Here is a 1,098,709-nt window from a genome sequence, read left to right on the forward strand (position 1 = left end):
AATGTTCACAAAAAAATCAAGCTAGAAAAGCTAGTGCGGTGGTGGTGTGAGATGACACCTGGGTTATTGGAGACCAGGGGTGCCCGTGACTATAGGCCGACTCGGCTGTTGCCTAGGGCACCGCCTTCAATGGCACCTGATGATGACATCCCAGGGTGCCCGATGATGACATCACTCTATTGATGGCCGTGCAGGTGGGGGCGCCAATCGCACGTTCCACCTGGGGCGCCAGCTGTGGCAGCCCGCCTCAGGCCGCTCCTGTGGAGACCTATATTCAAGTCCTTCCCATGCCTGCTTCAGTCCAAGAACACAAAGCTCCCAGCTGGCTGTCCTGGCGGAGGTGTCTCCAGAAATTCAATCCAGGATCTGAGAAACTCCCTGTTGTAGGTTTTGATTAAATCTGGTATTGCTGGTTTCCACAAACTGACATTTTTCCAATGAAAAAAAATTGTGTTCCGCTTTTACATCCCTTATTTCACCAGGTATTATACTGTTGGGGCTGGAGATGGGACTTTAGTGGGTTCAATTCTAAATTAGTGCCAGAGGTCTCCTTTTGGAAAGCTCCAAGAAAAATGCCGAATTTTGCCCAATCTGAGGGTGTATAAACCAGCAAACTCCGCTCAGAGGCACAGTCTGTGTCTGGCATGGTATAACCACACGTTCCTCTTTCTTGAGGCTCAAGGGAAGCCACAACTGAGCTCTTACAGAGGTGAGGAACCTTTTTTGGGTCAGAGACTGTCGCAGGGCGGCTCCTACTTTCCCCCTCTCAGGTCTACTGTCTACCCCTCGCACTCTACCCCGGGGCCGTAGCCTGGCCCCAGCCCTAGGGTCTGACAGGCTGCACAACTAAAACTGGTCAGATAGACAGGCTCTCTGGCCCTTTAAAGCAGGGCTTGCTGGCCCACCAGCCAGAGTCAATACCCAAAGTCAGTAGCTGGCCCTTACTCCACCAGGTCCCGGCCCAGGGCCCTGTGAATGACAGGAGGACTCACCACTCACTCGGCAGGGAATCCATCCAAAACATGCCGAGGATTCTGGGGTGGGAGAGGCGGCTCCTGTCCCCTCCCTGGGCCACTTCCTACCTGGTCCAGTGGGATGGAGTCCCAGGTGCTCACGAGGTCCACTACGTCCCTGGAACTGCTTCTCTCTTGTCAACAGCTGGGGAGACGTCCCAATGGGCCCTCGGGTCTCTGCCGTCTTCCCTCCAATCAGCTGGCTGGTGCGGCTCCAGAGCTCCCCTCTGAGGTCCTTCCTCTCCAGCCATCAGCCCAGACTGAGCATCCCTCCAGGCTTTTATACCTGGGCTGCAGTCTGAGCATGCGCAGCAGAGTCGTGGGGGCAGGGCTTCTTCGGCCAGGTGGGCCTGATTAGGCTCAGCCTTCACGGTGCAGGGCTGCTACACCCCATCACAGGGGCCCACAGAAAATCAGTTGACAGCTGCACACAAGTGAGAAGCAAAAAACAAACAACCCCCCTCACTGACATGGCCCCCGACTGAGGGAAGGTCCTCGCCACATTCCTCTCACACACCAGAGCATAAGTGGACCCAGCCAGTAGATTTTGTGTACTTCAGTCCCACATGGGGACAGTGAGGGGAGGAGAGCCCTGAGCCTCAGGGGACAGATCCAGGCAAGCTGGGGGCCTTAGGTTCCTGCACCTCATAAGGGAGGACAGCGAGTGCAGCTGACTGGGCTTTGATGTAACTGCACCAAGGGATTGCAGCTGGAGTGAATGGGGCCCCGTGCTTCAGCTCAGTCCTGCGGTGGGAGCTGACCCAAGGTCCATTTCACCCCTCTTGTCACCTCGCTCCCCTAGAACTGGTACTCTACTGGAGCCCCCCGTGGATGCCGCCTCTGTCCAGGTGAGGACAGGAGGGCCGGGAAGTTATGGAGTTTGGGGCACTGGGGAGTGGGCTGTTGTTTTCAGTCTCTCCTCAGACAGAGGCTGGCGGAGAGGTGTTTCCCCCCTGTCCTGGCTGTGCTCCCAGCTAGGGAGGGAGGGCACTGTGTGTCCCAGAGGAAGATTGCTGGTTCCCAGAGCCTGGGGCCTAGTGGACGTGTTACAAATATGAATTGAATCTACTTGGAGAGTTCCACTTTTGGCATACAAGTTGCCAATGTATTTAGAAATGTGGCCAAACATGAGGGCAGCCACCTGATTTCCCCCAGGCCGAGAGAGGCTCCTTCCCTGGTAATCACATCGCGTGAGGTTAGGGTTTGGAACAGCCACAGTAGCGTTTGCCGAAAGACGAGCTTGTGTGGTTTTAGGGGTGATCAGCCTGACACTGGCTAAACAGCTGCTCTGCTGGGACCCCCTTTTAACTACACTAACTGTAGTCCGCTCACAGTCGCCCTGGGCTTCCCCACATCTGCTTGCTGCACCCACCCGTTGTTCCCCGTCATGCTGCGAGGCCCTGATTTTGCAGAGACTTAATGCACATGCAAGGCGAGGAACTCCGTTTACATCGATTTCACTAAGACGGCAGAGTGCAGAGCTACAGACCTCTCTGGGGCACCTAGGCTGTAGGTGTTAAGCTCTCCGGGGGCATTGGCTGGTTTTTATTGCCTGTGTTTCCGGCCCATGCAAGGGACTGGGAATCAGTAGATGTTGGGGAAGTCAGAGATGCAGCCTGCTATTTCAATTCCTGATCTTGAATCCAGAGCTGACCTCTTGCTTGCTTCCCCATCACCACAGGGTCACCTGCTGGCAAAAGCAGCTCTGATCCTCTGTGGTCTCCTAGCTCCCGGCTGCAGCAGAGCATGATGTTAAAGTCAAAGCTCATTTGCTCCCAGCCTGGCCTGGGCTACCCTGCTGTTGTAACCCACACACCTAGTATGGGTCACTGTCCCATGGAGTAGCACCTAGACCACTTACAGCAAGCAGTAAGGACAAGGGAGCTCTACAGCCGTGCTTGAGAGCCAGCTGGCTTTATAGTTCAAGAGGTAGAGGTGCCTATTTAGAGGTCCTGGGTTCAAATCTGCCTAGTGGCAGTTACACACCAGCTGGCTCTCAGCTTAGGCTGTAGAGCTCCCTAATCTCTCACTGTGAGTGGTCTAAGTGCCACTACATGGGACAGTGAACCACACTAGGGTATGTCTAGACTACATGCCTCTGGCGACAGAGGCATGTAAATTAGATTACCCAACATAGTCAATGAAGCCAGGATTTAAATATCCCTGGCTTCTTTATAATAAAAATGGCCGCCACGCTGTGCCGGCTCAGTTGATCGTTGGCACAGCATGCGAGTCAAGACACGGATCTCTAGACAATGGCAGCCTTTGTCGACCGCTCCCTTATGCCTCGTGAAACAAGGTTTACAGGAGTGGTCGACAAAGGCGTTCCCTGTTGACTGATCTGTGTCTTGACTGCCACGCTGTGCCAACGATCAGCTGAGCCGGCACAGCGCGGCGGCCATTTTTATTTTAATGAAGCTGGGGATATTTAAATCCCGGCTTCACTGACTATGTCGAGTAGTCTAATTTACATGCCTCTAGTGACAGAGGCATGTGGTCTAGACATACCCTAGGTGTGAGGGTTACACTTTCATCACAGCACCTGCTGAGGGGAGGCAGTAGCTGCTATTGTGGGTGAAGGCCAAGCCTCTGGATCAGCCATGGGACTGCCCGCATTTTAGGGCAGAATGTATGTTTGTCCCAGGCAGCCCTGAACTTATTTCATTTTTATTATGGTAAATTATCTGCCCCATAAATATTGGCTCATAAAGCTGAGGTTATAGACAATGTTATTTATGCGAAGGAAATTGATTCCACATCATTTAAAGCCACTCGCATTGTTATTGCCCCGGTTATTTTCTGAAGCCAGTCCCATTGCTGCAGGGCTGTGGTTTCTAAGTTGGCTAGGTTAGGGCTTTGCCTGAGATTACTTCCCACGCTTGGGCCTCAGCAGGGTGGCAGGTGGGCAGAGCTTGCTAGCTGTAGGCACCGTGGTGATGGGCAAAACACAAGTAAACTAGAACAGCTGCAGGCTCCTTCCCAGGAGGGTCTAGTGACTGCTGATCCACCCAGGAACCCAACCCCGAGCGAAGTTCATCCCAGCAGTGGCTTGCTCCTCGTCTTTGCCCCCATGGCTAAAGGCAATCTCTGAGCTCCGTGGACTGGCCCAGGCCAGTGAGCATAGTCACATGGGTCTAGCCCAGGCGTGAGGCTTAACGACCAGACAGCCCCTGTGAACTGAGCGCTGGTTTTGGCACTGGAAGTTCTTAAGCAGGGATTGAAGTGTAATTACATATTGATTAACTAGAACAAAGGTGTGAAGGAGCCGGGTCTGTCCGAGCCTGATGGAATTTCAATTCTCTGCCCCTCCCCGTTTTTCCAGCCCTGACGTTATAAAGTTCGGTGTCGAAATAGGCCCAGCGTGTGGGCAGCTGATCTACCGGATCAAAGGAACGTGATGCGCAGCAGGTGCCCGTACGTATCATCATGGGGAGGGCAGAGCGCTTGGGCTTTCCACACCCACCCGCACATCTACAGGTGACACCAGGCCTGGTTATTCTGGGCTTCTCCTGTACCCAGAGGAGCACATGTTCATCCCATGCCCCCTGCAGGTGAGGGCAGAGCAGGTCAGCTGCACTTCTGGGGGGTGGGGTGGAGCACAGCTGATCCAGCCCTACCACTCTGGCCATGACTACCGGCTCCCTCTTGCCCCCCATCAGACTGGCTGCTGGTCTGGTCCATAGATTCTCTGTGCCCTGGGTCTGTGCTGAGCCTCCTTAGCCCTGCCTCTCGCTGCTGCCCCGGGCGCTCGCGAGGCTCGATGGCTGCTGGTGGCACGCCAGCCTGTGTGCCAGGGCAAGGCGGGGGATGCGGTGTTCGCGGGACACGGAGCAGCTGTCTATGATGTAAGCGTAGGGGGAGATTAAAATGCATTGGAGCCTTCATCTGCCAGTGCAGATTTGTCCCCCCTGTCATAGCAGCATTCATTTTTATGTATATGAGGCGAAAGTCAGTCCAATTTGGAAATCAACTTGTCTAAGAAGCTCCCCTCAGATCCCATTAGCCTCATGTAGCTTTTCTATTCATTTTTGCTAATACTATTCACAAGGTGCACTACAGTAGCAGCTCGCATAGCACTTAACCCATTCTTCCCCGAAATGGTGCTTGTCGTCAAGTGATGCGCATCAGGGCCCGGGTGAGGGAGAGGGGGATTTGCAGCCATTTAACCCTTCCCAGCCAACGCACAAAGGAGGCCGGAAATCTTAGTGGTGGGGCCTACTCATCTGGGAGTGAGGGGTGTGCACGGCTTTGAGGGGCTGCATGTGGGGTGGGGAGCCACTGCATGGCCTGTCAGCGGTGGGCTCTGGAAAGCAGGGTGAGCCAGGTTACGAAGGGGCAGCACCTGCAGCCGCAGTGTTGTGCTTATGTCCATCCCATTGTGGGGGGCAGAGCCAGGTGGCAGATGGGCAGAGGCTGGGGTGTGGGGAGAAAGGGGAATTAGATGAGAAGGGCATGTTGGAGGGGGATGAGGAACGGAGGGAAGAAGAGGAAGAAAAGTCAGGAAGACTGAGGTGAGATTAGCAAAGGAGAACTGCCCCGTCCCCACGCTTTCACTCACGCGGCACCGTCACCCCAATGCACAGCCCTTCCTTGAACAGGCAGTTAGGCTTGCTCATAGTCCCAGTGATTCCCATGGCCGCTCACAGGAGTGCGTTCTCACAGCAGGATCGAGAATGTCACAAACGGAAGAGAGGGAGTTTCCGAACGGGGGCCCCTCGGCGTGTACCCCGTCCTGGCCTCCCAGCTGTGGCAAGCGGTACTGCCACCCCCGGCAGGATCTCTGGGCAGTAGAGTGTGTCCCATGCCAGGTGGCGTTACTCTTCCCACGGCAGAGAACCTGCCAGCTTTGAAAATCAGCAGCTGGGCCGGACGAGGAGCACCATGCAGCTGACTCCTATTCATGAGGTATTATTAAAGGGAGGGGAACAAAAGATAAGGTGCCAGGCAGAAATAATCACGGCGCAGAAGCGAGAGCAATTGCTAATGATAAAAACGTGCTTCCCTTGCCATTGTGTGGCACAAAGCGCTTCCCCTAAACACGCCAGCAACAGATTTGCAGCTGCCCCAGCTCCTTTATTTTTTATTATTTATTCAAATGGGCTGAAACCGTGTGACTGTAATTAAAAGAAGAAAAATACATACAATAAAAGGATGCTTTAAACGGCGAGGCATTGGATGCAATGGAGCAAGAACGTGTTAAATATTTATTATTGCCAGTCTGCTGGGGGAAAACATTAAAATTATTTAGCCTGGGAAAAACATTTTAATTATTCAATCCAAGGGGAAAAATAAGCAAAACACACACACACACACACACACACACACACCAGTAACACCCGTGCCCTTTACCTAGAAACAAACAATACTATCATGTAATGTTTGGTTAATATTTGAATGGGACAGAGCCCTAAACATTCAGAATTAAGTACACAGCCTGAAACCAGTAGGACTATTTTCACTGATTTCAGTGAGATGTGGCTCAGGCCACATGGTACCAAGAGCAATCTTAACTTTGTCCCCCTGTACTGCAATACTGAGGGATGGCTCAGTGGTTTGAGCATTAGCCTGTTACATCCAGCATTGTGAGTTCAATCCTTAAGGGGGCTATTAGGGATGGTACTTGGTCCTGCTGCGAGGGTAGGGGGCTGGACTCAATGGCCTCTCAAGGTCTCTTCCAGCTCTATGAGATGGTGTATCTCCATATATTATTACATGAGCTCACAGCATAGAGGGTTGCAATTCTTCTGTTGTGCACTCATTTTACGCCGTGTGATTCCGTTCCGTGCAGGCAGCCCTGATTTACAATGAGGGACGTGAAAGGAGAGGCGGGCTCCTCTGTGCCACTGCTCAGACTCAATGCCTCGTATAGAAGCCAGACGCTGTGGGATCTGCAGAGGACCAGGGCGATCAGAGCTTCTAGAAAGTAACCAAGTAAAGGGATGACTTGATTGTGCTGACGTAGGGCGAAGATTAGGAATGAGGCAGGCTCCACGTTCTAGCAAAGGCCTAACAAGGGTCAGTGGCTGGAAGCTGAAAGTGGAACTAAGGGGGAAATGTTAACAGTGAGAATAGGCCCCCCTTGTAACAAGTTACCAAGGAGCATCTTTGGCCTCAGCACCCCCACGATAGTGTCCCCCTTGCAGCACAGCTCCATGGTAACACTCCAGTAGAGACCTGTCTTTCAGCCAGGGATTTATTGATTATTATGTGATAAAACAGTGCCTTTGGACCCTGACCTAGTACACACACAGCAAGAGATGGCTCCTGCTTCAGGTACTGCGTGCCGGGGGTAACAGGAGAGGACTCCAGGTTTCTAAAACTAAACTCTTTGTTTTGAGAATGGCTTAAAAAGATGTTGCAACTGCACCTAACACTCCAGCCATGTGCACACAGACTGGCTTCCTTGTGCCTCCTGTAAACGCTTCCCTCCTGAAATTCCTCCCTCCAAGTGCCATGCAGGTTGCTGCATCTTTCCATTTTTGTTGTGGGGGTGTTTTTTTGTGCAGGCATCTGCGCACATGCAGTAAGTACCTGGTCCACTGGAGGGACATGCCCTTTTCCACCAGCCCATTGCAACTTGATAGGCCTCAGAATCCTTCAAGTGTGCTGATCTTCCACTTGTATGTGTTAGCACTATGGCTTTCCCCCATTTCTGCCTTCATTCTGTTAGGTGGCCGCCTGTTGGTCCTCTGTGTTGCTTGTTTCTTCTGAATCTCCCATGTCAGACCAGCCTATGGATGAAGCTCTGTCCTTCTGGCCCCAGCCCCCTCTTCCCAGCTGCAGCACTGGCTCTGGCCGCGTAGCTGCTGCCATTAAAAGTGTGCAGGTCTGTTGTGACCTTTTCCAGGGCCAGGATTTCATGAGTGTACAGTCTTCTCCTTTGTCTGTGTCTGCTCTCCCAGAACACTTTCCATGTACGTTCTCCATTGGCATCCTGGCCTGGCCTTGGGGTATACATCCTTTGCACACAGCACATCCCCCACCTGGCCCTTGCTCCTTCCAATCTGGCTAGCCCTGGAGGATGAACCATCTCTCGCCCCATAGCTGCTTTGGTGAAGCATCCCATCAGAGATGCAAAAGCGCAGTAGCATGTTGCTCAGCCCTCCTGTTTCACAGACCCGTCTTCGGTAGGAATCGGCAAGGCTTGCCCGACTCTGTCTATCTGCCACCTGAAGTGACTGTCCTGGGCAGTGCCTTACCCTTGCATCATGCTGCTGGAGTCTCAATAACAGTTGTCGTCACTTGGGTGCTCTCAGCTCTGGCTTCTTCAGGATACTTTAAGGTTGCCAATTTTGCCTGGTGTATTGCTGGAGATTCAACCACGTGACATAGTTTTAAATGAAAGGTTAATCTTTAATCCCTGGAAACTCCAGGACAATCCAGCAGGGCTGGCAACTGCCATCATGTGTCATGCATCATGTTCTGGGTAATGACAGATAATGTGTCTTTTATTTTATGAAGAGAGCTATTTCCAGAGGTGTAACAGCTACAGGTAGCATGCCAACCATACGAACACAGACTGGCTTCCTTGGGACTTTCCAAACTCTTCTCTCCCGCAACCTGTGGGCCCCGTTTCAAGTTTTCATACTGGCTCCTCTTTCAAAGAGCTTTTTCTTGATAACCACTGAGGGTGCTGTAGGGTAATATAGGGCTAAGTAGATGCTCTCTTTGCACTTCCAATTGAAACTGGAGATGGAAAACTTCCAGCTGCTACAAACATGTTAGAATGTTTAAAGTAATTTGGGATCTGGAACCAGCCAATCATTTTCTGGAGGAGGACGGTCTGTTATTTTCTTTTGTATCTGACTTTAACAATCCCTCATGATTAGCCACTGGAAACAGGAGCTTAGCCTGAAAATGCCATCCCAGCCCTAACATAGCAATCAAAGCAGCTGAGGAATAAGTGTGTCCTGGCAAGACAAATTGCAACGCTTGATGCGAATGGCAGTATCCAAGGGCGTAACCGTCAAATGAAGGATGATCCTTATTTCTGAGAAGCCCATTCTAGCAAGAAATTGAATGAGGGCCATCTGCAAACAAAAGCAGGATGGCTACCTATGGCGTCATGCTTGAGAACCTGCCTTTTTCCATCAGTAATTGTTCTATCTGGAACTTGGATTTAGAATTCAGGCACACACAATGCTACAGGATCGCTGGGCTGGTCTAGCCTCCTACAGGCCCACCCCGGCTTAACGTAGAAGGTTAATGCCATCAGGCATTTTCAGAAGGGTGCAGCCCTGCTTTATCAGGTGCCCACACACAGGGACCCCTGATCTGAGGCTGAGGAATGCTGGACGTTGTTCAGGAAGGGTGAACAAAACTGACTCCAAGTCAACTTTTTGCTCCCCTGGATTTCTACCTGTTCAGAAATTGCTTGAGGCTTTGGAGTAAACCAGAGCAGCCTAAGGGTTGCTCTGATGTCTGACTGCCATGAAGGGCTGTTTCAGCAGCTAGGGGTCAGGTGGGCTTAAAGGCTTCCTGGCTATGCCCCTCGCTGTGACCACATTCCCTGAGATAAGAGTGTCTAGAGAGGCTCTATGCTACCCAACAGTCTTTCTGCACTTGTGGGATCTTCTGGTGGCTTGAAGGCAGTGCTGGGCTGCTGGAGGGGGAGAATCAGGGCAAATGCCTTCTCAGTTGGGAGTAGCTATGATTCCCGCAGTGTCGTCATCCCCTGCCTGCACTGCCCAGGAGCGGTTTCTACCCATTCGGTAGTCACTAGCTTTACAGGTTGGGGAACTGCCCTGCTAGCAACATGCTGAGAAGTCAAGGAAGGTTGTCCTAGTTGAGCTGGGCCCTCTCGTGCAGGGTAAAACTCTGGCCAATTCAAAGGCAAGGTGAGTGTTTTGCCATTGACTGTAAGGAGGCCAGCAGCTCACTCCCAAAGTCTAAGGTCTGTGCCGTCCATTAAAATCTAAATGTTACCCTGCGAAGTGTCCATTCTGAAAGGCAGCCAAGGCCAGTAAGCCCTAAGCACTCTACAGTCCTACAGGGAATAATGACTCCAATATCTGGTGCCATAAGAATGATTTTGACTGTCTCCTCTTCCAGCCTCCGTCTGTTTCCTCCACCTGCCACGTCTTGTCATGACCACGTGCTGCGTAACTGGGACTCTCTGGGAAGGGACTTTCTCTGGGCAGCACCTAGCACAGTGGGGCACAGCCCGACACCACTGCAGCACAACTAAAACCCAGTAATAGGAACAGGTGAGTACCACGTGCTTAGGCGCTTAATTCAGGCCCTGAGGCATGTCCAGTATTGAGCAAGCTGAGTGCTCAGTGTCTACATGTTCACTTAGCAAGTGCTCCCACCCAGCATAGGACGCCCAGGGTGCATGGTCCTCGTTTCCGTCTCTAGCCAGATGGAGTCTGACCTTTGCTATGGCGCAAACCCAGACCAGGTTGGTAGCGAGTGAGCAAAACGCGTTGCCGGTGACAGCTGCTTTGAGGATGGGTGTGAAGGAAGTTGGTGGCCTTAGGACAGTTCTTAGTGGAGAATTGTCTAAATCATTCAACCCCTGCACAACTGGTGCTCATTGGTACCCTACTTGGCAGTTTCAGCCGACAGACCAAAGACAGTAGGAAGTCATAGTCTGTGACTGTTATCCTACGCTAGGAAGAAACAGTCTTGGTTCAACCTAGCATCTTCCCTCAACAACCAGTGTCTCTTTGCAGACTCAGTCTCACCAGTCTCATCAGGCCCTGGCCTCTTCTCTGCACAGCCTTCAGCTGGCAGAGGGAGTGGGCCAGGCGGAGGAAGGAAATCCTGTGCCCAGCAGATGAGAGGTGCCGTCCGGTGGTAAAGGGATGGAACCCTTGTGGGCTGATGCTGGTCTAGGGTTGGCGGCAGGTCCTACTGGGAGGATGGAATTCCTGGGGGGGAGGGGCTGGTTGAAGACCACTGGTGACACACCCCATTGGGAAGCTGGCTGACCTAAGGAAGTGAAAATGCCCCTTCACTCATGACGTGGTGCTGCTGCCACCTTCCTTCTCTCCTCCCCGTTGTTGCAAGGACAGCTACTAACAAAATCAGCCCCCTGCACCGATGCCCAATCAAACTGAGCCCCCACTCAGCACCACCCTCACCGAGGAAGAAAGCCCTTATGCCATAAATCAAATTTGGAGGCACTGAGGTTCCATAAACAAGCTTATTTTCTGAAGCCAGGGCCCATTACGTTATCTGTCACTTTATTGGGGTTTCTGAGCCATTTATTTTTATGTATATACATCTGGGCTGGTGAGCTGGTGTTGGCCGGAGAGTATAAAACTGACAAGACATGGTAGCAGAGTGTGAAAACTGTCAGCAAGGCAGCAGCCTGTGAAATTAACATGATATGGAAAGCGTCAATGTTTATTTACTGGAAATATCTGGATGGAATGCACAGGCAGCAGAGGGCAGCCGTCGCAGCGCGGGGAGGGGAGGTCCTGCTGGAGGATGACAGTGCTTGTATCGCAACAGGCATTGCCAGCCTGGGTCAGACCAGCCCGTCCAGTTGCCTGGCTCTCCGGCAGCGGCCACTCTCGGAGGCTTTGGAGAGAGTGGGAGGAGCCCCACAGTCGGCAGGTCATGCATGGGAATCGGAATAGTTTGGTGTAGTGATGGAAACCCCAAGGACACGCAATACCTCCAGCCGCCTGTGCGGTTATCAGTGTGACAGCAGGACGCCCACACCCTCACTCTCCCTTTGAAATCGGTGATTGTTTGGTCAGTGCCCACGTTTTTGAGAGTTTCACCCTCACGTGGCTGCTGAATCCCACCTCTGTGGAGGCTGCGTTTCCGCAATGGGAGGTGAAACATGCTGCTTGTGCTCAGCTGGGTGGCTTGGGACCTCTGCTGAAAGGCCCTGTGCAAGTGCCAGTCCGACTCCACTCTCACCAAAAGGGGCCCCGACTGCCTGAGCGATGGGCACAGCTTCTGCACACCAGCCGGCCTGACCTGACAGTCTCACTTGGCAACTGGACGTGGTGTTTCCCTGGGTGGCCTGCATACCATGGTGGGCAAGCCCTGCCTCCCCAGCTGAGAGGGGAAGGGACTTGCCTAAGGCACCAGGCAGGTGACAGAGGTGACAGAGTCCCCGTCCAGTGCTGTACCAAGCCACTTCCCTAATCTGGCACTCTGGATACAGGTGTAATGTCTGTGTTATGAGTTGGAAACAGACTCTGGGCCTGAGTCCCTATGCCCTGCACCATGGGAGCCATTGATACTCTGCAGAATGCTGCCGGGGGTATTCAGAGGGTTATAGGTTCACCCCCTGGACGGCTCAGGATTGCAGGTGCAATAGCATGGCATAGAGTCGTCATTCCCCACCCCCCTCCTGGTGAGAAAACCTGCTGTGCGCAGGATGGGCAAGGAAAGCCAACGTGGGGCAGTAGCATAGACCCCTTTGTCCAGCGACTGCTGATGAGAAACAGCACGTCCATGATCCGCGTGAAAGGTGGGTGCGTCTCAACAGAGAGGGACGTTCAGTTCAGTTCTGCTAAGACCTGCCAAAGCCAGCTGCTTAGCCAAAACCCCGTGTCCTCCTTGCCCCAGACATTGTGGGGGGGCTGTGCCTCCCGGCTGGGATTCCCACCGCAGCCTGGTTCTGGTTGGGCTCCAAAGAGTCCTCCCTCTGCCCTGGGTGGAATCAGGATGTGCAGAGGATCATGGGTAGGGGGGAGGGTGGAAGGAATCCAGCACCCTCACATTAAGCAAACCTCACAAGAAAAGAAAAGAAGGGAAGTTGTGGGCTTGGCTCACATTTGGCCCTCACCCTTCACCAACAGCAGTGGGGAGCCACGCCCCAGCCCGTGGCTTGCGAGAGACTGTCCCGTGGCAGCCGCTGCTGCTCACTCGCTGAGGGCGACATGACGCTGGATGACAGGACGGTATTTTTTCATCTGCAGACAGTAAGTCTTGACCCATCAGCAGGAAAATTCCTAGAGAGGCTTTGCTGCATTCTTAAAAGTGAAATGCCCGACTTTCTTCTCTCGCTTGTAGAGGAACCAATTCCCTTCCCTGGCTGAGTCGCAGTCTCTCCTCTCAGCAGGCTGAGGGCTCATGAGCAGCAGCATCCCAGGTGCGGGAAGGCCCTTTGGACCCTTCTCCTGTTTAGCAAGTAAAAATAAGCGCCTCCCGCCTGATTGATCTGCTGCCTTCCAGCTTTTCAAGGAGCCGCTCTTCCTCTGTGACAGTCTCCCACCTGGTTGGGTGCCTGGTAAATCTGCAGCTAAAGGGTGAGGAGTGGCTGTTAATCACTTAGAAATAGGCTAGCCTGATTCTTGTTTCTCCAGGCCCCTAGCCACCCACTGCGCAGCGGGCCTAGCACCTGAGAATGAGGCTCATGAAAGGTTCCTGGAAGGGTCGCTGCTCAGTCTTATCCCGCTGGCTTCTGGCAGATGCAGTGGTGAGCAGCCCCCATTTCCACTGCACCCCAGATACCGAAAGGGTTACAGCACCTCTCGACTGACCCACTGGGGGCTATGGCTGTGGTCTGTGCACGGCAGCCACATGCTCGGCTGTTTCTCTGCACTGAGCCACTTACAGACTCGAAATCTAATCTCACTGCATCATACATCATTGGTTTGCTGCTGTCTCTCTCTGTCTCCCCCTTCCCCCCACCCCGCATGCTGCCCCTCCCGTGTTCACGCCATGCGCACATTTAGCTAGCAGCCTTGCTAACGGCACGGGGGCCACAAGCAGGATTGCTGTAGAAAACACCCAACTTCCCTCTTTCGTCTCCTAAATCCATATGACAAGAAACAGAGGAAAACAATTTTCCAGGCCCATGGCTGAGTGCCAGCTCTGATAAAAGGCCATAATTAATCTCCCCAGCTTTATTAGAATATCATTACAATTAACTTAGCAAGTTTCTGTTGATCAAAGCCATTGTTCCCCACGGAGCAGAGGAGGCTGGTGCTGCCGGAATTTGCACGTGCAGGGTTGAGCATGGATTGTGCCCTTTTTAATGTCATCCAGGTCAGTGCTGGACGCCTACCATTCAGCCCTTCAAGAATCAAGATTGGCGCTTTAGGGATCAGTACTTGGGAATGGAGCTGGGTGACATATTTTGGATGCAACTTTTTCACACGTGTTTGTGCCTGCTATGTGCGAATGGCTAACTGGATGCCTACCTATTCACCTGAATGTACAAATATATTGTATGGTTAAGCCGTGCTATTGCAGTGACGGGATAAAGAATTACATGCAAACAAAAGTGAGGGCAAACTTCATGCCTCCCTTCTTTTATCTGCTCTGTGAATGCGGGCAGGAGGATATTTGGGTCAGCTGAACCACTGGGTGCAGTCTTGGGCAAATCGCCAAATTGTTTTGGCTAAAAAGAAAATGCCCCAAAGGCCCAATGTCAAAATGATTTTGTTTTTTATCCAAAATGATTTCTTGTTCTGAATGTGACTTCCATTTTATTTGTTCTGAAAGTTTCAAAACCCTGCAAAACCTTGAAAGCAAAATATTTCATTTCTTTTCCACTCAAAGAAAACAAATAATTTGCGGGGGGGGGGGGGAGTTGTTTTTTCATTTCACTGAAAATTTTTCATTTTGGGTCAACATGAGACTTTTTTTTTTCATTCAGCCACTCAGCTGGAAAAAATGGGTCTTGGTGCACAGCCCTGCATGGGCGGGTATACTGAGCGGCGTATGGCCCCATTGGAGAAGGCCAGGAGACCTTGCTTCACCGTGGTTAAGGACAGATGGGACCGTTGACCCTGGAGCATCCCAGGAAGTCATCGTGACTTGAGGAAGCCAGAGCTTTGCTCTGGGAGGGTGGCAATTTGCTACTGGACTATACCAACAGCCATCCTAAACCACTACTTGCTAGATGCTGGGAAAGAAAGACAAGGTGGAACGTTCCAAACTTGGCCTGTTCTGTACATTCCTCTTGCAGGTGTGGGACTGGCCACTGCTAGAGATAGATTACAAGGCTAGATGGACAATTGGTTTGACCCAGTATGGCCATTCTGAACAGCAAATCACTATGCTGCCCCTGCTAGCTGGGAGATTGGTCAGGGATGAGCCCAGACTACGCCTAATGTAAGTACCACAGGGCAGATTTGAACCTGGGACCTCTGAAGCTTAGTACAGGAGCCTCTGCTCTTTGAGCTAAAAGGCAGCTGGCTCTCAGTCCATGCTATAGTCTAGGTGCCACTGCACGAGACACCGACCCACATTAGGTATGTAGGTTACACCCATGCTTCCAGCATCCTTGCCCACCTGCTCCAAGGGTCAGAGAGTGAAAATGTCGTTCCCAGGATTGTTCAGGTGCAAGGTTTGGGGAACAGAGAATCACAGAAGTGTAGGGCTGGAATGGACCTTCATAGGTCATCTAGTCCCATACCCCGCACTGAGGCTGGACCTAAGTATTGTTTAGACTGGGGTGAGCCATCATTTTTGATGGGAGGCCACTCCAAAAATTTGGTAAATGGTCAAGGCTCTTCTAGGCAATGAATGGAGAAGGTGCGGGGTCTGGGATGGAGGTCGGGTGGAGAAGGGAGCGATGGCCTGAGGCAGGGGGTGCAGGATCCAGGAGGGGTTATGGGCATGGGTGCAGGAGAAGATTCTGACCTGGAAGAGGGGTGCAGGAGAGCATGCAGGGTCTGGGAGTGGTTGTGACATGGGGCAGGGCTGCAAGAGGGGGTGCTGAGCATTTGGGTTGTCTCCTAAGGCAGGGGGTTGGGGTGCAGGAGGTGCAGGCTCTTACCAGGAAACACTTACCCATGGCAGCTCCCAGCCAACAGCCTGGTGGGACCCTCGGGCAAGGTCCCTGCCTGCCATGCTCCTGCACGCTGCTCAAAGTGACCAGCTGCGGGGGCCATGTGCATCCCTTTGGGGGAGGGGCAACTTCTGTGCATTGCCTGAGTGACATGCATGGCCCAGGCAACTCCCATGATTGTGTAGCATGGGAGTACATGGCAGGCAGGGAGCCTGCCCGAGGCTCCTGCTGGGCCGGGGATGGTGGCAGGCCAGAGCTGGTGGCTTGGCAGGTTGAATCCCTAATCTAGACTATCCCTGACCGGTATCTTTCTAGCCTGCTCTTAAAAATCTCCAATGATGGAGATTGCACAATCTCCCTAGGCAATTTATTGCAATGTGTAACCGCCCTGACAGTTAGGAAGTTTTTCCTAATGTCCAACCTAAACCTCTCTTGCTGCAACTTAAGCCCCTTGCTTCTTGTCCTGTGGATAAGGAGAACGAGTTATCACTATAATCTTTTAAACAACATTTTACATACTTGAAGCCTTTTATCATGTGTCCCCTTCTCTTCTCCAGACTAAAAAAATCCAAGGTTTTCAATCAGGTTTCTAGATATTTAATGCATTTTGTTGCTTTCTCCTGGACTTTCTCCAGCCTGTCCACATCTTTCTGACATGCAGTGCCCAAAACTGGACCCAGGAGTCCTGCTAAGGCTTTATCAGTGCTATGTAGCATGGAAGCATTGCATCTCATGTTTTGCTTATGGCACTTCAACTAGTACATCTCAGGATGTTCAGGTTTTTTGTTTCTTGGGTGGCGGGGGGGGTTTGTTTTATTTATTTATTTATTTTTGCAATAGTCACGCTATGGACTCATATTTAGTGTGTGATCCACCTCAGATCTTTTTCTGTAGTCTTTGCCCTTTTTGGGCTGTGCAGCCTATTATCTCTTCCTAAGTGGAGAACTTCGCATTTGTCCTCATGAAATTTCATCCTCTGTATTTCAAACCATTTCATCAGTTTGTCCAGATAATGTTGAATTTCATTCTTATCCTCTAAAGCACTTGCAACCCAACTTTCCCCACTTGGTATTGTCTGCAAATGTTGAGAGTACTGCAAATGTTGAGCATAATGATATGCGTGTGGGGGGCAGGCATTATTTCTCATTATGCCCGTGAACAGACATGAAGACCAAGCTTTAGTCTAGCCCCCAGTGACCTAAATTGTACCTGCAGATATTGTGGGTAAATTGCACAAAATGAGAGACCAGAGGTTAAAACCTGGGCCCACATCCTCAGTGCTTTCTTTCTTTCTTCTTGATGTTCTCTGGGGCTGTTTCTAACAAGCAGGCACATACTCTGTTTTCAAACATCTGATACTAAGCAGCAGAGAACACACCTGGGAGGCTGCATTGCATAAGCCCCGTCACATACACGTCTTCAGCGGCTGCTTCGGCAAGCCAGCCAAATTGATTTTTTTCCCTTTAAGCGAAAAGAGCATCAAAGCATTTGTTTTGAAAGCAAAATGCACCAGTTCCCTGGACTTGGCAAGGAGATAAACCAGATCTGATGGGGCTCACTCCTGTGGAGGGCAAGGACCTGATTGGGGTCTCATTTGCATCCGTGTAAATCAGGAGCAAGAGCATCGAGGTTAATAGAGCTGCCCTAGTGTAAAACTGATGTGAGAGCACAACCAGTTCTCAAGCATCAGTTGCTTAGCCGTCACTAGAAGCCATTTTGAAAGCTGTTCCCTCCTGCGATGAAGGATGAGGCATTGGCACATCATACTCTTGCTTATTATTGTTATTAAATCTCACTCATGTAGATTGTCACCACTTGAGAGCCCTGGAAGGAAAAAAAAGGGGGGGGGACAGTCCAATTTCAGGGCTAATCAGCCTTATTTTTAACCAGTCACCAAGGAAAAAGGAACAGCTGTTCCAATCCATTTGCTCAATCCAGATATCACTGATAACCGCACAGCCAGTCTGCAATACTTCTTTTGCCTCCTTTACCGCATATCCTTGGCCACAAATCCTTAACCCTCGAGAGGTGGGGAAAATGGAAATGGCTTTATTTTTGAGCTGTGACTTGGGTACACACAGAGATGGGATCCACAGGCATTCTTAGATGTTAAACGAAGCAAACCATCACTGACAGGGGAGGGATGGGCGTTGTAGTATCGGTAACACGGTGAAGCCATTTTAATTCTGTGCCTTTCAGAATTAGTTTTTTTAGTTGAACTGTCAGCCACAAGTGATCATCACTTGCAGGCTTAAGTCAGGGCTGGGTGGCTTTCTAAGGGTATGTCTACACTCGCACTTGATCAACAAAACTTTTGTCACTGATGGGTGCTTGACCACTCCCGCTCCATGAACGACACAGTTTTGCCACGGCAAGTGAAAATGCAATCGCTGCTTTGTCGGCAGGAATACAGGGTGGACATATCTTCTCAGCAAAAGAGCTGACATAACCACTGCAGGTCAGATTCAAACCTAGGACATCTGGAACTTAGTGTCGATGCCACTACAGCTTGAGCTATAAAGCCAGACAGCTGTCAGTGTGTGCTTTAGAGGACCCTTGTTCTTTTCTGTTGCTGTAAGTGGCTTAAGTGCCACTGCATGGGATAGTGAACCACACGAGATGTGTGGATTACACCAACACACAGCGTTTTCCCACTCTGGATCGGCCCAGACTTGTAGCTAAAAGCTGCACAGCATAAACAAATCCTGCGAGAGTGAGACTTTCACTCAGCCAGAAGTGATAGGGTTGATGCAGGAAGAACTGGGCTGGGTTCTCCAGCCTGTGCCATGGAGGAGGTCAGACAATGAGTCCTGTTGGCCGTATGAGTCTATGAACAGTCTGTTGGCCAGAAAATTCGGTTGTTGCTCATTGGTTGCTGTGTGAAACCGGGAAAGAATGGGATTGCTTGTCATGACTGTGGTGCAGTTCTCTGTGTGCTTGTCTGGGCTGGGTTGCTTGCTGTGGTGTGATATCACAAGGGGTTGTTGAAAGAACCAAGCGGGAATGCGCAGACAATGGCGCAGACAATAGTTGCAGAGGAAGCACTGGAGACTCCACTTGTCCGGCTCCCTGGAGGCTGGAAGAGTTTACCCAGGCCCAACCAAAGATGAAAGGGGATAGTAACCACTACAAGGTCCTAGCTTGCCAAAAGGGAGGGACAGAGTGGGCTGTCAGTGGATTGGCGTTAATGCCCAGACACACAGGCTATGTCTACACTGTGCATTGTTGCGCAAGAAGATATGCAAATGAGGTGTGGCGATAAATATTGCTGCGCTCATTTGCATATGTTATTGCACAAGACAGCACAATTAGACGTAGCCACAGAGCCAGAGGGAGATTGCTGCAAGCATGCAGGCTGCCTTCCAGGCCAGAGCCAAGAGGGACCCACCTAGCTGAGCAAGGACAAGCTGACAGGTTAGGGGAGAGTTATGTGTCTACCCTTTCTTTTGCTTTACCTTTTGAACCTGATGTGCCAAAAGCTGTGTGCCTGTTGGCTAATGAATAAGAGCTTGTTTGGGGAAGATGGTTCCTGTGTCACTGCAGACAGTTGCTGGTTGCACTGTCCCTAAGAGCCTCCGACAAGGGCCCAAGCTCTTTTACCTGCTGAAGAAACACTGGTGAGAAAGAGGAACTGAAGTCAGAGACCCAGAGTGGAACTTATGGAGCCTCCCTTGAGCAAGGGAGGCCTCGGGCCTGCCTAGTGCTGAGAAATACACCCCAGAAACGCTCCCCAAAAGCCATGGAGGCAGAGCCTGCCTGTAGATCCATGATAGCCACTGAAAAGACCAGACCTATTTGCATTGTAACAAATAATTGATTGCTCTGTAATTAAAAGGAGCAATCAAGGATGATAAAGCCATTGCAGATAAACTAAATGATTTCTTTGCTTCAGTCTTCACGGCTGAAGACGTTAGGGAGATTCCCAAATCTGCAGCGTCCTTTGTGGGTGATGAATCTGAGGAACTGCCCCGGATTGAAGTGTCATTAGAGGAGGTTTTGGAATGAATAGAAAAACTTAATGTTAACAAATCTCCGGGACCGGATGGCATTCATCCAAGGGTTCTAAAAGAACTCAAATGGGAAATTGCTGAGCTATTATCTGTGGTTTGTAACCTATCCTTTAAATCGGCTTCCATACCTAATGACTGGAAGGTAGCCAATGTGACAATAACATTTAAAAAGGGCTCCAGAGGCGATCCTGGCAATTACAGACCGGTAAGTCTAACTTCAGTACCGGGCAAATTAGTCGAAACAATAGTAAAGAATAAAATTGTGAGGCATGTAGAAGAACATAATTTGTTGGACAAAAGTCAACATGGTTTCTGTGAAGGGAAATCATGTCTTACTAATCTATTAGAGTTCTTTGAAAGGGTTAACAAACATGCGGACAAGGGGGATCCAGTAGATATAGTATACTTAGATTTTCAGAAAGCCTTTAACAAGGTCCCTCATCAAAGACTCTTGTGTAAATTACATGGCCATGGGATAAGAGGGAAGGTCCTTTCTTGGATTGAGAACTGGTTAAAAGACAGGAAACAAAGGGTAGGAATAAATGGTAAATTTTCAGTTTGGAGAGGGGTAACTAGTGGTGTCCCCCAAGAGTCAGTCCTGGGACCAATCCTTTTCAACTTATTCATAAATGATCTGGAGAAAGGGGTAAGCAGTGAGGTAGTAAAGTTTGCAGATGATACCAAACTGTTTAGGATAGTCAGGACAGAAGCAGACTGTGAGGGACTCCAAAAAGATCTCACCAAACTGAGTGAGTGGGCAAGAAAATGGCAAATGAAATTTAATGTGGATAGGTGTAAAGTAATGCACATTGGGAAAAATAACCCCAACTATACGTACAGTATGATGGAGGCTAATCTGGCTACGACAAATCAGGAAAGAGATCTTGGAATTATCGTGGACAGTTCTCTGAAAACTTCCACACGGTGTGCAACGGCGGTCAAAAAGGCAAATAGGATGCTAGGAATTATTAAGAAAGAGATAGAAAATAGGACCCAGAATATCTTACTGCCACTGTATAAAACTATGGTACGCCCACGTCTTGAATACTGTGTACAGATGTGGTCTCCTCACCTCAAAAAAGATATTTTGGCCTTGGAAAGGGTTCAGAAAAGGGCAACTAAAATGATTAGGGGTTTGGAACGGGGCCCATATGAGGAGAGGTTAATGCGACTGGGACTTTTCAGTTTAGAAAAGAGGAGACTGAGGGGGGATATGATAGAGGTCTATAAAATCATGAGTGGTGTGGAGAAGGCGGATAAAGAAAAGTTATTTATTAGTTCCCATAATAGAGGAACTGGAGGACACCAAATGAAATTAATGGGTAGCAGGTTTAAAACTAATAAAAGAAAATTCTTCTTCACACAGCGTGTAGTCAACCTGTGGAACTCCTTGCCAGAGGAGGCTGTGAAGGCTAGGACTATAACAGAGTTTAAAGAGAAGCTAGATAATTTCCTGGAGGTTAGGTCCATAAAAGGGTATTAGCCAGGGGATAGAATTGGTGTTCCTGGCCTCTGTTTGTCAGAGGCTGGAGAGGGATGGCAGGAGACAAATTGCTTGATCGTTGTCTTCGGTCCACCCTCTCTGGGGCACCTGGTGCTGGCCACTGTTGGCAGACAGGCTACTGGGCTAGATGGACCTTTGGTCTGACCCAGTACGGCCGTTCTTATGTTCTTAATTACAATTTTAGTTGATGGGAGGAGCTTAGCTCTCTGGTTCTATCTATGGGATGCCTCAAAACATTAGTAGATATATCCTTCCAATGCCCCTGTGAGAGGGGGAAGTTCTACTAATGCCCTTCGACGGGGGAGGAGACAGGCACAGAGAGATTATGTGACTTGCCCAATGTCACACTCGAACCCTCTTTTGTGGAGACACTGAAATCTTCAGTCTCGGAGGCTGCCTTGCTGGCACCATTTACCAGCGTTTTAATTTGTTTCCAGACTTGCTAATAGGCAGTTGCCATGGGCAGTGAGAGAGGCTACAAGTTTATGGCCTCCCAGAGAAGCTTCTTGGCTTTAGGGGAGGACAAGGAAAGCTGGAGTCAGGGAAATGAATGGGCTCATTTCTATGGAATGCCGGAGTGGCTCCTCATTGGACATCCAGCACCCTCTGTGCTCACCACGGTCAGACACGTTCTAGGGGGCTGGGCCGTGGGCACACAGAGCTTCTCTGTGGGGAACGTAAGTTTGGGTCCTGGTCTACAATGGTTGCTTAGAACATGTGTGTCAGCCACAGCAGAAAGCACCTTGTGTGGTGCTCAAATCCCCTTCCTGAAACAAGAAATGCCATTGGTACTCTGTGGAGAGTGGTTTGTCCATTCTCTGCCAGGCAGGGTGCCATAGTGAAAGGGTTAAATAGCAGGCCGGCCTATATTCCCAGTGAAGCCAATGGGCAAACTCCCATTGGCTTCAACAGTCCTAGAAGACCCCAGATCCTGCGTACTTGAGTGGGGGATGGCGTTCCAGCCTAGGTCTTGCTAAGAGGTCTTGGAATGAGAGTCGGAGGCTGACTGCCAGCTTCTTGTTAGATATTAGCAGTTCGTTGCCCTTATTTGAGTAGAACTAAGGGGCAGCCGGGCACTTTAACCACAGACAGCCACTGGAGCAAGGCGGGAAAGCAGGAGTTGAATGAGTAGTGACGGTCAACGGCATGTTGCTATTTTTGCCGTTTCTCTCTCCCTCCATTCATCATCCACTCGGGGAGCAGACCTGGAGGAGGACGTACATTTTAAGGCAATAACGTCCCTTCTCTTCCAGAAAATGCCTTGAAGTTTTCAACAGCCCAAAGCAGTGGAGGCAGGTGACACACACACACCTGTGGAAAAACATGTTTTTAAATGGTGAGGCTGGGGGAGGAGAGATTCATGGAATCATCTGTGAGTGCCACTAGCGGTTCAGCAGCAGTGTGTCGAGTTGCTTCTTTGCCTTTATTTAAGACGAGCTGCCCAAGTTTCCTGCTTTCAGTGGACTCCCTAATTATCCTGCAGTCTCTGTACTGAGCTAATTACTTTAGCAGCATTGAAGCCTGGGGAATGTGGGTAGGCTTGGGAACTAAGGATAGATGGTGAAGGAGGGTGCGGCAGATTAGAGCTTGTAAGGGGAGAAGGATGGACAAGGGCAGGTGTTGGAACATTGACAGACTGTGCTGGAGACAGGTCAGAGTCAAGGTGATGCTCTAGCTGAGCAGAGTGACTTGGGAAAGGATGAAGAAGTGGCAGGTGGTAACACCGAGGCAAAAGGAGATGGCCTGTGAGTAGAGGCAAGTTGGTGAAGGGTAGTGGCCAGCTTGAGAGACAGGCTGTTCTGTTGCTGAGGTTACGGCCAGGGGAGACTCCTCTTCCAATATGCTCAAAGAGTTAATGTAACCACCTACAGGTGGCATTGAAACTGGGACCTCAGGAGCTTAGCATAGGAACTGCTACAGCCTGAGTGATAAAATGTGCCGGTTTTATAGCTCAAGCTTTCGAGGCTCCTACATTAACCTCCCAAGGTCCCAGGTTCAAATCTGCCTGGTGGCAGCTACAAGTAGGCTAAAAAATGAGGAAGCATAGCTCTTGCGCAAAAGGGGGTTGTGCAAAAAGGAGCCGTCTACACAGCACTTTTTTGCACAAAAACCTCTTGTGCAAAAGGGATCCTAGGAGGAAATGCAAATGAGACCACAACATATGCAAACGAGCACTCTATTTGCATTTCCTCTTGCGGAAGAGGCTTGTAGTATAGACGTAGCCCTAGAGCAGTTTCCCACTTGTAACCACCACCAGGCAGAGTTGAACCTGGAACCTCTGTGTAGGAGCCGCTATAGCTTGAACAATAAAGGCAGCAGGCTCTCAGCTCAGACTGTAGAGTTCCCTTGTTCTTTTCTCTCACTGTAAGGCTGTGTCTACACTGGCACCCTTTTCCGGAAAAGGGATGCTAATGAGACACTTCAGAATTGCAAATGCTGTGGGGGATTTAAATATCCCCCGCGGCATTTGCATGAACATGACTGCCGCTTTTTTCCGGCTCGGGGCTTTGCCGGAGAAAAGTGCCAGTCTAGACGGGATCTTTCGGAAAATAAAGCCTTTTCCGGAAGATCCCTTATTCCTCTTAAAAGTGTTTTCTTCACAGGCTACTACACAGGAGAGTGAACCGCACCCCATAGGTGTGGGGGTTACATTAACAGGCTTTCCCAGCCAGGACCCAAGCACCATTGTAGGGAAGGGCTGAGAATCAGTAATCCAGTCCCCTGGAGAGAAAGCCATCAGTGCGGAGCAGCTGGAGAAACTGCTGAATCCACAGTGAAACTGCATTAGAAAGGGACCTTCCTTTGTACCTGCCAGAGCCCACTTGGCCCTGGACAGCTGGCTTTCTGGACTGGAGAAATACAATGCCAACCCAATTCTGAATCGTTCTCCTATGCAACGTGCTTCCCAGGAGGAGGGCCTGGCAGAGTGCCCTGTAGGAGGCTTCTTGGGCGATGCAGAAGGAAGTCAAACTGAGCACAGACCACGCAGAAAGGCTAGTGTGCTTAGCTGGGACTCAGCGTACTCACCTGTCCCATCTTAGGCTATGTCCACACTGGCGCAATCTTGCGCCAGAGATATGAGGCTAAGCATCGAATATCGCCGAGCCCCATTCGCATATCTACTAAGCCGCCACTTTTGCGGAAGAGGCTCTTGCGCCAGAAGGAGCGGTCTACACAGCCCCTTCTTGCACAAGAAAAACCCTCTTGTGTAATGCCGCTATGCTGATTATTTTCAGGAATAACGGCATTGCGCAAGAGGGTTTTTCTTGCGCAAGAAGGGGCAGTGTAGACAGCACCTTCTGGCACAAGAGCCTCTTCTGCAAAATGGCGGCTCATTAGATATGCAAATGAGGCTCGGCAATATGCCAGGCTTAGCCTCATTTGCATATCTCTGGTGCAAGATCGCGGCAGTGTAGACATAGCCCTAGAGGGTGAGTTACAGCCAGCTTGTACCTGCAAGTAAAATAGCTTGCACTGAACTAATGACCTATTCCGCTATGTTGTTGTGCACGCATTGTATTGTAATGTACTAGCTGAGGTAAGCATGCGTCGGCATGCATCCCACTGCCCCCTCTTGGATGCCTCAGAACTGCCTGTCTGTGTGTCATAAGCCCTATACCGCACAGGTGAGTGTTTGCACGCTGAGAACAGGCACATCCCATTTCTGTTCCAGCAGTCACTGCGCTATTCCCAGTGGCTATGGAATATGGTATAGTGACAAACCATGACGTGCCTACAATGGCTCCAGATTTATTGCAGTATTAGCCTTCTCGTCTCACAAATGGGGCTATCTGTCTTCTAAACTTTGCGCTTTACTTGGAGCAGGGAATTTAGTATATGCAGGGCTGCAGTTTTAGCATATAATAAAGCTCTGCTGGGAAGTGTAGTTGTATTGATTTGAGCTATTAAAGGGCTTCTGGAATAAATCTGGGTAATTTGAGTGATGCGTGTCATTCCTTGGATCAGAACCAGCTCCTAGAGAAATCACAGAAACCTGTGCATGTGCCTGAGCCGTGGTTATAGGGTTAAGTGTCATGACAACGGATGCTGTGACAAAGACCATACCCCCTTGACTTCTACAGGGTTCAACTCAGACTGCAGGCTTCTTTCAGAAGAACCCTTTTTTGGAAGAGATCTTCCAAACAAACTTCTTCCAAAAGAGAGCGTCCACACGGAACGGCCGCTCTCTCGCATGTCAGCTGTAATTACTATGGGCAGAGTGGCCACCAGGGCACCTAGGCTTTTTCCTCTTTCTTCAAAAGAACTCCCTCTTCCCCGTCCTCACACACCTTTTTCCTAAAGAGCTCTTTCGAAAAAGGCTTCTTCCTCGTAGAATGAGGGTTACCAACGCTGGAAAACCCCTCAGTTCTTTTAATTTACTTTCAGAAGAAGGCAATTGCTGTGTGGACATAACTCAGGTTTTGTCAGAAAAGCAGCCGTTTTCCTGACAAAACTCTGTAGTGTAGACATACCCTCAGAGCTGATGTCCAGCCAGCAACAGCAGCGTGAGGGTGGTGCTGAAACTTACCTCAAGTGCGTCTGCAGAATACAAGACTTGACAGGAGCTGGAGGTCCATATTTTAATTGTGTTTTTATTGCGTTGTGCTCAGATAAAGCTTGTTTTAAAGGGACTGTAGGAGAAATGTCTTGCCTGGGCTAATATTTCTTTAGTTTCACAGATAATGATGATGGATTAGGAAATGATCCGTTCCATTGCTACATCACCACCACGTTCCAGTCAAAATGTGACTGCCTCGAATCTGGTGGATTACGGAAAATCAGAAACAGGCCTAGTACAATTTATTGTGTTTAATCATAAAGCTGTAGAAGTTCAGTAAATCTAGCTTGCCCACACAGCAATGGCCATAAACCTACAGGTTCCTCCTTTTCGCTCCTCACACCGTTGACAATAACTAGCCAGAGGGCACTGAGGCTGGGCTTAAAGAACATCACAGACTTCATGACCAGAAAAGATTTTAGCTACTGGCCACCGCTTTAAGTCGCCCACCTGCCCACACACCAGCTTGCTGGTGCAGGGCTGCTCGCAGGGTGCGTTGGCTCATGCGCTGGCCCAGTGGGCGAAAGGCCCGACCTGTGAAGACAACGGACTGAGCTTGGCCCATTTAAACATGGCATCCCCAGCCAAAATGCCCTGCCCCCCATGTCTGTGCAGCCTGACAGAGGCTGCTTGAATTGTCAGGCTACAAAGTGAGTGCGTGGGAGGGTGCGCTCCAAGCCAGAGCAAGGCCACAGGTGTTGAAAGAAGGAATCTGGCTGGGGCAGGGCTGAGGGGGTTCCTCCCCTGCTGGCAGGGCTGAGAGGAGTGGGTGTGAGCCAGCAGGCATGTCACCCCTCTCTGCTGCTGCAGCCAGGTCTGTGTGTTTTGTACAGGGCTGAATTCTGGCCCCGCTGCAGTCAGTGCCCAAGTGCTGAGCGATGTCAGTGGGGTTGTGCAGGGGACACTGGCGTGACTCCATCGGCAGTGAAGCAGGGACCTGGATGGAAAGTAGCTGAGCCAGGCTCAGTGCAGGTTACATGGTAAGATGGTTCCTGGCAAGGTGAAGCTGGTGAGGACCTGACAGGAGCTGTGACCTCATTGTGATGCTCCCACCTCACGCCTGGCCTCTGACTGGGAAGGAGCTGCATTAGCTGGGTGCTCGCCCATGTCAGTGGAGTTACTCTCCAGTTAAGGTGGCTCTGGGCCGAACGGGAGGGGTGGCAGCAGGGAGACTGCCTGGTCCACATGCCCTCTGCGCTCCACCTGGACTTTAGCACGGCTTTGCCTGGGTCGGGCTTCCTTCTCATCTCCAGGGCGCTGGCGCAGAGACTGGCTTTCAAAGGGCAGGAATGTTGGCAGCCAGAAAACTCTCACTGTCCACGACCAAGCGCCAAGACTCTTTGGGCAAAATGTGACTGAGGAGAGGCCTCTGAGAGAGAGGAAACCAGCTGGCAGGGAGGAGGAATGGCAGAGAAAAAAGGAGAGGGAAGGAGAGAGGCAGGCAAAATAACTGAGAAAAAAGGGGGCCCAATCTCACTTCCATCCAAGGAGCTCAGTGGGAGTATTTCCCGTAAGGGTGAGGAGAACAGGCACAGGCCCCAAAGGCAGGAGATGAGGTTATAGCTCATGCATGAGCCTGGCTAGGAACCAGCGCTATGGGGTGGGGAGCTCAAGGGACCAGGGGGAGAGAGATGTAGGAGGAAAATGGGATCTGACAGAGAGAAATGGCAGGAGAGAAAGAGAAAAGCAGAGACCAGAGAGAAGAAGAGATAAGGGTGAAAAAAGGGAGAGAGAGAGAGGAAAAAATCGGCCCTGAAGCGGAGATAAGAGCAGGAGGGTAGTTAGAGAGAGAAGTGCTGAAATTAAGTGTGATAAGCGCTGATAGAAAAGGGAAACAGGGAACACACTGAGCGGATGCAGCCGGAGAGGGGAAAAGCAGGAGGGGCATGGCAGGGGACTAGCATCAGCAGAGCCATGGCCTGGTGGGGCATTTCCTGTAGCCTCAGTGGTGCTGAGCATGCTCTGAGCCTGGCTCCCAGATACACCCAGGCAAAGGGAGACTAGACCTGCTGCTGAGAGCCACTGGGCTGGTGAGGTCTGGGCTGCATGGCCTGTGGAGAGCGTCCCATTGGGGTAGCGTAGGTGGCAGGCCGCAGTGCTCAACAGGGTACAAGCATGGCAACCAGCCAATACCCCTTCCTGAACTGAGTAGTACGGACATGGCAGTGCCTACCTGCTCCGGCTCCTGGCCCAGCCCCTCAGCCCTGTCTATGCCGTCACCTCCGCCCTCTGCCTGCTCCTTCCCCCACCCTCGTCGGCTGCTGGGGAGGTGCTGCGAGAGGGCGAGCTGGCTGCTGCCTGCAGGCAGGGGGGATTCTGGGAGCTGAGGGGCAGGCAGCAGGAAACCCCAGGTCATGGACGGAAGTCCGCCCTCACCCCGGCTCCGCTCAGGGGCACTTAGCTGTGAGGCACTGAGGCTTTAAACCTGGCTTGCTGTTTCCACAGCCAAGCCGCGGGGGAGGGGGACGTGCCTTCCCGTGACCAGTTGGCAAAGGTGCCGCAGGGCCTTATCTGCCGTTCCACTAGAGGAGACTGAGCAGCCACGGGGATTTATGAGGGTCAAGACGCCCGCAGTCATAAACGTCCCTCCTGCATGGCGCTCATAACTCCTCAGCGTGCTCTCGCAGACGTAGCCTGCCGGGCCTCCCGCCGAGGCTTCTCAGGGCCATGCAAAGCCAGTTGGAGGGATTGTGGCCGGGGGGTAAGGAGAGCTGGAAATGCGTCGAGGGGAAGTGTGGCACAGTGGGGGAAGGAGGCGAGAGTCTCTGTGCAGACAGGCCGGTGAACAGGGAGCACTGGACCACGATGCAGCGAAAGGGGGAAATAGGCAGGCAGGAGAATGCAAAGGCTGGGGAGAGAGACGGCTGTGAGGGCCCTTGGTGAGGTAGGTGGGACTGTCTGGGAACGTAGCTCTGCAGAGGCTCGGCAGCGGTGCCTGAGCCAGAGGGGTCCCGTTGGCTGGCACACGCCACCCTGCTAACCCCTGAGGTGGTCCTTGCCCTGGCTTCTGGGCCTGGACATCTGCTGCTGCCCTAAGCTCTGGGACGGTTAGAGCGGGTGGGAATTGTTTCTCTTACACCCCCAGTACCTCCCCACGGGTGCGCCCAGAGCTCCTTGTGGGGGAGCAGGGCAGGGCAGAGGTGTGGGGCGGAGTTGCTGCAGAGGGCGTGAGGCGGCTGCCAGGAAAGCATCGACACCCCCTCACACCCGCACTGAGAGGGGCTCAGGCCTCCTGCTCAGTGGGGACACTGACGCGCACCAGTGCGTTAGCTGGGCACTAGCTCAGCTCGCCGTGTGGACAGGCGTAGACCCTGTTTCCCGCATGCAGCACCTGGGCACTGCACAGCCGCTGGAGCACTCAGGCACGGCCGGGCGGGAGGGTTGCCTGGTCCCTCCTTGACGGTCAGAGCAAGCCCAGGCCCCATTGTCTCAGCCATGCATGTCCATGACCTTGCAGAAAGCTGCTGCTGGGCTCACGTGCCGTATGTGCCATGGCAGCTGGAGGTGGCAGCAGCAGCATTTACGGCCTGAAATTTATCGTCTTTTCTTTCGTTTTTTTACAAGGCACATAAATGTCTCCAAAGCAGGGAGAGTAACAAGCTACTTGAGACAATAGCGCGGCTGGCCCGGCCTACGCGGAACCTTTGCTTTGGAAGGTGCCTGCCTCAAAACAGCTCTGTGCCCCCTTGCTTGGCTCATGCTGCCCTAGCCAATCCCTGTGGGGGCAGCCCCAGCTTTCTGGCTTTCCCTGAGCCCACGTGCCAGCCCCTGCCATGGTGCTGTCAGTGTCTCCTGGCTTCACACCCACTAGCACCCAGATTCCAGGACCCCTGCACAGCTGGCTGGCGGGCGGTATCAAGCAGAGTGCCCCAAGGGTCGATTCTGAGTTTTGTTCAACAGCTTTATTAAGGGCCTGGATGAAGGGCTGAATTGCACCCTCAGCAAATTTGCGGATGACACTAAGCTGGGGGGGAGATAGATATGTTAGAGGACAGGGATAGGGTCCAGAGTGACCTAGACAAAATGGAGAATTCGGCCAAAATAAATCTGAGGAGATAACAACAAGGAATCCTGCACTTGGGACAGAAGAATCCCAAGCACTGTTATAGCTTGGGGACCTGTAGCAGCAGTTGGGCAGAAAAGGACCTGGGGATTACAGTAGACGAGAAGCTGGATATGAGTCAACAGTGTGCCCTTGTAGCCAAGAAGGCTAATGGCATATTTGGGGTGCATCAGCAGGAGCATTGCCAGGAGATCTAGAGACCTGAGTATTCCCCTTTATTTGGCACTGGTGAGGCTGCATCTGGAGTATTGTGTCCAACTCTGGGTCCCCCAGTAAAGAAAGGATGTGGACACATTGGCGAGAGTCCAGTAGAGGACAACTAAAATGTTTAGGGGGCTGGAGCACATGACTTATAAGCTGAGGCTAGGGGATTTGGTCTTATTTACTTTGCAGAAGAGAAGCGTGACTGACGGGGGATTTGACAGCAGCTTTCAACTTCCTGAAGGGGGTGTCCAAAGAGGATGGAGGGAGGCTGTTCACAGTAGTGACGGATGCAGAACAAGGAGCAAAGTTCTTAAGTTACAGTGGGAGAGGTCCAGATTGGATAGTAGGAAAAACTATTTCCCTAGGAGGGTGGTGAAGCACTGGGACGGGTTCCCTATGGAGGGGTGGAATCTCCATCCCTAGAGGTTTCTAAGTCTCGGCTTGACAAAGCCCTGGCTGGGATGATTTAGTTGGGATTGATCCTGCTTTAGGCAGGGGGCTGGACTTGATGACTCCTGAGGTCTCCTCCAGCCCTGGGATTGTCTGATCCACTGACACAGCTGGCACTAACAGGAGGGCCGGGACAAATCATACAGTGGAGCCTGAGCCACCAAACCCAACTGTAGCCTCTGGCTAGGATGGAAGCCATTTCCAGGCCAGGAGGGGGTGGGGGCGGTGGTAGCACCCTAGTTGCAGCATCTCTGGGTTTTACTGCAGCTGGAGGATGCAGATGCTGATTGCCTGGCTATGGACAGCCAGAGCTGTCCCATGTACAGGCTGGTTCAGGGTGGCTGCCCTAGACCTGCTGGACAACTTGGGGCCATGGGTCTGGTTTGGGGCAGTAGCAGCCCCCCCACCCTCCACTCACTGCAGTAGTGGGAGCAGCATGCTGTGCCCTGCTGTGCCATCCTGCTGTGCCGCCTGCTCCCAGCCCACTGCGCCCGTTTCTCCATGGCGGGGAAGCACAGCGCCCCAGCCCCAGAGCGCTCCACTTGCTGTAGCTGCGGGCACGCGTGGCACAGCAAGCTGGGGCGGGACAGATCCGAGAGGTTGCCACGTCACTCCGGCTCATGCCACCACAGTGGGGGGGATCCCTGCATCAGGCCCCCCATAATTTCCTGGTCGTGTTGCCCAGGGGCGGGGCAGGGCCTGGAGCAGGGTTTGTGGAAGGGGCAAGGCAGGAGGCGTGGACGTTGCCCTGGCCCAATGCTTGGGGTTCTGGGTTGGGGTTGCCCCAGACACCACCCCTACCTCAGGACAGCCCTGTGCACAGTCATGATGCCCTGTCAGAGGCTGGTGCTGCTTTGGGCTGAATACAAAAGTAGCAGCAGCATCCCACCCTGGCCACAGTCGGGCTGCTAAGAGGACGTAGCCCCTCCCCCCCAGACTGTCCCCCTCACTCCTGGCCAGATGTGGGAAATGAGCTTGGAGCTGGGCGTTTGGGGGCTGCAGGAGCGTGGCACGGAGCTCCACTTAGGCCCAGCTGGGCCCACTCAATGTCCAGCCCTCACCCGTCCTCTGGCTCTGGGGGCCTCTCCCGTTCGCTGCTCGCTCGGATGCCCTGCTGCCCCCGCAGTCACTGGGCTGCAGGTGGCAGGGGTGACACAGGTGATGGTCAAGGGCCTGGGACATACAAGTGGTCGACCTGGGGAGCTAAGGGTTCAGCCCAACCTGCGTGGCAGGACAGCATGTGGCTGAAGGTGAGATGTGCGACCTGTGAGCAAAGCTAATTTCACGCCCCTCCCTCCTCGGCATGTCGGGCCAAGGGTTCAGGTGCCCAGGCTCCGGTTTTGGCACAAAGATGGTTTTTTGGTATCAACCTTAATGTTGAACAAGGTGCCAGAGACAGAGGCAGCCTCCTGGCAAGAAGCCTCTCTCCGTCCCTCAGCAAACCAGCCCGATAACGCCTCTCACTGAGTTTTACCACAGACACAAGGCTGGGAGCCCCCTGCTCACTCTGTGCCCTCATGAATGGGCAGGAAAAGCAACTTGTAGATTTCAGCAACGGCACAAGTTTTATTCTTCACTTCACAGCCAAGAAAATGGCCCAGCCGAGGGAGCCCTGGCCACCCCAACCTGCTTTTCTTCTGCTCCCTCTGCCTGCTGTAATCATGCGGCAGTTGCAAAAAGAAATCCAGGTCACAAAGCGTCGCAATTTGTATGAGAGCAGGGCTGTTACCGTGAGCGCTGCGCTCAGCTCCCGCGCCGGCCCTGCGATGCCTGAGAACGTCAGGGCCGCTCCTATGCAGAGCCAGAATCAGCCCCAACCTTCCCCACCATTCCTCTCAGCGTCCCTGCTGGGGCGGGGCCCGGTGATGGAAAGGCAGGAGTCCAGTGTCGGGGCGAGGAGACACCATGCTGGCTTGACACCATCTGAGGGCACAGCCCGCCACATGCGAGTAGGGGACATCCCACATTCATCCTTCAGCGGCCAGCCCCTCTCTGGCTGGCAGGCTGAGCGGCGGCTCCACTCCCAGTTGGCAGACCCGCCAGCCTCTCGCTGAGCTGAAGGGCTATTCCCCCACAGCTCTGTCGCAGCAATGGCAGCTTTGCGTCTCATGCTCCCCCTTTGAACCGGGGTGGGGCAGCCGACCCACAGAAAAATTAGTCGGGGGCCGCACACAAGTGAGAAGCAAAAAACCAGCTACAACCCTCACGGCTGTGGTCCCTGACGGAGAAGGAGGAGGACGCTCCCCAACTCCCCCCATTCCCCTCGCACACCAGAGCCTAGGGGAGCCCAGCCTAGTAGATTTAGGGTGCTCTAGCCCCGCAGGGGAGGGACTGGAGCACCAATGCAGGCTCCCTAATGTTGGGGCAGGCCCTGAGCCTCGGGGGCCCGATTCAGGCAAGGCAGGTGCCACATCTGGCCCCCGGGCCTGAGGTGCCCCACCCCTGTTTAAACCCTTTCCAGAGCTGGCCTGAGCCCCAGGAGACTGTTGAGGATGGAGGCCCTCTTGGGGGGGGGCCAGGGGCTGATTGGCGGTGGGATTTCTGTGTTGGGCTGAGGCAGGGCGCCTGTCTCGCCCCAGCAGGGTGTTGTGCTGTGGCAGGGCCCCGCACTTGCTACCCACTCGCTACCCTCCGTTCCAGGGCTATTCCCCTGCTGCTGGGGAGGCGAAGGCGCTGCTGGAACGGCTGCTGTGGCCAGCTCCCCGGGACCGGGCTGTTTATCTCCCATCAGGACAATAAATCAGCGCTGGGCTCAATGACTCATCCAGATTTTATTAAGATCTTGTAAACAATTATTGGGCATGAGAGCAGCGGCGGCCAGCTCTGTCAGGGAGAAGAGTCCGGCCAGCCCCAGCCACTGAGCTCTTCCCTGGCCGCTGGGCCTGGCCCCATGGCCCCCACATGGTGCGCGCTTCCCCAGCCTCTGCAGAGCAGGGACCTAGTAATAACCAGCCACCACAGGCACTTACCATGGGACCTGGCCCCTGCAACAAACTGCTATAATCCAGGGCTTACCACCCAGCCAATGCCCGGCACTGACCCCGGGATCTCCCCCCACCCAGCCACCCAACGTCCGGCGCTGACCCCGGGATCCCCGCCCCAACCAGCCACCCACCGCCCGGCACTGACCCCGGGATCCCCTCCCACCCAGCCACCCACCGCCTGGCGCTGACCCCGGGATCTCCCCCCACCCAGCCACCCACCGCCTGGCGCTGACCCTGGGATCCCCTCCCACCCAGCCACCCAATGCCCGGCGCTGACCCCGGGATCCCCCCCACCCAGCCACCCACCGCCCGGCGCTGACCCCGGGATCCCCTCCTACCCAGCCACCCACCGCCCGGCGCTGACCCCGGGATCCCCCCCCCCACCCAGCCACCGCCCGGCGCTGACACCGGGATCCCCCCCAACCCAGACAGCCACCGCCCGGCGCTGACCCCAGGATATCCCCCCCCACCCAGCCAGCCACCGCCCGGCGCTGACCCCGGGATCCCCCCCAACCCAGACAGCCACCGCCCGGCGCTGACCCCGGGATATCCCCCCCCACCCAGCCAGCCACCGCCCGGCGCTGACCCCGGGATCCCCCCCAACCCAGACAGCCACCGCCCGGCGCTGACCCCAGGATATCCCCCCCCACCCAGCCAGCCACCGCCCGGCACTGACCCCGGGATCCCCCCCAACCCAGACAGCCACCGCCCGGCGCTGACCCCGGGATATCCCCCCCCACCCAGCCAGCCACCGCCCGGCGCTGACCCCGGGATCCCCCCCAACCCAGACAGCCACCGCCCGGCGCTGACCCCAGGATATCCCCCCCCACCCAGCCAGCCACCGCCCGGCACTGACCCCGGGATCCCCCCCAACCCAGACAGCCACCGCCCGGCGCTGACCCCAGGATATCCCCCCCCACCCAGCCAGCCACCGCCCGGCACTGACCCCGGGATCCCCCCCAACCCAGACAGCCACCGCCCGGCGCTGACCCCGGGATATCCCCCCCCACCCAGCCAGCCACCGCCCGGCGCTGATCCCAGGATTCCCCCCCCCACCCAGCCACCCAACGCCCGGCGCTGACCCCAGGATCCCCTCCACCCAGCCACCCTCCGCCCGGCACTGACCCCGGGATCCCCCCCACCCAGCCACCCTCCGCCCGGCGCTGACCCCAGGATTCCCCCCCCACCCAACCAGCCACCGCCCGGCACTGACCCCGGGGTCCCCACTCACCCAGCTAACCACCACATTGCACTTAGTCTGGGAACCCTACCCAGCCAGCCACTGAACTGCACTTACTCATAGCATCATGGAATCCCAGGGCTGGAAGAGACCTCAGGAGTCATCGAGTCCAACCCCCTGCCCAAAGCAGGGCTCTCCAGCCATCAAACTAACCACTGCTCAGTGCTTACCCTGGGAACCCCACCTAGCCACCACCCTCCACTTTCCCTGTGAACCCCCCCGCCACTCCAATGGCCTTACCCTGGGATGCCCACCCACCCATGCTTGGCACTGCCCTTACTCTGAGAAGCCATTAACAAATACAGGTGTCAGTGCCTATGTCCCTGGATGTCTTATCCACATGCCACGGGCCCTGGTTATGCAGCCTCATCTTTTGGTTAAGGTGGCCAGACTTGGCCCTTCTATTCTCTGCCAGGAGCTGGAGAACACCCCCACGTCCTTCCTGAGTGTTTCTCTGGTCAGGCATCCCATGGCACTTTACAAGGCTTGGTCCAGATTAGCCTCAGGGTGCTCCAGCTGGATGAGTGGCTCTGGCCAGAGAACTCATTTCGAGTGCTTACCACGCATCTCCTTAGATGGACCGAGTGATCAGAGAGAGAGAAATGGCTCCAGGCGCTTGGGAGCGGCTGGCCCTCTCCAGGGCGCTGGGTTTGGCACCCAATAGGAGACACTGGGCCAGGAAGAGCCAGTGTAGTTCAGCCCTCATGCCATCTGGCATTTGTCTGGAGGAGCAGTGGCCTGCTCTGTAGCTGGATTGGGTTGCGAGGGCGGGGGTTTCATGACAGTCCCTGGAGAGGCCTGTGCAAAGCCACAGGAAAAGCCCACAGCCACCAGCAGAGTCTGTTGTGTGTCACCCGCCCCTGCCAGCATTCTGAGAGCAAAGCCCAGGGCAGGTGGGACCACGCTGGGCCTGCAGACACTGCGCGCAAAACACACCACCATGAAAACAGCCTTTATTTGTGTGTAAGCTTCTTTATAAGAGCAAAAGACTTCTGAATCCACCCTTTGAATGCAGGGACACTGCCATCTGCAGCAAGTGCCTTGCTGGGCTTTGGTGGGGTTTGAAGCTGTGTGTGTTGAATTAGGCCTTTTAATTACAGTATTAAAAAGGATAACTGGAAGTCAATTATACAGCCCTTTGAAGCTGCCTGAGTTAACAGCCAGCCAGGAACACGGTGTCTATGGCACCTGCCTGCGAGAGGCCTATTCCACTGCTCACTTGAGCTGGTGAATGAGTTGTTCACAGCCTGAGGGGAAGGGGGAAATCTAGGCAGAAGAGGGGTTTGTATTTATCTTTCTGATTTCAGTGGGACACAAGGATTGGCTGCCTATTACCCATGGCCACAACGGGTGGGAGCCCTGCTCTCTTTGGACGTTTAGGCAAAGGCAGTCATGAAGCGGCCTTGATTAATTTAGCATCACAATGTTGCTTCCAGCTAGTATTATCAGTCCTAAGAGAACAATGGGGAAATTGGGGGTGCAGCGAGGCAAAGTGACTTGATGGAGGTCATTCGGTATTTCAGTAGCAGAGTAGTCCATAAATCTCAAGAGTCCTGGTGCGTCATCAGAAGAGCATAAGAAGGGCCATACTGGGTGAGAACAAAGGTCCATCTAGGCCAGTATTTTGTCTTCTAACTCTTGCCATTGCCAGTCGCCCCAGAGGGAATGCAGAGAAATGGGTAATCATCAAGTGATCCATCCATCACTCCTTCTCAGCTTCTGAGAAACTGAGGCTAGGGCCACCTCCTTTGAGCTAACCACCAGGCAACACTGCCTCTCACACTTAGCATCTCTTCCAGCTGTACACAGGGCACCTTTCCTTCCAAAGGATCTCCTAAGCATGCAAACAAGAACCAGTGCATTTGCTACTGAAATGCAGCTATGCCTGGAGTGGGGCATGGAAGCGGCTTACTAGCACGCAGCAACACACCACCACAAACACACACAACACAACAGTGGTGAACGGGCCATGAAGCATGCCAGCACTGACTAAAACCGCAGCAGGGAGCAGACTTCCAGCAAACCCGCGAGGAGGTACGATAAACACAACTAGGCCCTCTAAGTCAGGAGTGGCAAGGAAAATCTTGAGCGCCGCAGGGCTCCCAGGTGGCAGTTACATATTTGTCTCTTAAGTCAGGCTGGGCAATAAGGGGCCTGTAGGCTGGAAGTGGTTCGTTAGGGCCCTTTATTTACCGGAGAGCCTGCAGGTACAACCCCTTGCAACACCCATTGGCTGCAGTTCAGCTTCCAGCCAATGGGAACTGATAAAGCAATGTGGGCCAGGCAACCACTTTCCACAGCTGCCATTGGCCAGGAATGGAGAACCGCAGCCAATGGGACTGTGGGAACCAGTGTGGGCGGGGCAACCACTTCCTGGCCAATGGCAGCAGCAGAAACAGCGAACCACAGCCAATGGGAGCTTAAGGGGCGACACCTGTGGACACTCGGGTTAATAAAGCCTCAGGTGGCTAACGCTAGTGAACTGCTCTCAGCCCACAGGCGGCTTTACTGCTGCGCTAAGTCAAGCTGTGAGCTGCTGGTGGCACGGGGAGTGGGCCTATAGCGTGTGGGAATGTTTTCTGCTGAGGTTTCCTGAAGGACAATCAACTCGGTACCATTTCCTATGGCGTTACATGGCCTGGGTCTGTTCCAAACACCCCAGACCCTTGGGGACAGTCAGTGCTTGCATCCCGCTCACAAGCTCAGCCAAGCTCCTGTTCCTAGTGCTGCTGAATCCTAGGCCCTTGGCACTCCCAGCTTCACCATTCAATGGTGCAGCTGAGACCAAAGGGTGTAGCATAGACAGGGATAATGGTACAGGCTGAACCTTTGTAGTCCAGCACCCTGGGGACCTGACCAGCACCGAACCAGAGAACTTGCCAGACCCCGGGAGGTCATTTTTGTTTGGCAGCATTCCCAACACTTCCACTGCTTGCTGGGTACTTAGAAGACATTTAGGAGTAAGTTAGAGCTAAATAACAGCACAGAGCACTGAGAGCTAAGACTGGTGGCTGTAAGCAAACTTTATGGGACTGCGTGAAACTTGGCGACACCCGGGATAAGTGGACGTCCAGCTCATTGAAATCAGGCCGGGCCACGATGTTGCCAGACTAGAGAGGTTCAGCCTGTAGAATGATTTCAGGGGGGATTAAAATTCAATGAGGTGTGAAAATGCCCAGGAGTGGGAGAAACCCTGGTGCCCACAGCCCTTCGTGTCGACTGCTGGCTTGCCTGCAGTGTAAGTGCTTGTCGGGGGGTTCTACATTACCACTGACCTCCTGCCAGTTGGCTGCCAGGCATTTCTCCGTCCATGAGGCAAAACTGCTTGATGACACCCTGAAAAAGGGGGGGGGGGCTCTTTGGCCACAGTGCTGAGCCCACACTGCCTGCGGGAGTAGTTCACCAAGTGTGCAGCATGGTCCCAAGGTCAGGGCTGCGGCATCCTTGCAGCCCCATTTCCCAGGTGCTATGAGCCTGCCTGGCCCTTTCGGCAAATAGCTGCTAGGTATCCAGCAGGTTAGCCTGCAACTAGCCCGTCTGCTGGACGGCTGACCTGCACGGCCCAGGCACTGGACACGGAACGACGGTTCCGTTCACCTTACTGCACGCTCCTCGGAGCTGCTGCTGGGAGTACACAGGGCACACTGGCTCTTCCGGCAGGAAATGGCAGGCAGCTAGGCTGGGGAAATACAAGCTGCAGCCTGTAAATTCGTTTAAGCTATTAGAGCACTAACCATGGATTCATGCAGCACATCGTGGCACCTTTCAGCCACTGACAATTTGCAGAGATGGGCAAGCCTGATCAGCTCCATGTTACTGTGTGGAAACCAAGGCCTGGAGGGAGGAAATGATTTGCCTAAGGTCATCCACTCAGTCAGTGGCAGGGTTGGAACTAGAAGCTAGATCCCTGTTTTGGGCTGCAATCCAGGAACCAATGCCTTCAGCGACTCCTGGTGCGCATAGATGCCAAGTGCACTACGAGGGCCTGGGGAACGCAGGGCAATGGAGTAAATTCTCCATGCTGCGGGTAGATTGGGACACCAGGTTTAACTTCCCAGTTGTGAAACAGGCCATTGATGACGCTGCAGGCTTTGCCTTTGGAGAGTCTAGGGAAAAGGCGCTAGACCGGAGCATTCTTAGCACCTGCTCATTTCTCTGGGTGGTGGTGATGGCCCAACAATTAAGGTCAGTGGTGTAAGTGGAGGAGACCCTATGTTATGATAGAAGCATACTGAGCTCACCACAAAGCCGGGGGGGAGGGGAGGGGACGGTCTGGGGGACTCACCTGGCAAGGGCCTCAATTCCACTAGGTAATGACCCTTGGGGCAACAGAAATGAAGGGAAGGGGGCCAAGGCTTGGAGACTAAGGGCCTGGAGAGAGTCAGCCCTGACCTCACCACTGGATTCCCATCAGCTTAGGTCATAGCTGGAGTGACCGTGGCAATCTCCTGGCACATTAAACCAGCCAATACTTCAGGCTGCTTGGCCTGTCTGAGAACTGCAAAAGCAGGGTCGTTGCCTGGCAGGGTTGAGGTGCTTTGGCAGAGCTGGGGTGCATGCGGTGTGTCCACCTGCAGACAAAGCTTTTAGTGCATTGGCAGAGTGGGGCAGGCTCTGTGGCTGGCAGAACTGCCACTCAGATGCTGCTACTGAAGGAGATCCATTGCAAAGGCCCAGCCACCGGCCCCGTGGACGCTGGAGGAAAATTCCTTAGCCCCCTGATACCACTCTGCCTTGCTGTTGACATGATCAAATGCAAGGCGCAGTCCTTGTGGTCACTCTGCTCAGCCAGCGCTCGCGCTGTTGGATTCTCCACATGTCCATTGGGTTCTCTAGGTACTGCGTTGTTTGGCTGCCCACCCAACTCTGCTTCTCCATCTCACCTGCCCGAGGGCCCAGTTCTCGAGGGGAGGAGAGAGGGAGGCATTTTGTTGGCAGATTGTAGCAGGAGATGGATACTTATTGACAAGTTGGGTCTGAGTTTGCAAGGGCTGGTCTGTTTCATTCGCCAATCATTGTGGCGTGACCTGCACGGACTCTCCATTCACTAAATGGCTCCCACCCAGCAATCAAGCTGCTGTCCTGACAGTATGATTCCACTCTGCCCTGGCAGGGGGTGGCAGACAATTCGGTCTTGATGCTGAGACCACCAGTAAATATGCTAATTAATGCCAGTGGTGGTGGTGGGGGGGGCACAGGGTTGCAGACCCCTGTTCAGCCGAGCCCTGGAATGAGACAGATCCACTTCACCTAGTCACCCATTGGACATGAGCCTGGAATAGCTGTTGGCCACCAGCTGGATTCAAATCAGTTACTTCATGACCAAAAGGCTGCATAGCCCAAGAGCTGGCCACTTCCCCTGTGAATTAATGAATTGGTAGTAAAGAAAGGGGCTTTCCAATGCAAAGTCAAAGCCTCAAGCTTCAAAGCTTCCAAATTGTTTTGCATGGAATCATTCAGCCAAGGGCCAGACACGGCCACAGTCTGCAGTCCCATAGCTGACCTAGGGCTCATTCCTGAGGGGATACTGACCCATTTAAAGTGACAGGATGCTATAAATAATTTCTCCCGCTTTGGGAGCCGAGCAAAGCAACCAGTCCCTTCTGAAATGTACAAATGAGAATCATATTTAATTATGTGCCTCCAGAGGCCTATATATTGGAATAAATTGAATGGGGGAAAATCTGAGCTTGTTTGATAAAGCTTTGTCTGTTTTCAAAGCTTATCTTACATCATATCTTTCCCCCTCGCCTCTGTGCCTCTTCGTTTCTCTCTCCCTCTGTGGTTGCCCTTCTGACTCTGTGCTTTAATTTATTCACCATACAATGTCTTTACATCCTGCTTTCTGTAATTCACACCATAGTCTCAACCCACTATTTCACTCTGCTGTGTGCTCTGGGACTTCACTTGTTTGAGAGGCACCAAAATAAAGTTGCTGATATCCTGGACCCAGTCTCGGTGGCGTGCTCTGACTGGAAACTGAGTGTGCACAGAAAAGGGGGCAGGACTTGACTTTACGGGCAATGGAGACGGCTGCAAAAGCCTCTGGCTCTGGTGCAAGGCAAACACACCTTCCGTAGCACAAACCGACCCTTACGCTTCCCTTCTTTAAAGCAATCCAATTATAGCTGATCAAAACCGAGACTCTTTCAAACCCCCGTGGAGTGAACACGATCTCCAGGGAACAGTTCTAGTGTATAAACCGGCTTGGAAGGATTCCATTTTTTATCGGTAAATGTCAATAAACATCGATTTCACTGGACACATACAAAAAAAGGAAACATTTCTAATGATGATGATCTAAATTTACAACGAGGCAAAGTGTAAAAAAAAGGCAGATCGAGAACTTCGTGACTAGGATTGTGAATCAGGCTTGTTACAAATGGACTAGTGAAGAGACGGTAAAAACAGGTGGGATTTGTTAATTTAAGGGTATTTATTTAGTATATTGTGACACGTGAGGGTCATAATTTGAGTTTTAATGCTTATAAGGCTTTAGCTTTTTGAACATCAGTATCGACTGACAATTGTCCAACTGCCACTGAAAATCTAAATCACTGAAAACAGCAGAATATGGGTGAAACCCATATATTTGTGCCTCTGTAAAATTTTAAAAGTCAATAATCTAAAAAAGGATTAAAAACACATCCATGTGATCCTTCAAAATAATACAAGGGTAAAAATTGGTTTCTGCCAAGCCTACCGGAGAAACACGAGGTGCTCAGCTGCTCCTGGCGATAGACTCAGAGAGATAATCACATAGGTTAAATAGCTAGAAAACAGCTTGCCCCACTCTCTACCCCAGCTGCTGCTCCTCACTTCCAAACTACCCTGCTCACATGCCCCTCCCGTGTCTCCAGCATTTGAATCTTCCAGCCAAGATCTCCTGCGTGCTGGGAAGCTCAAGTCCCAGGAGAAGGCCTGAGAGCACTTGAGAGATGTCAGAGAGAAAGATTTCACAGCATTGAGCCAAGAGGCTCCGGGGACCTTCGGGGTGGGCATAGGTGGATGTGGTAGTTAACAGATTCCTTTTGGTGCACAGAGGCAGCCTAGGGGCCACAGATGCCAGGTTAGAAGGCACAGCCTTTCCACCCCAGCTCCAGCACTGACTTCTGCCCTCAGCAGCACCCTGGTTGCACCACTGAAGTCAATGAAAGGTTGGGTGGCTGTGCCAAGGCAGGCTGACTCTAGAAAGCCCAACACCCCTTTCTCAGTCTGTTTGCCACAGCCCCCGCTGGAGAGAGGCTATGCACTGACAGCAGCAGAGGCTAGTAGCCGCAGACTGCTCTCTTCGCCTGACTTCCCATGTACAGCCATGCAAATCAAGAGCCATTCTGTAGAAGGCAGGGGAGTTAGGGGAGGAGAAGGCCAGTAGGAGAGCAACACCAGGCAGCATCTCTAACACCATTATTCATAGCTGTTGAAAAGAGCCCTCTCCCCACAGAACACCCATGGATGAATTAAATAACAGGCCCCCTTCTACCTGTTAATCCCGGAAAACCCTGGAAACCCAGGCTAGCATGCCCGGAAACACTCCTGGGAAAGGCCTGGTTGGGACATTTCAGAGCAGTGGAACTGAACCTTGATAGTTCAAACCAAAGGCTGGAGATTCAGCTGACAAGAGGAAGCCATTTACTGGTACATAGAGACAGCACAGCTGACCTCCAGATTCTGATAAGGACCGAGGAAAAAAAGGCGTAGAACACTTTGACCCTCAAGCAGTGCACAGGGAAAGGCGGTGGCCCAATTGCTGATAATTTGATACTTTTGATCTAAAAAGGACCACCAACACATCGGGCCGAATTCTACCTGGACTGATCTCCCAGCAACCCGCTTCCCTTCAGAGGTGTGCCCGGGGCTGCAAGTCACAGCAGAACTTGTACTTTCTCCTCTGCTGAGGCAAGAGCCTTTCCCTAGTGCAACAGGGAGCTCTGGCTCACACTAGGAGTCATTTGGATGGAAGCCCCAGCATCCGCCACCACTAGAGAGTTAGAGAAGAGGAAGAAAAATAAAACTCAATCAGATACAGAACTGGACAGATCAAGAAGTCAAGATTTTGCATTCCAACTATCTCTAGGAAATAGGGCGGGTTTTTTTATTTCAATTTTTCATAAAAATCCATAATTATTGAAATCAGTTACAAGGGAAGTTCATAACTTTTTATTGATTTGTTTTCTTTTTTTCTTTTCCCCCTCTTGTCATTAGATCTGACACCGATGTCAGACCATGTCCTTACAAACACCGGAGTCCTGGAGACATCAGCAGAATGTTTTCCTGGTATAAAGAGGAGGAAGGAGTGGTGGTGCAGAGAGGTGGGGATAGAACAAGAGGACCGGGCGGTTCAGATTAGGAGAGAGGTCGGCATGTTTGTAGCAACGTTCTGTTTTGTTTTTAAAAAAACTTTATTATTTGCAAATTGCTTCTGGTTAGATCATTTTCATGTTGAACTTGCGCGGTGCATCGGCAGAGCTGATGCCAGCGTCAGACTTGCGCGGCACATACTCGATCTCAATGTTGTGCTTCGTGTTGCCTTTCCCCCGGCTCCACAGGAAGAGAAGCACCAGACAGAAGAGCACCACACCTAGGAAGGAGATAAAACCCATCGTGGTGGCGATGATGAGAGTCTTGATGTCGAAGGGGAAAGGCACGGTGGCGCGTGTACTGTTGGCGTCGCTCTCATTGGGCTGGTTGGAGATGAAAGCAAAGGTCTTGTTAGGCTGGTGGGGCCAGTCTGGGGAGTAGCTCCGCACGTGAAGGTGGGCCAGCATGGTGTCATTGCCACCCGCATTGCTGGCGATGCATAGGTAAGTGCCATTGTCCTGGATCTGGGCATAGCGCACCTCCAGAGTGCCATCAGGAAAGACCGTGAGTCGCCCATTGGTTTTGGTAGAGATGAGGTGCTTCTTCGGAGAGAGCCATGTGATCGTTGGGGGTGGATCCCCATCTGCCCGGCACACAAAATGCACTGTGTGGCCCTCATCCACGAAGATCTGCTGTGGCTTGCGGTCTCGTATGCGCGCCCGGCGGCAGGTGAAATAGTTGGGCAGGAGCACGTCGGGGAAGTCTTTGAACTCCTTTCCCTGGACAAACTCGGGAGTGGAACAGGTGGGCTGCTGTTTGTTGAAGTTCAACCTCCAGCGGCGTCGGAAAATCCAAAGCAGCCGGCAGTCACAGGCCAAAGGGTTGTTATCCAAAATGAGCGTCTCCAGGTTCCCCACTGAGTGGAAGGCAGATTCCTCCAGTGTGGTCAGCAGGTTCCCAGACACGTTCAGGATGCGCAAGTAGTTCAGACCTCTGAAGGCATAGGGCTCCACCATGGAGAGCTGCCCTCCCACCAGCTGGATCTCCTGCAGCCGCAGCAAGTCATGCAGCATGGAGCCCTCAACAGTGAGGATGGGGTTGTAGGACAGGTTCAGGAACCTGAGATAAACTAAGTGCCTGACAGACACATAGGGGATGGAAGTCAGATTGCAGTGGGTGATGGACAAGGACGTCAGGTTCAGTCCATAGAGGCAGTTAGACGTCATGGTATCCAGATAGGGCCAGTGGGAGATCTCAAGGACCTTAAGCCTGTAGAGCCTCCTAAAGGAGTAATCCCTGATGGCGTTGATGTTCAGGTGGCGCAGCCTCAGCACAATCAAGCCGTGCAAGTGAGACAGCGCCTCCGTAGGGATGGAGGTCAAGTTGCATTTTTCCAGCGTCAGCTGCTCCAAGCTGTTGAGGCCGCTAAAGGCCCGGTGGGAGATGTAGACCAGGTCATTGTCCCCAACCTCCAAAGACTTCAGGTTATACAAGTCCTGGAACATGTAGTCTAGGAGGATCACAATTTTGTTCTCACTAATGTCTAGCTTGGTAAGATTGCTGAGTCCAGTGAACACCCCCAAGGGGATCAGCTTGAGCCGGTTACTCCTGAGTCCCAGAGTCCTGAGGTTATAGAGGTTGTTGAAAGCCCCAGGCTCAATGGCACTGATAGTGTTCTCGTTTAACTCCAGCTCCTCCAGGTGAGGGTAGTTGGCAAACTCATCCTGGTTGAGAGTCTTGATTCGGTTCTTACTCAAGTCCAGGAGCCGAGTCTCCGTGGGAATCCCCTCGGGGACGGCGATGAATCGCTTCCGATGGCACAGCACCGAGCGCTCTTGGGCAGAGCACTCACAGCGGGGCGGGCAGCCCGTGGCAGAGCCGGAGAGGATGGATCCCAGCATCAGGAGGAGGATCGGCTGCCAGCAGGCCAGGATTGGGTTATGCATGCTCACCTCCCCAGCTTTCATCCTCTCTCTCACCTGCAAGCAACACAAAAACAAAGAGGGGGAGGGAAGAAGAGCCATGGTTAGCAAATAAAGCCCAGCAGAAAGGCAAAAGTCCCTTCAGTTCAAGTCAGCTTCCAGGTTCATTGGCCTGCCAGTGCAGGTATTAACTACAGGGGAAATACCTGCTTGGTCCAGGCTGGATACTCTGCGTACACAGGGCCATGGCGATGCTATCATTCTCAGTGCCACACCTCCAGCCAGGCACACCTGTCTGCACAGCACCGAAGGGAGCAGAACACGCACACCTGATGAGCTGCAGGTGAGCAGCACTTCACTAGTACCAGTCCCCGTACTATCCAGCCAGACAGCTGTCCAGTGACTGGTCATCTTTGGGTTTCTCCCTGCCCATCACTTTTCCTGCCCTCCTAGCTCAGTCTTAGAACTCGCCGCAGCAGCAGTGTCCAAGGGGGGAAAGTGGCCATCAGGACTGGCACGTTCTGCCTTCAGGCTGGCACCTCACTGTGCGTTTACCTCTAATTGTGGGGCAAAGGCCCCTATGCTCCTGTCCTCCTCCAGAGGCAGCTCCTGCCCCGCAGCTTGGATTTTTCCTTGTCTTCCCATTACCCCCCTCCGTCCCATGGGGCTGGGACTGTCCCTAGGAGTCCCTTCCCTCTGGACAGATTTCCAAATTGCAGCCACAGAAACGGCCAACTAGGCAAATTTAAATGTGGTTCAGCTGCTTGAGTGGGTTTGAATTTCTGCTCCATGACTCTGAATTCACAGGGTCTCTGGGCAGGGAACTCTACTTCACACTGATCTTTTGGCACCCACATTGACTGGCAAAGGAGGTTAACATTTCTGCCCCCCGGCCTGGCAATAGGTTGGGCTGCTCGTGACTAACCTGGCCTGATGAGTGCAGGGGATACCTGTTATGGAGAGGGCAATGGGTAATGGTCCAGGGCTGTCCTGGGCGGGGTGCTTGCAGTAAGAGCCCATGGCTGTCCCAAAGAACCCAACGTCTAGAGCAGACACACAAAGGGCTGGAGGGGAAACAGAGGGGAAGTGACTTGACCAAGGTCACACTGCCAGTCAGTGATGGAGTCAGGACTCTAACCAGGTCTCCTGCTCAGTGCTCTCCCCAGTGGGCCATGGTGCTGCTCAAACTGGGCTGCAGGCGGTGCGGCTGGGGATGGGGAATGCCACAGTGAAGCGGTTATGCAGTACGACTGCGCACAATGACAAAGCCTGGAAGCTTTAATATAATTTCTCACAGCAAAGTGATCTGACAAAACCACCCATGCTGAAAGAGCGTCTATTACTGAGGTGTTAACTGGCTGAAAAGTGTGTCTGTCCCAACTGCCCCACCCTGGACTGAGAGCCCGAATTCGCTAACAAGCTTGCTGTGCAGTCTGCTCAGGACAGCTTCTCCAGGTGAAGTCCGAGTTGGGGGGTGAGGTACATGCAGAAAGGGGGGGCCTGCACCTCGGCCAGCAGTGCCCTAATGAGGTGCCAAGGAAGCAGGAAGCATGATCTGCCATGGGCTGCCATGGGCTTTTGGTAGGAGCTCAGTGACCTTCCCCCTTCCTATCCCGGTTATCTGCTTGGCACCGAGGGGCCTGAGGAAAAAGGGAAGCCATGGTGTGGATGCCCTTGTTTACTTGTCCAAAGCCAGTCCTGGGCAAACTTGAGCCCCCGCTTTTGATCTGATCAAACGAGGAATGCTGCACACACGCACACAAGCTCTTGAAATGAGGCCCCCTGTAGATGGATCCTGAATACAAAACCTGCCTTTTGAATACAGAGGTGCCTGAATGAAGCATTCATAGCAGACTAGAGACCCAGGGAAACCCATCCAGCTGGCCAGACCAACTTATTTAGAGGTCCAGATTGGGGGGGGGGGAGGCTCTTTGTAAATTTCCCATCACTATTCATCCAACAGTCTTTGTTTTTCCAGCCTCAAACCCTTCTCAGTAGGGAACGGAATTGCATGGCCCTTGGGATGTTCCTTTTGACTGGCACCAACTCTACTCCACTGAACCACTTCCATCAGGCACAATGTGTAGTAGCTACAAGAGGGGTCTCGGAGCCAGAGCGGCTGGATTCCACTCCTGGCTCTTCTCTGTGTTCTTGGACAAGTTACTTAACCTCTCCTGTGCCTTAGCTTCCCATCAGTAAAAAGGCAATTTACCCAGGATTGCAACATCTTCTCAGATCACTGGGCACTTCCAAACTATCATTCAGCATTTAAAAACCAAGCCTGGGATTTCAGAATCTATAACACTGCTTTGAAGTTTCTTGCCTCTGAGCCAGCCCCAGTAGCTTTTTTTTTGTTTTGGTCACCATCTTTAGACCAGTGGGGGGAAAATAGCACAATATGGCTCCCAGCATCCATGGCTGCCTCTGGAATCCAAAGTAAAAACACTTAACAATCTCCTTTTTCCTGTTGCTTTGAATTACATCAGATCACAGAGGCCTGGAAAACAACACACTATGTACATACAAGGACCAGTCCCTGCAATAGAGGGGCTCCGAATTTCCATCCCCAGACTGGCAGCAGAACTGCACTAGCAAAGGAAACAAAATCTACTTTACACAGGAATGGGATCCAGGAATGTCCTGTGAGCACCATTGCTGAGGTCTCTTTGCTAACAAAATCTGTCCTAATCTTATACCTGGTCCCTTACTTGGCTTCATTCATCTGGAGAAAGGATGAGAAAAACTAGTCGGATTTCTGCATCAAAGCAAAACAGGTCCCCAAGAGAAGAATTTCTGGTGGATTTCCTGTCCAGTGTGGGACGGAGCCTGGGAAAAGTCTCTGATGAGAGACAGAAATGCTACTTGATTTCTGCACCTGTGAGGAGCAAAATGGGACAAATCCATAGGAAGAGATTTGTGTGATAACCTGAAGTGGTTTTACCTACAGTCAGGACCGCACTATGACTTTCGTGGGCCCTAGACACTTTTGCCTTCGTGGGCCCCTTCCTCCATAAAAAAATATTAAAAATTATTTTTGATATAACTTTAAATACTTCAACATTTTTTTTTCTGTTTTAGGCAAAATTTAATAGATTTTCGTGGGCCCTAAAAGTTTCATTTTTTTCTGGTATGAGAAAAAAATTAAAACATTTTATTCAACCCTAAAAGTTCATTTTTTTCCTTCTGATTTTAAAAGAAATTAAAACATTTTCATGAGCCCCTAAAAGTATCATGGGCCTTAGGCACTGTGCCTAATGGAGAAGTCGGCCCTGCCTACAGTCCTGGCCATCCTTCTGGAGTCAGATCTGACCTAGCTTTGGCTGGGGGTGCAATGCCAGCACTGGCTACGTACTGAAACATTATCACCATGACAACACAACACCGGGACTACTGATTTACACATTTTAAAAACACTAACCGTGTAACCAATTGAAATTCAGTCGGTTACTTGGTTAAACGCTTTGCGGGTCAGCAGCCACGCTGCTTCCCAGGCTGCCGGCTCCGCACAGTGGGGAGTTTAACTGGCAAGATTAACCTCTTACATTTCTAATCAGAACCACGAAGGATCCTTTAACAGGGTGGGTCAGAGCTTTCCAGGTATGGCCTTTGCGGGTGCTACATACTTTGTCCCTAGGATCTGCTCTCTAGTGGTTTCAGGGAAGTGATGCAGGTGATCCAACCCTGAATGCATGTGTGCACCCTCCCATGCTGTCCTCACCTCTTCCCCCAGTTATTTCCCTGAGGCAAACCCCAGCTTCCTCATCAGTCATTTAAATGGCCCTATTCTTATGTCCTGACACAGATGAGTTGATCACTGATTTACACTCCAGAGAGCTGTTCCTTGTTTGTACCCCACGGCAAGGGGCAAGATCATGCTGGGATTTGGGGAATGGTGAACCTTGATTTTCTTCTGAAAAAAAGAATGCATTAACTCATCCCACCCAGCCTTCACATGGCAGCTAGCAAGAGACACACTGCAAATCCACTATCCCCTGCAAGGGCTCGTGGCTGGACTAAAACAACCAGGAGTCTTGGTGGCACCTTAGAGATTCACAAATGTATTAGGGATTCAGCTTTTGTGAGATCTAGCTCACTTCCTCGGAGGCCTGAAGTGAAAGACAGGCAATCACTCGGGATGCTTCCCTGCTCATGCCCAGCCCTCTCTGCTCCGGAACGGAAGAGGCAATTTGAAAGTGAAATGAATGAAGGGAGATGAGCTAGTGAAAATCTTGGTATGGGAAGACACTGAGCATTATATAAAGTTATTCCGGGGGAGTTATGGCTTTGAATGGCAGCTTATACCTTCAAACCATAAACAATCCCATCCCCTTGTCAGCGGCATGCTAAAGCTGCATGTCACATTGCTTCTAGTGCACTTATGTTTTATGTTGCTCAAGCTATTATGAAGGATCAAATCGCATTAATATTGTACATTATATGTACAGCTACCCCTGGCTCTGTTTATATCCATTGTTACATATACACTCCGCATTGCCTTCACTAATGCTATTTATGGCTATCGCTGAATATACTCCACACATTACCTTCGCTGGTTCAGTTTATCTCCATCATTACATATATCCTGTGCATTACTTTGCCTGGCGCTATTTATGGCTCTTGGATGTACTCTGCGCATTAGTTTCATTGCTTCTGTTTATATCCATCATTTCACGTAGAAAGATGTCCCACGCATAACTCACTTTCCTTCCAAAAAAGATTTGAACATTTTTGCAAATGCAGGAATGAAAAGGGATGTGCAATCCATAAATGTATCAGTTTTCACCATCTCATAAACCAGAAACCCTATGAAACAGTAATGTTTTGGTCCAATCCAAAGTGGAGTATTAATTACAGTGGCTGACACTGAATTCCTCCCACCATTTCAATTTGATACAGCATTCTGCACTGCTTGCCCTAAATTGCTGTGTAGCGTTGCTGGGCGCTGTTGAACAGCTGATGTGTTCTACCCAGAGGTGGCTGCATTTCAGGGGTCTGCAAAACGATTCCTGCATGTACATAATTTGTCAACAGCTTGCCAATCATTACTAACAGGCTGATCTAACACTCACCAAAATCAGTGGAAAGGTCGCCATTGGCTTCATTGAAAACTGGTTAAGGCCACAAAGGGTTAAATAAATGTAGCATACTTCTTATTAATCATCCTTCATGGCATAACCGACTATGCTGACCATTGTAATAAATGCTAATGATGTTAGTTTCACTGGCACAGTATTTACATATCCCAGAGATGAGGCCTGAATCATCCTGCAAGATATAAATGGCTGCTGGTACTGGGACAATACCTAAGAATTGTAGGTCTCGGTCATAACCATAGAGTCCTCAGCTGATGCACTTTGTGTGTGTATGCCCTGCATATTCCTATAATCAAGACAAACTGGGACCCTTGTTGAGTGAGTGGGCAGCAGTGGTATTCAGGGAGCCAAAGGAAGGCAGAACCAAAAGAAGCCACGTGCAGACAAATGAGTGACTGTCTAAACATATCCTCAAGGAAGAGAAGATTTTCCAAGCAGGGCCCATTCCAAGGAGGCTAAACAAGCTGTTTTCACGCTCGTGCAATATCCATCAGACCGAAAGGCACTATTTATTTTGCAACTGTCGGAATAAACTTTGCATCTCTGGAAAAAAACCCAAAAAACCACGTCTTCTCAGAAGATGTAGAAACCCCAGTTAACGTGCTGTAACTCTGATGGAAATGGGCAGCAAGTACCACTCTAAACCCTTTGTTGCATCACATCACATGCAGTGAAAGGAACAGTTTTGCAGTGCTGTCGCTCAGACTGCATGCTTTCAGAATGCATGTGTTTTCTCTTTAATAGTCTCTCTTGGAATCCAATTCCCTGTACTCACAGTCTTGCTGAGAGAGACATAAAAAAGCAAAACACCATATGCAAAGCAAAACACAGTCTAAAGGGTCTAATTGCACTGAGATTGGAAAGACTTCACCTCATTGTACTGAAAAATAGCTTGCCTTATTTGGATGTATTCTTAGCTGAAATGTCCACACTCACCCTTATGGGCAACTGCTAATGCCAGCTTCAAACAGGTGCAGGAATGGGTGGGGTTGTTGTGGTATCTAAATCCTAGCTCTGGATATTAACAATCTCAGCTTCCCAAAAAATTCCTCTAACGTATGCCAAGTTCTTCCAGGGGGTTTCTGCTCCAGTGTCAGTGGAATCACACCTGCGGTGAATTTGGCTCTTTATTAGAGTTGCCAGATGGTTTAACCAAACATACCGAACCCTTCCCTCTCCTCCTCCCCCTCTAAAAAAAAAAAAAAAAAAAAAAAACCCCCACCGGGAAAAAAATGCTGTTGAGAAAAAAAAAGAAAAAAAAAAAGCAGTGTGACCCTTTTAAGAAACGCTTTCGAGGCTTTTTAGCCCTAACAGGCTGCTGATGGCCATCTGCCATCTTGTCTCCGTGCTCCAAGCTGAACAGCTTCCCAGCGGAACCCAGTAAGCACCTGGGATTTTCACCTCCTGGCTGGGGGGTTGGGGGGGGGGGGAAATCAGAAAATACTGGACATTTCAGGTGTCTGGTATTTTCTGAATTTTTTTTTTACCGGGCAGGAGGCGAAAATATCAGACTGTCCGGGTCAATATCGGACACCTGGCAACCCTATTCTTTATTCATTGTGATTTGCAACAGCTCTGACATGACAACAGCTTTGGCAATGCACCTTGATTGTGGTTTGCTACCCTGACTCTTGTTCCAGTCCTAGACCCATGAGAACTTGGTCAGTGCACTTAATTCTGACTTCCAGCCTCCTCCTCTATTCTCTACCCTGAGCCCTCTGCACAGATCTGGCAGGGCACCTCAGTCATGACCTTCCATAAATGCCACCATTCAACGACACTAGGTTCCTCCTGAGCAGAGATCCACTGGGGCGGATTTAGCCCAGCTGAGGATCTGGCCCTACACCCCACACAGCGACAAGGTGATAATTTGCCTGGTTACATGTTCTTTGCCTGAGCCTTTTAGTAACTGCACAGACATGAAAAACAACAACAGCCAAATAAGCTTTCAGTGGGAGAATTTAATGCTTTGGCAGCCCAGTTAAAAAGATGAGCAAACATGATAAATGAACAAAGCAAAATCTGATTATTATTACAGACCAGGCAAACCTACTTGCATAGAATTAAAGTCTAGACTCACCTCATGTAATATTGGTTCTGGGCTAAATTTAAAGCCATGATAAATACAAGCCCTGACAAAAACATCCATGATGCTAATAGCTGAGGCTACATAAAAGATCCGGGATAAAGGCAACGAATGAACTGAAAAATACAGAGTGAAGAGAAGCTTTAAATCACTTCTGGTTCTCGTTTGCCTTTGGACATTTTGGAGCAAAACATATACGTTTCAAGGTAGCCTGGGGATAGACACCCACTTCTACAAATCAAGATTTTTGCATGAGCTGATGCGGTCAACCTAGCCCAGATCATGCAGCAATTACTGGAGACCCCCCGGTATCACCCACAGTGCTGGAATTCCTCCGCATTGCTGAATGATCTCAAACTGAGTTGCAGCTGGTGCTCTGCCAATCCTTGTTCTATTGCACAGGCTTCTTATTAGGGGCATTTAAATCTGTGGGTGTCTTTCCACCAACTCCAAGGCTTTGGACGAGGTTCAGACACAGGGAGGTGCCATAGCATGAAGAGAGATCTGTTTCAACATGCCTGCATCTGATCCACAGATGCCCGGGTGAGAAGGAACAGAGCAGAATGCCCCATCTGGGGGCTTGCAGTAGGCGCTCCTCAGTCGAATTATTGACTCTGATGCTTTAATTAAATGTCAGAGTGTTGAAAGAGGAAAAACTGAAATGGGAAGAATGGGAGGGGGGAGATGCTGGAGGCTGCCTTGGGAGGCTTGTGGCAGCTGGCGTGTTGGAAGGGGAAGGAGGCTGAGATGAAGGGGTCTGGCAGAGTTTGGAACACACTTGAATTTGCTCAATGAGGGCAAATCCAATAAATGTGCCCTCTGCTCTGGCACTCACTTGATTCCCTGTTGCCCTGTACCTAGAGAGTCACATCAATGCCAAAAGGATGTAAATGCCCCCTGGTAAAGATCCTCACGGGGTGGATGGATGCAGAGCAATGGAAAAATCAGGATCCAGCCACTCTGGCCCCACTTGCACTGATGCAAACCAGAAGTGACTCCACCAAGACACTGGGATTCAACAGGTGTAAAATGAGTGTGAGTGGGAAGAGAAGATAACTGCCCAAGCACACAGCTCTGCCCATAACTTGTCCTGAGAAATAAGATCCATTCCTCCGAAGGGACACTTCCTGGACTAGCAGGGATGAGCAGCTGGCTTTGCTTGGCAGGTGGTAGTTAATCTAGCAGGAGGTGTAGAATATGTGGATCTTTCTTGGGAAGGGGCCAGAGCACTTTCAAGGAAGGAATCTGGTCTAGGTATCTAGATGGGGATTTCTCCATGGTTTCGACTGGTTTCTCTACCCCCCTTTCCCTCCCTCTGGTTTGCTGACTGATGGTTGGCGAGAGGCCTGTGCTGTGTCTTGTGTAGTTTTCTGCTCTGAGGGTTTAATCTACATAGCTCCTAGCAGCAGGTCTCAGACCTTAGTGTGATGGGCTTGGGCTCATGCTCTGAAGCTAAACACAGCTGTGTCGATGACGTGGTTCAGTTTGGACTTCCTGCTTTGAAACCCACTGCTCTCCCTAGGCCCCCGGGCCTGAGACACTGGGCATAGGAGCCCTAGTCTGAAGCTCACTCCTGCGGCTGCCACATGTTATGTAGCAGTAACCTTTAAAGGTATAAAATATGCTGCCCGGGGAGAGGGAAAGTGGCACCTCCCATCATCACTTACACCAGTGCAAAGTGGGAATAAAGTACCACTCTAATTCCACTCAGGGTGTATCTGCTACAACTTCCCTAGGTGTAACTGATGAGGCACAGCTGCCAGTATGACTGTATGGGAGGAAAACACCTTGGCTTGTTATGCTGTGATCTTGTGCATGGTTTTGTGTCAGCACTATTTTGCATGACAGCCCTTTCTGTGTACATAATACTTCCTTCATCGATGTCTGTGTGACTGTCCCAACCTCCCATGCAGTTTTATAAGCAGGGCTGTTTTCAAGCCCATATGAACATCCTGGGTCCAAAGGTCAAGCTTGAATGCTATTGAGGTCATCTTAAGTCTATGAGAAAGAGAGCAGAGAGAAAATTCCCACCTTTACTTCCCTGTGTCAAGGATGAAAAGCCAGCTACTTGTTTTACCAAGACATCAGCTACACTGATTTACACCAGCTGAAGAGCTGAGCCAAAGGGAAAAATGGGGGAAGAGGCAGAAAGAGAGAAAAACAGGGCAAAAGTGAAAAGCAAAAATGAAGAAATTGGAAAAAAGTTGCAGAGAAGGAAAAAAATAGTAATGAAAAATGAAGTACAATGGGTAGAGCTCTGCACAGATACAAAATTGATATCCATATCGGCATCGGCAAAAATGATCCACGGATTCTGCATCCACATCTGTGGATATAAAGCAGGTATCTGCTAATTTGCAGGGTTCTAGATACAAAATTTGTCTGCGTCCACATCTGTAGGGTTGCCAGGTGTCTGGTATTGTACCAGACAGTCCAGTATTTGCGCACTCTGTCTGGTAAAAAAAATCAGAAAATACCGGACATGCGCAATGTCTGTGTGACTGGGCACCAGACGGAAGCCTGGCAGGGGCGGGGGGAGCGGTTGGGAGTCCCAGCTGGGAGGCGTGGCCGCGATTGCCGCCAGGAGCCCTCAGTTGGTTGTGTGAGGGGGAGGGGAAGCCTCCTCGCTCGTGCGTCGCCGGGAGCCTGCGCGGGACGGGCAGCAGGTGCCCAGGTCAGTCCCGCTTCCCGCCGGCCAATTTACTCACCCTCCCCCCCCCCCCTTCCTGGCCGGTTCTTCCCCACTTCCCGTCCTGATCTTCCCTGGCCAGCACCGCTGCACCCCTCCCCTCCCCCGCCAGCTGTGCTTCCCGCCCCCCTTCCTCCCAGCCAGCCTCATTCCGCCCGACCTCTTCCTCCCCAACCCACCAGCCCTGCTTCCCGTTGGCCCCCCTCACCTCCCCCGGCTAGCCCTGTTCCCCTGCCTTGTTAGCTGTTTCCAGGCCCTGCTCCCTTCCTGGCTGGTCTCTCCCCCGATGAAGTGTGTCTGGTTTTTTTTTTTTTTTGTAAATGACTACTTGGTAACCCCTAGCAGTGATCCAGGTCCATGGAGGGGTTTTTTTGGGGGGGGGCTCAACAACTTTGGTGTCCCCCCCCCCCTTTTTTTCCTTCCACAAAATTTTTTCCTGGTGGTGGTGGGATGTTCGGTATTTTTGTTTCCGCCATCTGGCAACCCTATCTGTATCTGCAAAAATGAGCCACAGATACCTGCAGATATAAAGTGGGTATCCACAGATTTTCAGGGCTCTAGCAACAGGCCTACTCCTCTGATGGCATAAATCTGCATAGTTCCACTTGGGCCATACCAGTAGCATCAATAATTCCCATTAGTGCCAGCCTAGGGGTATTTTGGGGGTTGAGTGAAGTGGTGGCTCTAATTGTGATCTGGCATGTATACAATGATATCAATCAGGATTAACAGCACTTAAATCAGCAAGATCCTCTCCATAATGAAACAAACGAGTTATCCTGTAGCCACAGAAGAAAACACAATGGAGCAAGAATAATACAACTGAAATCATCCTTAGGGAAAAAGAAAACACAAGAGTTTCACGGCCCTGAGAAACACAGTTTGTGCACATGGATTTGTTACACAAAGCCAGTGTGCAAGATTAATTACTCCTCAGACTCCCTGAAGTTTTGCCCAGCCCTGTTTATAAGAATCTCTTTATGTGAGTTGGTTAATTAATTAATTAATTAATTATTAGGGGGGCTGTGCCCTCTGCTTGCTACTCTCACCTACCCACCTCTGGCTGGCTGCTTTCGCTTTGCTGAAAGAGCCTGTTGACACTGATGTCGTCATTCTGTCACCCGGCAGGAACATTCTGTCGCCTGTCAGGAAAAACTTTTTTATATATAGAGAGTGATAATTCTTATTATTAGCAGAAGACATCTCCATGTGATTCTCTGTGCTGCCCCAGCCTCCGAATCCGGAATTGTTTTTATTTCTAGCTCTGCTGGTGATCTTGGGTTGGTCATTTCCTCGCCCTGTGTCTCGGTTTCCTCTCATGTTTTGTCTAGCTTGTCTACTAGCCTGTGAGCGTCTCTGAGGCACAGAGGGTCTCCAACTTTGTGTTTGCACAGTGCATAGGACAATGGGGCCCTAGTCTGAGATAATTCAAATGATAGTAAGGGTGGGTAGCTCAGTGGATGGCAGTCAGAATCCTAGAGCTTGGAGGGTGCCGTCTCTAGGCAAGGAGCAATAGGAATGGGGAGTGGGACTTCACTAAACTGACAGAACAAGATTTTTTTTTTAAAGAAACATCAGAAATTTCAGAGTCAGCTGATAAAAAAAACCATAAAAAAATTTATGGTGTAACTATAAATTACAGAAAGCAGGACGCTCACCCTTAAGCCACATGCCCAGGAGAGACTCTCCAAGCATCTCCAGTGACTTTGGGAAACATTTTCTGAGCAAGAAAGTAACACACCAAAGTCAGTGGGATGTGCTGTGGTGCAGCTGGATGAATGCTGCAGGGAGCCCACTGCATGGAGAGGCTGGATGTCTGAAGCCTGGCATGAATGCACCGGTGAGCAGATCCTACCATGTTGGGAGCATGAATCTGGACTCTGGTGTACACAGCCCAGAACGGGGCCCAGATCTTTGGTTTACAAACAAGCCTCACAAACAAGGCTCTCAGATTCAGCCCTCTCGCCTCCTCCCAGCTGCACCAGTCAAATCACATTTATTGAACCTGACTATGTTTCGGAGCTAAAGACTCCAGTTTTAAAAATAAATATTTAACAACCTTTCCTGCTGGTAAGAGAGTTGCTTCTCGAGACCCCAGGCTCAGCGCTAAGTGTTCCTGTAGCTAACTGCAAAGCAGCAAAACAAAGGGAAAAGCTTTAATTTGCCAAACACGTCTCTATCTGTTTCCTTCTCTCTCCATCATTCACTTTGCTTCCATCATTCGTTTGCTCGCTCGCTCGCTCGCTCTCTCTCCCGCCTCCGCCTCCTTTTCCATCCAATATCTTTATCTATATCCCCAGCTGACCTCCGAGAACAGGCAGCTAGCCCACAAGGTGTGTTTGGAGTCTGTTAACAGAAGCACGTGAAGAGCACACTACACCTGGCTCCAGGCAGGGTAGGTTAAATGTTACGGTTAGGCTGCAGGAAGCCAGCATACTAGAGGGTTAAAACTGGAGTCTTACAGCAAATTCCAGCTCCCACCAGCCTGCTTATCCTCTGCTGACTGCACCCACCTGTTTGTGTGACAAAGTTGATCCTGCAGTTACCCCTTCCTGCTCTCCTAGCCAGAATCCAGCTCTGCCCACAAGAGCCTCTGCTGTTCACCCATCTCCTCTTTATGTAGTTCCACCTTTCTTCCTCCTAGTCTCCCTGCTCTTTGTTTTCACCCCCCCCCATTATTATCTTCTATCTAGCAATCTCTCACATGAAAGGAAAATGAAGACATTTGAACCTAGAACCCCAAACTCCTTAGCGCTGTCTCTCTATTGGCAGAGACAGGCCCATACCAGGAAAAGGGAAAGATGTGGTGACAAGAGGCGAGAAGCTTTGTCTTCTGATTAAGACTTTCTATTTCCAGCTCTGCTGGTGATCTTGGGTCATTTCCCTACCCTATGCCTCAGTTTCCCCTCTTACTTTTTGTCTGACTTGTCTACTAGACTGAGCGCCTCTCTGGGGACAGAGACAGTTTCTGACTGTTTGCACAGTGCCTGGTCTCAGTTGAAGTTTTTAGGTACTACTACAATTTAAATAATAAGAGTGTGAAGCTAAATGGGTGGCAGCAGTCAAACCCCAAACGAAATGTTAAACGAATGGAAGGGGAAATAGAACACACTATAGAAATCAATGGACCCCTCCCCCAATACCTGGACTAGCGTGTGGAGTTCTGATTAGCTTAATCGAAAATGACACAGAAGAGGTTTAGAAAACAGCAATACAAGAAATGTGGAGGTGCAGAACAGTTGTGTACAAAATGCTGAGGAGTATGCACTATAGAAAGGAGATATATAAAAGAACACAACTGAGATACACAAAACAATCAACAGTGCATAAGAGATCGCAGCCACCAACTGTGTGGGTAGGAAGATGCTCCCCCAGAGGGCCTGTTCTTGCATAATTGTCCATTATGGAATTTTTGCACAATCTTCTGAAGCATCTGGTGCTGGCCACTGAACGAACCAGGAGCCAGAGCTGGCTGGAGCAGTGAACTGATCCTGATGGTGACTGCTATTGCGATCGCTGCCCTGCCAAGGGCTGGAGCAGGGTCCTCCAGAGCATGAGCTGCTGTCACTTGTGCTGAAGCTCCTCTTCCATTAGTTTGCACATGCACAGAGTGGGTGTTGCCAGAATACACCAGGGGGCTAAATGGCCTAGATTGCCCAACACCATCCACGTAGCTCTCTGGCTTCTCCCGACCGCCACACTAGAATTGCCTTATCTGTTGTGGAAACACAACGCAGCTCTGGTTTGTCTGGCTCCTTCCACGCAGACGTTCTCTCCAATTTGCTTGCTGGAATTAAACAAACGTGTCCCAGGGATGAATAATAAAGACCAGGAGAAGGGAAGAATTACAAGGCACTGGCAAGACAAGATGTAATATGAGGTCAATGAAGCCTAGAGAGATATAGGAAGGCTATTCAAGAGGTTGACAGCTGCAAAGGGGAAGGTCGACCCTGATCCACAGCTGGTGTAACTCAAGGTTGTGCCGTTGAAGCTGATGGAGCTCTGTTGCTTTATTCTGCTGAGCATTTGGCCCAGTGCAGGAAGAGACAGGCAGGGGGGCAGTGCTAGATGAGTGATGCAGGCAGGGAGGGTGGCACAACGGGTCAATTGCTTTGATGGACTGGAGTCAGCCCAACGAGAGGTTTTAAAACCAAGAGGGCAAAGAGCCATTCATTTGTCACGAATGAAGCCATGAAGAAGCCTGCGCCGTGCAGAACTCTCGCTCACAGGCATGACACTGAAGCTGCTTAACCTCAGTGTGATTCTCCAGCCCCGCTCTGCGCAGAACCTGCCTCGGTGTGTTTTTAAATTAACATTCCCATGCAAGAGGTGCTCTCCCTTCCTGGATCCTGTCCCCTCCTCCCCCCAGTGAGATCGTCTCTCACAGCTCACGCTTCAGTGACCCAGCAGCAAAGAAAACAGCCTGACAAGAGATCAATAAGGAACTGGGAAAGGCAGCTGTGGCCACCTCTGGGGTGAGACAGTGAGGGAGCAAGGAAACTTTTATGGCACGTCAGAAAGGTACTGAGCTTCCCATGCCAGCGTCTGGGGGAGCAAGCGCTCGGCTCAGAATCACTGGCTCCCACCAAAGCGAGTGTCATTTGTTGGGTCAATATTTTCTGCATCAGGCAATGGTCTGGAGAAGAGGATTTTTCTTTTTGCACAGGCAAGGAACAGGAGAGCTCCATTAAATTGTGGCATAATCTCCCAAGGGAAGTGGTGGAAGCTCCATCACTTGACATTCAAAATTAAGTTAGACAAAGCACTGGAGAATGATCTAGTTTAGGGGAAAATCCTTGGCCAGGCACATGTTCCAGAGAGCCGACTTGGTCTTTTCCTTCTTTAACTCCTCAGGCTCCCCAGATGCTTCTCAATGGGCAAAGGAGAGCCGCGGACGAGATCGGAGGGATGCAAGGCTAGGCTGTAGTGTAGCCTGAGGATGTTTCCCTGCCCCATTCCACTTCCAGCTGCCACAGGAGGCAGGAAAACCCTTTTTGTGCTCATGAAGCTCCCTCAGTGAGAGAAAGGCTTATCCAAGGAGGCACCCCGGTCTGTGTAACAGGGTAGATACAACCCCAAAATATTGTCAGATAAATGACCGGACAGAGCCAGTCAGAAATCTTTGGATGAAGCCTTCTCTGACACAACCAATGCAAACAAGCCCTCTTGGCAGGGCAGAGTCCCCAGCCATGAGTAGGTATTTTGCCACAGATTCTCAGGTCAAACTGATTTCCAAAGTGTGTCCCCAAAGGCATCCTACCACCAATCTCACAAACAGCACGTGTCCAGGAGCATCAACACAGAGAGAATAACACACCGAGGACCAAATTTAATGGCAAGACTAAGTTGGTGTCACTTATCTATTGCCAGTTCCTACCGTGCTTATGTTCCATTAGCTCAGCCTGCCACCCACGTACTGAACTGTACCATACACCCCCACCTTGTACACACCTGCCCATCACCAGAATTCTGGCGGACTCATTCTGGTGTAACTGCAAACAAATCTGGCCCACTGAACCCTCAGCTGGGCATTGGAGTCAGTGGAGTCACTCCAGTTGCCACCAGCTGAGGATCTTTCATACATCCTGGCTGGGAAGTAGAGTCATATGGAGCTAAAGTCAGTGCAAGGCGTAATTTAGGGTGATCTTAAGAATCACCCTGCTATTTTAACCCTTGCCCTCCCTTCTGTTTTCGCTCTCACCCTCCCTAGCCCCCCCCCCCCCCCCTCCAGCTCACTTTCTTCCTGGCTTATTTCCCCTACTGTTAATTCTGGTTGATCAGAGGAATAATGTAACCCATGTGCAGGCAGACTCAGACCAAACTGTCACTGCCCCACTCTCCTGTGTGCGCCTTCCATTTCCTCTCGGCATGGAAGGCCCCAGCAGCCATCGCCTAAGGAGGAGAGCAAGAGGAGTGGAAGTTCCCTGGTGTCTGTGTCTCCCAGCTCTCCATTTGTGCCCAGACTTGTTACCCATCATGGCGCTTGGTGCTCGGGCTTCTCATGTGTCCTGGCACTGTGACAGGAGGGACCGTAGTTTTCAATCTAGCGCCAGTCCACTACTCTGGTAAGAATGAGAAAGAGCCTCAGACTCAATGGATTCGCTCAGTCTGAGCTGGCCTGGTGCCTGGCCACCACGGTGAGGGAAGAAGGCAAAAGCATGCTGAGTGCACCAGTGGGTGTGAGCTCCATGGTACCTGGAAGGCTGATGCAGCAAACAGCCCCCACTCTGCCCCATCAACATGCCTAAACTTGGGCATGCCAGGGCCGCTGCCAAGGGGAAGGTGCCATGTCACACGCCATGCTACTGAGACCTTTGCCTCTCAGCTGAGACATACTAATATCTGCCTCTTATGTGGCACCAACACCCTGGCATCTGGCAGCCCCAAACACTGATGGGCTGATCCTCCCACCGTTCCAGCAGGTAGGGAAATATTATCCCCATGTTACATACGGGCCACTCAGGCCCAGGAAGGTCAAATTCTAAGCAAGCATGGGCCTCTATGGAACCATGTACCTGGGCAGTGTTAAGCACATGCTGAAGTGAGGCCTACACACTCACTGACAGTCAGAGAGAGAGCCCATAGCAATTAAATGAACCCCAATCTCTGGAGGTTCAGTTCCTAACATATACCGGCTAGCACACGTCATATTAACAGCACGTGTGCTCTGCACCATATAGATACTAGCCTGCATTAATCACCATCAACACTAAGCACAAACACTGTGAAAGTGATACAGCCTCAACTGGCCTATATCGTAATCTTGTTCACATATGCTAAGCATCCCATAGTGCCTGAAGTCACGGTTTGGCACAAGCAGAGAGGAAACGTGTCAAAATCAAGGCAAATTCGTTCTATGTGCTAATACATGCTAGGAAGTACCTTCCTGAACCAGTATATGGCATGCTCATTCCAAGCCAATGAGAAGGAAGGAACAGAACACCAAGTCAGGGAACCAGGATAAAGAGAGGAGGCTGGATTTGAGAGCTGTACAGAAAGATGTATAACCTGTAAAATAATCATTTAAAAATACCAGTGGAAAGGTGAATGTACCAGTTGCTTGGGGCCAGGTTAAGAAAGGGGGTTTAGGGCTAAGGGGGCCCTGCAAAAAGATCTCTGGGTTGCCAATAGTGCAGATTGTTTCACGGGACCTTCTTAGCACATGGCCCTGGTCTGCAGCCACTAAAGCCCTTGTGTTCCAGCCCTGCCTGGCGAGGTGGAAGGAGGATGCAAGCTCTGTGTGCTGGTGCTGAAACTGCAGTTGCAAGTGCTAGGAAGCTCCATGCATCCCTGGCCTGCAGACTCCACCCCTGTAGCTCCCATTGTCCCATTGGCTGGAATCACAGTCCATGGGAGCTGCAGGAGGCAGAGCCTGCGCGCAAATGCAGGGCAGCGCATTAAGTCACCTGCTCCCTCCCCTCACCGAGGGGCGCACCATGAAAGGGAAGCTGCTCCAGGTAAATGCCTCGCACCTCAACCTTGAGCCCCCTCCCACACCGTAGCTCCTGCCCAGACCCCACATGCACCTCACCCTCCTTGTCTGAGCCCCCCCTCCCACACTCCAAATCCCTGGGTCCCAGCTGGAGTTCCCTCCTGCACCCCTAACCCCTCATCCCTGGCCTTATCTTGGAACCCGCACCCTCAGCCAGAGCTCTCAACCCCCTTTCACACTACAACCTGCTGCCCCAGCCTGGAGCACTCTCCCACAATCTAAATCCCTTATTTTTTTGGCCCCACCCTGGATCTTAAGAGGCCCCACAAAATCTAATTACCCCAGGCCTCCAGAAGAGTTAATGTGGTCCTGTCATCATTGCATGAGACGGGTGTTCAGAGACTATCATCATATAGGTATTTGTACTATACTAATAACACTGTACTACAGTACTTTTCTTGCACTATATTAATAAAACTGACTGACACTTATTATTTGGTTTCTTAAGTATATTTCATAAGCCACTAAAGCGTGGTCAAGCTATTGACTATACAACTGATGAACAAATGTATTTATCATAAAGACCATCTTTCCCTCCCTTAGCATAAGGACAGATACCCTACTTGGTGGTGGGTTTGCGAAGTAGAGTCCTTCTCCTCAGAACTGCACTAAGACGACCAGCCTTCTCACACAGGCGTGGGACAGTGAGCAGGCAGTAATGAGTTTTCAAGCCCAATCACGCTGGGTTCGATTATTTCCACTGTCTCAACCTGAGACACCAGGCCCCACCACCAATCTACTGTGTATCTCCAACAGAGACAGAGTGCGGAGCCGGAGTCTCCAGCAATCCAAACTGACATCTCTTGCAGTGACATTGCTGCACAGTTCCTATGTTTAATTTAAGGTTCGAATGTTCCTACTGGCAATGTTTTTGTTCCCACTGCACATTCCCCGAAATAACCTGACAATGAATGTGATGTTGTTCTAGTTATATAAAGGTACGCTGTCCTATCCGTAGGAAGGCAACTACATCATTAAACAGGAATGGGCACAATGGATGCTCAGCTAGAACCAATCAGCACAGCTCCATTCACTTCAGAGAAGCTGTGCTGATGTACGCCAGTTAAGGATCCAGCCTGGCATCGTTACATACACAGCCTCATAAGACTTTCTAGAAAGCCAGAGCTCTGATTGCAGCGTATCGCCATGAAGACAGGATGACGTTCCAATAACCCGTCAGCAGGCACCACTGTGCAATGCCACGGCAGCCGCTATGCACACTCGGGTACCCAGTAACAACCCATCTACAGTCAGAATCCTACCCCTGCAATGAGGTCATAAAGACACAGGATGTCACATGGACAGTATTACTGCATCACCACACAGAGCAGGCCATGGCTCACTTGGATCTCTAGCTAGCTACAGCAGTCCACAAAGCCCCGCACAGGACTGTGAGGGTGTGGCTGATGTGGGACAGTGACAGTGGCGAGCACACCATGCCTGCAGCTACGTGGTGTTACGTTGTTCTCACGGTGGCGAGAGTGCTGCGGTTGTGCTTCAACCACACAGTGGTGGGGTACTACCATGGTGCCTGGCTCTAGACCTAAATCATGCAGTAGTCTCCCAGTAGCAAAGGCAAGTGCCTGGGTGGTGCTCTCATGGTGGGCAGGGCAGTGAGGTGATCTCACAGCCCACAGGACAGGTGTATGCAGCAGGCTTACAATGGTGAGGGCCCTGGGTCTGGCCTCCTGCTGCTCTCCCCCCAGCTGCAACATTGTAACTTTATGCTGCTCCAGAAACCCTGCACCCCATGCATTCCCCATCTGGACCCTTGTCTTGGTCACTGGGATATTTCCTCTCTTGCTCTGTGTCTGCAGCTGTTCAGGACTCTGGCCAGCCCGGCCATCATTTCTAGTTGGGATTCAATGGGCCGGCGAGCAGGCAGCGATCTGGAACTTTGGTTCTGAAGGTGACACTGGTGCATATCAAGAGACAAAAGCCTCAGCCCTGTCTATCTGCCTGGTCACAGGATTTCTTGCTGCCAGCTTGATCTCTATCTCTCTCCAGGTTATCATCCAGTTTATTTCACATAACAAAAATATTGCCCCAGGAATTTCCAGAGAAAGGCGAGATAAAAATGAATGAAAGAACGAACAAAAAAGGACAAAGGAGAGAAAGAGCCTCCTTCTCGCCTTGCCATCTTCGGGCTGTTTTTACATGTATAATTCTCCTGGCTTTCCCCGCTCGCTTGTTTGATTTTGCATTATTTATGACTTGTCTTCAGGGCGAGTGTTTGTTGTATTGTTTCATTCAACAATAAAAGAGATTAGATAAAACCAAACTGTGCTGAGCCAGGGCTGGATTGGCTTGTCCTCCAGTCCAAGATGTGCTCTGCAGAGCTGTCAGGTTCTCTCAAGGCAGGTAGGTTCTGCACAGACGCCCCACTGTCCTTGCTGACCTAGGAGAGGGAGCCGCATTTCTCCCTAATTATCGCTCCCTACCCAGTTGCGGAAGTGGCTCTCTCTTCTCTCCCCAAAACCTTCTGCTGTGGCACCAAGCTCCAATCCAATCTTTCCGTAGGTGTTGGCTCAGATCTGATGAGCCAGATATTCCAATTAACTCAGTTCTCATCAGACACAGACAAGTGGCCAGGATTTCAATTGCTCAGCACAAGGGGTGCATGTTGCAGCACTGCTGACTCTCACAAAATGAGGTGCTTTTCTGAAAGCATGAACTCCTGGAGTCCCGGTGATGCACCCAACCTCGGCTTCACTGAAAGAAAAAGTAAGTTTCTAGCTGTCCTGGTCCTAGAGGGAAGCTGGAAAGCCTCAGTGTTAATGGTTAAAAAGCCAGAAGTAAACCTGACTTCCACATGTGGGGTTGGTTGGTTTGTTTTAAAACTCCCATGACTTTTAAGCCCATCTCCAGAATTTCAGGGCATGGCTCATGATGCTCAAATGCATTGATGATGCTGATGCTGAGCACTTTTGAAAACCTGGGCCCAGAGCTCTTGAAAAGGCAACCCCTTGCGTCTGGCCAGCGAAACCTGTTTGTGCTGCACTGCACAAGACGCGAGGGACAAAGCTCTGATTCCCTGGAGCAACACTTTAGCATGGTCAGGAAGCAGCTGCATTACAGATGAAATGCATGATCATTTTAATGTCTTCAATAACGGCTTAACACACGTTTGCAGCTTCACTCAGCAGCAGATCCACCATGGGGTGCCCCCTTCCTCACTCTCCATCCCTTCCTCCCATGTTTCAGCAGCCATTTGTGCAGTCAGTCTGCAGATGCAGGGAAGCAGCAGCAGCAGCCCAGGAGAAGGAGCTAACCTCTGGCCAGCTTGAAATGTTTTTCTTCAGACTGAAAGAAGATGATGATTTCTCCACACCCCAAACGACGATTATAATAATAATGCAGAGAATGCACCTTAGGCTGCATGCAAATACATGTAATCACTGGGAAATAATGCGTGTTTAAATTAAAATGGAAACGGAAGACCAGGGTTTCCATTTCATATCAGTTTCTGTATTATTTTGTCTTGAGAAGGATAAACAGACTGGGTACAAATCAGTTCAGAGGCAACAAATAACAGCAGCTAAATTCAATGGCTTCCCACACCAAGTCATAACACAAAGCCAAAGCGACAGTGGGAGACCCAAGATGTAGCAAAAGTTCTTGGGAAAAGGAGCTAGAAAAATGTATGAACAGGTATGGGACTTGTCCTCTGCTGGGTAGAGAGGGTTCATAGAATCACAGATTAGGACTGGAAGAGACTTTAGGAGATCATCTAGAAACTCCCAGACTCAGTGCGATGGATGGGAGGTGTACTACCCTTTATAGACATCTCAGCCATTCAGTTAACTAAATTGCCTGTAAAGAGTAGGACAGGAAAGCAGCTCAGAGCAGTGGCCAGTGGGTATCCAGGAAGTATTAGCAGGGAGCCAGGAGAGCCAATGGGATGTAAGAGTAAGAGATTTGAATTGAAAAACAGGTTCTCCCTGTGAGTCTTTTGTGAGAGTTCAGAGCAGGAGCTGGGGGAAAGATGGACTGAGCCAGGAATAAAGCATGGAAATTTTCAGCAGTATCCATGTCTAGACTGAAAAGGACTGAACCTTGGAAGAACAGATATGTAAGTGAACAGGGAATGTTTAGACAGACACAATCAGGTAACTTTCTGGTTTGTGAACTCCTCTGTGCTAAATGTGTCCCCCCCCCATCCCCATATGCTGTAACTTTTAAACTGAATCCCAGGGAAGCCATGCTCTGTACTTTCAATCTGCCTTGTTTAAATTGCTTTGTAACACTTAGCAACCAAGTATACTTTACCAAGTATTTCTTCTTTGTTTTGTTAATAAAAGCCCTTTCTGAAGGCTATGATCTAACTCCTGTGTTCTGAAAGGCTTGAGGCTCTGTGTGCACATGCCTGAGACTAAAAGTCAGCAGTTAAGAAGTTTGTTTTTCTAGCTCTCTCCTAAGGAAGGTTAAAGTCCTTGGGGTTACCCCACAGGAAGAAATTCCCAAGGGCATCTTCCTGGGATCTCAAAGGGTTTTTGCATTTGGGTGGTGTCAGGGAATCTGTGACCATGGGGCGCTTTTTAAGCAGAAGCTTTTAGTGACATGTTATTTTAAGGTGACTTGCAGGCTCCCATCTTCTGCACTCAAAGTGCCAAAGTGGGGATTAGTCTTGACCCTGTGGCAGATCTCATGGGATAATTTTGAACCAGGAGCCCCCCCCCCCAGCTTTCTTTTTTGTCGGTTTTAAAATTTGGGGATTTTTTGCTTTTGCTTCAGAGGTGGGGGAAAGGCAGAAGGTTCAACTTGCAAAGCCACAGAGTCCAAACCAAACAATTTATTTCTCCCCCTCCCCCAGCTTTCAAGGCAACTGGATAGCTAGGCTAGGGTAGGGCAGGAAAGCAGCCCAGTGGATCCATTTCCACTCAGGCAGAGTAGCCCTGGATCAACCAATCTTCCCAAAGCAGCACACACCAAGGCAAAACCAGCCCCAAATCAGGGCCAGATATTCATCTCCATGGCAGATCTGTATAGCAAGTATGAGGGGGAGAAGGATGCCCATGAGAGGTCGAGGACAGTAACCTTGTGGAGTCAGGAGTGGTGGCCATGTCCTTTCCACTCTACAGACAGTAAGTTGGGAGGATGTCTTTAAGGGAGGCAAATCTCTAACTAAGGAAAAGATGGAGTTCTTCATGCAGATGAGGAGCTTGGAAGCAGAGAAGGAAAAGCAGAGGCACTCTGAGGCAGAACAGAAGGAAAGACAGTGAGCTTTGAGCTGGAGAAAGCTGAGAAGCGGGGTGCTTCAGCTACACCAACTAACCACCCTGCTCCAACTAATGCTTCCCAACCCAAGAAATACCTGGTGAATAAGGTAGGAGATGATACCAAGGCCTTCTTAAAGTATTTTGAAAGGGCCTGCCTTGGCTACAGCATCTCCACTGGATCTATAGCAGAAGTGGCAGCTGAAATGCCTAGGGAAAGCATGAACAATTATGAACTTTTTAAATGAGAGGCCAGAATTAGGATGGAGCTCACCCCTGAACATGCCTGTTACTATTTCAAGGCCTTAAGGTGGAAACCATACATGGCATTCACCCAACATGCCTACCAGATTGACAAAAACTAGGATGCATGAACATCAGGAGCGAATGCTAAGACTATGGAAGAGCCATCTCTCCCCATGAGAATGAAAGATATATCCTAGATGGGAAACCCCAAACCGTAACGGAGATGAGGAGAATTGGAGTCAGATGGGTGGAGGTGATAGAGATAAACAGAACTAGTAGCAGTTTGTGGGGATACCAGAATGAGCACCCAGAGACAATATACCACCACCAAGGGCAATCCAAGGGCCTACCATGCAAAGAGGAGCAGGGGACTCCTCGGGAATGGGGCCGACAGCCAGTGGGGACTATAGAATAGTCGAATAACTGATAAGAAATCATTAAGTTAATCGACTGTGCAATTAACTGATATTTATCCTCCCTACTAGACACCAAGGGTACGTCTAGACTACATGCCTCTGCCAACAGAGGCATGTAGATTAGGCTACCGGACATAGTAAAATGAAGCGGCGATTTAAACAGCTGATCAGCTGTTTGTCGGCTCAGCGCGGCAGCCATGTAAATTTAAATGAAGCAGCGATTATTTAAATCGCCGCTTCATTTTACTATGTCCGGTAGCCTAATCTACATGCCTCTGTCGCCAGAGGCATGTAGTCTAGACGTACCCCAAATCTCAGCTCTTCTAACAAGTCCAGGTTTGTAGTAGAAAGATGACTTTTATACAAAGAGACACTTTCTGACTGGCATCCTCAAAGACCATTGGTAGTTCCAACTAAGTATGGGGTAAAGCTACTGAGCTTTCACTGGGAAGGGATGGACAAGGATGTGTCTATCTATATCTGATCTTGTGAGGTATGCCAGTGGGTGGGAAAGCCCAAAGACTGGGTCAAGGTATCTCTCCAGCCACTTCCTATGGTAGAGGTTCCATTCCAGCATGTGGCTGTGGATATTCTGGGTATTTTCCCTAAAAAACACCCAGAGGAAAACATTCTGTACTGACTTTCATGGATTTTGCCACCTGATGGCCTGAAGCAGTAGCTCTAGGGAGCATCTAGGTCAAGAGCTTGTGCCAGGCACCAACATATTTTTGCCAGAGTAGGTTGACCCTCAGACATCTTACAGATTCATGAGCCAATTTCCGGGCAGGGACCACGAAACTTCTTTGGGGAGGTCACGGGGTAAACCACTTGATTGCCACCCTTTACCACCACCAGGTGGCTGGCCTGGTGGAGAGATGTAATGGAACTTTGGGAGGCATGATATACAAAATTTGTGAATGAACACTCTAATGACTGGGACCTACTGCTGCAGCAGTTCCTGTTCACCTACAGAGCTGTACCACATCCCAGTTTGGGATTCTCAGCCTGTGAATCTGTTTATGGTCATTGCAATTAGTGAAGCAGCAATAGGAGGGGATTACACCTTCTCCAGGAACTAACATTTTGAATTTTGTAGACAAACTGCAAAACATCATCAGAACTCTTTAGCCCTTGCAAGAGAAAACCCATGGGATGCTCAGCAAGAACAGAACGCTAGCCAGAGAGCGTTCCTTCAAAGTAGGAGATCAAGTCATGATCTTGAAGGGGCTCCAGACCAATAAGATGGAAGCGTCATGGGGCACTAGCCTGAAGCAGTAGCTCTCGGGAGCATCTAGGCCAAAGCTAGAAAGTGCCAAATAGTTCTAGGTCAGAGTGTGCATAAAAGCAGTTAATTACCTAATAGCATTCCCAGATCCTAACTTTAAGCCTAAGATAGATCATGTTAATTCTCTAAAGACCTTTTATTTCCAAGACTTCAAGGTTCTTCAGTTTAGAGCGTAGGAAAGAGATGGCACTGAGTGGCCTAAAGGACACTACTATGAAGGGAAAGGCAAGGTTGGCATCGAAAAGGTAATCCTCTCCATCAGCCTCGGCCATGAGCAGCAGCAACAACAAATCAAAGAACCATGCACCAGTTTCATGCTGATGTTTTCAGCCACTCTAGGATGGACAGACTGCGCATGCCACTCCATTAATACAGGCAAAGCTCATCTAATAAGATCCCAACCCTTCCAGATGGTTCATGCAGACAACATTGCTATAGAGAAGGAGATCAAGGACATGTTAGGGATGGGTGTAATCCACCCCTCAGAGTGCATGGGCCTCTTCAGTGATATTGGTTCCCAAACTGGATGGAGAAGTCCGCTTTTGCGTGGACTACCATAAGCTAAATGCTGTACCTTGCCCAGAAAATTATCCAATGCCATGCACAGATAAGCTATTGGAGAAACTGGGATGCACCCAGTTAATCTCCACCCTAGACCCACTGGTTAAGTACCTCTGGATGAGTCAGCCAAGGAAAGGTCAGCCTTCATTACACATGGGGCTGTATGAATTTAATTTCTCCCTTTTGAGCTGTGCAATGCACCTGCAACCTTCCAAAGACTTGTAAATTATCTGCTCATGCGATATGGTGAATTTGCAGTAGTCTATCTGGACAATGTTGCTGTAGTCTCTAATTCATGAGCAGAACACAGAGTGTACCTCCAAGCTGTTTTCCGGCACATAAAGGAGGTAGGGCTGACAGTTAAGGCTAGAAAGGATCAAATAGGGCTTAACAGTGTGACTTACTTTGGCACCAGGTGGGACAAAGAACTATCAGCCCCCTATGGGCTAAAGTAGAGGCTATCCAAAGTTGGACCTGTGTTTTATTTAGGGACAGGCCAATCATTCCCAGGGTTAGCAGGATAGCACAGGCGATTTTTACCACTCTACCGTCAGATTGCCACTCCACTGCCAGACTTGACCAGGAAGAAGAAATCAAATGCAGTTAAATGGACTGGAGAGTGTCAGGAAGCTTTTAAGAAGCTTAAGGCTGCCTAATCTCTGTCCCTGCACGAAGGGCCCCAGACTATGACAAACATTTCCTTGCAACCTTGGATGTGTCAGAGCGTAGTGTTGCAGCAGTTTTAATGCAAAACGGGCCATATCAACAGTTCCACCCTGCTGTGTTTATCAGTAAGAAGTTCTATAAGAGGAAAAGCCACTGGTCTGTCTCAGAGAAGGAATGCTATGCTACTGTATATGCTCTAGCGAAGCTTTGCCCATACATTTGGGAATGGCACTTTCATCTGCAGACCAAACATTCAACACTGAAGTGGCTTCACATAGTCAAAGAGATTAATAAGAAATTCTGCCAGTGGAGCTTGGCTCTCCAGAACTTTGATTTTGATATACAACACATTTCAGGAGCTTCTAACAAAGTAGCTACTGTACTTTCCTATGAAAGTTTGCCAGAATCAACCAGTTAAAACTGTATCTATAATCTGAATCATTGTATTCCATGAATGTGGGGAATCTTGTTTAGTCTTCATGTATCCAGTAGTGAATTAACCATACTTTCTCCTAGGTCTACTGGAAGAAATCACAGTCAGTGTGGACCAGCCTTCCCAGGACCATTTGTTACAGGCTGGAGTCTTGGGAACATAAAACTGTTGAGGAAAGGGAAACTCCTGCTGCTGTAGAACCCCATTTCTGTGACACAGACACTAATTCATAGCATTGCAATGGGCAGAGGTTTGGGTTGGGGCTGCTACTTTAGGTAGCCCAAGGCTAAGCACCTCCTGCCTGATTTGGCTGATTGCTTGCTCCGACCCTCCAGCCTCTTTTCCTAATCCAGAGAATGATGGATCAGTCTAGTCCAACAGCCCACCAGCACTCTAGAGCCTTCATTTATGCCCTATCTTACGATCTAATAATAAGTACAAGGCTAATTTTCTTATCCTTGCCATGTGACTAACGAGATCCTTCATCTTCTTGTATTGTCCCTTTGGTCCATTTCCTCCTGTGCACTGCCCACAGAGTGGTAGGTTTCCTCTACATGGCCTTCCACAAAGAGCTGGAATGAGTGTCTGACTTGTTCTGCTCCTCTATTGATACACCCAGCATTCTACTTGCTTTATCATCTACTGCCAGGCACTGACTTGACAGCTTTTTAAGTTGCTCTCATCCATAGCCCTGGTTCCTTTACTTCATTGGCCTCTAGCAGCATGTATTCATTTAAGGCATAGTTATAGCTGGCATTTTTAGATGTAATCCTCATTATTTCTTATTTCTCCATGTTCAACTAGGTGGCCCTCTTGTCAGCTGAGACTAGGGAAACAAATAAGCTACTGGCCACATAGAAAGCACGACTCAGTTTCAAAACAGTAACACTGTACATAATTTCAGTGTCTTCCTGAAACACTTAAAGAACCACAGGCCAAATCTTAAGGGCCTTATTTTGAGTACATTTCCATCAGACATCGTAAGAGTTCTCCCAGAGCGAGGCTGAGTAGATATGGAGTAAAGAGCTTAGATTCTGACCCTAAATGGATAGAAAATACCCTTGATTCCCTCTTGAAATGCAGACCCCTGAAATACGGCAGCTCTTAAGCACTCAGCATCACTAAACAACAATTTAGGACAGAAGCGAAGAAACCTCCATGCAATCCAAGAGGCAAAATGGAATTGCCCACGCTGGAATCTGACCTGGGGACCTCCTGTTCTCCCAGAAACAGTGTTATGAGGTCAGGACCTCAGCTGTGCAGTTCATCTGGAAGATGCATCTCCAGCAACGAAATGCATCCTGCCACCCCGTGGGGTGTCCGCTCAGGGCTGACTCATGGGGAAGAGTGGTAACTGCTGACCCATGTGTGCCATCCACTGCCTACAGCACCCCGTGGCCACAATTCCCCATAACCTTGCACCTTGCACAATCATTTACACTTGTGCAAAGGGGATGTAAACCCTGCCATTAGGGGGAAGGATGGAGGATTCTGATTGCGTGCCAGAGGCAGCAATGATGATGCAATGTGCAACGCAGAGGAGAACAGAGCCCCCTTGGGCACCCAATGATTGGACAGCCAGCACTCTGTTCACTTGACAGCTGACTGGATCCCTTCCCACAATGGCATAACTGTCGGCAGCTGGGGGTTCCCTCCAGCAGCAGTGAGGGGAAGCAGCCTCTAGGAAGGAAGGCAGCAGTCCACAGAGGAGAAGGCAGCCCTCAGGCAGCTGCCAGGCCCAGGGAATCAAGGGGCACTGTGTACTAGCAAGTAAACACAGGGCGTTCAGGTCACACTGCTGTCTCAGGGAGCTGCCACTGGAAAAGGCCATTCTGGCTCAAAACAGCAAGGGAAACCAGTGCAATTCCTAGTGAGAATAAACCATCACATGCACCAACTAGTGACCTTAGACCGGGGCTACTCGCTCAAGGGCAACCTGGTCTAACATTGGTTTTGCATGAGATCCCCTCTCTTTAGCTCTCCCCGGCCTTCCCCAGCTGTGGGAAATGGATATTCCACACTGCATATTCCTCTTTCACTGGCGAGGAGGAGAGAGGAGAAGACAGGTTCTGTGTCAATGAAGAGGAGAGTTTATCGAAGCATTGCAGAGAGTCTATGCCCTTGGGAGGCAGCCTTTCCCAGGCTCCTCTGGCTTGTCTCCAAGCTGGAATTAGTTGCTTCCGATTTCACACAAGAAATCTTGAATCTACACAATGAGCTGAACGCACAGATCACGTCACAATCTTTCTGCTTTGCCTTCCTGCGAGAATTCCCCATCAGAGACCAAGCCCATTAAGGTGCTGGTTAGGAAATTAACCATAATGACAAGAGAGATTTAATGTTTTGCATTCTGATGAAGAAAAGGATGGAAATAATAACAACAAAGAAGATTTGGCCCTTCTGAGGTAATACTGAGCAATGGAGAGGGAGAGAGAGGGAAGTGGATAACAAAAGCCTCAACAGAGAGGAGCAAGGGGAAGAAAGAGAAGCAAAGGGTTTGAGGCATAAAGGGAAACTGAGGAGGAAAACGACAGAGCAGTGGAATGGCAGAGAAAGGAGGGGACCGGTGCACAGATAGAGAGTAAGAGAATGGGATGGGGGACTCAGAAAGAGGTGGGAGGGAAGGTGTCTAGGAATCTCTGTAGTAGAGGCGCCGAGCTTCTTGTTCATTAGAGGAGAAGATTAACAGCATTTCAAGGGGATATTAATAATGATTGAGTCCCTTTTAGATCCCTGCAGGCTAGGAAACCTCAGCAGGGTGGGAAATTGCTGGCTAAAGGGCTGGGAGAGGATCCGAAGAGTAATGGAGAGATGGGAGAGCAGTTAAAGGCGCATCTGAGCTGAAGATGGAACACCAGGGAGTTGGGGTAATTAAGGACATGTAGGGATGAGCCGAGCAGTCATCTAACTAGCCTGACCAACTATCCCTGACAACAGCTTGCCTTACATAATTCAAAGGAAAGGATTTTAGCCTGGTCTTTGTCTCACCTCCCAGGCTGTTGGATGTGAGTGCCACACACACAGGCTATGGCTACACTGCAGCGCTATTTCAGGACACTGGAAGTATCCCAAAATAGCTAATCCATGTCTCGAGTGCGCCTCTTATTTCGAGATATAACAGGCTTGCTATTCCGATGTCCTGTAAACCTCATTCCACAAGCAGTAAGGGATGTTTCGGAATGGCGATTTATTTTGAAATAAGTGCTGCGTAGACAGCGTCAAGTTTCAAATAAGCTATTTTGGAATTGACTCGAATAAGCTATGCAATTTGCATAGCTCAAATTGTGTAGCTTATTTCGAGCTACGGATGCAGTGTAGACGCACCCACAGTGAGCTCACCTTCACAGCCCAGGAGGGGAACAACCTCTACTCATTGTACAGATGGGGAGCTGAGGCAGAGAGATTAAAGGGCTTGCCCAAGATTATAAAGGCAGACAAAGGTAGAGACAGAAACTGAATCCAGATCTCTTGACATGCAGGCCAAGGCCTTAATGCCTCATTCTTCTTTGCAAGCCCCACCCTACACTTGCCAACCGGGCAACAGGCCTTTTGTGCTGAGTCCACTATATCAACTGATGCCCTCAAGCATGAGAATTGAGAGCCAAGCTAGCGTGACAGAAGGTATCCTGCCTTGCTCTGATGAAGGCAGGTGCCTTGGTAGCTATGGTTTGCTGCAGTTAAAGTTATATGATAATTTCAGTGATAAGCCCGTTTTTAATAGGCACAACACTTTCCAAAACATTCCCATTTGGGGCTGAAATTTACCAGGTCTGCCTTGAGTGAATATTTCCCCAAAATGTGCAAAAATCATGCTAGCTGGTGTTGAGTCTAGCAAAGGAGGCAAACATGCACTTTCCCCCTTTTCTAAAGGACTCTCTTATGTATTTTCTCCTACGTGGCCATGGAATACAAGCTGGGGAGGCCAACTGCAGCAGGCCTGAAATGACGTCCCCAGTCCAGAAAAATCCCTCATCCAGGATGAGTCGGGTCCCGAGGGCACTGGACCAGGGAGGTCCAACTTGTATTATTCTCTGCCCTCCAGTCAATTTTCCAAGAGTGCCAGCTGGAGGTGGCTGACCCCAGGGTAGGCAGGAATCTATCACTCAGCCACCACTTTTGTGCGCTGAGCGGACATCTTCCTTAAGCCATCCCTGCAGCTACTCCTCCCACCCCAAGAGGCTCATACAGATCCTTACATGGGTCCCTCCAATGTGCACTACCTGGCACTTGTGTGCAGTGAACTTCCTTGGCCATTGCTTTGCCCATTCTCCTACTCTGAGTAATCCAGCCTATTTCAGGTTTGGGACTAACCCCGATTGCAGCCCCCTTGACCTAGGCGCTATACAAACACAGAATAGTAGAAAGTCTCTGTCCCAAAGATCTTACACTCTAAGGACAGAAACATGCATGCAGAGTGGTATCAATGTGATGGCAGCAAATGACATGTACATTCCCTGCCTATGCCTTCCCCCGAGTTTTGATAGGTCCTTCAGTTGGTTTAGGCAATTTTGTCACCTCATTTTCAAGGACTTGATTAATTCACATATTCATCTCGCCCCAGCATTGACAAGAATTCCCCAGTTATTCATTCAGTCTCGATCTCTGCTTCCTCACTTTTCTTATGGCAGGATTTTCTCTTTCACCCTTTGGTTGCTGAGTTTCCTTAATGCCTTCTCTTGTGGGAATTTAACAATAAAATATTTGAAAGTCTAAAGAAATGACAGTCACCTGCTCTACTTTTGCTAACTCCCTCAAAAAATTCCCATAGGCTAGAGAGGCATGATTTACCCTTACCATACCGGTGCTAGTTGGTCCCAATGACGGTCACAAGTTTCAAAGCAGGCCAGAGAGTTTAGACACACATCTGCCATTAAAATGATGAAAAGACATGTGGCTCAATCCCTTAGATTACTTTGAAAATCTCCCCCTGCGTATTTATTTCCAGTGACATGTTTGTCTTTCTTTTGCAGCCAGTTTTCCTAGTAATGAGAAAGTAGATAAAACACAGAGGCATTAGTGGCCACGGCCCAAGTAGTAGAGAACACAAGGAGGATGATTGGATGTGGTAGCTGCGATATGTACATGATTCTGGAGGGGGTACCTGAAAGGAGTTTTGTTTGCATGAAGTGCCGCCTGATAGAGCTGATGGAAGAAAAGATCCGAGGACTGGAGATGCAGGTGGAAACTCTGGTCGAGTTTAGAAGGGGGTTTGAGCAGATGATGGGGCAAAGGCATGACGTGGCTGAAGGGGAAAGCTTAGATATACAGATGGAAGCAGGATCAAGGGCCTCAGAGGGGGGACTGCTGGGCGAAGAAAATGGACAGTGGAAGCACGTGACTCAGAGGACCAGGCAGAGGAAAAGATGGGTCAGTGAAGGAAAAATAGAGCTCAAGAACAGGTATGTGGAGCTGGAAAATGAAGGGGTACAGCAGATAGATAATGAAGATGGAAGGGTGAGGAAGAAGAGAAGAGTGGCTAGTCCCATAGATAAAGGGGAAGACTTAATGGAGACAACACCAATAACGAGCATTAGGATTACAAGGGAAAATAGGAATGGCAAAGACTTGCAGCCAGAGGAAGCTAGAGATAGACCAGAGAATTTCACTATCACTAGGAAAAGGCAGGTCTATGTGATTGGGGACTCCTTATTGAGAAGAATAGACAGGCCTGTAACCAGATCTGATCCAGAGAATAGAAGGGTGTGCTGTCTGCCAGGTGCTAAGATACGGGATGTAGAACTGAGGTTGAAGAGAATTATTAAGGGAGCAGAAAGGAATCCATTGATCATCCTTCATGTAGGAACAAATGATACGGCTAGATTCTCGCTGGAACGAATTAAGGGAGACTATGCTAGGCTGGGGAGGATGCTCAAGGAAATTGAGGCTCAGGTGATCTTTAGTGGGATTCTGCCTGTTCCTAGAGAAGGGCATCTAAGATGTGACAGGATTATGATGATCAATAGATGGCTTAGGCAGTGGTGCTATAAGGAGGGCTTTGGGATGTATGGTCACTGGGAGGCATTTATGGACAGAGGACTGTTCTCTAGAGATGGACTTCACCTAAGTAGGGAGGGAAATAGACTTCTAGGATGGAGGCTGGCTCAACTTATTAAGAGAGCTTTAAACTAGGAATTTGGGGGAGACGGTTGGGAGATGCCCAGGTAATCTCTACGCCAGATTTTAACACTGAGAGGGAGGAAAACGAAGTAAGAAAGGATATAGCTGGGGGTAGGAGAATGAACATGAGGAAGGGTGGGGTGGATGCTAGTCTAATAGGTCATATTGGAGGTATAACGTCTGTGCCAAATTGGGTAAAGAATGTGAATGAAGCCAAACAGCAAAAATTAAGATGTTTGTACACCAATGCAAGGAGCCTAGGTAACAAAAAGGAGGAACTAGAGCTATTGGTCCAGGAAGTGAAACCAGATATTATAGGAATAACAGAAACATGGTGGAATAGTAGGCATGACTGGAGTACAAGTATTGAAGGGTATGTGCTGTTTAGGAAAGACAGAAATAAGGGTAAAGGTGGTGGAGTCGCATTGTATATCAAAGATGAGGTAGATTGTAAAGATATAAAAAGTGATGGAATGGAGAAGACAGAGTCCGTTTGGGCAAAAATCACATTGGGGAAGAAAACTATCAGATCCTCCCCTGGGATAGTGCTTGGGGTGTGTTATAGACCACCAGAATCCAATTTGGATATGGATAGAGACCTCTTTAATGTTTTTAATGAAGTAAATACTCATGGAAACTGTGTAATCATGGGAGATTTCAACTTTCCAGATATAGACTGGAGAACAAGTGCTAGTAATAATAATAGGGCTCAGATTTTCCTAGATGTGATAGCTGATGAATTCCTTCATCAAGTAGTTGCTGAACCAACAAGGGGGGATGCTATTTTAGATTTGGTTTTGGTGAGTAGCGAGGACCTCATAGATGAAATGGTTGTAGGAGACAACCTTGGCTCGAGTGATCATGAGCTAATTCAGTTTAAATTAAATGGAAGGATAAACAAAAATAAATCTGAGACTAGGGTTTTTGATTTCAAAAGGGCTAACTTTAGTAAATTAAGGAAATTAGTTAGGGAAGTTGATTGGACTAAAGAAGTTATGGATCTTAAAGTGGAGGAGGCCTGGAATTATTTTAAGTTAAAGTTGCAGAAGCTGTCAGAAGCCTGTATCCCTAGAAAAGGGAAAAAATTTATAGGCAGCTGTGTTAGACCAAGCTGGATGAGCAAGCATCTCAGAGAGGTGATTAAGAGAAAGCATATAAGGAGTGGAAAATGGGAGGGATCAGTAAAGAAAGCTACCTTATTGAGGTTAGAGCATGTAGGGACAAAGTGAGAAAGGCTAAAAGGCAGGTAGAGTTGGACCTTGCAAAGGGAATTAAAACCAATAGTAAAAGGTTTTATAGCCATATAAATAGGAAAAAAACCAAAAAAGAAGAAGTAGGACCGCTAATTACTAAGGATGGAGTGGAGGTTAAGGATAATCTAGGAATGGCCCAATATTTGAACAAATACTTTGCTTCAGTCTTTAATGAGGCTAATGAAGAGCTTAGGGATAATGGTAAGTTAACAAATGAGACTAAAGATAAGGAGGTAGATATTACCATATCCGAGGTAAAAGCCAAACTTGAACAGCTTAATGGGAGTAAATCGCGGGGCCCAGATAATCTTCATCCAAGAATATTAAAGGAACTGGCACATGAACTTGCAAGTCCATTAGCAAAATTTTGTAATAAATCTCTAAACTCAGGGGTTGTACCATTTGACTGGAGAATTGCTAATATAGTTCCGATTTTTAAGAAAGGGAAAAAAAGCGACCCGGGTAACTATAGGCCTGTTATTTTGACATCTGTAGTATTTAAGATCCTGGAAAAAAATTTGAAGGAGAAAGTAGTTAGAGACATTGAGGCTAATGGCAATTGGGACAAATTACAACATGGTTTTACAAAAGGTAGATCATGCCAAACCAACCTGATCTCCTTTTTTGAGAAAGTAACAGATTTTTTAGATAAAGGAAATGCAGTGGATCTAATCAACCTCGACTTTAGTAAAACAATTGATACAGTACCACATGGGGAATTATTGGTTAAATTGGAAAAGATAGGGATTAATATGAAAGTTGAGAGATGGATAAGCAACTGGTTAAAGGGGAGACTACAGCGGGTCATACTGAAAGGTGAACTGTCAGGTTGGAGGAAGGTTACTAGCGGAGTTCCTCAGGGATCAGTTTTGGGGCCAATTTTATTTAATCTTTTTATTGCTGATCTTGGCACCAAAAGTGGAAGTGTCCTAATAATATTTGCGGATGACACAAAGTTGGGAGCTATTGCCAATTCAGAAAAGGATCGGGATATCATACAGGAAGATCTGGATGATCTTGTAAATTGGAGTGATAGCAATAGGATGAAATTTAATAGTGAGAAGTGTAAGGTTATGCATTTAGGGATTAACAACAAGAATTTTAGTTATAAGCTGGGAACACATCAGTTGGAAGTAACGGAGGAGGAGAAGGACCTCGGAGTCCTGGTTGATTATAGAATGACTATGAGCCGCCATTGTGACATGGCCGTGAAAAAGGCTAATACGATCTTGGGATGCATTAGGCGAGGTATTTCCAGTAGGGATAAGGAGGTGTTAGTGCCATTATACAAGGCATTGGTGAGACCCCATTTGGAATACTGTGTGCAGTTCTGGTCTCCTGTGTTTAAGAAGGATGAATTCAAACTGGAACAGGTACAAAGAAGGGCCACTAGGATGATCCGAGGAATGGAAAACCTGTCTTATGAAAGGAGACTCAAGGAGCTTGGCTTGTTTACCTTAACCAAAAGAAGGCTGAGGGGGGACATGATTGCACTTTTTAAATATATTAGAGGGATAAATACCAGGGAGGGAGAGGAATTATTTAAGTTTAATACCAATGTGGACACAAGAACAAATGGATATAAGCTGGCTAGTAGGAAGTTTAGACTTGAGATTAGACAAAGGTTTCTAACCATTAGAGGAGTGAGGTTCTGGAACGGCCTTCCAAGGGAAGTAGTGGGGGCAAAAGATCTATCTGGTTTCAAGATTAAACTAGATGGGTTTATGAAGGGGATGGTTTGATGAGATAACATGATCTTGGTAACTATTTGACCATTCATTATCAGTGGGAAATAGGTCAATGGAGGGATGATAGGAGTTACTATAGAGAACTTTCTGGGTGTCTGGCTGATGAGTCTTGCCCACATGCTCAGGGTTTAGCTGATCGCCATATCTGGGGTCGGGAAGGAATTTTCCTCCAGGGTAGATTGGCAGAGGCCCTGGAGGTTTTTCGCCTTCTTCTGTAGCATGGGGTACAGATCACAGCTAGAGGATTCTCTGCATCTTGGGGTCTTCAAAGTATTTGAAGGCTTCAATATCTGAGATATTGGTGAGAGGATTATTCTAGGAGGGGTGGGTGAGATTCTGTGGCCTGCACTGTGCAGGGGGTCAGACTAGATGATCATAATGGTCCCTTCTGACCTTAAAGTCTATGAGTAATGAAGCAAGACTGAACTGATGGTTCCTGGGGTGACCCTATCACTTCTTCAAAAAACGGCTCCAACACCCATCACCTGCTATCCTCTGCGGGGTAGCTGGTTTTAAATGCCTTATGTCTCTTGACTAGTGGTTCAGCTGCAGGGGTCAGGGCTCTCCACTGGATGCCAGGACTCTGGAGATGAATTCTGGAGTTGGGGGAGAAGGAGGAGGAGGAGGAATTAGCCATGCTGTGGGACAGGGATGTAAGTGACTAGTTGACTATGAGACAAACATATGCTTATCGGCAGGGCCAAGGGGGCTATTGGCCACGGTGGATGGTTCCTTGATGCTAGACGGAAGGTCTCAATCTGGGGCATTCCCGTAGCTCCCAGCGTGGCCACTTCCCCAGCAGAGCCCACAACAACTGGACCTGTGTTGGAGCACAGAGAGGGGCAAGGTCTGGCCCCTTTGCCTGAGCTCGACTCCCTTCTGGGCAGCTGATGTGACCCACACTTCATCCTGCTGCTGTCAGTGATGGATGGTGCTTGGCACTTCCCGCCTGTGCTAACGAGGCAGTGGGGCCTTTCATGGCACTTATTAGCATGTATTCGATTACCTGAGTCAAGCAGGAAATTAATGGCAGCTGCCCGGCCACATTCACCAGCATGCCAGAGCCATTCCCTGCTTCCAATGCCTCCTGAGCACAGGCCAATGGTCAGCCGGTGACAGGTCAATCCACCATGTCACCTTCCAGGCAAGCTGATCACTGCCCCTCCTTACCAGCATCGGTCAGGAAAGAGGGGCAAAACTCTTGTGATGAGCTAAGGCCCCCGCCCCAGGTGTGTGGTGTCTCCCTGATGATCCATACGCAGTGTGATGGGTTAATAGCGACGCATCTAGCTGAGATAATAACTAGGCACTTTCATCGTCTCTGCTTCCACCTCCGGAGCCTTTAAGGGCAACTCTGTCTCTCACCCTTAGACGCTGCTCCCCCGAGTCTACACTATTCACTAGCACCACCTCCCCTCCTGCAGCCAGCAGCTAGTCAACAGCTCCCTGCTCTGCCCTGTTTAACCCCCGTCAACAGAACACCCAGCCCGGTGCGCAGAACCACACGGACCTGCTGCTGGTGGAAAGCAACAGCTCTGTGGGAGCCAGAGTGAAGGTGCAACTCGCGCTCCTCGCAGCCTCCTTGACAAGTGATAAATGCAGGACAAATGGAGGGGGAGAAGAGACAAAAATAACCAGGACGGGGAGGACCCAGAAAGAGCGAGCGTCGGAGGGGGGAGGAGAGAAAATGAAGCGAGGACCAGTCCTCAGCAGATGTAAATCAACATAGATGCTCCCTGAGCTTCAGCAGGGCCATGCCGATGTACACCAGTTGAGATGCAGGCCTAGCCCGGGGGAGAAGAGAGCGCACACGAGAAAGCGTGAGGGGTAGGGAGAGATAAGGGAAGGAAAGGGAGCAATTGAGCAGGAGAAGATGGTGGAGACAGAGAGAGGGAGAGAGAGGGGAGGGGGGAAGGTGAAACAGAAAAGAACAGTTGGAGAGAAAGAAAAAGGATCCCTAAGCAGGACGTGTGCTTCACAGCCACCTCTCTGGCACTGGGCGCTCCTGGCTCCTTATTCAGGAGTACAGGGCAGTCTCGTCCCCACACCCGACTGGCTACATGTGTGAGCATCATTATTGCCAGTGTCCTTACCCTGACACACACCCACTACTGTCCAAGGGCCCTTAGCCCATCTGCTGTGTACATGCATGTGCGTGACCGAGGAGATAATCTGCCACCGGGAGGTTTGCCTGTTTCAGGCTAGTAATGGTTGATTTTGGTTAGTGTGCATGCTTGGACAGCACCCAAATACATGCAGTACAGTGCAGGGGCATGGCCGTGCAGACACCCCACCCCCATGCCTCCACACATACATGCCCCCTCTCTCACATCTCCCTTTGCTCCAGGCACACCCAAATGGAGGTATTGGGGCACCATCTCCCCTGCTACCTCCCTGTACTCCCAATAGCAATGCAAATCTCCAAGACACGCCCCCGTCCCAGGGCTCGAGTTCAGTGGTAATACAGAGCCACCACAAGTCTGAGAACCCGATCCCTCTGGCCCTCGCATGTGGGCACCAAGCCCTTCCCAGCCCGCACCCCACTCAGAGATACCACCTGTCCCAGCTATTGTACAAAGGCACTACAGTCCAAGAAAACACATACAATCGCCTTACTCCAGGCCCCAAGAAGCTGGCCTGAGAATTGGAGCAACTTGTATCAAGAATTGAACCAAATCTTTGCTCAGGACTCAAACTAACCTTTGGGGTTGGGGAAAGAGTTCCTTTAATTCTCCAACTGCTTCTCCAGTGTCTCACTCTTTACTTGAAGCAAGGGGGTACCGAAAATCTAGTTGCATAGATCTGAAGCTTTCTCTCCATTACACCCCTGGCTGTGGGGTCAGAGTACCTAATGTGTCTGGCCCTGGCTGTGGGCAGGGCTCGAACCAAGAACCCTGCAGTCCCCAGGCCAATGCCCTATCTCCATGTATGTAACAGCATGTGTCACAAGGGGTAGGGAGGGATACATGGGATGGGGGGGCCAGGATATGCTGGGGGGTGTACAGGGAATACACAATGGAGGGCGGGATAGAAGAGTACACCCCAGGGGACAGATATATATTACACACAAAACCATATTACAGGGGCATGAATATTGTAAAGGCAATCCACAAAAGCTGGGAAATGTCCAGATGAAGGCTGCCTGTGCATCCTAATTCAGCCCCTTGTGTGAATACATTCTGATACAGTTTTTAATTACATCACAGACTATTATTGCCACAGGACTCCTGCCTCATTCAGCACACAGGATGGGGCCAGTCAATATGCTATTTCCACTTGTTCAGTGTGCATCCCCCTGGCGTTATTTTCTGCATGCAATTCAAACCCTGCCCTGATTAATCTCCTCATGTGCTGTTTTATGGCACTCAGCATTGCAGTGACCACGTGCTCTGCAAACATCATTTTCACAATGCCCTGACAAGGTGAGGGGGCATTAACCCATTTTACAGAAGGAGAACTGAGGCAGAGAGCACATAAACTCAAAAATGTCCACTAATTCTGAGTGCCCCATTGTGACGGACCGGGCGGGGTCTGGGCACAGCTGAGGGCATCTGCTCAGGGCGAATTGCTCAAATTCCAGGCTCTCTATAGCCCCCAGACTGGAGACCTTCTCAAATAGGCCACAAACCAGTCCCACAGAGCGTTTCAGCAAAACCCCTCTGACACTCCAGCTCTATCCGTACCCCAGATGGCCCTGGGCCTCATACACAGGTGAGGGGTTTTAGAACCCAATCTCACCTTCCCCTAACAAGTTCTGTCTGGTCCCAAGAAACCAGCCACAGATCCCGACCAATTTACCCTCTGGATCTTACCCACAAATCATGCTGAGCCAATCCTTTAGAATCTAACATCTAAAGGTTTATTACCACCAGAAAGAAAAGCATGAGAGTAAGGTTGTTAAAGTATCATACATTACATGCATCAAATCTCCCAGTTCTCGATGCAGACTTGCAGCAGAGATGTTATAACTGCTGGCTTAAAAGTCTTTGGTGTACATCCTACATCAGGATGGGTCCACAGTTCTTTCCGGCTCCTCGATCCCCGCACTCTTGCCTCTGGGATGAAGAGCTGAGCTGAGCACCTCATGGAGGATGCCACATGGCCCCTATACACCTCCTTCCTCGTCTCTTCTTGGCTGCAGCAGGTCACCTGGCCAGTGGCCTATCCCTGTGTTCCCTGCTGGCAGCCCTTAGGTATCAGTCACCCATTCTTGAGGTGTGCCCTTGGCCTATAGAGGGCTATCGTTCCATGGAGACTTGCTCAGTAGCATGTCCACAGGCTGAGCATTCCTCGTCTATTGCTCAGCCACAAACAGAGAAGTTTCCAGTGTTGACCCAGAGTACATATTTATAACGTCACACCCAGACAGTATACAGGTATATGAAGAGCATATATAGAATCAGTAGAAGGCAAGCTTTCACTTGACACCTTACATGGCCCCCTTTGTACCACTTTTGGGGCAAACACCCCCCGCCCCATGGGTGCAGCAGTAATCTGGCTGCTTCCCTAAAATCCAGTAATGTGACACCCATTTGTGATTTCAAAGGGCTTAGCACTCTGGAGCACTTGAGGTTTGAAGCATCCTCCCATTAACGTCAGTGGCAGCCTGCAGTGCTCAGCACCTCTGCAAATCAGACCCCAGGGTGTAAAATTAGGAACCTTGATAATGAAGGAAACCAGAAGTGAAGGCACCATCCTGGCTTCTCATTCCAGCTCTACTCTCCCCATCCGGGCTCCCTGTCCATGTTCCAGATTTCACCCTGTTCCAATTCCCAGTCACTCTCCAGTCTCTTCGCCAAGTGCCTTGCCCAGACAGTCCCAACCTCCACCTATCCCTCCTAGAATCCTCTTCCAGCCCCAATGGGATCCCCTTCCTCCACCCCATCTCCCATCCCCAACCAGCTCATTTTCTCCCAGCCTCTTCCCCTTCCCTGCCTTCATTCCAGTCTCCCCTCTCTCATTCCCTCCCTGCACCATGTTCTATTCTCCAGTCTACTCCCTTAGGGTATGTCTACATGGCACATTTATTTCAGAAGAAGTTATTCTGGAAGAAACACTCTGAAATAGCTTATTTTGAAATAGCACGGTTACACTTCAGGGAAGCCTCGAAATTAGTCTGAGGCAGGTTCCCCTAACGTGGACGTGTTGATTTAGAGCTCCAGGAAGCACTAGGAGTAATTGCGTTGACTGAACCTCGGGAGGAGCTATTTCAAAATAGTAGCAGTAGAGTGTCCACACTACTGCTATTTCAAAACAGCAATTTCGGAATAGGTGTTATTCCTCATGGAATGAGGTTTACAGAAGCTGGAATATACTGTCTGTTTTTTCAATTTTATTTTGAAATAACGGAATTGCTGTGTAGCATTGTTATTTTGGAATAACAGCTGTTACTCCAACATTACGCTGCCATGTAGACGCAGCCTGTCATGGCACCTTCCCCACTCTGGCATGATAAATGCAGAAATGGGGGCCAGCAAAAGTACCCCAAAACCTTATCTACCATGCTTTGGTATAAAACTTCCCCCCAAAAATCTTAACCTAGATTTTGGGGATAAAATCTCCGCTGCCACCACCCAAATATTAATAAAGCAACCAGAAAGATACTACTTGGGAAATTTCACCCCTAAAGTACAAACCAGGACACAAATATTAACCAATACCAGGTTAATAAAAAGAAAAGAGAAAGAACTTTTATTATCACCACAATATTCCTGTTGCAAGCATAATGACTAGATGGAACAGTAACAAAATAATATCCTCATGGAGGAGAAATTTACCATGGGCCAGGAACTTAGTTACCAAGGAGAGCAAAACCCATTTTTAAATGCACAGACCAGATCCCATTTCCCAAACCATAAAACAATAAAACCTAATGGATTTATCTAAACTTTATTCTAACAACAGACTGTGAAGAGTATTTTCTTACAGGGAGACATTGGGTCCCCTTCAATAGCTGGAGAGAAACTACTCAGAGACAAAGGAGGGAAAAACCTAAAAATGTCTTTGTCCCAGTTTGAAATTCCTACCTGCATTTCTATTGGCTGCCTGCCACTTGGTTTAGGTAAGGGACATAGTTAACCCCTTAGTCCCCAGGATGCTGGCTAACCCTCATGATCATGACACACCCTTACAGTCCTATAGGAGGAAGTGTTAGGTCAGGGGCGGCCCATGAACCTAGGCAAACTAGGCAGCTGCCGAGGGCGCCGCTGGCCCGGGCACCCGATGATGACATCACAGCCATTGATGGCTGTGCAGGCGGGGGCGCCGATCGCGCCTCTGCCTAGGGCGCCAGCTGCCGCAGCCAACATCAGGCCACTCCTGGTTAGGTGACCTTAACAACAGGCAAGCTCAACTTATAAACAGTGAGTGGCCGTAAGGAAGGGCATCTGGCGGGTGGGATACACTGGCAGTATGGACAATAACCAGTGGGGGAGAAGTACCCAGTGGCACGGATTGCCAGTGTGTGAGATGCAGACTCAGGTGACTTACAGAATTGTGACAAAGACCCAATGCAGTGGGGCTTGATGATTCTCCGAAGAGAGGCCAAAGAAGCTCAATGGCACAAGCTACATGACCCAGCGAGGACCACCGTGTCCAGAGACAAGAACCTCCTATGTACCAAAGGCAGTGCAGTTGCTCTCATTTCTCTCTCCCTGCACTGCCACCCGCCCCTTGCTCCAAATCTCTCTTCCCCGACAGAGAAAAAAAAAATCAGCTCAAAAGAAAATTGAAGCTGTGGCCTTTTATTGTATTTATTTTTCTTGCACTGCTTGGTTTGAGTTAAGCATTTAAAGCCTGTCTCTCTCCTCCTCCACCCCTCAGCCTCTGCAGGCCTTGTTGGCATCTTTCCATAAGAATTGCCTCTTCTTGCACTGTATCAGAAAAGCCCTTTGGTTCCCAGGTTTATCAGATCAGAGGCAGGAGCTGCTGAATCAGCAGATTTGGCACTTTCAAGAGGCAGGTAAACTCACTTTGTTCCCCCTCTCATTCTTGTGGACAGTTGAACCAAGTATCCTTGCCCCCTCAGACTGACTCTTAAACATGCTCATCTGTTCAGGGCCTATCTCCAGGTGGGAGCAGCTTAGAACTGGGGGGCAATTCAGAGGGCTTGATAAGGAGGTATAGCTTATTTGGGTTGGCACCAGGTGGAAGTCAGAGTATTGGGGCGGGGGGGGGGGGGGGCATTATGATGCAGAAGGAATGACATGGGAATTAATGCTGGCAGTATTATATTCCACTAGACAGAGCAATGGTATGCCAGGAAACGTTCCACTGGGATCAGCCCATCTCAGGAATGCTTCTGAAGGGTATCAGAAACAGGGAAGGAGTCTGGAGGAGGTTTGGGGAGGGGTAAACTCTCCTAACAAAACAGGCCTGTTAATGCTACACAGAAGGCAAATTAGAGGGGATGGGATAGAGCAGTGTTTCCCAATTTTATTTGGCCACAGAACCCTTTTAAACTCAAAATAATTTTGTGGAACCCCTAATAGCAGTCTTATATATATAGCTGAAAAAGTAGACCACAAATAAGTAAGGATAATAATAAAGCAATGCTAAACAAGGTCATGAGATCAACACAAATGAAAATTGTTTTCAATAAGATTAATAAATGCTTAATATTAATTATTTTTTTTTTTAACAACAACATGTTATTGTAATGGAATTTTCTCGTAGAACCCTTATTTTTCACTTCGTGGAACCCTGGGGTTCCCTGGAACACCATTTGGGAAACACTGGGATAGAGAATACAAACAAACTCATTTACCTTTTCCCTCTTCAGTGAAGGAAAAGGATGGTGGAAAAAAATTGGTTAAGCAAAAAAGAGTCACTGCGCCTTTAAATCCCCACGCTCCCACCAGATGTGGCAGGGGAAGACTGTCCCAAGCGGCCTTCCATCTGAGAAAAACAGAAAAATTTCTGGGTTTTTTTCCAGACAGAAGCCGGGCCAATACTGGACACCTGGCAACCCTAATTACCCCGTGGAAATTCCTGCCACCAATTCAAAGCCAAGACCAGGGCAAGATTCAAAAAAGGACTGGACATCCATAGAAATAACAAGACTAACCAAAGTTAAATTTAAGGGGTTTGGAAGGAACTTAAAGCCTCATACATCAGGACATGAAACTAGCTTCTCACTAATGGGGGTGAAGAAGAAAGTTGCCTTTGGCCAGATTATCCCATAACTTTCTATTGGGTGCTTCATTACATTTCTATTCTCCCCCCAGCACCAGGAAGGTATGATTAGCCCCATTTCAGAGAAAGGGAAAGCGAGGCCGAGTGAAGTAAAGTGACTTCTCCTAGGTCAACCAGTGGAGCAGTGGCAGAACTCAGGAATCCAGATGTTCAGTCCACCATTTTAACCATCAGACCACACTGCTGATCAAAGAAATGCAATAGCAGCAACAGGCAACCATGTAAATAAACCTCTCAGAGCAGAAATCATTCCCTCTTCCCCCCGGGTGCAGGGTGTTGATGGTACAGTGTCTGAAACATGACGTGTGTGCTCATGGAGGGACAGGCCTGGCTCTGACTCCTCATTCTGCCTGGTGAGGAAGTAGGCCCATGGGTTGGCCTCCATCCATTGCCCATCCTTGCTCAACCAGATAGAGCTGTTATGTTCTTAGCTCACTTCTACCATCCCCACCTCTCTGCTCCTAAGCCCTGGGGCTGCTCAGCCACACTGCCTATGACAGTTAAATTTGGGGGAGCACAGGGCGCTGATCAGTGAGAAATGCATGACTGGTGATGGGGGATGAGACAAAGAGAAGGAAGGGAGAGAGAATAAGGGGGGGGGGTAGTTGCTTTAGAATAATACAAACCAGGGCTCTCCCCATGAACCAATCGCACCATGTCATTGAGACAAGCCACAGGAACCTGCCATCATCTCTGCTCTGCTCACACTTAGTGGCTCCCAACCATCTTCTCCTGAAGTTCATTCCCAGAAATGGTCACCCAAGCATCCGATCAGCAAAAGGCTGAATTCTGATCCCCATATCCACAAACCTCCAGGGATTTTCTCCTTGACTGCAAAGGGACTAGGCTTGGAGGAGGGTAATGGTCAATGGGGGGTATCATATTCTACAGAATGGGCAGCCCACACACAGTGTAGAGGGTTGGTTCACGTAAGCATTGACAATTTGGGGACAGGGTATTTAGAAGCACCTCAATGACTTTGGAGGAGAACTGAGGGAAATTTGCATTATCTGTCTGGAGGGAAATTCTGAAAACTTGTTCTCACCTCAAATTGGGAGAAAATTTTGAAACGTCACAGAATGGAAATTCCATTCCAAAGGAATTTTCATTGAAAAATATCAAAAAAGTCCCCAAATCAGAATGTTTCATTTGGGCTTATTGAACGGTGCCAAAACTTTTCATTTCAAGTCAGTTCCACATGACAGTGCATTTCCCACAGAGGCACCTTGACTGATGGGGGTTGTAGCTCAGAAGACTGATGTTCCCATTCTCCTCATAGGGCCGCACCCCCGCTGGACCACAGCTCCTGTAAGGCAGGCCGAGTCATGCAACTCCCATAAAGCACCATACAGCTTGGACCTGCATTGCATAATGGGAGGTATAGTCTTCCAGGGAGCCCAGCTCATAGGAGAAAATGGGCTCCTGAATGATAACTCCCATAAGGCATTGAACCACAAAAGAAATGCAGTTTAATGTTTTCTTGAACTGACTCAAAACGAAATGATTTGGGGAAATTTCAGTTTTGCGCATGTAGGCCCCTTTACTATGGGAGCCTCTAACCTTTACTGGGAAGATTCTGTGCCAGTTACACAAGTTTAATTTATTACTGAATCCTGTATTTGTGAATTTATTAAATCAAGGTGTGTTAAGCCTAATTTAAGTTGGTTAGATACATATTTACAATTGGCACTTTTTAGTATTACTAGAATGGGTTTATTCCTGGAGGTTCCCAAGGCATGCCACTGAACATGTACAAGGGGCCAGCCAGATTGAATTGTGAATTCCTTGAGGAGTAAGGGACTCAGGTAAAGGGGTGGACAGAGGATTCCCACCTACCCAACATCACCTCAGGGATACTTAGAATCTCCTTTAATATCAACAGCATCACGCACCCTAGCACATAGAAGAGTGTTGCCTACTTTCAAGTGACCCATGGAAGAAAGTGACTGCATTTTCCTTCAGAAAACCATTCTGACCAGCTTTTCTTCAGAGCAGACGTTTCAGTGAAAGTCAATGGGGTTTGTGCTCTTAAGTAACTTCAGCACTTGGGAGGCGGGGGGAGGGGGCAGAAGAGGGAGAATCACATCCTAGATCAGGGCTACTCAACTTTGGAAGCCCCGGGGACCACAATGATACTCACAGCACATGCTGAGGGCCGCAACTTAAGGGTGGTTGCATATACATGTAAATATATATATGCAAATAGCTTCTTTCACACTGACGGGCATGAATACAAAGATTAAGGCAAGACTACACAACACAGGCCCCATTTAAGTCAGTTCTGCTGATATTAATAAAATGCAATATTTACCCAATTTCCACCCATACGACAGCACTTTTAATGAGCAATGACAGTCCAGGAATTTAACTACTAAAATGCATCTCAACAGAAGACCATTATACTGTCTCGCCATTGTGGAGCATGTTTCCAGTGGAGGCCTGTTCAAAAAATCCTGCAGGCCGACTGTTGAGATCTGCATAAACCCAAGCAAACGGGCTGTGGGCCGCATGCGGCCCATGGCCGCGTGTTGAGTAGTCCTGGCCTAGATCCTCAGCAGAACCTCATGGGCCAGCAAGACTAGTCAGAGAATCTTGTGAGATTACTAGTACTTCCTAACCAACGCAATCCCAGTATATTTCTGCAGCACCAGACCCAGAGAATGTAGTTAACCAATAAGAGAAAAATAACAAGGAGAGAAAATTAACTATGTGGAACTTTGGGGGAAAGAATGGTTTGTGTGCAGAGTCCAGTTTGAGTTCTAAGGAAAAAGGGTCAGGCTGTCTCTTGGTCACTACAGAAACCCAAGCCCTCAAAGCATCACACTCCAAGTAGCCTCAGCAACATCTAAATGGGAATTGAGTTGGGCCAGCTCGTTCTGGCAGCAGAGACAGCTGGGCAAAGGTTGAGGAAGAAAATGCAGCAGAAGCCCCAAACCTTCTCACCCCACCAATATCCATCATGATTGACTTCAAGACTGGCATCTTGTCTCGGAATTCTTAGCATCACCACATGCTGACCATGTTGCCAAAAAAGTGCCAGTCCAGAGGGCATTTGGCCATGTCCCTATGAATTCTACTGCAAAGAGACATCTAGAAAACTCCTGGGGCTAGGGACCTGCAATCTGAACTGTGCTGTCCTGAGCTAAGGCCCTTGGCTCCAGCCCCAAATGGGTTGCGAAGCTCAGATTTTAGCCCCAGCAAGTCTAAGCCAGCCTTGGCAACCCCATTAAAATGGGGTTGTGACCATTGTTGGGGTCCCAACCCACAGTGTGAGAATCACTGATCTAGAAGCAGCATTTTCAACACCTGAGTAGCAGGCAGTGAGCTGACTCACAGATCCAGGGTCCAATTCTTAGTTGCTCCACACATGGAACTCCCATTGATGACAATGGGAGCTCTACGCATGGAGCTGCAAAACCAAGACTTACAATAAATGATGCACCAGCAAAGTAGGTCGGACCCAGATCATGTGATGCCCTATTGCCACTAAAGCTCTAAGCGCCTCCTTTTTTTCTTATATTGGCTCCTCCTCTAAGGTGTGGGAGCTGGGATAAGCCACAGAAATATCAGCAGCTCATCTGAATGACCTAAATCCTGGTTTTTGGAAAACTAGGCCAAAAAAACAAAAAAAACCCACCAAGAGAGAGGGTTTTCTTGGCGATGAAAACAAAGGAACTAAGACTTAGGCCTTAACAGCTCCAAGCCTCTAAAGAGAGGGAGGGATAGGAATTGTCATGGGACATTGGGTTGATCGCATTGTAGTCAAAGGCAGGAATACACAGACCAGTATAGCATAGGGGTCACTGCACAAAGATCAAATCCAAACTGGCACATCCACACTTGCCAAACCCCACATGGGCAGACGTAATAACTGTGTCTGTTGTCCACAGCATATAGATTATTACAGCAGCCCTAAGAGCCCAGCAAATAGTGGGAACCATGACACAGGAGCAGCTCCACAAGAGACAGTGACAGGCTTACACACAAGGCACTAACACCTGATGAAGTGTATTAATCCTAATGTAGCCCTCATCAGTTCAGCTGAACTTTGCCATTCAGCGACTGTAATTATAATATTATAACACCACAATTATACTCTAATTATAAAGTGATTTATTGATCCATATGATTAAACCTCACCTTATAGGATTTTATACTCATTACATGTTCCAAAGAGTACAACTTCAGTGATACCACAGTGAAATGGATTAAACATGAAACTAAAGCAGTAATAAGTAATTCAGTCATACAGTTAAACCTTCCAGTCATATGAAACACTGGTAATTAGAGGTACCATAAAGTAATTACATTATAGTTGCAGTATAATTACAGCGTAACTACAGTAAATGTATTATAAAAGTCTAGTGATTAGTTCTGTAATTAATTCTTCCTCTTCTTGTGCACAAAAGGCTTTGGAAAACCTCGCTCCTCCCTAAGTTCTCTAAACAACTGCAGCTATATCTGGTCTGATTATAAGTCTAATACCATCCAGGTCGGGCCTGTGTCCTCCAAGCCTGCTATTAAACTAAGGCCACCTTCCAATAGACACTTCCGACACCTCTGCAGAACTAGCAAAATACCTTCCAATCCCTGCTTCCATGCTTTCCTGAAATTCAGAACTGCTTAGACCTAATTAGAATCACAGCAAGGAGAAAAGGAGCCACTATCATGCAGAATATTTGCTAAGTAAGTAATGGGGAAGTTCAAAACTGGATGGAACTGCTGAAATTGTATATTTCAATGAGTTTAGATATAATTCACAGCTTGTTCAGCACAGTCACAACAACTGCAGGGAACAGAATCTTAAAACTGGAATGGACCTTGAGAGTTCAAGTCTAGTCCCTTGCCCTCGTGGCAGGACCAAGCGCATCTGTATCATCCCTGATAGATGTCTATCCAACCTGCTCTTAAATATCTCCAGTGATGGAGATTCCACCACCTCCGTAGGCAATTTATTCCAGTGCCTCACTACCCTGAGAGTTAGGAAGTTTTTTCTAATGTCCAACCTAAACCTCCAATGCTATAAATTAAGCTCATTGCTTCTTGTCCTACCATAACTTAAGAATAATTTTTCTCCCTTCTTCTTGTAACACCACCCTTTTAGGTACTTGAAAGCTATGTTTCCTCTGAGACTTGTTTTTTCCACACTAAACAAACCCAATTCTTTTAGTCTTCCCTCATAGGTCATGTTTTCTAGACCTTTAATCATTTGTGTTGATCTTCTCTGGGTCTTCTCTGACAGACCGGTCAGTTTAACGTCTGTCCCAGGGAAGATAATGGAGCAGGTAATTAAGGAAATCATATGCAAACACTTGGAAGGTAATAAAGTGATAGGGAATAGCCAGCATGGGTTTGTGAAGAACAAGTCATGCCAAACTAATCTGATAGCTTTCTTTGATAAGATAACGAGCCTTGTGGATAAGGGAGAAGCGGTGGATGTCATATACCTAGACTTTAGTAAGGCATTTGATACGGTCTCGCATGATATTCTTATTGATAAACTAGGCAAATATAACTTAGATAGGGCCACGATAAGGTGGGTGCATAATTGGCTGGATAACCGTAGTCAGAGAGTTGTTGTTAACGGTTCTAAATCCTGCTGGAAAGGGATAACAAGTGGAGTTCCGCAAGGGTCTGTTTTGGGACCCGTACTGTTCAATATCTTCATCAATGATGTAGATATTGGGATAGAGAGTACGCTTATTAAGTTTGCAGATGATACCAAACTGGGTGGGGTTGCGACTTCTTTGGAGGATAGGGACATAATTCAAAATGACCTTAGCAAGTTAGAGAAATGGTCAGAGGTAAACAGGATGAGGTTTAATAAAGAGAAATGCAAAGTGCTCCACTTAGGAAGGAACAATCAGTTCCATACATACAAGATGGGAAGCGACTGTCTAGGAAGGAGCATGGCGGAAAGGAGCATGGCGGAAAGGGACTAGGGGTCATAGTGGACCACAAGTTGAATATGAGTCAACAGTGTGATGCTGTTGCAAAAAAAGCAAATATGATTCTAGGTTGTATCAACAGGTGTGTTGTAAGCAAAACTCGTGAAGTCATTCTGCCACTCTACTCTGCACTAGTTAGGCCTCAGCTGGAGTACTGTGTCCAGTTCTGGGCACCACATTTCAAGAAAGATGTGGAGAAATTGGAAAGGGTACAGAGAAGAGCGACAAGAATGATTAAAGGTTTAGAGAACATGACCTATGAAGCCAGGCTTCATGAACTGGGCTTGTTTAGTTTGGAAAAAAGAAGATTAAGGGGGGACATGATAGCGGTTTTCAAATATCTAAAAGGGTGTCACAAGGAGGAAGGTGAAAATTTGTTCCTCTTGGTTTCTGAGGACAGGACAAGGAGTAATGGGCTCAAAGTGCAGCAGGGGAGGTTTAGATTGGACATTAAGAAAAAATTCCTAACTGTCAGGGTGGTCAAATATTGGAATAAATTGCCAAGGGAGGTGGTGGAATCTCCCTCTCTGGAGATATTTAAGAACAGGTTAGATAGACATCTGTCAGGGATGGTGTAGACGGAGCTTGATCCTGCCTTGAGGGCGGGGGGCTAGACTCGATGACCTCTCGAGGTCCCTTCCAGTCCTATTATTCTATGATTCTCCATTTTTCCACCTCTTTCCTGAAATAGAAAGGGTTGTCTGTAGAACTGGGCTTGGAAAATGAAGGAGAAACTTGTGACAGCTCTTTTATGGCAGAGTTCCTGAAGTTCTTAACCCAATGGGCAAAGACCAGTGACAGAAGGATCTCAAAATATGGTCTAAAATTTAGATTGACATAACTACAGTGCTCAGGGGTGTGAAAAACTGACACCCTTGAGCACCATAATTAAGCTGGTTTAACCCTCAACATATAAGTGGTTAGACTGATCGAAGAGTTGACCCAGCTACCGCCACTTGAGGTTGTGGATTATCTTCATTGACAGAATAACCTTTCTGTTGCTGTAGGAACCATCTAAACCATGATGCCACAGCAGCACAGCTGTAACAGCTGCAGTGCAGACATGGACAAAAAGGACAAGTTTCAAAGCTTCAGAATGAGATAATTTCCTCCCCTCCCCCTTTCTAGACAACCACTGAACTCTCAGCATCACCCATTCCAGACAGGAGCCAGAAGAAGAGAGAGAGAAGGCAAAGAAGAAAGGACTAATGACCATCTTGAGTACAAACCCTTCTAGTTCTTCTCCTCCAGTCCTGCCTCCAGTCCAAACCACCCAATGACAGACAATCCCACTGGACATGTACGCACTCATGCAGGCCTATGACATTCTGGGTGGAGCCTGTCTCCGTTTAGAGCTGGAGGAACACTACGAACACTGATGGTGAGGACACTGAGGGGGAGCCCTGAAGTGAGGGGTGAAACTGGTTCCTACAGCCCTAGAAGTAAAGTCTCATGGGAGGTTCAAGCAGCATTGTGCCGATAGGTACAAGCTGTGGTGGGAGGGAGGGAGGGAGAGCAGAGCATGCTCCTAAGGGCCACTGGTCACATGGCTGGAACTCAGTGTATATCTGCCTTGATGATCAGAATGGCAGGAGAGTGGGGAATGGGACACTGCACGTATTTGGATCATTGGAGTTTCAGACACTCCTGCAATATCTGAAATGCCAATGATCCAAATATGTGCAGTGTCCCTGTAATTAACAGCCATTGTCCAGGGACTTGACCATACAGAGATTTGGATCTTACAGGAAGTATTATAATCCCATTCTTCAAGGAGTGGAGCATGAGGGGGCCCAATCACCCCCTTGAAGTCCAAGGATGTGTCATTCCAGCCCCCCATCTTTGTCCAGTTATTGATAGTGGTTTTGATGGGGGTCATCACTGTAGTTTCTGCTCTATGTGGACGTCAAAGCTGCAGGAGCAACAACTCTGAGCTCTCCAACAGGCTGGAAGGGGGGGGGGGGACAGGTTTAATCCTCACTGAAGGTGTGGAGGACATGTACAAACAGCTGTGGACATCCCAGTCTAAGGGTTGGTTTTGAGTGTGAAATAGAAAGAGTGAGAAAGGATGCAGCTGGTGATGGGGGAGTAAAATTGAGAGAAGAAGCCAATCTGCAGAGCTAGGGAGCTCCTGCATTTCATGCTGCTTCCTGACCCACCCCATCTTTAACTGTAATTCTGCTGTTCAAATGCAAGAGCTTCTCTCTTTGGCCAGGCTCTGGGCATATGAATGAATGCCAGAAGGTGAGAGTGACTACAGCACAGGGCCAGTGACTTCCTCTCAGCTCCATGCCCAACATGTCCCACAGAACTGAAATAGAAAGCCAGTTCCTTCTGGAAGGAAGGGGTTGTTACTTTTGAAGGATGTTTAGCTTTTATGGGGATACTGACACTAAGAACGCATAAGTGGCTGGGACCCCCCCCCAAAAAAGAATTAGGTCTTCATGATCCAACAAGCACCTACTGTGAAAGGAATCTGAGTGGTTTCTCTCACCCAACCCACGCAGAAATCCACCCCGCCCACGAGCAAGTTGCTTTCTCCAAAATAGCACACTCTGTTTGTTCTCTGAGCCCACAAGTTCCTGCATCCCGGACATGCTGTGGCCAACACTTTGGGCTCTAGAATATTTTTATTTCCCTGAGATGGAAAGGTGAAAAATCCGATCTGCAGGACAAATGTAAAAAGGCAACAAAGAAAAATTCCATGCAGGGGCAGCCAGGTTGGTCTCCTCTCGCCTCTTTTTCCAATTGGCATTAGAGCCTAGTCCCCCTGTCCATACATGGCAGAACCCAGTTACACCCTTAGGTTACTGACAGCCCCTGTCCCGAAAGGGCTGAATTCCCTGCAATCAGCTCTCCCTGCCCTGAGGCAGCGCTCTCGGGAACTGAGGGCCAAACCCCTCTAACATTAACCCTTTCTCTCCCTGAATACTACCAACACAAATCAGGCTTGAGGGATGGCTACTTTTCCTGCCATAAAACAATTCCAGACCCTTCCTCCAACACTGGCTCATCTTGAATTGAAGGGCAACTCTCCCCACATTAACCCTTTCCACCCTGCTGCCTTGATGGTCTTTTTGTTCCCCAATGGTCCTTCCCAGGTATTAAGCTCTGGGTGACTGAGGTCTATTCTGGACCAAAATTAACCATCCCAGACGCCGTTGCCCTAGGGTTGAGGAAGCTGTGACTGAAAGCTACTCTCATCTGGCATTAACTCTTCATACCTTAGATTGCAGTGCCTCTCTGACTGCAGGGTAATCTCCCTGATCGCCTCTGCTGATCCCTGGTTGGTAGCACTGTCCCAGTGACAGCCTACCTGGATGTGCAACCTATTCCAGGCCAGTTAATTCATCTGCTTAGCTGGACCAGGCAGGCTCCTCACATTACCATGCAGCCCAATGCCTCACCCACCCCCCTGCCCGCCACCAGTCAAGCGCCAGTTTATTAGCTGGGCTAGAACAAGAACAGCAGTTAGCAGCTGAACCCCAATGAGCATCCATTCGTCCGTCAGTCCGTCTATCCAGGTTTTTAAAGACTGCCCATCCCCCTGGTATTTGGGGACTGGCTCAGGGAGTTTGCAACAGTCTCCTTAGCCTGCTGGGTGCATTGCTGAAGGGGGGGTGGGAGAGCTGGGCACAACTAGTGCTATCCCCCTCCCCCTCCGTCCGGAGAGTGACAGTGGGGACAGGGGAAGGGAACAGTACCCAGGCAATGCAGGACAATGGAAACACAGGCGGGAGACCAGAGCAGGGAGGGAGAGGAAGGAAAAATGAGGGCAGAGCCAGCAGGAAAACCAGAGACTTCTGCAGCCAAGTACAAGGGCAGCAGCAGCTGGCAGGGTGCTGGGAATGCAAACCCCTCCTAGCCCCAGAAGCCAGCAGGCACATACAAAACCCGCACACATGCCCCCCCCAATGCACCCAACGCTCACCTTGCACCCCCCCAGCCCGCACCCTTCCTACCACAGACACAAACCTCACAGCCCTCCAGGGAAGGGGACTGGCGCTCACACCGCCCTGTGGGGACGCAACTGCCCAGCCAGCCCCTGTGCCCCCCACCCTGCACGTACCCACACTCGACACCCCCCCCACACACACACACACCGGCCCTCAATACAAAAGCAACACGCCCCGACCCAAAGCCCAGCACGGCGCCCCCCGACAGGCACAGCTCACCGCGGCCGGCCAGCCCCATCCCGCAGGCACAAACTTCCCAGCGGAGCCCAGCCTCGGAGCTCGCCTCTTCGCAGCCGGACACGACAGCCCCAGCCAGCCCCGGGGCAGCCGCAGCCCCCGCTCCTACCTGCATCTCATGCTCGCCGCTTGTCTCTCTCGGCGGGAAATGGCATCTCCCCCAGCCCCAAAGCCACCGGCGGCAGCCGCCCAGAGCCGAGTCCCCCTCCCGGGCCGAGGGCCGGGTCCAGGGCGCGGGCGCGGGCGTCCGGGCAGCCCGCGGGCTCTACGGGCGAGCTGCTGCCCGCCCCACCTGCGCGGCTGCCTGGCGGGAGGCAGGTGGGACCGGAGGCTGGCGGCTGGGGCGGGGAGCGGGCGGCATCTCCGCCCTCACTCCCAGACAAAGGGGCCGGGACGCGCCGCTCCTCCTCCAGCGGCCGCGGGGAGCCGGCGGCGGGACGGGCGCTGGGGCGCAGCGAGCCGGGGCCGCGAGGGGTGGGCCCCAGAGCGCTGGGCGTGGCCGGCGGCGAGCCCCGGCTCCCGGCAGGACTGGCTGAGCCCGGCCGCGCGCTCGCGATCGATAGCAGCCTCCCTCCCACTCCGCGGCGGCGGCGAGAGGCGGGCGCGGCCCGGCCCAGGCGGGTGGGGGGCGATGCTGCCGGGGCCACGCCCTGGCCTGGGGCTTTGCAGCCCACGTGCCCAGATCCGGCTGGGGCAGGGAGGCATCTGCCGCTTAGGGTAGCAGGGGGCCTGGCACGGGAAGGCAGCAGGGTTCATGGGGGGGGGGGGGGGGGTCCTTTGGGAGAGGGGCACTTCCTCGCCTGGGAAGGTGCCGGCTCTGGGATTCTTCCTCCTTCCGCTCCCCAGGAGGTGCCAGCGTTCCTTGGGCGCGCAGGCCGGCCACCATGCCCATGTTCCCTAGGGTTCGAGTCCCTGGATTCCAGCTCCGGCCAGCACTGGGCTGGTATGGCCACGCCGATCACAGAGCTGGGAGCTAAGACGTTTCATAGGCTCGCCGTCCTCCTGGACAGCTGATGGGCTCTGGCTTATTACAGCTTCACAAGTGATCAGCCTTGTCCCTGGTTTCCAACAGAGGGTGCCAGTGTGGTGTGCACAGCCCGGGGGCGGGGGGAGGGTCGGAAATCAGGGGAGAACAATCAGAGGAATGAAAATGTAGGAATCAACATCTTCCAAACACCCTGATAAGGGCACATGTACTAGAAACTGCCCGTCTGATCCCAGACTCTGACAAGTACCTCGGGACTAGAGAGGACTGTGCTGACATCAAGGGGCAGGGCTTTGCCCCTCTTAGAGCACCTTAATTCAACCTCTGTGCCTTGAGGAAGTGGGTTGTGCCCACGAAAGCTCATGATGCCATGGATATAATTTGGTTAGTCTGTAAGGCTGTGTCTACCGGTGGAACTATTTCAGGATACCTCTGGTCTCCTGAATAGCTAGTCTGTATTTTAGGAACAAGCCCATTATATTGAAATATAACAGGCTCACTATTCCAATGTCCCTGTAAAGCTCATCGCACGAGGGATAACGGATGTTTCAGAATAGCAATTTTTTTGGAAATTTGGTGCTCTGTAGACAGTGCCAAATTTCGAAATAAACTATTTACAGGTAAGAGTGCTGTGTAGACACACCCTAAGGTGCTACAGGACCACTGTAGTTTTTTACTTTTTTTATTCATAATGGAGGAATGGGTATAACAAAGGGTAGGAAAAGTAATACCTTACACAACCCTTAATAGCCATAGATCTTGAAATGCTTGAGAAAGGAGGTCAGGCTAGCATAGGTCCATATTACAGATAGAAAAAATGAGACACAAACTTGCTCAGGGTCAGCCAAACAGAGACTGAGCAAAGCTCAGAGTCCTAGAGCAAAGCTCTACCAGCTGACTGCAAAGGGGAGGAGTATCATTGCTGCTATTCTACAGGTGAGGAAACTGAGGCACAGAGAGGCTAAGTAACTGCTCCAAGGCCACACAATAAGTTCATGTCCAGAATCCACATCTCCTGGGCTCTGTTGGATCATGACATCTCCCAATACATGTAATGGAGAATGGACTGAAACCAGTACAACGCCTTCTGCGTACGATGGATGAGGGGTACAGAGAACACAGAATGCTAACTTTGTCATTGCTAGAAACAGGGCGACAGTTAGGACAAAGTAAGATCCAGGGTGGTCTTTGCTTTTGTACCAAGCCCAGCGCCCACTGATTGACTTTTTGTGCCAATCCCCCTTCAGTCGCCCAGCAGATTCAGACCAGTGTGAAGCTGTCTGAGGGAACCTCCTGCTGCTACCAAAGGAGAGCAGCCCACTGCAGACACATGAACAACTGGCCATGGGGAAGAGGAGTGGGCCTGTTAAGAGCAGAATCACGTCAGAGGTGGGGCTCTGGGCCTGTTGTGGGCTCCAAAGCTCCAGAGGTTCCAATAAGCGTCCAGCTTTTGACTTCTTGACTGGAACCAAGCATTGAAACTTTCTGAGATTTGCCCATTGCTGCATCTACAGCTAATGGGTTTCAGGGGACATAGTGAAGTCCTCTGCTTATATAGCAGATACAGTTCCTTCCGCTTATATTGTCTTCTTGTAATAGTCACGGATTTGCCTAATGATGTCTCTTCCATCCCAGGCAGTTTTCTCCAGCGATAATGGACACAAGCTTTGTTTCTAATGTGCATTTTCACTTCTTCTTTCCCTCCAGAAGGGCTCTGGGGGATCTATTCCATTCCACTCTCCCTCTGCCCAACAGCCCCTGGTCACAGCAACCTTTCTTCAGACAAAGAGGGGCAGAGACAGTTGCATTCAGAATCCATTAACCCTGCCCGATGCACTGGCCAACAAAGTTGCTTGCCAGTCTACCAACTCCCACTTGTGCCTCTCAGTGGGGCCCAGATGGCTATTTCTGCCTGCAGAAGTGTTTGATGTTGATGATCTGGCCTTCATCCACAAGCCATGTAAGTGAGCCACCGATGGATAGAGGACTGGACTAAGGTTCCCAGACAGTGAGTGGCTCCACACAGACAAATGCAAAATGACTGTTATGGGAACTCTGTGACATCGTGCAACAACTCGCTCTCTCACCTGCTGACCCAGACTCCTGTGGCACTGGGACCAGAGGGAAAATGAACCCGTGTCGGTCCCATCCCCAGTGTGACAGGAGGGGAGGCTGACAGCCCCTTCCAGCTGCAGGGTCAGAGGTCACCAGCTCCATCCTCCCTCTATGAGCTTAGGTCCCTGCAAATTGTAAGGCATTCCCTGACTCTGAGGTCTCTTCCAGCTCTATGGTTCTATGATTCTATGACACCCAGGCGCAGATTGACGCAGATTGTGATCCTCCCAAAGCATCCCTGAAAACTGAAATGAAAGGAACACAGGGAAGAAGACAAGACTTGCCAGACTAAGTTTGAATCACCTACAGTAACTGCTCAGAGCTCTGTGCCCTTACACATACACACCCCTCTCCGCCTCCGCATATGCTCCACCCTCTCTGGGTATCACAGATGATACATATACGAATACAGATCAAATGAAGCAAAGTCATGCTCATTTTACCCAAGACCATCATGGCAATGTATACAGCAGGGGTGGGAAATGTTTTTTGGGTCAGGGGCCATTGACCCACAGAAAAATCAGTTGGAGTTCACACACAAGTGAGAAGCAAAAACCAAACAATCGCCTCACTGATGTGGCCCAACTGAGAAGCAGAATGACGCTCCCCACATTCCCCTCCCACACCAGATCCGGAGGGGCTAATAGATTTTGTGAGCGCCATCCCTGCGAGGGGACAGCGGGAGGGCTGGACTGTCAGTGCAAACTCCCCAATGTGTGTGGGGAGACTCAGGGGCCAGATCCAGGCAAGCCAGAGTCGCATCCAGCCCCCAGGCCTGCGATTCCCCACCCATGATTACAGTATGTGCGCATACACCCTCACCTTCTCTTTTGGGGTCAAGGGAACTTCACAGCAGTCTTTTTCAGTGGGTCTCAGCTCTTTATACAAGATCAACATCTATTACTACTATTATTATCATGTATATTTAAACAGCACCACAAATGTAAATGACCCTTTACATAGACAAGACATGCTTCCAGTTCCAAAGAGCTGACAATCTGAATTATGCAAGCCAAGCACACCCAGAGCAAACAACAGGATTGTCATTTAGATTGCCAGCTTTTTGGGAACAGTCTGAAATCTGCATGTAAAACCCCATTGAAATGGATGGCACCATATACAGAGCAGAGTAAAACATAGGTAGGACTTCATTTTGATCCCCCCAACAGATGTAGTGTGTACACCTATATCTATTGCCATGATGATACTGTTGCTAGCAGGTGACTAAGGCAATACTGTATATATTACCACCATCATTTGCTCCTACGGTGCTTCTACGTTGGGGGTGGGGCTGCCTTGTCTCACAGAGCTCAAAACATGCTGTTGGCATCTAACACATCTTTAATAGTAATGACAACACTTCTGAGAGAGAAGGCCTGGGGCTTCATAATGAGAAGCAGGGTTTGGGGGTAAGGTGCTTTGGAGCATTAACAGCAAAAGCATATGTGTGTATTTGTAATTTAGAAATGTGTTTGAGAAGGAGAGATAACAAGAGAGCATGTGTGTGTGTGTGTGTGTGTGTGTGTGTGCATGCATGTGTGAGGGAAATGAGATCAATGGGGATACATGGAACATCCTGCATCAATGCACTTAACCTGCCAATCCTGAAACAAAATGCCCCTCTAAAGCCCCACAATATTAGCAAGGAAGCTGGAAATGATGTGGGATCAATTGCCTTTGCATAAATCACATTTTTCTACAACTTCAGCCTAACGATTTTCCTAATGACTCTGGTGTTGATAAAATAACACAGCAGGAAAGAGAAGGAAACATCAAGTGCATGAAGGATGGGGGTAAATCGAAATCTAAAAGCGACAGTTCTGTCCTGCTTTTGCTTAGACGAGTGGGGTTTTTACTATGACAGGTGTGGTGGCAGGATCAGGCCCCTCATAGGGGAGCAAGTTGCTGGGGCGAGCTGAGAGGGTGCTGTCTGCAATGCAAGATACAAACCAAGGCAGCCTCACACCATGCCTCAATACTGCCCACAAGGTGGCAGCATTAAAGAGTAGAATTAATCATTGTGGATGGAGGCTGAGAGGAGAGACTACCTTTGTCGTTAATCCATGATCAGCGGGGAGGGGTTGATGGAAGTACTGTTATTTAGCAGCTCCCCATTTTCAGGGAACACTCCAGATTCCCACCTAGGCAGGACCCGTAGGGAGCTACCTGGGAGAGCCTGTATTTATTGCAAAGGTCCACCGGGAAGTTCTCCAAACCCGCAATAGGTGCATTGTTGCTGGGAATCCCCTTGTTGTCTGTGTGCTGCCAAAATTGCAGCACCTCATTTCTCCATGGAGTTGGCACAGAGGTGCACATGGCATTCGTTCAGCTGAGGAAACACAAATCATCCACCCCCCAAGAATAACCTGGCTTTGCTGCTATTAGATTTATTCTGGAGCATAGAATCATAGGGTTGGAAAAGACTCCAGGAGGTCACCAAGTCCAACCCCCGGCTAAAATCAGGACTAATCCCGACGAAATCATCCCAGCCAGGAGTGTGTCAAGCATAGATTTAAAAACTTCTAGAGATGGCGATTCCATCATCTCCCTGGGTAACCCATTCCAGTGCTTCACCGCTCTCTCAACTGATGTGACCTTTAAGTTTCCACACATACATAGACAGTGTCCCATATCCTCCCCTCAAGAACCAACCCACTATTGATGGGTGAGGCAAAGCTCCAGAGCTTGGGAAACTGGAGTCAGCTCAGAGACGCAATGGTGAGTCCAGAATCCAGTTATCCAAACTATTTGAACCAACGGAGCTCTGCAGAGCTGGCCTAGGCATTTCTTCTGAGGCTCTCTGAATCATAGAATCCCAGGGCTGGAAAAGACTCAGGAGTCATCAAGTCCAACCCCCTGCCCAAAGCAGGACCAACCCAACTAAATCAACCCAGCAAGGGCTTTGTTAAGCCGGGACTTAAAAACCTGTAGGGATGGAGATTCCACCATCTCCCTAGGTAACCCATTCCAGTGCTTCATCAACCTCTTAGGGAAATAGTTTTCCCTAATATCCAACCTAGACCTCTCCCACTGCAACTTGAGACCATTGCTCCTCATTCTGTCATCTGTCACTACTGAGAACAGCCTCTCTCCATCCTCTTTGGAACCTCCCTTCAGGTGGTGGAAGGCTGCTATCAAATCCCCCCTCACTCGTCTGTAGACTAAACAAGTCCAAATCCCTCAGCCTCTCCTCATAAGTCATGTGCTCCAGCCCCCTAATAATTTTTGCTGCCCTCCACTGGACCCTCTCCAATGCGTCCACATCCTTTCTGTAATGGGGGGCCCAGAACTGGACATAATATTCCTGATGTGGCCTCACCATTGCTGAATAAAGGGGAACCTCTAGATCTGCAAGCAGTGCTCCCCCTAAGGCACCCTAATATGCCATTAGCCTTCTTGGCTACAAGGGTACATGGTTGACTCATATCCAGCTTCTCATCCACTAGAATCCCCAGGTCCTTTTCTGCCAAACTGCTGCTTAACCAGTCGGTCCCTAGCCTGTAACAATGCCTGGGATTCTACCATCCCATGTGCAGGATTCTGCACTTGTCCTTGTTGAACCTCATCAGATTTCTTTTGGTCCAATTCTCCAATTAGTCAATATCTTTCTGGACCCTATCCCTGCCCTCCAATGTATCTACCTCTCCCCCTAGCGTAGTGTCATCCACAAAAAGTTGCTGAGGGTGCAATCCATCCCCTTATCCAGGTCATTAATAAAAATTTTGAACCAAACGGACCCTGGAACCAACCCTTGAGGAATTCTGCTTGGTGCCGACCACCACCAGACATTGAGGCATTACCTTGAAATACCTTGAAAATAGTTTCTTTCTCACGGTATTTCAGCACTTCTGGTCCAGATCCAGAGCTGGTCATAGGATCCCATACTTTAAGGGCTGTGTTATCCCAGGCAGCCTCTGCCCTTTCACAACTTATGTGTTGTGAAAATCATTCCCTCCTTTAGCAGCAGGCTGTGTCATGGCCTGAGTCTCTTCTTGTGTGGCCTGGGCCTCTCATGTCACAGGTCCGTCCTTGCCCAGAACACGGCTAGAGAGAGCCGAGAGAAAAGGAGGCAATGAAAAGCAAAGCCATTTTGGGAACTCTTCTCCCAGGGGGTTAACGACAGCAAGGAAGGATGGGTTGAACATGTCCAAGGGTCTTCTTGATGAGCAACAAATCTTGCTCCAACCCTCACCCAGACTATCAGGAAAAATAAATAAATCCTCCTCCAATTTGCTCTTTGCAGGCAGAACACCCTCCCAGCTGCCCACCCGCATTCTTCTATACTCAAAACAAGGGGCTATTTATTAGGCAATCTGGGAACACTCAGCAACACTGTAACATGCAGATAAGGATGAAAGGAGTCCTCTGTAAATCTGCAGGAGCCCATTCTCCACCAGTCTCTGTCAATAGGCATTAGGCAGGAGTTCTCTGGCTATGCCCATCTGTCATTCAGGCGCTAAGGGCAGGGCTCTCTGAAGATCCAGCTCTAGCCCTGCTAAAGCTGCTTTCCTAGTCTGCCCCCGAGACAATACCCTGGGTACCCAGATTTGTAATCCAGCTCAATGTAAGTGCTGGATAGGGAGGGACCTCACTGAAACAGCCCCTTGGGTCTCTGCTGGGGAACCCTCCCTGTCCTGTCTCCTCTGAGAAGTCCTCCTGGTGTTGCAGGATCCCCAGGGCTACGTTTACACTGCAGGCTTTTTGCCCAAGAACTGTTTTACACAAGAGTTCTTGCAGAAAAAGTCTTGTGCAAGAGTGCGTCCACACTGCCATGTGCTTTTGGGCAAGGGATGTGCTTTTTCGCAAGCACATCCATGGCAGTGAGAATGCTCTCTTGCGCAAGAAAGCTCTGATGGCCATTATAACCATAGGGGTTTCTTGCACAAGAAAACCCTGTTGCCCGTCCACACTGCCTTCTTGTGGAAGAGCTCCTTCACAAGAGGCCTTATTCCTCGTGGGGAGAGGTATAAGTCTTGCACAAGAAGCCCTCTGTTCTGACGCCTTACTGTAAATTTACTTGCACAAGAACGCGCGTGCAGTTCTTGCACAAAAAGCCTGCAGTGTAGATGTAGCCCAGGAGGTGGTCACCAAGAGCACCTGGGATCTTTGCTACCTGCAGATGTCCTTCCTACCAGAAGGAGAGAAGCCCCTGCTCCCCTCTGCCAATGAGTTCACACTTCACCTCCCTGTCTGGCTACGTCTACACTGGTGGGTTCTTGCGCAAGAACAGCTGTTCTTGTGCAAGAATCCGTAGAGCGTCCACACAGCCCGCCTGCTCTTGCGCAAGAAGATTTACAGTACGGCGTGGTAAGAGGGCTCCTTGTGCAAGAGTTACATTCTTTTTTAACAGGTGTAAGCCCTCTTGCACAGGATGCTGGGCAGGGGTTTCTTGTGCAAGAAAGCCCTATGGCTAATATGGCCATCAGAGCTGTCTTGTGCAAGAGAGCATCCACACTGCCATGGGCGCTCTTGCACAAAAGCACATCTCGCACATGGCAGTGTGGACATTTTCTTGCACGAGAAGCCACCAGTGTAGACACAGCCTCTGTGTGCAAGGCCACAGCAATACCAGTGAGCTTATAGCAGCACAGTTTTACCGATGCAGCTGTAAGATCATTCCATGGAGCCACTTGATGCTCACAGGAGAGCGCTCTGTCACCTGTATCATAAACCACCCCCATAAGCCGTGGTACCCATGTCATCCGGAGACACTCTCCCACCAACATAGCCCTGTGCACACAGTGGTAGCATAGACATGGCCCTCGTCTAACTCAGTTAGGGTGATTTTCAAGTGTGCCAGGTGGCATTGTGGGTATGTAACATATGTAAATGAGGCACTCTATAGACATTCTTTTTCCTTTCCAACAACAAAGGGTGCAGAGAGTTTCTTTCATTATGAAACTTTTGACTACAGGCTTGTAGTTTAGCAAGACAGTTACCCCCATTTTTCCAGCTCTCTGAGTCAGGTCTGGTTGGCGCTATTCATGATAGGGGTCAACTGATTTGCTCGCCTCCATCTGTGCTGAGGCACAAAGTTCAGACCCACATCCCTAACACCAGGGCTACGTCTACACTGGCATGATTTTCCGAAAATGCTTTTAACGGAAAAGTTTTCCATTAAAAGCATTTTCGGAAAAGCGCGTCTAGATTGGCAGGATGCTTTTCCGCAAAAGCACTTTTTGCGGAAAAGCGTCCGTGGCCAATCTAGACGTGGTTTTCCGCAAAAAAGCCCCGATCGCAATTTTCGTGATCGGGGCTTTTTTGTGGAAAACACTACTGTGCTGTCTACACTGGCCCTTTTGCGCAAAAGTCTTTCGGAAAAAGACTTTTGCCCGAATGAGAGCAGCATAGTATTTCCGGAAAAGCACTGACGATCTTACATGAGATCGTCAGTGCTTTTGCGGAAATTCAAGCGGCTAGTATAGACAGCTGGCAAGTTTTTCCGCAAAATCATCGCCAGTCTAGACACAGCCCAGGGGTGATGTTCAGCCCTAGGTTTGGTTCATTGTGTTGAATCCTATGTTCCAGGGCCAGCCCTGAAGTTCAATCCCTCTTCCCCCCACATACTAGTGTCATTTGGCTGCAAAGTTCTGGTTTGGGCCCATCTCGGGACACTAATCCTGGCACTGTCTGTCCCCAGAGGTCCTGGCAGGAGCCAACCCTCTCCAGCAAGGAGGAGCAGGAAGTGTGGGTGCTGGGGAAGGGAGGTGAATACTGTCTCTCAGCAGCTTTTCATTAGCATCACCTCCAGCCAGGCTTCCTCTTTTAGATTATGCTGATATGGTGGGTATGGTGTGTTGATTACCAAGCTGTCAGAGTGAGCCGTGGGGGAGAGATGGGGGGTCTGACTGGAGAGAGCTGGAGGGGGCTGAGCTGCAGAGTGAACCAGGGCCAGCCCGCATCCTGGAGCAGGGGCGCTTGGAGTGCTTCTCACCTGCTTTTGCCATGCTGGGATGGGCAGATGGGCTGCTGCCATGATGGATGGCAGAGAAATCAGAGAAGCAGAGCAGGGAGTAGCTTGGGAGGGGAACACCCTAGGGAAAGGTCAGGCCCTCCGCTCTCATGCCAGCTAGTGACAAGAATACAGTGACCTAGCACCCCAGGTGAGTGTGTCTCCTGACAGCCCCCGAGGGGATATGGAGCACAACCAGCCCAGCCCCGAACATGCTGCAAGGCCAGCAATACAGTGCGTCCCTCTCATAACCTGCTGCAATGTCCAGAACTCAGGTTCCCCCCAGCCTTGCTGGCACTGCTTGCAATCCAAAGCAGCACCTAAGCTGGCCAACGTTCCTGACTAGACGGATCAGTCCATCCAGTCAGGAGAGCTGGCAATCCTCACCACACTGGCCGTACCACAGAGCCCAAGCTTTGTGACATGCCTCCCCTCTAAACCACAGGAACTCCAGACACCCGTGACATGCCACGGCTAAAGCCATGGCAATGCCCAACAGACACAGCAAGCTTTAGCTCTCGCCCGTATGCTGGCCAAACACCAGGAAATAAGAAAAAGACATAAGGGCTAGAGTCATAGACTCATAGACTTTAAGGTCAGAAGGGACCATTATGATCATCTAGTCTGACCCCTGCACAGTGCAGGCCACAGAATCTCACCCACCCACTTCTGGAATAATCCTCTCACCTATATCTCAGATATTGAAGTCCTCAAATGATGGTTTGAAGACCCCAAGATGCAGATAATCCTCCAGTAAGTGATCCGTGCCCCATGCTACAGAGGAAGGCGAAAATGGGCTCTATCCAAGCCCTGATGAAAACCTACAGTAACCCTTGACAGCCCTGCCAGTAACCCCTGGTAATGCCTGACTCCTCCAACAAGCCCTGACGATAACCCGCAGTGGCGACCCATCAATACAGGCGACCTAGGTGGTCACCTAGGGCACCAAGATAAACTGCCATTGAGGGCTTTGGATGCAGAGGCACCAATCGCGTGCCGATTGCACGTTTTGCCTAGGGCACCAGTTTGACGACGCATCGGGGTTCCCCCGACTCCTGTACCCCCGTAGTGGCACGAACAGACTCCGCCAGCCAGTAGGATTGAGGGTGTTTATTGCTTCTCCAAGGATGCATCACAACACAGATGTAATTTAGTTACAGGGCCAGGCCTGGGATGCCTCAGCCCCCTTGAGGTGGGGGAGACTGGGCCCCTAAATCCGGGCCCTCTTGCTTAGGCTGCTTCCTCCATGATTCCAGACAGGAAACTTCCCAACTTCCAGCCCTGCCCCCCAGCTAAGGCTGCACTCCGCCTTCCTCCCTTTGTTCCTCTCCCTGGGAGGCGACTGGTTGGACAGGTTGGGAGACCCTTGCCTAGTGACTCATCCGCTATCCTGCTGGGCCGTGCTACAAACAGCCGCCAGTGGAGGTCATCCACAGCCCACTGCCCAAGCCCAGCAACCAGCAAGGGCCCACACTACACCACAGCCAGTTGCCGGCAGCTCATCTAGGGCCGCTTCTGATAACCCACAATAACCCCTGATGAGCCCTGCCAGTAACCCCTGGTAACACCTGACTCCTCCAGCAAGGCCTGACGATAACTCACGATAACCCGGGACGGAGCTTGCTGGTAACTCCTGATAACACCTGGCTCCAGCAAGTCCTGACGATAAACCACGGTAACCCCTGATGAGCCCTTCCAGTAATCTACGGTGACTCCCAACGAGCCATGTTGGTAACCCATGGTAACGAATGACTAGCCCTGAAGGTAACCCATGGTAACACTTGACTCCTACAACAAGCCCCACCAGTAACCCACGGTCACTGATGATGAGCCCTGCTGGTAACCCAGGATAACCCCCAACTCTTCCAAGAAGCCCTGCTGGTAATCACAGTAATCTCTGCTGGTATCCACTGTAACCCATCATGCCGCCAGGGGCGGATATAGGGCAAGGCGAACGGGGCGGCCGCCCCGGGCCCCGCGCTTCAGAAAGCACCGTGCATGCGCCGTGGCAAAGGGGGGCCCCGCGGTATTATGCTGCCCGGGGCCCCGCAAAACGGTCATCTGCCCCTGCATGCTGCTAACAACCCACAGTCACACAGGACATCCACAAGAAGCCTAACATGTATCCCAGGGAGTGCCCTGGGTCCCTGTCTGTAGCCCATGGCAGCACCAGGTCTCTTTGCGGAGCCCTGCACCATATCTAGGGCAGCAACTGTCATGAACAAGCCACCTGTAACCCATCCCCATGCTTGAAACAAGTCCCACGTAACCATGGCAGGACCCAATAAGCCCCGGCCCATTATCTTCCACAGTGCCTCCTCAGCCCTGCTTGTCCCCACAGCAGCACGTCTCGCCCAGCTTGCCACAGCAGGACGAGGGCTCGGCATAGCACTGCCCAGGGGAGGATGAGAACAGATCTCAGGCGGGAAGAAGTCGCCCTGTCAGTTCCAATGACTTGCTGGTGACTGTGCTGCTGCTCTTTGGAAGTGACTTCCAGGCAGGACTAGGGAACCCTCAGTGATCTCAGGCTGGGGCCTGGAGACTGACAACTATTGACATGCCCCAATCCATAGATGATGTAAAAGCAGGAAGTTAGGAAAGGATTAATTATTACAGGGACACATCCCAGTGTCCTGCTCATGATACCTGTAGCATCTGTCCTGGCATGCCGGGTGCCCAGGCCATGCTGACACACCAGGCAAGGCCCTGGAGGTCATAACTTAGTGCCACGGGGGGGCTGGCTCTAGTTCCCAGCAGGAGAGGAGGAGGAGGCTGTGCCAGAGCTCTCCAGAACAAGTGGGCTTTACGCGCCTGAGAAAGATATATATATAATAAGTAAAGGTCTGTGTTCGACTTAATGAGGAGCAATCTCGCACCTTCCCCACACACATCTGCCCATGCCACAAACCGCAGCCTAGTCTTTCAAGAACAGGGTTTTCTTTTTCCAAATGCAGCAGATTATGGAGAGGGCTGGTTGGAGAATTGGTGTGAGCCAGACTTATAGCCCATTCTTCATGCTGCTTAGGTTGCCTTTCTCCAGGAGCAGTCCCAGCAGAGTAAGGGTGTCAGAGCTGGGCACTCAGCAAATAAGCACGAGAGATGGGTGGATTCCCACTGGTGGGGCCAGACTGTCCATTCCTTGTGAGTGTGGCAGCGAAGGGTGGGAAGGTGCATGAATCCCAAAAGTTTCATGAGCTTTAGAATTTACCGCAGAGCGTCCAGACTACCGTGCTGTGCTGCCAAACAGCTGATCGGCACAGCGCGGCGGCCATTTTGATGTAAATGAAGCGTCGATTATTTAAATTGCTGCTTCATTTCCCTTTTTCGAGTACACTAATCTACATGGCTCTGTAGATGGAGCCATGTAGTTTAGATGTACCCTATGATTACGTCTGGCATGATTTTCCAGAAATGCTTTTAATGCAAAAGCACTTTTTGCGGAAAAGCGTCCGTGGCCAATCTAGACGCATTTTTCCACAAAAAAGCCCCGATCGCCATTTTCGCAATCGGGGCTTTTTTGCGGAAAACAAATCTCAGCTGTCTACACTGGCCCTTTTGCACAAAAGTTTTTCGGAAAAAGACTTTTGCCCGAATGGGAGCAGCATAGTATTTCCGCAAAAGCATTGACAATCTTACATGAGATTGTCAGTGCTTTTGCGGAAATTCAAGCGGCCAGTGTAGACAGCTGGAAAGTTTTTCCGGAAAAGCAGCTGCTTTTCCGGAAAAAGTGGCCAGTCTAGACACAGCCTATGAGTCTATGAGTGGTCTCCTCTCTCAAAATGTCTCAGCCATCCAATCTGGTAGCAGAAACAATACCATGCAATTCACCTGGCAAGCCGCACACCACCAAAGACAAACAGTGAATGAGCAAGTCAAATTATGTTGTGATTCCTCCAAGGATATACTTGAGGAGAACGGTGATCAAGCCAACTAAAAAGAGCTAGATTTGTAATGCTTGATGCTGGGAACAAACACTTCATTCAACTCTTCAGCTATGGCTCCAGAAACAGCATGAGCTGGGTAGACCCATTACAGCTTACCCAGGACATATCCAACTCCTCTACTGTGGTTGGCCAATAGTGGGTGTGCATTACTGGGAAGTGATACATTTTACATGAAGAAGACTAATCTGGGAGCACTCTCCCCTCCAAGGTAAGCCTAGATTCAGGTCTGGCCCAAAAGATGGCCCTAGAAGCCTGGGACAGGAGAGGCTGCACTGCTTTAGCTGAGACACTGAATGGAGGCCTGCATGTGCCTTATGTCACATGGCACTGTCCATGCAAAGAACTCCAAAGGGGCTTTCCAAGTCCTAGCTGACCCACAACACCCCGGCGGGGTAGGTATTAGTGTCTCCTCTGCACAGAATGGGTATTCACTCACCCTTGCCTTTTGACACACTGGCATTTGTTGGGGGAAAGAGGAACTAGCATCCACAGACCCTTACCTGTCTGCTGTGCATCTCCCCCAGGGTTATCAGATTCAAGGGCCATCACATGAGCAGGAGGACATGGAAAGTGCAGGTTCTGAGGCTGAAGGAGGGTAAAGAGGCTGGATCTGGCTTGTCCCCCTCACTGTGGCTAGAAATCACTGGAGTGACAGAGCTTGGCTGGCCATTACACTGTACTTCCAAGCTCCGGCATCCTGTCCCAGTTTTGGTCTAGCCCCATGGTGCAGATGAAGCCACAGAGCAGGTTTTAAGGTAGGAACCAGGGGCTCTACTCCTCTGTCCCTGTGGGTTACAGCTGTGCCAGGCAGTATCCTTGTGTGGTAGGAAGCTGGAGAAAGGAATTTCCTCACCCTGATGAAATCCAGGCTCTGAAAGAGGGCGGGAGGGGAGGAGATTCCCACATTCATGTGTCTTCCCCCTTTGAGCAGGGGCTGTCCTGGCCTGGGATGAACACATCTGGGAAATCCTCCTGGCTATTTCCCAAGAAGTCTCTCATGCACACATGCAGGAGGATCCCAGGGCCGATTTGGCAAGAGCTGGATGGATTTTAATTGCTCCCATTATTATTACAATCCCTTTTCTTTTCTATTTTCACACATCGCTCGCAACAAGCTGAGCTGAGAAAACAGCTACAAAGACCAGGCTGAGACAACGTGCACCTGTGCACCGTGCCTAGCAGCCAGGCCAGCCTCCACCCTCAGAGCCTGGGAATCGGCAGCTGGCCTCCTCCCCCACTTCTGCCTTCCTCACTGGGAAAGGGGGCCTGAAAGTCAGCTGTCCTGCCTGAGACTCAGCGTTGGTGGTGGTATTGCATTCCCTATGTGCTGAGCTTACATGGCTAAGCCAGCAGGCCACTGAGTCCTGACTCCTGCCAGGCATTAACTAGAGGAGCAAGCTATCCACCTCAGAGCGCTGTAACCTGCTCTGCCCTGAGCAGCAGGTAGGCTGTGGGTTGTGATCCTGGATACAGAGCTTGTGGGGACAGAAAAGGTTCCCTCGTGTACTTACTTGAATATCAATAGAGTCCAGACTACACTGAGCTGTTTCTCTGTGGACTATGAAAGGAAAGTGTTTCAGAATAAGGATTCCCTGTTTGTGTATTTTCTGGCCATGCCACATGACAAGTGATGACATAACCACCATGTGTTTGATTCCAAAAACACCCAACACTCTGCCAAGGTGCAGATTTTGTTGTGTCTAAAAGGTTCATCCTCTCTTTTGATCACATGGTTTCCTGCTCACTGGCATTCTTGAAGGAGGAGGCTGAGATGGTAGGAGAAAGAAAGGACACCCTAGGAATTTAGGGTTTTGTCTACACTGCACCGTGACTCGAAATAAGATGTGCAATTTTATCTATGCAAACTGCCTCTCTTATTTCAATGCTATTTCAAAATAACTTATTTCAGTATTTGGTGCTGTCTACACAGCGCCAAATTTTGAAGTAAAGCGCTATTCCGAAACGTCCCTTACTCCTCGTGGAATGAGGTTTACAGGGACATCGGAACAGCGAGCCCGAAACAACAGGCTTGCTTTTAAGACGCAGGATAGCTATTTTGGGATACTGTGGTATCCCGAAATAGCATGGCAGTGTAGACATAGCCCAGGTGTCCAGTATCACAGAGGAGAGAATCCAAAATTGGGGCAGGCACAGAACCAGATTGAGACCCACAATGAAAGTATTCACAACTCACACACTGAACAATACAGTGCAACCCTACCAGGCAGAGGCTGTACAGGAAGATATTTACTGGGTCCTTGACATGCCTGTCAGGGCACTGAAGATCCTTCTCATACTTTTGCCTGCTACCTTTTCAATCAGGAGCTGTTGGTGATGTGCTTTCCCCCATGCTCACAGACTCTAGTATGGCACTGTTTTCCATCCCTCCCAGTTCAGAAGCCTGTTTAGATGTGGCCACATCCACCCCTCACTTGATATTTTATTGCTCATGCCTCCTTCCATCATAGGCACCAGGTATTCTAGGGCTCATCACAGCTAGCTGGTCCAGAGACCATCTTATGGTGGCCCAGACAAAGACCAATGCTGTTGTAACTCAACCCTGGTTAAACCTTGCACACTAAAACTCACAACAGAGTCAATCACAAGTTTTCTCCTTCACTCCTGCCCAAAGCTGGTAGGCAGCAAAGAAATGCATTGTTAAACAGCTGTTGTTTTTCACTTTTGAGGCGGGGTGGCATCTCTGAGGCAGGCCGAGTGGGATGAAAATTGCAGTGCAAAATAATCTGATTATCACCACCTCCCCATGTCCATCTGGGCAAATATCAATGCTCCACAGGAGCCTAGTGAGTCAGTCCAATGGCTTCCCAGTGCCAACTGGAGTGAATCCAATATTGAATGGCTCCTCCTTTGGCTTATTCCAATCAAGGGTCATTAACTGATCCCTGCCCTGATGATCCGTTTAATAGGGAAGATCCTGGGATCTTCAGCTAACCACTATGGACTCTTGGATATCACTCCAGGAGGGATATTTGCTTTCATTTATCAGATAATTATATATTGTTACACCAGTGATGCTATGACTCGGAGAGGAAAGAAGAGAAGAGGTGAAAACAAAAGAGGAAAAGCTCTCTCTCATCCTTCCCTCTCATCTCCAATTTGATGTCAGGCTGTCAATCAGAGCCTCTTTAGGGATGTCTGTTAGGGGCTGGAGTGTGACCCAGACTCCGTGCATCCAGGTTACCTAACAGCTGGCCTGGATGCTCAATGTCTTGTGCACAAAATCTGACACACTTCAAAGGGGCATTCAACAGGTGACCAAGTGTCTGGGACAAGGCCTTGATTATGAAAGAATCTGCTGTGGAAGGAAACGGCATATGCTAATGCGAAGTACTCTTGGGTGCTCGATAGATCGACTGGTGCTTGTTCTAACTGGCCAACAACATACTGCATGAGAGTCTGGGGAGGGAAGCTCCATTAAATTCTTAAGCTCGCTGACACACATCCAGGAGGCATTAATAATGTCTCAGTAAGATCTCCGTGTCTGTGGTAGCCCACATGCAGCAGATGAAAGATAATTTCTGGTACATGGAAGTTCTGAGAGTGACAGCTTTTTAACTGCACAGCATAAGAACGGAACCGTGCAGTGGGACAAAGGGAGGAATGATTGAAGTGCTGAGCACAAGGAGAAGAGGGACGGGGATTAAAACAAATGTGCCGCTGAACACCAACATCAAATCAAATGCTAATGCCGAAATGAAAGGATCGTGCTGGACAGGGAGGGACTAAAAGCTGGTAAAGGAAAGGTCTCACTGGGCCAGCTAACAAGTGCCCACTGGCTGAGGGAAAGAGCAAGGAGTCAAGGGTGGCTGCAGAATTAATGCTGGGATTAAATACCTTCCACCCCGGTCTCTTTAAAAGAGGTGTGTATCCCATGTGTCACAGCTGGGCAAAGACGTGGGCACCACACCCAGGTGATGCAGCAAGAGCTGGCGCTGGGTGAGTGAGGCCTGAGGAGGTCTCAGAGGAGGACGGGTAGGAGCAAAGCAAGGCTGGGAGACTGAGAAGAGGCAGAAGTGAAACGGTGACCAGGACAAGGGGAGGCAAGCTACTGCGGCGGGTTTGATTTAGAAATTAGCTTTCTCTTCAGGGCCAGCATCGCCCCCACTGCCCCGCCACAACAGCTGAGTTGGTATGTGGGAATTCTCCCCCTTAGCTACTGGAGCTGCTTCACAACCGCTTTGCAAATAGCTACTGGCAGAAGTCACCGATAAGGCCATAGGGCAACCTGTTTGCAGTCTGGACAGCCTAGGATGGCTTAGCCTCAGCTCCACCTCTCTCCAGACAATCTGCCATAACAGAGGCAAGTCCCCTGCAGCGGGGCTCCCCGCAGAGATGGGGGCAAACCTTCTGAGGGGCCCCTCCCCCTGCTGCTGGGGGAGCTGTAGGCTTGTGCTGTAGGAGGCTGGATTTGCCCATGCCTGAAGAAGCCAGAGGAGTAGAGGCCCCCAGGCTGTATCTGACTTGGTACAGGCCACTCCCTGGACCCAAGATTGCGCCTGGCCACTCTCCCATCCTGCTTCCTGCCACAACCCACAAGCTTTGCTCGGGCAAAAGCTGTGGTCTGAACCGTCACGAACTCCCGCAGGGCATAGGATTTTGTTGTGCCCCAGGGCAGCCAGGAACTCCTGCGGAGCACACGGAGAGGCTGACCTGGAGCCCGTCTCGTGGAGAATGCTAGGAGCATTTGCTGGGAAGTTTCTATGGCTGCCATCTTGGGAGCAGAGCCAAGGAGAGGCTTTGTGCTGCCCAGAGTGCAGCTACGGGTGTTACAATCAGATCTTGCTCTGGGCAGGTGTGAACCTGTGAATCCAGCTAAGCAGCTGGCTCTCTTCCGGCTGGACTCATCAAAAGCACTGAAAAGACATGTGCGGGGGGTGGGGCGGGGGGGTGGAAGATCATTGTTATGGCTAAAAAGCAGGACTTGGCACTGGAAAATGTCAGGTCAGATCTGACTCTGATGCTGACTTGCTAAGTCAGGGCCCCGTTTCTATGTGGTGAATGGGCACATTCCCGCTTCTCTTCCTTCCAGGGAGTACTGGGTGCCACACTCATAAATAGTCGCGAGGCACTTTCAGATCCTGAGACTCTTAGTAATAACTGTAGTTACTGTTACTTCACACACACACATGCTCACTTAATATACCCTGCACATGTAAACAGCTGCTTAGTGACATTTGCATGCCCAATTACACCTGTAGATCATTGATTCACATGCACCGCGGGAGAGCAATTTTAAAAAAGGAGTCTGCTTTGTGCTCTCTTTCCCATGGCCACCTTGGGGAAATCCACAGGGGCAGCATGAAGAGCAGCAGCCCTTCCCTGTAGAGCCAGCCCTCCCCATGCAGCCCCCAATGCTCGCTCTGAAGCCTGCTGCTAAGTGTCCCTGCCTGAACAGCGGCAGGCAGGGAGTTAGCACCTCTCCTAACTTCCCTGCAGGGCTGGCAGCTCCCTGTGAGCGCTGTAGGAAGCCTCAAGTGCCAGGAGCCAGACAGCAGGAAGCGTGGGGCTCAGAGGGCTGCTGCAGCATTGGCTCGTGGTTTCTATTTATGTAAAAACATGGCACTGTACTGCCCTTTTCTGTTGCAGCTAGGGAAGCCTAAAACTCCGGGGGAAGCCCCACTGGGGGAAAGGGTTACTGCTGTGGTTGGACGACACATTATCTCGCTCTGCTGGGCTCTGCTCAAGCACCCCTCCCCACCCCACTGCATCTCCTGCAATCCCAGTGGGCCAACACCCGCCTCTGCCAGTGCACCTTGGCCCTGACTCAAGGCAGCTCCTGCTAGCCTAGTGCAACACTGCCCACAGCCAGGGCCGGCTTTAGGAAGTGTGGGGCCCAATTTGAACAATTATGGTTGAGCAAAAAAAAAAATCCCCAGCTACCTCTCCTGCGAAGCCCCGGAGGTAGCTAACACCCACCCCCACCCCCACCCCACCCCCCGCGGCGCAGGGAGACCCTGTGCTCAACTCATACTTCCTCCAGGGCCAGCGCCCCCTCCCACAGTGCGCCTGGCACACTTTCAGGCAGGGGCAGCAGGTATAATTTTTGGTGGTGCCCTATTATCCACACCCCTGACCCCCATTAAGCAGGCCTCTGGAGGTAACCTGCTCAGGGCAAGATGGACACATGACCAGAAGTAAAAGGTGTCATGTCACCCCTCTTGAAGACTTTTCCCACCATCCTCCTACCGACAGGGATTAGTTTGGCCCCCACCAACCCCCCCTCATGCAACTATCCTGCAATTGCATTAACCCAAGTGTGTGACATTAACTCGGGGACAGAGAGGCTGGAGGAAGCGTTCCCTCTAAAGCTATGTCTACACACGCGGCTTCTTGCACAAGTACAGCCATTCTTGCATAAAACCCCACAGAGTAGCCACACTGCCCACCTGCTCTTGCACAAGAGCCTTTACAGTATGGCGTGGTAAGAGAGGGCGTCTTGCACAAGAGCCATGCTCTTTTCTAACAGGTGTAAGCTCTCTTGTGCAAGAGGGCAGGGTGGATGCTCAGCAGGGATTTCTTGTGCAAGAAACCCCTATGGCTAAAATGGCCATTGGAGCTTTCTTGCACAAGAGAGCGTCCACACTGCCATGGATGCTCTTGCGCAAAAGCACAGCTCGCACATGGCAGTGTGGATGTGTTTTTGCACAAGACTTCGAAGCCACCAGTGTAGACACAGCCTAAGAGTTTCCTCCCATCGGCAGAATGAATTGTGTTGTGCACCAGTACTGAGTTCATGTGGCTTGTTTGGATGTGCCACTGTGGCACCCAAGTTATTTATAAATATGTAATAAACCTCGACCTTTTCTCTCTGCTGCCATGTCTCCTCTCCTTGTTGCATCAGCTCCCCTGGTGCCTGCTGCCCCCCAACCCCTCACCCTCCTCTGCTGTCCTGACTCCTGCCCTTCTCACTTCCCTCAGCCCTCCTGAGTCCTGCCCCCCACCAGCCCTTCTCTCCTCCCTGTGCCCACTCCTCCAGTAGCCCCACTCTGGGTATGTCTACACTACAGCGCTAATTCGAACTAACTTAGTGGGTGGCTCCTGGGTGGCCAGGCTAGCAACTCTCCTGCCCTAGCCGGCCACTTTCCTGTGCCTAGTGCGGAGATCGTGGACAAGGTCCACGATGTCTGCACTAGCCCAGGCAGGTGCCCGCCTCTTGCGGTCCCGGGCAAGCTCCCGGGAGCCACCAGCCTGATCCCGGGTAGAGGGGGAAGGCTGGGGGGCATCGGGTGGGTGGCTCGATCCGTGCCAGGTGCAGGGTCTGCTGGCTGGGTGCTGGCAGGCTTGCACCTGTCACGGGCACCGTAGCCAGCCCGTGCCCCTTTAAGGGCTCCAGGGCCGGGAGGGGGGCAGACGAGTTTCCCTGGTGTTGGCCAGAGTGGCCACCAGGAAAACCTGGGGAGGGCTAGCCTCCCACTAGTTCGAATTAAGGGGCTACACACCCCTTAATTCTAACTAGCTAGTTCGAACTAGGCTTAATCCTCGTAAAATGAGGTTTTCCTAGTTCGAACTAAGCGCTCCACTAGTTCAAATTAAGTTCGAACTAGCGGAGCGCTAGTGTAGCGCCTATGAAAGTTAGTTCGAACTAACGTCCGTTAGTTCGAACTAACTCTGTAGTGTAGACATACCCTCTGATCATGTGAGCTACCCCTCCTCATCCCCTCTCCTAACACCTCCCTCTACACCTGCCCTGCCTCTCTCCTCTGGTGCTGGTCCCTCTCCTGCAGGTGTCTGCCCTTCTGCTTCACCCCCAGAATCCCCTGGCACCTGCACCTTCCCTTAGCCCTGCACCCTCCTGGTACCTCTCCCTTCCCTCACTGCCCCTGCCCCCTTTGCCCTCTTTTTCCCTGATGCCCACTCCCTCACCACCTTCTGCCCCCGTTCCCCTCATGCCCCTCTGTGCCCTCACACATGACTTTCTCCATCCCAACCTTTCTCATGCCCACCCCTCCTTTCAAGCCTTCTCCCAGCACCTCTCCCCTCTAGCCCCCAATGCCCAGCTTGTCGACTGCATGGGTGGTGGGGAGCACAAAGAGAGGATTTGGCCCAGCAGGGCGTGGGGCGCGGATCGGGGAGCGGACTGATGGACCCCAGGCGGGGTAGTCCGCCCACCCCCTGACACACATATTCAAAATGGGAAATGACTGCCTGGGAAGGGCTATTATAGACAGGGTCTAGGGGTTCTAGTGAAGCACAAGCCAAACACAAGTCATCAGTGTGACACCTTTGCAAAATAGCAAACCTCCTTCTGGGATGTTAGCAGGAGTGTTGTAAATAAGACACGGGAAGTCATTCTTCTGCTCTACTCTGCACTGATTAGGCTTCAGCTAGAGTCCTGGGTCCAGTTCTGGGAACCACATTTCGGGAAAGATGTGGACAAATTGGAAAAAGTCCAGAGAAGAGCAACACAAATGATGAAAGGACTAGAAAGCCTGACCTATGAGGGAAGATAGAAAAAAATGGGTTTGTTGAGTCTAGAAAAGAGAAGACTGAGAGGGGACATAACAGCTTTCGAATACATGACAGGTTGTTAACAAGGAGGAAGGAAGAACATGTTCCTAACCACTGAGAATAGGACAAGACACAATGGGCTTAAATTGAAGCAAGGGAGGTTTAGGTTGGACATTAGGGGAAACTTCCTGTCAGGGTGGTTAACACTGGAATAAATTGCCAAGGGAGGCTGTGGAATCTCCATTATTGAGATTTTTAAGAGTAGGTTGGACGAACACCTGTCAGGATGGCCTAGATAATTCTTAATCCTGCCAAGAGTGCAGGGGGCAGGACTAGATGACTTCTTGAGGTCCATTCCAGATCTGTGCTTCATGGCCCCCAAAAGTGAAAGTAAGTGGCTTGCTGGTGAGGGGCAGGGGGGATTAGATTAGGGTGTATAATATGGTGAGTTCTAATCCCTGCCCCTTACCTGGTGATGAACTTGATGGTGACAAGGGTGTGATGGATTCCCCATCACTTGAAGATTTCTCATCAAGACTCTTCATCAAGACTCCATGTCTATCTCAAAGATCTGCTCTACCTTGGCTGGAAGTGACAGGCTTAATACAGGACTCACTGTGGGAATTCAGTGCTTGGTGTTACCCCGGAGGTCAGACTAGCTGATCAGAGTGGTCCACCTGGGCATAAAATCAACTGCATTCTTTGGGCAATCCCACAGCACGATCCTTTGTTCATCCTGGTCTGGGACTCAAAACCGAGCTCTGCCTGTCGTACTTTGGTCTAGTGGTGCAGCGCACTCTGTTATTACACACCCAGGGACCTCACCTGGCTCAGCCAGGTCTGCCATTAAACCATAACCCCGTCCATACCCAGGCTTCCTTCTCTGGAACAAGGGGTCAATTTTTTTCTTTTTCTTTCTAGGCTCCAGAGCCCATTTTCTGGTGACATTCTGCAAAGGCGTCTTGAACCCAGCCTCTTCCCCTTCCAGGAGCAACCCCTGGCATAGGTGACTGAGGACCCACTCCACTGTCCTGCCCATTGTGCCCTGCCTAGGCAAGACAGGTTCAGCCATGGCTGGCATGCTGCTCTGTAACTATCACTTTCTTTAACGACCCTAAACCCAGCTGTAACACTTGCTGTTTGCTCAGCCCCTGTCATAAGTGACTGGCACCTTTCCAAAAAGGATTAAAAGCAGGGAGTGAGAAACATAAAAGCTCGTGTAATTATGTGCAAAAAGCCCCTTAATAATTTATAGAGGGAGAGAGTAAATATCTTTGCGTGTTATTCAAGTGTAACTCATTGTCCCGTTTGGCTAATACCCAGAGCGCACGCATCACGGGCTTTATCCAGGAGGCTGTTTTGTCTTTAATACCTTTCATAAATTACTGAATTTATAAAGAGGAAACCAGGTGTCATGTCGCTCCTATAAACAGCTCGTTAGCTAAAACTAACGAAGGTAGAGACCAATAGCTTCCTCCCTCAACCTTATTTTTCTCCTCTCTCTCTATTACTGCCATCATCCATGGCACGAGAGAGTCTGCGAGTGAGAAAGGCAAAACGGTTGCCAAAAAATAAGTCCCAGAGGGTACGTAGGGCCCATGCCAGCTGGCTCGGGCTAAGGGGCTATTTAACTGCAATGTAGATGTTTGGCTTTAGGCTACAGCCCAAGCTCTGGGACCCTCCCACCTCAGCAGGTCCGGAGCCTGGGTCCCATCCGAAGCCTGATTGTACACTGCAGTTCAAGAGCTCCTGGGCCTGAGCTCAGGGAACCCAGGCCAGCGGGCACGGGCCAGCGACCGGTTTGAAGGCAGTGCAGACACCCTAGAAAGCCTACGGTTGTCCCACAAACCCCTTCGGGTGCCTCTATACAGTAACGTTATTTCGGAATAACAGACATTATTCTGAAATAATTTTGCAAGCGGCTACACAGCCATTCCGTTATTTCGAAGAGATATTGAAAGAACAGGCAGCTTGTTCTGGATTCTGCAAACCTCATTCCATGAGGAATAACACCTCACCCGAAATAGCTATTTCGGAATAGCAGTAGTGTGGACGCTCCCGCCCCCAGGCCATTCAAAGTAATTTCTCCCTAGTGCATCCTGGGGCTCTACACTGAGGTAGTGTGTTCACATTAGGGGAGCCTGCCTCGGACTAATTCCGAGGTTTTTATCTAGTATAGATGCGCTATTTTGAAATAAGCTATTTCAGAGTATTTCTTCTGGAACAGCTTCTTCCGAAATAAGTGTGCACTGTAGACGTAGCCTTAAAGAGGGTCCCACTTGAACACAGGATTCCCGAGAGCCCTCTGGAGCTGTCCACAGCGCCTGAGTGTAGGGGCTAGCTAAGTGAGGGTAATGCTGTTTGAAGGCACTTGGCTGCGCTAGGGGCAATGTCTGCCACCACAGACTTTCTGTGGGACCTTGACCAAGTCACCTATTTTCTTCTGAACCTCCATTCCCCATGGACATGGCACTTCCTGACCTCACAGCTGTGTTGGAAGAAGGAATACACTAGCGATTCTGAACCGGGATGGCAAGCATGTTATTACTGAGCAGGTCGGCTCCCCAGCATTAGCAACTCCGCTGCTGATGCAGAATAAAGCCATCACCCAGCTGTTTACACTGCTGTCGAGTTATTTAAGAAAACAAGGGAGGACAGGCTGATCACTGGCATTTTGGCCCATCTGGCAAAGTCTCCATAAAAGGCCCTGGCCGGGCCAGAATCTCTTTGAGTCATTTGTCCTCTTCTGTTTGCTTAAATAATTTAACAGCAGAGTAAATATTCTGTGTGGAGCTCTTATTTCTGAGGCTTTCTCGGTGTATTCAGAGTTGAATATACAGTGTATGGAGCAGTGTGGGTGCTAAGCAACTTGCTTATACAGTTACACACAACAAGGCTCCCGTGGGTGGAACAGGTCCCCCCACGGCAGCGGGTGTGAGCATGTTTTCACTTCTATACTGTGACAATGGAGTGTCACACAGACGCCGTGACAAGCCAAACCTGGGGGTTCCAAAACACATGGTTAGCTGGAGAAACTAGAACCCAAGGGAGGCTGCATTAGAAAGTACATGGCTAAGAGGCAATAGTGACTGGTGAACTGGTTTGGATAGAGAAAGCACCAACCTGATGCTTTTATGAAATTCAAAAAAGCTCCATTAATATCCCCCCTCCCTGCATCATTTTCCCTTTCAAGGGCAAGAGCTGGTCAAGAATGTTGTTGTTGAAAAATGCGTTTGTTGAAGTCGAAAATGTTCCCATAAAAGGGTTGGGTTTGATGAATTCCCTGACTCCCAAAATGTTGTATAAAAAAGAGTCTCAAAATCATCAAAATATTTTGTTTTGACATTCCTGAAATGAAAACTTCCAGCTTTTTGGTTCCAGATAACTTTTTGCTCAGAAGTATAAGTGCATTAAATTGAAAAAAAAAAGTTTTAAAAAGAGATGGAGGTTTTCAATGTTTTGAAACATTTTGATTGAGCCAACTGCTTTTATTTATTTGTTGTTTGAGTTTTGAGTTTTGAATTTTTGTCCCAATGCAAGATGGGGAAGTGTCACACGCTCGAAAATGTTGATCTGCTGGGAAAGCTGTTTTTTTGCCAGATCTACACTGAACTTCCTGGCTAGGGATTGGCTCCAACTCGCTGAGACAGGAATTCAGTGAAAGAACAAAGGCCACGTTGGATAGACCGGGGTGCCTCCAGAAACACCCGCCCCCACACACACACTCCACAAGAAAGCTCCTTCTCCAGGATTTCAAGCCGTATTTGCCAAACCCAGGGGCTGTGCCTAAACTGGCCAGTTTTTCCGGAAAATCAGCCGCTTTTCCGGAAAAACTTGCCAGCTGTCTACACTGGCCGTTTGAATTTCCGCAAAAGTACTGACTTCCTATGTAAGAAATCAGTGCTTTTTGCGGAAATACTATGCTGCTCCTGTTCGGGTAAAAGTCCCTTTTGCGCAAAACTTTTGTGCAAAAGGGCTAGTGTAGACAGCTGAGATGTTTTGCGCAAAACCGCGTCTAGATTAGCCACAGATGCTTTTACGCAAAAAGTGCTTTTGCGGAAAAGCGTCCTGCCAATCTAGGCACTCTTTTCTGAAAATGCTTTTAACGGAAAACTTTTCTGTTAAAAGCATTTCCGGAAAATCATGCCAGTCTAGACGTAGCCAAGAAGTGCAGGTAGTATGGATAAAGTTCCAGTACAAGCAGCACAAACCAAGATGTCCTGAACTTTCAAATCACTGGCGATTCTCACATCACATTGCTTGTTTGTGAGCTGGGTTCCATCACTTCCAAGCAGGATTCTTCTCCAGCATTAAGGAAGGAGGCTAGAAACTTGTTCCACATGCTGATAGGGTATGTCTACACTACAAAGTTAATTCGAACTAACAGCCGTTAGTTTGAATTAACTTTGATAGGCGCTACACTAGCAAACCGTTAGTTCGAACTTAATTCGAACTAGCGAAGCACTTAATTCGAACTAGGTAAACCTCATTCTACGAGGACTAATGCCTAGTTCGAATTAAGTAGTTCGAATTAAGGGCTGTGTAGCCAGTTAATTCGAACTAGTGGGAGGCTAACCCTTCCCAGCTTGCCTGGTGGCCACACTGGGCACCACCAGGGAAACTCGTCTGCCCCTCTCCCGGCCCCAGAGCCCTTAAAGGGGCACGGGCTGGCTACGGTGCCCGTGCCAGGTGCAAGCCTGCCAGCACCCAGCCAGCAGACCCTGCACCTGGCACGGCATGAGCCAGCCACCCGCTGCCACCCAGCCCTCCGCCTCTTCCCGGGACTAGGTTGGCAGCTCCCAGGAACCTGCCCGGGGCCGCAAGAGGCGGGCGCCCACCTGGTCTAGTGCGGAGATCGTGGACCTCATCCAGGTTTGGGGGGAAGCCTCCAATGTTCACGACCTCCGCACTAGGCACAGGAAAGTGGCCGTCTAGGGCAGGATAGCTGCCAGCCTGGCCACCCAGGAGCAGGTTTGCATGAAAATCAAGATGATCCAGTGAGACCCCGACCCTGAGCCCTGAGCTTAGAACATAAGAACATAAGAATGGCCGTACTGGGTCAGACCAAAGGTCCATCTAGCCCAGTAGCCTGTCTGCCAACAGCAGCCAACACCAGCTACCCCGGAGGGGATGGACCGAAGACAATGACCAAGCCATTTGTCTCGTGCCATCCATCTCCAGCCTTCCACAAACAGAGGCCAGGGACACCATTTCTACCCCCTGGCTAATAGCACTCCATGGTCCCAACCTCCATGACTTTATCTCACTTCTCTTTAAACTCTGTTCTAGTTCTAGCCTTCACAGCCTCCTGCAGCAAGGAGTTCCACAGGTTGACTATTTGCTTTGTGAAGAAGAACTTTCTGTTGTTAGTTTGAAGCCTGCTACCCATTCATTTCATTTGGTGTCCTCTAGTCCTTCTATTATGGGAACTAATGAAGAACTTTTCTTTATGCACCCTCTCTGCACCACTCATGCTTTTATAGGCCTCTATCATATCCCCCCTTGGTCTCCTCTTTTCTAAGCTAAAAAGTCCCAGTCTCTTTAGCCTCTCTTCATATGGGACCTGTTCCAAACCCCTGATCATTTTAGGTGCCCTCCCCTCTCCCACCCTCTCTCTTCCCCTCTCCCACCTCCTTCTCCCAGTCTCCCTGAGTTTTGTTCAATAAAGAGAGTTTCTATTTTTGAACACACGTGTCCTTTATTTTGTACATCAGGAAGGGGGGCTAGGGAGGGGTAAGTGGAAGGATGTGAGGGAGGAATGGGGTACGAGCCCCCGATGGGGAGGACTGGGGTGGCTCTGCGGGCTCCTCGGGGTGGAAGCTCTCCTGCAGCCCCCCGATTGACCCCCCCCCCAGTTGGCAGCCTGCGGCAAGTGCAGCCGGGCTGATGGCCGAGTGCTGTGATGTGCCGAGTGTGGGCATTCAGGGCACTCCAAGCCAGGACTGCTTTGCAAGCGGGGAACCCCTGAGAACTGTCTGTCCGGGGTGGGGGTCGGGTCCCTTTAAGCACAAATTCAATAGCTAGTTGAAACTGCCTGGGGAAGGCAGCAGGAGACAGAATATAGTTCTCTGTTATCTCTACCTGGATTCCATGGCTGCTGAGCACCTCTTGCCAGAGGTGGAATATGACCAGGACACAAAATCTGCCAGAAAATCTTCAGTGAGCACAAGTGATCAGGACTTCCTCTGAGGGATGACACCTTCCACAGCACAGCACCTGAGTTCCCACCCAGGCAAAAGACTGATGCTTAGATCTACCGACCTTGCAGCAGGCGGTCAGACCTCTTCTTGAGGGGCCTTACAGGTAGCTAATGGATTCCTGCATTGCTTGCAGCCCCCAGCTCTTGAGAAGCGATTTCCCAGGGCGTTTCCAGTCCCAGAAGAGTTTGGCATCGTGAATGTCCATGATGCATAATTAAGGGAGGCCACAGGGCACCACAACACACGACATAGCATCACATGAGCTACAGCAGAGGTGTAAATGTGAGTCAGTGTGTAGATGTTTGTGTGAGAGTGCAAGGGCGTTCCTCTGCACACTCCAAGCTTCACGTGTGAACACACCCCCCTCCACACACACACGTACAATTGGCCTTCTACACGTCGGCATCTGAGGGGGGAAAGCCATAGCCCCTCCTCTGCAGGGGTGCAACACAGGGGGAAAGGCTCAGAAGGCCCAACCCCCACCATGGCCCCTTCCCAGAGTTGGGTGGCATCATGGCAGAGCCCCTTTGCTGCTGGCAAGACAGGCTGGAGTTTGGGCCAAATCTGAGCAGTGGGGTGATCCCGTGCACCAAGACACAACACTGCTCACACAAAATATGGCCTCCGTCACGACGGAGCAGCTTACATCGAGGAAGTGGCATTGCACGTGGCCCATGGGGTTGAAACTCCACCCAGATTCCGCTCATTGTGCTTGTTCGTGCTCCCCACTTTGTGCACCCATTCTGGCACTGGTGTTTCCAAAGACAGACATCACGCTGCAGCCTGCACTGACCCACAAACACACTCACACGCATGCACCAGCCCTCCTCTCATTCACAGGCACATGTGCCCACGGGCAGGGAGACATACAGGCATTCTAGATTACACTGGAACTAATGAAGCATCTTGTTCTGAGCCTCGAATTTCACAACCCGTTAAAGAATCAGCCAAGAACGTTAGCGAAAACCCCAGCAAAAAGCACACACACAAAAGCAACAGATGAGAAAATGAGGGACAACCAAAGACCCCTAGTGTGATAGAAAAACAAACCAGCTCAGGACACGGCAGGCTAACTGCAACGTAACCAGCACTGCCTCTGATGCTTAAAACGCCCGAAAGCTACAGCTGATAGGGCAGTGCTTTGGGGACGCTGCTGTTCCTGCAGTCCAGCTGGCAATATCAGGGCACTGCTATATTAGCATGCACAGAAGCACCACAGGTTTTTTTCTGAATCCAAGGCATGCACGGGGCTGCACTGTATCTAGTGTCCCTGGAGTAGCTGTCATCTCACGGGTACGCCTCAATCACTTCTCACTGACCGTCCCCTAGGAGGACCCAGCTGGGCCTTGCGGGTGAGGGAAGAGGGAACTGAAGCTATTGATAATCAGTTACTTCCATCAATTACACAGGCTCAATGAGGCAGTACAAAGTCGGTTTCATGACCATCGGTTCCTCCGGGCAGTGTTTTGACTCAATCTTTACAGGTTAGGATCTGCTGAGAAAGTATCCAATTAGCACCATACAACAACCCCTCCCCCCTTTTCTAGTCTCCATCAAGCAGACCCACACAGCCAGACTGTTCCTAGTCTCCATTTCACTACAGCATTCTGGGTGATCCCCTCCCTTGCTGTTCTAAGTGGTACAACCAGCAGCAGCCACCCTCCTACTGGCGCCTCCCTGCCACGGGTTGCAAAGCACTGAGTATCCCTCTCCGTGTTTTATAACTGGGGAAACCGAGGCATGCTTGCATTTCCCAGCTGGAGAGGGTAGGGCCTTCATTTCCCGGGATGGATAGTGTCAGCAACCAAAATGAATGGTCTTGGTGGGAAAGTCAGGCTTAGGTGATGAGCAAGAAAGAACTGGGACTAGAATTATTCGACAAGGTTCCTGGTTTAGCTTGGGGCTACGTGGCTGGAGATGATGCAGGCTGGAAGGAAGCTTTGCTGCAGCTGATTCATTGCCTATGTGGAGTTAATGTGTTCAGTCCAGTGTTCGTGTATTAATATTGCTGGTTGTTCCATGCTGGAGGGATGGTGGAGGAGCCTCGGGGGCTGGATCCAGGCAAACTGGGGGCCAAATCTGGCCCTTAGGCTTTATGTTCCCCACCCCTGATCTAAACAAATAAAATAAGTAAAATTACCCTCCAGACTACATCCCCGCCCCAGGAATCCTTCACACCTCCTCCTCCAGCCTTGGAGGGCTGAGGGATGTTCGTGACTGGGGGATGGGGGTTTTCGTCCCTGGAAGCAAAGGGCTATTCGCCAGGGTCTCGCGTGGCAATGCCATTGCAACATAACACCATGCTCACTGTGCTGTCACATCCCAGCGCAAAGGTGGAAAGCAGGGCTGACTGATGCCCAGTCTGGACAGCTTGTGTCTCCCAGTGTTCCTCCTGTGATGTCACGTCCGCCTGGAAAGATGTTTCCTGAATTTCCCTCACAGGCTCAGAAAGCTACATTCAGCCTCCCACAACCAGGCTGTAGCGGGGGCCCTGCATGTGTTACATCACACAGGGCCCCATAAGCCTTAAGGCTGGCCCTGCGTGAGCCTTGTGTTAGTTTGGTTCCTTCCCCCTCCTTGACAAGATCATCCCGTTCCGTTCCCCTCACTCCTGTTACCATGACGAGCGCTGCTCCTTGCAGGAAACGGCCACGTGCCTTGCTCTGGATTGTACCAGGGAGTCTTATCTCCTCTTTCCAGAGGGCTGCAGCGTCAGCTGCTCTGTAGAGAAGGAGCCGTGTGAACACAATCCTCAAGCAGGGAACCTGGAAGCAGAGGGAAGCAGCCAACTGGGATCCACTGCTTTCTCCCAGTTAAAAGGGCACGTGATCATTGCCAGCGGGAGAGGGAGATGAAGCAGTAGGTGCACGCTAGGATCTGGCTGGTGGGTCCCTCAGGAGGCAGGCCCATGCTTGGCTCCAAAGCGTGTTTTATATCCTGAGGGCAGTGCTGGGGGAGTGAGGTGCTGAGCCCCATGGGGGTCTGCGAGGAAGACCACCCCATTGCAGCTCTGCCTGTGTTAACAGACACCAACCTTCCCCCCTCACCCCCACTCTGTTCTAAAATTTGATTTGTCAATTCCACATGCGTTCATTTGTTTGATTGTATCACTTTGGTATATATGGTCGTGCTGATTTTCTTCCACATATTGATCTGAGGAAGTGGGTCTGGCCCACGAAGTTCATCACCTAATAAACCATCTTGTTAGTCTTTAAAGTGCTACATAGTCCTGTCTTTTGTTTCAGCTAGACCAGACTAACACAGCTGCATCTCTATCACTGTGTTCATCAGAGCACACGATGGCGGCTCTAGCTGCTGGGCTGCTGTAGCTTGTGCTCAGGCCTCTGTCAGTGGGGAAAGGCCAAGTTTCACCGAGCATCAGAGGAGGTGGGTGTCATTCGCCCTCTAGGGCATCCCTTGCCTCTCACAGGCCTTTGAGGGTGCCAGGAGATGGAGCACGTGACACAGGCTGGGTCAGCGTCCTAACTTCCCTCTTTTGTCTCTGCCGGATCCAGGGGCAGCCTTTCTCCTCCCCATCTTTCGGATGCAAACAGGCCAGATACCCAGGGATGCTTAGGCCAGCAAAGGCACCATCCCTTGCGCAGGAGCAAACTGGCTTGCCTGGCCCAGCTCCCATGGGCACTTTCCTCCACTGTAAGGACATTAGCCAGCATGCTCGGTGCCTTCTGGGAAGCCAGGTCCCCACAGTCAGCTGGCCTAATTATCAGGCATCGTCAGCAAGGGAGGGGGTGTGGGAGCAGTGCAGAGAATGGGGACTTCGGCTTGGATGCTTGTGGCTTCCCCTTCCTTATAGGCCCAGTGGAAGCTGAGTGTCTCTGTGGCCTGGGGTATGGTGGTTGGGTGTGTGTTGGGGGGGAGGGTCTGCGGGAGAGGCAGAGATTTCCCACTGTGCTTTCAAAAGTGCCCCCCAATTCTGTCTGCTCTACACCCACTGCCACCCGGGCACCCAGCATGGGGCCTGCTGTTCTAGCCAGCCCCACTGTGGCTTAGTTCCAGGCATGTCAATGCTGCTCCTTAATCAGCCAGGAGGGGGCACTGTGGAGCAAAGCAAGGTGTTGCCCCCTCACCACCACCACCAGGGGGTGAGCCCTTCCTCAGCAGGGCTCCCCACATCCAGCGTCCCTCCAGCTACCCCAGTGTGGGGGCGCCTGGGGCACGGAGCCCAGTGATGCGCAGAGACGGGAGTTGCTCCGGGACGGCAGAGTCACACAAGGCAGCCGAGTGTGGTTTCTGGCCCAGTGCCTGGTAACACATTTTCCTCCATGGTCCCTCCTCACAAACTGAGCCCTAAGGCGTGATGCTTATGTCCTGCCCACCACCTGCCTGCCTCACCTTGAGTGCAGTGGTTGGACAGGAGGGGAGGGAGATCGTGTCATGAGGAAGACTGACGTGTTTTAAAAGGGAGAAAACGCAGGAGCATGGCGTGAGGAAGGAGAGCGCTCACCCCCTCCTTAGACAGAAGGAAATGCACGTAGAAAGTTATGAAGGAGGGGAGAGAAGTGCACAGGCAGCCAGAAAGGCAGGGGACAGTGTGAGAAAGGTGACCGGTATCTAACTGGAGAATGTTGGGGTTTTATTCATAGAAAAGGAGGCCCCCTGTTTATGAGTAAGGAAATGCAGAGAGGGAGGTCACCGGTACAGAGGAGAGGACTTCTATGATAAGGAAGACAATACAGTTGCTGAGGCCAGGTACCAGGACGGGCCAGGATTGCCCGTAAGATGCTTGCTCCCACCCCCAGGAAAAGTAGTTCCTTCCAAGACTCTCTGATGACACTGGATTTGATTCTGAGGGGATTTACATATTAAAAAGCCACCAGCAGAGCAGAGAAACCCCAGGTCTATTTTGGGTATCGAAGCTGAAGCCTGTATTTCAAACCTGTTAATCAGGGGAGAGGAGAGTGAACTTGTGAAGAGAGATGGCGTGGGCGAGAGAGAGGAATCTTCCTGAATGAAAGCAGTGGTGACCAGTGGATGAGCAATTAGATACAAGGGCAATACATCCACAGGGCAAAGTCCTATGGGGCCTTGGGTGAGTAAATATAAACCATTTTTCATTGCAAAAAGTTGAGGTTCATGCAAATGAGAAATTGAGCGCATTTCTTAGTGCTAGAAATAGCCTGAACAGCGCAAACCTACCCTGCTAACGCTGCCATTGCACCTTGATCCCCATTCACAGCATTTCTGGCTATGCCAATCTGCTTGCCTCCATTTTGGCCCTATATCCCTGGTCAGTGTACCTGAATCCTGCCCCGAGACATCCCTGGGCATGGAGTGCCACACCCCAGTGCTCCTCCATCCTGACCTGCAGCTCCTTCTGCCTTTGCTGAGCAAAGAGTGAATTTGTGAAGGTGCCGTTTCCATGATGAAATTGTCCCGATTCCAGACATTGGTCTGGCTGGTGCAACCCTCCTAATGTAGACAGGTGAAGCTGCTCTCATCCTGAGGGAAGGCAGGTTCCCCTGTGACCAGAGGGGCAGGTGGGAACTAGAGCAGCAATGTGTGTTGAGAAATGGAGAGCAACGTTACAAACCCAGTGGTCTAAATCAAAGTGGGTTTGGTGCTATAAGCCACTGTGGAGCAGGTTTATCAAATTGCTCAGCAAATTGGTCACATGTTTGGGTGCTGAGCAAAATCTGGCCCTTATGGAGGGTCCTAACTGGAAGCTGAACTCTGGCAAATCCGGGCCCAGTGGCAGGTGCTAAGCACATGGTTTCTGGTCCCAGGAGGGTCTGATCCTGTGACACCAAGTTGTCCCACTGACTGTCCACAGAGATTGGCACCACTCAGAATCAGGCCTCCCATGCAAATGGCCATTTGGGGTCCATCCTTAACCCAAATCCTGCAATGGTGGGTGGGCTCAAAAGTGTTTAGGGGACTCTGTCACCCATCCTGTCTACCGCCTGTTCAGCTGCCTCCCCGACTCCTTTCCCAGTATAGTTCCAGTATTTAAAAACATCCTGGAGAGGGTGGGCGGGGGCTGTGTTTTTCCCAGGGACATTCAGAGTTAAAACAGAGCACAGCTGCCTTCCCGAGAGCAGGGAAAGGGAGGAGCCCCCCCACCTTGTTATGACTGTTAAGATGAAAAAATATGACAGCTGCAGCATCCAGTCATTTTTTAAAAGTGATGTCTCCGCCTGAAAGAGCACTTTAAACACAGAGAAATTTCCTAGGAAATTGCATGATCCGTCAAAACCCCTGTGCATTCCCCGACCGCTGGCACAGAAACGTAGTCTAAACAGCCTGGCTCCGGCAGCTACAGCCCTCAATCAGGAGGCAGGCAAAGCGGTGGGCTGGGAGACAAGGCCAAGAGCAGCAAGAGCTGGGAGAGAAAGGTACGGGGCCGCAGGAGTGGAGGGGAACAGAGTTACAAAGAAACTGCACAGAAGAGCTGGAAGGCAAGGCCTGGACCAAGCCATAGCTTGGATGGCAAGGGGCACCCTGTGCCTTGCTGCTGACTGCATTAGCATGAGAGAGGCGGAGGGCACGTGGCAGTGTGCGATGGCTTACATAGTGTGAGAGAGGCGGAGGGCACGTGGCAGTGTGCGATGGCTGCCGTAGTGTGAGAGAGGCGGAGGGCACGTGGCAGTGTGCGATGGCTGCCGTAGTGTGAGAGAGGCAGAGGGCACGTGGCAGTGTGCGATGGCTGCCGTAGCGTGAGAGAGGCGGAGGGCACGTGGCAGTGTGCGATGGCTGCCGTAGCATGAGGGAGGCGGAGGTCACGTGGCAGTGTGCGATGGCTGCCGTAGCGTGAGGGAGGAGGAGGTCACGTGGCAGTGTGCGATGGCTGCCGTAGTGTGAGGGAGGCGGAGGTCACGTGGCAGTGTGCGATGGCTGCCGTAGCATGAGGGAGGAGGAGGTCACGTGGCAGTGTGCGATGGCTGCCGTAGTGTGAGGGAGGCAGAGGTCACGTGGCAGTGTGCGATGGCTGCTGTAGCGTGAGGGAGGCAGAGGTCACGTGGCAGTGTGCGATGGCTGCCGTAGCATGAGGGAGGAGGAGGTCACGTGGCAGTGTGTGATGGCTGCCATTGGGGTTGGTGATGTGGGAGTTCTGTGATGATTTCTATGGCCCTCTGGATTTGGTGTTGTGCCGTAGAAGCAGCCTGGGGAACAGAATTTGGGAAACCTATTCCCGGACACAGGCAGAGGGGCATTTCCCATGAGCTTGGATCTCCCCATCAGAGCCTCCCAGTCTGAACGCACGAGGGCCCTGTCAACCACTGACTCTTGTGCTGGTGCAGTGATCACTGCACGTTCATGCACGGGGGGTGCATTCACTGGGGCTCCGCCATTACTCAGCCAGGAGCCCAGGCTGGGGCAGATGGGGAAGCAGAGTGTGACTTGGGGAGTTGTAGGCCTGGACGCAGTATTGGGCCTGCACGCAGCACAGCCGACATTGCCTTGCCTATCTGTGTGCTGGGGGAGGGGGGGCAGGGGAGCCAGTCCTGCCCCCCTGCGCTCACCAGAGCAGAACGTAGGGGGCAGGAACTAAATGGAACTGTGGGATCTGCTCCTCCTCTCACAGCACGGCCTGCGGTATGGTGAGTGGGCAAGAAGGAGCCGAGGCACCACGGCCTCCTGACCTCCCTGTACCCCTGCGAGAGCTTGGTCCTCATTCAGCCAGCAGCGTCAAACTCCCCTGCGCTGGCAGCAAATGGCCAGTAAGCAGAGCAGCAAACACAGATGGACATACAGACAGCAGCCCGACGTGTCCTGTGACTGGCCTGAGATCCACCCCCCTCCAGACTCCATAAGCAACATCCCAGTGTGTCTGAGAGCCACCTTGCCGCAGCTGTGAACGGCTTCTCCAGGGAAGAGAAGTCGAGGGGAAGGGGACAGTATCTCTGGCGTTACGTCACGGCCAGGCACTGCGCACTCTGAAGAGACGAACGAGGCTTGGGGTGCAGCCCATGTCATATCTGGCTTTTGTGGAAATAGTCTGGTTCCATTCTAATGAGTTGCACCCCCTTTTACATGACATCTCAACAACCATAGCAGCCACTGTGAACCCAGTGAAGGTTTGCCTGCCCCCAGCACTTTTGCTTTGCAACCATTTTGTTAACACCCGTTGGAAGTGCATAAAGCATTGTTATACCCAGTGTAGAGATGGGCAAACTGAGGCACAGAGTGGCTGTGATGTTTTCCAGGTCACTTAGGGTATGTCTACACTACCCCGCTAGTTCGAACTAGCGGGGTAATGTAGGCATACCGCACTTGCAAATGAAGCCCGGGATTTGAATTTCCCGGGCTTCATTTGCATAAGCGGGGCTCCGCCATTTTTAAATCCCCGCTCGTTCGAACCCTGTGCCGCGCGGCTACACGTGGCACGAATTAGGTAGTTCGAACTAGGCTTCCTAGTTCGAACTACTGTTACTCCTCGTGGAGTAACAGTAACTACTGTTACTACCTAGTTCGTGCCGCGTGCAGCCGCGTGGCACAGGGTTCGAACGAGCAGGGATTTAAAAATGGCGGAGCCCCGCTTATGCAAATGAAGCCCGGGAAATTCAAATCCCGGGCTTCATTTGCAAGTGCGGTATGCCTACACTACCTCCTAGTTCGAACTAGGAGGGTAGTGTAGACATACCCTTAGCAAGTCAGTACCAGAGACGGGATTTGAACCTGAGTCCCTGGCACTTTGTTTAAAACACTGGATCTCACTGCTCCTAGAAACTAACAGGAATGGCTTCCTCTGTAAATGCGAGCCAGCATGGGCAGTGCTGTAAGTACAGAGACTCACCACAGGGGGGTTGCAATTTGAGATATATGGACTAAGGGAGCTGGGGAGGTTTCCCACGTCTCCTCCTGGTGTGCCTGCTTTTCCTTATCTGCCAGATAACGCCAGGCAAGGCAGGGACCTTTTCTTATTAAGTCACCTGAGCCGACCAATGCCGCTTGCAACTGAAGTTTGAAAAAAGCTTCTGTTCCTAGCCCTCCCAGGCTGGCTGCCAGCCAGGTGGCTTCCAGGTGTAACTGTGCTGCTGCTTCTTTTAGCTGGCTTTCCTTTAGGCAGAGAGGTGAAAGGGGCTGCATCTCTCTGCTGTTCTCCAAACCCACCTAATTCTGCCCCAAGAAGGTCAGGAAAAGTACCAGCAGTGGGTGACTGGAGTGCAGAGCTTGCAGGAAAGGTGGGGCAGGAGGCTGCACCGTATGGAGGCGGGCGCTCACAAGGAGCTGGCTTCAGTGAGGCAGGTTACTGAGTCTGAGATTATTCCCCTTCCTTTCTTGTTTGGCCGACTTACTCTAAGACTATTAGCGGATTAACGGAAGTTCTTACAGCGCCAGAATGCCCTCTTTAGCGGGGCTTTAGCAAAGCGCAAGGGGAGCTTTCCTCTTACCCTGGAGCATGCCTGCAGCTGGGAGAACTTGTCAGATGAGCAACCAGAGACATGCCTGTGTGGCAACGTCCATCTCTCCGCCCAGGCCAGGGCGCCAGACAAATGGGGCTAGCCAGAGGATGCTGGCCACTCAATTTATTCTTGCCCTCCAGCTCTCTCCAAGACAGGAACCCTGGGAGGACATCCCAAGAGATCACAGCTGCTGCCCCACCTAAGAGCAAGCCCAACCAATCCAGGAGATCTGTGAGCTCACAGCGCCCATCCTGTTTTTGGACATAGCAGCTGAGTATCTGTGCCAACTGGCCCACGGGGCAGAATTTTCCCAACCCTGCTGGCCAGGTCTGGGTGCTTTTCCCCAGAGAGAGGCAGCACAAAATAACTGCAGATGATTCAAGGATTGAAAAGGATACTGGGGCAGAGTAGGAAATCTGCAACATCCATAAAGAGCTCACTTTGCAGGGCTGCGAAAGTCCCTGCTCATTCTCTCCTTGAGCATGAACCCCACAGGGACGGTGCTCATCTTTGCACAGGGCTGGGGAGTTCGTGTGAATATTTTTGAACCATTCCGGATGCTCCTGAGCAGGGTAATTCTTGTCTTTGTTTCCTCTGGAATCTTTTATTTTTAATGCAAAATCAGTCTCCCTCAACTCCTACACCCCATCCTCTGCTGCTAGCCAGACAGTGGCCCGGAGATCCAGCTGGGAGGGTGGTCCATGAGGTAACAGCTGCAGGAAAAGGTTTGCCTAGCAAGGGCTCTCAGGCACCCCCTGGCAGGCTCTGAAAGCAGCATGGCTGGGATGCAGACTGTGCATGGGGTGAGGAAAGGCCACTGTGGTTCTCACAAGGCCAGGTGGGGGGGCAGTGGGGATGAGTGATCTGCCTCTTGTGGATTGAGAGGAGCAAGTGGGGGAGGGAGCAAGTGGTTTGAGCATTGGCCTGCTAAACCTGGGGTTGTGAGTTCAATACTTGAGGGGGTCATTTAGGGATCTGGGGCAAATCTGTCATAGGGATGATACGTGGTCCTGCTGTGAGGACAGGGGACTGGACTTGATGACCTCTCAAGGTCCCTTCCAGCTCTATGAGATAGGTATATCTCCATATAGAGGATGGCTTGTGGGAAGAGAGCAAAAGGTGTTAGCTCTTACTACAAGGAGAGAACCAGGCAGATGCAATGCTCCAGCGAAGCAAGCACAAGGAGATGGGGGGGGTCTAAGCAAACCACTGGCATCCCTTTGGGGGGGGGGGTTCTGTGTGAATGACCATGTGGGGCTACATTACTGAGGGCTTTGGGAAGGCCTCTGCAGTGAGGGGACTGGTGCCCTTGTGGTTTCGTGGGAAGGGAAATGTGGGTATGTGGCTCTCACCAGAGGCGTGTGAAGTTGAGTGTCAGCATTCATACCTGGTCTAAGGTCTCTGGGAACTCCAAGAACTGTATCCTCATCTAGCACCCTGCTTATGGGGCAACACTCAGTCCCCCCTTCCTGCTGCGTGTGACTCTGCCTGGGGTACCATCTGCACCCCGGCCAGGTCAGATGAGAATGGAAAGCAGACCCAGCTACTGCACATAAAAGGCAGGTGAAGATATTGCCAGGTTCACCTGATGGGAGGAGAGATTTATAGCCCTTGAACCCATCAGATCTTGTCTATTCTGTGGCATGTGGCAGCTGAGCCCCCCAAAGCATGAGGGCCCAAACCACGGATCATGAGGGCCCAAACCACGGATCACCTCAATCATCTCTGCCTTGGACCAGCCCTGTTTATATAGAATCCCAGGGCTGGAAGAGACCTCAGGAGTCATTGAGTCCAACCCCCTCCCCAAGGCAGAACCAACCCAACTAAATCCACCCAGCCAGGGATCTGTCAATCGAGGACTTAAAAACCTCTAGGGATGGAGATTCCACCCTCTCCCTAGGGAACCCATCCATCCCAGTGCTTTACCACTCTCCTAGGGAAATAGTTTTTCCTATTGGTGGAGGATGATGTTCCAACCTAGACCTCCCCCACTATAACTTGAGACCATTGCTCCTTGTTCTGCCATCCATCACTACTGAGAACAGCCTCTCTCCATCCTCTTTGGAACCTCCCTTCAGGTAGTTAAAGGCTGCTCTCAAATCCCCCTTCACTCTTCTGTAGACTAAAAAAGCCCAAATATTTCAGTCTCTTCTCATAAGTCATGTGCTCCAGCCCCTAATAATTTATGTTGCCCTTTGCTGGACTTTTTCCAATGTGTCCACATCCTTTCTGTAATGGGGGACTCAGAATTGGACACAGCACTCCGGATGTGGCCTCACCAGTTCCGAATAAAGGGGAATAATCACTTCCCTAGATCTGCTGGCAATGTTCCCCTTAATGCACCTCACTATGCCATTAGCCTCTACAAGGGCGCACTGTTGACTCATATACTCAACCAAGGACTGCACCACCTCCATCCCAATGAACACAGGGCAGGAGAGATGTTGCTTTGCTTTGCTCTGGACAACAGGAAGTTTCCAAAGAGACTTTCCCGTATTAATTCCAGCGAGCTCTGCACAGAATCACTGCAGAACACTGTGTGGACCGGCCTTTGCAGGTCTTTGTACAGCCGAACCTTCCCGTCACTGAAAGTAGCTTGGCTGCCTGTGCAAGACCTAGGGCTACCTGGAAGCTAGCTGGCAAATGACATGAATCATTAGCTGATAGGCCCTTGTACCTGAAGCAGCATCCCTGTTAGAGAGAAGAAGCCTCTCAAATAGGTACTTTCATAATTGCCCACTAGAGCTTGAAAGACAAGCTTGGTAAACTCTGACGGCAGCCCATCCTTGGTTCCCACACTGCTGGAATCATTCACAATGATCAAATTGTACTGTGTGAGTGGATTTGCCTCAGAGGTCATACTGGGAGCAGGAGGATGGGGAGAGCTGGTCAGAGGCAGTGTGACTTGAAGACAGAGATGCAACAAGATCTCCATGAATACCTGATTGGGCTTTGGCAGGACAGTTTTCTCCCCCCAAAATGCTCCCTCCATTTTCCCCAAGTGTTGCCCTGGCATCGTCCCCAGCAGCAGCACAGAGCTCACAAAACTCAATTAGCACGTCTCATGGGGACCCTGAGCCGAGGGACAGAATGTGCCAGTTCCTTACTACATCAAAGGGCTGAGCGTTCCCTGTGTTTGCAGGTGACTTTGCAAGGAATTACAGAGTTTGCCAGTTCGGGGTAGCTCAGATGCTTCTACTTTGGCTGGCTTCTCTCCACCCATGGGGCTCTAAGGAAGGGGGAGGCATGGCTGAAAAGTGGAGGAGAATGTTCCTACACCACTGGTGCAGTCATGGCCCAGATCTTCAGCTGGTGGAGAAGGCCATAGCTTCTTTCAGGTTAACACACTCATTTGCAGCCACAGAGGAACTGGCCGCAGACTTTCTTCACTGCACGGTGCCTTGATGCAATGAAAAATACATTGGGTCCCATCGGTGGTCACGGGAAGAAAATGGCCCCAATTCCATTCAGGTACAACTCCATGAAAGTCAGACAGCCTCCGTCTGCTCTCACATACACTGGTTTTATGCCAGGCCATTTGAGTTGGCTTCAATGGACATTGTGATGGTTCTCTCCCCTCCATGCGTTAAGAAAATTAGCTGATGAATATAAATATGCATAACTCGGAGAGGCTTTGGAAAAAATACGTCATGTCACCTACCAATTTTAATGTTACAATCTGCTGGATTTGTGTATCCTATTTTGGTACATGTATCACTTTTATATGTGAAGTTAGAAATATGAAGTGTGAGACTGTTTATAGCTTTAAATGAGCTAATGAGAGCCATTACTCGTCTCCCCTCACTCAAGCCTTAACAACTCAGCGATCAACTGAAAATAGCCTTGTTTGTCCTGTAAGTCTAGAAGGTGGTTGGTCCTAAGAAATCATGTGACCATATCACCTGGTACTAGGTGAACTGGGTATTTTTCTTCAGAAAGGGGGATATAAAACAAAATGTTCCTGTCCTGGGGAGAGTCTATAAGCTATGGGCAGTTATCCATTTATAAAAGATAAAGCCAGCCCTTTATCTTTAGCTGGCCTGGCACACTCCAAAAGGATACAAAGAATTTGCCTCTGACATGAAGACTATGTCTGAAATAAGAACTGCTCTTTAGGGTAAGAAATCTGCTCGCCATAAATTTCCTAATGCATTTTCTTTTCATTTTAATTTAGTAACTTACTTTAAGCTGTCTTTTTTCACTTGCAACCACTTAAATCCTACTATTTGTATTTAATAAAAACACTTCTATTTTCTTTCAGGCCCAGTGTAAATAATTGTTACCTGGGAAAACAATCAATGTGCATATCTTTCTTTCATTGATAAAAAAGGTGACCATCCTCATGAGCTTTCCTTGTGTAAAACTTTTAACACAGAGAAAGAGAGATTTATTTGGGATTTTGATCCATTTTGGGAGCTGGTTTCTGAGCTACTGTGCCCTACAACTGCATCTTCCCAGAGCCAAAGCGATTCCGTGTCTGCGATGCCCTTCAGGGTGGCAGTGACCCCAACTCTATGCCTTGTCTGGGGAAGACCAGAGGGTCTAGCCCAGCAGGACAGGGGGGTGGGGAGCATCAGAGAGCAAGAAGACAGGTGTTAGTGGCTTCATCAGCACATTGAGGAACAATCCCAAAGGGACTTCTGTGACCACACCACGTCATAGACGTACTCCTGATTTGCACCAGTGTTAAGTGTAAACTGAAGCAAGCCTGAAAAATGTGGGTGAATGACTCAGATAGGATTGCTATACCTCTGGGGGATTTCATGGTCTGTTATGGGGGGCTGGCTTCCATGCATGGTTATTAGCTTTGTAATTTAAGACAGGGTTGCTAACAAGCTTAACAAAAAGCCTGAGTCAAGGTGAGAGGTAGAGCCAGATGGAGGAAAACAAACCAGATACCATCTGGGAAAGAATTCCTCCCTTAAACAGTGCTCGTATAATTAAACAGAGTGGGTGTTCTGAACGATACCATCTTTGCTTTCAAATCCTTTCTGTTTAACGTAGGGTGTTTTTAAAAAAATCCTCTTTCAATTCCTGATATGAAATCTCTCCAGTCTGAGATACTGGGATACCTCACTGATCACATCCAATTTCATTCGGCAGCAGGGAAGATGTTCTGTGTGCTAACCCCTGTTCCTCTCCCACAAATCATGTTTTTTCCTCCTGGGACCTTTGGGTACGTCTAGACTACAGGGTTTTGTTGACAGAAGTTTCTACAACAAGCTGCTCTGTTGACATAACAGTGTGGACGCAAAGGACAGTTTAGATGCAATAATGCCTTCTGTCGACAGAACTCTGTCGACAAAAGGCATTATTCCTCGTAAAATGAGGTTTACCAGCGTCGACAAAACTGCTGAGTTCTGTCGACGTTATGTCACAGAACTCAGCGGTAGTGTAGACGCAGGTTTAGTTTTGTCGACAAAAATCCACTTTTGTTGACAAAACCCTGTAGTCTAGACACACCCTTTGACACCCAGTAGGCTGGACTCACTCAGCAAGGGCCAAACACAAAAATGACACCAGTTTGCCCCCTTTCTTCTCTCCTGCAAGAACCTGGGGGAGAGCAGCTGTCGCTGTCCCATGGCCTTTGATAACAAAGGCACAGGGAGTTTTAATGAGGATTGTTGCTGAAACTTATGCACATGGTACCAGATCATTAAAAACCAATAGACTAACAAGGACTATCCAAATCTCACTGACTTCCATAGGTGTCCTTCTATTGATTTTTCTGGGTTATGGATCAGGTGCTAGGAAAGCCGCTCCACATGAAAAGCTTTAGGGAGATTCCCAGATTTGTGCCCCTGTAGAGGCAGCTGAGCAGTCAGGCTGCTTACCTAAGCAAGAGAGGCAGGTTCAATTCCTTTCTCTTCCATACACTTCCCATGTGACTGTCAGTAAGTCACTTAGAGCTTGTTTGAAGCAAGCTGAACTATAAATCTGGCTCACAGTGTGCAAACTGCATGTGGCCCCTGAAGCTGTGTGCGAGAAGCTCCATAATTTTTACTCTCTGCCCGTAGTGCATGATGGAGCTTTCAGCAGGCTAGGTTGACACCTTGGCTGCCCCAAATGAAGTGTTTGTGCAGACAAGCAGCTAGTCTCTGTGCCTCAGGTCCCCCCCTGTAAAATGGGGATAGCAGCTTTGCTTGACCTCCCAGCTTCAGAGGCCAGCTCTGCTAATAACCGTGAGGTGTTACAGCAAAAGGGCTGTCAGCCCCTTGCCCAGGCCACAGGCCAGTCCTGGCTCTCCTCAGGGCAATGCACGCTGTGGGAGGAGGGCTCTATACATTCACACAAGTATCCACTTGGGGGGCCTGCACACCACAGATTCCATTCTGGGTATTTCTGCTGGGGCAGCATCTCAGTCTGTCCCTCCCATCGCTGGGGGGCCTGAGCACAGTCCAAACATTAACGCTGGGGGGCCCTCACAACAGCAGCAGGCTTAGCCCCACTTTCAGAGGGGACACCAAGGAGATGAAGTGATGGTGCATGAAGCACGCAGCGAGTCTGTGGTGGTGGAGGGAATGGAGCCCCTATCTGCTGATTCACCCTACAGCCGGGCACCTCAGGCCAGCCTTCCACACAACACAAAGGTATGTGCGTCTTTGGGCAGCTGTAAGGCCTGCCTCCCCTCATGTTGCTGCTTTCTTCATGGCAGGAAGGAGCTTCGGGTGCTTGGCACAAAGGATTAGAGAGGACTGCTGAAGACCTAAGAGCTTTTGTTCTAGAAATTGAGCTTGATGGAGTGTTTCACCGGAAAATGACAGCAACCTGCTGCATTATTTCCCCCTCACTGGAAGTGACTGGATTTCTCCATCAGTGACACTAGCAATGTCATTGACACCAAGAGCTGCCTTATGGAAAGGACTCCTCCGCTCCTATGAGAATTGCATCTCTCTGTACCCGCCCCTTTAACTGTGCTCCACTTTCCGCTACAGCGCTCTCCTGTCCCTCTCCTGCTCTTTTATGTGACGCGCTTCTCAGACGGGCTGAAACACAGAGGTCAATTTAGCTGAAGAGTTTACCCTCTTTTCCTGGTCATGGAATATCCCAGAGCGGATTGTGATGTGCTCTCATGTTTGCGTCTATCAAATCAGATTTATTCTCTGAACACTCCTGAGTTTTCTAGGAGTGGATCTTCTAACCGTGAGTGCAATTGCTTTGTGTGGCTACTGGCTATACAATCATTTTTTGCATTATGGTGGTGCCTGCAGGCTTCATTCAAATTGGGGCCCCACTGTAAGCACTGTCTATACAAAGACAAACAGGGTGAAAGGAAGGAAGATTTATCCCCATTTTACAGATGGGAAACTGAGGCTACAGTTTTTCAAGCTGCAGAATGCTCATCCATATATTAAAGCACTTTGGTGCACTGGGCTCAGAGTGCTCAGTTCTGATGGGATCCATCCCTGGGCTGTTTGACTGAGATCATCCATGGAGCCTGCAGCTGAGCCAGGAATTGATCCAAGGTCTCCTGATTACAAATGCAAGACCTGACCCTCGGGCCCACCCTTGCTCTCTCAGTACATGGCACATGGCGGTGTTCCCATTTCCTGATCAGATGGGCACAAACCCTGCAATTCACTTCCCCACGTGCCCTCCGTGAGCACTGTCACCAGTGAATCGGAGACGAGAGGGACACGGCTACACTGGGGCTCTCCGAAGCAGAGAGCCAAGACAGATTCCTGTGGGGAGGGGATAATGGCTTAGATGTGTCTTCCTTTTGGAAAGGTTAATTTAGTCCCTGGGAAAAAAGTCTTAGTGTATATAATTAGCACGTACATAGCACTTTACATTTTCCAGCGCTGAACAAACATTAACTAGCCAGGGCCCTGCAAGGCAGGGAAACACCATTATCCTCCTTCTCCAGAGAAGGTAACTCAGTCCCGAAGAAGTTACTGTTAGTTACACAGCCAGTCAGGGATCCGGGAACAACTACTTCTAGGTTTAGGCTCAGCCCACTAGACCACAGAGTTTCTTGAGTGGTACCAGTAGGCATCAAGTAGTTCAGACCTGTCTGGCTGCTGGAGTGGGTGAGACTCTACCCTCAATTCCCTACCAGAGAACACTCTTCCTGCTCCCCCAGCGCTGCCCTGAGCCAGCCAGGTGAGTGGGGAGAATGTTTATTCTCCACAGACTCACCCTTACCATGCCAGAGGTACTCGCCTGGCAACACAGAAATGTGTAGGGTCCTGGATAGTCCTACTTGGTCCTGGAGATTGGAGCAGAGATGCACCAGGATCATAGTAACATATTTTGCCCACTAGTGGCAGCCCAGTGATTAGAAGATTCTGAGACCCACGGTTCAGTGGAATCACACTGAGTCCCGACAGCCTAGTCACAGTAGATGGAGAAGAGTTTAGGCCAGGGATTCTCAAACGTCATTGCACAGCGACCCCCTTGTGACAACAAAAACTACTGCACAACCCCAGGAGGGGGACAGAAAACTGAGCCTGACTGAGCTCTGCTCTCCCGGGTGGAGGGCCAAAGCCCAGGACTTTAGCCCTGGGTGCAGGGCCTGTAACCTGAGCCCTTCCACACAGGCCAAAGATGGAGCCCCACCACCCAGGGCTTCAGTGTTAGCCCTGGGGCCTAGCAACTCTAACACCAGATCTGGTGACCCACTTTAGGATGCTGACCCGCAGTTTGAGAACCACTGGATTATGCCAAAGCAATTGATTTTGGGTGCCTACATTTGTAGGTGCCAAGCCGGGCCACCTTGAGCCTGATTTTCAGAGGTCTTGCCTATTCTGGATCCTGTTATTGTCTCTCAAGAAGGGCACTCAAAAAGCTTAGCATCCAAAACTAGCAACCTCTTTTTAAAATGTCTGCCCTCCTGTTTGTTAATTAGCTATGTATTATTCCTGGAAGCCATCTTTACCGAGGATCCAACTTACATCCAAGGATATGTCTTCACAGCACGCTTATTTCGAAATAAACTATTTCAGAATTTTTTCCTTGAAATAGCTTATTTCGAAATAGCATATCAGCACTACAGGGAGGTCTCAAAATTAGTCCGAGGCAGGCTTCCCTAATGTGGATGTGCTACCTCAATTTAGAGCCCCAGGAGGCACTGGGGTGTAATTACTTTGAATAGCCCTGGGAGGAGGTATTTTGAAATAGCAGCAGTGGAGTGTCCACACTATTTCTATTCTGAAATAGTTATTTTGGAATAGGAGTTATTCCGCATGGAATGAAGTTTACAGATTTCAAAATAAGCCATCCATTATTTCAAAATTATTTTGAAATAACGGAATTGCTGTGTAGACGCTCGCACTGTTATTTCGAAATAACTGTGCTGTGTACACACATCCCAAGAAATGATAGAAAGCTCGTTCCATCATGAGCTTGTGGTGTATGTTCGACCACTCATGGGTCTGGCAGCTGTTTCTAGACAAGTCGCAACATAAATATGCCACTGCCCATCCCAACAGGAATGACTTTTGTCCCACTTCCTCTGTTGCTTTTCTCTTTTGGTTTCCTCTCTCTGTTTTTTCCCAGTGGAACCACATTGCTGTTGTGACTAGAGAAAAATTCTGGGAGGAGAAAGTGATGTTGATACATGCAAGCAGTGTCATCTTAGATTGTATTATAGTTTCCTATGTATGCCATGGTTTGGGAAATACAGATCTTTATCTCATGATCTGCAGAACTACATATGTAGTGTGTGACGTGTGTATACTGCACACAAGTTAACATACGTGCTGATTAAAGATACACATCTTTATATCTAGTCAATGTAAAGAACTAGCATTAGGGCATCTTTAAGATAAAAAATCAAAGACCAGGAAATACACAGTTTAAGTGAAGTTTAGTTTAACTCCTGGAGCCTGTCTGCTTAAGGATAGTGGCTTACCTCAGTACCAATACCAGAGTACCTCACAATCGGAAGTGTATTTATCCTCATACAACTTTGGGTGGCAAGGCAGTGCTGCTATTCCCATTGCACAGAGACACAGGGAAACGAGATGATTTGCCCAGGATTGCACAGGAAACTGGTGGCAGAGCAGAGAAGTGAAGCAAGGTCTCCAAAGATCCAGGCTAAAGGCCTAATTACTAGACCATACTTCCGTTCTTACATGTATAACATTATAAATAACGAATGGTTGCATAATGTCAACTAGGTGATTTTACCCAATCTTACCTCACCTGGGTGAAGGAATTGGGAGCGCAGGTGGGATTCTCTTTGGGTATGTCTACACTACAGCACTAATTCGAACTAAGGGTATGTCTACACTACCCTCCTAGTTCGAACTAGGAGGGTAATGTAGGCATACCGCACTTGCAAATGAAGCCCGGGATTTGAATTTCCTGGGCTTCATTTGCATAAGCCTGGCGCCGCCATTTTTAAATTCCGGCTTGTTTGAACCCTGTGCCGCGCGGCTACACGCGGCATGGGGTTCGAACGAGCTGGGATTTAAAAATGGCGGCGCCCGGCTTATGCAAATGAAGCCTGGGAAATTCAATTCCCGGGCTTCATTTGCAAGTGCGGTATGCCTACATTACCCTCCTAGTTCTAACTAGGAGGTTAGTGTAGACATACCCTAATGCATCCAGACTAAAAAACTAGTTCGAATTAGCATTTTGCTAATTCGAACTAGCATGTCCACACAGAGTGGACCCTGAACTGAGGTTAAGGATGGCCGGAAGCAGTGCCAGCAGGGCATCAGATGAGGACTTAGAGCATGGAGATGCTGTCTCAGGCTAGCCGAGGGCTGTGCTTAAAGGGACCCGACCCTCACCCCGGACAGACAGTTCTCAGGGGTGCCCCACTTGCAAAGCAGTCCTGGCTTGGATTGCCCGGAGTACCCACACTGGGCACATCACAGCACTCGGCCATCAGCCCAGCTGCACTTGCTGCAGGCTGCCATCTGGGGTGAGAGGGCAATTGGGGGGCTGCAGGAGAGGTTCCACCCCCAGAAGCCCACAGAGCCAGCCCAGTCCTCCCCATCGGGGGCTCGTACCCCATTCCTCCCTCACCTCCTTCCACTTACCCCTCCCTAGCCCCCCTTCCTGATATACAAAATAAAGGACAATTGTGTTCAAAAATAGAATCTCTCTTTATTGAACAAAACTGGGGGAGACTGGGAAAAGGAGGTGGGAGAAGGGAAGAGAGAGGGTGCGAGAGGGGAGGGCAACTACAATGATGAGGGGTTTGGAACAGGTCCCATATGAAGAGAGGCTAAAGAGACTGGGACTGTTCAGCTTAGAAAAGAGGAGACTGAGGGGGGGATATGATAGAGGTCTATAAAAGCATGAGTGGAGTGGAGAGGGTGCATACAGAAAAGTTCTTCTAGACTAGAGGACACCAAAGGAAAGGAATGGGTAGCAGGCTTCAAACTAGTAACAGAAAGTTCTTCTTCACAAAGCAAATAGTCAACCTGTGGAACTCCTTGCTGCAGGAGGCTGTGAAGGCTAGAACTAGAACAGAATTTAAAGAGAAGTGTGATCAAGTCATGGAGGTTGGGTCCATGGAGTGGTATTAGCCAGGCGGTAGGAGTGGTGTCCCTGCCCGAAGTTTGTGGAAGGCTGGAGAGGAATGGCACGAGACAAATGGCTTGGTCACTGTCTTTGGTCCATCCCTTTCAGGGTCCATAGGGTTGGCCGCTATCGGCAGACAGGCTACTGGGCTAGATGGACCTTTGGTCTGACCCAGTACGGCCATTCTAAGCTCAGGGCTCAGGGTCGGGGGTCTCAGTGGACCACCTTGATTTTCATGCAAACCTGCTCCTGGGTGGCCAGGCTGGCAGCTCTCCTGCCCTAGACGGCCACTTTCCTGTGCCTAGTGCGGAGGTTGTGGACGAGGTCCACGATGTCTGCACTGGACCAGGCGGGTGCCCGCCTCTTGCGGTCCTGGGCAAGCTCCCGGGAGCTGCCAGCCTGGTCCCGGGAAGAGGCGGAGGGCTGGGGGGCATCGGGTGGCTGGCTCAAGCCATGCCAGGTGCAGGGTCTGCTGGCTGGGTGCTGGCAGGCTTGCACCTGGCACGGGCACCGTAGCCAGCCCGTGCCCCTTTAAGGGCTCCGGGGCCGGGAGGGGGGCAATAGAGTTTCCTTGGTGTTGGCCAGAGTGGCCACCAGGGAAAGCTGGGGAGGGCTAGCCTCCCACTAGTTCGAATTAAGGGGCTACACAGCCCTTAATTCGAACTAGTAGGTCCAAACTAGGCTTAGTCCTCGTACAATGAGGTTTACCTAGTTCAAACTAAGTGCTCCGCTAGTTCGAATTAAGCTCGAACTAGCGGAGCGCTAGTGTAGCACCTATCAAAGTTAATTCGAACTAACGTCTGTTAGTTCGAATTAACTTTGTAGTGTAGACATACCCTAGGAAAGCCTAACATAGTGAATGGTAGTGGAAAGGGGGTAATTTTAGAAGGTAAAATAAAAAAAGAACAAGTTAAAAATCACCTAGAAAAGTTAGATGCCTGCAAGTTACCAGGGCCTGATGAAATGCATCGTAGAATACTCAAGGAGCTGATAGAGGAGGTATCTGAGCCTCTAGCTATCATCTTTGGAAAATCATGGGAGACAGGAGAGATTCCAGAGGACTGGAAAAGGGCAAATATAGTGCCCATCTATAAAAAGGAAAATAAGAACAACCCAGGAAACTACAGACCAGTTAGTTTAACTTCTGTGCCAGGGAAGATAATGGAGCAAGTAATTAAGGAAACCATCTTTAAACACTTGGAAAGTGGCAAGGTGATAGGGAACAGCCAGCATGGATTTGTAAAGAACAAATCATGTCACACCAATCTGATAGCTTTCTTTAATAGGATAACGAGTCTTGTGGATTAGGGAGAAGCTGTGAATGTGGTATACCTACACTTTAGTAAGGCGTTCGATATGGTCTCGCATGATATTCTTATAAATAAACTAGGTAAATACAACTTACATGGGGCTACTATAAGGTGGGTGCATAACTGGCTGGATAACCATACTCAGGGTATGTCTACACTACCCTGCTAGTTCGAACTAGCGGGGTAATGTATGCATACCGAACTTGCTAATGAAGCCCGGGATTTGAATTTCCCGGGCTTCATTAGCATAAAGCCGGCTCCGCCATTTTTAAAAGCCGGCTAGTGCGAACCCCGTGCCGCGCGGCTACACCTCAGAGAGTAGTTATTAGTGGTTCAAAATCCTGCTGGAAAGGCATAATAAGTGGGGTTCTGCAGGGGTCTGTTGTGGGACCGGCTCTGTTCAATATCTTCATCAACGATTTAGATATTGGTATAGAAAGTACGCTTATTAAGTTTGCAGATGATGCCAAGCTGGGAGGGATTGCGACTAATCTGGAGGATAGGGTCATAATTCAAAATGACCTGGACAAAGGAGAAATGGTCTGAAGTAAACAGGATGAAATTTAATAAAGACAAATGCAAAGTGCTCCACTTAGGAAGGAACAATCAGTTTCATACATACAGAATGGGAAGCGATGGTCTGGGAAGGAGTACGGCAGAAAGGGATCTAGGGGTTATAGTGGACCACAAGTTAAATATGAGTCAGCAGTGTGATGCTGTTGCAAAGAAAGCAAACATGATTCTGGGATGTATTAACAGGTGTGTTGTGAGCAAGACACGAGAAGTCATTCTTCCGCTCTACTCTGCGCTGGTTAGGACTCAGTTAGAGTATTGTGTCCAGTTCTGGGCACCGCATTTCAAGAAAGATGTGGAAAATTTGGAGAGGGTCCAGAGAAGAGCAACGAAAATGATTAAAGGTCTAGAGAACATGACATATGAGGGAAGGCTGAAGGAATTGGGTTTGTTTAGTTTAGAAAAGAGAAGATTGAGGGGGGACATAGATCATAGATCATAGAACTGGAAGAGACCTCAGAAGCCCCCTGCTCTAGGCAGAACCAATCCCAACTAAATCAGCCCGGCCAGGGCTTTGTCAAGCCGAGACTTAAACACCTCTAGGGATGGAGACTCCACTACTTCCCTAGGTAACCCATTCCAGTGCTTCACCACCCTCCTAGTGAAATAGTTTTTCCTAATATCCAACCTGGACCTCTCCCACCACAACTTGAGAAGACATGATAGTAGTTTTCAGATATCTAAAAGGATGTCATAAGCAGGAGGGAGAAAACTTGTTCATCTTGGCCTCTGAGGATAGAACAAGAAGCAATGGGCTTAAACTGCAGCAAGGGAGGTTTAGATTGGACATTAGGAAAAAGTTCCTAACTGTCAGGGTGGTCAAACACTGGAATAAATTGCCCAGGGAGGTTGTGGAATCCCCATCTCTGGAGATATTGAAGAGTAGGTTAGATAAATGTCTATCAGGGATGGTCTAGACAGTATTTGGTCCTGCCATGAGGGCAGAGGACTGGACTTGATGACCTCTCGAGGTCCCTTCCAGTCCTAGTATTCTATGATTCTGTGTCTTCAGGCATGGCTTATTTTTTACATCTGAGATCTAAAAGCAAGCCAAGTTTGAAGGGCTCTGGTTCAGTAGTTACAAAGTTATGAACAACTGAGCTCAGTAAGTTGAAACTTTTGAATGTATTGTTAGAGAGACACTCTAATCTAGGGCAGTTTCCAGCACTGGGGAGCAGTGAAGCACTTCCGATTTGATTCAGTCTCAGTTTGCAGTCCTGGTTGCTTCAGAGTTCAGACTGTCTCACAGAGGTCATGTAAACCATTACATAAACTCCTCAGTGAGTTATTAAGAAGAGCTGCATAGCTCAGGAAAGGATGAGTGATTATCTCATATCAGTTTTATGGAACAGGGGTTGCAAGCAACTTCAAAGTTAAGGCTGTAACTAGTTTTCCTTTACAAGTCCAATTTTTGTTTTCTTGATTCCAGCTGCATACAAAACAGAAATCTGTCTGCCTGAAGTTTTCTTATGCCAGAAGAGTTTTATTCTCGAAAGGCTTAGATTAATAATGTGATATGGCATTTGGGAAAGAGCGGTATTTGAAAAAAATGGAAGACTCTTCTCTTTTTTTCTTTTTGGAATGACATGTCTCAAAAAAGAGCTTGGTCTATTAACTCCAAATTTATTTTATTCATCTGCACTAGTGCCTTCGAGATTTTGGGGAAAGACTGCATGGTTAATTTGGAAGTTATTTGCTATGGACTTTTGAACCTTTCAAAAGTCCATGAGTTCCCCATGGATATTAGAAAGTTCTCAAAGCTTGTCTTCAAGGACATTAACACATCTGTAGGGGGCTTGCAAAAGCCTGATTATTCTTTTAAAGTCTGGAACTGGCCCAACCGGGTTAAAGGACATTATGAAATGTACAGGGGCAGACAGTGTATCTTATAAGGTCCAGAACTGATCGATTGGTGTAGAATAACTCTAAGATGTCTACGGAAATGGCATGAGCACTTCTGAAAATGTGGACTTACTGCAACCAGACTGAAGGACTTTCAGAAGGCAGGAGGCATAGCTTTGAAGAATCTTTGGTGCTGTTCTTGAAAGCAGGGAACCCAAAATATGCTAATTAGCAAAAATGTCACCTGTGAAGTCATCTACTTCACATGTTTCAGAGAAAAAAACAGTTCCACACAGCAGCTTTTTCCATGACAGCATTTTTCCATGACAGTTTTCTAGCAATAACTAAGGAAATCCCCAGGCAAAACTGTAAGTTAAGATTGTAAATACATACCAGTTACATAAGAAGATGTCTTCAAAATGTTTTAATGTTTGAAACCCAAGATATTACTATGTTATGATTAAAACTTTAATGAGCAAACATCTGAAAATCTGGAACGTCATGGTTCCACAAATAAACCTTAATTCTGACCTCATATCAATACTTAGGTCCTACCTATATACTAACAATGCCTTTATGGCCACCCACCATCCTGCCATACTCCACTAAGAGCTTTTGCATTTCCAGAGGGGATTGCAAAGTCTTATCTACTATACTGTAAACACAGCTCTTCAAACTATCTCTTAAGCAAGGGTAGTTTACTGCTACTTTATGAGACAGCAAAATACCTAATCCACCCTGTGAGGAAAGGGGGGAGGGTCATATTCCACCTCCCAGATTTATCTCCTGAAATAGCTTGGGTCTTATAACTTATTTCAAAATAATAACTCCCTACACTACAGGGAAGACTCGAAATTAATCCGACGCAGGCTCCCTTAATGTGGATGCACTACTTGACTTAGAGACACAGGATGCATTGAGGAGTAATTACTGTGAATGACTCGGGGGAGTAATTATTTTGAAATAGCAGCAATGGAGCATCCACACTACCATTATTTCAAAGTGAGTGTTATTCCTCATAGAAAGCAGGAGTTATTATTTTGAAATAACGGGCTTGGTACGTGGATGCTCCACTTGTTACTTCGAAATAAGGGGAGTTATTTTGAATTAATTCCCTAGTGTACACCAGGGCTCATCTTCTTACATACAAGATCTGTGTCTCCTTCTGAGAAAAGCCACAATGACCACACTGAAGACAGTTGTTTTATGGAGCTCAAGCCCACAGGCATATTTACATTGAAACAGCATAGGCAAGTTCAGGCAAACCATTGGAATAGATATCGCCTCATTATTTTATTTATAACAACAATGAGGAGTCCTGTGGCAGCTTAACAAATAACAGATTTATTTGGGCATAAGCTTTCATGGGTAAAACCCACTTCGTCAAATGCATATGCATCTGTATGTATGCATCTGGTAAAAGTGGTTTTTACCCATGAAAGATTAAATCTGTTTGTCTTTAAGGTGCAGATAGGTACTAATAATACAGCTACACCTCTGAGACTATTTTATTTCTAGTAGCACCTTAAAGACTAACAAAACATGTAGATGGTATCATGAGCTTTCGTGGGCACAGCCCACTTCTTGAGATGACGAGAGTGTTCTGAAGAAGTGGGTTGTGCCCACGAAAGCTCGTGATACCATCTACATGTTTTGTTAGTCTTTAAAGTGCTACTAGTCTAGGGCCGTGTCCAGACTCAGGGGTTTTTTCGGGAAAAGTAGCCTTTTCCCGAAAAAACTTCCCCTGCGTCCAGACTCAAGCCGCGTTCTTTCGAAATTATCGATGGCGGTAAACCTCATTTCACGAGGAAGAACGCCTTCTTTCGAAAGTTCCTCTTTCGAAAGAAGGCGTTCTTCAATGTAAAGAGGCCGTCTTCGAAAGAGAGCATCCAGACTCGCTGGGTGCTCTCTTTCGAAAAAGCGGATTTCCTCTATCGAAAGATCCGCCTGCAGTCTAGATGCGATCTTTCGAAAGAGGCTCTTTCGAAAGAAGCCTGCAGTCTAGACATAGCCTAGCTGTTGGTTTTTAAGTTTTTCCTGTTGCAGATTAACTTGGCTACCCCTCTGAAGCGATTTTATTTCTGTATGGCATGGTGGAATAGGGTATAGGAAAAGATTAAAACTGGTCTTTTTGATGTATGTTAATAATCCTAACTCCATATTCATGCATGTTATTGTCTGGGGCATGCATATAGCTACAATATAAACATACTGCAGGTATGGCTGTATCTCTGGGCATAGATTGATATTACATACACACATGCACAAGTGCATGTGATGTAAGCACACACTTGATACTGTATAAACTGTAGATCTGTGCAAGAGCCTTGGTCTTAAATACTGTAATTGCACAGATTGCTCACACAAACAGATTGTACAAACTTTCCCTCTTTCTGTGTCATGCACACACCCCGTCCCTTTCTGTCAACAGCCTGCACCCCAGCATGCAATGGAAAGTAAAACATCACTAAGCAACTCGAATTATTTCCTGAACAATTTGAACAGCACGAGCAGCTAGAGGTGTATAATAAAAGATTTAGCTTTATTGTTGCTCTGCCGTCACCCCACTGCTGGGTTATAAATGTAATACATGCCCCGGGCATCTTAACACTCTTTCCAGTTGGCAGAACTGGTGAAGAGCTGGTGTGTAATCACTCTGGTGCCTGAGAAGGGGGCAGTGGCGGGTACAGAGGAGCTGGCAGCCCATACAGTATGAGATGCACATTATTTGTGAACAGAATTCTTCTACCTCCAACCTCAGTGACTCTCTACGGGTATGTCTACACTTGCCCCCTAGTTCGGACTAGGGAGGCAAATGAAGCATACCGAAGTTGCTAATGAAGCCCGGGATTTAAATATCCCGCACTTGATTAGCATATTCGTGGTCGGTCGCCATTGTAAAATGCCGGTAGCCTGAATTAACTCGCCGCATGTAGACGTGGTAGTCCGATCCAAAACCCTTCCCTCGAATTAACTGTTACTCCTCATTGCACGTGGCGAGTTAATTTGGGCTACCAGCATTTTAAAATGGCAACTGGCTGCAAATATGCTAATCAAGCATGGGATATTTAAATCCTGGGCTTCATTAGCAACTTCGGTATGCTTCATTTGCCTCCCTACTCTGAACTAGGGGGCAAGTGTAGACATATCCTACCATAGTGCAGTTTTACACTCTGAATAACAGAGAAGTACTGTTCCCTGTCCCCCATAAACCCAGGGTATGGAGGATAGCGTGAATGAAGTGGAGAGTAAATGGATCCTGAGTTATTCACCGTTAAGCCACTTTTGGTTCACATCCAGCTCAATTTGGCTGTGACAGAATGATTGCCAGGCTGTTTGTTGCCCTGTGTGCTCAGGGCAATTAACCAGCCCAAACTTTGCAAAGAGGCCAAGTGCACAGCTACCCCACTGCTCCCCGGGAGTTACTCCCAGGAGATTGGGGGAAGAGGGGAGGTGTGTTAGCAGGGTGGCATGGTGGAAAGTTCCTGTGATGTATCTGTTCTGTGCATCCAGAGGACTCCAGGCTCCATGGCTGCTCTGTGGCATTTTCCCTGCCGCTAACACTCACTTAAGAAAAATTACAAAAACCCCAATACAGGATAATTAGATAATGACGTTATTTTGGCCTGATGTGCCATATAATTAAACAACTAATAAACGGCAAGAATCCTATGCTGGTGAGGCCGCGGAGTCAATACCACGCTATTACCATGAAATAATTGAGTTTACAGAGAACCTAAAACAGAGGTCCCAAAGCCCCATGTAAGTGATGGTATTAAAGAAACCAGCAGGGACCTACCTGATGGCTACAGACAGATCTTTTCATCTAGCTTACAGCCTGGAGTTCCATTCGGAGGAGATAAGTTGATGCTTCACGTTGCTTTAAATAATTATGCCAGACTGTGCATGTGAAGCAGAAGATTTTATTCTGAGCAGAGGCCGTTTATCAGCCGTGCTGAAGGGGTTAAGGGAGATGTGACTGCTTGAATTTTGCCTGATAAAAGATGGGGTTTGACAGAATGGGAAATTGTGGGGGGAGCCCACTTACATCTAGAATTTTCAAGTTTTCCAGGGGCCAGGGGAAGGGCTGAAAATCAGCTAGTTCCCCTCACACATGGTGCAGATACTGATGTCCCATTCTTATTTGCTGTGTCTGGGAGGGAGTTCTTTCGGAATTGGTTTGTGTTACCTGGTTACATTCTAAGACCCGTCTAATCAATCCATCCATGTCCATTGGCATATGTGTGCACACAGAGTCCATGGTTAACCAAGCACACCTTTGTGTATACGCACACACTCCACATTCGGTCTATGGACACAGCCGCAAGGTAAGTCTTCACTACGAATGCAAACATGATGTGTCAGGGAAGCCAGCTAGACCACTATGTGGACAGTCCAAAGTTTGCACAGGTTTCAGGACCATGGCTCAGGACACATCTCCAGAAGCTCCTTGGGGCAAGGACTGTTTACCACTCCATTATTGTGCAGTGCCTGGCATAGAGTGGCCCTGACTGTGCTTGGTTCCTAGACACTACCCCAAACAACTTAAGTACAAAATGGCACTGTGTCCCACTTGTTTGGAAGGACAAATGTGAAGCAACCAGCTCCCCTGAGACAGGAATCACAGAATCAATACTCTAGAATACAAACACACCGGTGGTGCATGACGCCATGCACGCACAGGCTGTGGTCACCCCACAACATACTCAAAGAGGTGTTCCAGCATCCACCAGTGCCCATGCATGTCCCTGCATGCTCTTAGACTCCAGCACATACTCATCTACCCCTGCTAGCTTCTCCTTCCTGGCTCTGCAGTAAAATACCTTCTGCTGTTGCTTTCTGCACCCCGGCAGGGCAAGTCTGGAAGCTAAGCAGCAGCATGGAAACATCTGTCATCCCACAGCAGCATTACAAGCCTCTTCCTCTGTATTGCTGTCAGGTCCCTGCAGAGTCAGTGAGGGAGGCCTGGGAACTCAAGGCAGACTGGTCTGCCTGCATCCTGACAGCAGGTTCCCAGCATATAATGCGCAAGGACAAAGGGGATGAGGTGGGGCAATGGAGTTGCAGTATGTTCCATGTAGAGATGATCCAAAACTGGAACCTTAAGATTATCGAATCCTTCATATTTCAGGGGGCAGGGAAGCACATGTATATTTGGATTTGAATTCCTAGATCCAAATTTATCTCGGTGTTTTGGTTCCAGATGAGATGCAAACCTACCAGAGGGCCAAATTTCTGACACGAATGAAGCCAGAATTCTGCAAGAGAGCCCATTCAGATGGAATTTTGGCCCAAGTTCGATGGAGATCTGGGAAGAAGAGTTGTTCTAGTGAGACTTCTGCTCTGTGAGATGGACAGAAAACTTGTGAGGTCAGCAGACCTCACGGGGTCTCTACTTCAGAGGCTGATCCTATAATCCTAGAATCATAGAACACTAGGACTGGAAGGGACCTCGAGAGGTCATTGAGTCCAGTCCCCTGCCCTTACGGCAGGACCAAGCACTGTTCACATCATCCCTGACAGGTGTTTGTCTGACCTACTCTTAAATATCTGCAGAGATGGAGGGTATGTCTAGACTACATGGCTCCATCAATGGAGCCATGTAGATGAGTTTACTAGACATAGGAAAATGAAGCAGCAATTTAAATAATCGCCACTTCATTTACATCAAAATGGCCACCACGCTGTGACGATCAGCTGTTTGGTGGCACAGCGGGGCAGTCTGGACGCGCCATGGTCGACAAGGGAAGCCTTTGTCAACCACTCCGTTATGCCTCGTGAAATGAGGTTTACTGGAGCGGTCGACAAAGGCTTCCCTCGTCAACCACGGCGCGTCCAGACTGCCCCGCTGTGCCGCCAAACAGCTGATCGTCACAGCGCGGTGGCCATTTTGATGTAAATGAAGCGGCGATTATTTAAATCGCTGCTTCATTTTCCTATGTCTAATAAACTCATCTACATGGCTCCGTCGACGAAGCCATGTAGTCTAGATATACCCGGAGATTCCACAACCCCCCTGGGCAATTTATTCCAGTGTTTCACCACCCTCACAGGTAGGAAGTTTTTCCTAATGTCCAACCTAAACCTCCCTTGCTGCAATGTATTGATATCTCAATAGGATGGCTTGCCAGAGTTCAGTGACATGGAATCTTTCCTTGAATCCCAGAAAACAGATTTGGTCTCAAACCCAGAGTCAAGCAGGTGGAGCCATTCCACAGGCCCAGGAGTGTGGTAAGGAGAGAAGCCATGTTCAGAAACTCACTTTGGATCAGAACTGGCTTCTATCCAGGAAGAAGTGAACCCCTGAATCTCTGCAACTAGCCCCAGAACGTCTGGCCACAGCATCTCTCTTAGGCCATGTCTATACTAGGAAATGATTTTGAAATAACTTGATGGAAATAATAACTCCCGAAATAACTATTTCGAAATAGCATATCCACACAACTGGGAAGCCTTGAAATGAGCCCAAGGCAGGCTCCCTTAATGTGTACGCAATACCTCAACTTGGAGCACTGGGGAGCAATTACTGTGAATGACTCTGGGGAGTAGCTATTTGGAAATAGCAGCAGCGGAGCATCCACACAACGGTTATTCGAAATAAGCAGGATCCCTCATGGAAAGCAGGTGTTATTATTTCAAAATAACGGGCTTGATAGTGTGGATGCTCTGCTTGTTATTTCAAAATAACTCCCTAGTGTAGACTAGAGCTTAGAGAGGCTCCCAATTTAGACAAGGCTACATGTGATTATCTCTAGCACCACCTCCATCAGAATTCCCTCCCCAGTCGCTGATAGACACCACCACACACCTCCAAGAGACTTGTGTCTCATGCCAGGAGACCCTACCTTGTTTCTCTCTCCCCCAAAGCCAGTGAAGCCGTTAGGAAGGAAGAAGAGGGGGAGCTCTGAGTGAGTAAAGCCTGTAAAGGCAGGTAGAACCTTTCCCCACATATGCGGTTGCTGCATTTCGGTTACTGAGCTGGCACAGTGGAGGAGTTTTGCTCTTGCGTTACTGCTTCAGAACCACCCAGTCCTCAGGGGTGCAGGTATCTTGGTAGAGAGAGAAACAAACTTGAGGAAGCAGCTCGGAGCAGATGCATGATTCCTCTGAGTTTCCGGCTGGTAATAGCAGGTTGTGTGGTTAGTGGGCACCAAGGTGAGAGCGAGAACATTGAAGCAAGGGCTGTGAAATGATGCTTGGGAGGGAGGGAGGTCAGAGATACCAGAAGCCCTGGAAACAGAGATGTTTTGTCCCAAATCTGTGTGTTGGATACTGTGTGCAACTGTCAGTACAGTGAGCAGAGGGCCAGCAAGAGGTGTCTGCTGCTCGCACTGGGCCAGAGTCTCAGTCCGGCTGGTTGTAAAGAGGGCTGTGACTAGCCTGCCCTTCCTATATTGGCCAAGAAGAGAAGCATCCCAGCTCAATCGTGATGGCATGGGAGGGGACTGCAGGTGTGGAAAAGGGGGCTGCAGTAGGGAAAAGGTTGAGAACCTTGGGGGCCAATGGGCAGAGGGCCCCCATTGGTGAGTGTGGAGAACAGAGATGTGTCATCATGCCAGCAGGAGGCGCTGCTGCCGAGTTGTAGGGGCAGGGGTGTTCGGAGGCTTTGAGGAAGGAGCGGCGCCGCCGACAGCCACAGGCAGATCCCGTCATTAGTATGAGCCAAGCTTTGTGAACCCAAAAATTGAAATCTCTGAAAACAAGATGTGTGATTGTGCTTCTTGCCATCAATCAGCTGCACACCTAGAGTGCGTCAGTATCGCTACATCTCGTCTCCGACCCATCACAACATCCCCCAGCTGCTCTGCGAAGGAGACGGCCTGACAGACGAACAAAGCAGCGGGGGAGGGGTGCCTCAGCCAGCCCGGATGCTCCCTGTGTCGAACCTGAGCTGAATGCCACTGAGACAAGCCAAAGGCAGAGAGATCAGGGAGGCCCTGGCATGGAAGGGGTACCCAGGAGACCGACGTCCTCCCTCGTTCCCAGGAGAAGCTGGCAGCTTACGTCAACCGAACTCTGTGAGCGTCTGCACAAAAATATCGCTCCCATCCACGTAGCGACAGCAACAAAATCACGACACCACCGCGAGAGGCATCACGGTTCAGTCAGTGTAGTCACCGCGCTGCTTCCATCACATGCTGCTGCCTCCAGTAGCCACCCCACACTGTATCCAGGCACACGCTCCTGCTGAGGACACGCACCACCAACACGCGGCGCATCGTGTGGACGTATAAAACCGATTCCCTTACTGCGCTGGCTTTATGTGGATGTAGTGTCATTCATTTTGTAGTGCAGGGTGGTGCCCTGAGTCCCCTGGTCAGATCAGTGTCACAGGGCTAAGCGAGTATGGAGCAGGGGCGGGTGTTTATATTGCAACGTGACAAATCTCTAAGCCAAATTCTGCCCTCTGGGGATTTGTCCAAAGTCTATCTATGGGTGATCCTGTGAGGCTTTTTTGGCCCAGGCATCAGCTGGAGGGCTAAGGAAGGAGGGCCAGTAGCCAAAGCCGCGGGGTCAGAGCTTCCAGGCGCTCATGGTGACGTGTCTCCAGCTGTGTGCGCGGAGCCGCTCCCCTGCCCCTTCCCCCTCCCCCATAAGGAAGGGGTGGCCTGGAACACAGAGGCTTTACAAACTACCCAGGGCCCTGGGTTAAGGGGGTTCTCCTTAACCCGGAGCCCTGGACTGCAGCCTGTAAAGCTTCTTTCTTAATCCGGCCCAGTTGTGGGGACTGGGGGAGAAGTGCCTCTTCGGTCACAGGAGCTCCGGGTGTGGCAGCCCTGAGCCCCTGTGCGGGGCCTGTTAGGCAGCTGTGAGGCCAAGGGAGGCAGGTCCTCAGATCCCTTCCGGCCTGGGGATTGCTGAGTATCCTGAGCTCCACCACCATGCTCTCTCCCCCAAGGAGCCTCAAAGGGCTGTGTTACCTCATTACTTGGACTCTATCAGCAGTTTGATAGCTTCCAAAATGTCTCAGATCTCCCTGATAGGAGGAGCAACAGCTTCTCTCTTTGGGGGGCGGGAGATGTCATAGAATCATAGAGAATCAGAGAATCATACCTCAGGAGTCATCAAGTCCAGCCCCCTCCCAAGGCAGGACCAATCCCAACTAAATCAACCCAGCCAGGGCTTTGTCAAGCTGAGACTTAAAAATCTCTAGGGATGGGGATTCCACCACCTCCCTAGGGAAGCCATCCCAGAGCTTTACCACCCTCCTAGGGAAATAGTTTTTCCTAATTTCCAACCTAGACCCTGATGTCTTGATGAGGTGACTGCTTAGGGCTCCTATGGAAGACCTAAGGGCTCACCATGCTCTTAGCTGATTGACCTGTTGTTCTGTGTAAGAAGTGGGGGTGAACATGCTTTATGCAGCAAGTTTCCAAAGCACTGAGAATAGGACTAGCTCTTCATCAACTTCCCGGGGATCAAAGTTAGGGCAACACCGAGTGCTTTTGAAAATCAGACCCTTGATTTTTCCCTGTTCCTAGGATATGATAGCTCCTCCCAGGAGGGCAGTCTGGCAGGACAGCGCTGGAAAGAAGATTGCCAAGCCTCTATGACCTACAGCTGTAGCTTAAAGTCCTCCAAAGAAATTGCGAGTGACTTGCAGTAAGAATGGCCTCTATTCCCGAACGTTTATTAATACAGCTGCTGGTGGCTGGCTTCTCTTTGAGGCAGCCAGCCTGGTTGTGTTTGGAATTCAAAGCCTAAGGCACAGTTATGTCTTCGCTTTATCTCTCCTTTTCTACCCTGACATTTTAAAGAAAATTTTCACTCCCCCTTGAAACAGGAAATTCCATGTCCAGAAAGCACATAGCCCAAAAAAGCTGAGAAGATAAACATATTTGGACGTGTGATTTCACAGTTGCTACACTGATAGCTTTCAGAAGCCGGGTCCTGTCCATCAATTATGCCCAATGTGCATTCTAACGTGATGCGGGAGAACAAAAACGGGCTTATTAAAAGGGAAAAGAGGTGAGTGAACATCAAGACAGGTTAAAGAAAACAGCTCACATCTCAAGGAACATAGAAGGTCTTTTTGCCCCTCCTCTTCCACTCCCCACCCCGTACAAGAGTGCAACATCTAGGAACTAACTGCAATCCCCAGCCACTGTTTTAGAAAAACGACGACTTTCAGTTAAGAATAAATCTGAGATGGGGAAACATTTTTAGAAGTTCCAAAGCATCTCAGACATTAAGGTGCTTTTGAAAATTCTACTCATAAAGAATTTAATATATCACATGTCAGAATATGAAATGAAATCACCAGGGTGAGATTCAGGTACTAGGAAATCACCAAAAATAGATTTTAAGCTATCCCAGGAGGGAAGGGAACATGCAAAGTGTATAGTGAAAGGATCAGCAATGTTCCTACATTTTTGCTTAGTATTTGCCTTTTTCACAAATTAATTTTTGCTGTGACGCTGCAAAAGAGTATTGTTATTTATATGCATGATGGTAGTGCCTACAGCAGCCAGCTGAAATCAGGATCCCGTTGTGTTATGTGTTGTAGAGACACAATAAGAGACAGTCCCTTTGCCACAGAGCTTACAGCCTCGCTAGAAAAGAGAGACAGGCTTTGAGGAGAGAAGTGTTATTCTCTGCATTTGACAAATGGGGGAATACAGCACGGAGAGATAAAGGCCCTGATTCACTCAAAATATGGAAAGCCTGTTGACTTCAATGGGAATTAAGCACATGCTTGAGGGCTGCCTAAGTCCTGCTGTCAGTCAATGGGACACCTAAATCACTTTGGCCTAAGGTTTTGCTGAATCAGAACCAAAGGATAAAAATCTCAGAAGAGCTTTGGCAGAGCAAGGAAATGAACCCAGAGTACTGCCCATCCTACATTCAAGTGTTCAGAGAAACCTGGTCTGGCCTTCCTTGATCTGGGACATCAGGAGGAGACACATAGGAATTTGGGATGTAAGCGAGTAGTCGACTAGCTGACTACTTGCACCCCCCCCCTCCTTGCTGCCTCTGTATCAGAGGCAGCAAGAGGGAGGGGAAGCAGGAGCTGATGCTCTATCAAAGGCAGCAGCGCTGGGGAAGGGGTAGGGGAGGCTGCCACTAAAAGGCCCAGGCTTGCCGTGGGCAGGAGCTGCTCCAGCAGCACCCCCTGTCCACAGGAGGAGGGGGAGGGGGAAACCCACCATGGACAGGGGCTGCTGCTGGCTGGGCAGGCAGCCCAGCTCAGTCCTGGCTCATGCCAGGACCAAATTCCATTGTAGCTCTGCAATTTAAAAGGCAGTAAGAGCCGGGCAGCTTGCCCACTCCCCCAGGACTGAACCGGCTGCCTTCCCCTATCAACGAATCAAGTAGTCGATAACAATTCTGTTGACTACTTGATTAGTAAATTAACTTGATTTTAACATCCCTAATAGGAATAGGCTTTCTTGAGATCTTTTGAGACCTTTCTGGCTTTGTCTACCCTAGAGATACCACAAGATAAGCTTTTCTTATGCAGTTAATGTTTTCAGGTGAAATCTAAGGGACTGGTTCATGGTCTCTCAGGGCACCTTTCCGCACAATGCGCTACTGCAAGAAAGCGAGCAAACTCAGCTGGGGCATTCCCTTGACAGGAGGAAGAAAATGGCACAACAGCTTTATATCATCTCCTTGTGGTGTTTGACAGAGGGGGAGTGGCCATGGAGAAGGAGGTGTGGCCAAAGAACCACTGTCATCCAGTTACTGTTAGCTGCTGCTACAGTGCTCAGACACAAATCAGGAAAGCCCACAGGCTGCTCTAATATATTCTAGTGGCCGAAACAGCATGGAGTCTGCTCCCAGGACAGAATAGCACAGGGGTCAACATCCCCTTCTTACAGATAGGGAAATGAGGCATAGACTGAAGGCTTGCCTTAACTCAGGTCAGATGATGAATCAGCAGCACAGATGGGACGGGAATCGAGGAGCTCCTGGCTCTTAGTCTTACACCCAGATTTCCAGACTACTCTCCCTTCGGAGGGTGAGGCAGGACAGTCCAAAAGAGGGATCGTAGCTGGCTGAACTGAGGAGGGGACAAGCCCTGGTCTCTGAGGGTATGTCTACACTACTACCCTAATTCGAACTAGGGTGGTTAATGTAGTCAATCGAAGTTGCAAATGAAGCCCGGGATTTAAATATCCCAGGCTTCATTTGCATCTTGCTGGGCACCGCCATTTTTAAATCCCCGGTAGTTCGGACTCCATGCCCGCGGCTACACATGGCACGGAGTAGGTAGTTCGGATTAGAAAGCCTAATCCGAACTACCTACTCCGTGCCGCGTGTAGCCACGGGCACGGAGTCCGAACTACCGGGGATTTAAAAATGGCGGCACCCGGCAAGATGCAAATGAAGCCCGGGATATTTAAATCCCGGGCTTCATTTGCAACTTCAATTGACTACATTAACCACCCTAGTTCGAACTAGGGTGGTAGTGTAGACATGCCCTGAGGGACCAGCCTGCAAAGGGAGGTGAGGAAGAAGCATAATGCTTCCAAGCATACTTGAGAGCAAGCTTAGTGATGACTCTCGTGGAATGATGAAGAATGTGCTCTCCATACCATGGGCCTCAGGCACAGTCCAATGCACATGGGAGTGGGGAAGAGCTTAGGAACTGCCAGAATGGGTCAGACCCAAAATCCATCCAGCCCCATCTCCTGAATGACAATGGCAGCATCAGATGTCCCAGAGGCAGGTGTAAGAAACCAGTGCTGGGCAGATTTGGGATTTGCCCCACACACCTGATTCTAGTCTCTGATCATGAGAAACTAGCTTAAGACCTGAAGCATAAGGTTCAATATCCCTTCCAAAACTCTCCGTTAGCATGTGCTGTGACAACTCTGAATACTCTTGCTATTTACAGAAGTGTCCCATCTCTCAAAGACTTCTTGTGGCAGGGAGTTCCACAGTTTATTTATATTCTGAATATAAAAGTATTTCCTGGCAACAGTTTGGAATTTGCTGTTTCACAGAGCATCCCCTTGTTCTTGTGTAGCGAGACAGTGAAAACAAAGCTTCAAATTCCTCTTCTATATTCTCTTCTTTGTACATACTTTTATCCACTAGCTTCCTCCTTGTCCCCAGGTCCTGCCCCCACTCCACCCCACTAGCCTCTTTCTGAACCTGCTCTGCACCAAGCCCTTCCCCCATACACCCCACCTCTTCTTACTCCCCTGCCCTCTCTTTGCCTCACCTCTTCCTGCCCAGTTCTGCCCCCTTCCTGTCACTGCACCTGTTCCTCTCCCTCCCCTCTCCCCCCAGCACATACTGCCTGCCATGGAGCAGCTGATCATGGCAGGTGGGAGGTGCTGGGAGGAAAGGAGAAGAGGGCGATCGTGAGGCTGCTAGCAGGCAGGAAGCATTAGGAGATGGGAGGACTGGCCACTAATGTTTTCCTCATGCGTGCTCCGGCCTTGGCGTGCCCATGGAGTCAGCACCTATATTTTTATTATATCCCCTCTTATTGGTCTCCTGTCTATGGAAAACACACTGTGACCAAAAGCCTGCCCAGCCCTGATAAACTTTTTCTGGGTCATAGGATGCCACTTATTTTGCCAGGGGTCCAACTACTGAGCATTCAAAGAGTAGCCAGCAAACAACTACTGCCTTCCAGGAAGCGCCTTGATTAGAAGTGATGAGACAAGAGATTTTTCAAGCCAGGGCTGACACAAAGTGTGGACCGGGCTATCTAGTTAAGACTATTCTAAGGTTTCACAATACCTGTGCCACAGCTGATTTTCTAAGTGGGGTCCATAACTTTCATTACAGTCTCCTCCTCCTTGTCTCCCTCTGGCTCTCATCTCTTCTCCCTGCTCCCCTCCCCAAGCATCTGTCATACACTTTTTAGGCTCCTTACTTCATTTTCAGCTTTTTAACAGCTCTCCTGAAAGCCAACAGCTGCAATATTCACAGGCACAGGAGAAAGATTTCCTTTCTGACTACTTTATAGAGCCTCCTCTATATGGAAACTGACACCACAATTAATATGATTTTTTCCACCCTCACGCAGCTCAAGGACACACAGCCTAATGGTAGACCTTTGCTACGGCACAAATGGGAAGGGGGGTCAGGTACAAATAGCGAGGTCCCCTGCAGTGAACATCCATTTAATTCTACCCGCCCTCCCTAGGGACTCTGTTTCTCCCAGCTTGAACTCCATGTTGGTAAAGTGCTCAACATGCCTAAAATAACACAGTTCTCTGCTCATCCACAGAGGAGTCACAACACAGACGGCAGCAGAGCCAAATCACCCTTCTGCTGCTACTCTGACCTGGAGGGACCATTTGAGCGAAGGGGCAAGGCAGAAGAGGGCCATTCTGTTTCCATGGCCTATGAGGTCCTTCACCTGTCTGATGAACCCGCCTGCCCATTCTGATGGTGTTATTTAGGTGGGGGAACAAAACACCTGTCACCTAGCAAGTGAACTGGGACTAATGGCTTCTCCAATGGCATGGTGGATCCAGTACCCCTCTCAGGAGCCAAAAGTCAAGTGTTCAAGCCCTGCCCCAACCAACATGGACTTGGGATATAAGATAGATAAGGGAGACCCAGTACATAGGAAGGCTTGGGGGCTCACCCTAATGGATAAGGTATCTTCTCCCAGCATGAGAGGTCAAGGGCTAAAGTTTTTTCCCCTCCCTGCCCCCTCAGGAACAGCCGGAGCTTGGCAACAGATGGACTTGGAACAAAGGATGGATAAGGGGCTGGGGCTAAGACTAGGCTAACAGCAAGGGCTTGTTTATTGTTAGGGTTAACCCAAAATAGCCAGTCTGTGTCTTTTGAGCACACCTGTTATTTTGAAATATTATGGGTTCGCTATTTCAATGTCCCTGTAAACCTCATTCCATGAGCAGTAAGGGAGACTTCAGAATAGCAATTTATTTCAAAATAAGGGCTGTGTAGACAGCACCAAATTTCAAACTAAGCCAGTTTGAAATAACACCAAAATAAGATATGTAATTTAAGTAGCTCAAATTGCATGTCTTATTTCAGCCTACAGTGCAGTGTAGACCCACCCAAAGGAGAGCATTCTTAAGATCCAAGGGGCAAAGCAGAGAGACTCATTCATTAACAATATGGATATTTCTTAGAGTCAATTACTGAAATGCACAATTGACTTTTGGGTATTTCAGTTCAGCTAAGGACCAGGCCAGTAACAAAGACGTCCCATCAGAAGGTAAAAGAGAAGATTAGTTTCAAAGGTGTGAAGAATCACAGAGCCATGCTTCAAGACCAATGGAAAGATAGCAATTCAGCTCAGAGTTAGCCTATGTGTCCGTGTCTCCTTGCCAGAGAAAGGCACCTCCTTTCACTTCCAAAGACAGCTCATAAATGCCTTGCCCGAGACTGAAGGAGGATGGGGCGGCGGGGATGGGAAAATGAAGGGAAAAGCAACAGGATGACGGGGGGAAAGGTAGAATAAAAGAAAGTGAAGCCAACAACATCTCAGATTTATGATGACATCTGCCCCAAAGTGTCCCAGACGTAAAGCATGAATTGAGGGATCAGAAACATGCAGAGAATTTCCATTCCAAACAGAAGTCAGGGCTGTTCGGCACTAGTCGGAGCGCTGTCTCACCCATGAGACTCCTGCTGGATTTCAGTTGGGGGGAGGGGAAGAACACAAATTCAGCTGCAGGTTCCAGGTGGTAAACCACACCCTGCAGAATCACCAGCTCTGGGACTGAGTTCACGCAGGCTAAATAACCGCAGCTGTGCATGTGTGGTGGAATCACCCAGATTAAAGTAATCCGAGGCAAATGGATTAAACAGTTAAGCAGTAACCTGAATTAAATAAGCAATGAAGCAGCACTGGGTTTAGTGCTGGATTAGCCAGATCTATCTACTGGGATTAAACCCAACTAGAAATTCGGATTAATTTATTGACTGGATTTTGTTATATCATGTGCTACTGGATTAAATTATTCTGCAGGAAACCAAATTAGCTTGCTCTGCAGGCATCAAAATACTTTACAGTCGAGTGTTTAAATAACTCTACAGGTGGTTGGTTTCAAGTACTAAACTCTGTAGCTAGAGGACTAAATTACTCTGGAGATGGAGGATGAAATTCGTCCCCTGGGAGGGGGTTAAATTACTCTGGAAATAGAGGATTAAATTACTCACCAGAGGAGAGGTTTATATTACTCTGTAGATTGTGGGATTAAACTGTTCCCTCTGTGGCTGGCTCAAAATAAGCCCTCATACAGAAAGCAGGATTAAATTATTCCATGGCTGGGCAGGAAAACAAACACCCTATGCTGGAGGAAGCCACATGAAATTACTGGTGGAGATTAAATTGCTCCAAGGGCATATCAGATCCCAGTGCTCTGCAACAGGACTATCTGGTGAAATATGCAGATACTCACGCATCAGCCTCTTCGGGTAATGTGCACATGGTATTTACCAGAGTGTCTGAGTATCTTTATCCTCGTGACATGCTGTGAGGCAGGGCAATGCCTCCCAACCCACATTGTGCAGACGGGGCACTGAACCACAGGGAAGCTAAGTGACTTTCCCACAGTCGTACCAGAGCCTGTGGCAGAACCTGGAAATCCAACGTGGGTCTTGATCTCAGCTCCATGGCAGCTGATTAGGCATGCCTCTTTTCAGAGACTACCTCCAAGTATTGTACTGGACCTATATCACCCATGTACCTGGCTTTCAGTCAATGGGGGATGACTGACAGACTCACATGATGGTCCATCCATCTAATTCCCTCTTTCTATCTCTGTCTATCCATCTCTCTTTCTGCATTTCTACCATGTTCTCCACCATGGCTCCAAGCTTCTGACTTGGCCAGTTCTGACTCCCCCCCCCCTCCCCCGGCTCCAGATGTCACCGGGCTTTGGTAGCCCTGTTCAGCCCGCGCTGCGAGTGGTCACTCCAGACAGGTCTCATTGCGTCCCTTTCTGTTTTCCTCATGCCTGCCACTGCATGTTCCCAGAGACAGCAGCAAATTGTTATTTGAAACATGTATCATTATTTTTATGCTTATTTCTCTTTAGGCTCCACTGCTGAGATTTAAAGAGAGAGAAAGGGAACGAGCAGTTTAGGATAATCTTAAAAGCAGAAAAATTATGACATGTCAAACACAGAGTGTGGAGTTTGAAAGGCTCCCAGGTGGGCTGCAGAATTAAATGTTTGGAGGCTTTTTCCCCCCATGTGAGGTAAGAAGTGATAGTGTCACCATAGCAACCAAAGGGCAAGTATACAGACAGCAACACAGCATCCGGCTGGGGCTGCACCCATGAGTGGGGAAAGGACTCCGCCTTAGTCCACTGCCTGGGCCACTAACACAAGAGGGCACCACTGGGCCCGTGCTCTGAGGGATGGGGCCTGTGTCCCTGGGCTGGGGGCAGCTCCCTCTGGAGAGCGACAGGGCCTCCAGTGTGAAGGGCTGCAAGCATTTCTGTGCTCTCCCAATCAGGAAAGAGAAGCCAGATGGTGTGCTCAGCCGCCCAATCGCAGCAGCGCAGCGCAGCTCAAGGGCACTTGCGTATGGTGGGACGGGTTCTCTGCAAGCAGAGAGGTCTCCATGGATTAGATAGATGGAGACACCTTAGATTAGTGACTCCAGCAGACCACTCTCCAGAGCACCAGGGAGCCGAAAGAAGAAATCGGTGAGTGCATCATGGAGAATCAGGAATACATTCGAGGCGGTGGCAACCTGCCTGGGAATGGCCCAAGAGGCGCACTCAATTGCCAGACAAAGTACAGCCAGTGAAATATTCTCTCTGCTCTGCTCAATAAGAGGTAATTCCTCGAAACGAGGGCTGTGTGGATGTAGGCCAATTGAAAGCAAGAAGGGAACAGATGTCCCTGTCTTCTGTGGGGAGCAAAAGAGCCATTTTCCAAAATAGGCTCTACATGACAGCTAGCCAGGTGATGCACAACTGAAGCACGCAAGACAGCACGGCCCATATGGATGGCAGCCCGTGGTGCACTGGGAGATGTCTCTTCCTGGCTCTGCTAGTGCACTGCTGTGGGCCACAGTCAAGTCATTTCCTCTGTCACTCTCCTACCTTGTCTATTTGGACTGAAAGCTCTTTGGTCCAGGGACCTCTGTTTCAAAGTGATATCAAAGGCCTGGGGTGACCTGACCTTAGCTGTTCCTTCTGGGAACTGCAATACCACAAATAATAATTAGTAAATTGAGAAGCAAAATCTTTCCCAGATGGAGGGAAGCTCTGGGCTCCTCAGAGCAGTGAATAGAATGAACATGCCCTTGCCTGCCAGAACAAACTGTCCAGCTTAATTCACCGCCATCCTCATGACAGGAGGCTGGGAACATGACCCAGGGCGGGATGGGAACAGGGGAGTACCTCAGTCTCCTGCAGGGAGCTTGACACCCTCTTCTGCCCAGGACACTGCAAACTCCACCCAATTGCATGCAAGTGTGGTCTGTTATTAACATGCTTTGCTAGCATATGGGAACTTGCTGCCCTGAGGGGGAGGCTGGTGTAAGGCTGCCAGTGCACCCAGCTGAACAGCGATGTAGCTGCTTTCTTCCCGGCAATAGTTAAGTGTCGACTCTTCCAATGGCAGCAGGAAAGGGGAGAATTGGCATGAGCCCTTGGGGGTTAATTGATCATGAGTTAGCTGCTGGTGCTCCAGCCTCAGCGACCTGGGCTAGGGTAATTAGAACTACCGGAGCTATCTCATTAGAGGACTTGGAGCTGGAAGCTGCAGGTAACAGGGGGAGTTCAAATGGCTCTATTTTCTCCTCTGCATTAGTGCAGCGGCTGCTGACAAAGGATACAGGAGGAGGAAATGGTCTGTCTGGTACGTCCAGGAACCGCGGGCAATTGACGAGAGTGGGGTATTGGATGGGATGTTTCCGTTAAACCTGTTGCTGGAATGCATGTGTGGTTGTGGCGGGAAGGGGCAGAGCTGGGGAGTTGGCCTACTCTGTGGAGGAAGGGAAGGAGAAGGCTGCAGCTCCCATACCCTGGGGCTGTCACATGTCCACCAGAGCCAGAGACTTGTGATCCCCTCAGCACTGCCAGCAGCAGGAAGAGAGGAGAGCAGCACCTCAATGGAGGATGCCCTGGAGAAGGGTTTCCTGGTAGGAATGATCCCTTTCTATCTCCTCAAATCACTGGGTGTGGACTGAGCCCCCGGCCTCCAGGGAAGCTACAGGACTGTGTAGCCAGTTGGAGACACAAGGGGCTCTGCTGCCTCCCCTAGAGGCAAGGCTGAATGTACCTCCTGTATCCTCCCGTTTCCTTTGCTCTGCTGGCTAAGGCAGCACCCTGGGCCAAAGAGCCTAGCAGAAGGCAGCAGGTCTGACAACATCGGCAGATGTGCCTGTTTCACTCCCAGGCAGTCACACCACCATGGCGCAGCCTGGCGGGTAGGTGGGAAACCCTGCCCCATGGAGAGAGGATGGCCGGCTCCAGCGCTGTCCTCCCAGCCCCTGGGCTGAATTCATTTGCATAGTTATTTGAAGGAGGCGTAGGAGACTCTCACTGCTGGGTCTGAGACCTTTCTGCCCCATGCCCAGGCTGGTGGGCTCTAAGCCCCGCCTGCAGGTACCTGGCTGCACAGGCAGCTGTCGGTGTCCTCATCCGGCACCTTACGCAAGGTGCAGCCGGCCCAGGTGGACGGTAATTCCGGCTGCATGCAAATAAGGCTGCCCGCTTGCATCTGCTGTGCTATGTGGGTCATTGTACTTCCCGCCGCCACCGCCTCTTCACAAGGCCTTTGCGGGAGCCTAGAAACACAAACTAAAGAAGTGGGGGGAGCGGAGCCCCACAGTTCTGTGATCTTTAATTACTGACCCCGCCAAGCTGAAGAATCAAATTAACAGTTCTCCTCACCTTGCCTGCTTGATCCCATGGGAGCTGCACTCCCTCCTCATTACCAGCCTCCCAGCACGCCCACTTCCCTCCTCGCTGCCTCTGCTGCCACCTGGCCTGTGTTGCCAGCCAGCCTCTGCTGCAACTAGGTTCTCCCTCGCTCTGCATCTCAGCAGGCAAGGGCCGGGTACTCTGGCCTCTCACCCAGCTCAACGAGGCTGAGGGCACTCAGAGGGAGCCTACACGGCACCGTGACTAGAAATACGATACGCGATTTGAGCTGCGCAGATTGCGTATCTTATTTTGATATTATTTCGAAGTAGCTTATTTCGTCATTTGGCTCTATCGACACAGCACCAAATTTCAAAGTAAAGCGTTATTCCAAAACGTCCCTTACTCCTCATAGAATGAGATTTACAGGGACGTCGGAATAGTGAGCCCGAAATACTGGGCTTGCTGTGAAGATGCGGGATAGCTATTTCAGGATATCCCAAAATAGCGTTGCAGTGTAGATGTGCCCTCAGAGGGCAAAGGGAGCATGTGTGTGTGGGGAGGGAAAGGGGGGCGAGAGAACTCACACAAACTTAACAGTGAGACATTTAAATGTTCCCCCCCTTCCATGGTCCCAGACACCAGAACACGACAAAATGTGTCAAATTAACCCGAAAAAACAAATTCCTGCCTGCCGCCCCCCTCATGCGAGGGAATCCCAGCTGCTCTGCGGCATTTCAGAGGAGTAGGCAGGAAGTTCAGTCATTTTCTACCCCCACCTATAGCTGTAAAACTGGAGCTTCACAAGCTGCACAGCCATCGGCGCCCACGGACGGACTCTGCCGTGTGACTCTGCAGGGCGAAGCCCGCAAGGATTCAGTCCCTGAACGTGATAAGATGCGGAGGTCTCAGCTCCCCTCGTGCACCGGGCCCTGCCTGCACCCAGCTATTTTGGAGGCAGGCTACACCCGGAGTTAGACATTGAAGGCTGCAGCTCCACGGAGCCCCCCATTCTCAGCAGCTCAAGGCGTCTGACCCTCTGGCGTGCAGTCCTGTCCTCTTGCTGGGTGGCACCTCCCTCGTTGCCTGAGCTTTGCCATGCAGTCCCTGGCATATGTGCCCGGGGCTCAATGGGTCACCACATTTGGGGTATGAAAGGCATTTTCCCCAGGGCATGCTGGGATTTTGTCAGCTTTCTTCATAGCACTGAGCTGAGCCCATCTTTTGCACTGTGATTTCAGAGGGGGAGGCTGCAGTCCTTCACTGCTTCTACTCACTACCACTGCCAAGTTAATGGTGGACTTAATATTGCTCTGTTCTTCTGCGACTCTACAGCCACCCATCGCAAACACACCTTAAATCAAGGGGAGACGCCTCCCCCAGGAGCCATCCTCTGCTGTGATCTTAGCAGGAGGGAGCAGGATGGCACACTCGTTTGGGCTTGTTCTGTGTTTCTGGCCCGTGCCTAGGGTCAATTAGAAGTACCCTGCAAATCTAGGCTGAGGGGACATTGCCAGTCCATTGGACAGGGCTAGGAAACCCTGAATCCTCTTTCTGGCTCTTCCACTTTCTCGTTGGCTGGTCTCTTGTCCTCCCCATGCCTCCCCATCTGTACAATGAGGATAGTGGGAGGCGTAACCCATTGGGCTTGGTAAAGCACCATTAGATCCTTGGATGGAAGGCATCTCAGAAGGGCAAAGCATGGCCCTGGAACATCAGGCCTGACACCTGGGGCCGATTCTCTGCCCCTCACAAACCTCGGCAGATGTGCCCCCAAGAGAGGGAAACAGCCGTGGCATGGACCTGGAACGCAGCCAGGCAGCACCAGACCTGGAAGGTGGGTGAGCCATTGGGAGTAAAAGCTCTCCAGAAAAGGATTCTGTCTGGAGGAGTGGGGGGATGGGGTGGCCTGCTTTTCATTTTTCATGCTGCATCTGCACTCGTAGATCCAGGCGGCTGCCAGCAGGCAGCTAACGTGGCCACAGGGCGGTGCTGAGTGACATGGGAGGGGAGGAGGGAGAGATGCAAGAAAAGAAGGCTAGTCACATACCCAAATACAGTCTAGCAGAGGCAGGGAATAATTAAAGTTCCCCCGCCTTTTTCCCTCTCTCTCATCTCAGGCTGTCTCAGAGCCACGCTGGATGGATATTGCTGTCTAAAGCCAGCAGGGGATGCTCTCATTGGTTAGAAGATTTATAATGGAAGCCGTGGATCAATTACCAACAGCCCCTGACCTTGAAAGAAGACAGCCAGGGAAGGGAAGGAGAGAGAGAAAGGATTTTACTCCTTTTTTCCAGCAGGGGGTGCTCTTGCCAGGAGGCTTATTGACAAAACAGTAGGGAGTGAGTGTAAACAAGATTGTTATGTGATCTCTGTGCACACACACACGCACACACACACGCATTGCCCCTGCCTCTGAGCAAGGACAGCCAGGCAGATGCTGCAGAGCGTGTTGCAAATTGACTAACAAAACAAAAACGCTTGAAATTTTAGAACCAGGGAGGGACCGAAAATATCTGAGGGGCTTAAATCACCTTTCACGTCCCAGGGACTTTACAGCTCTGCCAGTCCAGCACTTCATCCCCACTTTTGGAAAGGGGCGAGTTTCCTAATTAATGGACGGGATTCCTGCCAAACAGGTAGCACACAAAGACCCATACCGAGGCCAGAATTTCATTGTGCTAAGTGCTGTACAAACACCTAATGAAAGACAGCCCTCCACCAGAGAGCTCACAATGTAAACAGACAACAGGTTGGGGGGAACTGAGTCACAGAGAAGGGAAGTGCCTCATCTAATGTCACCCAGCAAGTAAGGGAGCCAAGGCAGGATTAAAGCCCTGCTTTCCTGAGGCCCGATCCACTAGATCACAAAGCCTCAGGCACATACACAAACACACACAGAGGATGATTCAAAACGTGACTTGTTTTTGATCAGCATGGAAATTAAAACATTTGAAATTCCACCCTGTTCAAACACACAGGCTAAGAGGGCCCCAAAACCCAGATCCAGGGTGGAACAGCATCATTTCCTGTCGTCCTTCTGCACACTGTACCTCTCAGACAATCAGCATCCGACCCTGATGTCCATTCCTGCTGCCAATCAAGACAGATTGCTTTAATTCCCCACACCTCTCCCCTCTACACACACTCTGCACCTTTCCTTTCAGAGAGCCTGGCAGCAGTATGCTGAGACTGGGAATTTCAGTGCGCTGATGGCTGGAACCCACGATAGTTCTCCCAGCAGATGGCCTCAGCTTGGCTCAGTTCCCAAGTCCCCTCAGTCTTTGCCCCCTCCTGCCAAGAAGGCCTCAGCTTGGAGGATTTTTCTCCTTTTCTTTTCTTATTGTGGGCAAACAAAGTGGAAAATGAATTCCTTTAGATAGCAAATGAGTTTAATAGAAATGGTGATGGAGTGACACTGTGAGGGGAATGCTAATCCCCCACCTGATGTGGACAGACTCTCAAGCAGGGCAGCACCAGAGGAAAGGTCATGCAGCTAGGCGTCCACTTGCTGAGAACTTTTCCATCCACAGGCCAGGTTCTCTGCTCCATGGAGTCACAGCCGCCGGCTGCTCCGCCCCCAGCACTGCGTCGTGCGGGGCTGTCCCTCTGTCACTGGCACAACACCGAAAGGTGAGTTTGCCACTGGACATGCCATCCATTATGAGCTGCCACCAGTGTCTCCGAGTGGCATTGAGTGGGTACTGTGCTGCCCTTGTTCACAACAAGCGCGGCCCCAGAAGCTACTCAGAGAAGAGCTAAAGAAATGGTCCTGTGGGGCAAGGCAAAAGGAAACTGAAGTCTGCTACCCAGAACAAGCACCCATCTCCAGCCCCACTTCCCTGTGTGCCTCTTCTGCTGTGGCCCAGCCCAGTTCTGGTTCTGCATTGACAGTACCTGCCTCCTGTCCAGACTCTCAGGGCACAGGCCTAAAGTTAAGCCAGGCTGGGTCCCGGGTCCCTCCCAGTTCAGCACAGCACTAAGCCATCCATGGGACTGATGCGTGAGCATCAAGCAAAGCAAGCGCCTAAGTGCATTGTGAGTCTGGGGCTGTAACACCCTGCCAGGTGTCATGGGCCCTAAACGGTTTCCAGCTAGAGATGGGGCCACGCTGCTAAGTCCAACTCTGCGTCTGAACTTACCCAATGTTTGGTCCCAATGTTTCTCCTGGCGATCTCTCTGCTCCCAGCGCTCCCTCTCCAGCCCTCATTTAACTGGGTTTCTGCAGCAGCACTATGAGGGTACGAGAAAGAGCTCTCCAGCTTGCTATCTGCAGGGTCAAGCAGGGCTGATTATTCAGAGACTAGCTTCTGTGTATGCACATGGAGCTGGACAAGGAAAGCAGGCACAGAACCGAGAGCAGGCCCTCAGTCCCAGCGAGCCCAAGGGTCCGGGATTCATATCTCTTCTCCCTGAGCACCCCGGGTTGTGACCCAGCATGTGCTGGGTGTATGGCAGGGCAATGCAGCTCTCTATTGGTTTGGTGCAGGGTCCCTCACTGTGCTGTTAAGGCACCTTGGCTGGGGTCAGTGGCTTTCATGGGCCAATGCTCTGCTCCGATCCGATATGACAACTGCCCCATTCCCCATGGCTGCGCTCTGGGTTCAGCAAAGCTGCCTTGAGGAGCCCACACACAGCTCCTGCATCACTAGAAAGGGGCCCCAGGCACGAAGGAGAGCTTGGAGCTTAAGGGACAGTCAGCTGATGGGTGGGCTGGACCCACTGCAATGGTCTGAGGGCTAGGTGTCAATCTGGACTTGGCTTCACACGCTCCAAACACACCCCCGCCTTGAATCTGCTCAGGAAACAGGGCCAACCCAGGATTTGAACCCAGGCTCTCTCAGGGTATGTCTACACTACAAAGTTAGTTCGAACTAACGGACGTTAGTTCGAACTAACTTTAATAGGTGCTACACTAGCGCTCCGCTAGTTCGAATTTGAATCGAACTAGCGGAGCGCTTAGTTCGAACTAGGTAAACCTCATTTTACGAGGACTAACGCCTAGTTCGAACTAGCTAGTTCGAACTAAGGGCTGTGTAGTCCTTTAGTTCGAACTAGTGGGAGGCTAGCCCTCCCCAGGTTTCCCTGGTGGCCACTCTGGCCAACACCAGGGAAACTCTATGCCCCCCTCCCAGCCCCGGACCCCTTAAAGGGGCACGGGCTGGCTACGGTGCCCGTGCCAGGTGCAAGCCTGCCAGCACCCAGCTAGCAGACCCTGCACCTGGCACGGCACAGAGCCACCCACCCGATGCCCCCCAGCCCACCCCCTCTTGCTGGGACCAGGCTGGCGGCTCCCGGGAGCTTGCCCTGGACCACAAGAGGCGGGCACCTTCCTGGGCTAGTGCGGACATCGTGGACCTCGTCCACGATCTCCGCACTAGGCACAGGAAAGTGGCCGCCTAGGGCAGGAGATCTGCCAGCCTGGCCACCCAGGAGCAGGTTTGCATGAAAATCAAGGTGGTCCACTGAGACCCCCGACCCTGAGCCCCGAGCTTAGAATGGTCGTACTGGGTCAGACCAAAGGTCCATCAAGTCCAGTAGCCTGTCTGTCAACAGCGGCCAACCCTAGGTACCCTGGAGGGGATGGACCAAAAACAGTGACCAAGCCATTTGTCTTGTGCCATCCATCTTCAGCCTTCCACAAACTTTGGGCAGGGACACCATTTCTACCCCCTGGCTAATACCACTCCATGGACCCAACCTCCATGACTTGATCTAACTTCTCTTTAAACTCTGTTCTAGTTCTAGCCTTCACGGCCTCCTGCAGCAAGGAGTTCCACAGGTTAACTATTTGCTTTGTCAAGAACAACAACTTTCTCTTACTAGTTTCAAGCCTGCTACCCATTCCTTTCCTTTGGTGTCCTCTAGTCCTTCTTTATGGGAACTCAGGAAGAACTTTTCTGAATGCACCCTCTCCACCCAACCCCTGCTTTTAGAGACCTCTATCCTGTCCCCCCTCCGTCTCCTCTTTTCTAAGCTGAACAGTCCCAGTCTCTGTAGCCTCTCTTCATCTGGGACCTGTTCCCAACCCCTGATCATGTTAGTTGCCCTCCCCTCTCCCAGCCTTTCTCTTCCCCTCTCCCACCTCCTTTTCCCAGTCTCCCCCAGTTTTGTTCAATAAAGACAGAGTCAATGTTGGAAGAAACGTTATCTTTATTTTGTACATCAGGAAGGGGGGCTAGGGAGGGGTAAGTGGAAGGAGGTGAGGGAGGAATGGGGTACGAGCCCCCGATGGGGAGGACTGAGCTGGCTCTGCGGGCTTCTGGGGGTGGAAGCTCTCCTGCAGTCCCCCAATTGCCCCCTCTCCCCAGATGGCAGCCTGCGGCAAGTGCAGCCGGGCTGATGGCCGAGTGGTGTGATGTGCCCAGTGTGGGTACTCCGGGCACTCCAAGCCAGAACTGCTTTGCAAGTGGGGCACCCCTGAGAACTGTCTGTCCGGGGTGGGGGTCGGGTCCCTTTAAGCGCAGCCCTCGGCTAGCCTGAGACAGCAGCTCCACGCTCTAAGTCCTCCTCTGATGCCCTGCCGGCACTGCTTCCGGCCAGCCTTAAGCCCTGTTCAGGGTCCACTCAATGTGGACATGCTAGTTCGAATTAGCAAAATGCTAATTCGAACTAGTTTTTAGTTCTAGACACGTTAGTTCGAATTAGCTTAGTTCGAATTAACTAATTCGAACTAAGTTAGTTCGAATTAGCGCTGTAGTGTAGACGTACCCCCACACATTAAGCAAGCATCATACCCCAGACCAACAAGCCACCCTTAAGCTTGCCACAGTTAGTCCATCGACTGCCCTGGGGCCCAGGGCTCCCTGCCATCACAGGAATGGCGGTGGCCAGTGCCTCAGGTACTTAAGTGATAGAAATGTAGCCGTGTTAGTCTGGGGTAGTTGAAGCAAAATGCAGGACAATGTAGCACTTTAAAGACTAACAAGATGGTTTATTAGATGATGAGCTTTCGTGGGCCAGACCCACTTCCTCAGATCAAATAGTGGAAGAAAGTAGTCACAACCACTTTGGTCTGGCCCACGAAAGCTCATCATCTAATAAACCATCTTGTTAGTCTTTAAAGTGCTACATTGTCCTGCATTTTGCTTCAGGTACTTAAGGCATCATTGGAGCACTGCAAATTGTGCTCTGGGGGGCTCTGAGGGCTGCCTGGTGGGGGAAGCACAGCACACTCCTGGCGGTGCAGCCCCACTCCTTCTACCCAGGGCCCTACTCCATCCAGGATCGCAGAACCATCCCCCTACCTTGCCCAGGGGCCCAGCAAGTCTGGGGCTGCCTAACAACCCCAAACCCTAGCAGCCAGAGGGAAATTGCAGCCAGGGATGCACATCACTACAGTATCGGCTCTCCAAATACAAGGCCAGGGCATTTCCAATACCCCAGAGTCTCCCCTCCGCCCAGAACAGGGCTGCAGAAGCATGGAGGGGACTCCCAGGAGGAAACGGATATGCCCAGGTATCAACTGGCCGGCAGTTCTTCCCGACCCAGTGGCAGGAGGGCCGTGTGCTTGACATGCACCCTCTTGGAAAGTACTTTTCCCTCCCCATCCCTCTCACCCGGCAGAGGGAGGTTTCTTCCTTAGTCTGGCTGGCGTAACTGAGTTCACTTTTCCTTGCAAAATCCCAGCACTGGGGTTGGGAACAGGCACCATTGTCCTTCCTGGGCTCTCTCTGGAACAGCTGAAGGCATCCCGCTGTGCGCCAACGTGCCTAGCCCCTTTCCCGGGTGCTGTCCGCAAGGCAGGGCTATGCAGGTAAGACGCAGTGGGAAAGCTTCGCTCGTACATGCAGCCTGAGGGAGCAGTTTCCCCGAGCAAGCTGGATCAGCTGGCAGAGTTCATCCCCAGGACTCCTGCGGTGCCACTTGGGTTCTGGCCAAGAACAATTACAACCCAAGTCTCCATTAGCACTGTACGTCTAAGTGTCCTAATCCCCCGCCTCCTGCCAGCACTGGAATCAAAACATCCCCAGCGAGGCAATTACAGATGTTGCATGGCAGAGGAGTGGGCTTCACGATGCCTTGGGATCCTTCTCAGCTCTGCCCTGCATGAGCCACAGCTTCTCTCAAATCAGGAGGGTAGCCGTCTGGGTAAGGCATGGACATCAGAGGTCTGGGTTCAATCCCCACCTTGGCCAGACTCCCTTGGGGAAGTTCCTTTTCAGGCTGAATTTATCAAATGGGGCCATTGTGCTTTCTTTTCCCAGATAGACTGTACGCTCTTCGGTGTGGGGTCTGTCCCTTACCGCATATTTGTACAGTACCATACCTGATCTCAGCTGACTAATAGTGACAACAATGTATCATCTGTGTCCCCAGCATGTCAGCTCCACCAAGAAAGCACAAGCCTGTGGTAGCAGACTCATCCAGTCCTTGTTTTCCTCCACCAGCAACCCTCCAATCTACCGCTCCCACAGGAGTTTCCTGGGGTGAGAGGAGATGCCACTCCCGGTGTTTGTTCAGCCTCTGTGAGGCTGCAACACTGCCTCCTTGAGGGTCAGGAAGGCAATGCAGTCAGGATGAAATGCACCTCTATGCACAAGGCTTATGTCTCACCAGCGGTGTTCCCTGTAAGCTGGACGCTTGTGCGGCCACTCAGGAGAGATTCCAATGCCGCCAAGCTGATTAGTAGAGCACCCACGGCTAGGTTATGTGTTTCTCCTGGTGGTGCACATCCGCACATGCCTTGGTGCATGTAAAAATTTATTCTGCATGTAGATGGAAAAGATTTGAGGGAACGTTGCTCCCCAGCATTGGCTCTCCTGTGCACTCATGCAGAAACGGGCTCCCCTTACATCACTGCACAGATGGCTCACCAGGACCGCTCCACACCGCTGGTAGACTCCCTCATGCCGCAGGACGGTGAGCTCGGCCTCGTACAGAAAGGCAGGCAGACATTTGGAGGCGTTTTCAGCCTGTGCCCTCGGAGAGCAGGCTGAGGGAATCCCAGATGGCAGCAGGGTGGGGACATGCACTGCTCCAGGGTTCGGCTGCTTCCCCTGCTGTTTCCATGTGTAAAGCTATGAGCCGAGCCCACGCTCCCGCTGCCACAGCTGATCGATCCTCTTGCTAACCTGGTCTTATTTTAGTTCATTAGAAGTCCCCAGGACACGGCGCGTGTCATGTAAAAAAACTACCCTCCTCTCTGGTCAATAGCGCAGGCAACTGGAAGAGGGGCCCTTTCTTGAGCAGGTATTGGTTACCGTGACAATGCCCCTCTCTCCCAGTCCTGCCAGGCTTGCTGGCCTCTGCCAAAACACAAAGGCTGGAGGCTGGAGACCAGCCTGGGTATGACGGGGGCAGGCCCTGAAAGCGACAAACGGGATCGGTGACAAAGGAGAGGAGCAGGGACGGGTGTGAGCCCAGCTCCTCTGGCCCTGCTGAAAGCAAAGGGACCCCCTTGTCCTTTCTTTCCCTCTGCGTGGCTGCTGCTCCTGTCCACTCCAGCCACTTTCCTTGGTGGCGCGAAGATGGTGCATTTGGTCTGCAGCATCTTCTCCCCCACCAATGAAAGCCGTTCCAGTGTAATGACTTGCGGGTGGGGTGGGGAGGAGAAAGCCCAGCTCTGTATGGGTATGTCTACACTACAGCGCTAATTCGAACTAACTTAGTTTGAATTAGCTAATTTGAATTAGCGCAGCTAGACTTAAAAACTAGTTCGAATTAGCGTTTTGCTAATTCGAACTAGCATGTCTACACAGAGTGGACCCTGAACCGAGGTTAAGGATGGCCGGAAGCAGTGCCAGCAGGGCATCAGATGAGGACTTAGAGCGTGGAGCTGCTGTCTCAGGCTAGCCGAGGGCTGTGCTTAACGGGACCCGACCCCCACCCAGGACAGACAGTTCTCAGGGTTCCCCGCTTGCAAAGCAGTCCTGGCTTGGAGTGCCCGGAGTACCCACACTGGGCACATCACAGCACTCGGCCATCAGACCGGCTGCACTTGCCACAGGCTGCCATCTGGAGGGGGAGTCAATTGCGGGGCTTCAGGAAAGCTTCCACCCCGAGGAGCCCGCAAAGCCAGCCCAGTCCTCCCCATCAGGGGCTTGTACCCCGTTCCTCCCTCACCTCCTTCCACTTACTCCTCCCTAGCCCCCCTTCCTGATGTACAAAATAAAGGACACGTGTGTTCAAAAATAGAAACTCTCTTTATTGAACAAAACTGGGGGAGACTGGGAAAAAGAGGTGGGAGAGGGGAAGAGAGAGGCTGGGAGAGGGGAGGGCAACTAACATGATGAGGGGTTTGGAACAGGTCCCATATGAAGAGAGGCTAAAGAGACTGGGACTTTTCAGCTTAGAGAAGAGGAGACGGAGGGGGGATATGATAGAGGTCTATAAAAGCAAGAGTGGTGTGGAGAGGGTGCATAAAGAAAAGTTCTCCATTAGTTCCCATAATAGAAGGACTAGAGGACACCAAAGGAAAGGAATGGGTAGCAGGCTTCAAACTAGTAACAGAAAGTTCTTCTTCACAAAGCAAAGAGTCAACCTGTGGAACTCCTTGCTGCAGGAGGCCGTGAAGGCTAGAACTAGAACAGAGTTTAAAGAGAAGTTAGATCAAGTCATGGAGGTTGGGTCCATGGAGTGGTATTAGCCAGGGGGTAGAAATGGTGTCCCTGCCCAAAGTTTGTGGAAGGCTGAAGATGGATGGCACAAGACAAATGGCTTGGTCACTGTTTTTGGTCCATCCCCTCCAGGGTACCTAGGGTTGGCCGCTGTTGACAGACAGGCTACTGGACTTGATGGACCTTTGGTCTGACCCAGTACGACCATTCTAAGCTCGGGGCTCAGGGTCGGGGGTCTCAGTGGACCACCTTGATTTTCATGCAAACCTGCTCCTGGGTGGCCAGGCTGGCAGATCTCCTGCCCTAGGCGGCCACTTTCCTGTGCCTAGTGCGGAGGTCGTGGATGAGGTCCACGATCTCCGCACTAGACCAGGCAGGCGCCCGCCTCTTGCAGACCTGGGCAGGCTCCCGAGAGCCGCCAGCCTGGTCCCGGGAAGAGGCGGAGGGCTGGGGGGCATCGGGTGGCTGGCTCATGGCGTGCAAGGTGCAGGATCTGCTGGCTGGGTGCTGGCAGGCTTGCACCTGACACGGGCACCGTAGCCAGCCCGTGCCCCTTTAATGGCTCCGGGGCCGAGAGGGGTGCATACGGGTTTCCCTGGTGGTGCCCAGAGTGGCCACCAGGGCAAGCTGGGGAGGGCTAGCCTCCCACTAGTTCGAATTAAGGGGCTACACACCCCTTAATTCGAACTAGTAAGTTCGAACTAGGCTTAGTCCTCGTAGAATGAGGTTTACCTAGTTCGAACTAAGCGCTCCGCTAGTTCGAATTAAGTTCGAACTAGCAGAGCGCTAGTGTAGCGCCTATCAAAGTTAATTTGAACTAACGTCCGTTAGTTCGAATTAACTTTGTAGTGTAGACATACCCTATGTCTGAGTCAACTGCTAAATCCCTCTAGGTTATAAGGTCTGCCCCCAAAAAGGTCCCTTGGCGCTGGATGTGGTAAAGCTCCCCATATCAGACAGCATCCCTAATTCCTCCCCCAACCCACTTCACACCTTCTCAGGCTGACAGCACAATTGCCCATACGGGCCTGGAAATAGAGAGCTTCAATACAGTCACACAAGAATAAGGCTCAGGCCACGTTTCTACCATTAGCTGCAAATTAACTCAGCGGAAAGTACCGGGAAGATGAGCCAATTTCTGGGAGGATGTTTGCCTGCGCAACGGAATTGGCCCATATATAATGTATATGGGCAGAAGAGCGACCCAAAGAGGCGGGAGAAGTCCAAACAGCCCGCAGGCTGGGCCTGGCCCCTGATTTGCCATTGCAATGGCTTGCGGAGAGAGCGAGACTGGCAGAAAGGAAGCAGGCCGGGGCACGCACAGCCTCCAAGAAAATCAATTACCATACCAAATGAGCATCTAAGAGGCTTTGGGGAGTCTTATCATATGCCTTCGATTCCACTCCATCCGCAGCCTAGCCTGAAATTACCTACCCGATGTTCCTGAGGTACAATGAGAACTGGGGGAGGGTTGGGGGGGGGGGCAGAGAATGGAGAGCTGCTTCTATACGCGCTAATTCCGGCTCAGAATCTCTCTGTCTCCTTGTATGAAAGTTCTTAGTTATAGCCCCATCCCGGGGCATCTGATCTCTGCTGGACCTCCTGAGCAGTCTGCGTCCCATGACCCCATGCCAGCCTTGAGCCTCCTTCACCAGCTAGGGAACGGGAGAGACACAAGGGTGTTTCTGGAACACATCTGGAAGTGACGCCTTGTTCTTTCCAGTAACCCCCTCTCCCCCACCTGGGCTTCTTCTTTTTCAGGGGACCTGGAGATTCCCAGCCACTCAGGGAGGTGATGCTATTTTGTCTTTACTGGGTGTTGACAGCTGGATCGCAAGCACAGTCATTATTTAATCTGCCTTTGAATTGGAAGCAATAGCTCTAATGATAATTACAGAGCATTTGTATTTATAGAAAATCAGCCCCCCCACAGCCCCGGGACAATACCGCAGTGATCTATAAATACCGGAGAGGATGGTGTGGGATGCTCAGAAAGGTCTTAGTGCCATGAAACTCAATATGCATGAGCGGCATGGCTAGAGGAGTGGTTGTTATAGTGCCTGTCATTTAGAAATGCCGCAAATGGAGAGCAAACTGTACACAGGCCCTGTCCTGAGTGGCTCGGAGACAAACCGACAAGGACAAGAAAGGCGCAGGATAAGAGCAGTGACAGAAGAGGGCGTGCCTGTCAGAGTGATTCCTGGAAGAAGTGGGTTTCAAGGAAGGATTCGGAGGCGGGGCTGTCACAGCTCCAGGGCCCCTGAACCTGCATTCGTCCTCTATGCTCCACCAGGGGCACCCACATCAAGGTTTCTAGCCCCCCAGCTCTCATCTCTCTTGGGCAGAGACCCACACCTCACTTCCTCCTGATCAAGATTTTCAGGCAGCCCAGTTCCCTGCCTTCAGTGTGATATTCCACGCAAGCCAGACTGCCTGAAAGGCCAACAACTTCTCCACTTTGCTTTCTCTCCAGATGCTGTCCCCAATGTATCACCCCCAGTTATATAAACTGACACACAGCTCTTTCTAAGCAAGCACATTCATTCCCAGAGTGAAAGCACTACAAAGGGAACCCATTAAAACAATGCAAAGGCTAACCTGCATGCTAAAATGCTTACTAGCGGGCACCCCAACTCCAGCGACAGGCTCTGGCAGTTTGTCAGTCCTTCCTGCCTCACAACTGGGCTTTCCCAACAACAGCTTCAGCATCAGAGCCAAGACATATCCACTTCTATATACAGCTCAGGCCAATGATTTCCTGTATTGAGCCGGGAAAGACTCTCTTCTCAGAGCACTCATCAAAAGAAGGGATTTTGCATAATCAGAGGTGGGGAATTTGCATTAACCTCTCCTCCCCGAGGAGTTCCCCAGGAAACCCACTTCACGCTATTGTCCCAAAAGTTCATGCTTGTCTGGAATAATTTCACTATAGTCCTTTGAACTCCCAGGTCTCACATGAAACATCTGAACAGCCACACTGGGCCAGACCAATGGTCCTTCTGGCCCAATATCCTGTCTTCCAAAAAGGGCCAATGCCAGGTGCTGCAGAGGGAATGACATCCCATTTCCTCCCAAGAGATGCTATACACCATCCCGGCTCACAGTAATACTTACATTTGCATTTAATAGAATGGACCTTGAAGATCCTGGCACTTACTTCAAGAAGGTTTTTCAAGGATATTGCAGGGAATTGCCACATCTGTCACAGGAGCATTTAATTGGAGTGGGAGATTGCTCAAACCATTCCACAAACGGGAATGAAACAGGAATGGGAAGAAGAGAGAGGGAGGGAGGGAAAGCCGGATGCACATAGGGGGCCGGGCAGTCGTTAGCTCTTCCTCTACCAATGACAGCATGTCAGTATGTATGGTATGGGCAGTCCCAGTCCCTGGAGTCAAGTTATTATGAGAGAGTCTTATCTTGCATTGCAAAAGAATAAGTGTCTAGAGCTCCTGGTTGAAGAGAAAACATTGGCCCAAACCCCAGGCCGCAAATAAAAGGAACCGATACTTAGTTTTAATATCTCGTTGTTTCTAAGATAATCTCATGGTTCTGGGGCCTGGCTCATCACTTCTGAATGCTTGGAGTGGCTTGACCTTTGCCCTCTGGCTTCTGAAATGTCTGAGCTCATGTGCTATTCTTTACATCCGCATGGCATGTGTACATATCACGCACGCGCACACACACACGTATACGACGGGTCCCACCCCGAATCAGAGCCCTACTGTGCTAGGTGCTGTATAAACACAGCGAGGCAAGTGGGGAGTGGCTTGTTTATGCTGATTTAAATCAAACATGCTCCAACAACGACCTCAGACTGAGCCACTCTGGGTTGGCGACATGGCCCGCTCCCTCTGGGGCTCCAAAGCCTCCCCCTGCTGTGTCAGTACCAGAGCAAGAGCCCCAGACAGCTGCATCCATGGATCTTCAGTTTAAGATGCTAGAGCTGATGTTTCCCATTCCTAATGTACAGGCAGATATTTGGACATCTGGAAGCCCCATCAGCTGGGCAGCAAAGCGAACGGTCCCGGCTTCTTTCTGTTGAAAGGGTGAAGACGACGTTGAATTCTGCTGCCGGATTGCCTGGCGCCCCCTTACAACACAGCCTGGCAGCCACCGTTTGGCTGGCTGCTCCTGCGCCATCTGCTTGGAGAACTCTCTACAGAGCATGGAGGCATCTAAAAATAGCCAGGAAGCTCATCAAACATTTACAGCCAGGCTGAGGAGACCTCTCACAATCTCACACCTTCCTCAGCCTCCCTGCCTTGCCTGTGAATTCCCTGGGACCTGTAATCACCTCAGTGTCTTTCACTCCCTCCTCTTCTTCAGATTCTCTCCATTCCACTCTCCCCCTCTCCACACCCAATGTATCCTTACTGGGGTGGGGTGTCTTATGCCCGAACAGAGTCATTTCCCCTGGCTTCCAATAACTCCTCTTTCCTCCCAGATGCCAATTCCTTTGCACTGGTCGGTGGCATTAATCGTGGTCAGTCCAGACAGCTCACCCCTTATTCTGTCAGTGTCTTTTCCATCCCAGGTGCCCCGCCCATCTCACTGGGGTCTAGCCAGGTGCCAGTAAGGAAAGGATGGGCCGAGAGTCAACGATTTAGTAGATCTACCTTCTGTCTGCACTTCCTCTTTGACTGCATCACAGTGGTCTAGCCTGGACGCCACCCACCTCCATCCACACTTTTTCCAGTATGGGAGATGTCCTGGCCCCCTTCCCTCATCCACTGGACACAGCAAGCAACCCCTTCTTCTCATCTCTCAGAGCGATTCCCTGGTTGCATGGGATCATTCGCCTCTTCGTACACTCAGCCACAGCTGAGAATCGGGAGAGTCAGTGTGGGATTTGTCCTATATGCAAAGGAGGGTTTTTCCGGACAGTTTATACCATCATTTTCTGATCCCCGCGGAAACCAGCTGCCACCTGGAAGCGTTTTACCACAGCAAACAAACGAAGCAACGAGGAGAAAAACAAGCACCCAACAACCTGGACATGGACAGGTCTGGCATTAAAACAGCCCTCCCTGCTGTACGGATTTGAATTTGTTAATAATGCAACTCCTGTAGCTGCTTGTCAGAAGAAGACAGAAAGGAAGGAAAAATAAACCCCTTAACAATGAACTCTCCTGTGCAGTGGAACGTAAAGACAGGAGGGGGAGAGGAAGATAGAAGGTAAACAATAGAAAACAGATGACCGTTTCCTTTTCAAATATTTATTTTCAAGTCCACCTCAGCATGCTGCTCACTGAGATATAGAGATTTCCTGTCTGACAGCTCACAAGCCCCCGCTGCAAGTATACATGCTGCAGGCTTGTCTGGGTAGGCCTGGGGTCTGCTGGGAATCTCTGATTTCCTAACAGCAGGTGTCAAGAAGCCAGGAAGGTTTTTTGTTCTTCAATTTGCACACATACTCCACCCCCAGCCTCTCGCCCCCAATATCTTCCTCTCAGCACCTAAACCAGGAACACTTTCCCCTTTTTCAGAGATCATCCTGCCCAATATCTACTGCAGTGGTCACTAACCAGTAGGTTGGGATCTACCAGTAGATCTTGGAGCCTCTGACAGGGGATCCTGACTGGTTTGGCTGGGAAGCTATCAAGTGCCGGCACTTCAGTTGTCCCTCCACCCACTGTCATGCTGCTCCTGCTCTCTGCTTTGGAGCTGCCCCTTGGCCCTGGGAGCCTCCAGCTTGCTGTGCAGGATGTGGGAAAGAGAATGGGGAGGGGCGCTGATGTCAGGGTGTCCCTCCTCCCCCCACTCCTGTATCCTGTCTTGACACAGAGATAAGGCCCGCTCTCTTCTATTGGCCTCAAGGAGCGGCCTCCCTCTGCTAGCAGGCCGCGAGCTGCACCTTGTCTGGATCTGGCTGCACAACCTGTCTCAGGAGCCAGGAGGGAAAGCAGGGCATCGCTGCTGCAACCCACAGGCCTGGTGCTGGGAGCGGTGGAGGAAGAAATATCACAGTCACGTTCCAAATGGGAGCTGAAAACAGCAGTGGGAACAAAAACACCTCCCGCAGAATTCACGCCAGCCAGTTAATTTCTTTGCAAAACTGTATACCCCGTGGAAAGTCCGGCGGCCTGATTACCCAATGGAAATGATGTGTGTATGCAGCTCTAGTAAAGCAATGATGGCACCAAGGCCTGCAGGGCCTGTGTGAACCCTCTCCCAGGCAGGCTCAGCCCCGGGGGGGGGGGGGGGGGGGGCAAAGGGCTTTTCTAAAGGTGGACAAGTCACCAATGATTCCCCATTCCTCTTTTTTCCAAAGAGGGGGAAGAAAACCCAAATGAATCCAACTGAGCAGACAAAAGAGACCACTCCCTGCTCAGCCTTGTAAAATCCAGCCCATGGGCAGACCAGGAGCCACGCTGAAGTGAATGGAGAGAGGGGGCAAACTGTGTGATGGCTCAAGTTGCTTTTAAAACAGCCCTTAGACTTGAACAGCTCTGCCTTAGTTAGGCAGCGTCCACCAGGTGACCTATTGCATTCAATAAGAATATAAGAAGGATCACACTGGGTCTGAGCAAAGATCCATCTAGCCCAGTGTCCTCCGACAGTGGCCAATGCCAGGTGCTCCCAGAGGGAATAAACAGAACAGGCAATCATCAGGCGATCGCTCCCTGTCACCCATTCCCAGCCCATGACAAACAGAGTTTCGGGACACAATTCCTAACCATCCTGGCTAATAAGTATTAATGGGTCTATCTTCCATGAATTTATCTAGTTCTTTTTTGAACCCTGTTAACATCCTGGTCTTCACAACATCCTCAGGCAAGGAGTTCCACAGGTTGACTGCGTGTTGTGTGAAGAAAAACTTCCTTTTGTTTGTTGTAAACCTGCTGCCTATTAATTTCATTTCAATATCAGATCCACTGTTGCCCCCATACTCTTCTGCCCTTATGTCTATTAATTGCAGATTATCAGAAACCTTGATTATCCCCCACTATTCAATGGCCCTTTTTCGGCTCATCAAGATGGCACTGCACGTACAGACGCACACGTACATCTTCTCTACTGACACCTCCATGCCCGACACTTATGCCTGTGCTTAGTGCTGTGTTGCTGTAGTCCTGTGGGTCCCAGGATATGTGGGAGACAAGGCAGGCGAGGTAACGTCTGTTGGACTAGACACAAACTTTCACACCGCGCTCACCTTCAGTTAATGGGCCACTTCACCTTGACCTGCGGGCTAACTACTGATGGCTAAATAGCTGAACGCTTGTCTCTGTCACCCACCGACGTGGGTCCAGTAAGAGACATTGGCTAGAGTTACACCAGAGCGCTTGCAGCCATGCAGTTGGAATCTCTCTAATGTAGCTGCTCTAAGCTGCTGTTTAACCGCTCCAGCTCTCCACATCGGCACTTGTACTGGTATCATTCATGTCGCTCGTGGGGTGGTTTATTCACACCCCTGAGCAACACAAGTGAAGGCGATATATGCCATTATCTCACCAACACGTCTCTGTAATATGCTTAGCACTCCAGATACACACCACATTCGCACCACCACCTAGCTATCAGCTCTCCTGGACTCACTAAAATCTCCCTCCTGCCTCATCCCTTACTCTTATGCAGAGATTCACATGCCCAGGCTGTTAGCCAGAAACCCAGAGCAGCTGAAAGTCTGGTTTAGACAAATGAGACAATTCCTGCCTGCTGCACATACCGGCCTGCATAAACAGCCCTGGATTCACTCATCTGGAACTGACCTCCCACCTCCTTTGTCTTGTAAATGTCCTCTGAACAGAAGACATGACCTGCTCAATCCCTCCTCCTGGTCAGCTCAGTCAGTCACATCTTTCCTGCTCTATGGGCAAAACCAGCTGTGTCCCACCTTTCCCCATGTGGGGCCAGGGGAGTGGCTGCCAGCCAGTGGCGGGAAGTATGGCCCAGGCAAAGGGGGAGGTGGCAAGAGGCCAGTTTTCAGGTTCAGCTACAGTGGGTCTTGCAGGACACTTGATGACACTTGATGTATTTCACCTGGGTCAGATCAGCAGCAGAGAGCAATCAGACAAGCACCCCAACACTGAAGGGTCATTAAAGGCAAATCCCAAACCTAAGGCTGGCAACTAAACTCTATGGGATGATCCATCAAAAGGAGAATTTCACTGCGAGGCAGCTTCATCCGAGATCCAGCCAGATCATCATGGGACATCGTCTCCCGTAGCCTGAGTCAGTGAATGCAGCCCCACCACCCCTCTCTCCCTGCCCCCATTCACACCACACTGAACTCCCTCAGGCACAGGCACTCATTCTTAAGAATTCCCCTCTCCACTCATCCTCCCTCACCCCCACTCCCATCCCTGCCCTCCCTCTCCCGCTCACAGGCTTGTACACAGCCATTCAGAAAGCACCTCGCACACCCCCTCTCTCCCCCACTGGCACCCCGCCCTCACGGGCCCATGCCTGCAGACACACAGACAGCTTCTTCTCTGCTCGGCCTGAGAAATATCGATTGCTTTCCCCCCTGTAATATTTCGCTTGACTGAGCAGATTTAGAATCGAGGAGTCAGACTCTGCCTAGGGACCAAACACATATTTAATTCCACGGTTTAAGGAGCCCTGGAGCCAGTTATTCTTATTTTAAAAAGCCACAGTAGAGAAAGTAAGCTGACGAGGGGCAGGGCCGGTTGGAGGCATGGGCAAGCCAGGCAGCTGCCCAGGATGCCAACCGATGGGGGGCGCCTGATGGCAGCTGTAAGGGGTGCGGGGTGCACAGCTGCCATCAGGTGCCGTGCGCCCAACTCCCGCAGCGCTGGCCCGCCCGCATCCCCGCGGCGTTGGCCAGCAACGCCCTTCCCCTCATGGCCGTGGGGCCCTACATGGCCTGGCGTGCACGCCAGCAGTGACAGCCAGACTGGACTGGGCCGCGCATGCGCCGTGCGCCCTGGGGGCGGGCCTGGGCTGCGTGCCAGCGGCTGTAGCTGAGCCGCGCATGCACCGTGTGCTCCGGGGCAGGCCTGTGCACCCTAGGGCGGGAGGGTTCACTCCCCACGTGCGGGCCCGTGCATGCACCGTGCGCCTGGGGGCGGCGTCACGCACCCGTGCCTGGGGTGCCAGAATACTTCAGGCCGGCCCTGACGAGGGGGATGGAGGGGTGGCAAGGGCTGTGGAATCTGCTCTCCTGCTCCATGGTGCTCCTCACCCGGCACTGGAGCGAGTTTGCTGGTCTCATGCCATTGGCAGCAGGGCCAGATTAAGACCTTTAGAGGCCCTAAGCACTGAAAAGATTATGGTGCCCCCCACATGTAATTCAAAATAAAAACAGTACTATACCATACAATCTCTTTTTTTGTGTGTGCCCCCGCTTTGCTGGTGCCCATGGCACATGCTTAGTCTGCTTATTGGGTAATCCAGCCCTGACTGGCAGCCTATCGTCCCACAGCCCCATCAGCTGCACTGCCTTTGCGGTGGGAACAAGCGGGCCGGGGCCTGGTCCCGAACTGAAGACAAGCATTTGTCTTCATGCTTTTCCTGCTGAGGGAAGAAGAGGAGCGGGAAGGTGTGAAATTATCTAATGAGACCTGTCTGCTACACTGAGGACTCCTTATTCCAGGGTGTGTTGTGGAAGGATTTAGGAGCAGTGTTCCCTCTAATCAGCGTGGCAGCACAGCCCCACTGCTGCTTAATGAGCCCCGCTCAGCCAGGGGCACAGGGCTCGCACACAGTGCTGCCTGGCCGGGGGCGGGGCACTTCTCCCTCAGCCACAGCAGCAACCCCCTGCTGAGGCAGAGCTGGTTTCTCCCATGTGGTAGGGACACGTCCCCTCTGAGGAGTCCCAGCCGTGGAGCAGGATCCCACCGTGCGCGGTGCTGTACAAACTGCTTACAAGCCAATCAGCATCCTCTAAGTAGTGTGTAGTGTTGTGGTAGCAGGGCTGGTGCTAAGATGTGAGGGAGACAAGACAGGTGAGGGAACCTCTTTTATTGCCCAACTTCTCTTAATGGAAGGAACAAGAGCTCCCCCGGACATGGGGAACCCAAGCAGAGGGTCTGAGGGAAGAAATTCAAGGTGGGGCAGATTGTGAAGGGAGCACAGGAAGGGAGCACAGTTGTTGTAGGAGACCACTTGAAATGAAGTGGGCAATTTCAACCTCTGCATTTGTGGGACAAAGGGGGGTTCGTAGGGTGTGATAAAAATTGCAGTAATGAGCCATAAAACCATCATCCCTGTTAAATCTATGGTTTTTAGTGACGAGCAGAGTTATGAATTTCAGTTCCAGGCTCATCTGGACACTAAAAACTATGGACTTAACAGGGACACTGGTTTTATGGCTCATTACAACAATTTGTAACACTGCTCATTGCTAAGCCTTGCTTGCCCACTTCATTGTAAGTGGCCTTCTACAGCATGTGGAAACTTAATCTGTCTGGCCTTATATTTAGCTCTGATTACCTTCCCCAGGCCTGTGGAAGAGCTCTGTGAAGTTCAAAGCTTGTCCCTGCCACTATTAGAAGCCATACTCAACTTGTCTCTCTCTGTTAAACAGTGCTCCCTCTAATTGTTTATGTCAATGTGCAGAATGAATTTTGTTCTGTGCACCAATATGGAAATAATGTGTTATACGACACTAAATCATCTCCAATTGGTGCACAAAACAAAATCCATTCCACACATGGATGATCTGTGGCAAGGGTGAGGCTGATGGGTTCAGAGTATGGGAGGGGGGGAATGAGGTCTCTGGCTGGGGTGGAGGATCTGGGGTGAGGCTGGGGATGAGGCATTTGGAGTGCAGAGGTGGGCTCAGGCCAGGAAGTTCATAGAATCCCAGGGCTGGAAGAGACCTCAGGAATCATCAAGTCCAGCCCCCTGCCCAAAGCAGGACCAACCCTAACTCAATCATCCCAGCCAGGGCTTTGTCAAGCCGGGACTTAAAAGGTTGCAGTAGGGGTCTGGGAAGGACTTAGGGTGCTGGAAAGAGCTCATGGTTGGAGTGTGGGGTCTATGAGGGTGCTAAGGTGGTGGAGCAGGTTCAGGGTGCAGTTGCTGTGTGGGTGTAAGGACTTCAGGTCTAGGAGGGGGCTCAGGGCTAGGGCTGGGGTGCAGGGTGCTTACCTGGGGCAGCTCTTGTTTGGTGATGGGGGGAATAGGTGGCTCCGTGTGGCCCATGCTGCCCTGCGCTCACCTGCAGCATGGGCCACACGGACCCACCTATTCCCCCCATTTAAATCCCGGGCTTCATTTGCAAGTTTGAATGACTACATTAGCCACCCTAGTTCGAACTAGTGTGGCTAGTGTAGCCATACCCTGAGATCTCAAGGGAATCCTTCAGAAAGACGCCCTGGAAAGTTTCCCGGGGGTACTTCTTGCCGTAGGTTCCATGGCAGGGCAGCTGTGTTCCTTCCCCCTTGTAGGACACCGTCCTGGGCCATTCTGCAACCATTTGTGCAGGATCCAAAGCAGTATATAGGTGAGCAGCATATGAAGCACGGCGAAATCTCTAGGCATGTAGAATCGTAGAATCACAGGGTTGGAAGAGATCTCAGGGGGTCATCGAGTCCAGTCCCCTTCCCAAAGCAGAACCAACCCCAACTAAATCAACCCAGCCAGGGCTCTGTCAAACCAAGATTTACAAACCTCTAGGGATGAAGATTCCACCCCCTCCCCACGGAACCCTTCCCAGTGCTTCCCCACCCTCCTAGGGAAATAGTTTTCCTACTATCCAACCTAGACCTCCTCCACTGCAACTTGAGACCATTGCTCCTCATTCTGCCATCTGTCACCACTGAGAACAGCCTCTCTCCATCCTCTTTGGAACCTCCCTTCAGGTGGCTGAAGGCTGCTATCAAACTTCCCTCACTCTTCTCTTCTGTAGCCTAAATAAGCCCAAATCCCTTAGCCTTTGCTCATACATCATGTGCTCCAGCGGACAGAGAAGCTTAAGTCCCAAATCAAGCTGCAGAAGGAACAGATCCGGGGTTGACCTCCTAGAAATGTAATGTATTGCCCTGCATGCTTGCAGTAGTACAGCCCCAACAACAGACTTCCCCACCCCAAATTAATTTGCAACTGAGCAGTAGCAATCTGGAGCTGCAAGCTTCCACACAGCAGTTGTTCTCCAGGGAGGGCAGCTCTCATTCTGGCATCCTTGTGCTGCAGTGTGGGGGCCAGCTCAGCACACAACTCCGGGAAGGCTGCTTTACGCATCCTAAAGTTCTGTAGCCATGGCTCTTCATCCCACACCTGCACAATGATGTGACCCCACCAACCAGCACTGGGATCCATGGCCCAAAAGCAACTGCCTGTCCTGTACAGCTGCTCTGGGAGTGCCAAAAGCAATGCGTGTTGCTGCTATCCGTATCACACATAACATCATGTGCCTGCAAGTCTTCCTCTGTCAGTAACTTCAAAATTAACTGTGCTGCCATGCGTGATGCCCTCCCAACCCTTACAGAGCACGGGAGAGTAGTGCTGGATTCATCCTCTCTCACTGCAGAGGCTGGAGGGCACAGCAAAGAATGGCAGTTGAAAAAAGGGCGCAAAAGGAAGCCACTGAAGGGCTGGAACACAAAGCAGTGCTGCATAGGACAATTTGCACAGTCCCAAGATGTGTTGTGCTCCGTTCTGTGTCCCCATACCACCTAGCGACCGCTGTTCTTGCCAGGCACTGTGGGATACATACCCACAGTGCATTGCTCACTGTCATAAATAGGAGCTGCTAAGGAGAATCTGACTTACCTGGAGAGTGAGGAAAGGATTAAGCAACTAGAAATGCACCTGAGGGAGGGGGCTTGGGCATTCAGCCAATGAAATGCAGATAGGAATTTCAAACGGGGGGGGGGGGGGTGTTTCTGTCTCTCTTCTTTGTTTGAGATCAGAGCAGTTTTTTCCAGGTATGGAGGGAGACGGGCTTTCCCAGGAGTGGACTTCTTGAAATGCGTAAGTAGGGAAAAGTTTAGATAGTCTGTCAGATTTTATTGTTTTCCTTGTTTGGGGGTTTGGAAATCATGTCTGAGCTGGTTAATTGTTTTTGGTTGTTTTTTTTTTGTAACTAAGGATAACAGCCCAGGGATTTTCCCTGAGTCTATGTCACTTCATGGCTACTTAACCCCTAGTCATTTACTGTGCTTGCAACAGTAGTTTTGTTTTCATAATAAAAGTGTTTTCTTTTTTTGTTTTGATTAACCAGTAGTGGTTGATTGTTGTGTCCTTAAATGTACATGTCTAGTTCCCTGGGCAGAGTTCATTGTTCTCTGCGGATTCCCTCTGTTTGTTTTCCCAGTTCCAAGGAAAACGGAGGTTAGGGTAGGGAGGAGAACTTTGCCTTAGGGAGGGTATTCCCAAGTGATCTCTTCCCTGGAAAAGGGCTTATTTTATATTTTCTTTTATTCACATGGGTGATGGCAGCAAAAAATCAGTCTTTGTCTTTTTGGATCTACAAGGAGAGACTGAAGGAGTTGGGTCTGTTTAGTCTGCAGAAGAGAAGAATGAGGGGGGATTTGATAGCAGCCTCGAACTTCCTGAGGGGAGGTTCCAAAGAGGCTGGAGAAAGGCTGTTCTCAGTAGTGACAGGTGGCAGAACAAGGAACAATGGTCTCAAGTTGTGGTGGCAGAGGTCCAGGTTGGATATTAGGAAAAACTATTTCACTAAGAGAGTGATGAAGTACTGGAATGGGTTACCTAGGGGTGTGTCTAGACTACATGCCTCCTTCGACGGAGGCATGTAGATTAGCCAGATCGGAAGAGGGAAATGAAGCCGCGATTAAAATAATCGCGGCTTCATTTAAATTTAAATGGCTGCCCCGATCTGCCGATCAGCTGTTTGTCGGCAGATCGGGGGAGTCTGGACGCGATGCCCCGACAAAGAAGCCTTTCTTCATCGACACAGGTAAGCCTGGTTTCACGAGGCTTACCTGTGTCGATGAAGAAAGGCTTCTTTGTCGGGGCATCGCGTCCAGACTCCCCCGATCTGCCGACAAACAGCTGATCGGCAGATCGGGGCAGCCATTTAAATTTAAATGAAGCCGCGATTATTTTAATCGCGGCTTCATTTCCCTCTTCCGATCTGGCTAATCTACATGCCTCCGTCGAAGGAGGCATGTAGTCTAGACACACCCTAGGGAAGTAGTGGAGTCTTCATCCCTAGAGATTTTTAAGTCTCGGCTTGACAAAGCCCTGGCTGGGTTGATTTAGTTGGGATTGGTCCTGCCTAGGGCAGGGGACTGGACTTGATGGCCTTCTAAGGTCTCTTCCAGCTCTATGGTTCTATGATTCTATGATCTCAGGGGGACTGAGATCGAACAAGTTTGTCTCTGGGAGTCACAGAGTTTATTCTATTAGCTGGCTCCCCATTTCTGCACCAGGAGTATCAGGTTGGGGAACTGAGCCGTGACACTCACGTTGTCAGTGATGGAGTTCCCAAAGTGGACATGATATGTCGACTGTGATGTAGTGTTGGTACCTTGCTGGTTGCTAGGCTTGGGCTGTGAGTGACCCCCACTGGCTGCTGTCTGTACCACGGCCCAGCAGAGTAGTTGATGGGTCAGGTAGGTAACCTGATCTACTGGTTGCCTCCCAGGGAGAGGAACAAAGGGAGGAAGGCGGAGGGCAGCCCCTTGCTGGGGGGCAGGGCTGGAAGTTGGGCAGTTTCTGTCTGGTATCATGGAGGAAGCAGCCTAAGCAAGGGGCTGGGATTTAGAGGCCCAGTCTCCCGCATCTCAAGGAGGGCTGAGGCATCCTAGGCCTGGTCCTGTAACCAGATTACATCTTTGCTGTGCTGTATCCTGGAGAAGCAATAAACTCCCTCTCTTCTACTGGCTGGTGGAGTCTGTTTGTGCCACTACGGGGGTGCAGAAGTTGGGGGAACCCCGATGCGTCGTCACATCGACAGAGGGAGAAAGTGTGAACATGCTTTGTTGACTTTGCTTTTGTCGATTTCTGCATCTCAGCATTAGCTTAGTCAACAAAGCTTTGTAGTGTAGACAAACACTTAGTAGCACAGACATATAGGCAGATCCGGACAGCCCAACCTGAATGTATCTAAACCAGGGGTGGGCAAACTACACCCCGCATGGCACGTCTGGCCTGTCAGACCTTTCACTCCAGCCCTCAAGCAGCCACCGGGGAGCAGGGTCAGGCGCTTGCCCCCAGAGGTTGGCTCTACCATGTTATGTGATGGACGCTTGACATAGTGACGGACATAGCGGGGGAGATGTCATTCAGCCTATCCATGTTCTGAAAAATGTCCACACCCCTCAACATTTTTACCATGGACACGTGTGTCTGTGTATGGACACGTTGCTGGCCCACTTGCCCTGCTCTGCCCAGCTCCATGTGTGCCATAGCTCTGAGCGGCTCTTGGAATCAGGGCAGCCAAGGGGTGCCACACACATTCCCCCGGCCCAAGCACTGGCTCTTCAGCTCCCATTGGCCAGGAGCTGTGGGGGTGGTACCTGCAGATGGGTCAGTAAGCAGAGCAGCCTGGCCACACCACCACGTAGGAACTGGAGGGGCCACCTGCTCTGCTTGCCAGAGCTGCCTGAGGTAAGCACTGCCTGGAGTCTGCACCCCTGAGCTGCTCCTGGGCCCCAGAACTAATCCCCTTCTGCCCTCTGAGCCCCTCCATCCCAGCCTGGAGCACCTGCCTACACCCAAACTCTGGCCCCACCTCAGAGTCTGCACCCCTCACATCCCTACCCCCTACTACATCCCGAGCTCCTCCTTTCTGGTCTCACATCCCAACCCCCAATTTCATGAGCATTCATGGCCCTCCACACAATTCCATACTGCAGTGAGGCCCTCAGGCCAAAGCATCTGCCCGTTCCTGCTCTAACCCCAAAACATCCTCCAGCCCCCTAGCCTATGTCCTTAAAGAGCAAGTCCCAGCCACATGGGGATTTGTTTAGCCAGGCTGTTATGACGCCCCACGAGAGGGAAAGCTGCACAGCCGTACACAGTGTCCAGTGCCTAGTAAAACGGGGCCTGGGTCTGGGTCATAGGCACTTCTGTCATAAACCCAGTTTTGACCCACCTGCTATCCGCCCCCAGTGCTAAACCTTCACTCACACTGGCCCTGCAGCCTGGGAAGAGCCACCCATGTTCCGCACCAGGTCTTTGGGAGAATTCTAGAAGAGGCCATCCCTTAGCAACCACTCCCAGGTGCTGCCCGGGGCCCAGTGGATGCTGGGACGGCTGTAACTTGACTCAACAGGACGCTGTTCTGTAAGCTCAGAAGCCTGCAGTGCCACTTCTGGAGGCAGCCGTGGGGGGGCCCATTCCTGGAGGTTCCGCAGAGCGCTATTTGCGAGGGTGACACGGTGCTTAGTCCATGCTGTGCAAACATGTTTTGGCAAAGAGCTTCCTCTCAAGTCTCATCTGTTTGAGTCAATGAAACCCCAGCAACTTGGGATCCAGCAGACATGGTGTCAGCTTTAAAGAGGAAGGAAAAACAAGCAGCGGGCCTGCAGCTCGTCTCCGGGGGTGGCTAAAGCGGCTGCGCTGAGATCAAAGGCCCAACCTACTTTACCTCTCAGAGGCGACTCCTTCATGCAGCGAGCAGGCGCATGCCGAGCCTGCTAAGTGCAGCAGGCAGTGCCTGGCATGTGGGAGCCGGCAACCACATGGAGCAAGGCTCTGGCAGGTGAAAACAGATGCCACTGGGCCAGCTGGCAGGAAATTAAAGAGGAGAAGGAAAGGCGGCATGTTTCTGAGCAGTGGGAGTCTAGTAATACATGTGATTCAACACTCCCATGTTCCTTCTCAAGGGCAGCTCAAAGGAAAGCAGGGACATCGGCAAAGCCGTCCCATCCCCCACACATACTCCTATCCCTATGCCACGGCAGTAGGGGGACACTTCGATTTGCAGAGGGCAGGGTGGGTGCTACAGGATGGAGATTTCCTATTAAAGAGAAGGAAGCCAAACCCGTCTCCACAAAAATGAGCCATGGGTATCTGCACCCTCAGAGAATGCAGATTTCTATGGACTTGCAGGGCCCTACAAACCTGGGCTGTGTGTCAGCCCGTGCCAAGAGAAAGGAGGGGCAGGGAAGATGTGATTCTCTGTGAGTTCCCACACCTCTGCCGAGCTCTCAGCACCCAGCAGCCTCCCTCTGTCTCTTGTGGGCTAGTTCCCCATGGGTATGTCTACACTACCCTCCTAGTTCGAACTAGGAGGGTAATGTAGACATACCGCACTTGCAAATGAAGCCCGGGATTTGAATTTCCCAGGCTTCATTTGCATAAGCGGGAAGCCGCCATTTTTAAATCCCCGCTGGTTCGAACCCCGTGTAGCGCGGCTACACGGGGCTCGAACTAGGTAGTTCGGACTAGGTTCCTATTCCGAACTACCGGTACACCTAGGGGTTCCACGAGGTGTATCGGTAGTTCAGAATAGGAACCTAGTCCGAACTACCTAGTTCGAGCCCCGTGTAGCCGCGCTACACGGGGTTCGAACCAGCGGGGATTTAAAAATGGCGGCTCCCCGCTTATGCAAATGAAGCCTGGGAAATTCAAATCCCGGGCTTCATTTGCAAGTGCGGTATGCCTACATTATCCCGCTAGTTCGAACTAGCGGGGTAGTGTAGACATACCCCATTTGACTTACAGCCCCTGCAGCTGGGTCACCAAGTCATGGCAGGGAGTAACTGGGGGTCCCCGTCCCGCCTGGTTCCAGTCACACAGCTGTCCCCAGCAGCTCCATCTCATTCCCTTGGAGGAACAAGCAAGCAGAGCCACTCATTACAGCCTCTAAATAATAAAGATGAAGCTATCAGACACCAGGCACTTCAAGGGCACTGGTGCTTCATGCGCCTCAGAGGGGTGTGTGTGTCTCTCCACTAAAGCAGAAAGAGTACAGCAGCAATATAATCTTATGAGACAACCAAGATGATAATTGTAGTGACCTTAGAACAACAGCAGCGGCAGAGGGATGCACAGGATGGAGTGAGGGACATGCCAGGGCCAGGCTGGGCTGTGGGCTCTGGGGCAGCGCCATGCTTAGGAGGATGCAGCTGGGTGTGAGCCAGGCATTGGGAGTGCAGCAAGCTATAGGTTAGGCTTTCATAAGAACAGCCATCCTGGGGCAGTAGCCTGTCTTCCGACAGTAGCCAATGCCAGGGGCCCCAAAGGGAATGAACAGAACAGGGAATCATCAAGTGATCCCTCCCCTGTCACCCATTGCCAGCCTCTGACAAACTGAGGCTAAGAACACCAACCTACCCATCCTGGCTAATAGCTACTGATGGACCTAGCCTCCGTGAATTTGTCTAGTTCTTTTTTGAACCCTGTTGGAAGTCCTGGCCTTTACAACATCCTCTGGCAAGGAGTTCCACAAGCTGACTGCATTGTGTGAAGAAATATTTCCTTTTGTTTGCTTTAGACTTATTAATTTCATTTGGTGACGCTTAGTTCTTGTGATTAGGAACGAATAAATAACTTTGCCATATTCACTTTTTAAACACCAGTCATGATTTTATAGACTTCTGCCATATCCCCCATCAGCCTCCTCTTTTCCAAACTGAAGAGTGCCAGTCTTAATAATCTTTCCTTATAGGTCAGCCGTTACATACCCATCATCATTTTTGTTGTCCTTTTCTGAACTTTTTCCAATGCCAATGTATCTTTTATAAGATGAGATGATCATATCTGCATGCAGTGTTCAAGATGTGGGCATATCATGGATTTATACAGAGGCAATAAGATATTTTCTGTTTATTCTCTATCCCTTTTTAAATGATTCCTAACATTCTATTTACTTTTTTTGACTGTTACTGCACACTGAATGGATATTTTTGGAGAACTATCCACAATGACTCCAAGATCTCTCTCTCGTTTGAGTGGTAACAGCTGATTTTGTCCCCATCATTTTATATGTATAGTTAGGATTATGTTTTCCAAATGCACATTACTTTGCATTTATCATCATTAGAATTCATCTGCCATTTTGTTGCCCAGTTTTGTGAGGTCCTTTTGAAGCTCTTCACAGTCTACTTGGGTATGTCTACACTACAATGTTAGTTCGAACTAACGGAACTCTGTCAACAAAAGGCATTATTCCTTGTAGAATGAGGTTTACAGCCGTTGACAAAACTGCTGAGTTCTGTCGACGTTATGGTGACAGAACTCAGCGGCAGTGTAGAAGCAGGTATAGTTTTGTTGACAAAAGTCCACTTTTGTCGACAAAACCCTATAGTCTAGACACACCCTAAGTGTTCTGTGCTGTTATTTAGCTCCAATTTATCCCTAAATGTCTTCTAAGAGCCTGGTAAGCAGTGGAAGTGTTGGTATTTCTGATGGACAATATTGACCTCCTGTGGTCCAGCAAATTCTCTGGTTGGATATGGGTCATGTCCCGAGGGTGCTGGATTAGAGAGTTTCAACCTGTATGCTTTGAGTTTTTGGCTAGCTGTTCTTCAGATTCCTTTTTGGCCTTCCTAATTATTTTTTTACACTTCATTTGACAGCGTTTCCATTCTATTTTGCTCACTAGGATTTATCTTCCACTTTTTAAATGATGCCTTTTTATCTGTCACTGCTTCTTCTAATTGGTTGTTAAGCCACAGTTGCACTTTTTTGGTTCTCTTACTGTGTTTTTTAAATTGGGGGTATACATTTTAGTTGAACCTCTATTATGGTGTCTTTGAAAAGTTTCCATGCAGCTTGCAGGGATTTTACGTTTGGCACTGGACCTTTTCATTTCTGTATAACTAACCTCCTCGTTTTTGTGCAGTTCCCCTTTCTGAAATTCAATGCCACAGTGTTGGGCTGCTGTGGTGTTTTTCCCACCACAGGGATGTTAAATATAATTCTATTATGGTCACTATTTCCGAGTGGTCCAGCTATTATCACCTCTTGGACCAGATCCTGTGCTCCACTTAGGACTAAGCCAAGAATTGTCTCTTCTCTTGTGGGTTCAGAACCAGCTGCTCCAAGTAGCAGTCATTTAAGGTGTCAAGAAACTTTGTTTTTGAGGTGACGTCAATATGGAGATGGTTGAAATCTCCCATTATTGTTGAGTTTTTTATTTTTATAGCCTCTCTAATCTCCCTTAGCATTTCACAGTCACTGTCACCATCCTAGTCAAATGGTCGGTAATATCTCCCTATTGCTATATTCATATTATTAAAGCATGAAATTACTATCAACAGAGATTCTAAGTCATTTAAGATTTTTACGTCATTTGATTCTATGTTTTCTTTCACATATTGTGATGCTCCCCCAACAGCATGACCTGTTCCATCCTTCTGATATGTTTTGTACCCTGGTATGACAGTGTCCCATTGATTATTCTCAATCTGTGATGCCCATTATTTTCAATATCCTCAGTTAGTACAAGGCACTCTAGTTCACCCATCTTATTATTTAGATAGTGTTTGTATATAAGCATTTAAAAATTGGCACTATTACATGATTTGATTAATGGGGGACTCTTTCATTTGACTCTTTCTCATCAGATCTTACCCATATCTTATCTTTCATCCTCTCCTCTACACTATGACATAGAGAAGCTCTAGTAAAAGATCGTCCCCTAAGGGATGTCTCTGTCCAATCCACGTGCTCCTCCGCACGCATCGGCTTTCCCCCAGCCCTTAGTTTAACAACTTCTCTACAACCTTGTGAAGTGCCAGAAATCTGGTTCCATTTTGGTTAGGAGAAGCCCATCCTTCCTATATAGAATCTCCATTTCCCCTAAGTTTCCCCAGTCCTTAATAAATCAAACCCCCTCCTCCCTACACCAGCATCAGATCCATGCACTGAGACCCTGTGGTTCCGACTGTCTACCTGGCCCTGCGCGAGGACCTGGAAGCATTTCAGGGAATGCTATCATTGAGGTTCTGAATTTCAGTCTCTTTCCTTGCAGCCTAAATCGAGCCTCCAGGATCTGCCTTCTATCCTTCCCTATGTCACTGGTACCCCACAACCTCTGGTTCCTCCCCAGCACTTCACAGAAGTCTATCTAGATGTCTCAAGAGATCTGCAACCTTTGTCCCAGGCAGGCAAGTCACCATATGGTTCTCCCAGTCATCGCAAACCCAACTGTCTATGTTTCTAATGATCAAATTGCCCATTACTAACACCTGCCTTTTCCTAATGACTGGAGTTCCCTCCCCCAGAGAGGTATCTTCAGCATGAGATGATACCACATCATCTGGAAGGAGGGTCCCAGCTATAGGATCCTTTCCCTTTGCTCCAGTTGGATGTTCTCTTCCCTGAGCCTTTCACCCTCCTCAACAGCACAGAGGCCCTGGCAAGCAGCCATCCCATGCAGGTTGAGGCCACAAGCTGGCAGGGTGGCAATGGGTAAGGCAGTCCTAGTGCTTTGGTACAGATAAAATGCAGGGGACCAGGATTCAGGTGAAGGCGATAGAGGAAGCTGCACAGTAGAGATGTTACAAGTAGGGATGTTACATAGCGGGTAACAGAACAGTCAACTAACCACATGAATTCTTAGCAGTCACTCAACTAGTCTACAATCCATGCACTCAGGCTCCTCTCCTGCAGAGCTCCCTGCCACCCCACGCTGCTGCTTCTGATACAGAGGCAGCAAGAGGGGGTGGGGGATTGACAGGAGTCAACGAGATTAACCGATACGCCTAGGCTTATTGGTTCATCATCTAGTCAACTACTTGTTGGCATCCCTAGTTAGGAGGCATAGTCTGTCAAAGCCCACTAACTTCTATAGGCTTTGGTCAGGCCTAGCTAAGTTTGAGCCAAACATGCTCAGGGCCACATTTCCCCTGTCTCTGACATCTCCTCAAGGTTGTTCAGCAGTCATCTCGTCTCTCCTCTGCAAGCAGACCTCTTCTCTCCCCTGGCCTGTCATTCAGGCCTGTCACCTGCACGGCATCTTCATCTCAGACCTCCCTCTGGGCCCTGCAGACTCTTTCTAAATGTTGCCAATTCTTTCCGCATCCCCTCGGTGAGATACGCTCTGCCGTGTCCAGCTCAAAGTCCCATCTGGCTTCTCATCCTCCTCTTCCGGCCACACCTTTCGCTCTGGCCCCGGCCAATGCCACCTCGCCCTGCTCGTCTCCACTCAGAACACTGCTGCAAAGTCCTAACCCCTCTCTTGGATTATGTTACCTCTCTCTTCACAGCCCTCCAATGGCTGCCTCTTCTCTACTGCATCTGAGGCTTTACTTTCCAGCTCTTCCGCCCCGCCCCCACCCCATCTCTCAGTCACTGGCAAGAGGCACCGCTTGCCTCAGGCCAGCCCAGGAGGACAGCCTCCACTGCTCCTTTGTAATGTCTCCATGCTGCCCCTGACATGCGCGCACCCCTCGGAAACATCTGCAAAATGAACACATTCCCCTTCTTCAAGCCCCTCCTCGAACCTCTCCTTTTCTGGGATGCTACTGAACACTCGACAGCCATTCTACTGCTGATGTGCAGAAATCATTCCTTGTCCTGCGGTTCAGCAGTGCCTCACTGGTTCCTTATACTCCCCGTAGAGCTGTCTTTCTGCCTCTTCTCTCACCCATAGACTTAGCTTTTGTATTCTGTGTTGGTTTAGCATGAAGCCCACCGGGTCCCGGTCCATGACTGGCATGTCCGGGCTCTATGGTAATATACAATAACGATACTAAAACCGATCCAAGCATCCTCTCTTATTGCTGGGGGTTCGAGCTGGACTGAAGTGAGAATTAAAAAGTTCTGTTGCTGCCAGTTCAGGACAGAGCTAATTTTGGAGCATTTGTCCAGTGACCTACATTCAGCCTCTGCAGAACAGAGGAGGGGATGGAAAGAAAGGGGTGGGGAACTAGCACAAAGTGAAGGAGGCCAGCGAGCAGCGAGTGGTATTCAGTGAGGTACCGTAACTAGTTCGCCGGTGGGAGCGCCGTTCTGGGCTAGCTATTCATGCACTCTTTGTGTTCTGCTGTGGAAGACGAGGCCTGAACGGAACATTTTCAAAGGCACGTATGGGATCTGAATGCCTCACTGCCCTTTGTGCCTTCGGAAACGTCCCCGTTTGAATAGGCTGCCAACACAACATTCACCGGGAGAGGAAAAGATCAAGGAAACTTGCATCTGAGAAAACCCAAATCCCAGAGGGTTATGAAGTGTCGATTCACGCCACAGATAGCCGGGCATCTGGCTTGTATCTGCAGCATTGGGGTTTCTAAGTGGTGGCATAAGGGCTGGATCTACGGGTGCGGGGTGTGTGTGTGTGTGTGGTGGATGCTGTTGCACTCCCTGGCTTGAAGTGGTTCCCATCCTATGTAGCGTATTCAGTGGCTCTCAGTATCCCCCTTGCACAGAGTGATCCAGCGGTGGCATCCCTACAAGGGTACAGTCACAGGTAGCAGAGACCAAGCGTGAGGTGGATTAGGCTGGGTGCGGGGGAGAGGCCACAGTGAAGGAAGGAGTGGGCAGCTGTGAGATCGAGCATGGTACGGCCTGGATTTAGATGGTCCGGGGCACACCAGAGGGTAGCGGGATGCTGTGTGATATGTTGTGGGTTTGGCTTCAGTCAAATGTGGCCCAGGCCTTGCTAAGCGGCTGTTTAGCACACAGATGTTGTGCAGTCCATGAGAAGATGCGCGGGAGGGGGAAGGCATGAATCATACTGAAGCAAGCTGTGGGTTTGGGGGGCAGCTCCAGCAAGATGTGGTCCTGGCTCCGGACAGCTGTGGTGCAGAGAAATGCAGCACTCACCGCAGCAGCCCGTGCATTAGCTGGATGTGGTCAGATATGACCCGAGCCACTGTGCCTTGCGGCGTTGTATTTTCACCGAAGCAGGCAGGCAGGAGAATTAAAATGGATCCCTCATTTAAGCTCACTTGCAAATTGTAACAGCTCTTGACATCTTTCCTCCCCTCCCCTCCCTCTAGTGTTGGCAGCTGTGTACTGCACACGGCCCAGCATCGGGGTGGCAGGGTAACATGAGTCCGAGGCAAAACATGGGAGCACGACGAAGGTAGCCCCAAGATCAGCTGTAGGACCAGTGTGTAATGTGCAAGGTGGGGACAGTTTGTTTACACTCATAACTGATGGGGCAAGCCCGGAGGGGCCGGGGCTGTGAACGGGCACAAATTTACCGCTGAGTGGGCATCAACTAGCCCTTCAAAGGCGAGTCAGAGAATGCCTGGGCCGGGCCGCGCTAGGTTGTGACGTGACTCATAGCGACTGGGCTGGGACACAGTCCGTGGGGAAGGGCCTTTGGGATGGACCCCCAGATACCTGCATGGTGGGGTTAGCGTGATGGCTGCAGTGAGGAGAAAGCATGGCCGGAGTCTGTGGGAATGAGTGTAAGGGCTCGGGAGGCACAGACTCCGCTATGACACCTCTTTATTGCCTCTGACTGATTCGCTCTTTCTCCCCGGCACACCCAGTGACTGGAAGCAGCACCCTGTAACAATGCACCAGGCCTCTTTGAATGGCCCCTCTGCCTGCAAGACCCAGGACTGTGGCTAGGCAGCTGGTGCAGTGCAAACGCCGCTTTTGAACAAATCCAGTCCCCTCGCCATGAGCCTGCACTCCCCTGCCTGGTGGTTTCCCATCACACACCTGGGCTGCGAGCTCTCGGGGGCAGCGAGCATACGGTACCTGACACAGTGGGGCCCATGATCGGGGCTCCTGGAATCGCAGAGCGCTGGTACATACCCACGCAGCGTTAGTTCAGCCTGGATGAGCCCCCACGGCACGGTGCAGGCGGAGCCGAGTGGTCAGAAGTGCACCAGGCTGGTGTTCGCCATGTGCAATGCAGCACTGAGATGCGGGTCGGGACGCAGTCAGGCAGAGGCCATGCTGCCCTGAGTGCTAGCTCCGCTCCAGAGCTGCCAATGGGCAGGGCAAAGCCCCAGTCTGAGAGAGCAGTGGCAAGGCGGACGTGAATCTGCTCTGGGCCGGGTCCCTGCTTTGCTACCGTGGGGGTTAGGACGCTGTTCGGTTCGGCGCAGACACCACGGCGAGGTGCTGGCTCCAGAGGATTGCAGTGTGGCGGAGGCCAGGGAAAGACACCAAGTGAAAGAGGAGATTGGTACCGAGCCGGCACAACTACAGAGCGCAGCCAGAGGGGGAAAGCCTGCGGGAGCAGGCGCAAAGAGGTCTCATGCAGCAGGGTCTGTGAGAAGCTGGGGATCCAGCAGGATGCATGTAGACGTGGCAAACGGGAAATCGTGTGTACCTGACATGACAGAGGCAGTGGAGTGGGATGTAGGAAGCTGCAGGTGGGGGGCACTTGGAAGTAGCAGAAGCCACGGAGAAGATGGCCAAGGGAGTGGAGACATTTGCTAGAAGCCAAGGGCATGCCCCAGCCCTGTGTCACTGGCTGAGGAGCACAACCCTCCCTCAGGCAGCTGGTGTATTGTCCTCCCGCCCACCCAGCGAGCTTTAACTCTTTGCTTTCTGGGAAAGAGCCTTCCCAGGCTCCCAGGAGTTAAACCACTCCCCACGGCTGCACTTGGATGGGTGGACTAACTCAGTGCCAGCAGCACAAACGTTCATGGTGCCACAGCTGAGGGGGAGCCGCTGGTCCTCAGGGTGCCGGGGGCAGAGGTTCCTGTATTCAACCTGACGGGGGCACTGCTGGCTCCTACATGAAGAAACGCAGCAGCTACTCTCATTAGTGGAGACAACCAAGATCTCGCAGGCAGCGGAATCCAGGGAAGCGTTATTGGCACAAGACACACTGCAAGTGCTGGCGAAGGCTGAGAAAGAGGCCGGCAGCCCGGGGCTGACTCGCGGCAGACAGGGTACTGTTACACACCACGCGTGTGGGGCCATCCCGTCATGCTTGCCCATTACACACCTGTGCACACCCATCCACATTGTTAGCAGAGTGGGGGGCATCACCGCCTGGCAGCAGGCAGGACGAAAGCCTCCGGCTCCCGCTTAGATCTACACCAAGAGCCAGCGCTAACCCTCCTGCTATTATCTCCGTGCACCTCCCGTTGCTACACCCCACTCCCACAACCGGCCAATCAGGCCTGGCCTTGGCAGGCGCCACCGCTGGGAGACTGGGGTGGCTGGGCCCAGCACACCGTCCAAGGGGAAGAAGAGCTGCTCAGCTCTGTGCAGCGCAGGAAGACTGAACGCAGAACAAAGGCCCCTGTCTTGTTACCACGCCCCAGCCCTGCTCTACCGGTGCCAGGAAGGGGTGAGTGTGAAAAGGAGGATGCAGCACTGAATCTCCAGCCCTCTGAGATGGGGGGACAGTTGTGCTATTAAACCCCATCAAAACCTGCTGCTATGCAGCAGCAGCCAGCTTCCTTGAGTAGCCCAGCTCAGAGGTGGGGACTGACAAGGCTCTCCAGGAGTAAGTCAGCACTGGGGGTTTGTCACCAGAGTTGTCTATCGGTGTCTGACTGACAAATACATTTAAAGATGGTAAAACATTCAAAGCAAAATGATGGCATTTCCACGCATCAGGGAACTGCAGATGTGCCAGTTATTACAAGAGCTCTATGCACAGGGCGCGTGATTGCAGTTACCCACCCTGGGTGTAACCCCACAGCAGACGGTGTGCTGTTAAAGTGTCTCTTATACACGTGTGTGCATATACACCTGCCTACCCCTCACAGAGGAGCATTATAACAACACACCACAGAGTACATAGGTACAGTCACATACACATACAACTAGAGGGTATGTAGATACAGTCTCTCTCACACACACAGTCACATGCATGCACACAGGTTGTGCAGTTACCGTAAGTACAGTCACATGCACACATAGAGTGTTCATTTACAGTAAATACATTATCACACACATACACATGCAGGGTGTGCAGTTACAGTAAGTACAGTCACATGCACACACTGTGTTCATTTACAGTGAATACATTCTCACACACACGCACAGTGTGCAGTTACTGTAAGTACAGTCACACGTACACAGGGTGTTTAGTTACAGTAAGTACAGTCACACACACATCCGCATGGTGCAGTTACAGTTAGTACAGTCATATGCACACACAGGGTAATCAGTAACAGCAAATACAGTCGCACACACAAGGCATGCAGTAGCAGTTAGTACAGTCACATGCACACACAGGGTGTTCAGTTACAGTTTTGGACTCAGCTTTTAACCCAGAAGTGACCATTGTGATCATGCAGTCTCATCGCCAGCTCACTGCAGGTCACAGCACCTCACCCACCAGCTCCTGTAAGAGGCCCCTAATCGCTGATTGAGCTACTGAAGTCCTCAAATCATGATTTCAGAGACTCCACCGTTTACACTAGTTTACACCTGCAAGTGATCCATGATCCCTGCTGCAGAGGAAGTGAAAATCCACCAGGGTCTCTGCCAATCTGATCTAGGGGAAAATTCCTTCCCAACCCCAACTTCAGTGATCACTTAGTCCCTGAGCATATGGGTCAGACCCAGCAGCGAGATACCTGGGAAAAAATTGTGTCTCTGGAGACAGTTGCTACTAGAAGTCGCAGATCAGCTACATGCTGCTATAGGCAGTCCCATTACCCCATCCCTTCCCTAGCACATCAAGCTCAGTCTCAAAGCCAGTGGGGTGTTTTGGCCCCCCTCCATACTTCCCCTGGGAAGCCATTCCAGCACTTCACTCTTCTGATGGTGAGAAACCATCTCATTTCACGCCAGTTAAGCTTGTTGCTGGCCAGTTCATGTCCATTTGTCCTTATGTCCACATTGGTGCTTACCTTAAATAACTCCTCTCCTTCCCTGATATTTATCCTTCTGAGGCATTTATACAGCGCAGTCATACCTCCCCTCAGCCTTCGCTTGGTTAGCCAAGTGCTTTGAGCCTCCTCTCATAAAGTACTCCTCAGATCAGCCTAGTGGCCCTTCCCGGCACCTGTTCCAGTTTGAATTCATCTTTCTGAAACACAGGAGACTGGAACAGCATCCTGGATCCCGGACGAGGTCTCGCCAGTGCCGGGTATAATGGTACCAACACTTCCTGTCTCTACTGGAAATAACCTCACCTGCTGCATCAGCCTTTTACTCCTGTTTTCAGGGCTGTCCAGGTCTTGTATAATATTCTGGTCTTCTCCGTATTGGCATTATTTCCCACCTTTTGTCACCTGCACATTTTATTAGTGCACTCCCACTTTCTGGTGCCAAATTCATTCATACGAGTGTTAAATAAGATTGGTCCGCAGACCTCACCAGTAACCTCCCTCCATTTATTTGTTGTTCAGGGGCTATGGTCTTCCACATGCATCTCAGGTGGTAGACTACCACCCTGGGGGCAATAACACATGACAGAGCGTGCGGTTAGACACCCCTACACCTCTTCATGCAATGACAGATCACGGGGGTGTGGATACTAGGGATGTAAGGTGACTACCCGATAAGCCTACTCGACTACTCACATTTTCCACACCCCCCCCCCCCCCCCCCCGCTGCCTCTATCGGCCTGTTTCCCCCGGCACCGTCTCCATGGTGCCGCCTGCCCCCGCCCCTCCCCCAGCCCACGCTGCTGCCTCCCTGCTGGAACCCCGGCGGACAGGGGCTGCTGGACCAGGTGCGAGCCGGGACTGAGCAAGTCCAGCTCAGTCCCAGCTCGTGCCAGCTCCAGGACCTACCCCTGCGGTGGCTCTGCATTTGAAATGCAGTAAGAGCCGCAGTGGTGTAGCTCCTGGACCTGGTGCGAGCTGGGCTCGAGCGCCTTCCCTTATCAACTCATCGTATAGTCGATAGGAATTGTATCAACTACATCATTAGCCAGTTACCCACCTCTGAACATCCTTAGTGGATACCGGTCCCTTCAACATGGTGAAACAACACACCATAAGCTGTACAGGTGTTGGCAAAACGGGAAGAAAGGCCTGTCCCAGAAGGGGACAATTCCCCCACGAATGGGGTACACCCACTCACCCTGGGATCACTCCTAGTCCCAAGGCAGGTTCAGAAATTCGGCTGCTGTATGATGCATTTTATTCACCTCCTCCAAGTTGTCACAGTGTCAGATCATGAATTAGCTTTAAACAAGTCTCCCTAGTGTTTGCCTACCACGAGCTTCTGTTTAGCTAGAAATACGTGCCTGTAATTACATTGCCCTTTCCTTACGGGGGTGTGAAATTAGGGTGTGTGAGCGGAGGCAGGAGTGAGTCAGGGGATTGCAGAGATTTGGGTGCAAAACCCCAAACACAAATCTGTACCATGTTCCCAGCCTGGCTCCATCCACCTCTAGCAATTACCGCATCGGCGCAGGACCATGGCGCCAGGGCGAGCCTCCCTCTTCTTCATACAACACAGGGCCTCACACAGTGCATGTCTCTCAGCGCTAGCCTGCCCCTGCTTGGATGGAGACTCGGGCCTGAACTGGTGGATACAGAATTGGTATCTGCATCTGCCCAAATGACCTGCAGATATGTGCATCCACATCTGCAGATGTGGCTATCAAGCGGATAGCTGTGGATCTGCAGGGCTCTGAGCTGGGACTGTGGCGTTACTGCGAGCCTGTGGGCAGGGAGTGGGGGAGAGTGGGGAGCAGTCTGGCTCCGACCCTCCTGCTCCTGCATGCCCCCTAGTAAAATACCCGGTGTGTTCGGTGGCCTGGGGAGCTAGCTAGCAAGTTTGGACATGTCTGCCTACAGAAGAGATGCCCCAGGTCACTCCTCCTGCCCCTCCCACTCTGGTAAAATGCCCCATTGCTGCTATTCTGCCAGCACGCTAGCTTCCCCAACCTGTCCAGTCAATATTCTGCTCCATAAACCCCTGCCTGGCCCATGCATATTGATCCACACTGCCCACACTAGGGCTGTGATACTGCGAGTACTTGAATAATTGAACAGTCGATGCATTTTGCATTGACTATTCGATTAAGCGATAGGGCGCCTCTGCCTTTGAAGTGTAGCAAGAGCCCTAGGGCTGTAGGGCTGTTGCTACACTTCAAAGGAAAAAACACCAAGTGGAGTCCGGAGTCAGCTGGGGAGTCCCCCATTGACCATGGGCTCCGTACGGCGCGGCTGCTTCGAAACGCTGCAGGGAGCCCAGCGTCAGGCTCCATGTGGCGTTTCAAAGCGGCAGCACCGCATGGAGCCTGGGGTCGGCAGGGGAGTCTCAAGCTGATGCTGGGCTTTACGCGGTGCTGCTGCTTTGAAATGCCGTGTGCAGCCTGGGGACACTGGCCCTGGGCTGCACGTGGCGTTTCAAAGTGGCAACGCCCTCTTTCTGATAGAGGGAGCAGGGGGACAGACTAGTCGACTAGTCCTTCACATCCCTAGGCCACACCCTGCCTCGGCCTTGCTAGAGCCAGTGAGCACCATGGACACAGGGCAGGCCCTCTACATAGCTCAGCGCCGGCCCCCACTTTGTTAGGTGACCAACCACAGGTGAGAGGAATGGACTGATCCGATTAAAGGCTAACGGTGAGCAGCCCCATTCCCCTCCCTCCCCGTCTCCTCCATCATCTCGTCAGCCACGACGCCCAGTTCCTGCCCAGCGTCAGGCAGCAAATCCAGTCTGTGGGGAACGAAACAGTGACTGCGCCCTCTGCATCCCCAGGCCCAGCAGCCCTCAGCTAGCTGGGGGCATTGCAGATGGGGGGTGGGAGGGCTCCCCTAGGCACTGGACAGCTTAGTCCTTTGCAACTCTGGCTCCCCCCCAAGTTCCTCCAACTTCATTTAACTGCGTCCCATCTTCCCCCTTCATTTCCTCCGACCCCGCCAGCTCTGCTTTCCCTTCTCCTGGATAGTCTCTACACACCCCCAGCCTTTTCTGTAGCTCCGCCTTTCTCACACCCCATCTCCCAGAGTGCCCCCCTTTTTCCCACCCCCATCTCCTACATGGTTCCCTGGGGCCCTGTCTCCCTGGGTTCTGTTCCTTGACAGTAAGTTTCCCAGCACAACACTTCACCTCTCACAACCTCCCAGTGTGATGTGAAAGCCATTGGGTGTGAAACCCCCAGCACCCAGGAAGTGGTCAGCTCACTGCTGCATTACGTGCTGAGCCATATGGTTCACAGGGGCATTCAATTTCTAGAGACCTGCGTGGGAATCCTGGTATCCTGCAGAAATGAGCCGCAGATACTGCGTGGAGGTGGCTACAAAGTGGGTGTACGCAAATTTGCAGGGTTCTAGATATAAAATGTGCATCCGCATCCGCATCCACATCCACATCCACATCCGCATCTGCAGAAATGAGCCATGGATACGTCATGCAGGGCTCTATCGATTTCCGTCTCCTTCTCGCATACAGCAGCTGGGTGAGCCCTGCCCGCCGGACGAACCCTAAAAGCTAACATCCAGTGCGCATCCCCAAGTGGCTGCAATGTGAAGCCAGCCAGCCTGCTGATAAGAGCTGGATTTACTTAGGGGACTTTGGCCCTAAGTCTGAGGGAAAAGCCCAGGCCAGTGCGTTGCCCCCCTCGGGAAACTCCCCTGGGCAAAGAAGCAGATGCAGAGCCCAAGAACGAGTCTGGATCCAGGCTCTGCTCTCACAAAAACGCTCCAGGAGGCAGATCCTCCGCTGTCCTCAATGGAGCAGTGTCACTTAACATCAGCCGAGAATCTGTTCCTATATGTGAGCTTCCCTCCCATCACCCCAACAACGCCGCAGAGCTCTAAGGGCTCTTCAAAGACACACACTCTAATGAGGGAACCTGTCACTTTCTAAGTCCATAGAACCAACGTCCTTTTCTTGGCCTTACAGCGCGTCCTGAATCAGGCTAGTATTTCCGGAGCTGCAGTGTCCAGTGCACACTCTGCACTCAGACGCCTTCAAAGACCCATATGCAGGCACATGTGCAATTGGACATGCAGAGTCATGCATCCATGTTAATATGAACATGTATCACACTCGGGTGCAGCACATCCATACACAGATATGGACATGTGAACAACCCCATGCGCCCGCATCCACATGCACCCACGCATTCCCACACACACAAGCATGTGCTCACAGCCGGACATACCCTGGGGTGCCAGCCTGCTCCCCAGAGAAACAGAAGAGGAAATAAATGGGCCTAATGAAATCGTTCCCAAAGAGCAAAGCGCATACAAAGAACATCAAAAAGATGTTTAGAGGCAGCCGCAATTCACCACGTTACTACATTAACACAAAGGTGTTAGCGAAAGTTCCCTGAATGTCAGATTGATGCAGTTGGTTATGAAAGGCTCATCCAGAAAGAAAATTATTCCCTTGAGTGCATTTTCCTCTTTCAGGGCTCAGCTTTACAACCTGATTGCTGATGTTGCCTGGTGCGGTCCCTATGATCCAGGTGATCTGTGCATGTGATGTAAATCTCTCTGCTCTGCTGTTCTGCCTGTCCCTGGAGTCTTCTCCATGGGTCCCCTTTGGCAAAGGTGAGAGCTATTGCTGCAGATGTTGTTTAATGGGGGAGCTCACCAAGCTGGCATCTGGATGCACAATGAATGGGAGCTGTGCTCAGCCAGCGCGTCCAACCCCTCTGCTGGGATGTGCTGAAAGTCAGCACCTTCTCCAGGCACATACACTCCCACTGTGCCTGCGGAGTGCAGCATATTGAACGTGGCCCACATCACCAGGGACTGAGCTAACCTCTCACACTGCCACCGTGGGAAGGCGGTCTATATCAGACAGCTGGGCAGGGACATTTTCAACAGCGCTCTCCTCAGGTTTATCTACTTTCATTATTTACACGGCCCACGTTATCATGGTGTCAGTGCGTTTTAAACATTCGCAGGCGCCCCTGGAGGCAGGAGAGCACCATCATCCCTATGCTACAGGCAGGAACAGAGCCAGAGATCAAGTGACTCTCCCATGGTCACACACAGGAAGTCTGAGGAAGAACAGGGGGCAGCGCTCCGACGCCAAGCACAATGCCTTATTTACGAGAGCAACCGCCGCTTGCTTCCAGGGGACCTTTCCGCTAGAAGTCAGAAGTGAGAAGAGGTAGGTTTGGCCTTAGCACTGAAATGTTCCAACCAGGGGGCTGTTTTCCCAAACATCCAGGCCATTCTGTGCCCCTCAGATCCCACCTGGCCTGTGCAATTAAACCAAATGGCTGTTCTGTATCAGAAACATGCTGGAAGTTGAATTCCCACCTTCATCTCTAGCTGGGCAGGGGACGCTTTTACGCTGGGAAAGGGGCCTCGTGTGGAAGCACATGAAGTGTGAAAAGTGCCTGATTGGTGAGCTCCTAACGAAAACAGGACAACCTCCCATTCCAGGTGACTTTGCCATTTGCTGCAAACGTTCTACATCTATGTGCGGCTGGGTTGGTCTGGGAAGTTTCCAGTGGATGAGAAAGGGCAGGCCCAACCCTTATGCTCAACATGGTGTAACAGGCAGGGAGCAGGGATCCAGCTGCAGAGGCAAAGCATATTTCCTGGGCCGGGTGTAGGCAGGGGACATGATCTCACGTCTGCAAGGTTGTCACAGGGAAATCACGCTGGGTTTTTTGGTTTTTGGTTGTAAAATGGAGGACAAACCCAGAAAGTTAACCAATGGGATCCCAGCAAGCACAAGAGCAAAGGTAACCTGTGTCCGATGATTGGCCGGATTGCCTCTGACGTAGCTATCTCACCACTGACAAGATGTTCATAACAGTCCTGAAATTGCATTGTAAGCTTCAAAGACATTTCACTCCCACCCTCCCAGGCTTGTCTCCTCTGATTCTTCCAACCAAGCTGACTCTTACACAAACAAACAGGCAGGGGAGCACAAAGGGCTTTTTCTCTAGGATTTCAATACAAACACATTATTCTCATTGCCGTGTTCAGCTGCAACATTCAGAGATCCGAAGCCTAACACGGTAGTGCCATGACAGAGACCACGCAAAACACCTTGAGGAGCTTGTGACCCAAACTTCCCTTTCCTTCTTGTGCTCACTGAGGGCACATCTGCACAGCAGGATTCAAGGCGAGTTAAGCTACACACCTTCAGCTACGTCAGTTGCGTCGCTGAAATCGAAAGAGCTTAATTTGGCTTTTGGCACTGTCTACACAGCAGGAAGTCGAAGGAAGAATACTCTTCCTTCGCCTTCCCTTACTCCTCGTAAAATAAGGGTTACACGAGTCGGAGTAAGAAGTCCTCCAGCTCACCATTATTCCGAAATAAAGGCTTGCAGTGTAGATGCACTCTTTGTTACTTCGGAATAACGTCAGTTGTGTAGACATGCCCTAATTAAATGGACTCAGGCATTTTTAATTTCTCCATCACTGTTGTATTTGGACGTCACAACTCTTAGGCAACGTGGACAGCCCAGTTATGCCTCTAGCATTTGCTCTCTTTTCCCCCCTTCCTCCATACAGATAAACCCCATTTCCTAGGGATACAAAGGCATTTATTAAAGAGCACCAACAAGATGGCAACCTTATTCCCTTGGGCCGTGCTCTTATCTGTCCTCCTTAGCTAAGCAGCGCTGGGCCTAGTCAGTACCTGGATGGGAAACCACCAGAGAAAAAGTGGCTGACAGAAGTGATGTGGGAGTTTCAGTAGGTGGCGCCCTTCCTTCCAAACCAAATGTGCTAGAAACCTGATTCTTCTCTCGTGGGTGTAAATTTGGAGCGACTCCCGTGGAGGTCAGTGTCATGAGAAGAGAATTAGGGTACCTCCTTTTGGGAAAGGAGTGAAATCAAGATGGGTGTTAAAGATCCCCATCTCTCTGCAAAATGCAAAGGTATTGTGCCAGCTCCAGTGTCCTCTTGGTTTGCATTGTGCCAAGTGGAGTAGAGTAGCTTTCTGTACTGTTTTGTACTGTTCCTGTTGGCAGTGAAGCAGCCGCTGCTGCTGTGTTTCACCCCAGAGGTGGCTGCATGTCAGTGGCCCATGATGCAATTTGTGAATAGAAGTATCAGGCTGTGGTGGTGGAAAGCACTCAGCGTAGAGGCTGTAAGTGCAGCATTCAGCAATGCCGACTGGAGAGCATGTTCCAAACCCAAGCAGCAATGGCTGACGCTCATCCAAAGACAAGTCAAGAGAATTCCACCCCCTTGCTGTCCTCTGACTACAGCCTCTTGAGGGGCTGCTCTTCCGTCTACCTCTCGGCTGGTGGGGACTTCCCATTGCTGTGCTGCAGCATTCTGTCTCCAGGGGGCGCTGATGCCCCCAGCTTCCTGTCTTCAAAGGAGACAATGTAGCCGCTTGCAGGAAGGCCCCGGGGGGACAGCAAAGTCCACCCCCAGCATGGCACCAACCTTTTGCATTTCCCAAACTTTCCTTCCTTGCGATACCTCTGCGTGCGCATGTGCGAGAGAGACAGGGAGGGTCTGAAAGCAGGGCATGAAAAGCTCGGGAGGCCCTGGGAGCCTTTCCACTGACTTCAGCAGGCTGTGGAGCAAGCTTTTAGCAGCCAAGGAAGGGAAGGCAGAATTGCTTGGCTGGAGCCAGAGATAATACAAGCAGGTGCTATGCAATTTGCCAGCAACGCTGCAGCACCGCCACTGTGCCTTAATCCGGCCTCCAGGCCCTGTGCTGTTCTCCTTCCAGGGCGCTGTGAAGCAGAGACCTTTGTCCCTGCTGAATGGCATGGTGGCTATTGTGTGTCTGTGTGTGCGCCCACGAAAGGGGGTTCCCATTCCACACGTGCTCTGTGCTTCAAACTGGCAGCAGGCAGAGAGGCTGGGCTGCCTAGCCCTCCCTGAGTAGCCACTTCCCCCCACCCCCCATCCCGAGAAGGGCCAAATCCCTGAGCCCAGAAAATCTGGTGGAATCGTGACAGAGGCAAGGTTGATTCCCTGGCTTGCTACCGAAACGCACGCGGGCTGGAGTCATGGGGGTTAGCACGCTTGTTGTATAATATATGAACTTGTACCAGTTTTATAAGCCCCTCCTGACTCAATCCGCATTGTAATTCTAAACAGCCCTAAACTCATTTAAATCCTAATAAAAACACTGCCCTGCATTTGCATGCGCTGCTCGCTGGTCCCTGCGGCTGCCGTGACAGCGGTTCCTGTGGAATTGATAATGCTTGGGACTTTGTGTACCGGAAACCATCTTTCAAACGGGAGGTAGGGATCTGAATTTAATGGAGCGACGCAAAAACGGATGCAGGAAACGGGCCCCCAGACCAATTTGGATGATGCACAGAGCAGTCAGGAGCAAACAGAGCAACCATCAGGACAGCCAACTTCCCCAGCTCCAAGCCCGCCCCGAGACCCTCCTCCCAATCAGGGCCGGATTAAGGAGGGGGCTAGTGAGTTACCCGTCTCCCCTCGATGGCCGTTGGCAGGGGTGCAGGACTTGTTCTCGTGCTCCTGCAGCCGGGATGCTCTGTACTGGTTGCGCCATGTGCAAAGTGAGTTTATTTGATGGAGTTTTTATAGAGGCTAGCGCAGGAGGGAGAAGCACAGCCGACATTTATCACCACGGTGAAATGGAGTGGAAGCTGTGGAGAAACCCGGACTCCTACAGATCCGCTACTCCCTTAGAGTAACCCCCACTATCTCCTCTGAAAGACCTGCCCTCCCAAACCTGACAATGGTTGGGCTCGCCCCTGAGCGACAAGTCTTCTCTCTTTCGCACTAGTAGTGACATCATAATGCTGTTGCTTGCATCGCGCTGCTGCGACTCTTGCTGTGCGGTGGCAGGCAGTCACATGGCTTCACAAACTCACCCTCATGCAGGTGCCTGCGGAGACCTACTAGTGCTTTCACCGCTGTGGACATTTTGCTTGCAGTGTCTGATAAACCCTGTCCCTCTCAGCATCAGGAGAAGGGCTAGCTGGAGAAAAGAGGATACTAAGGGGGGATATGAGAGAGGTCTATAAAATCATGTGTGGAAAGAGGGAATAAGAAAAAGTTATTGACTTGCTCCCATAACAGAAGAACTAGGGATCACCAAATAAAATTAATAGGCAGCAGGTTTAAAACCAACAAAAGAAAGTTTTTCTTCACACAGTGCACGGTCAACCTGTGGAACTCCTTGCCAGAGGATGTTGTGAAGGCCAGGACTTTAAAAGCGTTCAAGAAAGAACTAGATAAGTATTGATGGACCTATCTTCCGTGAACTTATTAGCCAGGATGGGTACGGATGGTGTCCCTAGCCTCCGTCAGAAGCTGGGAACGGATTACAGAAGAGGGATCACTTGATGATTCCCTGTCCTGATCACTCCCTCTGGAGCATCTGGTATTGGCCCATGTTGGAAGACAAGATGTTGGGCTAGATGGACCTTTGGTCTGACCCAGTCTGGCCGTTCTTATGAGAGGCAGGCTGGAACAGGGAGAGGCACAGGGCTCTCTGCTCATTGCTAGGGCACCCCTCATGGCTGTATCTAGGGAAAGCAGCTCTTCTCCAGTCTAGCACCCGCTTCCATCATATGCTCGCACCGTGGCCTGCCTCTCTCTGCAAGTAGGGGTGCTTTCCCTTCATGACTCAACCCTCCATATTGGTCATCATATAGTTCTCCCTTTCTGGGATACCAAAGTCCCGCCAAATCAGCTCTACTTTTGGGGTGTCTGGGACTATGTCTACACAGGCAGATTCTTGTGCAAGATCTGTGCCCATGGCAGTGTGGACGCTCTCTTGCGCAAGAAAACACAGATGGCCATTTTAGCCATAGGGCTTTCTTGCACAAGAAACCCCTTCCGCGTGTCCACACTGCTCTCTTGCACAAGAGCTCTTGCACAAGAGAGCTTACACTTGTTAGAAAAGAGCGTAGCTCTTGCACAAGAAGCCCTGTCTTCCAACACCATACTGTAAATCTTGCACAAGAGCGGACGGGCAGTGTCGCCATAGCCCCAGAGTCCTGTACCACTCCTCAGAGACTGGAAGAAGAACCCGACTCACCTGCTATTCTGGATTTCGGACCAGGGGCCGTACAATCAGCAGCCCCAGTCTGCACAATCTCTAACCTCACTACTCATTCCCTGAACTGCTCCCTACTCCACCTTTCACAGGCATTTTCTCCAGGTTTCTGAGTAAACCCTCTCCTCAGGACCGGAGAGTGATGACCAACAGCTCCTCTCTGCTGCCAGCTTCTGGGCTTTATACCTTAGCCAGCTTCTCCCCCAACTTGGCTTTGTCAGCCACTTGTCATTCACTACCAGGTGCACTCTATGGGGTTAATTGGTGCTAGTTGTGCCATCTTAACCCCTTCAGCACTGGTGTAGGACAAACACATTGCAGGGAGAAAGTGCAGGACTGGGAGCTGGAAATGAATTCTAATCCTGCCTCTGACACTGAAATCCTGTGTGGCCCTGGGCAAATCTCTTAACCTCTCTGTGTCCTCCTTTTTAAATTAGGGATCACAATAATCATTGTGTATTCAGCCCAGAAAAGGGCTGGGAGGGCATTTTTAACAGCATCTTAACTGGTACATTAAATGCCACAATGAAAACAACCCTTGACAGCTGAAGAAAGCTGACAAAAACCTCTCATTTTGACACTTATTTTCAACCGAAAACCCTGAATCCAAACATCCTTGAACTCAAGGAAAATTAGCTTTTGGATCTGTCATCGCAGCTGGGCAGAACTGCCAGAATCACCTGCTTGGCGCTTTCACGACAAACTCCAGAACCACCCAACTTGGTGCTCTGGGCTGAGTTTTGGGGCTGGCTCCAAATTAAACCTCAGAAGCAAAACTCAAGGGAGAGAAAGAGCTGAAATCACTGCTCCAGTGGCTTGGCTATACCACCTGGACTCTGGAGGAGCAACCCCAGGACACTAAGAGCTCATTGCACCCTGATGCTAAATGCAACCCCAGGGCACAGCCATGGCGCCAGAACGAACACAGCCAGGGAGGAATGCCATGAAGGGCTGGGGGCACTCCGGGCCTGACTCCTGAAAGTGCTCAGCTCCCTGCTGCTCCTGCTAAGAACAGTGGGGGCCCATCCCCTTGGCCCCGGAGAGAATGGGGAGCCCTTCCCCACCAGGGAGAACAAAGGAAACTGTTGAGTTCAGAGCCCCTGTGAAACCGAATCGCTTCGCTGAGGTGCCAAAGGGAGCTGAGCTCTTGAGAAACCCGGGCTCCCACTGCACGTGCTGAGCCCCCCCGACTTTCTGGCCTTCAGCCCCTCTATGCCTGTAGCAGCCTTGACTCTGCCGGCTTCAGGGGCTGCATTCTCCCCCACAACAATACAGCACCACTGGGCCAAATCTCCTCCCCAGAGCACCACCCCTTTGGGAGAGTTCCACTTGGCCCAGGGTCACCCCTCACCCATAGCGCCGTGTTCTAGACCCCTCCGCCAGCCTGCGCTGTGCACCGTACATCTGGGGCTTCTCACTGAAAGGCTCATGCTAGCCAGGCTGAGGGACGGCCACAGCCAGCACCAATAGGATAAAGGGGCCGAGGCCCCTTTCCCCAGGTGTCTGATACTCTGGACAGCAGCCCAAGGAGGGAGCAACAGCCTGGGCCTTCCTCTCCCCCCTCCCGGTCGCCAGGCACTGTCAGCACACAGCACTCGGCAAAGAAATCCGGCCCCTCCATCTTCAGCGTCTCTTAACAAGCAGCTGTCAGCTTGGATTTAGTTGTTTGAGGGAAGCAGAGAGCAAGCGAAGTCTCCACAGATCGCTCCAGCCTCTCCACATCCCCGCAGCTACAGCTTCTTAGCAAGCCGGCGCCTCTTACTCCCGCCTGGGCTCTCCCTTCCCTGCCTCGCAAGCTTCTTCCCTCCTCTCCTGACTCTACTTCCCTTTCCCTCAGCCATTGCTCCTCTGCAGGGTGCAGGTGTCTCTTCCCTCCCCCGCCCTTCGCCCTTCGCCCTTCCTTCTCGCACTGGCTCTCTGACGCAGACCCTGCAGTTCAGTCTCCTGCTTCTCATCTTCTCGTCTCCCTCCCCGCCTCTCCCTGCTCCCCCCATGCTCCCCCACAGCTCTGTGTCAGTATTGTCTGCGACGACATTAAAAAGCTCCCATGAAACAATGAGATTAGGAGCTCTGCCTTCGCAGCAATAGAATTACTAATTATTACGGAGATAAATGGGAATATCAATGATGAAAGTCAATATTATTGTCTTCATTGTTCCTGTTTGTTTTATTTGTAGATGAAAAGAACACCCTGCCCGCCTCCCCAGGATGTGGCTGTGAGCTGGAACAGTTCCTATTGGCAGCGCACACAGAGCCAGCCTGGGATAAGAAATCATATTACACACATGCTTGCAAAGGGCTCTTTAAATCAACTGCTCTACCAAACACCATTGTCTTTGATTAATTCATAAAATGCCAGCCACCTCCTTTCCTCCCCTCTGGCACACGGAGGTGGGCATGCTGAATCTTGGGATGGGAAAAGGCTCCATGATTTGAGTGTTAAACTCCTCTGCCTTCCTCAGAGAGGCAACGCTAGGGCTAGGCTGAGAGGCTGGGAGTCAAGGGACTTTGGAGGTGGGGGGGGGGTCTATTCTAGACTCTGCCACTGACTCATTGTGTGACCTTGGGACAGTCCCTTAAAGCAAGGCTGTGGCCTTTCCCTGGGGCATACACAGTGGTCCATCTCAGTGGTGTCCTACCTACCTTTCTTACCCACCTCTGCTGACCAGGGTGCTGTTGCTTGAGGCTGACAATGCCAAACCTGGAGTGAGTTTGCAGCCTTGTACTGTAGAGCAGCGGTCTCTAACCTTTTTAATCATGAGAGCACTTTTTGAATGTAAATGCAATCCAGGATCCACCTCAAACCCAAACACCCTTGCCCCACCTCCTTCCCACCCCTTCTCCAAGGCCCAGCCCCTGCTCACTCCATCCTCCCTCCCTCCCCCATCCTCTCTCACTTTTATCAGTCTAGGGCCAGAGGGTTGGGGTGCGGGGGAGGGGGATGTGGACTTTGATGTTGGGCTAAAGGATTTTGAGCGTGGGAGGGGCTCTGAGCTGAGCCTGGGGCAGGGAGTTGAGGTGCAGGAGGGGGTTCAGGGTGCAGGCTCTGGGAGGGAGTTTGGGTGCAGGGGGACTCAGGGCTAGGGCAGGGGTTGGGGTGCAGGAGGGGTTCCGGACTGGGGCTGGAGTTTGGAATGCTGGCTCCAGCTGAGCACCACTTACCAGAGTTGGTTCTCGGTGATGGTGCAAGGTGCTACGGCAGACTCACCCCTACTCTTGCCTACACTACTCCCAAAAGCAGCCAGAAAACTCTCTCCATCCCTGTCCCCTTCCCCCCCCCTCTGTGGAGATGGGGTAAAGGGTGGAGGGAGGGGCATCCTGACATCAGCACCCTCTTCTCTTCTTCCTGTGCCCTGCACAGTAAGCAAGAGGCTCCCAGAGGTGGGGGGCAGCTCCAAGGCAGAGGGCAGGCGCAGCACAGCAGTGCTGAGAGGGGCAGCTGAAGTGCTGGCATCTGACAGCCTCCCGGCCAAACCTGTCAGGATCAGCTGTCGAAGTCTCTGAGATCTACCAGTAGATCCCATTCTACTGGTTGGTGACCACTGCTGCAGAGTGAGCAATAAGTGGAGAAGCCGGTACCACTTCTAGCAGCATGTTTCAGAGGAGACAGGACCATCAGCTTTCTAAGGGCACCGATGCTACTCTGGCACAGATCCTTCCCACGTGTCGGCCTCTCTGCGTTATGACGGGCTATGCAGATAGTAACACCAGCCCACCTCTGCAATGTGCTTTGAGATCCTCAGCTCAAATGTGCTCTAGAAATACACAGCACTGACTGGAGGTGACGTCTGGGGGTAAGGTCTGCTATTTTGGGAGATGCCATTCTGTTTGAGGGGGTGGGAATATGCAGCACACACCACAGTAGTGGCCCTTCGGCTATTAACAGGGTCTGGGAACACAGGGGTTCTGCCGGCAGTTGGTCTGCAATTAGATATCACGTGTTTTCTAATAGAAAAATAAGTCCTTAGTGCTCAGTAATGTAAGCTCTGTGTCCTGCAGCTCTCCCACTATGTATCCCTCCAGTAAGAACACAAGCCCATGTATCACAGGAGCGGTGTGAGGCGTCAGGCCTATGCAAAAGTTAAGTCTTTGCTAATATAAAGCACAGGGGAGCAAAAAACATGCCCTGCTCACAGAATCTGGCAGGAACAGGGCTGGTATTGCAGAAACAGAGACCTAAGAGGTACTAGGCACAAGTTGTGAACGTGGTTCCGAAAGGTGATACCAGAACACCTCGTGGTACCGACACGCCCCCATGGATAACAGGAACACACAGACCCGGGTTCAGAACAGGGTCGTGATGTTTTGATCAAACCGCCACATACGAGGTGGTACCTAGGCACGTCAGAGGGTGGCGCCCTGATCTCACAGGAGCGGTGTGTAACTTGTCTGTAGCCTGTGTATGAAGATGTGCCTCAGAGGGGCTGTCTTGGTCCAGCCAAGAGGACAGTGGGAAATCCTGCCACGGACTGAGCGGAGCCCATTGTCAGGGCACTCATGCACAAGCAGAGCTGTAGACATCTGGTCCAGGGAGCTGGAGACTGAGCTAAGTTTGACAAAGAGCCTGGCCTGGTGCCGTCATCCCTTATCTGATTTTGTGGCCTTTGAGGGTTCTCTCACAGTCTGCTGTGCTGGCTACTGCACAGAGTCAGTGCTGCACACAGGGAGCTTGCGCATGCAGCCGAGTGGCCGTCGTAGGACTGAGCAAGAGACCTGTCAGGACACAACGCTGGTGACTTCTCACCACAGGCCTCACCACACACCGTGGCTACATGGCTGGACACTGTCAGTGCAGACCCTAGTGCACTCAGCTGGTAAGAATCCTTTGCACAGCTAAACTCCCCCTCCAGCCACACTGCAACCCAGACTCCCAGACACCACGGAGAGGAGAGTGCTGGCACCAACTTCTCCCCCATTTAAGTTATGCTAATGTGGTAACTCCTCTCCTAAGCACTAGGACCACTCCCACTGCAGTATCTCTCTGTATTAAGGAGGACAAACCTTTGTGCTGCCTCTCTCAACTGCAAGGAAATCCGGAGACTTGGAAAAAGCCTGGCAGAAGTAATTATGCCCGTTTGTTTTTTTGTTTTTTTTTAAGGAGCAGCATGTCCTGAATATTGCATGGAAGGTAATTTTTTTAAAAGCTTTTTTAAAATCCTTTTTTCCCCTTTGTGCATGTCAGGGTGTAATTAACCATAAAGTATTGGAGCATAAACCAAAAGGAATCAACTGCAGCGCAGCCTCGTCTCGCTCGCTCCCTTTTCCACCCTGGTTTTTCCCCTCGTTTAACTCTAATGTGACGTCCCGAGCTACATGTGCGAGATACCATCTCCCAGTCTGTGTCGGGAAGTCGCTGTCCAAAGGCCGGGGAAACCTCCAGTGGCTTCTTGTCTATGTTTAACCCAAATCTCTGAGTCACGGGGGCCTGAGAGTTATTGTCTCCCCACCTGGACTCCAAACCAGTTGGGGAAAAGCCATGCAGGGGCAGCGTGGTGGGGCACCAAGGGGACACACCCTGGGAGCCTGATAGTCCCTTAGCTGTCTGGGATGGGAGAGGAAATAAGAAGGGTTAAGGCAGGTTTTTGCCCATTCTTTTCCTCCTTTCTTCCGGTCCCATGGAAGGCCCTGAGCCATCCCCCCACTACCAGTGTGAGGAACAGGGAGCACAGACCCTGTCCCACAGCAGTCGGGGGGCACGGGGCCGGGGGGGTGTCGCAGTGGGAGCAGAAAGGAGGCCGGAAGGCAGCGGCTTTGTAGGCAGCTGCCCGTGTGCTGGGTAGTCAGCATGGCTGGATCTGCCCCCAAATCAGCTCCAAAGCAAGATGCCTTGCAAATCGGATGGGGGCATCTGAGACGTTTGCTCCCCTTTTAAATGGCATCAGTCACTCTGCTCTCGGGCAGACTCTGCTGGATCCTGGCTCGAATGCTCTGGGGCGCTCCCTGCAGAGCGGAGTGCAGGGGTCCCGCAGTGAGGGGGCAGGAGATGCAGAGCTCCTATCACCAGAGAGGATCCCGTCTTGGACAGAGGCACCGCCACCCTGGGCTGATCAGAGGGGCGGGCTGCTCAGTGAGCCAGGGAGGAGTGGGGCAGGCTGGGTGAGAGGCTTGGGAGTGGAGGGAGACCGGGGGGGGAAGGGGGGAACAGCCGAGAGTCAGGGCAAGGAGGGCGGCTCAGGATGCTTGGCAATACCCCCGCACTTCAGGGCTATTCCCCAATGGAGAGCAGTGCAAAGCGCCCCCAGAACAGCCATCCCAGTGCCCGGGAGCTGCCCCAAAGTCCATCCTAGTCGCTGGAAAATCACCCACCAATGTCCCCAGGCTCTGGATCAGGTTTCCTATGCTCTCCAGGGGCTTGGGGAGGCCCAGCCGTTGCCCTACACGCCACTCTGGCCCTTGTAGGGAGGCCAGCGCACTAGGGAGAAGAACCCGCTCCATTCGGAGCAGCCCAAGCCCTGGGCATGGGACAGCCCTGGAGGAGACTGTGTGTCCCCTGCCATCTCACCAGGGGCAGCGCTGATCTCATTGCAGAAGCACCTCGGGCGCCCCGTCTGGGAACAGAGCCCCACTGTGTCCGATGCTCTTCACACACATGACGAGTCACTGTCCCGGAGCTCCCAGAGCAGCCTCGCCCTCGCCCTTGCTCCTGCCCTAGGCGACTCAGCGGTGCACCTTGTAAGCCACAAGCTACCCCTCCAAGAGCAGCATGCTCCTCTGCAGTCCCAGCCTCCTACACCATGGCACCGAGCACAGCATAGTGCTTATGAGCATTCAGCAAGGGGGCTTCCTGAGTGTCAGACGTACACAGCCCTCTAGCCGCTTGCCAGAAGCCCCACAACATCCCATCTGGGCAGGGAATGTAGTGATCTTCATGGCATTGCTGGGGAAACTGAGGCACACAGCAGCGCAGGCTGCTGAGCCAGGTCCTCAGGTAGTGGAAGTCAGCCAAGGTACAAGGATCTGGCCCACCATGTTCAAATGTGGCGTGTGGCTATGGACTGGTATCTTAGGCACCTATTTTAAGCCCCTTTAACCTAAATGGGAAGGGAAGCCAGACATCTGACACCCCACAGGCCATCCCCACGTTGCATGGGGTGGGAGGAGGGCAGAGGCAGCCGGCAATCCTGCTCAGCAGCCATAGCACAGCTGGCATTTTTCAGAGCAGCACGTTTCTCAGTTGTTCTGAAACTGCAGCACCAGGCAGGGTCACGCAGGGCATCTGGCTCAAAAATCTCCCATGGAAGCGAATGCTAATCCCTCCGGATCCGGTCCCTATACACACAGGGTCTTTGAGCAGTGCTCCTAATCCTGTTAGCTCCCAGACACCTGAGCAGCACGGGGCCTCACCTTCATGCTGCGGGACAGGCGCTGCATACACAATGCAATGATCAGACCGTGCGGCCCGTCTCTCTCACCTGCCTATTAGCATTTAGGACTATTAATATTTATTTTTGCTAATGTGATACTAAAAAAGTCTGCTCATGTCCATGTCTGTTGCTGGTTTGACCTAGATGGTGGTGTGGGACAGAGAAAAGTAAGAGGCAAGAAATTCAAGCTAGGGTCTTTCTGGGAGGTTGGGGAGAAGGTGGGGAGCTGGGTCTCGTGGGGTCGGGGATGAAATGGAAGGGGGGAAAGGGAGGCAGGAAGGACTAGTGCACTGGGCACTAGAGCGGGCTCTGGGAACCGGGGCTCCGGCAGAGGGACCACAGCTGAGGGCTTGTTGTCGCTGCAGAGCTAACTCCTCCCAAGGTCGCCTCCGGCCATCACCCTGGTGTGTTGTGCCACCCCGAGCTTTGGCTTCTGTTCCCGCGGGAGCGACAGCACCGTCTGCCCCGAGTGCCGGGGGGGTGCAAGGCCTGACTCACTGCCCCTCCCATCCTTTGTCTTGCGGGCAGGGACTGCCTCTCGCTACACAGGGCATAGCCGAGGGTCGAGGGTCGGCACCACTGTGATAGGAGCAATAATGAAGAGTACAACTGCTTGTATAAAGAAGCTGCCTGCTTCCTTTTAAGCCCCCGCTGTGGAGCTGGGGTGAGCCTATCGCTGCCCCCCTCCAACTATGTCCCCCTCCTTCCTCCTTCCCTCATTCCCCTCCCCTGCTCCAGAACATTCCGGAAGTTTCCTCACGGCCCTCAGTGCTTCTATTAAGGAAGGTCCTTCCCATCCCCCAAGCATATCGTTTTCCAAAGTCCCCGCTCCCGCACGCCGCCCCTTCTCCGGGGGACCCCTCCCCTCTGGGCCAAATCCCCCCGCCTCAGTCGGACGGGGTGCCTGGCACCCGGAGGGGAGGGCTGGGCTCTGGCTGGCGTCTCCTGCCAGGCATGGAGATTGGGTTCGCGCTCATTGATTTTCCTCACCGAGCGAGCAGACTGTTCAGCAAAATGAAGTTATTGGTGGCTGGAATGTTTACTCTGCCTGACAACTTCTATTGTTCTCTCTCAAGTAAAGTGCTGACCTGCGCAGGGGTGTGCGATCCCGGACAGACGTGTTTCTGTAGAAGAGCCGGCGCTCCCCCTCCCTCACCTTTGATCCTCCTGGCGCGGTGTCGTGCCAAGGTCTCTACCTCATCCCTCGTTCCCACTTCTAGTCCTCTTCCACATCCCGTTTACTCCCCCGGCCTCTCACCCTGGCATGCTATTCGCCCCGCGGCCCTCCCGGGGCTGGGCCTCCCACAGGCACCCTGCCTCAGGCAGACTGAGGCCGAGAGGGCAGAGAGCAGGGAGCAGAGGGCTTAGCTGGAGCAGAAGAGGATGGAAGCAGACAGGGAGCGGATGACCAGGGACACATGGGGATTCTTAGGACTGGTTACAGAGAGTCACCAGGGCTCTGGAGCCTCTTCTCTGATCAACAACCACCCTCCACTCTGGCCATTTCCTGACGCTGGTGATGGCAGCCTGGCAAGGCGCTGGGCCCTCGGCCCCAGCCATGAATCTCCTGACGGGCAGGGAGCGGAGATGGGGAAGCCAGCGCCACCTTCCCCCGTCACGACAGCCAAGTGGAATAAGAGGAGCTGGGAGAGGGAAGAGCAGGGAGGAAGGGGCCCCAGGATGGGAGCAAGGGGGAGACCTAATCATGACTCCCTGGGCAAGTCACTGCCTGGCTCCTTGCCTCACTTTCCCTGTCTCTCCAGGGAGGATCTCCCCCACCTGCCTGGGCGGAGAGAAGGGCCTAATACACGGATGCTTTGAGAGCCTCGGCCACCTTTGACATTTGAGAGCCAGATACTCAGCTGGTGTGAACCAGCGTAGCCCGACTCCATTAGCACGGCTGAGCAAAATCACCCCAGCTGAGGGCTGGGCTCTGAGGCCCCCTGTCCAGACACCTCCCCTCCCGTCCAAGCTGGGCTAGGAGAGGGAGGGGCCATAGCAGGGCACTGCTGCTGTGTCCAGCCTGTAGGCAGCTCTGACAGTGCTGAGGAGTGAAATGCAACATGAGCCTGGGGCATGGAGAGGGGTAATCGCTCAGCTGGGCAGCAGCAGTAGCAGGCTGGGGGCAGTGTGTGATCAAACATACATGCCTCTGGGCAAGAGGATGGCTGGCTGCACGTGTCACTCACCTTCGGACGTCAGTTGGCATGCGGGTAAAAGGAGCGGAGGGTAGCAGTCTGAGCACTGGTGCGGTCTCTGGGGCTGATTTTCAGAAGGGTTTGGTAACAGGAGGGCCAATGGCTGGATATCACCTGCCGCTGGAGCTGTCCAAACAGCATGGCAGAGACCAGCCCACCCCCAGGCAGAGCTCGGACAGATGGGAGACCAGGTTCCAAGTGCCAGCCTCCAAACGCGTGAGCCAGGCACCCCCAAATCATGAGCTTTAGAGAAAGCAAACACTTTGCCTTCTGGGCCCACAGCCTTTCAGGAGAGCCCAGTTCGCGCTGACAGCCTTTCCACCACAGACGCAAGGCTGGGAACTTCTTTTTTTGATTTGTTTTTAAACAACAGAAGCCACAATTCTCGCGTAATCCCATGAATCCAGGAGCTGGGGCCTTATGAAAAACACCAAATATCCTATGGCTTGTGCTATCACTGCTGGATCTGGCAACGCTGTGGAGGGGGAGGAACAGGGGTGATGAAGCACTGGGATGGGTTCCCTATGGAGGGGGTGGAATCTCCATCCCTAGAGGTGTTTAAGTCCCAGCTTGATCAAGCCCTGCCTGAGTTGATTTAGTTGGGATTGGTCCTGTCTTGGGCAGGGGGCTGGACTTGATGACTCCTGAGGTCTCTTCCAGCCCTGGGATTCTATGGATACAAGGTGCCACATGTGCAGAGCAGACTGAGGTGCAGGGGCTGTTTGTGTTGATCTTGTGCAGGGCCTAGAACAACAGGGAGGTTGGCTTTGGGGACTCTACCATACTATTACCACTACTAATAAAGGGAAAGGTCCCTGTAAATCACACCCCAGTTCAAAGAAGCCAAATATGTATTTCTGGCATTGACTTTAGCAAGGCTTTTGATACGGTCTCCCACAATATTCTTGCCAGCAAGTTAAGGGAATGTGGATTGGATAAATGGACGGTAAGATGGATAGAAAGATGGCTAGAAGGCCGGGCCCAGCGGGTAGTGATCAACGGTTCAATGTCAGGATGGCGGTCGGTTTCTAGTGGAGTGCCCCAAGGTTCGGTTCTAGGACCGGTTTTGTTCAATATCTTTATTAATGACCTGGATGAGGGGATAGATTGCACCCTCAGCAAGTTTGCAGATGACACTAAGCTAGGGGGAGAGGTAGCTACGCTTAAGGGCAGAGATAGGGTCCAGAGTGACTTAGACAAATTGGAGGATTGGGCCACTAGAAATCTCATGAGATTCAACAAAGACAAGTGTAGAGTCCTGCACTTGGGACGGAAGAATCCCAAGCATAGTTACAGGCTGGGGACCAACCGGTTAAGTAGTAGTTCTGCAGAAAAGGACCTGGGGATTACAGTGGATGAGAAGCTAGATATGAGTCAACAGTGTGCCCTTGTAGCCAAGAAGGCTAATGGCATATTAGGATGCATTAAGAGGAGCATTGCCAGCAGATCCAGAGATGTCATTATTCCCCTTTATTCGGCTTTGGTGAGGCCACATCTGGAGTACTGTGTCCAGTTCTGGGCCCCCCACTACAAAAAGGATGCGGACACATTGGAGAGGGTCCAGCGGAGGGCAACCAAAATGATTAGGGGTCTGGAGCATATGACCTACGAGGAGAGGCTGAGGGACTTGGGTCTGTTTAGTCTGCAGAAGCGAAGAGTGAGGGGGGACTTGATAGCAGCCTTCAACTTCCTGAAGGGAGGTTCCAAAGAGGATGGAGAGAGGCTGTTCTCAGTAGTGACAGATGGCAGAACAAGGAGCAATGGTCTCAAGTTGTGGTGGGAGAGGTCCAGATTGGATATTAGGAAAAACTATTTTACTAGGAGGGTAGTGAAGCATTGGAATGGGTTCCCTAGGGAAGTAGTGGAGTCTCCATCCCTAGAGGTGTTTAAGTCTCGGCTTGACAAAGCCCTGGCCGGGTTGATTTAGATGGGATTGGTCCTGCCTAGAGCGGAGGGCTGGACTTGACGACCTTCTGAGGTCTCTTCCAGTTCTATGATTCTATGATAAGGGGATGGTTGGATGAAATAACATGATCTTGGTAACTAATTGACCATTCATTACCAGTTGGAAATAGGTCAATGGAGGGATGATAGGAGTTGCTATAGGGAACTTTCTGGGTGTCTGGCTGGTGAGTCTTGCCCACATGCTCAGGGTTTAGCTGATCGCCATATTTGGGGTCAGGAAGGAATTTTCCTCCAGGGTAGATTGACAGAGGCCCTGGAGGTTTTTCGCCTTCCTCTGTAGCATTGGGCACAGATCACAGCTGAAGGACTCTCTGCATGTTGGGGCCTTCAAAGTATTTGAAGGCTTCAATATCTGAGACATAGGTGAGAGGATTATTCTAAGAGGGGTGGGCGAGATTCTGTGGCCTGCACTGTGCAGGGGGTCAGACTAGATGATCATAATGGTCCCTTCTGACCTTAAAGTCTATGAGCATTACTTTTAAAAACCCATTTGGGAGCACAGGGTGAAAGCCAGGAGTTCCAGCAACTGAATCACCCAGCCTGCTTTCTGGTGCCTGCCCCGGCACATCTATGTCCCCACACTGGCTTGGGCAGAGGAGGGAAAGAAAGTAGGTGCGAATGCCCATATCCTATGTCACCAGTATGATAAAATACAACGACTGCCATACGCCAGGCCAACCCTGCTGGCCCATCCTCATGGTTTGCTCCCCCTGCACTGGCGAATGGCTCTTCTCCCTCTCCCTCAACCCCTTCCATTGTGAAGTTCCCCTTAAATGCTGGGCACGATGCCAAGGCCATGGCACGTCTTGTGGTCTGGGAGTGGTAAATGCACGTGCCTGCTGGTAAGTGATCCCAGTAATCAGCTTTCTGTTAACATTCTCATAGGACGAAGCGCGAGGGCGATGGCTGATCATTTCTCTTTGTCCCAGCATCTTGATGTGGAATATAGTTTGCAGCTCGCAGCCACGTGACAGGTTCAACGTAGAAAAGAGCACCCATGGGACTGGTGACTAAGCACGACCAGACTGGTCGGTCCCTGCCCTGTGCCACGAAAATGGTCCCCAAAGAGGCTTTTGTTTCCCCTGTCCAGACAAACAACCATCTCCCTGCCTACCCAGGCAGTTTACACAAGAACATGTATTTGCCAGCTCACTCCCTCTCCACCACACAAAGAGAAGAGCCCCAAGTTTTAGGTCAGTCCAGGCCACAGGTCACATCGTAGTCCAAAGAGAGAGAAAGCAGAGCACATGGCAAGGGCTTATGGGTAAGACTCTCAACTGGAACGTGGGCATGTGAGTTAAATTCCCAACTCTCCCACAGACCTTCAGTAAATCCTTTAATCTGTCCCCATGGTTCTCCCTCTATTCGCCATTATAGGCCTCATATGCAGCTACCTGTATAGCCCTAAGGACATCCCATGGGTCGCAGCGGTGTGCTGAGTGGATCACTAGAGGCCTGTGGGTCCCTGGCTGAGAACCACCGATCCGTATAGCTCAGACATTGGCTCCCCAGCTCCTACTGAATTCAATGGAATGGAGGAATTTTAACCTCTCTGAAACCCCCCTTCATTCCCCTCCCCCCCACGTAGAATATGGCTGATAATATTGCCTATGTTGCCTCTTTTAGCAGGGTATGTCCCTTTCTATGGGCTTATACAGCCCCCGGATTCACAACGCTACCGCAGCATAGATGATGAAGGAGGAAACGTCCAAGGCAGCCCGGAGCCACTCGATGCCCATTGTTGCTATCCACATGATTATACAGTGGAGGTGGAGCAGGAGGACGTGTCTCCATTTTGCCTGCAGTGGGTGGATCCATGAAGACCTCCCTTTGCTCCGAGCAAAGAACATGGTGGGGGGGAGGAATAAAAAACAGACCCAAAGGAATGAGGCTGCCGGCCGGCCAGGTCAGGTTAGCAACACAGGGCCCCTTCCGCAGGAGTTCTGAGCAGACTGTTCCCCACGGACTAACTCACGGTACAACTACCGCGCCGCCTTCAAAAGTGGCCCCAGATCAGAGCACATCCACCCCCACCCCCCACTCGCACCAGATTAGTGCAGAACCAACCGGAATTATTTCTTTCCCCAGCTCTGTGAAAGGAGATGCCTGAATCATCCGGTTTTTTTTTTCATTAGGAAACTAAATTCCATTCTGCATTGAAAGATCTCTTTGTTCTCTCCGGAGGACTGTTGTGCTGGGAAATTGCTTCAGACCAGTCAGCTCTGATGTTTGCTGTCTCACGCATTGCCTGTATCAAACTGACAGCTCACAGATTTTAGTCTAGGATTTTGTGTGTATAGTACAAGCCAAAACCTGCTCCTGTCTCTTTCAGCTGTCCTAGAGAGAGAGCTGGGAAGTAGGTTGAGTCGTCATAGAGCGGAGCAAGACGTCGTGTGACTGTAATAGAGACATCTCACAAAGCACAGTCGTTTGTGGGCACTGTTGCTCGCCCTCAGACAGAATTAAGAGCTTGTCTGACCAACACCCCCTGCATTAGAGAGGAGGGGGATCTACACTTAGTCAGTGATCAGCCATTTCTGTCTGCAATCAACATAATATAAACCTTATAGAAAACCGACTTTTTTTAAGGATGGAGGAATATCCTACAGATGATAGAGAGAATCATGAAAAGACAGAGCTAGAAAGAACCTCAAAAATCAACCAGCCCAGCTCCCTGAGGTAGGACTGATTACACCTTCCTCACCCCGACAGGTGTTTGTCTAACCTGTTAGAAACTTCTAGCAATGGGGATTCCACAACCTGCCTTGGTAACCTAGTCCAGTGCTTCACTCTCCTTACCATTAGAAAGGCCGCCCCCTTCCCACATGTAATCTAACCAGATTGCGATGACGGCATTTCTCAAGGAGTTGTCCAAATATATCAGACACACTGGAGATCCATCTCAACTAACCATAGCGACATCTTCCCAGAAACCTCCTCCATGTATGGTGAAATGTACGAGGCGTCTCTTCCCACCCTCAGCCACCAGGATGGGACGTCACCCATTCTTCCTGAAGAATTCTACACCTCCTCAGCTCTCAAGTCCTGATGGCAGAAAGGACTTTCTCCCGGCAACACAGACAAGCCTATGTTTGTATGTAGCAGCAGATCATTGAGCATCATCCATTCTGCCACGCAAAAGCATCAAATGCCTTTCTCGGGGGCAACCCCTCACTTACCCAAATCAGATGGCGTCAGGATGCAGGCCGATTGGCTGCCGGAAGCTCAGTGGGCGTCGTCTTCTCCTTTGCGTTCCAGTCATGCACTGAGAAGGAAATGAGATCACAGTCAAGGCTTGCCTCGCATTGACCAGTGGAGAGAGACACTCTGTTTCTGCTGTCCCCGGGACATTAGACTGGGAAGTTAAGCACCAGAAAAGTTAAAAGGGGTTCAGATAACTTTCTCCTCCACTCCCCAAACATGAGTTAAACTGAGCAGAAGCCTCACTCGGGCTGGTATTTGAAAGCTATAAATAGGGCTGCATGGGAAGGAAAACGGAGACACAGAAAGACACGGGATCAGGGAGCCGAGCGAGGAGAAAAATGGCCAATATATTGCAGCTGGGGCTGTCTTAAGTGAGTGCTCCAAAAAGCAGCCAGAAGTCATTTCCTAATCCAGGTGGAGCAGAATAGTACTCAGGTGGGCCAAGTCCCCTTAGTTATATCTGGGACACGTGTAGTCCAGCATATTTTGGGGCAGTTGCTTCAAATAGGCAATTGTCCAATAAGGGCAATTTCTAGTCCAGGTTTCACTGTGTGTAAACAGTGAGAACTGTCCTTCCAGCAGGGACCATGAGCATGCGTGAAGCCTCTTGGAAACATCAAGGCCTCCTTTCCCATAGAAAACACTCGTGCACGGAGGGTACCCTCTCTGCTCAGCTAGCTACGGTGTCAGGGGAGCTTGCAAACAGAGCTAAGGGAGCTTTGTTTTAGTCCTTTGCAAAATCCCCCAAACCATCCAACATTTGCCTGCCTACGAGCACCATCATGGACACGAGGCAGTTCCGCTCCCCGACGCCCCTCTGGCCATCCCAGCAAACAGGCCCACATAGGAGTTTGCACTGAAAGCAGGTTAACCTCAGCCACTGAATGTGGCTTTACACTTTTGAGTTTGCTTGAACCCTAAGTTGGGAGACACGAACCAATGGGACACCGCCAGGTAAAAAGCTGGCCTGGAAGCCCCACGAACTGGAACCGTTGGAGCTCCCTGGACACAAAGCCGGATACTTCACTGTAGCCAGAACACAGATTTCTAAAGAGAGATGTCTGCCATGCTGGTTCTGAGCCAAGCACCCAGGCAGCTCTAGGGGAGAGAGGGTCTTGCTCTCTACCCACTGGGCTCTGCTCCCCCTTGCGCTTCAGGGACAGAGCTGGGCCAGTCTGAGCCAACCTGAAATTCTGTCCAGAACTCAACCCAACCAAAGCAGCCTGGATACGTTTCTTCTAAATGTTCAGTGCAATGAGAAATAAGCTTTAGGAAAATGTAATGGGGAGGCCACCTCTATAGTACCCCCTCTTGGCAGGGGCGGCTCCACAGCTGCCCAGCCTCAGTTTCCCCTCCTCAGATTTCCCCATCCAATTGTGAGGCTGCTTTATTTCATCTTTCACACAGGTTCCAGGGGCCTCTGTGCCCTTCCCTCCCTACCAGTGCTTGGACTGACCCCATTCCCTTTGGCTTGCCCTCTGCCAGCTCACCCAGGTGACAACATCGCCTTTCAAGCCCAGAACTTAAAGGTGTCTCCCCCGAATAGCCCCAATTAGGATTAAGACTCTTCACCCAAGTCTCTGCCTGGGCCAGAGCCCTTCTCCGAAGGTCTGTCTCCCTGCTATTTATCCAGCCACTGCTCCGGGTACTTCTTGCCTGAACTAGGGTTGTGAAATCCCATGTAATTGGTTAACCAGTTAAACGATTAAGAGCTGGGCCAGAGGGCACTCAGGCCTGCTGCAAACACACACACACTGCTCCAGCCCTGGAGAAGCCCCTGTCTGCAGCACGCCCTGCAGGGCTGGAGCAGCCCCCTGCCCACAGCTGGGGAGGAGGGGGGCTGCTCCAGCCTCCACCAGTTAACTGATAAGCATCACCCGTTAAGGTGAGAGCACTTGGAAAACAGCTGCCCATAACCTCAGTGCTTCTTCTCAACTCCAACCGCCCCCAATGCAAATGTCCTTTATTATGTATCTTCCCCAAATTAGTTCTTACAGCAGGAATACACCCCATAGATCAAGACCTATATTTGGCATTAAACAGCACAGTTAATGAGACAGAAAGGGGAGGGGAAAACTCAGTGTCTTCTTTAATGCATTCTCCCTGGCATGATGAAATTCCAGTGCTTGACTTACTAAATCAACATTAGCTGCAGCCTTAAAAATATATAGACACAGAGATATAAATTGAAACACAGCTTGTGTGAACCTCCATGAGTCACAGGGAGTATGCAAACCTGAATTCAAAATCACACACAGATGGCACATCAAGGCCTCAGTGCAGATACTTCAATCACAGTTGATAAACTTTCAGTCCCAGTGGTGCTAAACTGGGCTGGGTTTTTCCCTTTGGAAAGGCAGGCTAGGAGAAAGGGGGAAAGAGCTGGGACAAAAGGAGGAAGGAGAGAGAGTGATGGAAAGAGGAAGCTGCAGGAAGGGAGGTGCAAAACTGAGGAGCAGCTGAGTCCTTAAGCAGGGAGGGGAGAATGCGGGATGGAGGGAAAGAGAGGAAGGAAGAAAAAGGTGGCGATGGGAGAAGGAGCCACGAGAAGGGAAGCCACAGGAGGGAAAGCCTGTGACAGGGAGGGAGTGGAGGGTGAGAAGGGTGGAGAAATGAAGGAACTAAGGGAGATGCACAGCCAGGCCAGTACAGGTTCCAACCTCTCATTCCAACCAGGATGCCAACTTGCACAACCTGCAGGGTCCCTCCAAGGGGCATGAGGCCCAGACCCTGCAAGGCCCAGTACTACTTCTCCTCTGCCCACTCGTCCATGCCTTTTCCCCTTCAGCCTGAGGCAGAACAATTAAACTCCTAGGCTGTGTCTAGACTGGCAAGTTTTTCCGCAAAATCAGCTGCTTTTGTGGAAAAACTTGCCAGCTGTCCACACTGGCCGCTTGAATTTCCACAAGAACACTGACTTCCTACTGTCTGAAATCAGTGCTTCTTGCGGAAATACTGTGCTGCTCCCGTTCGGGCAAAAGTCCCTTTTGCGCAAAGCTTTTGCGCCAAAGGGCCAGTGTAGACAGCTCAGATTTGTTTTGCACAAAAAAGCCCCGATCGCGAAAATGGCGATCGGGGCTTTTTTTCGGAAAAGTGAGTCTAGATTAGCATGGACGCTTTTCCACAAAAAGTGCTTTTGCGAAAAAGCGTCCGTGCCAAACTAGGCGCACTTTTCCGTTAAAAGCATTTGCGGATAATCATGCCAGTCTAGACGTAGCCCTACATATGCAAATGGGCCCTTGTCTCCACTCTACTGCCTAATCATGGAATCCCGGGCCTTGAAGAGACCTCAGGAGTCATTGAGTCCAGCTCCCTGCCCAAGGCAAGACCAACCCAACTCAATCATCCCAGCCAGGGCTTTGTCAAGCCGGGATTAAAAACCTCTAGGGATGGAGATTTCATCCCCTCCTTAGGTAGCCCATTCCAGTTGCCCTCCACTGGACCTTCTCCAATGCGTCCACATCCTTTCTGTAGAGGGGGGCCCAGAACTGGACACAATACTCCAGATGTGGCCTCACCAGAGCCGAATAAAGGGAAATAATCACTTCTCTAGATCTGCTGGCAATGCTCCTCCTAATGCACCCTAATATGCCTAATGGCTGCTGTTAAAGTAAACCCAAGAGGAAGAGCTCTGCAGTTAAGGGTGTGATGTCCTGCTGGCCTGACACGGTTATTCTGTGCCTGTCAAGGAGTGGTGGGGCCACAGCTGTTTTAAGCCATCTTCATGCCATCGGCCTCTCCAGCCACTGGTGTAATTCAGGGCAGGTTTACACTGCCCTTCGTCCCCGGTGCCCTATTGCACAGGAACACTGCGATGAGTGCCTCTCCTATCCCTTCTCTGCTCCCAGCATAACCCATCCTCGGGGGCTAACACAGAGCTGCTCCCGTCAGCCCCGAGCCGCCTTACTCCAGGGGGGTTCTGTGGGTCTGTTCCTGCCCTTCTGTCTCTGTGATGCTATCAGGCTCCAGAAGCAAATGATGGATGTTTGGAAGGACAGAATGTGGAAAGTGAGCCAGTCAGCAGGCTCAGTGCACTAGCAAAGCCAGGAGCAATGGCTCTCCATGACCTCAGCCTGGGGAAGCCCTCGTCTGGGTCCAACAAAGAGCAAAGATTACAGCAGCGGTGAGGAGCCAGAGGGAGCGGCTGGGGGGTGGCCAGTGGGAGCAGCACGTAGTTGGCATTGCCACATGCTTGACCAGGGGAGACCTCATGATGATGGACCTATCAGCTCTGGGCCTGCACTGCCTGGACAACTCTGTGAGTGGGGTGTTTGAAGTGGGGGCGGGGGGCACACTACGTGAGTTAGAGGTTGGACTAAAGATCCTTAAGCAAAAGACTCTGCCCAGCTGACTCCAGGGATGGTACCTTGCTTATGGGTTTTCTTTAATTATGTGTGTTTCTGTAGGGTGATGCTATTTCACTGTTATTAAACAAACCGTTTCTGTCTCTGACTCAGTGCTTGCGAGAGGGGAAGAGTTGCCTCTAAAGGTGCCCAGTGGGTAGGTTGGAATTTTCCCAGTTTACTGGGTGGGGGCTCAAGCCAGTTTGGTTACATTATTGAAAGAACCCCCCTAGATACAGACCCTGGCCCTTCTGGCTGCCAGCTGCTACCAGCTCACTCACCCCAATACCCCACTCTTGGCTCTGTCCAGTCAGTGCAGACTCAGAGTTCATAGGTACATCATCAGGACATCTACCCTCGTTGTGCATGTGGTAATGCCACCTATGTGCTGCTCCTGCCGGTTGCCTGCCGCCTCTTCCGCTGGCTGCTGTCACTGGCTGCTTGCTGGCTGCTCCCACCGGCCACTCCTGTTGGCCGCTCGCCACTGCTCCCACTGACCATCCCACCAGCAGCCTGCCTGCTGCCTTCACTGGCTGCCTGCTGGCCTTGTGATGGATTTGGCTCTGGGCCAAAGCTAATGATTTCAGCGTCTCAGTGATTTCAGCTCTCAGTCCACAACACAGTCTGGTCAAAAGATTCCAGCACCTACTGGAATAAAATTTTAAAATAATAAAGCAACTCCTTATGGAGTCTGTTTTAGTTCTATCATTAGAATGGTGGGGGATGGGGGAGAAAGAGAAACAGGTTGAACCAGTCTTACAGCTCACATCTGGAGGGCATGCAGCCTGCTGGTTCAGAGCTCTGCCATTCCCCCAAGTTGACTTCAGAGAGTTTGGAAGAGGAGGCCTTATCCATCCGAGATTCTTTACCCTGACAGTGTCTCTCCTTTGAACTGAGTTAAACCCAGTCTGACTTTTCTGCATTCCCAATAACTGCAAGAATTGGTGGTCATATCTTACAATTCCTGCATTTAGGATTAACCCAGTTTGTGACCCCACAACAGCCAAATTGGTTACAATAGGCAAAACACCATTCTAACAATTGAATATCCAGTAGGCCTAAGCAATCTGAGTGAACTGTATTTACGTAATCACACCCAGAATTTCTTTCCCATTCCAGCGTGAACTATATTTACATAACAACTGTTGAATACCTAACAGATCTAAGCAAACCGAGTGAACATAACCACACTCAGGATTCCTTTCCCATTCCAGCTGGCTGTAATGGCAGCATTGATTCAGACCCTGCTTTCACTGTGCAAAACCAAAGATGTTGTTTCCCTCCCACACTCCCTCACTTCACTCCCATTATAGCTTGTGCTTTAATTGCTCAGAATCAGGCATGCAGACAGGGAGCAGGCTCATTAAAAAGCATCTTTGGAGCAGGCTTGTGGGCATAGCAGCATTTGGAGAACAGAGGAGGAAAGTGCTGGATGGTGGCTCTATAGAACCAGGATGCAACTGGATAAGTCTTGGGAAGGCTCTGAGTGCAAAGGAGCTGTGAAAAAAGCCTCTGGACATCTGTATTGATATGTTTTCCAGCACCAATAGGAGTTGGGGCCAGTGTTCCCTGTAAGCTGAGCACTTGGGCAGCCATCCAGGAGAGATTCAAATACCACCCAGCTGATCAGCAGAGTGCCCACAGCTGGCAGCATGTGTTTCTACTGGTGGTGCACATCTGCACATGCCTTGGTGCACAGAACAAAATTTATCCTGCACATCAATGGAAAAATTAGAGAGAACATTGTTTGGGGGTGCGCTACGCCTCCAGCAACAGGGTCTTGAGATTGTATATGGCCTTTAAGGGCAGTGGTGAGGTGGGAAGGAGTCTGCCCTTTAAGCTAATCAGTAACAGACGGAGGTACCTGGAAAATCCCACAGGGCTTGGACATGGGACCATATGGCTCAGAATTCTGATGAAATGCAGCCAAAGCCACTTGGGAATGGGGTCAGATCCAGCTCAGATCTGTAGAGACTAAATGGCAGGAGCATCGGAGGCTGTTAACACAAGAGCTAGAGGATCGTCTCAGCACGGCTCCTAGAGCACATGCTGCCTGTCTCGGCAGTGAGACCAAGGAGTAGATGGGCCTGGAGCCGGACGACCCCTCTCAGCTCAGAGGCAGGGCTGCAATGTCACTGCCTGTGCCGTACCGGGGGACTCCAGGTCCCAGGACTGTCAATCCAGCTCTGTGCATCGGTGCTGAATTCAAGGACAAGGAATGGAAAGGACGGCAACAGAAATCACCCTGTCAGACCTGCAGCATCACGAACCCTGCACGGAGCCCTCCTAATGGCCGGCTAGCCCTGAGCATGCTTAGCTTGGGAGTGCTAGTGAGCCCCAGCAGAATGAATTGAGAGCCGCCTGCACCTTAGAAGGGAGGCAGCAAGTTCCTTCCCAGATGCACTGGCTCCCTTTCCAGCCTACACTAGCTGAGGCACGTGGGTGAGTGAGGAGAGGGGAGCTGTCACCGTATAGCTCTTCAGACAGGAAGCATCTCACAATAGCACACACAGACCCGCCCCGCTCACACTTCCCTCAATACCAAATGCTCCCCAGGTTTCAATAAATGCCAGGATGCACCAACACAAAATTAGCAACCAAAGCTGCAGCCGAGAAGCTCTCCACAGTCTCCAGGACGGCAGGCCACAAGTGCAAAATGTGGCACGATTCGTATTTTCTCATGACAAAACCAGCAAGAGCCATTGTATCTTCTTCCCCGAGAAAGAGACACAACTTCATCCTCCGCACTGCACAATGGGATGGCACCTCCGGTCGTGCACATATCCCGAGTGCGTTCAACCCACATTTCAAGGCTGGTGGAAGCGTGGCTGGTCCAAGGGTGGGGTGGCAGCATCTCTGGCAGAGACCTGAAGAACCCATAATGTCTGATTGGCCAAAGGGGATGTTGCAGCACTACATGAATGAGCTACACCCATTCTGCTCAGCATGGGGGACTTCCAGTCTGCAGAAGGAGAAAAGATCCATTGGCAGAGGGTGGGCCCAATGCCAGTTTCCATTTCCAGGGTTTCCACTGCCCTGTGCTTTCATAAGCTAGTTTGTATGCATTTGGGTGAGTTTCCTTTGCCTTTTCAGTTACAAGAAAGAAAGAAAGAAAGAAAGAAAGAAAGAAAGAAAGAAAGAAAGAAAGAAAGAAAGAAAGAAAGAAAGAAAGAAAGGCAGGCCCTCCTTGGCTCTCTGTCTTTGGGTGCTGCTAGACTGTGGGGTTTTTTGGGGATACCAAGGTGAAATGGAAGTAGCCCCTCCTCTCAAAAAAAAGTACTGTCTTTCCAAGGTAGCATCAGAATTGTCCACTTCTTTAGGATATCTCAGGTTTTGGGATGTCTGATCTGAAGACTCAAGTCAAATAACAAAAGTAACAGGATACCAGAGGTATCCTGAAAAAACTCCGCTGTGACCAGGGAATGCATTTGATCTTCCACTTTTTTTGCAGAAGAGCAAATGTGCTCTTTCGGAAGCCCCTGTATTCCTCATTCTACGAGGAAGAAGGGGGCTTTCAAAAGAGGGTTTTTTTTCTGACATTTGGCCCAGTCTAGACGAGCCAAATCTCAGAAAAGCCTCTTCTAACAAAACAATCGGAAAAAGGTACACAAAATACGGTGCACATTTTGCGTACTTTTTTCCGACAAAAACATCTAGTCTAGCTGTCCCCTTCATAATAACCGTGCTTTCCTCTTCTTTAGCACTCTCTACACCAGTATCCAAAAACGAAACACAAATACTGACGAAGGAAACCTTGCGAGATGGCACAGCGCCAGATCTGGAATTCGGGTAAGCCATCTTGGCATGATGAGCCCTGGGAGGTCTACATTTTCAAGAGTGGCATATCATCTTGGATAGCTCAGGGTAGAGATGCACACATCAAATCATGATGAGCCTGATTCTCAGAGGGGCTGAGTATCTGCAGCTCCCATTGACTTCAAATGGCACAGAGGGGGTTCATTACTTTTATTTGACTTGAGTCTTCAGATCAGACATCCCAAAACCTGAGATATCCCAAATGAGTGGGTAATTCTGATGCTGCGTTGGAAAGACAGTACTTTTCTTTGAGAGGAGGGGCTACTTCCATGTCACAGTTGGGGAAACTGAGGCACAGAGACGTGAAGTAACTTGCTCAGTGTCATGTAGGGAATTTCTGACAGTGCTAAATGAATATTTCTCCAAGCTGACAGAATCTATTGTGCACATATGCACTGAATGAGTTTTTTACTGGCATATTATTGACTTGGCTTCTTTATGAACTCATATATATTTAGCAAAGTTTTAAAATATGGATCCAGGGGACATTTTACAGCTCCAATCATTCGCTCAACAGGCCTCTTTAGTGCTTTATTGTGCAAATGGGCACGGAAACTTACGCAGTCTCATTCCAGTACAGAGTACAGAGAGGCTTTCGGATGCATCTCATAATGACTCCAGAAATATCATAATAACCCTATCAAGTAACATCCAGCATAAACCAAAGGGCCCGCTTGATAGCTACACGGCCTGCAAAACTGTATTTAAAAAAGCAAAGCAAGGTTGTCTTCCATCTGGAGGAGCCTGGGGAAGTACTCAGACCTGAGAAACAACTAAATTTATCTGCTTTATTAAGTTTTTTCATTTCTACAATTCTATGACTTTAAAGGGCTAAAAAGTTATATTTCTTTACTCTGTTTAATCCAGGAGGAGGAGGGACTAACTGTGAACCGGTACTCGCATTTCAGTCTTCCACCCACAGCAAATATTTATGGCCAAATTTAAAATCCCTTTTCTGCTAAAAAGCCACTTCCCACAAGGGGTCAGGGTGCGTGCGGGAGCACAGTGAGAATGCCTGGATGTTCTGATCCGGGCGCTCCTACGCCATTTTCCACAATGATGCCTGCTGGGAGAAACTGGGATTGGAGCAGGAACTACAATTGATAATGCGCCTACAATTATCCCTAGATGACTCCTCCTGGGGGCAGGTGGGACTGAAAACATTGGCAGCTCCCACACAACAGCGGGCTCTCCTCCTTCCTGCAGTGATTCCTGCGGCACTGCTCTAGCTGGGAGCTCCCTGATATCCAGCACTTCTACCCCTCCCTACTGGGATGCCTCCCTCAGAGCACAGGGACTCCTGTTTCATCCAAGTGCGCTTATGCAGCAGAAACAGCGGAGAGAAGAAATAAGTTCCAATGGGGAGAAGGAGCCCTAATATAAGTTCTGTCCCCAACAAGAGCCGTTCATTTGCCCTAGCTGGAGGGGGGGGAGGGATGTTTCTAGGTTTTCTAGATGGTTTCCCCCCAAAATTCCAAACGCACGTGCTAAAAATTTGTTGAGAAAAAAATCCAAACAAACCCACCACACCTATGCTTAACACTGAATCGGAACTTTATTATAAACAATCAACAGTCTACATCATATATTTTAACTACATGAACCTCCCCGTGCCGATCGCGGCCCCGCCTCCCCAGCCACTCCTCCCGCCCCCGCCAGGCTTCCGTTGGGCACCCAGCTGGAAAAGCAGAAAATACCGGACATTGCATATGTCTGGTATTTTCTGAATTTTTTTTACTGGACAGAGGGTGCAAAAAATGGACCGTCCAGTTGAATACCAGACACCTGGGAACCCTAGCATGTTTCCAAACTGTCAGCAAAGTAGAAGACAAATGACAAATTACTCAGCAGTTTACAAGTTAATCTTAATTTTAGATCCGCTGCCTGGGAATTGGGTCTGATCGAACTCCCAGGCTGCCTCCCAAACGGATGGCTTGTGCCACCCCCGGCACAGCTGGCTCAGAATTCGGAGGCTGCGGCCCCTTCTGTCTTGTTCCCACTAGTGACTGGTAAGGGGCGCCATCAAGTGGTCTAAATAAACCCCCAGAACAAAGGCGGATTAGTGAGCTCTTCACAGAACCGCAGCTGATACGCTGCATATGTTTACTCATAGCTACTCAGAGGCTCAGGGTATGTCTACACTACCCTCCTAGTTCGAACTAGGAGGGTAATGTATGCATACCGCACTTGCTAATGAAGCCCGGGATTTGAATTTCCCGGGCTTCATTAGCATAAGCGGGGAGCCGCCATTTTTAAATCCCCGCTGCTTCGAACCCCGTGTAGCGCGGCTACACGGGGCTCGAACTAGGTAGTTCGGACTAGGGTGCCTATTCCGAACTACCGGTACACCTCGTTTCACGAGGAGTACCGGTAGTTCGGAATAGGACCCTAGTCCGAACTACCTAGTTCGAGCCCCGTGTAGCCGCGCTACACGGGGTTCGAAGCAGCGGGGATTTAAAAATGGCGGCTCCCCGCTTATGCTAATGAAGCCCGGGAAATTCAAATCCCGGGCTTCATTAGCAAGTGCGGTATGCATACATTACCCCGCTAGTTCGAACTAGCGGGGTAGTGTAGACATACCCTCAGTCCTTTCCCTGGCCCTTGCTTATCTGTCCCAGGGAACTCAGAAATGCTGAGATGTTTAAAGGAACACTTGTGGCACTAGCATAATTCTGCAAGCGCATCCACAATTCTGCCCTCCCTTTTCTTGCCCTCAGCCCCACAGGTCTCACCAACCAGATGCGCTGCTTTAAATTCCCTTTATTAATCCCCTCCACCTGCCCTGGTGCTTCGGCGTGGCACGGCGCACTTCTGCTATTGGCAAGCCCGGTGAGCAGAAGGCTCAGCAGGGAAGAGCGGAGTGTGCAGAAGGTGATTGCTGCTTGCTCGGGTGAATGTGCATGCAGATACACCTTGGCTTTGAAGGGAGTTGTTGGGGGCGGGCCAGAAGAGCCCTGAGCAGGATAAAATAATTACCACCAAGGGAGAACAACCTGATACCATATTTTCCAATCACATTCCAAGCCAAGCAACCAAATAATAAAAGTAAAATCCCACTAAGGGTATCCGAACTAGGGTGGCTAATGTAGGCATTCGAACTTGCAAATGAAGCCCGGGATTTAAATATCCCGGGCTTCATTTGCATGTTCCCGGGCGGGCGCCACTTTTAAATGCCCGTAGTTCAAACTACCTGCCCACGGCTACACGCGGCACGGACTAGGTAGTTCGAATTAAAGCTCCTAATTCGAACTACCATTAAACCTCCTTGCAGGAGGAATAACAGTAGTTCGAATTAGGACCTTTAATTCGAACTACCTAGTCCATGTCGCGTGTAGTTCGAACTACGGGCATTTAAAAATGGCGCCCGGCCGGGACCATGCAAATGAAGCCTGGGATATTTAAATCCCGGGCTTCATTTGCAAGTTCGAATGCCTACATTAGCCACCCTCATTCAAACTAGGGTGGCAGTGTAGACATACTCTAACTGCTGTTCCATATTAAAATCCACCACTCCAAATCGCAGCTACTAATGCTCCTGTGTTTTCGGCCGGGGGGGGGGAGGCAGAAGAGGAGGGAGGCTGCTAAGCTCAGTGTAAGTTAGAGCAGCCACAGGGCCGCTCTATGTCCTACTCTGCCTTTTGTGACTCCCTACAGACCCACACAGAGAGGAGCTGTAGTGAAGCATACCCTGGCCATGCCCTCTCTACTCTCTCACTCTCTCTTCTCTCCCTCCTCTTGGGCCTGGTCCCATCCCCTTTTCCTTCCCCAGTCTGGGTTGATATAGAGCCATGAAGCTACTTCTGTACAAACGGGGGAAGGCCCCTACCCAAGGGACTATTCTTAGCAGCGTTTCTCCCTGCCCTACAACTGTCTCTCATCCCTTCAAGGCCTGTTCATCCATCTATTAATGTAATCAAGTCAGGCCCTGAGAGTTCAGGAGAGGGGAACAGATGAAGAACACTGAAGAAAAGGACTGAGGCTGGAGAGAAAAAAAGAAAATGGAGAAATGTGGCAGAATAAGGCTAAGGCGGAGGAAACAGAATAGAAGGAGGGAGAGCAAAGGAGAGGAGAGACTGAAACACAGAGGCTACAACTAGACTGCAAGCCTCTTTTGAAAAAGAGCGTCTAGACTACAACCAGTACTTTGGTTGTAAAAAGTAAGCCGCTTTTTCGAAAGAGAGCACCCAGGCGGTCTGGATGCTCTCTTTTGAAAAAGCACAGTTTGCATTACGTAGTGCCTTTTTTCAAAAGAGCACTTTCGAAAAAAGACATTCTTCCTCGTAAAACGAGGTTTTCTGCGGTCAAAAAAACTGCCGCATTCTTTCGATTTACTTCCGAAAGAACGCAGCAGCAGTCTAGACGTGGGTAAAGTTTTTTCGAAAAAAGGACACTTTTTTCCAAAAAAGCCGGCCATCTAGACGCACCCAGAGAGAGCAGAGCATCCGCCTGCCCAAGAGTGCAGCTCCTCTAATTTGCTAGCAAAGAAGAAAATGAAAGAGGCTGATGGGCTGAGCTGAGTTCCCTCCTCAGGTTGAGGGACAAGTGGCCTCTCAGGTCTAGCAGCATGTACACGCCGGCACTCAGGCAGAAAGGCACTCAGCCTGCCAGGGCCCGCCCTGTGCTGAGGTGTGTGAGAAGAGCGTTCATTGCTCGCAGGCCATAAGTCTCATCAGACAAGCCCTTCGGAAAACAATTTTCCACAGCTTCTCAATGCCCTGCGCCGCTGCACGCCTCCGTGCCTTCCCTGCTGTAGCCTCCCCTCTAAGCCTGCCTCTGGAGGCTGCCTGTGGGCAGAGGCCGGGCCCCAGACGTGGCCCAGCGGACTACAGGGATAGCAGCAGCGGAGGCAGCAGCTGGAGTTACAGAGCTTGGCCGGTGTTTGTTCCAAACTGACCCGAGTCTACGTGAATGGGCTTGGCTCACAGTGTCACCAGACACTCACTTGCGACCCAGAGACAGCAGAAGCCTCCCTGGGCGATAGCAAACCCTGAGGCGCTTCGGCGCCTTATAGCTCACTTCCCAGGGCTTGTTCCCCTCCCTGGTCTGTCAGCTGAACTGTCCCTGGGCCCCCACCAGGCCAAAGTCAAACCCCACCCCACCCACAACCCCATGTCTGTGGTTTAAGCACAACAACCCCGCTGCTGTCCCGGACCTCTGCTGTCCTGTGGGGGGCTCGAGTCACACAAACTTCCAACAGAGACGTGTTGGGCAACTGACGGACCGCACAGCCTGGGACAGGCTGAACTCAGCAGTGCCCACGGTTATGACTCCACTGGCCCAGTGTTCACCACAACGTGCTGAAGTCCCCATGAGGCCCTGCTCCCCTGGCCCAGCCTATGCCCAAAGGTCAGTCACACCTTCTTGTGCTAGCCTGGGTGTGAGCACCCAGAGCGACGGGGGGTAGGGCTGGCCTTGCTGGGCCACCCTCAGGTTTCCCCACTGTGCCGGGAGCTCCCTGGAGCCCCACTGGCAGAGGTTGAGATGCTGCATCAGTGCGTCTGGCCGTGCTGCTCCCGGGTGAGCACCAGCCACTTCCTGGGCTTCACCGCTCCCATAGGAGGAGGTTGCAGCTGTTTTCTGGCACCTGAAGCATCCCCCATGGTCTCTCCACGTAGGCAGCCTATCAGGGTCTGCAAAGGCAAGAGCTGGCAAAGCTTTTCAGGCTCCTCTGCCCTGGGTGCTCGCCCAGCAGTGTCCACCACCGCTCCATGTCAGGAAGGCCCCCCCCCCTCCTCCAGAGAGCTCCACAGCCTGCCCATTGCCCCAGAACCCCACACAACCAGTCTCACGCCATCCCCTTTCCAGCTGCCAGGGGCTGCTGTCCAACATAGTCCAGGAAACTAGCTGCCCCACACCCTTCGAGAGGCCACCGCCCAGGTCATCCCCAGCCCAGAGACCATCACACCCAACGTCTGCCCGAGGGACGACTTCCACATGGTGAGGTGCCCTCTGCTCACCAACATGCCTTCCCAGAGACCTCCATTACCACACACGTGCCATTCCACGCCACTCCGGAGTCCCACCCAGCTCCAGGCACCAGGCCTCAGGCCTGGGGCCGTCCTGCCACAGCCTCTGGGGGCAGAGCCCACTGCCTGAGAAAGCTCCAGTGTGCTCTGAAGCTGGAATCCCTGAACCAGCCCAGAGGAGCGCAAGGCTCAGCTCCTGACGGCCTATGTCAGTCCCCAGTCACCTCCAGCCAGGCCATGCAGCTCCAGCCTTGGCCAGGCACATGCACTCGGACGCACACTCACCCTGGTCTGTCCCTGCCTTTGGAGAGGGGCCCAGACAGGCGCAGGACTGAGAGGAGCTGAACAGATCTCCAGAAAGGGACAAGAAAAGAACAACCTCCCTCTCTTCCAGCAGGGTCCCCCGAAGAGGAGAATCAGTCCAGCCCACTGTAATTGTGCTATTGTTCCATTTTTAATTAATGAAAGAAAAAACTAATCATTGAATTAAACTTCTCATTACTCCAGCTGAATATCCTCTAAGTAAATTTAATTACTGTACGGATTGGGTCTCTCCCGGCCTGTTCCATTAGCGGCTGATGCAGATGGGAGAGCAGAATGGGAGAAAGGAAGCCAAAGGTAAATGACTCAGCAGAAGACAGAAGGCTCCTTAGTCCTGCCTAGGAGCCTGCAAGCTGGTGGGTGAAAGAATCTCCCACTGCTGCCAAAAAAGCCTGGGACAGTTCCCTGAAGGATAAATACCCCCGGATCCTCCCCCCAGGCTGCCTCCTGAGTTCAATCCCCACCATCTTTAACTGAAGGGGGGGTCCACTGCATAAAATCTCAACAGCCCTGTTCTCATTCAATGTCTCTGAAGCATGGCTGAGCTCTGTGGCCGGAGGGGACTGGCTGGCAGACTGCTAAGGATTCGGCCGGCTGGCTGGTCCGCAGGGAGCTAACCCCCCTCTTTCTGCAGCCAGGCCTGAACACGTGCTGGGGGGATCTCACTTTCTGTCCAGATGCACATAGTCCCTGCGCCTCTGCGGCACCCTCAGGGGAGGAGTGAGGCGAGGTCCCCTGTAGAGCATCGCTTCTCACCCTGTTTGCAGCCACAAAATGAATTGCTCACCCCGCCGCTGCCCTCCCCTAGCCATCCCTCATGGGACTGTCCGGGACTAGAGTCTAGATCTGTGATGGACAAGGTGCAGCCCATCGGGGTTCTACGCGTGGCCCATGGGACTGTAGCCCACATGCAGGGTTGCCAGACTCCACTGGTGTCCATCCGCATAGTGTTCTTTCTACGGGTGATCTGCACATAAACCACAGGCACGTGTGCCCATTGTAAGAGCCGTGTGTTCCCGCTGCATCCAATCAAAGCGCTGCTACAGTTCAATCGCCCCCCCCCCCCGCAGGTTCTAGGTATGCAAACGTGGTTAGCAAAACTACCCTAGCCCAGGAGACCGTCTTGGTTACGACAATCTCACAGTCCACTGAGATAGAGGGACACTTGTGGCCCGCTCACTAGCCTAGGTTGCCCACCACTGGTCTAGGTGGGCTGAGACGCAGCCAGTTCCTAGCAGCTCAGAGGACAAAGAGCTGAAACTCATGCTTCAGCTCACATTCCTCCACGCAGCTCTCCTGCCGGGCGACTGACAGGGTAAGATTCTTACACTCAGTCTACACGTGCCCCTTGCTTTGGCCACCCTTTGATCCCCTTTCGAATAAAACAGCTTGATCCAGACTTGATCAGCTCTACAATCAGAGCTGAGGTTCAACAGGTCTCACACACAGAGGCCTGGAGTTTGTGGTCATGAAAGTGCATGGCACATATCAAAGCAGATGTAACAATGCTCATGGTGTCCTCGCGTTGTTGGAACAGTAAGACCACTGGTCAGATTCATCACATGTTCAGCCTGTGCTGGGTGGGAGTGTTGGCAGATTTTTAATACTGTGCATCTGGGGACGAGTGGCACAGCTAGGAGAGCTCTAGGTGGCTCTTCCCATCCAACAGGCAAGGAAATCTGGACAACACATTCCAGTCTATATTTTGTTTGATTCCAATTCTTTTTCTCTGTCGCATTCTCTCTGAACCTCCCTCCCCTTCCACATCTTTTGAATTACATTCGTTAATGTGGAAACAATATTATCATCAAAAGCAGAGGAGAGTAGTGACATCTGCCAAGCACAATCTCACGTCAGTGTAGAAAGTGTATTGGGAAGCACAGGAGTTTGCATGTCAGTTTCCATGACCACTTAGGTGGCAAAAATGTTGACATGGTTACATGTCAGGATGCAGGAAGCTGGGATGAAGTTGGTGGATAAATAATTCATGTTCTTTCTTCTCTTATTAAGCAACCCTGGATATTCAACCAAACAGAGTGGTCAAAGATTTCAGGAGCTAAAAGGGATGCTACTTAACAGACAGTCCTGGACCACACCATTGTCACGGCTGTGGGAGGGGAGGAGAGTGATGTATTTGCATGTCCTCAGTGAGGCATCTTTTAGTATTTGGATATCAGTTCGTTCTCAGTCCAGGTGAGCCGGTCTGACCTGAGAATAGAGGGCTCCCCATGACAACAGTCTAAAAGCAAAGGACATGTTGGGACGGAGGAATTTCTCATCCCCATGTCCTTACTATGCCCTCTGACTCGGACCCAATCTTAGATGGTGTGACGTAGTGGGGGTACCTGGCTGGTTTCTATGCTGCTGGCTCGGGGGTAACCCCCACTAGCTGCCGTGGGTACCACGACCCAGCAAAACAGGATGAGTCACTATGCAACCAGTATGGCCAGACACCCCTCATGGAGAGGAACAAAGGAAGGTGGAATGCTGCCCTGGCTGGGGGGGCAGGGCTGGAAGAGTGAGGTTAGTTACTGTCTGAGAGCATGGAGGAGACAGCCTAGGGAAGGGGCTGGAGTTTAGGGGCCCAGTCTCCCCCATCTCAAGGGGGCCTGAGGCATCCTAGCCCAGCTCTGTGACCAGATTACATCTGTGCTGTGCTGTATCCTGGAGAGGCAATAAACTTCCTCTATTCCACCGGCTGGTGCAGTCTGTTTGTGCCATTTCGGGGTGCAGGAGACGGGGGACCCCCAACCCGCCGTCACAGATGGTTATGAATTATTTGGCCTCCTTTCCATGCATGAGCAAAGCTGACCCCAAGGTATTTCCCTTCCCTATTCCCCGAGGCATCCTTCTCTCTTCTTGTCCCGATCTCCGGAGCTCTTCACTTCCACTGCCCCCCACCCAAGCCAGGCTGTGAAACTTGTCTTCTGAATAGCCCGTCTTCCCAGGTGGCCCATGCTGCCAAGGATGGGGCCCTACTGCACAGAACCTTCCTTTGAGTCACTGCGCCCCCCTGATATGGGGCACAATGCCCAGCCCCACTCCCACTCTGCCAGAGTGTTGGCTGCAGGATGGGCCCTGTTGGTTCTAATCCCCACTCAGCAAATGGTGAACCCACGCCCGAAGGATCATGGCAGTTAAACGGGGCAAGCCTTTTTGCCATGGCTTCTTAGAGGACAAGTCTGCTTTGTCTTTGCCTGCAGCAGTCTCACCAGCCCTAATCCCATAAACGCCTTGTTGCAGAGTCAATGCAATGAGACTGTAAGCTGAGCCAACAGTCTCGCTTTCAGCGTTAGCCCAGCTCTTTATCCAGTTAGTGCTGGCCTGCTGTCAGAGAGGGCGAGATTGTGAGGGGGAGTTGGTGTCCCCTACTGACTCCTTGGGTGGAGAAGGGAGGGTCACAGTGGCGGGGGAAGCAGAGAGGTGGGGCACAAGGCAAGGTTCCAGGTCTCACGATTTAGAAGCATTGGAGCTGCTGAAAACGTGGAGATAAGGCAGCCACGGACATGGTGGGAGGATTTGACTTTCGCAAAGGTTTGGTGGCGAAGCGTGAAGGAGGCACGTGGCCTCCCGACTATCTGCACTCCTCAGGGTGGGAACAAGACTGGCCAACTCCTCTCGGGGCCACAGCCCCGCATGAGCAGGTGCCATTTTGACTGGGACAGGCCTGGCAGTCACTTTAGTCAGGGCCGAATGTGATTCCTGGAACAGAGAACTTCTGGCATCAAGGGCTTGTGGGAAGCCTCGAGCGCTAGAGTCTAGGCAGGGCAGGGAGCACTGAGGAGTGGTAGCAGCTCTGCGCCTGGCAGTGCATTCAGAGGCCGTGGCTGGTGAGGTGCTGGCGGCCCGGCGTCGCTGCGTTGTCCTGCGGGAATGCTGAGGAACAGGCTCATCTTCACGTCCTGTTTGGTGTTTCTGTCCCCCAGCTCAGATGTAACTTGTGGGCTGCGGAAAGTCTCTAGCTGAAGGCAACCCCTGTGCCGGGCACAAGGCAAATGCCAGATTACATATCCCTTCACTTGAACACACCCCCTGGCATAGCCAGCCTTCGGGGCAGTCAGCCCACCTGGTACGTGGCTGTATCTCCTCCTTACAGCACACCCCCAGAGCATGCTGCCCGCCCGCTGCCCCTCACCCCATCACACACAGGCACACGGTGACACCCTGCCAGTTCCTTTGCTGTCTCCAGCCCTGGAACTCCTCCCCATCACTGAAAGCTGCCATCAAAGACCCAGATTTAAGCTTTTTGCCTTCTCATCTAAATTTAGCTTCCAGGAGCTCTCGCCTGCAATCCCCTATGTCACGGGTACAGCACGTACTGCAACCACAGGCTCTCACGGAGATCTCTCTAAAAACAATCCATAGTGTATATCTCAGAAGAGCTGGCACCTTCACACCCACTAGGCAAATAAGCTCACAGTTTTCACTGTCATCACATTCCCAGCCATCCACACTGTATTTCTAATGACAAAACTCCCTCCCACCACTACAACCTGTTCACGGAGCACGCCCAGCTCGCCTGCACCCCGCAGGGAGGCCTTTTAAGGAATTGGCCTTCTTTCCCTTTCTGCTTGGTCTCCTTCCATTGTAACTGCCCCCTTTGCCAGAAGGACAGAAGAACACAAGAACAGCCATCCTGGGTCGAACCACAGGTCCAGAGAGTCAATATTCTGTCTTCTGACAGTGTCCTGCACCAGGTACTTCACAGGGAATTAACACAACAGGGCAGTTATCGAGGGACCCCGACCCCACCTTCTGTCAGTCAGTGGTTATGGGGCACCCAGAGCATAAGACTGTCCCTTAGCATCTTAGCTAACAGCCATTGACAGACGCATCCTCCACAAATTTATCTTTTTGAACCCATTTCTATTTCTGGTCTTCGCCACGTCCCCCAGAAATGAGATCCACAGGTTGACAGTGTGAAGTACTTCCTTCACTTGGATTTAGACCTGCTACCTTCTAATTTCATCGGCTGGTCCTTGCGTTATGTGAAGGGGTAAATGACACTTCCTTAGGGTATGTCTACATTACAAAGTTAATTCGAACTAACAGACATTAGTTCAAATTAACTTTGATAGGCGCTACACATGCAAACCGCTAGTTCGAACTTAATTCAAACTACCGGAGCGCTTAATTCAAACTAGGTAAACCTCATTCCACGAGGACTAACGCCTAGTTCAAATTAACTAGTTCGAATTAAGGGCTGTGTACCCACTTAATTCCAACTAGTGGGAGGCTAGCCCTCCCCAGCTTGCCCTGGTGGCCACTCTGGGCACCACCAGGGAAACTCATCTGCCCCCCTCCCGGCCCCGGACCCCTTAAAGGGGCACGGGCTGGCTACGGTGCCCGTGCCAGGTGCAAGCCTTCCAGCACCCAGCCAGCAGACCCTGCACCTGGCACGGCTCGAGCCAGCCACCCGCTGCCACCCAGCCCTCTGCCTCTTCCCAGGACCAGGCTAGCGGCTCCCGGGAGCCTGCCTGGGGCTGCAAGAGGCGGGCACCCGCCTGGTCTAGTGCGGAGATCGTGGACCTCATCCACGACCTCCGCACTAGGCACAGGAAAGTGGCCGCCTAGGGCAGGAGAGCTGCCAGCCTGGCCACCCAGGAGCAGGTGTGCATGAAAATCAGGGTGATCCAGTGAGACCCCCGATCCTAAGCCCTGAGCTTAGAATGGCCGTCCTGGGTCAGACCAAAGGTCCATCTAGCTCAGTAGCCTGTCTGCCAACAGTGGCCAATACTAGGGACCCTGGAGGCGATGGTCTGAAGACAATGACCAAACCATTTGTCTCGTGCCATCCATCTCCAGCCTTCCACAAACAGAGGCCACGGACACCATTTCTACCCCCTGGCTAATAGCACTCCATGGACCCAACCTCCATGACTTTATCTCACTTCTCTTTAAACTCTGTTCTAGTTCTAGCCTTCACAGCCTCCTGCAGCAAGGAGTTCCACAGGTTGACTATTTGCTTTGTGAAGAAGAACTTTCTGTTATTAGTTTGAAGCCTGCTACCCATTCATTTCATTTGGTGTCCTCTAGTCCTTCTATTATGGGAACTAATGAAGAACTTTTCTTTATGCACCCTCTCCACACCACTCTTGCTTTTATAGACCTCTATCCTGTCCCCGCTCCATCTCCTCTTTTCTAAGCTGAAAAGTCCCAGTCTCTTTAGCCTCTCTTCATATGGCACCTCTTCCAAACCCTGATCATTTTAGTTGCCCTACCCTCTCCCACCTCCTTTTCCCAGTCTCCCCGAGTTTTGTTCAATAAAGAGAGTTTCTATTTTTGAACATATGTGTCCTTTATTTTGTACATCAGGAAGGGGGGCTGGGGAGGAGTAAGTGGAAGGAGATGAGGGAGGAATGGAGTACGAGCCCCCGATGGGGAGGACTGGGGTGGCTCCTCGGGCTGGAAGCTCTCCTGCAGCCCCCTGATTGATCCCCCCCCCCCCGGATGGCAGCTTGCGGCAAGTGCAGCCGGGCTGATGGCCGAGTGCTGTGATGTGCCAAGTGTGGGCACTCAGGGCACTCCAAGCCAGGACTCCTTGCAAGTGGGGAACCCCTGAGAACTGTCTGTCCAGGGTGGGGGTCAGGTCCCTTTAAGCACAGCCCTCGGCTAGCCTGAGACAGCAGCTCCATGCTCTAAGTCCTAATCTGATGCCCTGCCGGCACTGCTTCCGGCCAGCCTTAACCTCGGTTCAGGGTCCACTCAATGTGGACATGCTAGTTCGAATTAGCAGAATGCTAATTCGAACTAGTTTTTAGGTCTAGATTCACTAGTTCGAATTAGCTTAGTTTGAATTAACTAATTCGAATTAAGTTAGTTCGAATTAGTGCTGTAGTGTAGACATACCCTTATTTACTTCTCCCCACCAGTCTTGATTTTATAGACCTCTATCAACTCCCCCAGCCTCAAGTTCTCTCTTTTCTCAAATATACTGTCCTGATGTTTTTGATCTCTCTTCATACAGAAGCGGTTCGATACCCCTCATCATTTTTGTTGCCTTCACTGTGCCTTTTCCAGTTCTACTAGACCCTTTTGAGATGGGGATACAGCATTCAAGGGCTGGGCAGGTCATGGATTTACATAGCAGTATGAGAAGACTTACCCAGCGTTGGCTGAGTCCTTCAGGGATGGAGGCTGGTGCAGTGGAGGGGTGTGAGTGGGAGGGTTGCAGGGGGAGGAGGGGCTTAGGGTGGGGGAGTCCCATCCGGCGGGACTTTCTCTCCCTCCCCATGCCAATGGGGCCTCCTCTCACCTCCCCCGGATCCTCCAGCCACCAGGGCCTTCTGTCTTCCCCCAGCTCTTCCGGCTTCCACCGAAGGGCTGGTGGGGGAGCGGTTTGGGACAGGAGCCTACTTACCCAAGCTACAGCTACACGGCAGCGCTATTTCGAGATACAAGAGGCACCCTGAAATAGCTATTCTGCATCTTGTGAGTGCGCCTGTTATTTCGACATGGAACAGACTTGCTAGTCCGATGTCCCTGTAAACCTTGTTCCAGGAGGAGTAAGGGATGTTTAGGAATAGTGGGTTATTTTGAAATTTGGTGCTGTGTAGACTGCGCCAAATTACGAAATAAGCTACTTTGAGTTACAGGTGCAGTGTAGACACACCCTTAGAAGCCCACAGGGTAGACCCTTATGCTCTCAAAGGGCATATCTACTAGAGGTAGGTGTAGCAGGGGAGCCCACCCCCAACCCTGTGGTGTAACTTGCTGACAGTCTGGATGTTCCGAGATTAACAGCCTCCAGCCAGAAGAACCAAGCTAATAAGGGGCTAAAGTCTGCTCCCGGCCCAAGCAGTTGAGTATGGCAGCTTGGAGTGTCTGAGCCTCTCTTGCTACATGATCGTCCAAGGCCCCATAAGCCGCCTGAGCTTCCCTAGACAAGAATGGGGCCAGGTGAGCAGGCCGGAGGGAGTTTCCCAAGCAGTGTGGTGGAGGCCCATGCAAAGGGAACTAAGTAGGCCTCTAATCACCATGTGGCTCTAGATTGACCAAAGTCCTGTTATAATTCTCAGGGGGAGGGGAGCTTCATCCCCCACCCTCCGTAAATGGCACCGGGGGAGGGCTCGGGGCTGGGGCTGTCTCAGCCCAGTGGGAAGTGCACCCCAAGCCGGCCCCTTTAACCTGTCTGGCTGCCGGCTGCAGGAGAGCCCAGGAGCTGGGCTGAGTCCCGCCGTGCCTCTGCCTGCAGCAGAGTGCCCCCGCCCGCTGGCTCCTAGCCAGAGCAGCACACCCGCTCACGTTCCCCTCTGCGTACCCACCGCCAGCTCCGTCCCTGGCAGGGCGCCAGGTGAGTGCAGCAGGGCTAGCCCCGCCTGTACTCCCCAAGCCCGGCTGAAGCACCAGGTGGACAGGGGAAACCCCCACGTTCGGGCAGGAGCAGAGCCAGGCTTGGGAGCTTTCATTCCTCATAGGGAAAGCATAGGGATGCCCAGGGGTCTGGCTATTCCTTCCCATTGCAGCACAGGAAACCCTACAGGAAGAGGAGAAAAAATGAGAAACAGTGGGTACCTACCGTCTCGACTGACCGGGCGGCCTTGCCACGCAGCCTCAGGCAACCTCCCAAGCGGAGGAAGAAGATGATGGCTCTGACCTCGAAGCCTCACGCCGGAATGACGGGACTGCCCCGGCTGAGCGAGGGGGTCATGAAATCCTGCTCGCGGCGCTGCGGTGTCTGTGGCAACTCATCTGGGTCTGGACATGCTGCCCTGCAAAACAGGACAGCGCCGAAAGAGTGACCCTCTGCCAAAGGGAGGAGTCAAGTCATGCAAAAGAAGATCGAGAGCACTAAAACCAGGAAAATGGTGGTTCTGCTGGACAGTCACTCCAGTTCCACTCCCTCGGTTCAGAGGCTCAGATTTTGGCTAGAATTAGGGAAATCTGGGGTTTAAATCTCTTCAGATGCATGGGGGGAAACATGAGCTAGAAAACTGGAGAAAATGATGCTGAAAAGGGCCCTAAAATCCACCTGCAATCCATTTCCCTTGCCAAGAAATCCTCTTTCCAGTGCATTTTTGCTAATTGGCTTGACGTCCAGCCGTGCCCCACTGACACTAGGAGAGAGCTGGGAGTCCCCTAATGGCTTAGTTCTGGTGTGAAATCCATACCCCTGGAGTTGCAGGCGCACGTCTAAAAGGCAGGGCATAATAAACACCTCTGTCTTGGCTGTGTTTGTAACATCACACTCAGTGAGGTGCTAAAACAGGAGCTGTGGCAGCTGGGGTTGCATGGGACCCCCAGCTCCTGCCAGGAACACCTTCAATTCAATCATTAAAAACTATGGTTTGCTGCTTCATTAACTCTTGCCATCCGAGTATTCACGGTAAATACATGCCCAGAGGGCACCGGAAACCATTGCTACTGGCTGTTTCAGATCTAGCCTGGTCTAATCTGGAATAGACCATTTGGAGGTGGGAAGCAGGGAGCCTAGCTCTGTTTGTGTCCTCACCCAGGAACTGGCTCAATCCCTGCACAAAGGAGAATGCTCCCTCCTTGCAATCCTAAGCAGGGGACCCCAGAGGGGCTGAGGACATGCCTGGTCTCTATGCAGACAGGAGAGTGCCCAGCACCTCCCAGAAGGATGGTGCAGCCTGCATATCCACCCCAGGCTTTGTTGGAGGAGTTGGTACGGCCCCTCCTAGAGCTGCCACTGGGATAAGGTGGCTCTGCTCCACATCTCCTCCACCCATGTTCTTAATGGTACAGTCAAGCAACGGATTTACAGCCGGATCAACAGTTTCCCATGGGCAGTGGTGCCAAACACCACCGAGCAATCTAGCTGGGCCGTGCCATGCTCTGTGAAGGCCCTGAATCCAACCACCCCGAAGGGTCTCCCTTGATGTGGTGGTTGGAAATATGGATCCAACGGCTGCAGTCCGAAGCCCAACTGCAACCAAGTTCGTCTTTACCATTTCTTTTTTACTTTGCCTGCAAAGGGCTCCCTGATTACTGGCCTCTCCTGCTCAGAGGATATTTAAACCATGTTTATATGCAGCACAAGTAGAACAGGCTTCCTCGGGGTGAAAGATGTGAACAGAGGAATCTATTAGGCTGGGGAAGAGCCGCCCATGGGAAGAAGCAGAAGCCCCTCTGCACATCTTTTCTAACTCCACTGGACAAAGCTTCACAGGGAACAGTCTCGAGGAGAACGAAGAGGGTGACCTGATGCCAGGAAGCTGTTTCCATGTTCTGTGTCTCTGTAGCAGGCCCCTAGGGAAGTATTGGAAGGAAGGGCAGTGGGGGAAGCTCCTATTAGGAGACCCATTCACATCGTCGAAAGGTGCCCGGGTGACTCCCGCTCTCCAAGCACCCATAGGCGGGCGCAGGGTGCAGGAGCTGCAGAGTGAGACGCTGGGTTCTGATCCTGTCTCTGGGGAGGGCTGGTTGCTCACCCGTCGTGGGTAAGACCTTTGACTGCGGTGCCTTGTGCAAACCTGGGATAATGAGACTCGCCCACTTTGAGGCATTTCAAGACCTGGACGGAAAGGACAATGTCTAACGATGGGGAAGGGAACCTCCAGGCGGGAGGTACATTTCTGAGAGGGGGACAGCATGTTTGGGAGGAAGATGCAAAAAAATAATAATCCACACTAATGCAGCACTTTCCCTCTTCAAAGTCCTGTCCACACATTAACCTAGTAACCCTTGTGACACCCTTGTGAGTGGCTAGGGGTCATAATTGCCTCTAAACTGAAACAGAGAGGCGGATGTGGGATTTGCACAAAGTCACAGAAGGAGCCGGCGTCAGAGCAAGGACTAGCATTTGTGAGTGCCTGGCGCTCTCCCACCTGCTCAGTTCTTTGACCATTCCTCTCTCTCTGCAGTGGCGGGTTTACTATTCCCAACAGTTGCCCTCGTCTCACAGTGCACATCTCCATTGGTCCAGCGTCAGGGTGTGTTTGCCTCTGGTGATGGTGAACATTTACATCCCAAGTAGTGCAAACGTGCTACACATCGCAAAGGGCTCTTGCAGCAGGCCAAGCTCACTACCACACATCCAGTAGGTGGCGCTGTTCAGTACTGAACCAGCAGCCCTGGCTATAGGATTAGTCACTGCGAGCAGTGTGAACCTTTCCTGGAGTAACCCGCCAACCACTCAAAACTCCCCTGGCTTCACCACCATCAAAAACTTGACCCTAAAGCCCAGAAGGCAGTGTGGGGTAGTGGATGGGGCACTGGTAGAGAGTCCAGGTGATTGGGGTTTCATTTCTTGCTCTGCCACTGCCCAGTGGTGAGACTGTAGGCAAATCGCTCCATCGCCACAGTGCCTGTCACGATGGCTAGTGGAATATATGGGCTAGTCCCATGGCAAACACAATCCTAAAAGTCCTTTTAACCTTTTATTAAAGATTCAGAAAAGAAGGAAAAAACTGTCAAAGTATTTGAAATACAAAGAATTAAGCAAGGCTTTCATTTGGTTCCCTTTCCCTTTTAGCTGGCGAGAATCTTCTGAGGGAAAAGGTCCTGGGTGGTACCCGGGTATTACCCGGGTGGCAATGACCGTGCCTTGGGGAAAAAAGAAGATGTTAGTTAAGATGGGCTGCAATTGTTAAAGTCTGATTCCATGGCACCCCAAGCAGTGTCTGGGATTCAGCTGGAGCTGGTAGAGGCGGTGATGTTTCCTGGTCAGGTTATCATTTCTCTCCAGGTAAAAATGATAAAGGTCCAGACTCCTGGGAGACAGTGGAGATGGTAGCCATGACAGTGATGCTTCTCCCACAAATCCCTTTCTTTAAGGACCCACAAAGGGAGAGGCGGGTGGAATAACATCCTCTCATTATTTTATTCACCAACGAGGCTTAGTTTCCAACACCCCAGTTTGGTTCACTGGTCTTGTCCAAGTTCTTAAGCTTGAACTTCACACAGTCCTTGAGTTATATCAGGAGAGCTTTTTGTTTGGACTACTTCAGACTTCTTTTTGTAGCTTTTCCTCTAATGTGTTCTCATAAGTTCTTTTAACAACGTATGGACTCACACTGGCTTTTTACAGTTGAACTCACAATTGAGGTAAATTTTTAGGCCCATTTATCACAACAGGCTGTTGGGCCTCTAGGTGTTACTGTAATACACACAACAATAAGCGTGTTGAGAGGTTTGCACAAATCTGGAACCAGTTTTGAGCAAACGGGGGCCAACTTATGGTTCAAAACAATAGAAACTAGAAGCTTTGCAAGAATTCAGACATAACCGAGGCGAAGCTTGTCAGCTGTGACTGTGTTCTCTGACTTGGGGGTTTGTTCAAACCTCAGATTCAAAGTAAAACTTGGGAATGAATGAAAAGTCTTCCATTCTATCTAGTTCTAATTCCTGTCCCAGACTGTCATGAGGTGGGGGTAGGGGAGGCTGTGAGATCCCACCTTCCACTTGAGAGGTGCCGATAACCCCATTTCTGGGGTGGCAGCAATCATTCCTATACCCTGTGGTGTCCAACACGCTAGGCACTAGCCACATGTGGCTAGTTGGCCGGTTGAGTGTGGCTAGTTGGCTTGAACAATGTGGCTATTTGGCCGACTGAATGCGGCTAGTCCGCTATAGCAGTAGCCCCCCGCTTCAGAACTGGTTGGACGCTATGGTACAACACTGGGATCCTTTAGGCTGAAAGATTCTATTGGAATACAAGAAGTTATTGCTAGACATCTATTAACGAGGTGGGCACAGTAGACGTTTTATTCCTGGGTCAAACACTTTCAGACAATTTAGGCACAGCAGCATGCAGGTGGAACATGGGTGCTATGGCTGGAGATGAGCAAACCATTTCAGGGAAAATTGGGTGTTTTTTCTAAAGTATGTTCTAGTTCCCACTAGAAGTTGTAGGCTTGCCACAGGGTCCACTGGGTGCAGCTCTCTGGCCTGTGTCATGCAGACAAAGTGATCATTGTGGTCTTTCATTGCTTAACGTCTATGAAAGCAGGAGACACAAACCTTAAACCTAACACTTTGATGAAGTCCAGAAAATCTGTACATAGCTTCCTGTACATTTCCTTTTCACTCCCCTCCTGCTCCTGGTTCCGTCCAGATGCAGAAATGTTGAAATACTTTATGAACTATAATACTTCCAAGCCAGCCAGATGCCAAGAATACCAGAAATGGTGTGACAAACCCTGGTTTTGTTAGCTCCCCAGCCCTATTTCATGACCAAAGAGGGTGAGAGAAAACTGAGGACAAACATTGGAATTGTATCAAGCTGTTCAATAATCAGCCATAGCGACTGCAGGGTGGTGCAGAGACAGAATCATGCATGTGGAGAGAGAATTGTAGAGCTGGAAGAGACCTCAGGAGGACATGACCTGAGAAAACTCTGCTTGGCATCTCTGTTGCAAAGGTGGGTACAGGTTGGACCTCCCTTGTCTGGCACTCTCAGGACCCGACCAGTCCCAAGCATTGCCACTGGCCTAGCACCGCTGCCAGATGCCAGCTCCTCTGGGCTCTCTGTCACTGGCCCCCTCTACTGCTAGCCTGGCAGGGCTCCCAATCCCGGCAGAGTTCCCCGCCACTGGACTCCCGGATGCTGGGGCTCTCCGGTCCAGGAACATCCGTGGTCCATCAGACAGTCCTGGTCTAGAGGGCTTCAACCTGTATTTGTTCAGGCCACTGGTGAAACACTGCACTTCCCTAAGGGCAGGAGAGATACTTGACTCTGCAGCAGGGAGTCTATTGGATTTAACCATATACAGAGTTCAGAGGTGTGGGAGCAGAAGTCATACGCTGGCAACCATCAGAGTGAAGAGGAGACAAAAAAGCTAAGCAGCAAGGAAACAAAAGGCACTAGTGGGGCAAAGCCAACTGGCTGCCCATCCTGGAAGGTATAGCATAGGGTCAAATATGGCTCAGACAGCAAATGGGACGAGCACACGGGATCAGGGATATTCTAATGGACATCATGGATTAGAAAGAAATGAGTGACGAGTGTTTGTATTATGCTGGATCCCATGGAAACTGAGGCCCTAGTGGCTGACGCACGCTGTAATGAGAGACAGTCACTGCCCCCAAAACCTTAGAGTGGGTGGGGAAACTGAGGCACCGAAAAGTCTTGTCTGATGTCACTGAGCCAGTCAGTGGCAGAGCTGGGAGCAGAACCTGCTGGACTGTGCTGTGTCCGCGGAAGAGAAGTATAGCAGGGCGCCGACAGTCCAGACATGTGCACTAGCAAGATTGGCTGGCTAGTTATTGGCGGTGGTTACGGGGGCAGGAGTTAGCAATCAGGAACAATGAGCTGATTATCAGGGCATCAGGAGGGCTCAGGTGGATTAACAGTGGTGCGGCTCCAGGTCCAGGCTTACTGGCAGAGCTGCATCTAGTCTTGAGCCTACCTAAGGCCTAGCAGTGGCGTAGCAGGCTCTGCGGTTGGGGCAGCTGTATGGGAGAAACTTGACACCTGGCACTGCCGTAGCTGACTCTAGCCTGTGTGATTGGTACCTCATGTTTGTGAGCAGATTTAATGTGGAGGATTTACTGGTTTTTAAAAAATGCCCTGGGGAATAAGGGCTTTCTTGTGCCTGGCAGCTGAACGGAATAAATCTATCCACAGGGCATAAATTGTTTAAGCAAAAATCCCTCTCACTTGAATATTTTGGAAGAAAAACAGTAAAAAACCCCTCCTCTTTCCTCCCTTCAAGGTCAAAGCTGTTATTCTCGTCCACGGAGGAGAAAAAGACCTTTTACAGGCAAGTTTAGCCAAAAGAAACTAAACATTTGGGAACTGGAGTACATTACTGCCTTGCCTGATCTGTCTACTCCTATTAAGCTAAATAATTCTGTTTAATGGGGAATTATCGTTTTAAAAGGCGAATGATACAAGGATCTCGGCGCTGTGGTAGAGAGGAAATGTCCACCCTGTGAGGAATAGCACGTTTCTCCGGTGACGGGCTGGGGGGCGAGGAAGTGAAGCATGCCCAGATTAACAGCCACCGCCGCACAGTGCCCACGCACGCCAGGTGGGGCTGCATGGAGAGAGGGAGCATGCTGGGCGGACAGACAGCATGCTCAGCAGCACCGAGCCCACCTGGCCAGTGGGGGCGGAGCCAGCATGTAGGTCGGGAGGTAGGGGTGGAGCCAGCATGCTAGTTTGGGCAGTAGGGGTGGAGCTAGCATGCTAGTTTGGGCAGTAGGGGTGGAGCTAGCATGCTAGTTTGGGTAGTAGGGGTGGAGCCAGCATGCTAGTTTGGGCAGTAGGGGTGGAGCCAGCATGCTAGTTTGGGCAGTAGGGGTGGAGCTAGCATGCTAGTTTGGGTAGTAGGGGTGGAGCTAGCATGCTAGTTTGGGCAGTAGGGGTGGAGCTAGCATGCTAGTTTGGGTAGTAGGGGTGGAGCTAGCATGCTAGTTTGGGTAGTAGGGGTGGAGCTAGTATGGCAGGCCAGGCAGTAGGGGTGGAGCCAGCATGCTAGTTTGGGCAGAAGGGGTGGAGTTAGTATGGCAGGCCAGGCAGTAGGGGTGGAGCCAGCATGCTAGTTTGGGCAGAAGGGGTGGAGTTAGTATGGCAGGCCAGGCAGTAGGGGTGGAGCCAGCATGCTAGTTTGGGCAGTAGGGGTGGAGCTAGCATGCTAGTTTGGGCAGTAGGGGTGGAGCTAGTATGGCAGGCCAGGCAGTAGGGGTGGAGCCAGCATGCTAGTTTGCGCAGTAGGGGTGGAGCTAGGATGGCAGGCTGGGCAGTAGGGGGGGAGCCAGCATGCTAGTTTGCGCAGTAGGGGTGGAGCTAGGATGGCAGGCTGGGCAGTAGGGGGGGAGCCAGCATGCTAGTTTGGGCAGTAGGGGTGGAGCTAACATGGTAGGCTGGGCAGTAGGGGTGGAGCCAGCATACTAGTTTGGGCAGTAGGGGTGGAGCTAGCATGCTAGGTCGGGCAGTGGAGCATGCTCATTCTGGGTTGTAGTGTGGTTGGAACTGGATTCCAAGGGAAATAGCACCCAGCATGCCCTGGCCTCATTTGGGGCTTTAGAGATACAGAGCAATTGGTCTCCTGGGGGCGGGAGCACTTTAGGTTGTGAAGGACCCATCCGCTATCCCCTCTGGGCTTGTGCTGTGCTGTAGAGAGGGAGAACACTCACTGGGGAATGTCTGCACTGACGAGTGGGGGCTTTGCTCTTGGACATACTGTCCCTCATAACCTGGAGAAGCTTCCTCCCCATGCATCTAGCACAACATCAGGAAGTTACATGCTACTAGAGTCATCAACCCACACACGGGGCAGATGCACCAGAGCCCAGGCCAGAGACGGTGCTCGATGGAGAACCTATTTGGCATGAAACCTTGATCCAGATCCAAGTGAGATGCTCTTCTTAATTTATTTTGCTTTTAGAGAATTCCATCACAGCTTTACAGACCGTCAGCCACAGTCCCAACGATGTCCTAGTCAATACAGACAAGAAGGCATCAAGGCAGAGCTGTGGCAGCTCGTGTGACACTGCAGCAGGGCACGCTCTCTCTCCAGCACTGCCACATGAGAGTGCCTGTGTTTGTTTAAACCTCAGTCACTGTTCAGCAGAATTTCTAGACGGCAATGGCATAGCCCAAAGGCGACGCTGACAACAGCACGAAAATATTCCTGGACTCAGGATTAGCTGGCACTAGCGCTGAGTGCTGGAAAAAAGATGCAACAAGCCTGGGCACAGGTCCCTCCCCAGCTGAGGAGAGGTGGGGAGTAGAGCATGAATGTGGCCATACGTCCGCCCCCCCCCCCCCCCACAGAGCTGAGCATCAGCTGTCCTGTACTCCCCTAAGGGGCAATCATAGAATAGAATCCTAGGATCCTTGGGCAGGAAGAGACCTCAGGAGTCATCGAGTCCAGCCCCCTGACCAAAGCAGGACCAACCCCAGCTTAATCAACCCAGCCAGGGCTTTGTCAAGCCGGGACTTAAAAACCTCTAGGGATGGAGATTCCACCCCCTCCCTAGGGAACCCATCCCAGTGCTTCATCAACCTCATAGGGAAGCAGTATTTTCTAATATCCAACCTAGACCTCCCCCACTGCAACTTGAGACATTGCTCCTTGTTCTGCCATCCATCACCACGTAGAACAGACCCTCTCCATCCCCTTTGGAACACACCTTCAGGAAGTTGAAGGCTGCTATCAAATCCCTCCTCACGCTTCTCTTCTGTAGGCTACATAAGCTCAAATTCCTCAGCCTCTCCTCGTAAGCCATGTGCTCCAGACCCCTCATCATCCTTGTTGCCCTCTGCTGGACCCTCTCCAATGCATTTACAGGCAGTCCCCGGGTTACATGGATCCGACTTACATCGGATCCCTACTTACAAACGGGGTGAGGCAACCCTGCACTAGCTGCTTCCCTCCAGCAGACCAGGGAGACGCGAAGCTAGCATCCCCCCCAGCAGACCAGGGAGACGCGGAGCGGCTTTTCTCAGCAGACACCTCAGCTTGAGAATAAAGGACTGAGAGAAGTGAGGTGTGGGAGAATAAACTGAGCTCTGGAGAAATGTTTGGCTAGAGTTTCCCCTACAATATGTACCAGTTCCGACTTACATACAAATTCAACTTAAGAACAAACCTACAGTCCCTATCTTGTACGTAACCCGGGGACTGCCTGTATATCCTTTCTATAATGGGGGCCCAGAATTGGACGCAATACTCCAGATGTGGCCTCACCAGTGCGAAATAAAGGGGCATAATCACTTAGATCTGCTGGCAGTGCTCTTCCTAATGCACCCTAATATGTTATTAGCCTTCTTGGCTACAAGGATGCCCTGTTGAGTCATATTCAGATTCTCACCCACTGTCATCCCTGGGTCCTTTTCTGCCAAACTGCTACTTAGCCAGTTGGTCCCCAGCCTGTAACAATGCTTGGGATTCTTCCGTCCCAAGTGCAGGACTCTGCACTTGTCCTTATTGAATCTCATCAGATTTCTTTTGGCCCAATCCTCCAATTTGTCCAGGTCACTCTGGACCCTATCCCTGCCCTCCAGAGTATCTATCTCTCCCCCTAGCTTAGTCTTAGTCTGTCCCATCCCCCCCTCCACCACCCAGCCCTCTTGGTGTGGAGCTGGGACCAACTGATGGCTCTGTGTGAGGTCAGGAAGGACTTTGCCCTGGTCAGACTGGCTTTGAGGGATTTCTTTGCCTTCCTCTGCAGCAAGGAGTGTGGATCCTGGCCAGGGCTATCTGGGTCTATCACTCTTGAACACTTTTCTGCTGTTGCAGGGGCCTCTCTCTGCCCCTCCCCTACTCTCTGCCTGTGGCACACAACAGGCTAGTCTCCTGTGGGCTGTCATACCTTGCTGCCATTTCAGCTGTGGGTTTGGCATGGGAGTGCTAGCTGGGTTCCTGCCCTGTGAGACAGGCGCCCAGACCTGATGAACCAGGGGCTCCCTTGCCTTCAGCTGTAGGTTGTTATCCTGTTAGGCAGTGGCTTACATGTCGCCATCCCACCCTGCGTCTTAACACACGGACGTGCTTCAGGACTCACTACCAGCCTCACTTGGCTTGTGTGGCCTTTTCCCTTAACAGAGATCCGTCACCCCAGGGGAGGCCGTGCACTGCGGCTGGCACCCGGGCACCGCTGCACGCGGGCACCACGGGGCTAGAGAGAGGCTGGGCTCTCGGCAGAGGCACTAGCTGTCAGGGCTTGCTGGGCCTGGGCTGATGCTCAGTCATCCTCACTGGGGTGCTGCGTATGTGGGCCTGCACTTGGGAATGGGCCTTCTGAGCATCCTGCCCCCACTGCCATTCATCTCCCCCAGCTATTGCCCACGCGCCACAAACAGGCAGCCCCGTGAGCAGCCGCGGGACGCCTGCTGAGAACAGAGCAGGGCAGCAAGGAGCAGGCGGGTGTGCTGAGAGGCAGAGGAGGCCGCAGCAGAGGCAGATGGCGGGTGTGGCTGGCTGCAGGACCTCAGGGAAGAGAGCCTCTCCATTATGGGACAGCTTGATTAATTGTAGGGCTGCTGCAGCTGCGCTGGGACACTTGTCGCCACTCCCTGCTGACACAGCAGATGAGAGGGCTAATTAGTGCTGACTGGGATGCTGGCGGCTGCCCTCTAGGAACGGGGCTGGGTGCACCAGCTCCCCATTCCCATCTGGGAGAAAGCCCCATGGGGCGTAATGCCGAAGCAAGGCCGGCCTTGGAGCGGGGCCAGGGGCAACAGAGGCACTGAAGGGGTTAACAGGAGATGTTACCAGCCTATCACAGAGCCCAGGTTCATTGGTTAGTGAGACTTGCCAGCCAGGGACGCGACGGAAGGGCTGGAGGCTGAGACTTCTTTCAAGGCCTCCCGTAGGGTTGGGGCTTTAGTGGGCTGTAGGCACCAAATCACCTGGACGTTTAGAGAAGCAGCCGCTGGAGACAGACACGTGCGGCAGCTTCAGCTCAGGGTGAAGGGCTCCATGGATTCCCTGGTAGGACGAGGGGTCAGTGACAAGGAGGGGAGGCAGAGACACAAGGCGCTTGCTACGCACGGGGCAAGGAAGAGCAAATCAGGGCTCAGAGGGGCCCGGCATTGCAAGGGCGAGTTCCCCTGCAGTGCTCCGAGACCTGGTTCACACTAGTTCATGGCACCTCCCAGGCCACTGCACAGGGCAATGCTGGAGGGGCACATGGTTAAAGCAAATACAAGAGATTTTCTCCCTGCAGCCACAGTCCCATTCGTTGGAACCCAGTCTGGCCCCAGTGCGCTCTGCACCTTCTGCTTCCTTCGCTCTCCCTGCCTATTTCTGCTTCCTGCTCTTCCCCACCCCCGCTGCACAGCGGCTGAATGATGATTTGCTTTGCGTTTCCCTTGGACCGCGGCAGTGGTACCTCACCCTGATGCCCATGGGCAGCGAACTGCCCTAGCGCAGAGCTGTCCCTACGTGTGCCTGGCACGCAGTCCAGGAGGCTCCGCATGGCAGGGGCTAGGAAGCAGGTTGACAATCCAAGTGCCTGGCAGGAAGAGGGACCCCCAAGGTTCATTCCTTGGAAATAATGTAAACGAGGCGTCCAGTGTCCAGCGCATTTATCTGGCCACCTGGAGCCCTGGCCTGTTTTGTGAGACATCCAGCAAGTCACTTCACTGCTCAGAGGCTCGGTTTCCTCCCATATCAGTTAAGAGCCCTCTGAGTCAGGACCCTCCCTGGCTAAGAGTGTGGCCACCACCTAGCACAACGGGGCCTCTTGGTGTTACTGTCACTGAAATCATCGTGTTGGTGCCACTCCAGGGGAAGGCGAGAACGGATCCAGGCTCCGGGGCGTACTGTGATTGCTGGTCAGGTCCTGTTGGTTTCCCCAAACCCCTGCCATTGCTCGGTGTCCTCTCCCCTCGCAGTGCTCATTCCCCAGAAGCCAGTCGCTGAGCCAAAGCAGCGGTGGGGAGAAGATACGGCAAAAGCATGAACAGATGAACTTGGCCCCCACACATTGGAATAGGGTTGCCAGATGGTTTAACCAAAAAAACCAACCCCCCCGCACTGAAAGAAAAGGGGGAGACCAAAGTTGTTGAGAGGAAAAAAAAAAGGACCCCGAGAGTTATTAAGCTAAAAAAGCTTTAAGAAATGCTTTTGAGGCTTTTTGGCCCTAACTAGGGTTGCCAGATGGTCCCCCTAAAAATACCGGACTCGTGGTATTTTGGTCAAGCGAAAAAAAAAAAAAAAAAGGAACGCCTCTCCCAGCCACTCCCCCCGCCCCTTCTGACGGGCCCAGACCGGTGATCGCAGCCCTGCCTCCCAGCCTGGGAGTCCCAACTGGGAGGTGGGGCCGCGATCGCCGCGATCGCCGCTCTGGGCGCATCAGAAGCGGGGAGGGGCAGGGGGAGTGGCTGGGACGCCCAACCACTCCCCCTGCCTCTGCCAGGCTTCTGTGCAATCACAGGCTCCTAGCACCGATCGTGGGTCCGCCTTCCACCCGCTCCCCCCGCCCACACCAGGCTTCCGTCCGGTGCGCATGTCCAGTATTCTCAGATTTTTTTTACCGGACAAAGAGCGCAAATACCGGACTGTCTGGTAGAATACCAGACACCTGGCAACCCTAGCAGGCTGCCGGCGGCCGTCCACCATCTTGTTTTCCTGCTCTGGGCCAAACAGCTCCCCTGCGGAAGCAGGTAAGCATCCGGGATTTTTGCCTCCTGGCTGGGAAAAAATCAGAAAATACCGGACATTGTAGGTGTCTGGTATTTTCTGATTTTTTTTACCGGACAGGAGGTGAAAAAACTGGACACCTAGCAATCCTACATAGGAAAGGAGCAGGGAGAAGGGGGAATGGACCATCTGAAATGAGGGGATGGAATGAGAGGGTGTGTACCCCAAAGCAGCCATATCTGAGCTGTTCAAGAGGATGAGCTGGAAGCTGGTGGGGCTGAAAGGGGAACCATTTCCATCTCCAGATACTCCACATGATGGTCACTCTCCTGGTCCCCCATGTCCCAGAGAGATCTGAGGACCATTCATGGAGGATGGGAACTTCACACCTGCTGCCCGGCCTCTCCGGAGCATTGGTGGCTGCTCCAGTCTCTCAGCAGGGCTGGAGCTTTGTCCGTACCGTCACACTGTTACAAGGGAAATGTGTTTTGGGACCCAGTCCCATTTAGCCACAAAGAGAGGGAAGGTGGTTGCCACCCTCTGAATCCCATTTGCAGCCTGAAGGCTGAGAGCCCTTGGTGTAATCTATTGCAGCCTTGCATGGCTTTTCTTTGATAGGCCCTGCTCCACCTACTCATCTGGCAGCCCACTCCAACCCGAACGTGACCCCCAGCAGCCCTTCAACTCCCATCCGACCGCAGGGCCTTCCAGGTCAGACCCACGCAGCAAGAAAAACACCTCCTCTGCTAGGGTCCCCTCGGCCACGACTACACTAGGAAAAATGGGGTGTTGCTAACACGTGTGGAAGAGCAAGTCCAGGGTGGGGGGATGAGGAATGCTGGAGAGGTTTCATGGTATTCATAGTCATTGGGTAGGATTTTCCATTGCCTGGCACCCTGTGCACTTGCCCATGTGCGGCCTTGTGCCTCAGTTTCCTCATCTGTAAAATGGGGATGAAAATATTGACCTCTGTTGTGAAGTGCTGTGAGATCTACTGATGATGAGACACATGCTGCGCGAGCTAGGGATTCTTATTAGGGCATGTACAAAGTGGCCACACATTGGACCGGACATGCTGCTATCCCCCTCTTGTGTGGGTATGAATGATGACAGTCAGTGCAGGGCAATGGGGAATCAGATCCATCCTCTGGTTGATGGACACAAGTACGGGATAGTATTCAGGTGCACAAATCAATTTTGGTGAGTTAACTCTACAAAAGATAATCGTCACTGCTTTTTTCCTGGTAGGAAACTAGATTCACTCTCTATAAGTATGTTTCCCGCTGTGCTAAATATTTGTTTGGAAGATACATTTGTTAGCTGGAACTTAGAGGTATTTCAAGCTAAATAATTGAGATCAGGCTTGTGTGACGTCTGTGTTTCCAGAATCCAAATGGATGCTTCTAACATCTACATCCTCATCAGCTAGGAAGCAGAGCACACTGGCAGGAGGTGCCGGGTTGGCTGTTTCCCAGGCTGCTGCAGAAGCAATGCCTGACAGATTGTTCCCCATGTTCCGGGTCTGTGCCGATGAGCGCTCTTGTAGTTGAACTGCTGCTCTGCAACTTTGGGCAAATCCACTTTGAAGCACCTGGCCAGATTCTCAGCCCCTGCAGCTCCCATTGACTTTGCATGACTGTCTTTGGAAAACATATGTCCAAGTCCTATCGCAAGCTATTGGGTTCAGTGAAGGGCGTAGTTCTATGGCCTGTGTTGTGCAGGAGGTCAGACTAAATTATCAGAGTGGTCTCATCTGGCCTTAATATCTATATGTCTGAGAACTTTGGATGTTCTGCAAGTCTCTCCGAGAGTGCAGGGCAGCCTGCAGCAGAGGATCCTGCTTTGTCACCCCTTGTCTGGCGTGTGACTGAGCTTCTGATGAGCATGTCGCTGGGTGTGAGTCTGATGAGTCATGTGGAAGCGGGGACACTGTGCCTTAGCATTGTTATAGGAACAGATTTGGCTCGGCACACGCAAGTGAAACTTTCCATCACTTTGTAACCCACTATCTATTCTCTCAGACAGCTGGCTGCCGTGGCAGGGTCGCATACCATCCGTTTCCAGCTTTCTGATAAAACTCAAGGTCTATAAAACTAGCCTGAGAAGCCAGGGGAGAGCTATTACCCAATTGCAGATGGTTGGACCAGACCCAAACTTTAGGTGAATGACTAAAATGATGGGCACTTTTCTGGAAATGAAATTGATGCTCTGTACCTGCTGTTCATTTTCCATAAGCCTACTAACAGGACACATCAGCAAACCCATTTCGCTCTACCTCACTCCATGTAAAATCTGTGTAAACTGGTCCCACATTCCTCTTCCAGCTCAGAGGCTCTGCACACAGACTGAGTGAAAGAGGCACTATTTCAAATTCGCTCACCATGAGCATAATGCTGCTAGAGTCCATGTTGCTGTTTGAGTTCTCATTAAGGGTATGGGCAAGAAAAATCTCATGGACAGTGATGCCCCATTCCAAACTGCTGGTCCACACACCCATGGTTAGATGACGAGAAATTAGGTCCATGTTATATTTTTGTCTATAGGTCACATCACTAGCAGATTCTTGATGGGACACAGAAATCCAGTTTAGAGTCGTGTCAAGACTCTTTCTAGCTGCATGCTGAACCTGCTCCTAGGGATCCCAAGTGATACTGTGTTTCTAGTGGCCACCAGAATTCAGGTTCTTCTCTTTATTTCAAGAGAGTGAGTAGACTAAGGGAGGAAGTACGGCCCAAGGGCTAGGCCAGGAGACCTGGGTTCTGATCCAGCCACTAATCTACTGAGTTGCATTGAGCAAGTCACTTACTTTCTCTGTGCCTCTAGTTCCTCTCCTGCCTCTTGTCTGCCATGCACACCTGAAAGCTCTTTGGGGCAGGGACAGTCTCTTACTATGTACATGTACAATGGGGACCTGGTCCCTGGTGGGACTGCTACATGTTACCGTCATACAGATCATCAGTATTACAAAGCATCAATGACTCAGGATACTTTTGATAGAGAAGCCAGTGTCCTTGCTTCTGAGGGCGACAGAAATGTAATTCAGGAATTACGATGCATGCCCTAGGAAACCAACTTGTGTCAAACTCCGTGGCTAAGCATTAGAACATCAGCCGAGCAGAGGCTGCCAAGTTTGGAAATTGAGCCCTGCCTGTCTGTGATCCCAAACAGGGTAAAGTCTTCATTTAACACCTATTATCCTAACATCTCCCCATCTGTCCACTTTCCTCCTAGGCCTGTAACTAGAGTGTGCCAGGGCCGCTGATATCAATGGCACTTTAATTTCATCATTCCCAACTTATTTAGAGCAATTAGGCAGCAATGAATGTGCTTCATGGGGCCATGCTGCAGTTGTAATCTCATCCAAGGGCTACCACGGCATCACAGGAGACATCGTGATGGAATTATCACCTGCTAAAAAATAAAAATAAAAACAAACAGAAAGAAAATCCCCCAAGGGATTCACTTTGGTTTTATCTCATCAGTTCCCTTTTAATTTGGAATCAGTGGATGGGAATGTACAGGGACGATGTTCCTCATTTCAATAGGAGGAGATAGCTTCTCCCTAGGCCAGACAAAGGTAGCTGCTTTGTCCAGGTGACTGACTACAGCCAGGGCTGGATTAAGTGGGGAGCTAGCCGGGCAGCTGACCGGGGCGCCAACCTATGGGGGGCACTTGATGGCAGCTGTAAGGTGTGCAGCGTGCCGGAGGGCGGGGTCACGCATGCGCCATGCGCCATGCGCCTGGGGGCAGAGCCGCACATGCATCACGCGCCCGCTGCCCAGGGCGCAGGAATGGCTCGAGCCAGCCCTGACTACAGCAGAGTTGGGGCGTGGAGGGCAGGAATTCCTGTGAGGTTATTTCTACAATCCCACATAAACCAATGGGAGCTTGGCCATTGACTTCAATTGCAGCAGAGCTGAAAGTCTAGCCCTTCCGAACCCCCCCCCCCTCGCCATCCTCCTCTGATTAACTGCTGCAGCTCCTTCTGCCAAAGGATTGCATAAGCGCTTAACAAATACAATGAGCTCAGCTCCCAGCACCTCGCGGGTGTTGGTGCTTTCTCCCCTTTTACAGGCAGGCAACTGAGAGAAAAAGGAGGGAAGTAACTCGCCCGTGCCACGCACCAATACGAGGCAGAGCTAGGATAGTGGCCAGTCTCATGCGCATGCCACTCTGCCTTTGCTGAAGTCATCAGGTGGGAAAGCTCCTCTGAACGTGGAATAACATGCTGCCTCCGCTTTGCTGTACTCCCTTCCTAGGCTGGCTATGGAGGAATGCCAATGCTCTGTGTACAGCTCTTCATTAGAGCTGTAGAAACACATGGAAGCCAAAAGCAATAATGTACCCAGCATTTGCCAGCGGGGTTACATAATTACTGGCTCTGGGGTCCCCCTGAAGACAGTTCCTGTGACATCACACAAAATCCGGACTAACCAGCAGCTATAAACAGCACAGACTTTGCAACCACCTCGACTGCGGTGGGCAGACGGTGCTAAGCACTCCCACAAATAAGCCTACCCAGAGATGCTAGAAACCGGAACGGGAGCTGGGGCCTGGTGAGGTGGGACTGATGGGGTAATCAGGCATCGGTATCTTGTGTGGCGGCGCGTCAGGGTTCACCCGATCCTGCAGCCCCGTCGCAGCAAGAACATGTTGACTCCACCCGCCAGTCGAATAGAGAGGGGTTATTGCTTCTCCAGGGTACAGCACAGCATAGACGCGATGCGTCTACAGGAGTATGGGCCAGGATGCCTCAGCCCCCTTGAGATGGGGTCCCTGGGCCCCTAGATTCCAGCCCCCTCCTTAGTCTGTTTCCTTCATGGTTCCAGCCCAAGACTCCTCGCTCCCAGACCCTGCTCTAAACCAGGTGTTCATCTCCTCCTCCCTCCCTTTGTCTCTCCCCTGGGGACAGAGCCTTGTTATCAGGTGTCTGGGCTAATACACGTGATGAGTCAGTGGGAATCACACAGCAGAGTGCAGGGGGACACCGGGTTACAGAGCAGACAGCCCCCCCACTACGTCACATCTTGCTTAACCAAAGGAAGAAGAAGACAAAAGTAACACCAACCTAACCACAGTCTGGAAGCCAGAGATTTAGGCCAGCAGTGTGCAGAGTAGTTAGCACCCAGCTCTAACGACAGCTGCCGGGGTGGCTACATTGGTTGCCCTGTTAGTTAACAGTGTTCTGGGTGACTAATGGCTCTTTCCCCACTGGCTGAGCCATTCCCCACTCCTGGTACCAATCCCCATTCCTTTTTATTCCTTTGTTTCACTTCTATCACTATAGGGTTACATTGCTGGGAAACTTTCGCCTCCATGCCAAATAAGCTTATTTCAAGCGTATTCTTGCCCGCAGGGTACAAAACCTAGCGATGTATCATTTGTTTTGGGATATTCCCATTAATTATCATCAGAGCAAAGGCCTGATTTGCAGCCTAGCTGGTAAGTTTTCATGACAGTTTTGCCAGGTTGAAATAAACCGTGTTAGCACTTTCCTCTCTGCTATGTCTGTCTGTCCTGCTTTCTTGCCCTTTGCCCCACATGTCCTGCAGATCTTAAAGCCCCATGCCACTGGCATGATGCCTTTGCATTCCTTTGGCATGGCAAAGGGTCCTTTACGTGGGCAAGTGAGGGGTGGAAATCCTCAGCTGGCATGGAACAGGAAGATTTCTTGGGGGAAGGGGCATCCCAGAGGTAGCCTGGGAGGGAAGGGCTGTAGCTGGAGAGTTGGGGATCTGCTGGGATTTGCAAACAGAGGAATGTATGGAGGAAAAGGAATATTAAGTAGGATGATACAAGGGGCTTCAGCTACGATAACCTAAGCCCCTCCCTAAGCACTTCCTGACAGTTTGCTGTAGCAAGCTGGGGAACTATTTGGTGGGACTTTCAAAGCCTGTCTGGGGAAAGTCCTGGAGAACGTACCACAGGGAACAATCCAGCAATGAGTTAACTGGCTGGCCTACCAGGTCTTTATCATTCTAGGAGTCTACAACCCCATGGGCTGAGTTTCGTATGTGGGCAATTCTCCAGGCCAGCCCTCAAGGCCTGTGACTCTCACTCATCACCACGAGGATAAATGACTCTGAAAACTGCTACTGCCATCCCCAGCCTCTGGGCAAGGCGAGCGAGGTGGTTGCCTTGGGCCTCATGCATCAGGGCCGTGTGGTTCCGCACATTCAGGGCCCTGCACTGCCCAGCTCCCAGCCCTGCACACCTGGCCGGGAGCTGCACGGCTGAGTATGCTGCCTTGGGCCCCGCACACTCTTTGGCCAGACCTGGCTACTTCTGTCCCGAAAGGCACTGCAGGGCCCAGCTGTGAACCACACCATCCGAGAGCCCTTCATTCAACTCACACTACCCCGCTCCCGGCAAACCTTCACGGTTTGTGCAGTACCACAGCTTGTCTGCTCTTCCTCTGCGGCAAACCTGGCAGGCCAGCTGGTTGTGGCGCAGACTTGGGAAGCACAGATGCCCTTGGCGTGCATGTAACCAGGCCAGCAGGGGCTTTGAACCAGCTCATGAGGTTCTTTCTAGCCCGGCTGGAGTGGCGTACGGCATTTTGTTCCCTCATCCAGGGCAGGAGAATAACCATGTGCAGAAATGTAATGCCTCGGAAGTTTTTGTGAATTATGGCGCCACGCTGCACGGATCTGACCTTTTCAATATTCTGTATTATGATTGGCTGCCCATTTCCCCTCATTCCCCACAGGCTAATTAGACTGCAAGTGGGGCTGAAGGCGGCCCGGACGGCCAATCCCATTGTAGAACACTGAAAAGGTCAAAGACATACAAGCTTAATGAAGTTGCTCTCAGGAGGTCAGCCGTAACAAGATGGGGAAAGAGCCGTTAGCCTATCCCGGCTGCAGGAAGAGAGAAGAAATCTCCTGGCACTAATTCAGCACCGCTCTCTATCACAGAGCTCTTGCAATGGGATTCCACCTGGCAACGCAGATGTCTCTGAAGCATCAGTATTCCCCTAGCTTTACAGAAGGCTTATTGCTTTCGTTGGGCTGGCTTGTTCCTATTGACTTCAATGGGACATGCTGTGGAGTCTGGGCTCCCCAGTGTAAGTATTTCATAATTTGGTGCTTCATTTGTGACCTTTCTGGGGCAGGATCTGCCTTCCCCTCTGAGTGGACAGTGTGGCACATGGTGGGTGCCACTGGAACAGGAATACTACCACTGATAATGAGGATGGAGCAGCAAGTCACAAAGCAAGTAACCCGAGTTTCAATGGGGGAGAGGAGATAGTCCTGTTCCCTAGCACCAGCCATGACAAAGCACATTAAGCAAATGTTAATTGGGCCAGAGAGATTTCTATACGTCTTGTAAGAGGTGGCTGTCTTGGTTTCAGTCTCCCCCTAATGTGTGTGCGTGTAAATGCATCAAGGAGAACATTCGACTCCTGGACACCAAGCCACAGAAATGGACAGATAGGCAGACAGGCAAGTCAGAGAGAACAACACCCCAAGAAGGTTGGATTCTGGATGTCATTGGAGCTGATCAGAGAAACGTTGATGGAACCATATCCTATCAGATTAGGCAGATTGTTGAAACTGTAACACTTCGCACATTTGAAATGTTTCCGGAATTTTAGTTAGGAAGAAAAAATTTCACAAGTTCTAACAATCTCCAAATGGTCAATTGGGACAATGAAACATTCTGGATTTTCATTCTGAAATGACTTTTTTCAATTTTTTAAACTTTGCTTTAAAAGTGCTATTGTAATACAACTTTTTTGAAAAGTGAAATGCAAAAGAGATCATTTCAATCCAGTCTAAACATTTTTGGAAAGGCATTTCATGGAGAATTTGGAAGTTTTGGGGTTTCGGTCTGATTCAGAACAAAGTCACATTTTGAAATCTGGAAATTCTTTGCAAAATGGATCTTCTGTCCACAAGGCAGCCCTAGATGTGGTCAACAAGTTTTGGTGATCCTGAATCTGACCCATCCATCCTTGGGAAACTGTGATGCCAGCCATAAAGATTCTGTGCCCCCTCCGCTGACTCTGCTTGAGGGCAGGGAGAAGAAGACAGTTATCACTAAAATGATTAGGTGTTTGGAACGGGTCCCATATGAAGAGAAGTTAAAACGACTGGGACTTTTCAGTTTAGAAAAGAGGAGACTGAGGGGGGATATGATAGAGGTCTATAAAATCATGTGGAGAGGGCTGACAAAGAAAAGTTATTTATTAGTTCCCATAATAGAAGAACTAGAGGACACCAAATGAAGTTAATGGGAAGCAGGTTTAAAACTAATAAAAGAAAGTTCTTCACACAGCGTGTAGTCAACCTGTGGAACTCCTTGCCAGAGGAGGCTGTGAAGGCTAGGACTATAACAGAGTTTAAAGAGAAGCTAGATAATTTCATAGAGGTTAGGTCCATAAAAGGCTATTAGCCAGGGGATAGAAATGGTGTCCCTGACCTCTGTTTGTCAGAGGCTGGAGAAGGATGGCAGGAGACAAATCGCTTGATCATTGTCTTTGGTCCACCCTCTCTGGGGCACTTGGTGCTGGCCACTGTTGGCAGACAGGATACTGGGCTAGATGGACCTTTGGTCTGACCCAGTACGGCCGTTCTTATGTTTTTATGTTCTTATATCTGCTCCCCTGTGCAGCCAGTGTTCCTGGGAAACCCAGGCTGTAGCCATGTGAAGGGGACCATGAAGCTCATCTTCATCAAATGCCAATATGGATGCTCCAGAAGAACCCAAACGGGCAGTACTTGGGTTTGAGTCTGGCAGGCTCACATGCAGCAGGTTTGTTTCTCTGTCCAGGCCCTTCTTCCCGCTCGGTGCTAGACTCTTCAAAAGCCACTTGTGCAGGGAACAGTAAGTACAAATCCATATATCATGGAATCATAGAATCCCAGGGTTGGAAGAGACCTCAGGAAGTCATCAAGTCCAGCCCCCTGCCCAAAGCAGGACCAACCCCAACTAAATCATCCCAGCCAGGGCTTTGTCAAGCTGAGACTTAGAAATCTCTAGGGATGGAGATTCCACCATCTCCCTAGGGAACCCATCCCAGTGCTTTGCCTGCCTCCTAGAGAAATAGTTTTTCCTAATATCCAACCTAGACCTTCCCCACTGTAACTTGAGACTATTGTTCCTTGAAAATATAGACCTTGAAAAGCCTCAATTAACTGACCAGCAACTAGGCACATGCTTGGAGTCTTCACTTTCCATCCTTTTAGCACTCGGGGGAGTAGAAACTCTGAGCTCGTTGGGTGTGTTACATCACAGACGTGTGAAGGATGTTGTGTGGCTCTACTACCTCCTTCACACGTCTGTGGTGTAACACACCCAACAAGCCACAAGTCCCAGAAGCTGGTTGCCTGTAATCTATGGGCCAGATCTTCAGTTGCTTCACAATGAAAATGAGATATGTGACCCTAGCTACTTGTGGGCCAAATTTTACTGTCTCCAACATATGACCCTGTCCTGGCTGCCTGGGCTGCTGAAGGACAGCTCTGCGTACATCTCGTCAGAGGTCGTAGCCTCAGGTATGGGAAGCCAAAGCTGTGTAGAACCACAGCCTCAAACCCTGGCAGCTGATTCGTCCCTCTCTCCATTTCAACGAGGTCGGCTGCGTTCCGCGTCTGCCTATGCCCCACTTCAGTTCTGTTTTTATGGCTAAAGTGGTGAATTATCCTGGTGCTGACCTCAGGGGGGGATGCTCAGGTGGAGTGAAGCTCCATTCACCTCAGTGGCGTGACACTAATTGACATTAGCTGAGGACAAAGCCCTGCATATGTTAATATGGCCCCAGGCACAGTCTCTGGGAAAACACATGGTCCCACTGTGTGCTATCCCGCTGACGGCTCCTGCTCCAGCACAGCTCCACGATTGCTTCCTTCCTACTCCTCGCCCCCTCAAACTCTCCTCATGTGGCTGCACCTAGTGGGGAGGCCGTGCGTTTCCACATACAGCAGAACCTCAGAGCCCTTGTCTACACTAGGCAGTTATTTTGAAATAACCTGCCCTTATTTTGAAATAATAAGCAGAGTGTCCACACTAGCAAGCCCGTTAGTTTGAAATCATAGGCTGGTTATTTAAAAACCAGGATTCCTGCTTTCCTTGGGGAATAAGCTTATTTTGAATAGTTATTTTGGGAGTTATTATTTCGAATTTAGTTATTTCAAAATAATTTCCTATTGTAGACATGCCCAGAGCCACAAACACCAGCGTTACGAACTGGCCACTCAGCCATACACCTCACTTGGAACTGGAGGTAATGCAATCAGGCGGCAACAGAGATTTTTTTAAAAGAGCAAATTCAGTCCTGTCCTGTGTTAAAGGTAAATTAGTAAAAAAAAATAAAGGGAAAGCTTTACAAAAAGATTTGACAAGGTAAGGAAACAGATTCGGTGCTTGTTCCATTTAAATTAAGATGTTTAAAAGGAGCATTTTTCTTCTGCATAAGAAAGTTTCAAAGCTGTATTGAGTGACTATTCAGTTGCAAACTTTTGAAAGAACAATCACAACGTTTTGATCAGTTAGGAACAACCTCCCTTCCCGAAGGGTTTGGAGTTCTGAGGCTCTACTATACAGTTGTTTTATTCATAAAAATGTTTGTCCTTTTCCCTAAACCTACAACAGCGTGCAAAAAATTATCCAGGCACAGAAACTTCACTCAGTAAATAATGGGTGGGAAACTGAGGAGCCGATGAGGAATAAAAGAGAAAAGGAACAGCAAGATGAAGACAAGAAAGGATGCAAGGTATTATATTGCTAGCTAGATCTCGTGTATTGGTCTATAGATATATTTGTCTATAGTTGTCTATGTAGGTGCTGTGGGATCATTTGGGATGAAAAGCAAGGGTTAAAAGTTACTCCTGCTTCTGAAAGATGGAAAATATCACAGCTCTGGCAAATATACTAGGATTTTTTTAAAATAGCGTTTAGTTTTCAAGGTTTTTCGTGAATCTGGGCAAAGAAGCAAGTTCACATTAATGACAGATGGGATAGAAACATTTTGTTTGGGGAAAAAAGATCTGCTTTTTGAGTCACATGTAGGCAGAAATAAAAAGCGACTTAACCTCTTCAGCTCTCCCCGCTCTCCCAGGTTCACATTTCAAAGTGTGACTGACATTCCTTCCTCCTGCATAGAGCAGACGGGGAACTAGCAGAGAAAGGGTTAAAATATTGAGCATCAAATGGTCCCATGTTTTGTCTATAGGAGAGGCTGTGAGCCAGCCACTCAGTTTACCTTTGCGCTCTCTGAAGCAGCTTGAGCTCCTGGTTTGAGTCCTTCTTACAGGATGGCAAATCATGCACTGAGAGAGCCCTTCAAAGCTTTTCTAACACCTCCGGCCCCCAGGCAAGACCATCTTCAGAGTCGTCAGGTGGGCTTCCCTCTGAGTCTCTAGGATCCACTCGCGGTGAAACTCAAGCACCCTGAACCCCAAGCAGGCACTCCTGGGAATGCAGCCTGCTGAGAGCTGCACAGCTCTAGTTTTCGTAGAATCATATAATCCTGGGGTTGGAAGAGGCCTCAGGAGCCATCGAGTCCAGCCCCCTGCCCAAAGCAGGACCAATCCCAACTAAATCAACCCAGCCAGGGCTTTGTCAAGCCGGGACTTAAACACCTCTAGGGATGGAGATTCCACGCCCTCCCTAGGGAACCTATTCCATTGCTTCACCACCCTCCTAGGGAAATAGTTTTTCCTAATGTCCAACCTAGACTTTCCCCACTGTAACTTGAGACGATTGCTCCTTGTTCTGCAATGCATCACTACTGAGAACAGCCTCTCTCCATCCTCCTTGGAACCTCCCTTCAGGTGGTTGAAGGCTGCTATCAAATCCCCCCTCACTCTTCTCTTCTGTAGGCTACATAAGCTCAAATTCCTCAGCCTCTCCTCGTAAGCCATATGCTCCAGTCCCCTCATCATCCTTGTTGCCCTCTGCCGGACCTTCCCCAATGCATCCTTTCGATAGTGGGGCCCCCAGAACTGGATGCAATACTCCAGTTGTGGCCTCACCATTGCCAAATAAAGGGGAATAATCACTTGGATCTGCTGGCAGTGCTCCTCCTAATGCACCCTAATATGTCGTTAGCCTCACTGCTGACCCCTTGCTGCATGTGAGAGCGTGGAGCAGGGAATTTGGCTCTTTGACTCTCATCAGTGGGACCGTGTGCCCCCCTCCACCATCCTTGTACTATTGATGCCTTGTGCGGTATCACTGGTAAACTAATTGGTTGATAATGCCATGGTGGCATGTGGGTAGCAGCATTATGTGTAAAGTACAAACGTCTGCTGATATGGGGCCTGACGTGTTTATCAGCCAAGATTCGATCAGGGGAACCCTGCTTCTCAAAGGTGTCAAAGTTAATGGGCACTAACAATGGTGGGGGGACAGGCACAGAGCAATCTGTATTTTAGCAAACAACCACATGGAACATCTTTCACCACAAGACTCTCTGGGCATGTCTACACTGCAAGAGTATTTCAAAATAAGTTATTTTGGAATAGTAACTCCCAAAATTACTATTTTGAAATAGCACATCCACACTACAGGGAAGCCTGGAAATTAGTCCAAAGCAGGCTCCTGTAATGTGGACGCACTCCCTTGATTTAGAGCCCCAGAAGGCAGTGGGGAACAATTACTTTGAATGGCCTTGGGGAGGAGCTATTTCGAAATAGCAGTAGAGGAGTGTCCACACTACAGCTATTTCGAAATAGATGTTATTCCTCATGAAATGAGGGTTTATTATACTGGAATAAGAAACCTGTTATTTCAAAATAATTTTGAAATAACGGGCTTGCTGCGTGGGTGCTCACCTTGTTCTTTCGAATAATGCCATCACGTAGACGCGCCCTATGTCTCTATCTGCACGGCATGAAGCAACTTTACCTCAGGATAGCCCTCAGGAAGATGCATTTCCAAGTGGGACTGGAGTACACAAGTGTACCGTTCTGACCCGAGGATTTGGCCAGCCCTGTTGCTGGGACCATGTGGTAGGGATTTTACCTTGATCCAAGTCTAGTGTTTTGCTTTAGCTACTAGAAAGTGTTTTATGTTTATTTCTCTGGTAACTATTTCTGGCTTTAATGCCTTATACTTACATAAGACCTCGCTCTGTAGTTAAATAAACTTGTTTTGTTTTTTAATTAAAACGAATCCAATGTTGTGGTTAAATCGAGCTGTTTGGTAACTCCAGTGAAAATAGCAAACTGTAGCATATTGACCTCTTCCCAAGACAAGGGACCTTTTTTATCTGAACTTCCCAGGAGAGGGCTAGGCACCTGTTTTGGGGACAATTCAGGGCAGGGAGTGTGTTGGGGTCACCCTGCAAGTAGTAACCAAGTGGTGGCAGCCAGAGTGTGGTTGGGGTATGGCTGCCGGGGTCAGCGCTGCTGGGCCAGGGTTGCAGCTCTGCAGTCTCAGGGAATGACTTTCGTGTGGCAGGCTGTTTGTGAGTGGCCCACATTGGGTGCCAACTTGTTTCGCATCTAGGGATTCCTACCTGTGGTCCCGCGAGAGCAGAGCACCCCATTGAGCTCTACCCCCCACACACTGTGGAGATCATGGCAGGGGATTGGCATTCTTTATGGGTGGGCAAACGAACCTTGGGCATGGTGGCCCTAGAGCACCCAGGCCACTGACATAACCCGGGGCAAAGCACTGTTCTACCTGCAAGTCTGACATTACCACAGTCTTTCCTTGGGCCTCAGTTGCTACGGCAATAGTGCAGCTCTTCATTAGCTGCTCACTCCTCTCTCCACACTACAGAGGCCTGTTTGAGAGATGCCTCAGAAACTATCATCCATTCCTCCCTTTCCCCAGCCCAGATCTTAACGACTCCGGCACTACTCAGTCACATGCTATTAAGTAATTACAGTGTCTTTCTCACGCATCTTTAAACCAATAGGGCGCACCCACGCTAGCAAAACTGCAGAAGAAAAAACAACCGCCCAACCCAGAGCAGCTACATTCACAAGGGGCAGGGAGGAAGTCTGAGGGGAAAAGACAGAGAGGGGAGAGAATTTACCCTGGTGGTAAAACCTGCTTCAGACAAACTCCCCTTGCTGCTGTTTTGACAGCCCAAACATACTCGCTCATGCAATATCTCGGTCTTGTTAAAGGTAATTACAGCTCTTCCTGTGTAATGAGATGGTTTTTAAAGGCCATTCAAAAGAAATTTTCTATAATGAGGTTAAGGGTTTTATGGTGTTATACATCAAGGGAGCTGGTAATTGGTCGGATCCATGCAGTGTCCTGAAGCAGGGAGATAGGAGGCTTCGTGAATAATAGGCCAGTGCAGAGTCTCCAAAATGTTTAGCCTCTTGAAAAGGGTGCGTATGGGGGTGGGGGGAGGGCAAGAGAAAAATTAATTTTGGAAGGCACCAGCATTTGCAGATGTAATGAGTGGTTTGCATGATGCGGTGGCCGCCTCAAAGCAAAAGCATGGGCAGATCTATGTGCATGTGGACAGGCCCTGGGGTTGAGCACCAACCCACTTTGAAATGCGGCGCTGTCCACCATGGCCAGTGTCTCTTCCTGCACCATTCCCTCTGTGTGGCAGCAATTATTGACAAACCATTCTTCTTGTGGTCTTCATTGCCTGCTCATTCCTCTCCTAACCCTGGAGAGAGGCAAACGCTGGGCAGTCCTGTTCAGATCGGACTTAGAACCAGAAATGGATCAAAACAGGAGCTTCCTGCCTGAGCCAGCCCCTCTGCACTGTCCTAAGTGTTGGGTAAAATGGGAAGCTTCACAAAACAAAACATGTGACAGAGCAGGGCTGGCAAACTCACCCTGGTCTGTCTCTATAGAGATGCAATGAGGCCAGAACGTTACATCTGAATATCTACTCCCTACCCTGAGAGGTTTCTTAACTATGGCTATCTGGATCAAATGGAACCCAAATCCAGACAGTTCCTGCTTTTATGCACCAAATCCTGCATCAGATCCTGGTCCCTCCTCAATTCATTTCTAATAAAACCCGAACTGGATTTCCGCTCAGCACTGGAACTGAACCGTCTACAATGCTCAAAAAGTCAGATCAATCTTTTCTTCAAAAAAAGTGACTTTCCATTTATCCCCTTGCCTTTGTTCATCTAAAATCTGGCCAGGTTTAGAAGTAGACATGATTGTTATTCAAAAACGTGTGCTCACAGCTATCAGATAGGGCTGTCGGAGGTTTCGCCATGTTTCCCCTTATTTAAAATGAGAAATAACTAGCTCAGTCATCTCTGTGTGGGAACTATGGGAAAACGGAAAGCCAACGAATTCTGAGAAAGCATGAAAACAGGTGATCATTATTCAAGAGCATTTCTTAACACCTATCTTACAGGACTGTCTGAGGTTTTTGCAGCATCTCCCCACATTTAGAATAAGGAATAATTAGCTCATGCGCCGCTATGTGGGAACTATGGGTAAATGAGCAATGAATGAATTCTGAGAAAGCACAAAAATAGGCCATCTCCAACCTGAAAATAAGTGATACCGGAAATTTCATCATAAAACCTGTTCTCTCTCCATCTCCAGCCCACTTGTACAGACTGAAGAGGTAGCACGACAGGTTAATAGATAAGTATCTGAACATTTGGGTGCTAAGTGCTTGTTTGATTGAAGTTGAACCTCTAGACGTGTTGAGGTTCGCCCAACACTAATGCTGGCGTCACTGAATCAGACAAGAGGATACGGGCGGATTATAAAGGACTGTGCCCTGCTGCATGCACTCCTTCCCAGCTAAAGGAGTTGGGGCAATAACCCAAGCCTATGCCTCTCTCATAAAAACTGAACTAACCTTTCGCTTACAAAGTGACGTTCCAAAAAGGGTGGAAAAGTTTTTCCTTCTGTTTTAGTCTATAGATGCCTCTAACCCCACAGCTGTTTTACTCTCCCTCCACACTCTTCTCTTTGAAGTAGGTACAATTCCCAAATGTGGCTAACTCGATCTCTCTTGCTAGTTTCACATAGGTGTAGCATCTTCTGTGCCAAGTGCTTTGGGGCTAGATCTGAAATCTTTCAAAGTCTGGACTGTAGAGGTGAGCAATTTTTTTTTCCGCCAAAATTGCAGATTTGGATTGACTGAAACGTTTCACACGTGTGTGTCAAATTCAAAGTCAATTGTTCTGGTCCAAAGAATGTTGAAACACGTCTAAATGGCTGATGGTGACATTTCTGAAGAGAAACATTTCACTTTGGTAGGCTAGGTTCACAAAGCAATTTACACACCATTCACAGAGCAGAGGAAGTGGGCTATCAAGAAGACTCCATATGGTTGCCAGGTGTCTGGTATTGGCCCGGACAGTCCAGTATTTGCAGCCTCTGTCCTGTAAAAAAAAAAAAACCCAGAAAATACCTGTCATGTAAAATGTCCAGTATTTTCTATTTTTCTCAGACAGAAGGCCGCTTGGGACATTCCTCCCCTGCCACATCTGGCGGGGACAGGCAGAGCGGGAAGCATGGGGATTTAAAGGCGCAGTGGCTCTTTTTTTGTGTGCATTTTTTTGACCAACAACTTTGCCCCTCCCCTTTTTTTCCTCAACAATTTTGGTCTTTTTTTTTTTGCTCAACCAATTTTTTTCCTGCCATGTTCGGTATTTTTTGTGAAAGTATCTGCAACCCTAAGACTCCATCTTGCTTAGTTTAAAAGTACTTGAGTCTCAACCTAGCCTGACTTTCCCAATTTCTTTTGCTTTTATTAAGTAAGTGTTCAAATTGCTTGAAAAGTAATCAAATGATTTGCTCAATCCTAATTGTACAGTTTCCCGATTTTTAAATTCACCAAAAGTTCTATACATTTTGGTTTCAGGTTGACCCAAAACAATTCCTCCCCCACCCCCAATTTTTTGGAACTGCCACAGGACTGGTAGGGGGGAATCATTTATTCTCACAGCTCTCCTGGCGTGTTTGGAGCTAGGATTTGGCTTCGGCCTGTTGTGTACATTGAGTCACATCCTCAGATGTTGCACTGACGTCGGTGCAGCTACACTGATTTACACCCCCTGAGGATCTGGCCCAGAAGCACTAGTGTTGCCATGAAGATCTGGAGCTGGATTTAAATCTGAAGTTTTTGTGGTGTTTGGATCCAGGATTTCTGTCTCCTGCTCCCCGCATGTGAAGTTCGCCAAGCCAATAAGCAGCAGCCTCATCATTGATGTGCAGAGCCCTCAGGCCATCATCAAATCTCGTCAGAGGGCAGTCGCCAGTGATGCGTGAGATTGTCTGTCTTTGGCCGCAGCCACATGTCGGAGCCATGTCTCATCTCTACCTATTACTGGGAGGTACAGATACATGACACAACGATTATTATAAACCCTGTTTCCTCAGGATTGTGATGGGGAAGCCGATCCCCGCACTCAAGTCAGCTGGCCGGCTGGTGCCGGCAGCTGTAGGGACGCAGCCGTGGCTGCCGCGAAAAGTGAACAGCCCACTGGCGGCGCAAGCGCTGGGAGGCACGGGACACAGGCGGTAGGTGGGAAAGGGGGGGACAAAGCCCCTGCAATCCCCGGTGGCCTGGTGGCACCCGCCAGCTGTGAGAATGCTGCCACCGCTACGGAAGGCAAGTAGCTGGTCAACAGCACAGGCACGGTAGAGCTGGGAGCCAGGAAGGAGGACCCTAGGATCCAGGAGGGGGCAGCCGGTTCGCTGAGCGTACTGGGGTGGGATGCTGGCCGGGACGCTCCAAAGAGAGGCAGTTGGGAGCAAAAGGGGGGAGGAGAGCAGGGTCTGGCTGTGTTCTCATCCCTCGCAGGTGGAGGAGGCGAGTTTGGGGGCACCAGGGGCAACAGACGCCCAGGACGCCAACGCCGATTGCGACGGAATTTCCCCAAGGGGCGAGCGGAGCAACCCAATGGCAAGCGACCAACCTGGCCGAGCCAGGAGCCAAACCGTAACGGCCCGAGCAGCAAGGCGGGGAGCGTCAGTGGGACTGGCTGCTCAGGACTGTAAGAGAGGGCCAGAGACTCAAGGGGAGAGACTCAGAGCTGGGGTGTCGGTAGACAGGACTGAAGGGACCTCGCTACAAGGATTAACAGCCAGACGGTTCTTCAAGGCAGCGCGAAGTGACGTGCTTGAGCCTTTCACGTTGGAGGCCTGAGCATGAGTGAGTGTGAGGGCCTCCTGTGCAGGCAAGACAGTTTCAGAAGCACAGTGGAGGCTGCATGGATTATGTCCAGGTTTTATTTCTGGCAACGGCATGATGCCCACTTTTTGGCAGCTGTGGAGTCAGACATAGATCGGGGGCGGGGGGGATTTTAATTGCTAGAGAGTCCAGGCCTCAAAGTGAGTCTGAGTCAATTGCTTCTAGCACGGAATCGTTAAAGCCTCTAGCCTAGCAGCAGCAGGCTGATCAGCTGTTTGTCGGCTCAGCGTGGCAGCCATGTAAATTTAAATAAAGCCACGATTATTTAAATCGTGGCTTCATTTGCCTTTGCCTATCTGTCTAATCTACATGGCTCCATCGATGGAGCCATGTAGTCTAGACACAGCCTAAGTGTGTCCAGACCTGGGAACCCAGAACAGCTGGATTCTCTGCCTTCATCATGCAAAACTGCCCGGGTCCTTCCCAGCGCCTCCTCCTGGGCACTCCCCTGACAGAGCTCTGCCTCCCCCAAGGTCTGCTCTCCCTGTTTTCCCGTCTCTCTCCAGTCACAGGCTGCTCTGAGTCCCCCGCCCCATTCCCTGCATCTCTTCCCCCAGGAAGGTAAGTAAAGGCTGGCGCAGCTGAGCCCCAACCCCTCCAAGGGCCACCCAGGACAGCCTGCCTATTTAGATTACAAGCTCTCCGGGAGACCTGCTCTTACTAGGTACAGCGCCTTGCGCAGCAGGGGACCAATCTCTGGTAGGCCTTGAAGGCGCCACTTGAAGACTTGCAATAACAACCCTGGATTAGTGGTTTCCATTCAAATGAACAGTCACAATGCTTTGTTTTGCTGGGGTGCCTGGGGGGCCTGTGCTCCACTAGCCGAGATGGGGCAAAGGGTCCAACGGCCCCAGAAAATTGAAGGAACTGTAGCTAGGCAGCAGGAGGGCCCTCCCTCGCCAAGAGGCTTGGGTGAGTAACCCAAGGTCCGTCTGTGCTGCCGAGAAACCCAGGACACGTCTCAGGGCCCAGCCAATTGATTCGGGCTCACAGGGCCTCTCCCCATGCTGGCGTTCAGAGCCCAAACGTCCACACTGGTGTTTTCTGCCCTGGAGCCTGAGTCAATCGCCCAGGCTCGGAGATATGGTGCAGGGGGTTCACTTGCTGAGTTGACACAGCCCAGAGTTGGCACCAGAGGACCCAAGACTTCTGGGTCACCCACTTGTAAAATGTCACCCTGCAGCCGAGGACTCTGGCACAACTGTCAGCCTGTGCCATGGCAGGGCCCAGCACGGGGCACTGCAGTCTGGGGAGGAGCATGGGGGTGCTGCAGACGAAGAGCCAATGGGTGGGGAGAGCTTTGGCAGGGCTCTGGCCCGGGCTGTCCGTTCCCTGCTTTCATGAGCGTAAACGAGCAAACTCCAATCCCTCACGGAGCCGAGATTCCAAGCCACACACCGTGTGTGTGCACAATGCCATTGGTGGTGAGCTAGCATATATTACCCGCCTCCCTCTGCCGGAGAGGCTGCATTTCATATCACAGCTATTTATGTTTTTTAAAGACCAATTAAATATTAAAGGCATTTATCAAGGCTTAACACTGCAGCAAGCAGAGCCACTCGGATGTCAGTGAGGCGAGTGTGTTTGGTTTTGGAAGGGGAGGCAGAGCCCAAAGTGCAGTCCGGAGGGAGCCGCACATTTGTGGGTTGATCTACTGCACACACCGGTACCAGCTACCTCTCTGTGCAGAAGGTGCCAGGGCTGGGGACTGGGAAATGGGATGCAAAGCTTTTGGTCGCGGCTTAGATCCAGCCCAGGTGGACAGTGACTAATTGTCGTTATTGCCTGACAGCTTCTCCGTGGCCTGGTATAAACTGTGCCGGACTCTCAGCCTCATTTCCAGTGGACAGGCCACAGCATCACTAAGGGCCATTGTTGGCCATGTCACCAGGAGGCCCATGGCTAATTAGGCCACCTCAGCTAGAGGCTGCTGAGTGAGGACAGAGGATTGCACAGAGGAAGGTGTGTTTGCCACTGTCTTCTGCCTATTTGGGGTGTAAAGAGAGGCTTTGACAACTTTCAGTAACAACCAGGCCCCTCCCCACGGCTCCCAAACCTTTCCAAACAAACAAGAGAAGGCAGGCTCGCTGGCAGGGAGTGCCAGGGGTGTGAACAGAGCTTGGACCCCCAGCATTCACAGGTGAGATTGCTGGCACTAAAGGTGTCCCCGTGCCCTGCACCAGCAGAGCCACACCACCCACTGCAGCTGAGCAGCCTGGCACGAAAACCGTTTGCAGAAGAACAATCCAAAGAAGCCAACACTTGTGTGAGAGAACAGGGAGGTTCTCTCCGGCCAGCAGGACACCTAACCCCACATGTTAACTGTCCCACGTGCACAGAGGAGTCCTGACACTGGACTCTACCCTGGTGTGTTGCCACCGAGGGCAGGGTCTCCCCCAGTATTGGACACCCCAGTGCCCTCCGTGGCACGCCCAGGGGGATGGGAGCATGTCTGCTGGCATCACAGGTGCTCTGGGGTAGGGCGCTCCTGCACTGTCACTCTATCTGTGCCCCTCATCAATACCCCCTCCCCTATGGACCCATAAGTAGACTGCACGTAGCTTCCCTCAGAGCCCAAGCTGCGACATGGGCCCCAGCAGCCTAGACGGTGCTGCCGGGCCGGTGGCCTGCCCCAGTGCTGACTGCGCTGGGGCCTAGGAAGGCCGATACTCGCCAAGGGGGCTCCGCGTAGTGATAAAGGCACCAGAGAGGGGAAATTTGCGAATAGAAACAAGTGAGGGTGAGATAATGAACCGGCGGCCACCTTTCAGCGATGAGAAACAGGCAGCAGCTCAAACCGGCACCCTTCAAGGGGCTGGGGGCCAACGAGTCCCTTGCCTGCCCCACACCCCATGTGTCTGTCTCAGGCATAAATCGTTCATCTGGGCCACGGGCTGTCCTCAGACGGAGACGGAATTCAATATTTCACGTGACCACGGTCAATGCAGCAGCCCCTTCCGCTGACCTTTCCGCCATGTATTTGACATTGCTCTCTCAGTGCCGCTCCGAGCCCCTCCGACAGCACGTCACCCTGGGAGAGGGGCCGCTCGGGTGGCCAGCTCAGCCATTGCTGTGAGACACAGAACAGAGAGAGGGGAAACCTCCCTCCCCTCTGGCACCTGCCTGCCCTGTCCCTCCTCACATTACCTTTCTCCTTCCTGCCACTCCCCTGCCCTCCTGCCTCAACCCTCTCTCCCCTTCCTCCCTCTTTCCTTCCTCCTCCTCTGTATCTCCCTGGCTTCAGTCCCCATCCTCCCTCCTTCCAGCCCCACCCGCCAGCAGGCTCCAGCCCCTCCCAGTTCTCCGTGGCCTGTCAGTCTCTGTGTCTCTTTCCATCTGGTTGCCCCAGCAAAGGTTTCCTTGTGCCCTCGATATGTCCCAGGCAGGACCAAACAGGCCCCTGCTCAGTGACAAGCGCCAGATAAAAAAAGCTTGAGCAGCACAATGGGAGGATGAGTGTTTCTGCAGCCTCCACGACGTCTGGGAGCTCGGGGGCTGCATGGCCTATTCCCATCCCCCCTGTCTCTAGCGCTGCCAGGGAAGTTTCCTTTGCTTCTCTTCTCCAGGCCGCATGGCCCCTCACAGGGATTCCTATTGGCCATTCCCGCAAAAGTGGCCCCAGAGAGATGACTGGCGGTCACATTGCACTGGTGTAAACCAGGCTGACAGCAGGAGTTGCGCTGGAGCAGCTCCCCTCAGGGCTGAATGCAGGTGTAGACAAGGCCTCCACTCCCAAAGTGGCCAATCCAGCCCCTCAGTCACACGAGCATTCACCTTATGGGCAGGACGCTCAGTCCCTTTGCCAGCAGGCCCTCCCCACAAAGCAGACTGATCAGAGTCACAGCTGAGGGTCACGATGCAGCAAAGAACCGGCAGCATCTCCCCAGGGCTCTCCCCTAAGGACATAACCTCAGCTAGGCCAGAGCCAGCCTATAGATCCAACATGGCCTCCCCGGCCCAGGCATGACCGGCTGCTACAGTGCACACGAATGCGCTCAGCTCTCTGGGGCAAGGAAGCCTCGCCGGTAAGGCCTGAGACCAGGCGAGTGCAATCGCTGAGGACGCAGCAGGAGAGCAGGAGATACTGGGCCAGGCAGAATGTGGCAGAGACGTCCCCACCGAGGGAGCCCTGGGGCTCTTCCCTGAGGGAGGCATGGCCAAGCAGGCGGGTTGCAAACCCCACTTGTGAAATGGGGCGGAGGGGGGAGCCGCTGCATGTCTGGGCTGTCTGGTGCCACCGCAGAGCAGTGTTTGGGGGGCCTGTGGAGCGGTCACCTTCCGTTCTCTCTTTCATGGTGCAGCAGGGCAGCCACCTCGGAGGCACAAAGAACTGAGACATCTGGAATGATCCCGAGCTCATAAAACCGGCCGGTTGGCAGTGTGGGCCGATCGCCCTTCCACATCTCCCACGCCAGCTACCTCAGAAAGGGCCGACTCTGCAAAATATGGACAGGAGGCAGCCCTGTGCCACTCCCCACCTCCCTGAGCGGACAGGTGTCTTAGGGCACCGCGGCACCTCTCCCCATTCCCTTCACACCTGCTCTCTTCTCTCTCTCCCCTCGGTGCACTGAACAGGGTGCTCTCCCATCCCTCCTCTGCACAAGTGCTGGCTGATTGGCTGCTCTCCGCCCCTAGGACTCCTCACCTCTCTTCTTCTCCAGCCCTCCACCATGGCAGCGGCTGCTCCTCCTTCACCAAGGGGCTGATCCCCACTTCTCTCATGCCCGCTGCAGCCCACCAGTGCACTCCCTCTCGTCCCAGAGGCTTCCCTACTAGGAGCCTGTGGCTCTCCTCCCCCTCTCACGGCATGTTTGCTTGGGGCTGGGAAGGAATGCATGTGGAAGGAAAGCTCATGGCACTGACTCTGCCCACAGGACATTTCATGAGGACACCCAACCCCCTAGAGTAACAGAGGCATTTAGATTCTTAGACGGAGCATGAAAAAAACAGTATCGCAAATGCTGTTAGGATACAGATATCCAGGCCTGCTTTGTATGGCCTATACTTGAAGAATTTAGGTGCATTCTTACAGGGGAGTATGAACAAAAAATCAAAATCACAGTTTACTCACGTGTGATGGTCCAAGGCCTTGTTCTTAAGCTAAGGCCTTTGGCTCAGCATATTGAAAGAAGCAAAATTCCAAACATGTCATATTGAAATAGAGCACATTCCAAACATGACATATTGAAATAAGGCAATTTGGCGCTGTTAGAAAGGGCATCCAATCTACTGCCTCCTGATAAAGGGACAAGCCTAGAAGATTTAAAGGCAAGGACCCACTTATCAATAGCTGGGGTTGTGAAATCCTTATTTCTTTATTGCTTTGTTGGTATGCTCCCCATCTCTCTATTGTTTGTCTGGTTCTGTCTGGTTCTTTGATTGATTCCGTCTCCTGTATAATGAATTTTGCTGGGTGTAAACCAATTAAGGTGGTAGGATATAATTGGTTAGATAATCATGTTACAATAACTTAGGGGTTGGTTAGCTCAATTTCAGTAGAATGGTTGGAATGATTAAGTTATATCCAACACTATTACTATATCTATTAGAGGTAAACAGGAAGTAAGGAGGAAAAAACAAGGAAAAAAGGAAAGGAAACTGGATTCAAGCTTGCTGGAAGCAAACCCCAATAAACATTGAATTGTTTGCATCTCCGGAGTTCAGGTATCGCTGTTCTCTGGTCGTGTGAGAAGGACCAGGGAAGTGGGAGAGTGAAGGGTAAGAACACTCTTCCTCTTAGGTCGGGACTGGGCAAAATATGGCCCCTGGGCCGGACCTGGCTCACCAAGCCACAGGATCCGGCCCGCGGATGCAGCAGGGAGCCTCGGTCAGTCTTCCTGCTTGCCTCGCCCCACCTGCATACCATGCAGAAAAGCAGCTACGAGGCTGTTTCTCTTTAAAAACTGGGAGGGCGGGGGGACTTCAGGTGGTGCTCCTGCCCCCAGCAAAATCCCATTGGCTGGTTTGTAGCCAGAATCTGTCCCATGGGAGCTGCTGCACCACGCTCCCTCCCCTCCAGCTCATAGTTATTCATACATGCACATAGCCCTGCCGGCCTGCCTGAGAAATGTGCTGGGATGCTGGTGAGGAGTCACTCAGGTAAGTCTCCTGGCCAGAGCCTGCCTCTGCTACCCGAGCCCCTCCCTTCCCCAAGCCTCTGCCCCCCAGTCATGCCACCCTACTCCACATACCCAAACACTCTGCCCCCTCCTGCATATCTATGTAAGAGATCTCAGTGGTCAGAAACCCGCAGCCCTTATTTGTTCACTTAGCCACTTCTCTGCATTAAAGTTTCTTTAAATCATCAAGTGAGTAGTTGGCTAGTCCAATGCCCCAGGTCACAACCGCCTCCTTCACCCAAACTCCCTCCCAGACCCCACTCTCCCTGCTGCACCCCAGTTTCTAACCCCAAGCTCCCTTCTGCACCCAACCTCCATCCCAGAACTCCTGCACCTCCTCCATTAAAACCATGGAAGAGTGTGGCCCTCGACTACTTTCCAAATTCTTGGGGTAGCCCCCCCATCAAAAATTATTGCCCAACCCGTTTGTTTTGGTTTTGGTTTTTTGGCAGCATGGGCATACCCGGAGATGCATCTCGCTCTGCCCTGGAGATACAAGAAACTCTTGCTCTGCAGTACAAATACTCCCCAGTAACAGCTCTGCCCATGGGCAGAATGAGGGGAGACAGGACAGAAGCGGCACCAAAGCCATGTTCAATATATTCCTGGGTGATGGGGACTTCAGGCAGCTGCCAAAACCTCCAGCTTCCCCTAACTACTCCCAGGAAACTATTACACAAAAATCTCCATCACATGGACCATTTGGGGGCTACACAGAACAGAACCAACAAAACGGGGAGAAAGGGGTGTCCTGGTTGCAGTACACTAAGGTAGGGGATAAGACGGTGCTGGGTCCTGCCTCGATGACCTCTCGAGGTCCCTTCCAGTTCTAGTGTTCTATGATTCTAATACAGGTTGACAATTGTGGCAGGGCCTCTCCATAAGGACCTGTGAATACAGGATCCCTCCTGCCTAGTTTGGGTCTAATGTACTCTACTGAACATGGGGCTTTGACTATAACCAGCCTGAACGTGCTCCTGCAATCTCCCTCCAGCCAACGCGGAGTAACTGAGCTGCAAAGCGTGGGTGTGTGGGGAGGGGAAGAGCCCTGTTCAGCCTGTTTCTCCATGTCTCCCTGGGGTCTGATCTTGCCATCACTCGACTGCACTGTTGCGACTGATCAGAACAGCCAGGAGGAAAGAGCAACGCACGGGAACTGTCCGAATCTGCTGTGCCTAACATGCCATCTAACGGTGTGACAGCCTATGATTCCAGCATCCTAGTGACATATTTAGCCTCCCTGGTGGACCATCCTTTCAAGATGCAGCATTCCCAAGCAAGGAAAGCTATTAAAGTGAGCACTATACTTGAGCTTCACCATAAAGACTGGTGGCTTTGGAGTTTTCTGATGGGTGGCAGGGGTGGAGGGTTGGGGCTGCATTAGCCAATCTCCTGCAATCCGGCTCTGGTGTGCAATGACAAAGTGCATTAGCCTGACACATGGAAGGGAGCAGCAGACATCTTTCTTGCATGCGTAACAGGCTAAGCCAGGGGATGGGAGAGGGTAGAAGCCCTCCCCCCCCCGCTCCCATCATGCACAATGTATGACAGGACCTCGGGGAGGCGGGGGTGGTTCCAGAAAGATGAGTGGGTACATTTCAGGGAGTTTAGCCCTCAGTCATAAAGCAACCACCACTAGGAGACCAGCATCTTGGGGCGGGGGGGGGGGGGGGAGGGAGGAGAGAGCAGGCAGATTGGAAGGAGATTGTCCCTCACTCACACAGCAAAAGAGTTTCGTGCTCCTATCCTCACCCAGAATGGTTAAAGTCAAAGTCTGTCTGCTGAGGCCAGAGATGCTACCCGGGGTTATAGGCTCCCAGTGTCACAGGCATGATTCGGGACTCTTACTCATTACTTAGGACTCTCGTGTTTCCAGTAGGGATGAAGAGTTTAACCTGTTAACCGATAAGCATGAGCCTTTCTGGTTAAACTGCCAACCATCGCAGGGAGCCAATGCGTCCAGCAGCACCAGCAGCCAGGGCCGGTGGGGCCAGCAGCCTCCGGGAGCCCATAGGTCTGGTGGTACTGGGAGCCTGGAGCCTGTGGGGCTGGCAGCCGCCGGGAGCCAACGGAGCCAGCAGTCCACAAAGCATTTAACCGTGTAACTGATTGTAATTCCATCGGTTACATGGTTCCTGGGTTTTTAAAAAGTTTGTACATCCCTAGTGTCCAGCACGCTGTCACCCCAAGCTAGTTCTCTGTGCGCTGTTGTCCCAAGAGCTAGCCCTGACTTCTTCTCTTCCCCACCTCTGCCCTACATGCATGCTACAATGGCAAACCCTCCTCTTCCTCGGCTCTAGAGAGGGACAAAGGGGATAACAAATTTCTCTCCAAAGAAACAGCAAAAAAGCAAAAAGCACATGAGATGGGTGGCAGTGCCCACTCCAGCAACAGTGATGGGAGTGGGAGGTCTGAGAAGAAGAAAACCTCTTCTCACCCATCCCCATCATAATCCCCACCCACTAGCTAATAAATCTTTTCCTTTCCTTTGCCCACTCAATGTTCTTGGGTCACCAAAGGTTTCCTTAGTGCAAGCTGCTTTAGCAGCAGCTCAGTCACTTGGTAAGGCATTTGCCTGGCTTGATCCTGAGATAAGCTCAGTTACAAATGAGGGAGTCCGATTCTGCAAACCGTCACTTGTGCCTATAGTGCAGGCTCCCTGAAGTTGACGGGACGACTCCTGGCAGTGAGCATCCCAGCCTGGTAGCGTTAGCAGGACTGGATCCAATGTTACCGATCTAGGGAAGAGAAGGCTGTAATGGGAGATAGTTATCTAACAGCTGCAAGGGAAAATGACCCCCAATTAGAACCCAAGGAAGAAAGTTCAAATTCATTAGTATAGAAGGATGGATGAATTCATGGAACCATTTTTTTAAAACACTGAGGTTTTACACATTATTTCCAAGGTGCTATAATTTTGCCAGTGTGTAAATTAAACAAATCTCTGACTTCTAAAGTTCTGTATCTACAGGTACTTAGTCCTAATGTTAAAACATTTCAAGATTCACCACAAAATTTCAGTATCAGTATTTCTAGCTGGTTCTAATCCACTGATATGAACGCATTTCATGACCTTTGAGTCTTCTTTAGCTCAGTAGAGATTGATGCTGGGACATCAAAAGGAAAGATTTATTATAAGGGCCTTTTACCCAGAAATATCCAGACCCACATGGGCTGGCACAATCAGATCAAGTGGCTAAAAACCGAAGCTAGACAAATTCAAACGAAGTAAGATGCTAATTAACAGCAAGGGTAATTAAGCAATGGAGGGATGTGGTGGAATTTCCATTACTTGAAATCTTTACATCAAGATCGGGTGTCTTTCTAAAAGACATGCTCTAGCTCAACCACAAGTTAATGGGCTTGATGTACAAAATCAGTTTGATGCAGGATGTCACATTAGAATGCCACAGAGGTCCCTTCTGGCTTTAAAATTTATCACTCTATGGTGGGGAAAAAAATCGTATGTTGCACGAAAATATTTATCCTCTCTGAGTTTCTATGTCAGTTCTTTTTCCTGATGAATTTTGCTTCGTCAAGGATACTAAAAAGTATTTCTCATGACTAACAAAGCAGTGATATTACTGAATACACAAATTAAGGAAAAAGAAAGGAATAAATAAGTCTGTTGATGAAAAATGAATAATTCAGTTGAGGATCGGATACTTTAATCGATTCGCCTAGAATTTGAATGAAATCACTTTTACTTATGGTAAGTTTGTCTTTTGGTTTCAAACTCTGTGACCTGGAAAGCAACATATTTGCATTTTACTTTCTAATACATAAACCAAGGCTTCATTCTGTAAGCTTTTCTTGTTGAATAATCTTCTATAATTTAATTGGAATTTGAATCCCATAAAAAGCCATTTCTACTTAGTTTTCTACTGATCTTTTGTATTGAGACTTTGTGATCTGAAAAAGCAATACATCTGATGTTTACTTATTATCATACCAAGAGAGGCCTAATTGTTTTTGACTGTTTAGTGAATAATCTGTTGAATCTAAAAAGCAGGTTTGGCTTAGCTCTTTATTGAGTCTGGTGGGTATTAAAATGCTATAATCCGAAGAATAATCTGTATTTCCTTATTCTGTTTTTCAGACTGAATAACCAGGGGCTTGATCCCTGCCAACAGTTTGAAGTCCCTGGGATCACACACACGGCTAATGTTACTCCTGTGTCTCTTGGGGTATGTCTACACAACAGTGTTATTCCGAAATAACTATGCGAGCGTCCACACAGCTAGCCCATTATTTTGAATGGGCTTATTCTGACTTCTGTAAACCTAATTCCATGAGGAATAATGCCTCTTCTAAAATCGCTATTTCAGAATAGCAGTAGTATGGATGCTCCACTGCTGCTATTTCGAAATACCCCCCCCCCCCCAAGGCCATTCAAAGTAATTACACCCCAGTGCTTCCTGGGACTCTAAATCGAGGTCACACTTCCACACTGGGGGAGCCTGTCTGGACTAATTTCCAGGTTTTCCTGTACTGCAGACGTGCTATTTTGAAATAAGCTATTTTGGAGTATTTCTTCCAGAACAATTTATTCCAAAATAGTCGTGCCTTGTAGATATAGCCGTGGAGAGTTTAGACTCTGAAAGAGGAATATTTTAAAGTATTCAGACGCTTAAAGAAGAAGACAGGCAGAGATGATGGACCCTGAATATCTTTAAAACTCTGTCCCTATGTCTCTACTAGAACTGGAAAGAAAATTGATTACAAATGCAGTTTTGACTTTGTTCGTCAGTGCGTGTGAGATTTTTATGTGCTGGCATAAAGGTTTCTCACATTCCAAGTCTTTCTCAACGACCCACTCTAGATCGACTCTGAGTTAGTGGGCTCAGTACAGGACTGGAAGAAATGCTAAGGCTTGCTCTAGAAGAACTCAGTCTGAATGATCAGAGGTTAAAATCTATATAATTTGTGAACCCTATTATTGCCTTGCCTAATGGGTACATATTTTTCAAAGTGTTTAGAGGAGCTGGCTAGGAACTTGTTTATTTTATTGCCCTGGCAATTTGTGGGATACACGCGCTCAGGAGCTAAACTCTGGAAATCATTATATATTTTTAAAAAATGTAAATCTAAAATAAGCAGTGAACAGGCCATTTTCCCTAAAGCTCCTTCTCGGGACTCTACTTCGTAAGCTGAGCGGGGATCTCTGAAAATGGCTTTGAGAGATGCCTCCCAATGCAGCCTGCAAAGAGACAATGGCTGACCCATCTTGTCTAGTGATTTTGGGAGGGTCACAGTTTGGCCACCCAATCTGAGGCACCATGAAGGTCCTGAGAGACTCCAATCCTTTTTTGCCAGGCGCTGGGAATGGGTGGCAGGGGATGTATTGCTTGATGATTCCCTGTTCTCCTCCAGGCCACTGTCAGAAGGCAGGATGGTGGGCTAGACTGCAGTCTGACCCCGCAAGACATCTCTTAGGGTATGTCTACACTACAGTGCTAATTCGAACTAACTTAGTTCGAATTAGTTAATTCGAACTAAGCTAATTCGAACTAACGCGTCTAGAACTAAAAACTAGTTCGAATTAGCGTTTTGCTAATTCGAACTAGCATGTCCACACAGAGTGGACCCTGAATAGAGGTTAAGGATGGCCGGAAGCAGTGCCAGCAGGGCAGCAGATGAGGACTTTGAGTGTGGAGCTGCTGTCTCAGGCTAGCCGAGGGCTGTGCTTAAAGGGACCCGACCCCCACCCCGGACAGACAGTTCTCAGGGTTCCCCGCTTGCAAAGCAGTCCTGGCTTGGAGTGCCCTGAGTGCCCACACTTGGTACATCACAGCACTCGGCCATCAGTCCAGCTGCACTTGCCACAGGCTGCCATCCGGGGGGAGGGAGCAATCGGGGGGCTGCAGGAGAGCTTCCACCCTGAGAAGCCCGCAGAGCCAGCCCAGTCCTCCCCATCGGGGGCTCGTACCCCATTCCTCCCTCACCTCCTTCCACTTACCCCTCCCTAGCCCACCTTCCTGATGTACAAAATAAGAAAACGTGTGTTCAAAATAGAATCTTTCTTTATTGAACAAAACTGGGGGAGACTGGGAAAAAGTGGGAGAGGGGAAGAGAGAGGCTGGGAGAGGGGAGGGAAACTAAAATGATCAGGGGTTTGGAACAGGTCCCATATAAAGAGAGGCTAAAGAGACTGGGACTTTTCAGCTTAGAAAAGAGGAGACAGAAGGGGGACAGGATAGAGGTCTATAAAAGCAAGAGTGGTGTGGAGAGGGTGCATAAAGAAAAGTTCTCCATTAGTTCCCATAATAGAAGGACTAGAGGACACCAAAGGAAAGGAATGGGTAGCAGGCTTCAAGCTAGTAACAGAGGGTACGTCTACACTACAGCGCTAGTTCGAACTAACTTAGTTCGAATTAGTTAATTCGAACTAAGCTAGTTCGAACTAACGCATCTAGAACTAAAAACTAGTTCGAACTAGCGTTTTGCTAGTTCGAACTAGTAAGTCCACATTGAGTGGACTCTGAACAGGGCTTAATGATGGCCGGAAGCAGTGCCGGCAGGGCATAAAAGGAGGACTTAGAGCATGGAGATACTGTCTCAGGCTAGCCGAGGGCTGCGCTTAAAGGGTCCCGACCCCCACCCCGGACACACAGTTCTAAGGGGTGCCCTGCTTGCAAAGAAGTTCTGGCTTGGAGTGCCCTGAGTGCCCACACTGGGCACATCACACCACTCGGCCATCAGCCCGGCTGCACTTGCCGCAGGCTGCCATCTGGGGAGAGGGAGTAATTGGGGGGCTGCAGGAGAGCTTCCACCCCCAGAAGCCCGCAGAGCCAGCCCAGTCCTCCCCATCGGGGGCTCGTACCCCATTCCTCCCTCACCTCCTTCCACTTGCCCTTCCCTAGCCCCCCTTCTTATTGATGTACAAAATAAAGATAACGTTTCTTCCAACATTGACTCTGTCTTTATTGAAAAAAACTGGGGGAGACTGGGAAAAGGAGGTGGGAGAGGGGAAGAGAAAGGCTGGGAGAGGGGAGGGCAACTAACATGATCAGGGGTTGGGAACAGGTCCCAGATGAAGAGAGGCTACAGAGACTGGGACTGTTCAGCTTAGAAAAGAGGAGACGGAGGGGGGACAGGATAGAGGTCTCTAAAAGCAGGGGTTGGGTGGAGAGGGTGCATTCAGAAAAGTTCTTCCTGAGTTCCCATAAAGAAGGACTAGAGGACACCAAAGGAAAGGAATGGGTAGCAGGCTTGAAACTAGTAAGAGAAAGTTGTTGTTGTTGTTGACAAAGCAAATAGTTAACCTGTGGAACTCCTTGCTGCAGGAGGCTGTGAAGGCTAGAACTAGAACAGAGTTTAAAGAGAAGTGAGATAAAGTGATGGAGGTTGGGTCCATGGAGTCCTATTAGCCAGAGGGTAGGAGTGGTGTCCCTGCCCAAAGTTTGTGGAAGGCTGGAGAGGGATGGCACGAGACAAATGGCTTGGTCATTGTCTTCGGTCCATCCCCTCCAGGGTCCCTAGGGTTGGCCGCTGTTGGCAGACAGGCTACTGGGCTAGATGGACCTTTGGTCTGACCCAGTACGGCCATTGTAAGCTCAGGGCTCAGTGTCGGGGGTCTCAGTGGACCCCCTTGATTTTCATGCACACCTGGTCCTGGGTGGCCAGGCTGGCAGCTATCCTGCCCTAGACGGCCACTTTCCTGTGCCTAGTGCGGAGATCGTGGACGAGGTCCACGATGTCCGCACTAGCCCAGGAAGGTGCCCGCCTCTTGCGGTCCAGGGCAAGCTCCCGGGAGCCGCCAGCCTGGTCCCGGCAAGAGGGGGAGGGCTGGGGGGCATCGGGTGGGTGGCTCTGTGCCGTGCCAGGTGCAGGGTCTGCTAGCTGGGTGCTGGCAGGCTTGCACCTGGCACGGGCACCGTAGCCAGCCCGTGCCCCTTTAAGGGGTCCGGGGCCGGGAGGGGGGCATAGAGTTTCCCTGGTGTTGGCCAGAGTGGCCACCAGGGAAACCTGGGGAGGGCTAGCCTCCCACTAGTTCGAACTAAAGGGCTACACAGCCCTTAGTTCGAACTAGCTAGTTCGAACTAGGCGTTAGTCCTCGTAAAATGAGGTTTACCTAGTTCGAACTAAGCGCTCCGCTAGTTCGATTCAAATTTGAACTAGCGGAGCGCTAGTGTAGCGCATAGGAAAGTTAGTTCGAACTAACGTCCGTTAGTTCGAACTAACTTTCTAGTGTAGACATACCCAGAAAGTTCTTCTTCACAAAGCAAATAGTCAACCTGTGGAACTCCTTGCTGCAGGAGGCTGTGAAGGCTAGAACTAGAATAGAGTTTAAAGAGAAGTTAGGGTATGTCTACACTACCCTCCTAGTTCGAACTAGGAGGGTAATGTATGCATACCGCACTTGCTAATGAAGCCCGGGATTTGAATTTCCCGGGCTTCATTAGCATAAGCGGGGAGCCGCCATTTTTAAATCCCCGCTGCTTCGAACCCCGTGCAGCGCGGCTACACGGGGCTCGAACTAGGTAGTTCGGACTAGGGTTCCTATTCTGAACTACCGGTACACCTCGTTTCACGAGGAGTAACGGTAGTTCGGAATAGGAACCTAGTCCGAACTACCTAGTTCGAGCCCCGTGTAGCCGCGCTGCACGGGGTTCGAAGCAGCGGGGATTTAAAAATGGCGGCTCCCCGCTTATGCTAATGAAGCCTGGGAAATTCAAATCCCGGGCTTCATTAGCAAGTGCGGTATGCATACATTATCCCGCTAGTTCGAACTAGCGGGGTAGTGTAGACATACCCTTAGATCAAGTCATAGAGGTTGGGTCCATGGAGTGCTATTAGCCAGGGGGTAGGAATGGTGTCACTGCCCAAAGTTTGTGGAAGGCTGGAGAGGGATGGCACGAGACAAATGGCTTGGTCACTGTCTTTGGTCCATCCCCTCCAGGGTACCTAGGGTTGGCCGCTGTCGGCAGACAGGCTACTGGACTAGGTGGACCTTTGGTCTGACCCAGGACGGCCACTGTAAGCTCAGGGCTCAGGGTCGGGAGTCTCAGTGGACTACCCTGATTTTCATGCAAATCTGCTCCTGGGTGGCCAGGCTGGCAGCTCTCCTGCCCTAGACGGCCACTTTCCTGTGCCTAGTGCGGAGATCGTGGATGAGGTCCACGATGTCCGCACTAGACCAGGCGGGTGCCCGCCTCTTGCGGTCCTGGCCAGGCTCCCGAGAGCCGCCTGCCTGGTCCCGGGAAGAGGCAGAGGGCTGGGGGGCATCGGGTGGCTGGCTCATGGCGTGCCAGGTGCAGGGTCTGCTGGCTGGGTGCTGGCAGGCTTGCACCTGGCACGGGCACCATAGCCAGCCCGTTCCCCTTTAAGGGCTCTGGGGCCGGGAGGGAGGCAGACGAGTTTCCCTGGTGGTGCCCAGTGTGGCCACCAGGGAAAGCTGGGGATGGCTAGCCTCCCACTAGTTCGAATTAAGGGGCTACGCAGCCCTTAATTCGAACTAGTAAGTTCGAACTAGGCTGAGTCCTCGTAAAATGAGGTTTACCTAGTTCGAACTAAGCACTCCGCTAGTTCGAATTAAGTTCGAACTAGCGGAGCGCTAGTGTTGCACCTATGAAAGTTAATTCGAACTAACGTTAGTTAGTTCGAATTAACTTTGTAGTGTAGACATACTCTTACATTCTTATGCACTGTTAAAGTTCACGGGAGCTTTACCATGGCTACCAATGTGTGCAGGACCAAAACCCAAAGTGCTGAGTGACCACTTCCTGAAAATCAGGGACAGTTTAAATCTCTCTCAAAACTCAGGCACCCAGAATCACTAATCCGCTTTTGACAATCGTGGCTACCCAGGTGAATCTTGAAGAGCCACAACCCATCTAATGGTTACTGCATTCAACCAGCCTGAAAAGTCACATGCCATCATACTAAGGGATCTAGGGGTCATAGTGGACCACAAGCTAAACACGAGTCAACAGTGTGAGACTGTTGCAAAAATGGCAAACGTGATTCTGGGATGCATTAACAGGAGTGTTGTGAGCAAGACACAAGAAATCATACTTCCTCTCTGCTCTGCACTGATTAGGCCTCAGTTGGAGTATTGTGTCCAGTCCTGGGTACCACATTTCGAGAAAGATGTGGCAAAATTGGAGAAAGTCCAGAGAAGAGCAACAAAAATGATGAGAGGTCTAGAGAACATGACCTACAAGGCAAGGCTGAAGGAATTGGACTTGTTTAGTTTAGAAAAGAGAAGACTGAGAGGGGACATAAGAGCAGTTTTCAGGTATCCAAAAGGGTGTCACAAGGAGGAGGGAGAAAAATTGTTCTCCTTGGCTTCTGATGATAGGGTAAGAATCAATGGGCTCAAATTGCAGCCAGGGAGGTTTAGGTTGCACATTAGGAAAAACTTCCTAGCTGTCAGGGTGGTTAAACACTGGAATAAATTGCCTAGGGGGTTTGTGGAATCTCCATCACTGGAGATATTTAAGAGCTGGTTAGATAGACACCTGTCAGGGATGAACTAGACAGTGCTTGGTCCTACCATGAGGGCAGGGGACTCTTGAGGTCTCTTCCGTTTCTAAGATTCTATGATCCTTAGGTGAATGAAAGGTGATGCCCTGGATTCTCTGCTCAAACGGGTCTAAACCTCTGGAGTCCCACAAGTGCGGTCCAAGAGGAACAGAGAGCAGGGGAGGAGACAGCATGCGGAGCGGGTGCAGACAAGCAGCGCGAGTGAGCAGGAGACATGCAGTGTGACTCAAAGACAAAGCCAGACAGGGAGAGATCTCAAAACTGAGGCACTGAGTCAGGCATTTTGTTCTCATGTGTCAGTTCACAGACAGATCCTCCCTTGTTCTTTGCCTCCTTTTCTTCACGCACACTCACATACGACCAGTCTTCTGCATCAGGAACCAAACAGCAGCCTCCCACTGCCACAGCCACCAGCCTGAGTCTTTGCTTGACTTAGAATGAATAAATAACCACACCCCAGGACGTTGTGTTCCAGTCGCATGCTGACAGCTCCACACAACTTCATCAGGCACTCAGACTTGCCATTTCCCTTTTCAGGGAGCATAAAAGGTGCAGCTCCTCTGAAGACAAGTGAGATGCGCCAGAGTGCTGTGCGTGGTTGCAGTATTGATCGCATGCGTAGGCATAGCCTGTATTGTATGTGACAGACACACGGGTGCACGGGGGGTAAGACAGGCAGCCACAGCCTGTTATCTGAACCTGGGCCCAAGTTCTACCCTACTGCTATAGATCCCAGAGCGTAACTCTGTGAGACAGGCACTTACACTCTGTTTATACAGCACCTAGCACAATAGGGCCCCGATCTCAGCTGGGACTTCTAGGTGCTAATAAAATAATGATAAGAATAAGCCACAGCTGCATTTCATAGGAACCATAATATAACATTCAAATTCTATTTATATGCAGAATATTTATATACATAATAATAATCCCCCTTTGGAATATCAATCATGAAATAATAACAGGTCAGCGAGAGCAGATGATTGATTGAAACTGCCCCATCTGACCATTCATATTCTGCAATATCAGGCTATAATTCACAGCAACAGGCAAACAGATTGCTGCCTATGATCAGTGGCGGCATGCCGCTTGGAAACAAAATGGGCAGCCGGGCTAGGGGGAATATACCATTTTACTCAATGCATCAACAGAAATGGGTAAATTCAAGACAGTGATCCTTTTAGCACAGCCTGGGTAAAATATCACCACGAGGACTGAAAAGCCACCTTGACTCTGAAACAATTCCAAAGGGCATTGTTATAATTTTGGCATCATTTCTAACTCCCGGGGGATATTTTGCCACTCCTGTCATCGAAACAAAAGCAGGCTGTATTATGGACAAAATTCGCTGCAGCGGAAATGCACAAATTGATTTCTATGGAGCTGCGTTTACAATATTAATACATATGGGTATATGTACATAGGTCCTGGTTCGCTGCCGTTCTTAGCCCTATTTGACACCACCAATTTCAATGGCATTAAAGCAATATGAAACAGAGGAGTGCAGTGGCGAATAAAACTCACAGCTAGAGGGAGATGTATGAGTTTCTATGAATAGGTACCCTGAGACTGGCTAGGTTATTCTGGCATTGAGATTATTGGTTAAATCCAAGATTTTGCTGCTAGAGAATATAACCGAGCCAGAGCCACTGGTGTATCCTTCTGCAAGAGATCAGGCCCTGTGGTAAGCAGGCACAAATCCCACTAACCTCAATAAGATTCATGCCCACATACTCCAGGGCAGAAACGGATCTGAAGAGTTTAGGAGTTCAAAGCCAGCTAGTCATACATACATAATCCCCAAATTAACTACAGGAGTGTGCTCTCTGCTGTGTTCTGGGAGTTTTATCTGAAGGCGTTTGGGATGGTTGCACAAGTAGCAAAGCCAGGAATGGGTTATGCAGATCCTCCAAGTGTCGCACTGACAATATCGTTATGCCTCATCCTACCAACAAGATTTCTGCTCAGGCTGCACGTTACTGGAAATCTATATAAAGAATGGTTTAGGATATTTATGTTTTATTGGGTCCATTTCCTGTAAAACCATCAGCCCTTGTACCTGCGTGACTCTGAGGCAGAGAAAAAAATGCAACTGCTTAACCTCATCTACCTCCCATTCCTAGTCCATGTATCTCCAACCAATGTGCAGCCTGAACTCCAGCCATCAAACACAGGTCCACAAGGCACAGCCGTAGGCAGGTACCAATGGCGCTGATTCTAGAATGATGGGTAATGATGCAGACGACCCATCTGGATGCGCTTTCCTAAACATGACAGAAAAACGTCCCTCATCAGCATTTACATCCTCAAACCGCCTCCTGATCACTCCGGTGCATGGTGCACCAACAGACACGTCACAGCAGAGCCATGGCATTCCTCTATGAACAATCAAAAGACAAAAATAAAGAACACACGTGGGCAGGGCCCCAGGGTTCGGGTTAATTAGTCTGGGTGCGAGTGGAAATAGGTGGGACTGAGAAGCAGCCGAGAGTGGGAGGAACTGAGGAGGTTACGCATGAGTGAACAGCTCATTTCATTTGCTTTCTAGTGTTTACATGGGTGTGCTCTGCTGCCCAGCCACCTAACCCCCAGGAGGCGGATTCTGCACCTCCTACTCCCCTGAGTAGTAGTTACGCACATAAGTGACTCGGACACCTTCAGGACTAGCTGCTGAGGACGTGCTCACCACCATGAGTAAGGGTTGCACACACTGGCCTAACAAAGGCTCACAACAGTGAAAAGCTACTCACAAGAAGAGTCCGATGATGTACCGTCTGGTGCTAAGTTAGATTTTGTAGTGCTTAGTTAAGTAGCAACTTCCTCCACAAACAGTCCCAATGGAGGTACTGCCAATGTATTTACGATTGTCAATCTGCTCACTGTCTCTCTGGGTATGTCTACACTAGAAAGTTAGTTCGAACTAACGGACGTTAGTTCGAACTAACTTTCCTATGCGCTACACTAGCGCTCCGCTAGTTCGAATTTGAATCGAACTAGCGGAGCGCTTAGTTCGAACTAGGTAAACCTCATTTTACGAGGACTAACGCCTAGTTCGAACTAGCTAGTTCGAACTAAGGGCTGTGTAGCCCTTTAGTTCGAACTAGTGGGAGGCTAGCCCTCCCCAGGTTTCCCTGGTGGCCACTCTGGCCAACACCAGGGAAACTCTATGCCCCCCTCCCGGCCCCGGACCCCTTAAAGGGGCACGGGCTGGCTACGGTGCCCGTGCCAGGTGCAAGCCTGCCAGCACCCAGCTAGCAGACCCTGCACCTGGCACTGCACAGAGCCACCCACCCGATGCCCCCCAGCCCACCCCCTCTTGCCGGGACCAGGCTGGCGGCTCCCGGGAGCTTGCCCTGGACCGCAAGAGGCGGGCACCTTCCTGGGCTAGTGCGGACATCGTGGACCTCGTCCACGATCTCCGCACTAGGCACAGGAAAGTGGCCGTCTAGGGCAGGAGAGCTGCCAGCCTGGCCACCCAGGACCAGGTGTGCATGAAAATCAAGGGGGTCCACTGAGACCCCCGACACTGAGCCCTGAGCTTACAATGGCCGTACTGGGTCAGACCAAAGGTCCATCTAGCCCAGTAGCCTGTCTGCCAACAGCGGCCAACCCTAGGGACCCTGGAGGGGATGGACCGAAGACAATGACCAAGCCATTTGTCTCGTGCCATCCCTCTCCAGCCTTCCACAAACTTTGGGCAGGGACACCACTCCTACCCTCTGGCTAATAGGACTCCATGGACCCAACGTCCATGACTTGATCTCACTTCCCTTTAAACTCTGTTCTAGTTCTAGCCTTCACAGCCTCCTGCAGCAAGGAGTTCCACAGGTTAACTATTTGCTTTGTCAACAACAACAACAACTTTCTCTTACTAGTTTCAAGCCTGCTACCCATTCCTTTCCTTTGGTGTCCTCTAGTCCTTCTTTATGGGAACTCAGGAAGAACTTTTCTGAATGCACCCTCTCCACCCAACCCCTGCTTTTAGAGACCTCTATCCTGTCCCCCCTCCGTCTCCTCTTTTCTAAGCTGAACAGTCCCAGTCTCTGTAGCCTCTCTTCATCTGGGACCTGTGCCAAACCCCTGATCATGTTAGTTGCCCTCCCCTCTCCCAGCCTTTCTCTTCCCCTCTCCCACCTCCTTTTCCCAGTCTCCCCCAGTTTTTTTCAATAAAGACAGAGTCAATGTTGGAAGAAACGTTATCTTTATTTTGTACATCAATAAGAAGGGGGGCTAGGGAAGGGCAAGTGGAAGGAGGTGAGGGAGGAATGGGGTACGAGCCCCCGATGGGGAGGACTGGGCTGGCTCTGCGGGCTTCTGGGGGTGGAAGCTCTCCTGCAGCCCCCCAATTACTCCCTCTCCCCAGATGGCAGCCTGCGGCAAGTGCAGCCGGGCTGATGGCCGAGTGGTGTGATGTGCCCAGTGTGGGCACTCAGGGCACTCCAAGCCAGAACTTCTTTGCAAGCGGGGCACCCCTTAGAACTGTGTGTCCGGGGTGGGGGTCGGGACCCTTTAAGCGCAGCCCTCGGCTAGCCTGAGACAGTATCTCCATGCTCTAAGTCCTCCTTTTATGCCCTGCCGGCACTGCTTCCGGCCATCCTTAAGCCCTGTTCAGAGTCCACTCAATGTGGACTTACTAGTTCGAACTAGCAAAACGCTAGTTCGAACTAGTTTTTAGTTCTAGATGCATTAGTTCGAACTAGCTTAGTTCGAATTAACTAATTCGAACTAAGTTAGTTCGAACTAGCGCTGTAGTGTAGACGTACCCTCTGTCTCTCTCTCTCTCTCTCACACACACACAGACACAGACACACACACACACACACACACACACCAGTATATATTACAGACACACATGTACATTTGCTTATTGCGTACACACCCATTTCTCTAACCATCAGCTGAGAAGCAGACTATTCCACTATATTATAACGTAATCATTTTTCTCTGTGTTTATTGGATTCTGCAGGGGGAGGGGATGTTCAGGTTTTTTTCTGATTGGTCTGTGTCCTGTAGAATCCAGATTCATTCCTGGAACGCAGTGTGCTTTGCTAGCTTGCCTGTTTCCAGCTTGTTACAGCAGTATTGTTCTTCACAGAGAACCTGGGAGGTAGAAGGCTGTTATGCAGACATGAAGGGGCTGTGATTGCATGCCGCTAGACATGAGAGCAAGATGGATTTTAGACGGGATTAGAAACCACAAGATAGCCACAGAAATAAGTGTTCCTGGAGGCAGTGTGTCTAGTGGGTAAAGTAGCAATTAGACCTCAGTTCCCTTCCCTGCTCTGCCACCATCTTTCTGAAGCAAGTTACAGATATTCAGAGGTTCAGCACCTCTAGTTACTAGTGCAGTCTATGTGAGACCTGGGTGCTTGGCAGCTGTGTCAAAATAAGCCTCCCTGGGACTTCAGTTTCCCCACCGTGTAAATGGGAATAGTATGACGAGGTTCCACCCCACCCTGCCTTCCCCAGATAGTGCACAGCCCCTGGCATGAGCCTTTGTCGTCTGAGAGCGTTCCACACAAGCTCCAGAAAGGGAAGGTGGTGGTTTGACCAACACGGCATAGGGCTTCGCTTAACATGCACTGCAATTACTGTCCTGTGTTCTGAAGAAAAATGTCAATAAAGAACAAGCTAGTAAAAGAAAGAAAAAAAACAGAGTGAGAGAGAGAGAGAGAGAGGGTACGTCTACACTGCCACCCTAGTTCAAACTAGGGTGGCTAATGTAGGCATTTGAACTTGCAAATGAAGCCCGGGATTTAAATATCCCAGGCTTCATTTGCATGTTCTCGGGCGCCACCATTTTCAAATGCCCCGTCGTTCGAACTCCCTGCCCATGGCTACATGCGGCATGGACTAGGCAGTTCGAATTAAAGCTCCCAATTCGAAATACCGTTATTCCTCCTGCAAGGACGTTTAATGGTAGTTCGAATTAGGAGCTTTAATTTGAACTACCTAGTCCGTGCCGCGTGTAGCCGCGGGCAGGTAGTTCAAACGACAGGGCATTTAAAAATGCCGGCGCCCGGGAACATGCAAATGAAGCCCAGGATATTTAAATCCCGAGCTTCATTTGCAAGTTCGAATGCCTACATTTGTTCGAACTAGGAGGGCAGTGCAGACGTACCCATAGAGAGCAAGAAAGTACAAATGTCAAGTGCTAACCACACAGGGCTTGGCTTGCAGTAGGGCTGAGCACCCTGAATGCCCACTGCAGTCCATGGGAACTGTGATGCTTATTCCTGCTGCACTGTGCTTACACGGGGCTCACTGGCCCTCTCAGGCTATGTCTACACTGCAGGCTTTTTGCGCAAGAAGCTTTTTGCAGAAGAGATCTTCCGCAAAAACGTCTTGCACAAAAGCGCATCCACACTACAAAAGCACTTCGCAAAAGCAATGCGCAGAGCACCTGTGCTTTTTCTGATAGACTCTTTTTGCGCAAGAAACCCCTGTTGAGTGTCCACACATGCCTTTTTGCGCAGGAGCTGTAGCACAAAAAAAGGAGTTTTGCACAGGAACTGTAGCACAAAAAAAGAGGAATAACTGCACTGCAAAAAGCCCTCTGTCCTGTCAATTTACTGTCATTTTTTTGCGTAAAAATGCACTTGAGGTGTGGCTGCTCTGCCAGTTTTTGTGCAAAAATGGCTGTTCTTGTGCAAAACCCTTGTAATGTAGACATAGACTCAGGGTATGTCTACACTACAGAGTTGTATCGGAAAAACGGCCGTTGTTCCGACAAAACTTGAGGAACACCCACACTGCAACTGCGTTCTTCCACAAGCAAATGGAAAGAGCAGAGGGGTTTTTCCGGCACTGGTAATCCTCATTCCACAAGGAAGAAGCCTTTTTGCAAAAGAGCTCTTTCAGAAAAAGGCCTGTGTGGACAGGGAAGAGGGAGTTGTTTCCTGGTAGCCACTCTGTCCATAGCAATCACTGCTTACATGCGAGAAAGCATCCATTCCGCCTGGATGCTCGCTTTTGAAAAAGCAGATCGCTTCTTCGATGTGCTCTGGCAGTGTGGACGCTCTCTTTTGGAAGAAGTTTTTTCAGAAGATCTCATCCAAAAAAAGCTTCTCCCGAAAGAAGCCTGCAGTCTAGACGTAGCCTCTGCAAGGGGGTGAGCCCTGACTGCCCCCTCGGCCTGGCTCCAATTGTGCTTCAGCTGCATTGAGGATCACGGGAACTACTCAGCAACTGCAGCCCACTGCAGGGAAGTGGTAGGAACCCTGGCTCTGGGCAGAGAAGCTGGCCAAGGGTCTGGGCAGAGGTTGGTGGCCCCGTGAAAGGGGAGGTAATTTGTTCCTCCCTCCAGAAGGTTCCTCTCAGCAGAACTGCATGGGCAGAACGTGGGCTAATGGGCCATCTGGCCCCTGAGGACTGCTCTAGTGCACGGGAGGGAAGCACCAGAACCCAGCTCTTTGTCTCCAGGGGATAGAGAGGCCCCAGCACCTCCGCTTGCAGCCCCGCTTCCAGGCTGGGATTCCCTCCCCAGAGCCACAAGGGTGCTATCTGAGCAGTGCAACATTTTCCCGTGACAGGGACCGCCCTGTGCACACGGGGCCAGGGTGTTGAGCGGAGCTGCCTGCTAAAACCTATTGCTCATGGCCGTGCTCTCCCGAGGCTCCCAGATACAGTCTAGCTGGAGACAGGCGCTGGCTGGAGCTGGAGGCGGTGCCAGGGGACTGATTTGGAGACGTGCACTCGCCTGCCACCTTGCGCCTATCTGGACAGGTCAGAGCTGTGATCCCTGTTTGCTCCCGTGTAACCGCTGGCCTGGGGCCCAGGGCACTAACATCTCAGGCCGGCACAAACTGAGGAGAGGGGCTTAGCAGCAGCCGTGCTCTTAATACAATCTCCTTATTAAAAGGCGACCACAGCAGCTGCCCTGGGAGCCCATTGGAAGAGCTAAGATTTCAGGCCAGAAGCTCTTTCAGTCCTTTTTTATAAGGCAGCTGCTGTTAACACTTCACATGCTGCCTGGATTCCACTGGGGCCTGGATTAAAGCCCACAGCTACCACTGCTGAGGAGGTGAAGGGGCACAGCTCTGCCAGTGCCTGTGCTCCTGTGGGGCTGTCTTCCTCCTGCAGAGGGGCAGCACCCAGGGCAGTGGCCAGCTTCAATCTCAAGTGGCTTTGGGGGGTCCTAGAAGGGACAGCCAGTGCTGCAGTGACGCCGTGCTCCTTCCCAACGGGCTGCTTCACAGGACAGGTACCCGGGCACTCCATCCTGCTCCCAGGCTGTGAGGGAGTCTTCCCCACTGTCTTCATCATGTTCCTTCATTCACCTTGATTGGAGCTCTGGTTGGACTAATATGGCATATGCTATTTAAATAAGTCATAACTTCATTAACATGCATAGGCTGATCCTGCCAGCGCCTTGCCTCTATGCTCTCTGTACCCTAGGGAGCAGACAGAGAAATGTGCACACACACACACACACACACACGGAGGACAGAGATGCTGCTCTGCTCTGTCCTGTCACATGCAGCTAGACACACACACACACACACACACACACACACACACACACACGGAGGACAGAGATGCTGCTCTGCTCTGTCCTGTCACATGCAGCTAGACACACACACACACACACACACACACACACACACACACACACGGAGGACAGAGATGCTGCTCTGCTCTGACACATGCAGCTAGAAGAGTTGTAGGACAGAGCTGCAGCTAGTGCACAGTCAGTGGAGTTTTACTGATTTCCACAGCCAAAAATCTGGCTAGCCCAGCTCCGAGTGATTGTAAAGGAAAGCAAACCATAGGAATCAGGACAGAGGCACCGCACTCCACCCCTTGCCATAAGCACACACAACTGGCCCTCTGCAAAATCCTGGATCAGGGCCGGGGAAGTCTCTCCTTTCACACCTCCAGAAAGGTGACAGACAGAGACAAGCAATTAGAAACACTATCCCAGAGGACACTACTGCCAACCTGATAGCAGACCTATGTAACTTTGTTCTCACCCACAATTATTTCCGGTTTGAGAACAACTTATACCTCCAGATCAGCGGCACAGCCATGGGTACACGCATGGCCCCGCAGTATGCTAACATCTTTATGGCTGACCTAGAACAACGTTTCCTCAACTCCCGTCCCCTTTTACCCCTCCTCTACCTACGGTACATCGATGACATCTTTATGATCTGGACACATGGCCAAGAAACACTGGAGATATTCCACAGAGATTTCAACAACCTACACCCCACCATCAACCTCAGCCTGGACCATTCTACACGAGAGATCCACTTCCTGGACACCACCGTACAAATCAACAATGGAAAATTAGACACCACTCTCTACAGAAAACCCACTGACTCATACAGTTACCTACATGCATCCAGCTCCCATCCAGAACACACCACACGATCCATCGTCTATAGCCAAGCCCTTCGATACAACCGCATCTGCTCTAACCCCACTGACAGAGACCAGAAGCTTCAGGATCTCTACCAAGCATTTATAAATCTCAACTACCCACCCAGAGAAACAAAAAAGCAAATTGAAAGAGCCAGACGAATACCTAGAAACCATCTACTTCAAGACAGACCCAAGAAAACCAACAATAGAACACCACTTGTCATCACCTACAACCCCCAACTTAAACCTGTCCAACACATTATCAATAAACTACAGCCTATATTGGAACAGGATACCATACTCAAAGAGGCTCTGGGAGACAGACCCATAGTCTCCTATAGACAACCACCTAACCTCAAGATGATTCTTACCAACCACCACAGGACATACCACACTAATACCAACCCTGGTACCTTCCCTTGCAACAAACCCCGTTGCCAGCTTTGTCCACATATTCATTCTGCTGATACCATTATTGGACCTAACCAAGTGAGTTATAAGATCAAGAACACATATTCCTGCGCATCCAGAAATATAATCTACGCTATCATGTGCCGAAAGTGTCCGTCTGCTATGTACATTGGACAAACATCTCAGACACTTCGCCAAAGGATTAATGCCCACAAAACAGATATCAGACAAGATCACAAAGAGAAAACAGTTTCTTGCCACTTTAACCAGAAAGGACACTCTCTAAATGACTTAGCCACCTGCATTCTGCTACAAAGACCTTTTACATCTGCACTTGAAAGGGAATCCTCTGAACTGTCATTCATGTTAAAATTCGACACTTGCCAACAAGGACTTAACAAGTCTTTGAACTTTCTCACCCATTACCAAGACAGTTTCCCCAATTATCACCTGTAATACCATTAACTCACAAACATCCCACTCTCCCTACCTTTAATATCAGCAATTCACAGACACTTACCTTCCTTCCTCCCCCTTCCCACCCCCCCGCATCCCCCTTCTGTTCTGCAATGTGATTTGTCCTTTTCATATTTGTTCATTTTTTTTAAATTGTATCCTTTGGTATATATGGTTGTGACTACTTTCTTCCACTATTTGATCTGAGGAAGTGGGTCTGGCCCACGAAAGCTCATCATCTAATAAACCATCTTGTTAGTCTTTAAAGTGCTACATTGTCCTGCATTTTGCTTCAGACAGAGACAAGAGCGCTGACAACCCCAGCCCTCCACCGAATCCTGGAATTGGTTAAAAAATCATGAGAGTCTTTAAATGTGATACATGTTGGATTCTTTTTATTTGCCATCTAGATTCTGCCCTGTATAATGTGCCCAGGTTTCACTGCCCAGCTTTTCCCTGCAATCGTGACACTGGAAAGTTTTCTTTCTTTCTTTCTTTCTTTCTTTCTTTCTTTCTTTCTTTCTTTCTTTCTTTCTTTCTTTCTTTCTTTCTTTCTTTCTTTCTTTCTTCTGGAAGCTGAAAGTCTCATGGAATTTGAAAACTGCACCAAATGGTGCCAAAGCTGGCCTTGCTGAGGACATCTGAGAAGATAGGCTAGGAACACAAAATAGTGCAGGGAGCATTTGGAGAGCATCTGGACAGAGAGAGAAAAGGCTGATGGGAATTACAGCATGGGAACAGGGGCCCTTGGGGAAGGACATGGGACTTGATTCCATTGTTCGGGAGAATCCCTGCCTGGGCATCACAGACACTTGGATGATGCCTCCACTGTTCAGGAGCTGGCCTGCGCTACACCTGTCCTAGGGGGAGCAAGGCTTTTAGCAGGGTGTGCCATCCGTGCCATGAGGCGCTGGGTAGGAACTGCCTGGCTAGCAATGTCTGGTTGAGGGTTATTAATTGTGAACTCTTTGGGACAGGGATGGTACTTTGTTGTATATGGATGTACAGCACCTAGCCCAAAATGAGGATTTGCCCTTGATGGTGGCCTCTTGCTCCTCATGGGAGACAGTGTGGCGTAGTGGATAAGCACTGAAGTAGGACACAGGATCTGTAACTGATATACGGGGTGACCTTGGCCAAGTTGTGTGCCCGTGCTGTGCCTCAGTTTCCCCTTCTGTACAACACGAATAATGATACCGCTCTCCTTGGTAACGTGGATGGAGACTGACAGGTGAAGAGTGTTATTATTAACACGGGGACCCCAGGGAAGAGTAACATCCAGAGCTGGATTCCCATGCCCAAGTGGTGCGGACTCCAGCTCCCACCCTTGCGGCAGCACCCGATGCCTCATGACACTTATGCACAGGAAGGCCCTGGCTGCCATGCAAATTGGTCCCGGGGTCATTACGCACTCAAACCTCCGTGCTGAAAGCACCTGGAAAAATGCTGCTTGCCACAGTCCCCTCACAAATGAAGGTGAAGTGGCTCCGGAAACCCCTTCCTTTTGCTGCCCCGAGACCACGCTCACTCTTCCCTGCAATTCCCCATTAAAAAATCAGGAAATAATGAAAGATTCATGTCTGAGCTGGGACAAATAGCTCCTTTGGAAAGTTCAAAGTTGGAACAACAGTAGTTTGGCGGGGAGAATGCAAATGACCCACTCCGCGGAATATGACACACTGCGGTGACAGCCTCACTCACAATTAACAGCCTGACATTAACGAGGGACGCTTGCCGGCCTGACACTGGCATGCCAGGGTGACAGGCACGTGGAGAGCGCTGGGAGAAAGACTCTTGCCAGCATGCGGCTCGCTTCTCTTACAGCCACCCGGGGGAATATAATTACACATTAGCTACCTGTGCAGCTGCATTTGTAATTGACGTGATTCACACTGCTGCTGGGAATGAGGGAGAGGGGCCTTTGCTGGCATCCCCCCTTCTAGCTTTGCTGCCTACACACTGCTGTGCATGCTTACTAATGCTGAGCAGCTAGAGGGGCAGTGACAAGGACAGGCTACAACAGACAAACGTGGGAGTGCTGGGACCACACAGCTGTGCCCAGGTACGTCCGGCTCACTTCGCTGCTGACACGCTCCGACCGCGTCCCCTGCTGGTGCCTACCGGCCAGGATCTCAAAGCACTTTGCAGAGATCGTGCGACCCACGCATGCCGATGCCCCGCCTCTCCCGGGCTGCCCTAGTGAGCACTCACACAGCTAGTCACAGAATCAGGAGCAGAACCCAGGAGTCCTGCCTCCTCCTGCACAGCCCCTGGAAAAGGGGGAGGGCACACGGTAGCACACGGCAGCCCTACTGGCTGGAGAGCAGAGCGCCTGGCCTGAGGAGCAGATGGCTACTTCTAGAACTCACTGCCTCAGACAGGAATGCCAGCTGCCCAGGCCCATGTGGACCGGAACCTCTGAGCGCGTCAGGTCTCTCGCTCTTCAGCCAGCAAGACGGCCTGATCCCGTCCCGTTAAAGCAAATGGAAGTTTTGCTTCTAGCTTCCGTGGGAGTGGAATCAGCCTGCTGGGGAGAGCAAGGGGGCCCCCTGGCCCTCTGTGATGGGGGGTGTGGGCCCTGTGGGAAGGCACCAGAAGTGCCCTGCTCTTGTCACTGGCTGGGCTTGCAAAGGGGCAGGGAAGGGAGCAGTCAGAAGGGGTGACCCAGGCTCAGCTGCCTCCACACTGGGCTATGTGCACGGGGCGTGGGCCCAGGCAGCGAGCAGAGGGGTCCTCTTGTGCCCAGAACAATAAGGCTGTGAGGAGAGACTTGCCTAGTTGAGTGAGTGCAGAACGGGCTGACTTCTGCTTATTCTGTCCTGAACAAGTGTCCGTCCCTTTAACCCAGGGAAGGCTCAGGTGTTAAAGGGAAGGGGGTGGGCACAGCAAGACACAGAGGCAAAGCTCCCCCTTTCTCCCCTTCCCACTGTGACCTCTCCTCCTTGCCTGCCTCAGGAAGAGTTCCCCACCCTCCTGCAAACTGCTGGAACCGCCAGGCCCCAGAGACTTGTAACCACAGCCTGCTGTAAGCCGGTGCCAGGAGCCAGCACACTCCACTTGTTTCTGAAGCCCCAGCTCCCTGAAACCCCTCCTCCCCGACTCTTCATATTAACCTGCAGAAGGGCCAGTGAAAGCGTGTACCCATGGTACGAGGACAGTGTGGCCTTGATGATCCCCACATCTGAGCAGTACACCAAGACCCACCCTAGTCTGAGCACAAGACTCGGCTGCTGGGCTTTTAGGTTACCACGTTTTAAGTTCCCAAACAGAGGGCACTGCTGGGAAGATAGGAAGCTGGAGGGGGGGTGGGCTACTGTTCTCTGGCTACCCAGCTCTGAAGGCAACGCTGTTGCCAGCAGCAGCACACAAGAGAGGATGGGAATATTCTGCCATGCCAGTCTTACTACTGACTACTGCTGGAGGCAGCGCTGCCTCAGAGCTGGGCGCCCAGCCAGCAGCTGCTGCTCTCTAGACGCCCTGCTCAAAATCATGGACATTTGTCCTTGTTTAAAAAATACCCCCAGACAGAGCTTGGAGGATCAAAAAAGAGGTCATAGCCAGGAAAACCAGAGCCTCTGGTAACCCTGCCTTGGTGACAGAGGCCATTGACAACCTGTGAGGAGGGAGGGCTGCATACTGTACCTCTGGGAGGGTACGTCTACACTACAGCGCTAGTTCGAACTAACTTAGTTCGAATTAGTTAATTCGAACTAAGCTAATTCGAACTAACGCGTCTAGAACTAAAAACTAGTTCGAATTAGCGTTTTGCTCATTCGAACTAGCAAGTCCACATTGAGTGGACTCTGAACAGGGCTTAAGGATGGCCGGAAGCAGTGCCGGCAGGGCATAAGAGGAGGACTTAGAGCATGGAGATGCTGTCTCAGGCTAGCCGAGGGCTGCGCTTAAAGGGTCCCGACCCCCACCCCGGACACACAGTTCTAAGGGGTGCCCCGCTTGCAAAGAAGTTCTGGCTTGGAGTGCCCGGAGTACCCACACTGGGCACATCACACCACTCGGCCATCAGCCCGGCTGCACTTGCCGCAGGCTGCCATCTGGGGAGAGGGGACAATTGGGGGGCTGCAGGAGAGCTTCCACCCCCAGAAGCCCGCAGAGCCAGCCCAGTCCTCCCCATCAGGGGCTCGTACCCCATTCCTCCCTCACCTCCTTCCACTTACCCTTCCCTAGCCCCCCTTCTTATTGATGTACAAAATAAAGATAACGTTTCTTCCAACATTGACTCTGTCTTTATTGAACAAAACTGGGGGAGACTGGGAAAAGGAGGTGGGAGAGGGGAAGAGAAAGGCTGGGAGAGGGGAGGGCAACTAACATGATCAGGGGTTGGGAACAGGTCCCAGATGAAGAGAGGCTACAGAGACTGGGACTGTTCAGCTTAGAAAAGAGGAGACAGAGGGGGGACAGGATAGAGGTCTCTAAAAGCAGGGGTTGGGTGGAGAGGGTGCATTCAGAAAAGTTCTTCCTGAGTTCCCATAAAGAAGGACTAGAGGACACCAAAGGAAAAGAATGGGTAGCAGGCTTGAAACTAGTAAGAGAAAGTTGTTGTTGTTGTTGACAAAGCAAATAGTTAACCTGTGGAACTCCTTGCTGCAGGAGGCTGTGAAGGCTGGAACTAGAACAGAGTTTAAAGGGAAGTGAGATCAAGTCATGGAGGTTGGGTCCATGGAGTAGTCTTAGCCAGGGGGTAGGAGTGGTGTCCCTGCCCAAAGTTTGTGGAAGGCTGGAGAGGGATGGCACGAGACAAATGGCTTGGTCACTGTCTTTGGTCCATCCCCTCCAGGGTCCCTAGGGTTGGCCGCTGTCGGCAGACAGGCTACTGGGCTAGATGGACCTTTGGTCTGACCCAGGACGGCCATTGTAAGCTCAGGGCTCAGGGTCGGGGGTCTCAGTGGACCCCCTTGATTTTCATGCACACCTGCTCCTGGGTGGCCAGGCTGGCAGCTCTCCTGCCCTAGCTGGTCACTTTCCTGTGCCTAGTGCGGAGATCGTGGACGAGGTCCACGATGTCCGCACTAGCCCAGGAAGGTGCCCGCCTCTTGCGGTCCAGGGCAAGCTCCCGGGAGCCACCAGCCTGGTCCCGGGAAGAGGGGGTGGGCTGGGGGACATCGGGTGGGTGGCTCTGTGCCGTGCCAGGTGCAGGGTCTGCTGGCTGGGTGCTGGCAGGCTTGCACCTGGCACGGGCACCGTAGCCAGCCCGTGCCCCTTTAAGGGGTCCGGGGCCGGGAGGGGGGCATAGAGTTTCCCTGGTGTTGGCCAGAGTGGCCACCAGGGAAACCTGGGGAGGGCTAGCCTCCCACTAGTTCGAATTAAGGGGCTACACACGCCTTAATTCGAACTAGCTAGTTCGAACTAGGCTTAATCCTCGTAAAATGAGGTTTACCTAGTTCGAACTAAGCGCTCCGCTAGTTCAATTCAAATTCGAACTAGCGGAGCGCTAGTGTAGCGCCTATTAAAGTTAGTTTGAACTAACGTCTGTTAGTTCGAACTAACTTTGTAGTGTAGACATACCCGGACTGACCACATCATAGCCTGCAGGTTTGAGAAAATATGTAATGTAATTCTTGGAAATTTTTGCTAATTGGGGCTGAAACATACATACGTACAATTAGATGCCTCTTTCCCCACCTGCAAGAGACGGGAGCTGGAAAACACAATGGATTCATACTGTTTGCAATGTATTTATTAGTTTCTTTTACTTTTTGAATCAGGGCGACACATGGGGGAACATGAAGGGTCACATGCCCCCCAAATGCCATGGAGGGATGGGACAAAGGACCGCTGGCAGAGCCATCCTGGACCCCATACTTTGGGGAACTCCATGGGACCCACAGGGACCTGGGGAATTAGCAGGGGACCTGGTGCTGGCAGCACGGGTCAGCTCACCCCTGCACTTACCAGTGGCAGTGGAAAGCAAAGCGACCCGGCCCCAGCCACATGCCCCAGGGGAGGGAGTTTGGGGGGAGGGGTGGAACCGCCTCTGCTCTCAATGGTGGCGGGAAGTGGAGCGATGCAGCAGGGAGCGGGGGGGGGGGGGGGGGCTGGGCTGTGGCTGGTCACTCCGATTGCTACCACTGCTGGTGAGTGTGGAAGTAGCCCCAACTTCTGCGTCCCACTGGTCCCCTGGGCTGGGTCGCTCGTAGGAAGGGCTTGGAGGACAGAATGGAGTTGTGGGGCAGAGCAGGGGAGGGATGAGGAGGAGAGGGAGAGAAGCAGGGGAAGGGCAAAGCAGGACTAGGGGCTTGTGGAAGGGCTGGGGTGGGGGTGAGGTGGAGCCAGGAAAAGTGGGGGCTGGGGTGGGGGCCAGGGTGGGAAGAGGTGGGCTCTCCCTCAGGCTAGGGGTGAAAGAGTCTTGTGGCAGGGGCGGCATGTGGCCAGTGCCCCCCTTGTGTCCCTCTCCAGCAGTCACTACTGCTCTGCGTCCTCCATGCCCCACGCAGAAACGTCCCTCTTCAGACCCTGCCAGATTTTGCTGCAGTCTTGGGATCAGGAATTTGGGGTGTTGGGTGTTTTCCCCAACCACTGGGAAGTACATTTTATTCACACACACAATCAAAAAGCAACTGAAAACAGAGTCTTCTGGTGCAGAGCATTCGGCCAGGGCCATCTTTAAGATTTATGGGGCCCTACACAGTATTATTAAACGGGTGCCCATATGTACGATGGCAGCCCGGGGGCGGGGGGGAAGGGCTGATTTTTCAGAGAAGTGACTTTATAATCTTCAGCAACATACTTATGAATATTTTAGAGCAGATTTTAAATGAAGGTCCTGTCGACTAACATGTTCTGAGTAAATATTACAGTAATGCACAACTGGCAGTCTATACCTGGGGGTTGGCAAATGCCTGTTAAATGGCTTCATTACCACTCGAGTGGCTCTTTAATAGTTTCAATGTTGCTCTAATAGGTCTGGGAGGCTGGCAGGCTTTTTCTCTTTTGCGTTAACTAGCTCCCCTCCAGAGGAAGACTCATCAGGCTGCAGCTATGGGAGCCTGCAGGAAGGGTCAGACCAGGAATCGGAAGAAGTGGGAAAGACCACATTAAGTCCCAGGGGTGCCCCAAATTTTCTATTGCACCATGGATGCTGTGTATGCCTAAGGATGGCCTTGCAATGGGCAACCTGAACTAAAGGCGTCGTCACCGCTAGTTCTGCCAGTAATTTCACTTTCATATTACTCAAAAGAGTTCCAGCGATTTTGCTGACACTCTATCACAGTAATCACCTTTTCATAGTGGAAAATGTCAGTTCCAAATGTGATTGAGAAGCCAAGTTCTGGGGGTGTGCAATTCAAACTGCATTTGAGTCTTTAACTAGAGTGGCTGCTCCAAGAAGATGCTTATGACACCGACAAAGAGCCAGATCCCTGCTCTGAACACCTGGGTGCACTCTGCAGTGCACATCAGCTACTAGGACGTAGCTATGTTGTCCGCATTTTGGTGCTACATCTGCAATGGAAAGAGAGCAAAGGACACCTCAATGAACCTGGCTAGCTATTCCTCAACGTCCCTCCCTGAAATACTGGGGAGAGGCACCTCTGTGCTATTCCCAGCCCCAATGGCGGGCATGGGAGTCAATGGAGCGATGCCAATTCACAACAGCTCAGGATCTGGGGCTGTACATACAACAGCAAAGCAGATTCTTGTGCTGTTCCCAGCTCAGCTAAGCAGACACAAGTGGCTCAGATGCAGCAGGGGCTCCCTCTGATCTCACCTGGACTAGTGTAAACCGAGAAGAGCTTCCCATAGACACACACAGCATGGAGATGGCTCCTGCATTAGGAAACCAGGATAAGGGACTCGCTGAAGGTAGGGTGGTGGGGTGGGTTCTAGACTGGACTAGGGAATAGGGTATTCTGCTGGGTGGTGGGTTTGAGTCCTGCCCCCATCTGCCCACCCTGGCAGTGGCTGAACAGCCAACATAGGCTGCCTAAGGTGCGGTGGGTTCTGGAGTGGCCTAGGGGATAGACCTCCTGCCTAAGGAGCACAGTGTGGTGAGTTCAAGTCTTGTCCTCACCCATGCAACCCCTGGAGGGACTAATGCTGGTTTTCCTAGGGATGGAGTAGGCAATGGTATTAGTAAGGCAGCATTCAGGGTACCCAGGAGATGGGATGGGTTCTGCAGGATAGCAGTGCCAATGGTGTGAGGGGAGAAGCAGGCCCTGTACTCAGGCTGTTAGAGGAGCCCATTTCTGGCTCACAGCTTGCCCTGTGAGGCTAGAGATCTCTGCTTCCTGCTGGAGGCTCAGACTGAATGGTACCAATGCTAGAATTCCCATCCCCTTGGCCAGAGGATTCTGCTCCACACACTCTCCTTGCCACTCTGGTTTGCACAGGCCTGTGCTGTGGCCGCTGGCAGTGGTACTTTTATTGCTACTGCTCTCATGTAATTTAATGGCTTTCAAGGTTGCTACGGTGCTTGTTGTTTTTATAGGGGGAATGTGACGGCCTATAATTCTCCCAGCTCAGATGCTGAGCTGAGTGGCTGTAGGCAGAAGGGCCGTTCCTTCGAATTGCGTCCCTCTGGAAATAACGGCCTTGCTCTTCAGGTTTATATCACTTCCTTGTATTTGGCTGGAGCGGAGCGATCACACTGCAAGGGGGGTTAGGAGGCTGGTGCAATGAGTCCAAGAACACACTCAACAGCTTGCAAAGGCTGTCGTATTTGGGCCAGCGTAGCTACCCACGGTGAAATCCATCAGCCTCACCTGGTAAGAGGCCCAATGCCACGAACCCCCCTTTGCATTACTGCACCAGGAGGTCCAGACTTATAAGATCATTATCACCCTGGTGAGTATCTATGCACCTAGGACCTGATCCAATGCACACTGATGTCCCATTGGACAGTCTCCCAAGGTACGTCTACACAGCAGCGTTATTTCAGAATAACTCCAGTTATTCCAAAATAACATAGTGCATGTCTACACTACAAACTGTTATTTTGAAATAATGTCAGGCTGGAGGACTTCTTACTCCAACTTACGGTAACCCTCATTTCATGAAGAGAGTTCTTCCTTCAACTTCCTGCTGTGTAGACAGCGCCAAAAGCCTAATTAAGCTCTTCTGACTTCAGCTACGCAATTGACGTAGCTGAAGGTGCATAGCTTAATTCAACTTTAGCCCTGCTGTGTAGATGTATCCTCAGTGACTCCCACTCTGTCGGTGGCCTAGCAGGGGAGGGGTTTGTACCAATTCACAATTATCACAGCTAGCTTTGCTCCACACTGCCTAAGATTATGTCAGACGCCTGGAGATGTTTTCACTGTATGGCTGACATCATTGAGGAGCAAGATCTCCAAAAAGAGCCACTCAAACTGGAATTCCCCTTCCAGGAGAAATCCCGGGGTTCTGAAATTTGCTTTTGTTGTGAATCAGAACAACATTTAAACATTTTTTGGAGAAAAAAATACCAAAAAAAAAATTCAGTTTGGAAGCATTGCAACATTTTACTGAATTATGTCCAATATATGCCTTTCTATAGATCCACGTGACAAAATTAATATTATAGACTCCTAAACAAAATGAACTGAAACCAAAAACCACGAGTCATTTCGACATCATTAGAAGAAAGCTGGGAAAGCTGAAACGATTTGTTCTAACACTTTTCCATCAAAACTTTCACCCACATTTTTCACCCTGCAGCATTTGGATTGTGACAAAGCTGCATGACCCTTCTTCAATCAGCTCCTTTTTGATCTGAAACCAAGTTCCTCTACGGAGATTCTCAAGGAAGAAAGATGCATGCAGGGCAGCTGCTGTCAGGACGGAGCTGGAGAGACCAAAATTATCCTCCTTCTTGGAAGGCGGGAGGAAGGGCAGACTGCCGCAGGCTCTGGGTAGAGTTCTGCCACTTGAAATAACGAGGCAATTAATAGTTTCCCGGGGTAGCTGTGTTCGTCTGTATTGACAGGACTCCTTGTTGTTTTGACAATTAATAGTTAAATCTGTTGTTTGAATGTTGGGGCCGTGTAACAGGCGCGGCTGGGTGATCTCTGTGAAAAGCAGTGTCCCTGGAGGTCAAAGGTCTGAGCAGCAACTCAGTCCCCCTGTGAAGCTTAAGGTGCCAATAGATGTTCTCAGATGAACACCATGTGGCACTAGTTCTGCTGCTATCTGGTTTGTCACGGGGCAAAGTGCAGGCAGGGAAGCTCCAGTCCATGTCACTTAATGAGCAGGAAAGCATTACTGTGGGTTATTAAGCATTTGTGTACAGACTCGGCAAGCATAACCAAGTTGGCCCATTATAATTATGGATAAACACAGCGCAGCCCGTTGGAGTGCACTGAAGCAGGAAGAAGGAGGCTGTGTGAAGAAAAGTGGACCCAGCTCACCCTTCCTCCCCCAGCTCTTAATGAAATAGTGGAGACATTTCTGCAAGCAGGCTTCATCCTATTGCCAGTGAGTGCTCCGGAGCCCTGTAACTTGTGGTTAAACCAGAGCCCTCCATTTAGAAAGGCCTCTAGCCTTGATTTAAAGATTACAAGCTGGCCCGGGAGGCTTCTATATCCTGTGCCAGCAATGCAGGGCCACATACTGGACTGCGGGGGCCCAGAACTAGGGACACCCACCATGCCCAGTGGCCCAGCAATTCTATCAGGACCCCTGCAATCACTAGTATCCTTTCCTCCCGCATATGGATTTCCTTGAAGGCCTCCCAATAATGGCCCCCCTAAGCCTGCTTCACTTGCCAGACCTGTTGGGAGACAAGATCACCACCCAACGTGGCGAGTATTAATGTGCTTTGTTTTATGGAGTGGAGGCTAATAGAGGAAAACTGGTGCTGTCTGCTAACTGAGAAGCAAATGTGATGCAGACTGTAGGCATTACTGGAAGTTCATATACGGGTCACTTGTACAATTCCAGGAGCAATGGATTTCCACGGTACCTGCCGTGTGCCTTGGGGAACCCTTCAGAAGAGAGCAGCAGAATGGGGTGTCAGAGGGCTTCCGTGAGCTATGCCCGGACACTGGATAAAAGTAAGAGGGCAAAGAAAAGAAGCGCTCATGCAATGTGACTCGTCTGTGCGACTCGCTGCCACAAAATGTAGTGGAGGCAGGAGTCTGTGGCTAAAGGATTAGACACATCTGAATAAGAATGGCACACGCTGTCACACAAAATAGGTCAGCTCTGAGGGTTCTTAGTCCTCCTATTTCCCAACAAAAGCAGAGCAGGAACGGGTGAGAAATAATCCCTAAGCCTGCCACCTCCAGCCTGGTATGTGGCCCCGCATTGCTGGCACAGGACAGAGAATCCCCCCGGGCCAGCTTGTAATCTTTAAATCAAGGCTAGAGGCCTTTCCGAATGGTGGGCTCTGGTTTAACCACAAGTTACGGGGCTCCGGAGCATTCATTTGCAATAGGAAGCGGAGTTCCCTTCACTGCAGCCACCACAGGCGAAGTTCTGTGGCCTCTGTTCCGCAGGCCAGACAGCATCAGTGGCTTTCCAATGGTGGTCCCTGTCACACAGCAAGCCTCTGAGCATGACCCCCCTCCCACATTAAAAACAGGGCAATGTAATGTAATGGGGGCTCGGGGACATCATCCCATGGAGCTTGTGACCCCCACACACCAAGGGGTCGGTCATGTTCCTCAGTTGGAGAACCCCTGGATTGCATGGTCAGAGTGGTCCCTTTGGGTGTTACAGTCTAGGCCCGCCCACTAGACTGGCTGGCCCAGTGGGCTGCTGCAGGATGCCAAAGGGAAATGCCGTGGAGGACTCTCCTGCCCGGTCAACAAAGGCCCCATGTGGCAAGTGAGTATCTGAGGGAGACTTTTAATGCACTCACACTGTGTTTGTGGTGCTGCCATTTTGGGACAGTTCAGTGTGGCCTGATGTGATGTTCCTACAGGAGGTCTCAGGGACCCAGGTGTGGCACACACAGCCTAAGCCTCTCCATGAGCCTTGCAAAGCCAGCAGAGACCATGTCTCCACCCGGGGACAAACAGCCAGGCAATGTGATCCTGTCTCAGCTGAATGCATGGCAACCCATACACCAAGGGCTCTCAATCTCTGGTGCATGGAGAACTTGCTAGTGATCTAGGAAGAGGTAGCTGATCACATGGGATCCCTTATCCTGCCTTCCTAATAGCAGAGCCTGCTCCATCCCTGGGGAAACTGGTGTTGGCTGTCTGGCTGCTCCAAGGGTGGGCAGGACTCAGCCTCACCACCCTGCATCCCCCAGGTGAATACCCTGTCCCCTAGGCCACTCCAGAACCCACCCAACCTCCTGGGCATCCAGTATGCTGCCTTTCTAATGTAAGAGCCAGATCCATCTCTGGGGCAGCTGGTGTTGGCCTCTGCTACCAGTTGTCTCTGTGAGCATGGACAGGAGTCAAGCCGACCACCCTGTGCTCCACAGGCAATTGCCCTATCCACTAGGCCACTCCAGAACCCACCCCACCTTGGGAAGCTCTCTTATCCTGTGTATGCTCCCAGCTTATACTACTCTCCTACCATGATTTCTCCGTGTCAGCAACTGGTGTAGTTGGAACAGGGCCATTAGTCTGGGAAGGCAGATGGGAGGTGGCATGATGAGGGCAGGCTAGTCCTGTGATTGTCCCAAGAGGGGAGATGACCTTGGAGTTCATTTCTCTATTAAGATGTGGACCTTGCCCCCAGGAAAGAGTCTAGAAAACCCTGCCACGTGCTGTATCCACACGGATTGGGAAGAGATCCTGATCAAACACCTCCCAAGCCCAGCCCCAGAGGCTCCGGGGTTGCTCAAAACCTGAAGGAAAACTGCCAATGTCCCCTGTTTTTAGAGCAGGCAGAATAAAAACCCCGGGGCGCTGACTTCTCCGAGCCTAGCACACACTGGTTAGAATCAGCTCCTCCCAGGTGCCGTCAGTGCTCGGCCTGCATTAGCTGGGACCCGCTCATGCCTGTGGATGTTGGCAAAGCACACGGGAGAAGCCGGGTGGCACGGGGAGGGTTAACTCTCAGGCACGGGAGCAGAAAACGAGGTTCCAGTTATTAGTTGATTTATTGCTCTGCCCTCAATCGGTGCTCAGGACTTGGTGTTCCACTCCAAAGCACTCAGCGTCTTCCAAGAGCAGAAGCATTAAAAATTGAAATCATAAAATAGACATGTAAATATAGTGGCAGCAAATGGGGTAGTGAGGAGAGTAGAAGGAGCCGGCCAATCGCCGCCAGGCCTGCAAGGCACGGGGACGCAGTGCATTACTGGGCTGGAATCTGGCTACAGGGCTGGGGGCAGGGAGTGGCAGCTCCAGGATGCAGGAGGATGGGGAAGTGGGCTTGGGTCTAACTAAGGGGCTGAGGAGAAGCTCTAAGGAGCTTCTCAGAGCAACAGGAGCCTCCTGATGACTCTGATGGGTGGGGAGCAGCTCATGCTCTTGCCAGAGGGGCGTCCAAGGGAAGGAGAGAGACGTTGATTAAACCAGGAGGAAGAGGAATGAAAGAGGAGGGAGAAGTTAGGGAAAGAGAGAAACTAATACCCAAACTTTCCAAGCTACACAAACACACCTGCTGGATGTAGTGCACTGTCCCAGATAGTGGCACCAAAACCACTTACAGAGGGAATAATAAGGCTCCTCTACAGCCTTATCTGAGAGCCAGCTGGCTTTTCACTCATCGGACACATCCATTAAGCTCCAGAGGTTGCAGGTTTGGGTCTGCCTGCAGACAGCTGGGGTCTGTCAGCATTACATCAATGGGCTCTGTGACGGGCCGTCCCCTGCCCAGGAGCGGGGCGAGCGGAGTCCCCACCGGCCGTCACTTTCCCAGGGGTGGGGCGAGCGGAGTCCTCGCCAGCGGGGATCCGCCGGCCAGCCCCGGCCCCTGACCCTCCAGCAACCCCGCAACTCCCGCCGCCGGGGGCAGCAGGCGGGGACGCTCCCCCCGCGCCTGCGCTGGCAGCTGACGGGCGGCTCACCCCCCGCCGGCTCGCTCAGGGAAGGCGGGGCCAGGGCACACGGCCACTTGCCAGGGCCGACGGCCGGGACGTGCCCGGAAGGGGCGGAGCCCCGGGCGGCGGCCGGCACGGCGGGCCAGTTTAAAAGTGCCCGCCGCCGGAGAAGCAGGGCGCAGGCTCCTCACGGCGGCGGAGGAGCAGCCCCCGCCGCAGGACGGAGCGTGAGCGCCACACAGCCCGGCTACTGGCCCGGCGCTGGTCCCGGGGCCTCCGGGACAGCCACTGCCCCTGGCGAGCGCTCAGCCCCTCGCCGGACTGCGGGCGGACCCCGCCACACCGAGCCAGGAGGGATCGGGACGGCCAGGAGCGCGCCGGGGCCGGAGAACTCACCCCCGAGACTCCGCCGGGACGTCGGACGCCGCGGACCGCTGAGTCAAGGTAGGCGCCAGGGCGACGGGGACCGGCCGGCAGACCCAATGGGAGGGAGGAAGGAGCCCGGGGCAGGGCGCTTCTGGCGACCGTGGGTGGACGAGCCAAAGGGGGGAGAATCCTCACCCCCCCCCCGTCCACTGTGCCGGGGTGCTAGTGGCCCCGGCGCTCAGGGCCCCGGGCTGGGACCTGGAGAGAGGGCGGGACCGGGTCCCCCTCCCTCCACACGGGGAGCGTCCAGCACCCGACAGCCATGCTAGACGGAAGGGACCAAACTAGAACCCCAGACTGGGGAGGACTTAAAGCCGGGGGCTTCGGCCCCACCCCGCTCGGTGGGTACTCGCTGCCAGGGTTCGCTGACCCCCGCTTCCAGCCGGGAGGGGGTGATCGCACCCAAGGGGCCCGGGCCCCATATCGGGGATCCGGGAACAACACAGGACAAAAGGAGGACAAAAGGGGTCCGCAGACCCTCCATCTCGGACCGGGAGGGGGTGATCGCACCCCAAAACCCTCACAGGCCCCAACATCACAGTCACTAGATGGCCTCCACTCAGTGCCTGTGATATGTGGAAGCATGCCAGAGATTGAGCCAGCAGGAGCTATGCTGAGCTTTGCTCAGCCATACGTGACCTCAGGCCCACGTCACAGAACAGGCAGCTAGAGTGGGAAACAGACAGAAAGGGCAGTGAGAGATGGAGGCAAGAAGGCTAAAAGAGAAAACAACTAGAGAGTGGAAAACAAAGGTGACTCCAGCTTCTTCCAAACAGCTGAGAATGCAAGGGGACTGGAGCCCAAGTTTGACTGGGCCCATCATAAAGTAGGGGGAAAATTTACAAAAACCGGGACTTGGCATTTACAGAAACCCTTTCTCAGTGGCCAAAGGAGGGAGAAAAGCCTCCAGGTATTCTCAGTAGATGTTTGTGAAATATTCCCAGCCCATGAAAACTGTCTTTTCCTAAGCTGCAGGACACCAGGGATCTGTGTGTTGTCCCTAGCTCTGCTAGAAATGGACCTGAGGGGTAGCACTCCAAGTGCAAACCTCCGCCTGTGTGCAGCCTGGATCTGATTTGGCCCTTTTCACAGGAGGGAACAGCTGTCAAGTCTGGACTGGATCCAGCGTTTGAGAGCAGCCAGATTGGGTGGATTAGTTCCTGGCTCAACTCTGATGAAAACAAGTAGCAGGAAAAAACACATCAACCTCCCTCAAAGTATTGGAGATTCCAGCCCCCAGCACTGGAGACTCCACTCTATGACCTGAGAGCTTCCGCCTTAATGAGCAAGCCCCTTTCTTCAGCCAAGAGGCACAGGACGGCTGCTGTGCGCTCGCCCGGGCACAGGACAGCTGCTGAGCGCTCACCTGGGCACAGGACGGCTGCTGAGCGCTCGCCCAGGCACAGGACGGCCGCTGAGCACTCGCCCGGGCACAGGACGGCCGCTGAGCACTCGCCTGGGCACAGGACGGCTGCTGTGCGCTCGCCCGGGCACAGGACGGCTGCTGTGCGCTCGCCCGGGCACAGGATGGCTGCTGTGCGCTCGCCCGGGCACAGGACGGCTGCTGAGCGCTCACCCGGGCACAGGACAGCTGCTGAGCACTCACCCGGGCACAGGACGGCTGCTGTGCGCTCACCCGGGCACAGGACGGCTGCTGAGCGCTTGCCCGGGCACAGGGCGGCTGCTGTGCACTCACTCGGGCACAGGGCGACTGCTGAGCGCTCACCCGGGCACAGGACGGCCGCTGAGTGCTCGCCCGGGCACAGGACAGCCGCTGAGCGCTCGTCCGGGCACAGGACGGCTGCTGAGCACTCACCCGGGCACAGGACAGCTGCTGAGCGCTCGCTTGGGCACAGGGAGACTGCTGAGCGCTCACCCGGGCACAGGGAGACTGCTGAGCGCTCGCCCGGGCACAGGGAGACTGCTGAGCGCTCACCCGGGCACAGGACGGCTGCTGAGCGCTCACCCGGGCACAGGGAGACTGCTGAGCGCTCGCCCGGGCACAGGGAGACTGCTGAGCGCTCACCCGGGCACAGGACGGCTGCTGAGCACTCACCCGGGCACAGGACAGCTGCTGAGCGCTCACCCGGGCGGGGAACAGCTGGCTGAAGGAGGCTCACACAGCTGGCTTGGTGGTCTCCAAGCTGGAACTCTGGGTGAAGGGTGGCACTGGGGAACCGAGAGCAAACTGGGAACTCCCACTGCCTTGGCTCCCCTGGGAGCAGGTAACTTCACCCTAAGCCAAGGCAACTTCCAATCTGCTCTAACTTACCGCTCTGTCAGGCCATCGCCCCCGGCGGGTGTGAGTCTGAGTGAGCCCAGGGGAGCCTGAAACTTACTGGTGGTCTCTGCCCACCACCCACCATCCATCCTATGGCTTCCTGGGCCGTGTCGGGGGCAGGATGGAGAACACGTGAGGGCCTCTGACTGCACCTTTGGGCTCTCCTCCAGGGGAGGCCGGTTCTCTCAGTTGCCATGGATACTGAATCCCGGGGGAGGAGAGAGCCCGGGAGGAGCAGCATGCTGGAGAAGGTGGGACTGTGAGCTGGCCAGAGACCCTGGTTGCTTCCCCAGATGAGGTGGGGAGAGCGGACCAGCTGTATGAAGAGCAGCATTTCCGAGCGTCTTTTCATTACAGCAGGCGGCGGAACGGCGTCTGGGGACAAATCTGTGGCGGTCGCATCTTTATTAGAAGCAGCCAGCCCTGCACAGAGCTCCTGCCTTCGGGCAAGGATGCGGGTGCACAGTTCCACGCAGGGAAGATAAATTACTGGTGTCTTCCTCCCTCTGAAGGGGATCACGTGGTGGGAGGTGGTGGGGAGATGGACAGAAGTACAGGGCAGGGAGCAGGCTGCAGGACCAGAAAGACAGGGCGAATGCGAGAGGTGGAAGCAGCAGGAAGAGAAATGAGGAGGGGGCAATAACGGGCAGATCTCACTGCAGCACTTCTGTGCTCTTGGTGTCTGGCAAAGCACCTGACTCTGCTGGGCAGTGTGACGGGGGCAGGCTTTCTGCATGCTGAGGCGCAGCCGCGCTGAGAGCTCCATGTGCATGGCACAGCCTGGAACCTACCCGTCAGCCCAGGCAGGGAACTGGGCTAACCCTTCCAGTCAGACTGACGTGCCCGGCAGCGGCTTGCACTAGCACCGCTCCCCTCCAGTGGCACAGCGGCCTGCTGACTTGAGCGCGCTCAGCCGAGGTAGCTGGGCTTCGGGGTGCACCACCACGGTTCTCGCACAGCCCCAACAATTCAATCTAAGCAAAACCCCCCCACCCAAACACTGACAAATGTCACCTCTCCACATGCCTGCGGGGCATTGCTAGGGTTATCCCCCCAGGCCCGCCAACGGTGTGGGGGAGGCTAACGGGGCAATTGTCCCAGGCCCTTTCAAATTACCGCTGGAGCGCTGGGCGGTACGCAGTGAGGAGTGCTAAGGGATGGAGGGTGGCACACTTTGGCTTTGCCCCTTCTGGGAGAGCGGTGCCATCCCCTCACAGATCCTTACCCTCACAGATATCCTTCCTTCCTCTCTCCATGGAACTGATTTGCCCTGTAAGTCAACAGTACAGCCGGGAGGACTGTTTTCACATAAAGCCCTTTTCATTGCACCACAGAGACTCCACAACACTACAGTGTTTCAAATGCAAGCTGATGTCACCCAACTGTTAGAGCTGAAAAAATCCTGAAACAATTCAGGGGGAAAAAATCAAAAAGTTTCACATGCACATTTTCAAACCAAAATGTTTCAATTTTTCAGGGCAAAGTGACTTTTCATTTTAAAGTTATTTTTTACATGAAAAAAATGTAAAAGCGTAATCAAATTTTTGGTTTTGTCCGAACTGGTTTGACCAGAAACCGATCCCACCTCCCCCCTGCGCGCGCGCGCACGCACACACACACACACACACACACACACACACACACACACACACATTTTGACATTGTCAGAGAGCTAAAAAGAATCCATTGTTTGCTCAGCCCCAGCATAGAACGACCGTGCCAGTTCCTGCACCGGGTAGATTCCCACTGCGAAGCATCTGACGCAGCAGCTTGGAAGTAGAGAGAGACAGAAGAAGACAGGCAGGAGAGAGCGAGCGAGTGAGCGCAAAATATGCACCGATAATTGCAAACGCAGAGATAGCAGAGGGAGACAGACAGATCGGTTAAAAAGCAAAGCAGATGGAGAGAGAGATAAGGGCAGGAGGGCAGCGGGCAGGCAGATAAGAGCAGTAGAGCAGTGGTTCCCAACCTTTTCTATGCTGTGGCCTGGCAAACCCTTTCACAAACTTTTGGCGAACTGGTAAAAGTTTATTGGTATATTTGCATATTCATTATGCAAATAATGAATATGCAAATATTCTAATAAAATGTTACCTATCCACCTAGCCCCAACCCAGATCTTTTGACCCTCAGCCCTACACCCCATGCCCTTTGACCTTTTAACCTCTGATCCCTGCAGCCCATGCAAACACCCTCTGGTCCCATGACTCTACCACACCCTCACTCAATACTGCTTTGCCCCCACCTCACTCCACCCCCACAATCTCTAGAGCGAGGCTGCCACTCTAGGGAGTGTGTCCATTACTGCCATGTAGGCAGGGGGGAATGACCGTTGGTGCTGCACCCCTTCCCTCCCAAAGCGCATCTTGCACCCCCATGAGTAGAGAGGAGGAGTGCGGCACCCTGGCCAGGCCACCAATACCGAGGAGGGACAGAGGCACCTCCTGCTCCGCCTCCTCCCCTCTAGTCATGGGCGTTCAAGACACTCCCAGCTGCAAGGAGCAGCAGCCCACCTTCCCTGCACAGTGAGGAGCTGGGCTCTGGACACAGCGCCCCAGGGAAGGATTTTCCTGTCACACGAAAATTTGCGATTTTGTAGATTTTCCCATCCTGAATCAGGGCAAAAAGTAAAAAATTTCAAAATTTTTCCATCAACCAACCAACCAACCAACCAACCAAACAAAACCAAAATTCAGTTCAGGTTGGTCAGAAAAAATCCCTTTCTTTCTGATCTTGTGCATTTCCTTTTAAAACCTTTTTTAGTGCAGATTAAGTTAAATTTCAACAGGAAGAGTAATTTCAAACAGAAATATTTCACTGAAAGTGTCCACATTTTTACAATTTTCTAACTTTTAATTATTTTAGATGGGACATTCATCTAAACGGATCATTTCCTACCATTTTCAGCCAATACACACACAAGGATGCACACGCGCGCACACCAGCGTGGTGAAATGGGAGATTGATGTCAGAGTTCTGGTTGTACTGGGATCCCTTTGCCTCCACTCAGGGTAGCCTCTGTTCCTTCTCCCATAAAGAGGGCTGCACAGTACTACAAATATCCCATGGCACCTCTGGGACAACTGCTATGGGGTAGATGCCTCCAGGTCAATGTTGCATTAATTTGCATCGAGGCTGCAGGGCCTAATGCTGTTAGGGTGACAGGGCCATTAATAGAGTCAGGATTTTCCCTTGCCCTGCCAAAGAGAGACTCGTGAGAGCGCACAGGTCATCGTGAGCAAGGACTCCCCTGTGGGATGCACGGATACAAGCAGCAAACTAGGGGAGCTGTACAAATCAGATGGATTCCTTGCTTATCCAGCCATGCACTTGGGTGCTCATTGGGAAGTGCTGGACTCCCATCAGGACTCCCATGGCCAGGTTTCAGTAGCTGGAAAATAGGTCAAGAACTTCCTACTCTTCCCAAGGGAGGCTGCACTGTCTAGTGGTTACAGCTGGGCAGAAAGCCTTGTCCGGGTTGATTTAGTTGGGATTGGTCCTGCCTAGAGAAGGGGGCTGGACTTGATGACTTTCTGAGGTCTCTTCCAGCTCTACGGTTCTATGAGTCTATGATTCTAGGGATTGGGATTCCTCATTCTGCCACTGAATCGTGGTGTAGCCAAAGTGGGAAGAGCCAAGTTTCTCCAAGAACAGCCACTGATTTTAGGTGCTACGGGTTTTGCATGCCCACCCTGAGCCTGAGTCACGGAGGTGCTAAGTGCTCCAGTCCTCCCAGGATGGGCAACCGAGAGGTGAGGCCCTCAAAGTCTGAGGTTATTGCTGATAATACTGCCCATAAAACTGAGTTTCCCCATCTCTTTACCAACAATAATAACCCTCATCCACCTTCCTAGACTCCTTTGAGCCCCTGAAGGCTCCGTTTTTCTGGGGACTCTGGCAGTCTAAGAGCGGTGGAGATCTGCAGATATTAACCCTCCACAACCCAGCTTTGGTTCTCCATTCAGCCCTGCTGCCGCTTCCTGCTATCCCTCCTGCAGCATGGGGAGTTCAGGCTCGCTTGGCACAGATACCTGTTTTTTCCCCCATATGTAATTTTTCTTAATTGGGAGCTTGTTAATTATCCCAATACTTTGCAGAGGAAATAAACAGCAATTAGAGAAATAAGTGGTATTTTTATTCCCTGGCAATCTCACAGCACAGCGGCGATGCCTGACTCCCCAACACCTCCCCTCCAGACAACCCACACGCATACATGCTCCCACCTGCTCCCGCTCTGGTAGCTGCGTTGTCCTCCCCCCACATGCACTTGCTTTTCTACGGAGAAGGGCTGTGCTTTCGGTGGCGTAGGCAGCATTGCCTCGTGAAAGCAGCAGGCTGTCCCACGGTAATCTGTTTTAAAAGTCATAAATTGCTGAGAAAAGCCACTTTTCTTGCACAGCAGAAGGTTAGAGTGTTTAAAGAGAGCACGGGAACTGTTTTTATTAATCAGAACCGCTATAAAGAAAGCATTTTAATTAACATAATTATCCCGATCGAGAGAAGCAGCCCTCACCTCATAGATACTTCTCAGGCTAAAGATGCAAGCTGTCACAATCAGTCATAATTAAGTAAAGCGAGCCACTTTCCTCTGCCCCCCCTCTGTGCCTTTCCCCTTTCTTCTCCTAAACTAAGGCGGGAAAGCGAACAAAGCCAGATGTCATAAATTGCAAGGAGGCTTTCCACATGATGGGTCATTAGCGGGTGTGCATTAGCACTGAGCAGTGGGCTTGGTCGGGCAATACTACAGCTCTGCAGGGTATAATTCCCATGCATGTGGCTACCACGTCCTGTCCTCACAGGCCTCACACACACACTCCCTCCTTTCCCTGGAGGGACGTAGGGCCAGGCACTTCCGTGTCCAATTGTCCCTCTGCCACAGAGCTTCCCTGGTATTTGGGGACTGCCGGGGAACGTGATGGGGAGCATCCCAACAACTCCCAAAGGACCCCAGAACTCAGGCATGAAGGTGTGCTCCCCACTGCCCTCTACTGCAAGGCCTCAGACCAGCTCAATGGGTGGGTGTGTCCCGGATTCACCGGCCAGGCTACTGCCAACAGCTAGCAGAGGCCTGACTGAAATAGAGATTTGCTCTCACCTACCACTCACCTTGCAAAGCTGGGACCTCCCTGGTCCAAGACACCACTTCACACATGGCTCCGGGCAAGCGCCTCCGCCACACCCCGTTATCGTACCCATGCCCCCAGTTCTCTATCAGCTGTTTCCCCACTCTCCGGGGCTGCCTTTTAGCCATGCAAACCCTACAACTCAGAGCTGACTGCTCTCCACCCAGCACCCCCCGCAGTCAGCACCAAATTTATGAACAGCTCCCAGAACAACTGAGCTTCCCTGATTCTCTCCCTTTCCCCAGCACTTAGAACAAAAGAGCAGCCAGACTGGGTCAGACCAAAGGTCCATCCAGCCCAGTATCCTGTCTGCCGACAGTGGCCACTGCCAGGTGCTCCAGAGGGAGTGAACCGAACAGGTAACGATCAAGAGATCTCTCCCTCCTGCCACCCATCTCCACCCTCTGACAAACAGAGGATAGGGACCCCATTCCTTACCCAGCCTGGCTAATAGCCATTAGTGGACTTAACCGCCATGAATTTGTCTAGTTCTCTTTTAAACTCTGTTAAAGTCCTAGCCTTCTCCGCATCCTTTGGTAAGGAGCCCCAGAGGCTGACTGTGCGCTAAGTGAAGAAACGCTCCCTTTTGTTTGTTTTAAACCTGCTGCCTATTCATTTCATTTGGTGACCCCTAGTTCTTATATTGTGGGAATAAGTAAATAACTTTTCCTTGTTCACTTTTTCTACACCTGTCATGATTTTATAGACCTTAATCCAACCCCCCCCCCCCACACACACACATTAGTCTCCTCTTTTCTAAGCTGAAAAGTCCAAGTCTTTAGTACAAACTCCCTAGCGCTTCCTTCTCCTGCAGACACTGGGGGCTCTTAGCACTGGTCTTGCAGCTGTGCTTCTGGGTCCACATTCCCTTGGGGGTTAGGATTCCCACCTGGCTGGCCACGCTGGGTCCATGTGGGGCAGAGGCAGGCTGCAGCAAACCATCAGGGAGAGAAGAGTGCCCAGAAAAAGCACATGATTTACACGCCTTTGCAGCCGGTGTGATACCGTAATCGACAGATAAAAGATTTATTCCCTCTGAAAAAGATTCCCCCCAAAATCCTTGCTCTGGGTCACCAGCCAGAGGGAGGAAAATATAAGTAGCAACAGGCTCTTGAGAGAGGAGGCAGCTGTGTTTGTGTCTGGGTTTCTCTCAGCATCACGGGCCTGAGCCAGTTTCTGTAAGGTCAGAGAGCCCGCTGGGGACTCTGCAGTCGGCCGCCGCCACACTCCTACTTCTGATTTGCCTTTGCTACCTACCTTATGCTGCTTGCAGCGGGAGGTGTTACAGGAGCGCTAAGCGGGCAGGCAGCAGAAGGTGTCGTGGATGGCTGTGACCACTGGGATTCAGCCAACCTGCTGACGTCCCCTTCCCTAGTCACTGTGGCCTGAGGATGCAGATTGGGAGAGGAGAACACTCGGTTTTAAAATGGCAAGCGGCAGAGTCACTTGGTATCCCGGAAGCAAACTGCAGGATGGTCATTTCTAAGTCGAGGGGACTGGGTTATGCTCCCAGGGCCAGATGTAAATCTGCACAGCCGCGTCGATTGCACCGACTTGCACCGTCTGAGGATATAACCTGAAGTGTCTGTGTAAGAGGCCAGAAGAAAATCAACAAGAAGAATGAATTCCCCTCTCCTCCCGAGGGAAACATTGATAGAGCAATGACAAGAAATCCATGACAAAGAACACTGAGCTGCAGCCTCCCACCCTCCAATTTCAGGGGAGGGTAATCTCTCCCTGGGGAAACCACTCCAAATTGGGGTGCTGCTGCACCCCCAGGATCCATAGCTCCAGCACCTGTGATCTCTCCAGACAGGACACAGATGGAAGCTATCCAGGACTGAATCAACATCACTGCCAAATGTCCTTCTCCTCCAGGCAAGACGGGTCCCTCCAGGTTAGGGTTTGTGTCCACCAGTGGAGCAGTGTGGTCGGAAAGCCCACAAAGGAATGAACACAGCCATTTCCTCTTGCGCACCTACCCTGTTAAGAGAGGGCAGACCCTCTACATCCCGATTGGCTTTCACTGCTGGAGAGGTAATAGGAAGCCAACCTGAATCAACACGGATGCTAAATTCTTCCAGGAGAGCTTGGCCCCTTATAAAAGAGTCCTACGGAATTAAGACCAACTGAGTTCTGCAGAAAGTGCTCTGGAACCCTTTCAGGAATCCCCATCAGCCATGGAATTCGACAGCAAGGACTCAGTTCTCTGCTAAGCTCTGTAGGGATTGTCCATAAAGGTGAAAGTCCACATTGGAATTTGTTTGCCCACCTGCCCAGCCATACAAAGCAGACTAGGACATGGCCACTGGAAGATTTAGAATTGCTCGAATGCTCAGGACCCCCTAGGCCGGAGCCAGGGCTGGAGATGGATCTCTCAGGTAGCACAGAGAGAGCAAGCATACGGCTCACAGCAATGCAATCAGCCCTGGCTCAGTGCTGCTGCTGGCAATTACAGCCCACGATGCTCTCCCTGCTGGAGGTCAGGCACTAAGCATCGAGGCGGCACCAGTCCATCGTGCCACCCTTGCCCGATGCAATTTCCATCTTGCTCTGACTCTCTGGAACACTCAAGTCTTTCGATGCTGTGGTCTGGGAAAAGGTCTAGCGTCCAAAACACCCCACCTGGGTAGGCCTGTGTCATCTCCCTGGCTAAGGCCTGGCAGTAATTGAAACAGGAACAGGCCCTGAAGAATCCCATTTACATCCATCCCACATCAGCTCTGGGGAGAAGGAACTGACAATCCAGACCCAGATTTAGCTGCAAATGTCCTGGCCAGCTCCTAGCTCCATACAAGGCTGAACCAAAACACATCCAAGCTTTGCAAAATTTCAGTAGCTGGATCTGGATGCAAACGGAAGCCCATTTCTAGTTTTAGGTCCATCTCCCTCCTATCACTGTGGTAGTGGATGACTAGGGATGTTACATTTAGATTTATCAGTTAATCCAATAGTTGATGCAATTTGCACTGAATATTTAATTAGTCCATAAAGGCGCCTCCACCTTTGAAGTGTAGCAACAGCCCCTGGGCTACACTTCAAAGGTGAAAGCATGTCTAGAAGCACAGGGCCAGTGGGGGACTCAAGCAGTCCTCCACTGGCCCCATGCTCCCAGTGGTGTTTCAAAGCAGCAGCGCTGCATGGATCCCGGGTTCCGCTGGGGAATTTAAGTCCCCAGTTGATCCTGGGCTCCATGCGGTGTTGTCACTTTGAAACACCCCATGCAGCCTGGGCCACTCCCAGGCTCCGTGCAGCGCTGCCCCTTTGAAGCACTCCCTGCTCTTTCCCCTCCCCCTTGCTGCCTCTTTCTGATAGAGACAGCAAGGGGGTGGGGGAGTGACTAGTCGATTATTGTGTCGACTATCCGATAAGCATTTGCAGAGTTAGGAAATGAACCCTCATCACCCAAGGCCCAGACTGATGCTCTGTCTACAAGACCATCCTTGTCCCTGAGCATGTTAGGGCAGGATGCTGGGAACTGAAGTTAGTTTAGGGTGTGTGAGTATCTTAACGTAAAATCTTAATGCGTATTATGTTACACTGTTAATATCACAAATGAATGTGTGATAATGGACTGTTCGTTATCAGTGCTTATAATTAAAAACTCCATTGTTTTGAAAGGATGATTCTGTTCTGATGGGTCCATCTGCAGAACCATTAAAACTGCTCATGAAAGGTCATTAAAGCCAATGCAACGTCACAACACAAATGACACAAACTCATGCTGCAGTGCATTCTGGCATGTTCTGCCACACAGGCTGCTGGGAAGACAGAGGATAAAGAGACATGCTTAAGGAGTGTTGGCCACACAGCAAAACAAGAGTGTTGGCCATTGGGATTAGGCAGTCACACTGGACCATTTACAGGGAATAGTATGGTTAGCTTCCATGGTGAATAACAATGTTGTGCATGGCAGCAAACTGGGCAGATGTCAAAGATCATGATCCTACAGGAGTGATCTGGGAATCATGCTCTACTCCGACCTGCTCTCCCCTACAAATGCAATGTCAAGAAAAAGGCAGCTCCAAGGTTCTGTGTGTAGCACGGATTGGGAATTTTCCAAAAATGAAGTTTATAGGGGAAATTAATATAGATGAATTTATTTGGTTTTTCACTGGGAAAAATCTAAATGAAATATTTTGTGTTGGGTTGAGTCAACCCAAAACATTTTGCTTTGCTGGGCCAGATCTCAACAACATTTGGGTTTGGGTCAACTGGACGTCGAACTGTCCCCGTGCTCTGAGGTGCTGTGTTGCCTCATGTCTGCATTCCCCTCTAAGGTCAGGCTTCCCAGCAAAAGACTACATCTCCCATGATGCATGGCAGTTTCCCCTTGGGTTGAACCAAAGCACTGCATCATGGGAAATCCCCTGCTAAAGTGCAGTGTGGGAGAAGCAGTCTGGCCAGGGAGCCCAGACCATAAAGGACAATGGGCATCTGAGGCACCATGGCGGCTCAGTTGGACAATGTCAAACTAAATGAAACATTGACATTTCTCAATCCAAAATGTTCACAACTTTCCATTCCATGAAAAAAGTGGCTGTTTGGACTTTTTGTCCCAAACTGGAACACAAACAAATGTCAAAACATCAGCTTCCCATTTTTAACCAGCTCTGTTTCAGGGAATCTGGAGGGAAATCTCTGGAGATATCAAGTGGTCTCTATCTCTCACGCAAACACTTACAAGACTGCCTTATACTGGCTTGTCCAAGTGAGTGAGAGACCACTGGGAAAAGGCAGAGATGAAGTGGTAATGGCGGAGAAAGTTTAAATCTGTGACAAGTTCACGCCAGAGAAAACAAAGACATTGCAAATGAATTGCTGCAAACATCACAATGTCTGGATCCAGTCCAAGATGGTGGATATACCATGAGATTGCCTAGCACAGGGGTCGGCAACCTTTTCAAACCAAAGAGTGAAACTACATCAAAATTCAGAACAAGTGTTCAACAAAGAGCCAGTATAAGAATGCCCATTTGTCTGACTGAAAATGTACAACTTAATATTATTGATAAGTGACATACTGATTAATAATAGCATAAATGAAACATTGCACTCAAAGACTTTATTTAATAGGACTTCAGCTGCTGCATTTTTTCACACATTTCTTTGAAGTTTACATCATAACTGGTCAAATTCAGCTTCATGCACACACTCAGGCTATCTTATGTCGATCCTGAGCGCAAATTGCCTTTGATGTGATTCAAATGAGAGAAAGTCTGCTCACACAAATACATGCAGCTAAACATTGAGGCTACGTCTAGACTGGCATGATTTTCCAGAAATGCTTTGAACGGAAAAGTTTTCCGTTAAAAGCATTTTCGGAAAAGAGCATCTAGATTGGCACGGACGCTTTTCCGCAAAAGCATTTTTTGCGGTAAAGCGTCCATGCCAATCTAGACGCACTTTTCCACAAAAAAGCCCCAATCGCCATTTTCACAATCGGGGCTTTTTTGCAGAAAACAAATCTGAGCTGTCTACACTGGCCCTTTGCGCAAAAGTTTTGCACAAAAGGACTTTTGCCTGAATGGGAGCAGCATAGTATTTCCGCAAGAAGTACTGATTTCTTACAGTAGGAAGTCAGTGCTTTTGCGGAAATTCAAGCGGCCAGTGTCGACAGCTGGCAAGTTTTTCTGGAAAAGCGGCTGATTTTCCAGAAAAACTGGCCAGTCTAGACACAGCCTGAAAGTAAGGCCAAACTGACACTCTGCATGGTATTGTATGTGACAGGGAGTTCTTTCCAAGTTTGCAGAATCAGATTATCATCGTGCTCCAATTTCTTCCTGTCAGCCCATTTGTGCAGTTTTACCAATTCTGCACGTTGTCGAGCAAAGCATCCTAAGGGTACGTCTAGACTACCGCGTTTTGTCGACGGAAGTTTTGTTGACAGATACTGTCGACAAAACTTCCGTCGACAAAGAGCGTCCAGACACATTGAGTTCTGTCGACAAAGCAGGCTGCTTTGTCGACAGAAGTCCATAGTCTGGATGCAATGTTACAGGCAATAACACCTTCGGTTGACAGAGTTCTGTCGACAGAAGGCGTTATGCCTCGTAAAATGAGGTATACCAGCGTCGACAAAACTGCTGAGTTCTGTTGACGTTATGTCGACAGAACTCAGCGGTAGTGTAGACGCTGGTATAGTTTTGTCGACAAAAGTCCACTTTTGTCGACAAAACTAGGTAGTCTAGACACACCCTAAATCAGAATTCAGCTGGACACATTTTTCCACCCAGATATCCTGCTTCCTGAAATCTGCTATTTCCATGTCCAAATCACTGGCTGAGATGCTTGGAATGACTGTCAAATCCGGTTATTCAATGGATGCTTTATATGGACGAATCATAAACTTAAACAGAGCACTGTGTTTGCAAAAGACAACAAAACGAGACTTGAATGCCATCAGAAGCTCAGAAACAAACCTGGCAAGCTGCTGAAAATGAAGGCTATTATTTGGATTCTCTCTCTGATACGAATCACAAAACATTCCTAATCTTTCAAAATGTGCCAGTCTGCCTGTCTCGATATCTTTGATGAAGACAGTCAATTTTGACTCAAATCCAAACACTGCCTGCTGCAGAGTCAGGACTATATTTCCTTGCCCTTGTAGCTTACGGTTCAACTCATTCAAATGACGGGTAATGTTGACAACATAGTATAACTTGAGCAACAAGTCACAGTCTGAAAGCTTGGGTTGTTTGCCACCCTTCATATCAACAAATGACTTAATCTCATTAATGTAGGCGGCAAAACGAGACAAAACTTTGCCATGAGATAACCAGTGAACATTGTGCATTAGTAGATTGGGGTATTCAGAATCTACTTCCTCAAGCAGTGACTGAAATTGACTGTGATTAAGGGCTTGGGCAACAATCCAATTGACAATGTGAACAACCAGTCCCATTACATTTCCAAGTTTGATTCCACAGGACTGCACAATGCAACAAAAGTTCAAAAGTTCAGCTCTTCTGACAAGAGTAAGGAATCCCCTGTATTTGTTGACCATGCTAGGTGTACTGTCCATACATACAGACACAAGATTATCCAACTGCATTTCTTTCTTGTTTACAAAGTTCATCACAGTTTTAAGGATGTCTTCACCCCTTGTTTGACTTTTCATTGGCTCAATCATTTCTTCGTGCACAGCATTTCCACAAATATATTGTCCCAGAATACACAACCTATTAACATCACCTATGTCTGTTGTCTTGTCCAAAGCAAATGAAAAAAAAGTAGCTGTAGTCAAATTGTGCATTTGTTCCTTGTCGAGTTGATGGGCCATTTTCACAGCTCTGTCATGAATTGTTTTTGCCAATAATGGCATGTCTTAAAATTTCTGTAAAATTTTGTCCTTGGTGTGAAACTTGTCAAATAGTTCATGACCAATTTTTAGCATGTATCTCTTCACATAATCCTGATCAGTGAAAGGCTTTCCCTCTCAAATCATGCTGCATGAGCCTGCAATACTTGTGGAGTTTAAGTTCCCACCTTTTTTTGACCATGCCAGCAGGCTATTTTGTCCAACATTCATTTTTCGCTACAGCTCCTCACAGGCTTTTGTCATGTGTCACCTTCAGGGTATTTTGTAGCAAATGCTGCAAGTTTTGTCATGAAATTCGTTTTTGTTTGTTTGTTTGTTTGTTTGAGAACAGTCTCTCACGACAAATGAGACCGTGTGGGGATCCAGACCTATCCACAAATGTATCCAAGTCTGTTCACTCCTTTTGAAAATTTCTTTCACTCTTTTACTTCACAATATTTACTGTTAGGGAGTTACAGAATTCACCATCAAGTATGATGATGGAAAGATTTCTTGACCAACCATATAAAAAGAGAATATGCACGACCCTCGAGTGGAGAGGATAGATGGTTGTTAAAATGAAGAGTTAAAGGTGAACTAGACAAAAATATCATCATGACATGAGTAATTATGCAGTTTTAAAGTTTGGAAAGAATTTTTCATTTTAATTTAAAAAGCTGTCTGTATTCTGGGAATGACAAAAGAGCCATATTTGGTTCTGTTCTGAGTCATATTTGGCAGACCCTTAGCCTAGCAAGATTTTGATGCCATTGAAAATAAATTTTAGCCTCTGGACTCATTCAACCTTGAATCCAAATGCTAGGCCCCCACTGAAACCTAATTCAGACCCACATCTGAACATGGTCCTCTTTGCCCCTCTCTAGTTAACACACTTTATTGTTTACACCTTCAACCACCTCACACAGACTCTATAGCACTGAAAAAACCCCATTTTTACTACTCTTCAGCTTCAGCACCAAACATGTGAGAGAGAGATGGGGGGGGGATAACCGAGAGAGGGATGTGCTGGGGTTGGGTGAGTGTGTGAGAAGGGTGTCCATGCAGTATGTGTGAGACATGGGGACTGCTGCGTGGGTGTAAAGTGATGGTGATGGATTCTGTTGGGTTTAGAAGAGTATGTCTACACTACCGCATTATTTTGAAATATCTTATTTCAAAATAGTTATTTCGAAATAGCTTATTTTGAAATAACGCGTCTAGACACAAAATGCGTTTCGAAATAGTGTTTTGCTATTTCAAAATAGCGCATCCACACTGATAGGACGCTGAATCGCATTTAAGGCCATCCGGAACCAGTTCTGGCAGGGCATCAGGTCAGGAGTTAACTTGTGTGGCTGCTGCCTAAGGCTATCTGAGATCTGTGCTTAAAGGGACCCCTCCGGACAGCCGGTTCTAAGGTTTCCCTGCTTGCTTGCCTACCTCACTGAGGGACAGCAGAGCATTTTTTTCTCTGTGTGCTCTGGTTGCCCTCACTCAGGACAACACAGCACTCTGCAGCATCGAGCTGGAGGTGCCCTTGGGCACTCGGGTGCTTCTTCTGGACGTGTTGCTACGAGCTTGGCAGCACGTTCTGCAGGCAGTAACAGTCTCCCTGGTGTGCCCCACTGGGGGCTTGTGCCTCATTCCTCCCTCACGTCCTTCCACTTACCCTGCCCTAACCCCCTTACTGCTGTACAATAAAAGACACGTGTTTGTTACAACAAAGTCTCTTTATTTTACAAAACTGAGGTGAGGGGTAATGAAACTGAGGTGAGACTGGAGAAAGAAGGTAGGAGAGGGGAGGAAGGAGAGGGAAACCTGGGAGGAAGGAGCTGGCAGGGGGAGGAATGGGGAGGAGAAGCTCAGGGCTCAGGGTTGGGGGGGTCTTGCTGGCCCCACTGTCTCCCAGCACCATGGGTGCAGGGTCCTCGGTGTCCCTGGGAGTGTGGGGAGGGTGGGGAGGAAGAAGCGGGAGGGGAGAAGGAATGGGAGGAGGAACGGTAGCTGGGGAGGCAGCAGGGGCTGAAGCAGCAGGAGGCAGCAAGCCCTACCCCAGGGTCGATGACCACCTGGGGAGCACAGACCATCCTGCCCTCCAGAATGCAGTCCACAGCATCAAAACAGGGGCAGGGGTCTGGGTCTGCCCCTGGTTGGGAGCTGCCCCCCATGGCCCTGGCATACGCCTACCGCAGCTCCGTGATTTTCATGCGAACCTGCTCCTGGGTTCGCATGTGTCCTTTGGTGGCCAGGCTGGCAGCCATCTGCCTGTAGACGGTTGTGTTCCTCCATTTAGTGCGGAGATCATGGCTGTTGGAGGTATCCCCCCAAACCTGAATTAGGTCCCTGATCTCCACACTGGACCAGGCAGGCGCCCGCCTTTTCCAGCCTCTGGCATGCTCTTGGGAGCTGGCAGACTGGTCCTGGGGAGCAGTGGAGGGCTGGCTGGCACTGGCTGCCTGGCTCATGCTGGGACCACTGGGTTAGGTGCAGTGACGGCTGGCTCTGGGCTGGCAGGCTTGGAGCTGGCACAGGCACTGTGGCCAGAGTCAACCCCTTTAAGGGCTCTGGGGAGAGAGGGAGGGAGAGGAGTTTTCTTGGTTGTGCCCAGAGTGGCCACCAGGGCACCCTGGGAAGGGCTGGAGGCCTCCTATTTTGAAATAAGCATCTACACAGCACTTATTTTGAAATAGCATTTTCGAAATTGGCGCTATTCCTCATGGAATGAGGTTTACTAATTTTGAAATAAGCCCTCCGCTATTTCAATTTAATTTCGAAATAGCGGTTTGGCTGTGGAGACACTGGTAAAGTAATTTCGAAATAACTTTGCTGTGTAGACATACCCGAACATAGGAGGGTCCTCTGGAGCTGAGAGCAAATGTAGGTAGTGCCCAGCTCTCAGTCAGCAGAGGGAAGCAGGCTGTGTGGTGTGTGAGGGAATGTTACCGGCATGTAAGATAGGGGAAGGGGTCTTTGTAATTAAATAGGACCAAATACCAAGACTGGGTCAGGACGAGGCTTTGGCCTTGGTGAGGGGGCTCCGGAGGCCTGTTTCACCCATTCTGTCTTACCAAGGATGAGGCAAAACCTTGTGAGGGGTGAGGGTGGAGAAGAGGGGAACAGCTATGTAGAAATGGGACCTGGTTTCTGATCCTCCCCACTCAGGAGACATAGGATGAGCTGTGCAGTCTCCTTCGTGTCTGTTCAGTGTCTCCCTTTCATCCAGTTCAATCTCTACCATAAACCCATCTCTTGCCTGGCAAGAGCCAGCCAGCTCGATAACTCTGTATTCCAGACAGTGGCTATTCCTCCAGCCTTTCTTCCTCCCACCACTGTCAAATCCAGCAGCAGCCCTGGGCAAGGTTTGTGGGCTCTCAGTCTCCTTCCCCATTTCCCCACCTGAGCCAGGCAGAAATAAATGGCCATGGGTAGAAAAGCCTTAGACAGGAAGTATTAACGGCCAAAGTGGAGGGTGATAAAAAGCCCTTTACTACATTCCCTGCACTGCAGAGCTGGCAAGCACCCCATGCGCCATATCACAGCCCAGCTGAGTGGCTCCCATGCGGGCAACTTGCTGCTGGACCCCCTCAGCCACCCTCCTCACTGCCTCTTTCTCTGCCTTCTCTTGATTCCAGCTGTCCTTCCCACAGAGCGGAGGGACAAGGCAGCCTGGGAGCCCCTCCCAGCCTGGCCCCCAGAGAATAGCAGGTCTCCAAACCCGTCACTAGAAACACCACAGCTGGGCAGTGTTCCCTGTGCGCTTGGGCGGCCACCCAGGAGATTCAGGCTCCCTGCCTGGCTGCGAAACACTCTCCTCTGCCCGCACAAGAGCAGGGGAAGCCTAGGAACTGGAGCAGCACTGGATACTGGCAATCCTCTGAGGGGGACCCAAGTCTCTAGCTGTCCGAGGGACGAAGCCCTAAGGAGGGAGGGAAGTTGCCTCGGGCAGTGCTGTGCAAGGGAGGGTGGAAATTCAGGGGAAGTTTAGGCTGAATACCCGGAAGCAGCTTCACAACTATGGGACTCGTTAGGCTCCAGGGCAGCTGCTCAAGGAAGGAGCTTGGTACCCCACAGCTTAGGAAAGGAGTTCTCGACCTTTTCTTTCTGAGACCTGCCCCGCAACAGGCCAGGTCCAACTCCCCAGCCTACCAGGTTCAACTCCCCAACTCCCCAGCCTACCTGGGACAAAATAACTGGATTTCTGCTTGTAAAAGGGAAGCCCAGCACTAGGGAGCAGGGCAGTGACCCAAGGACCCATACACAGCAGTCCCTGCAAAGCTAAGGTGCTTAGGCTCGATGTCAGGATGGCGGTCGGTTTCTAGTGGAGTGCCCCAAGGATCTGTTCTTGGACCGGTTTTGTGCAACGTCTTTATTGATGAACTGAATGTGGGGATGGATTGCACCGTCAGCAGGTTTGCAGATATCACTAAACTAGGGGGAGAGGTAGATATGCTGGAGGGCAGGGATAGGGTCCAGAGTGACCTAGACAGATTAGAGGATTGGGCCAAAAGAAATCTGATGAGGTTCAAAAAGGACAAGTGTAGAGTCCTGCCCTTGGGATGGAAGAATCCCAAGCACTGTTACAGGCTGGGGTCTGAATAGCTAAGTAGCAGTTCTGCAGAAAAGGACCTGGGGATTACAGTGGATGAGAAGCTGGATATGAGCACTTGTAGCCAAGAAGGCTAATGGCATATTAGGGTGCCTTAGGAGGAGCATTGCCAGGAGATCCAGAGATGTCATTATTGCCCTTTATTCGGCTCTGGTGAGGCCACATCTAAAATATTGTGTCCAGTTCTGGGCCCCCCACTACAAAAAGGATGTGGACACATTGGAGAGGGTCCAGCGGAGGGAGACCAAAATGATTAGGGGGCTGGAGAACATGACCTATGAGAAGAGGCTGAGGGATTTGGTTTTGTTTAGTCTGCAAAAGAGAAGAGTGAGGGGGGATTTGAGAGCAGCCTTCAACTTCCTGAAGGGAGGCTCCGAAGAGGATGGAGAGAGGCTGTTCACAGTAGTGACGGATGGCAGAACGAGGAGCAATAGTTTCAAGTTACAGTGGGGGAGGTCTAGGTTGGATATTAGGAAAAACTATTTCCCTAGGAGGGTGGTGAAGCACTGGGATGGGTTCCCTAGGGAGGGGCTGGAATCTCCATCCCTAGAGGTTTTTAAGTCTCGGCTTGACAAAGCCCTGGCTGGGTTGATTTAGTTGGGATTGGTCCTGCCTTGGGCAGGGGGCTGGACTTGATGACCTTCTGAGGTCTCTTCCAGCTCTATGATTCTATGATTCTAGGCTTTGGCTTCAGCCCTGGGTAAAAGGGCTCAGAGCCATGGGCTTCAGCACTGAGTGTCTAGGCGTGGGGGTGTTCCGTTCTCTTGCCCCTGGCCCCAATGCCTCTAATGCTGGCTCTGCTTGATGGCCCCCTAAAACCTGCACAAGCTGAGAACGGCTGGCTTGGGACATTTAGGGTTGCCAGGTGTCCAGTTTTGAACTGGACACTCCAGTATTTGAGCTTTCTGTTCGGGAAACAAATTGAGAAAATAGAAATGAGAAAATAGAACTGTCTGGTATTTTCTAAATCAGATGTAATGTAGATTGCGATGTACTGTCAAGTGTGTCCGGTATTTTTGTTGAAACCATCTGGCAACCCTAGGGACATTTACCACTAACTTGGACAAGACTCTGCAGGGAACAGGCTTGTGCCGGCCCCGGGTGATGGGAGAATGACGCCGTAATTCTGATCCATCTCTGGCTTCCATGATAGCTGGGGTTCAGGAAGCAAAGAGGGAGGGCAAGGATCCAGCTGGGGGTAAAGTCAGAACCAGCCCCAATCTGTGCTCCAGACTTCAGCCACACTTCCCTAGGGCCACAGGCCCCTAACGTTACTGGTTCTGCCCTGAACTGCAGGGTCTCCTGAGCTACCTGAGCAGACTAGAAGCAGGGCGTGTTCTGAACAGTCCTTCTTTGCAGCCTTCCTGGCCCAAAGGGCAGAGCCAAGGGGTTCAGGTACCATGACTAAACACCACAGCTGCAAGGGTGTGGGCAGCTAAACACCACAGTGGGCAACTAAACACCACAGCTGCAAGGGCCGGGGAGATGTGGATGTTCTCCTCTCACTGGTGCCCAACTTCCAGGTGTGGGTGCACATCTGAAGCTGACCCTTCAGAGCAGGCTGAGCTCCTCCCCTCTCATGGGGGAGGGGGCGTGATCCAGAGGAAAGCTTTTGGAAGGGGGCGAAGTGGAGGAGCAGGTTCCTAACAACATGAAAGAACAGGAAGGTTGCACCAGGCAGGCGAGATGCGCATCTGGGCTGTGGAGGCCTTCGTCAGGAAGCCAGCTGCCTGCAGCAGGCGGAAGGCCTCTCCCAAATGTCATGCTTCATGATCATAATTACACTTCAAAATGGCTGGAGACAGGAGGGGAGGAGCCGGTTTATTCATTGCAGCTTAAATAAATCATGTACCAGGCTTCTAGGCTGATACCAGGACCTCTGTTCGCAGCCTGGGTACCCATCTGACTTTTATGCCACCGGGAAATGATGACAAATGAAAAGCAGGAATGAAGATTTCCCTCCGATCCACAGCCACGTGAGCTGTGCCGTGTGCTGGCCTGCATTCCAGTCCCAGGGCTAGCAATATATGTAGGTGTTGATACACAGGGACATTTTTTATGATGACAGTCTGCAGTTTCCCCTGGGGGGGATGCAGAGTTTACATTTGAGTATAACCTTAAAAGGAGACTAGTAAGGCAGCTTCCCCATAAATTTTTTAAGTGACAGTTTAACTCACTGTATATTACAGCTCGTGATGGACAAGCCTCGGAGAATTTAGGGTTTGGTTCAGAGAAGCAGCCAGCTTAGAAGCAGCTGCCATGCAGTCCTCTGAGTCAACCCCTCAGCCTCCTCCTACCCCCACCCTGCACTAACCGGGAGACCTCCAGAGGGTGACAATGTCAAGATTGAAAACGAAAAGGTGCAACTTGGACATTTCCAAAAATCGAATTGTTCTGACATTCCTGTTCCACAAAACAGTTCCATTTGTCATCCTTTTTGGGATGAAACTCTAAATGGCAGTCAACACATTATTGACAAAAAGGGCCTCTGGTTTTGTCAGCCCAGATAATTACATGCAGGACAATGTAGCACTTTAAAGACTAACAAGATGGTTTATTAGATGATGAGCTTTCGTGGACCAGACCCACTTCCTCACATCTGAGGAAGTGGGTCTGGCCCACGAAAGCTCATCATCTAATAAACCATCTTGTTAGTCTTTAAAGTGCTACATTGTCCTGCATTTTGCTTCAGCTACCCCAGACTAACACGGCTACATTTCTATCAGATAATTACAGGTGCTATTGGTGTCAATTAACCCCCCCCAACCTCGGTGTCAATGTGCAAATAGGTTGTCACAATCATTGGCACCTAGAATAACACACGTGGCAAATTAGGGGATGGCTTCTAGGGGGCAGGCCTGCAGTGTCTGCAGGGTGCCTGATGCTGCCTGCCCCAGTGGACGTGCATCTACACGCAGCTGCAGAGAGACGATTTAAACAAATGAATTCCTAGAGTGTATGTCCTTACGGAAACTTAATTCTGAATCCTAAAGGCCTGAGAGCCTCGGCAGCAATCACTGGAGATTGCAGCAAAGTGGCTGAAAATAGCTACAATTAGCTGGCTTTTCCCAAGCTCGAGCAGCTGGAGAGGCTCTGACAGACGTTTGAAAACACTCTCTGTGGGGTAAGCAGGCTGCCGGGCCCTCTGAAGAGATCAATCAGCGCTCTCCTAGCGTGCTGCACCTGTGCGCTCACTGCACAGGCCTGCCATCTCCTGGAGCCCCTAGTGCTGGAGGGCACTGACATGGCTTGGGAGAACACCTGGGGACAGAGCCAGGCCCTCGACACCCTCTCTAGAAACCAGCATCGCCAACGTCCTTTCTGGGCACACAGTCCATGCTTCGCTACCCAGAACAGGAAGTGATGGGGAGCTGAAACCAGGGCTGAGGCCTTACTGTCAGCACAGACAGCAAGTCATGCTTAGGGAGAATGTGCACCCTGCCATGCTGCCTTTATTGCCCCAGAGTCTCCTCTCAGCTGCACTGATTTACACCAGAGTGGATGGGTCATTTACAGTGCCCAGACATCACAACTGGCAGTGAAACCTCAGGCCTCCCTTGCTTCACTGTTCAGAAACACTGACCTCAGAGAGAGAGGGGAGGGAGGAGGAGGGGGTTAGCTCTCCACAGTCTTAGAGCTTATATGCTCCAGCCATGAAAAGCGACATAGTGCTATAATGAGCAGGGCTGGTGTTCCTTGCAATCGGAGCAATAGAGATCCGTGCACGCACAAGGTGTCGCAGTCCAGAGGCCGAGAATGGAAGGGAGAACCTGCTGAACGCTTGGATACCAGAATGGGAATCCAGCTTGTCAACCTTTTTAGTAGTAGAAGGCAGAGAGCGTTATAAGGGAAAAACAGCTGAGGAGCGGGACTGCAAGATAGCTCCTGAGTGGGAGTTGCTGGGAGGCACTGCTTTTTATCAGAAAGCTTGATGGAGCAGAGATCTGGTTCTGCCGGTATTTGTGGTGACTTTACATGTTGTATCAGTGCTCAGAGGAACTCAGCACGGACACAAACTCTCCTGCCCTCATGTGCACCCAAATGCCGGTTTTGCAGTCGGCCTCCTACTCTTGAGTTCCCATCTCAGAACTGTCCTCATGTTAAGGCTGGAAAAACTACTTTGGATAGAATAAGAACTGATCTAAAGTGAAACCAAGTTTCAAACACACGTTAGAGTGCCCCCTCCCACAAAAATCCACCTTTCTCTGTCTACAGTCACACAGAGTAGCACCATTCATTAGTTTCTCTGTGTGAGCTGTAGCAATGTGTGTGGTTACTCGGACACAGTTACTCACGTCCCATACAGGCAGGCTACGTCTAGACTGGCATGAATTTCCGAAAATGCTTTTAACGGAAAACTTTTCCAGAAAAGCACGTCTAGATTGGCAGGATGCTTTTCCGCAAAAGCACTTTTTGCGGAAAAGAGTCCGTGGCCAATCTAGACGCGGTTTTCCACAAAAAAGCCCCGATTGCCTTTTTCACGATCGGGGCTTTTTTTCGGAAAACAGAACTATGCTGTCTGCACTGGCCCTTTTGCGCAAAAGTCTTTCAGAAAAAGACTTTTGCCCGAACGGGAGCAGCATAGTTTTTCCAGAAAAGCACTGATGATTTTACATGAGATCGTCAGTGCTTTTCCGGAAATTCAAGCGGCCAGTGTAGAAAGTTGGCAAGTTTTTCTGGAAAAGCAGATGATGTGTTATATGATTCAAACTCACTACTTTAAGCTTCACCACGTAGCTTGGTCCCACTCCACTGTAGTAGAAGGAATACCTCTTCTAAAGTTTTGGCATGAGCGAGTCCACTGTACTTCAGTAGAGATACACCCATAAAGATGTACACCAACAAGTATCAGTCTTGCAACTATAGCTGGCCAAACGTTTTCCAGCTGAACAGTTTTGACAGCAAGCTGTATGCTCACCAGAGCAACATGTGTCATAGTATGTGTCTCCAGATAGCTGTCATATCCCAAGATGCACTGCAGCCATGTGCCTGCCACGTTCCCATAATGATGAGATAAGACTGTGATGTGTCTTGGGAGATGTAGTCCAGCCAGGGAACCCTAGCTCACAGAGGAGACTGGGAATACGAGGTACCCAAACTATAACTCCCATGATGAACCTCAATGATATCTCAGAATCAAAATGCTTTAGGTTTCAGGGGCTTTAACCTATTTTTTCTTTCATTTTCACTGAAGTTTTCTGCAGAAAAAATATCAAAATTTTTCACCGACTCTGACCCTAACATACCATTAAACAATTAAATAGAACAAAACAGGAGGGCTTACATGGGACTCCCTTTAGGAGACTATACAGCAGTAAGCACTGGAGCCCATAAATATTCTACCCATGTAGCAGCCATGGCAAGGACCCTCCCAACACACACTTCCTTGGCCTTTAACATTCCATTCCTTTCTTCTCTGGCGGAAAAGACTTCTAAGCCAGGGCACTTCTTGGATTAGTAAATCTCTGAGAAATGCCATGAGCAGGAAGATTATCAGAGGGGGGATATGGTAGAGGTCTATAAAATCATAACAGATACGGAGAAAATGAATAAGGAAAAGTTATTTACTTGTTCCCATTACATAAGAACTAGGGGTCACCAAATTAAATGAATAGGTAGCAAACAAGTTTAAAACAAATGCAAGTTTTTCTTCACACAGCACACAGTCAACCTTTGGAACTCCTTGACATAGGAGGTTGTGAAGACCAGGACTTTAACAGGGTCACTTGGGCTGTGTCTAGACTACACCTCTCTGTCAACAGAGAGATGTAGATTAGGCATGTCGAAATTGCTAATAAAGCAGTGGTCTAAATATCTCGCACTTCATTAGCATAAACATCGCTGCCACTTTTTTCGAAACGGAGCTTTTTCGGGAAAAAAGCTGCAGTCTAGACACAGATCTGTAGAAAATAAACCCTTTTCTGACAGATCCTGTATTCCTTAAAAAATGGCTATTAGCCAGGATGGGTAGGAATGGTGTTCCTAGTCTCTGTCAGAGGCCGGGAAAGGGTGACAGGGAAGGGGTCACGTGTTGATTCCCTATTCTGTTCATTCCTTCTGGGGCATCTGGCATCAGCCACTGTTGGAAGACAGGACACTGGGCAAGATAGACCTTTGGTCTGATGCAGTTTGGCTGTTCTTATTACATTGAAGCTTTCAAGGCAGAAAAAGTTTATATTTTATCTAACTTCTGTTTGTAGGCTATGAGCAGAACAAAAAGGGACTATGTTCATCAAAAATAAAGTATTTGCAGAGCCCTTTGCAAATCTGCAGATATTCACTTTATATCTGCAGGTCGTGTTTGCAGATTGGATGGAGATTCAAATCTTGTAACTGCGCAGGGTTCTAATTATTTGCTGTTTGCACAGCTCTGCTTAGCATTCTGAGACTCAAGCCCTTGCATTGGAAAGAGACTGGACAACAGAGTTCTCTCAAACCCCTTTTTGAAAAATGTGAACGTTGTATGCATTTATGGAGACTGCAATACAGCCCAGATCCACAGAGGTACTTCCCCGGACCACGGTCCATGGCAGCTGGTGCTAACGATGGGCTGCCAGCCCACGGAAGAATCCAAACCTTCGGGAGGATCTGGTTAATGCCAGTTACAGTCTTGTTAGCTAGAGACTCAGACCTCTAGAAGACAGATCAGAGCTTTGGAAATTCCCACTCATCAAAAAGACGTCCGCACTCGCTGACCAAGCCATATGCCGGGCTGAACTGCTTCATCAGCAGATTCTGCACAAATCATTTGGATCTGGCCGAAAAGCTTCTTGATAACAATCCTAGAGCCTCCTTTCACAGGAAGAAATGAACTAAAGCTTTGGTCCCTCGGAGCACATGCTCCCAAGCAGAGAATGTGGCATGAGCAACTTAAAATCACACAGGAAACATACCGTGACCCAGCCAGCTAGATCTGTGTGTTAGAAAGGAGGGAGTCCACTGACATGGAACAAGCTAGACTTTTAGAGCCAATGACTAGGTCCCCAAGCTAACCCTCAGTGCACCGCCAGGAGTGACCGAAGGAACTGAGCACTCAAATGTCTAGTGTCTTAGATCTTTGGCTGGTGTAAATTGGTAAAACTCCCATGAGTCAACGGATCTGCAGCCGTCCTATGCTAGCAGAAGATCTAGTTATAAGGGATTAATATGTAGACTGTGGTGGATAACAAGCACATCTTCAGCTCAATGGCATCCCAGCAGTTAAGAGGCAAAGTTACATCAGGCTAGCTAGACAGGTCCAGGTTACACCATTAGTGGATTTCCACCTTTGTGGAAGTCTTAGAATCCTTGTTGCTACAGTTGTGTTTCCCATTAGCCCATGACAGCCTCTGCAGCAAAATATGCAAGGTGTGATTGATAGATAGCACTGCCCGCGTGATATTCCTTGCAGAGAAAATACTTGGCAGACCCACACCTTAGGTGGCAATTTCCTGCACAGCAGTGAAGTGCAGGGACCAGCAGAATTGATTTCACGGTAAGCATGACTAGATCCGCACACAAACGTCTCAGCTAACCCCGAAAGACTCACCTCTTGGCCCAGGGCAATGGGATGAGTAGTAGAAGCAGCATGGCACTGTTTGGAAAGCATATTTGACAGTTGGGAAGGTTTTATTGTCAGAAGCATCCATCTATATTTTTAAATGCCTGGGATGTGCTAATCCTCTAATAGGAGCAAGCCCTTTGTACCGTTATATATACTCATCCGCCACCTCAAGAGACCACCATGACGGTTTTCAGGCATTCTGTTTCATTGACACACACCCAGGCCCATGAATTCCAATCCTCAGCTTGGAACAAGAAGTTCCCAGCATGCCAAGTTGCTCCCTGTCGCAAAGCATGGCAAGACACAAAAGGTCCTTCCAGGTCCTTGCAAAGGAGAACTCCCATTCCAAGGTGATTAACTCTCCAGGCCCAGCCCTGAGTTAGTTTGTCTGTGTCTTTTGCTGCGGCTTGCTCTTCTGAGCATGCGCAGACCCAGAGGGTAGCTGAAGAAGTGTTAAACCTTGGAGGGGTTCTGCATTCGGCCTTGTGATAAATTAGCCAGAGATTCAGGCATTTCATGCAGCTGCCTCTCCCTCTGCCAGCATGACAATGTGATTAATTTGCAGCGCAGATTAAGCTCATTTATCACAGCCATGTGACTGCCATGTAGCCTGCAGGAAATAGAGAGGGTGAGGGAAAGGGGCAGAGAGAAAGCAAGAGAAGAAAAAAAGGCAGGAGGCACCTAGGGTGAGAAGAGAGCCAAATTCAGGGCATCTCCCAATAAGACTGTTTGCCACAGTAGACGGTGGTTAACTAAGCTAAGGGGAAAAGCCCCGTGTGGAAGGGGAGCTTTATCTCTGCTAACACACAGTGTGGCAGCGAGGGCTGTGAAATGGGAGGATCATAAGAGGATTTGGGAGATGAAAGCAGTGAACCTATTACCTCACTTGGGGAAAGGCCGGAACATGAAGAAATGATGGAGAACCTGTGACTTCCCCACCACTTCCTCCGTTGCCTTTTTTACCCTCTCCATTCCTTGTCCCTCCCACTTGGCTTCTTCTACCCTTCTCTGTGCCCCCTTGAACACAAGCACACACACGTGCTCTTCTCCTCCTGGTGGGAGGCAGCTCTCCAGCACGCGGAGTTTCCAAGCACCCTAACTCCTCGCTGCTGCTGTGCCTGACGTTTCCCTTGGACTGCTTCCAGCACATGAAGGACTTCAAAGTGCTTCCGATTCATCTAGGCAGCAGCTTGCCCACAAGCTAATGCTAGCAAAAGAAGAGGAGCTGGAATTTGCTTTTACACCAGGTGCTACTCTGCTGAAGTCAATGGAGCAACTGAAGGTGCAAACGAGGGCAGGATTTGGCCCTGTGTGTTTAGGGCAGTTATGGACTCAGTGAAACCCTCTGAAAGGCCACAACCAGCTGCTGCAGGTACAATATGAGCCGTCTGTTTTCTTCCAAGCCATTCATGAAAGTGTTGAGAAGCGTAGGGTCAAGCTCTGAACCGTGAAGGACCCCCCTAGACATACACCCACCTGTCTAATCCTGATTCCCCATTCACAATCATGCTTTGAGGCCTATCAGTGAGCTACATTTATAGCACGTAATGGGTGCCAGCGTCCCCTTCTCACAGGAGGATGGAAAGTAGAGGCGCCTCAGCCCTCCATTTTATCTGCCTCCCTCTGTGCCTTTGGTGTTTAACTTTGGCACACCCACTTCTGAATTTGTTCTCCATGTTGTGTGGACAGTGGGAAAAACATCAGTGCTTTGTCCAGAGGTGTAAGTAAGGGGGGGGGGAGGTCTTCCCTCCCCAGTCACATTATGAGCATGCCACCATCCCTACTGAACATGAACCAGCCAGTACGTGCAAGGCAGCCAGCCTCCTAAATGAATTCGATCAGAGGGAGGTGAGAAAGTTCCCACTGAAACACCAAGTCACGTCGGGGACAGTAAATTGGATTGAAAGTGGCGATGTGCCGAGGCTGCCAATGTCGGGAGCGAGCTGTAAATATGTTTTGAGCCTCTCGACTGTTTCAGTGCAAAGAAAGAACCTCATTTTCTGGGTCTGCTCACACGCACTCTGACAGGGTTGGGACTGTGCGCCATGGGGGCGGATGGGCGTGGGGAAGACTCTCCAAACTAACCTCCCTTGGAGTCCTCAGAACCCTCCGGTCAGCTCCCAGAGGAGACGGAGACAATCGCTGCACTGTCAGCACCTCAGCCAGACACGCTCCGGGACCGTGGCTATTATTAAATCTGGATACAGTCAAAACTAGAATAGACATAACGTGGAACAGCCACGCAGCCAGACAACACAGACTTCTTTACATCATGATTCAAACTAGGGATGTACAAGAGTAACAGGTAAGCTTACCCATCATGGGTAACTTACCCGTCACGGTTAACCGGCGGGAGCTGGAGTAGTCCTCCCACCCCTGCGGGCAGGGGCTTCTCTAGCTCAGTGGGGCCCACCGCAGGCAGGGGGCGCTCTAGCCTGGCTGAAGCAGCCCCTGCCCGCCCCCGTTTAAGCGGTTAATCAGCTAGACATAACGTTTAGCCCTGATGAAATGGGATTTTACGTCTCTAATTCAAGCCTTGGCTACGCAAGAGCAGATCTGGGTAACTAGCGAAGTCAGCGGGTTTATCTGAGAGCTAAATCTGGCCCACCCCCTTATTTGAGGGTTACCATTTCAATGGGGTCTTGGGAGCAAAAGTAACATTCTCTCTCCCAGGCCTGCTGACGGTGGGGAGGCAGGGCAGTTGTTCTGAGGTTCCAACCACCACAGCTCCAGCAGTGGCAGCTGGAGCCCCGGGCCCAGTAATCGGTGCCGACGTGGGGCGCTCCAGGCAGCTGTGAGGGTTCCCGGGGTGGGGGAGAGAGGAATGTGTCATGGTACGCTCTGGGCGGCATGGGGGCTGTCTGGCTGTCCCCAGCCCTGCTCCTCCCTCCCAAAGCCTCTCCCCTTTGGGGAGCTGGGAGCCAGGCCTCCCCCCACCTTCCGCAGGGCCCAGCGAGGCTGTTGGCCCCCACGCTCTCCACATGACTTCCTTCTCAATACCCTTTCTCCCGCTCCTTGCCACACTTGTGTCTAAACTCTTCGGCCATGCTCTGGGTTAAAGGTGTTGCGTTCCACACCCCATGAGCACAAAGGAAAAAGGCCTTCTTTGGAAGAGAGAGAAATTCGACGGCACACCCCGCTGAAACCAAGGAAGGAATGCGGACGAAATCTTTGCTCCCCTCCCATCATCCGGTGCCTCTTCCCTACTAGCCAACAGCATCTTATTGAGCAGTTTGCTGGTCTGATGTCACTAGATAAACACTGTTTGCCTTGAAAAAAGTGCTAATAACATCTCAGGAGAAGGCCCAGGAATCGGTCTGTACCAAGTTCCAGGTAGGGGGAAGCGAAGGCAACAGAACTAACCTAGTGAAGCAGGTTCAGCAAGCAGCTTATCAGCCACAGGATTTATCCTAGTCAAGGACACCTCGATTGACGTCACAGGGACTGGGAGTTGCTGGTATTCAGCACCTCCGGAAGAGATGGGGGCTTTGACTTAGAGACACGCCTGTTGAATACGTGATCTGGAGGGAGTTAGCCACAGTCAGTCAGTGGCAAGGCCAGGAAAAGAATCAGGAGTCCTGCCTCACAGCCTGGCCTTACCCACTCCTCCATAAGCAGTGCCTGGCGACCCATATTTTTAAGGGATGATTATCAAAGTGAAACAAGCCGGGCACTTGAGCTAACACACCTATCATCTGCCGCTAACAGGCTTTCTGAGTAAAGCAGACTCAGAGGCAGATTAAAACTGGATCCTCTTAGCACCGGGATCCGAGGCTCCACCGCAGCGGGGGGGCTCTCGCATGCAGAGGATGGTGCCAACAGCCTCTAGCTGAGCCAGTTCTGCTGCTGGCTGGCTGCAGAATATCCCTGTAACAAGCTGGAGTCCCTCTCTCTTCAGCCCTGCCGAGGGATGTTACATTTCGATTGACTAATCGAATAGGCGATGCAGCCCTAGGGCTGTTGCTACATGTCAAAGGCGAAAGCACTGCAGGGAGCACAGGGCGGTGGGGCAGTCTCCCACTGGCCCTGTGCACCCCCCGGCGTTTCAAAGCGGCAGCGCTGCATGGAGCCCAGGGTCAGCTGGGGACTCCCCCACTGACCCAGGGCTCCGTGTGGTGCTGCCGCTTTGAAACGGCGTGAGGAGCCCGGCGTCAGACCACACGCAGTGTTTCAAAGCAGCAGCACCGTGAACAGCCAAGCGTCTGACCCCAGGCTCCATGTGGCGCTGCCGCTTCGAAGCACCCCTCCTTCCCCTCTGCTCCCCGCTGCCTCTTTCTGATAGACTATGGACTAGTTGTTCACATCTAGTCACGGTTTAGCCCAGCAGAGTGCCCCTAGCCCTGCCCCTCTCCGACACACCCCCTCACCTCCCTGCCTGCTGTGCAGCACAGCCTCTCCACTGGTGACTGGCATCTATGAGGCACTGACAGCCAGGGCAGGTTTAACCCGTCCTAGGGGCTAAGGAAACACACACTGGGGGGGGAGGGCAGGGAGAAGCCATTGCCCCTCCCCCATTGGAACAGATTTCTGCCCCCAGGGAAAGAGCCGCACCCGTTTTCGCGGGTGGCATTGTGCCTGGCACGTGCAGGGCGGCAATGCTGCTCAGATCCGGCCAGCTGCCCCACTGGCGTGAGTGGGCAGAGACCAAGCATGGCACAGGGACAGCTGGATTAAATGTGAGTGGCACTGCCGCCCCACACGTCAGGTCGCAGGGCTACGCACGCAGGGAAGTGAAATTCTTTCTGTCTGTGCACCAGTTTGGGGCCCTCCACCATGAATCCGGGTCCCAGGCACGTGCTTGCTGTGCTTGTGCAAATCCAGCCCCTCGGACAGCGGGTGTGCGGCTGCGGAAGACGTGTTTGCCCTGAGATATTTACTGGATGGCTAAACTGGGGGAGGGGAAGAGTCCTGAACTTTGCAGCTTGTGTGGGCTGAGCTCACAGCACATACCAGGGGCTCCTTGCATCCTTCCATCCCCCCACAAGCTCCCTCCCATCCCCCTGCCTGCAACCCCCAGACCTTCTTTATGCCAGGGAGTCTCTTTGTTTCCCCCATTCCCTCCCCTTGCCAGGGTCTCCCCATCCCCCCACAATAGAGGCTCTGTGGTCCCCCTTGCCCATATTATGGCCCCCTCAAGGGGCTCGGTGTGCCCAATTTTCCCCTCCTTCCATACCAGTGTCCCCCCATCTCCCCCCATGTGCATACCACCCCATGCTTCCCCCAACAACAGGCCAGCAGAGCAGGGTAGAGACAACAAGATGCCCTGCAAGGAGGCCACTGAATCCATGCAAAGCAGTAGAACAGCAGAGCACCCCACTTCTCATGGTGAGCGGCGGGGCACAGAACGGAATGGAAGGAGGAGGTGGCTCAAAGTGAGGAATGTGAGATGTTGGAGGTCTGGAATGCTTCTGGGGCACGTGGGCCCCACTTCTGTCTCGGTTTAGCCCAGCAGAGAACACCTTTAGTGGGTGGTTACCATGCACACTGCTGCTGCAGGGTGGTCACGTGGGATGCAGTATGAATACTCACTAAGGCCTCTAGGGTTTGTTTCATTGTTGAATAGGGATTTGGGAGATATTACATATGAACAGGCCCACTGCTCTAGTATTCAGCCAGTGATTGCAGGTAAGAAATTTCCCACAAATATTCCTCTGAATTTCCTACTAACCCTCCATGTTACCCAGAATTCACTTTGCTCATTTGCATCCAGGACAGGGGGCGACTTTGACATGCACCTTCTCACATATGGTCCCCAGAGCAGAAGCACACATCTTCCCTGTTGCTAGTTCCCAAAGCACAGAAACGAGCTTCAATAGAGTTTTCCCTCATCTTTTCCTTTCTCTACAGGGAAGTCATGCCCATATGTAAACATTTCTTTTTTTAACTTTGCTCTATCATTAGGTTTAGTTACTCTGCAAAATAAATAACTCTCCATGTTAGCCAGAATTCCTCATTATAGCCTGTGCTATTAATAAAACGAATGCTGCCACTTAAATATACTATAAAAACTTCTATACATTAAAAATGTACCTATATGTCATTTGCGTGCCTTCCAATAGTTCCTAAATATCAAGTGACTTTGGACATTTAGTATTAGAAACGCCGCCTTTCATTGAAATAGCAGCATTTCTCACACCATTTTTGTATTTTTAAGAACCTCAGATGCTTTTCCTTTTTTTAATAAAGTGATTTTTCATTTTTAAAGTTTAGCCAAGTCCCTCTCTGGCTGAAATCGACAAGTCCAGAATTGATAGGAAAGTGGCCAGGCTTAATACACTTCATGTGTAATTTGCTACTGCACTTTGTATAACAAATGGAAAACAAATACAGGGACGAGGTAGCTGCGGAAGAGCATCTGTAAAGGCAGGTCTGAAATAAGCCCATCTCCGGAAAGGTTACAAATGACAACATCAACTTATCCAATGCAGGTAAAACCAGGTCTCCTGCCTCTTTGACTTTTCACATTTTCTTACAGACCCAAAACTGCTCCATTTGTTCTTTAACTAAACCTTGCTCCGGTGCAAGGCCCTGAGGGGAAATGCTGCTCTACTCCTACATCACACTTTGCCTTCTGATCTTTGAAAAGGTCCTCCCAATCTAGCCCTTAGGGACACTCTGTCTGCTAGGAGGATTTAGAGGCATCCCAGCATTTATTTAAATCACCACGTCAATTACTGAATTGAAGTTTCTAGTTTCCGTCCATCAAAATGTGGCCAAGCAGAATGGAGGGTGCCCACGCCGGTTCCCTTTGAAGATTACACAGACATGCAACACTAGTGGTAACAGACCATTTTATCATGGAACAGACATCGCTGCACTTACACGGTGCACACATTCGTATTTGTTTTAAATGTCACAGGGGAGGAATCGGTGGCCCAGCAGCACACAGGCACATGCTTGTACGCTGATTTTACACACACCGCCATGTAAAGCAGAGCCTGTGAACAGTCAAGGGCCGATTACATCAGTGTGAGTCAGCAACACCACTACCAAAGTCAGGGGCCGTACCAGCACGGAATTCCTGCGTGTAAGGGGAAGAGCAGACCCACAATATTTTTCTTTATTGCCTTAAAAAACCCTAAAATTAACAGATATCAATTTCAGAACCCAACCATCAAGATTCATTTTCTGATTTGCTGTATGTCTCATCAACAGCCCACAATCACCAGGGTTGGGTTGTGCCACGCAGTGTATTTGGTGGGCCTCATTCTATCCTCAGCACACTGATGTGAGTCTGTTCGTTGCACTAGTGTTACTCCGGTGTAGGAGAGTGAACAACCAGCACCATCACACACACAAATGCACAGAGCATAACAAACAGATGCTCTAACACCAGCTAGTAATAGGACCATGGGAAAAGGTACAGCACTTACCGGTGAAGAAATCTTGCAAGGACCTTCTGCTCCAACTAAACGACCTGCAAAAGAACAGAGAGATGTGGTTCTACAGGAAGATCATTCACAGCAAGAAGCATTGGTGGGCGATGGGTCAGAGTGACACTTCTGGGGGACTGGGAATTTATATATGACACTCCTGTTAATACACCCCAGAACGATATTGGCCTTTTTCCCATCTGCATCACATTGATGACTCTTATCCAATTTGGGAAAAAAAGCCAATATCCTCCTGGAGTGTCATATGTAGGATACAGGTAGGTGTTCCATTCGACATAGTACTGCTGGGGCCTCAGCTGCAATACTGCATCCATCTTTGGGCACTACACTAAGAAAAATGGACGATTTGGAGAGACTCAAAGGAGAGCAACTAAAATGATAAAGAAGGTTTAGAAACCCTGACCCATAAGGAAAGGTTGAAAAGATGGGAGAGCTGATAACAGGCTTCCAATATAGGGCTGTTAGAAAGAAAGTGATGATTGATTGGACTCCATGTCTATGCAAGGTAGGACAAGAAGCAATGGGCTCAATTGGCAGCAAGGGAGATTTAGGCTAAATACCAGGGAAAACTTTGGAGCTGGAAGGGTAGTTAAGTTCTGGGCCAGGCTCCCAAGTGAGGTGGTGGTATCCCCGTCATTGGAAAGTTTAAGAACAGGTTGGACAACCACCTGTCAGGGATGGTGGAGGGTTAGTTGGCCTTGCCTCAGTACAGTGAGCTGGATGTGATGACCTCTTGAGGTCCCTTTTGGCCCAACATCTCCAGCCTTCTCTGATTTGGAAATGGGTAGCATAGGTTTGTTTCAGTGATATTCCACCCTTACATGTGGGCACATCCCTCTTCCCCCACAACACCTCTGAACGTGTCGTACTGCTAAAGCAGATACCGAACCCGGACGGTGAGTTGCCAGCTTCGCTAAAGCTATCCGCACCACCTCTAACCAAGCTACAGGCTAGGCGTAGAAGAACAGCCATGGCAGCACAATGAGCTAGCTGCCCCGAGTACAGCTATGTTTGAAATCACAAGTCTGCCCCCGGTGGCTAAACTGTCCCATCACTCGTGCCGCTGCAGCTATACTGCTGTTTTTAGCACACTAGTTCAATCAGAGCTATCGCAGATATGGCTACCACTGCCAGACTCTGGGTAACCATAAATTAGATACACACACACACACACACTTCACTCCTCAGACTAATTCTACTCACAAAGGTACGTCTACACAGCACACTTATTTTGAAATAAGCTATTGCAGAAGAAATACTCCAAAATAGCTTATTTCGAAATAGCACATCTACTACAGGGAAGCCTCAAAATTAGTCCAAGGCAGGCTCCCCTAATGTGGATGCGCTACCTTGATTAAGAACCCCAGGAAGCACTGGGGTGTAATTACTTTGAATGGCCTAGGGGAGGAGCTATTCTGAAATAACAGCAGTGCAGCGTCCACACTACAGCTATTCTGAAATAGCTATTTCGGAATAGGAGTTATTCCTCGTGGAAGGAGATTTACAGAAGTCGGAATAAGCTGTCTGTTATTTTGAATTTATTTTGATATACCAGAATTGCTGTGTAGACGCTCGCATTGTTATTTCAGAATAACAGCTGTTATTCCAAAATAATCCCGCTGTGTAGACGCACCCAAAAGCAAATACAGTCATTCAAGATGGCTGGACAGAATGAGCCTGGTCATTTAATTACTAAGTATGTACTCGGAAAAGATGCTAGTGGGTTCTCTTATGATAAGCAACAGATTTGTGCGGAGTTTTACAGAATTTCTATGCATGTCTTACATAATTAAAACTGGTTCAGATCCCAGACACACAGAACGTGCTTAGCTTTAAAAACCAATTGGCGTATTTTTAGCCATGACCTCTCTTTTTGCACACTTTAGCAGACATATCCAAGGAGTTCAGAGAGGGAATTCTTCAGGTAAAGGAGAAGCAGATACAGGACTCTTGAGGGAAGTGTGTGTTCTTATTGGGGCTTTCTTACTGTGTGCTGAGCTTGTGTTTGTGAGTGAGGGTTGCTGTGTATGCTTTTTTGTTTTGTTTTGTTTTTCCCCTGTGTTTGTGAGTGAGAATTTTTTTTTTAAAGATGTAGTGCCCATCTTTAAGAAAGGGAAGAAGGACGATCCAGGGAACTTTAGGCCGGTCAGTCTTTCCTCAGTCCCTCGAAAAATCATGGAGGGAGGGAATCCATTTGAAAGCACTTGGAAGAGAGGAAAGTGATTAGGAATAGTCAGCATGGATTCACAAAGGGCAAGTCGTGCCTGACCAATCTGATTAGCTTCTATGATGAGGTAACTGGCTCTGTGGATATGGGGAAGTCAGTGGATGTGATCTACCTTGACTTTAGCAAGACTTTTGATACGGTCTCCCACAATATTCTTGCCAGCAAGTTAAGGGAATGTGGATTGGATAAATGGACGGTGGATAGATGGATAGAAAGATGGCTAGAAGGCCGGGCCCAGCGGGTAGTGATCAACGGCTTGATGTCAGGATGGTGGTCGGTTTCTAGCGGAGTGCCCCAAGGTTCGGTTCTAGGACCGGTTTTGTTCAATATCTTTATTAATGACCTGGATGAGGGGATGGATTGCACCCTCAGCAAGTTTGTGGATGACACAAAGCTAGGGGGAGAGGTAGATACGCTGGAGGGCAGGGATAGGGTCCAGAGTGACTTAGACAAATTGGAGGATTGGACCACAAGAAATCTGATGAGGTTCAACAAGGGCAAGTGCAGAGTCCTGCACTTGGGATGGAAGAATCCCAAGCATTGGTACAGGCTGGTGACCAACTTGTTAAGTAGCAGGTCTGTAGAAAAGGCCTGGGGGTTACAGTGGATGAGAAGCTGGACATGAGTCAACAGTGTGCCCTTGTAGCCAAAAAGGCTAATGGCATATTAGGTTGCATTAAGAGGAGCACTGCCTGCAGATCCAGAGGTGTCATTATTCCCCTTTATTCGGCATTGGTGAGGCCACTTCTGGAGTATTGTGTCCAGTTCTGGGCCCCACACTATAAAAAGGATGTGGACGCATTGGAGAGGGTCCAGCGGAGGGCAACCAAAATGTTTAGGGGGCTGGAGCATATGACTTATGAGGAGAGGCTGAGGGAGTTGAGTCTGTTTGGTCTGCAGAAGCGAAGAGGGAGGGGGGATTTGATAGCAGCCTTTAACTTCCTGAAGGGAGGTTCCAAAGAAGATGGAGAGAGGCTGTTCTCAGTAGTGACAGGTGGCAGAACAAGGAGCAATGGGCTCAAGTTGTGGTAGGAGAGGTCCAGGTTGGATATTAGGAAAAACTATTTCACTAGTAGGGTGGTGAAGCACTGGAATGGGTTACCTAGGGAAGTAGTGGAGTCGCCATCCCTAGAGGTGTTTAAGTCTCGGCTTGACAAAGCCCTGGCCGGGTTGATTTAGTTGGGATTGGTCCTGCCTAGAGCAGGGGGCTGGACTTGATGTCCTTCTGAGGTCTCTTCCAGCTCTATGGTTCTATGATTCTATGAGGACTCTTGGAAAGGGACACCGTCTCCATTTTTTATCCATCGGGATTCTCAGCTGGGGTTTGTAACCTTCCCGGGTCAGAGAGAGGATACAAGCACATTCCATGGACTGTGATCACCTTCCTTTCACTTACGGTTAGGGAACAGGACATCTTTTTCAATTTTACATGCAGTCAAAGGGTGAGCCAATCAGACAGCTGAAACCCTGTCGTTTACCTGCTCTTTTTTGTAGCAGATGGGGTAAAAGGAACTGCTTTATTGTCTACACGTTTACTTCGGACATTCAACACCATGTTGGAATGGCAACAAGTTGGCAGTAGTTAGAATCTATTTTAGTATGTTTTTGTATGTCTATCACTACTTTTCCTAAACTTTATTTAGTAATGTTAACTCCCATAAAATGAATATTAATAAGTAATTACTTAATACAATTATACCCACTCCTAATTACTATTTATATTAATTGAATCAACACTTTTATACTACAAACTAACAAGTTACAGAGATCACAAGGAATTTGACCCTGAAGATATGTTAGGGTATGTCTACACTGTAGAGTTTTTTCAGAAAAATGGCTGTTTTTCTGAAAAAATTTCATTTACGTCTACACTGCAATCACGTTCTTTTGGGAAAAAAATCAAAAGAACAGAGGAGTTTTTCCAACATTGGTAAACCTCTTTCTACAAGGAAGAAGGCTTTTTCTGAAAGAGCTCTTTTGGAAAAAGGTGTGTATGGATGGGGAAGAGGGAATTTTTTCGAAAGAAGAGGAAAGAGGAAAAAGCACAGGTGCCCTGGTGGCCACTCCATCCACAGTAATCACAGCTTAAATGCGAGATAGCGTCCGTTCAGTGTGGACACTATCTTTCGAAAAAGCAGATCGCTTTTTCAATGCGCTTTTTTTGTGTAGATGCTGTCTTTCAGAAGAAGTTTTTTCAGAAGATCTCTTTCAGAAAATCTTCCGAAAGAAGCCTGCAGTCTAGACATAGCCTTATGCAGAGCCAATGAAGATAAGCAAGAGACATAACAAAATAGAGCAACTCCATACTTACCTGGTTTCCTAGGCTACAGAATAGAGAGACAGAACAGGTTTATATATCAAAAGATAATACTGGTCTTGACCGGACCCTATCTTCCCAAACTACAAAAAACAAAAGGAAAAAGCATGGTTAAGGGTAATGCTGTGGCTAACCCCTGAACCACTAATGCAAAAGGCCATTTTAGACCTATTAATTTTTACACGCCTCAACAGAGTTGGCTAACATCTAATGCAGCACAAGAAAGGCAGCTCAACTTGCTCCTGTGCAGAGTTATGCAGTAGGTGGTGCAGGAGAAATTCTGAACCCTGAAGTCCTGCCACTGCAAGTAAAAAGAGAATGAAAATGATTTGGAAAAGAACCAGTGGGGGAGGGGTGTAGCAGCAACACTGCAGCCTCCAAAGCAGTTCCCTTCTATCCCCCCTGACTTTTTAATATCTCAGAGAAGCATCGCAATGCTCTGAATAAATAAAACAGCATATTTGTCACTTGCAAGCTGGCACTATTTCCAAACGCATCTGTTTTCCGCCGTTAGCAAAAAAATTCAGTCTCTCCAGCGCGGAGAAGTTTAGTTTGTTCTGAAGCTCGGAATAATAATAAAAAAAAAGTGTCACTGTAAGAAAAATCAAACCAGAGGCCCACAGGCTACACTATTGTTTAAGGAACAGCTCCTGCTCCCAGCGTGTGAGACCCACTTCCTGAACAGCCACCCAGTTATGCCATCAGTCCCATGGCAAAACATGGTACCCCCTACCCCCAGGAGTTTCTGGAGCTCACGCCCAGCAGCCCCCACATTCCTCAGAGGGGGATTGTGTCTGTCCTGGCAGGTCCTTCTGGAAAAACATCTCAGGGATGCTGATCAGAGAGCAAACCAGCCCTGCCTTTGGGCACCATGTGGACATACATGTTGTTTGGTCATGTGTGGTGCCACTTAGCTGTGCTGGGAGAAAGAGCCGCCCCATGAGCCGGCTGCCGGCAGGCACAGAGCTGTGTAAGTGGTGACTGCCTTGCTTTTGAGTGATGCACGTTTATGAGTTCAGGGACTTTGCTGCCACTGTTTGAGAAAGTCCTTACAGAGCCAGGTAGACTCCATCGTGGACTCTGCTTTCCTCTGCTCTTCTTCTGGTGCCTTTCCCACATCGGCATTTTCATTCAAGTCTCTTGCTGTTCTTCTAGAACTATGGCTAGCTTGGACAAGGGATGTGATAGTGTAGTCGATTAACTGAGCAACCGATAAACAAAAGCTTATAGGTTAATACTATAGACTACACGCATCCCCCGGCCTCGCCAGTACATTTTTTAGCAAGCTGGCCAACAGCCTTCCCAACCATGAGAAAGGAAAAGCTGCCACCAGCTCACGGCTTTAGACAGCTCTTCTCTTTCCAACCTCCTGAAGGGAGGTTCCGAAGAGGATGGAGAAAGGCTGTTCTCAGTAGTGACGGATGGGAGAACAAGGAGCAATGGGCTCAAGTTGCAGTGGGAGAGGTCTAGGTTGGATATTAGGGAAAACTATTTCACTAGGAGTATGTCTAGACTGTCGGCAGAGGGATGCAGATTATGCAGGTTGACATTGCAAATGAGGCAGGGATTTAAATATCCCATGCCTAATTTGCATAAAAATGGCCACCGTTTTTGCTGATTTAGCACTTTGTTTGCAAAAAGTAGCAGTCTAGAGGGGGATATGTGGAGAAAGAAACCCTTTTTTGACAGATCCTGTAAACCTCTTTGCAGGAGGCATAAGGGATTTGTCGAAAAAGGCTTTATTTCTCGACAGATCCCCCTCTAGACTGCCGTTTTTTGCCGACAAAGTGCTGAGTCGGCAAAACACGGTGGCCATTTTTATGCAAATTAGGCACAGGATATTTAAATCCCTGCCTCATTTGCAATGTCGACCTGCCTAATCTGCATCCTTCTGCCAACAGAGGGATGCAGTCTAGACATACCCTATGAGAGTGGTAAAGTACTGGAATGGGTTACCTAGAGTGGAATCTCCATTCCTGGAGGTTTTTAAGTCTCGGCTTGACAAAGCCCTGACCGGGTTGATTTAGTTGGGATTGGTCCTGCCTTGGGCAGGGGGCTGGACTTGATGACCTCCTGAGGTCTCTTCCAGCTCTATGATTCTCTGATTCCCTGTCCCTCAGGACTTTTGCCTGCATCAGTTAACTCTGTCGGGCGTTAAGAGGAATTTAAAGGAGACCGGGAGGAAATGCTCCTTCTCTGGGATCCTGCAAACCTGCCAGGCTTTCCCAAAAGTCCTGCCTGCGGGGCTCGCTGCCAGGGAGAGTGTGCACAGAGGGAGAGCGCCCAGCGCCAGTTCTCCTGCCAGGTGGCAGTGTGATCACATTAGCAAAAGGAAATTGGGTCTCTTCTCACCCCCCCCCCAACCTTTTGCAAACACTGAGAGCTGTAAGATTTGTTAAGATTGATCTCAGACCAAAACGGAGGAGATAAACTCAATGTAATTAACTCCACTTTCCCTCTCACCAGGCAAGGCGCTTTTAAAAAATTAAAAGAAGAAAAAACAGCTCTTCAGAGCCCTCCTTGTGCTTTCCCCCTAACTGTGAAGGGAAACCGTTCAGACACCAAATGTGGAGCTTCTTCTCCCTTCCTCTCTTCCTCCTGGGCTGCTTTGATTAAACAGACATTACACTTATCGGCTTCCAAAGCAATTTTCAGAATGAGTCTCCAAGAGGCAGGGGATTCATCCGCAGATCTCCCGCTTCCCCCCTTCCCCCGCACTGCCAATCTCCTCCCATATGCTCTCCTGATTTTGAAGATTTGCCCAGCTGATCCAGATGCGTTTCCAGAGAAAGCATTTAGGGGAGCAGCTGCCAATGCTGCTTTTGTTAGCCAGTGATAAGCCCAGATGATTAATAGATTTGGTATTATGGGCAGAGGGAGGTTTTCCCAGAGATATTGCTTCAGGGACAATCTACAAATATGCAGAAAGCCCCAAGGTGTGACCATCTTGAAGGTGCAGCACGAAGATGCCAAGGCAGATGAGAACCTAGGGTCTTGGCCAATGTAGCTCTTCCTCTAGTTCATACAGCACTGCCTAGTTAGGAATGGAAACCCATGCTGTAGGGAAAGTACAGGGTTCGAAGATGCTGCACAATCCACATCCACATGCACGGTGATCTCTACCAAGCGAGTGTGCCGCATGGGGGCCGGACCCTAGAGACCACAAGTACCCGAGAGCTCAGTGGAGTGCTGACGGAAAGCATGGCCTCAGAGAGCCGGGTCCCGGGTCTGACTCCTGAAGTTCTGTGGCTGCTGGAGACCAGGGACTACCGTCACAGCTGGTTTCCTTCCCTGGCTTGCAAACTTGCTGCAGAGGGCACAATGGAGGCTGGATTCCCCCTCATGCTCTGGGAAAGGGTGGCCCATGCCGGTAGGGGGCAGAGCAGAGGACATTTCCACTGCTGATACCTGTTGCAGGGTGGGAGAGGGGCTGTGGGGCTGTCAAGCTGATACCTTCCACCAGCATCAAATTCATTTAATTTTCAGGATGAGCAAATGTTTTAAATCAGGACTCCATAAACACTGGTGGGAGCCATTCCCCTCCTATCAATTTTTCTATCCACACCAAACTCCTTAATTTGATCTCCTTCAGAATGTCAGTAGAAAGCCAGGCCCTTAATTCCAGGGTCAAAACACTGGAAAATATTTCAGCCCTTCTCCCTTTGATGAATCCAGACCAGCATGAGAGGACAGCCACCTGCTAAATCTCACTCGGAGCGAGTTATCAGCCAAATCCAGCCATGGCACCATGGATCTCTGTCGTCTGTCCGCATGCCACAGGCAACATGTACACCTTGTGAGGTAGCTGAGAGAAGTTACGTGCTGTTGAACCTCACTCTCCAGTTGAATGCTGTGTTCCCATTGTATATGAAGTTAGGAGGTTGGGCTCTTTGGGTGTGTCTAGACTACATGCCTCCTTCGACGGAGGCATGTAGATTAGCCACATCGGAAGAGGGAAATGAAGCCGCGATTAAAATAATCGCGGCTTCATTTAAATTTAAATGGCTGCCCCGATCTGCCGATCAGCTGTTTGTCGGCAGATCGGGGGAGTCTGGACGCGATGCCCCGACAAAGAAGCCTTTCTTCATCGACACAGGTAAGCCTCGTGAAACCAGGCTTACCTGTGTCGATGAAGAAAGGCTTCTTTGTCGGGGCATCGCATCCAGACTCCCCCGATCTGCCGACAAACAGCTGATCGGCAGATCGGGGCAGCCATTTAAATTTAAATGAAGCCGCGATTATTTTAATCGCGGCTTCATTTCCCTCTTCCGATGTGGCTAATCTACATGCCTCCGTCGAAGGAGGCATGTAGTCTAGACACACCCCTAGTGTGTGAGTGTGACTGAAATATGTCGTGAGTCTCTGAAACACCCATAGCTGGTCTTTTGGCGCAACAAAGGAGCAATTCATGCCCACAAGACAAATTCACATTGGACGAGCCAGTCATGGGTTGTGGGCACATCAAAGAGAACTGAGTTACCCAGGTGGTCCCTCTTGAAGAACACAGACAATGGAGAGGGCACAGTTATCCAGATGTGTAGAGTGTTTTGAGATCCTGCCAGAAAGGCTGATCACCTGTCAGCAGGGTGCATAGAACAACTGATCCTCGACTCCATGTTTGAGGCAGTATCTTTCCATGCCAATGGATGGGGGGAGAGGCTATAAACTGGGGGTTATGACATCACATCCTGGCTTCTCTCTTCCCGGTCCTTGAGCTGGGGCGATTGGTCCCAGGCTGAGCAAGGAATTCCATTGTATTAACAACTATGAACCATTTACAGCAGGCATGTCAAACTCAAAGCTACTGAGGGCTGCACAAACGAAAACTGATAGCTTTCAGGGCCACCAAAGAAAAGTCATAATTATTTATTATTACAGATTATGTTTTAGGTATATTTTATAATTTTTCAAGTCTTGTTTTAATATAATACAATAATTTGATGTGTAAAATTGTTATTTGCCCATATAAAATAATTTTTAATTTAAATATAAATTCAAGGTACTTTTTAATTTTTTATATGATACATAACTTGTTTTGTTGAAATAAAAACAAGTATAGACCATGGTCAATCAAATAGAACAGGCTTCTGTGAAAATTTCAGATACTTTCTAAGTTTGAGATTTTGCATAAACATAATATTCATGCAATTGCAAAAAAGGACATATTTATTGATATAAAATTAATATACATTTTGTGGATAAGGGAGAAGCGATGGATGTCATATACCTAGACTTTAGTAAGGCATTTGATTCGGTCTCGCATGATATTCTTATTGATAAACTAGGCAAATATAACTTAGATAGGGCCACGATAAGGTGGGTGCATAATTGGCTGGATAACCGTAGTCAGAGAGTTGTTGTTAACAGTTCTAAATCCTGCTGGAAAGGGATAACAAGTGGAGTTCCTCAAGGGTCTGTTTTGGGACCCGTACTGTTCAATATCTTCATCAATGATGTAGATATTGGGATAGAGAGTACGCTTATTAAGTTTGCAGATGATACCAAACTGGGTGGGGTTGCGACTTCTTTGGAGGATAGGGACATAATTCAAAATGACCTTAGCAAGTTAGAGAAATGGTCAGAGGTAAACAGGATGAGGTTTAATAAAGAGAAAGGCAAAGTGCTCCACTTAGGAAGGAACAATCAGTTCCATACATACAAGATGGGAAGCGACTGTCTAGGAAGGAGCATGGCGAAAAGGGATCTAGGGGTCATAGTGGACCACAAGTTGAATATGAGTCAACAGTGTGATGCTGTTGCAAAAAAAGCAAATATGATTCTAGGTTGTATCAACAGGTGTGTTGTAAGCAAAACTCGTGAAGTCATTCTGCCGCTTTACTCTGCACTAGTTAGGCCTCAGCTGGAGTACTGTGTCCAGTTCTGGGCGCCACATTTCAAGAAAGATGTGGAGAAATTGGAAAGGGTACAGAGAAGAGCGACAAGAATGATTAAAGGTCTAGAGAACATGACCTATGAAGCCAGGCTTCATGAACTGGGCTTGTTTAGTTTGGAAAAAAGAAGATTAAGGGGGGACATGATAGGGGTTTTCAAATATCTAAAAGGGTGTCACAAGGAGGAAGGAGAAAATTTGTTCCTCTTGGTTTCTGAGGACAGGACAAGGAGTAATGGGCTTAAAGTGCAGCAGGGGAGGTTTAGATTGGACATTAGGAAAAAATTCCTAACTGTCAGGGTGGTCAAATATTGGAATAAATTGCCAAGGGAGGTGGTGGAATCTCCCTCTCTGGAGATATTTAAGAACAGGTTAGATAGACATCTGTCAGGGATGGTGTAGGTGGAGCTTGGTCCTGCCTTGAGGGCGGGGGGTTGGACTCGATGACCTCTTGAGGTCCCTTCCAGTCCTATTATTCTATGATTCTATGATTCTATGATTTTATTTGGGAATAAATAAATAAAAAACAAACAAAATATCTCCTCCTTTCCCCCAGTGCCAGGCACTCCCATACCCCCGCTCTAACCCAATCCCCCTCTGCTCCCCCAGAACCCCCTCTCCCACTCTAACCCAATACCTCATCCCTCCCCCAGAGTCAGGCACACACCCCCTCTAACCCAATGCTGCCCCCCTCCCTCAGACCCAGGCACCCCCAGCCTAATGCCTCCCCCTCCTCCAGAGCCAGGCACTCCCAGCCCCCCCATACCTAATGCCTGGGTCCTGGAGCCGCCACTGCCACACATTTCTTCCTCAGGCTCAGGAGCGGCAAGTACAATGGCCAGCTAAGAGCAGGCACTTGATGCCTGTGCAGAGTGGCCGGGCGGCCGCACTCAGCCATGTGCTCCCAGCGCCCAGCAGGCCGCACCTTATTCTTCTATAAAAATGTAGTGGCAGGCCACAAAAAATTTCAATCGGGCCTCATGCAGCCCACTAGAAGCCTGTTTGACATGCCTGATTTACAGTGTCTAGTGGGATGAGGGAAAACTACTTGATTTAAACACGGTTTAGCTTTTGAATTTAGTCTGAGATTTTTGTATTTCTTACGTAACTATCTCTGACTCTCATGCCTGCCACTTAAAATCTGCCTTTCTCTAGTCACTACACTTGTTTTAATGTTTTATCCTCACCAGTGAGTTTGTCTAAAGGGAGTGTGGATTCTGCTCAGATTACAGAGGCTGGGGCATGTCACTATCCTTTGACAAAGTGGCAAACTCAATAACGAGGTCGCATTGTTCAGGAGATGGTCTTGAGCCACGGAAAATGGTGCATTTCCGGGGTGCCAGGCTGGATCTGGGGGAAATTACTGATGTCTCTCTCTGTGCAGTTCACGAGCGACTTAGAGAATGTTCCTGCGACTTAGCTGGGTGTGTCTCTGCTTCTTGGTGGCTAAGTGATCGCAGGAGCCGTCGGGGTTTGCTGCTTGTCACTAGCACAGCCATGGGAGAGACAGCCCAGGAGAGTGAAAGGTGTCCATGGATACAGGTGGTGTCCAGGTGATCTGTCATCACCCCCCATTGCAACCTGCCAATTCCACGTGAGCATGCTCCATAACACTGACTGCAAAATCCAGTGTCCAGCCCAGCCGTGGGCCAGGCGCCACATCACATCTAACAGTCAAAGGAAGCTTTTCCAGTGTCCAGCCTTGTTTGCTCTGATAGCCCAGCAATCGCTGTGCTTATGTTTGTTAGCATCTCCCCAAACACGCACACTGATGGCTCCCCACCAGAGACATGGGCAAGCCTGGGTGTCCAGCTGAAAGTTGGGAGTTGGTTGAAAAACAGGGTAAGCGATTTGTCATGGGAACCTGTGCTGCAAGAAACACGTGGCTGTCCATTAACACCGCCTCCTCCAACACCTCCTTAACTCATATAACACTCTATGCAAATCCATGCAAAAGAGCCACAACAACGTGTCGCGGAAACTATAAATATCAGTGAAAAATCTTTCAATAAATACAGGGGAAGGAGGAATTTACAGCACTTTCTTTGGCGATTTCTCCAGGTGCTCCCTATTAAGCCATTGTGTTAGTTTGCATAAGTATTCCTTAGACAATAAAGTGCTCTCTATGCCCGGGTATTGGCTCTGTAATAGGAGCAGAAATGGGCACTGTGTATTCAAATGACTGGCTGTAAAGATGATAGACTAGGACCTTACATCACCGTTCTTCGGGGTAGTTACTTTAAATCAATCACAGTGAGCAACAGGTTCTGGTTGCTTGGTCCCGTCACAGCTTGGAGTGCAATTCCATGCCGCAGCGGAGGAGGGTGGAGGATGCCTCCCCCAACCAACAGCAGGAGGGAAGTGAAGGGCAGGGGTACAGGAAATGGCCATACCTGGGCTCAAACACACACAGGTTTAAAGAACAGTCCAAGTTACAATGGAATGCAAGGACTGGCCTGGGATGCAGGAAATCTGCCGCAGACCCCGTGTATGAGCTGGGAAAAGCCAGAGAAAGTCTCTGTCTCTTGATCTCTCCATGTGCAAGCTGTGGCTAATACGTGTCTGTTTAGATTTTACTCCCATACTTCAAGTGAGAAGAATGCCTAACACGACGGGGCCCTGTGATCTCATTTGTACTACTGGAATTATCCTCAGAGCTGAGTGGGGAAGGGCAGTTCTGGCCATGGAGGATTTCAAGAGTCCAACCATTTGGAAAGTCTCAGTGAAAGTGAATGAAGGCCCAGCTCCGACACAGTCTGCACGGTGGGCTGCTGAGGGCCAGGTCGAGTGAGCTGGCAGGAAACGAGGCTGGTTTCTGACCAAACCCTGCCTGGGATTCCATCAGCCCCTTCTCAGAGTCTGTCTCCACAAACCATTGCAATTTGAACACTCTCCGCCAGCCAAAGAGGACTGGTTAGTGGCATCCCAGCTGAGCAATACACGGCTCACCTATCCCCGGAGAATGTTGCTTTGGCGGGGTCGTTAGCCCATCCATAGAGAGAGCAAGAGACCACAGAGCCAGCAAGTTTTCATTCTCCTCGTCCGTCTCCTTGCTCCCTTTCTCCCTCCACACTGGGGTGGGAGGAGACTCAAACCCAACGGGGCAGGTCTGTCTTCTGCTCTGCCCTTGATGTGCATAGACTCTCCAATCACAAGGACAGCATCCATCTGCCAACACGGGCGGCTCTGCAGCACCACATCAAAGGCTGTATTTTCTGGAAGCCTTTTAGTGCTCATTAAATTATTTGCTGAACAGCGAGACATTTCCCTGGCTCATGATGGAACTAGTTTTCCTCCTCTTCCATTTCATTAAGAGGGTCAACATGCTGCCAGCCTTCTTCACCCTGCCAGACAAACCATCTCTGGACAGTGAAAATCAGTGCAGCCATACAGAGTCTTGGAGAGCCCACCAGAATTGCTGCTTTCCCAGTGGAAACTACTGGAATCGTTCTGGATCTTGGCCTATCTGCCTATCCAGAGGAACCCAAAAAGCCAAGGGACAACCCTGCTGCTCCTGTCTGTTGCCAGCATTCATAACACTCCGCACATCGTTCCAAGCCAAACTCTCAGTCCTGATAACCAGACAAAATTCACAAAGATGCAACAGATTCCAAGCAGACCCACTGGTGCGGTTATGACACCCGACCACTAGAAATGAAACGCATATTATATCTCACATGCTATTTCTTTGCAGGTTTGATATGTCCCTCACATGGGTGCCATGTGTTCTGTGGCCAGGAGGTAGGGGGAGATAAAAGGAAATAAATCGATAGTTTTTCAGTTCAGTGAAATTCTGAACATGTCCTCCTCTGAGTGCAGGTACACTGAACGTGACGCCTGTAATCTGGCTAAGACAGTTAAGTATATTGGAGATTAAAGGACTGTGAGCTGTGTTTCATCCACCCAAGATTCATTTGAGGTAATAGGAGCACAGAAGCCTCTTTAGAAAGTCCCTGCAACAAAGCAATTTCTGTCCTGCAGATAACAGGCACGTCTCCTCTTGTTTGTTGCCTCACTCGCAAGCCTCCTGGTTCCACACAGACATGGGGCAGTGAGAAAGGCAGGGAAGCCTGAATGCATTCAGTGGCCCTTTTGGAGCCTAACACTTATCCACAAATGTCACCTTGTTCAACCACTCGTCATTGGGTTCTGTTGCATTCACGTATGTAGCATGGCCACACTTCCCCTCACCGCAAGAATCACCAGCTGCCATACAAGACTAGATTAGTGGTGGGCAACCTGTGACCCAGGGGTTGCATGCAGCCTATCAGGATTCTAGGTGAGGCCCACAAGTTATTTTGTTGACTGTGTCCCACAATTCTGCTGGTTTCCATCTGCAAATTTTTTTTCCTACCAGTGTTACTAAAGTGACATGGACTTAAAGCAAGGACACGCACTCAGCATTGACTGTGAGAGTCACGTGCTCCCTCTGCATTCAAAGCGCCACTACGGTTCAGTCGGTACCTCCTGCAAATTCTAGGTACTCAAGCGCCGTGAGCAACACGACCCTGTCCCGGAAATCTGTTCTTTCTTCCGGGAGGAAGACAAACATGGCACACACGGTGCAGGTAAAAACAGCAGACCCATCACCAACCATCGCTGCTGTCCTGGAGAAGGGATTTAAAAAGAAAGGCAAGAGAACCTCACGCCCTTCCCAACTCCCTCTCTAAACTCCCTGTTAGCACTCACCTGTTCTCAAGCTCCTTGGTCGCTTGCCCACTGCCTTATAAAGCCCTGGAGTGCCGGAAAGCCCACCCCCCTACCAAGGCTCAGCCAATCAGCAGAGGCTTCTAGAATTCAAACTTTAATTAGAAGCCAACAGTTTCCACCTGCCAATCACAGCCAATTCTTTGCCTCTGTATTCACGGACAAGGTCGGCTCCTGGACTTCTACGCTAAGTGATGCAAGATAGTATGAGGATGGACAGCCCATGGTGGGTAAAGAACAGGTTAAGAACTGCTTAGAAAAGCTAAACGTACACAAATCCATGGGTCTGGACTTAATGCATCCGAGGGTACTGAGGGAGTTGGCAACTGTCATTGAGGAGCCTTTGGCCATTATCTTTGAAAAGTCGTGGAGATCGGGAGAAATCCCAGATGATTGGGAAAAGGCAAATGTAGTGCCCATCTTCAAAAAAGGGAAGAAGGATGATCCAGGGAACTATAGGCCGCTGAGTCTTACCTCGGTTCCTGGAAAAATCATGGAAGGGATCCTTAAGGAATCTATTTTGAGACACTTGGATGAGAGGAAAGTGATTAGGAATAGTCAGCATGGATTCACAAAGGGCAAGTCGTGCCTGACCAATCTGATTAGCTTCTATGATGAGGTAACTGGCTCGGTGGACATGGGAAAGTCAGTGGATGTGATCTACCTTGACTTTAACAAGGCTTTTGATACGGTCTCCCACAATATTCTTGCCAGCAAGTTAAGGGAATATGGATTGGATAAATGGACTGTAAGATGGATAGAAAGCTGGCTAGAAGGCTAGGCCCAGCGGGTAGTGATCAATGGCTCGATGTCAGGATGGTGGTCGGTTTCTAGCGGAGTGCCCCAAGGTTTGGTTCTAGGACCGGTTTTGTTCAATATCTTTATTAATGATCTGGATGAGGGGATGGATTGCACCCTCAGCAAGTTTGCAGATGACACTAAGCTAGGGGGAGAGGTAGATACGCTGGAGGGCAGAGATAGGGTCCAGAGTGACTTAGACAAATTGGAGGATTGGGCCACAAGAAATCTAATGAGGTTCAACAAGGACAAATGCAGAGTCCTGCACTTGGGACGGAAGAATCCCAAGCAAAGTTACAAGCTGGGGACCAACCAGCTAAGTAGTAGTTCTGCAGCAAAGGACCTGGGGTTACAGTGGATGAGAAGCTGGATATGAGTCAACAGTGGGCCCTTGTAGCCAAAAAGCCTAATGGCATATTAGGTTGCAATAAGAGGAGCATTGCCAGCAGATCCAGAGATGTCATCATTCCCCTTTATTCAGCATTGGTGAGGCCACATCTGGAGTATTGTGTCCAGTTCTGGGCCCCCCACTACAAAAAGGATGTGGATGCATTGGAGAGGGTCCAGCGGAGGGCAACCAAAATGATTAGGGGCCTGGAACATATGACCTATGAGTAGAGGCTGAGGGAGTTGGGTCTGTTTAGTCTGAAGAAGCGAAGAGTGAGGGGGGATATGATAGCCGCCTTCAACTTCCTGAAGGGAGGATTCAAAGAGGATGGAGAGAGGATGTACTCAGTAGTGATGGATGGCAGAACAAGGAGCAATGGTCTCAAGCTATGGTGGGAGAGGTCCAGGTTGGACATTAGGAAAAACTATTTCACTAGGAGGGTAGTGAAGCACTGGAATGGGTTACCTAGGGAAGTAGTGGAGTCTCCATCCCTAGGGGTGTTTAAGTTCCAGCTTGACAAAGCCCTGGCCAGGTTGATTTAGATGGGATTGGTCCTGCCTAGAGCAGGGGGCTGGACTTGATCTTCTGATGTCTCTTCCAGTTCTATGATTCTATGATAAGGGGATGGTTTGATGAGATAACATGATCTTGGTAACTAATTGACCATTCATTATCAGTGGGAAATAGGTCAATGGAGGGATGATAGGAATTACTATAGAGAACTTTCTGGGTGTCTCGCTGGTGAGTCTTGCCCACATGCTCAGAGTTTAGCTAATCGCCTTATTTGGGGTCGGGAAGGAATTCTCCTCCAGGGTAGATTGGCGGAGACCCTGGAGGTTTTTCGCCTTCCTCTGTAGCATGGGGCACAGATCACAGCTGGAGGATTCTCTGCATCTTGGGGCCTTCAAAGTATTTGAAGGCTTCAATATCTGAGATATAGGTGAGAGGATTATTCTGGGAGGGGTGGGTGAGATTCTGTGGCCTGCACTGTGCAGGGGGTCGGACTAGATGATCATAATGGTCCCTTCTGACCTTAAAGTCTATGAATCTATGAGTCTATGAGGAGAGCGTCGTAGGCAACACGGCCCCGTCCTGGGAGAGCGCCGTAGGCAACACGGCCCCGTCCTGGGAGAGCGCCATGAGCAATAGGATCCCGTCCCGGGAGAGTGCCGTAGGCAACACGGCCCCATCCTGGGAGAGCGCCGTGAGCAATAGGATCCCGTCCTGGGAGAGCGCCGTGAGTAACACGACCCCTTCCCGGGAGAGCGCCGTGAGCAACACGACCCCGTCCCGGGACAGTGCCGTGAGAAATAGGATCCCGTCCTGGGAGAGCGCCGTGAGCAACACGACCCCGTCCCGGGAGAGCGCCGTGAGCAATAGGATCCCATCCCGGGAGAGCGCCGTGAGCAATAGGATCCCGTCCCGGGAGAGCGCCGTGAGCAACACGACCCCGTCCTGGGAGAGCCATGTCCTAGTTACAACCATCCCGCACCCCGCTGAGACGAAGGGCCACTCTTGCAGCCCAGTCACTAGCCGAGGTTGCCCGCTGCTGAGCTACATGACCATAATGGCCCCTTCTGGCCGTGTGAATCTCCAGGTGACTGTGAAGGCGAACGGGCCCAGCAAGGGAAGGTGACAGAGCATCTGTCTGACTTCCAGGCCAAGGCCCTCGTCAAGCGCTGACAGAGGCTGCAGCGGAGGACACTCCCAAAGGTGAGGTCTGCCCCGGCCCAGGGAGAGCTACTGCGCATGCTCCACAGCAGAGGCCGCAGAGGGCAGACGAGGGAGTAAACACGAGGTTAACAATGTCACCATGTCACCACTAAACCCCGCAGTTTTACGGGTGCGCGCGCTGCGGGCCCTGCAGTATAAAAGCTGAAACAAGCTGCTGACCCCGCTCCCACGGAGGCCTCATGGTGGGCTCTGCAGCCGGCTCCCGAGGAGCCAGCCTGTAACCCAGAGGTGGGCAAAAGGACCTCCGCAGGCTGGATCCGGCCCGTGGAGGCCCTGCTGCTCCTCTGCCCTCAAGGCCAAGGAGGGGGAAGTGCATGAAGTCTCCTCCGCCCTGCCGACAGTGCGCTGCTCCTGACGAGGTGGGGGGAGCCTTCACGTGCTCCCCCACCCCCAAGCCCTGATTGGCCTGGAGCAGAAGGGGGAGCACGTGAAGTCTCTTCCCACCACCAGGGGCATGGGCGCCGACGGGGAACCTCTGGCGGGGGGCAAAGGTGCTCCTCCACCCCCAGACCAATCATGGTCTATGGGAGGGGAAGCAGGGAAATATCCTGGCCCCGCCCCTACTGCTTGAGGCCCCGCCCCTTCTGGTGCAGCCTGGGGCTACTTCAAAAACTGCAAAAAATGATTGCCCACCCCTGCTGCCTCCTGTGGTGGGAGGGATCAGCCGGGCCCGCCATGGACAGGGGCAGATCTGATGGGCCCCAGGGGCTGAAGCAGCTCTCTGCCTAGGGGAAGAGAGGAGCTGCTCCAGCCCCTCCCAGTTAACCATTAAGGGAGAGGCTTAACAGTTATCCAGTTAACCTTTCACATCCCTAGTACAGCCTGGATCTGGCTGGGGAATACATCCTGCCTCAATCGTCCATCTTCTTACCACAGCAGAAACCACGAGCCCCTGAAGGGGAAATTCATATAACAGTTGGGATGGGGGAATGGCCACAACAGAATGACGTGTGTTAGGGGGATTTGCAGCACTGGGCCTGTCCAGGCTTTTGCGGAGTTGTTTCCACGAGATCCCCGGGGACAGAGGCCTGGGTTCCCAGCTGCATGGTTTCCCCTGTTATGCTCCAGCAGCAGCTCTGCTGAACCTTCATTTAGGGTTCCACAGCCACATGCACCAAGGAAAACCCATCGTGGTATCATCTGAGAACCTAGAGCAATGCTGAGTCTTTACCAAACCCCCCAACGTGACTGGCTCCTGCAGGACTGTCAGACCTGCCGCCGAAAAACAGGCATCCCAGCCCAGGGCTGGAAAATCTGCCACCACTCCCCAGAGCTTTCCAGACAGCCAAGGAATTCTTAGCTCACAGCAGACCAGACTAGCCAGAGTGAATTTTATCCATGCCCCCTTATTCCATGTGCAGTGGCCCAATATCCAGAGCTGGACACTCTGGGTTAACACTCTGACCGTAGAACGTGCAACGCTGGTTTATTAGAAAATGTTTCCTGCTGGTTCTCTCTCCTCAGCAGGCTTGACAGGAAGGACAGTAAATCGGTGCATCATCTGCATAACAAGGATAACGACAGAGGGCTGAGATTATTAACCAATAAAATCACCGGGCCAGGGAACATCACGCAGACAGGAATTGAGCATCAGATATAAAAGACAGAACATTGGCCCCTGGAAGAACAGTCAATCAGTGCCTGCTCCCAGCCCTGACCCAGACCCAGCTCCGTGACAGAGGATGGGACAAGGACCCCACGGGGCAGCCAGCAGCTCCTGTGACAAATGGGCAGCTGAGCTATGTTTCGGCCACGCTCGCAGTCAGTGGTTGGGTGTGGACAGCTGATGTGCTGATGCACTGAAAACGAGGAAGGATTTGAGTTGTCAGGGTACTGCAGCTGAGAGTGCTCTCAAGGCAGCAGATTTCATCTCCAACTCGGAGAGTTAATGGCAGTACTAGAAAACTTCCCCTTTGGCTCAGGCAAGACACGACACATGCGCGCAGGGAGAAAGCCCATTTCATCACGGTAAGAGAGAGCTCCGTAGGGAAATAACGAATCCAGATGCAAGTCTGAAGCAGAATTCCCACCTTCAACTCCTGTAATGGGCCAAATCTGCTTATCCCAACAAACATCTAAGAATGTTTGCACGTGGGTTACAATCTCCCATGTTGGGGAACATCCAGAGCTGGGACTTGGGGGGCCTGAGCCCCATAACTGGGCCATCCTCCCCACCGTGAGATGAGGGGTCACAGATCCTCTGTCGGAACCTCCCTGCCCCACTCTCAGCTGAGGAAAACAGAGACAAACCAAAGGGTGGCTTTCTTCTAGCTAATCCCAGTGCCCACAAACTACACAGGGCTCCTTCTTTCAGCCAAGGGTCCACATGGAGAAAGCAACCAAAAGCAGCACGTACCAAGGATACGGACTCGGGCCATGAGCAGAGCTCTCTTTGGACTAAGCCAGGCTAAGAGCGCCCGGTGGTTCAGGAGGCTCCAGAATTGGAGAAGAGCAGAGAACATCTCCTGTCTCTCCTCAAGGATACTTTTCCTCCCAGAAACCTCTGCTTCCTTTTGTGGCCTTTCCCCACTTAGGAGGCACAACTGTAAGCTCTGTTTCCCAGGAGTCTAACAAGCCAGCGCAACTCTCCCCTGGTCAGGCAGCTGAGGCAATGTTTAGGGGGTAGCTTCCTCTTGCCCAACTCAGGGGTTTAAGCCCTTCCTAATTCATAGAGGAACAGGACACATACTCCCATCAAGCTCCCGTCTCTAATTCATAACCAGCCACCCTCTTTGAGCACTCCCATGGCACCAACAGGTTCCAGCTGGGAACCTGAGCCTCCCAGAAACAGCCACGAGGTGTACCGGTTCCACGAGGTGTACCGGTAGTTCGGAATAGGAAGCCTAGTTCGAACTACCTAGTTCGAGCCCCGTGTAGTCGCGCTGCACGGGGTTCAAACCAGCGGGGTTTTAAAAATGGCGGCTCCCCGCTTATACAAATGAAGCCCGGGAAATTCAAATCCCGGGCTTCATTTGCAAGTGCGGTATGCCTACATTACCCCGCTAGTTCGAACTAGCGGGGTAGTGTAGACATACCCTCTCATAGCCTGTGCTCTGCACCCCTGCCCACTCCTCATCCCCATCCTGCACCCACACTCTCGCCCCCTTAGTTAACTGGAGTTTTGACTTAAAAGCACTCCTCCCCGCACCCCCCAGGCCCGACAACAGGCAGGATAGCAAAACTTTTACAGTCATCTGTAATGAGCAAAACCCAGAGTTGTTTTGCAAGCCAGAATGTGTGAAGGGGGGAAAGTCTTTTAAAAAAACAATTCAGATGTTTTATGAGCTCGGACACCAAAACTACATGCACCACAAATCCCCTCTGTGTCTTGATTACAGTTTTAATTTGCGATGTCTCCGCCAGAACATACCCTATGTTCAGTAACTGCCGCATTCACTCATGCATCTGATGAAGTGGGTCTTTGCCCACGAAAGCTTATGCTCCTACACTTCAGTTAGTCTATAAGGTGCCACAGGACTCCTCGTCGCTTTTGCCGCATTCACTGTAACAGCAAAGGAGCCCAGCATTCCCTCCAGCACGTCACTCCCTCTACAATCAGAATTTTAGAGGCTCCGGCATGATGCACTGTCGCCGCCTGTACAGTCACGCTACCGTCACAAGCGGGCATCGAACTCAGCGACTGTCACCTCTTCCCGGGCCACTAGTGAGTTTACCAGGGGATGAGGCCTGGCCACTGGCAGGAAACCCAGTCACCCCACCAAGCCAACACATTGCTCCAGCCTGCTCCCTTGTGGCGGAGCTGCAGTGGCTTGCTCAGGCAGGCGCTCCAGGGGAGCCTGCTGCAGAGACACCATGCTTTGCACTCTGCACTGCTGCTGTTCTCAGTGGCCCAGTTTGGGGCCTGCGCATGTTCAGCAGGCCTTGTCCACGCTACTCCACCGCTGCTGGCGATGCTCCCGCAGGCTGTCGGAGGAGTCGCGTAGGGACGTGGAGGGTTCAGCCAAGGCCAGTGTGTTTAGGCAGGAGGTGAAAGGTATTGAGGAAGAGAGGAGACAAATAGTCCTCCAAGGTCCTTGATGGATTGTAACTGTCCACAGAAAAATTCCTACTTGCATGGAAGTCATGCCTTGCAGTAACCATGGCAACCTGCCCCCTGTCAGGCAGAAAACGTTGTGTCTCACCACCGCCAGCCTGCAGAGTCCAGGCAGGCGGTACCCGCAGAAAGCTGTGTGCTCCAGCACCCAATGGAACTGAACCCATGTGAACAGTCCGGGCCTGGTAGCCAATGGCGGCACCACAAGTCAGTGAGAAAGGAACTGAGCTTAGAGCCACATTCCAGCAGGATGCAAGCTGTACCTCTGGGACCCAGCGCTTAACGTATCCTGCACCAATGGGGTTACAAGAGCAACAAAGTGCTGTAAGATGGTGTCGGATGAGCTAAGTCCCCTGCATTGTGTATTCTATCCCCCTGCCGGCTGCTTCCCCTACTGCAGTCCTTCCACTTCCTCACTCCAACTGCCTCTCACTGCCACCCACACACCAAGGCAGAGCCTCCACTCCTGCCAGTTCTGCGTTGGGTCCTCTGGCACACGTGGCTTGAGCTGGCACGTGAGTTGGCATTGGCTGGGGCCTCCACAGCACGTGTGCACGTGGGCGGGCGAGAAGATTTCAGATGCTCACACTCCACTTGCTCTGCTTCACCAGGGCATCCTACATCTTTAGCATCTCAAGTGGCACCCAATTAGCCCTGAACTTCCCCCTCCCCCTTTCCCTCCCAGACTGATTTCTGTCCAGGAGTCTGCGCACCAGCATCTTTTTTAGTGCTGTAGATTTCGCAGCAGTGAAAGCCAGCTATTTAAACTTCCCAAAGCAAAATGTACTCCGCGCTGTCCATCTCTTCCCTCTAGCGCTCCCTCCCTCTCTGTTCTGCTCTGTCAATGCACTTCGGCTCCGACCCACAGGCTCTATTGCTCCACTCTTGGGGCCTCCAGAGAGCCCTTCCAAGAAGCCTTGCTCCTTCCCCGCAGCACTCCACTATTTCAAACCAGAGCCAGCAGCCAGCCAGCTGGTAAGAGTGTGATTCGTTTGCTATGTCAGAACTTGGGAGAGTGGCTAGGAGGCACAAGTGCCCCGTGGTATTGCAAGCATCTGGAGCTGCCCTTTAATTAATCTCCAATGACCTTAATTTTCTGGTCCCTGACCTTATCCTGCTCCTGCCACTTACCCCCTCACCTCCTGGGTTAATGAAGACTATGAACATTCAGCGAAAGCTGGATTTACTACTTACATGCCTCTATATTGCACTGACTGAGCTTGGTATCCCCAAGTGCCCATGCTTGGAAAGCACAGCTCTGGCATCTGAAGAGTTAACTAGCAGGTATGGTGGGTGGATACAGGTGCAGTGCCTATTCAGGTGTATGACTTTGTTCTTCTAATGTTGGATTTGGAAAATTCCAATGAATTAAAGACAAAGCGGGGGGACCAAGCTTTACCTGAAGAAGGAGGAATCAAAGGAGGGAAGGAAGAACAGAGTCTTTTCTATTTTCTTTGAACATAGAAAATAAAACCTTCAAACTCCCCCCGTCCATCATCTCCCCACCTGCGAGGCCCTGGGCTGCTTGAGGTTGAGCTGCTTGTGCAGAGAGAGGTGGGCTTTGCAGACGGGTCTCCAGAAATGGAACAAATTGCTTTTGGACGTTTCTATGGCTACTGGAGCAGATCTCGGCCTTCACATAAGGACTCTGGTAGGTGGTGGCTTTTCCTGCGGTGAACATGTTGTATGTGGGGGTTGCTGGGTGGGAGGAGAGGGAAAAGAGCACCAGGGAAGCACTGATGTCCTGTCCTGGTTAACTGGCTGCACTTGAAGGATCTGCCTCTGCACCGTTTCATAGGGGACAAAGGGAGTTTGGTGAACACTACAAACGGGGCTTGTGGTCACCCACAAGCCACCCTCTTCCACATCAGCCACGGTCAGCAAATGAGCCAGCAAAAGGGACTGCATGGATACCAGACTCTAGGGGCCCAACCCAGCCCTTTTGTCACTCCATGCAGTCCATGGCATGACAAATTCTAATACCTTAGCTGAATTTGGCTTCTGAAGAAGCTGAATTTCCTTCACTGCCCTCGTGGAGGTACGTCTCCACTGCCAGGGGTGGGTCCGAGTCCCCTGCTTGTGCACACCCCCTTGTGGTAGCATGGCCTGACTAGTCAACAGCAGTGTAGTCATGGTAGCGCTATAGCGTCAGTGGAAACACAGCTGAGCCATGGTGAGTAGATGCCTACCTTGTAGTGTAGACATGGCTGGTCTCCTGCAATGAGGAGTAACGGTAGTTCAAAGTAGGAGCTTTAATTCGAACTACCTAGTCCGTGCCGCGTGTAGCCACGGGAAGGAAGTTCGAACTATGGGGCATTTAAAAACGGCGGCACCCGGGAACATGCAAATAAAGCCCGGGATATTTAAATCCCGGGCTTCATTTGCAAGTTCGAATGCCTACATTAGCCTCCCTAGTTCGAACTAGGGTGGCAGTGTAGACATCCCCTGAGCCTTCCTAAAATTTAAGGCCAGGAGGGCAAGATGTAATAAAGATATAACCAACATGCACAAGGTAATTCCACAGGGCAGTAAGTAACGGCATCACAATGGCAGTGCTAACTTGTTTGTATGGGGGTATATAGATGTATTTCGAGGGAGTATTTTTTTTCAGCTAAGATGGGAATGAAAAGTCCTGCCATTCACTGAGCTGCATCAATTGTCACGGGCATAAGTGTCTTAATATGCTTGTAAAGTCTGCCAGATGCTATTACTATGTTCCGTTGACTATAGACCTGTCCTGGTGGCTTCATCCCTTAACAGAGCTTGTGGTCACTGGGCAGTTCGCTTGAGGTCTGTGGTGCCAGCTGTCTGAGCAGGGATGGGGCAGCACACAGAGGCAACATACTCCCGGCCAAACATCTATCAACATCTCACCACAGGCTCTTGGGCGGCCTGTGTGAAAGGATTTGGCGGGTTTGGGCCAGATCCCTCTCGATATCACACTGGCCACCACCAGGGATGACGCACTGGGCAGAAGCCCAAGAACGCAGTTGTTAGAGAAGGGCTGTGAGGCTCTCAGAGCCACTGAAGGGCCTTGGTACATGCCCGAAAGTTTGGGTCAGACTGTGTCTGATCCTGGTGCACATTTAGGAGGAGCTGTGGGGAAGAGAGAGAGGGTCTTTCTACTGCCCTGGGCCCAGACACAATGGCAGACTCAGTACACAGACTCTCTCACAGCCCCCCTCCACCCGCGCAGGGCATAAACACCTCCAGAAGAGGAGAGGAGGATCCCCTGCCCTCCCCACACAGCCCTGAGGAGTGACACAGCAACCACGATCACCTTTTATGAGGTATTTCGCCTCCTGGGCATCCAGAGCCTCCCAGTGTTCTCTATGGGTGGTTCAGCTCCTTTCTGACTCCACCCTGAAGAGGGCCCATGGAGCAATAAATCCCTTGCCCTATTACCCAGTCAAGTACATCCATGGACTGGGAAGGGAGAGAGAATGGCATTTATTCCCCCAATGCCACTGGAGGCAGGTGGGCCTCAGGAGAAATCTCTGCAGGGACATATGGCACCACCAGTGAAGTCTAATTTCTCCTTCTTGCCTGGGTTCCCAAGTCCCCAGAGATGTCTGCTCTGGGTGTGTCACTCACTGCTGTTGTCTGAGACTGTGTCCTTACTACTAGCCCTACAGCAATTCAGCTTGGGTGCTGCAGCTACCCCCTCGGTAGGGCTGTAGTGTAGACACTTCCTGACTTGATGGAAGGGGGCTTTCCCTCAACGCAGCTGATCCACCTCTCTGAGCAGTAACAGAATTCTTCCAACAGCCTAGCCATGTCTACACTGGGGGTTAGAGTTCACCTAATTAGGGCTCTAGGGGTGCGACATTTTCAACAGCCCTGAGCAACATAGATAAATTAATCCAATCTGATTTTTAAGTGTAGACTTGCTATTAGTGGCACATGCTATGTGCATATGTCCTTTCTGGAGCATTTTTCCCATGTGACTACCTACTTACTGGCAGGTAAATGCCTCTCATAGGCTATGTCTACACAGCCACATTATTTTGGAATAACTGACATTATAAAAAAGAGCGTATCTACACTCTTATCGAAATATCTACGTTATTTCAAAATAATGTTGAGCTGGAGGACTTCTTACTCCGACTCCTGTAACTTTCATTTTACAAAGAGTAAGGGAAGGTGAAGGAAGAGTGTTCTTCCTTCAACTTCCTAGACAGCGCCAAAAGCCGCATTAAGCTCTTGCGACTTAGCTCAAGTTGCATAGATTAAGTCAATTTTAGCCCTGCTTTGTAGACGTGCCCATAATGAATGTTTGCAGCTGAATCTTTTTTTTTCACCAGCAAAAAAATGCATATTTGGCAACTGATTAGCTTTTTGCAAGTTTGAGCTGGTTTCACCGTACTGGTTTTTTTTCTTGGGGGGGGGGAAGGGACTAAAAAAAAATTCCAAGAAAGATCTAAATGTTTCATTTTGACATTTTTAAACAAAATAGTGTGACTCTTTTGGTTTGAAATGACTTTTCAGTTCAACATTTCCTTTCCTGTTATTTTTAAAACACCAAGCAGCAATGCTTACAAGTGTGCTGAACAAAGAAATCCAGTTTTAGTGAGATCTGAAATGACATTTCCTCCAATTTTTTGCAATTGCCAGCAAGCTGCAAAATCCATTATTCCTTCAGCTCTCCTCTCAGCACAGAAAACAAAACCTGCCCTTCCTGTGTTCCAGCCAGAGAGGCTCCAGTTGTAAGGTTAGGATGCAAGTCCAAAGTCTCCACAGTTCAGGGGTTTGAGATCCACCACCAGGGTTCATACCTATCACCCTATTATAAGCATGCTGGAAAACTGGTTTTCTGAGGATTCCCCCAAACAGTCCTCACTTTCTGGGTTAAGGAGCTATAACAACCAAGAGCACATGAGTAAGGGAGAACAAGCAGAAAAAATATCAACCCTGCAGCAGATGGCACAAGAAACGAGATTCTCTTGTCTGCCCCCAGATACGTGCTCACACTTATTGCTATTCTGGGGATGCTTATTTGCTTCCGATCAGGGCTGCCTCTAGGTTTTTTGCCGCCTCAAGCAAAACATTTTTTGGCTGCCCCCCCCCCCCTTTTTGTTGGCTTTTACACATGTTTGCACTTTGCAATGGTTTTGTTTTGTTTTCGTTTTTGTCCTGGCATTTTAGCCCTCCCTATAAATAGCAAATATAATTTTAATTATTTTTTTTCCATAAAGGCAAAGGCGCTTCAAGTAAACTCCCCCTCCCCTTTCACTCACTGCTGGGTCACAACAGCCTTTTTCCTGCCCTGTCCAGCCCCTCCCTATGGACAAGCACCCCTCACTCCCGACCCACAGGGGGCGCAGGGACAGTGCAGAGCCAGAGGGGCATGGGAGCAGGAGGAGCAGGGTTCACCGTGGGAAATGGGAGGGGCAGAGCCAAAGGGGCGTGGGGACCGGGGGAAGCAGGAGGACTGAGATGCTGGGGTACGCAGAGCCAGAGTGGTGCGGGGAACAGTGTGGGGGCTACAAGGATAGCGCGGGGAATAGGAGGCACAGAGCCAGAGGGACGCAGAGATTGGGGAGAGCGGGGTGCAGGGGAGGCATGGGGAATAGTACGTAGGGAATGGGAGGGGCAGAGTGATTGGAGTCCAGGGGCAGAGCGGAAAATGGGGGGCACAGACCCAGAGGGGGCACAGAGCCAGAAGGGCACGGGGCCCAGGGTGCAGGGGCGGCGCAGGGAACAGGTGGCGCAGAGCCAGAGGAGTGCAGGGACGGAGGAGCAGGGTGCAGAGTGCAAGGGTGGTGCAGAGCCACAGAGCCGCAGGGAACAGGGAGAGCAAGAGGACCGGGGTGCAGAGGAGCAAGGTGCGGGTCGCAGGGGTGGCATGGGAAATAGGCTGCACGGCGCCAGAGGGGCGGGAGGCGGGGTGGGCGCAGCGAGCTGGGCAGCCGGCAGGGAGTGCTATCTCACTGGCGAAGGGGGCTGGGGCCACGGCAGGGCTGGAGCCGGTGGGGCAGGGCAGAGCCTGGCCATGCCACGCTCCACAGCAAGCTCCTGGGGACACGCAGCCAGAGCCGAGCTCCCGTGGCCCTTTAAAATTGGCGGGGAGGGGTCGGGCATTGCCGGGGGCGGCTGCTTACCTAGAAATGCCACCCCTGGAAATGTGCCGCCCCAAGGACGTGCTTGATTTGCTGGTGCCTAGAGCTGGCCCTGCTTCCGATCCTCCCCATTCAGGACCTGTCTGTGCATGGAAGTGCTGTTCTCGTCTCGCCAGCTCTAACGTCCAAGCTGGCAGCAGAGGAATACCTGACAAGGGCTGTGAATGAGGGACCCCTAGTTTTAAGGAGAGAGAAACCACTGGGCACAGCCAGACGTGGCTTAGGAAACTACAACGCTCTGCCACAGCACCTTATGCCTAATCTGCAGCCTCTTCTGCTGGTCCAGGCTCGAGAACAACATCACTCTGCCCGGGCACCTCAGTATCCAAAGCGTCCAATGAAATGATAACACCTTCCACGGTGCTGGTTCAGCCTCACAATGCCCCGTGGGGAGAGGGAAACACACAGACTGAGACCCTGTCTGCAGAAGGGTCCTCTAATTTTGGGTGCCTCACCTTGGAACTCCATCTGGGACACGGGGGCCCGGACTTTCAGCAGTGCTTAGCATCCCCAATTCTTCTCGGAGCCAGTGGCTGCAGAAGGGGTCTAGCCCCTCTGAGAAGCCAGGCTGTATGGGATTCAAGCTGGGCCGCCAAAAATGAGGGCATCAAAAAGGAGAAAACTGTTGGAAAATGTGGCTCTAAATGACCTGCCTAAAGTGAGTTCGTGTCTGAGCCTGGACTTGGACCCAGTTCCCAGGTTCTCCTTCCAGCCAGAAATAATAGGTTAAGCCGCTCGCTTCCCCCATCACAGAAAATACACCTCAGTCCTGCCACCACCATTATTCCAGAACATTTTCATTTGCACCAGCTGTCTGACCTTAGTCCAGGGCCTCACTGACGCAGGCAGAAGCAGCCCTGGCTAGAGAGTATTTAAACTACAGGCAGTCCCCGGGTTACATGGATCCGACTTACATCGGATCCCTACTTACAAACGGGGTGAGGCAACCCCGCACTAGCTGCTTCCCCCCAGCAGACAAGGGAGACGCGAAGCTAGCACCTGCCCCCTCAGCAGACCAGGGAGACGCGGAGCGGCTTTTCTCAGCAGACACCTCAGCTTGAGAATAAAGGACTGAGGGAAGTGAGGTGTGGGAGAATAAAACTGAGCTCTGGAGAAATGTTTGGCTAGAGTTTCCCCTACAATATGTACCAGTTCCGACTTACATACAAATTCAACTTAAGAACAAACCTACAGTCCCTATCTTGTACGTAACCCGGGGACTGCCTGTACATTACAGCTCTGACTTACATCCCCCAACGCATGGGCATTCAAATCGAAGGCTGAACTGAGCCATGTTCCCAACCATACCAGCTCTGCTTTCATCCCTGACACACAATCCTGACAGCTGAGGGCTGAGCTCTGAAAAATCTTTCACTCTTGTGAATTTAAAGTCAGACTCTGCACATTAACTTTTTATGGTGTAATATATGCGGCACAAAAACAACATTATCAGGAGATACCCCAAAGCCATTAACACATCTGGATGCAAATGACTGTTAGAACACCCCGCACAATCCTCTGCATGCATGATAGATTTACTGTCACATCTTCTACAATGAGGAGCGAGAAAATAAAATAAAAAAAGCAAGCCAAACAATGTTTGATGGAAAAACCAGCGCAATTCAGGAGGTTTGCTTAAAAAAGGGAGGTCCCGAATAAATTTCAGAGTAGCTGAATGTGCACTGTCTTTACTTATACCTCCCAGATAGCACATTCGAACTCAGCCTCCTTCTGACCCAAATGAACCCTGCAAAACGGCAGCAATATCTTGAGTCAGCAGTTCCTGCACTTGGCCAGAGACAGAGAGCATTTCTCTTCTTCACCAGAGTGAAGGCCAAGCAAACTAGAAGATGCAGCACTTTTGATGAATAACCAGATCCTCTCCAGATGTAAATCAATGCAACTTTATTAAAGTCAATAGAGCTTCATCGATTTCTACCAGATAGAGATCAAGTCCACAAAATGTTGATCAAGATTGTTAATTAATGAGTGAGAACCATAATTAGTTAAAATTGTAACAGACTAGAACTCTTACCAGAACTTTGTTTTGCACAGAACAAAAATATTCCAGCCTAATTCAGTCTGAAACAGGAGCCATTTATTGGTGGTGAGGATCTTTACAAGACTTTTTTATTCCCTTTGGGTCTGATAAACACCCTAGAATATAGGCATTTCTCTACAAAATTTGTCCAAACCTCTTGGCTTTCCATAATAATTTCCATATTGTCTCATTTGTAATATTTCAATCATTCTGCATGTAGCCCTGGTCAGAGACAAGAACTGTAGAGATGGCAGCATAAGTGGGAAATGATAGGGGAATATAAAGTTAATCAAAATTTTGAACCTAGGTTAGGATGCAGGTCTTCGGGAGAAAACAGAGGCTGATTTTCACATTGCCTATCCCAAGTTCTTATTCATAAAATCCAAATGCAAATGTAGGGACCTCAGAGTGACAAAAAGCTCAATATTTTTGTCCTAGTTTAGAAACAATTCTAGTACAGATGGGCATGAACTAAAACCCAGGACAAACCAAATCAATGCAGCCCATACTGAATGAATTAAAAAGTAGTCACATGATGGATCTCAAAAAGTAATTGTAAATGTGGACTCCTCGACTGGCTTGCATCCCTCTTGGTACATCACAGTCTCGGTTCTTTCTGGGTTCCCACGGTGTATCAAGGAAGTGTCATGGCTGCATTGCACTATGGGAGGAGTAGTCCACCTGTGGAGCCTGACTCCTGGAAAAGAATGAAGGAATGAGGCACAGGAACTTCAGTTCCCTTGAGGCACTGTGCCAGTGTTTCCAAACCAAAATGTTTGGTTTTCAGCCAAAACTTCTTGGTTTGGGAATGGCTTGTTTTTTTTCATGGAATGTCAAAAGGAGACATTCCTGTGGAGAAAGGAGACATTCCTGTGAAAAGCTTTGTTTAGTTTAAACCCCATTTTCCTGTCAAAACATGGGGTAAAATCATGTCTAGCAAAAAATTCAACCAGCCCTATTCACAGGGATCTCTGGGTACCTATGTGTAGGCCCCGGGAGCCTCTGACCTTTACTGGGAAGATCCTGTGGGAGGCAATCTAGCCCTAGAGACTACAACTCCTATGATGCCTTGGGAAAGGGAGTGAGGGGGGATCTGCTTCTCTCCCAGGAGTGCTGAGAGCAGGGGGTGGGCTCCACATCGGGGAGAGGAGACTGGAAGCTAGAGCCTCCTGGGGCTTTGATCAAGTAGGGAGCCTCAGAAGCTGTTGGGAGTTTTCCCTGACTAGGGCTGTGCCAGGAGCTGATTGCGATGGGCTGCAGGGCAGGACGTGGGAGTAACTGGACTGTTGTTTGGGAAAGTGCTGAGTGGGAAGGGGCACAGCAGAGAGACTGAGTCAGTCTGAGGAGAGGCCGAGTGAGGCCCAGAGCTGCTGGCAATTGGTGGGGCTTAGTCACAGCGTCAGAGGGGTTGTGCAGCTAGTGGCGTGGGCTGGCCTGACACACACAACCAATAAAGCGCTGTCACCACTCCAGCTGTTAGGGTTGATAGGTGTCTGGTTTTCACCCAGACAGTCTGTTTTTTCTGGCCCCGTCTGGTAAAAAAAACCCAGAAAATATTGGACATATAAAATGTCCGGTATTTTCTGTTTCTCTCGGATGGAAGGCCCGCAGAGACAATCTTCCCTGTCGCGTCTGGCATGGGGAAGCAAGGAGCATGGGGATTCGGGGATTCTTAAAGGTGCAGCGACCTGTTTTTTTCTTTTTTTTTTTTTCTCACCAACTTTTGTCTCCTTGTTTGCTCCACCAAGTTTGGTCTCCCGTTTTTTTTTTTTGCCATGTTTGGGATTTTTGGTGAAAGCATCTGGCAAGCCTACTAGCTGTAGCTCTTCAAGCAAGTGTCTGGGACTGTGAAATTCAGAGGGTGTATGCTCTGGGTGGGGTAAATGGTGGCAGTTAGATATGTTACTTTGTTAATTGATTTTATTCAACTGCACACTGTGGATTTTAATTAGGAGTGTTATTTAATCTTAGTCTGTTAAACCCTGTTTAAATTATTAAGTAAAGGTGTGTTAATCCTAATTTAAGTAAGTAGATGTATATTATTTATATTCGATATTTTGGGTCAGATCCATGCCACAGAATGGGTTTATTCCTGGAGGTTCCCAAGGCACGCCACCATGTGTACAGGGGCCAGGCAGATGGAGGCACTGCCAATTGTGAATTCCTTTAGCAGTAAGGGACTGAAGCAGAGGGGTGGATAGAGGACTCCCACATACCCAACAACACCGCTGGGATACTCATTTAATATCAAGAACATGATGTGCCCAGGCACGCAGGTGAGTGTTGCCTGCTCCCAACTGACCCAGAGAAGAAAGGGAGGGGTTACATTTGTACAAAAAATTAGCTATATTGGGAAAAGATTTGAAATAGCAGAGAGCTCTTCAATAAAGCAAAAATGTCCTGAGATCCAGTGGCCAGAAGCTGAGGCGAAACAAATTCCAATTAGGAATATGGTGCAAATCTTTACCTTGGAAGGCGCTTAATCATAGGAGCAACTTATGTAAGAATGTGATGCCATCTGCACATGAAAACTGAGTGCTTTTCTGAGTGAGACGGTCTAGCTTAAACTGAAGTTATGGGCTTGATGCAGAGGTCACTGGGTGAGACTCTCTGGCTGTGATATACAAGACCAGACAATCACAATAATCCTTCCCAGTCTTAAAATCCATGAGCTCAGCCACCCAAACATAAGAACGGCCATACTGAGTCAGACCATAGGTCCATCCAGCCCAGTATCTTGTCTGCCAACAGTGGCCAATACTAGATGCCCCAGAGGGAGGGATCACAACAGGTAATCCTCATGCGATCCCTCTCCTGTTACCCACCTACAGAGAAACAGAGGCTAGGGACACCATTCCTACCTACCCTGGCTAATAACCATTGATGGACCTAATCTCCATGAATCTGTCTAGCTCTTTTTTGAACCCTGTTAAAGTTCTAGCCTTCACCACATCCTTTGGCAAGGAGTTCCACAGGTTGACTGTGAGCTGAGTGAAGAAAAACTTCCTTTTGTTTGTTTTAAACCTGCTGCCCATTTTTTCATTTGGTGACCCCTACTTCTTATATTGTGGGAATAAGTAAATAACTTTTCTTTATTCATTATTTTCATACCAGTCATGATTTTATAGACCTCTATCATATCCCCCTTTAGTATACTCTTTTCTAAGCTGAAAAGTCCAATTCTTTTTAATCTCTCTTCTTATGGGACCCTTTCCAAACTCCTAATCAGTTTTGTTGCCCTTTTCTGAACCTTTTGCAATGCCAATATTTCTTTTTTGAGATGAGGCAACCACATCATTACGCAGTATTAAATATATGGTCGTATCATGGTTTTATATAGAGGAATAAGACATTTTCTGTATTATTCTCTATCCCTTTTTTAATGATTCCTAACATTCTATTTACTTTTTTGACTGCTGCTGCACACTGAGTGGATGTTTTCACAGAACTATCAACAATGACTCCAAGATCTCTCTCTCTTGAGTAGTTGCAGCCAAATTAGTCCCCATCATATTGTATATATAATTGGGATTATGTTTTCCAATGTGTATTACTTTACATTTATCAACAGGGCTCGACAAATAATGCAATCTACTCGCCCGGGGCGAGTAGATTGCAACCCGGAAGAGCAGGGTTCGGGCGATCTGCGCATGCTCAGAATGATCTGCACATGCGCAGATTGCCGGACAGTGCAGCTGGCGAGTGGGGCTCGCCGCTGTTCAGCGAGCCCTGTTTATCAACATTAAATTTCATTTGCTATTTTGTTGCCTAATCACTTCGTTTGGTGAGATCTTTTTGAAGCTCTTCACTGTCTGCTTCGGTCTTAACTACCTTGAGCTGTTTGGTATCGTCTGCAGATTTTGCCACCTCACTGTTTACCCCTTTGTCTAGATCATTTATAAATGCATCATCCTGTCGCATCATTTATAAAGAGCTGGTGGCAATTTGACCAGAGTTGCATCTCTCTAATGTGGACGAGCTGAAGCCTAAATTCAGATTCCCTCAAATCCTGGGATTCCTCTCACCCGTGCTCTGACCCCTGTGCATTAGAGCAAGGACCAGAGGGGCATGAAGAGTCCCTAAAAGCCTAGGATCTGCGGGAGGAGACCTCCAGGGCAGAAACTGAGGAAGACAGCCATCAGGCTGCATTTTGAGGACCCCTTTGATGATCCCAGCATAGAAGTCATGCCAGGGCCGGGCCAAGGAAGCGAAGCATTGGGGCAGAGTTGCAGCAAGCAGAATCTTAGAAGTGTCTTGCCTTTTAGAGAGGCAGGATAGAATCTCCTCTAACAGTGAGATTCAAATGTGTCAGCCAGGCCTAGCTCTAATTTTTCAGGGAGTGAGGTGTGTGCACATGCCTACGAGGTTGGTGAAGCACTGGGATGGGTTCCCTAGGGAGGTGATGGAATCTCCATTCCTGGAGCTTTTTAAGTCTTGGCTTGACAAAACCCTGGCTGGGATGATTTAGTTGGGATTGGTCCTGATTTGGGCAGGGGGCTGGACTTGATGACTCCTGAGGTCTCTTCCAGCTCTATGATTCTATGATTCTAAGGAAAATGCTTCTGCAATCCTATTAGCTCTGGGCTTTCACAAGCCCGGGCACCAGCAGCACCCATTAACCTAGTCACTTTCACCTGTATGGCAGCAAGCCATTGTCATCCCTAGAATTCAACTTAATTACAGGCTCTGGTTTTCTCTTTGCAGTGCGAACACAACAGCTGGGCCAAAAAGAACAAACAAACGAAGGGGAAGGATAAAAAGAAACAGCCCTTTAAACATCATCTTATGCTTGAAAGGAAGGAAGGGAAGGGGAAAAAAAACAATTATTCCAACTCATGCAAAGCCTCATTACCATTGAAAATCCTCTCCTCTGCTCTCACCTCCCCATTCATTTCAATATCACAAGTGGCACACTCCCTTTCTTCTCACTGAAATTTCCCATCTTAAAGAGACAGGTGTTCCTTACACTCCTACACAGCCAGGGACACAGGATTATCAGCCATCAAGGAATGTGGAACAAAAGCCCAGGGTTCAAGCATAGTATTCCGTCTTTGAAGGCAGGATTTACGCTGTAATGCTTAAAAACCCTTATCATCTTGTCAGAAATATGTTCTTTATTATTCTTATGCGTCCCCTTTTCTTTTCTCTTTTGGGTTGAAGATCCTTTAGACAGTCAAATTATATCAAGACGCAGCAGAGGAAGCAGAAAATAAAGCATTTAAAAAAGGTTAGGGACTTTATTTTCATCTTAACAAATGCGTAAAAAGGGTTGACAAGTCCTTATTTTACTCTTGCCGGATAATCTGTAGGTACCAAGTTGATATGGGATAAAAAAAGAAGAGAAAAATAATCACAAGATGAAATTAAAGAAGAAAATCTCAGGTCTCTGCATAAATATAAATAATTTGCCAGTTGCCTGTGGAATTCATCAGAAAATGAAAGGAAACAGTGCATAGGAGCCACATGAGTGAAAGGACTGGCATCCCATGGCTAGGTGAGACTGACACTCAATGAGTAGGAGAGTGACCCATTTATAGGAGGTGTTTGGTGTCTACAGAAAGAGATCCTGGCTATGTCTAGACTGCAAAGAAAAGTCAGAAAAAGATACATACATTGCAAACTGCAATGTGCGTATCTTTTTCTGCTTTTCTTTCAGAAGAGGCTTTTCTGAAATGTGGCCCATCTACACAGGACCTAATTTCCAAAAAAACCCTCCTTTTTTGGCACATCCCTTCTTCCTCATACAATGAGGATTACAGGGATGGTGAAAGAACGCGTCCACTTTTTTTGGAAATTGTTCCAAAAAAGCAGATGTGTTCCTTGGACACGGCATAGCTTTTCCGGGATATTGGAGGTATCCCGGAAAAGCTCTGCAGTGTAGACATAGCCCCTGATTGCAACTGGGAAATATGAGAGAGGTCTATAAAATCATGTCTGGGATTGAGAAAATAAATATGAAAGTGTCAGTCACTCCTTGATATAATGTAAGAACAAGAAGTCACCATATGAAATTAACAGGCAGCAAGCTTAACACGAAAAAAAGAAAGTACTTCTTCATGTCATGTACAACTGATCTGTGGAACTCTTTGCCAAAGGATGTTGTGAAGGCTAAGACTAAACAGGGTTTAAAAAATAATTAGATAAAGTCCTGGAGAATAGGTCCATCAGTGGCTATTAGCCAGGTTGGGCAGGGATGGTATCCCTAGCTTGTTTGCCAGAATGAGCGATGGGGGATGTATCATTTGATGGTTTTCTTGACACAAAGGAATCCAAGGTATGACAAAGAATTCTCTTTTGAAATTGTCAAAGCCTTTTATTTCAACATTTTTAAATAAAAATGTCCTGTTTTCTGGTTCTAAACAACTTTGTATTTACAAATTTAAGCTAATTTAGACCAAAGAAAGGTAAATAAAAAAAATCAAAATGTCAAAATTAAAATGAAACATTTCAATTTTTTTTCAATGCAATGTTCTGATTGATCCAAAATGAAACAGGTTTTCAGTTTGTGAATATTTTTGAAATTTTGATTTTTTTTGTCCCAAATAGAGATGTAAACAAATGTCAAATTCTCAAAAGTATTTGCAGGATTGGAAAACTATTTGCTGCTGCCCCACGCTAATCACAACTCGCTTTGCTATAGATGCAGCGCCCAAATCAATACTTCAATTCTAGAAGTGTCATTTCTGATCTCAGAATTGAGAATCCTTCCCCCTTCCCTCTCACAAGAGGCCCTACACAGTAGATAATCACATTTCAGTTATTAAAGAAAAACAGGGTCTCTGGAAAAATGCAGAAAACAGAGAGCCAATCACAGACATGAAAGATAGGTCCATTTATCGGCACTTTTAGGAACACGATGAAAAGCTGTAGAAGAGACACAAAGCAAGCATTAAAGTATGGAAATATTACCTACAGCACAGCGTAACGGTGTCTCTCCCCTCGTGGTTGAACAGACTGCCTTTTGCTGTTATCTGCTAGTCTGAAGTTCTAGCTTAGATCACAGAAGAGGGCACCTGAGGGCTTGTCCCTAGCACAACACAGCTATGGAGGGACTTTTTTCATGAACTGGTCCACAGTAGGGATGTAATAGTGTAGTCCAGGGGTGGCCAACCAGGTAGACACTAAGAGCCAAAATAGTTGTGGACAGTAATGCAAAAAGCCATGCACCCCTCCCCTAGAGCCAGGCACCCCTAGCCTCTGCTCTAACCCAATGCCCCACCCATCCTGTAGAGCCGGGCACCTCCAGCCCTCCCGCTGTAACCCAATGCACCCACCCCTACCCCGGAGCTAGGCACCTCCACCCCCACTCTAACCCAATGCCTCTCCCTCTCCCCCAGAGCCAGGCAGCCCCAGATTGTTTTATTCTTTTAGTAACACCCTGGGTCCCACTGGAGCCACTGCTGCTGCCGCAGCCACATGCTTCTCCTTCCAGGCGCTGGGGCGCATGCACAGAGCGGCCATGAGCAGTCCAGGCATGTGGCTCTGAACAACAATTGAGCCCCGTCCCCGAATCCCGGACATTTTTTGTTTTAAAAAAGCTAGAAAAATGACACAGACGTATGGTCACTCTGAGCTGCATTTCTATGAGCAAAGAGCCACATGCGGCTCGAGAGCCACAGGTTGGCCACCCCTGCTGTAGTCAATTAACCGATTAATCGATAAGCAAAAGCTTATAGGTTAATGCTATAGACTACGTGCATTTTCTCCCCCCTCCCTTTGCCAGTACATTTTTTAGTAGGCTGGTCAGCAGCCCGACTCACTCCTAGCTCATGCCAGGTCTGGGACCTATCCCTGTCATGGCTTTGCATTTAAAGTGTATTATGAGCCAGGCAGGGAGGCAGCCAAGCTCAGTTCCGCTCATACAGGGTCTGGGAGTTCAGCTCGCCCCTCCCTCACGGACCAGCTGCCTGTCACCCAGCACTGCTACACAGTGAGGGGTGGCAGCAGCCCCTGTCTGGTGCACCAGTGCAGGGTGGCAAGCAGCCAGTCCGTGAGGGGAGCTGGTTTTTAAACTGGCTCCCCTGGTATACTAGCTCCCACCTAGCACCCCATGCTGCTGCCTCTGATACAGAGGCAGCAGCACAGAGTGGCAGGAGGCTCCTCGGGAGTGGAGATGGAGTGCACTGTGTGCCAGCCTCGTCCCCAGGGACTATAAGATAGTCGACTAACCGATAAAAATTCATGAGGTTAAATCGACTATTCAATTAACCGATATTTAACATCCCCAGTCCACAGTAACAAAATGCATTTTCACGTTCCCCTGCAGGTGTTCCACACATATACGGGTGAATCAAGATTCTTAGCTTCCCCAGTTATCACCTCTAATACCATTAGCTCACAGACATTTACCTTCGCCCCCTCCCCCATACATCCCCCTTCTGTTCTGAAATGTGATTTGTCCTTTTCATATGTGTTCATTTTTTTTTAATTGTATCCTTTGGTATATATGGTCGTGATATTTTCTTCCACTATTTGTTCTGAGGAAGTGCGTCTGGCCCACGAAAGCTCATCACCTAATAAACCATCTTGTTAGTCTTTAAAGTACTACATAGTCCTGTATTTTGTTTCAGGAATCCTGAGGTACACTTAATAAAATGTTGAACTTCCTGCCAATGCCACACTCTGTAAGTGACGACAGAGGCATGTAGATGATCCTCAAAAAGCCTCAGTAGCGTGTTGACTGCTTTGCCAGCCTTGTGGAGGCAGTTTCATTTCTACACAGTGAAAGTCCACTTCACTGGCCAATTAATCCTAACTTAACACTGAATATTCAACTCAACAGAGAAGGAAGAATTGGTATCTTTCCATGAGGCCTATCACCCAGGACGTCTTGGCAAAAATTGCCAGAAGATATCCCCAGCCAGGTCTGAGTGTCTCTTTCCTGCTTCTGGACAGTTTGGAAATGCCACAGTCCACTAATTCCATGTTGCTGCTTCTATTCGGCTCTGGAGATGCATGAAGTGTGGGGGATGGAAAACTTCCTCGGTGTTTCTGACCCTGAGGAGCCTTTGGTTTGTTTCGAGTTTGATTCAGGTTTGAAGTGCACATTCAGGTTGGTTGTTATTTCCACCACATTGTATCAATAGAAAGGGCCACAAAAATGATTGGCGTTGGGAACAGGTCCCATATAAAGAGAGATTAAAAAGACTTGGACTTTTCAGCTTAAAAAAGAGACTAAGGAAGGAATATGATAGAGGTCTATAAAATCACGACTGCTGTGGAAAAAATGAATAAGGAAAAGTTATTATTTATTCCCACAATAGAAGACCTAGGGGTCACCAAATGAAATTAATAGGCAGCAGGTTTAAAACAAACAACAGGAAGTTTTTCTTCACTTAGCACACAGTCAACTTCTGGAACGTCTTGCCAGAGGATGTGGTGAAGGCTAGGACTTTAACAGGGCTCAAAAAAGAGCTAGATAGATTCATGGAGGTTGGGTCCATCAACAGCTGTTAGCCAGGATGGTTAGGAATGGTGTCACTAGCCTCTGTTTATCTGGAGGTGGGTGACAGGGAAGGGATCACGTGATGACTCCCTGTTGTGTTCCCTCTCTCTGGGGCATCTGGGATTGGCCATGTTCGGCAGGCAGGATACTGGGCTGGATGGACCTTTGGTCTGACCCAGTACGGCCGTTCTTATGTTCTTAGATGTTTAAGGACAGCAGAGACCATTAGCTCGTCTACTTTGGCCTCCTGCATAACACAGATGAGAAGAAGCAGGACCTCTCAGCCAGGGTGACTGTGGTGCCAGCAAGCCGGAGAGGGAATTCTGTTTGCAGTGGGAGGCTTCCAGGTCAGTGTTTCACCTACTGACCCAAATCATGCCCCAGGAGAAGACACCCACCGTTCTCCTGGAGCATGAGGGTAACTCACGCTCCCCTTAAGTTCTCTCCTTCTTATGATCCCCTGCTGGATCCCAACCGAGGCATTTGTTTCTACGGTTAGAACAACCTTGACACTAATAGGGGAAAAAGCTGAACAGCTCGGCAATAGCTGCCATAATGTAATTAAATTTAACATCCTTGTAGAGGGAAAGTGCCATAGAAACCCACTATCACAGCATTTAGCTTTGAAAAGAGGAACTACACAAAAATGAGGAGGCTAGTTAAAGGGACATTACAAGGAACAGTCCCAATGGTGAAACGACTGTGAACTGCATGGAGTGTGTTTAAAACATTGTAATATGTTTTCAAGATGTAGTGCCCATCTTTAAGAAGGACGATCCAGGGAACTATAGGCCAGTCAGTCTTACCTCAGTCCCTCAAAAAATCATGGAAGGGATCCTCAAGGAATCCATTTTAAAGCACTTAGGAGAGGGGAAGGTGATTAGAAATAGTCAGCATGGATTCATGAAGAATGAGTCATGCCTGACCAATCTGATTAGCTTCTATGATGAGGTAACTGGCTCGGTGGACATGGGAAAGTCAGTGGATGTGATATACCTTGACTTTAGCAAGACTTTTGATACGGTTTCCCACAACATTCTTGCCATCAGGTTAAGGGAATGTGGATTAGATAAATGGACTGTAAGATGGATAGAAAGCTGGCTGGAAGGTTGGGCCCAGTGGGTAGTGATCAACGGCTTGATGTCAGGATGGTGGTCGGTTTCTAGTGGAATGCTCCAAGGTTCAGTTCCGAGACCTGTTTTGTTCAATATCTTTATTAATGACCTGGATGAGGGGATGGATGACACTAAGCTAGGGGAAGAGGTAGACATGCTGGAGGGCAGAGATAGAGTCCAGAGTGACTTAGACAAATTGGAGGATTGGGCCACAAGAAATCTGATGAGGTTCAACAAAGAGAAGTATAGAGTCCTGCACTTGGGATGGAAGAATTCAAAATATTGTTACAGACTAGGGACCGACTGGCTAAGTAGCAGGTCTAGAAAAGGACCTGGGGATTCCAGTGGATGAGAAGCTGGACATGAGTCAACAGTGTGCCCTTCTAGCCAAGAAGGCTAATGGCATATTAGATTGCATTAAGAGGAACATTGCCAGCAGATCCAGAGATGTGATTTACTTGGTTCTGGTGAGGCCACATCTGGAGTATTGTGTCCAGTTCTGGGCCCCCAATTACAGGAATGATGTGGATGCATTGGAGAGGGTCCAGTGGAGGGTGACCAAAATGATTAGGGAGATGGAGCATGTGACCCACGAGGAGAGGCTGAGGGATTTGGGTCTGTTTAGTCTGCAGAAGAGAAGAGTGAGGGGGGATTTGATAGCAGCCTTCAACTTCCTGAAGGGAGGTTCCAAAGAGGCTGGAGAGAGGCTGTTCTCAGTAGTGACAGATGGCAGAACAAGGAGCAATGGTCTCAAGTTGTGGTTGGAGAGGTCCAGGTTGGATATTAGGAAAAACTATTTCCCTAGACAGGTGGGGAAGCGCTGGGATGGGTTCCCTAGGGAAGTAGTGGAGTCTCCATCCCTAGAGGTGTTTAATTCTTGGCTTGACAAAGCCCTGGCTGGGTTGATTTAGTTGGGATTGGTCCTGCCTAGCGCAGGGGGCTGGACTTGATGACCTTCTAAGGTCTCTTCCAGCTCTATGGTTCTATGATTCTATGATAATAGTGGCTCACATGAAATGTACGCCCCCTGTTAAAAACAAACAAATGACAGGCCCCAAAACCACCACAGCTAAACAGCAGAGCAAAAGAGAAAGTTACTGGTGAAAAGGCACCCTTTAAAAACTGGAAGTCAAATCTTAGTGAGGAAAATAGAAAGGAGCATAAACGCTGGCCAGTAGGGTTGCAGTTCTGGAAGTTTCATTGCATGACATTATCTTTAATTAAAGATTAATCTTTAATTCTTGGGGACTCCAGGGCAATCCTGGGGGGTTGGCAACCCTACCGGCAAGTCAAGTATTTAAAAAAATAATAATAATGCAGGCCAAGAAAGAATTTGAAGAGCAAATAGATACACAAATACTATCTGCAATAGATAGATAGATAGATAGATAGATAGATAGATAGATAGATAGATAGATAGATAGATAGATAGATAGATAGATAGATAGATAGATAGATAGATAGATAGATGCAAAAAACCTGCCAGTCAGTGGAACCACTGGACTATCTAGGTGATAAAGGGCCACTCAAGGAACATAGGGACACTGAGGAGAAGCTAAACAATTTATTTGCATCAATCTTCACTGCAGAAGATGTGAGGGAAGTTCTCATGTCTGAGGCATTCTAATTAGGTGACAAATCTGAGGAACTGTCCTAGATTTTGGAACAAATTGATACATGAAACAATAATAAGTCATGAGGACCAGATGGCATTCTTCCAAGAGCTCTGAAGGAACTCAATTATGATATCACAGAGCTACTAACTGTGGTTTGTAACCTCTCTCTCAAATCAGCTTTTGTGTCAGATGACAGGAGGGTAGCTATTGTCATGCCAATTTTTTAAGAAAGGCCTCAGAGTCAATCCTGGCAATTACAGGCCGATAAGCCTGACTTCGGTACCAAGCAATCTGGTAGAAATGATAGTAAAGAATAGACTTGTTAGACACCAAGATGAACACAGTATGTTGGGGAAGAGATTACATGGCTTTTGGAAAGGGAAATCTTGCCCCACTGAGCTATTAGATTCTATTAGGATGTCAACAAGCCTGAGGACAAGAGTGATCCAGTCAATACATCATATTTGGACTTTCAGAAGCCTTTGACAAGGGCCCTCGGCAAAGGTTCTTAACCAAACCAAGTCGTCATGGGGTAAGAGAGAAGGTCCTCTAATGAATCAGTAACTAGCTAAAAGATGAGAAACATAGCGTCGGAATAAACGGTCAGTTTTCACAGTGGAGAGGGATAAATGGGGAGAACCTGAGGATCTGTTCTGGGACTCAGACTATTCAATATATTCATAAATGATCTGGAAAAAGGGGGCGACCAGTGAGGTGACAAAATTGTAAATGATACAAAATTACTCAAGATAGTTAAACCTTAAGCTGCCTGCAAAGAGTTACAAAGGGATCTCACTTAACTGAGCAACAAAATGGCAGATGAAGTTTCATGTTGATAAGTACAAAACAATGCACATTGGAAAGCATAATCCCAACTACAAATACAAGATGATGGGATCTAAATTAGCTGTTACCACTCAAGAAAGAGAACTTGTAGTCATTGTGGATAGAGCTCTGAAAACATCTGTTCAATGTGCAGCAGCAATCAAAAAAGCTCACACAAGTTAGGCACCATTAGGAAAGGGACAGATAATAAGATAGAAAATACCATAATGCCACTATCTAAATCTATGATACACCCACACTTTGAATCTGTGTGCAGTTCTCATCTCTGCGTCTCAAAAAAAATATATCTTAGAACTGAAAAATATACAGGAAGGGGCAATGAAAAGTATTAGGGGTATGAAACTGCTTCCATCTGAGGAGAGATTAAAAAGCGTGGGCGTTTTCAGTTTGGAAAGGAGACATCTAAGAGGGGATATGATATGGGTCTATAAAATCGTGACTGGTGTGGAAAAAATGAATAAGGAAGCGCTACTAACTGCTTCACCCCACACTAAAGACCCCACAATGAAACTGATAGGCAGCAGGTTTTAAACAAACAAAAGAAAGTTCTTGTCACAATACATAGTCAACCAATGGAATATGTTGCCGGGGATGTAATAAAGGTGAAAAGTATGACTGGGTTCAAGGAAGAACTAAATAGAACTAGATAGGTTGAAGGAGGACAGGTTCATCAATGGCTATTAGCTAAGATAGTCAGGATAGTCTAGCTACACTAGACCTGGAAGGTCGCCTTCAAGTACCTTAGCTGGAGCCAGCTAACCTTAAGCCGAGCTTGGTGCTGTCCACACAGTGGAAGGCTAATGGGAACAAACATTGCCGTTGGCTTCCCTTACTCCTCATGACTGCAAGGAGGACCAGTGCCAGCTGGAGCTGCCCTCAGCGTTCCATTTATAGGTCTATATTAGACCTCTGGCGTGGTGAGGGAAGACGCGGCCTGGGTGTGCCTAAGCCTCTGACGTCCAGAAGCTGGGACAGGACAGGAGCTGGATCACTCAAAATTGCCCTGTTCTGTTCAGACCCTGAGAAACACCTAGCCCTGGACCATTGGTTTGACCCAAGATGGTCATTCAGATAGAAGAAAAGCAAAACAGCTCAGGCTTTGGGCAGGTCCATGCTGCAGTCAGGGTGTGATAGCAGCAGGCAGAGACATGCCCAAGCTAGCTTTGATTGAGCTCGTTCGAATAGCAGCGAAGCCATAGGTGCATGGGACATACAAGCCCACACTGCCCTGGGTCATTCAATTAGCGCGGGTCATTCCCCCTCCAGCATGGCTCAAGCTGGTTACAATTTAGTAAAAAGGGAAACCACTGAATAGCTATTCTGGGGTGATTCTCAGGGAACGGGACCTCGACTTGCGATCAGTGCACAGAAAACACACCTAGCCCCCCCTTTTGTCCCCTTCCTCTCCCTTCCCTGAGCTGCTCAAGGTGAATCCTGGCCATCGTCTTATTTCTGCACACTTAGCCAGCTCTGCCTCCGCTGGGATTGGTTAGCGACAGATCAGAGGGACACTGGATCACTGTTGCAATGCAGACATTTCTTCACTTAGCTACTGTAGCTCCAAAAGGAGATTCCACCCAATAAGCACTAGCTGTAGCACAGGGGGCAGCCCCCAACCCAGCACGGGGCAGAGAGGACCCGGGAGCTATGAAGAACACCCCTTTTCAATATGGGGCAGCGAGAGCTCTGGCCATTTGAGGTATGAAGAGAGCTCTTCTTCCAGGCGTGCAATAGCCGGAGCACTCGTAGTCTAGCCAGAGGAATGGAGAAAACCTCTTTCCAGGAAAGCCTAGGAGAGCTGAGCCAGGCCCCACGCAATGAGTGAGTGACAGAGACCGAAGGGATGATGCCAGCTCCAGCATGGGACAGAGGGAACCACAGAGGTCTGACCAATGCTCCCTCCTGATGGGGAGCCAGGAGCACCCTGGGGTGCAAGGGCCCTCCGAGCCAGCCTCATGCCTACTCCATTTGATGAGGGAGTAATTACATTCCCCAGCTGGTCCTGCGTCTCTCCGGCTGCCTGCCTACCGAGCAGGCTCCTGGCTGCATGCAGCTGTGACGGGGCTGTCGGCTGTGATTGATGATGCGGTTCAGCAGGAAATAAATTCCTGGGCTCTTGCATGAGGTGAATTGGGGGTGTATCCATCTTAAAGATACTTAACAAATGTGCCACTGCATGCAGACTGGCAGCAGATAGATCTCCACAGCCAGCGCACCCTTCATTGTGACTCGCACGGCTCAGGCACAATTTAACGGCTTCTGATGGGTTTTATTTACACTTGCCATGCCCTGGCCCTGTCTATTATTGCTCCAAACTTCCCTCCAAAGGAGCCTCTTTCACATTGCCTCTAGAGCTGGCATTGGCTTTTCTTTTCCCTCTCTCCCTCCCTTAGAAATAATGCACCTTGGGAGGAGGCAGTTTGACCTAGTGGGTAGTGCACTGTTCTGGGACTCCTGACAGCTTATTCCTAGTGCTGCCACTGGCCGGCTGGCAAGTCATGCCACGTCCCATGACTCAGTTTCCCCATCTGTACAATGGGAATAATGATACTGCCCTTCTTTGTACAGTACTTTAAGACCTACTGATGAAAAAGCACTACAGAACAGTTAAGTGGTGCTTATCTATTTGCTGCTGCCACTGTCACTCCAGAAGCACGGATGCAATGGGTTCAGAGATTTAGTTCAGATATAATCATACTCCATGATCATCTCCTGAGAAGCTCAAAGCATTTCACAAGCATTAAGTCTCATCTCCTTGAGTGAACTGGGGGTCGGGTGTTACCTTCATTTTACAAGGAGGGAAACTGAGGCATAGAAGTTCCCTTCTCAAACATCACAAAGCAATTCAGCGTCAGGCTGGGGACTCGAACTCAGAATGGCTCATTCTCCTGTTAGTGTTTCAACCATTGCTCAGGCTCTCTTGTCACCTAAAGAAAGCCACAAATTCAAATCCTTATCCTAGAACACTGGGGTCTCCAAACTGAGCTAGAGTGTTTCTCTCTAGCCAGAGATTTCTGGTGGGCTGCTTCCACCCCTGCCAGGAATAACACAGGAACAACCTGGCTTGTAGTATTTTAGCATTTTTCTTCTACCTGGGCCAGGAAAACAGGGGAGGGGGAGTTGTACAAAAGGGGTGGCAAACTTTTCTGAAGCCCCAAAACAGTTCTGTTGATACTTTGGGCCGAGGTTCAGAATTCAGCCAGTTTATCCACACACACCTTCACTTTGGCATCCTATCAGTTCCAGACAGAGCCAGAGCCAGACTATGGCGCCCAGAGGAACATTAGGGGATGTATAAACAACAGGACAAAGAGACAGCATCTGCTCAAGGAGCTTACAATCTGAGTACCTACAGTGACTTCACGCTGTGTTCTCCATTCTGCCAAAGTGCTTCTGCTTCTCCCCGGCAGTCCATGGCCTGCCCTCCGTGGACTGCACGAGGAACAGATTATTGTACCATTAATAACCACTACCGGCGCTGCCATTCCACCAACATTTCAGCCAAAAGCCACAATGCAAATCGTTTGGCTGAGAGTTCTCTGAGGAAAAGAAACTCGCCCAGCATGTTACCAGCCATAAGAGGGTCCAGGGACTGTTAATTATTTCCTTCCTAATTCTCTGATCATACATGGGTGGGTGTGGGTTAAATTTTGATTGATAACTTCACAGCACATGCACAAATGGAAGAAAAAATATTTCCATACCTAATGATCAAACGTTAGAGACAGGCAAAGTAGGACACTTGTTGAAAATTCATTGGAGCTTAATTTAAGGATATTAAATGTGTATGTTGTGACATGGGATATTGACAAATTTGATTTAACAGTTATAATAGATTTCACTTTCTGAATCTATTGTCATCTAGGGGTACGTCTAGACAGCAACATTATTTCAAAATAACTAGCGTTATTTCGAAATATCCTAGACTGCATTTACACAGCTGGCAGTTATTTTGAAATAATGTCAAAATACTGTCAAGCTGGAGGACTTCTTACTCCGACTCCTGCAACCCTCATTGTACGAGGAGTAAGGGAAGTCAGAGGAAGAGTGCTCTATTTCTAAATAAGCGCTGTGTAGACACTCCCAATTTAAAAAAAAAAAAAAAAAAAAGCTATTTCAAAATAAGCTAGCTCAATTTGCATAGCTTATGTCGAGTTAAACCCTGCGGTGTAAACAAACCCTAAATGATTACTCTCTGACCCCCCCTTTGCTCATCTTCCCTAGATTCCTACAATTGTGAACATTTACATAAATAAAAATAATATAAAATGCTTAAATCCCTTAATTTTGCACAACTGTGAAAATTTAAATGGTTACAAATAAAAAAGTGCTTAAAATAAACATTGATATTATCCACTGACATGAAAATATTGAATTCCGCTAAACCTACTGATGGAGAATAGGGGGATGAGTCCCAAGAGCTATGTCTAGAGTGCATCGCTCTGCTGACAGAGGGATGCAAATCAAGCATTTTGAAACTGCAAATGCGCGCAGAATTTAAATATCCCGGGCTTCATTTGCATACTCACGTTCGGGTGCTGTGCCGATCACGCGCCCTTTCGAAAGTGAAAGTAAAGTCTAGTTGTGGTTCTGCCGACAGTGGGGAGCTTTTTCGGCAGATCCTGTACTCCTCAAAAAATGAGGAGTACAGGATCTGCCGGAAAAGCTCCCCAATGGTGGCAGAGCCACAAGTAGACTTTACTTTCACTTTCGAAAGGGTGCATGATTGGCACAGCGCCTGAATGTGAGTATGCAGATGAAGCCCAGGATATTTAAATCCCGGTCTCATTTGCACTTTCGAAGTGCCTAATCTACATCCCTCTGTCGGCAGAGGGGTGTAGTTTAGACACACCCAAAGAGTCTCCCCATAGGATCTACAAAGCAAGCACAACGTAAGCATTCTGGACAGGGGCAGGCAAAGGGATACGGTGTCTTTAAAGGCCTGTCTACACACGTACAGTGCTGCAGTGGCACACTTGCACTGCTGCGGCACATCTGGTGAAAGTGGTAGAGCTTTCCTGTGGGCACAATAAGCCCTCCTCTGAACAGGAGAAAATATGCCAGCAGGAGAAGCTGTCCCGCCAACACAGAGCTGTGCACCCAGTGCTTAAGTCAACATAACCTATGCTGAGCGGAGGATGGTTGACTCACACCATTGAGCAACATGTCAGGCCAGCATAAGCTGTGTTGGTGAAGGTTGAGTAAGGGGAGCATCTAACTCTGGGGCAGTGAGACAGTGCCCTAGCAGGGTAATACGGGCCAGCAGGCAGCTCCCGTGCTGCAGCTGCAGAGGGGACTGCATTTGAGCCGTAGGCAAAGTGACTCTTGTAGATTTCCCACTGTTTTCATCGGGTCTGGGATGGAAGAGGCAACTGAACTCTGCAGTATTGTTATTGAAGAAAAGGAGGGGGTGTTAGCGATTCAACACAAAGAATAAGTAGCACAACAATTAGCTAACAACGAGAAGGGGTAATGGGGTATGGCTTGTCACACAGCAATAAAGACATTCATTCACAGCGTAATCAACGTCAAATGATTTGGTACTTGTGTTTGTTTGTTTGTTTGCTTGTTTTCTTTCTATTTTCCCTTTAAAAAAAAGTCCACTGGATCTTTCTGGCTGAGCGACCTTGTCTAAATTACTAGATGGTAACTATGCATGAAATGCCACATGCCCTAGCTTGTAAATACCAGCATCTTCTCGGTGTGAAATGCCAGCTTTCAAATGTATAAATGCCGCGCATGAAATGTCACCCTCCCACAAGTGCAACGTGCCAGTCTTTAGTAAGGGGCTGGGCTTGGACATAGGCAAAATCCTAGAATCCTAGAACTGAAAGGGACCTCGAGAGGTCAGGTCCAGTCCCCTGCCCTCATGGCAGGACCAAGCACCATCTACATCACCCCTATGGGATGGAACATGTACCGGCTAATGCTTAACATGAAGGCCCTTCTTCAAGGTCTGTAATAAAGGGTGCATGGGTGTGAGGGTGGGCTACATGGGCCCAAATCTCCTCTCTCTAGTGCAAGTCCACGCCACGGGAGCTCAGAAACCCAGCTCACAAACTTTTATTCTTAAGTGACTGCGTATGTGGCAGCAGTCCATGGCTCTGCTCCCTGTGTGGATTCAGTCAGATCTGCTGACATAAGCACCAAGAATCCATTTTTACTGGGTTTTTTTCCTCCTGCAGAGCCAAGGCAGTTCAGAAGATGTGCATCTCAAACAGAATTCTTCACTCGCTTTCAATAAATTGCCTTTCAAAAGTCACTGAAGGACAGGAGTGCTGCACCTGTACAACTGGCCCTTTATCATCCGTGATGGGAGAAGATCAAAACCGTTTGGTGAAATGAAGTTGCTTTGATGTTGCAGGGTTCAAAATGGACCAGTTTTTCTTTTGCCATTTTTTTCTTAAAATAACTTTCCCAATATTATTCATTTATGGATTTTTCCTTCTTTTCTTGGAAAAAAAATTATGTTTGAAAATGCCTTTGGAGGGAGTAAACCAGGAAAAAAAAGAAGAGAGGGAAGAGGGAAGGGCAAGAAGCAAAAAATGAAAAAGGAGGAAAAAAGAGAAATAAAAACTGAAAAATATATTTTAACATTTATATTTAAGACAGACAGTTTTTCACAGAAATGATCATTTTGAAGAAAAGGCCATTTTGCAATGAAAAATACGTACCAGCTCTCTTTGTGATGAGATGAGAGATGGAAAAAGCCCAGCTTGACTCTCAGAAACCAGACTCAGTTTGCAGGGCTGGTAGTTAGAAAAATTACTTGACCACTTGAGCCATATTTGATCTTAAATGACTGAAAAACCATGACCACGGAACCTGATAGGGCTGGTTTTACAGTGACTACCAAGAGAAAAGGGAACTTTAACATTTTCATTTTGGTTCCTAGTTCAACAGCAGGTCAGCCAAGTCTTTAGACACTTTGGGTGAGTTTTTCTAAGAGATCAACCTTCTTCCCTCATTCCAGTCCCTGAGCAGCTTCCCATAGAAGTCTTTTCTTTTGAACAAACTGCCAGCGAAATGTTTCATTCTTCTCTCCTCTTCCCTCCCAGAGGGGCAATACAAGTCCTTGGCCAGTGGAAGCATTTCAAGACACAGCCCTACAGGTCTAGAAATGAGAGTTCTATTTCCTTGGTCTGAGGAGATTCTTAGCTTCCCAAAGAGGCAAGTGCTTGGAATATAAAATTGTGACATTTTTAGGCACGGAAAAGCTATTTTAAGGCTTTGATGGTGCTCTCCGAGTCTGGTACAGTTGGACTCATGGCAAATAAAGCCCTTGGCTGACAAACATAAGAAAACAAGAAAAAATGGTCCTCAGAAAATACTTTCAGCCTCTATAAAACATTCCTAAAGAAGGTTTCTTTTTTCCTCTCTTCCCCTGTAATGTATGTGGCACGCACAGGATACATGCTAGTGCTGGATAAAAGGCTTTATCGCCACTCAGGTGAGATGACCCGGATAATTCACTAGCAAGATGGCAGATGAAGTTCAATGTTGACAAATGCTCCACAGAGCAGGCTGGCAGGAATAATGTGAGTGGCTCATACACATTGCTGGGTTCTAAATTAACTGTAATAACTCAGGGGGAAGAGGGCATGGGTGTCATTGTGGACAGCTCAGTGAAAACTGCTGCTTAATGTGCGGCAGCAGTCCAAAAAAAAGCAAACAAAATGATGGGTGACAAAAATGATTAGTCGTGTGGAAACATTTCCACACTGGGAGAGAGGACTGTTTAATCTAGGGAGGAGATGAATAAGAAGGAAAGTGATACAGCCATGTAAAATACTGAATAGTATAAAGAGGATAAATAAGGGTCTCGTTTACCTTCTGCTATAATACAAGCACAAGCGGACAGTCAATGAAATTGAAAGGCAACACCTTAAGAATTGATAAAAGGAACATCTCCCCCCAACCCCAGTGCTAGATAGTGCAACTCATATTAATGTCAGGGAACACTTACACAGCTGAGTAAGGAATAACAACACCATCTCTACCTCCTCACTCTTATAAAGAGATTTTTATCAATAGAAAAGGGGGGGGGGGGAAATGGCAGTATTATTATCCCCATTTTACAGATGGACAAACTGAGGCACAGAGCAGAGAAGCATCTTGTCCATGGTCATCCAGCAAGCCAGTGGCTGAACTCAAGTCTAAATTTTAATCTCTCACCACACTGCTTTCCATCCTACTTGTTTTAAAGGGGGCTACTCAAGTAAGTAACTCCTCAGTATGGGAGGGGATTTTCAGTCTGTCCCATGGAGCATTATCCATTTGTTTGAATTTTTACTACTCTGCAAAAAGACAATGCCCGTAACCAAAATGTTAGCAAGAGACAAAGACATTGTCCAATGACAATTACATGAACTAACCTCTCTGTCAGAATCCACATCACCCCATCCAGTACTCCTCTCCTGACGGCCAGATAGGGAATGTGAGTGCTTACAGCCTATTGTGATGGTTAACAAACATGGGGTAGTGTGAATCACAAGGGGAAGCAAGTCACAGAAGCCCATAGAAATTCATCTGGAAATTTGAAATTAGCCCGTGCAACTCACTGTAGCAAGTTACAACCGAAGGCAAGATTTTAGGAGGACAAAAAGGATCAAGTATTTCTATGGATAATGAGGACTAGGGATGCTAAGTATCGATTAATTAACTACTGTAATCGAGTAGTCAATAGAATTTCCATCAACTACTGGAATAGTCGATAAGCTGGGGGTGCTGTCACTGTGGCTGTGCGCTTTAAATGTAGTAAGAGCCCACTGGGGCAGAGCCTCAGTGGGGTTAGCTCCTGGGGGCAGTGTGAGCTGGAACTGAACAGCCTCCCCTGCCCCTCTGCACCACAGAGACGGTGCTTGGGGGAACCAGCTTTTAAACCCCCACCTTTGCTGCCTCTGTATCAGAGGCAGCAAGCTTCCCCCCCAATTCTCCTTCTCCCTCTCCCCCTCCCCCTTGCTGCCAATGCTTATTGGGTAGTCGACTACTCAACTAATTGCTTACAACCCTAATGAGGACATCCCAGTTCCATTAGATGGGATTTGTAAGTGATAAATATAGATAGAGATAGGATTTATAAGCCTCATCAAATCATAGAAGTGGGAGGGATTTCAGTAGGTCCCTTAGTTTCAAGGCAGGACTCTGTAATAACTAGACCATTCCTGGGAGGTGCTTGTCAAACCATTCTTAAAAACCTCCAGTAACAGAGATTCCACAACCTCCATATGCAATTTGTCCCACGGCTTACCTCTCTGAGAGGAAGATTTTCCTAACATCCAACCTAAACCTCCCTCGCTGCTAAGTCCATTCTTGTCCTATGCTCAGAAGTTAAGGAGAACAATTTTTCACTCACCATCTTTTATGTACTTGGAAACTGTTACCATGTTCCCTCTCAGTCTTTTCTTCACTAGACTTCTCCAAGTTTTTCAAACTTCCCCCCAGGGCTGGTTTAAAAAGGGGGCCTAAGGGGCTGCAGCCCACAGCCCTGCGGTCAGGGTCCCTAGGCTGTAGCCCCTAAAGCCCCTCTGTTCAGGTCCAGCCCTTCTTGGTGGGGAGAGGTGGCTCTTCATGCTGTTCCTCCCCCCCGCCACCATGTAGTGGTGCTGCATCACTGTAAGCACCAGGAAGCTCTGTCCCCACACTGTCCTCACCTGGAGGCTCCGCCCCCACAGTTCCCATTGGACGGGAATCATGGCCAATAGGAGCTGCAGGGCATGGTGCCTGCAGGTGAGTGCGGGCCATGAAAAGACACCTGTTCCTTCCCACACCAAATGGGATCTGCCCAGGTAAGAGTCCCACACCCAACCCCTGGCCCCAGCCTTGAGCTCCCTCCTGCACCGTAACTCCTTCCATACTCCACACCCACACCCCAACCTCCTGCCCCGAGTCTGCTCCCACCCTCCAAGCCCCTAGGCTCCAGTCTGGAGCCCCCTGCTGTAATCCCAAACACCCACCCCCATTCCAGAACCCGTCCCCCAGCTGGAGCCCTCAAGTCCCCTGCATTCCAACCCCCTGCCTCAACCACTTGTACACTGCACCCCTCCTTTTTGGCACTACTCCAGAGCATAGGGAACCCCACAAAATCTAATAGCACCTGGATCCGAGAAGAGATAATCCAGCCTGCTTCCCTTGTAGGTCATGTTTTCTAGACCTCTAATAATTTTGGTTTTTGCTCTCCTCTGGACTCTCTCCAATTCGTCCACATTTTTCCTGAAATGCGATGCCCAGAACTGGACACAATACTCCAGTTGAAGCCTGATTAGCGCAGCGTAGAGGGGAAGAATGATGTCTCGTATCTTGCTCACAACACTCCTGCTACCACATCCCGCGACGTTTGCTTTTTTGTTGTTGTTGCAAAAGTGCCACCCTCTTGACTCCTATTTAGCTTGTGATGCCCTCTGAACCCCAGATGCCTTTCCGCCATTCCCCTTCCTTATGCTTCAGGGCATCAGACAGCCACAGACTGAAGGAGGCTGGTCAGAAACTTCCCTGATGGGCATCTTATTACGTAACTGTGAACTACTGCGGTTCTTGTATACGCCTCAGAAGCAGCTGATACTGCACATGGACAAAGGCAGGAGTCTGGCATAGAAAGACAAATAGCCTGATTGGGTATAGCAATTTCTGTCTTGGTATGTTGTACATACACATACATGTTAACATGAATATAGATAGTAAACCTGGAGCTGGTAGCAACCCCTGTATTACAGTTGCCTAACACGTTCCATTAGAAAAGATTCTTGTGATTTCTTTTTTTATTTCTTGGTTAAACATTATCTCAAAATTCCGTTTTACTATTTTTAAAGACAACAAGCCATGCAGTCTTACACCGGCCCCTCTGCACAGATGCTGTACGAGCCAGTCTTTAATGACATGATCGCAACCTCTTTTTCTCCAGGACCCCAGCCTCACTCAATACACAAGATGTACGCACAAGAAGGTGGGATTAAGATGGAACAAACAACCATAAATCTGGCATTTGCTAAATTCAGAGTGCTTGTTTATGCAAATTAAATAGGGCTCTTTACATATGTAAAAAATACACACAAAGCAAGTTTCTCATTTAGCCCTGTTTGTACCACTCCGGCAGTGTAAAGGAACCTTAAAATGAATATAAATGTAATTTATGCCCACTTTTAAGTCCTCTCTATACTGTCCAAGTAGAAACTAAGAACATTAGTATAAATGAGAATGTACTGCATAGTGTTTATAGATCTACACCACACATACACCCAGGGACACGTACATAGGTACCCGTGCTATATGTATCATCTTCTTCCTCCCCAAATCTTTGCCTTCTTTGCTTTTAATAATGTCAAGTGGGGGAAGTCACAAAAGGGCGGCTTTGGCCATAAATGGGGAGCCGCTTTTCGCCCGATCCCAGGGACCACGCAGAGAAGGATGACGGATGAGCTAGTATAAGAACACTCCCTGAGCTGTACTCCACTCTTGGCCACCTCAGCTTCTTCCTCACCCCGCACCCAACCAGCCTGCATCAGCGCTTCCCAGTCCCTCAGAGGATGCTCTTCCTGACTGGTTAACCAGGTTGTTTCCAGCTCTCTGGCAAATGCAAGTCATTAGTGTTGGAGGCAGCTTAGGGTTGTAGTTTTCACGCCTGACCCCTCTCTCTCCCTTGCTGTGAGGGGGAGTACTCGGCAGGAAGTGGTTGTAATGCATTTTAATTCAGTCGCTAGGTTGGTTTAGTTCTGGGCTTCCCCCAGGACATACACACTGCTCTGTAAATGCATTTAACCCTGGACCTGGAGTGACTGCTCTCTCCTGGGAGCTGGGGGGGAATCGGACTCCATGTTTAGTCTGCCCTAAGCTTTCTCACACTCTTCCATCCGACGGGAAGTGCTGTCCTGGGACAGACCAAGGGTCCTCTCTAGCCAGACAGCCTGTCTCCTTTCCAGATGCTTTCCAGGGAGGTATAAGAGCCCCATCATTACCATGCCAATTGCAGAAATGTCTTCCTGCCCCTGCTGGTTGGTGATCCAGCTGAGGATTGATAGCCCTTGCTAGTGTACCTTGGGACGCTGTCCTTCTTCCTGAGGCAATAATTGCTACGATGACTCACAGGCAAGATTTAAGGCACTTCAGCTACTGCCCTCCACGTAAAACTGCCAACTGCCTTCAGAGTGCCACACGCCTCCCAGGTCCTCTGCTCTGCCTCCCTCCCCGCCAGCCAACATTTCAGCTGCCGTGGGACTTTCCTCCTCGGCTGACCTGCGAGATCTCATCCCACTCACACAAATGCAGATGAGGAACTGTGACTGGAGCGGGGTGGGATTCAGACCGACCTTCGCTCACATGTGAGTCTCCTGTGACGACTCCACCTCCACGAGCACAGCCGTGCCAGATCACACGGTTCTCCAGCTCGCCCAGGCCAGCGTCAGAGGCTCCAGTGGGAATGGGCAGAGCAGGCCACCAAGGACTGATCCACCCCAGTTGTCCAGTGGCAGCATCCACAAGCGAGGGGACATTCCCAGCACGAACAGTCACCAAGGGTTCTGTCCTCTCTGGCTTTCCCTACTTTTTAAAAAAAACATTTATACTTGTGACCTTCACAACAGCTCGTGGCAAAGGGCACAACAGGCGGGCAGTGTGGTATGTGAAGTACTCCCTTCTGTGTGTTCCGAACTTGCTGCCTGTCAATTTCACTGGGTAACCCTTGGCAGGTGTCTTATATAAAATCACTTCCCTGTTCACTTTCTCCACACCACTCATGATTGTACAGACCTCTGTCATAGTGCCCCCTTAGTTCTCTTTTTTCAGATAGAAACTCCCAGGCCTTTAATCTCTCCTTATACAGAAGCTGTTCTTGCCCCTTCTCTATTGTTTTCCAATTCTGAATGTATCTTTTTGAGATGGAGCCACAAGAGCTACACACAGTATTTAAAGTGTGGGTGTACCATGGACTGATACAGTGGCATTGTGATATTCTCTGTTTTATTATCTATATTGTAGAGGGCAAGATGCATCCTTGCGCTGGATCTGACCTGCCAAGCAACTGGATCTGGCCTGTCAACCACTGGCTGCTCCCTGTGACTCTGGGGAGGGGGATGTTTCATGCCCTGCCTTGGTCCCCAGTACAAATTCTCAGCTCCTGTTGGCCAGAAATCGACCAATAGTGAGCTGAGAATTTGTGTTGGGGGTGGAGGCAGAGTGCAAAGCCTCCCTCTCTTCTTCCCCTCCTCCAGTGTCTGGAGCAGAGAGCCACAGGGAGCAGTCAGCCATTTTGAACAGCATTGGGTTGCTGGCAGGCAGGGAGCCTGCTTTGGGTTTCTGCAGAACTGCTGGCCGGGAGCCACCTAAGCAAACACCTTCCTGGCCAAAGTCTGCCTCTGGCACCCCACTCACTCCCACACCCCAACTTCCTGCCCCAGGTCATCACCCAAACCATTTGCATGTTCCCTCCCCCAGGTCACAATGTCCACCCAGACTTTGTACCCCTCTTATGCTCCTCCTCTAAACCAGAATCCTCTCCTGCAGCCACAGCCTCTCCCAGACCCTGCACCTCAGTCTCCTGCTCCAGATCACAACCCCTCCTTCACCCAAACTCTCTCGCAGAACTCACACCTTCTCCTACACCCCAGTTCCCTACCCTGAGCTCTCTTCTGCACCCAACCTCCATCTCAGACCCAACAGAAAAGCGTAGCCCTCGACCACTTACCAAAATCTTAGAGCACTCCCCCCTGCTCAAAAATTATTGCCCACCCTTGCTCTATAACTTTCCTAATGATTCCTGACATGCTGATAGATTTTTTTTATTGCTGCGAGATATTGACCAGATGTTTTCAGAGAATGATACATGGTGACTCCAAGATTTCTTCCTTGAATGATAGCAGGTAATTTAGACTCCAACATGTTTATGTATAATTGGAATTATTTTTCCCATGTGGATTACTTTGCAACATTGAAAGTTATTTGACATTTTGTTGCCCAGTCACCCACTTTCATGAGACCCCTTTGTAACTCTTTGCAGTCCATGTTAGACTTAACTATCTTGAGCAAGTCTGCAGAGTCGGCAAATGTTGTCACCTCATTGTTTACTCTTTTTCCAAATCATTTCTGAATACGTTCAACAACACAGGTCTCAATACTCCACTATTTGCCACTCTCTACTGTGGGTACGTCTACACAGCAATGTTATTTCAAAATAACAAAGAGCACATTTACACAGCAAGCCGTTAATTTCGAAATAACGTCAAGCTGGGGGACTTCTTACTCCGACTCCTGTAACCCTCATTTCACAGCGAGTAAGGGAAGTCGAAGGAAGAGTGTTCTTCCTTCAGCTTCCTGCTGTGTAGACAGCACCAAAAACCAAATTAAGCTCTTTCACCTTCAGCCTCGCAATTGACATAGCTGAAGTTACTTATCTTAATTCAATTTTTGCCCTGCAGCGTAGATGTGTCCTGTGAAAACTATTTATTCCTATCCTTTATTTCTTATGTCACAACCATATGGGAGGACTTACTTATTTACTTAGAAACCAGGCATGTTGCGCTTTGTCAAAGGCTTTTTGAAAGTCCAAATACACTGTACCCACTGGATAACTCTTGTCCATGTGTTTATCGATACCCTCATTGAATTCTAATGGATAGGTGCTGTGTGATTTCCCTTTACAAAGCCATGTGGATTGTTCCCCTCTATCTCATGTTCATTTATGTGCCTGACATAAATGTATCTGTTTTTCTTTACAAACATTTCAACCAATTTGCCTGTCACTGGTCTGCCATTGCCAGGATCACCTCTAGAGCCTTTTTTAAAAATCAGCGTTATGTTAGGTATCCACCAGTCATCTGGCCCAGACGCTGATTTCAGCAGTAGGTTACATACCTCAGTTCGTAGTTCTGCAATTTCGTATTAGAATTCCTTCAGAATTCTTGGTAACTTATTACTGCTTCCTTGTTTCAAAACCTCCTCTCCTGACACCTCACTCAGTGTCAGACCCTCACTCTACCTGGAGACCTTCCCTCCTCCCACATGGGCACCCTGTAGCCTCCTCTAATAAGAGAAATAACATGACCCCAACCTACTCCTCTGCATCGAGACACACATGTTACTCTGGTGCCAGGGACAGATTTATCACATACAATAAATAGCTCGGGTGTGGAATTCTCCCCCATGCTCTCTGAAGTGAAGACCGAATTCATTTAGCTTCTCCACCATGGCCTTGTCATCCATGAGTGTCCTTTGGCTCCTCCACTGTCCAGTGGGTTGTCTGACAAGCTTAAGTTTAAGCTCCTTTCTACTTTCCTCACTAGGGTTTGATTTCCAATTTTTGAAGGATGCCTTTTCCCAGTAACTGTTTTACTCTGCTGTTAAGCCATGATGGCAATTTTTTGGTCTTACTGATTTTTTTATCTGGAGTAGACATTTAGTTTGAGTCCCTCATATGGTGCTATTAAATAGTCTCCATGCAGTTTGCAGGCATTTCACTGTTGGAATGGTTCCTTTCAACAGCCTCTTCATTTTGGTATAGTTCCCCATTTTGAGGGGAAAAACTACTGTGCTGGCTTTCTCCTAACCTTCAATCACTGCCAAAGATGGGAAGAATTCAGGCATCATTTTAGTTCATTCATGGATTGTCCCAGGTCCCTACCTAAGGCAAAGGCATTGCAACTCCATTTCTAGTGCTCCAGCACCTGAAGCTATGAAATTACAACAGAAGCTCCAGTAAAAAGTAAGTTTTTGACCCTCATGATTGCAAAGGACACACACAACTGAGTATCTGCCTGAATCTGCAGAGAGCCTGAAACAAGTATGAACTATCCTCTCATCTCCTGCAACATGCACTCCCAGACTCACTGCTCTGAGCAGCCCCCACACTGGGGCCCCAGATTGAATGGTGAGGGGTCACTGTCACTTCAGGTGAGGACGGGGGGACGTGCAAGGACAGAGACGGGGGATCACATTTCATGTGCCACAGATTCTGGAATGCCTTCATCTGGCCAAGACTGCCCCCTACTGATGGAAGAGTGCTCCCTGACGTGCACCCAGCACCACTTACGGGCATGTGCTCTGACACCCTCTGAGCTAGGGTGAGAAAAGTCCATGTCTCCATGCACATGCAGCCCTTGGCGTGAATCCTGTACCCACAGGGTGAAATTCCCCTCTCCGAGGGGGCTTAACACAAGACCCTTGTGCTGATCAATTGCGCAGGACTTAATTGCACCCCCCCAGGGAGGAATGTGGGGGGCAGGAAGAAGAGGAAGAACTGGAGAAGAGGGGAATGAGAAAGAAGCAGGGAGAGGGAGGGGGATCAGGAAATTGTCTAATCGTCTATTATCCTTTGCCTGGTTTTTTCCTCTCTCCAGAAGCACTCATCCCCTCCCTGGGGAATAAACATGCCTTCACGACACCATTAAATGCTGAAATTATTTCTACTCCCCCATCCCCCGACATGCAGTGAGCAACAATATCCGAACGTGCAAGGAGGAGACGAGACAAACACGCTGCTCATTTCAGATCCATAATCATTCCAGGCACTGCCTGTGGGAAGACAAACGAGCCCCCGCCGAGAGCGAAAGAACAAGCACAGGGCTGGAGGAAGAGCTTGGCCTGTAAGGACCTTCCTGGGACAGGCACCAGAGGACACAGCGGCTGTTAGAAAGGATGGATCCGAGACCCAGTGGAGGACCAGCGCTCCAGGAAGAACCAGAGCGGAGAAAGCCGAGAGCCTGTCTGTAATGGGGGAGGGCCTCTCCATGAGGGTCTCTGAGTCAACCGTGGGAATGAGACACCCCAACTGGGGTGACCCAGTCCCGTCACCCAGGGGCATTGCACCGGAAAAGGGCGATTTCTCTCTGGAGTCACGCGAAGCTCAGACGATCACAGACATTTCTCTGTTTCATTCTGTTTATTTTCCACTGCATGACAGCCCTGCAGCCCTGCTTGCGTGCATCCCTGGAGCTCCTGTCCGGAGCCTGTTTATTTTCCATCTCCTGTCCCCTGGAAGCAGTGCGTTACTACTCCTCGCAGACAGAGGGAATGTTCTCGGGGGGACAGTGCTGTTGCATTCAGGCTGGGAGAGGTGAGCGGAACAGGCAGAGGAGTGGGACCCAGAGAGACAAGGGAAGGGCAGGGAGCTATTTGGGAGGAAGGGAAGATGACTGTCTGAATGAGGCAAGACAGGAGCAATGCTGGGGGGGGGGGGAAGAGGGCTAGTATATTGGAACTAGAGCAGGGACCATGTTAAGGAGAGACTCAGAGATTCAAAGGGACCATTGCAATCATCTAGACTAACCTGCTGCATGACGCAGGCCAGAGCGTCTTATCCACCCATCACTGCCTCCAGCCCAGAACCTGTGGCTCAGCTGGAGCTGCTCTCCAAGGACACGCCCAGTCTTGAAGTACAGAGCCATAGGCTCCAAGGGTTCATTTCCTCATTTAAACACTCGTGTCTGGCTTCAGTTTCCAGGCCCTGGCTCTGCTGCATTACAGGGAGAGGCGGCCAATGTCCACGCCCCACTGCCCAGATGAAACGGGCCTCCCTGCCTCTCCCACTGTCGGTGGAGTTACTGGAGGGGATCCGGTGGGTTACATACTGGCTGTAATTCCGGGTCTGATGGAGAAGTGGATATTTGCAAAAGGACTAATGACAGGTAGGTGCCTAACTCCTATTGTTCTCCTAAGGGAGTTGGGCACCTTGCTGCCATTTGTACCTTTGTATTGGCCAGACTGAGTTCTACCCTTGTATGTCACCCCCACGCGCTGACAGCCTCGCCTCACTTGAGAATTGAGTCCCACCAGGCCATGCCCCCTCCTCCATCCCAACACTGCATGTTGTGCTGGGGGAGGAAGGATGCTTTGTGGGCCAGGCCTCTCTAGACTCTCCTTCCGTGTGCTGCACTAATGGAGGATATGCATGGCTGTATGTCAGGGGCGGGCAATCATTTTTTGCCAGGGGCCACTTTGGAAATGTTTGAAGTGGCCCCGGGTCACACAGGAAGGGGCGGGCCATCAAGCAGAAGGGGCGGGGCACCAAGTGGAAGGGGTGGGGCCAATATATTTCCAGGTTCCCCGCCTCCAGACAACGATTCATCTGGGGGTGAGGGAGTGCCTTTGCCCCCCCCCCCACACACACACACACATTCCCCTAAGGTTTCCATGTCCCTGGAATGGGAGGGGACTTCCCTGGCTCCCCTGCCCCTAGGCCAATTAAGGCCTGGGGGTGGGGGAGCACATGAAGCCTTCTCTGCTCTCCCGTCCCGTCCCGTCCCGTCCCCTCACGCTGCCCTTCAAAGTGCCGAGTGCTCCTGGCAGGGTGGGAGGAGACCTGGGGGCAGGGGAGCAGCAGAGCCTCTGTCCCGAGTCCAGTTACAGGGAGTCTTTCCCCAGACGGACGTGCATGTGCAGCACCGGGCCTAGAGGAGGCTGCCTGCACTGGGAAAAGGTTTTGCTAGAGAAGTTCTCTAAGGGTATGTCTACACTACAAAGTTAATTCGAACTCACAGCCGTTAGTTGGAATTAACTTTGATAGGCGCTACACATACAAACCGCTAGTTGGAACTTAATTCGAACTAGCGGAGCGCTTAGTTCGAACTAGGTAAACCTCATTCTACGAGGACTAACGCCTAGTTCGAACTTACTAATTCGAATTAAGGGCTGTGTAGCCCCTTAATTCGAACTAGTGGGAGGCTAGCCCTCCCCAGCTTGCCCTGGTGGCCACTCTGGGCACCACCAGGGAAACTCGTCTGCCCCCCTCCCGGCCCCGGAGCCCTTAAAGGGGCACGGGCTGGCTACGGTGCCCGTGCCAGGTGCAAGCCTGCCAGCACCCAGCCAGCAGACCCTGCACCTGGCACGGCTCGAGCCAGCCACCCGCTGCCCAGCCCTCCGCCTCTTCCTGGGACCAGCCTGGCGGCACCCGGGAGCCTGCCCAGATCCGCAAGAGGCGGGCGCCCGCCTGATCTAGTGCAGACATGATGGACCTCATCCACGACCTCCGCACTAGGCACAGGAAAGTGGCCGTCTAGGGCAGGAGAGCTGCCAGCCTGGCCACCCAGGAGCAGGTTTGCATGAAAATCAAGGTGGTCCACTAAGACCTCCGACCCTGAGCCCTGAGCTTAGAATGGCCGTACTGGGTCAGACCAAAGGTCCATCTAGCCCAGTAGCCTGTCTGTCGACAGCGGCCAACACTAGGGACCCTGGAGGGGATGGACCAAAGAGAATGACCAAGCCATTTGTCTCGTGCCATCCATCTCCAGCCTTCCTCAAACAGAGGCCAGGGACACCATTTCTACCCCCTGGCTAATAGCACTCCTTGTACCCAACCTCCATGACTTTATCTCACTTCTCTTTAAACTCTGTTCTAGTTCTAGCCTTCACAGCCTCCTGCAGCAAGGAGTTCCACAGGTTGACTATTTGCTTTGTGAAGAAGAACTTTCTGTTGTTAGCTTGAAGCCTGCTACCCATTCCTTTCCTTTGGTGTCCTTTAGTCCTTCTATTATGGGAACTAATGAAGAACTTTTCTCCACACCACTCATGCTTTTATAGACCTCTATCATATCCCCCCTCAGTCTCCTCTTTTCTAAGCTGAAAAGTCCCAGTCTCTTTAGTCTCTCTTCATATGGAACCTGTTCCAAACCCCTGATCATTTTAGTTGATCTCCCCTCTCCCACCCTCTCTCTTCCCCTCTCCCACCTCCTTTACCCAGTTTACCCGAATTTTGTTCAATAAAGAGAGTTTCTATTTTTGAACATATGTGTCCTTTATTTTGTACATCAGGAAGGGGGGCTAGGGAGGGGTAAGTGGAAGGAGGTGAGGGAGGTATGGGGTACGAACCCCCGATGGGGAGGACTGGGCTGGCTCTGCGGGCTCCTCAGGGTGGAAGCTCTCCTGAAGCCCCTTGATTGACCCCCCCTCCAGATGGCAGCCTGTGGCAAGTGCAGCCGGGCTGACGGCCGAGTGCTGTGATGTGCCAAGTGTGGGCACTCAGGGCACTCCAAGACAGGACTGCTTTGCAAGCGGGGCACCCCTGAGAACTGTCTGTCCGGGATGGGGGTCGGGTCCCTTTAAGCACAGCCCTCGGCTAGCCTGAGACAGCAGCTCCACGCTCTAAGTCCTAATCTGATGCCCTGCCGGCACTGCTTCCGGCCATCCTTAACCTCGGTTCAGGGTCCACTCAGTGTGAACATGCTAGTTCGAATTAGCAAAACGCTAATTTGAAGTAGTTTTTAGGTCTAGATGCACTAGTTCGAATTAGCTTAGTTCGAATTAACTAATTTGAATTAAGTTAGTTCGAATTAGCGCTGTAGTGTAGACATACCCCGAGGGAACAATGTGACGGGAGGAGGGATCTCTTCATGCAGGGCCTACCAGCGTATTGGTGATGTGTGGATATAATCAACAGGACAGGTGGACCCCCCCTGGCGAGTGTGAAATAAAATACAAAGTCCGCGTTAAATCCAGGCAGGGGCTACCCGCCCTCTCCAAACATACCCGGCCGTGGAGCTTACACACCTGTTGGGAGTATGGAGGGAGGCGGCTGCATGGATGTCAATGGGGCGCTGCCAGCACACAGAGCAAGGCATGCTAATGGGGGTCGGTTCGAGCCCCCGTGTCGCCCCACTCTCCACTGACTCAGGTTACTGCGTAGTTCTTGCTCACAGTCTAACTGAGCCTCAGATGTGGGGCTAGGAAGGACGCTCCCTCCCCCCGTCAGATTGGCGGTGACCTTGGGGTTCCTTCGCCTTGCTCTGCAGAGTGGGGGCAAGTCCCTTGTCTGGGTGAATCGCACGTACACCGCTTTCTGCCACTGCGGGGGCCTGGGGCCTACGCCAGGTTAGGCGCCCGTGAGCTGTAACCCCCGGGTCTCACTTCAGCTGGTGGGGCTGGTGGCCTGGAGAATGCAGCTCAGACCAGGGGGTCTAGTAGTCCCGTCCACCCTTAGGACCTCTGACTCCACAGGAGCTGAATTAGGCCTTTGGCTCCCACCCTCCTGTGACGTGAAAACCCCACTCGCGATTGGGCTTTTTTCTTTCATATGAGCATAATGGCACCCAGGCCCTCTGCCGGGGAGCAAAGGGGGGTCCTGGGGCGCCTCTACAGGGCCGGGGGCTCCCAGGCACTGCCGCTCCTGGCAGCGTTGGAGCCCGGGGCCCTTTAGCATTGCTGCGTGGCGCACTCCAGAGCCCTGTGCTGCATGCTCTGGCCAGCTCAGAGGCCAGTGGGTAGGGTGCGCTGTGTGGGCGGAGGGTGCTGAGGGCTTGCTGCCGCAGCCCCACTCCTTCTGCCTGAGTCCTCCCCCATTCTGGGGGTAGGGGGCACCCCCCTACATTGCCTGGGGCCCGGCAGTCCTGTCAGTGCCCCTGATGGCACCCAGCACCCTGAGTCCATGGGATCTGTTCCTGAGAGGGCTTTTGAGCACGGCCCCAGCCCTGACCGGACTTAACATTAGTGCTCTCATGGGGCCCGGTCGCACACCACAGAGCTCAACACACGTTTTGCTACTGACAGCGGCAGCACAACCAGGCCCCATGATTTCAGTGGGAAGTGGGTGCTCAGCACTTCTCTGGATGTGACCCACGATGAGACCTGCCGCCTCCGTCACCGCATACCTCTCAGACCACACAAGGATTCCTTCCTTGCCCTCCGCATGAGCCCTCTGAGCCCTACAGCTCCCGCGAAGCACCACTGCAGCACAGAGACATAACCAGAGCAAGGAAGCCATGGCAGGACCCTGCATTTCCACTCAAGCAGCCCCCTCCCTCCCCCACACACACACGCAGCCGCAGCTTCACTGCTGTTGTTGTTCGAGCTCAACCCTACCCACATTGGGTGTGTCTCCACATGCTACAAGCATCCCTCTGGATACAGCCTCGCAGCACACTGAGGCCCTCCCGCTCCCTTGTCCCACACGGGCACCCTGAGCACTCCTCTACTAAGAGAAATAACATGACCTCAGCCTACCCAGCTGCTCCCAGACACATTTGCTGCGCTGGTGCCGGAGACATTTGGTGTTTGGCCTCCTATTTCACAGCACACACAGCTGACTCAGCAAAGTCACAATCCGCGGAGATCCCAGAGAGTCACCCTTCCCCAGGCAGGGACACAATCCTGAGAGATGTGTTGTCTGCAGAGACATGGAAGGGCACAGCAGGAGCGTCGCCCTCACCCCCGCGCCCCAGGACTCCCTCTGTAAACGGTTAACCCATTTGTATTACACCTGGTCCTCTGAACCTCTGCTTCTTCTCTCCTGTTTCTCCACCAGAACGGATCAGCCCAGTTCTGCTCTTCACACCAGCGTCAATCAGAGCAACCCAGGAAAAGGCGACGGGGCCACCCCTGAAAGCAGGCTCGGGCCCTACGGCTTTAACCACACCAGTGGAGCCGTAACACGCTGGTGCAGGGGGCTCGCCTCTGTGCCTGGCCCACAGAGGAACTGGCTCTTACAGTCCATAGCCAAACTCAAGCTGTCGCCCAGATCCCCAGGTCAGTCCCCGTTGTCAGCACTGATGGTGGCATCAGAGACTCACACCAGACCTCAGGACATCACACAACACTGCCCCTTGCTTCACCCCCTGCCTGCGGATCAGCACCCGGAGCAAACCTGTTCTGAAATGCGCAGGAGCCCTTCACAGCATGGACGTCTAGTATAGAAAAAGCCGAACCAGGGGCCATGCAGAAAGCCGCTGCGCAGGCATGTGCCCATAACACACGGCGGCACCCCGCAAGCCCTTCACTCCTCACCGAGCAGCTTTGGTTTCGCAGGAAACACTGAGCATGATAGAGGCACTGATGCAGTTATACCAGGGTGCTTCCCCCTGCCTCTCCCTCCGGGATACCCCTGACTTCAGCCACCCCCCTTCCTCAGGCCCACCCCAAGGCCTAGCTCCTGGTGTCTGCTAGGGGAGGCCCTAGTCTGACCTCTGTCCCAGCTGAGACTGGCTGCCAGCCCTTGTGGTTTTCAGTGGATACAGGAGGACCGCTTGGTGCTCTCCCCATCATGCTCTGGGGAAGGGGCACCAGGCATCGGGAAGCCTGAGGAGCAGTGTTCCCTGTTAGCCAGGTGCTCGTGCGGCCCTTAGGGGAGATTCCAATGCCGCCCTGCTGATTAGCAGAACGCTCACAGCTAGGTTTTGTGTTTCTCCGGGTGGTGCACATTCACACATGCCTCAGTGCACATTTATTCCTCACATGGCTGGGAAAGATTAGAGGGAACATTGCTGAGGAGTCCAGGAAGAAGCCCCCAACATGTTTCCTAATATAGCGCCAGGCTGGGCGCTGCGCCGGTCTGGGAAGGGCAAAGCCCCGGGAGCCTGCTCGTTATGCCATGCATCGGTGCCAGGGCTCATTTTAAAACAGGGGATTTGGCTCTTTGGTATGAGGCTCCATCAAAAGTGTCATCTGTCAATCTGCTTCTCCCTGTCAGCTCTCCGTACAGTGTCCTCCCAGGGACTGCCTGGAAAAGGGAAACAGATGGGCTCACACCCGCGGAACAACTCCCTGGTGAGGCTCAGCAGAGGCCGATGGCCCTTCCCGGTAAGAACATAAACATAGGAATGGCTGTACTGGGTCAGACCAAAGGTCTATCCAGCCCAGTAGCCTGTCTGCCAACAGTGGCCAGCACCAGGTGCCCCGGAGGGTGGACCGAAGACAGTGATCAAGCGATTTATCTCCTGCCATCCCTCTCCAGCCTGTGACAAACAGAGGCCAGGGACACCATTCCTACCCCCTGGCTAATAGCCTTTTATGGACCTAACCTCCATGAAATTATCTAGCTTCTCTTTAAACTCTATTATAGTCCTAGCCTTCACAGCCTCCTCTGGCAAGGAGTTCCACAGGTTGACTACACGCTGTGTGAAGAAGAACTTTCACTTATTAGTTTTAAACAAAACTAATAAGTGCGAGCCAACAGTTTGCATCCAGGGATGACCCTGGAAAACGCGCTGCTGCCGCCGGCAGCACCCACTCAGTGCGGGCAATATCCAGGCTTTCCAGCCCACATTCGATATGAAAGGAAACGGCGGCTGAAGGTGAGCTGCAAAACACGCCTCTCTCCAGCAGGTGCGAGGCACAAGAGGAGGCTGGCAAAGTGCTCCGAGATGAAAGAAGTGAGATTACCACGCTATTACTGGTTTATAACAATACTTCAGATCATCCTTTCCTTATTTATTTCCCTTTCTTCCGACAAACGGGCTCACCGGCCATACCCTGCATTGCTGCAGATAGCTTCCAGCATTGCAGATCAGCCGGGAGCCATGGCAGGCCAGGCCTGTCACAGATATTTGTCATTGGGCAGCAGGTCTCACACACCCTTTCCTTGTTCAGCTGATCCAAGTCCCTGACCAGGACTAAGTTCAGCTACAGGTTCCTTCGAGGAGGCGGGGTGGTTAAAACCAACATGCTCTGGACTAGCAGCTAGAGCAGCCGGCTGGCAATCAAGATACCTGGACTCTGCTCCCTGCTCTACCACTGACCTTTACGTCATGACCTTGCTCAAGTCATTTCTAGGCCTCTTGTCTCCGTTGAAGTGACCTCCCTTGTGAAGGGCTTGGAGGGCGATGGATTGCAAGTGCTTTGCAGGGGCTGACCACAGGGGCCCGGATCTTGGGCTGAGCGACTGTAACCAAATAATTAGCAATCTAAGGGGTCTTGATTGGGGAGCTTCCTCACCTAGTCCTTTCAGTTTGTAGAAAACCCCTGCCTTGGTTCTAGATGTAACCTACTAAATGGGATGCCTGTGCAGCTATTTTGATGGATTTTAGAGGTGAGGCCAAATGACAGAGATGATGCAAACTCAGATACAACCTCAGCCGTGGAGCAGCTGCCATCCCTCTACAATAACCCACATCGTTTATCAGCAGCAAAACCTCACTGCCTGGGAGCGAGCAAGAGAGCCCCCGTAACCACAGCCCACGTCCCTTGTGAGCCCTGCTCCGGAGCAGCAGAGGCATTTCACTGAAAAGAGAAGCTTTGGTCAGCAGCAGAAGAACCTAGTGTGGCACCGGGTCCTGAGTCAGGATCGCAATTACAGATTTCTTTAATATTGTAGGTTCCTGCTGTGCAGCCAGTCTCCTGGGCTTGCCTGCCTCCCGAGGGGCTGTCTTAATATTGCTATTTCTATAGTCCTCCCCCTGGTGCATGTGGCATAGTGGCACTGGCTCCAAAATGGCTGATGTTGATTCAGCCCCTTCGTGTGGGTATTTGCACAGGAGAACAGTCTCCCCCTTGCACTGCATTCGGCTCTCCTTCCCTGCAAGGGGAGATCAGCTGCCAGGACAACAAGCCAGTTGCAGCCCAACCTTGCTGGTAGAGCCCCCTAATCCAACAGAAGACAAAGCCATTCAACTTACTGTTTCCAAGGCCTGGTCTACATGACAGCGGAAGGTCGGATGAAGATACCCAACGCCAGCTGCATTAATTATGTAGCATTAATAATGTGGATAAATATAAAGTAACGCACACTGGAAAAAATAACCCCAACTATACATATAATACGATGGGGGGCTAATTTAGCTACAACTAAACAGGAAAGAGAACTTGGAGTCATCATGGATAGTTCTCTGAAGACGTCCACGCAGCGTGCAGTGGCAGTCAAAAAAGCAAACAGGAGGTTAGGAATCATTAAAAAAGGGATAGAGAGTAAGATGGAGAATATCTTATAGCCCTTATATAAATCCATGGTACGCCCACATCTTGAATACTGTGTACAGATGTGGTCTCCTCATCTCAAAAAAGATATACTGGCATTAGAAAAGATTCACAGAAGGGCAACTAAAATGATGAGGGGTTTGGAATGGGTCCCATATGAGGAGAGAATAAAGAGACAGGGACTTTTCAGCTTGGAAAAGAGGAGACTAAGGGGGGATATGATGGAGGTCTATAAAATCATGAGTGGTGTGGAGAGGGCGGATAAAGAAAAGTTATTTATTAGTTCCCATAATAGAGGAACTAGGGGCCACCAAAAGAAACTAATGGGCAGCAGGTTTAAAACAAATAAAAAGAAGTTCTTCTTCACACAGCTCATAGTCAATCTGTGGAACTCCTTGCTGGAGGATGTTGTGAAGGCTAGGACTATAACAGGGTTTAAAAGAGAAATAGATAAATTCACGGAGGTTAAATCTATAAAAGGCTATTAGCCAGTATGGAGTATGGGTAAGGAATGGTGTCCCTGGCCTCTGTTTGTCAGAGGGGAGATGGATGGCAGGAGAGAGATCGCTTGATCATTACCTGTTTGATTCACTCCCTCTGGGAGACCTGGCATTGGCCACTGTTGGCAGACAGGGTACTGGGCTGGGCTGGATGGACCTTTGGTCTGACCCAGTATGGCCATTCTTATGTTCTTATGTTCTTGAGTTTCTGTGCCATCCACACAGCGGGAGGTTGATGGGAGCCAATGTTCCTATTTGTTTCCCTTTCTCCATGTGAGGAGCAGGAGTACTGGCACTGACGGGGGCACCCTCTGAGCTCGAACGAGCAGGTCTTCACTAGACCTGCTAAATCAAACCCCAGAAGATTGACCGTGACAGCGCTGATCTTCCGTATAGTGAAGCGGCAGCGTAAGTGTTTAGGACCTAATCCATTCCAATGGGAGCCTTTCCAATGACCTGAATAGAAATCAGACCCAGGCCCAAAACAGGAGCGGTGAGCTTTGCCTCCTCCCAAAAAGTCCTAAACACCACATTTGCCATAGGATTTTAGCAGTATGTGGGATACTTACTACACAATACTCTAGGGGTTATAGCCATACAATGTCTATCTTTTTCTGTCCCCCTGCATTACCCAAGAGTGACATATTTCCTTGTCTAATGACATAAATTATTCCATATGTGAGATTTAATTAGCACATAGCTACACAAACAGTTTTGTTTGGAACGAGCGCCATATTGGCAGGCAGGGACAGAAGGCAAAGTTTCTCTTGGGTGAGTTTGGCAGTGGCTTGGCATCTGAATGCCATGAGTGGCAATGGTCACATTTACAGCTTTCCAAATCCCACGTTCTTCAGTGTGCTGGCCATTCCAGACCCCGGGAAAACAGGGTCTGAGGCTTTGGGAATTCTCAGCAAATTGAAAAAGTTTCATTTCCAACCAAACAAAACAAAATGTTGTGTTTTCCTTTCACCTCATTTTCAAACGTGTTATTTTCTGTAAAAGAAATTTTGAACCCAAAGGTCACTGCAAACAGAAAAAAATCAAAATGTTTTGTTTTAAAATAAGTCAGACTGTAATGTTTTGCAGAGTTATGGTTTTTCCCTCCATATGATCAATCTGGCAGAGCAAACAGGAATTCACTAGGCATTCTGGCTTTGCGGAATCTGTACCTGCCAGCTCTAATCTTGGAACAGTGATGGCCATCTCTTCGCCTAGCTCATTCACTCTCTAGCCACGCCGCTCCACCAGGAACCTGCCTCACAGAGGTTCCCGAATCCTTCCCATGCCTTGAATCTCACTTTTGGCATGGCCAAGATTTCACCATTCCTGCCTACCCCGAGCTGCTCTTGGTGAGTCCTCTGTGCTAAGTCCCATAGGTTTTCCCTCGGAGTAGCAGTGATGGTAAGATTCTTTTGCTTCTCTTCTTTGGTGTGTCCCTCCATCTGACCCATGGAATCCTGCCCTGGCAGAAGCTCTGACTTCAGTCTTAACATGCAGTCTGGATGGTATCTTCTTTCCTGGATAACTTTGAAGCTAAGAGGCTGTTGAACTTTTAGATGAATCTCATAATTTGTGACACGTTCTTTCTAGCCAATACCTGGTATTTTCCTGAGGCAGGTGCATTGGAAGACATTTAGACATCTGCTTGTACCTTTGGTGGGATTGCAGCTTTCACACCCATATGGTAGGATGGAAATAAATAACATTTGAGTTGAAGAATCACCGTTTAATCTTTACATTGTAGGTTTCTAGCAGCCAAATCATGCTTAAGCCGGTGAATGCAGCTGCCACCTTGCCAAGTTGTGACATTACTTCCTTCTGGACAGTCCCAGTAGCTGGCATGTTACTGCCAAGATATGGCAACTGATATTCCTTTGCCTTCTAAGCAAGCAAGAGTGGGGAATCTCAGCAAGCCTCGGGGGACAGATCCAGGAAAGTCAGGGGCTGCATCTAGCCCCCAGGTCTGAGGCTTCCCACCCCTGCTCTAAAGCAATGCTTGAGTTGGGAGGGGGGAAGGATTGCTACAATTGTCATTAGGTTTGTTTTCCATAACTGATGATAGATCCTGGTTTTAAGGTGATGCTGGGCAGCTTCTGCAGCTTCGCTTGCCTGCTGCTTGTGCTGCCACTAACCTAGATCTTCTAGTGCACTGTTGTTGAGTCATGGGATGCTCATTCAGCCCTGTAATTAATGGCAATGCTGAGCAATAGAGGAGATTTCAGATATACCCAAGTCCTTGCTGTGGTGAATTAAAGAACCAGAGTCTGACATGGCTAGCCAGGCGCACCAGACAAAGAGGTATTTCCCCTCCCTGCTTTTGTCTGACTTGCCTCATTCGACCAGTACTGGGCCATCAATGGGGACGTGGGGTGGCAAAACGGGCACTTCCCCTAACCCCACTCCTTTCTGCAGGCTAGTGCTCCTTCTGGGGTCCTGGAGCCGAGCCCCTCTCCCCTTCCCCTACCCCTCCCACACACACATTGTCCAGGGCTCAGCAAAATCTCTCATCAGCCCTGAACCAATCGGCTTTTTGGAGCAGGGCATCTCTCTCACTACTGGTCTGGACAAAACCCAGCACAACAGGGCCACCGTCTCTATATAGGTCTCAAAGGGTGCATCGACACTGCGGCACTAGTTCAAATAAGCTACACAGATTGCGTCCCTTATTTTGAGCTTATTTCAAGATAGTCTATTTCAAAGTTTGCCATCATCTATACAGCACCAAATTTTGAAATGGACCACTATTCCGACAAGTCCCTACATCCTCATAGAACGAGCTTTACCAGGATGCTGGAAGTATCCCGAAATAGCACCGCAGTGTAGATGTACCCCAAGTGCAATTCCAATATAAATTAAAATCCTATTCCCAACCAGTGGGAGAAATGAAAAGCACTCTGTGAAAGGAAGGACAATCTTACACCACATTTTATGTGGAAATATTTCTCCTCTTTGCCAATCATTCCCTGTCACTATCGGTGTGTCTAGACTACATGGCTCCGTCGACGGAGCCATGTAGATGAGTGTACTCAGCAAAGGGAAATTAAGCGGCAATTTAAATAATTGCCGCTTCATTTACATCAAAATGGCTGCTGCGCTGTGCCGATCAGCTGTTTGTCGGCACAGCGCGGCAGTCTAGACGGGGATCAGCCGACCCCAGAACCCTTTGTCATCAGATCCTTTATGCCTCGTGAAACATACAGGATCTGACGACAAAGGGTTCTGGGGTCGGCTGATCCATGTCTAGACTACCGCGCGGTGCCGACAAGCAGCTGATCGGTACAGCGTGGTGGCCATTTTGATGTAAATGAAGTGGCAATTATTTAAATCGCCGCTTCATTTCCCTTTGCCGAGTATACTCATCTACATGGCTCCATTGACAGAGCCATGTAGTCTAGACACACCCTTAATGCCCAGCACACGAAGTACCAGGCACTTGGCACAGGGCAGAAGAGAACAAAGGTGCAACAGCCCTAAGGAAAGGTAAACTGGGAGTTAAGGCTCCGGGCCTGGCACTCAGGAGAGCCATGTTCAGTTCCTGGCTTGGACACGGGCTCCCGATATGTCCCTGGGTAAATCACTCCCTATTCTGCCTAATTATTTAGCTAGCCTAACTCGGCAGAGCATGAGAGCACCAGCGGATGGGCCGGCATTTGTGTCTCTGCAGCACCGAGCTCCCGGGGCTCTGTTAAGATCTCTTTGTGGTACTGTGCTACAAATAAGAACAGGGAAGAAAAGACCATGCCCAAAATACGCCGCATGAACTCCAACGTGAGTGAGCGATAACACCCAGTCAGCATCATGAGCAGCAGGATGAGGAGGTAAAGACAAAATAAATGAACTGGCATTTTAAAAAGAGAGAGAGAAAAAAAGCACACTCAACTTTACAGGCCCAATGGCTGGTGGTAAAGGGAACTGATTTTCCTGTAATGAGAGACGACTACACTTCGTTAACTCAAACTTTCTCATTAATCACCTTTGCGTCACCTCTGTCTGCCTCAACGCTGTCAGGCCGTAATAATATATGAAGAACATTCATTTATTCTCCAACTTCCCACTCAGTAAAGATACACAGCCCCGTCAACATGGATTTATCCTGACACCCAGCTCTCCGCACAATGAGGCTAATTTGAACACACGTTTGAGTCAAATCTTCTTTCTTCTCTCTCCTCCTTTTATTTCATTGTAAAGACTGCGGGTGCCGGGCTGGGCAATTAGAAAGGACAGGCGGTTGTAGCAAGAAAGTCGGTGTTGTTCTTTTAGGTGTGGATTTGGATTAAGCCTGTTCCTTTTCTCTCCAAACACTGCAGCTGCCTGAGCTGCTTCACTGGGGGTGAAGTAAAGCTCAGAGATATAGCTGACTGCCAGCCAGTGCCTTGCGATGGAGCCAGGAAAGTGTTGCAGACATTAGGAAGGGACCTACTGCGCTGGCTAAGTAAGATCTGATCATTTTTTAATCTTTCCCTTGATGCCAGTAAAAAGGTGGACAAACGCTAAGCAGCTGGCATGTTGAAACCCCTGCAGACGAGCCATGAATTATGCTTTCTTTGGGCTCCCCAATCTCTCTGGCTATGCCTACACTACAAGTTTTTTTCTGCAAAAACGGATGGTTTTGCGCAAAAAGCGGTGGAGCATCCACACCTCAAGTGTGTTTTTGCGCAAGAAAATCGACAGGACAGATGGATTTTGCTGGTAGAGTTATTCCTCTCCCCATGAAGAATAGCTCCTTTTTGCACTACAACTCTTGTGCAAAAAGGCAGGTATGGATGCTCCAGAGGGGTTTTTGCACAAGAAACCCCTATCGGAAAAAGCACAAGTGCTCTGATGGCCATTGTGTAAATGGCCATCAGAGCTTTCTTGTGCAAGAGTGTCCATGCAGTGTGGACACTCTCTTGCGCAAAAGCACATCGCTTTTGCAATGTGCTTTGAGGTCTGGACCCGCTTTTGCACAAGAAGTTTTTGCACAAGAACTCTTCCACAGAAGGCTTCTTGTGCAAAAACCCTGCAGTGTAGATGAAGCCTCTCTGTTAGCATGCACCTTCCATCTCTCATGTTAATTTGAAACCCAATCATCTTTCTGTTGAGTGAATGTACAGCGCCTAGCACAATGGGATCCTTCACCATGACTCGCATTCCCAGGCTCTGCCCCAGGACAGGTAGTTAATAGTGAAGACAGCAACACGTGCCTTTGTCACTAAGTGGCTGGGCTAGAACACGCAACATATTTGGGCATGAAACCTTCAGAAAACTGCAACCAGTGGAGAATGCAGCAGGGCAGCCCTCAGCCATGCAGGCTCTTGCAAGTGCATCAGCTTGCTCCTCCCCTTATTTTGCGGCTTTCTCCCAGAACATCACAGCAAGTGCAACATCTCAGCCCTTGGCCTCACAATGTTTTCCAGTCTGGGCCTGGAACTCAGTGGAAAACTCCTCTCCCTAGGCACCGCGGCAATGCCCAACCCAAGGAGAAACCTCGTCCCTACAAAAGGGGGCTGAGCCAACAGGGCTTGGAACAAACTTCGCCAGGGCCCAAGAACCACCACAAAGCTCCTCCCCTTTCACTCCGGGTGATTGGCGCATTATTTCAAGCCTCCTTGTGCTGAGAGAAACAGACCATGTTGGGCACAGAGCGTCAGTTTTAAGAAATACATATGCATGGGGAGGACTAAAGGGAGAGAGACCCACACAAAACAGATGATAGTTACATCTCTGGAAGACACCCAGATACCCCGGCAATGGGCATGATCCAAGAACGGACAGGAGTTTTCACCCACAATTTAATCCAGACTTTTTGCGGCTGGGATTTTTAAAAGTATTTGTCAGTTCCCTGCCCTGTGGCTTGCACCCTCCTTCCATCCTGAACATCCAGTGAGGGTCTGAACACACCCCTCTCTGCCAAACACAGCAAGGTACTGGGCACAGCTCAGAGCCTGGCAGGACTGACACCTGACAGAAACGGTAGATGCAAACTTCCCCAAAGAATGAAAGTACTCGGATGGGGGGAGGGGAGTTCCACCTACATGTCTCCACTGGGGAAAACCAGCATTCTCCCTTTGAGGTATTTTCAGCTTTGATGAAAGCAGGAAGGGCCAGGCATCTCACAAGACTGTTTGCAAGCAAGAGCTGAGGGCAAAGGTATGAGCGGAGCTGTGTAAAGTGGCCAAGCATCACTGACACTTAATCCAACCGAACCTTCCGATGTGTTGGGCTAAGTCTACACTGGCACCTTACAGCGCTGTAACTTTCTGGCTCAGGGGTGTGAAAAAACACAGCAAGGTTCTGTAAAGCGTCAGGGTGAACCAGGCCACCAAACTGGGAGTCGTGTTCAAAGCGCTGTTAGCTACCCCCCTCGCGGAGGCGGTTTCCATAGAGTTCTGGGAGAGCTTTCTGTTTAAACCAGGGCAATGAGTTGAAAAGTGAGGTGTGCTCCCATGAACATAGCCCAGTCCCAGAGGGTATGTCTACACTACCAGCCTAGTTCGAACTAGGGTGGTAATGTAGTCAACCGGAGTTGCAAATGAAGCCCGGGATTTGAATTTCATAAAGATCAGCTTCTAGACGGCCACTTTTCTCCGACGTAGCTCTGTGCCGAAAAAAGTGGCAGCCATTTTTATGCTAATGAAGCACGGGATATTTAAATCCCCGCTTCATTAGCAATTTCGATATGCCTAATCTACATCTCTCTATCGGCAGAGAGGTGTAGTCTAGACACACCCTAAGAGCTAGGACTTTCAAATTTGGTAGGCAGCCTCCTCTTATCATAGCTTAAAGCAGGGTCAGGGTTTGGTTGTGCCAGGCTAATGGGATGTGCCTGGAATTCAATTTTGTCATAAAATGGAAGGGGAAGGGTCTCATAGGAGGGACAGTTATATTGCACAAGGGGACAGCAAGGGTCCAGAGATGGGGACCAGGCCAGCTATAATACCATTGGGCCTGCAGGGGTAGGGGTGGAGAAAGGGACAGCTATCTACTATATATTTCAGAGAGTTTTCTGTGGGTATGTCTGTCCCCCAGCTGGCAGACATGCACCTTTCCCCCGGCTGTGTCTGCTAAAGCTGCAGTAGCCATGACAGGCGTTTCTCACTTGGCCTCAGGCTGCTGTGGTGAGTGAGGGCTGAGGCTGTCCTCTCTCCCTGGGCAGCCTGCAAACTGAGCCCCTTGTCCCCAGCCCCACCCCAGCACAATGATTTCAGTGAAGAAAACCAAAACTTATTTGAGCTAAGGACCCGAGCAGCTTTGCCTTCATGAAATGTCAGTGGGACGTGCAAGGCACTGAGCCGCTCCTAAGAATGGGCTCTTAGCTTGGTTCGGAGGCATTTGATCCGCTAGAACGACAGTAGGCAAATGAGCTCAAGTCACCTCTGTGCTGATTGGCTGTTACGTGTCAGATTGTGGCTTGGGCATCAAAAACTGTTCAGCTGTTCATCGGCTTGCTTGAGAAGGGAACGTGAAACCCGATGGGAAATGGTTTCTCTCCTGGTAAGATCAAATCTGTAACCAAAGGGAATGATACTGGGAAAGAAACAGGTGTGTGGGAGGCATGAGGCGCATTCTGCATCCAATTTCAATACAACACAATGTTTCTGAGAAACATCAGATATATCAAACACAAGAGGGAAGCCGTGGGAAGGGCTATCACACCTCTCAGGGGTGTGCGAAGTAAATATCAATAATTCACGCTTTGGTCTCTTGCAGGAGCTACCCAGATACCATCAGAGGCTCGTGAGCAGTGTACATAGCCTTTGTGGTCTGCCTTTGCCCTCTGTCTCTCACACAATATAGAGAGGGGCCTGCTCGGGTAACTGTGACTACTGAGAGTTACACGCCACATTAAGAGCTTCGATTGGTGCCCTGAGACTGAGGCATTATTCATTTGTGTGCCCTCGACCACCAGACAGGTACAGAGTTTTATCACACTTCTGCCACATTGTGATTGGACAGAGAGCACCTGATATTGGCCAAGAGAATATGATGGCCCCATTTCTGCCCTCCCACCCCAAAGAAACAGGATCCTGATTCGGCAGAATGATTAAGCACATTCTTAACTTTAAGCGTGTATCCAAATCCTTCCTTATTCAACAAAGCACATAAATTATTGAAGTCAAGGGGGCTTACGCCCTTGCTTAAAGTTCAGCCTGGTAAACATCAATGCTTTGGCTGCACTTAAAAGTTTAATGCGTTCCACGAGGAGTATCAGTAGTTCGGACTAGGAAGCCTAGTCCGAACTACCTAGTCCGTGCCGCGTGTAGCCGTGGGGCACGGAGTCCAAACTAGCGGACATTTAAAAATGGCGGCGCCCAGCAACATGCAAATGAAGCCCGGGAAATTCAAATCCCAGGCTTCATATGCAACTCCGGTTGACTACATTAACCACCCTAGTTCGAACTAGGGGGCTAGTGTAGACATACCCAGACTCTAGCCACCAATTTCTCTGAAATATCATGAAGATCAGAGGTGGGCAAGAATTTGGAAAGTGTTTAAGGGCCACACACACTCTCCCATGATGCAGTGTCTGGGATGGAGTTTGGGTGTAGAAGGGAAACTGGAGTAGTAGATTGGAGTACAGGAAGGGTTGTGGGGTCTGGGAGGGAGCTGAGCAAAGGAGAGGGGTTGTGACCTGGGGTAGGGTATTGGGGTGCAGAGTTCAGAAGGAGATATGGATATGGGCTTAAGAGAGGATTCTGACCTGGAGGAGGAGTGTAGGAGGGGGTGCAGAATCTGGAAGGGGGCTGTGACCTAGGAGAGGGGTGTAGGAGGGAGCACAGGGGTTTGGGCTTTGACCTAGAGAAGAGGGGTTGTGACCTGGGACAGGAGATGGGGGTGCAGAGTCTGGGAGGGAGTATGGGTGCAGGAGCAGAGGGTTTGGATTATGTGGGGTAGGAATGCAGAAGGGGGGCAGGAGGTTGGCTTACATGGGATAGGGGTACAGAAGGAGGATAAGAAGGTTGGGAAGAAGGAGGAGCTGGGGTGCCAGAGGCAGGCTCTGGCTGGGAAGCACTTATCTAGGCAGCTCCCAGCCAGCAGCCCAGCAGGTACCTCAGGCAGGCTACCTGCCTTCTGCGCCTCCAAACACCATTCAGTGTGGCTGACTGTGGGGGCCATGTACGGTTCTGAGTGTCACAAGCTGGAGTAGGGGTACTTCGCATGCTCCCCCTGCCCTGCAAACTGGTAGCTCCCCTTGGCTGCTTTCCAGCCAATGGGAGCTGTGAGATTGTGCGGGGGTGGGGCAGTGTGTGAAGTCTCTCCCCCTCTCCCAGCTCACAGCAGCACTCAGAGGCACATGGCCCCCACAGCCAGCCTCTCTGAGTGGTGTGTGGGGTTGGGACAGGCAGGGTCCCACTGGGATGTGGGCCAGACTTGACCTGTGGGTCGGATTTTGCCCACCCTGAAGTAGCTAGACAATTAAATGAAAATAATTACAGGTCCTAGAACTTTCCCAAAACAATTCCTAGAGCAGATATTTTAGAAAACCCTCCAGTCTTGGCTTAAAAATTGTCAGTGATGGAGACTCCACCATGTACATAGTTTCTGTGGTAAAAAGCCTTCACTGTTAAAAATGTATGCCTTATTTCCAGCCTGAACATGCTTAGCTTCAACTTCCAACTTACATTGGACTTTTCTTTGTGAGATGGGAGAGCCAGTTGTCAAATATTTGTAGGTCCTCATTGATTGCAATCAATTCAAAACAGGTCCATTATTTTTATTTCCTGATTTTTTAAATTAAAAAACACCATCAACATTTTACACTTATCAAAAACTAAGTTTTTAGAAAAGGAAAAATAATAAAAAATTAAAGTGTCACTTAAAATGTGGTGAAATAGAGTGTAAAAACAAAGAAACATGAAAAAAGTCCCAGTTTTTTAGCCAAAACTTTTTTTACGGGCCTTTTTGGCCTTTTTGTTCAAAACACTTTAACATTTCCAATAAGTAGCTTTGCTCTCCTATACAAAGTTCCTTTCAAGCAGCTGAAAGCATTAGACATGCATTAATTAAACCTTATAGAGAAACTGAGTCACCGACAGAGGGACATACCCTCAGTCACACAGCCAAACTAGTCATAAACCAGGGAGTGTACCTACTCCCAGACTAAGTCCTAACCACTAGGCCATTTGTAGGGGCAACTTCATCAGTCCTTCCAGGGCCAGATCTTTAGCCTCTGTTGAAAATTGGCCTCACGGTACTGAAGTCAGTTTACAGCAGGTGAGGCTCTGGCCCTACTAAAACCATATTTCAAAATATAATGGGTCAAAAAGTGAGCAACCCCTCAGAAATAGCAAACCCAAAATGGCAACCACACGTTTTCCAGCGCCACAGATGACAGCGGTGGCCTCCTATGAATCACACACCGGCATTTACAGCCTCGTACTTCACGCTATGTTGTCTGTCAGCTAGTGGAACAATAGTGTGTCACCGCAGAGTGTCACGCTTAGAACTCCAAACTTTCAAAGGGACCCAGCGCGCTTCTGCTGCAATGAGATGTCTTCCAAAATCCCCAGGGTTTGCTCGTTTGCTGGGAGAACAAAGTTCCAGAACTGTCTGCAAATCACACAGCCGAGCATCAAAAAGAGAGAGAGAGAAAAAAACAACGTACAAAGCTTAGCTTAGCCAACATCTTCTGTCTCCAGTAAAGAGAATCACGTCCAAAACCAGAGTGAATAAACCAGTAGGAGGGCGAATGGACATTTCAAAAACAGGGACTGTGTGTCACTCCCCCCCTTGTGAACCCTAAAGCCTTAAAGATCAATACAAATACTTCAACTATGCGATTTTTATTTTTAACAGGGGCACCGTCAACTGTAAAGTTGAATGTTTGCACTGCACAGCTCGGATTGCTTGAACAGAAGTAATCGTACCCAGTGTCCTGTATTCAGCATAAGGAAAGATGGTCACTCTAGGTAGGCGCTGGACATACATCTCTGGATTCCTGCGACTAAACTTCATGTTCCTGGGTACCATGATAGCCTCTGAATCTCCTGATGGGTCTGTGTGCATCCCCCTTTGTTCACTCCTCTATGCCGTATCTCGACACCCCATACACAGTCCATATACATTACACAGTCCCATTTATGGTTACAAGTACTAATCTGCTGAAAGATGACTCGAGGACATGTAATGATTAATTGACAAGATTTCTCTCTGCATATGGAGATGAGCCAGTGAGTCATTCTCCTTTTGCTAGTAAATGTATTCCTTAAGTGCTTCATGCCACAAGCCAGCGGCTTGAAGTGTATTTCAGGAACGACCCTCCTTGCTCCTTGCCCTCAGGTCTTTTCTGATCTTACGGGGAAAGAAAGGGGGGCAGGGAGGAGGCAGCCAGCTGGCAGGAGTGGGCTATAGCAATGCATTCAGTATTTCAGCTCCAATCCCCTCAGTTCCTGGCCCAGAGCTCTCCAGGGGCCAACTTCTAAATAAGGATTAGCGATGTGGATCTCAGCAGCGGGAGAGCATTTGCCCCTGACACCAGCTTGTCTGAGCCAGTGGGTGTCTCAGCAGGGGCGGCCCTTCCATATAGGAGAACTAGGCGGTCGCCAAGGGCACCAAGTTCAATGGGGCGCCAAATGGTGGCGCAATATCATTGAGGGGTTTGGAGGTGGGGGCGCCGATTGCATGGTTCGCCAGGGGCGCCAGTTGCTGGCAGCTAGTCTAGGCCACCCCTGTGTCTCACCGAGAGAGCAGGGCACACCTAGTTTTGGCTAGTCTGACCTACAGGTTGGCCAGCCTGGGTCTTACACTTGCACCCCCCGCAGAAAACCTCAGAGTGACCTATCAAAGTGTGATCAACAACGAGCCTTGAGCTGCCTTGGGATATGGGAGAGGGAAGATCTTTCCCAGACCCCTCCTTCCTCAGCTTCAGTCAGGAAATGTCATTGGATAAAACTCGTCCGCCCAGTTTATTTGGCCCCCTGGGCCCTGATTGGCTGCTTTGTGCTCCCAGTTCTTCTAGGCACTGGAGGACTAAGTCTCACTCATCTCACAAGCAGCTGGTCTACAAGACCTTTCTAGGCCAATCCGGAGGTCCAAACCTTGCAGCCTTGCAGCACTTTCTATAAGGGATATTATCTGGGAAAGGGGGGGAGGAGAAGAGACTGCACCAAGCAGCAGAATCTCTGGCAAGGGGCAACCCAATGTCCCTCGCTGCTATACAGGCAGCCCCTGGGTTACATGGATCCGACTTACATCGGATCCCTACTTACAAACGGGGTGAGGCAACCCCGCACTAGCTGCTTCCCCCCAGCAGACCAGGGAGACGCAAAGCTAGCGCCCCTCCCCCCCCCCCCCACGGCCCGAGCAGACCAGGGAGACGCCGAGCAGCTTTTCTCAGCAGACACCTTGAGAATAAAGGACTGAGGGAAGTGAGGTGTGGGAGAATAAAACTGAGCTCTGGAGAAATGTTTGGCTAGAGTTTCCCCTACAATATGTACCAGTTCCGACTTACATACAGATTCAACTTAAGAACAAACCTACAGTCCCCATCTTGTACGTAACCCGGGGACTGCCTGTATTCCCTTCTGACGACCTGAGGCCGCTGGGATTGTCACAAGGCAAACTGAGATGGAAAAACAGATCCATGCTTCTCTGACTGGACAGTTGTGGCGGGCAAGCGATCTGCAGAACCAACAGGCAGCCACTGCAGGGACCCGAATATACCTGAGACGGTAGCCGGACAAGGGGCGCTGAGGAGGTGTGTGGCATTGAACTAAATGCCGTAGAGGTCCATGGGCAGAGTCCGCCTGCTTGTCCCACAGCAGGGCTGATAACATGGCTCCTCTCGAGCAGTGGCGGGCCGCACGTGACCCATCAGGGTAATTCACTGGCAGGCCACACACAGTGGCTGTGTCTACACTGGGCCACTTATTCTGGAAAATCAGCCGCTTTTCTGGAATAAGCTGCGAGCTGTCTACACTGGCCCTTGAATTTCCGGAAAAGCAACGACGCTCTACTGTACAAAATCAGCCGCTATTCCGGAAAAACTATTCTGCTCCCGCTCGGGCATAAGTCCTTATTCCGGAACACTGTTCCAGAAAAGGGCCAGTGTAGACAGCCCAGTAGTCTTTTCCGGAAAAGCGCGTCTACATTGGCCACAGACGCTTTTCCGGAAAAAGGGCTTTTCCAGAAAAGCAGCCTGCCAATGTAGATGCTCTTTTTCCGGAAAAACTGAAAACGGAATAGTATTCCGTTTTAAGCATTTCTGGAAATTCATGCCAGTATAGACACAGCCAGTTTGTTTATGGAGCATCTGCAAGCAGCCTGCTTCTCCCACCCCCACAGCTCCCCATGGCCACGGTTCCTGGTTCCCAGTCAACTGGGCCACCCCCCGCAGCTCCTGCACTGTGGCCATGGGGAGCTGCGGGGCCGTGTCTGCCGACGCTCAGTTTAAACAGGCTCTCTCACGGCCCGCCAGTGACGTACCCGGATGGGCTGTGTGCGACCCACCTGGGGCAGGTTGCCCACCACTGTCCTAGGTGCTACAGGCCTGGGGGAGCTGGCTAGGTCCCCTTCCCATCCATCCCCCGAAGTGAGTGGGTGAGTGGGGCTGCTTAGGGGCAGCTGAGGGAAGGCACTTTCCGCACTGCTAGAGGCTACAGACTAGAGCAGCAGAGACCGTTCACTAGTGGCCCACTCCTGCCCTGGGGAAGGAGCATCGTCTCGTTTCCAGAGGTTGTTGGGTTCTGGGACAGCGGTGCTGCCTTTCGCCACAGTGGGCTGCCCTCTCTGCTCCCCAGGCGAATGCAAGGCAGCAGCCTGTGGGCGCGGTCAGTGTGGGAACCTCTGTCCCTTTGCTTCCGCCTTGCCCATAGGGACGGAGACATTCTGCATCTCATTTATTCTTTGGTTGGTGGGGCTACATTGTGGACCCTGCTCCTCCCCGCAGGAGCCCTTCGGAGCATCTCAGGGTCAGCATGGAAATCGCTCTTCTGAGAGTACTAGCACAGCCGCACTGCCTGGGTCTTTCAGCCTCTCTCTCTAGCTCCGCCCTGGTCAGCCGCTGGCTGCGGATTCACTAACGGATGAGCCCCGAGTCCCTGCCCAGCAACCCCCCTAGCCCTGCTGTCCTTCAGATGAGAAGGAAGACCAAGAACTCAACCACTCCTGGCCATAAAGGTCACCCGAGGCTTTGTGCAGGAGAAGGGTCGTTGGCCCCCAGCCGGACTGTGGGTGCAGAACTGCCTTCTGGGCAGCAAAATTTCCACCCGCTCAGGCTGCAGAGGAAGGCACCTGCTGGCCGAGTCAGTCCTTAGGCGCTCTGCTGAGTTGCCACCGGAGAGCCCCTTCCTAGAGGTCGAAAAGACAGGTTCCTGCCCTCGTGTCCAGGCTCCTCAGGGGAAGGACTGATTCTCCCAGCAGGTCCGTCTGCAGCCCTCGGCAGCCAGCCTCCCCGCCCAGGCCAGCAGGCATGAGCCAGCCGGACTCGCACTAGCTGGGAAGGCAGGGCTTTGAAGCTGGACCTTAGGCTGTGAAGTTCATCCCCTTCCCGCCCCTGCCACATGCTGCCTACCCAGCTGGTTAGCCAGTGCTGGCACGGGTGTGCTGACCGGGCAGGGCGGCTCCCTGCCCCAGGCTACACATGCCATGGTGCTGGAACAATTTAAGTGGGGGGGGGAGGCTGAGCTGCACTTCCCTCCCCACCTTCCCTCGCCCATGTCCCTCGCCACTCCAGGCTGGGCCACAGCTGGGGGAGACTGTGGAGCCCCAGGTGTGGTCAAGACTCCAAGGCCTGCAGCAGAGCCTCTGGAATCCTGGGCAGCAATGGAGCCTGGGCAGGGCGTGGGGGGGAGCCAGCAGCCAGGATCCCCAGAGGCTGGGACCCCCTGGAGCTGGCGGCTGGGACTCCAGGAGGCAGCAGGGCTCCTAGGTGCAGGCTGGTGGCTGGGCCTCAAGCACAGGGTGCAAATCTGGGTGGGGGGGACGCTAAAACACTCCCCTGACTCCTAAATCCTGCCCCTTTGCCTTGGTATTCGTACAGCGCCTAGCACAGTCAGGCCCTGAGCTCTGTGAGGGCCACTAGAGACGACTGTAATACAAACAACAACACTTCAGCTGTCTTCTCCCCAAGCAGGCGAGGGCAGCAAAGCCTGGCATTTATGCCCACGTCTCCTTTCAGAGGGCCCCATCTCCTCCAGCCCCTGGAACGCTGTCGCTCTGCCGCTTGGCTCGCTGGAACAAGACAAGTCCTAAAAAACTGCACCGTGAACGAGGAAACCCCGCTCCCTGCAGACAGAGCGCCAAAACGAAAACCAGCCCTGACGATGCGGATTTCACGGCCCACTGATATCGCGTCTGAAAACCTCCGCCGATGTAACACTATCCTGAACGGTAACAGCAGCCTAATAATAGGACTATGCAAGTGACAAAAAATCCTGTTCTACTTCCCTGCTCATCTTGCTGATCCAGGAGAGAAACCCACATTCACCCACCACCAACTGTCTGTAGGCGAGACCCTGGAAGACACAGAGCGCTGTGAAAGCGGAAGGGCAGGGAACGCATTTCACACCCTTCACCGGTTACGAACACCGACATACGCACAGGCATGGGAAGGAGGAGCGTGGGGGGCTGCAGCACCCCCAGATTTTGCATCCGGCTTCCCTGTGCCCTAACCCCACTGCTGGCTCCTCCAGAGTTGGTCGCAGTTTCCATACGGCCCCTGTGGAGTCCTGCCTGCCCCCCAGGTACTTTGCCAGCCTCCTGGGGCTCCTGCTCCTGCCAGCCTTTGCCAGCTCCCTGGGGTCCCGTCAGCCCTCAGGGTCCTGTCACCTGCCAGCCCCATGGGCTCTGCCAGCTCTTGGGGTCCCACTGCCTGCTGGCCCTGCCATGGGCTCTACAGCCCACCGGGCCGCCACTGGTCTAGGGCTCTGCAGCTGCCCCAGCTGGAGCGAGAAGGGTAGCCAACTCTCCTGCACTGGATGGACCATGGAGTTGTTAATGCAATATCAACAGGCCTAAAGGGGGGTACAGCTCAGCACCCCCCCCAAAACAGTTCCACCACCGGTGAGCGTAGGGAAGTAGAAAGCATGGGCTGCAGATCCGATTTTCAGCATGGCTCCATCCCTGCAGCCCATTCCAGACAGGCCCCCAAACTAACAGTGGGCGACTTCTCAGCCACCCAGGGGCCTGTGGTCAGACTGACACCCACACCTGCAGCTGCTCATCCAACTAGCTAGACACTAGGTGCGCCGGGGGGGCTGGAAGTCTCCTGCGAAGGAGATCGTTCACTCAAGGCTCGGGGCCTCGTTCTCATGGCCCTGCTAGGCACAGGCCACAGCCAGCCAGCGTCAGGGAGAATTATCCAGACTCTGGCTGGGCCATGAGGCAAGTTCAAGCTGGCTCACATTGTATCTGAACCGGTGCAGCCCAGGGCAAACCAGGATCATCCTTAGGGTCCATTCCAGGTGCAAACCAGCACGGGCCTTTTGCAGAGGTCACCCCTGGGGGGCGGCAGCACCCAGCACAGCCAACAGCAACAGCCCCCTTAACAGCTGTGGGTGCGGGAATCCGCCCCGCGTGTGCAAACTCCCCAAGGGAGCCTGCTCCCTGTCCGACAGGCGGGGCCCCACCTGCTCCCATTGACAGGGAAGTAATTCACAGCCCCGCAGCGGGAAAGAACAGAAGCCTCCCCATCCAGCTCCGGGGTCAGCGCCAGCGCAGATTCCAGCGATAAATCATTTCGCCCCGGAAGGAGGTCGGGAAGTCCTTAGCGAAGCGCCTGTACCCTGCCTCAGTGACTTGTGTGGTGCCTACTTCCTGCCTTTGACATGTTGCTATTTAGCGTTCACAAGAAATCCCGTTAGCGTCACAGGCTCGCCAGGCTGGGTTTGGTTCTCTCAGCCGTTGAGAAGACGGGACCTTCCAAGCACGGCACTATGGCCTGGAGAGATGAATGTGCCTACAGAATCTGAAACAATCACAGAAATGAAGAGCTGGAAGGGCAGGACCAAGAAAACCTCCCTTCCTCTCCCTGGGGCGTGGGGCTGGGTGTAGAGCCAGAACCTAGGGTTGCCAGATTTCTAGTTGCACAAAACCGAACACCTGGCCCCGCCCCCTGCCCCGCCCTTTCCCCAACGTCCTGCCCCTGTTCTGAGGCTCTGCCCCCACTCTCTCCTGCTCCCCTCCCTCCTTTGCTTGCTCTCCCCCACCCTCACTCCCTTTTTCCAGGCTGGGGCAGCAGGCTGGGATGTGGGAGGGGTGCAGGCTCCAGCTGGGGGTACGAGCTCTAGGGTGGGGACAGAAGTAAGGAGTGTGAGAGGGGGCTCCAGTCTGGAGCAGAGGGTTTGGGATGTTGGGGGTTGAAGAGTTTGGGGTGCAGGGTTCCAGGCAAGGGCCGAGCAGTTTGGAGTGCGGAAGGGGGTGTGGACTCTGGGTGGGGGATGGGGTTCCAACTGGGGACAGGGATTTCAGAGTGCAGCTCCGGCTGGGTAGCACATACTGCAGGCTTCTCCCGGTCAGCGGCTCCCTGCCTGCCCTGGAAGCAGCTAGCACGCCCAGCCCTAGTCGGAGACACAACCAGGCAGCCGTGTGTGGTGCACACTGCCTGCACTTGCAGACACTGCCCACACAACTTCTCAGCCAGTGGGATCGGAGGAGGCATCCCTGGGGGCGGAAGCAGTGAGTCCTGGCTGCCCCTCCGCCTAGGAACTGGAGGGAAATGCCAGCTGCTTAGATAACTCACACGCCCGCTGGGTGTGGCGCATTGTTCCATTGTTCCATGGAGTGGTGCTGAGACCACTTACAGAGGGTATGTCTACACTACCACCCTAGTTTGAACTAGGGTGGTAGTGTAGACATACCCAGAGGGAATAATGAGTTTGCTCTACAGCCTTCACTACCAGCCAGCTGGCTTTTCACTTGTGCAGCGGTGGCTCCTACACTAAGCTCCAGAGGTCCCAGGTTCGATTCCACCTGTCGACGTTGCATGTGGAGGCACAGCAGGCAGGGAGCTGGCTGTAGCCCTGTTGTGCTGCCAGCCAGGTTTTTAAAAGCCCAATCAATGGTGCTGGCTGGCACTACCAGGGTCCCCTTCCGACTGGGCATTGCAGTTGAAAACCAGACAGAGGGCAACCCTACTAGAATCCCCCTGCACACACCAACCGGGCCTGATGTACACACGTATCCTGGGCTTGGACTATACAGGCCTGGGCTGCTCCCATCTGCATGCCCTCTTCTGGCAAGGAGCAGGGAAAAGGCTCAGATCCACCTTCCCCAAACCGCACCTGCTACTGGGAACCCTGGCTCCTGGGGAGGGAGGCGACTAGCACCTACCTAACATGCTGGGGGGGGGGGGGGCATGGTCACAGGTGAGCTCCCCATAGCTCCAGCGACAGGGTGGAGCTACCTGGTAGCTGAGGCTATACACAACATGGGGAACCCCATCATGAACAGAGCACAGGAAAGGAGCAAACCAGTCGCTGGTGCCTGGGGGAGGGGGCCGCCTAGGTAAGGAGGGAAGAGCCTGGCCTCTGACCCTGGATTAAAGCCTGCGCTGTCCCACGGCCAGATCTGCAAACCTTGCTTTCACGGCGCACACTCAGCCTGCTGGCGTGGGGCCGCACGCGCCTTGGCTAGAAGGGGCTCCTTGCACACACAGTCGCCATCGAGGGCCCTTGGAAGCCAGCGGTGGGCCCAGCCTACCCGCTCGCATCCTGGGCAAGGAAGCAGAAGTAAGTGCAAGTTATAATTAAGACTGGATGTTTGAAGAGAAACATAATCTCCATTCCGTGGGATTCGCCGGCACAACAGTAATTAACGTCTCATTAACATTCGCCTAATTAAGCAGTTTATGAAAGTGGGTGGATTTGCATACTGCTCCACTTCAGCTTCACTGAATTCAGCTATACAAGCTCTCAAATTAACCCTTCCGTGCAGGTACCAAAGCCCAGTGCCATCCCCTAGGCTGCCTCGGGACTTCCAGCGGCTGTACAATAGCACAGCTGCCAGCTGCCCCACGGCAGGTCCCGTCTCACCTCCACATGCAGGGATTCACACACCCCCCTATGGGAACACATCTGGGTCACCTCTGGGCAGCAACCTCCACTCCATTGCCAGCCAGAGCTAGGGGTGGAACGCCTGTGACAGGCAGAGATGGAAAACTGGCTGCTGGGATAGGAAATTTTTACCCTTGCAAGCTCTCTGCCCATCGTCCTGCCCCATTACTGTCCAAGAGTATCTCTACACTCCCCCCCTAGTTCGAACTAGGGGGGTAATGTATGCATACCACGTTCCACGAGGCGTACAGATAGTTTGGATTAGAAGCCTAATCCGAACTATCTAGTCCGTGCCGCGTGTAGCCGCGCGGCACGGGGTTCGCACTAGCCGGCTTTTAAAAATGGCGGCGCCGGCTTTATGCTAATGAAGCCCGGGAAATTCAAATCCCGGGCTTCATTAGCAAGTTCGGTATGCATACATTACCCCCCTAGTTCGAACTAGGGGGGAGTGTAGACATACCCCAACAGCCCAGGCTCAATTCACAGTGAAGCCACTGTGAGTAGCCTACCTATGAGCAGTGAGCTTCTGGGCCTTTCGCCCCTGCAGATCCAGGTTCCAAGTTGCCTTTGCCCGGATCAAAGAGAGTTCACCACCATGGGCCCAAACTGCTACTTTCCTCAAACCATGCACTCAGGACAGGCCTTGTACTGAACCACACGGGTGTGTTGAACCAGCGAGGCCTGGGGAGCTACAATGGAGCAAGTAGAGGCTGTTCCTATTCAATTCTCTAAGGGTATGTCTACACTACAAAGTTAGTTCGAACTAACGGACGTTAGTTTGAACTAACTTTCATAGCCGCTACACTAGCGCTCCGTTAGTTCGAATTTAAATCGAACTAGCAGAGCGCTTAGTTCGAACTAGGAAAACCTCATTTTATGAGGATTAAGCCTAGTTCGAACTAGCTAGTTCGAATTAAGGGGTGTGTAGCCCCTTAATTCGAACTAGTGGGAGGCTAGCCCTCCCCAGGTTTCCCTGGTGGCTACTCTGGCCAACACCAGGGAAACTCTTCTGCCCCCCTCCCGGCCCCGGACCCCTTAAAGGGGCACGGGCTGGCTACGGTGCCCGTGCCAGGTGCAAGCCTGCCAGCACCCAGCCAGCAGACCCTGCACCTGGCACGGATTGAGCCAGCCACCCGATGCCCCCCAGTGTCCCCCTCTTCCCGGGACCAGGCTGGCGGCTCCCGGGAGCTTGCCCGGGACCGCAAGAGGCGGGCACCCGCCTGGGCTAGTGCAGACATCGTGGACCTCGTCCACGATCTCCGCACTAGGCACAGGAAAGTGGCCGGCTAGGGCAGGAGAGCTGCCAGCCTGGCCACCCAGGAGCAGGTGTGCATGAAAATCAAGGTGGTCCACTGAGACTCCCGACCCTGAGCCCTGAGCTTACAATGGCCGTCCTGGGTCAGACCAAAGGTCCATCTAGCCCAGTAGCCTGTCTGCTGACAGAAGCCAACCCTAGGGACCCTGGAGGGGATGGACCGAAGACAGTGACCAAGCCATTTGTCTCGTGCCATCCCTCTCCAGCCTTCCACAAACCTTGGGCAGGGACACCACTCCTACCCCCTGGCTAATAGCACTCCATGGATCCAACCTCCATGACTTGATCTCACTTCCCTTTAAACTCTGTTCTAGCCTTCACAGCCTCCTGCAGCAAGGAGTTCCACAGGTTGACTCTTTGCTTAGTGAAGAACAACTTTCTGTTACTAGTTTGAAGCCCCTTGTGCAAAAAACAGCTCGACTAGATTATGCAAATGAAGCATGACAAAATGCTAATCAGTACTTCATTTGCATATACTCTGCCAGCAAAAGCTGGCAGTGAAGACAAAACCTAAATGTGTCCATTGAAGAAGCTGTTTCCTTTCTTTTCATCGTCTCGTGTACTCTCAGAGTTTTCTTCTCCGGTACATCACCATGATGCCTTGCCTGGAAAGTCATAGAATCATAGAGCTGGAAGAGACCTCAGGAGTCATCAAGTCCAGCCCTCCACCCAAGGCAGGACCAATCCCAACTAAATCAACCCAGCCAGGGCCCTGTCAAGCCAAGACTTAAAAACCTCCAGGGATGGAGATTCCACCCCCTCCCTAGGGAACCCATCCCAGTGCTTCCCCACCCTGCTAGTGAAATACTTTTTCCTAATATCCAACCTAGACCTCTCCTAGTGTAACTTGAGCCCATTGCTCCTTGTTCTGCCATCCGCCACTACTGAGAACAGCCTTTCTCTGTCCTCTTTGGAACCTCCCTTCAGGAAGTTGAAGGCTGCTATCAAATCCCCCCTCACTCTTCTCTTCTGCAGACTAAACAAACCCAAAGCCCTCAGTCTCTCCTCATAGGTCATGTGCTCCAGCCCCCTAATCATTTTGGTCTCCCTCCACTGGACCCTCTCCAATGCATCCACATCCTTTTTGTAGTGGGGGGCCCAGAACTGGACACAATATTCTAGATGTGGCCTCACAAGAGCTGAATAAAGGGCAATAATCACTTCTCTAGAGCGGCTCCTCCTAATGCACCCCAATATGCCATTAGCCTTCTTGGCTACAAGGGCACATTGTTGACTCATGTGCAGCTTCTCATCCATGGTAATCCCCAGGTCCTTTTCTGCCGAACTGCTACCTAGCCAGTCGGTCCCCAGCCTGTACCAATGCTTGGGATTCTTCCATCTCAAGGGCAGAACTCTGCACTTGTCCTTGTTGAACCTCAGCAGATTTCTTTTGGCCCAATCTTTAATCTGTCCAGGTCACTCTGGACCCTGTCCCTGCCCTCCAGCGTATCTACCTCTCCCCCCAGCTTAGTGTCATCTGAAAACTTGCTGAGGGTGCAATCCATCCCCCATCCAGGTGTCACGTTGCTGAATTGGAGGGAAGCAGCCAGATCGCTGCTGCACCCCTAGGTGGGGGTGTTGGCCCCAGAAATTGGTGTGGGGGGAGCCATGTGGGGTATTGAATGGGAGATTATTGTTTGTTGGTCTTATGTACGCTATTTATGTGAGTGTATAATGTCTGTGTGTGTAGGTAGGAATCTAATCTGTGTGGAAGCTGAATATTTCTGTGAATGTGGTTAAGCATGGCTATGGACAGGCTGAGTAGCAAAGCCCTGTGGAACAATGGCTCTCAATGGGCTATGGACACACCCAAAGAATGGGATTTGTCACCTGAGGGCAGCCAGCAGGAAATATAGAGATTGGCCTCTGACCAGGTGACTTGCTGCAGACTAGAAGAGGCCAGGAAGGAGTATAAAGAGGCCATGTGGTCGATGCCATTTTGTTCTCAGCTCAGCACTTCATCCCAGAGGCAGCACTGCAGGGATTGAAGAGCCCGGAAGACCTGTGAACCCATCCTGATTGCAGGATGTGCAATAAGAACTTTTAAACCAGCAGCTGCAACATCTCTGCTAGAGCCTGCATCGAGGACTGGGAGATTCGGTGCATGTAACGTACTGTACTTTAATAACCTTACTCTCATGGTTTTCTTTCTTGTAATAATAAACCTTTAGATATAGATTCTAAAGGATTGGCCCAGCGTGATTTGTGGTAAGGTCCAGAGGGTAAATTGACCAGGGATCTGTGGCTGGTTTCTTGGAACCGGACAGGACTTGTTCGGGGTAGGTGGGATTGGGTGCTAGGACCCCCCACCTGTGTATAGGCCCGGGGCCATCTGGGGCACGGATATTGCTGGGGTGTCGGAGGGGTTTTGCTCGGGAGGCTTCAGGCAGGCTGCTGAAGCGCTCTGTGGGACTGGTTTGTGGCCTGTTTGGAGAGGTCGCCAGTCAGGGGGACTGTAAAGAGCCCCGGATTTGAGCAATTCGCCCTGAGCGGACGCCCTAAGCTGTGCCCAGACACGGCCTGGTCTGTCACACCAGGTCATTAATAAAGATGTTGAACAAAACTGGTCCAAGAACAGATCCTTGGGACACTCCGCTAGAAACCGACCGCCAACTTGACATCAAGCCGTTGATCACTACCCGCTGGGCTCGACAGTCTAGCCAGCTTTCTATCCATCTTACAGTCCATTTATCTGACCCATATTCCCTTAACTTGCAGGCACAAATATTGTGGGTGACCGTATCAAAAGCTTTGCTAAAGTCAAGGTATATCACATCCACTGACTTTCCCATATCTACAGAGCCAGTTACCTCATCAAAGAAGCTAATCTGATTGGTTAATAGCAAGAGCTGAACTTTTCCATCACGGCGCCCGTGAGGGGGTCAGAACTCTGGCTGGGGTACAGTTCAGGATTATTTGGGGTTGCTAGGGCTACGGGGCAGAAGGGGATATCAGCGTTGTGAGCGTTACTCTGTCCGTGGAAACAGGGCGATTCTGAAGCAAATCCTAAAGCTGGTCAGACTCTGGATTGGCCTGATCCCCTCCAGGCAATTGTTCCACAGCTCGATCCCCTTGACTCAGAATGCCTCAGCCCTGCTCTCACATATGCTGCCCCCTGCTGTGAGATCTGCATTGTCCTAGAGGGGTGTAGATGCTGCAGTGCTCTAGAGATCAACATTTGGTCCTGATGTAGCTCAGGCTTGATCCACTAATTGCTCTAAAAATTGGGGCCACTTGGGAGTCAGTGGAGAGACGAGTCCCTGCAGAGATGGCTCCGCCATGTGTATTTCCAAGGTTCTTGCAGCACCCGCCCGAGCGCTTCATTTCCACCAGCGCTGGGTACTAGGCTGGAGAAGAAAGAAAGGCTGGGAATGGCCAGGTCAGGCAGCCTCACAGCCTGCCTGCACTCCCTGAAGTGAGGAAGAGGAAGGAATGAGGTGAGACAACACACTGCTGGCCCAGGCTGGAAACAGAATCCTAGACTCAGGAAGAGGAGAGAAGGGGCTGTGTGTCAGGCCACCCCTGCAGATATGGTAAACAAGACGCCGACAGGGTTATCGCCTGGAAATTTAAAGAAATGTCTTTGTCTGAGTGACTGGCTGAACAAGAAGTAGGACTCAGTGGACTTACAATGTTTACACGGCTTTATTTCTGAATGCAGTTATTTTTTGTTCATAATTCTATTTTTGTAAGTTCATCTTTCATGGTACAGAGAGTGCACTGCAGTACTTGTATGAGGGGAACTGAAAAAAAACTTTTTCTTTTGTGGTTTTGTGTTTTCAGCACAAATATTTGCTATCAAAAATAAAGTGAACACTATATTCTGAGCTCTCCAGTGTAATTCAAATCAATACATTTAAAAATGTAGAAAACATCCACAAATATTTTAATAAGCAGTATTCTACTGCTGTTTAACATTGCGATTAATCACAATTAACTTTTTAATTGCACAATTAATCGCGATTAATTTTTTAATCTCTTGACAGCCCTAACAGCAAAGTGAATTGACTGTTGCTAGAGGAAGAGAGTCCTTACATTAAGAACTAGACCTCCAGCTTTCCTGGAGGAACTACCCATTGCATGGGACCCTTCCTAGCAAGCATAGAGTGTCCAAAGGGAATACCTCACCTCCCCCACTCTACACAAAGCAGCAAGACATTTGACCTGGAGAAACCGTGACTATTGGGCCATACGCAGTAGCCATCAGATTGCCTCTATCTCCAGAGCCAAACTCCTCCATGCTGTTTTGTCTGAAGCATAAATCGTAGAAAGCCGGATTCTTTTTTGCAGCCAGCTCACAAATATTCAGCGCTGTCCGACTGTCTCAATTCTCCCCCCTGCTTCGTCGCCTTGCTGGAGCCCTCTCTAGTGCTCCCGAGTGTGCCCAGCATTTGCACATTCCTTTCTTCAGCTACCAAGAGACAAGAGTTGCAGGTGAACCTTGAGAAAATTCCCATCCTAATGCCTTGCCTGCTCCTCTTTCAATGAGCCAAAGTAACGCATCCAGATCTGGACCTCCCCAAAGTATAGAAGAACTGGGATCAGGAGCCAGACTTCGCAGCTGGTCCACAGCCAGTTAGTTTGTATCTCTTAACACAGCTGCCTACAGAATCTGAAAGGTTCTGTTCTGAATAGGAGAAGTTACAAGGTAACTTCCTAGGCCCTCTTCTCTCCCCACAAGCTCTCACAGTCTCTTACAGCTGATGTGATGTCCCCTCCATGGAGGAGCGAAAGCCTCTTTTCTGTGCACTGGCTGGAGTAGCTACGTGAAGGTCAGCACAGCCCATCAAATAGGAAGTATTCCCCATGCGCCCGTTAGCGATAAGTCACTTGACGCGCTGGACATAACGTTTTCCGCTGTTAATATCAGCTTTCTGTTCTCGTGTTGGATTAGCAAAGCCACCACATCCATCATGCTCTTAAAAACAATGTGCCCAAAACTTGCCTCTTTTTTTTTTAAAGTAGGGGGGTGAAAAAAATGAATTCTCAAGTTAGCAGCTAACGCGTGGAGCCGAGATGCAACTTTGCAGCAAATACAGTGGAAGAGAAAAATTCATGACACAGCCTTTCATTGAAAATCAATAAAACCCAGACCTGCCGGTGATATACACACTCAATTTATTCCCTGCCTCGCTCGCTGTATCTTCACCACCCGGCCAAGGCTCTCCGATAACGCACTAGCAGGGAATAAAGCAGTTTGGGACTGAAGGCACAGTAAGATTTTATTGCTCGTGTTGTTTGCCCCTATCTCTAGGTCCCCTGGGGGTAGGGTCTGCAGGCACAGTTCATGTGACACCTGGGATTGCATAAAGGTCATGCTAATCCCACTTAGTTTCTGAATGCAATACTGGAGGGCAGGAGAGCCAAGGACATTTATGTGCACAGGTACATTGTCAAGGGAGCGCATACATGGGTGTAAGCACATGCGTTTGCATGTGAACTGCATGTCTCTGTGCCCACGTGTTAGGAGTCTGTGCACACATATGTACATGAGGTCAAAGTCTGCCCCCAGATGCACCAGTGCAAACCCAGTAATACTAACGGGCCGGACCAAATGTGCCAAAGAAATTCAGCCTCTGGCGTCTTTGAGTCTGTCCTGCAGCACAGCTGTGTGATGGCGCTGTGTGGCTGTTTACATGCTGGTTGAACAAAGCCTTCCTAATGGCCTCTCCGGTGAATACCCAGGCTCAGAAGAAATCGCTGCATTCTCCGGAGAGGCTGCTATTGGGGTGGAGGTAGGATTCTGATTAAGTTACATATTCAAAAAACCTCCCTACCTAGAATTGTTGTACCATAAAATAAAATCCAGACCCGTCTCTGCTGAGCCCGGCCATTCACTCCCCCTCACTCCTCTTTCACTTACTCTCACTCCATCTCTCGCACTGCAGTGCTCTCCCTGACTTTCGGGAGCCATCACCCCCGCATGGTCTGCCCTGCTCCCGACAGTCGTACTCGTTCCAGGTGGGTCAATCACCCATGCTCACTGGTCACCTCTCACCCTGGAACATGAGCATCTGTCAGCCTAGGCGGGGGGACGTAGCTGGCTGGCAAAGTGACACAAGATGTCAGGAAGCTCTGCCTGAAAGAAATCCCGGTGCTCCAGGTGTGAGCGAGGCAGCTCTGTTTGGTCCACGTCACGCCCTTGAAAACAGGAGTACCCCGGTGTTCCGCCGCACTCCCGATGAAGGTTCCATTTATAAATGGTTTATAAGGGGATTAGGACACCATTAATAGATGTGATAAGCATGCCACAGACATAAGTAGAGATTGTTACGGACAGCCATAAGCACATTAGTGGAAGGTGCTACAGAGGGTTACATGTGACCGATTTGACTGGAGCTGGTCAGGGATTTCCCAGCTAAACGTTTTTGGGACAGAAGAAGCAGCTTCCACAAAATCCAAACCATGTTGTTGGGACACCGCAAATGAAATCGAGCCATTTCTCGTTGTCCAAGCAGATCAAAATGCTGCAGGCAGCTGGACCTCACTCTGTTCTTCTGAGCAGCTGCAGTGCAGGGGCCGCGTTAGCTGGACTCCCAGGTTCAACGGCCCCCACAGAAATCATAACGTCCGGTGCCCAGCCAGGAAGGGAGCGGGGTGCAGGGGGAGCCAGGCATCGCAACCTGGCCCGTTGGGCCATAGCACTGCTCAGATTTGGCTCAGCCACCTCTCTGCCACATGACAAACCTGAGTGGTACTATAACCCTGCCCGTGCCAGGTGGCCATGCTGAGAGGAGGGAGCTGGGCCCAGCTGCCACGCAGGAGCAGTGTGGGGTGGGCTCACTCCTACCTCCCCTGCTTTCCCCACAGCACCTTCCCTCCACACTGAGCTGGGATTAGGGTTGCCGTGCAGGGGCAGAGGATGCACCCATTGAAGTGGGAGTTTACATCCTCCCCTGCCACAGGGCCTCATAGGTGTTGTAACTCAAATGCCTCCTGCCTCTGCCATCCACTAGGGGCCAGACTGACACTCGGGTTGCACTAGATCTCCCATGATGCACTGCTGTCTCCCCTTTGTGTGAAGCCATACAGTGCACGATGGGTGTGGTGTGATCACAGTGCATCAGCCAGCAAGCTATCAGAGAGCATGGGTAAAACGAGACCCCTCAATCACACTTCCCATGAGGCCCGGCAGCAGCCCAGGGTGGCACAGACTAAGTGGTTGTGCCCACAAATGCTGATGACCAGGGCTCGACAAACTATAGAATCTACTTGCCCGTGGCGAGTAGATTTCAGCCGCGCACCCCGTTTACCGGCGGCGTGCGCATGTGCAATGCGGCTCTTGCGCATGCGCAGCGCGGGGCTGGCAAGCGGCTTTCGCCACCATTTGTCAAGCCCTGCTGATGATACTATCTATATTTTTGTTAGTCTCTAAAGTGCTACAGGATTACTTAGGCTTGGAGTTTTTAAAGTTTTTTTTACTCAAAATGAAACATAATTCAGAGAGGTTGAACTAAAATTGTTTTGGAACTTTGCAAAAACTTTTCATATTTCAACTTTTCATTCCAAGTTGGGATGAAAAAGAGAAATTCAAAATATTGCGTGTCACAGCAAAAATGACATTTTCCAAAATTTCTGGACAAAGCTGAAACGGACAGTTTCATTCAGATGTTTGCATACAAGCAAAGGGGAGGGAGAGTAGCTTGCCAAAATGGTAGGAGGAGGGGGCAGCAGCTACTTTATAAGCTTTAGGATGCTCACTTGGAATGTGACAGGTTTGACTCCCCTTCTGCCTGGTGTAGAAAGAGATTGGGTCTCCCCCAGTGCAGGGGAGCCTAAGTGTGTCAGCTGTGGGACATCACTCTAGAACAGCACTAGAAACATTCTACTGTGTGTAAATGATTACACAGACTCCTCTGGGGGGACTTGAACGTGGATCTTCTACTTCCAAGGCAGGTACCTTAGCCATTAAGCTATAGAGTCAGCTCCATGGGCTGGCCCTAATTAGGGAGGGTTAGGTGGACACTGACCTTGGGGGCAGGTTCTCTCTGAGCTGCCTACATCAGGGTTTCTTGTACTTTCATCTGAGGCATGTGGTGGTGGCCACTGGACAGCTGGTCAGGTGCAATATGGCAATGCCTGTGACACACATCCATCTAGGAAACACAACACCATGCTCCAAGGTTTGCCTCAGAAGCACGAGGCCCGGCCTGGTGGGGTGAAACGTCTCCTTTCCTGGTGGGATCGCCCCAGCAGATTTCTCACTATGGGGCTCACCTCAGCTACCACATGCTCCTTCTGGCTCCTGCAATCCACCATGCACCACAGTTCAGTGCCTGGGCAGAGCGGCTGAGCACTCCCCAGACACCCACCCGCCTCTGTCCAATTTGTCACGCCTGGCAGGTTCTCCCTTGGCATCATCTGCCTGGAGATGGTAAGAACAGATGCGAGCAGGGGGTCAAGGTGGGAGGAGGCCAACCAGGCCCTGGAAGGAATGGAGCCAATTTCCAAGTTCCCTCCCATTTCACAACAGGTGCCTATAACAAAATGCTGCTCTTGGACGCCACTAGGGAAAGGTTTTTGATTTGCACTTAAAACACCTCTCTCTCGAAAGCGCCTCTTCATTCCCCCCTCGGCTTGTCTGGTGCATGCTGCTTGGCTGGCACTCTTCTCTGCAGCAAGGAATGCTCCCCCGGCCCCTGGCAATAGGTAGTCGTGTTTCACTCCTTTGCTGCCCGTCCGAGTCCGGGTGAATTTCCAGAGCTAGTGCAAGAGGGGGGGAAGGGGTGGTAGAGCAAAGTCCTCAAAGGCACAGGGAAAGAAGTGGCCTGGCCAATTGCCATCATGCCACCCCAACAGCCTGCTTCAAGCCCAAGCTGGAAGCAGGGTAGCTCAATGTCCATGCTCACTCATTACCTCAGCTCTCATCCAACCCACCACACTCCTTACCACCACTTCTGGCCAAGAGCTTTGTCGCGGTCACTGCCCACATGGAGCCAGGCAGGACCTGGATACAGAGTGTAAGTATTGGCCAGCAGGGGGCACTGGAGGGCAACACCTAGAGTTCTAACCAGTGGTCTCTATTTCAATAGCCACACCCACTGCACAGGGGGAGGTGGAAGGAGACTCGATTCGCCTCTATGAGATGTTAATTCCTCTGAGAAACTTCCCCAAAGGCTCCGCTGCCTGCTGAGCCAGAGAATCTTGCACATGCACCTTAGAGTCCTGGGGCTGGAAGAGACCTCAAGGGGTCATCGAGTCCAGCCCCCTACCCAAGGCAGGACCAATCCCAACTAAATCAACCCAGCCAGGGCCCTGTCAAGCCAAGACTTAAAAACCTCCAGGGATGGAGATTCCACCCCCTCCCTAGGGATCCCATCCCAGCGCTTCACTACCCTCCTAGGGAAATAGTTTTTCCTAATGTCCAACCAAGACCTCTCCCACTGTAACTGGAGACCATTGCTCCTTGTTCTGCCATCCGTCACTACTGAGAACAGCCTCTCTCCATCCTCTTTGGAACCCCCTTCAGGAAATTGAAGGCTGCTCTCAAATCCCCCCTCACTCTTCTCTTCTGCAGACTAAACAAACCCAAATCCTTAAGTCTCTCCTCATAGGTCATGTGCTCCAGTCCCCTAATCATTTTGGTCACCCTCTACTGGACCCTCTCCAATGCATCCACATCCTTGCATCCACATTTCTCTAGATCTGCTGGCAATTCTCCTCCTAATGCACTCTAATATGCCATTAGCCTTGTTGGCTACAGTGGCACACTGTTGACTCATATTCAGCTTCCCATCCACTGCAATCCCCAGGTCCTTTTCTGCCAAACTGCTGCTTAGCTAGTCGGTCCCCAGCCTGTAACTATGCTTGGGATTCTTCCTTCCCAAGGGTGGGACTCTACACTTGTCCTTGCTGAACCTCATCAGATTTCCTTTGGCACAATCCTTCAATTTGTCTAGGTCACTCTGGGCCCTATCCCTACCCTGCAGAGTATTTACTTCTCCTCCTAGCTTAGTGTCATCTGTGAACTTGCTGAAGGTGCAACCCATCCCCTCATCCAGGTCATTAATAAAGATGCTGAACAAAACCTTCATCCATGACATGGCTTTCTTGCACCAAACTCTGTGAAGAGTGCAGAGAGGCCCTGGCACCAAACTGCTGCCTGGACAGTCTGAGAACCAGAGAGCCTGTCCCTCTCCACACTTGTTCCCAGACAGGCCCGTCCCTTCCGTGGTGTCCCTACCCCACCTCTCTTTATTGGACCCCCTCTAGCTCGGGGTGCACCTGGGTATTGCTCCTTCTCTTGTGCCAGCCGACCCTGCACGGACGTCTATGGAACTGCTGGTGGGCCACAGCAGGGCAGTGTCAGATCCCACGCTGATTATCCGAACAATCACATTGGGGCACTGGAGCATTCTAGCTAATAGATCCCTTCTCCCAAAGCCAGCCCCAGGTGCCCTACCGGCGGCATCCCTCGCCCGGGGGGAAGGGGGCTGGGGCAGGTCCACCGGGGAAGGGGTGGAAGAGAGGAGGACGTAATTGGCACCGAGGTCCGGAGGGGGAAGTCCATGAGCTCTGAGAAGAGCATTGGTACTGCACTCTCACTCGGCTCTGCAGAACAGAGTGACCTACTTTCCCCGTGGTAGAACCATTATCAGACACAGCAGTGCACGCAGCAGCAGCGCGGGGTTTCTTGTCTTTTCTAACACGTACAGATGTCTTGTTATAAACCAGCCACTGGATTTCAAGTTTGCCAGCCAGAGCCCCCTCCCAGCCAGCAATCTCTGTATGCAGAGCATTGGGTGGAAGAAGGGAAGAAAAAAATGTATGTGGGGGGGAGGGAGACCGACACATGGGATGGACGCTCATTGTGTTTGCAAGCTCTCCACAGGCGTTACACACACACACACACACACACTTCCCTGAACATTTCATAGCACCTCTCAGCCAAGAGGAGGAAGAGGAGGATTTATCTATCGTCTGAGCTGTGACTAATCCCAGCTGGCGTCTCCCGATAAACGAAGCCGGCTAAATACAATTCCTCCCCGCAAAGTCCCTCTGTCGAAAGCGGTCAGTTATTTCCAGGAAATAAGCCTGAATGCTCCCCAAAAGGCCTCCCCTGATTCCTACTCAGATTCCGACCCACTTGTGAGAGCCTGCCCCAGAATGGAGAATGTATTTGGTGAGGCTTAACGCACCCGGCTAAAGCCTTTGAAAAACACACTTTGCATAATCGATTGTAAGCTGTTTAAACACTGCTCCCCAGCAGTGTGGAAGCCCTAATTCTAGGAATGACCTGAATTTCTTTAAAGGGCAGTGGAGGGACACTGGGGAGGGGAGGAAAACCAGAAATTTGCTGCATGTTGATTTATTCCAGTCGCATCCCAGCGGAACAGTATCTGGGATCAAACACACCTGCCTACAGACATGAAGGCCTAGTGAGCAGAGACCCTAACAACCCCTGCTCCTTAGAAATCTTAATGGTTTCTAGTCCATCCCAGCTAACAATCCAGGCCACTGACAGGTTCAGCACCCTTCACAGTGGAGCTGGCAGTGTATTGAACACACTCCCATGAGCAATGAGCAACCTTTCCACAGTGGATGGAAACACCAAACTAGATCTAGCTGTTCTGGATGCAAAGAAGGAGCTTTCTTCCTACCAGGGTGAGGTGGGGGAACAGAGTCTGAGCCCCAAATGCCTCTCTGTTGGATCTAGGTCAACCCACACACCTTGAATGAAACATATGTGCTCTTCAACGTCAACAGTGTACCCTTGCAGCCAAGAAGGCTAATGGCATATTAGGGTGCATTAGGAGGAGCTTTGCCAGCAGATCCAGAGAAGTGATTATTCCCCTTTATTTGGCACTGGTGAGGATACTTCTGGAGTATTGTGTCCAGTTCAGAAAGGATGTGGACATACGGGAGAGGGTCCAGCGGAGGGCGACCAAAATGATTAGGGGGCTGGAGCACATGACCTGTGAGGATAGGATGAGGGATTTGAGCTTATTTAGTCTGCAGAAGAGAAGAGTGAGGGGGGATTTGATAGCAGCCTTCAGCTTCCTGAAAGGAGGTTCCAAAGAGGATGGAGAGACGTTGATCTCAGTAGTGATGGATGGCAGAACAAGGAGCAATGGTCTCAATTTGCAGAATGGGATGTCTAGATTGGATATTAGGAAAAACTATTTCCCTAGTAGGATGGGGAAGCACTGGGATGGGTTCCCTGGGGAGGGGGTGGAATCTCCATCCCTAGAGGTGTTTAAGTCTCGGCTTGACAAAGCCTTGGCGGGATGATTGAGTTGGGATAGGTCCTGCTTTAGGCAGGGGGCTGGACTCGATGACTCCTGAGGTCTCTTCCAGCCCTGGGATTCTACATGCAGCTCAGGAAAAAGCAGTGTGGAAATCCAGCAAGATTTTCCTGATATTAAAAGCTGTGTGAGGAGGCCCGGCTTATGAATAAACCCCCTGCCCCTAAAAGGAAGAAGCCACTTGGGTCACTGCTATCCTGGAGGGGGTTTAAAGCAGGGGTTCTCACAACAAAATTTTTGGTGGCCTCACAAAATTCTTTAGGAGAAAATGGTTGAAGAACATGCACATACCCATATTCCAATCATTGTCATTTTTCTATGTAGGGTTTGGGGGGGGGGGGGGGTTGCAGATGCACTAATAAAAATAATGTTTAGTTGTTTCTATTCTTTACTGGACCTAAACCAAAGAGAAACACAAATAAGGGGTTTTGAAAGTTCCTCTCTTATTTTCTTATTGATCCTTTTGCTTTTCCAGTGGAGCTGTTTTCAGGCTTGCTCGCTAGAAGGAAGCTTGCTGTGAAAAGTGGTATTTGTACGCTTGTGAAATCTTGCTTTTATGCTCTAGCAAGCCCAGGGACAAGTGCAGGCCTGGCTGGGGAGGTGGGTACAGAGGCGGTGGAGACAGGGGAATGGGGCACTGCGGGAAGCAGCACAAGCCTGAGGTGATGAGGGGTGAGCTCAGGCCAAAGCCGGCCATCATGCAGCCAGGGAAAAGCCCAGAGACCAAAGCCTGTCCCCTTCCACTCCAGGGCTGAGGCCGAACCCCAACATCCCACTGGCTGCCTGCTCTCCAGAGGGGGTGGTGGGGCCCAACCACTGCTTTGTCCCACTTCTCCCCCCCGCGCGCCGTCCCATCACTGCCCAGGAGGTCCGTAGCCTCAGGAGAAGCCCTGGTGGACACATGGAGCCCGGGCGGCCACATTTGAGAAAGGCTGGTTTAAAGGGGGGACACGTCCTTTGCTGATGGATGACTTTAACCCACCACGAGAAGAGAAGAGAAGAGAAGAGAAGAGAAGAGAAGAGAAGAGAAGAGAAGAGAAGAGGAAGGGATGTAGAAAGCAGGTTGGTGCCCCCTGCAGTGAGCTTCTGCGGGGACTCTCCGTCAATGCACTGGACAGTGGCGGCGCCCACAGAGCTAAGGCCACCGCTAGCTTTCCTACCCCGGCCTCATCTCGAGTCAGGCAGCCCCGGGGTTAAAAATCCAGCAGCCACGCAGGCAGCACTCGCCTGGGGAGGCAGCGTGAGCCAGTGGTTCCAGCTCACCCTGGGTCAGCCAGGAGTGACAGTCCTGGTGGCTCAGAGAGCTGTGAGAAGGGGGACAGCCCAGGCACGAGTGAGCGCGCGTTTCTCTCGCGCCCAGCCCCCCAGCGTCCAGGCAGCAAGCTCAGAGGTGGTCCCTCAGGATGGGAGTGGGCAGCTCACAGGGGAGGGGCCCACGCTACTTCTGCTCCATGGGGGAGCCTTCAGGCTGCAGCAGGCCAGGTGGAGTCTCAGGGTCTCCAGAAGGCAGAAACGGGGAACGGGGGGCTCTCCCCACCACCTTTACCTCAGCAGGTTCCCTCTCCCATGAGGCAGCTGGGGCTCAGGGCAGATTTCCCTTTCTACCCCTTCTGCCCCGGCACACCCGGCGGGAGGAGCCACACACGTACCAATCCACAGCGTCTGGGCACACAAATCCTCACAGGGTCACACAAAGGAATAGCCCAAGGGGCTACGCACTGGCTGGGGCCAGTCTCTCCCCCCCCTCCACCGGACGCCCTGACTGAAAGGCACCCCACTCCACAGGCAGTGGCAGCAGGAGGCAGAAGCCCCGGAGCCTCCCGCAGAGCCGCTCGTGAAACACGACCCTTTGACGCGATGCACAGCGGCTTCGTCTCGTTTTTATTTTTAAAACAATGCTAAGTGCTTGGAGTGCTGCCTGATTGCCTGCAGTCCAGAGCCCCGCACTGTGCCTCTTTGATTGGCTCGAGAGGCAGATCATCTCCAGGGTAAATGGGAAATAGCCCTCTCTCCACCTGCAAATCTCTCCTAATTGCACCTGAGCCTTCCCCCAGATGCCGTAACAGCAGCCTGCGCACCGGCACTCCAGCACAGGCCCTGGCCCGGTGTGTGTATTCCACCGCCTGCTCCCCTAACACCATCCTCGCCTCCCCGCCAGCACCAGCTCCTTCACAGCCTCGCGCCAGAGCTTCCTCAGACCCATCTCCATGCGGGGCCGTGGGTTCTTTAGAGCTACAGGCCATGGCAACGGGCCCCTCTCTGGCTGAGAGACTGGCCATGACCCCTACAGACTGGTGCTTGCCGTGACTTTACACACGGGAACAGAGCCAATGGGAGAGACCAAGGGAGCCCCCAAATAGAACAGCTCCAGAGTTAGGCTGAGAGGTGCCAATCCCATCCTACCTCCTCGGGCAGACGGGGCAACTGCCCCCAGATCCCAGGCCAGTGTCCTGACCACAAGGCGTAAACGGGATGCCTGTGACTCCCCCCACAGCTGTTTCATGAATCTAACCCTCTGTTGCTTTGGCCACAATGCCTGAAATGGAAAACGTCCCACTCTCCCAAACCACATTTCCTTCTGACCGAGCCGAACATCTGGCACTTCCGGTTTGGCCCAAACGATTTGGTGAACTCAGTCGGAATTTGCCAATCATTTCGGGCTGACGGAAAGAGCACACCGATTGGCAAGGAAACTATCAATGGAAAATCTTACCCCCAACACTAGTTTAAACCCCAGCGATGGGAAGGAGATACTGAGATGCCACCAGACGAGAATAAGGCAGTGAGAAGAATGAGGTAATGCTCACACCGGCCCGTGGTAATGGCAAACCGGGTGTCTATGGATACAGCCTAGGAAAGCAAAGCACTGGAGATAAAGTAGCTCTATTAGTGAGAGGAGAAGCAGGGTGAAATTAAAGAGGATGCAAACAAAACCGAGATGCTCAGCCCTTTTTACATCTGCCTTTATGGCAGGAAATGCAGGAAAATGTGCAGGGAGGGGTGTGTGAGATGCCAGTGGTTGGGAAGCTGGGGACAGCTCTGCTCCCCCTCCCTCAGCTGCAGGTGGGGCTGCCGGGGTGGGGGGATGCTGGTAGGGCAGGGGGGTTTGGCTCCTTTGCCTCGAGGAAATCTGTTCTGTATTCTCGCTCCCTTGTCCTTTCAGTCTTTCCCCCCTTCAGAGCACCAAGGGCAGAAAATGGATAGTGACTGAGGTCAGAGAGAGGAGTGAACACTAAGGGGGTAGTTCTGGGGGTGAGTGGGGAGTAGATTTCAGGACGTGATGCAGAGAGTAGACGACAAGGGCTGTGCAAGGCGGAAGAGACCCTGCCCGGATACCGTGCGGATGGCCACAGTATCAGGGCTTGAGCAGATCAGAACTTTTCTGTCTTTGCTTCTTCTCCCTCTCCTTTCATCTCTGCTTCCCCCTTCTCCCTACCGCACAGATCCCGAAACCCCCTCGCCAAGACAGGCGCTGCCCTTCACTGACCCCGTGCAGAAAGGGAAGCCCCCAGACGGTCCCCATGCCAAGCTGAGGGCACAAAGCGACGGCCTCAGCAAGGCTGGGAATCTGGGTGCCTGGCAGTTATGGGCACCTGACGGCAGAGGGAAGGGGCCATTAAAGGGGATTAAGAGGGTGACAGTAGGAAAGGAAGATGCTGGCTGAATGCCAAGGCAAGCCCCCCCCCAATGCTGAGATGGAGCAGCCCATATGGCAGCATCTCCAGGGGAGGAGAGGAAACCCCATTTGCAAGGAATGGTCCTGCTCAGAGCTGGATGATCTGGAAGGTCCTTTCCACTGCTAGTATCTCAGATTTCCCAACTCAAACCCCAAGGAGGAGGCCTTCTGTTTGGGGCCTGATCCAAAGCCCATAGGAGACAATGGGAAAACATCCACTGCCCTCAAGAGACCCTCTCTGTACAGCTCTCCTCATAACTCATCACTGCTGAGGTCTCTCTGTGGTCTCATCCCATTGAAACTGCCCCCCACCCCCTAGACTCCTGGCAGGAAGTTGGGTGCCACCCATACCAGACAGAGGCAAACTTGGCCAAACTCTCCATCCTTGTGCAGATCGATGCAGGGAAAGGCTAATGGTGAAAGGAATGTAAACGTTTCACAGGGGTGGCTGTGTTAGAATGTAACTAAAAAAACAACAGTGGTCACTCAGGGTACGTCTACACTGCACGGCTATTTCGGGACACTGGACGTATCCTGAAATAGCTACCCTGTGTCTACTCAAGCTGCCTGTTATTTCCAAATATTTTTCGAAATAACGGGTGCGCCATTTCACCATCTCGGTAAACGTCGTTGCACAAGGGATAAGGGATGGCTCAAAATAGCACGTTATTTCGAAATTTGCCGCTGTGTAGATGCGCCAAATTTCAAATTTCAAAATAGGTTCAAAATAAGATACCAATTTGCGTAGTGCACATTGCGTATCTTATTTCGAGTTGAGGATGCTGTGTAGACACACCCAAAACTGAGACCAACTTGAGTCCAACCCAAAACTGCAGAGATAGTATCAGAGCTTTCATGGGCACAACCCACTTCTTCAGATGACACATAGGGTATGTCTACACTACAAAGTTAATTCGAACTAACAGACGTTAGTTCGAATTAACTTTAATAGGCGCTACACTAGCGCTCCGCTAGTTCGAATTTAAATAGAACTAGCGGAGCGCTTAGTTCGAACTAGGAAAACCTCATTTTAAGAGGATTAAGCCTAGTTCGAACTAGCTAGTTCGAATTAAGGGGTGTGTAGCCCCTTAATTCGAACTAGTGGGAGGCTAGCCCTGCCCAGGTTTCCCTGGTGGCCACTCTGGCCAACACCAGGGAAACTCTACTGCCCGCCTCCCGGCCCCGGACCCCTTAAAGGGGCACGGGCTGGCTTCGGTGCCCGTGCCAGGTGCAAGCCTGCCAGCACCCAGCCAGCAGACCCTGCACCTGGCACGGATCGAGCCAGCCACCCGATGCCCCCCAGCCCTCTCCCTCTTCCCGGGACCAGGCTGGTGGCTCCCGGGAGCTTGCCCGGGACCGCAAGAGGCGGGAACCCGCCTGGGCTAGTGCAGACATCGTGGACCTCGTCCACGATCTCCGCACTAGGCACAGGAAAGTGGCTGGCTAGGGCAGGAGAGCTGCCAGCCTGGCCACCCAGGAGCAGGTGTGCAAGAGAATCAAGGGGGTCCACTGAGACCCCCGACCCTGAGCCCCGAGCTTACAATGGCCGTCCTGGGTCAGACCAAAGGTACATCTAGCCCAGTAGCCTGTCTGCCGACAGTGGCCAACCCTACGGACCCTGGAGGGGATGGACCAAAGACAGTGATCAAGCCATTTGTCTCGTGCCATCCCTCTCCAGCCTTCCACAAACCTTGGGCAGGGACACCACTCCTACCCCCTGGCTAATACCACTCCATGGACCCAACCTTCATGACTTGATCTCACTTCCCTTTAAACTCTGTTCTAGTTCTAGCCTTCACAGCCTCCTGCAGCAAGGAGTTCCACAGGTTGACTATTTGCTTTGTGAAGAACAACTTTCGGTTACTAGTTTGAAGCCTGCTACCCATTCCTTTCCTTTGGTGTCCTCTAGTCCTTCTTTATGGGAACTAATGAAGAACTTTTCTTTATGCACCCTCTCCACCCAACTCCTGCTTTTAGAGACCTCTATCCTGTCCCCCCTCCGTCTCCTCTTTTCTAAGCTGAAAAGTCCCAGTCTCTTTAGCCTCTCTTCATATGGGACCTGTTCCCAACCCCTGATCATTTTAGTTGTCCTCCCCTCTCCCAGCCTCTCTCTTCCCCTCTCCCACCTCCTTTTTCCAGTCTCCCCCAGTTTTGTTCAATAAAGACAGATTCCATTTTGGAAGACACATTTTCTTTATTTTGTACATCAAGAAGAGGGGCTAGGGAAGGGTAAGTGGAAGGAGGTGAGGGAGGAATGGGGCACGAGCCCCCGATGGGGAAGACTGGGCTGGCTCTGCGGGCTTCTGGGGGTGGAAGCTCTCCTGCAGCCCCCCAATTGCCCCCTCTCCCCAGATGGCAGCCTGCGGTAAGTGCAGCCGGGCTGAGTGCTGTGATGTGCCCAGTGTGGGTAGTCCGGGCACTCCAAGCCAGGACTGCTTTGCAAGCGGGGCACCCCTGAGAACTGTCTGTCTGGGGTGGGGGTCGGGTCCCTTTAAGCACAGCCCTCGGCTAACCTGAGACAGCATCTCCATGCTCTAAGTCCTCCTCTGATGCCCTGCCGGCACTGCTTCCGGCCATCCTTAAGCCTGGTTCAGCGTCCACTTAATGTGGACATGCTAGTTCAAATTAGCAAAATGCTAATTCAAACTAGTTTTTTAGTCTGGATCCATTAGTTCGAATTAGCTTAGTTCGAATTAACGTTGTAGTGTAGACGTATCCATAGGGAGCAAGAGGCACAACGGTTGAATTACAAAGCAGAAAAAGAGGGGAGAGGGGTAGAAGGAAAAAAAAAACCCTGTCAAAATGTTTCTGCTACTCGAGGTCAATAGCATGTAAGTGCCCGATATTCAGCTGTTGGTGTTGTTTGGGTATTGAGTATGCAAGGAAGGGGGCATGCTGGGCTGCCAGAATGGGGTGATCCGGTTCCTCTCCTTGCTCTGATATGAGCAGGCCGTCGGCTCAGAGAGCCCCGCGCCCCCTAGCCCTGGCATGCTGGCACGAGGAGCTGTCAGCCCCTTCACAACTCACACGGCGGCAACTCCCTTCCAGCGAGAAAGGAGACGAGGGGTTCAAAAATGTGAGATAAACAGGGGTAGGGGATGGAGGCGGCTAACGAGATCCCAGCCACTGGTGTGAGGTGTGAGAAGAGCACAGATGCTGTGCTGACCTACAGCAATTGTTCCTAGAGGGAGGGGAAGAGCGTAGGCAGAGAGGGAGCGTGTAGGCTCAGAGAAGACAGGGCAACAAGTTTGAATGGGGCCTTTGCTAAGAATGGGCCAGGGAGTGGAGAGTCTGGGGTTCACAGGAGGGACCTGAAAGTCAGGAGTCCTGGGTTGTACTGGCCACTCTGCCAATGACTCACCAGCCTGTGCAGGTCCCAAAGTGTCTCTGTCTCAGTTTCCCCATCAGGAAAATGGGGGTGTCTGGAGTCATCCACCTATTGGCCCATTGAGGGCGGTGTCGTACAAGTGAACTGTGGGTAACAAACTGGCCTGTGCCAGGGCAGAAATCGCTCCAGGAGCACCTGCCGCCTTTTCCCAAGTGAGCCGAGAACAGGTAGGCCTGGAAATCCCCACGGACACTTAAACTCTCTCCCACCTCTTCCCAGGAGCCCAGCTCAGTGAGAGCCCGCTCCTGTGGCTAGTGATGGAGTGAATTCGAGGAGAACGCCGGCGCTCGGGCTGTCACAATCCCACCTGACTCCCGGAGTCTTTCTCCCATCCACTTCCTGTTCCTTCTCCAGATCTCACACGTTTCCTCGGCTTTTAGCAATTAGCGAAGGGAATCCAAGGCAGGTCCTAGACTCATAGACTCCCAGGGCTGGAGGAGACCGCCTTGAGTTCAACCCCCTGCCCAAAGCAGAATCAATCCAACTAAATCACCTCAGCCAGGGCTTTGTCAAGCTGGGACTTAAACACCTTTAGGGATGGAGATTCCGCCCCCTCCCTAGGGAACCCATCCCAGTGCTTCACCACCCTCCTAGGGGAATACTTTGTGAACCGCCACAGCCCTTCATGCTGAAAGGCCAATTCACCCCCCAAACTCCCTCTTATCCCTCCCTCCCCCACCAATTGCAGCACAATGGTGAGACTTGCCACCAGAATGACATGCTACTGGACTCAGCCACCTTCAAGTGGGAGACGGGGGGATCTGGCCTCCTGTTCCTGGGGGACGTAGGCCATCCTCCGACAGAGATGTTGTGAGGAAAGGGTGGACGGAAGCACCCCTTGTGTTCCCATCCGCCCTCCCCGAATGCCCCAAGTCAGCCCATCCCATCTGCACAGCCTCCCAGACCAGCTTGGCATCGGTCCTGAAAATCAGCTCTGGGATCAGCTTCCTTCCAGCGTGGACCAGAAGGAGCCCCCGGGCTAGCACAGTGATTCTCAGGCTTTTCTACCCAGCGACGTCTCCCTGTCAGTACCACAAGAAGGACAGGTGTCCTCCAGCTTGAGACCCCGTGGGACATCCCCAGCCCACGAGGGGCTGAGAGGGACAGAACCCCACCACAACCAGTGCAGGAGGCTTTCCAAGGGGAGAGTTCAGGGACGAGCCCCTGAAGGCTAGAAGGAGCTCCGCAGCTCGACAGCAGGAAGAGCCTGGGACAGGAGGAGCTCTGGTGGACGGACGGGTGATGGGGCGGTCCAGCCCCTCATTGGCCAAGGGAGGTGCCAACTGGCCTGCTGGGCTGTGCAGGCCCTGCCCCCGCAGCAGTGCTGGGCATGCTCCAACTGTGGGCCAGGTATAAAGGCCAGGGAGACAGCTCAGCTGGGGCTGGCCTCCGGGGAGGGAGGAACTCCTGCCCAACCTCCGGAGCCACAGCCAGACCAGCCGCCGGAGCAAGAGCCGCCGGGCCTGCTGCCTCCGCTGTTACAGTCCATGGGCCGAGCGTGACCACAACGCTGACCATGGAGGGCAGCCTGCCCAGCTGCTGTAGACAACCCCGTCGCTGCTGCCCCAGAAGTTGGGCCAGCCAATGTCATGGCCACCGCCAGCACAGTGTCTGCAGGGGTATGTCTACACTACCCCGCTAGTTCGAACTAGCGGGGTAATGTATGCATACCGCACTTGCTAATGAAGCCCGGGATTTGAATTTCCCGGGCTTCATTAGCATAAGCGGGGAGCCGCCATTTTTAAATCCCCGCTGCTTCGAACCCCGTGTAGCGCGGCTACACGGGGCTCGAACTAGGTAGTTCGGACTAGGGTGCCTATTCCGAACTACCGGTACACCTCGTTTCACGAGGAGTACCGGTAGTTCGGAATAGGACCCTAGTCCGAACTACCTAGTTCGAGCCCCGTGTAGCCGCGCTACACGGGGTTCGAAGCAGCGGGGATTTAAAAATGGCGGCTCCCCGCTTATGCTAATGAAGCCCGGGAAATTCAAATCCCGGGCTTCATTAGCAAGTGCGGTATGCATACATTACCCCGCTAGTTCGAACTAGCGGGGTAGTGTAGACATACCCCAGGTGGGGTCTGTCGGCCAGGGGGCTGGGGTAGGAAGCAACCCAGGGCAGGGGGCAGGGAACCCCCTGGTGGGCTTGGTGCATTTCGGGGAGAACTCCCCGCCGAGCTGGTGGGGGGAACCACCCACCACTAATAGGGCCCTGGGTTGGGGCCTGGTGGAGAGGGAGGGCCTGGGACCCTCTACCCCATCCTCCCAGAGTCTGGACACGGCTTCAGGGCCTGCGTTTGCAGTAGATTCAGCCTCAGGGCCTGAGACTGTGATGAACGAGGCCTCAGGGCCTGCGATTGTAAGGGACTAGGCCTCAGGGCGGAACTGTGCGGGGTGGGGTACCCTGTGACAGGGGGTCTGGGGTAGATTAAGGGCTACACAGCCGGGATGGAGAGGATGGTGTGGCTGAGAGTTGTGGAGAGTGAGGCAAGTCTCGTGGCTTACTGATGACTTGAAGCTAGGCACATAGCAGCACAGGAGACTCAAGGCTTAAAGGGACTGAATCCCTGGAAGAGACGAGTCTCCATTTCCCACGTCTCCAGTCCTCTTCCCAGTCCTCACCAGCATTTCTCTCCCCCGCCCCTCCTTGGAGGGGAGCTGCTGCCACTCTTGCTGCATTAAAGGGGTGAATTAGAAAAGACACCCTGCTGCCAGGGGCTTGCAGTGCACAAATTGCACGTTGCGTGCAAGGTCATGTTGAGGCCCGCTTTCCTTGACCTCCACAGAGGAAGTCTAAGATGTGCCCTGCACAGCCTGCAGCCCTGGCCCCAGCTAATTTCACAGCATCGCTTTCTTTAGCGGGAAGCCAGCCCTTCCAGGGCCCTGGCGTGCTGACAATAGCGGCTGAATGTGTCAGTGTCCAGGGCAATGCCCGTCTGCAGCCCAAAATGATTGTAATGCAAAGAGAAACCATGCCCCCAGAGACACCCGCTCGAGCCTGCCCAGCCCAGCCACAGTGGCAAAAGCAGTACAATCAGCGGGCATGTACACACACACACACACACACACACACACCCGCCAGCAAAGTACACACGTCCGTGCCTGCCTGCCAAAGTGCTGACTTCTCTGCTCTGAACCGGAGGGCCCCAGAGCATTTTGGACGCAGGCCAGGTCTGTGGGCTATTAAAGAAAACAAACTAATTCAGCAATAAGCCACCTGCTTTGCTTGTTGCAGGGTCCGGTGTGTGTCCCGCAGTGGCAAGACTGGCATTCAGAGGAGCAGGGAGACAGGATGCCCAGCATGGATTGCTAAGTGTTAGAAGTGGTGTTTATTACTGTCTGGTCCAGAGGAGACATGCATTTGATGGGATGTGCAGGGCTTGATTTTACACTGCACCCCCACCCCTACAATCTTCCACAGCGTAGCCTCCCCTTACTTCCGGCATTTTGACAACAATTCCTTCTTTATGGGTACATGAATAGCAATTCCTTAGCTAGACAGACTGAAGCACTGAGCATCCTTGGGTCTCAATGTACCCAGTGCAGACAAGCTTCCTAATGGCCACTGAGCCATGGAAGTGCACGGCCCACATTTTCCAGATACGGCCTCGGATTTTGGGTGCTTCATTTTCTGATGGTCCAGCCTCGGAAACCTGCTGTCTGATTTTCCCAACAGCTTTGAGTAGAGGCCACAGGAACTGAGGGGTGCTCAGCTCTGAGAAGTCCAAGTTGCCCTAAGTTGGGCATCCAAGATTAGAGCCTCTGGCCTGCAAGAAACATGGCCCTGAGCGACTCATCCAAGGCCCCCGAGTGACTCAAGAGCAGAGCATGGAAGAGAAGACGGGGCTCTTGGCTTCGGCACTGGACCCTATGGATTCCTTGGTACACAGAGACGAGAACATGCACACCGCCACCCATGCGCTGCACCCGAGGTTCCCACACAAATCTACATCTCCCAGAGGTTCTCCCTTCCACCCAGCCAGCTTGCAGCCTGCGGGGGAGCTGTCCCCCCTGCTAGGTGCTGAAATGGATTCCTCCCCCAACAGTTGGCCACCCTTGTCAGACTCACAGCTACAACCACATCCCCTGATTCTGCCCCCTTGGGTTGGCACCTTGAAGGAAATACTGGAGGGGGGTGAAGTTGGCAATGGGGGAGGTGGAGGCCAGGCAGGATCGCTCCTGCTTTCAGACAGACTGGCATATTGCCTAATTTCAGAGAGGAAAACTCCCAGACACCCCTAGAAGCAGCAGCGAGATGAGAATAGGGTTGGTTTCCTACAAGCTACAGAGTGGATGGGAAGCTTGGATGGGCTTCTGCCCCGCCCCCAGTCCCTCTGAGCCTGCACAAAACATCAGAGTCTTTTCATGGGGCTCTACTTCTCAGCCATGATCGACCTCCTTCCATCCTGCAGGCATAGGAACAACACACATGCTCTCTGCACATCGCAGGTCCTGGCTCTGTTTCCCTTTCCAGGCTGTTGGCCAAGCCAGCCTAGCGTAAGAGCAAAGGGGAGGGAAATGGAAGATCATCCCTGCACAGGCTCGCTCATTCTCCTGCCCCAATCGGGGCGGCACACACGCGATCCCAGGTGTGTTCCAAACTGCTTGGTGCTGCATGGTTTTGGAAAATGCCCAAGCCATCTGCTCTTTGTGCAGGCAAGGCACAAAGAGGGATCCACCAGAGCCTTCATCCCCAGCACCGCTTGTCGGCTGCATGTTTCCAAAGAGAAGCCAGCTCACACCTTCCAGTGCACCATGTCAACCCGCTCCGGGTGGGGGGATCCGTCTAGACAGGAACCTCTCGCTCCGGCCGGGCTCAGAAAACTTTTCACAGAAGGACACTGCAGATCAGGATGACTTAGCCTGTGATTTGCAGCCACCTCAAATGCTCCGCCATTGTGCTACAGCAGCTTAGAACAGCAAAAAAATGTAAATATGGCATCAGGCCCTCTGCGGGCAGAAGACAGCTTCATCCTCCTGCTGTCAATGGAGCAGCCCCAATTATTACCAGCTAAGGATCTGCCCACCCCCCATCCAACCAAATGGCCGCAGAAGAGGCCATGTCCAAGAGGGCAGTGGTCCACGGTAAAAGCTGTGCTCCACTAGTGACGCTTTTCTACGCAATAGGACCTTAAAGTGGTTCACCGATTCATTCAGGGCAATTTGCACCCCTCCAGCCTCACTTTCCTACAAAACTGAATGAAACTGATAGGGTCGATCAAAACCACGAAATTCAAAACACCACAAATGTTGAATTTCAAAGCCAGCTTTGATTTGGAAGGCGCTTGTCATTTTGCTCACAAAAGGACTCATTTTTACTGGAAAAGGGCCCAGATTTTGAGTAAAAAGATTTATAAAATGCAGCAAATTGGGTTCATTTTTCAAGTTTTCAACAAAACAAAAGCCAGCCATTTTGAATAGCTTCTTCTTTTGTCAATGCCAAACCCCATGCTGGGCTTTGGTTTAGTACAGAGTTAGCATCACTCATAACCCTTTAGTACCCTGGGTTTTCCTTTGAGATCACTCCCGTGCAAACTGATCTGGCCTAACCATGCTTAGCGTGAGAGATCTGATAGAATCGCAGAGCACGGCAGTGTGGTTTTACAAACGCAGAATCTGCTGTATTCATAGAATCCTAGGGCTGGAAGGAGGTCATTGAGTCCAGCCCCGTGCCCAAAGTAGGACCAACACAACTACATCATCCCAGCCAGGGCTTTGTCAAGTCAGGACTTAAAAACCTCTAGGAATAGAGATTCTACCACCTCCCTGGGGAACCCATCCCAGTGCTTCTCCCCCTTCCTAGGGAAATAGTTTTTCCTACTGTCCAACCTAGACTGCAACTTGAGCCCATTGCTCCTTGTTCTGCCATCTGCCACCACTGAGAACAGCCTCTCTCCAGACTCTCTGGAACCTCCTTCAGGTAGTTGAAGGTTGCTATTAAATCCCCCTTCACTCTTCTCTTCTTCTGTACTCCACTAGCTTGCCTCAGCCTTGGATGGATCCTAGGCATGAGCAAATAGTTTAGCTTCCAAACTCACTCAGCCCTTGGCTTTTCCACAAAGGCAGAGCCCTGCAAGTCCATCAGCTGATCTGATCCCTCTGTAGGTGTGTCGCAGGTCTCTTACCACAGTGCAGATGTACCCTAAGAGGCTCAAAGATGACCTTCCATTTGTGCCAACAATAGCAATAGTCTGGAGAAATTGAGTCAAACTTTTCATTTCAATCGCTGCTTGTGAAAGGCAGCGGCACAGCATTTTAAATACCATGCACCCGCCATCGCATGAGGCACCTGCTCAAATCCATTCAGGGTGCCAAAAATTTACACGTTTGTAAATGTATTAAGACGTGTGAAAGTGACGATATGCCTGAAAATATCTCCACTTGAACGGGCTAATAGTTTGCAGCTTCCCATCTGCTCTAACATTGTTAGGAAATTAAAATCCCAAGAGTGTGGCAGCAATAAAATACTGCAGAATCATTCCCCTTGAAACTTGCACAATCAGGGCATCGCTCGTAGAAACAAACTGCAGGAGAGGAAATTTCCTCCAAAGTCTAATGTGTTAGGAGGTGAAGTGAAAGAACGCAATACGGTCACTTTGTCTGAGAAGTGGAGTAGTTTGAACTCTGACATGCATTTCAATGATATGATACAGAGATGAGAGAGCAAACTGGATCTCTCAAAAGGGCTGGTAATGGAATATGCAGACATTCGCTTCTGAGTCACTGGTACAAATGCATCCCAGATGGCAGTGGTCATAAATCATTTTATTTACTGGTCTGTGTGAATTGTGGCAGGGGTTTCAGCCAGGCTCTCAGTGGATTCGGCCTTCTACTGGGCTGTAGTACTCATCCAGTGTGCTTGCTGTCTTGATGTTAAGCATCACAACTGTCACATTAAAGAAAAGTCTCTCGCCCTTGGAATCTTCCAGGCGATGGGATGTGACTGGTGAGGCTGAGTTTTGACCATGCAAATGTTGACACTGGTGATTATGTCACAGCAGAACAAAGCCCCCGTGAGACAATCTACTGGGAGAGGCATCTCATGTTGATGTCACAAAAGTAGCCGGAGCCTTGGACATGGGTTGGGCTCTGCTTGGGGCAGGGCACCAATTGCAAAGTAGTTATTACATGAGTACCTCTGGGTGATATTGTGCTGCTCCAGCCCTGCAGCCATCCAGGGAAGGAAGTGTGGCCAACTCATGCCTGGTTTACAGTAGTAAAACACTATTCCCCTGGGCGCTCTCAGCTGTTCCAGCCAGGAAGTGAAGGGAAGGGGCCAAGGCACCCAATCATGCCTTTCCCAGGCTCCCTGCTCTAGGAAGGACACGGCTGCACACACAGCACCACTCACTCCTGTGTACCCTGATGTAAGGCCTGAGTAGCCCACCCAGGGGGTAAGAGGACAATTCTTAATCTCCAGAAACACACTGGTCACAATCTAGGCCTTTGTTGATGTCTCAAACCAAATCAGCTCCCTTTACATCCCTCCACTATCGTTATTACAGTGCTGCCAGGAGGTCTCAGCTGAACAGACAGAAGTCCTCTATTTTACAGATGGGGAAACTGAGGCACACACCGTCTAGGATTTGCCCAACATCAAACAGGGAGACTGGAGTAAAGACAGGAATAGAATCCAGCTCCCTAGAGTGGCAGCACTAGTGTCTTAGCTACAGCACCCTCCTTAGCTACAGCAAAGCCGGTTACAGAACGGTGCCACTCGGGGCTACTCCATGGCTCCTTTCCCCTCTTCCACCTGAGGAAAAACCCTAAAACCCAGCATCTCTGCTGTGAGGCAGCTTCTCTCCTTTTGACTGGGATGCTCTTCCTGTCTCCCCTTCCTTGGTTTCCATGCCAGGACAAGGCCCATAGATGGGTGAGTACCAAGGGTTTTACGCTGTCTGACGAGCAACCAAACAGAGGCCTTCGTTCTTCCAACCACAACCAGAAGTTCTCTGAAGAAAACAGCATGCAGTAAAACAGCGCTGGGCTCCCTCGTGCAGCATAATTACCAGTAATTTGCAAAGTGCTCTGTGACACAAAGATGAAAGGGGCTCTCAGAGGCACAAGCATTTGTATTTGAATTCTAAACCACACCCAACCAGTTCAAATCACAATGGAGAGAACTGACTTTTAAGGGACAGGAAATGCAAACATGCCTGTTCTTTCATACTCCCACGCAGCGGCTGGTTCTTCTTACCCCTCTTTGCACCTGTCACACAGCAGCCGCACACCCGGGGTGGCTTTCTGAGATACACACAGGCTCAGTGGTCCTTCCCGCGCCTGTCTTGCCAAGCACTGAGAGAAGACAGGAAGATTACAGCACCATGCCAAGGTGCAGAGTGTGTCTCCTGTATCTGGAGTCTCAGATCTGGCACTGTAGAAGTGCTCCATGCGCCAAATTCCAAAGGCAAGATAGTGCAGAGACATGCCTGGGCACATCTGCAAACCCATCAGCAATAACTACGGCCAACAATCAGTCACCAAGCAGGTCTCAATAAATAACCTCCTGTCTCTTTAAAAAAGACCCAGAGGGAGCCATCCTGTGCTGCATCCTAAACTCTGCCAAGCTCATGCTCTGAGAAACAGCATGAGGGAGCAGGTCCCAACCGCGCAGACTCTGCCTGGATGAAACACCTCAGAGACGCATGAGAGTCCCTTGTATCGTTGTGCCTCTAAGGTGAAGGGACGGTTGGGGGGTCTCCCAGCTTGGATGAAGTCTCTTGGGTCTGTCTCGGTTCTGTGTTGGTGGGGTAGCACGTCCCACGTTGCACTGCAGGCAGCAGGGAGTTCCATAAGTACGTCCAGGAGATGCTTCAACCTGCTGGCTCGCCCCCTTTACGTCTCACCTGGCCGCCGCGTTGCCCGTTCCAAGCGCTGAGTACCACTCACGTCCGCGACAGCACAGTAGCTGTATTTTTTTTCCAGGAACAAAGAACAAACATTTCCTGCAAAGAGTCGCTTCGTAGGTTTGTTTGCCAAGTGGCATCGCCTCCCGCCCGATGTTTGTAAGAGACTGTTTAAACAGAGGAACAGCTTTCCCAGCCCCTCGCCTCTCCGCGCCCCGGGGACACAGCACAGGCGGAGGAGGAACGGTTCGGCAGGAGCATCGGTAGCACTGGCCGCACTGGGGTCTGCTCAAGGAAGGACGATGGCCAGTCAATAGGGACTAGAAAGCCTAAGGGAGGGGCAGCGTCAAAAGTAGGCGGCTGTCGTGATTACAGGGTTAGGTGCACATGCCCCCCCTGTGGTCCCTGAGTGCACCCCCCCACAATACCCCCATGCCAGGCTTCCTGTCGGTCCCTCTCCTGCGATGGGACCCCAAGGCTCCCCTGAGCCCAGACCAGCTTGGGCTGGAGTACACTGAACACTGCCCCCCTGGCTATTGCCGGCCGAGAGCCAGTGCCGACCTCAGCGAGCAGCCTGCCTGCTTAAACCAAAGCCTCGTTAGACTTCACCAGAACACAAGAGAAAGGGGCTTCAGACGGCCCCAGCACGGGGCCCCTCACTTTGTCACACACCCCGCCCTCGGCTTTCTCAGCGATTGTGTCCCTGGGCAGTGACTCAATTCCAGCCAGCCAGAGCCCCCCACCCCACCAGCAGCAGGGCTGTGTGAGGGTTGGATGGCACAACCCACCCCCCCGGGGACGGGGCTCCCCCCCCCACCTCCATTCCCCTGGTCCCCTCCCCCATTTGGGTCCAGCTGTTTGGAGCGTTCCAGGGGCTGTTGTGCCAACCCCACCCCTGGGGTTAACTGCTCTCCCATCGCCCTGTAACAACCCCCGGTCTCCTATCACAAGTCCTGGATTTGCCTCTCTGTGGATTTGGCCCAGCATAGCCAGGCAGCAGGCAGCCCAGTGAGCAGGTCACGGACAGTGCTCAGAAATTCATGCAGGGCAGCCGCATGCCCTTCACGGGCTCCAGGACGGTTACGGCTTTCGCCTGACGAAAGATGGGAACGGAGGGCTGACGCATCCTCACCCGACACCCTCGCCCCAGCCGCCCTTCCCCAAGGGACACTTAGAATAAAACCAGACTGCCGAGCCAGCAGAATGGAAGATGGCCCCAGGGTTAAGGCACCCAACGGAGACTCGGGAGATCTGTATTCAGTTCCTGGCTTTACTCGCTTTGTGCCTCAGTTTCCCCCCATGAAAAGAGACTCTGTCCCCTTGCCTCTGTAGACTAAGCTGTTCAGAGCTCCTACAGTGCCCAGCACAATGGAAAGCCCCTTGCAACGGGAGCAGCATAGGACGCCCCCAGGCTGACACGCTGCCAAGAGCTCATGCGCACACCCAGTGGCCAGGCCTGAACTGTGAAAATCTCGGTCGCCGCTTGTGAGATGACAAAGCTGCGAGCCCTGGAGTTTTTCCAGTGCCCCACGGCCCCGGAGCAGCTTGGAGCTGGCCTGTCGATTAACAGGCGCGCCTCAGAGAACAGAGAGGGATCCGCGCTCGCTCTGACTCTGACATTTCCTCCTGGAGTCTCTGTGTTGACAAGTTGCCGCCTCGTTCTAACTTGTGTTAAACATGAGTGCGCCTGCTGAGGCAGAGTTTACAGCCTTTATCCGGCAGCCTCTTGCGCCTCGCCGCCGCTGCCCCCGCCCTCCCGCAGCCAGGCAGGTGTCTCCTCTCCGCTGAAAGTCACTTGTGCTCCTGGGCTATTTATTTAAGAGTCTCGGGTTTAGGTTTCCTGCCATGAGAGCTTGAAGCTCTGCAGCAGGGGAGTGGATGCCTGCCTCTGTGTGAACCTGGCGCACACAACAAAGCGCCCGTGGACGCAGGAAGAGTAGTGCCCCAAGCAGTCTGCAAGCGCAAACCTTGCCTGCAGCAGCCATGGCATGGCCGCCGACCCTCCTGCATGGGCAGCGCATGTAGTTTCATGACGTGCTGCTTCCACGGAGGCAGGGAAACATTGCTGCAGGCAGGCAAGGAAAGGCAGGAGAAGGCGCTGGGGACAGGGCCCAGATGGGGGCCAGGAGGGACAGGACCAGCGCTAGGATTTGGGGTAGTCCCCCTCCCCCATCGCCTGGGACAGGGCTGCTGGAGAGTCATCTGAGTGTCCTGCTGGAGCAGAGTCATGAAGAACTGCACAGGCCTAAGGCTGCCGCAGCACTAAGCAAGCCAAGCGTGGAAAGCAATGCAGACCCGGACTCGGGGGCTGTCCTTTTTGCAGTGCTGAATTGTGGCCCCTACTATCCCCAGCTCTCCGGCCCTGTAAGCAGCCCCGTGTTTGTCGAGCTCCCCTGGAAGCCCATGGGAAGAGATTAACAACCTCCCCTCACCCCACAAAACCCTTCCCCTGCCACTGAAGTTACTTCGTTTCCCCTTCTGCCACCCCAATGAGTGTCAGTATTTTCCACCCTCGCCGAGGAGGGGTCAAGGGTGTGGCCCCCAAAGTTATAAAACTCCTTGGTCCAACGTGAGAATGCTCACGCCCTGGCACCTGCCAGACACACCGCGGCATCTCTGGGGACTAAAAGCAAACTCTCTGGTAAGCGCGGGGACGCCTGCAGCGCAGGAAAGCAGGTTCCTTAATGTCACTGTCTATTGGCATGACAGCAGTGCCATCCCAGCGACCCAGGGGCCTCGCTGCGCCAGTGCTTTACAGACCTTGCCACGAGGCGCAGAGGCACCGTGTGTGCTCTCCAGTAATCAGGGAGTTACGTTGCTCCTCACAGACTGCAAGCGTGACTGGCTGGGACAAAGAGGGGGGAGCCACCTTTGGGAACCGCGCCCCATGCTGAAAGGTGCGGCCAAAGTAAGGAATGCTACACTGGGAGCTAAGCAGCCAGGCCCATGCCTCTCCCCTGGCCTGAGAGCCGTGCAGGAGAGACCCCCCCACACACCGGGGCACTAGGATCCAGTGGCACCTCTCCTCTGTCATGTGGGCTTGGGGGGGAATTCCTGAGAGATGCCAGGCAAAGAGGGCAGCCAGCAGAGGTGAAGCAGCCAGACTGGGACTTCTGGCTCTGAATTCCTCTGCCCTGCTGGCTGGCTGTTAGCTCCAACCCTCCCACAGACTCTTCCCCTCAGGTTCACGCCTCCCCGGCCCCCTTCTCTTCTTCCCTACCCTGCTCCTCCACCCCCTTCCTTTCCCATTGAGTGGATCCCCTCCTAAGGAAACCCACCCCCAGAGACCATTAACGTGCCATTTGCTACCATCACACTGGTCACTTTGGCTTTGTCTACACTGGCACCTTTTTCCAGAAATGCTTAAAACGGAACAGTTTTCCGTTATACGTATTTCCGGAAAAAGAGCATCTACATTGACAGGATGCTTTTCCGGAAAAGCCCTTTTTCCGGAAAAGCGTCCGTGGCCAATGTAGATGTGCTTTTCCGGAAAAAAGTCCCGATCATCATTTTCGCGATTGGGGCTTTTTTCCGGAAAAGACTACTGTGCTGTCTACACTGGCCCTTTTCCGGAACAGTTTTCCGGAAAAAGGACTTTTGCCTGAGCGGGAGCAGCATAGTGTTTCCGGAAAAGCAGCTGATTTCTTACAGTAGAGCGTCAGTGCTTTTCCGGAAATTCAAGGGCCAGTGTAGACAGCTCGCAGCTTATTCCGGAAAAGCGGCTGCTTTTCCGGAATAAGTGGCCCAGTGTAGACACAGCCTTTGAGGGCGTGTTTTAGGCCTTCCCCTCTGCTGCACCTCTCTGTTTTATTGTGAACACTTTGGGGTGGACAGGCTGCTACTCTGAGTCACCACACGCATAATACAATGGGGCCCCATAGGCCTCGGGGGCTGCCAAGACAAACATGACTAACAGCAGCATCCCCACAATGAGGCTAAACCCCAGGCAGGGAGTTTTCCCCATTCACATTCACTCATGTTGCTTTTCTTGAGCTCTCCACTGGGCCAGACCCCGCAGCTCATAAATCGGAGCGGCTCCACGGAGCTGTGCCTATTACCTCAGCTGCGGATCTAGCCCCTCATCCTCTGAGGAACAGACCTTGGGAGCTGCTGCCATTGCGTGCTCTCTGCAGAGCCATGCCAGGACACCAAGAAGATGGGGCACTGCAGGGTAGAGGGAGAGCCCAACTTAAGATGGCAGAGCCAGGCCGGGACAATATCTCAGTTTGCCCACGTGCGCAAGCACGCTCACAAGGGAAGAGGCTGCTCAGGTACTGCCAAGGGAAAACAGGCCGAGGCCTCCAGCTGCCAGCCAGAGGGGTGTGGGCTTGGTAATAAAACAGCCAGAGATCACCACAATGGGGCTGCGCTTTTAAGAGGAGAGCGAAGGAAGTGTCGGCCTTACACCACGTCTGAAGAGACCTGGGGGAATGTTGTGCCTGTCGAGTCTGCCTTTGGCAACTGCAGGTGTGATAGCAAGTTGTGGGTCAGTAGCTGTTCTACAATCTGGGCCACCTATGAAAAACAGAGGCACTTGCTATGTCCTACTAAGGGCTTTTGAGTGGCCTAAAGCATTTGTGTCTAGCCCTGTCTCTCATGTGACGTTGGGCCTTATCACAGCAGCACACTGTCAAGGAAATCTAGTTTAGATAAATTTAATAGAAAAAAATAAAATATATATATTTTAAACCTACTACTCCAAATGTTGCCCCTGGTAACTAGGTAAGCCTGGCTTTTAGAGGCAGAGGGCTATGAGACAAAAGTATGAATACAATCAAGCTTTAAACTGGAGAAGACTTCTCAAAATCTCTCTAAAATGCAACAAAGGAAATACACGGACAGCTCAGAACAGAAACAAAGCACCAACAGCACTCATTTGGTGGTCTGAGTAAACACTAGCACTGAAAACATCTTTGTCTAGACTGGCATAATTTTCCGCAAATGCTTTTAATGGAAAAGTTTTCCATTAAAAGCATTTTCGGAAAAGAGCGTCTAGATTGGCACGGACGCTTTTCCGCAAAAGCACTTTTTGCAGAAAAGCATCCGTGGCCAATCTAGATGCGCTTTTGTGCAAAAAAGCCCCAATCGCCATTTTCGCGATCGGGGCTTTTTTGTGGAAAAAAAATCTCAGATGTCTACACTGGCCCTTTTGAGCAAAAGTTTTGCACAAAAGGGACTTTTGCCCGAACAGGAGCAGCATAGTATTTCTGCAAAAAGCACTGATTTCTTCAGTAGGAAGTCAGTGCTTTTGCGGAAATTCAAGTGGCCAGTGTAGACAGCTGGCAAGTTTTTCCGGAAAAGCGGCTGATTTTCCGGAAAAACTGGCCAGTCTAGACACAGCCCTTTAGTTCAGGTTAATAGGACCAGTGAACACTCCACGCCTCCCGAAAAAACAAAACAAACAAACTCCACCCTGTCTTTCTCTGTTGGGTAGGAAAGTCCAGCAGTCTCACAAGGCTGAGCTGTTATGAAACTTGGCAGCCTAAGCAACAAAGTTGCTGCCCACCTTTTCTCAAGAAAATGAATAGACTGGTCAAACCTCACAGCCAGGCTAACTGTAATTACATAGCAAAAATCTAAGTGTAATTACAATGTAATTACAAGCTGCATTGAGAAGGGTCACTGTGTTAGTGTGCTATATTTTCCATACCTAGATTGCAACTGAATATGTATTAAGAACACCAATAGAATGGTACAAAGTAAATCAAGTGTGTAATTAGCTTCTGATTGCATGAATCAGTGGTAATGACATACTGAAAAGCAAAACTTTATTGCAATTGCTATGTAACTGCAATGTAATATTTCATCTTATCACCAAGACAAAAAATAATTAAGGACATATCTGACATTTAAAAACCTACTCAGTCCTCAAAGAGTAGAATTCTGCAACAGTTCTGTACATACAAACACCTATCTATGTGGAAAATGGAGCAGCAGGTAGTAGGATATGAAAAATATGTTTTTAAGTAGCAGAGCAAAACAGAGAGTTGAGGTCTCTAAGTCAAACACTCTTCAACCACATTGTTGGTTTATACAGCCCATGTGCTTTCCATTGTGTGACCTCATTTGTGCCAGCTTCTCCTTCAAGATGGTACCTGGTCTTGCGTTTCATCGTTGTTGTTGTTTTCTTTCTTTCTGTTGGAAATATCCCTTCTTGTGTGTTCATTGGGCCTAATTCTAATTCTCAAGATGGTGTGATTACACTGGAGTGACTCCTAATTTACATTGGCATAAATCAGGCCAGGATCTTTTGTTTAGGGCTTAACACCTGTAGAAGGAGTTACGAGTTACTCATGTTGATGAGAAAGCTGCCTAGAAAAATAATCCTGTTGGAAGTAATCCAGTTTAAAGAGGTTTTATTGCATACTTTTAAAATGCAATTTTGTGCTGAGAATTGATGAATGTCTATGGGGATCCATTAAGGGTTTTATTTTATTTCTTGTTTAGGAAAAATAAAATAAATGCAGAGCTCAGGACGAGTAAAACAAGAATGCGAGAATGGGGGAGTGACAGTAGCTGCCTGGCAGAAAGTGAGTGAAAAGGCTCTGACGGGCTGAAATGTTTTCCTTCATGGAAATCACTCCCTTTCAGAGTGACTAATATACATCTAGCACACTATGTATATTTCCAGAATAGCAAGCTGTTTTTAAAATATCTCACAGTGCCTTAAAATATCTCACCGGGGCTCCATAGATCAGCCAAAGCACCGCCCACAGAAGCCATAAATAAACAGACGCTACACTGGCATAAAAGAATATAGCCAGGTTAGCAAACCCCTCCAGCAACCAAATACATCCAACTGACCCGGGGATCGATGGGTATTGCTCATGCACTCAGGCTGGAAAGCCCTTAAGGAGTTAGGCATATATTCCAATTGAACTGCAGTAAGCAATGGGCTCCGAACTCTGTTCTGTTCCTTGGAAAATCCCAGGCAGTGTCTGCACACACACATTAGGGACCTCATGTGGCAAACTCAGAGTGCCACCGCCTTCAGTCAATGGTATCCCTGAAATGGTAGGCCAAGGCTACCCTAGCCACATTTGCTCATATAATAATGCCTGTTAGATGTGTGTTTCTTTATGACACTTTTATACCAGCAAAAGCCCTCCTGCAGATAGCTATACTTTCAATGCCCTTTTCCTGCGATAGCTTATTTTGTTTGGAGAACTGGGATAAACTACCCCAGCAAACTCCTTTGTGTATGTAACTTGCACCTCCTCTCCTCTACACAGGTTTGTTGGCATAGCCACGTTGATATAGGCATGCCAGCCCAGCTCTTCAAGCACAGGATGGATCTAAGTATGGACCCCTAGATTCACTCTTTCCACCCCACACTCCTAGACCACTTGAAAATCCAGCCTTGAAACAAGGAAGCGTGAAAAGGGACCATCAGTTCATTGCTAACTTGCTAGCGAGTGACTCCTTGATAGATCCCTCACGTAGCTAAAAATGGCAAATGCCCAGTGTGCCTTTAAAAAGTCTTCACACCACTGCAGCGTAAAGTAGCATTCCCTCTAATATTTCCCATCGACATGCAGAATAAATTTTTATGTGCAACGAGGCATGTGTGAATGTGCACCACTAACAGAAACACAAAACCTAGCTATGGGCGCTCTGCTGATCAGCTGGGCAGCGTTTGACTCTCCTGGGTGACCACACAAGTGTATAGCTTACCAGGAACACTGGCATCAAGGCCTTGGCCTTCAAGAGCCGTCACAAAATTAGCAAAAAGAGACACCGCTTAAAGATGTTATTGAACATCCAGTCTATGCATTCGCTAAAACCTTTTCAAGACACCTTTTGTGGTCTGATCTCACCTGCCAATTTGGACACAAAAATGATGTTCTGAAGGGGAGTTTGGTCCAAACCCCCAGATCATTATGGCTAGGTGCTAATAAGGCCATAATTAAGACTGAGAAGAGCTTTTTGTTGTGTTAACCTTGACTACCAAGGGGATTCTTTCTAATCACAGTTCCATCACAGCAATAATAAGAAAAAAAGTTTAAGTGATCCTTCTTTATATCACTCAAACCTGGGGATGTGGGTGGTTATCACTCCTGGTCTCCTGCGTTGGAATTTAGAGGTTTAAAGAATATTGTAATTCTTTAAATAGGAACAGCCAGTCAGCTGTGAAGAACCACATTATTACCCGCTGGGCATTCCTTATAATCCCACCGAGTTTTGTCTTCTGCTTCTCATCCCCTCCATATTAAGCGGTTACCTAGGGTATGTTTAAACTGTGAGTTTACAACAAAATGTAGATTATACAGGAAATGTAAGAATGTGCTAGAAATTAACATTGTGCATGACACATACATGCTTGGCACCTGGGTAGCTTTTGAGAATGGCTCTCACAAGGGATTTTCACATACGCTCTTCAATTTCAAGCCAGGCACAAACTCATCCAGTGACAAGACTGCAACAAGGAAGGTGATTGAGCCGATCAGATTGTGTTCATTTGCATACCACAGTTCTATTGGTTCAAATAGGATGTTCCTCATCCTTTAAAAAACAATTGACTCAACATCCTGGATTCTCAACAACTGCAGCCTCTGGGATATTTAAAGTCCAAATCCACAGCATGATCTGAAATCCATCAGTAGACCCTCTTATCTAGTGAGCAGCTCCACAACCCTCCATGCAACAACTAAACAATACAGTCTTTGAAAGCGAGATCTGAATTTTGAAATGTGACCCCATTTCTAGGCATCTCTCACAGCCAGGATAGCAGAGCTCAGACAGTCATACCTCCAATTCCTTCTTCCATGGCCTTTAGGAGTCAAAACACCGTTCCTTCCCTATGGGTATGCCTTTACGGCAAGTGAAGGTGGGATTGTAGAAAGGATAGGCAAGCACAAGCTGGTTTTAATCTAGCTAGGATGAGTGAAAATGGTAGTGAAGAGACGGTGATGTGGGCTTCCATACAGGTTGGCAACCAGAGTACAAACCCAGGAGGGACCCCGGGTATGTACTCAAGTTGCTAGCCCATGTCATTATGTCTTTACTATTATTGTTACCCAGGCAAGCTAGATTAAAGGAACCCTACACTTTCTACAACAATGCCTCTGCTCACAGCGTGAACCTACCCTGGGTGGCTTGTGCTGTACTTTGGCCTTCCTAACTATGCTAACAGGAGCCATCGCCCTCAGTTCAATATTAACTTTCCTGAGGATTAGCATTCGGGGACCTACACAAACGAAAATCAGCAAAGACCATGCAGTGGGATTCTCTGATGAAGACCAAGTCACAGAACCGTCCTTTAAGCAGATTTCCTTGTGTAACATCCCCTGCATGGCTTTGTTATCCATATTGTCAATTCCCGGCTCTCCAATAGCAACAGTCAGTGCTTTACAGCCCCACGGAGCGGGGAGGGAAGCAGGAAAAGACAAAGCAAATGTGCAGTGTTTCCTATGGAGAGTGGGCTCCAGCAACATCTGTTGCGAGATAAGAATGCATGCGCACACACAGACATGATCATAAGAGGAGGTTCTAAAATATTTACAGCCAAATATCAATCCTCATAAAGAGAGGTAACGGCTTGGCCTCGGAGAGAGGGGGAGGGATGGAGTTGCTGGTAATGTCATAAACATACCGGCAATTTTATGTATCCCTGGAAACGGCCGAGGAATATGCAGCCTGACAGATGTGCACATGGGTAATATGGGCCTCATGGTTATGAGTATGAGGACATTGGGAGAAATAGATGAGCAATAATTCAACACACACTGGACTTGGAGGAGCCTCTGAGCACTGTAATGAATACACAACAGAGACAGTGATGGACAGTGGGCTGATAAGCACACCTAAGCATGGCGTCAAACAAGGGGATACATTGCACTGACATGAAAGGGATGACTCCACAGAGCCAGCTAGTCCTGGTTGTCTACCTGGGCAAGCATAGCGATGGAGTGGTATGAGCTTAGACAAGAAGGTTTCTGCCTGGCTTCTCTTTTGCTGGTCGGGGACTAATCTGATCAGCAATTGCCAGGGAGATCTCTCACACAGGGCAAGATTTGTTTAGCACAGATGGCAGGCATAGGCTAGCACCATGCTACCGACAGAATAGCATTGAAAAGGGCAGGTGCACTTCCAAATGCTAAAGACACGATTTTGTGCATTTTGCAGCAGCTCGGTAGAGCAGTGGTTACTGATGGTTTAAAGAAGAAAGACCAAACATGGCACTAAAAAGATCTTTCCTGACCTAAAAAAAAGTTGTATAAAAAGTGGAAACTAGGTCAAATTACAAAGGATGAATATAAGCAAACGACACAGTATGCAGGGGCAAGATTAGAAAGGCCAAGGCACAAAATGAGCTCAATCTAGCTAGAGACATAAAAGGTAACAAGACGACGTTCTAGAAATATATTAGAATCAAGAGGAAGACCAAGGACAGGGTAGGCCCATTGCTCAGTGAGAAGGGAGAAATATAACAGGAAACTTGGAAATCATAGAATCATAGAATCATAGGACTGGAAGGGACCTCGAGAGGTCATCGAGTCCAGCCCCCTGCCCTCAAGGCAGGATCAAGCTCCGTCTACACCATCCCTGACAGATGTCTATCTAACCTGTTCTTAAATATCTCCAGAGAGGGAGATTCCACCACCTCCCTTGGCAATTTATTCCAATATTTGACCACCCTGACAGTTAGGAATTTTTCCTAATGTCCAATCTAAACCTCCCCTGCTGCACTTTAAGCCCATTACTCCTTGTCCTGTCCTCAGAAACCAAGAGGAATAAATTTTCTCCTTCCTCCTTGTGACACCCTTTTAGATATTTGAAAGCCGCTATCATGTCCCCCCTTAATCTTCTTTTTTCCAAACTAAACAAGCCCAGTTCATGAAGCCTGGCTTCATAGGTCATGTTCTCTAAACCTTTAATCATTCTTGTCGCTCTTCTCTGTACCCTTTCCAATTTCTCCACATCTTTCTTGAAATGTGGCGCCCAGAACTGGACACAGTACTCCAGCTGAGGCCTAACTAGTGCAGAGTAGAGCGGCAGAATGACTTCACGAGTTTTGCTTACAACACACCTGTTAATACAACCTAGAATCATATTTGCTTTTTTTGCAACAGCATCACACTGTTGACTCATATTCAACTTGTGGTCCACTATGACCCCTAGATCCCTTTCCGCCATGCTCCTTCCTAGACAGTCGCTTCCCATCTTGTATGTATGGAACTGATTGTTCCTTCCTAAGTGGAGCACTTTGCATTTCTCTCTATTAAACCTCATCCTGTTTACCTCCGACCATTTCTCTAACTTGCTAAGGTCATTCTGAATTATGTCCCTATCCTCCAAAGAAGTCGCAACCCCACCCAGTTTGGTATCATCTGCAAACTTAATAAGCGTACTCTCTATCCCAATATCTACATCATTGATGAAGATATTGAACAGTATGGGTCCCAAAACAGACCCTTGAGGAACTCCACTTGTTATCCCTTTCCAGCAGGATTTAGAACCGTTAACAACCACTCTCTGACTACGGTTATCCAGCCAATTATGCACCCACCTTATCGTGGCCCTATCTAAGTTACAAATGGCAGAGGTGTTTCATGACTTCTTTGTTGCAGTTTTCACCAAGAAGTTTGATGGTGATGGATGCCTAACACAGCGAATGCTAGTGGAAATGGGGCAGGTTTGGAAGTTAAAATTTAAAAAGGCCAAGTTAAAAATTACTTAGAAAAGTTAGATGTCTTCATGTCACCAGGGCCTGATGAAATACATCCTAGAACACTCAAGAAGCTGATAGAGGAGGTATCTGAGCCTTTAGCTATCATCTTTGAAAAATCATGCAAGTTGGGAGATATTCCAGAAAACTGGAAAAGGGCACATCTAGTGTTCATCTATGCAAAGGGAAATAAAAACAACCCAGGAAACTATAGACCAGTCAGTTTAATTTCTGTGCCAGGGAAGATAATGGAGCAAGTAATTAAGGAATTCATCTGCAAACATCTGGAAGATAATAGGTAACACCAGTATTGATTTGTAAACAACAAATCATGTCAAACCAATCTGATAGCTTTCTTTGATATGATAACAAGACTTGTGGATAAGGGAGAAGTGGTGGATGTGGTATACCTAAACTTTAGTAAGGCATTTGACATGGTCTCGCATGACCTTCTTAACACTAAACTAGGGAAATACAAACTAGATGGGGCTACTTTAAGGTAGGTGCATAACTGGCTGAATAACCATTCTCAGACAGTAGTTATTAAAGGTTCACAGTCATGCTGGAAAGGCATAACAAGTGGGGTTCCACAGAGGTCTGTTTTGGGACCAGTTCTGTTCAATATCTTCACCAATGATTTAGATGATGGCATAAAGAGTACTCTTATTAAGTTTGCAGATCACAGAATCATAGAATCATAGAACTGGAAGAGACCTTAGAAGGCCATCAAGTCCAGCCCCTTGCCCAAGGCAAGACCAATCCCAATTAAATAAACCCAGCCAGAGCTTTGTCAAGCCGGGACTTAAACACCTCTAGGGATGGAGACTCCACTACTTCCCTAGGTAGCCCATTCCAGTGCTTCACTACCCTCCTAGTGAAATACTTTTCCTAATATCCAACCTGGACCTTTCCCACCACAACTTGAGACTATTGCCCCTTGTTCTGCCATCTGTCACTACTGAGAACAGCCTCTCTCCAGCCTCTTTGGAACCTCCCTTCAAGAAGTTGAAGGCTGCTATCAAATCCCCCCTCACTCTTCTCTTCTGCAGACTAAATAGACCCAAATCCCTCAGCCTCTCCTTGTAAGTCATATGCTCCAGCCCCCTAATCATCTTCGTTGCCCTCCACTGGACCCTCTCCAATGCGTCCACATCCTTCCTGTAATTGGGCGCCCAGAACTGGACACAATACTCCAGATGTGGCCTCACCAGAGCCGAGTAAAGAGGAATAATCACATTTCTGGATCGACTGGCAATGTTCCTCTTAATGCAACCGAGTATGCCATTAGCCTTCTTGGCTACAAGGGCACACTGTTGACTCATGTCCAGCTCCACTGTAACCCCCAGGTCCTTTTTTACAGAACTGCTACTTAGGCAGTTGGTCCCCAGCCTGTTACAATGCTTGGGATTCTTCCGTCCCAAGTGAAGGACCCAACACTTGTCCTTGTTGAACCTAATCAGATTTCTTGCAGCCCAATCCTCCAATTTGTCTAAGTCACTCTGGACACTATCCTTTCCCTCCAGCGTGTCTACCTCTCTCCCTAGCTTAGTGTCATCTGTGAACTTGCTGAAGGTGCAATCCATCCCCTCATCCAGGTCATTAATAATGATGTTGAACAAAACAGGTCCCAGAACTGAACCTTGGGGCACTCCGCTAGAAACCAACCGCCATCCTGACATCGAGCCGTTGATCACTACCCGCTGGGCCTGACCTTCCAGCCAGCTTTCTATCCATCTTACTATCCATTTATCTAATCCACATTCCCTTAACTTGCTGGCAAGAATGTTGTGGGAGACCGTATCAAAAGCCTTGCTAAAGTCAAGGTATATCACATCCACTGACTTTCCCATATCCACAGGGCCAGTTACCTCATCATAGAAGCTAATCAGATTGGTCAGGCACAACTTGCCCTTCATGAATTCATGCTGACTATTCCTGATCACCTTCCCCTCTTCCAAGTGCTTCAAAATGGATTCCTTGAGGATCCCTTCCATGATTTTTCCAGGAACTGAAGTAAGACTGACCGGCCTATAGTTCCCTGGACAAACTGGAGAAATGGTCTGAGGTAAACAGGATGAAGTTTAATAAGGGCAAATGCAAAGTACTCCACTTTGGAAAGAACAATCAGTTGCACACTTAGGCTACGTCTAGACTGCAAGCCTCTTTCGAAAGAGGCTTTTTCGAAAGTATCTTTCGAAAAAGCCTCTTTCGAAAAAGAGCATCTAGACTGCAAGCAGTACTTTCGAAAAAGCAAGCCGCTTTTTCGAAAGAGAGCACCCAGGCAATCTAGACGCTCTCTTTCGAAAAAGCCCTGTTTGCATTCAAGAACGTCTTTTTTTGAAAGAGCACTTTCAAAAAAAGGCGTTCTTCCTCGTGAAATTAGGTTTTCTGCCGTCGAAAGAAAATCCGCATTCTTTCGATTTAATTTCAAAAGAACACGGCTGTAGCCTAGACGCAGGAGAAGTTTTTTCGAAAAAAGGCTACTTTTTTCGAAAAAACCCTCGAGTCTAGACACAGCCTTAGGCTTCGTCTACACTGCAGGGTTTTTGCGCAAGAAGCTTTTTGCGGAACAAATTTTAAAACAACTTTCTTACCAAATCAGACATCAAAATACAAACGTGTAAGTTCAGCACACTATTACTGAATATGTGCTCTCTCATTTTTACCATATAATTATAAAATAAATCAATTGGAATATAAATATGGCACTTACATTTCAGTGTACTGTATATGGAGCAGTATAAACAAGCCATTGTCTTCTGACATTTTAGTTTGCATGGTCTTTGCTGGTGCTTTTTATGTATCTTATTGTGAAACTAGGCAAATGTCTAAATGAGTGGACGTAGCCCCTGGAAGACCTCCACATACCTCCAGAGAACCACTGTTCTAAAGCACATTGGATGAACTGGGCTACCCAGATACGTTTTTGGATTACTGCAGAAGGGGTTAATGGCAATATTAGAAGCATAGATCTGACCCACGGCCCTGCATGGAGATTGTTAGAAACTGTTCACGACTTAGATGACCCTTGGTACTCTCGCCCTCTGTTCAGAATGGCTCTGTATCCCTAAGCCCAATTTCCTTCGATAACATCTTTGCTGCCACATGGAAGAAGCGGGAAGAAAATGTGTGTGTGTGTAGATATATATACATGGATTCCTGCTGTGCTGTTAATTGGTAAGAATGAAAATGCATCTGATTGGAAATAGGATAATTCCTTCCATTATCCAAGCTCAAGAGGGAAAAAAGGATATGAACGGGCACGATTATTCTCAGGAAAAATCCATGTATTGTCGTAAAGGTAAATCTAACTTGAATTAAGATACATGGGGCTCCGCTATCGATTAGCTTATTATACAAACAATCCGTACGGTTTCGTTTCTGTTGTTCTTAGGGGTTATGAATTATTCTCACTATTAACTAATAATTTATCATGACACCCAACTGAGGCTTTTCCCGCTCATGTTCCGTGAGCTTTCCTCATTTATCATGGATTATTACAGGACTTCATTAGGTTAAATTAATATAGAGCTTAGCAGGCTCTTGTTTATTAGTTAAACATTTCATGTTTCTTATAAATTAATCTCAGTGTCTTCAGGTTCTCACTCCGATCAGACGTAGATTTAATTAACGGGATTTTATTCTTAGCAACAAATTGTGATTCCGTTGCTCTGAGGGAGCTACAGCCGACTCTGCGAGCAATTCCATTGAAATCCAGGGGACTAATTGCGGGCAAAGGTGCTATTCTGTATCTGACCCTTAATGATCAAGCTGGACTGATCAGAGGAAAGTGAGTTGCCATGGAGTCACAGGAGGGTTTGACAGTGAAATCAAAACATTGGGAGATTTGTGCCTCTAGGAATAAAAATGGAAGCATGGCCAGAGCATATCCCAAGGGGAATTTAACCTGTATTTCCACTGCTTCAAAGCACGGAGTCAGCGTGCCCATGTAGCCAAGAAGGCTCAGGACATTTTGGGGTGCATTAGTGGGAGCACTGCCAGCAGATCTCGAGAAGTGATTATTCCCCTTTCTTTGGCACTGCTGAGGCAACATCTGGAGTATTGTGTCCGGTTCTGGGTTCCCCACCATAGAAAGGATGTGGACGCATTGGAGAGGGTCCAGGGGAGGGCAACCAAAATGATTAGGGGGCTGGAGCACATGGCTTGCAACCAGAGGCTTTGGGATTTGGGCTTATTTAGTCTGCAGATGAGTGAAGGGGGAATTGATAGCAGCCTCCATTTACCTGAAGGGAGGTTCCAAAGAGGATGGAGAGGGGCTGTTCTCAGTAGTGACAGATGGCAGAAAAAGGAGCAATGGTCTCAAGTTGCAGTGGGGGAGGTCTAGGTTGAATATTAGGGAAAACGATTTCCTAGGAGGGTGGTGAAGCACTGGGATGGGTTACCTAGGGAGGTGATGGAATCTCCATACTTAGAGGTTTTTAAATCCCAGTGTGACAAAGCCGGGGTTGGGATGATTTAGTTGGGATTGGTCCTGCTTTGGGCAGGGGGTTGGACTTGATGACTCCTGAGGTCTCTTCCAGCCCTGGGATTCTCTGAGGAGATGGGTAGATAAGGGAGCTAAGTTGGAAAGGAGAAGTAGAAAACCCTGGAGAGCATGAAGGGCAAGAAGAGAGACTGGAAAGCAATGGGAAGAGGGTGGCAGATGGAGAAGTAGTAGCGATACAAGAGTAGAGGAAACCATTTCAGGTATCCCTTGCAAATGGGGTCATGTTACTCACAGCCCATGGGAGTGGGAGGTGGAAGGATATAGCATGCTACAAGAGCTGGAATTTGGACAGAGCACTGGTAGAAAGAATCCTATTTCTTCTGGAGAGTGCTGTGCAAACGTTAGTGCCCCTCAGTGTCAGACAGAGCTTGGGGAGGAAGGGTGGGCTGAGCTGGGACTCTTGAAACATGGGTTTGTCTCTGTCCTTCTACAGACTTCCTGAGTGCCTCTGGGCCAGGCGCTGCTCAGCCCCTCCCCCTGCCGCCTGAAGAGCACAAGGCAGTAGCGAGTGTACATCACCTCTTCAGTTCAGACTAGCTCCCCAGGAACCACTGCATGCCCCATAGGACGAAGGAGGGAGGCAGGGTACTGGCGGCAGCAGCAGAATACCAGCCTTCTGAAGGGGTACAAAGAGCCTGTACAAGACCTATGGGGGCTATTCACAATCACCAGCGTTTCTTTGATGCTTACTGGAAGGATTTCTTTGTAACATCAGTACAATGGTCACAAAGCCAACATGCTCATTACAACCCCAGGGGGGGTCATAGATTCATCTTGGATGGTACGAATGATTATTCCCTAAAGAATGGTCAGAACCCCTTTATTATAATGGAGGAAGGAAAAGTGACCATGTTTGGGGGATTGAAACAGTCAGACATGCACTCCATTGCCAGTCTCCTCCTTTCTTTTGGTTGAAGAATACACAGTGCAAGAACAAGTGACCATCATTAGGAATGGATTACTTCCTGGTGTGGAGAAAGCGAATAAGGAAAAGTTATTTACTTGTTCCCATAACACAAGAACTAGGGGTCACCGAATGAAATTAATAGGTAGCAGGTTTAAAACAAACAAAAGGAAGTATTTCTTCACATAGTGCACAGTTAACCTGTGGCACTCCTTGGCAGAGGATATTGTGAAGACCAGGACTTTAACAGGTCCCCAAAAAACTAGATAAATTCCTTGAGGATAGGTCCATCAATGGTTATTAGCCAAGATGAATAGGAATGGTGTTGCTAGCCTGTTTGTCAAAAGCTGAGAATGAGTGACAGGGGGGCAGTTCACTTGATGATTCCCTGTAGTGCTCATTACCTCTGGGGCATCTGGCATTGACCACTGTCAGAGGACAAGAAACTGGGCTAGATGGACCTTTGGTCTGACTCAGCATGGCCATTCTTATGTTCTTAAATAGAGAGACTGGTCTATTCAAGGACAGTCCCATTGTACACAGAGCATGACAAAGGCTTACTACAACTTACAAAAATCCCTGATGTTCCAAGATAACGAAGCAGAGAAACTGATAACGAGGTGTCTCTTTCCAAAAATGCTGAGTTTCCAGTAGAAGTCTTAAATTACACTCCTTATATTACATGTAAAAACCCTGGAATAATGCCATGTAATGGCAACAAATGTAAATGCCCAAAAGTCACAATAATGAGTTACTTCTCACAGCAACTTTAACTTACCCCTGTTTCCCAGAGAAAGCTTTTCTCACTAATTAGGCTCATCGTGGTAACCTACATACAAAACAGTGGGCCCATTTCTGAGCCTGCTCATATTGAATTGACACTGATAGAAAAAGTATTGACTCCGGTTGGCTTACAGGGCTAAGAGGGCCACACTGGGCCCCGGGCATACAATTTGGGAGAGTTACCGGGTGACCCTAAGTCATCCCTTCTCTTCCTGACTTCTTTGCGCTCAGTTCGGCAGCATTACAGGCAGTCCCCGGGTTACGTACAAGATAGGGACTGTAGGTTTGTTCTTAAGTTGAATTTGTATGTAAGTCGGAACTGGTACATTTTGTAGGGGAAACTCTAGCCAACCATTTCTCCAGAGCTCAGTTTTATTCTCCCACACCTCACTTCCCTCAGTCCTTTATTCTCAAGCTGAGGTGTCTGCTGAGAAAAGCCGCTCCGCGTCTCCCTGGTCTGCTGGGGGAGGGGCGCTAGCTTCGCGTCTCCCTAGTCTGCTGGGGGGAAGCAGCTAGTGCGGGGTTGCCTCACCCCGTTTGTAAGTAGGGATCCGATGTAAGTCGGATCCATGTAACCCGGGGACTGCCTGTAATGTTACCTCAGTGCAGCTTTTTTGCATGTCGTTTCCATTGGAAAAGAAGGGAGAGGCTTCCTGTTTCAGTCATAGAATCATAGAGCTGGAAGAGACCTCAGGAGGAAATCGAGTCCAGCCGCCTACCCAAGGCAGGACCAATCCCAACTAAATCAACCCAGACAGGGCTTTGTCAAGCCGAGACTTAAACACCTCTAGGTATGGAGATTCTACCCCTCCCTAGGGAACCCATTCCAGTGCTTCACCACCCTCCTAGGGAAATAGTTTTTCCTAATATCCAACCTAGACCTCCCCCATCTCACCATCTTCTCTTTCTTGGCTCTGTCCCTGCTAATCCCATGGATTCCCCCACAGAATTATACCTAGTCTTAGTGCTTGGTCCCTGGCTGTTTGCAGTGATGCATCTGTTACGGGATGCCCCACAACTCCAGCTGCCATGAACTTCCCTCACCCTCAAAACACACCCACTAACTCCAGGCCTCTGCACCTCTACAGGAGAGGGGGAAAGACCAAGCATCTGATCTGGATGTAGAGTTGTCTCTCCTGCTCTAGGAGCCTGCCAGGGGCTAGCAGCCGGGAGTAGAGGCTTTTACTGTATGTAGGAATGATATTTCCACACAACAGGGGCTGGATGGGTAGGGTTGCCAGGTCTCCGGTTATCGCCCAGACTGTCTGTTATTTGGGTCCCTCATCCAGTAAAAAAAAAACAGAAAATACCGGACATGTGAAATGTTTGGTATTTCCTGTTTCCCTTGGATGGAAGCCTGGTGGGATTTTCCCCTCCGCGTCTGGCGGGGGTGGGGCAGTGAGGAGTGTGGGGCCATTTAAAGGCGCAGTGCCTGTTGGTGGGGTTTTGGGATTAACTTTGGTCTCCCCTTTTTTTTCCCCCTCAACAGAATTTTTTCCCGGTGGGTTATTTTGGGGAAGGAGAGGTTAGGCATTTTTTCTTAAGTGATCTGGCCAAGCCTATTGGGACTCCAGCAGCAGAGAGTAGGAAAAAAACAGCATTCGCCAGCCACCCAGGAATTTCCCCGCCAGGAAGGCATAGGCTCTTTGCCTTCCCACCTCCCAATCTCCCCTTGGACAGAGGGTGCAACTGAAATACCTCTGTGCTCTGGCTGTTCTCTGCTGCTCAAACATCCCCTTCAGGTAGTAAGTGGCTGAGCAAAGGTTGGAGCAGCCCGGAGACATCTGCACTGAGACCCGCTCCCAGGAGCCAAGGTGCTGCCACGGTGGCACAGAGTCACGTTGCTTCCCTCCCCTCCTGAGCTGCATGGCACTGCGCTGGGCTGAGCATGGCTCCTGGACGTTCATGTCCACGCCAGATCTCTGCCACGGATCCTTACCACATTGTCCAAGTCTTCTCCCTCCGTCCATGGCCAGCCCTCCCAGGCACAGGCTCACCATGCGACTCCCTCTCATTAGCGTTCCACACACACACCCCCGCCCCGCTCCAGGAGAGCTGCTAGAGAAGTCAGTTGACCTTTAGAAGAGGCCAGTCTCTCAGAATTCAATTTATTTACTGGAGCCCTGGCAGAAGTCGGATTTGAAAAGTAGGACAAGAAAATAAAAGGACGGGGGCGGGGGAGACACACAGGTGCAGTCTATACAAAACACACACAAAGCACACTAGCAGAGGACAGCAAACCTATTAATCGCACCAGTCACCTTGAATGACCTTGGGATTCTAGGGCATGTTGCAGTTGTATTAAAAGGAAGGAAGGAGGGCAAGGGGAAAAAAACCAAGAAAGAAAGAAAACACAAGGGTGCGGGAGCATGTCTGGACTCTGTCACTCCAGAATCAGGCTGGACAGGTCACACCAGAGCAGTGGCAGGGCAGGTGTCATCATCTGGGGGACAAAGATGTGGGAACACAGCTAGCAAGGCCAGGCAGTATAGCCTAGTGGCTACAGTGCTGACCTGGGCTCTCTTCCTGATTCCACTAGGTGACCTAAATCCCTGCTTCAATTCTTTAACCCGTGTCTGACTAGATGATCATAACAATCCCACCTAGCCTTAAAGCCAATGAATCTACTGTCAGACCATAGCCAGGAGATGCCATATGCCTCCCTCGGCATCTCTCTCTCTCTGGGCCAAATGCTCTGCTGGGCAGAGCTCCTTTCATTCCAGGGCAGTTTCTTCTTTTTGTACCATGAAGAGTTTTGCCCTAAGGGTCATTCCCTCTCTTGTCTCTGCCCCATGGGGGTTTATTTGAGGTTTTCCTCCCTCTCCTCCCTTTTCATGCCACCCTGGGATCAACACGTACTGCTTACTCTGGCGAGGCACCATGATGGCCCACCCTATGTCCCAGAATTCAGTGCTGGCAGAGGGGCAGGCTGTTTTCTGGAGGCAATGAACTTTGTAGGAGACGAAATGCTCTTCCAGATGCAGGGCTATGAGAAAAGCCACCGGCTGGTGTATCAAGCGCTGGGCTGAGTGCTTGGTGGTCCAGATTTCACACATGGTTTGAATCCCTGCTATAAGTCAACTGAGGGCCTCTTTACCAGCAGGGAAACAGAGGCTCAGAGGGGGGAAATATACGGTCCAAAAGAGAGAACCTGCATTAGAACACAGACCTTATTTCCCACCCCTTTACCCCCAGACAAGTTACGTAAGTGTCTCGGTGCCTCAATTTACCCATTTGTAAAGTGGCCTTGTATAGAAAGCGAACAACAGGCATCTACCGTCCGGTTGTATTCCCCTTGGAATTCTGAAGGCTGCCATGGAGGGCGCCATCTGTTGGCCACATGGGAACCGAAGCAACAACGCTCTTGGGGCCACGCCTGTCAGACAGGCAGTGTTCGGAGGCTGAGCAGAACAAAGCAAGAGGCACGGAGAACTTCACAGACTCAAGCCTCTGGAGAATCTGCCAACTTCACAGGACCGAGGCTGAACACCCCTGCCGGATGCGTGCAACACAAACCCCTGTTTCTCCCTTCTTTGAAATATCACCAGCAGGGAACCAGGGGTCTTTGATGGCCTGGATCTTCATTTGCTGGAGCCTGCTCATGAACAGCATTGCTAGGATCTGGCTAATCAGAGCACTTCATCAGCCACACCATGCTTTTCTGTGGCAGGGGCTTGCTGTGACAGTCTTTGCGGGGGCAAAGGCTTTGTCCGCAGCACTCCACCTGGCCAGAGCCACTTTGATCCGGAGGGAGATATCCTGCGAGTCTCCTCTGGCAGGAGCTAAAATGTCAGCTGAGCTGTGAGCCTGGCCCCACTCCCCCTCGCCCAGGATCAGCATTTACCAGACAGAAAACATCTCCCAGCGAATGCAGCCCTGGCAATGAAATCCCACCCCGGACACGCACACTGCAGCAGCCAGAACAAAGACGGGCCGAGGCTGTCCAATGAGACATTTCGAGAAGCCGGGAAGAGACACGCGCTGAGGAATAGACTCTCACACCATTCCTCCCAGCACAACTCTGCCCCTCGTCTTCTGCGCCTACCCCCCTATGCCACTCCTGGCCTGAGCCCCTCCCGTCCCTTGCAGGTTGATTTCTATTGTCCAGAAGAACCCAAAAGGCCACCCGAGGCAGGTTACAAATAAAGATCCTTTAAATGGGGTGTTTTCTTTTTAGCTCCAACTTAAAAATGTCTGGGGAGAACTGAAGCTCATATTCTGCTGGGGGGGGTGTCCATTTTTTTCTTAAAATTCCCTCCCCCCCACACACACAGCTCCTCCCTCCCCATACTTTGAACTACTGCCAAAAAAAAGCTGCCACATTATTTATATTTAAACAGCTCTTTGGCATTAGCTACAAAACATCCAGGATTTCCTCCCAGGGGGCAAGCACAACACAGCCCTATACAGAGCCAGGGTTAGCTAGGAGCGCCTGGGGATGCAGCCCCAGTCCAGCCCTCTATCCATTAGGCTAGACTGCCTCCCCCTACACCAAAAAGCTGGGGGCTGCCAGAGCCAGGAATCCCCTCATACCGAGCTCTGCTGTACCCTTCCCTGCTAGGAGAAGTTGGGGCTGCTGCCAGCTGGAGGCTCCTTTACAGCCACTGTGTCACCTTTCCCTAATATGAAAGGGGTTTCACACTGTCCTGTACCACCATTTCCTACTGGCCAGGTCACTACAGTGTCTTTGGGACGCAGATGCTCCAGACATGCTCCCGCTGCGGTCTGTGCACGCTAGCTGGCTTTTGTGCTGCAATCCTGCGCACGTTAGTGTTTGCATATGGATTTATTATCAGCCTCTGAAATAGAGAAAAAAAACCCTTTGCAAGCAAGTTTCTATGCTCTGCTTTGGGTTTTGAGCAAAAGAGACTGAAGATAAAAGACCTCAGCAAATCAGGGGTACATCAGAACCAATGGCTGAGAGATGCCGGCTTTGCTAGTAGAGAAATTCTCTTTCGGTTGCACGTAGGGCAACAGTGACAGCCACAGTTTAATTTGAGAGCTCTAGTCCCTAAGGACAATGCCAGGGTCTAATATGTGCAGGCTGGGTTTCCAATGTAAAGCTTCATCCCCACTGGGGAATTCAAAGGTGGTTGTGACAGCCACTGTGTTACCAAAATCACCTTCAAAGCCAGGGGCAGCAGATGCCTCCTGCCCCTGAGGAACTGGGGGGAGTATGGATTTCAGATCCACCAGGATTCTGCCTTGATGACCGGGATAGCCCCAAATCTTGTGAGTTCCAGATGCACTGGAACCTCTCTTAACACCCGCCTAAGTAACAACAGCTGTTACCATTGCAACAGGCCAAATTGTGTCTAGACGGGCATGGAGGGGTGCTCCGATTAGCTCAAGTGACCGAACCCACCCCAATCCTAGGAGAGCAAAGAGCATCTGCTGCCCTCTACTGGTGGTTCATACCGCAAGCTGGTGAGTTTGCTACTGTCCTTTAGCTCCACTTTCAAAGGCCCCAGGTTCAAACCCCAAGGCTGTGTCTATACTGGCACCCTTTTCCGGAAAAGGGATGCTAATGAGACAAGTCGGAATTGCAAATGCCGCAGAGGATTTAAATATCCCCCGCGGCATTTGCATGAACATGGCTGCCGCTTTTTTCCGGCTCGGGACTTTGCCGGAGAAAAGCGCCAGTCTAGACGGGATCTTTCGGAAAATAAAGCCTTTTCCGGAAGATCCCTTATTCCTGATTTTAAGAGGAGTTGGACTACTTCAGCCTTCGTTTGAGAATGCATTGCTAATCGGTGCCCCTTGACCTCCAGACTCACCACTCCACATGGCCCAGCCCCCCTCAGACACTCACCCCAGCCAGGATGGGCATGCGTAGGAGATCAGACACATGGGCCAAGTCAGGGAATACCCATGGGACAGCTGACCCCACCCACCACCTGTGTACGCACCACATAACGACTCCTCTAGCCACGGGGATGAAACGCTGCTTTGATTTGCAGCCGGCTCTAGGTAGCCCCTCCCCAGGCGACAGAGGGCCTCTCTGACACCCCAGCAGGCGGAGCAGCAGGGGCGTTACACCATTCTGGATAGAGTCTGTGTCAGAGTCCGGTGGCAGCTGCTTCTGCACGGCCTGCAATGCTGCCGAGCCGGGCTCTGATCGCAGCCTCCTGCACGGGTGAGTGGAGGCGAGACAGAGATCGCTGAGGAGGAGGCAGCGCCAGCGATCGGGAGCTGTTTATTTTGCACTGTGAAGCTATGTTTAAGAGGCAATTTATTTCCTGGGAGTGCTCATTAGCCCTGATTGTGCAGCGAAAACTGCAACCGAGTCCTAGCGAATGAAAGTGCCAAGTGCGTGCACACAAAAAAGGACAAAAGCCAGAAATAAATCAAAGTTGCTCCTAATTCTGGGGTCTCACATACCAGCTTTTTGCCTCTAATTAGGATTACTTCCCCACCCCTCAGCAGCCTGAAGGCTCTTCCACTTGCCCAAACTCCCATCCATTTATCTGAGGCATTTATCTGGTCCCCGTTACTCAGAGCGACACACAGTCTCTAGTGTATTCACACACACACACACAGTAAGGCAGCGCTAGTCTCACACACACACACACACACACATACGGTAAGGCAGCGCTAGTCTCGCACACACACACACACATACGGTAAGGCAGCGTTAGTCACAGTCACACACACACACACACACACACACGGTAAGGCAGCGTTAGTCACACACACACACACACACACACACACGGTAAGGCAGTGCTAGTCTCTCACACACACACAGTAAGGCAGCGTCACACACACACACGGTAAGGCAGTGCTAGTCTCTCACACATACACAGTAAGGCAGCGTCACACACACACACACGGTAAGGCAGTGCTAGTCTCATACATACACACACAGAGTAAGGCAGCGTCATACACACACACACACACAGTGAGGCAGCGTTAGTCACACACACACACACACACGGTAAGGCAGCGTTAGTCACACACACACACACACGGTAAGGCAGCGTTAGTCACACACACACACACACACTTGGTAAGGCAGCGTTAGTCACACACACACACACACACGGTAAGGCAGTGCTAGTCTCACACACACACACACACACAGAGTAAGGCAGCGTTAGTCACACACACACGGTAAGGCAGCGTTAGTCACACACACACACACGGTAAGGCAGTGCTAGTCTCACACGCACACACACACACACACAGAGTAAGGCAGCGTTAGTTACACACACACACGGTAAGGCAGCGTTAGTCACACACACACACACGGTAAGGCAGTGCTAGTCTCACACGCACACACACACACACACAGAGTAAGGCAGCGTTAGTTACACACACACACGGTAAGGCAGCGTTAGTCACACACACACACGGTAAGGCAGTGCTAGTCTCACACACACACACACACACACGGTAAGGCAGTGCTAGTCACACACACACACACACACACACACACAGAGTAAGGCAGCGTTAGTTACACACACGCGCACGGTAAGGCAGCGTTAGTCACACACACACACACGGTAAGGCAGTGCTAGTCTCACACACACACACACACACACACACACACACACACACACGGTAAGGCAGCGCTGGTCTGGCCATTATAGGCTCCCAGTCACAGGGACGCTGATGGAGCTGAACCCTGCTTTGCCCTCAGGCTCGGGGACATCTCGTCCCCACTCCTGTATGTGTAGAGATGGGCTCGCACCAAAAGCCCAGATGCAGACACCCCTTTGGGGGACATTTTGACCCAGCCCCAAACTCTGGGGCTCGGTCCCTCACCTGCAGTCCCTGAGGAAGGCACAATACCTCACCGACAGGACAATGATCAAGGTGCATGATAAGCCACCTCCCCAGATGGGTCCTTTTCCCTTCCTGGCTCTCTCCAGTCCCTTTGTCAGATCTTGCCTCATTAAATCTTTTCCTTTCTCTGTCATTTATCTGAAGTTTTCTTCCCTCCCCCCACATCCTTATCCCGCCTTTTTACCTTCCCCTCCCTCAGCCCAGTCCACCTCAGAGCAACCGGCGCCCGGCTGGACAGACACCCCCTGAGGAAGAGGCCACCTTGAACTCCGGGAGGAGGCTGGCATCCAGCTGCCATTCAGGGCAGCTAATGGGAAGGATTCCAGTTGAGCGGGCACTGTGATTTAGCAGTTAATAAATGTTAAAAGCAGGTCTATAAATCACACGCCCAGGAAGTGACCTGCACGGGGCTCAGTGAGTTAGCGGAGGGTTTAATTTAGAAGTCAGTTGGCCGGAAGGTGCAATGCAGAAGAGCCAGACGATAGTTGGAAAAGCAGTGCTGCTGCAGAGACGGGGGAAGAGGAGGTGGTGGTGGTGGTGGCTGGGGAGGGCCAAGCCTGGAAAAGTGGAGATCCTCCCGGCCGTCTGCAGACAGACAACGCTGGGAAACGCCAGGCTCAGGGGGATGCTTAGATCACCCCCACTCTCGACAGCTGCCAATCTCCCTCAGGCAGACCAGGCCTGGGGTGGTGTCATCTCCCCCGTCTGGGCATGCAAGCTGGGTTTGCTGGGGAAAGCACTGACGAGCCCCTACCATCTACCCCCTGACAGCCACCACCAGCCCAGAACAGCTGATGGCAAGTCATGCTGGGAGAGAGGAGCAGCAGCAGAGCCAAGACCCCGTCCCTCCCAAAACTTCACATGCCTGGGCAGCTTCACAATCCCCATCAGTCTTCAGCATCTTCTGTGCCCTGGAGCCTGGCCCCCCCACGTCAGCCCCCGCCCTCTGTTTTCCCGTCATCCTGGGGAGCGTCCAATTCCTTTCCATCTCTGCTGCTCTCCCCAGCAGAGAGCCCCTGGGAGCCGCCTGACCTCTCATGCTCTGAGTTCACCAAAGCGGCTCCCTTTAAGCAGGGAACTGGCTTGGAGGCCCGGGATACCCCCCAGCAGGGCAGCTGGAGCAAGGATCCCTTTTAATCTGCTTACTCGCACCGGGCAGCCCATGCTAGCAGCACTGTTAGGCTTAATGTTTTCCTTTGGAGGGAGATTTCGGAAGAGACCAAGCCTGGTCAAAAAGAGACAGTTCTCAGCTCCTCTGGATAAAGCTTCCTGCTACTTGGATTTCCAGAACAACCCCGGCCCCCTTCCCCTGGCAGGAGCCCTATTGCCTCGGTACCTTTGGTGGCAAGGCAGCAGGCTGCTTCCAGCCTTGCCTTTTGCCTAGTGCTGGCAGGGGCTGCGGCGGGGAAATGCCATCTCATTAGTCTCTCCCCATCTTTGCAGGAGAGGGGGGCTGCTTGCTGGCCGGCTTGCGGGTGACTCTCATGAGTTGGGCACAGGCAGGAGAGGAAGGCTAGCTGAGGGCTGGTCCCAGCTCTGCGCCTGGCCTGCTGAGTGAGGTGGGCAAGTCATTTCACCTCACAGGGCCTCTGCTTCCCAGCCTGTCCAGGACGGTCTCTCACTCCGTGCTGGGACAGCACCGTGCATGGCACCACAAGCCACACAGCAAATAGCAACCCTGCCTCTGCACCGTCTCCTAAAGCGAGCTGTCTTCCTCCCCCCCAGCTGCGCATACAAAGGTACCATGCACCTCCACTGAAACTAGCCAGCCTGTGAGCTTCCTCCCTGGCTTGCCTGGTGCCAAGGAGTGCCCCTTCTCTCGGGGCTCGGAGCACATGCGTCCACAAAGGCGCCTCCGAGCTCTGTGCCAGGGTAGAACAACCCCACGTCTTGTCCTTTTCCTGTAGGGCACCACAGTCCGGGCCTGCGAGAAAACCTCCCATCGCTACCGTAAGCCTTAAGCCAAAGCTTACTTCAGCTAACGCGAGGGAGCGTGGGCTACTGGACCTGGCGAAGGGGCTCGTGGGCAGAGTATTACTGCATTCGGTTAGCGTCCCTCCCCAACACGGACAGCAATCCTGTGCCTAGTGTGTACGCGCTGGCTAGCAGGAAGGGAGAAGCTTTGTACCTTGCAGAGATTTTAGTCCCCGGCCCCCATTTTCCCACTGCCCAGATCACAAAGCACCTTTCCCCAAGCCGCACTCTCTGCCTGGCAGTCACTCGGTATTTGCCTTCACACAGAAAATCAAAGGTGCAGTTTGTGTACACAAACGCGTTCGGATCCCTCTGCGCAGGGCTGGGCATGGAGATGTGTAACGAGAATACCCAGACTCAGGGTTGGCCTTGCGACCGGAGGCTTTGGAAGGCCTGTAATACCCCCTGCTTCACCCCCACCCGGACTACGAGGGGGCAGGTGCATCCTTCCCGGGGCAGATCCTCCCACGCGTGGCACCACAGGAAGGCACACAAGGCCCGGCTGGGACACGTGGGGCAGGCCATTGCTGGAGACGGAGCGAGGGTGTGCGCCAAGCTAGCGATCCCCTGGGCACACACGCAGGCACTGCTGCCTGCAGCTTTCCTCCCCCTCAGCCTCGCGGGGCCTGTTTCTCCACTGCCTTGCCGCTGGTGTCATCACTTCCTCCGGGGCAGAGCTTCTGCGCAGCCCGTCTGGTGGATTCTCTGCTGCTTTGTACTGTTGCACGCGATGGCGCACCGGAGGACTGTGCCCTCAGCCAGAAGGCAGCCACCTCAGACTCCTGAGGACACCGGACCCAGAGTAGCTCCCCTTCCGGCGCCCCCTGCATGAGTGCACACAGCCCAACATCACACCAAGCCTGCTCAGCAGCACCCAGCAACTGGGTGCATCTGCACCGCCTGCCCTCCAACCGAGCAGCGGCTATCAATGCACTGGGCACCTCTTCGCTCAGGATAAACCCTAGGGAAGGAGGCAGCACGCACATGAGTTAGCAAGCTGAGTTAGAAGGCTCCAATGTGCTATAGCGGGAGGGGAACCTAAGGCCCGAGGGCCGGATGCAGCCTTTGGCTTGCCTGAATCCAGGCCCCGAAGCTCAGGGCTCCCCCCCAACAGTAGGGAGCCCATGGTGGTGCTCCAGCCCCCCTGCCACCCTACTTCAGGAATGGAGCACACAAAATTTACTAGCCTGGACCCCCTAGGCTCTGATGTGTAGGGGACATGTGGAGTCATGTCAGGGAGGGCTTGTTTTTCTTTTTGTCCTTCTCACATGTGTGTGGCTCCCGATTTTCCTGTGGGTCAGCCCTTTAGGTTGACATCCTGCTACGGGTTAGGGTGGCGGGGGAGGAATAGTCTTCAACGCAGCCTGCTAAGCAATGTAAACTGTCCGGTCTTCTGCAGGATTTCGCCCTGAGTTAAGAGCACCCCTTTTTCCTAGTGATGATAAGGCATCAGCACCCCAAAAGTGTGTCCGTGCACCCCCTCTAAAATCTACGCAGTGCAGAGGGCAGATGGGAGAAGTGTGCATGTGTGTGTCTGTCTGTCACTCCCAGACAGATAGGGTTGCCAGGTGTCTGATTTTCACCCGGACTGTCTGTTATTTCAGTACCCCGTCCACTATTTCTTGTTTCCCTCAGATGGAAGCCCAGCAGGGATAATTTTCCCATACCACGTGTGGCGGGGGCTGGGGAGTGAGGAGAGCAGGGCCATTTAAAAGCGCAGCACTTTTTTTTTTTTTTGCTTAACAACTTTGGTCTTTCCACTTTTTTTTTCCCCCTCAACAGAATTTTTTCCCTCTTGGGGGTGCGGAGGGGGGTGTTCAGTAGTTTTTGTTAAACCATCTGGCAACCCTACAGACACAGGAGCTCACAGGAGCACCCTGGGCTCTCGTGATGGGGCATACATATAACCCTGTGCTCGGAGAAGAACCCTGCTAACCTCCGGACAATGCCATGGTGATACTCTGCAGCTACTCCCCTGCACTGACCCCCTGGCTGCCTCCGGCTGAACAGCTCTTCCTCGCCCCTCAAGGCCTCTGCTGGGGAAAAGAAGGCTGGGCCCATTCTGGGAACTCTCAGGGGCTTTATTGAGACAAATTACAGAAAATTATATGGAAAGCACATCAGTGGAGCTGAACCAATCACAACAATTCAGCTCCCCCAGCCTCATTAGGATCTAATGAGGAGGGAGATTGCCCTGCTGGAAGCACAAAGAGGGAGGCAGGAACATTTGAGTCCAAGTGGCTTATACTTCATTTTGTCCCAACCCAGCTGTCGCTTATTGCAAACCCTTTCTGTGCCGCCACGGCCGCTTGCAGGAGACCGGGGGAGGGGGCAGGCCTTCCTCCTTTAAGATCCTGACTGAATCCGAGGCCCATCAAAGACACACAATGTGTGCAGTATTACCTGCTCTAGAGATTTATCCATAGGGACAGGAGGGCACAGTCAGACGGTGACCTTCACATGCCTGGTTTTAAAGCTATTCGAGGGGGCTGGCCTGGTTCATCGTCACAAGGCTGCTCAACCCCATTTCTTATGGGGAGGCAGCGTGGCCTAGCAGACATGGCACTGGTGCAGGAGTCAGAAGAGCTGCGTTTCTGCCTTTGCCACTCCACCGCTGGGCGATCATGGGCAAGTAACCTCCCCTACCGGTGTCGGTTTGAAAGGTGCCACCACTAATGTTAGGGAAGGGCTAATCCTGGGGTTTTCATTTGTGCCTGTTTTCTGGAGCTGTATCAATTTCAACTTATTGCATTATGCACAATAGCCCAAGGCTATGACACTGTGTTAAAAAGCTTCACACTTCAGCACTTCTCCCCCTGTGCCCATTTGCCCCTCCACCTTTCATCTGTCTAACTTGTTTTGAGACAGGAGCTCTCTCTTACTAGGTGTATGTGTAACCACCCCCAGGCAGATTTGAACCTGGGACCTCAGTGTAGGAACCTCTACAGCTCAAGCTATACAGCCAGCTGGCTCTCCCCTTAGGCTGTAGAGCTCACTTGTTCTTATTTCTTGCTGTAAGTGGTCTAAGTGCCACTCCATGGGACAGTGAACCACACCCACTAGGTTACCTATGTGTGGGCTACCTATGTACAGCACCTAGCACGAGACACACCAATCTCAGTGCCCCCAGAACAAAAAATCCTCCTCGGGTGTCTCACAGGAGGGACCCTAAGCATTCTAGTTTGGGTTCACCACACTGGTCTGTCAGCACAGCCAGGCTGTTCCCTTGCCCCCTCCCCATGATTCTGCACCATTTTATGACCACCAAAGGGTACTCTAAAAGGTGCACACACATAAGCAGTATCTTGGACTTTACAGATGGAGCAGGTGAGTTAAAATGTGGCCTCAGCTCTGACTCTATCCCTTCAAAAAGCAGTGCAGAGAGGGAATTCCTGTACTGCTGGTAGAAGATTTCAACTACATATACACATCACCCATGTATACACATCCTACTCCCATCCACAACCCCCTGCAAGTCTTGGACAGTGCAGACGCCAACCAACATGTCATGCAGCAACAGGCGCACATGCCAGACCTTGCCACCATCTGTCACTGAAGTGCAAGGAATCACACCCTTGCCTGCACAAGCCAAGGGACGGGACATGATACAATGCAACCAAGAAGCAAAGGGCCTTCAGATGAGGAACAACAAGGAGGCTGCTTGCTAAGGAAAGAGAATGAATATTAGTCTTACCTTGGGGGAGCCCCAAGACCCTGGGACGGGCTACAGGAGGCCTTTTCCCAGTAGTGAGCTCCTCTCAGCAAGGTCCTCTACAAGGGCTGAGGTCCTGAAGAAGAGAGAAAGCTTCTGGGCTCTCCAGATGCTGAGAACAGCTCATGGCCCTCAGGCGCAGCAGGCTGAAGTAGAAAAGGAGACAGAAATTAGAAGCATGATGCTGGACAAATGTGACTGTCTCCCCAGCTCAGGTCTCACTGACACTCACTCTCCTGCTTTCCAGAAGAATGCCTTCCCCTCTAGGCACCCTGGCATGCATCTGTGCTCTTCCCAGCCTGCAAGCTCCCATAAACAGATTGTGACAGGGCATCTGCCCCACACTGGCCTAAGAAGGGGACAGGGCTGAGGCTGTGGAGCCAGGGCTGGGGCTGAGGCCAGTTATGGCCCAGCTGAGGGCTGTATAAAAAGGCTCCTGGAAGGGAAGAAAATCTAAGTCTCAGAGCTGGGGAGCAGGAGGGATCTAGCTGCTAGGGAAGCTGGGGGCTTCCTGACACAGAGCAGGGCTGGGGAGCTCTGGCCAGAGAAACTCCCGGGCTGAGGCCTGGTTCTCAAGGCCTGAGGATAGTAGGGCTGTACGAGCAGGGTTGCCAGATGGTTGAAACAAAAATGCTGAACACCTGCCCTCCATCCTCCAAAAAAAAAAAAAAAACCACACTGGGAAAAAATTCTATTGAAGGAAAAAAAAGGGGGGGAAGACAAAAAAAAGGACTCAAAGACTTATTAAGCAAAAAAAATAAATAAATAATAAAACAGCATGTCCCCTTTAAGAGTGAGTGCAGGGATAGGAACAGGGGAGCAGTTGAGCACTAAGACCCAGGGGAGTCATTGCTTCCCCTTGGTCTTTTTGCTGGCAGCCATTTTGTGGGGGGCTAGGGGTGTTGGGGACTGGGGGGCTGGGCACTGAGTGTTTGTAGGGTTGCCAAGTGCCCAGCCTTTTCGCCTCCTGGCCAGGGAAAAAAATCAGAAAATACCAGAAATCTTAGGTGTCTGGTATTTTCTGAATTTTTTTTACCGGACAGGAGGTGAAAATACCGGACACCTGGTAACCCTATGTAGGAGGGGCAGCAGCTCCACACCACTGGCTGATGCTGAGTGGCCATTTCAGATGGCAGTGTGCCCCTGAGGCAGGGGCTACATGATGACTGGCAGTGGGTCGCTGAGGCAAGGAGGGCAGAGGGAGTTGGGGATTCACTGAAGTCCTGCTAAGAAACTTGTCTGTGAGGGGAGTCAAGACAGATGTTCTTACTAGACCAGGTGGTCTCTTAGCTTCAATTCCCCACAGACATTGTGGTCTGACTCTAGAGGCTGGGGGTGGGGAGCTGCCAAAACAGCCAGCCAATCAGAACAAGCAAAAAATAGATCCTTGTGGCACAGCAATACGTCAGGATGTTGGCACCCAGAGTGACCATCCTGCTTGTCTGCCCTAGGAGGGGCCGGGAGAGCAGCCAGGCTGGATTTGTGAAGAACACTAACCCATTAACACTGCCAGACGTGTTCTGGGAAAGGCAGCCTGAGGTACCTCTTTGGGTTTAATGGCCCAGGCATTAAAAACAAACACAGTCCAACCCCTGGGCAGGGAGATTAACTACCTCCTCCTTCAAAGATGCTGTCGACAAGCTCTGGCAGGCAGGGACGATAAGGACATTACACAGTGGCTGTTTGATGGCCTATCTGCACTCAACTGGAGGTCCCAGCCGGTTCCTTGTGGACACGCAGTTGCATCACAGAAACTGCACTGTAGCCGCAAGCTCCTTCCATCATTTCATCCAAATCATTTACAGAGAATTTGGCTGGTGACATTAAGTAGCCCAAGTTTTGTTTGTTTGCTCTGGCAGCTGCAGAGCCAGAGAGGAACTGCCCTCATCCGGCACTCGAAAGGAGCAACCTTCAGTGCTGAGCCGTTTTGTTAATTTGCTTTTTTTAAAGCCCCCAACTCCCGCACTCGTGCGATGAGAAGACAGTTTAGCTTGTGTTTATAAAGACAAGTTTCTAACCCTCATGCTGAGCAGAAAAGCCAGAGAACACGAACCAATGCACCTCGGAGGCTCAGAAATTAGAAAGCAAAGAAGAACCACCCAGATTATTTTTTAAATCTCATGATTTTTAAGCCAATCTTATAGTTTTGGTGGGCAGGGTTTAACGCACGGTTTTTGAATGCCTGGAGCTGACACTACCGAATCCTCTTCAGATTTGTTACTATCAAGTCCCATCTCTGCTGTCGGGGACTCCAGAGAAACCGTCACAAATGGAGCCCTGGCAGGACCAAGAAAGAGGCCAAATTCAAGGTCTTGTCTAGGCAGTAGAATAATGTGCTTCATTATGTGTGAGAGGCGGAGGGGTATTTCTAAAGCATGCTAACGTGTTACATAGGAGTTGGCCTGTATGGACCTTGCTAGTATGCTCTAAAGGTTCTGTAGTGTCTTTTAACATAATACTGTTTGAAATAGCACTACATTAAAGCACACCAGCAGGATCTACACCAATCAATTAATATGCAATGTGCAACATATTTGTGCATATCGGAAATACCCCACCCAAATGCCCCGTAGGTCATGATACTCCACTGTATGGACAAACCCCAAGAAGACATGAATTCTAAGCAGAATCCTCACCTCTCAGCAGAGCCCTTCCATCTGCAAGATGGTTGAAGGAACTGCCCTTGTCTTGATGGCACAGTTAGAAGCTTATCTTGGCATCAACCCAGCACCTTTCATTGTCACAAACTGCATCCATTTCGTTTTAAAAAATTACCAGTGCAGGCAGTCTTAAACAGATGCAAAGATTAGCAGCCTAGGAGCTAAAGAGCCGTGACTACGACAATGCATTAGCCAAGAGCTGGCTAACCCCAACAAGCAGCAGAGAGATGAAAATGGCAGTTTCGCACTTAGTTACCAAGGGATCAGCATAGCGACCTTGCTCGTTTATAGCACTAGGCCCCTGAGATCTCACATTCTACCAAAAAAGCTCAGCTCTGGAAGAGCAACAAATAACAAGGCTCAACATGACCACATTCACAAGGTCTCAGACCTCCTGACTGACCTGATTTGCAAATGAAGAACACAGTGTAATGGCAACAAAGTCTAGAATTATGAGGTATCAGGGCAACACAGAAGGATCATACTTCAGAGCCAGGGGTTTATTGCCTGCCTGGGAAGGAGAATGGCCACCCAATAATGAGCCCTAAGTTTTCTGAAGCCACCAGAATTGTCTATAGAGGCATCCAAGGCTGGGAAAATCGGGGGAAGGGGAAATTCCAAAGTGGTAGAGTCATAGGGAGATGCTTGCTTGTGGACTTTTAGCTAACACTCCAAGGACCGAGGGCCTGGAGATCCAGAAAGCATCAGCCTGCAACCATCTGTCCTGTAAGAGTAAGGGGCAGACAGAGCAAATTCACTGCCGGTTCCAAAGTTGGGGTAAACTCATGCAGCCAGCCATCTCCAGCCCTCTACTCAGGTAGATACAAACCCATATGGGAGGGTGTTGTCTCTCAGTGGGTGAGGTAACACTCTTCCAATTAGGTGCTTCCTCCTACGCCGTGTGCATCCGCTGCTCCCAAGTCACCAACCCAGCCTGGCTAGACACTGCAGAAGCTCCCATCCAGTGAGGTGCTCTGCAGAGGCGCATTATATGCATGTATAGGTCCCTCTCACACCCAAAATGAGAGAAGAGGACTGTGGGGACCTACAGCCCCACTTTGTAAAACAGACCCTCCCACCCAAGACGCGGAATTTCGCCAGAGAACAAACCTGTCTTTTGTTGCCTACTCAAGATGAAGGATTTCCTGGGATACCTGGAAAAAGAGGGTATGTCTACACTACAAAGTTAGTTCGAACTAACAGACGTTAGTTCGAACTAACTTTCATAGGTGCTATAGTTGGAATTTAATTCGAACTAGCGGAGCGCTTAGTTCGAACTAGGAAAACCTCATTTTACGAGGATTAAGCCTAGTTCGAACTAGCTAGTTCGAATTAAGAGGTGTGTAGCCCCTTAATTCGAACTAGTGGGAGGCTAGCCCTTCCCAGGTTTCCCGGGTGGCCACTCTGGCCAACACCAGGGAAACTCGTTTCCCTCCCTCCCGGCCCAGGATCCCTTAAAGGGGCACGGGCTGGCTACGGTGCCCGTGCCAGGTGCAAGCCTGCCAGCACCCAGCCAGCAGACCCTGCACCTGGCACGGATCGAGCCACCCACCCGATGCCCCCCAGCCCTCCCCCTCTTCCAGGGACCAGGCTGGCGGCTCCCAGGAGCTTGCCCGGGACCGCAAGAGGCGAGCACCCGCCTGGGCTAGTGCAGACATCGTGGACCTTGTCCATGATCTCCGCACTAGGCACAGGAAAGTGGCCGGCTAGGGCAGGAGAGCTGCCAGCCTGGCCACCCAGGAGCAGGTGTGCAAGAGAATCAAGGGGGTCCACTGAGACCCCCCGACCCTGAGCCCTGAGCTTACAATGGCCGTACGGGGTCAGACCAAAGGTCCATCTAGCCCAGTAGCCTGTCTGCCGACAGTGGCCAACCCTAGGGACCCTGGAGGGGATGGACTGAAGACAGTGACCAAGCCATTTGTCTCATGCCATCCCTCTCCAGCCTTCCACAAACCTTGGGCAGGGACACCACTCCTACCCCCTGGCTAATACCACTCCATGGACCCAACCTCCATCACTTTATCTCACTTCCCTTTAAACTCTGTTCTAGTTCTAGCCTTCACAGCCTCCTGCAGCAAGGAGTTCCACAGGTTGACTTTTTGCTTTGTGAAGAACAACTTTCTGTTACTAGTTTGAAGCCCGCTACCCATTCCTTTCCTTTGGTGTCCTCTAGTCCTTCTTTATGGGAACTAATGAAGAACTTTTCTGTATGCACCCTCTCCACCCAACTCCTGCTTTTAGAGACCTCTATCCTGTCCCCCCTCCGTCTCCTCTTTTCTAAGCTGAGAAGTCCCAGTCTCTTTAGCCTCTCTTCATATGGGACCTGTTCCCAACCCCTGATCATTTTAGTTGCCCTCCCCTCTCCCAGCCTCTCTCTTCCCCTCTCCCACCTCCTTTTCCCAGTCTCCCCCAGTTTTGTCCAATAAAGACAGATTGCATTTTGGAAGACACATTATCTTTATTTTGTACATCAAGAAGAGGGGCTAGGGAGGGGTAAGTGGAAGGAGGTGAGGGAGGAATGGGGTACGAACCCCCGATGGGGAGGACTGGGCTGGCTCTGTGGGCTTCTGGGGGTGGAAGCTCTCCTGCAGTCCCCCAATTGCCCCCTCTCCTCAGATGGCAGCCTGCGGCAAGTGCAACCGGTCTGATGGCCGAGTGCTGTGATGTGCCCAGTGTGGGCACTCAGGGCACTCCAAGCCAGGACTGCTTTGCAAGCGGCGCACCCCTGAGAACTGTCTGTCCGGGGTGGGGGTCGGGTCCCTTTAAGCACAGCCCTCGGCTAGCCTGAGACAGCAGCTCCACGCTCTAAGTCCTAATCTGATGCCCTGCCGGCACTGCTTCCGGCCATCCTTAACCCCGCTTCAGGGTCCACTTAATGTGGACATGCTAATTCGAATTAGCAAAACGCTAATTTGAACTAGTTTTTTAGTCTGGATCCGTTAGTTCGAATTAGCTTAGTTTGAATTAACGTTGTAGTGTAGACATACGCAGAGCTACTAAAGAGCCCACAGATCTCAGACTCTCCCTCCCGTATGTCCTCCCTAGAGCCGTAACAAGGGCAGGGCAGGTGGGGCGCTCACCCCAGGCGCATCATAATCAGGGGCACAAAGATACAATAAGCTGCAAAAGTAAAGGGTGCGACGTGCTAACCTAAGGAAAGGGGGCGCATAATTAATATTTTGCCCCAGGCACGAAAATACCTAGTTACAGCGCTGGTCCTCCCTCCAGATGTGAAAGCAGATGGGGGCTGGGCTGCCCTTTGAACTCCAGCCAGCCCTGGAGCGTTACCCCTTTTGGGGTACAGCCACAGCTTCTCACAGGAACGGCTGTTTTCTAGTCCACAGTGACGTGTGCAAGCTCCTCCGTTAGTCACATTCACCCCCACCGGACCACCTCAGAACTGTTTCACTGTCGGTCGGTGGCCCTCAGCCAGGAGATGGCGATCTACTGCTAGGTCCTGGAGCCTCTGACAGACGTTCCTGACTGGTGGCTGAGAGGCCACCCCTCCCACCCATAGGGCTGCTCCATGCACAGGGTGGGGAGCAGCATGTCCCCCTCTTGCTCCCTCTCTGCCCCATCTCCACAGGGGTGGGAGGGCATGACCAAGCTTTTTAAAGGGGCAAAGCGATTCTCTGTCACCCACACACTGGGCGTGTCTCTGTCCTTCACGCTCCCCTCCCGAGTCCTGAGCCAACGCGTTCCCGTGGAGTTCTTGTTGCTACTTTTACTTCTTTCAAAGTGTGTAGTTTTAGACTTCTGACTGGTCTGTGTATTTCATAATTTTGATTTCTCTGTTATGCTTAAATGTAATTCTTTGAGCAGTGAGTTCTAAACCGCCTAACTTGTTGTGGCTGGAGTTATTATCCCTATGATGATTTTTTTTAAATGTATCACTGGTTTTGTTTTTAATGGTGCCCATTCCCTCCATTTTGGCACATATGATAAAATTCATTCTCTCTCATTTTTTTTCCTCCATGTGCGGCGTCTTCTGGAATCTCCTAGAGACTCCTGCAGCCAAAATGGGGACAGCAGCTGCTAACAGTCCAGCAGTGCAGTGGGACTAAGGCAGATTGCCCCCAACCCTGGTTCTGCGCTGCCACTGGAAACAGCTGGCACATCCCTGTGGCCCCTGGGAGAGGCGGGGCAGGGAGTCACCACACTCTGCTCTTGCCTGCAGGCCCTGGCCCCACAGCTCCGGGATCCCTGCGGCCCCAGCCGAGAAGGGGAGGTGTGGGGCGGTGCCTGTGGGTGGAGGGCAGCATGCAGAGCCACCTGCCCCTCCCTCCCAGGAGCTGCTGCTGGACATGCTGGCCACTTTTGGGAGAGGCACAGGGTCAGGGCAAGGGGAACCTGCCTTAGCCCCACTGCATCACCACCTGGGAACCACCTGGGGTAAGTGGTGCACAGCCAGAGCCTGTATTCTGAACCTCTGAACCCCCTCCTGCACCTCAACCCACTGCCCCAGCCCTGAGGCCCGCCTGAACCCCCACCAGCACCCCAACTCCCGGCCCAGACTCAGCTCAGAGCCCCCCACACACTCCGAACCCCTTGGCCCAGAGCCTGCACCCCAAGCCCCTGCCTGATGGAAACGAGCGAGGATGGGGGAGGGAAGGGGCATGAGGTGAGCAGGATGGGGCTTCGGGGGAGGGGCAGGTCAAAGGTGCTCGGGTTTGTAGTAAACCCTGGAGTGCATTTCAATTCAAAAAGTGGTCTTGTGCTTAAAAAGGCTGGAGACCAGTGCCGTGGGCTCACGTCACAGATCTACTGAGGCGGCAAACTCCCCGGAGGCTGCAGCCATCTCCTTTCTCAGGGCTTGAACAGCTCTGAGCAGTTGGTGTTTAACAAATTAATAATAAATAGCTTGCCCTTAGAAAAATACAATCTCTCCCTCAGACACAGGGCAGCCTCTCCCAATTACGACAAAGGGCACTGCTGAGACCTGGCCACGTGAACGGTGTTTAGTTGTGGTCACCTTTTAATGGGAAGGATGTGATCCTAGAAAGGAGTCAGCCAAGCGTCTCATAGCTTAGGCTGCGTCTATGGCAGAGGGGAGAGATTGATCCAGGCATGTGAAAGCGGTGTCTATTTATGTAGGTATTTTGTAGCAGGTGTGCACAACCTCTCACAACGTATGTCCCAGGCCTGGAATCCTCGCACAAATTGCCAATTACGCTCAGCCTCTTGGTTTCACAAAATATTCAGTGCAGAGACTTGCAAATATTTGCAAAGGATTCTCCCAAATCTCTAGACCTGTGATCCAGTTGCTGCAATTATATTTGCTGAACATGGGCCTTGCACAAAGCTGCAAATGAAGAGCAAAGAATACGAATCCGTTCTACACAAGAACAGGGACCTGCCGCCAGGAGAATTATTGTGCGAAGAAGAGGCGAATCCGGCTGACTTGAGGGAGGGAGGGAGGAATAGTTAACTCTTGAATTCCTGGGGTTCTGGATCAGTTTCTAATTCATGTTAATGCCTGACTTAATGTCACTAGATAATGGGGGGCAGGGCTCAATGCAGCCAGAGCCGGGGGGGGGGGGGGGGGCAGAGAAGATCACCTTGAGACTATTGGTAGCTGCATGTCATCTCAGCACCTGTGTTCAGTCGGTTATTGGCCTCTGCCGCCTCTCTCCCCCTCAGCCTCATCCAAAGACACAATCTTCCCTTTGTCACCTTACAGCTGGTTGCTATGAAAACAATTATGATGTCACGGGGAGAAGAGAATGATGATTTCAAGAGGAGAACAGCAGATAAGCGCTTAAGAAACAGACCCTGATTTCATCAAATGCTCTTGAGAAACAAGAGCCGCGCGGGCCTAGGACGGAGTGAGGCTGGAGATGGAGAATCTCTTTGTGCTTATTGCCACAGAACGTATCCTTGCCCTTGGGCCTTATTTGGACTGTAAGTTATTGCAGGGGCAAGAACCAGGGACCAAACTGAGAGGTGATTCTAACTTGCTTACGCTTTTTCTCCCCCTTAGTATTGTAAATCTCACAACCAGGGACTCAGCAACTAGTTTCATACCCACTCACCAACCCATAACCCATCAGTTCTGCATTTGGCCCCTGGACCTGACACGCTGAGAGGCTGGAAGAGAAGGGGGAAAGGCAAAGCAGCTAAGGAAAGTTACAGAATAAGTGTATGGGGGGGACACTCATCTGGTCCATGGCACGCACACGTCACCCAATTCAGTTCCCTTAGGCTGTGCCTAGACTGGCATGATTTCGCAGAAATACTTTTAACAGAAAAGTTTTTCCGTTAAAAGTATTTGCACAAGAGAGTGTCTACACTGGCACGGATGCTTTTGCGCAAAAGAAATCTTTTGTGCAAAAGCATCCGTGCCAGTGTAGACGCTCTCTTGTGCAAGAAAGTTCCGATGGCCATTTTAGCCATTGGGCTTTCTTGCGCAAGAAATGAACTTGCCTGTCTATCCTGGCCCTCTTGCGCAAGAATACTTGCGCAAAAGGGCTTATCCCTGAGCAGGAGCGCTAAAGTATTTGCGCAAGAACCACTGATTTTGTACAGTACAAAGTCAGTGTTCTTGCGCAAATACTCGTGGCCAGTCTAGACAGGTGGCAAGATTTTGCGCAAAAGCGCTTGCTTTTGCGCAAAATCTTGCCAGTCTAGACACAGCCTTAGTGTCTTCCCTAAGCCTAGCTCCTTGTCTCCATCCTTGGCTGCGCCTAGCCTGTGGTGGAAGCTAATTAACGATTGCTTCCATTGTTTTTGCAAGCCCCATTCGCAATAAGCCGTGGGTGAGCCTGCCCACCAATGAAAGCCACCTGAGAGTCAGTGAGCCAGCCGCAACGCTACACGCATCATTTCAGCTCCAAAATTAAACTGTTAAATAGAATAAATGGCCCTGGAAGAGCTTGTTCTTCGCCAGGCGGAAGCTGCAGCCCTGGGAGCCGAGTCACTGACCTGTGAGGGGGATGGAGGAGCATGTGTTATTGCACCCACGCTGCAGAGAGGCATTTGCTGCCACAGAGCAAAGCAGTCTGGGTGGCGCAGGCTTCGGGGGTCATGCGCCTTTGAGGTTAATTCTTTGTGGACACAAAGGGGTCACAGTGCAGCTAGGCACCTGCCTCCCTAGTGCAGGGAGCCCCTGCCCCGACTCCTCTCCAGGACAGAGCCATGCTGGGACTGGCAGGGGTCCCTGGCTGTTCCCATGGGAGCCAAGGCTACATGGGCCCGAGTCTGATCCATAGGCTGTGGATCAGACGGGCCTACGGCAGCTCCAGGAGGCATAAGCTGCCTTCCCACAGTCCTGGAAGTGCCGGGGGCAGAGCAGGGTGGCACAGCTTTGTGCCTCCGGTGGGTGGGTCCATCCCACCCCTGTCAGTGGTCGCTACCACCCAGCAGCCGGGTAATCAACCGTGGCCTGAGCAGCGTCCTGCACGAGGGCTCCTGACCACCTGGTCAGAGACAGAACCGTGTGCCCTAAAAGCTGGTTTGAGCCTGGGCCAGCGGGGGTCCCCGGTGCTGCTGCTGCCCGCAATGCGCCAGCAAACGGACAAAGGAGCCCAGCCGGCAGCTGGAACCTCAGTGACTCTAAACGTGTTACAGCAGCAGATCCCTCTGGCTGTGCAGAAAGGCCCAGCTTGCTGGGTCATGCGATCTTTAAGCCAGAAGAGCTGCCACCCCAGGGAGAGATTTCAAGCATAACGGCCTCCAGCAAAAACAAAATTAACCGTCTCTCCCACTGGCTGCATTGTCCGGGCCCTGCCAGGCTCTTTACAGCACATTGCGGCAGGCAACAGCGCACGCCGCCTGAATTCATTCCCCCAGCTGGCTGGCAGGCCATAATATTTATTTAACACCTGACTCCGGCTCCGTAGGAGCAATTAGCAGCATCCTGCAGCATCTTGTGCCCCCCACCCATGACAACTGCTGCTGCCTTTTTGCCTCCCTAATTATTTCTGCCTGACTCCCACATAAAGAGCAGCCAACTCCACTGCTCATCCACCCTGGAGGGGTCTGACCATTCACTGGGGATTCTGCCGGAGGCAACGAAATAGCCAGAAAGCAAATACCCAGCGTGCAGAGCAGGCGGCAAGCTTCAGGACACAACAGCAACCCCTCTGTTGCTGCTTTCCTTTGTCACTCCACAACTAACCCCTACACACGCAGAAGCTGCCCCCCATGCCGTAGGTGCTCAGAGACAGAGGGGTAATCTCCCAGAAAGCCATGACTGGCTTCTTCACGCTCCCTCTCTGGTCTCTCACCATCTCATGTTTGTTTCTTGGTCGCCTTCTTCTGACTCTCCTCATCTCTCTAGGCTCCGGGGATTACAATTACTGCAATCCAATCTTCGACTCAGGCAAACCACCCTTTTGATGGCTTCTTTCTCCCTGGAGCACAAAGGAGCTTGTCTTTGGATGACAGGGATTTGGTCTGTCTTTGCAACAGGTGTAAGGCTGGGGGTGTATTAATGCATCTCATCAGCCTCCTCCAGATGCAGTAAAACCAGTTCTGAGCTCTTCTGACATGGCCAGGAGTTAGACCATTTATATTAGTTTTGCAAGCTGCTACTTCTTGCCTTTTCTAAAATCTTCCCGGCTCTTCCCCCGCACGTGGGGAAGGCAAATCTCACGTCCCCACTCCCTAATCAGACCAAGTCCTGGAGGACATCGCAGAGCTAAAGAAATCCAACAGCAAGCGCGGGGGAAAAACAGCCAGGAAGAATTTTGCCAACATTTTTCTCCTCTGTCTGAGGGCTGCAGTGATTGATCCACCGGGAGTCGATTTAGGGTCGTGTGAGGATTAAGTCAGCTCTGCTGGCATTACAGCCTGTGCCGCAGGGAGTCTATGGTGTCTAAACCTCCCGTTTGGAGCACTAGACGAGCACCTGTTTTCAATCCACTTCTGGGAGAATGTCCCACACACATCTACCGAATTCTGCTTGCTTCCCCTTCGGTGGGATTTCTGCAGCTTTCCTGCCAACATGAATGTGTCGCTAAGCACAAGGACAGTTGAGTCAATGCTTGGGCGCAGTGTCCAGGCTTTGACAGAGCTGACAAGCTGAGGCATGATGACGGAACACCGCATAAAAATAACCAGGTTGGATAAAGGGCTTACAGTAGCTTCTTCTCCAACACTAGAAAAGAAAGGCTCACCGTTCCATCTCAGGACTGTAGAAAGCCAGCTGAGGAGGTAGACTATCAGACGAGTGGGATTAGTGGAAGGTAATAAAATGGCAAATCCTGCTTCCCCCGTGGAGACCTGGCTCCCCCAAGCACTGAACCAGGTGATGGTCCTATCCAGACAAAGAGAGAGCTCCGTGCTTCCCAGAAAAGCAAGCGATGCACCCAGGGAGGCAGAACCTTCAGACTTCAAGACTCCAGTCAGAGTCAAGAGAGCAACTCACCACAAGTCATTTTATCGGACCAACGTCGCCTCTTCATTCCTGCCCATCACCATCCAATGGAATGAGGGCAAAATGAGTGATGTATACACCAGAGTTGGCTATTCAGCAAGAGAGATTCCCCATTGGAGTTACGCTGCTGAGCTTGTTCTTATATGGCCAAACCAAAACTCCTCCTTTCTGCCAACACCTGATCCACTCCCCCCTCCAGGCTCTATCACTGCTGACAAAGCCCACAGCTTCCCGAGTTCCTCCCCATTCCTTGCCCGGCACATCCAGGCTGTGTGAAATCCTGTTGTTTCTTCTTCCATCATCTTTCTAGGAGTCATAGTTATCTTTGTGTCCAGACAGCCCCAAAGTCTCACCCCCAGTCCTCATGGCTACCTGTGTCGGTCACTGCAGATTCCTTCTTCAACACCCATATGGCCCCTCTCTGATGTGCTCAAAACCTAGGTGCCATGGTCATCTTCCCTGCACAGGATCCAACTCCATCACCTCCTGGGACATTCCCCAGGGGCACCCCTGCTCCCATCTGTATTTAGCATGAAGCCATACCTGTGCCTGCTATAGGTTAGCTGCCTGACCCCCTCCAACTTCTAGCAACACAGGAAGCGTCTTCCAGGCCTCCATATCTCTCCCCATCGCAGGCCTGTGCACACTCCAGGCCCCAAGCCCTCCAAGATTTCCCTGCAGAGCCTGACTCCTGCTCCACTGGCCATGGACACAATCACCCAGCCTGCTGTTCCCAATGCATCAATATACACCAGCTTCAGGAGACAGCTTAACACCACCATCATACTTCAATCCATTTGTACTGAAAACAAGGATCAATTCATTATCAAAGTCTCAGCGGGGAAGCTGTGTTAGTCTGTGCTATTAAAAACAGTGAGTAGTCCTGTGGCACCTTAGGATATGTCTACACTACCCTCCTAGTTCGAACTAGGAGGGTAATGTAGGCATACCGCACTTGCAAATGAAGCCCGGGATTTGAATTTCCCAGGCTTCATTTGCATAAGCGGGGAGCCGCCATTTTTAAAACCCCGCTGGTTCGAACTCCGTGCAGCACGGCTACATGGGGCTCGAACTAGGTAGTTTGAACTAGGATTCCAAGAGGTGTACCGGTAGTTCGAGCTGCACGGGGTTCGAACCAGCGGGGTTTTAAAAATGGCGGCTCCCCGCTTATGCAAATGAAGCCCGGGAAATTCAAATCCCGGGCTTCATTTGCAAGTGCGGTATGCTTACATTACCCCGCTAGTTCGAACTAGCGGGGTAGTGTAGACATACCCAAAGAGACTAACATCTGTACAGTATCATGTGCTTTCGTAGGCAAAACCCACTTCTTCAGATGAAATGATTTTGAGACTCAAGATCATCTTATCTGAAGAAGTGGGTTTTGCCCATGAAAGCTCATGATACTATATAGGTGTTTTTGTTAGACTCTAAGGCTGTGTCTAGACTACATGGCTCCATCGATGGAGCCATGTAGATTAGGGTTGTAGGCAAAGGCAAATGAAGCCGCGATTTAAATGATCGCGGCTTCATTTAAATTTACATGGCTGCCGCGCTGAGTCGACAAACAGCTGATCAGCTGTTTGTCGGCTCAGCGCGCTAGTCTGGACGCTCTCCTGCCGACATCAAAGCCCTTTGTTGGCAGCCCCATTATTCCTCGTGGGATGAGGTTTACCGGGGCTGCCAACAAAAGGCTTTGATGTCGGCAGGGGAGCGTCCAGACTAGCACGCTGAGCGGACAAACAGCTGATCAGCTGTTTGTCGGCTCAGCGCGGCAGCCATGTAAATTTAAATGAAGCCGCGATCATTTAAATCACGGCTTCATTTGCCTTTGCCAAAAAAACAAAACTACGTGGCTCCATCGACGGAGCCATGTAGTCTAGACATACCCTAAGGGTATGTCTACACAGCTGGACTTAACTCAGAATAAGCTGTGCAACTTCAGCTACATCAATAGCGTAGCTGAAATCGAAAGAGCTTAATTCGGCTTTTGGCGCTGTCTATACAGCAAGAAGTCAAAGGAAGAACACTCTTCCTTCGCCTTCCCTTACTCCTTGTAAAATGAGGGTTACCAGGAGTCAGAGTAAGCATTCCTCCAGCTCGACATTATTTCGAAATAATGGCTTGCCGCATAGACGCATTCTTTGTTATTTTGGAATAATGACAGTTTTTCCAAAATAATGCTGCACTGTAGGCGTATCCTAAGGTGCCAGAGTACTGCTCGTTTTTATTATCAAAGGCAGAGATTCAAGTAACAGCGAATGAGAGTATGGGTACCAAATGGTTACCAAGTGAAAGAAAATCATAACACACTTTCTAGAGACTAAACTTAACTAACAGCTTCCCTTCACGTCTAAAGAAGCACAGCTTGTCTGGGTTCTCTCTAGCATTTTCAGCAAAACGTGGGTCAAGATGGATCCCTTTTTCATGAAGCAAACTTGCTGTTTATTTTCTTCCTCAAGGAAGTATGCCTGGGTGTCTTTTTATCAAATATACTACAGCAAACTCTGTGCCTTAAGATAGGGCTCCCCTCCCCACCCTCCTGCTGCTTCATTTTTTCCTGTTACTTTTCTCTCTCTGATGTTTTCACAATCCTTCATTAGCATTCCACTCAGGCTGGGGAGAGGAGACCACTGTGCCTAGACAATACTGACCTGACATGTAAACAGCCAGCCAGATAACATTTCTCCTCTGACACAGAACCTGTTTTTCACCTTTACTGGTCAGCAGTCCCTAGACACAGACTGCAAGAACCCAATTTTCAGTTTGTACACATCACTCGGTACACATCATCCATGCATGTGTTATACAATGATATGCACGACCAGTGTGACACCAGCTTTTACCCGAGACCTCGCATGACACTCTGTGGTGAACTTGAATGTAAATACCAGACTCTGGAGAATGCTGTGACCCCTGTGCAGCCCCCTCTGTGCCCCTTTCCAGCTGCTGGTAAAAGGTTATGGGACTCTTCCCAGCTCATGCTCTGACTTCATCACCCCCTTTTGACTCAGTTAAGCAGCTTTCACAGCCTTTATCTGGGAGCTCTGTGCTGCTGCCCAGCACTAGGCTATCTGAGCATCTTTCCTATCAAATGGCTTTATGGCCATTACATCAAAGCAAAAGAAGTGCCAAATGCTGTTGTTGGGGATGTTATGATGGCGGAAACTAGAACAGCATTCCCAAAAGAATTAGATCAATTCAAGGAGGATAGGTCCATCAATGACTATTAGCAGGGATAGGCAGGGACACAACCACAGGCGGCAAACGATATGTGATGTCCTGGCACCAGGAATATTCCTGGCCCCAGGGCTGGGCTCCACCAGAGCTGGCCTGGGAGGGGGCATGGGTGCAGGAGAGGATTCTGACCTGGGGGAAGGAGGATGCAGAGAGTTTGGATGGTGATCTGGTACAGGAAGGGGTGGTGACCTAGGGCAGGGAGTTAGGGTGTGCGAGGGGGTGGGGTGCCAGAGGCAGGCTCTAGCCAGGAAGTATTTCCCTAGGCAGCTCCCCGCTGACAGCCCAGTGGGATCCTCAGGCTGGCTCCCTGCCTGCCACGGCGGCGCCAGGCCACTGAAGTGTCTCTCCACACCACACAGAGGGCTTGGGAGGGAAGAAGTGGGATCAGGGCTGGGGCAGGACTCAGCGGTGCAGGCTACCTCAAACAGCTCCCACAATCGGTGGCATGTCCCCCTGCAGCTCCAAGGCGGGGGTGCAGCCAGGTGGTTCTGTCCACTGCCCCATCCCTGCAGCTTCCAGCCAATGGGAGCTGCAAAGCTGGTGCTGGGGGCAGGGGCAGCATTTGCCGCCCCCTCTAGTTGCCCCGGTGACAGGAACATACTGCTGCTTCCAGGAGCCATGCGCAGCCAAGGTGAGCAGGGAGCCTGCCCTCACCCCACTGCACCACTGACAGGACTTTCAATGGCCCAGTCAGCAGTGCTAGCCGGAGCCACCAGGTCCCTTTTCGAGCCGGCATTCCCGTTCAAAACCTGACACCTGGCAACACTCATTACAGGCCCAAGTGCTCATGAGCCAATTAACTGCAGAGCTGGCTAATTGCTTCCAGGTGGGCCAAGCTGGGTTTGAAGAAGTCTGTGGTGGGTAGACTGAGCCTCAACTCCCTTTAAAGTGCTCAGTTACCTCATGACATAGGCCTTCTGGGAACGAAAAGCATCATCAGCCAGGTAGAGGTGTTTACTTTTTCCAAGGCATTAAATCAAATTTTTTGACAGATTGAAACTTAAGAGCTAAAATAAACCCCTCGTGCCAAGCTCTGTCACTCCTCTGGAGCCACCCAGCTCAGGGCTGAGATGCTATTTCTTCCACAGCCCCTCACTGTTGCAACGGCCTGCGAGAGCTGCTGCCAGACAAAAGTCTGCTGCTGAGCCTGTTTCCTCCCCAGTCTGGACTCCCTTCCGTAAGGACGGCCCGAAATGTATTTGTGGAATAATTTAGGTTAGACGGGAGCATCCTACTGGGTCATTAAATCCATTCCCTCCTCGGATCACAGCAGCTGAAATTTCATTGTGCCTAAAGCATCCCTGATGGATAATTGTCAAGTCTAGCCTTGAATATATCCCACGATGTTGACTCCTTGGCAGCTTCTGCCACTGTTTAATCGCACTGATAGCTATGCACAGTAGTTTCTCTTTGTAGAGAGCTGCTGACTTCCCACTGGAAACAAATAATCGGGAAAACATTCTCTCTGGCACGATCCTTATATTATTCAGCCCCGTCCCTCTTCAGTAGGTACATTTGATGCGAAAACAAGATTGTGGCTTCGTTCAAAGGGAATCTCAAAATATTATATAAAAAATGTGCAGCATTTAGTGTTTATGAAGCACGGTGTTAAGTGATTCCGTCAGGTGATTAGGCTACAGATACGCTGGGGGAGGGCTGATCCTGAGAGACTCTTAGCGCCTCCCACTGGCGAAGGGCACCCTCAGCTCTCACTGATATCACCAGGAGCTGAACAAGCTCAGGCCTCAGGTTGAGAGGGCAAAGGGTCATTTCAGCCCACCTCTCATTGGTACTTAGCATCTCCCTCTGCCCCAGGCCTGGGAACTGCAGGTTTTCACCTACCCTGCATGGAACACCTGTTCCCACAAAATGCACTCTCCAGGCATCCGCCACAGAATGCTCACCTGGCTCAGCACTGCATTAAGGCAAATCCTGCTTTTCCCCCACAGCCCTCATCTAAAGCCCATTACAGCAATGGGAGTCTTTCCGCTAACTTTGATGGCCTTTGAACCAAGCCTAGCAGGCCCTGGGCCGTTGTTTTCTTCTCAGTGCTCTGACTGAGAATTACAGAACCAAAAGCACATACAGGAATTCGGGGGAAGTTCAAAGCGTAGGTTCATTCTAATCCTCGCAGTAGATCTGGGAGTCTGTCCATATAAGCACACAGGGGCCAAAACAGACAACAGGCTCCAGTCTTCATCTGAGTCCATGTGGAAAACACAAAAGCTTAACAAAACCAGCTACCAACAGGGTCTCACAACAAACCATCACTAACTTCACCCCTTGCCACTGCAAGAGCAAGATTCACTCCTCTAACCTGCCTTTGCAAACACAGATGTGCATTACAGTGACGATAATGGGAGAAAATCCACGTGCGTTTCTTTCCCCAGGCAAGAGAAAAGAGGAAAAAGAGGCAAGCGAATCTGAAAAGTCCAGAGCAGTAGAGCTGCTCGAAAATGTTGTCATCAGAATGTTGTGTGGATGGAAAATGGCGTTTTAGACGAAAAGAAGATTCTGAAATAGAAGTCCATGTGTGTGGAATATTTTCAGATTTTCATCAAACAACTGAAAAGCAATTTTGGTTTGGTTTTCCTCTCAATTTTCATGGGAGGGAAAATAATTCCTTGACCAGCTCTCCCAGTTACAATGCTTAATGCATTCCTGGCAGGTGCTCGGGGACGAGGGTGAGGAGTGGGGCGTACGACCCTGAATTGAATAGGTAAGTACACGGAGACTCATTTGCAGTATCTGCGGCATCCTTGTGTGTCTCTCCAGTCCAGCACAGCAGTGGAATGCAGAAACAAGGCCAGTCAAAGTGCTCTGGTGCACTCAATGTGTTTGTGTACAGCTGAATTGCATTTGGCGCCTGTTATACATAGGGTCTCTATAGAGGACCATTCCTTTAACTGGATTTCTTTTAAGTACTCTAGGCTCCACAGCAACAGGACTTTCCACACATTAAATTGATGCTCGGAAAATAACAGAAATAAAAAGAGATTTCATTATGAGGCTGGTCTGTATCCAAAAGGAACCCAGGGGCCAGGCCAGGATATGAAACATGCTGTAACAGGCTCTCGGCTGAGGCCTGTATGAGGTATGGCTCTCGGCGGATTCCAGAACCACTCACAGCTACGTGCTCCATTTCCACCACGGTGGAAGAGAAAACCATCTGATTTTTCAGGCCCTGTTTTGTGCCCTACTCACTGCCCCCAGCCAAGTCCATGTGGACAGGAGCCAGGGGAGGCCTGAGGAGGAGACGCAGATGAGACCCTAGATCACACCCAGTAGCCTTTCACAGACTCTGGCATGGAGAGCTCCAGCTGCCCAGGATGGGACTGGGAACCAAGGAGGTCCTAAGGCTGACACCTGCCCCCTCTGTGGCCATGGGAGATCACTTCCCTGCGCTGCCTCCTTGCCCTGAGAAATGGAGACAACCCCCCTCCCTGGAGAGATGTGAGGACCAGTGTGTGAGGCTGACGAGGTTACACGGCATTACGATGGTGTCAGCACCGGTCAAACTCCCTGGTCGGCGCCCTCAGGGCTTGACCCGTCCTGAACGAAGGAGTTTGCCAGGCCAGGGGAGGTCAGCTGCCCCCTGCCTCCCAGCCCACCGCCCCTCCCTGCTGCCAGTTTTGGGGTTTCCTCGCTGCCACCAGGCTTGGGATAGGGCTCTGATTCTGGTCCCGCTGCTACCAGGTTTGGGCTCTGGCCTCATTCCTGATGCTGCTGCCGCTGGGCTCGGGCTCCGGCCCTGGCCGTCCTGCCACCGGCTCAGTCAGGGCTCCCAGCTGCTTGCCCAACTTCGGCTGCCTGGCCCCGGCTGGGCCTCCCAGCCCTTGGACTCCTGGCCGGCTCCCACTCCCAGCTGCCAGGGCTCTTAGGTCCAGCAACTTCCGAGGACATCCTGCCGGACCAGAGAGTCCCAGATTTCAAAGGTGCCACCTGTACCTGCAGCTGAGATCAGGGCCCCATTGGGCAAGTCGCTGTGCACACACATAATCGGGTGACCAGACATTGTCCTTAATAGATTCGCCCTTATCTCGTAGTGTAGGCGCGGCCAGAGTCAGAGACAGTCCTGCTTACAGTATACCCAAGTTACCAAGCCCATGTCCCTACTTCCAATCCGGTGCTCTATCCACTCAACCACACAGCCTCCCAACAGCAAAACCTTTGATCTCCCCAAAGCTGCTTCACCTGATCTCAGTTCTGCGTTCAGCCCAGGTTTCTAATAGGGTGTGAAGGCGCGTCGTGGTCCCCCGCCTCCTGCACTCCCGTAGTGGCCCGAACAGACTCCACCAGCCAGTAGACTAGAGGGAGTTTATTGCTTCTCCAGGATACAGCACAGCACAGATGTCATCTGGTCACAGGAACTGGGGCTAGGAGGCCTCAGTGCCCCCCCTTGAGATGGGTGGTGGCTGGGTCCTACAATCCCAGCCCCCCTCCCTAGCTCCTTCTTCCCTGCTTCCCACACAGAAACTAAAAACCCGACCCTTCCAGCCCTGCCCCCAGCCAGGGGCGGCATTTCACCTTCCTTTGTTCCTCTCCCTGGGGGGTAACGGGTAGAACAGGTTACCTCCCTGCCCCATCTGCTACTCGGCTGGGCCGTGGTACAGACAGCAGCCAGTGGAGGTCACCCACAGCCCAAGCCTAGCAACCAGCAAGGTACCCCCACTACGTCACAGTGGGTGACGGCAGAGAGGGGAATCTCGAAAAAGTGCCGGGGCCAGGATCTGCTGCTGTAATAGGTTTAGAGTCACCGGCTAGGAAATGCAGCGAGCAAACCACACCGTCTCAGAGGTGAGACGCTAGTTTGATTTTTTTTTAATGGTTCCCATTTGAATAACCTGCAGTGTTATTAATAATTCAACTAAGGAACGTTACTGCCACACATGGGCACATGGTCTGCGATGAGATTTCACTTGACAGTCTCCCTTTAATGCAACCCCGGATGTTTCCTCTTGTTCTTCTTACAAGTGCTCCTTGGGGCCAGAATCTGCTCATGTTTAGGCCACTGGCATTAATAGTTACTGTGGGCTGATGTGGGTGAAATCTTCAACTCGATCTGCCCCCTTTACAAATGCATGCTGGGTTTGCAAGACCTTCCTTGGCCTTTCTGATTGGCTGGCTTTTTCACAGGCATCTTTCTTCTCCGCTATCAGGATAAGATAACTGTCAGGATAACTGTCTGGTCCCCTTCACAAATCCTACAGCCAGACACCCTCACTTTCCAGAATATCTACATTTAAAACTTAGGATCTTTCTCCTACTCAGATGACAGCAAGGGAGCCCATGATAACTCTGCACTCCCTCTTCAAGCCATGGCTCCCTGTGTCTCTGAGCGCATGCAAGTCTTTGTGGATCAGTTTCTGGTTCCATCTGATAGCACTGCATTAACAAAGGGGATTGGTGTATCACAGGCCAGGGGCTGTTATCAGGGGACGCATGTGGCATAAACAGAAGAAAACACAACCAGCTCTGCGCCCGCCACCTTCTCATGAACACAAAGGGGGAAACAAAGAGACGAGATGCCTATCTCCGATTGGATATCCCTCTGCTGGCGGAGAAGGTGGGATCTCCTGCCAAGGCAGAGTTGCAAATCACCGACAAAGCAGGGCAAGTCAGCACTGAACAGATCTGACAGTCAAATTCTCTTCCCACTCAGCCTGATCCCAATGCTGCCGCAGGCACTGGAAGGACTCCCCAAAGAGTGGCCAAGATCTCCCGAAGTCACTCATGATTTTGGGAGCCCAACTCAGGGACACAGAATCATAGAACCATAGAGCTGGAAGAGACTTCAGGAGTCATCAAGTCCAGCCTCCTGCCCCAGGCAGGACCAATCCCAACTAAATCAATACAGCCAGGGCTTTGTCAAGCTGAGATTTAAAAACCTCCAGGGATGGAGATTCCACCACCTACCTAGGGAACCCATCCCAGTGCTTCACCACCCTCCTAGGGAAATAGTTTCTCCTAAACTATTTCATCTTAAAAGGGACCTAATTTTCAGAGGGTTGGGGCACAGCCGCTTGTGAAAATCACACAGCAATGAGCAGCCCAGCGGGAGAGTGGGTTGCTTGAGTGGTGCTCTTTCATCTGAGTGGGCCGCAAGACTGTCGTAACCTAGACGGTCTCCCGGGATAGGGTAGTTTTGTTCACTGCGCTTGCACACCTAGAATCTGTGGAGGGTGCCAACTGAACTGTAGCAGCGCTGTGACTGGATGCAGAGGGAGCACATGGTTCTCACAGTCAGTGCTGTGTGCGATCAGCACACTCCTCACTGCACGTGCCCTTGCTTTTCATGTATGTCACTTTAGTCATACAGGTAGGAAAAAACCCTAGGGGGACAGAAACTGGCAATGCTGGGTGTGGGCAACAGTCAACAAAGTCTCACGGGCCACACATGGATGGGCTGCAGGCTGCCCACCATTGCTATAAGGTGTAACCCCTGCCTCCTCCCTCCAAAAAACACAAGACACCCAAAGTCAGCAGCCACCTCAGAAAATCCTGGCCAAGAGGGTGATGGCTAAGACTCAGAAGCCATGGAGAGTGAGATCCCCTTTCACCACAGCGCACCATGGCTAGCGCTAGTAGGTCAGCAATGGGAGACACTAGGGCTGTGTCTAAACTACATCCCTTTTTCGGTAAAGGGATGTAAATTAGGCATGGCAATATTGCAAATGAAGCCGGGATTTAAATATCCCACACTTCATTTGCATAATGGCAGCTGCCACTTTTTCCCCGAAATGGGGCTTTTTCGAAAAAAAAAAAAACTCAGCAGTTTAGATGGGAATATTTCAAAAATAAAACCCTTTTTCGAAAGATACTGTAAACCTCATTTTTTGAGGATGGGAGAGAGACAGCTGTAGTTTAGACACAGCCGAGGAGGGCAGCAAACCCTCTGCTCCCAAGAAAGGATGATCCGGTGTTTGCGGTGCTAACCTGGATTCAAGAGGCCTTGCTGCCCCCCAGACTGCCTGAGCCTAGGTAGGTCACTGAGGGCCAGAATTTGGCAGTAATGCTACGCCCAGGGGGGGTTTCAAAAGCACCCTGGCACCTACCTCCCATTGAAATCAGTGAGTTGTGGGCACTTGGCCCTTAAATACCCTTACAACTCTGGCCCTGCCCAGCTCTGTGCCTCAGCTCCCCACTGGCAATCCGGGGGTCCTAGAGCTGCCCTATGCGGAAGATTGCGAAACGCTTCAGGACTGCAGGAACAGGGCCGTAAGAGTGCGATGGGGAGAACCCCAAAGGTGCTAGCGCCCGAGCGGGATCCCATTGCCAGGGGTCTGCAGGCTGAATTCTCCCCTCCCTGGCTGGGGGCTGGCCGTCAGGCTAACCCACAGTGGAGTGTGTGGCCGCACTAACGGTCACACTGGCTGCCTGCTGAGCCGGATGGAGGCTGGCCCCTCAATACACAGCACTTATTGGGGCTGGCTGGCAGTTCTCAGCCTCTTCCACACTTGGGTCCTCCTCCCATCTGTGACCCCCTCCCATTGAGCAATAAGAGGAGGACAAAAGGGCAGTCAGACTGGGTCAGACCAAAGACCCACCCAGCCCAGGGTCCTGTTTTCCGACAATGGCCAATGCCAGGTGCCCCAGAGGGAGTGAACAGAACAGGGAATCTTCGAGTGATCCCTCCCGTCACCATTGCCAGCCCCTGACAAACAGAGGCCAGGGACACCCTTCCTAGCAGCACGGCCGTGACCCATCACACCTGTCCACGCCCTCCAGATTGAGAATCCTGGGAAGAGATCCATCAGGCAGCCTGGTGCTCTCCCTTGCTCTGTCTTTCCTGCCTCGCGTGTACTCTGACTCCATCCCAAACACATTCTTCAGGTTTTATTGCTCCTAGTCACTGCGGCCGTCTCATCTAAAAGAGCTTTTCCTTTGGTGCGAGTCATCCGGCAAGAAGAAGGCATCGCTGTAGATTAAGAGGGATGCAGGGCTCCTTCTCATTAGTATTCCAGGCCAGCGGCAGCCTTCAATATGGCTGAGAAGTGCAAGGAAAGGAAAGGCCCACAGAGAATGCCTAAAGATTATTTCTCACAGATTCCAATTTATTTTCTATCATTAATGCTCTGGAAAACCCACCACATCCTGGGAACGGAAAGAGCATTTTAACACATTGATCAGGTGGTTACGTTGCAAAGCAAAGGTGCCGGGGCTGTACTTGACCCTCATCAAATTAGCCAGAAAGGCAGGTAGGTTTGGAGCCTTAAGCGTGGCCAGTCTAGCGAGACGGCGTGGGGAGAAGAGGCTTGAGTTCGCAGCTGCTCTGCCATCCCCTCTCCCAGGAGTCTCAGCAGAGAACAGCACTGGCCAGGTAGCGGGCCAGGGCCAGCTATGGTATTTCTGTTGCTAGGGGACCTGTTGAAGGACCAGCACAGGTTCTTCAGTCCCATCCCTCCCTCCGGGTAGTCCCGATAGGAACTGCTACTTAGGAGCACTGGCAAAGGGGATGGGTGACCACAGCTACTTGAGATGACAGCAGGGACACTCCAGTAGTTAGAATTGTGGCAGCCTGGGGCTGGAAGAGACCTCAGGAGTCAAGGAGTCCAACCCCCTGCCCAAAGCAGGACCAACCCCAACTAGTTTCATGTTAGTCAAAGGAAGAGATGTGGGGAAAAGCACAACTACAGGTCAGAATCGAGAATAAGACGAGAGATGAGTTTTCCATAATGGGAAGAAAATTGCTTTTACCAGCCGTCTGCAGTTTTTAAGGCATTCAAATTGGAGGAAGCGGCGAGAGACATGAGCGTGGCCGAGTGCCTGCTGTGGGCTCTTTGTTCTGTTTTGTATTGTTGGAGCCCAGTAAAAGCAGAGCAGGCAATCTACACGGTGCACAGAACGTATTTCCACTCGCAGGCAGGGTGGACCTGGGAGCAACTTTAACAGGATTCAGGAAAGAGCTGGATAGATTCATGGAGGTTAGGTCCGTCAATGGCTGTTAGCCAGGGTGGGTGGGAATGGTGTCCCTAGCCTCTGTTTGTTTGGAAATAGATGATGGTAGGGATCACGTGAGGACTGCCTGTTGTGTTCCCTCCCTCGAGGCATCTGGCATTGGCCACCATCGGCTGACAGTTTACTGGGCTGGATAGATCGTTGGTCTTACCTAGGCTGGCCATTCTTATGTTCAACCAGGGAATTTGGGCAAATGTAGGAAGGCGAAGAGGGCTGCAGGGTGGGTCCTTAAAGGAAGACAGAGACAATCCCGTGCCTGTGAAGCATGTCCATAGGTTAGTGAGTAATTAGTCAGTGTGCTGTGAATTCCCATCTGCCCTCTGTGCTCCTCCTGTTCTCACCCTCAAAAACCTGCTAAGCCTCACGGATGAGCGTGATGAGTCAGGAAGGTGTGAACAAGGAGTAGGCAGGGTTGGGTACCGCCTGGTTCCACATGCTGAAGGGGAGAGATGATGCCCAAGAAAAGTGACACTGCCCCAGCCGTACAGCTGAGTACGTCACTTTACTGCTGTTTGCCACATCCTGCCAATAAACCCTCCCCCCTCGGCCACCACTTGTCATGGTCCCTGGGCCAGCTGCACCGCTGTCCCTTCTTGGGGTCCCTCTGAGTGCAGCCCCACTGGTGACAACCTTTGGGCCTTTCCCTCTTTCTCAGTGCAGCTCCCCAATTCATCCGCTCACCAGCCAGCACGTGTGTTGACAGGACCATTCAGAACTGGGGCAGGCCCCTGGAAAGATCAGAAGGGCAGAGGTGGCCAAACATATCCCTAGGTCGGACCACCCCTCCACAAAGCAACCCTCCCCCCTTTGGAATCACCAAGTAACCCCGTGGCAGCCGACACAGTCACTTGCATGGAAAAGTGCCGTTCGGTAACTACTTTCAACTTCTTTTAGTGCAATGGATCAGCTGGAAAGGAGGAGGAGGAGTCAGCGCCACATGGCCAGCCAGCTCCTGGCCAATCACCATCACAGAAATAAGTTTGGGAATGGGGAACACTCTCTCAGCCACAAACTAGCTAAGCAGAGACGATGCCCTGTAGGAATGAGGCCTGCGATGCATCTCCCAGGCTTGCCCCCTCCTGCAGCCCTTTCAGCATAAGCCCCGATCACAGCTGTGAGATAATTAAAAAACTCGGGGAGTTTGTTACCTCCTGCCTTTCCCAGAGGCCCCGAACTCCAGGTGGGCACGGAGCAGTGAAAATGAAATCCAGTGCAATGCCGCACATTCACCACCATAGGGAACGCAACATGGGATGTAAGCTAATGATTTCCTGTCACGACGCTGCCTTTAAATAGCAGCTGAGGCCTGGGCTAGCCCCTTAGGATTGCCACGGGGACACGAGCCTGCACTCACTTGCCCAGAATACACTTACGAACGGGCAAGAAATTCCCTGCTCCCGAGCCAGACGTGCAGTCACCCAGGTCTGGTAGAATGGCAGAGCAAGCAAGGCTGGCCAGAGGGGTATGTTCATGGCATGGTTGTGATGAAATCCAGCTCCCTTTCTGGAAAGCAATGGAGACAGCAATAGGCAAGCTGGGCCCTTCTGTTGTTCACCTGCTAAACACATGATAATTGCAGGCACAAGTGCTTGCTTGATTGATTCCAACAATGGTGGTTCTCAGGTGGTGTCTCCACCATGCGTTCATGTCAGGGGAACGCTGCCCAGCCAGCTGGGGACCAATCTCCCAGGTCCATTCATGGGCCCCTTTTGTCACGTGGGCTCCGCGAACCCAGCTCAGAAGGCTCTGACAATCCAGCAGCTCAGCCGTGCTGGGTCGCGGTTGCTTTAATTAACCCCCCATTCATCCTAGGCGCTCACACTCCAGCGGCTCACTCTGCAGACACACTAATGAGCCAGCAAGAATCAGGGCCCCGTCTCATTGTGCGTACGCACCTTTGATCAGTCTTGCCTGGGGAGGAAATCTTTCAACTGGAGCTGCCTCACTCTCTTAAAAACCCTGCGCTGACCAAGGGATCTGTCCCCTCCCCCCCCCCCCCCCGCCTCCGCCTACCAATTACAGCATGTACAGTATGTACACAGGGAGGCAATAGCTTTATTTAGTTCTGGACTAGACCTTTCCTGGAAGCCACAAGGAGCAGTTTTGAGATCCTGCTTTCCCCCTCCCCTTCCTTCCTGACTATTTTTTTCATCATAATCTGCTGGAATTCTATCCAAAAAGCAAGGTCTTCTCTAATCTCCAACATGGCACCTCAGATCCACTATCCCTAGAATTCCTCCATCAACTGCGGCTTTGACTCCGAGCTCTCAGCTGGGCGCCCTTCCCATCTGCACTTCAGGGCCACCATGCTCCGTTATCTTTATCTGTCTCAGGAAAGAGCACGGGAGAGCCCGGGACAAATGGCAACCAGAGCAGTCGGTGAAAGATCTCCCTTTAAAAGGATCATTGTTCTGCTATTATTACCCACTCGCACCAAGTGGAATTGAGGCATGAAGTAGATTTGTGCCCAAGATAATAGCCTTTATTAGACAAGCTATTGAGGACAAAACAAAAGGTAACAGCAGCGTGCCCGTAAGAGCAATGCTAAAAAAATCTATCAAGGATACAAGGAGAAATGACATTAATAGTTTGTGTTTCCTGTCGATGGTTAGAAACCAACAGCCATCCCCTAACAATGCTCAGATAAATGGGATTAATGGCATTGATCAGCAGGAGCTAATTGAGTACGTAAACAAGGACACAAATATACCAGATTCATCCTGCTGCATATGCCCCTCCACCCTCTGGCTAGGTTACCTAAAGGGGTAGGCAAACTGGCTGAGAGGCTATAGGATCTGAGCAAACCCTTTACCCAGAGGTCCCATATCTTGGCTGTCTTACACACAAGATGGCATTGATTTTTCTCTTCCTCCCACTGTCTAGTTCCAGCCAAACCTAGCAACGCCGTCATGCCTGGACACAGCCTCACCTGGAGACATCTCGGCCCTCCTCCCTAATTGCAGTTCCCCAGTGGCCCTGGGACACAGCCCCATACAGTGCCTCGCGGGGGAGTCGGAGCTAACCAAAGCATGGATGACTCTGGCCCTTTTCTCCTCAGCCACAGCTAGAAAACAGCTGTGGTGGGGAGGGGACACACAGGGGCAAACTGGTCTGTGTGACACGGTGCCACTGCTCAATGCACAACAGCCATGGTCAGCTTCACCTCCATGTGCCCACCGAAGGGGGACCAGATGTCCCAGTTTCAGAGGGGCAGTCCTCATATTCAAGGCTCTCTCATATATGTGCCTGTTACCCCCCACCCCTGTACTGCTGGGTCACCCTTGCTAACTGGTCACTCTTGCCCCATGCACCTCACCCACATTACACAGGCCCTTGCTCAGGCGGCAAGCCCTCCTCCGCAGATACTGGGCTGCAGCCTCAGGCCTGTCAGAGGAGACAGAGCAGGACACTGGCCAGCCACTCCTCATGGCACAACCTGGGTTTCCTCCTCCCCCCCGCCCACCTCGGCCGCAGTGATGAGGATGGGTGATCAGACAGAGCCTAGCAGCACCCTATAGGAGAAAGTCTGGGGGACTGCCAGGGCCTCTCTTCTTCAAGGAAGGATCTAGCCAGAACATCGTGCCTCAGTTAGCAGAGAGCCATGAGACTCCTTAATACCTGTGTGTTACTCCTTCAGGGTTGTGCCCCCAGGCTGAGAACCCACATCTACTGTATCCAACCCTGAACTCAGCAACAGACACAACTGATTGTGCCCACAACAGCTCATGATACCATCTACATATTGTGTTAGTCTCTAAGGTGCCGCTAGACCAGTGCTCCCCAACCTTTCGTGGCTGCCGGGCGCCCAGGGGCGGGGCCGCTCACACGCCATGCTTCTGGGAGTGGGGCCACGCATGTGCCATGCGCCCGAGGTGGGGGCTGCCCACACGCCCTGAGCCCAGGGCTGGCACCACGCATGTGCCACGTGCCCGGGGCTGGGGCCACCCATGCACCCTGAGCCCAGGACTGGCATCACGCATGTGCCATGCGCCCGGGGCGGGACCAGCCCAGATGTTTCAGCGGACACACATAAATGCCCCGGCGGGCGCCATGGCGCCCGCGGGCACCGCATTGGGGACCACTGCGCTAGACTAACACAGCTACCCCTCAGAAACAGCTAGAATTACTCATGCAACTTATGAGGGCAGGCTAGAATGCTGGTTCTTTGGCTCCTAAACCAGTTCGGCTATAGAAGAGCTCTCTCGGGTTGTAGACGCGGCAGGTCCCTCACTCTAGGCGGCCAGCCACTAGAAGGCAGCATGCCTGACCCACACAAAGCCAGTATATTACATCCTCTCCCATCCTCCTGAGTTAAATGGATTCATTACCTTAAGAGGGAAAAGGTCCCCATTGGACAAGCTCTTAGGTAGCTAGGTCACATTAAAAAAATCTGGAGCCAGGCTCCTTAGTCACTTGGGCACTTCTGAAATTGTTACCCATCTTTGTCATCTCTCTGTTCCTCTGTAGCTAACAGAGGGTGTCCTGTTCACTGCCCCTTCGCTGCATAAGCCGGGGAATACATCCAAAGTAGCTACACAGCCCCCTGGGTCCAACCTGCCTAACCAAACTCTCTAGAGAAGCAGCAGTAGGATCAGGAAAGAGACACAAGGAGGAGGCTGTACACTCAGAAGAAGAAATGTAGCTATTATATTACAGTATAGCTAAAACTCTCCTGCGAGAGCTCTGAAGGGAGATTGTCCCTTTTAAAATCAGGCGAACAGAAAAAGGGAAATTTTGCCTTTCCTTCAACAAAGAGGTCTCCTCTCTTAGTGGACTCCTCTCATCCTCAGAAGATGTATGGGAAATGTTTCACAAAGCTGTGGTCTGAAAGAACATGTATTTTTGTTTGAAAGGGGGAGGGAAATACGAGGAGAAAGTGCCTATTCTGCTGGTAGAGGCGGGAGTGTGGTGCCTCTCCTCTATTCTTGGTTTCAAGGAGAATGAGCAGGCAGGACACCTTGGGAGACATCTGGGGGAGGACAGAGCCCCCTTTGAAGTTGGCAAGAGATGCCGAGCGTGCAGACAGATAATGCTGTCTCGTTAATAAGATTCTCCCTTCTGTGGCATCCAATATCTCCCAAACCAGCTTCCAATCCAGTTCAGGCGGATGGGTCAGGTCTCATCAAGATGGAGAGGTCTGCTCTCTTCTCGTGAAATCATTCCTTTCTTTCAGACAGAAGGATTTTGCCTCTCAAAGAGACCCGCTGCTGAGCCCATCTGTTTTCTCCGAGTAACAAACACATCCCGCTGTGGACCATCCTCACCCGTTTCATCCTCCCTTGGTGAACAGTCCGCTTCTCTCCGCAGCCCCCGGGAAAGCTTTTCTGCTCCAATTCTGCAGCGGCTCGCAACGGGACCTGCAGTCACGGTGCGATTTTCATCAGTGTTCCAGCAGCAGAGAGTCGGATGTCATTTGGAGGGACGCAATGGCACCCAGCAGGATCTTTGAGTGACCAACCTGGTATCTCAGGAACAAAGAAAGGAATTCGGACTCCCACAATCAGCCTAGCAAGCCACACCCGCCCTTCCTGTGCTGGAGGGACCAGCCTCACCCGAGCTGATGGAAGACATCTTTGCCCATTTCTGGGCTTCCTCCACATGGATCCCTTGATGAACCCACTTCCTGACCTGCAAGGGACATCCAGTTAAGAACGTAAGTACGTTCATACAGGGTCAGACCAACGGTCCATTCAGCCCAGTATCCTGTCTGCCGACAGTAGCCAACACCAGATGCCTCAGAGGGAGGGAACACAACAGGTAATCCTCATGTGATCCCTCCCCTGTCACCCACCCCCAGAGAAAAAGAGGCTAGGGACACCATTTCTAGGGACAACAGAGGCTAGACAAACAGAGACTAGGGAAAACAGAGGCTAGAGATAGAGGCTAGGGACACCAGAGGCTAAACACCAGAGGCTAGAAACAGAGGCTAGGGACACCAGAGGCTAGACACCATTCCTAGGGACAACAGAGGCTACGCAAACAGAGGCTAGGGACACCAGGGGCTAGGGACACCTGGCTAACAGCCATTAATGGACCTAACCTCCATGAATCTATCTAGCTCTTTTTTGAACCCTGTTAAAGTCCTGGTTTTCACAATATCCTCTGGCAAGGAGTTCCACAGGTTGACTGTACACTGAGTGAAGAAAAACTTCCTTTTGTTTGTTTTAAACCTGCTGCCTATTAACCTGTTGCTCCACTAAAGAAAAGGTGTCCATAATGTGCTGCTGAGAGTTCATCCCAGCTTCCATTCAGGTGGAAGTAAAGGTGATTTTCGCGAAGTGCCCTATAATCTTTGTCATCTTGCAGATAGCGGGCTTTGTACCTGGCCCGACTGGGTAACTCTCGTCAAATCATTTCCCCGCTCTGGACCTCAGTTTCCCCTCCTTTCTTTGGCCTGTCTATTTAGATACCAGCAATTTGGGGCAAGAACTGTCTGAGCACTGGCCAGATTTTTAAAATGGCTCATCTACCAGCAACTCCTGGGAAGAGCAGTGAGAATTGCTAGGCTGAGCTCTTTTTCAAATCCATGTGTGTGTGTGTGTGTGTGTGTGTGTGTGTTAGGCTGAGCTCTTTTTCAAATCCGTGTGTGTGTGTGTGTGTGTGTGTGTGTGTGTGTGTGTGTGTGTGTGGGTACGTCTAAACTACATGGCTCCGTCGACGGAGCCATGTAGATTTGTTTGTTCGGCAAAGGGAAAGGAAGCCGCGATTTAAATAATCGCGGCTTCATTTAAATTTAAATGGCTGCCACGCTGAGCTGACAAACAGCTGATCAGCTGTTTGTCGGCTCAGCGCGCTAGTCTGGACACTCCCCTTCCGACATGAAAGCCCTTTATCGACCGCCCCGGTAAACCTCATCCTACGAGGCATAACGGGGAGGTTGATAAAGGACTTTCAGGTCGGCACGGGAGCGTCCAGACTAGCACGCTGAGCCAACAAACAGCTGATCAGCTGTTTGTCGGCTCAGCGTGGCAGCCATTTAAATTTAAATTAAGTGGCGATTATTTAAATCGCAGCTTCCTTTCCCTTTGCTGATCAGCCTAATCTACATGGCTCCATCGATGGAGCCATGTAGTTTAGACACACCCGGGGTGTGTGTGTGTTTACAGCACGGATCTCTAGACACAATATTGTAACCAAAATAACACCACCAGCCAGCACTCCAGGGGGTGGAACATGAAGCTCACATTATGGAACAAAGATTGTGTCTTATTCAATTCAGCCTACACGTGACTTTCTGCCACCCCATCTGCCTCAGTGGCAGCCCTGTGCTAGAGGTGGGAGCAAATCTGCTCTGCTTCTCAGCTGCACCTCTTCCCCTGGCAAAGACCAAAGGTGAGACTAAGACCCAAACGAGAACCCGAGAGAGCAGCAGGGAGCTTAGAATGCTCTCGGAGGCTCCAGACTTCTCCCGGCCGTGGCCCAGTGCTAACTCCCCACCCTACTACATACAGAGACGTGGCAAAGCTGGAGCAGAAGGAAGCCCCTGATATCAGAGGAGAGATTCACCCCTCAGCAGAGCAGCCTCAGTTCTTGCAGCGATTTCTCCCCCAGCCCCTGCTCTAAGCAGTGGCTTCTTGCTCTTTGGCAGATGCCTCTATCAAGAGAGTACTGGCGCTTACCACTGCTACAGTGTAAATGCTCCAGGCGGCCATCGTGCTGCAGGGTGGGAGCAGGGAACAGCAGGCAGGACTGCAGTGGTACAGTCCAACAAGCCTTGGCTGCCTGGTACCCACAGGAGGCGCCATATGGAGGCTGCTGCACTACGGATGGTCGGAAATATTCTGTCAAGCCGACTCGTTGACCGAAAATGGAGCCTGACGGCGTGTGCACTGCCATTTGGGGGAGGGAGAATGCCATCAAAATGCAAAAGCCTGGCAATTTTCCATCTCTGGCACCTGAAAACCAAAGCAGGATTTGGCTTCAGTTCTTCGATGCAAAACCAGAAACAATCTGCAAAAATATTCCAACAAAAGCAAAAATGTTCAATAGCTGCCATTTGTACAGGGACAATTACACGCGTTTGATTGATTTAACAGGCCCTGCGGTTCCTTCTAGGGCTCCAGCTCCCAGGCTGAGCCACATACGATCCCTTATGCCCAGGCCTGGACCCGGCACACCAGGCTGAGACTGCTGACCCCCTATAGTTTGATCTTAGGGTAGTAGCCTATGGGATGTGGGGATCCCTCGCTTTCAGGGATACCGCTCCCTTTAGTCTTACAGTCCACACCTTGGGTGCCCCTCCCCACTCCACTTTTACTTTCAAATGATGGGTAACAGTAATAAAAAGATTCACTAAGCTGGGTTTAGAGAGAGTCATGGGCAAGGAAGGAATCCCAGAGCATTTTAACTTGCCTGCAGGAAAAAAATGTGTGCCTCCCTCGTTTTGGGTCTTTGACACACATTGCCTCACTTATATGATTTTCCTGGTTTTCAAGGGGGACTTCCATGACCCAGACATTGGCTGAGAGAGCCATACAGCTGTGTGCAGACAATCCAGGAACAACTTCCTGGTGAGCGTGGCGGAGGAACCATCTGGGAGTCATGCTGCTCTTGGCCTGCTGCTCACAAACAGGGAAGAATGGGTAACAGAAGTAGACATTGAGGCCAACTTGGGCAGCAATGACCAAGAGATGGTTGCGTTTAAGATCCTGGCAAAAGGAAGACAGGAGAGCAACCCTATACAGACCCTGGACATCAGAAACAGACTTTCCCTCCTTCAGGGACCTGGTGGGGAGGATCCCTGGGGAGGTTAACGTGAAGGGGAAAGGAGTCCAAGAGAGCCGGCTGTATTTCAAAGAAGCCTTATTCAAGAGGTAGGAACAAACCGTCCCGATGTGCAGAAGAAATAGCAAATATAGCAGGCAACTTGCTTGGCTCACCAGAGAAATTTTCGGTGAGCTTAAACACAAAAGGAAAGCCCACAGGAGATGGAAATGTGGACAGATAACTGGGGAGGAGCATGACAACATTGCTCAAGCACGCAGGGGTATAATCAGGAAGGCCAAAGCACAACGAGCTGCAGCTAGCAAGGGATGTGAGGGATAACCAGAAGAGTTTCTACAGGTCTATTAGCAATAAGAAGAAGGTCAGGGATGGTGTGGGACCCTGACTGGCTGGGGAAGGCAACCTAGTGACAGATGATGTGGGGAAAACTGAAGGACTCAATGTTTTCTTTGCCTCTGTCTTCACAGACAAAATCATCTCCCAGGCTGCTGCACTGGGCAGCACAGTATGGGGAGGAGGTGAGCAGCCCTCAGTATTGGAAGGACAGGATAAGAAAAGTTGGACATGCACAGCTCCATGGGGCCAGGTCTAATGCATCCAGAGGAGCTGAGAGCTTTTAAGAACAGGTTGGAGAAGCCCCCAACAGGGATGATGTCAATTTATTTGGTCCTGCCTCAAGGTCAGGAACTGGACATGATGACCTCTCAAGGTCCCTTCCAGCCCCACATTTCTACCATCCTGAGTCCTCTAGAAGTGCTGGCCCATGTTTATAGTCTCGCCTCAGCCCCCTAATCTCAAAGCCAGCCCAGTCCGGGAAAGGCAGCTTTCCCACGGGCCCGCCATCCCTGGCCTCTCCCCGCTGTAAGGAACTGAAAAGGGTCAACATGTGAGAGCGCCAGGCGGGCACGACGCAGTGGGACAGGTTCACCGCTGGAACACAAGCTGCCCCCAGCAGCAGGAAGCACTGGGGAGATGTATTGCTTGTGGCACATTGTCAGAGAGATCCGTGGCTCATTAATCAGAACTGAAACAACAAGAAAACAACATTTGAATGCATTAAAAAGGGGTGGGGGAATCCAGGCAACCCTGTGAACAGCCCTCCCTGGAAAGAGAAGACAGGGGCTCCAGCAGGTTTGACACCACAGAGTGCCCGCGTCACGGCCGCATTTGTGCTGGCCCCTTTGTCGGGCCGCCGCTGGGAAGAAGATAATCGGAAACACCCACTGTGCAACCCAGGGTCTCAGCGAGAAGAGTGAAACGTCTCCGCACCTGCGGGGCTCGCAGACCTGTGCTTTCCTGCCCCAGGAAAATGTAAAAACTTTAAACGCAGCTTCCCCTGGGCTGCAGTCATTTTGTGTGAATTATGCAGCAGGCCACCTTCATTAGCATAGATTACTGAGGGGAAGCCTGTTGTTTCCCTGCTCTGGAGGACTTTGTTTTAAATAGAAATTGGATAACAGGCGGGGGGAGCTACATTTGTGGTGTGTGCTCGGCCTTTGTTTGGCATGCCCTTGGCTTGGCAATAGGGAGGCAAGAGAACAATGAGCAAGGAATGCTGCCTCCTCCCTGCAATGGGATATTTAACTTTAATTTTGTACATCTTCCACCCGCTCCTGCATCTGCCTCCTCCTCGGGCCTTGTCTTTGCTGCTCCAAAACATGCAGTTTTGCATGAGGTATCCTGAGGTAAAACACAGCAAAGATAAACCACTTTTGCTTCACTGCGATATAAACTAGGTGAGGTCAACACATTGCCCCCACCTGGGGTTCACGTCACTCAGTTTACAGCACAGTGAAACCAAAATGTCTTCTCTTTGCTGTGTTTTCACTTCAGGAGACCTTATGTTCATCGGCACCCTGTAAAGCCAAGGCCTTAGTCTGTCTTCTGCTCTGCCCCATGTTTCCCTTGCTTCGACCTGTCTCCTCTACCTATCCTTCCTCCCTCACTTGTCTCTCCATAACAGCAGGTAGCTTCTGGAAGCAGGTAGGCAAATGGACACATACATGAGCACCAAGCCAATTTACGGCACTGGTTGGGATGATATCGTATTGGATTCAAACCAGCAAGGCCATGAGGTATGGGTACTAGCTGCCTTGGCCTTTGTCTTCCTCCTTTTGGGTATGTCAACACTAGCTCATTAATTCAAGTTAGGTAGGCAAATCAGGCAACCAGAGTTGCAAATGAAGGCTGGGATTTAAATATCCCGGGCTTTATTTGCATGTTCCCGTCCGGCTGCCATTTTAAAATCCCCCTTAGTTCGAACGAACTGCCCGCGGCTACACACGGCAGTTTAAAGTTAATCCGAACTAAGTCCTTTAAGCTGCCGCGTGTAGCCGCGGGCAGTTCATTCGAACTAAGGGGGATTTTAAAATGGCAGCCGGATGGGAACATGCAAATAAAGCCCGGGATATTGAAATCCTGGGCTTCATTTGCAACTCCAGTTGCCTGATTTGCCTACCTAGCTCGAATTAACGAGCTAGCGTGGACATACCCTTTCAGCCCTTCTCAAGCACAGCTGGGAGGATCAGTTAGGGTGTGTCTAGACTACAGGGTTTTGTTGACAAAAGTAGACTTTTGTCAACAAAACTAACCTGCGTCTACACTACCGCCGAGTTCTGTCGACATAACATTGACAGAACTTGGCAGTTTTGTCGACGGCTGTAAACCTCATTCTACAAGGAATAACGTGTTTTGTCAACAGAGTTCTGTTGACAGAAGGCGTTATTGCATCTACACTGTCCTTTGCATCTACAGTGTCATGTCGACAAAGCGGCTTACTTTGTCGACAGAACTGGATGTAGTCTAGATGCTCTTTGTCGACAGAAACTTTGTGGACAGTATCTGTCAACAAAACTTCTGTGGACAAAAGCCTGTAGTTTAGACGTACCCTCAGTTTACTCGGCCAAATTCATGCATTGTTCTCTCTGATGACCAATTGGAAAATTCTCCAATCAGGCAAAGTTACTCGTGTATTTCACTGGTGACCAGTTTTTGGCCTGCCGCAGGCTGGGAAATAGTTCATTGTTCATGTTCACCATTTGTGGTGGGCTGTTTAGAACCATCAGTTACGTGGCATTGTTTCTTTCCCAAGTGGGTGAGTTACACACCTAGCCTACTATATTTACCTTCTGCAGACCAAGGAAGAACTCCATGCAGCAGAAAAGTTTGTTCCTTCCACCTGCAGAAGCTGGTCTGGTGAAATATATTTCTCATCCCCCTTGCCTCTCACCACTAACCAATCCCAGCCTGGATTGACTCATCAAGTGGACCATTTGCTGCCTGTGGTTTGAAACGTGCACTGTTGTCAGTTTTGCATTTAGAAAACTCACTTTCCGTGACTAGTCACGCTGGGCATTTGGTTTTCCACCCACGGTCGCACTGGTGGCTCATGGATACTTGTGGAATCTCGACCCAAAATGGGCGGAAGAGGAACAGGATCAAAGTCGGCATCCCACAAACGTTCTCACTGGGCTGGCGCGGGTGCGAATCACAAGCCATGTGGCACACTTGCAAACCTATTTTCGCCAAAGAACCACTCTTGTGATCACAGACGCACAAAGCGCTCCATTACTGGGGGCGGTGAGGAACTCACTGTTTATCATCACCACCAGTCTGGACTGAGAACTGGAGATGCTGGTAAAATACCAGTGTCAGGCCAGAGCACTGAGGGGCCTTGTCCACAGCAGGGAGTCAGAGACGCTGCAGTGAATAAAGCACGTTTCACAAGTGGCACCTGTGTGAGGTATGGAAAGTAAGAGCAGGACAAGCAACGGGAACACTAGGCTCCCATCATCACCTGAGCAACAGCCAGCCAAGAGGGGATGGTTCTTCCAGACAGACTTTGCCGGGCAGTGGTGGCGGCTTGGCTCTGGGCCTCCGGAAGGGGTGTGGGGCCAGGGGCAAAAGGAGCAGGACTAGGGTCTAGCTTCCCTCAGCAACCCCTCAGTGCTGCCTGCACCATGTCATGCAGGGCTCTGGCATTTAGTTAAATCACCGGGTCCCAAGGCAACTGCCCCCCGCCACCCCATAGGCAGCCCTGGTAATTGGCCAGATACATACAGATGAAAAGGGGACAATTGGGAAGGGGGAGAAGAAACAGGTTTTGTGCGGCACCAAAGTCTCTCTTCCTCTCATTCCCACAACAACTCGCCATGCTTTGCTGCTACAAGACAACTCACACCACAGGGACGTTGCCCGTGTAAAACCAGACTATACCCCCAAACCAAAGCTCACGTGAGCACACAGCAGATCCCACTGCCTTAGAGAGGTGTTAACGTACAGCCTGGACCATGCGCCTGATTCTCCGAAGCACATTCCAGCTGAAGTCAATGGGAGCCAAAGGTGCTCAGCACCCCTGGAAATTTAGGACTTCGACCTTCCCGGGGAACTCAGTTTGCCAGTGAAACCTGGATATTTTCCTAGTAAGTCTGGGGAGAACCTTCTCTCAGGCCAAGGGTAAAGCTAGAGAAGTACAGAAAGCTTAATGGGTTGACTGAAACCAGTTTGCATTTCAGAGACAACAGAAAACTGCTTGGTAAGCATAGCCCCAGTAGCAGGAGGCGAGCTGCCTCTGGAACCTTGCTCCTTTTAGTCATTTCCATCCATGTGCAGAATAAATATTTATGTGCACCAAGGCATGTGCGGATGTGCACCACCAATAGAAACACAAAACCTAGCCGAGGGTGCTCTGCTAAACAGCTGGGCAGCAATGAAATCTCTCCTGAGTGGCCGCACAAGCACCCAGCTTACAGGAAACACTGCTCTGGACCTTTCCTGCCCCCGCTACTACACAAGTGTGGGTTTCGTGTTCCCTGAACTCATACTTGCCTCCTTATTCCAGGGACTGTGTCTATGCCAGCTGCCCCAGCCCAGCACTGAGCAGAACACAAGGTCATGTAAAAAGACATCAGGCTATCTTAAATCCTTATCAGAGCCTTGCAATACGTAGTTAGGGGCTCTGCTGATCAGGTCTGCACTGCACACAGCGGTGGCTAAAGTCCCAAAGTCCCAGCCCAGCATATAGTAGGCTCAGAGTGAAATCTGGGATGCATTCAAAGTGACCTCTTCCAAAGAGCAGGTGTGCCCAGGGTATTGCACTTAGCAGAGTCATGGACATAGGGGCTGGGCATGAACCTTTGGAACCCCCATTCAGGAAGTTGAAGGCTTCTATCAAATCCCCCTCATGCTTCTCTTCTGCAGACTAAATAAGCCCAAATCCCTCAGTCTCTCCTCGTAGGTCATGTACTCCAGCCCCCTCATCATTTTTGTTGGCCTCCACTGGACTCTCTCCAATTTGGCCACATCCTTTCTGTAGTGGAGTCCAGCCACTTTGCAGCTCAGGTTATGAGAGTCACCTCTTTCCCTCTCGTTCCTCTGCTCCCTGCTCCCATGTGTCTCTGGGGAACTAAGATGTGACACCTTCAGAGCATGGCTCTTGCTCAGCCTTTGATGCTTCAGCAGAGGATCAGGCAGCCGAGCTAGGAGGCAGCTGCCAATAAGGTTACTCTTCTTCCCCTTCTTTAAAACTTCCCAGGCATGAGGGCATCGGCTTCTCCTCCCCTCTCTGATACTGTGGGAGATCAGGGTCCCAAAGGACTGGCCACACTCCATTTCTTGGCCTTCATTTAGAGAGTCAGGTTAGGTTTCAATCAGTGCTTGGCCAACACAGCTATGAACCCCACCCCTTGCCACATCTCTGTAGCACGGCAAAATTTCACTAGCAGTGCAGCCTTTAATTGAGTCACAATGAAAATTAATCCCCTTGCTGATTCTGTTATTTACTCCCATCTTTAGTTTAACAGGCATCTCCATTTGGGATTGTACCTGAACCTGCCACCAAATTGCCAGCCTGCTGCAACAGGTAAGGCCGGGCCATGAACTTGAGAGTGAGGCTTTGGCTAGACAGTGATCCCGGGCTGCTGTCAGTGAAGCTCTACTATCATGGAGCAGCAAAGAGACCACTTGCTCTTCCCCATTTCACTCAAAAGAGCTGGCACTGTTGGAGAGCTCACAGCTGAATCAGATCTGGGTTCTTCTAGCAGGAGATACCCAAAGGAGATCCAGAAGAACACCGAGCGCGTGGGCAGAACTAACTGACAGCACTGTCCACTGGGAGTCACACATAGCATAGACAGTGCGAGAGCACCCATTGTCAGTGTGTTCATAATGGCACCAGGCTAGCATCATCTAGCAGGAGTCACTGTGACGGCTGGGGTAGAAGCAGTGCCTGTAGGGGGCGCTAAAACCTCCCCGGTCCTCTCCCACTGACAGTCGTTCTAGCAGCACAGAACTAACTGCATTTGGGTGGCATTATTCTAAATGAACCAATAAACAAGAAGCTGTTTCACATTTTCCTTACGCTGCAGTTTCTCATTAATCCCCACAGTAAACACAAAGAGAAAAACAATTAACCTAAAAGAGATGCTTTCCGCTTAAAGACACAAATAGATACTAAGGCGCGAGTCCGAAAAATTCCAGGCAAATGTTTCTCAGACACAATAAGGATCAGACCACAGGCCTGGCAAGGAAAAGAACAGCGTCTAGACCTGACTAGGCTTCCTGCCAAGAATATCCAGGAATCTCTAAAGCTCTTGGGCCACCACCCATCCACTAGCCAAGTGGCTAATAGAATAAAACAGGCCACTGCGTGAACTCATTTCTTCTCCATGCTGGGAGCAGGGGAGTCTCCCAAGGGAGAACAGCTCACCGGCAAGTCCCCAGGTCTCGGATTGAACCCTCGGATTCTAGCCAAGGAACCAGATTTAAGCTGAAGGCAGTCGAGCGCTCCTTGGGGCTTTCCCTCCGCTCTCAGGCCCTGCAGTGATGGGCACCCTGTCTAGCTTCTTTCTCTCCCTCGGCACAAGGAGAAGATAAGGGACAAGAAGTGGCCACTCTCAGAAGTGCTGTATGGAGGCAGTGGGGGCCATTGGGGTTCAGGCCGGAGCACTGTTCTCTCTTCCTGGGGTAGCTGGGAACAACTTGTGCTGGAGGGTCTGGGTCATGGGGTGCTGGCTCACACCACTGGCAGGCCCCAAGCCAGTGTGACAATGTTCCCAGTGACTGGTTTCAGAAGGGAGGCACTGGGCTGTTCTGTCTGACACTGGAGCAGCGTTCATGGTGGGAGCATGGCTGAAGCTGTCAGGAGACCCACAGCCCTTCCACAGAAAAGCTGGGGAATAAGTATGAGCACGGGACCCCAAAGGGTAGCAAGGCCCCATAGAGGAAGGGCCCATATTACCAGAGGGAAGGAGAACAGCTAGGCTTACTCTGAGAGGGGGCCACGGTGCTTGGCCCTGTCAGAGCTTGGGGGCCTCCATTTTCAGGCCTGTCACTAAGCGCTTGTTTGAAGAGCTAATGTAACTGAAAAGCATCAGGGCATAAACCATAGGGGCACTAGGGAGAGGAACATGGGCACAAGGAAGTGTCCCTCAAACTTTCTACCCTTCTGTTGATGTCCCCTCCTGCTCCGCTCCCCGACACTGGCTGCAGAACACATACACCAGCCCCTGTCCCCCCCTTTTTTTTAATCAGTCAAAGGAATCCTTCCCCTCCCCCACAAATACAGTATTCTAGGGGTGCCATTGCTGAAGGAGGGGCGCTCACACTGCCTCTGGCCACACAGGATCCCCACGGCAGGACCATAACACTCACCCCCACATGGCCTGAATCGCAGGTGCCTCTGCAGGACAGCGTCCCCTTAGCAGAGGGTCCAGTCACCGCTCACATGCATCCTCTGATTCCAGTCGAAGTCAATGGGAGCGTTGTCACTGACTACAGACCCGACCTCCCGCACACATGGCGCGCCTGGGCCAAGGAAGGAATGCTGATTACACACCAGGTGGGGCTTCTGGAAGGCAGAAAGCAACTACTCGGGCTGGGATTTTGGCAGGAAACAGGACTAACCCTCCTGTGCCTGCGGAAAGCACCATGGGAGGGTGTTTTCATGAGAAATGCGCATCTGAGGGCTTTCCATCTCAGCTGGCAAGCAGGGCCAGATTAAGAAAGGGGCTTGAGGGATGGCAGCCACTAAAGCCTCTGAGCTCCTGGTCAGCCCTCCCTGGGAGGAAGAAGAAGGGTGGTGCACTGCCACTCCTCCCTCCCTCTCTCCCACTGGAGCCATCTCGCTGTGAGTTCTGGGAGAGAGATTCTGTCCCCACCCTGCCCTTGCCTGGATGCTCCACCCCCACGGCTCCCATTGGTTGGGAATCATGGCCAATGGGAGCTATGGGGCGGTGCCTGTAGGCAAGCCTGGGACACACTGAGCCACCTGTTCCTTCCCACCACCAACGGGAGCTTCCCAGGTAAGTGCCCCACATAGCAACCCCTTGCCCTAGCCCTGAGTCCCCTCCTGCACCCTAACTTCCTCCCAGATCCTGCCCCTCAACCTTGACCCCCCCTCCTGCACCCTAACTCCGCTCAGACCCTACCCCAATCTTCTGTCCTGAGCCCACTCCTGCACTTCACATCCCTTGGCACCAGCCTGGAAATGACTCCAGCCCCCCAAACACCTCATCCTCAGCCCCATCCCACAGGGCATACCCCCAGCTGGATCCCTCACCCCCTCCCACACCTACCCTTCTGCCTCAACCTACAGCCCCCTCCTGCACCCTGAACCCCTTCATTTTTGGCACAAAATCTAATAGCCCTGGCCCCCCAGAAGGGTTAATCTGCCCCTGCTCCCGTTCCCTTCATCCCAACTACTTCCCATATGCAGTACTGAGCTAATCAATTACAGGGGCACCATTCAGGCAGTCACACAGACCATCCCATTTCCATTAACTGTTCAGAGATACCCGCTTGACACTAAGGGCAGGTTGAACCAAACCCACATCCAAACAAAAGGAAGCATTGCTTCCCACAACCCACAATCAACCCATGGAACTCTTTGCCGGAGGATTTTGTGAAGCCAAAACTATACTAGGACTCAAAGAAAATGAGGTTAAGTTCATGGAGGATAGGTCAAGCAGTGGATGGTCAGGAATGTAAAAGCATGCTTTGAAAGGTCCTTAGCCTCTGACTGCCACAAGCCGAGAGTGGGCACCAGGGGACGGATCACTTGATGACCGATTGTGTTCATCCCCTCTGAAGTACCTGGCATTGGCTACTGTCAGAAGGCAGAATACTGAGATAGATGAGCCATTGGTCTGACCTAGGATGAGTTCTTCACCATGAATGCACAGATCCATGAATTTGGGGGAGTTCAAAATTCAAACTCAGATCCAGTTGTGACTTTCAAGCAGTGTCTGGCTTTTTACTGGGATCCAACCCAAAGTGCCAGGTCCAAAGACACCATGGAGACTTTAGGGCAGAGGTGGACAACAATTTTTGATGGGAGGGTCAGTCCAAGATTTTGGTCAGTAGTCAAGCACATTTCTATGGGAGGGGGGAGGGCAGATCCAGGATCTAGCTGGGAGGCACTTACATAGGTCGCTCCCGGCCAGAGGCCAGCAGAACCCTCAGGCAGGATCCCTGCCTACCAGCGGCCTCACACTGCTCAAAGATGGCGGCTGTTCCATGTGCCTCTCTGTGCCTCGTGCCGGGATGGGAGGCTTCATGTGCTGTCCCTGTCCCAGCACAATCTCTCAGCTCCCATTGGCTGGTCCCGTGGTGCAGAGAGGCACATGGAGCATTGACTGGTTCTCCCAGCACAATCGCTCCGCTCCCATTCTGCAGCGTGAGGTGCAGAGAGGTGCCTGGAAGAGGCATCTGGCTTGAGTGGCCTGGGGCTGAGGGTCCCGGTGGACTCATAGGACTGGCAGGCCAGATCCGGACCATGGGCCATAGGTTGCCCGCCCCTGCTTTAGTGGGTCTGAGAACCAGATCCCAAGTCTTGTAGCTTAGGCCCCTGCCCACTTGAAATGAGAGTTTTACTCTCTGCTTAGGTTCAGTACAACCCTGTGTGTGACCAGCAGCCTCCTGTGACCCTGCGCGGAAGGAGAGTCAGACAAGAGCGGAGCTTAAACCAGTTGGCCCGGTGCTGACGCCACAGAGCACACCTCAGCAGTGGCTCTGCAGGCCTGGCCCACAGGGACTAACGCCGTCCTCTGAGCCTGGCTCTTTCTTCTCAGGGCTGCTTGCTCTTCAGTCACAAAACCCACCAAGCGATGCCTCTAGCCCAAGGCTTTCCCTTTTCACCTCTCCCCGGCTCCACTTGTTCCCTGCAGCTGTCACCCTGAACGGGCTCAGCTTCCCAACTGAGTCAGACTCAAACCAGGCAGCCTGGCCCCAGGTCCCTTGGCCCGTGAAGGAGCAGAGCACCCAGGTACTGATGTCACTGCGGTCACAGGAGGTGGGCCCAGTCCTCAAAGGCATTTAGACCCCTTCACTCCAATTGATTTCAGTGAGACGTGCGCACCTGTGAGGATTGGGGCCTGACCACACAATCAAGTGCCACCGGCGTTCTCCTGGTATCAGGATGCAGATTGAATTCTCCCAGCGTCCAGCCCCTTAGCAACACCTGCTTGGTAACCGGACTGAGAGAGACAGGCCTTCTGCAGGGGGCTCTCCCTTCCATGCCCCGACCCTGTGTGAAAGGCCCCGTTTGCTGCCTGGTTCCAGACGAGTAGGATTAGGCACGAGAGCAGCAGATGCCTGCCCGTCTCCAAGAGCAGGCTTAGAGCACAGAGGCATCTCCACCACTCCGCCCCCTCTCACAAACATATGGGCTGCGTATGGCCAGCTGCAGCTGTGGAGGCTGGCAGTGACTTTCTGAAGGTGTCCTTTGCTACTGATGGAAATATGCCAGCTTGGTCTGCTCCCTTCCTGCCATCTGGGAAATCTCCTCCCTTCCCCCAGAGCACCGGCTAGCACTGGCCACTGCATGGCCATGGGCTATCCAACACGGTGATCTGACACAACAAGCCCTAGTCCTTCTCTCACCTTGTCAACGCTCCTCCAGTCCATCCGCAGAGAGCCCCAAGGCCTCCTTCGCGCTCCGAACATCCCTGCCGCCTTCCCCTCTTCCATTCTTCCCACGCTGCAAACAACTCGCTTCTCGTTTTTACTGGGGAAGGACTCAGGCCTCAGAACTGGGGTCTGGGCTCCAACCAGGTAAGACCCTTTTGGGAAGTCGGGTCTGGATCAGGGATTGGGTTCAGAACAGCCCCAATGTCCTGAGGTGCTTGGATCAAGGGGCCTGCTTCAGGTCCGACTCTCACGAGTAACACTTTGCCTTGCCATTCTTCAGCCACATGGAAACTCAGCTCCCTCCTCTGTCCCATCTGGAGCAGAATCAACCGCCTCCCTGAGGCGACATCTTGCAAGGGTATGAAAAATAAAGAGGGCTTTGAAGTTTGCACGTTTTAAATGCGCCCTATGATAGGGAATGCAAAATCAAAGGGCAAGCTCCACAGAGCACTGACTAGCATTTCTGAGCCCTTGGATGTCACATTTCTTTCCTTCTGGCCACCTGGGAGCCCAAAGTCAATACTGCTTTAGCAGGCAGAAGAACGCTGTGAGTAATATTTAAGCACATGTTTAATGCACAGAGAACGCAGGTGGCCTTTCTGATTATCGTACCAATGTCAAAGCAGGCTGCAGACTCCTTTTCGATCTCTGAAATTAGTGGCTTCCCCTCCAAACCCCAGAGTCAGACAAGATAACAATTCCCAGAAATCCTGCCCTGCCAGTGCCCACATCAGAAATCAGCTGACCTCTGTGGAGCCATGCCAATTTGCTCCAGCTGAGGATCTGTCCCTCACATCTTAGGTCCAGTAGCTCAGAAAGGTTCTTTTGTGATTTATTAAGCCCACAGTTGATTAACTGAGCCTGCAAGGGTTGAGGATTTGCAAATATCTTAAGGTCTGTAGCTGTAATTCTTGTCAGAAGCCCTTATGGCCTGAAACAAAGCCCATTGGCAGGTGCTTGTATATTTAGAATATAAATCTAATAAAAATAAATTCACATCACAAGCTATTTAACTCAGCAGTAGCCTCCATCCTTTCTCTGTCCAGTGCAAGTCACAGCAGCGTGACATTTACATTCCAGCCTCATCATCTGATGCCAGCAGGTCAGGGGGTAACATTGCCAGGTCGGGAGAGTTCTCATCAGTGTGTTGTGACACAATGTCACATATTCCAACAAGTCACTCTGGGGCGCTCTGCCCTCCTGAAAGGGTATTCACTCATCCCCCCTGTGCAAGGACAATCCTGGAGGTGATGGGCCAGCTGGCCGGGCTATCTGGGATGTTGCTCTTTTATTCCCAAATATCCTCATTGGAACCCCCTTGAGAGAGCAGCCTCAAGAGCACCCCTTTCTCCTGCTCAAATCTCACCCCTTGTCTTGCTGCATGTGCACCGAGGGTCCCCTTCGATGCCAGCATTTGGCCTTAGCCTCCACGGCCGGCAGATTATGCCAGATTGCTAATATCTGTTGCCTCCCAAGTTGCTAAGATCTTGATTCTTTTACTCAATGAGGTACATCATGAGGCTCCACTCTCACATGGATAAAACCAGCCCCATATTGCTAGTAGTTAATATTTCGGGCAAGGAAAATGTAGTAAGATGGAGGGGAGGGATGGTTTGCACCAGGCTCCCATGCATAGGAATTTCACCACTCTTCTTCAGCGTGCTGTTCCGGGGGAGGGGGTGGTTCGAGCCCCACTCCCCCCTCATCCAATATGGGTTCATCCAACACAAGCTTGGCAATGGATGGACCTGGCACCCTTGGAACAAAGGATAGATAAGGGGGGCCCAGAATGTAGGGTGGCTGGGGGGCTCCTCCAGTGGCCCAGTGGATAAGGTCCTTCCCTCCCAGCTGCTCCCTCAAAAGCCAAAGCACATCAGGTATCCATTCCTGAAGGGATTCCCATGGGGAAACTCTGCTGCACCTTCCCTCTTAAGCATATTAGACACTCAAGTCGTACAAGTCAACCTTTGCCCAACCAGCACACATGGATCACTAAGTGCTAATGGGCAGCACCCAGACCACCTGCAGGGTTCCATGGACTTATGCGGTCAGATCTGCCCATGGCAGCTGCCTTCTGTTGGTCAGGATGACTTTGCACCTTAGCACCAGGAGAGCCGGCTCTAAAACCCACCTTGCCCCAGCCTACCCTCAGCAATGCTGCATTAGAAACAAAGCCATTGGTACAAATTAGACAAAGACCAGTCCACAGAGCCAGGCAAGAGAAACAGCCTGTGGATGTTATAGTTCTGGGGTGTGCCCAGATACCATGTTGATGACTTCGTCCTATTAAAACAGAGAGCTCTCTTTCATATTTTATTAGCTCAGATCAAGATCAATGTCACAGCAATTCAATGTCAGTTTTACTCCATATGTGTAGAAAGCTTGTCACGGAAGAGTATCTGGGACCAAGGGGGGGGGGGGGGGGGGGCTGTGAGATACTTTTGAAAGCAGAAGTCTCAGAAAAGTTTATCCAAGTTTTAGATGATAATCTCAACTTTCTAGAGCAAAGCATTTGGCCTAACGTCCATTGGAGTCCAGAAAGTCTTTCCACTGTCATCAGTGGAGCGGGCCACCAACCTTTAGAAATTCTCCAACCACGGAGACAGGTGCGCACACATTCCACAAAGTGACAGCACTGCTTTATGGGGACACTGCCTCAAATTCTGAGGGACTGCAAGAGGAGCACAGTCATTTCTCTGACCCTTGGGCTGTGCTCCGAGAGAAACGTGCCAGGGGAAAACATGGATGAAGGAAGAGATCCTCACTCAACACGTGTTTCTGGGCTGTAGCTGGACCACATAGCAGGGCAGGGGAGGACAAAAGGAGTCCGGTCACTGCTCCCACCTAAGGAGGAGGAGGGCAGTCCTGGTGGAACTATGCTCTGCGCTCTTCCACTAGCCATGCCTCCAGGACAGCCACCACTCCCCGACATAGCACTGTACACGTCGCTCCTGCGAAGCCTTTCCCACAGTTTGCAGGGGATCCTTTGTGCAGGGTCTCCATGTGCTCATCTACTAGCCCAACAGGAACCCAGCCTCAGGGGTGCACTCATTGGTCCGCTGTGGCTAGGAGCTGCATTTGTGTATTTTTTAAATAAATACACCCATTCGGGTTACCCTTGGGCGGGACCCACACAAGGGCTTGTCAGGCAGGTACCAGCCACCAGGAAACTTACGATGGTAGAAAAGCACTAGCCTGTTACTTTAGGGCCCTTCTCAGATGCTTTGATCTCCCAGTTCCTAAAGCAGAGATCAGAACAAAATCCTCCTCCGCCCCCAGTTACAGTTTCTATCCATTGTGATACCAGACCCTGCTTGTTTGCTCTCCTCTCCTAAAAGCCAGCAGGAATAGAATTGGATACTGTCTCTTTAAATCATCTGTTTCCTTCGCTGCCTGGGAAAGCATGTAAATGAAAGTACAAAGCAACTTACGGCGCATCTGGATAAGCCATAAAAAACCCAAAGTTTTCTCCTTTTCATTATCTCGCCCCAGACAGACTCACGCTGGGCTCCGGATACCGAGAGACCTAATTTTGCTATAACTGGATGGCGCCCTTGGGATCCCACAGTCGGAGAGTAGCTCACGGGGGATGTTTTCAATATCTGATCAGCATCAGACCCTGGAGCTCAATGAATGTGTTGCACCAGGGACACGGATGAGAAGAGACAGCTGCTATGTGTGTTCCAACCCTACAATCTTAGCTGAGCTGAAGGGCCCTTTATGAGCCCAGAGTTCCTCCTCTCGCTCTTGGAACACAGAGGATCTCTCACTAGTCAGGGTGTGAGTTTAAACTCATGCAGCCTCTCCGCAGGGAGTGATAAATCCAGGAAAAGAGAGTCCCTGGACAAGCCACAGAGTCCCTGGAAAATATCTCTAGACTGCCCTCTTCCTGCATGTAACTATCTGACCAGTATGCCCAGCAAAATGCAGCTTCTCTAAAAACAGCATGGCCAAAACTCTCTCAGGATTCAGCTTCATTCCCCACAAAGATCCAGCAAAAGGGAGTGTCTAGGAAGCTATCAACGTACCAGGAAATGCCAGGCCAACTGGAGGGAATATGGACGTGGGCTCTGCTCCCGCATCCCTACCCAGATCAGAGTTCCTGCACATAGATCCCTGTTGAAAGGTGCCCCCCTCTGATCCCAAAGCCTTCAGCCTGGGAATTACACCTGATCACCTTAACAGCAGAGTCTCCATCCACGACTGAAGGGATTCCCATGAGGAGCAGATGGAGACTCCGCTGTGCATTCTCTCTTAAGCATATTAGACGAGCATGTGGCTCTTTAACATGCAGTTCCATAGTAGGGACGAGGACTTCCCTCCATAACAAAGCAAATGAGCTATATGCAGTAGGCAACTCCCTCCAACCCTCTTCCCCCGGCACAAGACTACTGGCGAATTCTGGATTTGTCTGAGCTATAGATTTTCTGTAATCTAGTTTGAATCCTTCATACACACCAGACATGGAGTCAGTTTACTGTTTTCAACTCAGTCTCCGGTGCATGGAAATTATCTGTCATTTTGCACCTGCCAAAACCTTTGTCCTGGTGGATTTATCTTGAGCAAGCACCTGAGGGTAACGTGTCCCCCACAGCACAGCTGATAAGAGAGAAAGAGCCGTTGTATCACTGCACTGGTACCCTACTCACATACAGACTCCGTGACTCTTGTGCACAAGGAGGAAAGAGCACAGTTCCTCCAGAGTGTAACTGGAAAGGCTCCTTTGCAATTTGGTCCCATGGGGCAAAGACAAGAGATACTGTGTTGATCAAAACAAGAGCCGTGTGGATGGCCTCTTTTGGCTGGGTTTCATAGCAGGAAGGATTGACTCCCAGGTAAACTCCCAGGAGTTCTGGATTTAGGTCCTGCCTCCTCCACAGACACCCTCGGTAGCCCTGAGTAAATGACTTGGACACTCCGATCTCCAGCTGTAGAATAGGGAGGATCATATCCGCACACTGTGAGCTACCTGGGGCAGGGCCCTCTCTTCCTCAGCGAGTGTCCGGTACCAGCAGGAGCAGTCCCAAGATCTCTAGGAGTTACCATCATGACACAAATGTTGCCTTTGGGTTCAGTCCCTGTGTGCACACACCCATTTCGTCCTTGAGTGTCAAAGCCAAACTCTCGCAAACCCACCGTGTTTCACCTGATCCTGCAGCAACTCAGCACTGTCACCTGGCCCAGGTCACCTTGAAACTGCACCCACACCACAGTGGGTTTGTGGGGCAGGGGGAAAGCGGCTTTTGCAGGGGCTTGGCCTGTTTCCCAGCCACAGGAGAGCTCCCCAGATAGCTTCCCGGGGCTTTTGTGAGCAGGAGCTGAGGACAGGGAATGCATAGGACCTCAGATGCCGGACTCCACTGGAGTGACTCCGAGCACCCCCCTCCCAGTACTGCAGAGAGGGCTCTTGCAGCAGGCGGTCGGGTGGCCACGCAGCGCTTTTGGATCCAGATCCGGATGCCAAGCTGCCACAGGACAAATGCCTCAAGTGTGGATTTGCTTGGGGTCTCAGCTGTCTTACGGGACATGCCCAGGAGGCTGGGCGCTCTGCTATCCCCTCCCCTCCCTGCCCATCCCGAGCTGCTGCCCCTGCAGGCCTGGCCTTTGGAGCCCTGCCGCCTAAGCAGAATCCCACAGGTGCCCTGCCCTGAGACGGGAGAGGGTCTCTGGGGAGATGAGAGGGGACCAGGGTGGCTTCCAGGAGGGCCACTCTCCCCCTGGAGCCAGCCTCCGCTTCTGCTGCGCTGCCTCTGGTGCTGCTGTCAGGAGCCAATTCTCCCCCGGGCTGGTGTTTACGCGCCCCCTCCTTCCCCCGGCCCACCCCCGCGAGCAGCCCGAGCCGGGCTCCCGCTGCCCAGCGCTGTCCCCACCTCCCCGCGAGCTGCACCCCGGCCCGGCCCCGCGGAGAGTCCGCGCCCAGGGACCCGCACGCGGCCTGCCGGCCCCGCTGCCCACACTCACCCGCGGTGCCCGGCTGCCCCGCCAGGGTGCCCGGCTGGCGCTGGGGCCCGGCCCCGGGAGCGGGGGCGCCCCGCGTGTGGCTCTCCGGCTCCAGGCGCTCCGGGAGGGGCCGGCTGCCCGGCAGTGCGCGGATCCCAGCGGCCGGGCGAGCTCGCAGCGCCGCGCTCTGGCTCTGTGCTCCCGGGCCGGGGGACGCGCCTACTGCTCCCTCCCGGCGCTCGGGCTGGAGCGCTCCCGCGGTCGGCTCATGCCCGCCCGCCTGCCCGCCGCCCGGCGCCGCTGCCCGGCCAGGGGCTCCGCCGCGCCCCGCCGACCCGCTCCGCGCGCGTCCCTCGGCGCGCCTGGCTCCAGCTCCGGCTCCGCGCCGCGCTCCCCGCGTGACATCAGCGGCGGCCGCCTCGGAGCTGCGCCCTAGCCCGGGCTCGGGAGGGGGGGACGCGCGGGGCTGGCTGCTGCGCCCAGACCCTGTCACAGGCGCTCGGCTGGCTCCGAGCCGCGCCCGCCCCGCCTCTCCCGGCTCCTCCGTGACCCGCCCACGGGCTGCCAGCCCCACCTGCGCGCGGGGGAGCCGCTCAGGGCCTGGCCCCGAATGGACGCGAGGCATCAGGGCCACGAGTTGGACGGTCTCAGCCAAGGCCTTGGGCACAAATTGTGCCCAGCCCAGAACCAGCCGGCACCTGTCTGCTGCTCGTGGGGAGCCCGGGCGGGGCGCTGGGCAGCCCGCAGGACGCCTGGAGAGAGATTGGAGGGGGGGTAGGGTCACGAGTGAGGGATAATGTAGGGGGTTAAAAGAAAGACAGAAGGGGGGGAGGGAGAGAAGGGCCAGGGGGGGATGAGGCTTACGCCTGCCTGCCCATGTCATGCTCGGTCTGCTACAACCTGTCCCTCCCTGCCATGGGCTAGATCCAGCACTACACGGTTTTAAACCGACTCTCCCCTCACAGATCCAAGTCCTCTCAGGTGTGTAAGCTGGGTCTGAATCCCCGCTTCCAAAGCAGCCAGCTGGAATGGAAAGGAATCCGGGGCGTGGTTATGCTCACTCGGTTGTTTAGCCCTGCAAGGTTTTCAACTGTTATGTAAATACAGTTCATGCTGGAATGGGGAATGCTGGGTGTGCTTATGCAAATTCAGTTCAGTCAGTGCTATAGGCCTGATAGTCAGTTGTTAGAATGGTGTTTTGCCTGTAGTTACTAATTTGGCTGTTGTGGGGTCACAAACCATGTTAATCCTAAATGCAGGAATTGAAAAAGATGACCACCAGTACTTGCAGGAGAGACCCTGCCATTGTAAAGAATCGTGGAAGGACAAGCCTTTTCCTTCCAGACTCAAGTGAACTGAATGGGGGAAGGAGAGGGGTGAGAGTTCTGAACCAGCAGGCTATATGCCGTCCAGGTATGAACTGTAAGACTGGTTCAACCTGTTTCTCTCTCTCTCTTCCCCTCCCCGCCATGGTAGAATCAGAGCCGGACTGAGGCATGGGTGAGCCGGGCAGCTGCCTGGAGCACCAATTGACAGGGGTGCCTGATGGCAGCCCTAAGGGGCGCGCGGCGTCCTTTACAGCTGCCATCAGGCGTCGCACACCCAGCTCCCGCAGCGTCAGCCCCGCGGTGCTGCCCAGCAGCGCCCTACCCCCAATGGCTGCGGGGCCCTGCACGGCCCAGCGCGTGCCAGCAGCGGTGGCCAGGCCAGGCTGGGCAGCGCATGTGCCGTGTGCCCTGGGGACGGGCCTGTGCATGCACCGTGCACGTGGGGGCTGTGCCGTGCGACTGGGCCTGGGGCGCCAAAAGGGCTCAGGCTGGCCCTGAGTAGAATTAAAACAGATTTCATAAGAAGTCTCTTTAGTTTCTGTTGGACTGCGCTGTGGGTCAAGAGCTGAAATCACCAAGAAGCTGGAATCACAGGCTACAGGCTTCTTGCGCAAGAAACTTTTTGGGCAAGAGCACGTCCAGACTGCAAAAGAGCATCGGAAAAGTGATGCACTTTTGTGCAAGAGAGCGTCCAGACTGCACGGATGCTGTCTCGCGAGAAAGCTCTGATTGCCATTCACAGAATGGCCACCAGGGCACCTGTGCTTCTGCTGATAGGCTGTTTTTGCACAAAAAAAACCCCTGTGTCCCATCCACACACACCTTTTTGCACAAGAGCTCTTGTGAGTAGGGAAGCATTACCTCTGGGAGGTACCCGGGGGGATGTGAATTTCCCAGGTTTTTGGGTGGGGGCTTGAACCAGTTCTGTGTGGGATGGATGAAAAGGAACCCCTAGATCAGGGATTCTCAAAATTGTGATACCGCGACCCCCCTCTAAGTTGCTTCCCTCTAAGTGACCCCCTAGGGGGTCAGGACCCACAGTTTGAGAAACGCCGCCCTAGATATTGAACCCAGTCCTGGCTGCTGCCGGCACTACCTGGCAGAAGGGTTACAGGTGAACTCCTGGCCTTGCTGATCCCAATGACAAAACTCCCCTGACTTCATAGAGCCAAGATGGCGCCCCTAGCGATCTGGAGTTCTGGTGTCTGACGGGCTGTGGAACAGGCCAGCCCCACGAAGGAGCAAGCCACGCACAGGAGCAGGGCAGGGAATGTTAACGGGGTAGAGCCATTCTTCATGGGAATGTGGTCTCCTCAGCTTTGTGTGGCACCTTTCCCCTGAAGGACCCCACAGCATCTTCTGAACCAGCCTTATGTCTCATTGGCTAGGCAACAATCCCAGCTGCATAGAGACCCCCACAGCCCGGCAGGCACAGGTCTGAGACTGGTACCGAAGGAGAAGAGCTTTTCAGCAGCCCCAGTTCCAGGCTCCTGGACTTTTAAAGAAGGTTTTGTACTTGTACATTTTGGGCTCATGTAGGGGGCAGGCAGTAGCATCCCTCAAGGCTACCAGTGTGTCTGCAGCCCAGGGGGAGAGAGCTGGGGAACAGGACACAGTCCAAACCCAGGAATATTGGGGCGAGCAAGCCCAGGTCCTGAGCTCAGTCCTAAACTTCCCAGCACCAGGGAGGCTGGGGGGGGGGGGTAAGTTCGTCATGCCACTCACTGCCTCCCCCTCTCCCTGACTGATCTCTGCAGACAGGTCTCTGTGCCAGGCCCAGTCCACCTGGATTCACTGCCACAGAGAGCCTGCTCTTCTATGTCCTATTCTCCGACAAACTCATGCCATGTCGTGAGCACACTGGAGAACCACCACTGGGTCTGATGGGTCCGTGCGCTGTGGCCAGCAGACACAATCCCGAGGTAACTCGCTGGGACTGGCATTCTAGCCTCCCTACTGCAAAGGCGCAGGCCTCTCCCTGCAGCTAGGAGAGCTCCCTTAGCTGCCACTCAGCACAGGTCCCTTATGCATTCCACAGACCCGACCACAAGAGGGCAACACGAGAGCCCTCTTACAAATGGATATAAGGACGTACAACCACCCCCACACAGGCTACACTGCTGCAGCACAACCTAGCAGCCATGTGACAAGATGCCCAAATCGTGCACTGCTCTGTTCCAAGATCTGTTATTACACCCGGTCTTGGCCTGTGCAAAAGAGGGGAGAAATGGGAGGGGTGGCAACCCCAGGACCTCATGTTGATGCCAGCATTTTGAAGCAAGAGGACTGGGATAAACAGGCAACAGGCAACCTCTCCTTCCTGAACCCTCCCCCGCCCCCCCCCCAAACATGCAGAATTCCTCTCTTAAGACCCTTGTTCATCTCAAAATGATCCTCATGCTTATTCTAGATTCTAGAATGAGTCGGGGGCTTCATTGTGGAGACAGAACTTGAGATCTGTTCACACACCTACACTCTCTCTCTATGCTTTTCCAAATGAAATAGTGTTTTTCTCCAGCTTGATATGACTGTCCTGGTGTCCGGAATGGAGACAGACAATGGCAATACGATCGTGGCCCCGCAGAACACGTCATCGCTAGTTCCCATTTGCATTGCAGTAGCACCTGGAGGCTTCAGCTGAGATGGAGTCTTGTTGTGTTCAGCATTGTACCAATGCTTTTGTAAGAGGAAGACCCTGCACCCAGGCATGTGTAGGCTACATAGCAAAGGCAGCCACAGGTGGGAGAGGAAGCAGGTGCTGGCACTGGCCCAGTGTCACATAAGTTCGAGGCCCCTGAGTCTCCATCTTTTCTCCCATCTACTGAATGGTCCTTCTTTCTCACTCTTCCCTCCAGTCATCCACGTCTCGACTACGTTTTTCTTTCGAAAGAAGAGATGCAAATTCGGCATGAATTTGCATATCTTCTTCCGATTGCTTTTCCAAAAGAGGTATTTTCAAAAAAGCAAGCAGTCTAGATGCAGTTCTTTAAAAAAAAACCTCTTTTTTGAAAGAACACTATAAACCTCATTTTTTGAGGAAGAAGGGTTCTTTCGAAAAAGGGTTTTTTTTCTGAAAGAAACGCATACATCTAGACTGCAAGCCTCTTTGGAAAGAGCCTCTTTCAAAAATGAGCATCTAGACTACAACCAGTACTTTCAAAACAGCGAGCCACATTTTCGAAAGAGAGCACCCAGGCAGTCTGGATGCTCTCTTTCGAAAAAGCACAGTTTGCATTACGTAGCGCCTTTTTTCAAAAGAGCACTTTCGGAAAAAGGCGTTTTTCCTTGTAAAACAAGTTTTTCCGTGGTCAAAAAAATTGACGCATTCTTTCAATTCACTTTCAAAAAAATGCATTAGCAGTCTAGATCGTCCATTGAGTGTCAGTGGCCTGGGAACACCCATCTGGGGAAATAACCCCGTAACCACTCAGGGTACGTCTACACTACAGCGCTAATTCGAACTAACTTAGTTCGAATTAGTTAATTCGAACTAAGCTAATTCGAACTAACGCAGCTAGAACTAAAAACTAGTTTGAATTAGCGTTTTGCTAATTCGAACTAGCGCGTCCACATTAAGTGGACCCTGAAGCGGGGTTAAGGATGGCCGGAAGCAGTGCCGGCAGGGCATCAGAGGAGGACTTAGAGTGTGGAGCTGCTGTCTCATGCTAGCCGAGGGCTGTGCTTAAAGGGTCCCAACCTCCACCCCGGAGAGACAGTTCTCAGGGGTGCCCCACTTGCAAACGAGTCCTGGCTTGGAGTGCCCTGAGTGCCCATACTGGGCACATCACAGCACTCGGCCATCACCCGGCTGCACTTGCCGCAGGCTGCCATCTGGGGAGAGGAGGCAATTGGGGGGCTGCAGGAGAGCTTCCACCCCCAGAAGCCCGCAGAGCCAGCCCAGTTCTCCCCATCGGGGGCTCGTGCCCCATTCCTCCATCACCTCCTTCCACTTACCCTTCCCTAGCCCCTCTTCTTCATGTACAAAATAAAGATAACGTGTCTTCCAAAATGGAATCTGTCTTTATTGAACAAAACTGGGGGAGACTGGGTAAAGGAGGTGGGAAAGGGGAAGAGGGAGGCTGGGAGAGGGGAGGGCAACTAAAATGATCAGGGGTTGGGAACAGGTCCCATATGAAGAGAGGCTAAAGAGACTGGGACTTTTCAGCTTAGAAAAGAGGAGACGGAGGGGGGACAGGATAGAGTTCTCTAAAAGCAGGAGTTGGGTGGAGACGATGCATATAGAAAAGTTCTTCATTAGTTCCCATAAAGAAGGACTAGAGGACACCAAAGGAAAGGAATGGGTAGCGGGCTTCAAACTAGTAACCGAAAGTTGTTCTTCACAAAGCAAAGAGTCAACCTGTGGAACTCCTTGCTGCAGGATGCTGTGAAGGCTAGAACTAGAACAGAGTTTAAAGGGAAGTGAGATCAAGTCATGGAGGTTGGGTCCATGGAGTGGTATTAGCCAGGGGGTAGGAGTGGTGTCCCTGCCCAAGGTTTGTGGAAGGCTGGAGAGGGATGGCACGAGACAAATGGCTTGGTCACTGTCTTCGGTCCATCCCCTCCAGGGTCCCTAGGGTTGGCTGCTGTCGGCAGACAGGATACTGGGCTAGATGGATCTTTGGTCTGACCCAGGATGGCCATTGTAAGCTCAGGGCTCAGGGTCAGGGGTCTCAGTGGACTACCTTGATTTTCATGCACACCTGCTCCTGGGTGGCCAGGCTGGCAGCTCTCCTGCCCAAGGTGGCCACTTTCCTGTGCCTAGTGCGGAGATCGTGGACTAGGTCCACGATGTCTGCACTAGCCCAGGCAGGTGCCCGCCTCTTGCGGTCCCGGGCAAGCTCCCGGGAGCCGCCAGCCTGGTCCCGGGAAGAGGGGGACACTGCGGGGCATCGGGTGGGTGGCTCGATCCGTGCCAGGTGCAGGGTCTGCTGGCTGGGTGCTGGCAGGCTTGCACCTGGCACGGGCACCGTAGCCACCCCGTGCCCCTTTAAGAGGTCTGGGGCCGGGAGGGGGGCAGACGAGTTTCCCTGGTGTTGGCCAGAGTGGCCACCAGGGAAACCTGGGGAGGGCTAGCCTCCCACTAGTTCGAATTAAGGGACTTCACACCCCTTAATTCGAACTAGCTAGTTCGAACTAGGCTTAATCCTCGTGGAATGAGGATCACCTAGTTCGAACTAAGCGCTCCGTTAGTTCGAATTAAATTCGAACTAACGGAGCGCTAGTGTAGCGCCTATTAAAGTTAGTTCGAACTAACGTCTGTTAGTTCGAACTAACTTTGTAGTGTAGACATACCCTCAGAGGGCAGATCATCTTTTGCTTCCAACTCGGCTGAGTTTTCCAACAGCCTTCCCCAAGTCCGCTCCGGAGTGATGCCAAGCGCAGCCCTCTCCTGGATCTAATTTATTGTTTGGGGATAATCCAGGGCTGAGAAATGACCCGGCCCTGGCAGCTGATTAAAGCGCTGGTGGGTCCTTTGCAGCACTTCTGGGCCGGTGCTGTAAAATATAGGGGAATCGAGCTAATTAAATACCCTTTTATGGCTGAGTGAGGGGTGCCAGGAAGACAGCGGGAGCGAAGGGCTATTCTGCAATGGCTGAGAGGCTCGACGCCCAGCTCAGGAGCAGGGAGACTGACAGCCCCAGTGGGTTGTTCGGGATCTGCCAATCCCCAGGCATGCCCTCTGGATGGGCCCCATCACTGCAGCGGAGGTGGGGGAACATCCATGCCCGCTCCATGCCAAGGGGCCCCAGAGATCCTCCAAAGGCGACTCAGTGCCCTGAGCCCATTTTGCATCCGCAAAGCTGAAAGGACCCTGGTGTCTATGGAGCAAAGGGCTGGTGCTTGGGGTGCCTCCCCGTGCAGACGATGCAGGCTGCCCGCTGAATGGTGCAGCTGCCGGGGCTGGGTAAGGATGCGGCCAGGGGGAGGGAGGGGTCAGCGCTGCAGGGCTGGGGGCAGGGCAGATCTGCGGCAGGCGGCAGCTGGGATCGGGATCTCACTTCTGCGGTGCTCCGATGATGTCATGATTGAACCAAAGCCATTGCGTTGCCAAACTGCCTTCCAGCCACACAGATACCTGCTAATTCCGGGTGTCTCGGCTTGCCCCTCTCCCCATCAATAGGCACTAGATGACATGCTGTTGCACTGTCTCCTATGAGGGCACCTGCATTTGACTTGCCTGGGTTCCAGCTTTCACGCAGCTCTTTCCCAACCCCTCCGGCCTGTGCGCTCTCTACCCAGCATGCTCACCCGCTGCCCAGTCCCCACCAGGCTCCACGGTGCCCATGCTTAGGCCTCTGCCCGGTGCCTGTTCCTGGCGAGCTCACGCCACCTGCCTCGCCCTGGCACACGGCTGATGCTGCTTCTCTTCTGACGCGCTGCCCGTGCTGCGGTGTGCCCAGCTAGCTCTTACCTCCCCGTCGGCCCTGTGTTTTCAGAGCCACTCCGCAGCTTTGTTTCAAACCCGGGTTCTCCCCCAGCTCAGGAAAACGGCTGAGAGCTTTTGGGCAGCACATTTGCCTCCCTTCTCCCCCCTCCCCCCACACTGCTGTGCATGAAGCGCTGTCCCCAGAGAGTCGCTCGGAGGGCAGGGCAGGACAACACCCCCCTGATGAATTCTGCCTCTGCCTCTGCACGGCTGCAGCGGGGTGGATAGGGACACTGGGAGCCCTTCCCTCCTGCAGGATTGATGCAGAAGGCCTGTTCCTGGCAAGGAAACGACCCACCTCTACTTTGCAGGGGTGGCTGATCAGTTCTGTGTCTGGCCAGCTCCTGGTTGGGAGGGCTTGTATGTCATTGGGCGTGTGGGTGTGGCCCATCTGCTGGCATGACTAGCAGTCCAAAAATGACACTAGACGCATGCAGTGCAGAGAAGAGGGATGACCCTGTGGCTAGGACTTAAAATCCAAGTTCAAACCCCTGCTCTGTCACAGACTTGGGGAAGTCTCTGAGCTTCCCTTTGCCTCAGTTTCCCACCTATCGAATGAGGGTGATAGCTCTGCCCTGAGCCTACGGTGCTGTGAGGTCAGATCCATTATTGATTGCCAGGTGCTCAAAGAGATCACAGCAATATGGACCAGACACTTACCTACAGCTGCAGGAAATGGACCCACATGTCCTTTCCAGGATTGGTCGCTTTTGTTTCCCTTCCTCCCGATTCTCTCAGTGGTCTCTCTCCAACCCCCAACTGCCTGGCTTTTAACTCGCTCTGGAGCTTGGCAAATAATTCATGGCAAGTAATTCATTCCTGGTGTCTCACTGCTCTCTCTGCCCACCCATTCCTGACTTGGTTTGGGCTGCTCGTTACGCCTGACTAGTTACTGCAGAGTTTCTGATTTCTGTCTGCTCAAGCCATCCCAATGAAGGGCGGCGGGACATCCAGTTTTTAAAGGGACAGTGCTGGATTTAAGCCCTCCTCCAGGTGCCCCAACTTTTTTTTTTTTTTTTAAAGGCAAAATGTCTTGCATTTTCCAATACTGGTGGGTCCTGCTGCAGGATGGATCCCTGCTCAGCAACCGGTGAGCGGGGGGTTCAGGTGGCTGATGATGGGGATGGGTGTGCAAGGCTGGTGGTGAGGCAAATTCAGTGGATGGGGGGCTGGCTGCTCCCCCTGGCGGTCCAACAGTACAGTCCCTGTTGTGCACTGGCTCCCCTACCCCCCGGCCTGTTTCTGGCTAGCACTGGCTGTGAGCTGCAGTGGCTGGTGAGTGTGAGCAGGTGCCAAGTGGTGCCAGTTACACGTTGTCTCTGCTGCCCACCCATCCGCCCCTGACATGCTCCCCTCTTGCTGTCCTCCTCCCTGCTCTGCCCCTTCACCTCCCCCCACCCTGCTGCTCCTCCAAACCCCTCCCCCCGCTGGGGAGCTTCCCACTCCCAGCATTGTGCAGAGAACCAGCCCTGGTTGGCCAGCTGGCTCCTGCCTTCCCCCACTGCCGCTGGCTGGGCGGTCGCCCCCCAGACAGCCCAAGACGAGGGTGGGGCACGGGCCAGGAGAAGTCCAGCCCTGCATGTGTCCAAGCCCTGCACCACGCTAGCCTGTGGCAGCCTCTCCACCCCCAGCTAAGTGCCGGAGTAGCAGGGAGGAGGGAGGGGAAGCAGCCCCAAGGTGGGAGCTTAGCCCCCCTCTTCACCTATGCCTGTCCCCCACCCCCACCTTGCCAGTGGGTGCAGGGCTGCTCCCTTCCCTAGGTTCCCTCCTCTGCTGAGCCTCCTCTCTGGCCGTGTGGCTGACACCCCTGCAGCCAGGTTCACTGGGCTCTGGTGCACAACGCAGCCTGCCCGGGCTGTAGCTGGGAGACAGAAGGTAGCTGGGTTAGGTCAGTGGCCAGCAGCAGCTGGGAGCTGCTCAACCCTGTGGGGGCAGGAAAGGACAAGCTGCTTTCAGCCACATGCAGGGGGGGAAAAGTGAGGGGGGGAGATCTTTGCAAAGACATGGGCCAGCTCATCCTATCCCCCCTCCTTCTCCCCTGCAGCTGGAAGCAGCTCCCATCGCTTCCCCCCAGCTGCCGGCAGAAATTGGAGGGCGCACGTCCCGTGCACTTGTTGCCTCAGGAAGATACAGCACCAGGTACCAGGAGGGGCAGGTCCATCCTGAGGGCCCAGCCAGGCATGGAGGGTGGAGAATGCTGGGCAGGGAGGTTTGTAGGCTGGGACCAGGCCAGGGTGGGGGGAGAGCCAGTGCACAACAGGGGCTGCATTGTCGGACCACTGGGGGGAGCAGCCAGCCCCCCACTTGTGGCCTTGCACCTCCTCCCCCACACCCATGTGACAGAAGTGTGTAGGGGTGAGTGTGTGACCTCTCCCTGTGTGAACCCTAAAGCCTTACAGATAAGGCAAATAGGGTCTGTCTACACTAGCCCCCCAGTTTGAACTAGGGATGCTAATGTCGGCATTCCAAGTTGCAAATGAAGCCCGGGATTTAAATATCCTGTGCTTGATTTGCATCTTCCCGGCCGCTCGCCATTTTTGAAATTTCCAAGTCCGGACTAACTGCCCGCGTCTACACGTGGCAGGGACCCAGTAGTTCGAATTAAAGCCCCTAAATCGAACTACCTGTTAAACCTCATTCCAGGAGGAATAACAGGGAGTTCGAACTAGGGCTTTAATTCGAACTACCAGGTCCCTGCCGCGTGTAGACGCGGGCAGTTAGTCCGGACTTGGAAATTTCAAAAATGGCGAGCGGCCGGGAAGATGCAAATCAAGCGCGGGATATTTAAATCTCGGGCTTGATTTGCAACTTCGAATGCCGACATTAGCATCCCTAGTTCGAACTGGGGGGCTAGTGTAGACAGACTCATACAAAAATCCAGCTGCACGGTATATCTTTTTAACAGAGGCTCCGTCCACTTGATATTAATTTGAATGTTTGTAGGACTGATTACTTGTATTCCAGAGAGACAACAGCAATGTTAGCAGCTGTCCAGTATTCAATATAGGGAAATATGGTCACTCTAGTCCAACACAAGATACAACCCTTGACTGTCTCATATTGGGGGACCCACCTCTGGCCAGAGCACCAGTCAGTTCTCCCCCTCCCTCCAGGAGTCCTTCTTCATGTAGCCCCCAACTGGGCCCCCATTAGCAAGAGCTGCCTCAGTTGGGGCTTCCCTCTCAGCCCTCACTCAGGGCTGGGTTTGGGGGGGGGTGCCCTTAAAGGGCCAGTGCAGGGCAAACGCCCTGTCACAGGGCATCAAAGGCCTTTCTGGCCGGGGTAGCAGCCTGTCTGTAATGCAGTACAGTGGGCTGCCTTTGGGCGTGTGCACTGCAGGGTGGTAGCGCGTTGGCCGCGGGATATGGAAGAGACAAGATGGGTGAGGTGACCTCTTTACTGGCCCGGCTTGTGTTGGGGGAGAAGTCACTCCAGTCAGAGCTATCACTTCCCCAAGCTTGTCGCTCTTTGGGCTGACGAACTCAGGAGCCGGTGTCCCCTCTCTCTCTTCCCTCACTCCAGTGTCCCCTCCCTGAACGGTCACCTCAGCCATGGTGGGAAGGGAGGAGCTAAGTAACCCAGAACGACTCCCAAGGTTTCTCAGGCTCTGCCCTCACTAACTCCTGAACTCACCAAATCTTGATGGGACTCCCATGGCTTCCCGCCTTGGGCCTGGCCGTGAGCACTCAAAGCATTGAATCCTGGGGCTTCTTCTCATCCTTCCAGCAATGGAGGCCAAGCGGCGCCGGAGGGTGGGGAGAGCCGGGAGCAGCTGGCCTGCACCATCGTTCCATGTCCAAGAGCAGGGGACCGGGAGGTTGGGACAGGTGGCTGAGCTTGCTTCCCTGCCACTCCCTGCGAGCACACCCGCCAATAGCAGCTTCTCAGCGCCACCTTCCTGACAGCAGACAGTGGCGCGCACAACTGGCCGCTCCATCACCGCTTCCTTCAGCTCAGCTCCTCGGCGCGCCACGTCTGATCACAGAGCGCATGCAGAGGTTGACTAGGTGACAGACAGAAGATCGTCCTGGCCTAGCTCATCACGCTCCCCCCGCTGCGCCTTTCAGCTCATCCCTCCGGACTGAGATGTCAGCCCCATCTGTCTTGCCCCGGGGCAGGGTGAAGGCCTCTACCTCCCCTGGGTTCCAGCAGCGCAGTTAAAACTCTGCTGCCACATCTCGGAGTGATGCAGGCCAAGGCCAGACAGCCCTGGACAGAACGGGAAGGGGCAGGGTGAGAAGCCAGGGTCCCCCTGGCTCCCTCACCAGGGATCGCAGTGAGTTTAGGGGAGTTTTCCTCTTGCCCTTGTGCTAACAAACAAGGCCCCCCTTTGGGCACACTCCGGTCCAGGTCCTCAGCTAGTGAAAACAGGATTCAGCAAAGCTCTGGCCATTTAAGCCAGCTGACCAGCTGGTCTAGTCAAGGGCTGGTGGCCTGAAGCTATGCAGGCCGGGGGTCTTTGGATCCTCAGTCTGGAGGAGGGTGACAAAGACTCAACTTGCTGCAGGCTAAATAGGTCTGTTTCCACTGTTCTCTGCTGCCCTGACGAGGGGAGGTTGATATCCCGTGGGGTGGGGGTTTATTAACTCCCGTTGCCTTACCTGAGCCTCCCAGAGGATGCACAGACTCATCCCATTGAACACAAGAGGGAGATGGCCTCCGCATGCTTGGATGGCCCCTAATAACTTCCCCTCTCCTGCGCTATTCTCAGCAGCGATAATGCTCCAGTGTCTGATGAGCCAGAACAGAAATACCCAACGGTTCCTCTTTCCTTTCTATTTGTGCTGCAAGTTGGTTAACCCTGAAATCCAATTATGGCTCATTATTCACTGGAACTTCCCTCTTATCGAATGGACACGTTGCAGGGCTGCTGCGCGGATTGCGAGGGCTGATGGAGCTACAAATTAGCCTGCTGACGTGAGGCGCTAATAGGTGTGAACCCTGGCTCCAGTGTTCCCATGCGCCCTCCGGCACACGGGGGCCCGGGGCATGGCCCTTGGGTTTGGGCATTAGCAGGTGGAGATGCCGGGCCTGCTCACTGGCTGGGAATGTGGCTGCATGCGGTATGCAGCAAGGTGAACCATATTGCACTCAGGGGCTAGACCCATACGTCCAGACACAAGCCCGTTCATTTCTGGAGCGAACGAAGAGCCAGCCCGGCTGTTAGCGCCCTCCTGTGAGCATGGGTCGACCGGAGTGTGAGTCCTAGAGCCAGTGCACAGCTACTTGGGAACTGCTAGTCCCAGTCAGAGCCGTATTCCACCGAGTCTAGCATCCGGACTCTGCCAGTGACCAGTGCCAGCTCTTTCAGGGCAAGGGACAAGCATGCCGGTCTCTCTAGTCCGACACTCACGGGACCTAGCTGGTTCCGAATGAGAGAATTTTCCAGACCATGGGAGTTCAATATTGTCTAGAAGCATTACCGACACTTCCACTCCTTCCTGGGCACTTAGAAGATAGTTAGGGGTAAATTAGAGCTAAATAACAGCACAGAACACTGAGCGCCAGGACTGGGGGCTGTAAACAAACTTCACGGGACTGCGGGAAACTCAACTCCCTCCATGGCACCCGGCTAATTCAAATCATGCTGGACAACAGATGTTTCCAGACTAGAGAGTTTTGGATTAGGGAGGTTCAACCTATGGCCTAGCCTACATGTATAGGAAGCTTCTGCCTGACTCCAATTGGTGGCTGGCTGCCCTGAAGCAGGCGGGTTTTTGTGGGCATATGCAAGGTGCATTGTGCCAGTTACTGCCAGAGGTCTGAGCTGCTCCTGTGCCACTCATGGGGGGGGGGGGGTGTCCCCAACGTTGGCACATTGGCCGTGAAGCTTCCTGTGGACATAGGCTAGTCCATACTAATCCACGATGGGGTCACCTATTGAGCATGGTGGATCTACTGCAGCCACAGGAAGTGGAGAAAACCCTTTAGCTCAGGCAGCTGAAGCCCATTGTTTTAGGTCCCAGGTTCAGTCCCCACTACAACCTTTTTTTGAGCCCGGTGGCTGGCCACAGACTTCAGGTGAACTCAGCAACAGCCTAGTGGAAGGACACGGTAACCCCTCCTTGTTTCTTTCTAGCCCCTCCCTCACTCCACGAGCCCTGAAATTAGCAGTTTCCTTTTTTTTTAAAGTGACTGTAAAAAGCAAAAGAAGCTTTCGCAAGTGAAAGAGGAAATGCAACAGCGCGTCAACTAATGCGCAAGAGAAGGCGGCACTTTTAACATTCACTTACTGCACTGCTAAGCTTCCAAAAATGTTTATTTGCTCAATGCAGCATCATGTAGAAAACAGCTGCTGCTTGACTGCACCTAAACCACAAATCTAGCCACATTTGGCTGGGTAGGAAACACCAAAGGCTGGATTCCCCACCCCTAGCACACGAGCTGGGCCCACAATGCATGCACGGCACAAGCAGAAATGGGTAATTGCACACGGAGAATGCTCATCTTGTGACAGCACAAGAGGTAATTGAACGCACAGATGGGAACACATTTGCATGCACAATGAGCTGTGGAGGTAAGGAAGAAGAGGGGATTGCAGCTGAGACAGGACTAGGAGTCAGCCGATGAGGGGTCTGTTCCCAGTGCTAGCATGGCCCCAGGTGTGATTCTTGGGGAAGTCACTTCCCGTCTGTGCGCCGGTGCGTTTTCCTGACACATCTGTACCTTGTATGGCTGGAGTTTCTGAGCAGTGCTGGAAGAACCTCCCATGTAACATGCCGGGGTTCAGAGCCTGGTTTTCTAGCTTGGATTGGTTATTCAGAATGAATTGCCAAATCATTCCTGCATCAAAATCATGATCTGGAGTTTGTTCATAGCAGGGGAAAAAAACCCAGTCACCATTTTTTCCCTTCCACTCTGTCCCCTTGGTTCACGGGGAAAAAATCAGAGTTTTGAGACATATTGTCCAGTCTCTGAAGAAGGGGGAAAGAGATTTTTCTCCTGGGGAATTCTGTTCTCCTGGGAGGAGGTTTCACTGGCACTTGATCGCTGTAGGGCCTTTCATGTGGCCAAGTGCACATCATGGGTCAGGTCAAGAGGCTGCAAATGTGTCTCCATTATCAACTGACGTGCGTACTGCACTACAATTCCCAGCAGCCCACGGCAGGGCCCTCACCTGGGGAAAGCGAATGCAGCCACGCTGATCGATCCAGCTCTTCGAGGTCAGAGCAGCCTGGCAACCCGTCAGCGATCCTGGCATAGCGAGCGCACCGGTCAGTTAATGGAGATGGATGTGGGCAGGCTGCTGGCCCCACACTCAGGCACTAAGAGCAGAACACGATGCCAGAGGCTGTTCAGGGATCAGAAAGGGGCCTTCTCCCCACTGTCCTCTTTTGCTTTATTTCTTTGGGCCAAAGGGACTCAGAGAGGCCTGAACCTCGGTGCCTGCAGCGCAACATTTTGGTTTTGTGTTTGTACAGCACCTAGTGCAGGGAGCTTATGGGCAAGGAATGATGTTCCTAGTGCTCTGACCATAGTGCTTCCACCATTGGCCTGGACTCATCCCATCTACAACCAACAGGCATTATATCTCCTGGCACCCACCTCCGTAACCTTAATGGCTGGGATTTCCCTGCGCCCAGTGAAGCGGATGGGAAAATTTCTATTGACTTCAGCAGGAGCAGATGGAAAGTCCCATCTTCTGTGTCACAGGGATGTCATCCAGTGGGGAGAACAGGTAACTAGGAGCCAGGTGCTGGAACTAGGGATGGGGGGAGGGGGAGAGCGGGTGCTGCAGCACCCCCTGGCTTGAAGTGATTCCTGTTATATCCAAGTTTTATGGTTTGGGACAATGGCTCTCTGCAAACTGATTCGTTGATTTTAGGCAAGTCACTTTCCCTTTCTGAGCCTCAGTTTCTCCCTGGCTGTGTCTAGACTGGCAAGTTTTTCCGCAAAATCAGCTGCTTTTGTGGAAAAACTTGCCAGCTGTCTACACTGGCCGCTTGAATTTCCGCAAGAACACTGACTTCCTACTGTAAGAAATCAGTGCTTCTTGCAGAAATACTGTGCTGCTCCCGTTCAGGCAAAAGCCCTCTTGTGTATATCATTTGCGCAAGAGGGCCAGTGTAGACAGCACAGTACTGTTTTGCGCAAAAAAGCCCCAATGGCTAAAATGGCGATCGGGGCTTTTTTGCGCAAAAGCGCGTCTAGATTGTCCACGGACGCTTTTCCGCAAAAAGTGCTTTTGTGCAAAGGCGTCCTGCCAATCTAGACGCTCTTTTCCGCAAATGCTTTTAACGGAAAACTTTTCCATTAAAAGCATTTGCGGAAAATCCTGCCAGTCTACATGTAGCCTCTCTGTATCACAGGGACAGTGCTACGGACCCCTGTTCCAGGCCCACTTAGGCTGGTGTGGCCCTTTCACCCAGCACAGAAGGGCCACAGGCGGCCTGAGGATTTCCCCCTTGCAGGATCAAGCTGTGACTAGGAGCCTTGGAAGCATTTACCGTTCTCCATGCTTTCAAACACAAGGGCAAACCTGGGAAGAGTCCTGTGGCACCTTGCAGTTATGTGCCAGGCTGGCTGCAGTTTCTAATCATAGAATCCTAAGGTTGGAAGAAACCTCAGGAGGTCACTGGGTCACCAAAGCAGGACCAACCCCAACTCAATCATCCCAGCCAGGACTTAGAAATTCCTAGAGCTGAAGATTCCACCCCCTCGCTAGGGAACCCATCCCAGTACTTCCCTCCTAGGGAAATAGCTTTTCCTAATATCCAACCTAGAGCTCCCCCACTGCATCTTGAGACCATTGTGCCTCATTCTGTCATCTGTCACCACTGAGAACAGCCTCTCTCCATCCTCTTTGGAACCCCCTTTCAGGTGGTTGAAGGCTGCTATCAAATCCCCCTTCACTCTTCTCTTCTGTATATTAAACAAGCCCAAATCCCGCAGCCTCGCCTTGAAAGTCATGTGCTCCAGCCCCCTAATAATGTTTGTTGCCCTCCAGTGACTCTTTCCAATGTGTCCACATCTTTTCTGTAGTGGGGAGTCCCAGAACTGAACTCCAGTACCAAATAGAGGTGAATAATCACTTCCCGCGATCTGCTAAGTGACTTACCCAAGGATAAAGAAGGAGTCAGTGTCAGGGCCAGGATCGGAGCTCAGAAGAAGTGCTTGCTGCCTAGGCCAGTGCTCAGATCATAGACTATACCCTTCCCATGGGGCCAGTCTGCTGTTGTTGCAAAATCTTGATTCTGAGCATTTTTCCAGTCACTAGTCCTTTGGTCAGGACTCCAAGTGGTGCCCAGATCCATAATTGGGCTCATTCACTTTCCCTCAGCTGGATTCTCCCTTACGTGGGCACCAGATTCCCCCACTCCCAATGGCTCTGAGTGTCCACCGGCAGGAAAATCTGTCCCCAGGAGACCTGGGAGCAAGAGGCATAGCAATCCTCCCTGCCCCAGGGAGCAGGGATAAGAAGAGAGGCCCTGGCTAGGGGGAAGCATTCCCAGTATGCCACTTTCTCTTCTGGTCCCCTGCAGTGCCATAGTGCGGACATGTCACCCGCCGAGCACTGTGGCTACCTGAGTCTAACTGTAGCCTCCACACCTGACATGCCAGTGCTGCCAGCTGTTCTTCCTTGGCTGTGATTGCACCTGCAGATCTGACCTGCTGAAATCCTGCCCCTGGAAATCTGAGCCTGCATTTCTCTGCCTCTGGGTATGTACAATGGCCTTCCCCGGTCCAGCCAGAGCGCAGTTATATCCATGCTCTGCCCCCACTGTACACACGCCAACACGAGTCTGTTTCTCATCGATCCTTCTCCTTCCTCTCTAAGACGCCAGCATTCTCTGTCAGTCCTTGTTAACTTCCTGCCCTGCCCCTCGCCTGCAGCTAAGTGATCAAAGCCAAAGCCGTTTTCATTGCAAACACCTGGAGTTTTCAGTCAGCAGCAAGTGCAAGAGATGGGGGGGGGGGGGGTCCACATATCTAACGGGGAAAGGGTCAGAATGGCATGAACTCGGAGGCCTAACTCCAGGCTCAGTTCTACCGATGGAACTGTGAGGGAAAGCCTTCGGTGGGGAAGTCGAGGCACCGATCACGTATGTGGCTTCCCTAAGGACACAGAGCAAAAAGGCATGACAGGCCTCTGGGTGCCGAATGGTCATTCCCGACCCCATTGGGTAGACCTCTTTGCCCTTTTTAAAATTATTTCAGTAGGGCTGATCCGACCCAGCCAGGCACACTCCCCCTGTCTCTAATTTTGACATCATCACCTCTGGGAGATCCAGCCCTGCTTTCCCCCATTCATAATGTAGCCTGACACAGCACAGCAAAAATCAATTCACACTTATAAGAAAGTGCCAAGGCAAATTACTTCCTAAAGCCTCCGATGGTGCTTTCTTCTCTCCCAATGACTCTATCTTTGGTGCGAAGGCCTCAATTGCAAATTAACCCCTGGAGCTCTGCCACTTCATAGAAGAGCCCTTTGGAGCCACAGCTGCATTCAGATTGGGGCTGGCTGATGAAAATGCACAGACCTCGGTTTGTTCAATCATTAGAAAATCTGGGGGTATGTCTACACTACAAAGTTAGTTCGAACTAACGGATGTTAGTTCGAACTAACTTTCATAGGCGCTACACTAGCGCTCCGCTAGTTCGAATTTAATTCGAACTAGCGGAGCGCTTCGTTCGAACTAGGTAAACCTTATTTTACGAGGATTAAGCCTAGTTCGAACTAGCGAGTTCGAATTAAGGGCTGTGTAGCCCCTTAATTCGAACTAGTGGGAGGCTAGCCCTCCCCAGGTTTCCCTGGTGGCCACTCTGGCCAACACCAGGGAAACTCTATGCCCCCCTCCCGGCCCTGGACCCCTTAAAGGGGCACGGGCTGGTTACGGTGCCCGTGCCAGGTGCAAGCCTGCCAGCACCCAGCCAGCAGACCCTGCACCTGGCACGGATCGAGCCAGCCACCCGATGCCCCCCCAGCCCTCTCCCTCTTCCCGGGACCAGGCTGGCGGCTCCCGGGAGCTTGCCCGGGACCGCAAGAGGCAGGCATCCGCCTGGGCTAGTGCGGAGATTGTGGACCTTGTCCACAATCTCCGCACTAGGCACAGGAAAGTGGCCGTCTAGGGCAGGAGAGCTGCCAGCCTGGCCACCCAGGAGCAGGTGTGCATGAAAATGAAGGGGGTCCACTGAGACCCCCGACCCTGAGCCCTGAGCTTACAATGGCCGTCCTGGGTCAGACCAAAGGTCCATCTAGCCCAGTAGCCTGTCTGCCGATAGCGGCCAACCCTACGGACCCTGGAGGGGATGGACCGAAGACAGTGACCAAGCCATTTGTCTTGTGCCATCCCTCTCCAGCCTTCCACAAACCTTGGGCAGGGACACCACTCCTACCCCCTGGCTAATACCACTCCATGGACCCAGCCTCCATGACTTGATCTCACTTCTCTTTAAACTCTGTTCTAGTTGTAGCCTTCACAGCCTCCTGCAGCAAGGAGTTCCACAGGTTGACTCTGCTTTGTGAAGAACAACTTTCTCTTACTAGTTTGAAGCCTGCTACCCATTCCTTTCCTTTGGTGTCCTCTAGTCCTTCTTTATGGGAGCTAATGAAGAACTTTTCTGTATGCACCCTCTCCACCCAACCCCTGCTTTTAGAGACCTCTATCCTGTCCCCGCTCCATCGCCTCTTTTCTAAGCTGAACAGTCCCAGTCTCCGTAGCCTCTCTTCATATGGGACCTGTTCCCAACCCCTGATCATGTTAGTTGCCCTCCCCTCTCCCAGCCTTTCTCTTCCCCTCTCCCACCTCCTTTTCCCAGTCTCCCCCAGTTTTGTTCAATAAAGACAGATTCCATTTTGGAAGACACGTTATCTTTATTTTGTACATGAAGAAGAGGGGCTAGGGAAGGGTAAGTGGAAGGAGGTGAGGGAGGAATGGGGTACGAGCCCCCGATGGGGAGGACTGGGCTAGCTCTGCAGGCTTCTGGGGGTGGAAACTCTCCTGCAGCCCCCCGATTGCCCCCTCTCCCCAGATGGCAGCCTGCGGCAAGTGCAGCCGGGCTGATGGCCAAGTGCTGTGATGTGCCCAGTGTGGGTACTCCGGGCACTCCAAGCCAGGACTGGTTTGCAAGCAGGGCACCCCTGAAAACTGTCTGTCCGGGGTGGGGGTCGGGTCCCTTTAAGCGCAGCCCTCGGCTAGCCTGAGACAGCATCTCCATGCTCTAAGTCCTCCTCTGATGCACTGCCGGCACTGCTTCCGGCCATCCTTAAGCCCTGTTCAGGGTCCACTCAATGTGGACTTGCTAGTTCGAATTAGCAAAACGCTAATTCGAACTAGTTTTTAGTTCTAGACGCGTTAGTTCGAATTAACGTTGTAGTGTAGATGTACCCTGGGTGTCTAGCTGCCAATAGGTAAACCCATTCATTTGTCAGTCGATGAATCATTCATCTGTGGCACTCATTTGCTACACGACTGCAGTTTGGGATTTCATCGTCCTTTAGGAGTCCCGTGAGGTCTGGCTCAACTTGGAGTAGGTGGTTTGCCTGTGGGTGCTGCAAGAATGGGGTTGCTTGCTCAGCAGGGGGCGCTCTTCCTTCTGTGACAGGGCAAAGCCCTAGGCAGAATTTACAGATGGAGCCTTCTTTCAGCTGCAAAAAGTGGCAAAACATGGTCACTCCTAAAAGACTTCACAAGGCTCTTTTTGCTATAGAGCCCGGGTGTCCTGGGTATGTTATGGCAGGGAAAATGTTATTCTCCCTCGCCCTTTCAATGGGTCTAGTATCATTACTGTTCAGTGTTGTTATCCGGCTGCTGGCTCCACCCCAGCAGTGGTAGCATATCAGTGATAGGAGAAGTAATCCTTGCATACCTCTTACCTACAGGAGCTCCCAGGGGTGTTAGGAGACTCAGGGTGGGACAGCTACAGTACTACAGCTGTTGCACCACAATGTAGATTCTTCCTACATTGACGGAAGGGATAGTTAATCCAGCTGTCTCTCCAACAAATTTATATCAGCCTAACTATGACACCCCAGGACAGTGTTCCTTGTAAACTGAATACGGATGCCCAGGAGAGATTCAAATTCCACCCACAGAGCCCCCACAGCCAGTAGCATGTGTTTTTCTTGGTGGTGCACATCTGCATATGCCTTAGTGCACATAGCAAAATTTATTCTGCACATGGGTGGAAAAAAAATTAGAGGGAATACTGAAATTTTTCACAGCCTTGAGTGATGTAGCAAAGTAGATCTAGTTCTTAGATGTAGAGCAGGCCTTAATCAGCATTAGTAAAGTAGAGCAGGTGACAGGATGGATCACAGAAATCCCTTGGGTTGTCCCCTGGTGTGCTGATCAAGCCACTGAGACTGCCCTCTGGGGCTCTCCACCAGCTCGTCCTGCTGGGCCAGAAGCCCGGTCTCCCCCTGCCAAGGCACAAAGTTGGGATTACGGCCACACAGACGCTGAACCAGCTCAGCTCCAGGAGGGCTCAGCACCCAGGAAACCAATCCCCAAGATAAAGCTGTCTTGCTCTGTGTGAAAGTTGTACACAGAGAACGCTCCTAGGGGCTGCCCTCTTTATCAGTGAAAGAGAGAGATGCCTGGTGCTTGCTCGCCCCTCCCTCAGCCTACAATTATTTATATTAGGCTTGATAATAAACAAAAGTGTTTTATTAAGTATAAAACATAGGATTGAAGTGGTTGCAAGTGAAAACAGACAGATCCAAGTATGTTACTAAGTTAAAATAAAGAGAAGATGCCAGCTAATTCTAATATACTAAGAGAGTTGGTACATGCACATTTTTTCCCTAAACAGTTTCTTATCTCCAGTAAAACGTTTCAGGTCAGAGCTGATCTTTACTGGCCCCGGGAGCTAACCCTGCTGCAGCTCTGCCTTTTATATGTTTTAAGAGCCACCAGGCTCTTAGTACATTTAAAAGACTGAAGGACAGTGGGGTGGTGGGGGGGTCACGTTGCTGGATCTTGAGGGGAGCAGCCAGATCACTGATGCACCCATAGGTGGGGGTGTTGGCCCCAAAAATGGTATAGAAGAGGGCCATGTGAGGTATTAAATAGAAGCGTATTATCTGATAATCCTATGTACGCTGTTCCTGTGTTTGTATATTGTCTGTGTGTGCAATTATTAGCATGTACTTGTATGGACACTGAAGATTTCCCTGCATGTGATTAAGCATTGGGCAGGGCCGAGCCTGTGGAGCCTGTGGACATGCTAATTACCTGTGGAACAATGGCTCTCAATGGGCCAAGGACACACCCAAAGAATGGGGGCTGTCACCTGAGAGCAGCCGGCAGGGAACACAGAGAGGCTGAGGACCAGGTGACCTGCTGCATACTAGAAGAGGCCGGGAAGGAGGTATAAAGAGGCCATGTGGTCGATGCCATTTTGTTCTCAGCTCAGCACTTCATCCCAGAGGCAGCATTGCAGGGATCGAAGAGCCCGGAAGACCTGTGAACCCATCCTGATGATAGGATGTGCAACAAGAACTTTTAAACCAGCAGCTGTACATCTCTGCTAGAGCCTGCATCGAGGACTGGGAGATTCGGTGCATGTAACGTACTAATCTTTAACAACTTTACTCTCATGCTTTTCTTTCTTGTAATAATAAACCTTTAGATATAGATTCTAAAGGATTGGCCCAGCGTGATTTGTGGGTAAGGTCCAGAGGGTAAATTGACCAGGGATCTGTGGCTGGTTTCTTGGAACCGGACAGAACTTGTTCGGGGTAGGTGGGATTGGGTGCTAGGACCCCCCCACCTGTGTATGAGGTCTGGGGCCATCTGGGGCACGGATATTGCCGGGGTGTCGGAGGGGTTTTGCTCGTGAGGCTTCAGGCAGGCTGCTGAAGCGCTCTGTGGGACTGGTTTGTGGCTTGTTCAGAGAGGTCACCAGTCTGGGGGCTGTAAGGAGCCCCGGATTTGAGCAATTCACCCTGAGCGGACACCCTCAGCTGTGCCCAGACACGGCCCGCTCCGTCACAGGGGGTACCAGGTGTGAGCTGGGAATCTCCTGATTCCTGGCTCACGCCTGGTCCCCCTGCTATGCCTCTGCCTCCCCTTCCCCCCCCCCCATGGAGATGATGCTGGGGGGAGGAACTGGCTTTTAAGATAGCTCCCCCCAGCTCCTGCTCCCCCCCTTGCTGCCTCTCTGTTGGAGGCAGCAAGCAGGGGATGGGGAGTGACTATTCGAGCCATTAGTGGTGCATCTACATTGAAGCGCTAGCTTGAAAGCTATTGCATAGCTTATTTTGAGAGAGTCTGTTTCAAAATAGACCTCTATTCCGACAAATCCCTTAATCCTCATGGAACAAGGTTTACCGGGGCATCGGAATAGCACTCCTGTTATTGGGATTGCATTTCGAAATAACGGGTGTGCTCTAAAGACACAGAAAATGCTATTTCGGGATACCGGACGTATCGCAAAATAGCACCGCAGTTTAGATGTCGACTAGTCACTGATGTCCCTAGTATAAAGCACCTTTGAGTTATGCATATTCATAGACATAAGCCAATTTCCATAAAGCACGGGGGGGAGGGGCATGGCTGAGATCCTCTGATAAATGGTGCCATTGGAGCACAGAGGGTTACTGCACTAGAAAAGCTGCTGAATCCACAGGCAGAGAGAAAAGAGGGGATTTGAAAGCTACATAAAAGAAATCTCTGACGCCTGCTTAACAAAGCCAGGTGAACAATACAAGCCACTGCCCTCTGCCCCTGGCAGGATGCTTTGCCTTGATGAGAAGAGTGAGGAAAAATGTGCCACGAGCAAAATATCCAAGGGAACAAATGGAGGAAAGAACAGGCACCCCAGCTGGGCAAGCTGAAGGGAAAATGAATGGAGCCACGTGGAGAGCATGGATGTCACCCCCCAATCCCAGCCCGCTACCAGCACAGCCAGTGCCTTCAGCCTTTGCTGGCGCACAGAGGCGACACGGGAAAGGCCCGCTGCATGTGACTGTCCAGCCCCCTCCCTGCAAACCCAGGATTACGTCCCGGCTCTGGAGTCTTCAAGGCGTCAGTTGGAAAGAGCCACGTGATGGGGCTCTGCTGTGTCCCATGCGGGGCTCCAGAACTGACTCGGTGCTTTCTGGCCGGGTCCTCGCTCCTCCCTCTCTTCCCTACCTGTTGAATCCCAGACAATTCCTACCGATCGATGGCTGGTAGTAATGACAGCAGGGGCGGTGGGTAAAGGAAGGGTTGTGGGGAGGCAAGTCCCCAGCCCTCCTCTTCTGCCCAGGGCCTGCCCCCCCAGGAGACAAGCCCCCCTCCGAACCACTGGGAGGTGGAGTGTTGCATGGCCCCAACCCCATGGGGAGGGTGGGCACTGGGGGCTGCAGCACTCCCCCTCAGAACACCTACAATAGGTCTTCTGGGAGTGGAGTGTGGGCGGGGCCAGGCTGGCAGTTTGGGAAGGCAAATCCTTCCCCTGCCTAGCGTACCCGCCGCCCGTGAATGATAGGTTGGAGCCTAGTTCAGATCCAAGCTCCCTCACAGTTGCCTCAGGTTTTGACCCAGCCCGGTACGGAGATGCGTTTGCCACAAAGGCTGGGTCCAAATCCAACGGTTACTGCAGTTCTGGATTCTTTGGCACTTGGGACCCGTCTCTAATTGCGAGGGTGAGTATTTTCTATTCCTTCCCTTGGGTCTCTTGGGATAGTGGGTCGGGCTCTCCCCTCCAGAACATCTCCCCTTTTCCTGGCACTTCACCTCTGCCTTTGCAGTCGCCGTCCTTGTGACCAAATATAGCTGGACATAGCCTGCTCGCAGCAGCCGGGGTGCCAGTCCTGCCCAGAGGCCTGGCAGCTGGGCGCTCGCCTCCCAAATTCTGAATGCGTTGCCTCCCTGCCGGCACAGGAGCTGGAATGGGATCTCCGCCTGTTGTTCACCAAGCTGCCCTTTGTGCAAGTGAAAAAGACAACGCTCTCTCTTCCCCCACGCCTGACCGCTTGCAGTGGCTGCTGCTGGCAATTTCTATCCCGTTGTCTGCCCGGTTAACTGGCTATTCCTGTTGATATGATTTCTAATTGTCGTCACTGCTCCCACTGAGAAGCAGCACTTTGGAAGATAATGAACCTGTTCTTCCCTACAAGGTCAGTGCCTGCAGTGCAGCCGTGTTTGATTATTATGTGACTTTTTAAACTAATTAACACAATTGTTTTCCAGCTGCAGGAGGAGAGGAAAAAAGGCCCAACACTTCCTGTAGGGTCCCACCTGGCTGGTACATTGCTGGAGGGTTACTCCCATCAGGAACAGTTAGGCAGGAAAAGGGGCAGATTTAATCCGCAACCATCAGCTAGTGCACAGAACTGTGTTGAGATCTCCCCATCCTGAACAACTCAGGACAACTGGTTGTAGTCTGGCAATATCACTCCTAGATCAGTCAGAGGATGCAAAACAAAGCGTACCCCCTTCTCCCAGGGCTGAGTGCTTCTCGTGTCAGATCCAGGGCTGAGTGTCTCCTAGTGTCAAGCAGCTGAAGGGATCTGGTTGAAATACTTGCAGGGTAAAACCTATCCCGCTGCTTAGGGACATGGAGAAAGTTGTGTGTTCCATCTGAGTCTCATTGAAGACCTCCAATTAGGGCTGACGTGGTGCACGGGAACTTTGGGCTAGCCCCTCAGTGAATGTCACTTCTCAGAGAATAACATACTCAAGCCAGGTCTACACTACACCTGGAAGGTCGGCTGAAGGTGCACAACTCCAGCTACATGTAAATAACGTCGCTGGAGTCGAAGCACCTTAAATCGAGTCTCCAAAGCAGGAGATTGATGGGAGAAACTCTCCCATTGACTTCTCTTACCCCTCACAACAGCAAGGGGTGCTGGTACAGATGGGAGTGCCCTCAGCATTCAATTTAGCAGGCTTCCTAATGCCTCGTTACCTAGCATAGGCCCTTCACAGCCAACTATTTAGACTGGTGAAATACAGACACATTGCCAATATCTATGACTTCAGATACAAAAATGACACATGCCCACAAAGATCATCTTATTCGCAACTTCTAACTTTTCCAATGACACCTTGCACAACCCACCTTGTACAAAATGTATTGTAATTATGCCATAATCATCTCATAATGTCATTGTGAAGAATAGGGGATGCAATGTCACAACAGTATCTACTTAACTCCAGTGCTGAGCATGCCCTGCGGGGACCTGAGCATCATGGAGTGCTCAGGCCCCAGTCCAGCAAAGATCGAGGCATGTGCTTCGTCCTACCACTGTGAGTCGATCCACTGAAATTGATGTGAGTGCAAAATATTAAGCAAATGCACCAGGTGTTGCAGGATCAGGGCCTTGGAAAGATGAAGCGCCCCCCTACTGGCCATTCTGGGAATTAGCTCTACATGGCTGACTCCCCTTCCTGTGGCTGCAATCCGCCACATTTCTCTGTCATCATCTGTGGCCCCTGTCCTGCTCCAGGGGTCGCTGCCTTCACTGTATGACTCAGCCCTTCAGCCGGGTCACTCAGCACCCTCCCCAGGTCTCACATGACTAACCTTGAACACTCTTCTCCAGCACATCCCCAGTGGCTAGCAGGGGTCTGTCTGCTACTGCAGGTTCCAGCCCAGGGACCCTGCAGCCTGCCAGCAATGTCCTGCCTTCCCTCAGACCCATCCCTGGACTCCTTCCTGCAGCTACTGGTTCCCCCTCCTCTGGGTGCACAGCTCAGACCCCCTCCTGCCAGGCAACTGCAGGCTACTGATTCCCGGGAAGGACTGAGGACTATTTCCCCACAGCCCCCTCTGCTGCCAGCTCCTCCCCCAGCTGGACTGCATCAGCAATTTGGCCTCAGCATGGCCCCAGTGTGTGTCCCTTTGGGCCTTGTACAGGACAGACAGCCCATCGCATCCCCAGCACCCTGCCAGGTTAGACTCTTAACCCCGGCCAGCCCAAGGGCCAGTTTCTGCCTCTTGCTTCCCACTGCAAGGAAGGGAGTAAAACGCAGCCCCATGTGCAAAGTCGGGGCGGGGGGGGGGGGGGTAGGTGCCTCCGCAGAGCCACTCCCCTACTCTTCTGCCATGCAGGTGGTCATGAGTGGGCAGGCCTGTGCCTCCCCCCCCCCCCCCCACCCCACATGTGCTGGACACTGCAGCAGGCATCGGGAAAGCACGAGTCATGCTCCCTCCACCCCAAAGCCAGGGAAGTGGCAGGCAGGCTGTGATTCTTGGAGCCACATTCGGCTTGTGAGCCTGCTCAAGGGGCACTGTCCCCTCTGCCTGGCATGGCCCCAGTGTGTGCCCCTGGGCACAGGCACACTGAGTCTCCTGCTGCTGCTTGTGTAATTGGCAGAAGCACAGAATCACCCCTTGGTGCTGCGCACCAGACCACCATCCCCCCCCCCTCACTAACACATCCTTGGGACCAGGCTCAAAATCAACCCGTAGCAAGCTGATGCCTGAGCAGCGTGCCCTGCCTAGCTGCACACGCCCCTCCCTGCCCGCTGGGAGTTGAGTCGCAGATGTCTGATTAGGCTCTGCCCTGTCTCACGCTGGATTTCCTGATGTGGCGATTATTTCTCCTGCCTGCGAATCATCATCGGGCCAGAGCCCCTTCCCCGCCCTGCCACCGTGCCCTCTGTGCAGGCACTTGGGCCCCAGTCCAGGGACGCACGCAGGACGTGAGTGCTCGTTTAAAGTTAAGCCCATGCTCAAGCGGTCTCCTGAATCAGGACCTATGGGACTCATCCAGATCCCTGTTTCCATTGACTTTTTTCATTGGCTTTCAACACCAGCCTCCATTCCAGCCCTGTCCACCCTTCGCTGGGTCTGACCTAGGAGACGAATTGAGCAGGACTTCCACTGGAGAAGTCTAGATTTCAATGAGAATTTAGCTCAATTAACCCCCTCCAAATCAGAGCCCCCAGGCTGGTAATGAGAAGAAGCGATTTGCGGTTCTGGGAAAGGTCACATTATAATGAAATTAAAAATGTTAATAAACAAAAAAGCCTTAAATCCCCAGTTAAACAAAACCATCTCCCTGGCATGAGGTCATAATAGGAAGGCAATGAAAAAGCCAATTTAATAAATGCACTTTTGATCAGAATGGCAAACGAGAGGGGGAAAGTGTCAGCCTCTAAACTGGCTACAGATCAGGCCCACCGCTATCACAGACGCATGCTCAGAGCTTCCGAGGATTTTGACATTTCATTAATTGAACCCGGCTTCTTGGGGAAAGAGCGAGCGAGCGCATTATTAATTTGAAAGCTCTGCCCTGGTAAAGTGAAAGGAAGGGCCCCAGAGCACAGGCTGGGAAAGAAAAGACAAACATAAAAGGAATTCTCTTTCCTCCTTCATCCCCCTGCCTAGACAGAGCACTTAGTGAAAGCCCCGCCCAGCGCAGTGCAGAGCCGTCCCGTCCATAGGAAGCTGCCTTAGGCCCTTAGTGGCTGCCTCAAACATCCTCTGAATGGGAGGGACCTGGGGGATTGCAGGGGCTTGGTGTGGGGCGGCAGCAGGGGTCTCTTCCCCCCACCTGCACTCCCCACGACTGTAGCAGCCTCTCTGCTCCATCCCCTTCTCCGCAGGAGTGGGAGGCAGAGTCCCTCCTCCCCCTGCACTACAGCACTTGGCTTCCTGCTCCAGCTCCCACAGCCACGGTGAGTGGGGGACAGGCACGCCAAGCCTGTGGAATCCCCCGGCTCGCTTTGTTCAGGGGAGAGAGAAAGGGGGCGGAGCCGGGGCCGTGTGTGGGCGGAGCAGGGGCGGGGCTTGGGGGAAGAGTGGAGCAGGGGCGTGGTGGAGCTGAGGCAGGGCCTGCAGGGGGAGAGAGGCTGCCCAAAGCCCCGTGCCCCCCTAGGGACAGCCCTGGCCCAGGGATCAGTCTCCATTCCCATCTGCATGGAACCAAGGCAATGAAAACTGGCCAGGTCTCAGTATTACAGTTCCAGGGGAACTGACCCTGTATTTCCCCTCTGCCTGGCCCAGGCCTTGCTCTGCCCCTGAGGCTGTGGGGCTGCAAGCACCCTAACGTACCACCGCAACACCCTAACTAAGCACCTGTGTTTGGCTGCCTCTCTGAGGGCTGTGAACAGCGGGCAGCCGGCCGCCATGCCTTCTCACATAGCTACACACACACAGGCATTCCTAAGATAACAGCCTTGCAGAGAAAACAGCACAACTCAGATTTCAACCCACACTGAGCATCCCAGGCGTCTTACGGGACCCTAGAAGGGCAAAGTCTTCCCAACTCTTTCACAAGGATTTGCCCACCCTGCCCTATGCCCCCGGACAGAAGGGCCTGTCCATTTGCTGGATCCAAAAGAAGGCCACGAGTTAATAAACCCAACCTTTACATAGCAGAAGCCGTTTGGTCTCTGGAAAATGCAGATGGAGCTAGTGCATGCAGCCTCCCCCAGGGTGGTGCCCTCTGCAGGTGTTACAACGTGAAGGATGCACCTTACTTGCCCCTCCACATACACATTGTTTTAGTCCCTGGAGGAGCTGGAGAAAACCCATCCCCTTGGAATTGTACATAATCCCCAGCCCACGAACCAATCAGACACTGAACGCAATTTGGCCCATGGGACTAGTGCACTGGAGAGCTACTGTGCTCCGGCTCTTCTCAACGGGTGGGCAGCTGCACGGGGCCAGATCTTCAATTGTTCAGCTGTGAATGTGCTCCCCACGAGCTGAGCGGTTTTGAAAATCTGCCCATTTATTTTGGACCGAGCTGGGCTCTCCGAGGGGTGCCGACGGACCCACCATCGGCAGCTGTTCACCACTGCAAGCATCTGGGCCTACTATGGTCTTCTATAGTGAACTGACTCATTGTCCATTACAGCTGAACCCCAGCAACACTCAGTCTGCTTACGGTTACCCTCTCCTCCAGCGGCAGATCAGAGACTGCAAAAATAGTTCCCTGAGCTGACATTTGCATAAGTTTAATAGTGAGAATTCAACTCCTTAATCCTAACACATCAAACGTCTCCAGCTACCAGCGCAAGCGGGTGTGGAGATGTCAGCGGACAGCATTATTATTTTCTCACCATTGATTCATCAATTGCAAAAGTGCCAAAAATAAAAGACTAAGGGGAGCTCTATTGTGTGGCCATGTGGATGTCACAAGAAGAAAGCTTCTCAGAAGCTGACCCAGAAGAGTGGAATTAGCGTGACTTTGGAGAAAGAGAAGCTTTGTGTGCAAGCCCCGGATGCTGCTTTGCAGGTTACGTGCTTCTACAGGGGCAGGTTCCTTTCTAAATCTAATTGGTTAAAAAAACGTGTCTGGATGTCGTTTCAACAGCAGGGGAAGGCTGCTTCACTGAATCCTCAAACTTCCATCACAAACTTTTTAAAAAGTACTTTCTGGATCATCCCCTGAAACTTGGACATTCATAGAGGGTTATTTCAAAGGATTTTTTGAAATTGTCATTTTTTTCCCAGTGGAGTCGAGTATTATCACATACCAGAGTCTGAACTGATACCTGCAGGGCAGCCAATTTAGCTCCATGTATTTCTACTGCTCTAGCAAGTTCCGCTCTTGATTTTTCTGCAGGGTCCAGCTGAGATGCCATATTATTAAAAACGGAGCTGGGATGGGGCTGCATGGTCTGTTCCACTTTTCGGATGTGGCTCCCGACTTCCCCAGAATTCCGTCGTCTAGAGGAGCACCCAGAGGTCTAACCCCCGGATCAGGGACCCCTTGTGCGAGGTGCCATAAACCCATACTCAGTGCTCTCCAGGTTTTCATCGCTCTGCGATGGGTCAGAACATAAGAACAGAACATAAGAATATAAGAACGGCCGTACTGGGTCAGACCAAAGGTCCATCTAGCCCAGTATCCTGTCTACCAACAGTGGCCAGCACCAGGTGCCCCAGAGAGGGTGGACCGAAGACAATGATGAAGCGATTTGTCTCCTGCCATCCCTCTCCAGCCTCTGACAAACAGAGGCCAAGGACACCATTTTATCCCCTGGCTAATAGCCTTTTATGGACCTAACCTCCATGAATTTATCCAGCTTCTCTTTAAACTCTATTATAGTCCTAGCCTTCACAGCCTCCTCTGGCAAGGAGTTCCACAGGTTGACTACACGCTGTGTGAAGAAGAACTTCCTTTTATTAGTTTTAAACCTGCTCCCCATTAATTTCATTTGGTGTCCTCTAGTTCTTCTATTAAGGGAACTAATATATAACTTTTCTTTATCAGCCCTCTCCACACCACTCATGATTTTATAAACCTCTATCATATCCCCCCTCAGTCTCCTCTTTTCTAAACTGAAAAGTCCCAGTCCCAGGTGACCCCTGGGATGTCACCTGAGGCGCTTATATAGCCCTGAGCACCCCATTCCCTGCCAGCCTGGGCCCCCTTTACCTGGTCTTGCTGAGCCAATTTCTCCAGCCTCCTCCAGCAAAGCACTTAGGGAGGGACACACTCAGCTGCACATACAGACACTGAGATCAGCTCGGGGAGCACTCAGCTTAAGGATTTTACTCCAGTACCGAACATTCATACCCCCCTTTGGGGTACAAACCCAAAATTAGGTGAAGTTCACCTACTTCGATGATGTGAAGGAAGGTAGAATCGTAGACTGCTAGGGCTGGAAGAGGCCTCAGCCGGTCACTGAGTCCCAACCTCTGCCCAAAGCAGGACCAACCCCAACTCAATCATTTTTCAAGCCAGGACTTAAAAATCTTTAGGGTATGTCGAACTAGGGAGGCTAATGTCGGCATTCGAAGTTGCAAATGAAGCCCGGGATTTAAATATCCCGGGATTTATTTGCATCTTCCCGTCCGGGCGCCATTTTTAAATCCTCCTCATCCGAACTAACTGCCCGCAGCTACACGCGACAGTCAAACGTTAACTCGATCTAAGTCCTTAGTTTGAGGACTAAGGAGCAACAGTCTCAAGTTGCAGTTCATTCCACGAGGTGTAACAGTCAACTCGAACTAAGGACTTAGTTCGAGTTAACGTTTGACTGCCGCGTATAGCCGCGGGCAGTTAGTTTGGACTAAGGGGATTTAAAAATGGTGCCCAGATGGAAAGATGCAAATAAATCCCAGGATATTTAAATCCCGGGCTTCATTTGCAACTTCAAATGCCTACATTAGCCTCCCTAGTTTGAACTAGGGGGTTAGTATAGACATACACTTAGGGACAGAGATTCTACCCCTTCCCTAGGGAACCCATCTCAGTGCTTCACCACCCTTCTAGGGAAATTCTTTCTCCTAATATCCAATCTAGACCTTCCCCACTGCAACTTGAGACCATTGCTCCTTGTTCTGCCATCTGTCACCACTGAGAACAGCCTCTCTCCATCCTCTTTGGAGCCCCCCTTCAGGTAAAGGCTGCTATCAAATCCCCCCTCACTCTTCTCTTCTGTAGACTAAAATAAATCCAAATCCCTCAGCCTCTTGCCCCCCAGAAAATTCCATCAACTGGGCTCTATTATAAACCAGAAATAAGTTGATAAATAATGAATAACTATGAAAAGGTGTATTGTATATGGCCAAAGAGGTAGCAAACAGAACAAAACAAATTGCTAACAAAATATAAGCTATTAGGCATACAAGCTAAGTTAGATTCACTAAGAACTGGTTACAAATAATCATTTCTCATCCGTTTTATTGCTTCAGGAAAAGTCCTTCATAGGCCAGGTGTCTCCTGGCCTGACTCAAGCAGTTCTCCTCTTCCACACTTCAATTACAATCCTTTCGTTTCCAGGTTTTTCCAAGTATCTCCTCACCAGCAGAGATAGGGGGGAGCTGAAGACAATTGTTTTCTTCCCTGCCTTTAGAATTTCCATGAGGCAGGAAACCTTTGTTTGACTACAGCCCTCCATGGAAAAGTACCGAATTCAAGATGGGTTCCAATGTCAGGTGACATGGTCACATGTCTCTGTACGGCCCCTGTAGCCATTCTTCCCAACTGACCCACAAGTCCACAGGCAGAGTAGGCTCTTTCACAGTCCATTGTCCCTTGCTCATGGGCCATCGGCACCATGAGGCTTTTCCATGGGACCTGAAGGGCAGGTGATAGGCGTCACTCTGCCTGAACGCACCGGTAATACACATCTGCAGTCCATCTTCCTAACTCCAGGAACAGAAATGGTACCTGCATAGGAATGGGATCGTCATAGTAACTCCAAACCTCCCCAATGACACAGCCTGCGCACCATCTGACATAGTGCGTGTCTCAGTTCTGACATTTGTGTCACACCCATATATTCAGAGAGCCTTGGCAATGCCACATCACACACTCCCAGTAGCTTGGGCTGACTCTTCCCAGCGGGTTGGGCCCATTACCTGGGGAGCAGCCTGAGAAACTCTTATTACAAGTCCCTACCAATTTGCCCCTCCCCCCAAGTCATTTGCCAGCTGGATGTTTATCTTTAAATCCCCACCCACAGATTGGCCTGAATCTGCAGAGACGTGTCGGTATTACTCTGTGATGGGTTGGGGCCCCGGAATGCCACAGGGTATGTCTACACTACCCTCCTAGTTCGAACTAGGAGGGTAATGTAGGCATACCGCACTTGCAAATGAAGCCCGGGATTTGAATTTCCATAAGCAGGGAGCCGCCATTTGCATAAGCAGGGAGCCGCCATTTTTAAAACCCCGCTGGTTCGAACCCCATTTCACGAGGAGTAACGGTAGTTTGAACTAGGACGCCTAGTTCAAACTACCTAGTCCATACCCCGTGTAGCCGTGCTGCACGGGGTTCGAACCAGCGGGGTTTAAAAAATGGCGGCTCCCCGCTTATGCAAATGAAGCCCGGGAAATTCAAATCCCGGGCTTCATTTGCAAGTGCGGTATGCCTACATTACCCCGCTAGTTCGAACTAGCGGGGTAGTGTAGACATACCCACAGAGAGTCCGAATGTTCCAGCTGTGCTGTACTCAGGTAGAATCAGTGTCCTGAGGTCACACCTCTCACCCCGCCTATGCCAGTCACATCAGCCAAGGGGAGTGTAGGGTTGAAGTCAGGGAAACCCAGAGCACTAGAACTGGAAGGGACCTCGAGAGTCATCGAGTCCAGTCCCCTGCCCTCACGACAGGACCACGCACCATCCCTGACAGATGTTTGTCTAACCTGCTCTTAAATATCTGCAATGATGGAGATTCCACCATTTCCTAAGCAATTTATTCCAGTGTTTAACCACCCTGACAGTTAGGAAGCTTTTCCTAATGTCCTACCTAAATCTCCCTTGCTGCAGTTTAAGCCCATTGCTTCTTGTCCTATCCTCAGAGGCCAAGGAGAACAATTTTTCTCCCTCCTCCTTGTGACACCCTTTTAGGTACCTGAAAACTGCTCTCATATCACACCTCAGTCTTCTCTTTTCTAAACTAAACAAGCCCAATTCTTTCAATCTTCCCTCATAGCTCATGTTTTCCAGACCTTTAATCATTTTTGTTGCTCTTCTCTGGACCTTCTCCAATTTCTCCACCTCTTTCTTGAAATGTGGTGCCCAGAACCGGACACAGTACTCCAACTGAGGCCTAACCAGTGCTGAGTAGAGCGGAAAAGTTACTTCTCGTGCCTTGCTCACAACACTCCTGTTAATGAATCCCAGAATCTTATTCGTGTTTTTTTGCGTGTCACACTGACTCATATTTAGCTAGTGGTCCACTATGTCCCCTAGATCCCTTTCTGCCATACTCCTTCCTAGACAGTCGCTTCCCATTCTGTAGGTGTGAAACTGATTGTTCCCTCCTAACTGGAGTACTTTGCATTTGTTCTTATTAAACTTCATCCTACTTACCTCAGACCATTTCTCCAGCTTGTCCAGATCATTTTGAATTATGACCCTATCCCCCAAAGCAGTTGCAGCCCCTCCCAGCTTGGTATCAAATGCGAAGTTTATAAGCATGCTCTCTATGCCAATATCTAATTAGTTGATGAAGATATTGAACAGAAGTCTTTCCCTGTGGCAGGAACTATCCAGGCCTGTGTATTTCATTGCAGGAGATGAGTTTTGCTGGGTCTGCCCCATGCCTGGTGTGGAAGTGGCACCTGGCCTTTTGCTTAAGAAAATCTGAAATGCTAAATGTCCTCCAGCTATCCCAGCTGTGGTAGAACAAAAGGCCAAGAAGGCTCAGATTCCGATGAGAGGAGGCCGCATATAAAAGAGACAGCAAACATCCCTTCTGTTCACAAGCACAGCATCGCATCTCCTTCCTCCCACCCCACTCTTTATAATTACCCTATTCTGTTCATGCCTTCTGGAGCATCTGGCACCATCCATTGTCAGAAGACAAGACCACTGGTCCCACCCCCTGTTGCCATGCTCATGTTTGGCCATTCACCTAGGAGGTGGGAGACCCAGGTCTAGCTAATGGAGAGTAGGGACTAGAACCTGGGTTTCCAACATAACCATCCTAACCATTAGGACAGTGGTTCTCCAAGCGTGGTCCACAGGCCACCAGTGGTCCACAACTGTCTTGCAGGTGGGTGCAGGCTCAGGCCTCCACCCAGCCCCCTGAGGTGGGGAGCCTGCACTAGTGCTCCAGCCCCACACCTTCCAACAGGTCAGAGTGCCAGTGTCAGTTTCCTGTGGCAGGAGGAGCCGCACGGGCTGGATTCGGCTTGTGGGGAAAGGAAGAAATCTGCATGCTGTCACTTTCCCTCCTTCACCCCCTCCCTCCGCACCTGGGGGAATGGCAGGGCAGGAAACTGCTCACCTGGAGGCTTTTCCCACTGCTCCCATTGGCCAGTCACAGCCAATGGGAAAAGCAGGGGGCGGTGCCTAGGAGGGGTGGGAGGCATGAAGCCAGGCAAGTGCCTTCCCAAACCCCCATCCTCCTCATGCCGAGACCCTGCATACCCACTCCTACACACTCCCCCCCAGGCTTCCCATCCAGTCCACTCCCTCACCCAATCTCCTGGCCAGCCCCCCAGCCCCAGCCTCCTCCTGCTGCACCCTACCCTTCCTCCCAGACCCCGCACACCCACCTGCACCCATTTTGTCATCATGGGTGGTTGGCTTGTGGTCTGCAGAAAGGTCTGTGTTGAATGGGGTGGGCCATGGCCCAAAAAGTTTGAGAACCCCTGCACTAGACTCTTGGCTAGTGTAGGGTCCCTCTCACCCTCTCCAGAAATTCCACCATGGCCCTGAGAAACCTTCCTGGTGCAGCTTTCGCAGAACATTTTAGTTCCAATGAAACAGCAATTTTCCAGCTCTGAGAGAGATCAATCTACTCCTACCCACAGAACCCAAATGGGAGGTCCTCAGTGAAGGGAATTCCTAGCAAGGATAGAAGTGCAGCAAGATATTAGCAACTTGAATGGAGTCTGGAAGTAGCCGGCACCTTCCTGAAAGTCTGCAGTGAAAAAGGTTCACATCTCCTGCCTCCCTTAAATCTCTAAGGGCCAAATCCTTAGCCTGAAAGGCAAAGGCACGATGCTAGATCCTTCTGATTTGGTGTTATCCTCCACAGTTCATCCCTTTCCTTCTGCTCTCTGCTCTCTCTCTGCCATTCCCACCTCTTCCATTGCTAGATCTTTCTGGTGGGAAATGCAACTTCTGCAAATTGAAATGTGCCTTGAAGAAAATCATAATTTTGCCCAAAAAAATTCCAATGGAAAAATCCAAATGAAATATTTCACTTTGGGATGGGTCAACCTGATTTCGAAGACTTTGTTTTGTTGAACTGACCCAGAATTTTTGGTTTCAAATCAGTCGGTAAAAGGTGAAACTGCATGTCCTTTTGAGCACAGTGCCTTATGGGAGACAGTGTTTAGGTCCCCATTCTCGCCTACAGGCTGAGCTCCTTCAAGGTCTATATCACCCATACCAGATCACAGATTTCTGTCTGCCCAAGCACTGTGCATTATGGGCGTCACGTGACAGGTTGCATCATGGGAGATGTAGTCCACCAGGGAGCTTAACTCATGGGGATTTTCAGGCTCATAAAATACAAATCCCATAAGTCAATGTGCCAAAATGGGAAAATATAATTTAATGTTAAAATGACTCAAAACGAAGCCTTCGGGGGCATTTCAAGAAACAAACGTTTCAATTTCAAGAATATCCAAATGATTTGATCTAAGCAAAATATTTCAGTGTCCCCAACTCAGATGTTTGGGGAATTTCCAGTCTATGAAATATTTCAGCCTTTCATTTTGTGTGTCCTGATCGGGGACCAAAGCAGATGTTGCACTGTCAGAATTTCACAGGGGACAGAGATTCTGAATTTCATGCAGCCTTACGGATTCCTAGTGTATCAATTTCACCCCCCCCCCCCCCGTTTAACTCCATTCCGCTCCGTGTCATTACAGGGGGGATGGGTTTAGCCCCTTGCCACATATCACCCCAGGATCCAACTAAGACTAGCGCTTCCCTTCAACGAAGTCAGTGCCAAGCTATTTATGTCAGTAGATGCGGGATCAGGTCCTTAGATCTGGGGCATAGTTTCGTATGGCTGTAAAGGACTCTCCAACCCAGCGGTAATACGCAAATACTAGGTTAAAAGCAATGCTTTGGGGCCTGATCCCGGCAGGTGCCTCCTTGACATAGCTGGGAGCTGAGGATGTGTCTAATTCCATTAGACCAGGCTTCCCTTTCACATAAGAACCACCGCACTGGGTCAGACCAATGGTCCATCTACCCCAGTAGCCTGACCCGGGCCAGGTGCTTCAGAGAGAACACACACCACAGGGTGATTTATCAAGGGGTCCATTCCCTGGCATCCAGTCTCAGCTTCTGGCAGACCAGGCCTAGGGACAGTCCCTGACCGCCTAGACTACTAGACATTGGTGGCAGGGGCGATGCATGGGAGCCCGGAAGGGTCACATCCCCCACCCTCCAACACTGTGGTTTGAAGAACAAGGGGCCCGCAGCAGGTGGACAAAACTGTCGCGTCCATAGAATGGTTCACTCAGCTGCCTTGGGCCCCATGTTTTGGGTAGGCCTGCAGGGCCCAGAGCAGCCTGGGGGACCAGTGGGGGGCCTGGTGCCAGCATCCCCCTCACTCACAGAGACCTGACCCCAGCCCACTCCATTCCCCTGGTTCCTAGTTGCCCCCCTCCGCTTCCCGCGGCTGGTGGGGGCAGAGAGCAGTTCCATCCCTTCCCCAGCCCCGCTCCCCCAGCTACCACTCACATTGCTCAGGGGCTGGGGTAAAACTGCCCCCGATCTCACCAGAGCGACTGGCTGGGGGCCGAGGGAGCTCAGCGGCTGGGGCCCGGCAGCTCCACTTCCCCTTGTCACCAGAGAGTGAGGGGGGGCCCGACCCCTGATAGCAGCACCGGGCCGTGTCGCTCGGGGGGAAAGGGGCTTTGCAGACGGCGTGGAGTGGGGGGAGGGGAGGCTGGGGTGGAGTGGGGGTGGGGCAGTGGAAGGAAGAAGTGGGTCCTCCCCCAAGCTAGGGGTGGCATGGGGAGGAGTCTTATGGGAGGCAATCACGTGGCCAGTGCCCCCCTTGTGAAAGAGTTCTTTCACATGTGTGGATGGGGAAAAGGGGGGGGTTGTGCAAAAAGAGGAAAGAGGAAAAAGCACAGGTGCCCTGGTGGCCATTCTGTGTGTACCAATCAGTGCTTACTTTCGAGAGAGCGTCCATGCAGTCTGGTCGCTCTCTTTCCCAGAAGCCCGTCACTTTTTCAATGCACTTTTGCAGTGTGGATGCACTCTTACGCAAGACGTTTTTGGGGAAGATCTCTTCCGATAAAAACTTCTTGCGCAAGAAGCTTGCAGTCGAGACGTAGCCCCAGATATGGATGCACCATCGCTTTATAAAGCAGCTTTCTGAGGCTACGTCTAGACTGCAGGCTTCTTGTGCATCCACACTGCAAAAGCGCATGGAAAAAGCGATGCACTTTTGCGCAAGAGAGCTTCCAGACTGTATGGACGCTCTCTCGCAAGAAAGCTCTGATTGTCATTCACAGAATGGCCACCAGGGCACCTGTGCTTCTTCCAATAGGCTGGTTTTGTGCAAAAAAAACCCTGTTTCCCATCCACACACACCTTTTTGAGCTTAGGAGTTATTTCTCGTAGAAAGAGAAATACCTACACCGCAAAAACCCCTCTGTTCTGTCAATTTGCTGTACATTTTCTTGCGCAAAAATGCACTTGAGGTGTGGACACTCCATGGGTTTTTGCACAAAAACCCTGTAGCGTAGACATAGCCTGATATCTTCAGTCTTATTTTCTATCCCCTTCTAAATGGTTCCAACACCCTGTTAGCTATTTTGACTGCCGCTGAGCACTGAGCAGATGTTTCCAAGGGACTAGCCACAATGACTCCGAGATCTCTTTCTCAAGTGGCCAAATGTTCAAACCTTAGGAATCAAGTTCAGACTAGAACAGAAACGGCTGCTGTGTTTTTATTTGCCTTCTTAAGTTGGAGCCATGGTTTTACGCTTTCTTCTACAAACTGGAGGGCTAGAAATGTGTTTTGTTTTTCAAGTGGAAGCTGAAATTTTCCCATAACCACAAGATGCCAAGAGTTGGAGCATTATAAGAACTATCACAAGACTCCTGCTAAACTTGAGCGATTTGGACACATGGTGGGGAGCATGGGCCAGGCAACAGAAGGGGTATGGCGTAGGATTAGAATCTCACTAAATGTATTACCCCTCAGCATCTGATCTGGATTTGGTGGTGGTGTTTAAGGCTCTGAAAGGAAACAATGCAGAAATAACGCTACGTTTACATGCAAACATTACCCACGCTGACTGGCAATGGGTTTGGCTTTTGTCCTTTTTTATTACTGCCGTTTGACAGAACAGAAATACAAAAGAGATATTTATGAGTTCTGCAATAGGTTGGTTTGGCTCTTGCCCTGTGTTTAAAAGAGCTCAGTTGTTTCCAAACATTAGCTGTCTCCAAGATATTTACAGCATTGGGCAGACAAAGGCAGATACAGGTTAAGGTTGCTCGGCTGCTCGCATTGTAAATGTGGACCTACAGCAAAGATTGCTGGGCCACAGAGAGGTGGGCGGAGCATTATCTCCCAGTCAGACTCGCTCACGCTTCCCAAACACGAGTGAAATTTCAGCCTGGCAGGGAGGAATGCTCCTGAGGCACTAAATCGAATCGGGAAAGGAGACTCTAGGCCCGTACTGTCCAACACACCAGCCACTAGCCAGGTGTGGCTATTTGGCCGGTTGCGTGTGGCTAGTTTGCTCACAAAATTATTTGCATTTTCAGAATCATGCGGCTAGTTCGCTATAGCCGTAGCCTCTATTATGGCTACTGCTTCTGAAGTGCTTGGACGCCGAGGCTCTAGGCCCGTGGTCCCCAACACGGTGCCTGCGGGTGCCATGGCATTTGTGTGCGCCCGCCAAGTGCTCGGGGCTGGCCTGGCCCCGGGCACGTGGCGCATGTGCAGTGCCGGAGCCAGCCCTGGGCACATGGTGAGCGCCGGCCCCAGGAGCGCCGCCAATTGGCCACCCGCACTCTGGGTGCGCGGCGCTTGGGGGGGGGGGGGAGTGCCGGCCCCAGGCGCATGGCACTTGGGGGGGGGAGAGCGCCAGCCCCGGGCGTGCAGCATTTGCAGGAGGCGCCGGCTGCGGGCGCGCGGCGCTTGGCAGGGGGAGAGCGCCGGTCCGGGCGCGTGGTGCTTGGAGGGGGTCCCGGCCCCGGGCGCGTGGCTATGGGGGGGCCCCGCCCCCGGACATGCGGCTATGGGGGGGGCTGCCCCCAGGCACGCAAGTGTCCCCGCCCCCTGGCGCCTGGCGGGCGAACGGCCACGCCCCCTGGCGCCCAGCAACCTCTAATGGTTGGGGACCACTGCTCTAGGCTGTGTTTGGACACATCCTGGGAGTTGCTGCCTGCTGTCTGCTGGGTTGGGTAAAGCTTTTCCTAATCTCAAAGCCTTGTTTCCTTTTCCGTTTATCAGAGTCTCACCTCTCTGGTGCGCAGGAGGTTGCAGGGAAACAGGGTCGGAAACGTGGGAGGGGGACGTGGATGTCACAGGAGGGGAGACGAAATGATCAGGTTTGCAGGCCAGCAGTGATGGTTTCTGATGCGACATACACAGTGCTAGCAAACATTTCTCTGTCCTCCTTCCAGTAGCGTCGCGGTCTCCTCCCCATCCCAGCCTGCCCCGCTTCCATTCTAGCTTTACTTTGCTCTACTCTTCTCTTACTCTTCTCTCTTTTACTGTCCTCCATCTCTGCTTCCGCGCTCTCTTTATCTGGGGGGCGTTTGGGTTCGGTCTGTTTTTCCTTTCTGCTTCTGCATTCCATTCATCCCTCCCCTTCCATCCCCCTGCTCCTGAAAGGCTTGTCAGCAGAAAAACCACCAGCTCAGATTCTTCCAGCTCTATTTACCAAATAAGGCCTGGAGTCAGATTTTATCTAAGAGGAGGAAAATGAATTGGATGCAAGTAGGTGGTGGGGGAGCTCCTAAGTGAAGAAAAATGAGAAAAGCACCAGGGGAGTGGTGGGGGGGGAGATAGAGAAGAAAATGCAGAGCACGACCTCCCCCCTTCGGAAAGGAAATTTTACAAAATATCAAAGCAAAAAATGTCCTGTTTCGGGAGTGGGGTCATTTAAGCCTTGCTGTCTGGGCAGGGTACTCAGAGGGGTTCGTCCTCTACTGGCCATAGGCACAAGGGCCAGATTCTGATCTCAGCTTCCCTGATCTAAATCTGGAGCAACCCCGGTTGTCACCAGTTCACACTGCAGTAGGAAGATGAAAATCTGGATTCTGTAGCTCTCAGTCACTGCGGTGTAAACCCAGAGGCACTCCATCCGCTTCAAGGGGGTTCCTCTGGTTTTACACCCGTGTCTAGCTGCGGAATCCTTTCCCCCCGTCCAGCCACAGAGCGCGATCTCACTGAATCCTCAAAATCAGAGCTGGGAATAAGCTATTCCGAGCACTCCCCATGCCCACCAGAGGTTTTGCAGAGCTGTGTGCAAGCCGGGTTTGCAAGCTTAGCTCTGACACATGCCCGGCCCCTCTCCTTCCACCTCCCTCTGCCCTCCCCAATTTATATGCAAACTCAATGAGTCAGAGCAGTGAAGCGTTGAGGCAGAATGATTGTGTGGACTTCAAAGAAAGCAACAAGCAGCGACCAGAGTGAAACCTGGGGCGTAGCATATTTGGGGAGGAAGGTCGGGGGGAGGGGGGTGAATTTCTGAAGGGCGGGGCTATGGGTGTGTTTGATTTTCCTTCTCCTAGCACTGGAGACCCTGTGCTGAGTTTTCATTCGGGCATCTATCTGCTTAGGGAGTTCTCTGTCCCATTCATATTTGAGCCCCTCACAAACATGAATCTTCAGTGCCTAAGGCAGGTCAGTCTTATTATCCCCACATTTGATATATGGGTAAACTGAGGCACAAACAGATTTACTGGGTGATTTGTTCAAAGCCACACAAAGGCAGCATCAGAGCTGGATTAAAATGCAGGACTTGCTGGCCCCGGGTCCTAGCAATGGGCATCTCTCTCTGTGTCTTTTTGGATCCATATCCTGCTACCTAGCCAAGGCCAAGAGAATGAACCACAAGTCTGGAAGCTGGAGCCATTGGGGTTTTCCCCTCTTCTTCCTTGGGAGACAACCCCTCAGATTCCTTTGTGACAACAGTCCAAGGCTGCACGTAGATTTCACTTTTGTAAATGGCACTTTCTCCCTACGGCCTCCAGGCCCGATCCCATCCTGCCCACCACCAACTGTAGAGGAGAGGCGAGAATTCAGAGCCCTGCTGTCCCTTTGCTGGTGTGACCCAGGAGCTCTTCAAAGGCCCCGCGATGCTCAGTTCATCCTGCTACTTCAGCGCAGTGTCCAACCCTGCCGTGCTTTCACCCCATCAAGTATGGACCATTGTTCCTCTCCTCCAGCTGCCCCTCCCTGCCCTGGAGTGGTCTCCACTTGACTGCAGAGCCTCGAGCTCTCAGATGCTGGGTGCGGGGGTGGAGCCTTCCAGGCTGCGGGGTTAGCCCTCAAACCACATGCTGCATCCAGACGTGTAAATGGAGCACAAGCTCTGATCCCTCTCTGAGACTATGTCTACACTGCATGTTTTTTTCCGCAGACGATATGCAAATAGGCACTCATTTGCATATCTCATGTCTCATTTACATATCCTCTTCTGATCCTTTTTCCGGAAGTCCTGTGTAGACCTCATGTTTTGAGGAATAAGGGCTCTTGTGCAAAAGGATTTTTTTCTAACAAATGGCCCCATCTACACGGGGCTTTTTATCAGAAAAACCTCTTCCGCAAAAAGGATCGGGCGAGGATATGCAAATGAGAGTGTGGGATATGCAAATGGAGCACTCATTTGCATATCATCTGCCAAAAAAAACATGCAGTGTAGACATCACCTGAGTCCCTGGGGCCTCTCAGGCTCTCGCCAGGGGAATCTAGCCCAACACCAGCTTACCCCTCTCAGAGCACCTTCGGGCCCCACTAGACCTCCTGGGTATAGTCAGACACCTTCTCCCTATCGCTCACCTTATGCTCCTGCTCCTCTCCCCGGAGAACACAGCTGGCACTGCCAATGGGGACGACAGACACTGGGCACCCAGCTTCCATTGACCTCCCTGACTTCCCCAGCCCCCTGTGAAAATCCATTTGTGCTGTCTGGGGCCCCCTCGTCTGAATCCAGCTGACTGTGTTCGCGAAACCCCTTGGGCCTGGCTCCCCGTGTGCCTCGGACCTTGCACCATTATTCACGCCCGTGCAAAGCAAGTGTGACATGCTGCCATGGCCTGGTGGAGTCTTACCCTGTGGGAGGTATGGACGGATCTGGCCCCACACATCCTGCTGCCCGAGCGCTGCTCCAGTTCAGTCTCTCGAGGCCTCTTTGGCCCTCCTCCTGTAGGGGCTGCCCTGAGCTGGCCCCGTTGAAGCCACCGAATGGTTTATGAGTGCACAGTGGTGGTCCCTCGCACCCACCCGTGTTTGTCTTTCTGATTTACAGAGCCAGTGCTTTGTCGGCGTCCTCCCCTTAATTCAGGGGCGTCTGTTGGTGCCACTCCTAGACACTCTCGCTTTCCCAGTCCGGAAAGGCAGGGTAGGGGGGCCCAGACCCGCCCTCTCTCACATGCCCCATCCCAGGGCCCTAAGGACAGGCTCTGCGTGCTTTGTCCGGCCTGTGGGGTCTTAGCCCGAAACTCAGCAGCCTGCCGGCCTTATTTCCAGGCCCTGCCCTGGGCTACTTCCTACCACGCTAGTCCCTCCCACCCTGCTCACCTTCTGACCTCCTTCTACTCCGAGTGTCCCCTCCGCTCCTGTTCCCCCCCTTGTTTCCTGCTCCGCTCCATCCTTTTGGCTTCCCCACCTCCCCCTGCGTCGCCTGACATCACCAGTGTACATGCTGAGCGTCCTCCCCCCGCACGTACTCCGGCGTTTGGCCCACGTCCTTGGCCGGCCCCAGCCCCGCCCGTCAGCTGGGTTGCGGCTGCCAAGCAGCAGGCACAAACCTCTCGCGGTTCTCGGCCGCTTCCCAGGAGCGCGAGCGCTACCGCTGGGTCAGTGCGGGGCAGCTCGGCTCCCGCTGGGCGGAGTCAGTCTGCCCCGTCACAGTGAGAAACACGACGTTTGCAAAGCCCCGGAGAAGGCAAGACAGACAGCAACAGTGGGCAGGGCAGGGAACAAGGCGTCAGAGCAGTTTGTTCCCTGTAAGACCCAAATCTTACTTGCCAGTAACTAGGCTGTGGCCAAAACACAGCCAAGCGAAGAGAAGGCTTTTCTTGCCGGGGTGAGGCAGCAATAGCACTTGGCCACAAAGAGAAGGACGAGGGTGGAGGAGATGGCTGAGAATTTATCATCATAGGACTCACTTATGTGCCAGGTCCCTGCCCCAAGGAGCTTACAACTGACGAGACACCTGTCGGGTGCAGGGGCCGGAGAGAGGGCCTGGTGCGCTAGGGAGCCCAGCCACAAGACTTCAATCCTTTTGCTCCATACTCAGTGCCCTGCTTTGTGGCTGGATGCAGGCGCTGCTCTGGAGCCGGCCACGCGCCAGGCTTGCTGGAAGGCCACCGTGGTGCTTCTGGAGCTGTGGGGTGGGAGGAGGAGACAGAGCCGGCCTTAGCGCTCACCAGCCCAGCACTCGCCATTTGAGGCCCACGCGTCTGGGATTTCAGTGCCCAGTAAATGGCTCTGGGAGGCTACGCTCAGGAGCCCGGGGCGCAGTTTGGCAGGACACGTCAGACCCCATCTCATCGGGGAGTTGCTGATCCCCCTCGCCTCTCCTCTCAGACCCTGCTGAGACTCCAGGGAAGCCCTTCCCCTCCCAGCAGGCATCGCTGTGCCCTTGGAAAAGAGGGGACAGGGGTGCTCAGTGTTGCCCTGCCAGGAGGTGTCATGGGACTCAGAGGAAGGTGCTTCAGAGGAGCCTCGGCTGGGGCTCGAAGGTCCGGAGATGCTGGGCAGAGGGCAGGCAAGGGAGCAAGGCGCGGAGCGCTGCATAGTCTAATGAGCGCTCGCTGGGACTCACCTCCCCTCCCCTGCCCGTCATTAAGACGTCCTAATGCTGCCACCTGGGAGCCCATCCACAGACGATGGCTGGGGCACCACAGAGAGGAGAGGACGCGCAGAGCAAGGGGGGGTGGCAGAGGCCCAGCTTGGGATGCAGGAATGATCTCCTCTCCTCATGCAGGTGAGCAGCAGCCATCGCTCCCCGGTCTGCGTCTGGCGCAGCAGGCCCCTCTTCCCCGCCACACGCCGGCTCTAGTCGGAGGTTCGACCGAGGAGGAATATTTTCATCCTGGCAGCGCGTTCATCTGCAAGCGCACATCCCTCCCTTCTCATGCCCGGGGAGAGGGGGGTGTCGGGCAGAGGACAGGCCTATCCCCACCACAGGCCTCCTCAAGTTCGAACCTCACAACTGGCCTGTCTCCTCTCCTGCGCCTGGAGGCCGGATTTCCAGGCTCGGCCCCTGCATTTTCTGCCTTCAAAAGAGGCGCCCAGGGAAGGCTGGGCTGAAAACCGGCCCCTAACTGGGATGGAGAAGGAAGTACCATTGCAAGGGATGGCTCTGCTGTTTGGAGGCCACTGTGCCCCCCCAAAGCGGCAGGAGGGTGTTCCGGTGGGGAAGCCAGGCGTGGGTTGCAGATGGCTAGGATGGGGCTGAGGTTTGTTTCACTGGGAGTTTCCAGTGCTGGGTCTGACCTCTGTTAGAGCCAGCTCAGCTGACACCATGACCATTGACCGTGCTCCATAGCCAGAGCGAAGGAGAAAAGAGCCTACTCCTGGGATTTCATTTCTGTCAGAACAGCTGAGCCCCCAAGACAACCTTCCCCCTCTCAAAAAACAGGACTATGTAGCACTTTAAAGACTAACAAGAAGGTGTATTAGTTTTGTTAGTCTTTAAAGCGCTACATAGTCCTGTTTTTTGTTTCAGCTACACCAGACTAACATGGCTACATTTCTATCACTATTCCCCCTCCCAGGCTTGGGACAAAACAGGAGGTTTACACTGGACACCTGCCTGTTGAAATCAGCACTTTTTAGCTACCCAAAGCAGCAGGTGCATGGAGTATCCCTGCACCTAAGTCCTGGAGTCTTTCCACTGACTTCAGTGAGCTTGGGATTGGGCCCCTCGTGCCCGTCGGGTGAGCTGATACCCTGGTTAGTCTGGAAGTGGGCTAAGAGACGGACAATGCACCAAGGAAAACAGATGGAAGGTTTGATAGGCCAGGGCTCCTCTAGGGGGTTCAGAAGCAGGACAGCCCAGAAGCAGCCCAAGAATAAACCTTCTCTCCCCTGCCCTGCGAGGGAGGGTGTCTCTGGGGCTCTGGAGGCCCCTCGCCAGCAGCAGCCTGGAGAACACGCATCAGAGAACGGACAAGAAGAGACTAACTGAATCAATCCGCGATCAGTCGGGCAGAAGCCCCATTAGCTCATTACTCGCGATGTGTTTGATGTTCCTGTAGCAGCAACGCCAGCGGCTTCAAGGGCCACCCCCTCCGAGCTAGCCACGGAAGCTGGGCATCCCTTAACAACTACATGGGAGTTGCCTTTGTGACTCTCCTAATCAGCCGTGTAGAAAGTGTGTGACATGTACAAGACTGTCACACAAGGTTAGGGAACAAGTCAAGTGGCTAATTAGTTGGTTTATAGCTTCTTTGCTTTAAAAGGGAAATGGTCTTTTTTTCCCATAGCACATAATGTAATTAAATAGAGGCGACTCTCTGCAATAATAGAATTAGACCGGAGTGGGCGAGGGAATAAGAACCACTTAGCGCGCTTCTCCCCTGCTAGGCAGCACCCGAGGAGACGGGTTAGGTGGTAGGGGAAATAAACTCAAACACCACAGAGGGGGACAATATCACAGCGCTAAGGGCCACGTTTCCCTTCCAGGATAACAGTCCTGCCACTGTGAGCGTGGTGCCTGGCTGGGGGAAGAGGGTTAAAGAGGGTGTAAAAGGATTGGGACCTAGCTGACAGCACCCTCAGCTTTGTGGAGGGTCTTTCAGTCACTTCTCCCTTTCCCATTTTCTGCTGCCCTCTTTCATGTGGGTCAGCTAATTAAGTTCCAGCTCTTTCCTCTGGTGCAGCAGGCAGGGTTGATCAGCCGGCAGGCAGCCGCACTCCTCTGACCCCAGAGGAATGGTGTCCGTTTCCCTGCCATCATCCCAGCGGGGTTCTGAGGATCCTAGAGAGGACCCTCCCTCGGAGATGTCAGGGCCAACAGGCGGTTGATGAGGGGTTGGGATCTTGTACGAGTGGCGCCAAGTAGCGTTTTTGTTTCGCACATCAAATTAGCCAAATACCTTTTCTACTCATCCGATCGACCCGTTTGTATCACCTGAGCCCCCTAAACTCAGTGCCGGGTTCCTTCGGATCTTGGCCAGTGGGACCCAACTCCTGAGTGCCTGATATTCAGTGGGGCTGAGAGAAGTGTTTGGCTCCGGCTCCAAAACAAAATCCGGTGTGCTTCTTTCATTTTGGAAAACCAACCCCAACCAGGACTGTCTCAGGCCCAGGGCCTATTTTATCCCAACCAAATCTTGCTTGCATGGGGGTGACCCGTTCCACGTTGGATCCTCTCTGAGCCCGATGGACACAGCTTTGGATGGAAGGTGCACTTGGAGTTCATGGGCCACTATCCGCAGGGGTTTATATTTCCATTTGGAGTCTTATGCCCACAAGTGGAGGTGGGGCCCAGGTCCCATGGATGCGCCGATACACAGGGGCTGTGTCTAAACTGGCAAGTTTTTCCGCAAAATCAGCTGCTTTTGCGGAAAAACTTGCCAGCTGTCTACACTGGCCGCTTGAATTTCCGCAAAAGCACTGATGATCTCATGTAAGATTGTCAATGCTTTTGCGGAAATACTATGCTGCTCCCGTTCAGGCAAAAGCTTTTTTCCAAAAAACTTTTGTGCAAAAGGGCCAGTGTAGACAGCTGAGATTTGTTTTCCGCAAAAAAGCCCCAATCGCGAAAATGGCAATCGGGGCTTTTTTGCGGAAAAGCGCGTCTAGATTGGCCACGGACGCTTTTCCGCAAAAAGTGCTTTTGCAGAAAAGCGTCCTGCCAATCTAGACGTGCTTTTCCGAAAATGCTTTTAACGGAAAACTTTTCCGTTAAAAGCATTTCTGGAAAATCATGCCGGTGTAAACGTAGCCAGGGAGTGCAACTGTGCTTTGAAACCCAGTTCTAATCAAGCTGTGCTATTTAGCTGCATGCTCCTATTGCTAAGAAGCATTGTCTATCACAACAATGGGCAGCAGCTGTCAAAAAAAATCTAATAGACTGTTAGGAGCCATTAGCAAAGGGATAGATAATCAGACAGAAAATATCCAATTGCCTCTATATAAAACCATGCTACACCCACATGCTGAATACTGTACCATTTAGTCACTCCATCTATAAAAAAAGACATCTTGGATATGGAAAAGGTCCAGAGAAGAGGGACAAAACTGGTTAGGATTTTGAACAGTTTGCGAACGAGGTGAGAGCAAAGAGACTGCTTGGAAAAGCGACGATTAAGAGGTCTATGAAATCTCGACTAGTGTGGAGAAAGCGAATAAGGATTCATGCCTTCACATAACACAGGAACCAGGGTCACCCCCAAAGAGATGAATGGGCCGCAGGTTTAAAACAAACAAAAGGAAGCATTTCTTCACACAACGCACAGTCAGGAGTGACTCTCGTTGCCAGTGGATATTGTCAAGGCCAAAAGTACAACTGAGTTAAAAAACAAATTAGATCAGTTCGCGGAGGATAGATCCGCCACTGTGTAATGCCCAGAGACAGAACCGAACCCATGACCTCTGGAACTTCATGCATGAGCCTCTATGGCAGGGGTGGGGAATCTTTTATGGATTGGTGGCTGCGGACCCACAGAAAAATCAGTTGGGGGCCACACACAAGTGAGAAGCAAAAAAACACTAAACAACAACAAAAACCCTCACAGATTGAGAGGGAGAAAGATGGGGGACAAAAATGATTGTCACATTCCCCTCTCACACCAGAGCTTAGCGGGGGCCTAGCCTAGTAGATTTTGTGTGCTCCAGCCGCATGGGGGGATGTCTGGGGAGTTGGAGCACCAGCAGCAGGGAGCCCTGAGCTTCAGGGGCCAGATCTAGAAAAGACAGGCCGCATCCAGCCCCCAGGCCTGAGGTCCCCCCTCCCCCTGCTTTACAACTTGAGTTGAAAGCCAGCCGACTTTCAGCTAAGGCTGTAGAGCAGACTCATTCTACACTCTCTGTGTGTGGTCTTGGTGCCACTAGCTGGGACAGTGCACCACACCCAGTAGCTGTGTGGACTGTATACGCAACCCCATGCTCTGGGTCCCCTCTGACAGCCAGAAGCTGGGAATGCGTGACAGGGAACGGATGGTCACTCAATAACTTGCCCTGTTCTGTTCATTCTCTCTGAAGCACCTGGCATTGGCCACTGTCAGAAGACAAGCTACGGGGCTAAATGGACCACGGGTCTCACCCAGCATCGCTGTTCTTATGCACCTTACCCAGTGCACTAAAATGCCATAACTTTGTTAGGGTATGTCTACACTACAGCGCTAATTCGAACTAACTTAGTTCGAATAAGTTAATTCGAACTAAGCTAATTCAAACTAAGGCATCTAGAACTAAAAACTAGTTTGAATTAGCGTTTTGCTAATTCAAACTAGCGCATCCACATTAAGTGGACCCTGAAGCGGGGTTAAGGATGGCCGGAAGTAGTGCCGGCAGGGCATCAGAGGAGGACTGAGAGCATGGAGCTGCTGCCTCAGGCTAGCCGAGGGCTGTGCTTAAAGGGTCCCGACCTCCACCCCAGACAGACAGTTCTCAGGGGTGCCCCGCTTGCAAACCAGTCCTGGCTTGGAGTGCCCTGAGTGCCCACACTGGGCACATCACAGCACTCGGCCATCAGCCCGGCTGCACTTGCCGCAGGCTGCCATCTGGGGAGAGGGGGCAATTGGGGGGCTGCAGGAGAGCTTCCACCCCCAGAAGCCTGCAGAGGCAGTCTAGTCCTCCCCATCGGGGGCTCGTGCCCCATTCCTCCCTCACTTCCTTCCACTTACCCTTTCCTAGCCCCTCTTCTTGATGTACAAAATAAAGGACACGTGTCTTCCAAAATGGAATCTGTCTTTATTGAACAAAACTGGGGGAGACTGGGAAAAGGAGGTGGGAGAGGGGAAGAGAGAGGCTGGGAGAGGGGAGGGCAACTAAAATGATCAGGGGTTGGGAACAGGTCCCATATGAAGAGAGGCTAAAGAGACTGGGACTTTTCAGCTTAGAAAAGAGGAGACGGAGGGGGGACAGGATAGAGGTCTCTAAAAGCAGGAGTTGGGTGGAGAGGGTGCATACAGAAAAGTTCTTCATTAGTTCCCATAAAGAAGGACTAGAGGACACCAAAGGAAAGGAATGGGTAGCAGGCTTCAAACTAGTAACAGAAAGTTCTTCTTCACAAAGCAGAGTCAACCTGTGGAACTCAGTGCTTCAGGAGGCTGTGAAGGCTAGAACTGGAACAGAGTTTAAAGGGAAGTGAGATCAAGTCATGGAGATTGGGTCCATGGAGTGGTATTAGCCAGGGGGTAGGAGTGGTGTCCCTGCCCAAGGTTTGTGGAAGGCTGGAGAGGGATGGCACGAGACAAATAGCTTGGTCATTGTCTTCGGTCCATCCCCTCCAGGGTCCCTAGGGTTGGCCGCTGTCGGCAGACAGGCTACTGGGCTAGATGGACCTTTGGTCTGACCCAGGACGGCCATTGTAAGCTCAGGGCTCAGGGTCGGGGGTCTCAGTGGACCCCCTTGATTTTCATGCACACCTGCTCCTGGGTGGCCAGGCTGGCAGCTCTCCTGCCCTAGCTGGCCACTTTCCTGTGCCTAGTGCGGAGACCCTGGACGAGGTCCACGATGTCCGCACTAGCCCAGGCAGGTGCCCGCCTCTTGAGGTCCCGGGCAAGCTCCGGGAGCCGCCAGCCTGGTCCCGGGAAGAGGGGGAGGGCTGGGGGGCATCGGGTGGGTGGCTCGATCCGTGCCAGGTGCAGGGTCTGCTGGCTGGGTGCTGGCAGGCTTGCACCTGGCACGGGCACTGTAGCCAGCCCGTGCCCCTTTAAGGGGTCCGGGGCCGGGAGGGGGGCAGTAGAGTTTCCCTGGTGTTGGCCAGAGTGGCCACCAGGGAAACCTGGGGAGGGCTAGCCTCCCACTAGTTCGAACTAGGCTTAATCCTCGTGGAATTAAATTCGAACTAGCGGAGTGCTAGTGTAGCGCCTATGAAAGTTAGTTCAAACTAACATCCGTTAGTTCAAACTAACTTTGTAGTATAGACATACCCTTAGATACTAAAAGTCATGGACTAATAGAGACACTGGGTTTATGACTTATTACAACAATCTGTAACCTACTAACCCTCCTTTTCATCCTAGAGGTGCTAACTGACCACTTCCCCTGAAATATGTGCTAACTACTTATGCAAAACTCTCTGTGACCCTCTGGGTATGTCTACACTGCAGGCGTATTTCAAAATAGCACGTCTACACTGACTCCCTAATGTAGTGCTGGGGAGAGGGAGGGATGGGGCAGGAGGAACTGGGTCTCCAGTTGTTCTGTGGGGCCCGGACCAAGGGGGACTTACCGGGAGCAGGGGGCACTCAATGTTTGGGGTTCCATCTCCAGGGTGCCGGTGCCACCTCCTGCTCTCCCTGGTCTAGGCTCCACATTTGAATACTGGTGGAGCTGGGGCTGGTTCAGAGGGCAGGGTCCCTCTACTAGCGCTGGCCCTGGTCCAGCAGGGACCCCAGAGAGCAGGGAGGAGGTGGGCCCCATGGCATGGGGAAGCTTAGCTGTCCGCAGCAGCCGGAACGCCCCACCTGTTACCAAGCTTCCCCTGTCCTCTTCTCCCCCCTTGTGTCACCAAGCGGTACAAGCCTCCCTGGGGGGAGGAGATGGGGCTGGAGCAGCCACTGAGGCTGAGCAGGGCTCCTCTCCACTCCAGCCTGACCTAGAGGGGCGGGGGGGGGGGGGGGAGAGGGAGGACTGTGCCGTCAGCTGAGAGCAGTCCGAGGCACACATAGCAACACCCAATCATTTGGAGCCCCATTTCCGGGTGCCCCACAGAGCCGTGCATTTCACGTGGGCCTGGGGATGGCCCTGCAAACAGCCCTTTCAAAGCAAAGTATCCTTCAATCATAACAGCAGGGGCACTGGACACCAAGAGAAAGGACACAAACCAGTCTCCCTGCACATCTGTCTTGTCTGCAGCTTAGGCAGGGCTAGCTTCTGCAGACACATTCCCAGGGCCGGGGATTCCCTCCCCACTGGGCTCCAGAGGCTCTCTACTTACCAGTCCCCCTGTTCTTTGTTCCAGCTCCCCATCGGAAGCCCCCCCTTCAGGGTTACACACTAGGACGTTCCACCGGAGTTACACACCACGCAGCTGGTCTGAGAACGTCGGCAGGTAAATTTCAAAGGTCATGACGCCTGGATTGGTCCAATCAGTGCCAGTGAATGGGGCTGGGCAAGTACCTCCTGCTGGAATTCGCCCCCGGGTGACCATGCAGCACAATAACAGATGGATTTAGTCTTTGACTATCACGAGCACTTCCCCTCACCCTTCACCCCTCCATGAGAGAGCAGACCCATCCCGGATGAGAATCCTAGAATCCTAGAACGGGAAGGGACCTCGAGAGGCCATCAAGTCCAGCCCCCTGCCCTCATGGCAGGACCAAGCACTGTCCACATCATCCCTGATAGCTGTCTGTCTTACCTGCTCATAAATATCTCCAGAGATGGAGATTCCACAACCTCCCTAGGCAATTTATTCCAGTGTTTGACTACCCTGACAGTTAGGAACTTTTTCCTAATGTCCAACCTAAACCTCCCTTGCTGCAGTTTAAGCCCATTGCTGCTTGTCCTATTCTCAAATGCCAAGGAGAACAATTTTTCTCCCTCCTTATAACACCCTTTTAGATACTTGAAAACCGCTCTCATGTCTCCTCTCAGGCTGTTTACACTACAAGGTTTTGCGCAGCTGCTTTTGCGGAAAAACTTGCCAGCTGTCTACACTGGCCGCTTAAATTTCCGCAAGAACACTGACGATCTCATGGAAGAAATCAGTGCTTCTTGTGGAAATACTATTCTGCTCCTGTTTGGGCAAAAGTCCTTTTGCGCAAAGCTTTTGCACAAAAGGGCCAGTGTGGACAGCTCAGATTTGTATTGCGCAAAAAAGCCCCGGTCGCGAAAATGGCGATCGGGGCTTTTTTGCGCAAAAGCGCGTCTAAATTGGCACGGACGCTTTTCCGCATAAAGTGCTTTTGCGGAAAAGCGTCCGTGCCAATCTAGACGCTCTGTTCCGAAAATGCTTTTAACAGAAAACTTTTCCGTTAAAAGCATTTGCGGAAAATCATGCCAGTCTAGACGTAGCCAAGGAGTTTTTGCGCAAGAACTCTTCCGCAAAAGGCTTCTTGTACAAAAACCCTGCAGTGTAGACGAAGCCTCTGTCTTCTCTTTTCCCAACTAAACAAGCCCATTTCTTTCAGTCTTCCCTCATAGGTCATGTTTTCTAGATCTTTCATCATTTTTGTTGCTCTTCTCTGGACCTTCTCCAGTTTCTCTACATCTTTCTTGAAATGTGGTGCCCAGAACGGGACACAGTACTCCAGCTGAGAAGGACCCAAGCTGTCAGTTCTGGAGAATTCTCTTTCTCCCACAGCACAGACAGTTCATTGCAACCTTCCCCCACCATGTGCTTCATCCTTGACTCAGAAAGGCCTTTTGGTTCATTTAGACCCTGTGTTGCAGCTGAGGCTTGGAGCAAAGAAATTCAGCGATCCCAGCTGCGATGGAGGCTTCGTCACATGGGTACTTGTCCAGGAGGAAGCCGAATGAGACCCCCAAACTCATTCCGACCAAACAGCAAGCCAAAGGCAAGTCACTGCTGACCTGGGCTCAATCCACATTTCAAGTCACAAGTGCTGAGAACCATCTGCTCAGCCGCTGTGATTGCTTCCTTCCTGCTCTAGTTCCTGATGTCTGCCACACGCACTGTCACTTTGCATTGCTGCCCGCTGCCGCAGCAGGATCTGACGGCCAGCAGGGTCCATGTGGCGGCAGCAGGCAGGAAAATGCAAGCAAAGGGGAAGCAACAAGTGTAGCAGGGATGGGGAAGCATCCCCTAACAAGCATGCTAACATATGGTCCCCTTTGCAAAGGCCTGGGCACATTCATTTGCACCCGATATAATGAGAGCTGAGGGCCCCACAGCTTTGCCAGAACCTGTGCCTGACTAACTATGGGAGAGACGCCGGGCTCCGGACTCACATTCTGGTGGTGAGCAAAGTTCTGACGAAGAATTTCCCGGTTTTGTTGTTGTTAAATACAGCTGGCATTGCTGACTGCAGCCCTCGCTCAGCTTCCCTGACCCTTCTCTGCAGCAGGCAGATTTCCCCTGGTGCTAAGCATCGGACCATCCCTGTGGTTCTGATCAGAGCAAGTGGGGCCCAGCGCCTTTGAAGATCAGGTGTAAAATAGGGCTGGTCTGTCATCTGGAGTTTGGAGGGGCTGGTCCTGGCTGGGAGAGGAAACAGGCTGAGAGAGAGAGACAATGTTTCTCCACAAATCAGGGCACTGATGATGCCAGTTGGCAGCTAATGTTCCCAGATTCCAACCCCCAGAACTGCTGACCAGCTCTCTCACCTAACTGAGTCACAAGCTTCTGGGATTTTAAAATCATAGAACCCTAGAGCTGGAAGAGACCTCAGGAGTCATCGAGTCCAGCCCCCTGCCCAAGGCAGGACCAACCCAACTAAATCAACCCAGCCAGGACTTTGTCAAACCAAGACTTAAAAACCTCCAGGGATGGAGATTCCACCCCCTCCCTAGGGAACCCATCCCAGTGCTTCACCACCCTCCTAGGGAAATAGTTTTTCCTAATATCCAACCTAGACCTCCCCCACTATAACTTGAGCCCATTGCTCCTTGTTCTGCCATCCATCACTACTGAGAACAGCCTCTCTCCATGCTCTTTGGAACCTCCCCTCAGGAAGTTGAAGGCTGCTCTCAAATCCCCCTTCACTCTTCTCTTCTGCAGACTAAAGGTCACAGGAGAACAGATGTTTCACTTAAGGCCCCAGCTCCTGGGATCATGTGATTCTTTGAGAGTCCCAGCTGCCATGGACGGACAAGGTTTCTATCCCGCTTAGGGGAGGAGAAAAGCTTGAAACGGGGTGAACAAGGAAAGGCTCCAGTAGCAAGAGCGCCCCCGAGGATTATTTCTTTCAATCCCCTGATTGCTGAGGCCTGAGTGGTGAGTTCTGAAGGCTCGGGGTCACCGGTACTGCCAGAGCTGTGAAAAGGGGAGCGCGATGGGTGGGACAATTCTGATGCAAACAAGGAATGCAGCCTGCATGTCATGTGGAGGGGGCTGCTGAGGCCACGCTGGCTTTTGGGCGGGGGGCTCTGTCTGTCCCTACTGCCGAGCAAGCTCTGTTAAAACAGCCACAGCTGGCAGGACAGGATTCCTAGCTCAGCTGCAGCGCTCTGAGCTGGATCAGGCCAGGCTGGTTTCCACCCGCCCCCAGGGGATCTGGCCCGGGCACAGGGAGTGGAGCCAGACAGAGGCCCAAGGAGTACACGGCTGTGACAGCACCCGCCATCCCTTTGCCAGGCAAATGCGCCTTATTCCACGAGAGCAGGCAACAGGGGACTCCAGCCTGTGGAAGCAAGGCAGCCTCGGCAGGGGCCCCTGGCCGCCTCCAGGAACAAACCCCCCTCTCCAGAAGTGAATGAAGAAACCCGGCCTGCTCCTGTTGCCTCAGCAACTGGGGCCGTCTGCCCGGCTCACGTCCCCTGCCCACTGACAGGCAGGACTAAGCAGCCCTCCTTCCCCCGCCAGGGCTCTGGCACAAGGCCCTGCAGGCTCTGGCTGTGCAGGAGTGGGGGGGAAGGTTGGAGCCACTGGCCTTTCACCTCTGGGATTGATGGAGATGTCAGGGGAAAGTGCCTTGTCTGAGGCTTGGCATAAAGCCACCGGGGGGGCAGTGGGTCAGGCCTGGGGTGCACGGAGGGAGCTGGGGCCAAGGAGGGAGGCCAAGAGGCAGCCCAGGACTGGAATGCCTGGGGCTGAGGTCACTGGTGGGACAGAGCCAGGGGGCTCTGATAGCCATGACCTGCCAGAGGGGATGGGACCGCCTCTGGTGCACGCTGGCATGTGGCTGCCCTTGGGCCATAACCATCCTCACTTGTGCCCTCTGCCACAGCTGCCTGCCAGGGGCCAGTTCCTGCTTCCTGGCACCCCTCATGCATTTCCTAGCTGCTGGGCTAAGGTCCAGCAGAGTGGGGAGGATCGCAAGGTCAGTGTAAATGGCTCGCGAGCTGCCTTCCCCTGCAGCCTGATTGGCTTCCCAGGCCTCCGATGCAGCATATTGACTGCAGCCAGCAGCTCAGCAAATGGCCTTGTTTGGGGGGGCCTGTGAGCAGCTGCTTCTGGTCTGTGTCCTTGGAGGCAGGACGGGCTGGCCAAGGAGCCTGCCGGGATTCCGGAGGCAGGCCAGAGAGGCTGATTCCACGTGGGTGTAGGGTCACCAGGTGTCCAGTATTGAACCGGACAGTCCCGTATTTTCACCTCCTGTCTGGTAAAAAAAATTCAGAAAATACTGGACACCTAAAATGTCCTACAATGTCCAGTATTTTCTGATTTTTTCCTGCGAGGAGGCGAAAATCCTGGGTGCTTACCGGATTCCGCAGGGGAGCTGTCCGGCCCGGCGCAGGAAGGCAAGATGGCGGGCAGCCACCGACAGCCTGTTAGGGCCAAAAAGCCTCAAAAACCGAGCGTTTCTTAAAGGGGCCATGCTTCTTTTTTTTTCTTTTTTTTTCTTTTTTTTTCTTTTTTTTTTTGTTCAGTATTTTTTCAGAAACCATCTGGCAACCCTACGTGAATGCAGCCCACGTGTAGAGGCATGGGCTGGGCTAGGCTCTGGTGCAGGAAATGAACCGAGCCCAGCAGGCAGTAACTGGGGGACACACCTCTTGGGTTTTCACCTCAGACGTGTGCCAGGGACCCTGCACAGCCACCAGGCAGCTCTCTGCCTGTCACAAGCCTTATGTCTGCTCGTGGGACTGGATACTCGGAGACTGAACCTTCTTGCACTGTGCATCCTCCAGGTTGTATCTGCTTCGGATCTGTAACCTTTAAGGAGCCCAAGAAGCACCGAGGCATGAGGGGGCGGGGCCTGAACTCCGGATGGGGCCCCTGAAGAATAAGGGAGAGCAGCCAGCTGGGGGAGACATTGCACTCTTGCCCAGGGCTGAGTTCAACTCCTCTCCACCTCAGCACGTTTCCATTGCCCTGCAGCAAGGGTGGGGAACCGCAGGCCCAGGAGCTGGATATGTCCCCCTGGCTTGCCTGGATCCAGCCCCTGAGGCTCAGGGCCCTCCCTGCACTGGCACCCAACCCACGTCCTCCCCCGAGGCTGGAGCCCACAAAGTCTGCTAGGCTGGGCCCCTCTAGGCTGTGGTGTGTAAGGGGAATGTGGGGAGAGTCTTTCTCCTTCGCAGTCAGGGGCCACGTCCGGGAGGGTTTTGTGTTTTCAGGGTTGGGTTTTTTTGCTTCTCACTTGTGTGAGAACTGAATCCCAGCTGAATTTTCTGTGGCTCAGCAGCCCCGACCCAAAAAAGGTTCCTTGCCCCTGCCCTGCAGGATGCAATAGGCCGCTGTATGTCGGGGGACCCAACTGCCCGGCGCATTCCTGGTGAACAATTCAGCCGCTGAAGTTAGCACCATCATCCTCCCTGCTTCGCCTGTGGATGGGCCAGTCAGGTGGCTCACCCACTGGGCCCTTGCCAGCGAGTTTTTTCTGCTGCTCCCCATCCCACTGCAAGCCAGGGCGGCTCCCTGCCAGCCCGCAGAAACCTGCACTGACCTCACCAGCTCTCTGTCCCAGCAATAGTTTTACAAGCGTTTGCAACGTTTTCTCCGGGCAGCAGCCAGCACTTAGCTTGGCGCGTGTCCAAAGAGCGGAATAAAATGGGGTTGAAATCACTTTGAGGCAAATACAGTGCCCAGGAAATTGACAAGAGGCTTTCCATTGGCTTCATAGGGCTGTGGCCAAGGCCGTGCCTTCTAAGGCTGTCTTAGAGCCCCTTGTGACAGTGGTGGTGAAGTGGGGATCAGGTCACTGAAATAGATCCATACCCAGTGTCACACACCAGGAGCTCTCTCATGGATGCTCCGCGCAGGAAGTGGGTGCAAGGACTAGCACCCCCAAGCCAGCCTGAAGGTACGTCGTGTGGGCAACAAAAGAAGTGAAGACATCGTCGTCAGGCTAGTGAGCCAGCTACATGCCAAGGGTCCAGGCTGGGCTTGCGCGGTCTGCACGGACGCAGGACGAGGGGGAGAGCGGAATCTCCCTGCGAATGGGGGACAGAGGCATAGGCGGACGAGAGAGGGCAGGAGGCAGCTTGCCCCAAGCTGGGAAAGGGAATCCTGGCAGATTCTGGGCAGCAGATGCCCAGCGTTCTATGCGCCACAGGGCAGCAGATGCCCCGTGCACCAATGTCCCCTTCACTTCCTACCCTGGTGCCAGTGCCCTGTCCTGTGCTCTGTCCCAGCAGCTGCTGCACCTGCTTCTGCTGCTGCCCAGAATGGGTGTGGCTGGAAGGCAGGACCAAGCAGAGAGCTGATCTCCTGTGCTACGGGGCTGGAAGCTGCCCTAGCACCGTCTCTGCTCCGTTCCCGCTTGAGAGTGGAATCACAGCCTTGGCCCTGAGTCTTTTCATTGCAGGGGAGCTAGCTAGTCCTGCTGAAGTCTGCGCTGCGCCAGTTTCCCTGCTGTTGATCCCTACACTGGCTGGGTTCAAGCTAGCTCAGGCCGACCAGCCCTTGTGCAGGTTTGCATAGCCAAACTTACAGCCTTTTCTGGGTCATATCTCCATAATGGCTCCTGCTTGTTCTCTTTCCCCGGTCCTAGGAGTTCTCCTGGGATTGTCCGCTTCTTTGTTATATACAAATGCTTCTTTTTGTAGCCAGCAGCACCACAGAGTCAGAAAGAATCCAGACCAGCAATGGCCCTGAAACCAGCCTGTCCATCATGTATTTCAGTCTCTCCCTTTGCCCATAACACTCAGTCTCAAGCAAACTCTTGTCAGTGTGATGGAACCGGTTTCTTTTCACTTCCCTTAAATTCAAATTTAATTATCCCGAGATGCCAGGAATGGTGGGAAAGACAGAAAATTCCCTGTGGTTCGTATTCTAGCTCAATTTCATTTGCCTTTTACTGGCCATCACCAGCTAATTAAACCGTGTCAGTTTCATTTACCCAGGAAAGAGTAGAAACCATGTGTGCTCATTTATGGAAGGCGAAAACAAGATTTCCTCTCCCCAACAAGCAGGAAGGATGAATCTGAGAGGGCTGATCCCTCACAGCCAGGCACTGGGGCTCAGGGGGCAGAAACAGGTCTGAAAACCCCACATGGTCCCCTTTTGTTTGTTTTAAGCTTGCTGCCTATTCATTTCATTTGGTGACCCCTAGTTCTTATATTGTGGGACTAAGTAAACAACTTTTCCTTATTCACTTTTTCCACACCCGTCATGATTGTATAGACCTCTAGCTAAAGGAGACAGCCACAGATCTGCAGGGCTCTGTCTGCCACAAACAGCGGACAATTCTGTTCCTCTAAAAGTTGATTAGTTTTGTCTTAAGAAAACAAGGACGAGCAAAGTGTCTGCATGAGCAAGCCCAGCATGAAGCAGCTTCTTGGACAGTCTGCACTACGCTCTGGCTGACGGGTTCCACACGCAGAGAAAAGTGCTCTGGAAACGGAAAGGCATCAACCTTTCCTAGCAGCAGCGTCTCATTCTCAGGAAGAAGGAACAGGCCATAAAGGGCCCCATCCGTCAGGTGTTTTATTTACAACTATTTTGACCAGCTCTACCAATCATGTTGCTTTAGAGAGGACGAACCAACACCAGCCCGGGTTGTTAGTCCATGTCTGAGACCGCCAGCCCAGCTGATCCACCTGGATGTTCAGATGCAGAATTCATCATTCCCAGGCTTCTCTCCCTGTTCCCGCTGAGCTGGAGCAGCGATTTGTGCTGGGGAGAGACTCAGCAGAGAGATGCGCAGGGGGATCTTTACAAAGCAGAGGACAGTTTGGAAGACAGTGAAGAGTGAACATGGAAACGCTTTTCTGGAGCGCGGCAGCAGGGCAGGGGCACTGGGGAGCCAGGAAGGGGAGACATGAGGGAAATCAGCGCAGAGACAATGGAGTCTTTGTCTGGGAGGCGATTCAAGACTTTTTCCTGGAGGGAAGAGGCACAGCTGCTCTCCGTGCAGACGCGAATTGATCTCAGAGTCCCACTGGGTCCCGAGCTAACAGAGCCTTGTCAAAGCGAGGGAGGGAGGCTGCGTTGGTTTGAACTTGGGCAGTGGCAGTGCACACGTGGGCAGTGCTGAGCCGGCATTTGAGGCCTATGGGCACAGGCAGTGGGCAGGCCTGGCCAAAGAGTTTGGGGGCCCCAAGGCAGCATGGCTGAGTCAGGGTAGCGAGTGAGCAGCCGGGTGGGCAGGGCCGGGAGCCGGGCAGCGCAGGGCCCTGAATGAGCAGCGCCCAAGGCAACCGCTTCCCTCACCTTGCCCAAAGGCCGGGCCTGGCAGTGGGTCAACCTGCTCCTTGTTCCCAAGCCCCTGCCCCCAAACTCCTGCCCCACAGCCAGAGCCCTGAGCAGCTCCACTGCCCCATAGCCAGTCCAAACCTGGGTCTGGCCCCAGCCACCCCAGCTGGCTCAAAGCTTGGGTGGGCACCAGCCACCACATGGGAAACGTGCTGCTACTTAGCTTCCTGGCTGCATCAGTCATTTCTCTGGAGTCCAGGGAGACTGGCGAGCCCAGGATGTGAGCAGCAGATACTGTCCCCTCAGCCGCCCGGAGCCTGCACTGCGCATAACAATTAACACAAACTTCCTCCTGCGGAAGCCCAGTCCATGCAAACCACCAAACCCCACAAACGGGTGGCTGGCGGGGGTGGCTGCACTGGGGACTTAGTGTCTCCTGGCCTATTATCCCTACCGCCTATGTACATGGTCTCTGTCCTCATCCAGTACAGTTAGCGCTGGCTCATGCCAAGGGCCACCCAGAGCCACCAGGGGCGGATGAGCCTGTATGAAACCAGTTCTGGTTCCCAGGAAAGAGAGAGCAAAGAGGGAATTGGACTAAATCAAATCAACCACGAACCATAGCCCTGAGCGCCGGAGGGGAAGCAGGGGAGTCTAGACTTGGGGACGATTGAGAGTTTGGCTGCTCTCTGATGGAGGGTGCTCAAATGCTATTGTGAGAAGGAAGGAAAGAAGAAAGAAAAAAGGGGTGGCTAGGTAGTCTCCTTGACTACTACTAAAATGCAGCCCTCTCTGGGGTGGAACTCAGTGGCTGTTCCCAGCCCACAGACAGACTTCATAACAGCTGAGAGCAGGAAGGGAAAAAACCAAATGGCTCCAATTCCAAGTGCGGGAGGAGCTGAGGTTGGCAAGACACGCTGGCCTCTCATGTGTGCATTTGTCTGGGATACTGGGCTGAGCACTGCTGGGGAGGAGAGAGCAGGGGAAGTAGACAGAGGAAGCGTGCGGCACGATGTACCCTCCCTTTCCAGTGCCTCTGGGTGTGAGGGCATGACACAGCCTCCGGCCTGGTGGAGTCCGATCCTCTCAACAGGGTTTTATCTTTTGCTCATGACACAACACAAATTGTCTGAAGAAGCCACTGTCAAACGTGGGCCCCAAAGGAGGGTTCCCTGGCTAGTCACAAGCACACAGGGATCACTACGCACACGGGGCTGGTTCCTGTAGAAAGCACAGAGCTCTTCCACAAGAAGGCAGTGTAGACAGGCAACATGATTTTCTTGCACAAGAAATCCCTATGGCTAAAATGGCCATCAAAGCGTTCTTGCGCAAGAGAGCGTTCACACTGCCATGGACGCCCTTGAGCAAAAGCACATGACAGCATGGACGCACTCTTGTGGAAGACCTTTTGCACAAGAAGTCTTGTGCAAAACAGTTCTTGCACAAGAAGTCTGCAGAGTTGACGTAACCATTGTGTTTGTGAAACAAAGTTGCTTTGTCCTTAAATCTTCCTCTCTCCCGACCGCCAACAAATTTGGTCTCAGGATCTAACACGTATCTAAACAAAACCACGTACAAGAAAAGCACATTAGCTGCTATCAGGAAAGTTAATTATTTACGTCAGAGGGAAGCTGTGAAGAATCGGTTACCCAGACCCGCCAGAGTGTGCTATAAACTGCCAGTGAATTATTCAGGGGCTGATTTTAAGTGATTCTTGAAATAAAGACAGTGCAGCCGGGGGAGAGGGGGAGAATTTCAAAGGGCCGTTTAATGACAAGTCAAATACCAGCTTCATTCTCGCCACCCGTCTCCTAAGCCATAGCTGCAAAGGATTCTGGGAGCTGCAAAGGCTTCTGGGAGCCATAGCTGCAAAAGATAACTGGGACAGCATTCAGGACACATTGCCCCCAGTGATAAGGAAGGATGTTTCACAGCAGTGCCCCATCAGTGCTAAGTAGGCCTCTGGAAGGAGTTTCTTCTACTGGTGCCCTGTGCAATGCTGCACCGGGCCACACCCCAGGCCTAATGCGCGGCAACAGCAGTCACAGTGTGCTCTGGGGCGTTGAGGATTGTGAGTGGGGAGGGTTTTTTAAGCATTTGCTCAAGTGCTGGGAGCTGGGTCGAAGCCGACAGAGTACCCGCAATGTGAACTTCCTCACAGGAGTGCCCTGTCAGCTCCCAGGCTGCATCATGTTCCTCTCAATCCCACCTCACCTGCGGCGTGAGCGTGCCCACCGTGGTGTCCTGTCCGCACCAGCCGGGGCTCCAGCAGTGGATGAGTTTCCTCAGCGCTTGTTTGCTCAGTGCTAGGCAGGCCTCCAGGGTTACTTTCCTCACAGCAGTGTCCTGTCAGAGGCAGGAATTCAGCTTTCTTATTGCTGTGCGCTGTTGATACTGGTTGGGACTCCCAGACTCTGAACTTGCTTGAGACAGACTTTGCTGCACTAGGATTAACACCCCCCTCCCCCCTCTACCCTCCCCCCCTCTGCAGCCTCCTCACGGCATCCACTGTCCTAGCAGTGCCACCTGGCGGGAATGCCAGCCAGGCTGGGGTCTGCTACATCAGTTTTGCCCTCAGAAACGCCCTTCATTTGTGCATCCGCAGCACCACATCTGAGCTGTCCACGTGGCATGGTCCTGTCAACCCCAGCTGATCCAAGGGTAGCCTCTGTTTCTGGACAAAGATCTGCTGAGGCTGTAGCCGATGCCTGGCGGACGTTGTTCAATGAGCCACATGGTTTCAGCAGTCTACTTACAAGAGAGAATGAAGAGAATCTTCTCTAAACGGGCCAACAAAACTAATCCACCAGCCTCGTTACTTACAGCTGTCCTATCTTGGGAGCTACTGTCCAAGGCTGCCAATGATGGCAGTAAGCCAGCAGATTTTTCCAGGTTGGACTAAATTAAACTGCAGTCCCAGTGTATCTCTATTTGTTTCCAAGACATTCAGTCCCTTTGGACTCTTGCTTTTAAAAAGGGTCTAACAAAGCCATTACATGTAGGGCTTTTGAAAGTCTTTTGAAGATTCTACAGCTCGTACTAGTACTAACTGGAGTAGATGGTCTCTGCAGTGTGCATAGGAGAGATTAGGGAGACAGTGTTCTCTAAGCAAAGCATGTACTTCACTGTGTCTTCCAGAGACGTTTGTAGCTCCAATAAACACACAAGCAGCTATCTGACTGGGTTCAATTCACAAGCATTTCACTCATCTAGGCTACCACAGATGCAGCTGATATGTCTTCTTTAACCTGAACAGCTAGAATGTATTTAGCCCTGGTCTACACTAAGGAGCTATTTCGAAATAACCCCCCTCAGGTTGAAATAATAAGTAGAGCGTTCACACTATCAAGCCCGTTATTTTGAAATAACAGGCTGGTTACAGTATTTTGAAATCTGGACTCCTGCTTTCCTTGGGGAATAACACTTAGTTTAAAATTGTTATTTCGAAATATCAGTTGTGTGGATGCTCTGCTACTGCTATTTCGAAATAACTACTCCCCAGAGTCATCTAAAGTAATTACTCCCCACTGCCTTCTGGAGCTCTAGGTTGTGGTAGTGCATCTACAATAATGGAGCCGGTCTTGGATTAATTTTGAGGATCCCCTGTAGCAGAGACATGCTATTTCAATGTTGTTATTTCAGGAGTTATTATTTTGAATTTAGTTATTTCAAAATAATTTCCTAGTGTAAACATGCCCTTGCTGGCCTACCACAGACATCAAGGTACAATGACTTAATGCTTGATATTCATTTGCATTGGTGAATTCATCTGCCATGTATGCACATTTTTTTTAATAGTGAGAGTTCTTTACTTTTTCAACTGCTGGGTCTTTCATTGTTGCACTACATGCTTCCAGACAGTCAGCTGAGTATTTTTTGTAGAAAGTATTTGCCCATCTTCTTTGCAGTGTTCAACTCCAGGATTAACAAATGATAATGCATTTAATTGTAGCCTCCAATTTATAGCGTGTGGTATCTCTTGCTTAAATAGAAAATACGATGCACCAACCATGTTAATTCACATAAACTGAGTTGTGTTTCCCTAATTCTTACCAGCCTTAAAAGCTCCTCCACTTTTACTACATAAATCCATGATATGTCCACATCTTGAATATCGAGTGCAGTTCTGGTCACCTCGTCTCAAAAAAGATATAGTGGAACTGGAAAAGATACAGAGAAGGGCAACAAAAATGATTAAGGGTATTTTATGTATATGAGAGACTAAAAAGACTGGGAGTATTTTGCTTGGAAAAGACACAACTAAGGGGATATGATAATGGTCTATAAAATCAGGACTGGTGTGGAGAAAATTAATAAGAAACAGGGGTCACCCAATGAAATCAGGCTACATCTACACTGCAACACTATTTTGGGATACTGGAGTTGCTATCCTGTGTCTTCACAGTAAACTCATTATTTCAAAATATAATGGGCTCGCTATTTCAATGTCCCTGTAAACCTCATTGCACAAGGAGCAAGAGACATTTCAGAATAGTGGGTTATTTCAAAATTTGGTGCTGTGTAGAGAGCACCAAAGTATGAAATAAACTATTAAGATCGAAATAAGATGCGCAATTTGAAGTGTAGACGCACCCAGAGTGGGCAACGAGTTTAAAAGAAAAAGAAGTATTTCTTCATAGAGTTCACGGTCGCCCATGGAACTTTTTGCCATGAATGTTGTGACGGCCAGTTTCTTCATGGAGAAACAAAATACAGGACTATGTAGCACTTTAAAGACTAACAAGATGGTTTATTAGATGATGAGCTTTCGTGGGCCAGACCCACTTCCTCAGATCAAATAGTGGAAGAAAATTGTCACAACCATAGATACCAAAGGATACAATTAAAGAAATGAACACATATGAAAAGGACAAATCAAATTTCAGAACAGAAGGGGGATGGGGGGGGAAGGTAAATGATAGCTTCCCCAATTATCACCTCTAATACCATTAGCTCACAGACATTTACCTTCCCCCCCCCATCCCCCATCTGTTCTGAAATGTGATTTGTCCTTTTCATATTTGTTCATTTTTTTTAATTGTATCCTTTGGTATATATGATTGTGACTATTTTCTTCCACTATTTGATCTGAGGAAGTGGGTCTGGCCCACAAAAGTTCATCACCTAATAAATCATCTTGTTAGTCTTTAAAGTGCTACATACTCCTGTATTTTGTTTCAGCTACACCAGACTAACACGGCTACATTTCTATCACTATTCTTCATGGAGAAACTATGTGGTACTGAAACCCGCCTTCCTCCCCCTCCTCCCCCCTTCCCGTCACTGGCTTATCAACAGCTGTGAGGGGAGAGCTCATGTAGACCTTGCTTGCAAATAATAATTGGAAATTATTAGGTAGGCCAATACAGCCGAAACAAAAGTGCTGACATTGTCATAAACATAGCCAGCCCAAGGTATGGGCCAACCAGGCTACCGCCCAGGGTGCCCCATTGTAGGGGGCGCCGCATGGGGCTGCCGGGCCGGGCGGGGGCGGCACCCTGCATGCTCCACACACCCCCCAGGGTGGACCATGCATGCGCCCGGGGGCAAGGCCGCACATGCGCTGTGCACCCGGGGTGGGGCTGCGCATGCGCCGGGCCGGCTCTGGTCATAAATAACAAGCTGTGTGTGGAAGTGAGTCTTTGTTCAGACATTTCAACCCCGTTGTTGCTTTTTCAAGTACAAGTATTTTCTCATATACAGTATCTGCTTTTAGAGTGGGTATTAATGCTTATATTGCCATTCAAGTTTCCAACCAGCAGTTGAACTGGCAACACCACATGTAACTTGGGAGGGATGTTGGGGAAACTCGGTGGGAGTGTAAACCCTCCATGGGGAGGGTGTGTAGGGAAATCCCTGCTTTCCCCATTGCCAGACTCCTTCCCTGCAGCAGGGAAAGGCTCTGTCAGCAGGATATCACATTGCTAAAAATAGTGTAGAGGTGTGAGGCACTCCTTGCGTGTGTGGAGAGCCACGTAAGGTTTATACCATGGTGGTTCAGATGTATAGGGCACTATTCACCTCAACATGCCTCACCGTCAGCACGTCTATTTATACCCATGCTAGTGTAGATGTATCTTTAGTGATGTGCCCAAGGTCTCATAGGAAATCTGTGGCAGAGTAGAGAATTGAGCTTGGTACACCCTAACTAATGAACCAACACCCCCCTGCCGCTGCTGCAAAACTCTTGTGATTTCTGGCAGGTGTCCTGATTTTCATAGCTCTGCTCAATTAGAATCACAGAATTCAGTCCAGGCTTTGCCTGGCTAAGGAACAATTTGATGACGTTGCACCTTCCATCACCTTCTGTTCAGAGACAGTCAAGGAATGAAAATCTAGTTTTGCAACAAATGTTGATACTTTAAAGCTGTTTTTTTTTTTAAAGGATTCCAAATGGACCCCTATTTTAATTGTGTTCTTCAACATTGTCCCCAAAGTTGAAATGCTTAAGGACATTACTGAAAACCTGGGTTTTGATAGCAAAGTGTCTGGTTAACTACATCTGAAGAAGTGGGCTGTGCCCACGAAAGCTCACGATCCCATCTACATGGTTTGTTAGTCTTTAAAGTGCTACTAGACTATTTGTTGTTTTTTAAGTTTATACTTCAATAATGTTTTGGATAAAATGTTGATTAAGAATGTTACTAATATCAGTAAGTTTTTAAAAGAGGCCACTTTTCAACAACAACAACAGCAACAAAACTGACCTGTTCTAATTCCATCAGCACACCCCAAGATATGCTATATCACAGTGCAGAAGCTTTCACTGCCCTATGTTGGTTTTTTCAATAACGAGGGTAACTAACTCATGGAACAATGTATTAAGGGTCATGCTTTAAAAAGGGAGGGATAGCTCAGTGGTTTGAGCATTGACCTGCTACACCCAGGATTATGAGTTCAATCCTTGTGGAGGCCATTAGGGATTTGGGCAAAAATTTGTCAGGGATGGTACTTGGTCCTGCTGTGAAGACAGGGGACTGGACTCAATGACCTTTCAAGGTCCCTTCCAGTTCTAGGAGATAGGCAATCTCCATTATATCTATGATGGATTGTCCATGGCTGAATATTTCTGAATGAAGGCTGGGTTTTTAAAAGATCTGCCTTAGTGCAAAAGTAATTCTTGGGAGGCAGGGGAGGTGATGGTGGATCTATGGCCTGTGTATATCAGAGCTCAGATTAGATGTTAATAGCCATCTCTTCTGGCCTTGGTATCCACATATCACAATGCAGGGGCATTGTGAAAGCAACCCGCTCGCTGTAGCACTTGGACAATATTGATAAAAGGAAGGTAGTACACATTGGAACACACATTCCCAACTACACACACAAATCAATGGGCTCTACATGAGTTGTTGAAACTCAGGAACAAGATCTTTAGAGTCATTGTGGCTATTTCCTCTGAAAATGTCCATTGAGTGTGCAGTGGCAGGCAGTAAATCTAATCGAATGTCAGGAGCCATTAGGAAAGGGATAGATAATAAGACAGAAAATATCCAAATGTCTCCACATTAAGTCATAGTGCACCCACAGCTTAAATACCATGTGCAATTCTGGTCACTCCATGTCCAAAATATATTGGAATTGGAAAAGATTCAGGGAAGAGACATGCAAACGATAAAGGGTATGGGATAACTTCTGTATGAGGAGAGATTCAAAAGAATGGGACTTTTTTGCTTGGAAAAGAGACAACTCAGGGAGGGATATGCTAGAGAGTTATAAAATCTTAACCTGCATGGAGAACGTGACTACAGACATGTTATTCATTCCTTTACATAACACAAGAAGCAGGGGTCACTCCCTGAAACGAATGGTCAGCAGGTTCAAAATGAACAAAAGGAAGTACTTCTTCACCCAATGCACAGCTGACCTTTGGAACTCATTGCCAGGGGACGTCGAGGAGGCCAAAAGTACAAGTGGTTCAAAAAGGAGCTAGGTAAGTTGTTGGAGGACAGGTCTGTCAATAACTATTAGCCAACATGATCAGAGATGCGACTCCATCCTCCAGGTGTCCCTCAACTCTGGCTGCCAGAAGCTGGGAGTGAATGAAAGGGGGTGGATCACTCAGTAAATTACCCTGTTCTGTTCATTCCCTCAGAATAACACGGCACTGGCCATCGTCAGAAAACAGACTACTGAGTTAGATAGACCCTTAGGCTGACCCAGTGCAGCTAGTCTCATTATGAGGGTCTTATCTGGTTGCATAGGATTTGTTCATAGCAGGCGGCTGCCCTACAAATGTCATGTATTGTTGAGCAAGGAGACAAAAAGTCTGAAACATGTTGGCCCCTCCAAATGCCACAAAGATCAAAAGAAAAATAGGGGGAAATATTTTAGTGCCTCAGTTTGGAGTGAGGAAGATACAGAAATGAGCAAACACAAAGTTGCTTAGCTTCTGTTCACAAATAAATACAGTGGCAAGCCTAATGGGATTTTAAATTAAACAATTAACAAAAAACAAAAAACCCATCTCCACAAACAAAGTTTTTTAAGGTCAGTTAACAGATGCATGGTAGCAAAGAAGTCACTAATGTTTTGTTGTCCCACCTCAGGGAATCTTTTTCAGGTCTATACTGCTGCCTTTTCTAATCCCTTGCTTTAACCTTCAGGATCATGCTTCCCAGGCAGGAAGCATGGGTAATAATCCTTTGAGATCCCATAACAGAATCCCTTATGGCCAGAGTCTCCCAAACAGCTTGGCACTCATGATCAGGGCCAGATTTTCCGAGTGTGCAGCTGTCTTTAAAATGGAGATCCCAGAAGGTGAAGGAATTTCAGCAAGGTCTTTCCAAGCTGCCGGGCCATGAACAAGTCAGTTTTGCAGCCTTCTAAGCCTCTTCTTGCTCCATGCAATCACGATTGGAAGAGTTTCCTCCATAGCGACGCATGAAGGGTGCGAGAGCATGGGAGGCGAAATGCAGTGGGAACGTCGCAGCTCAGAATTGTCAGTGTACGCTGGCCAGAGAGCACTGGAGATGCAGCGGTGTGTGTGTTTCACGCTGTGCAAAGGAATGGCCAATCACCCCTCACTGTTTAAACTAGGGATGTTAAATATCGGTTAATCGAATAGTCGAGTAACCTCATGAATTCTTATTGGTTACTCGACTATTTTATAGTCCCCAGGGACGGGGCTGGCAGCAGGGCAGGGTGCAGGGCAGGAGCTGGCCCGTGAAGGGAACCAGTTTAAAAACCAGCTCCTCTTGTGGTCCGGCTGCCTGTCGCCCTGTGCGGCAGCCCCTGTTTCGGGGAGGGAGGACGGCGGGTCTGAGCTCTCAGACTCGAGCTGGGCTGCCTGCTCGCCTGGCTCCTAATACACTTTAAATGCAGAGCCACAGCAGGGGTAGGTCCCAGACTAGTTGAAGCCAGGACTGAGCCAGGCTGCTGGCCAGCCTGCTAAAAAAATTACTGGTTGGGGAGGGGAGGGAAATGCACGTAGTCTATAGCATTAACATATAAGCTTCTGCTTATCGGTCCATCGACTACACTATCACATCCCTAGTTGAAACCCCAACCGTTAGAGGTGTCAAGAGAAGGTGCTGGAGGATCCTTACTTGGCTGGTAACGGGCGCTTGTTAATCTGTAACAATGACAGTGGCCCTTGGAGAGTGGAGGGTGGAGCCTGGGCTTGTGGTTCAGCCAGAGAGGTGTACATAGGTGACTGCTGAAGCCACAGCTCAGAAAGGGAGCTGCGTATGTGCTTGTTCTAGGGCAGAGATTCAAGGAGGGCTCAGAGGAGGCCAACCAGCAGCATCCCAAGTTCCGATTTCACCCTGCAAGCTGAAATTTTCACACCCAGGCTAAGCACTCAGATCCCTATGCAGGCCCCTTAGTGCGTGGTCTGATCTGCAGGGGGCACAGCGCCTTCTCAGTGTTCAGCACATGTGACAATCAGGCCACGTCCGTGTTGGCAGGAGTTCAATTCTGGAAGGAGACCTACCATGACAAGCTGTAACTTTGTGTCATGCTGGATCCTTAGCGCTCATGCAGGGCTTCCTGTTGCTGAGTGCTGCTGCAAACAGACACGGATTCGCTCTCGCTGCGCTGCCGTCGGGGCTGTGTTCTTTCCCTGGGAGACAGCAAGTAACGCCCCCCAGGTCACAGCAATGCAGCAGCCAGCCAACGCAAAATGATGCCAATTTTATCTCTTGGCAATCCCAGGCAAAGAACCCAGAAGGAACTTGGGTCCAAGGTCACTGAGCTTTCATCCCACTGTTTAATGAAGGCACCTCCAGAAGCGATCGTTCCCCCGGACGGATGCACTCTCTACACTGGCTGTAGGTCAGCGCTGGGAGGCAGCGCAGCCTCGGGGCTATGGCAGCACGCTATGAACATGTTTACACTGCAAGCACAAGGGTGAGACTGCAGTCTGAGCAGGTGCACATGAGCTAGCTTTGAACCGGCTGCCGGGGGAGCCGAGCAGGGAAGTCGCAGTAGCACAGGGCCAGCGTGCCCAAGTAATCACCCAGGGAGCAGGGCAGGCTCAGGGATGGCTGTACAAAATGCGAGAGCACCCCCTGAGTCAGCGTGAGTGTTCCATGGGCAGGGCCGTCCCGAGGCATACTCAGAGGACGCAGCTGCACCAGGCATCACTAAATATGGGACACCACTGTGCCCCGAATGCTGCCTATGCCTAGCACCAGCTGACTCAAGCAGCCCCAGTCTTCCATCCTTCAGACCTTGCTCCACCTCTTGGCCCAGGCAGCCAAATTCCCTGGCCCCTTGCCCCTCAGCCCCAAGTCCCCTGGGCCTCTGCTCCGCCACCCAACACCGGTGGCTCAAATCCCCCGGTCCCCCACTCCACTGCCTGCCCCTCTAATTCCCCAGTCTTCTGCCCTGCTGCCCAGCACTGGTGACCTAAATGCCCCAGCCCTGGCAGTCCCAATCGCCTGACCTCCTGTTAGGCCACCTGACCCCAGTAGCCCTGTTGCCCGGCCTGCAGCTCTGGTGGTCTGTGCTACTGCCCCTTCCACCTATTTCCCACCCAGCCTCCCTGCCCCCACAGTCCTGAGCACAGCCCTGCCCCCCGCAGAGTTGCTGCTCCGCTCCCCGGTGGGGCCGGGGGTACAGGTGCTCAGGCTGCATAGGAGCCAGGAGGAGGCCTGGATGCTGCTTCCAGCTCTGACATGATACACTGGGCAATCTACATTCACTTCCACATGCTCTGGCTTCTCCCTGTGAAAAGCCAGGAAAATCATTCAGAGCCCCTGTGCCAACCTGTGATGGGGTGGACTAAGCTCTGACGCCCCCTACAGGAGGCTGGAGGCCTTGCCACACCCCAACCCAGCAAGAGGAGCACAAGAGAGGTCCTCCAGGCAGGATAGAGCGGCTGCCTTGGCAGTGGCCAATCAGGGCCCATCAGACCAGTATAAAAGAAGCAGCTGGGCCAGAGCCTGATAGTTCCTCACAGGAGCTTGACCAAGACAGACCTGTGCATTGACTGGAAGAACAGCAGCACCACTGTAGCCAGACATCCCCCTGTCACATCAATCTTGCTTGCCCTCTGAGATGTCTGTACACAGGGCAGAGAAGGAACAATAAGAAAAATCAGCATAGCCATTAAGCTTTGATCTGCTTTGATGTGAGATCAGGATATGCGAGTTTCTCTGACTCTGAGTAAGCTGAAAACATGGATATGAGGAGAGAACGATTAAGGCAATAAGCTGAGCTCGAGGCTGCAAGAAGTGCCCGGCTGGCACCCATGTTGATATGAACACACACAGCCATCCCTGGGAGAGGAATCCCCCACTGAAAAAAGAACGCTCAGTACTTCCAATTTAATCCTCTCAACTCTCTCTTACAAGTGTAAATTAAGTTCACAACTCCCTTGTAAGAACTGGTGTCACAAAAGACAGACCAGCACCATTTGGCGTCACAGATAAGAAAGAGAAATACGTGACCCCATGGGTATAAAGATGGGTACAGCAGCACACTCACTTTGAGTGTCAATCTACCCTCTACCTGCTGGTCGGGTTAGCTGTTTTGACCTCCCGAGGTTCCACGGGGATGCCCACCTCGTATTTTCGTCTTTCCGAGGAATTGAGGGACCGATCCTGGCCTGACACACTGGGACCGAGCGATGCAGAAGGGGGTAAAAATTGTACCTGTATGTGTCCTTTTGTTTTAGTGCTTGCATAGAATAGAGCTCTTTAAAGATTAAGCTGTCTTGGTACCATTATTCTCTATTTTCTATCTTTATTTTCTTTGCAACCATTTTTTTAAGATAGATAGATAGATAGATTAGATTAGATTAGATTAGATTTGCCAGCAGTTAAGAAATAGAACAATAGCCATTGCAACCATATGATTTATAAGCTTCCTCAATAAACCTGTAACTGTTTAAGCTTTAACCTGACTCCTTCAGTTGCTGTAACAGAACCAGGCACAATTTAAAAGAACTTCAGCCAGTCTTAAGGGACAGATATAGGGAGAGCTTGGGCGTTTGGATTTGTGTCACTCCCAGGTGACAGGTCCGTTGGGGCACTTCTCAGCCACCCCCAGGCTGCCCGCTGCGAAGGAATCACGGATTCTAGCAGCTAAAATCTGAGGTGTAATAAGCTCTCCCTGTAAACTTATTGGGGTGCCTGTCAACCTCCTCCAGGTTGCCCACTGCAAGGAACCCCGGTCTCAGCAGTTGAAGTCTCGGGTGTATAGCACACACACACACCACTCACTGCCCTGACCTTCGGCTGACAACCACGGACAGCTCCGAGTGCAAGCTGCAATTTAAACCTGGCTGAGGTCCAGGTCCGGTGGCTGAAGACTAGCCACAAGCTGAGAGACTGGACAGGGTGTATCGAGAACCTAGCCTCAGAACCCTGAGAAGACCAGCCAGCACAGCAGCCAGGGGGAGTGGCCGAGGGAACAACCAAGTAGCAGACAGTGAAGACTCGTAGCAGGCACCTGCTACTTACAGGGTCCCTGAGCCGGGACCCAGAGGAGAGGGCGGGCCTCCGTCCCTCCCAGAAGCCACAGCAAGTGGGCAAGAAGAAACCTGATTGCAGGCCACATACTGACATTTCCTCTGGCACAGACAGCCAGGCGGCGAGCTTACCCCTCGGCCATAGGGGTGACAGAGAGAACAGTTACAGCCATTGAACCCTGCAACGACCCAGTGAACAGTTAGGAGACTTTAGGGTCCACTGGGGAAGGCGGTGGCAGACTCACCTACCTACCCAGCATATCCCTGCTTTTCTGTCTCAGAGCTGTTGCAAGCCATGCCAGGCCCAGGGATTCCAGACCAGTCTAGCTCTGCTTCCAGCCTGGATGGCTTCTTTGATTTCTTCTCCTGCCCATTCTTCCACACTGCCTTCCTCCTCCTTCCCGATACACCCAGCTACCACTCTCCTCTCTCCACTCCAAAAGGACCGAGTGTCTCATTCAAGAACAAAGACACCAGTGGTCGTTCTTTTCATTGCAGTAGCAATAAAAGCCCCAACCTAAATCAGGGCTCCATTGTACAAGGTGCTGTACGTCTCCAGAGTAAGCGACAGTCTTTCAAATAGACACAGCAGGCAACGGGGGAGACATACATTTATTCTCTTCTCAGATTGACAAAGGGGGACTGAGGGACAGGGAATTTAAGTGACTTGCCCGAGGTCGCTCAGGACTGTCTGAGGCAGCACTGGGAAGTCAATGTCATGGCGGATTTCCCACCTCTTGAAACCTGTCAATCCAGACTGGGTGTCTTACTAAAAGAGAGGCTCTAGCTCAGTGAGAAGTGTAGTAAGATGAGGCCCTAATACATAAGCCCATGTAGCACAGGCCTGGTTTGAGGCCTAGCTAACAATGGACAAAACATGGCTAACACAAAGCAAAGCTAAACTGTGAGCAAGAGGCAGGCCCCTTATCACAGAACTTAGCATGCACAGGGCTGATTGGTAATAGGCCCAGGTGTAGGTGTAGAACAGTAATTGGTACTAGGTACCAACTGTACAACAGTCATTGGTACTGGTCATAAGTTGAAAGCACATTCGAAAAGGATGGTACCACCAGCTCATTGAAAAAGACCTGGGTCCCCACACTCCGCACAGGTACAGACCCAGGTTCAGGAAAGGGTCTAAAATGACAGCATAATGGAGAGAGATGATCGAATCGAATCACGAGGTGCAGGGTGGTATCTCAGTAGCATCAGACAGTGGCAACCCAACACTTTAGCAGGGATGTGGTCATGCAGAGGCCACTGTTGTAAGTACGGCTGTGTCTACACTGGGCCACTTATTCCGGAAAATCAGCCGCTTTTCCAGAATAAGCTGCGAGCTGTCTACACTGGCCCTTGAATTTCCGGAAAAGCAACGATGCTCTACTGTACAAAATCAGTCGCTATTCCAGAAAAACTATTCTGCTCCCACTCGGGCATAAGTCCTTATTCCGGAACACTGTTCCGGAAAAGGGCCAGTGTAGACAGCCCAGTAGTCTTTTCCGGAAAAAAACCCTAATCGCGAAAATGGCGATCGGGGCTCTTTTCCGGAAAAGCGCGTCTACATTGGCCACAGACGCTTTTCTGGAAAAAGGGCTTTTCCGGAAAAGCAGCCTGCCAATGTAGATGCTCCTTTTCCGGAAAAACTGAAAACGGAATAGTATTCCGTTTTAAGCATTTCCGGAAATTCATGCCAGTGTAGACACAGCCCATATGTGGGTAGTGGTTCAGTAGAGTCTACTGACAGCTACAACTGTACTTCGCTTAACAGTGAACCTGTCCGGGCTCCTTCGATCCCTATCTGATTTCTGGTCTTTGGGGGGCTCCCTCGGGGGCTGCTGAATAAATCGATGCAGCACACACCATTGAGCACACATGCAAGCAGCCTTCTGGTTATCAACATCAGCAGAGCCAGAGACCTGTCCAGACACCACGACGGGAAATCCTGACCCTACTCTACCAGTGAACTGACGACAGGAAGTTACCGGCTTGGTGCAGAGATTGTGAGGTGTGGCTCTCTGGCCTGTGTCATACAGATGGTCAGACTTGATAGAGTCTTAGAAGGGTCTTTAAAAACCCTCTGACTCTATGATCTACTGAGTTCCAGCCCAGTGCCTTATCCACAGGCCCATCCCTTAGACCAGCAATACCTCCCTTCTCCACATTCCCAGTGCCTTCTCCAGCTGTCTTCCAGTCTGTCAGTTCTCAGGGTAGAGAACCTGGCTCTGGGACCAGCACTGAGCTCTGCGCAGCTCTGAGCAAATCAATCATCATTCTTTCCCCTTCCCTCTCTCCATGATAGTAGCAACTAGGTGCCCTCCTAGAGACTCTGATCTCCTCTGTGGGTTCCTGACCTCAGGGGGAGATTATTACCCATTAATGATGATCAAAACCCTAAAAGGAGAGGAATAGAAAGATGGATCAGAATAAATATATGCGAGCATAAGCGCTAGCTGGGCAAAATATGCAAATCCTGAGCTGCTGTGGGCTGCTACCACTTCAACTGCACAGCCACTTAACATTCTGCAAGACACAGGACTTGTCGCAAAGGTGCCACGGCTTTGTTTCCGGGCCCTTTTGAAGTGTCTCCGCTTTGTTTCCTCTCGATCTGCTCCCTTTGATGCAGTGATCACAGACAGCTGCGGTTGCCACCGTTTGCAGATGGCACACAGCTTCCTTCCCCAGTTCATCAGGTCTGTGGCTTGGGGGCTGGGGCTGGGTGCAGCTGAGCAAAGCCAGTCCCATCTGCAGAATGGCGCCCGGCATGACACCCCTCTCCTCGTGTGAACTCAGATTCCAGAGCAGACATTGTGTACGCGCTTTCCAGGTGTGTCCAAGCCTCTGCACGCACATCCCTTCACCCTGTTCTCCAGCTGCCAGCCGCTCCGGTTATTCCATCTTTGCTCAGCAAAGCTGTTCCCTGAAACATCCAAGGAGGCTGATTAAAGGCATCTGTAGAGCTGAAGGATGAAATCACCTTTTTAATGAATTATATCTGCCAATAGGACGTTAGGCAATCTTGGGAACTGTGGACCATTTTTTTATTAATGGAATTTCATAAATGAAACAGGGCTAACCACTTTAGGATGAATTTGTTAGTAACTTGTTAAGAATTGCCTTTGAAGAAGCTGTTGTTGTAACTTTTTGATACATTGTAACTGGAACCTCATTTTAAGCTGTTAACACATTATACTCCATGTTGTAACTGAAACCCCTTTTTAAACTTTCCACTGTCTTGACTCTGTTTAAAGTTAGGTGTGAGTGTGTCTAATCTCGTTTAAAAATGTAAATGTGAGTGTGTGCGCAATGGAATCAGACACCAGCCTGTCTGAGGTCAGGTCTACACTAAAAGGGAAGGTCAACTTAAGATATGCAATTCCAGCTCCACACTACGGAGCTGGAGTCAACGTACCTTAATTTGAGTTATCTATGCAGTCTCTGCAGTGGGCGGCCAATGTGAGTAAATGCTCCCATTGGTTTCTCTTACTCCTTGTGAAGAGCAGGAGTGCAGGTGCTGACAAGGGTGCCCTCTGAGTTTGATTTAGCAGGTCTTTACTAGACCTGCTAAATCAAACGCCAGAAGCTTAATCGTGGCAGTGTTGATCTTAATGGTAGTGAAGACATGGCCTCTGACCGGCTGCCAGCACCACCTCGCTGGCCAAGGAACAATGTGAGCGAGCCCTGCAAAAGAATTCACTCTAGAAAGAGAGACAAAAGCTCCATCAAAAAAAATCAAAGTTGCATCTGCCGTGAACTGATAACTCATGGTCATATAGTGTCCCAGGACAGGCTCTGTGGACTAAAACATATAAAAAGACGGATGTAAATGATTATCCTCCAGGAGCATCGGTGTGCACCAAAATAATCCAGCTCCCCTTCTCGTGTCTAGCCCACCTAGCCAGTGGACTAGCTGAGCAACTGAGGCTAGTAATTGTAGCCCACCCATAGAACTGAGTGTGTGAGTTTGTGGTGAGTAATTTTAGTAGCTAGGGCTGTGAATTCTGCCTTCACAATGAATATGGCATATTGCCTTAAACCCCTGACCAAGAATCTGCTCGGTCTATTTCACTCTGCTGTTGCTTCAGGCACCATCCAGAAGGGTCCCAGCATGCCTCACTGACTGCAGAGCCGGAGAGGGTCCTGCCAAAGTAAGGGGCTGCTGGCCATTTAATGAAACTTAGAGGGGTCTTCCATTGGCCCTCCCAATACCAGGAGAAAGGGGAATGGCAGAAATCAGTATCCTGAGACTGACAGTCCCCTGGGCCCATGTTCCAGATCAGCCTGATTGACAGGAATGGGAGGCCAGTGGGACTGAGAGTCAAGGATGCAGGTGTGTCCTTTGTGTGAGCTGCAGGTGCCAGAGCCAGAGCTGGGCAGCCCGTGCTGAGCTGGGGGCAAAGCGAGCGTCGGAGCCAAAGGAGGCAGATCTGGAGCGGCACAGACCAGCCGTGCCAGTGCGGAGCTGTGAGGCCGGCGCTGGGTCAGCAGGCACTGGCTGTGCCACAAGCAGCCCTGAGCTGAGCATGGTGAACGGCTGGAGAGAGGCAGGCGGGGACCCTGGGGGTGCCCTGCGCCGGGCGGTGCCATCATACAAGAGGCTTTGAAGGCCAGACTCGGGGGGAGGTGACCCAGTTGGGGGGGCCAGTATGAGGGAGAAGAGTCCTGCCCCTAGAGCCTGAGGGCACGTGGCCACTGCAGGCCTGGAGGCAGGGTGTGGGTGGGCCCAGCACTGCGCTCCCAGAAGGGGTGGAGCCGAGAGTAGAAGGGGCGGGTCTGAGGTCAATCAGGCTTTAGCGCTGCCCACAGCATGGCACTGGGCCTGCCGTGCCCCTTGGAGTGCTGCTCCCGCGGCATTTGAGATGGGCCCGTGGCTCCCAGCCATGGCTGCTGCTATAACGCCAGGCCCCTGTGCAATTGCCCACTGTGCCATCTCCCCCCCCCCCCCAGCAGCCCTCTCTCTGCTGGAGCAGTGTCGCTGCAGCACAGCCAGGGCCTGGAAGGGAGGCCGGCGGGTGTGAGGAACCAGCTGTGAACCCGAGACAGCTGGCTGTGGTGTTCCGTGCCCGCAGAGCGGGTCCCTTGTTCCTCGGCAGGGAGAGCAGGGGAGCTGGGCACAGAGACTGGGTGCCTTTCTCACCCCAGAGCAGGCATTGATGGGCAACTGCTGCAGCCTTTGGTCTCTGGACCATTCGGGCTGGTGTGACTGTAGCGGAGCAGGGGCCAGGGTTCTGCTCTGCAGGCAAGTTGTTCCAGGTTCACAGGCTGTTGGTGCCACTGCGGCTGGGCGTTCTGTCCTGCAGGCCAAGTGAAACAGCCTAGCTGTGATGCCAGCAGGCTAAGGCTGCTTCCTATTACTATTAGCCACATTTTGGCACCTGAGGCGGGGAGCTCAAATGATGCCCCCATGCCCTCTTGCTTGGGCCAAAACTTTGAAAGGTCTCAAATCTCTGGGTCCTGGTGACGCCCCCCCCCCCCCACAGTCTGGCACCTGAGGCAGCCGCCTCATTTCGCCTCATGGTGAGGCCAGCCCTGTTAGCCACCCACCCTGTTAAACCAAATCCGCTTTCCATGCACTAGGGTGGGTTGGGCTCCTTGTCTCCTGAGCCAGCGTTTACTCTGTCCTCCAGGTCACAGCTGCCCTGGGACTGAGCTGCAAAGCAGAGGGCAAATCTCCATTCTTCCCTCCCCCGCTGCTTTGGAAAGCCACTTCCAAACAGAGCTGATTGGGAGGAAATTCTCCCGGCAGCTGATGAAATTCAGTCAGTCAAGGGAAAAGACACAGGAATTCTACACTGTTCCCTCTCCCCTCCCAGTGCTGCATGACGCTGGGACCCAGCCCACGGAGGGGCTATCTGCGAGAACGTCCCCAGGACCAACCGGGGCAGCGTTGTGCCTGGAAAGAACCAGCAATGAGGTTTCATTCTTGGGAAGTCGGTTCACTTGCAACGTGACTGGCTTAGTAACAGGATGCGCTTTCTTCGCATTTATCCTTTTAAGCTCCTACTTTCTGGGCAGGCTGAGTCCCCCACCTGTGTGCTGTGGCATCCTTCTCCAGAGCAGCTCCTGCTGGAAGGGGATGAAAGGCCTAGGAGTGGGTCTCACTTTCCCACCCCAGCCTCTTCAGTGCCTCCTGCTGGATAGGGTGGGGCCTGCAACTGCCCTAAGCGCCTCCACACTCAGTGCGCCTACCCCTCTGCCTCCTGTGGGGGCTGCGATCCTTCCCTGTTTATGGCCAGAACATCCATATACTTGGCTGGCCAGATTGTCAGACCCCTGCCTCCATCTCTGCAGGTCCAGATAACTTTGGGGGCCATTACTTGTGCCTCTGCTTTAAGCTGCCCACGTCCCTGGCTATGACTTGTTCAAATTCACAGGCTGCTGGGCCGTGTCTGGGCACACGGGGTAAATGTCTGTATGTGCTCCACTGCTTGGATGAGTCACCGTGAGTGCGGAATTGCCCCCTGTGATATTTGCCCCTGACACTTTACACGCACACGATCTCAGGCTGCAGGTCTGGCCCCTAGTGCGTCACTGCCTTGTCCCTCGTGTGTACACGCTCACTCATACTCAGAGAAAGTCATACGGTTCTATGCTAGCTTCCGGCCCCTTTCCTCCAGCCCTCCCTCCCCAGGCTAATCCCCCGGGGGCCATGCAATCCATCACCATGTCCTGACATTGCTCTGGGGGTATCCCAGCACCTTGTGCCCTGCTGGACCCCTGCAAGGGGGGCTGTGGGAGTTTCTGCAGAGCTCAGTCTGGTCCCTCTACCCCCTCCTTCCCCTGCCCCGTCCCCACCCAGCCATACAACGGAACTGTGGCAGCTACCAGGCACCCAACTTGCTGTTTACTCAGCTTACCCGTGCTGCCGCCTCGCTCCCTTCCCCTGCAGCCAGCGATGAGCGGAGAGGCCTGTGAGTTAATTAAAAAGACATCTTTGCTTGTAGAGGGGGATAGAAAACATTACGCATGAGAACACGGGAACGTCTGGGCCTGAGAAAAGGTATTTTGTCTCATTAAAATTCATCCAAGGCGCGTCCTCATTCCACTTCAATGTTCTGCACACTGAGAATAGCAGCCGCAGCCAAGTGGCCAGCCCTGCCAAGTGGCACTGTCCAGTGGGTGCGTGCAGCAGGCTTGGAGTCCTGCCCACATGTGCTGCACCCACACACACGCAGCCACCTTTGTGCTTGCAATCGGGGCAGAGGCAGCGCGAGAGAGTGCAGGTAGCCGCCTCGCCCCACTGCTCATCCAGGCACTGGCGGATGAGGGGAGTGAGAATGCACACACCCGTCACCGCCCGTGTCCTGGTGTTCCTTGGCAGCATGAGACAGTGGAACATGCAGCAGCTTTGAGCTGGGAGAGCCGGTCACATACGCGCTGCATCCCACCGCTCTTCCAAGCTAATCCAATAATGACATGTGTGTGCCATCCACCTAGGGAGGTGCCCACCAGTTTTCTGGGGAAGGCAGGGGAGTGTTATTATTGCTGTGCCACAAATGTGGAAACGGAAGCACCTAGGGGCTAAGTGACTTGCCCAAGGTCACACAGTGAGTCACTGAAAGAACCAGGAAAAGCCCCTTGAACTCCTGATGCTCAGGGCAGTATTGGAATCACAAAACCACCTCCTCACACACCTGCTCTAACCCAATCACTTGTACTCTGTTCTGAGCGATGGAGTGATGGGCCAAAATCACAGCTGGGAGGATCAAACTCCCCGGTACCTCCCTTCCAGCACCTCACGGCTGTTTGGCAGGTGAGCATGGGGGGAACGTGGTCCCCACCCTCACCCCACTCTGTAGAGTGACTTGCATCTCTGGGGGTATGTCTACACTACAGAGGTAATTCGAATTAACTTAGTTCGAATTAGTTAATTCGAACTAAGCTAATTCGAACTAGTGCATCTAGACCTAAAAACTAGCTTGAATTAGCGTTTTGCTAATTCGAACTAGCATGTCCACACTGAGTGGACCCTGAACCGAGGTTAAGGCTGGCCGGAAGCAGTGCCGGCAGGGCATCAGATGAGGACTTAGAGCGTGGAGCTGCTGCCTCAGGCTATCCGAGGGCTGTGCTTAAAGGGACCCGACCCCCACCCCGGACAGACAGTTCTCAGTGGTTCCCTGCTTGCAAAGCAGTCCTGGCTTGGAGTGCCCGGAGTGCCCACACTCGGCACATCACAGCACTCGGCCATCAGCCCGGCTGCACTAGCTGCAGGCTGCCACCCGGGGTGGGGGGGGGGATCAATCGGGGGGCTGCAGGAGAGTTTCCACCCCGAGGAGACCGCAAATCCACCCCAGTCCTCCTCATCGGGGGCTCGTACCCCATTCCTCCCTCACCCCATTCCTCCCTCACCTCTTTACCCCTCCCTAGCCCGCCTTCCTGATGTACAAAATAAAGGACACGTGTGTTCAAAAATAGAAACTCTCTTTATTGAACAAAACTGGGGGAGACTGAGAAAAGGAGGTGGGAGAAAGAGTGGAAGAGGGGAGGAAACTAAAATGATCAGGGGTTTGGAACAGGTCCCATATGAAGAGAGGCTAAAGAGACTGGGACTTCTCAGCTTAGAAAAGAGGAGACTGAGGGGGGATATGATAGAGGTCTATAAAAGCATGAGTGGTGTGGAGAGGGTGTATAAAGAAAAGTTCTTCATTAGTTCCCATAATATAAGGACTAGAGGACACCAAATGAAATGAATGGGTAGCAGGCTTCAAACTAATAACAGAACGTTCTTCTTCACAAAGCAAATAGTCAACCTGTGGAACTCCTTGCTGCAGGATGCTGTGAAGGCTACAACTAGAACAGAGTTTAAAGAGAAGTTAGATCAAGTCATGGAGGTTTGGTCAATGGGGTGCTATTAGCCAGGGGGTAGGAATGGTGTCCCTGGCCTCTGTTTGTGGAAGGCTGGAGAGGGATGGCACTAGACAAATGGCTTGGTCATTGTCTTCGGTCCATCCCCTCCAGGGTATCTAGTGTTAGCTGCTGTCGGCAGACAGGCTACTGGGCTAGATGGACCTTTGGTCTGACCCAGTACGGCCATTGTAAGATCAGGGCTCGGGGTCGGGAGTCTCAGTGGACCCCCTTGATTCTCTTGCACACCTGCTCCTGGGTGGCCAAGCTGGCAGCTATCCTGCCGTAGACAGCCACCTTCCTGTGCCTAGTGCGGAGATCGTGGATGAGGTCCACGATGTCTGCACTAGACCAGGCGGGCGCCTGCCTCTTGCAGTCCCGGGCAGGCTCCCGGGAGCCGCCAGCCTGGTCCTGGGAAGAGGCGGAGGGCTGGGTAGCAGCGGGTGGCTGGCTCAAGCCGTGCCAGGTGCAGGGTCTGCTGGCTGGGTGCTGGCAGGCTTGCACCTGGCACGGGCACCGTAGCCAGCCCGTGCCCCTTTAAGGGCTCCGGGGCCAGGAGGGGGGCAGAAGAGTTTCCCTGGTGGTGCCCAGAGTGGCCACCAGGGCAAGCTGGGGAGGGCTAGCCTCCCACTAGTTCGAATTAAGTGGCTACACAGCCCTTAATTCGAACTAGTTAATTCGAACTAGGCGTTGGTCCTTGTGGAATGAGATTTACCTAGTTCGAATTAAGCGCTCTGCTAGTTCGAATTAAGTTTGAACTGGCGGTTTGTATGTGTAGCGCTTATGAAAGTTAATTCGAACTAACATCTGTTAGTTCGAATTAACTTTGTAGTGTAGACATACCCTCAGGGCTGGTCTCCTGGTCTCCCTGAGGGCTGGTCTCCAGTGGGAGGAGTGGAGCGGGAGGGATCTGTCCCTGCCCCCACAGGCATGTGCAGGTCCTAGTCTGGCGCCGAGCATGCAGGTGCAGAGGGGAAATAATAGGAAGCATGTAAAGGGCAGCCCTCCATTCAGGGGACAGGGACACGCCATGTGTGTACAGGGCAGGGCTCCAGTCAGGGGACAGGGACACACCATGTGTGTACAGGGCAGGGCTCCAGTCGGGGACAGGGACACGCCATGTGTGTACAGGGCAGGGCTCCAGTCGGGGACAGGGACACGCCATGTGTGTACAGGGCAGGGCTCCAGTCGGGGACAGGGACACGCCATGTGTGTACAGGGCAGGGCTCCGGTCAGGGGACAGGGACACGCCATGTGTGTACAGGGCAGGGCTCCAGTCGGGGGATAAGGAAACGCCATGTGTGTACAGGGCAGGGCTCCGGTCGGGGAGAGGGACACGCGATGTGTGTACAGGGCAGGGCTCCAGTCGGGGACAGGGACACGCCATGTGTGTACAGGGCAGGGCTCCAGTCGGGGGACAGAGACAGGCCATGTGTGTACAGGGCAGGGCTCCGGTCGGGGACAGGGACACGCCATGTGTGTACAGGGCAGGGCTCCGGTCGGGGACAGGGACACGCCATGTGTGTACAGGGCAGGGCTCCGGTCAGGGGACAGGGACACGCCATGTGTGTACAGGGCAGGGCTCCGGTCGGGGACAGGGACACGCCATGTGTGTACAGGGCAGGGTTCCAGTCAGGGGACAGGGACACGCCATGTGTGTACAGGGCAGGGTTCCAGTCAGGGGACAGGGACACGCCATGTGTGTACAGGGCAGGGCTCCGGTCGGGGACAGGGACACGCCATGTGTGTACAGGGCAGGGCTCCGGTCGGGGACAGGGACACGCCATGTGTGTACAGGGCAGGGCTCCGGTCGGGGACAGGGACACGCCATGTGTGTACAGGGCAGGGCTCCGGTCAGGGGACAGGGACACGCCATGTGTGTACAGGGCAGGGTTCCGGTCAGGGGACAGGGACACGCCATGTGTGTACAGGGCAGGGCTCCGGTCAGGGGACAGGGACACGCCATGTGTGTACAGGGCAGGGCTCCGGTCGGGGACAGGGACACGCCATGTGTGTACAGGGCCGGGCTCCGGTCGGGGACAGGGACACGCCATGTGTGTACAGGGCAGGGCTCCGGTCGGGGACAGGGACACGCCATGTGTGTACAGGGCAGGGCTCCGGTCGGGGACAGGGACACGCCATGTGTGTACAGGGCAGGGCTCCGGTCGGGGACAGGGACACGCCATGTGGGGACAGGGCAGGGCTCCGGTCAGGGGTCAGGGACACGCCATGTGTGTACAGGGCAGGGCTCCGGTCGGGGACAGGGACACGCCATGTGTGTACAGGGCAGGGCTCCGGTCGGGGACAGGGACACGCCATGTGTGTACAGGGCAGGGCTCCGGTCGGGGACAGGGACACGCCATGTGTGTACAGGGCAGGGCTCCGGTCGGGGACAGGGACACGCCATGTGTGTACAGGGCAGGGCTCCGGTCGGGGACAGGGACACGCCATGTGTGTACAGGGCAGGGCTCCGGTCAGGGGACAGGGACACGCCATGTGTGTACAGGGCAGGGTTCCGGTCAGGGGACAGGGACACGCCATGTGTGTACAGGGCAGGGCTCCGGTCAGGGGACAGGGACACACCATGTGTGTACAGGGCAGGGCTCCGGTCGGGGACAGGGACACGCCATGTGTGTACAGGGCCGGGCTCCGGTCAGGGGACAGGGACACGCCATGTGTGTACAGGGCAGGGCTCCGGTCGGGGACAGGGACACGCCATGTGTGTACAGGGCAGGGCTCCGGTCGGGGACAGGGACACGCCATGTGTGTACAGGGCAGGGCTCCGGTCGGGGACAGGGACACGCCATGTGTGTACAGGGCAGGGCTCCGGTCGGGGACAGGGACACGCCATGTGGGGACAGGGCAGGGCTCCGGTCAGGGGTCAGGGACACGCCATGTGTGTACAGGGCAGGGCTCCGGTCGGGGACAGGGACACGCCATGTGTGTACAGGGCAGGGCTCCGGTCGGGGACAGGGACACGCCATGTGTGTACAGGGCAGGGCTCCGGTCGGGGACAGGGACACGCCATGTGTCTGAGGTGCTCCACTAGCCTCTGAATCCTTCGTTCTTTCTGGCGGGTCGCAGGTAGCTGTGTGCCCAGATGACGGGCAGCGCTGCCATCCCACAGCCTCCGGTTATAACCAGGCCTCTCCCCGATGTCTCTGGACCAACTTCCCATTCCTGGCCAGGGGGTTTCAATAACCCGCCACATCTGCGGGCCCTGGCAGGAAGACCCTTCCCCCCTCCAACCTCCTGAGCCTGCTTCCGACGCCTCCCTCGTGCTCGGAAGCCGAGCGCACTCTCCAGCAGCCTCTGCCGCGCCGCCGTGCTGATTGGGGAGCTGCCACTGCCTCTCCAGCTCTCCGCCACGTCTCCCTGCTGATTGCAATCAACACCTCATTCACAAGCTTCTGTTTACCAATTTTCCGGGAGATATAATACTAATGAGCTGGCGCTGCAATCCAGGGAGGGGGGAGCAAGCTGCAGAGGCCTGGGATTGTGGGGGATGGAAGGGGCCCCTTGCAACAGAGGAGAGAGCACGGCTCCAGCAGGGCCTAGGCCTGCCCCTCTCTCCCCTCTGTCCCTGCCACCCCACAAGGCCACAGGGCTGCTCTGCCCCCTATGCATCGTCATTACATGTCACTGGCTCAGAACCAATTCCCAGCATGGCAGGACGAGCATCACAATGCATTTGACCTCTGGCCCCCCGCTTGGGAAATGAGAGCTGGCGCAGACGGCTCTGCTCACCCGGGACATGGCCTTTGGGACAGAGCTGGCAGTTCCCCGCCATGTCACTGGGAGATCGGACTCTACTGAGTGGTGTCCATGGTGGACCAGGGCCGTGCATGATTCCATGGGGCAGGGCGACCACGGCATGGCCAGAACTGTGGGGTTGATTTGGCAAATTCGCTCAGGCTGTACCATCTCCAGGGAGCGCCCGACTGGGCAGGCTGGCTTCTCCATGGGCCAACAGGCAAAGAAACACGTCGTCTGTGCGCTTTCACCCCAAGGAGAAATGCGTTTGTTTGTTGTGAGCGTGTGGCACCTGGAAACCGCAGGCGATTCGCCTTCCAAGGGAAAGCAAAGGGCAGACTCTGGCCTTTTAGGCAGCTTGGTCACTGGAGATCACAGTGTAGGCAGGGAATGGCAGCCTGGAAATCCCTCCATCAGAACTGGGAGAGACATAGGTCTGTCCACCCAAGGGATGCGGCGGCTGGACAGACAGAAGCCAGAGAGTGGGTGTCCTTGGGAGGGGAAATCCAGGTGCAGTTGCTTTGAACAGCAAAAACATTGTCACACAGATCTGTAGTAGATCATAGCTGGGTTCCTGCCCGCCAGGAAATGCCTATGGAGCAGACCTGGCAGCATGAGCTGATGCATTTTGCCCCCAAGCCACCCCAGCGCAGCTCCCCTGAATAGAAATCAGCCCAGCAACTCGCCACCATGTCAATGGGCAAGTGTGAATCTCGAAGCGGGAATTCAGGGCAATTTAATTAAGTGGAGAGGAGCCAGCCTACTGCGAGATGTGCCCAAGTCCCGGAGCCTGCACCAGCTGTGTCCACCAGTCCCCTGCCACCGTCCTGCCTGCACCAAGCCAGCAGTGTCCGGCAGCTGCCAAATGCAAACTGTAACTCAGCAAAGCAAAGCATTGTGGGGAGATGCAGAGGGCAGGGGGCTCTGCCTTTGGGTCTGACTTGCAGGCTTTGGTGACACCCAAACCACCCCTCGCCATCTGTCGGGGAGCCTGGTCTGCCAGGGCCGCCGCAGAGACCAGATACCCGGGCCTGTCAGTGTCTGTACAGCCATATTGCTCTCCGTGCCCGAGAGAGGCAGCAGACCCGGTACTCGCTCACTGAAATGCAGCAGCATATAACATGGGGCTGTGCGGTACAGTTACAGCTCCTGGGCCAGACACACCCTGGCTCTCCCCGGGAGTTCTCCACCCTCTGCTGTGGGTAGGGTTGCCAGGTGTCCAGCTTTCTACTGGATGGTCCGCTATTTGCACCCTCTGTCTGGTAGAAACATTTAGAAAATACCGGACATGTGAATTTCTGGCTGGGCGCTGGACAGAAGCCTGGCGGGGGTGAGGGAGTAACTGGGAGGCGGAGCCACGATTGGCATTGGGAGCCCTGTGCTCGTGTGCAAAAGCCGGGCGGGGGCCGGGACTCCCAGCCACTCCCCCCGCCCCCGCCCGGCTTCTACCAGCAACTAGAGGGAATGCCTGCCGGGGGCACGGCCTGTTGGACTCCGGCTGCGGCCAGTGGCTGCACCCCCCCCCCTGCCAGCTCTGCTTCCTGCCCCCCTTCCTCCAGCCCCCCTCCTCCCGTCCAGTCCCCCCACTCCCCGGCCCTCGATCCTCTCCCCAGCTCTGCATCCCGCCCCCCCCTTCCTCCTGGCCAGCCCCAGGGCTAAATCCCCTGCATCAAGTCTCTTGCACTGCTTCTGGCCCAGTAGGGTTCCCCTGTACACTGCTCCTGCAGGGACCTCAACAGTTTACCTCTGGGGCTCGTCAGCCTCTCCAGAAGCCCTAGCTCGGTGCTTCATCCTGCCCGTACAAGATGCATACGAAAGCCTTGCTCACTCTCCCAGCTTCCCATCTGTATTTAAGTGGCCGGCCCCATGGGCAGCGGGTGAAGACCCATCTGGGGAAGGCCAGCCCCAGCCCCGCCCTTTCCACTCAAGGCCTGCCCCTGGAGCCAAGCCCCACCACCCTAGCCGGATCCTTCCTGGCCACCTGGAGGGCCCCAGCCCTCCCCAGCGGCCAGGGAGCAGGGCTGCCGCACTGTGGTCGCACCCGTCCCTGGTGGCTTGGGAAGCCGGGCTGCCACACCGTGGCCCTGGGCTTCCCAGGGCCTGGCACGTGAGCCATTTTGGGAAGGCTGTGCCTTCCCTTGCCTACATTACCAGACAGCCCGCCCTGCTTCACCACCACAGCTGGGGCCAGACTTTCAAAGTGAGCCTCACTGCACCCACGGGTGGGGTGTCACTACTTACCTTTGGGGATGTATCTGCACTGCACTGGAAATCCAGGCCTGGGGGATCCTGGCTTGCCCACGCTTGAGCATCCACACTGCCTTGTCAGCCTGGGTTTGGCCTTGCTGCTGGACCCAGGTCTCACAGCCATCTCACTGTGCACTCCAGGCCGAATTTCCAGTCGGATGGCAGAACAAGGAGCAATGGTCTCAAGTTGTGGTGGGAGAGGTCCAGGTTGGATATTAGGAAAAACTATTTCACTAGGGGGGTGGGGAAGCGCTGGGATGGGTTCCCTAGGGAAGTAGTGGAGTCTCCATCCCTAGAGGTGTTTAAGTCTCGGCTTGACAAAGCCCTGGCTGGGTTGATTTAGTTGGGATTGGTCCTGCCTAGAGCAGGGGGCTGGACTTGATGACGTTCTGAGGGCTCTTCCAGCTCTATGGTTCTATGATTCTATCCACACTGCAAAACCACAACACTGGGCCTGAGTCACCATGGGACTGGCTCAGACCCACCCCCTTAGCAGTGCCCCATCCTCTGAGTGCTTGCTGCCCCCCGCCAGACTGATCTTGGTGTGGGCTATGGCTCAGACCTGAGTGTGAGCCTAGGTTTGGGGTGCAGTGTAGACACACTCAGTGCTGCTTGGGAAGGCTGAAGCACAGCTGCTAAGTCCTGAGCCCGGCTGAGCCCAGCTTGCTAGAGAGGACCGGCCAGCCCATGGCAGGGGGTGAGGAAGCAAACAACAGCCGATGGCTAGTGTGAAGCAGGGCAAGGGAGCCCAGCGCATCATTGTGTGGGACCCTAGAAGGGCCAGCTCCATCTCCATACCAGGGGAGTGACAGTGCTGCAGACAAGAGCTAAGTGGATGAGGGGCAAACCTCTGGAACAGAGCTGGGCAAAGGATGCTTTAGTAGTTCATTAACGTGGGCCTGGTTTCAGGAGCTTTTCAGGCAAGTGACTGAAGCAACAAGGCAGTAGGGCCTCGGGGCTGAGCAGAGGGCTAGCAGCCAGATGCGCCAAGGTGTCACTCCTGTGTGACCTACTGATTGGTCTGACCTGTCTTTGGCATGGAAATAGCCCTTTCTAACGCTTACATGGCCACACGGTACCCCCAGACGCAGGCGTGATCTCAGGCCTCCACCTGCCCTGCAGGAAAGTAGCAGTGTGTATGTTACTCAGTGTTAGAGAAGAAACAGGCAACCCAGGAGCAGATGGGATAAATGGAACTGCTTTATCGCCCACGCATGTTTCCCTCAGACATACAACACTACGTCCGAGTGGCAACAATTTGGCACCAATTACACCCTTTTATCTATTTTAGTATATTAATTCACACGTCTATCACTACTTTCCCTAAAACCTTATTAGTAATGTTAACTCCTGCACAATGAATATTAATAAGCAGGTGATGAATATTATTATACCCACCCCTAATTACTATTTACAGAATTTTTAATTAAGTTAACACTTTCCTACGCTACACATTTTCCAAATCAATAGGTTACAGAGATTACAAGAGATGTAGCTCTGAAAATATCTTATACAGAGCCAGTGAGGGTAAGGAAAAGACACAACAAAGAAGAAGAACTGCATACTTATCTATGGGTGTGTCTAGACTGCATCCCTCTTTCGATAGAAGGATGTAAATTAGACACTTCAAAATTGCAAACGAAGCTGGGATTTGAATTTCCCGCACTTCATTTGCATGATCGCATCACGGCGCTCTTTTGAAAAAGTGCTCTTTCGAAAGTGAAACTGCAGTCTAGACTTTTTTGAAAGATCCTGTAAACCTCATTTTTTGGATGGCTAATTTTTTACAGGATCTTTCAAAAAAGGCTTCTATTTTCGAAAGAACAGCGCCTAGTCTGCAGTTTCACTTTCGAAAGAGCGCTTTTTCAAAAGAGCGCCGTGATGCCATTATGCAAATGAAGTGCGGGAAATTCAAATCCCAGCTTCATTTGCAATTTTGAAGTGTCTAATTTACATCCCTCTGTCGAAAGAGGGATGTAGCCTAGACGTACCCTATTTTTCTAGGCTACAAAAATGAAGGGAAAGAGCACGCTTGTACACAAGGAAGGATAATATCTATTGTAGCCGGACACTTCATCTAGCTTTCCAGACTGTAGAGACAAAGGGAAAAAACTTGTTCAAGGGTAATGCTGTGGCTGAACCCCCTCTAGAAATCAGGAGCCCTGGGTCTGTAGCTGGGCACCTGAACAACACGCCACTTCTGAAAATCCATTCCTGGGGCTCTCTGGGGCTCAGTTTGTCCCATCTGTGTAATGGGAATAATGCTGCTTGTGTACTTGTCTCCAAGCAGTAACCTCCCTGTAGGCTGGCTGAACCCAAGGACTGACCTCCATCTGCAGGCGGGCTCACTGACTGAGTGCGGCAGCTTCCGGGAAAGCCATTTCCATGCTAGAGGACAACCCGTGGATCCCCAGAGCTAGGGGCCTGAGCCAGGCTCTCACACTGAGAGTGGCAGCAGCCCCACAGCCTCGGTGCAGCAGACACAGTGGGTGACACGTGAAGTGACAGGTGGTTCCATTCCCACAATAGACACAAGGGCCATGCAAGTGGCAAATCCGGGGCACAATGTAGGAAAATCCACCACTCAGGGCGGTTCCCAAATTATTCGATCCTGCCCAGAATCCACTGCAGAAACCAATGGAAGTGCTAGATGAGCAGATGGCCAGTTCCTCTCCCTGACTCGGTGACCTGACCAGCGTGCTGTGGGCACTACAGGATCTCTACCCTGCCCATAGGAAATGCTCCCCAACCAGTGTGCCAGAGAGTTTCCCACATCTCCCAGTGAGAAGAGGCAGTGTGAGCCAGTTGTTAGGGCACTAGGCTGAATCAGGAGACAGAGGGACTATTCCTGGCTCTGCTACTGACTTGATGACATCAGCATCCTGTGACTCTGTTTCCCCTCCCTCCCTGTACCTGCGTTGCCCGTTTAGCTTGTAAAGGCATCAGGGCAGGGGCTGGCTGTGACAATGCGTGTGTACAGTGCCTGCCTAATGGGGCTTTGATCTCAGATGGGGCTAGAGGTGCTTCTCTACTACAAACTGTAATAAATGATGAAGGGAGGTGGAAAGTTATATAAGTGATTGATTTTGCTAAGAAATATCTCGCTGCATTCCTTCTAAATGTGTGTCCCTTTGTTCTTGCCTGAGAGTGGGTTAAATGCAGCGGCCTCGTCTATCCCAGTCATTACTGGATAAATCTCTTTTATGATGCCTCCTACACATCTCCTCTTTAAACTGAATAGCTCGCGTCCTCTAAATCTCTTCCGCTACGGGGGCCTCCCTCTTCACTCCCCACACGCTCCGAGCAGATACTGTAGCACCTTCCAGCACAAATTGCTTCGCAGGCTCGAGCTGCAGATGGATGTGCCGCCTCCCGAGTGACATGAGTCCACGGTCTCCCTTGGGTGGGCAGATGCATAGCAGCAGGGAGGCCATAACCCTGCAGTCAAGGATGCTGGAGCAAACTCCTACCCTTTGGGAAGGTGACATGGCATCATTAGGGCCAAATGGTGCCATTAAGACACAAGGGGCAGCATCTCAGGGCACAGAGGGAGCCTGCCAGCTGCTACATGCCTTAGAGGTGCTACAGGATATGCTCCTCCTTGTTCTTCCTCCCTGCCTCTTTTTGGGGTGGTTTGCTATGACATGCTCCTGCATACATGACAGCACACATGGGGCATACAAGGGAGGGCCTGCTGCAATGTCGTCTACAATGTGAGACGACAATGTAATGCAGTTACCAAAAAGGCTAATAGCATGTTGGGGTGTACCAGCAGAATGTAATATGTAAGACATGGGAGGTAATTGTCCTCTTCTATGCAGCACAGATAAGACCTCAGCTGGAATACCATGTCCAGTTCTGGGCACCACACCTTAGGACAGCTGTGGACAAATTGGAGAGTCCAGAGGAGAGCAACAAAAATGAACAAAGGTTTCGAAACCCTGACCTATGAGGAAAATTTCAAAAACCTGAGCACCCTTAGCCTTGAGAAAAGGCAACAGTCTTCAAGTATGCTAAGGGCTGTTATGAAGAGGACAGCAATCTATTGTTTTCCGTGCCTACTGAGCGTAGGATAAGAAGTAGCGGACTTAATGTACAGCAAGGGAGATGTAGGTTAGATATTAGGAAAGACTTTCTAACAGTATGTGGAATGTGTTTCCAAGGGAGGTTGTGGAATCCCATGGAGGATTTTAAGGTTTTGAATCCCCACTAGATTGGACAAGCACCTGTCAGGGATTCACTTGGTTTACTTGACCCTGCCTCGGCGCACAGGGTGGGACTAGATGGCCTCTTGAGGCCCCGTCCAGCCTGACACTTCTATGATGCCTATAGGAAGGTGAAGGAATCATAGAATACTAGGACTGAAAGGGACCTTGAGAGGTCATCGAGTCCAGTCCCCTGCCCTCATGGCAGAACCAAGTCTGCTCCATGGTGCTGTTCACTCCAGAGGGAGAGCAGCAGGTGAGGGCTCAGTTACTAGGTTCCCTGGCCATGGGCAGTGGGCTCCTGCCACTTCTGCCTGAGCCCCTGCCCTCCACTGGAGCCAAGCTCCCCTCTAGCTCCCCATGGGTCCATCCTCGGCTCCAGAACATGGGAGGGCGAGCGGCAGGTGGGCCCAGCCTCCACCGCTGCAGAGCATGGGAGGGTACACTGCCCCAGTGTCTCCAGCTTCCCCGGTCCCCACGGAGAGGGCCCACGGCCCCAGCATCCTCAGCTGGAACCATTCTGTGGGCTGGGCCATGCCCAGCACTTTGGGAAGGCATCACCTTCCCCCGCTTCTTATACCCGCTACCCCTGACTGCCAATAGACAGTCACATGCCACCCGCTGCGCTGGGTCTGCTGAGCCTCATTTCCCTGTCGTGCTGCATGGGCCAGGGGCACCGGAAGAGGGGTCAGAAACCGGCACCTGAGGGTTGCCCAGTCCCTGCAAGGCTGCGGAGAGCAGGGCTGCTGTGTGTCCCCCTGACCCTCCCCCCCAAGTCACTGCTCAGACAGCAGGGCTGGGAACCTGTCATTTACCGCCCCATCTTCTGGGTGCCATGGCAGCAGGGCACCTGGCTCCCCCTTTAAGAATGGCCCCCAGCCCTGAGGGAGGGGACGTGTACTGAAGGCACAAAGGCCGGCCTGGTTCTGGACACTGTGCAGAGTGTGCGCGCTGCTCTTTGCCCCCAGAGCAGCAGGGTCCTAAGCAATGTCAAGGCCCCGCCGTGTCTGCTAGCAGTGCTCTTTGTCTGTGGGAGATCCAACACACTGAGAGGGAGTCTTCAGAAAAGCCTCTATAATGTTTACAATGAGACAGCCCTGGCTGACAGGCTACTACACCAGCCCCTGCATCCAGGAAAGTTACAGTCACCTAGAGCCCCAAGACAGGGCTTGGAGCCTCCTGGTCGGCTGTCCCAGGTCCACGTCTGTGGAACGGCTCCTCTTCGTGAGCTGGAAATGGGGCTGATCCAGCTGGTGTCTCCTCCTCCTCTTAGCATGGGCCCCTTTCCCTTCTGCCTCTATGGACAGCTCCCAGGAATCAGTGAGGGGACTTCTTGGTCATGGCTGTCCATTGACTAGGGCTAAGCCAGTATCTTTGGGTACGTCTACACTACAGCGCTAGTTCGAACTAACTTAGTTCGAATTAGTTAATTCGAACTAAGCTAGTTCGAACTAACGCATCTAGAACTAAAAACTAGTTCGAACTAGCGTTTTGCTAGTTCGAACTAGTAAGTCCACATTGAGTGGACTCTGAACAGGGCTTAAGGCTGGCCGGAAGCAGTGCCGGCAGGGCATAAAAGGAGGACTTAGAGCATGGAGATGCTGTCTCAGGCTAGCCGAGGGCTGCGCTTAAAGGGTCCCGACCCCCACCCCGGACACACAGTTCTCAGGGGTGCCCCGCTTGCAAAGAAGTTCTGGCTTGGAGTGCCCTGAGTGCCCACACTGAGCACATCACACCACTCGGCCATCACCCCGGCTGCACTTGCCGCAGGCTGCCATCTGGGGAGAGGGGGTAATTGGGGGGCAGCAGGAGAGCTTCCACCCCCAGAAGCCCGCAGAGCCAGCCCAGTCCTCCCCATCGGGGGCTCGTACCCCATACCTCCCTCACCTCCTTCCACTTCCCTTCCCTAGCCCCCCTTCTTATTGATGTACAAAATAAAGATAACGTTTCTTCCAACATTGACTCTGTCTTTATTGAAAAAAACTGGGGGAGACTGGGAAAAGGAGGTGGGAGAGGGGAAGAGAAAGGCTGGGAGAGGGGAGGGCAACTAACATGATCAGGGGTTGGGAACAGGTCCCAGATGAAGAAAGGCTACAGAGACTGGGACTGTTCAGCTTAGAAAAGAGGAGACGGAGGGGGGACAGGATAGAGGTCTCTAAAAGCAGGGGTTGGGTGGAGAGGGTGCATTCAGAAAAGTTCTTCCTGAGTTCCCATAAAGAAGGACTAGAGGACACCAAAGGAAAGGAATGGGTAGCAGGCTTGAAACTAGTAAGAGAAAGTTGTTGTTCTTCACAAAGCAAATAGTTAACCTGTGGAACTCCTTGCTGCAGGAGGCTGTGAAGGTTACAACTAGAACAGAGTTTAAAGGGAAGTGAGATCAAGTCATGGAGGTTGGGTCCATGGAGTCCTATTAGCCAGAGGGTAGGAGTGGTGTCCCTGCCCAAAGTTTGTGGAAGGCTGGAGAGGGATGGCACGAGACAAATGGCTTGGTCATTGTCTTCGGTCCATCCCCTCCAGGGTCCCTAGGGTTGGCCGCTGTTGGCAGACAGGCTACTGGGCTAGATGGACCTTTGGTCTGACCCAGGACGGCCATTGTAAGCTCAGGGCTCAGTGTCGGGGGTCTCAGTGGACCCCCTTGATTTTCATGCACACCTGGTCCTGGGTGGCCAGGCTGGCAGCTCTCCTGCCCTAGACGGCCACTTTCCTGTGCCTAGTGCGGAGATCGTGGACGAGGTCCACGATGTCCGCACTAGCCCAGGAAGGTGCCCGCCTCTTGCGGTCCAGGGCAAGCTCCCGGGAGCCGCCAGCCTGGTCCCGGCAAGAGGGGGTGGGCTGGGGGGCATCGGGTGGGTGGCTCTGTGCCGTGCCAGGTGCAGGGTCTGCTAGCTGGGTGCTGGCAGGCTTGCACCTGGCACGGGCACCGTAGCCAGCCCGTGCCCCTTTAAGGGGTCCGGGGCCGGGAGGGGGGCATAGAGTTTCCCTGGTGTTGGCCAGAGTGGCCACCAGGGAAACCTGGGGAGGGCTAGCCTCCCACTAGTTCGAACTAAAGGGCTACACAGCCCTTAGTTCGAACTAGCTAGTTCGAACTAGGCGTTAGTCCTCGTAAAATGAGGTTTACCTAGTTCGAACTAAGCGCTCCGCTAGTTCGATTCAAATTCGAACTAGCGGAGCGCTAGTGTAGCGCATAGGAAAGTTAGTTCGAACTAACGTCCGTTAGTTCGAACTAACTTTCTAGTGTAGACATACCCTTTGTGATTAGCCACTCGTATTACTGAGAGCAGTGTGGTTTGTTTTGCAGGCATGCTGCCCCTCCGTCCCTGTTCCCTGTGTATGGCAGGGTGCCCAAAGGGACCTATGTGATTGTTTGGCCATTTGTGGTACAGCCAACGTCCCGTGTCAGAGCTGGGAGAAAACCACCGGGCTTCTCAGTCCGCATTTTGTGGTGGGCATAGCCAAGCTCAGGGACTCCAATATGTAGCCCTTATTGGAAATCTAAACCCAGTGAAGTCACTGAAAAGACTCCCCTTGACTACAGGAAACTTTGGATCAGGTCCCTAGGGAACAGATGTCTTTGAACTGTGCAGAACTATCTATGAGCTAACATATGGCTTTTGATTTACAGTAGAGTACCTATCATAGCCCCATGCACATAGCACATTACTCTTGACACCCGCCCCAACATACAATAAGGCTACGTCTACACTGGCATGATTTTCCAAAAATCCTTTTAACGGAAAAGTGTTCCGTTAAAAGCATTTTCGGAAAAGCATGTCTAGATTGGCAGGATGCTTTTCCGCGAAAGCACTTTTTGCGGAAAAGCGTCCGTGGCCAATCTAGACACGGTTTTCCGCAAAAAAGCCCCGATCGTCATTTTCGCGATCCTGGCCCTTTTGCGCAAAAGTCTTTCGGAAAAATACTTTTACCCGAACGGGAGCAGCATAGGATTTCTGGAAAAGCACTGACGATCTTACATGAGATCGTCAGTGCTTTTCCGGAAATTCAAGCGGCCAGTGTAGACAGCTGGCAAGTTTTTCCGCAAAAGCAGATGATTTTGCAGAAAAACTTGCCAGTCTAGACACAGCCTAAGTCTCCTTGACCTGAAATTGTACTAAATCTTGCCTCACCCCACTCAGCCCTCCCCTGCAGTTCTAACCCCAGTGCAGAGGTTGCCCAGCATACCAAGAGGGGTGGTGGGTTTCTAACATCCCCCCATAGGTGGTATAGTGAGACAATCAAACCACTTTCCCTCAGGTCCAAAGCTGAAACCCTCCTGCCATCTAATCCCACCACAGAATTTAAGCCACTAACCTGGTTTTGTAATGCTTGAATTGCTGTCCACCTTCCTCGCCTGAGCCTGGATAACCACACACAGCTCCCTTCAGACCCAGCGGTGTCAGAGACAAATTACCTCAATCACGTCATCGCTGGCAATGGCCCCCACCGGCATCTCGTGGTCCCGCCCCTCGCGGGGTGGCTGCAGACTGCAGCTCTATGATGGATGATGCAATTCACACCCCTTGGAACTATGATCCAGCTTTCTGCACACTCAGAGTTTTGACATTTTCTTTCCTTCACAGTCAGGAGTTGCTAGAGGCGTTTTTTAACATGAAACTGAGTTCTGATCTCATCACGTGACTCCAGCAGCAGAGTAATGGATACGAGTGTGGACTGTCCAGGCCTTAATCTGGCCCTAATGGAGACGGGGCAGTGCGCTGGTGCTGCTGTGGCCAGGGCTGCCCTGCTTTGTGCATAAACTGAGATCACACTTTCCAGAATTGTCAGTCCTGCTCCTTTCCCCCCCTCTTGCCTTAGGTACCCAGACAGAGTTCCTCTGTGCGTCATCCTCTGACCCCTTAAGGCAGCGATGGGCAATCATTTTTGACAGGGGGGGGTGCACTCTAAGATTTTGATGAGTGGTCAAGGGCCACACCTTTCTATGGAGGGGGTGCAGGGTCTGGGACAGAGGTTGGGTGCAGAACGGAGCTTGGGGTAGGGAACCAGGGTGCAAGAAAGAACATGTGGTATGTGAGGGAGTTTGGGTGAAGGAGGGGGTTGTAATCTGGGGCAGGGATTTGGGGTGCAGGGTCTGAGAGCAGGTATGGGTGCAGGAGAGGATTCTGGATTAGGGGTGCAGGGTCTTGAGGGAGTTGTGACCTGGGGAAAGAGGGTGCAGAGGTGGTGACCTATGGCAGGAGGGGGTGGTGACCTGGGACAGGGAGTTGAGGGGAAGAGAGGGGCTCGGGTGACAGAGGCAGGCTCTGGCCAAGAGGTGCTTATCTATGCGGCTCCTGGCCAGCAGCCCAGCAGGACCCCAAGGCAGGGTCACTGCTTGTCACAGTCCCAGGCTGCTGAAAATGGCTGGCTGCTCCCTGCAGCTCTCTGCTCTGGGTGGATTTGTGCACTGGCCCCACCCCCAGTAAAATCTCTCAGCTCCCATTGGCTGGCTTCTGCAAAGCTTGCCCCTCCCCCAATGCCTGGCGGAGCATCCGGTGGGCCATATCTTGCCTGCCACTGCCGTAAAGGTATGTCTCCAATACACAGCTTTTAGCGACACAGACATGATGCTCAGGGCTTGTCTTCACTACACCGTGAATTGATGCTGCAGTGGTCGATCCACTGGCCATCGATTTATCGCATCTGCTTAGACGTGATAAATCGATCGCTGAGCCCTCTCCCCTTGACTCCAGTACGCCACCAGAATGAGAAGAGTCGGCAGAGTCGCCGGGAGAGCAGCCCCCGCTGATCTTACCGCATGGAAGACACTGAAGTTGTGCAGCTTAGATTGACGGCAGGAGAGGGAAGGAGGCATAGTGCAGACTAGGCCTAAAACATGGTTGGCAAAAGACTTCCACCTGCTATGAACCGGCAGCATTTGCTATGAACTGCTGCCCACAAAGCGCTGTTTACACTGGTACTTGCTGCCCAAAAGCTTTTTTTGGGGGTGGGGGGGGGGAGAAGGGAAGGGAGTTAAGCACCTGTGAATAATAAAACTTTGTTATTCAACTGCCATTGTCGATAAAGCCTTAGATTACTTCAAGGAGCAGAGGGTATTGTCTGGAGTTCTATGCTGGGAGTCCAGGTTCAGCTCCTTCATTTCATACCTCCCCCTACCCCCCACCTTCCTAGCGCCTCGTTTTTTCTTTTGTTAGCCCGAACAATTAGTTTCATTGTTTCCTGGGGGAAGGGAGGGGAATTTTGTTCCTGGTGTGCTGCGCACCATTCCCCAAGAATGCAGTCAGCTCCTCCCCTCCATTCACACCTCTGATGAAATATTTCTCAGCCATGCAAGAAAAATCATTTTGGCACAAACCAAACACCCCACAAAAACCTGCCTTTCAATTGCACATATATCAAAAGCACAGCCGAGGAGGCCCTGCTGCTTTCTACGCGGCAGAAAAGAATCACCGCAGACTCCACTCCATGACAAATGAGGGTAATAGCTGCTTGTTAGAAGCGTGAGGATGAAAGGAGCTACTCAGGAAATGCACCGGCATTTTTAATATTTCATTAAAAAATACATGCCATTTTTTGTTCTCATTTTGCTCCCTCAGCACCCTGCCTCAGCAGCCAAGAAATAACAGCACACTGACCAGGAGAGGGAGAGCAAATGGTCTCTATTGTAAAGGTGTCCTTTAGAGCTGCAGTCCATTTTCCGCTGCTTGGCTTTAAATATACCACGGGTATGTCTACACTACCACCCTAGTTCGAAGTAGGGTGGTTAATGTAGGCAACCGGAGTTGCAAATGAAGCCCGGGATTTGAATTTCCCGGGCTTCATTGCATATTGCCAGGCACCGCCATTTTTAAATGTCCGCTAGTGCGGACTCCGTGCCCGCGGCTACATGCGGCACAAACTAGGTAGTTCAGATTAGGCTTCCTATTCCGAACTACCGTTACTCCTCGTGGAACGAGGTGTACCGGTAGTTCGGAATAGGAAGCCTAATCCAAACTACCTAGTTTGTGCCGCATGTAGCCACGGGCACGGAGTCCGAACTAGCGGACATTTAAAAATGGCGGCACCCAGCAATATGCAAATGAAGCCTGGGAAATTCAAATTCCGGGCTTCATTTGCAACTCCGGTTGCCTACATTAACCACCCTAGTTCAAACTAGGGTGGTAGTGTAGACATACCCTAAGGGAGTGAGGGACGATCACTTGTTGCCGAGTATGATCAACTTCCACGGAAGCTGTGGACCCTCAGGTGACTGATGATGCAGCTCCTTGAACCACAAGTTCTATTACAGTGAGGACAGATGTTTCCAGATTCCAGGTACAGCAGCAGGCTGCTGACATGACTAGAAGCATCTCTCCTTCCCCCTGCGCCTTTCTCCTCCTCAGCATGTCAGTGGGTAAATTCAAAATGCAGGGGGCCATTGTGTAGGACTTCTCTCCATTTTGAGTGATCCGGTGCGAGTGACTTTCAACTGCCAATCATAGACTCAGAGAGCTGGAAGAGGCCTCAGGAGGTCATCAAGTCCAGCCCCCTGCCCAAGGCTGGACCAATCCCAACTAAATCAACCCAGAAAGGGCTTTGTCAAGCCAAGACTTAAAAACCTGTAGGGATGGAGATTCCACCCCCTGCCTAGGAAACACATCCCAGTGCTTCACCACCCTTCTAGAGAAATAGTTTTTCCTAATATCCAACTGTGATGGGGTACCCTGCACCCCCCCCATTAGCGGTAGGGTTGCCAGATGGGTGAAAGAAAAATACCGAGCCCCCTCCTCCAAAAAAAACACCGGGAAAAAATTTTGTTGAAGGAAAAAAAAAAGGGGGGGGGGGAGAGACCAAAGTTGTTGAGCAAAAAAAAAAACTTCTGAGAACCTGGATCACTGCTAGCAGTAACCAGGTAATCATTAAAAAAAAAAAAAAAAAACCCGAACGGGGCTGGCCGGGGGAGATGGGAGGGAGGCCAACGGGAAGCAGGGCTGGTCAAGGGGGGGGGGGCGGTCGGGTGGAACGGGGCTGGCCGCGTGATATCAGGGGAGGGGAGACCGTCCGGAAGGGGGCGGGGCTGGCCAGGAGTAAGCGGGGGGTGGGAAGCACAGCTGGGGAGGATCGGGGCCGTGAGGGTGGCTGGGAGAAAGGGGGAGCGGGAAGCAGCGCTGGTGGGGGCGGAGAGAGGTGCAGTGGCACTCTCCGGGGGAGACAAGGAAGAGGAATGGGCCGGCGGGAAGCAGAGCTGGGGGGCAGTGCGTGGGGGTGGCTGGGGAAGATCAGGAGGGGAAGTGAGGGAGAACTGGTCGGCCGGGAAGGGGGAGGGGGAGCAAATTGGCCGGCGGGGAGCGGGACTGACCTAGGCACTTGCTGCCCATCACGCGCAGGCTCCTGGCGACGCACGAGCGAGGAGGCTTCCCCTCCTCCTCACACTCAACCATTTGAGAGCTCCCGGTGGCAGTCGCAGCCCCGCCTCCCAGCTGGGACTCCCAGCCGCTCCCCCACCCATGCCAGGCTTCTGCCCGGTGCGCACCCAGAAAATCAGAAAATACCGGACATTGCACATTGCACATTGCACATGTCCAGTATTTTCTGATTTTTTTACCGGACAGAGCGCGCAAATACCGGACTGTCCGGTACAATACCAGACACCTGGCAACCCTAGTTAGCGGTCCCTGTCTCGGGGCCTGGTGTAGCCCAGACGGCTGAATAGGCTATGCTTGTGAGGCTTTCCCGCACGGAGGGAAAGGGGGACCCGGACCCATCCTCTCTCTGGGCCTGGCCCAGGGCCATAAGGTCAGGGGGGCGCTTTCTCCTCCCTCTTGACCTGACTGGCGGGGTGTTACCCTTAACTCGCCATTCCGTGGGCTTACTTCCCTAGCCCCGCCCTGGGCCACTTCCTTCCCCTCTGGCAGAGCCCACTCGCTGGCGGAGCTCCTGTCCGGGTCACCCCTGCTTCCCGGCTTCTTCCACCGGGCTCCTCCATCAGGGTCTCTCCCCCTTTCTTCCTCTGTGTCTCCTCGCCCCTCAGATCCCAGCATGACCCCTTTCGGGCCAGTGCCTGTCTTCGGCAGCCAATCCCGAGTCTCTCCCCCAGCCGGCATGCCCCTCACCCTTCGGTGCGGTGTCCGGTATCCCAGCAACAGAGTCCCGGCTGGCCCCAAGCGGCCTGGGCCCTGTGCCTGCCCCGGTATCTGTCCTTCGCAGTTCAGTCCCCGCGGCTGTGCCGGGCGTGCGGAGATCGTCTGCCTTGGCCGAGCCGGGAGGCCGGCCAGCAGTATTCTCCGGGCGCTTCTGCTCCTCTCCCCCTCTGGGGGGGCTCTGCAAGTGAGGGGCACTACCTCCCCGTCACACCAACCTAGACCTCCCCCACATCAATCTTGCACTTCTTTAAGTGATCCTTTAGCAAGTCGTTATTCCGTTGTCCTCCCCTGTTACGGTGTCCTTCTCTCAGCTGAGAAAACAGGGTCTGTTGTGGGAGGAGATTGTCTGGCATCCAAACAACGAGACCAGTCCAGCGAAGTTGCTGAGGGATGATTATTGCTTCGATACTGGTGGTCTTTGCCTCTTCCAGAACGCTGATGTTAGTGCGCCTGTCTTCCCATTTGATCTTCAAGATCTTGCGGAGGCAGCCCTGGGGGCACCTATCAGGGACGTTCAAGTGACGGCTGTAGGTTTCCCAGGTTGATCTGCTCCGTGTATAGTAAGGGGGTAATTCCCCCCGGCGTGGACCTCTTGCTGGAGTGTTCGTCTGTCTGTTGGGGACAGGCGTGCAGCAGGAGCTCGGTGCCTTCAAGAGTGGCTACGCTGTGAGGAATGCTGGGCTGAGACTGCAATTGCTCAGTTCACAACCAAACCCGAGGCCCCCTTAAACTCGCCATCAACTCCAGCGAGAGCCCAGAGCAGCATTGAGCACTTCACAACGGGCAGCTGGGAGCAAGGACATGTCCATGATGCAGATTCCTGAGATGGTCCGGTCTGTGCTAAACCTCCATTGCCTGGGGAACTCAGTGGCACATGCTGGCTGGCTGGGCCATATAACCTAGATGGCCTCCACCAGGGTATTCGGGTGTGTCCGTTGGTCTGAGGACAGTGAAGGTTGAGGTTGCCAGAGACTCTATGGTAGGGGGGAGGTATGTGGGCCAATTGAATTAGACAGTTGGGGAGTGTTTGATGAGAACTGGAAGCAATGCCTTGCAGGCTACACACTGCCTGCTCTCAGACAGATATTGGTGAGCTTCCTGACAGGCCCAAGACTCTATGTGCGGGCTGTGTTTGTGTGTGCGGCCCATGCTGAGGAACCCTGGGTCTCGGTCTCCCTCTCATGGCTGGTCCTCAGAAGATGATAGAAGCCTGCCCTAGCTGCCTGCATTCCAAACCTGCAGCCTGCTTCAGCAGGACTTGTGCGTGACTACATTAGACGGAGCCCCCTCTGCCACCGCTGGGGATCACAGTCTGAGCTGCGCCTCGCAGATGCACCTGGAGTGATGATGTCACTTGTCACATGGCCCAGGTTACAAGGGCAACAAGCGAACAACCTGCGCAAAGAAGGGAGAGTGCAGATTATAGATACAGGAAGTGGCTCTTGATGGGGAAGAAGTACACCTGTACTGGGTATTTGAAACTGTATTTCAGTTTCACCCTGAAATTTGAAAATGAAGTGTCCAAACCAAGCCTAATGCTAGCGTGGTAGGGGGCTGGTCATGGACACGCACTTAGCCAGCTGGCTGCCCAGGGGCCGCAGGAGAGACAGGCTGCCTGCTTTGGGGAATGGCTCAGGGTTAGGGAGAACTGGCCTTACCCCTGCTGCACCAATGACCTGGACTCAGAGCCACCTCAGGTGAGCACCACCCAGCCAAAGCCCACATCCTTCCCCTGCCCCACCCCTGATTCCCCTTCTGGCGCCCACCCCCTGCACTCCCTCCTGTATCCTAGACCCCTACTGCTCCCTAGTCCCATGCACCAGCCCTGAGCCCTCTGCTGCACCCAAATTCCCTCCCAGAGCCAGTGCCTCTCCCAAACCCCAGCCCTGCCCCATCCGGGTGAAAGTGAGCGAGAGGAGGGGAGAGTGAGCAATGGAGGGAAGGGGATGAAGTGAGCGGGGGTGGGGCCTTGGAGAAAGGGTGGGGAGGGGATGGACCCTCAGGGAAAGGGACAGGGCAAGGGTCTCTGGGTTTGTAGCAACCCTACTCCAAGCACATCCCCTGCCTGCAGGCGCACCCCCACAGCCCCCATTTGACACGGTTCCTGGCCAAGGGAAGGTGCGGAGTCCCATCTCAGGTGGGGGCAGTGCATGGAGACCTCTTGCCCAGCTCCTAGGGCCTGCAGAGAGGGATGTGCCAGCCACTTCCAGGAGCTGCACAGGGCCAGGGAAAGTAGGGAATCTTCCTTAGCTCCACAGCCCCTCTGGACTTTTAGCATCTGATCCCCCGGTTTGGCTTTAGGATCCTACCAGAGATGGAGTCCAATTCCAGCAAACCCAAAAGGATTTGGATTTGGATTCCAGCAAACCCAATGTCTTGCATTCAGCCGTATAGAGTGGAAATCCACCAAAAGGACTGGTACCTCTGGTCTAAGGTGCTACTGCATTGCCAATAATTATTGTTTGTATTTTAAGTGTCTCGTGGTTTTACATTACAGCTGATTGAAATGTGCCAAGTTCAAATTTTCTGATGATGTTTTTCACACAGATTTAGTCAAGGGAAAACAGAACAAAAAGGCAGTTAATTTTTCTATGACTCTGCCTGTCATTTTTGACCAGCTCAAGAGCTGGGCAAATGTTTAAAAATTCTAAATACATTTTTCATCAAAAGAAGTTTGAAATTTGTTTAAAAATAGTTTTAAAAGACAGAATTTTCTCAGAAACATCACCTAACTTTTTGACAGCTGGCATTGTAGACTGTGATTTCTCCAATGCAACGACAAATTATTTAATACATATTCGCTGATTTACATGCCTCAGCCCCTTCCACTAATGTGAGTATAACCCATAGCAGCTTCCCCTGCTTCATGAAACAGCCCCTGAGCCTTTCAAGTGTGTCAGGTGGCCCTGTCCAGAAACACCACCAACCCAGCAGCCCCTTCGGTTAAAGGCCCCTGCGGGCTTCCTGCAGCAGGGAAGTGCTGTGGGAAATGTGGGTTTGGAGCAGAGACAGTCTGTGTCTGAATCAAAGGGAGGATAAGGAATTACAGGCAGCGCCGGCTTCACTCCCACATATCCTGCTCTCTCCAACCCCGGAGTGTCTTCAGATGGCTAATTTATGCAGATAATGAGTGACAGGCACTGCCAAGGGAAGCAGCTGAAGCTCCGGCAGCACCTGGGGCCTCTTCCCGGCTCTCAATCTGTTTGCCTGTCACTTAGCAGAGAGAAAAACACAGGCTGGAGATGGGCGGGGGAGGGGCTGCCGATGCCCCACATGGTCCTCCACTTGCCCAGAGCCACCTGCACGGTGAGCCCTGAGGAAGAGGGGCCTCATCTCCTCCATCTTTTGGGGTTGTTGTCTCCACAAGCTGACTTACAGCCTCCCCTGCCCCGCTCTGCTTCTCAGAGCAGACACAGCTAGTGGGTATGCCGACCAATGTCCGGACGCAGCAGGCCTGGCAGTGCTGTGCTACATCCAGAGCAGCCCTGGCATGTGGAGTTGTCACCCTCTCAGCCTCAATGTGTGGGTATGTCTAGACTGCATCCCTCTGACGGCAGAGGGATGCAGATTAGGCAGGTCGACATTGCAAATGAGGCAGGGATTTAAATATCCCATGCCTAATTTGCATAAAAATGGCTGCCACGTTTTGCCGACTCAGCACTTTGTTGGCAAAAAGCGGCAGTCTAGAGGGGGATCTGTCGAGAAAGAAAGCCTTTTTCGACAGATCCTGTAAACCTCCTTGCAGGAGGCATAAGGGATCTGTCAAAAAAGGCTTTCTTTCTCCACAGATCCCCCTCTAGACTGCTGCTTTTTGTGGACAAAGTGCTGAGTCGGCAAAACGCGGTGGCCATTTTTATGCAAATTAGGTGTGGGATATTTAAATCCCTGCCTCATTTGCAATGCCGACCTGCCTAATCTGCATCCCTCTGCCGAAAGAAGGATGCAGTCTAGACATACCCTGTGAGAGGGACAAGGTGTGTGGGGCCCACTTCAGCTGGAGAGAGAGACCAGCTGGACTGAAAAGTCCCTGCCTGGCTCCATCTCTCTCCATTGGCAGGGGCTGTGCTTTGGCTTGGCCAAAGGGTTTGCGAGACCCAAGGCAGGACGCTGGGAGCGGGACCCAGGGCACGGCCGGTGGATGGTGAATACTCAGCAGCATGAGGCCCAAAGCATTTGCCTTGCTCACGTTGGGAACCGGTGAGTGGAGAATGTCCCCCAAGGGGAGAGGTAACATCCAGGGATTGTCCGGGTTGCCTTGTGGTGATCAGGACTGCCAGAATCAGTGGCCCCCCTCACGATATGAGATAGGGGGTTGCAACTAAATACCCCAACTGTGCCCAGAATGCCCTGCTGCAGCTGCCAACTTTATCCCCCTCTAAGCCCAGGCTCTTAATAAGCAGCAACAGGGTCTCTCTAAATCGATGTCCCAATCCCAGACCTGCCCGTGCGGATGGGATGCTTTCCATGCATTTCCATGTGCACAAAAGCAGGCCCCTCCCAAGCTCAGGGAATTCTCGCCTCAACTGCTCCTAATGTTTGCTGATTTGCTGCCGCCTTGCATGCTTCAGAGAGATACTACCTGTCCTTATCTCCTTCACAACTCACCTTGAGCTAAGCTCCTGTCAGCTTTCCTGAGCGAGCTGATGGCTGGCAAATCAGAGGGGCCCACATTACACAGCCTGTGAGGTGCGAAGTGGAACAAGAGGCAGATTTGCCAGGAGCAGAAGTCATAGGCACCATCTCCGTGGGGGGAAATTAGTGGGTGCTCAGCGCCACCCAGCAGCCAACCTCTCCCCTCTACTTCCTTCCCCCCAGCACTTCTCACCCACCCGCGGCCATTTCAGTATTGCCAAACAGGAATTTTTCACTAAAAAAAAAAGTTTTGATTCATTTTTTCCCCAACTCTAGGATCAACCTGTAACAGAGAAGACCTCCACAGGAAAGGGATGAGGAGACTGTTGTGAGACTCAAGCAGGCTGTTGCAATAAGCTTTGGGGAGTAGAAATAGTGTAGTTTGAAAAGCCTTCATTGACAGGCCCACTGGCTGTGAAAATGGGAGGGTCTCACAGGCCTTCTGACAAACAGAGACAGCTCAGGCCACATACTGGTAATAATAACACAGGAAGGAATAGGAGAGTAGTCCTGGAAGCCACATTTACATATTATGAGGGAAGATTAAATCCAAGGCCTCTAATCAAAGCTTTCTCTGAAATGTTTCGGTTTCCCCACACAGAACCAACTAGACAGGGAGAACTTCAAGGTCTGAATTCAGTGAGAAGACTATGTAGAGAGGGAGCGTTTATGAGGCACTAGGATCCTTTGGCTGGAAGAGATAATCAATATAGAAAAGATGGGGCACATTTATACAGCATTAGTGAGGTCTAAGAGCATCCAGGGAAGCAGGAATTTCTCTGGCTGGCTTCACTAGCACATGTTGGGTTATAAATCAAGACACCCTAAGGAAAGCCATGGTGAGAAGCAAGAAAACTTTGCTGTGGAAATGAGAAAGGAGCTTAGCAACCTGTCTCCTTCCTTGCTCCCTGGTGTCAGCTTTGTTCTTTCAAAAAAGAACAGCATGAGAATTGAAATGAGCAAAAGCCCAGAACACAGTCAGAAGGGGGACAGGGGCCAAGATTCTGAGCCAACAGCTAGTAATAAGCCCCTCTTCCTCGCTGCAGGCTTAGAGCAGCCAGTCTGAGACAGGAAACTGAATCTATTCACAGACTAATAGCCTTTTAAAAAGAGCTAAGACTGAAAGCATCACTCAGTGGTGTCCAACTGACACCCAAAGTCCAGATCATTAGCAATACTCAGCTCTCATTCAGCACTTTTCACCAGCACATCTTAAAGGACTTTACAAGGAGGTCCCCTTTTTACAGATGGCGAACAGAGGCCAAGAAAGACAAAGCAACTTGCTTGAGGGGACCCAGCAAGTTACCGGCAGACCTGGGAACAGACCTCAGGTCTGCCAAGTGCAGTAACCACTGAGCCACACTGCTCCTTTGTGCATAAAGATTTAACAACTTCAAAACAAGCTAATATTTCCGTTTCTGGGAGTAAACAGATCTAAGATTCAGCAAGTGCTCCACGTAGAACTTACTCCAGAGCCCATGTAAATCAGTGTAAGTCTTTCCATTGACTTTGATGAGTGAGTTTTGTTTAGACCCATAGAGTCTTTCATCACACACCATCAGTAGCTTGTCCTGTAATGGAAAAAAGTCGTGTTGGGTACATTATGGCTTTGTTTATTAAGGAGTCTGAGCATCGTACCTTGAGTAGCAGCTTAATCCATGAGTAGGCCTATAGAAATCAATTACAGCACAGTTTAGATAGAGGGTAGGGCACTATATTGGGAGACAGGGCACCTGGATTCTCTCCTTAGCTCTTTACACACCCCATGTCTATTTCAACTGTAAACTGAGGACAAGCACAGTTTCCCTTTAAGTGTTTGTTCAGCCTATGGCCCAAATTGGGGCTGTCCTTGGTTGGGACCTTCAGATGTGGTTACTGGACACCTAAGAATAATAGTCACAGTGGTACTACACAGTGGCTACATCTAGACTACAAGCCTCTTTCGAAAAAGAGCATCTAGACTACAAGTAGATTTTTCAAAAAAGCGAGCTGCTTTTTCGAAAGAGAGTCTAAATGCTCTCTTTTGAAAATGCACCGTTTGCATTCAATAGCGCCTTTTTTCGAAAGAGTACGTTTGAAAAAAGGCGCTATTCCTCGTAAAATGAGGTTTACCGCAATCGAAAAAACTGCCGCGTTTTTTCGATTTACTTTTGAAAGAACGTGGCTGCAGTCTAGACGCAGGTGAAGTTTTTTTGAAAAAAGTAGCCCTTTTTCGAAAAAAAATGTGTAGTCTAGACACACCCAAGTGTGAGTGATGCTGGTAGATTCTTCTCCGACAGGCTCAGCAGAGGTTTTCTGAGAAATGTTGTCCTAGGGAACATTAAAGCGTTGTTAGAGTTCCCTACATTTGTTCATAGCATGGTGTGTTGGTGTAGCAGCTGATTGTTTTTATGATTAGACTTGGAATGATTGCTCTCTGTGCTGTTATGAAATGGGATGATTATATGGCGGTGTAAGTTTGTGTACACATACAATAATGGAGACCTAGGAAATTTGTATTGTTATCTACATTAACTATGTTGTGTAGCAAGTAACGTATGCAAGGGATTGTTTGGGGCTTTTATTAAATGGGTAATGTTGACAATCATGTTGGCATTACCGTGTATTGGAAATGCCTCCTTTGAATAGGAAATTGGGCTTTTATAGTCTCCTAGTGTTTTGTTATTTGGATTTTTGTATGTATTGCTTTGTATGTATTTCTTTCAAGTTTTAGGGAGCAAAGTTAGGACTGGAGTGGTGATGTAGGTTATGTTGGTAGCACACAATGGGTTGGCGTGAGGGGTGTTAATTCACATTTAAAATGTTAACTGGTTCAACGCTTTGGCCCCAGCCCCACTGCAGGCAGTGGGGGCTGCTCTGGCCCTTTCACATCCCTGTTGCACCTGCAGGTGGAAGGAGGGGAGGCTGTTCCAGGAGGACCCACTATGGCTGCAGGTGGGGTCCAGTCAGACAGGCTGGTTAACTGGTTATCTTGTAAGCAGGCCAATAAGCCAGCTGTTTACCAGGTAACCAGTTAGGCTATGTCTAGACTACAACTTTTTTTTGGAAAAAGGTACGCAAAATGCGCTCCGCAATTTGTGTGCCTTCTTCCGCTTTTTTTCCTTCGGAAGAGGCTTTTCCAAAATTTGGCCCATCTACAGTGGGCCGAATTTCAGAAAAAAAACCTCTTTCAGAAGAACCCTTGTTCCTCATGGAATAAGGAAGACAGGACTCCCGAAAGAGCGCCTCTGCTCTCCCGCCAAAAAAAAACAAAAAAACAGAAGAGCAAACGCATTCCCTGGACTTGGCAGAGTTTTTTTGGGATACCAGAGGTATCCTGAAGCCCCCCTCCCCTCGCCCTGCAGTCTATACATACCCTTATTCTCTTCTATCCCTAATTGGTAGTGTTGGTGCGACTGGCAGCCTAGATTGGATTGGTGATGTAGGTTAGCAGTGTAGGTTACCTAGGGTGTGATATAGTTTGATAGTGACAGACAAAACATTATACAGCATCATGGAAGTGCCAGGATCCCTTTACTATTCATTTTCAACCTTTTTAATATTGGAATGTTTGTTTGTATGAGGTATAAAATTCTTGTAAAGAAAGTGGAATATTGTCCAGGACACTTTCAACCTTGGCTCTTTTTTCCCCACGTTTTTGTTTGAGAGTTTCCCTGGTTTTGTGGATGAGTATTAATTAGTTCGTCAATATGGTGTCCCCAGTTGGGCTCTGTTGCCATGGGACTAATTGCTCCATATGGCTTGATGCATGGGGGCCTCGACTCAATTCCTAGCTCTTATTTCTTACTGTGATCTAACCCCGGTGCTGGAATGCTCCGGCCAAGGAGCTCCAGCGTGGGCAGGGGGAGGGTAGATAGGGAGCGCGCATAACACGGCTAGTGAGCAGTCCTGTCAGCCACCACAGACTCCCCAGGCGTTTTCAGCAGGAAGGCCGTGGGTGTGCTGTGCGGTGGTGAGAGGCTACGGAAGGCTCCTTCCCCCTCCAGACAGAACGTACAGGAGAGGACCCCAGAAGGAAGATACTAACAAACGCCTCCCTGCCCCAGCGTGAGGAGGAAGGAGTCGAAAGGCTGGTGCCTAGTGCTGGAGTTCTGAGGGTTTCATCGCTATCAAGAATCGACGGGAACTATTTGGGGGCAACTGTTCTCCTTTCGATGTGCTAACCGGGGGTGCGGAAAACGCTCCCGTAATTGTCTGCTAATAGCTCTCTGAAACAAATTAGCCCCACTTTCTCTCACCTCTTGCAGTAGTTCACTTCACGCTGAAAGGAGCCATGAAAGGGCTAGCAGTCCCACAGGGACAGGCTGTGTCACAGGTGAAGGGAAGGCCCTAGAAGGGACTGGTTGCCGGCGGCTGCGTGGCTGAAAGGGAACATGGCTGGGCTTCGTAAGGAAGAAAGAGAGGGCAGGAAGGGTGTGACTGCTTCCTAGGAAGAGACAGTCACAGGAGGGCAGCTGGGGACAGAGAAAGCAGGGTGGCAGCTTAAGCTAGAGGGAGGAGGCTGAAGGAAGGAGCTGGGGGAGCTTCCAGAAAGGAGTGTGGCTCCGACATACAGGGGGCACAAGTCTGTGAAGAGCAACCTGGGCACAGTAACCCCCTGGCTCCAAGTGGAGACAGCAAGGAGCAGGCAGCGAGGGCTGAAATCCCGTGTTTAGCTGGGGACAGCTGATGCCAGACCAGACTGTGTTTGAAGCTGCCCGACAGAGAGCGCTCAGGCGGGAAGGGCTGTGCCTGGTGGGAGACTGGAGAGACAGATACAGCTGTATGTTAATACATTAGTCCCCAAGAAGCAGAACCGTTTTATGGCTCAGGCCTCAGTGGACTTATCAAGGAGCTCTGGGGCAAAGGGAAACTGAGGCTGGGTGCTGCAGAACCTCCCCCCCCCCCCTAAAGCCAGGAGAGCAGCTCAACAGGTCCTTTTCCTCTCATCCCTTTGCTGGTTTGATTTAGGCGACGTAATAATAAAACTTGCTGCTTCGTTTTCAGGGGAAAAGAAAATGTTGATCCAAATGAATAGTTCACATCCCATTTTTATTTTGATTTGAAAAAAATGGTAAGTCAAGTGCTCTGGTGAAAAAGCGTCCGCCTGCGGCCGTGCCCAGCACTGTGTTGTCCTGTCTGTAGCATGTGGCGCTAGTCCTTGGCTCAGCACTGAGCTGGAGGGAGGGAGGTGTAGAGTAAAGCCATTTAAGGCTAGAAGGAACCATCTAGTCTGACCTGCATATCACAGGCCAATAAACCCCACACTCAGCCCAGGTGTCTCAGTTAGACTAAAGCATGACAGCCCTCCGGAGACTGAACTAGTGTGTGTCCCAGGCAAAGGAGTCAGGTGAATCAATGCCAGAGGCCTCTGCAGTGGCAGAGTAAGTTTTATTATTACTTCTCCTAAATGAAACACAGATGATCCCAGCAAGTAAATAATCACACCCCACGCTGCAGAAAACCCATTAAGGTCCCTACTAATCTAAGCTGGGGGAAAATTCCTTCCGGGCTCCAAGAAGTTCTAGTATGTGTATATGTGTGGCATGTGTATGAGCAAAGTGCTTTATGCCAAATATATGGAGATAGAATCGCAGAAGATTAGGATAAGAAGAAACCTCAGAAGGTCACCTAGTCCAACCTCCTGCCCAAAGCAGGACCAACCCCTTAAGTCATCCCAGCCAGGGCTTTGTCAAGTGGGATTTAAAAATCTCTAGGGATGGATATTCCACCTCCTCCATAGATAACCCATCCCAGTGCTTCCCCGCCCATGTCGTGAAATAGTTTTTCCTAATGTCCAACCTAGACCTCCCCCACTGCAGTTTCAGACCATTTCTCCTTGTTCTGCCATCTGAGAATAGTCTGGCTTCATCCTATTTGGAACCCTCCTCACTCATCTCTTCTGAAGTCTAAATAAGCCCAAATCCCTCAGCCTCTCCTCGTAAGTCAAGTGCCCTAGAGCCCTAATCTATTTTGTGGCCCTCTGCTGGATTCTCTCCAATTTGTGCACATCCTTACTGTAGTCAAGAGACCAAACAGAACGCACTACTCCAGATTAGGATGTTAAAATGTGGTTAATTGACTAGTCAAGTAGTCAATGAAATTTCCATCAACTACTTGACTAGTCGATAGGGAAGTCCCGCTGACTCCAGGCTGCACGCGGGTGCCTGCTTTGAAATGTACAAGAGTCCCCAGCGGGGGCTTTTGTGCACTTCAAAGCCATGAAGCCCGGGGTCAGCATTTCAAAGCCATGGAGCTTGGGGTCGGGTAGGACTGCATGCCGTGTGGAGACTGGGGTCAGCTGGGGACTCCCCAGCTGGCCCCGGTTCTGCGCAGCATTTCAGCAGAACCCAGGATCAGCTGGGCCATCCCCAGCTGATCCCGGGTTCCCCGCAGCATTTCCCCAAAACCTGGAGTCAGCTGGGACCCCGGGTTCTGGGGAAATTCTGCTCGGAACCTGGGGTTAGCTGAGGAGTCCCCAGCTGACCCCGGGCTCCATGGTCCTTCAGCATTTTAAAGGGGTAGCGCCACTGAACAGCTGAGACATGGATCAGCTGTGCAGCGGCTGCGGATGCTCCTTTGAAATGCTGCCTTGGGGTTTCGAAGTGGCAGTGCCGCACAGCTGATCCCCAGCTCAGCTGTGTGGCGCTGCCGCTTTAAAGTACCCCTCCTCCCCCCCTTTTTCTGCCTCTATCTCATAGAGGCAGCCAGGGGAAGGGAAAATTGACTGGTTGACTAGTCAACAGACTATCCAATAAGCAAATGCTTATAGGATAGCCGACTAGTCTTTTACATCCATACTCCAGATGTGGCCTCATCCATGCTGAATAGAGGGGAATAATCACTTCCTGAGCTCTGCTGGCAAAGCTCCTACTAATGCAGCCCAATATGCCATTAGCCTTCTTGGCTAATGTTGATGCCTGGCCAACTTCTCACCACTGCAATCCCCAGGTCCTTTTCTGCTGAACTGCTGCTTAGCCAGTCAGTCCCCTGCCTGTAACAATTCTTCAGTCCTAAGTGCAGGATTCCGCATTTCTCCTTGTTGAGCCTCGTCAGATTTCTTTTGGCCCAATCCTCCAATTCATTTAGGTCATGCTGGACCTTATCCCCACCCTACAATGATCTACCTCTGCCTCCAGCTTAGAGTTAGCTACAAACTTACTGAGGGTGCAAACAAAACCCATCATCCAGATCATTAATGAAGATGTTGAACAAAATCAGTGCCAGGCCCAACCCCTGGGGCACTCCGCTTGAGACCAGCTGCCAACTGGATATCAAATCATTGATCACTACCAATTGAGACTGACAATCTAGCCAGCTTTCTATCCACTTTATAGTTCATTCATCCATCCCGTTCTTCTTTAACTGGCTGACAAATACTGTGGGAGACCATATAAAAAGCTTAGCTAAGTCAAGGTAGTTTGGCTTTATGATCTCCCAGCAGGCTCAAGTATCTAGAGCTCTCTCTGGGAAGAGATCAAGATCAGAGCATGATGCAAAATCCAGGAGATTATGATGAGAGCTTGAGAGTATGATGTGAAATCCATTTTAACCCAACCTCCCCACAGTAATGCCACATTAAAGCACAGAAGTACAAGACCAAGTCTGCTCCCAGCTGTGCAGAGGGAAGAAAACAAATTATGCCATTACATGTTCACTTTGTACTCTTGGATGGTTCTCATACAAGATGGTGATGGCAGCCACATGATTCTCTGTATCAAGATGAGTTTGAAATGGAAGCCAATGGAAGTATGCATGTACTAAAGAATGCCCTAAGGAAAACAGCCCATAATTTTCTCCTTTGAAAGGGATAGTCGGACCCAATCAGAATCTTGCCAAGGGGAAATGGCACCGTAATCAATGTTCCCTCTAATCGTTTGCATCCGTGTGTGGAATACATTTTATGTGCAATGAGGCATGTGCAAATGTGCACCTCCAACAGAAACTCAAAACCTACCTGTGGGCACTTTGCTAATCAGCTGGGCAGCATTTGAATTTCTCCCAAGTGACTGCACAAGCTCCCAACTTATAAGGAATACTGATTGTAACCCTCACTTTATAGTGGAGCATAATTCTGGGAACGGCTTATTAAACAGACCAAAAGCTAAGAAGAGGCATTAGGGGTGAGAGGAATTCAGCACTATAAAGAAACCAGGAAGAAACAGTCTAAAAATGTAGACAAATATGGAAATAGTGATGGTCCCTTTAAGGGCCCATTACTCATCTGGCAGAATTCAGCACAACTCCCCTGAAGTCAATGGGGCTCCATGAATTTACTGCCTGACCCAACATGAATAAATACAATGCAACAGGAGTTTTGCAAATGCTGGAATTTTGAATGTGGGCTTTTTTTGGGGGGGGGGGGGGGAGTATTATTCTGCAACTTAAAAGCAGCTTATACCGATTTGGAAACAGGTGAAGAATTAATTGCCTCTTTAAAGAATCCAGCTGTTCATAATATTGCCCATAGCAGCAGGTTGTAAATGTCCCAGTCGGGGTAGAACATGGTGGGTGCGTCTAGACTGGCCGCTTGAATTTGCGCAAGAGCACTGACGTTCTAATGTAAGAATTCAGTGCTTCTTGCACAAATACTTTGACGCTCCCGCTCAGGGATAAGCCCTCTTGCGCAAGAATACTTGCATAAGAGGGCCAGTGTAGACTGGCACCTTCATTTTTTGCACAAGAAAGCCCGATGCCTAAAATGGCCATTGGCACTTTCTTGCGCAAAAGTGCGTCTAGATTGGCACGAATGCTTTTGTGCAAAAGCACTTTTTGCGCAAAAGCATCCGTGCCAATCTAGACGCTCTTTTGCGGAAATACTTTTAACAGAAACATTTTTCCGTTAAAAGTATTTCCGCAAAATCATGCCAGTCTAGACGCAGCCTGTATGTGGAGGGGGGCAGAGAGAGATGGAAAGGTCCCTCCTCTACCTGCAAATATGAAACACAATTGCATTTTTTTCTGCCATGCAAGTGTTCCTAGCACCTGGATGCCAAATCAATAGTATAATGACAGCACCACGGAACAATGTCCTATTACTGCATGGAAAATATTTATATTACCTCCCACTCTCCAAGGTATAGGCTGTTAATTGAGCACAAAGGGTAGGATTTGCCTGGAGCCTGCAGAACACATTAAGGAAGCAACAGATAATGTTAGGATTAAATTGGTTAAATCCAGAGCTGCAGGGTTAGTAGGCACCCTCGTACAGGAAGCAGAGAGAGGCGAGAACAAGGTTTTCTTTGTGTTTTTAGTACCATCACTGAGAGAATCATATTGCAGAGCCATTGAAATTAGAGATGGAAAAAGACCTTTGAGTTACTCCATGGACTAGATCCGCAGCTATCACAGACTGCTGTCACTTGGGTAACTTCAGTGCAAACGTGAAAGTAGCAATCATACAAGAATACAACATGCACTAATGAATCCAGATGTGCCTATCTACAAAGACCCCCAGCCTTCCCTCCCTGCCTCGCCTCCCTTTCCACCAGAAGAATCTGCTTTAAGACTGGGAACCCCTTCTGATTAGTGGCCAAAGACGTGAGAGGGACTGTCACCAAAAAATAAGTGGCAGAGGCCATGGGAAAATAGCAGGATCAAGAACCAAGACCTGGTTATGGATCCTAGGACACAGCTGGGAAAAAGTCGAATTAAGCTACACAACTTCAGCTACGTCAATTGCATAGCTTAAGTCGAAATAGCTGAACTCGGCTTTTGGCACTGTCTCCACAGCAGGAAGTCGAAGGAAGAACACTCTTCCTTCGCCTTCTCTTACTCCTTGTAAAATGAGGGTTACAAGAGTTGGAGTAAGAAGTCCTCCAGTAAAACATTATTCCGAAATCACAGCTCATAGTGTAGACGCCCACAATATTATTTTGGAATACAGGATGAAACTCTCTTAACTGGGACTCTCTGGTCTGGCAACATCCATGGTCCAGCACAGATGCTGCAGGACCGGAATCCCAGTAGAGGGCCAGCAGTAAGGATCCCTGCGGGTCTGGCAGGCCAGTGGGCTGCCCGTGGGGAGCTGGTGGTGGGGCTGTCCAGCACATGGCATCTGGGCTGCCCAGCGGGGTTGGGAGACCCAGCGCACAGCACACACAGCTGCTCAGGAAGCAACTGCCCAGGGAGCCCTGGTCCGCAGCCCTGGAATGCATTGTGTGCAGCCACCTGGAGCCCCAGCCCCGGGCTACCACGCGGAGCCACGGCAGCAATGGCTGCCCAGCAATTCTGCAGGGCAGTGAGGCCAGCAGGAGGTGGGGAGCCAGGTGGGAGGCCAGTGGCCAGGTCTGAGGGGCTGGTGACAGGGGTCCAAAAATGACCTTCCCTGGTCCAGCAAAGTCTGTCATCAGGGACCACTCAGGTCCCCAGGGTGCCGGACAAGGGAGGTCCAACCTGTAACGTTGGTTATTCCAAAATAACGCTGCTATGTAGACATACCCTTAGAAATCACCCACCTGGCTTCACTCTGCCACATACAGGCATGGGTCACAGAGAACTGCGCCAGGAGCTCCCATGGCCATTGTGATGACCTCCTGCACTCGTGGAACATGACAGCTTCCCAGCATGTCAATGTGGGGAAGACACGCAAACCATGAAACACCTAGGCTGTGTCTAGACTGGACACTTTTTCCGGAAAAGCATTTGCTTTTCCGGAAAAACTTGCCAGCTGTCTACACTGGCCGCTTGAATTTCTGCAAAAGCACTGACTTCCTACTGTCTGAAATCAGTGCTTTTTGCGGAAATACTATGCTGCTCCCATTCGGGCAAAAGTCCCTTTTGCACAAAACTTTTGCGCAAAAGGGCCAGTGTAGACAGCCCAGATTTGTTTTGCGCAAAAGCGCATCTAGATTGGCCCCGGACGCTTTTCCGCAAAACGTGCTTTTGCGGAAAAGCGTCCTGCCAATCTAGACGCGCTTTTCCGAAAATGCTTTTAACGGAAAACTTTTCCATTAAAAGCATTTCCGGAAAATCATGCCAGTGTAGACGTAGCCCTAGTGAGCTGCTGTCCTCTAAGATCCTCCTGCGGACAGACTGGAGAGGCCCCAGAGTGGATGACAAACTTGGACGTCCACCACTGATGTTGCTTTTCACATTGCCACACAAAAAAAGAAGAATGGAGCAACTCCAATGTACAGCAGCTGATGGTCTGATTCGTCTTACCCATCCCCTCCACCACACTCTTAAGCCTTCAGACATAACTATCCCAAGGGATGGAGCGTCTGTCATTTTTCTTGGAAGTCCGTTCCGCTGTTAGGACATTGCTCCTGCCCCGAAATTGTGATTTCTCCTTTGTTTAGTTATGCGCCATGCCAACAAAGCTTTGAACCACATAAACAATTCTTTTCTCCCTTGCAGTTTAAGTCCTTCTTCTATTGGGCAGGGGGGTGTCTGGTGGGGGAATGCCTGGACAGAACAGTGAAATATGAAGTATGGTCTCTTGCGGGTTCTCGCGCACCCGCCATCCATTCGCCCCCTACATCTCCATCCATCCATCCATTTGTCCATCTTATTTATTGTCATCAATCCCCATCTACTGCTGCACAAGCCCATCTATGCAGCTATTGCCATATATACCCATCTTGCTATCTGTCATCCGTTGTTTTTTAAACAGCACCTATTCATCTTATAAGCATGCAGGCACTTATCTCTCTCCCACTCATGCACAAGGCAGCGGAGGGGGAGGTCCGGCGCACTCAGCGCTAATGGTGCCTGTGTTGTGCTCGGTGTTGAAGCTGTCGGTGGGGAAGAGTGATGCTCCAGTTCAGCTGGAAGTGCATCTGAAGCAGCCTCCAGGCACCTGAAGGGAAAAAAACTCCATGAGGGAGACGTTAGCGTGACACATGTTAAGGGGAGGTGCATGGATGCACTGCAGTCCATGCCGGCCTAGTCAGTAGCAGGGCAAAACAAATTGGTTGTCCAATGAGAGAGCCCTTCGAATGATCTTGCTGTGGAGAGAAAAGGCTGCCGTTGCTGGGGTGGCTGCTAACTCCATGTCCGCATTCCATGGGGTGCTGCAGATCAGACCGCTGGCAGGTCAGACGCGAGGGATGGCACACGGTACCACAGATGGGTGTGTTGTTTCAGGGCGCCTTGCCAGCCAGGGGCTGTTTGACCTCATCCTCCACCCCAGGCCTCACCCCTACTCCATCCCTTCTCCAAGCCCATGCCTCCCCCATCCCAATCCACTCCTGCCCTGCTGCCATCCCACCCCTTCTTCCAAGCCCCCACCCCCTGCTCCACCTCCTCCCCTGAGCATGCCCCATCCCTGCTCCTCTTCCTCCCTCCTGGACCTCCTGAACATTGCAGATCAGCTGTTTGTGATGCTCTGGAAGCATTGGGAGGCATGAATGGGGCCACTGGGGGGTGTGAGGCATGGAAGGACCCTGACTGCCAGTAGGTGCTCTGCACCCACTACATTTTTTCCCATAAGTGCACCAGCCCTGGAGCACCCATGGAGTCGGCACCTGTGTTCAGATGAGTGATTTATGTAGAGTTCCTGCATGAACAAACAAGTGGCAACCCACTAGTGTTTCTATTTATTGCCAATAGACAGTTTATTCTTCCAGTCATTTAAATACCTCCTAGGCTCATGACAGCCTAAAGACAGATCCCCAAGAACAGCTGGAGTTACAGTGCTAAGGATTAACCAAAAATTAGCAACAACCTCCCCCATTTTTTGAAGGAATCTAAACCCTCATGCTTCAGGGCATAACTAGCTTCTAATGAGTGGAGGGCAGGAGAAAGGACCAGGTTATCTCCTGTCCACCTGCTGCAGGGTTTCTTGCATCTTCCCTTGAAGCAACTGGTTTGTCATCCCTCATACTACTGTACTAGAAGGACCATGGGTCTCGTCTAGTCTGGAAATGCCCATATTCCCAAATCAGTGCCATATACATGACCGCATGACTAAAGGGCTGTGTCTAGACTGGCCAGTTTTTCCGGAAAATCAGCCACTTTTCCGGAAAAACTTGCCAGCAGTCTACACTGGCCACTTGAATTTCCGCAAAAGCACTGACTTCCTACTGTAAAAAATCAGTGCTTCTTACGGAAATACTATGCTGTTCACGTTCGGGCAAAAGTCCCTTTTGCGCAAAACTTTTGCGCAAAAGGGCCAGTGTAGACATCTGAGATTTGTTTTCCGCAAAAAAGCCCCAATCGCGAAAATGGCTATCGGGGCTTTTTTGCGCAAAAGCGCGTCTAGATTGGCCCCAGACGCTTTTCCGCAAAAAGTTCCTTTGCGGAAAAGCGTCCGTGCCAATCTAGACGCTCAGTTCCGTTAAAAGCATTTCCAGAAAATCATGCCAGTCTAGTCATAGCCAAGGAGTGCAAGTAATGACTTCTGGGTAGGCTTGGACAAGTCACGGCCTCCCTTTGCCTCAGTTTCCCCCGCTACAAAGCCAGAATCATACCAGCTCACAAGGGTTCCTGGGAGGTTCGGTCCATCAGTATGGTGCAAACCCTGGATGGAAGAATGAATGGCCATATAGAAAGGTGACACACACCATGCCCTCCTCTCTACCCACTCTTTCCTTTTCCTTCTGTCAAAGTTTCATCTTCAGTTTGGTGCTGCCAATGACATCCAGACTCTGAATCCGATCCTCTGTCAGCCATGGCCACCAGTGTATTTAATTCAACCAAATTAAAGAGGGAGGAGGGGAAATTAACAACATCTCCAGGCAGGCCTGCTCCCCAGGGCCCCCTGCTCCACTCCAAAGAATGTAGTACATCACAGGCAGCTGCCGGCCTGGTCTGGGTGGAAGCCTTTCTTCTCTCCCTGAGAAAGCACCGAGCTGGCAACCTAGCAGGTCAGCAAGAAGCAGAAGCCGAGCTGGGCGCATCCTGAAAGGAATAGAAAGAGGCCACTTTTCCGCACTTCATCAGAAACATCTGCTCCAGCACTGCCCACGTTACATGGGCCAAACGGCTGTCCCCCGGCTCCTCCACAGTGACAGAATGAGCACACCGTGTCGGCGTCTCAACAGGCCCTGAGAGCAGAGGCTCCATTTTGAAGTCCCCCAACGCCATTTGATATCCCTGGCTTCCATTTTGAATAAGCAAGAGTGACCAGCAGGTCACGTAGCGCTAAATATAGAATTGGTGAGGTCGGGGGGAAGTGATAAACAACAATGTCTCAGCAGATCAAACAATGGTTGTGAGTCTAAAAATAGAACTGGCAGTTAGCAAAAGAAGGTAAATATGTAGGATGAGGCCATGTGTCTAAAAATGGAATTGAAAAACCATGTAACCGTCAGCGTGTTAGCTGAGGAGAGAGGAGAGACCACCAGGGGGAGATGAGACCTGGTCTAACGAACACTTAAAGCCGGTTAGGAGCTGCTGTCAGCAATGTGGGAAGACTGACTATGTGAAGCAGGGTGCAGCCATCTCAACTCAATGTTATTACACTTTAACTTGTCAAGGAATTGGGGTTCCATTGTCACTGTGTTGTGGTTAGCACCAACAGCAAGGTGCCATGTTTCAGGAAAGCACATAGCTGGTGTCAGGCATTTATCCAGGTGCTCTGGGGGTGACAGATCGGAGCTGTCCCATAGAGTTTCTGAAACAGAGAACCCTAGACAAGCCGAAGATATTTCTTGCCACCCTGGTGACCCATCTCTAACGAGAATAGCCTGATTAATAGGTATCAGGTTTAGAACAAACAAAAGGAAGTTGTTCTTCCCACAGCACACAACCTGTGGAACTCCTTGCCAGAGGATGTTGCGAACACCAGGACTTTAACAGGGTTCAAAAAAGAACTAGATAAATTCAGGGAGGATAAGTCCATCAATACTTATTAGCCAGGATGGGTAGGGATGGTGTCCCTAATTTCTGTTTATCAGAGGCTGGAAATGGATGACAGGAAAGGGATCACTTGATGATTACCTGTTTGGTTCACTCCCTATGAGGCATCTGGCATTGGCAACTGTCAGAAGAGAGGATACTGGGCTAGATGGACCTTTGGTCTGACCCAGTATGGCCATTCTTATTGTAAGAGATGAACAGGTGCACTGCTTTAGGGGAACCCTTGGTGAACCCGGAAGGGGGCAATAGGTTAGATGTAATAGCTCCACTAGGGAAAAATCCTCTAGGGTAAAATCCTGGCCACAGTGAAGCATCTGCAAAACTCCCATTGAATTCAATGGGGCCAAGATTTCACTCCTGGATGTGGGCACATCTTCTAGGTCCCATCGCCCAGGGGTGTGCAGAATGAGCTCTGTCTCATCACTTCCAAACCCTCTGGCCAAACCCTGTTCTCCGTCAGACCGTGAGTCTGTGTCGTTGTTGCATCCCTGCCTCTTCCCACCCTTCACACCCAGATCTTGCCTTTGCTGGGTCCCCAACTCCTGCACACTGCCTGCCACCCTCACCCCTCCCCATTTGGGGAAGGCCCTCCCCATCAAGGGTAATCTCAGTTTCCTGTCACTCCAAACACAGCTTCGTCATCCTCCTCTCATGAGCACAGGCCTTTAACTGCCCCCACTGCCTTTTGGGGGTCTCTGATGGGATCCTGCCCATGTATATGGGATCCCCCAACTGAGTCATGGCTTTGTGGCCAGGTAGTGTGCCCCAGGTGATCCCTGCTGATGCTAGGGCCCCTGCTAACTCCTTCCCAGTCAGCTGTCTGCCATTGTACCAGTTCCTCGGTTCAGCACCCAATGGGACCCCGCAGCACAAAGGCCACAGGGACAGCTCCATGGCATGAAAGGCATGAATAACCCCTCTCCTCTAGCTGGGCAGGGCTGGGGAGAGCACGGAGCTGCCCAGGAGCAGCAGTAAGCGTTCCAGTGTCTAAGGCCTTGCCTATCCTTACCCAGAGATCAACGCGCCAGAGATTGAGCTTCCAGGGTTCAATTTAGCAGGTCTAGTAAGGACCTGCTAACTCGACTGCTTGATACTCCACGAGGCCACAAGAAGTAAGGGAAGTTGATGGGAGAGTTTCTCCTCTCTACCTTCCGCAATGGGGATGCTAAAGAAATTCAACTTAAGGGACGTTGACGCGAGATATGTTAGTCCCGTAGCTGGAGTGGACTTTCTCCCTAAGTGCAGACTGGCCCAGGTGCAGAAGGGAGGAGATGCAATGACCATGCAGAATTTCTTGGGTGCAGAGGGACAGGTAAAGAGAGGATGGAGTTCCACCTCTGGAATCCTCTGCCCTCTCCTCAGGCTGGCTCCTACCTGCCCAGCAACGGCCAAGAAGATCAATGCATCTGTCTCTTCCCGTGATCCTTCCTGCTTCTTTAACCCATTGCGATGCCAGGCTGGTGACAAGAACCCAAGTCTCTCACTCCACGCGCCATGACCTGAAATTCAAAATGGCAGATGGGGCCATCACATTGCAGGATCGGGCTTGCTGGCAGATGTGCCAGACTCTTCTCCCATGCTGTCAGCATCTATTCAGCCCTGCCAGATTTCCATAATGAAGCAAGCGAAGGAGCCCCCCCACCCCCAGGAAACCTTGGCTGAAAGCTGAAGTTAATCAGATAAATTCTTTTGCAGTGCCCCAACAGTGTTCTCAAAGCACAGTCTCCCTGGAGCAACTAATAATTACTCCAGGCCCAGACACAAAAGCAAAAAAAAAAATTTTTTTTAATTAAATTGTTATTTTTTCAAATAGGCCCACTGAGCTAAGCTGGCACAGGGCTACATCGTTCAGAGGGGCGATCCAGAAGCTTTGCTCCGGCCCTCACGGATCCCCCGGCTGACAGCGATGGCAGAATCGCCCCCAATACAGATGCGGGAGAGGGAGTGGAGTCACATCTTTCAGGGGAGGTTTAGATTGGACATTAGGAAAAAATTCCTAACTGTCAGGGTGGTCAAATATTGGAATAAATTGCCAAGGGAGGTGGTGGAATCTCCCTCTCTGGAGATATTTAAGAACAGGTTAGATAGACATCTGTCAGGGATGGTGTAGACGGAGCTTGGTCCTGCCTTGAGGGCGGGGGGCTGGACTCGATGACCTCTCGAGGTCCCTTCCAGTCCTATCATTCTATGATTCTATGATTCCTTCCTGAGTCTGCCGTTTGTTTCCTGCACGCTAGTGAGAGCACTTTGGGTCTCCATGCCATCTCTCCAGCTCCACTGTTGCTGCTCATTCGTGTTGTATGTGGCAGCTGAGAAAGCGGAGGTACTACAATAACACACGCTGGTCCAATTCTACCACTTCTCCTATCTCCTTTTCACTCCAGTCGGACCCGTAGTTACTCTGCCCCTTGGGACACCTAGCTGCTTTTTGCGTAGGTGCCAAACTATGGATTTAGGAGCCTAACTAGAGGCACTGGTAGGTGAAAGGGAGGGCCTGGTGGGTTCTCAAACATTTTCGTGTTGGATGTGGACCATGTCTGATCAAGAAAACAAAATGGCCGCCGGCAAAAAGCCTAAAGACCAAGGGGAAGGAATGCCTTCCCTGGGTCTTAGTGCTCAACCTCTCCCTGTTTCTATCCCTATTCTAACTCTGCACTCACTCTCAAAGGGGACATGGTGTTTTAATGGTCTCCCCCCTTTTGTTCTCCCCCTCAACAGAATTTTTTCCCCGGTGTTTTTTTTTGGGGGGAGAGGGGTTTGGTATTTTTGGTTAAACCATCTGGCAACCCTAGTGACCAGTCTTCTTTCACTGCAGACAGCTACCTTAGAGCATGCAGTATTTGCAATTCGCTAAGCGAGCTTTGTGATTGGTCAGTTAAATCGCATGGTGTGACTGGAAGCCGTAGGTTAGCATTTCTGGCACAAGCACTGAGGGAGAGGGGAAGACGGACTTGGAGACCGTAAGGGGCAGATATGACAGCAAGGGGGATATTTCACTGTTCTCCCTGATACCATTTTAAACCATATAATAGAAATGGAAGAGAGCTCTTAGGTCATACTTGTCCCAACCTTGCAACCTCAGACCATGTGGGCAGACCTCTGTGCCTACTGGGGTTCTAAGGAGGCATAGGGGACTGCAGACTATGGCTTAAGTCCAGGGCAGGCTAGCTCTGCAGTAGCGGTACTTGGGTAACATAATAGCACCAAGAAGCTCCCATAGTTCAGGGTGGGAGACAGTGTTGCTTACTGGATAGAGCACTTGTTTGAGATGGTAGAATGCTGAGTTCTATTCCCAGCACTGCTATCTCAACCTGTTGAGTGACTTGAGCCAGTCACTGCCCTGTTCTGTGTCTCAGTTTCCCCATCTGTAAAATGGGAATTGTGAATGATAGTGTGAGCCTTTGGAAATTGCGTTGAGTGATCTAGTAAAGCTGTGATGTTGGCCCAGAACTGCCATGGCAGGAACTGGAAGTGCAGGTTTGAGGTGCATTGGCAGAGACGTGTGGGGTTCCCAGGTTTGAGGTGCATTGGCAGAGATATGTGGGGTTCCCAGGTTTGAGGTGCATTGGCAGAGACATACGGGGATGCCTGGACTGGAGTAGTGGACTAGGAGGGGGTTTGACAGCACAAGACTCAAAGGCCAACAGCAGGACACTAGATGAGGTCCCAGGACAGAAGTGAGGGATGCTGCAGGTTAGGACTTTAGAGCTACTTAGAGACCCTGAGCTACCAGGAATAGGGAGTCCCTAGGGGTCCCCTTTCCTCAGCCCATCTCCTCCTCTTCACCTTACTGCAGAAGTAAAAGCCTGTAGACGTCTGGAGCCAAAGAAGAAAACCTGCTTGGAAATTCCACCCGCCGTGCTCTGCGCACTAAAGAAATGGAGTGTTTTATTTGGTATGATAATTTTACGGCTCTGAAGTGGCGAGGTAACGGTGCAAGCAGCCTTGCATCATACTGGATTAATGAGAGCCTCAGGTAAGCACTTCTCGGGGTGCAGGCCTAGCCAGGGAGGCTAAGCAGCAGAAGGTACATTAATTAGCACTGTCCCCAGAGGCAGAGGGGTTGCTGATGCTGCACAGTGCGTCTTTGGCAGCATTCACTTTGGTGCCATGTCAAGCGCCGGGGCTGCACAGAAGAGAGGCAAGAAATTGACAACGAATCCTCCAGAGCCACCTTCTGGGTAGGCTTGGCTGGGGGTGGGAAGGGGGGCTCCTTACCGTAGTACCCTGTGTATACGGCTGCTCCGGTTTGTGAACAGCATGCTTCTGGGTCTCACCCCTCCGAACATCCACTGCTGCGAGGACTCTGGCAGAAGTGCCAGTGGGGCTCCCCCTGGGAGAAGGCAGGGACCCCCCGGTGCCAGAATGCCTGACAATGTCATGGCAACTCCTTGTTAATTCCAGTAGAATCCAGCAACAGGTAGGGGGCAGCTTCATGGCATGGCCGCATGGGGCCAGCTACGCTCCTAGCCCTGGGCTCTCTCAGCAGGGCCTAGCCGTGCCTGGCATGGCGCCAGTGCTGGGATCCTCTTCGAAGCAGGTTTCCTGGAGCACATGAAGCGATGTGGTAATGACGCGGCCAAGGCTAAAGAAATGCAGCGAGGCTCTGGGGGGCCACTGAACGCGTGTTGGGGCCCTAAGAGGGGTAGGCACAAAGCTGGGCTGGGGAGTCTCAGGAAAAGAGCAACCAACATGTTCCCACTCAAAAGACTGGCCTCGCTTTCTGCCCCCGCAGGCCGGTTGGGCAGGTCGTTGCTGAAGGGGGGCTGCATGTGGGTTATCTGGCTGCTCACTGCTACTGTTCAACTGAAGAAAAATGCGCGATTGCTAGTTATAGCTTAGGCTTTGAGATGGCACCTGTGGCTACGTAGCAGCTTGTGAAGGGCGGCAGCGGGCTAGTGGCTGGAGTCCAGGGCTGATAATCAGGAGACCTGGTATAGTCCCGGTTTTGCCACTGGCTCGTCATGGGACTTTGGGTAAATTGTGTCTCCATTTCCCCATATAATGATCCTTTCCAGTGTGCTTTGAGATCCATGGATAAGAAGTCCATAGTTAAGGTTGCAATTGAATTTCAATGGTGAACTTAGTTTTCTCCTTTCTTCACCAAAATACTTGAGTGTGTGTGTGCAAGCGCACACGCACACACACACAGAAACACACACACACACACAGAATCATAGATTCAAAATTGGTAGGTTAGATCTAGGACCCAGATAGATTTTTTTAAAAGGTTCCAAGGTGAACAGATCTTTGTGGTCATCTTTGTGGCCGAGGGGGCATCTTCTCTCTGAGAATCCTAGGGTCTGCTGAACTGGGCCTTCCCACCGTAGAGCTGTTAATGTTTGCAAGAACCAGGCTCTTCTTCAACCCACCATAGGACGATTTCATTTAAAACGAAGGAAATTCCCACCCACAAAATCTTCAGTAAGGGGCAGTCAAGATTGAAGGTGTAAATCAGTATCTTGAATGCATATGACCTTGCAGAACTATTACAATATGTTTTTAATTAGATGCCTATCAGATTGTACTTCTCAAAAAAGCTCCAAATCACCTTAACTCTGCCCCACAATAATGCACATGGGAAGAAGTAATCAGAGAAACATACTGTCTTATCCATCCATAACACAGTTTAGTTTTATCTTTGATCATAAACACTCACACTCAGCTCTGTAGAGGTTGTGCTGTTTGATGGCTTCTTTTATGGTCCTACACAGATACAAGAATTATTCATGTATACACAAATAATACACTGAAGGCACCTGTTCCATAAGGTTCAGGCCCTGTAAGCTGCAGATGTTCTCAGAGCAGGAGCACAGTACCTCATAGGATTGGGTTCTCTGATGCCATCTAAGCAACCGTTCTCCAGGTAGGTCGTTAGATACAGAGCTAGTGTGTCTCCACATCCAACCCCCATATGCTCAGATTGGTAGGAAAAAAGCAAAAGCTAGTGTGGTGTCAAATCACTATGTGTCAGAGCTGTGTAGATATGCAACAAACCATGAAGCCAAGCTTTTGTGGTGCACATCTCCGTGCAAAGGAGGGCAGGGGCATGGGCACAGCATTAACAAGGCTGGGGTAGGGGGAGTCTCTACAATCTCTCTGGCATTTGGGGGGCATGTGTAATGAGGCTGGGAGAAGGCAGAATGACCCAGGCAGAAGGGGAGAACGATCGCGCCTCTATCTTATGCAGTGGAGCAATTTCAAGCCCTGGCGCCTGCCTGAGGTCTCTATGAGGCACAGCCCTGAACCAGGTGAATTACTGCTGTGGACGAGGTAAGCAAGAGGTGCTGGCTTTTCCCTTTGGGAGAGGAGAGGGGTGAGACTTTTTTCTTCCTTTTCTCTGTGGGTCTGGGACCTGAAGCAGACAATGGGCACAGAGTTGCCCTGAGGGGCAGTGGAGTTGACTCTGGGTAAGTCATGAGCCCGAGCAGCCCAAAAGATTGCTGAGTTCTCCTGCTTTAAGGAGCCTTGCAGAGATTCACAACCGACAGGCCAGTCAAATCCGATGACCGGAGCCCCTACTGACACAGTCCAACCTGTAGTAGGAAGGAACTAGATGTAGCATGCAGCATAATTCCCTCCCCCAAAAGAGCTCTAAGTAGCCAGCTGGGCTGAATTTATTATTGCTGGGTGGAAGAGAAGAGGGGAGGAGGGGAGAAGCCGAAATAAAACGCCTCGTCAGTGAAAAAATTTCCATTACCTAGAAGAGTTTGCAATGAAAAAGTGCAAATTCACTCATCCCCGGTTGTAGCCTGATCAGTTGCAGGGGGGATGAGCGCGGCGGCGCTGAGAGATATGGCTTAAACCACCGTTCCCCTGAGCCCCATCACTCAGCGATATGGTAATAAAGCGGCCAAGGCTAAAAAAATGCTACGAGGCTCTGGAGGGTTCAGTCTCATCTCGCTGTATTATATCCCTGTTACCGGCACTCCAGGGCCTTGTTAGAGCTCACGCAGGGCAGCTGAGGAGAAAGGGGCCGGCAGCTGGGGAGGGGGAGTGGACCCCTCTGTCACACCAGCAGCCACAGAGGGGAGTAAGTCACGCTCCTGGGCCCGTTCATCCCAAGCAAGGCTCTTCCCAGATAGGTCTTGGAGAGTAGCTGCCTTGGCAGTGAAAAGCGCCAGCAAGAAGATACCTTCTGTTGAAGGTGCCTGGCATGCCTGCTCCTATGGCGCCTGAGCCAAAGCCCACTGAAGTCCAGGGAAAAGACTCACGGACTGGCTTTTCCTCCTCCCTGTCCAGTCACCAACCACCAGGAGTGGAGCCTCCCATCCGAAATCTGTGGACCCCACTCCCCACCCCCACCCATCCTCTGACGCGGCTAGTGATGGGCCCGTGCCAAACCGTCCCCTCCAGACAACCTGGGATTTTGTGGCCTTGGCCTGTGTCTTGCTGTCGCACCCAATATAATGACGAGGGCCCCAGTCCAGCAAAGTACTCCAGCAGATGCTTACCTGTAAGAACATGAGTCAACCCAATGACATCAATGGGATTACTCCTATGCTTCCAGTGAAGTGTGAGCGTCCGTCCTTCATCGAAGTTGGGCCCAAGGGTCTGCATCGAGGGAGAATCTTTTGCCTAGACTTCAGAGCGGGTCCTAATGTCAAGGGGACGGTTGAACCTCATGGGCATGAAAGACGGGGTTTCCCACTGTCAACTGGGAGGTTAAAATTGCAGCCAGGGTGAGCACAGAATGTGTCCATCTTGCATTGCCCAGCGCCTCTGAGGTGCCCTTTCAGGGGTTTTCAGGTCCAGGAAGGCCATCTGGTAAAACAGGAATCTCCAGCCCTGGACCATCGCCCTGCTGTGCCCACCCAGAACAGCAAGGCAGTCCCTTCTCCTAAGCGCTTCCAATCTAAGAGCTGACACCACCAGTCCCAACCCAATACAGCCCAGGGGGTGCCCTTCCGGAGCCATCTTTTGCGTGTAAAACCCCATCAGCCTCTGATGTCACATTTGCTCTAGCTCAGGAAACATTCCTTTCCCCCTGTGGCTCATTAACGATACTCGTTTGACACCCGGTTGATCTCTAGGTTCAAAGGCAGCTTTCCCTGCCATCTTTAGACTTCATTACAGCACGCAACACTGAGACAAAGCAGTGGTGGGCAGTCTATGCATGTGCAGATTAGGCAACCACTGAGCCTGTATCAGACCACCAGCTACGAATGCTGCCTTTCCAAAGAACGGATACAAACGTCACATTGCGGCTTTGTCTTTACAGTCACCTAGGAAGGAGTTTCCCCTCCAAACAACACATCAGCTCAAGGGAGCTTCAGAAAAATTGACCTTCTTGCCACGAAAATTCCCAGTGGAAATTTCACGAACATTTTCTGCTAGTACTTTATTATTTCTAGTAAACAATTTCTAACCGGTGCTAGCAGCACTTGGGCCCCCTTGTTCATTCTCCTTTTCTTGCTCTTTAGTGAAGATGTCCCATGCTCAGGCTACCTACCAGGAACATAATAAATCTCTTCACATTCACTTGCGATGAGATTCGTAGAGGAGGATAAAGAACGTTTTTGTATAATAGATTCTGTGAATGTTTTACATGAGCCTTGTTAAAAAAACCCAGTCTGACAGTTACTCTAACAAAAGATGTCTTTATTGCAGTCATAAAAGCCATGATATATAGAGCAGGGTGATACTTCAGTTGTATTTGTCGCATTAATTGTAAGGGGGGAAAATACTTAAATATGTAAGTGGAAAAGAAATAAAGCAACAAATGTCCGGGACTGATTTAGGATGAGCCCAGCAATGGCAGTAGCTGGAAGAAAGGTGCGGGGGGAGGGCAGTGGCGTTGATTTCAGTGGAGTAATGCCACCAGAGAAAATGGCATTGTGTGTTGATCTGTACAAGACAGCTCTAATGGACTGGAAAGCTCCTCTGCATGCTTCTTGCCAGGACTTTGGTTTGGACAAAGTCGAGACAGCCTTCCAAAGTGTCTAGCCAGTTAGCATGCCAGGCTCAGCGCATGCTGGTCAAGGACTCCAGGAGTGTTTGAAACCAAGGGCTGGGCAAATTGCCAACCCTCCTAGTGTCATTCCATACAGCTGCTGTGTTCGCTAAAGGCTCCCTGCAACCCAGACCAGGAGAAGAGCTGTGTGGAGAGGCAACGTCAAGGGCGCAGCCCACCCAATTGGTCAGGGAAATACACAGTGGGGTAAGTTACACGTTGGCAAAGAACTCTGTGCAAGCTACAGGACGAGCATAACTTGTACTGACTGGACATTGTGTGAGTGACCAGAATGAGGGTAACTGCCATGCAGCAGGAGGGGAATGGAGCAATTAAGCTTCCGCCGGGAAGCAAGCCAGACATGAGAAGGCTTGGGGTAGGTCTACAGCCTAATCCGTCTGGGAGATGTTGTCAAGTCAAGGCAGTCCCTGACCCCACTAAGCCACTCTGAATAACCCCGCAATCATAGTGTATCCTCCACAGGGAGCATCGATATAGGTCTTCCATGGCCCGTGTGTGCCACAGCCTTTTGCTTCACTGTAGGTCCAGTTTCACCAGGTGATCTTTATGGCCTGCCCCATGAGACAGCTTAGATACACACACACACACACACACACACACACACACACACACACACAACCCTCTGGCTGACACTGCTCAGACCAGTGTTGTCTTCAATAAACTCCTTGTCACCACACAACTCCAATTAGGAATACACCCCATTGCTAATGAGTGACAATCTACCACCACCAGCAACATGGCAGAACAACTGCATTAGGCAATGGAGCTCCCTGCCCAAAGGAGAGAGCTGGGTTATTTTCTGTTGTAGGGAGTGGCCAGCTGCCTCGGGCCTGCTTCCTTCAGACGTCTTGCCGGATTGCCACTGGAATTCTGAGCCAACCTCCAAGGGAGCGAGGTGCCGCAGCTAACACCAGAGTCGCTCCACTTGGATCCAACTTGTGGATCTGTCTCCTAGGAGCGAAAGCAGCTGATCCTTTTCGGAACACAGGCAGAAAAGGCACGAGAACTCGGCAGGGGGAGAGGGGTCAGGTTGTCTGACCACCTTGGGCCACAGGCTAGTGCTCCGCTCACTAGCCCAAGCTTGCTACACTTAGTGCATGCCACTTTTCAACCCTGGGTTTGCAGGAGTAATTTGGAATCCACGGGCCTTTCCCAGGGTGATTCTGTTTCCTTTGGTAAATCACAGAATCATAGAATACTAGGACTGGAAGGGACCTCGAGAGAGGTCATCGAGTCCAGTCCCTGCCCTCATGGCAGAACCAAATACTGAGACCATCCCTGCTAGACATTTATCTAACCTACTCTTCAATATCTCCAGAGATGGGGATTCCACAGCCTCCCTGGGCAATTTATTCCAGTGTTTAACCACCCTGACAGTTAGGAACTTTTTCCTAATGTCCAACCTAAACCTCCCTTGCTGCAGTTTAAGCCCATTGCTTCTTGTTCTATCCTCAGAGACCAAGATGAACAAGTTTTCTTCCTCCTCCTTATGACACCCTTTTAGATACCTGAAAACTGCTATCATGTCCCCCCTCAATCTTCTCTTTTCTAAACTAAACAAACCCAATTCCTTCAGCCTTCCTTCATAGGTCATGTTCTCTAGCCCTTTAATCATTCTTGTTGCTCTTCTCTGGACCCTCTCCAATTTCTCCACATCTTTCTTGAAATGCGGTGCCCAGCACTGGACACAATACTCCAACTGAGGCCTAACTAGCGCAGAGTAGAGCGGAAGAATGACTTCTCGTGTCTTGTTCACAACACACCTGTTAATGCATCCCAGAATCATGTTTGCTTTCTTTGCAACAGCATCACACTGCTGACTCATATTCAGCTTGTGGTCCACCATAACCCCTAGATCCCTTTCTGCCGTACTCCTTCCTAGACAGTCGCTTCCCATTCTACATGTATGAAACTGATTGTTCCTTCCTAAGTGGAGCACTTTGCATTTGTCTTTATTAAACTTCATCCTGTTTACCTCAGACCATTTCTCCAATTTGTCCAGATCATTTTGAATTATGACCCTATCCTTCAGAGCAGTTGCAATCCCTCCCAGCTTGATATCATCTGCAAGCATACTTTCTATGCCAATATCTAAATCGTTGATGAAGATATTGAACAGAGCCGATCCCAAAACAGACCCCTGCGGAACCCCACTAGTTATACCTTTCCAGCAGGATTGTGAACCATTAATAACTACTCTCTGAGAATGGTTATCTAGACAGTTATGCACCCACCTTATAGTAGCCCCATCTAAGTTGTATTTGCCTAGTTTATTGATAAGAATATCATACGAGACCGTATCAAACGCCTTACTAAAGTCTAGGTATACCACATCCACCGCTTCTCCCTTATCCACAAGACTCGTTATCCTAGCAAAGAAAGCTATCAGATTGGTTTGACATGATTTGTTCTTTACAAATCCATGCTGGCTATTCCCTATCACCTTGCCACTTTCCAAGTGTTTACAGATGATTTCCTTAATTACTTGCTCCATTATCTTCCCTGGCACAGAAGTTAAACTAACTCATCTGTAGTTTCCTGGGTTGTTCTTATTTCCCATATCATAATCCCCTCCCTCCCCCCCCCGCACTGAGGCTAGGGACCCCCCCACCATCCTCTCCAACACAGTGAGGCAGCACAACTGGGGGTCAGAACCCTACAATGTGGCTGTGCCACCCTTTCCATTTTCAGGAAGATTTCCCCCCGCCCCCTTCCATTGCGGCACTCTGCTCCCCGTCTCTCACTCTCCTACGCTGACCGATGTAACCGTTGACCTTTCAAGCCCCCGGATTCGTGCATGGGCTCTGACGCCCCAGCTTTGTTGTCACACCTGGGTCCTAGCTCCAACCACACCTGCCCCCCCGTAGTCCCATCAGTATCCATACAGCTGTCAGAAATGGCATGCTTAGCAGATTTGCAGCCCCATCTGGAGGTCACAGGGAGCAGCGCAGAATATACCAGGGTGCATGTTAAGATTCACGGGAAGAATAATGATTCCTAAACACTCCAGAAAGACAGATCTTTAGCAAATTCACTCTTCAGTGCCTGAGCCGAGGACTGTGGAATGCAGCCTAGAGAGCAAGACAAGCCGTGCCAGGCATGCAGCTGAGACCAGGGAGCCAAGCTGCTGGAAGGCAGCTGAGGATGCACCTGTGGCCGGGGAGCTGGGCCATGGCGGAGTCCAGGGAATCAAGACACTGGAATGCAGGCGATGCAGCGAGCCAGGAGCTGTGTCACTAGAACGCAGCTGAGACTGAGCGGCTGGCACACACGGCAGCAGGAGCCAAGTTGCCGGGATGGCGTGGGCACAGGAGGCCAGGCGCTGGAGCCAGGGACATTCCCCTACATCCTCACTTTCGGGAAGCTTCCATTTGAAAACCAGCCCTTTGGCCTGGCTCTGAGAGGCGAGTCAATAGTTTACAGAGAATCAATGGCCTGATGAATTTTATCTCTTTCCCTGCTCGTGTGCAGTCTGCGAGCAGCTTCCCATCTTCTCCAAGGGATTTGTTACTTGCTGAATAATTTCCATGACTCATTTTTGGGCCACAGCCTGTTCCCCAGGCTGCTCTTTGCAGACAGTCAGCATTCAAGTTGTGCTGCCTCGTTTTGATTGGACACAAGGGACAGGTCACGTGATGCGGTTTTCTGCCCCCTGGGAGGCAAGCTGCTTAGAATGAAGTTAACGGTGCTAGTGCGCGTGTTTATGTATTTAACAGCTACATCCAGCTTGTGGTTTCCATCCGGCCTTTCCTGAAGCCAGGTAGGATTTTGGCCTCCATGGCCACAAGATCCAAACTCATTGAATCATAGATTTCGGTAGGAAGAGACTTCAGGCATTTGTCTAGTCTTACCCCCTGCTCAAAGCAGAACCAATCCCAACTAAATCGTTTCAGCCAGGGATTTGTCAAGCTGGGACTTAAAAACCTGTAGGGATAGAGATTCCACCACCTCCCTAAAGAACCCATCCCAGTGCTTCACCACCCTCCTAGGGAAATAGTTTTTCCTACTATCCATCCTAGACCTCCCCCACTGCAACCTGACACTATTGGTCCTTGTTCTGTCATCTGCCAACACTGAAAATAACCTGGTTCCATCCTCTTTGGAACCCCCCTTCAGATCGTTGAAGCCTGCTATCAAATCCGCACCCCACCACACACACACACACACACACACACACACATCCCACCCCACACACTCTTCTCTTCTACATACTAAATAAGCCCAGTTCCCTCAGCCTCTCCTTAAAAGTCATGTGTCTCAGCTCTCTAGCCATTTTCATTGCCCTCTGCTGGACTCCAATTTGTCCACATCCTTTCTGTTGTGGGAGGCCCAAAACTGGATGCAAGACTCTAAGGCTACATCTAGACTGGCATGATTTTCCAGAAATGCTTTTAACGGAAAAGTTTTCTGTTAAAAGCATTTTCGGAAAAGAGTGTCTAGATTGGCACGGACGCTTTTCTGCAAAAGCACTTTTTGCGGAAAAGCACCCATGGCCAATCTAGACGCGCTTTTGCGCAAAAAAGCCCCAATCGCCATTTTCGCGATCGGGGCTTTTTTGCGCAAAACAAATCTGAGCTGTCTACACTGGCCCTTTTGTGCAAAAGTTTTGCATAAAAGGGACTTTTGCCCAAACGGGAGCAGCATAGTATTTCCGCAAGAAGCACTGATTTCTTACAGTAGGAAGTCAGTGCTTTTGCGGAAATTCAAGCAGCCAGTGTAGACAGCTGGCAAGTTTTTCTGGAAAAGCGGCTGATTTTCCGGAAAAACTGGCCAGTCTAGACACAGCCTAAAGGTGGTCTCACCCATCTTCTGGGAGGTAGGGAAGTACCCTAGTTCTCTTGGTAGATATGGGGAACTGAGGCACGGAGAGGTTATGTGATGTGCCCACGGTCACACAGGACACTCGTGACAGTGCTGAGAAGAGCCTAGCTCTGCCAAGTCTCAGCCCAGTCCAAAGCAAACATGAAATAGGGGTTCAAGCCGAGCCAAGAGAATCATGAAAACACCGGAATGAAGGACTGCGGGGTCATATTTCCTGCATTGGCCTCGCTCTGCTTTCTCCAGAATAAGAGGCACGAGAAAGAGTTGAGCTTCTCCAACCACACAGAGCGCACCAGCTCTCTGGATGCTAAATGGAAGATTTCCAAAAACTAATTGCCTCTGACATGAACAAATATCCAGAGGCCGTGGCTTTCCTTGACTCTTTTGGTACCACACATAGATTAGACTGTGATTTCGCAGGGCAGTTGCCTTGAGTCATACTGTGGTCTGCTCCAGCGAAGAGATTAGTCAATTAATCACAGATGTTATCCTCTTTGAGTAAGCGATCGAGTAAGATTTAGAGGTGAGAGTGGACAGCAGGCTGGATACGTGCTTGCAACATGGCCTGGTGGCAAACAATAACAAAGTCATTGACATTTGGGGGTGGGGGAGCATGTGGAGAAACATCATGTCACAGACCAGGAATAATCCGTTCCGTATTCAGCACCTGCGCCTGCAGAAGTGTATTTGGCTTTGGGAATGCACCCGAAAGACAGCAACAGGTTGGAAGGGGTACAGAGATGAACAGGAGCAATGGTGGCAGGGTTAACATATGCCTAGAGAAAAGTTTCATAGAACCAAACACTTACATCTTGGTTAAGAGATCAGCAAGAGGATGTGGAAACCCCTGTATGTCTATTGAGAGTAGGTGAGAGGCACTTAGACCCTACAATGATGGATGCCTGTAGAGATCACAGTAACATGTTTCTCCCCTCTCTCCATTGGCTAAAGCACCTAGAGAGGTTTATGAATCTAACATTACCATTTCAGTTAATGAATTTGATTGTTTAGCTTAAGCAGCAAAGGGTTTATGATGGGGTGGACCAGGCCCTGAGACCCCCCCCATCAGAGGCCCTGTGATTCTGACACACCCCAGAAAAAAAGGCCATAGACAAGTCCTCCAGAAGGCTAGAGTGGCTGTAGAGGAACCGTCCAGTCAGGGGCCAGAAAGGTCCTATAAAAGGAGCTGCAGGACCAGAGTCAGCTCAGTGTCTCTGGAGCCCTGAAGAGGTGAAGAATGAGTGGCTAACTGGCTAGGGGAGTAGCACCAGCACGGGAAGCTCTGTGTAGGGAAGCTAGTGTGAGACTGTGATAAATTGGGATAAAACCCCGAGCTAGGGGCAAGAAACTGTCTCTAGGAAGAGAATTCCTGGAGGCACCACTCTCATCCAGAGTACAGCAACAAACTCAGAGACTTAGGCTACATTTAGACAGATACTGGAAGTATCCTGAAAAAGCAACGCCACGTCCAAGGACCGCGTCCAATTTTTAAAAAATTTTTTTCGAAAGAACAGATGCGCTCTTTTGCCATCCCTGCAAACCTCATTCTACAAGGAATAAGGGATAGCTCGAAAGAGCATTTTCTTTCGCAATTTGGCGCCGAGTAGACGTGCCAAATTTCAAAAGAGCCTCTTTCAAAAGTAAATCAAAAAAAGATACGCAACTTGCGTACCACAAATTGTGTATCTTTTTCCGATTTAATAGTGCAGTCTAGACGTAGCCTTAGAGACACTCTAGAGAGGGCACCAGGATGGGCCTCTGTTAGAGGTGCACCCTGGAAGGGATTGTGATCGCACACGAGGCTGTGTGATTTGGCTGGAGGGCTGAGTAGCCAACAAGGCCTTTAAAGAGACCCAATCGGGGCATTCGCGGGAGGTGAATGCCACCCCATTACAGGGCTATTCTTTCAGACACAGAGGATCCTGGGTTTCATTCCTTGTTGAGGGCATTGCTACACCTCAGTAAGCAGAGCTGTTCAGGGGAGTAGGGCTATAATTAATGGCATGAAACTGAGCAAAGGGAAATTTAGGCTGAACTCTTCTCAACAGTACAATCTATTGACTCGTGGGAAAGTCCCGCAAAGACTGTGGCAAAACCCTCAATGCTACAGTTGTTCAAAACTAGGCTCGTAGCAGCCACTTGCCAGGCAGAGCTCCCATTAACTTCTGCCTGAGGTAAGGGTAGGCTGGGCATGAACACGGGAGCGGGGGACAATGCTGCACTGGAGCTGATAAGGTGACCATGTTTGCAGTGGAGAGCTCCCCAAAGCAACCCTGAAAGGTCCCTGGCCTTCTGAGCAAATCTGGCTGGAGTTCTGCTTTCTCATTCAGTCGTGGGTGCACTTGTGAAGGTCAAAGTGCAACTCGGTGGGGAATGTAAGCTGGGGGACAGAGAGCTCAATGGGGCACCAGATGGGGCAAAGGTGGATCAGCACCACACAAAGGGTAGGTCTAGACTACAGGCTTTTGTCAATGGAAGTTTTGTTGACAGATACTGTCCACAAAGCTTCTGTCGACAAAGAGCGTCTAGACTACATCCAGTTCTGTCAACAAAGCAAGCCGCTTTGTCGACATGAGAGTATAGACGCAAAGGACAGTGTAGATGCAATAACGCCTTCTGTCGACAGAACTCTGTTGATAAAAGGCGTTATTCCTCGTAGAATGAGGTTTACAGCCGTCGACAAAACTGTCGACTGAACTCAGTGGTAGTGTAGACGCAAGTATAGTTTTGTCGACAAAAGTCCACTTTTGTTGACAAAACCCTGTAGTCTAGACACACCCAAAGTGCTTGTGTGAACAAACATGCTGATCTGTGCCCAGCACCCTGCTATCCAGCAAGCATCTCACCCTTCAAGGGAACTATGCTGGGGGGGAAGAAGGTCATTACCAGTTATCCAAACAAGGGGTTAACCTATTCAGGTGCCCCCTCCCTCTTGTGCAGATGCTCAGGAGAAGGGCTCTGCTTGGGCAGCAAGGTGGGAGAATGTCCCTATGGAAACAGGGCTCCACCAGTGGTCACAGGGATTGGGTCTAGCCCCTACCAGAGGAGGGCCCTGGTTTCATCACTGGGGCGTTGTAGGAACGGAGGCTGTGCCGGGCCTGGGTGGCCCGTGGCTTTAAATTGAGTGTTGCCACTAGTACAAGCGAGAGGCTCAGTGCGGACAATTAACAGGAGGGAGGTCAGGAGAGAGAAGGATGGTGTGTTCAGCTTATAGTGACCCTTAACCTGCCAGTGTGATCTTAGTGGAGATTTGAGCAGGGGAGGGTAATGGAAATGAAGAAATTATGCTTAATTGGATCTCAGGAGCTGTAAATAATTGGTTTGTGTAGTTTATTGTAAAGAAATGCTTAGTCTCCTAGGCAGGGGGTAATATGGCAAAAAAAAAAAAAAAATAAGGAAAAAAACCCTGAAGAGAGAGAGACCCAGCCATTAATCTTGTCTTGGCCAGGCCAGAGGACAAACTTTAGCCCTAAACTCTGTCTGGCCGGCAGTCTGATAAGCAGCAATGTCATCACCGGTTGGTTACCGTGTCAAAACGGCAGCGTTTCGGGGGGTTTCGTTGTCAGAAGCCTTTCCTCCCCTCTCTGCAGTCATACTGTGATGGGAAAGCATCTCCCGAGCCTGATCCTGTTGCATTTGGCCAAGGCCTATGACTGTATTTTGCTAGGTTATAGCCTATAAGGGAGTTTATCTTTACATTGATCTAACCAAACCCAGCTGCCTTTGGGATTTTAAAGGAATGGAGAGGGGGAAACTGAGTCACGGGAAGCTTTCATTAACTCATCAGGACAATCATTTCTAAGAGGCGTGATTTTCAGAGGTACTGAGCACCCGCTGACCATGCTGCAGGCACCCACCTCTATGAGAGCCAGGGCCCTTGCTCCTTCAGCAAAAGGCCTGCCAATGATAAGGACAGTTTCTTCTGCTGAGCCCGTCCTACCAGCTTACATGGGCATCTCTAGGCACTGCAGTACGATCCCGCTGCCCTTCTCCACGCTGCAGTGCCGGGGCCTAGGGCACAACTCTCACGCCTCGTCTCCTGCCAACAAAGGTCCCAGACCCGTTGCTCCCCACAGCAGTTCTAGCTCAGTTGTGGCTCTGGTGCCCGTTACCGCTGTGCCCAAGTGCTTTACGGTCTTGAGTGCGCTCCTCGTCAGAGCATGGCTGTGAGGTAGGGCAAGGCCATTACCCTTGTGCAGACAGAAAACCAGGGCCTGCAGAGGCAGAGACCTGTCCCAGGTCTGCGATGGAGCAGAGAGATGAACCAGGATCTTCCCAGTCCAAGAGTTGTTCCCACTCCAACCACGGGATCACCTGCACTGCTCACTCTTCCACCTCTCACAGAGACATTCGTCCTTGTGCTACACAGCCCATCCGCCCTGCCACTCTGGGAACACGCCGTGTCCCACTCAGGCGGTGCAAGAGGGCCCAGGCTGCGGACACCTTTTCCCAGCCTCATGTACAAGGTGGCTCGTCCCCTCACAGAGGAGCAGGCTGCCTCTGGAGAACCCTCCACCTTTTCCCAGGCTGCCCTGGGGAGCAGGTTTAAAATGAATAAAAGAAAGTTCTTCTTCACACAGCGTGTAGTCAACCTGTGGAACTCCTTGCCAGAGGAGGCTGTGAAGGCTAGGACTATAATAGCGTTTAAAGAGAAGCTAGATAATTTCATGGAGGTTAGGTCCATAAAAGGCTATTAGCCAGGGGATAAAATGGTGTCCTTGGCCTCTGTTTGTCAGAGGCTGGAGATGGATGGCAGGAGACAAATCGCTTCATCATTGTCTTCGGTCCACCCTCTCTGGGACACCTGGTGCTGGCCACTGTCGGTAGACAGGATACTGGGCTAGATGGACCTTTGGTCTGACCCAGTACGGCCATTCTTATGTTCTTATGTTCTTATTGCCCCTCTGCTGTGGCTGGAACGCCAAGCCGCAGCAGAAGAGAAAGGCGAGTGAAAACAACGCAGCCTGAGGTGGGGCAGGCCCAGGCAGTCAGAGAGGCCCAGATGCTGTGTCCACCCAACCCCCGGTGGTATTTCAACAGGGTGTTGCTCCCCTCGGCATCCCTGGCTTGAAGCTGCCCGTCTTTGTATGCAAACTGACGGCTGTCAGACACATTATCTCATTTTCTGTCAGTGAGAGGAGGCCTCGGTCTCCTGCAATCACATTAATTTGTTTGTGCCACCGCCTCCCAGTCTCCTTCCTAGCAGGTTTGTTTGGTTTCACAGGCTTTGCTAGCGAAACAGCAGAGTGTGATTAAAAAGCCCTTCGGAGGATGAAGCGTGCGTGACATTGGGTGGTGGGAGACATGATGGGGAACGAACCCTGCCTGCAGGTGGGTGTGGGTGTGTTGTGTTAGGATAAACCAGCAGCTACTGGAAGGGAAAATATCTTGCTGGTGCCAGCAGGAAGCACTTTACCCGGTGTGGACTGCGAACTGGGGGGGGGGGGCGAGAGGGCCCTCGGGGCATGGAAACTGGAAATGGCTCATTGGGCCCCAGTGGGGTTGTGCCCACGTGTGTGTTGCAGGGACGCTGTCAGATATATATTACTAGAAGATTTCCCCGGAGCTGCTCAGGCCCTTAACGTAATTCATGTTGGGTTTTGGGGAAGTAAAATGAAAATGTCCAGGCTTCATTTAAATCATTGCTCTGGGGTGCAGCTGAGGGGTCCAGGATGCAGGCTGCCCCGGGGAGAGAGGACAACCTCAGCCCTCTCTCACCGCAGCAGCATGGGGCCAGGTGAGAAGCGCCTCTCCATGCCTGCTGTAGTTCCAGTGGGCACAGCCAGGGGAGAGGTGCATGCCCTTCGGCTGCTGCAGATACAGGCTCCTCTACCGCCTGCACTCCAAGGTAAGGCGAGGAATGCAGCAAACCATGCACTCTCCCATTGCTCCCTGACAAAGGGGGACAGCCAGCAATGTGCCTTTGCAAATGGGGGGGGGGGGGATTTAGCCCCCCACCTTCCCTAAAGGGTGCCTAGGGGGGTAAGAGGCCCAGGGCTGGGACAGTCCTGGATGGGAAGGGAAGCACCCCCAGCCAGCCCCTTTCAGCTCCCTGGTGATTATCTCTTTGCTGTATGGTTTTCTGAGAAGCACTCCCATTCTATGCACATCACAGCTTCCTGGCACAATAAACCCTGACCTTTCTTCAAGTTCTGATAAGAGGAAGCTGAATACCAAAGGCAGCAGTCCTAGCTCTTACAATTTCGGAGGAGTTCTTGAACAGACAGGCTGTGTCTAGACAGGCAAGTTTTTCTGCAAAATCATCTGCTTTTGCGGAAAAACTTGCCAGCTGTTTACACTGGCCGCTTGAATTTCCGCAAGAACACTAATGATCTCACGTAAGATCGTCAGTGTTCTTGCGGAAATACTATGCTGCTCCCGTTTGGGCAAAAGCCCTCTTGCGCAAGAGGGCCAATGTGGACAGCACAGTACTGTTTTGTGCAAAAAAGCCCCGATGGCTAAAATGGCGATCGGGGCTTTTTTGCGCAAAAGCGCGTCTAGATTGGCACAGACGCTTTTCTGCAAAAAGTGCTTTTGCGGAAAAGCGTCCGTGCCAATCTAGATGCTCTTTTCCGAAAATGCTTTTAACGGAAAACTTTTCTGTTAAAAGCATTTCCAGAAAATCATGCCAGTGTAGACGTAGCCACAGACAGACAGACAGACAGACAAACTCTCTCAAATATAGAGCAGATATGTTCCCCTCTGTGGATGGCCCACAGAGAATATGCAGCTGCTACAACTTTTTAGTTAAGGGAGTTAATCTGGTGGCTGAAAGATGGCAGCTAATGTTCCTGCTTCTAGAAGCTCCAGCAGGGGTCACAATGATCTTTGTAGCATTAAAAGACGGGAAAAGGCGTCCCTAGACCAGCAATGAGTCAATAGCCAACTATGTATCTTTCACCTGATGAAACTTGTTCCCTTTCTTGCTTACAGAAAATTCATGAGCTGATCTGAAGCCCTTCAGTGTCCCAGGTTAATCCCATCCATTCAGTGAATTTTTTTTTTTTAGAATTTTCTTACTCTGAGTGATTGCGACTATTCTAAATCAGCTGCAATTGGCCAGATAAATCACATGGCATTGTCTGGGTACTCAAGCACTCCTCACATGAATAGTTATGAATTCAAAATTCACTCGCTCTGTCCTCTGGCCCTTTGATTAGTTGGCTTGTCAAGGACATGTTGGCCAGAGAAACGCCATCACAGAGAGCTGTGTGGAGGACAAGCTCAAGAGGAATGGAACTAGAGGTTGAAATCTGGACCAGAGATTCCCAGGAAATGGGATGCTACCAGCAGCAAAGTAATATATTATTGCTGATTTGTCCAGCTGCACCCGGGTCCAAGCTGGGAGCACTCGCAATGCCCGCCAGGTGCCAGCAGGGTGGACTTCCAGAGGCAGATAAGGGCAGAGATGCAGTGCCAAGGGCACTGCTCCTTTCGGTTAGGGGGCTGCCCTTGCCATAGCCAAGGATGCCTGAGATTTGGTCTGCAGGCAGGGAATAAAGGTGGGATTTTCCAAGGATTTGGACACAGTTACCATTCATTGTTCAAGGCACTTGGGTGTCCAGGCACCTTGAAAAAAAAATCTCACGCTTATCTCCCCTGATGTACAGTCCTTCGCTTTTGTGGCCAGATGGAAACCCGGTCAGTGTGTGGATATGACATGGCCAGTGCTGGGATGCAAAGCCAAGAAAAGCAGCGCTCGGAGGGTTAAAGCAGCCCTACTGCTCAGCATCTCTGGGCCTGCCTGCCCTTCCCCCCATGGCCATCACTTCTCCTTAGGAGTGAGTGACAGACAGGCGCCGGGAGGGAGTGCCATATGGGCTGCGTCTTGGGAAGCGGCAGAGAAATGTGAGAGTTCAGGGATAAGGCATCTTGCCACCTGTTGGAAAACAAACCAAATGCATATACATGCACTCGGATCTAGCCCCACTGGTATCTCACATCCAGGCTTTTCCCCCAGAGTAATTCCCCTGACCTGTGTGGAGCTGAACCCGATTGACACCAGAGCATGTGAGAACAAAATCAAAACGGGGGCAGTGTTAAGTCCATGTCCTCATTGGATTCATTAACCTACCATTGCACACGAGGTGCACACAACACAATGGTGAAAACAGACATGCAGCACGCTGCTCCAAGTACAACCCAATGAAAACGGAGATAGAAAACCCAAAGCCCTCCCACACTGGCTGTGTCTATACTGGCGCGATCTTGCGCCAGAGCTATGCAAATGAGGCTCAGCGTGGAATATCGCCGAGCCTCATTTGCATAACTAATGAGCCACCATTTTTGCGGAAGAGGCTCTTGCGCAAGACGGAGCTGTCTACACTGCCCCTTCTTGCGCAAGAAAAACCCTCTTGTGCAAAGCCGTTATGCCTGAAAATAATCAGCATAGCGGCATTACACAAGAGGGTTTTTCTTGCGCAAGAAGGGGCAGTGTAGACAGCTCCATCTTGCGCAAGAGCCTCTTCCGCAAAAATGGCGGCTCATTAGTTATGCAAATGAGGCTCGGTGATATTCCACGCTGAGCCTCATTTGCATAGCTCTGGCGCAAGATCGCACCAGTATAGACACAGCCACTCAGTACACTGCCCCATTGAAAGCTTTACAGAAACAGACAGGTCTTACAACCCGATTGGAAATTCACGTTCCAGAGTCCAAGGCCCTCCCCGGAGAACAGATCCTAGACATGTTAATGTGCAGCTCAGGCATTCCAGCTGTTCTCGGGGATGGAACACCCTACGGAGCTTTGCACTGCCAGCTTTGCAATAGGAAAGTCCCAAAATGAAGGTCCATGTAGCTTAGAACCGACCATTTGCATTACACTGGGGTACTGTTTGGAAGCCAGACCAGTTTGGGGAGCATCGGTGCCATTTACCCCATGCACACTGCTAAAGTGAGTAGGCAGCTGCATTTGGCAGCTAAAGCCGGTACGTGGGCCCTGGTGCAACCCACATCAGAGTGTAAAGCAGTCGTACAATCTGGAGGGGCTAACTCTGGGGAAGGCCCCATCTGAAAGGCACAGTCACAACAGTCTAGCTAAGCACAGATGGGAGAAGTGATAGGGTCATCTAAACTCAGATGGGAAACCAGCCCCTTGGGAAGCGTAGTAATAAAAGCGGTATATTTCTGCAGTGGCAAGGCTGAGCTGCCTTCTACCTTTCCTCCAAGCCCAAATGTCTGCTAAGAAACTCAGACAGCATCGCAGGGCAGGGCAGATGAAAGACCCAGATCGATGTGCATCTTCTTCAGAAGGATAGCCATGTGACCCAGGATTGTCCTAGGGTTTCCAGGAATCGAAGATTCATCTTTAATTAAATATTACATCATGTGATGAAATCTCCAGGGACGCATCCAACCAGAAGTGACAACCTTACTGACGGGTGAGCAGCCCAGAGCTCGCAAAGGGTATGTCTACACAGCAGCATTATTTCGGAATAACTGACTTTGTTTTGAAATAACAAAGTGAGCGTCCACACAGCAAGCCATTACAGCTGGTCCCTGAGTTGTGAACAGTTGACTTACGACCGTTCACAGTTATGACCAAAGCTGTTGTAAATGGTGGACCCCGCGTTACGAACGCGATCCGTGCTTATGAGCAGTGAGGTCGCGTGTAACACTATGGGATCCGATTTACAAACGAACCGAGTTACAACCAATTGCTTGGTCCATACCCGGTTCGTAAGTCGGAAAGAGGCCGTATTTCAAAATAATTTCGATATGGTGGACTTCTTACTCCGACTCCTGCCACCCTCATTTCATGAGGGCTACGTCTACACTGGCATGATTTTCCGGAAATGCTTTTAACAGAAAAGTTTTCCATTAAAAGCATTTTCAGAAAAGCGCATCTAGATTGGCAGGACGCTTTTCCGCAAAAGCACTTTTTGCGGAAAAGCATCCATGGCCAATCTAGAAGCGTTTTTCCACAAAAAAGCCCTGATCGCCATTATCGCAACCGGGGCTTTTTTGCGGAAAACAAATCTCTGCTGTCTACACTGGCCCTTTTGCGCAAAAGTTTTTCGGAAAAAGACTTTTGCCCGAATGGGAGCAGCATAGTATTTCCGCAAAAGCACTGACAATCTTACATGAGATCGTCAGTGCTTTTGTGGAAATTCAAGCGGCCAGTGTAGAGAGCTGGCAAGTTTTTCTGCAAAAGCAGATGATTTTGCGGAAAAACTTGCCAGTCTAGACACAGCCCACGAGTAAGGGAAGTTGAAGGAAGAGTGCTCTTCTTTCAGCTTCCTGCTGCATAGGCAATGCCAAAAGCCAAATTAAGCTATTTCGATTTCAGCCACACAATTGCCACTGCTGACGTTGCGTAGCTTAATTTGACTTTCACCCTGAAGTGTAGACGTGCCCAAAGAGACCAGACTGAGTGCAGTTGAGGAGACTCCCTGCTCCACTTCATGCCTGGTCTAAACAAGAGGAAGCTGAACATCTCGCCAGAGTGCTCCACGTCCCCCTGGAAGGTCAGACATGGCCGTTCTTTGGCAAACACAGCATGGGGCCTGAATTGTTGTTCTTGGATGCTCCTTCCTGAGGGCTTCATTAAGGGAGACATTGTGGACTTCCTTAGTTGGCTTCTCATTGCTCTGCTGATGCGCACAAGCAGATTGGCTGGTGCCAGGTTGGGAAAAGGTAAGTGTAGCTCACCTTCAGTGCCACACCTGAGCAAAGAGAGGGCTTAGGGTAGCCTGCCCAGACTTCCTTGGCTCACTACAGCAGGGGTGACCAAGCAGAGCCCTTTGCTACTCTGCACAGGAAAGCCCTTGAGCAATCCTCCAGCACTGACATGGGAGTCTAGAGCCCTCTGGCTCAGAGCTCTCTAGCCCTGCCAGCCACTACAATGGTCAGGAAAATTTGTGGTTAAGGCAGTGGGTGTCTGAAAGGATCAACGTGGACACCTCATCTTCATCCATCACCAGAGATCACCACCCAGCTGATCTAGGGAGGATGGTGTAGCACAGGGCTATTCAACACGCAGCCCACGTGCCCGTTTGTTTGCAGCCCGCAGGGTGGTTTGGGTTTACACGGGTCTCAACACGCGGCCCATGGGTGGGATCCTTTGAACACGGCCTCTGCTGGGAACATGCTCCACAACAGCGAGGCGTCTCCCAGGTGGGGAGAGCATTGACAGACACACGCGGATGGGTTGGCTGGAACAGACAGGTACAGGGTGTTGGCATTTCTGGCCCCCAGGGAGTAGGTGCCTGAAGCACTGGCACATTGTGGGTAGTGCGGGCTGCTTAACCTTGTTGGCAGAGCCTGAGAGGTGCTGACTGGCCCTCACGGGCCACGTTTGGGTCTGGATTAAGGCTTAATCTTTGTATTCATGCCCGTCAGTGTGAAAGTAGCTATTTGCATCTATATTTGCATGTATATTCAACCACTCTTAATTTGCGGCCCTTGGCATGTGCTGTGAGTATCATTGTGGCCCCCGGAGCTTACAAAGTTGAATAGCCCTGGTTTAGCAGATCGATCACTGTAGGGGGACTCAGAAAGCCTGTGCTCATATCTTGGCTCTGCCACAAACCTCCCAGATGACCTTGAGCAAATCACTTAAGGTACATCTAGACAGCTGCGCTATTTCGGGATACGAAAGGAGTCGTGAAAGTATCTAGACAGACAGAAACTAGTTCCAGCTTGAAGCTGCACCCTCCCACGCACACACACACACACACACACACACAGAGGTTCTGACCACATGCAGACAGCCTTCCCTCTGGGGTATGTCCACACTACAGAGTTTTGTTGGAAAAACAGCCGTTTTTCTGACAAAACTTGAGGAATGTTCACACTGCAAGTGCGTTCTTCAGCAAGAAAATTGAAAGAACAGAGGGGTTTTTTCCAGCATTGGTAATCCTCATTCCATGAGGAAGAAGCCTTTTTGCAAAAGAGCTCTTTTGGGAAAAGGCAAGTGTGTGGACGGAGAAGAGGGAGTTCTTTCAGAAGAAGAGGAAAGAGGAAAAAGCAGAGGTGCCCTGGTGGTCACTCCATCCCTCGCAATCACAGCTTACATGCGAGGGAGCATTCATTCTGTCTGGATGCTCTTTCGCAAAAGCAGATCGCTTTTTTGATGCACTTTGACAGTGTGGACATTCTTTCAGAAGAAGCTTTTGTGGAAGATCTCTTCCGAAAAAAGCTTCTTGTGCAAGAAGCCTGTAGTCTAGACGTAGCCAGGGACTGCTAACACCAGGCCACAGTGCAGGCGGCAGCGTGTGGCACACAGATTATGTCAGCCTGGCAGCAGAAGAACCCTCAGGCCTGTCTGGGCCCTACCTCTTCGAGAAGCAGGAGATAGCACCCGTCTGGGGAAGACCAAGCCCCTCAGCACTGAGGCGCAAGTGTCTCCTGCTGCGGCATGTGGATCCCACAGTCACCAACAGAGAACACACCTCACGTCACCCTCACTGTCAGGAAAAAGCAGGCCACAGGTGTGGTCTCTCAGGGCCCATCGCTCCTTCCTTTTACCCAGAAAGACCCTGCTGGCTTTCCAGCTCTGTTGACAAGCCAGCCCAGCCCATATGCCCTCCCACAGCCCAGTGAAGTGACAGCCTGGCCTCCCACTGTCTGCGCTGCCGTAGTTCTCCTCAGAGCAGGCTGCCGCCACCTCAGCCTGGCGTTCAGTGGAGAGCGCCATTAGTGATTCCGAGCCACAGACTCCCTAATAGTGTGACTAATAAGCCTGCGCCCAGCTCGGCGTATGGCAGCGGCGGCTGCGACAGCGTTAGCAGCTGCTCCAGGATGCCCTTGGAAATGAGCTGCTGCGACCCCAAGGGCTCTCCTTGCATTCTAACCAGGAGGCGGGAGGCCATCAGCATTCTCCCCGTACCTGGGGCGCCAGGGAGCCCTGCCCCCGGCCCTGCGCACCGCGGCCACTTCGCCAAGCAGCTGCCCTTGACTGCAAAATTTGGGTCGCACATGACGTCTCCCCTTTCATCTCCTTATCTTGCTGCCTTCCCAGCTCTGCCTCCTTACGGGTGGGCATGCTAGCTCATTGGCAGCAAACGGGGATGGGCCGGGAGACTGAAGGGTAGAGCCCGCCCTGCCAGAATAGAGCTGCAGTGACTGGGCGACAGAGGCCTGGGGCCAATTCCTCCGAGTCTGGGGAGGTGACAGAGTTAGAGGTATGGGGCAGAATTACAGGGGGGAGATGTATGGGGCCAGCCCCTCTAACCGGGGGCAATGAGAGAGTCCCCTCCCTGGTGGTGGCTCCTCTGCTCTTATTACCCATGGGTGGACCCCAATAACGGACCATCCTGCAGAAGGAAGAGCCTGGGGAGCAGAAGTGAAAGTAACTTAAATTTGGTAAGGTTCTCTTGTATCCTCTCCCCACCCCGGCTCAGGGCAGGCAGGAGGGTGTGGACTGCAGTGCTGGGGGCTCAGGGCAGGGGGCTGGGTGTGTGGAGAGGCTGCAGGAAGCAGAGTTAGGGATGTGAGGAGGCTCAGGGCAGGGGGCTGGGTGTGTGGGGAGGCTGCAGGAGTCAGGGATGGGGTGCGAGGAGGCTCAGGGCAGGGGGCTGGGTGTGTGGGGAGGCTGCAGGAGGCAGGGATGGGGTGTGAGGAGGCTCAGGGCAGGGGGCTGGGTGCGTGGGGAGGCTGCAGGAGGCAGGGATGGGGTGTGAGGAGGCTCAGGGCAGGGGGCTGGGTGCGTGGGGAGGCTGCAGGAGGCAGGGATGGGGTGTGAGGGGGCTCAGGGCAGGGGGCTGGGTGTGTGAGGAGGCTGCAGGAGGCAGGGATGGGGTGTGAGGAGGCTCAGGGCAGGGGGCTGGGTGTGTGGGGAGGCTGCAGGGATAGGGGTGTGAGGGGGCTCAGGGCAGAGGTTTGGGGTGTGTAATGCAGGGAGGACAAGGGCTCCCTTTGGGGAAGACAGGGGGCTGAAGCCCCCATTCCTCCCGGTGCTGCTTGTGCTTGCTGGTCCCTTTCCGTCAGTGTCAGGGAGCAAGGGGGAAGCGCTCAGTGTGGGTCCTTCACTCTTCTCTGCCCCCTGCCCTCAGCAGCCAGGAGAGAGGCAGGCAGGCGAGCTGGGGACTGTTCTCTTGCTCCCTGACAGGGACAGAAGGGAACAGCAAGCAACAAGCCATGTTGGTAGGAATGGGGGGCTTCAGCTCCCCCCCCCCACTGGCACCCTGAGGGCCTCAGAGCTGGGGCAGTCCTGGACCAGTGCAGGGTGAGCCCCCGGCCAGCCCTTTTCACCTACCTGCATCTTCTGTAGTATCCTGCAGGAGAGCTCCAGGAGCCCAGATGGGAGCGCGCCCCCTTTCTCCTGCCAGGGCCATCCCTGGGGGAGTGCAGGGCCTGGGGCAATGCCCCCGCTGCAGGCCCCACCCCCATTGCACAGTGAAGCAGAGCACAGCGGGCCTGGAGAGGGTGGCTGAGCACAGTGGAGCAGGCTGTCGGGTCGCTCTGACTCCTGCTGCCGTGGTGAGTGGGGTGGGTGACTCCTGCTGCTGCCCCACACCAGGTCTCCATGTAATCCCCCAGGCTGCCCTCGGCCGCATTCGTAGGATGGTTAGGCAGCCGCCGCAGGGGCCCCAAAGCGTGGGGCCCGAAGGGACTGCCCCGAGCCATCGTATGGACAGGACAGCTCTGCCTTCTGCAGTCAAGCGGCCAGCCGGCCCTTCCCGGAGCAGAGCAGTGGGGCCCACCAGCTTACTTTCACTTCTGCTGGGGAGACTGGCGGCTGAATCCCACCAGCTGCCATGGCAACTTCCAGCTGAGCATCACCGAAGTCACAATTTGGGGGTCTGTGCCAGACGCCTGCACTCCATCTCCCACCAGTGGGCACTACCCTTCCTAACATACAGCACTCCCAGACATGGCCGGCAGAAGTCCTCTCATTCTTGCCTGTCTGCAATTTGTCCTTCCACAGATGGCCCAGTGGCTATGGTGCTGCTAGCCAGCGATGCAGGCCTCCTGGCTTTAATTCCCAGCCCTGCCACAGTCTTCCTGGACGACCTTGGGCAAGTGAACTTAGCTGCTGTGTGCCTCAGTTTCCCCTCTGTTCAAAGGAGATATTAGCACTGACCTACCTGACAGGGGTGCTGTGGGGATAAATACGTAAAAGATTGAGTTGCTATGGTGATGGGGCCACATTCATGCCATGGACAGGCATTCATTTGGCCACAGGGAGAGCCCTGCACTGCAAGTCTTTGCCTTTCATTTTCCCTCCTTGCGTCATTTCCCAGAGCAAAGGGAAGGGCAGAAAGGAAGGGGGAGGGCTGGGGAAAGGGAAAGGGCAGGCACTGCTGCAGAGAGCTCACCTCACACAGATGAAAAGCCAAACTTTTTCAAACAGAACAGCTCAAAGCAGATTAGAGGGAGGAAAAGGCTGAGATGAAAGGGGAGCTCACACAGGCTCTTCCTTTTCCCTCCCCGTTTCTGAAGGGCAGCAAACTACAAGCTGCTTCAGAGGACTAACTGAATGCTCCTCAGCCTCAGGGCACTGCTGGTGTTTTTAGGCCATTAGCAACATCCCTGGGTAACAAGCAATGCTCCTCCTCCCATTTCCCCCCCCCCCCCCCCCCCCCCGCCAAGGAACCAAAGAGCAGTCTATGCAATCTGCCCTGCAGTGGAGGAGCATCTCTGTGCTGGGTGGAGGAGGGGGGCACCAGCCACCGTACACCTCACAAGAATAGTTCCTGTGACATCCTTCCCCTCTCAGAATTGAAGGAATCCAAAAGCAGGGGCTCCTGAGCTTCACGCCCTCCTGGTCCTGGGCATACACTTGTCCTCTGGCTCCCACTGGGTTCTCCAGGAACCAACAAGCTTCCTGGAGAGAAGTGGTTTGTTCTTCTCCTGGCCCTGGGTTTTGGAGTCTTCCCACCAACCTGGCCTGGGTTTGGGGCTTCCAAAACTCACTCGGTCCCACTGGGGATGTTTTTCCAGATCTGTGCCATGTGCCAGCCCAGCCTTCCACCGGCATGGAGGAATCATAGGGCAAAAGTCAGCTGTTGTTTCCCTGGGAGCAACCCCTTGGGGAGTTGGTACCCAAAGGGAGGACTGTCCATGAAGGCAACTCTACCTATCGACGTGGAAGGTGGGTCTGCTGCAGAGGTGGCATCATCATCATCTCCTTCCCTGCTAAGGCCCCAGCACAGAAGGGTCTTTTCAGAGTGTGGGATGAGGCCAGGGACCCATCCTTCCATGCACTGCCACCCCTCGTGTGGCATTTGGGAGACAGTCGCGTAGAGCTGTGTTAGCTCTGCCTGCTTCCTTCCTCAGCTGCTAGTGACCTTGGGGAGCCTCAGCTGCCCATGTGGGGCTCCTGCTCTCTCAGAGCTGTACAGATCTCCAAGGATCCTTTGCGGGGGAGGCTCCCAAACCCAACCACGGTGTCCCAACGAGCTCTCCTGGGAGGGAGGATGTGGCAGGAAACCCCACAAAGGGGAAATGGCTCCTCAAAACACACATGTATCTGGTAGCAGACATGAACACTGTCGTCATTAAATTCAGTACAAATCCCACAAGCAGAGGTGGAGCTTGGGGCTGATTTCACATCGCAAGCCAAGGGGCGGCATTGCCAGGCCTCAGGCCACCTGCACTAGCCTGCAGCATTGAACTGCTCCCCAATGGTCATTTTCTAGTGTTTCTCCCACTTACCCAGCCGACTGGCATCCCCAGTGCCCTTCCAGGCAGCCGGGCTTCCCAAGGGGCATCGAGCGAAGGGCCAGCACCCTCAATCATGTTCCCATTATTATGTACTTGAAAGTGCCCGCAGGGATCAGAACCCCAGTCTAGACATCACTGTATGCACCTACTGGGAGATAGTCCCTACTCCCAGGCCAGGTCCACACTACGCCCAGAAGGTCGGCTTAAGGTACGCAACTTCAGCTACATGAATAACATAGCTGGAGTCGACGTACCTTAAGCTGAGTGTGGTGTCATCTCCACAGAGGGAGGCCAAACGTTACTGTAACCACCACCAGGTGGATTTGAACCTGCTCTCTGAAGTGGAGTATAGGAGCCTCCACCCTCTGAGCTAAAAGCCAACTGGCTCCCTGCCCACGCTGTAGAGGTCTCTTAGTCTTAACTGTTGCTGTGGTCTAGGTACCACTTGCATTACTCAGTGACCTATGTCTACACTGGCGGGTTGTTGCACCAGAAGTATGCAAATGAGGGTAAGTGTGGAATATCACCGAGCCTCATTTGCATATCTAATGAGCTGACATTTTGGCGGAAGAGGCTCTTGCGCCAGAAGGTGCTGTCTACACTGCCCCTTCTTGCACAAGAAAAACCCTCTTGCGCAATGCCGCTACCCTGATTATTTTCAGGAATAACAGCATTGCGCAAGACGGTTTTTGTTGCGCAAGAAGGGGCAGTGTGTGCAGCTCCTTCTAGTGCAAGAGCCTCTTCTGCAAAAATGGCGGCTCATTAGGTATGCAAATGAGGCTCAGCGATATTCCATGCTTAGCTTCATTTGCATACTTCTGGTGCAACAACCCGCCAGTGTAGACATATAGGTGTGTGGGTTACACTCCCATTGACTTCCTTACTCCTCATGAATCGAGTACCACCAGCATTGACCAGCGATGCCTTCAGTGTTCAGTTTAGCGGGTCCTTACTAGGTCCAGTAAATCGAAAGCAAGAAGATGGATCTCCGGCGCATTCAGTATAGAGGTGGCCCCAGAGAGCAATTGTAAACAGGCAAAGCACAGGAGAAAAAAAATAACATAGCAGGAACCGAGTCACAGAGAGATATTAAAGGTCATGCCCACAGAGTGCCTGTGGATGAGATGTAGGGTGACCATATCTATAGAATCACAGAGCACTAGAACCGGAGGGGACCTCAAGAAGTCATCAAGTCCAGTCCCTGCCCTCACTGCAGGGTCAGACACCATCTAGATCAGCCCTGACAGATGTTTATCTAACTTGCTCTTAAATATTGCCAATGATGGAGATTCCACAAACTTCCTAGGCAATGTATTCCAGTGCTTAAACCATCTTGACAGGAAGTTTTTCCTAATGTCCAACCTAAATCTTCCTTACTGCTATTTAAGCCCATTGCTTCTTATCCTATCATCAGAGGTTAAGGAGAATAGTTTTTCTCCCTCCTCCTTGCAACACCCTTTTAGGTACTTGAAAGTGGTTATCATGTCCCCTCTCAGTCTTCTCTTTTCTAAACTAAACAAACACAATTCTCTCTGTCTTCCTTCATAAGTCCATTTTACCAGGTGTTGCTATGTTTGAATACAGGACATGTGGTAAAATGACTCACCTTGAAGTACTCTACAGAGTACCAACATTCAAATTAACAAGTTAACCCAGCCCCTGTTACAAACAAATATTGTGTAGTTTGATTCTTTTTATTTACCTCCTTATCTTTAAGAGTCTAGGTTCACATGGTGAGGGGTGACACACCCAACCCCCCCCCCCCCACACACACACACACACAGTTGAAACAAAAAACCAGGACTATGTAGCACTTTAAAGACTAACAAGATGGTTTATTAGGTGATGAGCTTTCGTGGGCCAGACCCACTTCCTCAGATCAAATTTCCTCCACTATTTGATCTTGTTAGTCTTTAAAGCGCTACATAGTCCTGTTTTTTGTTTCAGCTACCCCAGACTAACACGGCTGCATTTCTATCACAGAGAGGTGACACACTCCTGTAACGCTTCTTTCACACTGGGGGATGGGTGACCAACTGACCTGACCCTTTTTACTTGGCACCCTCTGCGCCAGGCTGAGCCCCAGGATGGATCCGCTTTTCTTGGTACCTGGTGCTCCTTCTTCCTGAGGCAACACATGTCGGGGGGGGGGGGGGGGTGCAGGATCACAGGTTTCTGCCACTGATCACACCAGAATGTGACCAGCAGCAGCCTTTTGGCTCTGTGTGGGAGGGAAGGGAAGGGACAAGAGCTACTTCCAGCTGCAGGGGGCAGAATGGTGGCCCAGCCTGTGTCTTTTCAGAGCTCATACCTGCCTGCCCACACAGCACTGAAAGGCAGCTCACACCTCCAGGCTGCTAATGGCCATGGACATAACCCAGCTGCCTCCTGTTCCCTAGCTACAGGGTGGGCAGGAAGGGCTAAGTCCTAAGGCTGCTTTATATCTGCATAGCAGGGGCCCAGAATGTAGGGAGGTAGGGGGTTCCCCCAGTGGATAAGGTCTCTGCCACCAGAGGTCAAGGGTTCAAGCCCAACCCTCAGCCAACATGGACCTGGCACCCTTGGAACAAAGGAAGGAGAAGGGGGACCCAGATGGCTGAGAGATTCCTCCAGCAGCACAGTGGACAAGGTACCTGTCTGCAGGGGCCTCAGTGAGCCCAGCCAGAAAAGTGGGTCAGCAGGGTGGGGGAAAGGCCAAAGCAGGGAGAGGACAGTGAAAGGGGGAGCAGGCAAAGGGCCAATGGGTGAGTGTCAAGGGGTGCAACCCCTCAATCAGGATCTCCCTCATTTGGGGCCCAGTGGCTCAGTCTTTAGAGCCCCCCTGTTGGGGTAAATACAGCCTTGCAGACTAGTCCTTAGGCCTGCCGGTGCTCCTGGGCTCTGGGGCGCCGCAGGGGGTGAGGATAGGGGGGACCCGGGCCCTCCCGCTCCACCGGGTCCCCGCCCAGGGCCCTATTGGCAGTGACACAGTCCAGTGCCTGCGCAGCGAGGGGTTCCTCCCCTCAACCTGCTGAGCACTCGGGGTGCTGTTACTCCCTGCCCCGGGGCTGCTTAGTTCCTACCTCCGCGCTGTTCCCCTGCGGTTGTGCCTCTCCATGGTCGCCGGGGTTGGCATGGCAGCTGGGGCTGTAGCATTGGTTCTGGCTGCGTGGACTCCTCTAGGTCAGGGGCTGGCCTTGCCGGTCCTTCCCCCTCGGCTATCAGCCCCAAGCGAGCCGGCTCAGGGCCTTTTATAGTGCGGTTCACCAGTGAGCATGCCCTGCAAGGCCATGAGAGAGGGGCCCTCTCTGCCAGCTGGGCCCTACTCACAGGTTCATTTATAGTGCGGAGCGGGGCTGCCCCCTCACAGTGGGCAACAGAGGTGACCCATAATTGGCCACTGCCTGGCATCTGCCTGCATTCAGCAGCCACCACAGCCTACAGTGCCAGCCGGAAATGGGATGTGGGGCAGGAACATTCAGGGGCTGTGCTGACAGACCAGCAGAAAGGGTGGCTGGACCTACACACTGCATACCTGTCCTGCACACCCATCTCCATCATCAGCCACTGGACCCCTCACTCACCTATGATTGGTGAGCAGGGATCTGGCCAGCAGCAGGAACAAAGGACCCAGCAGTTCAGATGAGGGGAGACAGAAAATACAGGACAATATGCCCATTTTTATCCTCCCTCACTGACACTGTCTTTTCACCTTCACAACAACCAACCCACTCTTTGAAAATACCCTCTAATTTGATTGAATTCTTGCTCTGCTTTCTGAAAAGCAGCCCCGCAGTTCTTCGGCCTCGGGGAGTTTTGTCTTGCTGATCCTAGACCGCCTTTCCAAAATGACATCTGTGGCTCCCCTCCCCGAAGGTGTCAGTCATCTGTCCCAGACTTCACTCACCCAAACGCAGGCTGGCAGCCGGCAGCCGGCACACAGAGTGCGGGAATCAGGGAGCGACAAGGAGAAGGAATATTACTTTATTTCCTGTCAGCTCATCAAACGAGCGAGTGAACAACCTGCAGATCTATTATATCTATTATGTCAAGCTGCAGAGATTAAAAATGATGCATCCCAGACACTGTCTCCAATAACTTCCACCAGTTGTTGGTGGGACGCTTCCAACATCATGAAGCAGTGAAGCTCTCAGCCAATAGCCCTTTGATGACATCAAAACATTGAGCAATACCCAAGACAAGTTTCAGAATATGAGAGTGTATGTCTAGTGGTTAGAGCAGTGGCGATGGAATCAGAGCCTCTAGGTTGTTGCTCTAGCTCAGAAAGAGGAGTGATACCTAATGATTGCAGTAGTTGGACTGGGAGTCAGGGCAACTGGATTTTAGCCCTAGCACCAGGAGGGAAGTGATGTCTAGCAATTACAGCAGGGAACTGGGAGAGTGAGGATTCCTAAATTCCTTTTTCAGCTCTAGGAGAGGAGTGGGTTCTAGTGGCTTGAGCAGAGGGATTGGGAAGCAAGGCTTCTAGATTCTAGCCCTAGCTCTGGGGAATAATATGGTCTAGTGGTTAGAGCGGCGGGAGCATCAGGACTAAGACTTCTAGTTGGGATTCACACTGTAACATAGGATAAATGATTTCACCTCATTGGGTCTCTTTTTCCCATCTGTAGAATGAAAATAATGATACTTATCGTAGATCTATGGATGAGAAACACTTTATAGACATCATCAGAATTTGGTAATATCTTAGCCTATGCCTGGAAAAAAACACTGAATTTCTCCTCTTTGCCACATCTTGTGTCTGGAATAAAAATACATTTCAATAGGAACCAAACAATTGCTCCTCTGTGATCTAGAGGACTGGTAATAGGCTATGGAGACTTTCACCGATAAATCACTGCTTCAAATCCAGTTTTTATCAGTCGCTCATGATCCATGTCTCCTTGCCAGTGGGGGCTCTGTAGCCCACATAAATCAATTGGCACCATCAGCCAGTTCCTAAAGGACAGATGTTTCTACCACAACTGGCCCTCTTGTTGGTAGCCTCATCAGAGAAGACAAAAAGGAGGAGAACTAAATGGGCCATGGTCCCACATCTAGAGGTGGTTCTCCTGGTTTAGGCAGGGGCTTACTGATGGGCTAGTATGGGAGTAGTTTGCCCTGGGCTGTAGATAAGACTTCAGGTCTCCTGGATTTTTCAGCCTGGTACCTTTTACCCGTATTAAATTTATTCTGAAGAATATGTTTCACCTCTGGGAAGAGCAAACTATTTTTGTGCATCTTCTTGGCTTCAAAACCTCAGCTGCTTATTTGACAAGGGAGGATATTTCTGCTTATTTGAAATCCTTTGAAATTAATATAGTCATAGAAATGTAAGACTGGAAGCTAACTCAATAGGTCGTTTAGTCCAGTCCCCTGCACCGAGGCAGGATTAAGTATTATCTAGACCGTTCCTGACAGGTGTTTGTCTACCTGCTCTAATCTGTTCTTAATAATCTCACACTTTCCTATCACATCTCTCTGGGGAGACAGTAATTTAGAATCTCTTCCTTTAGGCATTAGTGTTGGTGTGTGCATTTGTCTCTGGCCAACTGGAAAGTTTGCAGCATGGGAAAATGTTTTTCATATCATGTGGAACTTGAGAAGCAGGTTTGAGAAAAAGCTGCCAAATTAAATCGGGCATTTATCCATCTCCTTCTGGTATAGCCATCTTGCAGAAAAGTTCTTCTCCTGCACTAAGACTGTACCATTAGTGACAGCAAAACCAGCCTCCCTTTATAAACCTTATCATCAGAAGAACCATTCCAATATGAAACCTGGCTTCCTACACATCATAGTCAGCATTAAGGTGATCAATAATCATATCAATAGTATTGCCAGCTCCAAACATTCACAAGCCAGGAGTCAAGTCCTCCAAAAATCATGCGACTAGTTTAATAATGGATTTGTCTTTATCTTCAAGTTTCTGAGACTTCAGGAGGCACCTGCTTCATGTTTTTTAGTTTTTCTTGGCAACTGCAGGCAAGGAACATTCATTTGGGGAAAAAAACAAGACAAAAAAGCAAGCTGAAACTTTCATGCCGTTTCATGCTTCCTGCAGCAGAGACATTAAAAAAACTCCAAATATTGTTCATCTCATAATAAATCATGACATTTGGCAACATGGTACAAGACATAAGTATATATGTTTATTTGTTGACATTTGCTGGGATCAGTTCTGATGTAACAGCAAGGCAAGTCTATTTCTTGGAATGGTGGATTTTTCCAGTAATGTGTTGTTCAGAACAAGTCCATCATGAAATCCTGGCCGTGCATCTTTAACCTTCACTTTAAGCGAAAGAACAGCTTTGATTGCATTTATGCTCATTTAGCATATCTCTATGCTCCAGCTCTGCTCTCCATGCTGAATTCTCAAGCCTGGGAAACTGGGAGGAAACCCTGCTTCATACAGCAGTGCTTTCTGAGCAACCATTTTGACCGATGAAGTGAAAAAAAGGCATATTTCGGATGTCTTGAAAGACTTTCCCGGGACATCATCTGAAAAACTTGGGCTGTACCATTAGAAATAGGACATATAGCCACACCATGTAAAGTTGTGTTCTGTGTGAAACAGGTCATAAAGCAGGGTGCATTACAATCTCTTACACAGGGCTCCTATACTGATGGTCAAGAAGGATTAAGCAAGATGGCTGCCACTGCACACACTCGGGAAAGATTAGCAAGATGGCTGCCACCACAAGCTCTCAGGAAGGATTAGCAAACAACCACAACTAGTTATAAGTTGTGGTTGATTGAAGGCCTGGTTCTCAGTTAGAAATGCCATTGTGGCCTTGATCCTGTGAGACGATGAGTGCCCTCAATTGTCATTGAAGTTAGTGGGGGGCACGGATACTCAGCACCTTGCAGCACTAAGTCTGATGTGAATGTTCAGAACACTGAACAGAGCGATGTACGGGCCATGTCCCCCACTGTTTCCAGAGAGAGGAGAGGTGGTAGAACTGAGAGCTTTGGGGCATGGGGAAGGCACAGGATCACAGCTGTGCAAAATGCACTGAAAAAACAATCCTAGAGAGCTGATGCTGAATTCCCCTGCATCCACGGGGTGTTGCCTCTCAGACAGGCCTGCCCACAGGGGGAAAAAAGGACAATTGCCTCAGAGCTTGGCTATTCAAAGGGGCCTGGGACTCCCAGCCACTACTGCTACTGCAACAGTGGCTGGAGCCCTGGGCCTTTTAAATCTCCACCGGAGCATGTGCAAAGCACTCCAGGAGGCTCTTGCGGCTGCCTTGGGAGGTGGTGCAGACAGTGAGGCAGAATGTGAGGGGTGGCTGCCCCCAGCCCCACCCATTCCAGGGACATGAAGCAAGGGCCCTCCCAACACCTTGCTGGCAGGAGGGCCCATGGAGGTTGCCAGCTCCCCTGCTCTCAGATGCCTTTTCTACATGTAGGCTACGTCTTACACTGGCATGATTTTCCGAAAATGCTTTTAACAGAAAAGTTTTCCATTAAAAGCATTTTCGGAAAAGCACATCTAGATTGGCAGGATGCTTTTCCTCAAAAGCACTTTTTGCGGAAAAGCGTCCGTGGCCAATCTAAGCCCCGATGGCCATTTTCGCGATCGGGGCTTTTTTGCGGAAAACACTACTGTGCTGTCTACACTGGCTCTTTTGCATAAAAGTCTTTCGGAAAAAGACTTTTGCCCGAACGGGAGCTGCATAGTATTTCCGCAAGAACACTGACAATCTTACATGAGATCGTCAGTGCTTTTGCGGAAATTCAAACGGCCAGTGTAGACAGCTGGCAAGTTTTTCCGCAAAATCAGATGATTTTGTGGAAAAACTTGTCCGTCTAGACACAGCCGTAGAGTATAGGCACTACACATGTAGTCACACACCACATCTTGCGTGACTCTGCTGGAGTCAAGGAGACTGCTCACATACCCAGTGCAAGGCCCATTTTTCAGCATGTGCCTAACTGGCGACTAAAGTCAGAATAGAAAAGTTTTCTCACCCCACTTCCCTCAGCCCAACGGACCCAAACTGACGATGTTCATGCTGCCACTTACTGTCAGTCTGTGGGCTGACCCTCCCATAGGCTAACACAGAGCAGCCTATTCACATGTGCACAATGTACACTCCAAAAACACTTTCCCTGAAAGATACTCAGAGTAATCTGGCATAACGACCTACTGGGAAACTCACCGAAAATCAATTGCCTCGTATTTGTAATGACATTGCTGATTCCTTTGGATGCTCACAAGTGAGACTAATACAGCAGCAAGAAAAACCATATTAAAGACAACACACTAACACCTCATGGGCCAGGAATTCTGCTGATGCTGCAGGTTTTCAGTATTACTTCACCTGTATGTATGCATGTATATATGTATGTATTTACTTAATACCAGAGACATTTTCATTACAATAGGACTGCTGATCCTTAGGATCGCATCTGTTCATGGTGCTTTTTCTTCACCTAAAGGCAGAGGGCCAAATTCATACTGGAGTAGCTATGGTTAGCATCATTGCTATTTATTATTTGTGAAGCATTGACAACATGCAGTCAGTCCCAGTTTCTTCCATTGACCCATGGGCTGCCAGGGAAAGAGGAGCCGTATGGAGAGTTTGATTTTAATAGCATTGGGAGGGCAGATTAGCACATTGGGATTTTGAGGGGGGTTATGCGTAGCAAAGGCTTGGAAGAAAGCTGGGAGGTGTAATGGAAGCAATGGACAAATGACTCATTAAGGCTGGCATTGTTCACAGAATGAAAGGAAGTTAACTGCATTGACTCCAGTGGCACTCCACTTAGATGATAGGATACTGAGCTAGATGGACCTTTGGTCTCACCCAGAATAGCTGTTCTTAAAATCATAGACTCCTAGGGGTGAAAGAGTCCTCGGGAGGTCATCGAGTCCAACCCCCTGCCTAAAGCAGGACCAATCCCAACTAAATCAACCCAGCCAGGGCTGTGTCAAGCCAAGACTTGAAATCCTCCAGAGATGCAGATTCCAGCCCTTCCTTAGGGAACCCATCCCAGTGCTTCCCCACCCTTCCAGGGAAATAGTTTTTCCTAATATCCAACCTACACCTCCCCCACTGCAACTTGAGACCATTACTCCTTGTTCTGTCATCTATCCTCACTGAGAACAGCCTCTCTCCATCCTCTTTGGAACCTTGTTTTAGGTGGTTAAAGGCTGCTATCAAATATTATGTTCTTATAGGGATGGAGTTAGCTCTGGGTTTCTGATGTCCCACATGGGATTGTGCTCTATTTGGAAAGAAGATGCAGGTGAGCACCTGAGATGTAACATTTGTGAGCCAGACCCCAGCTGCTGGAAATCGTCACTGACTTTAATAGAGCTTCAGTTACTTACATGAGCTGAAGATCTACCCCTGTGTTTGTATGTAAATTTCCCTAATGGTCAATAATCAAGGGAGCTAACCTCACAGCCAATAGCTGATGCATGATCACTTGTTCCCAAACAAAATGTGTTTCATATTTCTCCATATGGTGCCAGTGAGATGTGACAGAAGAAAAACCTTGGATCTGAAGTTTAGCTTTCTTTTGGTTTCCCCTATCCCTGTCAGAAACCATGCAAACATCCTCAGGTATGACGAATTTCATATCTGGCTTTGGCTTTCAGCTTTGTATCAGAGACCAATTTCCAGGCCTCCATGACGTTTAGTTAATTCTTGGGTGCCATTTAAATTAAATTCAGTTATTTTACTTTACAGACAAGTCTACACTGTTCTCGCATTTCCATGCCAGCTGTATCCTCATCCCACAGTGACTGTGTTTGGGAGCAAATTAATAGAACTGGTCAATTAATTCATTGTGAGTCAATTACCCAGCCAATTGAGCCCATCTTTCATGTTCACAAATCATTTGTGGACTACTCTGGATTTCTGTTCTGACTGTACTTATTCTTTGTAAGTTTCTGCTGAGTAGGTTGGATGAACAGTTTTTAGCACACAGGTTGTGAACAGTTCCCATTCATATTCTTCACTGTGCGGCTGGCTATTGTTTCTGTGGCCTGAGTGGATGGATGAAACTTTTAAAACAGGAGAATAATAAGTAACAATTAAATAAAAAGGTATGTGAACATAGGTGTTAGTTCAAAACCAGCTACACACAAAATAAATAAATAAATAAAAGACTAATAAAATGTTATCCCTTCTCTAGCACTTGAAATGCATAGATTTCAAGATCTTTACCATGGAAGTTAGTACCGTTATTCACAATTTACATATGTAAGCGGGGGAATGGTCCCGCTCTTGTGGGGAACTTTCCTGGCTTCTATACACCCCGGTGAAATGAACCAGCGAAAGGATCTGAGTCCCCGCTCCCACTTCCTTTACCCCACGGCTCCCTGATCCTGAGGGCTCCCCCTCCACTCTCCTGAGTAGCAGAGCCCTTGAAACCCCAACAAGGCTGGGCCCAGGTTTCCTGGGGCTTAATCCCTGACCTTGTAGTCACTAGGGGCAGGAGTTAGGGTGTCCCCACTCCGAGGTGCTCTCTTTACACTGCAGGCCTTCTTGGCCCAGTGATCACTTCATAAGGTTCAAAGCAAATACAATTTATTAAACAACAACTGATTAAAGAGAATAGAATAAGAAACAATGAGAATGGTTAAATGAGAACACACAGCCCTGCTCTGTAGCACAGGGACATCAACACAGCAGTCTGCAGAGTGTAAGGACAGTTCACAGTCTCTTCCTTAGAAGCCCTGGATGTGCTGCAAGGGGCTGCAGGCTGGACATGCTTGCACTGGCAGTGACCACACAGCCTCAGTCTCTAAGTGGCCAGACCCCTCTCCCAGTCCAGAGCCTTTCCCCACACTTTGCAGGTCCCAGTAGCTCACCACATCCAGCTGCAGGCTGTGCTGCTTGGCCAGTTCCAGCTTCTTGTGTTGCTTCTCTGTTCCTTTTGGCTTTCTGAGCACTGCCAGTCTGCTGCTCAACACAGGGTCTGCACTGCTTGGCCTGTCTGTGTCTGGTTCTGTCGCTGCAGGACTTCTTCTTGTACTCCTCTTTCAGATCTCTGTCTTTGCAGGACCTCTCCTGCACACAGCTCGCTCTGCTCTTTCAGCTCCCTGTTTGCTCAGAGAGAGAGCCAGAACAATCCCCACTTACAACCTGCCAGTCAGGCTGAGCTGGAGTGTTGACTGCTTTCCATTGTCTCTGGGGTCTGTCAGTCTCATGAACCCTTCCCCTTCTGAAGCTGGTAAACCAAAAAACTCCCACAGAGTTTTAGTAAGGGGTAACAGTCCCCTTACATTCCCCCTTGCTAGAATTCTACCACAGCCACAAAATTCACACCATATAAAAAACATTAACAATTAACAAAAACATTTCACATACTTAACATCTTATTTCTACTGGACATGCGGACACTCATTAAGCCATTACATAGGACCAATAACATAATCATCTCTAAGTTTAACAGGCAATACACCCTTATTAGTTCTCTGGGACCTTCTTACAACAGGTGGTTCATTACCCATATTTTCTATTTCCCTGTCTTCGGGTAATACTGGGTCAGCCTGAGGGATCTGGTCATCCTCGTTATGGACTGGGGTTGCTACCCTCTGTTCCCTTTGGTATTCAGTTTGTGGGACTAGAACCATTCCCCAACTCCTTTCAGTCTCTTCAGGCCGTCCCGATCTACGCCTCCTAGGATTCCTGACTGAACTAAAGGTGCAATGTTTTAGCTGGTCTCTATGAACTGTTCTTTCCTGACCTCCGCGTTCAGGTCGAATGGTGTAAACTGGTAGGTCAGGATTGTTATGAGCAACTACAATGTGAGGACTCGACTCCCATTTGTCCTGTATTTTATTACGCCCCCGGTGTCTATGATTACGAACTAGTACACGATCACCAGGCCTGATGAGAGCCCCCCTGGACTTGCGATCATAAGTCCTCTTCCTGCTTTGGGCTGCCTGTTTAGACGTACTGAGAGCAACTTCACAGGCTCTCTTCAGCCTGTCATGGTGACTTTTGACCCAGTCATCCAGATTGGTCACATCATCTTCCTCAGGGCCCTCTCTGTCCAGAATATCCAATGGCAACCTGGGATCTCTAGAAAACATGAGATAAAAAGGAGAATACCCTGTCGACGAATGGATGTGACTATTATAGGCCATCACCAGCTCAGGGAGATGCTCCTGCCAGGCTCGTTTCTTTTCCGGTGGGAGTGTTCTGAGCATGTCATGCATTGTCCGGTTAAACCTCTCACACTGAGCATTTCCTTGTGGGTGATAGGGTGTTGTTCGGCTTTTGGCTATGCCATACAGTTTACACAATGCTGATATCACCCCTGACTCGAAATTCCTCCCCTGGTCTGAGTGTAACCGTGCTGGACAACCATAATACATAAACCAGTGTTTTAGGAGGGCTTCAGCCGTTGTCTGCGCTGTCTGGTTTCTAGTTGGAACTGCAACAGTGAATCGGGTAAACATATCTGTGAGAACCAGTACGTTCTCAAACCCCTCTGAAGATCTCTCTAGCCGAGTGTAGTCCATTGCTAAGACCTCCATTGGGGCAGTCACATTAGTGCAGGTCAAAGGGGCCCGAGTGGGCGGAAACACATCCTTGGCTAGGGCACACCGCTTACACTGACGGATCCATGCTGTTACATCACTAGCCATTGTAGGCCAGTAATAGTTCTTCCTCATCACCTCAAGAGTGCTTCTGTCTCCAAAATGCCCTCCATGGTCATGCCTGGCTTCATAAACTTGTCGGCGAAGTGACACTGGCACCACTAACTGCCACACTTCTTCGCCATCACGAGGATGACAGATTACACGGAACAGCACTCCACGGTGCAACCTAAGTCGCTCCCACTGTCTGGTCAGCTTCTTAGCCTGAGGGTATTTGTCCCCAAAGCTCCGGTCTGGCCTCATCCGCTTCATGACTGCCTCTAAGACTGGCCCAAGGTCCCCTTCTTTTTGCAGGGTGCGAATCTCTTCCCACGAATACCCTGAGATTATTGCATCCTCACCTTCTACCAGGTTTTGTGATACCTCTTTTACCATCACTGTCAAGCAGTCCCCAAAAGCTCGACCACAGAAGTCATCAAATGCACTAGCATCATCGGGGTCCTTTTCCTTACTGCTGGCATGCTGCCCTTTTCCGAGGGACAGCCGTAGGAACCCTTCTGTCCCCGCTTGGCCTTCCCCTGATGTGCTACTCGATCTTGGTGTCTCTTGGATTCCAGACGCTCGGGGTTCCAGTCCCCTCTTCAGTGGACAATCTCGACTAGTATGCCCTGGTCTTTCACAAGTGTAACAAATGTACCTTCCCAGCTCATCCTTTAGTGGGGGTCTTCGGGACCCTGGGGTCCTGGGGTATTTTGGCCAAGTAGTGGAGGAGGTGGATTTTTCTTTCACCACCTCAGTCATTACTTTCAGCATCTCCCCCTGCTGGATTGCCAGTTTTTGGATAGCTTCACTTAAACTTTCCAACGTTAACTGTGTTTGGGGCAGGGCCTTTTCCCCAGTAGTTGCACTGACTAGGCCCCCACTCCGTGTTCGGGAGTTAGGCTTGGCGGTCTCTTCCAAAGGAGCCTCCTCTTCTTCTGACCACATAATGGCAGCCTGCATGAGTTCAGGGAACTTCTTCCCAGGCTCTTCCTTCAACCTTCTCTTCATTTCACGGCGGAGGGAGTCATCCCGGAGCCCAAACACCATCTGTTCTTTCAGCGCCATATCTGCATCTGAAACTCGTTGAGGGTCTCGCCGCTCCACTTTGCTCATTCTCTCCTGGAGTTCATAGGCATATGCCCGGATAGTTTCACCAGGCTCCTGCTTTCGCTCAAAGAACTCCTTTAGCCGGATTCCAATAGGTACCTTGTCTCCATACACTTCTAGGAGGAGTTCAAATACCTTTTTCACATCTTTCTTGTCTGCCATTGCCATAAACTTTACTGTGGCCTTGGCCTGGCCCTTGAGGTGCTCTTCTATGAAATCCACGTGATCTTCTTCAGGTATTCTTAGCACATGCAGAGCTGCCTTCACAGACTTCACCCACTCCTCTACCGTAATGTCTCCTGGCCTAGTTGGGAAGCCACCAAACTCTGCAACCTTCCGCTCCCGTGGGACATAAATAGTAGGGGGTTTCTTAGCTTCTGCTGCCTGTTGGTCTATAACTGCCTTGGCAAGTGATAAGGCTTCTCTATGCTCCGCTCTAGCTTGCTGTAATGCCTCACTTTGGTCTGATAATCTGCGCTGAAGTTCAGCAACCTGGGTCTGTAGTTCTTCAATTCCAGCCATGGTAGTGCTCTCGACCAGGCCTGGCTGGTGCTACCAGAACTCAACAAATAAACCAATGGGATGGACCCTTTGAATGGGATCCTGTTCGTGACGCCAATTATGTAAGCGGGGGAATGGTCCCGCTCTTGTGGGGAACTTTCCTGGCTTCTATACACCCCGGTGAAATGAACCAGCGAAAGGATCTGAGTCCCCGCTCCCACTTCCTTTACCCCACGGCTCCCTGATCCTGAGGGCTCCCCCTCCACTCTCCTGAGTAGCAGAGCCCTTGAAACCCCAACAAGGCTGGGCCCAGGTTTCCTGGGGCTTAATCCCTGACCTTGTAGTCACTAGGGGCAGGAGTTAGGGTGTCCCCACTCCGAGGTGCTCTCTTTACACTGCAGGCCTTCTTGGCCCAGTGATCACTTCATAAGGTTCAAAGCAAATACAATTTATTAAACAACAACTGATTAAAGAGAATAGAATAAGAAACAATGAGAATGGTTAAATGAGAACACACAGCCCTGCTCTGTAGCACAGGGACATCAACACAGCAGTCTGCAGAGTGTAAGGACAGTTCACAGTCTCTTCCTTAGAAGCCCTGGATGTGCTGCAAGGGGCTGCAGGCTGGACATGCTTGCACTGGCAGTGACCACACAGCCTCAGTCTCTAAGTGGCCAGACCCCTCTCCCAGTCCAGAGCCTTTCCCCACACTTTGCAGGTCCCAGTAGCTCACCACATCCAGCTGCAGGCTGTGCTGCTTGGCCAGTTCCAGCTTCTTGTGTTGCTTCTCTGTTCCTTTTGGCTTTCTGAGCACTGCCAGTCTGCTGCTCAACACAGGGTCTGCACTGCTTGGCCTGTCTGTGTCTGGTTCTGTCGCTGCAGGACTTCTTCTTGTACTCCTCTTTCAGATCTCTGTCTTTGCAGGACCTCTCCTGCACACAGCTCGCTCTGCTCTTTCAGCTCCCTGTTTGCTCAGAGAGAGAGCCAGAACAATCCCCACTTACAACCTGCCAGTCAGGCTGAGCTGGAGTGTTGACTGCTTTCCATTGTCTCTGGGGTCTGTCAGTCTCATGAACCCTTCCCCTTCTGAAGCTGGTAAACCAAAAAACTCCCACAGAGTTTTAGTAAGGGGTAACAGTCCCCTTACACATACAGAGAAATTGATGCACAGAGGGGAAGTGACATGCCTAAATATTCATCAAGCATGCCAATGGCAAAGCCGGGAACAGAATCTATTCTCTTTCCTTCTGATCCAGTGTCCTACCCACTGGCTACGTCTAGACTGGCATGATTTTCCACAAATGCTTTTAACGGAAAAGTTTTTCCGTTAAAAGCATTTGTGGAAAAGAGCATCTAGATTGGCACGGATGCTTTTGCGCAGAAGCACTTTTTGCAGAAAAGCGTCTGTGCCAATCTAGATGCAGTTTTGCGCTAGAAAGCCCCGATCACCATTTTCGCCATCGGGGCTTTTTTGCTCAAAACAGTTTTTAGCTGTCTACACTGGCCCTCTTGCGCAAAAGCATTTGCACAAGAGGGCTTTTTCCCGAGTGGGAGCAGCATAGTATTTGCGCAAGAACACTGACAATCTTACATTAGATGGTCAGTGTTCTTGCGCAAATTCAAGCGGCCAGTGTAGACAGCTGGCAAGTTTTTCCGCAAAAGCATTGCGGAAAAACTTGCTAGTCTAAACGCAGCCACTGGGTAGTGTTGCCAATTCTTTGCGAATGTTGAAGGGTCTGAACCACAGGTGGTCATGTGATGTGAGAATGCTTCTTTTTGTGTGAGCAAGATAGAGCATGAAGGTGACTGAGGACAATATCCATGAATGTGCATAAGATGTACCGAATCATATGCATGGTGACACATGTGGATGGATGTGTGAGTCAGCCCATGAGCATTCATGGTAGTGAAAATGTCTGTGTGATACCATGTGCTGGAAAAACACTCACACATTCACCTCTAACATGAACAAGCTCATTTAAAGAACTGGACTTTGCCCACAAAAGCTCATGATACTATCCATGTTTTTGTAAGTCTCTAAGGTGCCACAAGTTGAAAAGCTATTCAGTATAGGAACGAGTATGCTCCAGCATTGTTCTCCAGCCATCAGCCAGCTAACTCTTGCGATTAGCAATCATATTAATTTCCCTTAGATTAGCACCAATGTGTCCAAAATATATGTGGGGGGGGGGGGCCGGAAATCTCCTCTTTTCTGCTCATACTGCAAAAGGGATTTATGAAAGGGATGTAGCAACAAGCCACAGCAGTAGCCAGGAAATTGTTACTCTAATCTTGCAAGTCTCTTTCTGTACTAACCGTAACCTTCTGTCAAATTGGATTACAGACTTTGCTCCACTGGACAAGTTACTTTCAGAGAGACACACAATACAGATGGCTTCACAGAAACCTGATCCCGCTTTGTGCACACCTCTGACTAAAGTTTTCTATCATCTAAATACTTTGAAGTGTATTTAGTCAAGGATAACACGCTGTAGTGTTGCAGAGACATGTTTATAGAGAGACATCAGCCCAGGCCAAAGCTCAGCAAAGTCTCTAAATAACGTGTGGTATATTTTGTTTTTATTCATTGGGCATAATATAGAAATCTTAGTTGCTGAAGGTTTCTTTTTCTGTGGGAGAACTTAATCAGTCTTTTAAATGCTCTAAAAGAAATATAGCTTCAATGCTTACAAAGCACATGGATGCTCTTTTCTGGAGGCGTAAATGAAGGCTGTAAAATTCAGTGTTTCCATCCTATAATGCAGAAGAAAAGTTAGAGCACAAGAGGAAAATAGAGATGAAACAGCATTGTTGAGCATTCCACTGCTGATCTCTATATGTAGCAGGCTGAGAGATCCCAATGTTGAATGATTGTAAAATAAATTTTCACATTTGGTGAGTGGTTTTGGGGTGCCTCCATTCTGGGGGGTACAAAACTAGATATTTTAGAGACCTGATTTTCAGAAAGTGCTGATCCTCCTCCCTCTGCAAATGAGGTCTCTCAAAACAGGACATCCATAAATGGAGGCACCCACAAAATCACCCAGGAGCATGAACTGAACCTCAGAAATTGGCTTTGGAGTGTATTATCCTCTTCCTCCAATAGAAGATGTGTCAGTCTGTTGGAGGCCAAGAGATGAAGCTAGAAATCAAGAACCTTTTCTGCAAAGATGCCTTTCTTTCCTCCTCCTCCTCCTCCTCTTCCTCTCCCCTGATGAGGATTGAAATTTCAACTTTCCTCATTAATAATTATTATCAATGTCTCCAGGTGACCTAAACGAGATGGTCACTGACTTGATGAAATACACCTGCGATGTGGCACACCAAGGAGCCAGAGGCACCAAGAACTTCAATAAAGGACCAGCAGAGACAGATTAAATAACCCAGGAGGTGTCAATCTTGCTCTCTTGCTTTTTTTTTAATAATGTTTTATTGACTGTTTGAAGAGACAGGGAGGATAGAAGATGTGGCCCTAGTGGACCCACGGAGAGACCCAAATTGAGTCTTAAGCTCTTCCCTGAGGGAAAAGGCTGGTGTCACTCTAAGTTACTGGAGGACCAGGGATAGCAGCACCGGGGTTTCCATAGCAACAGCAGGGACGGCAATGCAATAAAACTTGGGAGCAAGAGCAAAAGGAGAAAGAGGTCAAACTAACTTTCTTCACAGACTAGCTGGCGCCTGCCCTTGGAGCAGACTCAGGGGCACTGCCCTCTCCCTGCCCTGCCAGCCCCATCACCGTGGAAACCACAGACTGGCTACAGCTTGACCCAGGACAACGACATAAACCCTGAGAAACGACAGTCTCTGAGACTCAAGATTGCTGAACTCAGCTAGTTCCAGTGTTTAATTCTTAATGCTCATGACAGGAAGGGGCCAATTACAATGGCAAGTGTCAGCCAATGCTCCCAGAGACCCGCAGTCTCTGCCATTGCTGCACTGGGCTCTTTCCACAGGCCTTACTCCTGACCTGCCGCATCTCCTCATCTTTCAGGGCTCACTTTCTACCCCACAGTTTAGGCACTGGGCCTTATTTCCAGCTTGCAACATCTCCTTTTACTCCAGTCCAGTTCCTAGGACCCCACAATGCTCTGCTATGTCCCCCATTCCTGCACTTCAGTACCCCCTGTTACTTCAATACTGGGTCCTCTATCGCTCTGCCGCTGAGCCTTGATCCAAACCTGAACCACCATCTGTTACTCTATGCCTGGCCTTTTTAACTTCATCCTGAGGCTGAGATGCTGCAGAATGCACTGTGGTAGTAGGAAAGACCGTCATCCAGCCAAAAGCAGGGTACCGACAACAGCCAGCTAAGGGATGTGCAGCCAAGTACCTGAATAAGCACAACAGCAGACCAGAAATATGGCAGAACATCTGCTTGGGCCAGTATGGCTGATGCCTCTAGGCTTTTGCAAAGCCAGAATCCACATTGCCCATCCCTGCCTGGCGCATATTAACATCTTACTGTGCTGTCTCTTCCCCTCCCTGTCCTGATTATGCAGCAGAACCTGGCTGAACAGGCAGCCCCCAGGGAAGCAGATTGGACAGTGTAGGGAACTTTCCCAGTAATTAAGCCAACAAGATGCCAGGGGAGGTGACCCTCTGTTTCAGATGCCGGGCAGTTCTGGGTAATTGAGATGCAGCTCATTGAGGCTGTGCAGCAGCCTTGATTTATTTTCTTAAGCCTCCTGCTTTTTAAATCTTGTTTCATGAGTATTACCTCACAGCAGAGCAAAATTAGCAATATATTAACAATAAAAAGGCAGCCAGAGCCAGAAATATTGCCGTTATTATCTTTAATAGCACATATGCTGGCTGGCCCGATGACACATGCCTTAACCATAACCCCTCGCTCGCCCTTTGACCGTCCCCCCAAGCACCATGCCCTCTTGGGAGAGGAGCTCTTGTGAGCCGTCTGACCTTCCCTGCCACACTGCAGCCAGCAGCAGCCCTCCTGTAAGTAGCAGCTAATCCTCCGTCTCAATAGCTTTTATCCAGTGCCGCAGCAGAGCTGACACTAATCCCGGCCACGTTTAACCATTTATATCGATTACCCTGTCATAGCATTTGAATAATTAAAACCAGATGGAGTCCTTTTATGTGTTTAAGGAAGAGCCCCGGGAGCATTCTCGGAGCTGCATGCTTTGCGTAGTTCACTAGGCAGGGACTGGATTAGTCAAATAGGCAGCCCTGTATTTTCTTTTGAAAAGTGGCTAGAGATAGCACTCTGGGGAGCTGCTCTAGATACACCCCTTTATGCGCTTGCCATCAGGGAGCAAAATCGACCTGGACCGGTGCCAAGAGGTGCGATCCCATGCACCGAGACACATGAGCATCAGGAACCTTAAGGCTGCATCTACACAGCACCTTTAAACTGGAAATAAGATACGTAATTTGCGCTATGCAAATTGCGTATCTTATTTTGATTGAATTTTGAAATGTGAGCATCTACACGGTGCCACATTTTGAAATAACACACCATTTTGAGACATCCCTTAACCCTTGTAGAATGAGGGTTACCGGGATGCCGAAATAGCACGCCCCGTTATTTCAAAAAATATTTTGAAATAATGGGCGGCTTGTGAAGACGCAGAGGTATCCCGAAATAGCCATGCAGTATAGACGTACCCTAAGAATGGTTGAGGTTCAATTTGAAATTCAGGCTCAATCTTATCTGAGTCAATTTGCCCCATCTAATTACAGCTGCCCTTTAAAATCACTTAGGCCTGATTTACACCAGTGTGAATGGGGGAAATCAGGAATCACTCAGAGGTGAGAATTTCACCAGCAGAGGAGACTCCTGCTACTTGCATTAGTCCATCCCCTCGTGGTACCAATGATCTCTGTAGCAGGCAGACCAATCTTTCCGTCCTACGGGCTATTGCAACCAGTGTGGCACCTTGTCACAATTCCAGGTGCTGCCTTTTGCGTGAGAGCTGAGACAGGGCTTCCGCACCCTTCCCAATGCTCAGGTCAGAACCACAGAAGCCATCATGACGGAAGCGCATGTGTGCATGTGAGCAGGGTAGAATGCCTAACGTTTGGGGTTAGTTTGCTTGTCCAGGTTTCTGCGGTAGCCACTGACTCCCATGCTGGCATGGCAGCACATACACTGGCCCATGCCCAGGGGGTAGAACTGGGCTGGGGAACCTTTTTTGGGTCGGGGGCCGCTGACCCACAGAAAAATCAGTTGGGGGCCAACACACGAGTGAAAAGCAACAAACAAACAAAACCCAGAAACCAACCCTCATGGACAAGGCCCCAGACTGAGAGGGAGAAAGGCACCCCCCCATAATCCCCTCACACCAGAGCCTACAAAGCCTGGGGGTGCCAGGCTAGGAGATTTGTGTGCTCCGCTCCTGAGAGTCGGGGGCCAGATCCAGACAAGCCGGGGGCTGCACTCGGCTCCCGGGCCTGAGGATCCCCACCCCTAGGTAGAGTGTCCCCACCGAAAGTGCAGCTGCAGGATGTTAGCAGTGCCACCCAGGGCTGTGATTTTTAGTCATATCTCGGAAGCTAAGCAGCCTACAGCCTGGCTGGACTTGGAAGGGGGAGCCTCAAGGAAAAGCCCAGTGCCGAAGGAAACGACACTTCTCTCGTTGACTCTCTACCGAACCCCTCTGCCAGCTGCTGCTAGAGGTGCCGTTTTGTGCTGAGACGTGACAGCGAGATCCTGGCTGCATAAAGCCATGAAATACCCCCACAGAGGTTAACCTGGTTAAATGCCAGTTTGGGTGCCTAATCTGACCTAGATTGGCTGCACTAGGCTGGGAAGTAAGGGGCAGAAAGTTCACCAGCCCCTGCTTCATGCCCCCAGACCGCCTGCTACAGGCAAAGGCACCTTTTGGTTCCAAAATGTTTGGCATTTTTCTTATTATTTGTATAATAATAGTAGCACCTAGAGGTCGCAACCACAATCAAGGCCCCATTGTGCTACTTCAGATACATAATGAAAGCTAGTCCCTGTGCCCAGAAAGCAGGCAGACTAAGAGGGGAAACAGAGGCACAGTTTGAATAAGTGACTTGCCGAAGGTCACACCCCTGGTCAGTGGCAAAGCCGGGAATAGAAGGTAGGTTTGCTGAGTGCCAATGCTTTGCAGCACTCGGTTCCAGCTACCAAATGTGCCCTTCCCCCAGCCCTAGCTCTCTTCTAGTTCAGCTCTAGAAGCATGCACAGAAGCAGCAGTTTGGTAGGAGTCCTTTGGAGAATTCCACCTCCTTTGCAAGCTTAGTCTAATGAGTGACTTGTTAAGCACACCAGGAAGGCATGAAAATCACCGGCAGTAAACAAGCTTCATCCCCAGCACGTCCCCATGCAAGCGCCACAGCAGGCAGAGCAGCGAATCCTCCAGCGGCCCCGAGCACAAGCAGCTCAGTGGCTGGGTTTATTATCATTACTGCTCCTTCGTTAGGTTCTGGTGCTGCTCCAGGAAGATTAAAGGAGGCGGGAAGCCAAGGCCCAGGGCTTATGTCCAGGGCATGGCAGCTGAGAGCACAGGAGGGGAAAGCTGCTCCTAGGGAATCCCAGCCAGGGGCCAAATTCAGGGTCCTTTCCCATCTCTGTGCTAGGAAGTGCCCCATGGGAGAGAAAATATAGCAACGGGGGCTGAATCCGACACTACTTATTCAGCCTTGTCTCAGGCACTACTCCCACTTGCTTTGAAGGCTTTACCTGGGGATCCTGATCCCCTTCCCCCTGAGATATGAATGACTCCCACAGGCTTCCACCAAGCCTGCAGTGGGCAAACAGGGTCTCAAAACTCGGCTTCTCATGAGGGTTGGGGTTTTTTTCTGCAAGAAAGATCAACAAAAGTGAGTGAAAACCAGAATGGGCCTGATCCCTCCTCTCTCACTTACACTGGTGTAAATCTAAGGGACTGAATTACAACAGCGTCAAGTGGTGGGAAATGGTGATCTCGAGTGGCTACAGAGAGAGACACACATGTAGAAGGGGGCCATGTTATGGGCTATCGCCGGGGCCTCTAACAGCATTAATGTTCTTATTTATACAGAAATAATTGCTGCCTCACATGGATGGCATTGCTTGTATCAACAGCACTCAACCTGCCAGCTGGCCGCCAAACTGATAAACGACCCTACATAAATTAATCCGGTGCCAATAAGAACATAAGAACATAAGAATGGCCGTACTGGGTCAGACCAAAGGTCCATCTAGCCCAGTATCCTGTCTACCGACAGTGGCCAGCACCAGGTGCCCCAGATAGGGTGGACCGAAGACAATGATCAAGCGATTTGTCTCCTGCCATCCCTCTCCAGCTTCTGACAAACAGAGGCCAAGGACACCATTTTATCCCCTGGCTAATAGCCTTTTATGGACCTAACCTCCATGAATTTATCCAGCTTCTCTTTAAACTCTATTATAGTCCTAGCCTTCACAGCCACCTCTGGCAAGGAGTTCCACAGGATGACTACACGCTGTGTGAAGAAGAACCTTCTTTTATTAGTTTTAAACCTGCTACCCAATGACAAGGGGACCAAAGGCAGCTGGAGGAGGGCGGGGAAGAGGTGCAGAGCATGGAGCCAGAAGGAAACAGTGCAATGAGAGGGGAGGAAGGAATAACTGAAGTTCTAGGCTGTGTCTAGACTGGCCAGTTTTTCCGGAAAATCAGCCGCTTTTCCGGAAAAACTGGCCAGCTGTCTACACTGGCTGCTTGAATTTCCGCAAACGCACTGACGATCTCATGTAAGATTGTCAGTGTTCTTGTGGAAATACTATGCTGCTCCCATTCCGGCAAAAGTCATTTTGCGCAAAGCTTTTGCGCAAAAGGGCCAGTGTAGACAGCTCAGATTTGTTTTCCGCAAAAAAGCCCCGATGGCGAAAATGGCGATCAGGGCTTTTTTGCAGAAAAGCGTGTCTAGATTGGCCACGGATGCTTTTCTGCAAAAAGTGCTTTTGCGGAAAAGCGTCCGTGCCAGTCTAGACGCTCTGTTCCGAAAATGCTTTTAACGGAAAACTTTTCCGTTAAAAGCATTTCCGGAAAATCATGCCAATCTAGACACAGCCCTAGGGTATCATACAAAGGTGATGGGAGGCATTGGACACAAATACCTGGGACTCAGTAGCCTCTCCATTAGTGTGTCTGGCAAAGAGGCCACTTCACCCTACTCAGGGCCTGCTCCACAGCCATGAGTGTGTCAGAGGCCCTGGGGTTTAGGCTCAGACAGATCCTAGATTTGCAGCAGCAAATGCTGGAATCCATGCTGGGCTGAGGGCAGCACTCTTCTGACAATGCACTGGGACGATCCAGCATTCCAGGCTGCCGGGGCACTACTGAGGCAGGACTCCCTCCCTGAAGCTACCTCCTCTGGCCAGCGTAGGAGCAGCATCCCAACCCTCCTGTCTGCAGCACCAGCAAGAGAGTCAGGGTGCTGCTCCCCCTAGCTCTTGGGCAGGAGAGAGGGGGGCTGATTAACATTGGTATGGCGTAGCCGGAAGGGGAGCGACTGGGGAACGGAAGCACAGAGAACAGAAGCCACTTGCCCAGGTTACAGAGTCTGGGCAGAAGCTGAACCTGCGTGTCGAGAGTCCCGGGCCAGCATCCCAACCACAAGCCCACTTGGCCTCCCATGTGCCAACTTTGATGCAGCAAATCAACCAGAGCAGAATGTGAGAGGTTTGCTCAGAGCCGGTTTGTCTAGGTCAGGGCTGGGCAAAACATGGCTCACAGGCTGGATTTGGCCCACGAATGCAGCAGGTTCCCTGCCTACCCTGTGCCCCCCACCACTCAGAAAAGCAGCTGCAGGGCCCTGCTTGTCTTTGAACAGCTGCAAGCCCAGAGGAGAGGGAGAGACTTCACATGCTGTCCCCGCCCCCAGCACAATCCCATTGGCCAGTTTGAAGAACAGGCAGCACACACAGCCCCTCCCCTCAGGCTCACACTATTCCCAGACCCAAATGGCCCCTGCAGCCTGTGTAGGGACATGGAAGGCAGGGAACCTGCCTGAGAAATCTGCTGGGCTGCCCAGGTAAATCTCCTGGCCAGAGTCTGTCTGTAGCACCACAGCTCCTCCCAACCCTCTGCTCCCCCCACTCTACCCTCCCTACCTCAGATACTCCAAACCCTCTACCCCCCTGCACCCAGGCCCCCTCCCAGATCCCACACCCCATCACCCTAAGGTCACAACCCCAACCCCTGCACCCCAATACCCTGCCTCAGCTCACAACCACCCCCTTCACCCAGACCCCCTCCCAGACCTCACACTCCCTCCTGCACCCCAGTCTCTTACTGCAAGCTCCCTTCTGCACCCAACCTCCATCACAGACCCCTCACCTCCTCCATTCAAAATCTTGGAGTGGCCCCCTGGCAAAAAACAATTGCCCACTTCTGGTTGAGGTGGTGCTGGGCCGGATCCCTCTGAGGCTCATTCACCTCATGCCTGACTCTAGGAGGAAGGTTAGTCCGCAAGCCGGGCTGTCTAGGTGCTGGATTTCCTCACACTGCTCCACCAGCAGGATCCCAGCCCCAGAGTAACCTCTCCCCTGCAGGCAGGTGGGAAACCTGGGCTTAAGTGGCTTGTTGCTCCCAGGGAATCCTTTCTCTCTACATGAGCCATTCCCTCTCCCCTTCACTCCAGGGCTGCGGACTCTAGTGTGTACAGTAGTGTACAGTGCCTGACGAACGGTAGGCAGCGGCCTATGATACTGATCCAGCCAGCTCTGCACCTTCTTCCGGCTGCAAGGAAGCTAAGAACTTCTCCATTCCAGTTTAACACAGTAGCACCAAACTCCAAAACACCCTGGCTGTGTCTAGACTGGCCTGTTTTTCCGGAAAATCAGCCGCTTTTCCAGAAAAACTTGCCAGCTGTCTACACTGGCCGCTTGAATTTTCGCAAAAGCACTGACTTCCTACTGTAAGAAATCAGTGCTTTTTGCAGAAATACTATGCTGCTCCCGTTCGGACAAAAGTCCCTTTTGCGCAAAAGGGCCAGTGCAGACAGCTGAGATTTCTTTTCCGCAAAAAAGCCCCAATCGCGAAAATGGCAATCGGGGCTTTTTTGCGGAAAAGCGCGTCTAGATTGGCCGTGGACGCTTTTCCGCAAAAAGTGCTTTTGCGGAAAAGCATCCGTGCCAATCTAGACGCTCTGTTCCGAAAATGCTTTTAACGGAAAACTTTTCCATTAAAAGCATTTGCGGAAAATCATACCAGTCTAGACGTAGCCCCAGGGCCTTTAATTAAAAGCAAAATCCTTTCCGGGTTTCCTGCCCTCTTCCGAAGAGTGTTTGTAATAAAAGAGCTGTCGCACGGAAGGCCCGGAGTGGGGGCATGGGAATCAGGATACACAAGATACTTACCGAACACAGAGATAATTGCACCCTAAAAACAAATGACTTGGTGCTGGGTCATGAATTAAAATAAGAGGAATAGGCCAGACTCCCAAACAAACAGCGTGAGGCAACTGCAAGCCAGGCCAGCCAATGGGAACAGAAAGCCGCAGCTCCCAGAACCTGCATCCATGTGTCAGTCTGTGGCTGAGGCCCATATTCAGGAGGGATGTGTGAGGGGGTGTCTGCCCCACACTGGGCCTTCAAGGGTTAAACCCCAGCCCTGGGTGAGGACTGGAGCTGTGGAGCCAGCAGCTGAGGCAGAGACAGCCAATTAGGACCCAGCTGGGGCTGTATAAATAAGGGTTCCTGGTGGGGCAGAGACAAATATATGCTCTTCCTGGGGAGAGGGAGGGAGTACTGGGCTGTCAGGGAAGCTGGTGGCTTCCTGAGACAGAGCAGGCCTGGGAGGAGGCAGGTAGAGCTGGGGGACCTCTGCCCTGACCTCACTCCCAGGCTGTAGGGCCTGAGGTAAGGCCTCAGAGTACAAGGGATGAAGACAGAGCAGTGCTGGGGAGCTCTGGGGAGCTCTGACCTGACCTTGCTTCCAGGCTGCAGGGCCTGTGGGTACGAAGGCTGCAGGGCACAGCCAGGACAGCAAAAGGCAGCAGGTCCGCACCCCTGGTCAATGCTGAGTGGCTGTGGCAGACGGCAGTGTGCCCCCGAGGCAGGGCCTAGATGACGACTGGCAGTGGGTCGCTGGGGCAGGGTGGGCAGAGGGGGCTGGGGGTTCCCTGGCAGGACCCAGGAGTGCAGGGGCGCTGACCTAGGACAGTACTAGGAGGAAAGGGCACCAGGGGCAGGAAGGGGGCGCTCCAGGGCTGGAGAGCTAATTCCCTGAGGGTATGTCTACACTACCTCGCTAGTTCGAAGTAGGAGGGTAATGTAGGCATACCGCACTTGCAAATGAAGCCCGGGATTTGAATTTCCCGGGCTTCATTTGCATAAGCCGGGCGCCGCCATTTTTAAATCCCGGCTGGTTCGAACCCCGTGCTGCGCGGCTACACGCGGCACGAACTAGGTAGTTCGAACTAGGTTTCCTAGTTCGAACTACCGTTACTCCTTGTGGAATGAGGAGTAACGGTAGTTCGAACTAGGAAACCTAGTTCGAACTACCTAGTTCGAACTACCTAGTTCGTGCCGCGTGTAGCCGCGCGGCACGGGGTTCGAACCAGCCGGGATTTAAAAATGGCGGCGCCCGGCTTATGCAAATGAAGCCCGGGAAATTCAAATCCCGGGCTTCATTTGCAAGTGCGGTATGCCTACATTACCCTCCTACTTCGAAATAGGAGGGTAGTGTAGACATACCCTGAGGGGGGATATGATAGAGGTCTATAAAATCATGAGTGGTGTGGAGAGGGCTGATAAAGAAAAGTTATTTATTAGTTCCCATAATAGAAGAACTAGAGGACACCAAATGAAATTAATGGGTAGCAGGTTTAAAACTATTAAAAGGAAGTTCTTCTTCACATAGCACATAGTCAACCTGTGGAACTCCTTGCCAGAGGAGGCTGTATTATAACATGATTATAAGAACATAAGAACATCCTATTCCTATTACAGCCCCCATCCCACCCCAAACCTTCCCTCTCTGGGCCCTCCTTCCAGCCTTGAAGGGGACGCCCAGATGCTGCTCGCCTGGCTGGGACCAGGAGCCGCTACCAGTGACTGCAGCACTGTGACTTACAGGCAGGGAGCCTGGGGGAGGCTGTTACACCTGGCCCACTGTACCCCTCCCAGCTCTTCGCAGCCAGGAGGAGCCCACCAAGGGCGTGTGCTGCATGCATGCTCACCAGACGTCCCTGCTTGTGACACTGAAGTGTTCTGGAGACGAGCAGCCCCTGCCAGCAGCTGGTCGGAGGGAGCCCCCACCAGGAGAATTCCTTTCTCCATCCCAGCCCTGGGAATTGTATGCTCCCTGGAGCTGCCCCACAGCATGGAGCTCACCCTGGGGCCAAGCAGGAGGGTCTCCTCAGCCCCAGTGCAACACTCAGTGGTTTTTTTACTGGTACCTACATGTTTTTACAGATTTTACAGACAGGCCCAATTTTAGCTCCTTTGTATGGACTGTCCGTGACTGATGGTTGGCAGCCTGGACAAGATTTCCTGCCTACACATCTGTGGAGTGACCTGCCACTGTCATCCTTCTGGCTGTTTGCTGAAAGAGGCCGGCCGCTGAGGAAATTTCCCTGCGTTCCCAATTCGGAGTGCAACCAAAGCGCTCCCATTTGAACCTCACCTTTCCCCGCACTCACAAGGCAGTGGCCTAAGGGCTGGTACAGTCAGCTAGAGGCTGTGCTTGGCACAGGCTGCTCTTGGCGAGCTGTGCTGAAAGGCAGAGGAGAGGAGGGAGAAGGCCAGGCTAGCCAGTGTGCAGGGCACAGGAGCTGGGGGATTAGCTTGCTGACTGTCTCACGGACCAGACTGACTGTCTCACGGACACAGCTCCTGCCCCCCCAACTCACTACCCCTCTGTTGGATTTGGAGAGTGAGGTGCCTTCTAGCTACAGGCAGCTGTTCTAAGACCCATATAACCAACTACAGCCCCTCCCTGCATCAATAAACACCCTCCCAACAGCTTTTCCAGAGAGGGATTATTAACCTCATTTTACAGATGGGAAAACTGAGGCACAGCTGTGCTTCAGTGACCTGCCTACTAGCATCAGAGCTTTGGTAAGAACTCAAGGAGTTGCTACTCCCCATCCTGTCCTACTAGACTGTTTCTGCCTACCAAGAGAGTCCTTCCCAAACCCCGTCAGACACACCCCAGGTACCAGCCACCTTCCACAATCCAGCTCAACTTCCTGACATCTGTTTAGGAGTGGCTGGCTCCTGGGTTACAGTCTCCGCTCACTTCTCAGGAGAACGAGCCCGCATTCCCGCTGCCCAAGACACACACAACTTCAACAACAACCCATGAAAGTTTCCTGCTGCACAGCCGCGTGTTTTCCATCTGTGCTGGGTGCCCCGGAATCACTGCACACAACACTGATGTCAACCGACCACAAAGCAGTCAATCTGGCCACGCAGAGCAGCATCTTTGCCTCATTGATTCAGTGACGGGAGGGCTTCCCGAATCCATTGTTGCTCCTAGGTCCCCAGGCACCTTGAGGTGTCCTCATCCAACCAGGATGGGCAAATCATAGACTGTAGGTTTGGAATGGACCTCGAGAGGTCACCTAGGCCCATCTCTGGGCAGAGGCAAGGCCTGGTGATCCTAGATCATCCCTGACAGGAGATTGTCCAACCAGTTCTTCAAAACCTCCAGTCAAGGGGATTCCACAACCTCCATAGAAAACATAAAGCTGCCTTTAAAAGCCAGCTTAGCAGCTCCAGGCAAAGCCAAATGTGGCGACTCCCCTATTAAGGCAGGACAGATACACACCACCTGAGTCCCACATTCTGCTTCTGGGTGCAACGTGGGGGTTCATTAGCAGAACAGGGCGCTGGACTGGGCATGGAGCAACCTGGTTGGCCACCATCCTAGTGGGTGACCTTTGGCAGGTCGCGCCCTCACTCCATTCCTCAGTTTCCCCTCCCACCCTTGGTTTATTTAGATTGCAAACTCTTTGGAGAAGAGACTGTCTCGTATTGCGTGTGTGTATCCAGCACTGAGCACAGTGGGGCTTTGATTTCAGTCAAGCTGCCTGCTTATCCCTGGAATACAAACGATCCTCACAACACTGTGAAAAGTAAAGAGGTCTAACTGAGCACAGAAGCAGCCTTGATGCTCGAGTCATGTGAAACTGGAGAAAACACCTGCTTTGTCAGGGGATGGCCTGAAATCCCACCAGGTCATTTTCATCACCGGTGCCTGTCTCCTTCCAACATGTCTCACCTCAGGTAATGAACGAATGGCTTATCATTCATCTCAGGTGAGGGTGTTTTACTCCCTGCACTGCTAGCGACTGACTCCTGTCAGTCCATACCAGCTCACTAGAACAATACTCTAAACAGTCACCAGCACGGTGACAGAAAGAGCCCAGCCTACAGGACAATGAGTGTTTACAGTCTGCTCACTCTGTTGTGCATAAACCCCACGTTTACAAGGGGGACAAAGTGCCCATTGCAGGCAAAGGAGGAGGGTCGAACTGTGCCTGTTTGCTGTTCTGCATGAATTTCTTACCCAGCTGTGATCTTCTCCTCGGCCATCTGTGGATCTCTGTCAAACAGGGCAGACGAGTACATTCGGGACAGGGAGAGGTTGCCTCCGAAATGGGTACATTTTCATTAGGGGCTACTAATGAATCTCACCTGCACACGTGGCGATAAATCTCGTCTCTACAGCACATTAACGGAGCCCTCTAGGGAGTCATCAAGTCATTCATGGCCTTTTGTCCTCTGCTGTCTGTACCTATCCTATATATCTGAGAAGGGTTTCACAGACACCATACATGGCCGGCATTAGGAACCTGCACCAGCACTCCCAGAGATGCCAGTGTTGCTCCTTTCGCTATCCTGCTCCACCTGGGTTAGCCCTTCGGTGACAGTGCCAAGGAATCGCTGTTGGGCAGCTCCTTTATTTTTATTAGCAATGAGCTGAGGATGAGCCCAAAAAGGAACTCGAGTGACATTTTGGAGCTTCTAGAATTGTATATAATTATTCACAGCATGAGCCTCGGCAACAAACCACCCATTCTAACGTTGTTCCAATTCTCCAATGAAACCTGGCTGGGACTGGTACCAGACGCACCAGAAATCTCACCAGGAATCTTCTTTCCGATCGCTCGCCCAATTCTGCAGCCTCAGAGTGGGTCAGCTCATTCCCAGGGGTGCATCTGAATTTGAGATTTTGAGGCTTCCCGGCCAGCGTGCCTTATCAATGGGCGCCATGCCGGCCCACACGCAGCTCTCCAGAGGGAGGCGCCCACATTCACAGGCCACACACGTGCATGCAGAGGCGCTGGTGGTTATGCGCACGTGAAGAGGCGCTCCTTGATGTCAGCCGTCGGATTGACGTGAGTGCCTCTTCAAGCGGTTTTATGAGAACAACTGTTCCACCTATAAAACTCACAGCCTGGAGCGTGAGCTGTGAGAAAGGATCTTCATCGGCAAGGCCCCTCTCTCGGCTCTCCCTGCCCATCAGCACCAGACACCGCTCCTCCACCCTGTTCAGGGAGGGCTGTCAGGGGAGCAGCGGGGACTCAAACAACAGCCGTTTTGAGGATCAATTCAAAATTGCTGAGGGGAAAAGCACGTGGCCAGGCTAGCACAAGGGGGAAGGGACTTTGAGCTGTCCCAGAAACAAGTGAGCCTCCGTCCCTGTCAGTGAAGTTCAGCCCACCCGTAAGTAGATGTGAAAGCCAATCCCCTCCTCTGAGATGGGTTCACTCCTAACAAGGCCACACCAAGCCAGCCTCTGTTTTGGTCCTGTCTGGTTTGCACATAGAAGCAGGCCCATCTCCTGGGGGATGGTGGAGCAACCGGGGAATTGCCCTGGGGCCTCAGGCTCCCAACTGTGGCTGCAGCAGTGTTGGTGGCTAGCGCCCTTGGCCCTTTAAATCACCGCTTGAGTCCTGCGCAGTGCATTGCAGAGCCCCAGCAGCACGCGCTTGACGGTTCTGGGGGGACGTGTGTTCGGGGCAGCTCTAAGGGCCGGCTGCCTCGGTCCCACCCTTCCACCCGAGGGACCGCCCCTTCCGGAAGCATGAAGCTAGGCCCGCCCTTCCACCCGAGGGACCGCCCCTTCCGGAAGCATGAAGCTAGGCCCGCCCTTCCACCCGAGGGACCGCCCCTTCCGGAAGCATGAAGCTAGGCCCGCCCTTCCACCCGAGGGACCGCCCCTTCCGGAAGCATGAAGCTAGGACCGCCCTTCCACCCGAGGGACCGCCCCTTCCGGAAGCATGAAGCTAGGCCCGCCCTTCCACCCGAGGTCCCACCCCTTCCGGGAGCATGAACCTGGGCCCATCCCACCTTGCCTGTCGGCTCCCCTGCGTAGAAGTGGTCGTGTTTGGGAAAGTGGATGTGCCCCTGCTTGTGAATCCAAAGCTGAGACTGACCTGACCTCTGCCCAGTGGGCTCATCAGTCCAGCCTCCCATAAGTTCATTACCTTTGTGGCCCCCAAATTCTCCATCCATGTGGAGACCTGTCCAGTCCAGCATCAGGCATAGCAGCTCCAACTTGGGCCAGGCTGCCCTGGTCCCAGCAGTCCACTCTGGAAGCTGGGAATGGCCAGAGTCACCATGGTCTGGTCACACCCCTGCTCTCAGGGCCTGAGTGCATTGGACCAGCTGCTCTAGCAACTCCACCACCCCAGGGCTGCCCTTACAGAGGAGGAATTCCCTGGGAGCCTGAGAAGCCAGGGTGTCTGGGCCACGGGAGTCATGCAAGACAGCCCAAAGCAGGGCCCTGGATCTGGCTCACAAATGACTGAGAGCATGTGCAAAATAAGCCACCATCTGTGGCCGGCACTGCAGGGTTGTCCCAAACATCTGTGTATCAATGGGGAGAGGAGGCTGCCTCGGGTGTCTCCCCTGGGGCATGGTGGGAGGTTTGGCTAGAGTCTCTCTGCAAGGGATGTGCGGTGTGACTGGCGGAGAGAAGAGCGCCTGGTGCCTGGAGAACAAGGCAGACAAGATGGCGGTGCTTCACCCTGTAGTGTTTTACTGCCACAAGGAGAGATCCTTCTTCCCCAGCCTCCCTCTCTCCTTCCCGCAGACACCTGGAGAAATGCCAATTCGGTGGAAGCGCCGCGCTGGGCCGGGCGAATAACCCAGGCTGATAGACAGGCCGGGAGTGTGGCTGTAGGGCAGCCTCCTTGAAAAGTTTGCTCTTCCAAGCGGTGTCAGCACGCGGCATCCCCCCGGTGTGACTTAACTCCACTGGGCAAGATTGGCGATGGTTGTAAGTCAGCGGCCGCTGAGGCTCTAGCCCCGGGATGGCCTGCCGCCGCCCTGGGTCTAAAGCCCGTTTCAGGGCACGCTCAAGCGTCTGGACCTTGGAGGAGGCAGAAATTCGGGGACGATGCTCACACAGGCTGCATCACAAGGCTCCCTGCGGTTATTTCCATCTCCAAATAGGCCCCCCGCCTGTTCGTCTCGCTGGCCCCATCACTGAGTGATAACCCAGCATGGCTTTTTTGCTGCATTGCTGCTCAGAACAAGCATTGAGATAAACTCCACCAAATGACCTTGGACATATTTCTGGAAAGGCTCATGTAACAGCGCACTGCATGGGCAGCTGAGACAGCCTGATAAATGTCAGGTCTTTATAGCCTTGGACTAGGCAGCAGAGTCTAGTTTATGGTATTTCTATTTACTCCAGATATCTACCGATGGCTAGTTATATCTTTTCGCTGTTTTGACTCACTTGCTGCCTGGATTGTGATGGATCAAAACCTCTACGCAGGAAACTAAACGGTGATGGTTTGTCTTTTGCTGAGCTCTGGGGCCAACTCGTAACTTTCTGTGCCCATCACGTAGCATTTGAATACTGAAATCGCTGGTGTTTTCAGGCCAGAATGGGCACGTCTGGCTGCTTCTCCAGCCATTGCTCGGTGCCCAGTGGTAAGCAGATGGAGCCCTGACGCCAGGCAAAGCAAGGGTCACCTGGTGGGAAACCTCTGAGCTAAAGGGCTGGGATGCTCAGCTAGGAAGGACACCACTGACCCCCCCGGCAAGGCCCTGAGCCAGAGGGAGTAGCAAATGGTCTGTCATCAGAATTACTGTCAGCTGGCCCCCTTCCCCACCATGCCTGTGACTGGGCAGGAGAGGCCCAGAGAGATGAAAGACAAAGGGAGTGATGGATGCAGAGGGAGAGGAGAGAGGAACAGAGGACATAAGATAGGGGAGAAGGAGTAGGGACAGGCTGTCTCCAGGGTGGGGGATGCAGGGCTGAGGCTAGCTTGGATTTATTCACCTCCCTGGCGGGGCGGGAGAAGGCAGGAGCGCTCAGAACCTGAGTGCAAGCCTTATCTTTGCACAAGCAGATGGGCATGACACCTGCTCTGCTCTCACTCCGTGCATTTGGAGTGCTGGGGCTGCAAGTGCACTGATGTTCCTCTGCCCCCCTGCCCGAATACCAGGGCGGCATGCACATCGGCAGTGCTCCTTTGTGTGCCCCAGCGCGGGACCGTCCGTCCAAGTGAAGCCACCAGTTTTAACAATACATAGATCTCCCTAGCCACCAAAAGAAGATGCTGCACCATATGGTGAGACCGATTGGTGAGGTGTTGTGGTGCTTCTGGGGAGTTGGGGGCCCAGTGGGGATGGAGAGGTCGCTAGAGGTCACTAGTGGTCTCTCTAAAGCAGCGGAGATAGAACTTTGGGACCACTATGGATGGAGCACCAGGCTGGCTTAGCTGTCAGTGGAGGATTTCCCCAACAAGGGGGAACGCTTGGCTGGCAAAGAGACATCATGGCACAGGGTCTCCAGTGCCCCACCATGCCTGACATCGCCTGACAGAGAAAAGGGTGTTCCTCCACGCCAATGATCCCAGCTCCTGGAACAGCCTGTTGGGGCTATGAACTGCTGAACAGAAATCAGAGCTGCCTTGAGGGAGCTCTCACTTATGGCAGGGGCCAGCTTGATCCCTGGCCAGCCCCAGGATCAACCCCATAAGGCCATCTTCACCCAGAGCTCAGAACATAGGCCTGGGCCTCTTGAAAACACTTTCTAGCCTCGCCCTCGCCAGGTGCTGTATGCGCACAAATGAACCCAGCCCCTGCGCTGAGGCAGAGAAAAGGCAACAGCTCTGTTTTATGGGGAGGGATCTTGGCACAGAGCTGATTTTCAGGGACACTCGGCAGCCATAGCTCCCTTAATGCTGGCAGCCTGTAACAGCATCTCTACCAATGGCCCGTAGCCACCCCAGCAGGGGAGCTCCAGAACCAGCTCCTCCGAATCCCAGCCCTGGGCTCCAGCCACGGGACTAGCCTCCGACCCCCAACTCCTTCTCTGTGGGGGGCCCACATCAGCGCGTCTACCAGCCCATGGGCAGCAGGCGCCATCTGGTGAGCTCTGCCACCTAGTTAATTTCACACCTTCGTAGGGGGCAGAGACTCTGAAGCCTTCACCTCTTTGATCAAGCGGTTTCCTTCCCTGCTCTGAGGGCAGTAATGGAGACAGGTTTGCCGGCTATCCCGAGGAGATCCCTCTCCTGCCCCAGAAACGATAAGAATTAATTAAATTGCCCCACCTCTCCTCCTGTCTCACTGCTGCCTGCGGGATTTATCAGCCTCTTCCACTACGGGCTCTATCTGATTTGGGGGGGATTATATATCTATGTGTACTCCATTACACATGTCTTAATAGTCCAGATATGCACTCCAGGGTGATAGCCTAACAAATTATGATTAAATGAACTGCACAGAGAGGTCTGGGGACAGGGGGTGCCTGTCTGGCTAGCAGAGTTAACGAGGGCATTTTATTTCAAACCTGGCCATTTCTTAACTTGCCGTTAAGAACCAACTAAACTTATTAGAGATGCGGATCCTGCCGCCATTTCACCTGGCAGGGCCACGGGCTTTTTAGAAGAATGTCATCCTTTGAACGCCACGCCGCAGAACACATCTCTGCCAAGAATGCCCAGCCACACCCTGGTCTGGCCACTGACCGCTGCACCATCCGTGAGACAGACCCTCACAGCCCAACATGGACATGAACACCCCGTGTCCGGTGTCACAAGGTTGCATGGTTGAACTGAGCAGTTTGCTTGCTTGCTAGGCCACTTAGAAAGGACCTCTGTGATCTTCTGGTCTGACCTCCTAGAGCATGGGTAGTAGAAAGAGGAATACAAGGACAGGCGCACTGTGAACCAGAGTCAGGCAGGTTTAAAACAGATTCTCAAAAGTTCACTCCACAATATGTGAAGTTGGCAGAGTTGTTTCTAGCATACTGGGCACTAGATCTTTCTGTCAGTGTATTCCGGCTCATGCAGCTACACCTCAGTCTAGGGCAAGATCAGATGGTTTGATAAAACAATGAATAGGGATGTTTTGTTCAATATCTCAGGAAGAAGGGGAGGTAGCGAATCGATGTCACGAGATATGTGTGATAGTGTGGATAATGTGTATGTTAGTTGTTAGTTCTAAACTATACCTGTTTGGCTAAGGGATTCCCGCCACTGACTGAGCCATTCCCCTGCCACAAGGCGCTTGCACTAGTGTACCTGTAACCATGGAGCCAGGGGTCTAGGACTGTGTCTTGACAGCTGTCATGTCTCCTTCCCCACCCTGGCACAATATATGCAGAAATGGGGGCCAGCAAAAGTACCCCAGAACCTCATCTACCAGACTTTGATATAAAACTTTCCCCCGAAATCTTAACAACTTAGATTTTGGGAATAAAACACCGCTGCCACCACCCAAATATTAATAAAGCAACCAGGGAGAGACTACTTGGGAAATCTCACCCCTAATGTACAAACCAGGACACAAAAATGAACCAATACCAGGTTAATAAAAAGAAAAGAGAAAGAACTTGCAATATCCCTGTTGCAAGCATAAGGACTAGATGGAAGAGTAACAAAATAATATCCTTATGGAGGAGAAATTTACCATGGGCCAGGAACTTAGTTACCAAGAAGAGCAAAACACATTTTTAAATGCACAGACCAGATCCCATTTCCAAAACCATCATATATATAGTAGCCCAGTGGTCCCCAACACGGTGCCCGCGGGCACCATGGCGCCCACGGGGGCATTCGTGTGCGCCTGCCAAGTGCTCGGGGCTGGCCTGGCCCTGGGCACATGGCGCACGCATGGTGCCGGAGCCGGCCCCGGGCGCATGGCGCACGGTGAGCGCCGGCCCCGGGAGCGCTGCGAATTGGCCGCCTGTACTCTGGGCGCGTGGTGCTTGGAGGAGGCGCCGGCCCCGGGCGTGCGGCACTTGGGGGGGAGCTCTGGCCCTGGGCGTGTGGCACTTGGGAAGGAGCTCTGGCCCGGGCGCGCAGCGCTTGGAGGGGGGGCGCCGGCCCCTGGGTGCGTGACACTTGGGGGGGGCGCCGGCCCCGGGCACGTGGCGCTTGGGGGGGGGCGCCGGCCCCGGGCACGCGGCGCTTGGGGGGGGACACCGGCCCCGGGCACGCGGCTCTTGGAGGTGGCCCCGCCCCCGGGCGTGCTGATATGGGGGGCCCCGCCCTCTGGCACCCGGCGGGCGAACGGCCACGCCCCCTGGCGCCCGGCAACCTCCAAAGGTTGGGGACCACTGTAGTAGCCCATTGTCTGTGCGTCTGTAATGCCGAAATGCTGGCTGTTCCCTCTGGGCGGTGCTGTTGCCTGAAATGCTGGCTGTTCCCTCTGGGCGGTGCTGTTGCTGAAATGCTGGCTGTTCCCTCTCGGCGGCGCTGTTGCTGAAATGCTGGCTGTTCCCTCTGGGCGGTGCTGTTGCCTGAAATGCTGGCTGTTCCCTCTGGGCGGCGCTGTTGCTGAAATGCTGGCTGTTCCCTCTGGGCGGCGCTGTTGCTGAAATGCTGGCTGTTCCCTCTGGGCGGTGCTGTTGCCTGAAATGCTGGCTGTTCCCTCTGGGCGGCGCTGTTGCTGAAATGCTGGCTGTTTCCTCTGGGCGGTGCTGTTGCCTGAAATGCTGGCTGTTCCCTCTGGGCGGCGCTGTTGCTGAAATGCTGGCTGTTCCCTCTGGGCGGCGCTGTTGCTGAAATGCTGGCTGTTCCCTCTGGGCGGTGCTGTTGCCTGAAATGCTGGCTGTTCCCTCTGGGCGGTGCTGTTGCCTGAAATGCTGGCTGTTCCCTCTGGGCGGCGCTGTTGCTGAAATGCTGGCTGTTCCCTCTGGGCGGTGCTGTTGCCTGAAATGCTGGCTGTTCCCTCTGGGCGGTGCTGTTGCTGAAATGCTGGCTGTTCCCTCTGGGCGGTGCTGTTGCCTGAAATGCTGGCTGTTCCCTCTGGGCAGTGCTGTTGCCTGAAATGCTGGCTGTTCCCTCTGGGCGGCACTGTTGCCTTCCTGGCTGTTCCCTCTGGGCGGTGCTGTTGCCTGAGTCACGTTCTTCGCCTCCCACCATGGTGCTCAGCTGACTTCTGCGCCGCTCAGCTGGGCCTTCGCGGGGGAGCAAGCAGCACAAACAGCCATTTGGGCCCTGCGCTCCCCATGCAGCACCCGCATGCTGCATGGGGAGCACAGGGCCCAAACGGCCGCTTGCGCTGCTTGCTCCCCCGCGGCGGCTCAGCTGAGTGGCGCAGAAGTCAGCCGAGCACCATAGTGGGAGGGGAAGGAGGTGGGGCGGTGACGTACACGGCCGGGGGCAGGGCCTGGCCAAGTATGTCACCACCTCACCACCCTTCACATCTCCCTTCACCTCCTGCCATGGCGCTCGGCTGACTTCTGCGCTGCCCAGCCGAGCCCCCTCAGGGGAGCCCAAACAGCTGCTTGCTCTGCTTGCTCCCCTGCAAAAGCCTGGCTGAGCGGCGCAGAAGTCAACCGAGCGCCATGGCGGGAGGCGAAGGGGGATGGGGCAGTGACATACACGGCCAGGGGGTGGGGCCTGGATGAGCGTGCATCCCCAACGGAGACAGAGGAGAGCGGAGAGAGAGTGAGAGGCAGGAGGGGGAGAAGAGAAAGAGAGAAATGGAGAGAGAGGCAGAAGGCGGAAGACAGCTGAGAGAGAGAGGGGGAGGTAGTAGGAGGAGGAGAGAGAGAGAGAGAGAGAGAGACCGTAGGCTCTGGAGAGAAGACCAACGTGGAGGAGAGACCTGAAAATCCCATCTTATTGTTGTACCAAATAAAAGCAAACAGGATCTTATGAGGGGGATAAGGCAAAAAGCCACATTTATTGTAAAGATAATAATAAAAAATAAAGAAAAGATAGAAGCAAACAACGTTGTTTAACTACTTATTCCTATCACTACTTAACCCTTATACACTTGTATATATATATATATATATATAACCATTCATTCATACATCCATTCATTCAAGTTCTGTGTATAGTTACCAGCCTGGAAGTTGCTTGTGACAGAATACTGGCCAGGTACTCTGTACACAAGTGATGGTAGTGGGGAGCAAAGTCCTGATCAGATGCGCATCTGAAGCTCCTGGTAGGCTGGCAGCAGAACCTTGGACTCTGATTCCATTGTTTTTTAGTCCAGTTCTTATAGGAATTTCTTCCTATGCCAGTCTATGGAAATTGCTGCATCATGCTGATGTCTCCAGGGTGGCTGCCAGGTGCTCATCAGTGATCTCATCGGGTGGACCTCCAGTTTCTCCACTTGACACCTTTTGGTTGCACTGGCACCTGACGCCTTCTTCAGCCCTTTGTTGCTGTATTCTCAGGCTGGCACCTCTTAGAACCATTCACTCATCATCCAAGCACTCTCTCTCTCTCTCTTACATACATTCCTTAATGTTTCCCATACAATGTTTTTGTATAATAATAACTTTACATATATCAGTGTTGTAGTTACAAAAAGTTTCTGGTAATAATAACTTTACATATATCAGAGTTGTAGTTACAGAAAGTTTCTGGGTGGTATTGCTTAAAACATTCTCTGAGTGCTGAATAAAGTTACAATGTTTTAAAGAGAACAGGCCTCAATTAAGTAACAATGGCCTTAGTCAATTACAGGGCTTGGCTCCCATAGCAGAGTTAATGGCTAGACAATGCATTGTTACAATGTATCTCTGCAATGTCAATTTCAAGCAGCCCCTTGCACAAGCTTGAGCATGCCCTGGAGCACAGAGGGGGGGGCTGTTTCTGGTTACATAGGATTATATTTTTAACAGTTCTAAGTTATATTACCTAATACATTATTTTCTAAAGGGGGCAATAATAATAATAAATCTAAACATTTAACAATCTTAACAAATAATAATAAGTAAGAAGAATTAATAATAAATCTAAATACTTTAAGTTGTGGGGAACAAATTATGGGGAGTCACTTCCATTTGGGGGAATCATTTTCAATACATTAATATGTTATCCCTACACTTTGTTAAAAACCAGACCCTTGCTTTCTCTGTCACCCCATGGAAGTGCAGCAGAACGGGTTAGCTGGGATGTGCCATTGCTTTGGGAGCAGCAGGCTGATAGGTCTCTGTGTTTCCAGTGGAATGGGGGCTGGACACCCTAGGAGGCCGCTTCGAGGAGAAGGTGGTTGGAGCGGGCTTAGTGCTAGCTTGCGGGAGGCGGTTCGGCGGAGCTGTGTCCTACGGTAACCAGCATGGATGAGAGGGGAGGGCTGGTATTGCCAGAGGACGGTGGAGTCAGGCTGGTGGCCCTTGGCAGCCATGGACAAGATGACCCCGTGTTCAGAGCTGGGAGCAAAGTGCCTCACCTCCCTGGCTACCTTGGGAAGCATTCCACAAGGTCACATGGGAAGGCTGCGGCGGAGCTGGTGTCCATCCCAGTCCAGTGCTCTGTGTTCTGAGAGCATCCTGCCTCCTGTCACCTCACGCTAGGCTCAGTCCATGCAAGTGACGCCAGGTTTGCACTCGGACCCTGGGGTCCATAAAGGCAGCAGAGCGTCTTCCCCTTACCAGTGCCCAGGCTCTTCCTGTGGAGTCCAGAAGGCTCTCTGGACTCTCCTGGCCTTGCCAGTGCACGGTCAATAGTGGAGGCTTCTAAGCAAGCCCAGGTGTGTTCCCTGCTTCGTATGGCCCCCGAGAATCACCTGGTGGTTCAGGAAGGCTTCTGGCAAGGCAAGAATCCTGCCTCTCTCCTCCCACCTACCCCACAGCTTCATTCCATCTGGAGCAACGTACTCAGGGTCACCGGGGATTCTCCATCACTGGTGAATTTTAAATCCAGATGGGATGATTTTCTAAAAGATGCGCGGCAGGGATGTGTTGGGGGAGCTGTTCTTTGGCCCATGTTGTGTCGGCCATTGGCTTGTGTGTCCCGTCACGGTGCTTTCCCTGCTCTGCACAGACAGCTGGTTCGCAGACCTTGAGAGTCTTAGCCAGTGTGGCCCGACTATTGTGGCTTTGGTAGCACCGCTTAAGCTTCCCCATGCCTCTGACCTCAGAGCTTCAACATTATTCGTAGCTACTGCAGCGTGGGAGTTCAACAGTCATCGATGTTACCGAAAAGAAGACCACAGGCTGGCTCCAAGATTAAGGAACTTGGCCAGGTTCATTGCTGTGGTCATGATCATGAGGATTAGCCAGCATCCTGGGGACTAAGGGGTTAACTATGTCCCTTACCTAAACCAGGTGGCAGGCAGCCAATAGAAATGCAGGTAGGAATTTCAAACTGGGACAAAGGAATTTTTAGGTTTTTCCCTCCTTTGTCCCTGAGTAGTTTCTCTCCAGCTATTGAAGGGGACCCAATGTCTCCCTCTAAGAAAATACTCTTCACAGTCTGTAAGTAGAATAAAGTTTAGATAAATCCATTAGGTTTTATTGTTTTACTAGCCAATTAGCCCGTCATAATGTAGGGATAACATATTAATGTATTGAAAATGATTCCCCCAAATGGAAGTGACTCCCCATAATTTGTTCCCCACAACTTAAAGTATTTAGATTTATTATTAATTCTTCTTACTTATTATTATTTGTTAAGATTGTTAAATGTTTAGATTTATTATTATTATTGCCCCCTTTAGAAAATAATGTATTAGGTAATATAACTTAGAACTGTTAAAAATATAATCCTATGTAACCAGAAACAGCCCCCCCCTCTGTGCTCCAGGGCATGCTCAAGCTTGTGCAAGGGGCTGCTTGAAATTGACATTGCAGAGATACATTGTAACAATGCATTGTCTAGCCATTAACTCTGCTATGGGAGCCAAGCCCTGTAATTGACTAAGGCCATTGTTACTTAATTGAGGCCTGTTCTCTTTAAAACATTGTAACTTTATTCAGCACTCAGAGAATGTTTTAAGCAATACCACCCAGAAACTTTCTGTAACTACAACTCTGATATATGTAAAGTTATTATTACCAGAAACTTTTTGTAACTACAACACTGATATATGTAAAGTTATTATTATACAAAAACATTGTATGGGAAACATTAAGGAATGTATGTAAGAGAGAGAGAGAGAGTGCTTGGATGATGAGTGAATGGTTCTAAGAGGTGCCAGCCTGAGAATACAGCAACAAAGGGCTGAAGAAGGCGTCAGGTGCCAGTGCAACCAAAAGGTGTCAAGTGGAGAAACTGGAGGTCCACCCGATGAGATCACTGATGAGCACCTGGCAGCCACCCTGGAGACATCAGCATGATGCAGCAATTTCCATAGACTGGCATAGGAAGAAATTCCTATAAGAACTGGACTAAAAAACAATGGAATCAGAGTCCAAGGTTCTGCTGCCAGCCTACCAGGAGCTTCAGATGCGCATCTGATCAGGACTTTGCTCCCCACTACCATCACTTGTGTACAGAGTACCTGGCCAGTATTCTGTCACAAGCAACTTCCAGGCTGGTAACTATACACAGAACTTGAATGAATGGATGTATGAATGAATGGTTATATATATATATATATATATACAAGTGTATAAGGGTTAAGTAGTGATAGGAATAAGTAGTTAAACAACGTTGTTTGCTTCTATCTTTTCTTTATTTTTTATTATTATCTTTACAATAAATGTGGCTTTTTGCCTTATCCCCCTCATAAGATCCTGTTTGCTTTTATTTGGTACAACATTTTGGTGGAGAATGCGAAAGGGGGAATATTGGTAAAAAAGCCTCAGGTATTGTGGACATTGGTGTGCACACAGCTGACTCTACAGAGAGCAGTTCCATTTTTTTTTTTCTTTCTTTCTTTTTCTTTTTCTTTTTTTGGTTAACCAAAGCCTGCTGACCTCCAGAGGGTAGAGGCTTCACAAAAGAGCTCATAGTAAAAAGAAGCTACGATTATTCATTGGAATAATCTAGGCTGTCTAACCAGAAGCTACAATTATTGAAATAATTTAGGCTGTAAATAGAAGCTATGGTTATTCATTGAAATAATCTAGGCTGTGTAAGAAGCTACGGTTATTCATTGAAATAATCAAGGCTGTATAACTAGAAGCTACAATTATTGAAATAATTTAGGCTGTGTAACTAGAAGCTACGACTATTGAAATAATCTAGGCTGTGTAACTAGAAGCTACGATTATTCATTGATAGTCTAGGCTGTGTCACTCGCTGCAAAGGTTCAGGGGTGATAAAGGAAACTACACAAGTATTAAAGATGTTTAAGAAAAATTCAGGGAAAGCAGTCTCAGAGGGAGGCACAGAGTTTGAAGGAGCTCTAACCTCGCCTTTCATAAAAGAAATAACACCCTTTCAACAAATCCTTCAGAGATATGGGCACAGTCCTTGGACTGCACAAGCCCTTGAAGATGCTTGTAATATTTCAGATTTGGAGGATAGATTGGCCCAATATATCCTTATATGCAAACCCCCGAATGCAGCAAAAAGAGACGCTGCAGGGATCTGGCTGCTGTGGGAGGCATGTAATAACAACTACTTCCGCCTAACAGCCAGTAAAGAAGAGGCAATATCTCTAAAAGAAAAACTATCCCAATCAGAAAAAGGGATAGAAAATTGGAAAATAATGGCAACAAATTCCCACAATCAGATGGAAATGATGAAACAAGCCTTACAGGAAAGTAAAAGTAATGAGAGACTCCTGAAGGACCAAGTGACAGCATACGAAGAAATACAAAAACAAAATCAGGCTTTAATCAAAGAAAATCAGGTCCTGCAAGGCATGGTTAAGAAATTAACATTAGAACAGAATAAAACCACAGAAAATCATATTCAATGCAATTCTATTATTAAGCATTTAAAACAAAAATTAGGTTTCGCTACTCGCCAGGTAGCAGCTGTCCAGTCAGGAAAATGGGACCTTGCCGAATGTCAAATACCCTCAGATTGGGAGGAGGACATTTGGGACCCCCGTGAGGTATGGGAAGGAGACATTTGGGACAACAAACAGGAGGGTCTTGTAGCCCAGGTGGCAGCCATAGAACGGCGCACTGTATGTTAAAAATATAATCCTATGTAACCAGAAACAGCCCCCCCCTCTGTGCTCCAGGGCATGCTCAAGCTTGTGCAAGGGGCTGCTTGAAATTGACATTGCAGAGATACATTGTAACAATGCATTGTCTAGCCATTAACTCTGCTATGGGAGCCAAGCCCTGTAATTGACTAAGGCCATTGTTACTTAATTGAGGCCTGTTCTCTTTAAAACATTGTAACTTTATTCAGCACTCAGAGAATGTTTTAAGCAATACCACCCAGAAACTTTCTGTAACTACAACTCTGATATATGTAAAGTTATTATTACCAGAAACTTTTTGTAACTACAACACTGATATATGTAAAGTTATTATTATACAAAAACATTGTATGGGAAACATTAAGGAATGTATGTAAGAGAGAGAGAGAGAGTGCTTGGATGATGAGTGAATGGTTCTAAGAGGTGCCAGCCTGAGAATACAGCAACAAAGGGCTGAAGAAGGCGTCAGGTGCCAGTGCAACCAAAAGGTGTCAAGTGGAGAAACTGGAGGTCCACCCGATGAGATCACTGATGAGCACCTGGCAGCCACCCTGGAGACATCAGCATGATGCAGCAATTTCCATAGACTGGCATAGGAAGAAATTCCTATAAGAACTGGACTAAAAAACAATGGAATCAGAGTCCAAGGTTCTGCTGCCAGCCTACCAGGAGCTTCAGATGCGCATCTGATCAGGACTTTGCTCCCCACTACCATCACTTGTGTACAGAGTACCTGGCCAGTATTCTGTCACAAGCAACTTCCAGGCTGGTAACTATACACAGAACTTGAATGAATGGATGTATGAATGAATGGTTATATATATATATATATATATACAAGTGTATAAGGGTTAAGTAGTGATAGGAATAAGTAGTTAAACAACGTTGTTTGCTTCTATCTTTTCTTTATTTTTTATTATTATCTTTACAATAAATGTGGCTTTTTGCCTTATCCCCCTCATAAGATCCTGTTTGCTTTTATTTGGTACAACAAAAGAACAGATTCCTAGGCTGCCAACCGGGCTATTGGAAGCAAAGGGGCCCAGGTAAAATCAAACCATACTCATTCTAGTGCCTTCACTTAGCTCACTAGACACCCTCTAGTCTAATAGGGTCCCCCAGACTCCTTCTCACAGCATTTTCCCACCAGTGTGGCTGAGGCCCTGTTTTTATGAACCTAAGCCTGCTACCCACTGGCCTCCCCTTGAGGAAAGGTAGCTGGGGCTTCATCTGCCCCCGAGAAAGCGCTTCAAGCATTCACTGCCTTTACTCTGAAGCAGAATCAATATGGCTGCTTTGGGGTTTTCCTGCATCCCCCGCAGTCTATTGATTTGCATTTTGCACAGACTGTAAGCGGGCGTCCGTTGTGAACCACACAATGCTCAGCATGCACCTGAGCTGGCAGTGTGCCATTAGCCCGCCCGACAGGGGAATGTGGACCATCTTTCAGTGATCTGCCTTAACTCACAGACCTAGAGAGCATATTTTCTGTGCATACCTCTCACAATGGTTACCGCAATCCCTGTGACCCAGGCTTGCATTAGAGACTTGCCATTACGTTATATGACCCACAATCCCTGATGCCCCACCCCCCCCCCGCTTACTGTCAGCTGGCACAAACGTCTCGGGCTCACACACTTGGGGCAAATCTCAATGTACACAGGGCCTCAGTCCCCCATCTCTAAACTGGGGATACCTCTTCCTTATCAGCAAATAATCAGGATGGGGTTTGGTTCACTGGCAATTCAGAAAAATACCATTAAAAATTCAATTCCGGTCAACCCTCAAAATTACTGATAAATGGAAAAGTCGTTTCAGGTCAAACCAACCATAGGCGCTGATTCCATGGGAGCTCCGGGGCTGGTAAAGTTACTAGTTTCCCCCTCAGACCCTCCCCCTCAGACCCTGTCCCACTGACCACCTCCTCCTCCACCCTCCTAGCACTTGCACAGCACCACGAACAGCAATGCACCCATGCCCACTCCTCCCGCACCGTCCCAGAGCTCCCTGAAATGCAATGATTCATTCCAGGGAGCTGTGGGAGGGTGAGGAGGAATGGGTATGAGGTGCACTCCACACCACCACGATGCCTCCTTGTCTTCTCCTCACTCAGCAATGGTTGTCGTCTTCTTCCCTGCAGCCCCTTCTTCCTGTCTTTTCCTGCACAGCAGCCCCACAAGTGAAGCTATGGCTGCTGCCTACTACAGTTTTTGCTGGAGCAAAGCTGTAGGTCCTCCCACCTAGTTCCATAGCCGTCAAAAAGCAAAGTCATTATTTGTAATGCTCCCTCCCCTTTGGGGACCAGCCCTCTCAAGCTATAGTCTTTCACCTTGTCTTTCTCCCTGCATTGCCACAGCAGATGCTCAACTGTTTCTTGGACTTCGCATGTGTGGTAACGAACCGTCTTTGTGCTTGTTGCTGTTAGGTGAGTGGCTGGCACTCAGAATATAGTTACATCCATAGGGGCTGACTCTGTGGATGCTCCAGACCTGGAGCACCCATGGGGGAAAATCAGTGAGGCAGATGAACTCCCCCTATCTTCCCTCCCCACTGCCCCTCTCATCCACTCATGGCTTTTCTGACCAACTCCCACCCTCTTGTGCCCTTCCATCATTTCTAGAACACTGCAAACAGCTGATCCACGTCATTCCGGGATTCTCCGAGAGGGAGGGGCAAGAGCAAGGACAAGGCATGCTTGTTGGAGGAGGTGGGGAAGGGCAGGGTGAGAAGAGGAGGAGGAAGGAAAGGGATGGAGTAGGAGTGGGGCCTGGGCTACAGGGAGATCAAGTGCTCCCCAGCTGGTGGGGAAGTCAATACCAATGGTTATGTCAGTTGCTCTCTCATAGCTATGAAGCCATTATACTCACCTTTAGCATATAGCTCATAGAACCTTTTTTTCTCTTTGGTCCATAGTTCTTGCCAGTCCTTATGTTCTCTCAGTTGAACTTTTGAGACTCTGAATTTTTAAGGTATTTTCCATTGCTTTGTCTGACACATCATTGCCCAGTATCCTGACACAGGCCAAAGTCCACACTAATATGATACCTAGACCCCATTATACTATCTCGGAAGATATAGAATAATATGCATTGACTAAGCCACACCTGATTTCTGAGTTGCCCTTTCCAATTGCCGTGATACCTGATAGCCAGGAGAGTAGTCATCGCTGGGCATACAGCCCTCATCCAGGCCAGCGCCAACCGTGTGCCCATCAATTCAGCCATCCTAAGAGCTACACAATTGGATCGTCTCAAGAGATCTCTTAATTCCACATTTGGGGATTAAAAAGGCTGCTCCCCTTTACCTGTGCCGTTGCCCCTGGAGCTATCACCTTAGATTTGGCCCCATTTATGATGGATAAACTCATAAAGCAATCATCATGTTTGATGGCTCTGCTCTTCCCTTTTGTTTTATCAGAGATTTCCAAATTCACAATAAGAGAGACAAGTGTCCAGATGCAGTTTGATTTCCCGGGACTAAAGACTTTAATTTCTTTCAAACCTTCCTTTTCATCCCAGCCTTTTACCTACCTTTTGACCCTGTTAGCATGTGGGAGTTTGTGGTGCCCCGTTACTTCTTGTTACTTAATTCCCAGCAGGCCTCGTCTATTCGTTTAGCGCTCTTATCTCCACTGTTTCCATTAACCTTAGCCCAGAAGGTTAAACCTAACAATTTCATCCTTAAATGTATGGGCATTTCTCCAGTCGCTACCTGCAACGCACACAACAGAGTCATCAGACTTGCACCACAAGCAATTTGCAGAGGTTGGGCTTGGATCACCCCTAATGTTTTCAGTGTTGATTTAGAAGCTGAATGAAAGAATTGGGGTCCATACTCTATGACTGGTCTTATTCATGCCCTAACCAGTGTCTGCCATGTGTTCTAACACCCTTCCCGCCCCCGCCCAGTTGTTCCCAGCAGTTCCTTTAGGCAGATCCATCCTCTTTACATCTCTTCTTGATATTTACAATATGACTCTTCCAAGTTAGTTATTGAACATAACTCCTAAGGATGTATTATTTTGAGCTATCTGTATTTTTTCAGTAGAGAGATAGAGGGAAGGGTGGGACCTCTATCTCCCCACTGATGTGAAGAGCAAAGGAGACCTTAAATCCCCATATATCTCCCCATCCTGAAATCCCCAACAGAGCCTCGTTGGTTCTCTCCACAGCCGCCTGAAGTCTCCCGTGTTTGGCCCATATAGCAACGTCATCTGCCAACAGAGCTGGACCTGCTCCCACCCGTACACTTTCTGAGAGAGCACTAAGCACAACAGAGGTGCTGATTCCATGCAAGCTTTGAGACTGGAAAAAAATCGTGGGTGCTCAGCTGTTTGGTGGCTGGGGAGATGTGTGGGGGAGGGCGCAGAGCAGCGATGGATGGGTGGGAACTTGGGGGAAGGGTTGAAGCAGAGCAGGAAGAGCGAGGGAGGGGCCTTGGAGTGGAGTGGGGTGGAGAAGCCCTGAGTTAAAACATACTGCAGTGTCTATGAATCAGTGTTAAACAGGGTTAGGCTCATAAACACTCCCGTGTGGAGCGCCATTAGTAAGTGAATAAATATTCGACAAAGCCACCGTGACCCTGACTTGTATGGTTCTATCAGCTAGTTTATACAGGAGCGTCCTCTCCATAGCAGGTCAATGTCCAAAAAAGATTCACCATAAACTCTGTTCCTCTTGCTTTTTTGTCTTATTGTTTCGAAACTCACAATAGGATCCGCTGTGCATCTTCCTTTCCTTATCCCACTTTGTACATGGTTTATCATTTCATTTTTTCCCAGCATGCTCTTGATCTTTCATTGATCAGGCTTTCCATAATTTTGCCCACACACGATGTGAGGGCAATAGGTTTATATGCATCAAGCTGTGAGTAATTCGCCATTTTTCCTATCGGTCTAATCATAGCTTGCTTCCGTTCTGCCAGCAGTATTTCTTTTTCCCATATATTATGATATTATTTCAGTGAAACTCCTATTCCCCTTTGGTAGGTTCTGAAGCACTGTTTTACATATGCTGTCTTTAACTGGGGTTGTCTTTTCACTTTTTCTGTAGCTTTTTTGAGCTCCTGTATGTGGACATACGTCATTGTTAAATTCTACCCAACCAAGTAAGAGCCCACAATTTTCTTCAGCAAAAATTCTTTTGTGTTCACAAAACTCTTTACTTTGATTTGTATTTCTATTAAATTTTTGGAATTCTTGCTAACATGTCCACTTTTCCTAAATTGCAACTTTCAACTTTATCATTTATAAATTCGTTTTCACTCCATAGCCCAGTCTGTTCCTTTAATTTGCTAAAGTATCTCTGAAATTTTGGACTCTTTATTCATTTTCCCACAATACTTTCTGCAACTCTTTCTTTGCCTTTTTAATAATTTTTATGGCATTGATTTACCTCTTTTCTACTTCATTAAGTCCTTGCTATTCATTGTACTTTTTGCTTCTTTGTGTGCCTTCTTTCTTTCTTTTTTAATTGCTGCTTTTGCTGTATAATCTTCGTTCTTGTAGGGAACTGGATTTTCTGAGTTTGGGCAATTTGATTTTTTAAATATAGCTGCTTCAAATCCCTTTCTGATGTTATGAAATTCTGTTAAATTATCACTTATACGATTGGACGTAGTTACTCAGCACATCTACTCTTCAAAAAGACCCCAATTGGCTTTTTTAAGGCATCAGATAGGAATTCCTTCCACATTTTCAACATTAACTTGGTCTCGATTTGTAACTACCATATGGAAGTGATCACTTCCCATTCTAAATTCTTTATAGATTTCACAGCTGCATTTACTTTCTATCGTTCTTGTTGCAATTCCCAAATTTAAATTTTAAAAGGTTCCATCCACCAAATTAAGCCCAGTATGTGCTCCAGTATCGAGCATACCAGTTGGTGTGCGTGTCAACGAACTGTTCTAGATATTTGCCATTATAATCAGTTTTCCTGCTTCCCTGTAATTTATTATGGCTATTAAGTTCTCCATAATAAAAGCCTTTGACACCCTTAACTAACTTTTCCAATTCTAGATTGCCTAGCTTATAAATATCATAGATTTGTATAAAGCTGTTGTTATTCTGCAGAAGAATCGCCACAGTAGTGCATCAAAACTTACTTCTGCACATCGACTTCACTGTAATGAAGATCATCCCTTCATTACAGACACAGACTTCTCTTTCTCTGTCATCTCTGATTACATCATGCCCTGGAAATCTAGACATATGTTTTCTCACTAACCCGGTTTTTGTACACATCTCTCATATCAGGTTTGTTTTCCATTTCAAAAGCCGTTTTTATTTCCTGACCATGTATTATTAAGTCACATGTGTTCCAGCAAAAAATAATAGAACCACATTGTTTAAACTCTATTATTGCATTCATTTAAAATTGCATAAATGAGGCAATTACCTCCATATACCTTTTTCTGCCACTTGTTATAATTTTTATTCCTTAAATTTTCTTCCCTGTCTGTAAAGTGCAATTACTCATCTCTGTCAGAAATGCTAGACCTTTCTCTTTGTCTAGAAGCAGTACATCTTCATTAGTTCCCCTCTGTGATCCGTCCTATCCTGAACTAGGGTGTTGTACTAAGAGGCACTTTCCTCCTTCTCCACGTTGTGCTGTGAACATTTTTTCGTAGCTTGTCCAGCAGATTTGTTATAGATAGTTTTAGTGTTCTGTCTCTCTCTAGCCCCTTCCAGCGCCACACACGTGTTGTATGCTGCATTTGGCTTATCTCCAGAGTTGCTGCATTTTAGTTCCATACAGTTGTTCTCTCCCGCATATATATTGTGTCTCATTTTCCCCTTCCATATGCCCAAACCTTGGACATTTAACCAAACAAGGATATATGGTGTAAAGGACTCACATTACTCCCGGCAGAAGTGAGTTCTCAGAATATGTATTTATTCTGCCCCCACCAGTTATTCTGCCTCCTCTCCCCACTGTAAATCTGGGCCTCAGCCCCTTGATCACAAATCGCTATAGTTCCGATTATACTCTAGACTGCCACCACCACGAAAGCGCCTCGCCCTGCCGGGCGGAGTAGGGGGGTTCGGGCCCGCCCTCCCTCCGAACCCCGGCCCAGGGCCCTGAAGGCAGGGACGGCCTGTCCCCGCCTAGAGGATGGGGGAAGTGCCCCTAAACACTCCCGCTCACGGGCTCCACAACCCCGCCCTGGGCCACTTCCTACTCAGTCCCTTCCCCACTGCCAGTCCCCGCCGAGGGTCCTTTGCTCACTCTCGGCCTTTGGGCCCAGCGTTGCCCAATCCGCCACTCCTCCTCCCCCCTCCCAGGCTGGATCAGGCGCGGTTTTAAACTCTGCGCTGGTTTGGCTTCCCGACGTCATTGCGCCCGTGACGCCGGAACGCCCCTCTCCCCCCATGACGTCATCCGGCCGCGCTGCCCAAGTCCCGCCCCCCGGGACATTCCTCTTTGTTTGCATCTACACCCCCATTTTCTGACATAGCTTATCCAGTCTCTCCCTCTCAGCCTCTTTTCTGCTCTGGCCAGCCAGCCAGCCACCAGGCCAAGCAGCCTCTGAACTCCTGGCCAGCACTCACCCCAAATCCCGCTCAGCCAGCAGCCCAGATCTGTTTGCTCATACAGGTGCCACCTCAGCCCCAGCCAGCCTCTTCTGGTTCCACTTTCTGGTTTTATACAAGCTCAGCCTGCCCCTGCCCACCAGTTACAGCTGGTCAACCCTGACTCTCCTCTAGGTGCAGCCAAAGATTTGGGACAGAGGCAAAATGTGCTGAGGGGCAGGCACAGTCCCTTTCCCTCCCTTATAACCTGACAGGAAAGCAGAAATCTTGAGGGGGGCACTGGACCCATATGTCCTCACTGCACAGTGCTGCTGAGGTAACCTATGGTTACGCCCTGAGAGGAGGGAGTTGGAAGGTGAACCCAGAGAGGAGGGAAGCCAGAAGTTATGAAAAGACTCCAGGGGAAAGCAGCAAGATACGGGGTAGGTCAAAGCTTGGCTGCTAATGAGAAGGTCCCTGAGCCAGGACCCAGAGTAGAGGGTGGGCCCGGCTGATGAAATGGCACCAGTGTGAGGTTGCAGGAAGACTGCCCAAGCCCATTTGTCAGGAGGGACTTGGATGCCCCAGAAGCTGGAAACGTACAGTGACCTGGCTGGAAGGCTTAGTCGTGAAGAGGAAGCTGCAGGTCCAGGAGCAAGAGGGTGCAAGGTGAGCCAAGACAGGTGAAGACACTGGCTGAGGAGGGGGTGATGCCCAGCAGAGCTAATCCCCACGAGGGCCGTGGGGAGGCACTGCCAGCGATGAGAGCTCCCGTCACATCCACGTAAATATTTGCAACAGAAAATGGAGTTTGTTTTTAGAAAGCAAAAGCCTGAAACATTTTCCTTTTTGACTCCTGAAAACTGAATTTGGCTTTGTCTTGGGCCAAAAGGCTGAATCTTTTCAGAGAAACAAATAATAGAAAAATGTTGCATTTGGGTAGAAAGTTAGAAAGAAAAACCACATCTGGACCAGCATTATTCTCCCACTTCTGAGCTGCATTGCTTCAGCTGTGCCGGGGTCCGGTGTACGCCGCCTGTCTGTGAGTAGGTGCTGATGTCTTGTCAACATCTTAACGTCTCTGTTACAGCACCGCTTGTCTCTGGGGAGAGCGGGATGCACAACTGGATGCCATCACTCAGCACATGGGTGGCAGCAGAGCCCATGGTATCTCACCGTCTCTCTGGGAAGAGCTGAGGAGCAGAGAGATTTTGAAGAGATCCTTCCCTGGCGGAGTCTCTCTGGCTGTATCACACTGCCTCCAGATACACTCAGGCAGCAAAAAGAACCCCTGGGATCCAACACGTATGGAGTACAAACTGGGCTTTGGGCCATTTTGTACTCTGATCCCATCTGACTGGGCTCCTCTCACCATTGAGCATGCTTGCTGTTCACATCGGAGTCCTCCAAAGAGAACGAGGGCCCAGAGGAAGTTCTGTTTGTGGAGCTGGGCCCATCCTTGACTAGTTACTGGCACAAATGGCCAAGCGCATTCATGTAGCTAGGGAGCAGGAGGAGGTTAATGGGCTGTCCTCTCTCCAGGACTCTGTGGTATCTCTGCCTGCCTAACTCACTCCTGATCGCCTCAAGTCCCAACCACACCCTGCTGTGAGTCCCTTGAAAGGAATCCAAGCTTCTCCAGAACAAGAAAGGAACAGAACAGATGTGGTCTCCTCACCTCAAAAAAGATATTTTGGCCTTGGAAAGGGTTCAGAAAAGGGCAACTAAAATGATTAGGGGTTTGGAACGGGTCCCATATGAAGAGAGGCTAAAGCAACTTGGACTTTTCAGCTTAGAAAAGAGAGTGAGGGGGGATATGATAGAGGTCTATAAAATCATGAGTGGTGTGAAGACGGCGGATAAAGAAAAGTTATTTATTAGTTCCCATAATAGAGGAACTAGAGGACACCAAATGAAATTAATGGGTAGTGGGTTTAAAACTAATAAAAGAAAGTTCTTCTTCACACAGCGTGTTGTCAACCTGTGGAACTCCTTGCCAGAGGAGGCTGTGAAGGCTAGGACTATAACAGAGTTTAAAGAGAAGCTAGATAATTTCATGGAGGTTAGGTCCATAAAAGGCTATTAGCCAGGGGATAAAATGGTGTCCTTGGCCTCTGTTTGTCAGAGGCTGGAGAGGGATGGCAGGAGACAAATCGCTTGATCATTGTCTTCAGTCCACCTTCTCTGGGGCACCAGGTGCTGGCCACTGTCGGCAGACAGGATACTGGGCTAGATGGACCTTTGGTCTGACCCAGTACGGCCGTTCTTATGTTCTTATGAAATACTGGTTCCTTATGCTGCACAGCCAAACCGAGGAACTTCCTGCTTGATTCAAGCTTTACATGGAGACCAAGAGAATCCAGAATTCCAAGGGTTAATGCTAATGAAAGCCTGGGAAGGGAATTAAAACCTCCTGGTTCAGGGCATTAGCCAATCTCTAGTTGTTAGCAATTAAGAGACGTGAGGCAAATTGTCTCACATCTGGGAGGCATCCTGCATGTTTCAGGCTTCCTCTGAAACATCTGGTGCTGCCATTGCCTGAGAGTGACCTGCAGTAGTAGAGGGACCTCAGGGCTGATCCCGTCCGACAGTGCCCTACGTGCAAAACGATTATGAGGTTTATCGGCAGTCCCAACTCTGTCTTTTTAGTGGACAGCCCACACTAGCACAATGTCTTTGTCCCACCCGCTAGTGGCTGGTCCTATTAAATGATGCCTACTGTGGTGTCTATATTACGGGCGCATGAGTGGCCTAGCTATAGCACCCTAGCATAGAGACAGAAGGGCTTTCCCCATCTCTGTAGGGACTCCACTTCCTGAACTAAGTTGCAGTAGCGTTCTTCCCTCAGCCTAGCAGTGTCCACACCGAGAGGTTGGGCCGGCATCGCTTCAGCTCCCAGGGAAGGGGGCTTTTCATGCCCCCAAGCACTGTAACTATGTTGACCTAAATTTGAAGTGTAGACCGGGCCTTCCACAGCTGTCAGTTAGGGGATTTCCTTCATTCGAGCAGCAGAGACTCCTGTTTCTGGGTGGAAGGTTCAAGCCCTGCTGAACGTCTCAGGCCTACGTCTCAGAGGGGGAGCTGCATTAGTCTGTATCTGCCAGAACCATGAGGAGTCCTGGGGCACTTTAAAGACAAGCAGATTTGTGTTGGGCAGCAGGTTTTGTGGAGAACAACTGGCTACTAAGCTTCCACCCAAACAAATCGATTGGTCTTTAAGGTGCCGCAGGACACCTCCTTGCTGTCTCATGCATAGACAGGTGTGGAGGGGCAAGAGGCTGGCTAGGACATGTGCCTGGAGCCAGGTAGCCATGGGGATGAAGAAGAGCTGGAGTCTCTGGCCAATTTTGTTTGCACCGAGCTGCCCCAGAGGTGTAAGAACAGACAACGCCCACATGTGGTGAACATGAATCCCTCTAGTGCAGGGGGAAAGCGCTTCTATGCCAGCTGCTCCACCCCACCCCACCCCACCGTAGGGGGCATATCTGGTGCAGGAGGGCAGGGATGTGGCTGAGAAGAGCTCCACTGAGCCAATTGTCCGCCAGCACAAGATCCCATACAGCTTGTACACCAATGGGCACGTCAGGAACCCAATGGCTTCTCCCTTCCCTTGGCGCCTGTTGGATCTCGGCACAGACTAGAATTAGCCACAAAGGGGGTTGGGAGCTGACGTGCTGCTGGTGAAGCCCAGCCGCGGTGGGGGAAGGGACATATTATCACACATGCACCTGCGCGCACAGGCCTTGGCCTAGCTGGGTAACTCACTCCTGTGGCTGCTTCTCCTGTGGTCTGTCACATCCAAAGTGCCTATAAAAGCTGCCCCTCTGGGCATAGCTCCCTTGGGGATGCCGCTGGACCTGCCCCCTGTGAGAGGGTCCCCAGCTGCCCAGCTGTCACAAACAGGATCACCCTTGGGGGGGGGGCTTTCCTAATCTTAATGGGCTTTACCCTGCCCTGCCCTGCCTCTTTTGCTGCCCCCGTGCATGCAGGAGGCCTGATCCTGAGCAGCTGTGAATCGGCACAGCTCCATCCGCTCCACCACTCGGAGGGCTGAGCCATTGGCCTGTGACAGTGCCTGGCCGCTTAGCCACACAAACCCCAACAAATGGAAGCAGGCGGCCCCATTCAGAGCAGCCATAGCCACTACCCCTTCCTATGCCTGTCCTGCTGCTCGCCGGAACCCACCCCTGGCTGCCACCCCCGCAGGGCCCAGCCCTTCCCCTGTGGGCCGAGGGGCCCGCTGTGAATCACTCTGGATTTACAGCAGAGCCGTGGGAAAGGGAATTATAGATCTCTCTCAGGAGACAAGCTGGCGGGCAGCGAACATCCATCAAGTGCTAATTCCGGGTTATTTACCGAGCCCAGATCTTGCCAAGAGAAACACCCCCTGCACTGGGCAGCTGACGAATGGATTCCACCACGGGGACCCATTCTGAAAATGACAGATTTCTGCCTGGCTCATCAGAACACACAGAATGAGCAGGGCTGTTTATTTCTCGCCAGAGCCCCCTCCGACTGAAGGGCCCTGGAAGCCGGCTCCTCCATGCCCCAGGAGTGCTGCAGCAACGCTCCTCCTCCCTGCCTTGACTGCTCCCCAGCCCCCTTCGCTGAGGCCCACAGAAGTTTTGATTGTCTCCTTCAGGAGCCTGTTTCCTAAATCGCTCTTGGCCCTGGGATGGAGTTTGGGAACCGTTTCTTTCCTCTCGTGTGGGCAGCACACAAGGCCAGGCCAACACCTGCTGGTGGGGCGGGGGAGGCGGGACGGGGGCAGGAATTCAGCCGTGCTGGGAAATTCTCCCGGCTTTATCTCCCACCATGGTATGCCCCTGGGGTGTGATGACTTGGCACGATTCGGGGGGCAGGGAGCTTCTCTAGCTTCGAAGCAGCAAAACCCACATTTTGCTCCAAATATGCTGGCCCTGGGAGTGGAAACCTACAGCGATTATCCCTGACATGTCTCTCGTGAGGGGGAACAAAGCCGCACGCTGCAAACAGGCCCTGGAATTACCCACCCCGAGGGAGCCAGAACAAGAACCCTTCCTGATCGCTGGTACAGCCACAGCATCACGGGCCCCAGTCCTGCACTGGGACCCCACTGGATTACAGTCATGCCTGCAGACCCCGACTGAGACTGGGCCCCATTGGGCAGGAGAGACAGCCCGTGCCCTGAACAGTGTAGAGCCTATAGAGACAAGAGGGATGGGAGACAGGCACAGAAGGGAGGTGTCCCATCCACGGTCACACAGAAGGTCAGTGGCAGAGCCAAGAACAGAACACAGGTATCCAGAATCTCAGCATAGCCCCCTACCCACTAGGCCACACTGCCCCATGATGCTTCAGTTCCAAAATACTCAGGCCTCTTCCCCTGGAGCTAAGAAAGATCTCCTATGGCTGTTCCCAGCAGTCAGTCCCCTACTCTTTGGGGGGCTGTCACTAGAGGCTACACCGCTCTTTCATTCAGACGTGCAAAGCAGTTTCCCATGGGGTGAAGGCACCAAGGAGTGGAGGAGAGACACAGATGCTACAGCAGGGGGCACTCACACACAGACGGCATTCTGACCAATGAGCCACCGCCCCAGTGCACGCTGAACAGCGTATCACACAGCTCCCAAGCTGGGAAAAGAGGGGCAGCACACAGGCAGGTGCCAGGGTTGGGGGCTTGGTTTGCATTAAGCACGAGGGCTGGGGGATTTGCATGGCAGGCAGCAGCCAGGCCAAAAGGAGAGGGAGGTTTTAGAATAGACAGAGCGAAGCAGCGGCAGCGGAGAAGCTGGCCTGCTCTGGAGCAGTATCCTGAGTGCTCCAAACTCCGCTGATCTCGGGGAGCTGCCCACACATGGGCACTCAAAGGAGGGAAGATAATGGAGATTCTTCAGGACATGACTCTTGGACTCAGTAGCATGGGCAGCAGCAAGGACAGGCCCATGTATCGACCTTTTGCAGCGCTGGCCTGCGACTCCATGTGGCTCGCAATGGTGGGTGAGTGGGGCTGGGTTTCTGCAGCAGCTGGGCCATCCTGTTGGAGGTGGACGTTGTGTGACGTGCATGGATTTATATTTTGGGGTATGCCCTAAACAGGAGCCGACAGACATGTTTGTATGGGCTGCAAATCACCAAGGCAAACCCGGCAGGGGGTGAAGCTGGCAAGGAACTCCCTAGCCAGGAAGGAAATGGGCTGTTGTAAGAATGGGGCTGACACATTTACCTTCGTTGTGAGCCCAGCTATAAAAAGTGAGAATAAGTTTGTGTCCCATAGGAAGAGAGATTAAAAAGTCTTGGACTTTACATCTTAGAAAAGAGGAGACTGAGGACGGACACGATAGAGGTCTATAAAATCATGACTGGTGTGGAAAAAGTGAACAAGGAAAAGTTATTTACTTATTCCCACAATATAAGAACTAGGGGGTCACCAAATGAAATTAATAGGCAGCAGGTTTAAGACAAACAAAAGGAAGTTTTTCTTCACTCGGTGCACAGTTAACCTATGGAACTCCTTGCCAGAGGATGTGGTGAAGACTAGGACTTTAACAGGACTCAAAAAAGAGCTAGATAGATTCATTGAGGTTAGGTCCATCAATGACTATTAGCCAGGATGGGCGGGAACAGTGTCCCTAGCCTCTGTTTGTCTGGAAATGGGTGATGGGGGAGGGATCACATGATGATTAACTGTTGTGTTCCCTCCCTCTGGGGCATCTGGATCGGCCACTGTCAGCAGACAGGACTGGGCTGGATGGACTGTTGGTCTGACCCAGTCTGGCCGTTCTGATGTTCTTAATGAGCTACAGCAACATATAGAGATGCAGAAAGGTCTGAAAAGGAGACAGAATTAGTCCAAAGGCAAAGACCTACTGGTGACTAAAGCACTGTGTTAGCAAGAACAGAGGATTGAACATTAATAAATCAAAATCAACGTGTTGGATGCCAGGCTTCACCGGTGGACAAAGGAATGAGGTGATGGGCTATTCCACCTACTGCTCCCTTGGAGGGGCCCAGAAAGAGACTAGGGGTGGGGGATTGAGCTTTGTCATCCTGGCTCCCTTTGCCTAATAAAAGTCTGGCTCACCCATCTGGGACAGTATATTTCACAGACTCCATGTTAACCTATGACCAGAAAGAGGCAGCTAAAAGCTGTGACGTAACCAGCCCGATGCTGGTACAAGTTTGTCAGGCTTGAAGAGATTGCTCAGACCATGTGCTGAATTTTTATTTTCCCAGCCAGGAAGTTGCAAGTCAGCCACAACGCCGGAGCCAAGAAGATGCCTCTTGGATCTCGGCTGTTCTTTTCTCTCCCGCTTTTGTGTGTGTTTGTCTTGTTTTGTCTTCTAGAAAAGCAGATTGGACTTCAACCACAACAGCACCGCTGACAGCTCCAGTCCATCTCAACTGACTTCCTCTCTGTTCTCCAAAAGGACAGTTATTGCCAGCTTTGATACCATCTAAGAGCCTGACAGACAGGAGGGTTTTACCTGCTAAAAGCTCCCCCCAGCTAAAGGGAAAGAGAACGAGGCATGCTGTTAAAATGAAAGCCTCACTCAATACCTGACATTTCAAACGCTTTCACTGTTTATCCTTCTTTGCTGTATCTTTAATGAAAGGATTTTTAGTGGTGTGCTTGCCGCAGCGCTAAGCTGGCAGAGATCTCTGGATACACAACTCCAAATCTTATGATGTTGGACAGTGACTGGGTTATGTTAAAACCTTTGGCCCACATATTCCATCTAAATTGTTGGGAGGCCGAGGTTCCAGAAGAGCTGGATACATTCGTGGCAGATGGGTCTCTCAATGGCTACAATCCAGGCTGGGAAGGGGTGGTGTCCCTCGCCTGTTTGCCAGAATCTGGGAATGGGTGACAAGAGACGGATCACTTGATGGTCACCTGTTCTGTTCATTCCCTCTGAGGTGCCGGACATTGGCCACTGTCAGAAGACAGGACACTGGGCTAGCTGGACCCAGTCTGGGTATTCTTACGTTTTCATATAAAGTAAAACATCAAAGTCCTCTTTGGGCTGGCTTGCTGTCTCTGCTCTCCCTTTCCTACCACGCCGGTTGTCTGTCTTCCTCTCTACAGCTTTATTCACGCACTAGGGCTCAGAACAACACTAATCTCCCCATTTACACTGGACTAGCAGCAACACCTAAAGATTTAAACAAGTGAAACACATCAGTCTTGCACATCCATAATGTGTTAAAGAGCCAGTGATTACACCATTGCCAGCCAGGCTCTGGTTGGGCTGAACGTTGGCTCCCCCTGATTTAGATTGATCGATGACCCTGTGCTCACTGAATCCATTGCTAGACCTTTGCAGACAGCCCCATCCCCGCTGACAGACTGTCTAGTTGCCGCTTACAAGTGGAATCACAGAGAGTCAGGCATTCCTTCAATCAAGCCCCAGAGGTCAGGCCAGGCCTGTGAGCATGCTGATTAAGCAGAGAACAGTTCTGGCCTCCGGAGACGCAAGTGGCTTTGTAAACTGTTTCTTGGCTCCGCATTTTACAGCATCCCCGTGTCAGGGAGCAACGGTACAAAGTGGAGAGACAAGAGCATCAGTCAGGAGCATCCTAGCCAGCCAATTAGCTCGGAAGAAGATTCTCAGAGTAAATTCACTAAGTTCTACCCCAGCGTGCCAAGGACTTTGTGGATCCTCCGGAGACAGAGACCTTGTCTGGTTGTTCCAGAGTCCTGGTCAGGCATGTTGCCAAGTTATTACAAGGAAATCGCTGGGCCTCTGTGAAGAAGATTCTTAAATGAGCCCGTTTCTCATCCCGGCACCGTAGGTTCCCTGATTTGAGAGCCAAATACTGAAGCACACAATGTACTTAGTACATGTGTAAGCCCTGTGGGTGTGACATTGTCCTGGGATATGTGTTCAAGTGCAGGGCACATCACTACAACTCCCACTTCCCCTGAACAGTGACAGACTTAAGCATGTGGCTGAAGTGAGCAGAGTTTGCTGAAACACTGCATTCTGGGCTCTTTAACTGCAAGTCCCCAGAATTTTGGCCCGGCTGGCAACATGGCATCTTATCCTTGGGTGATGCGCATAGCTAGCTTACCAACTGCATGCCCATTGAAATGAGACGCTTTCTCACACAGAGGAAAGCGAAGAGATCAGCCCCAATTCTAAAACACTAGTACTGGCAGATACTCAGCAGGCCCTTTGTCTAACCTTTGGGACGCCCTTTATTCAAGTAGAGCCTTGTGAATAAATTAACAACTCCACATTTTCTTAGTCTCCACGTTAAGTCGCCTTCTCCCGGGCGGAGTGGAACAGTTGTGTTAGCAATTTCACACCCAGCATTCAGGGTAAGTCTTTGGTTCTGCAACTTTCTGGATTGCCCACGCCATGAGAACCGTGCTATTCCACCCTAAAGCCTGCGAGGCCCGCTAGAAAGTCAGCTATTTAAGCGAGCAAGTGAAAAAACACAATCAAGTCAAATCTTCACTACTGGAGGATCGGCAACGCTTCTTCGAGGGCTTGTTTGTTCACCCATCACTGCCCACACGGCAGGGGTGCTTGTCCCTTCTTCTGAAGCATCTAGCTGGAGACTACAATAGATGGATCATCTCGCTGAGGCAGTCTGGCAGTGTCTGCATTCTAATAGCACACCCTTCCAGAGGGCGTTGCTCTGGTTTATTGTCCATGCACTGCCCCTTTAAATATAGGTCACAGTCTCTCTGTCTGCAATGATGGTGGGGATTTTATTGCATGGAAGATTAGTGAGAGGCCCTTGCTGCTCCCTCCTGGAGACTTGATATTAGTTCTTTCTTTGTTGCTTTTCTTAAACCCCAACGCAATCTCAGTTGACAGAAAGGGTGCGGTTTGCTCTTTGCACATGGGAAATGGAATGGTCTTTTGTTCATTTGCTGTGACGGGATTAATTATTTGTGCTAATGCGCCTTAATAGATCAGGGACTGCTCTGTAGTCTAGCTTGTAAATCCAAAGCTGCTCTGTGCTCGGTGGCAGCTAGCAACACGGAGCTATTGCACAGCCCAGGCCTTGTGTGCGGGATGTGGTTTAGGCCTGCTGAGGCTACACAAATGATACAAATAATTTTTTTTCCGCTATGGGTAAAATCCTAAGCTCAGCTCTGCATGTTCTTCTCTCTCCAGTGTGAATTAGGCGAGTGCTGCTGGGGGCTGACATGCTTTGCTGATATTTCTTAATGCACCTCCTGAGCTAAAATCCAAAGCTGCCTGAGTCTCATGTCCCAATCGATCAGTCCCACACCAGCTGCAGGGACCCCTGCTTGTCACCTGAAGGCTCCAGTATTCTTCAGAGAGTCTGATCAGTCCACAAGAGTAAGAGCTGCCCAGGCTGTTGCAATGGGCTGATGAGGGTGTTGTGTGTCACTGCCCTCTGTTGGAAGGAATTGGAACTGCTTAACCGTGTCAGAAGCCCTGTACAGCAAACCATTAAAGGAGATTATTCTTTAGGTTAATTAGCAAGTTCTTGTGCTTTGGGAATTTTAGAACCAGATTTCATTCTCTAGCTCGGTCCTTCACAGTGCTTCTGACAGCACGAACTCAGACTTGGGCTGTTAGGCCCTTTTTGGAAGCTGGTCTCCTAGCTATTCCCCACCCCTGCACATCAGACTCATACTGCCTGCAATCTACGTCCCACCTCACTCCTTCCTAGTCCTCCTTCACCCATGCCCATTGGGTAGGGAGGTTCTGGCTCCCAGATCCCTAGGCTTGAAGAACAACCAACAGCCAGGGGCCTTGCTGGGGCTATGGAAGCAGCATGCTCAATGTGTCAAGAGACAGGGAGGAACAATGCTGAGAGAGAACCATCCCCAGGGCATATTCAGCAGCACAGTCTCGCCTCAGCACTGTGTCTGGGGAGGCCATTTTCTTTCCATCCATTACCCCCTGTTTCCATTCACTTTCCCTCTTGTCTGTGTGACTAGCTGCTTTCAAACCAGCCAGTGGCAAAGGTCAGATCTGGGACTTGGCAGGAACCAGGTTTCTGACCATGTAGGGCCTGGAGGGTTTTGGGGTCCTACTCTCAGCCCTAGCTCAACCCCCCAGGAACCTCTCCCCTCAGCTCCAGTTTTGGCTCCAGGGGCAGGTACCTTATCCACTGCGCCACTGGAGAAACCCCTAACCTCTCTACATTCTGGGCCTGCCTTATCCATCCTATGTCCCAAGGATGCCAGGTCCATGCAGGTCCATTCATCCCCATGCTTGTATTGGGTGACCCCAGGTTGGGTGGGGCTCAAACTCTGGCTCAGGAGGCGGGTACCGTATCCACTGTGCCACTGGAGTAGCCCCCCATAGTGCCCTTCTCAGGAGTGGCAGCCTAGGCTTTGCCAGCCATCTCTCCCTTTGCTGGGAGAAGGGGCTGGAAAAGCCTTGGGCTTCACTCTGAAAAGGCTGGAAGAGACACATGTGGACTCAGGGAAACCAAAGAGGCATGGCCGAGACCCCCAGAATAAAACCAATGGGGAAAAAAGCATAAAAGAGACCGAGAGACATGGGGCGGAAAGGTGACGTGCAGGAGAGACAGAGCAAGGTATGCCAGGCAATGAGACACTGCTAAGCTGGGACTGTTCTCCGGGACCTCAGCCACAAGGAGAGCTTCCTTCCACTGCCACCCGCACAACCAGGCCTGGCTGGAACCAGGAAATACTGGGCTTACCGTGCAGCCGATCCCCTGGGACTCGGTGGCTGACGTCCCAGCAAGCAAGAAAGCTTTGCCCAGGGCTGTCCATGACGCAGCCCATTCACAGCCCTCCCAGAAAATGAGCATGCTCGCCATACCTGACAGCTCTCTGCAGCAGGGACAGCCCACGCTCACCCCACCTGCCTCTGGACGGCTCTGCTGACACAATTGTGGCAGGGAAGAGAGCAAGTAGGGCCTGGCCAGTGGCCTAATGGTGCCGTCCCATCTCGGCCAGGGATGAGCAGAGAGCCCCAGGGGACAGAGTACACAGTGGGGTAGGAATGTGCAGGGCTCTTAATGGAGCTGAGTTCACTGCCCCCGCCCTTGGCTCTGGCACTAGGACGCACATGGACTGGGATGCTGGCTTGGGTTCTGACCTTTGAACCTAGGCTCTGTCTCCGCTTTAGCCCCGGCCTCTGGCATTTGGACTCCAACCACTAGGCCTGACTCCTGCTCTAACCATTGGGCATGACTGCCTAAGACCTGGTCTCCTGACAGCGGTGCACCTACTGAAGCTGAGTGTACAAAGGGCCCCTCAAGGTGGCTGTGAGATGAGGTGCAAAGTCCCAGAGATGGGGAGTATCACAGCATGCCACAGGCAAGTTCTCAGCTGGTTACCTGGGCCAGCCCAACAGCTGCCTGTCAGCACCATGGGAGTGCAACAGTCGAGTCCGGAGTCTCTGACTGGCCTTTGCAGTGGCTCCTTTCCAGCACCAAGGACAGCAGCCTGCAGGAGCCAGGTCAAGCGGGGGACCCCAGGCAGTGGGGTGGAGGAAGAAGAGGGCAGGTGTAGGGGCTCTCGCAGGATACTGCAGTAATGCCATCACACCCCCTATGGAGTCCCAGGCCAGTCCTGCAGAATCCCACAATGCTCTGCGGCACAAAAGTTATGCTTCATGTTCCCACGGCCACTGAAGCCGACTGAGGCTGGTTGCGTTTTCCTCTCTAACTGATTTAGAGCGTCGGTCTGTCAGCAGCAAAGGGGAAATTTCACACCCTGGTTTTACTTTTCCTTGGCTTCTTAACAAGTACCCTTCCAGCTGGTGCAGACAGCTGAGGCGAGGAAAGGCAGCATTTGAATGACAGCCTGCCAGTCGCTCCTGAGAGAGGGGCAATGGGGTGGGGCTGGTGGCGGGGGGAAGGGGGAATGGATAGAAAATGCAGCAGTGGCAGATAATTGATTGCCACAGTCGGCACAGCTACTATTTATTTTAGTACCTGGACAACTATAACACTCTGGGTTCATCTTTGTGGCCTATAAAATCCTACAAAAGTAATGGGAAGAAGTAAATCGCTGCATACTCTTTTTGTATTGAGACAGTCAAGAAGCTGCAGAAAAAAAGCAGGTGATGCCAGAGCAAAATGAGAGAGAAGTAGCCGGAGGGGACTGCCAGTAATGGGGGAAGGAATCACAGCTGAGGGATGCTTGACAGGCGGAGGTTCAGAGACTGGCAGAATCAGAGGGGCAGGTGTGTTATGCAGGGGGTGACAGAGTCTGCATGGGGAAAAAACCCCTTGACTGATGATTTGTGAGACTCCTGGGACCCATAGAAGAGGGGGTTTTCAGGGGAGAGGGGAGGAACCCAACGCACAGTATCCTACAGAGAGGTGATGCTGCAAGGCAAGTAGCAGTGACCCAAGTAAAGAATTGATCCATTATCACTTGCTGGTATTAATTCTGATATGGAAAAATCCTGTCTCTAAAACCCTTTGCCTGCAGCCTCTGTGCATCCCCGGATTCTGCCTAGCATCTAGACACGGTGCTTATAGCCAAGGAGGATAGAGCCTCATCCCCTATACAAACATCCCCTTTGCAAAAGCTGCTAGAGATGCCCCTTCTCTAGAGCCCCACTGACCTGTGGAGACCCATTGGTGCCCCATTAGCTCCAAACCATATTGGCCAGCTCCTCCCGGCATAACCGTCACACCGTGGTCCAAACGTACTGCAAGCAAATATGAAAAGGACATCCATCCGTCACGTGTGGCGCTAATTAATCAGCCTCCTGCAGCAGCACGCTGTACCGACACCTCGCTCAGGCTGCCAACTTGTGCTCCAGAATCTCAGCTTTCAAGCCTGCAGCTCTTACGGCTGGGATGGAAATTTCAGAAACGTGAAGGGTGTGTCACAGAAGCAGAGAGCTCGCAACAATAGCTCAGAGGTGTGAACTGCCCTGTTTGGCTGGGGGAGGTGTGAACTCAGCCCCCTAGCAATAGCCATGTGCTGTTGTCTATTTCCTTCTCTGTGTAGGAAGGGAAGGGGGAGGGGTCCCAGCGCTGCACAGTTTGCTTTGAGTGCCTCTCTTTTGGGTGCCACAGGTATCTAGGAGCTATCAGCGCTCAGGAGGAGCTAAACCAAAGCTTTGCAGAGCCCTTGGCCATATGCAAGCCCCACAGAAGACTCCAAGCTGAAGGACGCCAGTGGCGCTAAGAGAGCTGCATAATCTGATCTCAAGCATCTGCACAATCTACTGTGACTGGCCTGTCATTGTGGGGGTGGAGCTTATTTAGTGGGTGGAGCTTCAAAGCACCTATGGCAAAGTTCCAGCCATGCCCCACAGCTCCTGCGCTTCTAGGTGGTTATTGTTTGCCTCAGAGGCTCACTGTGACGCTCCACCCTGCCTCTTATCTTTTCTAGCCGCCAGGATCACAGCTTGCTGGCCAGTCTCATCACTGAGAAAGTCAAAGGAGTGGAGTGGGGAAACCCTCTCTAATTCTGGCCTCTCTTTCCAGGAGCAGATCTTTTAGTGGTGTGGGGAGGGTTGGGGGGAACTTGGGCCCTCCCACTACTCCTGGTTCTGGCCCAGAGACCCTAGGTAGTGGCAACTGACAGGGTGGTTCCTCTAGCCCCAAAACAGCAACCTTTTCCCTGGGCCACTTCCCAAATGCTCCCCTCATACCTTCTCCATGGTACCTGAGCAAATCTTGCCTGCTTCAGCACAAATACTCTTTCCTTTCTCAGTTCTCAGCAACACACTTCCTCCTCTCAGTCCTTCACTCTTCTCCTCCCCCTCCCTGACCTGAGGGGGGGGGGGGACCTTTTAAAGTAACCCAGTGGGCCTTAATTGGCTGCAGGTGCCTGATTAGCCTGTTGCTTCAGGCAAGCTCTTAATTAGCCTCAGGTGCCTGCTTGCCTTGATTATGTGGCAGAAGTTTCTGGCTGTTTGATCAGGAAACAGAAAAGCATTCACCCAGCCCCTGGTATGTCTTCCCTCCCCCAAACTATTGTAGCCAGCTGCCCAGGGTCTGTCACCTGTCCCATCACCTCTGAGACCCTTGGCTTTGCACCCTCCACATCTCCACTCTTTAAAAAAAGTAGTAGACAGCAGCTCAACTAAGGACTGACATGGATGCAGCTAAGGTGTCCTCTCACACATCATTGGTAAAAAAAACAAGACAGGGCCATATTGCAGCAGGGCAAACTTCACATAAGCCCACTGCAGCACCAGCATCATTACACTGGTGTAGCTAAACCGACACAGATATTCTCAGTGTAAATAGGTATCTCCATTCTCAGTCAGTAAAAAGTGGACATTTTATATGAGAGCTGTCCAGTCGCATTCACACGGCGATCTCTAATATTAATTCCAATTCCAAACAGCAGCTTGGATCAGTCAACAGTTTCAACACCTGGGGGGAAGTTGTCGATGTGATATCTCTGGATTTTGGTAAGACTTTTGACAGAGTCCCACATGACATCCTCATAAGCAAAACAGGGCAGAAGTACTAGAGGAAATTACGACAAGGTGCATGCAGAACCAGCTGGGAGGCCATACATAAAGTTATCAGTGCTAACTGGGAGGATGTATCTATGGGGGCCTCACAGGGGTCCTAGTCAATGTTTTTAGTAATGACTGAAGAGAGGACTGGAGAGGGTGCTTGTAGAATTTGCAGAGGACACAAAACCAGGAGAGGCTGCAAACCCTTTGGAAGACAGGATTAGATTTCAAAATAAAACTCTGACAAATTGGTCTGAAATCAGCAAGATGAAATTCAATAAAAACAATCTCGGCATGTCTTTCATGCACTCCAGTCTGCACCTGGGGGTGGTGAGGCTCCGGCTGTCAGCCCTGGAGCGGCGGCGGCAGCAGCAGCCGCTCAGAAAGCCGGGTAGCAATGGGGCGCTAAGCCTGCTGTGAAAAGTGATATTGATGAATGTCACTCTTAACATCACCACCCTTGCTCCTGTGCTACTCTTGGCATGGCACTGCCTTGAGAGCTGGGCACCCGGCCAGCAGTTGCTGCTCTGTGCTCTACCTCCAGGGCTGATGGGTACTGGGCAGGGGCACACAAAAGTTGGGGGGGAGGGTGCTGATCAAATAAGTCTGAGACCCACTGGTGTCTTATGTTGTTTGTGGCCAACTTGTTTTAATTTTACTCCTGCCTACATCTGTTCTCAGCTGTAAATAGTGCCAAGAGACAGGTGCTAGTCCTCCAACCCCTCCTGGCCTCGAATGGTGTTATACCAGTTGCTAAGTGCGGCTTTCTTCTGTAAGACTTCATTCCAAGGCTTGGACTCAGTGTTGACTGCTTCCTCGATCAATGCCGCCACGCAGTCTAGTCATCGTCTGCTTTTGCATAGCAAAGGGAAGTTCCTTTGTGGCTGGTTGTTGTCATTTTAAGTTTTGGGAGGGGTCCAGTAGGCAGTGTAAAAACATTAATAGGTGGGTGCTTCTTTTAAGTATATTGAAGTTTATGGTAAGACGCTCATTGATTTCCAATGGGCTTTGGATTCATTCCACAGTTCCTAGAACTGAGCAAACTGTTTGAAGGGAACAGTTTGCCTGTGGACAACATCCCTTTGCAAACCATCCATGAAGAGATTGTGATTTCCATGAATGTATTCAGTGTTTCGAAATTATTCAGCAAATATTTTGTTCCAATTTATTTCAACCACGGAATCACTCACCAACTGCGTGCTGCATTGAGAATGTAATTCACAGCTTGAGCTGTTTTGATTGGTAGGTGTTAGTGCCTGGATGGGATGAATGTGACTCTTAGCTAATCAGATTTGGGGTGCAATTCTTGGCGTTATGGATTTTGAAATTGATTTCTATAAATAGTGTAGAATATTCACTTAAAACTTCATGGGTTTGGCAAGTGTTCCCACCAGGGAGCTTGTCTGCTAAAGGAGCATGAATGTAGTCAGATCAAATTCATTTGAAAATTTGCCCTGGTTCTTTTTTGCCCTTTCTGTTTATTCTTCAGATTTTCTATAGTGGAGTTAAGGTTAAAACCGGCTTTTGTGGCCATCTCAGCCTTTCAAAATGGGAGCGTTCAACAGTCCAAACTCAAATGTAAGCTAAGGAAGTGAAGATGACACTTTGCACACTAGACACCAACTCAGCCCTGCCCCGGTAGTGATGCCAAGAGGAAATGGGAGTGTCACAGCACCTTACGAAAACTGCCATTGCCTCTGCGCCAACTACACTTCCACATCAGGACTGGCGTTCCCAGACCAGACGGACTTCCATTGAGCAGAAAGTCACTGCACCTGCTCTTCAGACCACCTCCTGCTGTTCCTCCTCCTTACTTCCAGCTGCATGGTCACCCCCTCCCCCGTGGAGCAGCTCACCATTTCCATGGAGATCTTTGTAGCCTAGTAACTATTCCAAACCCTCTGGAAAAAACATTTGTGAAGAAGCTTGCGGCCCATTGGGTGCTCTCTCTTCCATCCCATTCAAAGGGGTTGCAGGAGAAAATTGGATCCTGTGATTGCACCTGGTGAGGACACGGGCTTGGCTGGTCCTGAATAATAATCAACCCCAGCCTGACCACAGTTCCGGGATGCTGAGTGTTCGGTGACTGGTCCCATTCTGTCAATAGTTCACCGGCGGTCAGAGGCCAGGGAATTGCACAGCAAGGTCGGTCAGTCCATTACAACAGGGGTCCTCCTCCGTTCACAGGAGAGAGATGTTGTGCTGAGTCCACAGGAGTTACTCAGGTGTCTGTTGAAGCTCCAAATTTTACAGCAGGCAAGATTTCTTTCTCCCTCCCATCATACCCTGACACCTGCCCACTGCACAGCCCAGTGCCTGGGGATGAGTCTGAACTCCCAAAGGGAAGCAATTTCACTCTTCTCTTTGTTAGCTCTTGCTGCCCACTGGCAAGGAATCCAATGATGGACAAAAACTGACTACCCTGCAAGGAGCCCTTAGGTCTTGCCCTACCTGTGACTTGGCCACCAGAATCGCCATGTGATGCCCTGCTTTGAGACATAAGAAGTCCTTGATAGGCAGAGAATATAAGGCACTTCCAGGGATTCTGGTCTAACTACACACTGCCCAGGTATTGGCTGCTCTCCAAGTACCGCAAGTTTATCGGACACATCGTGGAAAAGTGGCATTTCACCAGGCAGCCATTTCTTTTGTGGCCAGTGGGAGACTAGAGAGCAGTGGTGGGCAACCTGTGGCCCGTGGGCTGCACTGGGGGGTCTATGTGTGGCTCTGCAAGACATTTTTGTTTACTGTTGCTCATGGGTTGGCAGGTTTCCTAGATTCTGCTGGTTTCTGTCCATGTCGTTTTTTCCTACCGGTATTACTGAAGTGATACACCCATCAAAGAAGGGCATGTGAAGCGAGGTGCGTGATGATTGCACACATTGACTGTGAGAGCCGTGCACTCCCCCTGCAGCCACTCAAAGCACTGCTACGGTCCAGCAAAACTACCCTGTCCCAGGAGACCATCTTGGTTGCAACAATCTTATGGACTACTGAGATGAAGGAGGCCGCTCATACGTCCCACTCACTAGCCTAGGTTGCCCATTGCTGCCTGTAATAGGGTGGCACTCACCTCACATGAGCGCCCTGTCTGGCCAAGTTCTTTTTTTTTTCTTTTTCTTTTTTTGCTTCTCAGCCTTGTGAGAGTCACTCAAAACATTTACCAGGGCCCATCTCGGTGCACTCTGTATGGTCTCTCAGTCTATTCCCCATCTGGATGGAGAATGGTGCCTCCAGGGCTTCCCCTCCTGGAGACAATGACCTTGCCCTTACCTCAGGACTCTATCACAGTTTGTCACAGAGTCCCCAATAGTTTCACTCATGGAGCTCTCCATGGTACTGCTGCTCCCTCAACTAGCCAGTCGCCCATGGTCTTCTCTCCTTGGCTACGTCTACACTGGCCCCTTTTCCGGAAGGGGCATGTAAATTTCACTAGTCGTCGTAGGGAAATCCGCGGGGGATTTAAATATCCCCCGCGGCATTTAAATAAAAATGTCCGCCGCTTTTTTCCGGCTTTTAAAAAAGCCGGAAAAGAGCGTCTACACTGGCCCCGATCCTCCGGAAAAAGTGCCCTTTTCCGGAGGGTCTTATTCCTACTTCGAAGTAGGAATAAGACCCTCCAGAAAAGGGCACTTTTTCCGGAGGATCGGGGCCAGTGTAGACGCTCTTTTCCGGCTTTTTTAAAAGCCGGAAAAAAGCGGCGGACATTTTTATTTAAATGCCGCGGGGGATATTTAAATCCCCCGCGGATTTCCCTACGACGACTAGTGAAATTTACATGCCCCTTCCGGAAAAGGGGCCAGTGTAGACGTAGCCCCCTTGAGATCTCCAGCAGCGCTGAGCTGACTCCAGTCCTGCAGCAACTTTTATAGGGCCTTCCTGGCCCCTGATTTACAACTTCCTCCTGCAGACACTCTAGCCTCTTTGGAGGACTTCTCTGTGGTTTGCTGGGACAAGGTGTGGCAAGGCCTCAAGCAGGGGGTTTCAGGTCCTGGTCCACCCACCATTTTCCCGTAGGGGCCTTTCTCTGCAGTAAAGGTGGATTCCATTTTAGATGACTCCTCAAATTACATCAGAGTGCTAACTCACTTTGTATTTCTTCTGACCAGTGGGAGCATCAAATGGGTCACTAGTGTACTGTGTCATCTCCTGGTGAAATGGGAATGATGGTCATGAAAGATGGTTTTCTAAAGCCAGGTATCTCCCCTCTCTGGAAATTCAATTCAATTTGCTTAGGTGACCACTGTGCAGATCCAAGCCCGGGCATCTGCAGAGCCGCATAGCAAGGAACAAAGTGGCAACTGACCTCAAGAACCTTTAGCACCAGCCACGGCACTTTCTATTTTGAGATCACCTCTGCCTGTTTCATTCATACAAGATCTTCATTCTGCAACACAATGTCCTAATTTGATTATTACACTGTTTGCACTTTGCATTTCTTTTCAGGACACATTGGAGAGTCATTTACATGTCTATAATCTGTAATGTAGCTTGTATTATTGTCCACTTGTAAATGCAGGCTTCTTGCTCATCCACACACCTTCATCATTTCTATTTACGCCATTGACATTAATGCCCTGGCAAGTGCCACCAGACTGCTGTGGAGATAATGATTTTTCATCTTTACTGACTGCTTCAGTGTTTGTAACTCACTCAGCAGTCTTAGCCAGAGTTAAACCTCTCACATCTCGGGCAGTCTCTAATTTTGGAACGATCTGTCATTTCAGCCATTTGCTCACAAATCATGTTGTCAGCTAGACTCTCACAATTGCATCTGGAGACCAATTCACTTAGGTGCACACCTCGGGCAGCTGTGCAGAGTCCAAGCCCTGGCCCATGTGCTGTGCTGGACTGCGAGGAAGTAGAAAGATAAGACCATCCCCGCAGGCTGTAGAACCATTCCGCAGCTGCTTCAGCCAATTGTTGGAGTCCCAGCAAGAGGGAGCACAGCAGAATTCAGAGTTCCACCTAATGCACAGAAGCTTTGTTACCACCAGCCAATGTGCCAACTTACAATATGAAGCTGAGCTTTGGAGACGTCTCCTGGGCACTTTGCCGATTTTATATTTAAATTAAGAAGCGTTGCAATCTGCTTCACCTTTAAATGGGTCCAGGAATCTCCCCCCATTATGCCTGGCTTGGCATTGCCTTGATTTGTGATCCCTGGCAGCTCATGTAGGATATGGCTACACCATGTGGAAAACCAGAGTCTGTGGGACCCACACTTGTGGAGTCGCACTTGAGGGTCATTGTGACAACTGGGCCCATAGGCACTGACGCCATGCGTGAAGATTGGTAGGAGAGCACCCATCTGCTGCCCCTAGCAGCTCTCCCTCTTCCCCCAGTGCTTTAACTAGTTTTCGTTCTTTTCTGTACTGTCAATAAGACACAAAAAGAATTGGCGTGCTGTTTGCACCATGGCGCTGGGATAGCTGAGGTGTCTGTATACCAAGTCCCAGGACACCTTGTTTAGGAAATGAATGGGTTACGTTAACTCCTTAGCCCATCTAGAACAGGGGCGGGCAATAATTTTCGCAGAGGGGCCACTTAATGAATTTTGGTACATGGTCATGGGCCGGCTCCACCCCAGAAGGGGCAGGGCCTGGAACACAAGGGGCAGGTCTGGCTACGAGCCTCCCAGAGTTGTCTGCGGCTGGAGGCTGCATTAAAAACACAGCAAACAGCTTGTGGCTTCCAGCGCTGCTGCTGCTGTGTTGCCTGGCAGCCACTTGGGACTGCTGCAGCTATTTAAAGGGCTGACGGCTCTGGCCCCTGCCAAGGTAGTGCCAGCCATGAGCCATATCAATAGGATCCTGCTGCCTGCACCACTGCCTGGAAATTAAGTTATTGAAATAGAAAGCAACCAGATGCAGGCTGAGGGCCAGATCCACGTGTTAGGAGGGCCGGATCCAGCCCCCAGGCCGCATCTTGCCCAGCCCTGATCTAGAATAACACAACAGCATCCACACAGCATCATAAACCTGGGCTTACAATCGCTGGCCATGGGTTTCACAGCTGTGTGAACACCTCCATATTGCACCACGAAGACCTGACGGGGAGCAGCATCCACACCAGACAGCGACAGGGCTTAGACTCAAGTCTCAACAGGGCTCCTGCTCTGACCCACTTCCCTAGCAGGGTCCTAAGTGTTTGCTGACCTGAGTCCGATTGATTTGTACGTGAACTGAAGTGGGTCTTGGGTCTTCTGTTCAATGAATCAAATTCTGGGCTTACTGTGCAGTTTAGACCTCCCTGGCTACAACTTCCCTGTATCTCAGCTTCCCTCCTCTGTCAAAGTGGGATAATACACACTCCTAAGTGTGAGTTAATTAGTTTCTGTTTGTACAGTAATTTGAAAGCGCAAAGTCTTACACAGTAAGTGATAATATCGTTACCACCATCCAGAGGGAACTCGCCTGTCTAGTGAGGTGATCAGTATAGGCTGAACCCCTCCAGTCCGACACCCTCGGGACCTGACCAATGCTGAACCAGAGAATTTGCCAGACCACAAGAGGTCAATATTGTCTAGCAGCATGACCAACACTTCCACTGCTTACTGGGCTCTTAGAAGACATTTAGGAATAAATTAGAGCTAAATAACAGCACAGAACACTAAGAGAAAGGACTGGTGGCCATAAATACACTTTATGGGACCATGGGAAACTTGGCCACACCCACGGTAAGTGGACATCCGGCTAATTAACATCATGCCGGACCACGGATGTTGTCGGACCAGACAGTGCCGGACTAGAGAGGTTCAGTCTGTACTCACAGATTAAAAACTAAAACAGCCACCTGGAAATTGATTGGCCTGGGATATTAGACCCCTGACGCTTAAAAGAAATGGGGAGTGTCTAGCACATGAAAAGGAGTGTAGGGTGGATGCAAAATGCTACCTAATACAATCAGCACTTCACGCACACACGTATTGTTCTTCATAATTTTATATGAGAATCTGGCAAGGGAGGAAGGTGAGGCATGATTACAGACGAGGCAGTGGGTTCCTTTTTCTCTGCAGAGTACCTATAGCCCCAAGCTACTCCTGAAGGGGACCAAGCTTGGGGCAGACCATGAGAAGGCCTATTGTTTTGCTAAGAAGAAAGAAACACAGCTACATACCTTTAAACACAAAGTGCAGAGATGAATTTTTGGGCCAGCGAGGAAAAATGTGATGGGACAAAGAAGATCTAACAGGGAACTGCTGGACTTCCATGGAGAACCAAGTGCAGAGAAATCCAGTGACTCCGGTTGGCAAAGCACGTCTCTGGGAGGATGGAAGACAGATCAGCTAAGCCTCTTGTGGAAGGGAGTCCAACCATGGGAATGCTGGAGAAACACACCTGAGCTCCTGGGACATGCTGTGATTAAGAACCTCAACAAGCTGCTCCTCGCCCTCAGGTAGAGAAGAAGCTTTGTCACAGTATGTATAAAATGACGGGGACTAAAGTAGCTGTTACCACTCAAGAGAGAGATCTTGGCACCATTGTGGATCATTCTCTGAAAACTTTCACTCCGTGTGCAGCGACAGTCAAAAAAGCAAACAGAATGTTGGGAACCATTAAAAAAGGGATAGAAGATAAGACAGAGGATATCTTATTGCCTCTGTATAAATCCATGGTAGGCCCACATCTTGAATACTGCATGCAGACATTCTCACTTCATCTCAAAACAGATATCTTGGCACTGGAAAAAAATTCAGAAAAGGACAACAAAAATGATTAGGGGTATGGAATGGCTTCCATATGAGGAGAAATTAATAAGACTGGGACTTTTCAGCTTGAAAAAGAAACGACTGGTGTAGAGAAAGTGAATAAAGAAGAGTTATTTACTCCTTCCCATAATACAAGAACTAGGGGTCACCAAATGAAATTAGTAGGTAGCAGATTTAAAACAAACAAAAGGAAGTATTTCTTCACGCAAGGCACAACCTGTGGAACTCCTTGCCAGAGAATGTTGTGAAGGCCAAGACTATAACAGGATTCAAAAAAGAACTAGATAAATCCATGGAAGTTAGGTCCACCAATGGCTTTTAGCCAACATGGGCAGGAATGGTATCCCTAGCCTCTGTCTGTCAGAATCTGAGAATGGGTGACAGGGGATGGATCACATGATGATTAGCTGTCCCGTTCATTCCCTCTGGAGCACCTGGCATTAGTTACTGTCAGAAGACAGAATACTGGGCTTGATAGACCGTTGTCTGATCCTGTATGGCCGTTCTTATCAATTGTTTGCTGTCTAACTGGAAGTAGGTCCCACCAGAGGGATCAGTCCTGGTCCAGATATTAGTCAATATGTTCATGAAGGATTTGGATAATGGAGCGGAGAGTATGCTTATAAACTTGGAAGATGGCATCAAACTGGGTGTGGTTATGAGCAGTTTGGAGGACAGGCTTAGAATTCAAAATGACCTTGATAAATTGGAGATCTGGTCTGAAATGAACAAAATGAAATCCAGTAAGGACAAGTGCAAAGCATGGCAATTAGGCAGGAAAACCAAGTGTAGAACTACTTCGTGAGGGAGAACTGGCTAGGCGGTTGTGCTGCTGCAAAGGGGTTATAGAAGATCACAAATGGAAGATGAGTCAACAGTGTGATGTGGTTGCAAACAAGGCGAATGCCATGCAGTGGGTGTACTAGCAGGGTTGCTGCATCTAAGACACAGGAGGTGACTTTCCCACCTTGGCTCAGGTGAGGCCTCAGCGGGACCACTGCCTCCAGTTCTGGATGCTGCACTTCCAGAAAGAGGGGACCAAGTTGGAGAGAATCCAGAGAAGAGCAACAAAAATGAACAAAGGTTTGGAAAACTTAACCTATGGTTAAAAAACCTGGGCATGTTGAGTCTGTCTAGACTGCATCCCTCTGTCGGCAGAGGGATGCAGATTAGGCAGGTTGACATTGCAAATGAGGCAGGGATTTAAATATCCCGCGCCTAATTTGCATACAAATGGCCACCGCGTTTTGCCGACTCAGCACTTTGTCGGCAAAAAGCGGCAGTCTAGCAGAGGATCTGTCAAGAAAGAAAGCCTTTTTCAACAGATCCTGTAAACCTCCTTGCAGGAGGCATAATGGATCTGTCAAAAAAGGGATGGAGACGGATGCAGTGTAGACATACCCGTTCAGTCCTGAGAAAAGACAAGTGAAGGGGGACCGTCTTCAGATACGTTCAGGGCTGCTCTAAATAAGACAGTGATCAATTGCTCTCCATGTGCACTGAGGGTAGCATACAAGGTAATCTGCAGCAAAGCAGATTTAGATCGGCTATGAAGCTGTAAGGGCAGTTTAGCACTGGAATAGGCTCCCTAGGGACCTGTGGAAGCCCCATTTCTGCCTCTCCCTTGTATTCAGACAATTCTGACTGGGTTAAAAAATCAGACCCTTTCAGACTCACTTTGGGACTGTCCCACACTTGGGCTCTCAAAGTCACCAGGCTAAACCGCCCGGAGCGGCCCCACTCCTGGATTAAGACACCACTCTGTGAGTGACAGGTCTGAGCAGGCGTTGATGTAGAACTGATCGGTTCCTCCCAGCGGGCCGCCTGCGTACCAAGGGCTCTGGTGGAGCCCACGTTCAGGTGGCTGAGGCTAACGAGGGGACAATAATGCTGCCAATTAGCCTTGACATTTCCATGGCAGACACAGGGCAAGGCGAAAGAGAGTGAAACAAGGCAAAGACTACATCCTAGTGCCACCCAAATCCACCTGAGCATGGACAATTTCCTTTCTTTAAAACAGAGGTGGGGAACATCAGGCCCAGGGACTGGATGAAGCCCCCGGCTTGCCTGGATCTACCCCTGGAGGTTCAGGGTCTGCCCCCCAGCATTGGGGAGCCTGCGCTAGCACTCCAGCCCCCTTGCTGTCCCACCTTGGGTTGGAGCGCACAAAACCTACTAGGCTGGGCCCTGGTGTGCGAGAGGAATGTGGGGAGGGTCGTTCTCCTCAGTTGGGAGCCACATCAATGAGGATAGTGAGGCTTTTTTGCTGCTTCTCACTTGTCTGTGGCCCCCAACTGATTTTTCTGTGGGGCAGGAGCCCCTGACCCAAAACCGGTTCCCCACCCCTGCTTTAAAATCTAGCATTAATGTTGCATGAGAGAGTGATTCCTTTTTAAGATTTTCATAGGGATGACATTCACTTAAAGAGACAGTGGAACACATGTTCCCTCATCAGATGCTGCTCCCAAGGGGCATCCTGGGACAGGAAGCAGCAGAAGGTATTACACAGCAAGCAGGAGGGGGCTGGAAGGAAGGGGTATGTTGTGTGTCAGAAGGCTTGCCTTTGTATTTCTGGGGCAGGGTAAACTCATGCTGAGAGCTCATTACCCCATCAGCATTGCCACCAAATTCCATTCACAGCTCAGATGCTAACTGTTAAATTCCACAGATACTGGGACTTGAGCCCACAACCCTGGGGTCCCTAGGCCAACATCCTAACCCCCTACATCACCTCACCTCCCTACCTTCAGATCATCCCTTATCCCACCTTCCTAATGGGGCAGCTGGTGCTGGCTGTGGTGACAGTCCCCGGGTGATGCTCCCCAAGCGTCTGCCAACAATGCTCCCAATGTTTGTGTCGGTGGGTTGGGTCCGTCTCCATCTCATGGTGCATGTTCCTTTACATCCCTGAGAATCTCCACACCACCGAAGTCCCTTCCAAGTGAGCAATGGAATCCAATCTACAATCCCATTGTCTGGCTGTGTGACCAGAGTCCATTCCTGCAGGCCCAAAAATCCAATTTACCATCTTCTCCACTCAACGAGCCCACACCCAAGAGACCGTCTCCAGTGGGCAAAGAAACCCAGCTTCTGAAAATGGGCTAGCCAGCGTTATTGTCCAAGCTTGGATGCCAGTCTCTAGATCACTAGGTGGCACTGCAGGGAAGTTTTGCAAAGAGCTAATTCCAGGTAAGGCCAAGTGGAATTCACAATGAATAATTTATTGCATTTGTTTCACCTTTTCATTTAATTTGTGAACAGGACCATTTGTTTGTTAGTTTCTTCAGTGGGTAATTCTTGGCCTGCAGATCATTCCGGCCTGGTTGAAATTTACGACAAGTCAGGAACTGGGTATCTGTAATGGAAGTAATTTTAGTAAAAGCTGTGTTTTCAATGGGAACTAACACCTGATTCCCTTAGACTCCCTTGAAATTCCCAGCTGAACAGACTATGAGCGCTGATACAACTAGAGCAGAGGGTGTGCAAATGCCTGGGCTTGAGACAGAACCAAGCTCCCTTAACGCCAGTGACCAGTCGCTAGAGTGACCAGAGTCGCCAGATGTCAGAGTGACCAGAGTCACTCAGAGGACACCGGCGAGCAAACTGGGTGGCATGGGCAGAACAGCTCAAATCAGCTGCTAAATCAAATCAATTGAGTGAAGATGCTTTCTGTCTCCTAATGTGGTTTTAGGGAGGACAGCATAGCGCTTTGCCCCCTGAGAAGGGGAGTTAAAAGATGTATTAAAGCAACAACAAAAATCTACTACTCATGCACACTGCAAGCAGCTTATCTTGATTTCTTCAGATGCCCAGTTGGTGGCTGAAGGTGTTAAATAAATTCCCAGAATCCTATGGTTGGAAGAGCCCTCAGGAGTCATCTAGTCCAACCCCCTGCCCAAAGCAGGACCAATCCCAACTAAATCATCCCAGCCAGGGTTTTGTCAAGCCGCAGGGCTTTTTCTTTCATGTCCTTGATAAGTACCATCCCAATTGCCAGATCTGGCTAACCTCAGATTTTTCCAGGTAGCCCATTGCCTGCTCTTTAGCAAGCAGGATCTGTCTGGGGCCTACCTTCCTCACTAGTTAGTCAAACATTTTTTCTATGAAAAAAATTAAAAAACAACCAATAGTCTGGTAGCACTTTAAAAACTAACAAAATATGCAGATGGCATCATGAGCTTTCATGGGTGCAACCCACTTCTTCAGATGACTTTTCTATGCTCCTTGGGGAGAAGTTTGGGATCTCAGTCATTGTAACACACAGACAAGAAGCATCCGGCTCCTGGGAAGGACTGATTTGGCGCCATTCTTAATGTGCCTAAGACAGCATTCACAACTGCTCAGTTACATGCTGCTGCAACTCATGCGCCATCCACAGGGTAACCTAGAGGCACATTTGACCTATGACAAAAGACTGAAAGAATTGAGCTTGTTTAGTTTAGAAAAGAGAAGACTGAGAGGGGACATGAGAGCAGTTTTCAGGTATCTAAAAGGGTGTCACAAGGAGGAGGGAGAAAAATTGTTCTTCCTGGCCTCTGGGGATAGGACAAGAAGCAATCAGCTTAAACTGCAGCCAGGGAGGTTTAGATTGGACATTAGGAAAAAGTTCCTAACTGTCAGGGTTAAAACACTGGAATAAATTGCCTAGGGGGGTTGTGGAATCTCCATCTCTGGAGATATTTAAGAGCAGGTTAGATAAATGTCTATCAGGGATGGTCTAGACAGTATTTGGTCCTGCCGTGAGGGCAGGGGACTGGACTCGATGACCTCTCAAGGTCCCTTCCAGTCTTAGTATTCTATGATTCTATGACTTGGCCCTTGATCTCCCTGACGCACAGGGGCACGGCCAGAGTGTGATAACACCAGTTCTGGCTCATTCTTCTCACGCAGAAATGCTCATTGTGGATTCTAGCATGTAACTGGCTGAGCATTTACATGCTAGGGTGGGAAATCGCTCTAGGGTGCCCGTTACACCGCACTGCCACTCAGCTGACAGAGCCCCGTGCTCTGATTAGCAGTGCGAGGGAGTGGAAGTCCTAATGGTTAGAGCTCTGTGCTCTGTGTGGCAGTGTGATCTAGTGGGTATGGTATCTCTGGAGCCAGTCCCTGAGTAAAAAAGCAAAAAAAACACCTTTTATCGTGCCCTTCCCTTATGTGCCCTCGCTGTCCTTGCGCTCGGTTCCTCGCCCCCAGCTCGTAGGCTCCACTGCTGCCTTGGTCCGGAGGGGAGGGTGCTCTTGTGGAATTGCCACGGTCTGCCATGTCCTGTCTCCCACAAGGGAACCAAGTGATCTTGCCTCGCTGCTCTCGGGGTCAGCCCCATGAATACTGGTGCCGTGTGAGAGGAGTTCTTTTGCCAACCCACTCCCGTTGTTGTTTCCATTGCTTTAGCCTGGGAAGATGGGGTGTTGTTTTACTGAAACGTAAGTGGGGTTTAGCAGCTGCCCCTGAAGGGATAGGGGAGAAATGCCCTTAGCACCTCCTGGGCACCTCCTGGGCAGGGGGTTCTGTTGGGGTCACACTCCCCTGCAGCGTAATCTCAGCATGGAGCTGGGATCCCCCTCAATAGCCCTGGCCCAGCTCCCGACGCTCCCGCTCAGAGATAAGCCCTCTTACGCGAGTATTCTTGCGCAAGAGGGACAGTGTAGACAGCCATGTTAATTTCTTGCACAAGAAAGCCTGATGGCTAAAATGGCCATCGGAGCTTTCTTGCGCAAGAGAACGTCTACACTGGCACGGATGCGTTTGCGCAAAAGATTTCTTTTGTGCAAAAGCATCTGTACCAGTGTAGACGCTCTTTTGCGCAAATACTTTTGATGGAAAAACTTTTCCATTAAAAGTATTTGCGCAAAATCATGCCAGTGTAGACGCAGCCCCAAAGTCAGACAAAAAGACAAAGTCTGGAAAATTTTCACAAATGTAAATCCTGGGGAAAAAAACCCCCAACCCAATCGGTCAAGATGTTTTGTTCCGGTCTGAACATTTGCTTTGACTGTCAGTCAGCAGGCCTTTCAGAATCAAAAGCCATTGGCACCGCAAAGCAGAACTTTTTGGTTGGAAAATGGTGACGCAGGGCAGATGGACAAGGTCACAACTTCTCTGGCATTCAGATTTTTTTCCCCAATGGAGATTTTTTTCAAAACTGACCTTTGCCCTGGAATGGCTTCAAAAAACAAAAAAACCCATCCCCAGCTCTATGCCTCGGTCTCTCATCCACCTCACCTAACCTCACTTCCCTCCTTGTCTTCTTTCTGGCTTCTCTCTTCCATTGCCTCCTCTCCTCCTTCTTTCCCTCACTGTCTCATGCCACACACACACACGCTCCTCCATTCCTCCTCCTCTCTTTCTGCCTCCATGGCTAGTTGCTCTAAACCCCTCCCCATACGTCCTCCCCACTCCCTCCTTTACCTCTCCTATCCATCTGTGTCTCTCACTGGATTCCTTCCCTTCCTTCCCTGCATTCTCCCTCTCATGCTTTGCTCCTTCCCCTCCCTCCATCTCGCATTTATGGGTCTTTGCTTGGAGCAGCACACTGTGTATATAAGGAAACAGTGGTTCTTTCCCTTTTATGTCTCTCCTTTGTCTCTCTCCTTCCCCTGGAGGGGAGTGCTTGCAATTTCCCAAGAAGAAATAAAACCTCTGAAGGAAAGGAAAGAAAAAAAAAACCTGAAACCAAACGCACCAACAAAGAGGTTGCAGAAATATGGATTCCCCCCCAGCCACCTCCGCACACACACAGGTGTGCACCTTCCCCCCCCCCCCCACCTGGCCTCCACTCACCCCAGCCTCAGAGACACCCTGAGCTTTGTCTCTTTAGTCATTTAGTTTGTAATTGAAAGTGTCCATCTTTATTCCCAGGAATAAACAGAATCAAGTGGGGTGGGGGCAGAGGCTGGAGCTGGTTGTTATCCTCGGGTGGGGGGGGCAGGGACAATCAGAAAACTGTAACCTACATGCTGCAACCGCTCCCCACCCCCAGGCCTTACACAGCCCACCCATTATTGCCCAGCCCGTTGTGTGATCCGCCCTGGGCTGTCTGCTCTGACCGCTGACATGTCCTCCCTTTGTAGCCACCAGCAGAAAGGTTGCTGCTTCCACCGCTTTGTATTCCAGTTCTGGGAGTATGTGTGACTCGAACCTCGGGGCACCGTGTTCTCCATGGCTCTCTTGGGGCGCCTGCCCCGGGCACCCAGAACAGCCCCCACGTCTCCCACTGGGTTTCCAGTGGATTTCCCTGTTGGCAGCAGGGCCCAGAATGTAAGCTCTGGAGACAGGTGTCTGTGGAGACTCAGCAGGGCTAGCCCCTCTCACACACCCCTTTGCAAGGGGTCTCAGCTCTGTCTGGAAGGGAGGGAGGGACGGTCTCCCAGCCTGTTCAGTCTCTGCTGGGCCCGCCATCAGCTTAGCACAGGGTCGGACAGCTGCCCACTAGGCCCAGGACAAGAATCCGAGCACCAAGGGCTCGTCCTAGGGGCCTATTTTTGGAAAGCAAAGGGTCGGGGGGGGGGGGCTGTCTCTGAATGTTGCTATTTAAAGAAACAAAAACCTTTTCCGAGTCCAGGGCCTAGTCAGACCCGCCTTAGAAAGCTGTGAATGTTAAGAGTTTACACACGTAAAATGTGGCTGCTGTAACAGCATTTTGTTGTGATTTCTAATTTTGGCCTTTCTGACAATGATTTGGGGCCCGACAGATTGGGGGGGAGCCGGCACTGTCTCCTCCCACCCCCAGTAGCGCCAGGCCTCTGATGTGACCCAGGCTGTAGAGCCTCCGACCGCAATGGCTGGGCCTAGTGTCCTAGAGAGAAAACATCTCGTCTGTGTCTACATTGGCACCCCTTTCCGGAAAAGGGATGCTAATGTAGACTTCGGAATTGCAAATTCCACGGGGGATTTAAATATCCCCCGCGACATTTGCATTTACATGGCTGCCGCTTTTTTCCGGCTTGGGGATAAGCCGGAGAAAAGCGCCAGTCTAGACGTGATTCTCCAGAAAATAAGCCCTTTTCCGGAGGATCTCTTATTCCTACTTGAATAGGAATCGCTACTGCTCCCTCCCTTGGGACTGAGTAATAAGCAAAGGGGTGTGTGGGAGGGGCTAGCCCTGCTGAGTCTCCACAGACACCTGTCTCCAGAGCTTACATTCTGGGCCCTGCTGCCAACAGGGAAATCCACCAGAAAACCCAGTGGGAGACGTGGGGGCTGTTCTGGGTGCCCGGGGCAGGCGCCCCAAGATGGGACTGGTGCGAGAGCCATGGAGAACACGGTCCAGGGCGTAATGACGACATGACCCCGGGGGAAGGGAGTCACTGCCACTTGGGGCCCAGTAGGATTAGCAGGAGTCACAGAGATGCATGAAGAGGCCACGTGATCCATTCAGTCCCCATTCCCCTGGTCTCCCAGGGTGTCTTTGAGCTGTGGGAAAGCTGCTGATTTAAGGAGAAGCAGAGACGTGTTTGTCTGGGTGAAAACCCGGCCGTTCTCCGCTGGCTCCCTGGCAGGCTGAGTCGTGGGTCATACGCTCAGGGCACAGGCCGTCCTGGGGGCCTACCATGGCGCTCACCACCAAGGAGATGGAGACACAGTCCCTGTCGTGGTGACATGGGCCAAGTGGCAGTCCAGCTGGTGAAGACAGGGCTCATGGCCTGTAACAGTGACAGCACGCCGGGAGTGAGGACAGGCGTACGATCCACCGTCCGTAACACCGACCCATGCTGTGCCACTCTCTGCCTTAGGTGCTTCCCTGGTCTCCAGAACAAGGCCTCTTTAACCTGTTTCTCCGTGCCATGGCCCTGAGAGGAGGGACTGAGAGGCCACAGGACCTACTTGAGCCACGCTAGCAGCCTGCCCACGGGGCCGTCTTTCCTTCCGCTCACACCCTGGAAGAGGGTGACCCAGCGTGGCGGCACAGCCACAGCCGCCCTGGGGAGAGACCCTACTGTCAGCGGCAGTGACGGGCGGTTCTTGCTGAAGCCGGGGGAGTCAGGGCTGAATAAATCTCTCTGCCAGTGGCATGGGCAGCTAGCACAGGTGGTATTTGCAGCGAGGAGAGGGGAGGGAGTATGGATGCTAAAATTAACTCTGCCTGGAAGGTGGCTGTCTGGGCCCCCTGCAGTGACGGGGGAAGATGAATCATTCCTGTCTCCGTGCGGAGCCAAGCATGGCGGCGAGCACAGCCAGGGCGGAGCAGGTGGGCTCCGAGGCTTTGTGCTGCTTCTCAGAGGGGCCGTGTCCTGACCCAATTGGTGCGCATCCGCAGAGCTGTGGGAGCGGCTCTGTTGACACCCCCATCCCTTCGGCTCTCCCCTGAAAGCTGCCAGCTCTGCTCCAGCGCTGCTGCCTTCTCCTGCCGGCAGCGAGGGCTGAAAGCCTTTCCCCGCCTGGCGGGACGCGCGGCGTGTTCCCAGGCCGGTGGGGCCGTGGCCCCCAGCAGCGGCTTCCGAGGCTGCAGACCCTCGCAGGGAGGGGAGGGGAGGGATGTGCTGGGCCCAGAGCCTCTCCGATGTGCTTGAGTGACCCCTGCAGGGAGGCTGCCGGTTCCAGTTGAGCTGCAGCCCTGATTGATCCATTAAAATCACTGGCCATGTCGCTCCCGGGCCTGGCTGTCAGCTGCATTAAAGGAATCAGTTAAGTGAGTTTTGCTCACAGCCTCTCGTTTCTGTCTCTCTGATCAGGTAATTCCACCTCTCCAGAGTGCACCTGCCTTCCCCCTCTCCTCTCCTGGGGAAACCCCGTCCCCTCTGCCTGCAGCCCCCCAACAGACAGGCCCAAGTGCTCTCCTCAGCTCTGGGCAAGCCAGCCAGCGCAGAGAAAGGAAAATTGCCCCTTTCCTCACGGTGCCCCTGCGCCAACTCCCCAGTGTAAGTGAGAGCAGCGCCGAGGTTGCTCTAACTCACACCATCCGCCAGTGGCCGCTCCAGCTGTGGATCGGCAGGAGGGAGGGAGGTGCTGTCCTGCCACACCCAGCCATGAGGCGCAGTTGCTGTAAGAACAGGCTGCATCTCTCTCTCCGCCACTCCCTTATGCGAGGAGGAGTCCCAGCTGACCAGTTAGAGCTGCCTTGCCTTGTGTGAGCTGCAAAGAGGAGAGATGTCAGGCTGCTCTCTGCAGCTCCGACTCCCTTCGCCGCCTGCCCTTGGACTAGCCAGAGATGCCAGTGGGGCTTTGCACAGCATACAACCACCTTGCAGCCCCTCCACAGCCCTTGCTGTAGGGCAGAGGATCCCAGCCATGACAGGACAGAGGGGTCCAGCTGCACCGGGCTCCGCTGCTTCCTTCCTTTTCTATTAGGGTATGTCTACACTACAAAGTTAGTTCAAACTAACGGACGTTAGTTCGAACTAACTTTCATAGGCGCTACACTAGCGCTCTGTTAGTTCGAATTTAATTCGAACTAACGGAGCGCTTAGTTCGAACTAGGTACAAAGCCTCGGAGCCCACCTGCTCCACCCTGGCTGTGCTCGCCGCCTGGCTGTGCACAGCTCCACGAGGATTAAGCCTAGTTCAAACTTATTAGGTTGAATTAAGGGCTGTGTAGCCCCTTAATTCGAACTAGTGGGAGGCTGGCCAACACCAGGCAAACTTGTCTGCCCCCCTCCCGGCCTCGGACCCCTTAAAGGGGCACGGGCTGGCTATGGGGCCCGTGCCAGGTGCAAGCCTGCCAGCACCCAGCCAGCAGACCCTGCACCTGGCACGGATCAAGCCACCCACCCGATGCCCCCCAGCCCTCCCCCTCTTCCCGGGACCAGGCTGGTGGCTCCCGGGAGCTTGCCCGGGACCGCAAGAGGCGGGCACCTGCCTGGGCTAGTGCGGACATCATGGACCTCGTCCACGATCTCCGCACTAGGCACAGGAACGTGGCCAGCTAGGGCAGGAGAGCTGCCAGCCTGGCCACCCAGGAGCAGGTGTGCAAGAGAATCAAGGGGGTCCACTGAGACCCCCGACCCTGAGCCCTGAGCTTACAATGGCCGTCCTGGGTCAGACCAAAGGTCCATCTAGCCCAGTAGCCTGTCTGCCGACAGCGGCCAACACTAGGGACCCTGGAGGGGATGGACCGAAGACAGTGACCAAGCCATTTGTCTTGTGCCATCCCTCGCCAGCCTTCCACAAACCTTGGCCAGCGACACCACTCCTACCCCCTGGCTAATACCACTCCATGGACCCAACCTCCATGACTTGATCTCACTTCCCTTTAAACTCTGTTCTAGTTCTAGCCTTCACAGCCTCCTGCAGCAAGGAGTTCCACAGGTTGACTCTGTGCTTTGTGAAGAAGAACTTTCTGTTGTTAGTTTGAAGCCTGTTACCCATTCCATTCTTTTGGTGTCCTCTAGTCCTTCTATTATGGGAACTAATACAGAACTTTTCTGTATGCACCCTCTCCACACCACTCATGCTTTTATAGACCTCTATCCTATTCCCCCTCAGTCTCCTCTTTTCTAAACTGATAAGTCCCAGTCTCTTTAGCCTCTCTTCATATGGGACCTGTTCCAAACCCCTGATCATTGTAGTTGCCCTCCCCTCTCCCAGCCTCTCTCTTCCCCTCGCCCACCTCCTTTTCCCAGTCTCCCCCAGTTTCGTTCAATAAAGAGAGATTCTATTTTTGAACACAATTGTCCTTTATTTTGTACATCAGGAAGGGGGGCTAGGGAGGGGTAAGTGGAAGGAGGTGAGGGAGGAATGGGGTACGAGCCCCCGATGGGAAGGACTGGGCTGGCTCTGTGGGCTTCTGGGGTGGAAGCTCTCCTGCAGCCCCCCAATTACCCCCTCTCCCCAGATGGCAGCCTGCGGCAAGTGCAGCCGGTCTGATGGCCGAGTGCTGTGATGTGCCCAGTGTGGGTACTCCGGGCAATCCAAGCCAGGACTGCTTTGCAAGCGGGGCACCCCTGAGAACTGTCTGTCCGGGGTGGGGGTCGGGTCCCTTTAAGCACAGCCCTCAGCTAGCCTGAGACAGCAGCTCCACGCTCTAAGTCCTCATCTGATGCCCTGCCGGCACTGCTTCCAGCCATTCTTAACTCCGGTTCAGGGTCCACTCTGTGTGGACATGCTAGTTCGAATTAGCAAAACGCTAATTCGATCTAGTTTTTTAGTCTGGATGCGTTAGTTCGAATTAGCTTAGTTTGAATTAACTAATTCGAACTAAGGGTATGTCTACACTACCCCGCTAGTTCGAACTAGCGGGGTAATGTAGGCATACCGCACTTGCTAATGAAGCCCGGGATTTGAATTTCCCGGGCTTCATTAGCATAAGCGGGGAGCCGCCATTTTTAAATCCCCGCTGCTTCGAACCCCGTGTAGCGCGGCTACATGGGGCTCGAACTAGGTAGTTCGGACTAGGGTCCTATTCCGAACTACCGTTACTCCTCGTGAAACGAGGTGTACCGGTAGTTCGGAATAGGCACCCTAGTCCGAACTACCTAGTTCGAGCCCCGTGTAGCCGCGCTGCACGGGGTTCGAAGCAGCGGGGATTTAAAAATGGCGGCTCCCCGCTTATGCTAATGAAGCCCGGGAAATTCAAATCCCGGGCTTCATTAGCAAGTGCGGTATGCATACATTACCCTCCTAGTTCGAACTAGGAGGGTAGTGTAGACATACCCTAAGTTAGTTCGAATTAGCGCTGTAGTGTAGACATACCCTTACTTCCCCCCCGGGGGGCAGACCGGCTGTTTGTGCAGCACCAAGAACAGCTGACTGAGCTCTGGAGAAGATAGCATTTTCTAAGCCCTAGGACAGGTCAAGTTTATGACATGTAGTAAGATGAGGGCTGAAACATTAGCCCAGGTACCACAGGTCTCGTGTAAAGCCGAGGCCTAGACAGCAATGGTCAAGACTTTGCTAATATCAAGCAAAGTGAAGCAAGAAGTTGGCAAGAACAGGGCTGATATTACAGAAACACTCAGACCTAAGAGGTACTGGCCACAGGCCGTAAACACAATCCAGGGGGGTCATAACAGAACAGCTTGTTAAGAAACACCTTGGTACAGACACATGCCCCACAAATAACAGACATACCAACCCAGGTTCAGGACAGGGTCTAAACTGACAGCATGATAGGTAGTGAGTGAATGAGATGGTGGGTGGTAGCTAAGCAACAGGAAGTGGCAACCTGGTATGTCCAGAATGATGTGTAACTCTTCTGTGCTTGTGTATAAAATGTACCCCAAAGAATTGTCTTGGTGCAACCGAGGGGCCAGTGTTTCATTCCTGGCACTGAGTGAGCTGCGTCCATCGTCAGGGAAAGCACACATGTAGTGATTCGGTAGAATCTACTGACAGCTATGACTCTAGTTCGCTTGACAATAAACCTGGCAAGGCGCCTTTGACCCTTATCCGATTTTATGGTCTTTGTGGGCTCTCTTGGAGTTCGCTGTGTTGGCTATTTGTACAAGACAGCATGGCACACAGAGGAGCACACGCACGCAGCTGAATGGTTATCATCACTGAAGGAGCAGGAAACCTGTCAGGACACCACATGGGTGACACCTGACTACGACGTTTTAGGTGGGGCAAGGTGTAGGAAGTTTCTACTGCTGCTGTACCTGTTCTGTGACTAAACAGACGACCTTAGTGGAGAGGGAGGGTGATTGTACACTTCAGACAGTGGCTTGAGGATCTGGGGTTGGTTCCTAGTTCTACCACAAGCTTCTTGTGTGACATTGAAAAGTCAACTGGGGCTTTTCCAAAAGAGCCCAGGGTCAGATTTTCAAAAGCTCTCAGTGCCCATTGGATCCCTTGTGACACCTGCAGGTGTCCAAATAGCTCCAGTACCTGACATAAGAACGGCCACACTGGGGGTATGTCTACACTACCCCGCTAGTTCTAACTGAGGAGTTCGTGAAATGAGGAGTAACGGTAGTTCGAACTAGGAAGCCGAGTTCGAACTACCTAGTTCGTGCCCCGTGTAGCCGCGCTACACGGGGTTCGAACCAGCGGGGTTTTAAAAATGGCGGCTCCCCGCTTATGCAAATGAAGCCCGGGAAATTCAAATCCCGGGCTTCATTTGCAAGTGCAGTATGCCTACATTACCCCGCTAGTTCGAACTAACGGGGTAATGTAGACATACCCTGGGTCAAAACAAAGGTCCATCTAGCCCATCATCCTGTCTGCCGACAGTGGCCAGTGCCAGTACTTCACACAGAGTGAACAGAACAGGTAATAATCAAGTGATCCCTCCCCTGCCGCCCATTCCCAGCTTCTGGCAAACAGAGGCCAGGGACACCATCCCTGCCTATCCTGGCTAAGAGCCATTGATGGACCCATCCTCCAGGACTTTATCTAGCTCTTTTTTAAAACCTCGTTAGTGTCTTCTCTTTTACAACATCCTCTGGCAAGGAGTTCCACTGGTTGACTGTGCATTGTGTGAAAAAATACTGCTTTTTGTTTGGCCCCGATTCTGCAATCTAAACTCTTGGGAAAATACTGCCCTTCGTCTCTCTGGGCCTCAAGCTCCCCACCTGTAAAATGGAGCTAATGGTACTTCCTTTCTCCACCCTTTAGCCTGTCTTGGCTATTTAGAGTTAAGCTTTTCGGGGCATCATAGACTTGTAAAGCCTATGTAAAAGCCTATGTAAAACCCACACAATGAGGCACCAGGCTGTATCATCTAACTGTATAACAGCGATCTTCAATTCAGCATGAAGTTCACTGAAAATGTTTGTAAACTAGAAGAGCTCGGACAAAACACCACTCTCCCCTGCCACAGGGCCTGTCTGTGGTCAGCCTGCATGGACTTTTTGCCAGTACATTTGTGCCTCTGGCCAGGGTGTGTGTTCACAGGGTTGGTACTGATGCAGCCCATCTATTTCTGCATCGCATTAGTGATTAGCCTGCCTCTCTCTTGATGCATCCCCATTTATTAATGATGTGAGGTGGTGAAAAATTCCCCGGTTATTAACCTGGGCACGTTAGCATGTTTGACAGTCAGCTCAGATCTGCAAAACAGAAACAATTATTTTATCTGCATCATAATTAAACGTGATGTGTCTCTGTAATGACACATGGAATTAGCAGACTCATTAAGGCTCATGAATTTTCCTCTGTGTAAAGCAATGGACACTACAGGTGGGGGAGGGAGGAGACTTCCCTCTTCATGGCAACACACCAACGGTTAGGTGCTAGATTCCACCAGTCAGATCCCCGCATCCTCCATGGTCAGAGGATCTAACCAGACCCAGCCCTAAGGCCAAGCAGATGAGAAGCTGCCGCCTGCTCGGGGCCTTGTGCTAGTGGGGCATCCATGGGAGCTTCTGATTCTTGCCTGCCCCACCCTGGAGTGGCAACTGGCAAGCTGATTTCCCCTTGTCCTCGTGAGGTAGACACCGCGTCTTTGTGTGTGATTTTAGCCTGCAGGGGTCCTCAGCCTCCAGCTGGTGCAGGGCCGGAAGAAGGATTCCTGCAAGCTCCTCTCACAGCTTCTATGCATCTCTGCCTCATAGAACCATAGAGCTGGAAGAGCCCTCAGAAGGACATGAAGTCCAGCCCCCTGCTCTAGGCAGGACCAATCCCAACTAAATCAACCCGGCCAGGGCTTTGTCAAGCCGAGACTTAAACACCTCTAGGGATGGAGACTCCCCTACTTCCCTAGGGAACCCATCCCAGTGCTTCACTACCCTTCTAGTGAAATAGTTTTTCCTAATATCCAACCTGGACCTCTCCCACCACAACTTGAGACCATTGCTCCTTGTTCTACATCTGTCACTACTGAGAACAGCCTCTCACCATCCTCTTTGGAACCTCCCTTCAGGAAGTTGAAGGCTGCTATCAAATCCCCCCTCACTCTTCGCTTCTGCAGACTAAACAGACCCAACTCCCTCAGCCTCTCCTTGTAGGTCATATGCTCCAGCCCCCTAATCATTTTGGTTGTCCTCCGCTGGACCCTCTTCAATGCATCCACATCCTTTTTGAAGTGGGGGGCCCAGAAATGGACACAGTACTCCAGATGTGGCCTCACCAGAGCCGAATAAAGAGGAACAATCATTTCTCTGGATCCGCTGGCAATGCTCCTCCTAATGCAACCTAAGATGTCATTAGCCTTCTTGGCTACAAGGGCCCACTGTTGACTCATCTCCAGCTTCTCATCCACTGTAATCTCCAGGTCCTTTTCTGTAGAACTGCTCCTTAGCTGGTTGGTCCCCGGCCTGTAACAATGCTTGGGAATCTTCTGTCCCAATGAGCAAGGTCAGAGAGTCCAGCCGAGGTTGGTGGCCAGGATCCTTCCCAAACCAAATGACCCATCTTTGCATTCCTGCACCAGCGGGGCCCTGCCCCACAGAGCATGCCGGGGTCAGTCACACAGGGGGCTGGCAGCCTGAAATAGATCTGGGCAAGGAGGCTGGTACCTTCTGAAGTGTGGCTGCCCATCACATGTGGCTCCTCTTCGCGCCAGCCTATAGTGCTGCTATTTTAAACCCACTTCTGGAGAGCCAGAGGGGCTGGGCAGCACTGAATGGCTATCAGAGAACTAGGGGCATGGCCTCATGGCCTGTGGGGGGTGACTATACAGGAATGTTCACACCATAGTGTCATCTCCTTCCTTTCTCCCTTGCCCAGCCCTGCCAGTGGGCTGCCGCTGGATATGGTCACATCTGCTTTGTTCACTGCGGTAGTTTTTCTCTTCACAGAAGCCTTCCAAAGAAAACCCTCCACAGGAGTCAGACACAATACTAGGTTTTTACTGCTACCTATGGGCCAAGCTGAGAGTATTTCATGGACTTGTAGAATCACGGAACTGGAAGTAACCATCATTAAATCCAGTTCCCAGCCCTCATGGCAGGACCAAGCACCATCTAGATCATCCCTGACAGATGTTTGTCTACCCTGCTCTTAAAAACCTCCATTGATGGAGATTCCACAACCTCCCTAGGCAACTTATTGCAGTGATTAACCACCCTGACAGTTAGAAAGCTTTTCCACTAATATTTAACCTAACCTCCCAAGCTGCAATTTAGTCTCATTGCTTCTTGTCCAGTTCTCAGCAGTTAAGAAGAACAATTTTTCTACCTCCTCGTAACAACCTTTTAGGTACTTGAAAGCTATTATCATGTCCCCTCTCAGTCTTCTCTTCTCCACACTAAACAAACCCAATTCTTTCAATCTTTCCTCATCGGTCCCGTTTTCTAGAACTTTAATAATTTCTATTGCTCTACTCTGCACCTTCTCCAATTTCTCCACGTCTTTCCTGAAATGTGGCACCCAGAACTGAACACAGTACTCCCACAGAGGCCTAATCAGCGCAGGGTACAGCAGAAGAATGACGTCTTGTGTCTTGCTCACAACACTCCTGCTAAAACATCCTAGAATGATGTTTGCTTTTTTTTGCAACAATGTCACCCTGTTGACTCATATTTAACTTGTGGTCTAGTATGACCACTAGCTCCCTTTCTGCAGTACTCCTTCCTAGACAGTCGCTTCCCATTCTGTATGTATGCAACAGATTGTTCCTTCCTGAGTACTTTGCATTTGCCCTTATTGAATTTCATCCTATTTACCACAGATCATTTCTCCAGCTTGTCCAGGTTATTTTGAATTATAACCCTATCCTCCAAAACACTCTTCCAGTTTCATATTATCTGCAAACTTTATCAGTGCACTCTTTATGCCATTGTCTAAATCACTGATGAAGATTTTGAACAGAACCAATCCCCAAATTGATCTCTGCAGAACTCCACTTGTTATACCCATCCAGCCTGACTGTGAATCATTGATAACTACTCCCTCTATCCAACCAATTATGGACATACCTTATAGTAGCTTCATCTAGGTTGTATTTCCTTAGGTCATGCAAGACTGTCACAAATGCTTTCCTAATGTCTAGATATACCACATCTACCTCTTCCCCCTTATCCACAAGGCTTGTTATCCTGTCAGCAGAAGCTATCAGGTTGGTTTGACATGATCTGTTCTTTTTAAATCCATACTGACTGTTACTTATTACTTATTATCATCTAGCTATTTGCAAATGGATTCCTTAATTATTTGCTCCATTATATTTTCTGGTACAAGAAGCTAAGCTGCTCAGTCTGTAATTCCCTGGGTTGTCCTTATCCCCCTTCTTATAGAAGGGCACCATATTTGCCCTTTTCTAGACTTCTGAAATCTCTCTCATAATCCATGACTTTTCAAAGATAATAGCTAATTCTCAGCTCTCTCCTCTGTCAGCTCTTGAGTGTTCTAGGATGCATTCCATCAGGCCCTGGTGACTCGAAGACGTCGAAGTAATTTTTAACTTGTTCTTTTCCTACTTTAGCTTAAGAACCTACACCATTTTCACTGGAATTCACTATATTAGACATCCAATCACTACTGATCTTAGTGAAAACTGAAACAAGCACCCCTGCCATTTCCACATTTTCTGTTATTGGTTTTTCCTCTTCAATGAGTAACGTGCTTACCCTGTCTTTGGTCTTCCTCTTGCTTCTAATATATTTGTAGAATGCTTTCTTGTTACCCTTTATATCTCCAGCTAGTTTGAGTTCATTTAGAGCCTTGGCCTTTCAAATTTTGCCCCTTTATATTTGTATTATTTGCTTGTATACATGCTTTGTACTAGGACTTAGTTTCCATTTTTTGTTGGACTGCTTTTTATTTTTAGATTGTTCAAGATCTCCTGATTAAGCCATGGCTGTCTCTTTCCATATTTCCTATCTTTCCTGCACAGTGGGATAGTTTGCTCTTGAGCTGATAATAATGTATCTTTGAAAAAATGACAACTGTCTTGAATTGTTTTTTCTTTTTGACTTGCTTCCCCTGGGATCTTACCTATCAACTCCCTAAGTTTGCTAAAGTCTGACTTCTTGAAATCCATTGTCTTTATGTTGCTATTCTCCCTCCTACTGTTCCTTAAATCATGAGCTCTATCGTTTCATGGTCATTTTTACCCCAGCAATCTTCCATTTCCAAATTCTCAATCAGCTCCTCCTGTAGCAGAGATTGGGCTGTGCCCCCAGGGTGCTTCCTGGTGGATTTTAAGATGCCTCAGAGGCTCACAGTGTCCCTCCCACTGCCTCTCGGTTCTTTGAGAGGTGAGGGTTCCCCTCTTAATGAGCCCTTTTCATCATCAGCCAGGCTCTAACTTGGAGAGAAAACCCCTTCCATGGTCCAAAAGTCCCCTGTTCCCTGGAGGCAGCAGGGAGAGTTGGGGGAACCCAGCCTCACCCACTTATTCCAGGTTGCAGCTGAGTAGCAGCTACTAGTAGCAGCTACTAGTGCGGCTCTTGACTGTATCCCCACCGTATAGCAGCCTTTTCCCACCACATACCTGAGGTATTTGGCTTCAGTAAACCCCACAACACACTTGGCCAGGTTCACAGTAAGGCCAGCTCGAGTAAAGGTGTCCAGGAGTGCCTGTACCCTCTTGAGATGGGTCTCCCAGTCTGGAGTATTGATGATTACGTTGTCTAGGTAAGCGGCTGTATACCTAGCATGGGGCGCAGCAACTTATCCATTAGGTGCTGGAACGTTGCTAGGGCCCCATGGAAACCAAACGGGAGGACTGTATATTGGAACAGGGCATCTGCGGTGGAAGACGCCATCTTCTCCTTGGCCTCTTCAGCTAAGGGGATCTGCCAATCACCTTTTGTTAGGCCCAGCGTGGTTAGGTACTGGCCACTGTCTAGGCAGTCTTCTATTTTGTCAATGGGCAGAATGGGATACGCATCGAACCTGGGACATTTTGTTCAGTTGCGGGAAGTCGCTACAGAAGCACGTGGTGCTGTCAGGTTTTGGCACCAACACTATTGGGCTGGACCAGCAGCTGTGGGATTCCTCTACAACCCCCATTTTCAGCATCTTTTCCACCTTGGCCCTGAACTCCTTTCTTTTGGTGGCTGGCACCCAGGAGGGCCTCATGGTCACTCGGGCTCCAGGGTTGGGGATGATGTGGTGGATGGCTTCTGATGTTTGACCGGGTTTTGTCAAAAACACGTCCTGGTTCTGGAGGATCATCTTGGGGCATCTTTCTTCTGGGTGGTGTCAGGTCAGAATCTACCTTTACATGTACTGAGGGTTTGGTGGAAGGGGTTGGATCCCCCTGGACAGACACACATACAAAAAAGGCTCTTGCTCCTGCCAGGGCTTCAAAAGGTTTACAAGGTATATTTGCTCTGGCTTGCAGCACCCCAGTTGCTTTATTGTATAATCTACCTCTCTTATAGGTTCAGTTACCTCGTACGGGCTCTGCCACTGGGACAACATGTTACTCTCCCTGGTGGGTATGAGGACCATGACTCTATCCCCTGGCTGGACAAACTTTGGCCTGTCAATTGTAGCATGTACATTGGACCTCCTGAGCTTCCTCCATATGCTTCCTCACGACTGGGATGACTTGCGCTATCTGGTCCCCCATTCACAGTACGTACTCTACTCTGTTTCTCCCTTCCATCGATTCCTCTATCTAGCCTTCCTTATCAATATCCAAGATGCCTCGAGGGTAGTGCCTGTACAATAGTTCAAATGGGGAGAAACCTGTGCGTGCTTGGGGTACCTCCCGGATGGCAAACATGAGATAAGGTAGCAGTATGTCCCAGTCTTTTCCATCCTGACTTACCACTTTTCTAATCATGTCCTTGAGAGTTCTGTTAAATTTCTTCATCAGGCCATTGGTTTGGGGATGGTAGACTGAGGTCCAAAAAGTCTTAACATAAAACAGGAAACACACGTCCTTCATCAACTTGGACATAAGAATGTCCTCTGATCCATAAGGATCTCTTCTGGGAGTCCCACTGGGGAGAAGATCTCCACCAGCTCTTTGACGATGCTCCGGAAGGCAGTGTTTCAGAGTGGAATGACTTCCGGATTTTGGGTGGCATAGTCAAGGACAACGAGCACATATTGGTACTGATGAGTCCCAGGGGCCTGCCTGGGCAGCAGTCTCCGGCAGCCTATTGAGGGAACATAATCTTGTTCACCCAACTGGCCATATACCTGCCCTCTACCAAACTCCTGCAGCCTGCTGTCTCTGGTCTGCCACACACCCTATTTGTGAAAATCAAATCTAAAACAGCTTCCACCATAGTGACTTTCTCCACCTTCTGAAATATTGGAGTGCTGGTTATTTTGATTTTCTTGGCTGGGTTATCTGGGTGGGTTTCATTTTAACATTTTTATTTGCTATAGGAAGTTCAGTCAGATGTGAAATCTTTCATCTGTTTATCGCACCTTTCGTTTCTCCTCTTCTTTCTCGAGCCATTTCTTCAGTCTTTTCCCTTTTTGTCTGTCTATTCTTTTTTTCCCTCTGTCTATCCATCTGTCCATCTCTAGGACCCCTTGCTTTCTCTCTCATGAGCCAGGCCGAGCCAGGCCAGTGTGTGTGCCCTGCTTGGCAAGGGGTTCAGCCAAACAACAGAGACAAGCTGAGAAGAAATCCACCATGGAGGACATTTTTTTAAAGAACCAGCTCTACCGCTGCCCTGTCACGAGCTGACAACTCCCCCAGCGGCTTGGCGAGCGCTGGCACAGCCATGAATGGCGAGGTGCACATGTGAGAATGAGGCTGGCAGGAGTGGAGACCGTGACCCTGACGCCTCTGAATGAGGGGAACTGCCACTCTGAGTGACGTTTTTAATATTACACTTATTATGATCGGTGCTGCAGCACGCCTGCCCGGCCCGGCTGCTTCCTGACCCATGGCACTCTGTATGTTACAGACCGTCCCTCAGGGCTTCGGGGCTTATTCTGACCATTCTTCTCACAAGGGCTTTTTCTGGGGAGGGAGCACTGCGTACTTCCCTCAGACGGTGCCCGCCTGGGCCCTCGGAAGGTTGTCTGGCCTTGATACTAGAGCTGAAATTACCCACATTTTCATCTTTCAACAACATTTCGCCTTTCAATGACAAGCCTCTCTCCATCATTTTCTGACAGGATTTTTTTTTAACTGTTTACAAAGATGGTCTAAATTTCTTGACAATCGGACATTTTTCCTGAACTCTCCACTTTTGGAAACATGGTTAGAAACACTGGGTTTTCAGCCCTGTAACCCTACCCCCCACTATTATCACTGGTTATATTTCCATAGGGCCTGCCAGCCCCAGCCATGGCTCAGGGCCCTGTTACACCAGGCACTGTGCAAACACTGTCTCTGCCCCAAAGAGAAAGCAGTTTTGGTTGTGGACCTGGAAGTGCTCTGAAAACAATGGACTCCCTTCACTGTTGTCCAAGTTTTATTCCCCCTCAGAGGCCCAGGGGGCTACAGGGCAGGGATCAGGATGTTATCGAAGCAGAAGAGAGCGGAGGAGTGGGGTTTAGATGTCTCTCACACACACCATGCAGGTTCTCTGCACAAGGACAAATTTCACACTCCGTGGTAAAGCCGGATTCAGTGCTCCCCTGGCAGGTATCAACAGCAATAATTCCCTCCGCTTTCACAGCTCCCAGCTCAGGACACAAGGGCCGCCCGTCTAGAGCCATTGCAGTAGGACCCTTGCTGCAGCAGATTACAGTGACTGCGAAGGGCGGGAGCAGGACATCCTGTGTGTGCAACTCAGCAGCTGCTGGGCAATTGTGATGCCAAAGTGCAAGATGGATGGTGGTGGAGGGAGACACAAGGTGGAGAACGGCGGAGCAATGAGGATGAAGATTAGCACAGAGACATTACGGGGTGAAGAGAAGAAAGTGTCAAGCGGGGCTGCTGGAGAGGAAGCGGCTGCCTGAGAATGGTGAGAGGAGAGGAAGGTGACTGGTGAGGAGGCTGGAAAGACACAAGTTGGTGCTCAGGAGATTCTCCAGCAGAGGGGGCTCCTGCCATCCCCACTCACTACTCTGGGGGGCAGGGAATTCTGCCCCCTTGCCTCAGCTGCTCAGACCACGTAGTTCCATTTCATTTGGACTGGTAGGGTCTCAGCCAGGAATACGGGTCTCGATACTAAGGGGACTGTGAATGGATGGATGGATGGATGGATGGATTCAGTACAATAGATGCTCAGTGGCCAGACTTTTTTAATGGCCGCCCTAGTAGAAGGATGCTGAAATCCCCTCCCCATTACTTGGGATCATATATATAGTAGCCCAGTGTCTGTGCATCTGTAACACTGATGTATATGGCCATGCCCCCCGGCCATGTACGTCAGCACCACGCCTCCCTTCCCCTTCCGCTGTGATGCTCTGCGCTCTCCCGCCGGGGCCCGGCTTAGGGGCGCAGTACTCAGTGCCACAGTGGGAGGGGAAGGGGGTGTGGTGATGTACACGGCCCTGCCCCCTGGCCGTGTACGTCACCGCCCTGCCCCCCCTTCCGCTCCCCCACCAGGGCCCGGCTGAGGGGCACAGCACTCAGCCCAGCCGCAGGAGAGGAAGGGGGCGGGGCGGTGATGTACATGGCCCCGACCCCTGGCCGTGTACAGCAACGTCCCGCCCCCCTCCCTCGCGGCAGCCCAGCTGAGCAGGCAGCACTCAGCCGAGCACCACAGTGGAAGGGAAGGGAAAGGAGAAGGGGGGCGAGGAGAGATGGAGGGGAGAGAGAGGCAGGAGGGGGAGCAGAGAAAGAAAGAGATGGAGAGAGAGGCAGGAGGCGGAGGAGAGCTAAGAGAGGGGGGAGGCAGTAGGAGGAGAGAGAGAGAGAGAGAGAGAGAGACGGAGTGAGAGAACTCAGGAGAGAAGACCTGAAAATCCCATCTTATGACGTGCTAATTGGCTAGTTATTAAATAATGACCACAAGGGAGTGTTACTTTGTGCTTGTAGGCTGCCATTTTCAAAAGTAGCCTTTGGGTGCCCCCTTTTCTGAGTGCCCAGCTCTGGACTCTTACGTGCCCAATTCCCATGGAAGCCAATGGGAGATGGAGGCGTTCATCACCTCTGAGAATCCGGCCCAAAGGGTGTCAAAATTAGAGACATAGAACTTTATGAAACTTTGTCCATAGTTAGCACTGGGTTACATAACATCCCAGGCCCCCTGCGGACGGGTTACATTGCAGATGGCCAGCAGGATGGGACCCCCCCCCCCCCCCCCGGGTCTCAGAAGCCTCTAGACTCCAAGCTAACGAGAAGATTCTAATTTATTTTGTGAAACAGACCACGCTGCCCTTCATTACCCTGGTGCTGGTGTGCCACATGTACCAGGTGCTTGGTTATAGCGCTGGCTCTTAGAGGGCCATCTGGCCGGCTGTCTCCTCCTCTCTCACCAGGAGAGAGTGCTGTGTTGAAACTGGAGCGAATAAAACCCTGGGCTACAAAGCTTGGGACAGGGATCGGAGCCTCCAGCAGCTAGGGTTGTCTGGTTTGGAGTCGGACAGTCCGGTATTTGAGCTTTCTGTCTGGGAAAGAAATTGAGAAAATACCGGACTTAGAAATGTCCCGTATTTTCTAATTAAGTTAGTTTTATTATTATGAGTATCAGTACGTAGTTGCAGACTGCCAGGGTGGTAGATGCGCTCACACTGCGTGAGTCACACTGCGGAAGCGTGTCTACCAGCCAGGCAGTATGCAGCTGCACAGTAGAGAGCAGGGGGACCGGGGCGGGATGGAATCCCTGGGGCTTGACTTGCTCGTGCGCCCCGCCAGGACTGTGTGCGGGACGGGCAGCGCCGCGGGATCTGCATGTGTCCGGGTCAGCCCCGCTTCCCGCCAGCAGGTTCCTCCCTCTCTGATCTCCCGCAGCCAGCCTCGCTTCCCCCGACCTCCTCCTGGCTAGCCCTGCTTCCCGCCGGCAGGTTCCCCTGCCTCCGATCTTCCCCAGCCAGCCCCGTTTCCCCTGACCCCCTCCCGGCAAGCCTTGCTTCCTCCCAGATGGTTCTCCCCCCCCCCCCTCACCAGTCTCCCCTGGCCAGCCCCACTGCCCCTGACCCTCTCCCGGCAAGCCCTGATTCCCACCAGCCAGTTCTCTCCACCCCTCCCCGCCCCCGCCCCTGCTCTGAGATCAAGTGTGTCCAGTTTTTTTTTTAAGCCATCTGGTAACCCTACCAGCAGCTGGGCAGGTTTCACAGAAGGCATCTCTCTTTGGATTTTTCTTTCCAGAAAATAACCCCCAGTAAATTAAAATGCAAGGTGCCTAGAGGGGACTCTGTCAAGTACATTTTATTGGTTTCATTTGTGGTTTGTGTGCAACCCTCACTCTCCAAGCCTGGGAAACAACAATTCTCCCCTGCCTGGGTTTTATCAAATGCTGATCCCTCCCGCTCCTTCCCCCTCTCTTTCACACGCAGCACAGAACAGCGTCTGGCTGGTTGTCGTGCTCACAGGCCCAGCAAGGCTCGAGGTAGGCCTTGAACTCTGCAGCTCACTGGGAATCTGTGGACCCACTGCAGAGCTTTTACACCTCAAATCGGGAAGCCCAAAGCATTTGACGCTTTAAGGGAAGGGTGGGGGGGGGCCAACTCGCCCCGTTTCACAGCAGCTCCTGGCGAGGGTTCTGAAAGCCCCAGCTGCTGGAATGAACAGCTGGTCAGAGAATCCCAGCTTGGATCAGATGCCCATTTCTAGCCATACAAACCTGTGTGACGGTTGCCAGGGGCTATTTGAGAAAGGTAAACTGAGGCAGGGAATGCAGAGCCACTTGTGGCCAGCAGGGGTTGCTACAGGGCAGGCACACCCTTCTAAATAGATATTTTTGTTTGTTGGTTTTAAATCTCACCACCAGTCTCACCACCTCAAGGCCCGTAGTGAGCTAGGCCTGGCTATCCCGGAGACCCCCCTCTCCAGCCACGACCCACTGAGACAACTGTGCTCCCAAAGATGCCAAGAGGGACCAAGGGTCTCTTGGGGCCAGGAGAAAAGGCCTCTTGGCAGAGGGCTTCTGGCCATGAAACCTCCTGGGGAGGGGTGTAACTCCACCCACCCAGCATCCAACCCAGGGAAGCCAAGGAGAGTTTTCACACCAGTTTTAATGGCAACAGGGTTGGGCGTCAAGTCCCTGCTCCCACTCACGCCAACCTTCTGTTCCCGAGAACGCCCCGCTGGCAAAAGGATTCCTTTGCCATTGCCTTTTCATGAGGGTTGATGTTTTTTCTTCTCAGGACACAGGAATGCACAGAACGTAAATGACCTTTCGCTCTCCCAGGCTTTTCCAGAGGGTGGTTTTGGAGGGGGTGGGGGAGAGAAATCTCCAGAACCCTTTAGCAAACCGTTGGGTCATGCCCAATTTCTCCCGCTTGGCCGCTCTGCCTGGACTTCGCTAATTTCGCCAACCTCCATGATAAATGACTCTGTCGGCAAAGTGACATCTTTCTAATCTGCTAGAAGACAGATGGGTCCCGCTGCGGAGAGAGAAATTCGCCAGTGAAGCCTGAGTGGGGGAAAAACAATGACACCAGGAGTCTGGGAAAACAAGGGGGAAGTTTGTGTTTCAGTTCAGGTATTTATTTATTTTTCTTCTCCTCCAATTAAACTTGGGTGTATTTTGTAAGGAAGAAAGAGGGTCTGCATTCAGCCTGAGCTCAGATCTGCTATCAAATGTTCCTTTTGTCTTGCTGAATAGCTGAAAGCCACCTGCTAACTGAAATGTACCTGGGCTCAGAGGAGAGGAGAGTCTGTCACAGCATTTAACATGATCGGTTTTTGGAGGGGGTGTTATCCATTGTTCTGCCTTTTCTTGTCCCAGCCCAAAATAGCTTACACATGTCTGAAAACTACTGATAATGCTTTGCACTTCTCCCGTTCTTCCCATACAAGGAGCTCAAACAGCTCTGCATTCAGTAATTAAGCCTTGCAACATTCCAGAGTCATAAGAGAGTTTGTTGTTATTTCCATCTTACTACTGGGGAAACTGAGGCTATGTCTAGACTGCAGGTTTCTTTTGGAAGAAGCTTTTCCAAAAGAGATCTGAAAAAACTTCTTCTGAAAGAGAGCGTCCACACTGCAAAAGCGCATCGAAAAAGCGATCTGCTTTTTCAAAAGAGAGCAACCACACTGAACGGACGCTCTCTGGCATTTAAGCTGTGATTACCAGGGCTCGCCAAGCAGCGGCTCGCCAGCCACGCAGTTCTGCGCTCTGCGCATGCGCACATCGCACCATGCTGGTTCTTCCGGGGTGTAATCTACTCGCCACAGGAGAGTAGATTACACTATTTGTCGAGCCCTGGTGATTACTACGGGCGGAGTGGCCACCAGGTCACCTGTGCTTTTTCCTCTTTCCTCTTCTTTTGAAAGAACTCCCTCTTCCCCGTCCACACATGTCTTTTTCCAAAGAAGCTCTTTCGAAAAAAGGCTTCTTCCTCATAGAATGGGGATTGCCAATGTCAGAAAAACCCCTCTGTTCTTTCAATTTTCTTTCAGAAGAACATGATTGCAGTGTGGACATGACTGAAAGACAGAAATTAAACCCAAACTCACTCACTCCCAGTTCTGTTTTCATCTGCCACAATAAACAAAGACCTTTACGTTAATCATTCACTCCGTTCACCAGCTAAGATATAAGCAGAATCAAATCTGATGCTTCAAGGGCTGCTGGGATCAGGAAGGAATTTTGCCTCTATGTTCAATATTGCACGTTAGATTGGGGAGGTGCATTATGGGATGAAGTGCCACGTTCCTCTTAAGTATTTGCTATTGGACATTGCAGAGTCTGAGTTCTGGACTAGGTGGATGGTTCCATCCATGCGGTGATTCTTGCGTAGACTGAAGAGGTCACCAAACCACAGCTGAGTGAGTCTGGATGAGTCCCAAAGGAAGCAAGGTGGAAGTAAGCGGAATGAAAGGCCTGGGATGTGAAATTCACACAGGATCACTAGCTAGTGGACACATGAGCCTCTTCCCCTTTCTAGGGAGTTCTCCTCTTCTGTAATAGGGAGCCCCCATCTCTTCCCAGACCCCATCCCAGCCACTGTCTTTCCAAGCAAGAGCAAGGACCTTCTTTCTGAGCCCACCAGTGCTGTGATGGTTATGTCTGGTGTAAACGGGTGCAGATCTAGAGTCACACTACAGTAACTGTAGTTTGCAACACGGCAGCATGGCTCAGTAACCACTAGCTCTCAAAGCCCCTGGGGAAGTGTTGAGTTTGCCTTAGATCCTTGCAGACCTCGTCACATGAATGCGTATGAAGGCCCCAGTCCAGCTAAGTACTAATGCACTCTGGTCCTGACTCAGCTGAGCCGCAAGGGGCTCTGCAGACTCTCCAGCTGGGGCTGTCTGGGAGAATGGAGAGAAGAGGCAGAAGCAGAGAGACAAGAGCTCTCGGGGGCTGAGAGCAGCCAGAACCCGGGATGGGGAGGTAACAAGCCAAGAGTGGGCAACCTGGAGGCTGCTTTGAGCCAGCTCCTGACTGGCTGCTGTTCCTGCCCATCCCTAAGGCGTGTCCTTTCTGTGGCACAGCTGCTGGGCTTGCCAAGTGGCACTGCCTCCAGGAATGAGGCCTCCTCCAGACCCACAGTGAACAGCAGTGGGGCAGAGATACTGGAACCCCCCTCCCCACCTCCACCACCACCCCACTTCTCCTCTGCCCGGGACCGCTGTTCTTCTGGGAAGTCCTGAGGGAAGTGGGCATGAGGATAATGATACTGGTGGGGGTGGGAATCAGCTCACAATTCCACGTGTGCATGCACCTGGGAGGGAGAGGGGCATATGTGTAGGTGTCTGCACATATTGGAGTGCATGACCGTGTGTGCATGTGCGCAGGCATGTGCATGCATGAGTGTAGGGGGGGAGGGATCTGCATGTGCACACGTGCTCCGAACGGCAGCAGGCTGCGTCTGTCTGGCGGGAGTGACAAGTATGACTTGGAGTCCTGCCGGAATGGGCTTTCCAAATTGCTCAGGTGCACAGAATTCACAGAGCTGCAGAACAAAAGGCGGGAAATCAGGGAGCGCCGTTTATGTGTGTGTGTTTATTTAGCTGTGCATTTTAAGCAGCCACTGTCGGGGAGCAATCAGAGGAGTAACTACTCGCCAAGGAGGCCAGGAGCCGCTAGGTGCTTGCTCCAAGTGAACACAGCCCGGAAACCAGCCGGAGTAGCTGCACTATGTAGGGGCCCCACGGTGAATGCAGTGGCTTGGGATGGACAGATTAGGGGGAGAGGGAGACCCAGCCTGGCTAAGGCAACTCCAGGCTGTAGGAGTGAGACTCTTCAGCTCCCAGAAGACATGATGGTGATGTGCGTGCTGGTCTGGTAACGCGCTCACAGGGGGACTGGTCACTAGGGACTGACAGAGCAGTAATGTCACTTTGAGACAATGTGGCTTGACTCCCTGCATGGGACATTAGCCCCTACCATGGCTGGAGACTCCTGGCGCGGCTAGGGCTGCTCCAAGCTAAGGACCAAGGGACTTCAAGTCCTGCAGCTCCTGGGCTGTAGGCCCCAGAAGGAGCAGAGGATCATGTTGGTGAGAGCTGTCCACGACTGGGCACTAGTGATGTTCAGGGAGGGTCTTGCTGGGTTCTGGAAGCAGCCACAGACCTCAGAGTGGAGCAGGTCTCTGAGACCAGCTCCCTACCCATCTCCCTGGGGGCAGGGCAGGCTGGCTCCTGTGCTTTGTCTACACCGGTTTTCATGTTCCACAGCTGCGGCTTCCCCACCGCATCAGGCTGTGCTGCTGCTTCCTACATAGAATCATAGAATCCCAGGGTTGGAAGAGGCCTCAGGAGTCATCGAGTCCAGCCCCCTGCCCAAAGCAGGACCAACCCCAATGAAATCCTCCCAGCCAGGGCTTTGTCAAGCTGGGACTTAAAAAACGTTAGGGATGGAGATTCCACCCGCCCCTCCCCCCCCCAGGGAACCCATCCCAGTGCTTCAATAAGGAGTAACGGTAGTTCGGACTAGGAAGCCTAGTCCGAACTACCTAGTCCGTGCCACGTGTAGCCGCGCGGCACGGAGTCCGCACTAGCGGACATTTAAAAATGGTGGCGCCCGGCTTTATGCAAATGAAGCCCAGGAAATTCAAATCCCAGGCTTCATTTGCAACTCCGGTTGCCTACATGACCACCCTAGTTCGAACTAGGGTGGTAGTGTAGACGTACCCTTGGCTACAAGGGCGCACCGCTGACTCATCATAGAGCTAAAGGTTTATCCTGAAGTGTCCCTGCTAACCTGTCCCTTCCATAGTTTCATCCCAATGATACCCCAGCCCCGATGCTCAGTGATTTCTCTCCTTCGTCATTCTTACCATATTCTGAAGAATACCAACCAACCCAACTTGGTAACCTTTCACCAAGCTACAGGCATTAAACAGAGCTGGCCCAAAAGCTATGCAATTGGCTGCAAATCAACCATTTTAAAGCCCAATTTTTCTTTCATTTTCATCAAAGCATTTCTGCTGCTTTTTCTCTGAGGGTATGTCTACACTACAAAGTTAGTTCGAACTAATGGACGTTAGTTCGAACTAACTTTCATAGGCGCTACACTAGCGCTCCGCTAGTTCGAACTTAATTCAAACTAACGGAGCTCTTAGTTCGAACTAGGAAAACCTCATTTTACGAGGATTAAGCCTAGTTCGAACTAGGTAGTTCGAATTAAGGGCTGTGTAGACCCTTAATTCGAACTAGTGGGAGGCTAGCCCTTCCCAGCTTGCCTTGGTGGCCAGTCTGGCCAACACCAGGCAAACTTGTCTGCCCCCCTCCTGGCCCCGGACCTCTTAAAGGGCCACGGGCTGGCTACACAGTTTGTGCCAGTTGCAAGGCTGCCAGCACCCGTCAGCACACCCTGCACCTGACACCCATGAGCCAGCCACCCAAGGACACCTAGCCCTCCCCCTCTTCCCGGGACCAGCCTGGCGGCTCCCAGGAGCCTGCCCGGGGCCGCAAGAGGCGGGCACCCGCGTGGTCTAGTGCGGAGATCACGGACCTCATCGAGGTTTGGGGGGAAACCTCCAATGTCCACGATCTCCGCACTAGCCACAGGAACGCAGCAGTCTACGGCCGCATGGCTGCCAGCCTGGCCGCCAGGGGCCACCAGCGCAGCCAGGAGCAGGTGCGCTGCAAAATCAAGGACCTGCGGCAGTCCTACTCCCGGGCCTGCCTGCCAGGGGCCGACCCGGAGGCCTGCCCCCACTTCCACGCCCTGGACCGCCTCCTGGGGGCTCACGCCCCCTGGGACGTGATAGACCCCGGGGCAGAGGGACCGCTGCAAGAGACCGAGGAGGAAGAGGAGGAGGAGGGCTCCGAGAGCCAGGAGCCTGCCAGCAGCCTGCCCAGGACCCGGGACCCCTGAGGCACCCCACAGAGCCGCTCACCTGTGTCGTCCGAGGCCGGGGAGGCGTCCACCTGTGAGTACCATCGTGCTCCCCTTATGTGTACGGGGGGCTGGGGCGAGAGGGAGCCCCGGGACCATGCGCCTGGGCCTTGCCCACCACGGAGCAGCAGCTGGGGATCCTGCAGGGGCCCTAGCCTTGCAGAGGGGAGCTGGGTTTCACACACCTGGGCCCCTGTGGTAATTGACCGCTGTTCTTGTTGCACCACAGCCGCAGCACCTGGGCCTGCAGGGCGCACCACCCCGCCTGCAGCAGCCGCCCACGCCCGGGCCAGCAGGAGAGCCAGGAACCAAGAGGAGTACCAGAGGCGGCACCTCCAGTTCCTGGAGCAACAGCTCCGTCTCCAGGACCACTGGGTCCAGGAGGACCTGAGGCTGTGCCGGAGGAGTTTGGAGGCCCTGGAGGAGCAGGGCCGTGCCCTGCGAGGCCACCTCCAGAGCCTGCTGGACCGCTTCCCAATTCCTCCTGCTCCTGCTCCCCCTGCTCCCCCTCCTGCTCCCCCTGCTCCTCCTCCTCCCCCTGCTCCCCCAGCTCCCCCTCCTGCTCCCGCTCCTGCTTCCTCCACACCCCCCATCCCTCCTGCCCCCCCCTCCACAACCATTCCCCACCAACGCCCCCGGACCCGCAGTGTGGTGAGACGGGAGAGGCAGCCGGACTCCCACCCCTGAGCTTTCCTTTCCCTTCCTCCCTTCCCTCCCCTTCCTGCTCCCTCGTCCCAGGTTTCCCCCTCCCCTCTCCCACTCTTCTTCCTCCCACCCCCCACCCCAGTTATGTTAAATAAAAAGACATTTTTGTTTGAAACACAGGTGTCTTTATTTGACAGTAGGTAGGGAGGGGAAAGGGAAAGGGGGGTTGGGTGGAAAAAGGCCCCAGTGGTGCATGCAAGGGAGAGGTCAGTCCTCCTCCTCCACCAGGAAGCTCTCCCTCAGGGCTTCCCGGATCCGGATGGCCCCCCGCTGGGCTTCCCGGACGGCGGCGGTGAGGGGCTGACCGTAGTGTCCAGCCATGCGGTCAGCCTCAGCCATCCAGGCTGGCAGGAAAGCCTCCCCCTTCCGCTCACACAAATTGTGGAGCACACAACATGCCGCCACCACGGGAGGGATGTTGTGCTCGGCCAGGTCCAGACGGGTGAGGAGGCATCGAAAGCGGGCTTTCAGTCGCCCGAAGGCCCCCTCCACCACGATGCAGGCCCTGGTCAGCCTGGCATTGAAGGCCTGGTGGGAGGGATTGAGGTGCCCCGTGTAGGGCTTCATCAGACATGGCTGCAGTGGGTAGGCGACATCCCCCACCAGGCAGACGGGCATGTCCACGTCCCCGACCCTGATGTGGCAGTCGGGGAAGAAGGTCCCGTCCTGCAGCCGCTGGCACACGGAAGAGTTGCGTTACACCCGGGCGTTGTGTGCTTTGCCGGACCAGCCCACATTAATGTCCGTGAACTGTCCCCGGTGGTCACACACGGCCTGCAGGAGGATGGAGAAGTATCCCTTGCGGTTCATGTAACAGGACGCCTGGTGTTCCGGGGCACGGATGGGGATGTGCGTCCCGTTGATGGCCCCCCCCCCCGCAGTTGGGAAAGCCGAGGGCGCCGAATCCTCAGATGACGGCGTCCGGGTCGGCGAGGCAGACCACCCTGCGGAGCAGCACCCGGTTGATGGCCTTGACCACCTGCGGAGAGACACAGCACAGCGCCAATCAGTGGGGCGCCCGGGTGGCTGGGAGCATTCGTGCCCTGGCAGTGCCCCGCGCCCCACTCCCGGAAGCAACCCCACTGGCAGCGTGTAGTACGGCCGGGAAAGACCGACCCCTCCGGTGCGGGACGCTTTCGCCTCCTCCCACCCCCCCTTTGTCCCTGGGGCGGCCCATCCCCTCCTCGCAGCCCCCCTCCACCTCGGCGCAGTGGCCGACGAGTGCCGTACCTGCATGAGCACCGCCCCGACGGTGGATCTCCCCACGCCGAACTGGTTCCCGACGGATCGGTAGCTGTCCGGCGTGGAGAGCTTCCAGAGGGCGATGGCCACCCGCTTCTGGAGGGGGATGGCGGGCCTCATGTGAGTGTCCCTTCTGCACAGAGCAGGGGCAAGCCACTCGCAGAGCTCCAGGAAGGTGTCCCTCCTCATCCTGAAGTTCTGGGTCCACTGTCGGTCTTCCCAGCGCTCCAGGACGATGCGGTCCCACCAGTCGCTGCTGGTGTCCAGACGCCAGATGCGGCAGGGCACACCGGTGCTGGGGCGCCGCCGCGGCTCCTCCAGGGCTCCCAGGGCGGCCAGGTGGAGAGGCAGGGGGCTGACGTGCACCAGGTGGTGCCAGGCAGCCTCGAACCATTGGTGGCAGGCTTGCAGCAGCAAGTCCAGAAAGTGCACCAGAAGGTGCAGGGTGAGCTCTGGCTCCATGTTGCCACCTGCGGCGGTGTCCCCGAAGGGAAGCACCGACACAGATGGGCACAGATACCAACGCTTTGCTGTCCCTCGGCGAGGTTGGCAAGCAAGCAGGAAAAGCTGAGAACCGGCTGTCTGGGGGGGTCCCTTTAAGCACGAGCCTCAGATAGCCTCAGACAGAAGCCACACAAAGCAACTACTGACCTGATGCCCTGCCAGAACCGGTTTCAGCTGCCCTTAAATGCCCCCCTGCGTCCAATCAGTGTGGACGCGCTAGTTCGAATTAGCAAAACGCTAATTCGAACTAGTTTTTAGTTCTAGATGCGTTAGTTCGAATTAGCTTAGTTCGAACTAAGCTAAGTTAGTTCGAATTAGCGCTGTAGTGTAGACATACCCTGATTTTGACAAAATGGCGATTTTTGCTATGAAATTTCCATTTTCACTGACGTGTTTAGGGCAGGTGTTGGAAAACCAAAGTGGTCTGATTTGCAAAACTTATTGGGGTCGGGTGTCAAAAAAACAAACAAAAATCGAGTTTTGCTCACCTTCCTTCCCATAGGGGAAAACAAAAATGTCCATGCAAATATTTCCATTTGGGCCCAAACATTTCATTTAAAAGAAATTCTTCTGACAAAATGTTTTGATTCACGTCAGTAACTGGCTCTTTTAATCTTTCCCCAGAAGTCAATTCCTGCACCCCAGGTTCATCTTTGTTGTTGTTTTCCAATCTGTCAATATCTTTCAAGAGATGAAGTCTCCAGAAGTGAACGTACCTTTCCAGATCAGGTCAGATCACAGCTGCACAAACCTAGAACCTCCCTGATCTGTGACTTGAAGCCTTGGGCTTTTTATCACACTCCTGTGTAATTGATTGTCCAGATCTAGCCTTAGGTCCTTTTCAGCATTTCACTTTTCATCCAGGTGAGGGGCTGAGTATAAGACCCCAGAGACGGACAGAGTCCTCTGACTGTCAGCTCTGGTCTCTCTCTCTTCTACTGTGCCATGCTATGTGTCCTGGCTGGAATCCTGGTAGATAAGGTAGGAGCGCTGGAATCACTGACACTCCATTCCCGGCCTCTCCCAGCAGGGGTCGCTACAGGGCTGGGACAGGAGCCTTGCCTGAGAAGCACCAGCCTCCCACTGGTGTAAATCTGCTGTAAAGTTTGCGTTCACTCCCATAGCAAGTCTGGCCCGGTGCAGGCAGCGGCACAGAAGCCCGGGCTGTGGGGAGCCCCCAAGGATGCCAGCCCAAACGGAAGCTATCCTAGCACAAGCCACGCTGGGGCAGGCAGGAGGCCTGCTCATGGGATGGACCCCAACCTCATGCACTGGGGCAGATGAAATGGTTTATTTCTGGTGCAGTGTTTAAGCCTTCGCTGCATCAATGGAGCAAAAGCTCGTCCGGCATCTGCACCCCACTGGCCCGCTCTCAAGCAGTCAGGGTAGCAGCTGGGGTGGCTGAAAGGGACCAGGACTTCTCGCCCCTCACCTCAGGGTAGGAGAGTGAGCAGCATAGGATGCAGCACTCCGGTTCCCATGTTTGTCCAGCCAGAGGTAGCTAAAGGGAAACTTTCCATTCCCAGCAGGAGAGAGAATGTTTGGGAAGGGACAGCCAGCCGGACATTGGCCCCTGCCTCCATCCAGTGCTCTGCTGTCTATGGGTACGTTGACACTTATTTCGGAATAAGCTTACTTTGAAATAGTGCGTCTACACTACAGGGAAGCCTCGAAATCAGTCCAAGGCCGGCTCCCCTAATGTGGACGCCCTGCCTTGATTTAGAGTGGCAGGAAGCATTGGGGAGTAATTACTTTGAAAGGCCCTGAGGAGGAGCTATTTCGAAGTAGCAATTTTGGAAGAGGCGTTATTCCCCGTGGAATGCAGTTACAGAAGTTGGAATAAGCCGCCTGTTATTTCAAATGTATTTCAAAATAACGGAATTGCTGTGTAGACGCTCCCATTGTTTTTTCGGACCACTGGGAGGGTACATGCCCTGCAGTCCTTGGGCTGGCCCAGTGCAGAGGACTGTGGTGGGTCCTGTCTCGGTGGAACCACGAGGGAAAATGTAACCCCTGATATTACTGGTGGGGACTATAGACGCCTTAGCATGCAGCGGCACACTGCAAACATCCCTAAGCACTGAGCCACGGAGGGCCGCCCCCTCTAGGCTGGGGAGGCAGCACTCACCAGCACATGGCACAGCAGGGCAGGGAGGAAGAGGAAAGTTTGGCCAAGAGTGCTGGGAGATCGTTAATGCCCCCGCCAGCACTGTCAGTGCACATGCTTCTCCACAAGGCTCCGGCGCTGTAAATTGCATGGAGCTGGCGTACTAAGCTCAGCAACGTGAGAGGATGAGTCATCCCTTTTTTCTCCCTGCCTGCCTCTCCTTCTTCCCTCTCAGCCTTGTTACTTCGTTGCATCTCCCTGGGTTCTCTTCTCCTTGTGAGCTTTTCCAGCCTTTCCTCTCTTTGCGCCTCTCTCCACATCTCGCAGGCCCAGTGCATTGCAGGGAAAGGTCACTTGTCCATCGGCATCTGCCTTGATTTCTCCTTCATCCCCAATTGACAATCCCGGACCCCGCCCATCGATCTGCAATTGGTCCCCCTTGTGCTGTGCCATGGGGCCAGCTTGTAGCAAAATCATGTCTGCCTGGGCACTAGCCAAACAAGGGAAGATGGCTTCTAGCCCGGAGTCCTGCCATCACTTGGCAATGGAACTGGCATCTTCGTGGTGCCAGGCATGGCTCGAGATGGCGTGTGTCACCCCTACGCTGCTAACACACCCCAGCGGTGCAGAGCTCTCAGACCATGGCTCTGGCTTTGATCTGTGTTAATGATCTGCTGCTGACGGTTCTCTGAGATCTCTCAGCTGCCTTCACACCACTGCTGGTGGGGTTGGCTTGTGGTCTCTTCCAGGGCAGTGAGTCCTTCCAGCATAACTCTGAGTGACCCGAGAGGGCCCTGCTGGGTGAGTCCCCCCAGAGGTACCACAGAACAGGGTACCACGGGGCTCTGTTTGTCTCCCGGGGATTCCATCCTGCCCCGCCCCTACCCCCCTCCTCTCTACTGCGTTCTTGCATACTTCCTGGCTGGTAGACACACTCACACAGTGTGAACGTGTCTACCAGCCAGGCAGTACGCAACTACATACTGATACACATGATAATAATAAAATGTACTTGACAAAGCCCTGGCCGGGTTGATTTAGTTGGGATTGGTCCTGCCTAGGGCAGGGGGCTGGACTTGATGACCTTCTGAGGTCTCTTCCAGCTCTATGGTTCTATGATTCTACTTAATTAGAAAATACTGGACATTTCTATGTCCAGTATTTTCTCAATTTGTTTCCTGGACAGAAAGTTCAAATACCGGACTGTCCGGTTCAAAACTGGACACGTGGCAACCCTAGCTCGGAAGCAGGCTGTGCTGTGAGCTGGCTTGGTGGCATTTTTGAGGGATATTTAGCTCTTAGCTTTGGTTTTAATGCCCGCACCGGTGTCTTGAGCATAGAGAGAGACTTCAAGTAGCATCAAATGCTATGGAATCCAGCCCCCGCGATGTGTTATGTTTATCATCCTAGCCCCTGCTGAGTACAGGCTGTGCACCTTGTGAGTACAGACCCTGCTCCAAAGCTCCTACACTCTCGGGACACGTCTACACTAGGATATTTTGAAATAACTAAATTGGAAATAATAATTCGCAAAATAACAACATCGAAAGAGCATGTCGCCACTACAGGGGAGCCTCAAAGTTAGCCCAAGGCAGGCTCCGTTATTGTGGGCATGCTACCTCAACTTAGAGCCCCAGGAGGCACTGGGGAGTAATTACTGTCAATGACTCTGGGGAGTCGTTATTTCAAAATAGCAGCAGTGGCACATCCACATTAGTGCTATTTTGAAATAACTATTTTGAAATAAGTGTTATTCCCTGAGGAAAGCAGGAGTACAGATTTTGAAAGAATGGGCTTGGTACTGTGGATGGTTTGCTTATTATTTTGAAATAAGGGGGGGTTATTTTGAAATAACTCCCCAGTGTAGACCAGGGATAAATAGGCAAGAGATGGTGGGGAAACTGAGGCACAGAGCAGACACATGCTGGCTAGTGAGGGAACTGGGACTAGAACCTAAATCTCCTGAGCGCCACTGTGTTGCCCCAAACTACTGGACCATGCAAAATTTACTCACCACCTGCCATATGGGGCCATAAAAGCAGCAGCCCACAATCAGCCTTGTCCTTCATTTCTGCTTTAATCTGCTAGCCCTTCAGCACATCCCCAGCTCATCCTGGTACCCTCAGTGCCATCTCCTTGGGAGGGAGTGGCTGCAGCTTGCTCAGTCAGAGAGCCCGGGAGCACTGTCTCTGCCTCCGGGGCTGAGGGATACTGTCCTCCGGAGCCTTGTTGGCTTCTCTCCGGCCTCCCGAACCGAACCGTCCGTCACCCCCACTAGTCAATAGAGGCTGGCTCTGTAGCACAGTGATCTGTTCAATGGGCGCCTCCTGGCAGGGGTCGCAAAGGATGCTGAGGCCCAAGGAAAGTCCCCTGGCTGAGTCCTAGCGGGGGCAGTGTGCCAGGGCCCGCACTGCTGCTGGCCAGGAGGAGATAAGTGAGGGAGGGGGAAGGAAGATGCTTAGCTCTCGATGGGAGGCAGAGGCAAAGCCCGGCTCTCTCTGACCTCACTGCCAAAGGAAATGTAGGCCCTGCCCTCCCGTGGTTCCACTCAATCACCATGGCTCAGCCCAGCGCCGGCTCCTGCAGGCTCTTTTCACACCCCTCTGTGCAGGCAGAGAGGCATCGGCACGAGCAGCGAGGCCAGAACCGTGGGGTGATGCCGCCATCTCCTGGTGGGCAGCTCCACTCCGTCACTATGCAGGCATTCGGTGCCAGGTGCTGCCGCTCTCCAGGCCCCCTGTGCCCTGGTGCAAATGCCTGGGCAAAGGGGGCAGTAGGTCAAGGAGGTGGGGCCCAATCTTGCCAGGGGCTGAGTGCCAGCAGCTCCCAGAATTTGGCCAGAGGCGCTCAGCCCCACTCAGGATCTGGCCCTTCCTCAGTTGCTGTCTTGGGTTTTAGGCCCTGGTTCACTAGTTGGGGAAACCGCCTTGCCTCGGAGAGCTCTGGCCCAGCCCCAGAGGGCTGCTCACGGCTCCGGTGGCCAGGGGTCGCTGTGGCCGTGCTCTGCCAGTGTAGAGGGTGTAGAGTCGCAAGCTGAGCCTCCTGTCCACGTGTGAGCCCCCTGCTCGCAGCCCGCCCACGCGGGAGGAGGCCATGAGCCCACGCAGCTGAGGGAGCTGCTCCTTTAGCTCACCTTGGCGAGGCGAGTTTCTAGCACGGCCAGTTGAGGTTCAAAGCCAGGCTGGAGGGATCATTATAGGCCCCAAAGACACAGCTGCTCACGCCTCAGCTCAGACATGGCCATGGCGCCCCGGCAACCTGCTTTCTTTCTACCCCTCTGCCACCCCTTTGGCCCTCAACACCGACTCCCCTCTGTCCTGGGCATCAGCTCGTGTTGCTCTCAGTTCCCAATGCTGCCCTGTGGCGGCGAATCGGGGTTCCTCCGATCCTGCAGCCCCGTCGCAGCAAGAACAGACTCCACCCGCCAGTCGAATAAAGAGGGGTTATTGCTTCTCCAGGGTACAGCACAGCATAGACGCGATGCATCTACAGGAATATGGGCCAGGATGCCTCAGCCCCCTTGAGATGGGGTTCCTGGGCCCCTAGATTCCAGCCCCCTCCTTAGCCTGTTTCCTTCATGGTTTCAGCCCAAGACTCCTCGCTCCCAGACCCTGCCCTAAACCAGGTGTTCATCTCCTCCTCCCTCCCTTTGTCTCTCCCCTGGGGACAGAGCCTTGTTATCAGGTGTCTGGGCTAATACACGTGATGAGTCAGTGGGAATCACACATCACAGCGCAGGGGGACACCGGGTTACAGAGCAGACAGCCCCCCCACTACGTCACATGCCCGCAGGGCTCCGCGGAATGTGCTCCCTGAGCCCAAACGGCCCTCGCCCAACTCCCACGCCCCCAAACAAACCCACAGGCAAGTTCTTGACACTGACATTTTCCATTTTTTGTCAGATGTTCTGCAACATCCAGTCAATGGTTTTATTGTTTTTTCTGAAGCATGTTACTGAGATAGTTTTGGTGGCCAAACACAGTGTCCAGAAAAACCACTCCGCTTTCATGACGTGAAAAATGTTGAAAAGGCTGCCGAGAAAACGATTCGCAGTGTGGGTGTAGCTGTGTTGGTCCCAGGGTGTTAGAGAGACAAGGTGTGCGATGGTTCCAACAGTCAGTAACTCGTTGGTGGGGGGAGGCCGGTCCAAGGCAAAGGGCAGGAGATGTGCAGCAATGGGGGGAGGGGAGGGCAGCCGAAGTGCCAGCACTTGATGGCCTCCTGGCTAAACCAGTCAGGATCCCCTGTCAGAGGCTCCAGGATCCCGATCTACTGGCTGGTGAGCACTGCCCCAGTGGGAAGGAGAGCGTTGGCACTACATCAGATTGGCTGGATAAGTGAGCTCAGCTGCCTCTCCCAGGAGGTGGGTTGGTGTCCCTCTCAGAGGGGCTCTCAAATGCCCCCTCCCCACAGATCCCTCCATTGATGCCCTATGTTCACTCAGCACCGCCCACCAATCCCCACCCCAAAACACACACCCCCGATCCACCCGGCCGGTTCACCCTGTCGATAGCAGGCACGACACGATCCCCTTCCAGCAATGGGCACGATGTGCTGTTGGTTCTGGTGTGTCACCTGCCCCAGCCTTTCCCCAGTAATTTCCTTGGCTGCCTGGTTTGTGGATTATCGCTCCCCGCTCCACCAAAATTAGACCATTGAGCAAAGAGCTGTGTGCAAGCAAAGGCCCGGGAGAGGTGTCCGGTGTGGTTAGTCGATCCCATGTTGGCCTGGCGCAGTGCTGCAGCCCGGCAGCTGGCAGTACAAGCTCTCCTCAGAGCGCTCCCTCCCTCCCCACCTGAGGGCCCCTACCCTGACATGGAAGGACTCCCCTTCAGAGGGAACCTATGGCCTGGCTGCTCAGTCTCTGGCCTCTCCACAGGTGTCAGAGGCCTCCAAAAACCAGCAAGAGGCTCCAGGACGGGAGTGACTCAGGGCGGACTCTGTGCTGTGTTTGGGGGAGGCAAAGAGGGACTCCAGGCAGACGTGGCCAGCAGAGGATTCTCCCTGGGGCAGCAGAGGGGTGACTCCCAGCGGGCCTAGAACCAGGAGAGCTGGCCCTCTGTCCCACCATAGGCCACACGCCAGGGAGGGAAAGAGATTGGGGACAGGCAGAGTGGGGTGGAGGCGAGCTCTGCTATGCCAATCCTGCACAGGCCTACGGTCCCTGTGGGGCATAAGTAGGGCTGTGTCCAGACTCAGGGTTTTTTTCCGAAAAAGTAGCCAGAAATTAAATCGAAAGAACGCGGCTTTTCTTTCGACGGTGGTAAACCTCATTTTACGAGGAAGAACGACTTTTTTCAAAAGTGCTCTTTCGAAAAAAAGGCGTTCTTGAATGCAAACAGGGGTTTTTCAAAAGAGAGCATCCAGACTGCCTTTTGAAAAAGTGGCTTGCTTTTTCGAAAGTTCCGCTTGCAGTCTAGACGCTCTTTTTCGAAAGAAGCTTTTTCAAAAGTATCTTTCGAAAAAGCCTCTTTCGAAAGAGGCTTGTAGTCTAGACATAGCCTAGGTGGCCCCACAGCTGCCGAATCAGGGAGCTGTAAATATCTCCCTGGCGGGGCAGCTCTGAGCACTGCTGGAGTGCAGGGAAGGAGTAAGAACTCAGTCGCCGGCGGCCCACCTCATCCCCCAGAGAGCATGGGCATGTCTCGCCCTGAGGGGCGTCACGCAGCAGCCTCCACTAGGGACCAGCCTCTTGAAGAACGCAGGGAGCCATGTTTCTCTGGCTTGGCTCAGCGTTCCCTTATTTGGCCGACTCTGCCTGCCTGCGGAGGGCTGGCAAGCTCAATGTGACAGCGCGACTCCTCACCCCATCCCCCTAAAACTGGGCTAAAAATAAACAGGCTTTATTGAGTTCTTTGGCAAAGAAAACACAAGAGCGAAGCGTTCAGTGACAGGGTGGGGTAGGGGTGGGGTTGGCCCTGGCACAGCGCAGCCCATATCACACGGCGAGCCACTCACGCCGAGCAGCAGATCCAGAGCCCATGGCAATCACCAGGAGTCTTGCCATTGACTGGGTGGGCTTTGGCTCCGGCCCCCAGTGCGCCGTGGCTGCTAGAGCTAATACACAGTGATATGCTGTGGTCACATGGTCACGGCCCAGCCTCGGGGTCAGAACAGGCCTGGAGTAGTGGCCTGGCTCACTCCATAACATCAATAACCAAGGGGGAGAGGTACTCAGAGTGCCGGATCCCCAGGCTGAAGTCTGGAGCCCTCGGCTTGGTGACGGTGATACGGCTGGTCTCGTAGTCAGCTGGCCCCGGCGTAGAGTCCCTTACGGACGTGTGCTTTCTCCACATGCTGTAGGCAGGTTGCCGGTGCAAGTAGACATTCGGTTCAGGCACAGTAAAAGCTGCTGGGCCAGGGCCTCTCGCCAGTAGCGCTGAGTCCACTTTGGAGGCCATGCTGTAGCAGGGAGCAGATGGCTTGATGGGAAGTCCGGGGCCCAGCATCCCGGGGAGGGTATAAGCATTGGCAGCTGGGTTGGGATCGTTCTCCCGGAAACGAGTGCGGTCCGCCAAGGAATAAGCTGGCGCGTTGGGTTCCCCTTGCGGATGCACCATCTCTGGGTGGTATGCATTTGGGGCAGGCATGATCATCAAACCTGGGAACCAAGAGGCGGTTTGGGATGGTTACTGCAGTCGGATTGGATTCTACATACGTCTGATGCTGCCTGTGTGAGGTGTAAGCTGGTGCCCGTTGTGGGGCTATGCCACGGGCTTCTGGCCATGGCAGACCTCACCTCAAACGTGGCTCGCATTGCAAAAGAGTTCCTGTCTTACCACAGTGTCTCGGGCCTGGGGAAATGGCGAGGACAGATTGGCACAGCTGCGCACAGGGGACCAGCAGGTAGAAAGGAGGGTGTATTCATAGAGCTGCAGGGTGGGATACTAATAGGGAAGAATATTGTACTTCAGCACTGAGACTCAGCTGGTGTACATCGGTGCAGCTCCATCTATTTCAGTGGCATTAAAGCCATTTACACCAAGAATCATCTAGCTCCAAGGGTTATAAAATCATGAGTGGTGTGGAGAGGGCAGATAAAGAAAAGTTATTTATTAGTTCCCTAAATAGAAGAACTAGAGGACAACAAATGAAGTTAATGGGTAACAGGTTTAAAACTAATAAAAGAAAGTTCTTCTTCACACAGCGTGTAGTCAACCTGTGGAACTCCTTGCCAGAGGAGGCTGTGAAGGCTAGGACTATAATAGAGTTTAAAGAGAAGCCAGATAATTTCATGGAGGTTAGGTCCTTAAAAGGCTATTAGCCAGGGGATAGAAATGGTGTCCCTGGCCTCTGTTTGTCAGAGGCTGGAGAGGGATGGCAGGAGATAAATCGCTTGAACATTGTCTTCGGTCCACCTTCTCTGGGGCACCTGGTGCTGGCCACTGTCAGCAGACAGGCTACTGGGCTAGATGGACCTTTGGTCTGACCCAGTACGGCCGTTCTTATGTTCTTATGTAAGGGTTTAGCATCACTTGCCTTCACTCTACCAGGCACTGGGCAAAACTCCCACATTTCAATGGCTGAATGACATTGTCAACCAGTTGGTGGCCACGGGGCTTTGTCACATGTGGTTCTACCTGCAGCTGCTCCTGGCCCAGTCTGGACACTGTCTCTCTTTCATCCTGTCATTCCTGACGTAGCCCATCCCCCGCTCCCCATTCCCTCACCCGCACGCTGCCTTGCCAGCTGTCTCCTGCTACCTGATATTACGAACACCTGGGCATGCCACCGGAATGCCGTGCTGCCTGCGGTGTGTCCAGGGGATTCTGCGCAGGGCACATTCCCCGTGGGACTCACACATCCAAAAGCAAGTGTAAGCACCCGGAAGACGATATGCTACAATGCCTCAGCCCACTTCCTGTGTTCCCTGGGGCCCACAAAGGGCTCAGCCCAGCTCCCATTGCTCATTGGGCGCTCCATCCGTGATACACGTCAAGTATCTCCTCCAATGCTGGCTCACCAAGAAGACACCAGCCTCCCCTTTGTCAATGGAGAGTCGTGGCCAAGCGAGTTCCCTCACTATATATCATGGGCAGCCGCCCAGAGAGGTGCTGATCTGGCTGAGGTAGAAGGGAAGGGGCCCATGCTAAGGAGAGGAGGAGGCAGCCCCTGAGCCAGCCCTGCTTCCAGCTCACGAAGAGGAGCTGTTCCACAGACACGGATCTGGGCCAGCCATGAGGGTCCAGGCCCTGTCTGGGGGCTCTAGGTAACTGCAGCCTTCCCCAGTAGAGCAGCTGCAGGGCCAGACCCTCGTCTCATTGATGACAATGGGATCCTTGCCCTTGATGGCAATGGGTTTGGTCAGTACAATCCCCACCCGATGCCATTGCAGCCTGAGCCTTGGGGAGACCCCCTGCCCAGGGGGCTTGACAAGGGTCAGCTGGGAGAGACTCTCCAAGCACCTGCAGAGCCAAGAAGCCATCAGGAAGCCAAACGCTCACCCTCCTCATCCATCTCTGCCTTTTCCATGGGCCCCGTCCCCACATGACGCTCCATTGCCTCCTCTCCTCTCACTGGCCTGTCTGCACCACAACAGCTTCATGCCCAGCTGCCTGGCCACAGCCTCAGTGGTTAGAGTGGGGGGGTGGAATTTGAACATGCCACCTTGTGCTCCTGAGGCTGGTGCCCGATGCCCTATCCCCTAGCCCACTGGAGGACCCACCCCACCTCCCTGGCTTTAGCAGGTGCCAAGAACAGCTCCAAACGTGGGGCAGCTGGTGTTGCCTACCTGGCTGCAACCCCAGTAGTTCAGGGGGGTAGGGTCTCCGGGTTGTTTTGTGATCACCGTTTGGGGTCTGAGACTGTTCTATGGCTTCCCCGTTGTCTCTTTGACTGGGATTCCAAGAAGCCTTGGCCATGGGCAAGCAACGTAGAGCAATCAAGGGTCACCAGCCTGGAGGGCCTTCTACTGAAAGGCAAGCACCTTGGACAGGGAGCCAGCTACCGCCCAGAGAAACCCAGCCAGAGTGAGGATGGTCACCAGACACAGGACACTGCACATTTCTAGACGGAAGCTGTTCACGGGAGAGAGACGTGCAGTGATGGCTGAGCAGGAGGAGTGGGGTGCACAACTGCAGGAAGTTCTTGGGACCTCTGAAAGTGTGGCCCAAGACCCACCGTGCTCTCAGAGCGGTGAGGATGTCGGGAAGAGAGATTTGCATGCAGGTATGTGTTCGTTTTGCACGGATCTGTGTAACTCGTGTTTTTTCTATGAGGAAAGTGTGTGTGGGGGGGGGGAACAATTGGCCAGCACATGCCTGGCTCTGGTGGGAGCACGCAGCCGCTACTGGGGAGCTAATTTCAATACTCAGGTAATTGGCCCATGGAGTGTGCACTGGGGGTGTTTGCCTGCAGGCCCACAAACTGCCTAAATTCTGCCCAGTCCCAACACGCCCAGGGCCTGTGCCCTCCCCGGGTGGGGTCCAGTACCGCAGACTGGGGAGCCTCCAGCAGGGGAAATCACCAGGGTTGCATCGCTCCCTGGGAGCTCCCAAGGAAAGCACTTCCCACAGGCCACCACCTGGCTGGCCTCTGACCAGTCTGCCCCTCTGGGACAGCTGTGGTGAGAGAGTCCACTGGCTCCCGGCTGCGGGGCTCTGTCTGCTCCCTTCTCCCACACAACAGCGTGCCGGGAACAGAAGGGCTCCCAGGCCCGGACCTGCACAAACCATCCGGGGCTGTTTGTTTCCTCACCCCCCTCGCGGGCCCTGGGTCGCAGAACTCTTTAGCGAAGAAGCTAAACTAGCAGCCTGAGTAGCTCATGCCCCGGGCCCTCCTGCTGCAGAGAAATCAGGTCAATAGCTGTGCTGGCCGCTGCAGCTTTTCTGCTCAGCATCCTCCCTGGCTGCTTCTTGGCTAAGGACCAGAGCAGGTATGGCCGGGGTCCTGCTGGGACGCTCTCACTAAGGGTATCAGCATCTCCCCTCGCCCCTCGGGCCATTCTCCTCGGGAACCTTTTGCTTTCATCTTCATCCTTCAAAGCCCTTCTGCACACAGCCACTACTTCTGTTCACTGCCCACAGGCGCCCCAGGGGACTGGTTTCCTCTCTTTCTCCCTGACTGCCCTGCTTCCCATAGGAGCTCACCGGGTCTTCATGCCTCATTGCCTCTTCCAGCAAGACCCGTGTTTTCTCCTGAGGAACAGTTCCACTCGCCCGGGGCCCCTTTGGCTCGCGGCTCGCGTGCCTGGCTTGCTCCCGATCACCTCAGCTCAAGCCGTGGAAGGAGCGGGTCTAAGCAAGGCCCACAGTTGGCTCTGAGGGCTGGATTCTGCACCGGAGAGACTCGACTCTGTCTGCCGGCCGGCGGTGCCAAGTGAACGGCTCAGACACATTTGTGCACCCTGCCTAAACCAGGCATCCCAGCCCTGCAGTGCTAACCTTTCAGAGGCTCACCGCATGAAAGGCACAGGCCAGATGAGTCAGACTATCAACCCCCAAACAGGCGGGCTGGATGGACACAGCAGGTCACGTCACGGGTCACACAACAGAGCTGCAAGCACATCACCAAGTGCAATAACAGCACAACCGTCACGCCTTCGAAGAACCTTCAGCGCTGGCATCCGCTCCTCCCGCGCAGCTGGGCAGGGGCAGGAGATGGCCCATGGGACACCAGACTGAACGGGAAGGAGGATTATGTGCCCAGCAGAAGGAGTGGTCAGAGCCCCACAGAAGCTCCCCGAGAAAGCTACCAGTTCTTTACTAGGTCCAAGCTGTGCCCCGCTTGGTTTGCATGTTGTTATTAGCCACGTATACAGCTTTGTAGGCATGGGAGGATCTCACGGAAATGTGGCAATCAAACGGCAGCCCCTGCCCAAACAATGTATAGTCTAGAAAGGCAGGGACTGGGGGGATGAGGTGGAGACGGATTCTGAGGTGAAGGACCAGACGGGGTCTGTTCAGGCCAAGCCCAGGAGGTAACCAGAGGGCTGTCCAGAAGGGAAATGCAGAGGCCAGCAGAGTACAGTGATGGAGCTGAGAATGCAGGTGGATGGAGCCAAGGAAGAAGCAGCGCCTGAGCAATCGCCTCCCCTATACTTCTGTTCAGTGCCCACCAGCTGCCACCTCCCAACCCGCCCTCCTCAGATGGATGCCTAGAATGCCACATGGGGCAAATCTGCCTGCAGCCCCGGGCATGTTTGTGTCTGGCAAGGCCAGCATGTATGTCCGCTCAGGACTTGCTGTGCCCAGCAGGAGCCTGCTGTTCCCCTGGAGGGAATGCCAATCAAGCCATGAGGTAATCTGGCTTCCTCTTCGCAGGGCTACGCCCAGGGAACTAGCTATGCCCTCATGGACTGTGTGGTTTCTGTGAGGAGCTGGAAATGAGATCATCTGGAACAGCAGGCTGTATTCAGACAGGAGCCTTGGCTTGGACTCATACTCACAGGCATCCTTCAACTGCCCAGTCGTAAGCTGTGGTGGTCTTTTCCCCGTGCCTCTGGGCCCCTGAGTTAGAGGCCTCTTGGCTGTCGCTCTTGGGATATCTTCCCCCAGATTTGGGCTTTGGCCCAATGGATAGTGGACTCTGTCAGTGCTGGTACAGAGGCGGTCACAAACTGCATGCAGGCAAGCTCGTCTGCCAGAAAAGCAACCCCACACCAATGCCCAGTTCCCAGACAATAACTGCCACAGGAATTGACTAATCAGGGTGCAATTTCTCCTGCTGCTCACTTGGCTCCCTCCCCAGAAGCTTCCCCCCCCACACACACACACACCCCTGTCTCACCCCAAACTAACACCACACAGCGTGGCTGCACAAGACCAAATGTTTGCTTACACGCTAAAAAATAAAGAACTTGGAAGCCAGATACCGCAACATTATCATGCCTATTTAAGCGAGGGAACTGAGCGACCAAGGTGATGTGTGACTGGGCCACATGCACTCAGAAGGTCTCTGATAGAGTCAGGAATTTAACCCATCTCCCAGCGCCTAATCTTGTGCCTCTTCGTAGAATCATAGAATCCTAGGGCCGGAAGAGACCTCAGAAGTCTTGTTTCCTTCAGATCAGCCTGTCTCCTTCATGTGGGCGCAAATATTTGAAGACGTAGGCATCGTCGGCCATGCTTTGGGTTGCGGGACAGCCAGTTCTCGTGCTCAGGGATCTCATGTCCCTCTCCCCATAGCTATTATAACAGACAATCCACTATGGCGATGTAAGACAGCACCACTAAACTGCTCGATGGCTTTGTAATTCCTGGTTGCTTATCTTTAATTCCAGAGCTAATCTCCAAAGTTCTGAATGATTAAACTAAAGCCTCTTGGATTCCCTGCCATTATTCCACGTGGTTTGCACTGGCGTCACTGTATATTCATTCAGGCAGACACATACGTGGCCTCTCCAAGTCCCCCAGCTTTAAGAAGATGCGGTGTTCTGGGTCTTTCGAGCTACCCAAAATGGCCTTGATGCTCTCCCTTCCCATTCTTCTGCTTAAAGCAAACCCTAGAGATATTTGCACATCTGTCCAGCTGGCTTCTAATGGCTAGACAGAGCCACAGTGCTTCCCATCACCTGCTCCAAGGCAGGGAACACAGCTGGATACAGCCAATAAAATTCCAGATGTGGCTTCTGTCAATAAGCCACATGTCTTTGCGGGGGTGGGAGTAGGAGCCGACTCCATCTCTCTGCCTCCAACGTGAGTTGAAATAACATATGTGCAGCCTGTAAGCTCCTTTGGCAGGGACCCCCTGATGGTTCTGTGTATGTTCAGCACCTAGCATAATGGGGCGCTGGTCTATGACTGGGGCTTTGCCAGTTTACCTTTTTGATGGCAAATTCCTGTGATGGGGAATCTGCTGCTGTAGAGCTCCTGGTGCTAGTTGTCTGCCAGGGTGAGTCTGGTATGCCTGGACAGTGGTTGGAGGACGTGCATCTGTAGGAACTTTCCCAGTGTCCTTTTTTACCTCCCATTAAATACATTTTTCACCGTACCTCTTGATTCCCAGAGAGGACGTGGCGGTCACATGGGGGAAGCGGAATTTGCCCTCTCTGAACCACATTAAAAAAACATGCGCAGGGTCTGATCCGAAGCCAACTGAAGTCCATGGGGCTCTTTGCACTGGCCAGAAAGGGCTGCACATCAGCCCTGGTTTCTCCAAGAGGAGAGGGTCAAGGTCTCTCCCACTCAGCCCGGGCATGATGGCACAAGGTGAATTAGGGGCATGGAGGTCAGCCGCTGGCAGCTCTGCTTAGAACAGGGGGATGGACCAACAGCTTTGGCAACACCTGTGGCACCTGCCCTCCGGTGGCCCAGCCGTCAGCTGCTGTCCTCCCCAATATCTTCGCTACCGTACCTCAGTGCTAAGATAACACTGTTGCGCTTCCAGTCTGGTGTTGCCTGCCACTCTACCAAGGTACCTCCCTCCGATCTGGACATTGGGCCGTCCCTGAGCAGCCCTGCAGGGAGGCAAGTCAGCTCCTGGATGCACTGACAGGTTGTGGTGGGATCGTGCTGGAACACATGCCCTCTAAGGACTAGACTGAGACATCGACTCCCTGCAGGTGCAGCCAAGGTAGAGTTGAACCCGTGTCTGCAGAGAAGACAGGCTACTGCATTCACACATTGCAACAGCAGGGCCCCTGAAGGACTAATTACCTTCTGCCTCCTTCCTCCCTGTGTGTAGCAAGGCCTGGCAGAAGCCATCGAAATTCCAGCTAGGCTAGGAGATGCAGGCTCAGCTTCTCTGCTGGTGTAATCCAGTGGAGCTCCAGTGTGGAGCTGGGCCAATGCACACCCTCAAAGGAGTGCGCCCGGAGAGAATCCGAATTGGTATAACACCAGTGAGGTCACCAGGGCTGGCTATGAATCAGGCCTGCTTGGATTCAGTATGTTAGTTATTTTTTGCAAAGGCACCGAGAGGGCTTGTGCTATGGATGTGCCCAGAAGTTAGGAAGAAGTGGCTCCTCCGGGTGTGAGTGTTTGGGATAGTAGGTCTGTGCATGCTGCCTTCCAGGGCTGGGACGGGGTGGGGCACAGCCATGGCTTTGTAGGGCCAGGCAGGGTATCTGTGTCCTCACCTGCTTTAAGAAGGAAGCAGCCCCTGCCTGTTATCAGCTGCTAGGTGGAGCAGCGGCTGGTTCTGGGTCGAGCCACGTCCCACTGAACGGAGCCCTTCTTAGGACAAGGGTGTGTGCCTGATTCATGAAACATGCGGCAAGAGCCGACCAGCCATGCTCCAGCTACTCACCTAGACTCTTCTCCCGGTTCTGCATGCGGAAGGACGGTGGCGTCCACCACCCAAAGCGGGAGAGGTGAGGGTCTACGAAGTAGGCATCGGGACTGACAGTGTCAGCCAACACTGCAAGAGAAAAGAGAAGACTCCAGTTCAGGGAGCCTCAGCTCACAAGCTGCAGCTGAGAGACCTGACCGGCCGTTCGCCATCTTTCACTGGCTCAGCTTCCGTGGTCCCTCTCACTTCCCCGAGAGCCCTTGGAACTGGGGTTCATGCTAAGACAGGGGCTGGCTACATGACTTCACACGGCTGATTTCACCCCTGACCGGGACAGTGGGCCAGCAATGGGCTGATGCAGGGCCCATAGGCTGGTAGCACCACATGACCACTCCTGCACTTGGCCACCATTTGCCTGGGAGGCCTCCAAGACAATGCGCTACTTCCATAGCGACAGTAGCACATGCCATTTACCTGTAACTGGGTGTAGGTTAGGTACCCCATCCAAGGACACCTGGGATGAAGCCCTTCCACATACTGGTGAGGTGCTCAGTCCTCAGGCCTGCGAGGCTAAGTCAGGTTGCCTTTTCCTCCCACTATAGGGAGGCAGCGTTCCAGACTCCCTGGGGATTTTGTATTGTAGGGCACTATGGGCCAGGTGTTCAGCAGGCGTGAATCACCGATGTCAGTGGAATGACACCAGTTCACGCCAGCTGAGGGTGTCTCCCCCGTTCGGGAGTGCTCACTTTTCTCCGAGTGTTTGATTCGCATCGTGTAGGCGGGTTCAGCAAACATGGTGAAGTCGTGGTTCCTGATGCCAGTGCAAGGCTGCCGGCCGTATTTCCCAGACCCTGGCCCTGGAACGCAAACAGCGAGGTCAATGCAGAGTGTTAATGTAAGGAGAGGAATGAGCCAGCCACCCTTTAGCTTATTGAGTTAAGCTCCAACCAGAAGAGAGTCGGTCCCTAAGCTTCCTGGGATGCTCCTTTCTGCTCCTGCCCATGTATCGTCACAGTCCAAGATAAGGAAGTGATCTCGGGACTAGTGTCCCTTAACAAGGTCTCTAGCCCCCTGCTCCAAACCCCATTCTTCAGGGCTTAACAGAGAGTGACCATCCTCTAATGAGAAAGTCTTTAGTCGCCCACCAGCCTGGTAGCAACCTATTCCCTGGCATGGGATATAATTATGGAGTTACCAGATGTGAAGGTTTACCCTGAATGAGATTTCTAGCCCCTGCTCTCCAGGACACCATGATGTGGGTGTTTCCATCCCTAGTGGAGGGACCTACCTCACCCCCATCATCACTCCAGCGTGCAGAGGTGTTCATGTGACCGCAAAGGTGACTGTGCTGGAAGGTCATGGCTTTCTAACTGCTCCATCCTGGAAAGCAGCTCTTTGTAAAAGAAAGATTCCAGGATAGACCCCCCCCCCCCCGAACCGCAACACTCCAAGCTCAGTTGCTTGGCTGTCCACTATGGGCTACCAGCAGGTTCCTAGCAGTTCTAAGGTCCATCCTTTGAGATTAACAAGAAGGTCTCCAGCCCTTCTATTTCCTACCCTTCCTGGCTGGTTCGAATGTGATTCCTGCAGATTTTGCACAAGCCATAGTGATAACCCAACGTAACAAATGCTTTGTCAGCCCGATGAGCCATTGGCATCCCACTAAAGACAGGCACGCCCTCGCAATGCTGGTTCCCTGTGGACTCTGACCAGGGGTAACCCATCTCTACACATATGTGCTTCTCCACTAGTCCCGCTTCCACCCTCAGATCTGGCTGTATTTCTATTTACAGCAAACCCATCTCTAAAATGCTCCCCTGCCTGCCGTAGCCTGGGAAGTGCTAACTATTATTTAATTACTATTAGCATCAACAGCAGCATCTCTCCATCCATCTGCCATCTTGAGATACTAGGAAATCCCCATTGATTCTAGGTACATGTCTGTCTATTTCTCTGCCCATCCCCATAGCATCAGGGGATGCTTTCACTCCAGCTGGAGTAAAGCAGGGCCAGGCAGGCTGTATCTTCCTGGGCCTGGTTTGGGATGTGGTTCCCCAGGTAAGACGTTCACTCACCCTTGATTTTGGCAGTGATTGGTGGGTACTGCTTGGCTCCCCCCGGTGCCGGGGCTGAGGTTCTGTAGCTGCTAGGGCCGTAATTGCCAGCTTGGCTAGGGCCTCTAGACTTAGACATCTCCCTTGGGGGGCCACCGCGAGCTGCCTTTATAGCTTCCATCGACAGCTGTCGCCCTGGAAACACGCACCAAGAAAACACTAAGTAAATAAATAGCACTCTGAGCGTGGCGTCTGGATCACGGGACCGGGGCCGGGATGGACCACAGGGCCGCGGGGACAAAGTCAAAGCAGCTGTTGGCAAAACGTGCGTGGGGGAAAGACGTGCTCTTTGTGAACAGCCAGCGGTGCCTCGCGCTGCTGCTGCTGCAGCTGAGTCAGGGCTAAAAGCGCAATTTAAAAAAATAAACCCCAAAAGCGCCCGGATCCTCCTCAGACTTGCCTCCGACTTCTTTTTTTGGTGTGTAAATAGCAGCCCCTGCTCCGAGGAGCCCTGTGGTTGCCAAGGGGATGATGTAAGTGCGGAATCTGAAAGGTCTGTTTATTTCCACATTGCCATGGTGCTGGTAGAATGTTATGGAGGGATGACAGAGGGGCCTGGCTAGCCCCCGATGTGGTGGGCATTAGCTCTGCATAGTGACCACTAAGGAGGAGAAAGCCACAGGCAATTGCTGAGGCCCGGTCCAGGCAGGCGCCAAAGGATGCTCCTGTTACCTACCGTTGCTGCTTTTGTACAAGGGAGATTCAGTAAAAACCAAAAAAACTTTTATGAGCGCCGCAGCCCAGGATGTTATCACGGAATAATGCCCAGTCTGTGAAAACCACACGAGCGCTCATCGAAAGGAACTGGCTGCTGATGTGGCCAGGCTGCTCTCAAAAGAGTTTGCTATGGCCCTCGACCGGCTCTGCCACTGATCGGCTGTGGCGTTGGGCACGTCACTTCTCCATTCTCAGCCTGTTTCCCTCACTCCCCTTCCCTGTGCTTCCTGTTTCGATGGACTGTCTCTCAGTGCATACGCACAGTGCCTGCCGCAATGGGCTCTCGGTCTCGGCTGGGCCTTCTAGGCGCAATTAGTGTGAACAATTAATAATCCTGGCCTGGCCTTGTGCTTTGAATGAAACAGGGAGGGGGTTCTTCACAGTGCCACTGTGTGGATCTGACCCTGGGCAAATCAGTTCATTGCCCCGTGCCTCAGTTTACCCATCTGTAAGAGAGGGCTTATAACACTTCCCTGCCTTTGTAAAGGGTTTTGAGGGTCTCCACTAACACAAGGACACAAATGACACTAAAACCACACATTATGTCAACCTCTGGGCCAACCCTTCACCCTTTTCAAGAGTAAGTCTTGCAAAAGCAAAGAGATTACAGGGGAATTTTGATATACCCCCCCAAGGACATAACTATGTCTTATCCAGCTGGGAAGTGGCAGAACTGCTTGCTCTCCCTGTGCTGAGCAAACCCTTTGAGAGCACCACCTGTGTATCTGCTGCAGTCCCCGTGCTGCTTCTGTCGTGTTGGCATGGTTATCAATTCGTAGAGTACTCTGCAAGGGTAGGCCAGCAAGTCTGGAATTTCTTCTGTGAGAGAAGAATGTGCATTCCCTAAAACCAAGGGTGCCATTTATGGAAGGCTGGGGGGAAGAGGGGCAGTAGCCACCCCCTTCTCCCCAGAGATTGGAATGTATAGGCAGCAGATTTAAAACAAACATAATACATTATTTTTTCAAAGTCAGCCTGTGAGACTGTTTGCCAGGAGCTGGTGGAAAGGCCCAAACTGTAATAGGGTTCCAATAAGAACAAAATGGCTGCATCTAGACTGGCATGATTTTGCGCAAAAGTGGCTGCTTTTGCACAAGATCTTGCCGCCTGTCTACACTGGCCGCGAGTATTTGCGCAAGAACACTGACGTTGTAATGTACAAAATCAGTGATTCTTGCGCAAATACTCTGATGCTCCCGCTCAGGGATAAGCCCTCTTGCACAAGTATTCTTGCACAAGAGGGCCAGTGTAGACAGCAACGTTAATTTCTTGCGCAAGAAAACCCTATGGCTAAAATGGCCATCGGCGCTTTCTTGCGCAAGAGAGCGTCTACACTGGCACGGATGCTTTTGCACAAAAGCACATCTCTTGCGCAAAGGCACATGCCAGTATAGACGCTCTCGTGCGCAAATACTTTTAATGGAAAAACTTTTCCATTAAAAGTATTTGCACAAAATCATGCCAGTTTAGACGCAGCCAATAAGTTCAAGGAAGATACGTCCATCAATGGCCACCTGCCAGAGTGGGCAGGGATTGTGTCCTTAGCTTCTATTTGCCACAAGCGGGGAATGGGCAACGGGATGGATCATGATGATTGCCTCTTCTGTTTATTCCTTCGGAAGCACCTGGCATTGCCCACTGTTGGCAGACAGGCTACAGGGCTAGAAGGACCACTGGTCTGACCCAGCATGGCCATTCTGATGTACTTATACAGAGCCCAAATGTATCTGCCCCCTATTGTAACCCACCAGACCCTACTCCCCCTCCAGAGCTCAGAGCGAGGCCGGGAGTCCTGATGGGGTCTCTCTCTCACTCCACAGAGTTAGTAACAAAGGAGAAATACACATTAAGGCTAACTGCTAAGTTGTCTGCCAAAAAAAGCAGAGTTTTCCAGTGCCTTAGTAGCCCCTGGATAGAGGCAATGTGTATGGGGGGAAGGGCAGAGGCGGTTGGTTTCTCTCCCCCGATTTGGTGCTTGCCTTGTATTGAGCATGCGCAGTAATACTGCTGATGCCTCTGTCCTCAGTCCGCCCCCTCCCGTGCTCTCACTCTCTTCTCCCTCCCCCCCACCATCACGGCATGCACAGGTCCCTACCTCCCCCCCTCAACATCTGAAATGGTGCTCCTGCCTAAAACCTGCCAAGGAGGTTTTGTTGCGGAGAGATCCAGTCCCGCCCTCAAAGGGTGACTGGCAGAGCTGCGAGGCCCCAAATTGGTAGTTCTCAGTTGACAGGGAAGCGCTGCTTCTCGCAGGCATTGGCGCACTGTGGTTAGCTCTCCGCCACATCAGTCCAGATGTTGTCTATGAAGAAAAACAAACCCACAGCCATCCTCCTAGCCTCCCAAGAGAACCCAACCCTCTGGCCATTCCCGGCCCTTCTCCTGAGTTTACATTACAGCAGGCTGCAAGACTGTAATAAATACACCGGGGAGGGGGAGTGCGGGACTTGAACACGGGCTGAAAGAGAGGGGTTGGGATGGAGGCGGCATTGGCACATTGCCACAAAAGCTGCGTCTCTCTGTGGAAGAGCCCATCAAAAGGCAGCAATTTGGCCCATGCCTCAAAATCCTTCCTTTCCTTTATTTCGTGTGCTACAAAGACGGGCCAGTGCAGAATAATGCAAAGGGGTGTGTGGCGGGAGAGAGAGCCACCTTTTAACTTTTGTCTGCTTTGTGTCCACCTGTTGTTTCCCATCTTATTCTCTGAAGCAGGAATCCCTTTTGCTTGCTGTGTGCACAGCACTGCCCCACTGAACCACTGCTATGCAAATGATCAGTGATCATCATAATGACCCAACATCTAACCGGGGTGGGGAACCTAAGGCCTGGAGGCTGGATGTGGCCCCTGGCTTGCCTAGCTCTGGCCCCCAAAGCTCAAGGCTCCCACGCCAGCTTTGGGCAGCCCTCCACCCCCTCCACCATGGGGCTGGAGCACACAAAATCTACCAGCCTGGGCCCCCTTATGCTCTGGTGTCCAAGGGTAATGTGGGAAAAGTTTTTCGTCTCCTCAGTAGGAGGCTTACTCGGTGAGAGGGGTTTGTTGCTGTTGTTTTGTTTTTTGCTTCTCCCGACTGGGTTTTCTATGGGTCAGCGGCCCCTGACACGAAAAAGGTTCCTCGCCCCTTCTAAGCTGTTAGTGAAAAAGGCTCTCAAAGGCTCTCCCCATCCTCCTGGACATTTAAGACATGCCAGAGAGTGGGATCAGGAAGGGAACCCTGGATGAGGCTCCAGCAGTAATATTCAACTCTTGGGAGATGTCAAATGCCTCCCTTCTTCACAGTCATTTAGGGGAAAACGTGACACAGAAATTCAGTGAAGGTTGCTAACCAACGTGCAGCATCGCCAACACAAGCACGAGGAAACAAGGAACCGAAAATGTAAGACATCAGCAATCCCCGGGGCCTCTGGAAACCCACTAATAATGGGGCTTAGCAACATAGCTCTGAAAAGCAAAGACTGAGTCCCTCTCCGTTCACAGTCCCACCCCTCCGCATTTTGTGCCAGGCGAGTGTCTAGCACTTCGTACTGCTGTGCACTTTCCCCGCGCTCTGGCTGGTGGGTCTTGCCCATATCCTCATGGTCTAACTGATCATCATATTTGACATCCAGAAGGAATTTTCTCTTGGTCAGACTGTCAGGGACCCTGAGGGGTGGGGATCACCTTCCTTTGCAGTATGGGGCATGGGTCATTTGCAGATTTAAATCAGTGTAAATGGTGGAGTTTCTGTGAAGTCTCACTGGGGTGGGGAACCTAAGGCCTGGGGGCTGGATGTGGCCTCCGGCTTGCCTAGCTCTGGCTCCCAAAGCTCTGGCTCTGGCCCCAAAGACTTTAAATCATGATTCAAAGCTAAAGGTTAGGGGGTCTATTAAGAAGGGAGTAGGTGGGTGAGGTTCTGGGGCCTACAAGGTCAGACTAGAAATATGATCACAATGGGCCCTTCTGGCTTTACAGCTTATGAGTCTATGCAAGGAGCAGCACAACAAATCATCCCAGATTATAGGTAAATTGTAACCTTAACTCTGACCATTGGAGGCTGTCTGCAGCTGTAACTGAGATGTGTTCCCATCCACTTATCCAGCCTTTGTTTAGTTAGCTTTTAGCTTTCAGCACTCACTGGCTGTGTCTAGACTGGCCAGTTTTTCCGGAAAATCATCCGCTTTTCCGGAAAAACTTGCCAGCTGTCTATACTAGCCGCTTGAATTTCCTCAAAAGCACTGACTTCCTACTGTAAGAAACCAGTGCTTCTCGCAGAAATACTATGCTGCTCCCATTCAGGCAAAAGTCCCTTTTGTTCAAAGTTTTTGCGCAAAAGGGCCAGTGTAGACAGCTCAGATTTGTTTTCCGCAAAAAAGCCCCAATCGCGAAAATGGCGATCGGGGCTTTTTTGCGGAAAAGCGCGTCTAGATAGGCACGGACGCTTTTCTGCAAAAAGTGCTTTTGCGGAAAAGCATCTGTGCCAATCTAGACGCTCTGTTCCGGAAATGCTTTTAACGGAAAACTTTTCTGTTAAAAGCATTTCCGGAAAATCATGCCAATCTAGACGCAGCCACTTAGTGTAAGTCATTGCATTGATCTACTACTCTAGAATCTGCTGTTTGAATTGCAGCCACTACCTGCCATGAGACAACCCAAGCAAGTTCCATCCCGTGAACATGGTGAGTTCATTTAGCTAGCAAACAACAAAAGTTCCAGTGTGCAAGTTTCTCTTTATTACAAACACTCACATGCTACATAGCCCGGCAAATAAACACACACACACACACCCCAAAAAGACCATTGTTCCTCATTTGAGCCCATAAACGAGGTTCGACATTTTTTAGAAACCACATGACACTAAAAACAACATGCCCGTAATTGCCAAACAAGGTGATTAGGTTTTATGAATGGCATGCGATGAAAGTACTTATGTGCGCTAACATACAGGTTTCCAGAACTTTCTTTCAGTTCCAAGTGCCAGTCGAAAGCCAACCTGAACTCTGGAGTTTCTGATGTGCTTTGCTGTTATGCAGGAGCAGCCCTAGATGAGCTGCCGGCAACTGGCACCCTAGGCAAAATGCGCTATCGGCGTCCCCACCTCCAAACCCTCAATGCCATTTAACTTTAGTGCCCTAGACGATCGCCTAGTTCACCTCTATGGATGGGCCGCCACTGCCATTATGCAACCGAAGCAGATCGCTGCCCCTCCTGCAGCTGTTGGTCTGAGAGGGTGTGTCTAGACTACATGGCTCCGTCGACGGAGCCATGTAAAGTAGTTTACCTGACATAGTCAATGAAGCGGGGATTTAAATAATCCCCACTTCATTAAAATAAAAATGGACGCTGCACTGTGCCGACAATCAGCTGATCCAGCACAGCGTGGCAGTCTAGACGGGGCAGACATTGCCACACCAGGGGAGGCTCAGGTTAGCCATTGGCGAAAGTAGGTGGCAGGGTTAGGGTTAGCCCCATGGGGGTCTGACAAATCCACAGGTGATTGCTCTCACATTTGAATGACACGACATTTGATTTTATTAATAACTTGGGAAGTGCGTATTTTTGACTTGTCATGATGTCACTGTCCTTGTTGCTCTTTAAGTTATATACTAGGGTGCAACTAAAACGACGCTGACGTATTGAATCGCTCTTTAATGCACGGGGGGAAATAATTCACGTTTGCTGAGCAGTGATGCTCGAGAGGGGAGCCATGAGAGGAGAGGGGGCCCAAAGTCATATCTTGCAAGCCCCCCTCCCACCGCCTGAACAGCTGATTGTGCCACTGTCAAGCCCACCCTACCCCATTGCCCTGGGTCTAAACTCAGGCAGCTCACCCCTCCTGGGTGCTGCAATGAGACATACCCAGTGAGTTCACCCAGGATTCCCACTGACATCAGAGCACAACCAGTTCTGATCAATGGTCCTCCTTGTGCAGTGCAGCTCAGGGGAAAGGAGCCGCTCCGACGGGCGGGACAGAGGCCCATGACAGCCCACAGTCGGGCTCAGATAGTTGTTCTCCCTGGTTATCACAGACGCGCAGACTTCACAAGTCAACCTCCCTCTATCATATGACAGAGACCACCTGACGAGGCTCGTGTCGAACCCAGCGGACAGTGGGGCTTTTTCTTCCTTACGGCTCCTCGCTGGGATGATTCACTGACCACCCAGAGTCTTCGCATTGGAATGATTCAGAGGTTCGGGCTGTTTGTCTGTTTCAAACGGGATGAGAAGTGAGGGACACATCCAGGCACAAACAGCTCGGTCCTGATTCTCCTGCTGGCCCAGCCTGGGGCTCTCCACACACTTCCCTTCCTCCCCGGCAGCGCCCCTCGCCACTTGCGTCCCATTCTGCCAGGGCACCCCAGCCCCTCCCGCTCCAACTCCCTGGCAGCCCAGTCTTCTGCCGCCAGGCCGCTGCGGCATAATACCTCAGTCCTGCCCTTCCAGGCAGCCGCCCCCACCCTGCTCTGGCCATGAACCGCCTGCCTGCCCGGGTCTGTGCCTTTCCTAGACACCGGCTCTAGCCAGGTCAGACAGCCCTTGTTGTGTGGTTAAATCATCACTAGAGATTAGACCCACCTCCTCTCATTTCACTCGTCGCCTCAACCCTCTCCTGTCACCCATTTACGGACAAAAATGGGTAACAGGGAGGGTCCACATGAGGATTCCCTGTTGCCTCCCTCTGAAGCATCTGGTATTGGCCACTGTCGACAGACGGGATACTGGGCTGGATGGATCCTTGGTCTGACCCGGTCTGGCCGCTCTTATGTTCTCACCCTGATTTGGCCCATTTGGTGCCAAGCTGTGGAAAGCCAGTGCATTACCCCTCATGCCATGTAGGTCTCTCTCCCAGTCATGGCATCTCCCCCAGCGGCAGCATCACAGGAAGGTTAGGCGCCAGGTGGAAAATATTTTAGTGTTAAATAATGAAGACATTGGCTGCGTCTAGACTGGCATGATTTTGCACAAATACTTTTAAAGTGTTTGCGCAAGAGAGCGTCTAGACTGGCATGTGCCTTTGCGCAAAAGATTTGCTTTTGTGCAAAAGCATCCGTGCCAGTGTAGATGCTCTTTTGTGCAAGAACGCTCCGATGGCCATTTTAGCCATAGGGCTTTCTTGCGCAAGAAATTAACGTTCCTGTCTACACTGGCCCTCTTGCGCAAGAATTTTTGTGCAAGAGGGCTTATCCCTGAGTGGAAGTGTCAGAGTATTTGCCCAAAAAGCACTGATTTTGTACATTACAACGTCAGTGTTCTTGAGCAAATACTCGTGGCCAGTGTAGACAGGCGGCAAGATTTTGCGCAAAAGCAGTTGCTTTTGCACAATATCTTCCCAATGTAGACACAGCCATTATGTATTTCAGCCCAGGAAACCCCAATGGGGATATTCCCAACAACATCCCAGCCCTTGCTTGATTTTAAACAGAACTGGGGTAGTTGTGTTTTTTTAAAGTGCTTCAGTTTTTTCAGTGCAGCGGGTTGTGGGTTTGAGGGCTTGTTTGATGTGGCGGTGACCTATGTGGGCTTTTTTGGAATAGGTGACTTAAACACAAAGTTATGGTTTAAAAACGGTCGTAGGAGGGGTTTCAGTGACTGACTGGTGTCAACGTGTATGCGCAGCCTGAGAATTTTAGGATCCTCCAATCCCCACGCCCATTTACGTAAGAAAATAACCCAAACTGGTGAGCTTTCCGGCCACCCACTTGACACATCCTGTGTCACAATTTTTTGTCCCACGCCAGACGGTTTCAGCAGTTCCACACGGGATTGTCCCACATTGTGGCAATGGAGACCCCTAAGCATGGACAAAGTGAAGGTGGACTTTTTAAATAATATTTTAATGTGTGACAATGCCACAAAGAAAAACGACGGAAAATAAAAATGGAATCTGTATAAATACCACCAGGACCCTTATTCTGTGAGGGGTCGGGCTTATTTGGACAGGCAGGGCCACTTTTCTTCCTCGTGAGAGTGGGCAATATGGGTCACTACCCTCTCCAGATACACAACCTGCTCTGCACCTGCTCAGCTCCCCGCCCCCCTCCCACCCCTCCGCCCCCCGAGGCAAATCTCACTTCTCCCACTCCCAGTGGACTGGCCTTGCATGGTGCCAACACTCCCCAGGGAGATTGGGCCTGGTGCCTGTGTTAGGTGGGGATGAAGTCTCCTTACTCTGTCCTTCCCCCTGCTTTTGCACCCACACTGGGTCAAGCAGGATCCGGCCCAACCTGTTGCACAATGCACTTGTGTGCTAGTCACTTGGCTGCCAAGTGGACAGGCCAATCCGGCTGCGCTGCCCTGGCCATGCTATCAGGACTCAGCGTTCGCACAAACATGCAGCGCAGAAGACAGCTGGCAGCCAATACTCTGCATGTCAATGCTGTGCACATGCGAACTGGCCCTGTCCCCCTGCGCGTCTCCCCCTCGCTCCCCAACAGTCAGAGCGTGACTACCACTAGCCAGCCCACCTCTTGCTGAGTCGGGTTGTGGCGTGGGGCTGGCCAATCTGTTCTGGCCACAAACCCCAGACAGCCCCCAGCTGAAGTGGCTCTGAGCGCACGTGTCTGTTACATCTCGCCTTGGAAACCTCGCGGGGCATAAGGGGAATTGTGTTAGCTCCCGAGCTGGGGGCGAGTTACAAATAAACTGTTTGGCGGAGGCTGTTTGATCCTGCCAGGAATGGATGTTGGCCCTCTCGGGTCGGAGTTCTGTTTAGAATTTCAGACTCTTGCACAGGGGTGAATACAAGAGATGGTATAAACAGAGCAGCCCTCGGCCACACTGGGATGGCAGGTCTGTACAACCTTCCCCTAACCAGCCACACACCCACCCATCGTGACTAGGTGCATGTGAGGGAGAAGTGTGCCTGGCAGGGTGTGAGGAGGGGGGGAGGGTTAGAGGAGCTTGGGGTTGTGGAATTGTGTGAGGAGAATGTATGTTTCTAGCAGTGTGAGGGAAGGGAGGGGTAGATTAGTATGAACAGGGGTGCCAGGGTGTGTGTTTGTGTGAGATGAGGAGCCATCCAACCTAGACGCCAGCAGGGGGTCATCCTCCTAGGGCAGGTGAGCGGGTGGCCAGATTCAGGGGGGCAAAAGCTGTGGGTGTGGGGGTGGGTGTGGGTGGGTGTCTGAGGGACTATTGGTCGATGTGTTGAGTGTACATGAGGGGTGAGTCAATTCAGAAGGAAGGAGAGAGTGGGGGGGAGAGTGTGTTGTATGTAAAAGGTGTGTAATCGTTTGTGTACAGGTGCCCATGAAGAGATGAGAGGGGCTCGGAGGCCGGTGGGGGAAGTGTTGCTATGGAGATGCTTGGTCCTGCTGTGAGGGCAGGGGCCTAGACTCGATGGCCTCTCGAGGTCCCTTCCAGTCCCAGTGCTCTGGATTCTATAAGGCGTGCTGTGCGAGCATGTGCGTTTTGTTGTGCAGCGATGCTGGTGTGAGGAAATCAGCTCACATAGCCTATGAATGAAATGTAACCCTTGGGGGGGGGGGCCGCTGCCACACCCTGTAACTCAACCTCTCTGCTGCCAGGGACCCTCACTCGCACCTTTACCCGCAACACGGTCTGTCATGGCTCTTTATATTGCCGGCTCTCCAGGCAGGGATGCTCTCCTCTGAGCGTGTGCAGCACCTGACACCATGGAGCCCTGACCTTGCTTGGGGACTCTGAGAGCTCCCTCCATGCAATCACTAATAAATATGTTTCTCAGCATGTACCTCCATTGGCACTGAGCCGGTGAGATCATGGAGCCAGGTAGTTTCCCTCCTGGAAGGGCTGAACCCACCGCTGACCTAGAGGAAAGAATCCAGGCTGGCCAGGAAGGCAGGCGTACTCAAGAGACATGCTAAGGTGTGGCCGATGCCCTGCAAGGAAGCATCTGAGGAGCCATCCAACCTAGACGCCTGCAAGAGGCCATCCTCTTAGGGCAGGTGAGCGGGTGGCCACATTCAGGGGGGCAAAAGCTGACCTGGACAGCCAGAGCAGCGATTGAAAGGAAAAAGCTGGAAGGAGGGAGGTCAGGCGAGTAGACAGGACAGGATTGGCTACCCAGGAGGGAAAACACATCCAGGCTATCTGTGACCTCCTGAAAGTGAACAGAATGGGATAAGATGTGATAAGAAGGGCAAAGAAGGAGAAAGACCCTGTGGGATTCCTGTTTATTGTGCCCCAGAAGGGGAGCAGGAGAAAACAGCCAAAAAGCCCTACGGAGAGCTGAGCTTTCTGATGACAAGCGCAAACCAGGGAGAGGTGCCCTTGGCTGGGGTTTCCAGGGTACCAGAACACCTCACCTTCTGCGGCGGGGAGAAGCAGACATTTGGATTAGGGTCTCCAGTGGAGCCAATGGACCCTTGGTTGAGAAGTTCCAGGGCTTCTTCAACATACTTGAGCTTTCTCTTAGCTCAGATCTGCCCTGAGCTTCCTCTCTGAACAATGCTAAAGAAGCCATGGATGTTCTGTAATGAAGGATCCATAATAGGGATGTTAAAGGGGTAGTAAATGCACTTCTTCCCTGCACAGATGTCAGGAATGGAGCTCCAAATACCAAGAGCACGGCTGAGCAGGTGTTCCTGATACTGGGAGAGATGGGCATCCCAGGTGGACTGCTAGCCCCATTGAGTGCAAACCCTTCCCAGAAGAGACAGAAAGGGAAGGTTTATCAGGAGAAATCAGCAGAAGACAGTGGGCCTGGGATCTCCTGCTCTGAAGCCCAGACCTCTCCTACTTGAGAGAAAAGTGTAACTCTGTGATCCACTAGTGGTAATAGGCTCTTGTCCTCTCTGCGAAGAGGAGACCAGGACGTATTTACCCAGCCTGTTACACAAACATAAAGACAAAGCGAGATGGACTCAAGATGGATTTTTTTTAAATTACTCTTTGACAAAGAGAATAAAAGGAAAAGGCTGGGGACAAGTAGGAGGCAAGGTAATGCAGACCTCATCAATAGAGCGCCAGATGAAAAGCAAGAAAGGGAACAGTTGATAACATTGACTCTGAACAAACCAGCAAGTCTGAATAATATGTATCCCAGGGATTTAATAGAATTAGCTAATGAATTTACTGAACCACTGGGACTTACTCATAAAAGTCATGAAGAATGAAGCATACACCAGATTTATGTAATGTCTTGATTAATGATCTGGAAGCAAGAGTAAACAACGCCTTGATTAAATTCTCAGATGATGCTAAATTGGAAGGTGTTGCAAGCACTCCCAAAGACCGAAATTGCACAAAGGGTCCTAAAGAGGTTAGAAATGTGGGCAGGGAAAAAAACGAATGAGAGTCAACGGTGGAAAACATCTGTCTGAAAGCAATCTGACAGATTGTTGTTGAATGGTACGGAGGCGCTTGAAAGGCAACGACGCAGTGGAGGATCTGGGAGCAGTAACGGGAAGCCAGGGGGACAGGAGCGTCCCATGAGATACAGCAGCAAAGAATGCCAGTGCAGTTTGGAGCATCACATCACTGGCCAAGGGAGCAATACCCTTAGGATACCAGTGGGCTCCAGCTACCATGATCATTGGGGTTAGTTTAGTCCATCATCTGCTCCCTCCATGTTGTCTCTTTTGCTGCTGGCAGTACAATCTGCCACTGCTCTGACCGAGCAGACCTCGGACTGCAGTGACTCCAAAACCCCGGTGACATCAGAGTTCAGGCGTGGTCCTTACACATCTCTTCCCCCTATCTGTCTTTGCCCATCTCCTCCCGCATCCCTACCTAGTCCCTGTGCTGCACCCAAGATGAGCAAAGGGAAATTAACCATGAATCCAAAAGTCTGAGGTCTGAGGAGCAGTCTCCCAAGGGAAAAAGTTCCATTGTTTGATCCGTTTGAAAACAAGAGATGAGATGAGCCACTTGCCTGGATCCAAACTTTCCTTTGGGTTCAGGGCCCCTGTTTGAGTCCTCCTCTGGTTAAAATGTGACTGGCTAAAGTTCCAGAGTGTAATCATGATACAGAAAATATGGGGCCTATTAATAACAATAACTTTAGAGACATCCAAACATAGTCCAGAACCTTGGCTGGACTTGGGCCGACACCTTAACCACGTCAAAGAGCAAGTGCAGTTCCTGTGTGTCACACAGAGGGACGGAGACTGAACGGTTGCCAGGCTTCACCACAAGCTTTTGCTAAATTGGGAAGTAACATTGTTAGCTTTTTCTTCTGTTTTATACGTTTGTAATGGAAATGCGGGCGGTCCGGCCAGACTCTTTGATAGCATATCACCAGCTATAGCGCTATTACTAAATAAAGGAAATGAAAAGGTGCCAATTAAGATTTCAGAAACTAAATCAGACATTTTAAAATGGTTCAAAGTATTCAATAACAGACTCCTTCAGTTTGAGGAAGTTGCATTGCTTTGGCAATCGACCACAAAATACTACAAATAGCTCAGACTCTGTTCTCTCAGTTAAATAGGAATGTGATCAATAAGAGAGACATAGCTAATCTTAAGCAAAGATATGTGTGCGAAATATTCATTTTGTATTAAAGAGCCTCGTATCACCAAATAGTATGGTGAGAAGCCAATTTGCAGGCAGATTAAATATTTGGGGAAACTTTCCAATTCTATTGATAATTCAGCTCTCGAATAAGACTTCCAACCGTGTTTGTGGAATCCCATCATTGGAAGTTTGTAACTGGACAGGCACCTGTCAGAGATGGTCGAGGTTTACTTGGTCCTGCCTTGGCTCTGGGGGAGAGAATGTTATGACCTCTCCAGGTTTCTTCCAACTCTGCATTTCTATAATTCCATTATATGACTCAACCAACATCTGATAAGATCTAAAGGCCTGATCATCTGTTCAACTGACAGTTGCACAGAGAGAAATTTGCATATTAATTGATCCCACTAACCTTGTCACTGAGATGCTGGGAATAATCAAGTACTGGTACAACTGCATGTGCTGTTGGTTCGTATTACAGTATTTCAGTCATTGTTATGGTCCATTGGAGATGGGTTAGGTAAATGAGTCAAATGACTATATTGCTGCATGATGAACTACTGAACAAGGGCAGAACCACTCAGGAGTGTGAAGAAATTGTATGTAAACACTTTGTCTTAACTTCAAAATGGATATTCATGCAGGCAGATCCGAAAAAAAGGGCTGGTTTAAAGAGCTGGAGTCATGCAAAGTTGACCAAAGGAACATACAACCAGTGTTCCCTGTGAGCAGTTGATTCGTGCAGCCACTCAGGACAGATTCAAATGCCACCCAGCTGATTAGCAGAGCCCCCACAGCTAGAGTTTTTTTATTTTTACATATGGTGCACATTCGCACGTACCTCGGTGCACATAAATTTATTCCCCACATGGATGGAAAAAAATCTGCACATGGATGCAAACAGTTAGAGGGAATATTGCACACAACAGAAAGGCTGAAGAAGACTCACTTGTTGACCATAACTCCACCAGCAGGCGTTCAATGTATGGCCCCACATTTCTTATACAAACTGCTACGGCATAAGACGTTGTGCACAAAAGATACTGGCATTTTCCCAGATCAAGTTTCAAGAGGTGATAGACTCGTATCAGCTTTGCCAAGAAGAGGAGCTGCCCATCAGCTCCTTGAAGCCAAAACATCTGGATGAGAAAGATGGTGAGTGGGATTGTCATTGCCAGGCCAGCAAAAGCGCCCCCTGGCTGACAACAACTCAAGTCTTGTTGCTGACAAGGACTCTATTAACCCTGTCTTATCTAAGGATGTGGCTGTGAAATCCAGAAAGAGAATAGGAAGACAGATGTCATAACACTTGGAGCAAATCACCTCAAGGAACTCAAGAGATAAAGAAACCAGCCATTGTGACTCTGGATCTGAGCTGGTGAACCCACCCAGCCAATCAGCAACAAGATGACTTTTATCTATGCATTTTTTTGCCCAAAAGACAACTTGGTTACGTTAAGTTATGTGCCGTTCTCAGAAAGCACACACATGTGCTAAAGCCCTCAGATGGATGTTGTGTGCTTATATTTCACTAACAAGCTTCATCTTAGTTGTCTAGAAGTTACGCTAAATCAATAGGTAATTGAAAGCATTGAGGTGGGAGAAACTCGTTACCTACTCGTATTATTGGGAGAGGAAACTGCTTCCCTGCAGCAGACGTTACTGCGACAAACTCTGAGTATTGCAAATGATTCAGACTAAAAATCACATTCTGTAGCAAGAGAACTGATGACAGCTTCTTAGACCAAAAGAGAAAGAAGCTTTGAACTGCCTTGTAAGCTACTGATTTTACCGCTACTTGAAGCTTTGCTTGCAGTGGCAGGAGAGTTTACAGCACCGGTAAAATTCAAGAGAAATAGGACAGCTTCAAAATGATCATCTATTGATTGTATTTTGGATTTAACGAGCAATAGTCTGGCATGTGTAAGTGGCAGTATTTGTGAGTATCTCCTGGGCAAGGTCATACTGAAGGTCATTTCTGTTGAATTGACATCCTTTGTTAATTAACTTCTCTGAGTTTCTAAAAACTACTTTAGAGCTGTCTCAGCTAAAATGACATAGTGATCCCTTAAGTTCAGCCACAGATATGTTTGACCAGAGATAAGGATCTATATTTAAGGATACCACGTTGATACCAAAATCCCCTGTCCAGGTGAACATAGAACTAGGATAAAAAATTGCTTTTATAACAATATTGTGATTAGACTTTAATTGAACTGATTTATTATCTCCTAAAATCATAGCATGTTGAGTTCAATTATTTTTTTAATATTGTGAACACTGGCATCTAACTGACTTTATTTTGACTAATAACACTGGCCAATGCGTAATAATTCTCCATGCTGCCCTTCACGTGAGGAACACAGATCCAGAGGACAGGGAGAAACACACAACTGGTTGCATTGTGGTTTATCACCTCTCTTTCTCAGAGGGGTTATAGTGTAGGGAACAACCCTGCCCAAGAAACCAAAGGATAGACTGGATGATCTAATAGGTCCTGTCCACAGCCAGTTTCTATTGCTGGCTATCCAAGCCTGAAGCAAAGCCGAGTGACTGTGAGCCGCTCTCTGAGCTCCGAAGAAGGCACACTCTGCTCCCACAGAGGAGAAACAATAATACTTCTTCATCCTTTCATCTCTCCCATCCCCACACATGCCATTGGCAAGGAGCATGGGGTCCCAGGTCTCCATGTGGGGGGCCGTCTCTTCCGAATTAGAGGGGAAGGAGATGCGGGGCTTTATCTATCATCATATGCATAAATAAAGCCTTCCTCCCCCAAGGGCTGACTGGCCACAGCCCCGCCTCCATCATCCAAAGTTCCCTGCTAGCCTCGTGGAGCTTCACTGGAAGAAGCCATGTTGTTTGCAATCCCATGGTTCCTTGCAACCCCACTCTGACTAGAAACTTTGCCCACATTGGCAGGGATTGAAGCCTGCCTTGATGGCTGCTGGGAATGGCGGCAAACTCCTCTCTAAACAGCAGCTAAGCCAGTCAGCCGAGATGCCTCCGAACTGGGCAGACGTGGGCCAAGGGACAGAACACTCTGTGAGGCCTCTGATTAATTTGGTCAGGAGCCTCTGAGAGCAGTGTGAACTGGGCAGTGTCGAAACCCACCACACAAGGTTTTGCTTTCAGGACCCACCAGGCCTCAAACGGCTTTTCTGTCCAAGCTGGGAGATGGCACAGGGGCCTCTTCTTATCATCCCTGTCTGAAATGGGGATGCATACTCCAGCTCCCAGCACCAGCCTTCACCCATGGCCAGGCTCCTGGGAGATCCTGACACTCAGTGCCAGGGCTGTCCGACGAGGATGCTCCCATGAGCAAGAAGAAAGCCTGCAAAGACCCTGCCGCTGAACCACACCACTGCTCTGGGAACACCCTGCTCCTCTCTCAGCTGACACCAGCCACAGCTGCAGTGAGACTTCATCCTCCCCAGCCTCAGGCCTGGGCAGCCCAAAAGGGCATGGAGAAAAACAGAGCCCCTCCGGTGCACGGAACAAGGAACCATTCAGAGCATGGGGATGCAGCCATGAGGCACTAGCCCTTTAAGAAGGGGAACCTACTTGTAATCCGAGAGGGGCCTGTTTTAACCCAGTCTCCTCTGTGACTGGAGGGCAAAATCCAAAGGTCCCTCCCTCAGCAGAAGTTTATTAAATATAGTAGTAGCGGAGCCCTCAATTGAAAACAGATAGGCTCTGTCTGTGGCTGTGCCTCCGGCTCCTTCCCCTCTCCGGCTGCACGAGGAATGCCAGCGGCTGGTCCACGCTAGCTACACCATGGGCTCCTGTGCGCTTCCCACAGCTCTGCTGCTGCTCCAGCTCGCCCTGCAGATGCGGCCCCTCCAGGCCGGACCAGAGGCTGGAGGTAAGCTCCCCCCAGGCAAAGCCACTCTGTGCGGCACCGATCCCGGCTTTTGGGAGGATGATGGGGACACCATGGCCAGTGCCAAGGAGAGGCGTGGGAAACAGGGCAGAGGCAAATCAATGGGGAGAAGGGAGAGAGGGGCCTGGAGAAAGACGAGCCCTCAGAGCCTGATGGTTCAACGCTGGGCCTGCAGCTGCAGGAGGAATAGAGGCAATGACCTGGGAGGGATTCATCTCAAAACCCGACAGTCCAAATACTGGGAGAGCCGCTGCAGGGAGCGAGTAAGGGGACCAGTTCCAGGGCCAGTTCTCTGCTTCCCAGCCCAGGAGCATTAGGGGATGGAAATGCAGAATTCAAGGCAATTAACTGTCAACCTCAGACAGCCCCAGGGTCAGGGACTCAGTGAGATCCGTTAGTGCTGGGATCTCCTCCCTCCCACGCTGCCAAGGATCAAGGAGACAAGTGGCTTGTTCTCAAGCCGGGTTTTCCTAGGCGGCAGGTCGTACTGAAAGCCCCCGTCAACTGCAAAATGTGATTCCATCATGTCAGTAGGGCAGTGGCTCTCCATGAGGGGTACACTTACCCCTGGGGGTATGTTGCAGCCTTCCAGGGGTACATCAGCCCATCTAGCTGTTTGCCTGGTTTTACAGCAAGCTGCATAAGAAGCACTAGCAAGTCAGTATACACTATATAGACCGGGTTGGGAACCTTTTTTGGGTGGGGGGCCGCTAACCCACAGAAAAATCAGTCAGGGGCCTCGCATAAGTGGGAAGCAAAGTGAGAAGCCCCTGACTGAGAAGGAAAAAGACACTCCCCACATTCCTGGCACACACTAGAGCATGAGGGTAGTAGGTTTTGTGTGCTCCAGTCCTGTGGGTGGATGGGTGGGGGGCCGGATTGCCAGCATGGGTTCTCCAATGCGGGGGGAATCTCTAAGCCTTGGGGATCAGGTCCAGGCAAGCCAGGGGCCGCATTCAGCCCCCGGGCCTGAGGTTCCCCACCCCTGGTATAGACCAGGACTTGCTGATACTGCTCTGTGTGCTGTATGCAAGCACGTTGCTGTTACATGGTGAAATGAGAAAGTCGGCAGTTTTTCAGTAAGAACTTGCAGTGAGATGTCTGGTTTTCTGCCTGATGTTGCAAGCCAGCAGCTGTAAAGTGAAGTGAAATGTGGGGGTGTGCAAGACTGAAAGGGGTTGAGAGCCACGGCAATAGGGGCCAGGAGGTTTTCGCTGTACTGGTCCCGGAAGGAGCCAGCTGTTCCTAAGTGAGTTGTGTCGTCTGAGCTGGTACCAGTCCCAGGTGACTCTGACCATCTCCGCTGGAATCGATAGGTCTGGGCTCTGTCCGGGGGGGCAGAGCAGGGCTTGCTTTGCTTCTCCTGTTGCTGATCGCAGGGCACTGCTGGGACTGGGGAGGGAGGGGGACCCAAGCGAATGCTGTCTCTGCTCGGTGACTTCTGGTGTTGGCGCTGTGCTGCAGGCTTGGAGCGGCTGTGCATCCTACAGAGCTCCCTACAGTCGGCAGAACCTGGAAGCAACAGACCCAGCCCTCTGCCCACGTGTGGGCTTTGCCTTAGGACTGTAATGCTGCACAGTCAGGTTTTCTGCCCTCTCTCATCCAGAGTAGAGTGGGTGGCTTATTGTTGTCAGTAACAGGCGGGGAGGTCCTGCTACTTGTGTTTCACTTCCCGCACACACCCTCCTCTGGCCGGCGGTCTTCATCTTTCTCCCTAATCGGTACCCAGATACCATGGTGATGGGCATCAGTCCACAACCCCGGCCACAGCGATGGTTTATAGCTATGCCACAGGGATGTAGAGATACGCTGTGTGGTTTTCTCCGTCCGTCTGTTCAGGTGGGAACACCAGCCTCAAGAGACATCCGCAACCCGGCTGTCCCGGGTGACTCAGCATCTGCTCTCTTCTAGAGGGAGGTGCCCCTGGGTTGAGGGCGAGGAGGCCTCTCAAGTAACAGCGCAGAGGGAGGGTTTGAGCTCTGTCCCAGTGAGGAGGGGACGCGGCAGGGCCTGGCACACAGATACACACATGGAATGAACCAGTCTCTGTTCAGCCAGCGAGGGTTACTGCCGGGCACAGGAAAGGCAGGAACGCTGAGCGCTGATTTATACTTCATTCCTGGCCAGGTTTTACCACCACACAGCACTTGGCAGAGCTGAGCACTGTGGGTGCTCTCTGCTCCAGCATCCCACTACTGAAATTCCACTGTCCTCCCCTTTGTCTTTTCTCCTTCAGCCGTATCCCCACATCGGCCAGACCAGTCATAAATCTGAGAACTTGCCACCTCCCCCAGTGATGACTGACATGACACTGGCAGGCTGGACTCGTCCTTGGCCCCTGGTGCCATGCAGTTGCTCCCCCTCCTGCCAGACAGCCCTTGTCAAACATCTCCAGCCCTTTCTCTGCTGGCTCCACTACAGCCCTGCCCCGCCTTCCCGCTGCCCACTCCGTGCCAAAGGGGGCCATGCTGAAGGTGCCTTCATTGCCTCCTGATGTCTTTGGTGCTAGCCATGCTAGTCACAAGGCTTGTTTCTATCCCTAACTGGACAATGGGCCTTTCACCGAGGAGGAACAATAAACAGGACTATGTAGCACTTTAAAGACTAACAAGATGGTTTATTAGGTGATGAGTTTTCGTGGGTCAGACCCAATTCGTCAGATCATCCGTACGCCACTAAGGGTATGTCTAGACTGCATCCCTCTGTCGGCAGAGGGATGCAGATTAGGCAGGTTGACATTGCAAATGAGGCAGGGATTTAAATGTCCCGCGCCTAATTTGCATAAAAATGGCCACCGCGTTTTGCTGACTCAACACTTTGTCGGCAAAAAGCAGCAGTCTAGAGGGGGATCTGTGGAGAAAGAAAGCCTTTTTTGACAGATCCCTTATGCCTCCTGCAAGGAGGTTTACAGGATCTGTCAAAAAAGGCTTTCTTTCTCCACAGATCCCCCTCTAGACTGCCGCTTTTTGCCGACAAAATGCTGAGTCCGCAAAACACAGCGGCCATTTTTATGCAAATTAGGCATGGGATATTTAAATCCCTGCCGCATTTGCAATGTCGACCTGCCTAATCTGCATCCCTCTGCCAACAGAGGGATGCAGTCTAGATATACCCTAAGTGGATACACATAAGGGCCATGGATGCCTGCCTCTGAGGACAATTCCCATAGACCCTCTGTTGCACTCTGGGCAGGAGACAAGCAATGAGAAGTCTTCGCACAAGGCAGTGAGGGTGGGGGAGGATGCACAAAATGGAAAGGGATATACAGGCCAGTATTTTATAAAGCAAATGAAAAATTAACTCTTTCTCTGACTAGCAACTCCCCAGTGCCTCGCTGGCTGGATTCTCGTTGGTGACCCGAACAGGTTTGTTCTGCAAGCCCTGCTCTGGGCCCGGCGCAGGCAGACGGGTGTGGGAGAAAGGTGCAGGCCATGGACAAGGAACAGCCTTTGGACAGATGCTGGGCCCTAGCAAGTGGAGTGCCGCTTACAAACCTCTGGCCCAGCTCAGTGGTGTGAGACCTGCACAAGCCAATCCACCCACAGGCTGCCCTGACCCCGGGGAGTTTCTGGACCCACTGCTGACTGCAGGAGCATGCCCTGGGGAACCCGCCCAGGCAGCCCCCTCTCAGCCAGGCTGCTCAGCCGAGGTTCTCAGGAACAGGCTCCATTGGCAGCAGAGTCCACTGAAGCAGCCTAGCAGTGACTCTTCCTGTCTCCCAGGGGGAGGGAAGGGGTCAGGTTCAAATCCCTGCAGGCCAGGGTGCTGGGGAGCCCACTGCAGACTTTGCCTTCCCTTCTCTCCCCTCCCAGGGCACTGAAGGCAGCACGTGGAGCTGCTGAGAGGCAGCAAGGTGAGGGGACGGAGGTGCAGAGGGCTCCCCCTCCCTCTTCCTGTCCCATTTCCCACCAAAACCCATTAACTCTCCTCCTCACCCCTCCTCTGGGCAGATTTGCCTCAGGGAGCGGGGGAGCCACAGGCTGCAAGAGCAGCTCTTTCCACTTTGAGGGAACACTTTGTCCGACTGCGGAGAGCTCCTCAGACAAGCCCTGCCTGTGCGGCCGCTCTCCCAGGACCAGGATGCTCTCCAGCGCGAATGCTCACACTCCATTTTCCGGATGCTCAGGGGCTGTTTGAACACTCAGTCAGGAAATGCATGAGCTCATGGGTCGTGGCAAACCAAACTCAGAATCACAGAGCACTAGAGCTGGAAGGGACCTCGAGAGGCCAGTCCCCTGCCCTCACGGCAGCACCAAGCGCTGTCCACATCATCCCTGAGAGATGGCACTTTCCTTCTTAAAGCCTCCCGTGGCTCAGGTATTTTATTCAACCAGGCTTCTTTTTACATGGTTTTCCAAAGACTGCCAGCTCTCCCAGCTGGCCCAGTCACTCATCCATCAGCCTTTCTTTAAACCTGATCCACTCCCTCCGTGGCCTCCTCTGCCACTGAACCCAGTCAATTCCTCCTCTTCCTCAAAAAACCCACAACTTCCTGAAGGGAGGTTCCAAAGAGGCTGGAGAGAGGCTGTTCTCAGTAGTGACAGATGGCAGATCAAGGAGCAATGGTCTCAAGTTGTGGTGGGAGAGGTCCAGGTTGGATATTAGGAAAAACTATTTCAATAGGGGGGTGGTGAAGCACTGGAATGGGTTCCCTAGGGAAGTAGTGGAGTCTCCATCCCTAGAGGTGTTTAAGTCTCGGCTTGACAAAGCCCTGGCCAGGTTGATTTAGTTGGGATTGGTCCTGCCTAGAGCAGGGGGCTGGACTTGATGACCTTCTGAGCTCTATGATTCTATGATTCCTCATTTGACAGAGTGTCAGCTCCAGAGTTTGACTTGTACTCCCCCATCAGTTGGTCCACAAACCTTTGACCACTTTGTCTTCTCTCAGGCTGGTTACAAAAAGGTAAGTATTCTCCTGGGGGAAACTACATTGAAAGAAACCAACTTTTTTTCTTTTTCTCCTTTTTTTGATTTTGTTTTGTTTGTTGTTTGGGGGGGGGGTTGTGTCATTGATAAAAAAAAATACTTTTCTGTTGTTCTGTTTTCAAAAAACCCAGAAGTTTTACTTTTTGGTTGAAAAACTGAGAACGAATTTTTCCTCAAAATCTTTTTTTTTAAAGAAAACAGACAATTTTTGGTCTAAAAACTTCTTGGAATGAAAAATTTCTGCCACCTCCAGCCTTCTGCTCCCAGCCACTGTCTTTGCCTGAACCCTACTGAATCAGAGGCAAAGGCAACCACAGCCCTGACTCGTCGTGGCTTGGTGTCCCGCTCATTGCAAAATCCCTTGGCACCCAGGGTATCCAAGATGCCATAGGCCGATCAGCTTCCAAGAGGTGCGAGGATCCATGACTGCTTACTGCATGCCATCTTCTTCACTTGCCAAATTAGCACAGTGGCTGGCAAGCAACGTGCAAAAATTCTTCTGCTGCTGCTTCGTTCTTGGGCAAAGTGATCATCTTCCATCTAATTCTGATTTGTATCCACTGAACAAAAAACTAACCAGGCTAAGCCACTGCTTATGTCTGTGTCCAAGATGGCTCCTGCATGCTCCTGGCATGCGCTTTAGAGGTTCCATGATGCAACACTGGTATTGTTTCCAAAGTATACAGGATCAGCAGGCCCTTCCTCCAGCCCTGTACATACCGGGCAAGTTAGTCAGTGGTTTCTCACTTCTTCTGCCGAGAAGTGCCAGCTTCTAACTTCCAAAGACCCTGCCTTATACACTCACCCTAGCTTGTCCCTTCAGCAGGAGAGAATGACTCAGGAGCAACTGACTAAGATGGGAAGGTCTGAGGGTGCCGGGGTTGGGGGAATGCAGTTTCTGAGTCACTTGGCTGTTGGGAATTTTCCAGCAGCCAATGGGAGGTTGTAGCATTGGGGTGAAGAAAGGCGCTGACTGGACTCCTCAACAGCAGATCCCCAAATGGGCTTATGTGCATCAGTGGAACTGAACAGATGCCATTCCTGTCCCAGGCCAGCCCTTGGGACCAGCCCAGCTCCATCTGGGGCAGGTCCAAAGGGCAGTGGACCTTTACACCGCCTTTGTGGGGACAGTTGGGGGCCAGTTTGGCTCCCAGCCAAATCACATCAGCCTCATAGCAAATTGCCAGCAGCCAAAGGGAGCGCTCCAACCTTTGGTACCTGTCACAGTGCAAGGGCATTCTGGCCACATCCCATCCCCGGCCACGTCCCTTACAGACCCCCAACACTGGAGGTGGCACAGAGCCAGCTCTACGCTGCTGGGGGTTTCCAGCCCACTGGGGAATCCTCAGGCAACTGCATAAGCCAATCTCATAGCAGGGCTGCCACAGGCATGGGATGTAGGAGTGCAGGGGTACCACAGCACCCCCCGGATTTTGGACTCCATGCCAGGGTCCCAGTCACCAACTCACACATGGGAGCCCTACTGCTGTGCAGGTTCCTGGATGCCAGCTCCAAGGGGTCCCAGCCGCCAGCCTCCCTGCTTCTGGGGGTCCCATCCTCCAGCCCTGTGGGCTCCACTATCAGCCCCAGGGTCCCAACCATCTGTTCTGTTCATTCCCTCTGGGGCACCTGGTATTGGCCAGGATGGACCTTTGGTCTGACCCAGTCTGGCTGCTCTTATGTTCTTATGGTGTTAGAGGCAAACAAGCCTCTGAATCAAATACTGGTTGGTTGATCCCCCCCATAACCCAGCCCTCCCCATCTCTGCACAGGTAGAGTTACATATCCAGAGCATGCCTGCTTTGGGACAGAGCCAGGGGGGTTAAGAAGGGCCTATGCTGAGATGGGAAAGACGTGGTCCATGTTTAGACTAGCCTGGAGGGCGTCTCAGGAGTTAAAGGGAGGACGGGTAGAGATAAAATGTTACGGTTTGGGGATTCTTTTGTGCTACACTGAGAAATCTAAATGATTTATTCATATACTTTTTTTTCCAATTGCACCACATATGTTGAGGTCAAAGTTGGAAGCGGCTGGAAAAGTTTCCAGCTGATGGGAAAGAGCAGGGAAAAAACTGTGTAAGAGAAGGAAGGAACAGAATGCAATCGGTATCGTGGGAATCACGGAGGAATATGTTCTTCTCACTCTTATATTTAGCCGTGGCAGGCTTCAGGCAAATTCACAATAAGCACATTCCTAAACCAGGGCAGCACAGGGCTAGCTGTGGATTACAGTCACTGACATCAGGTTTAAAATGGATGGTGATACAATTTCATAGGCACAGACAATCTTAGCCTAGACTAGAGTCTAAATTATGTCTGATGTATTGACTGGCTGAAAACAGAAACCATTCACAACAGGCAGAGAGAAATGCAGCCTAGGTTTTCTGCTCCCAAAGCTGTTCCCAGAGTCCATTCCAGGTCACCACAGAAGTCCAGTTCGGACTCTTCTTAGAATTTAGATTCCCTAAACTGAGTCTAGTCTTAGTGCAGCCTCTGGCTTCATTAGCCTGCATTTCCCCCCATTACACTCATAGGAAAACCATTGATTTGTATTTTCATACCTACAGGACCTGGATTCTGCATTTGTTCCAACATGCCAGTTTCAGAGGCTTAATTAACTGCAGAATCAAGAGGGTTTTGGAGTCTCTGTGCTGCACATAGCACTTAGGAGGATTCCACATAAATGATGCTGATTTTGGTGATAGCCTATTCCTATCTGTATCATCAGATTAGCTTCTGGGCCATGGCGGGGGGGAGGGGGAAGGGCAGCAGCAAAGTTACTGTTAGTAAGGGATTCCTCAGTGCCAAATTAGTCCTTTTGAGGACAGCTGCAGCCTCACCACATGACTCTGAAGTAACATGATTATGTTGGATCTTCACACCATGAAGAAACAGCATTATGGATTGATGCAACGGCATATTGCAGCATCGTAAAGCAATGCTGCAGCTGGACAATGGGCAGGACACATTGTGCTTAAAATAAACCTGGGACTGTAGTCAGTCTGCAAGCCAGGGTGCATCTTAGGCCCATGAAAATGGAGACAGCAACACACTGAGGTTAAGGGACAGTTCACTGGCAAACACCCGCCCACCCCGCCCCAATCCCGCAAGCACTGTAGGTATTTAAAGCTGCCCCGCTCTCTATAAAAGGGTTTAGCTGCTGTTACAGGTCAGTTGTGGTAACAAAATGCTCCTCAAGTGATATTTTAGGGTTTGGTCATAGTTTTTTGTTAGGTTGAATTTGGCTTTAAAAACGAGGTTTTATAATCAAATGTAACAGAAAAACTAAGTCCAAAAGAAATGTTTCTAGAGGTTTTTTTAACTGAAATAAAAAGCTGGAAACAGTTCCCATTCCGGCACCAGATTTCCCTTCCGTGTTGGCAAATAGGACTTTTTGCTAATGCATACTAACTGGGACATGAACTGGACTAGAAACTGATTTTAAATCCGAGTGAAATTGACTAGGTTATTTGGAAGCCCACGCATTTCAGCAGCTAGGTGTGGCATTGCCCACATTTGCACCAGTGGTGGGCCCAAAAAACATGCAAGTACAATATTTGCAGGGGCAGATGCTTTTTTCGGAAAGTTTGTGTGTCTGGGAGGGTTGGATGAGTATTTCTGTGCCTCCATGCGTTTTAGCGTGCTTGTCCGGGGCACATAATTTTGTCCTGGGTTAGGATGACATGTGAGTCTGCAACATGGGCTGCAGGTTCCATACAGACTTTCTCATTGTGTTCCAGCAATTCTGCTTCTGGTCCCAGCTTTTCCAAACCTAACAGAAGGGAGGATTCAAGGTTGCTTCAAGTTTGGGAGGAAAGTTTGGGTCAGTTCTATTTTTATCTGAATCAGCGCACATGGCACACATTCAAATTGTACCTAATGGCCAGGTTTGGGTTCTGGGAAGTGAAGAACCACTGAGTATTAGAATCATGGAATCTGAGGGTTGGAAGAGACCTCAGGAAGTCATCGAATCCAACCCTCTGCTAAAAGCAGGACCAATCCCATCAGAATGAAACAGCCCTGGGGCAGGCCCTAAGCAAGGACAGTGGATAAAAAGGCAAATGCTGAGACTGAACAGAGGATGTAGCTAAGATAGAGACAGGGGAGAAGGTGCTGGATGGTAGAGTCATAGATGACTGATGGAAAATTTGGCTGCGCAGGTCAACAGAGGCCATGCTAAGATACCTTTTGGAGAGGGGGGTTTAACTAATCTCCCTGCTCCTAGCTGCAAGTCTCTGCATTATTCTCAGAAAGAAAGTGGATTCCCCCACACTCGCTGTACTTCTTTGGGAAAACAACACTTTTCACCTGCCCCAGCCAGAAATAAACCCTACCCCCCACCTCTTTCTCCAGTTGATGGAGGGACACAAGTGAAAAAAAATCCGATTTTCCATCCCTCTCTCCAGATCTGTGCATGCCTTGTGTTGCAACGCTGCTAGACTCCTGCACTCCCTCTTGGCATTGCACCGTCCTGAACAGCAGCTTTGGCTGTTCCCCCGATAGACAGTAGCAGACAGACAGACAGACAGACAGACAGACAGACAGCCTCTTGAGATTTGCCAGAAATATCAGCTGGCAGGAAAATCAGGGGGTTGCATAGCCTCTGAGCAGGCACCTGACTGGCCTGGGGAGGGGTCCCATCACATCCCTCCAGCTGAACAAGGAAGAAAGTAACATTCAAATGCATGTGTCATGTAACTCAAAAGCCACAGCACGATACCATGACTCACCCTGCTAAAAAGGGAGCTTTTATGGGTAATGAGTCAGTTATAACTTCGAGTGGAGTTTTTTTAAAAATTTTGCTCAAATGTTTTTTATTTGCGGACGGGGGCGGAGGGCCCCGGGAGGGATAAAGCCCTTTTCAGGGCAGGGATGGGCGGTGGCTCATCCGCACACACAAACACCTCGCAGCTCCTCTCTCCCGCTCTTAGGTCTGTGACTAGCTATGGAAGAAATGTGCTTTTAATGGCTAATTCCACTCTGCCTAAATCACAGCCTCCCAGATGCTTGAGGTCGTGGGGCTGGCCTGGCTACCTGGGGCTTCTGATGTTTCCTTTAAGAAGGATGATCTTGTAGTTAGGACCCTGGATTGGCTCTGAGATGTACTGATCCCCAGGTGACTCAGGGCAAGTAACTTCGCCATGGGGAATGAGGTGCCCAAATATACACAGAGAGCTGGGCCTTCCAGCCTGCTCTCTGCTGCCACGTGCTTTATCTGCACCAGGACGCTGGGTTGGTAACTGACAGCAAGGAACCAGTTATACAGGGCTCGGTGCCTGCATAGATCCTCCAAGTCCAGTTACAAAAGGGCCTTTCTCAGTGTCACTCGGGAAGGGTACCCATGAGCAAGCCCCCTCGTACAGAACAAGGCTGCTTGGTACCATTTGGTTGAGGTTTGCGGGGGGATTTTTTGCCACTCGTGACACCAGTGCAAGTACTAAAATGGATGCAGATGTGCTGGTGTAACCGCCAGCAGGCAGATTTGCACCTGGGACCTCTGGAGCTAAGTGTAGGAGCCTCTACAGCCGGAGCTATAAAGCCAGGGGCAGTCACAACTGCGGGCTCATACGGGATCTCAGCTGGGTCTCTGGAGCTTGAGCCGTGCTGCCTCAGCTAGGGGAAGTATGTAACCCACACACCTAGGCTACATCTATACTACACCTCTCGTCTGCAAAAGCTTATGCAAATGAAGTACTGATTAGCATATAGCTGTGCTTCATTTGCACAATTAGCAGCCGTTTTTGCACAAGAGGCTTCCTCATTTTTTCAGGAAGAACGGCTCTTGAACAAGAGAGGTTTTTCTGCACAAAAAGGAGCCGTCTACACGGCTCCCTTTTGCGCAAAAGCCGCTTGCGCAAAAACAGCTGCTAATTAAATATGCAAATGAAGCAGGCTTTTGCGGAAGAGAGGTGCAGAATAGACGTAGCCCTAGTGGGGTTCGCTGTCTCATGGAGCGGCACTTAGCCCACTTACAGTGAGAGTTGAGAATAAGGGAGCTCTACAGTCTAAACTAAGAGCCAGCTGGCTTTATAGCTCAAGGATAGAGGCTCCTACACCAAGGTCCAACCTGCCTAGTGCTAGATACACTGGTCTAATAACCCATCTCCTGTGACAGCTTGTTCTCATCCCCTGCTGGGAAAAGCCCCATTTTCAAACTCCAGTCCCTCTGCCCCCCTTTACTGCCTGAACCCCACCGACCTGGGGGGGAGCCCAGGGGTTCGACCCCAAGCAGCGGGCCTATAACCCAGCCCGCTGGGCTGGGCTGTGGGGCTCAGGCTTTAGCTTTGATGCTGGGCCCCAGCAACTATAAGCCAGGCCTGGCACCCGGTTAAAACGGGGCCATGAGAACCACTGAGCTTACTCGTATCTCCCGTTGTCAATGCCCTGCCTTGCAAAGCTCTGGGACATGGAGAGCTGGTGCCTCAGTGGCTCTTGGGGTGTGTCTAGACTACATGCCTCCTTCGACGGAGGCATGTAGATTAGCCAGATCGGAAGAGGGAAATGAAGCCGCGATTAAAATAATCGCGGCTTCATTTAAATTTAAATGGCTGCCCCGATCTGCCGATCAGCTGTTTGTTGGCAGATCGGGGGAGTCTGGACGCGATGCCCCGACAAAGAAGCCTTTCTTCATCGACACAGGTAAGCCTCGTGAAACCAGGCTTACCTGTGTCGATGAAGAAAGGCTTCTTTGTCGGGGCATCGCGTCCAGACTCCCCCGATCTGCCGACAAACAGCTGATCGGCAGATCGGGGCAGCCATTTAAATTTAAATGAAGCCGCGATTATTTTAATCGCGGCTTCATTTCCCTCTTCCGATCTGGCTAATCTACATGCCTCCGTCGAAGGAGGCATGTAGTCTAGACACACCCTTGCTCTCTGCCTGTGGCACTTCATAGAACCATAGAGCTGGAAGAGACCTCAGAAGGACATCAAGTCCAGCCCCCTGCTCTAGGCAGGACCAATCCCAACTAAATCAACCTGGCCAGGGCTTTGTCAAGCCAAGACTTAAACACCTCTAGGGATGGAGACTCCACTACTTCCCTAGGTAACCCATTCCAGTGCTTCCCCACCCTCCTAGTGAAAAAGTTTTTCCTAATATCCAACCTGGACCTCTCCCACCACAACTTGAGCCCATTGCTCCTTGTTCTGCCATCTGTCACTGAGAACAGCCTCTCTCCATCCTCTTTGGAACCTCCCTTCAGGAAGTTGAAGGCTGCTATCAAATCCCTCCTCACTCTTCTCTTCTGCAGACTAAACAGACCCAACTCCCTCAGCATCTCCTCATAGGACATATGCTCCAGCCCCCTAATCATTTTGGTTGCCCTCCACTGGACCCTCTCCAATGCGTCCACATCCTTCCTGTAATTGGGGGCCCAGAACTGGACACAATACTCCAGATGTGGCCTCACCAGAGCTGAGTAAACAGGAATAATCACATCTCTGGATCCGCTGGCAATGCTCCTCTTAATGCAACCTAATATGCCATTAGCCTTCTTGGCTACAAGGGCACATTTAGATCCTAAGCATTTGGGGGCAGAGGCTGACTCAGGCTATGGGTGTGTGGAAAGGCCGTAGCACAAGGCGGCCCTTGGTTGTGGTGTGTAGGACTACAAAGCGTTAGGAAAAGATTTCCACTGTTCTGCTCACATGGCTCCTCTTTGCCTGGTCAGCATCTGCCCTCCCTGAAAAGAAAGTGAGGGTATGTCTACACTACCCCGCTAGTTCGAACTAGCGGGGGTAATGTAGTCATCCACACTTGCAAATGAAGCCCGGGATTTGAATTTCCCGGGCTTCATTTGCATGAAGCTGGCCGGCGCCATTTTTACTCCAGAGGCGTACAGCTAGTTCAGATTAGAAGCCTAATCCGAACTAGCTACTCTGTGCCACGTGTAGCCGCGCAGCACGGGGTTCGAACTAGCCGGCATTTAAAAATGGCGCCAGCCGGCTTCATGCAAATGAAGCCCGGGAAATTCAAATCCCGGGCTTCATTTGCAACTGCGGATGACTACATTACCCCCGCTAGTTTGAACTAGCGGGGTAGTGTAGACATACCCTGACATAGCAGCTAGTGACACCAGGTCAAACCCCACTCAGGCACAAGATCCCTAACCTCAGGGGTAGAATCAGACCAGTCTAGATGAACTGATACCAGAAGTTCCCAGGATCTTCACATCCCACTCCCCTGCAGAAAAAAAGAATGGTGTGCTGCACAGTGTGTCGGCAACTCAGGTCGGTATGGGGTTGCTAACTAGCCCTGAAAAAAGAAATCCCTCCCTACCACCCCTGAAAAAAAGAAGAAGAACCGAAAAGCTCTTGATGCACGTGAGAACCAAGCGGATGGATCCATGCTCAGCCCTCAGGGACTCCGGGGGAATTTTCCGTTTCCCCTCCCCGCCTGCCCTCAGAGATAGAGTGATCCTCCTGGCTTGGCTTCAGCAGAGTTTTGAGGTTTTATATATCCTGTCCCACACAATCTTTGGGTTCACATTGTCATTTCCTTTGGGAACTGGGGCGGGGGAGGCTAAGAGAGGAAACTTCTGGCCGAGGTGGAGGTGGCTGAGAAAAGTTTTGTGGCCTGCTAGGCAGTGCTGGGAGGGGATGTGCACACCCCACACGTACAGGCCTGTCTATATATACATTCATCGTCCACTATAAATAGTGGCGGGCAGGCATTTCTTGTCTCTATAAACACACGCTCGGGGCTTGTTTCTCAGAAGAAGAAAAGTTGGAGGGGGAACAGATCCTGGCTGCTCCAGTTACAAAACCCACAGCAAAAAAAAAGGGGAAAGTTCTGGGTATTCCTGTCTGTGCAAAAATAACGCATCAGTTCTTCTTTCTCCCCTCCGCGAATGTCCGTCTTTCCTTCCCACACTGTGAACCTTTGCTCCTAGTGAACGGCTATTTTCCCCACATGGCACAAGCAAACACAGCAACAGCTTAAAGAGACATGCCTGTTCGCCAAGATTATGCCCTCTCTGCCTGCTGTGCCCAGGCCCACACAGGCTCCATATGCTCCATGTACTGCAGTTGTCAGAGACTGATGAAAATGTTTGTGATGAGCGGTGAGGATGTAACGTGCCGGGAAGATGAAAGGCGCCTTCCCTCTCGCTTTAATGGCAGCGCTAGATCCTGAAATTAAGCACAGCAGGGATCGTCTCTGTATGAGCTTCAAAAGGCGCCTCACACGCCCGCGTGTTTTTTAACCTCTCATTTCCTGCCCTCGTTAGAGCTGATCAATTCTCCCTGCAGTTCAGTGCAGTGAAGAGAGTCGCAGGTGAGGTTCAGAAATCTTGGGCCAGCAGAAGATCTAGCTGCTAGTTTAGAAATCCCTTGATCCTCTCTGTCTCCTGTGCTGTTCCCGCATTTGCTGTTGTACTGTCCTGAAAAGAAACCCTCGCTCCTATGCCAGGCGGGCAGCCACTAACGGAGCTCGAGACAGGTCTTGATGAACCCCAGGATTTCTACTGCAGCCAGCGAACGCGGGGAGAGTATACGCAGAGAGGGCTAGTCAGTTCTGCGTGGGTCTCCCTGCAGGTGGATGTGATCAGTAAAGCTGTTGGTTTCATCCCGCCCTCCCTACCTCCCTCCGCACGCTGCCGCGAGGAGAGGTGCACTAAAGTCTGGGCAGCAGGAAAAAGAAAGTGTGAAGCAGAGAGGCAGTGTTGTGTAGTGGCCAGAGCACTAGATAGGGAGTCTGGAGCTCCGATGTGACCACAGAGCGGCTGGCCTGTCTGCCCAGCCTCTTTCCCCAGCTCTGCCAGCTCACAGCTTTACCCTTTGACATAATACTGAGGCTACTGCACCCCGAGGCTTTCCCTTTGCCCCGCTCTGTGCTGAGATGGGGGGTGTACACACTCCCCAGCCCCTCCCTCTGCTGCAACAGCCCATCTCCCTCCAGCTGAGCCCTCTCGGCCCTTCATAGGAAACACTCGTCCCCTTCCCAGCTGGGTCTGATATTCAAACGGAGCTGGGCAGGCCTCGCCCTTAGCCTGCACCTCGTTACAGTGGCCAGGAACAGTCGCTTCCTCTCTCTCCCCTCCCATGATTGGTCGGTCTTGTGTCACGTCCACTTGGCTGGTTGGCGCTGGAAGCAGGGCCTGTGTTTTGCTGTGGGCGTGTGCAGCGCCTAGCACGGGGGGTCTGGTCTGCGGCGCGTCTTCGTGTGACCCTCTACCATTCATAGAACTGGCCTAACACACCCTGGGGCTGCTTGTAGAGCTGCCCCTCCTGCTTCCCCAGCGTTGAGCTGCTCACGGCTAGCAAACCTCAGTCCCATCTTCACACCACGAATCCTGGAGATGCAGGGTCACCTCTCCTGCCAGCATCCTCGGCCAGGGAAAGCAACCTGGCCAGGGCCGGGACTGGGGAGGGCTGACCCCGGCCAGATTTCAGCTTGGTCTCTGTGTTCCCTCGGTGGGTGGGCAGAGGGATGGGAGTGAGCGCACACGGGGGTCCCCAAAGTAGAATTTCACCCCTTTCGCACGGAGGGATCCCAGGGAGCAGCATCTTCCCCCACCAGGTTGAAGCCACGCTGGGCCCAGGCTGTTAGAGGGAAAGCGGATGAGGTGATGTCTCTTATTAGAGCAGCTTCGGGGTAGCTCCAAAGCGTCTCTCTTCTACCCACAGAAGCTGGGCCACTGAAAGATGAGTTCCCACGCCTTGGCCCCCACCTTCTCACCTGACCCCCAGCATATCCCTCCGCCCTTCCCAAACTGGTTCCAGAGGCACTACTGCCCAGGGCGGTCCCTACCAGGGCTGGGGCCCTACACAGCCCAGCACCCGCATACACACACCCCCATGGCAGGAGGGGAGCAGCCACTCGGGAGCTGGGGAGGGGCAGAATCTGAGGGGCAGGGAGCTGCCAACTCTCCGGCCTGGATGCCATTTGCTGCCATGGTGTCCGGTCCGTGCAGTCTGGAGGAGTCAGCAACCCTGGGGCGGGGTGGGGAGGGAGCCGCATCTGCAGCCGCAGGGCCGGTCAGAGGGCCAGCGGGCAGCCATGCTGCCGGCCGGAGAGAAGCGGCGCTTTGAAGGGGAAACCGCCTGTGTGGCCGGCCCCTTCTCCTCCAGCGTCCCCCGGCCTGTGCTTGCACCCTGGGCAGGTGCACCACAGGGCACCGCTAAAATCGGAGCTCCCGGCGTCATGGTGCCCTGCGCCGCTGCGTCTGTCTAAGGGCGGCCCTGGCTGCTTGTTTCCCAGCAGGGGGTCAGAGGAGAGGCTGTGTTTGATGGGGATTGCATTTCCTCCCCTGCGCCTGCCTCACATCCAGATCCACGCACAAAGGATGAGCAGAAGCCAGCCGGCCAGCCAGGGAGCCTGAGAACTGTGCCACTCGGGACACAGCGCTCCCTTAGCTCTATCCTGTTTCACATCCAGGCGGCACGTGGCCGCGCATGCCAGGGCCCTGCTGCTGCCCCCCACACGGCACAGACTGGCAGGCACATGCTGAGCCGCTCACCCAGCTCTGACAGAGACAGGGCACCCTACCTCACCCAGCGCTGATCAAGCAGGCAGCGCTCTGTTCCCAGTGCTTCCCCACATCTGCTTTTAATAAATAAATAATCCCTCCCACCCTAGAACAATAGAGGGCATCCGATTTATACCACAAGCCACAAACGTCGCCTATTCCCTCCTTCTGGCACACCCCGTGGAGAAACCCATTCATGTACACGTTCAGACAGCCCCATGCAAGCATCCAACTCCCTGCACAAAGGTACACACATCAATATGAGCCCCTCTGTACATGTGGCTAATAGTCCTCCGTGTGCATGCAAATCTGTCACCTCCCCATGATCAAACCCGCCCCAACATGCATGCACACAGATAGTTCCCCGAGTCCCTGAGAGCTTCTCCACTGAAAGTGGTGTGACTCTGCATCAAAGTGGCCGCTTTATTGCACGTTTACACACCCCTCACAAACTCAGGGGCCAAGCTAAGTGCTGTGGAAAGCAATGGGAGCTGTCAACATCCTATCCCAGCACGCAGTGAGCTCTGCCTCAAACCTGAGAGAGACCAGTTGGGAGCTGGTCTTGCCTCCGGAGTCCTGGCCAGGAATCTGGGCAACAGTCTGTGAAGACTGTTACCTCAGTCACATTCAAACTGCCCTCCGCCCAGCTCCATGCAGAGACACACACCCATGTGTGTGCAGAGATCTACATGGACACACCTACCCAGGACAGACACGCAGCAATCGGTACACACACAGACACAGAGACACACACCCACGTGTGTGCAGAGATCTACATGGACACACCTACCCAGGACAGACACGCAGCAATCGGTACACACACAGACACAGAGACACACACCCACGTGTGTGCAGAGATCTACATGGACACACCTACCCAGGACAGACACGCAGCAATCGGTACACACACAGACACAGAGACACACACCCACGTGTGTGCAGAGATCTACATGGACACACCTACCCAGGACAGACACGCAGCAATCGGTACACACACAGACACAGAGACACACACCCACGTGTGTGCAGAGATCTACATGGACACACCTACCCAGGACAGACACGCAGCAATCGGTACACACACAGACACAGAGACACACACCCACGTGTGTGCAGAGATCTACATGGACGCACCTACCCAGGACAGACACGCAGAAATCGGTACACACACAGACACAGAGACGCACACCCACGTGTGTGCAGAGATCTACATGGACGCACCTACCCAGGTCAGACACGCAGAAATCGGTACACACACAGACACAGACACAGACACAGACACACACCCACACACCGTATTCCCAGAGAGAAGTGGCAGCGCTTTTCCTTGGGGTTCTTGAGCACTAAGAGGGGGTCTGCAGATCCCATGGCATGGCCACAGTTGGCCTGGCTCAGCAAACGTGGCTTTGTGGGGCTCAGGCTGTGGGGCTAAAAATGGCCCTGGAGCTGTCTAGGCTGGGGCTGGAACCCAGCTGTGAGACCCTGTGAAGGAGCCGGGTCCAAGCTGCAGCCCAAACTCAAACGTCCACACTATTTGCATCCCATCCACTTGTGTCCACAGAGTGGGGCTCTGAGATTTAGCGCTGCAGGTTTTTTATTGCAGTGTAGACGCACCCTTTAGTGTGCGCCCGGGTCCAGTTTTTAGCCTTGACCCTGCAAGCACCACTCGGGTAGAAGTGGCCTCTTTTTTCAGTGAAAGCAGAGAGTCTCGTGGAATCCCGGGACTCCTGAAGCTAGGGATTTACAAAAAACATCAACTCTCGCAAGAGGTGAGCTCTCATCCTAAGCACTGGTGGCTTTGTGCGCACTTGTATCCACGCCCACGCTAACACCCGAGGCCAAGCTGCGCAAACCGATATATCACACAGCACACGCGCTGACACGGCAACCAAAAGGCACCCTGCAGAGCTCACGTGTCCGTTCCAACACACATGCCGACACACGTGTCGTGACATGTGCTTAGTGGGCCAAAGTCTCTCCTGTGCCCCTCAGATTGCAGCAGGGCTGCGGGGGAAGGGGGCATAAAGTGGTGCAGAGGATCCCCTGCCTCGTTTTACACGGGGGGGGGCACTTCCCCCCGCGGCTCCCTGTGCTGAGCCTCTTCTGGCAGCTGCAAGGGACTCTGCGTGTTGCTGTCCAGGGAAAGCTGTGGGTGTGAGGGACAGTGAATGCAGAGTCCAGAAACCCTTCCAGCGGGAGAGAGAGAAAGCCCGACTTGGAACAGGCCGGGAACCACGTCCTCCAAGGCTGAAACAATCTTTCCAACGGCTCTTGGCAGCCCGGAGCCAAGGAGCGAGGCTGAGTCACACTTCAGCAGACGTCACAAAGGCCCTTTTAACCTCCCTGCTCCCCAAAACCTCCCTCTTTCCCCCTCAGCTCTCAGCTCACCAGCCCCCTCGGCCGCCCACTCCAGTGCTTCCCCTCCCTCGCTCCCAGGGAAAGAGTATTTCCTCATATCCCGCCTAGACCTCCCCCACCACAACTTGAGACCATTGGTCCTTGTTCTGGCTCCATCTTCTGTGGTAGATGAACTTCCTCAGGTGGTTGAAGGCTGCTATCAAATCCCCCTCTCCCCCCGGTCTCTTCTTCAGACTAAAAGAGCCCAAATCCCTCAGCCTGTCCTCGTAGGTCAAGTGCTCCAGCCCCCTCATCGTTTCTGTTAATTCACATCAGTCGTCCAGTCAGACACAGCTGTGAGCTCAGCCGTCCGGTGCGGTGCGCAGGCCCCAATGCCCCCTCATGCCTGGGCACAGCAAGCTCCCCCCCCAAAAGAAACCGTGTTTTGTTCGTGCAGAATGCCTCACGCAGCCACGGGCAAACTCAGGCTTTCAAAGGCCGAGCGCAGTTACTGCCAAATGTAAACCTCTCCCCTCCAAGCCTCACCCCCACAAGCGTGAAATCCCGCAGCACACCCTAATCCGCCCAGCGCCGAGTGCGACCACGGCGTGCTCACTAACAGCATACCCTGTGCACTGCACGTGTGCACACGTGTTATGTGCACACACCATCACTCCCGAGCCACACACGCCCGGCCCAAAGAGATCTGGGGTCACGCACCTACATCCACGCCTCTTCTCACCCCCTCGCAGCCACGAAGGGCAACTCTGCAATTTCACTGCAAAGATTTGGCTTCCGACGCCAGATTCTTTCCCCGGGCTCCTTCCCCAAAAGAACAAGCTGTTTTTGTTTAACTTCCCTGCAGTGGCAACAGTCAGTCAAGGACAGGGGCTGAGGGATGCCAACGGAGCCAGAGTCACGCTGGGCAGCGGCACAAGCATGCTCCTCCAAGCGCAGGCCACCCCACATGCAAAGAAATCAGAAAGCAGCACCAGGGTCCCCTCGGACAGGAGCGCTGAGCCTCGTCCCCCCGACGAGGGTCAAGCCGGGTTACACCTGCTGTTGGGCTCACTCACGCTTTTAAAAAACAACGTGACGTTTTTAAGGTAGACTCAGTCGTCTGTGCTCGCCCCAGCTGTGGCCTGTTTTGCCGCGATCGGTTGCCTTTCTCCTTAATGGTTTTGCATCTGGCAGAGCCAGACAGTGCAGGAAATGCCATCGGCATTAGAACCACTAGTATCGTTGTAAAACCTCGCTGGATAAGCAAGGGTCCTGCACACATGGCTGAGCCGGCCACGCCTCCTCCATCCAGCTCTCCAGAGTCTCCTTCACTCTACTTGGGAATGAGGGGGTGACAGGGAGCCAAAGAACAGGCGAGAACAACCACAGACGCATCAGAGCCAGAGCTGGGTTCAACTATGCAAAAAATACGAAGCAGCTAGGCCCTCGCTGCAAGTCCCTTTCTCCGACGGAACCCAGCCAGCTGGGGCGGCTGCCGAGCCGCATCCTGATTAGATTTTGGGACAAGCAAACTTGATTTGCGCATTTTCAGTCTTCTTCAAGGGCCCAGGCGCCCCGGTGCGGTCTGAATTGGCGCGTCTGCCGTCCCACGAGAGAGAACAGCAGATGGACCGGAAGCGGCAGAGAGAAAGCAAAGAGAGAGTAGCGTGAGGAAAGGGAAGGGGGGAACATCAGCGTAATGAATATACGCCACGGTTTTCAAAAGTGACATGGGGAGGGGTCTGAGGGTTGGGATTATGCTTTAAATTGGGGGGTCTCAAACTCCCGGCCCACGGGCCAGTCCTGGCTGGAGCAACTGCACAATCCAGCCCGGGATGCCTAGCAGGCCGGGTGGGGGAGGGGCTGTCCATTACCAGCTGCCAAGCCCCGCCCCTTCCCACCATTGCCCCGCCCTTTCCCCCATGGCACCCATTCCCCAAGCATGCGGCTTTAGGGATCACGGGGGGGGCTAGCGCTGTGTGGCGGCAGTGGTGGTGCACCCCACGCTTCCCACAGCAGCAGGAGTCATTGTGAAGCAGAGTGCACTGGCCAGGCACACTCGCTCCTGCCGCTGGGGGGTGACCACTGCCATACATGGCCCCAGCCCCCTCTCCCAGTTATCCCTAAAGCCAGGTGCTCGGGGGACAGGGTGCCATGGGCGGAGAGGAGCGAGTGAGGGCAGGAAGAGGCGGGGCTTGGGGACCGGTAACGGACAGGCACCCTCAGTCTGCCAGGAGTCTTGGGCTGGACTGCACAATCCCTCCAGCCAGAACTGACCCGCGGGCCGGGAGTTTGAGACCCCTGCCTTGAATGGACCTGAGCACCTGCCAAACCTGCGCCCGCTGGGTAAAACGCCAGCGCCCTGCCTTGCAACGCGCTTTGAGATCAGGGGATGCAGCGCGCGGAGAGCGGGGGCTCCCTGTGACTGACAGTAGCAGAAGCACAGGGGAGCCATGGCTCCAGCAGGCCTGGCACCCTGCCACTCGGGCCTCGGCATGGCAGGGGGGTCTCACTCAGCCTGGGTGTGTCAGACATGCTGGACAGTCTGTGCTCGCTCTGTAACCGGAGGCGCAATGGGCAGGCAGAAATCAGCGCTGTCTCTCTGGATGCAGCTCAGCCCTTTCATCTGCCTGCGTCCAGCTGGGTGTGTTAAGATAATTGACTGTGTCTGGTGGAGGGGAGCAGTGGAGAATTGACACGGTAACCACAACAGTTCCCCCTAATTGGAGCTGAAAACCAATACGCCCCATGGCGCATGCACAGTAAATCCAGACATTGCCGGCCAACTTTCCATCCCACCTTCAGACATCCTCTGCGCCTTGCATGCACGCTGGATTTTGCCTGCAAAAGTGGGCGTGTGTCGACACAGGGCACGAAGGGGCTGCGCTAGTGCACGCAGATGCCTTGAGTGGCTCCTTGAGTTGCAAGCTAGGGGGCCCAGAGCCTCAAAAGGCTTTCAGGCCCCTAATTCCCATTCTAACCCACGGGTCTTAGGCCCCTAAATACCTAAGAATCTGGACCTTTCTGTCCCCAGTAACATTCTCGCCAGTTTTGGTTAAGCACAATGGCTGTGTCTAGACTGGCCAGTTTTTCCGGAAAAACTTGCCAGCTGTCTACACTGGCCGCTTGAATTTCTGCAAAAGCACTGACTTCCTACGGTAAGAAATCAGTGCTTCTTGCGGAAATACTATGCTGCTCCCGTTCAGGCAAACGTCCCTTTTGCCCAAAGCTTTTGCACAAAAGGGCCAGTGTAGACAGCTGAGATTTGTTTTCCGCAAAAAAGCCCCAATTGCAAAAATGGCGATCGGGGCTTTTTTGCGGAAAAGCGCGTCTAGATTGGCACAGACACTTTTCCACAAAAAGTGCTTTTGCGCAAAAGCGTCCGTGCCAAACTAGACGCGCTTTTCCTAAAATGCTTTTAACGGAAAACTTTTCCATTAAAAGCATTTCCGGAAAATCATACCAGTCTAGACACAGCCAATTAGTGGGGCAGAGGAAAACAAGAGGCAACGTGCAAATGAAGAGCCTTGTGAAAAGGTGCTAAGCCGTGTCCATTGGCTGCCGTTTATTCTGCTCTTTCATGGGTTTACCAGCTTAGGAGAGTGTGCACCATAACGCAGGTGCACCTTGCAGTTACTCACCAGAGGGTTGATGGCCCAATGGGGTTCTCCGTGCGGCCCGCAAGACAGCTTGCTCGCCATTGCTCACACACAGGGCTGCCAGATTCCACTGGTTTGTGTCCATGTTGGGGTTTTCCCGCCGGTATTACTAAAGTGACACATACGTAAAGCAAGGGGAGGTCCAGGTTGGATATTAGGACAAACTATTTCCCTAGGAGGGTGGTGAAGCACTGGGATGGGTTCCCTAGGGAGGTGATGGAATCTCCATACTTAGAGGTTTTTAAGTCCCGGCTTGACAAAGCCCTGGCTGGGTGGATTTAGTTGGGGTTGGTCCTGCTTTGGGCAGCGGGCTGGACTCGATGACCTCTTGAGGTCTCTTCCAACCTTACGATCCTATGAAGTGAGGTGCATGCCAGGGGCAATGGATGTGCTAGGAAGGGGAAGGCTTTGCCTTCCCAAACCGCCAACCATGATCCCGCCCATACTCCACCCCCAGAAAGCCTACGGTAGGTGTTCTGGGGTGGGGTGTTGCTGCCCCCCAGCACCCGCCCTCCCTGTTCTCTAGGACAGGGGAGGCTCGGGCTGTGAGCTGGCCTCCCTCCCCAGCGATCCCGGCCTGGGGACGCTGGGGCCACACGACACCCACCCTCCCCATGGAGCTGGAGGCGGGGCGGGGGCTGCACACCACGCCTCCTCATGGTGCATGAGGGCGGGGCCTGAGCAGAAGGGGCGGGGTCGGGGCTTGCTTCCCCCAGCCCTGCCCTCATCCACCGCCCATGGTGCATGCTGACTGCACGCAGCATTGACTGTAAGAGCCATGCTCCCTCTGCCTCCACGGTCCAGCCAGCACCCCGCAAATTCTAGGTACGCCAGCGCAGTTAGCAAAGCTCCCCTAGCCCGGGAGAGCGGCCTGGTCGCAACAGTCTTGCAACCCACTGGGATGAAGGAGGCGGCTCACACAGCCCACTCACTAGCCTAGGTGGCCCATTGCTGCGTTAGGAGCCAGGCCATGGCATCTGTGACAAAAACCCCGGCCCTCAAACAGGGGCAAGCAAAGGCCTTCACCTGGTCACTGCCACCGTGGGGAGTGCAGTCCAGACACAGAGCCCGGCAGCCACCTTTGGTGCTTCTGTTGCCACTTGTACAGAACATATTCAGGCTGTGGGACAGGGCGGTCGGGCGAGGTGCCCCTGGGGGCCTGATCCTAGCTGCTCTGCACCCAGAGAGCTAGCACAGAATAGGGAGCCCCCTCGGACACAGAGGTTCAGGAGATTTCAAACAGCGAGAGGCCGGTCTGGGGGGGCTTCCATCAGAACAGGAGGTCCGATCTCCGCAGGGGAGGCCCCAGATGTCATGACTGATTTACACCTGCTGAGGATCTGGCCCCGGGTGCATTTTGACAGGCAGCCGGCAGACAAGAATTGCATTAGAAAGATGCATTTCTATCCCTCCCATTTCCCCGCTCCTCCCACCAGCCTGCATCTTACACTGCAAACGTGCCTGACACACCAGCTTTCCAGGGCAGAGTCGAGAGCCCCGTACCACTCCCCGCTTTGCCAGCCGAGGCTGAGAAACAGCTGAGTGGAACCACATGGGGCTAGTCTGGGCTGGGAGCACAGTGGCGGGAGATAATGCTCACGTTTGTCTCACGCCATCTTAACTGGCTGGCCCTTGTAGTGAGCCCTTCCCGCCCCACACCTCCCGAGGGAGGGACCAGCGGGGGGGGATTGAACCCACGCCACCAATGTCAAGCACATGTGCTTTGAAAACCAAGAATGAATGGTCCCGGGCGGAGTCTTGCGAGCTGAGTTTCAGGATGAAACAGCTTAGGCCAATGCCCTGGGAATCGGGCTAACTTGGCCAACCTACCTGGCAAACCCCCTTAGCCACCTGCCAAGGGCAATCACACCAGCCCAAGCTCCAGGGCAACAAGGGCACTTCCACAGACCCTTTCCTCCAAAGGCCTCACAGCATCTGTGGCCAGTGGGTGAGGATCATGAGCTCCATGTTAGAGACAGGGAAACTGAGGCACGGGGTAGGGAAGCAACTCATCCAAGGACCCATGGTGGCAGAGCTAGCAGGGTATAGCACCCAGGATCCCTGCCTCCCAGCCCTCCAGGTCTAACTCCCTTAACATGGGGCCCAATTAAGGATCGACAGGATAACACCCCAGATCTGGAGCCCCGCCCCGCCCTGCCCCACATGTGTTTTTCTGGGGGCAAGGGGAGTGGATTCTAAGCATCTACTCAAGTATGATCATAGGCACTTCGATCTAGCAGGTACAACACCATCTAGGGCTAGAAGCTGACGCAAGCCAGATTCAGACTGGAAATAAAGTGTTATTACCAGGGAGGGTCGTTACCCATTGGAACAGGGGCCCCAGGTTCCTGGGGGTACCCCATCGCTGGCAGTGTTTAGCCATTGAAGAGCCACTGCAGGAATTGTCTGGGGCAGATCTAGGGCTGTGCTCACAGGTCAGACTAGCTCAGCACTGGGCAAGCTGGGCTAGTGAGTGGGCTGCGTGAACGGCCTCCTTCATCTCACTGGGCCGCAGGATTGTCGTGACCAAGACCCCCTCCCGGGATGAGGTGTTTTGCTCACTGCGCTGGCGTGCCTAGAATGTGCGTGGGGTGCCGACTGAACTGGAGCAGCACTGTGGATTGGCTGCAGAGGGCGCGCCTGGCTCTCCCCGGCGGTGTGTGTGATCAGCACGCCCCGCCCGTCACGCGCCCTGGCTTTGCGTGCGCGTCCCTTTAGTAAAAACGAGGGGGCTGAAAACCAGCAGAATCCGCCCACCCTGTGCATGGGCCACGGTAAATGAAATGTCTCGTGGGCCACATACGGAACCCCGATGGCCGCAGCTTGCCTGCTGCTGGACTAGACGTCACAGCAGGGTTTGGCCTGGGGAGCTCGGAGTCCATTTAGTTTCCAGGGCAGGGCCTGAGTGTCTCATTTCCAGGGACGCTCTTTCTGAATGTATTTATTTAGGGTTAGAACAACTCCGCAAGAGAGCCCCAGTGTCAAACTCTAGGGCTGTGTCTACATTGGCAAGTTATTCCGGAAAATCAGCCGCTTTTCCAGAAAAACTTGCCAGCTGTCTACACTGGCCACTTGAATTTCCGGAAGAGCACTGACGATCTCATGTAAAATCATCAGTGCTTTTCCGGAAAAACTACGCTGCTCCTGTTCGGGCAAAAGTCTTTTTCCGGAAAACTGTTCCGGAAAAGGGCCAGTGTAGACAGCACAGTAGTGTTTTCCGCAAAAAAGTCCCGATCGCGAAAATGACGATCGGGGCTTTTTTGCGGGAAAGCGCGTCTAGATTGGCCACGGATGCTTTTCCGGAAAAAGTGCTTTTCCGGAAAAGCGTCCTGCCAATCTAGACGCGCTTTTCCGAAAATCCTTTTAACAGAAAACTTTTCCGTTAAAAGCATTTCCGGAAAATCATGCCAGTGTAGACGTAGCCTAGGTGCCTTGGCCAGCCTCTTACAGCTGTATAACCAGGAGGTATGAAACCCTACCACCCCCAGTCCCCATTCTTACCCTAACCCAACACCTGGCAGCTGGCCGGTGTCTTGGAGGTTAGCCAGTGTGACCCTAGAGAATACCCAGCCGGCAGCCCCCTCTCTTCTGTACCACCAGGATCGTGTCGTGGCCTGTTCCCGCTGTAGCTCTGTCCTTTGGGGAGCAAGGAGATTTCCTGCCTAGGTAGATCCAGGCCGTCTGGGGCGTTTGGGTCAAAGCTAACACACTAAAACAAACCCGAGGCCAAGAGGCAGCCGGTGCAAACTGCGGGTTTGACACACTCCGGGAGGGACACGCTGCTCTCCTCTGGGCTTGTGGCACTGGGCATGGTGGAGCCTGGAGAACCATCGCAGCTGGCCCGGGCCACGGGTTTCATCACTGCACAGACCTTTGCTGGGAGTGTCTTTGAGTCCCTCCAGCTGTCCCGCCCAGGCTACATAAAGCGTGCATTGAGCCCAGGCGAGGAGGTGCGCACTGCAGGCCGGTGCGGAAACAGACCCAGAGGCCACCAGCTGCACTATGGACAAGTCTTCAAACCTCCTTTGGTTCCCCCAACTCCTCAGCCCCCTCCCCATTGACTTTCCTGCGCAGAAAACACCCCCCAGCCAACCCTGAAGCGTACTCAGTGTTTTCCTTAGCCTGCTCTGCGAGTTGTTAATTTCCTCCCCGGCCATAAATAAACCTGCTATATAAAATTAAGGGATCGTGCAGCACAATGAAGCCTTTCTAATCAAGCCAATCAGAGCCCAGAGTGCAGGAGGGGGGCTCTTCCTGTCCCACCCCGTCGTGCACACCCGGGGCGCGGGGAGAAGAGACAGGCCAGCACTGTGTCTGTCTCCTGGAAGCTCCTGTCCCCAGCCATGCCATGCCATGCCCCGTAGTTCAGACTGTGAGGCCTAATCCTCTTGTAGCTCCCTCGCCAGCACAGGCCGGGGTGGAGGGGCCGGTGAGCAGCCAGCTGCCCATGGAACCGGGCAACTGGCCGACCGCCCCATGTGCTGGGCGGGCTGTTATCTTGGGAGAGCGGCTACTGGCTCCCCATCCCCTCCCGCCCACAGAGATTAGGGTTGGCCCTGCTTGCCTGGCCTGCTGGGGGGACTCCCCTTGTCTAGAGGCCGAGCTGGGCCATCGCAATCCAGCTAGGAGAGGGCCGGGAAGGGCTGCAGTCGGGGGGTCCACAGACCACAGCGGGGCCGTTGGGCAAGGTGGAGACGGCTCTGCACTCCCAGAAGGGGCGGGGCTGAAGCAGCCAGCCCTTAACGCCACCAGGACCGAGCTGCCGGCCCCCCATCTGCCCTTAGTGCTGCCCAGAGCGCGCTGCACGGAGCTCCAGCAGCGAGTGAAAGGGGCCCGCGATGCTGGTTGCTGCCACCGCCAATAGGCCCCGGGGGCAAGCGCCCTGTCGGTGGGCCTGGCTGGAGTCCTGGAAGGGGAAGACAAATCCTTCCTGGGGCTGGGCCATGGGAAGGTGGGAGAGAGGAAAATACAAACCCCTCGAAATTCGGGAGCAGCCTCAGGGCCCCCACCTTGTGGCAAGACCTCCCCCGTCCTGCCCCAGCTCCGGGAGAGCGCCTGCCAGAGGGAACGTTGTGGCCAGGAGAGCGCCACTCGGTGCATGCACTCCGCTTGCCTGGCAGACGCCCCAGATCTGCATGGGCCTCTCCAGGGGAGTTTTCCACACAGCCAGGTACAGGGCAGTTCTGTGTCTGCCCAGCCACCAGCCCTGCTGAGACCCTGCAGGAAAGCGACACATTCCAGCGGCTGCCTGGACCACCCCGCTCAGCTCGGATCCAGACGGGGATCGGACCCTTCCCGGCAGACAGGGAGTTTCCATCGCGGGTTCTAGTTCTGCCCCGGGAGATAGATCAGTCCCAGTGGATTCGATTCAGTCCCATCTCTAGAGCCAGGGCAGGATTCTCAGCGGGCATAAAGCAGCATTGCCCAGGCGGTCCGGAGGTCTCTGTCCCTCTCCCAAGCAGCTGGGGATTGTTTGCACAGAACTCCCAAACAGAAGGACTTGGCCCGGAGAAGCGCTTGCTCAGGGCTGAGGGAGCTTTTCACCTTATAAAGTAAAAAAACGCCGAGGGCCCAGAATGCTGCTCCAGCTGACGCTGCCTCCGGCCGCCCGGCTGCAAAGCAGGAACACAGTGTCCCCGTCAGGGCCGGCCAGCCAGTGGTCACACAGGGATCCCTGTGTGGGATCTGAGCGGCACGCTCCTGGGGGTGCCCACAACCAACAGTCAGACACAAGCCAGGCCTGTCCCTCCTGACTCTATTCCTCCCCTGGGGCTTTTCCCTCCATCTCCTTATCACAAGGTCTCTCCCTCTCTTTCCCCTCCACTCTGCCCCTCCGACATTCCCCTGCCTCTCTGCCAGTGCTTGGTACCTGTCCCTAAGCCTCACCCCCAGACCTCCCCTTGCCGCGGCTCTGGGACCCACCCCTCTGACAGCCTTTCCAAAAGATGGATGAAACCGTCGCCTCCGTCTCATGTATTTCCAGCGACGTGCCCCCTTCTAACCCTGCTGGGACCTCCCGGGAGGTCGTGCTGAGCCTAACTGGGCTGCGCCAGCGGCACTGGGAGGGGACAGGGTGTGATGGACCAGGCTGGGTCTGGGCACAGCTGAGGGCATCTGCTCAGGGCAAATTGCTCGAATTCGGGGCTCCTTACAGCCCCCAGACTGGAGACCTTCCCAAACAGGCCACAAACCAGTCCCACAGAGCGCTTCAGCTGCCTGCCTGAAGCCTCACGAGCAAAACCCCTCCGACACCCCAGCAATATCCATGCCCCAGATGGCCCCGGGCCTCATACACAGGTGGGGGGTCCTAGCACCCAATCCCACCTACCCCGAACAAGTTCTGTCCGGTTCCAAGAAAACAGCCACAGATCCCTGGTCAATTTACCCTCTGGATCTGACCCACAAATCACGCTGGGCCAATCCTTTAAAATCTAACATCTAAAGGCTTATTACTAAAAGAAGGAAAAGCATGAGAGTAAGGTTGTTAAAGTATCATACATTACATGCATCGACTCTCCCAGTTCTCGATGCAGGCTCTAGCAGAGATGTTATAACTGCTGGCTTAAAAGTCCTTGGTGTACATCCTATATCCGGATATATCTTCCCAGCTCGTGATTCCCTGCAAGGCCGCATCTGGGGTCAGGAGCAGAACTGCAGACAAAATGGAGGCTGCCACATGGCATCTTTATCCCTCCTTCCCGGTCTCTTTTTGGCTGCAGCAGGTCACCTGGCCCATGGTCTATCCCTGTGTCCCCTGCTGGTAGCCCTTAGGTATCAGTCACCATTCTTGAGGTGCGTCCTTGGCCTATAGAGAGCTATTGTTCCATGCTCATTAGCATGTCCACAGGCTGAGCATTCCTTGTCTATTGCTCAATCCCATACAGAGAAACTTCCAGTATTAACACAGAGTACATATTCATAACTCCACACACAGACATTATACAGATACATGAAGAGCAGATACAGAATCCGTAGACAATAAGCTTTTGTTTGACACCTCACGTGGCCCCCTTTGTACCAACTTTTGGGGCAACCCTTCCCCCCCCATGGGCGCAGCAGTAACCTGGCTGTTCCCTTAAGCTCTGGTAATGTGACACAGGGCCTTGGCTCTCACAGCGCCACTGACATTGTCAAGGCTTTGGGCTGCACGTGCCTCGTTCCGCTGTGACAACCTCCCTTCGGGGCATGGGTGTTCTCCTTGAAATCGCCACGTCCCCAAGTGCGGCCACACGGTGCAAAGCTGCCTCATATGCTACAGCTCATTCCCCCCAACTTCACAGGAGTAAATCACACTGGCACCAGAAGCTTTATATCCCCCAGACTGATAGAGGTTGTGCCACGTTACGTGTACCAGCAAGCCAACCCGGTCCACGTTCACTGTGAGGTCCCAGCCTCTGTTGCAGCGAGCCAGTCTCCCGTGGCTCCCCTGGGCTGGACACGGCGAACCGGAACCGAGGGGAGCCACGAGGCTCCGTGGCTATGGATCCTTTAGGTAAAAAAGCGGCGCGGTTCTGCTAGCGGCTTTCCCAAAGTGGGCAACCCATGGGCTCTAGCCGCGGCCCACAAGACTGTTTGTTTAGCGTGGCCCATGCCCAGGGTGGACAGATTGCGCTGGTTTCGCCTGCGTAGGATTTCCCCTCCGGTGTGACTAGAGTGACAGCCCAGAAAGCCAGGGTGCGTGAGGTGAGGTGAGGTGAGGTGAGGTGAGGTGAGGTGAGGTGAGGTGCGTGCGAACTGCACACAACATTGCCCGGGCGAGCCGGGCGCTCCCTCTCAGTCAATCACAGTGCTGCTTATCCCAGTTCAAACAGCACAATCTGCAAACTCCAGCCCCGCCGGCGCAGTGAGCAAACCTCCCCCCCGGGAGAGCGTCTGGGTTGTGACAATGTGTGACTCTCTGAGAGGAGGGAGGGTCACTCACGCGGCCCGCTCATTAGCCTCGTTTGCCCAGCATTGCCCTGAAGGCTGGGGAACAGACAGTCGCCCAAGTCCCGGGGTTTTCCTGGAGCCTTCCCATTCCCCCTGGAATTAGGGACGGAAAGTTGAGAGGTGAGAAAATGCTCCAGGAGCCTAGAGAAGAGCTGTGTGACGGGCATCTGCCCCACACTGGCCCTTTAAGGGTTACAACCCAGCCCTGGGAAAAGGCTGAGAGGAGGGGCCTGCAGCTGAATCAGAGACAGCCAATTAGGGCCCAGCTGGGGCTGTATAAATGAGGGCTCCTGGTGGGGTAGAGATATAGATGTGCTCTAGCTGGGGAGCAGGAGGGACCTAGATGCCAGGGAAGCTGGGGGCTTCCAGAGACAGAGCAGGGCTGGGGGGGAGCTCTGCCCTGACCTCACTCCCAGGCTGCAGGGCCTGAGGCAAGGCCTGAGTGTACTAGGGCTGCGTGGAACAGCCAGGGTAGGCAAAGGCAGCAGGTCCGCACCCCTGGTCAATACTGAGTGGCCGTGGCAGACGGCAGTGTGCCCCCGAGGCAGGGCCTAGATGACGACTGGCAGTGGGTGGCTGGGGCAGGGTGGGCAGAGGGGGCTGGGGGTTTCCTGGCAGGACCCAGGAATGCAGGGGCGCTGACCTAGGACAGTACTAGGAGGAAAGGGCACTGTGGGCAGGAAGGGGGCGCTCCAGGGCTGGAGAGCTAATTCCCTGAGGGTATGTCTACACTACCCCGCTAGTTCGAACTAGCGGGGTAATGTAGGCATACCGCACTTGCAAATGAAGCCCGGGATTTGAATTTCCCGGGCTTCATTTGCATAAGCGGGGCTCCGCCATTTTTAAATCCGTTACTCCTCGTGGAATGAGGAGTAACGGTAGTTCGAACTAGGAAGCCTAGTTCGAACTACCTAGTTCGTGCCGCGTGTAGCCGTGCTGCACGGGGTTCGAACGAGCGGGGATTTAAAAATGGCGGAGCCCCGCTTATGCAAATGAAGCCCGGGAAATTCAAATCCCGGGCTTCATTTGCAAGTGCGGTATGCCTACATTACCCCGCTAGTTTGAACTAGGAGGGTAGTGTAGACATACCCTGAGTGACCAGCTGAGGGTACCTGGGGGGGGCCACCCCTGGCCTGTGACAAGGAGTTGGAAGTAGCTGGACAATGAGGGAGAGAAGGAGCTGGGGGAAGGGGGGGGAGAAAGAAAGAAATGGCAGGAGAGAAGGGGAAGGGCGGCAGAGCCTGGCGGGGGAATGACAGGGAGCCTGTGCCGTGTCTCCAGGAGTTCTGAGGGGAGTTGAATGACAGAGGCGAGAACAGAGATTATACTGGACTGGCTGGTCCAGGGAAAGGGCTGGGACGCGCCTGTCTACCCCCCTCGGAGTACAAGGGCAGGGGGATGCCCAGTAGCATCCAAAAGCAGCACGTTTCAAACCCGCCCGAGGAAGCACAATGGTTTCGTGAGGGATAAAGGCCCACCTGCCTCAGGGAACAAGCCACTTGCGGACAGCCGCTTCCCCTGGACCTGTCATGCCATGTTGGCCCACCACGGGGCTCCATACCTTCCTCTGGCCCCGCTGGTACTAGGCCCCGGTGGAGACCGGATACTGGGGCTGGGTCCGGTCGGACAATCCCTGTGTCCCGAGGAGCAAGCGAGATGGAGTTAGCTGCGACTCAGGCCCGGAGGAAGCCTCATGTAGGGCCTGATCCTGCGAGGTGCTGCCAAGAACCACGGAAGTGGTGGGAGGAGCCGAGCACCTGGCAGGTCTGGCCCCGCGAGCGGCTCTTGTCAGGTGAAGGCTGTTGGAGCCATGGTGGAAACCCAGGAGGAGCCGTGTGAGACACTGGCTCTGGTGCTGCAGGTGGATGGGACAGGTGGGATTACGGACGTGAAAGGCACCCTCATGGCTGGGGTTTGTGTATGTCCTCCTGGGCCCTCCAGACAAGGCCAGCCCCCCACGGGACGTCCGCCAGGGCTCCCTGCATTGGGCGGCGGCTCCGTCCCGTCCCTGCCTCGGGGGGCCCAGCTGCGGAGGAACCGTGCTGTGCTTGGGGGCCAGACCTGACGCTCTTTAGAAGGTGAACACAGGGAGCCCCATACACATGGGCACTCACTCTCCCTCGGGTGCGGCCTCCCTGTATCTGCCTGGAAAGGATGAATGTCACCTTGAGATCATGAGGAAACTGGGTGGGTCTCCCGCCTCAATGGCCGCTTCGGGGGAACAGGGGGCTCCTTGTGCACAGCCACCTCCCCCCTCCGGAAGGCAGCTCCGGTTTCTCCTTCCTCGCAGGAAATAATGAGCAGCGTTGCTCCCTGCCGGGTTCCACAAACACCGCCCCAGACAAGCCAGGAGCTGTTCCAGCAACAAGGAACCTTAAGGCCTGGCTTGTTTTTCCACCTTAAGAAAACTGTGCGGTGAGGGCAGGAAATGGCTGGGAACACACAGCGCCTTTCAGGGAGGGCGCTCGTGTGTGGTTTTCTTGGAACAAGCTCTCATGTTCTGTGTATAATTGAAGAGCTGTTCTCCCTCCCAGCACACAAACGCACATACACCGCGCTCTCCCCCTCACACCTGCCCTCCCTCCCTCTCTGTCTCTCTCACACCTCCTTGCCTCACTGACGCGCTCCCCAAGACTTCCTTCGCACCACCCATCTTCTCAGTGCTTTGCTCTGTTGGCAAGTTAAGTAGAGTTATCCCCATTTTGCAAAGGGGAAACTGAGGCATTGAATGGTTCTAAATAGGGCCCGACCAAATTCACAGCCATAAAAAATGCCTCACAGGTTGTGAACTCTGGCCTTCTCCCATGAAATATTTGGTGAGATTTGTACCCTATTCCAGGGTAGGGGAACCTAAAGTCTGGGGGCTAGATGCAGCCCCTGGTTTGCCTAAACCCAGCCCCCTCCAGCACTGGGAAGCCAATGCTGGCACTCCAGCCCTTCTGCCACTGTGGGGCTGGAGCACACAAAGTCTCTAGCCTGGGCCCCCCAGCTTCTGGTGTGCGAGGGGAATGTGGGAGCGTCTTTCTTCTTCCCAGTCAGGGGCCATACCATGGAGGGTTTGGTTTTTCTTTTTTGCTTCTCACTTGCATGGAGCCCTTGACTGATTTTTCTATGGGTCAGTGGCCCCCAACCCCAAAAAAGGTTCCCCACCCCTGCCCTCTACTATACAGATATCACAGGGGAGATCAGTGTTTCTCAAACAGGGGGTCCTTATCCAAAAGACAGTTGCAGGGGGTTGCAAGGTTATTTTAGGGGGGCTGTGGTATTGCCACTCATAGACGCTGACTTTTATTTCTACCAGTGAGTGTTTTAAAAGAGGTGTGTGTGTTTGGGGGGAGGCTATTTTCAGCATATTTATACACTTCTTTCATATTCTTATTTAATGTGTCTATCATTGGTATCTTTACTATTTTAATAATGATTCAATTGTAATGAACTACATGCCAGTAATTACATTACCATGAATTACAGTATATTAAAATCTTTGCAATCACCTAAAGCTGTCTTCACTAATGTCCCAGCTTACAGGTATTATGTCTCACCGTAGCTTTCTGGATGAAACTGTCAGCAATCTTATTTACATCTAGGCTCCCTGGTATTATTTTGATGCACATTAAGGACAGCTACATTATTCGGTTGCATCTGCCCCATTGATGACGGGAGATAATTTAGTCTTCCGAAGCAGGAGAATAAGAATTTCACAAGTCAGGATGATGCAGGCGTAGTGAGAAGGATTCTTATGAAATTGCAGTGTTCTGGAAACATAGCGCTTCCACTGCTCTGCAAATAACTCCACCCTCTCTTTCCTGACGGGTAACAGCTAATTTAGGCCCCATCATTTTGTACCTAGAGTTGGGATGATATTTTGCCATGAGCATTACTTGGTATTTATCGTTTCATTTCGTCTGCCATTTGCTTGCCACGTTGCCTAGGTTTTGTGAGACCCTTTGGTAACTCTTTGCAGTCTGTTTTAGATGCTTGAGTCATTTTGTATCGTCCGCGTATTTGCCACCTTTGTGCAGACCATTTATGAATGTGTTGTACAGCACTGGTCCCAGACCGGCGCAATCCCCTACAACAGGGGTGGCCCCCGGCTTGTCTGGATTTGGCCCTTGAAACTCAGGGTATTTGGGGAGCCCATGCTGGTGCTCCAGCCTCCCTGTTGCCCCATAGGGCTGGAGCACACAAAATCTACTAGCTAGGGCCCCCCAGGCTCTGCCGTGCAAGGGGATTTGGGGAGGGTCTTTCTTCTTCTCAGTAAGGCTACGTCTACACTGCAATGCAATTTCGGGGTACCGGAGTATCCCAAAATAGCTATCCTGCGTCTTCACAGCAAGCCCGTTCCTTTGAGCTCACTATTCTGACGTCCCTGTAAACTTCATGCCACGAGGAGTAAGGGGCGTTTTGGAATAGGGGCTTATTTTGAAATTTGGTGCTGTGCAGACGTAACCTACAGAGCCATGTCTGATTTTTCTGTGGGTCAGCAGCCCTTGACCCAAAAACGATTCCCCATCCCTGCCCTACAGACACAGATACCTCTATTTACTTCTCTCCAGTCTGAAAAGGGACTGCTTCTTCCTACCCTTTGTTCCCTTATAACTGGTGTGCCTGAGAATGCTCTCAGGATCATCTAACAGCCCTTAATTTAATGCAATGACAAGCCTTTTCTTATCTTAATCCCCCTGCCCCGTTGATAAACAAACTCCCTGCCCCAGGGCAGTGTCCCATCATAGTGTGCGTCACATTACACTCAAGCTCTGACTCTTGAGCCCCATCTGTTTTTTTCCATGGGTGCTTGAGCCCCAGAGCACACACTGAGTCAGACATTATGTTGCCACCCGTACCTCTGTGCTGCCTTCAGAGCTGGGCAGCCAGAGAGTGGCAGCTGCTGGTTGAACGCCCAGCTCTGAAGGCAGCACCGCTACCAGCAACAGCCCAGAAGTAAGGGTGGCAATACCACAAGCGCCTCCTACAATAACTTTACGATAACCTCCCCCCTCCCCCCCACACACACACAAACTCCTTCTTGAGTCAGGACCCTTGCAATTGCAACACAGTGACCTTTCAGATTTAAATAGCTGAACTCATATGGCTGCGTCTAGACTGGCAAGTTTTTCCGCAAAAGCACCTGCTTTTGCGGAAAAACTTTCCAGCTGTCTATACTGGCCGCTTGAATTTCCGCAAGAACACTGACGATCTAATGTAAGATTGTCAGTGTTCTTGCGGAAATGCTATGCTGCTCCCGTTCGGGCAAAAGCCCTTTTCCGGAAATGCTTTTGAGCAAAAGGGCCAGTGTAGACAGCTGAAAACTGTTTTGTGCAAAAAAGCTCCGATGGCGAAAATGGCCATCGGGGCTTTCTTGCGCAAAACCGCGTCTAGATTGGCACTGACGCTTTTCCACAAAAAGTGCTTTTGCAGAAAAGCATCCGTGCCAATCTAGACGCGCTTTTCCGCAAATGCTTTTAACGGAAAAACTTTTCCGTTAAAAGCATTTGCGGAAAATCATGCCAGTCTAGACGTAGCCATGGAATGTATGACTTGTAAAATCCTATGATTGTGAAATTTACGAAAACGGACACTGAATTTGGCAGGGCCCTAATTATAAATTACTTGCCCACAGCCCGTGTCAGTGTCAGAGATGGGATTGGAACTCAGGACTTCCAGGCCTAATTTTCTGGAGCACATGTGCATGCAGGCTCCTGCACCCCTTTCCTGAAAACACATACAAATCCTTTCTTTTGAGACACATGCTGTCTTACCCACCTGCTCCAACTCACTTTCACATGGAACATCTGGTTTCACATGCACCCCATGTCTACACCCCTCCCCCACGCATGCCGCCCTGGTTGCCCATAACCCTATTGTTCTTATCGCTTGTTTTGCAGTGGTGCAAACAGGATCGGGGCCTGCGTGCACTCAGTGCTGTACACATGTGTACGGTCTCTCTTAGGCTTTTCCTAGCAAAAGGGACCAATGGGCCTTTTCCATCCTGGAAGCCAACCTGAGTTTTAACTATAATCCACGATACTAAACAATGATGAGTGAATTGAGGGGTGGAATTTCAGATGCCTAAAAGTACCCTGATCTTCCAGGCCCCTTCCCACCTCAGGAATGACACTCACCACACTGGTACCCCTTTACCTAAAATTCCAACAAACCAACCCGGAAACAAACTGTCCTTAAAAAAAGGAAATGAATTACTCACAAAAACAAGACCCCTATGCCAAGCAGAGGTTTCACCCAGAAAAGTAGAAGGTGCCAGAGACCCCTTGCATGCACCAGACACTTAGCTGTGGCTATTGATTGCATGCGGACACTGCCCAGATGCCATGGTGATGGGCAGCAGCCTAAAATAGCCAGAGCAGTGCTGAGATTTTGGGGGAGCCGCACTTTCTGATGAAGCCCCTTTAAATGTGTCTTAGGTTGGGCACAGTAAGACACCCAAAATCCCTGGCCACTTTTGCCAACCTTGATTTGTGCTGTGTCCAAAGAAAGTGTTTTCCTTTGGCACCTGACTCCTTAGTGGGCAGGAGGGATTCCCTGCCGATGCACCCTTACACTGCCAGCGCTTGGCCTTCTGGAGACACACCTGCCCCACCATTCAAATGTCACCATTCAAATGTCCCCTCCCTTTGCTGAGCAGGGGAGGCTGCTGACATCTCGGTGCGGATGGGTCACGCTGACATGCGGAGCTGCGCTCAGAGGCAATTCACAGCAGCGGGTAAAGATCACGGCGGATCTGGCTCAAACTGAGGGAGAGGCAAAGTCCTCCTGCCCTCGGGAGCTTTTTCATCACATCCAAGGAGGCCTCCTCCTGACAGCAGGAATCCCATTGCCTGATGGTAGCAATATGCCCTCTAGTGGGAAAGACAGTGCCAAGCTGTCACATCAGCCGTAATTGAAAGAGGCAACCCCTTCTGCACTCCCTTCCGTTGCACAGGGAGACTGGAGCGGCTGATGGGCGCAACACCAAGCTCAGGGTGTGAGGATCCCCCTGCAAAGACCCTCCATGCACATTGGGAGCTTTGTGATGGGAGGTTGAGCAGCCCCCGTGCCTCTGGACAGTGACATTACATGCTCTGCTACCCCCCCCCCCCCCCCCCCAGGACACCCGAGTGCAGAGCCCCCAGCAACTAAGGCCCTGCTATGGAGGCTGACAACTGCTGGCCCTTTCAGCGTTAGCATGAAGCCCGGCAATACTCAAACTGGGGCTCGTGAGCCACAAGTGGCTTCACGGTGGCCCTGTGGGCGTGGCTCTTCGCCGCACAGGACATGAAAACACTGGGATTGAATTACTAACCAGACTCGGTTATTAACCTATCGGGATGCTTTTGCTATGGTTATTAAGCAAGTGTAGAATACTTGGTAGGTGATTTCACTGTGAGAATTGTGTCTGTGAATATATAAGAACATCAGAAGGGCCAGCCTGGGTCAGACCAAAGGCCCATCTAGCCCAGTGTGCTGTCTGCCGACAGTGGCCAATGCCAGGAGTGAACAGAACAGCGAATCAAGTGATCCCTCCCCTGTCACCCATTGCCAGCCCCTGACTAACAGAGGACTAACATTCCTACCCATCCTGGCTAATAGCTATCAATGGACCTAACCTCCATGAATTTAGCTAGCTCTTTTCTGAAGCCTGTTAAAGTCCTGGTCTTCACAACATCCTTTGGCAAGGAGTTCCACATATATATGGGAGTATCCCTGGCCTAGCCTGTCACTTACCCAGACAGTTCTTAGTCTGAACCTACCTGCGCATTCCTTAGCCATTCCGTATAGAATGAGCCCCAGACCACTGAGACATCCACACCTATGAGAGCCAGGCAAACCGATCCACAACCCATCATCGATTGGCAGAATTCTGTCTCTTTGGTCTGGGATTTGCTCAGATTCAGTCATTACCTGAAAATATTCCTTGCACCCTTCCTTGCTGTCTTGCTGGCTCACAAGCAGCTCATTAGGAGCGCTGGATCCTTCGAGTTCAGGTTGGCTCCATTGGACACCCAGGTTTGGATAAATCTTTGAATCAGCTGTGGATACTAAACGGTCGGCTGGGAATATGCCACAGTACCCGCTTGCCTCTCCCTGTTGCAGCACAACACTCCTGCCCAGGCCTTTGCTAGAGGAGCTGCAAAGTGCGCACTCAAAGGTGGTGCGGAGACAGTCGAAATGCAAGCCAACGTGAATGACGGCTCTTTTGCAGTGTTCACCTTTCTCAGACACAGGCTGCAGTCCCCTAACTGTGCCATCCAGTGCTGTCACCCCCGGCTCGAACAGAACCGAGTTTGGAAATCCCCTGCCATCCAACCCCAAGAAAAGAGACGGTGGTCGTAACCTCCAGAATCATGTTCGCAGCCTCTCCCCGCCTGTGAGTCACGTGCTAATACACCCATAGAGTCTTATGGTCATCGCCCCATTCACAAGCCTTCCCCTGAATATACACAGGGCTCATCTGAACAGCGCACACACAGCTTCACATACAAATAACCGCGCACACGGTGAAATGCCCAGACACCTCCTGTGTGTCCATGCAAACCTCCTTCCCCTGCATCCTGCAATCCCTGAAAGCAACTTGGTGGGTTTTCTGATGGGATGTGAATGGTTCATATGCTCCACCACACACACTCACGCCCAGTCACATTCTCCTACACACCAGCAGACACTTTCTTGTGCACACACACACACACAGCCCTTCCCAAAGACGCACCCCGCACGTGCACTGCTACACAACAGTGCACATGTGAACACACTCCCTGGGTTAGGTGCAGCCCTGGGGGAAACAAGTACAACTCCATAGCAGAACCTGAGCTGCATCTGTGTATGGCAGCAAGGAACTTGGCCCATGCTAGCACCGCCTGGGGTGCCGTCCCCTTCCCAGCCATGTGGTACAAAGGCCATTTGGGCTGAAAGCCCAGGGAGGCTGGATTCCGGTTGGTCACCCCCACCAGCTGCAAGTGACTCAGCGTGGTCTAAACCTGCATTGGCAGCCACAGGGTGAGCCGAGGACAGATCTCTCTTTAACCTCAGCACCCCGGGTCGGGGCCCCCCGACACTGACTGGCCAAGGAAGGAGTCGGGGAGCAGACAACCCATCTCCCTAGAACACGGCACTGACATGATAAGGGCTCCTACACTGAGGATTTCCTGGAGAAACCTCACAGCTCAGTGAGCGCTCAGCTTCCTTCACAGAGTCCATGGCTGGCCTTCACGGACCATCGCCAAGGGTCAGACCCAGGACGTAGTGCTCCCCCTCTGGATAGTCGCCCTGCACTTCCCAGGCCAGACCTGGTGCCTCCCTCTCCCCCCGTAAGCACTTGAGAAGAGAGACGACTGCGCACCCTCAGGAGGCAGCTTCCACCCGCATCCTGCGACGTTCTGCCTCGTCCTCGGAGGGTGAATGCAGACCCGCACCAGTGCTCCCTGTCTTCTGAGAGCTGAAGGGTCGCAGACACTGTCAGCCTTACCCCTGCTGCTCGGTGGGGGCTGTGATCACTGCAGAACGGATCTGTTCCCCGCTGTCTCTAGCTACCGAAGCATCAGCGCCGCATTCTGCTTCAGTCTCCATCTCCTGTCAGTCCGGAGTCCCTCCCGCAGCTCCCAGCACTTGGAAGGATCAGCCTCCCCAGCAGAAGGTCCTGATTTCCCCTTTCATGTTCCTTCCTCCCAGGGCCTGACCGGTATCACAGGACGCCTCAAGTTGCTGAAGGCCCCGAGAGAGAAGCCATCAAAGCTCCCGCAAAAGGGGAGTTTCTTTTAGCTTGAACCAGGACCTTGGTGCCTTGGAACCCACTGATCCCAGGTCCCAGCACGGACCAAGTCATGAACCTTCCGGGCTGCTGACAAATGTCCTGGTTGCGGAAGCGAATAAAGTGGAGGGGCCAAGAGGTGCGAGGAGAAGGAAAAGCAGGACAAGAGAAGGCGTGAATGTGAGTCTCAGGCAGCAGAGAGACCAGGACACAGGAGGGAGATGAGGCTTTGATGGGAGGCAATCAGAGATGGATGAGGTATCACTTGCCACCATTAATAAAGAGCCTTTTGGGGCTTCCCCTTGGATGGCGGCTGCAGAGCCAGCTGTAAGCCATTACAGCTGTCCTGATGTTCCAAGCTGACTTCTTCCATCTCCTTCTAATCGCAGGCAGCCGGGCCCGCACGCCTCCTCCCTTTGACCTCCCCCCACCCCCACCACTTCCATCCGTGCTCTCCAGGCAGGCACATAGGAAGGGGCTGTCTGACGGTGCCCCGGGATTTCTGGCTGGCGGCTCGCCCAGTACAGCAGGCCCCGCTGCGGAGCACACCGTGGGATCCAGCCCAGAGAGCGGGGGAGTTCAGCTTGCTGGCAGGGCCACAGCCTGTGTCGGTCTCTGTTCAGAGGAATCCCTAATAAGGCTGCTCACGACTGAGTGCGGGAGAGCAAAGTGCCTGATGGGCGTGCCCAAGAGTAGCCGTGTTTCTGGCAAGCTCCCAGTGGCAGGGCAGGGCACGGCAGGCTCTCCTCTTCTCGCGCCCCTGCCGGCAGCCATGCCAGCATGACAGGGTCTGCTTCTTCCTACGACGTAGCCTCCGGCCAGATCCTGTAGAGACCCTCGTCCGGGGTAACCCAGAGCCCAACCACCACGCCAAGGCTTCCATCCAAGTCCAGACTCCCTGGCCTGACCCTGTTCTCCAGGGTCACTGCTCTTTTCTGGGTGGACTTGGAGGGGGAGCCAGGCCTACCCCCTGCTCTGGCAAGGTCTGTCTCATCAGAGCAGCCCCCGCTTCCTCCCTGGGCTCCCTCCTCCTGCAGCCTGTCGGCAGAGCTTTCCCACAGCCCGCCCCGCGCTCAGTGTGCGCCAGGACTCTCACAGGCTCCACGGCCTCCCTAGGCTCACCCTACCCCCCCAAAAAAAATCCCAAACGAAAATAAAAACTGAAACCGCTGCTGCTCTCCACAGGCAGGGCCTGTCTTCCCGCCTCAGAGCCCCCTGCGCTCTATCCCACGGCTGGTCACCTCCCAGGGTTTTCTCCCCAGAGGGCCGGATCCAACCCGCCACCGCAGCCTGCTCTGCCCTGGTGGCTTCCCCGTCCCTCTTGGCCTCTTGCCACAGGTCTGTACTGGGGAGTCCCCCACAGCCTAGGCCCTTCCTTTGGGCTTCCTGTCTCCTTTGCTCTGAAGGCAACCCCCGCGCCTGTTCTCCCCCCCTTGCCTGTTCTTCCCCCCCACCTGTTCTCTCCCCCCCCTCGCCTGTTCTCTCCCCCCTCACCTGTTCTCTCCCCCCCCGCCTGTTCTCTCCCCCCTCACCTGTTCTCTCCCCCCCTCGCCTGTTCTCTCCCCCCCTCGCCTGTTTTCCCCCACCCCTCACCTGTTCTCCCCCCCTCACCTGTTCTCTCCCCCCTCACCTGTTCTCTCCCCCCTCTCCTGTTCTCTCCCCCCCCTCACCTGTTCTCCCCCACCCCTCGCCTGTTCTCCCCCTCTCGCCCACACTGGCTCTGATCCGTACTTGAGCTGATCACGCCCTCTGGTGGCCGCCAGTTGCTCTACCTGAGCTCTCCGGCTCCCCTTTCAGTGTGTGGGGGGGGGGCACAGTCGCCTGATACGCTTGCTGGGGGAGAGGGCTGTCTGGGTTTGTTTTCCTCAGCAGACAAGGAGCCCAGAGTCCAGGCTAAGCGAGGGTAGCACGAGCTCCCCTCTCCCAAAGCAGGGCCTTCCTGGCTCACCCTCCCTGCCCGGACACAGGCCCCAGGCCTGGGCTGTTGTGTGCCCGCTCCCGCCAGGGAATGGATAATGGTGCACGCTGCAGAAGCAGCCCCAGGGCCGAGCGTTCTCTGCCAGCCAGCTCCACCATTGGGAATTCCTTGAGGCCTCTTGCGGGGTGGCTCATCTCGCAGAGGGAGGGAAGGAGCCCGGCCTGTTTGCTGGCCCGTGCTAGGCGAGGTGGACACCTCAGTGTCAGAGGCGGAGGGACCGGCCACATGCAAGACAAGGCTGAGACGCCAGCAGGTCCCTGCACAAAGCCACTAAGGCAGCATCACTCCTTGAGAGACTGAGGGTGGGCGCGCCCCTCGACCGCCCGAGGGCTCCCCAGACCGGCTGCACCCAGACCGGCATGTTTTGAAGTAACGGAAGAAGAAACAGGGCGTGGCAGCCCACGCTCTCCAGACCCGTCTAGGGCGGACCTGGCCCACTGACAGCTCTTCCGCTGGGCACGCTCCCAGCCTACTTCCGCAGGGGGGCAGCCCCGGACGGAGCACTCAGCCTCCGTTTGCTTGCAGCAGTCACACAGGGCGGGAGATCCTGGAGAAACTGGTCTCAAAGAAAGAAAGACAGAGCAGCACACTATGATGTACTGGCTGCTGGCCCAGCGCGTGGAAACTGTGACTGCAGCCTCTCAGGGCTCCCCGCTCTCAGTCGGGCTCCGTGTCTGGCAAGGCCGAGGAAAGTCACTTCCTGAGAGACATTTGGAGCTGGGAACAGGAGGTATTTTTAGCTCCGGAGCTGAGCACTAGGGAGACACCCCACCCAGAGACGGACAACGTGACCATCGGGCCCTCCGCCTGGCAGGATGGCTCCCAGCACTGAACACTGCAGCTATTATCTGCTCTGAAAGGAAGAGCGATGTGCTGTGTTCAGTCCCAGGGACAAGCCGTCTCCCTGGGAGCTGGCGTGAGTGGGGCTGGTTCTGCAGGGGGAGAAGGGGCAGCAGGGCTGGAGCACAGGGCTGGAAAGGAGCATGGGGATCCCAGGAAACTGAGGGAATAGAGACAAGGAAGAGAGGAAGGACGGCCTAGTGGTTAGGGTGCTACCAGAGACCTGAGTTTGGTTCTCTGCTCTGTCATGGACTTCCTCTGTCACCTAGGGCAGGTCCTTTAGACCCTTTGTGCCTCGGTTGCTTTCTGTCGCAGAGGTACCAGCCGGTGTCATCCACATTAACATCTGAGAGGAGGAACCCATCTCCTCCAGCGATGGGGCCAGAGATGTGCCTGAGACAGGAAAGCAGCTTTGCTGGTCACATGCAGGCAGAAATGCCCACTTCTTCCCCTGGGGTAAGTCCTCAGCTGAGGAGAGCGACACCACGACTGGATTAGCTGTGGGCTCAGGGCTGCTGAACTCATCCCAGAGGGGTTGATCCGAGCACTGTAGTTGGGTTCCCTCAGCTGCCTCAGCGCCTGCGCTGTTGCCACAGAGTCTGAGGCACTGACACGCAGGCAAGATGAGGAGGGCCCCATGCCAAGTGCTGTCCAGAGGGCATAAGAAGAGACAGCCCTTGCCCCTGTATCAGTCGCAGCAAGCTGAACTAGGCGCTCCCTAAGAACAGCCGTGACTGGGCACTTCACGTCTCCACACCCAGGTCAGCACCCTCCCAGTTATGCTGGCCCTGTGACCACCCTAGACTAGCTGCCAGCAACTGGCGCCCCTGGCGAACCATGCAATCGGCGCCCCCACCTCCAAACCCTCAATGATATTGTTCCACCATTTGGCACCCCATTGAACTTGGCGCCCTCGGCAACAGCCTAGTTCTCCTATATGGACGGGCTGCCCCGACCGCATGACAAAGCCCCCAACGAGGAAAGCGCAATAGGAGAAAGCCAGTGACCCAAATCCCAGATGCTCAATGTAATGGTCTCAGCCCCATGCCCCCTAGACAGTGCCCCACACCGGGAAGCTGCCAGACGTTATCCCAGGCGGCAGAGCCCAGGGTCTGAACTACAGACGTTGTGAGCATCAGGAGCAGGGTGCTTGGGCGGAGTTGGATGGAGGCCGACACTGGAGTGGCAGGCGTGTGCAGCCAGTCAGGGGGCCTGAAATGCTCAGACAGAGCTGTGGGCAGGCGCCAGGACTGGCGTGGTCAGTGGGCTGCATTCCAGAACGGGTGGCCAAGCCGGGGAGGGCACAGGGGCCGGGAGGTCAGGACTGACGCGTTCGGCACAGTTCGGCCAAGCCCCCAGGGGGAGAGCGAGGCAGGATTGTGTGGGGACCAAGGCTGGACTAGCTGTTGTGCAGGTCAGAGTGGAGGCCCTCGGCTGGCCACGGCCTGGAGTAGCAGGGCATGCTGCACATCAAGCGGGAAGCCAAGTGGCCAGGAGGGCTTGCGGGGAGTTGAATACAAAGGCCATGCAGCACTAGGTGCCCACGTTTTCACATGCTCCAAGACAGCTACCCCTGAACTCTTACCCCTGCCGACTTTCAACCCCAGCCACTGCACATTCATGAGCCAGGCTGCCCTGGAAACAGCCACGAGATTGCCTCAGAAGCCACGCAATTTTAAAACCAAGAGCTGCAAGGGTTCATGTTTTCTACTTCTCTGCACCCCCAAGGGCTGGACCCATGGTGTCCACCATGCTAGCCACGAGCCACGAGTGGCTATTTGGCCAGTTGAGTGTGTCTAGTTGGCTCACAAAATTATTTACATTTTCAGAATAACGTGGCTAGTTCGCTATAGCAGTAGCCACTATCGTTGGACACCGCAGGGCTAGACACTGGAGCAAGTTTTAAAGGAAAGCTGAGATTTTTATGGGACAACAGGACTCCTGCAGGTGGGGCTGTAAGAAAAACACCAAATATCACAAGAGCTAGCAACACCAGCTAACCTTTGTGCCTAAATAACCTCTCTCCCCCAAACTCTCCACCCCGTACGCTGAAATCCAACATCACACTCGGTGCAATCATTTTCCTTTTCCCCTGCGTCTTCACCCCCAACGCCATCAGCCTTGTTAGAGCGCTAAGCTCAAGATACATCCGGAGCAGGAAGCTAAGAAAGCTGAAACAGAGCAGGGATGCAGGGAGACAAGCAACAATAACTCACAGTTATAGAGCCCTTTCCTCGGGAAGAATCCCAACTTATTTTGCTGGCTGGATGTGGGGCCACTGGCTCGCCAAGGAAATGCAGCTCACCGTGGAGGCAGACCATATACAGCCTTCTTTGGCAGACAGACGGAAGGACAGCCTCTCTCTGGCAATTCCCAGGGTGGCAGGTGGGACAGACCATGCTGGATGCAGGGGTTACTGAGTCTCTGGCCTGTCCTATGCAGGAGGCCAAGCTAGAGGATGAGAAGGTCCCTTCTGGCCTCAGGAGCTATGAATCGGATTACCCAGGTGTCAAACTCTCCCCGCTATTTTACTATTTGGATTACAGTGGGAGCTAAAGGCTTGGCCAGGAGGAGAGCTCCGTGGCACTAGGCACCGTACAAACACATGGTGCGTCTTCACAGCAGTTAGCTCAGGCCCTTCACTAGCTTTAGCCCTGCTACGTCCTACCCCATCCATCCACACCCCACAGCTGTTCAGCTGGGATCATCTGTGTTTGGAACCTGGGCTTGCTTAGCTTATAGCTGGGTTTGGATTCAATGAGGTTTTATCAACCCACCTCCTTTGCAGTCGTGATCCAGGCTATTAACTGGGTTATTCCTCCAGTGCCCCCAGGCCATATTTTCCTACCTTTCTGCCTCAGGCAGCATCAAGAACCAAGGGATGTGCCCCGGAAATCCCAGCACCTAACCGGACTGGCTGTAGTCCCAGCGCTGCTATACAGGTCTGCCTTGAGTGGTCCCGCAGCAGCAGGGATGTTCACACCAGGGCAGGATGAAGCCAGGCTCCAGCTCAGGGTGTCTGCAGTGCAGACCCCCTTGGGGACAGCCAGCCAAAGAGCTTGCCATGTGCAGAGACTAGACAAAGGGTGGCAAGGGCCGCAGAAGTATAGAGGAGGAGGGGTCAGTATTGGAACCAGGAACAACTGGTGCCTGCAGGAGAGCAGGTGCAGAGAGGGCCACCCAAAGGGGTGGGGGTATGTGGGGCACCCTATTTAGCAATTAAAATTTTGTCAGGGGCATAGGGGGGTGATGAGCCTCCCAAGTGTTACCACGAGTCAGCTATAATCAGAACCAAGAAGAGAAGCCGGGCGGGGTCACTCACTTGTGTGTGGCCCTCGACTGATTTTTCTGTGGGTCAGAGGCCCCCAACCCAAAAAAGGTTCCCCACCCCTGCTGTAAGATGACAGAGAGAACACAAAGTCCTGCCCAATTAAGTGCCTCTGTCAGTGCTCACCAGCCAGTCGATCGGGATCTACCGGTAGATCTTGGAGCCTCTGACAGGGGATCCTGACTGGTTTGCTCAGGAAGCTATCAAGCGGAGCACTCCAGTTGCCCCTCCACCCACTGTCCTGCTGCTCCTGCCCTCTGCTTTGGAGCTGCCCCTTGGGAGCCTCCTGCCTGCTGTGCAGAGTGTGGGAGGGAGAACAGGGGGTGCTGATGTCAGGGTGTCCCTCCTCCCCCCACTCCTATACCCTGTCTCCACACAGGGAGAAGGGGATGGAGGGAGCTTGGCAATGCAAATCTGTCACTCTCACAAACACACACTGTCCTTTACTCTCATGCATGGAGGGTTATTTTACTGCTTGCAAAGTGAGTTATTTGGGGGGGGTTGACTGGTCTGTGCATTTCATCATGTTCATTTCTCTCTTACGCTTACATTTTGCTGAGTAGAGAGTTCCAAAATGCCTAACCTGTTGTGGCTGCAGACATTATCCCCATGGTAATTGCTGTGCCTGAACATGGCTGGCATGTCCCTGAGAAAGGCAGACCAGGGAGTTGCCACATGCTGGCCTTGCCTGCAGACACCGCTCCTGCAGCTCCCATTGATCAGTAATGGGGAACCGGGGCCAGTAGAAGCTGTGGGCTCAGTGCCTGTAGATGAGGGGCAGCACATGGCGCCATGGAGCCATTGCTGTACATGCCAGCTGCTTTCAGGAGCAGTGCAGGGCCAGGGCAGGAGTAAGCCTGTTTTAACCCCACTGCTCCACCACCATCTCCGTTAAACAGAGCCCAGCCAAAGCCTGCCTCCTGAACCCCTGTCCCAGCCCTGAACCTCCTCCTGCACTCAACCTCCTGCCCCAAATGTGAGACCCCCTGCACCCAATCTCCTTCCTAGAGCTTCTACCCTGGATCCCAATCCCCCACCTTGAGCTAAGCTCTGAACCCCTCCCACACTGCAAACTCTTTGGCCCAAGACCAGAGCCTGCACCTCAATCCCTACCCCAGCCTGGTGTGAGTGAGGATGGGGGGAAAGAGGGATGGAGCGAGCAGGGTGAAGCCTCGGAGAAGGGGTGGAGGAGGGGCAGGGCCTCAAAGAAGGGGCAGGAAGGATGCAGGGCGAGGGTATTTGGGTTTGAGGTAGATCTTACATTGCACTTAAATTCAAAGAGTGATCTTGTGATTTAAAAGGTTGGAGACCACGGGCCTATGTACACACCAGGTTGTGCCTCGGCCAGGCACTGATTCGGTGCCCGTTCAGAGAGAAGGGCGCCCCCTAGTGACACTGCCAACACAGCGAAGAAAGGAAAATCTGGTTTTGAAGGAAGGCTGGAGGAGCCCTGTGCAGGAAGGGACAGTGACTTCCACCGCCCTCGTGGAAAACAAGACGCCTCTTGTGTTTGCTCTGGGCCAGCTTGCAAAAGGGCACGTACCCAGGGCATGTGTAACAAACCGGAAATGAGCAAGCCCCTCATAGGCAGGCAGGTTTCAAACACGCACAAGCCTGTATGTGTAGCATCTTCTGCCTGGCCAAAAGTGGGTGGAGCTGGGCTTGTGCCGCACGTGTAAGGGTGTGTCTGCACTCACACCTGAGCCAGAGTGACAGTGTGCACTCTGGTGTGTCAGCACTGCAGGAGCACTGTATGTCATCTGCAAAAGTGCCGGCAAACATCAGGCACACAAACTGACAGCAGCAAGGCCGGGTTGACACAGCCTTGTCGCTAAAAGCTGCGTAGTGTAGACATACCCTAATTTTCACTAGGGATGTAAAATCCCACTTTTATTTAGTTACCTGGTTAAATGTTAAGTTTAACCAGCTAACCAATTAAATGCAGAAGGCGGGAGGAGGGAGGGCAATGCAATTGGGCTGGACTGTCCCCCTCCCCCGCCATGATCGAGGGCTGATCTGACCAGGCTGGAGCTCCCCCCGCTCTTGGTGAGTAGGGGGCTGCTCCGTTCCCCACTGGTTAACCATAACCGGTAAGCCTCACCCATTAAGGGAGAGGCTTACTGGTTAACCAGTTAACTATTAACACCCCTAATTCTCAAAGGCACATCATCCTCTATGCGGGTGAATGAAAACACTGTTTACGTGGCTGAATAATAGCAGGGATGTCTCTAAATTATTGAAGCCGTGCGACTGTCCCTAAAGGCTGGGATTCAGCAGAGCCTCTGGAAGCTGTGAAGGCAAACGCCTACACATGATGGGTAGGCACAGAGCGGCCCCTGCCCTCAGTGCAAGAGCAAGGGTTAGCTCACAAGCCAACAGAGGAGGGGGCATCGATAAGAAAATGGGGCAAAGAGACAGGCCCCCTGGATTTCCCGCTTCCAGTGTAATTAACCTTTCCAATGATGGGCTTACTTCAAACCGTCCCTTCCGGACGCTGATCCACAATCAGCAAGTGTTATGTCGGCTTCCCATTTGCTCTGCAGCCTGTATTCACAAACTTCCCCTACAGGGAAGAAGCCTGGTTAATTTCCTGTCCCTGCTAGAAGCTGTCAGCTTTAGTGACGGAGATAACTGGGCTCAATCTCAAGTCATGCAGGAAAGCTCCTGAGGCCCCTAAGAACTGCAACTGGATCGCATTGAATGTGGTCGTTGGGACACAACTATGAAATCCCTAAAATCAGACACCAAAAGGCAGCTGATATTTAAGGACTGAGCTGGATTTTCCTCTCAGTTGCTACCAGCGTAAATCAGGAGTAATTCCACTGAGTCCTGGTCCTGAGCACCATGGTATGGGTGCCAGAAACCCAGCAACCCCCTCCCCAGCCTCCAGACAATCTCCCCTGCATCCGCAAGTCAGACCTGGGGTATTGGGGATCTGTAATGGTGGCTCCTTTGTCACCCAGCCTCATGGCCGCCAAGAGCAGGAGCATGTCCAGGGAGGAGGGCACGGATGGGTCAGCAGCACCTATGAAAATCAGACTACCTAAGTACCTAAGAATGCGGTTAGATGCTTAGCTGTAGGTTGTGCACATTTGAAAATCCTGCCTGTAACATTCAAAGAAGGCAAACCTTAAACCCTCTTATCCTCAAAGATTGTCCCCCAAGGTCACATTGTAGTTTGACCCTACACAGCTGTTGGGATTGGGCAGAGTTAAGTCTATGTCCTGTATATGAAGAATAAAAGGCAAGATGTTGATGTGTTTGGACACCAATATGTGGGTGAGCAAGCAGGGGTCTGTGGTAGACAATGTTTTGTGACAATATCGGACGGACGATTGGAAGATGTAAGAGAATCTTTAGTCTATTAGTTGAAACTGGGCAGGGGCACTGGGCAGAGTTAAGGTTGTTCCTGGAATATGCAACGTTTTGTTTCAAATAAGTACACTAATTTAAGAGACTGCATGGAGTGGTGCTATCTCTGTTTATTTATCTGCCTTCCCTTAACTTTCTGTCCATATTTTTAAATGCTTGGGGGAATTCTAACTCTAATGTTTGTTTGGAGACATACATAGCAACAATCTTAAGTTAAAGTTAGCAGCATTTTTGAGTACACACACACACAATATTATAGCCTTTTATTTAAAGTAAATTTAGTAAGGTATTACCCGGGTGGGTTTCTCTGGTGTATGTGCGTTTACGGTACACACACAGACTTACTGTACACACACAAACATTATAAATATAAATACTGCATACATGTGTACATATTCTATACATATATATCCTGTGCATATGTATAAACAGTCTTTAATTACAGGAGCACATACTATTTTTCTGATTGCTTCTAATTCTAGCATTTACAGAGTTTTCAGTGCTTGATTTTGCAATCTTAAAGTCTTGGAATGTTTTTTGGTATGGAAAATAGCAGTATAGGCATACATTGTGCACACACAGACGTACAAACGAATACATTTCCTTATCACTAAAAAGCAGCCTCTTTGGGGGTGGAATTCAGCAACTACTCCACAATGCGAAGCAACAGCACATGGGAGCAAACCCCAAGAATAAAGAGAAATGCAGTGTCCAAATGCATTGGCAAATGGGATTTTGGTAGGCTGAATAGATACGCCCTTTGTCTAAAATGAAGGGCGTGGACCAGATCCTGAGCTAGTGTGATTCACTGGGTCTACACTGATTTACAACTGTTCAGGTTCTGGCCCAGTAACTGATACAGCCACTACGGAAGCCTATGTCCTTTCCTTGCAGTGGGGTGAACTTGATGGCCAGATGAGTCTTTTCCACCTCTACCAGCCACATTCCAAAACCAGAATGTGGCCAGCACACCGGAGCTCAGAAACCTGCTCTTGTGAAAAGACAGCAGGAAAGATCTCACTCCAGCCCAGTCACAGCCTGGCTGTGCTCAGCCTTCCACACCTTTTCGACCCAGCTCTCTGGCACCCCATGGCAAAGGGATACCCAGAAAGGGGAAAGGGTTTGTGTGAAGCACTTTCCTTCCCTTTTCCTGATCTGCCAACTCCCAAATGACACTAAGTTGGCAACTGGCAACACATTTCTGCAGAGCGAAACTTGCTGCCATCAGAGCTGGGCAGCTCCTGAAGGTGGCACCAACTGGAAGTGATAGAAGTGGCTTCAATTTGCCCAGCCGGGGGTATATGCACTGCTGGGCCCCGGCAGCGAGAGAGGTTTTATAACGCTCTTCAGGAGGGCGGTGGGTAGCAAAGAGGAAGGATGCAATGCTAGTCTGCTTTCCCCACCTAGTGGCAGTGCTAGGACACGCCGCTTCCTCCGGTTGTATTGGCGCTTGATTTTTGTACTGCTGCAGAGCAATGAAATAGCCCAGGCCAGCGAGGTGGGAGCATTTCAGTCCCCAGCTGATGGAAATGCAGCGAGGAGATTAGATCTCTCGTGGGTTGGGCCCCCAGCGTGGTTCCTTGAGGTTACAAACAATAGATTGTGCGGAAAAAAATAAATGAACCTGAATAGATAAAAGAAAAACCAGCCTATATAGCTAAGACACTTGGGTTCCTGAGAAAAGCGGCTGCTCTGTGCAGCCAGGGGACAGAGCTGGCTTTCGTCCGTAAGGCCCCGTCTCGCACCCTGGCCTGGCTCCAGCTGGCGCTACGGAGACGAGTCGCTCAGCCCCCAGTCAGTTGTTATTTGTAATGCAGTCGCACTAGGCTAGGCAATTGTGGGCAGGCCGAGCCCCAGATCTGCCAGCAAAGACAGGTGAAGAGTGGGAAGGGATGCAAAGGCAGAAAGAGGTGAAGCCAGTGACTTGCCAACACCCAGCAGGGCAGTGGCAGAGCAGGGAGAATCCAGAACTCCCAAGTCTCCGTCCAATAGACCACACGTCCACCCTTTTGCTTGGAGAGTGCACCACATGTCGCTCATCAGAAGCCTCTGATGGACAACCTAGGAACTCCACAGCCGGAGACCCTGGCTAGGTCACAGGGCAGAGGCCTTTCTGCAGGTGAATGGAGGGGAGGTGTCTTGGCTCCATGTGGTGGTCAAGTCCCCTCACAGGAGGCCAAGCCTTGAACTTCTTCTCTTTCCCTCTCAGCTTCCTTCTTTGGAGACAGCTACGTGGAGATGCCCTTGGTGGATGCCTACGGCACAGTCCAACTCCATCTGCAGTTTCTGACGAGCCAGCAGAGCGGCCTCCTCTTCCTGGCTGCGGGGCAGACTGACTATCTCCTGGTGGAGCTCCGCTCCGGCATCCTGCAGGTCAGCCATGTTCTCTCCCCCGGCAGCAGGCCCACACTGGCCTCAGCACAGGCAGGCTCGTCCCCGCTGAGCTCAGTGGGCTATGCCGGCTCGCTCTGGGACCAGGCCCAGTGTGAGAGGCGCGGGGGGGGGGGGGGCTGGCGTGTGGGGAGGGGCATGTTGTGTGGCTGGCGGGGTGAGTTGGGCAGTAATGCCCACCCATGCAGCACAGTTGTCAGGACAACGTCCTCTCCTTGGACACTAACCAAGGCCACAAAACAGCCCGTGGGGTCAGAGTCAGGCTAAGCGGGGGCCATGTCGTGGGACCCTGCAGCACCTGCTGCCCCCCCTGCCAGTCAGACCAAGCAGGCGTGCCTCAGGCGAAGGACTCTCAGTGGGAGGGACAGGCCGTCCTGCTGGGGGAGCCCTGGGAACAGCCACCTCAGGGGGCAGCCAGTGGGAAACCCCAGGAAGGAGAGCAGGTCTTGGCCTATTGCCCAGTGTGTCAGTGCTGGTGGGGCAGGTTGCCCCATTGGCCTCCTGCCACGGCCCCACTGGTGGTGGAGCTGAAGCCTCTGCCCAGCCCTGAAATCCCTTCAGCCAAGCCACCTGCCGAGCACGGCCCCAGAGCCTGTGGCTCATGCTGCGCCAGCTGCCAGCTCAGGAGCAAAGGGTGGGGCGGGGCAGGCCAGCTCCCGAAAAGCGACCTGGGAGCACATCCAGGGTGCCAGCGGGGAGAAGGCCAAGCTGCCACAGGGCGGGATGAACTGCCCATCTGTGGGGCTGCACAAAGAAAGAACAGGGAGGAGCAGCCCCCACACACGTTCCCTTCCCCCCACACCTCTCCAGGCCCAAGAGAGCCGCCCGGGCTGCCCCCCCACCCCCCACAGGCGACAGAGCCTAGCTGGCTGCAGCTCCAGCAAGACCATGGGTGAGGTTTCTCTAATGGAGGCCATCTGTCAGGAGAGATCCCGCCAGCCTCGTCCCACAGGGGCCATCCTCCAAACCCTCCACTTAGCCCGGCTCCGGGGCGGCTCTTTGTGGGCGCAGCGTCCCGGCGGCTGAGGAGGCCAAGGCTGCTATTTCCCTGGCCGGCAGGGAGACTGATGGCTACGGAGCAGAGCCAAGCCAGCCCCAGGAATGAAGCGTCAGCACCAGGCTGGCCTCCCCAGCATGGAGGGGGAGGTAGAGCTTGTGGCCAGCAAGGATCTCCGCGCCCCCCCCTCCCGCCCACACTCGCAAATGCGTTGCCCCCATCTGGCCTGTTCAAGACACGAGCCCCAAATGGGAGCTGCTGATCCAGGCCCAGAGACAGGGCGGGAGCTGAAAGGAGTGAGTGGGCCCCTAGCAAACGGGTCTGGCGCTCACATAGGGGCTGGGGAGTATCTTCGCATGCTAGAGAGGGAGGGAAGGACAGACAGACAGACCGATCCATCGAGCCACAACTCCACAGCCCTATCATCCTATTGATAAATTATTAACCCCTCATCCCAGCATCCTGGTGAGAGACTGAGCCAAACCCCACCCAGCTCCTGCCCCACCCCGGGCCCCCAGGAACCTACTCACCTGGCACATTTGTCTAGACAGCCTGGGCAGGGGCATAAAGGGCTTTCTGATTTTGCCTTATGCTCCTGGACAGATGCGCAGGCTGAGGGACCACCCCCCCAGCCCTAACAGGTAAGCATCATGCACATGCTTCAATACAAGCCAGGTGAGAGGCACCGTCGCTGCAAGCAGCAGAGAAAGACCTCTAGCTAAATTACCTAGCCCCTCGACATGTGTGTGCACGGCCACAGCGAGCACCATGCAGAAGCCAGCACTTGCCACTAGCTCCCCAACACCTGGCATTGCCCATTCTACACGGGGGGGCACAGATGAGGCCTCGTTAGCGCACGGGACGCTTGACGTGGCAATGGATCGCCCTGTGTGCGCAGGCCACAAACTGCAGCAATGCAACATTAAAGCGGCAACATTAAGCTGCCTTGTACTGCCTGCTCCAGAGAGCTCTGCCTAGGCCCTAGGGGAATGTGCCCAGCGCGTGCACTGCAGCCAGGCCAGCGTAGCTTGGGAAGGCTTGAGACACGCCGGAGTTGGCACAAACGGGCGCAGCTCCTTGGAGTTCGGTGCAGCGCTGCACGTTGACCCTGGAGGAGCATTGGGGCCCGTGGGTTTGCATTCTGGGAGTGCTTTTTTCCTGTATTCAGTCACGCAGCCCGACAACTGCCCTGGCGTGGGCTTTGCAGTTCCTTCCCGTCTTCCTTTTTAACGTTAAAGCGATGGGACGGTCTTTGGGGCAGGGACCAGCTTTTTCTGAGGTGTGAGTTCGAGATGTCTGGTGGGAGACCCGTAGCATGTTCTGCGAGGCAAGGCGCTCAGGAGAAGAGAGTATCAACCAGCCCTGGAATAGCTCTGACTCCCCCCCAGAAACAGGAAGGGTGCGTCTACGCTGCACCATAGGGCAAAATAAGATGCAATTTGAGCTATGTGAATTGCAGATCTTATTTCGATGTTATTTTGATTCAGCTTATTTCGAAATTGATCCTGACCTACTTATTTCGAAATCGAGCGCTACTCCCAAACATCCCTTACTCCATGTGGAATGAGGCTTCCAGGGATGTCGGAATAGCAAGCCCATTTTATTTTGAAATAGCGGGTGCACTCAAAAGATGTGGAATACCACAGGAGAGGGCACGGCCAGAGCAATTTTAAGCCATCTTTAAGCTGTCCTTATCCTAGGACTAGGCTGGTCCCGGCATAATCTGAGCAGACTTAGGACTGCTGGGACTTGTATCTGGTGGCTCACTGAACATAAGGCGGCCAGACTGGGTCAGACCAAAGGTCTATCCAGGCCACTCTGCCAATGCCAGCTGCCCCACAGGGAGTGAACAGAATAGGAGAACATCAAGCGATCCCTCCCATGTTGCCCACTCCCAGCCTCTGACAAGCCCATGGGGCTGTCTTGGCAGCTGGGGACCATCGGGGTACAAGGACCCCCCAGCTGCACCCTGTGTCCTTGTCCATCCTAGAGAACTTTCTGCCTGTCCCCAGGTTCTAACTCCACTTTTCCTCCGCTCTCATTGCAGGTGCGACTGCAGCTGGGCTCAGAAGAAGTGACGCTCCAGTCCCCAGCGGGGCCACGCCTCAGTAACCTCGTCACTCACGATGCGGCGCTCTCGCTGGGAGACGGTAGGGTGACTCTGACCGTGGACGGCCTCTTTAACACCTCCATGGAGATCCCGGGTCCCCTGCGGCGGTTGGACATTCAGTACGGCCTTTATGTGGGCGGGACAGGGAGTCTGCAGCTGCCATACCTCACCGGCTCCAGCTCACCGTTCAGAGGCTGCCTCCTTGCAGCAAAGTTCAATGGCATCGATGTCCTGTCTCCATGGGCATCCGGCGCCAGCTCTACAGTGTCCCATGAGGTTCGAGAAGGGTGCAGCGAGGAGTTCTCTGCTGGGCCAGATGATCCCTTCGGCTTCCTGGGCCCACGCTCGTATATCGCTTTCCCAGGGTGGAGCGCGAGGGAAGACGGGACTATCGAGTTTGTGATCGTGACCAGCATCAAGCACGCCCCCCTGATCTACCAGGCGGGGCTGCAGAATGACTTTCTGTACCTGGAGATCTATGACGGGCGCCTGAGGGGGGTGGTGGAGAAAGGGAACGGGCCCGTCATCCTGCACAATAATGTATTCATCAGCGACGAGCAGCAGCACTATGTAAAGCTCCACGTGGACATCTACAAGTTTGAGATCCTTGTCGACTACTATGCCTCTAGGACTTCCAACAGGGGCATCCACAGCTATCTCGATCTCCAGGGCAGCCTCTTCCTGGGCGGCATGAACAAAGACGCCTCCCGCAGGCTCAAGGAACGCCGGCTTGCCTTCCTGTCAGAGGGCAGCGCTGCCAATAGCTCCTTCATTGGCTGCCTGGAGGACCTGAGGGTCAATCTGGAGAAGAAGAGCCTGCAAGATGCTCTGGTCACAAAGGACATAACGCCCGGCTGCAGGAGGCAGGACAAGTACTCCGATTACGAGGACACATATGAGCAGGACGAGGCACCCAGCACCGCTCCTCCAGATGCCTGGCCAGAAGCATTAGGCCCAGAGGTAGAACCATGCCACCTTGACCCCAGCCTCTCTCCTGCCTTTGCTAACTTCACCAGATTGCTGCACGTCAGCCCCCTGGTTGTAGCTGAAGGAAGCACAGCCTTCCTGGAATGGCAACACACCCAACCTACAATAGACCTAAGCAAGGCAAACATCAGACAGTCTCAAGTCCTCTTTAGTGTCACAAACGAACCCAGGCATGGCCAGCTGGAGCTAGATACCCACGGCTCTAGGACCAGAAGGAAGTTCACATTGCTAGATATAGTGAATCGGAAAGTCAAGTATGTCCATGATGGCTCTGAAGGTCCCATGGACCAGCTGTTGCTGGAGGTAACCATCACGACCCGAAGGGGGGTTCCTGAGTGTTTATGGCAAGGCCAGACATACCTGCTGCCCATAAAGATCAATCCCATCAATGATGCCCCGCAGGTGATCTTCCCCCAGGGAGACCTCATGGTGATTCTGGACCATACGCGAAAGCATCTAAGCACTGACATCATCCAGGCCTTGGATGACGATACCCCCTGTGACAGCCTCAAATTCCAGCTACTTGGTGGCAAGAGGATGGAAGAAGGTTACGTGGAATATGACTTTAACCCTGGGGTGCCCACCGAGGAGTTTTCCTGCAGGGACCTAGAAGCAGGCAACGTGGTCTACGTCCACCAGAGTGGGCCAGCGTTACAGCTCATCTTCCAAGTTAGCGACGGCTTGGTAAGAAGCCCGGTGGCCACTTTAAGAGTCATTGCCATAGAGCCCGACATCCAAGTGCGCAACAACACCGGCCTGTTTGTCTCCCAAGGAAGTGCCGTTCCAATTACCACAGCCAACCTCTCCGTGGAGACCAATGCTGTGAAACAAAGAGTGACCATCCTGTATCGCCTCACAGAGCCACTCTGGTATGGGGAAGTCCAGAAACAAAGGAGCATGGGAGGGGAGTGGAAGAAAGTGGAGTCCTTCCACCAGCAGGACATTGAGCAAGGGCGCGTACAGTACTTCAGCATGGACACTGAGCATCATCTGGAAGATGTAATGGAGAAGCTGAGGTTTGAGGTCCAAGTTGGCCAGAAGACCTTACCAAACAACACTTTCCTCATCAGGATCAAGAAGAGCACCATCAAGATGAGGACCCTGGTCCCTCTTGAGATGAAGGGCAAGCGGCACCAAAACATCACTACTAGGGAAATGGAAGCAGCCTTGGAGGATCCAACCTCTGGCCCAGTCTCCTTCTACTACATGATAATCCAAGCACCCAAAAAGGGGAACCTTGAACTTCTTGGCAGCAGGCTGACAGAGGGCTTCGGATTTACCCAAGAGGACTTGCAGAGAAATCACCTAAGCTACAGCGCAACAGTCAGGATCTCTAAAGAGACTGAGGACTCCTTCCAGTTCCAGGTCACTGCTGGTGCCCAGTATTCCCCTGTGTACACCTATATGATAAGTATTGGGGGGGACCCAGATGCACCTGTCCTGACCAATGTCCTTCTATCCGTCCTGGAAGGGGGGAAGGCTGTCATCTCCAAGGACCACCTGTTTGTAAGGAGTTTGAACAACATGGACTACCTGTACGAGGTGATTGAGGGGCCAACGCACGGGAAGCTGGCCTGGAGGACACCATCCAAGTGGCTTTCCCAAGACGAGGTCATAACAGAGTTCACCAATGAGGACATCCTCCAGGGCAGGCTTCTGTATCAGCACGACGACTCTGAGACTACAGAGGATGATATCCCATTTGTGGCCATCAAGCAGGGTGAGGGTAGTGCTGACTCTGAGGCAGAGGAGGTGAGAGGTGTCTTCAGAGTCTCCATTCAGCCCGTCAATGACCATGCACCAGTCCAGGTAGTGAGCAAGGTCTTCAACGTAGTGCGGCATGGGCAGCGCCTGCTGACCACCAATGACATTGCCTTCACAGACCAGGACTCTGGGTTCTCTGACGCGCAGCTGGTGCTGGTGAGGAAGGACATTCTCTTTGGTAGCATCACCTCCACTGATGACAGGAGCCGCCAGGTGTATCGCTTTACGCAGGATGACCTGAGGAAGAAGAAGATTCTCTTTGTCCATTCCGGAGCAGACCGAGGCTGGATCCAGCTGCAGGCCTCTGACGGCCTACACCAAACTGCAGCCCTCCTGGAAGTACAGGCCTCAGACCCCTACCTCAACATTGTCAACAAACCTGGCTTAGTCATCCACCAAGGGAGCCAAGGAACCATCGACTCCTCCATCCTCCTCCTAGAGACCAACATGGACATAAGGAACAATGAGGAAATCTTGTTCCAGATCATTACCCCACCCAGGAGAGGTGTGGTGCTGAAGAGGGGCCGGCCAGTGACTTCCTTCTCTCAGAAGGACCTGCTGGCAGGAGACGTGAGCTATCAGCACAACGGCAGCAGGAATGCCAAGGACACATTCCAGTTCTCCGTGGTAGCTAACCAGGTGGCTGTGAATGACACACTAGAGATCACGGTGCTCCTGGACACCCCTCCTAGTCCCCTGACCATCATCCACCATGAGAAGATACACATCTTCCCGGGAGAAGTGGTGGAGATTAGGAAAGATGATTTACTGGTAAGTAACGCCATCTGTCGGCTTCTTTCCGGTCCTTTATTCACCTCCCCGCCATGTATCTTCCTGGCTAGAGATGTAGTATAGCAAAATTCTGCTAGCAAGTAAACCCTACAGGACATTTTTGGAATTTAATATGGGAAAATACTTAAATCAGGCATGGGTTTTCCCAGCACATCCTTCCTATGGACAGGCTAATAATCGGTCAATGCAGTTGGCTCCCACAGGAAGGATGATGCACAGTGATAATTGCCGTGCACAAGCCTCACCACTAGTGAAAACCACAGAGGGCTGGAATTGCCATGCTCTGAAGGGCTCCCCAGGAGAGAGGGTGGAACACACACCCCTTAAAGTGCAGATCTACCATGCAGAAGGACCCGGGATCTTTGCATTGTGAGATTCCAGGGCTAGCCTTGCTCACCGATTTCTCATTCTGCACGTGCAAAGACGGGATGGCGGAGGCTGAGTGTGGCTAAGGTCTCGTTGCCAGCCCTGGGATCTGTGTGTCGCACTGAGTCCCTGCCACCTTGTGCAGCAGCACTGCTCGTGAAGATCTTACAGTCCAAATTATGCTACACCTGCATGAGCCTGTTGCTGAGGTTCTGTGCTTGGGAACAGCCCTGTGCAATCCCAACAGGCCTCAGTGGATTTGTGCAGGTGTCACGCAGATAATGGTGCTGCACAGGAGTACCTGGGGGCACAACTGGCCCTGGAGGACCTGGGTTACTGATGAAGGGCCCACTTGACTCTCAGATGTCCAGGGAGCTTCCAGGACCGGTTACTACCTGTCTTTGTAGCTGCAGTCTGCCTAGATCTGGTCTTGGAGTCAGGGGACACAGTAAGCCTGGAGCCCCACCAGGTCATGCTGCTTCTCCTCTGAGAGCCGCACTTCAAACAAGGAGCCTGAAGAGCCAGACCCACTGAACACAACAGTCACTGGCCCCGAATCTCCATTTCCTGCCCCTGGCATGGCCATTTCCACCAGTGCCCGGGGGTGTGCGATGGCACATACTCAGAAGGGCAGCGGTCGACCCCTGGCACCGGTGGCAGTAAACCCCACCAGGCAGTGGAATCCAGACCTGTGGTGCTCAGCAGAAGGGAGTAGGCCTCACGGCTCCGTAAGTCATGCCCAACTTAGCCCCTCTGAGCACTGACAGGGGCCTTTGTGTAGCTGAGAGTCGGGCTCTGTGTGCGCGGGGGAGGAGTCGCACCCTGCTCACACCAGGAGGAGCGAAGTGCCTCTCCCATTGCCGGTTGGAATCGCCCAGGCATTGCCACTCCTCTCTCTCTCCCTCCCGTACACAGGTAGCCCATGAGGACATCTCCCCTCAGGACATTGTCTACTCCGTGACCAGCTCCCCGCTCTCAGGGCTCCTGGTGATGATTGAGCTCAGCGGCCCTGCCGATGAGCCTCCCGTCTTCAACCCCGTCCAGACCTTCACCCAGGAGGACATCAACGAAGGCCAACTGCTCTACCTGCACTCCAGGCCCAAGGGACAGAGTGACCACTTCACCGTGGATGTCACGGCCAGTGGGGCTGATGCCTTGGAGGGGATTGTGGTGGACGTGGAAGTCCTTCCCATTTCGGTCCCGCTGGACGTCCATAACATCACAGTGGCTGAAGGGAGCTCCATAGCCCTCTCCACGGACATCCTGACCATCCCCAGCACCTATTTCACAGCAATGAATGTTGAGTTCATGGTTCTCGAGCCACCAAGACACGGCATCATCCAGAACATGGACCACCCTGGCGAGGGCAGCCTGCACCTCTTCACCTGGACCCAGGTATGAAGCCGACCGTAGATGGGTCAGTCCCTCCGGAGGTGGATTGACACCACCCCAGGAAGGCTTTGTGCTAGGTTAAACCCAGGGGCCTGATCCGGATCCCCTTGTGGTAGAACTCCACCAATCCCAATAGAGTTACTCCTGGTTTACACCCAGGCAAAGTGAGATCAGAGAAGCGGGAAGCAGCGGAGGGGATCCAGGTTTGTTTCACGTTCAGATACCAAGGTCACCTCCTGCCTTCGGTCCCTGCACGGCTCTTCCCTCAGTGGCAGGGCGCCGGGGGCAGTGAGGACCCCGGATGGATCATTCAGGAGAGGAGGCCTATGTGAGGCCTATCACCTCCTCCCACCCCACCCCCATGGCAGCACAGATGACCTGCTCCCTGTACACCAGAGCTGTGAGGAGCCCAGGCCTTGTGCGGCCCCTGAGTAGCTCCACTGGCCCCAGCAGCCCCGTACTCAGGCCCACCTGCACAGTGGCTTCCCAGAGGCGCAAGCCCCATGCAGGTGCCTCAGATCCGCATCCCCACAGGTGGAGCAGCAGCTCGTCTGGTACGTGCACGACGGCAGCGAATCCCTGGCCGACAGCTTCACCATCGTGGCCAACGCCTCCGAGGTCAAACGGCAGAGCCAGCCCAAGACCGTCTCCATCACTGTCCTCCCACGCAACGATGCGGGGCCCACGATGAGCATCAACACCGGGCTGCAGGTAATCTCCCCAGCTCAGGGACCTCTGCTTCCTCCAGGCCCCCGCAGACCCAGTGGGACAGGCCCTGTCGCCTCTCCCCCATTTCAGTGTCTGCCCTTCCTGTTACCATCCAGGACACGAGAATCAAATCATCGCTTTACAAATGATGATTTTATTAACAAAACAAAAAGATGAACTTGATCAAGCATACTAGGTTGCTAGGTGTTACAGAGCAAAACAAATTAAAACAGAGAACATCTCTGGGGACGCTCTTAGATAGTGAAAGGGGACGGGAGGCATAAATTCACACAAAGAAGTTCAACGGCCCAAAGCAAAGAAAAATACTCTGATCCTGACTGAATTGTGACCTTTTCCCTCTGCTCACGATCTGAGCTGATCCATATTCCAAGGCCCGGCAGGCAGGGTAGTTCTGAGACCTGCATCTGCTCCCTCCAGCCCTTAAATTAGGACTCACGCAAAGAGAAAGGCAGCAGGATTTTAAATGTCAGCACTTGTATCCCATTGGTTCTTCTGGCCCCCTGCCGACACCCTTGCTAGCAACCTGAGTTTAACCCCTTAGTCATCAGGGCTGGCCAGCATTCCTCCTATCCATCACAAGAGCACACAGCTGATTGCTGCTCTCGTGGGACCCAGCACTTATGCTGATTGCTGCTCTCGTGGCACCCTGCTCTCGTGGCACCCTGCACTTATGCTGATTGCTGCTCTCGTGGCACCCTGCTCTCGTGGCACCCTGCACTTATGCTGATTGCTGCTCTCGTGGCACCCTGCTCTCGTGGCACCCTGCACTTATGCTGATTGCTGCTCTCGTGGCACCCTGCTCTCGTGGCACCCTGCACTTATGCTGATTGCTGCTCTCGTGGCACCCTGCACTTATGCTGACTCCCTAACCCCTTGGGCATGTCAGCCTAACCAGGGGAGAGAGGGGTGAGCTGCTGCTGGGACCTTGTAACACCACTGGAGCAGACTGAGCGCACAGCTGCTGGCTGACCATGGGGCAGGGGTGGGGACAAGACCGGGAGATATGATGGAACTGCTTGGCCCTCGTGGGTTTGAGCAGGGAAAGCAGGAGCCCCTCTGGTCTCCATACAGTGGGTGTGCCCGGGTGCTTCGCTTCATACGGACGCGGGGTGACCAGCAATCACTCCAATCGGACTAAGGGACACCGGCCGAGCTGGGTTCGGGGTGCCAGGACTGCACAGCAGGGAAGCCGGCCGGTCCGGACTGGGGGGCACTGGCTGAGCTGGGAGGAGTCTAGGGCTGGAATCGCCAGGGTGCTGCAGGTCAGGATTGGAGTGCAGGGGCAGAGCTGTGGGGGAGAGCCCAAGGCGGGATTCCCAGCAGCCTGCAGGTCCGGATCAAGCTGTTAGGCAGAGCGGGGCTAGGGGAGCTTGCCCAGCGCCTGTTCTCCTGGCTGTCGGCCACTCGCACGCACATGCCCGATCCCAGCCCCGGCGTCAGGAGAGACGGGAAACTGCAGAACCCGAAGAGTCGCTGGCGGTTAAGGGAAACTGGCGGCTCTTGGCTCCTGCCGCTGAGGAGTCGGGTGCCAGCAGCGCCAGGACACAGCAAAGGGTGGGGAAGCACAATGCGGTTGAATGGAGGCGGTTTGCTCCGTGTGCAGTGTTTCCACTCCCCCGTTTGTGAGAGGGACCCGCTCCTGGGAGGGCCCGTCTCCCCTCTGTGGCTCCAGCTTCCCCCTCGCAATGCCGCGGATGGCCACCAGAGGGGAGCATTGCCCCACGCTGCCGCCTCTAATTCTGGCTAGTGGGACATGCAAATTGGCATGGACCCTGGACTCAGGGCAGAGAGGAGGCGCCTGGGCCGGCCTGGCCGTGGGCCGGGACTCAGCACCACTGCAGCCATCCTGCCGGGAAAGCCCCGGCCCCCACCCCGCAGTATTTCTGGCACCTGCAGGGTTGACACAAGCCTGTCTGAGCCAGCCCCAGATAGACCCTGCCCTCACAGTTCAGTCCAGCCAGGGCAAGGAAGAGACCCTGCAGCAAGGCAACGTAATGGGGCAGGATGTGCTTTGGGCAGCAGGGCTGTGTCCAGGGACTGGCGTGGAGGGGGAGCCCCCAGGCCTCCTGAGTTGTGTGTGTGCTCTGCCACGGACTCCCTCTTCGCCCTGGGCTAGTGCGGGCCCCAGTCTCACAGCAGGGTCATGATGCCGGCCTGGCCTGCTCAGCTCTATCCTACCCAGCACAGCACCTGCCGCAAGAGCCCAGCACGGCCCCAGTGTCACTGGGCCCATGTCAGGGAGACCACGGCCTCCAGGAAGCGTCTGCGTCAGTGCCAAGCCAGGAGCCCTGCCCATGGTGGGTGAGCTCGGTGAGCCCTTCGCCCCACCCAGCCAGCGTGGCTCTCACGAAGCCTGGCCCGACAGAGGAGAGTGCACCCGTGCGAGGAATTGGCAGTGCAAGGGTTAACATATCCTGTGTTTCTGTTCCGGTCAGTGGGGGGGCTGGATCTACAGGGGTGCTGAGCACCCCGGACTCCAGCTGCAGTCTCAGGAGCTGCAGAGAGAAGCGAGTGTGCATGCACGGCCGGAGAAGGGGTGGGAGACAGCACTCCTGGGCTCCCAGGGCCAACTCCGCATGCCTGGCCGTGTGACTGGAAGCACATTGCTTCACCGCTCTGCCTCCCCTGGCTTACAGGAATAACCTCGCTGTGGTCTAGCACATTTCTTCAGCAGACCTGGAAGCACTTTACAACGGAGGGTGGTAGCATGAGCTCCACGGGACAGGTGGGGAAACTGAGGCCTGGGGCAGGGCCAGGTCTTGCTCAAGGTCACCCAGCAGGCCTTGAGCAGAGTGGGGACTAGGATCCAGTCTCCTTCGTCCCTGTCGAGTGCTCTGCATGCTCAGCCACGCCCAAAGGGTGGCGTGGCTGGTGAGGGTCTGGAGAGTTGGCCGTCAGGGGTGTGTTCTGCACCCCAGCTAGGGTCCCTCCGAACTGCGAGGCCGTGCGTTGCAATATGCTGCCATCCTTTCGGATGTCTGATTTTTTTTTAACCAACGTCTGCAGCTCCATGTCACGGAGCAGATTTATTTGTTGAAGCCCTTCTGGAAACAAGCCCGCCCCAGCTGTGCTAGTCAGTCCATGAACCCAGCCTCCTAAGGGGAAGGGTGGCTACCCTAGTGGAAATGCTGAAGGGCCCTGGCTCTGACAACGCCGGATTTCTTTCTGGGCTGTGGTTGTAGCTGCAGGCCCTGGAGGGAAGCTGAGTACGTGTGACGGCAGCTTGGCATTGCAGGAATGCACTGGGTGAGAATAACACGCCGACAGCTGAGGCTGCCCCCGCGCTTCGGCCTCCCACTCTTGCAGACACAATGGCCCTGCTGTCCCGGCTGTGGTGCCCAGCTGGCTCTTGGCTCTCGGCTCAGGCTTTCTCCCCGGGCAGCAGGCGCAGGGCGTTTGCCTGCAGGCGAGTCTCAGCCGAGCGGTGTTCCCATGGTGCCATGTCGGGAGGGCTGAATGGGAGCCAGAGGTTAACCAGGCCCTGGCAGTGATAATACTCCTGGGCCATGGTACTGGGGGGCAGGGGGGCCCTCTGCTGGGAGCGTGGCAGCAAAAGGAGTAAAATGCTCTGACCAGAGGAAGAGCCTCCAAGCGCAGGTGCAGGAAGGTGGAGCCACACATACAGGGTCACTGCTGCTCTTCCCTGTCCCCGGACTGTCAGGGAGTGAGGGGAAAGTGCACACTTGCTGCATTCCTCTCACTCCCACCTGCCCAGGGGAGGGCAGAGGAGGAAGGCAGCAAGCTGTGCACTTTCCCCTCACTCCCTGAGTCAGGGGAAGGGGAAGAGCAGCAGTGACCCTGTATGTGCAGCTGTAGCCCCCCTGCCATCCCAAAATAGCACCCAGGGGAGAGGATTCAGGGCTGGGGCAGTCCCAGGTGGGGGGCATCCAAAGCCAGCCCCTTTAACCCACCTGGCTGCCTGCTGCTTAGCGTGGCTGTCTGCAGGATGCTCTGGGAGCCAGCTGGGAGCACGCTATCCCTCCCACTGCAGCCAAGGGCCCCAGCCAGCTGGCTTCTTGCCAGAGAGCACTCCGGGGTACCCCGGCTTGCTTTCACCTTGGAGGGCCAGGGACAACTCCATGCTCTGATGTCCCTAAATCTGTCATCAGTTGGGACTAGAGGACAGGAGTCACCCCGATCTGTTAACTTCCTGTGAAACACCTGGCACAGGCCGCTGTTGGCAGACAGGACACTGGGCTAGATGGACCATTGGTTCAGTTGTTCTTATGAAAGTCATAAGCCCTCACTGCTCCAGCCTCTCCCAGGGCCCAAAGCAGCTCCCAGCAAAGGGGATACACAAAGCCATTCCATATCATTGTCTGCTCTGAGCCCAGCTCATCTGCTGTTTTAACCACCCCGTTTGCAGCCTTGCAGCCCTTGTAGGTAGAAGCCTGTGTGGATACAACATTGGTATCCTCCACATCTGTTTCTGCAAAAATGAGCTGCGGAGATCCACACCGACCTGCGCAGATTTGCAGGGTTCTGCTTGTGGGCCCATAAGTGAAACTGACCAGCAGCCCAAGTGAAACAGACTCAAGTGAAACTGACCACCAGCCCAAGGTGAACTCAAAAATATCATTTGGGGTTTATTCAGATGCTTGGCCCCTTTCAAAGAAGCAGTTTCATGGACAAATCTCAAAGAAGGATCAGTAGATGGGCTGACCCTCTGTAAGAGCAACACCCTCCCATAGCATTCCTGGAGCTAGTCTCTAAGCTACGCACAGCGCTTACGGAGAACAAAGGCGACGCAAAGTCTGACCAGATAGAATCAGACATGTAAGTAAGAATAGAAACCCAGGGCAAAGCTTTAATAATTGAGAGGGGATGTGGGATATAATTAAGCATGTCAGTACCGGTGGAGCAGGCTTTCTGCAATGAACCCTGAAGACTAAAGGCCCAAGACATTCCATTAGTTGTTCCTGCTGTCCAGGAAGCATTGTCTAGCAAGCTGCAGTTTTTTCCATTAGTCTACAATGGAGAGTAATGCTTTTCAATGGGGCAGAAATAAATTACAAGTTACTGGCTTGGGCAATTGGCCGCTGCTGCACATGCTCAGAGCTGCACCATTTAGCCCCAGCCAGTGAATTCTGGATGGTGCTAAGCCCACCATAACATTTATCTGCCATTAAACATCCTCCCAACACCCCTTATTTCCTCCTGAGGCTGCAGCTCCCTGGCAGAGGGAATACAAACGTGAATGCAACACAGATGTGTACTGAGCCCTCTGCTATCTATTCCCCCTCAGGCGCGGGTCCATTCCAGACATACATTTCACAGCATTTTCTACAGCGCAGGCTGAATGGGGATGCTCTGAAACAGGGATGTACTGACTCTCCACAACACTGCCTGGGATTTCGACAGCACCCTACATGCATGCAGCGCTGCCTTTGACTTCAATGACTGCTTCACAATGATGAGCTTGTATGATCAAGCCCTTTCATGCCATATAGCTCACCTGTGCTTAGGAGAGGCCCTCAAATACTAACGACCCTTAGGAGCGGGATTAAGCCCTTAGGCTCCGTCTGCACTGCACAGTTATTTCAGAATAAGCTCTGCCGGAATAGTTATTCTGAAATAGCTTATTTCGAAATAGCCCATCTATACTGCAGGGAAGCATCAAAATGAGTCGGAGGCAGGTTTCCCTAATGTAGACGTGCTAACTCGATTTAGAGCCCCAGGAAGAATAACTTAGAATGGCCCTAGTGAGGGGCTCTTTCAAAATAGCAGCAGTGGAGAGTATACACACGCCTTATTTCGAAATAGCATTATTCTTCGTAGAATGAGATTTACATACGAACATAAGAATGGCCATAGTGGGTCAGACCAAAGGTCCATCTAGCCCAGTTGCCTGTCTGCCGACAGTGGCCAGCACCAAGTGCCCCAGAGGGGGTGGACCAAAGACAATGATCAAGCGATTTGTCTCATGCCATCCATCTCCAGCCTCTGACAAACAGAGGCCAGGGACACCATTCCTACCCCCTGGCTAATAGCCTTTTATGGACCTAACCTCCATGAATTTATCCAGCTTCTCTTTAAACTCTATTATAGTCCTAGCCTTCACAGCCTCCTCTGGCAAGGAGTTCCACAGGTTGACTATGCGCTATGTGAAGAAGAACTTTCGCTTATTAGTTTTAAATCTGCTCCCCATTAATTTCATTTGGTGTCCTCTAGTCCTTATATTATGAGAACTAATGAATAACTTTTCTTTATTCACCCTTTCCACACCACTCACGATTTTATAGACCTCTATCATATCCCCCCTCAGTCTCCTCTTTTCCAAACTGAAAAGTCCCAGTCGCTTTAGCGTCTCTTCATATGGGACCTGTTCCAAACCCCTAATCATTTTAGGTGCCCTTTTCTGAACCCTTTCCAAGTCCCCCCAAAAAATTATTATTTACAGAAGCCAGAATAAGCCATCTGTTATTTCAAAATTATTTCGAAATAACGAAATTGCTGTGTAGACACTCGCATAGTAATTCCAAAACAATTTTGCTGTGTAGACACACCCTTTGTGACCGCAGTTTTGCAGTGAAGTTTTTGGTAACTGCCAGGATTTAGGGCCTGATCCAGAACTTCTTTGGAGAGTTTGCAAGATTAGGCCTTCAGGCCCAGATTCTCAACAGGTTCCAGTGCTCGAAAGGGGAATTAGGCACCGAAATCCTGATGAACGTCTGGGCCTTATCTCCATCATGCAAACTGCAGGGAGCGGTAGGGTTGCCAGGTGTCCAGTTTTGAACCAGACAGTCTGGTATTTGAGCTTTCTGTCCGGGAAACAAATTAAGAAAATATCCGACATAGAAATGTCCAGTATTTTCTAATTAAGTTTTTATTATTATTGTGAGTATCAGTACGTCGTTGCGTACTGCCTAGCTGGTAGACATGCTCACACTGTGTGAGTGTGTCTACCAGCCAGGCAGTACACAACTACGCAATAGAGAGGAGAGGGCGGGATGGAATCTCCGGGGCCAGACTCACCCGTGCGCCCCGCTGGGACCGTACACGGGACAGGCAGCACCCCGGGATCTGTGTGAACCTGGGTCAGCCCCTCTCCCCGCTGGCTGATTCCCCCCTTTCCGTTCCTCCCCCCCTGTCAGTCCCACTCCCCGCCAGCCAGTTCCCCCCCAGCTAGCCCTGCTCCCCCCGACTCCCTCCCGGCCGGCCTCTCCCTCACCCCCAATCTGAGATCAAGTGTGTCTGGTATTTTTTTAAACCATCTGGTAACCCTAGGGAGAGACAGCATGTTTAAAAGAAGCTGCTGCAGCTTCTCAACAGAGACATATTGCATAGGAATCCCTGCAGCCACGAAATGCGGCCAGCTCTGGGGTGCCATGCAGCCTATGGCCCACACTGCATAAGATTTTACAGCCAGAATCCAATCAGTGAAACACGAGGCGTCCTGCCTGCTCCTTTGCCAGACGGCCACAGGTCCTCAGGCGCTTGCTTTTATGACTTGAACAAGCTTGTCCCTGGGGAGAGGGGGCTGGGAGAGTTTTGTGCTCAGGGCACCAGAGCAGAATGGAGGGGGCTCCACGAACGCTCTGCACTGAGACCCATGGAGACAGGGCAACATCCTCGCACTGCCCGAGAAAGAGACCCAGCTGCCCCCAGTCGGGATGGAATCCATTGAGGGCTGCAGAAGGCTGCCTGGAGCTGGAGGGGGGTTTCATGGCAGTGTCTGCAGGGAGCAACCATTCCGGCTGCAGTGGCAGGGTGGACGGATTGGGTGTGCCCCGTTCTAACCCGCGGAGCTGCTCAGAGGCCGCCTGGGCCTGACTTCCTGCTTCTGCTGTGTGAGCAGCCCAGCCCAGCAGCGCAGGCCATGAAAACATCCTCCTACAGAGAACAGCCCTGCACTTTCGCCTGGCCTCCTGTGCCGGCTGGTTTGCAGAGACAGGGATGAGCCACCATACCCAGAATGGGAACCTCCAGCTTGGGGCAGTCGGGTCTCTGGGGCTGGTTCTGAGCCAGTGTTCCCCGGAAGCTGAGCACGTGGCAGCCACCCAGGAGAGATTCCAGTGCCACCCAGCTGATTAGCAAAGCACCTGCTGCCGGCAGCAGTAGGGCCAACAGGCCGCAGGGCAAGGTGTGGGGGGAGCTCTGTGCCCCCAGAAGAGCGGGGCCTTGTGCAGAAGGGGTGGGACTGGGGCAGCCAATCCTTACTGCTGCCTGGGCTACAGCACTGGGTCCCGCCCCTCCCAGCCCCACAGAGCACCCAACATGATGCTCCAGCGCTCTGGCAGCAGTTCAAAGGGGTTTGAGGCTCCGGTCACCACCACTACCTCAGTAGCATCAGTGGCAGTCCAGAACCCTGGGCCCCTTAGACTCACTGGGCCCCAGGGCATTTTCACCCTTTGCTGCCACCCCCTCCATTGGCGGGCCTAGCTGGTGGTACACATTCCTAGGTGCACATAGCAAAATTTATTCTGCACATGGCTGGAAAAAATGTGAGGGAACATTGTTCTGGACCCTTTCTAAAGTGGCATTGGCCCAAATGGCACAGTCCTCAGGGAATCAAGCGCTTGTTGATTTTTATGGGCATTTGGCCTCATTAAAGACCATTGTCTGCTCATGGCAGACAATAAATATCTGGCTGTAAAGCCTAATGTACCCGTTACATGTAAGGCAGTAGAAAGACTCTGCCAAATCCATCCTGCCATGCTATTCTGTCCCAGCAGGGGCAAATGATGCCTGCAGGGCCACACCCGGCTGTTATCTAACCAGGGGAGGCGGGAGGAAGGGTTCCAAATGCTGCATGCACTTTGCTCGGCCAACCCCCGCCCCCTCCAGTGTGACTGTGGGCAAGTTGCTTCTTTCCCCTTTCCCCCTTGGTCTGTCTTGGGTATGAGGCTGAGAGCTCTCTGGGGCAGATCCTGTCTGAATAGCCCCCAGCACAACAGGGCCTGCAGCGCAGATAAGGCTTCTGGCTGCTCCTGTCATCTACACAGTCATCACAGCAGCACATCTCCCTCGGGGAGGCTGCTCCCAGACTGTTCCAACTTGCCGCCGTGGCTCCAAGGCATGGCTAGTTCACATACTTTCCATCCCAAGAGGGCCTGCGGGCCCCTACATGGCCTCGTTCGATGGGGGTGGTAGGACTGGGCCCTTTCCGGTCAGTCTGCAGCACAAGCTAAAAGAGGCAGCAACATGGACTGGCGGAGTGAGGTTACATGGAGAGATCTTAAAGCACTGGCAGCCACTTCCCTTGAAAGCCCCCCACTGAAATCTCATTCACCAGCTTCCAAGGCAGCTGAGGATGTCCATGAGGTGAGGCGAGTCCGGATCATAAGCCCCACTTCACAAAGGGGGAAACTGAGGCTCGGTAATATGACTTGAGCAAGGAGCCTGGTGACTTAGCGGCAGAGTGGGCAGAACAATCCCCAGTTCCTGTCCTTGATTCTCCTGTTCTCACCTAGACGCAATGCTGCCCTGAGAGTCCCACTGGCTGGATGCCCACGGACACCTGGCTTCCCCGCTCAGGCTGTGAAACATCAGTTCCAAACAGCTGGGCTCCCAGATTATCTGCCTACCCCCCCTCGCCACCACCAGATTATCTGCCTACCCCCCTCCCCCCACCTACACTCATGTGCCAGCTGCTGTCAGTGAGGCTGTGTGTGAGAGAGAGCGAGGAAGGGGTCACAGGATCAGGCCCCCAGCTGGCTAAGAAATTAGCTCTCTAAAGGCACTGGTGGACTCTCTCCACCCCTTTGGGAAACTGGGTCAAGTTCATATTTGGCTTATTGCTCAGCTTTTTCCCTCAGATGCAGGAAGGTACCACTGCGGAGATCACGCCCCAGATCCTGAGAAGTGAGGATGAAGACTCCCCTCCGGAGGAAGTGGTTTATTCCATCAGGCCCCCGGCCAATGGGAAGGTTGTGCTGAGGTCATCTCCTAGCAACGGGATCCTGCAGTTCACTCAGGCTCAGATAAATAGTGGGCTGGTTCTGTTTGTGCATGAAGGTGGGTAAGGGGCAGGTGGAAGCCGGGAGGTGAGGGGGATGGGGTCAAGGTGGGGAGAGCTGTGTGTTAAGGAAAACTGACCCTCACCTGTCTAATGCCCCAACTCAGCATTGCCTGAGCCCCAGCCCGTATCGGCTAGGGTACAGCCCCAAACCCTGTCTTGGGACCAGAGAGGTCTGCAGCCTTCCGGGCAGATCCTGCTCTCATTAGCCCCAGTATAAACACAGAGTAACCCCCTGCCAACGTCAAGCCGCTCCCCACCTGATCCCCCTCCCCCATGTACTTCTTGGCTGGTCTCATGTTTCATTCTCCCGATCACCAGGAAGGGCACCATGTGCGGACCATAATGTGGCAGTCACAGACCGAGGAGTGACACATGGAGACTCTACGGGGGGCCCAGCTCTGACCTGGCATGAGCTGAGGGAATTCAGCTTCCATGCCTACTCATTCCTGAGCGGGGCTGATCACACACATACACAACACACACACCCTATACACAACTCCACTAGTGGACCCAGCCCAGTGCTGAGCTGGGGGAATTCAGTTTTCCTGCTCCTGCGGGGAGCAAGCCATGGCCGTCATGCCTACCGGCTGATCCCCATCCCCGCTAACACGCTTTCCGCAGGGCACCTTGATGGGGGCTTCTCCTTCAATCTCTCTGATGGACAGAATGTCTCCCCCGGGCATTTCTTCGCCGTGAGCGCCCAGAAGCTGGTCGTCACCTTGGAAAACAACCAAGATCTCACGGTATGCCCAGGTGAGTCACCCACTGAGGAAAGAAGCCAGCCCTTGCTGCTGGAGGGAGGGGACCTCGGCCAGCAAGAGCCTGGAGAAGTCTTCAGATCAGCAGCATCCCAAGGCTCCCGCGGCTCTTGGGCTGGGTTGCTTTAAGGAAGGAGAAAAGAAAACTCAGCGGAAGAGCGTCAGGAGGACGAGTGAGAGCAGGGCATGTCAGGCTGAATGGAGTATGGATATATCTCCATATATTAATGAATTCAATGCCAGAAAAAGTAGATGCTCTGAAATCTATGTGTCGGGGCCTTTGTCCTGGCCAACTTCTACTATGTCAGTCCTGCCAGCTGCCCTCCTGCAGATCTAGTGTGCTGCTGTCCATCTAGGCAGAAGATTAGGCAGCTTCAATGTAACCCTCAGTGGGTGGGTGATCTGGCATGGGGAAGAGCCCTTGGCGTGACTCCCTTTCTGCAAGCACAGATGGCATTTTGCCTCCTATTGTTCTGACTGCATTTACCTACCACACATATGACACACGTGACACTTTCCGGTCAGGCTGCTCACTGCTGCCCAGGGGGAGGGAGACATCGCAGGAGTTATTTCTCTTGCCCACTGAGACATGAGAAAGGCCGATAGGCTCCCATGTTAGGAAAACGTACGGGGTCGCCGAAGCTGCCCATCTGCACGCCCGGTGTCCCGGATTGCACAAGTTAGGATCAGTCTTTGCACTGACAGAGCACTTAACAGTCCTTGACCTCATGGGGGCTTTGCAACCGTGGAGGCAGAAAAGCCAGCACCAGAAGGCCACTGCTGGTGAGCTTCAATAGAAATATTTACAGCTAGCACTGAAACCCACTGCAGAACGCCCCCTGAAGTCACGGATACAGGGACCAGAATCTGAGACTACCCAAAGCAATGCCCCATCTGCCCTTTTTGTGCCCAGGGGATTAGTCCAAATTCTGGGAGGGGACTTGAATCTGTGGGCGTATGGATACGAAGGAAAGGGAGGGGAAAGGGGCTAATGCGCCCTGCCCTGTGTGGTTATGCAGCCAGAGATGGGTTGGCCTGTCCCATAAACCCTTCTCTACGGGATGGGGAGGAGGGCGTGCTGACTGGCGCCTGTGAATAAATGCCCTGTCTGCTATTTGTGTTAAAGGGACCCTTCAGCCAATCACAAGCCAGAATCTGAAAGCCGTGACCAACAGCAAAGCAGACGCCGGCCCCTTGTTGTACAGGATAGAGCAGCCCCCACGTCTGGGCCGGCTGGTGACTTACCGCCTGGGCCAAGCCAGCGGGCCACTGGAGAACTTCACCCAGGCAGAGGTAAGTGCTCCTGCCTCCCCATTGGCATGTTCCACGGGCTACAGAAGAGGCAAGATTCGGGCGCCTGGGTCAGGATTGAGGCTGCTGGGTGGGCCTGGGTGTCGTCTGAACACAGCTGAGTATATTTCATCACATGGCTTTCTCCAGCCTCTGGCCTGCTGGCTGCCTGTCCACCAGACACCTTAGGGTGGCCAGGTGTCTAGTATTCTATTGGACAGTCTGCTTTTTGGGCCCTCTGTCCGGTAAAAAAAATTAGAAAATACGGGGCATGTGCAATGTCCGGTATTTTCAGGTTTTCCGGTGGAACGCCGGACGGATGCCTGGCGGGGATGGGGGAGTGGCTGGGAGGTGGGGCCGTGATCAGTGCTGGGAGCCTCTGGTCGCGTCTGAGGAGGAAGGGAAGCCCTGTCCCTGTTCCTGAGCACTGGTCAAGCGCGTGGTGGAGCCATGGCTGGACTCGCTTCGCCGGGACCGTGCACGGGACGGGCAACGCCCTGGAATTGGCACGTGCCCGGGTCAGTCCCGCTCCCCGCCAGCCAATTGCCCCCCTGCCCCAGCCAGCCCTGCTCCGTCCATCCCCCCTCCCCCACCAGGTCTGCTTCCCGCCGGACGCCCCTCCCCCGATCTCCCCCAGCCAGCCCAGCTGCCCCCGATCCCCCCCCTCCCCGGCCAGCCTCACTGCCCCTGACCCTCCCCACCAGCTCTGCTTCCCGCCGGCTGCCCCTCCCCCGATCTCCCCCAGCCAGCCCCGCTGCCCCTGATCCCCCCCCTCCCCAGCCAGCCTCACTGCCCCCGACCCTCCCCACCAGCTCTGCTTCCCGCCGGCTGCCCCTCCCCCGATCTCCCCCAGCCAGCCCCGCTGCTCCTGCCCCTCCTCCCACCAGCTCTGCTTCCCATCCCCCCACTTCCTCCTGGCCAGCCCCGCTCCCCTCCCAGCCAGTCCCTCCCCGCACCCCCGCCCCCCCCGCTCCCGATCAAGTGTGTCCGGTATTTTTTTTTAGACTACCTGGTAACCCTAGACACATTCCCATTCCTAGCTGTGCCGCTGTGCTACCCCTGTGGCGTTCCTATGGTTCTCCCACTCCCTCTAGCTCCCAGGCTGACTAATGGAACCGGATTCTACTGCACAGGGCTGTCTGATTTTTCACGGCTCAAATATACACAAGGAGACATTTACCTCCTTGTCACCGGGGCGGATGAGAGTTTTGTGGGGCCCAGGGCAGCACAATTTCGCGCATGCGCCATGGCCACAGCCACAGCCATGTCAAATGGGCAGCTCGCACTGGTTCTGAATTCACTGCACTTTCCTGGATCAAACACGAGGGACCGATCCGCAGCAGCGGTAGAACAGCGCAAAGTCAATGGAACAGCATCCGCTGAGGCCTTGTTCCAAAAGCGAAGCCTCGCGTGCAGAATCCTTCCTCCCAACTCACCACCCAAGAAAAGGCACCAGTGCCTCTCTCCCCCAACACCACTGCAGCCCCCACTGTGGCCCTGGAAGATTCCTACAAACCTTGAGGCCTGAAACACCCTCAGCTCTGTGTGCCATGGCGGTCTCAGAACTCTGGCACCCTGCCTCTCATGGCAAGCAGCCAATTCCGAATTCGGCTCGCCCTCCTCCTCCTGGCAGCTAAGTCACGGATGCAGGGACAAGCATCTCAGGATAGTCGCCAGATGTGTCTTAATGCCCCATCTGACCAGAGGTTAGCCCACAGTCTGGTATGGGACTCTGGGGATCTACGATATGCACACTCACCGGCTGCCTTTCCTTCCCTGAGGGTCTCTCTCTTTTTCTCCTGTCACCATTCAAACGGCACACGCGCGCACACACACACACACATTTAACCCCGATTACACAATTCAAAAGGCTGATCTCAACAGTCTAGCCAAAGGGGGCCTCATTCTTCTCTTTAGAAATGTTCCCTAAAGGATCCCACATTCCTGGGTAGCTTCTAAACTGGGGAAGCCGTGAGTTGATTTCAGTTTGCCCCAAGACAGCGTGGGCTAGTGAATAAAGCAGGAGGTTGGGAGAGCAGGGATCTATTCTCAGCACTGAGTTGTTGGGCAGGACACATCGCCCCTCTGTGCCTTTAGTAACATGGGGACAATGGTACTTGCCCCACCTGGTGCCTCTTTGAGATTCTTGGATGAAAAGTGCTATCCAAGCACAGCTACTCTGTCCTGTTCGCGGAGGGACAGAAACACCCAACCACATCTGTAACCGGCTGTCAGAACAGAAGAAAGAGCAAATATGCAGGAAAATGTTGCTCCTCTCCAGTGCTGCTCTGAATCAGACCTCCCCCGGGACCTGCAGCAGAGAACTCAAACCACATTTTGTTTTTCATTTTTTGATCCCCACCCCTTTGGACTGTCCCAGCACACAGCAGGGCCACAAACCCTATCCCATCAGACAGGCGCGGGACTCTTCTGCCATCACCAGCCAATGAAATCATCCCCGGGTTGCCACAGCAACGTATGCGGTTGCCATGGCTCCGTTGACATCACACTCCCGAAAGGCGGGGGCAGATGCTGGTCGGAGTGTCCCCAGCAACATGTGAACAGGCGGATAGACTGCTCAAACTGGGTCACCTTTGATAGGGTTTCCAATTAGGCATTTCTCCCCCTCCAGACACCTACTGCTGCCTTCAACAGAGTGAGGGAGGTGCCGACGTGGAAACGTCCAGATTAAAGAGCAGGCGGAGGGTACTTTACATCATTTTCACTGGGCAAAACAACAGGCACACAGAGCTATGCACACAGAAGTATATTGTGCACACATTGATCCTGGCTGCACATGCAAATTAGACTTGCACAATTGACCATTTGTGCCCAGAATTTGCTGATTTAGGGGGGGGAATCCAGGTAACTGCACATGCAAACTAGGTGTGTTCTTTTTGCATGTGCAGTTCTGCCTGGCTGATTCTGGAGAATTACTTTTAAGGGAGGCTTCTCCCATTAATTTAACCTTGATTAAATAACTACAGCTTTCAAGTGACTGTTTCTTTTGCTAGTAAAGCTATGCATGGGTTGCCTCTATTTCCCCACATGAGCTATTCTCAGCCCACGTCAGCGTGAAAATCACTCCAGAAGTTCTGTGCTTCTCAGATCCTTCCATAGTAGCCACTCAGCCCAGCAAGCAAAGGGTGGGGAGAAGTATTCCTGGTAAGCAGAGTTCTTGGGCAGCCTCCCACAGCCAGCAGCATGTCCTTCTAGTTGGTGGTGCACATGCCTCAGTGCACATCACAAAATTTATTCCACACACATGGGCAGAAAAATTCGAGGGAACTTCGGTGGGAAGAAGAACTAGTCTTGACTTTCAGCATTTCCCAACAACTGCCCAGTTTCAGTGCCAGGCAGACTGAGGAGGCCCGTCAGCACCACTAGCGCCCATCACACAAAGAGAAGTGGCCTGAACCGGTAGCCACAATTCAGGGCCTTGCAGAGTTGTTGCCATTAGGATGAGAGATCAGTGATACGAGTCAGTATAATCTTGCATATTTATTATGTACACACAAGTGTGTGTCCCTGAACACACAGCACACAGGGCGGGCAGTTTCCTTACTTCGAAATCCCCACGGCTGCTCTTGCAGCAAGCTCTGTGCCCAAGAAGCCCTGTTTCTCTGCTTCCTCTGGTTACACACCCAGTTCCTTCCCTAGGCTCTCTGCCTCCAACACCCATGGCGCGCACTCTGAACTTGCACCAGGGAAAGCCATCAGTTCACTCAGCTTTACTCAGTCCTGCTTTGAGGCAGTCCTTGAGCAGTCGTCCCTCACTCCAGCATCTGTAACTGGTTTTACTAAATAAAGAGGATTGACAGCTCCTTCTGCGGAGCCCGAAAGAGGCACCCCATTGGCTTTTGGATCCCAAACAGGCCACCAGTGGCAGCCGCTAGCACCTTTCAGCATAACTAAGGGCTTGATTCTCCCATTCTTCTGTGTTGAGTGCCAAGAGGAACACCAGGAGGCAGCACGGCTCAGTGGTTAGAGCAGGGAGCTAGGACTCAGGCATGCTGGGTCCTACTCCCTAATCTCCCATTGTATGACCCAGGGCACTTCACTGTACCTCACTTTCCCCACTTGTACAAGACTGATAATGATATTGTGGTGGCTGGAGATCTTCAAAGAAGACAGATGGGGGGCTCTCTAGCTGAATTCAGTGGCAGTTCTGCGTGTGGGCTGGCGGCGAGAGCCTGCCCAGGACATACAGTTAGTGGGATTATTTCTTCCATGTGAATTTGTTGCAATTACAAGCTTGTTTGCACATTTGCTTTTGTTTCCCCCCAGGTGGACAATGGACTCGTTTTTTACCAGCATGACATGCCCCAGCAGCCATTCTGGCTAACCCAGGACGGTTTCCATTTCCGGGTTGCCTCCCCGCCCGCAGTATCCGAGTCATACAACCTCAGCGTGCTGGTCTCATTTGAGGCAAGCTGTCCCCAGCCAGCCACGAAGCTGTGGAGAAACCAAGGTAAAAGAGCAATGGGCCTTTGGGAGCTAGGCCACGGGGCTTCCCACGAAGGATCGGGGGGAAGGGTGCAGACTAGGGGTGTGACATCCCGTTTAATTGGCTGACCAGTTAGACAAACTTTCCACGGTTGTCCAATTAAAGGGGGGAGAACAGGGCTGGGGGCCGCAGGCTTTCTGAATCAGGGCCCACCTCCCCCTTTTCTTCTCTCGGTCCTTCCTTTCCTGTGGTTTCCTGCTTCTCTGCCTCTCGGCCTTCCTTGATTTTTTCCTCTCCGCCTGTTCTTCTGCAGAACCCTGGTGATACAAAGTGTTTGTTCTCTTTCCCCTGCCTCCAGCTTTCCTTGGTACCCCTCCTCCTCTTTCCCGGGAGCTCTCCTCCTCTCTCCGATGCAGCACGCTCTGGTTTTGCTCCGCCCCCTGACTCTCTGCCCCATCACCCTTCCTGGGGCCTCCCGGCTGGTGGTCTCATCAAGGCAGTCACGGGGCTCTGTTCTCTCTTCCTCCAGGCCTCAGGATTCTGGAAGCTCAACAGGCCCCAATTGAACCCTCAGTGCTGGATGCTTCCAACCTGCTGGCCAATGTTACGGAGTCCAAACGGGCCTCTTATGACGTACTGTTCCTAGTTACGGAGCTGCCTGCCCATGGGTACCTTTCTGTGGCTGACGTACCCATCAGTGCTGTGCATCCCTACTTCCTGCAGTCGGATGTGGCTGGGGGTAACCTGCAATACACTCACCAGGGGCCTGGGAGCCAGGAAGATCATTTCAGATTTAAGGCTTGGCTGCGGCTGAGAGCTATGGAGTCAACTCGGCCCCCACAGGAAGGAGGAGGCTTGGTCATTTCGGAAGCATTCAACATAACAGTGAGCGAAAGGAAGGAGAAAGCACCTCGCCTAGTGATGCACAGCCGTGCTCTGCGGGTTCGCCAAGGCTCCTCGGTGGTTCTCTCCCAGGACCACTTGGATGTAGTAGATCCTGACAGTTCCCCCGAAGAGGTTGAGTTCAGAGTCCTCACGGGGTTGTCCAATGGCTTCCTGGCCAACACCCACAACAAACAGAGACCTATCAGCAAGTTCACACAAGCAGACATCAATGCCGGGCACCTAATATTCATCGCCAATGGGAGTGGTTCTCCTGGGTCCTTAAAACTGCACATATCCGATGGGCATAATCCACCCATCCACACTTCCCTAGAGATTGAGGTTCTGCCTGATGTAACTGCAGTGATGAGCCAGATACCGCTGGTGATACCCCAGGACCTAAACTCTGCACCACTGTCACGAGAGCACCTCCTGGGGGCATCAAACCCAGGGGAGCAAGAGGTCCTGTACACAATCAGCAGGAATCCAAAATTTGGCCAGCTGAAGGTCAACCAAAGCCCAGCGAGAAGCTTTTCCCTGAAGCAAGTAGACAAAGGCGAAGTGACTTTTACTTTCACGGATTTCACCTCCCCCAAGGACGAATTCCAGTTCCTTTCGGTGTCCAGAGGAACAAACACCTCAGGGGGTGTAAATGTGACAGTCAAGGCCTTGGTCAGGACACAGCAGGGAATTCGGTGGCCAAGGGGAACCACCTCCCTTTTGGATACGAGTGTCCTTGATGCCAGTGAGCTGGCCAACAAGACAAAGAGCATCCCAGCTTTTACGGTCCTCAGGGCACCGCAGGGCAGCCATTTTGTGAAAGTCTCAGGAGACAACAAGAGCCAGCACGTTCCCATTGATGCCTTCACCCAGCACGACCTCGAGCAAGGGCTGGTCGGGCTGGAAGTGCTGGAAACGGAAGAGGAGGGCAGCCACTTGCTGAACGACAGCTTTCTCTTTGAGCTGGCCGCTAAGGGGGTGCCTCCCGCCCTGGAATTGCTGAGGTATAGCACAGAGCCATACAACTCCTCCGTGCCATACCGAACCCCGCTTCTCAGAGCCCCCCTCCTCCCGGAGACGAGCGACCAGCAAACGCCCCCCGGGGTGAGTCCCTCCTCACAAACACCACCCCCTCAGCCCCAGGACTCAGACCAGGTGAGCCACCACACCCACGAGCATGACACGCTCCCCACAGCCTGGCAGGGTCACGAGGCCACCACCACCCCTCCTGTGGAGGGGGGCACATTCCTCAGTTTCATCGAAGCCAACATGTTCAGCGTGATCATCCCAATCTGCCTCATCCTCCTCCTCCTGGCGTTAATCCTTCCCCTGCTCTTTTATCTCCACAAACGCAACAAGACCGGGAAGCACAACGTCCAGGGGACAGCTTCCAAGCCCAAGAATGGGGTGGTGGTCGACCAGGAAACCTTCCGTAAGACTGACCCAAACCAAGCCATTCCTTTAACCACCGTCAACGCTCTGGAGACCAAAGGATCGGGACCCACGGCCAAAGGGCCAGGAGGGCAGCAGGACCCCGAGCTACTTCAGTACTGCCGGACATCCAACCCCACCTTGAAAAATAACCAGTACTGGGTCTGAACGCTGGGCCGAGAGGCTGAAAGACAAGACTGTCTCCATGCAGAGCTCCTCAGCCTCTTGGACTGTTATGGAGCCATCCTGCCTCTTCCTCCTCCTCCTCCCTGACAACCAGGAGGCACAACGACTCCTGGGGATGCTTGGTCCCCAGCAGGTTCCATCGCCTCTTTGGGATGACAGCAGGGAAGCTCCCTCAAGCTGCTGTCCCAGGTTGTTTGGGTGGGATGGGAGGGGGGAAGGAAAGAACGGCTGAAAGCCCAATAACTCCTGAGAGTGAATTCCCTGTGCAGTGTAGCGGGCCGGAAGGGCAGGGGAAGGTCGTAAGAATACAGGGTGCCCCCAGGGAATCCTCTCTGGGCAAATAGCTGGCCAGATCTGAGAAGGAGCCAGACAACAGTATGTCATAGGACAGGTAGATCCCAGCTGGCCCATCTCACTCACTCCACACACAGAAGTGTCTGCACTTAACGATGTCAGTGAGGGTGGGGGAGGGCAGCTTTCCAAGCTCTGGTGCACGGGGCGAGAGTAAGAGCAAATTGCACTGAGTGAGGACTGACACAGAGCCCTCCGACGTCCCCAAGGCGAGGTGGGCTGAGGCTCTGCTGCGCAGGGTTGGAATATCTCCGCTGCCGAGGCCAAGGGAATTGAAACGGCCACCACCCGTTTGGAAAAGCACTCCTTTTTCCTTTGGATAATTGTCCTGTGTTGCATCAGATGGACTGAACACTCATTTGCCATATTGCACAACAGGTAGAGGGAATTTCACAGATTACAAAACTGGAGCATATTTGCAATGATTAAGGTCTCTCCGGGTGGCACTCTACCCAGGACATCCACCAGTGTGTGGAATAACGTTTATGAAACAGAGAAGACACGTTTGGGACCCGATCCTCAAACAACGTAAGGTGGCAAAGCGCCCCTGATTTTCACCAGCTGAGGACTTGGTCCTGCACTTGGACCTGGTTCTGCCCTCCCTTACCTCGGTATAAATCTGAAGTAACCCCCAATGTCAGAGAAGAATTAGCTCCATTGTAAGGTCACTGTGTGCTCCACTACAGCCAAAGTACCAGAACAAGGTGCCTTTTCCAGGCGGATCATATTGTTATCAACAAACATGCTGATGCTCTCCAGAGAGGATGCCCTCCAAGCCTGGTTTCAGCCCTGCTAGCTCTAGAACAACCTTTGGAAAGCATAGATCAAATAAGAACATAACACATAAGAACAGCCATACTGGGTCAGACCAAAGGTCCCAGTATCCTGTCTGCCAACAGTGGTCAACACCAGATGCCCCAGAGGGAGGGAACACAACAGGGAATCCTCACGTGATCCCTCCCCTGTCATCCATTTTCAGACACCATCCTGGGTCTTGCTCAGTTTCTACGCAGGTAGAATTCCCATTGACATCGATGGAAGTGAAGTAGCAGCAGAACTGAGCTCGGACGCTGACCCAATCATAGCCCTCCGTACTGCTACAGCTGAGACGCTCATCTCTCATTGGGAGTGGTGTGAATCTGGTGTCACTCCACTGAAGCCAATGTACACCGGTCTAACTCACAATAGAACTAGGCCTTAATTTAAATGTACCGTGACTGTTCCTTCCGAAACCAACTGTTTGATCCTGGGACTCCTGGGATGTTCCTATTATATTACATCTAGCGTCAACACAAAGACAAGACATGTTTATTTTGCTGGTGCTGAAGTTTACTGTGTATGTACAGGGCTGAATATTTTAGAACGGCAGGTGCTACATTGCACGTCAGACTCATGAGGTCCTACACTCCAGAGTGTGTGTGTGTGTGTGTGTGTGTGTGTGTGTGTGTGTGTGTACACATACAAAGTCTGCTTTGTGTGCACAGTTACCCATGCACAGAGGCGAATTAGAACATGCATGTATTGGTATTTGCGTGCTTAGAAATGCGTGGGCAGTGTAGCATGCTCCCTTTTGGAAATCTGGCCGTGGGGTTTGCATAATAACCACCACTTTGTCTCTGAGATGCTCTTGTGCCGTGCAACTCTGGTGCAGCAAGAGTCACACGAAGGGCTGTAACAAACGGCAGTGGTGTTGTCAGCCAGGTTCCCATCCAGTGGGAGGAAGAGGGAAGCAAAGACTCCTTTCAAGCATGACCCCAGAAACTTAGCACTCCAGAAAGACTGACAGCGCTGATCAGAGCAAGGTAGTGCATCTCACACACACTTCTGCCAGTCTATATAGCTTTGGGGCTGTTTCTAGACTGGCCAGTTTTTCCGGAAAATCATCCGCTTTTCTGGAAAAACTTGCCAGCTGTCTACACTGGCCGCTTGAATTTCCGCAAAAGCACTGACTTCCTACTGTAAGAAATCAGTGCTTCTTGCGGAAATACTATTCTGCTCCCGTTCAGGCAAAAGTCCCTTTTGCGCAAAAGGGCCAGTGTAAACAGCTCAGATTTGTTTTCCGCAAAAAAGTCCCGATCGCGAAAATGGCGATTGGGGCTTTTTTGCGGAAAAGTGCATCTAGATTGGCCACGGACGCTTTTCCACAAAATGTGCTTTTGCGGAAAAGCGTCCGGGCCAATCTAGACGCTCTGTTCCGAAAATGCTTTTAACGGAAAACTTTTCCGTTAAAAGCATTTCCGGAAAATCATGCCAGTCTAGATGCAACCTTGCTGTTCCCCTGGCTAGGTCCGCATGCAGCCTTGCCAACACATCTCATTTCCATCCTGCAGCAACCTGCCGATGCCATTCCGGGCTGATTGCAGGGGCATCTCTGTTAATACACCCCAGTCCCAAAGGGTGACACTCCTAGGTCGCCACACTGCTCTGCCTGCACTCCCCCCATTTAGATTTGTATCAGCTCGTTAGTCCATTAGTGGGACCCCCCAGAACTCTGCCAATGCACCTCAGCTCTGACTTGCAAAGGCCTTCTGCTGCAGTGTGGCCTAGCAGACAGCATACTAGACTGGGACTTGGGAGACCTAGCCTCTATTTCTGGCATTTTCCTGTAGGGTGAGCTTGGGCAATTCACTCCCCAATCTGTGCGTCGGTTTCCCCGCGTGTAAAAATGACAACAGTGGTGCGCTTACCAATTCTGTAAAGCGCTCTGAAATCGGCTGACGAAAAATGCTCGGTATTACTATTCCAGAAATGTCACCGCTAGCATCAGAAGGCTCTGTCATTCTGCTCACATTCACACACGAAAAGCAAAGCCAATTCTCCTCTTCCCTTGTTAACCCCAGTTTGGAATTTTGTACCTCTGCTGTCCAGCAACTCAGATGCCGGTGGCATTACAATGAATCTCTGAGTCATTGGGTCAGACCAGACCACACGTGAATAGTCCAAATAGGAGCAATGTTGTTTAAAGCTATCTTAAAGTGTTCGGGTTGGTCTAGTCCTTCCTATAGATTTTGCTTCACATCAGTGGATCGAATTATTTATAATAAAAAAAATTTTGTAATGAACATTGAAACAAACAAACAAATTATTTTTAAAAGACATGGTCATTTGGAGACTTCCTTATAGAAGTAAATCTCAAGCCAAGGGACACCTCAAATCTACTATAACCTGAGCCCAAACTTACCCAGCCAGTTTCTGTTGACAATTACAGTGAATTGTAACTCCAGTGCACATCCATTATCTTCACTCAGGTTACTCTGGATTTACATCAGGGCAGAGTTTAGCTCAGCGTATGTCCCTGCACTGCCAAATCTGCCGTTCTAGAGGCATTTCAGGGTGAGGCTTCCAGTGTTTTTCCAACTTGGCTTATCTTTTCCTAGAGGTCATTTACAACAGGCAGCCAAGTGCTCAGCTGGTGTCAAACATCGGGAGCCGGAGCACCGTTGGAAGGAAGATCAGAATTTTGCCTGGGCTGTGTTTACACTTGGAAGGTTTGGCGACAAAAGTGCAGTGCCATGCAAAAGTCGCCAAACATGAAAAACAATCAAAATGATTTTTCTGCCTCCCATTGCCAACACTTCATGGCCACATGGCTAGCGCCCTGATGATAGACAGAGCAAAGCATTGTGGGGAAGCATCCCACAGTGCAGTGTGGTGGGAAGGCAGAGCTGATCCCAGTGCTTCTTGGGATTCCCTTGTAGCTCCAGGAGCTCTCCGTGCTGAGGAATGTCAAAGCAGCACAGCAGTCTCTCCAGACCTCCCCCTGCAGCTGTCATCTGCCTGTCGCTGTGTTCCTAGCAAGGCAGAACAGAAGCAGTCCAATGATTTGCTCTTTGTTTGTTCCCCAAATGAACCAGCTCACTCAGCTGTCAGATACTTCCCAGAACTTTGAAAGGGCAGGGGCACAGGTCTGTAGGGCAGCAGAGATCACAAAACACTGAGCACAGCCAGCAGGGGCGGCATTGTGGGATATTGGTCGAAGCTCGTTCTCCCGACAAAACAAACTGCAAAGAGCTCACTGACTCTTTATCAACAATAAAGGGAGGGGTAAAACACAAATGTCTCTCGCAGGACTGGAAGTTTTTTGTCACCAAAACTGGTTGTTTTTCCTGACAGAAGTCGCCTTGCAGTGAAACGCTCTCATTGTTTTGTTGCCAAAAGGCAGGTTTTGGTGACATAACATGGCAATGTAGACAAGCCCTTAGCCTGGAAATCATCTTTTTACATGCACCATTCTTGTGCTCTGCTTGTAAAAGGAACATACATTCATACAGCCAAAGGAGAAAGACTCACTAGACAGTAGGGATGTAGACGGGTAACGGTTAACCAGTTCCCCAGGAGCAGCATGTGGCCCACAGCTTGCCATGGGCAGAAGGCTGGTCCAGCCCTGCTGAGCCTCTGTGCAGGGCTGCCAGCCGACAACATGCCATGCACAGCTGGCAACTGAGGCCAGCAGCCAGCCACACACAGCCGGCTGCTGGGGGCAGGATCCCTGCAGACTGGGGGCTGCTTCAGCAGGGCTAGAGCAGTCCCCCGCCCAGGATCCCACTTGGTCAGTTAACCATGAAGTTAACCTAACGTTTAACCAGTTAACTGATTAATCAGGATTTTACATGCCTACTAGACAGGACTGTGAACAGTCTCTAGTTCCTCCAGCATGCTCTCAGCTGGCCACACATGCTACGTAATTGGCATGCATCTCATACACTCTGCCAGTGCAGGGCTTGGGAACAGATCTGTAGGCCAGCTAGAGTGAAATCCTGAATCGAGCAGCAGATGGTGGGTTCTAGTTCATCACTTAAAAGAAGCAAGAGGGACTCTTAGCCGGGCTCTCCCAGCACTTACTCCACTCAGACCCTGGACGAACTCTCTAACTCAATCCAGACTGACACCAGTAAAAGGGAAAGGAGAATTATGCCCCCAGTCAGGCAATTTGGACCCAAAATCTCAACCTCCTCCAAGTTCTGTTTAATTCTAGTCTGTCCCTGACTGCTTAAAGCAACAGGAAGTGGGTTGGACCATCTCCTGTGCCAAAAGCTGCTTGGAATGGGGAACTGTGGGGGGGAGCCAGTCTGCCCCGCCTCTGGTATAACTCAGAGCAGTTTAAGGGCTACTCTAATGTACAGCAGCTGGTTACAGCCCCCAGGGTGTGGGGGAAGCAATGGGTATAGGAGCCAGCCACACCACTACCCACTCTCTGAGAACTCCCCAGCTCTGGAGTTTACAGACAGATTCTGCCTGAGCAAAGAGGCCAGACAGGAGAGCTTCTGACCCCACAAACCCACCAACCTGACCACAGCGCCCCCTGCTGTTGCACAGACTGCACAGCAGCAGTTAGCTAGTGCTGATCTCAGAGCAAGGCCAGATCCCTGCTATGGGACAAGAGGGCTTGGATTTTGTGTGCAGAGCTTTCATCACTGGAGACGCCAGTGCACAAGCAACATGTTAATTTACTCTGCAGTTTCCAGAGGCATATAACCTTACCGGTACCCATGCCAGATGCATACAGCTGTACTGGTACCTTTGCCAGATGTGTACAGCAGTGCCAGTACCTGTGCCAGAGGCATACAGCTATACTGGTACCTGTGCCAGATACATACAGCTGTACCAGTATCTGTGCCAGATGTGTACAACTGTACCAGTACCCATGCCAGATCCATACAGCTGTACCTGTACCAGTGCCAGATGCATACCGCTGTACTGATACCCGTGCCAGATTGTGATGGGGTGTCTTCCCTGCACTGGCCCTTTAAGGGTTAAAACCCAGCCCTGAGCGAGGGCTGGAGCTGTGGAGCCAGCAGCTGAGGCAGAGACAGCCAATCAGGGCCCAGCTGAGGACTGTATAAATGAGGGCTCCTGGAGGACTCACTCATTCTTGCACCAGCTGGGGAGCGGGAGGGACCTGACTGCTAGGGAAGCAAGAGGCTTCCTAAGTTAGAGCAGGGCTGGAGAGCTCTGGCCAGGAAAGCTTCCAGGCTCCAGGGCCTGAAGCAAGGCCTGAGCATACTAGGGCAGCAGCCAGGGCAGGAGAAGGCAATGGGTCCATACCCCCTGGCCAATGCTGAGTGGCCATGTCAGATGGCAGTTTGCCCCTGAGGCAGGGACTAGATGAAGATTGGCAGTGGGTCACTGAGGCGAGGTGGGCATAGTGGCTTGGGGGTTCCCAGAAGGGGAAGACCCCAGAGTGTGGGGGACACTGTGGCAAGGCAGTACCCAGAGGGGAGGACACCATGGTCTGGGAGGGATGTGGGTCCTAACACAGGTGTGGAGGAAAACTAGCTGACAGTGGGTGAGACACCAGCCGAAAGGGGGCGCTCCCAAGGTGACAAGCTAATTCCCAGTGTGTCCAGCAGGAGGCGCCCATGGCGGTGAGTTACACCATGTTACACAGATGGGTACAGCCGTACCGGTACTCGAGCTGGATGGGTACAGTTTTACCATCTCAGTGACTCATGCAGAGCTGTGAGTGTCTCACATATGCCCTGTTGTGTGTGTACCTGATAAGGACCTCTGTGTGTTCCAGTTGTGCATGCGTCTACTGGACAGCCTCAGTACATCACTCAGTGGGCTTTGCTGCCATATTAGCTTGAGGCTTAATTCACCCATCCCCACACACAAATCACTGACTCGAGAGAGGTGGCGCTTGCTGCTTGAGTCAGGCAACCCGTCGGGGGCACGCGGGTCGAAGCCTGCATGTGGCTAGCTCTGGAGCTGGTAGCGGGCTGAGCGCACACCTCTCTGCGGCTCCAGTGTTTCTGGGCATTCCCTGGAGCGAGGCTAGCTGCAGAGCGTACGGGAGTCTGAGTAACTCAAGCCCACCCTACAGAGCAGACACCCACACGGCTTCAGAACCCTGCTGGGGGGATCAGAGACAGGAAATCCCTGCATACACCTGGGACATCTTTGTCTTTGCACAGCTCTCCCGTTCTTTGCTGGCTTGCCCAGTTCCCCTGCTCTCTGCTGCGCCGGGTCCTCGCGCTCGGCTCAGCTCCTCCGCACTAAGCACCACTCAGGAAGGACCAGAGAGAAGCTGGGGCAAGGAGACCGTGTAGGCTGCACACATCAGGGAGGGAGTCCTTCGGAGGGCCCTTCTGGGAGGGAAAAGCCATCTCAAGCTGAGCTCGGACATAGCTCCTGCACGGGGGCGAGGCCAGACTCGCCCTCTGTCTGGGGCTTGGCCTCGTTACCACAGAACCGAACAATGACCCAACCTGACGTTCCGTTTAAGGCTTCGCCCCAAGCTCAGCGGCTGCTCCTCTGGGCTGCTCGGCCCGCACCACAGAGCAGGTCCTCTCTCCATAGAGAGCCACTCCCGCTTTCTTTGGCTCTTGAGGCTACGTCTGCACCGGGAAGGTTTGGCGACAAAAGCGCGGTCAACACGCAAACGTGAAAACCGCTCAAACTGGTTTTTCTGCCTCCCATTGTCGACACTTCATGGCCACGTAGCTGGCTCCCTGTGGATAGATGGAGCAAAGCATTGTGGGGAAGCATCCCGCAGTGCAGTGTGGTGGGAAGGCGGAGCTGATCCCTATGCTTCTTGGGATTCTCTCCAAGCTCTCCTACAGCTTCCTCAGGTGCTAGGAGCAGCATCATGAGTAGCTCTGTGAGCTCTCTGTGCTGAGGAATGTCAGATCAGCACAGCCGTCTCTTCAGCCCTTCTCCTGAAGCAGTCTGTCTGCCACTGTGTTCCTAGCAGGCCAGAACAGAAGCACTCCAATGACTTGTTCTTTGTTCCCAAACAGAGCAGCTCCCTCAGCTGTCAGATACATCCCAGAGCTTTTAATGGGGAAAGGTGTATGCCTGCAGGGCAGCAGAGATCACGGAACACTGAGCACAGCCATCCGGGCAGGCATTGTGGGATGCTGGCAGAAGCCAGTTCTCCCGACAAAACAAACAACAGAGTCCACCTTGGCTCTTTGTCGACTACAAAGGGAGGGGAAAAGGCAAACGTCTGTCATGGGTGGAAGTTTTTTGTTGCCAAAACTGGGTGTCCCCCGTCTCCCCCAACAAAAGTTGTATTGTAGTGTTTACACTCTCTCTGCTTTGTCAACAAAAGGCAATTTTTTGCAACAAAATGTGCCAGTGTAGACAAGGCCTGAGGTGGGAGTAACAAGCCACCTACCTCAGTGAGTCAGCAGGACCCACTTAATCCTTTCCTGCCTGAATCAACACCTGGTGGGGGAGGGGGGAGATTGAGCAAACACTACTACCCTGTCACACAGAGATAACACAGATAGTTTGCCCCTAGCTCAGTTCTAATTTTCATAGAGAAGTTCCAGTTCAGACACAGACACCACTCTGCACAAATACACACTCGTCTAGGCCGAGATGTGCACACCCTTGCACTAATGCACAAACACAGTCGTGTCTGCTCACCTACGCGCACGCCCGAACACCCCCAGGCATACAGAGAGGCAAACATGCTGGTGCACAGACCAGTTCACAAGTGCCATGACAGAGACATGTTCTTATAGACGCCCCACAGACATCCTTGGAATAAGCCATCTATTTGTAGCACTGTGACCCTAGAGCCCCATTGGGCTGGTCCTGCACACAGACACAGTCAGCAGCCCTTCCTCAAATGCACAAACATGCCTACACACACAAATGCAATCGTCTGTGCCCCTGCACGTGAATGCACGCACGTGAATGCACATGCACGCACACATGCCACCTTGCACGTGCACCCACAAGCAAGTGCAGCAACACAACTGGGAATTCCATAGACATTCATCCAGGCCATACATGAACCATACTACCGCATAGTACTTCCCCAGCATGCTCACCCAGCACATACACACACATATCCCTACTCACTCACAACTGTGGCCATTCTAAACTCAGCCAGCTCTGTGACATCACAAGCAAATGCCAGCTAGACATGGGGTAGGGAACCATTTTTGGGTCGGGGGCAGCTGCCCCACAAAAGAGTCAGTCGGGGGCTGCACAAAAGTGAGAGGAAAAAAGTGGCCCCCAACTGAGAAGGAGAAAGACGCCACTCCCCACATTCCCCACGCACACCAGAGCGAAGGGGGCCTGGCCGGGCTAGTAGATTTTGTGAGCCCCCCTAGGCTGTGGGATGAGGCCAAAAATGAGGGATTCAGTGTTGAAGGGGGCTGCCAAGAAGCAAGCTGGGGGTGAGGGATCTGGGGGAGGGGCAGGAGCATGCTGGTGGTTGGAGATCTGGGCAGGAAAGGGGTGGGGGTGCAGGGTCTGGGAGACGCTGGTGCTGCGGTGCAGGATCACAATGTGGGGGCAGGAAGCCCTGAGCCTTGGGGGCCAGATCCAGGCAAGCCGGGGGCTGGATCGGGCCCCCAGGTCTTAGTTCCCCCACCCCTGAACTAGACTATTGTCACCTCCCAAAAGGACAGCCGCATTGCACTCCGGCAGCATGCACTTCCTCCCAGCAGTGCCTGGCACCGCCAAATGGGACTCAGTGGCGTCAGTTTTCCCTCCACTGCCAGCTGGGACGTCAGCTGATGAATATAGCAGGGAGCACAGCTCTCCGTCCTCCGGCTGGGGCTAGGATGCTGTCCCATTACAGATGCCCCGTGCGGTGCGGAGCTAGTGGGGCTTTTGGACGTCTAAGGCTGCTTCCAGCGGGGCGGCGTGAGAGAGGCTGAGGCGTGTGGTGCGGGGAGGAATGGCTGGAGCTGTGTCCAGGACCCTGATGGGGCACTCTGGGAACGGGATCCCACAGGTCAGCTGAGGAATGAATGGAGTGTTTATTCCCAAGGGCTGACGTGCCACAGCTGTCTCCGCCTGGCCACTCAGCTGGCAACAGGGAAACAGCCCCACGGCCAGAGAGACCCGATGAGATCACACAGTGCTCGAGGTCACACACGTGCACACACACCCACACACACACCTGCTGCCCTGCACAGACACACACACACATACACACACACACACACACCGCCCTCCACACACACACACACACACCGCCCTCCACACACACACACACACCCGCTGCCCTGCACACACACACATACACACACACACCTGCTGCCCTGCACACACACACACACACACACACACCCGCTGCCCTGCACTCATGCACACACACACACACAGACACACACACTCGCTGCCCTGCACACGCACACACACGCACACACGTGCATGCGCCACCCTGCACACACACACAGGCACACGCTCGCTGCCCTGCACGCACACACGCACGCGCTGCCATGCATACACACACACACCACCCTGCACACACAAATGCAATTGTCTGCACACCTGCACATGCATGCAGGCCGGGGCATTGGTCCAGTCCCAGAACCGATTCAGAGAGATGAGCATCTGATCAGCCTGCCTCTCAGCGCAGCAAATGGGCTTCCTCCGGGCAGGCCCCTCTCCCTGCTGGCCTAGCCAAGCCAGGCCTGGCTCGGCAGCACATGGTAGGATCCGCACTCCAAGTGGTAGAGGACCCCTGTCTTCTCCCAGGGCACCCCGGGCCCGGCAGCTCATCTCCTGGCCAGCACTGGGGCTTTCCTACAGCTCCCCCATCGCCACTGGCAGGATGCTCTGATAAGCCCCATTCTGTCCGCAAGCTGTAGGACTGTCCCGATGGTGCCGTGTTCGGGCTGCGTAGCAGCAACAGCAGCACAGGCCCTGGGATCGTTCGAATTTCCATTCTTGGCCTGTCCAAGCAGATGGACTTTAAAAATTAGCTGGAGCCCTCATTCAGAAGGTGGTTTCAGCGTGTGTGTGTGTGTGTGTGTGTGTCGGGCCACAACCAGCCCACCAGAGGCTGCACTTCGCATAGCTTACACCCACACACACCCCCATGCGCAGATGCCCACAATTATCCTGAAAGAACACGCAAGCAGGGCCTCCTGAGCGCACTTTTCACAGGACGGCCCTTCCAGGCCCGGTGGCCAGGACTCCCACAGCATCTGTTGCAGGAGGCTCCCCAGTGAGCGGAGGGTGGAATTACCACCCCACCCCAGCGCAGGACAGATGCGGGGAGGTTACGTGGCTGGAAGTGCCATTGTGGGGTGAGGCTGCAGCGCGAGGAGGGGGGCCTCGAAATGATGCCCCCAAATCCCGGCTCCGAGTCCTCTGCAGCAGAGGAGGAAGGAGGAGCTGCCCAAAGCTGACGTTATAATCCCGGTCTCTGCAGCTCACGACTGCCCTCCCAGTCCCCAAGTGCTTTCAGCCAGCTGCTTAGCACGGCCTTCTCTTTGCCAGCCCAAATTCCTTGGCCGCCAGCAGAGCCCGGGAGAGGGACTAGCTAGTGATGGGCCCACAGAAAAGCTAAGGGTGAGCCTGTCCCCATAGAAACAGCAGGGGCAGCATTCTCAGGGTAGACTAGTTGGGCCTGTGCGTCCCACCCGCCCTGGACCAGCCCGCAAAGGGAGGAGTTCCCTGCTCAGCCAAGGAGGGGGGCGCTTAAAGGAGCAGCGAGCTGTTATCTTCCAGGGCTGATATGCAGAAAAACAAATCGACTAGGCCTGCTGGATTGAGTCCCACGCCCAGCACCTTTGCATTTCACACATGAGAACTCTGCCAGGTTGTTCCATTGCTGCCTCATCCAGACCCTGCCTGTCAGAATAATACAGCAGCCTTCACCCCCTCCATTTATCTATCTACATGCAGCCCCGGGAAAACGCAGCCACTGCATCTGGGGTTGCAAGAAGGAGGCAGCTCCTGCAAAAAGTGCACTGCACAAATCAGTGAGCTGGTGGGAGGAGAAACTCTGACTAAGAAACCTAGCAACTCCCTGCAGAGCTCTGATCTTTGAACGGGAGCCCAAAGGATGGCTCTAAAAGAAATAAATCAGTAATAGGAAAAGCATGATGGGGTCATGAATATGCATCTCCAGTTATATATCTCTTTGGTTTCTGTTATTTTCACTCCAATTCATCTGACGAAGCGGATTTTACTCCCGAAAGCTTATGAGGCTACATATTTGGGTTAGTCTCTAAGTGCCCCAGGTCTATTTGTTGTTTTTAAAGTTACAGACTAACACACCCAGAGCAGATGGGAGCTTCTGTGTTTCTGGTTTCCACTGAACAATTACAGCATGCATGGAGATGTTTAAAGAACCAGGGGCCCAATTCTCCATTGCACTGACCTCAATTCTTTACCAAGCTCGATTCTTTACTGAGCTAGATTCTAAACTTTTTGGAGCAGGGGCTGCCTTTTTCCTGGTTTTGTACAGCTCCTAGCACAACGGGTGGTGGGCCAAGACTGGGCTGCTCGGTAGGACAGCAATACAACTCATTAGCAAGACTGTGTCCAGCACGATAGACCTACTACAGCAGAGTCTGTGCAGCTTTCAAAGGTCATCATATTAGGTGTGATGCTAATCAGCATAATTTAGCACAGCTAATTCCAGACAGTGCTTTGCCCTACCCCTGAAGATCTGAAAGTCCATTACAAGCAATCATGACTTACCCCATGGGAGGTGTTTGCAAGGTCACCTGAGGTAGAGAAGGGACAGGACTTGGTATAATGGATATAACGAGGGTTATTCATTGAGGCTGCTGGACACAGATGAATCCTGTTGTTCGCTTGGACTCCCAGAGGAACTAATGCAGCCTTGTGCTGCCCGGTTCCGCTGTAGTCTCCCAGAGTCCTGACCTAAGCATGGAGGGGACAGCTATCTATGTACGTTTCATTATCCTCATTTCACAGGTGGGGAAACTGAGGCACGGAGCATCAGAAACTGCCTAAAATCACAGGATAAATCCATGGAGGAGGTAAGAATAGAGCCAAGGGCAAGGCCAGATTTCCAATTAGGCACAGTAGGGATGTGCGTAGGATGCTGGCATTCTAAGGGCGCCTTACCTCTCTAAGACTGTGCAGCACAAAGGTCAGCTGTAGGCAGGGGGCGCTGAAGATGCTGCGTGCGCAGAGGACATAAAAGCAGCCCTGGCTAAGGGGCCAAATTTGGCTGTCTTCAGTGGATGAACTGGGCCCGAGAGCTGCTTGTTCCCTCCCCTGCACTGTAGCCAGAAAAGTCATTCTTCCCCTCCCACATTCCTTGGGAGCGGTTTCCTCCCAGGCCTGCCTACCAGCCCCCGGTCCAGTGGGGGTCGCTTAATCCCGGACACTCTGCTAACAACACAGCCAAGGACTGGGAAGCATTTGGACATGGATTTCCGGGCTGCTTCCAGCCCACTTCCTCAGTTGTGGGGAGGGGGATCCAAGTCGGATCCGCATTCCCTGCATTCCAGGCAAGAAAAGAAAAGGCGGGTGTTCTCCTCTTGGAACAGAGCAACACAGGGAGGGGAGAAGGGGAAGTGGCCTGGAACCTCTCTGGACTGGCAAGGAGGCAGGGCTGGAGGAAAGCTCTGCACACAGACCATTTCCTCCCCTCTCCCAGCTGCTTTCTCCACTAGGCAGCTCGGCTCCTCGGCAAAGCCAGTGAGAACCTGCCGGGACCTGGATGCGTTTCCAGACCTTTTCCGGCTAACGCAGAAAAGCGTCTGAATTGCCCTGACTGCACGGTGTGTTGGTGCCACAACCGAGGTTAAAGCCCAGCTGGGCTCCCAGTTTCTTGCTTGGGAGAGTGCGACATTCACAGCCTCCACGATGGAGCAGCAGCGTCCCAGTTCCAGGCAGCATCTCCAGGCACTTCCAGGGGGCTGCTGAATATTCCAGTCTGCATCTTTCTAAAATGCTGAGCTGGACACTCAGCTCTGGATCCAGATCCAAGCTCCCCCAAAGTGTAAAGGCCCAGGAGCCTGTTCTGAAAACAGGAGCCAGATGGGAGGGTCTGATCCACACCCCAGAGTGGGGGGGAATGTGGGTTTGGGGTTCAGACTCATCTCTGGTGGAACATCAACAAATGTGTCGTTTATTACTTCGCTGCCTGGGTTCTGCAGGTGGTTTCTAAGGTCTCGCGCAATGGACTCTGGTTTAGGCAGGAACCTTACCTCTGGCCCTCCTTGGGAGCTAGCTCAGCGTGAACAACAAATTCCGCTTGGGCTGGACAGGGCTTGGATGTGAACACGGTGGAGGGCTGCAAGAAGCAGTGTGGGGGGTTCAGCAGCTGGGCCCTCCCTGCAGTCAGTACAAAAGCCAAGCCCCAGCATAGAGCCAAGGGGCACTGTGCTGCCGGAGGCATGTTGCAGCTGGGACAATTCCATCTGTGCCTGGAAGGAGGGGTTTTGCAAAAGAGAGCCAGAGCCTCAGTTTTGTCTGTGCTCATTGGGCTTTGCCTCAGCAATCAGCCCGGCCTGGAGAGCACACAGACACACACACACACACGGCACAATGCCGAGGGAGACGAGAAAGAGCTTTGCTTTGTGCAGATGACATTCTGCTGTTCAGCATGAAGGCGAGTACCTGCAGGCCAGGCTCAGGTCTTTCATCGCAGGCAGGGATTGAACCTAACCTCCGCTCCCATAATCAACAAACCAAAGAGTCGGAAGCCATTATAATCCAAGATTGCCACTTGCGGGGCATCTGTGATCCCGAGCCCAGAGTGCAGGAAAGAGGGCTTCCGCTGCGTGGGATAACAACTCACCCCTACATGAACTGCCCTGGAGCACAAAATGGACCTCTATTGAGATTGAAACCAGCTGGCCAGTTCCATGGCTAACCTGAACCGGGAGGCGAGGCAGCAGGGTGTAATAGTGAGAGCACAGCATAAGAGCCAGGAGAACGTGGGTTCAGACATCCCCCAGGTGGCATTGCCCAGGTTCTTTAGAAGGGCAGGGAAGATCAGGAGAATGGGCATGAGTTTTATTCCCCCCTCTGCCAGTGAGTTGCTCATGATCTTGGGCAAGTCAATTCCCCTCTCTATCGCTTTGCTTTACCCTCCATCCCTGGGCCTGTCTGGTCTCTTTAGATGGGAAACTCTTCAATTTAATGAACAGCCTCTGTTTGTTTGTGCCGCAGCAAACAGAATGGGGCCTGCTCTCCACCTGGGCCCTGTGAAGGGGCATCTGCCCCACACTGGCCCTTTAAGGGTAAAACCCAGCCTAGAAGAGGGCTGAGAGGCAAAGCCCCACAGCTGGGGCAGAGACAGCCAATTAGGGCCCAGCTGAGGCTGTATAAATAAGGGCTCCTGGAGGGGCAGAGACACAGACATGCTCTTCCTGGGGAGTGGGAGGGACTTGGCTGCCAGGGAAGCTGGAGGCTTCCTGAGCTAGAGCAGGGCTGGGAAGAGGCAGGCAGAGCTGGGGAGCTCTGGCCTGACCTCACTACACTCCTAGGCTGCAGGGCCTGAGTGTACTAAGGCTGCAGGGCACAGCTGGGGCAGGAGAAGGCAGCAGGTCTGCACCCCTTGCCCAGTGCGGAGTGGCTGTCAGACAGCAGTGTGCCCCTGGGGCAAGATGACAAGTGGCAGTGGGTTGCTGAGGCCAGGTGGATATAGGGGGATTGGGGTGCCCTGGCAGGACAGGACAGGACAGGACTCTAGCAGGCAGGGCCACTGACTTAGAATGGTACCAGCAGCAGCTGATAGGGGGTGCTCTGGGGCTGGAGAGCTAATTCCCAGAGTGGCCACTTGGAGGTGCCTTGGAGTGTGAGTGCCCATCCTGGGACAGGCCCCTAAGCGCTACATGTGATGCAAACAAGGAATGGGTTGTTATCTGCCCCCAGCATCAGACCAGAGAGGCCACTGGTTTGATTGGTGTCACAATTTCAATGCCCCCTTTATTGCTTGAAATTAAAATCACCCCCGGATTCCCATGCCTCTTCCAGAGCCTACCGCTGCTACTCCCAAGGTCTTTGCTCTGATCTCTGGAGGTGCATTTCCAGGATCATCTAGTGGGGGTCCAAAGTGCAAATGCAAACTTCTTAAGGCCAGTAAAGTAACCGGAGGGACAGCTCTCTGAAACCTCAGCAAAATGCCAGCAGGCAGCCAGCTCACTTAAGATATGGAACAGATTGCATCTCAGAGACTGCATGCCCATAGGGGAGTCAGCATTCTAGCTACACCACCCCCTTCTGTGCATGCCCCAAAGAGGAAAGCTCAGAGGAGCACAGGGGTCAAAGCGCCTTACCTATTTGGGAACACACAGGTGAGCCGTTGGGTAATAACTCACAAACATTTCCATCCTCTCCAGGTTTTGCCTTTGTGATCCCACAGCTAGGCGGGGGCTGAGAACACCGGCCCACCTACAGCAACTGTCCCAGGAGACCGGTCGTGCAACATTCAAAGGGCAGATGGGGTAGAGATTGGGGCAGCTTGTGTCCATGTTTGCAAATGAATCACAGAAATTCAACAAAGCAGCTGGGTCTGCGCGGCTCCCGCCAGCCCAGAACAGCACCTAAAAGAAAGCCAAAGCTCAACAGCCCTGGACACAACACAATATGGATGCTTCTCCTAGGCTGTAGCGTCCACCGCAATGCACCCACTCAACCCCATGAGGATTATTCTCACCAAAGTCTTCTCTGCCATAGCACTCATTGCTAAGTGAATTGACAGCCAAGCGGTTTCGAAGGCACTACAGCCGTGGTGGGCAGGATGAGCCCATCTGGGTTCTGTGTCTGGCCCATGTGATTACTGTTGCAGGGGGCCAGATTCTGCTCGTTTCTGTAGTTTTTTTTCCTGCCGGTATTACCAAAGCATCCTGCACATACAAGGGCATGTACAGACACGCAAGGGCACGCAAGTGAGGTGTGTGCTGATTGCACACCACATTGAGAGCCGGGCACTCCCCCTGCAGCCAATCAACACACTGCTACGTGTTGCATAAAAGCCTCCAGCTGGGCTATTACTTGATTTTACACATGGATTTTCTGGAAATGCACTAAACTGTAAGGTCCTGCCAACGCATCACTTAGAGACTGACAAAAACCTCCTGAATTGTTGCCCAGGGGTGGGGAGGCAATTGTTTTCTAAATCACTTCATTACTGATGATTTGTAAATGATTCTCTGAAGTTTTGTAATTGTTTCAGCTGCAGTGCCTTTTAAAGTCTGCAACTCGTTCTAATCTTTGTTAAACCTTGCAACTCTGTAATCTTTGTAAAACCGTGAAACTTTGTAACTTTCAGCAACTTTGCTTTATAAGTTCAGAAACTTACTGTAAGCTTGGTGATTGCTGAGCCTTGCAACTTTGGAATCTTTGTAACTCTCAGCCACCTTGCTTGTAACTTGCTCTAAACTGCATTCTCCCCTGAGATATAAATGTGTGTGTGAGTGGAGATTGTTGTGTGTTTGGGATTAGAAACTGCAAGGCTGAGCACATGGAGCTAGGTGATGAGTCATCAGACCAATTAAGAAGACACTGCTGCTCTGCTGGATCAAGGGAAGTCTGGGCTTGTTCCCTGGTGACGAATGTGGATGAGTCATAGGAGTTGTACAGAGTCAATAAAAGGAGAGAACAGGTAGCAAAAGCCCTCTTTCTATGAAGTTCCTCTTTCTGCAGCCAGAAACTTTCTTTTCTGACCAGTTCCCGAGCCATGATCAGAGAAAGACCCTTCAGAATCAACATGCAGTAGCTCCTTCTGCAACCCATGTGTCTGAGGGCAGGGATGAATGTGTGTGAATGAATGCAGGTGTGTGTGTGTTTGTTTGTGTGTGAGAGAGATAACTGGTTCCCCTTTAGTATAAACCTTTAGTGGCAGCTCCAGCACCTTTAGTTTAACTATATAGTGCATATAATGGAGAGTTAATTCCTCAGTCAATAAATCCATACTAGTATAACCCTGGGTGGTCTCCAGTGGGAATTTTTGTGGGTAACATTAACATTCAGTTGGCTCCCCCACCAATTCTAGGTCCATAAGCACAGTGAGCAAAACTACCCTAAACTGGGAGACTGTTTTAGTTATAACAGTCTTGTGACCCATTGAGATGGAGGAGGGTCCCTCATGTGACCACTCACTAGCCCAGCATTGGACTAAGGGATTTTGGAGCACCGACCTTAAAATCCCTGATTTCCAGCAGGTGGGTGTTCATTGCTCAGCACTGTCTGAAATCAAGCTGTCTTAAGCTGCCTGATTTCCTCCCTCCTCCCCCCCTCCCCTCCCCGAAATGGAGACCTCCAAAGCACTGATCACTCTGGAAAATCTCAGGGGCCTTCTGCTAGCGAGGACGTGGCTGAGCAAACTGGCCCTGGCACAAAATCGGAAGTCGCCCATTCGGGCACACATGCATCAAAGCCTCCAGAAAGCCACCAGAATGCCCTGGATTAAAAGAAAAGAAAAGCAGGCAGCAGACCGATATCTGTTGTCAGAACTAACCCTGACATTTACCAAACTGCCACAAACCAGCATTCCTCAAAATAGTAACACAAGCAGCTAGGAATGCCCGCCACGTTACAACTCGCACAAGCAAAACCTTACAATTACAATATAGCTACACAAATACAGGGCCCGAAATGCCACAGGAGGACAGATTAGAGCCTGAGCTACACAGTCCCAAGACTGGGCTGAAGACCATTGGACTTTTATCCAGTGAACCACTTGTAATGGGCAACCGCGTGCCACAACTACAAAGTGCATAGAATGTTCTTAAAATCACAGAGCACTAGAACTGGAAAGGACCTTGAGAGGTCATCAGGTCCAGTCCCCTGCCCTCACCACAGGACCAAGCACTGTCAAGATCATCCCTGAGAGGTGTCTATCCAACCTATTCATATATCTCCAGTGATGGAGATTCCACAAACTCCCTTGGCAATTTATTCCAGTGTTTAACCACCCTGACAGCTAGGAAGTTTTTCCTAATTTCCAGCCTAAACTTCCCTTGCAGCAGTTTAAGCCCATTGCTTTTTGTCCTATCATCAGAGGCCAAGGGGAACAATTTTTCTCCCTCCGACATGTAACACCTCTAGATCGATTTAAGCAGTACTCCTTCCTAAACATTCGCTTCCAATTCTGTATGTTTGAAACTCATTGTTCCTTCTAAAGTGGAGTACTTTGCATTTGTCCTTGTTAAACTTCATCCTATTTACCTCAGACTATTTCTCCAGTTTGTGCAGATCATTTTGAATTTGACCCTATCCTCCAAAGCACTTGCAACTCCTCCCAGCTTGGTGGTATCTGCAAACTTTATAATTGTACTCTGTATGCCATCAGCTACATTGTTGCTGAAGATATTGCACAGAACCAGTCCCAAAACAGACCTCTGCGGTACCCCACTTGTTATGCCCTTTCAGCATGACTGTGAAATGTTAATAACTACTCTCTGAGAATGGTTATCCAGACAGTTATGCACCCACCTTATAGTAGCCCCATCTAGTTGTAATTCCCTAGTTCATTGATAAGAAGGTCATGCGAGACTATGTCAAAAGCCTTACTAAAGTCTAGGTATACCATGTCCACCATTTCTTCCTTATCCACACGGCTTGTTATCCTATCAAAGAAACCTATCAGATCAGTTTGGCATAATTTGTTCTTTACAAATCCATGCTGACTGTTACCTGTCACCTTATTATCTTCCAGATGTTTTCAGATTCATTCCTTAATTATTCACTCCATTATCTTCCCTCGCACAGAAGTTAAACTGACTGGTCTGTAGTTTCCTGGGTTGATCTAATTTTCCTTTTTATAAACAGGCACTAGATTTGCCCTTTTCCAGTCTTCTGGAATCTCTCCCAATTTCCATGATTTTTCAAAGATGATAGCTAAAGGCTCAGATACCTCCTCTATTAGCTCCTTGAGTGTTCTAGGATGCATTTCATCGTGCCCTGGTGACTTGCAGATGTCTAACTTTTCTAAGTAATTTTTAACTTGTTTTTTGTATTTTAACTTCTAAATCTACTGCATTTCCACTAGCACTCACTGTGTTTATGCTTTATCTAGAAAGAGGCCAGTTTATTATTTGCATACAGCAAGCAGCCTGGGCATGCTGCTCCAGTTGCCAGTTCTCCAGTTTTTGATGTTTATCACAAAGCTTCCAAATTAGGAGAATCTCAGCTTTCATTTACAAAAATAAGCACATTTCTAGCTCTCATGAAGAAAAGGTGGAAAATGTAAACCAAACGCTCTGGAAAAGCTCAAAGAACGGAAAGCAAAAACACACAAACCACACTGTATTATTTTCTTCTCTTTTGATTTGTAAGGCAGGATCATGATTCACTGGGGCCTGACTCCTGGGTTTTGAATGTCTGAGGCTGCTAATACTGCTTATCCAACTCTAAAATTACACACACACACACACACACACACACACACATACACACACACACACACACACACACACAGTTGGGACCCTGTCCCGCACTCACTGGGCCTTCTACATTTCTGTTCACCTCGAGCCATGGAGTTTGCACAATCCCCGTTCTTTGTGCTCTACAATCCAGAGCTGCATTACAAAAGAGCCCAGGGTTGTGCCAGGCCTGTGAGACACAGGTGCAGAGCCACTAGCACTGAGCGTGGCTTAATTGCAGGTGTTGCCAGGTTCCGAGCACATTCAGTGCTGTTTCAAAATTTGTGGGCAAAATTTCCTGACAATCCCAGCTCCTTCTTCTTAGCTAGTGGCCCAAAGTTCCCAGCCGAGCAGCTAGAGCAGGCATGTCCAAAGTCCGGCCCGCGGGCCAATTGCGGCCCGTGTTCCGGTTTAATACGGCCCCACAGGTAATTTGGCAATATCTATCTTTTATGGCCCCCAACGAATCCATATGTATTGAGATGAATACATTGTAAAATCTCAGTTAATGTCAGTTGGTCTAAATCAGTTATAAATATATTTGGACACAACATGTATACTTGGTGTTATGTTCCTGTTCATATTTTTTGAACTTAAAAGTTGACAGACAACCTTTATTACCAATAATATGTAATGTACTTTACAATGTTCCTGACATATATTTCAGCTTCCTGGATTTTTTTTTTCATCTGGCCTTCAGATATGAAAGGCAGAGTGATTTAACACCTGTTTAGATTTGTCATCCATGTGATGAAATGAAAAGTATGCCGTTTGCAATAAACTTTGCATAAAATAGTTAATTTGCATTTAATTTTAATGGTTCAAAGAATGTCAGGCAAAATGGTCGGCCCTCACACATGTTCACTTCATCAAATCTGGCCCTCGTTGAAAAAAGTTTGGACACCCCTGAGCTAGAGCAATAGATTGTACTCAGGAGACTGGGGGCCTCGGATACAGTGTGGACCTCCTTGGTCCGGCACCCTCAGGACCTGACCAGCCCTGAACGAGGGGATTTGCCAGACTAGGGGAGGTCTCTCCCCTCATGGCCCTTGCTGCTCCAGCTCAGCCCCACTGCTGCCTGGCTCCAACCCTCCTGCTTCCTGCTTGGCCAACACCACTTCTGCTGGGGCCGGAGCTCCCTGGACGGGGCCAGAGCTCCCTGATTGTGGCCAGGGCCAGGGCTCCCTGAATGAAGCCAGGACCGGACCTCCCTGGACACTGCTGGCCCTGCTAGTACCCAGCCATCAGGGCCAGAACTCCCCACCACGCCACCTGCCCCCTCAGCCATGGGGCTGCCGGCTGAGTCACCGGCCTCCTCAGCCAGGTTTCTTCCCTGACACCAGACCCCCTGTTCCTGGGCTCTGTGGGCTCTGCCAGACCAGAGAGTCCTGTTCTAGGGAGGTACAACCAGTAGCAGCTTTCTGCCCCCTTCGTGCCACATGATGGCAGGGAGGGCCCAGACTCAGGCGGCACCGAGCTTTCTCTCTCCAAGGTGTTTGCATGGCTGGTTCTTGCTCACATACTCAGGGGGCCGCTGATCACCATGGGTGGGGTCAGGAAGGAATTTTCCCCCAGTTCAGTATGTGGGGGGGGGGGATGGGGAGGTTCATCTTTCTCTGCAGCATGTGGGTCACTTGCCAGGATTATCTGGATACATTTCACTTAATCATTTCCCTGCTATTGCAGGGGCTGGTGCACCTCCCTCTGTGGCATGTAACAGGCTGGTCTCCTGCGGGCTGTAACACAGTTCTGGTTGGTGGCCATGTTTGTGAGGTGTTAGAGGCCTGTGACCTAGACTGGAAGATCTTCTGGGCCCTTCTGCCCTTACACTCTCTGACTAAGTCTGGCCCCTTGTGGGCGTCTGGCTTTGAGGCAGGTGATGTTTTATACCTCAAATCGTGCACTACAAAGCCCCCCGTGCCTGAAGGGAATAGGACTCCGCCTGGCCCAGCTAACAAAGGGATGTCTCCCCACACACCTGGTGTCTATTAGTGCACGGAACGGGCCCAAAACACACACCCCTACACTTCCCTGATTGTTTCCAGCAAGAATCCTGTTGAGCAGGCCCAACATGGGGTTGGCTGGCTGCCGGGCTGCCTAGAATCACACGCCGGCCGTCTCGCTCTTTGGCAACCTTCTTCCTTGTGTCAGATGCCTCATGTTACCTTCCCCCCTGACACACTTGGCCAGAGGGCGCTGTCGCCCGGCCTGGGAACAACACCAACCCCCATTGGGAAAACAAGGGGAGTCTCTGGGGGTTGGCTAAGTCATCTGCATCTGGCACCAGGGATGGAGAGAGAGAGAGAGAGAGAGAGAGAGAGAGAGAGAGAGATCCACACTGCCAAGCCTCCGGCCTCTGGAGCTTGCTAATTAACCAGCAAAGTGAGGAGTGAGAGAAGGCTCCCTGCACCCTGGGAGGCTCACTGGGAACACTGGGAAAGAAAACGGCCACACTCTGAGAATGGTTCCTCTCCCCTGGCTAAAAAACAGGCATTTCCCTGCACTCCAGGTGACAGATCCAACTCCTGGAGGCAGCCAGGACCCTGCACAATCTTGCCTCCTGAGATGCAAGGCCACAAGGACACCTCCCAGCCGCAGCAGAGTGCTGGATCCACCCTGGTGTTATACTGTACTTAAAGTACTGCATGGGATCTTTTTCAGGGAAATGAGGCAAACTGTGTCTACACTGTGTCTACACTGGCCACTAATTCCAGAAAATCAGCCGCTTTTCTGGAATAACTTGCCAGCTATCTACACTGGCCCCTTGAATTTCCGGAAAAGCACTGACGATCTACTGTAAAATCATCAGTGCTTTTCTGGAAATACTATGCTGCTCCCGTTCGGGCAAAAGTCCTTTTCCGGAAAACTGTTCCGGAAAAGGGCCAGTGTAGACAGCACAGATTTCTTTTCCGCAAAAAAGCCCCGATCGCGAAAATGACGATCGGGACTTTTTTGCGGAAAAGCGCGTCTAGATTGGCATGGACGCTTTTCCGGGAAAAGTGCTTTTCCAGAAAAGCATCCTGCCAATGTAGACGTGCTTTTTCCGGAAATACTTATAACGGAAAACTGTTCCGTTTTAAGCATTTCCGGAAAATCATGCCAGTGTAGACGTAGCCCACATGTATTAGTAATACGTACATCAATCGACACTGTATTGTATGCATATGATCTATTACATATCTGGAGGATAGGGTCATAATTCAAAATGATCTGGACAAATTGGAGAAATGGTCTGAGGTAAACAGGATGAAGTTTAATAAAGACAAATGCAAAGTGCTCCACTTAGGAAGGAACAATCAGTTTCACACATACAGAATTGGAAGCGACTGTCTAGGAAGGAGTATGGCAGAAAGGGATCTAGGGGTTATAGTGGGCCACAAGCTGAATATGAGTCAGCAGTGTGATGCTGTTGCAAAAAAAGCAAATATGATTCTGGGATGAATTAACAGGTGTGTTGTGAGCAAGACACGAGAAGTCATTCTTCCGCTCTACTCTGTGCTAGTTAGGCCTCAGTTGGAGTATTGTGTCCAGTTCTGGGCACCGCATTGCAAGAAAGATGTGCAGAAATTGGAAAGGGTCCAGAGAAGAGCAACAAGAATGACTAAAGGTCTAGAGAACATGATCTATGAAGGAAGGCTGAAAGAACTGGGTTTGTTTAGTTTAGAAAAGAGAAGATTGGGGGGGGACATGATAGCAGTTTTCAGGTATCTAAAATGGTGTCATAAGGAGGAGGGAGAAAACTCGTTCCTCTTGGCCTCTGAGGATAGAACAAGAAGCAATGGGCTTAAACTGCAGCAAGGGAGGTTTAGGTTGGACCTTAGGAAAAAGTTCCTAACTGTCAGGGTGGTCAAAACCTGGAATAAATTGCCCAGGGAGGTTGTGGAATCCCCATCTCTGGAGATATTGAAGAGCAGGTTAGATGAATGTCTATCAGGGATGGTCTAGACAGTATTTGGTCCTGCCATGAGGGCAGGGGACTGGACTCGATGACCTCTCAAGGTCCCTTGCAGTCCTAGTATTCTATGATTCTATGATTACACACACACACACACACACACACACACACACACACACACACACACACACTGGCATGTTGTTGTTATCAACTAGTTGCTCCCCTTAACATCACTGGCCAGGGGAATTAGATGGAACCGGGCTTCTGCCAATCCAGATGGATGCTCCGATGTTGACAAGATGAGGCCCTGGGGTCCCATGCAGGACACCTTAGATTTATAGCAGCTTCCCTCTTGTGCAAATCTATGCTGGTTAGTCATCACATGCATATGCAAAATCTGTGTCTGTGTCAGTCATCTGTGGTGCCTTCTTCTGGGTGTTGTCTTAATGCTGCTACACTCATCTGCAAAGAGGGGACTTCCAAAGGGAGGTGCCTGCTTCTGACTCCCAAGCCATCCATATATCTGATCTTCTTTCAATTAGCCCACTTGACAGGTCTTAGTGTCCTGGCTTCCAACCCCTCTCCAACTGCTGCAGCTGCTGGGAGGAGCTTGCTTTCCAGGCCTTATCCATTTACACCTCATTCATTCAACGGGGCAATCAAGTAAGTAAAAGGGGAGAGATCGATTTTAATACAAAGACACAGCTATAACATTATACCAACACTTGATACAAAGTTGCTATAGAAAAGGACTTCCTACAAAGTTATATGAAAATGAAGGTTATACATGGAAAGACTTAATACAAGGTTATATCAGTAAAAGAATACATGAAGATGATCCATGGTCATATGAAAATGATTAATACAGCAATTTAGGATTAATAGAGCAGTATCTACACTGGGGCCTCTCATCCTGCAGAGTATCTGAGCCAGAGAGCCCCCTAGAGCAGGAGGCTCCAACCTTTTTAGGCATGAAATCAATTTTTGAATGTAAGTGCAATCCTGGATCCACCTCAAACCCAAACACCCTTGCCCCGCCTCCTTCCCACCCCTTCTCTGAGGCCCCGCCCCTGCTCACTCCATCCTCCCTCCCTCCCCCATCCTCACGCACTTTTCTCAGGCTGGGGGCAGAGAGCTGGGGTGTGGGGGAGGGGGATGTGGACTCTGATCTTAAGCTAAAGGATTTGGAGTGTGGGAGGGGCTCCGAGCTGAGCCTGGGGCAGGGAGTTGAGGTGCAGGAGGGGGTTCAAGGTGCAGGCTCTGGGAGGGAGTTTGGGTGCAGGGGGACTCAGGGCTAGGGCAGGGGTTGGGGTGCAGGAGGGGTTCCGGACTGGGGCTGGGGTTTGGAATGCTGGCTCCAGCTGAGCACCACTTACCACAGGTGGCTTCTGGTGCAGGGGACCAAGGCAGGCTCACCCCTACTCCCAAAGGCAGCCAGCAAACTCTCTCCAACCCTGCCCTCTCCTCCCACCTCCCCGCTCTATGGGGATGGGGTATAGGGTGGGAGGAGGGGCACCCTGACATCAGCACCCCCTCCTCTTCTTCCCATGCCTTGCACAGCAAGCAAGAGGCTCCCAGGGGTGAGGGGCAGCTCCAAGGCAGTGCTGAGAGGGGCAGCTGACGTGCTGGCACTTGACAGCCTCCCAGCCAAACCTGTCAGGATCCCTTGTCAGAGGCTCCAAGATCCCGATCTACTGGTTGGTGAGCACTGCCCTAAAGTGTCTGATCTCCAGCTGTCCCTGAGTGCAGGATTCCCCACCCCAGGACATCCTGGACCTTATCTGTCTGCTCACAGGCAGCCTCATCCTCCGCAGGGCCTGAAGCCCAGCCATGCCTGCAGTAGCTGGAATGTCTTACTCCCACTAGCACGTCTGATCCCTCCCCAAGAGCCTCCTCCAACCAGTGTCTGATTGCCCAGGACTTCTCATTCCCCAAGCGTTTCCCATTCCCCTGTGGCATTCTCCAATGTCTTAGCCAGGATAGCTCCCCCTTCTCCTCTCCCCTCACCCCGAGTGTGCCAAGCCCTAGGACTCCCCCCAGCGACTGTCCAGCCCTTCTAGGGAGTTGGTCTCCCAAAGCACCTCAGCATCTGGACCATCAGAGAGCCAAGGGCCCTTGATCAGCAGCATCCCCCCTTCCCGTAACTCCTCCTGCCTCCTTACGAAATGTGCTACAAATTGCTCTGACTCCTTTCTAGATGTCCACGGTCCAGCCAGCCCTAGTCGTCAGGGCAAGCCCAGCTGCTCTGGAGGTGCCTGGCTGGGCAGCAGGGTGCCAGCCAAGGATGAAGGCTGCAAACAGCCTAGTTCCGGAGGAAACAGATGGCCCCAAGCTGGAGTGAACCCAGATCGTGGGGTCGGGAGCAAAGCTTTCCAGTCCAGCTGACGCAGTTTCGCTTCATGGTAACCAGGTGGAGGCGGATCTGGCTCTGGACCCAGTACCGAGGTCTCCGGAGTCAACACGCAGCACAGGCGGCCCAGCTGCCTGCGCATGTAGGCACAGCTCGAAGGCTCCAGCTACTGCCAGCAGGGTGGTTTACGCCTTCTCTTTGCCCAGGGGGCAGTGCCCCAGGCCAGCTGGAATTCTTCCTTGTTTAGCAGGAATCCGGCACAGGGCAAGTCACTCCAGGCTTGAATGCTGCAAGGAGCATTAATTACATCAGAGGCTAGGTATGTGAGCAAGCAGGAACACAGCCACAAGCTCCTACATGCGCCACGGCAGACACCAACACTGGCTGCAAACCTGCAGCGCCTTCTCCAGCCCAGACAAATGGTCCCTTCCCATACACAGCTCCCCCTCCAGACCTGCGCACCCATGGCACCCTCTCCAGCAGCACGCAGCAGTCCTGGGCAGCCAGATGCCTGTTGGAGGAGACCTCCAAGAAAAAAGGATCTTGAGGGCGATCGGACATTCTGGTGGGAATAAGATGTTCCAGGTGCCTGAGACATCTCAGGAAGCCTATGAGCAGACAGATAAGGCACAGGAGATCCTGGGGGAATCCTGCCCTCTAGTCTAGGTGGCTCTGTGGCTTAGACACTCTGCAGGACAAGATGCCCTGGTGTGGATCCAGTGCTCTGCTGACCCGGAGAGATGTCCTGGGGCAGGGATGCCTCTTTCTTCTCCTACACCTCACCTCCACTCCACAGTGACACTCCTGGTTTCACTTCCACCTCCAACCTCTGCACCTGATTCTGGCTTGATCCTTGGCTCTGGCATTTGGTATCTAACATTATCTCTGACCCTCAGCTTGGATTCCGTGTGCCAACTCTGGCTTCAGCCCTGGCTCTGATAACTGACCCACCACTCACAGGAGACACAGCTGCCTTGCCCTGAGCCTGCAGAAATCCCAGGCAGAGTGTGTGAGCTCTTGCAAAAGGAGCTTTGTAGAGCAGATGCAGATTGTGAACTCCTTGGACAGGGACCTGTATCTTGCCCAGAGTCAGTCCTGCTGCTGACCAGCTAGTCCCATTGATTCACTCCTGAATCAGTCCAAAGGAGGGTCTCTCTTTCTCTCACACACCACCCTCTTGCTCGCACACATACCAGCTCCAGTGATGGCAGCCATTGTCATCCAGAAGGGTTCAGTGGAAGAGCGGGGTGGTTTCCAAACATCCACTTCAGAGCATCTCCCCAAAGAGCACCAGTGCCCTCACCCAGATAGTCATGTCTGGGCAGTTTCAGCAGAGTTCAAGGATGTGCAAGCCCCTAATCTTGCTTGCACATGTTTCAAAAACTGTCCAGGAATGAGAGCAAAGGCAACACATACAGCGGTTTTCATGAGCACACAAGTCCCCTGGGATATCATAGGAAATCATTAAAAACAGAGGAAAGGCTCAGTCATTTGGGTTATTTGGAAGAGGTCCAGATTTGCCCACAGGCAGGCCGCAAGCTGCAGCCACTCTCTGGCTTCAGCTGTTGTCAAAAGCCAGCTGAACTCAGCCCGCTTCATACACAACGGAGCTGTCTTGCCTGGTAGATGATTTGCTTCTCCTTTGCTCTAGCGGGAATTGACCATACGACAACCTAGAGCCAAACGTAGCCTTGAGGAATTTTGACCTCTGGCATCACATCTCCATGGTAACTAGCTGTGATGTCACAGATGCTGCAATTGTGAGGTCACTCAGTTACCCAGGTGGAATCTGAGGATGGGAAGAATTCGAGTCATCCCATTCATTTCTGCATAACTTACTGGGGAGAAAGGGGATCTTCCATCCAGCAGTGCCCTCCTATCATCCGGCCGTGGAAGCGATCCGGGCAGGGGAGTCCAGCTCACAGCAGAGCGTCATCCCAGGCCGCTGGCACTGCAGACTCATGAGCTGCTTCTGCTACCACAGTGGGAATAAACTTTAGACCCGTCTCAGGCCTGTACAGTGGAACTCCTGCGCTGCTATAATAGCTGACTCTCCACCAAGGAGAGAGCCAGCTCTGCAGGGTCTGACAACGTGAGCTCCCACCCCAGCACAGCAAGTGTCCTCACGGCAGTGTCTTGTGCCAGTGCCAACACCACTAGCACTTTGATTGGCCTTACACCAATGCCAGCCCCTAGCCGTGCGTGCATGTTTCAAAAACTGTGCATAAACAAGAGGAAAGAACACACACACACACTTCTGCTTTTGCAAACCAGCCCAGTGGGCAAACGTTCACAGAGCAAGTCACGTCACTCCGCGGGGAACATGAAGAAGGTTCATGCAGTGTCTTGAACTGCTCCGCCCTCGGTTCCGAACGTGAACTCTCCCTCCTCTCACCGGTTCCTGCTTCCAGGTAACTGTGTACACTGCACACCTGTGCCCAGGGAGTGGCAAAGCAAACATGATAACCACCGTGTAACGCCAGACCCTGCCCACTAACAAGCCACAAAGCAAAGGTCAGCTGCTTTGCTTTCCTTGGCTCCGAGCGCCGAGTTGCCTAGCAGCATTTCTTTCACGGCAGAGAATCGGACGCCGCTGGCGGTGAGAATGTGAAACTGAGGCTGATGGGCTCTCTCATCACCTACCCGCTCACCCACGGGCTTGGGCCTAATCAGGCAGGTACTCACCAAGGCGGGTGGGGGGGAGGGCTTTGTTTGGCTGCACACCAGTCCCGGCGGAGGTCTCTGTGACAGCTTAGCATGTCCAAAGGAAATTCTGGGCTCGTGCTTCAGCTGATCACTACAAAAGTCAGGAAGGAACCCTGCCCAGCTAACCAGGTGCCTCTGGGGATATTGCCTGCCCCTGAAGCCTCAAGCATTGGCCATTGCCAAGGACTGAGGTTCAACAAGGACAAGTGCAGAGTCCTGCACTTGGGACGGAAGAATCCCAAGCATTGGTACAGGCTGGGGACCAAGCAGCTAAGTAGCAATTCACAGAAAAGGACCTGGAGGTTACAGTCGATGTGAAGCTGGATATGAGTCAACAGTGTGCCCTTGTAGCGAAGAAGACTAATGGCATATTAGGGTGCATTAGGAGGAGCATTGCCAGCAGATCCAGAGATGACATTATTCCCCTTTATTCGGCTCTGGTGAGGCCACATCTGAAGTAGTGTCCAGTTTTGGGCTCCCCACTACAAAAAGGATGTGGACGCATTGGAGAGGGTTCAGCGGAGGGCAACCAAAATGATGAGGGGGCTGCACCACATGACCTATGAGGAGAGGCTGAGGGAGTTGGGTCTGTTTAATCTGCAGAAGAGAAGAGTGAGGGGGGATTTGATAGCAGCCTTCAACTTCCTGAAGGGAGGTTCCAAAGAGGCTGGAGAGAGGCTGTTCTCAGTAATGACAGATGGCAGAACAAGGAGCAATGGTCTCAAGTTATGGTGGGAGAGGTCCAGGTTGGATATTAGGAAAAACTATTTCACTAGAAGGGTAGTGAAGCACTGGAATGGGTTCCCTAGGGAAGTAGGGGAGTCTCCATCCCTGGAGGTGTTTAAGTCTTGGCTTGACAAAGCCCTGGCCAGGTTGATTTAGTTGGGATTGGTCCTGCCTAGAGCAGGGGGCTGGACTTGATGACCTTCTGAGGTCTCTTCCAGCTCTATGGTTCTATGACTGTTTGTGCCGATGGCTGTATCTGGGGTAGCATCTCCACAGGGCCTTGATTTAACTCAGTGCTCTGCGATCTGCTCGAACGGGGGTTTGGAGGTTTGCTCCAGGGTACTGAGCCCTGAGGTCTGACCGTGTTTGGAAGGGCAGCAAAGGCTTCTGGGAGTCCCAGCTAGCGCTTCCTGGCCAGACTGATGCCTAGTGATGACAGGGTGGGGAAAGCAGCCCAGGCAAAGCAAAGGGTCTCAGAGAAGCCGGCCCTCCCCCCCCCCCCCACTGCTCAGTGGGAAACCATCGAGAGGCCAACAGCCCAGGCCGGGACTGTGGGAGCCAGGGTCTGTTCCCTGAGGCGCAGAGCTCCTGTTCCCAAGGGCCTATGGATACCGTTGGATCCGTGTGTCTCGCCCCGCCCCCACCTTCCTCAAGGGGCTTTTCTCCTGGCAGGGGAATGTACGTTGGCAGCCCGGCTCGTCCAGGGTGGCTTCAGCCCATTCTCCAGCCATATCCTGGTTCTTCAACCTCCTCGTGGCCCCCTCCCTTTTATTCAGCCAGTCACAGCCCCGCTTCATCATCCCCTCTTGCCTGATCCACTAGGGCTTCATCTCCTCTTCGCCCAGGGGGCTACTTCCCTCAGCCAGCGGTGCCCCAGGATCCACCCACGGGCAGGTCGCCTGCCACCCACGGGCTCCACTTGTTTAGACCGAGGCTTCCTGGGTGCCTCTTGGAGCAGGCCGCTAGGCCCCGCACTGACTCAGCTCATCCCCAGGCCAAGCTGCAGTCCCTCTGCCCCAGGTTGGTCTCCCCTGGGAGAGGGGCCAGCCAGCCCTGTTCAGTTGCCACATGCGGCTGGGAAGGGAGCGTGTAGTTCTCAGCACACAGCCGGTGGCTCCATTGGGAGGGGGTGAGGGGAGATGGGTTCCTCCAACCGGCCCTGGAGGGGGTGGAGAAGTGGGTGTATCCTCCCTTCAGCACTGAGAGTGGGGGGAAGCGTCAGGGGGCTGCAGCCCTGAGGGGAAGGGGAGCTGCTCTCATCTCTGTGGCTGCACACAAGTTTCACATTGAAGAATTAAACTGGAAAGACAGTTGGGCCTGACAGGGAGCCCATCAGACCAGCAGCGCGCAAGGGGCAGAGAAGGTGGACAAGGGATTGGCCCCAAACTAAGGGGGAAACTGAGGCAGCCACCATCCCAGTGCCTATGCAGGCAGACAGCACGTCCACATCCTCCTCCATGCACAGAGCAGGAGCTCTCTCTTCAGCAGGGCTCCATGGCCCCTGAATGTGCCGTGCCCGGGAGTGAACACACAGGAGCCAAGGACAATAGCATCTCTGGGCAATCTAGCTGTGTAACAATAACAATGCGCTGTCCTGCGGCACCAGAACTGGGAACAGGAGCCAGGCCCCTGCCATATCCTGGCCCTTGACCATCTTGACCTCTCGTTAGAAGAAGCGGCAGGAGCAATGCGGGGGAGAATCTCTAATCCAAACACCCAGCTCTGCACTAACGGGAAAGCGAAACGCGCCGGCTTCCCGACAGAGGCCACTGCTTTGTGAATACAGAGGCTTGTTTTTGGCCCAGCCTCTGAACAAAAGTCCCTCTCTGGTGCGTGGGGGCCTTTGGAGAGATTTCTGGCTCTTTCCCAGAAGGACTTTTGGAGGTTACAGAAGCTGAACTGGACAATAAAAGCAGCTGATTGTGGGAGGTGGTTGTTGGCCAGTGCGGGGCTGAGCGCAGGAAACAAGAGGCCACGGGGACTGCCACACTGGATTACACCACTGATCCTGCCAGGTCGGTCCCCTGTCTCCAGCCGGGTCCAGTGCTGGGGGCTACGGAGGAAGGATGCAGCTGATGGCTGTATCCTCCCCTTTCTCGCTGACCTTGCCACCCACCCATGTGTCACACTGGAGCATTTTGTTCCAATGGAGAATTCTTCCAGGAGGATTTTCTCATGAGAGCAACCTTGGGACACTGATTGCACTCAAAGGAAACTATATAAAAATTGTCACATCCCCCGTGCTTCCTTTGGCCTCGACATAGCTATTTTTGCCTCGGTCCTTCCCTCGAGGATCTCAAAGGGCTCCACAAACACCATTGACCCTCGCTGCCCTCTTTTCCTGGTGCAGGAGTTAGTCAGGTGAGGGAAATGGATGGAGAGATTCCATGAATGACCAAAGCATCCTGAGAGCAAGGAATGAAACAAAAATCACCTGTCTCCCAGATGTGGGTTTAGCCCCCAGACCACCTTTTCTTCAGCCCACCCCATCAACTCCTACCCCTAACCTGTCCACGCCCCACAACCTCCCTCCCGCAGACCCCAGGGTGCGTGCAATAATCTGCTTTGAGGTCCCCCCGCATCCAGGAAATGGAATGGCCTCTCGGGCATGGCTGGACCACACAGGAGCAGGGAGATCTGCTGTCGAAGGGTCTCCATTTGCAGATCTAAGAAGCAGGGTTTGGACAGGAGCTGGGTTGGAATCATAATGCCCTGTCTCCCCAGCACAATGCATGGCTTTGTGTCTCACAGCCAACTCTGCGCCCCGACGCCGCTGTGCCCTGTCTGCCACACGGAGATATTTCCATAGCACAGCAGCTTGTGTGTGTTCGGGCTTGCAGCTCCTGAGATGGAAAGTGCGGTGGCCATGTTTATAACTGTTGTTATTGCTGGGTAATCAGGAGACAAGCAGGGGCTTTGTTTACTCACAAACAGCCCCTCACGTTACCTTCAGGAATTAGCCCATGTGGTAGAACCAGCTGTGAAGAACGAATTGGAGCGCAGTGACACAACCCTAGATACACTATCAGGTTTGTGCGTTCACACACCCCTTTCTGGATCTGCTCATCCCAGGTTGTGCCAGCATGGGCCGGCCACTGCTTAGTCCGAGGCTGGGCCTCTCATTCTCCCGCTAAGGGACAAGGCTGCTGCCCAGTTCCCAGCTGAGGTCAGGAAGTGCCCTAGGGCTTGGCTACACAGTGCATTAGTGCACACCCGTGGGGTGAAAATTCTTGTCTGTGCCAATGACCCACACATGAGCTGGCTGGTGTGGGCCTTGCCGGCACCCACTATAGGTGCCCAGTGTGTATTAATGGAGGCCTGTTTCAAACAATGCTACATTCTCACCAGGGTTTACATCCTCAGAGTAGTGTATTTCCCAGAGCACACCCCTCCCCAGCATGCTATAAAAACTCCAGAGGGCTCTAGACAGCTCCAGCAGAATTCAAGCCTTGGTGCAGGCACTAGGAAAGTTTTGGTGCATGCCAACAAGCACCAGGCTGATGCAGACTAATGCACCGTGTGGCCAAGCCCTTAAGGAACATTAGCACAGACCTCCAGGGTTAGACTTTCAAGGCCCTCAGCTTAAGGCGCTGTCACAGCAGGATGACCAGCACAGTGCATGGCTGTCTCCATTCCTACCGCCTGGTCCTGTGCACGAATAACTCTCTGAAACCTTCACCGGTTGGACAGATATTTTCTAGACTTCCAGCCCTGCCCAAAGGGGAACTCTTTGGCTACATCTAGACTGGCATGATTTTCCGCAAATGCTTTTATCGGAAAAGTTTTCCGTTAAAAGCATTTGCAGAAAAGAGCGTCTAGATTGGCACGGACGCTTTTCCGCAAAAGCACTTTTTGTGGAAAAGCATCCGTGGCCAATTTAGACGCGCTTTTGCGCAAAAAAGCCCTGATCGCCATTTTAGCCATCGGGGCTTTTTTGCGCAAAACAGTACTGTGCTGTCTACACTGGCCCTCTTGCGCAAATGATTTGCGCAAGAGGGCTTTTGCCCGAACGGGAGCAGCATAGTATTTCCACAAGAACACTGACAATCTTACATGAGATCGTCAGTGTTCTTGCGGAAATTCAAGCGGCCAGTGTAGACAGCTGGCAAGTTTTTCCACAAAAGCAGCTGATTTTGTGGAAAAACTGGCCAGTCTAGACACAGCCTTTGTGTAAGTGCTGAGCCAACCGGGGGCCGGCTCCCTTAAGAACATGGAGCCTAGAAAAAATAAAGCAACCCTTTTCCTCACCAGGAGGAAATGCTGGTTACTGTGCCTCTTGGGCACATCTCACCTACTCAGTGAAGGAAGGCCAGGTGATGCATGAGGAAACTCTGAGCCAGAGCACCTGTTGGGCTCTATCACAAGGCGCCTGGAGGTCCATGGGAATCTTTCCAGGGACTTCAGTGGGCTTTGGATCAGGCCCCTGTAACATGTTATATCCCATGAAGGGAAGGGCAGGCAAAAAGCCAGGGCTGCTTGGAGAGATGGTTCTTGGGCAGCCTGGAAGCTAGAGAAGCTGCCGAAATTGAAACTGAACTCACACTGACTTCTCATTTTGCTGGTGGGTGCTTGATCCCCCACCTTCACTCCAGGCCCTGCATGGCAGAGGCGTAGCGAGGGTGTTATGTGCCCCGGGGACAAAGGCAAAATTCGCCTAAGGATATGGCATTCTCTAAAGACTTCCATCATGACTTTGGGCAAGTCCCCAGCTGCTCTGTGACTCAGTTTCCCACCTGTCTGGGCCACAGGAGGGATGTGAGCACAAAGACATGTCAGGGACTCAGCGCAGTGATGAGGGCCAGAAAAGTAGATAGGTGCAATGACCTTGTCAGGATCTCACAGCAGGTGAGTTTCGCTCTCTCTGCGGATTACTGAATGGAATTTTGCCATGTTAATTCCCATCTAACCTTACAGAGCAGACTCAGGAGCCTTTATTTTCACCAGCCCCCAAAAGACCTGCCATCTCACTGTGTCTCATTCCTCCTTTCCCCCACCCGAGGGCCTGCTAGTCTGCCAGAGTGGGTGTTGCATGTACTCACTCCTGTCCCATTCAGGATGCCTTGGCTAAAACAGCCGGGCGTGGCACAGGTTAGGCTGGAGAGTGTGAACCATCTGAGCTCTTGGGAATCCGATCTGGAATTACTGATCTTGAACAGCAACAGCCATTGTGCACTGTGTTGGCTTTAGCCACATTGAAATGTAATAAGTGTCTATCTCTGCCCACCCACCCCAGGGGCATTCCTAGTCCCATGACTATGGAGGTAGATGAGCTTCCGGGTGGAGCAGGTAAGGGTGCTACAAAGATGCAACAGGAAGGGTGCAGCAGATTTTGCAGCCTGGATTTACTGGAGATCGCTAGATGGTCTCTCTGCACTTCCCAGATCCCCTCCCTGATGTCCTCTCCCACCCCCAAGGCAGCATGTCCCTCGCAGCAAGCTTTGAGGGGGGAAGAGAAGCAGAAGGCGGGTTGTTTGGCATTGAATCGATCTGTTGAATTGCCCACATGCAGGGCTAGGAGGAGCCACACAGGCCTCCCCCACAGCCAGGCCGCAGACAGGTTCACTCTGCCTTGGCCTCCTGTTTCCTTTTTGTGGCTGCTACCGGCAGAGCCGGCCAGATTCCTGGAGCAGCTAGGGGAGACGGTTTTTACCTGGGGTGGGTCTAGCTACCGCAGATGGGAGCTGGCTTTAGCCTTTACCACTGTGCACAGGCCAGGGAGTTGTGCTGAAACCCAGTGAGACCCTGGCACTGAACAAAGGAAGTTCTAGCCAGACTCACGAGGCAGTAAGGCAGAGCCAAACTTTGCAAGCCAGCACAGCCTTCCCTTGCCCAGGGCTCCCCCTGTGCACATCTTCTCTTGTGACAGCTCCAGGAGAAACAGAGGCACAGAGAGTGATCAAACGTGGCCTCAGATCTGGGGTGTGCCACAGACTGAACAGTAAAGAGGTAAACGCCTGCGACTGTCATTGGCTTCAAAACTGCCCCGATATCTCTTCGAAATCCCTTCCTTTAAATGACTGTGCCCAAGAGTTCCTGCACACCTCCCGGCATGGCCTCCAACACCTCCTGGCTTGAAGGGATCTAGCCAGAGAGCTCAGGTGCGAAACTGTTCCCCTCTTTCCAGGGGCCACAAACACCTCACATCCCTTCTCTTCCTCCCAGCCCCCAGCAGCTGAGCAGGCTCTCTCTTTTTAGCTCCTCCCTCAGAGCCTGACACCAGCTGCAGGTGTTGCAGGGCAGGGCTGATTGGGCCCCCAGCAGCCCATTAACCCCATCCTGCTTTTGGACAGCCCATCCTGCTAACCTTTGCTAAGTTGCCCACAAATCACTCGCAGCTGGTGTTGGTGATGCCGGCGAACTCCCGTGGTCCCTAAGGCCACAGATGCCATCACACCTGGTTTCACTGTCCCCGGGTTCCTTCCCCTTTGTCTACTTAGTCCCCTGTTGCGTACAGTCTAAATCCTGAATCCCCTCTCGTGCAGGAGCTGTCTTTGTTATTTCTTTATACAGTGCCTAGAACAAAGGGCCAAGTTCTTCTCCGCAATCTACCTCCAAAAATAATAGTGGGTGTTCTGCATCTCTGGAAACCCAGAGCCTGAATCTGGATTCAGGAGCCTAATTTTAGGCCCCCACCCTTGCACATTTCAGCCCAAGTCACCTGGGAGAGTGTGTGTGTCCCTGTCGAGGGGGAGGCTACAAGCAGTCAGCAGGGACTGGGAGAGATTCACAGGCAAAGTCTTATTTCCCAGGGCTTTACTAGGCCCCAGTTCCCACCGAGAGTTTTTTCCCACAGTTGCTACAGAGAGGTGGAGCTTATTCTGCCCACACATACACCCTTCCATCCTCCGGAAGAGACAGCAAATCTAAACCAGAGGAGCCTTTCCCAGAAAGGCTATTTCAGAATCAGGAATTGCCAAGAATTTGTGATCACAACCCCCCACTGTGTGGTCTCTGTGTAAAACCCCGGATCTTAAGACACAGCTGTGTAAGACAAGCCAACGAGCTGAAAATTCCCTGTGTCAGGATCAGGGCTACACAAATTAATCTCAGAAACACACGTGGCACTAGCAACTTCTCCAGATTTCCATGGACCAGAGCCAAGTCACACTAGAGTCAGTGGAAAGTCTCCTGGGAATTGACTCAGGTCACGCGTGGGGAGGCACAAAAGACATCCGGCAGCGGTGCAGAGAGACAGCACAATGCAGGTATCTCCGTCCGCATGTGCAAGCGGTGGGGCAGCGGCATGCAGGGTGATGGACATCTTACAAAGGCCAGGAGGGACTAACGGGGTGTGTCTAGACTACATGGCTCCATCGACAGAGCCATGTAGATGAGGCAGGACAACAAAGGGAAATGAAGCGGCGGTTTAAATAATCGCCGCTTCATTTAAATCAAAATGGCCACCGCGCTGTGCTGATCAGCTGTTTGTCGGCACAGCGCGGTAGTCTAGACAGGGATCTGCCGGCCCCAGAACCCTTTGTCAGCAGATCCATTATGCCTCATGAAACGAGGTTTACAGGATCTGCCGACGAAGGGTTCTGGGGTCGGCAGATCCCTGTCTAGACTGCCGCGCTGTGCCGACAAACAGCTGATCAGCACAGCGCGGCGGCCATTTTGATTCAAATGAAGCAGCGATTATTTAAATCACCGCTTCATTTCCCTTTGTCGAGTAAACTAATCTACATGGCTCCAACGATGGAGCCATGGTGTCTAGATGTACCATCAGTCTGTGTCTACACTGGGCCACTTATTCTGGAAAAGCAGCCACTTTTCTGGAATAAGCTGCGAGCTGTCTACACTGGCCCCTTGAATTTCCGGAAAAGCACTGACGATCTACTGTAAGAAATCAGCTGCTTTTCCGGAAAAACTACGCTGCTCCTGCTCGGGCAAAAGTCCTTTTTCTGGAAAACTGTTCCGGAAAAGGGCCAGTGTAGACAGCACAGTAGCCTTTTCCGCAAAAAAGCCCCGATCGCGAAAATGACGATTGGGGCTTTTTTCCGGAAAAGCACGTCTATAGTGGCCACGGATGCTTTTCCGGAAAAAGGGCTTTTCTGGAAAAGCATCCTGCCAATGTAGACGCTCTTTTTCCGGAAATACTTATAATGGAAAAACTGTTCCGTTTTAAGCATTTCTGGAAAAAGGTGCCAGTGTAGACGTAGCCAGGGTGTTCTGCTTCTCCACCAGGACTTACACCCGAGTCAGCCATTCGGCAGAGAGACCCAACAAAGAGGGGCTAGCAAGCTCTGTCTGCTGGGGGCCGCTCAGTTGGGGGGGGCGACCTTGGGATTTCTACTGCTTTCTACCAAAGTGAAAGTGACAGCACAACTGCCTGGCCCCCTGCTCGCCCCCCTCCCCAACACACATCTGTTCTGACCCACAGCCTCACCTGTGCCTCTCATCCCCCCCACCTCTGCTCCCCCTGCAGCCCCAGGGACTCTTCACCCCCACACCTCTCCAGTGGGGCAGCTGCTCCTAAAACCTTCTTCACACCCCCTGCCTGCCTTTGCAGCCCAGGCAGAGCGTTGCAGGGCGGGGTGGGGGAGAACCGGACTGACCCATTGCTCACAGGAGAGGGGGGGGAATGGAGCAGACTGACCCATTGCTCAGTGGAGGGGTGGGGAGAAACAGACTGGCCCCCTGCCCACAGGACGTATGGGGGAGGGAGCAGCGCCACCCTGAGCTGCCTGGGAATAAAGTCAAGGGAGGGAACTCTGCCCGCGTCTTACCAGCAGCTGATTGGCTGCTCTGCCTTAGGGAGGGGCGGAGCAGTGGCGAAGGCAGCGAATCAGAGGGAGTTTCTCTGGCAGGGCAAGGCACACGCCCTGAGCGCCCCCATGGAGGGGCACCATCCCAGCCGGCCCTTGGCTCCGTGGGCTGGGGTCCGCGGAGAGCGGCACAGGGCTGCCGGCTGAGGGGAGGAGATGGGGGACTGTCTCCAGGGGCCCCCAAACTGCCTGCCACCTCTGCGTGAACATGGGCGAGGAGGGGCCCTAGCGGACAGGACGTGCCGGGCCCCACCCCTCTTCACGCTCCTCTTCCACGGCTGCACTGTCTGTGTTGTGCTGGGGGGTAGCAGGATCCGCTGCGGCCTCTGCGCCGAATCCAAGGGATGGAAAGAGCGGCCCATTGGCCATCCTGTGCCCGTGAGGACAAAGACCGTGATTCAACAGAGGGCTAGAAGAAGTGGTTGTGGGACATCTGGTTTCAACATGTGGCAAAGACAAAACTCACCCGGAGGAGTGACTACCTCACGCAACACTGCCGCCAGCTGGGACGCAAACAACTTGTTAACCCTCCTCCGGCATTGACAGCATGAGGCCAATAAACAAAGCAAAGGGTAGCCTTCTGGATCCCAGGGTGTAACATCGCAGCTGCTGCAGGCCCTCCCTGCAGGAAATGCGGTCAGAGCCGGGGCAGGAGGCGGCGTAGAGCTACAGTAGCTGTAATGTAATGATGCTGGAGTGCTAGCTCCTAGGAGGGACCCAGTAACCCCGTCCCAGCCTCTCCCAGGAGGAGTCCTAGGCTGGTGGGGCGGGAGTCTTTGTGCGGAAGGGTGTCAACCCCTGTGGAGAATGCGAGTGGATAGATCAAGTCTAACTGTCACGAAGCTACAAAAAGATGAACGGGCAGAACTCAGTCCCGATGGGGAGCAGTTGCAGCCCCTCTGGCTTCCCAGGGACATTATTGTTTGTGTAATACGCTGCTGGGCCACATGACCCACGTGCTATTTTTAACCTGGGAATAACTCTGAGCAGGCCCAACTAGCTTTCGTTGCTGTAATTTATTCTTGACATTTCCCTGTGAAAACAAGGCCCTCGTGCCAGCCCTGTCTGCCTTGCAATACAGCATCAAGTAACTGCTCTCTCCTGTCTCCTCCTAAGCCACAGGCTGCTCTGGAGTGGTGCACGGATTCTCCCTGGACGTAACGTGTACTCACAGCCCCCGCGTCCTGGAATCCTGCTGCTTAGATAAGAACATTAAAAACTACTCCCTTCCTACCTGTAGGACATTTCTTTGCCGATCCGAGGTTTTCCTTTCCTTCTGTTTGTCCCCAAGCCCTGCCCCTCCAGCAAAGGGTGAGCTCCGTCCCTCCAGCAAAAGGACCACTCCTCCCCCCCCAAAAAAACCCCAGCCTATTTGCTTATTTCAAACTCAGGAGGCTTGTCAAACAAAACTGTAATAAGTGTGTGGGGGAGGGGGGAGAGGGGGAAACCTATGACAGCTGCTAGTGGAAGTTCAGCTGCAAAAGTCTCCATTGTTTGGAGTTAAACTGCACCACCAGTGTTCCCTGTCTTGGCCATGGCTACATGCTGCTTTCCAGAAGGGCGACATAAACCAGGCCAGCTCTGCTCTGCATTTCTTTGTGGGGTTCATATTACCACCATGAATGTGGGGAGGGGAGGCGGACGCTGGCATCACTAGCAGCTTCTCCGTGGAGAGTGGTTTCAATGCTCCTCATGCCTTAGGAGGGGACGCCGCTGACGGGGAGGAGGCGCTCGTACCACTGTGCTCTGCTACACAGGAGGATGGTTTCGACAGCAACGTGTGCATGGGTCTCAAGGCCTGATTGTCCAAAGAGTGGGCTGCCGGACCTCCAGTGGAAATCGGTGAGAGCTGCCGATACTCAGCACCACTGCAAATGAGGCCTGAGGAGACTCTGCTCCCCAGCATCAACCAAGGACAGCAACTGAACCCCAGGGGACCCAGGAAGAGCAGCCTCAGAACTAATGGGCCTCATGGAGGCTTCACACCATCTCAAGGCCAAGCACTGGAGAACCCAAGCCATGAACTACTCACATCCCTTTCAGGGATGCTGCCAGTGCAGCTATGACGGCTGTTTGCATGTACTGATACAAAGGGAGCATGTGAGACGAGATGCAGGCCTAGCGCTCCAGCCCCCCGCACAGCCCTTGGTACCACAGAATTTGGGCACCTCAGGCTCCGGCACTCATCCAACAGGGTTCCTGGTGCTGCTCCTAAGTGGGGAATGAGATCTATTGGAAGACTGAGGCCAGCAGGATTCATCTTCTGGCAGGAGTGTGGCAGCCCAGTGCTGGGGAAAATGGGACACCTGCTGGCTTCCCCGGAAAGGAGCTGCACAGTTTCCCTGAGGAAAGGAAAGATAAGGCGTCTGGAGCCTCCAGGGACTGATGTGTTTCCTACAGTCAAGAGGAATTTGTTGAGCCACGCTGATGTCCTATGACCAGGGCTCGACAAACGGCTGAATCTACTCACCCATGGCAAGTAGATTTCAGCTGGCCACTCCGAGCGCCCCATTGACCGGCGCGTCGCGCATGCGCAGTGCGGGGCTGGCGAGCAGCTCTGGCCAGGGTTTGTCAAGCCCTATGAATGTGTCCCATGAATGTGTCCTAATGTTCCTTGCATCACAACCCCCTCCTGACGACAAAAATTGCTTCACAACTCCCTGAGCGGGGTGAAGGGGGAGGGGCAAAGCTTGGGCCTGCCCAAGCCCCATGGTCCCAGGTGGGGAGGCTAAACCCCACTGCTCTGGGCAAAGGAGCCAAAACTGGAGCTCAAGGGCTTCAGCAGCAGGCTGAGTCCTGCGAAAGCTCTTGGGCTTTGGCGTCAGTCCTGGGCAGTGGGATCAGGCCCCAGCAAGCCCTGGTGACCCCATTCAAAGGGGCCTGTGACCCACTTGAGGTCCCAACTCACAATCTGAGAGCTGCTGTCCTAGACTATAGTTCTGGGGGAAAGCGAGGGAACAGGCAGGGAGAATGGTGTCATGGCTGGTATGACTCCGGACAGCTTCATCCTTGCAGAATGGCTGGGAAGGCAATCCCAGCTGGGGATGAAGGGCTCACAGGAGCTGCGGGAGCAGAAAATGAAGGGGACTCAGGTCTAAATTCAGCTCTTGGTTACACCAGTGTAAACCCAGTGAGTACAATCACTCCACGTTTAGTCTGGTGCAGAATTTGACCCAGACTCTCTTACCAAGGCCGATAAAAGAATTCTTTGTTTTTGGTGCTTTAAACTTGACCCAAATTACATCAAGTGCAGCAACACAGAAAGAGTGGGCCTGATTCTGCCTTCCCCGGTATAACCCAAGGGTGACTCCAGTGAAGGCATGTCAAAGTAAAGCCAGCATGAGATAAGTCTCAGTCCCACTGGATTCTGAGGGTCAGCACTTGGCAGTTGTGGCAAGAAGATTGGGGAGGGGGCATTATTTTGGACCATAAGCACAGTCCTGCCCCAACATTCCCTTGTTCTCTCTCAGGACTTGGCCACACAGAAACAATACTGAGATTCATCTGCACTAATCTCGTTGAGCTAATCTACATGACTTCACTTACCATGGCATCTTCTGTGCGGTAAGGCCAGCAGGGGCTGCTCTTCCGTCAACTCCGGCTACTCTTCTCGTCCTGGTGGAGTACCAGAGTTGACGGGAGAGCACTCTGAGTTTAATTTATTACATCAAAATGCTCAGAGATCAATGTATTGTGTCCATCTTCAGGTAGGGCTTCATTGCGTAGTGAAGACAAACCCTGAGATGGCTGCCTAACCTTCCTCACTTGGGAGGCAGAAAGATCATTCCCTAGGGCATTTGCTATGTTGCTTTCTTATTCTGAGAGCAGGTTGGTTATTACACTCCTAGGGTTGAAGATGACTGGAAGGCAACCAAACTACAGCTCATATGGAATTTCCAGGAGTCAGTCGGAACATTAGCATTCCAATGCCAACGACCTCGTTGCTAGAGCTGGTCAAAAAGCTGGAAAAACAGTTATGCAGGAAATGTCACAATTGGTTCCATTTCAGGGGGGTGGAAATGGGCCCATTTTCTACAAAAATTCTGGCGATATTTGTATATTCAACCTTTTATTGAGAGCACTACGGAACATTTTTGGTAAAGAGACACATTTGATCAAGATTTCCATCCCAATTTCCATACACATTTCTAGTCAAAAATTATTACTAAAAAATCTTGCAGAAACTTTTGTGAAAAATGGAAAATGATGGCAATTAAAAAAAAAAGTTCCGGTTTTGAATAAAGGCCTTTTTTCTCATCAGAAAAGCTTTCTGTGTGCAAATTTTTGATCCACTCTGTTTGGAATGTAGTGTATTCACCTCCCCATTCTATGGGAACACGTTTCCAGAAGCTTAAGTGTATTGCAAAGAAAAGTGAGCAACACAGAGTCAGTTCCATTTCCTGGTTCCATTTCCTTTGTGAAAGGTACCTATGCCCTGCCTGTAAACTCTGGAAGATGGGAGGAGACTGGGGGTTCCATCCACCAGGGAAAGAAATGGAATGGTCAGCCAGCAGACAACAATTTCCTGCACATCTCCGCAATCCGTTCCAGGAAAATGGGGAAAAGCCAAATAGAATTTGGTCACTAGCATCATGAGTTTCGATTTCTTCTCAATCCATTTCAAACAGAAAGGGCTGCAAGGCTCTGAGGAGAGAACCACATGAGTCCAGATGGATAGTGGGAAGCAGGTACATCAGAGCTGGAAGGCATTAGAGGTTGTCATACATGCGTAAAGTCTTTTCCAGCTGCTGGCTGACTCTCTGGTAGAAGATAATCTGCTGTTTCAGGTAGGACTGCATCATTTTCTTGAAGTCCGCTATGCGCCGCTCATGGAAGTGGTTCATCTCCGCCTGGAGGGAAAAGCCAACCACGCGGCAGCGCTTCCGAATTCCATCTGCCTCCTCCTGATCCATCTTCCCCTCGTCGCTCATCCGCTGGCTCTCTTTCACCTTGGCGAAGGCTCCTGCGAGGGGGAGAGATGAGACACCTGGAGGTTAGTAAGCTGTACAGAGGGTGTCCCAATGCTCCCTCTCTCCCATGTCCGCCTCTTCCACCCCAGGGTCCCAAAAGAGCCGAATGCTCACAGTGAGCACCAGGGGAGCCACAGCGACATCAGGGCCTGGTTCTGTTCCCCCTGGACTGCAGAACCAGGTCTTCCCCTTCAGACTCTCATACCTACTAATGCCTACACATTCCTATGGTCCTGGAAAAATCCAGCACTCCCTCTGCCAAGCCACACACACGACACTCTCCCTCTTCATCCTTAGTACTTTCCTGTCTCCCAAACATCTGACTACATGGGACTGAATGAAAACAGGCAGCTGGAAAAACTGCATCAAGCCAAGGCCTTGAATGTTGCTTCACCATACAGCCAGGCCCAAACATTCCACAGAGCACATGGGTAGCCCAGGGAGCAATCCCTGAGTAAGCACTGCTCCCGGCAACAGAGGAGAAGGTCCACTGAAGGCTCTGCATGTTTCAGAGAAGCACCAATACTCTAGCACCCTCTGCTCTGGCTTTTGGAGACCGGTGGAGTCTACATGCTCAACAGGGTATGTATGACACAGTCTGGCCCTGCCACGTGGCTAGATTGACCTGTGTTAGTTTGTTGCTGAAAAACAGCCCATGGTTTTCAGATCATAAACAGGGCTTTAGTAGATCCTGCTTAATTAGTGCCCAAGCTTAATTATCAAAAGACCTCTGCTGTCTCCAGCTCTGCCACAGGCCTATTGAGCAATCTTCAGAAAGTCACCTAACCTCTGAATATCACCCCTTTGTGTAAAGAGGGGATAATCATTCTTACTCGCCTTTGGCAAATGCTTGGAGACTTACTAAGCAAGATACATAAGATTATCATAGACCAGAAATACATCTACATCACAGTGACCCTGCACATCAGAGCTGCTCACAGAGGCAATAGATTAGCAGAAGGAAAGAGAAAAGATGGTTTTATGCAATGTCTTAGACAGCTCAAAGCCCCTGACAAAGCAAAGGTTCCACTCTAGTAGCGTGAGATATGCACACGGCAAGCGTGATGCACCTTGGATCTGTGGCAGGAGTGTTGGGAGAGAAGGCTAGTCTGGCTGCTTCCTTCTCCTACTGCAAAATGACACAGGGCACTTATCTCCCCCCTGGACAGCCACCACAGAATGACAGAACAGACCCTAGCTCGTAGAGCCAAGGGTTTTAAAGCCAGAAGGAACCACTGGGGTCATCTCACCGGACCTCCTGCATAGCACAGGCCAGAGACCTTCGCCCAGTAATTCCAGCAACAAGTTGAATTCTCCTCTGAAGGACAAATGTCTCCATCAGCCTTTCACCTCCTAAGTGCCTGGTTCACATATAGATTAAGTCAGCGGTTCCCAACCGCCGGGCTGCGGTGGCTGCCAAAGCTCAAGCCGGATGTTCACAGCGGCTCAGCTCCAGCAGCCATGGTGGCGGAGGCATGGCAGGAGGCGGCGGAGGAGGAAGCACCTCCCTCCCTCCTCAGTCATGGTGGCCAGCTAGGGTCTGCGCTCTGCCCGCGTGGCTCGTTTTGCCACCAGCGGCAGCAGGAGGAAACACCTCCATCCCCCCTGCCCCGCTTGGTAATGGAGACCAGCCAGGGCGCTGTGCTCTGCTCCCGCGGCCGCTTTTGCCAGGGGCAGCAGGAAGAGGTGGAGGAGGAGGTGACTCCCTCCCTCAGTGACGGCAGCTGGCTGGGTCTCCCTGCTCCCTACCCATGGGGGCGCAAGGCACGCTTGGGGAGGGAGGGGGCGCGAAGGAGACGGGCGCGTGCATGCCGTGTGGCAGTAACAGCCATACTCCCTCGGGGGCAGCGTCGCTCTGGAGACTGTTGGGGTTGAGGGGGCAAAGGGTGTTGGATGAGGGCATGGTGGGGTCACGGGGGTATTGGCATGGGCTATAGGGGGTCAGAGGTTAAAGGGTCAAAGGACATGAGGCGTAGGGGTGGGAGTCAAAGGGTATTAGGCACCTGGGAGCAAAGGGCTGGGTTGGGGCTAGGCGACCAGGCAACACTGTATTTGCATATTTATTATTTGCATAATAAATATGCAAATAAGATGTTGCCAGTCCACCAAAGATTTGTGAATTGGTTTGCCTGTCCCAGACATAAAAAAGGTTGGGAACCACAGAATTAGGTCATCTCCTCTATGGAAAGACAGTGGATTCAGCATTGTCCATAGTGGAAGTTTGTCCACATCTCAACAAGCTTTTCCTCTTGACCCCACTGTTCTGTGAGCCTCTCAAGGACTGTCTAAACCAGTTCCCAATCATACTCTATTACACTAAGCTGATATACAAGGCTCACTGAACCGCGGCGAGCCCTGTTCACCAGCCGCACTGTCCAGCGATCTGCGCATGCGCAGATCGCCCGAACTCGGCTCTTTCGGGCGAGTAGATTGTATTATTTGTCAAGCCCTGCTGATAGAATATACTCATAAACCAAATCATGGGAGAGGTCTAGGTTGGATATTAGGAAAAACTAATTCACTAGGAGGGTGGTGAAGCACTGGAATGGGTTACCTAGGGAGGGTAGTGGAATCTCCATCCCTAGAGGTTTTTAAGTCTCAGCTTGACAAAGCCCTGGCCGGGTTGATTTAGTTGGGATTGGTCCTGCCTTGGGCAGGGGGCTGGACTTGATAACCTCCTAAGGTCTCTTCCAGCTCTATGATTCTATGATTCATGCACACAGGAAGGAGTTTGCATCAGTTTAATGTAACAGATTTAAAAACCTATTTAAGTTAAACTAGCGCCACTTTCTCATGCCCTCTTGCACCAATTTTACACCAGATCAATGCCATTGATTTCAATGGAGTTGCTGCAGATTTACACCAGTGAAAGTCAGAGGACATTCAAGCCCTGCGTGTTGTGTATTCTACTGTGTTGTACCTGCAATGCCTTTATTATTGTGTATTCCCATAAACACACACATGTGACTAAGATCCTCGAGGCAGAAACCAGGAACTTCACCTGTGCCTGCCCATGGCACCATATAAATAATAATTACCACAAAAGCGCCACGTGGCTTGTTATAATACATGGACCGTGGCAGGAGAGGCCAGAAGATCAGCAGAGTCTGCTTAGTCAACACCAAGTCTGTGAGATCCCAAAGCAGGACTGGAAGGCCCAGGTTCAGATGCACTGGCAGAGCAGTGTGAAGGCAGCTTTAACAGCACCTGTGCCTTATGCTTGGCTCTAGCAATTGCTCTCAGTAACTTCCGCAGATACTCTACTTGCCTCTGTAAAAACAATTTCAAACTTCTAGCACCCAAAGAGTAAGGACGGCTGGGAATTAAAGATTTTGCTGTTTAGGAGGACCAGATGTGACTTTTTGAGACCCTGTTTGAAAACTAACTCATGGAAGATGCCATCAGACGGGGTCCTGGACGGGTGCCCAATTGCCCTTCATTTTAATTAGGTGTGTCCAAATCTCTTAAGCAGCTTTGAAAGCCTCACTTGGACTCTCTCGCACTTACGGCTGTGAAGAAAGCCTTCCAAACGTGAATGGAGTATAGCCAACACAGCCAGCCCAGCAGAGGCTGCTGAGTCTGCACAGAGCAGGAAGCAATACCTCCAAGAAATGAGAATGGGCCCATTTATCTCAATAGGGTTTGAAGATTAATGACAGCCATTCAAATGGCAGCACTGTTCACTATTTCACTGCTGAGGACATAGGAGAAATAGCCAGCTAGAGTGCAGATTCCACATTCACAACCTCCCCCCGCAACCTCTCAGCTGCCCAAACTCCCCGATTCCTCCCCAACGAGCAAGGAATTCACTTGGGGCTGCCATAGCATTTCCAGCCTGCTACAGGCACAGAATTTAGGGCACGTTTGTCACATCCCCCCACAAATCCTCAGATGACTGGTTAGAACACTTCCCTCACGCTGCCCCCCCAGCAGAGCCCAGCTATACTGCGGAAAGGACTGTCGGTACTCGGGGTGTTTGTATACGGAGAACGCTACCTCTGAATAAAACAGTAACGGAGACAAGATTCCGTGGCCTCTATCCCAATGGAGCTAGTGGAGGATTTAGTGTTGATCCTAGCTACCATGCAGCCCTGTGCTTTTCTCTCCACTACAATTTTACAGCTAGCTGGAGGCAGTGATCTCAAAGTAAAGACACACCTGTTTCTGCAGTGAAGACACAGCACTAGACCACGGATTCCCAAATGAGGGGACGTGCCCCCCTGGGGGGGCATGAAGAAATTCCAGGGGGGGGGGCGCGAGGCAACCCAGCCTCCCCGCATCAAGTTTTGCTGCCCTGTTCAGTTCCTTTTTTCCTTTTTTCCTTTTGCTCAACAAGTTTTGCTGCTATTTGGGGAGGGGGGAAGGAGGGGACGTAAGGGTTTTTCAAAAATCAAAAAGGGGGCACTAGCCAGATCAGACCTCTCCAGGGACCAGAGGTTAATTTAATCCAGATTCACAGCACCTCCCCACCCTTTCCTAAGCATGGCCTCATCCCAACCCTGGAGGGAAGGCATCTAACTACACTCAGAACCAAGTTTACTAAGAGTCACCCAAATGAGGCCCAACACCATCCAGTGCCTCCAAACAGCCTCCAGACAGAGTCCCTGCTCAGCCAGTACCAGAAAGAGGATGAACTAGATAACAAAATTAGTCTCTTCCCTTTCCAGCATCTCTGGGACTGCAATATCTTCTAGACCCTCCACCACTAGGAACTAAGGATGTTAAATATCGGTGAATTGAATAGTTGATTAACCTCATGAATTCTTAGTAGTCAACTATTCTATTGTCCCCGGGGGTGGGGCTGGCAGCCAGTGCGCTCTGGCCCCACTCCTGGGGAGCCCCCGTCACCCCACGCTGCTGTCTCTCTCTAAGAGGCGGCAGCATGGGGTTCCAGGCAGGAGCCGGCCTGCGAGGGGAGCCATTTTAAAAACCAGCTCCCCTCACGAACCAGCTGCCTGCCACCCCATGCTGCTGCCTCTGATACAGAGAAAGCAGCGTGGGGTGACAGGAGCCCCTGTCCAGGGGGAAGGAGGGTGGGACTGAGCTCCCGGACCTGGTGCGAGCTGGAACTGAGCCAGGCTGCCTGGTTCCTAATACACTTCAGATGCAGAGCCTCAGTGGGGGTAGGTCCCAGACCTGGCATGAACTGGGACTGAGCTGGGCTGCTGGCCAGCCAGCTAAAAATGTATTGGCGGCAGGAGGAAATGTGTGTAGTCTACAGCATTAACCTATACGCTTATCGGTTAATTGGTTAATCGACTACACTATCACATCCCTACTAGGAACATCTCACCCACCCAGCCCCCTGGAATGACACTGGACTATCTTTGGGTTCACCTTCCCAAAGCAGTGGCAACGGGGGCACGTGACACAGCCTAATTCCTGAGGTAACTGAAGTGGACGGGTACACACAGTATAAGGCTGCGGGGGCAGTCAGGGCTGGCTAGGAAGAAGAGCAGACCAAGTGTTTTCATTTGGGGAGAAAAGAACGGCAGGAGCCAGGAACCAGGCAGGACTGTGGCTGATCAGAAACTCTCTGGACGGAAGGAGGCCGGACACTGGACTGTTTGGGTTGACCAGGGACTGCTGAGGGGAAGAGTGGGCTCTGATAGCTCCGCACCAGAGGACAGGCGGATGATTAACCTCAGAGGGGCTGATAACTGGGACAAACACACCTTTATTTTGTGATTAGTTGGGGACTGTGACTTTAAAACCAGCTGCTCGAGCAGCCAGGGGTTTTGGGGTGGGGGGGAGTGGTGTTTGACCTTTGATAGTGAAATGGCCAATGAGCTGAACCCCCAGAATGGACTGGCACTCCCAGAGGGGAAACTGAGGCGGGGTGCGTGCAGCACAGGGGGCAAGTGACATGTTGGCTCCCAGATCCCTCACAGTTTGAGATGTGTTCGGTGCCTAAAGATCATTTCCAACTTGCTCTCAATCAAGAGCAAAAATTATCTGCAAGGTCCTAGTCTATTCAGACACATATAGGGAAATCCTCCCTTTGTTTCCAATGAGCCCGGAAGGGATCCTGGAAAGGAGAACGGCGGCTCCGGGGCTGTATGGTTTGGCCTTGTTTCTCTGCCTTTGTTACTGTTTGTAAATGCTCTGTGAATGAGATTTTGTGTGCATGAATGTAAGCAGACCGGGTGCTCTTGCTGTAAATACATGGGAACCGGGACATTAGTCGTTCTCTGATAGTTACGTGCTGTGCTCCTGAGTAAGACGATGTTTCAGTCGTTCTGATCAGGGGAGCAGAAACATTCCCATGTGACCAAACACCATGTTTAGTCAAAAAGAACAAGCTACGAATAAGCCATTTTTGCACAGCCTGTTCAATGAATCCCCACTCACAAATGGATGTGAAAAATATAAGCAAGTTTAGGAAGAGAATAAAAAGAGTAAATTTGCAGTGAACTCTAGGCCTAACTCTCCCCTGTCTTGCGCACAGTGAGTGTAATGCAGAGCAGAATAGGAACCAGAGTTTATGTTTTGTAGGAAATTCCACAATTTCAACTTTTTCCCCTTTCTAAAATAGCCAGCAAACAAAATATTTCCTGTGAAACAAAATCAGCCTCCACCCCAAATTAGTTTGGAGTTGACTGAAATGTTTCCTTTTGATGCAATTTCAACCATTTACATTTTAAAATGTTTGTTTTTTTATACGAAAAACGGTGAATTTTTTTTCAGAATAAAAAACTGAAGTGATCCATTTGGGAAAGGACAAAATGAGAAGTTTCAACGTCATGGAGAAGCTTCATATCATTTCTTTCTAAAAAACATTTGTCAAAATGACACATTTTTTAAACCGTCAATTTCAACCAAAATGGCCAACTTTGTAATAAAAAATTTTTTAAAAACCATTATGATTAAAAATTTCCAACCACCTGTGGTGTAAAGTGTTTCACACTCACTTTGCAATGGGATAGCTTACTGCAAACCAGAAGTCAGACCCATTCTTAGCCATGAACAATTCAACCGAGCCTTGATTTTAAAATGCAATGATAGCAAAGTAGTGATAGAAATGTAGCCGTGTTAATCTGGGGTAGCTGAAGCAAAATGCAGGACAATGTAGCACTTTAAAGACTAACAAGATGGTTTATTAGATGATGAGCTTTCGTGGGCCAGACCCACTTCCTCAGATCAAAATGATAGCAAAGGATATTGCTGTATGCAAGGCAAGTCAAAATGGGCTTCGCAAGGGACTTTATTATTTAGATCACTAGAGTTCCTGATCAGGCCCCCATTGTGCTAGGGACTGTACATTCATATAACAAAAAGTCAGCTCCTGCCCAAATGAGCTGACTGTCAACTAGCTACTTCAAAGGCAGATACAAGAGTCCTTTTTCAACTTCACTTTATTAGTTCTGTCCTCAGATGCTAGACAGAACTTTTCCCATTCTGGTTACTGACTTTTAAGCTTTGCCTATCTTAGAATGTTGAATCATGTAGCACTGTTGAATTGATCATCAATGTACTTAAGCTATATAAAGCTTCATTCATATGCAGAAGTGTACCAGTTTAACTGAGGCCTTGTCCACGTGCAGAAGTTGCAATAGTTTCACTGAAATCAATTTTCAAACTGATTTAAGTGAGCACAAACCTCTGTGTGAACCCTCATATTAAAGTGGCTCATTTTGAGTTATCTTAAATCATTGACTGGAGCTAAATTAAAATAACCCTGGTTTACACCAAAATGAGAGCATCCGCATAGCCTTTTGCATCCGTTTAACTATATTGGTTTAAAATACACCATAAGTTCAATTGCTGCAACTTTCTCATGCAGACAAGCTCTAACATAAGTATTAACGCAAATGATGGTGCTAAATGTATGTCTGATTCACACTCAGCCTCAGGGAGGATTAAAGGAAAATGATGCAGACTGAGAAATGGGTCCGAAGGTCAGAATGAGCTGTAAAAGGAGTCACGACCAGGAACACTTTTTGTGGAGTAACTGATTTGGCAATTACTGGAACAGGGCCAGACCGAGACATTCCAGCATCCCGGACAGACAGTTTAATTGCGCCCCAGGTTGGGGGAGGGCGCATGCGCAGCCCCGCCCCCACCTGGCATGTGGGGGAGGGCGCACGTGCCCGGCCATGCCCAGCCCGGCTACCGCCGCTGGCGCGCAGTCTGGGGCTGGCCGAGCCTGGCCGCACAGGGCCCTGCGGCCGCGGGTGGAAGGGAGCTGCTGGCCAGCACTGCGGGGTTTAACGCGACCCCTGTCCCGGGTGGCCGCTGCAGGGTGGCCTCTGGGAGCTGCTGCAGCCCGCAATCCAGGAGCCGGGCATGCGGCGCCTGATGGCAGCTATAAGGGGCACTGTGCGCCCCTTACAGCTGCCATCAGGAGCCCCCCACAGGTTGGCGCCCCGGGCAGCTGCCCGGCTAGCCCATGCCTTAATCCAGCCATGTACTGGAAATGAACTAGCTCAAGATACACCAACAACAGTCCCAATCTAGAGAAGGCTTTGAGTCAGTAGTTGGTGCTCGTGGGAAAAGCTGTTTCAATTTTGTTTTTTAATTCTGTGAGAAGGAATTCTGCTCTCTGTCTGCATCATTCCTCTCCCTCATTCTTGAGCTCCAAGTCTATTTGCATGAAAACAGGATCTCTCCTTTCTAAGAGCTTCTATCCAGGCCGGCTGCACCTGACCCAAAGTTAGAGTTCTCTGTTTGTGACAGAACAATAGGCTCTGGAGGAAGTTAACAACATGATGTCACAAACAGAGGATTATGACTCCTGGTCATGGTTACAGCCCCAAGCCTCACCCAGTTAGATTCTAGGCCTACTTTCACACAAAAGTCCTTAGTAATAAGAATGAGTGGAAAGAAATATAGAACATCTTACAAGGAAGGAGGCATACATTTCTCCTTGGGGCATGTGCCAGCAATGTCCCTCTGCGATATATATTGGACAAACTGGTCAGTCACTTCATCAGAGAATCAGCGCTCACAGATCATACATCAGAAATCTACACTCAGAAACCTGTCAGCCAGCATTTTAATTAAATTGGCCATTCCCTTAAAGACCTGACAACATGCGTCTTACTACAAAGAGACTTTAACACCAGATTAGAGAGAGAGACTTCAGAACTTTTATTTATGCTAAAATTCGACACATTGTGAGTGGGCCTTAATAAAGATGATAATTACCTTACAGTTACAAACACGGCCTCCCCACCTTTTGATATTCGTAGTAACTCCAGATCAGCCACTTAATTGACTCATACAATAAGGAATTTCCTTCTTCCTTGTCTCTTCCTTGTCCCCTCGCCCCCACCTTCTGTTCTATGTAGCTGATTTGTTAGTTTGTAATTTGTTTACTTTTTTCATTGTATCCCTCTGTTATATAATGGTCATGCCAATTCACTTTCAGAATATGATCTGAGGAAGTGGGTCTGCCCCACAAAAGCTCATCACCTACTAAACCATCTTGTTAGTCTTTAAAGTGCTACATGACTGCTTTTTTTGTTTTACCAAGATCAGACTAACACGGCTACCTCTCTGTTACTTAACCTTGTAGTGTAAGCTAAACCTCAGTTTAAGGGTGGCTCTCAGCATTAGCAGAACACTTCCTCATGAACACATAAGCTTTTCCCTCATTTATCTGTGAGCCAGGTGTGACTCACCTTTACGGTAATAGAAACCGGATTCCGCCCATGAACCGCACCCCTTCTGTATCTGCTATGGCTTCCTTGATCCATACAATAGCATGGTAGAAAAGCACTTAAGAGACAAGCCTTCCTGCCTGAACTTTCTCACTGGCAAAATATTTGCCCTGGAGTGAAATCAGAGCTGGATCCTTTTGCTAGCTTCCTCCCCTTGGATGGAAATACAAATTGGGGGGGGGGGGGAGGAGAGGGAGGAGTGGCATCCCTGAAGGAAGGCAGAGTCTATGGGTAGATTTTTCTCCAGTCGGAGCTGGTGGCCTGAGCTTTTGGAAATCTCCCCCTCTGTGAAGGACACGGCTGCTTTCTCTTGGGCAGGCGTTTTGTTCCTGCAGCACCTCGACCCGGGCCTCCTGGAGTTTAACAATGCAGTAACTCTTGTTTCTCCACTTGTCCCCACAACACCCAAATGTCTCACTTTCCCCAGGCCACATATGAGCAGAGGAGGGAGCCTGGGGTGGGCAGTATGACTTCTGGGATTAAAGGGGACTGCCTTTCCCCAAGTGCAGTGCTTTCTAGAGTAAGTCTCCCAAACACACACAGCTCTGCTGCTAGTGAAACACAGACACAAACAGCGTGTTCGGGAATCCAGCATCTCCAGGCCTCTGGCAAGCGGCTTGCTAAGACTTTGGGCTGGCCCTGCCACTCCCAATCTCCTGGTTCTTGGGCACCCTTTCTCTTCTGCTGGGGATAAAACAGGATTCTCCTGCCCAACAGCACAGCCTGGCTCGGCACTGGCAGACTTGGGACAATGCATTTCCAAGACCTCTTCCCCTCTGCTGCTCCGAGGCTCTCTGAGAGGAGCTACCAGAGGCCTGGACTGCCCTAGAAGCAAATGACTACGTAGGGTCAGAACAATCACGTTCCTAGCCACTAGCACAAGGTGATGATGACTGATACTGGCGTCTTAGCAAATGCCTCGTGCTCTGCAGTGGTAGAGGGAGCAGGAGCCTCCAGGGTAGTCGTGGACTGCTCTCTGCAACCAGCAACACCAATACAAATGCATCACATCCGAGTATAGTAGTCCGTGTGGGGAAACAAGGGTTTATCTATCGCTAGATTTCCCTCCCACCCAATACTGGCGAGAGGGAGGATACTTGACCAAGATCTCATTATTTCAATGAAGGAGATAAGAAAGGAGGAGGAACACATTCACGAAAGTTCATTCACGAAAGTTCCTCTCAGGGCTGGGCTCCCCCGCGAGGAACCAATCACAGGGCTGCCAAAATGCACTTGGCTTCCCCTTCTAAGTGTGAGTTGGCAGGAGGAAAATTAGACCTGATGTTATGGTGGAATGCCAAGAAATATAGGGCAGTAAGCAGCATGTCTGGGCCGTGTACGAGGCTGATCCTGGCCCATATTCTGGTCCCAGAGATTCAAATAACCCTCTCCACAGGCAGCAAGTTGTAAGAGACTGAACACCAGGCAGGGAGCAAAAACACTTGAGTTCTGCCACTGACTCACTGTATGGCCTTGGGGAAGTCACTTAGGCCCAAATTTCATAAAGTGTCCTCTAATAACAGCTGTTGCACTCTAGCCTCTACAGCAGGGGTCTCCAACCTTTTTAAGCACGAGATCACTTTCTGAATTTAAGTGCAATCCAAGATCTCTCTCAAATATAAATACCCTTTCCCCACCTCCTTCCCACTCCGCTCTCTCCATTCTCCCTCTCTTGCCCATCCTCACTCACTTTCATCAGGCTGGGGCAAGGGTTGAGGTGCAGGCTTTGGTCTTGGATTAAGGGATCTGGAGTGTGAGAGGGGCTCTGAGCTGCTCTGGGGGCAGGCAGTTGGATGTAGGAGGGGTTCTAGGTGCAGGCTCTGGGACGGCATTTGGGTACAGGGGTGCTCAGGGCTAGGACAAGGGTTTGAGGTGCAGGAGGGGGTTCATGACTGGGGTAGGAGTTGGGGATGTGGGCTCCAGCTGGGCACTGCTGGTGGATCCTGGGTGGTGGTGCAGTGGGGCTAAGGCAGGCTCACCCCTGCTCTGGCCCTGCCCCACTCCCTAAAGCAGCCAGCAAACTCCATCCCAAGTCCTGTTGTGACCCCTCTCTGCTCTGTGGAGAAAGGATAGAGAGTGGGAGAGGGGGCACCCTGACATCAGAACCCCCCGTTTCCCTCCCCCTGCCCTGCACAGAAAGCAGGAGGCTCCCGGGGGAGGAGCAGGGGCAGATCCAAGGCAAAGGGCAGGAGGTGCACAGCAGTGGAGCTAAGAGGCAGCTGAAATTCAGGCACTTGACAGCCTCTTGGCCAAACTAGTCAGGATCACCTGTCAGAAGCTCCAAGATGTACCAGTAGATCCTGATCTACTGGTTGGTGACCGCTGCTCTACAGCAACTTGCAGACTACGGAGCATCCAAAACTCCAGGTGAAGTCTCCAGGGGTAGACACTATCAGGGTCTCTGAAAATCAGGCTCCAGAGCTTCCCAAATTTGGCACCCAGAAAAATGAAGCACCTAAAATTACTGATCTCTGTCAAGCCCTTGGCCCCTAATTTCATTGTTCTAGGGTTGCCCAGCTGTAAACTGAGATGTACAGTTGCCTCCCAGGAGTAACAGGAGGTTGCTTCAGTTCATGTGTGCACAGCACTTTGAAAGGTAGAGCACCATGTAAGCCAAAAGTACCAAGCCACTTCTATAAGAGGCTGCCAGCGTTACCTACTTCGTGTCTTGAGAGGTGACTCCAGATCACCCCCCAAGGAATGAAGCCAGATCCTGCTTCCCCTTCTGGAGCAGGCCATCCCCATGGAACAGCCAAGTGCTCCCTGTCCCAGGAGCGATCTCCCAAGACAGGCTTTGTTGCCTGATCGTGACAGCGCCTGAGACCCAAGACAGCTGCTGCCGCTGGGCGTGGCTTACCTTTCTGAAGGTGAATGATGTCTGGGAAGTTGGAGAGCAGCCCCTGGTACAAGGAGAGAGTGTCCAGCATGAGGAAAAGATCGTTCTTGGGCTGCTCAGCGAACATCTCCCCAACGGTCTCATACGTCCTGCCTGTGTGCGAGATGGCGTTGTTGAGTGGTTCCGAGCTGTAGGGCGGGTCCATCTGGAAGGAGTAGCTGATGGCTTGGAAAGCGTTGCCCAACTTCTGGAACTCCTTCCGGAACCCACCCAGGTGTTTGCGCACTAGCTCCGAGGCCACGTTGGTGAGCTGCAGGACGCTGTCGTCCATCTTCTTGCTGAAGGCCTTGAAGGAGTCCACCCGGTCTTCCACGTCCTGCAGGTCCTGGTGTTCGGTGGGGATCTGGAAGGTCAGCAGGAAGCTGGCCCCCACCATCTCATCCTTCTCTGCCCGCCGCTTGCCCATCTTCCACTGCTTGTCGTCGCGGCAGGTGAGGAAGTGCTGGAAGCCCTCGTATTGGGACAGCACAGGGTGACTGGTCATATGGTCCATCCACAGGATCAGCCTGCGCTTGCGCTTCTCGATGAAGTCCTCCTCAAAGCGCCCAGTGGCCTGCTTCTCAGGCAAGTGGGGAATGGAGATCACCGTGAACTTGTTCAGCAAGCGGTTGTACAGCCAGTCAAAGTGCTTGTAGCGCCTGTAGACCGGTGCGTTGATGCTGCTGGGGGTCAGCTTGTAGGAGATGTAGCTCTTGATGCCCTTGAATTTTGTTTGTTTGGTGGGCTCCTCCACAGAGCAAATGAAAGGATGCGGATTGGGCCTCCACTGGGGGCCCTTGGGGCCCATCTCGATGCTGTAGGTCTCAGCAATCTTGGACATCATGGGCACATCTCCCAGGATAAAGGCTTCCACCCCAGAGCGGACAAAACTGGAGAAGCGGTTGAGGTTCCGTCCCACCACACTGCCCCTCTTCGAGGAACTGATGCTGTCCTGCCTCTCCAAGGCTGGCTTGAGACGATAGCCAGCGTTCTGATGGGGGTATGCTGCAGGGTACTGCAGGTTAGGGGCTGGGTGCCCATTGGTGCCAGGGCTGCCCCGCGGCTCTTCCACCACTGTGCAGCCATCATCCCAATCATCCCAGTCATCATCATCATCATCCTCAAAGCTTCCCTGGTAGGAGGTGGTGATGTTGGGAGGGGGCACATGGAAGGGCTCGTTCCCAGGGGAGCTGGCAGGACTGTTTGAATGGTCCGTATAATTGGAGCTAGACCTGGACCTGAGAATCTCAACGTAAGAGGCAGGAAAGATGCCGGTTTCCCCTCGGCTGTTCTGGCCCTGCAGCCACCCGTCCAGGGAGTTTTCACTGAAGATCACCAGCTCCTCATTCTCCTGGATGCTGATCTCTTCTTTGTTTTCGCTCTGGAAGTTGTAAAGTGCTCTGGCTTTCAAGGCCATGGCTGCACCGGAAGGACTGTGTAACTCAACTCCCCACCAGCACCACTAAAACCACCTCGGCTGTTTCAACAACCAACAGTGATGTGGAAATGAGCTTAGGTGAATCCACCTTGAAGTAATAAAAATATAAATATATATTTGTCTATGATTTTTTAACTTCAAGGCCTATACATTGCAGTTTAAATTCATCAGCGAAAAATGGCATTCCTGGGGCAATCAAACATGTTTTGCACACTCCATTAGGTGATATATGCCTCAGTCAGACGGACACACATCCATAAGGTTGTCAGCTCCATCTGGTGCGGTCCACCTTCCCATACAAATCAAAAATACCCCCAAATAATCTTGATAAAATGCAAGAAATCAAAAGTCCCTTTTTTGCAAGACTTTTTTAGTAAGGATTAAGAAAAAAAAAGATAAATCTTGACCCATCTTTCAAAAAACATATCAGGTGCAATTCAGAAGCCCAGTGCTTGAAGAGGCCTTACAAAAAAGGCGAAGCAAAACAAAAACACAACCTTAAAATGATCTCAGCACAAATATTTTGCAATTCCTGACGGGGCTGATTTTTTGAAATCCACAAACCTCCGGGGGGAGGGGGAAAAAAGGGAGGGGAGGTTTGGAGGAAACTAAAAAGCCAAAAAGCAATCCAAGATAGAGAGGCGTGACACATTCACTCAGCAATAACAAGAGTCGCCTAAATAAAAAACCTTCTTCGAAAAAGTGAAAAGTTCATGGGAAGTTTAAAACGGAGACAAACCGAGAAGTAGCTGGTTCTTTCAGGACAGGAAATTTTTAAATCACTTTTACCACTGAGAATGGACGGTGCTAACCAAATAAAAAGGGAAGGATTTGCCACTCACCCACCGACACAAAGTTAGACAAACCCTTGAGAAGGGCTGAAAGATTTGAGAGTGGCCTCCATCGATTCAGCCCGAATCCTGTTTGGCAAAGGGGGTTCTTTTGTTGTGATGATTTCCTAGCCAGTTCCTCTCTGTGCCCTGAAACTGAGATAGTCCGAACAACTAATAATCCAGCCGTTTGGAGAAGAAACCAAATGCAACCATCAACAGACGACGTCCATTCCCCTTCCCTTCTGTACCCAGCACAGTGCTTCCCAAACGCTGCACCAGTCTCCAGATCGCAAAAGCAAACGAGTCGGGCCGGGGAGGAAGGGAGCCGCTGGATCCCCCCCTGCAGACTTGGGGGGCAACCAGGTTGAAGTTCCCCAGTCCCCAGGTGTCACAGGGGAGGGAGGGAGGCACGATCCCAGGTTCTCGCGTCCGCAGGCCGAGGAAGGGAGCGGGGAGGGGGAAAAGCAGCCTGAAGAATTCAGCAAAACAGCGGCACTTCCGTTGGGAGAGAGGGCTGGGAAGCCAGGCAGGAGGCGCTCTCTCCAGGCTGGGCTGCGGGGAAAGCTCCCAGGCTGGGACCCAGAAGAGCCACGTGCCCTTTCCAGACCCCCTCCTCCAGGCGCGGGGACCGGCAGCGCAGAGCTCTGCTCCCTTCACTCCATCTTGCCGAGCTGCCGGCCGGGCTCAGAGCCAGTCGCGGCCTCCGCCGTCTTTACGCAGGGCGCTTCGGGAGTCCCAGTCTCTGGGCTCCTCCTCCCGGCTCCGCACGCCCTGGGCCGGCTGGTGCCGGGGGAGTTTCCCCTTGCTTAGTCCTTCCTGCGCCTGCTGTTTGGGGGGACCCGCCGTAAGTTTGGGGGAGTTGCCTTGTGCAGCCTCGGGGTCCCCTTTCCCTGTTTGCTCTGCCCTCCCCCGAACCCCTGGAGTCCTGCGCCCCGCTCCACAGCTGGGTCCCCCTGCCACACTCCAGCCTTTTCCATGACGCAAGGGAGGAGGCGAGGCTCGAAAGTTTGAAAAGCCTTCAGGCGAACCCAGAGCCAGGGAGCGGAGAGCCCAGCTAGGTCACAGGCTGCCCTCTACAGGCAGCCAGCACAGCTGGCCTGGGCAGGAGGGGGAGGCTGGGTTTCTAAGCAATGGGTGACAACTACTGTATCTGATGCACATCTGGGTCAATAATTTATTATTGTTACAATACAAACCTACAGACCACGTGCCTCGATGTTCCTGTCCTGTGCACAGGTACAAGCAGGGAGCAACTCCATTACAATCAATGGAGTCACACCAATGTAAACATGGAGAAGAACCAGGCCCCTGGGGTGGCCTCTTATTTAAACAGCCACCCTGCAAGCTACTCCCCATAAGTGAACGTTTGGCCCCACATGGAGCCCCACTGGAACAGCTTTCAGGATCAGGGTCTTCGATGACAACTCATTGGTGCAAGAAGTATCTGTACTTGGGAGCTTGTGTCATGACTGGCACATTATCCGAGCTTAAACACAGTAATTCATAACAGCTACATTTTCCCAAATGGGGACTGGACACGGGCATCACTATAAATAACTCCAGGGACCTCTGGTGTCACTGTGTGTCTTGTGTGACTGCAGGAACAGAACAGAACACCTGAAGGCCGGAGCGCGTTCTGTTTGGTTTTTGGTTACAGCTGTATTGTTTTGGCTGAATTCAAAAGTTGGTGCATTCGGTGAGACATGTGGCCCTGAATTCAAACCACATGCAGCAGAGCCAGGGAAGCTGCTCCTGCTGACTGCAGGTCTGAATGTGGCCCATGGTGCATGAATTTCTAATAAATTACCTGATAGAACTTTTTTTTAATTGTATCCTTTGGTATATATGGTTGTGACTACTTTCTTCCACTATTTGATCTGAGGAAGTGGGTCTGGCCCACGAAAGCTCATCATCTAATAAACCATCTTGTTAGTCTTTAAAGTGCTACATTGTCCTGCATTTTGCTTCAATAAGTTACCTAACACTGTAAATACAAAAACACAGGGGAAGCGTAGTTTCTCAACTTTCTCATCCACTCATCCTACTTTATATTTAGTAAGTAAACAGAAGTGAAGTCTGTGCCCATCTAGCCAAGAGAAACAGTGTGATCTCTTTAAATCCAATGCCCATGTTTTAATACGCACATTTTCTGGCTTTATTACTTCAGGTGCTAATTGTTTGTTATCACCTTCAATAAGCTTCATTTCTATAGGACGGCCCATGCTGGCTTGTTCACTATGATTTGCATAGAAAGATCATACATGAGATATTTTCATTTCACAGGAAGGTAGCTAACAGATTTCTAGATCTTTTTTTGCTCCCAAACTTCAATCCTGACAGCTTTAAAGGGCCAGATTCACCATTACCCAGCACCTTGCTGAGTCATTTGCACCCTATTCAAATTTTACATCCATTCTACAGTCATGTAGAATTTTACATCCATTTTACATCCATTCTACAGCCACGCACCAAAATGGATCGGGCCGGCCCTGAATGTGTGAACGTCCCAATCCAACTCTGCTATCTGGTACCAGCCACTTTTACACTGTTTCTAATTTTTGCCTTTCCAGTATGCACTAGAGCAGTGGTCCCCAACCTTTTCAGGTTGTCGGGCGCCAGGGGGCGTGGCCGTTCGCCCGCCGGGCGCCAGGGGGCGGGGACACTTGCCTGCCCGGGGGCGGCCCCCCCAGCCGCATGCCCGGGGCCGGGGCCCCCCCCATAGCCACGCGCCCGGGGCCGGCGCTCCCCCCGTAAGTGCTGCGCGCCCGGGGGCGGGGCCAAGGCTGGGGCCGGCGCCGGGGCACGGGCGGGGCCAAGGCCAGGGCCGGCGCTGGGGCCAGGGCACGCGCGGCGCCCCCGGGGGCGGGGCCAAGGCCAGGGCCGGCGCTGGGGCCAGGGCACGCGCGGCGCACCTGGGGCCGGGACCGGCCATGCGCCCGGGGCTGGCACCTGCCGCACGCCCAGGGGCAGGGCCAGCCCAGATTGCTCCGCGGGCGCATGTAAAGAGCCCGGCGGGCGCCATGGCGCCCGCGGGCACCGGGTTGGGGACCACGGCACTAGAGCATGGCTACTCAACTTTGGAAGCCCCAGGGGCCACAATGATACTCACAGCTCATGCTGAGGGCTGTGACTTAAGTGTGGTTGCCTATACATGCAAATATATGCAAATAGCTTTTTTCACACTGACAGGCATGAATACAAAGATTAAGGCAAGACTACACAACACACAGGCCCCATTTAAGTCAGTTCTGCTGATATTAATAAAATGCAATATTTACCCGATTTCCACCCATATGACAGCACTTTTAATGAGCAATGACAGTCCAGGAATTTAACTACTAAAACACATATCCACAGAAGACCATTATATTAACTACTTTTTTGTTTTGGCTCCCACCACAGGTCGTACGTTACGCCCCTGTGTAAACCCAAACCATACCACGGGCCTCAAACAAATGAGTGGCAGGCCACATGTTGAGTAGCCCTGCACTAGAAGGCCAGGATTGCATTTGCTGTGTATTTTTCCTCCACTGCAAAGCAGCATATGTCTGTGGCCCTGTGTATAGGTAAGGTACACAAGGGGAAACTGACTTCTGTCTCCTTAATTCCAAACTCCTGTTTGTGGAGAGGCCTGGCAGAGAAAATTCACTTTAATCATGTCTCATTTAACTTGGACATTTATTATTAATCAGAATGATTATTTGATGAGTTCCTCTTCTGTGAAACCTGGGGCACGTCACCGTCTCCTGTTCCCTTAAGAGTTTACAGCCTATGGGCCAGATCCTGAATGTTCTTATGCCCAGGAGCAGCCTCACTGACTTCAATGGGAGAACTTGCAGAAGCAAAGTTCCTGAAGGGATTAAGCATCTGCAGGAGGATCATACTGTGTATGAAGTGAGCCGGCGAGGGAGCACACAAAGGATGCCAGCCCGGGGTATGATGAGGTCTGGATCCTGCACATCATAGGAAGCATGGGGGTGGAAGAATTAGACATCGTGTTTATTTCCAAGCTTGTTCTCCCAGCTGTGACTCTGCGGGGACGGAGGGAGGCCTGGCAGGGGAGGGGCCGAAGCTGGCTGCGGGCTGGAGCCCTCGGGACACGGGGAAGCGCAAGAAGCACGAAACCAGGGACCTGCCCGCCCCGCGCGTCAGAGCGCGCCCGCCAAGCCCAGGCGCGGGGCTGATCGCGCTCGGCCCGGCCCGGCGGGAGGCGCCTGCAGGGAGGCCCCGGCTCGGCCCCAGCAGCCCCGCGCGGGCGGGCCCCGGTGACGCGGGAACTCCCCAGCCCGCGCGGCCTGGGCCTGGGCCTGCCCGTGGCGGCTCCGCAGCGGCGGGGCGGGGCCGGGAGCGCCGGGCAGGAGGCCACTCCCCGGCCGGACGCAGCACGCGGCGGCGGGAGCGCGGCCCGGTGAGCGGAGCTTCGGGCGGGGCCGGGCCGGGCTCTGCTGTCCTGCGCCCCCCCCGCCCCATCGCACCCCCTCCCTCCGCGCCCCAAAGCCCCCCCGCCCCATCGCACCCCCCCGGCGCCCCATCGCGCCCCAAAGCCCCCCCAGCGCCACAAAGCGCCTCCCGCCCCATCGCACCCCCTCCCCCCGGCGCCCCAAAGCCCCCCGGCGCCCCATCGCACCTCCTCCCTCCGCGCCCCAAAGCCCCCCCCCGCCCCATCGCACCCCCCCGGCGCCCCATCGCGCCCCAAAGCACCCCCCCGCCCCATCGCAACCCCTCCCCCCCGGCGCCCCAAAGCAAATCCCTGCCACATCGCGCCCCAAAGCCCCCCCCCCGGCGCCCCAAAGCACCCCCCCGCCCCATCGCAACCCCTCCCCCCCGGCGCCCCAAAGCACCCCCCCGCCCCATCGCAACCCCTCCCCCCCGGCACCCCAAAGCACCCCCCCGCCCCATCGCACCCCCCTACTCGCCTCCCGCCCCATCACACCCCCTCCCCCTGGCGCCCCAAAGCACCCCCTACCCCCGGCGCCCCAAAGCACCCCCCTACTCGCCTCCCGTCCCGTCTCCCAGCCCCCCAAATCCACCCCTCCCCTTCCCTCCCCTTCCCTCCCCTGCTCTCCACCCCCTCCCCCTACACCCCTCTACGCCTCTCCTCTTCTCCCTCCCCCCCACCTCCTGCCCTCCCCACCCATCGCTCCCCACCCCCTTCTCCTACACCCCTCTACGCCTCTCCTCTTCTCCCCCCGCCGCCTGCCCTCCCCACCCATCGCTCACCCCCCTCCCCTGCTGCTTCCATTGCCCCGCTTTCCTTCCCCAGCCTCCCTCTCCCCTAACCTTTGCTGTTCCCTGCCCAGTTCTTCCCCTTCCTCCTGCTCCACTTCTCCCATCACCTCTCTATCCCTCTCCCCCATAGAGCCACATCATGGTCCAGCTAAGTGGCCCGGGCATGGCGGCTCCTGGGTTCTGTTCCCAGCTGTACCTCCTGTGCCCACATTTCCAAATGTTCATTATCCTCCATATTTGAGTTCCTAGTTAAATGGCCCGGTAGCCAGAGGAGCTGAGTACCAAGCATGGCTTCCCACTGAGATCCATGAGAATGGCAGGAGCTTAGCGCCTCTGAAGTCTGCTCACCTTTATATAAGTGCCTGACAGTATTGGCTTTAACCTTAGTCTCTCCCCCTTTCCTGTGATGTGGGAATGCTATTTACTCACCCCCTTGGACCAGTTGGAAGGATTCATATTTGCACACTATTTCGTCAGAGTGAAGCGTTACGTACTGTAATGCTGGTGACAATTCATCATATGGGTCCTGAGCAACCCCGGCCACGGGGCAGCCAGAAGGCCACGTGGCAGGACCTCACAGTCATGGTGGAGCTGTGTGGCAAGATCTAGGTTAAAATAGTGACCCGGATAAGTGCTGGGCTGGAAGATGGGGGAAGGCTGGTCTTGGTAGGTTGGGAATGGTTCCTTGGTTCTGCAACAAAGTAGTTACTTAGAATCCCTGCCTTCTCCTATGCACGTTGCCAGCTCCTCTCTTCCATCTGCTGCACCCTCACCATCTGTAAGCTGGGCTGTCCTTCACTCTGTCTGTCCACCCACACCGCCGCCTTGAAACCCATCCTGTAATCCTTTGAGCAGGGTTGTCAGACTCCGTGTTCTTTCCCCTCTTTGGCACGCGGTCTTCTCTCTTCTTTGGTTCCCGAAGGTCTGGGGGGCCGTCCCAAGCTGCTCAGCCAGGAGGAAATTGACTCGGCCTAACATTCCATTCCGTTTGCTTTTTCTCTCCCAGACAGTAAAAATGGAGGAGTTGAACCAGGCTCTGGCTTCCAGCTTCGCAGTATCTCCGGACCTGAACAGCATAGCAGCCCCACACCCCCGACTGGCCCAGTACAAGTCCAAGTACAGTTCCTTGGAGCAGGCAGAGAGGAGACGCAAGCTCCTCGAACTTCAGAAATCGTAAGGGTCCCTTAACTGCTGGTGTTTGTTTCTGGGCTGGAGATCCTTTTAGAGCAACACAAACGTTGACTGTCTGCCCCGATCTTTGGGGCTGGGTGTACAGAGCGTTCCAAAAAAAGTATAACAAAAATTAAGTAAAGTGGGGATTTCTTTTCCTGCATCTGACTTCTCTTTTTTTTGTTTTGCGTGATGTAAGAACGGGGAATGGGACGATTTACAATGCAGCTGTTCCTACTAACGTCCGTGACGTTAGCATGGAACCAACGCATACCGGGATGATGTATTGCGGGGACGCCCTGTATTGTAAATGGTGTTTTGATGTGTGGCATCTACTCCCTGCAAGGCCGTGCGAGTGTGGAAGGCTGACCTTGGTGTGCCTCCAGCACCTACCGAGGGGTTGGCACATTTGAAAGTTGGCACTAGTGCTGCCATGTGTAGCTGCTGGGTTAACTAGTAAGCATATATGAGGGTTACTGGTACGCTTAATGATTAACCAGTTAGCCAATCCTTGTCATTTAACTCTGACAGTGACTGTGGCAAGGCCAGGCAGCAGGCTCTAGGTTAAAACAGTTAACTGGTTAAGTGCTATTGTTTAACTGGTTAACCTTTTAACATCCCAACTGCTGGGTTGAGAGATGGGGGTAGGCCAGTGCTAGTGGTCAGGAATGGTCCCTTGGTTCTGCTATGACAGAGGTAGGCAGTAATTTTTGATTGGGGGGAGCCATTTCTAGAATTGAGTGTGGTCAAGGACCACTCTCTTCTATAATATTAATGGAGGAGGTGCAGGGTCTGGTATGTAGGTTAGATTGGGGAGCAAGAAGGAATGTAGGGTCTGGGAGGGAGTTTGGCTAAAGGAGGGGGGTGTGACCTGGGGTGGGGAATTAGGGTGCAGGAGGGGGTGCAGAGTCTGGGAGGGGGTATGGAGCTGGGATGCAAAGGGTTTGGGTTGTGACTTGGGGCAGGGAGTTGGGATGTGGAAGGAGATGGGGTACCAGTGGCAGGCTCTGGCCAGGAGGTGCTTACCTTAGGCGACTCCTGGACAGCAGCCCAGTGGGACCCTCAGGCAGGCTTCCTGCCTGCTGCACCCCCTCATACTGTGGGAAACGGCCAGCTGTGGGGGCCATGTGCATCTCTATGCGCTGTTTGTGCTGCAGGCATGGCCCAGGCTGGTTTCTTATGCAGGTGGCCCTTGCTGCCGGCTGCCTTGAGTGGTGTGTAGGGCTGCAGCAGACAGCCTGCCCAAAGCTTCCACTGGACTACGAGACAGTGGCAGGCCTGATCCAGCCTGCAGGCTGTGCTATGAGAATGTATCAGTACCACGGAAGTAGAGGAGTAACTCCACACAGCATGTCTCAATGGCACTTTGCATGGTGGGGGAGTTGCGAATATACATGGGAATCAGAGCATGTGGAGGAGACTGGGACTTCCCTGTGCCTCCTGGAACAGGCTCGGTGGTGCAGCTTGGGTTTCTTATAGCTGTGTCTTTCCAGAATAAGAATATAAGAATGCGCTGTGACAGGCGTGCGATTACAGCATGTTCTACTCGTGGGTAGGTTAAAGAAGAGGCCAAGTGCCTTTAGGATTGAGCTGGGAGGGTGGGGGGAGACAGATGCCGGAGTGCTACAACCCACAGTCTGTTGTTAAAGTTAGAAAACAGTTGTTGTTCTGGTATTCTAGCTAGCGAGTCCCGGCTCATGTGCAGATGGGTTTCAAAGGGCACAGCTGGGAATCCTCATTGTACCATTCGCTCAACAAGCGCATGTATTCAGCGCCTTCCTCCCTGGACGCAGGCGCAGCATTCCAGGGTGCGTGGGAGGGCGGAAATGGCCGTGTCTCCTTTCACAGAAAGGAATGTGCGTCTCTGGTGTCTCCTCCAGTAAGCGATTGGACTATGTGAACCATGTCAGGAGACTGGCAGAGGATGACTGGACGGGAGCTGAGGCTGAGGAGGGGGAAGATGCGGGCAATGAGGATATGGATGTTGACCTGGTCAAGAAGTTGCCAAAGCGCTATGCCAACCAGGTGAGCAGGGATACGTAGCACAAGGAGATGATGGGCCTGCTACTGGAAATGGAGGCGTGCATGTGTCCGGGGGTGGGGAGGAGGTCCACCCAAGGGTGCAGCAGTGAAGGATGAGTGACTGTGAGCTGCATACCGGGGTGAACACTTCGTACCTGTGCTTATAGTTGACTGAGCAAATGCTTTGCATACAGGGCAAAATTACGGGGGAGAGGGAGGTGGGCGTGAGTGAATGAAAACTGCAAGGAGTATATGGTGTGGGTGGATGCCCAATCCATTGATGAAATCATGGTAGGGATAGTACGTAAGGGAGAGTGAAAGTGTTTCCCAAAGTAGCAACACCTTTCCTTGCCCTGTGGAATAAACCGTTCTAAATGTTCTGATTCACGCCCACCGCTTTCAGTTTAACTGACTTACGCCCACGGTGAGACCTTCTCTCATTCCCGGATAGTCTTTGAGGCTGTTCCGGGCTACTCAGAAGAGGTCTGATAACCACATACGTGCCCATTCATAAAGATGGAGCTGTGAACAATAAGTCACCGATGCACATCGAGGCCTAGTTGGAGAAAGCAGGGCCATTATTTGTATTTCTTGACTAGTAAGTATTTGCTCACTTCCCAAGTGTCATTATTAACACTGTTGCTATGTAACCCTACAGCTGATGCTGTCCGAGTGGTTAATTGACGTCCCCCCAGATCTGGAGCAAGAATGGATCCTGGTGGTGTCCCCCATAGGAAAAAGGGCACTGATTGTGGCAGCCAGGGTAAGAGATCATGGTGTCTGTCAGCCACACAAAGCACAGCAGTGGAACTCTGTGTACTGGTACATATGCATCTGTCCATCCTAAAAACATCCGCTATTAGTCCATGAATTCTGGTTGCCATCTTCCTGCCAATGCTGCAGGCAGCCCAATCCTGCTCCCAAGGGAGGTTTGCTACTGATGTCAATTGGAGGAATGTCTAAAATCAGCTATGCAGGGAGGCCTAATCAACACAGTGGTCCCAGATGCTGTTAAAATACCGCCCCCTCTTGGAAGCTTCGTGGGATGGGTCTGTGATTCTAACTGGATCAGTATTCGGTACATGCAGACCTGTCGCTTGCAGTGCAATAGCAGTGGAGGCAATTTGGACTTTCTCCATTTCCCTGCAGGGCTCCACTGCAGCTTACACCAAGAGTGGATTTTGTGTCAACAGATTCCCCTCCCTGTTGCCAGGGGGAAACAGGCGCACCTCGGCAACTGGGAAAGGTAATGATCTGAAGAGGCCTTCAGAATGGGTACGAGTACCCTGGCCTGCTTCTCAGTATGCATTTAGTCCTGGGCCGCCCCTGCAGGACCAGACTTTCCTGGTGGCTAGAGGGTAATCCCGCCACTGTGTCTACTTGTTTACATCATGATGGGAGATGTTAGGGGAATATTTTTTTCACAACTGTGAGATCGTTTTCCCTGGGAGAAGAGTGATGTCGGTTGAACTCAGGCTCACAACCTCCATATCCTTTTCCCACATAAAAGCCAGCGCGCTCTCTGTGCTAACTACGGGTCCCTGTGCACTAATAGCCTGTCTAGAATTCCCATGGGTAACGTGTGCGTGGCTGTAACGTGCCCTTCGTAATACTACACAAAGCTGCATTGATTCTGTTATTTAAGAGGGGTTGTGAATGCATAGAGAACTTCTCCAGTGAATCCACAGCTTCCCCTTCACGGTTCAATTCCTCTGCCTAGCAGGCTGCCCTTGATGTCCCCCGACTCCAGTCAGCAGAATGGTGTCTTTTTCCTGTGCCCCTCCAATGCAGCAGTTTCCAACACTGGATTGGGAGCGAGGATTGCTCTGCATGCTGTGGTGTTGAGCAGAGTTTTTCCAGCCCAAGCTGTAGTAAAAGTCCTGATTGTGTCAGAGCTGTAGCATGTAGTCCTGTGTCGGTAGCGCTCCGTGCATGGATCACCTGTGTTTGTATATACAGATTACACAATCTTGGACTGTATCTACAGTGAAGTGAACCAGACGTATTACATCCTTGATGTGATGTGTTGGAGGGGACATCCTGTTTATGACTGCCAGGTACTGGTCCTTTCCTCACCCCGGCCAGTGCATTCGACACCCCCCTTCTTACTGTTGTGTCACTTGTTCTCTGAACCATGTCAGATATTGGGGATTCAGGGAGTCTGCCGGAGGTGGATGCTTTCAGACACCGTAGTAGACTCCCTAGTGTTTGGGATGGATGGTCGCTACCCTGTGCATCTTCTCTCTTCTCCAGACAGATTTCCGATTCTACTGGCTTCACTCTAAGATCCAAGAAGAGGAAGGGCTGGCAGAGAAAAGCAGAATTAATCCAGTAAGTCTTTTGTATCCAGGGCATAAGGGGAGAGTGGATTTAACTCTCCCATCGGAATGGGCTGTGTGTTGGCACGTTGGTTGGTTTGATCCTCCATGTGTCACCTTTTGGTCACTGAAATGTTCTCCTAATGAAATGCGATCCCACGTTCAGGATGTAAACCAAACATTTAAAAAACAATGACCCTGCACTTTCCACCCTAAGTGCTTGAGGAGATCCGGGCCGCAAGGTATTAACTGCCTGCAGCGCCACTTTTAGCCTCCCTGACTGAAATGCAGCTGTAAAGGAAAACCAGCCAGGTTTCCCCAGAGACTGCATTAGTGTGCGTTTGCTTTCCGATAGGAATCCTCTTTTGATGTTAGGGAAGAGCCTCACCTGCTCTCAGCAGCTTGTCTGAGGGGACGAGTTTGAGCTGGGCTTGAATGCTGGAAGTTAAAGGGACTAAGGCTGGGCCAAGGCCCATTTCTGGGCAGGACCAAATTCCCTCAGCGTCCGCTGATGCCGAGGAGAGGTGATGACAGAATGTCGGAGGTTCATGCTCCCTGAGCTGTTATTTTGAACAGTTGTTTCTGGATCTTGAAATCCAGGGGGCTACTCAGGGGCTTAAAGTTAGGCATGTGCTTAAGCACCTTGCAGAAGGAAGCTCTCTTCCCTGTTCTGTGAAAGCGGTCACTGCTGCACATGGTCTCAAAGGGGTTAAAGCCTAAGGCCAGGTCTCTGTTGAGCAAATCGGCATAGGGAGTTTGTTCCTACACACTTGCTAGGGGGTGTAGTGTTCAACCGCCCGTGAGTCATTCACTGCATTGGGGTGTCTCTGTGACAAGTATTGTATACATACAGTAAGATGGGGCTACAACTATTTGAGAGAGATCCTGGAGTCATTGTGGATAGTTCTCTGAAAACATCCACACAGTGTGCAGCAGCAGTCAAAAAAGCAAACAGAATATTAGGAACCATTAAAAAAAGGGATAGAGAATAAGAGAGAGAACATCTTATTGCCTCTATATAAAACCATGATACGCCCACATCTTGAATACAGCATACAGATGTGGTCTCATCTCACAGAAGATGTCTTGGCATTGGAAAAGGTCAACAAAATGGTTAGGGGTTTGGAACAGAGAGACTAAAAAGACTTGGACTTTTCATCTTAGAAAAGAGGACGCTAAGGGGGGGAGGTATGACAGAAGTCTATAAAATCATGATGGGTGTGGAAAAAGTGAATAAGGAAAAGTTGTTTACTTAGTCCCAGAATATAAGAACTAGGGGTCACCAAATTAAATTCATAGGCAGCAGGTTTAAAACAAACAAAAGGAAGTTTTTCTTCACTCAGCACACAGTCAACCTGTGGAACTCCTTGTCAGAGGATGTTGTGAAGACTAGGACTTTAACAGGGCTCAAAAGAGAGCTAGATTGATTCATGGAGGTTAGGTCCATCAATGGCTATTAGCCAGGATGGGTAAGAATGGTGTCCCTAAGCTCTGCTTGTCTAGAAATGGATGACGGGAGAGGGATCACGTGATGATTACCGGTTGTGTTCCCTCCCTCTGGGGCATCTGATATTGGCTACTGTCGGCAGACAGGACACTGGGCTAGATGGACCTTTGGTCTGATCCAGTCTGGCTGTGATGTACCCAGTAGTAAGGCTTGGTAGGATTGGACTTTGTAGGATTGTGAGCTCTTCAGAGCCAGGCCACTGGTTTATATGGTGCCATGCTCCCCTGTGGGGCTATGAAACCGGTAAGTTAACCAGATGGATTTGCTTGTGCATCAGTGCTGTGTACAGGGAGCGATTTGGGCCTCAACTTGCTGCGGGCATAAACGGGCGCGTCTCCATTGATTTCAGTGGATGCCCATCTTATGTCAGCGATGAATTTGTTCCTTGGCATTCAGCAGATGCCAACTCTGCTCGTGCTGAAATGGGAGCACTATATAGCATTCAAAATGGGGACACTCGGCATCTGTCATTGACCTAACCTTCAGATAATCAGCATCTCTCAACGGTTCGGTCCTGTAGCTGCACTTCCAGCACTCGGTACAGTTAGGTGGCCAGTGGGGGGGGCGCGTACTAAGTGCTTGAATTCTCTCTTTCAGTTTAAATTTGTGGGCCTGCAGAGTTTCCCCTGCACCCCAGAGAGCCTATGCAAGGTGCTGGCCATGGACTTCCCCTTTGAGGTAAGAGGGCTGTCTGCCTTCAGTGGACGGACAGGGAACTCGGGACCATGCTGGGACTCAGTGACAACAGAGCTGTGTGTTGTGCTGATGCATAATAGAGGCCATAGAGGAGCCTGCATTTGGGGTAGCATGTCTGATTTGACTTGGATATTGTGGCTTCTGGAGACATGCTAGAAGCCAGCTCAGCTGCAGCCTGGGAGTGAAGGGGGGCGAGTCTTGTGGTCATCAGAATATTTAGACTCAGGAGACTGCAGTCATTTCTGACCTCTGCCACAGAGACTGTGTTGCCCTTGGTCAAGTCATTTTATCCCTATCTGTTCTCCAGCTGTAATCAGGGATAACAATACTTCCCTGTCTTGCGTGGTGAGAACAAATTCGCCTGTCAGTTGTATAGATCCTACAATGATGGAGCCGACATATGAACCCAGGCAGAAAGGGAGACTGCCGTTCTTCTCAAATACCCCTAGCCAAATGTCTAGTGAATCTCAGCTGCATCTCTTGGGCTCTCTAGGCCCCTGTAAGCAGATACAGCAATGGCAGCCTGAATCATCCTGGCAAACCAATGCTAGGTTTGCTGGTCACTGCTGACTTTCTGCTGCCTTCCTGTTAAGGCAAAGAGAGTGGTCAGATTTGGTCATCAAGTCTGAGCCCTCTGGGCGGCAGTGCTGGGGCTTGCTCTGGAGTCACACTGCACACGCAGCAGAATGCACAGAACATCAATAAAGTGTTTGATTCTTCAGTCAATAGGCTCACATGACTGCTGAAATTATCTGGCAGCCTCTGTGACCTTTTGGCCAGAAAGTTTCATGCTTCCTCTAGACAACTCCCCCCGGACAGGAGCTGGTTAGCGTCACTGCTCTGAAGGAGGAGTAGAAAGTGCCAGGAAGATACTGACATTCTGAGAGGGAAATTGAGTCAATCAAATTCTCCAGTGTACCCGTCACAGTTTGATCCCAGGTTTCCAGCCACGAAAGGCTAGTACATCAGCATGCTGGGTCATTGAGCTCACGGCTGTCTAATCGATCTCTGACTGTACGAGTTCTTTCTAATCCAGTATTGACACAGAAGTAGGTTACCAAGCGTTCACTAACACAGTCTCTCAAATTTCACTGCACCACAACCCCCTTCTGACAACAAAAATTACAGCACAGCCCTAGGAGAGGGGAGCCGAAGCTTGAACTCTTCTGTCCTGGGATGGGGGAGAGGCTTGTAAAGTGAGCCTCGCCACCCAGGGCTTCGGCCCTAGTGCCCAGCTAATCGCCAGCCCTGGTGACCCCATTTATACGGGGTAGCAACCTGCTTTGGGGTCCCACTCCTGACCCACCCTGTTGAGAACCGCTGCACTAAAGAAAATGGAATGAACAGTTATGTCTCTGCTCATCTGAGGAAGTGGGTTTTGCCCACAAAGCTCGTTATACAGGCAGTCCTCGGGTTACGTACAAGATAGGGACTGTAGGTTTGTTCTTAAGTTGAATCTGTATGTAAGTCGGAACTGGCGTCAGCCGCTGCTGAATCTGATCATTTTCAACAGCGGCTGAATCTGGACGCCAGTTCTGACTTACATACAGATTCAACTTAAGAACCCCAGGCATCCCCAAGTCAGCTGCTGCTGAAACTGATCAGCGGCTGATTCCAGGAAGCCCGGGGCAGGGGCTTCCTGTAGTCAGCCACTGGTCAGTTTCAGCAGTGGCTGAATCAGGACGCCTGGGGCAGAGCAGCTGGGGTGCTGCCGGGTTGGTCCAGTAGCGCCCAGATGACCAGCCAGTCTGCAGACCAGGGGGACGGGGAGCAAAGCAGAGCAAAGCCGCGGAGCACGCGGGCAGCGGACAGCCCAGACACGTCTGGGCTGTCCTCTGCCCGCGTGTTCCGCCGCTTTGCTTCCTCTCCCTGGTCTGCTGGAGACCAGGGAGAGGGAGGGCCCCGTTCGTAACTGCGGATCCGACTTAAGTCGGATCCGCGTAACTCGGGGACTGCCTGTACTATATATATATTTTCAATAGTCTCTAAGGTGCCCCAGGACTACTTATTGTGTTTAAAGTTACAGGCTAACACAGTGACCCCGCTGAGACTCTGTCATGTTAAATTTGCCACCAGAGGGAGCCCTGTAATGTGACCATCATAGCACAAAAAGAACTAACACTTGCATAAGGGCTTTATGGACTGCAGCCTATGAAAACTCAAAGAATTTGCTAGGTTTGGCTGCTTCACGAAGGCAAAGGTGTATTTTCCCCATTCGTTTATTATGGAGGAACATATAACACTCATGCCTATTCAAATGATTTCTTGCAGATGATGGCAGTGAGCTTAGTCTAAGTTTCTCACTCCAAATTTATGGCCTGATCCAAAGCGCTAAAGTCAGCAGGAGTGTTTGGATCAGTCCGTGGGCTCGTTAGTAAAAGTGAGTATTGCGTCTGTTCTTCAGGGAGGTCGAGCCTGCACAGATCTGATGGAAGTAATTGAAAGTCCAATTGATATCCATTGGCGCTGCAGGTGCTCGGTGTTTTGGAAAATCACAGTCGTCTCCTCCCCCCCCATGTTTAGGTGTCGAACGTCTGGATCTCACTTGAGATGTTCAAGTCAGCAAACGTTGGCCACAAAAAATAAAATCCCTCTCTACCAATTTCCTGTCAAGTTAACTCTTGTTCTGAATTGGCTGGCGTCAGGACAATGATTCAGTGTAAAGAGACAGACCACAAATTGCATTCGCTGGAATGGAAATAGAAGCTGAAATAATTTACAGAAAATACTTTTGAGAGGATACGACCTGTCTCAATCTATTTCTTGCCCCCAGCTTATTGCATCTCTCCCTAGGTGCTGCTACCTTGAAATTAAAGGACTGGAATTGAAAGCGCTTTCCTTGGTCCTACCTAGCAGAGCCCTAATGTTACTTAGACTTCCTCCTGCATTGGGTGGCTAGTATTCTTCTTACTAACCACATCAGTGTGTCACCTGGAACGTGCTGCGTGTATCTGTATGGTCATCCTTAGTCCTGCCTCACTTCCCCCCCATATGTGGGTTTGCATTCGGAATATTTTGCAATCTTGCCTAGGCAGAATATCAATCTCATTCCTTTGGTTCATGTTCCAGTAACACAGAAGGCCCCTGTCCATGGGATTTTTCTTCCAGAGCCCCACAGTGATCAATAACCAAGTAATCCCCTCTCCTCTCCATTTAGTGTGCAGTCAGCCTCTTTGCTCTCACACAAATTGCCTTCTAGAACTGTTGGCTTTGCTAACTGGAGCCCCCTTCTAACGTTAGGAAATCCCAAGGTAAGATCTAATCTGACCAAGTGCACCTAGGGGAATGAGTGGAAGGGGTAATCGAAAACCCTTAGCATGCAGAGTAAATGTAAACGGAAAGGAGGCTAATAGGGAACGTCAGCCACTTCAGTGCTTGAATTGCAGTGGTAGCAAAAGTGTAAGGGCCAGATCCTTCAAGTACTAAGGGCCCTTACCATTGATTTGTGTGGTAGATCAGGACACTCATTAAGAATTTACTGAGTAGGAGAAGCTGAAGGCGCAGCAGAAGGATCAGGGCTGCTTGGCATCCCTGCCTCTGACTAATCACTTCCCAAATGTCCTATTCTTTACCAAAATAGCCTGGGAGATCTTTGTCCTAGATTTGATTTTAACACATAAGGAAGAACAGGTTGAGACTGTGAAAGTGAAGGCAGCTGGGGGGAAAGTGATCCTGAAATGATGGAGTTTAGGAGTCTAAGGAATGGTAGGAGGCAGAACAGCAAAATTAAAGACAATGGAATTTGAGGCAGACTTTAGCAAACTCCAGGAGTCGGTAGGGAAGAGCCCATGGGAAACAAGGTGAAGAAGAAAAACAAGTGACCACAGTTGGCAGGTTTTGAAAGAGACATTATTAAGCATGCAAGAGCAAACTTGTTCCATTGTATAGGGAGGCTCTGACGTGTGACAAGAGACCACCCTGGCATAACCTGAATGATCTAAAAATCAATGAGACTTAAAAAAGTGGAAACTAGGTCCAATTACAATGGATGAATATCTACTATTTGAGAGAGTCTGTCTGTTCAAGAACGCCTCCTAAACAGTAAAAGCTAGGGCCACCAAATTTGGTAGGCAGCTTCTGCTTATTATAACTTAAAACAAGGTCAGGGTTTGATAGTGCCAGGAAAATGGGATTGCATCTCGTAAAACCATACAGAAAAGAGACAATCACCTGGCAAGTGAAAGAGGCTAGCTGGGGGTGCCCCCAACCCCATCAGGGACTGTCCCAACCCCAAGCCTCCTGCTGCCCATGCATCCTTTAGGGAGAGCAGAGACTGGGAACAAAGCTCTTCCTCCCTCCCCTCAATTCATATGGGAACATTGCTGGCTGTTTCCCTTCATCGGGGAGCGAGGGGAAAGTGCACAGTTTGCTGCAATTCTTGCTCTGGCGGGGGAGCGCAGGGGACAGATGAGATGTGCACTTTGCTTTCGCTCTAACAGAGACAGGAAGTGGAAAAGCAAGCAACCCTTGTAGGAATGGGGGGGGGGAATGGTGGTTTGGCCTCCCCTACCAGCCCCTGCTCTGAGCCCCTCTTCACCCCCAGCCTTGACTCCTGCACTCCCCTCCAACCCTCTGTCCTGAGCCCTCCTCACCACCCATCCCTGAGACCTGCACCCCTACACTCCTTACCCTGAGCCCCTCCACAACCCACCCCCCTGCTCTGAGCCTCTCCTCATCCCCCCCCCACCCTTGAGACCTGCACCCCTACACTCCTTACCCTGAGCCCCTCCACAGCCCAGCCCCCTGCTCTGAGCCTCTCCTCATCCCCCCCACCCCTGAGACCTGCACCCCTACACTCCTTACCCTGAGCCCCTCCACAGCCCAGCCCCCTGCTCTGAGCCTCTCCTCATCCCCCCCACCCCTGAGACCTGCACCCCTACACTCCTTACCCTGAGCCCCTCTGCAGCCCAGCCCCCTGCTCTGAGCCTCTCCTCATTCCCCCCCCCCCCCCCCCCCCAACTAGGGATGTAAAATCCCATTTAATCAGTTAACTGGTTAAATATTAAACCGGCGCTGCTCTGTCTGGTCCAGGCCCACTGCAGACTAGCGTTGCTCCAGCCGGGGTGGCGCACTCCCACCCATGATGCACTGCTCTGGCTGGGCCTGCCATGGACAGGGGCTACTTTGGCCATGCTGGAGCAACTCCCTGCCCACGGCAAGCAGGGGGCTGCTCCAGCCGCACCAGTTAACCGTAATCGGTAAGCATCACACAGTAAGCATTCATATCCCTACAGCTCCCTGCCCATATCCCTACAGCCCCTCCTCCACCCCCAGCCCTGACTCCTGCAGCCCCTGCCCTGAGCCCTTGCTCACTCTCTAACCCTGACACATGCACACACCCCAAGGGGTTGCAATATGACAGTGCACGTAAGAAATTTAAGGTTTACCGAAGGATCAATTTTCCGGAGTTCAGTTTAGCGGGTACTCCTCGTGACAGGAAGTCAACGGGATGACTTCTCTTATTGACTTCCTGCTGTGGAGATGGTGCCAAGTTTGGTTTAAGGTACATTGACTCCAGCTACGTTATTGACATAGCTGGAGATGCGCAGTTTAAGCCAGTCTTCCTCCTGCAGTGTAGATCTGGCCTAAGTTACTTTCAGCCCCTGGACTGAACGATGAGCCAGATGAACCTGAAATAGGATTGCTTCTCAATAAACCTTACCAAAAAAAAAAAAAAAAAGACACATTTGGAGCAGTGCACTGTTTTGGCACAGCTAAATCAATGTTTAAGGCTTGACAACTAGGAGAAAATGTTATTGCAAACCACATTGACTATAGCCCTTTTTTTGTTAAAACTTAGTAAATGATAAGAGTTTAGAGGGATGAAGGAAAAATGCACTTGGAATTTCCATTTAAAAATTGTACTAATAAACAATTACATGGAAAAAAATTAATAATCCCTTTTAAGAAATCCAAAATAAAAATTAGCGTCATAAAAATAACACTGAATTTTTTGAAAAATAGTCATTTAAGTCATGTACATTTTCATTTTATTTAAAAAACAAAGAGTTAAGGACTTGAGGCACGCCAGTTACATCTACTAGTAAACAAATAACATAAGTATGTAGGTGCAAAGTTAGAAAGGCCAAGGCATAGAATAAGCTTCATCTAACTAGAGATATCAAGGGTAACAAGAAGACAGTCTACAAATATATTTGAAGCAAGAGGAAGGTCAAAGATAGGATAGGCCCGTTACTCAATGAAGAGGGAAAAAACAATAACAGAAAATGTTAAAATAGCAGAGGTTCAATTTTGGTTTTCACCAAGAAGGTTGGTGGTGATTGGACACCTAACATAGTGAATGCTCGTTGAAAAGGAGGGAAGTTCTGAAGCTAAAATAGGAAAAGACCAAGTTAAAAATTGCTTGGACACTTTAGATGTCTTCAAGTCACCAGGGCCTGATGAAATATATCCTAGAATACTCTAGGAGGTGACTGAGGAGATAGCTGAGTCATTAGCTATTTTCTTTGAAAAGTGATGGAATATGGGAGAGATTCTGGAAGACTGGAAAAGGGAAATAAGGACAACCCAGGGAATTGCAGACCTGACGCTTAACCTCTATACCAGGCAGGATAATGAAATAAGTAATTAAGGAATCCATTTACAAAATCTTGATGAGAAAGTGATATGTAAGTGGGTATGGATTTGTGAAGAACAAATCATGTTAAGCCACCTGATAGGACAACAAGTCTTGTGGATAAGGGAGAAGTTGTAGATGTGGAATAGCTAGACTTTAGTAAGACATTTGATACAGTCTTGCATCACCTTCTCATTAACAAACTAGGGAGCTACAGGGAGACCCTCGCAATGTGTGGAATCATTATTTACTGTTCCACATATTCACGGGTATGTCCCAGGGAGCCGACTGCCACTCCTCACTTTTGCCTCTGTATCAGAAGCAGCAGCACAGGGCAGCGACCAGCTCCTTGGGAGTGAAAAGGCAGGTGGGAGCCAGTGCCTGCCGGGAGCCGGCTTTAAGACAGCTCCTGACATACGTGAGCAGCCCGGGAGCCAGCTGCTGCCCCATGTGTAACCATGTAACCACTGAAATTTTCAGCGTTACACAATTACATGCATTTTACAAGTGCTTTGGAGGATAGGATTATCATTCAAAATGATCTGGACAAAGTGGAGAAATGGTCTGTGCAAAATCGAATGAAATTCAATAAAAGCCATTGCGAAGTGCTCCACTTAGGAGGGAACAATCAGGTTCATACATACAGAATGAGAAGTGACTGCCTAGGAAGGAGTACGGCAGAAAGGGATCTAGGGGTCCTAGTGGCCCACAAGTTAAATCACTCTGTACTGATTAGGCCTCAAGTGGACTACTGTGTCCAGTTCTGGGCACCTCATTTCAGGCAAGATGTGGACAAACTGGAGACAGTCCAGTGAAGAGGAACAAAAATGATCAAATGTCTAGAAAACATGAGCTCTGAGGGAAATTTTAAACACTTGGTTTTTTTCAATCTGGAAAAGAGAAGGCTGAGAGGGGACATAACAGCTTTCAAAGTGTCTATAAGGTTGTTTGAAGGAGGAGGGAGAAAAATAGGACCAGAAGCAACGGGCTTACATTTCAGCAAGGAAGGTTTAGGTTGGACATTAGGAAAAACTTCCTGTCGGGGGTTAAACACTGGAATAAATTGCCTAGGGAGGTTGTGAAATCTCCATTACTGGAGATATTTAAGAGCAGGTTGGACAGACATCTGTCAGGGATATCCAGATGGTGCTTGTTCCTGCTGGGAGTACAGGGGACTGAATAGGATGACCTCTCGAGGTTTCTTCCAGTTCTATAATTCCATGATTCTGAGTGCTGCTTTATTAAAAATCAACCTGCATTTCTGCAGTGTGAGAGCATAGCAACCAAATCAAAAATGTGGCTATTTGCTGAACAGCTGCTATTAGCCTAACATTTGCTCTGTTCTCCAGAGATCTGATGGAAATGACCCATTCAGCATTTAATTGTATTCATATTGAAAGGGGTGCTAATTGGACAGTATTGGAACTTTTAGGTTTCCACTTTGCTCTTCCTTGGTTTATTTCATTGTCTGAAATTAATCAAATGAATGTCCAGTTGTTTTCGCTTGAAAGTGAAAAGAGGGTAGTTAGAGCTGGGCAGTGTCAAGGTTGAATGTGTTTGCTTTCAGATCTCAAGATGTGCACCCTTACACCTGAAATATCACCGTCCCTTGATGTAAATGCTGCCCATTCTGTCTCTCTCTTCCTCTTACAGGTAGATGGGCTCCTCTTCTACCACAAACAGACCCACTATAGCCCCGGCAGCACCCCACTGGTCGGCTGGCTCCGGCCCTACATGGTATCAGACATCCTTGGGATGACTGTGCCAGCGAATCCGCTAACTACCAAACCAGACTATGCCGGGCACCAGCTCCAGCAGATCATTGAACATAAGAAGAGTAAAAAGCTGGCAGGAGAAGAGGGATGCCTGAGCACCACCAAGGAGATGGCTGAGAATGGACGTTATGAGTTGGAACACTTGTCTACCCCTTGTGTGGCAGACGCTCCCAACAGCCAAGTGGAGACAGCAAGCCAGATGCAGAACTAAACTCCTGTACTGGGACGGTTTTACTGAGGGGGTGGGAGGCCACAGTTCAACTTTCTCGTTTTCCATGGTTGCTCATGCTGGCTGGGAGGAGGGTAATGAATATTATTGGATGGCTCTGTTTCAAGTCCCTTTAAGGGAAATAGCACAGCTTTAATACAGTGTTTGAAAGGACTTTCTCTTCTGTGGAGATGCGAAGGGTTAGTCCGACCTGTGGAGGAAATCTGCTGTTGGGATTATAGCCTGGGCCAAACTGCATGGTTATTCATTTAGCATCTGATCCTGTTCCTGTTGAAATTCATGGAAAAACTCCATTCTGGGAGCAGGATCCAGGTCCCCTATACAGAGACGCCTGTTTGTACGCTGAGCACCAAATACCAGGCCGCAGACACACCTTATTAGACTGAAAGTCTGGGGCATTTCCACCTCCAATCCAGTGGTTTGCACTTAACACTCTTTCATTGAAAGCTCTGTGGTCAGTCTGATTCTAGTTTCAGGGGTTGCGCTATAACTCTAAAATCTGAAGGTTTTTTGTTTGACGCCCACATGTTACTGTTACCACCTATCTCCTTGCACCAGAACAGGCCCTTGTGTCATAAAATGCCTGTGTGCAAAAAGGACTCAGAATAATTTTATTCTCTGACCTTTTTGAGGTAGGGGAAATGCCCAAGTCAGGTTGAATTTTTTTTTCTTTAGTTGAATGTGCAGAATAAAATGTTTCATAGAAATATAAATTCTTCAGTGTTGCTTTCCAGTATATGATAATCCATACTGCATCTTTTACATTTGCATTTTAAAAATGTTTCTTTGGAACAGGCACTTTGTGGCACTAGCTGAAACTGGGAAAATACTGTGTAGGTTTGAGTTTCACAACTTTATCAATGGACCTTCGTCCTTATCTGATGTCCTCTTCCATTCCCTGCCCTTTTCTGTGTACAAACTGTCAACTGCATTGATATGTACCAGAGCAGGTTTACTCTACGAATACTACAGCTATGGCACTGGTGTGGGGGCACTTGGTACCACAACAGAAGCGTGTTTGTTGCTATGTTAAAATCTGCAGCTATGGTAAGGATTAGGTCAATGGAATTATATCATACAGGGGATGAAATTTTTCTCAGCCCTGAGCCAGATAGCTAGGTTGATCTAATTTTTAGGTTGACCAAGCCCTAGTTTTGTGATGAAAGTGAGTGTTTGCTAGGGTGATGCCACCGACCATGGATTGCTCAAACGAGGTTTTCACTGGCAATAAAAGGCCAGTATCTTAACCCACAGGTTTGATTTCTTTATTATCAACAGTTAGGCTGTGTCTACACTGGGCCACTTATTCCAGAAAAGCGGCTGCGAGCTGTCTACACTGGCTGCTTGCTTTTCCGGAAAAGCAATGATGATCTAATGTAAAATCGTTATTGTTTTTCCAGAAAAACTATGCTGCTCCCGTTCGGGCAAAAGTCCTTTTCCGGAAAAACTGTTCCGGAAAAGGGCCAGTGTAGACAGCACAGTAGTCTTTTCTGCAAAAAAGCCCAGATCACAAAAATGACGATCGGGGCTTTTTTCCGGAAAAGCGAGTCTACATTGGCCATGGACGCTTTTCCGGAAAAAGTGCTTTTCCGGAAAAGCATCCTGCCAATGTAGATGCCCTTTTCCGGAAATACTTATAATGGAAAAACTGTTCCGTTTTAAGCATTTCCGGAAAAGGGTGCCAGTGTAGACGTAGCCTTATGGTTTGGTTCCAACCAGCCCACTCAAATTAAGGGAGAGATGACATTTCATGCTATAACTACCCCTGCAGGTGATGTACCTGATTGTCCATGATGGTAGCTCTCCTTGGATGTGGAGAGAAATCTCATTCTACAGTAGGTGATGATCACCTTGATACCAGGAATGATATGTTACCGGTAGACACTAGATCTATTTATATACTCTCCTACCACCCCCATTTTTCCCAGCAAATGCTGGATTCTACACGAGGGCTATGTCTACACTGGCATGATTTTCCGGAAATGCTTAAAACAGAACAGTTTTCCGTTATAAGTATTTCCGGGAAAAGAGCGTCTACATTGGCAGGATGCTTTTCTGGAAAAGCCCTTTTTCCGGAAAAGCATCCGTGCCAATGTAGACGCACTTTTCCGGAAAAAAGCCCCGATCGTCATTTTTGCGATTGGGGCTTTTTTGCAGAAAACAGTACTGTGCTGTCTACACTGGCCCTTTTCCGGTACAGTTTTCCGGAAAAAGGACTTTTGCCCGAGTGAGAGCAGCATAGTTTTTCTGGAAAAGCAGCTGATTTCTTACAATATATTGTCAGTGCTTTTCTGGAAATTAAAGGGGCCGGTGTAGACAGCTGGCAACTTATTCCGGAAAAGCGGCTGATTTTCTGGAATAAGTGGCCCAGTGTAGACACAGCCCAAGAGTGTGGGTGTTCTCTGGGGGGTTTGATTATACAGCTGACACTGATCATGCAAGTGGGCAGCTGGAACAGTTTTATCCACTGAAAGCCCAGCCTGGAAGAGGACATTAGCTTACAGGAAGTACTGGAAGTGCTAATAAATAAGTACAATTATGACATTGTTGGCTTCACAGAAACTTGGTGGGATAATACACGTGATTGGAATGTTTGTATAGAAGGGTACAGAATGTTTGTATAGAAGCTTGCTCAAGAAGAATAGACAGGGAAAAAAGAGAGGAGGTGTTGCCTTATACATTAAAAATGAACACACTTGGAGTGAGGTGGAGGTGAGTATAGGAGACGGAAATGTTGAGAGTCTCTGGGTTAAAATAAAAGGGATTAAAAACAAAGGCGATGTCATGCTAGGAGTCTACTACAGGCCACCTACCCAGGTGGAAGAAACGGATAAGGCTTTTTTTAAACAACTAACAAAATCATCCAGAGCTCAGGATTTGGTGGAGATGGGGGACTTGAACTATCCAGATATATGTTGGGAAAATAACACTGCGGGGCACAGACTATCCAATAAGTTCTTGGACTGCATTGGAGACAACTTTTTATTTCAGAAGGTTGAAAAAGCTATCAGGGAGAAAGCTGTTCTAGATTTGATCCTAACAAATAAGGAGGAACTGGTTGAGAATTTGAAAGTGGAAGGCAGGTTGGGTGAAAGTGATCATGAACTCATAGAGTTCACAATTCTAAGGAAGGGTAGAAGGGAGAACAGCAAAATAGAGACAATGGATTTCGGGAAGGCGGATTTTGGTAAACTCAGAGAGCTGATAGGTAAGGTCCCATGGGAATCGAGACTGAGAGGAAAAACAACTGAGGAGAGTTGGCAGTTTTTCAAAGGGACATTGTTAAGGGCCCAAAAGCAAGCTATTCTGATGTGTCAGAAAGATAGAAAATATGGCAAAAGACCACCTTGGCTTAACCACAAGATCTTGAATGATCTATAAATAAAAAAGGAGTCATATAAAAATGGAAAGTAGGACAAATTACAAAGGATGAATATAGGCAAAAGCACAGGAATGAAGGGGCAAGATTAGAAAGGCAAAGGCACAGAATGAGCTCAAACCAGCTACGGGAATAAAGGGAAACAAGAAGATGTTTTATAAATACATTAGAAGCAAGAGGAAGACCAAGGAAAGGGTAGGCCCACTGGTCAGTGAAGAGGGAGAAACAGTAACAGGAAACTTGGAAATGGCAGAGATGCTTAATGACTTCTTTGTTTCGGTCTTTACTGAGAAGTCTGAAGGAATGACTGACATAGTGAATGCTAGTGGGAAGGGGGTAATTTTAGAAGGTAAAATAAAAAAAGAACAAGTTATAAATCACCTAGAAAAGTTAGATGCCTGCAAGTCACCAGGGCCTGATGAAATGCATCGTAGAATACTCAAGGAGCTGATAGAGGAGGTATCTGAGCCTCTAGCTATCATCTTTGGAAAATCATGGGAGACAGGAGAGATTCCAGAGGACTGGAAAAGAGCAAATATAGTGCCCATCTATAAAAAGGGAAATAAGAACAATCCAGGAAACTACAGACCAGTTAGTTTAACTTCTGTGCCAGGGAAGATAATGGAGCAAGTAATTAAGGAAATCATCTGTAAACACTTGGAAAGTGGCAAGGTGATAGGGAACAGCCAGCATGGATTTGTAAAGAACAAATCATGTCACACCAATCTGATAGCTTTCTTTAATAGGATAACGAGTCTTGTGGATAAGGGAGAAGTGGTGGATGTGGTATACCTAGACTTTAGTAAGGCGTTTGATACGGTCTCACATGATACTCTTATCAATAAACTAGGCAATACAACTTAGATGGGGCTACTATAAGGTGGGTGCATAACTGGCTGGATAACCATACTCAGAGAGTAGTTATTAATGGTTCACAATCCTGCTGGAAAGGCATAACAAGTGGGGTTCCGCAGGGGTCTGTTTTGGGACCGGCTCTGTTCAATATCTTCATCGACGATTTAGATATTGGTATAGAAAGTACGCTTATTAAGTTTGCAGATGATACCAACCTGGGAGGGGTTGCGACTAATCTGGAGGATAGGGTCATAATTCAAAATGACCTGGACAAATTGGAGAAATGGTCTGAGATAAATAGGATGAAGTTTAATAAAGACAAATGAAAAGTACTCCACTTAGGAAGGAACAATCAGTTTCACACATACAGAATGGGAAGCAATGGTCTGGGAAGGAGAACAGCAGAAAGAGATCTAGGGGTTATAGTGGACCACAAGTTGAATATGAGTCAGCAGTGTGATGCTGTTGAAAAGAAAGCAAACGTGATTCTCGGATGCATTAACACCGTGGTCACCAACCAGTAGATCGCGATCTAACGGTAGATCTCAGGGGCTCTAAGAGTAGCTCTTGAGCCCTCTCTGAACTGCGCCCCTGCACAGTACATTTACATTAGATTGCCTCTTTTGAGGAGCAGCTACTCACCGAGCAACAACACAGGTGAGTAGCTGTGAGGAATGGTGGGAGCTGGGAGGTCGGGAGGGCTGAAACATCCCAGCAAGCTGACTGTGGCTTTCAGCTGAAAGAGGATACCCCGCGCTCCAGCTGATCGGCAGCTTCTTCTCTGCACCTGCCCACATGGAGCTTGGTGCACCCTGGCTGAGCGCCATGGCCAGCTGGCCGGGCAGCCACTTCTCTTCCCTCCGACCCGGCTGCCCGGCCAGCTGATGGGGCTTCCTGCTGTAATGCGTCAGCCCACCAACCTGCGAGGGTTCTGCCCTGGGCTGCTTCCTTTACCCCACCCCGGTGTCCTGCCGCGGGGAGGCTCACCTTCCCTTTCGTGGCCAGACTGCCAGTGGGCTCACCTCTGGCTGGCGGAATAGCGTGCCGCAATCCCCCCTGTCCCTCAACGGCCCTCCCGGCTCGGCCGTCTCTGCGGGGAGCTCCTCTTCCTGGGCTCTCCCCCTTCCTTCTCTTCTTCTCCCCTCTCCCAACTATGGCAGTGGCGTTTTAAAATGCCCCGCCGCCCTTGCACGTCACCTGTCAGAAGGGGGCGGGGCCGATGTCCTCCCGCCGATCCTCAGCGCACCGGACGTTCAGGGGAGGGCGGGACCTTTCCGCGCTACCCCGGCGCTCCCTGACTGCCGCCCACGCGTCAGCCGGCTCCGCTCTCCCCGGCACGGCCCCGGAGCATGCCGCGCACAGCCGGACTGCTCCCCCGTTGGCGACGAGCAGCGCCTGCTCAGTGGGAGGCATCGTGCGGGGAGGGGATGCCCCGTCACACCCAGACTTCAAGACACTGGCAGATACTGTTCAGTCATAGGTGTCACACTGAGACTTTGTTATTGGAAGAAAAAATATATAATTATCAATACTTGATTTTAGATTTACAAAATAGAGAACAAAATGTATAATTGTAAATGCTTCATTTGACATTTAAATAGCATGAATTAAAAACAGACCATTTATTTCATAACTATAAACGTGTGATTTTAATTTTATATATTGCATAATTTAAAAATAAACTGTTTAACAGAGTGTATAAGGGCTGGGAATAGCAAGTGATGGACAGGAGACTAGAGGGGGCGGGGCTTCAGGGAAGGGGTGGGGCGGTAGATCTTCGCCTGCTCTGAAACTTAAAAAGTGATCTTGGGTATAAAAAGGTTGGAGATCACTGACAGGTGTGTCGTGAGCGAGACACGAGAAGTCATTCTTCCGCTCTACTCTGCGCTGATTAGGCCTCAGTTGGAGTATTATGTCCAGTTCTGGGCACCGCATTGCAAGAAAGGTGGAAAAATTGGAGAGGGTCCAGAGAAGAGCAACGAAAATTATGAAAGGTCTAGAGAACATGACATATGAGGGAAGGCTGAAGGAATTGGGTTTGTTTAGTTTAGAAAAGAGAAGACTGAGGGGGGGCATGATAGTAGTTTTCAGGTATCTAAAAGGGTGTCACAAGGAGGAGGGAGAAAACTTGTTCATCTTGGCCTCTGAGGATAGAACAAGAAGCAATGGGCTTAACCTGTAGCAAGAGAGGTTTAGGTTGGACATTAGGAAAAAGTTCCTAACTGTCAGGGTGATCAGACACTGGAATAAATTGCCCAGAGAGGTTGTGGAATCTCCATCTCTGGAGATATTTAAGAGTAGGTTAGATAAATGTCTATCAGGGATGGTCTAGACAGTATTTGGTCCAGGGGACTGGACTCGATGACCTCTCGAGGTCCCTTCCAGTCCTAGTATTCTATGATTCTACTGTCCCCCTTCATTCACAGACCAAGGAAATCACACCATGGATGTGTGAATGAATTTGGTTATTAACATGCAGCTTGAATATGCTGCAGATTTCTTCAAAATACTGTTTATTTTTAGTGTGTGAAAAAGCTTCATAGACTCCTAGGGCTGGAAGAGACTTCAGGAGTCATCGAGTCCAGCCCCCTGCCCAAAGCAGAAAAACCCAAACTAAATCATCCCAGCCAGGGCTCTGTCAAGCTGAAACTTATCCTCTAGGGATAGAGATTCCACCCCCTCCCTAGGAAACCCATTCCAGTGCTTCATCACCCTCCTAGGGAATTACTTTTTCCTAATGTTCAACCTAGACCTCCTGCAACTTGAGCCCATTGCTCCTGGTTCTGCCATCCGTCACCACAGAGAACAGTCTCTCTCCATCCTCTTTGGAACCCCCCTTCAGGAAGTCGAAGGCTGCTATCAGATCCCCCCTCACTCTTCTCTTCTGCTGACTAAACAAGCCCAAATCCTTCAGCCTCAACTCGGAGGTCATATGCTCCAGCCCCCTAATCATTTTGGTTGCCCTCCACTGGACCCTCTTCAATGCATCCACACCCTTTCTATAGTGGGGGCCCCAAAATTAGATGCAATACTCCAGACGTGGCCTCACCAATACTGAATAAAGAGAAATAATCACTTCTCTGGATCTGCTGATAATGCTCCTCCTAATGCACCCTAATATGTCATTAGCCTTGTTGGCTACAAGGGCACACTGTTGACTCATATCCAAGTTGTCATCCACTGTAATCCCCAGGTCCTTTTCTGCAGAACAGCTACTTAGCCAGTCGGGCCCCAGCCTGTACCAATGCTTGGGATTCTTCCATCCCAAGTGCAGGACTCTACACTTGTCCTTGTTCAACCTCATCAGAATTCTTTTGGCCCAATCCTCCAATTGGTCTAGGTCACTCTGGACCCCTATCCCTACCTTTCAGCGTGTCTACCTCTCTCCTTAGCTTAGCGTCATCCGCAAACTTGCTGAGGGTGCAATCCATCCCCTCATCCAGGTCATTAATAAAGATGTTGAACAAAACTGGCCCTAGAACTAATCCTTGCGGTGCTCCACTTGAAAAGGACCGCTGGCCAGACATCAAGCTGTTGATCACTACCCGCTGGGCCTGACAGTCTAGTCAGCTTTCTGTCCACCTTGCAGTCCATTTATCCAAGCCATACTCCCTTAACTTGCTAGCAAGAATATTATGGGAGACCATATCAAAACTTTGCTAAAGTCAAGAAAGATCACATCCACTGACTTTCCCCTACCCACAGAGCCAGTTACCTCATCATAGAAGCTAATCAGATTGGTCAGGCATGACTTGCCCTTGGTGAAGCCATGCTGACTATTCCTGATCACATTCCCCTCTTTCAAGTGCTTCAAAATAGATTCCTTGAGAATCCCCTCCCTCCATGATTTTTCCAGGGACTGAAGTAAGGCTGACTGGTCTGTAGTTTCCTGGATTATCCTTTCTCCCTTTTTTAAAGATGGGCAGTACATTTGCCTTGTTCCAATCATCCGGGACCTCCTCCGATCTCCATGAGTTTTCAAAGATAATGGCCAAAGGCTCTGCAATTACATTTGCCAACTCCCTCCGTACCCTTGGATGCATTAAATCCGGACCCACGGATTTGTGTATGTCTCACTTTTCTAAATAGTTCTTAACCTGTTCTTTCTCCACCGAGGGCTGCCCACCTCCTTCCCGTATTGCATTGCCTAGTGCAGTAGTCTGGGAGCAGACCTTGTCTGTGAAGCTTCAGGCGGTAGCTGAGAGAGAGGTAAATAAAGCATTGAGTATTTCAGCTTTTTCCACATCATCTGTCACTAGGTTACCTCCCTCATCCAGTAAGGGTCTGACACCCTCTCTGATCACCCTCTTATTGCTAACATGCCTGTAGAAACTTTTCTTGTTACCCTTCACGTCCCTTGCTAGCGCTAACTGCAATTCCAATTGCTTTCGCCTTCCTGATAACTCCCCTGCATTCTTGAGCAATATGTTTATATTCCTCCCTAGTCATCTTGTCCAAGTTTCCATTTTTTATAAGCTTCCTTTTTGTGTTTAAGCTCGCCAAGCATTTCCCTGGTAAGCCAATCTGGTCTCCTACCTTATTTGCTTTTCTTATTGAGCATCCGGATGGTTTCTTCCTGTGCCTTTAATAAGCCAGTTCTCCTGGACTCCTTTCCCCTTCATGTTAGCATCCCAGGGGATCCTGCCCATCAGTTCTCTGAGGGAGTCAAATTCTGCTCTTCTAAAATCCAGGGTGTATATTTTGTTGTTCTCCTTTCTTCCTTTGGTCAGGATCCTGAAATAGACCATCTCATGATCACTGCTGCCCAGATTGCAACCCACATCTACTTCCCCTACTAGTTCCTCCCTGTTTGTGAGCAGCAGGTCAAGCTGCGCATGGCCCCTGGTCAGTTTCTTCAGCACTTGTACCAGGAAGTTATCCCCAGCATTCTCCCAAAACTTCCTGGATTGTCTGTGTCTTGCTGTATTGGTCTCCCAACAGATGTCAGGGTGATTAAAGTCCCCCAGGAGAACCAGGGCCTGTGATCTGGAAGCTTCTCTCAGTTGTCTGAAGAAAGCCTTGTCTACCTCATCCACCTGATCCGGTGGAATATAGCAGACACCTACCACAACATCACCCCTGTTGCTTCTGTCTCTAAACTTAACCCATAGACTCTCAGGCTTTTCTTCCTCTATCTACTGGAGCTCTGAGCAATCATACTGCTCTCTTACATACAGTGCAACCCCTCCTCCTTTTCTCCCCCGCCTGTTCTTCCTGAACAGTTTATACCCTTCCATGGCGGTGCTCCAGTCATGTGAGTCATCCCACCAAGTCTCCATTATTCCAGTCAAATCACAGTTCTTTGACTGGGCCAGGGCTTCTAATTCTTTCTGTCTGTTTCCTATTCATGTAGATACCCTTAGATACACCTTAGATAACCAGTTGATTGCCCTACCTTCTCCATTTGAATCAGGGGTCCTCCTTTGTTGCTCCTTCCTCCGTGTTTCTTCCCCATATCCCACTTCCCCACAGGTTTGAACTCTTTATTATGTTATATTGACAGTTATGCTCAGTGAGGGATGGAGATGGTATGTTAGGGAGTAAGTGTTGTAAGACCTAAACCAGTGACAGGTTCATCTTGTAAAATGACAAATATTGCTGTAGCGCTCTGCAAATCTCAGATTTTGAAGTCAAAATTAAACTGCTTGGAGGAAATTGATGCAGGATTCCCCTTGGAAGCCTGGGCCCCTAATCAGGGCACTTTTCAGATGCAATAAAGCACTAATTTAATTAATCCTCCAGGAATCCAAATCTAAGCCTAAGCATCCTTGGCCTCTTGCTTCAGGGAAAGCTGCCGCTCTGGTTTCTGTCTGTATACTTCCTTCACAGAGCTTTCCAAGGCTGTCCAGCAAAGAGGGGAGTCAAATACAGTAGGAAGAAAGGGGCTTTTTCCTCTACTAGCAGGGGGAAACTGAAGCTTTCATTCTATATTGTAAAGGATCTCTTGCAGATACAGCTGCATGATTCTGCTTTAAAATATTAGCAGACTCCAGGAATAAATCTGAGCAGAAAATGAAAGGGGTGGGAGAGAAATTGTTAAGCAAAAGTGGCTGGCTGCAAAGCATTCTGGTTCCATAGCTCAGAGTTTTAGGGGCGATGCTGATCCTGGGGCGCACACCACCCTCCTGCAGCTCCTTGTATGCACAAGTGACATGTAAATCTCTGCCAGGAGCCTGCTGAGGCAGTACAAGCATATAGGTGGGGGCATAGGGATAGCTTGTAAGGACTCACTGCTAACCCCCAATAGAACAAAGTAGCTCAAACGTGGCCGGTGGTTTCTAGAGGTGTGGTCACCTTTAGTGTGGAGATATGGCCTATGCTCACAGCCCACCTCAAAGCCCCATAAGCCAGCTGGATTTTCAGCCTCCATGGAAAAGATAGAGATAGCTGCACTCTGCTCCATTTTCTTGCAAGTTAAATACAAACTCTCCAGTTGCAGGCAAGTTGCCAGGGCAGCCCTTGTCAGCAGAACAAAATGTTCCCCTCCTCCCCCCGCCACTGAGACTGGTTGGGATCCAGCTTTCTGAACCAGCAGGCCCTGCTGCAGTAACCAAACATGCTCCCAGAGGCAGTGTGCAGCACCTGTGGCCTGAAGAGCTCTGGATCAAAGCCCTGGGAGCATTTTTTAAAAACCCTGGAGCACCAGGTTGCTCCACTCCCCACTAGCAGCAGCTGCTGTTCAGCTGTGTCAGTGGAACCGCCCACCCAGACTTTGAAATGCCACTGGTAGAGGTGGAAGTAGAACTAGTTCATGGATACGGGGGAGTGGTGGTGAGCACCCATCCTTTCCCTGGAAATGGCACCTGAAACTTGTCTGGCTGACGTGGTGAAATGGTACGGAAAAAATTGCAGTTGCTGAGCTAGTTCACTACTGATCTGGTTCCGCTCCAAGGGAATCCATCATCTCGCTCTCGTTCTAGAGATGAATATTGTTTGTGCATAGCCGTGCGGCAGCACAGTGTAAGTGAACCAGCCAGGTGGATCTTTGCTTCTCTCCATCAAATAGAAATCAAATAGGTAAATTTTTCTTTTTATTTCATATATAACAACAGTGACCACTTCCCATCAGAACATGCTCCAGTGAGGGGGATGGTTTGAACTCTGACCACAGCTTTTATGGATCCTGGTCTGTCAGGGAATTGGCCAGGTGCATCTCTAGTGCCGGAGAGATCAGTGTAGTATACAGTATGAATTAAGGGCTACCGGTAGGCAAGGCACTGTACACTTAGAAGACAAGGCCCCTGCTCTGTGAAGTTGAACACCCAAGGCAGGTGTTATTTACTGGTACAGTCAGAGCTCACAGGAGCCTTAGTCATGGATTAGACTCCATTGTGCTAGGTGCTGTACAAACAGAACAAAAAGATGGTCCCTGCCTCCAAAGAGTTTACAAAGTAAGTAAAGATAATGGACCATGGGTGATAGAAAAGGGGAAGAGATAAATGTAAACAATGGGAAAGAACTAAAGCTAAGCTCTTATAAGCACAATACTTTTTAAGGATAAGATAGTTTATCTATTAGTATTGTCTCCATAATGACCAGACACCAGAGTGGGAGTTGATAGCAGTTGAATATAGTGGAAGCTCTCTGGGGCGGGGTGATCTCGCAGGGATGTGACACAGATCTCAGACTCTGGGCCATGTCAAATCTTGAACTGCTGTCATCTGCCCTAATCCTATCTCTATGGGAATGTATTGGAGTGCACAGCAAGGCATTCGAAAAAAGAAGACAGTACGTTTTGGAGGAGAATTTGGACATGAGGAAAACAGAAAGGGAGTTTTACTTTTAAAACTTTAGTTAAATCTAGATCGGATTACAGGAAACAGCCACAAAGCAGGGATCTGAAGTTGAGATCAAATGAGCCAGCTCTTTGGGCCCTGCATGAATTTTTCCTGATCAGCAGTTCTTTAGTTTCTCACGACATGACCTTCCATTCTCTCCTCCTCAAAAGGCACTTTTACACATCTGTTCAGCTCCTGGGGTGGCAGGAAAGGTGGGTGCTCTAGTGTAGATAAGGTTCCAGCAGCTGCTACCATTTTAACCACCCTGTCACATAGACTTGCTCTGGCTTAGTCAAAAAGGTACTTAAAATACCAGTGGCTACTGGACTGTTGTTTAACCCGCATAAGAACGGCCATACAGGGTCAGACCAAAGGTCCTTGTAGCCCAGTATCCTGTCTGTCGGCAGTGGCTAATGCTGAGACAGAGTTGCACAGGAGTAACAAGAGTGGGAATATCTTTATTAAAAAAGACTTGGGCAGAGAAGGGCAAGGAGACCTGTCAGCCCTACGCCAGTCGCCTCTGCTCCCCGGGGTTACTTGAAGAAAGCGTCTGTAATGGTAAGAGGTGCCAAATGTACCCCCCAGGCACACTTGTCTTTTGTTCTCTTCACTATAAATTCTTATCGTGCGCTCATCACTGAAGCATCCTGTTACAGTCCCCTCCTGCCCATCTTTGCTTGTTATCAGGGTCCCAGTCCTGCCACTGGATCCCCTCAGGAAGATCTTGCTGCCATTGACCTGCAAGGGCCCTGACTGTGTTCGTGGCCTTAGAATGCATGGGCTAGCTCTTGCAAACAGCTGTGCCCACAGTGCGCCAGGCACGTGACAACACATACAAGAACAAAGGTGGGGGGCAACCATGCTAGGTTTTTATCTAGCCATAATGTTCTGGGTAGACTTGGAGGTGTGGAAAGGATTCACGCCTCCACTGAATTACGGGAATTCGGGATCTAAGGGCCTGTTTGCAGGTACAGAACAGCAGGATGACTCTAATATTCTCTTAAACCGGGATGACTCAATATTTTCTGTTGGATGTGGCTGTCCCTCCCTTGTCTAGATTCCTCTTTCTTTCCCTTGTTTGCTGCCCTGCCTCTGTCTCCCTTGCCCTGGATAGTTTCCTGTTTCTCTCTCCTTCCTTTGGACGAATGCCTCTTTCAGCCTCCCCCCCCCCCCCCCCCCCTCGGCTTATGCAGAACTCTCTCCCTCCCTGGGTGAGAGCCCTCTCCCTGGCTGTCCTCTGCTGTTGTGAATGAGATTCAGTTTCTGAATGGAGTTGCTGGGGGCTCTGGCTGGCTCAGCAGGGGAAGCAGCATTGGCCATGAGAGGAGGGGGGGCGGGGTGTCTTTCCTTCCTTCCTCTCCGCTGCTTTTGAGGAATAAGGGCTGCGAGGCAGACAGGCGAGAGATGGAGGCTGCAGGAAGGAGTTTCATTCTCTAAAAGGAAAATACAGCTGAAGCCAGGGATTTGATGGTCTCAGGCGAACTCTGTGCAGGAAGCAAGGGCAGGGGGATCTTGCAAAGGCAGAGAAGAAAAACGGAGGCGGCTGAAGCCATAGCCGGGAGAGATTGCGAGCCGATCTGGGGGGGATGAAACTTCCAGGACAGCGGGGTGTTTCCCCCCCTTCTTGGGCGTGCGATTTTCTGTAGCCTGCAGAAAGCCGCGAGGGGGACCGGAGGGAGCCCGGAGTTTGCGAAGGAGCCAGAAGAATCGGGGCCGGTTCAGAGGGGACAAAACTGAACTTCCAAGTCACACCCGGCCTGCGGGGGCAGGGATCGCTCGGCCGCCTTGCCCCCTCCAAGCGTGTCGCTCGGCTGCGAGGGCGGCTAATGGGCGCTCGCCGGGCGCTCGGAAGCCGCGTCCCCAGTTGAGCGGGGCGTGTGCGGGGCCCCGGGCGGCGCGGGAGGCCGCTGCCCCGGCGGGGTGTGGGCAGGAGGAGCGGGGCAGGGGCCGGCTTGCGGGGCTGACTCAGGCTGGTCGATGGTTGGAAGCCCCGGTTTAAAAACTCCGCAGAAGCGAAGCAGCCGCCTCCGGAGCAGTGTGCAGGCGGGAGGAGCTGCGGCAGCAGGATGGCCGCAGAGCTGAGCCCGGAGGAGGAGCAGGTAACGCCGGGCCCCCCTCCCCCGGGCGCCCCACCGAGGGGCTGGCCGGTCTGAACTGGGGCCCAGGCAGGAAGGGGGGCGCCTCACACTGCCACCCACCCCCGGTGCTTCCTCCGGGGGCTCAGTGCAGAGGGGGCTTTGGGAGGAAGGGCTGGATCGGGGCCCCCTGCCCCCCATTTTCGTGATCTTCCCCCTTATTCTGCCCCCCGCCTTGAACTGGGGGCGCTCCCGGCCCCTCCGATTGGGAAGGGCCATTGGGGGACCCCCTAGAGCCTGGCCTCTTCTCCTTTCCGGGGGGGCCGCCGCGGCGCTGGGCCATTATCCCGGAGAAATGGGGGGTCACCTCGATGCGGAGCGGGCAGGAGATGGGCTGGGGGCGCTGCGGCCTAGTCTCCGGCTGGGCCCCATAGGGACCCCCCCCGCGCGCCCGCCCCATCGGGCTCCCCGCAGGGGGCGCAGCCCCGCCCCGAACGAACAGCTGGGGGGAATCACCTCCCTTGTTCCGGTGTCAGCCGCCGCCCCGGGGCCTGAGGCAGAAACAGGCGGGACGCCCCGCGGAGCACGGAGCGTGCAAGGGACATGGGGGGCTAGCCCCCCTTCCTCCCCGGCAGGAGCTGCCATAGGAGGTTTCAACCCCCAACCACATGTGGGGGCCTCAGTCTCGAGCCCGGCGGGGGGGCAGGCCTGGGGTGTTCCTGAGGTCTCACATCTGCGCCCCTTTGCCCCCCCCCCCCAGTCATCGCGGCCCTTTTTATTTTTCCGAGTGGGGCGGTGACGTGACACTGAAGATTGTGCAGTGAAGTCCCCCGTGTTCCTTCCCGAAATGATCTAGGGAGCGAGGCGGGCGGGCGAAAACAGTCCCCCCCGCCCCCCAGTCTGCGTGACCCTAGCTGCTCCTGGGCCTGCTGCTCATCAGCAGGCTCTGCCTCCTGTCCCCATCAGCTCCCGAGAGATCTCGGAGAGCAGCTTGTGCTCAGGGGACCGCTGGTATCTCTTCCTGGACCTGCTTCCGTGTGTGACCTTGGGAGGGAGTGGCTTTGCCTTTGGGCCTCAGTTTCCCCATCCAGGAAATGGGGCTGTCCACCTTGCCGTGAGTGCTGTGCACCTTACTGGACACTCCTGACATGTGCCCTGCTATCCCCCCACAAAATGTGCAGTGGAAGTAGGAGGAGATAACCGGGATTATCCCCTCCCCCATTTTAAACTGCAGCCACCCTCTTTTCCTGTTTTGCCCTCTTCATTTCGCTCTCGCCAAGGCTGGATTTTAAGATTTGTTGCTTCCCACGCCCCATTCCTCCCTGTGACGTTCACATCTTCTTGTCACTGGGTTGCGTCACTGCAGGAGGATGTTGCATACTTATAAATATAGGGACTGCTGTGAATTTTATCAGGGGTTGGGGGAGTGTTAACCTCATCCTGGTTATGGAGCGGAAAGCTGGTGTGTATGGCTCAGGCTGCTGATTCAAGCCAGCCCTGATTTTCCCATGCCCCTGTGCTCTTTAAAGATGAGAACTCTTTTATAGTCTGTAGCATTAACTCTTCTGTGCCCGCAGCTGCTTCCTGCAGGGCCTGGCTCTCTCCCCTTCCCTTCTCTCCTGTCCTTGTCCCCACTCGTCTCTGCTACCCTCATGGACTCACAGCAACGCCTCCCTTTCTGCCCAGGCTTAGACTGGTGTCCTCTGAGCAGTCCAGAGTAGTCCTCGGTCTGGCCAAGAAAAGTATCTGCTGATTTTGGGGAAGGCAACTGCAGCGTCTGTTATAGACAGGCTGATTCTGCTTGATTTGGAGCTGTAAAACATCCATGGCTCCACCAGGTTCTGGTTTCAGTGCAAATAAAGCGAGGTGAGCTCCGGACAAGCAGACTCCTGTGCTGAGTCCCACTGAAGTCAAGTCCCTGGGTCTGCATAGGCATTCATTGCAGAACCACTGGTCATTACAATATCAAGTCACCCTTAACAGCTGGCTTCTGTGTGAGATCAGGGTAAAACGTGACTGCTAGGTTTTAAACAGTCAGAAAAGGGGGCCTGGATTTTTTTTTTTTAAGAAAGATATTCTTTGCTTTATATTTTCAACGTGTCTTTAATAAATCAATCCTCCAAACACCCCTGTGAAGTGTGAATTATGATCACCATTTTACAGCTAGGGAAACTGAGGCACCGTGCTTGTGAGTGACTTAGCTCAAGGCCGCAGGGATCAGTATAAGAGCTGGGACTGGAACTCAGAGTTCCTAACTCCTAGGCATGTTTGCTCACCACACCTTTCTCCTTATTGGTCTCTGGAGAGACTGTAGTAATGAAATCGAAGGTGAGGTTAATCAGAGCCCATGTTTCAGGATAAGTAAGGTTCTTGCTGCAGGGGTCAGGTAAGACTTAGTTCTCCTTGTCACATTATTGCACAATTGTCCAAAGTATTACAGTTTTTTCTCGTCTTCTGAATCCTTAATTAGTGCTGCCTGTCTCAGATCAGTGCTCCAATCGGGTATGACAAATCTATAATACAGGCCAGGAAACTTCCCCAAAATAATTCCTAGAAGAGCGTTTTGGGAAAAAATCCAATTGTAATTTAAAACTGATCAGTGATGGAAAATCCACCCTGCTCCTTGCAAAAGTGTTCCAGTGATTAATTACCCTCACATCTTACTCCTCCACTATGTCCGAGTTCCTGGCTGGTTCGTGACCTGTCTAAACTTTTTATTCTTATCAATGATCAGAAACTGCTCTACAAATCAAGATGATTCTTGTGATGTTATCGATAAACTGCAATAGCTAGAATGCCTGTGTAAATCAGGGCTCCACATTAAACAAAAGGAAAAAAAATATGTACCTCTTTAAAAACTAACAAGATAGTTTATTATGAGCTTTCGTGGGGCAGACCCACTTCTTCAGTGGGTCCACTTCTTTTGTGGTTTGCCCCACAAAAGCTCATCACCTAATAAACTATCTTGTTAGTCTTTAAAGTGCTACATAATTTTTTCTCTTTCGTTTTACCAAGCTCAGACTAACACGGCTACCTCGCCATTACTTATTAAACTTGATGTCAATTTCTTTTTGTTACCTTCAAACTATTGTTGCGGAGAAAGCCTGGCTTGACTGAGATTCACAGGTAAACTCTGTTACCTCAGTCTCTCAGGGGAGACTTACAAAACCCTTGGTTACTACTGTTGCACTAGGAAGCAGAAATCTATTCAGCACTCAAGACTCAAAAATCCAAGGAGAGGCCTGTAGGGGAAAAGAACTAATGGTTCTTCTGAACTAGAAAAAAATAATTCTATCCATTTTGACCTTGATAGTGTGTCTACAGATTTTTATGCTACAAATGGCAGTCTGCTTGTTTATTTTTAAGAGTGGGGTTACATAACAGTCAGGGATGATCTAGATAATACGTAGTCCTGCTGTGTGTGTGTGTGGGGGGGGCATTGGACTAGATCAGTGTTTCTCAACCAGTGGTACAAGTACCCTCAAGGGCTTAATAAGCCATCTAGTTTTAAATGCAAAATGTCTTCTGATAAATGTATATTTTCTCTTGTAAGTCCAGTATAATGGAGATAATTGATTTTGTGCATTTTGAGTTGAGTTCAAATTTCCATCCAAATGAAGCTTGACAGAAATCACAAGTAAAAAAAAAAAAAAAAATCTAGTAAATAAAAAATGCATCAGTCACCATTTTCTAATAAAAATGTAAAAAATAAGACTCTGATTACATCTCAAACTATTGCATTGATTAAAAATGCATAGACATTTTGTATTTTTTTGGTTATCAAAAAGAAGTGCTAACTGTAGTATAAAGACTGTAATTAGTTGGAAATAGACATGTTTTAAAGGTTACCTAGCAATGAGAATGAATCATTCTTTAGGGAAACTAATAAGTGCCAATGCAAAACAAGATTCAAATCAGTTTTAATTCAAGGATTTCTCAGCTTGCTGATTTTTAAAATGGGCTATTTAAATCGGTCCACTCTGATCTGGATAGAATGTTGAGGCCTACTCCTGTATGAATAGCATGTCTCTAATGATGAGACTTTAAACAAATCCCATCTGTTTCTGTTTGATTATCTTGAGCTTCAAGCAGTGACGTGAACTATTACACTTTAAAGGCAGAATAATAATAGAAGACTCTTTCTGTAGGATAGAGATGGTTTGCTAGAGGTAAGTGACAGAGAATGATAATCAAAGAACAATATCTCTCCAGGTTACATGATGCCAACAATTTATTTAAAATTATTTTTTATTATTACTGTAACCCAAGCACTAGTTTAGATCAATTGTTAGGGCATCTGAGGTTATTAATACTTGGGAGTGAATGCCTGAATTATTTATATTGCAAAACAAACTTTAACCTCCCTGAACATTCAGTAATGGATTTGAAAGTAGCCATCCTTGCACAAAAGAATTTCAAAAACTGGTTACAAAGGGAGACAGCTGAATTGGAATTCATTTTCAAATTCAACTCTATCAACTTAGGACTGAATAAGGATTTCAACTGGTTAATGCATTACAAAGGCAATTTCCTCTCTGAATATTCACATCTCCACACCAAATGCTATGAGTGACCCATTTCCAGCCTGACTTGATTAGCTTCATTAACACAAGCAACTTCCTTATATACACTCCTGCTTCTGTAACTTCCACTCCAATTCATCTGATGAAGTGGGTTTTACCCACGAAAGCTTATGCCATAATAAATATGTTAATCTCTAAGATCACGCACACACAGAGAGCTCACCTTTAGGATAAGCCCTAAAAGGTGTGTGTGTTTGGAGAGGTACGAGGCAGTGAAAATGAAGTTTTAAGCCTTAAGGGCAAACAAGCTGCATAAATCCTAAATATAAATGCATGCAAACTTTCATGTAAATGCGATGCTAAGGTTGCAAACTTACAGTGACAAAGTTAGGAAGTGCAAAAGTTGAAATCCTTGTAGCTGTGTTTCCTTGTCTGTTTTTAAAAATGGGACAAATGTTCAAAAGCTTGCCTTCCCCATTTGCATCCACAAATAATTACTGGTAAAGTTTTAGGCCATAATTATATGTGGCTACATTTTCAGTCATTTGGACATCTAAGTACTTGATCTGCAGTGTTTAGGTGTCTACTGCAAGTGAGTCTGCATGGGAGACTCTGGTGAGATCCAGGTCGACAAGACTTAAACTGTGTCCAGAAAAATGCTTTTACAATTAAGGCATGGTTGCATATCAGGCTGTCTCTGTATTAATTTACTACCTTAACAGCCTCCCTTGTAGTCCAGATTTCTGCAAGTACAGCACGGATGAATTAAGTTTACCCATTACAACTGCAGTTCCTGCCCAATAAAAGCGCATTCCCAGCATTGCTTTAAGTTAGGTACCTTGCATTTAATTCCCTTGTTTAAAAATGAAGAAGAAAAAGCTTGCAGCACTGTGGAGCTGTGCAAAATAGAGTTGTGCAATTCCAGCAGTCTGTTCATGACTGTCTGCATGGGAAAGCTATACCGCTAGAACGGGAGGCACAGATTTAAAGAACTACGGTGGCTATTGTCAGTTTATCTTATGTCAATTTCGTAGCTGTTTAAACTAAGCCAAAAAAAGTCCCTCTTACCCTAGAATAAGTGTTCACATGTGGGGTTATATCAGTTTAACTATACTGGCACAACTGGTTAAACTTCCTGTTTGGGCAAGCACTTAGATACGCAAATCCCATCTACCTCCAATGCTTTGCTTTCACATAGTTACATTTTCTTGCTACTCCACACGTTTTATGCTGAACAGGTATGTGGGTACAGGAAAAGATGAAATTCAGCATTGTATATGTGTAGGCTTGGAAAGATTAGATTTGCACTGGCAAATGTCCATAAACTTCAAGCTCATGGTACACATGCAAACAGATGAGGGGGAAATATTTTCACTGATGATAGAAATTTACAGATAAGGAAAAATGCTGATTGAGAACTTAATCTAGATGGTAATTAAATAACTGTGTGACCCCTACCCCCTTAATCTTAATTTCCTGTAACTGTGAAAATTCAATAGATAAAAATTAGGAGAAAAAATGGTTAAAATGAACATTGATCTGATGTGTTGAAATGATTGGAATGCAAACTGAGTTCTGCAAAGCTAACACACATGCAGGGAAATTAGGGCTTGTTTATACCTGATTTGCTATGGGAGAGCACAGCCACAGAGCTTTGGTGAAGACACAGCCAGTGGGTTTTTTTTTTTGTGATGATACTTCCCGGTACACAGTGCCAGCACCTCCAGATACAGTGCTGGCACCTCCAGTCAGAGCACAACAACTTTTCCCCTGGAGTACCAGCACTGGACAAAAAAAAAAGCACTGGACGCAGCCTATGTCAATGGGAACCTCTCCCAATGGTATAGATAATCCACCGCCCTGAGAGGTGGTAGGGATGTGATGGACTAGTTCTTCCACTGATTTAGTGCTATCTTTACCAGGGATTAGGTTAGTTTAACTATGATGCTTAGGGGTGTGGATTTTTCACAGATGGCAAATGTAATTGGCAACAAAATGGCAAATGAAATTTAATGTGGCTAAGTGTAAATTAATGCACATTGGAAAAAATAACCCCAACTATACGTACAGTATGATGGGCGCTAATTTGTCTACCACAAATCAGGAGAGAGATCTTGGGGTTATCGTGGATAGTTCTCTGAAAACTTCCACACAGTGTGCAGCGGCAGTCAAAAATTCAAATAGGATGTTAGGAATTATTAAGAAAGGGATAGAAAATAAGACACAAAATATCTTACTGCCCCTGTATAAAACTATGGTACGCCCACATCTTGAATACTGTGTACAGATGTGGTCTCCTCACCTCAAAAAAAGATATTTTAGCCTTGGAAAGGGTTCAGAAAAGGACAACTAAAACGATTAGGGGTTTGGAATGGGTCCCATATGAAAAGAGGCTAAAGCGACTGGGACTTTTCAGTTTGGAAAAGAGGAGACCGAGGGGGGATATGATAGAGGTCTATAAAATCATGAGTGGTGTGGAGAGGGTGAATAAAGAAAAGTTATTCATTAGTTCCCATAAAATAAGGACTAGAGGACACCAAATGAAATTAATGGGTAGCAGGTTTAAAACTAATAAGCGAAAGTTCTTCACACAGTGCATAGTCAACCTGTGGAACTCCTTGCCAGAGGAGGCTGTGAAGGCTAGGACTATAACAGAGTTTAAAGAGAAGCTAGATAAATTCATGGAGGTTAGGTCCATAAAAGGCTATTAGCCAGGGGATAGAAATGGTGTCCCTGGCCTCTGTTTGTCAGAGGCTGGAGATGGATGGCACGAGACAAATTGCTTGATCATTGTCTTCGGTCCACCCTCTCTGGGACACCTGGAGCTGGCCACTGATGGCAGACAGGCTGCTGGGCTAAATGGACCTTTGGTCTTTTCCAGTACAGCCGTTTATATGTTCTTAACTATGATGCTTAGGGGTGTGAATTTTTCACAGATGTCTTAGTAACATAGCTGAGTGGATGTAACTTTTTATTGTAGACCAGACCTTATGGTTGATTGACTTCGTTTACCATGGGAAGCCTTTTATCAGCAAGGTTGGTTTAGCAGTGAAATCCTTGGTGATCTTAAACACAAAAAGGAAGCTTATAAGTGGAAACTTGGACAGAGGACTAGGGAGGGGTATAAATAAGAATGCAGGGGAGTAATCAGGAAGGCGAGAGCACAGTTGGAATTGCAGCTAGCAAGGGTTGTGAAGGGTAACAAAAAAGATTTCTACAGGCATATTAGCAATAAGAGGATGATCAGAAAGGGTGTGGGGCCCTTACTGGATGAGGGAGGTAACCTGGTGACACATGATTTGGGAAAAGCTGAAGTACTCAAGGCTTTTTTTGCCGCTGTATTCACAGACAAAGTCAGCTCCCAGACTACTGCACTAGGCAACGCAGTATGGGAAGGAGGTGGGCAGCCCTCGGTGGAGAAAGAACAGATTAAGAACTATTTAGAAAAGTGAGACATACACAAATCCATGGGCCCAGATTTAATGCATCCGAGGGTACTGAGGGAGTTGGCAAATGTCAATGCAGAGCCTTTGGCCATTATCTTTGAAAACTCATGGAGATCAGGAGAGGTCCCGGATGACTGGAAAAAGGCAAATGTAGTGCCCATCTTTAAAAAAGGGAAGGAGGACAATCCAGGAAACTACAGACCAGTCGGCCTTACTTCAGTCCCTGGAAAAATCATGGAGGGAGGGGATCCTCAAGGAATCTATTTTGAAGCACTTGAAAGAGGGGAATGTGATCAGGAATAGTCAGCATGGCTTCACCAAAGGCAAGTCATGCCTGACAATCTGATTAGCTTCTATGATGAGGTAACTGGCTCTGTGGTTAGGGGAAAGTCAGTGGATGTGATCTTTCTTGACTTTAGCAAAGTTTTGATACGGTCTCCCATAATATTCTTGCTAGCAAGTTAAGGGAGTATGGCTTGGATAAATGGACTGCAAGATAGATAGAAAGCTGGCTAGACTGTCAGGCCCAACGGGTAGTGATCAACAGCTTGATGTCTGGCTGGCAGTCCTTTTCAAGTGGAGCACCCCAAGGATCAGTTCTAGGGCCAGTTTTGTTCAACATCTTTATTAATGACCTGGATGAGGGGATGGATTGCACCCTCAGCAAGTTTCCGGATGACACTAAGCTAAGGGGAGAGGTAGACACGCTGAAAGGTAGGGATAGGGGTCCAGAGTGACCTAGACCAATTGGAGGATTGGGCCAGAAGAAATCTGTTGAGGTTGAACAAGGACAAGTGTAGAGTCCTGCACTTGGGATGGAAGAATCCCAAGCATTGGTACAGGCTGGGGACTGACTGGCTAAGTAGCAGTTCATCAGAAGACGACCTGGGGATTACAGTGGATGACAACTTGGATATGAATCAACAGTGTGCCCTTGTAGCCAACAAGGCTAATGGCATAGTAGGGTGCATTAGGAGGAGAATTTCCAGCAGATCCAGAGAAGTGATTATTTCTCTTTATTCAGTATTGGTGAGGCCACGTCTGGAGTATTGCGTCCAATTCTGGGTCCCCCACTACAGAAAGGATGTGGATGCATTGCAGAGCGTCTAGCCGAGGGCAATCAAACTGATTAGGGGGCTGGAGCATATGACCTCTGAGGAGAGACTGAGGGATTTGGGCTTGTTTCGTCTACATAAGTGAAGAGTGAGGAGGGATTTGATAATAGCCTTCAACTTCCTGAAGGGGGGTTCTAAAGAGGATGGAGAGAAGCTGTTTTCAGTGGTGACAGATGTCAGACGGAGATGTCAAGTTGCAGTGGGGGAGATCTAGGTTGGATATTAGGAAAAGCTATTTCCCTAGGAGGTTGGTGAAGCACTGGGATGGGTTCCCTAGGGAGGTGGTGGAATCTCCTTCCCTAAGATTAAGTCCTAGCTTGACAAAGCCCTGGCTGGGATGTTTCAGTTGGGTTGGCCCTGCTTTGGATTCGATGACTCCTGAGGTCTCTTCCATCCTTATGATTCTATGATAAGGTTTAACTGTACATAGAAGAGGATTTTCAGCGGTGCTCAGAGTTGGCCCAACTGTGCTGCCAAAGCCCATCTTAAAATTCCCGGTGACTTCAGGCCCAGGTTGAGTGCCTTAGGAAATCCCACCTGTGCAGTGTTAAAGTTCAGCTGCGTTTGATTTACCTATTCACGAGCAAGGTTTTTAAACTCTTCCTTCTTCCTGTAACTTGAACAATGGTGGAACAAATTTTGCTCCGAGGAAAAGCACACCCAGCGATGCATCACGCCAGCTGCAAGGACGAGGTTTGTCCCAAAGGTAGAACTTCAGGAGAGCTGTGAGTGACAGTAGGGGCCGTTACCACCGAAGGTGAGTCGGCAACATAACTGCGATTTAAAAACTAGAATCAAAATGGAGAGACATTCATTATCGCCGGAATGCCCTACAAACTGCAAAGCATGATGGGAACAGTGGACAACAGAGAAAAGTAGCAGGCTACACAAACACTGATAATGAATTCGTAACGCTGGGACTGCCACTGCATTCAACAGCACAAGGTGTATCTGTCAGCGCTAAAGGCAAACCTGAGGCAAACCTGCATTGCTGTCAGTAATAACCCTCCGTGAGGCCCCTCAGTAGCTCAGCATGCAATAGACGCACAGGTCCGGATTCCTTCTTCCCCTGTGGACATCTCCCCGCCAAGGGCTGGCGTTCCTGGAGTCTGATGTCCTTTGTTTAACGCCCCAGACTGATAATGTAGAGCAAAGGCAAAGCAAGTGCAAGCTTTGCTCTCATTGCTGTGCCAGTTAGTCCTAACTGGAAGGAACCACTCAGTTTATTTTCTATGTCCGTTCACGCCACACTCTCCTTCGTGACTAGCCCAGGAGGCTGGTCATATATGGGGCTGGCTGTCTTGTAATTTTACCAAAATGATTAGGGGGCTGGAGCATATGACCTACAAGGAGAGGCTGAGGGGGTTGGGTCTGTTTAGTCTGCAGAAGAGAAGAGTGAGGGGAGATTTGTTAGCAGCCTTCAACTTCCTGAAGGGAGGTTCCAAAGAGGATGGAGAGAGGCTGTTCTCAGTAGTGACAGATGGCAGAACAAGGAGCAATGATCTCAAGTTGTGGTGGCAGAGGTCCAGGTTGGATATTAGGAAAAACTGTTTCACTAGGAGGATGGTGAAGCACTGGGATGGGTTACCTAGGGAAGTAGTGGAGTCTCCATCCCTAGAGGTGTTTAAGTCTCAGCTTGACAAAGCCCTGACTGGGTTGATTTAGTTGGGATTGGTCCTGCCCAGGCCAGGGGGCTGGACTTGATGGCCTTCTGAGGTCTCTTCCAGCTCTATGATTCTATGATTCTTTTCTCAGAAATTACTTATCCAGTTTTGCCATTTTGTAATTCCCATAATTTATTCATCCCAAGAGGGACTTGTACAACTGCTGTTATCATCTGATTTTTTTTCCGTACACAACTAATGTTCCTGTTTAAAATCCCAATCCTAGAAATACTTGCCAAAAGTCACATTGTTTATGTTCTTGTCCTAATGCAAGGCGGTCCATTGGGCTCTTGTAAATCACTGCACAGGATTTAATTGCAGGCAAAGAGATCTCCCCATAGGTGTTTCCGAGACTAAGGTCGCTGGAAATGAAAAGCTGCTTCGTTCCAAGCCTTGCCTCGTCAGTTACAACCTCCGGGATCCAGGAGCCTGTTTTCACATGCACCTCCCCACCCTCGCCTAGAGCCGTGCCCATAAGCTTCGGGGAGGGAAGCACCGAGCTGAGCATGCTCAGCAAAATCATTTTCAAATTGCTCCCCTTGTAATTTCCAAAATCACTTTCCTAGAATCCCAGAGTTCTTAGGGGAGTTCCCCACTCAGGGATTCTCAGCACAAATTTTATGGCAGCTTTACAGTGCAGTTGCCAACTTTTGCTGGTGGCTGCTCTCCTGTTGTTTTCAAAAATACCTGGGGGCTGGAGCTTGGAGCTCCATGAATGGCGGATGGAGCCTGAACCCATGCGGCTGGAGCCTGCGGCCTGTTGTCATGCACCCAGAACCCAGGGCTAGAGCACAAAGCCCCATAGCCGGAGCCTGCCCCTCTGCCTCCCTAGGGCTGAAGCCCAAAGCCTCAGCCCCACTGCCCTGGGAAGGTGGGGAATTCACTGCCACCACCTCTAGCAGTGTGTGCCTCTGGAGTCGGGCAAAGTCCTGCCCCTGCTGGCAGCAGCAGCATCTACCACCAAGGTGGTGCATCCAGGAGCGACAGGGAGGGGCCACTATGCCACTTCCTCTCATCCCAGCCCACCCCCCCAGCCCAGGAAGCTGTGGCCACAAGAAAAGCTCCTGGTGAGGTCCTGGACCAGAGTGAACTTGCAGGGCGCAGAAGATGGCTAGGAAGAAAATCTCAGCAGGAATCGGACTAGGAACCCTACACCAAGAGAATGAAGCAGAAGGCTGGTCAGAAGTTCTCTGCTGTAAATTGTTGGGTTTTTTTTAATAAAAAGGGAGGTATAGAGCACAAACCCTCTCAGCATGAAGTCTGATTAACAAGAGGGAAAGGGGAAATTGGGGCAGGGGTGGAGCTGAGAACCGAACTGAAGAACATCCTGCTGCGACCCTCCACACCCCTTCCCTCTGCAGTCCCACCCCGTTCTGCCCTTCCCTCCCACAGTTCTGCTCCTGTGCCCCCTCCCCCAGCATTCCGTACCCTGGGGCAGATTTTTCCCAAGGCCTCTGGGCACAGTTCCTCACTGCCCAGTGGAGGCCGGGGTGTAGCTTGAGCGCACTGCACTCTGGCTCCCCTCGGCCCACCATCAGAGCCTAGACTGGAGTAGCTCGGAGGCCTTAGGCCAGGGGCTGGGCCGACATCCCTAGAATGACACTTCTCCCCAGTATTGCCCCTCTCCACCCACTGCTGGAATGGAAGGTCAGAGGAATGTTTACAGGGGACACTTTCACTGACTTTGTACATGTCTGAGTAAGGGGGGTCCCAAAATCTCTGCTCTCTTAATGGCTGAATAATGCCATTTCCCTCCCCACCCAGATAGCTCAGAAATAATTGCAATTAAGGTTCTCCCCCATATTTTCCGTTGAAGTCACTGCTGGTGTGAGCCCAGAGTGGGCCCACGTCAGGTAACTCAGTGAGCAGGCCCAGAGCTGGGGGAGGGGTGGTGTTGGACTGAAGATGCTCTCTGCTGGAGCTCTGGCACTGCCATCTCTCGTCTAGTGCCATTCTTGGCTGGCAGAACTGCAGCTGAGCTGTTACGTGCTGTGTGCCTGAGGGCTAGACCGAGGCAGCCCCTGTGCAGCCTCCTGCTCCGCCGTTCAGTGCCTTGAGTATCCCAAACACAAGTACCATCTGCTGGAAACAGGATGTGCCTGCGTTAATAATTGCATTAGAATGTGACACACTAGCACCTGTTGGAGTCCCTGGTGTATTTAACCAGAGAGACCAGCTGAGATAATGTTGTGGGCGGGGGAGGAAGGACAAAGCCCTGCAACTCCCTGGAGGAGGAAAGAAATGGGCACCAGGAGCCGCAAAAGAGAACTGATGGCATGAGGGTGTCTTAGTGCTTGATGGCCATTGCAAATAGCATCCCCGGGAGAGATGACTTCATAGTGCCTGAAAGAATCATTAACGTGGCAGGATGCAGGCTGCTTTCCTGCAACCTGGAATCTCAGGGGACCCTGCCAGGAGCGGCTGGGCACTGCTCTGAGAAGTTCACGCTGCTGGAATCCTAGCAGGCTCTGATAGGAAACGGCTGTGAGGAAGCACCCGCGGCTGGAGTTTGAGCCCGGTGCTGCGCAAGGGCTCTGCTCTAGCGAGGTCTGTAGCACAAAGAAACTAGTTAATTACACCGCGCGGGTGGCCACGTCTACATGCATGGCGAGAAATTCTCCCCTCTGGAGCTCTAGCTCCGGGCTTGGAGCCAGAGGACTGTGGTTACTGTCATTGCTTGCCAGGTTGGCTTATATGGCCCCCAGCAATGGGGGCGGGGCTTGGCTTTTGATTGGCGGTTGTGGGCACCACTGGCTTAAAGCTCATTGGAATGTTCGCGGTCTATGCAAAGGATTCCATCCGCTGTTGCAGCCCCCGTGGGGAGTTTTCCCCTAACTTCCTTGCTCGGGCAAGGCCCTGCTGCGGGCAGGCAACTGTGGAAATGGTGGTGTTCATGGGTAGCTTAAAAGCCGCTCCGTGATGGCTAGTGCGATAACCAGCATCCCATTGAAGCAGCCAGGCAATTGGAAGGGATGTGGCAAGTGCCAATATCCTGCCCTTTGGCTAGAATCCTGATGCGGAGCCAGGCCTAAGTGCCCAGGCCAGTCACACGTGGCTGGTGAAGGGCTGATAAACTCAGGCCTTCACTTCCTCCCATAGGAAGTAATTGACCGAAGGAGCTTTTCACACTGAATAGTGCGGAATAATTCCAGTCACTCTGCCTGGCCAGGCGCTGGGGCTCCCCAGAGCTGCCTGACATCCTACACCGCCGCTTTCAGCTTCCAAATTCTTCCTGTTCCCACAGCAGTTCCCGAAAGCCCGTCTCGGCTACTCGTTCTTGTTTGTTGCTCTTGCATAATGCTGAGGGGATAATGGAAAATTCCTCAATTTCAGATCTACTCTTTCTGTTTGATGTCACGGGCTGGGCGACTTCAGTTCTTTGTTTGGCTGAAGGGTTTGTTTGAGGAGAGGGGGAGGGGAGGCATAATTGAATCCTGAACACTTGATTTAAACACACCCCACCAGATGGTCTCTGGGTTAGAGCAAAGGAGTCCCAGAGATTGGTGTCCTTTATGTGGGCAGCTTTTAAGCAATGAAGTGGTGTTAAAAGAGTGGTGATTCCTTTCTCTCTCTCTCTCATATCAAGTTTTCTAAACAGGAAAATCACACGCGCTAGGTGAATAAAACTTTCACGCGACTGCAGTGTGGCGACTGATAAATACATGGCAGAAAAATGATAAAAGAATACATAACTTTTTAAAAAATGGCAGGGGAATTGAATTGAAAACATGAATCTCTTTCTTAAGCAATAAAAGACCTGGTTCTCGTATCATCTGTTCTTAAAACATGCTTTAGAGTACAAAGACAATCCTGGGGGTGCAAGTGAAATGAGAGAGAATGGCAGTTTTAAAACCATAGGAACTTTTTTTCAAAGTAGGGGCACACGTCAATATTCTGCCCTCTGTCAGCCCCCTCCAGCTGTTGTTTGTGGCTCCCTCACAGCTTCTCTAAACCTAAAAGTAGTTTGGTTTGTCACCATCTCTTGGGAAAACAACAGAATCTTGGCAGGTAAATGAAGGAGGAAATGAATTGCAAATATAATTGCTTTTATAATGTATTTGTAAGCTCTAAGCTCACCCCTATGGTTTGAGAACGGCTTAGGAAGGTGGTTTGTTTTGTTTTTTTAAACATTTATTGAAAAAGCAATTCATTTCCCTCTTACAGGGAAGAGAATCTTTTTCCATAGGGAAAAGCTGTATTTCATGCATACCTTGAGTTCTGTGTTGCACGGAACAACACTAGCTGACTGGGGGAGGTTGTTTGGCTTGCCGGAGGGGGTTTTATTTACAGGTAAATCCATACTGGCACATTTAACTGGAATTTGTGTGTGTCCATAGTGAGAAATTCAAAGGCTTTTAACAACAGCTCCAATAAGCTGTTTAAGGAGGAGTTTGGAGACTGTCTGGGACAGATGGGTTGGGGGGGAAGGTCATAGAAAAACTTAGGTGGACACTTACCTACTGGACCCAGCTAACGCTAATGCACCGGAGTCGGAAAACCTGCACATTTCTGGCTCTGCCATTCACCCTGTTGGGACTTGGTGCAAATCACTTCAGTTCTGTGTGCTTCTGTTTTACTGTCCCTTGTACCTGGACTGCAAATTCGTCAGGGGAGGGATTTTTCTCTTCATATGTATCCGTAAAGCGCCTAGCACAATGGGGCTCTGGTCTGAGTTGTATTCTCGTGGGCTACGTCTAGACTGACATGATTTTCCGGAAATGCTTTTAATGGAAAAGTTTTCCGTTAAATGCATTTTCGGAACAGTGTCTAGATTGGCACAGACGCTTTTCCGCAAAAGCGCTTTTTGCGGAAAAGTGTCCGTGGCCAATCTAGATGTGCTTTTCCGCAAAAAAGCCCCGATCGCCACTTTCGCAATCGGGGCTTTTTTGCGGAAAACAAATCTCAGCTCTTTACACTGGCCCTTTTGCGCAAAAGGGACTTCTGCCCGAACGGGAGCAGCATAGTATTTCCGCAAGAAGCACTGATTTCTTATAGTAGGAAGTCAGTGCTTTTGCGGAAATTCAAGCGGCCAGTGTAGACAGCTGGCAAGTTTTTTCTGGAAAAGCGGCTGATTTTCCGGAAAAACTGGCCAGTCTAGACACAGCCCTGGTGTTACTGCAATTCCCCCTACGAAATAGATTTTTGGAGTCATTTCCGAATGTAATATTGATAGCTGAGCGTAGTTATTCTGAGAATACTTAGGGAGCCAGATGGGCACTTGCTTCCCTTACAGCCAGCAATACATGAAATTCTGTCCTCTGTTAGGTGCAGTCTGCTCCAATCGACTTTAATGGGAATTGTACATGCATGGCTCATCACGGGGCTTGGCTTGAAATCATTCACACACTACGTGCGTTGCGTTAAAAGGACAAATAAAGGCGTTGCAAGAAGGAAACTGGAATACAGGCAGTCCCCGGGTTACATACAAGATAGGGACTGTAGGTTTGTTCTTAAATTGAATTTGTATGTAAGTCGGAACTGGTACATATTGTAGGGGAAACTCTAGCCAAACATTTCTCCAGAGCTCAGTTTTATTCTCCCACACCTCACTTCCCTCAGTCCTTTATTCTCAAGCTGAGGTGTCTGCTGAGAAAAGCCACTCCGCGTCTCCCTGGTCTGCTGGGGGAGGGGCGCTAGCTTCGCGTCTCCCTGGTCTGCTGGGGGGAAGCAGCTAGTGCGGGGTTGCCTCACCCCGTTTGTAAGTAGGGATCCGATGTAAGTCGGATCCATGTAACCCGGGGACTGCCTGTTTTTATTTCAACCTGCCAGGATCCTGGTTCAACAGTTCTTGTGTTTCTCCTTTGAAAGTAGATGACCTCGCTAGCCCCTTAGCTCACAATAGGGGGCAGCCCCTGACATTCTCTGCGCTGGGGGGGGGGGTTACATTGTCACCATCTCTTGGGAAACAGAATCCTGAACTCGAGTCTTGGCAGGTAAATGAAGGAAGAAATTAATTGCAAATATAATTTCTTTTATAATGTATTTGTAAGCTCTGCCCTATGGTCTGAGACTGATTTAGCTCAATATTTATTTTTTACATTAATTGAAAAAGCAATTAATTTCCCCCTTACAGGTAGTTTCAACAAAAATACTGGACACACTTGACATTACATCACAATCTACATTATATCTTATTTAGAAAATACTGGACATTTCTATTTTCTCATTTATATTTTGTCAATTTGTTTCCCGAACAGAAAGCTCAAATACTGAACTGTCCAGTTCAAAACCGGACACCCGGCAACCCTACTTACAGGGGAGAGAAGTTGTCTCCATAGGGAAAAGTTGTATCTCCTGAGTTCCATACTTCATGGAACAAGGCCATATTTCCCCCAGTGGTTGTAATGGGGTTTACACTGGAGCTGCATCGAGTGGATGAATAGATCAGCTGACTAAGAATGCATGTTCTTAGTCGGTTTTCATGTCGTTAGGGAAATGCCTGTTCTCATGAGTATAGTTCTAATCCTCTGCAGCTGCTGACCCTGGCTTAAAGCCATGCCAGGGGACACCCAGAGAGGGCTAGTTTCCAGCTGATTTACACCAGTGACAATCCAGAGTAGAAACAAAGGGTGTCACTTTGGATTTCCTGGTGCAGAGTCTCTCTTCTCCAAGTGCCTTTGGGAGGCTGGCCTAGCTTTTATTTGTAAGTTTGCATGTTCTATCAGAGCTTTGGAGTTGGACTTGTCACCATATGAGGTTTTGGCTATGTCTACTATCTTGCAAAGCCTTTGCTTTATCCCAGTTGATGTGTGTGATGGGGGCTTTCATGACGCAGATGAAAGAGCTACCGGGGGGGAAGATGTCCACCACCACGAAAAGACCACACAAAGGAGCCCCAGGTGCATAACACATGTTGTACCTGTATTGAGCCTTCAAACATAATGGAGCCCAGTGCACCAACTTGCAGGTCCATAAGCAAAACACAATGTGCAAGTTCTCCGTCTACTAACGAGTTCAGCCTTGCTGTCTTTTTGGATCAGCCCTTCAATACTGATTCAAGTTTACCAACTCATTTGCTTTTTCAGCACTTAGCCTACTATGAAGCTTCAGCCAAGTAAATCTAAGGCCTGGATTCTATAAATACTTATGCATGTGTTTCAAGTTAAGTGTGTGTGCATGCACTGTTTGCACCCTGCAAATATTTACTCAGCCAATGCTTAACTGCTTGAACCTGGCATCTAAAACTGATACAGTATTAAATATAGTTGTCTTGTCTGTCTGTCTTGTTTTCATCCACGCTCCATGGCCCTGTCTCCCGTCAGCAGCGACTCCTCCCATTTCCCTTCTAGGCAGTTCTGTGACTTTCTTCTTGTTATGCCTCGTTGGAAACAATAACTTTGCTCTCATCACTTCCCGTTTCACTCAGTGGGATCAAAGTTTTCATGCTCCAATTGCAAGTTGACTCACATTGCTAGTATCCGAAAGCTTTCTGTTCTGTTGCTGGATGTGCTTTGGAATGGTGGAGAAACTCATCAGATAAAAAAAAAACCAGGGTGGGGAAAAACCTTCAGGGTTGTCTCCCCCTCTCCTTCTCTCCCCTCGCGCGAAAAAAAAGTTTATTCCACAACCTTAAGGCCGCGATCATGACTTGTGTTACAGGGCTGCCAAGGAGCAGGAAATGCTAATGGGACCCCATTGTGCTAGCTCTGCATAAGCAGATTGTCAGAGACAGTCGCTGTCCCATAGAGCTGGGCTAGTTGCATCCCCCCTCCCTTTTATTCAAAGGGGCAGTACAAAAACTAGAGAGGAAATTGCAAGGCTGGTGCTGCTGTTGCTAAGGACGGAGCAGAGCGAGTGGCACGTTTGTATATGTCCTCTCTATGAAGATCCCATCACTGTATAGACCAGGTTATTCGCACAAGGGCCCATCTGCAGGCCAAATCCGAAAGAGCTGATCTGTGCAACACGCCAAGAATCCCATCCTGGTCAGCGGAGGCAGAGCCAGGAAATTGCCCCCCGGAGGAGAGGCCGTTTCAGAAGAGGAGCTATGTGTCACAGAGATTATTGTTCTCTGATGGTTGTGTTACCATCGGGCATGGAGGCCCAACCACGACTGAGGCTCCACCACGCCAGGTGCTGTATAAATATTGACTGAGAAACAGCCCCTGGGCTGAAAGAGCTCCCCATCTAAATAGGCAAAGAGGAGGGGGAGAGAAACCGAGGCACAGACAGGTAAAGTCACTTGCTTAGCCTTACAGCAGCATACAGACTGACTGAGCCAGCGAGGGCACTCAACTATCTTGAATTACACCCCTGCACCCTATTCACCAAGGGTGACATTTTCAAAGGCAAAACGTAGACGTTTGAAAACATCCCCCAGATCCTATTGCCTCTGTGGCAACAACGAGAGCTGGCCAGCTGCACCTTGGCGCTCAGAGATCATCTCCTGGTTTTAATGCAAGCCGAGATTCTCCTATATTTACGCGACTTCCAGTGCTGAGGTTCTAGGGAAAGCCCCAAATATCATGAGCCTTGCATGAAATGACGAGCGTTGGCAATGCTGCTGTAGCTTGGAGAAAGAGAATTGTGTGAAATAGACATGTGGTATATTTTTCTAGAGAGCCATCTTTCTAACTTGCTGGGTGGTGCATCCCATTCGATGGAGGACTCCGGATTTCTTCTATCTGGAGATTTATTGTCAGTTATTTATCTGTGAAACGATCAGCAGCCCAGAAGGGATGAGAACGTCCTTCCTGTGCTCTCACAGCAGCATATTTGGGGTTTTGTTCTGCTGGGCTCTTTGGAGGATGCCAGCTGGCGGTTAGCCAAAAAACGTGTTGTCCTGGCTAGAAAAGCAAAGCGTTGTCTTGGGGAGCACTGAGGGAACTAACACTCCTCCAGATCCCGTGTGGGGTTACAGCTGCACGATTCTGTGGAGAGGCAAGGTATGGCAGAGGGAAGACCAATGGGTGGGTGTGTGGGTGTGTGTGTGTGTGTGTGTGTGTGTGTGTGTGTGTGTGTGTGTGTGTGTGTGTGTAGAGGCAAGGTATGGCAGAGGGCAGACCAATGCTGTGTGTGTGTGTAGGGGGGGGGGGTTAATTTCTTCTTTCCTTTGCCCTGAGCTTTCTTTGTTGGCCTGGGTTGTCCAAGGCGTTAGTCTCTCTTCCCCTTGCGTTTCTACAGCTTGTGTCTCTGGGTCGTGGTAGCTGGTTCCCAGCCAATGTGGTGTTGAAAGCAGGTAGGAATATAGCTCCTCAAGCCATGGCTGGTGGCCTTTATGTCATAAAAACATAAGAACGGCCGTACTGGGTCAGACCAAAGGTCCATCTAGCCCAGTAGCCTGTCTGCCAACAGTGGCCAGCACCAAGTACCCCGGAGGGAGTGAACAGAACAGGTAATGATCAAGCGATCTCTCTCCTGCATCCATCTCCACCCTCTGACAAACAGAGGCCAGGGACACCATTCCTTATCCGTCTTTGCCATCCCCCCTCCTGTACCTCCGTCTCTGGTATCTAGCCACGTTTGGTGGTCTCTGTCTGTCTGCTTTCCAGGTGGGGTTGCATGAGGAATACCTGGGGTTGGAGCACTAACAGGAGTATGGCTTGTTTTTAGCCTCAAGTTTCTTCTTTCTGGGAGACTTGCCCTCCCCTTTCCGCAGCTGTCTCGCTGGCCTATGTACAGGCTAAGACTTCTGACATTTCCATTCAAACACTATAGAAAGATGCCTGGTGGGGACCTAACCAAGCTCATTTGCTTTGATTGAGGCTGCCAGAAACCCAAATCTGCCTCCCTGCCTGTACTCTGATTCCTCTCCTTCGACGCAACTACTCCCCAGCAGCCGCACATCACACCACTGATACACGCACCCAGGAACCTCCCCCTCAACAAGCCCCATTGCCAGCTCTGTCCACAGATTCTAGTAGCGACGCCATCACAGGATCTAGCCACAGATGCCAGACCCTCAGGGTATTATCCGCCTGCACATCCACCAATGTGGTCTATGCCATCAAGTACCAGTAATGCCCCTCTGCCAGGTATATTGGCCAGACTGGACAGTCTCTGCACGAGGATAGATGGACACAAATCAGACATCAAGAATGATGACACACATACAACTGGAGGGGGAACATTTTACCTCCCTGGACATTCAATAATGGCTTTAAAAGTAGCCATCCTTCTACAAAGGAATTTTATCACTCGATTACAGAGGGAGACTGCTGAACTGGAGTTCATTTACCACAGGGGTGGGGAACCTAAGGCCCAGGGCCCGGATGCAGCCCTAGGCTTGCCTGGATCTGGCCCGTGAAGCTCAGGGCTCTTGCCCCCCTCCCTCCCCCCGAGCACTGGGGAGCCCGCGGGGCTGGAGAGCACAAAATCTACTACCCTGGGATCCACTAAGCCAGTTCTGAAGCAGTAGCCACTACAGCGACCTAGCCATTCTCAACTGGCCAAATAGACACATTGTTCAAGCCAGCTAGCCACACTCAGCCGGCCAACCAGCCACATGTTAGACGTTGTGGCACTAGGCTCTGGTGTGTGAGGGGAATGCCAGGAGTGTCTTTCTCATTTTCAGTCTGGAGCCACAACAGTGAGGGTTTGGTTTGTTTTTCTTTTGCTTCTCACTTGTGTGTGGCCCCCAACTGATTTTTTTCCCATGGGTCAGTGACCTGAAAAAGGTTCCACACCCCCGATTTGCTTGAATCAAGATATTAACTGATTAACGCACTTCAAAGACAATCACTCTGCTTTTGATATTCGCATCTCCACATCAAATGCTGTGAATGAGACACATCCACCCTGATTTAATTATTTTCATTACCACTGGTCATACAATTGACTGGTAAACTTCTTTTGCTGTTATATATACCCTGGATTCTGTCATTTCCACTCCACCTCATCTGATAAAGTGGGTTTTAGCCACAAAAGTTCATGACCGAATACATTTGTTAGTTTCTAAAGTGCCACAGGACTGCTTGTTTGTTTTTACAGTTCAGACTAACATGGCTCCCCCTCTGAGACTTTTCTCCTGGGGTGTGTGGCTGCTGCCTCAGACAAGCCAGTGTATGCAAACCAGAGCTTGTATGTCAGGCAGAATCCCCTCTCCGCTCCTTTTCTGTGTCTTCTTCACAGCAGCACCATCTCTCACCTCGTTCAAGCCCTGAGACTCCTCTTTCCTCTGCCCCATGGTTAAGCTTTTGCCAAACCATTTTGCTTCATCTATGACCAAATTCATCCCTCCTCCCAGGGCTGGTCCTAACCAATTGGCAGTCCTGGGCAATTGGCCGGCTCACCCGTAGGGTTGCCAGATGGTTTCAAAAAAATACCGGACAAAAATTTGCAAAAAATAAAATAAAATCAGGGAGTAAGCAGGGAAACCTGAGAGGAGGATTCAGGAGGTCGGGCCGAAATGCGGTCGCGACCCACCCCTAAGACTGGCTCTGTCGGTGGCCCCTTAAAAATGGTGGCCCTGGACGATTGCCCAGCTCGCCCACCCCTAAGACTGGCTCTGCCTCCTCCTTTCCATCTCAGCTACCAAGCTGTTCCATCCTTTACCAGCCTCCTACCCCAATGACTTCAGCCTCCTCCTTCTTCTCCCTTGGTCTCTACTGCCCTTCCCTGGCACCCTTTTTCCATCCCAAACTCTGCTACTCTGACCACGCACCCCTACTTGTCTCTCAGCATTGGTGCCACCTCCTCTTCCATGCCAAGGTCCTCTCCCGGCTCCCAGTTCTCTCTCTCATAAGCTGTGTAAACCGATGCCTATTCCACAGCAACCGCTACCACTTCCCATGCTGTCTGTATCCCATCATGGATCACACCTGCTTTGCCATTAGACTCTGTTCTCGGTAGGGCAAGAGTTTACAGGTTTGGCATTTACTGTCTGAAATGCGTGTACGTACTGTGCTGTATACACAACTCCTGGGGGTCAGAGATGCAGCTTGTGTCTCACAAGGTGGGCCGGTAACTAAGGACGTGGACTAGTTTGTAGATTTCAGGCAACGGATGACCATTAGGTTCACCAGGTTTGACCTCCTGCACTTCCCAGAGCTTGGGATTTCACCCAGCCCTATTTCTGTGTCTGCCTGAATTCCTTGTCTGTGATCGATCCACAGCCTCAGTGCTGTCGCTGTAACTGGTGAGAGAGCACAAAGTTGATGCTGGGAGGAGCTGATCCTGGGTCTCCCAGGGGAGACTTAGCTGAGACCGTAGGAGTCTGTGACTCTGGTACGGTGAAGCCAGACAGGATTTCCATGCCTGGCATCATGTGGCAACGGTGCAGTAGTTCTCAGCTGGTGTGCAGCAGTGCAGGGCGGCTCTCTCTCCTTGCTTCTGGATGGCCTGCTGTGGGGGTGTCCAAAGATAGCGAATGGCTTTGCAGATTCAGCCTCTGAGGCTTGTCTAAGGAACCACACGTAGCTATGAGCCAGCCCTCCTATGGCTTCCTGGTGCCTTGGAAAGCAAGAGGCAAAGTCCGGAGACCTGTGTCAATGGAGAAATGCACCAATGACCGATCCCTGTTCATTTATAGCTTAATCAGCGAGAGCGTGTTTGTTCTCAGTGCTCTCATTGGCTACTGGGATTGATGATGAACAGAATGAAACTGCAGTGATTGGTTCATCAGACTGTCCAGCTGTGCTGCCAGCTGTCCAATCATCCCATCTCTTTCTCTCTGCCTATTTTTGCAGGCTGCTTTGCTGGTGTGATTTGCATCTCCTCCTTGCATTGTTTCTGCCTCACCATGTGTCACCTACTTATCTGATGCGTCTAATGCTTTCAGATACACACTGGGATTAGACTGGGCTTCTGAATAGTTTCTGTGCTGGATTATTTCCCATCCCATGGTATTTGGTGTGTTCAGACCCTGGGGTGCATCTTCCCTCTTGCCTTACCATGCGTGTGTGTGTCTCTCTCAATAGGCCACGAAGCAGTTCCTGGAGGAGATTAACAAGTGGACCGTGCAGTACAATGTGTCTCCGCTTTCCTGGAATGTGGCTGTCAAGTTCCTCATGGCTAGGAAGTTTGATGTCCTCCGCGCGATCGAGCTGTTCCACTCCTACAGGGTACGTCAGCTGGAGCTGTCTGGGGGCTGGGGTGAGCTGAAGTCAGGCTGGGCTTTTCTGTGCTGCTTAGGGATGGGATGGGTTGCAGAAGCACTTCTCATTTCCAGGGGGAGCAGATATCCCCTCAAGCTCTTTTTTGTTGCTTTGGTGAGAAACCTATGGGTGTATAAATCAGTCGTGCAAAATCACTGTGAAAATTGAGCAGCCCAGGCCCAAAATCAACTCAAACCACCCTGCCAGGGAAGAGGATACTAAAAAACACCCTGTGTTTGATTTGTCCATCCCCCAAACTTGATCCCTTTCAGATGCTTCTCCTCTTCTGCTGCTTGGTCTCAGATACAGCAGGAGATCGCTGCAGACCCTGTGTCCTAGGGATTATGAAACTGGGTGGTTTTAGGCCAGGGATGGGCAAAAAGGCCTCCACGGGCCAAATCCGGCCCGCCAAGCAGATGGATCCGGCCTGCAGAGGCCCTGTTGCTCCCCCAGCCAACTAGGGTCTGGGGGTGGGGGAGCGCACTAAGCCTTCTCCCACCCTGCCAGGAGCATGTGGTGCTTTGAAGCGCCGCACGCTGCTCGCAGGGGAGGCAGGGGGGAGAGCAGAGGAGGCTTCGCACCCTCCCCCGCCCCCAGGCCCTAATTGGCCTAGGGGTAGGGGAGCAAGGGAAGTCTCCTCCCACACCAGGGGCATGGGCATCTTGGGGGAACTTGGGGTGGGGGCAAAGGCCCTCCCTCACCGCCAGACCAATCATTGTCTGGGGGTGGGGAACCTGGAAATATCTTGGCCCCGCCCCTTCTGCTCGAAGCCCTGCTCCTTCCTGTGTGGCCTGGGGCCACTTCAAAAATTTTCTAAAAATGATTGCCCACCCCTGTTCTAGGCCAGTATCCAACCTTTTCCCCATCCCATTTCAGGAACCCTGTTGTGGTCTGTAGAGTTGTTATGCCTTGCTCATTTCCTGGTACCCGAGTGCCTTCAGGTCCTGCATTGAAGAACTTCACTACAGGTTGGACCTCCCTGGTCTGGCACCCTTGGGACCTGACTGGTCCTGGATGAGGGATTTTTCCGGACCTTGGAGGTCATTTCAGGCCCCCCTGCTGCCATTCTCCTCCCCCCACCGGCCTCCACCCACTGGGCTTCAACCAAGTCCCATGCCAGCTCCTGGCCTTTCCCTAGTCCAGCTGAGCTGCACACCAGCTCCTGGTTCCCCACCCCTCTCACAGCCCCGCTGAATTGCATACTGGGTCCTGGGCCCCCACATCCCTCGTAGCCCTGCTGAGCCACACACTGACTCCCGAGCCCCTATCCCTCTGCAGCGCGCTGGGACTCTCTGATCCTGGAATGTCCATAGTCATGCCGGACTGCAGATGTTGTTGGACCAGAGAATCCAGATTTTAGACGTGCAACCTGTACACATCTGTTCTAATCCTCTTGAGGCGACGCTGTTAGCAGTTCACCACTCCCCTTTCCAAAGCAGCTACAGAGCTAGTGGCAGAGCCTTCCCGGGCCAAAGGTTTCTACTGCTGGCATTTTTATTCGGGATTAAAAAGGGGTCCTGTGTCCTCTTTGCTGATTGTGAAACCTGAACAAACCTCAGACGGCCTCGGTAGGGATTCTTGCACCCACCCAGAATCTTCTGCCCCTGGAGCTGGCTAGTGGGTTAACCACATCCACAAAGGACACCGTGGCAGCTAGACTCTTGTGTCCTATATAAACCCCAGAGCTGCGTCACAGCCCTAGTCTGCTGTGTCTCACAGCATGTAGCTTCTTTCAGCAGCTAAAGGGAGGCACCTCGGGTTTAAGCCGAGCATCTGTCGCTACCAGGATGTGGTACGTAATATCTGAGGTCTCTCAAGTTGGGCCCCCTAAATCCCTGGGTCATTTCTGGAAATGTAGATCGAGTTATCTAGATACAGGGATGTGTGAGGACTTTTGGAAATCTAGGTCCCAGTTCATAGTCTCGATCCCTCCGAGGTAACTTGTTCCCTTGAGCGAACATAAAATATCCGTTTAGAGACTCTGGATGCTAGAGGAATATTGTGCAGGTGGTGAAGTTATTGGCTGGGATAACTGACGCGTAGCAAGGTTAAGTGGCTCTCTCGAGGTCATAGGGCAAGTCTGAGGTGAAGTCAGGGAGAGAACTCTCGACGCCCAGTCCTTGACACTCTAGCCATTAGGCCACGCTGCCTCGATGTAAGGAAAGATGAGCTGGCCCATGGCATGCCTGGTAATTGTTGCAGCTAGAACGTTGATGCTGGACACTCAGGTGCCGCCCACTCCCTCTGCAATCAGGTGTAAAATGTGCATGAGTCCCGCTCTTCTCTCCTTGCGGGACAGACCAAAAGCAGGATGTTTATGGTGCTGAACAACCCCCCAGCTGTGCCACAAGCAGACAGGAAGGGATCCCAAGCCACTGTTTTCTGGCTGCCGTGCTTGAGCATTCACTGCTGAACAAAGGTGGCATTTAAACCACTTCTTCCTTGTGCCCCGAGGCTCAGGCTAGGAACCAGGCTAGATACCAAAGCAAGGGTGTGGTCCTGTGGGATCGCAGCAGGAAATGAAGGCCTGCAGCACTCCAGGGAGACACTTGGCGTCTCATTGCATCAGGTCACAGACGGGAAGCTGTTACCTGCCTTGTAGAATCCTACACACGTCCTGTCACCTGGCCAGGAATTGTATAGTCCTGAGTAACATCCTGCGCTTGTGCGAGGTGGGTTGGGAGATACGGTGTCTGGGTTTTCATGTAAAACACTTATCCGTAGTGCAATGTTCCCGCTAATCTTTTCATCCATGTGTGGAATAAATATTTGATGTGCACTGAGGCAGGTGCGAATGTGCACCACCAACAGAAACACAAAACCTAGCCGTGGGCGCTCTGATAATCAGCTGGGCAACATTGGAGTTTCTCCTGAGCGGCTGTACATGCACCCAGCGTACAGGGAACACTGACGTAGTAGAACTTCCTTATAATGAAACTGCTCCCAATGGTCCCCATTCAGCAAAGTACTTAAGAGCATGCGACTAGCCCCACTGATATCAGTGGGGATAAGTGATTAAGTAATAGCTTGGTACTTGCAAACCGAACATCTCTGATGCAGGGCCACTGAGAAGAGGGAACCACAGAACCTCCAGGTGACTTTTCAGTTGTGACCATTCAGGGCAGCTCTGCCTGTTTTCAGCCTTGATTGGTGGGCAGGTAGCCTGACCCAAGACATTGAACAGGCAACAGGTTCTTTGAGAGAGGCGCTGAGGTTGTTCGCTGTCTCTCACGTGCCCTGATTCAGCGGGTTTTCTCTGTCTGCCAGCCCTGCAAATCCAACTGGGGTTCTGCGAGCTGAGCCAGGTTCTCCCCTCTTGCACATCAGCGCCAGTAAGAATGATTCTGCCTGGCAGACCCTCCCCGGTTACATCTGGCAGCTCGGTTGCTTTTTGGGGGGTCTGCCCAGATACAGCTGATCTGGGGGTGGAACATACCAGGTCATAAGAGCAGCCATACAGGGTCAGACCAAAGGTCCATCCAGCCCAGTATCCTGTCTGCCGGCAGTGGCCGATGCCAGATGTCCCAGAAGGAGTGAACAGAACAGGTAACTATCAAGTGATCTGTCCCCTGTCACCCATTCCCAGCTCCTGACAAACAGGCTAGGGTCAGCCTCCCTGACCAGCCTGGCTAATAGCTATTGATGGACCTATCCTCCATGAATTTATCTAGCTCTCTTTTTTTATCCCTGTTGAAGTCCTGGTCTTCACAACACCAGGTCTGTCCGTGCACTAAGAAGTCCAGGCTGCCACTCACTCTCCCCGGGGGCTGGACTACCTCTGCCCAGCTCACTGGGGTGAAAAGCACAAAATGTGACCAGATCTAGCAGTGATCAAGCATCCAGAACAGGGGCTGTCAAGTAAGGAAGTGCCATTTCGACCAGACTAGGGATGTTAAACATCATGTATTCGGGTAACTGTGTAATTGCTGAAAATCTCAGCAGTTACACGGTTAATAAAGCTTTAGCTTTATACTGCAGAGCCCTCCACGAAGCTTCCCCGGAGTGGTGCTGCCAGCTCCCTTCACTGGGTGTAATCGACACTGTTAACCAATAAGCAGATGTTAAACGATTAGTCGTTTACACGCAAACATCTCTAATATGGACCCCTCCTTACAGTGGAACCTCATTTTAAAGCACATAGAAAACCACTCGGAGCTATGTGCGTTATTCGGACAAACGTGGCTTGCCTCTCCACTGACTCCAGTCCTGGGCTAGCAGGCTAGAGTAGGTGGTCCAGCTGGCTAGAGTGGGTGGTCCAGCTGATGGCTGGTGGTTGTAGCCAGCTGCAGGGAGGCGAGAAGGTGGCCAGAGGTTTGTTAGATTTCAGGAGGCTTGGTCTGAGCAGGTGGGCAGTGGCGCTGGCTGTGTGCCTGTGATGATTCCCTGCTGTGCCGGAAATCGGAATGGCAGCTGCTTGGGGGCTGCTTCCTATGCTGTCCCCCGTGACTGTTGTGTGTTTCTGAACCCCTTAGGAAACCAGGCTGAAGGAAGGAATTGTGAAGCTGAAACCTCACGAAGAGCCCCTGCGCTCGGAGCTGCTCAGTGGGAAATTCACCATCCTAGTAAGTGTGAGATCACGCCCTGGCCTTTCTCTCACACGGCCTCGGTCTGTGCACGGGTCTTGGAAGGTGAAATACCCTGCGTCTCGTGAGATTGTAACCCCCAAGCAGGGTCGCGGGGTTTTGGGGCGGTCCAGATGGAATCCTTGAAGAAAGGGGGGGCGGTGCTTACGCATCCCCAACTCCTCCCCTTTCTTCTCCCTTTCCCATGGCCGTGTCAGTGCCATGGGGCGTGTGCGCTGCTCCTGCCTCTGGTCGAGGAGGTTCGCCCATCGCTGCCCTGAGCACTGAGGCTCGTGAGCCGGTTCTCCTGTGCAGCCATCTTTGGCATTAGCTACTCCCACAGCATATCCCCTTCCTTTGGCTAATCTGTTTGGCTTGGGGAAAATGCCAGCTAAAGGTGATCTTTTTGGGGCGCCTCTGGTTCACTGTTAGGGTGCAGTGGGAGGCTCGTAGAGTGGAATGAGTAAGGAGATGGGGTTCTCTTTACATCCACAATGGCAAGTCTTGCTTTTATCCTCCCTTCCCCCCCTCTCCCCTCGGGATCCCGGCAGGCGAGCTCACAAGCATGTCCCCATTGTGAAAAGGGAAAGTGGTCTCCCTAAAATAAATCCGTGATCTGGGCAGGTCAGTTCACGGGCGCAGTTCTGCTATCCATTCACGGGCGCAGTTCTGCTATCCATTCACGGGCGCAGTTCTGCTATCCATTCACGGGCGCAGTTCTGCTATCCAGGCTGCTGCAGCATGAAACATGCATGCTGACTTTGTAACGCGAGGCACCCGCGCACTCGGTGCTGCACAAACACATGGGTAGACTCCATCCCTGCCCCAAAGAACTTTGTACCACCCGTGCTCTCTACAGAGACCGTTCTGCTGCCTGTCTGGGCTTCATGCTGTTCCCCCGATTCCCTTCTAGAGTGCACGGGACCCCTCCGGAGCCTCGATCGCCCTCTTCACCGCCAAGTTACACCACCCCAATAAAAGCGTCCAGCATGTGGTGCTCCAGGCGCTGTTCTATCTGCTGGACAGAGCTGTGGAGAGGTGAGTACGGACGTGTGCAGAACAGAGCTCCTGGCTAGTCAACTGGCAGACAAGCTTTAATTGCTGTAATCCTAGAATCCCAGGGCTGGAAGAGACCTCAGGAGTCATCAAGTCCAGCCCCCTGCCCAAGGCAGGACCAATCCCAACTCAATCATTCCAGCCAGAGCTTAGTCAAGCCGAGACTTAAAAACCTCAAGGGATGGCGATTCCGTCACCTCCCTAGGGAACCCATCCCAGCGCTTCCCTACCTTCCTAGGGAAATAGTTTTTCCTAATATCCAACCTAGACCTCTCCCAATGCAACTTGAGCCTATTGCTCCTTGTTCTGCCATCTGCCACTACTGAGAACAGCCTCTCTCCATCCTCTTTGGAACCTCCATTCAGGTGGTTAAAGGCTGCTATCAAATCCCCCTTCACTCTGCTCTTCTGTAGACTAAAGAAGCCCAAATCCCTCAGCCTCTCCTCGTAGGTCATGTGTTCCAGCCCTCTAATCATTTTGGTTGCCCCCCGCTGGACCCTCTCCAATGTGTCCACATCCTTTCTGTAATGGGGGGCCCAGAACTGGACACAGTACTCTAGATTCAGCCTCACCAGAGCTGAATAAAGGGGAATAATCACTTCTCTACATCTGCTGACAGTGCTCCTCATAATGCACCCTAATATGCCATTAGCCTTCTTGGCTACCAGGGCATGCTGTTGACTCATATCCAGCTTCTCGCCCACTGTAATCCCCAGGGCCTTTTCTGCAGAACTGCTACTTTGCCTATTGCAATCTAGGCGGGATGGTTTTCCCTGTTCTGCTGAACTCCCCACTCCAGGGTTTCCATCTGTACGCACTGTCTGGCATGGAATTGGCTTCCTCCCCTCTGCCTCCAATCCCGGCAGCATTTCCAGCCAGTGTCTCTTGCTGTAGAGAGATAAGAATTCATACAGGCCTGGGCCTGTGGACCAACGCTGAGGGTTTATTTTTTTTAAGCCCTGCTCTGAGAGCTCATAACCCACCAGGCATGTCTCTTTCAGCTCCTAGCCTATTTGGCATCCAAAAACAAACCTGAAGTGATTCATTTGAATGGCTTTGGCCTATCTTCTACAGTATAAAGGCTACTACTGGAGTAGTTGATTTTCCAGGCCTGCTGCAGAGTCTGTCTGTCTGAGCCGACACTGTGACAACTCCAGGGTCAGATGTCTGTCTAGCTGCTCTAGCGGGGAAGTGCAGCGAGGGTTTTAAGTTATATTGGCCACATGATTGGTGATCAGATGATGGGTTAAGAGCTGTTACTTTGTATCTCATTGGGGTATCAATATAGAATCACAGAGCTGGAAGAGGTCAAGAGGTCAAGTCCAGCCCCCTGCCCAAGGCAGGACCAATCCCAACTAAATCAACCCGGCCAGGGCTTTGTCAAGCCGAGACTTAAAAACCTCTAGGGATGGAGATTCCATCCCCTCTCTAGGGAACCCATCCCAGTGCTTCCCCACCCTCCTAGGGAAATAGTTTTTCCTAATATCCAACCTGGACCTCTCCCATTGTAACTTGAGACCATTGCTCCTTGTTCTGTCATCTGTCACTACTGTGAACAGCCTTTCTCTGTCCTCTTTGGAACCCCCCTTCAGGAAGTTGAAGGCTGCTCTCAAATCCCCCCTCACTCTTCTCTTCTGCAGACTAAACAGACCCAACTCCCTCAGTCTCTCCTCATTGGTCATGCACTCCAGCCCCCTTATCATTTCGGTTGCCCTCCGCTGGACCCTCTCCAATGCGTCCACATCCTTTCTATAGTGGGGGGCCCAGAACTGGATACGATACTCCAGATGTGGCCTCACCAAAGCCGAATAAAGGGGAATAATCGCTTCTCTGGATCTGCTGGCAATGCTCCTCCTAATGCACCCTAATATGCCATTAGCCGTCTTGGCTACAAGGGCACACTGTTGACTCATATCCAGCTTCTCATCCACTGCAGTCCCCAGGGCCTTTTCTGCAGAACTGCTACTTAGCCATTCGGTCCCCAGCCTGTAACAATGCTTGGGATTCTTCCGACCCAAGTTCAGGACTCAACATTTGTCCTTGTTGAACCTCATCAGATTTCTTGATTTCATATGATACTGTAGGGTGGAATTTTTGGAGGTTTTTTTAGTTTGCTTTCTTAAAAACCTGGTCAAAGCTTGCAAAGTCCTGTGCGTACACATGCACGCACGCACACACACACACACAGAGAGAACATTCTTAAGGTTGCAAAGTCCAGGGCTCAAAAGAGGAAATGCCAGAATTCAGGTAGTCTGTGAAACTTTAATTCGATCCCTTTGTGCAGATGCACGATGATAGTCTTTAGTGTCATGATCACTGCCTCATTCCATGCCCAGGCTACCATAAGTCTGGCATTTCCTATCTTTTGAAGTGCTTGACTTTGCACAGGTAGTAATGGTCTCTGAATGTTGCATGTGTGTATATAATTATGTATATTTAGCTCTCCCTGGGGGCAACACAAACCCTTGATTCATTTGTGAGGATGCCCCATATGTGGTTTATGTTCTCGAATCTGCCCTTGAAGATCAACTTGGGTCCTTACAGGAGAATTCAAGCGGAGTGTGGCTGAAATGCTGATTGCTATTAATTGAATAGGTTGTTTAAAGCAGGGATTTGAAATCTCCAAGCCATCGTTGTGGTACGGGTGCTTCCAGGCAATACAAACTCATACGTGAGCTGCATGAAGGTCTTGGGACTTTCAGCCAACAGCTGGGACCACCCGAATGCTGCTGGTTTTTTTTTTTTTTTTTCATTCCTCTCTCAAAATGAACTGTTCATGAGAGCTGTCCGGGTGGGGCTCAGTCAAACAGGCCAAACACCTTCCAAGGAACTGCTTGCTGCCCTGCAGTAAGCTTATGGAAAATCCCTAGGCCTAGCTGGTTTCTTGAGAAATTTGGTAAAACTCATAAAGATCTCACACGCCTGATGCTTTCATCTGTATTCAAGGAAGCCAGAGTCTCTTGATCTCTGACTGAGTCATTGGCTCTGGTGTGCTCTAAAGAGCTAAGAGCCAACATCTCCCTGGGCATTTTTGGGAGCGGGATGAGGTTGGTGTTATCTCATCCAGCACATTTGGAAGCAGAGAGTCTGCTCATTTTATATGGAATATGAGCATGCTGAGGAGCAGCCAGGACGCACAAAGGTTAACATAACGAAACCGGGAGCGTGCTGTGGGACACATGACGGGCTGACCCAGTTCCAGGGCTTGGATTTCCTAGCGCAAAAGTGAAAGGAACCCCTTCCGCACCCTGCTCATCCCTGGGGGCTGCTGTGCCTTGGGCATCGACATGCGCTTGGTGTCGGGAGAAGTCCGAACCGGATTGCGTAGCCGTGTAGAACATGGCGGGGAAGGCTGAGATTAGAGCTGTTCTCCCTCTGGATTGACTTGCTTCTCAGATGCTCTGTCGCAGTGTTTCTCAACCCTTTGGATAGCAGGGCCCGGGCTTGCTGCCTTCCTAAACTGTGTCAAAGGATCTCCGGGGCTGGCCTTTGAGAAACACAGCTCCATGTGCCAGGACTGCATTTTGCTGGCTTTTAAATATAAGGCTAGTTCAGAGAGTTCCCACGCCTGCGGCATCCTCAACCAAATAGTCTACTTCATAGGACCCACGTTGGGAAAGAAAGTGTATGCTTTCCTGGAGAGTGCACAGAGGAATACACATTCATTATCCCAAGAGCTTATCCCCTCTCTTGGGCAGACTCACAGTTCAGACTTCGGTCCTGGAGGCCTGGGAATAGGAAGGTCCGTTTTCCCCAGAAACTCCATAGGAAAGATGGCTTTTGCCTCTTGCCTTGCAGGCCAATGTTGCGCATTCAGCTTAATTTCAGTTTTGAAATAATTCAACACAGCCAGCAAGCCACAGTGAACTGAATACCCAGAAATAAATATTTAAAAATGTCGAAGACACTGTAAACTCATCTTAACAGACCAAGTTCTTTCTTAGCTATGCCCAGTTCCCCAGTGCTCACTAATTCAGAAACTTGGCATGACCACAGAGAGCCCCAGCTAGAGGAGTTGTCTCACCCAGCAGGTAGGTGTATGTTGCTGTGCATCCCACTGTCCACCAGGGATCTCTGTCTCCTGCACTGCAAAAACCTGAGAGTTGGGGTCCGATTTATCTCTGGTTTACACATTCCCTGTTCCCAGTTGAATAGGAATCTTGGTTTAAGCAGGCATGGAAAAAACAGGCTACAGAATTCCCCCCTCCCCATCTCCCCCATTTCAGCGATTGATGGTTTGAATCAAGAGGCAAGACGCTCTTTGGACAGGGTGATTCACATATTAATGTCAAGCAAGGAGTAATTAACAAACAATGGGCACTTTTCCTAGTGCACAAACCAGCCCTTGGTTTCTTTTATCTCCCAAGTGGATCACGGAACTGCACAGAGCTTTGACCAACCTTTTTTTTAAGGCACTTAGGCAGAAGGTCTGAAAATAACGGGCTGTTTGCGGGCACAATTTGGCCCCCATGGCTCATGAACTGCTACACCGCAGGCAGGCCCACCAACAGAGGGATGCTCATTGGCCCTTGCTCCTGAGCTGAGTGATTCTGGCTCCTGGTCGCTACTACTGCAGAGACTGGTAGCCCTGGGCTCTTTAAATCACAGCTGAACCGTCACATGGCATGCTCCAGGCAGTGCTAAAGGGTTAGTGGGGAGGGAAGGGACTAACCCCCTGCCCTGGCCTTTCTGGGAGCACAGAGCTGCCCCCTCTCGCCCACCCTGGGGCCCAGCAATTCTACTGGCTCCCTGATTGCAGGGGTTATGTTTCTAAGTGCTCTTACTGGCCCAGTCTTGTTTAAAGCAACAGGACTAGCTCTCCCATTTGTTTGGACCTGGTGCTTCTGTAGTAGCAATGCTTCCTGGAAAGGCTATTTCCAACCTGCTCACACCATCTGGTAGCCCCGGGTCGTCCTTGTTTTTATTCTCCTGAACTCTGAGAGCTGTGTCTTACCTGTTGCAAGGACCCGACTCAGCAAAACACCATAAGCAGGGACTCTAGTCCTACAGCCACCGATGTGAGTTCAGCAAACGTTTGCCAAATTGCCATCTAAGCCGAGACTCCATAGCGCAAATACCCCATTTGAGAGTCTGGTGTGTCTAGGAAGGAATACTGCAGGAAGCGATCTAGGAGTCCGAGTGAACCACAAGCTACATTTGAGTCAACAGTGTGACACTGCTGGAAACCCTCCTCCCCCCCAAAAAAATCATTCTGGGATGCATTAACAGGAGTGTTGTGAGCAAGACACAAGTCGTTCTCCTGCTCTACTCTGCACAGATTAGGCAGTTGGAGTATTATGTCCAGTTCTGGGCACCGCATTTCAAGGAAGATTTGGAGAAGGTCCAGAGAAGAACAACAAAATGATGAAAGGTCTAGAAGATACGACCTATGAGGGAAGGCTGAAAGAATTGGGTTTGTTTAGTTTGGAAAAGAGAAGACTGATAGCAGTTTTCAAGTACCTAAAAGGGTGTTACACAGAGGAGGGAGAAAAATTGTTCTTCTTGGCCTGTGAAGATAGGACAAGAAGCAAGAGAGGTTCAGGTTCGACATTAGGAAAAACTATTTCCCTAGGAGGGTAGGGAACCCTGGGATGGGTTTCCTGGGGGGTGGGGGTGGAATATCCATCCCTAGAGGTTTTTAACTCCTGGCTTGATAAAGCCCTGGCTGGGATGATTGAGGTGGGGTTGATCCTGCTTTGGGCAGGGAGCTGGACTTGATGACCTCCTGAGGTCTCTTCCAGCCCTAGAATTCTGATTCCTAACTGTCCGGGTGGTTAAAAACTGGAATAAATTGCCTAGGGGGGTTGCAGAATCTCTAACACTGGAGATATTTAAGAGCAGGTTAGATAACTATCTATCAGGGATGGTCTAAATCCATGGTGTCAAACATACTAGCCACATGTGACTATCTGGCCAGTTGAGTGTGGCTAGTTGGCTTGAACAATGTGGCTATTAGGTTACTGCTTCAGACCTGATTGGGTACCACGGTCTAGATGGCGCTTGGTCCTGTCGTGAGGGCAGAGACCTGGACTCGGTGACTTCTCGAGATCCCTTCCAGTTCTAGCGTTCTCAGATTCTATTTCTCAGAACCTGGGCCTGGAACCTCCATGTTGTCAATTAGCTGAGGATCTGGTCCTCTGTTGTTCAAAGTGAATATCCTGCTGAATTAACTCTTATGGGAGTCAAAAATCGGTGTGGTACATAAGGAGTTAAAGTCCTTTTTTGGAGAAGAGGCTGGATCGGTGTTTTGAGGGTCTCCGTGCCCCATAGTTCCACATCTCCATGCAGCAGGTAATTCTTTGTCTCCACCCTCCCTCCCCCAATGTACCCAGCTTTGAAACGCAGAGGAACGGCTTGGTGTTCATCTACGACATGGCTGGCTCCCACTATACCAACTTCGAGCTGGATCTGAGCAAGAAAATCCTCAACCTGCTGAAGGTAAAGGAAAGTGGGGAGATGGGAGCTGATGAGAGCAGAGGCAGGGTTTGGATTTCTAGTTCCCAGCTCTGCTACCGGTGCACCATATGGCCACAGGCTACTGAACCCCAGAGCCTCCATCTGTAAAAGGGGGAGACTGGTAGCTCCCCATTTACCTCATAGAGGTTATTTTGAGGATCAGTTTGTATTCATGATTGTAAAGGGGGTTGGACGTGTAAGTCCTGACCTAAAACCCACTGGAATTTGCGGGAACAGGCCCGCTGACTTGGGGGGAGCACGGGGCAATTGCCCTGGGACCTGTCCATTTAAAAGGGCCCATGGCTGCAGCCACTGTAACAGAAGTGGGAGCAGTCCCAGGCCCTTTTAAATCACCGCCGGAGTCCCAAGCAGTGCACACCCAGCAATACTGAAGGCCTGGCTGGAGGAGGCTAGCCCCAAGCCCCTCCCCTTCCACCAAAGCGCCATGTTGCCCAGGACCCAGCAAAGTCCAGTGGCCGCCCTGTGTGGGAATCGTATGTCTGACAGGCGTGGGCTGTAAAGCACTATATAGTGTGGCCTGTTTGCTGTTAGTTGCTCTGCTCTGTGGCGCATGCCTGGGACTGTTTCAGTTAAAGGAGATGCTAGGTTTTTTGACACGTTTGTTTCAGTATCCTGGCAATTGCTGATTGCCAGCAGGAAATATTACACAGGGAAATTTCACCACAAGACTTTCCCTGGAAACACACAGCCATTAAACCATAACCAGAGCGTATTTTATGGCCATGGAGAAAAGTTATAAAAGCCCAAACAAATTAACTCTTTTTAATGGGAGTCTCAAGCTCCCAGCCCGTGGGCGATCCCCGCCAGAGCGATTGCACAATTTGGCCTGGGACTCCTGATGGGGGAGGGGGAGGCTGTTTGTTACCGGTCCCCCAAATCCACCCCTTCCCACCATCGCCCCACCCTCGCCTCCCATGGCACCCTGTCCCTGAGGACACGGCTTCCGGGGGAGGTGAAATTGGTGTGATGCGGCAGCAGCAGTGGTCGCACCCCCCTCCCACACACACACTCCCTGCAGTGACAGGGGCCACGGGGTAGCTAAGTGCAGCAGAACAAGTGCCTCCACCCAGTGCGCTCCACTCCCCCCGCAGCTCCTGCCGCCATGAGGAGTGGGAGGAGGGGCGACTGCTGCTGCCACATCGCACCACCCCTTCCCCCCAGTGATCCCCAAAGCCACGTCCTCCGGGACAAGGTACCATGGGGAGGAGAGGATGAGTCAGTGACAGGAAGGGGCAGGCCTTGGGGCCTGGTAACAGACAGTCCCTGGGATGGCCTGTGGGCCAGGAGTTTGAGACCCCCAGCCCTGGAGCTTTCAGGGGAAAAGATCCCAAGTTCCCGCTGCGAGTAACACAGCCTGGCAGCAGCATGACTTCTGGGCTCCACTCCGGGGACTTCCTGAAGAGCAAAGAATTAAGCAGAATGTTCGTGCCTCTTGCTCTTGGGCCCTTTCCTCGATTTCTCCCCAGGCCTGCGCTGTATCCGCCCCCTGCTGGCTGTGAGGGGGAAGGCAGGCAAGAGAAGGCAGTGGGGAGGTGCTGGTTTTAAAATGCATCCGTGTGCCATCCACAGGGCGCCTTCCCGGCTCGTCTGAAAAAGGTGTTCATTGTGGGTGCCCCGATGTGGTTCCGCGTTCCCTACTCCATCATCAGCCTCCTGCTGAAAGAGAAGCTGCGAGAAAGGGTGAGTGAAAAGTGGGCCAGGCGCAGGCAGTATTGGCCTGTGGAGAAAAGCTGCGAATTAGAGTCCCTTCCATGGGGACATCTCCATAACCAGGCTGCGTCGTGCAGGGAGATGGGGAGGCACAGCCTGATGCACGATAGAGCCTCTTCTGCAGCCCTTTTCAGAGCACACTGGCCAGCGTGTTGCAGTGACGGCAGCTGGAGCAGGCACCTGGCAGGCAGGCTGCAGTGTTGCTAACGAAGCAGGAGGCTGTTGTGTAAAGCCTCCACCTGAGCCATTCCCCTGTACGTTGGAGATACTCGATTTCCACGTACATTTTCTGGAAATGCCTTCTATTGTAAGGTCCTGCCAACATGTGACTTAGAGACTGACAAAAACCTGCTGTGATCAGTGTTTGGGGTGGGGGGAAGTTGTCTAAGTCACTTCATTACTGATGATTAGAAGTTGCTTACAATGGGAATTGTTCTCAGTGGCTGTGCTTTGGATGGGATCTTTGTCACTGTTGAGCTTGGGAGCTTTGCGATGGTTTCTTTGTAACTTTCAGCTGCTTTGCCTTTGAAGTTCTGCAACTTGTTGTAAGAGTGGAGACAGAGCTTTGCACCTTCCTAATCTTTGTAACATTCAGCCACTTTGCTTTTTAAGTTCTGTAGCTTACTGTAAGCTACATTCCATCCAGCGATAAGGGAGAGCTGGGTAGGTGATGAGAGAGAGAGAGAGAGAGAGAATGGTAACTGGAGCATAAATGGGCAAGGAAAACAGCAGGCTAAAAACATGGAGCCAGGAGCCAAGGAATGACTAATTTGAGCAATCCCAGTGACATTGCTGCTCTAAGCAAACAAAGGACTGTGAGGTCTGGCAGGCTCCTTGGTGATGGACATGGAGGAAGGACCCTGTGTGAGTGACAGGGTATGCCCAATAAAAGGAGAGAGCACATGTGAGAAGCCCTCTTTATGATCAGCTCTCCATGCCTGCAGGCAGGCACTCTGGACCCGCTATGCCTTGGCTTTCTCTCTCTCTTCCTGCAACCCTTTGCCTGAATAAGTGTGTTGAGTGCCTGAGGGTGCGTGCGTGTGTGTGTTCCCTCTAAGATTTTCCATCCTTGGGCAGGTTGAATTTTTTTGGAGGGGGCGGGTTGAAATTTTTTTTGTGCAACACCAATTTCGAGGTAGTGTGTGGCTGTGTACTCACCCATGCAAACAAAACCATAGATATAAATATATATTTTAAATAGTTCATAGGTGTGGAAGAAAATATATTCAAACAAGGGATAAATAATAAGGAGCAAAGCTTATGATGATTTTCTTTTTATTTGATTCCATATTAAATAAATACTACCCTGGACTACCCTGGACTGAAGAAGTGGATTGCGCCCAGGAAAGCTCATGATACTATTTATGAAGCAAAATGCAGGACAATGTAGCACTTTAAAGACTAACAAGATGGTTTATTAGATGATGAGCTTTCGTGGGCCAGACCCACTTCCTCAGATCAAATAGTGGAAGAAAATAGTCACAACCATATATACCAAAGGATACAATTAAAAAAATGAACACATATGAAAAGGACAAATCACATTTCAGAACAGGAGGGGGATGCGGGGGGGGGGGAGGAAGGAAGGTAAGTGTCTGTGAATTGACGATATTAGAGGTGGGGAGAGTGGGATGTTTATTCACAGACACTTACCTTCCTTCCTCCCCCCCCCCCCCGCATCCCCCTCCTGTTCTGAAATGTGATTTGTCCTTTTCATATGTGTTCATTTTTTTTTTTAATTGTATCCTTTGGTATATATGGTTGTGACTATTTTCTTCCACTATTTGATCTGAGGAAGTGGGTCTGGCCCACGAAAGCTCATCATCTAATAAACCATCTTGTTAGTCTTTAAAGTGCTACATTGTCCTGCATTTTGCTTCAGCTACCCCAGACTAACACGGCTACATTTCTATCATGATACTATTTATGTATTTTGTTAGCCTAAAGTAAGGCCGTTACATTTCGATTAATCAGCTAATTGAATAGTCGATGTAATTTGCGTCGACTATTTGATTGGTCGATAAGGGCACCTCTACCGTTGAAATGTAGCAAGAACCCTGCTGGCTTTTGCTACCTTTCAAAGGTGGAAGCACTGCAAGGAGCACGGGGTCAGCAGAGACTCAAGCAGTCACCCGCTGGCCCCGCGCTCCCTGCTGCGCTGCTGCTCTTGAAGGTGGAAGAGTGGGAAGAGTAACCAGTTCTCCACTGCGCCCCTCTCCCATGGAGACAGTGCTGGGGAGAACCAGTTTTTAAGCCAGCTTCCCCCCAGTACCAGCTCCTGCTGCCCCTCCCTCCCCTCCCACCTTGTTACCTCTATCTGTTGAGGAGGGGGAAAAGGAACTGACCGGGGACGAGAAAAAAAAAATAGCAGCAAAACTTGGGTGGGCGGAGATTGATGAGGGGGGCTGGATCGCCTCGCACCCCCCTGGAATTTCTTCACGCCCCCCAGGGGGGCACGCCCTCCAGTTTGGGAACCCATGATCTAGGGTCTGAAACCATTTCTTTCCTTTTGGAAAATACGGACGGTTTTATCAACAAACAAGCTTGTATTCAGACCTGAAACCAGGCAGCATTTCTCGGGAAAGGACTCAGAGTGGTGGGTCTTTGTCCGGCCCCCAAAGTGTGCGATGCTGTATAGATAAAGTCCATGCCTTGGAAGAACCCTTTTAGATAACGAGCACAATGACGGTCGATCACAGTGGGAATTTGTGTTTTGAAACCAAAGAGGATGTATCACGTGCAGCCATGTCAATATCCTTAATTTGCTTCCGATGGAACCATTTCCTTGGAATTTAATGCTCCCCAGGCCCTATAATGGCACTTGCCCTCTCCCCTCTGTCTGACTAGAGCAGGAGACTTGTGTGAAAAACTCCCTTCTGAAGTGTGGGCTCTTCCCCAGTCCTCACAAACCAGCTGTGTAGTTGTGGATAGGGTTGCCAGATGGTCTTCCAAAAATGCAGAACACATGGGCTAAACCTTTGTCAAGGGGGGAAAAAAACCCACCCACACCGAACACACCTCCTGTGTGGCTACTACCAAGAGCCACCAAGCTGGGAACAAAGGGCCTGCTACCCAAAGCAGAGAGAGGCAGACCCTGGGGCAACAAACGGCAGGGCGGGGCGGCGGGGGCGACCATGGGTAGGAAAGCGACTCCCCCATAGTCAGGTCTTTGGGCATCCCAGTGGGAAGAAGTAGAAATTCCACCCTGAGAGCCCCGGAAGGCACCTAAATGCAACTACAAAGCACCTGCGGGCTTCTCTCCTGAGCTACGGCACCACAACGCGCTTGAACAGCGCCCAGGAGCAGGGACAGGGCTTCTCCTCCTCTCCACTCCTACGTCAGACGCAATCAGCTGAGGGCTCCCAGCGCCGATGGATCGTGGCCCCGCCTCCCAGTCGCTCCCCCCGCCCTCGTTTCCATCCCGCGCCCAGCCGGAAAACCAGAAAACACCAGACATTGCACGTGTCCAGTATTTTCTGAATTTTTTTACCAGAGGGCACAAAAACCTGACTTTCCGGTAGAATACCGGACCCCTGGAAAGGGATCTAGCTGCTGCACTCTGGCCTGTTCTGACCCGGTTCTGTGTTCTACTCCAGCAGAGGGAAGGCAGGCGCCCCCTGCTGGAGGTTGTCAGAACAGCACCGTTCGCTGAGAACAGCTTTCTAAGCAAGGGAAGGGACCCTTTTGTGAGGAGTTTTCCAGGCCCTGTAATGACCTCAGGAGCTGGAAACTGATCAGTTGGCTTCACAGCCGTAGCCAGGCAGATTCCATCCCCTCCTCGGTGTCCGCTGTCTCAAGCAAGCCTGCGTCAAGTCCATGCTTGGTGTGTGTTTCACCCCCTCCCATCTCGTTCTGCTCCCCCAGGTTCAGATGGTGAAGATGTCGGAGCTGAAGGAACACCTGCCCCGGGAGTGTCTCCCCGAATACCTAGGGGGATCCCTCAAGCTAGACCCTCTCAGCTGGAACTGCCGCTTCCTCCCCCAGCAGAATGGCCACCCAGACCCGTTGGATGAGCTGATCCTGGTGCCGCTGGTTGCCCCGCGAGATAACGGCTCAGTGCACATCCCAGGACCAAAGTGCATGACTGTCCATCAGCTGTTGGACCACGTGACCCGAAAGCAGAAGCGGGGGATCTACGAGGAGTATGAGGATATCCGGCGCCGGAGTCCGGCAGGGACCTTCAGCTGCTCCTTGTGAGTGTCAAGGAAAGGGGCTGTCCAGAAGGGAGCCCCACAGGCCCTCTTTCTATGAGGAAGCTGCTTCCTTTCTTGGCATCCTGTGTGGGCTCCTCCGTGGAGCGGTAGCAGGTCTGCCTCAGTCTCTCTCCTCACGTGGCAGGCTCAGCAGTGGGGCACGTGGGGTGGAGGGATGGTTTGATAGCAGCAGTCAGGATTACAAAAGGATTCCTAAGACCAGGGTGCATTTACTGTGCATGTGTCCACCACTCCCTGGCCTCACAAGGGGGGAGTAAACCTCTGCTCTGCACCCAAGCCAGCCCCTTTCTTTATGGCCATGTGAAGCAGCAGCTGAGGGGGCGGCAGGGCCCCCAGCTAAGAAGGCCGCAGTTCAGCTGTGGGTACCAATCAGGTGCATTGTCCTGCCTGCTCTGTGCCCCACAGGGCTCCGTATAACCAGGAGAAGAACCGATATGGGGACGTGCCGTGCCTGGACCAAACTCGTGTGAAGCTGACCAAGCAGCACAGCCGCTCGGAGGTAAGCAGGCAGAGGCAGCTGTGCCTGACTCTCAGCCGTCTGGACGGTCCTCCCCTTCCCCCCCCTCGTTCCTGAGCAGCAGTTGCACGCTGGACATGCCTGTGTGCTAGGAGAGCGGTTTCCTAGCTGGGGTGGCGTGAGAGGGGCCTGGCCCGGTGTTCTGAAAGCACCGCTTATGAATGGGAGTGTGGGGGGGCTTCTTTTTCCTGGGGACCCCTCTCTCCAGCCCAGAGACCCAGCCCGTCCCCCGCTTCTGGCCTTCACCTGCTCCTCCACATCAGGGTGTCTCCGGGGCAGCAGGGCTCTGGAGGGTGGGACCCTGAGGTGCTTTGAGACCAGGTTCCCGGGGGGGCTGGCAAGTCTCTCCTCTTGCTGTTCCCGCCTCCCACCAGAGGAACGTCCTCTGGTCCTGCCTCAGCTCCCCAGGTCCCTCCACCTCCCACACTGCAGTCAGGGCAAAGGCAAACCCGCAGGCCGGTGTGGCTGGCAGCAAAAGGCCTCCCTCAGCGTAGGGGGGAAATCATTTGAAAAGGTAGCCATGTAACCACAGTTCCCGCTAAGGGGTGTGCCTGCGCGGCTGTGCACAAAAAAGTCTTCCCCACCTCCTCTGGAGAGCCGCGTGGCAGGCAGCTGCTCCGCTGGGCGGGGCCGGCTGAGACAGCGTAGTGAGGGAACCGCCAGGACTGGGGGCCAGAACCTGCCACCGCTACATGGCAGGGGAGGCCTGCTCCTGTGGCTGCCAGATGGGTGAGATCGGGGGGAGGGGGGGGTTCTGCTCCGGCAGCTGGGAACGTGTGTGTGTTAATAAATTGAGAGCCACAGTGGCACACGTCCAAACCAGCGCATGTGACCTCGATATTGGGACACAAGCCAAAACTCGCTCTGCTCATGGTTGGAAAATCGTCGAGGGAACCCTGCGTGTCACCTCCAAAAATCTTAGTGGCTACATGGTTACATGAGCTGTGGGGCGCTCTAGGATAAAGCTTAGCTTAGCTTTATGCTACAGAGCCTGCAGCAAAGCCTCCCCATAGCATGGCCACCAGCCCTGCTGGCCCCATTCCCAGGGAGCCACAGCATTTAACTTGCGGTTGCCCCGGGCCAGGCCCACCACAGACAGGGCCTGCTGTGGCCAGAGGGCCGGAGCAGCCCCTGTCTGCAGTGGGCCCTGTGGGGCTGGAGCAAGCAGGGAACTGCTCCCGCCCCAGTCAGCGAACCGGAACTGGTGAAGGATGGGACTTACCAGTTAGCCTATTACATCCCTACCCATGGCGCCAGCCTGTGGGGTGTTGAATATGTCAGACCCGCATCTCCCACTTGGCAGCGCTGCCCTGTGCTTCAGCCACAGTGCGGCTCCTCCTCACCCCTCCGCTGGAAACACCAGCACGGGTGACGGCGGTAGCGGAGTGTTCCTGGCCGGAGCTGTGCTGGCTGAGGGGCACCCCACGTGACCTGGCTCTGCTGGGGGTGACCAGAAAGGGGCACCCCCATCCCACGCTGCAGATGAGTTCCCAACCTGCTTTCGCACTCAAGAATGTAGCTTCTTAACTGGAAGAGCTGCGTCTTCAGCTGGTATAAATCTGTCTCGCGCCATTGACTTCAGTGAGCTTGTCCTGATTTACACCTGCCCAGCGTCTGGCTTGACATATTAGCTTCTCCTCGGAAAGGACTGTGGGAACTCCTCCGCCCGGCATCACGTCGGGCCCGGGCAGCCGGCCAGCGTCTCGTGCCAGCTGGAAGCTCCCAAATGCCCGTTCCAACTCTCCCTTGTCGTTCCTGGCATGCGTGCTCTGGGCGAGAGATGCCGCCCGTCTCGGAGGATGTGGGGAGTGCTGAGCAGAGCCCAGTGTGCCGGGCAGCTGCTCAGGCTGCAGCCTAGAGAGATCCAAACCTGACTGTAGCGCACAGGAAACTTCAGAGCCACTGTGGCTGCGGGAACGTGCAGCCGAAAATAGCTAGCGGGAGCCCCTGCTTTGTCCATCTGCCCAAGCTGGAGTCTGGGGGCACCTCTCCCGGAAGGGTCGATTATGATAGTCGCCCCTAAATCCCTGAGGGTATGTCTACACTACCACCCTAGTTCGAACTAGGGTGGTAATGTAGGCAACCGGAGTTGCAAATGAAGCCCGGGATTTGAATTTCCTGGGCTTCATTGCATATTGCCGGGCGCCGCCATTTTTAAATGTCTGCTAGTGCGGACTCCGTGCCGCGCGGCTACACGCGGCACGGACTAGGTAGTAATGAGGAGTAACGGTAGTTCGGAGTAGGATGCCTAGTCCAAACTACCTAGTTCGTGCCGCGTGTAGCCGCGCAGCACGGAGTCTGCACTAGCGGACATTTAAAAATGGCGGCACCCGGCGAGATGCAAATGGAGCCCGGGAAATTCAAACCCCGGGCTCCATTTGCAACTCCGGTTGCCTACATTAACCACCCTAGTTCGAACTAGGGGGCTAGTGTAGACATACCCTCAGGGATGGGGCTTCGGGCTCTGCTTTGGGGTGTTAGTCAGGTCTTCAGTGGCATCCTCTCTCCCTGCTGGGGAGGAGCAGGCGCATGTGGAAGCCAGAAGCAGAGGCTGGGCGGGTCTCTGGGCTGGAGAGAAGCTCCATGCCAGAAGAGGATCTTTCGGGTTCATTCAGCTTCCCGCATGTCCGCGCTTTTTGTGGAAGGGAACGGAATGGAGAGGGCCCAGCCCTCTGCGTCCCTCTCTGCGCGGAGAGGCAGCAGGGCATTGTGGGAGGTTATTTGGAGGCTCTGGTCTGAATCCAGTCGGGTCCGACCGTTTCTCTTCCCTGCCGAGTTTGTCACTTACAAACACTTCCGGGGATCGGCATGGCTGGAGTTCCGCTCCGTCCTATTCCACTTCCTGCGTGGAGTTGCTGTTTGATCTCTGGGTGCATTTCCCCTCCCCTGTGTCCCTCTGCTCCTGCCCCCCGGCTATCACTTGGAAATAGCAAAGCTTAACGTGGGGGGAGCGGATTGTAGGTCCTGTGGCACTGCCACCCCCAGGGTTGGCGGTGTCGCTGCCGCAAGCGGCATGGCCGGGCAATGGGCCGTGGAGCGGATTTAGTTTTAAAATAGGTCGGCATCAGATGCAAACCTGAGCTCCCGCCTGCACGAGAGCTGGGCTGGAGGAGACGCCGCAGAGCAGGGTCTGGGAACACCTAGTGTTTGTGTCTGTCCTCGCCTGTGTATGGGATACCCCTCTGTCACGCTGCAAATGGCTTTCCCCTGTCTCAGGCACCCCCCTCTGGTATGGTGTGGGGCGGCGCTCCGCGGGATAACGATTTGTGCAACTTTCCCCTTCGGCACAGGGGGGTGCGGCGCTCCGCAGGGTAACGATTTGTGCAATTTTCCCCTTCGGCACAGGGGGGTGCGGTGCTCCGCGGGGTAACGATTTGTGCACTTTTCCCCTCCGGCACTGGGGGGTGCGGTGCTCTGCAGGGTAACGATTTATGCGCCTTTCCCCTCCAGCACGGGGGGGGGGGTGCAGCTCTCCGCGGGGTAACAATTTGTGCACCTTCCCCCTCCGGCAAGGGGGGGTGCAGCGCTCCATGGGGTAACCGTTTTTGCACCTTTCCCCCTCCAGCTGACGGACTACATCAATGCCAGCTTCATGGATGGCTACAAGCAGAGGAACGCTTACATTGGCACGCAAGGTAAGGCCCTGCTCTCCGTGATGCGGGGCCCGTCGGTGGGCAGCGTCAGGGCAGGGGGCCAGCCTGTCGCTGTTCATATGCGGCTCCTTGTGGCCCCCCTGAGGCGGGGAAGAGGGACTCTGGGCCCTGAGCCCCTGTGCTCACTAGAGCCTTGGAAGGGGGTGGGCTGCGGCGAAGGTGTCAGAAGCCGCCGTAGCTGGAGGGGCTCACTCGGAGGTGGGAGGGGAGGTGCACAGGGAAGGTGTCTCACTTACAGTCTCCTGGCCGATCCCCCGTCGCAGGGCGTGCCTGCAGAGAGCTTTCAGCAGCTGTCCCTAGAGATCCCCTCCACTTTCCTGGCCTTTCCTGACTGACTCACTGGGTTTCTCCATGAAGTTTTCTAGCCTCTGGATGCTGCCCCATCCTGGCCAACTGGGACCCCTGCTCGGGCACAGGGGAAATGGACCTGCCTCATTGACAGGGGCCACCCGCCACGTGGCACTGTCCATCCCTGATGCAGCAGTCTTTATTCCTGCTCCAGCCGGGTGTCTTCCAGCCGGGTGTGCTGGCTCTGTGGCAGTGGCTGTAATGTGGAGGGGGGAGAGAAGAAATCATACCAAGCATCCAGTCATTCATACATCCCACGGCAGCACTGGGCAGCGAGGAGCAGCGCTGGCATGTGCATATTGAGTTAAAACCCTTAGATGCTCCCCGTAGCGCCTCAGCGCCCCCCGGGATTTGATGAGGCCTCCCTAGGGGTCTGGTGTCCTTAGTAGGTGCTGACAGGCCACACACCCAGGGTCCAGGTGCTGCCTTCTTGGGTTGTTCCGGAGGCCGTGGCCACAGGTGATTGGCTGGTGCAGTTTGTGCATCCCTACCTTCCCTGGGATCCTGGATGAGAACTGATGTATCTAAGGCCTGGGCCCTTTCTCACCTGCGGTCTGTCACTTCAGGGCCGCTGGAGAACACGTACGGTGATTTCTGGCGCATGGTGTGGGAGCAAAACGTTCTGGTGATTGTCATGACAACCAGGTGAGTGCGTGCACAGAGAGCAGGGACCCTCTCAGCCTCTTGGATGAGACATAAGCCCCAAGGCCTGACCATGTGGAGATATTTAAGATCCTGCATCCCTTCGCACAGAATACCCATGATACCATCTGGTTTGGGTAATCATATTTGTTTCCTTAAACCTCATGGCCTGGGGCTTCAGTGTACAACACGGGCTGTGATATAGCTGGCTTTCTTCTTCACTTGGTGCCTGAAACTTGGTGGTGTGCACCATGAAAGCATCTGCCCAGGAAGTAGCTGCATTTTGATTGATGGCCCTAAGATTTATATGTATATCATGATTAAAAAGTTCACATGTGTATGTGTAAAGGTGTGGGTGTGCATGTGTATGCCTCTACAAAGTGCTAACCAAATTTCGATACACACGCGCATGCAATAGAGTTTGTGTAGTAGTTGAGGACCCTGCTTCCCATTTCTGAAGCCTGTTTCTTTTGTGTACTTGGTCCAGTGGCTCAGCCTCTTTGTCGCGGTTTCCCCATTTGTAAAATCAGTCTCCTAACTACCTATCTGCCCCCATGGAGTTTTGAGACTCGATATTTGTGAAATGCGCTGAAGATGTGCAAAGTGTTATGATTATTCGAAGTGTGGGGGGTGATTTCGACAGTCTGGGGAATAGCCTAGATCGGTGGCTCTCAATTTTTTCCATATCTGAGATGGGTAGGAGGAGTGCAACCTCCTGAGGCTTGCTGGTTTCTGCCCTCCTCCCCCCAGTAAAAGCCCCTGATTGGTTATCTGCCCTGTCAGGGCTCATTGCATCCTATTTACACCTTGTTCAGGTTTGCGAGGTTCTCTCCACCACCGTTACAGCTGGAACCCTAATGTCTTTTTTTCAATGGAAAGGCAACAAAGGAAGAATAGTTGTGACCTCTGGTGTGCCCAGCACCAGGGGATGCTGTGAGTCACTGCTAACCCACACCGGAGTGTGGCCACCCCTCCTGCGGGGGGGACTCGCTCCCATCGCCCTACTCCCCGAGGGCAGCCTGAGGGCACGTGCAGGCCCGCCTCTGACCCAGCGGCCCTGCAGGGCGGTAGGTGACCAGGCCAGGATGGAGCCATCGCTTCAATACGCTTCAGGGAGAGGGCGATGAAGAACCCACCCGTCTCCCCACCCCTGTGCATTGCAGGCTTGAGGAGGGAGGCCGGAGGAAGTGTGGCCAGTACTGGCCGCTGGAGAAGGATTTCCGGGTGTGCTACGGATCCCTCACCGTCACCAACCTGGGGGTGGAGAATCTGAGCCATTACAAGAAAACCATCCTGGAGATCTGTACGGCTGAGGTAATGCCCCATCCCCGCCCTTTGCTGGAAAGGGGCCGGGGCCCGAGGGCTGGGTTGTGGGGGCCCATGGAGAGGAGCTGGCACAATGGATGAGCCTCAGCTGCCAGTGGAGAGGGGGTGGTCTGTGCCAGTGAACCCCAGCAACGCAGGGGGAGGGGCAGCACGGCCATGTGGGCCATGGGGGCTGGAGGCTGCCCCAGGCCCTTGCTCGCTGAGGGACTCCTGGCTTGGTGAGAGGGCGCACCTGGGCTGTTGGGGGAGTGGAGTCCAGTGCTTGGGACTGTAGGCGGGGGAAGGAACCCTGGGGAATGCTGGATGGGGGTGGAGGAGCGGGAGGGGCACGAGGAGACGGACGGGGGCAGGTGGGGGTGGAGGGGAGAGACGCACAGAAGGAAGAGGGGCATGAGGGGACGGGTAGGGGTGGAGGAGCAGGAGGGGCAGAAGGAAGAGGGGCACGAGGGGATGGGCGGGGGTGGAGGAGAGGGAGGGGCAGAAGGAAGAGGGGCACGAGGGGATGGGCGGGGGTGGAGGAGAGGGAGGAGCAGAAGGAAGAGGGGCACGAGGGGATGGGCGGGGGTGGAGGAGAGGGAGGAGCAGAAGGAAGAGGGGCACGAGGGGATGGGCGGGGCGGGGGTGGAGGAGAGGGAGGAGCAGAAGGAAGAGGGGCACGAGGGGATGGGCGGGGGTGGAGGAGAGGGAGGAGCAGAAGGAAGAGGGGCACAAGGGGATGGGCGGGGCGGGGGTGGAGGAGAGGGAGGAGCAGAAGGAAGAGGGGCACGAGGGGATGGGCGGGGGTGGAGGGGAGGGAGGGGCAGAAGGAAGAGGGGCACGAGGGGACGGGCGGGGGTGGAGGAGAGGGAGGAGCAGAAGGAAGAGGGGCACGAGGGGACGGGCGGGGGTGGAGGAGAGGGAGGAGCAGAAGGAAGAGGGGCACGAGGGGACGGGCGGGGGCGAGGTGGGGGTGGGCCGCAGGCCTTTCAGTGGCTGTTGTGCAACTGCTCCCGGGAGGAGGGGGGAGGTTTGGGGTCTCACGCTGTGCATGGGGAGGGACAGGGCGCTCCGGGGGCGAGGGAAAGGAAGCCAGGAGCGCTGACGATGGGGCTTTCGCACGCAGCACAGGGAGCGGCGCCTGGTGTCCCATTTCCAGTACTTGAGCTGGCCGGATTACGGCGTCCCGTCTTCAGCTGCCACTCTGATCGACTTCCTGGGGGCGGTCAAGCAGCAGCAGAGAGTGGCGGCCAGTGCCCTGGGGCCTCGCCTCAAGGGTCAGGCCGGGGGGCCGCCCATGGTGGTTCACTGCAGCGCTGGCATTGGCAGGACAGGTAATTCGCTCCGTCCCAGAGAGCAGGCCGTTGGGGTGGCGGGAGGCTGTGAAGTGGAAATGGTGAGAACGGAGGGAAGCCCTGCTGGTGTCATTCCCAGTGAACCCCTGGGAGGCGCTCTCGCTCTGAGGAAATAGCTCCCCTTCCTCCGTCCTGTATCCCCCCATGGGATGCTCTCCAGACCCACTGTGAAGCCATGGGGCAAGTCACCCTCCCCCGCAGGGCCATCTGTAGGGAGGTGTGGGGGTGGAGCCCCTGCTCCATCCCCACCCTGCTTCTACCTCCTCCACTCCCATTGCACCCCTTCCCTGGGAGATGCAACCCAGGGACCACCGGGGGGCCTGGCCCAGGGTGGCAGCAGGGGTCAGTTCCCTCCCCCCCCCCCCACATATTCACCATGGCGGAGCAACCCAGCAGCCTGCTCCGCTCCGTTGTCCACGGCTCCCACCACTGCAGTGCGTGGGGGGAGGCCTGAGCCCTGCTGCCAGCTCCAGGCCTCCCCCAAGTAATCCCCTGGCAGCCAGACCAACCGCCCTGGGCCCTGTGGCTAACAAAAATATGGGGTCTGTCCTGTCCACTGGATGGGTGAGGTGGCCGCAGCAGAGCCCCCCAAAGCGTGGGGCTTGGGAAGGTCTCCCCAAACCATCCTTTGCTCCCTCGGTACTTTCCAGTTCCAGGTTCGTGCCGCACACGGAGGGGTGGCTGCGATTCGTTTCCTGGCTGTCCTGAACCTGCATGAGCCCGAAGGCGGGAGCTCGCTCCCGTCCTTCTGGGGGAGCCGTGTGTGTTCAGCCTGAGGGCGGCTCTTCCCCATGCTCCCAACCGGGCGGGTCCTTTGCGTGAGACCCTTCTGGGCGTGTTGCCGTGGCATGGTGCTCTCCCTGTGTCCTTCAGGGCAGGGAGTTCCCTGAGGGGAGCTGCGATTTTAGGACTCCTGAGCTGGGAGTGGCAGGGCTGTCGGGCATTTCCGTTGGGTGGTGCTGCTGCAGACATGGTGTTTTGATGGCGTGCCTGCTTGTTCCATCCCTCAGGTACCTTCTGCGCGCTGGACATCTGCCTCTCTCAGCTCCAGGACACGGGCACGCTGAACGTGTACCAGACGGTGATGCGGATGAGAACGCAGAGGGCCTTCAGCATCCAGACCCCCGAGCAGTACTTCTTTTGTTACACGGCCATCATCGAGCATGCACAGAGAGAGGGCCTGCTGCCTTCCACTCCCACCCGGGCAGGCCAGGAGAAGAGCTAATGGGGGCAAAACCCAATCCGACGGCAGGGACTGGCTCTCCTGTCAGTCACAACCACCCTGCCTTCCTCACGACAGTCCGGCTTCAGCAGAGCCTTCAGTAACCAAACTCCTTTGTCGTAAGGCCGCCGTCGACCTTTGCTTGGCTAGCTGGTTCGGACGAATCGCGGCGAGTAGCCACTGACTAGCAGCGCGTGGTCTTAACTGTTAGCACCTGCTGTTGAACTGTGCCTTATTCAAACCAAATTGTGGCTGCCATTTGCCGGGGTAACTAGCGATAAGTAGGAAGAGGATCTACCCCTTGGTATGATTTCATTTTTGTGGGACCACCTGAAATCCATCCAGAGGACTTGACTTAAAAAATATCCATTTCCGGTACCCCCTTAGCCTTGGGCTTCAGAAAGGCACATACGTCCGTCTAACCTGCCACTAGGTGTGTGTCCCCGTCTGTATGTATGTGTGTATATAATATATATACTCCATATGTTGAGGTGTAGCCTACGTCAGTATTATATAGATACATATATACATACACCTGGTTCTAGCCCCTCCTGGGGCGTAGTGTTGTAATATTGTCCACCTGCTGTGGTCTCGCGCGTGGCGAGTTCCAGCCTTGCATTGTTAATGGCCCTGTGATGTTCCTGGCTCTGTTTTGTTTTTCTTTTCACTCCTCCACTGCGGCTGCAGGAGACACACACACTTGCTAGTGCACGTGGCTGTAGGGACCATGGCGTGAGCTGTGCCGACGCAGTCCCATTGGATCAGGGTGGTGGGGGAAGCGGCGCTAGGCCCAGCGAGATCCGAGTGCATGTGCAGGGATTACACTGGCTTGCCTGTCTTATTTGGAGGAGCGGTCCAGGGACAGCTCTTTTCCCTCGGGTGAGGAGTTGTGAAGAAGGGACCCTGCCTTCCTGGGCTGGGGATGACTCCCCTGCTAACTAGGGAGCAGCGAGGGGGGCAGTAGGTACGAAGTGTTGCAGGGTAGAGGACTCGGCGGAAGTGGGCTTTACCAAGGAAGTTTGGACTCTGCTGGTAACTTCCTTCTGTGCTTTTCCTGGGAGTCCCCCTCCTGCCTGTCTCTGCCAGGCAGACATCCGGGGATGAGTTGCGGCTGCCCGAGTGTCAAGCCAGAACGACCATAAGGTGTAGAAGCCAAAAAGCTGCAGCATCTGTTTTCCCAGCCAGTGCCCGTCCTGCCAATCAATGCACAGACGGTGCAACCCCAGCACTCCCCAGGGCTGCTAGGATGCCTGACTCCCCCCAGGGGGGAGAGGTGGTCAGTAGCGCTGTTCTGTGCTCTGCTCTCTGAAGGAGAACATGCTTCTTTTCCCAGCCTGGTTGGTCTTGTATTGAACATTCACTCGATTGAGCCAGAGCTGGAAATCGTGGTAACTGTTCCTGTGCGCTATCGCGTGGCAAGGCCGTTTGTGTGTTCATGGATGAATATTCCTTCCGATGAGCCAGATGCTTAGCTTGGTCAATGCCGCCGCCGGGGAACGGGAAGGGGAGCTGACGCGCGAGAGTCGGTGGACACCGAGGGAGGGGAATTAGGGCTGTGGGTCTGACAGCACGAGAATGAGCTTTGTCCAGGGGGACCCCAGCCTGGTCCTCTGTCTACTGAAGTCCGTGGGAGTGTCTGTCTGTCTGACCTCAAGTCCAGTGGAACCTGCATCAGGTCTGCAGGGAGGTATCCAGTGCGCACCTCTCTTCCACGCCTGATGGCCTCAGCAGGAGTTTGTGGCTCCATGGGAGAAGACCCTTCTAAGTAGACCTGGGACTCATTGGTAGAACTTCACAATCCTTTGTAGTAGCAGAGGCAGAGCCGGGTGGCTGCTGTTGGTTTCATGTTGGTATACATGTGTTAATTATGGATTAATTTACTGTGCTTCTCATGCCTACAGTACGGGCCTAGCTAATCCCTTTGGATCTCTGTTACTTAGGGCCACCAGCCAGCCAGAAGACTGCTAGGTAAATGAGTCTCTTCTTGCTTCGCTGCTGTTTGGCTCTGTACTATAGCCTTGTGGAGAGAGGTCGGGTACAGGTATCCGCCTGGGCGTGGCGGGCGGGGTTTTCCTTTTCCTTTCCAGATAGCCAGATGGTCTCAGTAACTGACAGGCTCACTCCGAACACCTCCGCCCCTTCACCGTGAAGGGAAAGGCATGTGCCACTCCCACTGATCCTTCCCTCCTCCCAACTCTGGATCAGAAGGCTGACAGATTGTCAGCACCTCCAGAAGGGTTTCATTGGCTGACTTTCCGCACAATTGAGTACAAGAGTAATCACTGATCGCTCCTCAGGTGCAATACAAACGGGGGGCTGGGTTTTGATCTGCTCCGGTAAATGGGCACAATGCTTATGGGCATGATGCTTATGATTTATGTGCATTACGTTCACCCTTATGAGCCCCCACCATGAACAGAGCCCAGTTGGTAGGCGCTGAGCATGCACACAGTCACTGCCCTGACAACCATCCAGTCCCTATCCAGATCTCCTGGCTCCCAGTCTAGTGTCCTGTGCATTGGGCGACAACCTGGCGCTTGCTGTGCAACCCTGCAGTACGTGCATGTTTGATCCCATTTCTGTGGCAACAGTCGCCACCAGGGCAACAGGTGCTAGGACCCTGCTGAGAGCTGTAGAATCATTCGGCAGCCAGACCAGGTGGATCTCAGTCACTCCTGCGCAGGAGACTACAGGCATGTTGAGAGGGCCGGAGGGGGCTGTGTACCGTGTAGAGACAAGCCGGGCAGGCAGCAGGGGGGACGTGACTTGCCCATGCTCACACTGTAACTGAGCTGGGACCAGAACCCCTGTCTCCTGAGGCCCGATCCTGTGCCCTGCGCATTAAGTTGCCTTTCCTGGGACAGGGATTCATTGATGGAAAAGCCGAGCTCGCTTAGGTGGCATTCTGGGCCCATTGTAAGCAAGGGTGGTTTTACGACTGAAGTCTGTGGGATGTTCCTATGCCAGCTTCTTTTTGCCACTCCCGTGCCCCTTTGCTGTGGGAAGGGAGCACACACCCGGAGCGCCATCTGCAGTGGGCCGGTTTGTGATTCTGTTGAATTGAACTGGATGCTGGATCCGTCAAAATAGGAGCCTTTAAATGCCCTTCTGTGCTGGGCCTTGCCCTTGTCCCATCACCGGTGAGACTGGCAAAGCAGGCTGCTGACGGGTTTCAGCTGCTGGCTGCCTGCTGAGTCAGCTAGATCCTGGCTGCCAAAGCCAGCGTGAGCCTTTTGGATCCTTGGAAATGAGCCATAAGAAAACGCTTCTGCCCCGTGGGTGAGCCAACTCCCAGGGGCCACATTGGGGGGAGGGCTAGCTAAGCAGTTTGAGCAGTGGCCTGCTTAACCCAAGGTTGGGAGCTCAATCCTTGAGGACGCCATTTAGGGATCAGGGGCAAATCTGTCAGGGATGGTTCTTTTGGTCCTGCCATGAGGGCAGAGGACTGGACTCGACCTCTCAAGGTCCCTTCCAGCTCTATGAGATAAGTATATCTCCATATTATTTTCTCAGTGCAACCCAGAGTGAGACAACTGCAAGAGTTCGCAGCCTCCTCCAGCCAGTTGGATGCCTCCTTTCCTGAGGCCATCTGCATGGATACAGAGGCAGGACTAAATTCTGCTCTCTCTGACCCCTGCATGAATCTGGGGTAACGTGATTGACTACACTGGTTACCTGGGCTCAACACCCCCATGACAGAGAACAGGTTTTGGTCCAGGCACTGTGTACAGTTAACAGTGCGCTGATAAATATACATAGACACATTCTGATGGCCTGGAACTAGGAAGCCAGTTCTACCATCTGTGGGCATCTGGCTCTCGCACCTGATTTACAAATGGAGCGAATAACAGCCCAGTAATTTGTGTGATCAGAACCCTGACTCCTTCCAGTTCACTTGTTCTTGTGTTACATTCTAGTGGGGCTTGGTCATGACTTGTTAGAATGAAGGTTGCAGAAGCGTTTCCATTCAAATCCCGTTTTCAGTTGCTTGTAATTTTTTAGGGCTGAAATTTTCCAGGCGTGGTCTCTGCCTGGAGTGGGTTTAAATAATAGAGCTGAGCTATACCCATTCATCCGGGTGAAACAAAGAGGACAGAAACATTTGTTTAGACTGGCACTGGGAAATTTTTTGTGTTAACAAAACTCTTTTGCTTTGTTTCTTAAAAACATTTTTGTTTCCATTTAAAAATGACAGGTTTGAATGTTGAAATTTGGTCTGAAACTAGCCTTAAGTGAGGAGCTGTGTGCAGCCTTCTTCCAACAGCGACGGGGTTTGATTTCAACTGCATTTGAAATGTATCTGCTGTACGATGTTCTCACCAAGTTCATTAGGGCCCCCAGTCCTGCAAACACTTGTGCACGTGCTCGACTTTAACCACACAAGTAGATTCCATTAATGTCAAGGGCTTGATCCAGGCAGCCGGAATCCTCTTCTTGGCTTCTGTGGGCATTGGATTGCTCTTGACTTGCAAACCTGATGCAAGCTACTCTGTGCACTCCTGCACTAGGCTTCTGGCTCTAATTACATGATCAAATAGTGTTTTCTACAATACTATCCATATTGCCATCTTGTTAATACCTCGCTCTTCTCTAGTGCTTTCCAGCTGTTGATCTCAAAGCGCCTCACAAAGGAGATCGTTAACTTAATTTTATAAATGGGGGAACTGAGTCACAAAGCCAGGAAAGTGTTTTGCTTGAGATTGCCCACTAAATTAGCAGCAGCATTGGGAATAGAATCCATGTCTCCTGAGTGCCAGGCCAGTGCACTATCCACTAGGAAACACTGCCCTTTGTACCAAAATAAACACAGTAAAAAGGACACATGCAACATAATCCATATACAGTAATAGTGACAATTAGGTAGCACATATAGGCCACCAAATCAGCTTTCTAGTTAACTATTTCACACCCTGAGTTGCACCCGAGGAATTGGTTCAAAACGATGTATAAGCTGTTGATTAAACTTTTCACATGGCCATTAGAAAGGTGAGAATTCACATAGAATTACTGCATGAAAAGTCTGGCAATAAAGCGATAATGAATTATTATGACACTACAACTGGCATTAGGGTTAAACATTGGAGGAAATAAGTACAAGCTATGACATCTTGTTAATACCTATGTAAGGATGTGAGGCAAACCGTATGATTACCCTGCATTCTTTGGAAAATTGGAGAATCAGAGAATTTTAAAGCCAAAAGGGCCATTTGATCATCCAATTGGTCCTCCTGTACAACACAGGCTATGTGAGGTAAAGGGAGAAGGGATGGTCTTAAGGATTGGACACTGAAAGGGGACTTGGGAGACCCTTTGCTAATTAGACAGATACGTTGGCAACCTCAGGCAGATCCCTTCAGGCTCCGTTTCCCATCTGTAAAATGGGGTTAATAGTAATTCAGTAGCATTCTGAGGATAAAGTCCATTGATAAGTGATGATTCGAAGGCATTCAGATGCTTTGGTGAAGAGGGGCTATACAAGGACCTAGCCAGCTGCAAACCAGGAAGTGCAAACCTAGTTCTAAGGTATCACAGGACAGCTCGTTTTTAAAGTTACAAACCAACGCAGCTCCTGCTGAGACTTGTTGGCGTGGTTATCTGAGCAGCCTTAGCATTCAGTGAATGTTGGTTTCTTTGCGGGGTGGATTCTGGGAGAATGTGACAGCATTTAACCTGGAAGAACCCAGTTCCCACGCCCTCCCGCATCGTATTTTAGAGGACCAGGGAAAAGATGGGGATGCTTTAAATCGCTCTTGGCTCTCAAGAGTGTTAGGAACAGTGGGATTTTGACAGCTGGAGCAGCCTGATCAAACCTTTGCCATTAAGTCCTTTGCTTGCTGCGATCTCTGGGTTAAAATACTGTAAAAACAGCCCCTCTGGCACTTTAAAGAAGTCATTTGACAGCTGTGACCTCTGGGGATTGGGTCACGGCTTTGAAATGTGGCCTTTTCTAGCCTGCCTGGCAGGGGCAAGGGTGCTACTAAATCAAGGGACATGCAAATCTTTAGAAAGCTCTGCTCAAGCAGGGGCACATGCCACACCTAAAGCCACAGAAAAGCCAGTTTAGCTTTGGCTCCCTCGTTGCACGTTGCTGAGGCCATGTATTGCTAGAGAGGATCCAAGCTTGCGGGATGCTCTACTGTTCTGTCCATGCCAGGGGGGTAATAACAGAGCTCAGCCAGATGCTACTGCCGAGTTCCTCCTAGTTATCTGGTGCTGGCCACCCTCAGACTGGGGGAGACGGCCCTTGGGTCTGAGCCTGGCTGGCCAGTCCTGTATTTTCTCACCCTCTCCCGTGGCTCTTGCCCTGGTGCAGCAACATCTTCCTAGCAACAGTGGGAGCCATCGCTCAAAGCAGCCCCTGGTGTTCCACCACCACCTTGATGGCTTCTCCAGAAAGTGCATCGCCCAGCTGCTTGGCGCAGCAGCTGGTAGCCCCAGGGCAGACCACTGGCGGCTCTGGCCCCGGGGGAGATCTGAAGAAAAAGCTCAGAATAGACACAGCCTGAAAGGGAGACGGGTTGCAGTGAGAATGCGACACAACTGGAGCGTTGCCCCTAAACCAACCCATTGACTCACCAATATCTCCAGCTCAAGTTCAGGGGCGCTTTACAGGTGAGTTAGTAATGCAGTGGGGATGCAACTGCAGGCTACAAGAGCAAGTTAGCCCAGCTCCGCTGCAGCTGTTGTGTGCTGCTAATTCATGCTGTGTGGCTCCAGGTCATTTTGCAGTGTGGCCGTGCTCATTCAATGAAAAAACCAATGGACCCTGGTTGTCAGCAGGAGGGACTGAATTTGCAGTCTCAGGAGCTAGAACCATGTGCCTCTACAGCCTATGGCCTAGGGGCCAGATCCGGCCCCTAGCTTGCCTGGATCTGGCCTCCAAAGCTCAGGACTCCCCTCCCCAGCATTGGTGAGCCCCACTCCAGAGCCTGGGGAGCCCACAAAATCTATTAGCCCAGGCCCCCCCATGGCTCTGGTGTGCAAGGGGAATAGGGGGAGCGTCTTTCTGCTTCTCAGTTGGGGGCCATGTCAGTGAGGTTAGTTTTTGTGCCACCCCCGACTGATTTTTCTGTGCATCAGTGGCCCCCAATCCAAAAAACGGTTCCCCACTCCTGCCTTCAAGTTTCTTTCATTAGCTAGCTCTAAAGTTTTATTCATAGATTACATGGCCAGAAGGAACCAGCGTGCTCGTCGAGTCTGATCTCCTGTATTACACAGGCCATAGGACTTCCCCCAACTCATTCCTGGAGCAGCTTTTAGAGAAAGATCTGCTTTGGATGGCCATTCTTTATGTAGCATCCAGAACAAAATGTGAGGCATCCCACAAACAGTAAGAAAACAGGGCTCTCTCCCAAAGCGTTTACAAATCCTCGAGTTAAAAAAAGCCAACAACTTTGCATGATTCTCTCCACAACTAGCACATGAAACATCACAAATGGAGCATTCTGACTTCGGCTGGAGGGGGGGGGCAGAGCAGCAGGTGTTGCTATACTAAAGAAATGTGTTTCCAATCCGAAGGTGATGTGCTTCATGTATTTCTGGATGCCTAAATAAGACCCATCAGAAAGCTGGCGAAAGCAAACAGTACTTTTTTGGACTAGGTAATGAAAGAAGAACTTGAAACGGGTGTAACTGGTTATGTCTGCAGCGTAAAAACCATCCGCAGCAAAATGCAGTGAGTTGAAATCAGACGTCTCTCTAAAAAAAGCTTTCGCCCACTGTTGCTATATGTAACACTGGAGATTACTATAACAGAAAGAGATCAGAGGAGCAACCTTCTTCATTTTTTCCATGTGGCAGCACTTTGCATATAGTCAGTTTCCCTTGCTTGATAGTCTCTTGTGCAGCAACAGAGGCAAAAATGCTATTGTAAAGCCACAAAATTTGACCCAAGGCAGGGAGAGAGGACTGCTTTTAACTCCTGATGTGAAACTGACCAGATCTCAGGCTGGTGTGGTTTTACTAGAGATAGCTCTATTCTGAACAGCTAGGGTACAGGCTTAAAAATAAACAGAACAAAACCACACTAGTAGGATTACTCCAGTTTTACAGATGGCGGAACTGAGTTGTGATGTGACTGGATGTTTGTGTCTGTAAGTGTGTGATCAACTCGCCTTTCTTTGAGATGCTCTTTGGATTCATAGCCACTCTTCACTGTAGTCACGGCAGCTGCTTTTGGATCTCCGCCAATGGTGCGCATCTCCACGTTGGCCTTCCATGGTGACTGAAGGGGAGCAGAGAGGCTGGGGACATAGGATGTGGAGGCAGCGGGGTCACTGAGAAAGAGATGTGCTACATATATGGGGAAGGCTTTCTGTATGAAGGCAGCCTGTGGCAGGGCATTGTGGTTATTTGGATTAAAACTATCCTCACCCCAGAGATAGGAACTGGGCTGTCAGCTAAGCTGGGTGGCCCAGATGTTCAGAAGCTCACAAGAATTTTGCATGTGTTCCAACTTGTGCGATGTACGTGGTGTGAGTGCCCACACGTGTGTGCAAATCCCTTGTGTGCGCACTAGGGATTGCATGTGCACAGAAATAAGCACTCTTAGTATATTTGGGCCATTTTAAGCACCAAAAGGCCAGTGGAAGTTACACATACAATGGTAGCTAAAGGCAGAATAAGGCCACTAGAACGGAAACTAGATAGGTAAATGTGAACCAGGGGGCTAATGAGAGAGATCCGTTTTGATGCAATTGTGCTGGGCCCAAGCGTGACACGGGTGTGCTTGGAGGTGTCTGTAAGACACAGACTCATGCTGGGCCTTACTGCTTTCCCTGCAGCATCCAGACTAATCAGAAAACCAGAGGCGTCCTGACAGTGCCAGGCTGCCAGTGTCTTACCCCGGGATGCCCCGTGATGTGCGGCCTTAGCCAGGAATAAGGCGAGTGCCCCAGGTGCACTAGTGCTGCAGGGAAGAGAGAGGGACTAGGCCTGTGAGAGGCAGGCAGATCATCCTGACCTTCCTTCAAGAGTTTAATCAACTCCTTCAGCACGTCATGGTATAAGGGGCACCCCCTCACAGCCAGCCTTCTCCCCCTTGTTCTCTGACACACCCCTCCCCCCAACAGACCAGCCGTGGAGGGCTGACAGTGGCTGGTCCAATTATACACTTCCCAGGCCTGCCCACATGCAGGTGGGAAACTCCTTTACATGTAGGTACGAGACGCTCACTAACTAAGCGCAGGTTTCTTTTGAGAGCTGGTGCTAGGCCATGCATTATCCAGCCCAAAGAGCGAGATCCAGCCATGTCCGAGGGAAGGGAGAAGCCAGGAGGTGAGAGACCAAGAAAGTGGCAATTGCTGAGAGGGGCATGTGGTAAAAGCCGCATGCTCCAGGCAGCCTCTGTTGCAAAGGGACCCAGCTGACTCTGTGCTCTCCTCTTGGTCCATGTAATATCTTGTATTGATTATATGCCCACCCGGCCGTAGAGTCATATGAAGTAACAGTCTGTGGTCGGAAAGACACACGCGTGCCTTGTGTGAGCAACACAGCGGCACGCTCTGGAGTAAGTTATTATTCCGCTTATAAAATTGTACTTTTTAGTTTTAATAAAACACATTAAATGGTTCAGTCGCCTCCGTGCAGGGCTGCATGTTGTTAATTTACCTGCGGGGACTGCACCCATTGCTGTGTCAGGGGAGATGTTTGCTCGGGGGGGACACCAGCTGTGGTGTTGGTGGGAGACTGAATGACACGCTCTCCTGGCTCCAGTAACAGTCCCAGAATCCATCGCTATCCGGGGATTGACCAGGTGGGGTCCTGCCCAGATGCCGATCACACTTGGGCACAGGGGTTTTCTGGGAGCAGGATAGAGTAGAAGAGACTGTCTGGCAGAGCTTGGAGGAATCCGATCTGGACTTATTCCTTCCCCTATGGTAGGCTCCATGCCCATGAAGGTACATCCTCCTTCTCGACTCTGATGGGCAAAGTTTGCAGCCTGGCTGCACGGTATCATTTGCTTGGGGGGCTGTAAATGGGGAGCAGGACCCTGTTATGCAAGGCCACTATGCACCTACAGTTCCTGCCCCCAAGGAGCTTACAGTCAGGACATGACTGGGATACAGGAGGTGGAGGAAGGCTGAGTGGACAGCGCGCCAATTGCACTGCTTGCCAGCTGCTCCAAGCATTCCATAAGCATCCCAGCAGAAAGGAGCCTTAACAGGGGCAATGTGGTAGCTGTGAACTTTTGGGGAGGTTCCTCCACGCCAAGGAAAGGGCAACACCCCTTGTGGGCAGACTGAGGGGTGAGAGTGGCTGTCGTCACTGGCGGGGCAGAGGCAGGTGACACTGTGATGGCACGTCCGAGGTGAGGCAGGTGGGAGGTAAGCTATGAAGAGCCTTATTAGTGAAATCACAGCAATCATTCGTGGCTTTTACCTGGCACTTCTCAGCAGCAGCTCAAAGCGCTTCCCAAAGGCCGGCAGACTCGCTACAGCCCTTGCACGGCTGGGGAAAGGAAAGCGAGGCCCTGGGAAGGCTACCCAAGGCAATCCACTCCTCCATGTGCTAGGACAGGCGGCTGCTCCACCCAAGGAGGCTGCGGTGGAGAAGCTGGTGGAGGGACACCAAGAAGCAGGTGACCAGGACGACGGCTGCAGCCACAGTCTGACTGGGTAAGAGGCAGGCTGGCATTGGTCTGTGACCGAGAGAAGATGCAGCTGCCAGTCTGTGCCTAGGCAAGTTGCATGTCTTTCCATCTCCCAGGCAGAGGCTGACAGCTATTGCTGTCCCCCATGACGGAGTGGGGGAGAGGGGCAGGGTGTGAAGTCAAGGGAGCGTCTTTCTGCCCCGATGAGTGGTGGATTGGCAAACGGGGCTGCCGGCCGGCACAGGTCTTTACCCCAGAACGTGGTGGAGTGCCCAGCAGGTTATCAACAGCCGTTTAGGTTCCCTCTGGCCCCTGGCTTCATGTGTTGTCTTGGGGTGAATCCCAACCTGCTCCAAGTTGCAGGTGTTGCCAACACTAGAGGCACAGCCCCGAACAGCCAGGGCAGACGGAGGCCAGAGAGCGGGGACAGGTGGAGGCACTGGGGGGGTCTTGGTCCCAGCTAGTGAGAGGAAATAAAAAGCCCAGCTGCAGACGAGGGGTGTAGCTCAGCCGCCGTGCCCACCACCTTAAAGCAGGCTGGCTGCCAGCAGGGTGCTAGAATGCCCTTCTGATGAGCTTTCAGGGCCGGGCATGGGGAGCCCCAGGGTCAAGCATGAGAGCCACTCACCTCCTTTCTCCTGCCTGGCTGGGAAGGGGGAGGGGGCCTCCCATCCCGAGCACAGTTGTCAGGTGAGTAGGCAGTGTGTCGACCCAGAGTTGGCCACCAGCTGGCGAATACAGCACGCAGGCAGCACGGCCCCCCCTTTTGCATTCACTACGCTGAGCATGTGGCTGCATGCGCCTGTGGGCAATGCACTGAACTGGCATCAGGAGACCGAACCGCTTGCCCTGGCACTGATCTGCGTGGCCATGAGCAAATCATTTCCTGGACTTTGTGCCTCAGTTTCCCCTCCTCACCCTCTCTCTTGTCCATTGAGACAGGGAGCTCTCCGAGGCAAGGCTGGCCTTCCTGGGCGTCAGTACCGCACCTGGCACAGCACTGAAATCACTGACAACGATTGCTGCTTATCATTAGCATTTCATCGCCGTGAAGTGACTGATTTCAGCACGAAGGGGGGAGGACGTCTGAACCGAGGCTGGCGCGGGAAGGCTGTCCCCGTGAAATACCCAGGGCCAGTGCCAGCCTCTGGACTGTTTGCTCAGTGGCTGCCTCTGCAGGAGAGGACGGCAGCCTTTTCCACACGCACTGAGAAGTGTCATCGGTGCTCGAGAGGGGGAGAGGTTTGGCTGCAGAAGAATGGGCCATCAGAGCTGCAAGCACCCAGCAGGAGGAAGTTATTGGGGCAGGAGAAAGGGACGGGGCAGTTCTCAAGCGCCCCTGGCAAGAGAATCCAATCCTCTGGCTGACTGATGGGGAAGGCTCTGACGATGACCAAGGTCCTAAAGTAAATAGCTTCCCACCGTGCTCCTCTTCCTCTCAGGCCAACCCCCGCCAGCGAGGGAAGTGTGGAGAACACCGAACCAGAAGGTGATATAAACACCAGCCCCTTGGCTCCTTGCCTTACAACACACCCGAAACCTGTGTTCGGGGCACTGAGGGCCATCGTCTCACCACGTCCTACGCCTGCATTTAAAGCCAAGTCAAGGGGAATCTTTCCACCAGCTCCACTGGGCTTTGGATCAGGCCCTTCCTGTGTCTGTTCTCCCCTTCACAGCCTCTCTTATGCCCTCCCCCTATGCCTGGACATGCTGTTTCCCCTGCTGTCAAGGCTGTTCTCCACTCTGGCATGATGAATGCAGAAGTTGGGGGACTGCAAGAGCACTCCAAAACCTCTCTACAAGCTCTGGTACAAACCCCCCCCCCCCCAGAATCCTAATACCCATATTTTGGGAAATCTGCTGCCACCATTAAGTGCTTTTGAACCCACAAACAGCAGTGGACAGGGTACCCTAAGCTCTTTTCACCAAAAGTGCTTGAAAAAGAAAAGAGAAAAAAACAAGTTGCAGTCTGTGGTAGTCGACCCCTCAGTCAGGTATGCAGATACAGACAGACCTTCCAGGACACAAAAATCAACCAATACCGGTTAATTATAAAAAAAAAACAATCATTTATTAGCAAAACAAAACTACAGTTACAAGCATAATAAAGTGGCTAGATGGAAAGAGCCACCAATTGATATAGATACTCAGGGGAACCCCCCTGGGCTAAAAGACTTAGTTACAAAAGAAAAAAAAACACAATTAACAGCTCAGACATTATTTCCAAATCCTCAAACAAGGAAAACAACAAATCCTGATGGACTAGTTAAACTTTTCCCTACTTACACCTTGTAAGAGGTCCATTCTTGGAGAGAGAAGTGTCTCCCCTCTCCTCAGTACTTGGAAGAAACTGCTCTGCCTCTCAAACAAAGGAGAGAGAAAACCCTTTCTTCCAGTTTGAAATTCCTACCTGCTTTGTTATTGGCTGACCACCCGATACCTGGCTAGGTCCAGGAGACATTAGTTAACCCCTTAGTCACCGGGTGCTGGTCAGCACTCCTGATTATGACACCCGCCCTGCCCCAAACATGTGTAGGTTTTGTGTTATGGTGCTAAAGAATGGGGTGAAGCCCTGACCCTGGGCTTGCCTTTAGCTGGCTGCACAGTTCAGTGAACTCTCTTCCGGGCCCATGCTCTAGTCTTGGTTGATCATCAGCTGATTCCCAGTGTTCAGGCTCTGGGGAGGAGAGGGTGTGAATCAGGTGATTCATGGCATTCCAAAAGTGCTGGGAGGGCGGGGAAGGAGTAGGTAAGTGCATCCCTTCAGTGCCCCAGTGTGAAAGGGGGCAGAGAGAGAGAGTGGGCGGGCCTCCTGCATGTGGAATCCCACAGGCTGACCATCACTGGATTTTGATCTTGTGATCGCCACTCACTAGCGATCCACTCACTAGTCTTGGTTGCCCATTGACATAAAATGTTACAAGGAGCAAAATTGTTCTTGTTAACCTCTGAGGATAGGACAAGAAGCAATGGGCTCAAATAGTAGTAATGACAGTGCTGGTTGGACATTAGGAAAATCTTCCTGTCAGGGTGCTTAAGCACTGATATAAATTGCTTAGGGAAGTTGTGGAATCTCCATCACTGGAGATTTTTAATAGCAGATTAGACACCCACCCGCCAGGGATGGTGTAATATTTAGACCCGCCAGGAGTGCAGGGGACTGGACTAGATGACCTCTCGAGGTCCTTTCCAGTTCTGTAATTTACCAAAAACCTAATTTTTCAGCAAATAAAAAGTACTGATTACCATTTTGATTAAAAAACAAACCACAAGCATTAAAAATAATAATCTACTGTGCTGCACTGAGCACCCTTTGAAACACAACCCTGTTTGCATTTTGTTGTGAAACTCTTTTCAGGGTTTTGGGACCAGCTCTGGCTTCTGCTTTCTACCCTGGCATTCCATAGAATATCAAATCAAGGTCACGGTCCTTCTCATGAAGGACCTCTGTAGCTGGGCCTAAGCATCTGAAAGGCTGCTTAATGCCACGAGAGCACAACTGTGGGGGAGAACTTTTGTTGGACTGTAGAACAAACTTCCCCAGGAACTAGGGACCATCCCAAACCTCATCACCTTCTCTTAAAGTGCAAAGTACGGTTCCTTGGCCAGGCCTTCACACAATGTGTATTTAAATTTAAAAGAAAAACAAAAAAGCCCTACCAAAAGCAGACACTCCACTGCACAGCAAAGGTACTCCTGTTACTTCATCTTCTCCTGGAAGGCCCTCACATAGTATGGAAATGGACATGGTCTAAGAACTTACACAGCATACAATCTAGGGCTAGAGAATGACAGACCGAATGACTCAGCAATGCAACACAGCTGCATAAAAAGCAAATGCTACAGTGGGTTGATTTAATAGTTGTGTGTCAAATAAGCAACATAATCCGCTCAACTGAGCGTTGATCAGGTCTCTCCTGGAGTATCCTGTTCAGCATTTTTTAGGCACCACATCTGGAAAGAGACAGACAAATTGGAGAGCGAGTCCAAGGTGATCAGCAGGAATGGCTAGAGATTCACAAACTAGGCCCTGTGGGAGAGGCGAGGAGAATGGAGCAGGCTCAGTTTAGAGGACCAAAGGGAAATTCAATAATTGTCTACAGCTACATAAAGGGATGTTCTAATGAGGAGAGGGGCCAATTATTCTCATTAGTCAGCAGGGCAGAACAAGCACTGATGAGCTTCAGAGGCAGCCAGGGGAAATGAAGCTTTAATATTAAAGAGAACAAAATGGTCTAACCAGGAAGGTAGCCCAGTGATGGAACCAGCTGTGGAATTGCTGGCCATGGAGATCAGACCAGGTGCCTCCTTGCTACAGCTGGTTAAGGGATGATGAAATCGACCCTGCCAGGAGGGTTTGGGCCAGACGATCTGCTAGATGCATCTGCCAGCTCAAGTGACTCTAGGAGCTGTTCATTTCCATTCTCAAACCTCACTGCCCAGGCCCCCTCCTGATTAAGTTGGCCACTTGGGGCAGAGGTACCAGACCAGGTTAGAGCCCCAATTACCAGGTCTGTGCTTTGGAAGTTGCTGAGCTAAAGCCCAGGAGATGCCTCAGGCATCAGCAAGTAGCCTCAGGCAGACTGTGTCCTGGGAAAGGGCAGTTTTGCTGCAGTTAAAGAGGAAGCAGAAGGCACCGCGGGTCAGAGGGGACCAAGGACAGGGAGGTTCCATGTTCACCACAGGCAGGTGTAGAGAATGCTGGGCCCTACTGGATGTCTGGGGGCAGCCCCAGATTCAACAATGTGGCACCAGAGCCATGGAGTGAGGCCACATGCCCGGCAGCCCAGGTGCATGGAAGCTCCCAGCCCACCCTGGCACAGTGGGGCTTGGAGGCCAAGCATTGGCAGGGCTGGTCAATCTGCTACATTCCATGGAGAGCTAGGCACAAGGACCATGGTAGCACCACCAGCCTGCTGCACCAAGGCCTCGGGGGAGGAATCCTTCCCCTTCTCTCCTCCATGGCAGGATCCTCAGCATCAAGCCCAGCTCAATAAGCAGGATGTGCTGGGATAAAATCATCAGATGTGGAAGAGACCTCAGGAGCAGGGCTCAACACAGGGCCAATCCCAAGTCAATCATCCTAGCCATGGCTTCGTCCAGCACTGGGGTGAAGGAAAATCCCTGACAAGGGGACTCACTCTTTGTGCTACTATATTTAAAACCAAAGCGGAGCCCACAAGACCCTGATATTGGCACCAAGTCCTGTTGGATCTGGAGCAGATCCTTAGTTTTCCCAAACAGGGACTGGATTTTCCACTGGGGTTCTCAAAGTAGCCCACATCCCCCTGGAAATCGGATAGGAGCTGGCTCCTATCTCCCTCGGATGACTTGGGACCCCGCCTCAGCCTGGTCTCTACTCTGTTCTAGGGCCTAGTACACCTATAGTTGCAAAATAACTAGCAATAGGAATAATTCTTTCTCAAGGGCTCTGAGCACAGTGCATGTCCCTGGCTATTGCTCATTAAACACAAGCCCAGAAAAGACAAGTGTCATTAAGAACTAAATTTAAGAACACTGGATTTGCCGTTTTCTCCAGTCTTGGGTAATGTTTTGCATTTACTCTTCAAAGACAAAACCTTACTTGGAGGTTTGCCTCACAGTAATCCCAAGTCATATCACTGGGCACAGTATGAGATTCTAACAGACAAGAGCTAGAAATAAAACCCATGATCCCACAGCCAGGAAGAGAACCCAGATATCCTGGCGCTTAATTCAGCCCCCTCTCCAATAGAGCATGCTGCCTCGCACTTTAATAGTCACTCTTCTGGTCGTGGTTGTGGGTTTTATTGCTCTAATGAGAGACGGAGAAAAGGGTTATGGAAGGATGATTTGCCAGATTCATATTACACAGCTCAACTGATAAATGCAATCACCTGAATTTGCTTATCAATGTCTCTCCCACTTTTCACAGACCTATGTGTAACCCACACACCTAGGCTATGTCAACGCTGGTGAGATCTTGCACCAGAGCTATGCAAATGAGGCCAAACGTGGAATATCACCGAGCCTCATTTTCATACCTAATGAGACGCCATTTTGCAGAAGAGGCTCTTGTGCCAGAAGGTGCTGTCTACACTGCCCCTTCTTGTGCAAGAAATCCCCTCTTGCGCAATGCCGTTCTTCCTGAAAATAATCAGCGTAGCGGCAGTGCGCAAGAGGGTTTTTCTTGCGCAAGAAGGGGCAGTGTAGACAGCTCCTTCTGGCGCAAGAGCCTCTTCCGCAA

At 51.4% G+C, this 1,098,709-nt stretch overlaps 6 protein-coding genes and 1 long non-coding RNA gene across 10 annotated transcripts; 4 read left to right on the top strand and 3 right to left on the bottom strand.

Annotated features, from left to right (window-relative positions):
- Nucleotides 1-42,805: 42,805 nt before the first annotated feature.
- LINGO1 (leucine rich repeat and Ig domain containing 1) lies at nucleotides 42,806-520,907 on the bottom strand. Of its 3 annotated transcripts, XM_006126248.4 has the most exons (6): nucleotides 520,791-520,907; nucleotides 512,555-512,718; nucleotides 363,379-363,422; nucleotides 257,435-257,627; nucleotides 234,446-234,531; nucleotides 42,806-45,013 (listed from the first exon to the last, which is right to left on the bottom strand). In XM_006126248.4, the coding sequence occupies exon 6, from the start codon at nucleotides 44,999-45,001 to the stop codon at nucleotides 43,160-43,162; it is 1,842 nt and encodes a 613-aa protein (XP_006126310.1). In that variant the 5' UTR covers nucleotides 45,002-45,013; nucleotides 234,446-234,531; nucleotides 257,435-257,627; nucleotides 363,379-363,422; nucleotides 512,555-512,718; nucleotides 520,791-520,907; the 3' UTR covers nucleotides 42,806-43,159. The 3 variants fall into 3 exon arrangements, with proteins under 3 accessions (XP_006126310.1, XP_025042008.1, XP_075753500.1); XM_025186223.2 differs by lacking the exons at nucleotides 234,446-234,531; nucleotides 257,435-257,627; nucleotides 363,379-363,422; nucleotides 512,555-512,718; nucleotides 520,791-520,907 and adding an exon at nucleotides 99,392-99,594; XM_075897385.1 differs by lacking the exons at nucleotides 234,446-234,531; nucleotides 257,435-257,627; nucleotides 363,379-363,422; nucleotides 512,555-512,718; nucleotides 520,791-520,907 and adding an exon at nucleotides 98,701-99,212.
- LOC142818336 (uncharacterized) lies at nucleotides 64,568-65,652 on the top strand. Its single transcript, XR_012895805.1, has 3 exons — nucleotides 64,568-64,677; nucleotides 64,837-65,040; nucleotides 65,521-65,652. It is a non-coding gene; the product is annotated as an uncharacterized LOC142818336 (long non-coding RNA).
- Nucleotides 520,908-829,275: 308,368 nt separating the features above from the next.
- CIMAP1C (ciliary microtubule associated protein 1C) lies at nucleotides 829,276-840,201 on the bottom strand. Its single transcript, XM_025186225.2, has 5 exons — nucleotides 840,146-840,201; nucleotides 839,707-839,880; nucleotides 838,378-838,488; nucleotides 837,650-837,760; nucleotides 829,276-830,063 (listed from the first exon to the last, which is right to left on the bottom strand). The coding sequence occupies exons 2-5, from the start codon at nucleotides 839,864-839,866 to the stop codon at nucleotides 829,600-829,602; spliced, it is 846 nt and encodes a 281-aa protein (XP_025042010.2). The 5' UTR covers nucleotides 839,867-839,880; nucleotides 840,146-840,201; the 3' UTR covers nucleotides 829,276-829,599.
- A 16,336-nt stretch (nucleotides 840,202-856,537) lies between these two features.
- Nucleotides 856,538-938,619, top strand: CSPG4 (chondroitin sulfate proteoglycan 4). Its single transcript, XM_075897386.1, has 10 exons — nucleotides 856,538-856,742; nucleotides 908,547-908,710; nucleotides 911,773-915,357; nucleotides 916,660-917,139; nucleotides 917,671-917,847; nucleotides 927,624-927,822; nucleotides 928,448-928,579; nucleotides 929,711-929,877; nucleotides 934,162-934,345; nucleotides 934,851-938,619. Exons 1-10 carry the CDS (start codon nucleotides 856,655-856,657, stop codon nucleotides 936,800-936,802), a joined length of 7,128 nt encoding a protein of 2,375 aa, XP_075753501.1. The 5' UTR covers nucleotides 856,538-856,654; the 3' UTR covers nucleotides 936,803-938,619.
- Nucleotides 938,620-979,716: 41,097 nt separating this feature from the next.
- SNX33 (sorting nexin 33) lies at nucleotides 979,717-996,427 on the bottom strand. The gene is made up of 2 exons (XM_025186226.2): nucleotides 993,154-996,427; nucleotides 979,717-980,627 (listed from the first exon to the last, which is right to left on the bottom strand). Exons 1-2 carry the CDS (start codon nucleotides 994,586-994,588, stop codon nucleotides 980,374-980,376), a joined length of 1,689 nt encoding a protein of 562 aa, XP_025042011.2. The 5' UTR covers nucleotides 994,589-996,427; the 3' UTR covers nucleotides 979,717-980,373.
- A 2,926-nt stretch (nucleotides 996,428-999,353) lies between these two features.
- Nucleotides 999,354-1,017,678, top strand: SNUPN (snurportin 1). 2 transcript variants are annotated; one of them, XM_006126252.4, is made up of 9 exons: nucleotides 999,354-999,376; nucleotides 1,001,678-1,001,844; nucleotides 1,003,722-1,003,866; nucleotides 1,004,522-1,004,626; nucleotides 1,005,013-1,005,109; nucleotides 1,005,823-1,005,920; nucleotides 1,006,117-1,006,194; nucleotides 1,008,286-1,008,366; nucleotides 1,016,615-1,017,678. In XM_006126252.4, the coding sequence occupies exons 2-9, from the start codon at nucleotides 1,001,687-1,001,689 to the stop codon at nucleotides 1,016,945-1,016,947; spliced, it is 1,095 nt and encodes a 364-aa protein (XP_006126314.2). In that variant the 5' UTR covers nucleotides 999,354-999,376; nucleotides 1,001,678-1,001,686; the 3' UTR covers nucleotides 1,016,948-1,017,678. The 2 variants fall into 2 exon arrangements, with proteins under 2 accessions (XP_006126314.2, XP_075753503.1); XM_075897388.1 differs by lacking the exon at nucleotides 999,354-999,376 and adding an exon at nucleotides 999,536-999,850.
- A 12,544-nt stretch (nucleotides 1,017,679-1,030,222) lies between these two features.
- Nucleotides 1,030,223-1,091,463, top strand: PTPN9 (protein tyrosine phosphatase non-receptor type 9). Its single transcript, XM_075897389.1, has 13 exons — nucleotides 1,030,223-1,031,076; nucleotides 1,054,658-1,054,801; nucleotides 1,059,307-1,059,396; nucleotides 1,060,310-1,060,434; nucleotides 1,066,785-1,066,890; nucleotides 1,068,499-1,068,609; nucleotides 1,072,504-1,072,832; nucleotides 1,073,259-1,073,352; nucleotides 1,076,936-1,077,005; nucleotides 1,077,938-1,078,016; nucleotides 1,079,177-1,079,327; nucleotides 1,080,442-1,080,649; nucleotides 1,081,681-1,091,463. The coding sequence occupies exons 1-13, from the start codon at nucleotides 1,031,044-1,031,046 to the stop codon at nucleotides 1,081,893-1,081,895; spliced, it is 1,755 nt and encodes a 584-aa protein (XP_075753504.1). The 5' UTR covers nucleotides 1,030,223-1,031,043; the 3' UTR covers nucleotides 1,081,896-1,091,463.
- Nucleotides 1,091,464-1,098,709: the final 7,246 nt, after the last annotated feature.

This window comes from Pelodiscus sinensis, chromosome 14 (genome assembly GCF_049634645.1).
Source record: "Pelodiscus sinensis isolate JC-2024 chromosome 14, ASM4963464v1, whole genome shotgun sequence".
Taxonomy (NCBI): Eukaryota; Metazoa; Chordata; order Testudines; family Trionychidae; genus Pelodiscus; species Pelodiscus sinensis.

Bases quoted from the DNA above. Each gene is read 5' to 3' on its own strand.
- CIMAP1C (XM_025186225.2), bottom strand. From the start codon at position 839,866: ATGGAAGCTATAAAGGCAGCTCGCGGTGGCCCCCCAAGGGAGATGTCT. The intron at 838,489-839,706 runs GTGAGTGAACGT...TTTGCGTTCCAG, and splicing joins AATCACTGCCAAAATCAAGG to GGCCAGGGTCTGGGAAATAC. The intron at 837,761-838,377 runs GTGAGCACTCCC...TTTCTCTTGCAG, and splicing joins AATCAAACACTCGGAGAAAA to TGTTGGCTGACACTGTCAGT.
- CSPG4 (XM_075897386.1), top strand. From the start codon at position 856,655: ATGGGCTCCTGTGCGCTTCCCACAGCTCTGCTGCTGCTCCAGCTCGCC. The intron at 908,711-911,772 runs GTCAGCCATGTT...CTCTCATTGCAG, and splicing joins TCCGCTCCGGCATCCTGCAG to GTGCGACTGCAGCTGGGCTC. The intron at 917,848-927,623 runs GTAATCTCCCCA...TTTTTCCCTCAG, and splicing joins GCATCAACACCGGGCTGCAG to ATGCAGGAAGGTACCACTGC.
- SNX33 (XM_025186226.2), bottom strand. From the start codon at position 994,588: ATGGCCTTGAAAGCCAGAGCACTTTACAACTTCCAGAGCGAAAACAAA. The intron at 980,628-993,153 runs GTAAGCCACGCC...TCCCCCTCGCAG, and splicing joins CATCATTCACCTTCAGAAAG to GAGCCTTCGCCAAGGTGAAA.
- SNUPN (XM_006126252.4), top strand. From the start codon at position 1,001,687: ATGGAGGAGTTGAACCAGGCTCTGGCTTCCAGCTTCGCAGTATCTCCG. The intron at 1,001,845-1,003,721 runs GTAAGGGTCCCT...TGTCTCCTCCAG, and splicing joins CTCCTCGAACTTCAGAAATC to TAAGCGATTGGACTATGTGA. The intron at 1,005,921-1,006,116 runs GTACTGGTCCTT...TCTCTTCTCCAG, and splicing joins ATCCTGTTTATGACTGCCAG to ACAGATTTCCGATTCTACTG.
- PTPN9 (XM_075897389.1), top strand. From the start codon at position 1,031,044: ATGGCCGCAGAGCTGAGCCCGGAGGAGGAGCAG. The intron at 1,066,891-1,068,498 runs GTAAAGGAAAGT...TGCCATCCACAG, and splicing joins AAATCCTCAACCTGCTGAAG to GGCGCCTTCCCGGCTCGTCT. The intron at 1,068,610-1,072,503 runs GTGAGTGAAAAG...CTGCTCCCCCAG, and splicing joins AAGAGAAGCTGCGAGAAAGG to GTTCAGATGGTGAAGATGTC.